Raw genomic sequence first — 1153433 nt, 5'->3', positions numbered from 1 at the left:
GTGACCATCTGTTTGATGTGGAAGGTCTTCTTGGGGCCTGGGATGGTGGTGAGGGGGGAGGTGTAAGGGCAGGAGTGAACAGAGCGAACAGTGCCAGGTGTGGTGGGGTTGGAAGGGAGTGTGGAACGGACAAGGGATTCACAGAGAGTGTGGTCAATCTGGAAAGCAGATAAGGATGGGGAGGGAAAAATGTCTTTGCTGGTGGCGTCGGATTGCAGATGGCGGAAGTGTTGGAGGATGATGCATTGTGCCTGGAGGTTGGTGGGGTGGTAGAGGAGGGTGAGGGGGATTATGTTTTGGTTGTTATTGCGGGGGTGGGGTGTGAGGGATGAGTTGTGGGAAATGCAGGAGACATGTTCGAGGGCATTTTCGACCACTGTTGGGGGCAAGTTGTGGTCCTTGAAAAATGAGGACATCTGAGATGTACGGGAGTGGAATGCCTCATCCTGGGAGTAGATGCGGCAGAGGCAAAGGAATTGGGAGTAGGGGATGGCACTTTTGCAGGAAGGTGGGTGGGAGGAATTGTCTTCTCGGTCGCTGTGGGAGTCAGTGGGCTTGAAATGGATATCGGTTTCCAGCTGGTTGCCTGAGATGGAGACAGAGAGGTCCAGGAAGGTAAGGGATGTTTTGGAGGTGGTCCAGGTGAACTTAAGGTTGGGGTGGAAGGTGATGGTGAAGTGGATGAACTGTTCGAGCTCCTCTGGGGAGCATGAGGCGGCGCCGATGCAGTCATCAATGTAACAGAGGAAGAGGTGGGGTTTGGGCCAGTGTAGGTGCGGAAGAGGGACTGTTCCACGTAACTTAGAAAGAGGCAGGCACAGCTTGGGCCCATGCGGATACCCATGGCCGCCCCCTTTGTCTGTAGGAATGGGAGGAATTGAAAGAGAAGTTGTTGAGGGTGAGGACGAGTTTGGCTAGGCGGATGAGGGTGTCGGTGGAGGGGGGCTGGTCGGGCCTGCGGGACAGGAAGAAGTGGAGTGCCTTTAGGCCATCTGTATGGGGAATGCAGGTGTAGAGGGACTGGACGTCCATGGTGAAAATGAGGTGTTGGACAGCAGGGAATAGGAAGTTCTGGAGGAGGTAGAGGGTGTGGGTTGTGTCACAGACGTAGGTGGGGAGTTCCTAGACCAAGGGGGAGAAAATGGAGTCAAGATAGGTGGAGATGAATTTGATGGGGCAGGAGCAGGCGGAGACAATGGGTTGACTAGTGTAGTCAGGTTTGTGGATTTTAGGAAGGAGATAAGAGCAGATGGTGCGGGTTTGGGAAACGATGAGGTTGGAGGCTGAAATGGAAGGTCACCTGAGGTGATGAGGTTGTGGGTGGTTTGGGAGACAATGGTTTGGTGGTTGGGGGTGGGGTCATGATCAAGTGGTTGGTAGGAGGAGGTGTTGGAGAGTTGGTGCCTGGCCTCGGTGATACTACAACTATGCCTCCTTTGTCTGCGGGTTTGATGGTGAGGTTGTGGTTGGAGCGGAGGGAGCGGAGGGCTGCACATTGTGCAGGAGAGAGGGTGGAGTGGGTGAGAGGGGTGGGGAGGTTGAGGCAATTGATGTCTCGATGTCAGTTCAAGATGAAGAGGACAAGGGAGGGTAGGAGGCCCTGGACTGGCGATATGGACAGAGTTGTGCTGATGTTACATGTTCTGTGGAGACCTCTAAGAAATCACAAATCTATCAGTCTTACTGTTAAATCCAAATCTACATAAGCATATCCCAACCTGCATTGTTATGGGAGCCACACTGTGTAATGGAGCAGGAAGACTTAACATCCACAAAAACTATTACTCAATATCACAACCTGCCTTTTCTCTGCATTCATAGCTTGAAAAATACGAAAAAAAGCTGAACATTTGTTTTTGAACAACTTGCCCTAAAACTCAACAAAATTTCCCCTGCGGGTTTCTGGAATGTATTTTATATGATGAACAAACTTTCAGTATTCCTGTGACAAGAAAGGGAAAGAGTGCAAGTTAAGTATGACTTGTTAATTTCTGAATTGCTCAACTTGAGCAAAGTCGTCCTCTCACTTGGATTTCACCCTTCGATAATTTTCTTCAGCTTCAGAAGAGAGTGGGACAGAATAACTTCATTATGCACTGGCCACCGTCATCTCCCATTGCTTTGTTTATGCAGCAGATTACTTGGCATCATCAGCAAAAAAAAGACTTATTTTGGCAGCCAGAGTTAAGATGATAGGTAGCAATAGCAGCAATGGAAAAGATGCAGAATCACAATGAAAGCCTTGCTCTCGGCTCCCCTGTAATAACGAACATTGATCATACAAATACATAACATAACTTTGCACATTACATATTTTAATCAGTTCAAAATATTTAATATATTGAAAGCTCACAAAGTTGAAAGCACAATTAATCATTAAGATGCTTTATGCAGAAAAGAGTGCCAGCCAAATTCCTTTAATTTACAGCTTAGGAATGACATAAGATGAGAAACATCTTCAAATAAAATGAAATGAAGGGATACGGAATTAATGTTGAGCTGGTGGAATAGTGAAGTTAAGGGTGGCAGAGATATTTAAGATCCAGGTTGTTTTTAAACTTGAAGTATAGCTCAGGACTACTGTCATATTGTCAATGATTCTGCTGCATCTTTACCAACACTTGTGGTCCATTTCACCTTCAATGTTCTAGAGTTGGATAAATGAGGTGCTTACTGATGAGGAGAAGACACTGCACCATGAAACTATCAATTGTTTATCTCAATTATTGCGTAGTTTAGTTTGGAAATTCTGAAGCTCTGTGATGGGTTTCCTCATCTCATAGATATCCAGTCAAATACAAGTTAGAAGAAGGGATTTAATCAAATCTTTAGCTCCCAGAGTTGTTGAGTTTAGCGATGGAAGGGACACTTATTTAGGGCAGTAGTATAATCAAATTCTGCTGCTCTTTGGCCTTTGCAGAATTAGCTCAGTATGGGAAGATGCATGGTTGACTTCCTGCTTCACTGCCAATTGAAGCCCTTCATTGGTGACTTATGGGCCACACAAGGGCCTCATCACAATGCCACCAACAAGCAAATAAGTGAGCATCTTGCAGGATGATGTTCCCATTTGCTACTATCTTGCTGGAAGCTTAACATGTGGCCGGAAAGGGTGAGTGAACATTGGCCACACATTGCAATAATATCATTAGTGTCTAAATATTAAATACATCATTCACTCAACTAGTTGTGAGCTCAACATTTCTGAGATTCATCAACTGCATCATAAAGGACATTGTCTGATTGTATATCATAAGACCAGAAGAGAGTGAACAATTAGCCCATTCAACCCTTCAGGTCTACATTGCCATTCAATGAGATGACAGTTGATCTGATGACTCTTAAATCCACTTTTCCTGCCTTTTTCCCATAACCGTTGATTCTCTTTACTGATTGAAGATCTGTCTTTCTCTCTCTCTTAACTTTGAACATGTTTAACAACCCATGTTCAACCACCCTCTGCGGAAAAGAATTTTACAGATTCACTTGCCATGGAGAGAAGAATCTCTGATTTAAATGTGTGACTTCTAATTCTGAAATGATGCTCTCTGGTGCTAGCTCTCCCATAAGAGGAATCAACCTTTCTGTATCTAGTCTGCTAGGACGAAGGATTGTACTAATGCAATAATTTCCAACACACCAAAAGAACCTACAACTGGCACGGAAGGCAAAGCAGAACAATGCAAAGATTAGAACTGATTGACATATATTGTTCCTGTCTTGTTATGAAACTTCCTTCCCCACATTATTTCTCTCCCACTTAGTCAGTCCCATGGGCATTCTGGCAGTCGCACACTCACATTCAAACAATATGTTCAACACAAATACATTCTCTCTGAAATTCGCTCTCTCCTTCTCCACCTCCTCTTTAACAATGCTCTTTCTCTTCAGCTCATCAGCTTCCTTGTCAGTTTTGTTGGAAGGGCTGTTTTGATTACATAACTTTCTTAAGCAAAAAATAATTTAAAGTTCATCTGGTGCCTTTTGCAACCTTATGATATCTCAAAGCCATAGCCATTTAATTAAAACACTTGTCTATGTATAGGAAATGCAGCAGACAATTCATAAGTGCATTTTCCTCAAATAACAAAGGTCTAAATGAGTAATATTTTGAAGACTTACTGAAAGGCTACTCAGGGTTAATTGTTAGTAATTGTTAGATTGCCATAAGCTAAGGTATATGGAGCATTCTCCTGTTGATCCCCAACTTGTGCCACCAACAGTCCCTTTGAAAGGATATCTGGACCCTAAATTTAACTTTTCCATCTCAAATACAGTCCAGTTCTGACTTATTACAGCATTGTATTTTCAGCCTGGATTAAATGCTCTAGATTATTGAGTGCAGTGTAACTGACAATTCCCTGATTCAGACATTGCTATTCATAGTTTTAGGTAAGAGGTAGCAAAATTAAAACAGATGAGGAGGAATTACTTCTCTCAAAGGGCCATAAATCCATGGAATTCACTAACACAGAGTGCGGTGGATGCTGAAAGAATAAAAAGAGAGATGGATTTTTAACTAGTAATGGGTTGAAGGATTATGGACAGCATATAAGAAACTGGAGTTGAGGCAGTGATGAGATCAGCCATGATTGTATTAAATGGTGCAGCAGGCTTGAGGTGTTAAGTAGCCTACTTCTGCTCATTTTCTTCTGTCCTTATAATCTCACTCATCAGTCCATGGTTAATATAACAAAAAAACCAAGTTTGTTTATTTGCTGGGCATGAACAAAAGATGAAATTCACCCATATTAAAAATAAAAGAAATTGAAAATTTCTCTGAAAGTTGGCTTTGAAAAAAGTCAATCAGTTTTGATGAATGAGCCCCAGTTCTTGGAAGCATAAAGGTGATAGTTTGAGATGCTCAGCTGGGTGATGGGCTGAAATTTTGTCGCATATAGTTGACTTTCATCAAGCACAGGGTCTCATCTCTGGGCCCTTAGCAGATACAGCTTTCTCAGGAAACAATATATTAAAGGGACTTCCAGCCACTCTTCAAGTGGATGTTCGGGGATTGACCACAAACGTACATCAGAAACAGGAGAAATGAGCTGAAGCATTTGTCCCTGAGCAGGCTTTCCCAAAATGAAAATCTAAAAAAAAATCTAAACAATATAAATGTAAAGTTCAAACAGAGCAGTCAAAAACTTAGTCATAAAATGGTTTGGCATTTTCCTGAAGAATATTCAAGCACTAGGATCAACAGTTATTTGAAGTCCATTTTTTTCCCCCCACTGGCCACTCAAAATATAATTCAAGGTATTTCCACGATGTTTCAAACTCAAGTCCAGAAAAAAATTGTTAGATGTCAAGCCATCATAACTCTGAGAACAATTATTTTATGTCCTCCAATTGCTTGCAGCTAGTAAATATTGGCAAATATTAAAATAAATTAAACAACTAAGCTGACTGTAAAGATAGTTACAAATATAAGACTGCTAATGGAAAAAAAGGTAATGGCACAAACCAATCCCCAGCAAGAGGAAACTAGTGCTCAGAAATAAATATTGACTTCAAAAAAATAATGTCTTGTCATTATACTAATGTAAACCACTTACAGGAGAGTGAAAAAAACATCATTCAACTCTAAGGTAGTGAATAGCCTGTTGTTTGCAAAGCCAATGATGAGAAAATGGAATCATAATAGACAAGTTATGGAAATATGTACCAGTTTGAAAGAGAGAAAATGTAATTAAAATTACAAGATTGCCTTTTAACGAAGTACATTTATTGTATACAATATCATTTATAAAATGTGAGCTTACATTGTATTCAATATACATTTATTTAAATAGCAGTGAACATGAACACTGTGTCAGCAAAGGGGAAGAGGAGAAATGGGGAGCAAATATAGTTTTAATAGTCAAACCTGTCAGTGGAACAAAAGTTTCGATTGTTTCCTCTCTCATACTGTGGATGTTGGCACTGAACTTTCCACACAGGTTCCAGATTAAAGGCATATTTTCTTCCAACCATGTTCCTGCAGATATCAGTGGTTAGTCGAATAGATGCAATGTTAAGAGTAAGCGAAAAAAGATTGTATTAATATGATGTATCTCCAGGAATTGAATTCCCTACTGTTTAAAATATTATTTTGGACTTAAGAATTCAGCCAAATGTCAGTTTCAGGAAGTTTCATTGTGAAGTTCTTTCTGTAAGCTTTATTGTTCTCTTTTACCATGTTCTACCTTTCCTTCATAAAATGTTTAGAAGTAGAGATGTTCTCTGATAATTGCACCATTTTCATTACCATTCACAATCTTCAGGCGCTAAAGCAGACTGTGTATATATGCATCAAGACCTGGTCAGCATGGAGGTTCGGGCTGACAAGTGTCACCTAACATTTATGCCACACAAGTGCCAATTACCATTTCCAGCAAGACAGAATCCTATCACGGACGTACATGGAATAGTGTAGGTTAGGTGGACTTCAGATCGGTATGACAGGTCGGCACAACATCGAGGGCCGGAGGGCCTGTACTGTGCTGTAATGTTCTATGTTCTATGTTCTTCCCTTTAACAGTCAATGGCAACACCATCACTGAATCTTCCACTATTAACATTCTGGGGGCTCTATTGACCCAAACTGAACTGGGACAGTCAGAAAAAAAAGCTGTAGATACAAGAGCAGGACAGAATGTAGGAATCTTGGTGTTAGTAGGTTAACTTCTGGCTCCATAAAGTCTGCCCACCGTCGACAAGGCACAAGTCAGGAGTCTGATCAATTCCTCTCCACTAGCCTGAATGAGTGCAGCTCCAACAACACTGAAGGAGCTAACAGCCTACTCTCCAGGTTAAGCCTTGAAACCACTCCACCACTGACACATAGTCACAACAGCATGAACTACTTCCAAGGTGTGCTGTAGCAACTGACCAAGGGACTTCTGACAGCAGCTCCCAAACTCACAGCCACTTTCTTCTTAAAGAACAAGGGCAGTAGGCACTTGGGAGAACAATCACCTACAAGTTCCTCTCCAGACTACTTACAATCTTGACTTGGAAATGTATCACCATTCCTTCAGTGTTACTGGGTGATAATCTTGGAACTCCCTTCCTGCCAGCACTGTTGTTTTCCCTACCACATGGACTATAGAGTTTTAAGAAGGAAGCTCACTCCGACCTTCTCTAGATAAACAGGGAATGTCCAGTAAATACTGGTATTACCAGTGACTGCCACTTCCTGTGAAATAACCTTTTCTTAAAAAAAAAAGCAACAGTACTATTTTTCATGAATGCTGAACATTTCCTTGAGATATAAAAAGATTGTGCCACATCACAAACCTCCCTTGACAACAATGACCAGAAAAAAAGCTGCTGTAAACTTGCTTGAAAACTTTAAAAAATTCCAAAACACCCCAGCAACAAATTCCACCGTTCTTATCTTTGTGCTTCAGACGGAGTGGAACACAGAAACTTCACACAATGACAGCAGAAGCCTTTGCAGATTCAAAACAGTCTGGAATTTGAGTGTACCTCAAAGATTTCCAACCAAAGGAATGCATTATCTAAAGTACAAAACCTACAAATATAATTCACTCGGTCTTACTAAATTACTTTTGTTTCATAATGTTAGTAGATAAAGCATATTGTTTATTCTGAAGCCTCAATAAAAAATGGTATTAAAACATCTTCACATCTCTTTATTCCAACACTGCATCAATTTATTCAGCTGTCTACACTCTTCCAAGCTACACAGAAAAAAACCACTGTTTTCCAAAGATATAATAGTGATGAGAAACTGTAAACACCGACAAGAATGCGTACCATAAACTAATATATTTTACAGCTCTATTATAATACTCAGTAACAACATGCATTCAAAGCCAGGTAATGGCTAGATACTATAGAATCTGTGCATGAATTGATTCTTAGCTTGTTAGGGCTGACATTTCTGTGCATTGCAGCCACTTTCTGCACGTGTAATGGTGTAGCATTGACAGTGGAGCGGTGGAGCCAATATATGGTCAACTTGTGTGCAGTTTGGGGCAGTGCTAATTTAACCAAGTCTATTATTACAAACACTGGATCCTTGCAGATGCTAATGGGTTGCCTGTAGCTTTTTGAGGGGCCTTCTATTGAATTTGCGGCTGTTGGCCGACTGTTACACCATTCCTCCCCAGAATCATTTAGTGTCCTTTATTTCTGCCAATAAAATTCAAATAAATATATCCCACAGAGCCAGGAGGAGCAGAAAGATTTTCCCTAACTGCATGGATATCGTGCCTCCTTCATCAACACCATTCTACAATACTTCCCCGTCCCCATATCTCCACAAAACACAAACTATGTCTTCCTATCAGGCAACTATTGTTAAGGGATATGGGTCGACATTCACATTTGCAAGGCAGATTTTTTTTGTAGATCTATGAAAGGATTTAGCAGCACATGCACCAGATGTTAATCAGGCATGTGGTCCAATTATAATTCTCTGAATTGGGTTCAACCCTGCAAAAATTGCATGAGATGCATTTTTAGTTTGTTATCTTTATCCTCAGTGAGTGAACAATGTGGGCAGAATATTCTGTACGTTGTAGCCGTGACTGTGTATTCATTAAACGTAACATGCTAGTGGCACTGTTGAAATCATGTTACAGTGCATTACCTACAGTACTGATTTGCTAATTTTCACTCTCCTGCTATCATGAAGTGTTGAGTGGGTGTTAGTCACTATTCTATAAGAAGCGGTGATACATCAGCAGGACATGCATTCTGACCACTCTGGTAAATCTCCTAGTGTCTAATTCAGAACATTAGAGTAAGAAGTCTTGGAATAAGGAGAATTAATTTTTAACTTGATTGGTGTAGTACATATTAATAAGACGGTCAGGAAAGGTCTACAAGTGTTGCACAAACCAAATGTCAGTTGAACCATGCTAAACAAAAGGAAAGAAGTTCAGGTTTGCTACTCGTGGAGTCATATATGTGTGGCTTGTTATTTAGTTATTAACAAAGTATTGCTCCTGGGTTTATTTACAATTTCTTACAAGGCCTGAAGATTGGGATAACACTGACTTCAGTCAAGAAACATGAACCTTCTCTCACCCTTCGCTGAGCCAGCTATCTCACAGTCATAGCACAGTTGCATTAGAGAGGTGTACCTATGCTGTAGTTTCTCCCACTGGAAATCAATGCCACAGACTGCTGTTAAATCTGTCATCAACCTTTAAGATAATCTTGCTTTCTATGCCTTACTTACTGAAAGAGAGTTAGAGTACTGGCTGCTTGAATGTCCTTCTGACAGCTCTACACTTCTTCAGTGCTACCACTCTACAAAACTACATTGTTCAGGATTGACTCTTTGACCTGTGTTGGATTTCACAGAGCGGATGAAGTGTGGCAGAAGCTACACTGAAATGTGAGCCCAGGATGCACTAATACAAATTAAAGCAAAATACGGAGGATACTGGCAACTGGAAACAAGCTCAGCAAATGCTGAAGAAACTTAGCAGGTATGGCTACATCTGTGGAGAGAAGACATGAAATTTTAAAAAAGATTCATGCTGAACTCAAAACATCAACTTTGTTTCTCTCTCCATAGATGCTGCCCGACCTCTTGAATTTCTCCAACATTTTCTGTGTTTGCACTGTCGCAGAATTGGAAAGAATTAACTGATGACTCACAGCTAACACTGAAGCATATCCCCACTCGCAGTAATTCCCAGTGGGTAACTGACACGACATTGATGCACAGTACTTCCTCATCTCCACCATAGGACAGTGTGACCTTTAGAGATAGGCCACCCTTAGTCACAACACACACCATCCTGACTTGGAAATATTTCATTATTTCTTCAGTGTTGCTAGGTTCAAATCATGGAATTTTCTCCCAAACAGCATTATGGATCAACCTACAGCATATATATTTTAAAATTCATTTTGTGGGATGTGGCCTTGGCTGGCTCGCAGCATTTATTGCCAATCCCTAGTTGCCCTTGAAAAGGTGGTGGTGAGCTGGGTCCTTGAACCACTGCAATCCTCCTGCTCTGGGTTGACCCATAATGCCATTAGGGAGGGTATTCCAGGATTTTGACCCAGAGGCAGTGAAGGAACGATGATATACTTCCAAGTCAGGGTGGTGACTGGCCATCCAGAAGAACTTGAAGGTGGTGGTGTTTCCATTATATCTGCTGACTTTGTCCTTGTAGATGGAAGTGGTTCTGGATTTGGAACGGGCTGTCTGGGGATCTTTGGTGAATTTCTGCAGTATATCTTGTGGATAGTACACACTGCTGCTACTGAGCATCAGTATCGTAGGGAGTGGACGCAGTGTCAATCGATCAGTGTATTGGCTCATGTCAAGCTTCATGAGGGTTGTTGGAGCTGCACCCATCCAGGACAAGTGGGGATTATTCCATCACACTCCTGACTTGTGCTTTGTAGATAGAAGACAGGCTCTGAGGAGTCAGGAGATGAGTTAGTCGTCGCAGTATTCCCAGCTTCTGGCCTGCTCTTGTAGCCATTGTGTTTATGTGTTCAGTCCGTTAAGTTTCAAACTTGCAGAAGTTCAAACAGAGACTCACCTCCACCTTCTCAAGTGATCATTAAGGAAAGGCAATAACTGTCAACTAGCCAGTGATGTTCACAGCTCTTTAGTCAAAAAAAGAGTCTTTTCTGCCTCAACGTTTTACAAAGGTTTCTGTGAGGTTTAAGGGGGCTGATCCCCTCCATGCCATTTTCCCCAAGTTTTGCTGACTTGGAATTCCTATCTGTTAAAAAGTACTCTTTCTTTTGAGCTTAAGGTTGCAAGTTTTTAACTTACAGAGCAAAGACAGATATTCCACTGTTCAAACCTGCAGGACAGGCATCTTGCTCCCTCAACCACAAGCTCCTGTAGACATGTATAGGCGGGGTCACACAGGTGTGTGTCTCTGATACATGCAGATGCATACTACATGTAGAAAGAATGATGGGACAGACAATTCATTTACCACAGTCCCATTAGTCTTACATAAGAACATAAGAATCAGGAGCAGGAGAAGCCATCTGACCCATCAAGCCTCTCTGCCAATCAATACGATCATGGCTGATCTTTTCATGGACTCAACTCCACTTATCCCCCAGCTCACTGTAACCCTTAATTCCTTTCAAAAATCTGTCCACCTTGGCCTTAAAAGCAGTCAACCAGTTAACTTTATCTGCTTCACTGGGCTGGGAATTCTACAGATTCACAACCCTGTTGGGTGAAGAGGTTCCTCCTCAACGCAGTCCTAAATCTACTCTCCTTTATTTTGAGGCTATGCCTCCCAGTCTTGTTTTACCACCACCACTCCCCTCCCCCTGCCATAGAAACAACCTCCCTGCTTTTATCTTGTCTATTCCCTTCATAATTTTATATATTTCTGTAAGATTGCCCTTCATTCTTTTAACTTCAAGATCAAAGTATTCATGATTGCTGGCTAGGCGAGCATTTATTACACATCCCTAATGCCGCAGAGGGCCACTAAGGCTTACACCATTGTTGTGGGTCTGGAGTCACATGTAGGCCTGACCAAGTAAAGATGGCAGCGTCTTCCCTAAATGACATTCATGAACAAAATGAGATTTTCACTTAATTCTTAATTCCAGATACATTTTTAATTACACCAAATTCCATCATCTTCTGAAGTGGGATTCGAACCCAGCTCCCCAGAACATTACCTGCATCTTTATATTAACAGCCTAGCAATATTAATAACTGTCCAGTCTGTGACCTCCTTTTTCCATTTTCCTTTCATTGTTCGCGTGTTTCTAAATTATTTCATATGCAGAATTGTTCAGTATAATAGAATATAGGAACAGAAGTAGGCCATTCACCCCCTCAAGCCTGTTCTATGATTTGTGGCCATCTCCATTTACCTGCCTTTGGCCGATATCCCTTCATACCTTTGCTGAACAAAAATATGTCGATCTCAGATTTAAAATTAACAATTGATTCAGCATCAACTGGGATTTGTGGAAGAGCATTCCAAACATCTACCATCCTTAGTGTGTAGAAGTGCTTTCTAAAATCTCCTGAACGGTCTGACCCTAATTCTCAGACTATGGCCCTAGTTATAAAATCCCCAACCAGTGGATATCATTTATCTTTATTGACCCTATCTTCCTGTTAATTTCTTGTATACTTAGCTCTGAAGGTTATTAAGGTACATTGTGAGATATTAAGGGTACAGATCCGATAATTCCAATTTTATTTCTGTGATAGGAGACTGCCTGTTGGAAAACATGGCCAGCATTTGGACCTCTGGAGGAATTAGTGTTGAAAATGGGATTTCACACAGTCTGAGATAGCAAAATACTACAGATGTTAGAAATCTAAACAAACAGAAAATGCTGGAGAAACTCAGCAGGCCTGTAGCATCTGTGGAAGGGAGCAGCAGAGCTCTTGATTTGAGTCTGATGTGACATTTTCTTTGAAACTGAAGTGGAAATTTTCTTTTATGCTTTTGACAGAACGCAGCAGCAATAAGGGAAGAGAAGGTGTAATGGCCCAGTGAAAAATGCAAAGGGACTGTTAATGGTGTTCAAGGAGAATAAAGACAATGTAAGGGATGTGTAAATTAGGATGTAAATGAAAGGATGAGTTGTCTCTGTTGAGAGCAAAATCCCAGAGTTCTGGGGAATGGACTTTGACAAATTATTGTTGCTATTTTCTCCAGCTGCCACCCGAATCAGGACAATAGGTAAATCAGAGGACCTATTCACGTTAATTAAATTATGTTCCAATGATGTGCTTGATTATTTCCTAAAGAAGCTCAGCAAGTCTGATAATGTGGGTGGGAAGAAAGTAGAGATAATATTTCCCTTAGAGATAATAGGAGCTGCAGATGCAGGAGAATCTGAGATCACAAAGTGTGGAACTGAATGAACACGGCAGGCCAAGCAGAATCAGAGGAGCACAAAAGCTGATGTTTTGGGTCTTGACCCTTCATCAGAAATGTCCGAAACATCAGCTTTTGTGCTCCTAAGATGCTGCTTGGCCTGCTGTGTTCATCCATCTCTACACTTTGTTATCTCTTAATGTTTTCCTTCCTCAGAATAGTTACTGGACCTGAAACATTAATTCTGCTTTTGCTCCATAAATTCTGTTAGATCTAGAACATAAATCATAGAAAAAAGAGCACAGGGCATTGAACGCAGAACACAGATCATAAAACATAGATCATAGAGCACTACACAGAGTAACAGGCCCTTTGGTACACTATGTCTGTGCTTCCTAAACTAATCTCATCTGCCTGCATATGGTCCATATTCTTCTATTCCCGTGTATCTGTCTAAACGCCTTTTGAATTTTGTTGTCATATCTGCTTTGACAAACTCCCTGTCAGTGTGTTCCAGCGTGGTACATACCATCCTCTGTGTAAAACAACTTCCCCCGCTCAGCTTAAACCTACGTCTTCAAGTATTTGACATTTTCATCCAGGCAGAAAGACTCTGACTATCCACCCCATCCACACTTCTCATAATTTTACATACTTCTATCCGACCACAACCATAACACATAGGAGTAGAAATTAGCCCATTTGGCCCATCGAGTCTGCGCCACCATTCAATCATGGCTGATATGTTGCTCAACCTCAATCTCCCGTCTTTTCCCCATAACCCTTGATCTCCATGATAATCAGGAATCTATCCATCTCAGTCTTAAATGTACTCAATGACCTGACCTCCACAGCCTCCTGTGGTAATGAATTCCAAAGATTCACCACTCTCTAGCTGAAAATGTTTCTCCTTACCTCTGTTCTATAAATTGTTCCCTTTACTCTGTACCCTCAGGTCCTCGTCTCTCTTACCAATGGAAACATCTTCCCAACATCCACTCTGTCCAGACCATTCAGTATTTTGAAAGTTTTGATGAGAAACCCCTCATCCTTCTAAACTCCACTGAGTATAGACCCAAAGTCCTCAAACGTTATTCACATATTAAGCCCTTCATTCCCAGGATCAGTCTCATGAAGCTCCTCTGCACCTGCTCCAGGGCCAGTACATCCTTCCTGAGGAATGGGGGCCAAAATTGCCCACAATATTCTAAATGAGGTCTGACCACAGCTTCATAAAGCCTCAGAAATACATCCTTTCTTTTATATTTTAGTCCTGTTGAAATAAATGCCAGCATTGTGTTTCCCTTCCTAACTACTAAATCAACCTGCAAATTTACTTTAAGAGAACCCTCAACTGGAACTCCCAGGTCCCTTTGTACTCCAACTTTCTGAATTTTCTCCCCGTTTGTAAAATATTCAATGCCTCCAATCTTCCTACCAAAGTGCATGACCTTACACATTCCCGAGTTATATTCCATCTGCCACATTGCCCACTTTCTTAACCCGTTCAAATCCTTCTACAGCCTCCCTACATCCTCAATACTACCTGTCCCTCCACCTATCTTTGTATCATCTGCAAACTTAGCCAAAATGGTCTCAGTTCCTTCATCTAGATTGTTAATGTATAAAGTGAAAAGTTGTGGTCCCGACACTGATGCTTGTGGAACATCACTCGACACCAGCTGCTATCCTGAGAAGGACCATTTTATCCCCACTCTCTGCTTTCTGCAGCTTGATTCCTCAGCCTCTGATGCTGTCACAAAACAATCCAAGTCTGTACAAACTCTCCATATAGTCAATACAATTCATTCCAGGCAACATCCTGGTCAACCTCTTTTGAATCCTCTCCAAGCCTTCCATTTCTTAACAAGAACTGCACACAATACTCCAAATGAGGCGGAACAACATGACTGGTGGCATGATGTGCCAACTTTTATGTTCAATGTCCCAACTGATGAAGACAAGTATGCTGTATACCTTCCTCAATACCTTATCCACTTGTGTTGCCACTGTCAGGGGCCTATCGACCTGCACCCCAGTAACCCTCTGTGTATCAATAATCTTCAGTGTCCTGCCATTTACTGCATATCTTCCTCTTTTATTTGAGCTCCTAAAATGCATCACCTCACACTTGTCCAGACGAAACTTCATCTTCCATTTCTCCACCCAACTTTCCACCTGATCTATATCCTGTTGTATCCTTTGACAACATTCATCACTATCCATAATGTGACCAATTTCCGCATCATCTGCAAACTTTCTAAACAGTGCACTTACATTTATATATTACAAAACAACATAGGTCCCAGCACTGATCCTTGTGGAACACCACTGGTCACAGACCTCCAGTCAGAAAAATACCCTTCCACTGCCCTCTGACTTCTATGACCAGGCTAATTTTGTATCCACCTGACCAACTCACCATCAATACCATGTGACTTAATCTTCTGGACCAAACTACCATGAGAGACCTTGTCAAATGCTTTAGTAAAGTTTATGTAGATGAAATTCACTGCCCTATCCTTATCAATTACCTTTGGCCCTTCCTCAAAAAACGCGACCAGATTTGTAAGACAAGAAGCCATGCTGACTATCCTTAATAAATTCATTCTTTTCCAAATGCAAATAAATCTTGCCCCTACGAAATTTCTCAAATAATTTCCCTACCACTCATATAAAGCTCACCAGCCTGTAATTTGAGATAATGGGAACTGCAGATGCTGGAGAATCCAAGATAACAAAGTGTGGAGCTGGATGAAGACAGCAGGCCAAGCAGCATCACAGGAGCACAAAAGCTGATGTTTCAGGCCTAGAGCCTTCATCGGAAATTTCCTGGTTTATCCCTGTTGCCCTTCTTAAACAAAAGAACAACATTGGCTAACCTCCAGTCTTCAGGGACGTTGCCTATGGCTGAAGACGGCACAGCATTTGTTGAGGAGGTGATGGCCTAGTGATATTATCGCTGGCCCGTTTATTCAAAGAGCCAGGTAATATTCTGGGGACCTGGGTTTGTACACTGCTACAACAGATAGAGGAATTTGAATTCAATAAAGATGTCTGGAATTAAGAGTCTAATGATGGCAATAAATCCATGGTTGATCGTCAGAGAAACCCTTCTGGCTCACTAATGCCCTTTAGGGAAGGAAACTGCCATCCATGTCTGGCCTAAATGTGACTCCAGATCCACAGCAATGTGGTTGACTCTGAGCTGTCCTCTGGGCAATTAGAGATGGGGCAATAAATGCTACCTTGCCAACGATGCCCTTATTCTGTGAATGAATAAAAAAATCGCTGTCAAGAGATCTCCTCTTGTTTCCCATTGAATGCTGAATAGATCCCATCAGGCCCTAGAGACTTATTAAACTTAATATTTTTTTAAGATGCCCGACACCTCCTTCTTAATGTGAGCATGCTCTAGAATATCAACATACCGCTTCTTAATCTTACTGTCATCTGTACCTCTCTCTTTAGTGAATCTGTAATTCCTAACTTCGACCCATATGACCTCACTGGATGAGCCTTCCAATATATCTGCTATTAGTACAACTGTGACCTTCTCCTTAATCAGTAATGCAGCCTCCCAGCCCCTTCCCCAACCCCATTACATCCCTCTCTATCTCACCTTGGAATGTTGAGCCGCAAGTCCTACCCTTCTCTCAACCAAGTTTCTGTCATGACTGCAACAGCCAGGCCCTACGGTTGTCTGTTACAGTCCTTGCATTAAAATAAATGTACTTCAGAACACCAGTCCCAATGTTTTTGTTAAGCTCATCCTGCCTGTTCTTCCTATTAGACTTCCTCTTTGCAAAAATATACCTTATTCATAAAAATCTTTATATACGTACACAATTACTAGACCATTTCTGTACAGTCTTTGCACATGAAATGAAACAAATATTGGAAATTCAGCATTAGCTGCAGTTGCAAGGAAAAAAGTCAGAGGCATTCGTTACTTATACATAACAATATTTACATAAGAACATATTTTTATATGCATACACAATTAGTGAAGCATTCCTGTATAATATTTGCACATGAAGCAAACAAACATTGGAAAGTTGAAATTCCCAGCAGCTGTAAAACCAAACCAAGACATTTCTGAGGATAATATTTACATAAACTCGAGGCACAGGGAAGTCCAATAATTGAATGGACCCACATTGTATTTTGGTAGAAAGACCTGATTTGGTGGCCTTTCTCTCTGTGCCTTGGTGGACGCTGCCCCAATCTTTAGTGTGCCCATCAGCATGTAGTCCTGGCCCTTGGAATATGCCACACTCATCCAGAGTCAACCCCTGCTCTTGAAGACCGACACGTTTTAGGCAGACCAAGGAACATCTTTCACCATGAAAGATGGTCCTCCAGGCACAGTCAATATTTTTCTCCATGTAAGTCCCAGGGACCAGACCATAGAGTACAGAGTCCTGTGTCACAGAGCTGCTTGGAAAGAAACTTGACAAAAAACATGGCATTTCTCTCCGAACTTCCTTTGCAAGGTCACGTTCCAGAAGGACATAATATGAACTGCAGATGCTGGAGAATCCGAGATAACAAGGTGTAGAGCTGGAGGAACGCAGCAGGCCAAGTAGCATCATAGGAGCAGGAAAGCTGATGTTTTGGGCCTGGACCTAGATTTATGAAGAAGGGTCTCGGCCTGAAACGTCAGCCTTCCTGCTCCTATGATGCTGCTTGGCCTGATGCGTTCATCCAGCTCTACACCTTGTTACCTACATTCCAGAAGGAGATGTGTGGCCGCCTCTACCCACAACAGATGCTTCAAAGGGCAGCATATGGCAGCACAGACAGTGCAGGCTTCATGAAAGACCTCACAGGCAATGCCCTTCTCATCACCTGCTAAGTGATTTTATTTTATTCATAATTACACTTTATTCATAACAATACTTTACATATATACACATAGTCACAAGTACCGATTTGTTTATTTGGCATGCAACTGTACAAAACCAAACAAAAAACATTGGACTTTTTTCTCTATCCAACTCTCGTGTACATACAATACCAATATTTACTTATATTTGAGACACTAGAAGGGTCTGATAAGTGAACAAATACTCACTTACCTTTAGCAGGAAGACCTCAGGCAGTGGTCTTTCCTCACTGTGCGTTGGGGGGCAGCTGCCCCAAGCTTTAGTCCATCCCTCAGCATGTAGTCCTAGACCTTGGTATGTGCCAGTCTGCAACACTCAGTCAGAATCAACTCCATATTCTAGAAGAACAGCAAGTTTCGGGAAGCCCAAAGAGTTGATGGTTCTCCAGGAACAACTGATGTTTGTTTTAGTGTGCCTCCCAGGGAACCGAATGGACAGAGTTCCACATCACGGAGCTTCTCAGAGCGAACGTTGATACAAACAACTGCATCTTTCTCCAGGATAACACAGCAGGATGAACACAGCAGGCCAAGCAGCATCTCAGGAGCACAAAAGCTGATGATTCGGGCACAGACCCTTCATCAGTCTAGACCTGAAACGTCAGCTTTTGTGCTCCTGAGATGCTGCTTGGCCTGCTGCGTTCATCCAGCTCCACACTTTGTTATCTTGGATTCTCCAGCATCTGCAATTCCCATTATCTCTGCATCTTTCTCCAGGCACACTTTGCAAACAACTAATTACGCGATGTCTTGATTGACCCTGTACCTTCTCGTCATCAATTCTACATGCTGGCTTACACTGGGACTCTTGTGATTCCCTTCTCAATCATGATGAGTGAACTGACTTCTACCAAAATCTCCTCCAGTGACTTTGCACGACTGCCGTTTGTTCAATAAGATCACAGCTGATCTGTTAATCCTCAACTCCACTGATCACTTACTTGTCACTTGCCCATTTACCTTTCTCCCTCTTCAGGTGTTTATTGACTCCTCTTTTGATATCTCTTATCAAATCTGCTTCAACCACACTTCAATAGATATGATTGAACTTGGCCACAGATGTACTTCAGATTTGAAATTTGTGATTTGGATTTCTTCAATATTTTCCTAAAGCTTTTCACTGTTCCAGAACAAGTCTGAAAAATGAGTTGCCACTGAATGTCAAACCCAGCTCTGATTCAGAATTCCCTTGTAATAACTCTTTCACTTTTATACTGCCTTACATTGACACACTAAACTGACAAACTTACACCACTGAAAATATTGTCGAGTTATATCACAAAATGAATTTGTTGACTTGAAATAATGAAAATGGTTTAATTATTTTTCAAAATGTCCTGAATAGTATATTGCTAAAAAAAATCTGATAACTCTGAATAAATTGATATCTGATGTGTTTTCAACAGGCAGCCCATGATCGCCTATTAATATGTTCACTGCAGAAGATCTTTATTCATTAAGTTTATGTATCACTGAATAATGAAACATACAATGGCTTAATTTTTCTGCAAAAAGTAGGTTGGGAAAATATTGTTTCCATTGATGGAAGAAGTGAGAATGAGCGTGCTCCGATTTAAGATCATTGATGAAGAAAACAACTGTTACTTGATGACAAACTTCACACATAAAATTGGAACTTAGGGTCTGAAATGCACTGCCTGAAAGTCTAGAGGAGGCAACTTCGATCAAGGAACTTGGTCGAGAAATGGATTTTTATCTTAAATGGAAGAATGTGTAAGATTTCGGGGTAGTGGTGGGATGGGGAGGGGTGCTTGGAGCAGTTGTGGAGTGGCACCAGATGCATTGCTCATTTGGCAGCCAGCACAGATATGATGGACTCCTCCTGTATTATAAGAATTTATGGATACGTCCAGGACCTTGACAGGGTTTCATATGCTAGAAATCAACTGCCTTCCAGTTCACCTTCGATGATCTATGCCAAATGTCTAAAACAGCCCTGATGCCTTTTTTTTATTGGTTCTCTCACCCTGGAGCCAATATTTACTTGTCTTTACATAAGACCAAATGAGAATTCTGGTATCAATTTACAAGTGTATTTACAGATTGAAAATGACAAGAATGACATGCAAAGTATATACACCTAGCCACGGTTATGTTTGTTAAGTTTTTTTGTTGTTTTATTCATAACTCACTTTGCCTCTAGACATTTGAACACAGTTCTACAGGAATCATGCTTATGTGTTTTGCAGCCTTGTGGAAGATATTAGACAATTGAATTTACTCCTTTTTGGTTATTAGCATAAAGAGAATTCTGCTCCTGCATCTACACACTGGTGAAGCTTCATTAACAAACTCAAAGGATTAATAGCTAGAAGGCTAAAACAAACCCAATATCTGCTTCTACTGATATCACCACCTAATTATCAGCAACCTAACTTTGTAAAATGCAACAGGAAATGTTTAAATAACACGATTATACACATACTATCATAATAAAATGATTAATTTGATTTTGAATAATTCTATGTATCTCTCATTATTTTTTTCATTTAACATCATTAACGACTTCTCCAGGAAATGTTAAGTCAGTGATTTAATGAGCTACTCATGGACTGAAGGGGTTTGAGCGTTGACAGTGTACCCAGTTACCCGTGATCAATCAGTATCATTCAGACCAATTGAACAAATCCATTTTGTTCATATGAATGTGGCCATCATTTATGAATTATCCTTTAATTGTCCTTAACAAGGTAGTAGAAACTGTCACCTAAAACAACAGTGGATGCTATGCAGTTAGGGAGAGAGTTGGAGACTTTTGCGATTTTTTTTCATTGTCACTACACCAGTGTATTTCCAAGTTCGAACAATTTGGGAGTGAAACTTACAGATGGCAGCTTCCTCATGTAATAACAACAGAGACCCATGGAAAATCTCAGCAGATCTGGCAGCATCTGTGGAGAGAGAAAGACAGAGTTAATGTTTCGAGTTCAATTTAACTCTTTTTTGTAATTTCTTCGGACTCAAAAATGTTGACTACGTTTCGCTCTCCACAGATGCTGCCCATACAGAGTTTCTCAAATGTTTTGTGTTGTTTTAGGTGTCCAGCAGCTGCAGTGTTTTGTTTTTCTTTGGGTGTCCTCATGCTCTCACTTCCTTAGTTCTCCCAGGTGATAGAAACATAGGTTCAGAAGGCGCAGTCGAAAGGACTTTGGCGAGTTTTAGATGATGAGCATTGCTTCTACTGCTTGTCAATGGGGAGGAGGTGAATGGCTAAAGTGTGAGTGGAATATCAGACAAATCTTTAGCATCTTCAACAATAACTCAGCCAAGAAGGGATGAGGATCAACTTTTCAGTATCAGAGGTGTTGATTGACAGTATTAAAATGTAATTAGCATAATTAACCTAGAAAAGGACAAAGCCTAACTGACTGGCACAGGTTTAGTTTGTATCTGCAATGGCATTGCATTTCAAAGGTAAGTTGGTAGCGAGAGGATCTTTGAGTGAAGTTAATGCCGGTGAAGAATAACTTGTTAGCGACATTTGGAATTTGGTTTTTGACTGCAGAGTTATCTCTTGCCTCAAGTTACTGTATCATTTACATATGAGCATTCATTTCAGTCCACCTCATCAGTACTGAAGCAGCAAAACCTGGATCAACATAGTTGATGAGAAAGTATTTAAAAAATATATTCTCACCAAAACCAAAATATTTAAATAAAAACTAAATAATTTGTTATGTATGTCTACAGTTCTACATCACTGTATATGAAACTATAAAATGATTAATCGGTACTACTATATTATAGCAATGTTGAAATTTAAGGATGGTCTGATTGCACAAGCTGGGATACAAATTATAGCTATCTTAAAATCAGCAATTCTTGGTCAGTTTAAGGACAGCCTTTGTAATGGCTGATAACTAAACTGGTTGGCCTTTTTTAAATAAAAGATACTACAGGTAAATTTGAAATAGAGAGAGTGATTTTATAATTATGCAGTGAGTTCAGTAATGACCCTTTACTGCCTGTTCTACAAGTAACTCCAGCCGACTCAGTGTATATGATTGAATGCCCTTGTTTGTGGGATGGACAATAAATACTGTCCGGTCTGTATCACCCACAGTTCGACAAATTTGTTTGCAAACAAAGGATCAGAGCATCACCAAAAAGAGTCCAAAATACCCACGTAACCAATCAAAACAACTTGTACTTTTCAGACACTTTCTCCAAATATCTCTTCAATTCTCTCTTATTTTGTTTCTGTGCTATCTGCTTCCAATATCTCCCTGAGTCATCCATTCTACGTGTGAAGAATTATCTTTGTGAGGTAATTAATCACAGGTATCAGGGCAACTTGATTCTTCTAAGTCTCAGCCCACCACTCAGGATTGTTGCAGTCACAAATATATTGTTATATCCCAAGTTACCTATTCAAGGTCCTTCAAAGAATAGACAAATTCATATTTCAATAGATTCTGAAAAGATTCCTGTTAACTGAAATGTAGTAAATGTAATTCCACGATTTCAGAAGGTAATAAGACGGTAAGTAGATACCAAATGTACTATGGGTGGGACTTTCAAAGTCCACCATCAAGAGTGGCTTGGCAGCAGTACCACTGATCAAGCAGGTCAGGCCCTGAATGATGTAGCTGTTACCCTGAGTCTACAGCAGGTGATGAGGGGAACCAACAATCTGCTTTCTGCAGGGTCCTTGTGGAGACAAAAGTCCATCAACAGCAGCAGAATTATACTCCAGCACAACCTGTACCTGCATGTCCCAGCATATCTCCCACTCAACCATTACCATCAAGCCAGGGGATCAATTCTGCTTCAACAGAGAGTGCAGGAGGGCGTGCCAGGAGCAGCACCAGGCATACCTGAAGATGAAGGTGAGGTGTCGACCTGGTGAAGCTACCAAACAGGACTACTTGTGTGACAAGCACCATAAATAGAAAATGACAGACAGAGCTAAGTGATCCCAGAATCAACGGATCAGATCTAAGCTCTGCAGTCCTACATCATCAAGTAGTGCTTGGTAGTGGACAACAAAACAACTCACTGAAGGAGTCTCCACAAATTTTTCAATCTTTAATGATAGAAGAGCCCAACACATCAACAAAAAAGTGAGGCTGAAGTATTTGCAGCAATCTTCAGCCATAAGTGTCAGGTAAATGATCCATCTCACTCTCATCCACAGGTCCCCAGCATCACTGATTCCAGACTTAAGCCAATTTGACTCACTCTACATTATGTGAAGAAAAAGTTTCAGATGCTGGATATTACAAAGGATATAGGCCCTGACAGCATTCCAATGATAGCATTGAAAACTTGTGTTCCAGAGTTTTCCACTTCCCAAGCCAAGATCTTTCATTACAACTGCAATAGTCCTGTGTACAAAAAGTAGGACAAATTCAATCGAGGGAATTACTGCCCCATCAGTCTACTCTCAATCAAAGTGATGGAAGTTGTAAGTGACGTGCTATCAAGCTGCACCTTCTCATTGACACACACTTTGGGTTCCAACAGGGTCACACAGTTCCTGACCTCATTACAGCCTTGTCTCAAACATGGACTGAGGAACTAGTCTAACTGTCTCACTAGTCTAATGTCTGACATCAAAGCTGCAATTGACAGAGCGTGACATCAAGGAGCCCAGGTAAAACTGGAATCAATGAAAGCCGGAGGTAAACTTTTTGCTGGTTGGTGTCATAGTTGGCACACAAAAAGATGGTTGTGATTTTTGAAGGTCAGTCATCATAGGTCCAGGACATATCTGCATGAGCCACTCAGTGTGGAGTCTTAGGCCCAACCATCTTCAGCTGCTTCATCAGTGATCTTTCCTCCATCATAAAATGGGGAGTGGAGAAGTTCACTGATGATTGTATAATGTTCAGCATCATTCATGCTTCCTCAAAATTGAAGCAGTCCATGTTCAAATGCAACAAGAAATGGACAATATCCAGGCTTGGGTTGACAAGTGGCAAGTGACATTTGTATCACACAAATGCCAGACTATGACCATCATCAATAAAAGAGAATCTAACCGCTGCCCCTTGACATTCAATGGCGTTACCATCACTGAACCCTCACTAGTTACATATTGGGCATTACTATTGACCAGAAACTAATCTGGACTCACCATATAAACACAGTGGCGATAGCAGCAGGTTAGAAGTTGGGATTACTGCAGTGAGGAGCTCAAAGCCTGACTCCCCAAAGCCTGTCCACCATTGGTAAGGCATAATTCAGGAATATGATGCAATAGTCTTCCCTTGCCTGGATTACCGCAGCTCTAAGGACACTCAAGAAGATTGACTCCATCAAAGCAACCTGCTTGATAGCACTAGCACTACATCCACAAATATTCACTCCTGCTACCATTAATGCTCAGTAGCAGCAGTGTGTACCATCTCCAAGTTGCACTTCATCAAAAATCGTTAGACAGAATCTTTCAAACCCACATCCACTTCCATCTGGAAGGACAAGGGAAGCAGGGATTGGCAAGAAATACCAGCCAGCCAGCGACACCCACATCCCACAAATGAATAAAAAAAAGATACCTGGGAACACCATCCCCTGCAAATTCCCTTCCAAGTTACTCACTATCCTGACTTGGAAATATATTGCCATTTCTATAATGTCGCTGGGTTAAAATCCTTGAATTCTATCCCTGAGGTAATTAAAACAAAGAATAAAAACAAAGCATAATATAGCACAGGAACAGGCCCTTCAGCCCTACGAGCCTGTGCCAACACATTTTGCCCTTCCATATTACAACTGTCGTCACATAGAGGATCCCTATCCCTCTATTCCCTTCCTATTTATGTATTCGTCCTGGTGTTTCTTGAAAGCTGCTATTGTGCCTGCTTCCCCCACCTCCTCTGGCAGTGTGTTCCAGGCACTTACCATCTTTTTTGTGAAAAACTTGCCTTGTACATCTCTTTCAAAATTCCCTCCCTCATACCTTGAACCTGGGTCCCCAAGTAATTGAACCTTGGACGCTAGGAAAGACTTCATACTTTCCAAACTATCCATGTGATTAACAATCTTATGAACCTCTATCAGGTTGCCCCTCAACCTCCTGCGTTACAGTGAAAACAAACTCAACCTATCTAACCCTTCTTCATAGCTAAAATCCCCCATATCAGGCAACATCCTGTTAAACCTTTTCTGTACCCTCTCCAAAGCTTCCATATCCTTCTGGTAGTGTGGTAGCCAGAACAGTACACAATATTCCAAGTGTGACCTAACTAAAGTTCTATAAAGCTGCAGCATAACTTATCTGACCTTATCCTCAATGCCCCTTCCAATGAAAGCAAGCATGCCATAGGCCTTTTTATTACCTTATCTACTGCAGTGCTGCCTTCAGTGAGCTGTGGACCTGCACACCCAGATCCCTCTGCATGTCAACACCCCGAAGGGTTCTGCCATTCACTATATAACTTTCACCAGTACTTGACCATCCAAAATGCATCATCTCAGACTTGTCCTAAATTCCATTTCTCATTTTTCTGTCCATATCTCCATTTGATCTATATTCTGTTGTATCCTCTGACAATCCTTCTCACTATCCGCAATTCCACCAATCTTTGTATCATCTGCAAAATTATTAATTAGACCAGCTACATTTTCCTCCAAATCATTTATATAAATCACGAACAGCAGAGGTCCCAGAACTGATCCCTATGGAACACCACTAGTCACAACCCTCTATTCATGAAAGCATTTTCCAACGCTAACCTCTGTCTGCTATGACTAAGCCCATTCTGTATCCATTCCTGCCAGTTCAGCCCGGATACCATGTGACTTCATGTTTTGTACCAGTCTGCCATAAGGGACCTTGTCAAAAGCTTTACTGAAGTCCATTTAGACAACATCAACCGCTTTTCCCTCATCAATCACTTTTGTCACCTCCTCAAAAACTCGATCAAGTTAGTGATGCATGACCTCCTCCATTTAAAACCAGTGCTGTCTATTGCTAATAAGTCAATTTGCTTCAAAATGAGTATGCATCTTGTCCCTGAGAATATTTTTCAATAATTTCCCTACCAACAACATGAGGCTCATGGGTCTGTAATTTCCAGGGTTGTCCCCGTTACACTGAAATAATGGAACAATATTGGCTATTTTGCAGTCCTCTGAGATCTAACCTGTGGCCGAAGAGGATACAAAGATGCCCATCATTGCTCGAGCAATTTGTTCTCTTGTTTCTGTTAATGTTCTGGGATAGATCCCATCAGAACCAGAGGACTTATCTACCTTAATATTGTGTGTCTATATGCAGCGGTTCAAGAAGTCAGCTCACTACTATCTTCTGAAGGGCAACTAAGGACAGGCAATAAGTTCTGACCATCCAACGAACCCACATCCCAAAGATAAAGAAATAAATAATTCTTGCCATTTAAAAAAACTGATCAAACATTGAATGTAAATGTGGGCAGAATAATGGCATCAAGTGAAAATGATCCATGTTCAATATAAATAGAGAAACAACAACTCAACTGGACTGCATGTGTTCTTAAACACATCCCTCCTGGGGTTGAAAGCCTGTTCAGAATCCCTTGAGTTTGTGTGTAAAGAACTCAATAATAATTAATCTGCAACTGTATGAACTTAGTAATAAATCAGCCCAATGTTTGTGCAGCATATCTATTAAGGCAAGGTAATTAGCATAATACAAGTGAAGTGTGTAGCGCTAAATGTGGAAGCAATTTTAATATTTGTCGGTTTATTTGGTGAATATGCATTATTATATTTGAGAGTTATACATTCATTTATGATCCCACAAAACTGTTACTACTGTTGTCACATTAACAAGAAATAAATATTTCTTAATGTTAAATGTTAAAATTTAATGTTCAATGCAAGCACTTGTTTTAACCTGAAAATATCAGCTACATTTTCCGTATAACTTTCACACAACCTCCAGTAGGGATGTTCTAAATGAAAGATCATCTGTGGAAAATTGTAGAGAAATAAATATGTACATTTATGTAATATTTTTTCATGACCTCTGCGTCAACTTAAATACTGCATTCAGTTCTGGACACCTCACTTTAAGAAGGATGCAAAAACATTGGAGTGAATGTGAAAAAGATTTCCAGGAAAGATGCCAGGGAAGAGGCATTTCACTTATGAGATAAACTGGAGAAACTGGGACAGTTTTCCTTGGAGGAGAAGGTTGAGAGGTGATCTGATTAAAGTATTCAACACCATCAGATGTCTGGATAGAATAAATGGAGAAAAAATGTTCCAGTTTGCTAAAGACTCAGGAATGAATGGGCACAGATTTAAAGTAATTATAAAAGCAGCAAAAGAAACATAAGGATTTTCTTTTACTCACAGCAAGTAGTTAGGGTCTGGAAAGTGCTGTGAGAGTGTGTGAGGGAAATCGGTTCAATTGAGGCTTTTAAAGGGAGAAATTAGGCTTTTGTTTCAGAAAATGAATGAGCAAGGTTACAGGGAGAAGGCAGGAGAATGGCGCAAATTGGGCTATACATTTGGAGAGTCGATGCTGACATGATGAGCCTAAAGGTTTCCTTCTGCATTGGAACCATTCTCTGGTCCTGTGGATATGGTGAAACATTTTGTATACAATAAAAAAAAAGTTGTCGTCACCTTTCATTTTGGGAAAATGGCAGCTAATGTGGGCACAGCCAGCTTCTTACAACAGCATTGTGAAAATGACCAAATGATCTGATTGGATGATGTGAGTTGAGTGTTAAATATTGACTAGACAACAGGACAACTCCCCTGACCATCTTCAAAATAGTGCCATGGAATCTGATAGAAAAGATGGAACCTCGGTTTGCAATCACTTCCCAAAGACACCACTTCAGCAGTGAACTATTCTCTCAGTGTCTCAACTTAAAATATTCCATTCAGGCACTCTGGAGTAGGATGTTAGGCCACAATGATTTAACTCAGAGACTATCGCTTTCTAATAAAATCATTCATGGGATGCAGGTGTCACTGACTTGCTGGTATTTGTTGCTTGTCCCTAATTACTCTGAGAAAGTGGTGGTGAGAAGCCTCTGGGACCAGTGCAGTCCATGAGCTGTTGATAGTCCCACAATGTCATCAGGAAGGGAGTCCCAAGATTTGCACCCAGTGACAGTGAAAGAAAGGTGACGTATTTCCAAGTCAGGATGGTGAGTGGTTTGGAGGGGAACTTGCAGGTGGCCTTGCTTCCATGTGTCTGCTGCTCTTGTCTTTCCAGAAGGAAATGACAGTGCTTTCGGAAGATGCTTCTTGTTGAGATGACAATTTTTTAATCGAGTCTGTGTCAGTCCCCAAGCCCTCACTAAAATTAAAAATCGGACTTAACCTGTAGTGGATATCATCAGGAATAAAAACAAAGTTGCTGGAAAAGTTCAGCAGGTCTGGCGGCATCTGTGAAGGAAAGAACAAAGTTAACATTTCGGGTCCAGTGACCCTTCCTCAGAGCTTTGGAAGGGTCATTGGGCCCGAAACATTAACTCTGTTTTTTTTTTCCCTTCACAGATGCTGCCAGACCTGCTGAGCTTTTCCAGCAACTTTGTTTTTGCTCCTGATTTACAGCATCCACAGTTCTTTCGATGGATATCATCATACCTGTTATGAATTTCCCCATTTGGCACATCTGATAAAAGGAGTTCAGTCTGAAGGCAATCTTTACAAACATGTTCACACAAGGTTTCACAGACAAGTGGAATTTGTGTCCTAATTCATTTCAGTACATTTTAAATAGGTATCATGTAATATCAGGTAAAAATGGCATTGCTTTGCTATGATGATCACCAATCTGTTCGTTCAGAAAGTGCTGAAGTAAAACTTCATAGTTAAAAATAAACCTCGGGGATAGAGTCTTATTAAAACAAAAGCAAAGAGAATGTTCTCTCTTGATAACAAATGTTTGGGAAATTGTGTAATTTTATTCGTAAAGTAATCACTGGCAGAGATCAATAAGGTTCCATTGTGGAGAATATCAGGCATTCTTCCACATTTTAAAATAATTCAATGGCAAAGGTTTTCTGCATAGCTATTTAATGTATTAACAGAATACCAGTCAGTACTATAACCCCAGTATCATACTTGCGATTTGACCACAAAAGAAAATATCAAGGTCAAAATATTACTAGAAGGCAGCATTGTTCAGCAATGCAGTGGACTTTGAAAGTAATTTGGGTGGGGGAAGTCATGGAAGGACTTTATTTACTTCATTTGTGACACAAGTGACAAATATCACATATCCCAGTTTCAAAAAACTGCTTCTTCAATTCACCAAAAAATTCCAACAATTGGACAATACCTGAAAGAGAAGAAAGATTTTATAATTTTCCACCAATTTAGTTGTTAAACTTGAATCCTGGTGCACCACCATCAACACAAAAAAAACAGGTATTTCACACGTTGTTATTTCATGTTGTACATGTTATACAACATGGTAGGAGTTACAGTGTATGACGATGTCAAAGATTGTGTTCACTTTCATTGTGTTTCATTCATTCTCCAGAACATTATATCCATTCATTCTCAGAAACAGCTCTGTCACATCTTCTTCCTTGGGCCATTGTTATCCAAACATTGTTTGCATGTGTACCAGCTCTCAAAGTGCTCACATTGTCACTTCCAGTTACTTGCCATTACTCTCACTGCCCCCAGTCTCAAAATATCAGCACTATTTCCCTTTTCCTTAGCTGTTCATGCTTGGGGTTTTGACGCATTAATTCTGAGAGCAAGAAATATGTATGATATCCATTATGTCAAAAAAAACTGACAGTGGGATTTCTTTTCCTTTAGCTGTTGGTCTCAGGTTATTCCTAGCTGTCTATCACATGAGCACAGTGCTTTTATTTCATGTCTGTAGTAAGTGTCTGTGACTTGAGACATTAGTGCTCAGAGTTACTGAACTGGTGATGGAGTTACAGGCACCATGACATATCAGGGAAGGTGAAAGATACCTGGGCACTTTGCTGCAGAAAGCAGACACACCACTAACACTATGTTAGTCCATGTTCAAGAACTGCAGCAGTGAGGGAGGCAGGTATGGAAAGCCAGAGTATAGAAGTGGAAGAAACTCTGGTCTTGAAATCTCCCAACAGAAGTGAGGCTCTTACAGCTTGTATGGACAGGGGCAACAGTTGTAAGGTGGAGGCAAGAACTGACCATGGTACAGGAAATCAAGGGGAAGTGTAAAGCAGAAATGAGTGGTGACAGTGAGCCATATGACAGGGAGTAGAGATAGTAGGAACTGCAGATGCTGGAGAATCTGAGATAACAAGTTGTAGAGCTGGATGAACGCAGCAGGCCAAGCAGCATCAGAGGAGCAGGAGAGCCGACGTTTTGGGCATGGACCCATCTTCAGAAACAGAGGATGGGAAGGGGGTTCTGAAATAAATAGGGGATAGGGATAGGCGGATAGAAGATGGATAGAGGAGACAATAGGTGGAGAGCAGACAGACAGGCCAAAGAGGCAGGGTTAGAGCCAGTAAAGGTGAGTGTAGGTGGGGAGGTAGGGAGGGGATAGGTCAGACCAGGGGGGACGGACAGGTCAAGGGGGCAGGATGAGGTTAGTAGGTAGAAGATGGGGGTGGGGCTTGAGGTGGGAGGAGGGGATAGATGGGAGGAAGGACAGGTTAGGGAGGCGGGGACGAGATGGGCTGGTTTTGGGATGCGGTAGGGGGAAGGGAGATTTTGAAGCTTGTGAAGTCCACATTGATACCATTGGACTGCAGTGTTCCCAAGCAGAATATGAGTTGCTGTTCCTTCATTCTTTGGGTAGCATCACTGTGGTATTGCAGGAGGCCCAGGATGGACATGTCGTCTAAGGAATGGGTGAATGAGTTGAAATGGTTCACGAATGGGAGACTCAGTTGTTTAGTGCGAACCGATATACTTCGCAAGTTTCAAAATCTCCCTTCCCCCTACTGCATTCCAAAACCAGCCCAGCTCGTCCCCGCCTCCCTAACCTGTCCTTCCTCCCACCTATCCCCTCTTCCCATCTCAAGCCTCACCCCCATCTCCTACCTACCAACCTCATCCACCCTCCCGACCTGTCCTTCCTCCCTGGACTGATCTATCTCCTCCCTACCTCTCCACCTCCACTCAACTTTACTGGCTCCATCCCCGTTTCTTTGCACTGTCTGTCTCCTCTCCACCTATCTTCTCCTCTATCCATCTTCTATCTGTTTCCCCCTCTCTCCCTGTTTATTTCAGAACACCCTTCCCCTCCCGCATTTCTGAAGAAGGGTCTAGTCCCGAAATGTCAGCCTTCCTGCTCCTCTGATGCTGCTTGGCCTGCTGTGTTCATCCAGCTCTACACCTTGTTATGTCAGGGAGTAGAGACAGATCTCTGCAGGAGCAAGCAAGAGCACAGACAGCTGTGTGGTATTTCCTAGGCATGAATTTGGGAAATCTGCTCTGGGCTGGAGAGGAACTCACAGTGAGAGGGAGAAGATCCAGCTACTGGGATCTTTGTAATTAATAATACCATAGATAGGACTGGAAAACAGTTTCTCCTTCGGGAAGATATACAACCAGGAAATAAATTAAAAAGCATAACCTGGGTTATTAATGATAATCGGTTGTATCAGTATCATCATATTAATCCCTGAATTATTATTTGAGATAAAAGCAAATTGGCATGGCATGATTACGATTAGGAAATTGAATATGTCACTCTTTGATAGGTGTGAATCAATTCATTTTTAACAAGGTCCCACATGACAGATTGGTTAAAACAATACAATCTATGGAGAGAGAGATAATGGGAACTGCAGATGCTGGAGATTCCAAGATAATAAAATGTGAGGCTGGATGAACACAGCAGGCCAAGCAGCATCTCAGGAGCACAAAAGCTGACGTTTCGGGCCTAGACCCTTCATCAGAGAGGGGGATGGGGGGAGGGAACTGGAATAAATAGGGAGAGAGGGGGAGGCGGACCGAAGATGGAGAGTAAAGAAGATAGGTGGAGAAGGTGTGGGTGGGGAGGTAGGGAGGGGATAGGTCAGTCCAGGGAAGACGGACAGGTCAAGGAGGTGGGATGAGGTTAGTAGGTAGCTGGGGGTGCGGCTTGGGGTGGGAGGAAGGGATGGGTGAGAGGAAGAACCGGTTAGGGAGGCAGAGACAGGTTGGACTGGTTTTGGGATGCAGTGGGTGGGGGGGAAGAGCTGGGCTGGTTGTGTGGTGCAGTGGGGGGAGGGGATGAACTGGGCTGGTTTAGGGATGCAGTGGGGGAAGGGGAGATTTTGAAACTGGTGAAGTCCACATTGATACCATATGGCTGCAGGGTTCCCAGGCGGAATATGAGTTGCTGTTCCTGCAACCTTCGGGTGGCATCATTGTGGCAGTGCAGGAGGCCCATGATGGACATGTCATCAAGAGAATGGGAGGGGGAGTGGAAATGGTTTGCGACTGGGAGGTGCAGTTGTTTGTTGCGAACTGAGCGGAGGTGTTCTGCAAAGCGGTCCCCAAGCCTCCGCTTGGTTTCCCCAATGTAGAGAAAGCCGCACCGGGTACAGTGGATAGGAGGAATGTAACAAGTTGGAAACAGAATGGGCTCAGTTACAGGAAACCAAAGGAAATGCTGAGATGTGTTTTTGTGACTTAAGAGCTGTAAGAAAGCTTGGGGGTACTGCTGGGCTCAGTATTTGTCGCAGGGGCCTGAGTTAGGGCAGAAGTAAATCTTCCTCTATTTAAGATGGAGATATGGAGATTTACTTTTCTCTCAGAGGGCCCAAGGTCTGCGCAATTCTATTCCCAGAGAATAGTGGGCATGAGGGTCAATGAATACTTTTAAGGTAATGGCAGACATACTCTTGTTTGAGACGGGATTCAAAAGGAGTAGGGCATAGACAGAAAATGGGAATTGGGGCAACAATCAGATCAGCCATGACCTAATCAGATGGTGGAGCAGGCTCACTGGGCAGAATGGCCTATTCTTGCTCCTAATTCATAAGTTTGATTTTTCACTTAAGTGAAAGCTGTAGAAAAGCAAGAACATTCTTACTTTGTGTCATTCAAGAACGTGCCGCTGTTGAGGAATTACAGTCCAAATTTATTGAAAAATTGGCCAACTCAGACTTTTTCAAAACAATTTTTTTTTCTGAAATAAAGGCAGTTGTTTAAAATTTAATGATTTTAATCAAACAAATATGTCTTTCTTCAATGATCTTTTCTTGGAGTCACAAACTACAATTGCCATAAAATTTTCATTTATAATTGCAGCTCAGTTGTGACACTCTCTCACTGTTGAGCCAGAAAATTTTAGGTTTATATACAGCACCATTTCCAGAGAACAATGAAAGGATTACCAGGATTCACCTTCCCTTCTTCAACTAGTATCTTAAAGAACTTCACATCACCTGAGTTGGCAGAAAAGGCACATCCAAATCACTGAAGTGGTGCAAGAACCCACAAGCTTTCAGACACAGTGGAAAGAAAGTGCTTGACCCATACAGGCAATGACGAAGAAGATTGATGTTGGACATGAAACATTAATTCTGTTTCTCTCTATGTGAGATGCTGCCAAACCTGTTAAGTTTCACCAGCATTCTCAGTATTTGTTTCAAACAATAACCAGCTTATTGCTGAAACAGTAAAGTAGGGTTTTACATAGACACTTCCCATTCATACATTATCTATTCTAAATTCAAGTCTGATGTTTGAATTCAAGTTAATGCGAATGCTCAGCCTATATCGAACGTTCGACCTCAATAGGTTTTGTCACTCTAAGGATACCACTTGACAAAGTTGTTAGAAGTCAAGATTTATTCTTTTAGAGTTTCAAGATGATCTACATTCTGCATTTTCCTTTTCTGATGTTCTAACTGCCAGAGCACCCAATCCATTTTTGATGCCTGCTTGAAGGGCATACCTGGCTGTCCTGTGAAGCTTTTGTACTAACTGATATGTTCATGTGTCTCTCTGGATCCAATGAATGTGATTAGCCAACAGGTTATGCTGTACCAACATACAAACAGCCAATCTTCCCAACTCAATCCTTGCTCACATCAAAAAGGTTAATCCTTGCTTTTTGCCTCTTCTTTTCATAAATGGAATTTGATTTTGGTTACCAAAAGATGAAATGCGACTTGAATGTGCAATATGACTTAGCACAGTTCCCATTAGGTTGGAGCTGTGGATCAGTTGAGTGTCAAATCTATTGAGGGTAAAATGTTTGATACAGGATGAGTTTTCACATAAATTTGAAGTTCAAACATTAGTCTTGAATTGACATTGATGTGTGTGAATGGGAAGAATCTTTATAAAACACCGCTTTACTACTTCAGCACTAACAGAAGCACTGAGTGATTATTTTCTGGAACAAGCTTCAGTACAAGCTTGAAGAACATCATCTAATCTTCCTCTTGGGGACCCTGCCTTTTCTAGGACTCAACATCAAATTCAATAACATTAGAGCCTGATTCAATTCTTCCATTCTTTTTACAGACCCACAGCAGCAGCAGCAGTGACAGCATCAACAAGGAAGGTGGAATGAGTTAGGAAAGTGGGTTTGATGGAGTTCAAAACAATATCCTTGGTGTCAGTGACATCAGAGGTGGTTTAGAAGGATACAGAACGTGTTAGTGAAGATAGTTTTAGAATGGAAGGGCAAAATGTGTAGGATCAGGCTTGGAGGGCTGAAGGGCCTGTTCCTGTGCTGTAGAGTTCTTTGTTCTTCAATGGTGACAATGTTGTGGGCCTGGGGGAGTTGGCAAAATGGAAACTTTATCAGTGGCATTGTTGTTAGTCTTTATCGGGGCTGTGGCAGTGATGGTGAAGGGGGGTATATCTGCAGCGTCATGGTGTGGTGATCACTGAGTGGGACTGTGGCGGTCATGGTGAGGGGGTGTATCTGCAGCATCATGGTGTGGTGATCACTGAGCAGGGCACTGGCAGTGAGATTGTAACTATAGTGTTAGAAGGGGAATCCTGTCGGTGGGTTTATGAGGTAGTGGTGGGAGCAGCTGCAGTGGCGGTTCTAAGGCCCCGAGTGAGATTGCTGTTGTCTCGGCAGCACTGCAGTGGATAAGGAACAAAGTTACACTTTCTTCCTGTTATATCTTTGTAGTTTTTATTTCAAAAATGTTTTTATTGTTCAAAATGGTGCTAGGGCACGGCAACAGTTGAAACTTCTCATTGTTTTTCCCTTATATACAAGTGACAATAACTCATTAAATTAAAAGACATTGTACAGTCGCAACATGACATCCCATCTCTGTGTACTTAATACTCAGATCACTGAAGACATGATAAATGCCTCCTCACCATCCTGCCTACTTGCAACACAACTTCCATGGAACTATCCACCCACTCCCCTCCATCCCTCTGTTTAACAACACTCCCCAGGTCTCTAATATTAACAGCATTGGTCCTGTTCTTGAACAATGAATATAGAACATTGAACTGTACAGTACAGGAGTTGGACCTTCAGTCCTTGATGTTGTGCCCTGATTTCTCTTAACAAAATGTAATACCTCATATTCATCTAAATTAAGCTCAATAGCCATTCTTACCTCATCAGCTCATCTGATCAAGATCTTGTGTGCTCTTAAGTAACCTATTCACTGTCCACGATACCACCAATTTTGGTGTCATCCATAAATTTACTAACGTGCCACCTATGTTATCATCCAAATTGTTGATATAAATGATGAACAATACGGGACCTGGAACCAATCCTTGCAGGATACCACAAGCCACGGGCCTCCAATTTGAATATCCATTCTCTATCTACCATCAAGCCAATTTTGTATCCATTGTTTATCTCTCCTTGGGTTCCATGTGATATAACCTTCCCAACCAGCCTACCATGTGGGACCGTTCTGAAGGCCATGTTAAAGTCTATGTCGACAATATCTACTGCTCTGACATCATCTATCTTCTTGGTGACCTCCTCAAAAAACTCAATATTGTGATTGTGACTATCCAAAATCAGTCATTGCCTTTCCAAAAGCATGTAACTTCTATCTCTTAGAATCCTCCCAACAGTGTAGCTACCACTGACATCAGACTTACCTTTTTACAGTTCTCTGACTTTTCCTTGAAGCCAAACATGAGCAATGGTACAATATTGACCATTCCTGCAGTCCTGAAGAAAGAACTAGATGACCTCAGGTTCATCCAAGAGAATGAGAATTTTCTGGACAGGACCTTCAGTGAGGTCATTACACCGAGGATACCTGAAGAGAGAAGGGGGATGTCGATGATGAAGGAAGACATGAATGAAGTACAAGAGACCCCAGGAGAAGCACACATTGTAAACAAGCTGACTGTCTCAACAGTTTCCAAGACAGACGACACTGCCAGTCCGAGAGGTGGACAGGTCTGCGAGTCAAAAATTGGTGTCAAGGCAGAGCCGAGAAGTCAGACATCACAGAGAACTGTGGTAATAAGGGACTCCATTGTGAGAGGGACTGACAGGGGTTTCTGCGGCAACAGGCTAGATTTGAGGATGGTGTGTTGCCTTCCTGGTGCCAGGACCCAGGACATCACTGATAGAGTGCAGACAATCCTTGAGGGTGAAGGTGAAGAGCCAGAGATAGTGGTGCATGTCGGCACTAATGACGTTGGGAAGAAAAGGAGTAGCATTCTACAGCGGGACTTCAGAGAACTCGGAAGAAGGCTGAAAAGCAGGGCTTCCAGGGTAGTTATCTCCTGTTTGCTTCCAGTTCCTCAGGCTGGAGAGGGCAGGAACAGAGAGATAATGGACTTGAACGTGTGGCTGAGGGCCTGGTGCTAGAAGCAAGGATTTAAATTCTTGGATCACTGGGGTATGTTTTGGGGTAAGAATAAATTATACAAAAGGGATGGTTTGCATCTTAATAGGTGAGGGACCAGCATTCTGGCAGGCAGGTTTGCCACTGCAACACAGGTGTGTTTAAACTAAGTAGTGGGGGGGAGGGGTCAAACTGGAAATTTAAGAATCACGTTAAAGGGAAAGTGAGAATAAGAGAAGTTTAGAAAGACAACAGAATCAACAGAGCAGAAAACTCAAGAAGGGATTGTACAGTATGGCCAAGTGAAACAGAGATTGATAGGAAGTGTGAGGGAGAAACAAATTGAAAATATTATATATGAATGCACGAAGCACAAGTAATAAGGTGGATGAGCTTGAGGCTCAGTTGCAAGTTGGCAAGTAAGATGTTGTGGGGATAACGGAGACGTGGCATCAAGTGGGCATGGCCTGGGAAATGAATATTCAAGGCGAAACGTGCTATCGAAAGGACAGACTGGTGGGCAGAGGGGGTGGGGTGGCCCTTTTGGTGAGGAATGATATTCAGTCCCTTGCAAGAGGGGACATAGAATCTGGAGATGTAGAGTCAGTATGGATACAGCTGAGAAATTCTAAGGGTAGAATTACCTTAATGGGAGTTATCTACAGGCCCCCAAACAGTAGTCAGGATGTAGGGTGCAAGTTGAATCAAGAGTTGAAATTGGCCTGTCACAAAGGTATCACTACAGTTGTTATGGTAGGTTTCAACATGCGGTAGACTGGGAGAATCAGGATGGTACTGGACCCAAGAAAGGGAGTTTGTGGAGTGCCTCCGAGATGGATTCTTAGAACAGCTTGTACTGGACTCTACCAGGGAGGAGGCAATTCTGGATCTAGTGTTGTGGAATGAACTGGATTTGATCAGGGACCTCGAAGTAAAGGAGCCATTAGGATGTAGTGACCATAATATGGTAAGTTTTAATCTGCAGTTTGAGAGGGAGAAGGGAGAATTGTAAATGTCAGCATTGCAGTTGAATAAAGGGAACTATGGAGCTATGAGGGAGGAGCTGGCCAAAGTTCAATGGTTCAATACCGTAGCAGGGATGGCAGTGGAACAACAATGGCAGGTATTTCTGGATATAATGCAGAAGGTGCAGGATCAGTTCATACCAAAGAGGAAGAAAGATCCTAAGGGGAGGTGGGGGCGGCCGTGGCTGACGAGGGAAGTTAAGGACTCTATAAAGATAACAGACAAGAAGTATAACATAGCAAAGATGAGCGGGAAGCCGGAGGACTGGGAAGCTTTTAAAGAGCAACAGCGGATAACTAAAAAGGCAATACACAGAGAAAAAATGAGCTATGAAGGAAAACTGGCCAACAATATAAAGAAGCGTAGTAAAAGCTTTCTTAAGTATGTGAAAAGAAAAAAAATGGTTAAGACAAAAGTTGGGCCCTTGAAGTCAGAAACGGGTGAATTTATTACGGGGAACAAAGAAATGGCAGAAGAGTTGAATAGGTACTTTGGATCTGTCTTCACTAGGGAAGACACAAGCAATCTCCCAGATGCAGTAGTAGCTGAAGGACCGGGGGTAATGGACGAATTGAAGGGAATTTACATTAGGCAGGAAATGGTGTTGGATAGACTGTTAGGCCTGAAGGCCGATAAGTCCCCGAGACCTGATGGTCTGCATCCCAGTGTACCTAAGGAGGTGGCTCTACAAATTGTGGACGCGTTGGTAATTATTTTCCAAGGTTCTATAGATTCAGGATCAGTTCCCGCAGACTGGAGGGTGGCAAATGTTGTCCCACTTTTCAAGAAAGGAGGGAGAGAGAAAACAGGGAATGAGAGACTGGTTAGCCTGAAATCAGTGGCGGGAAAGATGCTGGAGTCAATTATAAAAGATGAAATCACAAATCATTTGGATAGCAGTGACAGAATAGGCCAGAGTCAGCATGGATTTAGAAGGGGAAATCGTGCTTGACTAATCTTCAGGAAGTTTTTGAGGATGTATCTATGAAGATGGGTAAGGGAGAACCAGTGGATGTAGTGTACCTGGACTTTCAGAAAGCCTTCGACAAAGTCCCGCATAGAAGATTGGTGACAAAATTAGGGTGCATGGTATTGGGGGAAAAATACTGAGTTGGATTGAAAATTGGCTGGCTGACAGGAAGCAAAGAGTAGTGATAAACGGGTCCCTTTCGGAATGGAAGGCAGTGACCAGTGGTGTTCCTCAAGGATTGGTGCTGGGACCGCAGCTATTTACGATATATATTAATGATATAGATGAAGGCATTAAAAGTAATATTAGCAAATTTGCCGATAACACAAAGTTGGGTGGCAGTGTGAAATGTGAGGAGGATGTTATGAGAATACAGGGTGACTTGGACAGGCTAGGTGAGTAGATGGATGCATGGCAGATGCAGTTTAATGTGGATAAATGTATGGTTATACACTTTGGTGGCAAGAACAGGAAGGCAGATTACTATCTCAATGGAGTCAAGTTAGGTAAAGGGGAAGCACAACGATATCTAGGTGTTCTTATACATCAGTCAATGAAAGCAAGCATGCAGGTACAGCGGGCAGTGAAGAAAGCTAATGGCATTCTGGCCTTCATAAAAAGAGGAATTGAATATAGGAACAAAGAGGTCCTTCTGCAGCTGTACAGGGCCCTGGTGAAACCGCACCTGGAGTATTGTGTGCAGTTTTGGTCTCCAAATTTGAGGAAGGACATTCTTGCTCTTGAGGGAATGCAGCGTAGGTTCACGAGGTCAATTCCCAGAATGGGGGGACTATCATATGTTGAAAGATTGGAGCGACTGGGCTTGTACACACTTGAGTTTAGGAGGATGAGAAGGGGCCTGATAGAGGCATATAAAATTATTAAGGGATTGGACACTCTGGAGGCAGGAAGCATGTTTCCGCTGATGGATGAGTCCAGAACCAGAGGACACTGTTTAAAAATAAGGGGAAGGCCATTTAGAACAGAGTTGAGGAGAAACTTCTTCACCCAGAGAGTGGTGGATATATGGAATGCTCTGCCTCAGAAGGTATTGGAGGCCAACTCTCTGGATACTTTCAAGAATGAGATAGATAGAGCTCTCAAAGATAGTGGAATCAAGGGTTATGGGGATAAGGCAGGAACAGGATACTGATTGTGGATGATCAGCCGTGATCATAATGAATGGTGGTGCTGGCTCGAAGTGCCGAATGGCCTACTCCAGCACCTATTGTCTATTGTCTATTGTCTGTCCCCCAGTCTTTCAGCATCTCACTCGTGGCGATTGATCATACAAATGTCTCAGGAACAAGCCCAGCAATCTCTTCTTTAACTTTCCACAGTGTTCTGGGACACACTGCTCAAGTCCAGATGATTTATCTATGCTTACACATTTTAAGGCCTCTAGAAACTTCTATTTGTAATATGAACTCCTTTCAAGACATCGCTATTTATTTCCCTAATTTCCCTAGTTTTCATGTCATTCTCCACATAAATACTGAGGTGAAATATTTGTTGAGTATCTCACCCATCTCCTGTGGTTCCACACACAGACAACTTCACTGATCTTTAGGGGACCCTATCCTGTCCCCCGTCACTCTTTCGTCCTTAATGTATTTGAAGAATCTGTTGCACTTTTCTTCACCCACCCTACTCCCCCCCAACCTTTTAACTTCTTGAAGTACACTCTCTGGGGGGAATGGAGAACAGAGACTGAGAACAGCTGAGTTCAGAGGGCCTGAGTCCTGGAAGTGAGCACCTACCAGAGTGGGGAGGAGAGTGATCATGGGCTGAGTCTCAGGATCAAGTTGCAGCCAGAGTGGGAGCGCAGCAATTGCAGGCCAAGGCTCAGAAGCGAGTTGTAGGCCAGAGCCTGGAGCAGGATCAGAGCAAGCGCAGGCCAGCCGGGGAGACGTGTTCTGGGTGTGAGTCTGGGACAGAGGTTATCTTGTGCAGGCTGTTAGGACTTGTGTTCTGAAGCAAGCACAGCCTCAGTGGAGTACTTTACAGGTTTAAGATAACAAAGTGTGGGGCTGGATGAACACAGCAGGCCAAGCAGCACCTGAGGAGCCAAAAGGCCCAAAACGCCAGCTTTTGTGCTCCTGAGATGCTGCTTGGCCTGCTGTGTTCATCCAGCTCCACACTTTGTTATCTTGGAATCTCCAGCTTCTGCAGTTCCCATTATCTCTGATCACTACTTTACAGGTATCTTTTATTATCATTCTGGGATTTTTAACTTCCATATTTCCATTGACAGTCTATTTACTTCTACTATTTCCATTCTGTAACAACATTTAAAGTATCTGTACCTCAGTACCCTGTACCTAAGATGGCACTGAGGGACGACAATACAAACTTTTCACTGCACTCATTCAAATCCACATGACAATAAAGACTATTCTATTCCATTCTTTGGCTTCTCCTTTACCCTATCTGCCAAAGCTACTTCATGTACCCGTTTTGCCCACCTGATTTCCCTATTAGGTGTATTCCTACACTTCCTAGACTCCTCATTTGATCCTGGCTGTCTATACCTGGTGTATGCCTCCTTTATCTCTAGCAGATCCTCAATATTTCTATTCATTCAGTGTTCCCTACTCCTGCCAGCCTTACCCTTCACACTGACAGGAAAATGTTGGCCTTGAACTCTTGTTATTTCACGTCTGAAAGCCTCCAACCTACCAGCCTTTACCTGCAAACACCCTCCTCAATCAACTTTTAAAAGTTCCTGTTCAATACCAGCAAAATTGGCCTTCTTCCAACTAAGAACTGTAACTGTCAGATCAGGCCTATCCTTCTGCATAATTATTTTAAAAGTAATAGAATTATGATCACTGGCCCCAAAGATTTCTGTCACGGCCTACTTAATCTCCTTGTTTACCTACTCCTTTCATATAAGTCTGTCACTCTCTCTCGGTTCAATCTCCACATAGTCTTCCCTCACCCATCAGACCATAAGACACAGGAGCAGAAATTAGGCCTTTCAGCCCATCGAGTCTAATCTGCCATTCAATCATGGCTGATAAGTTCCTCAACCCTATTCTCCTGCTTTCTCCCTGTAACCCTTGATCTCCTTGCTAATCAAGAACCTATCTACCTGAGTCTTAACTATACCCAATGACCTGGTCTCCACAGCCTTCTGTGGCAGTGAATTCCATAGATTCACCACTCTCTGGCTGAGGAAGCTTCTTCTTATCTCCGTTCTAAAAGGTCCTCCTTTTTCTCTAAGGCTGTGCCCTTGGGTCCTAGACTTTCCAACCAATGGAAACATTTTCCCAGCATCCACTTTGTCCAGGCCATTCAGTGTTATGTAAGTTTCAATTAGATCCCCCCTCATCCTTCTAAACTCCAATGAGTATAGTCTCAGAGTCTTCAAACGTACCCCTACCCAACGACTTCGGTTTCAGCATATTTTCGGCATATAGCACCTATTCCCAGTTGCTAACAGTTCTGATGGAGAGTCATCGGGCTCAAAACATGAACTCTGCTGTCTTCCTACTGACACTGCCAGAACTATTTAGGTTGGTGCAGAAATGGATAATTCAATATCGGTAGAATTACTTCTGTGGCTGTAATTGGAGGTTACACTCAGTGGTTGCCAGTTCAGAATCCCATAGTATATGACCTCAGTCTGGAGTGAATCATTGCATTGTTTAAATGAAGATCCTTTGAAAAAAGAGCAACTGGTGCCTCTGAACACTTTACTGCACAAAACTTCTCCCACAGTCACATAAACAGCCCTTCCATTAATCAGAAATTCTTCTTTTCCCGTTTGTTGCTGGGTAGAACGGAGAATAATCTTGCTCATGTTGCTATTTGTAATGTGTGAATGAGGAAGGTGAGTGATCTCAGACTGCTTAATTCCGGGCATTATAATTACCTGGTCTAATCTTATCCTCTTAAACAAAAATCATATCCATTCTCAGAAAAGTGAGTCTATATTGGTACCTGCGATATTGTCTTTCACAGCCTGAGCCAACTTTTTAAAACACTGCAGTTTGTGGAGTGAAGGTATTCTCACAATGCTATTAGATAGGCAGCTTCCAAACATACTCCCAGGGATCAAAACAAAAACATCTGCAATGATTCAACAGCATCTGTGGAGACAAACAGCATTAACTTTTCATATCTGTGACCCTCTCAACACAACTGGGAAATGTTGGAAATGCAATTGGGTTCAGAGAAAGTGAATGTGGGATAAAGGGCAAAAAGGAAGGTCTGTGATTGATGGAGAGCAGGAGTGATTAAATGATTACAGGTTCCATGTTGCAAAACAAAACTGAGTGGAATGGAACAGGTTGTGCCTTGAGAAGATAAGCACAGCTGGATTTTGAATCAGTGTTTTTTTCTGATGTGAAATCAGTAAAATCAAACAGAAAGAGAGAGACAAAGAGCGGGTAGAGGTTGTGGTGTAAAATTATCACAGAGTCACATAATTGTTCTGTTACAGAGGGCGGCTATTCAGCCCATTGTACATGTACTGGCCCTTCAGATGAGCATCACTCCCCAGTGCCAATCTACTGCAGTTTTCCCATATCTTTGCACAAATAATAATCCATTGTCCCTCTTGAATATCTCAATTGAACCTACATTCACCATATTTCCAGGCAGTGCATTCCAGACCCTAATACATGCTGTGTGAACTCCTTTTTTCACATCACCCTTGTTTTGTCTGCACATCAGTCTAAACCTACACACTCTCATTCTTTGTTTATCAAAATGGGAGCAAGGTGGAGAATTGAAATCATAGGTTGCTGGAAGATTGCAGATGGATTGGAACAATTCTGCAGAGTATTCTACGTTTAACCTTCCCAGTGCTAAGGACACCACATTGTAAGTGACAGTACGATAAGCCAGATTGAAAGAAATGCAGGCAAAGTATCATTTCACTTGGAGGAAGTGTTAGAGATTTCACTGTGAAGGGAGAAGATAAAAAGAACAGGTGTTACATCGCCTGAACTTCACTAGAAAGCTAAATGCGGCCAAAAGAGATTCAAGTAAATCATGGCTCTGATGTAGGTAAGAGAGAAAACACCCTTCTAGAAAGAGCATCTCACCAGAGAGGTATATTTGATAACAACACAGACAGATGTGAATAATAGTGTTAGCATATATGATGAGTTGAAGAATCTAACTTAATGATAGAGTTAAAGACAAAGCAGGCTTGGTATCTACTGCCCGAGATACTCCAGACTGAATCTCAATGTGCAGGGAGCAGTATTGGTTGGAGAGTAGCGTCACACTGGAGGCAGCAGAAGTAGCAGTGAACAATGCAGGAAGATGTATGCACAGCCAGTAAAACTTTGCCTCTTCGTGAATGTCTCACATAAGCAAATCCATGGCAAATAATAGTAATGTCCTCTGACTCACAAATTCCTGACTGCGATAAATGCCAGCATTATGTAAAATACAAAAGATGGTGCTCAACATTGAAAATGCAATCTATATTTACAACAATTAAAATTAAAATAAACACAAACCATGCAAATAAAAATGGCATCTGTGCCTCACACGTGGGAGCAATGAAGTGAGATTGTACGGCAGATTTGGGGCATGCAATTGCTACAAATAGCTCTGTCTCTTTCCAACACGATGACAGGTTTTAAATCTGTCGCTGTGATGTTTCTTTCCTCAATTGCTGCATATTTTTTTGAGATCTTAAACAATGTCATGATCTGAAGCTTTAAAAAGAAAAAATGCTTATTTAAATTGCACTGATGTATTCCTGTGTAGGACAACATGAGGCATGCACGTATTCCTCATATATTACTTGGAGAATTTCGGATTTACAAACTGCTACTAAAGAACCCACTGTAATTCCAATGCCTGCTGACCTTGCAGTAAATATACAGATCATATTCAGATCATAGAATTATTTTTAAAAATTATCCTTGACAGGATGTGTGTGACATTGTGAAGGCTGACATTTTTTCCCACCCCTAATGCATTGAAGGTGTTGGTGAGCTACCTTCTCAAATCAGTGTTGTTCTTGGAATGTAGGGATGCTCATATTGCTGTTAGGGAGGCACATCCAGGATTTTCACAATGAAGCAATGATGATACATTTCCAAGTCAGGACCATGTATGACCTGAAAGGAAATGTGTGGGTGTGGTGTTTACAGGTCTCTGGCACACTTGTCAATCTACGTAGTACAGGTCATGGGATTGGAAGGTGCAGTGTAAGGATAATGGCTACAATTGATGGTATATGTCTGGGCCAGCAGTGGAGGGTGTGGGCACTTGTGGAAGAGAACATGAATACAAAGCAGAGATAGAACACAGATTTCCAACTCCAGTAAAGAAATTGGGGATGTATGAGAAAGAGAAGTAATGGAATTTCAGTTTCCATATTACCATGTAGGAAATAACACATTTCTTAGCTTATCTCTAATACAGCATAAGGTATTAAATATAGAATCATAATTCACTGCATTGTTGAAACTTGTGTTCGATTGTTGAGAGGCCCTCCTGTTTGTGATAGGCTATGTGTGGGATAAAGATGTACATTTTGATGCTATCCAGACATGTCAGGTAGAGTCAGTCAATCGACAAGGTCTGGATCAAAAGGAAATTTCAGGGACCGTTCCCTTTACCACTTGCACAAGAGTACAGATCACAACTGCACTCTTGAGACAGAAAGTGCAGAAATGACTTATTGAAGTGAATAATTCAGCTTTAGAGAGAACCATAAGTAAATCAATAAATACTCATAGTTTAAGCATATGCTACAAATTCACTATGAAAGGTAAATAAAAGGTATTTGAGACTTTATAATATATATAATTGGGAGAATATTAATATTCCAGTGTATTACAAAAATTTGTTATTGTTGAAAAGAGAGACACATTAGGAATTTGTCTTTTATAATCCTGTGTTCTATTTGAGAACTGAGGACTGAAAAGAGAAAGAACTGTTTCAAAAATCAATGTTTGCAAGGGCACTGTGTGTTTTGAAGAGTAAGTAACTTGATACTCATTGCAGTAGAGCTGCAGATGATTTTGAGCGAAGAGGGATAGGGCACTGATATGATTTTTGCTGGGAGCAAAAATTTGTTTGGTCATGAATTAGATACTTGTTTGCCAGCCACCAACAGTGTGATTCTTTCTCAGATAATTGAACAGCTTGGAGTTGGGGAGAAGTTACAAAGAGAGAGAACATGTTCAGTTCTCCCCACCTCAAGAACAGTCTCTCTGTTCTCTGCAGTCAAATCTCAAACCTCACTGTAATTCTGAAGAAACATCTCAAAAGGGCTCAGTTTCCAGTGAGATAACCCAACGAGTCGTAACTGATATGTCACCAAAGCATTTTCCTTTTAAATTAGTCTTGACACATCCTGCCTGCATGTGCAAAACTCAAAAATAAATGTCTACTCTTGGTGTGGCAACATCCACTGAGCAACCATGAATGTGCTAGGAGCTACACTAACGATCAGTGTAACAATGTGCCTCAGGACAGTTAGCTTGGCACTCACTCACTCACTTGAATGCTCACAGCTTCTCTGCCTTTCCTTGTGTCAGGCAGATAGCTGGGCAGCCTGTCATGTTTAGCAGAAATACATAGTCACTGGGAGTTATAGTCAGTCAGGGGACTGCTGCTTTGTCAGTCAGGAAAGGTGAGGAGATTTTCTAAGGAAATGCAGAAGGTAAGGAGTGTTAGTAGTGTTGAGGGATGAGCTTGTTGACAGTGAGTAAGGAAAGATGTCACATACAGCAGTGAGAGTGGCGAACCATGAGCCTAGGACAGAGATGGATGTAATGGAGTAAGTTAGAGTGGGGAGAAAGAGGTAGCAGAGAGAAGTTGGTGGCACATACTGCCACAGAATTCAGATAGTTATGAACCAATTTGCAACATTGCTGATAATTCCTCCAGGAAATTGACTCCATGCGAACCCATCTTGCTACTTTTGAGGACGTTGGCAAGATTTGGTACGGTGTGCAACTAGGGTCTAAATTTGGTACGTGTAGCAGGAACTCTGGAAGGTTCTGGAGCCGTGAACATTTCACTGTTGCTAATCTCACGAAAGCAAGAGTGCAGGTGCCATGAAGATCGTGGGGCATGTACAATGAAGCAAACTGTGTAGAATTGTCTCACAAGAAACCTGCATGACACACCCTGAAAATGACTCAGTAATTTTTGATAAAATATATTCCCAAGTCTTCTTTTTGAATAATCATCAATTATAATGTTTTTGAATTCAACTATGAAAGAATTAAGCTACATATTACTAAGTTGTAAATAAGGATATCTAAAAAAAAATTTTGTATCTTTTTGAAATACCTCTGAATTCTCTCACTTCAAAGTTATGACTGCAAACAGAAGATGGAATGAATGCCTGCCCTTATATTTATGAAACCTATTTACATTTTGTAGCATCATTCGAGTATTGGAGCATATTTAGCTTCAATATGTCATGACATTTACTTCAGTAATCTGCTTAAGGAAGAGAAGAGAGTTTGGATTGATCATGTTTCATCACAACTTCGGGGATTCTCTAGAAACTTTATGTTTGTTTATTATACTATAGTAAAACAGTTTGGCAAATACAGCAAAACAAAACTGCACAGTAATGTTCCAAAAATTAAGACCTGTTTGTGAATTTCATTTGAAGGTGAAGTGTTAGCCAGGTCTAGAAAAGTTCTGTTAAGTAGTGTTCTAAGATATTTTACATTCTACCAAACAGGCAGAAAGGAAAAAGCATGCAACTCCTTTACTATCCATTGACGTGGCCTGACAGAAGGTATTTCAATGTATTTTGAATTTGACCATTGTAACTGTTGAGAAATTTAATTCTACACAATAGATAAATCATGTTTCACAATTACAACTGCAGAATCTACCTTGATTTATGAAGAAACTGACTCATTAAAACTTGCAAATCATAGCAAGAGTGAGAATCAGCTGAATTAACCCTGTTTGTCCAAAACAATTTAATCATGACCAATGAATGTTTTGTTTTTATCCCTTTAGTTATTTAAATTGTTGTGAAATAGCATGTTTTAAAATTACAGAATGCACTATTTATATTACAAATTATTTAGAGCATATATTTAGTTCCCAAGTGAAAGCTTTCAGTGCATTAAAATACTGACTGATGTCCAAATAATGTAGCCATGGAAAATGCCGATTGAGAGTTTGGACTGTTTTCATTACATCCCAAGTGCTGTCCTTCAGCTCTGATTTGTAAATAGCAGAGGTTACAATGCAGTGAATAAACACTGAGAAGCTTCACTTTATCTTAATGGAGTGCTGCAGACTTCTACGTTATTAGTTTCTGTCACCACCAGGGAACAGTTGATTCCCGAAGGGAGAGTCTGCTAATGTTGTAGTGAGGAAGCATCTCTACTTTTAGCAACCCCTAGAAATAATGCACAAGTGCGGTGTCAAGGTTGATTAACACTTGCAGTCTGAGTCATTTGTGTTGATCAGCTTTGTTCTGAATAAGGGCATGATTAACAACAGACAGTTCTTGTTTTTTTAGTGGATAGCACAGCAGAATGCCTGTTTAATACAAAACGTATTATAGCTGATTGGAGCTCTAGCAGGACTTGATTATCCATAGTCAATACAAAGGTAATGTATAATGCAAATTGCCACTTGAAACCTGACACTCCTCATGACCTGTCAGATTTACAGCGATAACAATCTGAACAACAGAACTGTAGACATTTACACCTGGGAATAATGCAGACACAAACTAGAGTATTATTTATTATATTTGCATTTATTACATTTATGTTTAAATGCAATAAATATTGAAATATATCTAACTTTATTTCATGTACAATGAAAAAAAATCATGGATCTGCTGTTACCGATTTGAAAGCATTAAAATGAGTAACCAAAATAGATGTAATCAATTGCAGTGTAATACAGCAAAAGCTGATTTATTATCCAGATAATTACACCGTAAACTGGTGATGGGAAACTGGGGCTCAAACCAGCTAAACCAATGGCAGAACTTACTAATTCTGCCACCATTCCTAGAAATTCTCAGCAATTGTAATGGTGCAATTTCTGCTGTTCCCTTTCTTCATTCATTCACAGGATATCAAAATTGCCTATCCATCATTGCTTTTGAGAGGGAAGTCGTAACTCATTTCCTGAATCACTGCAGGCCGTATGATGTTGGCACACCCATGGAGTTTTATAAATGGATTTTCACAAATTTGAACCTCAGGCAATAAAGTTAAATTTATAAATCAGGAAGGACTTGATCAGGAAGTTACTATAATGCCAGTGCCACATGCTTTGTTCTCCTTGGGGATGGTGGGGAGTCAGGATCATGGGTGTGAGGTCAAAACTGGTGGACTCACAGTGGATCTTGCAGCTGATCCTGAGATTACAGGATTTCTTAGAGTTGTTACATTTCATTGGTATAAGATTTTTATTGTGATTCATTTTGGCTCTTTTACAATCAAAAACTTGAAATTAAAATGCATTTGCCAGATGAAGTGGTGGATGCAAGTATAGTTACAAGATTAAAAAGACATTTGGACAGGGACATGAACAGGAATAAGAGGTATAAAGGTCAAGAGCAGGCAGGCGGGGCTGGATTAGTTCGGGATTATAGTTGGCATGGACTGGTTGGACCATAAGGTCGATTTCTGTGCTGTATGACTCTATAACTCTGTGAGCTGTGGAGTGTATTATGTTGATGCTGTCACAGTGGTGAAGGTAGTGATTGAAGTGGCAGATGGGGTGTTAACCTACCTGCAATTTATTATGGGCAGTATTGCTCTCATTGTGCACTTTTTTCCTTTCGCATTTGCAGCAGTGCTATTTAAGCCTTCCTGTGTTTGATCAACAGACTGAGAATGAAAGGAGTAGAGGGTGACATTGTTTAAAGAACATTAAGTTAGACTGCATTGTCACTTAAGCAGAAGTACTGCTAATAAATTCTACTTGCTGCGCTGACATTGTGTTCCAGGAAGATATGTACAGAAATTAATACAAACATTTAGAACGTAATGACGGGTCACCTCCGAGACTGAGGCACTGAATCGAAGCTGATGTTTCAGTCCCGTACACTGGAGAGTACTGCACTAACAGAGCTGCTACCTTCCCAATCAGACCTTCAACTAAACTTCCTTTGAACTCCCAGGAGCACAGAAAGATCCCATGGGTAAGTAAACTGGGCAAATCTGCTTTAGGATATCTGGAAGAACTTTCCAGCTCATCCTCAAACAATGCTGCATACGCTTATATCTCCAACTGAGAAGAGAGATAAGGCCTTGGATTAACATCTCACCATAGAGCAGCAGTGCCATGCTCGCTAATTACTGCACAGGCAGTTCACAATAAATCATGTACTGAACCCTTTGGAATGGGACATGAACCCACAATCTTCTGAATCAGAGAAGAGGCTCCTCCCAACTGACCCAATTAAATCAAAGCCCTCATACACAGGCACCAATATAATTCAGTGTAAGCAACCTGCCTCATTTTCAAAAGAATCTTTGACTTGATGGTCAGGAAGTCAATTTTCCAATTAGAGACAATGAGAACTGCAGATGCTGGAGAATCCGAGATAACCAAGTGTGAAGCTGGATGAACACAGCAAGCCAAGCAGCATTTCAGGAGCACAAAGGCTGACGTTTCGGGCCTCGATCCTTCATCAGAAAAGGGGGATGAGGAGATGGTTCCGAAATAAAAAGGGAGAGAGGGAGAGGCAGATCGAAGATGGATAGAGGAGAAGATAGGTGGAGATGAGACAGCCAAGTTAAAGAGGTTGGTATGGAGCTGGTAAAGATGAGTGTAAGTGGGGAGGTAGGGAAGGGAAAGGTTAGTCTGGGGAGGACGAACAGGTAAAGGGGGCGGGAAGAGATTGGTAGGTAGGAAATGGAGGTGCGGCTTGAGGTGGGAGGAGGGAGTAGATGAGATGATGAACAGGTTAGTGAGGGGGTACGAGCTGGGCTGGTTTTGGGATGCTGTAGGGGAAGGGGAGATTTTGAAGCTTGTGAAGTCCACATTGATACCATTGGGCTGCAGGGTTCCCAAGCAGAATATGAGTTGCTGTTCCTCCAACCTTTGGGTGACATCGTTGTGGCACTGCAGGAGGCCCATGATGGACATGTCATCTAAGGAATAGGAGGGGGAGTTGAAATGGTTCACGACTGGGAGGTGCAGTTGTTTATTGTGAACACAGCGTAGGTGTTCTGCAAAGTGGTCCCCAAGCCTCCACTTGGTTTGCCCCACGTAGAGGAAGGCACAACGGGTACAGCAGATGCAGCCGCAGGAAGTGCTGCACTTGCCCGCACACCTCCTCCCTCACCCACATCTCAGGCCCCAAGAAGACTTTACACTTCAAGCAGATGTTCGCCTGCACATCTGCCAATGGGGTATACTGCATCCACTGTACCCGGTGTGGCTTCTTCTATATTGGGGAAACCAAGCGGAGGCTTGGGTGCCGCTTTGCGGAACACCTACGCTCGGTTCACAATAAAAAACTGCACCTCCCAGTCGCAAACCATTTCCACTCCCCCTCTCATTCCTTCGACGACATGTCCATCCTGGGCCTCCTGCAGTACCACAATGATGCCACCCGAAGATTGCAGGAACAGCAACTCATATTCCGCTTGGGAACCCTGCAGCCCAATGGTATCAATGTGGATTTCACAAGCTTCAAAATCTCCCCTTCCCCCACTGCATCCCAAAACCAGCCCAGCTCGACCCCCCTCCCTAACCTGTTCTTCATCTCATCTATTCCCTCCTCCCACCTCAAGCCACACCTCCATTTCCTGCCTGCTGGCCTCGTCCCGCCCCCTTGACCTGCCCGTCCTCCCCAGACTGACCTTTCCCCTCCCTACCTCCCCACTGACACTCACCTCGACAGGCTTCATCCCCGCCCCTTTAAATTGTCTGTCTCCTCTCCACCTATCTTCTCCTCTATCCATCTTCGATCCGCCTCCCCCCTCTGCCTATTTGTTTCAGAATCCTCTCCCGATCCCCCTTTTCTGATGAAGGGTCAAGGACCGAAACGTCAGCTTTTGTGCTCCTGAGATGCTGCTTGGCCTGCTGTGTTCATCCAGCTTCACACTTTGTTATCTCGGATTCTCCAGCATCTGCAGTTCCCATTATCTCTAATTGGAAAATTGACTTCCTGACCATCAAGTCAAAGACTCTTTGTGATTGCCCAAACACTAAAGAGACTGAGGGATGCAGGGCAGATAACCAAATCAATCACTTAATACATTCGCAAAGTTGAACTGAAATTTCGGATCTTGGTGTCAAAATGCAGGGAACCATGACTCAGAGTCACCAATCCTCCAGTGTGCAGCACAATGTACAACAAAACTCATTTCAACACCTGTACAGTCTGATCCACACAAAGATGCCTCTACAGGAGACATACATCTGTGAAGGGAGATCAGCAAAAGTGCAGCACAATCTCTTGATAAGAACCTAGCAACTAAATACAATGTTCATATGATTCTTTGACACATGAGCTCTGACTGTTTGTGGCCAATCATCATAGGACATCTTTAACTAAGGGAGTCCCTCAGTAATATTTAGAGTCTACTAACCCAAAAAGATCACAAACATACTGATGAGATGGTGCAGAGAATAACCAACTGTATCCAAACGCATCAGAGAATGATGATTGTAACTGTTCAAAACTGTTTCAAGTAAGTTCTTCTTATGATGTTTTTTTCTGATGAAGTGTCTAGGCCCGAAACATCAGCTTTTGTGCTCCTGAGATGCTGCTTGGCCTGCTGTGTTCATCCAGCTCCACACTTTGTTATCTCTCTTCTTCTTATAATGTGTTTTCTTCCAACTGTAGGAGTCAGTAATGATCCATTACTAAGCAGAATAACGTTTGAACTTTATTTTCCATTGATTTAGGGCGCAGAAGAAAACAGAGACTAAATATATGTGGCATTTCACAAGATATGAATGAAAAGAAACCAAGCAGATTCCCTCTGGCAATTTTCTTCATAACCCTCAATCTAATGAGCATTATCTTATATAAAGATAATTAAACATATCACACTAAATCAAGTACTCCAGGTGGTCTGATTATACTTTCTTGTTAATAGTGGTATACATCACATTCCTCCTATTACATCTTGAGAAAATCATAATCTCACCACATGAGGATATAATTTAATACAAAATGTATTTTAGGCAATTTGCTAAAATATTGAATAGCTATATTTAAAACACTGGTGAACTTCGTATGAAAAATATAACTAATGTAACATTTTTTTTAATATAACGGCTTGTATTTCATAGATTTCGCTCAGAGCAAGCTAAAATAGTTAACATTACGGTAACTGTAGCTGACTACAGAGGCATTTAATAGTCTGATAACTTGAGGAGGTTGCATAATCATTGATTCTTACTTTTGGTCAAGTATTTAGAAATTTAATGTCTGGATTGCACAGACCGCACCCCACCCACCCCCCACCCCCCCAAAAAAAACTGGCCCAAACCACAAAGAAAAGTTGCAGTCATTTCACTTGGACGCAGACAACTGATTCTCCTTCAGCATTTGTTTATTTATTCACAGGATGCAGGTATCACTGACTAGATGCCCAGAGGGCAGTTAAAATTCAACCACATTGCTGTTGGTCTGTGAGTCACCTGTAGGCTAGACTGAATAAGGATAACAAATGTCATTCCCTATAGGACATTAGTGAACCAGTTAGGTTTTTAAATGGCAGTCATCAATGGTTATTTATATGGTCACCATTAAGACAATTCTTTACTGGATTCAAATTGCACCAGTGTGGGATTTGAACCATGTTACTTAAACTTTGGTTTAGGGGATTGAATTGCTAGCCCAATGACATTATCAATGTGGTGCTGCCTCCCTCGTCCATAGGAAGGAAATTACATCCTCAACAATAAAATCATTGCTGTTTTATTTTTGTAAATATCCATAACATCTTTGCAGCACAGCAAAATATCATTGTTAATTAAGTCATCACTGAAACCTTTTCCAGCCATCATTGTGTTACATTCGTCCAGTAATAGGACAAAGTTATATGGGCTTAAACCCAATAAGAAACAGAGAGTTGGGAAAAGGGGTTACTTTCAGGATGGTAACTTGTAACTTGTAATATGTTACATGGACCAGTGCTGAGGCTGCAGTTATTTGCAATCTATATCAATGACTTGGATAAGGAAAGTGAATGTTTGATCACCAAATTGGTGGATGACACAAAAAAAATGTGGAAAGGCAAGTGGTGAGGATAACACAAAAAGTGCCAGAATGAAGTTCCAACAACCTATCAGGAAGAACTACCTTTGAAAGGCAGGGGAGTGAGATTCACTTATTTTTTGTAATTGTAGACACAATAATATGGGTCTAACATGAACAATACAGGTAACAAAATAGTAAAGTAAATACAATAAAGTACATACATCCATGTAAAATTTTTCAGTGTTCTCCCATGCAGGGCCAGCACAACCCTTAGAGAAATTTAGGGCCTTTTGTTAAGGAGATTGTTACTGAGGTTTGTTCTAATCAACCACTGTTTGAGATTCTGCACTTAACATGGCTGCAGACTGGTTATTCGGAATCACTAAGCTCCCAGGGAGGAGAGGTGAACTAGTTCGCCTCCTTTATTAACCTGTCCCATTTGCTGTTTGAAAGACGGCTAATTTTGAAACAGTCCCGTCTCTTGTAGATACTTATCTCCGAGACTAAATTAATTTACGTTTTAAAACTAGCCAATCTCATCAAGTTTTCGTGAGTGAACAAAAGAGCAAGTTTCTTACTTATACATCTGAGAAGAAATATCAATTCAACGCATACACACACAAACATTAGGAAAAAGAACCAAGTTCGAAACTAATTTAAAGGATAAAAAAAACAAATCAGTCTGAATTGTTTGTGAAGAATGGATAGTAGAATTTAATAGCTACATTATTGGATGGCAGCAAAAACATTCTCAGAGTTTGAGAAGTGAATTTACGGATGTTTTGGAATTCTTTTGTTTGGGATCCTATTGGCAGCTGATGCCTGGCAACACTCAGATTGAAATCATGTTTTTCATTTTTTACCTACAACACAAGTGTGTTTGATGATGGTTTTCAAACTGTGACTTTCTCAGCAGAATACTCTGCACACGAGCACTGCACATCACGCCACACAGACACCAATGGTTACACAGCCATTTTTAACTACATTTTTTGTATACCCCTGGAAGGATAAAACATAAAGCAGAACTATTATGTAATAGAAGAAGATTGTTTAGCTCATTATGTGTGCAGGAGATAACTTTCTGCTGAGGACGGCATTTATGCATATTCAAACTCAATATATCTCCTCCCTTTTGGTCCCGATGTATGAGGTTTTGACTCTGTACAGTGTGATGTTCCATGGGTGCACATAGGACTGCTAGTCAGTCACAGAATTCACACCCGCAGTTATCCATTGTCTGCATCAATCCTCTTAAAAAATTCTTGTGTCCATGAGTGTTTCAGTCATTTCATCCATCGTCATAACATGTTGAGGATTGAAATAGCTTCTTTAAACTGCACAGCAGTGATTGGCATCGTAATTTAGGGTTCTCCATTACCTGCTCAATCCACCAGCAATTGATGAGGCCCTCTCAGATAATCAAGATTGATTAATAAATGAAAAGTGTATGAGGCAGGACATCGAGCACGTGCATGTCGATGCGCACCAGAGGTCAGTAGAATAAAACGCTGGGCATTATTTTCAGCTGAAGTGTTCGGAAAGCAGTGATATAATAGTATTTGTGAACAATCTTGTAATGCATTGCTGTCAACAGCAAGTAACATGGTCACTGTAGATATATTGTCAACAGCTAGGTCCAAAATTATTCAGCAACAAAACCAGAACATTCACAATTATGATAGGGAGATGTGATTGTCAGACGTATTAAATAAGCACAGTTAGGTTGTTGTTAAATGAATAACTCGCAGCCAGACAGTTCCTGATCAAAGGATGAACAAGCCAATAATCTCATCTCATTACCAGATTCTCTTCATGTATTCTTTCAGGTTTCTGCTGGTTTTCTCAAGAGTTAATGAAACAAAGTTAACTACAAAAGTGTACACTTTTCATCCCACTGGCCTCTGCATTCACAGGATCATCCTTCGCCACTTCAGACTACTCCAGCAGAATACCACCACCAAACTGTTTCACTCCACTATCTGTATTTCACAGGGACTGCGGTCATTCCTCAACCATTAACACCAATCCCCTTCATGTGGCACCTTCCCATGAAACTGAAGGAGGTGCAACACCTGCCCCTTCACATCCTCCCTGCCCACTATTGAAGGGCCTAAACCACCCTGCCAGGTGAAGCAGCATTTCACCATTACCTTCTTCAGCCTTGTGTATTGTATTCACTGCACCCAATGTGGTCTACACTACGCTGGAGAAACCAAATGCAGAATGGGTGACCACTTTGTAGAACACCTCTGGTCAGAGTGCAAGCAGGATCAAGACCTTCCTGTTGCCAGTTATTCCAACACAGTGCCCTGCTCACATGCCCACATGTCTGTCCTCGGCATGCTGCAGTGCTCCAGTGAATCAAAGTGCAAGCTAGGGGAACAACATCTTATCTTCAGACTTAGATAATATAGTGTGGAGCTGGAGGAACACAGCAGCCAGATAAAATCACAGGAGCAAGAAAGCTAACATTTCAGGTCTGAACCCTTCTTCATTTCTGTGAACTCACTCCCATTCATTCCCTTCCTTTTAGCTTTACTTGTTACATACTCTATCACGGTGTTCTCCCCAACCCCCTCCCCGCCCACCCCACACATATTCAGTAGAACTGTTTGTTCTTCCTAGTCTGGTAGTTAGAGACACCATTGTTCTGCCATTCACACATTCTGATCACTTACTCTGAACTATCAATACCCTTTAAAAATGCAGTATGGAGCTGGAGGAACACAGCAGGCTAGGCAGCATCAGAGGAGCTGAAGCATCAACTTCCCTGCTCTTCTGATGCTGCCTGGCCTGCCGTGTTCCTCCAGCTCCACACTGTGTTGTCTCTGACTTCAGCATAGGCAGCTCTTACTATCTCTATCAACATCCTTTCTCCCTAGCACGCCAACTCTCCCCTCCACTAAATAAATGCTACCTGCTGCACACTTCATTTCAGCTCTGATGAAAAGCCATCTAGACTTAGAATGTTAGCTTGCTCTCTCTCCATGGATGCTGTCTGACCAGTTGTGATTCCCAGCATTTTTGCTTTCAGTACAGATCCCAGCATCTTCAGTAATTTTCTCCTGCAGGATACATCACTTCACCTTTGGTGGAATCTTACCAGCCCCTGTATGATGTGGACCACGAGGTAAAATGACACCACAAGACTTTGTAGGCTACACTGACCAATCGCACGGACTCTTTGTCACCTTAAACTGTAAGCATTCCGTAACATGTTGTTACCTTCAATGATGCCTTTCTTGGGTGATGTGGAGCTGGGAGAATGATCTCAGTCCTAATGTAGCACTGAAATCTCCTCTTGTCTCTTTGTTGCATTCCTGGTTCTGTATTCAGTGCTATTAAGTCCAATGTCAAAGTGCCATGTACAGGCATTCCATAACTCACCTCGTCAGAGTGCTTCATATCCTGTCGTGTGGTGGAATGAGCTAAACTATGATTTTTGAGCATTGTGAATGTTACCTGTTCTGTTTCCTACACTCCCGTTACATGACCAATTCATCCCGCTATAGCTGGGGTTATCATTACTGTTGCTGTGATGCGATGAAGTTGCAGAGAGATGAGGAACAATGTTCCAGCGAGCCCAGGGCCAGCAGCAAACTTCTTCAACTGTTGAACAGTTTCCACAAGAGGATGCAGGAGATGAAGGACCCTCAAGGTGCAGAGGAGGCTGAGAATCCATTGCCCCAAATTGGTTCGTCCAGGTGAGTGAGGCACAATGTTGGTGCAGATTGGTGGTGTCCCTGGGCAGCTTTGCTGAACTGTACAAACTGCTGCAGTGGGACTTACAACATGAAGGAATGTTGATCATCGCATCCCACTGGCCAATGTGATAGCTGCATTGAACCTTTATGCAACCTGCTCTTTCCAAAGCTTCCACTGCAAGCTTATGTTGGATCTCTCAATTCTGAATCCACAAATAGATTGAGTCTATTACTCATTAAAACATATCACACCATGTCAACTTACAACCCCATGATGGGGCCAGTGCTACAGACCAGGCAGAAGGGTTATCCAAGAAAGCTGGCCTTCCCCAGCCACAGGACACAACAGCCTGTAACCACTCTGTACTTAAATGGTCATATCATAACTCAGCTTAATTCATCAATAAGGAAGAGAGCCATTCCATCAATGTGAAAAACATCTGTGATCATCAGTTCTACATCTTAGAAGTCGACCCTGGGAGCTGCCTTGGTGTTTACATCCTTGAGGAGGGTAAAGCCCTTGCTGTGTTTCACAGGCAGGATGTTTACTGGGGTCAAGGACTATTCTCTGTGAGCATAACTGACAACTCCATTACACAACACCTCGCCTAAGGATAAGCATTGATAAAGAACATCCCATTCCTCAACCAGAGATACCATCAAGCAGACGCACAGCTGACCATCCAAGATGGGGCCAGTGTCAGGATCCTTGGATATTCCAGGAACTTCCTCTTACAACCTTTAGGCAAACAGGATGAAATGAGGTACCACAGTCAATAAGACAAGTTTGGGACCATAATGTGAGGAAACCTTCTTTAACCTGCAAAGAAAAACAGTTGTATAATTTCTGTTTAACTAATGAAATAAATCTAGAATAAGAAGCTAGAATTATTAATTGTGAGTATTTAACGACAGGCTTGTCATTAAAACCCGTCTGGCTTGCTAATGTCTTTGATGGAAGGTAAACCAACATCCCTGCATGGTGTGACTGATATGTAATTCCAGGCCCACACAGATATTGATAACTGCCCTCAGAAATGGGCAAAGAAACAACTTTGAGATAACAAAGTGTGGAGCTGGATGAACACAGCAGGCCAAGCAGCACCAGCTCCACACTTTGTTATCTCGGATTCTCCAGCATCTGCAGCTCCCATTATCTCTGAAACAGCTAACTTTGAGCTGGGTGATGGACTCTGGCCTTGCCAATGGCATTTCCTGAAGGAATAAATCATCATAACATTTTCACAATGTGTATCTTTTAAGTAACAGCACCACTGTTTATCAAGCTGGTGAAAGAAGCGTTATCACAGAATTTTTGAGGTGGCTGTCAGTAGATTTCATGGTCACAGATACTATCACATTCTCCAGCATCACTTCTGTGGGACAACAATCCATCGGGAATTCTGGTACCCTCTAAAGTGGAATCTGTTGGAAATGGCCGGAGGTGAACGTGGAGGCTGAGTTATTACCTGATCTGAATGGGTTTTGTGAATTCTTATAGCTTTTAATTCCAGACATAAATTCTCAAATGATGTTGCATTACTTTTGGGTTTTAAATGACATTTTCCTTGCAAATTTGCATCTGATTAAAAGCAATCTAATTTGATTTTAATGTAGCTGCCAGTATTAAGATATTTAGATAAGCCAAGAACTCCTTTTTATTCCTTCCTAGTGTTGACATGTAGCCATCTGGAGTATCAATCATTTTGGAAACCCTTTTCTAAAACTTCCCGTCTGTCACTATTTTAAGCTGAAAATCACACATAGTGATATTCATAACAAACGTTGGTATAAATACTTGTGCATTTTTAACAGCAGCATTATTTATTTCAATAATTTTAATGTCATGGAGATTGATTTCAATCCGTTTGAGTGTCACTTTCTAAAGTAAACATTTGCACACCTCCTTAACAGTAATTTTAATGTATAATACCTGATAACAGTTATACTATTTAAGACTAGGTCAAATCCAAAAGTTTTTGTTTTAATGGTGTTGAGAAATTTAATTTATGAGTACATGGTCTCTATCTCTTAAAAGATACTGGTAAGGACATTGTACTTGCTGCCACAAGAAGTGGTTGAGCGAAATCTCCCATCTCGAAGTTCCTCTCCAAGCCAAGTGTCAATCAGACTTGGAAATATATTGCTGTTCCTTCACTGTCATGGGTCAAAATTCTGGAACTCTCCCCCGACCTCATTGTTAGCGCACCTCTGCCCAATGGGTTACACTAGTCCAAGAAAGTGATTCACCCACATCTTCTCAGGCACAAGTAGGATAGACAGTAATTTTTGGCCCTACCAGTTATGACCACATCGTGGAATGAATGAAAATTTTCACACCGATGCGGTTAACATGGTGACGGGAATATCACTGGACCAATAATCCAGAACCTCAGCTTAATGTTCTGGGAATACAAGTTTGAATTCTATCACTGCAAACAGTGAAATTCAAATTCATTAAAAATTTGGAATATTGAACTAGCCAAATAGTCATGATATAACCATCGTCATTAAAAACAAAATATGATTCACCACTCCTCTTAAGCGATGGATATTAGCCATCCTTCCCCGGTCTGACTTATATGTGACTCCAGGGATAGCAAAGTGGTTTACTTGGAACTGCCCTCTGAAATGACTCCAGCAAGCCACTCAATTCAAGTGGCAGTTAGGGATGGGCAATCAATAAGGTCTGTGACCAGCAGTGTGCTGCCAGGACTGATGTTGTCCACTGTTTTTTTATTCATATAAATGATTTGGATGTGAATGCTGTTGGGATGGTTAGTAAGTTTGCAGATGACACCAGAATTGGTGGGTGTAGTGGATGGCGAAAAAGGTTACCTCAGAGTACAATGGAACCTTGAACAGATGGGCAAATGTGCCAAGGAGTGGCAGATGGTGCAAAAACAAAGTTGCTGGAAAAGCTCAGCAGGTCTGGCAGCATCTGTGGAGGAGAAAACAGAGTTAAAGTTTCAGGTCTGGTGACCCTTCCTCAGAACAGATGGTGGCAGATGGTATTTACTTTATACAAATGTAAGTTGCTACATTTTGATGCAGAAGATTAGGGCAGGACTTATACATTTAATGGTAAGGTCCTGGGGAGTATTGCTGAACAAAGAGACCTTGGAATGCAGGTTCATAGTTACTTGAAAGCAGAGTCACAGGTAGACAGGGTAGTGAAGAAGGTGTTTGGTATGCATGCCTTTATTGATCAATGCATTTAGAGCAGGAGTTGGGAGATAATGTGATGGTTGTACAGGACATTGGTGAGGTCACTTTTGGAATATTACATTCAGTTCTGGCCTCCTTGCTATAAGGAGGATGCTGTGAAACTTGAAAAGGTTTTGAAAAGATTTACAAGGAGGTTGTGAGAATTGGTAGGTTTGAGCTATAAGGAGAGGCTGAATGGCTGGGGCTATTTTCCCTGGAGCAATGGAGGCTGAGGGGGTAACGTTATAGGGGTTTACAAAATCATGAGGGACATGGATAGGATGAATAGACAAGGTTTTTTTTCCCCAGGTTAGGGGAGTCAAGAACTAGAGGCCATAGGTTTAAGGTGAGAGATGAAAGATTTAAAAATGAACTAAGGGGCAACTTTTTCACAGAGAAGGTGGTGCATGTATTGAATGAGCTACCAGAGGTGGTGGAGGCTGGAACAATTACTGCATTCAAAAGGCATCTGGATGGGCATATGAATATAGGAAGGTTTTGGAGAGATATGGGCCAAATGCCAGCAAATGGGACACCATTAATTTAGAATAGCTGGTTGGTGTAGGCAAAATGGAAGGGGGGGGGGGTCTGTTTCCATGCTGCACATCTCTATGACTCTATGACTAAATACCTCAGCTAGTGATGCCCACATCCCATGAATGAATAAAAAAATTACTAAAGCTAAGGAAGAAGAGTTAAAAGATCTATTGCAAAGAATGAGATGAAAGGTTGCTTTCCTCCCTTTAAAGCTGATTTAAACGTGTATCAAAAACAGAAAGTGCTGGAGAAACCCAGGTGTGCCACCATCTGTGGAGGGGAACTATTTTGAATCAAATTGACTCTAGTACTGAGTAAAAGTCAAATCAGACTTGAAACATTCACAGATAGAATCTACCAGTGTGGAAACAGGCTCTTTGGCTCAACAAGTCCACACCAACTCACAAAACATCACACCCAGACCCATAATCCACCAAATCTACACATCCCTGAACACCACAGGTGATTTAGCATGGCCAACCCACCCAGCCTGCGCATCTTTGGACTGTGGGAAGAGACTGGAGCACCCAAAGGAAACCCACACAGACACTGGGATAATGTGCAAACTCCAAAAAGCCAGTTGCTGGAGGGTGGAATTGAACTGGGGTCCCTGGTGCTGCTAAGCACTGAGCCACCATGCCAGTGTTATTATTGCTCTCTCCAGAGATGCTGACAGAATTGCTGAGTTTCTCCAGCATTCTCAGATTTCAGGTTTCCAGCAATCACTGGATCCTGCCTTTATTTTTTGAAACAGACCTCTTTAATTGAGTTCTTTTGTCACCTGCCCCAATGTCTTCTAACTGACTACTATGTTTTGCAAATCCTCACTGAGATGGCCTGGTATGCATCATTATGTTAAAAAGTGGTATGGGAATATGAGTTGTTGGGGCAAATGCCTTCTCCAAGTGTAGAAATCAATCGCTATTGTGCTGAGGGCTCGGCTACTCCTGTCTCTTTTGAAATAAATAACAGTGTATTGAAGAGATCAAATGTCCTGAAGATTAGTAAGATAGACTGGAAATCATTCTTCTGCCTTTTGTTAATGTGTCCTTTCCAGCCTTGGTACCTGTGTGTACTGAGATCTTTTATCCAGCATCCCCCAATTTTATTATAAATTGTCTTTTGGGATGTTCAATGCCTTGGGATATTTTACATAATCATATCCCAATTGACTTCATGAGAGAGATAATATTTTACTGTATTCCATATAGTGCTGCAATGGAAGAATAATGTAATTTATTATTCAAAAGGAAAGTAAGCAGATATAGTTACTTATTCTACGCATTACATTTGAATGTGAAATGCTTTTTATTCACCGGAGCGCAGATAAAGTAAGAAAAACATTTGAGGCAAGCCTTACTGAAATTCCAAACTGCTATGAAAATAACGACTAACATTTTTGGCCAGTGTCCACCCTGCATTGTTTATTCCAGTCCCACACATACTTTATGTGCAGTTCTGGAGAAGATGATGTGGGATCTCCACCTGGGAAAGTACCAGTTGCAATAGATTATCATGTGACAATTGTAAATAGGTCACAGATCCTATTAAGCAAATCCAATGTTCAACAAAAAATGGAATAGGGAGGAAATGTTCAAAGTTTTATGTGCTGCTATTGGTTTTATGGCCCAAAATGGTTTGATTGAAACCCCATGTGTTGATAAAATGACGAACGTCTTTTGGCTGTGCTCACTTACAGCCTTCTCACTGCCTGGTAGCCATGCTTCATGAATACATTTAGCACCATTCTCACACTGAGTTTACCCAAATACAACTGCAACATTTTACTATCAATACCACCATTAGATATTGACTGACTGGCTGATGATTTCAGAAACACATTATTCCCTGTTTGATGTTTTTGAAAATATAAACAAGTCACACAAATTCTGAATGATTGCTACCGTAACAGTTTCACACTTATAATTTAAAATCAGTGTGACAGTTTATCAGGTGTAATTGTTCCTCTGTAGGCAAATGTTGTTTTTGGAAAGGCCATAATATAAAAGTTACAGGAATTTAATCGGAGTACCAGCTATCTCAATTACAAAGTGAGAAAACAATTATACACTAATATGTCCTGCAATTATTTAACAAAGAATATCAACTGTGTCTACCCAAGTTCAAAGTGGTAACAAATTATATAATTTTAAATTTTAATGACCTCGTGCCTTAACCTCGGCTTGCTAAAACAATTTGAACAAAAACAGAATTTGCTGGAAAAATTCAACAGTACTGGCAGCACCCGAGGCAAGGAAAACAGAGCGCATGTTTTGTTTCCAAGGTGAAAAAGTATCACTAGACCTGAATTGCTAATTCTGTTTCGCTCTTCACAAATGGAGTCAGGCCTGCTGAGTTTCTCCAGCACATTCTGTTTTTGCTTCAGATCGTCAGCACCTGCAGTTCTTTATTATATTATAATTCCATTTATGTTTGAGTACTGATGCATCTGGGATAAAAAGGCTTTAATCTAATGCAGTGTCTTGTCTAAGTATTGTACATCATTTTAAATTACAGTATCACTATTACTAGTTTAAGAATTTTCAGTCCATTGAAAATATATTTTTAAGGAAATGGGATCATATGAGGAATTTCTGTTAATAACACATACAGCATTTATAACCATTGTCTTAACTGTGCCTTTGACATTAACCACTTCTTTGTGTTGAATGTGGGTTTGGAAGGCTCTGAAAGGGTTAATGCAATGTGGATCTGGAGGAACACAACAGGTCAGGCAGTATCAGAGAAGCAGGAAAGCTGACGTTTCGATTTGGGACCGTTTTTACTACTGGCAGTTCTTCCTAACTCTGAAAGGATTAATAATTAATTCAGTGAAATTAACAACCACTGTACTGATGAGTTGATGAAAAAGTAAAGTAGGATCTTGTGGAGGACAGTCTCAAAGTGAGAACCTCTCGGCAGTTATGTGGTAGTATAGAGTTTATTCTTTATAATCTGCAAAGAGTTTCAGAGATGCAACTAGCTACATCTTATTTACTGTTACAAGAGTCTTCTTGTTAGACTTAAATGTGGCCACCTGAATGCATATTAAACTCTGTTAGCCCCTAAAGATTCTATGCACTTGGAGGACTCAGATGGCAACATGAAAAAACGCTTTGTAACTCAATAACTGCAGAAGTTCATTGCATAAGAGCTGTAATTTGCTTCAGAGCCAGAAAATCAAAAGAAAAACTCTACCGCCAAATTATTACTGATCTTGATTCATTTGATCCAAGAATTAATACTCAGATCAATAATTCCTTTAACTATGGCAAATCATGATCAGATAGATATTTGGCAAACATCACTGTGGAATCCAAAGGATTCCCACATCCAAAGTGAAGTAAATAACAGCAGGGTTCCAGAATTTTCATGAGTCAGAGATACACAGGGTGCAATTTTCTCAGTCCCTGAATGTGGTAGACAATGATGAGCTAGTTGAGAAAATATGGTGACATAAGAGAGAAAAACAAAGGCAGATTTTGTGCCCAAGCTTTTAAAGGCGAGCCAAAAATCTCACCAGTGAATGGTGGAAAGACTCACTAACATGTGAATACCTGTTTTTGTCTCATTGTTATGCATTTCTAATTCTCCACTGTCATGGAGAGAAGCTGGATGGTGACAACTCCTGACATGAAATTCAAACCAGGAACCAAAAGCTTCAACTCTCTGCTTCCTCCTTGGGCAGTAGTCAACAAGCTGTTTTTTAACAACATTCAACAATGCCTGCATTGCTGCCATTCGATTAACTTTTACTTCCTGACGTTAATTGAATTCAGATTTCACCATCCGCAGTGGTGGGAATCAAGCCGCTGTACCCAGACCATTAGATGGAGATTCTAGGTTCTGAGTCCAATGACATTAATGCTGCACTACTGCCTCCAACATAGCATTACTGCACATTCCTACCAACTGCAAACAACACAATGACCTAGCCTGCTGTCTTCAACCAGCAGGACAGGGTGTGATGATTTAGTTTCCTCTGGAGGTCCTGAGAAAATGAGACCTTCCTGCTCATCACCCTATCCACAAGGATAACCTGCTCCCTGTCAGAAAATCTGGAAAACAACCAGCCTCTTCCCGCCATCTCTACAGCAATTGTTCCTGCTCCATATCTGTGAATGGTTGTTCCTGATTTGCAGCGATTGACCTGGTAGACACTGGGCCTTAAATGTGGTGCCAATGGCATTTACCCCAGAAAGTGCCACCTATATGACTGGCACCATCAGGGGACAGTGTATGATGAAGTGGGCAGCAGAGAAATATGTGAGATCTGCAAAAAGTACCCCCAAGACAATCCTTGAAGTTAACTTTCAGGCTCTGCTAAAATTTAGCCCACTAGATTGAATATCAAAACATAGCAAGTGCAATAGCATGAGGTACAAAAATTTGAAAATCTAACTAATTGTCAAGTGAGATATTATTAAGCTTGGTATTTGACAGACATTTGATATTCCTGAAGTTAGCTACCACTTGGCTGGTAGTAAATAAAAATCTACCTTCTAAAGGCAGAGAATAATGATCAGAAGACATTATATTGCATTGGTGATGTGATAATGGTAACTGCAGATGCTGTAGAATCCAAGATAACAAAGTGTGGAGCTGGATGAACACAGCAGGCCAAGTAGCTTCTCAGGAGCACAAAAGCTGACGTTTCGGGCCTAGACCCTTCATCAGAGAGGATGAAGGGTCTAGGCCCGAAACATCAGCTTTTGTGCTCCGGAGATGCTGCTTGGCCTGCTGTGTTTGTCCAGCTCCACACTTTGTTATCTATTATATTGCATTGTTTGTTTTATAAATGCTGAGAATAATAGAACAAAATGGCATTAAAGTCCATTAATCTTTGATGGTTTGACCAGGTGAGAAACTCGTGTTCTGTTTGCTTGAGATTGACTCGTATTTATAAGTTGGTATGCTGTGCTTTTATACTTATATTTCCCATTTTGGCATCAACCGAAAATATCTCATCATCTGGAGTTTAGTGTGTTTCCTACTTGCTGTCTTTTAGAAGGCATCTGTTGTCAAATAATACTTACAAATGGTGTGTATAAATAGCTTAAAAATATAAAGTGTATTTACACTGTGATGTTTTTATCATTGTTCCCTGTGATTCTGTGAGTTATTGTGAAGCAGACTAACATTACTGCTTTGGCAATATCCTATGCTTTCAAAATATCTGAAACAGATGCCACTTCCTCTTTATTGATAAAAGCAAAATACTGAGGAAGTTGGAAATCAAGTGAAAGAGTCACAGAGATCTATAGCTCAGCACAAAAGCCCTTCAGCCTCCCACTCTGTGCCTCTGGTCACCAAGCCAACATCTCCCAAACGATCAACAACCTCATCACTTTGGGAGATCTCCTGTCCACAGCCTTCAACATAATACTCCTCCAACTCTGTACTGTCAGTTTCTATCTCTTACCCAAAACCCATAAGCCCAACTGCTCCAGTCGACCCGTTGTCTCTGCCTGATTGCACCCGACTGAGCTCATATCCTCCACTTCCGACACACCAAAGAGGGTGGCCATGGGTACCCGCATGGTCCCAAGCTGTGTCCACCTCTTTGTAGGATTCATGGAACAGTCCCTCTTCAACAACTAGCACCGGCACCATCCCCGACCTCTTTCTCCGCTACATTGCTGGCAGTATCGGTGCTTCTTTGTGCTCCTGCAATGTGCTCAACAGTTGATCAACTTCACCAACACCTTCCACTGCGCCCTCAAATTTACCTGGACCATTTCTGACACCTCCTTCCCCTGCCCTGATCTCTCCGTCTCCAGTTCCGGAAACTGACTCTCCACTGATATTCATTTCAAAGCCACTGACTCACACAATTACCTCACCTCTCACCCACCCTCCTGCAAAAATGCTATCCCATGCTCTCATTTCCTCTACCTCTGCCACATCTGCTCCCAGGATGAGGCATTCCAATCCAGGACATCCCAGGTATTCTTGTACTTTAGATGCTGTAATTTTTCCTCTTCTGTTATGAAGGATAGCCTCAACCGCACCTCCGCCATTTCCCACACTTCCGCCCTCAAACCCCCTCCCCCCAACATCAATAAGGATAGAATCCCCTTGGTCCTCACATGCCACCCTACCAACCTTTGAATCCAATGCAACATTCTCGAATATTTCTGCCACCTCCAATTAGATCCCACTACCAAAAAGATATTTCACTCCCCACCCCGTCCACATTCCACAGGGACTGTTCATTCCATGATTCCCTTGTCAGCTCTACCCTCCCCACTAATTCCTCCACCAACCCCAACACCTTTCCCTTCAACTGCAGGAGGTGCTACACCTGCCCTACACCTGCCCCTCACCTCGTTCCAAATTCAGCAGAGATTCATCTGCATTTCATCCAACCTCATCCCTTGTAGGCATTGCTCATGACGTGCTCTCTATCAGGGAGACCAAACACAGACTTGGGGATCGGTTCACAGAGCATCTGCACTCTGCAGCACCAACCAACCCTACTTCCCATTTGCCATCCATTTTAATTACCCCTCCCACTCCCCTGACGAACATGTCCATCCTTGGCCTCCTCCACTGTCAGAGTGAGGCCAAATGTAAAATAGTGGAACAACATCTGTTATCTCACTTTGGGAGCTTACAACCCAATGGTCTTAACATTGACTTCACCAGCTTAAACATCCCTCCACTTCAACCCTATCCCATGTCCAGACCTCCCTCTCCTCCTCACCCCCTCCTAACCTGACAAAACATGTCCATTATTCTATTCACCTATTCACTCCACCCTTCTCACGGACTAATCACAATAACTCCCTGCCTGCATCCACCTTTCGTCCTCTCTCCTACCCCTACCCCAGCCCCAACCCCCTCCATTTATTTTTGGTTTCCCTTCTCCCCATCCAGTCCTGGTGAAGGGTTTCAGCCTGAAACACTGACTTACCCACTCCTTGAGCACAGTCTAACTTGTTGTGTTGCTCCCCTCTCACGCTCATTAAATTTAAAATTTATTGTTGATCTTGCTCTTTGTGCACCTTCTCTGCAGCCATATTGTTGTATTCCTTGGTCTGTTCTATTACCCTTGTGCACTTTGTGTAGTATGATCTGCTTGTATTGCACACAAAACAAAATATCTCATTGTGCGTCAGTACATGCAACAATAATAAATCAAATTGAGTCAAATCAAATAAAATCAAATCAAATACTATTCTAATCTGATTTTCCAGCTCTTGATGCACAGCTTTGTATGCCTTGGCATCACAGGTGCATATCAAAATACTTCTTTAATAAACTACAACAGTTGTAAGGGCAAACTTATCACAGACCCTTCTCCAACTCCCTCACTAGAACAGGGGCTATAGGCTGTTTGCATTATCACTAGAAGTGATGACCTCGATTGCAGGAATTGATGATGATGTTGGAAGGGAAGACACACTGGTCTCATTTTTATTGTGATGTTGATCTTGCATGCATTGCAGGTGCAGTTCCAGATTTTTTGGAAGCTTTAGGAATGCCGGGGTATCATGAAATCAGCAGAGATCTAACATTTTCCTGTCACTTTTACCTCTCTGTAGCTTTTGGGATATTAGAGTGTCTAGTTTCGAAGTGATAGAGGGGCTTCAAGGTTTTTATTGAGGTGTAACTGACTAACTGCACATATAAGCAGCTCAGTCTGGTCATCTCACTTCAATAGAACTCAATGGAACACTAAGTCAAACAGAAAGAAGATGGAGTCACCCAGTGAGGATGTAATGTATTTAAGGCAATCGCATAATAGATTATTATATCTGAGTTCCTCCACGGAATTTAGAATTATAGAGTCAGAGAGAATTACAGCACAGAAATAAACTTTTCAGTACATCTTGTCCAATTCAACCACACATCCTACATTAATCTAGTCCCATTTTCCATTATTTGGCTCATATCCCTCTAAACCTTTCCTATTCCTGTACCTATCCAGATACTTTTTAAATATTGAAATTGTACCAGATTCCACCACTTCCTCCAGTAGCTCATTCCATACACATACTATCCTCTGCATGAAAAAGTTAAACACAATTTTATCTAGATTTCATTTTCCAGCTATTTCTATTTTTACTTCAGATTTTCAGCACCCAGAGTTCTTTCAGATTTTTATACAGACTGATGTTTCAGTTCCACACGGACAATTGCTGCATTGTTATTGCTCTGTCAACTGTTTAAACACTTATCATATCTCATTTATTCCAATGGATGGAGTGAAGATTAAGAACATCTTAGCACTGTTTGAAGAGGAACCATGAGTTTACCCTGTAATTTTGCCAGTATTTCTCACACAACCAGCACCACGGAAAAGAAATTAACCAATTATGAGCATTTCTGTGAAAGGATCCTATCGTTTGCAGTATGAATGTGGCATTTACTTCAGTTCATCCATCACCACTTTTTAAAAGTGATATTCTGAAATATTTTGTGGTATCTTGAGATATTAACCGAATACTATTTTTTCTCTTTGTTTAATTTAGTTTGCTGCTGTTTGTTGGTGAGGTAGTTGTATGCAGCAGATTGTAACTGTTAGTGTTATTATCTATTTAATTAGCAAAATCTTTCCCTATTCTTACTGCAATTTAAGGCCCAGTAAAATCATGTGCTTCATCCAAAATAGGCCATCAATCTCTGTTGTCAATTCTTCCAATAAATGGCAAATCACAGGGGAGATGAGAGAGTAGGACAAATGATAGATATTCCCAGGTGCAGTTTGAAAGATCATGTGGTGTAAAAATTTCATTTCCTTTCCATGTTCCTGATGGTTGCTTCAGGTCATTCTGTGCCAGCTTATCAGTGAGAATGAAACTCATCTCTACTTACATGTAGAAGGATCTATAAGCATTGGTCAAAGAGTGAAGACAGATGAAAATAAAATTTCTTAGATATCATTAGATCTGCAGTTTTCTCAACAACTTAAATTGTTTCCTCTACTAAATCTCTCAACATGCTCAGACCTCTCAGGCAGAATACCAATTCTCAATGCTCTGCATTGTGAAATTTTAAACATAAAGAACGGACAAGAAGCAATAACGGATGATGGGATAGGATAAACAACCAGCAAACAGGACTGACACATGGAGAGAAAGCTAACTGTAAATGGAAATTATCAATCCTCAATTGGCCGTTGCAATGAAAGTTGAGCATTGCTATTTCTAGGGGCATTACAAAAGTTAAAGATATTTATAAAAATGCAATGCTCCCCAATTTATCAAATTTGCAGATGCAGATTAATTGAAAGCATGAATTTTCTGGACTCAGTAAGTTACTATTTAATTACAAGTTGCTAGATTCTAGGTATGAGTAGACAGTTGTAAACCACCAGCTTATAACATGACTAATTAAAACTCTAATCCCTTTCAAAAAAAAACTTAAAAATTTCTGACGAAGGGTCACTGGACCCAAAATGTTAACTCTGAATTTTATCCACAGATGTTGCCGGACCCTCTGAGTTTTTCCAGCAATTTCTGCTTTTGTTTCTGATTTCTAGAATCCACAGTTCTTTCATTTTTATAATCTACATCATTGACAACTAGTTACCAGTTCATAGACCAATCAACTTTTGGTTGCCAGCAAAACTGCCTCAGTGCATCCCCTCAACTTTAAATCACCTGCAATTGATGCAGTTATGCAAAAGTCTGCAATGCATCTTACCAATTCCACAATGACTTTGACTGGCTGTTTGCAATGCACCATAGAATGCTTCCTATCCGGAAGCATTACAGCTTGGTATGGAAACTGTGCTGCCCAGGAAAGCAAGAAATCACAGAAAGTTGTGAAAGCATCCCAGTCTACCACGGAAACCAGTTTTCCTTCCATTGGCCCCACCTATACTTCCTGCTGCCCCGGAGAAAGCAGACCACATGACCAAAGATCTCTCTACTCTCTTCCACCCTCTTCCAGCGAGCAGAATATACAAATGTTTAAAAACACGTACCAATAAATTTAAGAACATCTTTCTCCTCTCTGTTTTCAGATTTATGAATGGATCCCTCACCTATTAAAGTTGATCCTTCCCTGTAGCTCTAACAATATATTCTGCATTCTGCTCTAATGTAGTTGTGTAAGGTATGATTTTCCTGGTTAGCACGTAAAACAATACTTTTCACTGTATCTTGTTGCATGTGGCAATGATAAATCAAACCAAATCATATTGCTACTTGTTAAAATAGTTGTTTAGTGATGTTTGGCATGACTATCACGATGTTTGCCTTTCAAAACTGCTGCTATTCTTTGTTGAAAAATAAAGTTCTTCCTCATTTCTGTTCACAGTTTTTAAGAAAAAAAAGGAAAACAAACATGGGCATGACAGAACAAAAGACTTTGAGCAAATATATCTTTTCTGAAAGCTGATGTAGGTTACAGTAACTTTGCACCACAGTAACAATGACCTACATTTATACAGAGTTCTCACTGTTGTAAAACATCACAAGGATCTTCACACGTGCACTCTCCGATGAAGTTTGACATCAAACCACACAACTTAAAAAGAAACTTTTGCCTGCCTTGTTGCTAACAATATAATGCTTATATAGAGTGCCCTATTGAAAATATAAAATTACTAGAATACATTTCTCACATACTCTGCACTATGCCCTGGGGGTCTACATAGCAGCTCAATCACACCTGGTTTGAGGTCCACTGCGAACAGAGAATGAACACATAATACATGCCATATTGGACCCCATGGAGTAAAATGATTGTGTATGATTGATTTTCCAGATTTTTGATCTCTATTCAAATATGTAACAATAAATGCATACTATTTCATGAGGGCAAGGCCAGTACTTTGATGTTACAATCAGAACAAAACTAATTCCTGTGTGGTTTAATTCACTGATGGCTGCTTCATCTGAAGTTACTTTGACCTTGATGGGCGCTACAACAGCAGGTGAACTATTCACCATATAATAACGGCTGTATGTGTATCTACTTACCTGGGGGACTTCTTGATGTTACCCATTCAACAGTAGTGTCAATTTTTTAAAAACGTAATTCAGATAATGTGGAAAGAAGATCTGGAATTTTAACATGTAGCAGGGGCATGAGTTACTTGGAAAGACTGAAGAAGCTGGTCTTGTTCTCTTCAGATGAGAGAGGTAAAAGGGGACGTTTAATAAAAATGCTCAAAATTGTCATGGTTACATTCATGAAGAAACATTGCAACCTTGACAGGAGCACCAGCAATTAGAAAACAGAGGCAAGACAAATGGAGGCAGTATCAAAAGGGATGGATGGAGACAAAGAATTTAAGACAGCAAATTGTTGTGATCAACAATGCATTGTCTCAAAATGGAAGCAGATGCCATGTTACCTTTCCAGGGAAAATTCAATAATCATGGAATTATGTAGCATAAAGCAGACCCTTCAGTCCATCGAGTAATTAATGCCAAAGTTATTTTAAGTCTATACTAGTTCCACATTCCTGAACTAGACTCAGGATCTGAAATGTTCTAACATTTCAACTGCTCATCCAAGTTTTTTTTTATTGGTTGTGAGGTTTCCTGTCACAACTCCCCTCCCATGTAGTGCACTCCAGACCTCCACCAACCTCTGGGTGAAATTCCCTCTAAACCACTTTTCATGTTGAAATTGCCCCCTTGTTAGTGACCCTTTGACCAAGGGCAACAACTACTTCCTATCCATCCCGTTCATGCCCCTCATATTCTTATACATCTCTATCAGTTCTCTGCTCAACCATCTCTGTTCCAAAGAAAACAACCCAAGCTTATCCAGCATCTCTTCATCACTGAGATGCACCAGCCCAGGAAAGGTCCTGGCGAATGTCGCCTGCACATACTCCAGTGCATTCACATCCTTCCTATAATGCTGACACCAGTGCTGCACAGAGTGCTCTAGCGGTAGCCAAATCCTGCACAACTCTGACATCAGAGATAACGGGAACTGCAGATGCTGGAGAATCTAAGATAACAAAGTGTGGAGCTGGATGAACACGGCAGGCCAAGCAGCATCAGAGGAGCACAAAAGCTGACGTTTCGGGCCTAGACCCTTTTTCTGATGAAAGGTCTGGGCCGGCAACACCAGTTTTTGTGCTCCTAAGATCCTGCTTGGCCTGCTGTGTTCACCCAGCTCCACACTTTGTTATCTCAATTCCAATATCACTTCCTTGCTCTTCTAATCTGTGTCATGAATAATAAAGGTATGATTCCCATCTGCCTCAACTGTTCCATTAATCTGTCCTGTCACCTTCAGAGATCGCCGGAAAAGCACCCCAAGATTCTTCCATTTCTCTGAGCTTCCTAGTGTCCTAACACTCATTACGTCTTGCCATGTTTTGTTATTTCTTCCAAAGTGCATCACCTCACATTTCTCCAGGTTAAATTCCATTTTCCACTGATCTGCCTATCTAGCTAATCCATTTATATCTTCTTGTAACCTAACACCTTCTTCGTCACTGTCAAACACCTAGCCAATCTTTGCATCATGTGCAAACTTATTTCTCATCCTCCCACACTCACATACACATTGTTTATATATATGTCACAAACAATGTGGGACCCAGCATTGATCCTGTGGTGCATCACTGAACACGGGTCTCGAGTCACGCATACAAACAATATCCTACCACCCCCTCTCAATCCTGCTCTGGGCTGTCTCATCATCCAACTGTCACTGCCTCATTGCCCCACTCTACCCACTCTCCCTGTCTCACCGTCCGTCTCTCATTGACTCACCGTCCTGCTCTCCCTGTCTCACCATCCCGCTCTCACTGCTTCACTGCCTCGCTCTCCCTGTCTCACTGCCCCACTCTCGCTGACTCACTGTCCTGTTCTCACTGCCTCACCGTCCCGCTCTCATCACCTTACCATCCCGCTCTCACTGTCTCACTGTCCCGGTCTCGGCTGTCTCACCGTCCCCCTCTCACTGTCTCACCATCCCGATGTCACTTTCTCACCGTCCCCCTCTCACTGTCTCACCTTCCCCCACTCATGTCTCACTGTCCCAATGTCACTGCCTCACCACCCCCCTCTCACTGTCTCACCGTCCCGATATCACTGTCTCAGCGTCCCCCCTCACTGTCTCACCGTCCCGATATCACTGTCTCACTGTCCCCCCTCACTGTTTCACACTTGAGCTGCCAACTCAACCAAACATGACCCATGCACTCAGCTGCTGCCATGTGGTTCCCGATCATCCCCAGCTCCTTCTCTACTCATTAGGTCGGTTTATGTAAGGATTGGTGATAGAAGGAGTGAGGGAAAAAAGGAACGACAAAGAAAGAAAGAGAGCTGCCGAGCAGGTTGGAGCTTCTAATGGAACCATTTTGCCTGAAGTTGGTTTTTGTGGCGACACACATCTCCTCAGGTTGACCCTGGTGTCCAAGGTGACAAAGCAGTAGGTAAGGTTTCATGAGAGAGAGGTCGATTCAGACTTTCCTTCACACAAAATTTCATTAAATTTTAGGCAGTGACCAAGCCCCAGCAAAAGATAATCTGCTGAAAAAGTGAGTGCAGATAGTATGAAATTATTTTTACATCTTTCTTCTTCATAAATTGCATCACTGATGAGCTGACATCAAACTCGCTGTTGAATGACCGATCTCCTTCAAAAAGCTCCCGCACTAGAGTGTTAGGACAATCTATCATCCCTTATGGAAATAATTGAAGTAAATTAGGTTAACAAGAGATTCAATTGTAATTCCTTTCTTCTAGATTAATTTAAATGCAAACATTCATATTGAACATTGTTTCAGAATCTATCTGATAAAGCTGGGAGAGGTTCATATGGATGCAAATGACTAAAAACTAATTTCAGTTTACATTACAGTGGTCATGTTATCTATAGCAACAGTAGATACACAGCAGTCCTAATATACTAGATAACAAAGTGTGGAGCTGGATGAACCTGTTAGTTAGTCCAAGCTCAAAGAGATTTGTTACACCTCTATAATCTGCTTCACATCCCCTTGTCAATGCTCAATCCCACAACTGTATTATCTTGAAACCCAACAGCTTCGAGCTCTTCATAAACCACGTATGAAAATCCATTAAACACATTTCCTTTCAACCCTACACTGATTTTAACACAACTTCAAGTCAATTGACATGTGTGATACGCTGAATATTTCATGGGAAGTTCCAATTTTACCAAAGCCTTTAGTTTAAACTGCGCTATCAATTCCTGAGGCTAAATTATCTGAATAAAGATAAGCGACAACACGCACAATAATTCAGAGAAACCCCCTCAGACTGGTAGGCAGAAGAGTAACATATAATTCTCTGTCTTCTTGCTTTCTCCAACAAATACTTGCAAAGCATCAGTGCGTGGAGGTAAATATTTGTAGCTGAGCAACACTGTATAAACATGAGTCTGTCCAACCACATATTGCTATGTATTCCTAATGATATTCCAACTTGGAAAATGAACTGTTCCAAAATATTCCAGCCAATCAAACCTCTCACTCTTTCTTGTTCAAATCACTTGCTATTGTGGAAGACGTTTGTGTTTGTACTTGTACAGCATGCTGGGATCTAAAAATGAGGTATTGGATGTATGAACAAGGAACAAAAGGACCATACTTGGCCCTTCAAGTCTTCAACCCTCCAACATTCAATGTGATCCTGGCTGATCTAAACTGTTAGTTCAGTAGAGCTACAATGCAAGATTGCTTGAATGCCAAGTGGAGGAATAAAAAGTGAATACAGAGAGAGAACTAAGACAGACAGAGCTGGTTTAATCTCTGCAGTCCTGTTACATCCCACCGAGAATGCTGCTGGCCAATTAAACAACCTCAACTGAGATGGGGGTTTCACAAATATCCCCGTTCTCAATAACGAGCAGTGCCCAGAACATCACTATAAAAGACAGGGCTAAAAGATCTGCAGCAATATTCACCCAGAAGTTCTGAATGGATGATCAATCTTGGCATCCTCCTGTGGTCCTCAGCATCACAGATGCTAAGCTTCAATGAGCTTGGTATACACCTTGCTTATCAAGGAGAAGATGAAGACATTGAATACTGTAAAGGCCCTGACTATATTCCAACAATTGTATTGAAGACACAAAAACAAAGTTGCTGGAAAAGCTCAGCAGGTCTGGCAGTATCTGTGGAGGAGAAAACAGAGTTAACATTTCAGGTTCTGAGTTCTGAGAAAGGGTCACCAGACCCAAAACGTTAACTCTGTTTTCTCCACCAAAGATGCTGCCAGGCCTGCTGAGCTTTTCCAGCAACTTTGTTTTTGTTCCTGACTTACATCATCCATAGTTCTTTTGGCTTTTAATTGTATTGAAGACTTTTGCTCCATAACTTGCGGCTCCCCAAGTTTAGCAGGTAGAGTTCAGCTACAACACAGGCATTTACCCGAAAATGCGGAAAATTGCCCAGTTATGTTCTGTACACACAAAGCAGAACTAATCCAATTCGGCCAGTTACTGCTCCATCAGTCGACTTTCGATCATCGACAGCGTCATCAAGCAAAAACTGCTCAGCAATAACCTGCTCAGTGATGCCCAGTTTGGGTTCTGCCAGGGCCATTCAGCTCTTGACCTCATTACAACCTTGGTTCAAACATGGACAAAGGAGCTGCCTTCCAGAGGTGAGGTGAGAGTCACAACCCTTGACAACAAGGCTGCATTCGAGCAAGTGTGGTATCAAAGAGCCCTAGCAAAACTGGAGTCAACAGACATTACGGAAAATAATCTCCTATGATTGGAGTTGTACCAAGCACAGAGTAAGATGGTTGTTGGAAGCCAAAATAATAGGAGCAGAAATAAACTATTCGCCCCCTTCAAGCCATCTTCACTTTTCAATATGAACATGGCTGATCTGTTTGCTTTTCAAATTTAATGTTACTATCTGCTCCTTAATAACTTTGATTTTCTGATCTAATAAGAATCTATTTAAAAACAGAATAATCTGGAGAAATTTAGCAAGCTTAGCAGCGGGGTGGAGAGTAAAACAAGATCAACATTTCAAATAAGAAGCCAACTCTCTAAACTGAAGGGAGATGTTATCAAAGGTAAAGGAGTGAGTGGAACAAAATGTGAGAGAACCCCAAGAGAATTCGATAAATGTACACTAATGATGGGAAAGGAGCATTTGAGATGTAGATTAGGCATCGATGGTCGAATAGGAGTTATGAAATCAATTTTGCTGAATGTGAACACATGCCAACTCGCCATGGGGATGGGTTAATCAGAATGAAGGACAGAGTTAAAGCTTTGACATTGTTGAGTCCTGCACTGAGCCTTGAAGGCTGTAAAATGTCTACATGGAAAAGGAAGTGGTGTTCCTTCAGCTTATATTGGGCTTCACAGGAACACTTGCGGTAGGTCTGGAATGGAAATGTTAACATTATACCAAGGTGGTTTATTGAAATGGTAAGCAACTGGAACATTAAGCTCATTCTTACAGATAGATGGAAGTGTTTGGCAAAGCCATTACATAAAGAAACTATTGAACTCTGCTTTAAAAATAGAGAATAACTTTGCCTTCACTGACTTACCTGGTCTGGCCTACAGATCCACCGCAACGTGGTTGACTCTTAACTGCCTTCGGGGCAATTAGAGATGGGCAATAAATGCTGGCCTAGTCAACGATATGCTCATTCCATGAATAAGTAAGAGAAAAAAAGAAATTCTAATCTGTACCTTAAAAAGACATTCCCTAATGTAAATATAACATTCAGCTGGTTCTGGACTGACCCAAAAAAGAAAACATCCTTTCCACTTCCAACTTGTTAACAGCATTCAGGATCTTATAAACTTCAATTGCGCCACCCCTCATTCTTCTAAACTCTGTCCAGCTTCCCTGATAAAACCATCCACTCATTCTCAGTATTAATCCAGTCAACCTCTGAATCATTCCGAATGCATTTGTAGTCTTCTTCAAATAATGAGATGAAAACTGTTTTTAATGTATATAATGTACACCTGAGGAATAACCTCTTCACTTTTATTTCAATTCCTTCCAACATATAGAATAAACAACACATTCACCTTCTTAATTTCATGCTGAACCTGCATTATAACTTTTGATGACTCGTGGACTAGAACACCCCTAGAGACCTCTACTTTGGAATTTCACTGTTCTTCTCTACTTAAATAATGATATGGAGGTGCCAGTGTTGGATTGGATTGGACAATGTTAGACATTACACAACACCAGGTCATAGCCCAATAAGTTTATTTGAAATCACAAGCTTTTGTAGCACTGTGCTGAGCTATTTAAATTATACTGCTGATTTGTTTCTTCTTGCCGAAGTGAACAACTGCACATTTGCCTACATTATCTTCCATCTGACAGATTTTTGTTCACTCACCCAGTCTATCTGTATCAGCCTGCAACCTGCAATGTCTTTTTTACAACATATTTTCTTCCCCTCTTTGTCATCTTCATTGTTAATGACCAGGCCTTCACTCCCTTCATGTAAATCATTGATGTAAATTGTAACAAGTTGAAGTTCCAGCTCAGACCCCTGTGGAGTGCACTCGTCATTTCCTGTCAATCACAAGCCCAATTACACATGCTTTCTGTTTTCTGCAGGCAGCAAATCTTCTATCTTCTCTCTTCTGCCACCCACTACGCCATGCGCTTTTATTTTCTACAGTAACCTGTAATGAGAAAACTTTCCAAATGTCTTCTGGAAATCAAGTATGTCTATTTTATCCACAGTACACGTCACTCCTTCAAAACCTCCACTAAACTGGTTAAACACAATTTTCCATTGATGAGACTAGGTTGACTCTTGCTGATTAACTTGAGTTTTTCCTAAGTGCACAGGTTTGGCCCCTTTAGCAACCATTGTCATGTTCTCCCCATGACAGGTGTCAGCTTGGAGAGAGATTTTTGCTCATTCATGGCAAGATGGTCAAGTTCCAGTTTATGACCTCTCATCCTTCTTGAATAGGAGAATTAAATTTGCTACATTCCAATCTGATGGAGCCTTTTCTGAATTGAGGGAGTTTTGGAAATGAGCACCAAAAGGTCGACCAGTTCATTAGCCAGTTATTTTATAACTCGCAGGGTGGGCAGTTTCTATTCATCGTGTTTGGAGATGGTGTTATATATCCCAGGAGTACATGTGACCTGTACCCAGGTCACTTTCCCCAGAAGTAAGGCCACTACAACAAATGCCCTTTTTTATAATCTTCAGTTTGTATTCCAGGCCGAACGATGCTTCAACAATGATGTCCCTCCATCATAAGGTCAGGAGTGGGGATGTTTGCTGATGATTGTGCAATGTTCAGCACAATTAGTATATACTTAGTATTCTCAGATACTAAAACAGCCCATGTCCAACTCAGTAAGATATGGACAATATCCAAGCTTGGTTTGATGAGTGGAAATTAACATTGGTGCCACACAAGTGCCAGTCAATGACCATCTAGAATGAGAGATAATATAACCATCACCCCTTGGCATTCAATAGCATTACCATCACCGAATTCTCCATTAACAACATCCTTCGGTTTACCATTGAACAAAAGCTCAGCTGGATTAACTATATAATACTATCACTACAAGAGAAGGTCAAAGGCTCGGGATTCTGTGACACGTAACTCAGCTCTCGACGCCCCAAAACTTGCTAACATTTTCATGGCATAGTCAGAAGTAAGATGGGACTCTCCCCAATTGCCTGGGTAAGTGCAACACTCAAGAAGCTTGTCATTATCCAGGACATTCACAATGGCAGTAACATGTATCATGTGCACTTCAATTACTCATCAAGACTTACTTGTATCTTCCACACCAACAACCACTTCCATCTAGAAGGACATGAGCGGTAGACACATGGAAAGGCCATCACCTGCAAGTTCCCCTCCAAACCACTTACCAACCTTAAACACCTTCTCCACCTGTAATGACTGCAATGGATCAAGGAAGCAGCTCATCACTTGCATCTCCAGGGCATTTAGGGATAGGCAATGAATGATGGCCCTGCTAATGTCACCTGCATCCATGAATAAAAAAAATTTAAATGCTTTTCCACTTTTATCAATTTTATATTATTTTCATTTACCACAATATTTCAGGTTTCAGATACAGGAATCTGTTAAGGGGACAAAAGCTTTCTTACACGGCTCCTTTTATCACACAACCACTTGGATTTATGTCAAGAGGGATAAAATTAGAAAGGTATCTTAAACTTGTGCAAAACCTTGGTTGGGCTGCACTTGAAGTAACTGTGCACAGTTTAAATTTCCACATTCTACAGACATATAAAGAGTTTGAGGAAAATGTTCAAAGGTGACATCAGAACTATGACTGATGACCCTCAGCATAAAAGTGAAGACATGAGGATGATCTTATATACGTCTTTAAGATTATAAATAACTGGAACAAAACCAAAGTTGCTGGAAAAGCTCAGCAGGTCTGGCAGCATCTGTGGAGGATAAAAAAGAGTTAATGTTTCGGGTCCAGTGATCCTTCCTCAGAACTAATGGTGCCTGGGAAAATGTCAGTTGATATGCAGAAAATAGGAAAGTGGGGAGTAGGGAATAAATGATGAGATAGACCCCAAAGCGAGAAAAAGACATTTGGGCAAAGGAATTGTTAACGATCAGGCTGGGAGGGTGAACAGTTGTTAATGGGGACTGTCAGTGACTAACAACGGAGGGTGTGTAGTGGCAGGCTATGTGGTAACAAGGCCTGGTGTGTGGGGGCGCTGGGACATGGGGGCGTTTAGGACCTAAAATTATTGAACTCAATATTGAGTTCGGTGGGCTATAGGGTCCCCAAGCAGAAAATGAGGTGTTGTTCCTTCTGTGATAATGGGAACTGCAGATGCTGGAGAATCCAAGATAATGAAATGTGAGGCTGGATGAACACAGCAGGCCAAGCAGCATCTCAGGAGCACAAAAGCTGACGTTTCAGGCCTAGACCTTCTGCTTGCGTTGGGCTTCACTGGGACACTGTAGCAAGCCAGAGACAGAGTTGTTGGCCAGGGAGCACAGTGGTGCTTTGAAGTGGCAGGCAACAGGTAGTTCAGGGCCTTTTTTGTGAGCAGAACGTAGATGTTCTGCGAAATGGTCGCCAAGGCTACGCTTCATTTCCCCAGTGTAGAGGAGACCACATTGTGAGCAGCGAATTCAGTAGACTGGATTCTTGTATGTGCAAGTGAAGTGTCGCTTCACCTGGAAGGTATATTTGGGCCCTTGGATACTGGGGAGGGAGGAGGTAAATGGGCAGGTGTTGTACCTTCGCCGGTTATGGTGGAAAGTGCTGTAGGGCTGTGGGTTGTGTTGAGGGTGAAGGAAGTGTGGACCAAGGTGTCCCGGAGGGAATGGTCCCTGCGGAAGGCGGACAAGGGATGGGAGTGGAATATGTGTCTGGTGGTGGCATCTTGCTGGAGATGGCGGAAATGGTGTCTGATGATCTTTTCGATGTGGATGCTGGTGGGACGGTAGGTGAGGACAAGGTGTACTCTATTGCTGTCGCGGGAGGGAAGAGAAGGGGTGAGGGCTGAAGTGCGGGAGATGAGTCGGACCCAATCGAGGGCCCTGTCAACAACGGAGCTGGGGAATCCTCGGTTGAGGAAGAATGTTGACATATCGGATGCTCCCTTGTTGAAGTTGGCTTCATCTGAACATATACGACAGAGACAGAGGAACTGAGAGAATAGTTTGGAGTCTTTACAGGAAGTGGGGTATGAGGATGTATAGTCCACGTATCCGCAGGTATTGGTGGGCTTCTAATGGATAATATTAGCCAGTCTATCCCGAGAAATGGAAACAGAAATGTTGAGGAAGAGAAGGGAGGAGTCAGAGATAGCAAGGTGGAAATTGGAGGCGAAATTGATGAAGTTTTCTAATTCTAGGCGAGAGAGGGAAGCAGCGCCAATAACATCGTCAATGTATCGGAGAAAGGGTTGTGGGTGGGAGTTGGAATAGGACTGGAAAAAGGAATGTTTCACGTACCCCACAAAGAGACAGGCATAACTAGGGCCCATGCTGGTCTGCATAGTTGTAGACAAGAAGTGAAATCTTAAAAGGTCTCTGTGACATGAGCTTTGATGAGATGCGTGACAGAATTAGACAAGAAGTCTAATGAGGCCCATCTCAACATTAGGAACAATGATTGCCATCCTTTATGTTTTCACATGCAGCTTGGAGAGAGATTTTTGCTCATTTGTGGAAAGATGGTCATCTTTGCTGGTTAGCTGCTGACTCACTGCACTGATACTCAGCTTCCCACCTTAGCAAACTCATCAAAAAAGCTCAATATCAGGCAAATCTGACCAGGGAACCAAATTGTGTACTGGTGGATTCAGCTCATTGCTTACTCCAAACAACTTCCATCTTGGACACCATACACCACTTGAACAAGACCCACTCCATTGGCACCAGCCGCTCATAATCCACATCAATCATCATTGTCACCCAATATGTGCCCAGCCACTAAGAACCCTCATGCCACATCTCTGATCCACTGACAGGACACAGTCTCCTTCAATGCTACCCCTTGGGCTACCCCAGCAACTCTCACTGTAATGCTGCAGCAAGGACACTGTGTGTTCAGGGACACACCCCCAGCTCAGGGTCTGCACAGGCTGGGTCTCTGGGATCGCCCCTCACTGTCAGAGCCCTCACTCATCCTGAGCCAACTCCGATGCCCACAGCATCCCTGACTGGCCACTTAGTTTTGACCCCTCAGCCAGAGATCCCGGGCTCATATTTTTGCAAAGCAAACTTGTTGTTGTTGTCAGCAGGCCTCATTCATCAAGGAGGCCAGCATTTGCTTGAGAGTTCCCAGCACAGCAGGTCAGGGAAACCTTGAATACCAGCCCAGGCCTTGCTCGGGGCATTTAGAGTCAGGATGTTCTCTTCGTAAGGAGTGAGGAACAGAATGTCAGGCAATTCTCCCCCTTCTGGGCTCTTTCTGCACCGTCCGGGGGCTGTTTTCCTCCCAGAATGAGAGAGGTGGGTATTAATGGAGACGGAAGTGGGTTACACAGCTGTTACTGTTAGTGCGGGGGTGGGGGGTGGGTGTAGGAATGTGACCTGAGTGAGTGAGTGGGCAGCACAGAGGGTATGCAGGGTGAGTGGTGTTGGGAGTTGGGGTGGGTGAGGGTGAGGGAGGGTGTTGTAGGTAATAGTGAGAGTGGGAGAGCATGAGCCTTGGTGGGAGGTGAGTACAGTATCAGAGACCGAGTGAGGGTGAGGTATCAGAGAGAAGATGGTGGCACTTACCCTGGGGGAGTGCAGATGGTCACTGCCCTTTAGTCTACAGTGCTGGGCATTCCTCCAGACACTGAGACTGCACTGACTCGGGGGGGGGATAACCTAAGACCAGGCTGGGCAGGGTCTGGTGTCCGAGCCTCCTCTGCTGGCCCATGGGGAAGAGGAAGTCCCACCTTTGCACCTCCACCTCCCAGCAGGAGCTCCAAGAGCTCCTCAAAGTTGGGCAGTGATTTCCCCCTGTCTGCAATGTCTGGGGTAAATGTCAGGAACGGTGCAGGGCAGCTCCAGGCTGACAGAGCCTGTCCGGTGGCACAGTGGGATTTTAAAGACAATGCAGGTACAAGGGAGGCTGGTCATTCAGTGACATTCACTGAGTGGTGAGTAGATCCAGGAATGGCACAATGTCAGATGTGGTGGAAATTGTAGGAGTGGCTGGTAGTCAATGAGCCACGTTTGTTAAGATTCAAGTGAGGGAAACCACCAGGCCTCATGGAAACAAACTGTCTGAAAATCACAAAGCAATGCAGCCTTAGCCAAAAATATGTAAAGTATAGGCCAAGATGTTTACATTTGCTGGGGTGACCAAAACTCGGGCTCATAAACATAAGTTTGCCACAAATAAATCCAACAGAGGAAACAAATCTATTCAGGGAAAGGTGAGTGTTTGGAATTTGCCAACACTGTTATTAGTTCAGATGAGCAATATAGAGACATATAATGGGAAACTAGATAAATAAATGAAGGAGAAAGAGATAGATTGATATACTGATAGACTTAAAAGGGGCTGGAGGAGGCTTATGTAGCGAATAAATGTCAACATAGAGCTGTTGGGTTGAACGGCCTATTCTGGATAATTTTAGTTGTCAGTATTGTAGATGGACAAAAATACATGCATCATATATATCAATGTTCACTCTTTGTTGATTTTAAGATGATTACATAAGTAACCACAAGTAACCATGGTCTCCATATTTTGCTCACATCCAATTTTTCACAAAAATTAGTAAGGACAGTACTTTTAGCCACATAATTACTACGCACATCACTGCTGGTAAAATTCATAACTCATTTCAGCACAGCTAATTGCTGAGGTCACTGTTGAGTTCTCTGATGCACTGCATTTCAAATGTCAGTTTGAAAAATGTGGCAAGAGTTATTTGAGTGAGCTGACCAGCCTCAAGTTAAATATTCTATCTTCCAATTTATTTGGAGAACGTAACTTTACTCATTCATTTTCAGCTCTGAGGTGGCTAACGGGGCTTCAGAAGTAGAGTAACTCATGTAAAACTTCAAAACAAAATAATTAAACTCAATAAGATGCCATGCATTTTTCTAAACGAGTAGACTTGCCAGTATACTACATGAATGTTGGTATTTCCCTGGGGTGGCAGTGTAATGGGATCAGTACATAACATGGGTGTAGCAGTGCACTTAACATATACTGGAAAATTACTCAGTAGTGAGAGATTTATGTAAAACTTGGACTATTCATTTCAACATATTTATAATCATTTCAACCTAATTTTATAATCCTCTTCAATGCCCCCACTTCTTCCAGTCCTTAATTAGTCACTTGTTCTCATTTCTTCTATTTAGGTAGAATACAAAGCTGAATACTCATATTAAACATTCACTTGAATTGTACCTCTACCTCCTTTCATTTTAGAAAATGTTATATTAAAAGACATTGTCTCCAGCTTTTGATCAAACCATTAGTAACCACATCCCTAAGAAGCATTAGCAATTTCTTATTGCTTAATCAATGAAGCATGGCAAATGTTTGTCAGTTGATGCACAAGTGTTTAATATTTAATCCAAGTAATATCTCAATTTCATCAGCGTACGTGTGCCTGAAGTCTACTGTTAGCATCTCATTGTTTCCTGCATTTCTGAATCTTGTGATTAGCTAATGTCGAGCTTGTGTTCTGTAAGCCTAAGTTCTGATAGCCTTCATTACCTGTTGTGACATTTTACACAGTCCATGATGTTCAGCTTGAAAACTGCCAGAAACGTACAACTGACTATGAATGCCAAAGAAAGCGTTTCATTTTCATACCCCCACAGAGGAGATGGGCTGGCTGTGAAGGCTCTAATTTAACCCAAGGAATCTGATGACAAGGCACAGTATAAGGCCGGGAGATAATAATAAAACCTTCAGGATACAACATTGAGTTGAACAATTTTAGTCCATTAATGCTTCCTCCATTTTGATTTCCAGGGTGTGCCCTCCCACCCCACGTCTCGTTTATATGAGGTTTGCTCTCATCTATTTCTTGTTATTCACACACCTACCACTGTGAGTTATTTACACTGGGAGTGCCCACGATGTGTTCTACCCCTCCCCCTGTGCCACCAGAATAAAATCTCTAATTTTCCAGCTCCCTTCAGTTCCAAAGAACTTACATTGGACTCCAAATATTAACTCTTTTTTTAAAATGCAGAGGAAATTAAGGGATAAAGTGATTGATGGCTATCCATTCCTTGAAGCACCACATCCAATGATTGAAAGTGAATTCGAGACTCAAGTAGTAAAGGTTCATTAACTGTCACTGCAACCTGCAGACTTAACCATGGACGCAGGAAGAGGAAATGAGGTCCCCAGCCCCACCTTCCCACATGGCTGCTGTCATGTAACTCACCCAGGTGGGAAGGTATTAAATTCAGCCCAAGGATTCTATTTTAGTAAGCCTTACCAATTTGAACTTCTTTCAATGAAATTTTTAATACTGACACCAGCAGGTCATTCCATTACTGGGTGCCTTTAAAGTGGCACCATTCAGTTGATGTTGCATCTCTGCATCCTTCCTAACAAAAGGTACACCATTGCACTTCTTCATATTCAATTGCATCAGATATGTAAGTACTTCAATTTTGAATCTTGTGCGATCAACATACATTGCAATTTTGGGCTGTATGACCAAGGTTACATGGTTATCCTGTATGATTAAATTTCAACAAGTTTTTTTTAAAAAACATGCATTGTTTCAGATGGCACCAACATGATTGACTTGAGCCTAACAATGGAACACTTTCTAAATTGATGTGAAACTCATTACCAAAGTGATTTTGTTGCCTTTCATAAAACAGTGATTCCTAAGCTTCTCAATAACACAGCACACTGCTATGCAACATGTTGAGTTTGTATAGGCTGTTGGTGAGACCTCTTTTAGAATATCATGTCTGGTTCTGGTGGTCCTGTTGTGGGAAGGATAATATTAAGCTGGAAAAGGTTTAGAAGAGATTTACCAGGATGTTGCTGGGGCCAGGGTGTTTGAGTCAGAAGGGGAGGCTGGATAGGCTGGGACTTTTCTCACTGGTGTGGGGGAGGTTAAGAGGTGACCTTAGGTCATGGGGGATATGGATAAGGTGAATGGCAGGTGTTTCCTTTTCCCTGGGGGATTGGGGGATTTCAAGACTAGGGGCAAATTTTCAAGTTGAGAGGACAAGGTTTTAAAAAAGACATGGGGACTTTTTTTTACACAGAGATTGGTTTGTGCGTGTATTTAATTCCAAAGGAATTGGTGGATGGGGGTACAGTTACAAGTTTGGATTAGAAATGTTTGGAGGGATATGGGCCAAACATAGGTAGGTGGGACTGGTTAAATTTGGAAACATGTCTAACATAGACTGTTTGGACTGAAGGGTCTGTTCCCATGCTGTACGATTCTCTGATTCTATAATTTCATAGCACACCTGCTTTTTACTTCCCATTTCAATTTCACTCTCTGGCTGTATTTAAAATGGTCACATTTTAGAATCAAAAGACCAATTAAGATTGATGATTAATTTTCACAAGTTTTATGAGTTATAATTTTGGTTTGAATAAATATAGTTTAAGATGGAACAATGTGTGTTTTACATTGATTTTCATTACCTTTGTGCACAATGTCACAGCAGGCCTGGGCACTTCTATGGCCTACCCGTGCTGTGGCACATCAATTGAAAACTGCTGTCATAAGGTAAAACCAGAAAAGAAGCCTGCCCTACAAGAATGGTTTGTGTTTTTCAAAGGTTTACATTGTGTTTGACACTGCCTGATGTGTGATTTGCCCCCGAAAGGATTATCAATCGCCAAACACATTTGAAAGCTGTTCCCCACATTTTTGCTATTTAGGCTCAGCAGAGAGTTATTTTCTACTCCTGTAGCAAAGTGGCATCTCAGCAGAGAGGATCACCAATCAGAGTCAAACCAATGGACAATTAAAGTGTGTATGCTGCAATATCTATTCGATGTAATGTACCAGGTTAGTGCCCAGTCTGGAAACTGGGCCATATCCTCAGTGAGGCTGTTACATCAGTGGATAGCATTACTTTTGATCGCTTTTTCTGAATTCATTCTTGCTGGCAGGGCAGGTAATTGGTGTCTATTTGTAATGATGGAGAGGTGATGGTGTAGTGGTACTAACACTAGACTATCAATCTAGTAACTCAACCAATGTTCTGGGGACCTGGGTTCAAATCCTGCCATGGCAGGTGGTGGAGTTTGAATTTCACAATTATCGGGAAATAAGAATCTACTCTTGACCATGAAACAATTGCTGGGGAGAAACCTAACTGTTCATTAACTGTCTTCAGGGAAGGAAGCTACCACCCTTACCCTACTGTGGCCTACATGTGACACCAGACCCAGAGGAAGGTGGCTGCGTTTCAACTGATCTCTGAAATAGCCTAGCAATCTACTTTGTTAAAAGGCAACTAGGGATGGGTAGTAAATGCTGGTCAGCCAGCAACACCGACATCCCACAAATGAAATTAAAAAACAATTCCTGCTGAACAAGAGATATTAGGTTTCTTCTAGAAGCACAGCAGCCCCTGTGCTGTGATACAACAAAGAACTGTCAACTCTGGAGGGGGGTTCTGAAACAAAACAGAAATTGCTAGTGAAACTCAGCATGTGTGGCAGCATCTGTAGGGAGAAAGTGGAATTAAAGGTTTGAGTCCAGTGACAGTTCATCAGTCCTTGTCAACTTCCCTTAGTTACACGGTATCAACAAACTTGTATAATCAACAACCTCAAGCCTCAAGAGCTCACACTTTTGCCCGATTCAGAAGGCAATGGGTTCAAAACTCACATTCAGGAAAACCACAGCTTGCACCCCATTCTTACTTTCAGGAGTGCTGTTTTACAGATGAAATTTTACCAACACTCTTAGCTAGAACTGAAAGATTCAATGGAACTATTTTGAAAGAGAAAAGGGAATCTTTTTTCTTATCCTGCTTAATACTTATTCTTCAATCAACATCACTGTAACAGGATGTTATCAGTCATTGTCGCATTGCTGGAGCAAATTGGTGCAAATGCTGGAATCTGGAGACTCACCAAGAGTTGAAACATTAGCTTGCTTTCTCAACATGGATACTGCCTATCCTCCAGCGTTTTTTGTTTTCACTATCACATTGCTGTTTGTGAGAATTTGCTGTGCACAAATCGGTTGCCAACAATCATTATACTTCAAAAGGTTCTTCATTGCTAGTAGATTGCTTTGGGATATTCCAAGGTGGTAGATGTTTCCTTTCAAATAAATTACTTAAAAAGACCATTATCAGTTGGATTTGCCTGGGAGAGCACAACTTAAAACATGTATTATTAATAGGTCATTTCAGTTAATAGGTTTCTCGATTTGGCATGCCTAATGAAAATCTGTGCTTCACTTTTATGGCTTCTTCTCATGGTAGCAGACTCTCATTGTAGTTTCAAACATAAAATTTACTTTTAGTTATCTACTCCATAACACTTTAATGCAAAAGAAGGCCCAGTGTGCTTGATTGGTTATTAATTGATCAGATGAAAACAACTTGAAGCCATCAACAGGATGAAAAAAAATCAATATAACTGAAGTTAACTGTTCAAATAGTGTGCTATGTGCAACACTCAACATCAAATATTAAAATAAAATGCAAATGCTGGCAATCTGAACATTAAACAGCTCATACAATCAATACTCAGGGGTTTGGCTGGCATCTCAAAACACTCAAACGATGAATGGACATTTCAAATGCAAAACTCCTATCTCTACCTTCCATTATTTTAGAAGTCGAGGAGTCTGATTCTCTCCTGGACGAAATAGTATTGGGAACCAGCAAGGAATGTGACCAGATTCAATATGGAGTGACTACAGCCTTTCAGTAAAAATCCAGTATTTCCGGCCCCACTAGCATTGGCTACAGTTACCGTCCACTGCCTGGCACATATGAGAGGCAAAGAGAGTGAGGGTATTGCTGAAGATCCAGAGATTCCTACCGTTAAACCCTGTTCCAGCACTTTCCCAAGCCACCAGATAGAATTTGATGTTGGCACAGAAGTAGCTTTCACTGGCCATAAGCTTTCTTATTTGAAGAAGAGTAGTTTTTAACAGATGCTTCTTCAACCAACACCGTCATCATCTATCCACCAGTGTGAGCTTTCAACTTGCCAAAGTCAAAAAAACTGTGTCACAAACCTGCGCCTCACTAAAAGTCCAGCTTCAATCTCTGCTGCTGGAATTGGCATAGGACCTATTTATCACAAGGAGTGTTCCTTTTAGCAAATTAATGCCTTACATTGGTATAACACCTTATACAGCTTCACAGCAGAATGCCAAAGCAGCTTAGTGCTATTCATGGCATTTTTGACTTGTAGTTACTGTTAGAAAGTAAGAAATGTGACTGTAAATGCACCAAGATATTACAAACAGCAATGTTATTGTGACAGGACAGCCTGTTTCTGTGGATAAATATTGGGCTGGATAATTGGAGGAGTTCATCTTTGCTCGTCTGGGAATTGGCAGTTGTGGAATATTTTTACTTCAACCTGAGGAGTTAGATGGGACATCTGTTGAACATCTCATCCAAAAGATGTTTGCTGACAGCACTGCATAGCTGTTCAGTGTTGCTTATAAAGTCAGTTCAGCCCATGTAGCCAAGTCTCAAGGATTGGACTTGAACCCATTATCTTCCGACTCAGAGATAAGGTTGATGCATAGCAAGCCACAGGTGATAGGGTGCCCACACAAAGATATAAAGTTATTATGTCAATTACCAAAGATGATGGGATGGATTTTGCCTCCCCAGCATAGGGTAAACCATTGTCTGGTAAGGAGACAAAGTGGAAGGTGGGAGTGAATTCTAGGTCAGCCACCCAGTCTCCCCCTCCCCACCCTGTACCATTCCCATTATGTGGATTTTTTAAGAGCACAGATATTATGAAGCAACGGAGACACCCTTTCTTGTTTTAGTAATACCTTGACAGCCAAGTTTTAAAAAAGTGTTAAATTCAAAAGTCATAATGCAATGCTCCATGATAAGTTAAACATTCTTTTAATGGCATGATTGTTGATAGGGGCATTGTTTTCAAAGGTAAGTGACCAATAAATTAACCAGCATTGTCAATATGGAAAGGTTTTCAGGTGCATTGAAATAATTTACTTATCAAGCAATATTCTGCAGTGAAGTATGTGATTCAGATTTTAGCATGACAATTAACCTTGTATTTAATTAATTAACAGATGAGGCATGTTTTTCACCATGGATTGACGCACAGATGGATGAGCTTTCCACAACATCAAAGGATTTAATTAATCCATCTCTGGACATTTGTTGACAGGGTTAACTGTGCAAGAGAATCTAACTATGAAAGTTTGGCTGAGTTCTAAACATCATTCATGGATTTGGTCCAGCAGGGATTTGAAAAAGCTGTCAAGGGATGTAACAGTTTTCTGTGCTCTGAAGAGGAAGTGTGTTTGGATGGCTGTTTGCTTAATTGACAGTTCTATAGACAGAATTTTTTTGTTGTTGTTGTCTCTAGAGCTTATTTAGCTGTTAATATGTCAACTTTTTGATCTCCTAAGAGGATTAAAGTATTGTTTACAGATAGAATTTGAATGACTGTTTCATGGGCATTTCCAAGATTTCACAGATTTCATAAGGAATACTGTGAGACTTTCCATGGGAAGATATAGGGAGAAAGGCAACACATGGAGAGTCTGAGGGGTCTGGAGGGGTAGAGATGCTGGGCAGAGGAGGGGTGAGGATGAAGAGTGTACTTTTTTTATTCCTTCATGGGCTGTGGGCTAGCCATCTTTAATTACCCAAAGTCAACCATACTGCTGTGAGTCTGGAGTCACGTGTAGGCTTGGCCAGGTAAGATGACAGTTTTCATTATCTATAGGACAGTAGTGAACCAGATGGGTTTTTACAATAACCAATAGTGAATACATGCAAGTAGGTTGCTTTTTTTAATCCAGATTTTTATTGAATAAAAGTTTTCACCAATTACCACGGTGAGAATGACACCCAAGTCCCAAATGCAGTATTCTAGACTGTGGGTTACCAGTCGAGTGACATTATTGTGACACCACTGCCTCCTCCTAAAGGGAAGGTTACTTGGGGTGAGCTAGGAGGTGGTGAGAAGTAAAGGCTAGAGTGCATGAAACCTGATGTACACAGTATTAATAGTTATTGGCTAATAGTTAGCCGACATCATCAGTGATATCAGATCAGGTAGAACTGGCATCTGAATGAAGGAAGTTTGAGTGAAATTCCTCATGAGCTGTTCTTCTGCACCTACTGCAAACAGTTAGTAAATGTACATCAGTTTTCACGAGTATGGTATCCAGTTCTTTTCTGTAGAAGACATCCACAAATTTTTTCTGACATTAATATAAATAATAATGGGTGCTTATGATACAAGGAAAATAATAATTATGTGTGATTTTAATCTATATAAAAACTGGGAAAATCAGACTGGTAATAGTTGCCTTGATGAGGATTTAATAGTAGAAAGTTTTTGTCGCGATTGGAGTGGATCTCATTGACAATGCAATCCTTGACTGGGGTTGTTAACCTAGGATTCTAGGCTGGGATATACATCAATATAGAAGCAATGGAAGCCAGTTGAGGTTATTTATCCAAATAAGTACATTCCTAATAGAAGGAAAAATTTCCAAGGGGAGAACCCACCATCCATAGTACAGTAAAGTTAAGACGGGATCAAACTTACGGAGAAGGCATAAAAGACCACAAGATACAAAAGCAAAATTAGGCCATTCACCCATTTAGTCTGTTCCACCACTTGATTGTAGCTGATATGTTTGTCACTCATTCTCCTGCCTTTTCCAAGTAACCCTTGACTCCCTTACTAATCAAATACATATCTACCTTATCCAATCACTTGGCCTCCACGTTCTGCTGCTGCATTGAGTTCCACAGGTTGACCACCTTCTGGCTGAAGAAATTCTTCATCTCAGTTCGAAAAGGCCCTGCCTTCATTCTGAGCATAGGTTCCAATGTCTCCTACGAGAGGAAACATTTTCTCCACATTCAGTCTATCCAGGCCTCCAGGTATTCTGTCAATTTCAGTCAGGTTCAGAGTCCTCATCTGCTCCTCAGCTGACATGTCCTTCATCCCCAGGATCATTCTTGTAAACCTCCTTTGTACCCCTTCCAAGGCAAGCACATCTTTTTTAGGTACAGAGCCCCAAACTGCTCACAATATTCCAAATGCAATCTAACCAGATTCTTATACAATTTCACCAATACATTGCTGCTCTTGTATTCTCATCCTCTTGAAATGAATTTTCTTTCTTACTGCCAATTGAACTTGCGTGTTAACTGTAAGAGAATCATGAATGAAGATTTCTAAGTCTCTTTGCCCATTAGATTTCCAAAGCCTTTCCCTATTTAGAAAATAGTCTATGCCTCGATTCTTCCTACCAAAGTGTATAACCTCACATTTTCCCACATTATATTCCATCTGCCATTTCTTTGTTCTTGAAATGTCTGGCTTGACTTTTTAGGCTGACTCTTTTTTGAGAAAATGCTTTAAATTGCACCATTTCGTCTTCAATGCATATATGTTTATCTCAGCAACTATTTCCACATAAAGCTTTTTGTGCTATTATTAGTTATAAATGTAACTTCTGAAAGATTACAGTGTGGAAGTCAATGAAAAAAGAAGGGTGTTACACATTGTAAATGCAGATTATAATATTGTGAGGGCAATTCCTCCACGACTGCTGTGTGCCAAAGCAGTGGCCTCGGACTTTTCCATTTTTTTACATGACGTAGCACAGCAGTTAAACGGCTGGGGGTGCTAGCCCCAGACGAGTTGGTCGACTCTTGGCCAGGCAAGGCCTGCTTCCGGCGGAAACCACGAGGAGGTGGTCGACCATGTAACTAAGAGAGTCATAGTTACTCCCGCCTACTACACAGCTGAAATTAAAGCAGTTTTTTTTTTATCCATTAGTACTCTGGGACTCATGCAAAGTTCATTGCTAAGTATTGATTTCTCCATCATCATTATTTCTTTAATACCAAATGCAAATCAATTACCTTGGTTATTTTTGATCGCTAACTTTTTAGTAAAATTCAAAAAAAATTGGAATGGGCGAGGAGAAAGCAAAAATGGCAGATGGTAGAAGTCAGAGTCGATACAGTGTGGCATGGGAGAAACACATCAGGTCAAGCAGCATCAGAGGAGCAGGAAAGTCGATGTTTCGAGTCGGGGCCCTTCATCAGGACTGAGCAGAAGGATGGAAGCTCTGTAATAAAGAGAGGGAGGGGGGTAGAGTTTGCTGAAGTTAGGTGGGGTGGCGATAGATGGATGCAGGTTGGGGGTGTTGCGGAGATTAGCCAATGGGAAAGGTGGAGTGGGATAGGTGAGGAGGAAGATGGACAGGTTGTGTCAGGTCAAGATGTGGTGATGAGAGGAAAGGCTGGACATGGGATGATGCCGGGGATGGGGAGATTTTGAAGCTAGTGAATTCAATGTTGAGCCTATTGGTCTCTAATTTTCCCTATATTGGCTTTGGGATGGACTACTTGGGGTTGTAGTTCTTCAGAGCTTGTAGCAGTCTGTGGGAGGGATCCCCGTAACATGAGAAAATAATGGGGGATTCTCGTCTCAGACCTTCAAGCTTATCATTATCACTTAACCAACACAGAAAACAGATTGGAAGGTATAAAGAAAAGTGTCCTGAATTGAATCAATAACTCTGCTTTCTTACCACAGTTACTGCCAGACCTGCTGAGTTTCTGCAGCGACTTCTATTGTTTGTTACAGAAACCAGATTATCTTGACATTACCACAGTGCCGTGTGTAGGAGCCTGTTATACCCAAATTAGCTGCTGCATTTCCTACATTTCCAGAATCACTGCACTTTAGAAGTAATTCATTGACTGCCAAGCACTTTATAGACATTGTGAAAGTTTATATCTCAAGGTAAGCTATTTATTTCCTCAGCAAGACCTCATTCTGTGATGTGGCACGCAAATGGCTCAACAGTTTTCCTCATGTGTGTTGACCAGCTACATTCTCAGGAATGTTTTTGGGGACAAGGAGATCCCATTGGAAATTTAGGGCTTAGACTAGTCAAAAAAAACTCAAACCAAGTGTTATGGAAATAGCATAAACAGAAAGCAAGATGTGGAAAATGTTTGACAGGAAGGTGTTATTGGTGGTATAACATGCAAACGATGTGTAAATTACTCACTAAAAACTTACTATATTTGAGTTAATCTACTCATCTGTTTGTGGATCTGACTTGCTCGTAAAAAGTTTATTATCTCTAAGGGGGCACCTTCTGTTGGCTTTATGTTAGGCTCTATATTTTATGATTAATTAAATTGTTTCCTGGCATTTTTGAATGAAAAGAAAACTTACAACAATTGGGGCCCCTCAGCCAACAGAACCAGCTGTGAAAAATGTCTCATCAGAAACAGACAAAGAACTTTTTTTTTAAAACAAAGTGCTTCCAGTCTGTTCTCTTCAAATATCTCAGCCCCAGAACAGAAGCCACCTCCAGCACAATAGCTACTATGAGCATTTCTCTATTGCTACCACATCGTTGAATTCTTTTTTTAATGAGTTTAACAACCTGGTGATGACAGTGACACTTGGAGAAATGTGATTTTCCAGAGCCGTTTGCAAGTGGGAAGGTGCAGATATTACTATGGAGACTGCCCCTGTGGCATCGCTTGAACCTGCTGCAGCTATTGAAGTCTTATTCATCATACCTTCCTCTTTCACATATGTTCCACTTCTTTGTGAATCAAGGTCCTAACCTGAACTTAACTCCAGATAAAAACCACCAAAATCCAAATTAGTTCAAAAAACACACACACACTCTCTCTGTCTGTTCCTTCAGCCCTAACGCCTCCTTTTCTGGCTTTTACTTAAAACAGCAAAGAGTAGGGTGAAAACTGGACACACAGATGTATTGCCATCAATCTGAGTGCTGAAATACAATATTGTTCATGAGCACCTTGCAAGTAAGGGATAATAGAAAGTTTAAGTGCAGTTATCAGAGAACGGAAAAGTAAATAAAACATCTGCCGTTGCTCAGGGACTGAATCAGCACTTTGCCACTTGCTATTAACTTTGGCATTTAGGCAATGAAATCAATTTTATTTCAGGCTTCATCTTAAAAGAATCTCCCAGATCGATATGTGCAGCCAAATTATTAAACTGATTATTGGGTAATTGCAATATTTAAATCAACAGGAGATTTGATCTCAAAGTTTAGCCCACATAAGGACTGGCATGCTAAAGACCATGTGATAAAGACCATATGATTTTAACAGAGTGATGGAACGAGGGGGAAGGAAGCAGAGATGCGAATGGAAGTGGAGGAGAGGAGGGCATGGGGAGAAGGAGAGGAGACAAAGAAATAGATGGAGGAAGCGAAGTAGTATTAATGAGGAAGTAGTGAAGAAAGGGGGAAGGCTTGAGAGTGACACATGAAGATGGTGTAGGGGAATGGATGAAATAGATTTGGAAGCGGACAGGGAGGAGTCGGGGGTGGCAGTAGGTGGGAGGTGTGGGTGAAAAGAGAAGGTGGAAGATTGGCAAATCACACTGTCATTTTATTTAGCGAATCTGATTACAATCTTCGATATCTTGCCTCAAACTGAAACTGTGGGAATGTAACCCTGACCATCAGATGGAAGAAGCAGAGCCTGTAATTGGTTATCAGCAATTCATCTGAAGAGATTGGGAAAGGCAGAGGGATGACCAACTGTGACAGATAGTTCTGGTGGACAAGAGGATAAGGGAGGGCAAGCCTGGAACAGAAGGCTGTCAGAGAGAAACTTGGGAATCCCAGAGGCATATCCTCTCCATTCTGTCCTGTGCGAAAAGAGTTAAGGGAATCACAAGCAGAATCCTGAAATTTTCCAAGGTTCCTTAGACAACACCTTCATAATCGATGACCTCTTAACATCTCAGAACACGAGAGCAACGGATTCATGGGAGCATTACCACCTGAATGTTTCCCTTCAAGCCACTCACCATCCTGACTTAGAAATATATCTCTGCTCTTTCACTGACGCTGGGTCAAATTCCTGGAACTCCCTCCCTAATAGCATTGTGGTTCAACTTATAGCACATGGACTGCAGTGGTTCAAGAAGGCAGCTCACCACCACCTTCTCAAGGGCAACTAGGGATGGGCAATAAATGCTGGCCAAACTAGTGAAGCCCAAATTCCACAAAGAAATAAAAAAAAATTCACTTCACCCTCTCTCAGACCTTGAGCCAAGTCCTGTCAGTCTTTCCAAGGAAGATTTAGTAAGCACAGAGTTAAAATTTTGTTGGAATAGGTGGATTTAATTCTAACTTTTAGATATTTGTAAACCTCTTTCTTTCCTGTTGCCATGGCCACACATCTTGTGAAACATTGGGAAATTAATCTTGGCCGATGAAAATGGAGAAAGAACAGGGATTGGGGGGAGGTTGAAACCCCTCCTACATACACCTTGTACTCACAGACAGATAATGAAAATGGGACAATCTTTTATATCTGTACAAATAGTTTTATGAACACCACATAATAAAATCAAAGATGGACATATGGAACTATCGGTACAACATCTGTCCTTCACTATATTACAATCTCAAAATTAACAAGGCAGACAATCTATCGAGGCCAGTGATATCTTTTGCCTCTGTAAATACTTCAAAAGGAGGCACACCATTTTCTCTGCAACTTTGTCACCTTATTTTGTTAAATTATTTTGTAGCTTTTTAAATATACTTTCCACCTTGAGTTTACAACTGGTAACTATAATATTTAATATTTTCAGGTTCCCTGTCGATAACATGCCTTTGCTCTCAGATGACTGACACTTAATTGTTGTAAGTGGTGTTGCATTTCTTATTCAACATTTGGATTTTTTAATATCATTTTGTTTAATAATGTTTTGCTTCATTAATATGGATAACAAAGATTTAGATTTAGATTTTATTGTCAAATGTACTCAAGTGCAGGGGTACAGTAAAAATGCATAGCGTCACCAGACATGGTATCATTTTAAGCAGCAGATACCTCGATACAAAAACCACTTAGGTACAAAGTAGTAGGAGGAATGAGAGTTAAAAAGGTAAGCTTACTTCATATAAAGAGAAAAATAAAGAAATAAAGCAACATTAACACTAAAGTCTTTCTTAATTTAACCTGAAAAATAAAGGACTTTGCTGCGAAGTGCAGTGGAGGCCGGGACGTTGGATGCATTCACGACAGAGATCGATAAATTCTTGATCTCACAAGGAATCAAGGGCTACGGGGAGATTGCAGGGAAGTGGAGTTGAAATGCCCATCAGCCATGCTTTAAATGGCGGAGTGGACTTGATGGGCCGAATTGCCTTACTTCCACTCCTATGTCTTATGGTCTTATGGTCTTGTGGACTTTACGTTAAAAGTATAGCGGTCTTTGATGAGTCTTATGCCGAGCTCACTCACTGCCTGTCCTCAATGCCACTGCTGCGGATTCCATACACCGCTCACTCTTCCCATGTTCTGCCGTGATGCTATAGCTACTGCTGAAGCTGCTGCCTCCCCTTTCTCCGGAATATTCCCAGGCAGCACCTACTCACACGCCGAGCTAGGACACTCCGAGACACCGTCATGAGCTGCTGAGAGATACGGCCAAGACTACACCATGGGTGCATTGCTAGGCCCGCACTGGGGCGGGGTGAAAAAAACAGCAAGATAAAAAGTGGAAACGAAAGGAGAAGAAATGAGAAATAATTGGATGGAGAGGATCTGATACTTATTATCCCACAAAAGTTTACTCCCCGGATAGCCTATGGCCTATCCTCTGGTGACAATGGATTTGGTAGATTTGGCAGAAGCGGTGTGTTAACCTTAGGTATGGTAATGTGGTGAGGCACTAGAAGAGACTGTGGTACTTGTGGCTTGAAAAGATGCCATCCCAGAATGTTATGGGCGAATCCTGCTGCATTTAGAAGGGAGGCGATGGTCTACTAATATTATCACTGGACTATTTATCCAAAGATAACAAAGTGTGGAGCCGGATGAACACAGCAGGCCAAGCAGCATCTCAGGAGCACAAAAGGTGATGTTTCGGGCCTAGACCCTTCATCAGATCTCACTTCATACTTTGTTATCTTGGATTCTCCAGCATCTGCAGTTCCCATTATCTCTATTCATCCAAAGACCCAGGTCATATTCTGGGAGCTTGGTTTCAATCCTGCCATGGCAAGTGGTGTCATTTGAATTCAATGAAAATCTGGAATCAGGAATCTAATGATGACTATGAATGGATGATGGCTCTCAGAAAATCCCCTGGTTCGTTAAAGTCCTCTGGGGAAATGGAAATTGCCATCTTTACTTGGTCTGGCCTATGTGTGATTCCAGGCCCACAGCAATGTGATTGACTCTTAACTGTGTTCTGGGCAATTAGAGATTGTCAATAAGTATTGGCCCAGTCCATGATCCCCATGTCCTGTGAATGAATAAAAAAACTGCTTAACTGTTGAAAAATTATTCAATTTGGCTGTTAGTTAAATGAACTCCCAATGCATTCCATCTAGACTTAGACATGAGGAATGAGCACTTGGCAAGGTACTGATGAGAGTGCAGTGCCAGGAAATGTGCCTTTTCTGGTCAATATCACAAAGAACATTATTGTGAGTGGGACATGATATTTCAGTTTCTACTACTTTAAATATCAGTGTGTAGCAGTCAATGTGGGCCCAGTTAGTTATGATTAATTTTTAACTTAACAGATTGACAAGACTTTAATTCCTTCAGCACAGGAATGGAAGAAAGAAAAGAAAATCTGAATACTCTCTGATCTGAGAGTGGGTCTTAGACAGGCGAGTAAGTTAAGGTTGTAGACGTGCTCGCTGAGCTGATAGGTTTGGTTGCAATTATTTTGTCACCCTGCTCAGTAACATCTTCAGTGAAGCATCTTATTCTGTCCTGTTTGTTATTTATATGCCTCGTTTTGCTAGGGTGGTTGGTATAATATAAAACCATAAGTAATGCCCTCAGCAAACATAGAGCACTACAGCGCGGTACAGGCTCTTCGGCCCTCGATGTTGCGCCAACCTGTGAAACCAATCTGAAGCACATCTAACCTACACTATTCCATTATCATCCATATGTTTATCCAATGACCATTTAAATGCCCTTAAAGTTAGTGAATCTACTACTGTTGCAGGCAGGGCATTCCATTCCCTTACTACTCTCTGAGTAAAGAACCTACCTCTGACATCTGTCCTATATCTATCACCCCTCAATTTAAACCTAAGTCCCCTCATGCTAGTCATCACTATCCGAGGAAAAAGGCTCTCACTGTCCACCCTATCTAATCCTACGATCATCTTGAATGTCTCTATTAAGTCATCTCTTAACCTTCTTCTCCCTAACGAAAACAGCCTCACGTCCCTCAGCCTTTCCTCATAAGACCTTCCCTCCACACCAGGCACCATCCTGGTAAATCTCCTCTGCACCCTTTCCAATGCTTCTACATCCTTCTTATAATGCGGTGACCAGAACTGTACACAATATTCCATGTCTGGCCACACCAGAGTTTTGTACAGCTGCAACATGACCTCATGATTCCAAAACTCAATCCCTCTACCAATAAAACCTAACACACTGTATGCTTTCTTAACAACCCTATCAACATGGGTGGTAACTTTCAGGGATATATGCACATGGACACCGAGATCTCTCTGCTAATCCACACTACCAAGAATCTTATCATTAACCCAGTACTCAGTATTTGTGTTACTCCTACCAAAGTGAATCATGTCACACTTTTCCACATTAAACTCCATTTGCCACCTCTCAACCCAGCTCTTCAGCTTATCTATGTTCCTCAGTAACCTGCAACATTCTTCTGCACTATCTACAACTCCACTGACTTTAGTATCATCTGCAAATTTACTAACCCATCCTTCTACGCCCTCATCCAGGTCATTTATAAAAATGACAAACAGCAGTGGCCCCAAAACAGATCCTTGCAGCACACCACTAGTAACTGAACTCCAGGATGAACATTTCCCATCAACCACTACCTCTCTGTCTTTTTCCAGTTAGACAATTTCTGATCCAAACCACTAAACCACCCTCACTCCCAAACTGAGGCATATAAATAACAAGCGGGACAGAACACCAACACTTCACCGGAGGCGCACTGATAATGTTACTGGGCGGGGTGATGAAACGTCTGCAACCAAACCCACCGGCTCAGTGAGCAAGTCTACAACCTTATCCAGAAGTCGAGCTACAAATCTTCTTGAAAACATTAAAATGAGTAATTTCCTTGATGCCTTGGTTGTAGTGTCCATCCAAAAGATAGCTTCGGGAGCACAATGTTTATGAAGTTCATTGCGGGGGAAGTGGAGAGCTTTGTCCCAATGATCATTACCAGACATTTTCTGCTGTGAGCTGAATTTCATCTTGACAGTAATTTTCACTGATTACCTGTTCGTGAATGTTCAAAATTGGTGAACTTGTCAATGCTACATTGCCTTTAATTCACTTGTTTTTTTTAAGTGAAGTGACCTGCAATACATAGTGTCCTTACAGTGTTTCTAACCAAAGTCATGAGGTAGATAATGAAAGTTTAACAAGCCATTAGGGAAATCCAAACATACTGTAAGCTGCTGCTAGATATGTAAGAAAATTACATTACCAATATTAAACAAGCCTGAAGACTAACAGAGGCTTGCTTCTCATATTATGAACATAATACTGAGTAGATCCACATTATTTCTTCTGTCTGTTGCTGAGATTGAGTAGTTGTTGATCATTCAACGTCAGGAAAATGCAATGACCTGATGTTTGGTTCTGGGTATGCAATTATTGAAAGATTTTGAGTTACAGAGCATCATGTTGCATCTCTCAATTTTATATGTTTCGTGAAACATTTCACAATAAGGTGGCTATGTCATGTGGAAAATACAGAGCCACCCTACACACATCAATAAAACATCATTTATCACAGGTGCTTGTCAATATTAGAATGTTATTAGTGCTAAGGGAGTGCATGTACTTATTTGGTAGGAAAGTCTAAATCTTTATTTTGCACAAACATAACTTATTCCGTAGTTGTCATTGAAGTGAAATTTACAGTTTAAGTTCTGCAATTGCTGGTCTTTACAGGTTTCTTTATCGCCCACCTCACACTCTAAGGTTCCAGTGAACAAACAACTTTGTTCAAACCTTATATCCTGGGAGCATATGCACATAGTCAATGTAATGTGACACAGCACTAGAAAATATTACTTACAATTTTGTGCTGGAGCTAAGTGCCTCAAGGAGTTAAGTGAAAGAAAGAAAGAGGTGTTTGGTTGCTTTTGCCTAAACAAAGCAGATGATTAATGACTAGGATTAGTGAGATTTCCTATTCTTTAATATAAAACTAAGGCCTTTATCTGTTGTTGAAGTCTCTAGTCTTGTGTACATTTTTTTCTTAAAAATAACTCCTCAGGCATAAGATTGAATCTGGTGTGTAAAATCAAATAGTGATAAGCAAAAAGTGGAGATACTTCAAATGTAAAAAGCAAGAATACTGGTGCAATGCTAGAATAAATTTTAGCAAGACAGGTGATACATTGTTGCTGCAGCATGTGGGAGCTGTTGGACACCAAGGGGGTCCAGAGTGAACACAGCCATGCTAACAGTTTGTGGTTGAAGATCTTTGGATCTGTGTTAAGGCTCGAGTCCGAGCTGCAGACATTAGGCACATCAGAGAGGGGGAAGTTAACCTGGCACATTTTTTCCAGGAAAATAAACCAAAGGAAATAGTCATAAGATAGGAAAATGGAGTTGAATCAGATCAGCCATGATCTCATTGAACGGGAAAGCAGACTTGATGGGCTAAATGACTTACTTCTGCTCCTATGTCTTATGGTCCTATGAATCTTAAACACTTTCTGAGTAAAGGTTTATCTATCCATTAACCCTAAGAATGACCACTGTAGACGTGTGTCAGGTTGTATGTCACAATGAAATCTAACTGTATTAGAGATGTCTCTTTGACTATTATCGATGAAACAATTAAAATGGTTCTGTACCACCCCTTCTGAAGGAAAATAAATGCTGGTCTTGCTGGGGATGTAACATCTTGTGAATGTAAAAGATATTTTTCATTGCAACGCCTTCTTAATGAGCCCCTGAAAAGACAACCCTGATGGTGTGTTCAGGTCCTGGAGGGATATTAACACTTTGGGTGGTAGAGAAATTTATAAAGGGGAACAGAGAAGTGGCAGATGAACTACATTCATACAAAACATAACTAGCATTGCAAAAGATTAGGGATTTCAGTTTAATGAGAAGGAGGAATTGATAGGAATTAACATGATATTGGGGAAAATAAGAGAAGTAGAAGCAGATACATCCCAAGGCATGTTAAGAACTCTTGGATGTAGGTCAAGAAAATAGCCCTAGAAATAGCCGATGTAATGATGGTCAGCTTCTAAAATTCTACAGATTCCAGAACTGGTCCTTTGGATTAGAGGGCTAATAATATAACTTCACTGTTTACGAAAAGAGGCAGGGGAAAAAACAGCCCATGATAGAGAGGGTAGCCCGGTATTGGTAGTGAAAAAAATGCTAGAGCCCATGAAAAAAGACTGAATAGTAGTGCACATGGAAGGTAGTGCCAAATTCAGATAGAATCAACATGGATTTATGGCAAGAAGTCAAGCTTGAAAAATCTGCTGTTTTTTAGGATGTAGCTAGTAGAGTTGAGAAGGGGGAGCTATCGGATGCGATTTACTGGAGTTGTCAAAAGTCTTCCGCTCAGGTCACAAACAAGATTTACATTCAGTTCTGAATTGCATTTAGTTTTGCTAAAAATTAAAAACTCTTCTGTTGCATCACATTCATGGCGATTGAATCAGATTAATTAAGACCTACCATCAAGATGTGAAATGTGTAGATTCACATCAACATGAATTGATGTCATTTTCTTCCAAGAAAGTTTCTAGTTTAAGCCACCTGATTAAGTGTAAGGATTGAATTTTTGAGACAGAAGAGTATAGGCAACAGTGAAGTAGCTTCCTTTTTAAAACGCACTCATATTATAAAAAGTGCAAAATTAAAGCTCATGGGATTGGAAGTTGTGGACTGAAGTAGAAAGAGAATTGGTTGTTAGACAGGAAACAATGAGTGGGAATAAAGATAACAAGGTGACGAGCTGGATGAACACAGCGGGCCAAGCAGCATCAGAGGAGCAGGAAAGCTGACGTTTTGGGCCTAGACCCTTCTTCAGAAATGGGGGAGGGGAAGGGCATTCTGAAATAAATAGGGAGAGAGAGGGAAGACGGATAGATGATGGATAAAGGAGAAGATAGTTGGAGAGGAGACAGACAGGTCAAAGAGGGGGGGATGGAGCCAGTAAAGGTGAGTGTAGGTGAGGAGTTAGGGAGGATATAGGTCAGTCCAGGGAGGACAGACAGTTCAAGGGGGGTGCGGGATGAGGTTAGTAGGTAGGAAATGGAGGTGGGACTTAGAGTGGGTGGAAGGTATAGGTGGCAGGAAGGACAGGTTAGGGAAGCGGGGTCAAGCTGGGCTGGTTTTGAGATGCTGTAGGGGGAGGAGTGATTTTGAAGCTGTTGAAATCCACATTGATATCATTGGGCTACAGGGTTCCCAAGCAGAATATGAGTTCCTGTTCCTGCAACCTTCGGGTGGCATCATTGTGGCACTGCAGGAGGCCCAGGATGGACATGTCGTCTGCGGAATGGGAGGGGGAGTTGAAACGGCTCATGACTGGGAGGTGCAGTTGTTTAGTGCGAACCAAGTGTAGGTGCTCTGTAAAGTGATCCCCAAGCCTCCGTTAGGTTTCCCTGATGTAGAGGAGGCCACAACTGTAACAGCGGATACAGTATATCACATTATCAGATGTGCAGTTGAGCATCTGCTTGATGTGGAAAGTCTTCTTGGGATGTGGGTGAGGAGGGGAGGTATAGCAGTAGACATAACACTTTCTGCGTTGCAAGAAATAGTGCCGGCTGTGCTGGGGCTGGAGGGGATTGTGGAGCGGACAAGGGAGTGACGGAGAGAGTGGTCCCTCCGGAAAGCAGACAAGGGTGAGGAGAGAAAAATGTCTTTGGTTGAGGGGTCGGATTGTAGATGGCAGAAGTGTCGGAGGATGATGCACTGGATCCAGAAGTTGGTGGGGTGGCACGTGGGGACAAGGGGGATTCTGTTTTGTTTGTTATTGCAGGGAGGAGGTGTGAGGGATGTGTTGCGGGAAATGCGGGAGACACTGTCAAGGGCGTTCTTGGCCACTGAGGGGGGTGGAGTTGTGGTCCTTGAAAAACGAGGACATCTGAGATGTACGGGAGTGGAATGCTTCATCCTGGGAGCAGATGTGGTGGAGGTGAAGGAATTGAGAATAGGGGATGGCATTTTTGCAGGAAGGTGCGTGGAGAAGTTATATCCTAGGTAGCTGTGGGAGTTGGTGGGCTTGAAATGGATATCGGTTTCTAGGTGGAAGCCAGAGATGGAGACAGAGAGATCCAGGAAGGAGAGATAGGCATTAGAGATGGTCCAGGTGAACTTAAGGTTGGGGTGGAAGGTGTTGGTGAAGTGGATGAACTGTTCAAGCTCCTCTTGGGAGCACGGGGTCGCGCTGATACAGTCATTGATATAATGGAGGAAGAGGTTGGGTTTAGGGCCAGTGTAGGTACAGAAGATGGCTTATTCCACATAATGTGCAAAGAGGCAGGCATAGCTTGGGCACACGCGGGTACCCATGGTCACCCCCTTTGTCTGTAGGAAGTGGGAGGAATTGAAAGAGAAGTTGTAGAGGGTGACGACAAGTTTGGCGAAGCAGATGAGGGTGCCAGTGGAGGGGGACTGGTCAGGCCTGCAGGACAGGAAGAAGTGGAGGCCCTTCAGGCCATCTGCATGAGGAATGCAAGTGTATGGGGACCAGATGTCCATGGTAAAGTGAGATGTTGGGGGCCAGGGAATTGGAAGTTCTGGATGAGATGGAGGGGTGTCACGGATGCAGGTAGAGAGTTCCTGGATCAAGGGGGAGAAAATGGTGTCCAGATAGGTGGAGATGAGTTTGGTGGGGCAGGAGCAGGCGGAGACAATGGGTCAACCAGGGCAGTCAGGTTTGTGGATTTTGGGAAGGAGATAGATGTGGGCGGTGCAGGATTGAAGGCTGTGAGCCCAGCATCTGCAGTTCTTCTATCTCTGAGGCAGATTATTATCTGAATGGTGACAGATTAAAAAAGGGGCACCTGGGCGTTCTCATACACCAGCCACTAAAGGTAACCATTGAAGCTGCTGCCAGGGATGAAGAAGGCAGGAGGCATACTGGCCTTCATAGCGAGAGCGTTCAAGAACAGGAGCCGGGTGTCTTGCTTTTACAGGGTCTTGTGATACCACACCTGAAGTATTGCATGCAGTTTGGGTTTTCTTATCTGAGGGAAGACATTCTGGTGATGGAGGGAATGCAAAGAATCTAAAGATGGTAGGATAACATACAAGGAGAAACTGGATTATTTAAGATTATATCCATTGAAGTTTCAAAGAATAAAAAAAGGATCTCATTGAAAATTGCAAAATTCTAACAGGATCAGACAAGGTCAATTCTGAAAAACCAGGGAGTTCAGAACTAGGCATCACAGTCGAAGGATAAGGGATAGACCTTCTCGGACAGAGATGAGGAGGAATTTCTTTTGGATTTATCTGCCACAGGAAAATGATAAGACTGAAACATTGAATGTTTTCAAGAAGGACTAAGATATAGTTCTTAGGACTAAAACAGTCAAAGGGTGTGGGGAGGAAACAGGAATGGTACTCAGTTGGGTGCACAGCCATGATTGTAATGAATGATGGAGCAGGCTCAGTGGGCCAAATGGCCTCCAACTTCTATATTCTATGTTTCTGTATGCAATGTGGGCCATTGTGAATTGATAGGCTCCTAATATGAGTGTTATTTAAAAAGGATTAGTGATAATGGGAACTGCAGATGCTGGAGAATCCAAGATAATAAAATGTGAGGCTGGATGAGCACAGTAGGCCCAGCAGCATCTCAGGAGCACAAAAGCTGACATTTCGGGCCTAGACCCTTCATCAGGTGAAGGGTCTAGGCCCGAAACATCAGCTTTTGTGCTCCTGAGATGCTGCTGGGCCTGCTGTGTTCATCCAGCCTCACATTTTATTATTTAAAAAGGAAGCTAGTTTACAGTTGCCTATTTTCTCCTGCCCCAGAAATGCCATCCTTACACCCAATCATGTGGCTTGAAGCAAATAGTTTTCTTCGGAAAAAAGATGACATCAACTGACATTGACCTGAGTTTGCCGTTTCTGTCTAGATCCTGATTTAAACTGTTTAAATTACTGTGAATCTTTACAATGCAACTGAAGAGAGTGATTTTTAGCCAGAACTAAGTTGAAAAAGAAAGACCCTGTTGATAAAGAGAATTTTTAAAAATGGTTTTACTTGACTTGGAAGAAGTTAAACAATGACTGAAGAAACATGAATACTAAATACGCAATACCTCCTTGGCTAGGACAGCTGTGTTCTGTGAAGCACTCTGGGTATTTGGAATATCTTTGTACTGATAGAACTTCATTGTGATCAGGAGGCACTGTTCCTATTTCAATCCTAACTCACAATACCATTTAAAGTTTTGATGGCAATCTGACATAATCCAGTCTTAGATATGCAGCTAAAGCTTAACATTAGAAACACGTTTCTCATAAACTGCATTTGAAAATCCAAATTGTGCTTAATGAGTCACATTTCAGATCCAATTATCCTTTAACCACATATTTCTACACACACATTAATACTTGCCTCATCCTTTGACTGAAAAGAGAATGATATAATTTTCATACTTGTAGTTAAGTCACTAAGTAGTTTGGGACTCTACTCACGAGAGTTTAGCAGAGTGAAAGATTATCTCGTGAAACATACAGGATTCATAAGAGGCATAACAGGGTAAATCTTGAAAGGATGTTTCCTTTCCTTAGCCACACTGAGCCCTGCCGCATCTTCACCATCCCCCCAGACCTCCCACTGACTGAGGACGAACAGTCAGTCCTTAGCAAGGGGCTCACCTTTGTCCCCCTACAACCACACATCAACGAATACCAGTCACGGTCGGACATAGAGCAGTTTTTCCGCCGTCTTCGCCTCCATGCCTACTTCTTCAACCGGGAACCCAATCCTCCTTCCACTGACCCCTTCACCCACTTCCAACACAAGTCATCCTCCTGGACACCACCCCCAGGCCTCCTACCCCCCCTCGGCCTCTTCATCTCCAACTGCCGTCGAGACATTAACCGCCTCAAACTCTCCACCCCTCTCACCCACTCCAACCTCTCCTCCGCAGAACGGGCAGCCCTCCGCTCCCTCAGCTCCAACCCCAACCTCACCATCAAACCCGCAGACAAGGGTGGCGCAGTGGTAGTATGGCGCACTGACCTCGACATCGCCAAGGCCAGACGCCAACACTCCGACACCACCTCCTACCGCCTCCTCGATCATGACCCCACACCCGAGCACCAAACCATCATCTCCAACACCATTCACGACCTCATCACCTCAGGGGACCTCCCACCCACAGCCTCCAACCTCATTGTTCCCCAACCCCGCACGGTCCAATTCTATCTCCTTCCCAAAATCCACAAACCTGCCTGCCCTGGTCGACCCATCGTCTCAGCCTGCTCCTGCCCGACCGAACTCATCTCCACCTATCTGGACTCCATTTTCTCCCCTTTGGTCCAGGAACTCCCCACCTACGTCCGTGACACCACCCACGCCCACCACCTCCTCCAGGACTTCCAATTCCCTGGCCCCCAACACCTCATATTCACCATGGACGTCCAGTCCCTGTACACCTCCATTCCGCATGGAGATGGCCTCAAGGCCCTCCGCTTCTTCCTGTCCCGCAGGCCCGACCAGTCCCCCTCCACTGACACTCTCATCCGCCTAGCTGAACTCGTCCTCACACTCAACAACTTCTCTTTTGACTCCTCCCACTTCCTACAGACTAAGCGGGTGGCCATGGGCACCCGCATGGGCCCCAGCTATGCCTGCCTCTTTGTAGGTTACGTGGAACAGTCCCTCTTCCGCACCTACACAGGCCCCAAACCCCACCTCTTCCTCTGTTACATTGATGACTGTATCGGCTCCGCCTCTTGCTCCCCAGAGGAGCTCGAACAGTTCATCCACTTCACCAACACCTTCCACCCCAACCTTCAGTTCACCTGGGCCATCTCCAGCACATCCCTCACCTTCCTGGACCTCTCAGTCTCCATCTCAGGCAACCAGCTTGTAACTGATGTCCATTTCAAGCCCACCGACTCCCACAGCTACCTAGAATACACCTCCTCCCACCCACCCTCCTGCAAAAATTCCATCCCCTATTCCCAATTCCTCCGCCTCTGCCGCATCTGCTCCCACGACAAGACATTCCACTCCCGCACATCCCAGATGTCCAAGTTCTTCCAGGACCGCAACTTTGCCCCCACAGTGATCGAGAACGCCCTTGACCGCGTCTCCCCTATTTCCCGCAACACATCCCTCACACCCCGCCCCCGCCACAACCGCCCTAAGAGGATCCCACTCGTTCTCACACACCACCCTACCAACCTCCGGATACAACACATCATCTTCCGACACTTCCGCCATTTACAATCCGACCCCACCACCCAAGACATTTATCCATCCCCACCCCTGTCTGCTTTCCGGAGAGACCACTCTCTCCGTGACTCCCTTGTTCGCTCCACACTGCCCTCCAACCCCACCACACCCGGCACCTTCCCCTGCAACCGCAGGAAATGCTACACTTGTCCCCACACCTCCTCCCTCACCCCCATCCCAGGCCCCAAGATGACATTCCACATTAAGCAGAGGTTCACCTGCACATCTGCCAATGTGGTATACTGCATCCACTGTACCCGGTGCAGCTTCCTCTACATTGGGGAAACCAAGCGGAGGCTTGGGGACCGCTTTGCAGAACACCTCCGCTCAGTTCGCAACAAACAACTGCACCTCCCAGTCGCAAACCATTTCCACTCCCCCTCCCATTCTCTAGATGACATGTCCATCATGGGCCTCCTGCAGTGCCACAATGATGCCACACGAAGGTTGCAGGAACAGCAACTCATATTCCGCCTGGGAACCCTGCAGCCATATGGTATCAATGTGGACTTCACCAGTTTCAAAATCTCCCCTTCCCCTACTGCATCCCTAAACCAGCCCAGTTCGTCCCCTCCCCCCACTGCACCACACAACCAGCCCAGCTCTTCTCCCCCACCCACTGCATCCCAAAACCAGTTCAACCTGTCTCTGCCTCCCTAACCGGTTCTTCATCTCACCCATCCCTTCCTCACACCCCAAGCCGCACCCCCAGCTACCTACTAACCTCATCCCACCTCCTTGACCTGTCCGTCTTCCCTGGACTGACCTATCCCCTCCCTACCTCCCCACCTACAGTCTCTCCACCTATCTTCTTTACTCTCCATCTTCGGTCCGCCTCCCCCTCTCTCCCTATTTATTCCAGTTCCCTCTCCCCATCCCCCTCTCTGATGAAGGGCCTCGGCCCAAAACGTCAGCTTTTGTGCTCCCGAGATGCTGCTTGGCCTGCTGTGTTCATCCAGCCTCACATTTTGTTATCTAGGATGTTTCCCCTCATTGGAGAGTTTAGGGCCAGAGGGCACAGTCTCAGAATAAAGGGGCACTGATTTAAGACTGAGATGGGGAGGAATTTCTCCTATCTGAGGGTTGAGTGTCTTTGGAACTCTTTGTCGCAGAGGCCTTTTATCAGGGTTCTTGTGCGTATTTAAAGCTCTAATAGGTAGATTATTGGTCACCCAGGATGTCAAAATATACGGGGAAAACTCGAGAAAGTAGACATTTGGAATGTCAAATCAGCCGTGATCTTATTAAATGAATTGTGCTCTTGAGATGCTGCTTGGCCTGCTGTGTTCATCCAGCTCCACACTCTGTTATCTTGGAATCTCCAGCATCTGCAGTTCCCATTATCTCTGATCTTATTAAATGCTGGAGTAGGTGCTGAAAAACCTACTCCTGTTTCTGTTTCTTATGGTCCTGTGATCTTATGGACACTGTGAGATCATGACCAGAGCATAAGGGAACAGAAACAAGGACAGAGAGTACTGGAGAAACTCAGCAGCTCTGGCAGAATCCATGGAGAGAGAGAAATTGAACTAAAGTTTCAAGTCGAGTTTGACTCTTCTTCAGAAGGGGTACCCGAGCACTTTGCTCAATTTGTGATTTGCTCCAAGCTGCTTTATTTGGTTTCACAGTTAAAGGATAGTTTTAAAAAATGTTGTCTTCTAAAACTGTATCACTATCAAGGGCTAGACTTGGCAGTATATTAGAAAGCTAGCAATTACCCCTTAATTGTAATCTAATACATGGGAAACACAGCATCAGCCTCTCATCTATTCCATAAGACAATATCATCCTGTTAAATCATTACATTTATCAAGCTGAATATTGAACTCACTATATTACAATCCAAAAAAATCTAAATAAAAAGCTATCAATCAAGTTTAAAGTCATAATGGAGAGGGCTTATTGCATTCCAAGGTAACAGTTACGACAGCTGCTGACACGAGATTGTTAATGCTTTAGAGCAGGTACATTTTGCTCTTTTTCCTTAGAGAATGTTCCCTTGACGATTCAGCTATTTAGGATTCCAATGCTTTCAGCTATAAACTTGCAGACCTTGCATTTGCCAACAACTGAAACCATTTGTTATTGTTACACTACTGTGAGCTTCAGCTTGCAAAATACCAACAATTTGGGAACTCTCAAATCTCTGATAATCTCTATCTAAAAATAAAAACCTTCTGTGTCCCTGCAATATGATTGTCACATTGAAATAGTGGGTGAATCAGGGAAATTTCGTGCATTGTTGATTTTCCTGACAAGAAACAAAGAAAATTTTCTTTCACATACAGTTGTGCAAAATGAACTTCCTTCATGCATTTCAGCTATCAATCCAAACAGCAATGAAAACTGAAACATTACCTATTAAACATCATTTTCACTGGGGTTTCTCCCTTCCAGCAAAAATGCTTCATCACTGCTAGTACTCCCACAAACACCAGGTAGGATGCTTTCTCTTCTGTCGCCCAGCTCTAAGGCTTAGGATGTGTCTTCGGTTGGTTTCGCCATCTAATCACAACCAGACCCTCCCTGTCATTGAATTGCCCTGCCGTCTAAACCATTATCTCTGGAGTCTTTGAAGGATTTGACTTTGCTCTTTCAGACTTTTTGCATATATCATTTCGTTTGATGACACTACACACAGGATTGGTTTGATCTCCATGTATTTGTAGACAATCCTTGGGGCTTTCCACTCTCTCTTTAGCTCCAAACTACTTATCCCTCAGTCAACACGCTAAAATAGATCATTGGCCATTGCTGCGTTTTTTGTTTGGTGGAGCTTATGCTGTGCAAATTGGCTTCCTGCAATGTACAATGTAATGGTGGCTACATTTTGGAGTATATCATTCTCTGTAAAGCACTTCACTGTCCTTTATGACTTCAGGATGTCTGAGAAATAGAAATAATCTTTTACCTGCTTATATCCAACAGACAGTTTCTCTGTTCTATTTTATAGTGAGTGGACTCGATAGTTCTCTTCATTACAAAGCCCTTTCACTCCGCCTTTGACCCACCTGTCACTGATGGCCCGAATCTCTGTTTTTACCAGATTTGGGTAATGTAACACTTCTCCTGGCTGGTATTCTACAATGCAGTCAGCAATGTGTACATTTACACAATGTACTGCAACAACTCAACAACACTGTTTCAACAGCACCTTCCAACAAGGACCTCTACCATTGAGAAGCACAAGGTCAGCTTATGCAAGGGAACACCATCCTCCCGTTCAAGCCACTCACCATCCTGACTTGGAAATAGATCTCTATTCCCTCGGTGCTGCTGGGTCAAAATTCTGGAATTGCCTCCCTAAAAGCATCGTGGGTCAACCCACAGCATGTGTGTTGTAGCGGTTCAAGAAGGCAGCTCATCATCACTTTCTCCAGGGCAACTGGGAAGTAAGTGTTGGTCAATACAGCAATGCTCAAGTTTTAAGAACAACATTTTAAAAGAATAAAAAAGATCCATCTGAGACACATCTGGATGAGCTTTAGAATCAAATAAGGATATCCGTAGCAGAGGAGAATCAGCAGAGAATGAAATCAGCACAAGAACTCTTCAATCTCCCTGCAGACTCCACTGAAGCAGTTTGCGGACAGTTTTTCTGGACCTCGCAATGAGGTCTGCCACAGAACCCCCCAATTCCTTAATCGCATGTCAAATACTTTACTGAGCTAATGTCACGCCCAATCCAGTTGCAGCAACTTCCATTGTACTGTGTATTTCTGCTGCTCCCCATCAACTGCCTCATTAGAATAAATTGAAATTTCACCTGGATCTTAGTTCAGGAGCAGCACATGAGTGTCTGACCTACCTCTGTATCCACCCATCCAAAACTCATCCAGAATTAAAAATGGATAATTCTCACTGAATCTGTCCTTTGAGCTGGAGCATCAAAACTGTCACACATGTTCCCTTCCCCTCCCCCATTCCTGAAGAAGGGTCTCGACTCGAAACATCAGCTTTCCTGTTCTCTGATGTTGCTTGGCCTGCTGTGTTCATCCAGCTCTGCACTGTGTTATGTCAGACATGTCTCTTGGGAAGATCTCATTGACCTTCTTGCAGCAGTTTCTGAAAAAGAATGTAGGAGAAAAGAATGTGAAAATTTAAAACACTTTATTGAACAATGTTTAGATCCATTTATTTTTAACCTTTCTTTTTGTTAACAATTCTTCTGTGTAATTTTAAACAATCCTCAATCAACTGTTTCTGTGAATGTATTTTGTGATTTGCCTGTAGGTGTTAACATGCATCGAAAATTCATAACAACATCAGGAAAGTGCCTCGTCACAGGGCACCACTTAATTATGTTCCTTTCATACTTTGCAAGCAGTTAATAGTTCTCCAAACTAGTGCAAATTTTAATTTCATTTGATAATTTCATATCTTGTTAAGCTAACTGTGAAAAACATGGGCATTGTTACAAGCAGTTTTACCACAAATTTTGATGTATGAGTGCCGTAAGCAGCCCTGGGAACTGCAAATGATGGGACGAAAGATTTACCTTTAGCAACATTAAGGTGGGTCATGGTGTTTAACCATGGTGTCAGAATGTCTCCACTTCTGGAGAGAGCTAACTGTTGTCCCTCATGACCACGGCTGTTTTGAAGAGAAATTCTGATCAGATATTCGAATCTTCAAGAATAGGTATTATAAGAGGTGATTACTGGATCAGGGAGCAGTTTTTAATCAGTCATTTGCTTGTGTGTTCATTCATTTCTCCTTGGAATATATTTAGTGTCCTGAGTTGTCAAGAGGGTTACAATAGGGATAAAACATAAATAATCAATTTTCAATTTCCATCATCTGATTTTTATGCCAAGTTCTTTCCTGGGCTAAAACAGTTTTAAAGGACAGGCATTGACCTACAGTGATCTCCTGACCACAGATCAGGACAACTGACTCTGTCAATAGAAACACAGTGGAATCAGGCTTAGAAATACATGAACAGACAATACTTCAGTAGCTGCTTAACAGAGCAACAGACAGAGTGAAAGGAAAGTGGTTGATATCTCTTTCTCTCAACAGATGAACAAGTAGCAAAATTAATTCAGTTTAATCAAAAATTACTACTTAGAGCCTCAAGCAAACACTAATTATCCACTTTCCAAAGTAGTAATTCCAATAAAAATACCTTTAAGTCTCTAAAGCAGTATTGTATTTTTTTAGAAGAGAAATATTTTGATAGGATTTGCATCCAAAATAAAGAGGAAGGGACATGCTGTATTTGCATGGACAACTGCAGGTCAGGAGGAGACCAGTGAGAGAAATGTTTCATCTGTCTAAACTGAAATCACTTGGAAACATTTGAATTGGTAGATTTAGGAGCATGTTGGGCCAATCAGATAGATCTTTAAACTGGTCGCAGCAGAGACACCATTGGTGGATGGATTGTAATTGCCTGCATTCTTGCCTTCCTGTGTGGCTCTGCTGTTGGGCCATTCTCTGGGGTGGCACGGTGGCTCAGTGGCTAGCACTGCTACCTCACAGCACCAGAGACCTGAGTTTGACCCTGTGTGGTTCTGCTGCTGGGCCATTCTCCGGGGTGGCACGGTGGCTCAGTGGCTAGCACTGCTACCTCACAGCACCAGAGACCTGAGTTTGACCCTGTGTGGTTCTGCGGCTGGGCCATTCTCCGGGGTGGCACGGTGGCTCAGTGGCTAGCACTGCTACCTCACAGCACCAGAGACCTGAGTTTGACCCTGTGTGGTTCTGCTGCTGGGCCATTCTCCGGGGTGGCACGGTGGCTCAGTGGCTAGCACTGCTACCTCACAGCACCAGAGACCTGGGTTTGATTCTGCCCTCAGATTGTGTGGAGTTTGCATTTTCTCCCTGTGTCTCTGTAGGTTTCTTCTGAGTGCTTTGGTTTCCTCATACAGCCCAACGATGTGCAGTTTAGGTGGACTGGCCATGCTAAGCTGCCCATAGTTTCAAGGGATTTTCAGGCTAGGTGGATTACCCATGGGAAATGCAGGGATGGGATATAGTGGGTCTGGATGGGATGCTCTTTGGACCATGTCTACAGGAAGAGATTAAGGTGACCGGGTCTCAGTTGGTTACCCGTTAAATTTCAGGCATCTACACATCACAATCAGATGTGTCACTGGAAATTTGCATGCTTTCATTGCAGGGACCATGCACCAGTAAACTTGTGAATAATATATTTGTCCTGGTGTAACTCATTTATAGGGTATGATATATCAGGATGCCTCAGTACAATAATTGCACACAAGGCTTAATAATTCAAGTAGTGACAAAAAAACCCAAATGAGTAAGAATCCATATTTATTCTCGATAACCCATCTCATTTTTCTCCAGATGAAAACTGTAATCAATATTCATGTTTAGTTCCAGATAGTGCACAGGCAACGGAAAACTAAAAGGCACAAAGCAATCCCTTGTCCTCTCCAAGATAACAAGGTGTAGAGTTGGATGAACACAGCAGGCCAAACAGCATCAGTGGAGCAGGAAAGCTGGTGTTTCGGGCCTAGATAGGACCAAAACGTCAGCCTTCCTGCTTCTCTGATGCTGCTTGGCCGGCTGTGTCCATCCAGCTCTGTACCTTGTTATCTCAGATTCTCCAACATCTGCAATTCCTACCCACCCCTGTCCTCTCCAGAATGGTTTTGGTGAGGTACAGACTTCATCAGTTCCCATGTACATCAGAATTAGCTCAATGGTAATACCAGTTGATGTACTGAGGACTATCTCACAGATCATTTAATCTCAATTGTCTTTAAGACAAGAATGAATGTTGGAAATGTGTGTGATTTCTCTTCTTTTAATGAACAAACAATCTTGGAGAGATAGTTCATGGAGGCCAATGGATTCCAATTTACCACCCTTCATGACAGAATGTTAGAAAACCCAATGAGTATTTTTTACAACAAATTACAATGACTGCATGTTGTCATTTGTCCAGTGTAATATTTCAGATTTTTATTGAATTCAAGTTTCAAATTTCCTGTGCTGGGATTTGAACCCAAGTATATTGTCTGGCGTTTTGGATTAATAGTTTTCAGTGACATTATAATGACACTGCCACCTCCCCTGTCAATTCTTGGCCTTTTGGGATATCATTTACCTTTTGGTCTTCCATAACTTGTTCCTCATCTAGATCCTTGATAAGGCCACAGTCTAATTTGGCATTTTATAACAAGCGTTCTCAAGAGTATGGGATAGGCTTGTCTGGGCAAGGGATAAAGTTCAATAGGAGTGCCTCATGACAAATAATAGTTTCACAGTGGAAGATTATCAATCAAATAAATTCTGCAAATCAGTCACTCTAGCAATGTCAGTTCCTAACCAGCTGCCTCCAAAGGAACTGGGATTTCAACAAATATAAAATCCTAATCCTTCCTACTTAGACACGTCTCAGGATTATAGCAGGACAACACATTGCAATTTCCTGTGCATTTGTTTTATTCATTAACAGGATATGGATGTCACTGGCAAGGCCAACATTTACCGTCCATTCCAATTGTCCTGAGTTGATTGGCATCCTATGCAATTTCAGAGTGTGAGTATGAAGCAACTACATCGCTGTGGATCTGGAGTCTTGTGTACATCAGGCTGGGTCAAAGCAGATGTTTGTACTTTGGGTTTCTCATCCAGTGTCATCACCATTACTGAGCATATACGTGTCCCAAGTTAAATCAACACTAGCCTCAGTATTTTCAGTGTTCTTCTACAGAGTTTCTTTATGAAAAGAGGGTTTAAATAGTGGAGAATATTGTCCAATTATCAACCAACCATTCATTCTGGACATTCTGATAGAGAGAAGGACATTCAGAATGGAGGTGAAGCTGGCTGGGTCAATGCCAATTACCTGGCGAACCTCAACACTATTCCTTGGCTGCTTGATTGAGGGTATCTCCTGTATCAGTGTCAAAGTAGCTAATGTTTCAGGAGGAAGGGATGTTCAGGGCTCTGGGGGAAATTTCACACCCAATTGGCTTTTCCTTCAAGCCACAGTGGATAGGATTGCACAGACCAATTGTGGCTTGCCTGGTGATCTCCCAATATTCTCCCATGTTTTCCCTGAATGTCCAAGTCACTGTGTTCAGCATGACTTGTATGACTCCCATGTCCTCTGTGCCATTGTTTTGCTTCACTGAGTCATTAACGAAGGACCCATGCCCCAGTGCTTTAAACCCCAATATCTTAGGTTATTAATTTGGTGGAATACTTTGAAATCTTTATTTGAGTATAATTTTGAATACCGGTTGTCAATAGTTCAAACAACTCTGCAGGAGTATCTCATAGCCGACTTTCAATAAGCCCTTAAAGCTTCTTGGCAAGCAACATGCTTGACAAAGGCTCTCAAACTAACACCTTTCACCATCAATGACAAGTGCAGTTGATAAAAGGAAAAAAGATTCATTCACAAGTTAGGCTATGGTAGTGCAGAGGTAACGCCCTACCTCTGAGCCAGGATCACATCTTAACTTCTCCAGAGGTGAGTTCTAATGTTTGATTTTTTAAATTCATTCATTTAATATGGGCATTGCTGGCTGGGCCAGCATTTCTTTCTGCCCCTAGTTGCCCTTGAGAAGGTGGTGGTGAGCTGCCTTCTTGAGCAGCTGCAGCCCACCTTTCAGGGTTTGACCCATAATTCCCTTAGGGAAGGAATTCCAGGATTTTGACTGAATTGCACTGAGGAACAATGATATATTTCAAGATATAGATGGTGAGTGTCTTGGAGGAGAACTTGAAGGTGATGTTCCCATGTATCTGCTACCCTTGTCCTTCTCAATAGTTCTGTTTGTGGGTTTAGAAGTTGCTATCTAAGGAACTTCATGGAATTTCTGCACTCTCCACTGTAGATAGTACACTCTGCTGCAACTGAGCATTGCTGGTGAAAGAAGTGGATGATTGTAGATGTGGTGCCAATCAAAGGGTCTGCATTGTCCTGGATGGTGTCAGGCTTCTTGAGTCCTGTTGGGTTCAACTCATCCAGGCAAGTGGGGAGTATTCCACCACACTCCAGGCTTGTGCCTCAGAGGTGGTGAACAGGCTTTGAGGAGTCAGGAAGTGAGTTACTCGCAACAAACAGTATTACAAGCTTCTGACCTGCTCTTGTAGTCATTGCATTAACGTGGTGAGTCCAGTTGAGTTTCTGATCAATGGTAACCTCCGGGATGTTGATAGTGGGGGATTCAGTGATGGAAACCAGTGGTTATTTTGTCTCATATAGGAGATGTTCTTGCCTGGCATTTGTGTGGCATGAGTTTAACTTGTCACTGGTCAGCCCAAGCCTAGATATTTTCCAGATCTCATTACATTTGAACATGGACTGCTTCAGTATCTGAGGAGTCACAAATGGTGCTGAACATTGTGCAATCATCCACAAACTTCCCCACTTCAAACGTTATGATGGAGGGAAGGTCATTGATGAAGCAGCTGAAGATGGTTGGGCCTAGGACACTACCCTGAGGAACTCCTGCAGAGATGTCCTGGAGCTGAGATGATTGACTTCCAACAGCCACAACCATCTTTCTTTATGCCGGGTATAACACCAAGCAGCAGAGAATCTGCCCTAGTACTCATTGATTCCAGTTTTGTTTGGGCTCCTTGATGTCACACTCAGTCGAATGTCATCTTGATGTCAATGCTGTCACTCTCCCCTCATCTCTGGAATTCAGCTCTTTTGTCCATGTTTGAACCGTGGCTGTAATGAGGTCAGGAGCTGAGTGGCCCTGGCAGAACCCAAACTGGGCGTCACTGTGCAGGTTATTGCTGAGCAGGTGCTGCTGGTTAGCTAAATTACTGACACCTTCCATCACTTTACTGATGATCAAGAGGAGACCGATGGGGCGGTGAGCTGAATTGGATTTATCCTATTTTTGTATTTATCCTACTTTCGTACAGAACATATCTGGGAAATTTTCCACACTGTAGGGTAAATGCCAGGGTTGTAACCAAGCTGAAAGAGCTTGTCTAGGGGAGCGGCAAGTTCTGGAGCACAAATCTTCAGTACTATTGCTGGAATTTTCTTGTTAGGGCCGGTAGCCTTTCAGTGTCCATTGCCTCCGCCCGTTTCGTGATGTGTTGATATCATGTGGAGTGAGTTGAATTTGTTGAAGAGTGATATCTGTAAGGTTGAGGGTTATTGGAGGAAGTTAAGCTGGATCATCTCTCAGTAATTCTGGATTGCTGCAAATGCTTCAACCTTATCTTTTGCACTGTTGTGCCCTTCCATCATTGAGGATGGGGATATTTGCGGAACCTCCTCCTCCAGTGAGTTGTTTAATTGTCCACCACCATTTACAACTGGATGTGGCAGGACTGCAGAGCATAAATTGGATCTGTTTTTTGTGGGATCGCTTAACTCTGTCTGTCCTTGCTGCTTATTCTGTCTGAAATGCAAGTAATCCTGTTTGGTAGCCTCACCAGGTTGTTAACTATAACTTCATGCAAGCCTGGTGCTGCTCCTAGCATGCCCTCCTGCACTCTCCATTGAAACAGGGTTGATCCCCTGGATTGGAGATAATGGCTGATTGTGGAATATGAAGGACCACAAGGGTACAGACTATGCTGAACAAGTTAATTTGGAAAATATCACCAAATTATTCTCCTTCAATTCACACATTATCCTGACTTAAAAATATTACATGTCCTTCTTTGTCATGGGGCCAAAATCCATTAAACGCTTTTTAAAAAATATTAACTACCTGACATAGAATCATAGAATTATATAGCCAGGAAATAGCCCCTTTGGTCCAACTCCCCCATGTTGACCAGGGTTCCTGAAACTAAACCACTCCCATTTGCCTGTGTTTGGTCCATGTCTCTCCAATCCTTTCTAATTCAGGTATTGTCCAAATATTGTTTAAATGCTGTAACTGTACCTGAACCTACCACATATGCTGGCCGTTCACTCCACATTCAGTTCAAGGTGACGGCTGATCATAACCTTCTGAAGAGCAACTAGAGATGAGCGATCAATATTATGTGAGACCATGACATTCTCAGCCACAGATCAAATAAAAATCCCTGGCTAGACCCTAGGGGCACTTAATAAAAACCAAAAAACAGAAGTAAAAACAGAAATTGCCTGAAAAGCTCAGGAGGTCTGGCAGCATCTGTGGAGAGAAACAAGAGTTAACATTTTGGGTCTACTGACCATTCCTCAGTTCTGCAGGGACTTGCTGAACATTTTCAGCAATTTCTATTTTTGTTCCTAGGGAAACAGAATTGTTGATGAAAAATAGGAATCAATACTTCTTTCACTAGGGAAACTCTGTCAACCTTCTGCCAAGGTCAAAATGCCAGGTCAAGTAAATATATCAGAATGTTTCATGCAGGATGTCACTGAGCACATGCAAGTTGGCTCTGATCACCTGTGCCAATGCTGCGTTTTACTATGATGCGGCCAAACTTTGAATCACATGTTTGTTGTTAAACAATGAAATTGATTTGGACTTGAATCATTTCACTATCTAAATGAATTAATTAGACAAACAGATATGCTTGACGTTAAATAAACTGATCAGTATAATGCTGCAGATCTTTAAATTTTACATGATTGAAGTCAATAGCAATCATTAAATGAATTAGCTCTGGGAAAAAAAGAAGTTATTTTAATCCATTTTGATTTTGAAATATTAAAAAAGAAATGTTTCTTTGGAATTTAATTTCAAATGATTTGTTTTTTTTTATGGCTTTGCTTCTCCCACACTAGCCTGTCCATCATCCTGTAATTGTATTGCACATCAGAGGATTCAAACCAACATGTTTTGTTTTTAAAACCAAAACCAAGCTCAAGTTCTTGATACAAGTTGTAATCTCGGTGTCAAAAGTGATTAGGCACAGTATGGCACAAACTTCAAGGCTAATAATGAAACATACTTTGGCACAAAAACAATTTTGTGTTTGTTAAGTTTGAGGGTGGCACAATGGCTCAGCGGTTAGCACTGCAGCCTCACAGCACCTGGGACCTGGGTTCGATTCCATCCTCAGGTTCACTGTCTGTGCAGAGTTTGCATATTCTCCCCGTGTCTGTGTGGGTTTCCTGCAGGTACTCTGGTTTCCTCCCACAGTCAAAAGATGTGCAAGCCAGGTGGATCAACCATGCTAAATTGCCCGTAGTGTTCAGGGGTGTGTGGGTTATAGGGGGATGCGTCTGGGTGGGATGCTCCAAGGGGCAGTGTGGACTTGTTGGGTCAAAGGGCCTGTTTCCACACTGTAGGCAATCTAATCTAATCCTAGGTAAAACAACAGAGCATTGGGGAAACTCTTACTATTTAATTACTAATTAGGTTTCATTACTTTTCTTCACTATAATGGCAACCTCAACACAAAACTCTGGGCATGTGCAGTTCTAAGTTATTTACAGTAAACTTTTGAATGGATGTTCTCTGATCTATTAATATCAACATCATTTCTGTAGAAATAGTGAATGAAATGATTAGATGGTAGAAGTTAAAGTGCCACCGTTACCAATGTGCTGCACTAATTAATAGCTCACATTGTTTGTTTTTTATTCATTCACAGGATGCAGGCATCACTGGTCAGGCCAGTACTCATTGCCCATCCCTAATCGTCCACAAGGCAGTTAAGAGTCAACCATAGATAACACGGTGTGAAGCTGGATGAATACAGCAGGCCAGGCAGCATCAGAGGAGCAGGGAAGCTGATGTTTCAAATCGGGACCCTTCTTCAGAAAATTGCTGTGTGTCTGGAGCCACATGTAGACCAGACAAGGTAAGGATGGCAGTTTCCTTCCCTAAAGGGCATTAGTGAACCAGATGGGTCATTCCTTCATTTGGTTCTTAATTCCAGATATTTATTGACTTCAAATGCCACCATCTGCTGTGGCAGGATTTGAATCTGGGTCGCTAATACATAATCTACATCTCTGGATTAACAGTCCAGCAATAATACCACCACGCCATTACTTCCCACATTCTGTCAAACAATGAAATTCTAATCTCAATTTTCAGGGTTGCAGAGCAAAACCCCAGAATCAAGCAGCAATAATCACAAACATGCCTTTAAGTGAACTTTGGTCTTATAACATAATGAGAATGAAGAACATAAGTTTGTTTTCGAAGCTTTAAGCCTACTTTGTTTCTAAATTTGTTTAACGTGGTAGCTGTGAGTCAGTAATCATCAAATTGGTATATTCTCCATGTCAACACCTTTACTAATCAGAATCTACTTGTCAACAAGTCAGCTCTCTTATCATACAGTGCAAAAAGTTTTCATTTTTTCCTTACTTTACATTTCTTGCAAATTGTCCTGAAGAGTGCAGGTGGCAGCCATGACAGGGCCTACTGCTGACCTGTCCAAGAACGAGCCAGGAGTTCAGAGGGCCAGAAGGGCCAGCATTCAAAAGATTACAAAACAATGAGACTACACTCAGAAACCAAAATGCCTGGTAGCAAAATATTTTCTTGATTAAAAAAACACATTTTGACGCTCTCTGCATCGGTCACAATGGATATACACTAATATGAACCAGCTTGTTTTTATTTGACACTTTCTGATCAGAACATCACCTCCTCATCTGTTAGTAATCTCCTAAAGGAGGCTAGTGTGTTCAATATTAAGACCCTCCAAACCCTCTTTTTGAAAGCTGATGATCAGGGGTTCACTAGAATCCACTGATACTCTCAGGGAATGTGGTTTTTAAGTGTACACCGGGATCTATGTTCGCTTTCTCCAGGAAGTGAAATTCCAACCACTTTGCCAAATATACACTAGTATTGCTGTTGAAAGCTCCCTCGGTTCATCAACCAGGTTTTGCAGGTGTGAGATATTTGTGTTTCAATTCCAGGCTAGTGATGCCCTCTAATCTACAGCTTGTTTGCTGCCGAGCTTCACACCAGTTAAAAAGTGGGTTGCAGTGGCCCAAACTGTTGTTTCACACCACTCTTGAAGCTGACAGCAAAAAAAATCCTTCATTCAGGACCCAAGACCCAGATTTTTGACGTAGTGAAGCATTATAACCGACATTTATCTATTCGTGAAATCCTAGGTATCAGTATAAAACATGAAATATGTACAAGACTCTTAATTCAAACAGGAGTGTCGGAGATTCTGTTCACTCTGAGAGCTGACTTGGGCTGAAGCAGTACTGAAGTCAAGGACTCTCCACGTGTAAATAAATTAAGGGTGACTTGGTGTTGGGATATCAGCCTCTTCAGTTTTATTCCCAGTAAGAACCCAATTGGAGTGTATATGTTACAATAATAAATCTCAAAGACAAGTCAGTATTTAGTTTAAGAGATAACAAAGTGTGGTGCTGGATGAACACAGCAGGCCAAGCAGCATCAGAGGGTCTAGGCCCGAAACGTCAGCTTTTGTGCCCCTAAGATGCTGCTTGGCCTGCTGTGCTCATCCAGCTTTGCACTTTGTTATCTCTTAAACTAAATACTGACTTGGCTTTGACCGTTATTATTGTAACATATACACTCCAATTGGGTTCTTACTGGGAATAAAACTGAAATAACTCCTCAGAGGCTGATATCCCAACACCAAGTCACCCTTAATTTACACGTGGAGAGTCCTTGACTTCAGTACTGCCTCAGCCCAAGTCAGCTCTCAGAGTGAACAGAATCTCTGACGCTCCTGTTTATATCTGTCAGCCAGGGCTCTTGGATTCTAGCAGATAAATGGCCCCAATCAGAGAACTCATGCTCCATGAGGTAGATTGCATGTCGTTGTTACAATCACTACACAAGTATTAGATTACTTAATCATGGAACAGCTAAATGAATGACAAATAGATACAAAACAAATTGCTACATTGTCATAGACAATGGGCTGAAGCAGGCTGGTGACCTGATGGATACAAAGTGCAGCAGCACAATTCAAAATCGGGCTGATACTATTTTATAGAAATATGACATGCAACAATTTCACACCAAAACTGTCATTTGACAATCATCAATGGTAAAAGTGAGCTTTCTGATGGATACATGCAATGTCACAACATATTTTTTTTTGATAAATGAAAGGATTTCATCTATGAGAAAAATGTACAAGGAAACAGTTCATAGATAACAGCAAGGCATTTATGCATATTATCTTTACATATTCAGATAATATTTCAATGGACATATATTGTGATTAGCTTGAGAACTTATACAGTTCTCAGGATGTAGTTGTACAAATTCATGCTGTTGTGCATAGTCTGCTGTTTGAAAATTTGTGTAAATATTTCATTGTTACAATGATCCTGATGACAAGATGGCACTGGAAATCCAAAACAGCTATTCAACAGCCATCACATATGTTCACAAAATCAAAACCCACATAAAAAAGCAAACTTATCCGTTAACAAGTAACAAACAGATTATCAATTACTGATATGAAACTTCAACTTTGCCCTCCTTAAATCACAACAAACACATTCATTCACAAATAAGATAAAACAAACAACTCTGTAGAAATCCTGGGCATAAAGGAACAAATTCTAGGGATCATGAGTTCTAACCACAAGAATTGAATGAGGTAACACTCTCACATTTCTTTGATTTTTGGCAACAATATCACATTGTGGTCAACTGTAGAAGATGCTCAATCTGACTGCCAGTCAATTGGATGTAAGTTGTGCTTTAGTCAGAAGTTGCTCTTTTGAGAATGAGAGGCAGGAAGCAAAACAAAAATAAGAAAGAGAGAGAATGATAAACAGAGAAAGAGAGAGATACAGAGTCATTTCTTGGTGGTCTGAGTACAATTGCCTTTCTTAATGTTGGTTGCCAGTGAATGTCACAAAAGTATCAAATCCAGCTGCTCCAACAGTTACACAACCCTCTGTAATCAATAAGTGAACTCCAACATGTTCTACATTTCTTTCAAGTTTAAAATGAAAATAGTTCAAACTCTGCAAATAGCAGTATTCAAACTTCCATTTTACAGCTTTATATTTCCAAAAATAAAATGTAATCTTTGTACTGTTTACAATGCTTTCAGTGTTGAAATCATGACCCTGGATTACCTGCTGGTTATCATCTAGATTTAAAAAGATTGTTTTTTCCATGTTAGAAAGTTCATGAATGCTGCTAAGAGCAACATTGCACAGTTTGGTTTGCCCGTCCTCTCTCGGCCTTGCAGGTAGGGACAGGCTTGAGGGGCTGAATGGCTTCTCCTTCGGCTCCTAATTTGTACATTCATCATTTTGTGAGATGTTGACAGTGAAATTAACTTTCGATCAATTTTTGTTAATAGTTCACGACAAAATCAACAAATGCATTTGGAAAGCATCATTTTTCACGCAGCTGAATAATTGAAGGTGCTTCATATACATAGTTATCAAACAAAACGTTGATTATTAAGCCCTAAAAAGAATTATTACAAAAAAAAGTTTTGGAAGAGCTCCTTTAGGCAGATGAAAGTGAGAGAAGTGGTGAAATCTGTACAGCAAAACCAGACCTAGGCAGCTGAAGGCTCAAAGCTCAAAGAATTAGAGGAGTACAGGTTTGATTTAATTTGTTGCTGTCACATGTACCTAAGTACAGTGAAAAGTTATGTTTTGTGTGCAGTGTAGGCGGGTCATAACATACAAGGACATACAGATCATAGGGTGATTGAACAGAGCAACTTCAAAATGAAAGTGCAGAATAATTTCAGAGGGATTTTGGAGAACTGGCAGATCACCATTTATACCTGCCCCGGCCATTTTATTTTGATGTTCAGATGGCGGACACTGTGACTGATTTTGCTATTTCCTTTTAGAACCACTTTGTGTTCTTCACATTTTTGTGCTTCCTTATATTATCATCCCTTCTGTCACAATCTCATCTTCCACTCCATCAGAGAACTTTCTTTCTGCTCCATCTTCCCCCTCCAATTCCATTTGTTTTGACTCTGAATTTGCTGTCAGTTACCTTCCAAATGTCCCCAGGCCGGATGTGAATTCATTAACCTGAAACAGTCTCTGTTTCTCTCTCTACAAATTACCAGTCTACTGTTTCTGAAATAGAAGGCATCTATTTTGAAATGCCATTATAAAGATAAATCTTTGCAACTATCGCAAATCTTTATATTAAAAGGCTTGTCATTAATATTTCAAGCTTTTTAAACTTGCTCTGCCATTCAATTAGTCCATGTCTGAGCTCATCCCATTTATTGCCAATGTGTCCAACAAAAAAGTGCCGATCCCAGTTTGAGTCCAGACCCAGGAAAATGGGTCATAAAACAGGGAGGAAAGCTCAGCAGAAACCTTGCCAAACAGCAACTGTGCCCTGAGAAGAAAACACAAGCTAGTCACCTGGTGATAGGAATAACAGCTGAAACCTCAGAATTATATATTTACACATTTTTTAATCATTCCTGGGTTCTGAGTATTGATGGTTTCATCAGTATTTATTCTCCATCCCAAGTTACCCAGTCAAGCAGTTAACCACATTGTGAACCTGAAGTCACATACAGGCCTCATGAAGTATAGATGGCAGATTTATTTCCTTAAGGAATACCAGTGAACTCAATGGGTAGACAGAGTAAATGCAGAAAGGATGTTCTTAATGGCAGTTCAGTACAGTACCAGCGCTTGTAGTCAATGGATACATGTGGACCGTTTTTGGGCTAAGATGAGGAGAAAGGTCTTCACCCAGAGAATGGTTACAATGGAAATCAGTCAAAACCAAAACTTTGTACGATTTCTGGAAGTAGTTGGATATAGAACTATGGACAAAAAAAATTAAAATGGTATGTGGAAAAAGCAGGAACAGGATTTTGAGTTGGATGATCAGCCATGATCATAGTGAATGGCAGAGCAGACCTAAAAGACTGAATGGTTTAATCCTGCTCCGATGTTCTTTGTCATATTTTCTTTTTATTCCAAATTATTACTGAACACAAATTTCACCAATGCCATCTTTCAGGAGGTAGTGAATCTGTGGAATTCTTTATACAGGGCTGCTGAAGTTGCGTGGATAGGTATTTTCTGAGAGACAGATTTTCAGTCAATAAGGGATTCAGGGTACAGCGAGAAGGCAAGAAAGTCGAGTTGAGGACTATCAGATCAGCCATGATCTCATTGTATCATGGGTTGGACTCGATGGGCTGAATGACCCAACTCCTTTTCCTATTTTTATGGTCTCATGATCACACAATGGAAATTGAATCCATTTTCTCAAGCTATCAGCTGCAGTCTGGGTTACAAGTGCAGTGTCATTTCTACTACACCATCATCTGCTATTGCACACATATGGCATTATAAAACCACAGATGTAGAACCAGAAATGATGTGCCAAATGGCCTAATTCTGGCACAAGACCATTCAGCACAATCACAGCTGATTGGTTTCTCAACCACATTCTCCTACCTTCTCCCTGTAACCCTTGATCCTTCTACCACACAAGAATCTTTCTCTTTCTTAAAGATACTCATTGACTTGTCCTGCACAGCCCTCTGCGACAATGAGTTCCACAAATATACCAAGTCTTGCAACCTTCATTTATATTACTACCTAGCTTACTCTCATATCATCTTCTCCCCCTTATTGCCTTTTAAATTATCCTCTGCTGGTTTTTAAAAGGTTTCCTAATCCTTGGGCTTCCCATTAATCTTCACCACATTGTGTGCATTTTCTTTTGCTTTTATGCTGTCCCTGACTTCTCTTGTCAGGCACACTTGCTTCGCCTTTCTTTAGTATGTTTCTTCTTCCCTGGGATGAATTTCTGTTGTGCCTCCTGAATTACCCCAAAAACTCCTGCTATTGCTGCTACACCATTTTCCCTCTTAGGCTCCCCATCCAATCAACTCTGGTCAGTTCCTTCCGTGTGCCTTTGAAGTCATCTATATTCAATTCTAATAATATTTGATTCCACCATCTCCCTCTCAAAGTGCAGGGTGAATTCTTTCATAATATTCACTATTCTGGATGGGGCACCTTATAAATCTAAACCTTATCTCAAAACATTTGAGAAAATATCAACTAAGACATCAATTATACTAAACAAAGTTATTTTTTTGAAGTCTAACTTTTGTGTTCAATCAGCCAAATTAGTCACCATTGGACAGATTGTATTAGAAGGTTCAAAAACTCAATAACATTACGCAATTTTAAGTTGAACAGATAACATAGAAATAGGTCATTCTAGCCAACTATTCTGCACTGGGATTTGTGTTGGAGGTGTTTTTTTATCAAGGTTACAATTGAAAAGGTGACTTGCAGAGGGGTGGTCAAAGATATAATGGAAGGGTAATGGATGTGGGAGATGGAGAGAGAGGATAGTGGTGGTGTTCAGTCAAAGGTGTGTTATCTACCTTAGTTCAAGCAGAAGAATAACATTTGAGTTCTTTGTAAACATTTTCAAAATCAGATTTAAGAAATAAAGATGCAAATTGCTTTGAAGGTTTTATCCTGTTCTAATTAGATACCTTTTGCTGATATAACCATGATGTGGAGGTGCTGGTGTTGGACTGGGGTGGACAAGGTCAGAAATCAAAGAGCACCAAGCTATGCTCCAACAGGTTTTTTGAAATCACAAACTTTCAGAGTGTTATCCCTTTGTCAGACATAGTAAGAGAGGAGAGCACACAGAGAGAGTTTATAAGTGGAGAGATCAATGAGCCGAGAAATCAAAAGATCATACAAGTGGTGTGATATGTACAAGCCAGTGACGGGCTTGGTCAGACTTGCCACTGATACCTACTCGCTTCATAACCCAGAAAATGTTTAGAATCTTCGAACAAAATTTATGATAATTTGTGCGTCGTAGTGGAGCATGTCGGCTATTTGATGCCTGAAATGCACCAATGGAACTGCAAACTGGGAAGTTTGATACACTGCCCTATGCATTGCTTACTGGTTTCCTCTGTTCCTAGCAGTCTGCGCAATGTGAAATCACCTCCAATAAAAAAAATGCTGGAAAAAGCAGCAAATCTGCCAATATCCACCGTAAACATCTGTGGCCATCAGAAGCAAGAGTAACATCTGTGTGACTGAGCACAACCTTGGGACAGACGCTTGTTTGCTCAAAGGTCTTGAATATTTTGCATCAGTTTGCTGAGCAGTATACCACCTTTGAATGACTTGGCAGACTTGTCAAGCTCTCAGCGAGGTGCGCTTGTCAAATTTAATCCCTCTCATTCTGCAATATCAAACTTTCAATCAGTTTTCCATTCATTCTGGATTTAATTGTCAAAATGCTGATTCTGTGAATAAGCAGCACCATCAGTCCCTCTGCGAACAAAGAACAAAGAAAATTACAGCACATGAACAGGCCCTTCGGCCCTCCAAGCCTGCGCCGATCGAGATCCTCTGTCTAAACTTATCATCTATTTTCTAAGGGTTTCTATCCCTTTGCTCCCTGCCCATCCATGTACCTGTCCAGATATATCTTAAAAGACACTGTCGTATCTGCGTCTATCACCTCCGCTGGCAACGCATTCCAGGCACCCACCACCCTCTGTGTAAAGAACTTTCCATGCATAATTCCCTTAAACTTTCCTCGTCTCACTTTGAACTCATGGCCCCTAGTAATTGAGTCCCCCACTCTGGGGAAAAAACTTCTTGCTATCCACCCTGTCTATACGCCTCATGATTTTGTAGACCTCAATCAGGTCCCCCCTCAATCTCTATCTTTCTAATGAAAATAATCCTAATCTCCTCAGCCTTTCTTCATGGCTACTGTCCTCTACACCAGGCAACATCCTGGTGAACCTCCTCTGCACCCTCTCCAAAGCATCCACATCCTTTTGGTAATATGGTGACCAGAACTGTACAGAGTACTCTAAATGTGGCCGAACCAAAGTCTTATACAACTGTAACATGAACCAGCCAGTTCTGTCTCAGTCAGAGGCGGTGCAAAAATAGGAAGGTAAATATAATGCATGAGTGATAATGGGAACTGCAGATGCTGGAGAATCCAAGATGATAAAATGTGAGGCTGGATGAACACAGCAGGCCCAGCAGCATCTCAGGAGCACAAAAGCTGACGTTTCGGGCCTAGACCCTTCATCAGAGAGGGGGATGGGGTGAGGGTTCTGGAATAAATAGGGAGAGAGGGGGAGGCGGACCGAAGATGGAGAGAAAAGAAGATAGGTGGAGAGGAGAGTATAGGTAGGGAGGTAGGGAGGGGATTGGTCAGTCCAGGGATGACGGACAGGTCACGGAGGTGGGATGAGGTCAGTAGGTAGGAGATAGAGATGCGGCTTGGGGTTGGAGGAAGGGATGGGTGAGAGGAAGAACAGATTAGGGAGGCAGAGACAGGTTGAACTGATTTTGGGATGCTGCATTTTCTGCTGAAAAGTCAAAAGAAGGAACAGGGTATTTGCAATGAGAAAGAGAAATTGCTTGTATGTGAAGTTTAAAGGGATGAAGACAATTGAAAGAGAACTGGAAGCCAAAATTTCAGAGTTAATTTGGAAACCTCTCAGACAATTAATCCCAGTAACAGCAAGAGCTGAGAATTGCTGACAGAGATGCAACAGGAAATAGAACCTGAGTGCATACAGAACTCTCTCTACAAATCAGGGAACAATCCAATGAAGACAGTGCATGAATGCAAGTTGTGAACCAAGTTTCCTCCATGTCAGCCTATCAAACCCTGTCTATTAAACAGCAATATAATCCACCCACAAAATATCACAAACCCATTTCAGACCACAGAGACCAGCATCACTGTGGCATAGTAATTGTCTGTTACCTAGCAACAGATCAGCCAATCTACCATCTCAGAGTGAGATGCCTACCCATAATCATAATCAAAGAGGAGCAGTGAAAGCTTTCAGGAAAATCCCTGGTATCTGACAGTCAGAACCAATCCATAATTTATTTCATTCCATGGTGTGTAAGATTCAAAGTTTCTGATGAAACAGCCAGAAAAATAGTTGAGTATTTGCTTATCACAAAGTTGTAATTGATGTTGAAGCTGCATTCTGGGAAAGGAGATGCTTCATGCAGAATGCCCGACCTACCATCTCATAATTCTTCATCCAACTTTTCCAAAGATGTCAATGTGCAGCATTCCCTCATGGAATGCTACTGATATCCATCAGCATATTGAGGGAGAGAGGGAAAACACATTTTTCCAGTATATCCCAATGACCACTCTGGCCTATGCTCACCCACTAATGAGGCAGCTAGTCAGTTAGCATCAATGTTCTGATGTCTCAGCGTTGGGGAATAATACAGGATCACCATCACTTTCCACTCCAAACCAGAAAGCATCCAGGCTTTGAAATACATCGCTGCTCCATTGTGTCATTGAGGCAAAATGCTCGGCAGAGTTCAGGTGCTGCATTAATCTTAATGAATGACGGGACAGGTTCACGGAACTGAATGGCCTCCTTTTGTACCCACCGATCAATGATACTATTTTCCAAATTACGTTCCAGCAGTGACTAGGAATTGCAAACATAGGACCACACAAATGAAGAACAGCAGTATGCCAAATTGGTTACTTGGGCCTGTTCTGCCATAAGAATCAGGACTGATCTGTTTTCAATTCCTCATTCCAATCCTCCCTCAGCCACCGATGATTCATCTCCCGAACAATCATCTCCACCTTAAAAAAAAATCATTGACTCCACTTCTGCTACCTTCCCAATACTGCATTTTAATGGTCCCCACTGCAAACAACAATCCCCCTATCTCCGTCTGAAAGAGTGATTCTTCATTTTAAAACCATATCCCCGAGAGTGGAACTCACCAACAAAGGAATCATCTTTCCCACATCCACGTTGTTAAGTTCTTTCAGAAACTTAGACACTTAAAACACGCCTCAGCTCAGTCTTCAAAACTCCAAAGAACAAAGAAAATTACAGCACAGGAGCAGGCCCTTCGGCACTCCAAGCCTGTGATGATCCAGATCCTCTATCCAAACCTGTTGTCTATTTTCCAAGGATCTGTATCCCTCTGCTCCCTGCCCATTCATGTATCTGTCTAGATACATCTTAAAACACACTGTTGTGCCCGCCTCTACTACCTCCACTGGCAACGCATTCCAGGCACCCACCACCCTCTGTATAAAGAACTTTCCATGCACATCTCCCTTAAATTTTACCCTCTCACCTTGAAATCATGACCCCTCGTAACTGAGTGCCCCACTCTGGGAAAAAGCTCCTTGCTATCCGCCCTGTCTATACCCCTCATGATTTTGTAGACCTCAGTCAGGTCCCCCCTTAACCACCATCTTTCTAATGTAAATAATCCTAATCTACTCAACCTCTCTTCATAGCTAGCACCCTCCAGACAGGCAACATCCTGGTGAACCTCCTCTGCACCCTCCCCAAAGCACCCACATCCTTTTGGTAATGTGGCGACCAGAACTGTACACAGTACTCCAAATGTGGCCAAACCAAAGTCCTATACAACTGTAACCTGACCTGCCAACTCTTGTACTCAATACCCCGCCCAATGAAGGAAAGCATGCCGTATGCCTTCTTGACCACTCTATCAACCTGCATTACCACCTTCAGGGTACAATGGACCTATACACCCAGATCTCTCTGTTCCTCAATTTTCACCAGGGCTTTTCTATTTACCGTAGAATGCACTCTTGAATTGGATCTTCCAAAATGCATCACCTCGCACTTGCCTTGATTAAACTCCATCTGCCATTTCTCTGCCCAACTTTTCAATCTATCTATATTCTCCTGCATTCTCTGACAATCCCCTTCACTATCTGCTACTCCACTAATCTTAGTGTTATCTGCAAACTTGCTAATCACACCATCTATACCTTCCTCCAGATCATTTATACATATCACAAACAACAGTGGGCCGAACACAGATCCCTGTGGAACACCACTGGTCACAGGTCTCCATTTTGAGAACCTCCCTTCTATCACAATGCTGGCTGGCAACAGGAGACAGTTCTCTATCCATCTAGCTAGTACACCCTGGACCCCATGTGACTTCACTTTTTCCATGAGCCTGCCATGGGGACCCTTATCAAATGCCTTACTGAAGTCAGTGTATATGACATCTACAGGCCTTTCCTTATCTATCAACTTTGTCACTTCCTCAAATAAATCTATCAAGTTGGTAAGACATGATCTTCCCTGCATAAAATTATGTTGCCTATCACTAATAAGCTCATTTTCTTCCAAATGTAAATAGATCCTATCCCTCTGTATTTTCGCCAGCAGCTTCCTGACACCTGACGTCCAATGGAAACAAATTTGGTCTTTCCAACCTTTCTTCACAAAACAACCCACTCATTCTAAGTATCAGTATATTAAACCTACTCTGTCACCAATGCACTTATGTCTTTCCTTAAATGAGGAGACTAAAACTGCAATTGTTATTTTCGATATAGTCTCACCTATGCCTATTAGAACTGAAGAAAAGATTGTTATATTATGTTCAATACCTCTCCTAAAAAATATGGCATAATATGAGCTGTCTTAATTACTTGCCATGCCTGTAATCTAGCTTTCTGTTCACTCAAAATTTCTGAAGAAGCGTCCTGACCCAAAACGTTCACTTTCCTGTTCCTCCAATGCTACCTGGCCTGCTGTGTTCCTCCAGCTCCACACTGTGTTGACTCTGACTCCAGCATCTGCCATTCTTGCTATCTCTGAACAATCCATCAGCCCAGTTGTTCAACCTACCTATATCTGTCTACATCCTCATGTCTACTTCATAATATATTTTCCAACGGTGTAATCTGCAAATTTAGCTCCCATTGCTCCCTATATCCACATCATCAATAAACACCATTATCCCCTCCAGACTGATCTCAAAACTCCAAGACTTAGGTCTCAGCTCTTCCCTCTACAACTGGATCTTTCTGGAGCTTTCTGGTCTATCGGCTGCAATCAGTGAGGACCAGTACCCAGACCTCATCCACAATAACCCTCAATACTGGACTCCCCACCAGGATGTGTTCTCAGCCTCCTACTGTACTCCCTGTACATCTATTATATTGTTGCCAAATTCCAAAAGAATGTTATCTACAGGTTTGCTGATAACATCACCGTGGTGGGACATTTATCAAACAACACTGAGTCAGAATACAGAATGGAGATTGGGCTTGGTGATGTGGTGCTATGATAACAACTTCTTTCTCAAAAACTAAAGAACTGATCATCGACTTCAGAAAAAAAGGAGGAGGGCATGCCCCCATCTACACCAGTAGAGCTGAGGTTGAGAGGGTTGAGAGCATCAAGTGCTTTGGAGTGACGATAACCAACAACCTGTCCTGGTCTTCACACGTAGATGTGACAGTCAAGAAGGCACAGTGACACCTCTTCACCCTCAGGTGGCTCAGGAAATTTGGACATGTCCATAACCTCCCACACCACCTTCTTCACATCCATCATTGAAAGCATACTGTCCGGGTGCATAACGGCCTGGTACGGCAACTGCTCTGCCCAGGGCCGTAAGAAATTACAGAAGGTAGTGAGCACAGCCCAGACCGTCACAGAGACTAACCTCCCATCTATGTATAACAAGGTGTAGAGCTGGATGAACACAGCAAGCCAAGCAGCATCAGAGGAGCAGGAAAGCTGACGTTTCAGACCTTGACCCGTCTTCAGAAATGAGGGAGGGGAAAGGGGCTCAGAAATAAATAGGGAGAGAGAGTGAGACTGATAGAAGGGGATAGAGGAGAAGAAAGGTGGAGAGGAGACAGACAGGTCAAAGAGGAGGAGATGGAGCCAGTAAAGGTAAGTGTTGGTGGGGAGATAGGGAGTAGATAGGTCAGTCCAGGGAGGATGGACAGGTCAAAGGGGAGGGATGATGTTAATAGGTGGGAGATGGGGGTCGTGCTTGAGGTGGGAAGATGGGATAGGTGGTAGAAGGACAGGCTAGGGAGGCGGGAATGAGCTGGGCTGGTTTTGGGATGCAGTAGGGGGAGGGGAGATTTTGAAGCTGGTGAAGTCCACATTGATGCCATTGGGCTGCAGGGTTCCCAGGCGGAATATGAGTTGCTGTTCCTGCAACCTTCGGGTGGCATCATTGTGGCACTGCAGGAGGCCCATGATGGACATGTCGTCTGACGAATGGGAGGGGGAGTTGAAATGGTTTGCGACTGGGAGGTGCAGTTATTTAGCGCAGGCATTTGACTCACCACTTATTTTTGCAGAGTTATGTATTTTTTCTTTAAGTTCTTCAGTTGGTAAGTCTTCGCTGTGGATTTTTTTTATCATAGGAATACACTTACTTTGAGTAATTCTGATAAATCCAATTCAATATCTGCTATTGATTTGTTATTGCCCTCTCACCTCACTTATAATCCCAGTTCACTTCGGCCAGCTCAGCTTTCATGTCCATGTAATTGCCCTTACTAAAGTTTAGAGAGCTAGCGTTGATCCACAGTTCTCCCTTTCAAATAGAATGTACAATTCAATCATAATATGCTCACTTTTACCTGCTCACTAACATTTCTGAGGTTATTAATTAACCTTGTTCCATTGCACAATACTGTGTCTAATACAATCTGCTCTCTGGTAGATTCCACAACATGCTTCATTAAGAAACTGTACTGAAAGTATCTTGTGACCCTCTCAGCCAGACTACTATTACACATCTGTTTTTTCCAGTTTATGCGCAGATTTAAATCACCCAAATTTCTTGCTCTCCCTTTACCAAATGCAGCCAAAATTTCTTCTTGTGTACTTCATCCTACATTGCAGCTACTTTTCGATTATTACAAGAATGCCATTCCTGATTGATCATGTTACTCTTCCTCTATTACCTATCTTACTATTCTGCTTGATTGTCATTAACCACTGAATATTTAGGATCCAGTCCCTGTCAACCTGCAGCCTTATATATCAATTCATTTACTCTGTTATGACATCTATATGCATTCAGTTACACAGCCTTAAGTTTTGTCTTCTTATTATCTTTGTAACATCTGGGCTTGACTGCTGTATCCTAAGGTTTATTCACTCCATCTCTTCCAGCCATTCTTTGACCTTCATATTCCATATTACAGTATTGCTCTCCTGCCTTGACCCTACCCCGTGATTTGCAACAAATATTCAAAGTTTGACCCTGATCGTCTCCTGCCCCCTCTCATGTACTTAAGTTTGAAGTCCTCTCTACTTACCGCATTATGCAATTTGCTGGAACATGGAGAATTTTTGACAGTTCAGTTCCGATTGAGCAGTCTCAAATGCCATGGCCCATTAATCTCAGTTTATGTCGCATCAGGGCGTGATGGATAGTAACATCACTGAATGAGGGAAATACTTCACATCCCATTGAAGTCGACCTGTGTCTCACCCTGAAAGTCTCAGACTGTCACCCCATTTGCAAGATCCCTGTAATCCTCTCATTTACCTCTTAGTTACAGTTGCAATAGTAAATATTTTATTTGACTACAAATAGAACAAAAACCCGAAACTAAATATGCTCAAGATTTTCTTCTCAAACACAATTCATTGCAATGATAACTATTACTATTGATGTGCAGATTGTGCCCTGTAATTATTATTTAGAAAGTAAAAACAAACTTCTGTTCCCCAGACAATGGAGGTTACACATTTATTTTTCTCCTCAAACACTGACATCTGTAACTTCCAAACTTCTGCCTGAACTCTGCCAGCGCTTGCTGTATAAATGTAACTGGACAACAATAGGCATTACCTCTGCTAGTTCAAGTAAAAAACAGAATCCATTAACATGATACTTGTAGCCCTGAAATCACATCAGGGTTTATAACTAAAAGTAGGATTTATTTAATGTCTTTACCGTTCGAGGGCATGGTACAGGGATTAGCCTGGGATCATTCTAAATCTGCTGCATTATAAAAATATGCTTGAAGTTTTGTAAGGGTTTTGGATGAAAACTCGTTGCTATTTAATATAAATACAATAAGATCTGACCTAGCCTCTAAACAAATACATTCCTCTAAGACAAAGAAATATTCTGAATAACAGCCATTAGACTCAAAACATTAACTCTGCTTTCTGTCCACAGATCCTGACAGACCTGCAGTGTTTCTCCAGCATTCCCAATTTTAGATACTTTAGAGATTTTTAAGGGCTTTAGATAGGCACATGGATGATCATATAATGTAGGGTATGCAGGGTAGTTTGATCTTAGCAGGATAACAGGGTGGCACAACATTATGGCCTGAAGGGCCCATATTGAGCTGTACTGTTCTATGTTCTCATAAATAATTCTTTAGACATACTTGAAAACCCCTGATTTCTTCTGCATATCCATGGGATTCTTATTCTTTCATTGTATGTGGCCATGACCAGCATTCGTTCCCAATCTCTATGTACCCTTGAACCAAGTGGCTTGTTCAACCATTTCAGAGGGCAGTTAAGACTCATCCACATTAATGTGGGTTTGGAGTCAGACAAAGGCCAGACCAGGGGAGGATAGGAGATTTCTGTCCCTGGAGGATATTGGCGAACCAGATGGTGGTTTCATGGTCACCATCACTGTCACTAGTTTTAAATGTCAGATCTTAATTAATTTCACTTTGCAGCAGCGCTGTGGGATTTGACCCCATGTCCACACGAAACTTCCAATCTTAGCTGTAACAGGTTGCTGTATAATAATAAACAAAACGCAACACTACAGTCAGTTGCTTACACTTAACATTATAAATCTAGGTTTGTCAAACATCCATCGCATTCCAGAAACCTCTTGTAAAGGATATGTTCATGCAATGCTTCAATTTAAATTCATTTGTATCCTGGGAATAACTGAGCTCCGATGCAAATATTCTAAATTAATCCTGTTTTTTATCAATAAGTTGCATTGCAAGCTTGGAGCTGAAGTATACTTTCCATGGATTTGTTTAGTGATGACCCTGGGATTCAGCTGCAAATTTAACTGGAAGTATAGTTATGATCTTTGTGCCAAGATATTACATTTTGAGGATATTTCATGCCACTGATTTTTTCCATCTATCTTGTTGCATATTGGCCAAGTCACACTCACAGATGGTCCAAATTATTTTGATGCAAACAGTAAAAGAGGACATCAGTCTGGATCCTTCCCCTTGATGACAGGAAACAGCAAGGGTGCTGTGGGTGACTCAGTTGATAGCACCAACTCTCTTTTCAGAGGAGCCAAAAGACAAGGCAGATGACAGAATGCCACCCTGTTATGGGTGCCATCTCTCAGATGAGATATTAAACCAAGATTCTTCCTATCCTCTCAAATGGATGTGAAAGAAACTATGACTTTTTTTTCAGGCTGAGTAAATGAGTTCTTGCCTTCCTGGTTAACATTTCTCCCTCTATTGATGTGACAAGAGACAAAATATCTGGTTATTGGTATTATCATTTGTTGCAGCTTGCTGTACACAAATTGGCTACAGTTGCAGCTATGACTAGAACTGAAATGTAAATGTTTTCTGGAAAGCACTTTGGAGATGTCCAGATACTCTACCTAAGTGTGAATGCCTCTCTCATTGGTTATTATGGAGCACAGATCATAACCCTGACTGTTGATCCAGCGGGATCAACTTAATATGTATATGCTCTCATTGATTACTTGACATTATGAAGATGGTGGGGTACCAAGAAAAGCAGTGGCTTAAATGGTCAGGAGTGTTTTGCAATCATTTCTTTACAGTAAGCAAGACTCCCAGTGGTAAAATGGCAGAGCCTGGGGACAGAACACAGACACAGGATGTTGATTACCAGACCCCACACTGTACTTTTATTGTGAAATACTAATTACTAAACTTGTCATCATCATTTGCAAAAGTTGAATGATCATGCTGAACTGAAACAATGTCCATACAACTATCCCCTACCAATCTGTATGTTGCCCTTTGAACTGGCATTCTCCAAGTGAGTTTTGTAATAACGTTGAAACATAAAATAACATGTGGAATAGCTAAGTTACCTGAGCCACAGGTGATTAATTCTCCTTATCAATTTCCGATTGTTCAATTGTAATTGGTACAGTTGAGTATCACTTGGTTAAGCAGAATCTCGTCCTTCTGCCTCATCCTGATGCAACTGGATTTCAAATCCTGGGTTGAATTTTTCTGGGAAGGTGACAGTATATTAATGATGCACACCATTATTAATTTTCAAATCAGATTGTAAATTCAGTGGATTAAGAGAAATAGCAGCAGTTGTCAGTCTCTAGCTTTGCTGCCCAACTTCACTGATTGCTTCATACAAACAATACTTCAGCCTCATCAATGCTGTTAATTTTGAGAAGTTGTTGGATTTACACATTAATTGCTTATTAAACTCTCTGCAGAATGTAAGGGCTTGTGATTAACACTAAGCACATTTTTAATGTTACATTCATTGTTCACACAATACCAAAATCAACCTCTCTAAATGAGAAAGAAATAAATTAAATGGCTCACTATAATATTTGTATGTAGTCAAATGTTGTTGGAGATTTTAAAATACGTCATCTCAATTATGTTCTCACTTTTCCTTTCTGTATCTTTTTATTTATCTCTTAATGTAATCTTTCTTTCTCTTTCCTGGTTTAACACTCATTCATCCAGTTTCTGGTCAATGGAATCCCTAGAATTATGCAATAACAATGACATTGAACGTCAGATAATAATTATTTGATTGCCTCTTGTTGGAAATGGGCATTGCTTGGTATTTTTGTGCGATAAATATTACTTGGTGCTTGTTAGCCCAAGAGGAGTCTGGATATTGTCCAGGTTTTTTGCATTTGGACAGGGGTTACTTCAGTATTGAGGAATTTGAACTTTGCTGAAAATTGTGCAATCATCAGCGAACATCATTGGTTCACATGTAAAGTCACCACAGTCTTACAAGATCACAGGATGATCTCTTATTAGAGAGAGGTGACAGTGAGTGGTTTCACCTGAGGGTCACCACACCTCAGGCAACAAAGATATTGGGAGGGAGACACCTTCTTGGTCACCTCAGGCAGTGCAGGAATTGAACCCTCTTTGTAGGCACCACTGTCCATCATAAACCAGCCAGTCAGCTAAATGAGCTAACTAACGCCACTGAAGGTCATTGATGAACAGTCGAAAATGTTCAGGCCTCATACACGACATTGAAGAACTCTCATGGAGATAGCCTGGATTCAAGGCGTGCAAAGCCTTGTTGTTGTTGCCACACTCAGTCAAACATTGCCTTCATGACAAGGGTAGCCACTTCTATTGCATTTCCAGATTTCAGGTCTTTTGACAATTTTTAAAATCAGAAGTCACAAGACACCAGGTTATAGTCCAACAGGTTTATTTAAAATCACAAACATTTGAAATGCAGGCCCTTCGTCAGGTGAAGTGAGAGGGAAGCAAACAGAGACAGAATTTATAGACAAAGCGATCAAGGGCAGAGGGGTGTGAGTGGATTATCAAACAATAAGCCCCTGCAGGTGATCTGAAGTGGTAGACAGTATAAGTAAAGTATCAACATCTGAATAACAAACAAGGGGACAGCCTATAACTCAATTAAATGAGGCAGAGAAACAATTACAAAACATTAAAAAGGGTGGTGTGAGAGGCAAACCAAATGACTGCAATAATATGGCAGGTATATGAATTGCATGCCGAGGGCCTAGCCAAAGTAATAAATTATCCAAAATTAGACAAACTAGTTAAGTACAGAGATCATAACAATTGCTACAGGTAATGGTATAAAAACAGGACAGAAAAGAGAGTTTTACAGATACAGAACAGTGCGGTGGGGTCACCTGTAGTGAGACGTGAACCCAAGATCACGGTTGAGGCCATTGTCATGGGTATGGAACTTAGCTATCAGTTCTGCTCAGTGATTCTGGGTTGTTCTGTATCTCAAAGTATGCTTTGGAAGATGCTTACCCAAAGATTTGAGGCTGAATGTCTTTGACTGGGAGGGAACATTCCTATTTGGTGATTGTTGTGCAGTGTCCATTCATCTGTTGCTGTAGTATCTGCTTGGTCTCACTAATATACCATGCATCGGGGCATCCTCACCTGCAGCATGAGAAAGACAACATTGGCCGGGTCACATAAGTATCTGTTGTGTACGTGATGGGTGATGCTCCCACGTGTGATGGTAGTGTTTATGTAGATGCCCCTCATCTTGCAGAGGTTGCCAGTACAGGCAGGTTGTGGTTGGTGTTCTCCAGTTGGCTATGAACGATGATATGTCTGACAGGCTCCTCCACTGGGAGGTAACATTCCTGTCTGGCAATTGTTGCATGGCGTCCATTGATCCGTTGTCATAGTGTTTGCATGGTCTCACATGAAACATCTCTGCCTCATTTATTCAGATTATAGGCTGTCCCTTCACTTGTTATTCAGCTGCTGAAACTTCACTCACACTGTCTGACACTCTTGGTCACTGGCAAAGATTTATTTTCTGACAGTCCACTCACACCAGTTATATGATCTTTTGATCTCTCTCTGCCTACAAACCGTGTGTCTGTTTCCCTTTTCTCTCACTTCACCTGACAAAGGAGCAGCGCTCCAAAAGCTTGTAATTTCAAATGAACCAGTTGGACTATGACCTGGTGTCATGTGACTTCTGGTTTTGTCCACCCCAGTCCCAACACTGGCACCTCCACATCATGACAATTTTTAAGGCTGCAATGAGGTCAGGAGCTGAATGGTTTTGGTGGAACCCCAACTGAGCATCAATGAGCACATTCAGTTTGATATGGTCCTGGCAGCATGACCTGTGTACAGTTAACTGGGCCAGGCACCTGGTGGGGAGGAGCTAGGTATTATTACTGAGTTGTCCTGTGCCCACTGCAGCAATGACCCTGTCTGAGGGAAACAATATGGCCTGGCACATGAAGCAGCATTCGCGCTCCTGCGAGCAGATAATTGAGAGAGATTTCACACAGGTCCGCATGGTTCTCTGGAAAGAGGATAAACATTCCATTTTTCCCTACCACCTTGGTGATGATTGAGGTAGGATGACAATCCGTTCCTTCATGCCTCTTGCACAGGACCAGTAGCTGGGACGGAAGTGTGTCAACATCTCTATTCTGTGCAGGTATTTGCTTTGATCTTCCTGAGGAAATCAATGAGTTTGAAAGCTCCTGGCCCTCCAACAGATCCTGACAGACTCTGATTTTCATACAGTGGAGGCTGGTCAGCTTGGATGCAGGTTGTTGCTGGTCTTGGCTTTGTCGACATCATGCTCCCTCCTTTATCTCCCACATCTTTCTCATACATAACAGTGACAGCAACATTCACAGCCGCTGAGCCTGTGCACATGAGTAGTACTCATAATGACCCCATGATGGCAGTCAACAGACCCATCCCCAACCCCATGATGGCTGAATACACTGCTCCACAGAGTGGGCACCTAGCATGCCAACAGGGAGGGACCATGTTCAAAATGATCCTGACATATTGACAACATTATTTCAACATGTTCTCCACATGTCATTGGCACACAGATAGCAGTAGGCCCACATCACCTGGTAAAGATCTTTAAAATTATTTCTTGGATGCCAATTACAGTTCAGATGGAAAGGGAATCAGTTCCAGGCTCCTTTGCACTTAGAATGTCTTGCATTAGCTGCATGTGTTTGTGGCCCAATGGTGCCTCTTTAAGATCACCTGTGATTATTTCCACTTTACAAAGCTAACTATTTGTAATCTACAAAGACCAATGACACAATCAACATTGTCTCTGTCTCAGCCTGATCTTCAGGTTCCACTCCGAATCTTAACCTCCCTTACAAACTTGTACTCCTTAGACAGCCCATTGTGACCAAGCTCTATGTCTCCATCCAGCACCTCAGACTGAGGCTCTAGATGTTCTCCTAGGTCCCAAGTCCCACAACAGTTTGGGGTTCTCACCATAGCATTGCTCAGACTACCACAATGGTGCCACAATGATGACTATCTATCACACCAATTCCCACATTATCACCTCATACACTCATAGCTCTTCCCCTTTTATATCAACTTTTACCAATTCACCGCCTTGGACCCCTCCACATCCCACACTATTGCCTCCAATACCCAGTGCCGATTCATTCCATTTCCCTAATCCAACAGTATCCCTGATACCCCCTTCCTAGTGTTCATTCCACTGGAGTCCAGGATGAACCACGGCCCATTTCCTGTGTACATACATGACTGCTGACCCTGACTGGGAGACTGACCAAGCCTCCTAGACCATGAGTGGACATTGCCTTTCACTATACACTGACTAAAGGGTGACATTAGCTTACAGCAACTGATAGCTCACTGACTAAAAATGTTTCAAATGCTAATGAAAAGCAATTAAACAATTTCCTCCTTAAAGTACACAACAAATTTCAAACTTGATTCCAGATTCACATCCCTGGAAAGATGTCTCTAGTTTTAAAGATGTGCAATAAAATTAAAAAAAAACTTGTTTTATTCATTAATCGTAATCTCACAGTTTGATTGTTGAGTAGTTTGCAAAAGTAATCACAAACTGAGATTGTTAATTCAACAAAGCTAATTATTAATGGAGTGCACAGTGTCAAAAATCTGACACGATTGAGGCATAATAATTTGGTATAACATTTTCACTGGAACATCAAGATAACATTACTGCCTTCTCTTTGTTACAGAACAAACACATCAACACACCTGCTGTCACTGTTCCCAAAGTTCACAGACAGATGCAGGAAAGGAATCACTTCCTGATCTTTAAAAGCTATTGAGGAAAGATATGAGATGGAAACAAAAAAAAACTCTTAAAACTGATTTGCCCTTCATATTTGTCACTGTTATGAGATTGAATGAAATCAAAATTAATTTATCTCAGTAATAATGATAATCACAATGAAGGTATGGAGCCTTTCTTCAAGCTGCTAATTAAGCTCTAGATAAATTGTGATAAAGCTATGAGATACATAATGACTGATATTTCAGGGTAAGCTTGTTGATTTTTTTTGTCGTTGGCAGCTGGCTGTCACTGTTAGCAGGCAATGTAACAATTCCAGCTCAGCATTGTTGCTGAGGATCCCAGTTGGATACATTTGGTTCTTCAGGGGCTGGAGTTAACCAGGGAGATTGCTTCCTAGCTGAATTAAGGAAAGATGTCCATCAATCTAATAAACATGTATAGTGCTTGCTGAGATGGCCAAACCAACCACTCTCATTTAATGGCTTTTCCTTGGAGTTACTCTGGGTTGGAGCTGGAGGAGTATCACACTGATGCATGAAGGATGCTTTTTTCTGCTCTAACAGCTTGCCTCCCCACAGCCTTTGAAAGGTGCAGGACAGCACACAGTGCATTCTCTGTGTAATTGGGATATCCAGAGTTTGCAAAATGACATGTTGTACCTTGTTGATATTTTTATATTTTAAGTCTCTCACACACACACAATCCCTATCATGCAAGCTGTTGCAAAGGAAGAGGTGCTGAGTTTGATTAAAATTTGATTTAACCAGTCTTTACTTCCAACCTCAATTCCAAATAAACAACAGGTGAAGGGCAATCCCTGTGGGATCAGGTTTACTTGTTTCTTTCATGACTGATGACATTGATGACAGCAAAACTTTCCCAAACAAAGTTAACGCTGGCAGGTCAATGTGATGTTAATGGAGGAGGCTGGATGTCAGGAGATGGGTTATTTTTCAGTTCCATCATTACCATGCTCTCACAAATCAAATTAAAATTAAACGGCCATTTTTTAAAAAATCAATATAAAATTAGGTTTAAAGTCTTTGGTGCTGCAGCTCACCCCTTTCAACTCACTGACCCCCACGGCCCAACACCTGGAATCACCTTTCTCACACTGAGCTAGTCAGGTTCAGGGATAAACCTCCCCCCAACCACAAATAACCATCTCTGAACTTCAAGAAGTCAAACTCCACACAGATTTGTAAAATTACCCACTGAAACTTCAGCACACAGGAATATTCAATTTCAAAATGCCCCATAAACATTCCCCTCAGCATTTTCCCAATTAGCCCGTGACCACAGACCCCTGTGGGAGAGAGCTAGAGTATGTATTCCTATTGTGTTCTGGATTGTTACTCTACGATTCTGGGAAAGAGACATTGCAAAGTACCACTAAAATTCAGTAGCAGTCATCAGGACTAAACAATTAGACAGAGCAGACTTACTCAGACCTGTGAAATTATCTATTGGAATTTAAACGGTGAGAGGATATTCCAGAAGAAGTGTATTCATCATTTGCACCATTTTGATAAATCTGTGCAAATGCTTTAGAAATGGATTGTGAACTGCTGTCATCATAGTTTAAAAAGTGTTTAGGTAACAATTGATCTCTCAGACACTACTGGTCTGGCAAAATCAGGTCAGCAGACAAGAGAATAGCTCTTCTGCACCATCTGCATCAATAACCCATTCTGCCATGCTGTTTGTAGGGTTTTACTTTCATCCTCTGCAACAAGAACAGGTTGGCTAGCCCCACTTCATTGCTCACTGATCTGTAACGCTAAAAAGTCCACCTGGATCACAAAGACTGAAACCATGGCCAGCAGGCAGAGAGTTAACCTTCACTTTGTTCAGGGTTAGCTTGTTCAAATTTATTTGACGAAATGTTGAGGCCAGCTGCTGGAATTGTCTTGTTGCTGTCCCTGAAACCTTTGGAGATAACTGAGCAATTGTGTTAAAACATATCCTTTCAGTTCAACAGACCGAAGTGTACCTCTGGGATTGGGGCTTCATTTTAAGATGAATGAAAATTGGGAGAATTGTGAAATAGTTGAACACATTCACTCAACATCACATCCATTGGCCATGAACATCACAGATAAGTCTTCAGCCAATTCTATTCACTCCACGTGATATCGAGAAACAGCTGGAGACACTGGATACTGCAAAGGCTACGGGCCCTAACAACATTCTGGCAATAGTACTGAAAACTTGTGCTCCAGAACTTGTTGCTCCCGGCCAAGCTGTTCCAGTACAGTTACAACACTGGTATCAACCAGACAATGTGGAAAATTACCCAAACATGTCCTGTACAAAAAGAGCAGGACAAATCCAACCCGGCCAATCACCACCTGCTCAGCAATAACCTGCTCAGTGACGATCAATTTGGGTTCCACCAGGACCACTCAGCTCCAAACCTCATTACAGCCTTGGTTCACATGTGGACAAAAGAACTGAATTCCAGATGTGAGGTGACAGTGACAGCCTTTGATATCAAGGCTGCATTTGACCGAGTGTGGCATCAAGGAGCCCCAGGGAAACTGGAATCAATGGGTATCAGTGGGGCGGGGTGCAAACTCTCCAGTGGTTGGAGTCATACCTGACACATAGGAAAATGGCTGTGGTTGTTGGACATCAATCATTTCAGCACAGGACATTTCTGCAGGAGTTTCTCAGAGTAGTGTCCTAGGCCCAACCATCTTCGGTTGCAGAGATAATGGGAACTGCAGATGCTGGAGATTCCAAGATAATAAAATGTGAGGCTGGATGAACACAGCAGGCCAAGCAGCATCTCAGGAGCACAAAAGTTGACGTTTCGGGCCTAGACCCTTCATCAGAGAGGGGGATGGGGGGAGGGAACTGGAATAAATAGGGAGAGAGGGGGAGGCGGACCGAAGATGGAGAGTAAAGAAGATAGGTGGAGAGAGTGTAGGTGGGGAGGTAGGGAGGGGATAGGTCAGTCCAGGGAAGACGGACAGGTCAAGGAGGTGGGATGAGGTTAGTAGGTAGCTGGGGGTGCGGCTTGGGGTGGGAGGAAGGGATGGGTGAGAGGAAGAACCGGTTAGGGAGGCAGAGACAGGTTGGACTGGTTTTGGGATGCAGTGGGTGGGGGGGAAGAGCTGGGCTGGTTGTGTGGTGCAGTGGGGGGAGGGGACGAACTGGGCTGGTTTAGGGATGCAGTAGGAGAAGGGGAGATTTTGAAACTGGTGAAGTCCACATTGATACCATATGGCTGCAGGGTTCCCAGGCGGAATATGAGTTGCTGTTCCTGCAACCTTCGGGTGGCATCATTGTGGCACTGCAGGAGGCCCATGATGGACAAGTCATCTAGAGAATGGGAGGGGGAGTGGAAATGGTTTGCGACTGGGAGGTGCAGTTGTTTGTTGCGGACTGAGCGGAGGTGTTCTGCAAAGCGGTCCCCAAGCCTCCGCTTGGTTTCCCCAATGTAGAGGAAGCCGCACCGGGTACAGTGGATGCAGTATACCACATTGGCAGATGTGCAGGTGAACCTCTGCTTAATGTGGAATGTCATCTTGGGGCCTGGGATAGGGGTGAGGGAGGAGGTGTGGGGACAAGTGTAGCATTTCCTGCGGTTGCAGGGGAAGGTGCCGGGTGTGGTGGGGTTGGAGGGCAGTGTGGAGCGAACAAGGGAGTCACGGAGAGAGTGGTCTCTCCGGAAAGCTGACAGGGGAGGGGATGGAACAATGTCTTGGGTGGTGGGGTCGGATTGTAAATGGCGGAAGTGTCGGAGGATAATGCGTTGTATCCGGAGGTTGGTAGGGTGGTGTGTGAGAACGAGGGGGATCCTCTTGGGGCGGTTGTGGCGGGGGCGGGGTGTGAGGGATGTGTTGCGGGAAATACGGCAGACGCGGTCAAGGGCGTTCTCGATCACTGTGGGGGGAAAGTTGCGGTCCTTGAAGTACTTGGACATCTGGGATGTGCGGCAGTGGAATGTCTTATCGTGGGAGCAGATGCGGCGGAGGCGGAGGAATTGGGAATAGGGGATGGAATTTTTGCAGGAGGGTGGGTGGGAGGAGGTGTATTCCAGGTAGCTGTGTGAGTCGGTGGGCTTGAAATGGACATCAGTTACAAGTTGGTTGCCTGAGATGGAGACTGAGAGGTCCAGGAAGGTGAGGGATGTGCTGGAGATGGCCTTCATCAATGTACCGGAGGAAGAGGTGGGGTTTGGGGCCTGTGTTGGTGCGGAAGAGGGACTGTTCCACGTAACCTACAAAGAGGCAGGCATAGCTGGGGCCCATGCGGGTGCCCATGGCCACCCCCTTAGTCTGTAGGAAGTGGGAGGAGTCAAAAGAGAAGTTGTTGAGTGTGAGGACGAGTTCAGCTAGGCGGATGAGAGTGTCGGTGGACTTGTAACTGATGTCCATTTCAAGCCCACCGACTCGCACAGCTACCTGGAATACACCTCCTCCCACCCACCCTCCTGCAAAAATTCCATCCCCTATTCCCAATTCCTCCGCCTCCGCCGCATCTGCTCCCACGATAAGACATTCCACTCCCGCACATCCCAGATGTCCAAGTTCTTCCAGGACCGCAACTTTCCCCCCACAGTGATCGAGAACGCCCTTGACCGCGTCTCCCGTATTTCCCGCAACACATCCCTCACACCCCGCCCCCGCCACAACCGCCCCAAGAGGACCCCCCTCGTTCTCACACACCACCCTACCAACCTCCGGATACAACGCATTATCCTCCGACACTTCCGCCATTTACAATCCGACCCCACCACCCAAGACATTTTTCCATCCCCTCCCCTGTCTGCTTTCCGGAGAGACCACTCTCTCCGTGACTCCCTTGTTCGCTCCACACTGCCCTCCAACCCCACCACACCCGGCACCTTCCCCTGCAACCGCAGGAAATGCTACACTTGTCCCCACACCTCCTCCCTCACCCCGATCCCAGGCCCCAAGATGACATTCCACATTAAGCAGAGGTTCACCTGCACATCTGTCAATGTGGTATACTGCATCCACTGTACCCGGTGCGGCTTCCTCTACATTGGGGAAACCAAGCGGAGGCTTGGGGACCGCTTTGCAGAACACGTCCGCTCAGTCCGCAACAAACAACTGCACCTCCCAGTCGCAAACCATTTCCACTCCCCCTCCCATTCTCTAGATGACATGTCCATCATGGGCCTCCTGCAGTGCCACAATGATGCCACCCGAAGGTTGCAGGAACAGCAACTCATATTCCGCCTGGGAACCCTGCAGCCATATGGTATCAATGTGGACTTCACCAGTTTCAAAATCTTCCCTTCTCCTACTGCATCCCTAAACCAGCCCAGTTCGTCTCCTCCCCCCATTGCACCACACAACCAGCCCAGCTCTTCCCCCCCACCCACTGCATCCCAAAACCAGTCCAACCTGTCTCTGCCTCCCTAACCGGTTCTTCCTCTCACCCATCCCTTCCTCCCACCCCAAGCCGCACCCCCAGCTACCTACTAACCTCATCCCACCTCCTTGACCTGTCCGTCTTCCCTGGACTGACCTATCCCCTCCCTACCTCCCCACCTACACTCTCTCCACCTATCTTCTTTACTCTCCATCTTCGGTCCGCCTCCCCCTCTCTCCCTATTTATTCCAGTTCCCTCCCCCCATCCCCCTCTCTGATGAAGGGTCTAGGCCTGAAACGTCAGCTTTTGTGCTCCTGAGATGCTGCTTGGCCTGCTGTGTTCATCCAGCCTCACATTTTATTATCTGAGATCTGGACAATATTCAGGTTTGAGCTGACAAGTGGCAAGTTATATTTGAGCCGTATAAAGACCAGGGTATGACCATCACCATTAAGGGACAGACAATCTAACCACTACCCCTTGACAGTCAATGATGTGACCATCACTGAATCCTCCACTATCAACACCCTGGGATTACCAATGGCTAGAAACTCAACTGGACTCACAACGTTAACGGATTATCTACAAAAGCAGGTTAGAAGCTGGGAATACCGTGGCAAATATCTCATCTCCTGCCTCCCCAAAGCCTGTCCACCATCTACAAGGCACAAGTCAGGAGTGTGATGGAATTCTCCCCACTTGCCTGGATGGGCACAGCCGCAACAACACTCAAGAAGATTAACACCATCCAGGACAAAGCAGCCCACTTGATTAGCACTACATCCACAAGTATGCACTCCCTCTATGCTCAGTAGCAGAAGTGTGTACTATCTACAAGCTGTATTGCAGAAATTCACCAAAGATCCTCAGACAGCACCTTTCAAACCCATGACCACTTCCATCTGGAAGGAAGAATGGCAGCAGATATATGGGAATACTACCACCTCGAAGTTCTCCCCCAAGCCACTCACTGTCCTGACTTGGAAATATATCGTTGTTCATTCACTGTCGCTGGGTCAAAATCCTGTAATTCCCTCCCCAATAACATTGTGGACTGCAATGGTTCATTAAGGCAGCTCACCAGCACCTTCTCAAGGGCAAATAGGGATGGGTAAGAAATGCTGCCTAGCCAGTGATGCTCACATCCCACAAATGAATTGAAAAATAAATGAATCCATACCTTGAAGGCTATTTTCCAAGTTTCTGACAGCTCTGACAATTATAGAAGTTTAGTAACTATTCAAATCTGTTTTGTATTTAGTCTGTTTTGAAGTTGATAGGTAGCTCATTGGGAAATGTTAGTGATTTCACTGATTACTGTTCTCCATTCAGAATTTTTTTACCTGTAATTAGAGAGTAGTAACATATAGAAATTAAAAATAAGATTTCATGTTGTTGACATATATTGATGGTGGTTAATTACTTTCTCCTCACTAAAGCACAAATTAGATTTATTTATTCATAAAACATAGATTACTTTTTTAAAAAAATCAGCAATTTATTCCTTCTGAGAAAGCAATGAAGAGTTTTAAATTACTGTTATTGCTTTAAAAATCAGGAGGAAATGACTTTACGAAAGAGAAGAATGTTCATGAGGGAAATTTTATTGTCGAGTTTTTTTTGTACAGGATCAAAAAATGAGGCTTTTTCTGCGGCACTTCTGAAACTGTAAACTCTCCAGAGTGGAGACAACTCTCAGGTACTGGGGCTGTGCAACTTTTAAACAATGTGAGCTAATCCAACAATAGGTTAATTTTTGAATATTCTGGTGCAGGTGAACAGATGGATTGCTTAGAATTACAACACAGATTCCATTAAACTCATTTAGTCCATGCAGATATTATTTTCCCCATCAAATTTCTCCTAAACCATCAACGTATCCACCTCTTCTTTTCTCCCTCATATTTGTCTTGTTCATTTGTAAATGCAAACATTGTCTCACAGGAAATGGGCCAAGGGAAATTTTGGGAACACACTTGACATGCAGTCTCTGAGCACTGCCTTGAGTGGGAGACTTTTCTAGACATGTAATTGGAACAAAGGTTACCCATCCAATGCCGTGCAGAACTTCAGAAAGGGTACTGACTGGCTGGTGGAATGGGTGGACGGGTGACAGATGGTAACTAGTTATGTAATTGTGTGCACTGATTGGTAACAATGGAAACCTGTTGTGAACTAAACTGGATATTTTATTTTCTTGAAATGTACTATTTTAATCATTAACAAGCAGATGAAAATGTAAGTTAATAGAACAAAGCCAGATATGAATTAAATCAGAAATTGCTTGAAAATCTGCAGGTCTGGCAGCATCTGTGGAGAGAAATCAGAGTTAACATTTTAGGTCCAGTGGCCCTTCTTCAGAACCCAGATATGAATTAATGGTTTACAGATGTCAGGTTGCACTGCTGGAGGTGGATATTGGATGAACACAGCAAGCCAAGCAGCAACTCAGGAGCACAAAAGCTGACGTTTCGGGCCTAGACCCTTCAGCAAACTCTGATGAAGGGTCTAGGCCCAAAACATCAGCTTTTGTGCTCCTGAGTTGCTGCTTGGCCTGCCGTGTTCATCCACCTCCACACTTTGTTATCTTGGATTCTCCAGCATCTGCAGTTCCCATTATCTCTGGAGGTGGATATTATTCATCTGGAAAGAGTGCAGAAAAGATTTACAAGGATGTTACTGGGAATGGACGGTTTGAGTTAGTTTTAATTCCCACTGATCAAGTGGGAATTAAAGCCTGGATAGGCTGGGACTTCTTTCACTGGAGCTAGGCGATTGAGGGGTGGCCTTACAGAGGTTTATAAAATCATGAGGGGCATAGATAAGATGAATAGGAAAGGTCTTTACCCTAGGATAGGAGATTTAAAAATTAGAGGGCATATTTTTAAGGTGAGAGGGTAAAGTTTTAAAAGGGAGCTGAGGGGCAAGTTTTTCACACAGAGGGTAGTGTGTAATTGAAATGAACTGTCACAGGAAATGGTTGCTGCAGGTTCCGTTACAACATTTGGACAGGTACATGAATAGGCATATGAGGTAAATGCAGGCAAATGGGACTGGTTTTGTTTAAGAAACTTGGTTGGCATGGACACATTGAACCGAAGGGCTTGTTTCCATGCTGTATGGCTCTGACTCTATGAGAAGTTCAGTGTAGTGAAATGTGAAGTGATTCATTTTGGTGGGAAGAACATGGAGAAACAACATAAAATGAAAGAGGATATTTCTTAAGAGCTTGCAGGACAGAGGGATTTGGGATACACGTGCATAAACCTTTGGGGTAGGTTGAACAAATTGACATCAATTAATAAAATGTTTAAACCAAAAGAACTTCAGGAGCTGTAAATCAGGAACAAAAACAAAGTTGCTGGAAAAGCTCAGCAAGTCTGGCAGCATCTGTGAAGGAAAAAAAAAACAGTTAATGTTGAGTCCAGTGACCCTTCCTCAGAACCCGAGACATTGACTCTGTTTATTCCTAATAAAGTTTTAGTCATCCAGGTCTTATTAGTAGAGGTTTTATCTCTAGGGCCACAGAGTACAAGTGCAAAGATGTGATGTTGAACTTTTTCAGACATGTGTATAGTTCTCAGCACTGCATTTTAGGAAGAATGTGAAAGCACAGGCAAAAGTGCTCGAGAGATTTCTGAGAGTGATTCCAAATAAAAAGGAACTCCAATTATGAAGATAGAACGGATTTATGACTAATAGTTAGAATAGTTAAGTAGTTGGGTCTATTTTACTTGGGGGAGAGGAGCTTTGATGGATATTCACAATCAGAAGAGTGTAAGGAAGAGATAGGGAGAAACAGTTCCTGGTTGTGAAAGAATCAGGAATGCAAGATCATAGATTTGAAATAATTTGTAAATTAAACAAAAGCAAGATGAAGAATAAAACCATACAGCAAGTGGTTAGTATCTGGAATGCACTGCCTGAGTGTGTGGAGATATGCTCAATTGAACTGATCAAGTGGGAATTAAACTGTGGCCTGAGAAAAGCAATAAAATGCATGGCTATGTCAGCTTTGTTCAGAAATAATGGGTCAAATAGCCGCATTTTGCAACATAATCTGGACGAAGCAATGACACTTAAATAACTGAGCAAACTGCTTGCAATCACCTCCCCAAACAAAGTGTTGGCATTGGGATCAACTTTGGGGAGCAGTGGATCTGTGAAACCTTGGCCAGCGAACTAGTCTAAGCTGAGGAGCTGAAGCAGGCAAAAAAGGAAGAAAAATGCATGCCTTATGGGATGTTCTTGATTCTTTAAATGAGTATTTTTAATGCACGTACAGAGGCCGTACGATGAAACTGCAAGTGATGATCTTCCTTTATTCATACTGTAAAAGCCAAACGGGCAAAACTGCCATAAATACTTTCTGCTTGTTGCCCCATAACAATATCCAAGCAGTTTAATGAAAAGTGGGGGTGTGGAGGCTGCTTAGAAGGATCACAAATATTTTGAGCAGACAGAAATTTAGTCACTTATCTACAGATTGCATGACCCATGTAATGTCCAAGTACTGACGTGATGTCTCTAGAATGGATTTTGCACACATTTTCTACTGTTCCAACATATTTGTATTCCAATTTAGAGATGAAGCCAATCTCCAAATCACTTTCCAAATATGGCCAAAAAGTTTTGCACAAGCTGAATATAACTTTCTGACCTTTTAAGTTCTATTTTTTTCTAATTGACCCCAGTGTACCATATTTTTAGATTAGATTAGATTCCCTACAGTGTTGAAACAGGTCCTTTGGCCCAACAAGTCCATACCGCCCTTTGAAGCATCCCACCCAGACCCATCCCCCTATAACCCACACACCCCTGAACACTACAGGCAATTTAGCATGGCCAATCCACCTAGCCTGCACATTTTTGGACTGAGGGAGGAAACCGGAGCAAACCCACGCAGACACAGGGAGAATGTGCAAACTCCACACAGACAGTCGCCTGAGGCGGGAATCAAACCCGGGTTCTTGGCACTGTGAGGTTGCAGTGCTAACCACTGAGCCACTGTGCCACCCCAAATTTGATGTTTTATACCATTACATTGTGTAACTACTTCTAGTACAATAGGTTTTTTTCAAAACTATAAACAAAGTGGAACGGTGCAAGTAAAAGCTGACTGGTATTGAGAGATGCATTGATGTACTTGTTCACCCTTTATGTACTAGGTTTTGCCATGCAACAAAGTTTGGTTGGTGCTTCCACAGTATGATCCATTGCTTATGTGTCAGTTTTTTCTTCTTGTAATGGTAGGATCTTGTGATTGTCCATTTGTTGTGAAATTGCTCATTTTGTGTTGTTGGCATATGTTTGCATTTCTAACGTGATAGAATGGTGCATCATCTGTATTCATCCAACAGATCTGTGCTCTCTGTATTACAGGCAGCAACTGGCTCACCTCGTAACCTGCCATGGTATATGCTTTCAATTTAACTCCTGTCATCTCTGCAATTTGAGCCAGTTTTTGTTTTCTGTCAGTCGTTGAGTTGAATGTTGAAGGTGCAGTTTACTTTTAAGATCTTATGACTTAATTTGACATTTCTTCGTGAAACCCAACATAGAATTAAACCAAGATTGCATAACACGTGTTCAAAGAAACTATCAGTAAAATTTGGGGTCGTTTACTGGTGCTGGCTCTGACAATAAAACTCTTCATTTTACATTAATACTTGGCCTTTCAAATTCATTTTCTTTCCACTGTACGGAAAAATAATGTGAATGAAGGAACAGAACTGTATATCTCATTTTATGACAACATTTTTTATTCACTCATGGGACTTAAGTATCATTGCCTCAGCCAACATTGATCGCCTATCCTTTGTTGCCCTTGAGAAGGTGGTGGTGAGCTGCCTTGTTGTACCGCTGCAATCGACCTGCTGTGTGTCAACTCATAATGCCCTTTGGCAGGGAGTTCCAGGATTTTTTCTCAAGGCAGGATGGTGAGTGGCTTAGACAGGAATTTGTGGATGGTGATATTCCCATGTATCTGCTACCATTGTCCTAGATGGAAATGGTCCTGGGTTTAGAATGCACTGTTTGAGGATCTTTGGTGAATTTCTGCTGTGCATTTTGTAGATTGTAAATGCTGCTGTGAATGAGCAGTGATAAAGAGTGGATTTTTGTAGATGTGGTTTCAATCAAACAGACTGCTTTGACCTGGATGGTGTCAAGCTTGTTGGAGCTGTGCCCATTCAGGCAAGTGGGTAGTATTCCATCACACTCCTGACTTGTACCTTGTAGATAATCGATAAGCTTTGGGGGGTGTCAGGTGGTGAGTTACTTGCTGCAGTATTCGTGGCCTCTGAACTGCTCTTGTTGTCGCTGCATTTATGTGGTGAGTCCAGTTGAGTTTCTGGTCAATGGTAACCCCTGGGATTTTAATAGTGGGAGATTCAGGGATGTTAACACCATTGAGAGCCAAGGGACAGTGGTAAGATTGTCTGCTAGTGGAGATGGTCATTGCCTGACATTTGTGTGTCGTGTCTAGAAAAAGATTAGTGAGGGATAGTGTGGAACATATAAGGAGCAAGCGTGTAAGCTGTTCACTGAAGCAAAAGGTATGGCAAAGCTACTAAATGAATGTTTTGCTTTTGTCTTTTCCAAGTTAGAAATTGGAGAAATTGCCTAGATGAATACATGGGTAGTGAGCAACAGTCAGTGAGTCACTTGTACAACATGGAAACAGACCCCTCATTCCAACACATCCATACTGACCAGATAAATTAATCTTGTTCCATTTGTCAGCATTTAGCCCAATTCCCTTCAAACCCTTCCTATTCATATGCCCATCCAGATGCCTATTAAATATTGTAATTGTACCAGCCTCCACCACTCCGTCTAACAGTTTGCTCACACACGCACCACCCTCTGTATGAAAAAGTTACCCCCTTGGTCCCTTTTAAATCTTACCCCTCTTAACTTAAACCTCCACCCTCTAATATTGGACTCCCCTACTCTGGGGGAAAGGTCTTATCTATTTACCTTATCCATGACCCTCATGATTTTGTAAACCTCTCTAAGGTCACCCTCCAGCATCCAATGCTCCCGGGAAATAGCCCCAGCTTATTCAGTTTCTCCATATAGCTCAAGCCCTCCAACCATGACAACACTCTTTTAAATCTTTTCTAAATCATTTCAATTTTCACATCATTTTTGCTATAAAAGGAGGCCAGAACTGTATACAGTATTCCAGCAGTGGCCTAACCAATGTCCTATACAGCTATAACATGACCTCCTAACCCCAAACTCAATACACTGACCGATAAAGGCAAAAGCCCTTTTCATTATCCTGTCTACTTACAACTTGCGAGGAACTGTGAACCTGCACTCCAAGGTCTCTTTGTTCAGCAACACTCCCCAGGGCCTTACCATTAAGTCCTGCCCTGTTGTGTCTTTCCAAAATGCAATGCCTCACATTTATCTCAATTAAACTCCATCTGCCACTCCTCAGCCAATTAGCCCAGCTGATCACGACCCTGTTGTATTGAGGTAACCTTCTTTGCTGCCCACAACACCTCCAGTTTTGGTATTAACTACAAACTGACTAGCAAAACCTCCAATGCTCACACCCAAATTATTTATTTAAAATGACGAAAAGCAGCAGACCCAGCCTGATCCTCGTGGCACACCGCTGGTCACAGGCTTCCAGCCTGAAAAGCAACCCTCCACCACCACCCTCTGTCTTCTACCTTCAAGCTAGTTCTGTTTCTAAACAGCTAGTTCCCCCTGTATTCCATGTGATCTAACCTTGCTAACCAGCCTTCCACAAGGAACCTTGTCAAACATCTGTCTGGGGTCAATATGGATCATATCCACCACACTGCCCTCAATCTTCTTTGTTACTTCTCCTTCAGAAAAAACTCACTCAATCAAGTTAGTGAGACATGATTTCCCATATGTAAAGCCATCTCGACTATCCTTAATCAGTCCTTGCCTTTCCAATTACATGTAAATCCTGTCCATCAAGATTACATCCAACAACTTGCTCACCAGCATGTCAGGCTCACCAGTCTATTGTTCTCTGGCTTTTCCTCACCACTTCTCAAATAGTGGCATGACATTAGCCAACCTCCAGTCTTCCAGCACTGTACCTGTGACTACTGATGATACAAATCTCAGCAAGAGGCCCAGCAATTACTTCCCGTGCTTCCCACAGAATTCTCAAGTACACCTGACCAGGTCCTGGGAATCTATCCAGCTTCATGCATTATTGAGGCATCCAACACCTCCTCCTCTGTAACTTGGCATTTTTCAAGGTGTCACTATTTATTTCTCTAAATTGCCTCTACTGGTCAGTGCACAAAGTATAGAAGTTGGGAAGTCATGTTGTGGCTGTACAGGACATTGATTCGGCCACTTTTGGAGTATTATGATTAATTTTGATTTCCCTCCCATAGGAAGGATGTTGTGAAACCATAGAGCCTTTAGAAAAGTTGCCAGGGTGGAGGGGTTAAGTGACAGGAAGAGGCTGAATAGGCTGGGGTTATTCTCCCTGGAGTATCGGAGACTGAGGGGTGACCATATAGAGATTCATAAAATCATGTGGGACATGGATAGAGTAAATAGCCAAGGTCTTTACCCGGCAGTGGGGAAGTTTAAAGCTAGCAGGCTTGGGTTTAATATGAGAGGGGAAAGAAATGAGGGACCTAAGGAGCAACTTTCACACTGAGGGTGGTGGGTGTACAGAATGAGCTGCCAGAGGAAGTGGGGGAGGCTGGTACGATTACAACATTTAAAAGGCATCTGGATGCATTTATTATTTGGATGTGTTTAGAGGGTTATGGGCCAAATGCTGGCCAATGAGATTAAATTTGTATTGGATATCTAACAGCATAGACAAGTTGGACAGAAGGGTCTGTTTCCATACTGTCTATCGGACTACGACACATTCTCTAGCTTCCATACCTTTCTCCACAGCACATACTAATGCAAAATATTAGTCTAGTACCTTTCCCATCTCCTATGGCTCCACACATTGGTGGCCTTGGTAATCCTTAAGGGGCCCTATTCGCTCCATAGTTACCCTTTGTTCTTAATGTATTTGTAGAAATCTTTTAGATTCTCCTTCACCCTATTTGTAAAGTTATCTCATGTCCTCTTTTTTGCCCTCCTGAGTTCTCTGAGCGTACTCCTACGCCTTTATACTCTCCTAGGGCTCCACTTGATCCCTGCTGTCCATAACTGACATATGCTTCCTTCTTTATCTTGGCCAAAACCTCAACTTCTCTAGTCATCCAGCATTCCCCACACCTACCAGCCTTGCCCATCACCCTAACAGGAGCATGCTTTCTCTGGACTCACCTTACCTCATTGTCAAAGACTTCCTATTTTCCAGCTGTCCTTTGACTTTAATTATACCAGCCTCCACCACTTCCTCAAGCAGCTCATTCCATACACACACCACATTCTGCATGAGAAAGTTGCCCCTTAGGTCCCTTTTATGTCTTTCCCCTCTCTCGTTTGAACATCTGCCCCCAATCAACTTTTGAATGTTTTTGCATATACCATCGAAACCGGCCTTACTCCAGTTTAAAATTTTAACTTGTAGATCTGGTCAATTCCTTTCCATCATCATTTTAAAACTAATAGAATTATAGTCACTGACCCCAAAGTACTCCCCCACCGACACCTTAGTCACTTGCCCTATCCTATTTTCCAAGACTAGTTCAAGTTTTGCACCTTCTTTAATAGGTAAATTTGTTTCTCAATTTCCTGCTGACTATTGGGACGTGGAGAGTAGCGGGGTGTCTTTCGTATAATTCCAGTAATGTGATCACCCCTTTCTTCTTTCTCATTTCCACCCAAATAACTTCCCTGGATGTATTCCCAGGAATATCCTCCTTACATACAGCGATAATGTTATTGTTAATGAAAAACACCACTCTCCCTCCTGGCCTGCTCCCCTTTTCTACCCATCCATACCTGAGAACATTAAGCTGCCAGTTCTGTCCATCCCTGAACCATGTCTCTGTAATCACTATGATATCTCAGTCCCATGTGCCCAACCATGCCCTGAGTTTATTTATCACTATACTGCTCAATGAAGAGATGTTAGAAAGGCTGGCAGGTAGAGATGTCACCAGGTCTGGACGTGACACATCCTCGACTGCTGAAAGAAGTAAAGGAGCAAATCATGGAGCCATTGACAGAAATTTTCCAGGTCTCTCTGAACACAATTAGTCCCGGGGAACTGGAGGATTGCAAATGTGACATCTTTGTTTCAGAAAGGGGCAAAGGATAACTGAGGAAGCTACAGACCTGTTAGCTTGACATCAATCATGGGAAAACTGATGGAGGCCAATAATATGGGATAAGGTAAACATACACTTAGAGAAAAATAAGTCAATATTGGACTGTCAGCACGGCTTTGTCAAGGGCAGGTCATACCTGACAAGCCCAAGTTCATTGATGAGGTGACTCAGGCAGTCGATGAGGGTAGTGCTAGAAATTGTTGAGATGTTGTTTCCACTGGGTGAAACGAGAACTGGAGCACAGCCTCAAAATAAGGCAGAGCAGATTTAGGACTGAGTTGAGGAGTAACTTCCTCACGCAAAGGGTTGTGAATCCATGGAATGCCCTGTTCAGTGAAACAGTTGAGGTTACCGTGCTGAATGTTTTTAAGACAAAGATAGCTAGATTTTTGAACAGTAAAGGAACTAAGGAAAGCAGGCTGGTAAGTGGAGCTGAGTCCATAAAAAGATTTGCCACTATCTTGTTGAATGGCAGTTTGGGCTTAATGGGCCAGATGGCCTACTCCAGCTCATTTCTAAATGTTATATATTTGGACTTTCAGGAAGCATTTGATATGGTGCCATGTGGTAGGGTGGTCAGCAAATTAGAAATGTTTGTGATTGATGGGTCATTGGCAGCATGGGATAGAAGTTGGCTAAAAGATAGGAAACAGAGACTAGCTACAGTTGGCCAGTTCTCCAAATGGAGAGGAGTTGAAAGTGATTCCGCTTGTGGATCAGTATTGGGATCCTTGCTTCTTCTGATTGATATAAACATATTAGATGGATGTTAATATTGATAGTTGACCAAAAGGGCAGACGCCTGGCAGATGAATTTCAATGAAGGGAAGTGTGAGGTAATGCATTTTGGTGGAAGAAACAGATTCAATCCAGGCTTAATGATTTAACTGTGAGAGAGCATAGAAGCAGAAGGACATCAGGGTACATGTGTATCATTGTCTTAAGGTGGCCAGGCAAGTTGAAACAGTTGTTAACAAGGCTTATGGGATCCTTGGTTTCATAAACAGAGGCATATTGTGTAAAAGCAAGGAAATGATGCTACACCTCTACAAGTCTTTAGTCAGAGCACACTTGGAGAATTGCGTTCAGTTCTGGGCACCTTATCTAAAGGAAGGATGTTAAAGCGCTGAAGAAAATACAAAGCAGGTTAACTAAAATAATACCAGGAGTGAGGGATTTCAGATACAAGGAAAAGATTAAAGAAATTGGAAAGAAAAACAGAAATTGCTGGAAAAGCTCAGCAGATCTGGCGGCATCTGTGGAGAGAAATCAGTTCATGTTTTGGTCACTTGATTTGAAGCATTAATTCTGCTTTCTCGTCACAGATGCTGTCAGACCTGCTTTTCTAGCAATTTCTGTTTTTGTTTCTGATTTACAGTATACGCAGTTTTCAGTTTCAATTAAAGAGACTGACTTATTCTTCTTGGGAGAAAGAAGTTGTGACTTTACAAAGGCATTTAAAATTATGAACAATTTCAATTTCAGCAGGGGAAAGAATATTTTGTTTCCACTAGATGGTATGTGAGTAACTAGGAATCACAATTTAAAGATTGTCAACAAAAGAGCTAGGAGTGAGGTTAGATTCCCTACAGTGTGGAAACAGGCCCTTCTGCCCAAGAAGTCCACACTGCCCCTTGAAGCATTCCACCCAGACCCATCCCCCTATAACCCACACACGCCTAAACACTATGGGCAGTTCAGCAAGGCCAGTCCACCGAGCCTGCACATCTTTGGACTGTGTAAGGAAACCCATGCAGACATGGGGAGAATGTGCAAACTCGACACAGACAGTTGCCTGAGGCTGGAATTGAAGCCAGGTCCCTGGTGCTGTGAGGCTGCAGTGCTAACCACGGAGGCACCGTGATGCACAAATGAGAAGAGGAGAAATTTTACCCAGTTGTTAGGATTTGGAGTGTGCTGCCTGGTACAGTGTGGTGGCATATTCCATCTGAGTTTCAAAAGAGAGCTGCGTAAACGTTTGAAAATGATCAATTTAGAGAGACAGAGCTGGAGGGTGGGGCCAGCTGGATACCTCTTTCAGGAGCCATTACAGATAAGCTGGGTGGAATGGCCTCCTTCTGCACTGTAAAACTATACAATTCAAAGATTCTAAAAACTTGGATATTGTCCAGATCTTGCTGCATTTGATGGGCTGCTTCATTAACTGAGGGGTGTCAAATGGCGCTGGACATTGTGCAATCATCAGTGAACATCCCCACTTCTGATCTTATGATGGAGGGAAGATCATTGATGTAGCAGCTGAAGATGGTTGGGCCTAGGACACTATCCAGTGGAAATATGCTGAGATGCGCTGGAGCTGAGATGACTGGCCTCCAACAACCACAAACATCTTTGAATGTACCAAGTCTGACGCTGGCCAGCAGAGAGTTTTCCCATTGAACACTGCAGATTGGGATGGGAAGTTGCAAAGCAACATTGATGGATTGAGTGAAAAATAAAAAAAACAAATCCACAAAAAAGAAAAAAAAGTGTTAAATCAGAATTTTCTTTGGCAAGATACATATCGTTGTGAAGAGCAGAGATGTTCAAGAATCATATGCAGACATTACTTAAACCAAAGGGCAGGTGCAAAAATTATTGAAGAGAAAAGAAAACTGGTAAAGTAGGTTAATACCAAGAGATGGAAGGTATACTGCAACTGTATAAAGCCCTTGGTCTGTATTTAGACCTTATCAAACAGTCTATACTGAACTCCAATTATGCATTACACCTCCAGGAAATGGTACAATTACAGGCCAGCCATGTTGTCAGCATGCTGTAACAACATCCTGGTGGTCAGGGAGCATCTAACAGTGGGAAGATGAGAACTGCATTTTTTTGGGGGCAGAGGTGTTGTCAAAAGATGAGTGTAGAGATATTCAGATGTTAATGGGAGATGCACAGAGATAGTTACCAGCTATATAGGGCCTCCCACATCACAACTTGGCCTGTTTATTTGACAAATTGCTTAAGGGCCTTTAGTGATATACCAGGCCTCGAAATGGTGAAAGTCCAAATCAAGGGCATAATTTTCTTACCTAGATAATTAGGAAGGTGGTACTAGGGCCTGCAGCCAGTATTCCCCTCACCCCACACTATTCCATTCCTAGAACAAGTCTCCCAGGAGAGGAATATTAACTCCAGAAATCAGACAACAATTCCATTCAATACTCTTACTGACAGAGGCAACTGGGATTTTCCATTCAGCCTTTAACATGGCCAGGGACAGTCATGTGATAATGGGAACTGCAGATGCTGGAGAATCCAAGATACCAAAGTGTGGAGCTGGATGAACACAGCAGGCCAAGCAGCATCTCAGGAGCACAAAAGCTGACGTTTCGGGCCTAGACCCTCTCTGATGAAGGGTCTAGGCCTAAAACGTCAGCTTCTGTGCTCCTGAGATGCTGCTTGGCCTGCTGTGTTCATCCAGCTCCACACTTTGTTATCAGGGACAGTTATGCTCTTTGGAGGTGACCACTCAGAAGGTTAGGGTAGATCAGGCAAGCCTACCCACCCCTCAGTTCCTGGGAGTTACAGGTACAAACAACTGTAGTTAAGCTTGATCCAAGTTAATTAACAGCCTCCCCATTCAAAACTATCCTCAGTGGCATCCAACTCAGGCAGTGAGTTCAGGGCCCAGAAACAAACCCACTTTTTCTGTTTTCCCAATTTCAAAGTCAGCATCCAAGTGTAAATTAGGCAAGTCCATTCATGTTGAAAAGAAAGGAATTGTGTTTGTGAAACAGGGCCAGTTTCAGCACACAATGTGTCTTCACTAAGTCTATCAGCCCCTCCAGTCTGAAGCCACACAAAGCAAGATCACTGCAACCTCACCTATAACTTATCTTTTAAAGTTAAATTCAGCCTGTTCAGGATCACCTTTGGAATAGGAGGTACAATAAACCAGGCCTCCCTGCTTCTGAGTTAAACTGTATTATAGTATCACGGATAGCTACAGTTAAAGAAGATAAATTAGCCGAAGTTCTCAATCTGCTCAATAACCATTTACTTTAGTCTGAAGTAAAGTGTTATTTGCAGTTTCTAAGTTTAATTTGCACTGGTGGTGCATTGGTTTAAATAATTGGATGAAACCCATTTGTGTGCAATTTTAATACAGTTGTTCACCCATTTAAAGCAATTACTGAATGAAAATAGCACACAATGGAGTTTATTTTAACTCATCAACCTGGTGAGGACAGATGGGACTTGGGTGTGAACTACTCCACAATTAGACAGGGCGATTGTGGTCCTGCAATGCCTTGCACTGGGATTGCGCTATGATATTTTTAACTGGCTTCAATGAAGAAATTGAGTGTTTGTTGATATTCTAGTATAATAATCCATTGAAATGGAGGCAGAGAGTTGGAGATAGTTGAAGTGAGTGAGAAAACCAAGACTAATGGAATGCAAACGGAAAATACGAAATACATGGCAGGTCAGACAGTATGTATAGAGAAAGCTTATCAAACTGAAGCTTTCAGCTGAACTCCGAAGATTAAAAAGGTTTTAGTAATGAAGATGGCTAGACTGGATGTGGGAGAGATCTGAGACATGGTGAAGGAGATGAGGAATTAAATAACAAAACAGCTAGTGGCATTGGGCCCTGATAAGGAGTGAGTGGATAGAATAATCCTGACTGAGAGACAGGAAACAGCAGCTGGCCACCATCTGCTCAAGGGCAAAAAGATAAGTGCTGGCAATAAATGCTGGCCGGGAAAGCAACATCCACATTCTATGAGTGATTTAGCATTCAGGTGAAGTATTAGTATGAATTAAGGTGTCACAGCAGTACCACCAATGTTGCCTGCACAAGATCCATGTATCCACTGAGAAGATAAACACAATAACACCAGTGTCCTTGAACAGGCCAACATCCCGAGTATCTCGACACTGACCACCCTTGATTGGCACTATTTTCTGGGCACATTGTCCCCATGACTGACATGGTACTCCCCAGGCAGATGCCCTACTCCCGGCTTTGAATGAGCAGGTGAGCCCCAGGTGGCAGAAGAAGTGCTTCAGTGATACCCTGAAGGCCTCATTAGCAAAGTGCAGCATTCCCACAGGCACCTGGGAATCACTGGTCCAGCAGCATCTGGGAAGGCACTGAGCACCTTGAGGAAAATTGGGGAAACAAGTGAAGCCAGTTGAAAACAGCGCTAGGAGCACACTGCTTCCACCAATGCCCCACCCAAACCCCTACTATGACCACCTTCTGCCGCAATGTAACAAATCCTACAGTAGGTGCATCAGACTGTCCAGCCACCTACAGACTCACCCTGAGAGAGGAAGAGAGTCACCCTTGTCTGTGAGGGATCACCAGTGATGATGATGGTGAGGACTGGGTCACAGACAGGTCTGTTACCAATCTGATTTTCCAAATTCACCTGCAATTTGAATTCCTCCATGATTATTGTAATGGCCCCTTTCTTACATGCCTTTTCTAGCTCCTGATTTATTTTCTGCCCACATCCTGACTACTGCTAGAAGACCTATACAGATTCCCGTCAGGGTCTTCTTTCCGTTTGTGGTTCCTCATCCCTACCCACACAGATTCCAATTCTTTCGACTCTGTATCACCTCTTGCTATCAATTACTCAGAAGGCATAGAACATAGAACATAGAACATTACAGCACAGTACAGGCCCTTCGGCCCTCGATGTTGTGCCGACCTGTCATACCGATCTCAAGCCCATCTAACCTACACTTTTCCATGCACGTCCATATGCTTATCCCTACTCACTCTGCTCATCTGCCTGTCCTTTCAATAGGAAGCATATCCTTAGATATTTCATTCTTAGATATATCACTTTGCCGATACTTGTAACTTTTTACCCACTATTTTTAATCTGTGCTACAAGCGCTATGACTTTGTTTCACACACTCTGTGTATTTAAGTACGACACCCTCGGCCCTGTACTGGCTACGCCCCTCGCCTCCGCGCCCCCCCACCATAGTTATCCCCTTATCTGCGATACGTCAAGTTAGATTCCTTACGCTTTCCATACTCTCTGGCCTGTTACTTATTCTGAAAACTGTAATAACCTTTGCTGAGTGATAATGGGAACTGCAGATGTTGGAGAATCCAAGATAACAAAATGTGGAGCTGGATGAACACAGCAGACCAAGCAGCATCTCAGGAGCACAAAAGCTGACGTTTCGGGCCTAGACACTTCATCAGAGATGAATGGTGAATGGGTCCAGACCTGATGAAGGGTCTAGGCCCGAAACGTCAGCTTTTGAGCTCCTGAGATGCTGCTTGGCCTGCTGTGTTCATCCAGCTCCACACTTTGTTATAAACTTTGCTGAGTCTTTTCAGCCTTCAACTTTTCTCAAAAATGTCCACGCAACTGAACCTGTCCTGCCACATTTTTCAAAGCTTATTTCAAGAGTAGGTGGCACAGTTGTTCAGCATTCCTAACTGGCAGCTCAATCCCTAACTCTGCCAACTCTCTGTGTAGAGCTTGCAAATTTGCCCTGTGTCTGTGTGGGCTTCCACCAGATGCTCTGGTTTTCTCCAACAATCCAAAGATGTGCAGGCCAGGTGGTTTGGCCATGCTAAATTGTCCATAGCATCTAGGGATGTGTAGGCTAGGTTGATTAGCCATAGGAAATACAAGGTTACAGGGATAGAGTGGGATGCTCTTTGGAGGGTCAGCGTGGGCCAAATAGCCTGATTTTACGCTGCCGAGATTCTATGACTACAGTTGTGCTTATTTTGCTGAAAATCACAAACAGGAAATTTAGATTGGGCCAGTGTTTGAGTTTCCATCTGTCTCGGACTGAAATTCTTATCAGCAGTGGCAAACAAAGACAGATCATCACGCTAATACCATATCCACTTAATTCCTTACTAGCGGACTGCACTTCCACAAATATTACTTCAGCCACACCATCTGACATTTTGTGCCTGGGTTGATACATTGTGAAATTGTGACCATTCCTTAGTGTTGCTACAGTTGCTGTTCTGTGAACTGTTGCGGGTTATTGGGTTCTGCTGCATTTTGAATCTGACAGAGCACTCTCATAAACACTTAAGCACTTTTCCATTTCCGTGACATTATTATTGCATAAACTATTAAGCAAACAATCGGTTTGGAGACATTGATGTAACATATGGCAAGCACACTGCCTTGCACTCACTCCAGTCTCAATTACTTATATTGATGTCTTTCTCACAAAAGCAAAGGTTTGATCTTGCAGCCAGTTTAAGTCACCTCCTGTTAACTTCCATCACTTGTTTTAGTTCTAATGTACACATTTTTCTGAATAAAATTTACAGGATTGGGTATTAAGTCAAGGTGAATTAGTAATTAGATAATTTCACTATTTCACAATCAGCACCAGCTAGCTATTAAGAATGGGTTTTACTCTCTCCTAAGCATTTGGCAACTGTAGAATTTTTTTTTATATACGCGCAGAAGCACGATCACACTCACCTGAGTGACCTTCCCACCACCAAAATCACTGTGACTTTATCTTTCTGTTTGTTTTCTTTTCCAAACACTAACTGCCACCAAAAACAAAAACATCCATGTAGCCAAGTGGATATTTACCTGGAAAGACCTTTATGGACAATATGAATCTCCAAAGTAAAAGGCAGGGGAGAAAGGGGCCAAATCAGTATGAAGTTGGAGGAGGAAATAAAACACTGTATCCCCTGTGGTCCCCACCTCTCTTCTAAAGTCATCTCAATTGCAGGCTAAATGTATTTGCACTAATGGAAGCTTACTGGGTAATTGAGTTTAAAACAGCTTTATTTTTGGGAAGTGGGGTTGGCCCATTTCTAGAATTACTATTTGTTGACAGAATGAAGTAAATTTGACATCATTGTTTTGTGTCTGGTTTGGACAATAATACAGCTGATTTTAAGGGCTCTTGTGATGTAATGGTAGTGGCCCCACCCCTGGCACGAGAGACCTGGGTTGAAGTCCCACCTGCCCCAGAGGTGTGTAATTGTAATGATGTTGTGTTTCTAAGAGGAGTGTTTTGTTTTGGTTTGTTTTAAGAAAGAGGTTGTACGGACATCTGAGCAGCCTCTGGTAACACAAATAGCCTGTGAGGCTTTCTGTTTTTCTTTAAAAGTTGGAACAATAGAAGCAGCATGAATGGGTCTGGTCAGCTATCACAGAGCAGGCTTTCTAGGTTTTTTCTTAGTTTTTAGGTTCAAAAGTTGCTGATGGAGTCTCAACAGGTTTGCAACCAATAGTAACTGTCTCCTAGCTATTTCTCTTCTGAGCTTTTGCTTGATATTATTTCTGTCTGTCCGCTGCTGAATTGCATGTGAGAACATGTGTCTGAATTTGCCTTTTTTGCCAAAGACTATATTTATGGGATGTTATAATTTTGGAACAGTTAATTAGTAATCATTTCTGTATCTATTATTCTGTTACATTTTCCAATAGAGTAACGTAATTCTAAGTTATTTCTTTTATTCTATTTTAACCTTTGTGTTTGAATAAATTGTATTTTGCTTAATGTTGAGTAATTTGACCAGTTGAATTGTATTTGGACACAGTACTTTACTTTTGCCTTTAAAATAAGGAAATGTTTGGATATAAGTTACCTTCTTAAAATATGTTGAAGGGGTCTGGTCCAGAACAGAAATAACATCTCTGAACAGGTTGATTCAGACAAATACGTAGAGCTGTGCTAGGGAGCCTGTGTTCAAATCCCACTTGCCTTGATCTGTAAGCATAAATCTGAGTTAGACTATTATAATTAATCTTTGTTGTTGCTTGTGTCTGTTGCTCGCTGTGTGGCCCCTGTGAGTGAAGAAATGAAGATAAATTCAAAACAGGAGCAAGGCTATAGTCTGGACAGAGGGACCGATGGTTCACTATGATGTTTGAACTTGTATCACCAATTCTTCTGTCATTTAATCAATCATTTTTCTCTCAAAGAAAACTTAGAAATGCAATGGGATTTAATCAAATGAAAGCCGGAAGACCATACTATACAGGAGCAGAATTAGGCCATTTTGCCTGTCGAACCTACTCAGCCATTCAATTATGGCTGATATGCTTCTCAACTCCATTCTCCTGCCTTCTGCAAATAAGCCTTGATCCCCTTAATCATCAATACAGGAACAGAAAGCTATCTGTAAAAGTCACTGTCATTGGGGCAAGGACATGACTGACGACATGACAGAATAGTTGGTGATACAGGCTCTAGTGCCAGTAGTAAAATGTTTAATGCGGCAATCTGAAAATCACAACATGAGGAAAACAAATTCAAATCCTGGATAATGATGAGTCTGTCCGAAGTATGTTTGTTAAGTCTGACATTTGTAGATTAATGGTCAGCCCTTTCAAAAAGAACTACAGCACCAAGTGAATAATAAAGTGTGAAGCTGGATGAACACAGCAGACCAAGCAGCATCTCAGGAGCACAAAAGCTAACCAAGTGAAGTTTGATTTTAAAATATAAATGAAAAGAACATTTTGTAAGACTTTAAATGTTATCTGAATGATTTTATTTTACATATGTCTAAGTGTTATTTGTTGATCGATGGATCTTTACTTCTCCAAATCTGAAACATGGCACAATGTAATGTTTTATTTCAGCCGAACTATTTATACAAAACTTCATTGTAACAACAGAAAAACTCACTGCTAGTCTTTGAATTAAAACCATGTTTCCACTGAGAGTGAAAGGTTAATACATGAATGAATCTACGCACTGAACGTGACTCTTCATATTTCAACCATTTGGTGAAAAGGCTCACACTCCTGATTGAGACACCTGCAAATATTCATTTGTTGCTCTTGCAATGACACCTTTTTTCAAATGAAGCTCAACTGGTCATTTAAAAATGTTTAAATAACATTTCATTGCACTCAGCTGAGAAAGCAACATCTCAGAAAGAAAGAAAAAAAATGCCCCAGAAATGTAATGAACATGAACACACAGAGTGAGGTTGTTAAGGAAGAAATGCGGTCGATGGAGTGAAATTGTGGACACAGAGATGGTTTGAAATGTGTATACTTCAATGCTAGAAGTGCCAGAAATAAGGTGGATGAACTTAGAGCATGGGTCTGTACTTGGAACTATGATGTTGTGATTATTACAGAAATTTGGGTAACTCAGGGTCAGCAATGGCTGTTGGAAGTTCCGGAATTTTAGATGCTGTAAAAGAAATAGGGAGGGTGGAAAAAGAGGTGGGGGAGTGGCATTGCTAGTCAGGGCTAGTATATCAGCTTATGAAAGGCAGTTCGAGAATAATATGTCAACAGAGTCAGTTTGGGTTGAGGTCAGGATCAAGAAAGGAACAGTCACTTTGTTGATAACAAGGTGTAGAGCTGGATGAACACAGCAGGCCAAGCAGCATCAGAGAAGCAGGAAAGCTGACGTTTCGGGCCGAGACCCTTCTTCAGAAAATTTGTCACTTTGCTGTGTTTTCTTTACAGATCCCCTAATATTTGCAGAGAAGTGGAAGAGCAGATTTGGAGGCAGATAGTGGAAAGATGCAGAAGTCACCAGGTTGTAGTCATGGGTGATTTCAACCTTCCAAATAGTGATTGGAAACTTTTTAGTTGTAAGAGTTTAGATGGAGTGGATTTTGTCCAGTGCATTCAGGAAGGATTCCTGACACAGTATGTAGGTAGACCAACATGAAGAGAAGCTAAGATAACAAAGTGTGAAGCTGGATGAACACAGCAGGCCCAGCAACATCTCAGGAGCACAAAAGCTGATGTTTTGGGCCTAGACTCTTCATCAGAGAGGGGGATGGGGAGAGGGTTCTGGAATAAATAGGGAGAGAGAGGGAGGCAGACCAAAGATGGAGAGAATATGAGTTGCTGTTCCTGCAACCTTCGGGTGGCATCATTGTGGCACTGCAGGAGGCCCATGATGGACATGTCATCTAGAGAATGGGAGGGGGAGTGGAAATGGTTCGCGACTGGGAGGTGCAGTTGTTTATTGCGAGCCGAGCGGAGGTGTTCTGCAAAGTGGTCCCCAAGCCTCCGCTTGGTTTCCCCAATGTAGAGGGAGCCAGGTACAGTGGATACAGTATACCACATTGGCAGATGTGCAGGTGAACATCTGCTTAATGTGGAAAGTCATCTTGGGGCCTGGGATGGGGGTGAGGGAGGAGGTGTGGGGGCAAGTGTAGCATTTCCTGCGGTTGCAGGGGAAGGTGTCGGGTGTGGTGGGGTTGGAGGGCAGTGTGGAGCGGACAAGGGAGTCACGGAGAGAGTGGTCTCTCCGGAAAGCAGACAGGGGAGGGGTTGGAAAAATGTTTTGGGTGGTGGGCTCGGATTGTAGATGGTGGAAGTGTCGGAGGATGATGCGTTGTATCTGGAGGTTGGTGGGGTGGTGTGTGAGAACGAGGGGGATCCTCTTGAGGCGGTTGTGGCGGGGACGGGGTGTGAGGGATGTGTTGCGGGAAATGCGGGAGACACGATCAACGGCGTTCTCGACCACTGCGGGGGGAAAGTTGCGGTCCTTGAAGAACGTGGACATCTGGGATGTGCTGGAGTGGAATGCCTCATCCTTGGAGCAGACACGGTGGAGGCGGAAGAATTGGGAATTGGGGATGGAATTTTTGCAGGAGGGTGGGTGGTAGGAGGTGTATTCTACGTAGCTACTTTGGATTTGGTGCTTGGCAATGAACCCGGCCAAGTATTAGACCTGTTGGTAGGAGAGCATTGTGGCATTAGCAATCATAACTCTGTTGCTCTTAAAATAGTCATGGAAAAGGATAAGTACATACAGCAGGGTAAGGTTTATAAGTTGGGGAAGGGTAATTACAATTCTGTTAGGCAAGAACTGGGTACGATAAAATGGGAATAGATGCTGTCAGGGAAGAGCACTATTGAAATGTGGAGATTGTTTAAGGAATGTATACTGTGTGCACTCAATACACTTGTCCCCAGCAGGTAGGGAAGATGCAGTCGAGTGAGGGAGCCTTGGTTCTCAAGAGAGGTCGAATGACTAGTTAAGAAGAAGAAGGATGCTGAAATAAGGTTTAGGAAAAAGGAAACAGAAAAGGCTCTGGAGTGATACAAGTTATCCAGGAAGGAGCTGAAGAAATGGCTTAGGGGATCTAAAAGGGAGCATGAGAAAACCTTGGCAGACAGGATCAAGGAAAACTCCAAGGCTTTTTCCACCTTTGTGAGGAATAAGAGAATGACCAGGGAAAGGGTAGGGCTGATCAAGGATTGTAAAGGGAATTTGTGCACAGAGCCTATAGAGATAGGAGAGGTCCTTAATGAATAATTTTCTTTGGTATTCACAACTGAGAGGGACCTAGTTGCAGAGGAGGACAGTGTGAAACAGGTTGGTAGGCAAGAGGAGGTCAATGTTAGGAAGGAAGATGAACTAGGAATTTTGAGGAAGTTGAAGATAGATAAGCCTCCCGGGCCTGATGGGATTTATCCAAGGATTCTATGGGAAGTGAGGGAAGAGATTGCAGGGCCTTTGGCATTGATCTTTTCATCCTCACTGTCCACAGGTATAGTGCTGGAAGTTTGGAGTGAGGCAAACGTCACTCTGTTGTTCAAAAAATGGAATAGGTATAACGCTGGAAATTACAGGCCAGTTAGCCTTCTTTCAGTGATGGGCAAATTATTGGAAATGGCTCTGAAAGATAGGATTTATGATCAATTGGAAAGGCACAGTTTGATTTGTGATAGTCAGCATGGATTTGTGAGGGATAGATCATGCCTCAAAAACCTTATTGAATTCTTTGAAGAGGTGACCAAGCACGTGGATGAAGATAGAGCAGTGGATGTGGTATACATGTATTTAAGTAAGGTGTTTGATAAGGTTCCCGATGGTAGGCTCATGCAGAAAGTAAGGAGGCATGGGATAGGGGTAAATGTGGCAGATTAGATTCAGAATTGGCTGACCCTTAGTAGACACAGGGTGGTAGTGGATGGAAAATATTCAAGATGATGCTCAGTTACAAGTGGTATACCACAAGGGTCTGTTCTGGGTCCTCTTCGATTTGTGATTTTTGTAAATGATTCGGATGAAGGAGTGGAAGGGTGGATGAGTAAGTTCATGGATGATACGAAGGTGGGTCAAGTTGTGGACAGTGCGGAGGGCTGTTCCAAGTGACAATGGGACATTGATAGGATGCAGAGCTGGGCTGAGAAGTGACAGATGGAATTTAACCCTGAAAAGTGTGAGGTGATTCATTTTGGAAGGGCAAACTTGAAAGCAGAATACAGGGTTAACAGAAAGACTCTTGGTGGTGTGGAGGAGCAAAGGTTATCTTGGGGTTCATGTCCACAGTTCTGTGAAATCTGCCATGCAGGTGGATAGAGTTGTTAAGAAGGCATATGGTGTGTTAGCTTTCACTAATAGAGGGATTGTGTTCAAGAACCGTGAAGTTATGCTCCAGCTGTACAAAAGCATAGTTTGGCCACACCTGGAGTATTGTGTCCAGTTCTGGTTGCCTCATTACAGGAAAGATGTGGAAGCGTTGGAAAAGGTGCAGGGGAGATTTACCAGGATATTGCCTGGAATAGAGGGAAGGTCTTACAAGGAAAGGTTGAGAGAGTTAGGGCTTTTCTCTTTAGAACGATGAAGGATGAGAGGTGACTTGATAGAGGGGTACAAAATGACCAGAGGTATAGATAGAGTAGACAGCCAGAGACATTTCCCTAGGGTGGAGGTAGCTATTATGAGGGGGCATAGTTTTAAAGTGAGTAGAAGTAGATATAGAACATAGAACATAGAACGGTACAGCACAGAACAGGCCCTTCAGCCCACGATGTTTTGCCGACCATTGATCCTCATGTATGCACCCTCAAATTTCTGTGACCATATGCATGTCCATATAGGAGAGATGTCAGACGTAGGTTCCTTACTGAGAGAGTAGTCAGGGAGTGGAATGAATTGCAGAGAGGATATGGAGTCGGCCTCATTAGGGGCATCTAAGCGGCTATTAGATAGGCATATGGATGATAGTATAAAGTAAGGGTGGAGGTTAGATAGACTTCAGGTTTTGGTTAAAAGTTCAGCACAACATTGTGGGTTGAAGGGCCTGTACTGTGCTGCACTGTTCTATGTTCTATGATCTATGCACTGAAGCAATATAATTCAAAAGCTGTAAATTGGAAATTAAAACAGAACATACCAGAAAAATGCAGCAGCTTTGGCAGCATCTGTAGAGAGAGAGGGTCAAAATATTTCAGAATTAGGAAAATTTAGAGCCACAAGTAGAGAGGCGATGGGATGGTCAGAGTCAGAGAACAAAAAGGGACGATCCGTTCGGATTGAAGACAGGAGAGATTAAATGATAAAATAATTTTTAAAAAAGTAAACGCAGGGAAAGAAAAGAGGTTGATGGGTACAAATAAAGAAACAAAGTATGGACTGGTTACAACAGAACAGGACAAAAAGATATTTATTTCCTGTTGTTGGACAAAATGGGAGTAGCAGGTACACTGTAAGATATTTGAACTGAATATTAAGTGCAGTTGGTTTAGAAGTGCCTCACCCATTGATGAGATTTTGTTCCTCAAGCTGCATTGGAATACTATTAGAGAAAGTGATTCACAGGAAGGTAAAGAATTGGTTGGCTGACAGGAGGCAGAGTGTGGTTGTAGATGGTAAGTATTCTGCCTGGAGGTCAGTGCTGAGTGGTGTCCCGCAGGGCTCTGTTCTTGGGCCTCTGCTCTTTGTAGTTTTTATAAATGACTTGGATGAGGAGGTTGAGGGGTGGGTTAGTATGTTTGCTGATGACACAAAGGTTGGAGGTGTCGTTGATAGTATCGAGGGCTATTGCAGGCTTCAGCGAGACATTGACAGAATGCAGAGCTGGGCTGAGAAATGGCAGATGGGGTTCAACCTGGATAAATGCGAAGTGATGCATTTTGGAAGGTCGAACTTAAATGCTGAATATAGGATTAAGAGCATGATTCTTGGCAGTGTGGAGGAACAGCAGGATCTTGGTGTTCAAGTGCATAGCTCCCTCAAAGTTGCCACCCAAGTGGATAAGATTGTTAAGAAAGCATATGGTGTTTTGGCTTTCATTAACAGGGGGATCGAGTTTAAGAGCTGCAAGGTTTTGCTGCAGCTCTACAAAACCTTGGTGAGACCACACTTGGAATATTGTGTCCAGTTCTGGTCGCCCTATTATAGGAAAGATGTGGAGGCTTTGGAGAGGGTGCAAAGGAAGCTGCCTGGACTGTAGGGCTTGTCTTACGAGGAGAGGTTGACTGAGCTCAGACTTTTCTCTCTGGAGAGAAGGAGGAAGAGAGGTGACCTGATCGAGGTGTACATGGTAATGAGAGGCATGGATAGAGTCGATAGCCAGAGACTTTTCCCCAGGGCAGGATTGACTGCCACGAGGGGTCATAGTTTTAAGGTGTTAGGAGGACGGTATAGAGGGGACGTCAGAGGGAGGTTCTTCACCCAAAGAGTTGTGAGCACATGGAATACTTTGCCAGTGGTAGTCGTGGAAGCAGAGTCATTAGTGACATTTAAGCGATTGCTGGACATGCACATGGACAGCAGTGAATTGAGGGAATGTAGGTTAAGTTATTTTATTTTTGGATTAGGATTATTCCACAGCACAACATCGTGGGCTGAAAGGCCTGTACTGTGCTGTACTTTTTTATGTTCTATGATCTATGTTCTAAAGTCACTTTCATCCAGAGGACCATCAGGCTGTCCTCTCATTGGAGAGCGATATCAGGTGATGTTCAACTTAAGGGTCATAGTATCCCCGATGGTGGGTGTGGGGGGAGGTTGAGAAGAAGCCTTCATGGTCACGTCAGTCAGTGGAAGAACTGAAGCCATACAGTTGGCATCACTCTATGACGTAAACCTGCTAACCAGCCAATTCCCAAACAATTGGCCTGTAGTCAAAAGGAATCAAACTTACAGAGCTTGGCCTGCTGTGTTCATCCAGCTTCACACTTTGTTATAGAGGGATACCCTGTCACGGATTTCTATTCCATTACTTTAACCATACGGCCACAGTCCATAGTAGTTCTACATAACAGAAGGATTGTGAAAGCTCAACATTTACTAAGGAATACGATCAACATAAGTGAAAACTGAGACTTTGTCTCACTCAGGCAGAGTGAACAAAGCTGGGAATTTATTTCGAAATGGGAGTTCAGCTGGTATATTTTATCCAAGTTTAATTTTAAAGTCGGATTCTGACAATAGCCTTTGAGTAAGTTAAAAGAGCCTAATTTCAAAAATGGCAGCTGCTTGATTTTGACATTTACATTCAAGTACCTGAAATCCCTTGTCTAATTGAGGTGCTGATTGCTTAACTTAGAAAGAGAATCACTCACAGCAGCTTCATGTAAGAAAAAGATTATTTTAATCTGCAGTTAGGATGAGACCTGGCCAATTTGACTGGAGGGTTGCCGAAATGAGACTGAGAGAGTATATCAGGGGATCTGGGTCAAAGGGGGAATTTGGGGTAGAAGGGCACAAGACAAATTCAAGTATTATTTGATTCAAGAAGTAAATTTTCCAGAGGAAGAGGTGGTGAGAAGGAGAATATGCTTGGATCAAGAAGTTAACCTACAGTGAGGCCACTGATGGGTTGAGTCATGAACCAGAATGTGACACCAGGGGATCCCTGGAAGACCACCACCCAAGACATTTTTCCATCCTCAACCCTGTCTGCTTTCTGGAGAGAACACTCTATCCGTGACGCCCTTGTTCGCTCCACACTGCCCTCCAACCCCACCACACCCGGCACCTTCCCCTGCAACCGCAGGAAATGCTACACTTGCCCCCACACCTCCTCCCTCACCCCCATCCCAGGCCCCAAGATGACATTCCACATTAAGCAGAGGTTCACCTGCACATCTGCCAATGTGGTATACTGCATCCACTGTACCCGGTGTGACTTCCTCTACATTGGGGAAACCAAGTGGAGGCTTGGAGACCGCTTTGCAGAACACCTCCGCTCAGTTCGCAACAAACAACTGCACCTCCCAGTCGCAAACCATTTCCACTCCCCCTCCCATTCTTTAGATGACATGTCCATCATGGGCCTCCTGCAGTGCCACAATGATGCCACCCGAAGGTTGCAGGAACAGCAACTCATATTCCGCTTGGGAACCCTGCAGCCCAATGGTATCAATGTGAACTTCACCAGCTTCAAAATCTCCCCTTCCCCCACCGCATCCCCAAACCAGCCCAGTTCGTCCCCTCCCCCCACTGCACCACACAATCAGCCCACCTCTTCCCCTCCACCCACTGCATCCCAAAACCAGTCCAGCCTGTCTCTGCCTCCCTAACCTGTTCTTCCTCTCACCTATCCCTTCCTCCCACCCCAAGCCGCACCTCCATCTCCTACCTACTAACCTCATCCCACCTCCTTGACCTGTCCGTCTTCCCTGGACTGACCTATCCCCTCCCTACCTCCCCACCTATACTCTCCTCTCCACCTATCTTCTTTACTCTCCATCTTCAGTCCGCCTCCCCCTCTATCCCTATTTATTCCAGTTCCCTCTCCCCATCCCCCTCTCTGATGAAGGGTCTAGGCCTGAAACGTCAGCTTTTGTGCTCCTGAGATGCTGCTTGGTCTGCTGTGTTCATCCAGCCTCACATTTTATCTTGTGACACCAGGGGAAGCAGCTGATTGGTGAATATTTATAGTCATTACGGTAAAGGTAAGGTCCTCAGTTAATGTTTAAGTCAGTCAGTCTTTTTCCCTCTCTTTTCTTGAAATTAGCTTGTCAAGTGTGAGATTGATTGTGGAACTTAATGTATAAAGTCCAGGGATACTACAGCAATTCATTAATAAACAAAATAAAATATGATAACCAGAGCAGGATGGATGATGTGTTGCTGCAGCATCATGTGAGAACTGCTGGGAATCAAGGTGATCCCGGACAAAGCCATCTGTAGTTAAAGGAGTAGTCGGAACTGCAAATGCAGGAGAATCTCAGATATACAAGGTGCAGAGCTGGATGAACACAGCAGGCCAAGCAGCATCAGAGGAGCAGGAAGGCTGACGTTTCGGGCCTAGACACTTCTTCAGAAAATTTGAAATCCCTAATCTTAGGGATATGATCATTTCCTTGAGTGAAGTGTCCCCCTCCCTGATGTGGCACTACATCTGTATCTCGGACTGTAGTTCCTCAACTCCAATCTGAAGTTCTTCGAGCAACAAGCTTTTCTGAAGAATAGTCTCGGCCTGAAATGTCATCTTTCCTGCTCCTCTGATGCTGCTTGACCTGCTGCCAGTCATCCAGCTCGACATCATCTGTATCAAATGCTTGTAGCTCAAAAAACTTCAAATTACAGTTGAGGAACTGCAGTCCAAGATACAGATGTAGCACATCAGGGAGGGGGACATTTCATTCAAGGAAATGATCATATCCCTAAGATTAGGTATTTCAAATTTGATCTGTGCTCAGTAACGGGGCATTATGACTGTCGGGTAACATTTGATGAATCTTTTCAACTGTTACACCCAGAGTAAGTATTGCTATAAGAGGAAAGTCCAGACTGGCTGGCCTATATTCTCTGATGTTTAGAAGAGTCAGCAGCGACTTAGTTGGACTGTAAAAGATCCTGAGGGGATTTGACCAGCTGAATGTTGAAAGGATGTTTCCTCTTGTGGTGGGATCTCGAAGTAGGGCTCAGGGTTTAAAAATAAGAGGGTCACCCATTAAGACTGATGTGAGGAAACATTTTCTCTCTCAATATGTTGTCAGCTTTTGGAATTCCCTTCCTCGAAAGGCAGTGGATGCAAAATATTTAAATATGTTTCAGGCAGAGTGAGACAGATTCTTGATTGCCAAGGAGATGAAGGATTTATCGGGGTAACGCAGGAATGTAGAGTTCTGGTTAAAATCCAATCAGACATGATCTTATTGAATGGCAGAGCAGGCTTGAAGGGCTGAGTAGCCTCTACTTAGTTCTGTGTTCGTGTGTTTGTATTTTGCTGGTTAGCTCTGCTGCCTTCAAGACATAATTACCCTGTTGTCACAGGCCCTGATCTATGAATTGCTCAGTAACCTCTGTTTTTACCTGAAAGACAGGAATGTCAGGTATTGTATTTAGAAGTTGAACTTTACTCACAATTGGTCTTCGAATGTTTACCACATTTTGACTGGATTCTTAAGGTCACCATCCGAAATACCTAAAGTGATCAGGTTTTTTTAGCTTTCATTGCCTGCAGCATTTTCAATCTTAATGATTTGTTTGATCTGATCTGGCAATGTTGAGATGCAGAAAGCAGAGGTCTACACATTGTTAAAGTCAACGTTAAACAAGAGGGCTATTTCTGAGCTATTGAATATTGGAAGTCTCATGTTTGTCAGGGGTCTTTTGCAAGATGATTCAATTGTTTCTAACAGGAGTAGCTATTCATGCTCTTTAAAGCTTGGTTTGTCTTCCTAACTGGCCACAGCCTTCGTTGGTCATCTGCTGATGCTTGATTCAAAGATAGAGAACACTGATAAAACTCAGCGGGTTTAACAGAAAAACAGATAACATTACGAGTTGGGTGTCTGGTGCTGCAAAGCTGTTTCTGTCTTCCTGATCTTATCTTAAGATCCATACACAAGCAGTGGTCTTGCCGTGAAAATGGACTGCAGACTAAAAGTGTTAAATCACAAGGTGGAAAAGGAATGTCTTAAGGCCTACTTCAAGCTTTGTAGGACCAGTTAGATCATTCGGCTCATTGTCTCTTTTCTACAGTTCACTCACCTCCCAATCTCCTGAGGTGATGATCTGAAGCAGCAATGGGATGACCTCTCTGTGGACTTCTATTTGATAATAGACCACCTGAGTCGACTATCAAAAGTATGCTCCTGCACAAACTAAAAAGCAGAAATGTTTACATTCTCCTCAGGTTGAGCAATCTTACTGGGACTCACTGTCTGTTGCCTGGAATGCAGTGTAATGAGCAAGAATGAAGGTAGAGAATTCTGAATTAGCCATTTGCATCTGATCATGATTTTAGTTCTTCACCAGTTCTTTTTCTGTATGTGAAAGGGTTGAGACATATATAATTCTCAGTGAATTCTTCAAAAAACATACTGGCACCATGTCACATTATTCTATTCTTTATAAATTTCATTTGTATGACTTGGTAAAATAATGTGGGTTTTTCATTATTAACTCAGATTAGCAACTGACCACAATGTCAAATGAGAGCAGGTGCTTCCATCTTGTGGGGCTGCTACTTTACTCTGAGCACAGAGATATGGGTCAACTGCTCTCCGTTCTGTCCAAGGGTTGAGCAATAATTGATTATAGTTCAAGTACGGGTCATTAAGGCACATACTTATCGCATCACAACATCGCCTCCACATTCCCATACTACGGCCAGATAGGAAAAGAGGAATTGAGACATAGGATAATGAGGAGGCCACTCTGCCTATCCAGACTGCCCATCCATTCAGTTTGATCATGCATGATCAGCAACATTAATGCCATTTTCACACACCTTCGCAGTATCCATTGATGTCATTCGCTCTCTCAAATTCATTTTAGATAGGTTTTTGATTATCAAGGGGACCAAGGGTTACAGAAAGCGAGAGAATGGGGCTGAGGAACTTATCAGCAATGATTGAATGGCAGAGCAGACTCGATAGGCTGAAAGGCCTAATTTCTGTCTTAAGGTGTGATGGCCTTAAATATACCTTCTCTCTTGAATATAGTCAGCAACTGACCATCCTTCCCTTGGCCCTCATTTACAATGTTTCATTCCTCTGAGTGAAGCATTTTTCTGTTTGTCTGAATTAGCGTCAAGGATGCCTCTTGTGGGCCAGAAGCTTAGCATGAACCAATTGGGCTGAATGGTCCATTACTGCACTGCAAAATTGGAGATAATTCTTGGTGAAATTTGCTCGATCCATGAATGTTCTCAAATAAGTTTCAATATTTTTACAAAGCTGTCAAAACTATCTAGTTAGAACTAAGCAAAACAAAAGTGAGTGGGAATGATTAACAGTGAGTACATCCAAGTCATATCTGACAACTGTTATTGACCCCAGTTCAAGGTGAAGTCAGCTGTAACATGCTTAGTTAAATAAGAGAAGTTGCAGGTAATTGTAAAGTGATAATCATGTGAAGCACCAGTATCCCAGGCGTAAAACAGACAGAACAGGGACCATCAAAAGGGACCAATGAAAGTTAAGTTTTATACAGTAATAAATGAAAGATTAACACAGCATGTGAGGAAGGGCAAGGACATCTGTAAAACTTGCTTTTCAGTAATCCAACAGGAATGATTAATAGCCTGGCAATGAACAATACAACTTCAGTGACATTTAAAGGTGCACTTGACAATATAATTAACACCAAAAGAAAATAACAGATCAGTTGCATGGTTCTGCAAATGGGAAGGAAACAGCTGAGAGTGGAGTAAATGACCATTTTAAAAGAATTGGAAGTAAGCCATAATGTTCACGATGAATGGTTAATATGCTCTAGTGCGCTGTTCACTGTATTATTACATGTATTCATTAACGTAATTCTGCCATCTCAGTTCAAACAGTGGAAAAAGTAATAGCACATATGTGAGATAGCAAGAACTGCAGATGCTGGAGCCAGAGGTAACACAGTGAGGAGCTGGAGGATCACAGCAGGCCAGGCAGCATCAGAGGAACGGGAAAGTTGTTGTATCGGGTCAGGGCCCTTCTTCTGAAAATGAACCTGCCGTGTTGCTCCAGCTCCACACAGTGTTACCACCTTTGTGAGATTGCCGTACCACCTATGGGAGTACTGAGATAGACACGAAATGAGGGAACGCTTGGAAAGCCAGCAAACTGTGCTGGGTCAACCCGTGAGCTGGGGACCTGTCCCAGGATGCCTGGAAGCAGCACTGCAATGAGAGGTATCGGTGCACACCAAATGCAGCATTGAAATGCAGGCACACATTATAGGTGATCAGAGATGTGTCTTGATGTGACGAGGTTGGAATGTGTCCGATGCCAATCTCTATGAACAGTAGATCCATGTGGTCAATGCCGATGGGGTGTGGCTAGAGACCCTGCTGCTGGGCAACCAAGATGGAGGCTTGGAGGAGAAAACAGTGAGCTGAAGTCACCAGGTAAAAAATCTGACTTCCAGCACTCCCGGCTTCTAGTTTCTATTGGCAGGTGATAAAATGGGAGAGGGCATATTAATGAAGTCAGATGAAGTAATAATGAGGTCGTTAAAGATGTAATAATCCATGCTCATACGCCTCTTGCCACATGAGAATATTATCTCAGTATTTGACACTTGGTAGGAAAATGGGGTCTTCGTTTCTGACATTAAAAAAATCTTCATCAATTGCCTCAAATTTCTTGCCATGGACTATGGGGTTCAGGGGCTGGGAAGATTCCACCCTGAATATCACAGAAAGTGTTATAGGTCTGCCTGGGCCTGAGAGGAGGGGAACAGCTCGAGGTTACAATGCTTTCTTACCTCAGTGTGCAGGAAATTGTAAGTTTATATTTAAACCAAAATAACCAAACCTTTTGAGGAGGTAAAATAAGGCTGGAAGGCATGAGGTTTGGGCTAGAGGAGGAATCTCTGGGAAAAGAAAACCTCATTGTGAGGGACCACTGAACATTTTGAGTTACCAAGCTGACAAAAAAAAACAGTAAAAGCCTCAGCTCTGAAGCATTGGTTACGTTTTTTTTTCGAAGAAACTTGAATGTCTGCATGAAGCACAAATTATGCTGATTAAATGTGTTTTCAATATAAGAAGGCATGTGTTCAATTTCTGGTTTCAAGTATGTATTATTTATTTAATAGTGTTTAGTTAATAGTATTTCAATAATTTGTTGCAGTTAACTTCTTCAAGCATGAAATAGTAATATGCCATTCTTTCAGCTATTAACTAGGGGTTTGGATTTCTCTTTAAAGATTATTGGTCTCTGAAGGAAATAATTGTCAACAGTAAGTTATTGGGGATCAAAATATTGTAATAAAATAGATTTTAAAATTTAACATATGGTAAGTTTAGCAGAAATTAACTAAAATTGGTAAAGCTAGCTCAGCTGCTCTGAAAATTTGGTGGATGAGATGCAGCTAGAATCAATACACAAATACACTACATGACCCTTTAAGGTCAAAATTATCCTCAAAAAGTAATGAGAACTTGGAAATTCTATCAAGGACAGTCAAAATTAATATTAAACAATGAGCAGAAATTTGAGGTGTGTAATCAACAAGATGAATACTGGTATATCAGTAAGTAGTATTCAAGGTGGGAAAGATCTTTGAAGGGCTGGATTGGTAGATAAAGTTATCCAGAAACTACTAAATAATTGACACATTAGGGGATTTGTTTTATGACTATCATCACAAATAAAATAAAATGAAGTTATGTCAGATTAACATGCAATTAATGACAATGTTATGTAGAGGTCATTGTAGCATGTACTAGAAAAAAATTTCAACAATTGAGAGATCATTTTTCTGAATTGATGAATAGAAAAGCACTTAAGACAGTTCTCATAAATAATTAGCTATGTACCAATCTGACTAATTGTTGTGGTCCATTACATCTTAATTTATGCTCGGTGACAATTTAGCAATGCTGATGGGATGTTGTTTGCAAATATTCTAATTTTAAATGCTGTTTGGTAACTATCTGCTAATTAACATGCAAATAAGCGTATAAAACAAAAAAAAATAGAGAAAGTAATTCATTAAAGTGAAGCGAAAATCCAGTGGTAAACTTTCATTGTCAGTATTTACAAAAACAAAGTCACCATACTCTTACTGGTGATAACACGACTCTCTCAGAGAGTGATAACAAGTGATGGGTTAACCTTAGGGTCACCACACTTCAGGTGATGGGGCGGGTTAGGAAAGAAAGTTCTTTACAGTAACCTCAGCCAGTGCAAGAATTGAACCCACGCTGTTGATATCCAAACTGGTCATCCAGTCAACTGCACTAAACTGATTTTATAGATAGTAGGAACTGCAAATGCTGGAGAATCTGAGATAACAAAGTGTAGTGCTGGATGAACACAGCAGGCCAAGCAACATCAGAGGAGCAGGAAGGCTGACGTTTCAGGTTTAGTCCCTTCTTCAGAAATGAAGGGTCTCAGCCTGAAACATCAGCTTTGCTGCTCCTCTGATGCTGCTTGGCCTGCTGTGTTCATCCAGCTCTACATCTTGTTATCTTAAACTGATTTTATGCTCCTTTTTGTTATAAATGTAGGCAACTGCACTGAAATGGCCATTTTTTTTCAAAAGGCATTGAAACCAGGCAACTGAGGCAGCATCGAGAAATTTACGTCAACTGTTCAATTCTTTTTATAATAATTTTACACGTTAGGAGATGAAAAGCTCATTTGCTGATGAGCCAGATTGAAAATTTAATGGAGCCAGACTCCAGAAGCTATACTGAGTGAGATTTCAATAGTTAATTTTGTGCAGTCAGGCACAGGTGAGGAAAATGAGTTTGCAAAATCAAGACCTCATTTTTTTTTCTACATGAATTCAGCATACTGCACCAATACAAATTGAGACAACCATCATTCACAAAACGCAATGATACATACAGTTTCATCATGGTTAAGCATGCCATTGAACAAGGAAACAACTGTGGTCTCAAGTAATAAAACCTCAAGGACTCAAAGGGCTTTTCAAGCTCTGCAGTTGTTTTTCCTGTCTGTACTAGACACCCTTCCTTTTAAATTTGCTGCTTGTGCTTTTGTGTAAACTTGAGTAATAAAAGCATGGCAAATTTTCTTGGATTTTAGATAGTATAATTCCTCTTTTTTTAATTCAAACATTGCTCGTTAATGCTTTCACTTCCTCATGAGCTACTTTTTATTCAAGTGTGATGGCTATGAGCTAAATATAAATTTTTAAAAATTTGTTGCTACCAACTAAATCAGGAGTAAAAAAGAGGACGACTGATTCATCCTCTTCACCTGGGTGGAACTTTGGTTTCCATCTTTCAAAGGGTTTTAATTGCCTACCAAGTGAATTTCCTTCAGTATTTGTTGCACTTCATATATTGATGTTTCAACAGGCTGTATTTGAAACAGGCTGGACAGACCTTAGATCTGGGTACTGTAATAATATTCTTTTGCTTTGTGTACATAAGACCAGTTAGGAACATGAACTCCATTTATTTGACGAGTTCAATCCAAGTCACATTGGGAAATCGTAGGACAATGGATCACAAACATGGGCAAAGAGGTGAATTTTAAGAAGCATCTTAAAATGAAGAGGGAGTTGAAGTGGTACCAGAGATAATAAGAACTGCAGATGTTGGAGAATCCGAGATAAGAGGGAGGTGAAGTGGTGTTGGGAGGAAGCCGCAAAGCTTGGGGCCTGGGCAGGTGAAGACTGAGCTACCGCTGAGAGTGTATACAAAGTTGGGAATGAGCAGAACACAAAAATTGAAAGAACAAAGAATATTAGGAGTCAGGTCTGAGGAGGTTACAGAGATAGGGCATGTGGATAAGGAATTACAAGCTCTGTATCAGGAAGGGGATTCAACAGCCTTTGTTGCAACTCTACCAGAGAATCAAATAAGACGTCATGCATGAAGAATCTTGACAAAGAAACCAAGGACATTGTTGTTAAGTTGGCAAATGACTCAACGGTGGATGGAGCGACAGGTAATGTTGAGGAAGAGGGATGCTGCAGAGGACTTTGACAGGCTAGAAGGGTGGACAATGAAGTGCCAAATGGCATACAATGTGGGAAAGTGTGACGTTATGTACTTTGGTAGGAAGCCGAGAGCAGTAGATTGTTTCTAAAGGGGAAGAGCTTTGAAAATTTGAATCACAAATAGGCTTGAGAGACATGGTTCAGGATTCTTTAAAGGTTAGCATTAAGGTTCATTTGGTGGCTAAGAAGGCAAATGCAATGTTAGCAATCATTTCAAGAGGGCTAGAGTACAAAAGCAGTACTGCTGAGGCTGCATAGGGCTCTGGTCAGACTGCATTTGGAATATTGTGAGCAGCAATGGGTCCTGTATCTAAGGAAGGATGTGCTCGCATTGGAGTGGGTCCACAGAAGTTTTACAAGAATGATCCCAGGCTTGTCATGTGAGGAGCAGTTCTGGACGCTGGGTCAGTGCTCAATGGAGTTTAGAAGGATGAGGGAGAATCTGATTGACACTTACAGAATACTGAGTGGTCTGGATAAAGTGGATGTGGAGAAGATATTTCTGTAGGAGAGACTAGAACCAGACTGAAGGGATAACCTCTTAGAACTACGAAGAGGAGGGTACTGTTAAGCCAGAGGGTGGTGAATCTGTAGGAACTCATTGCTGCAGAAGGCTGTGAAGCCAAGTCATTGAATGCCTTTCAGACAGAGATAGATTAGTGCTTTATGGGTAAGGGGATGAAGGGTAACAAGGAGAAGATAGGAGACTGGGATTGAGAAAAAATATTAGCTATGATCAAATGGTGGTGCAGACTTGATGAGTTAAATCGCCTAATTCTGCTCCTATACCTTATGGTCTATGATCCAAAACAAAGGACAGCAGCGCTGTTCCTGCAGGTTTAGCAAGGAAAGTTTACAACAAAAAAGTACCTTTTTTCTTTAAAGATAACGCAGTGTGGAGCTGGAGGAATGCAGTAGGCCAGGCAGCATCAGAGGAGCAGGAAGTTGATGTTTCAGTGTGGGTCTCTTCTTCAGAAAGTGGGGAAGGGGTTACGGAGCTCAGGCATAAATAGAGAGAGGAGGGGTGGGGCTGGGAAAGGTAGGTGTCATTTTGATAGGTGAGTTTGGGATGTTTTCTAGTTCTCTTGCTCAGCACCATTGTGATGACCTGAAAACAAAGTCTCTATTTTTTGTTCAGGTGACAAGTTTAAATTACATGGAACAAACATGTTAAAATCCAGTTTTTACTCAGGAGAGAAATTAAAAATCAAGTTAGAAGCAGCTTCAGTATTTTAAACTCACCTGATGTCAACTAAACTCCCGGTGGGTTTTTGCAGAGCACAAAGGGTTAAAATTGCCTGTGTCTTTAAGCTTAATGTGATATTTTCTCTATTTGTGGGCAGCTTATATTAGGTTTTTGTCATGTTCCGCGTTCGTATTTGCTCCAATAATCCTTATTCTTTCACAAAATGACATTTCCTCTATTTTGTTTTCATCTCGTTGGCAATAACCCCACACGGGATGAGATCTGCTCCTGTTCAGATGTAAGCTTGCCTGGTTTCGTTGGCGAAACATTTTGTGTCAGTCGGAACACTTTATTTCACCAACTATGAATCCAGTCTAAGTCTGTCATGTCTTATTCCTGAGTGAACCAAACTTCTGGACATTGTATCTATTTTCAGTGTGGAGATTCAAAATGCTTTGATATGAATAATGTTATTATTGCTCAATCACCACAATGTGGAAATGAGTTAACACACTGCAGAATAACTCTACAGTTCACAGATTCTCATGTTCCTTCCCACATCTGTTCTATTTTTGAAATGGAAACTGCAGCCTATTATCAATTCAACTTCACTGTTGCTATTCTTTTCAGAACCAAGACACTGGCCATTTCTAAAACTCATTCAGAAAATCACAAGGTAATTACTGATGAAAGCATTTTGGCTATGTAACTTTATCTACCCTGAGTCCTCTCATTTGCTTGTGTAAATAATTCAGCTGGCTTCCATTCTCACCTGACTGGTACTGATCTATCCAAGAGATTGTTTCATGTTCCCTTAGTTTGGAATCCTCAGAAAAATCCGATTGAACTGTGAAAGCATTACCTTGCTTCTCTCCCCACAGATGCCACCAGATCTATTGAGTTTCTCTTCTAATTCCTCTTGTTTTTTGTGGCCATTTCATATGTTGGTCACTCCATGTGTGATAATTTATTCTAGACTCCTGCCCCTGGCCACTTACATCCATTCCCAAAAAGACTAAAAAGAGTCCATTTCAGTGGCTGAGCTAAAAATCAATGTCCCGGAAATAACCAAACCTGTCAGCATTTTTAAAGATAAACATTGCTTAGTTTTCTGTTGTAGTTTAAGGGGGACATGCAATGTTATTTTTTTAAATTCAGCACATTACATAGAACATGGAACTGTACAGCACAGGAACAGGACCTTCAGCCTATGATGTTGTGCCAGAAATGATGCCAAATCAAACTAACCCCTTCTCTCTGCCCTTAGTCTATAGCCATCCGTTTCCTCATAATCATGTGCTTATCTAAAAGTCCGATAAATTGTCTATTTTATCTTCCTCCAATGCAACTCCTGGTTGTGTGTTCCAGGCTCCTACCACTCTCTGTGTAGAAATCTTGCTCCTCACATCTCCTTTTAACTCTCTCCCTCTAATATTAAAAGCATGTCCCTGAGTATGAGATATTTCAACACTGGGGGAAAATATTCTGACCATTAACCATCAGATGCAGTAGAATGTGGATAAATATGAGGTCATTCACTTTGAAAGGAAAAACAGGAAGACAGATTACTACCTGAGTGGCTGTAAATTGGGAGAGGGGAGTGTGCAGTGGGATCTGGATGTCCTTGTGCACCAGTCGCTGAAGGTAAGCATGCAGGTGCAGCAGGCGGTAAAGAAGGCAAATGGTATGTTGGCTTTCATTGTGAGAAGTTTCGAGTACAGAAGCAGGGATGTGTTGTTGCAGTCATACGGGACCTGGGTGAGGTCACACTTAGAATATCATGTGCAGTTTTGGTCTCCTTTTCTGAGGAAGGATGCTCTTGCTCTAACGGGGGTGCAGGCTGATTCCAGGGATGGCAGGGCTAATGTGTGTGGAGAGATTGACAAGGTTAGGATTGTTTTCTCTGGAGTTCAGATGAATAAAGGAGGGGACTTATAAAATTCTGACAGGATTAGACAGGGTAAAAGAAGGAGGAATGTTCCCAATGGTGGGTGTTTCCAGATCCAGGCCTCACAGTCTGAGGATTCAGGGTAGACCATTCAGTGCAGAGATGAGGACATATTTCTTCACTCAAAGAGTAGTGAGCCTGTGGAATTCATTACCACAGGAAGTAGTTGATGCCAAAACATTGAATGTATTAAAGAGGTGGATAGATATAGCACTTGGGGCGAATGCAATTGAAGGCTAAGGGAAGAAAGCAGCATTAGGCTTTGAGTTGGACGATTAGCCATAATCGTGATGAATGGTGGTACAGGGTCAAAGGTCTGAATGGCCTCCTCCAGCTCGTATCTTCAATGTTTCTATTAACACTTTCGATCCACCTGTTTGTATTCGGAATATTTTCTGTTTATAATGTGGGGAAGATCTGTTGTATAACTTGCAGGAACTATGTTACTCAGGAAGTGCAGTCACAACAAAATATTGAAGACCAGAGAGAGAAAAAACAGACCGAACCCTCTTTATTGTCTTCACCTCCAGTTTGTAACTAGAGTGGTATGATTTAGAAGACTAAGATTTGTTTTCTGAGGTCCTGTTTATATTAAGTTATCTTTAAAATGACACACAGTGAATTTTCTTAGATTTAAACCAGGATTATGAGTTATTTCTCACATTCAGCTCTCCACCCCCTACCACACACTCGCACATACGCATATACACACACACATTTGTACCTGCACATGCATACGCTCACTCACATGTACACAAGAAAGATAGTTAAATAAAGGAGTTTTGTGTCAGCTCAGGAGTTCAGGTTTTCAGGACTGGTGAGGCTTTGAGAAACATTGATATGCTTATCCATTTTCCAAGAGCTTCTGCTTTGAGGTTGAGAGATAAATTTGCAATTTCTGATTTTTTTTATCCTTATGAGCACTTCGATCTGTGAAACCAGGAATCTAAGTTCAGAAAGTGTTGATTGGCAATTATCAGCAAAGAGGCTCCCATAATTTTATCATAGTCAGGTTTTCACAGTAATTAAGAACCATAACGAAAAGCTTTGCTTGTGTTTCTTTTAACCAAGGTCGCCTTACTTTCTGCAAACAACAGGTAAACCTCAGCACGTGTTGTACTGTTGGTCTAATTTTGAAAAATAATTCACATGATCAAAACCTGTCTGAATCCAAAAACTGTCCAACAGTTTCACACCTTCCCAGTTTCAATGCATTTCATAAATATATTGAGATCTTCTCTGCTTTTCCTTTTGTTGTTCTCATTTTTGTCTGGTTTGTAATTGTGACTTAAGGTTAAGAGATGAATTTTGAATAGCTGTTTATTTAAAAAAAAATAAAGCAAATGTTGTCTGTGGCAATTAGCCCAAAAATTAATGAAGCTTAATCATTGATAACAGGACATGACAGGAAAACTAACACCGACTAGTTGCCATGGTCCACTTTGGCAGCTGGTTGCAAGTTGAATTGGCCAATTAAGTGAGGATTGGTATTAACAAACTAACCATCAAGAATGTTCTGAAGAAGGGTCACTGAACTCGAAACATTAACCCTGCTTTCTCTCCACAGATGCTGTGAGACCTGCTGATTTTGTCCAGTGATTTCTGTTTTTGTTTCAGATCTCTAGCATCCAGAGTTATTTGCTTTATTTTAACCGTGGAAAATTTGACTTAAATAGAAGAAAAAGAGAGAGAACTGGTTTTGACTGGGTTTTTAGCAGGTGCAGAGTAATTTTGCAAGATTTTAGATGGTTACTCTGCTTTGCTGACTCAAGTTCTCTTTTCTTTTCTCTCCAGTTATTGAATTGTTGATTGTTCTGAGAAAGTAATTCCAGTCTGTAATAAATATTTATATGTAGCTAGGAATCTGCTCAAATTGTTTGCACTAACTGGTGACTTCAGAATCCAAGCAAGATGCACCACTTGATGCATTGTGAACAACTCATTGTCAAAGGATGTCATGAAGACCTGGTATTCATCCTTTTGAAACGTTTTAATTGAACTAACAAATTAAAATTATGTTATTGTCTTTGCAATTTAGCCATGAACACTGTCTGTCAGTCCACGTGGGAGTGGAGTTATGCTCAAGGAAGATTATCTGAAGAAGGGTTCCGACCCAAAACATTACCTTTCCTATCCCTCTGATGCTGCCTGGCCTGCTGTGTTCCTCCAGCTCCACACTGTGTTATCTCTACCTTATGCTCAAAGAAAATATATTTTGATTGTGGATATTAATTGTATCACTTTGCTTTTCTTATACTTCTAAAGTTACATTCTTAATAAACTGTTTTTTTTGTACAAGTTGTAAAGTTGTGTTCAAGATCTGTTGCTTGAAAAACCTGGTTAAGAATAGTTGCGCAATTTTGAGTATCATTAAATGTTTCAATTTCACTGAGTTACAAGTTCATTTTTTTTGGCCTACCATGTTGAAACAATAACATTTTTCCCTACACAATAAGTTTAAGAAAAAAAATGTGCTATCCATATTTTATGTCTGATTTATGATAGCTAAAGCGTGGTATAACAAAATAAGTAGGAACTATTGCTTTTGTACGTTTTTTGTAGGGGTACCTGAAACTAAATTTAGCAAGAGCTGTTTTTTTACAAACTCTTTTTAGCTCCTAACATAATTTGTTTCATACAATAGTTCCAAAAGGTTGCAGAAACGGGAAATTCATTATCGGAACTAATAATTCAATCCAACAAAAAATGAGTTGTAATCTATTTTAATCAACTTCAGTTCAAGTTGGTGCAAATCCTTTGGCACTGTGACTGTGTAAAGCAAATTTCTCAAATGTGTATGTATGATGTCTTATTTCTGAAGAAGAAATAGATTAAATTTGGAGCAAATGCAAGTTACTGTAATTTGACCTGCTGGGTAAAGAAAGATTCTTTATGCAGATGACTTGAAAGAGTTCATAGAATTAATGAAAGTGAAATCAATTAATCTATACTAACGCAATGTAAAACATTATATGAGCTAAAATTACCTTTGATATTAATCAAGCTTAAATAATTAAATAATTCTTACATTGTTATCAAAATGTAACTAGAATCTGATTTATGGATAAATAGTTTATTCCAGTTTGAAATGCAAGGCATAATTGATTATGGTTTAAAGTTACAGATAAGAAGATTCATTACCTCCACAATGAAGTAGTTGATTACAAGATTTAAGTCCACAGTGACCTTGCCAAATGTTTGTTTCTGAGTTACTCCATCCAGCCACTTGGTTCTTCAGACTCCTTTTACTGATTCATCAGTCAAATAAAAATAAAATACTGCACTGTCAAGCCTGGGTTTAGGAGCAATCAATATTTGTAAACATATTTTGAAAGGTTGCTTTTAAGAAAGTACAACTTCATGATACTAGCCTAGTGTTCGCTTACGACCCTCTGAGACTAACTAGTTGGAGAGAGGCAAAAGGTGAGTGTGGGTGGTTCGATCATTGTGACAGTCGGCAGTGTCACATTAGTTGCAGCATTTGAACAAAGAGAGAAGTTGCAGAGGTGAGATAGAGAACGTGGAAAAGACTGTACCCAGGCAGATCATGTAAGCACTGTGACTGAGTCAAAATTTTCTTAGAGTACTGAAGCAAATTGAAATGACATTTGGCATACATGAACCAAAAAGTATTAAAAAAAAGCACAGACTTTGACAAACTATCTGGATAAAATTTTTGTAAATTTTTTTAATGAGAAACTGAACAAAAATATCAATGCAATTGTATTTTCCCTCGTATGTTGCAAATGAATGTTTGGAAATCAAGCCAAAGTCATGATGTCCAAGTGAACCTTTTACTATAGATCTCAATTAACTGTGCATAAAAACAAGAAGTGTAACCTTTCACCTCGTGACACCAATGCTAAATTTTAACAAATCTTAACTCACAGACGCACAAACACACACATGTATACACACACACACACACACACACACACACACACACACACACACACAAACATAGACATACAAACACAAACACAAGACAGACACAGTAGCCATTAACAAAACTGAACATAAACTGATGAAGCAACAGAAAATGGCGCTCAAAGTTGTGTCCAAAATGATCACTATGATCAAACTGCCTGCTAATCAAAGACATTTTTTTCCCATTTCACGCATAAACAGAATTTAGAATTCTAAATCTGAACCCTCAAATGAATCCAGTGATGTTGGAAATATTCACCCTGCAGCACTGTCTGCCTCTGAATCCAGTAAGATGGGATAGCACTGAAACTCTATCCAATTGATTGAATAATTATCTACACAAAACAGATTTGTTGGCCAGTATCCAATCACTGTTTATGGAGTTTTGAGAAGATTTGTAGCTCAGGTTGAGTTTCTGGATGTGAGTTTGCTCGCTGAGCTGGAAGGTTCGTTTTCAGACATTTCATCACCTTTTTTTATGTGAAAAAATGGACTTTATTCAAAGAATGTACAAAAAAAAACATTTTTACACCTACCCAGTCACGCAAGCCGCATCGGGTTACCCAGGGGGTACGTACACCAACTAAAGGCAAAAACAAAACAAAGAAGCAAAAAACACAAAGCAAAGAAAATACCCCAACAGTTGTCTCCCCGCACAGTCCCCGTTGGCCCCCTGACCAGTTGGGGAAGTCGCCAGCTGGGTCCAGTTACCAGATAGGGCCCTTTTTTCTAATCTGGACAAGGGGTTTCATACAGTGGTTTTTCCCCACCGTGCCTTGGCAGCGGCTGCCCCAAGCTTTAGCGTGTCCCTCAGCACGTAGTCCTGGACCTTGGAGTGCGCCAGTCTGCAACACTCATTCGGGGTCAGTTCTTTCAGCTGGCAGACCAAGCAAGTTGCGGGCAGACCAAAGAGCGTCTTTCACCGCATTGATGGTCCTCCAGGTGCAGTTGATGTTGGTCTCGGTGTGCATCCCGGGAAACAGCCCGTAGAGCAGGGAGTCCCGTGTCACGGAGCTACTCGGGACGAACCTCGACAAATACGACTGCATCCCCCTCCAGACCTCCTGTGTATAGGCACACTGCAGAAGGAGGTGATCGACAGTCTCGTCCCTCCCGCAGCAGCCTCGAGGGCAGCTGGCGGTGGCACAGAGATTCCGGGCATGCATAAAGGATCTCACTAGCAGGACCCCTCTCACGGCCTTGTGGTCAAAGGAGTTTCCCTTCAAAAATTTCTCTACGAAGGACAGGTGGTACGGGACGGTCCAACTACTCAGAGCGTTCCGCGGCAACGAGGCCAGGCCCATCCTTCGCAACACCGGGGACAGGTAGAACCTCAGTAAGTAGTGACACTTGGTGTTTGCGTACTGAGGATCTACGCACAGCTTGATGCAGCCACACGCAAAGGTAGCAATCAGGGCGAGGGTGGCGTTCGGTACGCCCTTTCCCCCATTTTCCAGGTCTTTGTACATGGTGTCCCTGCGGACCCGGTCCATCCTCGACCCCCAAATGAAGTGGAAGATGGCCCGGGTGACCGCAGCGGCGCAGGTCCAGGGAATAGGCCAGGCCTGTGCCACATACAACAGTACCGAAAGCCCCTCGCACCTGACAACCAGGTTCTTACCCGCGATGGAGAGGGACCGGAGCGTCCACCTGCTCAGCTTCTGCTTCAGTTTGGTGATACGCTCCTCCCAAGTCTTAGTGCACGCCCCAGCTACATCGAACCAAACACCCAGCACCTTCAGGTAGTCTGTCCTGAAGGTGAAGGGGATGAAGGAGCGGTCATCGTAGTTCCCGAAGAACATGGCCTCGCTCTTACCCCTATTGGCTTTGGCACCCAAGGCCAGTTCAAACTGGCCGCAGATGTCCAACAGCCTACTCACCGACTGACGATCCGTGCAGAAGACGGCGACGTCGTCCGTGTAGAGGGAGGTCTTGACCTGAAGGCCTCCACTGCCTGGGATAGTCACGCCCTTCACGCTCACGTCCTTCCTGGTGGACGTGGCGAAGGGCTCCACACAGCACATGAACAAGGCAGGAGAGAGCGGGCAGCCCTGCCTGACTCCAGACTGACGGGAAAAATGTTCAATTCCCACCCATTGATCGAGACTGCGCTAATGATGTTGGTGTAGAGCAGCTGGATCCAATTGCGGATGCCCTCCCCGGACCCCAATTTGGAGAGGACGTCCCTCATGTAAGCATGAGAGACCCTGTCGAAGACCTTCTCCTGGTCCAGGCTGACGAGGCAGGTGTCCACCCGCCTGTCCTGCACGTAGGCGATCATATCCCTGATGAGTGCGAGGCTCTCAGCGATCTTCCTGCCCGGCACAGCACAGGTTTGGTCAGGGTGAATCACCGACTCCAGGACAGACCTGACCCGGTTGGCAATGACCTTGGCCAGGATTTTGTAGTCCACGTTCAAAAGTGAAATGGGACGCCAATTCTTAATTTCTTCCCTCTCCCCCTTCTCTTGTAAATGAGGGTGATGATGCCCTTCCTCATGGACTTTCACATTTCCCCTGCCCGAAGCGCACTATCGTACACCTCCAGCAGGTCCTGGCCAACCAGGTCCCACAGAGCGGAATACAGCTTGGCTGGTAAGCCGTCACTCCCTGGAGTCTTATTCCTCTCCAAGGACTTGAGGTCTCTGGTCAGCTCGTCCAGGGATATCGGCCAGTCCAGACACTCCCTTGTGCCGCCATCTAAGACCTCCGTGATAGACGACAGGAACGACTCGGAGGCCGTGCTGTCCATGGGCTTCGTGGAATACAGTCCGGCATAGAAGGATCTGCTGATCCTCAAAATGTCAGGCTGAGACGACGTCACCGAGCCGCCGTCCTCCTTCAGCCGACTAAGCACAGAGCTCTCTTTGTGCACCTTCTGAAAGAAACGCGAGCACGTCTCGTCCTGCTCCACGGAACGGACCCTGGACCGGAAGATTATCCTGGAGGCCTCCGTGGTGAAGAGCGAGGCTTGCTGGCCCGTCACCCCGCAGAGGTCCTCCGTGACATCGACCCCCATCAACTGCAGAAGGAGCAGGTTCTGCACACTTTTCTGGAGTCGCGACAGCTTTCCCCGCCTCTCTCTCGCCTTCCGAACACCCTTGAGGACAAAGAACCTCTTGATGTTCTCCTTCACCATCTCCCACCAGTCGCCCGGAGACTCAAAGAGGGGTTTCATGGTTCTCCAACTGGTGTACTCCCTCTTAAGCTCCTCGATGTTCTCTGGGGTCAACAGAGCCGTGTTGAGCTTCCACGTCACCTTGCCGGCCTGCTGATTATCCTGAAAGTGACAGTCCGCCAGCAGGAGGCAGTGGCCAGAGAAGAACACCAACTCGACGCCAGGGAACCTGACCGAGAACGCCCGTGACACAAACAGGAAGTCTATCCTTGAGCGGATAGACCCTTCTAGCCGCGACCAGGTGTATCTCCGCTGCGCTCCGTCTGCAGGGGTGCTGAAGACGTCGAGCAGCTTGGCGTCCTTCACCATGCCCATCAGGAATCTGGATGTGACGTCCAGTTGACTCCCCCCACCGTCTGTCCCCACGCCGGATCTTCCATCTGCATCGATGATGCAGTTGAAGTCTCCCCCTCGGATGACCGGCCTGGACGTAGCCAGCAGGGGTTCAAGCCGCTGCAGGATGGCCAACCGCTCACTCTGTACCGCTGGGGCGTACACGTTGATCAGCCTCAGGGGACCGTTCCTGTAGGTGACATCAGCCATTAGAGGAGCCCCCCACCACCTCCTGAACTTGAGAGATGGTGAAGTTGCGCCCCCGCAGCAGAATAGCCAGGCCTGAGGACCGACAGTTGTTACCTCCCGACCAGATCGAAGACCCACAGGTCCAGGCGCCCGACCATTTCCCGTACCAGCTGAGGTGCGGTATCCTGCACTCCTGCAGAAACAGGAGACCGCCTTGACGGTGGTCAGGTAGGCCAATGTGGACACACATCTTGCGGTGGACTTGACACTGCACACATTAATACTCGCAACTCGTACCCCCATTGTGGGCAGTGACCGCAGTACCCTCCCCAATTCCAAGGTCCAGCCCCTCCATCTGTCCCTTCATGCCCATTGCCCGGACTAACTTCTGGATGCTCTCCGGGCTCAGGAAACCGTCCGTGCTGCCTTCCGGGTGGCATCCCCCTGTCGGGGGTACGGAGGCAGGAAAGTCTGGCTCTGAGTCAGGCTGGAGACACGCTGTTTCCTCCTTCCTGCCTGAAAGTTCCAAGGGGCCCTCCTGGGCCCCAGCGGCACGTGGCTGGGTGTCGGAGGGAGCCTCAGGAGGCCTCCTGTCACCTGGAAGCGGGGTGCTGCTTTCCTTCTCCCTTGAGATCTTTAGCTTCTGCTTTGGGCGGGCCTCGTCCGAATCTCCCTCGTCAGAGGAGCCCTTATAGCCCCCCTGTAGCTGCCTCTTCCTGCCTGATGGTTGCGGTGCCTGGGCCCACCGGTGCGCCTTCCTCCTCGCTTTCCGGACCGTTGTCCACTTCCCTGGGTCACCTGTCACCTCCTCCATCGACTCCAGGTTGTTGGTGGGGAGCAGAGCCTGCAGTGGCGCTTTGCTGGCCTCGGGTCTGGGCCCTCCTGCACGACCTGGCCCTCCTGCACATTAGGGGGGTCCTTGCAGGGCCCTGGTGCCTTCTTCTCCTCTGGGGCAGCTTACCCCGCATTGCCCCTACCGGCGACCTGGGCGTAGGTGGTTCCCCCACTGCAGGCATGCCCTATAGAGGTGGCCCGCTTCCCCGCAAAGGTTGCAGCTTTTCTCTTGTGGGCAATCCTTTGCAAGGTGTCCCTCCTCTCGGCAGTCCCTGCAGATGGTGGCTTTGCAGACGGCCGCCACGTACCCTGAACTACCACAGGCATGGCAGACTTTAGGTTGCCCTGCGTAGGTCAGGTAGCCCTTGCTCCCGCCGATCGCGAAGCTGGACGGTGGGTGTACAATGTTCCGTCCACGCCCATCCTCAGCGTCACCCTGACCTGCCTCTTACTGGTCCAGATCCCGAAGGGGTGTTGGTTAGGCCCCCTTCCACCTTCACGTACCTTCCGAGGAAGGTCAGGACATCAACTGCTGGCACATGCGGGTTGTACATGTCTACAGTCACCATACGGCTCCTCTGCGCTGACATCACGAACAGCGGGACAGCGGTCAATACAGAGAGGGGGCCCTCACCTCCTTTCTCCTTGAAAACCTCCAGGAAGCGCTCGCAAAGCTTGGCACTCCTGAAGGTTACATCGTAAAAATCTCCTCCAGGGAAATCCTGCAGGCAGTAAATGTCAGCAGCAGCGAACCCACAACAGTCCAACAGGACCCTCTTCACAAAGAAGGTGCGGTCCACAGGTGCACCTTCATCCATCTTCTTCACGGAAACACGGATGGTGTTCCAGACCCCCTGACCCGGGGCACGAGCACTTGCCGCAGCCATCATTGCAGATTGGCTGCTCCCCTGAACCAGTGTTAGGCTGAAGCCAGTATTAAGATCCACTGGTGGCAAGGGTTCACAGCCAACCCGACATCTTCCTTCCAGCTCCAACACAGTCGTGCTCTTCTCTTCTCGGTCCACAAAAGAGTGGGTCTTTATTTTGTTCTGGATGCAAGCTGGTTCACTGAGCTAGAAGGTTTGTTCCCAGACAATCCATCGCCATTCTGGGTAACATCATCAGTGAGTCTCCAGTGAAGCACTGGTATTATGTCCCGCTTTCTATTTATCTGGTTACGTTTCCTTGGGTTGGCGATGTCATTTCCTGTGTTGGTGATGTCATTTCCTGTTCTTTTTCTCAGAGGATGGTCGATTGGCTCCAAATCAATGTGTTTGTTGATGGAGTTCCGGTTGGAAGGCCATGCACCAAATACCTTGCAAGAACTGTGTCAAACACTACATTGGACAAGAGATAATGCGAACTGCAGATGCTGGAGAATTCCAAGATAATAAAATGTGAGGCTGGATGAACACAGCAGGCCAAGCAGCATCTCAGGAGCACAAAAGCTGACGTTTCGAGCCTAGATCCTTCATCAGAGAGGGGGATGGGGAGAGGGAACTGGAATAAATAGGGAGAGAGGGGGAGGCGGACCGAAGATGGAGAGTAAAGAAGATAGGTGGAGAGAGTATAGGTGGGGAGGTAGGGAGGGGATAGGTCAGTCCAGGGAAGACGGACAGGTCAAGGAGGTGGGATGAGGTTAGTAGGTAGATGGGGGTGCGGCGTGGGGTGGGAGGAAGGGATGGGTGAGAGGAAGAACCGGTCAGGGAGGCAGAGACAGGTTGGACTGGTTTTGGGATGCAGTGGGTGGAGGGGAAGAGCTGGGCTGGTTGTGTGGTGCAGTGGGGGGAGGGGACAAACTAGGCTGGTTTAGGGATGCAGTAGGGGAAGGGGAGATTTTGAAACTGGTGAAGTCCACATTGATACCATTGGGCTGCAGGGTTCCCAGGCGGAATATGAGTTGCTGTTCCTGCAACCTTCGGGTGGCATCATTGTGGCAGTGCAGGAGGCCCATGATGGACATGTACCCACTTCCTACAGACTAAGGGGGTGGCCATGGGCACCCGCATGGGCGCCAGCTATGCCTGCCTCTTTGTAGGTTACGTGGAACAGTCCCTCTTTCGCACCTACACAGGCCTCAAACCCCACCTCTTCCTCCGGTACATTGATGACTGTATCGGCGCCGCCTCTTGCTCCCCAGAGAAGCTCGAACAGTTCATCCACTTCACCAACACCTTCCACCCCAACCTTCAGTTCACCTGGGCCATCTCCAGCACATCCCTCACCTTCCTGGACCTCTCAGTCTCCATCTCAGGCAACCAGCTTGTAACTGATGTCCATTTCAAGCCCACCGACTCCCACAGCTACCTAGAATACACCTCCTCCCACCCACCCTTCTGCAAAAATTCCATCCCCTATTCCCAATTCCTCCGCCTCCGCCGCATCTGCTCCCACGATAAGACATTCCACTCCCGCACATCCCAGATGTCCAAGTTCTTCCAGGACCGCAACTTTGCCCCCACAGTGATCGAGAACGCCCTTGACCGCGTCTCCCGTATTTCCCGCAACACATCCCTCACACCCCGCCCCCGCCACAACCGCCCTAAGAGGATCCCCCTCGTTCTCACACACCACCCTACCAACCTCCGGATACAACGCATCATCCTCCGACACTTCCGCCATTTACAATCTGACCCCACCACCGAAGACATTTTTCCATCCCCTCCCCTGTCTGCTTTCCGGAGAGACCACTCTCTCCGTGACTCCCTTGTTCGCTCCACACTGCCCTCCAACCCCACCACACCCGGCACCTTCCCCTGCAACCGCAGGAAATGCTACACTTGTCCCCACACCTCCTCCCTCACCCCTATCCCAGGCCCCAAGATGACATTCCACATTAAGCAGAGGTTCACCTGCACATCTGTCAATGTGGTATACTGCATCCACTGTACCCGGTGCGGCTTCCTCTACATTGGGGAAACCAAGCGGAGGCTTGGGGACCGCTTTGCAGAACACCTCCGCTCAGTTCGCAACAAACAACTGCACCTCCCAGTCGCTAACCATTTCCACTCCCCCTCCCATTCTCTGGATGACATGTCCATCATGGGCCTCCTGCAGTGCCACAATGATGCCACCCGAAGGTTGCAGGAACAGCAACTCATATTCCGCCTGGGAACCCTGCAGCCATATGGTATCAATGTGGACTTCACCAGTTTCAAAATCTCCCCTTCCCCCACTGCATCCCTAAACCAGCCCAGTTCATCCCCTCCCCCCACTGCACCACACAACCAGCCCAGCTCTTCCCCCCCACCCACTGCATCCCAAAACCAGTCCAACCTGTCTCTGCCTCCCTAACCGGTTCTTCCTCTCACCCATCCCTTCCTCCCACCCCAAGCCGCACCCCCAGCTACCTACTAACCTCATCCCACCTCCTTGACCTGTCCGTCTTCCCTGGACTGACCTATCCCCTCCCTACCTCCCCACCTATACTCTCTCCACCTATCTTCTTTACTCTCCATCTTCGGTCCGCCTCCCCCTCTCTCCCTATTTATTCCAGTTCCCTGTCCCCATCCCCCTCTCTGATGAAGGGTCTAGGCCCGCAACGTCAGCTTTTGTGCTCCTGAGATGCTGCTTGGCCTGCTGTGTTCATTCAGCCTCACATTTTATTATCTCCACTACATTGGACAAACTGGCAGAAAGCTAGCCACCAGGATACATGAACATCAACTGGCCACAAAACGACATGACCCACTATCACTAGTATCCTTACATACAGATGAGGAAGGACACCACTTTGATTGGGACAACACATCCATCCTAGGACAAGCCAAACAGAGACACGCGCGAGAATTCCTAGAAGCATGGCATTCCAACCGGAACTCCATCAACAAACACATTGATATGGAGCCAATCTACCAACCTCTGAGAAAAAGAACAGGATATGACATTACCAACACGGGAAATGACATCACCAACCCAAGGAAACTTAAACAGATAAATAGAAAGCGGGTCATAACACCAGCGCTTCGTCGGAGGCTCACTGTTGATGTTACTTAGAATGGCGATGAAACGTCTGAAAACGAACCTTCCAGCTCAGCGAGCAAATTCACATCCAGAACTGTTTATGGAGCTTGCTACACACAGCATTAGTTACCATATTACTTCAATTTTAATTGCTAGATTTGAAATATGATTGTGGATACTCCATCTCATGAAACACATTTGGCACCCCTTTCCTAGACTGCCAGATGATGCCAGATGCAGAATCAAACCGACAAGGTTCCTGATTTGTTATGTGCTCCGCAGTGCAGAGTGCCCATGAGTGTGCTTATGGGCTAGTCGGGAGAGTTATTAGATCTTTGACTTTAATGTGAATGAGGTTGGGATGTACTGAAGGACACTGCCACATCACAGAACCCATTTGGAATATGTGGGCTTTCTACCATTGAATGTTTGTCTCACAGATCAAACTGCATGAACCTGGTAGCCGTACTATTTTTGCCCTGTGCCATTCTCTTGTTATCCTATCCACCATACCCCTTCAGTGCTCGAGGATTCATTTCCTGAAATGATGTGGAGATGCCAGTGTTAGATTGGGGTGGACAAGTCAGAAGTCACACGATGCAAGGCTCAACAGATTTATTTGATATCACAAGCTTTTGGAGCACTGCTCATTTTTCAGGTGAGTATAACCTGCTGCCATGCAACTTCTGTTTTTTGTCCTGATATGAACATAGAATTTCATAGAATGAATGGGCAGCAAATTTCTGTGACGGTGGTCCTCGCACTGCTGGCACTTTCTAAGGCCTGAGCCTAAAGCACTGGAGAATTGTGCAAATGGCCTGCTTTCCATGTGAGATGATCTCATTTGCAAGTGAATGCCTGACCAGAAACCAGTGCAAGAAGCATCACAAAAGTTGCCTTCTTGTCTCCAATGATGTAGAAAACTGCCCAAAGCTTAAGCCCAATATGAAAATCTTGAATGCTTTAGGAAGCAGAAATGAAAGTGATTTTATGGCATAACATATAAGATTTTGCGAGACCCCACCACTAACACAAAGGCTCACATAGTCAATGCCCATAGCATTTTACAATGTATGATATTCGAGGTCAAGATGCTGATATTTTGTTGCTCTGCATGAGTGTTAATTAGAAGATATTATTGTCAACCTCGAGTCAAAATCTTCCCCCAAGTGTCTTCCTCTTTCGCACTGATGTTATAGAAAAACTAAAGTAATGAATATAGCGATAATGGGAACGGCAGATGCTGGAGAATCCGAGATGACAAAGTATGGAGCTAGGTGAACACAGCAGGCCACAAAAGCTGACATTTTTGGCCTTGAACCTTCATCAGGAAAGGCAGATGGGGAGAGGGTTCTGAACTAAATAGGGAGAGACGGGGAGGAGGATTGAAGATGGATAGAGGAGAAGTTAGGTGGAGAGGAGATTATAGGTGGGGAGGTAGGGAGGGGATAGGTCGGTCCGGGGAGGGCGGACAGATCAAGGCTGGGGGTGCGGGTGAGGCTAGAAGGTAGGAAATGGAGGTGCGGCTTGAGGTGGGAGGAAGGGATAGGTGAGAGTAAGAACAGGTTTGGGAGGCGGGGACGAGCTGGACAGGTTTTGGGATGCAATGGGGGAGGAGCCGAGCTGGACTGGTTTTGGGATGCAGTGGGGGAAGGGGAGATTTTGAAGCTTGTGAAATCCACATTGATGCTACTGGGCTGCAGGATTCCCAAGCAGAATATGAGTTGCTGTTCCTGCAACCTTTGGGTGGCATCATTGTGGCACTGCAGGAGGCCCATGATGGCCATGTCGTCTAAGGAATGGGAGGGGAAGTTAAAATAGTTCGCAAATGGGAGGTGTAGTTGTTTATTTTGAACCGAGCGGAGGTGTTCTGCAAAGCGGTCACCAAGCCTCGGCTTGGTTTCCCCGATGTAGAGGAAGCCACACCGGGTACAATGGATACAGTATAAAACATTGGCAGATGTGCAGGTGAACAACTGCTTGATGTGGAAAGTCATCTTGGGGCCTGGGATGTCGGTGAGGGACGAGGTGTGGGGGCAAGTGTAGCACTTCCTGCGGTCGCAGGGGAAGGTGCCGGGTGCAGTGGAGTTGGAAGGGAGTGTGGAGCAGACAAGGGAGTCCCGGACAGAGTGGTCTCTCCGGAAGGCAGACAAGGTTGGGGATGGAAAAGGTCTTTGGTGGTGGGCTCGGATTGTAGATGGCCAAGTGTCGGAGGATGATCCCAGTTCCTTCAGACAAAGGGGGCAGCCATGGGTACCCGCATGGGTCCAAGCTATGCCTGCTTCTTTGTAGGTTACGTGGAACTGTCCCTCTTCCGCACCTACGCTGGCCCTAAACCCCACCTCTTCCTCCGTTACATTGATGACTGTATCGGCGCCATCTCATGCTCCCAAGAGGAGCTCGAACAGGTCATCCACTTCGCCAACACCTTCCACCTTTCACCTGGACCATCTTCAACACCTCTCTCACCTTGCTGGACCTCTCAGTCTCCATCTCAGGCAACCACCTAGAAACCGATATCCATTTTAAGACCACCGACTCCCACAGCTACCTGGAATACAGCTCCTCCCACCCACCTTCCTGCAAAAATTCCATCGTCTATTCCCCATTCCTTTGTCTCTGTCACATCTGCTCTCAGGATGAGGCATTCCACTCCTGTACATCCCAGATGCCCTCGTTCTTCAAGGACAACAACTTCACCTCCCCCGCAGTGGTCGAGAATGCCCTCGACCACATCTCCCGCATTTCCTGCAACACATCCCTCACACCCCACCCCCGCAATAACCACCCTAAGAGAATCCCCCTCATTCTCGCACACCACCCCACCAATCTCCAGATAAAACGCATCATCCCCCAACACTTCCGCCATCTACACCACCCAAGACATTTTTCCATCCTCACCCTTGTCTGCTTTCCGGAGAGACCACTCTCTCTGGGAGTCCCTTGTCTGCTCCACACTGCCCTCCAACCCCACCACACCTGGCACCTTCCCCTGAAACCGCAGGAAGTGCTACACTTGCCCCCACACATCCTCCCTCACCCCTATCCCAGGCCCCAAGATGATTTTCCGCATCAAGCAGATGTTCACCTGCACATCTGCCAAAGTGGTATACTGCATCCACTGTACCTGGTGTGGCTTCCTCTAAATTGGAGAAACCAAGCGGAGGCTTGGGGACCGCTTTGCAGAACACCTCCGCTCGGTTCACAATAAACAACTGCACTTCCCAGTTGGGAAGCAATTCAACTCCCCCTCCCATTCCTTAGATGACATGTCCATCCGGGGCTTCTGCAGTGCCACAAAGATTTCACCCATAGGTTACAGGAACAGCAACTCATTTTCCGCTTGGGAACCCTGCAGCCCAATGGTATCAATGTGGACTTCACAAGCTTCAAAATCTCCCCTTGCCCCAATACATCCCAAAACCAGCCCAGCTCGTCTCCACCTCCCTCACCTGTTCTTCCTCTCACCTATCCCCTCCTCCCACCCCAAACCCCACCCCCATTTCCTACCTACTAACCTCATCCCGCCCCCTTAACTCATCCATCCTCCCCGGACTGACCTATCCCCGCACTACCTCCCCACCCATACTCTCCTCTCCACCTATCTTCTCCTCTATCCATCTTCGACTCGCCTCCCCCTCTCTGCGTATTTATTTCAGAACACTCTCCCCATCCCCCTTTTCATCTCTGCCCGAAACGTCAGCTTTTGTGCTCCTAAGATGCTGCTTAGCCAGTCATGAATATGCATGTTTTAACATCATTTACGTTTGAGATTCAATTTGGAACTAGTGGCATGTGTGTTCTGGCCAGTGTTTATGAGGGTGTTTCAGATTGACTTGTCAGTCTTTCTGGAGCCACTTTTTTACATTCACCAGTGTGAGAGAGAGGAGACATCTGAAGTGATAATGAGAATATATTAGCACTGTGAGAGTTTTATGATCGGACAGAGCAAACAATAAAAAGCATTAGCTTGCTTTTGGTTCAAAAGAAGGAAGAGCTTATTTTTCACTTCACCATATGAAAATCTCAAGGCCTAGAGAGCATTTGGTTTCAGTGTGAACTTGAAGCGAGACCCACTCAGGTCAATGGAGCCACTTGTGTTGAAGTTAGATGTAGGAAAGTTTCAATGAGGAAATTATTTAATTCAGAAAAGGTATGAAATAGGTTTTCTCAGTGTAAGGATTATGCTTGACATCTCCAGGCCAGAACTGTTTGGTTGGAGGCAGGAAAGGGTTATTCAAAGCTGCAAATATCTAAACTCAATCATGTTATAAAACAAGAAAACGGTTATTAAACAATATTATTATTGAACAATATTATTCAATCCAGAGAATTGAATAAAGCAATTAGGTCTATCCTAAAGATGTGATCACGAATGGAAAGAAACTGGCAAGTCAATTCGAAAGATTCAATAGAGAAGGGAACTCTTTCTGTGCTTGCATATAGTAAAGCCATGGTATTAGGATAGATGGGAATTGATTTTACAATGTGTTTTAAAATCTTACTTAATGTTATGGACAAATAGTCTGGTTTATTTTACTTTGCCTTCATTTATTTCCTATAGTCCGCTTATGGTTAATTTTAGAACCAAATCTGCAGCACTGTGCATTTGTGTTTTAGTGGTCAGATTGGTATGTCATATAGTACAAATCAAACATGATCGATCAAGTCACATTTCAATTTAGGGCCTAACTAATTTTGTGATAACCTCAGGTGGGATCATAATAATAGAAGGCACTATTTTACCTGTTCTGGCCCTAAAAAAGAGCAAGAATGGGTCTGTAGCAATGAAATCAGATTTACTTGTAGTGACAGAAGAACAACAGCAAGCAACTCTGCCTGAGCCCATGTGTACCGAGGCTCAGGTCACTGTAATGATTCTAACTCTGTCCACCAGTAGCCCAGATCAGAGAGTGGGAAATCTTCAGTGAATAACTTTACTCCTTACCCACCAAAGCTGCTCCACCATCCACCAGACACAAGTCAGGAGTGCAATAGAGCACTCCCTACTTGCCTGGATGAATGCAGCCCCAACAATACTCAAGAGGTTTGATATCATCCAGGAAAAAAGCTGCCTGCTCTTAATTGCTACCATGGCCACCATGTCACCAATCACCCACTTCACCCCCAACAAACAGTACACACCGTTGAAGGGACATAATGCAGTTAAATCAACAATGCTCCTTAAACAGCACCTTCTAACCCCACAACCTCAATTATCCAGAAGGACAAGATCAGCAGATTGATGGGATCATCATCACCAAAATGTTCCCTTTAACATTAGACACCATCCTGACTTGGAACAATGTCCCTCTTCCATCACCGTTGTCAAGTCAAAGTCCTGGAATTCACTCCCTGACAGCATTGTGATAGTTTGTAAACCCCACTGACAGCATCAGCTCAAAAAGGTAGCTTTTCCAGGGCAGTTATTACTGGTCTTGTTAACAACGCCCACATCGCATGAACAAGTACAAATAAAACTTGTTTACAAATATTGGGCATTTGCACTGATGCAAATTATCGCGAACTTCCATAGTTTGAGAGCAATTTGAAGGCATTCTAGTTGCTTCACACAGTAATCAAATAATCAGTTAATGAAACAAGTCAATCTGAAAATCAAAAGCGAATATTACCTGATGTCATCTGCCCACATCTCCAAAGGGCTCTCAATGAAAGGGGGTAAATTTGTCCATTTACCACAATCTGCCTGTTTCTAAAAACAATGTCTCCTCTAGAGGGAACTGTACGACAATCTGCTAGGTTTTTTGAGTTGCCAGATATCTGCAGCTAAACTCACTGATGGCCTGATTGTCTCTTCATGTGTTAAACTTTCAAGGAGCCGAACTCAGTGAGGGGGAGGTGATAACCTGATGGAGGCTGAGTGGTTCCATTGGCCTCAGTGGGTCTTGCCTCAAGTCCACTGCTCCAACAAAATTGAAGTAAATTTCGGGCTGGGATGTTAAGGTTTTGGACAGGCTGAAGAAGGGAACAGAATTTGAAATGTTCGCTTGTTCCTGCCTCCATTGTTAAATCAGACTTCAGGTGGTCAAACAGGAGCCTTGCCTTCAAAAGTGACCAACCAGCATAGCTAATCTGTGGATAAGTTGGGGAGGAGAGTATTTCTGCAGCCAATCAGGAGGCTAGGTCAATTTATCATGCAGCATGGGGCCTGATACCATGAAGAGGAAGCTGTTCAACACATACCTTTGCAGGTCCCCCACACTTCCAGTCCCTCCCTACATTCTCTGTCAGACTCAAAGCAGCCAATAATGAAGGCATAAACATAGAAATTCGATGACTTTTAGCAGGATGAGCTGCTCCCCTATGCAACCCTTCCACCACCATCTCAAACCTGAAGTAAAATGCTGCTAAACCTTTCCCAGTTCTTGTGACCAATGGGGTAGGCAATAAACCTCAAGCTCAGAGATAACAAGGTGTGGAGCTGGATGAACACAGCAGGCCAAGCAACATCTTAGGAGCAGGAAAGCTAGACCCTATGAAGGGTCTAGGCCTGAAATGTCAGCTTTCCTGCTCCTCTGATGCTGCTTGACCTGCTGTGTTCATCCAGCTCTACACCTTGTTATTTCGGATTCTCCAGCATCTGTAGTTCCTCTTATCTCTGAAACATCAAGCTCAGGAACCTGTTAATTGAGGATTTTAAAATGGCCAGTGGTCTTCTTACTATTGTGCAGGCTCACCTTCCGTAAGATCAGATCCTGGCATCAGATGGCAGTTCAAGGTCATCTAGCTTTATTTTGGATTCACACAGGGTGGGGAGAGCTGAACCCCAATTAGTGGCTGTAAAATTCAGGCAACTATGTAGCTGGAGTCAAGGTGTAGTGAGGATTGTGTTGGGCATTACATGGAATGTGCAGCATAGAAACAGACCATTGAGGGGCTGTTTTGGCACAATGCTAGTATCCCTACATCTGAGCCAGGACGCCTATGTTCAAGCCTCACCTGTTTCAGAGAGGGATAACTAACATCTCTGACCAGGTAGATTAGAAAATATTGACAAACAAACCACTTTTGTTTTATGTTTATTCCTGGACTGTGTCTAGACCAGCATTTATTGCCCAATCCCTAATTGCACAGAGGGCAGTTAAGAGTCAACCACATTTCCATGGGTCTGGAATCTAATGTAATCCAGACTGGGTAAGGATGGTAGATTTCCTTCCGTAAAGGACTTTTGTGAACCAAATGGATTTTCCACAAACAGCCAGCAAAGAGCTCATGGTTACTATTAAATTCTTCATTCCAGATTTTTATTGAATACAAATTCCACCATCTGCCATGATGGGATTTGAAGGCAGTTTCCCCAGCGCACTAACTGAGTCTCTGGATTCATACCGATAGTGCCACTAGACCAAACCAGATAAGCAGAATAAAAAAAAGTTCTAAATTTTCATTGTCCTTACTTTGGATATCCACACTGTCTTTCAGCTCTATTGGTGAATATTGGTGAAAATCTGATAGCAACATTTTCAGCAGCTTTGACTATCACCCAAAAGAAGCATTCATCTGTGGAAGAAATGATATACTGCCACCTAATAAAGTAATCAATTCAGCTCTATGCTTATCTGCTGAGAAGCACAGCTACTGAATCAATCATTGGATCCAGGCTGAACATAAATAACAAAAGCTGAAAGAACAAAGTGGAGGCTGGCAACCTGAAATATAAACAAAAATGCTGGAAGCAGTCAAGATGTCAGTTAACATCTGTGTGAAGAAAAAGTGAGTAGATGGTATAATGCTTATCAAATGGAACGCTGATTTCATGCTTGGCCAACTTTACTCATAGGCTTTCATGAAAAGTAAATTGCATCAGCTGTGAAACCAACATTATCCCCACTCCTGCCAACTTCCCTTCATAGGTTAAATTTACCCCAGGGTGCAGGTGTAAAATCAAAGTTACAACTGATCCCCTGGATTACATAATCCACTGAGTGAGGATAAAATTGTCCCCAGTGTTTCAGATTGAGAAGCTATTATCAGAACTGGAAAAAAACTCATGGGTGTGTGTACAGACATGAAACTGGCTAAGGGACAGCATAGTGTGCTTTGAAACGATTGTGTGTAATGGGTTCTCATGGGATCTGCAATACGTTTTATCAAATACCAATCACCTAGACTGCTTCCAGAAAACACAAAATTCAAAAATGTATTAAATAACGAGAAGGATATTAACAAACTTCAGGAGATTTAGAGTGGCAAGATGGACAGGCAAAGACAGATGAAATTTAACGTGGAGTTGTACGAAATGGTACATTTTGTTAATAAGAATGAGATGGATGTTAATTAAGGGTAAAATATTCAATAGGTGCAGGAGCAGGGAGACCGAAGAGGGGATTGGTCTTCATATGTAAAGAAAGATAGGCTGGCATTGGATGCAGTCCACAGAAGGTTCATGAAGTTGATTCTGGGTGTGGAGGGATTTTCTTACAGGAAATTTTGAGTAGGTTGATCAATAGCAAAAAGCTGCAGATACTAGAAACCTGAAATAAATGACATAGAATGCTGGAGAAACTCAGCAAGTCTAGATGCATCTGTGGAGAGAGAATCAAAGTTAAGATGTTAGGTCTGGTATGACTCTTCTTCAGAACTATTTTGTTATAAAATATTGGTTTTGAAGGAGAATCATACCAGACTTGAAATATTAACTTACTGTCTCCCCACAGGTTGCCAAGCCTATACAGCTTCTCCAGCACTCTCTGTGTTGGTTTGAGTAGGTTATCCTGGTAGTCATTGGAGTTGAGAAGAATGAGAGGTGACCTTTTTGAGGGATATCCAAGATTCTGAGGGGGCCATGACAGGGTAGATGAAGAGAGGATGTTTCCCTTCATGGGAGAGTCTAGGATCAAAAGACATAATCTCAGAGTGAGGGGTTGCCCATTTAAGGCAGGGATGAGGAGGAATTTCTTCTCTTAGAGAGTAGTGAATCTGTGGAATTCTTTACCGCTGAGGGATTTAGCGACTGGGTCATTAAGAATATTTGATGCTGAGACAGACAGATTTTCAATCAGTAAGGCAATCAAAAGCAGGAAAGTGGAGTTAAGGATTATCAGCTCAGCCATGATCTCATTAAATGGAAGAGAAAACTCAAAAGGCTATATGGGTTACTTTTGTTCTTGTGTGTTTTGGTCTATAATTAAGTATTTGAAGGTGTTAGTAAAAGTGAAATTGCAATTTATATTACAAAAAACTTGAAACATTGATTTTATTCATAGAGACAGAAGATACAAAAGCAAAGACATTTTTGTAAACCTTCGGAAGATCTGGTTAGTTCTTAAGTGGAGAGTGGAGCTGAATCCCATCCCTCAAATCACAACAAAGGTGTGTTGCTGTCAATCAAAGGAATTCAACCATTTTTAATTGTACACAGCCAACTTTACTGAAGGATGAACGAGGGAAAGCAACCAATCAATTTGCAAGATGCAGGTTGATCATTTGGCTATTACCTCGAGACTGAGTTAGAATGAGTGCCTTCATTCTGACAGCCTGTCAGTTTTTAACTTATATTTACTGGGTTTTCATCCCTCAGCAACTCCTCAACTGACAGGGGTAAAATAAGTTTAATCCCAAAGCTAAGGACCTTTGTGGGCCAGGAGGAGCAGGAGTATGATTGTCAGGCCTATCAAACTATCCAAATAAATAAAACCAACCTTTCTGCCCATCTCCCACACCCACCCTCAGCTTTTGATTGTCACATTTCTCCATAGCCATCTCAATGTGTCTGTAAGCCCACCCACCAGCAAAACCTGAGGAACAGCACCAGATCTTTCAACAAAGCATTTTGTAGCCTTTCAGAATCAGCACTGTGCGCATCAATTTCAGACACTAACTGTCACCCTCTTTCTCCTGCCGAAGAAGGAGCATCTGGTAATGATTTTATTGTTGCTGTTTCTAGACCCAGCTTTAATTCATTGACTTGAGACTATTTCTTGTTTTTTTTTAGGCATGGAATTCTTTTTGAAATTCATCATTGAACCTGCCTCCACCATGCAGATAATGATAGCATTACAAGAAAAACCTTCTTGTTTCCCATCGGTGATAATGGGAACTGCAGATGCTGGAGAATCCAAGATAATAAAATGTGAGGCTGGATGAACACAGCAGGCCCAGCAGCATCTCAGGAGCACAAAAGCTGACGTTTCGGGCCTATGAAGGGTCTAGGCCCGAAACGTCAGCTTTTGTGCTCCTGAGATGCTGCTGGGCCTGCTGTGTTCATCCAGCCTCACATTTTATTATCTTGTTTCCCATCTGCTTGTTTTATGAGATATCTTAATAGTTGAAACTGTCGCTCCTTCGTGATTGTGATGTCATTGAACTTCTGTACTGAATTTCCTTTTAACCACTGTTACATTGTGAATAATCACAGCATCCAAAATCCCCACAGTTTCAGATAATCAGTGAAGATACCCCATGAGTTATTCTCTTCTCATCGATTAACATCCACAGATGTAGACGGGGTCAGCCAAAGCATTGTGAGAGAGTGTGAGAATGTGTAGCAGAATGGCAAGCATGCACAAGATATCATTTTAGAATGAACTGCCAGTCATTATCAATTCCAAAATATCTGCATGACATTTAGCATAGATTCTGAGCCCTTTAAACTAAATGGTTCTTTCCACTCAGAATCTGATTTGCCATTAATTCCTGTTTATAATGTGACAGCTTTGCTGAACTCAGCAGCATGAAAAGCTGCAACATCAGAAAAATGAAACTTTTCTGCTTATCCCTTAAAATAGTTAAGAAACATTCATCCTCAATGGCTTTAAATGCACAAGGTGGCAAAATATAATGGTTTGAACGGATGTAATAAAGGGAAGCAGTGTCAAGGTCTCATTATTTCAAGCAAACCAAATATTAAAAATGCCTGGTATTCACTTTTTCTAACCAAAAAAGTTTCAACAACTTTAATTTTCCAGTTGCTGGGAATTAGCTGCTTTGCAGAGTGTATTAGTTGATCTCGATGTTACTGTTCTCTGACACAGTTCTGGAGGATTTGAAGTACATAAATCTCAAAACTGAGGTGTCCTTTGCTGCCGTTCACAGCTTGATCCCTGTGCTTGATGTTTTATGTCGTTCAGATTTCATTAGCTAACACATTCAGTCCACTACCTACATGGACAAATACAAATTTTAGGAAGGCTGTTTTCCATGCCAATGGTAAAATACAGGAAATCAATTTTCAACTTTCATTGATAATGGGAACTGCAGATGCTGGAGAATCCGAGATAATAAAGTGTAGAGCTGGATGAACACAGCAGGCCAAGCAGCATCTCAGGAGCACAAAAGCTGACGTTAAGGGCCTAGACCCTTCATCAGAAAAGGGAAGAGGGTTCTGAAATAAATAGGGAGAGAGGGGGAGGTGGATCAAAGATGGATAGAGGAGAAGATAGGTGGAGAGGAGACAGACAAGTTAAAGGGGCGGGGATGGAACCTGCAGAGGTGAGTGTAGATGGGGAGGTAGAGAGGGGATAGGTCATTCAGGGGAGGACAGACAGGACAAGGGGACGGGATGAGGTTAGTAGGTAGGAAATGGAGGTGCAGCTTGAGGAGGGAGGAGGGGATAGGTGAGAGGAAGAACAGGTTAGGGAGGCGAGTACGAGCTGGGCTGGTTTTGGGATGCGGTGGGGGGAGGGGAGATTTTGAAGCTTGTGAAATCCACATTGATACCATTGGGCTGCAGGGTTCCCAAGCGGAATATGAGTTGCTGTTCCTGCAACCTTCTGGCCTGCTGTGTTCATCCAGCTCTACACTTTCATTGGCAGTTTTCTCAGACCTGACATCTTTGTGGGCTAAAATGATTTTTTTTAATAAAAGATGGAAGAATGGGTTTGAATTAATTGCAACAGTCACCTGTAACTGAATTTTTAATTAACAATACCTTCTGAACTGAAATTACCACTATGTCTAAAGACATTGAAAGCCAGCTGAGTCAGGTGTGAAATAATGCTTGTTTTAACTTATACTTGCATAAGTTACATATATTGGATGAAAGGGTTCTCTGCAACTATTCAGCTTGGAAGACAATGGAGGCAGACTTAGCAATACACAAATTAACTATATTTCAGGAGCTCCTTGGCAGGAAAAGAAAGAAAATACAAGGTAACAAATAGCAACTACTAAAATGTTATTTTTCTCCCTGTTTCCTTTTCATAATCTTGGATTAGATTAGATTCCCTACAGTGTGGAAACAGGCTGTAGGGAATCTAATCTAATCTAAAAGGCCATAAGATTTGCCAAGCGGAATTCAGCCATTTGACCTATTGAGTCCACCACTCAGTCATAGATCTTATGCTTCTAAAGGAGATCCATTGTTTGCTCCACAGTGGCCCTGAGTGTTGTGTGGGCACCAACTTGGTGAAGGTGCCAAGCCGGCTGAGTGACCAACACAGTATGTCCAAAAGGAAGTGCCTGCTGGACTCTCACTGCCTTCCCATTCCAGACCCACCTCAACTTATGGCCTTATATCTTATGGCCTTAAAGTGGCAAATGTATTTGTAGAAGTAATGTTTTCTTAACAATAATTTGCAAAGTGTTTATTTTCTTCATTTTTATTGCTTTCCTTGCTCACAAGCTAAATCTTAAAATTATATTGTAAGAGCTGCAGGTCATTACCAACATTGATCCCTTCTCACCATCCTGCAAGATGGTTCTTAACTTTCAAAATGTCCTCAGAGAACACTTTTTTTCTCCTTTTCTCTTATTCTTACAAGCACTAACTGTTCTTCAGTGTCCATATGGTTTCGGGGAAGTTAGTTCTAAATTGTTCCGACACTACGAGTGAAAAGGGGTCTCCGAATCGGGAAGCCAAATGGCCTTGCTATATCATCAGCATTATGATCCCTTGTTTGTGATTTCACTACAAGAAGAAATACGGTCAATATGGAGAGATTATCAAATTCTTTCAATATTTTAAATAGCTTGATCAGATCGTTCCTCAATCCCATAAACACAAAGGCTGAGAAGTCAGTTTTATGGACATTGTCATTGTAATGTGACTCAAATTTTTAATACAATACTGATGAATCTTTGCTGAATCTTTTCGTACCTGTTTGCTATCCTTTAATGTTTTTTCCCTGACTACTATGTTTCTGTGATTCTTAACTCCACATCATTTAGAAAATTTCTACACCTCTTTGATCTGACAATTCTTTTAATTTTCTCTTCCACTGATATGAGACAGTGTGATACTGGAGCGTGTAAGTTCACAGTCCAATATCAATGACTGGCAAACTGTTCCATCTCTTTATTCTCATTACTCTCACATTATCAGCACCTCAGAGCTCAAAATAGCAAAGAGATGAGGTGTTATGGTGGAAAATAGCTATTTCATGTGCAAGATACAATTTAAAGTTTAGTTGAAGTTCTCAAGTAGGTGGAATGAACATGTATTTTTAAAACCAAAATAAATCTCTACATATATCCTTAATGTAACTAGTTCAATTCTTAACCTGGTGAGAGCTTTATTACTCTTGCATTGTATGTGTGCACCCCTAAATACCCTCAAGAATATTATGATGAGCTGTCTTCTTAAACCATTGTAGATCACGGTTTATAGGTACAACCACAGTCCCGTTAGGGAGCGACTCCAGAACATTAATGCAGGGACAGCTTGGAGACGAACATGAAAGTGGTGCTGTTTCCATGCATCTGCAGTTGGTGGTGAGTCTGGTTCTGAAAGGTGCTGTTAAAGGAGTCTTATAAAGCTCTTATAGTGCATCTAGTTTACTTTCTGCCACTGTGCATCATCAGTGGAAGGAGTGAATGTTGAGGGCAGTGGGTGTCATGCCAGACAAGTGGGCTGCTTAGCCCTGGATGGTGTCAAGCTTCTTGAGAGTTTTTAGTGCTGCACTCATCCAGGTGGGTGCGATATATTCCATCACACTCCTGAATTGTGCTTTGTAGATGGTGGACAGGCTCTGAGGAGTCAGGAGATGAGATAATCATGGCAGAATTCTTAACTTCTGACCTGCAATGATGGAATTTAACAAACCTCAAACATGTATTTGGTAATATTTGACTGAGTTTACTGGGAGGTCTACTCAAAGCTATACTTCACAGATTAATGTGTACAATTTGATTGCATGTTACTTGCAGCCTAAGTGTTCTGATTTATTCAAGTGTTGATGGTGTGGATATGTTTACACTGAGATCATTGTGCATTCAATGGTTAAAGTATTTTAATTTATCTTTGTTATCACCAGGTTGTATTTTGGATCTGTGAAGATGTGTCCTCAATTTCTCTGCCTGAGTGTTTATGATCAGAGAGTTAGTTGCAGATTTATTTCAGCCATGAACTGATCTAACTGTCCTCTTCAAAGATAGGTTGGGATTTGAGTGTTTGTTTTAAATATATGAAATAGCCTTGGCCTGACTGGTATGATTCAATTGGAATTGGCTCTGTATTTAACTCTTATCATAAGTAGGCCTTATGTTTGTGATTGTATTACTTTACAAGAATATTTAAATAGGGAAAGGCTGCAGGAAGATGCACCACAGAGGGAGTTCGGGGTCTAAGTTCATGAGTTATAAACCTGTAGAATCCAATCTGAGTGGGTAACAAGGAAAGCAGATGAAATTATGGTCAGAGATAATGGGAACTGCAGATGCTGGAGAATCCAAGATGACAAAGTATGAGGCTGGATGAACACAGCAGGCCCAGCAGCATCTCAGGAGCACAAAAGCTGATGTTTCAGGCCTAGACCTTTCATCAGAGAGCTCTCTGATGAAAGGTCTAGGCCCGAAATGTCAGCTTTTGTGCTAATGAGATGCTGCTTAGCCTGCTGTGTTCATCCAGCTTCACACTTTGTTATCTAAGCAAATGGAGTTACGGTGTTTATTTCAATGAGAATACAGCATAAAAATAGGGAGGCTGTGTGAAAACTATGCAGGACACAAATTAAAATCACAGCTGGAATACTGTGAACACTGTTGGGCCCCTTATATAAGGGACAATGCACTAGTTTTGGGGCAGTGCAGAGATAGTATGTGATGCTGATTATGGTATGGAGGTATGGAGGGACTGTCTTGTGGGGAGATGTTGAGTAGAGTGGGCATGTACTCATTAGAATTTAGAAAAATATGAGGAGACCTTATTGTAACATTAACATTCTTGGGGGGCCTGACAGCATAGATGCGAAAAGGTAGGTCCCCCTAACGGGACAGTTGAAAATCAGAGGCTTAATATCAGAAGGAGAGGCTGCTGAATTAAGGTAAAGATGAGGGGGGGATTTCCTCTATCTGAGAGTAATGAAGCTGTGACACTCTTTCACCTCAGAGGGCTGTTGAGTTTGGCTGAAACAGACTGATTGTTAATCAGAGAGGGAATGGGAAAGGAGGCAGGAAACTTGAGTCAATCAGCCGTGGTCTCAATGAATGGTGGACCAGACTCGATGGAGAGAATAGTCTTCTTCGGTCCCTGCGTCATATGGTCATATAGAAATGTTTATATCACCTTGCTTCGGTGTTGTAATTCAATGACTTGGGGGAGGAGAGTAATTGATGGTTCTTCTGTTTTCTCAGTGAATGGGCCTGGACAGGAAGGAAGGCTTTCACATGAACCAGCTCAGTAATCTCCTGAGGAATCATCTACGCTCCTCACAGCCAAAGCAATAAAAACATCTTTTTTACTGTTGGTGAGCCGGAGCCAGTAGTCAGACTGTGCACCCATAAATCATAGCCCTACAGACAGCGCATCTCTCCTGGGCCAGGATATTACAATCCAGGCTGTACAAACCATGTCAGGTCCTGGATGCACATTAGGAGCAGGTGAAATAATAAAACCATTGAGAACTGCTTAAAAATTACTATAAGGGGACTGACATCCCTGGGGTGGGTACATCACCCCCCAAACACTGCGCACTCAACACCTGGGCATCAGTTTTATCAGCAAGTGCTGGACAGGTAACTATTGAAACTCATATCCTTATTCTGCTTTGTGATATATTCAACAAACTCTGCTGCTCACCCAGTTTGACGAGGTGACTGGTTGTTCCCTGTCAGTGAGGTGAGGGAAATAAAAAGAGTAGGCCAGAACAAAATAACATTGAAGGAGGTTATTCAGCCCATGATTTAATTGAGGTGCTCAAGAGTGTATTGGATGATGACTTGGGTCAAAATAATGTATGAGGGTACAGGGGAAAAAAAAAATTGGAATTTGGTAATGATGCTCATTTGAAGTGCCAGAGTGGGCACAATGGACTGAATGGCCTCTTTCTGTGTGTGACACTTCTGTGTCTGTGTCAGCTCTTGTACGTAATTAGTCTCGCTCACTCTGTTCTTGCCCCACCATCCTGAAAATCTTTCCTGTTTATGCAGTTATTCCATTCCCTTCTGAAAATTACTTTGATCTCTTTTTAAAAATCAGGTGCTGCTATCTCAATCGCAAAAACCAGTTGGGTTATATAATTTTATTTCTTTCCTCAATCGCCTTAAACTTGTCTCCTCCTTTTACTGAGCTTTCAGTCACTGGTTACACAGCATTGTCAGGGAACCTAGTTCCTGAGGTTTCTAATTAAACATTAAGGAAGGGGGAATTGCAAGATGTGCTGAAATATTTGTGAGATTGTCAGCTGTCATCCTCATGAGCAAACTCAGCATCATATATCCTAAACATCACACCCCACAGAAAAAAGACATGGAAAAGCCTCCACTAAAATTAGAAAGCTGTTTCTGAAGATATTGTGTTCAGGAAAAGTCTCATTTCTACAGTTCTAACAAGAGGGACTTCTGATTAAAAATGGTCTGGCAGCATTAATAGAGGAGAAAACAGAGTTAAAATTTCGTGCCCGGTGACCCTTCCTCAGAACTGATGGTGGCTGGGAAAACGTCAGTTTATATGCAGAAAATAGAGACGTGGGTGGGGTAGGGAATAAATGATAGGATAGAGTCCAAAGAGAGAGAAAGACAGTCGGACAGACAAAGGAGTTGCTAACGGTCAGGCTGGGAGGGCGAGTAGTTGTTAATAGGGACTGATAGTGACGAACAACGGGGGGGTGGGGGGGGGGGTGTTTAGTTGCAGACTATGTGGTAACGAGGCCTGGTGTGTGGGGTGGGGGGCTGGGACATGGGGGAGTTTAGGCCCTAAAATTATTGAGTTCTTTGAGGATGTGACTAGAAAAGTTAATGAGGGTCGAGCTGTGGATGTGGTGTATATGGACTTCAGCAAGGCATTTGATAACGTTCCCCATGGTAGGCTCATTCAGAAGGTCAGGAGGAATGGGATATAGGGGAACTTAGCTGTCTGGATACAGAATTGGCTGGCCAACAGAAGACAGCGAGTGGTAGTAGAAGGAAAATATTCTGCCTGGAAGTCAGTGGTGAGTGGTGTTCCACAGGGGTCTGTCCTTGGGCCTCTACTGTTTGTAATTTTTATTAATGACTTGGATGAGGGGATTGAAGGATGGGTCAGCAAGTTTGCAGACGACACGAAGGTTGGAGGTGTCATTGACGGTATAGAGGGCTGTTGTAGGGTGCAGCAGGACATAGACAGGATGCAGAGATGGGCTGAGAGGTGGCAGATGGAGTTCAACCTGGATAAATGCGAGGTGATGCATTTTGGAAGGTCGAATTTGAAAGCTGAGTACAGGATTAAGGATAGGATTCTTGGCAGTGTGGAGGAACAGAGGGATCTTGGTGTGCAGATACATAGATCCCTTAAAATGGCCACCCAAGTGAACAGGGTTGTTAAGAAAGCATATGGTGTTTTGGCTTTCATTAGCAGGGGTATTGAGTTTAAGAGTCGTGAGATCTTGTTGCAGCTCTATAAAACTTTGGTTAGACCGCACTTGGAATACTGCGTCCAGTTCTGGTCGCCCTATTATAGGAAAGATGTGGATGCTTTGGAGAGGGTTCAGAGGAGGTTTACCGGGATGCTGCCTGGACTGGAGGGCTTATCTTATGAAGGGAGGTTGACTGAGCTTGGACTTTTTTCATTGGAGAAAAGGAGGAGTAGAGTGTACCTAATTGAGGTATACAAGATATTGAGAAGCATAGATAGAGTTGATAGCCAGAGACTATTTCCCAGGGCAGAAAAGGCTAACACGAGGGGTCATAGTTTTAAGCTGGTTGGAGGAAAGTATAGAGGGGATGTCAGAGGCGGGTTCTTTACACAGAGAATTGTGAGAGCATGGAAGGCATTGCCAGCAATAGTTGTGGAAGCAAGGTCATTGGGGACATTTAAGAGTCTGCTGGACATGCATATGGTCACATAAATTTGAGGGTGCATGCATGAGGATCAATGGTCGGCACAACATCGTAGGCTGAAGGGCCTGTTCTGTACTGTACTGTTCTATGCTCTATGTTCTATGTTCATTATTGAGTCTGGAAGGTTGTAGGGTCCCCAAGTGGAAAATGAGGTGTCGTTCCTCCAGCTTGCGCTGGGCTTCACTGGAACACTGTAGCAAGCTGCAGACAGAGATGTTGGCCAGGGAGCAGGGTCGTGCATTGAAGTGGCAGGGAACGGGTGGCTCAGGGTCTTTTTTGCGAGCAGAACGTAGATGTTCTGCGAAGCGGTCACCAAGTCTGTGCTTCGTTCCCCCACTGAGGAGGAGACCACATTGTGAGCAGCGAATGCAGCAGACTATATTCTGGGAAGTGCAGGTAAAGTGTTGCTTCACCTGGAAGGTATGTTTGGGCCCTTGGATATTGGGGAGGGAGGAGGTAAATGGGCAGGTGTTACACCTTCACCGGTTACAGGGGAAGGTGCCATAGGCTGTGTGGAGGCGAAATGACATCACCACCCCAAGGAAACATAACCAGATAAATAGAAAGAGGGACATAACACAGCACTTTGTCGGAGGCTCACTGATGATGTTACCTAGAATGGTGATGAAACGTCTGAAAACTAACCTTCCAGCTCAGCGAGCAAACTCACATCCAGAACCTCAACCTGAGCTACAAATCTCCTCAAAACTCGCTAGCTGTGTGGAGGTGTTGGGGGTGAAGGAAATGTGGACCAGGGTGTCCCGGAGGGAACAGTCCCTGTGGAAGGGGTCAAGGGAGGGGAGGGAAATATATGTGAGTGATAATGGGAACTGCAGATGCTGGAGAATCCAAGATAATAAAATGTGAGGCTGGATGAACACTGATGACCTCTCTGATGAAGGGTCTAGGCCCGAAACGTCAGCTTTTGTGCTCCTGAGATGCTGCTGGGCCTGCTGTGTTCATCCAGCCTCACATTTCATTATCTTGGAGGGAAATATGTGTCTGATAGTGGCATCCTTCTGGAGGTGGCAGAAATGGCATCTGATGATCTTCTGGACGTGAATGCTGGTGGGATGGTAGGTGAGGATAAGGGGGAGCCTATCGCTGTTGCGGGAGGGAAGAGAAGGGGTCAGGGCGGATGTGCGGGAGTGTGGAAGATGGGTTGGACCCGATTGAGGGTCCTGTCAACAAAGGCCTGTTCCCTCTGGGACACCCTGGTCCACGCTTCCTTCACCCCCAACATCTCCCCACGGCCCTACGGCACCTTCCCCTGTGACCAGTGAAGGTGCAACACCTGCTCATTTACCTCCTCCCTCCCCAGTATCCAAGGGCCCAACATACCTTCCAGGTGAAGCAACACTTCACCTGCACTTCCCAGAATATAGTCTACTGCATTCGCTGCTCACAATGTGGTCTCCTCTACATTGGGGAAACGAAGCATAGACTTGGCGACCGCTTTGCAGAACATCTACATTCTGCTCGCAAAATGTACTTGTTCCCTGCCACTTCAATGCACCACCTTGCTCCCTGGCCAACATTTCTGTCTCTGGCTTGCTACAGTGTTCCAGTGAAGACCAGTGCAAGCTTGAGGAACAACACCTCATTTTCCACTTGGGGACCCTACAGCCCTCTGGACTCAATATTGTGTTCAATAATTTTAGGGCCTAAACTCCCCCATGTCCCAGCCCCCCACCCCACACACCAGACCTTGTTACCACACAGCCTGCCATTACGCACCCCCTTTTGTTAGTCACTAACAGTTCCCATTAACAACTATTCACCCTCCCAGTCTGACCGTTAGCAATTCCTTTGTCTGTCCAGCAATCTTTCTCTGTCTTTGAGCTCTATTCTATTGTTCACACCCCACCCCACCCACCTCCCTAGTTTCTGCATATAAACTGACGTTTTCCCAGTCACCATTAGCTCTGAGGAAGGATCACCAGACCCGAAACTTTATCCCTTTTTTCTCCTCCATAGATGCTGCCAGGGCTGCTGAGCTTTTCCACCAACTTTGTTTTTGTTCCTGATTTACAGCATCCGCAGTTCTTTTGGTCCCGATTAAAAATGTTACTTTAACCAATTCTCTAAGCTTATTAGAACAAGCTGAGGGAAGTTTCATTTCACCAAATTGTGGCATGTCATATTGCAGATTATGATTTCCTTATCACAAATACATGAGCTAGAAATTGCTCTCTGTACCCCAGAACCTAAGTTCCCACACAATCATCTATATATTTCCTCACTACTGAAGGTTCCTATCATAGCTTCCAGTTACGCAGTCATACAATCATAAAGTAATACAGCATAGAAACATGCCCTTTGGCCCAAATTGGTCCATGCTGATCATGGTGCCCATTCAGCTTGTGCCAATTGTGCACACTTGGTCCATATCCCTCGAAACCCTTCTCATCCATGTACCTATCCAATTGTTTTTTAAATGTTGTTATTGTACCTGCCTCAACCACCTTCTCTGTTATCCCATTCTGTATACACACCACTCTCTGCCTGAAGAAGTTGCCACTCATCTCCTTCTTAAATCTTTCCCCTCTCACCTTAAACCTGTGCTCTTTAGTTTTCAATTCCCCTTCGCTGGGTAAAAGATTATGTGAATTCATCCTATCTGTGCCCCTCATGATTTTATATACTTCAATAAAGTCAGCTCTCAGTCTCCTACGTTCCAAGGAATAAAGCCCTATCCTGGCCAATCTCTCTCTATAAGCCAGGCCTGCTAGTCCTGGCAACGTTCTCGTAAATCTTCTTTGCACACTTTCCATTTTAACTATATCGTTCTTATAACAGGATGACCAAAACCGTACACAATATTCAAAGTGTGGCCTCACCAATGATTTGTACAACTGTGACCTAACGTCCCAACTCCTAAACTCAATGCATTGACCAATGAAGGCCTGAATGCTAAATGCCTTCTTCACCACCCTGTCCACCTGTGATGCTGCCTTCAATGAACTATGTACTTATACCCCTAGGTCCCTCTGTTCCACAACAATCCTCAGGACTTTACCGTTTACTAGCCCTAGTTTGACTTTCCAAAGTGCAACACCTCACACATCTGTATTGAATTGCATTTGCCAATCCTCAGCCCATTTCCCCATCTAATCAAGTTTCCGCTGTAATTTTTGATAATCTTCTTCGCTATCAATGATACCTCTGATTTTGTATCATCTGCAAACTTACTAATCATGCCTTGTACATTCACATCAAGATCATTTATGTAATTAACAAACAACAAAGATCCCAGCACCGACCCTGTGGCACACCCCTAGTCACAGGCCTCCAGTCCAAGAAACAACCTTCAACCATCCCCCTCTGCTTCTTACCATCAAGCTAAATTTGAATTCAATTAACTAGCTTTCCCTGGGTCCCACGTGACCTAACTTTCCTGACTAGCCTGCTGTGCAGGACCTTATCAAACGCTTTACTGCAGTCTGTAGAGACACCAGCTGCTGCCCTACCCTCATCTATCCTCTTGATTATGTCTTCGAAAAACTCTAGAAGACTTGTCAGATATGACTTCCCGTGCACAAATCCATGCTGACTATTCCTAATAAGAACTTGACAATCCAAATGTTGTTTGATCTTGTTCCTCAGCTCCCTGGCCTGTAGATCCCTGGCTTATCTTTGCTACCTTTCTGAAGCAATAGAACAGCATTAGCCACCATCCAGGCTTCTGGAGCTTCACCAGTTGCTAAAGGTGAAGCAAAAATCTCTGCAAGGTCCTCTGCAATTTCTTCCCCAGCCTCTCACAATATCCGAGGATGGACTTGATCAGGCCCAGCGGATTTATCCATCTTAATGTGCATTAAGGCTGCACACACCTCCTCTCTGGTGATGTGTATCCGGTCCAACACATATCCACTTGTTTCCCTTATTTCATTAGCATCCATGATTGCCTTCTCAGTAAATACTGAGGAGAAATATTCAATAACAATCTCCCTCATCTCCTGTTGCTCCACACGTAGACGGCCATTGTAATGTTTAAGGGGACTTCTTCTCTCCCTAGCCACCCTTTTACTCTGAATATAGCCGTAGGACCTCATAGGATTACCCTTTTCGTTCTCTGCAAGATCCATCTCATACTCTCTTTTTGCACTGGTTTCCTTCTTAAGTGTGTTCCTACACTGTTTATAGTCATCTAGGGATTCACTTGAGCTTGATAGCTTAAACCCAATGTATGCTGCCTTTTTTTTCTGACCAGTGCCTCAATATCCCTTGTCAGCCAGGGATCTGTAAACCTGCCAGCACTTCCCTTCACCCTAACAGGGACATACTGTCCCTGGACTGTTGATATCGCACTTTTAAAAGCCTCCCATTGGCCAGTCATTCCTTTTCCTTCAAAATAACTCTCCAAATTGACCTCTGCTAGATCCTGCCTAATGGCCCCAAAGTCGGCCCTGCTCCAGTTTAGCACCTTAACCTGTGGACCTGTCTTATCTTTTTTACATAATGATGTTAAAATTGAGGGAGTTATGGTCCCTGGAGCCACAAAGTACTCTTCAACTTCTACTTCAGTCACTTGTCTGACCTTGATAATAAAATGTGAGGCTGGATGAACACAGCAGGCCCAGCAGCATCTCAAGAGCACAAAGGCTGACGTTTCAGGCCTAGACCCTTCTGATGAAGGGTCTAGGCCTGAAACGTCAGCTTTTGTGCTCCTGAGATGCTGCTGGGCCTGCTGTGTTCATCCAGCCTCACATTTTATTATCTTGGATTCTCCAGCATCTGCAGTTCCCATTATCACTTGTCTGACCTTGCTTCCTAACAGGAGCTCCAGTGTTGCACTGTTTCACATGAATCCTTTATCTTGAGACCATGGAACCAACTGTTTATCAAATGAAGCATATTTTTTGTTCTCAAGTACACTTATCTTACAATCCAAGACCTTTCACTAATCATCTTAAATCAAAAGCAAAATATCAGTTTAATTTTTGAACTCATTGTACCTTGTCTGCTGAGGAATGGGTTCACATTATCTTTATCAAATATTTGTTTTCCGACTATTTTTGCACTTGTTATTTTTTGTCTCCATTTGCTGCTACTTCCCATTTAGGTCTGATGTAACTCTTTGCTAAACTCGACCTGAACAGGACCCACATGGACCTAAAAGTGAAGTTTTTCTCTCAAAGGTCCCAAACTTAGAGACAAAAAGAAACTGTTGATGCTGGAATCCAAGGTAACCAAACAGGGGTCTGAAAGAACACGGGAAACCAGGCAGCCTGGCTTTCTGTGTTCTTCCAGCATCCTGAGTCTTTACAGTTTGGTGCGGCTCTGTTCAGGTCCACTTTTGGTTTTGGGTCTTTTCCATTTTCAGACATGCAGGTTAGGGATAACCATTCAGTCCAGTTCATTCGCTGTTCACAATATGGCCTCCTTCACAGTGGGGAGACCAAGTGCAGACTAAGTGACCACTTTGCAGCACACCTCTGGTAAGTCCATAAGAATGATCCCAAGCTTCCAGTTGCTTCTAATTTAGGGAATACACCAGCTTGGTCCGATGTGGACATTTCCATACTGGAGCCTGCTGCAATGTTTCAGTGAAGCCCAACACAAGCTGAAGGAATGACTCATCATTTTCCACTCATCTCAGAAGTGACATGACACCAGGTTATAGTCCAACAGATTGATTTGAAATCACAAGCCTTTCTACTTTGCTCCTCCTTTAGGTGTTAGTAAGAGAGGATTTCTCAGATCAAAGGGTCATACAACTGATGAGGATATATTAAACAAACCAAAGATGCTATCAAATCTTTAATGAGTTAGAAGGTTTGAATTAATTAATATGTATATGTAAATACGGGACAGAATGGTAGCTCAGTGGTTAGCACTGCTGCCTCACAGCACCAGGGACCTGGGTTCGATTCCATTCTCTGGTGACTGCCTGTGTGGAGTTTGCATATTCTCCCCATAGCTGCGTGGGTTTCCCCTGGGTGCTCCGGTTTCCTCCCACAGTCCAACCATGTGCAGGTTTGGTGGATTGGCCTTGCTAAACTGCCCATAGTGTTCAGGGGTCTGCAGATTAGATGGGTTATAGGGGAATGGGTCTGGGTGGGATACTCTGAGTGTTGGTGTTGACTTGTTGAGCTGAAAGACCTGTTTCCCCACCATAAGGATTCTAAATCCCCAAATTCTTTTTCAAGTCAGAGCTAAAGGTTTTATCAATGTAAGGAAGAGGTGACATTTTAGGTCAGACAATGCATGTTAGGTGTGAAGCACTTTTATGGTTTCTCGGATTCCACCATGAAGTGAAAAGTTTTAGACCCTGAATACTGTCCTCCATATTGATCCCAACCCCCACTCTAACCTTCTCTTTATTTGTTTGCATCAATTCGCTTTCAGCACCGCTGACCTACTTTTTCCTATTCACATTTATCGTTTACTTTTCATCTCTATCTCCTTCACTACCATCAAAACTTGCTTCGTCTCTTGCTCTGTTCCACTCACACCCCCCCATCTTTTCCCATCAACAGCGTAAAAAAGAACCTCACTTACCAACCCGTTTGGTACTGAGGAAGTTATAGAATCATTGCTGTCTATGGCATCTATGAGTAAAGGTCCCTTGGCCTCTCACATTCATGCCAGATTCTAACCACCTAACTATTCTAATCCCATTTTCCAGCACTTACCCCATAACCTTGATTACCTTTTTAATCGCAAATGTACAGTTAAATACTTCTTCAGTGTTACGAGTTTGGATCCCAAAGTTTAACTCAGTTTTTCTCGGTTCACAGATGTTCCCAGGCCTGTTCATTTTCTCCAGCAATTTATGTATTTTTTTTCAAAGTCTGCTTCTGGTTATCGGTCACAGTATTTTCAAACTCGTTATGATCAATGATCAGTGAGGGTATGACAATCAGCAGAACAGATTCCTGTGTATTCTTGTCATGTACCAAAGTCAACTTTTGAATTGGTTAGATTAATGATTTTTCTGAATGCCATCTTTCCATAAGGTAAGATGATCTAAAGAACAATTTTAAAATATTGTGCTGGACATCTGTGAATTATTTAGAGTTGTCTGGATGAAACAGTAAGACTCGTGTTCTACAATTATAATATTTGTGCCAGCAAGAAGATCTAGCTTTATATTGTTGACTTGTGGATCATGAATTTGATGAAAATTCATTTTCAAGTGAAACGATTGCATGTAGAATGCTCATCCAAGTAAGTAATTCCCTTGCTTAATAAGAAATTTCATTATTTATAGGTCACTTACTCAACTTCAACAAGACTCATCAAGGCTTTCTCTCAAAATTCCCGACTGGCCCTTGACTTGAGCACCAGAGAACCACTGTTCTTGCACGTGTTACTGACAGAATATATGGAAAATAAACACACTTATGCACACTACCCTGCTTAATAGCCCAAGCATTACAAATATCTCTTCTCCTATTTGCACTTGATCAAATTCACACACAAAAAAAAATGACTTAATAACTTCAAAAGATACAGTGTTCCCCTGGTTGCCTGAACTGGCTACAGACATACTGCGGGAACAATGTTTTACACAGGAAGATATGCGGTTATCACTGTGGGAGGTGGAATTAAGAAGATGTTTTATGAAGTATTAATCTGCAAATATTTCAATTTCATGCAGTGCTAGAGAGACAAGTGCTGTCAGTACTGGAGCTGATAAGTATGGAGTCAAATTTCTGTTTGGAGTAGAGTTTTCTTCACTGTTACTGAACAACACAATGGTAAAATATGCAAACTTTCATTACTCCTGTCACAATTTTTGTGAAGACTAACATGTGAAACAACTTGTTGACTTCAGCTGGGAGTAAATAGAACAAAGAATTGCTGATGCAAAGTCTTGAAAGATACAACCAACAAAAGCAGAATACCATTCAACTTAGAAACTGCATTAAAATGTTACACACTTTACCCTACTCACTAGAGTTTAAAAGATTGAGAGGAGATCAAATTGAGGAATTAAGATGCTAAAGAAGATTGAAAAAGAAGACATAGAGAGGATGTTTCCCCTTGTGGGGCAATTGAAATCAAAAGATCCTAGTTTTAGGATGAGTAGGAGATTTAAAACAGAGATGAGAAGGAATAACTTCTCTCAAAAGGCTATGCATTTGTGGAATTATCTCCCCAGAGTGAGGTGGATGTTGAGATATTGAGCAAATTTAAAGAGGAGGTAGACAGATTTTCAATTAGTAAGGGATTGAAGGGTAATGGTAAGCAGGCAGGAAAGTGGAGTTAAGACGCAGATGAGATCAGCCATGATCATATTAAATAGTGGAACAGGTTCTAGAGGCTGAATGGCTTACTCTTACTCTTTATTCCTATACTCTTACATTCCACATTGCTAACGATCCTAACTGGAGGAGCGCACTGATACTTGATCCTGTCTATCTCATGAGCTAAACCAGAAGTGTAGATGTTTTCTTAAATCTCTAAAATGGCCAATTGGTCTTTCTTTTGTCCCACTAGCCAAAGTAAAAGAAATATCTATTTCCCCATTTCTGAAACGTCACCTTTCCTGCTCCCCGATGCTGCTTGGCCTGTTGTGTTCATCCAGCTCTACACCTTGTTGTCTAATATTCTCCAGCATCTGCAGTTCCTACTATCTCTAAAAGAAATATCCACTGAATTTCTGTAATGAACTCATAAATAACTCATATATTGTAAGCAAAGTGTTTTTCTAAACAAAGTGATAAAAATGGTTAACAATCAGAATACTGTTCAGAGTTGAATTATACCCCCAAAATCCCAAACACCATACTCACCCATAAACTAGGCAGGACAAAACAGATCTACACAGATATTTAGGCAATATGCAAATCTTCATATTAAACATAAATAGACAAAAAAAAACCCTGACCAATGAGTATGAATTCAGAAGATAGAATAAGTTGTTTTCTCATAGTTCCATACATTTCCTGTCAATAAGATATAATTAGTGACTCACAAAATGGTGTCAGATCTTCAGGCTAACTTTCAGATTTTAATGGAAACAGATAGAAACCTGAATACTTGAAGCTCTAACAGTTTTCACAAATACCCGATGGAAATCTTTCAGCTGGTTTTACCGTAACGTTTAATGTCACTGAGCGAGCTCTCCATACTGATTTTAATAAGGTCAGCCAGGTAAACCACATAGAATATGAGTTCCCTGTTTGGGCTGTTAACCTGGTCCAGTCAGGGAGCCCTGGCTGACAGGAGTGCCAGACATCCTGTTCACTCTGAGACCTGGCTCTGAGGAAGCTGGATCAGTGTCAAGGATTCCATGTGGAAATAAAGGGTGACTTGATGATGGAATACCGGCCGCTGTGAAGTTATTTCCTTCTCCTTTTCCCTGACAGCCTTTCCAAATGCCCACACCAAGGCCTGTGGAAACACAGAAACTTCAATCCATACACTGTTGTCTGGCACAGCATTGATCTTAGTCCTTTTCCTTAGCTGTTAGTCTCAGCACTTAAGGCCCACAAAATCACCTGTTATCTCGCGTAAAACCACCACCGGGCTTTTCTCCCAGAATTACTTTTCCAGTAAACAGCAGATCATCCTTTGTTTTGGCCTTTCAATTATTTGTGGGGCCTTGTCCTCCTCTTGTGAGCTTTTTACTTGTCCACCACCATTGACAACTGGGTACGACTTAGCTCTATCTATCACTTGCCGTTTATGCTCATGTTTGGCACTGAAGTAGTCCCCATGTTGTAGTTTTACCAGGTTGACATCTTGTTTTTCAGAATGCCATGGGCTGTTCCTGGTACGTCCTCCTGCACATGTCATTGAACATTATGTAAGAATTAGCACACCACTGATGATGTAACAATTAGCTCGTTCACCTGCTAACCAAGCAAACCCTGGTACATTTAAGCATATATTAATCACCTAATCCATGTTTTCTCTGTCATGTAAGATTACATTTTAGTTACTTGTGACATTATTTTTACACCTCTGAACATAAGCTTATTTCCTTCCAACATATGTAAAACATGACAACATTAATTGGCCATTGGGAAATAGGGATGGGCAATGAATGCTGGCCTAATTAGTGAGGCCTACACTCATGAACAAATTAAAAACAAAACAGATCGCTCTGCAATACCATAACGGGCTAATTTACTGCCTTGTATTTGTTGGTTGACAATATGAGAAAATTGTTGACTATTATTTTTCAAGCATTTAAATTACTTCTACCCAATGTGTCTATAGAATTCTCCAATGATTTTAAAACATTTCTGGACTTGGAAATATATTGCTATCCCTAAAGTGTTGCTGAGTAAAATTCCTGGAGTTCCCTCTCTCAGGGCATTGTGGGTCTAACTACAGCACATGGACTGCAGCAGTTCAAAAAAGGCAGCTCATTACTACCTTCTCAAGGGCAACTCAGGATGGGCATAGAACATAGAACATTACAGCACAGTACAGGCCCTTCGGCCCTCGATGTTGTGCCGACCTGTCATACCAATCTGAAGCCCATCAATTAAGAATAAATTGACGTATTAATCAGAATCATAAATAACTTTTGTTTGCAATATAACAAGACATTTTCTAATCAGAAAGTAAATGAGACTTCAATATTTCAGTAACCTGCCTCTCATTTTGTGTATAATAACTTTACCAAATCTCACCATACCCTTGATTTGAATACCACTGATGGTTTACTTTGGAGATGTGTGTTGTTAATGGTTTGACAAAGAAAACAGTAAAATATGAAACCAAGAATGACTCGGAGCAGGAGTAGGCAATTTGGACCCTCATGCCCTCTGCACCATTAAATACAATTGTGACTGATTTCATCTTGGCCTCAACTCTACTTTTCTTCCTGCTTCCCATAACCCTTTACTACATTTCTAATTAACATTCTTTCTCCTCCTTAAATTTACTCACTGTCTTCACAGCTTCATGATCCTCTGACAGATATAATTTTCCCTCATTTCAGTTCTAAATCTGCCACCTCTTATCCTAAAGCTATGATTGCCCACACAAGGAATCAAACTCTAGTTTGTCAATCCTCTTTACTATCTTACATACCTCAATTAGGTGTCCTTTCAGAATAATCCAATCGGTCTTTGAGGCTGAGATGAAAAGAAATTTCTTCACTCAGAGAATGGTAAACCTTTGAATTCTCTACCCTCATGGGCTGCAGAAGCTCAAGACAGAGTTTGGCGCATTCTTAGTTACTCAGGGATAAGGAGATGATGTGGGAAAATGGCCTTGAGGTAGATAATCAGCCATGATCTACACTGGTGGAGCAAGTTTGAAGGATTATTCTAAATGGCTCACTCCTGCTTTTATGCTCCTGTGTTCTTCTGGCCGTGCCTGATACTGATTTTAGAACATTGTAAAGGGCTATATTCAAGCTGCACTGAAAGTCCTCAATATTCACATCAAGGAGGAGAGAATTCCGCTTTTGAAATAAAGCTGACAGAGGCCATAAAAATTCAGAGATGATATTGTAGCATTTGTGATTATTTCACAGCCAGTTAGGAATTCCATGTAATTTCAGCAACTTGAGTTTCTGTGCTTCAGTTTTTCTCCATGGGACTAGGGCATCACAGCAGTTATTGCCTTTCCTGAATTGCCCTTGCATTCAATGTCTTCCTGGGCCTCTTCAGATGTCAGTTATAAGTCAATCAGATCACTGTGGATCTGGAGTCACATGTAGGCCAGCAAACAGCCTTTCTTAAAAAGCAGTTGTGAATGTAGTTGTGAATGTTAATGCATTCTTGCCATTATTGAGACTCATGTTTCTGAACATTATGAATTGAATTTTAATCCCACCAGCTGTCAGGTTTTGAACCCATTATTAGCTGGGCTTGCCAATTAATAATCCACTCTTAATCACAACCCCAAAAAATGTATCACATTTAACTTGATGAAAATTCAACTTTCAGCACTAAGAGCATTTTTCATGAGCTCAGTGTAAAATTTGTGTTGTGCTATATTTGCAACAAACACATCGGAAGGCTTTAATAAAAATTCTTTGCCCATTATTTTGACAAAGGCGTTCATCAATTTGTATTAATGTGATCATTAAAACAACTCAGAGGTTCTTTCATATGAACATATTGTCATAATAAAATCAAATTAGAAATGCAAAGTAATTGAGCAAAAAGGAGTCAGAGAATGTTAGATAGCTTTTGTTCTGGTTTGGAAGCAAGCAGCTGATTACATGCATGTAGACAGCTAAATATCATGAAATTTTTACAAAACTCTCATATATGGGATTGTCAGATGAATGTCAGAATTAAAGCACAATAGATAGGTTCCCTTCTCTCAAGGGATACAAGCATTGCTGACAAGGCCTGAATTTTCCGTTCATCTGTAATCACACTTGATTTCATTGAAGCACAGAAGGAGACCATTCAGCCTTGCAGCTCTGAACTAGCCCTTTGAAACATCATACTTCAAGTAGTTGATAAATTCAAAAGATATTGTTGAATTTATATCCATCACCCATTCAGACAGTATGCTCCTAATTGTAATAACTTATTGTTTGAAAATGTTTACTTCTCATGTTGTCCTTGAAGTTTTCAACAAGGAAACATTTTCCCTTTATTAACTCTCACTAATCATGCCCTCGCGTTAAACAATTCCGTATAATCTTGTTGTGACTTCCTTTGCTCCAAATTGCTAAGTAACATTTTGGGTGTGAAACGATCATGAAACAAGTGCAGATATTGCTGGAGAAACTCAGCAGGCCTGGCAGCATCCATGGGGCAGAAGCAGAGTCAACATGCTGACTACAGTGACTCTCCACTAGAACGGATGCAGAGTCACTGGACTGAACATGTTAGCTCTGCTTTTGGTCCAAAGATGCTGCCAGACCTGCTGAGATTTTCCAGCAATTTCTGTGCTTGATTTATGGCAATTCCATCAACCTCAACAAGTAAGGAAACCTCTCATTCCACACACAATTCCTTGTAAGCTGAGGTTCAAGATTGCAACTGATATGTACTTTGTCCAAAGGCACGACTACATCCTGGTGACTGACTTCTTCATCCATTTCTGTTTGACCAATCAAAGATTCCACTGGTCCCACACACGGCATGCCATCTTCAGCATGCTGGCATACCACACCAAAATGTGTTTCCCAATAGTCTGCAGCAGATCCATCCAAGGCAAGTGCAAGAAAAAGAGTGTTCCACATACTCTATCTTCTCCTCATTATCCTCTGCCTCACAGAAAACACTATTCATACTGTAAAATCCATGATCCATGTTAAAAGTAAAGTGACTTGCCAAGGGTTTCACATAGGTGTGATAAATTTACGCGTTACTCCTCGAGGGAATAATTTATCCTCAAAGCAGCTTTCAAATTCGAGAGACAGATCCACACAGTTCCTCCTTCCAACACTCTCACCGTCCAACCATATATGTACATTGCTTTGTTGCAAAAAACACATCAACTGGTACAACAGCATGCCCATTGAGCATGCAGGAATAATCCCAGCTAGAACCAGACAAAACATTGGCATTCAAGCTTGTGAATCAGACCAAAGGTTTATGCAAAAGTACTGTACTGTTGAGCCCATTCTAGTTCAAAGACTGCAGTAATGAATAAAGGTGAGGACCTGTGATCTCTCTAACAGCATTTGAAGCACCCATCAAGCAGTTTGATGATTCAGATACTGGCAATGTCCAATTAATAACCACATGTCCAGAACACTTCATCTGTAATGACAGACAGCAAACCACAGAGTGAAGGATTAATACAGGGATTGAGTTCAAGAGCCATGAAGTTATGCTCCAGCTGTACAAAAGCCTGGTTCAGCCACATCTGGAGTATTGTGTCTAGTTCTGATCGCCTCATTACAGGAAAGATGCGGAAGTATTGAAAAGGTGCAGAGGCCCATACACCACACCCCCACCCCCATCCCATGCCCCAAGCAGACTTTCCACATCAAGCAGATGTCCACCTGCGCATCTGCCAATGTGGTATACTGCATCTTCTGTTCTTCTTGTAGACTCTTCTACAGCTGGGAAACCAAGCGGAGGCTTGGGGACCACTTTACAGAACACCTACGCTCGATTTGCACTAAACAACTGCACCTCCCAGGCGTGAACCATTTCAACTCCCTCTCACATTCCTCAGACGACATGTCCATCCTAGGCCTCCTGCAGCGCTACAATGATGCCACCTGAAGTTTGCAGAGCAGCAACTCATATTATGCTTGGGAACCCTGCAGCCCAATGGTATCAATGTGGACTTCACAAGCTTCAAAATCTCCCCTCCCCCTGCTGCATCCCAAAACCAGCCCAGCTCATCCCCACCAACCTAACCTGTCCTCCCTCCCACCTATCCCCTCCTTCCACCCCTAGCCCCACACCCATCTCCTACCTACTAACCCCAGCCCGTCCCTTTGACATGTCCATCCTCCCCAGACTGACCTGTCTCCTCCCTACCTCTCCACCTACACTCACCTCTACTGGCTCCATCCCCAACTCTTTGAACCGTCTCTCTTCTCTCACCCTATCTTCTCCATTGTCCATCTTCGATCTGCCTCCCCCATCTCCCTATTTATTTCACAATAATTGTTCATGGATGGCTGCACTTGGTTGCATTTTATCTATTAGCTTTAACATCTCATTTGCAGATGTATCCTTTCATGCAACATAACCACCTGTAGTATAGTGGGTAATTAAGCCATTCACAAGTGATTGTTCATGGATGAACCACCTACCCATGTATATGCTTTTTAATTACAGCTTAAAGCAAAATGCAAGGACATTTCCTTCACATGCAGATGTTATTTGAAAAATCAATGATACACGTCATGAATAACCCGAGTAACATTCCCTCGGAAATAAGTGCGAATTGGACTCCCCGTGGACAAGAGGCTATTTAGAAAAACCATTAATGTAATGTAGCAGAAAACATCATAAACTGGACAAATATGATCACATATTTTTCCAACAGTGTTTTCCATTTTTCATAGTAATGCACATCAACATGTTATTGCATATAATCTTAGAATTCCTACAGTGTGGAAGCAGGCCATTCGACACATCAAGTCCTCGTGGACGCTCAAAACATCATTCCACTCAAAGCAATCCCTTCTCAACCTTATCCCTGTAACTGTATAATACCCATGGCTGAACCAAGAAGCTGCACATCCCCGGACACTGTGGGCAATTGCACATCTTTGGACTGTGGGAGGAAACCAGGGCACCCAGAGAAAACCCACGCAGACACAGAGACAACGTCCAAACTCCTCACAGACAGTCGCACAAGGCTGGAATCGAACCGGGGACCCTAGCACTGTGAGGCAGCAGTGTTAACCACTGAGCCACTGTTTTACAATCTATCATTAATTTTCAGTCATTAAAACATAATAATAATGTATTAACCATCATGCATTGAAATGCTAAAATGGAGGAAAATATCTCTGGATTTCCAACATTCAATTTGGATTTATGTTTTGCTTAACTGTGAACTTAACAAACGCTTGCGTATTCTTCCTTTGTGCACTGTCTGATCCACATCTTCTGAATTAAAAAGTTAAAAGGGCCATGTGGTCACAGCTGCTTTTATCATTAGTGTAAATCCAATCTTTGTGGAAAATGGAAAATGTAACAGCATATCAGTCCGTAAATAGACTGAGATTAATAATTGGAAGCTGATATGCATGAAGAGAATGCACTTGGCTCCTGACATCTGTTCTTTGTAACAGTGGAAGATGTGTAGAGGAAATAATGGAGGACATGCACTATAATGTTTATTGGCTGTGATTAATTGTTGGCATGAGCTATGAATCTTACAACCAGTGTAAGTATTGAGAAATTAGACTATCTCAAAACAAGCAATCACTTTTCTCTAAACTTTCATTTCTTTGTGCAATTATAGAACACAGAACAACGTACAAAATGTTTGGTGAAGTGCATAAATTAAAGCAGTGCTGCAGTGAAGCTCTGTAAAAGCTGGAAGAACAGTACATCACTTTCCTGGAGCATTCTAAATTCAATATCAAGTTCAACAATTTTTGGGCCGAAGCAAATTTCCCCAAGTTTTCTCCTACCCGCGCACATCAGACCTTATTATCACATGGTCTGCCAATACACACAACCAATTGTCAGCTACCAATAATCCCCACTTGTAGCCATTCATTCTCTTAGGTTGACCACTTTCCACTCCTTTGTCTGTCCAATGGTGTTTCTCTCCACATATCATTCACTCTTGCCCCCCCCCCCCAACTCAATCGTCTGCATAAAACCCAACCTTTATCCAGCTACAATCATTTTTGAAGAAGAGTCACTGGAGCCAAAACGTTAACTCTCATTTCTCACCACAGATATATTGTCTTCTAATTTATTCCTGCTTAAAAAAACACATTTGTCACTAATATATGAACAGAAGAATGGGAGCAAGCCTTTCAATCCCTGAACCTGCTCTGCTATTCTATATCATGACTATTCATTTATCTCAGCACCAGTTTCCTGCATTATCCCCATTTTGGTTAATAAAACAGTTAACTAGAAATTTATTAGTCCCCTTCTGTAACTTAGTGGGTTTCCACAGCCTTCAGGGGTAGATATTTCCAAAGGTCCATCATTCTCTGAGTGAAGGAATTCCTCCTTATCTCTGTCCTAACTGGAGCGTATTGGCCTTTTATTCTGAGATTGCTGAATCTTGCGCTGATCCCCTCAGTCATGAAAAACGTCCTTTCCGCACCTAATCTGTCTATTGCTTTTAGAAATGTTTAAGATTCTATGAAATCTTTTTTTAAAATTCCAGGGCAACAAATAAGGTCTAACATTGGTCTCTAACAGAGAATTAAGGGAAGGAGGCTATATAGCTGTATAACCCAACATCAGGAAATCAGTTGGTTGAACTTTGCTCCTTAAAACACTTAAATCAAACAAAGGGATATATTTTAGCATTCACAATCCCAATAAATTCTTACAACAACATGTAAAGATGAAGTCATCATAGAGCTGGAGAACTGCTTTCTTATCAGAGACACAGTAATGGTTGGTGGTGGTTTAAACTTTGGGTCATTATGTCTGAGGAGAAGGGAGAAGTTGAGAAGGAGACCCCTTCATGTTAACCTCAGCTGGTACAGGAATGGAACCCACACCATTGGCAATGCAATCCAGCTATCTAGCCTGCTCAAATAACCAACCCTGGACCCCACTCACCCACTTTCAGCGATAATGGCTTTGTTTTGATTTCCAGAAGATCGGAAAATGGCCAATGTTGTTCCTTTGTTTAAGAAGGGAAGCAAAGACATTCCAGGTAATTACAGGCCGGTGAGCCTGAAATCAGCTTAGGGAAATTGTTGGAGAAGATACTGAGAGACAGGATTTATCCACATTTGGAAGTGAATGGTGTTGTTAGTGGTAAGCAGCATGGGCTTGCATGAAGAAGGTTGTGTCTCATCAATGTGATTGAGTTTTTTGAGGTGACAAGGATGATGTTGAAAAAAGAGCAGAGGATGTTGTCTACATGGACTTCAGTAAGGCACTTGATAAGTACCTCATGGCAGGCTGGGACAGAAAGTAGAGTCTCATGGAATCTGGGCTGAACTGGCTATGGATATAAAATGGACTTGGCCTTAGAAGACAGAGAGTAGCAGTGGAAGGGTGATTTTCAGAATGGAGATCAATAATTAGTGGTGTTCCGCAGGGATCAGTGTTGGGACATTTCTTGTTTGTAATATATATAAATGATCTGGAGGAAGATGTAGATGGTCTGATTAGTAAGCTTGCAGATGACACCAAAATTGTTTGATTTGCAGACAGTGAGGAGGATTGTCGAAGGGTGCAGTGGGAAACAGATAGATTGCAGATTTGGGCAAAGAAATAGCAGGTGGGGCTTAATCCAGACAAATGCAAGGTGATGCATTTTGGAAGATCAAATTCAGGTGTGAATTATACAATAAATAGTAGAACCCTTTAGGAATATTGACATACAGAGTGATTTGGATGTGAAGGTCCACAAATCCTGGAAAGTGGCAATATGGGTGGATAAAGTGGCCAAGTAGGCACTCAGCCCACTTACCTTCATTGTCTGGGGCATTGAATAGAAAAGTTAGCAAGTTATGTTACCACCATATGAAACTTTCGTTGGGCCACATTTGGAATATTGATGTGTTCTGGTCGCCACACTACCAGAAGGATATGGATGCTTTGAAGAGTGTGTATAGAAGATTTACCAGGATTTTGCTTGGTCTGAAGGGTTTTGGTTATGAGGAGAAGTTGGATAAACTCAGCTTGTTTTCACTAAAAAGATAGAGGCTGAGGGAACGCATAGTAGAGACAAAATTATGAGGGGCATAGATATGATGGATAATGAAAGGCTTTTTCCCAGGGCTGTAAGGCCAATTATAAAAAGCTGCAGGTTCAAGGTGAGAGGAGGAAGGTTTAGGGGAGAAAGGCAGGGAACATGTTCCACACAGAGGGTGGTGGTGCCTAGAATGCACTGCCAGAGGAGCTGGTGGAAGCAGGCACATTAGCTATGTGCGTGGCAAATCTTGGTAGACACGAACAGGAGGTGAACAGACGGACAGAAACCGCCTGCGAGTAATATTTAGCAGGTCTACGTAAGGATTAGGAATGGATGTGGGCTTTCTGGGCCAAATTACCTGTTTCTGTCTTCTATTGTTCTTTGTACTTTGTACCCAAATTCGTCTCATACCAAAATGTTCAGCATAATATGGAAAATATTAAATGATTAATATTTAAATTCTAGTCCATCTTGGGATAGTAATTGTAAGGGTCAGTAAAGGCATCATCCACAAAGTGCCAAACATGAAATCAGTTCAATATTAAGCTCACTCTGAGCTGAGTTAATGGCTATTCTGAGAAAACATTCCAATCTATGATTAGCATTGTTGAACTGACAATACCAGCTGAGCAAACAGTCATGGGGAGAATGCCAGAAGCAAGTCGTACAGCATAGAAGCTAAATAAATAAATTGGTTCAGTTCATAGAGAATTTAAATAATATTATTGTTCAACACATTGGTAAATCAGAGGGTTTCATGAATACAAAAGTGGTGAGATAATCAAAGGAAGGGAAGTTGGAATCACTAAGTGAGGAAAATTGTCATTTGACAGTAGTAAATAAAAGAAAGGCAGCAGTTTTAAGGAAGTACATTTTTATTTCATTGTTAAAGGAAGAGTCACAAGAAAGAAATGCAAAATTGTGACTCATAATCTTCCAAAATTCTTGAGAAATAAAGTAATTTCATTAACAGATTGCACAGTGCTTGGGATAAATGATAACTTAAGAAACTACAGACTAATTATACATGGTTGGTAGTTAGAAAATTGCAACAGTCTGCAGGAAGAAATTATGTTAATGAGTGCTTAGAAAGGTGTTGACTGTGCAGAGACAATCAGGCAGGTCATTTTTAAACATTTATTATATTTCTTCAAGGAAGATACTGGACATTGAGAAGGGAATGCAATGGGTTTGAGATACAATTCATCATACCTAGTCAAGGAGGTGAGTGTTGGCAAGTTAATTAATTGTAGGAGCAGTAAAGTCAAATCTTGACTTTGCCCTTATCCACTGTCTGCATCGCAGCCAAAATGTTGAAACTTTGCACAATGTATTAAACAATGGGCTATAAGGGCATAATGATAAGAACACATCGATCATTACCTAAATGGACAGTTTCAAGGGCTGGAGTCCTCAGTGCATCTTGTTTATTTCTCCAAGGCCTTGGTGGAAATACTTTGTTTGTGTCCATCTCACAGATTCAAAGGAAACAGGAATCATAGAGACCATGGTAACCTTACCATGTGCAGGAAATTTGAACTTTGGCCAGGTATTTGGTTATGTTCAGCTCACAGTGAGTGGCCAGTTACAAGCATGAGTAAATTTAGCAACCATCCCTTCTGTCCTCACAGCCATTTATATAAATTGTAAATTGTTGAGCTCCCAGCACAGATCACTTGTTCCGCCTTAAAAAAAAGACCCTTGTCCCTTCTCTCAATTACTTGTTAGCTTGCTGATTTTCTACTCATGCCAATAGTTTGCTCCCCAAATCATGAGTTTTTATTTTCTGCAATAGTCTTTGGTGTGGCACCTTATCAAGCGCCTTCTGGAGATTTACATATGATACATCTACTGGTTCTCTTTACTTCTCAGTTTCTGTTATAATGTTTAAAGAACTCAAACAACCTGATTAAACAGGATTTCCTGTTCACAAAATCATGTTCACTCTCTCTGATTGCCTCAAATTTATTGCATTGCCCTGCCTTAATATCTTTAATAATAACTGCCAACATTTTTTTCTATGTTAAACTAACTGACTTGTACCTTTTTGTACCTCTCTGATGAAGGGCCTAGGCCCGAAACGTCAGCTTTTGTGCTCCTGAGATGCTGCTTGGCCTGCTGTGTTCAACCAGCCTCACATTTTATTATCTTGGAATTCTCCAGCATCTGCAGTTCCCATTATCACTGTACCTTTTTGTAGTTTCTTTTAATCTCCCTTTCTGCACCTTTCATCATTTTCCAATCTAATAGAATCTTCCCTAAATTTAGGGAATTTTTGAAAATTAGCATCAATGCATCAACTATTTTGCAAGTCACTTTTTTTAGAGACACTAAGATGAAGTTCATCAGAACCCCGCACTTGTTAGCTTGCAGCTTCAACATTTTACCCAATACCACTTCATTGTTGATTGCAATTTCCTTGGGTGCCTCCTCCCAACCATTTACTGATTTACAGCTATTTCTAGGATATTATATGAATCTTTTGTGGTAAATACTTATTTGATTCATCTGTCAACTCCTTATGTTCCATTATTGATTCTCCAGATTCAATCTCCAAGAGGACAAACACTAAATTTGCTAACCCTTCTTTATGTTTAAATAACTGGAGTTAACGTGTGATCTATTTATGTATTTCAAGCTAGATTTTCCTTATACTCTAACAGCATTTATTCAGGTCTCATTATTGGAATGCATAAACTGAGGTGAATGAGTATGAGTTAATTACTTTCACAGAAACGTGGCTACGGGACAAATATGATTCTGAACTAAATATCTAAGAATATTCATCATCCAGGAAGGATAACGAAAAAGGAAAATGAGGTATGGTAATATGCTTAAAAAGGAACAAGATCACGTAATTAATGAGGAAGGAGTTTAGACTAAAAGATCATGATGTAGAATCAACTTTGGTGAAGCTAAGAAATAGCAAGGAACAGCAAACATTTTTGGCAGTTGTTCACATGCTATCACACAACAGTGACAATGTTGCATAAGGTATAAATCAGAAAATTAAAGATGCACAGGGTAATATTGATAACAATAAAAGCATTTAATTTATATATAGACTGGGGAAACCTAATCAGAACGAACGTTGTGGAGGATGTAAAGGAGATGTATGTATCAGATGGCTTTCTAGAGCTGTATGTTGAAGAACCAACTAGGGATTGGGCTATTTTAGATATAGCATTATACAATGAGAAAGGGCTTTCTGTAAAGTGGCCTTTGGGAAATAGTGATCATAATATGAGAACATTGCACATTAAGATTAATTCTGAAATGAGGATCTCGAACATGTAGAAAAGAGGGCCATGTAGATTTGGTGGATTTGGAAAATATATGAAAGGATTTAATGATTGACATACAAGGGTACATAAAGTATTTACTCAGTAGTACCTGTTCTACAGCAACACAAACAGCCAACTGGGAAGGTGAATTGCCTTTTCTAACACAAAAAATGTTATATATTAGACTGCCATAAATAACAGGAAATCTTAAGATTAGGAGTGAAGAATGGCTAAAAACGTCATAAAGGAAAAGTGAATATCAATCTGAGCTGTTGAGAAATATAATCACATACTGTAAAGGCTTATTGTGGTAAGGAAAGAAGAAATGATCAACTAGGACAAATGTGGAGCCATTGCATATGAAGACAGGAGAATTTATAGTTGACAATGTATTAAAAATTTATTGTAGAGTAATGGTGGAAAGACTAAAAAAAAATTATTTTACCCCCGCTTCCACAAAAGAAAATGCAATCAATCTCACAGAGTGAGTAAACTAGGTGCCCAAGGAACTTGTGAAACAAGAGGTAGTACTTGAAACGTTAACCAGATTATATCCTCTGGGCCACATCAGTTACATTACAGAGTGTTGAACGATGTGACTATAGAGACAGTAGATATATTGATGGTTTTATTTCATAACCCTTCCTGGAGAATGGGAAATGCCAAACCTGTTAGCTTGACGGCAATAGTCAGAAAAATGTTGGAAACTATTATAAAGTGTGTGATAAGATCACTGGACTGGAAAAGAATGGTAAAATTGGGTAGGCATAGATATATGAAAGGGAAAGCTCATTTAATAAATTTGTTGGCATTTCAAGTGGATTTGAGACAAGGAGCGAAGATGTTTTGCTGCAGTTGTATTCAGCCTTGGGGAGACCCGGCAGAGGTTACCTGAGAAGAGATTGATAAAACGTGGTCTGTATTCTCGAGAGATTTGAAGAGTGCGAGGTGATTTCATTGAAACTTACAAAGCTCTGACAGGATGTGACAGGGTAGGTGTAGACAAGATATTTCCCCTGGCCTGTCAATCTTTTTTTGAAGGACATAATCTCAGAATAAGAATTAGGCCATTTAAAACTGAGATGAGGAGGAACTTCTTCATACAGAGGGTGGTGAATCTGTACAATTCTCTAACCCAGAGGCGTATGTAAGTTCAGTCAATGAACGGGTTCAAGACTGAAATCAATAAGTACATGAGACCAATGACACCAAGGATATAGTGATATTGTGAGTAAATGGCATAGTTATAAATGATCATCTATGATCTGACTGAATGGTAGAGCAGATTTGACAGGCCAAATTATTTTTTATTCATTTGTGGGATGTGGGCATCGCTGGCTGGCCAACATTTATTGCCCATCCCTAACTGCCCTTGAAAAGATGTTAATGAGCTACCTTTCTGAACTACTGCAGTCCACCTGCTGTAGGTTTACCAAATTATCCTGACGGCGGGAATTCCAGGATTTTGAACCAGCGACAAAGAAAGAAAAGAGATATATTTCTATGTCAGAATCGTGAGTGACTTAAAGGGGAACATGTAGGTTTCAGTGTTCCCACATATCTGCTGTCCTTGTCCTTCGAGATGGAAATGGTCATGGGTTTAGAAGGTGCTGCCTGAGGTTCTTTGGTGAATTTCTGCAGTGCGTCTTGTAGATAGGACATACTGCTGCTATTGAACATCGGTGGTGTAGGGAGTGCTGCTTTGTCCTGGATGGTGTCAAGCTTTTTGAGTGTTGCTGGGGCTGGCTCCATCCAGGGCAAGTGGGGAGTATTCCATCACACTCCTGACTGGTGTCTTGTAGATGGAAGACAGGCTTTGGGGAGTCAGGAGGTGAATTACTCACTGCAGTATTCCCAGATTCTGGCCTGCTCTTGTTTATGTGGCAAGTCCAAGTGAATTTCTGGTCAATGATAAGCCCCAGGATGTTGATGTTGGGGGATTCAGTGATGGTAACACCATTGCATGCCAAGGTCCAGTGGTTAGATTGTCTCCTGTTGGTGATGGCCACAGCCTGGTGTGGTGTGAATAGCCTCCATTATTCTAAAAGTCTGGCCCGGTTTGGTCTGGTTTCCTTTTGAAAGGTCCAGGGTTTTCCAGTTGCTTGCTCATTTCCCAAATCATGTCCAGAACATTCCGACTTACTTGATATAATTGTCTTCTTCAGTTCTTCCCTGAGCCTGATGAAGACTGGGGCCGCTTCATAAAGTCTCCAATTCATTTAAAAAAATAACAGTTAATGGCAATTGCTTCTGATGGAATTCTAGTCTATACATCTGTTGCTAGTTTCTGATTAACCTTTGAAGTTATAAATCACAACAGCTTGCAAGGGTCAAGGCCTCGTTTCCTGCTTCCTTAGGTACTAAACTGTGATTCTGAAATACCATGATTGAATACTTTAGCTTGCTGTCCATGCTAAATTAGATAGAGCAGATTTGAAAGTGTAACATCAGTGGCTCAGAGAAAAAACACATCCTGAATGCTGCAAAGCATCTGGAGCTTCCTGCTTTTCACCATCTGGAAGTAAGTGTTCCTGTGGTATACAATATCTCACATTGGCTTTGGATTTATTCCCATTTGGAGTTTGTTCCCAGGGTGCATTCTTTCCAAATCTAAACAATTAAAAATATTTTTAAAAGCAAGTACAAATTTGATTTTATTTCATGGCTTCAGCCAAATTGTTAAGTTGGCTTAAAATGTTACAATTCTGAAATAATTGAGCAAGTATATACCTTTCCCTGCATTCCGAAAATTGCTCGTGGGATTAAGAATTTTAATGCATTGTAAGACAATTAATTGTTTTTGCTTGCCATTAGCTTATTGGGGAGGAAAGATAGGCAGTAGCGCACATTTATTTTGTCGCTTCATTGAACTAATTTCCCCATTTATAACAAGTAGTAAATCATTAGAGGAAGACAGAAAGGTTGTGATACAGGGTTCACAGCATGAAGTTGCTTTCATTCATGTTTTATTTTGTTTATTCACATGCCTTACCCAGACCAGGCATATCCAAGAATCCCCACAATGTGGAAGCAAGCCATTCTGCTCATCAAGTTCCCATCGACTCTCTGAACAGCATCCCACTCATACCCTATCCCCAGACCCTAACTCTATAACCCTATATTTACCAGGGCCAATCCACCTAACCTCCACAATTTTGGGGTGTGGGAGGTAACCAGAGAGCCCAAAGGAAACCCATGCAGACACGAAGAGAATGTGTAAACTCTACACAGTCACTTGAGGCTGGAATCGAACCAAGGTCCATGCTGCTGTGACGCAGTAGTGCTAAACACTGAGCCACCATGCCGCCCTAATCCTCGTATCATCAGAATGTCTATGAATTATAAAATTGTATTAATTCATTTGTAATTCCCCCTTTAAGTCTCTGAGTGCTTCAATTAAAAAAAAGTAGCATAATTTTCTATTTTAACCAAGATGAAGATTAGCTTATGGATGTAGTTATTCAAGTGAAAGTGAAAATGTTATAAGCTGAAAGCATGTAGACAAAGATGGAAAGTAGGAGAGAATAAATAATACTTAGCAAGATAAAAATAAATCAGCCTGTAATGAATTACAGGCCTCTGACTTACTTGATGATTTGTTATCTGATGTGAAGAGATTGGTAACTTGAAGTCAGATTTTAACAGTCATGATGGGTTTTGTGGTTGAATAGTTGGAGGTTAATCCCACAGGTGGATTAAACTAAATAAATCCTGTACGCAAGCTTTGTTTCACTTTGATATCACTACGTGTGGTTTATGCGAGACTGGTTCTGAACAGCAGGCCTGTAACCTTCAGAGATGATGGGAACTGTAGATGCTGGAGGATCGAAGATAACAAAGTGTGGAGCTGGATGAACACAGCAGGCCAAGCAGCATCTCAGGAGCACAAAAGCTGACGTTTTGGGCTTAGACCCTTCATCAGAGAGGGGGATGGAGAGAGGGTTCTGAAATAAATAGGGAGAGAGGGGGAGGCGGGCCAAAGATAGATAGAGGAGAAGATAGGTGGAGAGGAGAGTATAGGTGGGCACGTAGGGAGGGGATAGGTCAGCCCAAGGAGGACGGATAGGTCAAGGAGGCGGGATTGGGTTAGTAGGTAGGAAATGGAGATGCGGCTTGGGGTGGGAGGAGGGGACGTTTCGGGTCTAGACCCTTCATCAGAGAGGGCGATGGGGAGAGGGTTCTGAAATAAATCCCGTCAAAATCTCCCCTCCCTCCACGGAATCCCAAAACCAGCCCAACTCATCCCCGCCTCCCTAACTTGTTCTTCCTTTCACCCATCCCTTTCTCCCACCTCAAGCCGCACCTCCATTTCCTACCTACTAACCTCATCCCGCCCCCTTGACCTGTCCATCTTCCTCGGACTGACCTATCCCCTCCCTACGTGTCCACCGCTACTCTCCTCTCCATCTATCTTCTCCTTTATCCATCTTCGGTCCGCCTCCCCCTCCCTCCCTATTTATTTCAGAACCGTCTCCCCATCCCCCTTTTCTGATGAAGGGTCTAGGCCCGAAACGTCAGCTTTTGTGCTCCTAAGATGCTGCTTGGCCTGCTGTGCTCATCCAGGCCTGTAGCCTTCCTCTTGTTTCTCTGGTTATGAAGCACCTCCTATCTCAAGGTGACCCTCTGATGGTATCTGGATAAAATGGCTGCTCATGGCCAGATAAATTTAAAAAAAATCTTATCCCAAAACTGCTAAGCATGCTTCACAGAAACGTAGAAACTAGGAGCAGTGGTAGGCCATTTATCTCTTCAAGCCTGCTCTGCCATTCAATATGATTGTGGCTGATCATCCAATTCAGTCTCTTCGTTCTGCTTTCTCTCCAGATCCTTAGATACCCTTAGCCCTCAGAACTATACCTAATTCCTTCTTTAAAACATTCAATGTTTTGACCTCAAACACTTTCTGTGGCAGAGAATTCCACAGTCTCACCACTCTCTGGGCAAATATTTTTTTTCTCTCTCAGTTCTAAATTACCTACTCTGTCTCCTTAGACTGTGAGCCCTTCTGAACTGCCCAGACATCAGGAACATGAGTTGACAGGGATAGTCATTTGATATCTGGGAGGAATTTCACCAGATTCTATGTATGGATTTCAAAGATAGATTGGCTTTCTTTATAAAATACATAATCGGATAACAGTACATTATGATACATGGAATGTGGACATTATTGGCAAAACTACTATTTATTGCCCATCCCTAGTTGTCATTTAGAAGGTGTTGGTGAGCTGCCTTGTTGAACCTCTGCAGTACATGTGCTGTAGAGAGGTCCACAATACCCTTAGGGAGGGAATTCCAGAACTTTGGCCCAATGACACAGAAGGAACAGTGATATAATCCCAGGTCAAGACGGTGAATGGCTCAGAGGGAAACTTGCAGGTGGTGATGTTCCCATGTATCTACTGGCCTTGTCTGTCTAGATGGAGAGGATATGGATTTGGAAGTTGCTATCAAGAAAGCCTTGCAGAATTGTTGAAGTGCATTTTCTGAACGTCATTATGGCTCCTGTACTTTTGAAAAAGTATAACATTGCATGTAAACTGATTGTTCTTTCAAGAATGACCTTTATCTTGGATGTGACTTCCGATTTAATAATAAAACAGAGAGAGTGGGAGTTTTAATTGTGGGCCTTCAGAGTTTGAGAATATTTGAACCCATGTCTGAGGCACCTGTATTGCAGAGCCATAAGGATATACAGCACAGAAGTAGACGCTTTCATCCAACTCATCCAGGCCGACCGGATATTCTAAATTAATCATGACCCATTTTGCAGCATTTGACCTATATCCCTGTAAAGCCTTTCTATTCATATACCCACCCAGATGTCTTTTAGATGTTGCAACTGTATCCACATCCTCAACCTCCTGTGGCAGCTTGCTGAAGGGGGAGTTTTATCGGTAGGGTGGCTGGAAGAGATTTGAAGGGAAAGCCCTGGTGGAAGGAAACGAAAGGACCAAAAAATTTCATGTGTGTCTTTGAAGCTGTCAAATGATCAATCTTTCCATTTTCAGAAGTATCTGACATGCATTATTGAGGGCATAAAGTCTAACAGATAAAAAACAAAATTCAGTTGCAGGAGTTTGATTTAGATGGGAAGTGACTGAACCCATTGTACCTTTATCGTCTTTAAGTTAACTACTAATTAAGATAAACTGCCCCAGTTAAGGTTTGTGTTATTTGTTCTGGATGCAGGAAAATTCTTTTGGTTTAAGCCTGGAGTAACCAATTATTTTAAGGGGGCAATTATAATTTTTCACTTCCTTGAGAGGGTGGGTGATAAAATTTCAGAAAGAAAAGAGTATCACAACAGAAAACATGAATTTAATTATAAAAGGCAATAACTTGATAAATTGAATTCACAGATTTGACCATAAAAAATGTACCAAGCAGCAAATCTTAATAATAAAGCCAATTTAAACATTTTTGGTGAAGAACTCATTGTCGCCAGGGTAAGGGGTGTGTGTGTGTGTGTGTGTGTGTGTGTGTGTGTGTGTGTGTGTGTGTGGAGGTGTTTGTGGAGGGGAAGGGTGGGTGGGTGGGCGGGTGTTGGTGTGGGGGTTGAGAGAAGGGTAAGTGGGGGTTAGTGGGCTGGAGCTAAGGTACTGACTCTAGGTCAACTCTGGTGAGGCACACTCTGAACTAGCCTCAACAGAGTTTGCGTGAATGTGGGGTTTCAGAAAGGAGCTGCCTTTCAACCTGTGATTTCCCCCTCTCACATCATGTTTTCCATCTCTCTCCTAGACTTATCTTTTCCCTATTTTCCTTCAATATTTTCCTCCTCTTTCTCATCCTTTCCACCCTCTCTACACCCCTCCTCATACTCTATCATCCCCCTCACTCTGTCTATCTAACTCTGCCCCTTTTAACTTCCAGAAAACAATCTACAGGACTTGGTGCTGTCAATTCTTCCACCAATGTTATCACCCAACTCGCAAAGATTTCATATTAAAATGAATGCAGCATTTTTTTTGCCTGGAGACACTAAATGCATGCGTACGAACATAATTTTCTACAATGTAAACCCTCCTTGTGTAGGCTGCGATCACAAGGAGCAGAATCGAAAAGGGATGCTGACCCTCTTATGAGCTTGTCTCTCTGTTATAATCATATTCATTATTCGATCATGATTGTTTGTTTTTTAAGCAGCTGACAGTTGGCAACATTAACAGCCATATGGTATTGGAATGACAAGCTAGGTTATCACGGACAATTGAGAGAGGCTGGACTAGATTGATATATTACATGTAAAACGCAGCTGTAATGTACAATAAAATCCTCAACCCTGGGAAGGACCAATATAAGACACCACAGGTATGTTTTTCTTATCTGCAACATTTGTAATTAATTTAATTTTAAACTAATCATTTGTCCAACACACTATCATGCCTCTTCACTTCTCTTTACAATTATTTTAGCATAAAACAGCTTTATGGATTTTGATTTTAAAAGGCAGCCCTTAAATGGAAGTACTGGGAAGAAGACACTGATAGATTCTCTACAGTCTCTCTGGATTGGATTGTAATCAATCCTTTTGATATATGTGGACACTGGGAGATACATGTTGGTATTTAGGACAGCTAGTGTAACATGAAACACATTTGGTAAATCATTTACATTTCCCCATGGGATAACATGGACGTTAAGTTATGTTCAGTACTTTAAGATAGAGTTACTTTCAGTATTCTGATGAAGAGCCATGTCACCGTCAGATTGGGAACTCCGTTTCTGTCTCCACAGATACTGCCAGGCCTGTTGAGTTTCTCCAGCATTTTCTGGTTTTATTACATTTTCAGCTCAGTTTGATTTCACTGGGTATTTAGTGAATATAACCTATTCACAAAACATGTCATATACATTTGTTAAGCAAAGTCAGGATTACTTAAAAAATGTTTTAATTAGATATAGGATAATTCCCAATCATCACATAGTTAGGTTGTGACTATCCAAAGTAATATGTCATCAGGAGCTGGTAGCATTGCATAATGCTGCCAGAGAAAAAATAAATCTGGCCAAATCTGAAAAACACACCATGGGGCAAAGTAGCCTGCTGTAAACATTTATAAACAGCTTGTCCAGATATGTTACAACACACCTCTGCAGGGGGGAGGACTTGAACCTAGGCTTCCTTGGTCAGGCAATGGGGCACTGCCATCATGTTACAAGAGCCTTCAAGCAGTTTGGTATATTTTGGTTTTTATTTATGGAATGAACATATACAGATCAAATATTTTAACTAGTTGGTTTAATTTTCTAATTTACATTGCAACCACCAAAGAGTTAACATGCAAGGTTCAGCAAACAAGGAAGAAAGCAAATAGGATGTTGGTGTCTATTGCAAGTAGGTGGGTAAAAACAGTAAAGAGAGCTTTGATGGTGTAATGATAGTGTCCTTTCCTCTGAGCCAGAAGGCCCAGGCTCAAGTGCCACCCGCTTCAGAGATGTGTAGTGACATCTCTGTCAAAGTTGGTTACTGTAACAATAAAGAAGCCTCTCTGTGATTGCCGAGGGTTTTTTTTGTGAGACTACATCTAAAGTATCACATTGCAATTTGTATCTTTGTTGAAGGAAGGATGTACCTGTCTCAGAGGGACCTCCACAAATGCTCACTGGATTGATTCCTGGGCTAAGCTGGTTGTCCTATGAACAGGAAGTGATTAACACAGACTCATAGCCTCTGGAATTGAGAAAATAAAAGTTGATCTCATGAAAGCTTATCACTTTCTTAGAGGACTTATCAGGCTAAATGCAGAGACAATATTCTCTGATTGGTGAGTTTGGAGCTAGGGGCCACGGGGATCAGGATAAGGGATTGGTTATTAGTTTGGAGATGAGCCAATTTTCTTTACACAAAGTGGTGTGAATGTATGGAATTCTCACCCGCTCGCAACCAAGTGGTGTGAATGCTCAGTTGTTGGTGACTAATAGACTTTTGGGTAGAACAGAATCAAGTGGTACATGACTGATGAGATAACAAGGTGTGGAGCTGGATGAACACAGCAGGCCAAGCAGTGTCTTAGGAGGAGGAAAACTAACATTTCGGGCCTAGACGGGTCTAGGCCTGAAACATTAGTTTTCCTGCTCCTAAGATGCTGCTTGGCCTGCTGTGTTCATCCAGCTCCACACCTTGTTATCACAGATTCTCCAGCATCCGCTGTTCCTATTATCTCTGGTCACATGACTTATGCCTGCTTATATTTCTTACATTCTGTTCGAGAATTAGCCAGAGTGAGAAAAAGATGATTGATCTGAAAGTTTTGTACTGAATAAGTGAAATTTCAAACTAACCCTTAGGTTTTGCATAGCTCTACACCTGTGACAGAGAGAGCTTGAAGACTCTGGTGAAGTGGAAGATAAGTAACAGTAATGATCCTAACAAATGTAATATGAATCTTTTCTAGAAATGAGCACCAGTGATACTATAGTAACCACCTGAGGTTTCCTGCAAATTCCTTCCACTTTGCACTTGGGCTTTATCAGACTTGCAGCAAAAATCTTGATTGAATGTGAAATTGGGGTTTACACACACAAACAGATTCCTGCCGTACTTGCATAAAGCTTCCCGTAACAGTGTGTGAGGAGTTCGAGGTGAGCTTTCCTTTCAGAAGCAATTAAGCTGCAGCTTCGCTGAGATAACTAGGTCATTCCTGCTATGCAGCTCATTGCATATCAGAGGGATTTTGTTGTTTCTTGATTGATACTTTGAAGCTACTGATTGATAAAAATTTCCAACAAAATAAAAAAAAACTCTTGCTCTGCTTTGGAGTCAGATGAGTCCCGGAAGCTGACATTCATCTAACCCAGAAGCAATGCAGTTTATTAGAGACTCCATGGACTGATGGTCAGTGACTGCAGAGACACGGTGCCAGTTCTGAAATAACTCTCATAAATGAAGACAGCGTTGCAATCCTACCTTTGTGGTTTCTTCTTGTCATATACTGTCCCAGATAGAATGATACAGTAATTGCAGCGGTTCAATGTTATGGCCAAAGTCCCTTCCCAGTCACTCCACTCCCAAGGAATTTGCTTCCTCTCATTTGTTCATTTGACCCCAGTGAGACTTGAAAGCAAATATTGGGGGCAATTCAAGTCGTAGTGTTTAGGTACAAAGTTTGGTGTGTCTCTGTGTGTGTGGGTGTGTGTTTCTCGGTAGTTTGGCTTTAACATAGAACATATAGAACATAGAACATTACAGCACAGTACAGGCCCTTCGGCCCTCGATGTTGCGCTGACCTGTCATACCGATCTCAAGCCCATCTAACCTACACTATTCCATGTACGTCCATATGCTTATCCAATGACGACTTAAATGTACCTAAAGTTGGCGAATCTACTACCGTTGCAGGCAAAGCGTTCCATTCCCTTACTACTCTTTGAGTAAAGAAACTACCTCTGACATCAGTCCTATATCTTTCACCCCTCAATTTAAAGCTATGCCCCCTCGTGCTCGCTGTCACCATCCTAGGAAAAAGGCTCTCCCTATCCACCCTATCTAACCCTCTGATGATTTTATATGTTTCGATTAAGTCACCTCTCAACCTTCTTCTCTCTTATGAAAACAGCCTCAGGTCCCTCAGCCTTTCCTCGTAAAACCTTCCCTCCAGACCAGGCAACATCCTCGTAAATCTCCTCTGCACCCTTTCCAAAGCTTCCACAACCTTCTTATAATGCGGTGACCAGAACTGTACACAATACTCCAAGTGTGGCTACACCAGAGTTTTGTACAGCTGCAGCACAACCTCTCGGCTCTGGAACTCGATCCCTCTATTAATAAAAGCTAAAACACTGTATGCCTTCTTAACAGCCCTGTCAACCCTGGTGGCAACTTTCAAGGATCTGTGTACATGGACTCTGAGATCTCTCTGCTCATCCACACTACTAAGAATCTTACCATTAGCCCTGTACTTTGCATTCCGGTTACTCCTACCAAAGTGCATCACCTCACAATTGTCTGCATTAAATTCCATTTGCCACCTCTCAGCCCAGCTCTGCAGCTTATCTATGTCTCTCTGCAACCTACAGCAACCTTCGTCACTATCCACAACTCTAACGACCTTAGTGTCGTCTGTAAATTTACTAACACATCCTCCTACGCCCTCATCCAGGTCATTTATAAAAATGACAAACAGCAGTGGACCCAACACCGACCCTTGCGGTACACCATTAGTAACTGGTTCTTTATTGGACACATGAAATGACTATCAGTTACCGTGAATATTAATGTGGCCAATTTGCTGACCTCAATAAATCCACCTCGGAATTCCCCAGGTTGCCACACCAGAGTTGATCTTCCATAATTGGTAACTCATCCAATGTCATAAAAAGAGCCCTCTGTCTGAGGCAACATGGTGTAGCACACTCAGACAATTTTTCCCATATCTGCAAGGTTACATTGCAAGACTCCTGCTCCCTAATCTGTCTAAGCATTTGTAGCATTGCTTTAGATTTCAAAACAGCTACTCATTTATCCCTGAGCATATTTGCATTAGGTCTGTGCTGGCAGTGTGGATTAAGTTGGAATCTTGTGCAAATGGCCTTCCAGGTCTGCCATATTCATTTGACCTTCACCATGAATCATATACGCTGCAGGCATCTGTCTTTTGACACTACAATACAGAATTCATTCTGACAGGACTCTTGTGCTCAGAAAACCAGCCCACAGATGTTGCATGCCAGCTGTCATTATCTTTTCATCAATGCCACGTAGGTCAAAGTTGCAAAGAACCAACTTGGGATCCATGCTCTCTTATCAGCAATTGTTCCTGATGTGATGCAAGGTCATTGTGGTTGTATTACAATAGAAACTACATCTAAACCTAATGGTCAGGAAGGAGGGCCCTCTGAGATATTGTCAATTCTTAGATTCAGTGCTAATTTAACAAAATGAGTCAATTAGCCCCAAATTTGTATTCTGTTCCATAATTACAAATTATTAAGGCACCTTAGTTTCTTTAATTCTAACGTTTGGAATTTTCATCTTCAACTTCGGCTTTAATCTCGCATTGCACTGAAATTATGTTTTAATTATTACTGGTACATATAATTAACCTTTTAATTCCCAATATAATGTTAAGTGAAATTCTGCAACCTTTGAAATTAAAATGTCAGCACAACTTGTAAAAGCAGAGTGTAACAAAAAAATCTCTCAGGTCTCCCCTTGTTTGGAAGCATTCCAACATTAATTTGATTCTAAGAGCCCTGGTTGAGTTCCCATTAGTGTGTACTCTTTGAAAATTGCATGAGCTCAAAATTTTACAAGATAGTTACTGAAGACTCTGGAATCTTTACTGGCTACATACATTTAATCACCTTGACTGATAAACCTGGGTTATGCTTTTCAGTCCAGTGAAATATGATGTACAACTAGATATTAAAGAGAATGAACAAAATACACTACAATATAACTGCATTTTAATCTGCAGCTGATGTATAGTTTACCTTTTCATTTTTAATTATAAGGTATGTACCAGGCAGCCCGTAAACTGATGCTGCATTTTCCTGAATCCAAGCTTAGGCAGTTTGCACAGCAAAGAAAATCTGAGCAATGGATTGTAAATCAATAAAGGAGGAAGCCTGAGTATCTAACAAAGAATCACAAAAAATCTGCTGATATATCACACTCAAGCCAGAAACAGGTAGTCACCCACCTATGTCCCTGCATCGCATTATAATTCAGCTAGAATTTATTAACTTCATGATTAATGGGGTTAATCAGCAAACTTGAAATTTAAAACAGAAGTCCAGAAAAAATCTAGACATTTTTGGCTTGTCTGTTTAAAAATTTATTGTGTAGTAATAAATGCTGAAGTGCAGAGTGGGCGATCCATCTTGGCCTCTTCCTAAATTCCCCAGCACCACAGATGCCAGTCTTCAGCCACCTCACACAGCATAACCTAGTGGTGCTGTCACTAGACAAGTAGTCCAGAGACCCGGGTCATATTCTGGGGATTTGGGTTGGAATCCCACCATGGCATATGGTAGAATTTGAACTGAACATGATCTGGAATTAAGAGTCAAATGATGACCGTGAAACAATTGTCTTTTGTTAGAAAAATCCATTTAGTCACTAATGCCCTTGAGGGAAGGAAAATTCTGTCCTTACCTGGTCTGGTCTAAATGTAACTCCTGACCCACAGTAATGTTGACCCTTATTTATCCTCTGGGCAACTAGGGATGGTCAATAAATTCTGTCCCAGTCAGCCAATGGCAACATTCCATGAGTGAATTTTAAAAAAAAAATTGAATGACAAAGTCGGTGGAATGACCTAATCCTGTTCTTCCTTCCTATGTTTCTATGAATGAACTAAAGAACATGAGAAAATTGGATGTGGCACTGGGTTCAGTGGTAGCATGTTATCTATCTGATGTTGGTTCAAGTCTAGCCGAGATTACTGGGATGAAATTCTCCTCTGTCTGCTCTCTGTAAACTGAAGGATAGACATCTCGAACACAGCATCTTTGGGACCAAGACTCCACTAGATTTTGGATTTATTGGATTTTGGACAATAAAATCACGTAGACTATCATTCTCAAATTGCAAAAAAAAAGTTTATAGAGTTATCAAGTCATTGACTCATGCAGCATGGAAACCGACTGTTCAGTCTAACTTATCCATACTGACCAGGTTTCCTAAAGGGAACCATTTCCATTGGCCCACATTGCTCTCAACCATTCATATCCACCTACCTATTCAAATGTTTTAAATTTTGTAATTGTACTCGCCTCTACCACCTCCTCTGGCAGCTTATGCCATACTCGGGCCACCCCTGTGTGAAAAAGTTGCTCTTCACATCCCTTTTAAATCTTTCCCCTTTCGCCTTAAACCTATACCCCTCTAGTTTTGGACTCCCCTACCCTGGGAAAAAAGGCCTTGGATAAAAGACCTATGCCTCTCCCAATTTTAGAAACATCAACAAGGTCAACCCTCCGCCTCCTACACTACAATGAAAAAAAGCCCCAGCCTATCCAACCTCTCCCTGTAGCTGACACCCTCCACTCCCAGTAATATCTTTGTAAAATTTTCCAGCACCCTTTCCAGTTTAATAACACCTTTCCTATTGCAGGGTGACCAGAATTAAGCACAGTTGTCTAAACATGACCTCACCAATGTCCTGTACAGCTGTAACATGATGTTTTAACTCCTATACTCAACGCTCTGACCAAGGAATGTAAGCGCATCAAATGTCTTTTTCACTACCTTGTCTATCTATGCTGCCAATTTCAAGGAACTAGAATTCGAGTGATTTCAAACTAGCTTCCTCCTATTTACGCTTGCGTTGTTATTTTATTTTTTGGCTCCAGTTTCTTTGCAGATCATACAAATGTCACAGGGGTCAAAGAACACAAAAAGTGTTAGGAGAAAGCAGGAACAGGGTACTGAGGTGGATAATCATCCATGATCATACTGAATGTTGGAGCAGGCTTTAAGGGCCGAATGGACTACTCCAGCTCCCATTTTCTGTTTCCATATCCTAATTGTGAGGCTTTCTCAGCCAGTTCCTGCACATAGTCTTCCCTCATGTTACTGAGCACTGGGATAGAATGGGCAGTGTTGCTACGTACAGGAAATTCAACAATAGTTTTTTTTTAAAATCACTTTTCAATCTGAAATAACTTTCTCTATTTTTTAATAATTTGCATTTCTAAGAAGTCAATTTTCTTCCACGCATTTTAAAAATGAAATCATTCATAAGCCAAAAAAGCCTTACACATACATTACAATCCTTTCGTTGCTTGACACAGGTTCAGAATGACTTCGCTTCCCACTTTGTGATGAATTGTGTACGAGCCTTAAACCAGACAGTACAAGATCAGGCTGTGAGGACTCCCTACACTGAGCCTTTGTGATTCAACCTGATGGCGCTGCTTTGCATTATCTGCACCAACCCACTTATTCATGGCTAGCTGGTTGTCTGAGATAATGGGAACTGCAGATGCTGGAGAATCCGAGTTTGTTCTCCTATGATGCTGCTTGGCCTGCTGTCTTCATCCAGGTCCACACTTTGTTAGCTGGTTGTCTGATGTGTGTTTATGTGTGAGTGAAAGAGAGTTTGCGCGGGTTCACATAATCTTTTGCCATGCAATTTGGGGGCCACATTTTCAGAATTTAGACTGGATGAGGAGAATGTAATGTCAAGAATCGTCTAAGTTTCTTTAGAACAATGTTTATTCCATATTAATACCACAAATGCCTGGAGAGAGATCAGGTTATGGTCCAACTGTTACATTTTTCAGAGATAGTTATCAACAACCTTCCAGTTGCAGTCTTTATGACTAACTGGTTCCACACTGTGGTTTATTGTATAACCCATGATGAGTGAATGCCTCCTTTCAGCTCTGCAGCTGTTAAAATCAAACATTAATTTCACTGCAGCAAATTTCTGAAAACGTGTCAATGGGAGAAAAAATTATACCCTGTAAGTAGCAACTTGGTGAGTTTTGAAAAAGGATCACTAGACTCAAAATTTTAGCTCTGCTTCTCTTCTCCACAGGTGCTATCAGCCCTGCTGAGTTCTCTAGCATTCTCTGTGTTTGTTTCAGAATTCCAGCATCTGCAGAAATTTGACTTCATTTGAAGAGATCAATGCAAGGCTGCTTCGGGGACCTAAAGTCCTTACAAATCATACTGTAATCCTCATGGTATTGTTGTTAAACTAATAATCCAAAGATCCTGGGGACCCCGTTTGAATCTTGCTACGGCAGATCTTGGAATTTAAATTCAATAAAAATCTGAAATAAAGAGTTGAATTATGACTCCGAAACCACTGTTGAGTGATGGTAAGGCCCATCTGATTTACTAATGTCCTTTAGGAAAGGAAACAGCCATCTTCACCTGGTCTGAGCTACGTGTGACTCCAAACACACAGCAATGCAGTTGGCACTTAACAGCAATTTGGGATTGGCAATGAATGCTGGGCTTGGCAGTGATGTTAACATCCAATTAATGATTAAGAGAAATGATAAATTGCAAGTTCCATGAATGCCTAGTGCAGCTAAGGAAAGGATAAAGTTTTGACAAAGGAAAAAGACTAAAGATTCATTTATAACAGGAAGACAGAATACGCATACACAATGTGTGTATTTCCTGAGATTGCAATCATCCTAACTGTCATCTGAATTGTTGGTTATTTAAGCAAAACAAAGTAGGAGAAACTAATGACTTGATAACAGTTTGTGTGTACTGCAATTGCACAATGATAAACTGTGATATTTGTGAAATGCACATCAATCAGGTGTCAGGTACATTGTAATCGGAAGATGTGATTGTCTCTGGTCTATTGTACACCCCATGATGAGTGAATGGGTCATTTCACTTCAGCAGCTATTATCAAATATTACTGCTGCAAATTTCTGAAAACGTGTCAATGGAAGATAAATTTAGAAATTTTAAAATCTGTTGTTTCTTTGATGAAAGGTTTTGATGAATCTAAATAATGAGAAATTATTTTATATAGTCATGTTATAACCAGAATGTGCTGTTGAATTGATTCTCTCAAACAGCCAAACAGGTACAATGGGAAGAAAAAGCCTCCTGATATCTTGTATCATTCTGTAGGGATTAACTTGGACCATGTAGCTCCTATTTTTAGGCATTACAAAGCCAATTAAAACATGAAAATGGGATCTGAGATGCAAGCGTGTACTTTTGTGATGAAGTGCACAGAAGTTGCCAATTTTTGTTAAAGTGTTGCCTGTCTAACAGCCACCAACAGCATCCAGAGCAATGGGATGTTCCTATGAAATAGCTCACAACTGACATAAAACTACTGCTCTGATTCACCTCACAAGCATGGCCACAACACCAATCAGGATGGACAGGCCCATAGGAACATCGAGAACCTATGAACAGGAGTGGGCAGTTGAGCCTCTTGAACCCACTCTACCATTCAATTAGATTATGACTTACCTGTGGCTGAACTCCAGACACATGCCTTGGGCCTATATCCCTTATTGTCCTTGCTTAATAAAAATGTGTTTATCTCAGATTTAAATTTACCAATTGAATTAACATTGACTGCTGTTTGAGGAAGGGAGTTCCAAACCTCCACTACCCTTTGTGTGTAGAAGCACATTGAAACATCTCTCCTGAACAGTCTGACCCTAATACTTGGACTAAACCCCTGGTTCTAGAATCTTCAAGCAGTAGAAATAGTTTATCATTAACTACCCCGCCTTTCCCTGTTAATATCCAAAAGACTTCTATTCTGTAGAATTTAAAAGGTAAAGGATAATCTAATTAAGGTATAATTTATCTAAACTCGCCACTTAATGTAACCCCTGAAGTTGAGTATCATTCTTGTCAACTTATGTTGAACTCCCTCCAGGTTCAATAAATCCTTCCTGTAGCGTGGTGTTCAGACCTGATCACACATCTGCTTCCAACTGTGGGACTATTTAAAGAGATCATGAACAATTAATTTTGTCTGCTGCTGTGCCATTGTTTTCTTTCTCTTGGCTCTTTATGGTTCAGCTGAGACTCCATAGATTACAGGGCAGTTTAACAAAGGACTCCCATGTTGCTTGCATCCACAACACATCTCGCTTTCACAAGGCACATGTTGCCTTGAACTAGCAGTAGCCCCAGGCACAATGGAGCACCCTGCTAAAGCATACATACTGCAAAGAGATTGGAAAATACCTGCAGCAAGCAGAGATGATGGTGAAACAGCAGGCAGCATCAATTAACCCTGCAGTCTGCAGAACAATAACTCATTACAGGTAAATCAGGCATCAATATCTCACCCATTTCCACAGGTTATAATAAAGACAAAATGTTGTGTTTTATAGCATCTTTCACACCTAGCAGATGTCTCAGATTGTTTTACAATCAATGACGTAGTTCTTTAGTGTAGTCACTCATGGAATATAAGAAACATGCAGCCGAGATTCTCAAAGCAACTCCCACAAACATCAAAGTGAATATCATCATACAATCAGCTTTAGTGATGTTGATTGAGGTATTGTTGCAGTCTGAAGCACCGGGGAGAACAAGCTTGCTTTTGAGAAAGTAATGTTGAGGGATCTTTTACGTTCACTTTGGCATTTAATGGCATTATCATCATTGAATTCCCCACTATCAACATCCTAGTAGATACCATTGAACAGGAACTGAACTAGACTGGACAGAAACATAATGGCTACAAGAGCTGGACAGAGGCTGAGAGCCCTGCAGGAAGCAACTTACCTCCTGACTCCCCAAAGCCCGTCCACAATCTACAAGTCACAAGTCAGGAGTGTGATGGAATTCTCCCCACTTGCCTAGATAAGTGCAGCCCCAACAATGCTTGTTTGACAACATCTTCCAAAACTGTGACCTCTACCATCATGAGGTTCATGGGTATACCTTCACATCTGTGGAATCTTCCTATTGTCTGTAAGAAATCTAGCCGTGGCTTCCATCTTGTTCCATGAACCCTGCCTATTTTTAACATTAAAACATAAGAAATAGGAGCAGGAATTAGCCATCTGACCTGTCTGGCCTCCGCCATTCAATAAGAACACGACTATCTTTTTCGTGGATCCAGTTCCACTTACCGACCCACTCACCATAACCTGTAATTCCTTTATGGTTCAAAAATCTCACTATCTTTGTCTTAAAAATGTTCAATAAGGTAGCCTGAATTGCTTCACTGGGCAGGGAATTCCACAGATTCACAACGCTTTGGCTGAAGAAGCTCTTCCTCAACTCAGTCTTAAATCTACTCTGCCTTATTTTGAGGCTATGCTTCCTGGTTCCAGTTTTCCCCTGCTTCTTTCTTATCTATTTTCATCATAATTTTATATGTTTCTATAAGACAGACAGATGTAAGCTACTTTTTTACTTTGGGTTATTCTGTTGAAACAAGGAATGTTTGAGTAGTTGTGGTCAAGTCCTTTCTCCCCTAATATACCCCTTCATCAAACTTTTATTGAATGCCTACAGCAACACACTCATAGTTTGTTATGTAAACCCTCTAGTGACAACAAACCTTTTTATGGACTGCACTAATATAGACTTAGAGAAGCAAAGATGGGAGGATGTTTATGAAACAGTAGCATGGACTCTTTAGCCTGTTCTGTGCTGTATTATCTCTGTAATCCTAAAGATCCAATTTTACAGTGTTGAGCTGCTCAAATGTTTATGGATCTGAAATTAAGTGTGAGTGTTGGAATCTTCCTCCTTACTAACCCTATCGCAGCACAGATCCCTCCTGGGACTAATAAATTTAACCGATAGATTTCTTCTGAAAAATGAAAAAAAAACTACTTTTATTAAGTTAGCAAATATGTTGTTTAGAATCTAACATGCAAACTGCAGCATGGACACCATGCACTGACTCCCAACAAAATTCCTCAGTATTTAATAAGCTACTTTGATACCTTTTGAAATAAGGAATGTCTGATTCATTGTGGTCAAGTCCCTTTTAACCTAATATACGTCTTCTTCAAACTTTTATTAAATATCTACAGCAACACACTTGTGGCTTGTTGTGTGAACCCTCCAGTGACAACAAACCTTTTTAAGGATTGTAAGAAAATGGAATACTTAAGGCTCTCTGAAATAAATCCTGTGGAAGAGATGTAAGTGCTTGAAGCCTTTATTGTTGGAAAAATGCATGTCACTTAAAATTTTATCAGAAAGTTCTTAAAGGGCAACAGTCAAGTTAGCTGATATGTGGGATTGATCCCTGTTCAGAAACATATCCTTAATTTCTGCTCAGACACACATAAGATGAACAGAGATGTCTGTCAATTAAGTTTAAAATCCTGCAGGACTCCATTCTGTATGCATTTATATCCACTCTCAATATCTGAACACCTTGGGAGTGATTTTTCCATAGTCAAGCTATATTATTTTATAATGGCTCTGACGTTTTCTATCTCTAAGGTGATATGTAAGTTCATGTTCCAGTGAGAAATTGATGGAAGGAAGTCTGTCTGATTTTACTATTTTAGCAAATTGTTAATGATCAGGAGAGCTCAAAGATGTTCCCACATTACTGCAGTTTCTTCACAAGAAGCAGAAAATAAAAACTTTCCACAACTTCTGGAATGAAGTTATGACTGCAAAGTGGGAGCAACCACAGAGACATTTCCTGTTGTTAAAATTTTACTTGTGTAAGCTTAATACAATCCTAGGAGAAAGCAATAATGAGATGACCTCCATGTATCTCTCACACAAAACCTCCCTGGGATATCGCAGTGGAGTACATTTTCTTTTGAAGTTGTACTATGTAAAGAATTGACTCAATAGAGTGAGGGGGATTATCAGGGGGGCAAAATCCCTGGCTTCATCCTACACAAAACTTTCATTCATTAACTGGAATTTTTAAAAAATGTACATGAGCTGTAACATTGCCTTGTTTCTGAGGCTTTGTGATATAAAGGAGTGGTCTACCTGACATTTCCTCAGTGAAGGAAGAAATATAATGATGTGATATTGTGAAAAGGAAATGGTGAAGTTATAAAATTCAAAGTAGAGAAGTTCCAGAAGCATCCCAAATTTTTATAAATTGAAAGTGAACCACTTCTGGAGTTTACATTTCCTATAGTTCAAATTATAAAGTATGGCATTTGGATTTTAAAGAATTCCATCAGAATGGAACACATGTTATGAACATTGCTTTGTCAGAGGGGTATCACATGTTACAAATTTGACTCAATTTTTTTCCGGAGGTGGCCAGTTGTGTAGTTGAGGGTAGAGCAGTTGAAGTACTTTACAGGGATTTCAGCAAAGCCTTTGATAAGATTCTACGTGGGAGACTGACAAAGAACATTAAAAAAATACATGGGATCCAGGGTAAATGGCAAGACAGATCCAAAATTGGCTTAGTGACTGGAGACAGAGGGTAGTGTGAGAAGGTCCAGTGTTTGCAATTGGAGAGCATTGTACTGCAGAGATCAGTGCTGGGTGCCATACTGTGCATGATACAATAATGATGAAAAAGAAGTTGTGGCATGGATGATAAGTGTGTTTGTAAACGGGACAAAGATTGGCTGAGTGGTTGACGGTGAGGAATGAGGAAAAATGTCTGTTTCCAGGAGGATAGATGGATTGGTCAGATGGGCAGATCCGTGGCAGATCATTTTTAACCCTGATAAATGTCAGGTGATGCACTTTGGAAGAAAGAATAAGGCAAGGGAGGACTTTATGAGTGATAGAACAGTAGGAAGCCCAGAGAAACATAGGGAGCTTGGGGTGCTTGTCCACAGATCCATGAATGTGATAGGGTAGGTTGATTGGGTAGTTAGGAAAGCAAACGGTACACCTACCTTCATCAGTCCTGGCATAGAATGTTAGATCAGGGACGGTATGTTGAAGTTGTACAGAACTTTGGTAAGGCCACAGCTGCAGTACTGTGTGCAGTTCTGGTCACCTCGCTGTAGGAAGGATGTCATTGCATTGGAGGGGGTCCAAGAGGAGATTCACCAGGATGTTGCCTAGGATGGAGCAGTTCAGTGGTGAAGAGAAGCTGCATAAGCTTAGTTGGTTTTTTTTAGAGCAAAAATGGTTAAGGGGGTCTTGATCGAGGTTTATAGGATTGTGAGGGGCATGGACAGGATGGATGGAAAGCAGGTGTTCCCCTTAATTGATGGGCAGTACTGAGGGGATATCATTTTAAAGTGAAAGGGGATTTGAGGTAACCATTTTTCATTCAGAGGGTGGAATCTGGATTGCACTGCCTAGGAGGATAGTTGAGGCCAGAAACATCATAACTTGAAAAAATGTTTGGATTCACTCTTGAAGTGTCATAATGTTACAGGCAATGGGCCATGTGCTGGAAAGTGAGACGATGTCAATTTAGAGTTTTATTTTGTCAGTGTAGACTCAATGGGCCATTGGCTCTCTTTGGTGCAAAACAAATCCATAATTATTTACTCTAAAACATCTTTATTAAGTAATTTGAGACACCCACCAACAGTTCGTTACAAAGGCAGCTTAGGATCTCAGAGCAGAGTTCAGAAAATAACACTGCACCCCATCAAGCGTTCAGATCTGAGATTTCTCATTTTCAAGTCTTCATTGTTCATATTTGACAGTTTCTCCCATCAGACTTTACTTCAGTTCTGATTATTTTAAGGAATACCTGATGTCTGCTACTCTAACATATGGTGACATGTTTGCTTGTGTCTTCAAATTAGAGAGCCATGGGTTCAAGCCCCACTGAAAGGGCAGACCGTGATCTGAGCTGATACTTAGACTAAGCTGCCAAGTTTGGAGTGTGCTTTCAGAGGTGTTGTGTTGTTTGATGAACTGCCTTTGATTTAAGAAAATTGTGAAAGATTCCATGACACTCTTTGTAGAAGCACTGGCCAGTGCTAACCTTCAGTCAAAACAAACCAACAAAAGCAGAAAAGAAGACAGAAATTGCTGGAAGAATTCAGGAGGTGTGGCAGCATCTGTGAAGAGAGGAACAGAATTAATGATTAGGGCCCAATGACCTTTCATCAGAGCTCCAGATGTAGGTTCATCTCTGTGTTGTTTATGAGAACGTGTAATATTGAAATTGGATTGTCCAGACTCCTACACATTGTCATCATTCCTTGAAGTTGCCCCATTGATTATGAAGTCATTTTGAGTAATTTCAATCACAAAATTAGCTGTGTAAATATGGTGGGGGGGGGGTGGGTTCTGCTAACTTTCATTGACTTTGTAAAGCACCACCTGAGTGAGGTCAGTTAAACCAACTCAATAGATTGGAAAAACTTAAATGTATGCTACATTAATGTAACTTGAGCTTCTGCATCATTAATCGTTTAAAAATTAATCTAATTCAGTCTGCCTCTGGTCATGGGAATGATGTGTGTCCATTGAATGAGTTTGTTACACTCCTTTAAGGAATATCTTTAAATTAAGTTCATTTGTTTTATGTTCAGTGACACCAGTAGTTTAATGTTTATGTTTACCGTGATTTAATAGTGTTTAGATTTTTTTTAAAAAAGTAGTGAAACTAACTCATGAACACAAGACTAATTCAAAGTAGTAGCGGTTTCATTGATTTCAAATCAGGTCAATGACAGGTTGAAATCTGCACACTTCTCTGGAAAGCACTGATTTTTCTGAGAAAACTATTTTGAGCTCTGTTTACTAAAAATGCACCTGATAATCATTCTTAAATACATCAAGGGGTCTCTTTAATCTGGAGGAAACAGAATGGTTATAGAACAAATAGCAAAGAAAATTACAGCACGGGAGCAGGCCCTTCAGCCTCTAAGCCCACACCGACATGCTGCCGGTCACAAATAGAACGTTTTGTTCGATCTGTGGTCCAACTGAGAGCTGGTGCAGAACAAAAGACTTGCGGTGCAAATGCATTTTTAGCTAAAACTGAAACTGTAATTGAACCAATGCAATTTCCAACACCGTTTGCCTCTAAATTCATGATTGTACTCTAAGCAGAAACTCAACTGCAACTTATTTATTCTTCCACTCTCATCTGCCATCCTGGAAAGTGGATCATGTCTCTTTTCTCACTTTGACCGCGCTGTCACTATGCTTTCTCTAAGGTGCGAGTATCTGCAATAATTACATTCTTTATTATTACTGCCCTTTATATTTCCTCGTGGGTGTTAACTGCATGAATATTATTTCTGTGGGACCTTTACACCAATTGTAAAGGGATGAAAAGCGTTAACAAAGTGAAACCATCAAAATTATTGAGCATTAGCAGGAACAGTGACACATGTAAACAAGATCAGCCTGTATTATTTATCACTGTAGCAAAACAAATAAAATCCTAACAAGATGGATCCAGGTGCAAGTTGTTTAAGTAAAAGATCATCATCATTTCTACTTTGCCTTTTATTTGGAAACCTTGGTAATTCTCCCAATTCAATAATAGGCCATGAAACCAGATAATGAAATATTTCAAAATAAAATGTGTTAACATATGCGTGAGCTAGTTCAGAAAATGAAGCATTCCTGTGACAAAATGGTGTGTTCCAGAAATTGCTATTTAGTTCCTATCCTGGGCATCGGTAAAATATTTTTAAAAGTTGCAAGTAAAATATTCAGCTTATCCTAGAACCTTTTCTGCTTCACTTTGTGCAGAGGCAAATTGTATTTCTTCAGACTTTATCTCTGAATTTACATCAGCCTGATTTTTCCTGACAAGCTCCAGAATGTGCCTCATGACTGATCAGATTGATTCATATTGACAGTTCCCACCCCCGCTGAAAAACAGCTGATTCTTCTGGTTAAATGTTGACACGGAACTGAGAAGCCAGTGAATGTTTGCACAAGTGTAATGGTCCCCAGATGCAGCACTCCATCAAGTGTGGTCCTTAGGTGTCAGTCTAGATTATATGCTCAAAGATGCAATGAAAGTGAAATGTCCCCATTTGTATCTAAAGTCTTTTGCTGAGTGAGATTCATAACGTTCAGTCCTCTAAGGCTTGGAGTAAGTTTTCTGACACAATCTTACACTCTTTGCTTCATTATTTACTCATCCAAGCCGTTGGGCACCTTCCATTAAATCTTGAACTTGCCTTATTTCTATACCCCTTGCAATTCTCTTTTCTTTCACTAAGAAGGAACTAATTCACAAGAGGGAGCTCAGAGCAGGTTCAGGGAAACTGATGCTCAAGTGAATCACGCAGCAGGAAAGGTGAAAGTGCTTCCCAGCAAGACTGTGCACTTTGATATTTCTGCTGCAGTATTTACTGCTCAGCTGGGCACCACTTCAGACATGGTAGGAACTGACTGTCACACTGTGACAGTTGAACCTCGGCACATATCTCAGATGATAGGGAAGCTGCCCCCTCCACCACTCCCAACCCCCATACCCAAAACGCCACACTTTGGAGTTAGGAACCTGGAGTGGATGATACGGAAGAGGTCTATCCTTTTAGCTGCTGACCACCACAGGGGGCCATGCCTCCAGACCGCCCTGGTTCAGTGCTGTATCCTGGTTGAAGCAGGATGTCCAGCAGTGCAGGAAAATGGTCAATTGCCTTCAGTATCCACAAGGGTAAGTGCCACAATGTTCTGTCTGCTACCTCACACTCACAGGATCATCACTCACTCTGACTCCACCAACTTGACTCACTCTGACTCCACCAACTTGACTCACTCTAAATCCACCAACTTAACACAATTTACCTGCACAACCTTACCTTACTCTAAATCCACCAACTTAACTCACTATAACTTTGCCAACTTAACTTACTCTACCTCTGCAAACTCTCTTTAACTCAACCCACCTCTTCCCAGTGCTCATGGGTTACATGCATCATGGCCACCCAATGGCTCTTACCTATCTCATTCACCTAAACCACAAACCCTTCCCTCCCTCTGTGTTTCCTCCTCACTCATAGAGGGAACATCACCTCATCTCCTGCTCCTGTATCATCACTACCTCCTCTCTCATCCACCTACATCACATTCAGTCCTTTTTGTCTCAATCCAACAAAACACAACGCCCCAGCCGCTCGAATGATCTGCAGGGCAACCCCGAGTGACCAAGACCCAGCCCACCACCACTCCCTGATATATATTACATGTGTGACGTTGACATAGACTGATATTAAACAGTGACATATACAGGCCCGAAGCGACTGATTGATACAGCGCTCACACCTTGACAAGCTGTCTGTCTGCCTCTCTGTGCTAAATGAAGTGGACAGAGGCTGACAGTGTCAAGTAATTGCAAAGTGACAGAGTGCCAAGAAATGAAGTGAGGAGACCTGAGGTCAAATAGATGCATGAAGTGCATGTGTGTGTGTGCCCACACCTAAGGACACCTTGGGGAAAGTGTATAGCTTATAGGCCTGGGACTAGGAGTGGCGATGTGGAGAGGCTGGTGGATTACCACAGCTGAGCTGCATTGTCAAGTGGTGGAGGATACAGGTGACCGTGGAGTACACAGGAACATTGTTGTGAAGATGCAGTTAAATGGTGACAAGGACAACCAGCTGGTTGCCCGGTGCCTGTTCGGAGTTATCTGTCCGGAATTTGCATCATCTACTTTCTTAGTGAAGGAAAGCAAAATTGGAAGGGTTTAGAAATAAGGCAAGTTCAGGACTTCATGAGATACAAATGCATGGAAATGAGAAAATGATCACTCAATGGTAAGATTCTGAAATTGCCAGTTCGAACATGTTAGGCAATTCAGATTTTGCTTTCTTAACTTCTGATATTTTCATTCTCTCAGTATTTTTAGGACAGAGGAAAAGGGGAACAAGAGTAGGCTATTTAGTTTCTCGAGCCTGTTCCACCATTCAATGATGTCATCATTGATCTGTGACCAAACACCATATATCTGCCTTTGACCCATATCCCTGGATGCCTTTGCTTAACAATAAAAAAACCTACCTCACATTTAAAATCAACAACTGAACCTGTATCTACTGCCATTTGTGGAAGTGAGATCCTACTTCTGCCAGTGATAATGGGAACTGCAGATGCTGGAGAATCCAAGATAACAAAGTGTGGAGCTGGATGAACACAGCAGGCCAAGCAGCATCTTAGGAGCACAAAAGCTGACATTTTGGGCCTAGATCCTTCATCATAAAAGCTTTTCTGATGAGGGGCCGAGGCCCGAAATGTCAGCTTTCCTGGTCCTAAGATGCTGCTTGGCCTGTTGTGTTCATCCAGCCCCACACTTTGTTATCTCCTACTTCTGCCATCCTTTATGTGTAGAAGTGCTTCCTAACATCTCTCCTGAATGGTCTGGCCCTAAATCTTTACCTATGCCCTCTGGAATTGCCAACCAATGGAAATAGTTTATCTACCCTGTCTTTTCCTGTCAATACCTTGAAGACTTTGATCAGATCACACCTTAACCTTTTAAATTCTAAAGAAAAACAGGACTAATTTGTACAATTTCTCCTCATAACTTAACCACTGAAGTCCAGCTGTCATTCTTATAAAACCCCATTGTACTTCTTCCGAGGCTAATGTATCCCTCCTAAGATGTGGTATCCAAATCTATTCACACTACTCAAGTTCTGTACAACGGCAGCAGAACTTCTGTGTCCTTCAGTTCAGTCCTTCACGTAGAAAGACCAATATTCCATTAGCTTTTTAAATGAACTTTGGCGTCTGTTTGTGACATTTTAAAGATCTTAAAAGATTTTCCCACCTTTCTTATCATTACTCACACCATATCAGGATGGGGAAAACTGCACCCTCCGATCTTGATTCGAACTAAGAATTGTTCAATCCAGCTTGTATCTATTGGCTACAGTTGAATAAGTCTCCAGCCCCGCATGCAGTAATTGCGGAAATGTGTTTAGAATGTAACCGTATCAGACTTTAGGCAGGCCAGATTTGGAATATTGTGTGCAGTTCTGGTCATGCACAATACACCGGATCTGGAGGTTTTGGAAACGGCACAAAGAGTTATCGCCAGAATGTTGCCAGGATTGGAGTGTGTTACTGGAGAAGTTAGGCAAACTTTGATGTCACTTGAGGATTGGAGGCTAAGCGGGGGGGTGGGGTGGGGGGGCACTGACAGAAGTATATAAAATTATGAGGTGTGGAACAGGCGAACAATCAGGGTGTTTTCCCCAGGGTGGAAACGTCAAATACCAGGAAAAATAGGCATAATGTAAGAAGGGGAAGTGTTTAAAGGAAATACAGAGAACAAAGAACAAGGAAAATTACAGCACAAGAACAGGCCCTTCGGCCCTCCAAGCCTGCGCCGATCAAGATCCTCTGTCTAACCTGTCATCTATTTTCTAACGGTCTGTGTCCATTTGCTCCCTGCCCATCCATGTACCTGTCCAAATATATCTTAAAAGACGCTAACGTGTCTGCGTCTACCACCTCCACTGGCAACGCATTCCAGGCACCCACCACCCTCGTGGTAAAGAACTTTCCACGCATATCTCCCTTAAACTTTCCTCCTCTCACTTTGAACTCATGACCCCTAGTAATTGAGTCCCCGACTCTGGGAAAAAGCTTTTTGCTATCCACTCTGTCTATACCCCTCATGATTTTTTGTTGACCTCAATCAGGTCCCACCTCAATCTCCGTCTTTCTAATGAAAATAATCCTAATCTACTCACCCTCTCTTCATAGCTAGCACCCTCCATACCAGGCAACATCCTGGTGATCCTCCTCTGCACCCTCTCCAAAGCATCCACATCCTTTTGGTAATGTGGCGACTAGAACTGTACACAGTACTCCAAATGTGGCCGAACCAAAGTCCTATACAACTGCAACATGACCTGCCATCTCTTGTACTCAATACCCCGTCCGATGAAGGAAAGCATGCCGTAAGGCTTCTTGACCATCCTATTGACCTGAGTTGCCACCTTCAGGGAACAATGGACCTGAACACCCAGATCTCTCTGTTCATCAATTTTCCCTAGGACTTTTCCATTTACTGTATAGTTTGCCCTAGAATTAGATCTTCCAAAATGCATCACCTCGCATTTACCCAGATTGAACTCCCTCTGCCATTTATCTGCCCAACTCGCCAATCTATCTATATTCTGCTGTAATCTCTGACAGTCCCCTTCACTATCTGCTACTCCACCAATCTTAGTGTCATCTGCAAACTTGCTGATCAGACCACCTACGCCTTCTTCCAAATCATTTACGTATATCACAAACAACAGTGGCCCCGGCACAGATCCCTGTGGAACACCACTAGTCACAGGTCTCCAATCTGAGAAACTCCCTTCTACTACTACTCTCTGTAATGAAAGAGACAAGTTTATTTTCAGAAGGTCATAGGTACCTGGAAAGTGGTGCCAGGAGAAGTGGTAGAGCCAGAATGATAGCAATGTTTTCAGGGGCTTCTGGACAGACACATGAGCAGGGAGGAAATAGAAGGACTATGTGCAGACAGATGGGATCAATTTAGAATAGCATCATGGTCAGGACAGACATGGTCACTTGAAGGGCTTGTTCATGAGCTGTACTGTTCCGCACTGTACTGGAGAATGTTCCTACTCAGTGGAAGGAGGGGAAGGGGCATCAAGAGGTCATGGTTCCAGTGACAGAAGTCAAAATGAGTGATGTGACCTTTCTGAGCATGCTCTGAGCTGAAAGTTGAATATTATTTCCCAGAAAATGTACAAAGTGTTATATGTGCCATATCTGAAAATCGAGCACACATTTTATAACTCTTCTGTTTGGGCCCAAAACTTGTTCAATCTTAAAGATATTGATAATACGATGTGATTTTACAAATGAAATATTTTGTAACCTGATGCTATCTGTTGCCATTTAAATGATCCTGTTCATGATCTACGTTCATTATTTGCAGGGATTTATCTCAAGAAACCAGCTCATAGCTTGGTCTTTTCTTGCTGATTAGTTCAAACTTTGTTTTAGTCCTTGCATTGTCCCTGCTCCTCTCGTCAGGCCCATATTTCTCTGTCTACTGACATTAGTTTTATGAGAGCAAAATAGATTTTTTTCTGCCCCTGACCAATTCATCTCACCACTTTCAGCTGTAACGATAGCTGAAGCATGTTAATGGGAAGCAAAGTAAAAGAGGGCAAGACCCTAGAGTGTGGGTTAGTTAATGATTCATGTTCTGTTCACTGTAGCCATTTTTCCCAGTGATCTCAAGGTGGCCATGCATTCTAATCCTGGGTTTTCCAGTGGACAGTTTGGCCTGCTCATCCATCAAGTGCACTAAATTTGAAAGAACCGTATTTTATATCCCCCGTGTTGAGAAACCTAAAATAATCAGACTTCTTACATTTTCAGAAAGTGGTTGCTTTCTCCTCACCCTCTGCTCCTGTCGGTGGGGCACCAAGTGGAGTCCGGCAATGCATGGCTCTAATCATAGATGGATTCAGATTTAATTTTCTATGTGCCTTTATTCAGTTGATGCAATTCAGTTCAGACCTAGAGAGGTTAATGCAATAGAAATGACGAAAATGAATGGAGGATGACATGGTTTAAGACAAAGATATTTTTTAAAAACTCAGAATAGCTTTGAAAAATGATGATATCTGTAATAACGTACACATGTGCTTTGGCAACTTTTATCGTTCTCCAGTGAAATATTCAGATCAGGCTCACTTTATCTTGTGCTTTCAACCAATGCTGTTACCTGCACATTGAGGTACCAGTGTGAAGTATCTCAGAGTATTGGTGTCTGCACAAACATTGTCCCTGAGGCTGTTCGTAGCTTATCCTGAAACAAAGTTCTTTTTTAACTGTTTGTGAACTGTAACACTGTTTTGTTTACATATATTTATAGTAGCAAATTGTTACTGGTGTAATGCCTAAGATAACTTTAGTCACTTGCTCATTCGAGATTAATTTCTTCTCTTCTGCAGGTCAATCAACCATTGATCATCAAATCACAAAGTCGTTCCAAGGATGCCCAGAAATTGTAGCAAATTTAAGTTTTCTCACTAGCTATGGTAAAATGGAAATGAAATGAGCCATGGTTGGCTTTGTTAAAATGGGGGGAACTGAGTTTAAACTCCATACCAAACTTAAGCTCTCTCAGTTTTTATTTCTTCGATTTATTTAATAGAAAAATTCTCCTGAAATAGCCATTGCCAAAATGATCCATCATCCCATAATAAACACCGTGACCTTATTCTCTTTGCAAAGCGTCGGTTAAGGATTGAAGCCTCCAATTATTAAGATCAAACTAATCTGTTTCTAATAATCATGCACAGATACCCAGGAATGGCCAATGTGTGAATAGTTATTTGATTTTCTACGTGAATAACATAATGAATACTTGTGAATTCTGAATTAATCCTTTAATCACATCCTATTCATTCAGTGACCTTTGCTAACAGTTCTACTTATTAAAGTACAATTTTACCTCATTAGGCATGTGTAGTTTTATCTATACTTGGGATCTTTTCAAATTTGCTTCCATTATTTTGGTTCTGACTTCCATTTGGCTTTAGAAGACAATTTAATATCGAGACATTTCCTCCTGCCAAATTATCTATGAAGTCGATAAAACTTTGAAATTAAGCTTTAATAAGCTGTCCTTGTTCCAGTCCAAATCAGGGACTAAGAATTATTTATCTTTAAAATAATATAATCTCAATATATTACACTTTGCTGAGTTTTTTTTAAATTTGCTGTCTAGAGTATCCAAAACTGTGGCCAATCAGATGCAAATTAATATCGTTATCATGTTCCAATGCACATCCAGAGCCATTCCAACGCAAATTTTCTCACAAAATGGCTTATGATGGGTCTCCTGCAATATCCTTTCAGAAGCTTGAATTCACACTCTAACCAGTTGTGGTGGTTCTTGAATTTGCAGAATTTTGGTACGCGATGCATCCACCATTTCCGTGGCCACCTCCTTTTGCAACCTTTATTCATACTAATTTCCTTTAATTCCTTCTTCCCAAATGGCCCTTGCTTCCCAGCATCCCTGGGAAATTATTTCTGTTTTCTGTGAACACAGAGCAAAAGCAATAGTTTAATTGTTCTTCCATTTCTTTGTTCTCCACTATCAATTCTCTCTTCTGACTACAAAGGATTTCATTTTTCCTCACCATTATATTTATTACATACTTGTGGAAGCTCCTACAGCCTGCTTTTTATGTTCCTCGTAAGTTTACTCTCATTCTACTTTTCTCTTCTAATCTCTTAATGCTACTTTGTTAAATTTTAAACTGTGCTCAGTCCTCAGGTCTTAGAACATAGAACAGTACAGCTCAGTACAGGCTATTCAGCCCACAATGTTGTGCCAAGCTTTAGTCAAAACCTAAGGTCTATCTAACATCCACCCCTACATCATACTATCATCCATATGCCTATCCAATAGCTGCTTAAATGCCCTTAATGAGGCTGACTCCACTACCCCCTCTGGCAATGTAGTCCACACCCCTACCTCTAAGTAAAGAACCTACCTCTGACATCCCCCCTACATCTACCTCCACTCACTTTAAAAAAAAATGCCCCCTCATAGTAACTACCTCCATGCTGGGAGAAAGTCTCTGGCTGTCCACTCTATTTATACTTCTGATCATTTTGTACACCTCTATCAAGTCACTTCTCATCCTTCACCATTCTAAAGAGAAAAGCCCTAGCTCTCTCAGCCTTTCCTCAGAAAACTTCCCTTCATTCCAGGCAACATCCTGGTAAATTTCCTCTGCACCTTTTCCAATGCTTCCATATCTTTTCTGTAATGTAGCAACCAGAACGGGACACAATACTCCAGATGTGGCCCATCCAGGCTTTTGTAAAGCTGGAGCATAACTTCACGGCTCTTTAATGCAATCCCTTATATTAATGAAAGCTAACCCACCATATATCTTCTTAACAACGCTATCCACCTGTGTGGCAGATTTAAAAGAACTGTGGACATGAACCCCAAGATCCCTCTGCTCCTTCACATTGCCAAGAATCTTTCAGTTAATCCTGTATTCTGCTTTCAAGTTTGACCTTCCAAAAGAATCACCTCATACTTTTCAGGTTAACCTCCATCTGCCACTTCTCAGCCCAGATCTATATCCTCTCTGATGAAGGGTCTAGGCCTGAAACGTCAGCTTTTGTGCTCCTGAGATGCTGCTTGGCCTGCTGTGTTCATCCAGTCTCACATTTTATTATCTTGGATTCTCCAGCATCTGCAGTTCCCATTATCTCTATATCCTATCAATGTCCCTTTGTAACCTAGAGCAGCTCTCTGCACTATCCACAACACAACCCACTATCATATCATCCGCGAACTTGCCAATCCACCTTTCCACTCCTTCATCCAAATCATTTGCAAAAATCACAAATAGAAGAGGACCCAGAACAGATCCTTGTGGTACACCAGTTGTAACTGAGCACCATGTTGATTTTTTTCTGTCCATTACCACCCTTTGTCTTCAAAGGGTTTGCCAATTCTGAATCCAATCTGCCACATTTCCCCCTGCCCCATGCCTCCTTACTTTCTGCATGAGCCTACCATGGGGAACCTTATCAAACACCTTACTTAAATCCATATATACCACTTCCACTGCTCTACCTTCTTCCATTTGTTTGGTCACCTCTTCAAAGAATTCAATAAGATTCGTGAGGCATGATCTCTCCCTCACAAATCAATGCTGACTATCACAAATTAAACTGTGTCTTTCCAAGTGATCATAAATCCTATTTCTCAGAGCCCTTTCCAGTAATTTGTCCACCACTGAACTAGGACTAACTGGCCTGTGACTTCTGGGGTTATCCCTATTCCCTTTTTTGAACAAGGGAATGAAGTTTGCCTCTCTCCAGTCTTTCAGCACCACACCCATGGACTGTGAGGATGAAAAGATCATTGCAAAATGCCCTGCAATCTCTTCCCTCACTTCCCATAGAATCCTTGGATAAATCCCATCAGGCCCGGGGGATTTGTCTATCCTCAAGTTCCTCAAAATTCCTAGTACATCTTCTTTACTAGCATCCACCTCCTCCAGCCTACCAGCCTGTTTCATACTGTCCTCCTCTACAACTAGGTCCCTTTCAGTTGTGAATACCAAAGAAAAGTATTCATTGAGGACCTCTCCTATCTCTTTAGGCTCTGTGCACAAATTTGTTTCACAATCTTTTATCGGTCCTACCCTTTATCTGGTCATTCCCTTATTCTTCATGTACATGTAAAAAGCTTTGGAGTTTTCCTTGATCTTATCTGCCAAGGTTTTCTCATGCCTACTTACGGCTCTCCTAAGCTCTTTCTTCAGCTCCTTCCTGGATAACTTGTATCCCTCTAGAGCCTTTTCCAATCCTCGTTTCCTGAACCTTACATAAATACCCATTTTCCTCTTAACTAGTCATTCGACCTCTCTTGAGAACCAAAGCTCCCTCTTTCGATCGCATCTTTCTTACCTGCTAGGGACAAACATATCGAGCACGTGCAGTCTGCATTCATTAAACAATATCCACATTTCTGTCGTGCTCTTCCCTGGCAGCATCTTTTCCCATTTTATGTTACCCAGTTTTTGCCTAACAGAATTATAATTATCCTTCACCCAATTATAAACGTTACCCTGCTGCATGTATTTATCCATTTCCATGACTGTTGGAAAAATAACAGAGCTATGATCGCCACCGTCAAAATGCTCTCCTAACAACAGATCTAATGCTTGGCCCAGTTCATCGCCAAGCACCGAATCCAGAGTGGCCTCTCCTCGTGTTGGCCTATCTACGTACTGTGTCAGGAATCCTTCCTGAATGCTCCATCTAAAAATCCACTCCATCTAAACTATTATAGTTAAAAAGTTTCCAATCAATATTTGGAAAGTTGAAGTCACCCATGACTACAACCCTGTGACTTCTGCATCTTTCCAGTATCTGCCTTCCAATCCGCACCTCCGCTTCTCTGCAACTATTAGGGGGTCTGTCAAACCCTCCCAACAAAGTGACAGTTCCTTTCTTGTTCCTGGCCTCAACCCAAACTGACTCTGTAGACATATCATTCTCGAACTGCCTTTCAGTAGCTGCTATACTTGCCCTGACTAGCAATGCCACTCCCCTGCCTCTTTTTCCACCCTCTCTATTTCTTTTAAAGCATCCAAATCCCGGAACTTCCAACAACTCTTCCTCTCCCTGAGTTACCCAAGTTTCTGTAATGGCCACAATATCATAGTTCCAAGTACTGACCGGTCTGTTTTTTTTTTAGATCTTCTCTAGATCTAATCTAGTCCTTAAGTATTTTTTCTTGACCAGAGTAGGGCTAGTTTTTCTGTTCTATTTTGTAGCAGAAAGGATGACTGAAAGCATGTTTGCTCCTCATAAATACTAGCTCTGATTTATCCACCTTTTAATATATGTACCCAATCAAACACAGCCAACTTATCTTCATTCCTTCGTAGCCTTCTTTGTTTTGATATAAGACCCTAGTTTCAGTTGAAATACTTCACTTTCCACTCCAGTGAAGAATTCTATCATGCTATGGTCACACTTCCCTAAAGGATTTCCAAAACCAAGCATATTAATTAAATCCCTCTCATTTCCCAATACCAAATCTTGGATAATCTGTTCCCTAATTGGTCTATGAATCCCTCATTCCAGTAGCTCACCCACCATTGCATTGTTGTACATATGGTTTTACCCAGTCTGTATGTAGATTAAACTCACCCATGAGTACTGCAGTTCCTTTCATTGTATGTGCTTCTAGTTCCCTGTTTAATGCTGCCTCCTGCCTTACCTTTGCTGATTAGTGGGGAATAGACACCTCCTCATGCTTTAGAATGAGTTGCTGTACTCCTTCCTGAGGTTGAAACACATGAATAATTTGGCCCAGATGCATGCAGTTTTGAGGATCCAGGAAAGATCAGTGAAACGTATAGCACTGTTCCAAGAAAAGAAAATGATTTTTTTTATCTACAACAAATTCGGTGCCATCTTACATCAGTCAACAATTGATCTTCACTGAGAAGAAATAAAGTTGATCAAATTTGTGAGGTGATCTAATTATTGGTTTTTATTGTTTATGACTGTGTGTTCATAATGACTCCCCAACGTGCATTTCCCCTTGTACCTGTTCAATTATTAGATAGCATGGTAGGGAGGCTAGAGTTGATTAGCTTGACACTTGGGTGGTAGATGTGGTGGACAGTCCTCTTACAACTGGAGCCACTTCTTAGAAGTACTTGTCACCATTCCCACACCCTAACTGGAAATTATTTAATGCTTTAGTGAGTGGGTTGTTTGGACAGATGTATACCTAGGCCATGAAAGTATCTGCCTTGTGTCTGCCCTTTGTCCTGCCTGAATAGGCTGTATGAATGGCTTGCATTCTGTTTCTAGGAAGGTTAGAAAGGAGAAAAATGAAAGGTGCTATCATGGTACTCTGAAGCCTGCTCCCAAAAGTGTCGGACGTGGCAAACTGGAGCCCATGTTTCCTCAGCGTAGTCACTCTACTGGAGAGAAAAACTCACTCGCATTGGTCCTTCTGTCCACAGGGCTTCCCTTACGGATGCCCCCGAATGAGCTACTGACTGAACAGCGCAAGCCCCTCACATGTAGGCGGATTGCTGGCAGACTTAGTTCAATGTAGAGAATTGTCGAAGGATATATTTTCGTAGAAAGAACATGGCGAAACAGTATAAACTAAAGGGGGACATTCTAATGGGTGTGCAGAAGTAGAGAGACTGATGTAGATATGTAAATAAATCATTAAAAATGGTAGGACAAATAGAGAGAATAAAACAGAACTGTGAAAATTGAAAAGGTGAAACAAATGCAAAATGCTGGAGAAACTCAGCCAGTCTGGCATCATCTGTGGAGAGAGAAACAGAGTGAGCATTTCCAGACGGGCACAACACTTCTTCAGCTACTCTTCTGAAGAAGAGACACTGGACTCGAAATGTTAATTCTGCATTTTCTCTACAGATAGTGCCAAACCTGCTTAGTTCTCCAGTATTCTCTATATTTGTTCCCAGATGGAGAAAATAGTTAATAAAGTGCACAATCTACTCAGCTTTAATGATTGGGGTATAGGGTACAAGAGATGGAAGGGCATTTGGGTGGCACAGTGGCTCGGTGGTTAACACTGCTGCCTCACAGCGCCAGAAACCCAGGTTTGATTCCACCCTCAGGTGACTGTCTTTGTGGAGTTTGTACATTAACCCCGTGTCTTTGTGGGTTTCCTCTGGGTGCTCCAGCTTCCTTCCACAGTCTGAAGATGTGCAGGTTAGGGTGGATTGGCCATGCTAAATTGCTCATAGTGTCCAGGGATATGTAAATTAGAGATAATGGGAACTGCAGATGCTGGAGAATTCCAAGATAATAAAATGTGAGGCTGGATGAACACAGCAGGCCAAGCAGCATCTCAGGAGCACAAAAGCTGACGTTTCGGGCCTAGACCCGAAACGTCAGCTTTTGTGCTCCTGAGATGCTGCTTGGCCTGCTGTGTTCATCCAGCCTCACATTTTATTATCTTGATATGTAAATTAGGTAGGTTATAGATGGGTATGTCTGGGTGGGATGCTCTGAGGGTCAGTGTGGCCTTGTTGGGCTGTAAGCCTATTTCCACACTGTAGGGATTCTATGTTGAAATCTATAAGGGGCTGATCAGATCTCAGCTGGAGCATTGTGTGTAACTTAGGGCATCACACCTCTGGGATGATGTGAGCATATTGGAGACAGTGTCAAAGATACTTATGAGAATTGTTCTAGGGATGAGACAATTCAGTCATGAAGATAGATTGATAAAGCTTTGATTATTTTCCCTTGAGAGGTGAAGGCAAATAAGAAGATTTGATAAAGGTTTCAAAATCATGAAAGGTCAGGAGAAAGTAAACAAGGAGAAACTTTTCCTACTTATAAAAGGATCATGAGTGAAAGGGCACAAATTTAAAGCGATTTTCAGAAGAAATAAGTGTGACATGAGAAAGATTTTTTTCATACTATAATTGGTTCAGGTCTCAAACACATTGTCCGGAAATGTGGTGAAGACATTTTCAGTTAAAACACTCAAGGGGGACACTGGATAATTATTCAGATCGGAACAATCTTTATTGGTACAAAGAAAAAGGAAGAGTAAAAGCATGATGGTCATTTGGAGAGCCAACAGAAATACCATGTGCCAAACGGTTTAAGTGTGCTCTGTAAAATTTCCACAATTCCATCATGTTGTTGCAAAGTGGTTCATATTCCACATTCAGTGATAGTCAGAGTGTAATGTGCAGCCAATAAAAATTCATGTCCATACATGCGAAAAGGAAAGCATGTGGGTGAGTGAATGGAAGGCAAGTAGTGAACGTAAACAAGGACAGCTCAAGAACCTGCCCTTAGATTCAACAAGGAGGAGCCCAGAGTGGAGATGAAAAGCAAAGTGGCACACTTTCATCTAGAATACTAGAAGTGATTACAGTAGCCCAAAGGACTCATTGGGCTTCACAATAATGAGTTTAAAAAGGAAACTCAAAAGGAAAATGCCACGGAGCAAGTTGTAGCTTTAACTACAACCAGGAAACAGGAGGTAAACATGCTGTGAATGCAGGAGAAGTGCATAAATTTGACAAGAGGATTTTGTCAAAAGGGAAAACAGCTAAGGGCTTAACTATATGAAGGAACACAAGGGCCATTCAATCTGTTTTGCTGGAGAAGGGTCTAGTTTTCCATCCAAATGTGCAATAAACATCAAGGTGTTTATAAATGGGGTGTGGTTAGATTTTCTCTTATTGAAGATAGCCATAGTCTGGCATTTGTGTGGCACGAAGGTTACTTGCCACTGGTCATCCCAAACCCGGATATCATCCAGATCCTATTGAATTTAGACACAGATAGCTTCATATCTGAGCAAAAACAAAGCTGCTGGAAAAGCTCAGGAGGTCCAGCAGCATCTGTGGAGGAGAAAACAGAATTAAAGTTTTGGGTCCGTGACCTTTCCTCAGAACAGTTCTGGAAAGGGCCACCGGATCTGAAACATTAACTCTGCTTTCTCTTCCACAGATGCTGCCAGGCCTGCTGAGCTTTTCCAGCAGCTTTGTTTTTTGTTCCTGATTTACAGCACCCGCAGTTCTTTTAGTTTTTATTTCATATCTGAATGGTTGTGAACAGTGCTGAGCATTATGCAATCATCAGCGAACATCCCACTTCTGACCTTATGATGGAGGGAAGGTCATTAATGAAGCAGCTGAAGTTGGTTGGGCCTAGGACACTACCCTGAGGAACTCCTGCAGAGATGTCTTACAGCTGAGGTGACTGACCAACAAACACAACCATCTTCCTATGTGTGAGGAATGTCTGGAACCTCCAGAGAATTTGCCCCCAGATTCCTATTAATTCCAGTTTTGTTATGCCTCCTTGATGCCATGCTCGATAGAATGTTGCCTTGATGTCAAAAGCTGTCATTATCACCTCATCTCTGGAATTCAGTTCTTTTGTCCACCTTTGACCCAAGGCTGTAATGAGGTCAGGTGCTGAGTGACCCTGGCGGAACCCAAACTAGGCATCACTGAGCAGGTTATTAGAGCCATACAGTCATAGGGATAAATAGCACAGAAACAGACCCTTAGGTCCAACTTGTCAATGCCGACCAGATATCCTAAATAAATCTAGTCCCTTTTGCCAGTATTTGGCCCAATCCCTCTAAGCCCTTCCTCTTCATATACTCATCCAGATGCCTTTTAAATGTTATAATTGTAGCAGCCTCCACCACTTCCTGTGGCAGCTCATTCCATGCACACAGCTCCCTCTGTGTGAAAAAGTTGTCCTTAGATCCCTTTCAAATCTTTCCCCTCTCACCTTAAACCTATGCTGTCTCGCTTTGGAATACCTCACCCAGGGTAATTGGTAATTTAACTTATCCATGATCCTCACGACTTTATAAACCTCTATAAGGTCACATCTCAGCCTCCGACAGTCCAAGGAAATAGTCCCAGTTTACTCAGTTCCTCCTCGTAGCTCAAGCCCTTCAACCCCGGCAACATCTTTATAAATCTTTTCTGAACTGTCTCAAATTTCACAACATCCTACCTATAACAGTGAGACCAGAATTGCGCACTGTGCCTGGCCAATGCCCTGTACAGCCGCAATGCGACCTCTCAACTCTTATGCCAAGAAAGGCAAGCATATGAAATGCCTCCTTCACTATCCTATCTACCTTCAACACCACTTTCAAGGGACTATGAACCTACGCTCCAAGATCTCTTTGTTTCGCAACACTCCCCAGGAACTTACCATTAAGCGTATAAGTCCTACCCTAATTTGTCTTTCCAAAATACAGCACCTCACATTTGTCTAAATTAAACTCCAATCTGCCACTCCTCGGCCCATTGGCTATCTGATCAAGATCCTGTTCTACCCAGAGGTAACCTTCTTCACTGTCCACTAGACCTCTAATCTTGGTGACATCTGCAAAGTTACTAACTATACCTCTTATGTTCACATTGCAGATGCTGCTTGATAGCACTGTCGATGACATCTTCCATCAATTCACTGATGAACAAATGCAGACTGATGGGGCAGTAATTGGTTATTGGTAGTTGGTGTGAAACTGTATTGTTTTTGATTCAGTGTGATTCAATCAATCTCCAATGATCCTCCAATGTCTGGTATTGGAATAGCTACTTTAGGTGAATTAAGCTGTCCTATTTAATGAATTCTATTTAAAATAAATCAGAGCCGGAATATGGTGGCACAGTTGAAGAAAGTACCTTCCTGGAAATTAATTGTTGGGAACAATGATCAAGCAGTAACTAGCCCTTGTTGTTCAGGTGCAATTTTCAAATGAATTTTCAGTAGTTAGATTCAAGGCATGTTGGCCAAAATGTTAAAGTAGGATACCTATAAAATGGAACATATTTTTGTAAGTAATTTAAAGTATTGTTTAAAATGGATAGATAATTTTAAAGCTCACAATAGGGATAAAGTGCAGAGTTCTATTATTTCAATATTAGTTTTGATTAAAATGTTGTCATTCCCAAATTTTGATGGAATGGTTTCAATATGATAAGTTTACATATTTCACAGGCTGTAACTATCACCAATGGATACATTTTCACAGAATCACAGAAATCCTACAGAGCATAAACAGGCCATTTGACCTTACAAGTCTACACTGACTCAAAGAACATCCCACCTAGATCCATCACCTTCCCCTTTCCCATGTAGCCCTCTATTTCTCATGGTTAAAGTACTTAACCTGTACACTCCTGAACACTATGGGCAATCTGTTATTTTATTTGACTTGTCGCCTCTACTAATCTATAATTACTTTCCATTTTGCAGTCTCCCATTTCTTGTACATATCCATGTTTGTTCAGATATGTCACAGTCTCTTTCTTGTTCCTTTTCCACGACAACATTTCTTCCTCGCTGCCCTCCACTCGACTCCAGTTAATTCAGTTTCACAGAGGCCATTGAGGCTGTTATGAAGTACATTCTGAGTTGCCCCATTCAGATGGAACCATTGCCTGTCACTGCTCCATGAACAAAGAATAACATTGAAAGGAAAAAGGAACCACGAAAAATTAGTCACTGGGGCATGTCGCAAAAATAAACAGATGTCAGTGCAGAAATGAACTACTCCACACACAGCCAATATTATTCCCTTGTATGTGCCAATATTAATGTATATTTCAGAGACTACTACGTTTTGCTACACATATCAATGGAAGTAAAATAACCCCCAGCTAATAATGTGGGCAATGAAAAAGAGGAGGACGGCTCATACCCTGTATTTTTAACTTGAGAACTCAGAGTCTGCAAAAGTTTGCTTTGTTTTCCTGACTACAGTTTTTCCAAAGTTTTATTCTGAGTACAGTTAAGCACACGTCAAGAGCACAAATGATATCAATGGACTGAAAGATTGGACAGAGGATACAATATAATCAGCGATTATATCATAATTTTCTGATGAAGGGCCCTGACTCAAAATGTCAGCTCCTCTGATGCTGCTTGGCCTGCTGTGTTCATCCAGCTCTACACCTTGTTACCTCCTGAATTCCTCACTGGATTTGTCATTATGTGAATTCAATTGAACTTTCCCTGAAGTACTGTATGATGTTTTGGTTTCATTATCCCAAGAAAGATATCATTATAATAGAGGGAGTGTGACAGAGGTTCAGCAGAGTTGGTCCTGTAAAGACAGGGCTGTCCGTTGAAGAGAGAAAACATAGAACATAGAACAATACAGCACAGTATAGGCCCTTCAGCCCATGATGTGATGAACTTTTACCCGAAACCTAACGTCTATCTAACTTCCACTCCTTCCTAATACTATCTAATAGCCTCTTAAATGCCCCTAATGAGACCGACTCCACTACCCTCTCCGGCAATGCATTCCACACCCCAACTACTCTCTGAGTAAAGAACCTACCTCTGAAATGTCCCTGAAATAGACATCCTTTCACTTTAAAACCATGTTCCCCAATAAAAGCTACCTCCACCCTCGGAAAAATTCTCTTGCTGTCTACTTTATCTGTACCTCTAATTATTTTGTAGACTTCTATCTGACCCTAACCCTAACCCTTACATACAGATGAGGAAGGACACCACTTTGATTGGGACAACACATCCATCCTAGGACAAGCCCAACAGAGACACGCACGAGAATTCCTAGAAGCATGGCATTCCAACCGGAACTCCATCAACAAACACATTGATTTGGAGCCAATCTACCATCCCCTGAGAAAAAGAACAGGAAATGACATCACCAACACAGGAAATGACATCACCAACCCAAGGAAACGTAACCAGATAAATAGAAGGCGGGCATCGGCCTAATGCTGGTTCAGGGGACCAGCCAACCTGCAACGATGGCTGCGGCAAGTGCTCGTGCCCCAGGTCAGGGGGTCCGGAACACCATCAGTGTTTCTGTAAAGAAGGTGGATGAAGGTGCACCTGTGGACCGCACCTTCTTCGTGAAGAGGCTCCTGTTGGACTGTTGTGGGTTCGCTGCTGCGGACATTTACTGCCTGCAGGATTTGCCCGGAGGAGGCTTTTACGACGTGACCTTCAGGAGGGCCAAGCTTTGCGAGCACTTCCTGGAGGTTTTCAAGGAGAAAGGAGGTGAGGGCCCCCTCTCTGTATTGACCGCTGTCCCGCTGTTTGTGATGCCAGCACAGAGGAGCCGTATGGTGACTGTACACATGTACAACCCTCATGTGCCAGCAGTTGATGTCCTGACCTTCCTCAGAAGGTATGTGAAGGTGGAGGGGAACCTAACTGACATCGTGGACCCCTTTGGCATCTGGACGAGTAAGAGGCAGGTCAAGTTGACGCTGAGGATGGGCGCGGATGGGAATTTCGTACACCCGCTATCCAGCTTCGCGATCGGCGGGAGCAGGGGCTACCTGACCTATGCAGGGCAACCTAAAGTCTGCCATGCCTGTGGTAGGTCAGGTCACATGGCGGCTGACTGCAAAGCCACCATCTGCAGGAACTGCAGGGAGGAGGGGCACCTTGCAAAGGATTGCCCATGAGAGAAAAGCTGCACCCTTTGAGTTGAAGCGGGCCACCTCTATAGGGCATGCCCGCGGCGGGGGAGCCACCTACGTCCAGGCCGCTGGCAGGGGCAATGCGGGGCCAGCCCCCCCGGAGGAGAGGAAGGCACCAGGGCCCAGCAAGGATCCCACTAATGTGCAGGAGGGCCAGGCCGTGCAGGAGGGCCCAGCCCCGCAGGATGGGCCTGAAGCCAGCAAAGCACCCCTGCAGACTCCGATCCCGCCCAACAACCGGGAGTCGATGGAGGCGGCGACAGGCGACCCAGGGGAGTGGACACCAGTCCCGAAAGCGAGGAGGAAGGTGCGTCAGTCGACGGGCCCAGGAACCGCAACCATCAGGTGGGAAGAGGCAGCTACAGGGGGGCTATAAGAGCTCCTCTGACGAGGGGGATTCGGAGAGGGCCCACCCAAAGCAGAAGTTAAAGATCTCGAGGGGGAAGGAAAGCAGCACCCCGCTTCCAGGTGATGGGAGGCGTCCTGAGGCTCCCTCTGACACCCAGTCAAGTGCCGCTGGAGCACTGGAGGGACCCCCGGAACTTCCAGGCGGGAAGGAGGAAACAGCGCGTCCCCAGCCTGACCCGGAGCCGGACCCTCCTGCCTCCGCACCCCTGACAGGGGGATGCCACCCGGAGGGCAGCACGGACGGTTTCCTGAGCCCGGAGAGCGTCCAGCAGTTAGCCCGGGCAATGGGCATGAAAGGACAGATGGAGGGGCTGGAGCTTGGACTTGGGGAGGGTACTGCGGTCACTGCCCACAATGGGGGTACGAATTCCAAGCATTAATGTGCGCAGCGTTAGGTCAACCGCAAGATGTGTGTCCACGTTGGCCTACCTGACCACCATCAAGGCGGACCTCCTGTTTCTGCAGGAGTGCGGGATACCGCACCTCGGCAGGTACGGGAAATGGTCCGGCGCCTGGAGCTGTGGGCCTTCGATCTGGTCGGGGGGTAATGACTGTCACTCCTCGGGCCTGCATATTCTGCTGCGGGGGCGCGACTTCACCATCTCTCAAGTTCAGGAGGTGGTGGGGGGGCGCCTCCTAGTGGCTGACATCACCTATAGGAACGCTCCCCTGAGGCTGATCAACGTGTACGCCCCAGCGGTACGGAGTGAGCGGTTGGCCGTCCTGCAGCGGCTTCCACCCCTGCTGGCTACGTCCAGGCCAGTCATCCTAGGCGGAGACTTCAACTGCATCATTGATGCAGATGGAAGATCCGGTGTGGGGACAGCGGGTGGGGGGAGTCAACTGGACGTCACGTCCAGATTCCTGATGGGCACGGTGAAGGATGCCAAGCTGCTCGACGTCTTCAGCACCCCTGCAGATGGAGCGCAGCAGAGGTACACCTGGTCGCGGCCAGACGGGTCTATCCGCTCAAGGATAGACTTCCTGTTTGTGTCACGGACGTTCTCAGTCAGGTCCACCAGCATCGAGCCGGTGTTCTTCTCTGACCACTGCCTCCTGCTGGCCGTCTGTCACTTACAGGACGACCAACCGGCCGGCAAGGGGACGTGGAAGCTCAACACGGCTCTGTTGACCCCAGAGAACGTGGAGGAGCTTAAGAGGGAGTACGCCGGTTGGAGAACCGTGAAACCCCTCTTTGAGTGTCCAGGCGACTGGTGGGAGACGGTGAAGGAGAACATCAAGAGGTTCTTTGTCCTCAAGGGTGTTCAGAAGGCAAGAGAGAGACGGGGAAAGCTGTCGCGACTCCAGAAAGGGGTGCAGAACCTGCTCCTTCTGCAGTTGATGGGGGTCGATGTCACGGACGACCTCCGCGAGGTGACGGGCCAGCAAGCCTCGCTCTTTGCCGCGGAGGCCTCCCGGATAATCTTCCGGTCCAGGGTCCGCTCCGTGGAGCAGGACAAGACGTGCTCGCGTTTCTTCTTTCAGAAGGTGCACAGAGAGAGCTCTGTGCTTATCCGGCTCAAGGAGGACGACGGCTCGGTGACGTCGTCTCGGCCCGAAATTTTGAGGATCTGTGCCAGAATGTACGATACAAAGCCCACGGACAGCACTGCCTCCAAGTCGTTTTTGTCATCTATCACGGAGGTCTTAGATGACGGCACGAGGGAGTGGCTGGACCGGCCGATATCCCTGAACGAGCTGACCAGAGCCCTCAAGTCCTTGGAGAGGAACAGGACTCCCGGAAGCGACGGCTTACCGGTTGAGCTGTATTCCGCTCTGTGGGGTCTGGTCAGCCAGGACCTGTTGGAGGTGTACGATAGTGCGCTTCGGGCAGGGGAAATGTGCAAATCCATGAGGAAGGGCATCATCACCCTCATTTACAAGAGGAAGGGGGAGAGGGAAGAAATTAAGAATTGGCGTCCCATTTCACTTTTGAACGTGGACTACAAAATCCTGGCCAAGGTCATAGCCAACCGGGTTAGGTCTGTCCTGGAGCCGGTGATTCACCCTGACCAAACCTGTGCTGTGTTGGGCAGGAAGATCGTGAGAGCCTCGCACTCATCAGGGATACGATCGCCTACGTACAGGACAGGCGGGTGGACACCTGCCTCGTCAGCCTGGACCAGGAGAAGGCCTTCGTCAGGGTCTCTCATGCTTACATGAGGGACGTCCTCTCCAAATTGGGGTTCGGGGAGGGCATCCGCAATTGGATCCGGCTGCTCTACGCCAACATCGTTAGCGCAGTCTCGATTAACGGGTGGGAATCAGACAGTTTTCCTGTTAGATCTGGAGTCAGGCAGGGCTGCCCGCTCTCTCCTGCCTTGTTCGTGTGCTGTGTGGAGCCCTTCGCCACCTCCATCAGGAAGGACGTGAGCCTGAAGGGCGTGACTATCCCAGGCAGCGGAGGCCTTCAGGTCAAGACCTCCCTGTACATGGACGATGTCGCCGTCTTCTGCACCGATCGTCCGTCGGTGAGTAGACTATTGGACATCTGCGGCCAGTTTGAACTGGCCTCGGGTGTCAAAGTCAATAGGGTGAAGAGCGAGGTCATGTTCTTCGGGAACTGGGACGACCGCTCCTTCATCCCCTTCACCGTCAGGACAGACTACCTGAAGGTGCTGGGTGTTTGGTTTGGTGGAGCTGGGGCGTGCACTAAGACTTGGGAGGAGCGCATCACCAAATTGAAGCAGAAGCTGGGCAGGTGGACGCTCCGGTCCCTTTCCATCGCGGGTAAGAACCTGGTTCTCAGGTGCGAGGGACTTTCGGTACTGTTGTATGTGGCACAGGCCTGGCCTATTCCCTGGACCTGCGCCGCTGCGGTCACCCGGGCCATCTTCCACTTCATTTGGGGGTTGAGGATGGACCGGGTCCGCAGGGACACCATGTACAAAGACCTGGAAAATGGGAGAAAGGGCGTACCGGACGCCACCCTCGCCCTGATGGCTACCTTTGTGTTTGGCTGCATCAAGCTGTGCGTAGATCCTCAGTACGCAAACACCAAGTGTCACTACTTACTGAGGTTCTACCTGTCCCCGGTGTTGCGAAGGATGGGCCTGGCCTCGTTGCCGCGGAACGCTCCGAGTAGTTGAACCGTCCTGTACCACCTGTCCTTCGTGGAGAAATTTTTGAAAGGAAACACCTTTGACCACAAGGCCGTCAGGCAGTGGTCAGCACGTAGTATCCTCGGGACCCTTCGGGAAAAGGAGAGGGTGGATCCCGTCATGTGGTTCCCCACGCAAACTGCCAAAGTCGTTTGGCAGAATGCCTCATCGCCAGAACTTTCAAACAAGCACAAGGACATTGCTTGGCTGGCGGTGAGAGGGGCTCTGCCAGTGAGATCCTTTGTGCATGCCCGGAATCTCTGCGCCACCGCACGCTGCCCTCGAGGTGGCTGCGGGGGGGACGAGACTGTCCCTCACCTCCTTCTGGAGTGTGCCTATGCACAGGAGGTCTGGAGGGGGATGCAGTGGTATTTGTCGAGGTTCGTCCCGAGCAGCTCCGTGACGCGGGACTCCGTGCTCTACGGGCTGTTTCCGGGGACGCACACTGAGACCAACATCAACTGCGCCTGGAGGACCATCAATGCGGTGAAAGACGCTCTTTGGTCTGCCCGCAACTTGCTGGTCTGCCAGCTGAAAGAACTGACCCCGACCGAGTGTTGCAGACTGGCGTACTCCAAGGTCCAGGACTACGTGCTGAGGGACACGCTAAAGCTTGGGACAGCCGCCGCCAAGGCGCAGTGGGGAAAGACCATCGTATGGAACCCCTCATCCAGAATAGGAAAAAGAACCCTATCTGGTAACTGGGCCCAGCTGGCGCCTTCCCCAACTGGTCAGGGGGCCAACTAGGACTGTGCGGGGTGACGACTGCCGGGGTATTTTCTTTGCTTTGTTTTTTTTTCTCTCTGTTTTGTTTTTTCCTTTAGTTGGTGTATGTACCCCCTGGGTAACCCGGAGCGGCTTGCATGACTGGGTAGGTGTGTAAATATGTTTTATTTTTTGTACATCTTACGAATAAAGTATATTTTTTCAAATAAAAAAAAGGTGATGAAATGCCTGAAAACTAACCTTCCAGCTCAGCGAGCAAACTCACATCCAGAACCTCAACCTGAGCTACAAATCTTCTTAAACCTCTATCAAGTCGAAGATTGAGAGATTGAGCAACTGTGCCTGTATTCTCCAGAATTTCAAAGAATGGGAGGTGACCTCATTGCTATTTCAGAAATACTAGAAGGAAAGGTCGTAAATCAGGCTTAGTTCATCCAGGTTGGCTGGGTAACTGATTTGTAATGCAGAGTGATGCCAACAGTGTGAGTTCAAAAACAAAACCAAAGACCGAAAGAACTCTGGATGCTGTAAATCAAGACCAGAAAACAGAAGTTGTTGGGAGAGCTCAGATGGCCCAGCAGCATCTGTGAAGAAAAATCAAAGTTAACATTTCGGCTCTGCTGACCCTTCCTAAAGAACTGTGGGTTCAACAGTGTGAATTCAATTCCTGTACCAGATGAAGTCACCATGAAGGTTCCATCTTCTCAACTTTGTCCCTTGTCTGAGACCTGGTGGCCCTCAGGTTAGACCACCACCAGTTGTCTCTCTTTAATGGAAATTGGTTCTCTGGGACTATGGTGAGTTTTAGATGCAGGTGAGATGTTTTCCCTGACTGGGGAGTCTGGGTCCTTGGGCCATAAGTTAAAATAATAGAGATATTACTCAGATCTGAGTTAAGATGCATTTTTTTATCATTAAAGTCGTGAACCTTTAAAATTCTCTACGAAACAGGTCTGTGGATGCTAAGCTTTTTAAGTATATTTAAGGTAGAGATTGATTGATGGTGTGCAGCATATGGGGATGGGCTGTGTAAAATATTCTTTCTCTTTCCTGTGTAGTTCTGGGGTGTTGCAGTGTGTCCCGGCCCATTTAAATAGTGCCCTAATGTAGCTTTGTTTGTGGCCATTGGTGTGGTTACTGCGGAAGTTGAAGAGTTGCTTTCTGTATACTGAGGTTTGGAACTCTCCAATTGTCAGTCATTCTACCTTAACATCTACAAACAGAAGTTGATTATTGGTTTCTTCTTACCTCGTGAATTTAATCCTTGTGAATTCACTGTTAAACGCAACAAATTAGAAGAGACCCACCACCTCATCAATAGCGTATTCACAGGGATTAAATTCCAAGTGGAGTAGAATAACACTGTTTCATCAGAGTCTCCACTGGTGATGTTACCTAGCATGGCGACAAAATGCCTGAACAAAAACAAGCCAGCTCCGCAAGCAAGTAAACATCACTGGTTAGTGAACACTGACGCAACAACAGATGAATCTTTCTTAACTGAGAAGTGCTGAAAACACCCAATGGCTGTGTCATATTTCACTGGGAGAGTGTGGAGGAAGTTAAGAAATACTGTTTTCAGAGTTTTCACAAAAATTAAAGATTTTTAAAAGTACACAAAATTCCACAATTTACCTATTGTTCAGACACAGTTTGATAGAAAACAGAGATCAGGTTTCAGTACTTAATAAGAATTACTATTCATTACAAGTAATTAGATTCTAGCTACATTTAAACAGTTATTAACCCTCAGCCTTATAACAATGTTAATTAAAGCTCTCATCCACTTAAACTCACTTTTACACACCTAGACAAACAGAAAGTTATAAATAGAGGGGAAAGTTTGGAATGACAGCTCAGAGGTCATTGTTGGTACAGTTTGGAGCTAGAGGGACATAGTAGGTCAGGCAGCATCAGTTCTGATGAAGGATCTCAACCCAAAACATTGATTTTCCAGCTCCTTTGATGCTGCTTGTCCTCCTGTGCTCCTCCAGCTCCATACTGTATCAACTCTGGCTGCCAGCTTCTGCCGTTTTAGCGATCTCAGAGGCCTTTGTTCCCAGGTTACGTGTTTGAGATGATCTTTAATAACTTGTTGCTTCATTCCTTTATCTCCTGGTACTTCCGTTGATGATGACGTACATGAGCTGTCAGGCTACTCGCTTACAAAATACGCAACCATTCTTTCAATCGCCGTTTTTCTTTAAACATCTCCCTCACAATTCAGTCTGCAATTTAAACAAAGCATAAACTAAAAAGACATTCTCCTTACAGCTGCGTACTCTGGCTGCACTTAACAAAATCTGTGCGAAATGGCAATGAATCTTATTTAATCAAAAACTGAATAATAAAGCTAATTTGGAAACTTTTTTTTCTTGTTCTTCTCAAGTTCATTTCTTTCAAAACTGATGCAACTCTGACAAATTCACATTGCCCCTCAGAATAAAATAGACATTGTTTCCAATGGCAATCAGTCAAAATGCTGTAAGCAACTGCAGTTTCTGTCTATGGATGAACTGTTGGGACACACAGGCTAGAGCATGATTTAATAAGCATCAGCTTGCTTCATCAGAAGCCATGAGTTAAAATCAAACACCAGTCTGCTCCAGCTTCTTCATAATTCACTTCCCCCGAACTCACTCAGGCAGCAACAAAGAGTGAGATTAAATATTTCCAATCTGATTCTACCAGTTATAGCCATGGAACAAAAGGAACGCCAAGCAGCCTGACTTGAAATTACATTTGCACATCCTCTATGATATAAAAAAAGTCTCTGCAGTTTTTTTGCTCTGACTGTACAGTCAAAAAGATAACTGATCCATTAATATTCGTAACATTACACCCATGTAAAACTAGTAGGTTCCAGTTTTAAGCTTCAGAGTAAGACTTCTCAGAGCCAGTTGTAACTCTTTCAAAGATGGCTAAGAATAGGTGATCCCACAATCCAGCAGACAAAGAATGTCAAATCAGTCCAGACTGAGACTGAGATGTGAGCTTTCAACTTTGATGTGTTCAGTGAAGCTAGTGGACCATTGTACATTATCCCATGCTCTATAAATAAACCACCGCGCGAAGAACAAGACTTTACCATTAGATTCCATTCCCAACACTTCATTGTACGATCTGTATTGATTCATTTAGATATGTCACAATAATTTGATTTGATCATGGTGACATTAAAACACCATACTTCATAAATCAGCTCCTACCCTCACTAATGGGAACAAAGTATAACCAAGGCAATTTTGAACTGTATCTCCATAAGGGAATGAAATTATAGATGCTAATGCATTTTCTTTGACATAACTAATAATGCAAGAATAATTATTGCTTCATTCCTGCCAGATTAATGATAGCACACAAAACAAAATCATGAAGACAGAGTACACAGTGCTGTGCATCATGGGGCAGTACCAAAATATGAGCACTCAGTGTGAATAAGTTTAAACATTCCACCATAAGGTACAGTGTGGGCAGTCTTCCAGCACATAGCTGTAAGACCCAAAGCATTTTCAGCTGGAAACACTTCTTAAGGTATGCATTGATTTCAATCTGGTACTGCTGTTTCAAATTTCTTTCTTCTATTCCACATAACTAATAATCTCTCAGAATTTTTTTTTAAAAATCGCACCTAAAATAAATACAGACTTCAAGCATGCTTTTTGAAAACCATCAGTATATTTTCAACTCATTTGCTCTTTATAAAGAGTCAATGTGAGACATTAAGAAAGGAGATTTTTGTTAAAAATATAATGAGTTTATTGGATGAAAACAGAATTAAACAGAGAAACAATATTCAAACTACAGCAGAATTCATACATGACAGAGCTTTTTCCGTTCTACAAATGTATTGCAAGGAGGAAAGAATAAAAGGTTGGTTGGGAAGTGTCTGTTTCTCCAAAAATTGAAAGACCTACAGCTGTCGCACCACATTCAAAACCATTGATTTCATTCTTGTCAGAAATGATTGAAGCCACACTGGGTCAAATGTGGCTCTGATGTCAAGTCCAATCGCTCTCACCTCATTGCTTGATTTCAGATCCTGTGTTAATGTCTGTAATTGGTGAGGAGCTGAGTGCATTGAACTCATTGGTGAGATGGTTGCATATAACGGTATTGGACTGATATTAGCAATTGCATTGGACTAACAATCTCGAGTCCTAGTAATAAAATCACGATGTAAATTCAAATCCCACTGTGACTACTTGTGGAGTTTAATTTCAATGAATTAATTCAATTGTTTAGTTACAGATAAAATCTGGACTTAAAAGCTAAACTCAGCATTCTGCAGTTAACCTATTATCATTTGTTGTAAAAACCCTTCAGCTTTACTGTTGCCTTTTAAGGTAGGGAACCTGTTGTTTTTACCTGGTTCTACTTGCCTCCCCGTGACTCCCAACACCCAGCAATATGGTTGACTCTGATTACACTCTTGAACAACCTGTAAACAATTTCACTTGCAGTTGTCCCAAACTGCTACAAAAATTCAAAGATTGAGTGCCCATTTTAGACTCTTGATTTGTACCTTGATACCAGTGCAGCCCCTAAACTGGCTGATCATTGATGTCTCCAGCGTTTGACTTCATACGAAGATTTTGGAAAAGGTGCTGCTAATATTTTCTTCCACCTAGTGGAGCCTAATTTGATGCTACACCTTTGCATGAAAATAACAGTCAGTATCTCAGATTCAGGTGCAACCACCTGTAAAAGTGAAGTCATTTGAAGTTGCATTTTAGCATGGATGAATGGCAGTTTGGAAGCATTTCCAATATCTACAGAGAATGTAAATTACCACAGCAGCACTGAAGGAACTCACAGCCAATCTGTGTATGTAACTAAAAAGAGCAATTACTTCCAAAGCATTATCACAGGTGCATTTATTTAGAGCAGCAGATCAATCTGAGAAGAGGAGGAAGTAAAATTTGACATTCAAAATACATTGTAGTGTTATCTTGTTTAGTTCCAAAAGACTTTTCATTTTGTCTTTTTTAATGAGTACATAGAACATAGAACATAGAACATAGAACATTAGAGCACAGTACAGGCCCTTCGGCCCTCGATGTTGTGCCAACCTGTCATACAGATCTCAAGCCCATCTAACCTACACTATTTCATGTAGGTCCATATGCTTGTCCAATGATGACTTAAATGTACCTAAAGTTGGCAACTCTACTACCGTTACAGGCAAAGCGTTCCATTCCCTCACTACTCTCTGAGTAAAGAAACTACCTCTGACATCTGTCCTATATCTTTCACCCCTCAATTTAAAGCTATGCCCCCTCGTGCTCGCCGTCACCATCCTGGGAAAAACGCTCTCCCTATCCACCCTATCTAACCCTCTGATTATTTTATATGTTTCAATTAAGTCACCTCTCAACCTTCTTCTGTCTAACGAAAACAGCCTCAAGTTCCTCAGCCTTTCCTCATAAGACCTTCCCTCCATACCAGGCAACATCCTAGTAAATCTCCTCTGCACCCTTTCCAAAGCTTCCACATCCTTCTTATAATGCGGTGACCAGAACTGTACACAATACTCCAAGTGCGGCCGCACCCGAGTTTTGTACAGCTGCAGCTGTAGGTGTTATATATGCATCTACGATTGTGCTTTATGTTCATACTTTGTCTGGTATCAATATAAATTTATAAAATGAATAAATTATCTTGTGGAGCCTTGGCGGATGGCTTTTGTTAGGGTCATGGTCTAAGATTGAATCATAAATTTCATTGACTTTTCAAAGCCCATAACCCAAATCTCACAGACGCGTAGACTTTGCCTATGATTTTTTGGTTCACTAATTTTACTATGTGTTGGTGCTGTCAAGAATTTTACTCTTCAGTCTGTGTTGGGGAACTGTTACATATTCGTATTTGTTCTGATCTGGGTGTCTTTGCTTAAATCACTAGAGGTTAAGGTACAGTAAGCAATCAGGAAGACAATGAAATGTTTGCAAGTTTGACACAAAAGTAGGGGAGAATTGTTGCAATTGTACATGCACCTGAAATACTGAGGATAGTTTGTGTGTCATTAACTGGGGAAGGATACATCTGCCTTGATAACAAAGTGTGAGATGATGAAGAGTCTAGGCCCAAAACGTCAGCTCTTGTGCTCCTGAGATGCTGCTTGGCCTGCCGTCTCCATCCAGCTTCACACTTTGTTATCTTGGATTCTCCAGCATCTGCAGTTCCCATTACCACTGATACATCTGCCTTGAGTTCACTTACCAAAGGTTCCCTAGGCTGATTCTGGGAATGAAAGATTGTTGTTTAACGAGGAGAAACTGGTTAGAATTTGCCTAAATACTCTTAGAGATATTGAAATATAAGCAATAGGGTCAGGATTAGGCCTTTCTGGCTTCTAACCTGCTCTGTCATTCTGTATGATCATGTCTGATCATCTAAGCAGTACTGTCTTCCTGCTTTCACACAGTACCCTTTGATTTCCTTATCCCAAAAGATTCTATCTAAGTCCTTCCTGAAAAGATTCAATATTGTCTTCAAAAATCTTCTGTGGCAAAGAATTCCACAGGCTCACCACCCTTTGAGTGAAGAAACATTTCCTCATCTCAGTCTGAAGTAGCCTGGTCTATCCTTAGACCATAACCCTTGTGAAGAATATAAGATAATCCCATTGAAATGTATCAAACTGATAGAGAACATGACAGGGTAGGGTTTGTGATGCTGCTTCCACTTCCTGGAGTATCTACAAGGAGAGGGATATAGTCACAGAATGCAGGGTCAGCTATTTGGAACTGAGATTGTGAGACATTTCTCCATACAGAATACTGTGAATCTTTTTAAAATTCTAATGAGAGAGTTGTAAATGTTCTGTTATTGAGCATATTTGAGACTGCTATCAATTAGATTCTTTGATGTTAAGGGAATCAAGGGTCAACAAGTTGAACTTTACAGTGGAGATGGGAGAGTATCTGTCATCACCATTGGTCAACATGCCCACCCGATGATACATTTTGAGGGTTACTTTCTGAAATTCTGTCCATTTGATGGTGGAGCAGGTGCTGACTGTTGGAGAGAGACTGAAATGTAGTCTCCGGAAGCAACATCTTCCAATCAGTGTCTTAAAGTAATGAGGGTAAGGAGGTGACATCGTAATGGTAATGTATTTGGACTAACAATCTTGAGCCATAGGTTAATATTTTGGGGGCACTGGTTTGAAACTCATCTTGAAATGTGAATTCAATTAAAAACAACTCTGGAATTAAAAAGTCTAGCCTAATGGTGACCACATGACCACTGTTAATTGTCAAATGAATCCTTTATCCATACCTGGTCTGACCCGCAGCAATATTGGTGAATCTTCACCATCCTCTAGGCAATTAGGAATGGGCAATAAATGCTGACTCGAGCCAGTGTCACGCACATCCTGTGAATGAATGAAAAGATTAAGCAATGTAGCTCCTCTGGTTCATTATTTTTTAATCTTTCCTTTACTATTTAGGTCTCTGGCTCAAATGTTTCAATTCCACACAATATCTTTTTTTGGCATTGAGACAATCTTGGATGCCAGTCCAATGTATCTGCAGCTAGTACAATCCAATTCATAACTAATCAAGTGCCCACCTGGATCAGCAAGCTGACCAGCTCACAAATTGTGTACTCACTGTTAGTGTGGTTTGGCCAGTGATGTCCTTTTCTGCGGTTTCAGTCGAGATATTTCTGCACTGTTTCAAATATTGACTGCAGCTTTTCTTCTGTTTACAAGTTTGCATCGCTGCCTTTTGTTTTCAGGAAAAATCATTGCTGATCACCATGTTATATCCTTGTGTTGCTTTCCTTAACAAAGCATTTACACTCTCACCTGAGACTGGGATGTAGTGTTGGTTCAATTTACCTAAAGAACACAGCAGCGTGATTTAAAAAAAATGATAACTTGCAATTGCCAAGCAGCTTCTGTCCACATCCTCCTTCTATCATGCTGCACGGTCATGTGGCATTATTCTGTTCCTTTGTTCATTAATATACTCACCCCTTAAAGCAGTGACACAACAGGGACAAGTGCATATGTCTTCACATCTTTCAAAGGCCCTCATCATCACAGCTGACACTCTTTAGCCAATTTTGTTCATTTCATATTATATCAGGGGATAGCTGAAGGCACCAAATATTGACAACATTCTAGCAATAATAATGAAAACATGCCCCCCCGCAGAGTGAGCCACGCTCCAAGCCAATTTGTTCCAGAAGAACTTTAACACAAGCAGCAAAGAGGAAGACAGGGAGCTATCAGCTACTGCAATCCATTCCACCAGTTAATAAGATTAGGGCCAGTTCTGTTTCCTACTTCATCTGTGAACCTTTGGTGAGAATATAAAACTGGCTATTCATACAGCACCATAGAACAAGGTTCATTCACATATTGTAAGCAACGAATGAGCCTCTAAACCAGTGTTAAATTATAAATTTCTCATTAATCCAAGTGTGAAGTTGTGGTTTTTACATCCAGTGGTCTTCTATTCTTTTCTAAGTTCTCCTTAAGCATTGAGGAAATAAATAGTTGCACTTTGGATCATGAATTGACAATGAAAAAAAAATTATTTTTCAGTGTGGCTGTGGCCAAAAATAGCAACAACGTTTTCACTTCTGGAAGGATGGAAAATAGAATAGGTGCATGGAGGTAGGGAAGCAAATTTCTCCACTACATATGGATTCAAAGATGCAGCCAATGGTACTAGAATAAAGACACTAAAAGCAAGTTTGGTCACTTGGTGAATTCAGCAAATGTAACCTAACTGTGTCACATGTGGCCCTTTGACCACTGAGCCTGTATGAGATAGTTTTCCAAAGCATAGACTTAACATCTTCAGCTGCTTGATCAATGACCTTCCCTCCATTATATGGCAAGAAGTGGGGATGTTCACTGATGATTGCATAATGTTCAGCACCATTTGTAACTCCTCAGGTACTGAAGCAGTCTGTATTCAAATGCAACAAGATCTGGGCAATGTCCAGGCTTAAGCTGACAAGTGGCAAGTAACATTAATGCCACACAAATGTTAGGCCATGACCATTGCAATAAGAAACAGTTTAATCACCACCACCTGACATTCAATGGTGCTACCATCACTGAATCCCCCACTATCAACATCCTGGGGTTACCATAGATCAGAAAATCAACTGGAATTTCAATGTAATGTCTACAAGAGCATGTTAGAAGCTAGAAATAATGCAGCAAGTAATTCATCTCCTGGCTCTGCAAAGTCTGTCTGCCATCCACAGGGCACAAGTCAGGAGTGTGATGGAATACTCCCCACTAACCTGGATGAGTGCAGCTCCAATAACGTTGAAGAAGTTGACAACATTCAGGACAAAGCAGCCTGCTTGATTGACACTACATCTGCAAGCATCCACTCCCTTCATCAATGCTCAGTAACAGCAGTGTGTATAATCTACAAGATGCACAATAAGAATTTGCCAAAGATCCTCACACAGCACCATCCAAACCCACGACTTCCATCTGAAAGGACAGAGGCAGCAGGCATATGGGAATACCACCATCTTCAAGTTCCCCTCCAAGTCACTCACCATCCTGACTTGGAAATATTTCATCGCTCCTTCACTGTCTCTGGGTCAAAATCCTGCAACTACCTTCCCAATGGCATTGTGGCTGTGCCTACAACAGTGGTTCAGGAAAGCAGTTCACCACCGCCTTCTCCAGAACAACTCGGCATGATTAATAAATGTTGGCCCAGCCGGTAATGCCCAAGTCCCACCAGTGTATAAAAAGAAGCCTGCATTCCAAAATTGAAGCTAAATCATAATTATTGCAAACATGAATGATAACTTGTACATTCGCAGGTTTTAATAATTCCCGTCCTTACTCATGTTATATTCTTATATTCAATTTAAACCCACTTTCTGTTCGGAAATGTTTATTATTCTGTGCTCTGTTTGTTTTTGAAGCAAGAACCAGACTGAAGTAACCTTTCAAGATGTTTGCAAAATATTGTGCTATGATTTTCTTCCTTGTACACAGCTCTGAATTTCTTTATTGTCTTCTTGCATTAGCGTCTTCTCTCATGAACTGTGATCACATCTGTCACAATCCACTACCCAGCAATATCAGTGTTAAGCAATGTAGAACTTTGTATATTCCACTGAAATTAATAACATCTAGTGGTTCATCTCTCCTTGCTTCTGGTGAACATATATAATTGATTGACATGGTTTAGTGAACACAGTTCATTTAGTTCCATCGGAGAATAAGCAGTTTGACATCTCCTCTTGAATGAGATCTGAGGCTGATAATATGTCATCTGTCCTGTGGAAAATCAAAGGACATGGTATGCATGGTGAAATGTATTAAAATAACTGTGCGGTATATGTTATACAGCTGACAAGCAATTTTGACATTCTAAGATACACTGATTTGAGAGTAGAGTCTTGTTATTGGGCATTTTTTTTCACTGAGTTTGAGCACAAGATGGCCAAGGTAGAAATAAATAGCACTAATAATAAAAAATGATGCCTGTTATTCATTTATGTAGTCTTCTGTCACCCCTGAATTTGGTGATATCGCTGATTGCTTGCCTGTAGCTAATGTGAAACAAGGATCATGTGCACATTGAAGGCAAGACATTTGTAAACGTTTGCCAACATTACTCACTGGGCACCATCCAAAATGGATAATCTCTGTTTGTTAGGTTATCTGTAATCAAAAATAATCCTCCAGCACTGCTCCCAGAGTTGCCAGATGGTGATGACTTTCAGACTGTGGAGTGAAGGGAATAAATATCATGATTCTCCTTTCTACATTGTGAAATATATTATGTACTTTCTTGCAATTAACAAATCTGGTGCACATTGCAAATAATTCAATCTAGAACTGTACAATAAGTTAAGTTCACTAACATTTCAAATAAGCCAATTGTTCTCATGTGATTTCGTTTTGTTAATGTTTTGTTTATTCGAAAAAGGGCTGATATAAATGAAGGGAACTATTCAGAATATAGGACAAGTGAACGGTGTAAAGACCACTTAGACACTTGGTCCTGTACTTCTAAGACATTTACTTTTCATTCTCAAGATGTGGGTGGCCTGTTATTGCCCCTTCCTAGTTGTCCTTGAAAAGCTACAGGTAGCCATCTTCTTGAAATGCTACATTCAAGTGATGAAAACATTCTCCAGGCCCACAAAATATTGACTACGTACTGATAAAGGAACAGCAATGTATATTAAAGTTAGGAGGTGCTGTTGGCTTCACACATCACAATTAACAGGATAATTTAGCTGGGCCCATAAAAGACACTCACCTTCTTTCAACATTGACAATCTTGCTCTGGAGATCATGAATAGTTTCAGATTGCACGGACCAACAGTTACTGGAAACCTGTCTCTTGGTATCAAACTCAGCATCAGGATAGATCAGGCTGTCACTACCATGTCAAATTGGAGAAATTGAGTTGGGATCAACAGCAAAGTAACTGAGAAAAGCAACATTTTGCATGCATTTAACTTGGGAGAGGTGGTATAGTGGTAATGTCACTGGACTATTAATTTAAAAACCCAAGCTAACTTACTGGAGATATGGGTTCAAAGTTCACCATGGTAGATGATGAAATGTGAATTCAGTAAAAAAGATTAAAATGGGGGAGGAAAATATCTGGAACTGAAATCTATTCCAAAGTCAAACATGTAACCATTGTCAATCAGCATAAATATCAAGCCAGTTCACTAATATCCTTTAGGGAAAGAAATCTGCCAATCTTACTTGCTCTGGCCCATGTGTAACTCCAGTTCCACAAGCAACATATTGATTCTTAACTGTTGTCTTAAATTGCACAAGCAAGCTATTCAGTTCAAGCAGAACTTAGAAATTGGCTACAAACACTGGCCCAGACCAGCAACGTCCACATCCTTGAATGGATTTTTAACAAAGCTGTCTGTAGTGATTGGAATCAGGTTGATCTTACTGACTATGAGACCCTTGACTGGCATCATTAACCGGGGCCATTCAAGGAACCCTGGGTGACAAGTATAAACAGGGGGGTCAGAATCTCCTAGATTCAGGGGGTTCACTCTGAACTGTCTGGTCACAGCCAATGCACTGTACACGTGCAATACAAGGGTGACATGGTGATGGGATACTGGCCTCTGTGCAGTTATTTCCTTTACCTGTTATCCTCGAACAAGAGTGAGGCACAGTCAACTTCTGGAGTGAAGAGAAGCAGCTGGATAGTTTACACCTCCACGGGCTGAGATGAATATTGAATATCTGCAGACAGGACAGAGTGGTGAATAGGGAAATGCATCAGATTTCAGGGAACCTTGACATCTTAAATTTCAGCAACACCTGGCTCATGTGAGTCCAGTGGATGATGGTCATATTGCTAAGGACATGCTCCATGCTGAGCTTGTTATTTATTCAAGGTCAATAAGTCAGCACTATCTGTGATACATTGAAGCTTGCAATTAGCAGTAGGATTGGAGTCAATGCAAGGAATTTCTTTGAAGGTGAGAAGCATAGAACAAGCAACGGATAATAAGAAATCACCAGATGCTGGAAAAGAGAGCCTGATGGAGAACCTGATTGTGAGCCATCATTTTCACTTATGCCAGCTGCAGAAGCACCTGCTCCTCCTGAAACAACCTCGACATTAATTACAGATGGCAGTCATACCCAAGGTGATACATACTTCAGGGAACATTTATTGTCTCTCCAGACAATTGGTTGACATCAGAGATTATGGGAACTGCAGATGCTGGAGAATCCGAGATAACGAAGTGTGGAGTTGGATGAACACAGCAGGACAAGCAGCATCCCAGGAGCACAAAAGCTTTTCTGATAATTTCAATATGGGCCGGGTGGGGGTGGGGGGTGCGCATGTGGTTTCCTGATGTGACAAGAATAGAATGGAGATTCCAGAGCTCAATTTATAGAATTTCTCTGCATATTTCCTTATTAACCTAAGTAACTGCAAGACCATATACAGACAGGGATAGGACTAGACCTCTCAGCCCCTTAAGCTCCATGATCATGGTTCACCCAACATTCCTCACTCTCCTGCCCTTTCCCCACAACACTTGATTCCCGAATGATCACAAATTTGTCTCAGCCTGAAATATAATCAAGGCTTCTCGGTGACAAAGAGATTCACCGACTCTCAACTCTCTGAGAGAAGAAATTCATCCTCAACTGAGTCTTAAATGAGTGCCCTTTAATCTGAGACACTGCCCTCTAATCCTACTCTCTACATGAGGGGAATCATCCTCTTAACATTTACCTTGCCAGGCCCTTTAGAAATCCTATATTTTCAATAAGGGCAGAAAGCAGGCTAAATCTGGAGAAACGTATTCAACTGTCCCTTATCTCATTTTTCATGCGGTTTCACCAATTTTCACTGAAATTGCTTCAGAAATTAGGGTAAAATAAAACAAGTTCAAGGCAAATTTAAATAGCCTCAAATTTTCAAATCTTAAATATTTATTAAGGAAACTTCTTCATTGAAATCGACTTCAACAGCTCTTCAGCATCACAAAGTGAACAGAAGTGTTCAAACAAATATTTTTCATAACTACACACAGTATATTAGAATTATTCAGTGTACATCATTTGGAGGTAATCTTATTTAAAAAAATTGAAAAAATTGCTCTCTTGTGCAATAAGTGCCAAGAGTTTACAAATCATTCCTTCCAGCTAAAAAAACTAATACAATAATCACAATATATCCTCATTATTTCACACTTATGTCCATAAATATTCAGAAAAGAATGTCATAAACCTATTTCAGAGCATAGGCCACATACTGACACCACTATTGTTATTGAAATAATGTGTAATTGATATGTTGGCAAGTCAGACATAGTTAAAGCATATTGAAGAATGAAAACAGCTCTGAAGTTGTCATCAGAAGCCATCAAATTTCCCAAATATTCAGCATGGATCTGAGCATGTTTAGATTATGATATGACAGGTTTGACCAATCATCACTATTGTAATTGACAACTTCCAACGTTCCTGCGATCCATCTGCCTTTTCTCCACCCAACTTTCAAAGTATAAGGCTAAACACCAGAAGTGTAAAAATAGTTGGCATTTTGAACCAATCCCTCCTTCAAGCTTCCTTCCAATAGTCCTGACTGGAAATGGATTGTCATTGAGTCAAAATCCTGCCAGTCTCTCCCAGGGGATGGCACTGTGGTTCAGTGGTTAGCTCACTGCCTTACAACACCAGGGACCCAGATTTGGTCCCACTATTGAACAACTGTCTGTGTGAAGTCTACACATTCTCCCGGTGTCTGCGTGGGTTTCCTCTGGGTGCTCTGGCTTCCTACCATAGCCCAAAGATGTGCAGGTTAGGTGACTGATCATGCTAAACTGCCCGTAGTGTTCAGGGGTGTGCAGGCTAGGTGTGTTAGCCATGGGAAATGCAGAGTTACAGGGATAGAGGGTGTCTGGATGGGATGTTCTGCGGAGAGTCAATGTGGATTTGATGGACTGTGTGGCCTGTTTCCACACTGTAGGGATTCTATTCTATGGTTCGAACAGTAGTGTCTATACCATCCTGAATACATTAGTTCACAAAGTAGCTCACAACAACTGTAAAGGACAATGAAGGATGGAAAGCAAATTCTGAACTTGTCAACAATGCACACATCCCATAAACACACCAATCCAAATCATATTTTTTTTAATCTTTATCCATTGAAAATGAGTTATTTTAGAACTTCTGAAGATCACTGTAGACAACATCAGTGAAGTCACTTGACTCCTACGAATAGTACATCGCAGGCATTTAATTTAATAAATGAAGCAATCAACTCATTTGTATCACATCCCTGTAAGAAACATCAGACAATGGATCTGTAAATAAAAAGGATAAGCTGCTTTAAGGAATATCATTCATGTAGTTATCGTATTCGAGGTGATCAATATTTGTGAGTTAGTTTGAACTATTGCTTTTCTATCCAGATTGAGAATGCCGTAGATCAAGGAAGCATTTTCATTTATTTTGCATTGAGTTTTGACAGAGTCCTGCATCATCATATGTTTGTTACAATTTACAGAGTTTCACTGTACACTGCATCTTTTCTGATCAAACACTCGATCTGTGTGTAATTGTAAGGCTTGTCACTTCAACAAGCTATGACAGTGTGTAGAATAATGACCTATATTTGTAATAATCTTTGCAATATCTTCACACATTAAAAGCTCAGATGTATGTCATTGCAATGTGACTGAAGCACAAAGGCAGAGTAACATGTTGTTCTTTCCTTCCTACTGCAATTCTAAATAGGTAAAAGAGATGGTTTCCGATGTGCAGAGTGACATTTAGTTCTGTATTACATTCATTGTTAAGACACAGCTAAAAACACCAATGTTAACAATATATCTTTCCCGGAATTCTTTCATTGAGTAATTGAAACTTTGCATTGAGGAAAATCTGCCCTGAAGAATACCAGACGAAAGACTTGTGTTTGGATAGCACCTTTTCCAACTTCAGGACATCTCAAAGTGGAAGTATTTTTGAAATGCTGGAATGAAGGATTTGGTTTTAATTTTGAATTTGATTTTTTAGTTACGTGTACCAAAATGCTGTGAAACGCTTTGTTTATGAAAGGTACAGGCAGAACACAGCAAGCAAAGAATGTATTAAATAATAAGACTTATGAATCTTTAAAAAGCTTACCTCAAGTGCGGGAGCCTTCCATTTCTAGTTGCAGCAGCAGCGCGAGCGGGAGCTTGGAGCAGGGGCCTGTCGGGAAGCCGGTCATTCACGGTTTTTGAATCGTTAAAAAGCTTACCTCGTGAATAGGCAGAGGGACGCTGAGCAGGAGCCGACACGGGACTGCTGAGTAAGTGAGGTAATATATTTGTGTTGGTTGCGTTACCCGAAACGCTACTCGGGTAGTGTCTCCCACCCATCCTCCTCCTCTAACCGAAAAAAAAGATTCTGTGTGCCAAATTGGGAAGGTAACAAGTTTATTTTTTATTCTTTATTTTTTAACAGTCTTGGGAATTTAGAATAATGGGAACGGAGGTCAGGGCAGTTGAATGTTCCTCCTGGGAGGTAAGGGTCACCACTAGTGTCCCTGCTGACTACATCTGCGGGAAGTGCACCCAACTCCAGCTCCTTGAAAACGGCGTTAGGGAACTGGAACTGGAGCTGGATGAACTTCGGATCATTCGGGAGGCAGAGGGGGTTATTGAGAGGAGTTACAGGGAGGTAGTCACTCCTCAGGTACAAGAAAAAGGCAGATGGGTTACAGTCAGGGGATGGAAAGGGAACCGGCAGGCAGTGCAGGGGTCCCCGTGTCCAATCACCTCAATACAGAACAGAGAACATTAGAGCACAGTACAGGCCCTTCAGCCCTCGACGTTGTGCCGACCTGTCATACAGATCTCAAGCCCATCTAACAGACACGATTCCATGTACGTCCATATGCTTATCCAATGACAACTTAAATGCTCCTAAAGTTGGCAACTCTACTACCGTTGCAGGCAAAGCGTTCCATTCCCTTACTACTCTCTGAATAAAGAAACCACCTCTGACATCTGTCCTATATCTTTCACCCCTCAATTTAAAGCTATGCCTCAGCATGCTCACCGTCACCATCCGAGGAAAAAGGGTCTCCCTATCCATCCTATCTAACCCTCTGATTATTTATTATGTTTCAATTAAGTCACCTCTCAACCATCTTCTGTCTAACGAAAACAGCCTCAAGTCCCTCAGCCTTTCCTCGTATGACCTTCCCTCCATACCAGGCAACATCCTAGTAAATCTAGTATCAGAGATAATGGGAAATGCAGATGCTGGAGAATTCCAAGATAATAAAATGTGAGGCTGGATGAACACAGCAGGCCAAGCAGCATCTCAGGAGCACAAAAGCTGACGTTTCGGGCCTAGACCCTTCATCAGAGAGGGGGATGGGGAGAGGGAACTGGAATAAATAGGGAGAGAGGGGGAGGCGGACCGAAGATGGAGAGTAAAGAAGATAGGTGGAGAGAGTATAGGCGGGGAGGTAGGGAGGGGATAGATCAGTCCAGGGAAGACGGACAGGTCAAGGAGGTGGGATGAGGTTAGTCGGTAGATGGGAGTAGGATGCAGTAGGATGCATCCCTAAACCAGCCCAGTTCATCCCCTCCCCCCACTGCACCACACAACTAGCCCAGCCCTTCCCCCCCACCCACTGCATCCCAAAACCAGTCCAACCTGTCTCTGCCTCCCTAACCGGTTCTTCCTCTCACCCATCCCTTCCTCCCACCCCAAGCCGCACCCCCATCTACCTACTAACCTCATCCCAGCTCCTTAACCTGTCCGTCTTCCCTGGACTGACCTATCCCCTCCCTACCTCCCCACCTATACTCTCTCCACCTATCTTCTTTACTCTCCATCTTCGGTCCGCCTCCCCCTCTCTCCCTATTTATTCCAGTTCCCTCTCCCCATCCCCCTCGCTGATGAAGGGTCTAGGCCCGAAACGTCAGCTTTTGTGCTCCTGAGATGCTGCTTGGCTTGCTGTGTTCATCCAGCCTCACATTTTATTATCCTAGTAAATCTCCTCTGCACCCTTTCCAAAGCTTCCACAAACTTCTTATAATGCGGTGACCAGAACTGTACACAATACTCCAAGTACGGCCGCACCAGAGTTTTGTACAGCTTCACCATAACCTCTTGGTTCCGGAACTCGATCCCTGTATTAATAAAAGCTAAAACACTGTATGCCTTCTTAACAGCCCTGTCAACCTGGGTGGCAACTTTCAAGGATCTGTTTACATGGACACCAAGATCTCTTTGCTCATCTACACTGTCAAGAATCTTACCATTAGCCCAGTACTTTGCCTTCCGGTTACTCATACCAAAGTGCATCACCTCACACTTATCCACATTAAACTCCATTTGCCACCTCTCAGCCCAACTCTGCAGCTTATCAATGTCTCTCTGTAACCTATAGCATCCTTCGTCACTATCCACAACTCCACCGACCTTAGTGTCATCTGCAAATTTACTAACCCATCCTTCTACGCCCTCATCCAGGTCATTCATAAAAATGACAAACAGCAGTGGACCCAACACCGACCCTTGCGGTACACCACTAGTAACTGGTCTCCAGGATGAACATTTCCCATCAACTACCACCCTCTGTCTTCTTTCAGCAAGCCAATTTCCGATCCAAACTGCTATATCTCCAACAATCCCATTCCTCCGCTTTTTGTACAATAGCCTACTGTGGGGAACCTTATCGAACGCCTTGCTGAAATCCATATACACCACATCAACCAGTTTACTCTCATCTACCTGTTTGGTCACCTTCTCAAAGAACTCAATAAGGTTTGTGAGGCACGACCTTCCCTTCACAAAACCGTACTGACTATCCCTAATCAATTTATTCTTATCCAGATGATTATAAATCCTATCCCTTATAACGTTTTCCAACACTTTACCAACAACTGAGGTAAGGCTCACTGGTCTATAATTACCAGAGTTGTCTCTCCTCCCCTTCTTGAACAGGGGAACCACATTTGCTACCCTCCAGTCGTCTGGCACTATTCCTGTAGACAATGACGAGTTAAAGATCTATGCCAAAGGCTCGGCAATCTCCTCCCTGGCTTCCCAGAGGATCCTAGGATAATTCTCATCTGGCCCAGGGGACTTATCTATCTTCACCCTCTGTAGGATTTCTGATACCTCTTCCTTGTGAACCTCAATCCCACCTAGTCTAGTGGCCTGTATCTCAGTATTCTCGTCGACAACATTGTTGTTTTCTAGAGTGAATACTGTTGAAAAATATTCATTTAGTGCTTCCCCTATCTCCCCTGACTCCACACACAACTTCCCACTACGATCCTTGATTGGCCCTAATCTTACTTTTGTCATTCTTTTATTCCTTAAAAAACTGTAGAAAGCCTTAGGGTTTATCCTGATCCTATTCGCCAACAACTTCTCATGTCTCCTCCTGGCTTTTCTGAGCTCTCTCTTTAGGTCTTTCCTGGCTACCTCGTAGCCCTCAAGCACCCTAACTGAGCCTCCACAACTCATCCTAACATAAGCTTTCTTCTTCCTCTTGACCAGCGATTTCACCTCCTTCGTAAACCACGGCTCCCGGGCTCTACAGCTTCCTCCCTGCCTGACAGGTACATACTTATCTAGGACACACAGGAGCTTTTACTTGGATAGGCTCCACATTTCTAATGTGCCCATCCCCCGTAGTTTCCTTCCCCATCCTATGCTCCCTAAATCTTGCCTCATCTCATCATAATTGCCTTTCTCCCAGCTATAACTCTTGCCCAGTGGTATACACCTATCCCCTTCCATCACTAAAGTAAACATAACAGAATTGTGATTGCGATCACCAAAGTGCTCACCTACTTCCAAATCTAACACCTGGCCGGGCTCACTACCCAGTACCAAATCTAATGTGGCTTCGCCCCTTGTTGGCCTATCTACATGCTGTGTCAGGAAGCCCTCCTGCACACACTGGGCAAAAACTGATCCATCTATAGTACTCGAACTATCGTGTTCCCAGTCAATATCTGGAAAGTTGAAGTCCCCCATGACAACTACCCTGTCTCTCTCACTCCTATCGAGAATCATCTTTGCTATCCTTTCCTCTCCATCTCTGGAACTATTCAGAGGCCTATAGGAAACTCCCAACAGGGTGACCTCTCCTTTCCTGTTTCTACGGTAGTAGATTTGCCAACTTTAGGTACATTTAAGTCGCCATTGGATAAGCATATGAACGTACATGGAATAGTGTAGGTTCAATGGGCTTCAGATCGGTATGACAGGTCGGCACAACATCAAGGGCTGAAGGGCCTGTACTGTGCTGTAATGTTCTATGTTAAGACTTAGAGACATACAGGTTACAATATTTGAGGCTAGAGTCCATTCAGCTGTCTGATAACGGCCAGAAGGAGGCTGTTCCTGAACCTGCTGGTGTGCGTGTGTTTAAGCTTCTGTGTCTTCTCCCTGATGGAAGAGGTTATAGGAGATCATTACTGGGGTCTTTGATGATATTTGCTGCCCTTCCATGGCAATGAGCCGTGTAAGTGGAGCCCATGGATGGAAGCCTGGCTTTTGTGATGGTCTGGGCCTTGCGCACAACCTTCTGTAGTTTCTTTTGTTCCGGGGCAGAGCAGTTGCTGTACCAGGCCGTTATGCACCTGAACAGTATGCTTTTAATGGTGCATCTGCAGAAGTTGGTGAGGGACCTAGTGGACATGTCAAATTTCCTGAACTGCCTGAGGAAGGAGAGGCATTATTGCACCTTCTTGACTGTTACATCTACGTGGGAAGTCCAGGACAGGTCATCGGTTATCGTCACTTCAAGGAACTTGATGCTATTTACTCTCTCAACTTCAGTTCCACTGCTCCAGATGGGAGCATCTCCTCCTCCTTTTTTTTTGAAGTTGATGATCAGTTCCTTAGTTTTGCTGATGTTGAAAGACAGATTGTTTGCATTGCACCATGTCACCAAGTCCTCTGTCTCCCTTCTGTGTTTTGACTCATTGTGGTTAGATATTGAAGCACAGATAGATGGAAGCACAGTAACCAAAATGAGTTCAGCAAGCTCCCACAGACATTATTATTGAAGTGATGAGACGCCCTGTCTTTCAATAATTGGTAGGGAGATGAATATTACCTGGGACACCAGAGGTTCCTTGCCTATTATTTTTGAAACACTAGCCTGGGATACCTTGCATTCACCTGAAAGGACCGGACTGGAGTTTAACATCTCATCCTAATCTGTGCCATCTCTATTAGTAAAACACTTCCACTGCTATTTTACGTCAGCCGGTTTTGGGGGAGGGTTTGGAAAGTCTGCAGAAATATTTTGAAATAAAGCGACATTGTCCACTAATTTACACATTGTAAATGCTAACTATGTACAGATCAAGGCATTGCCTTTCTGACGCAGGGAGACTTACTGCTTACTCACTTGTGGGACTTGTGGTCACTGGCTGAACCAGTGTTTATTGCCATCCCTAGTTGCCCTCAACAAGGTGGTGATGAGCTGCCTTCTGGAACTGCTGCAGTCGATGTGCTGTAGGTTGACCCACAATGCCCTTAGGGACAGAATTCCAGGATTTTGAGAAAGTGAAAGTGAAGGAACAGCAATATATTTCCAAGTTTGGTTGGTGAATGGCTTGGTAAGGAATTTGCAGGGGGGAGGTGTTTGTATGTTTTCGGTCATGATTGTGAGGTTGGTTAACTAGAATCATCTCCTTATCATCATTTGATCTTACATCACTTCCAAATACCAATGTACGCAATCATATTCAAACAGCCACCTTAATCCTTCATACTACATCTCCCCCCAAGTCTCTGATTCCAGTCATTACATTGCATTTTTTTGTTTATATCTTCTTATTTCACAGCTCAGACATTGACTCTGTGTGTTGTTGTTTGAAGAGGGACTGAGAGAGCAGCATACTGACTGGGAAGTGAGAATTCTGCCCAATGAGCCATGAGTTATGCTGCCAACTACTAAAGTGCTCTTATCTTTGGGGAAAGGACAAGTCTTCAAAACCTGACCACATTTCAATGCTGTGTTGTCCTGTGTCAATGTGCTTGTTAAATTTTTAATGGTATTCAAGCGCCAAAACTCACAATGTGCTGAAAGTTGAAGCCAACCTAAGTAAAATTAAAACAGAAGAAGTTTGGCAAATGCCAGATTTTTCATTACGTTTTGGTGTTGATTTTGGATGTGAAGTGACCTTCAAAAATTGGAATCTTCTCCTAGAAATCTACTTGTTCGATACTGTTTGAACAACTATCGTTATATTTAAACAAAGAATATACATTTTCTTTTTACATTTTTTTGATGTATAAACAGTATTAACAATGGCATTGCAGTGTGAAGATTACGCTTCACCACTGTGGAAAGCTACATTCAGAAATGGATGGCACATGTTTAATTGTCCGTTTGATGTGAGCAGATTGTTCTTCATGATGGTCGAAGTTAGGATAACAGATGGCCCTCACTGACTGTATTGGCAAAAGTAAGCAACAGTACTGAGCGTATATTTATTTCTGTGACTTCCAACTTGGAGTAACGTTATGAAAGTCCAAGTAGAGTCTGTAACATACTAACTTGCAGAAAAAAAAACTTTCCACTTGTTTTATTAAAGTGAACGGTGCATTGAGAGAAGCCTTATGCCACTGGAGTAGTTCCCTTGCCTCTGTACAAGAAAACCTGAGTTCAAGTTTTACTTCAGGACTTGCTGATCCATAAGGCCACAAGATGTAGGAATAGAATAAAGCCGTTCAGCCCATTGAGTCTGCTTCACTTTTCCATGAGATCATCACTGATCTAATATTCCTCAACTCCATTTTCCTCCCTTTTACCCATAACTCTTAATTCCCTCCCATTTAAAAAATCTCTCCTCATCTATCAACCCCATGAAGAAACTTAAGTTTTTCAATAAGTTCACTTCTCACTACAAGCAGGTGGAAGATCAACTCGTAAGTCTTTCTAAAGTAAGAGAGTAATAGTTCAGAAGAGCAGGAGACTCTCTTGTCAGCCATCTTTGAGGAATAACTTTGCAGTGGCCAAATCGATCCTGAGCCAATACCACCCTCCAATGGCCACCGATGTTCTTTCAGCACATGGTGTCTGACAATGCAGTATGTGTTCTGAAGTTGAGATACGTTTCTTCTCGCTGACAAACAAATGGTAAAAGGGCTCGCTGACCCAAATATTTGCTTACTCTTTGGAGTGCAGCATCCTTACAGATACGTTGGAATCACTGACCCAAGACCATCCAAAGTTGAGGAGGAGCATGCGGGAAGATGTCAATCACCTCACAACATGCCCTTGAAAAAAGTGGAAGCCAAGCGAAAACAACAAAAAGAGCGAGCTGCCATACTAGTGCTGCACTTCCTTTGACCATATTCTGCTCCTCGTGTTGCAGGTCTTGCAGTAGGTGCATCGGTCTGTACGGCCACCTACAGACTCACCTGAGAATAGAAGAGAGTCATCCTCATCTGCGAGGGTTCCCCAATGAATGAATGAAGTGTGTGTAGAACTGGACGAAGGAACTAGACATCAAAACAAAACAAAAACCAATAGAACTGCAGATCTTGTCAATCAGAAACAAGGGCAGGATTTGCAGGAGAAGCTCAGCAGGTCTGGCAGCACCTGTGAAGAGAAATCTTCGGCAGCACCGTGGGTTCACTGACCCTTCCTCAGAAATGATGGCAGCTGGGAAAATGTTGAATGTTATGCGGGACATAAGGTGTGTGGAGTGGGTAAGGATTAAATGATAGGTGGGGATAGAGCCCAAATAGAGACAAGAACAGTTGAATAGACAAAAGAACTGATGACACTTTGGCTAGGAGGGTGAACAGCTGTTAATGGGGGTTGTAAGTGGCTAACAATAGATAGTGAGTAATGGCAGATGATGTGATAACAAGGTCTGGGTGTGGGAATGGGGCCTAGGACATGGAAGAGCTCAGGTCCTAAAATTATTGAACCCAATATTAAGTTCAGAAGTCTGCAGTGTCCCCAAGTGGAAAATGAGGTGTTGTTCTTCCAGCTAAGCTGAGCTTCACTGGAACACTGCAGCAAGTCTGAGACAGAGATGTTGGCCAAGGAACAGGGAGGTGTGTTAAAGTGGTAGGCAACTGGAAACTCAGTTTGCAGGCTCTAGCCTCCTTCTGTTTACCATGGGTCTTCAATCCCATTACATGTCTATCTGCATCAGGATGGTCTCAGGGCTCTCTGCTTCTTCCTCGATAAAAGGCCTGAACCATCCCCAACCACCACCACACTCCTCCACTTGGCTGAGCTCATCCTCAACCTCAACATGTTCTCTTTTAACTCCTCTTATTTCCCTCAGGTTAGAGGTTTGGTCATGGTTACCTTCATGGGCCCCAGTTATGCCTGTCTCTTCGTGGAATACATGGAACATTCCTTGCTCCAGTCCTGTTCTGGCTCCCACTGACAACTCTTTCTCCAATCTATCAATGATATCATCAGGGCTACTTCCCTCTCATCCGGAAGTGGAAAAGTTAATTGATTTTGCTTCCAATTTCCACGCTGCCCTCACTTTCACCTGGTCTGTCTCTGACTTTTCTCTTCCCTTCTTTAACATTTCTGTTTCCATTTCTGGGGATAGACTGGCCACTAATATCCATTACAAACCCACCGACTCGCACAGCTACCTGGAGTAAACATCATCACACCCCACTTCCTGTAAAGACACCATCCCATTCTCTCAGTTCCTCTGTTTCCATCGTATATGTTCCGATGAGGTCAACTTCGACAAGGGGGCCTCCGAGATGTCCACTTACTTTCTCAGTTGAGGATTCCCAGCACCATCATCAACAGGGCTGTCAACTGGGTCCAAACCATCTCCTACACTTCAATCCTCACCCTTTCTCTTTCCTCCCGCAACTGTGATAGGGTTCTCTTTGTCCTTACCTAACATCCCACTACCATCTACATTCAGAAGATCATCAGACATCATTTCTGCCACCTCCAGCAAGGTGCCACCACCAGACACATATTCTCCTCACCTCCCTTGTTTGACTTCTGCAGGGGCCATTCCCTCTAGGACATACTGTTCCATCCTTCCTTCAGTCCCAACACACCCCACAGCCCCACAGCACCTTCCCCTGCAACTGCTGTATGTGGGGTACCACCTCTGTCCCCAGTATCCAAGGACCCAAACAGAACTTCCAGATGAAGCAGTGCCTCTCAGAATCTAGTCTACTGCATTTGCTGCTCACAATGTGGTCTCCTCTAATTTGGGAAACAAAGCATAGATTGTGGCCGTTTTGCAGATGTTCTACATTCTGCCAGCAAAAGTGACCCTGAGCTTCAGTTCCCTGCCACTTTAACACACCACTTGTTCGCTGGTCAACATCTTTGTCCCAGACTTGCTGCAGTGTTTCAGTGAATCTCAGCGGTGCTGAAAGAACAACAGCTCATTTTCCACTTGGAGACCATGTAGTCTTCCGGACCCAATATCGAATTCAATAATTTTAGGGCCTGAACTTTGTGATGTCCTAAACCCCTACCAGACACCAGGCCTTGATATCAGATAGTCTTCTATTATACACTACCTATTGTTAGTCATTACCAGTCTCCATTAACAGCTAATCACCCTACCAGCCAGATCACTATCCAATCCTTTCTCTCTCCAACAGTTCTTCTCTCTCTTTGGGGCCTATCCCCACCTATTATCTACACCTTACTCCCTTCCCCAATCCTATCTTCTGCATATAGACTGATATTTTCCTAGCTACCATCAGTTCTGAGAAAGGGTCACCAGACCCAAAACATTAACAATTTCTCTTCACAGATGCTGACAGACTTGCTGGGCTTTTCCAGCAACTTCTGTTTTTGCATCAAATCAAAACCTTCATCAAGAAAATTCTGCCTGAACACTTGAACACCAAATGCAAGGGAAAATAGCATTGGTAGAGACAGGATAAGCATAGCTAGCTTGAAATTCACCAAAACCCATAAAGCAAATGTGGGAGAGAAACTGGGGTAACATTGACCTTTCATAAGGACATCAGTGAAGTTCAATGACCTTATCAGGGTAAACTAGTAGTATTTCATTTTGTTCTTGTACACTATTAGCATCAACCTAGTCGTTATCCTCTTAAGATTACACCAATACACCTAAATCTTTGAATGCACTCTGATTAGGAAGAGTTCTGAACATGAGAATGATATTACTCTCCAATATCAACAATTGTTCACATGGACAACCGTTGGGAGCCATGGCCCTTTCAAACAAGCCAGTGCTCTAACTTCACCTGCATGGACGTATGGACTGTAGGTGAATTGGCTGCACTGATTATGGTATAAAGTAAGGAAGCTGGCTGTTGCTGCACTGCTCTCCCCATTACAATATCAGCAGCATATGTGAATTAGTGGGTGGATTGCTGTCCAAGCCAAAAACTTCAAAGAAGCAAATTGACAGCAGAAGAAAAAACTGTTCTTGAAAAAGTAATGTGCTGGAAAAATACTGAAAGTAATGAGAAAATTAACTCCCAATATATCGATTGACAGCAGTGAAGGATAGATTGATCCATATTTTCCAATTTTAAAATATTGCAACAGCAAAAAAGCTGCTCGATGGCTTGATGAGAACTTGGGGAAGAATTGAACTTAAAGCAGGTGGAAAATTATCCTGTGTGATAATGGGACCTGCAGATGCTGGAGAATCCAAGATAACAAAGCGTGGAGCTGGATGAACACAGCAGGCCAAGCAGCATCCCAGGAGCACAAAAGCTGACGTTTCGGGCCTAGACCCTTCATCAGAGAGGCTCTCTGATGAAGGGTCTAGGCCAGAAACGTCAGCTTTTGTGCTCTGAGATGCTGCTTGGCCTGCTGTGTTCATCCAGCTCCACACTTTGTTATCTTGGAAAATTATCCTGAAGCATTTTAAGGCTAATGAAGTACTTTTGAAGTGTTCAGACTAATATCATTTAGGAAATATTGTAACCAATTTATGTGCAACCAACTCCAAACAAAACAAAATTGATGAGATCATATGGTTGTGGGATGCTGTTTGAAGAATAACTATTGACCTGTTCACCAGAGATGATTTTCCTCCTTTTACTCAAAATAGTAACAGGGAATTTTTTGTTTTGCATAAGCAAGGAACAGGGTTAGACAGTTCACCACCATATCATTAGGATTTCGCTCTGACAGCAATGTTGCTACTGTTGCAATTAATGTCTGAACTCATAGAATCCCCACAGTGTGGATGCAGGCCATTCAGAACCACATTTTTTCTACAAAATACAGCCAACACAGACCCACCCCATCCATGCATTTCCCAAGGCTAGTCCACTATTGGCAATTTATCATGGCCAATCCACCTAACCTGCAGACATTTATACTGTGGGAGGAAACCGGACCACCCAGAGGAAATCCACACAGACACAGGGAAAATGCACAAACTCCACACAGATAGTCACCAGAAGCTGGAATCAAACCCGGATCCCTGGTACTGTGAGACAGCATTCTAACCACTGAACCACCGTGCCACCCTGTGTGTATATGCGCATGGACTAATTGTGGATATCAACAGCTGAACAAATTGGAGAAATGTCAGCAATATTTTTCATCTGGGATGGGGCTGTTCTGTGGAAGGCATTAGCAGTTTGCACAGATGTGGTCGTGGTTATTTGTAAGTAAACCTATGGGAAGACACCAAACTCCCTTCTTGTTTGGTCAATTAATAAGCACTCGCTCTTTACTGCATGAGGTGTTTTGCTGGATTGAGTGTGCAGACTGTGAAAGGGGACCTTACCCCACAGTCTTCTGATTGAGATGTAAGGGGATAGCCTGGTGTTTAATGAAACACAGCTGAAGAGTATGCTTTGGATCCTTTGGTTGATTATTTTGTAATCCACCTGTTCAGAGATGTTATTGAAAACCTCTGAAGCAAGCGGAAAATGAACCTGTGCCACCTAGGCCAGAGGCAGCGACATTACCGCACACCTCAAGAACCCTGGTCCTTTGTTTATAATATTAGGGAACAAAATATGCAGCTGAAAGTCAAAAGTTAATATTTTACCAAAAGCAAACATCAAGCAGAGTTTTAAGATCTTTTCCTACAAGAGTCATCCATTAAGACAAACCTAATTTTAATAATTTTATATTAAAATGATTGATCTTCCTTATTATAGCAAAATACTGCTGATGGTTTTAGATGAGATTCTATTTAAATTTTGTTCAAATAACGAAATAAATGGCTGCTCCAAATGTTATAGAACACTATGAAGATGTCTGGTAAGGGTGAATGACCTTCACTTGAAAGCTACATTCAACCATGTGTGGCAACAAGGATCCCTAACAGATCTATGTGTATCAGGGGGCAAACACTCTGCTGGTTGGAGTCATATCTGACACATAGGAAGATAGTCAGTTTGTTGGAGGTCAGCCATCTCAACTCCAGGACATCTCTGCAGGAGTTCCTCATGGTAGTGTCTTAGGCCCAACGATCTTCAACTGCTTCATCCATGGCCTTTCCTCCATCATAAGGTCAGAAGTGGGCTTGTTCACTGATGATTGCACAAAGTTCAGTTCCGTCTTCAAATCCTCATATACTGAAGCAGTCCATGTTCAAATGCAACAGGGCCTGGACAACATCATCGGTTAATGAGTGGCAAATAACATTCATGTCACACAAGGCCAGACACTGACTATTTTAAACATGAGAAAATCTAACCATCTCCCATTGACATTCAATGGCACTATAAACGTTAAACTTCCCCCCTGTATTAACATCCTATATCTTACCATTGACCTGAAACCAAATTGGACCAGCCATTTAAATGTTGTGCCTGAGAATTCACCAGTGAACAACTGGATCCCCAAAACCTGCCCACCATTTACAAAACACAATTCATGACTCTAGTGGAATGCTCCTAACTTTCCTGGATGAGTGCAGCTCAAGAATGTTCAAGAAGCTTGACACGGTTCAGAACAAAACAACTCACTTATTTAGTACCCCACCCACCACTGTTAGCATTTTCATGCTCCATCACAGATGTGCAGTAGTAACAGTGCATACATACCATCCAAACCTAAAACCTGTACCATGCAGAAGAACAAGAATAACAGCTGTATCGTTATAAACGGTACCATAAGGCTGATCCACATCAGCTGGTCAAGGGCAATTACTGATGATCAACAAATGTGGTCTTTGCCAGCAGCACTCATATCCCATTAATTAAATTAAAATAAATCAAAATAATTTATTTGGGACATCCTAAGTGATTGTAAATAAATCCACCTCAACTTAAAACTAAATGTTCAATTTTTGGCATTTAGTCAGAGAATTTCACTGTGGTGTTTTTAATTGTATTGTCAGCTTCTGAGTAAGTTCTGTACACATCATAGTTATGGAATGTTTCCCTCTTCAGTGAGTTACTGTCACATCCAGTGCTTGACAGTTCGTCAGCTCATGGCTGAATTCAACCATTTCCACTTCATGGCATGTATTGTATTTGATACTGTCTCTGATGGACTATTTGAAGGGAAGTAATGAGCAAATGGAACTTCGTTATAGATAATAGATAGGAACAGAAAGAGGCCATTCAGCCCCTCAAGATTGCTTAGCCATTCTAAATCATGTTCCTGCTCTTAACCTACTTATCTCCATGTCATTGGTAACTTGAAATCTAATGATCCCAGTTTGAATGCATGCAATGATGAAGTTTATACAGCTTTCCAGATTAAAAAATTCCAAAGTTACACCACCTTCTGAGTGAAGAAATCCTCTTCATTTCAGTCCTAAATGGCTTGTCTCTTGGTCCCCAGTTGTAAATTCCCCAATCAGGGAGAAAATCCTTTCTGAGATCTTCCTGTCTATCCACTTAAAAATGTTGTAATTTTTTATTGTCTCACAGGACCAATGGTTGGAGATTGGAGTTTTGACATAAAAATCACGAAAAACATTGATATCAAGGTATAACTGTCAACAAGCAAACAAAGCTCTCTGAGTCATTTCTAGGGTTTGGTTCAAATAGCTGAGAAGATATGTACAAATCTGCTCGACCCCACTTGTAGGGCTGTAAATAGGTGTCAATATCTATTTTATGAAAATCTTGGAGATTAAGGTACACCAAAAAGAAATGGGAGACTACTCCAATTCAGAAAACTTGAACAAAATGGGACTTTCTGTTCTAGCCAAGAGAAACATCCTAATATAGATACAGAAATTGTGAGAGAAAGTCAGTAGGTGTGGCAGCATTTGTGGAGAGAAAGTATACTTAATGTTTCGAGCCTAGTAACTCTTCTGAAGAAGTTTCTCCAGCAATTTCCATTTTTGTTTCAGGCCTTAGTATCTACAATTCTCTGGTTTCTGCTATTATAGATGTTTAAGCTGATGAAAGGATTTAGAAGTTCATATTAACAATGATTCAATGGACAGGTGAGATCAGAACGAGGGCGATAAATTTGAAATAACCGTTGATATACCCGATAGTTCATTTAGGAGAATCCTCATGACTCAGAGAAGAATATAAAAGTACAACTTGGTACCAGAAAGAAGTGATGGAGGTGAATTGTGTAAATCAATGGAAGTAGCAGCTTGTTAAACATAAGTGGGAACAAAAAAGAATGGTATATTGATGGGCTCACATGAGGTCATGTGGGAGGACACACATGCAGAAGGTAGGCACTATCATTGTCCTGATGGGCTGAATGGTCTATGAACACAACATAAAATTATATTTTTCTTAGTACCAAGTGTGATATTGATTTATGCTCCCAAGCGGTGGCTTGCACTCTGGAAAAATAAACAAACCTCCCTCATCAAATTAGATATGAAACTAGATTCAAGAGGATGAAATGCGAGTGTATCAAGCAGACCGTATACTCTTGATGTTAAGCATGTAAATATTTTCTTTACTCTCAGTGTTGAAGTGGTTTATTAAAGGATCCACAATTAGCTATGATTTGTTCAACTGTGCACTGCCTTCTCTGTGAAGAAGGAAGCTAAATATCCATTGGGCATTATCGTCCATGTGAAGATAATCTGTAATCATAGAAATTGTTAGCAAGAGTTTCAGGTGAAGAATTCAACTGCAAGGAATTGGACTGAGGGAGTGGCATATTGCTTCAATTAAAAGTGATTCATTGCATGTATAAAAATCAACACTGGCTGCTCCCAATGATTTTATTCTGCTGTGCATAAAATATAACAGAGTTCCTCCTGTAGGAACAGGAGAGCAGGTCACGTTCCTTATTCCCTTTGCTGTTAAAACTCCACGTGCCACATATAGTAGCAATTATTTCAATAAGACTGCCATCTTTAGCAGCTAACTGTTTCAGTTCCTCAATTCTCAATAAATTTTCTGCAACTATATCAATATAACATGATTTTTTTTCAGTAAATAAACTTTGGTGACATTGCATTGCCTATGGTGGCTTAGACATTCTCTTGCTGGTATTTGTATGCCTCTGAAAATCTTCTGAAAATGATCCATGTCATCAAGACTGTTTCACCTTTCTCATTGATGAGGGATGAACTGGCAAAAGTAGGTTTTTAGTTAGAGGGATGCTCCTGTTTTTGGACAATGAATGAGTTAGTAAGACAGTAGTTGCAGCATGAACTTTTGGAAGGGCAAATTTGAAGCATCAGGCGTAAAGAGGAGTAGGAACAACGCACACAGGGTAGATATTACATAACTGGCCTGCTGTGTTCATCCAGCTTCACCCCTGAGCGATGGCTACTCCCTTTGACTGGGGCCTGCTGACAACCAGGACAAGCTTCGGGCTTTGTGTCTGTGCTAAACAGCAGGGCAAGGGCAGCAGCACTGTGGGCCTGGTATCTCTGGCTGAGGGGGCACAGCACAAAGAGACAAGGCCAGGCAGGGATGCTGTGAGAATCAGGGTCGGCTCAGGGTGAGTGAGGGCTCTGACACTGAGGGAAGGTCACGGAGATACAGCCCGGTGTAGTCCCCATGCTGGGGGTGTGTCCCTGAGCACACAGTGTCCTTGCTGCAGCGTTACAGTGAGAGTTAGCGGGGCAGCCTTAGGGGCAGCATTGAAGGACAGAGTGTCCTGTAAAGCAGATTCGAGGTGTGCCATGAGGTTTCTTATGGGCTGGCACATGTTGGATGACAATGTATGTGGATGTGGGGTGCATTAATCCAATTCGCACAGAATATGCCCATAAATGTTTGCGCCAGTGTCCAACACATAGATTCTTTGAAGCAAGTCGTGAGCTGTAGTTGTCAGGTGCCCGCTATGATCCCATGTTAAGATTTCTCAATGTGTATTTTACCACCTTGGACGCTATGATTGAAATTTGCAAAAAAATCTGCAGTTAATCTGTTTGTTAACTCACAATAATCCCCCTGCGAAGGCAACACACCACTGCACGGTGAGAATCTCACCTCGACACCCAGATCTTTGTTAGAAGATGCAGTAAGTTTCTCATAATGCTGGGATGGATCTTACTGACACTGTTGTATGATTCTGCCATAAGTCTCACTATAGCCCAGGTCATTCAAGCCCTGTAGGATTCTGCTCTAGGAGTCTTTCAAATTGAAAACTGTGTTCTCCTGTGTTTGAAAAGTAATTTTCCTCTTGATCTCTCAGCATCAATCAGAATCATTGTATTGACATCCTAATAAAAGAAGAGAATGAGAAACAAAGCCATAATTAGTATTTTAAATTTTCATTTTCAGTTTTGACCCTTTTTTCTCTTTTTAACTTGTTTTATCCATTATACCACCCCAAAGAACAAGTCAAAATCGTTCCTGTGCCTTTGTTAGGTTATCTTATTTTCAGGCATGTCACAGGAGCTGCGAGGTTTCTAGACTATAGGTCACTCACAGAAAATCTTGGATTTTCACAGTCAGTAGATTGAAGCTTATTGCTGGCAGCAAAAAACAAAATTTGTTTTAAAAGTCAAGTATTTTTGTCCACTGAAGTTGGTGACCTTTCCCACAAACTCCTCTTATGTATTTTCTCCAAAGCCTAATTTTGGAGTTCAATGCTCAGCAAAGACAATACAGTATCAATACTCGCCAACTCAAGATTGGCCCGACGGATAATAGCATTCCTGTTGGTTTCTGATACATTTTAACTCTTTCCAGGAAAAATCAGGTCTTCATCCTCATGTTTCTTTAGTAGCGTCGTATTTATGCAATGTTAGAGATAATTGAATGAAACCTTGCTATCCAAGATGTCAATGACGACATTAATTAATGCATCTGATCTTAATCCATCTGCTTGAAACTGTTATTATGGCTAAGAATCAATCTCTCAGTACACCTTTAAATACACACTCATCATAGCACATGACCTGAGGGTATAAAGATCCCTTTCTCCGTCTTATTCCAGGATCACATGAAGCATGACATGCTACTGGAAGCAGCTCATTTGTAAAGTACTAGCTTGATGCTAGCTGAGACACTAATGTGCCTGATGCATGTAATACTCATGTCTAGTGGTTAGTTGTAATAAAAGCCTGTCAAATTCTTCAATAACGTGAAATCTACACCCACAGAGTTTTATGGTAGGATGTAACATAAGCAATGACATGTCAGATATAACACTCTGGAGGCAATCCCATAATAGACACAGTGTTAAAGGATCTGATGAGGTACGTTAAATATTCTCACAGGCTAATATAGTAGAACAGAAAAATATATTCAATTTATCTTTGCATCATGTAATTTCAAATTTATTGATTCTGAAAACAAGCTTCTGTGTTTGTTTGAAGCTTGGATTTGGAGATAGTGGAAGCATTGATTTCATTGATGGAATTCTGGCCAGGAGTGGGACAATCCCTCGAAGAAAACAGGCAAAGGTTCTGTTCTTGCTGGTGGTGAATCATCAGGTAGGAGGGGCATTGAATGATTCAGGTGGGTTCTAAACTGTTTAACTTTACTGGAGTCAAGCCCTGCCCCACAAACTTAGTCGTATCATTCAAGTAAGTTAGTCAAAAAAGATGAGGTTTCCTTATGACCTGCAGAAGACTGGAAGAATACAGCGGGCCAGGCAGCATCTGGAGGACTGAAGAAGGGTAATACCTGAAACAGTGACTGCCTCTCTCCTCCAGATGTTCCCTGGCTTGCTGTGTTCTTCTAGCCTCCTGCTTGTCTACCTGGGATTCCAGCATCTGCAGGATTTTCTTGTTTCTAACTGAGGTTTTCTTTTGAACTTTTTTCAGGCCTTTGAGGAGGTTTTAAATAAGAACAAACTGGAGCATTTGTGCAGAAGGGAACTGGCTACTACATTTTGATAGTTTTCTAATAATTAAGAATGAATTACTAAAGCATTGACAAGTTTTCTCCAATTTAACTAGTAAAGTGTTTTCCATTTTTGTAAAGTATCATTTTCATCTATTTAAAATTAGCTCACTCACAGGTGGCAGGTCGAAGTATGAACAAAAATACTTTTTTTTTGTAATAAACATCTTTCTAGATACATTGATCAAGCTTTTAAAAATAATTCATTCTGGAATATACACAAAGCTGTCAACGAGGTCCATTCCTAAATGTTAAGAACATAAGCTATGTGGATAAAGGGAATTTTTTTCAGGTTGGCAACCTGTGGCCAGTGGGGTTCCACAGGGATCAATGCTGGGACTGCAAGTGTTTACAATATCTATGAATGATTTGGAGGAAAGAAGTGAATGTACTGTCAGTAAATTGGCCAACAATGCAAAAATAGGTGAAAAGGCAGGTTTTAAGGGGCATGCACACAGTTAATAGAACGATAATAATGGGTTAAGTAAGTGGGTAAAACATTGGCAAATAGAATATAAAGTGGCAGCACGCAAAGTTGTTCATTTTGGAAGGGAGAACAATACAACAGAATATTATTTAAATTATTTAAACTGCAGAAAGCTGCAACTTAAAGGGACCTGGCATTACTTGTGCATGAAACACAAAAATCTAACACACAAGTGCAGCAAGTAACCAGGAAGGTTAATGGAAGGTTGGCCCTTATTTCAAGGGGATTGGAGTAGAAGAGTCAGGAAATCTTACTGTAAGTATACAAGGTGCTGGTGAGACAATATCGGGAGTACTGTGAGTAGTTTTGGCCCACTTATTTATTGGCATATTTCATTGGAGGCAGTTCAGTGAGGGTTCATTTGGACGATTCTTATTATGGAGGGATTTTCTTTTGAGCAAAGGCGAAGCGAGTCAAGACTGTACTCGCTGGAGTTTAGAAGAATGAGAGACAATTTCAGCAAAATATATTGGATTCTTCAGGGGCATGTCAGAGTAAATGCTAAGAAGATGTTTTCCCTTGTGGGTGAGTCTAGGGTCAGAAGGCACAGTCTCAGAACAACAGGGGCACCAATTTAAGGCTGAGAAGAGGAGAGAGCTCTTTTCTCAGACAGTAGTAGGTCTTTGGAACTCTTTACTACAGAGAGCTGTGGGGCAGATTCCTTGTGTATGTTTAAGGCTGAGATAGGTAGATTCTTGGCCAGTGCAGAAATCAGGAGTTATGTGGAGAAGATAGGAAGGTGGGCATCAAGAAATCAGATCACCCATGATCCTATTGAATGACAGAGCAGGATCAAGGGGCCAAGTGGCCCACTTCTGTTCCTATTTCTTATGCTCCAGTTTGCTTTTCATTGGACAGTCCTGCTATCCAGGAACAGGCCTGGTGACCCTTTATTGCAATCACTCCATAGCAATAACATTTTTCCTGAGGTAAACAATCAAAAAATGGACACAGTGGTCCAGGTGCAGTCTAACCAAACTCCTTTGGATTTGAAGCAGGAATTCATTACTCCCATAATCAAATCATTTTGCAATTAAGGCTAAACTTTTATGGGCTGCTGCACCTAAACATTAGCCTTCAGTGATTTTTTGGCAAAGACACCTTAGTCCCTTTGCACAGAACACTTTCCAGCCCCTTACTGTTGAAGAAGTATTCTCCGCATCTATTCCTCTGATCAAAATGAATAACCTCAATTTCCCTCCATTATTTTCCTTCAGCTATGTACTTATCCTTTCACTGAATCCTCCTGAAGTTGTTTTACAACTTGCTCACAACACACATGTGCAGTTTTTTTTCTGTTTATTTTGCTGATGAAGGGTCTCGGCCCGAAACGTCAGCTTTTGTGCTCCTAAGATGCTGCTTGGCCTGCTGTGTTCATCCAGCTCCACACTTTGTTATCGTGGATTCTCCAGTATCTGCAGTTCCCATTATCTCTGATCACATTTGCAGTTAGCTTTGTATCATCCACAGATTTGGAATTATTATATTTGGTCCCCAGTCCAAAACATTGATATATCTTATGAACAGCTTTGTTTCAAGTTACTGATCATTGTGGTACCCCATTAGTCACAACCTGCAAATTTGAGAAAGAACCCAAAATTCCTCCTCTCTGTTTTCTGTCTGTTTTCTATCTGTCAACATCATGTGAAAAACTGTTTTTGGCCGAGTAAAAGTGCATCTATGTTTGCCAGATATACTTGAGCTTTGAAAGGGATAGTTAGAATGTTAATCCCTTGATGCACTCTGCAGAACAGAAGGATGTTGTAATTTGAGGTTTTGCCAACTCTCTGAGTCATTCCAACATTTAATATGTTCCTTTTCATCAAATACTTGCTTCCTTATTAAATATTAATAACTTTCTTTTAAAAGTTATCCACGGTTGTTCCCTGTATCCAGACACCAAAGGATTTATGCATAAAAATAACTCTGCCAGCTTCTCCCTTTTTGTTCTTCAGGTAGTGAGTTTACATTATTGTTTACTAGATATCATTGTTTAATCACCTCTGCATATCTTCTCAAAGTCCCTCTTCCAGCTTTACTTGTTCAATTACTAGAATTTCTCCTCCCAACTTAAACTGCCCATACTTCCTCCGATGAAGTCTCTTCCATATCCTCTTTCTGTGGTTGACATATTTCCTAATGTAGGCAGGTGAAGCTCAGTGGAATAAGGACTGAATTTGCAGGGGAATGTCCCCAATCTGAGCATATAGTTGACAACTTGTGGAAACCGTGCATAAATCTGTGAGGACTTAGGTTTAGTTATGACCAGTGAGACAGGAGAAGACGTTCATGCCGCGGTGACAGAGGATTGAAAGACCGCACAATGCAGCTGTAGCATCCAAAGACTGAGTAACAATATCAACACCTGAAAGAACTTACATCTTTAACCTTAAAAATTGACTATGAATAGCTTTTGTTTCAACATCAAAGAAAGTAAATCTGTTTGAAATACTGTATGTAAAGCATTATTCCAAGAAAAGAAACATTTGGAAAATAACTAAAATTTCAAACTAGTGAAGAATGAATTTATTTTGGGAGTTCAGAAGATTCTTCATCATGATTCGCTGATTTAAAAAAGAGTGAAAACACCAAAAATTTCTGGAAGAATTCCACTTTACTAAAATAAAATTTATGAAACCTCCTGAGCTATAGATTCAGTGATGTGTAATCTTGAAATTGATTGGCAAGCCAAGCTTTGAAACTTACATCTGGCTTGTTGCCAAAAGTGCTTTCTCCAAATGTTTGAAAATTAGCCACACCGATATCCCACACACATCAAATCTCACTGCTCAAATTCTTATATGTACTTCAAAGCCTCAAGGATCATTTCTTCAGGCATCTTGTAATCTTCTATTAAATTGAAACAATTCTATAGCCTGACATTCACAAATTACATGAGATCAGAGTGAAAACCCTGTGAGTTGGGTAAGAAAGGAGATTGGAAAGAAGGAGCGAGACTTGAACATTTTTTTTCCTTTTGCCAAAAGAGAATCAAGATCTAGTGGCTGCATGGAGGGATGAGTTTTGAAAACATCCAGGAGAGACATTACAGGGAAAATATAAAGAGGAATCAAGAACCTACACGGCATGAACAGTGGCTTTGGCGAGTATGGTGTGGTCAATATTTCTCCTGTTCAGTCATTAAAGTGACAATTGATCTTTTGTTTAGATGAAGTAGCTGTAAGATATTCTGAAGGGAAAGGGTGAACAGACAGAGTTTGTGGTCCACTTTGAATGAGTAACACTGATAAAAAGAAGGACGAGATCCTGCAAAATATCGAGATGCAGGAAATAAGTTAAAATCGCAGGCCTTGAAAGGTAATCATCATCAGGATTGTTCCCAGTGCCATGTGCTAACAAGATCAGAAATGGGAGAACAGACTGGATGAATGTCTAGCTGGAGGGTTGGTGTAGGAGGGAGGGATTTAGGTTCCCAAGGCATTAGGACCAGTTCTGGAGAAGAGCTGATCTACTCAAGATGGACAGATTGTACCCCAATAGACCCAGCCCCAAGAACCTCACAGAGAAGTTTCCTAGCACATTGTGAAGGATCTAAACTATAGTGACAGGAGCATGGAAACCTGAGTGGAAATACAAGAATGAGGGAAACAAACAGTTGGAATTGAAAGATTAAAAAAAAGTAAAAAGCAAAAGGAAACAAGGACAAGCAACAAAATGTCAGTAAATCAAAAAGAAAGTTGTAAAAATGTTAAATAGGCAACTCTTAGTTTTTCTTCTAAAAGCATGGAGCACTGAGAATAAAATAGACAAATTAACGACACAAATATTTCCACATGGGTATAATTACAATAATGGAGCCATGGCTGAAAGGTGAGGAAGTTTGTGAACTATATATCCACGTGTATGTGATCTTTCGGAAGGATAGAGTAAAAGGAAAAAGAGGTGACAAGGCAAGGGGGAGGTGATGACTGAGTGGTATTACTGCTGGAATGTCAATGCAGGGACCCAGACAATGTTCTGCGGACCTGGGTTTGAATCCTGCCATGGCTAATGGTGGAATTTGAATTCAATAAATATCTGAAATTAAGAATTAAATGATGACCATGAATCCATTGTGAGTTGTTGGGAAAAGCCCATCTGGTTCATTAATGCCCTTTAGGGAAGGAAATTGTCATCCTCACCTGGGGTGGCCTACATGCAATGTGGTTGACTCTTAACTGCCCTCTGGGTAATTAGGGATGGACGACAAGTGCTGCCTACCCAGCGAAACCCTCACCCTGTGAATGAATATAAAACAAATTGCTCCTGAAGTACGAAGTCAGTGCAACAATGAGAAGGGTGAATGGCAAGAGTAATCTGGATGTGAAATCAGCCCAGTGGAGCTAAACAGCAACAAGGACAATGGAATGTCAAACATTATTGGGAATGGTCTATAAGCATCCAAACAGTATTGGTGAAAGAGGGATGACCTTAAACAGGAATTTAGAGAAGCAAGAAACAAGGGAGCTATCTGATACACTGGATAAACCATATTAGCACCGATACTATGGTGCATGCATTGCTGGAGTGTGGAGAAAATGTCTTAGCAGAAGTGGCATGATATTGCGGATTTAATACTGTGCATGAGAATTCCTCACTGGGGTAGGAAAGTGAAATAGCCCAATGCAAAATTAGAAAATCCCTCATGTGAGCAAAGGAAACTATAAAGGAATGAGAATGACTTGATTGGAACAGATTGGGTAACTTCATTAAAAGGTATGATGGTGGGAGGCAATACTGAATAGCGCTCCCTCCATTTCCTGAAAGGAACAAGACAGTAAGGTCAGCCAGGCAAGAGGTCACTTCTCCACAAGGGAGGCAGCAAAGTGTTCATGAGCCGTCAATTGAACAGAGATAGGCTTTGTCTTTTTTTAATCTGTGATTTCTGTTATTAATACAGGCATTGGAGAATGGCAACTTAAACTTTTTTCACTGTTTTGTAAAAATACAAGAGACAGTAAATTATAAAAAAAGAAAATAATGCATGCATACCAGCCAGTTGCATCCATTTGTGGCATAAGAACTCAATGTAAAATGTGGCCCAACCATGACTGGCAAAATAAATTAAATATAGTATTGGATCAAAACAGAAGTCATATGTCTAAATTATAATGTGAGAAAAAAAAAGAAATTCTGAAAAATGGGAGCAATTTAGAATTCAGCAAAGGAGGACTAAGAGATTGATTATGAGGGGAAAATAGAGTATGAGAATAAACTTGCAAAGAAAATAAAATCAAACTGTAACATTTTCCATAAGTATGTAAAAAAAAATTGAAGACAGATGTAGATCCTACATAATCTGAATCAGGAGAATTGATAATGGAGAATGTGGGAAAGGCAGAGCAATTAAACAATACATTAACTCCATCCCTACACAAGAAGACAAAAATCAATTGCCAGAGCTATTACAAAAGCAAGCGTCTATTGGGCAGGAGAAATTTAAGGAAATTATTCGTTTTAAAAAAGTAGTGCTGAAGAAAATAATGGGACTGAAAGCTGATAAATCCACAGGGCCTGTTATTATTCACTTGCAGAAATTAAATGACGAGGCCATACATATAATGTATACAGTGGTTATTATTTTGCAAAATTCTGTAGATTCTGAAACAGACTTGATTGACTAGCGTGTAGCTGATGTAACACTGCTATTTAATAAAGGCAAGAGGGAGAAGACAGGGAATTATGGAATGGTTATTCTAAAATGTTGAAATATATTCTAAAGGATGTGATAAGGACACTTAGAAAACACCAGCAGGGTTAGACAAAGTCAACAAGAATCTTTAAAAGGGAAATCATGTTTGGCAAATCAATTGGAGATTTTAAGGAAAACGGCAATGGTTGAATAGAGGAGCATTGGGAATATGGTACATTTGGACCTTCAGAAAGTTTTCACAATGTCTCATAATACATATTATTGGGCAAAATCAAAGTTCATTGAATTGGCTGTAATAAGTAGCCAAGTTTATTACAATGGCAGAATTAATTAGCAGGCAGGAAATGGAGCTGGAATAGATGTGTCTTTTTTAAAAGAGAAAAGTATGAATAGGTACCTCAGGGATCAGAACTTGGGCCCCAGTTATTCACAATATATATCATCGATTTGGAAAATCAAAAGGAATATTTCCTATTCAAATCAATGTTATAAAACTAGATAGGATGGTGAGTTACAAGGAAGACATAAGGAGACTTCAGATGGTTGATTGGGCTTAAAATCAAAGTTTTGCTTGTCATAGAATCTCTACAGTGTGGAAGCAGGCCACTTGGCCCATCAAGATTACACTGACATTCTGAAGAGCATCCCACCCAGACCCAGTCCCCCATCCTATCCCCATAACCCTACATTTTCCATGTCTAATCCACTGACCCTGCACATCCCTGGACACTATTGACAAATGGAAATGGCTAATCCAGCTAACACCCTTTGGACTGTGTGAGGAAACCCACAGGGACACAGGAAGAATGTGTAAACTCCTCACAGAGTGTAGAATCAAACATAGATCTCTGGCTCTGAAGGGAAGTGATGCTGCTAACCACTAGGCCTGCTCATGTTTCCTCATAAGACAGCTTCTCAAGACCAATGATCAAAAACCAGTCTCTGCACCATGTCCTAAGTTTGAACATCTTGCCATATTTCTCAGCACCTAAAGATAGGATCAGACTTGACTACAGCACAGTTTGGATATGATATTGTCAGTCTTGTCCTCAGCTGTTTTGAGCATGATTCAATATTCTTTTGACTTTGATATGCACAGTACTGCATCCATCGGATACACTAAGTGTTGCATCCATGCAGACTCCTGAATCTCTTTTAACTTGTTCTGTCAGTTTTTCAGCATCGTTTATGAAATAAGAATGTTGTACAGTTCTCTAGGATATAATTTCATACTCATCTCCATCAATTCTTTCTGTAGCTCATTCCACAAGTTATGTTTTGCTATTTCCGATAATAATATTTGTTCTCACTTTATAACTTGAGAAAATCTAACTTGTGCTTTCAGTTTCAGAATTTCTATGATACCCTTGTTTGTATTTCTCTCCAAGTTGGGTATACCCCTCTTTGGCAATACTCATTTTTATTTTTACAGTACCCAAGATATGCTGATGAAACCTTCATTCGTGTCCATGTTTTATCTAGATGTTGGATTATTTCAAAATATTTCAGGTCAGAATCCCAAATTCCAACTTAAGCTTGTCCATAAACTTAAACTCATCCAAAATTCAAATTCCTGTATCCTAAATTTCACCGAGTCATATCCACCAAAAGACTGGATCGACTGGGCTTGTGCTTGCTGGAATTTAGAATAATGAGGAGGCGTATTGCATAGCAACATGTAAAATCCTGATGGGACTGAACAGGCTAGATGTGGGAAGAGTGTTCCCAGTTAGTGAGTTTTGAGAAGATTTGTAGCTCAGGTTGAGGTTCTGGATGTGAGTTTGCTCGCTGAGCTGGAAGGTTAGTTTTCAGACGTTTCATCACCATTCTGGGTAACATCATCAGTGAGCCTCCGAAGAAGCGCTGGTGTTATGTCCCGCTTTCTATTTATCTGTTTAGGTTTCCTTGGGTTGGTGATGTCATTTCCTGTGTTGGTGATGTCATTTCCTGTTCTTTTTTCTCAGAGGATGGTAGATTGGCTCCAAATCAATGTGTTTGTTGATGGAGTTCCGGTTGGAATGTCATGCTTCTAGGATTTCTCGTGCGTGTCTCTGTTTGGCTTGTCCGAGGATGGATGTCACATCCAGTGTTCCCAGTGTTGGGGAAGTCCAGGCCACAGTCTAAGAGTAAGTGATAAGCCATTCAGGATGGAGATGAGGAAGAATTTATTCACTCAGAGAACTGTGAACCTGTGGAATTCTCTCCCACAGGAATCTGTTGGAACCAGTTTATGAGATATATTCAAGAGGGATCTGGATGTGGTCCTAGTGGCTCAAGGGACTAAGGTGTACGAAGAGAAAGCAGGAACAGGATACTGAAATTGCATGATCATATTAAATGACAGAGCAGGTCAAAGGACTGAATCCATAGAATGCACGGAATTGATATAGTATAATATTAATATATTCAGCCCACATGGCTAATGCACCTAACCTACACATTCCTGAAGACAATGGTAATTTAGCATGGCCAATCCACCCAACTTGCACAACTTTGGACTGTCCAACTCCTGCACCTATTCACCATTTTTCGATGTTTCTGTACTTTACTGACACATATGATATTCAGGTTAAACAGAATCTACCTATGATCATGACCTTACCCTTGATTCCTTGTCCTCCATAAATTCTGCACTTTTCCAATTCAGGCTGAACGATATTGGTTTGACATAAGCAGTGGATTATGTTGAAAGAACCATTTCCCTGGAAGAAAGGAAATCAGAGATACAATTTATGATTATTTAATTTTTAAAGTGCACAAATCTGCATAATTAGTATCAATTATACGTTCACTTGAATAGTTTTCATGAATGTTATTTGACACAAATGTTGCAATTTTGCCTCAGGCGGCCATTTCGTTTCAAATTAATTTTCTTCAACATTTTAAGAACGCAGGTGGAAGTGTTCACACTCTTCAAAGATTAAAAGATTCATCAATACATTTATAACCTGCTGGATAACTTATGTGACTTTTGAGATTGTGTGCCAATTCAGTGTTGGTGCTTGGTGGAAACAGCTTCGCATCTTTCCAAAGGTGACTGCGTAATGTCAACCTTACTTTTGCACAAATCCTGCTTCTTAACAAACCTCACATGTTGGCTCTAAACTGCAATCATTACATGAGTTTGTGAAATTGTGTTGATAGTTTCAACAGCAGCAATTACTAAGAAATAATTAGTACGTGAGGATTGAAACTGTATGGCACTCTGTTGCCTTGTTACTGATTGCAAATCCTTGCAATGTGCAGCTGTAACAAACATAAGGTAGAATCAACTTTATTTTCTTTAAATCTAGAATTAAGATAGAAACTTAGATCAAATGACAGTGTCCAACTGACTTTGGCCAGGCTTGTGCTAGAGTCTTCTTTCCAATGTGGCGTCTGATCCATACCAAATTTATTTTGCCACTAAAGTATTAACAGTAGTTCAGTAATGAGGAGTATTATAAAATAAAACTATTAAAGGTAATGTCACCATCTGACTGGAGAGAGATGACCAGTGGTGGTTTCACCCGAGGGTCATCACACTCCCAGTGAGGGAGATCGAAGCTTATGGAAAGAAGGAAGGAAACTGGGGTTTATAAAATATCAGCCATTATCCAACGGCAGAGCAGATCCAATGAGCTAGATTCTGCTCTTGTACTTAATGGAGAGGCTGAGAATGAGAATCTTGATGGTAACCTCAGCTGGTGCAGGAATTGAACCCGTGCTATGAAGCAGCACTGTCCAGCCAACTGTGCCAACCTGGCTGCCTGCTGGCATGCTGGCTGTATTTACATCCCAAGGAGAGCAGCAGTTCGGGAAAACAGTTCAAGGCCAATTAATGAAAGTCAGGAGATGCTGGGTGAAATAGAGACACCCACATCTTGTGAGTGAAATAACGCCATAAAACTGAAAACTGCTGGGCATCGTTCATGTTGTTTGTCCAGTTTTGCCTGTGTTGTGAAGTGTTAGAAATATTGGCTCACATTTTTGCTGTAATTACAATCAAGTGCTTGCCAATGCACACCCACAGTTCACTTCCAACCATTCATACTGCTACATGCATCCTGATAAACCTGATCCAGGACACAATGGATCCATGCATCATTTGCACCGAAAATAAGAGGCAATGTTTAACAAGGACATCTTAATAGTTTTATCTACTTTTTAATTTAAAAATAGCATATTAACCAAATTGCACACTACATGAAACAGTTTGTTGTGAAATGCTGTTACACACATTAAGTGCCATTCACAGAAAGTGGATAATGAATTCCCCAGAGTCATCAGTAACCTATCTGAAGAAGTAAATATTGAATATCTGCCTGCATGGACTTATAATTACCAGGGACCTCTTAACATCCATTTACCTGCTGAGCTAACAAAGTAATGTTATTCATTTGTCATTTGTGTCTAAACAGATTATAACTGAAATTACAATTTTCATTATTTTAAATGTAACTCATGTGTTTTCATAGATCTCCCTGACTTCGGGTGATAGCTGTATCTGAATGATGATGTGCTCAGCTCTAAGTAACCAAGGAGTGTCAAAGATGTTCATTCATTTAGAAATAGAGAAAAGTGTGTTTATTTCAAGATTAATTTCCACAATATGAAATAATTAAATCCAATGCTGCGGAAGTGATCATCTGTCCACACACAGTTCAACAGTCTGCTTGTTCCTGCTAGCTCTCAAATTAAAATATGTTCTTTTGTAAAATAATAAAGATAACCTAATTATCTGGAGCAGATTTGACCAACAATTGCTGTGCAGCCCATTTGAAATGCTCACAAAATATTTTGATTCAGAAAAACATGAACTAACTTTGGTCCACTGCTGCAAGTATTAAAATCCAGTTGTAACCTTCCTTTCACGGCTTATTCCATGTCTGTAAAACGTTGAAGGATACAAATTCATCGGAGATCCAGTGTTGTTGCTCAGCAGACGGCAAGATGACCAAAACCAGCCCTAAACTGACCCTTGGCTCTCATTAGCAGCTGGTTGAAGACCAAATTTGCAATTTGAGAGGGAGAAGGGAGAATTGTAAATGTCAGCATTACAGTTGAACATAGGGAACTATGGAGCTATGAGGGAGGAGCTGGCCAAAGTTCAATGGTTCAATACCGTAGCAGGGATGGCAGCGGAACAACAATGGCAGGTATTTCTGGATATAATGCAGAAGGTGCAGGGTCAGTTCATTCCAAAGAGGAAGAAAGATCCTAAGGGGAGGCGGGGGCAGCCGTGGCTGACGAGGGAAGTTAAGGACTCTATAAAGATAACAGACAAGAAGTATAACATAGCAAAGATGAGCGGGAAGCCAGAGGACTGGGAAGTTTTAAAGAGCAACAGAGGATAACTAAAAAGGCAATACACAGAGAAAAAATGAGATACAAAGGCACACTGGCCAAAAATATAAAGGAGGATAGCAAAAGCTTTTTTAGGTATGTGAAAAGAAAAAAAAATGGTTAAGACTAAAATTGGGCCCTTGAAGACAGAAACGGGTAAATTTATTATGGGGAACAAGGAAGTGGCAGAAGAGTTAAATAGGTGCTTTGGATCTATCTTCACTAGGGAAGACACAAGTAATCTCCCAGATGTTATAGTGGCTGAAGGACCAAGGGTAATTAATGAACTGAAGGGAATTTATATCAGGCAGGAAATGGTGTTGGATAGATTGTTAGGTCTGAAGGCTGATAAGTCCCCAGGACCTGATGGTCTGCATGCCAGGGTGCTTAAGGAGGTGGCTCTACAAATTGTGGACGCATTGGTAATCATTTTCCAATGTTCTATAGATTCAGGATCAGTTAGTGTGGATTGGAGGGTGGCTAATGTTGTCCCACTTTTCAAGAAAGGAGGGAGAGAGAAAACAGGGAATGAGAGACTGGTTAGCCTGACATCAGTGGCGGGAAAGATGCTGGAGTCAATTATAAAAGATGAAATTACGGATCATTTGGATAGCAGTGACAGGATAGGTCAGAGTCAGCATGGATTTACAAAGGGGAAATCGTGTTTGACTAATCTTCTGGAGTTTTTTGAGGATGGAACTATGAAGGTGGATAAGGTAGAGCCAGTGGATGTAGTGTACCTGGACTTTCAGAAAGCCTTTTGATAAAGTCCCACATAGGAGATTAGTGAACAAAATTAGGGCACATGGTACTGGGGGCAAAATACTGGCTTGGATTGAAAATTGGCTGGCTGACAGGAAGCAAAGAGTAGTGATAAACGGATCTTTTTCAGAATGGCAGGCCGTGACCAGTGGTGTTCCACAAGGTTCGGTGCTGGGACTACAGCTATTTACAATATACATTAATGATATAGATGAAGGCATTAAAAGTAATATTAGCAAATTTGCTGATGACACAAAGCTGGGTGGCAGTGTGAAATATGAGGAGGATGTTATGAGAATACAGGGTGACTTGGACAGGCTAGGTGAGTGGACAGATGCATGGCAGATGCAGTTTAATGTGGATAAATGTGTGGTTATCCACTTTGCTGGCAAGAACAGGAAGGCAGATTACTATCTCAATGGAGTCAAGTTAGGTAAAGGGGAAGTTCAACATGATCTGGGTGTCCTTGTACATCAGTCAATGAGACCAAACCTGCAGGTACAGCAGGCAGTGAAGAAAGCTAATGGCATGCTGGCCTTCATAACAAGAGGAATTGAGTATCGGAGCAAAGAGGTCCTTCTGCAGCTGTACAGGGTCCTGGTGAGACCGCACCTGGAGTATCGTGGGCAGTTTTGGTCTCCAAATTTGAGGAAGGACGTTCTGGCTATTGAGGGAGTGCAGCATAGGTTCACGAGGTCAATTCCCGGAATGGCGGGACTATTATATGTTGAAAGGTTGGAGCGACTGGGCTTGTATACACTTGAGTTTAGGAGGATGAGTGGGGATCTGATTGAGACGTATAAGATTATTAAGGGATTGGACAATCTGGAGGCAGAAAGTATGTTTCCGTTGATGGGGAAGTCCAGAACCAGAGGGCACAGTTTAAAAATAAGGGGTAGGCCATTTAGAACAGAGTTGAGGAAAAACCTCTTCACCCAGGGAGTGGTGGATATATGGAATGCTCTGCCCCAGAAGGCAGTGGAGGCCAAGTCACTGGATAGTTTCAAGAAAGAGATAGATAGAGCTCTTAAAGATAGTGGAATGAAGGGTTATGGGGATAAGGCAGGAACAGAATACTGATTGTGGTTGATCAGCCATAATCATAATGAATGGAGGTGCTGGCGCGAAGGGCCAAATGGCCTACTCCTGCACCTATTGTCTATTGTCTGCCAGTGTTTGTTACAGATTCACAGGAGGTTGCCTTGTCCAAATTCTGATTGTCAGTCTACTGAACTACCTCACAGCCACTGGGCAGCCTGTCCCTTAAAAGGGAATGGAGGCTGCATGTGGGACAATATTCCTCCCTCGCCAGTAAGTAACTTGTTTCTGTTCGTATTAAGTAATAATTTCTTTTTGGTGTGGTCGCAAAGAACTGCTGAGGAATTCCCAGCAATGCAGTCACCTTCAAGAACAACAACAGCAATTTGCTGGAAGAGTTCAACAGGTCTGGCAGCATCTGCAGAGAGAAATCAGAGTAAACATTTCATTAACGTTTTCAGAATGTCTCAGAACTATGCTCTGAGGAAGGGTCACTCAATATTAAACTTGAACTCTGCTTTATCCCACAGATGCTGCCAGACCTGCTGAAATTTTCTAGCAACTTCTGTTTTTGTTTCTGATTTACAGTATTCGTAGTTCTTTCGGTTTTAATGCAATCACCTTCTTATTTTTTTTTCATTTTTATCTAGAACACAGCAAATAAGAGCAAGAATTAAACATTTGTTCCACTGTTTAGTACAGTCTCCACTGTACAACTGAGTTCAATTTCCCCTGACTCCCCTGAAGTCCAAAATTCTCAGCACTGGGCACATTCAGGCCTAAATTTTCACTTCGAGTCAAGATAGTGCAGGCTTGGAAAAATTCCTAATCATGCAAATCGGATCCAGGAAGAATGTGCCCAGATAATTAAAACTTCTCTGCAGGGTAGGTGGGAGTTCCCAAGAATCAGACTTTCTCACATTAGTTATGAAGGTTACCGTGGCTGGAACAGGCTCAATGTGAATCCAGCATTGCTGATTTGGGACTTCATCACAAGTGAACATAGAACATAGAGCATAGAACATTACAGCACAGTACAGGCCCTTCGGCCCTCAATGTTGTGCCGACCTGTCATACCGATCTGAAGCCTAGCTAACATATACTATTCCATGTACGTCCATATGCTTGTCCAATGACGACTTAAATGAACCTAAAGTTGGCGAATCTACGACCATGGCAGGCAAAGCGTTCCATTCCCTTACTACTCTTTGAGTAAAGAAACTACCTCTGACATCTGTCCTGTATCTTTCACCCCTCAATTTAAAGCTATGCTCCCTCATGCTCGCCATCACTATCCTAGGAAAAAGGCTCTCCCTATCCACCCTATCTAACCCTCTGATTATTTTGTATGTCTCAATTAAGTCACCTCTCAACCTTCTTCTCTCTAATGAAAACAGCCTCAAGTCCCTCAGCCTTTCCTCATAAGACCTTCCCTCCATATCAGGCAACATCCTAGTAAATCTCCTCTGCACCCTTTCCAAAGCTTCCACAAACTTCTTATAATGCGGTGACCAGAACTGTATGCAATACTCCAAGTGCAGCCGCACCAGAGATTTGTACAGCTGCAGCATAACCTCTTGGTTCTGGAACTCGATCCCTCTATTAATAAAAGCTAAAACACCGTATGCCTTCTTAACAGGCCTGTCAACCTGGGTGGCAACTTTCAAGGATCTGTGCACATGGACACCGACATCTCTCTGCTCATCTACACTACTAAGAATCTTACCATTAGCCCAGTACTTTGCCTTACGGTTACTCCTACCAAACTGCATCACCTGACATTTGTCTGCATTAAACTCCATTTGCCACCTCTCAGCCCAGCTCTCCAGCTTATCTATGTCTCTCTACAACCTACAGCATCATTCGTCACTATCCACAACTCCACCGACCTTAGTGTTGTCCGAATCAATTTATTCTTATCCAGATGATTATAAATTCTATCCCTTATAACCTTTTCCAACACTTTTACAACAACTGAGGTAAGGCTCACTGGTCTATACTTACCAGGGTTGTCTCTACTCCACTTCTTGAACAGGAGAACCACATTTGCTATCCTCCAGTCATCTGGCACTTTACTGTAGACAATGACGAGTTAAAGATCAATGCCAAAGGTTCGGCAATCTCCTCCCTGGCTTCCCAGAGGATTAGAGGATAAATCCCATCTGGCCCAGGGGACTTATCTATCTTCACACTCTGTCAGATTTCTAATACCTCTTCTTCGTGAACCTCAATCCCACCTAGTCTAGTAGCCTGTATCTCAGTATTCTCGTCAACAACATTGTTGTTTTCTGGAGTGAATACTGTCGAAAAATATTCATTTAGTGCTTCCCCTCTGACTCCACATACAACTTCCCACTACTATCCTATCTACTATCTTTGATTGGCCCTCATCTTACTTTCGTCATTCTTTTATTCCTTAAATACCTGTAGAAAGCCTTAGGGTTTACCCTGATCCCATCCGCCAACAACTTCTCATGTCTCCTCCTGGCTTTTCTGAGCTCTCTCTTTAGGTCTTTCCTGGCTACCTTGTAGCCCCCAAGCACCCTAACTGAGCCTTCACATCTCATCCTAACATAAGCCTTCTTCTTCCTCTTGACTAGAGATTCCACCTCCTTCGTAAACCACGGATCCCGCGCTCTACAGCTTCCTCCCTGCCTGACAGGTACATACTTATCTAGGACACACAGGAGCTTTTACTTGGATAGGCTCCACATTTCTAATGTGCCCATCCCCTGCAGTTTCCTTCCCCAACCTATGCTCCCTAAATCTTGCCTCATCTCATTGTAATTGCCTTTCCCCCAGCTATAACTCTTGCCCAGTGGTATACACCTGTCCCTTTCCATCACTAAAGTCAACATAACAGAATTGTGATTACTATCACCAAAGTGCACACCTACTTCCAAATCTAACACCTGGCCAGGCTCATTACCCAGTACCAAATCTAATGTGGCTTCGCCCCTTGTTGGCCTATTTACGTACTGTGTCAGGAAGCCCTCCTGCACACACTGGACAAAAACTGACCCATCTATAGTACTCAAACTATTGTGTTCCCAGTCAAAATTTGGAAAGTTGAAGTCCCCCATGACAACTACCCTGTCTCTCTCACTCCTATCGAGAATCATCTTTGCCATCCTTTCCTCTACATATTCAGAGGCCTATAGAAAACTCCCAACAGGGTGACCTCTCCTTTCCTGTTTCTAACCTCAGCCCATACTACCTCAGTTGACGAGTCCCCAAACATCCTTTCTGCAACTGTAATACTGTCCTTGACCAACAATGCCACACCTCTGCCACTTTTACCATCGTCTCTGTTCTTACTGAAACATCTAAATCCCAGAACCTGCAACCACCATTCCTGTCCCTTCTCTATCCATGTCTCCAAAATGGCCACAACATCGAAGTCCCAGGTACCAACCCATGCTGTAAGTTCACCCACCTTATTCCAGACGCTCCTGGCATTGAAGTAGACACACTTCAAACCCACTTCTTGCTTGCCGGTGCCATCTTGCATCCCTGAAACTTTATTTAGGCCCTCCCTACTCTCAACCTTTTCTCTACTCGAACTACAATTTTGGTTCCCATCCCCCTGCTGAATTAGTTTAAACCCACCCGAATAGCCTTAGAAAAAGAAGCACAAGAGATAGCCCTTGAGCCCTCATCTCCCCACACTCTCTCAGCCCCTTGCAGACTCCCTGTTCATCATCAATGCTACCTCATGCCTATCAACCCATTGTCCTACATTCCATCCAAACTAATTCATGCTCCTTTGCCCTATCCTGCACAACCCCTTATCTCTCCCATTGGCACAGCCCATACTCTCCATGTCAAACTGTGCCATTCCACCCACTCCCATGCCTCATTATGATTCACATGCAAACTTTGTGTCGAGTCAATCCAATCCATGGCACCGCCCACCCACCACATGCCCAATAGGTTAGGCAGCATCAGAAAAGTAGGAAAGTCAATGCTACAGGTTTACACCCTTCTCCAGGATTGAAACTTCTTCAGAACCAAAACGTTGACTTTCCTGCTCCTCTGATGCTGCCTGGTCTCTTGTATTCCTCCTGCTCCACACTGTATCCTTTGTACCCGTGCCATCTTTAAAACCCCTTTGAGCCCATGGACAGGTTCTGTCAGTCGGAGCCACCCTGCATGGTTCCTGACTTTTTCCCTGTACTTTGGAGACAGAGGGAAATGGTTGCCCCACTTTGAGGGCAGGGACCTGCATCTCCTGTTGGTTTGTCCACAAATTCCTTGAGGAAAACAGCCCCCAGGTGGGACAGAAAGAGTCCAGACAGGGGGTGAGCTGCCTGATATTCAGCTCGTCACTCCTTACAAGGAGAGCATCCTGACTCTACTTGTCTCGAGCAGCTGACTGACTGTGTTCATGACATAGGACTGATATCAGACTGGCCTTACAGTGCAGGGACACCCGAGCAAAACGTATCTTCTTTGACTTATCTGGGGGCCTGCTGACAACCAAGAAAAGCTTCCTGGCTTTGTGCCAGTGCTAAATACTACTGGAGGATTGGAGAGAGTAGAGACGAGGCAAGGGAGGGAATTATTAAAATAGAAATCAAACAATCCATGACAGCAAAGGATGGACAATACCAGCCCAAGATTAAACCAACTGTGAGAGGTACAAGGACAGTTAAAGGATATAACTGAAGGCATAACTGTATCTGAGTGCACATAGCATTCAAAACAAACCAGATGAACTGACAGCACAAATAGTTTGAATGTAGGGAAGGTATGGTTCAGTAATACTAGCAAAGAATGACACTACATTTGAAGTCACCACTGAAGCAGCTAACATCCCAGAGGACTATGGGGCTACTCTGTCATTGGAAAGAGACAACTGGCAGTGAGTTTAACCTGAGGGTCACCACACCACAAGCACAGGATGAGGTTAAGAACAAAGGAACTTCACTGTGCCCTTAGTACAGGAATTAAACCTGTGCTGTTGGATTCACTCTGCATCACACACCAACCACATGAGCTAACTAAAACCTGGCATCTGGAGTAGCGTGCACTGCATTGGCCAAGTTATTTAAAGATGCCATGAAAATACATTGAAAGCAGTTCAGAGAAGGTTCAGTGAATGGTGTAAACCTGAAACGTTGACTTTCCTGCTCCTCTGATCCTCCTGGCCTGTTCCTCCAGCTCCACACTGTATTGACTTTGACTCCAACATCTACAGTTCTTGTTATCTCCTTGGAATGGATGGGTTGTCTTACGCCAAAAGATTGGACAGTCTTGGCTTGAATCTGCAGGAGTGTAGAAGTTAAGACAAAACTGGCTTTAAACATTTAAGATTCTGAGGAGTCTTGACAGTGTGAGAATCATGGGTCAGTGTTCAAACATTAGGGGGCTCCCATTGTAAAAATAAATTATTTTGAAGATTACATTGGAAATATATTTCCTCAATTGTTGATGGAAACAAAGGTTTTAAATAGTTTTACGGAACAAGTTGGTAGATATTTGATATTTGGAGGGTGAAGGGAATGTTGTGTATTCAAGTTGGCCATGATTGTATTAAATGGTGGAACATTAGAAGGTCAGAGAGGCCTACTCCTGCTCTTGATGTCAATGTTCTTGCACATATGGACTGCAGTGCTTCATGTAAATAGCTCATGATAAATTTCTAAAAGATAATTAAGAATGGGAAATGGCCACATTCCTCCAACTTGGGCACCATTTGTTTAGGGGTATGATTGTTACCTTGGGATTTGTACATTGAAGACATCAGTTGTTTGGAGTTCATATCCCAGACAGGTATCGATTGCCTGCCTTTAGTCTGTGACATCATGGTGGCTCAGTGGTTAGCACTGCTGCCCCACAGTGCTAGGGACTTAGGTTCAGTTCCAGCCTCTGGTGACTGGCTGTGTGGACTTTGCATGTTTTTGTTGTGCCCGCATGGCACATCACCTCAGGTATTCAGGCTTCGTCCCATAGCCCAAAGATGTGCAGTTGAGGTGGATTGGCCATACGAAGTTGTCCATTGTGCCCAGAGAAGTATGGGTTAGTTGTATTAGCTGTGGGAAATGCAGGGCTACAGGGATAATGTAGGAGGATGGGTCTAGTTGGGATGCACTTTGGATGGTCAGTGTAGACTTGAAGGGCTGAACAGCCTGCTTCCACTCTGTGGGGATTCTATATTCTGAAATCAAAAAATTAAATTCATGTGTGTGTAATTCATATTAAATATATCAAATATATTTGCAAATTGTTTTGTAAATAGTACATTTTGTTTATTTAATTCCAAAATATCATGTTAAGTCACATCTTGTGAGTTGCAAACAAATTTAATTTTATGCATAATTTAATTCAGTCTATTTAATTTTTTTAAACATACATTTAAGAAGAAATCATAACCCAAAGAAAAACTTAATGTATAACATAAGACCTCTGACTTTTTCTCGCACATGAGTAAATTATATAACATTTAATTTAACCATAGCAACATTTATAATTAAAAGTTTACATATTCAAATTCAGTCAAAGATTTATGAATTAATGAGTATACTTGACATTAATTTTGAAATTGATTAACAACTTTTGAAATTAATTCATACTTGTGTGAAATAATTATAATCAACAACTTAACTTGTGAATTAATTTGCAATCCTATTGATTTATTTCAATTTTAATATTTTATGTGTTTCCCACAAATGATCTGCAATTCTTCTATCTGCTGAAAATCCCAAAATTTTCTCCTCTACCAAGTTCACCTTGACAGTTTGGCTGAACAGTCATATCTGACTTAAAACATTAAATCTGTTTATTTCTTTCCGCACCTATATTAAAATTCATTTAATAACGCAAACAACTCAGGCTAAGTAATAGATGACTGAGGTACCCAGAATTCAGATGTAAAATAATGTAAAAGTAATTGACTCTTTCTTTAGTAAGTAAACCTTATAACTACAAATGATGTTGCAATGTAAATTTGAAAACTGTATAATTATAAATTACTCAAGTGAGGGAGAACATCTAAGGTCTTATGTTGTACACTAATTTTTATATTAGTTTGAGATTTTCTTAAAATTTGAGAATATACTTTTGATAGGAATTAAACAGATTGGGTTTAATTATGCATAAAATTAAATTTGCTTGTGACTCACAATATGTGAGTTAATATGATCTGCTGTTTAACTCTGCAGTGTGTGAGAGAGCGACTGACTGAGTCAATATCCATTCCCACATTGCTTCTTCTTTCCTTCCCTTCTCTTAAAGAACCTGAAGGAAGTTTTCTCTTTGTTCCACCCTATGTTGGGAAAATGTGTCAATTTATTTTGGAATCTATCTTGCTAAATACATTTGTAAACATGTCGCTGTATGGTTTAGTGTCTTGATCGTTTGTCATCCCTTTTGAAGCTATAAATCATTGTCTCTTTGTGTCCTTTCATGGAAGCTTGAAACAAATCTATAGGGACAGCAGCTAATTTAATTCCATGGCCCCTTAGCCTAAACACTGACCTTAGTAACATTACACCTCAGTTAGAGTTCTTGTTTATATTGTGTGCAGGCGGATCAATCAGCATCCAATGATTTGGCTGTTTGGCAGTGATAGGTGTTACTGTCAGCTCAATGTTGAACTGTACATTTTAAGGCATCTGACGAGGATATGAATAGAAAAGGTTTATAGAGGATGTGGGTCAAATCCTGGCAAATGAGAGTGGATTAATATTGAATATCGAGTCATTTTTGGATGAGTTGAACTGAATGGTTTGTTTCCACGCTTTCAAAATAGAATTGCTGGAAAAGCTCAGCAAGTCTGGCAGCAACTGTGGAGAGAAATCAGGGTTAATGTTTTGGGTTGAGTAAAAATCCAGAAAGAACAGGCAGGTAGTGCAGGAGCTCCCTGGGGTCCCAGTACACCAATTTGGAAGCTGATGTGGGTGCTGGTACCTCAGACGATGTGGTCAGAGCCAAGCTTCTTGCACTCATTGGAGGGTGGGAAGAAAGAGAGGAAGAGCAACAGTGATAGGAAATTCTTTAGTCAGGGAGCTGACAGGTGCTCCTGCAGCCAAAGATATGACACCAGGATGCTGTGTTGCCTCTCTGATGCCAGGGTCAGGGATGTCACCAAACAGCTTCAGGGCACCCTGAAAGGGGAAGGTGCTGATTTAGAGATTAGCATCTGCAGTTCCTATTATTTTTGATAAGCTTTTGTGCTCCGGAGATGCTGCTTGGCCTGCTGTGTTCATCTAGCTCCACACTTTGTTATCTTGGATTCTCCAACATCTGCAGTTCCTATCATTTATGGAACATGTTGGTGCCAATGACATGGGCAAAATGAGAAATAAGTTCTTGCATCAAAAATTGAAGGAGCTAGACAGTAGATTAAAAAGTAGGACCTCAATGTTATAATCTCTGCATTGCCTCCTGTGCCATCTGATAGAGAGTGCTGAAATAGCAAAATATGACAGATGATTGTGTGACTCAAAAGTTGGTGCAAGTGGGAGGGCTTTAGATTCCTGGATCATTTGGACTGCTTTTGGGCAATGGGACATGTACAAATGGGACAGTCCACACCTGAACCTCATCGGGACCAACATGTTTGCAGGTAGGTTTGCTTGTGCTGCTGGCAGGAGTTTAAACGAGCCTGGCAGGAGGCGGGGACACGGAATATCGATAAAACAGATGGGCCATGCTATAGTGAAGGAAGCAACCTGCAGTGAGTTCAATTATGTTGTGCGTCAAGAAGGTAAAGCAAGGCTGAATGGTCTTTACATTACTGCTAAAAGTGTAATTGGTAAGACTGATGAGGTAATGCTATGGATTGACACATGGAAGTGTGATGTTGTTGCCATCACAGAAACATAGTTGAAGGAAGGGCTGGATTGGTAACTTAACATTGTGGGTAAACAATCTTTAGGTGAGGCACAGGAGGGTATAAATAGAATGGTGGTGTGGCATATTAACTGTAGAGTCACTTACTTCAATAAGGAGAGATGGTATCTTGGAATGTCCTCAAACAAGGCTTTTTGGGTAGAATTTCAGAATGTTAAGAAGGCAGCTGCTTTACTGGGAGAGTATTATGTGTTCCCAAAGAGTCAGCAGGAAATAGAGGAGCAAAAATGTAGATGGGACACAGAGGTGTGTAAGAGTAATAATCAGTAATTATACCAGGGGATTTCAACTTTCCCAATATAAACTGGGATAGTCAGAATGTCAATATCAAGAGGAGAACAGGTTTTTATCAATATACAGAAGGCCCAACTCGGGACAGCTCAGTGCCAGATCTGGTTCTGGAGAAAGAAACCAGACAAGTGTTTGATGTGGCAGGAAGGAAACATTTAGGCAATAGCAACCACAACATGGTACCGTTCAAATTTGTTCTGGAGAAGGGAAAAGATGGTATGAAAAAGACAATTTTGGATTGCAAGAAGGCAGATTTTATTAGAACCAAGCAGGATCTGGCCACAGTAAACTGCGAACAACTCCTTCCGAGTAAGTCTAAAACAGACCAGTGGGAGACATCCAAAAAGGAGCTGGGGTGAGTACATGCTCAATATATAGCCTTTAAGAGGCAATGGAGGAGCAATAAGTTCAGAGAACCCAGGATGTCTAGGGCAATTCAGGACTGGATAAAGAAGAAAAGTAAGGCTTTTAGTGAGCCCCATGGAAGAAATTCAGCTGCAGCCTAAAAAAAACAAGAGCTCGAGGAAGGAAGTTAAGAAAGCAATTAAAAGACTAAAAGTGGGGATCAAGAAAGGAAATGTGAACAGGATTAGGGAGAATCCTAAGGTATTTTATCAATATATTAAAAGGAAGAAGTTAACCAGGGAAAGAGAACAACCCATTAGGGATCAAGGGGACAAGTTGTGTGTGAAGCTACAGGATATTGGAAGGGTTTCAAATGAATACTTCTCTTCGGTCTTCACTCTGGAAAATGAGAACGTAGGTATGGAATTCAGGAAAAGGCACTCTGAGGAACTTGCACTGTTTGACTTAGGAAATGGGGAACTATTGGAGGCTTAAAAACAGACAAATCACTTGACCCAGATGAACTGCATCCCAGGTTGCTGTGGGATACAAGGCAGGAAATTGCTGGGGGTCTGACACAAATTTTTAATTCCTCTGTAATCATATGGAAGTGACAGAGGACTGGAGGATGGCTAATGTGACTCCACTTTGTAAAAGGGGTGATAGAAGTGAACCAGGAAATTATAGACTGGTGAGTCTCATATCAGTGGTCGGGAAACAATTGGAGATAATTCTGAAGGAGTACATTAATACGCAGTTGTAAAGGCATGGGTTAATTGGGAGTTGTCAGTATGGTTTTTTCAGAGAGAGATCATGCCCAATAAATTTGTTGAATTTTTTTGAAAATGTCATCAAGTGTGTAGATGAGGGAATCAGTTGTAGATCAGTTGGTGTACTTTATGTGGATTTTAGCAAAGCTTTTGACAAGATCCGATATGAGAATCTGATTAAAAAGTTGAAGCACATGGAATTGAGGGAAACTTGGCAAGGTGGGTCAGAAACTGGCTCAGTATTAAGACACAAAGAGTACTGGTAGAAGGCTGTTTGAATGACTGGAGGTCAGTATCCAGCAGTGCCCCACAAGGATCAGTACCAGGATGCTGATTGCTTGTTGCGGACAAAAATGATATTCATGAAAATGGAAGGGGGGTTGGGGATTGTGGGAGTATTAAGCAAATTTGCCGACAGCACCAAGATTGGGGGAATGGTTAACAGTGAAGGAGATGTTTGCAGGTTACAGGAAGACATAAGTGGGTTGATCAGATGGGCAGACCACCGTCAGATGGTATTTAATCTTGGTAAGTGTGAGGTGGTGCATTTTGGATGAAGAAGTGAGCTGAGGGAGTACTTAAGAAGTGGCTGAATACTGGGTAGCTCAGAGGAACAGACAGATCTTGAAGCAATTATTCACAGATCCATGAATTCGACAGAGCATGTGAATAGGATAGTTAAGAAGCCATATGGGGCACTTGTTTTCATCAGTCATGGCATTGTGTATAACAGCAAGAAGGTGATTTTGGGGTTGTACAGAGAGTTGGCCAGGCCCCAGCTGGAGTATTGTGTGCAGTTCTGGTCACTTCACTACAGGAAGAATCTGATAGCACTCAAGGGGGTACGGAGGAGGTTCATTTGGATGTTGCCTGGGATGGAGAAATTGAGCTGTAAGGAGAGACTTGATAGGCTTGGATTGTTTTAGAGCAGTGTAGACTGAGGAGGCAGGATTGAGGTGTATAAGATCATGAGGGGAATAGGCAGGGTGAATAGAGAGCAGCTGTTCCCCTTGGTTGAGGGCTCAATCACAAGTGGGCATAATTTTAGGGTAAGGGGCAGGAGATTCAGAGGACATTTGAGGAAAAAAAAATTCATTCACTCAGCTGGCGCTGGGAATGTGGAACGCACTGCCTGGGAAAGTAGTGGAGGCTGTAAACCTTACAACTACCCAATAGCTCTGACTTCAATAATCATGTATTGGTTCAAGAGTTTGGTCATGGCCTGCATCAACTCCACTCTCCCAGCCTGCTCCAAACCTCTCCAGTTTGTCTACCAACATAACAGACCCACAGAGGATGCCATGTCCTTAGTCCTACACTCATTCCTGGAACATCTGGACAACATGGACACCTATGTCAGACTCCTGCTCATTGACTACTGCTCTACGTTCAACACCATTACCAACGCTCCAGGCTGATCTCAAAATGCTGTGATGTTGATGTCGTCTCCTCCCTCTGCAACCAGATCCTCAGCTTTCTGACCCACAGGCCACAATCACTGAGGATAGGTAACTGCACCCCCTCCACAATAACACTCAACACTGGAGCCCACCCCCACCCCGAGGATCCATTCTCAGCCCCCTACTATACTCCCTGTACACCATGATTGCATTGCCAAATTCCAAATAAATGCTATCTGCAAGTTCGCTGACAACATCGCCGTGGGATGGACATCTAACAACAATGTGTCAAAATGCAGGAGGGAGATGGTGGGCTTGGTAGTGTGGTGCAATGAAAACAATCTGTCTCTCAATGTTGGTAAAACTTGAGAACTGATCATTGATTTCAGAAAGTAAGGAGGCGGACACGCCCTCATCTACACCAACAGAACTGGGGTTGTGAGAGTGAACAGCATCAAGTTCCTCAGAGTGACGATAACTGACGACCTGTCCTGGACTTCCCATAAAAATGCAACAGGTGAGAAGGCACAACAATGCCTCTCCTTCCTCAGGCAGCTCAGGAAATTTGGGATGTCCATAAGGTGCCTCATCAACTTCTACAGATACACCATTGAAAGCAAACTGTCTGGATGCATAACAGTTTAGTACGGCAACTGCTCTGCCCAGTACTGTAAGAAACTACAGAAGGTGGTTTGCACAACCCAGATCATCACAGAAGCCAACCTCCCATCCATGGACTTCATTTAAATGGATTTCTGCCACAAAAAGGTGGCCAATATCATCAAAGACCCATCGCACCCCGGTAATGATCTCCAACAACCTCTTCAGTCAGACAGAAGATACAGAAGCCTGAACACATGCTTAAGTAGGTTCAGGAACAGCTTCTTTATGACCATTATAAGACTGTTTAATGGACTCTAGCGTCAAATAATGTAACCTGCAATGTATCCTCCATACATCTAAGTCTTTTTGTTTCGTAAATCCATTGCTCGCTGTGATCTGCCTGTACTGCTCGTAAACAAAGCTTTTCAGAGAGGGTCTGATGAAGGTTCTAGGCCCGAAATGTCAGCTTTTGTGCTCCTGAGATGCTGCTTGGCCTGGTGTGTTCATCCAGCTTCACACTTTGTTATCTATAATATTCAAGGATATTTGGCAAGTGCAGGAAGTTGGAATTAGTGCACCTTTGGTGGTAATTATGTCGATACAGATTCAATGGTCTATAGAGCCTTTACTGCACTGTATGAATCTATGAGTCTACGAATATATATTTGCAAATAGTGAGTGTCTTGGAGGGGAACTTGAATGTGGTGGTTTTCCCACATACCCTTGTCCTTCTAGATGGAAGTGGTTATGGGGTTTGGAAGGTGCTGTCTGTGGATTTTGGTGAGATCCTACAGTTCATCTTGTAGATAATACACACTGTTGCTCCTGAGTGTTGGTGGTGGAGGGAGTGAATGTTTGTGGATGTGGTGCCAATCAAGCGGGTTGCTTTGTCCTGGATGGTGTCAAGCTTCTGGAGTGTTGTTAGAGCTGCACTCATCCATGTAAATGTGGAGTATTCAATACTCAACACATACTCAATACTGAATACATAATGTATCAAATATAAATGATGAAACTGCTGCTGTGTTGCTGAGGGGAAAGGTGAACAAATCTGATTTATAAATGTGATGACCGTTGCGCATTGTAAAAGTAAGCAGCAGGAATCTGGCACCACACTATTCAGAGATAGTAGGAACTGCCGATGCTGGAGAATCTGAGATAACACAGTGTGAAGCTGGATGAACACAGCAGGCCAAGCATCTTCCTCTTTATCCATCTTCTATCCACCTCCCCTTGTCTCCCTATTTATTTCAGAATCCTTTTCCCCTCCCACATTTCTGAAGAAGGGTCCTGACCCGAAACATCAAACTTTCCTGCTCCTCTGGTGCTGCTTGGCCTGCTGTGTTCATCCAGCTTCACACTGTGTTACCATACCATTCACTTTGTTTGGTGCCAAATAATGTTAGATTCCTGTCTGGAGGAGAGCTACTCATTCCCGATGCTTGTTGGATCATAACATGTTGTCTTTCTTGTGTCTGAGATTATCAGATGTCGTGAAACCTTTAGCCATCAAATCTTTAACGTTTATTTGTACAACAGACAACATGAAGAAAGTACAACAAAAGCAAGACTGCTTTTGGGGCTCTTCAGGAACTGCTGGCCTTTGGAACAATGTTGTAGGATGGCCTATAGGCCTGACTCAGATCATTTGTCACTAAATGTAAATCTGTACTACTTGACACATTGTGTCCGAAGCTACACCACTCTATCACTGTGAAGTGATGATGCTCTTGTCCAATGTTGTCATTTTCTTGCTTGGGGGATGTTGTCACTCCCTTTTGGGCCCGGCTGATAATATCTGGTGCCACGTCTCCTTTGGACGCTCTGGGGATTGAGGGTGGTCCTTCTGTACACTATCCCATTCACCAGGAAACCCAGGAGGTTGCTTGCCAAGCTGGGTGCCAATTTCCCTTGATCAGAACCCCCCCACCAACACCCCCCCAACCCGGGCATTCACGGTGGAGCAAAATTTTGTGAAAGGCAGTTCCGGGTTTGCGATGGTGAGCAGCTGGGGATTAAATATAGTGTTCGCAGTCTGAATGACAAAATGTCTTGGCTTGGACAAGCATGGCTACCTCTCTGGACTGCAAGATTGTGTGAGAGTGACACTGCAGAGCCAGAATGCGGGTGAGCGACAAAAAGTAGGGTGAGAAAAGTCACCAGACTCACACAGTGAAATCCTCCATAAAGCTTCCCAAAATTGACAAAGCACGGAAAACTTCTGCTCTTTATTAAACTCACATATTGCAGTGATAAATTTTTGATGGTGGAATGCTTTTCAAAACCCACCAGTATAGATTCATGGTGGGCTGACATCTTCAATGAGTGTGTGGTGAATGAGCTCTCTTCAATGATGAGTGTAGGTGTCACATTACTTTTGGACTTCACTCGAAAAGCCTAGGCTTTCCCAAAATCTGAGACTGTTTGCTTCCAATGTAGGATTCCGAACACACCATCAGATAATTGAAGAGGTGGAGGAAATCCAAGTAAGAAAAGCAGTCGAAAAGAGAAATCCAGAAAATGATTGTCTGAGATCTCTTCTAGAGTTCAAAAGGAGGGGGTGACCTCAGTGAAGTTGGGTGATGGATGCTAGAGCTGTTGCAGACAGGCTGCAGTCAATACATGAGGACAATGCAAGAAACGGGAGCACGGAACAATGACAGCACAAGTTTGCACAGAGTAATCACTGCAAGAGAACAATTCATTCTAATCAAGCCTGCCTTGTCTCTTCAAAATTACTATTACATTTGTCCTGAAAGTCAGCGCTGAACACCACCTAAAGTCACATTTAAAACAAAACCAGGAAGTAGAAAATTAGAAAATCCTCCATTGACCGGACAGGTGAACATAAGGTCAGAGCGAAATTTCAAGTACATAGTGGACAGAATGCCTGGCAAAGAATAGATTAGAATCAGGAAAGAACATCTTATAATAGCAATGCTGGGATATAACAAGGAGTTACCACAGCACCTAGTAAAGATAGGATCAGCTATTGCTCAGTTCCACAACTTTTGAGAAAATTATATTTTTGTCCAAGTATATGCAAAATTATTGAACTAATTACTAATTGAATTTTTATTTTCAGTTCCTCCTGAACATTCCCAACTAATTCAGAATAACAAAATCAATAACTGAGTTAAGGTGTCATTTCTACAATGTGCTTACTTTCCTCGAGGTTACTTTGTATTCAGTAATAATACACAAGCACCTCACAGAGAGAGATTAAAACAGAGGCAGTGGCAACAGGTGACATGCAGAGTTACAAGAAAATTAACGCTTTGCAAATGATGCACTTGTAAAGGAACCAGTTTGAGAGAAATTGTCGATCAGGCCACACTGTGAAATTTAACACGTAAACAAGGCTTAAACTCACATTCAGGGCAGACAAGGTGCTGCTTCATAACAAGTAATGCATTTCAGGTGTGATAGCAAACTCTTTCACAGGCCTCCAGCTTCAGTGGTAATGAAGTACCCCCCCCAGCTTCATTTGTAGATCAAAGTCTTAAAGAGGAGACAGTGACATCATTGTAATCTCAAGACTTTGTAGCACTGTGGAACTGCTACTGTGAAATGCTTTATGTTGCTTTTTGACTTTTGATTGATTGATTTTATGGTCACATGCACCAAAATACAGTGAAAAGTTTTGTTTACGAGTGGTACGGGCAGATCACAGCAAGAAAAGTAGGTACAGATCAAGAAGACTTAGATGCATACGGCTTACATTGCATGTTACATTATTTAAGACCGGAGTCCATTCATCAGTCTGATAATGCCTGGGAAGAAGCTATTCCTGAACCTGCTGGTGCATGTGTTTAGGCTTCTGTGCCTTCTGCCTGATGGAAGAAGTTGTAGGAGATCATTGCCGGGGTGCGATGGGTCATGGACAATATTGGTCACCTTTCTGTGGCAGCGAGCAATGTGAATAGAGTTCATAGATGGAAGGTTGGCTTCTGAGATGGCCTGGGCTGTGCACATAACCTTCTGTAGTTTCTTATGGTCCTGGGCAGAGCAGTTGCCACATCAGGCCGTTGTGCACCCGGACAGCACACTTGCAATGGTGCATCTGTAGAAGTTGCTAAGGGACCTTATGGACATGCCAAATTTCCTGACCTGCCTCAGTAAAGAGAGGTGTTTTTGTGCCTTCTTGCCTGTTGCATTTACGTGGGAAGTTCAGGGCAGGCTCTTGGTTATCATGACTTTGAGGAGCTTGATGCTCTACACTGTCTCAACCTTAGTTCCAATCATGTAATAAAATGTGAGGCTGGACGAACACAGCAGGCCAAGCAGCATCTCAGGAGCACAAAAGCTGACGTTTCGGGCCTAGACCCTTCATCAGAGAACTCTCTGATGAAGGGTCTAGGCCCGAAACGTCAGCTTTTGTGCTCCTGAGATGCTGCTTGGCCTGCTGTGTTCGTCCAGCCTCACATTTTATTATCTTGGAATCTCCAGCATCTGCAGTTCCCATTATTTCCAATCATGTAGGTGGGGCATGTTCTCCTCCTTTCTTTCTGAAGTCAAGGATCAGTTCTTTAGTTTTGCTGATGTTGAGAGACAGATTGTTTTCATTGCACCCCGTCACCAAGCTATCTCCCTTCTGTATTTTGACTCATTGTTGTTAGCTATCCATCCCACTATGGTGGCGTTGTCAGCAAATTTGTAGATGGCATTCATTCAGAATTTGGCAACGCAGTCATGTTGTGCAGGGAGTACAGTAGGGGGCTGGGGACAGACCCTTGGGGAGTTCCAGTGTTGAGTGTTATTGTGGAGGACAATCAGATACCTATCCTCACTGATTATGGCCGGTGGGCCAGAAAGCTGAGGACGCAGTTGCAGAGGGTGGAGCCGAGGCCAAGGTAACAGAGTTTTGAGATCAGTCTGTGGGGGGAATAATGGCGTTGAAAGTGGAGCTGTAGCCAATGAGCAGGAGAATGATGTAGTTGTCTTTGCTGTCCAGATGTTCCAGTGATGAGTGCAGGGCTAGAGATGTGGCAGCCACTGTGGGCGTGTTATGTCGGTAGGCAAATTGTAGGGGTTCAAGGCAGGCTGGGAGACTGGAGTTGATGTGGGCCATGACCAGCATCTCAAAGCACTACATGATTTTTGAAATCTGAGCTATTGGGTGGTAGTCATTAATGTACACTGTATGGGTTTTCTTGTGTATGGGGATGACGGTAGTCTTCCTGAAGCGGGTGGGGACTTCAGCTAATGGGAGGGAGAGGTTCAAGAGGTTGGTTAGTAACTCTACCAGTTGGTCCGCACAGAACCTGAATGATCAGACGGGAACACCCTCTGGACCTGTCACTTTCCTTGGTTGACCCCCAGGAAGATCAATCTGACTTCTAAAGCAGTGACAGGGGGTACAGGTTTGTCGGGGGCTGTTGGGGCAGGTGTTGCCACGTCAATGGTATTCTGCTCAAACCGAGCACAGAAAGTATTGAGTGTGTCAAAGTCTTTGTCTGCTATCTTACAGTTTCATTTTGTATCCCGTAATGAAGTGGAATGAATCTCCTGCAACAAAGAGTTGGCACAGTGGCTCAGTGGTTAGGATTGTAGCCTCACAGCACCAGGGACCTGGGTTCAATCCACCCTCAGGGTGTGGCATTTGCTATTCTCCCCATTTCTCCCACAGTCCAAAGATGTGCAGGTCAGGTGGATTGGCCATGCTAAATTGACCATAGTGTTCAGGGATGTGTAGAATGAACAAGCAAAGCCTGAGAATGGCAATCCTATTCCCCCTCATTCATTTAAACTGCAGTGAATATCAGAATCTGGTGATTACAATCAATCAGTTAGCGGTTACATTGGCTCAATAACAAATCCAACTAAATTAATTGGATACTGGGCAGGGGCACGAGACCGAAGCCTATTTGGAGCTATCACTAACTTATGGTAATCATTTTGACAAATATCATCTTGGTCAAGGAACTATCGTATATTTTTAAAAAAACCTACTTCTCAGAGACATTATTTACACATCTCTGGAACAGATGAGCATTGTACCCAGGTCTCTCAGTCCCAGGGTAGGAACCCTGCCACTGTGCCATATTAGGACCCTAAGTTTGCTGCACCTTGTATTCCCAAATAGTCTCTAATCCAAATATTAATCAGGCCTGAGACTATTTAGCTTCTGAGAGCAGATGAAATGCAGCTAGAATTCATGCCAGCAATAGAGTTGTGTTTTGCGCATGCAGGTGGTTTTGAGTCTGGATGTTAAATGAGGCATGTGTGATTAGCCATTACCATCAAATCCAGATTTTGTTACACAAAGGACAGTCATTTTAATATGAGCAAATTAACATTGCTAAGCAACCTGAACCTTAGCTGCCTTATTTGCAATAAAGCACTCATGCTTGTTTGGGATTGTATTGTTTTCGAAGTAGTTGCAAGAAGCCCTTGTACAATGTTTGGAGAAGACACAGGATGTTGATTGTGCAATAACAAGATGTGAAGCTGGATGAACACAGCAGGCCAAGCAGCATCAGAGGAGCAGGAAGACTGCCATTTCGGGTCTAGACCATTCGTCAGAAATGATTGTGCAACAGTTTTTACTGTTTTTTTCATTTCCTCATTTCCTCTTGGGTTGTGAGGACACTCAGGGACAGAGGTGAAGAGCTGCTGTTGAAAAATTCACTACACCTTTCACAAAAAGGGATTACCAATATTTTCTCAGGAGGCCAGACACACAGAGTTAACTTTGCAACAAATTAATCTTTCACAGCCCAATCTTTTGCACCTTGTGTTTCTGGGGTGAAAAGTAGAATAAAAGGAGGTGGGTCAGGAAGGTGAGGCCTTAATAAAGGCCTGTGCATCCACACAGACAGAAGGTGCTTGTACCTCTAACTGAGACAGCACGGTGGCTCAGTGATTAGCACTGCTGCCTCACAGCACCAGGAACCTGTGTCATATTCCAACCTCAAGCAACTGCCTGTGCGGAGTTTGCACGTTCTCCCCGTGTCTGCGTGGGTTTCCTCCAAGTGCTCCGGTTTCCTCCCACAGTGAAAAAGATGTGCAGGCTAGGTAGATTGGCCATGCTAAATTGCCCGTAGTGTTTAGGGGTGTGTAGCTTAGGTGGATTATGGGGGGATGGGTTTGGGTGGATGCTCTGAGGGTTGATGTGAACTTGTTGGGCCATAGGGCCTGTTTCCACACTGTAGGGGTTCTATAAATAGGATGGAAATAATATTTAGGGCTTAAGGGATCAAGAGGTATGAAGAGAAATTGTGTAGAGAGTTGGATCATCAGCCATGGTCATTTTGTTTACTTAAGAAATTAAGAAACAGGAGCAGGAGTAGACCATCTGATCCACCGATCCTGCTCTGTCATTCAATGAGATCATGGTTGGTATTTTCATCGACTCAGCTCCACTTACCCACGCACTCTCTATAACTCTTAACTGCCTTATTGTTCAAAAATCTACCTGACTCTCATGAAAAAAAAATTCAATGAGGAAGCCTCAGTTGCTTCACTGGGCAGGGAATTCCACAGAAACTAAGAGACATGCATCCATAATTCTCCATATTTTAAACAATAAACTTAAATATGATTCATCTATTCGACATATTGAATTTTGTAGAAAATTGCACGCAATGTTAAAAATATGTCTATTGCCGCAGAATTTTTATTTTATTTGAGGGCATTGCTGGCGGGGCAGCATTTATTCTCCATCCCGAATTACTCACAGGGCAGTTAGGAGTCAACCACATTGCTGTGGGCCTGGAGTCACATGTAGGCCAGGCCAGGTAAGGATGGCAATTTGCTTCCATAAAGGATATTACTGAACCAGATGGGATCTCCCAACAATTGGTAATGGGCTCATGGTCATTATTAGACTCTTAATTCCTGTTATTTTTTGAATTCAAGTTCGACCAGTTGCCTGGTGAGATTCGTACCCAGGTCCCCAGAACATTACCTGGGTCTCTGGAGTAAAGTCTAGCAATAATACCATTAGGCCATTGCATCCCCGAGTAGTTCACTTCATCACATTCTCATTTAAGAGTGATGGAAGTTTCCTCCCACGATCTAATGCCAAGGATCTTTTGTTCTCAATCACATTCACATGGTACACATTAATCATTAGTTTTGCAGATTTGCTCGGGAAGATGTATGTGCAGAGCAAGTGAGGAAGTGAGTAGAGCTGGAAATGTTTCATTAGTCAAGTGAGGAGTCGCTCTGTAATTATGAAGAAAGCAAAACCGCACTTTTTGTGATGACTTGCTCTTAGCTGTAGCACTTTTCTCAAAGAATGCACATATTTCTTAACTCCTCTATTAGTCTTTGCCAATGTAATGAGTCTCTGGCATTGAAACCTGGATAGATTACAGATTTATTGAACTCATTGCTGTTATTTTGTACTGTTTGCAGAATTCCAATAAAACTAAAAACGAGGTAAAACACTGGACCACTTTCATTGAAAATACCATGACTATTTCTAGATATTTGGGAGCATAGAATTTCTGAAAGAGGTCACATTTTGTTGAAGCTTTTTATTTTGCAATCATCTTTATAATTCTTATGTAATGCTTGTCGTCATATACAGGATAAAAAGATGTGATAAACTTTGCATTTCTCAGCAATACTCTAGTAATTTAATTTTTGTGTGTCTGGGGATTTGTTGCAGTCATTAGTAACAACCAGGGGCAAGTCTAGAAATTCAACACTAACCTCAGCCCGTGGTCCTGGAGGGAGCTCAAACATCTTGTGAGGATTTGCTATTGTGTTTACTTTGTGAAAAAAGTAACAAATTCACAAAATTAATTCAGCAATTAAGGTATTACATTTAAAATGGAATCTAAACAGATTGGGAATTTGAAATGTGGCCAGAAGCAAGTTCTCAGATAAGTGATGTAGATACAGGGAGGTGGAAGAGAACTTCACTCCCTTTGCTAACGTTACACCTGTGAGTTAGTTTACTTTAGATTTTGTGAAATAAGGGCCCGTTATAACCCTCAAGAATACTTTGTTGTTATGAAATTTAAATAAAACATAGTAGCAGCCCATTCCTATTTGCTACAGAGACACAAAACACTGCCCAAAAAGTCAAGACATGATCCCATAGGCATAGGCACAGGTGATCTCCCTGGTGGGAAACAAAACTGGGGGATTTTCAAACTTAACTTCACCTTTTGCAGTTTCAGAAAAATAAACCAAGAAATTATTCAGGATTATTGAAGGAAATTTGGTTACATATATTTGTTTTAATGTCCAATTTGTTTTAAGGTGGACATAGAAAATGCCTGAAAGTTTAAGGTAAGCTTATTATTTTATAACGGCCTGTAGTTATCATAGAGTACATAAAATTGTATTCATTACTACTATATAATCTCTATTTGACTTGTAAATATTCATGCACAAGTATTGTAAGGTAATAGTTTCATTCTTAAAGCTCAAGAACATGCAGTCAAATAACAATATTCTAGAATGGTCAAGGTGAATACATTGAAGAAAATTGACATCATCCAAGATAAAGACACCAGTTGATTGTCACCATATCCATATTTATCCACTTCCTCCACCACCGGCGCTCAGCGACTGCAGTATGAACCACCTGCAAGATGTACTGCAGAATTTTGCCAAAGATCCTTAGGCATCACCCTTCAAATTCATGACCACTTCCATCTAGAAGGACAAGGGCATCAGATACGTGGGAACACCACTCCGGCCAAGTTCCCAACCAAGCCACTCACCATCATGACTTGGAAATACATTGCTTTTCCTTCAGTATCAGTTATTGTGATAGTGCCATCTTTGTTAGTTGTAAGAATTGTCTCTTTTTTCTTGGCATCTTTAAAAATTGTAGACTTTAAGGAGAAAGAGCTGTTTACAAACAAACAGGAATTTACCAGATGACTGCAAAATTTCACAAGAAGACAATGGTTCCCAATTGTGAATTCTGTTTTTGGCTCTGGGTTCCTGCAATATTCAGACAATCAGGATTTGTTTACAAGTGAAGCTACCTGGTTCTCAGAGATAGTAGGAACTACAGATGCTGGAGAATCTGAGATAACAAGGTGTAGAGCTGGATGAGCACAGCAGGCCAAGCAGCATCAGAGGAGCAGGAAAGCTGACGTTTTGGACCTAGACCCTTCTTGGAGGGCCTAGGCCCGAAATGTCAGCTTTCCTGCTCCTATGATGCTACTTGGCCTGCTGTGCTCATCCAGCTCTATACCTTGCTATCTGGTTCTCAGTGAGCTGAGCAGGTTAGAACTGCAACGAGTGACAGAGCCACAGTCACAGAGAGACAGAAAGACACAGAAGGGTGTTCTGTTGTTCTCACGAGCAGAAAATGATGGTGTTCCAGAAAAAAAAATCATACTCAGCTGAAGCTTTAGGAAAAGTGGTTATCTTTCCGGCAGCAGTCGGTGTGATCTATGATGTCTGTATTGATAAATCAGAGACATTTTTGAAGTGAACCAGTCACTCTGCACTGCTTACAAACTGGTGGAAGTTTCCAGAGAGGTTTTCACATAAGTGGCTTAGCTGCACTTAAATTGCACAAATAAAATGGTGAAAGATTTTGAACGTAGTGTGCTCCCCAGACCCATCAAGCATGCTTTTGTTCCCATTATTATAACTGAGTGTCGAGCGAGTTGGTGTGTTGGGGCAAGTGGCTCAGCAAAGTAAATTGATCAGTTTTGTGTTCTCTAACCAATAATGAGAAATATGGAGCCTTTTAGGAACAAGATGGAGCTTTTTAGGAACCCTACTCACCTTTTGCTTCTCACCTCGCATTGCAGCTGATTTCGATCGGGTATCCTGAAACAGAACTAACTATCTGTTCGCAACAGATCTTGCTCCAATGCTGACAATTAAAGGCCATAAAACTATTTGAGTTCCAGCATTGATTCTTTTCAGAATTAAACTGACAGCCAACAATTAGTCAGCAGCTAATGGCAGCTCCAAAAGCTTCTAGTGTGGGGCATCAACAAGGCAACAGCAAAACCTGTTTCCCACTGAGATGAAAAAAACAGGGATATAGCCAAAAGGATAATAGATGCAAATATTCTGTTACTTGGCCTCATGCTACAATAAAACATATTTCAGTGACAGTGTTTCGAAATGGGCAGCAAAATTAAAGGAAAATGCACGCAATTGAGCCAAACGTGGATTAGAGTACAATCAGTGTTGCTCTTCCATTAGCTCGGATAGCAATCTCACTTCAAATTCATTCCATTTTCTCCTTTGTGCTGACTGCCTGAAGAATTCTTGTATAACCCTGGCAGGCATCTACCCATGTCAACTTCATGAGGCCATAAAGATGAAAATAAAGCAATTTCTTGGAAATATTTTGAACAAGATCTTGTTCAATTGTTTCATTTGTACTAATGTCAGTTCAATTCATAGACAATAACACTGACAGGTCGAATAAAAACAATGACCTTGACAATGTGATTGTGGAACTTGAGCTGAGAATCTTTTGACATTGAACAACAGCCCTGGACAACAAGAACTGGAATGTTATGTCAACATTATCAGAAATAACTAGTGTTTGTCTATCATTTGCTGTGTGGTAACAATTCCCAAATCTCTTCACTGGACCAACTTGCAACGAAAATTTGACAATGGACCACTTATGACATGACAATAGTTCACAAAAGCTTCATAAATGACATAGATTTTAAGATGGATAGATTAGATTAGATTCCCTACAGTGTGGAAACAGGCACTTCGGCCCAACAAGTCCACACCGCCCCTTGAAGCATCCCACCCAGACCTATCCCCCCATAACCCACACACCCCTGAATGCTACGGGCAATTTAGCATGGCCAATCCACCTAACCTGCACATCTTTGGACTGTGGGAGGAAACCGGAGCACCCAGAGGAAACCCACGCAGACACGGGGAGAATGTGCAAGCTCTGCACAGACAGTCACCCAAGACGGGAATCGAACCTGGGTCCCTGGTGCTGTGAGGCTGCAGTGCTAACCACTGAGCCACCGTGCCGCCCATGTGAGAATTAAAAAAGTTTGAGAAAAGTAAAATACTGCAGATGCTGAAGATCAGAAAATAAAGAGAGAAAGTGATCTGAAGAAGAGTCATTGAATGTGAGTCATTAACTCTGTCTCTATGCATGGTGCTAGCCTGCTGAGTTTCTCCAACCCCTTTTGGTTTAAGTTTATAAAGTTGAAGAATATTAATGAAAGAATTTCAGAGCTCAGAAAGCTGGAGGTATAGCCACCAGTGGTGAAACAATTAAAATCCTTACTGTTCATGTGGTCAGAATCACGTGAGCTCAGAGGGTTTTTGAGGGTTGTGCCTCAGGGAGGAACAAGACCTCGATGGACTGGAAAACAAGGTGTAGATCATAAATCAAATCTTTATTTAATTGAGAATGAGCACTGAGCTATTGGTTGAATGAGATTTTATGTAAGTTAATGTTTTAGTACTAGAGCTTTTGATTGGTATAATTTTATGAAGGATGGAGGATGGGAGACAATTAGAACTTTCTAGACAGATAGCAGCAATGGCATGGACATGGGTTTAAGCAGCAGATGAGCTGAAGCAAGTCCAAGGATCGATAATATTGTGAAGCTGGAAGCAGACAGCCTCGATGATGATGAGAGTCTGTGAATAGAAAGCAAGCTCAGTGTCAAACAGGACTCTGACTGAACCCACTATTTTGTTTTGACTCTCTCTGCTTGACATGTCTGAGAATTTCCACTATTTCTGATTTTGTTTTCAACTTCCAGCATTTGTAGTTATTTGCATTATGTCAGTATTTCCATAAAGGGAATCCTTTCTTTCTTTCACACTCCCACTGCAAAACTATCCTATCATCACCATATCATCAATTCTCCATATAAATAGAAAGATGATTTCATATATGTACATTTTTCCCATTGTTAATATTGGGTTGTTCAGTGAGTAGACTATGTATTCTGGTTTCAAAGTCTTATTATTAATGATAAGCCAATTTTCAACTTTATTAATAGAATTATACAATGTACTGCTCTTGTTTCTAAAAGTGATTACTTTAAATTTTAAAAAAAAGAGAAAAGATTCCTGCAGTATGTAAGATCTGAAGTGCAGTCATATCCCAATATGGTCAAATGGAAATTTGAGACAAAAATTCTCTCAAAACCAGAAAACATTGAAATATATTTGCATCCAGATTTTTGATTACCTCCAAAGTGGAAACTATGATTTAATTTGCTTCTAGGACCAAGAATTAAAAGTCATGTTGATATAACACCTTTGATGCAGTAAAGCATTCAAAGATGCTTCACGGTAATGTTATCGGATAAAAAGTTTCCAAATATTAAATGAATTATTACCTACCTTTTTCCTTGTATCTCATGTCTTTCGTGATTCCCTCTCCTATTTGCTTGTGTCTCAGGTCTTTGACTGTTTCTATATTTAAGTGTATTTCAAAGCTCTTCTACCTCATGTATTGATCAAAAGTACTTCAGTAAATGTTCTAAGCAACTCAATCTAATAAGATGCATCTTTTAACATCAGTATTCTGCAGGTTACTATTGACCAAAAACTGAAGTGGACCAAGACCTGTTTGTTCTAAATGAGGAAAAGAAATGTAATGGTTAATGATAGATAAGACACCCTGCTCAGCTAGAGAAATGATAAATTCCATTGTAAAAGATGCAATAGAAAAGTACTTGGAAAACCATGATGGGATTGGACAGAGTGGACATGGATTTACAAAAGGTCAATCATGCTTGAATTGTTTGAGGCCGTAAGTTGTAGAGTTGAGAAGGTGGAGCCAGTGGATGTGGAGTACTTGGACTTTCAGAAGAGTTCAGAAAGGACTCACATGTTAATCTATAACACATGAGACTGGGGTGTAATATTCATACATTAAAAGAGAACTGGCTGGTAGACAAGAAACAAAGACCAAGATGGGTCATTTTCTGAGTGGCAGCCAATGATTTATGGGGCACTGTGGGGATTAGGCTAGGACCCCAGATATACATTAATTATTATACTATGTTATATCCAGATATTAATCATTAAATATGGGAATTAACTTTAATATCTCTCAGCTGCAGATGACGCAAAACTGGAAGGGAGGGTGAGCTGTGAGGACGATGCAGAGATGCTTCAGTGTGATTAGCCAAGCTGAGTGACTGGGCAAATGCATGGCTAATAAAGCAGAATGTGGATAAATGTCAGGTACTCACTTTAGTGACAAAAACAGCAAGGTACATTAATATCTGAATGATGATAGTTTGGAAAATGGGGAGATGCAACAAGACCTAGGTATCTTTGTACATCAGTTACCGAAAGTAAACATTCAGTCACAGTAGGCAATGAGAAAAGCAAATGGTATTTTGGCTCCAGAGTGAAAGGATTCGAGTGCAAGAGCAGGGATGCCTTGCAGAAATTGTACAGGAGCTTGATGAGACTGCACCTGGAGTATTGTGTCCAGTTTTGCTGTCCTTATCTGAGAAGGACATGTTTGCTCTGGAGAGAGTGCAGCAAAGGTTTTCTGGATTCTTGTGATGGCAGTGTGTGATGGTTAGTGTGTGATGAGAGGCTCCATTGCTTATGATTATATTTTGTGAAGCTCTCAAGAATGAAAGGGAATCTCATCAAAACTTGCAAAATTCTAACCGTTCTAGACAGGCTAGATGCAGCAGGGATGTTTCTAATGACTGGGGAGCCCAGAACCAGGTGTCACCGTTGAAATGTACAGGGTAAACCATTTAGATCAGAGATGAGCAGAAATGTATTCATCCAGAGATTGGTGGAATTCTCTGCCACAGAAAACAATTGAAGTCTAAAATATTAAATGTTTTCAAGAAGAAGATACATACAGTACTTAGGATTAAAGGGATCAAAACATGAAAGGAGAAAGTTTGTGATCAGCCATGATGATGTTGAATAGCAGAGCAGGCTCAAATGACCAGATAGCCTACTCTTTCTAGGTTCTATTCTACTTGAAGTGACAACTGATGCAAAGATGTCACAGCTCCAAGCATGCACCAGAGTCATAGATACTTAATATTCAATGAAATATCACCCCAGCTTAATGGCAGCAAAAAACAATTCTAAAGATAACAACCAGAGAAATGGGTTACACATTTTGCCATGTTAAATTGAAAAAAAATGTAATGGGAGTGATCTTCCCCTCTACGGAGGAGGTAAGAAGTTTTTGTGTTTCTCTTTCTGAGACCAAATCACTCAATTAATAGCCATCAAAAGACATCAATTCATCACCTTCCAGACCACCAAACTTCTGACTGGGAGTGGGAGATGGCCCATGTGAAACCATAGTGAGCTGTCCTGCCATATTACCCTGACCCTCTTTCCCCTGCAAGCCCCACCCCACAAAACAAAGAATAAAAAAACTTGGCCTCAGTTGCTGGATCCAAACCTCTTAGTTTGAGCCCAGACACGGGTCTCGACACAGACGCAGGTGTAAACATACGTGTGTGCGCGCGCGCGCGCGCGCACACACACACACACACACGCACACACAGGCAAAAACTTCACATAAACACAGACAGATATAGACACAGACACAAATATATACAGCCACACACAGTGAAAATTTGTGGAAAACTCTGCCCACAGAGCAAAGTGTTTGGAGGGTGACAGGTAGAGATGGTTTAGTATTTCAATTCAGCTCTTTTGCCTTGTGTTTTATTTTTAATGAAACATGCTTGGAGATTAGGCATATCAGTAAAGTCTCTGAGTTCTATAAGTTACTCTCTTGTTGACATCATGGCAATTTATAGCTTTTAAATCAAATTTACAATGTCAGGCTTGATTGAACTACTTCATGGAGAAAGCATTATTGATGCATGACAGTACATAGGTAACATTTTCATTTAAGTAGAGAGAGGGCAAAGAAAAAGACATTCACCCAAGGAACAGAGGAACATTGGTGAATTTCTATATTTTTTTCATTACCAGCCTGCATTTTCACTCCATTGGTCTATTTGTCACAGGCCTCAAATAAAAGCTGAAAATGGTTTTGAGGAGAAAACAACCTATCGGAGCTATTGACTCTAGGGTAGAGGACCAGCTGTCAAAATGACCTGTGACTAATGACAAGAGGAGTTGGCAGCTATTTTTCCAGCTCACTTATCAAATGTGTAAATCTGTACCTCAGAATTATCTGTCAGTCCCTGATCAGTAACAGATTCTAGGTCCTGCTGTGCTTTGTTCAGCATTGTAAAGTATGTTTTTTCTCCAGGATTTATCAGTGACACACCAAGTAGGCATGCATTTCCAGATATAATGGGAACTGCAGATGCTGGAGATTCCAAGATAATAAAATGTGGGGCTGGATGAAGACAGCAGGCCAAGCAGCATCTCAGGAGCACAAAAGCTGACGTTTCGGGCCTAGACCCTTCATCAGAGAGGGGGATGGGGGGAGGGAACTGGAATAAATAGGGAGAGAGGGGGAGGCGGACCGAAGATGGAGAGTAAAGAAGATAGGTGGAGAGGGTGTAGGTGGGGAGGTAGGGAGGGGATAGGTCAGTCCAGGGAAGACGGACAGGTCAAGGAGGTGGGATGAGGTTAGTAGGTAGCTGGGGGTGCGGCTTGGGGTGGGAGGAAGGGATGGGTGAGAGGAAGAACCGGTTAGGGAGGCAGAGACAGGTTGGACTGGTTTTGGGATGCAGTGGGTGGGGGGGAAGAGCTGGGCTGGTTGTGTGGTGCAGTGGGGGGAGGGGATGAACTGGGCTGGTTTAGGGATGCAGTGGGGGAAGGGGAGATTTTGAAACTGGTGAAGTCCACATTGATACCATATGGCTGCAGGGTTCCCAGGCGGAATATAAGTTGCTGTTCCTGCAACCTTCGGGTGGCATCATTGTGGCAGTGCAGGAGGCCCATGATGGACATGTCATCAAGAGAATGGGAGGGGGAGTGGAAATGGTTTGCGACTGGGAGGTGCAGTTGTTTGTTACTTCACCAGTTTCAAAATCTCCCCTTCCCCCACTGCATCCCTAAACCAGCCCAGTTCATCCCCTCCCCCCACTGCACCACACAACCAGCCCAGCTCTTCCCCCCCACCCACTGCATCCCAAAACCAGTCCAACCTGTCTCTGCCTCCCTAACCGGTTCTTCCTCTCACCCATCCCTTCCTCCCACCCCAAGCCGCACCCCCAGCTACCTACTAACCTCATCCCACCTCCTTGACCTGTCCGTCTTCCCTGGACTGACCTATCCCCTCCCTACCTCCCCACCTACACCCTCTCCACCTATCTTCTTTACTCTCCATCTTCGGTCCGCCTCCCCCTCTCTCCCTATTTATTCCAGTTCCCTCTCCCCATCCCCCTCTCTGATGAAGGGTCTAGGCCCGAAACGTCAGCTTTTGTGCTCCTGAGATGCTGCTTGGCCTGCTGTGTTCATCCAGCCCCACATTTTATTATCATGCATTTCCAGATGTTTGCTTGGACTAATATACCTCATATCTTTCAAATAGCTGATTGGAAAATCTCAAACACATCTGACTGCAGCTTTCTGGGCTGTAGTCACATGGGCAAGGTGTATATCCATGTATGAAAGCTCAAATAATGTCGTCCCAAAGTAATTTTTTCAAGATTTCTGTGTAAATAAATACAAGGGATATCCAAATGTTGTTATTATACATTTCTATACAATGGTTTGATGATAAGATATATACAAATATGAGAATTAGGAATACAATTAGATCAATCACTCCCTTGAACCTGCTTTAATATCTGATATGATCATGGACGAACTTATTGTGATCTCAAGTTCACTTTCCAGCCTATTCCATTATCCTTGCCTCCCTTTGTAGAGCAATAATGTCTCTAACTCAGGTCTGAATCTATTCAGTGACCCAGCCTCCATTACAAACTGGAAAAAGCTGTCCCCTGAGGGAAGATATTCCCCCTCATCATTGTCTGAAATGAGACACCCCCTTATTCCAAAACTGATACCCGCTTGCCATACCAAGAGAAAATCCTCTCAGTATCAACCATGTCAAATAAAACAAACAAAGGTGAGAAGGATTGTAATTAACATCACAAAGACAGGCCAATGAAATGGATAGACACATTGCAGGTGGCTGTAAATGCAAAAAAGTGTTAAGTGTTACATTTTGCCGGGAAGAATTAAGGAGTGGCACCCCTGGTATGGAGTGTTTTGTGGTTTCGTGGTTGTTTCGTGGTTAAACAGGTCAGGACTTGACTCACTGCAGTTCAGAATAATGAGAGGACATCGCATTGGACACAAAGGATTCTTAAGGGGTTTGACAGGGTAAATACTGAGAGGATGTTTCCCCTCATGGGAGAGTCTAGGACGAGACGGCATGGTCTCAGAATAAAGGGGCACCAATCTTGGGGCAGGGTCCTTGATATATTTAAGGCTGAGATAAATAGATTTATGATCAGTTATGGAATCAAGTGTTATGGGGAAAAGGCAGAAAAGTGAGTGTTGGATCAGCCATGATCCCATTGAATGACAGAGCAGGCTCAAGGGACCAAACAGCCAGTTCCTGTTCCTTTGTCATTTGGTCTTCTAACCCTAAGCTAATTGATCTATTATTTGGCAAGACACCAAAGCAAAAGGCTCTCGGACTGGATATAAACACATCTTTGAAAATTGCAGGACAATTTGAGAGGGCTGTTAAAACAACTCAATCAAATTATTGTGCAATTCTATTATTCTATGCTTTCCTATGTGTGAAGGGTCACATGACTACAGAACATTGTACCTGTTACAAGATAATGTACTGACAATTGAACTTAGTTGTTATGTCCTGAAAGTTACAGATAGAAATGACACACAAGGGAGGGCTCCCGAAAGCTTCAGACAGGCCTACTGTCTATGCATCCCATCTTGCAGGAATGGACGCAATCTATGAACGATCAATCATCACTCTCCTTTCCCCATTACAAACTCCATTTTGAGCTAGTGTGGTTTCTTTTCACTGCACCTCTAACTTGTGGAAGACTCAGCAGCTTTAAGATGTTAAAAGTGTTGTTAAGGGATTGTGAGGACAATTTATGTTGTACTCTGCAGTAATGAGGTAATTGCACTGGGAACATCACTTTGGTGCAGGGGAAGAATAAGGCAGGGTGGCATGACGGTTCAGTGGTCAGCACTGCTATCTTGTCTTGCCAGGGACCTGGGTTCAGTTCCACCCTCGGGTGACTGTCTGTGTGGAGTTTGCATGTTTTCTCTGTGTCTGCGTAGGTTTCCTTCTGGTGCTCCAGATTCCTCCCACAATCCAAAGCTGTGCAGGCCAGGTGGACTGGCCATGCTAAATTGCCCGTAGTGTTCAGGGACCTATAGGTTAGGTACGTTAGCCATTGGAAATGCAGGGTTATGGCAGGTGAAGTGCTCTTTGGAGAGTCAGTGTGGACTTGTTAGGCTGAATGGCCTATTTCCACATGGTAAGGATTCTATTTGACTTCCTTTCAAAAATGGCTGAAAAGAAATAAGATTTTGGGGTGGACAGGATTCTTAGCTGATCATTTATATCAGGTACACTTCCCTGCACTACCTCCATATCCCTTGACATATTTGCTATGAAGAAATTGATTGATTTCTGGTATGGCTATTCAAGTAATGAGTTTCCATTTCTCTTTGAGATAGAGAATTCTAAAGGTTCACTTCACTCTGAGAAAAGAAATTCCTCCTCATTTCAGCCTGAAATAGATCCTTATTCTGAGTTTATGACACCTCTACTCCAGCGACTACCGCACCACACCCCACCCCCACAAACCCCCACCCCCATGCGCATCGGTTTCTTAGATCACCAGCCAGGGGTAAACTTTAGATAATAAAGTGTGAAGCTGGATGAACACAGCAGGCCAAGCAGCATCTCAGATGAAGGGTCTAGGCCTGAACTGTCAGCTTTTGTGCTCGTGAGATGCTGCTTGGCCTGCTGTGTTCATCCAGCTTCACACTTTATTATCTTGGATTCTCCAGCATCTGCAGTTCCCATTATCAGGGGTAAACTTTAGACCCTCTTTGTCAAGCACGCCCTCTGAGGACATGGAAACTTTGATATCAGTGTTTAGTCTTTGTAATGTAGGGAACAGAGGCTCAATCTCTCCTCATTAGACAATACTACCATCTCAGGGATAATTCTGTTTAACCCCTGTTTCACTCTTTCTATGACAAATATGCCTCTCCTTACATAAGGCAGCCACAACGGCATACTTTAGGAAAGGAAAGGCAGTGGGAGCTCAGCTATGTTGAGTTTCAAGAGAGTAAGGTGAGGCTGGATGATTGCTAATGCTAGGAGTGTATTACAGACACCCAACTCGTCAGCAGGTACTGGATGAGCAGATAGACAGGAGTGTAAAATAATAGAGCACTTATATCAGGGGATTTCAACTTTTCTAACATTAATAGCAACAGTTATAATGTAAAGAGTACAGAGAGGACAAATTTCTTGCAATGTACGCTAGGGAGTTTTTAGGTCAACATGCAGAAGGTCCAAGAAGGGACTGTGCAATGCTGCACTGAATTCCAGAAGGTACTTGAGGTGACAACGAAGAAACAATTTAATGATAATGGCCACAACACCGTGCATTTTAAATTTGGTATAGAAAAGGAAAAAGATAGCCTGCACAAAAGTGTTTTGGATTGGGGGAAGGCAGGTTTCGTTAAAATAAGGCAGGGATGACCAAAGCAGTTGGAGAACAGCTAGTTGCGGATAACTCCACAGTAGAAGAGTGTGTGGTGTTCATAAAGGAGCTGGGAAGAGCACAGGCCCAATATATTCCTTTTAGGACGACATTTAGGAGCAATAATCCCAGTGAACCCTGGATGTCTAGCAATATTCAGGACTGGATAAAAAGGAAATGAGAAGCTTTTAACAGATACAAATGGAAAAGGAATAAATCAAGTCAGGCCATGGTAAAGTATACAAAATGCAGATGGATCGTAAGAAAACAATTATGAGGGCAGGGATGGAACATGAAAAAGCACAGGCAGGTAAGATTGGGAAGAATGCTGAGATATTCCACGAGTATACCAAAGGGGAAGAGAATAACCAGGGAAAGAGTCTGGACCAAGGGGTAAACTGTGTATGGAGCTGGAGGACATTTATAAAAAGCTAAACAAGTACATCACATCTCTGATAACAAAGTGTGAAGCTGGATGAACACAGCAGGCCAAGTGGCATTTCAGGAGCACAAAAACTGACGTTTCATGACCCTTCCATGAAGGGTCTAGGCCCGAAAGGTCAGCTTTTGTGCTCCTGAGATGCTGCTTGGCCTGCTGTGCTCATCCGGCTTCACACTTTGTTATCTTGGATTCTCCAGCATCTGCAGTTCTCATTATCTCTGACACATCACATCTCTCTTCACTTTGGAGAAGGACGATGTAGGGACAGAATTTGGGAAAATTGTCTCTATGATTCTTGAGCAGATTGACATAGAGAGTGAGGAGTTATTGGAGATTTGCAGGCTTAAAACTGGACAAACCCTTAGGCCCAGTCGAGTTTTATCCCAAGTTGCTGCGGGACTAATTGTAGCAGCTCTGAACCAAATGTCTAATTAATGTCTGGCTGCTTGGAGGTGTCAGAGGACTGGATAAACTGAAACAAAAGCAGAAGGTGCTGAAGAAGCTCTGCAGATCTGGCAGCATCTGCAGGAGATGAGAGGGTTGGTGGTAAGGTTGAAACAAAACCAGATTTAATGTTTCGGATCTAATGACTTTTTTTCAGAACTGGACCAAAACACTAACTCTGCTTTCTCTCTACACAGGTGCTGCCAGGACTGCCGAGTTTCTGCAGCAATTTCTGATTTTGTTTCAGATCTCCAGCATCTGCAGTTTTTTCATTTGATTTTTCATTTGGCTGGTGGGCAACTAATGTAATTTCACTTTCCAAAATGGTAGCAGATGAGTCGACAAGCGGTGATGATGACATGAAAGATCTACAGAGGGATGTAGACAGGTTAAACTGGTGGGAAAACATGAAAGGTATAACATAATTTGGGAAAAAATAATATGAGATTAAGCACTTTTTAGAAAGAATAGAGAGGATAAATACGACTGAAATTGAGAAAAAGACTGCAAAAAAAAGTTTCAATCTCAGGAATTTCGGAGTTCTCATAATAAATCACAAAAAGCCAGCATATAAAATTCAGCAGGTAATAGGGAAGGCAAATGGAAAGCTAGCCTTTATTTCAAAGGTAATGGAATATAATATAGGGAAACCTTGCCAGAAGTATGAAAGATAGACCATAACTGAACCGAATAGTGTTGGGAGTTCTCTAAGGAAAGATAGATACCAGACCAATACCAGACATGGAGGATTCTCTTATGAGGAGGTGTTGGAATTTAAAAGAATGAGAAACAATGTTACTGACATTTATCAGACTCTTCGGGCAGCTGACAGGGTAGATGGGGAGGGGCCATTTCACTTTGTGGGAGAGTCTAGGACCAAGGGCACAGTCACAAAATAATGAGTCACTCAGTTAAGACAGAGCTGAGGAGGAATTTCTTCTCTTCAAAGGCAGTGAATCTGGAATTCTTTACCACAGAGACCTATAGAGGCTGGATCATTAAGTATGTTAAAGACTGAGATAGACAGGAAGAGAATTGCGAATTATGGGGAACAAAGCAAGAAATTGGAGTGGAGGATCAAGTCAGCTTTGCACTTTGGTGCAAAGAATGGAAGTACAAACTATTTCCTAAACAGAGAAAGCCTTCAGAAATCTGAAGCACAAAGTACCAGGGAGTTCTAGTTCAGGTTTCTCTTAAGGTCAATATGAAAGTTCAAATAGCAGTTAGGAAAGCAAATGCAATGTTAGCATTCAATTTAAAGTGCAAGGGAAAAGAACAGGTGTACTTGTATATTTGAAGTATTGTGAGCAGTTTTGGCCCTATTTCTAATGAAAGATATTTTGGTCTTGGATAGTCATATGAGGAGCAGTTGAGGACTTTGGATTTGTACTCAATGAAGTTTATTAGGGGGGATCTGATTGAAACTGACAGGATGCTGAAAGGCCTGGAGAGTGTGGTGGTAGAGAAGATGCTTCCACGAGTAGGAGAGACTAGAATCCAAGTGCACAGCCTCAGAGTGAAGGTGCAATCCTTTCGAACTGAGATGAGGAGGAATTTCTTCAGCCAGAGAGTGCTAAATCTGTGGAACTCATTTCCATAGAGGGCTGTGGAGGTTGAGTCACTGCGTGTCTTTAAGGCAGAGATAGATAGTTTTGTAATGAGTAAGGGATCAAGTTTGAGAGGAGAAGGCAGAAGAATGGGTTGAGGAACATATCAGCCATGATTGAATAGTGGAACAGATTCATTGGGCAAAATGATCGATTCTGCTCCTCTATCAAATGGTCTATTGAATGGCAGAGTGAACATGATGGACTAAATGGCCTACTTCTGCTGTCGATCTTCTCCCCCAACTATCTGCCCACCCTTCCCACCAACCAATCCCCACTACCCCCTACTTGCATCCACCTATCACCACTCCACTTATCTTCCCCAGTCCCACCCCTCCTCCATCTATTTACTCCCCAGCTCCCTTCCCCCTACCCAGTTCCAAAGAAGGGTCCTGATCTGAAACATTGACTTTCCTGCTCCTCTGATGCAGCCTGACCAGCTGTGTTCCTCCATATTGTGTTAATTTTGACTCCAGCATTTGCAGTTGCTGCTACCTTTGAGCTACTTCTGCTCTTGCACCTTATGTGGAATTCTTTGTGTTCAGTTGTTGTATTTTTCAAACTTATTAATGGTTCTGTGCAATGAATCTCTAGGACCTCCCACAGCCCAGCAACTCTGCAAGGTTTCTGTGGTCTTCCAATTCTGGCCACTTGGCATCTCCATTTTAATAGTTTATATTCAATATGCTCCTAGTTTTTGGTGTATTTTGTAGATGGTGCATGTTGCTGATTTTGAGTAATGGTGTGCAGGCAGTGGGTACTTGTAGATATGGTATCAATCAAGTGGGCTGCTTTATCCCGATAGTATCAAGCATTTTGAGTGTTATTGGAGCTGCACCCATTCAGATAAGTGATGAGAAGCCATCACACTTTTGATTTGTGCTGTGTAGATAATAGATAGGGTTTAGGGAGTCAGGAAGTGAAAATTCGCAGAATTCACAAGCCCTAGCAGTCTTTTGAAGCCATTTGTTTTGACTGGTCTGCCTGGTGCAGCTCCCGGGGTAGCATACCGCACTCTTCAATGTACTTGTGCTGACCCGAACCCACCCCCCCACCAGCTTGATGGTAACACTAAAGGGGAAGGAGGGTAACTTGCTTTAACTTGCTGCCATGAGACTTACTGGGGTCTGAAGTCAATGTTGGGGACTCACGAGATAACTCCTTCCTGACTGTACATGACTCTGTTGCCGCAACAGTCCTGCTGGTGGTACAGGCCATATCCAGGAATGACAGTGGTGATCTCTGAGACATTGTCCACTATAATTCCACAGTATAATTATGTCAGGTTGTAACTTGACTAGTCTGTGGGACAGGTTTCCCAAATTTGACACAAACCTTTAGTTGTTAGTAAGGAGGGTTATTCAGGGTCAATTGGACAGAGCATACCTTTCTAACATATAGTCCCTATGCCAATATCAGGTGCTCCAGCTGTCATTTCAAAATTGGTGGCCATGCTTTCAGCTGTCTCCATCTGATGCTCTGAAGCTTTCTTGATAAACCTCTTACCCATTCAACCTCTATTAAGTGCCTCTTTAAACCTGTGTCTTCAATTTAGTTTTTGGTGACCTTCATGAATTGTTGTCCATTCTTATTGCTGTGAAACTCCTTGGAATATTTCATTACCTGAAAGATGCTGTATAAATGCAAGTTGTTGTTGTTGAATCAACCTTAGGTGGATGAATGCATCACAAAAATATCTGTGAGTTTTGCTTCCTCTCTTGCGCTCAGTGTGCTTCTGTTTTTCGTTTCATTATTGGTCAACAATATGAGAGATTTGTTCTTGATATTGTAGTAAATGTTCCCTCAGGCGAGATTTCAGCACAAAACAGAAGCCTGAGCCCTTAAAGACAATAACTGATAGCCCTGTATCGACTGGACCAACTGGATGTTTGTCACGTCACAGCTTTTAATAGTGTAACATCTCCAAGATTTCATATTTCAGATCACCACAATATGAGGCATTTGTCTGAGATTTACTGATTGTTTTTCAAAGTGTGAGCATGAATACCATAATGGTCTTCCAGTGTGCTCTTAGCACATCACTACGTACCCTCCCTGAAGATACTAGCCAATCAAAGGTAAGCTGCCGCTCTGAGTAGCAGCGCCACCACGGGGGTTGATGGTGGAACAGCAACACCATAACCAAGGAATCCAGAGGGCAAGATACTGACTATTCAGGAAGGAGGGAAACAGAGATTGGAGACTGCAATGGGGGTGTCAAGAGGCCTGCAAGTTGAGGCAAGGGTTGGCTAGTAATGATCATTCCCATGCTCTCATAAAGACTCCAGATCAGGGAGGTGGTGACATAGTGGTCATGTCACTGCACTATTAATCAAGACAACCAGGCGATTTTCTGCGGACCCAAGTTCAAATCCTGCCATGGCAAATGTTAGAAATTCAATAAAAATTTGGAGCTTGATGTTTAATAATGATCATGAAACTATTGTTGATTATCTAAAACCCATCTGTTTTCCTAATGTCCTTCAGAGATAATGCCCTTACCCTGAGGTAGTAGGAATTGCTGATGCTGGAGTTAGTAAAGTTGAACTTCATCAACGTTCATCCACTTCACTAACACCTTCCACTCCATCTTCAAGTTCACCTGGACCATCTCTGATACCTCTGTCTCCTTCCTGGACCTCTCTGTCTCCATCTCTGGCAACCACCCGAAAAATGATATCTATTTCAACCCACTGACTCTCACAGCTACCTCGACTACAACTCCTCCCACCCACCTTCCTACAAGAATTCCATCCCCTATTCCCAATTCCTTCACCTCCGCTGTGTCTGCAGCCAAGACGAGGCATTCTACAGTGGTCAAAAACACCCTTGACCGCTTCTCTTGCATTTTCCGCACCGCAGCCCTCACACTCCCATCCACATTAAAAAAAAGGCAGAATTCCCCTTGTCCTCATATATCATCCCATCAACCTCCAGATTCAACACATCATTCACTGCCATATCTGCCACCTGTAATCTGACCCAATACAAAGAATAAATTTCCCTCCCCAACCTTATCTGCCTCTCGTAGGGGCCGGTCTCTCCACGATTCCCTTGTCCGCTCCACATTCCCCTCCAGGCCCACCACACCCGACACCTTTCCCTGCAACCACAGGAAGTGCTACACCTGCCAATACACCTCCCCCCTCACCCTCATCCCAGGCCCCAAGAAGACTTTCAACATCAAGCAGATGTTCACCTACACATCTGCTAATGCGGTATACTGTATCTTCTGTCCCCTATGTGGCCTCCTCTACATCGGGGAAACCAAGCGGTGGCTTGGAGACCGCTTTGTAGAGCATCTACACTCAGTTTGCGACAAATGACAACACTTTCCAGTTGTGAACCACTTCACGCCTCCCTCCCGCTCCTTGGACTACACGTCCATCCTGGGGCTCCTCTCGTGCCACAATGATGCCACATGAGAACTGAAGGTACAGCATTTCATATTCTACCTTAGAACCCTACAACCCAATGGTCTCAATGTGGACTTTACAAGCTTCAAACTCTCCCCAACCCAGACCTCAACCCAAGACCAGCAACCCCCTCTCCTCCCCACCTCCTTGAACTGTCTATCTTCCCTCTCACCTATCCGCTCCTCCCACGTCACTGACCAACCCCCACCCCCACTTCCTGCCTACACTCACCTTTACTGGCTTCATCCCAGCCTCATTGACATGTCTATCTTCTCTCCCACTTATCTGCTCCTCTATCCACCTTCTATCACCGCGCCCAACTCTGTTTGTTTCAGAATCCCCTTCCCCTCCTGCATTTCTGAAGAAGAGGCCAGACCTAAAACATCAGCCTTCCTGCTCCTCTGATGCTGCCTGGCCTGCTGTGTTCATCTAGCTTTACACTTTGTTATAATATCCTTACCCTGCCTGGTTTACATGTGACTCCAGACCCACATTATATGGTTGACTCTTAACTGTTCTTTGGGCAATTAGTGATGGACAATAAATGTTGGCCCAGATGGTGATGCCCATATCCCATGAATGAATGGACAAAAATGAGCAAGACCTCCATCACTGTTGGCAGACAACTGCTAGTCCATTTTGCCACTTTAGGAAGGACGCAGTCATCCTGCCTTTTGGAACTAAAGTTAACCCCAGCTATGGTGTAGAGGACCTTTCAGTAGCTAATGACCATGAATTGACTGCTTAAGGGTTGTAATTTGTCATAGAATAGGGAAGTTAAAAATGGACCTTTTCATCCACAGTAATAGAATGTGAGGCTGGATGAACACAGCAGGCCCAGCAGCATCTCAGGAGCACAAAAGCTGATGTTTTGGGCCTAGACCCTTCATCAGAGAGGGGGTTGGGATGAGGGTTCTGGAATAAATAGGGAGAGAGGGGGAGGTGGACCGAAGATGGAGAGAAAAGAAGATAGGTGGAGAGGAGAGCATAGGTGGGGAGGTAGGGAGGGGATAGGTCAGTCTAGGGAAGATGGACAGGTCAAGGAGGTGGGATGAGGTTAGTAGGTAGGAGATGGAGGTGCGGCTTGGGGTGGGAGGAAGGGATGGGTGAGAGGAAGAACAGGTTAGGGAGGCAGAGACAGGTTGGACTGGTTTTGGGAAATGTCAGCTTTTGAGCTCCTGAGATGCTGCTGGGCCTGCTGTGTTCATCCAGCCTCACATTTTATTATCTTGGATTCTCCAGCATCTGCAGTTCCCATTATCGCCATTTCATCCACAGCTTAGTTACTATGATGGTGGGAAGGCACTGGGTTTTCTTGTTACCTCCATATCCCAACCATGACTTGCACCAATTGCTTTCCTCTCCCATCATCTTCTCTGATACCTTTTGAGAGAAGAACATTCTGCCCATAATGTCTCTTAGTCATTGACTAAAAGAATGTCTTCTGTAACCATGAACCATGAAGCTGGCAGAATATCATCAATAGGTTAATGTTTGAAAGGGCTCAGGAAAGCTTTACAAGGATGTTTTCAGGGTTGGAGGGTTTGAGCTATAGGGAGAGGCTGAATTGGCTGAGACTAATTTCCCTGGAGCATTGGAGACTGAGGCGTGACTTTATACAGATTTTTTAAATCATGAGGGGTGTGGATAGGTTGAATAGCCAAGGTTTTTTCCACAAATGGGGGAGTCCAAAACAAGAGGATATTGGCTTAAGGTGAGAAGGGAAAGATTTAAAAGGGACTTAAGGGGCAAGTTTTTCTTGCAGAGGGTGGTACGTGTATAGAACGAGTTGCCAAAGAAAGTGGGTGGAGGCCTGTACAATGGCAACATTTAAAAGCCATCTGGATGAGTATATGGCTAGGAAGGGTTTAGACAGATATGGGCCAAATGCTGGCAAATGGAACAAGATGAACTGAGAATATCTGGTTGGCATGGACGAGTTGGATGCAAGAGTCTGTTTCTATACTGTACGTCTCTATGCCTCCATGATGAAGAAGTAGCTTTGCAGTGGAAAGTCAATGACAGGGGCAATCACATGTATATGAGCAAAAATTACACATGCCAATTAACTGAGCGTTTACTAAATGATGATCAATCTTTGTAAATGTTACAAATTCATTTGTTTACCCCCGCATTTTCTGGCATGTGCCTGCTTAACACTGAAAAATGGGAAAAGTAAATAAATATTTCAACCCGTTCATGCTTTAAGGAATCATCTAAAGTCCTAACGACAAGCTAAGGAAGCCCAGAACTCTCATTACCAAATAACTTTACTGGACAATGCAGTCATTCCCATTAAGGAAAGGAAGGGTTTGACTTTATTGGTGAAGTTCCAAATTAACTCAGCGAGGGAGCAGGGAACTGGATACATGATCAACTGAAGAAACAGGCATGCAACAAGACTGCAGTGAGACTAAGCTCTGTCCAGTGCTAAAGCTGATTGGAAAGATGTTTGGAAATCACCTTCAGCCTTATAAAAACACAGCTAAGCTGAACTGACATGCTGTCACGCACGGCATGCACTGGGTACAAACCGACATGCAAGAAAGTCACCACTGTCAGCCATTTAATCCTTTCTCCCTGGAGGATGTTCAGATTACTCTGTGATTTAATACAATGGGAGCTGTTCATACAGATGATTGTTGAAATGGGAATGCATGATAAACATACAACTGCCACAAGATTTTTTTTCTGCATTTGGGATGCAAACTAAGTAAAGATTGTTTCTTGTTACAACTTTAGGAGTTCTACCCTTTGTGCTTACTGTTCAGTCCAGTGAGAGCTGGCATGGGTCTGACTGAGGCCTAAAGAAGCCCTATATGTTTTCCTGGAAAAGATCATCAATGTAGAGCGGGTTACCTTCCCCAAATTAATTGTTAATTCCACTGTCAGAGGATAGACAATGAGGTTATTCTCCACACTTACACTGGCAGAGCAGACTCTCAGAAACCCCAAAATCCTAACTGTCATACTTAATTTTATTGACTGCCTAATTAGGTATTATTGAGAACTCACTGTTGCGTATTCTCCTCTCACAACCTTTAGCTGAAATTCACTGTGGTGATTAATTTCACCTAGGTGTGGCTGATCTTCTAAGTGGGACCACTTTTCGGTATGATGTTATTCAAACCATTCAAAGACTTTTGAAAATTTTATACTACACATAAACTGTGCTTCAAATTCCACAATGTTTTGCAGTGTACAGTTCCATGATCTTCGGTAAATTATGTCCAATACAGCACCACAATTTTCTAAAAAGGCTATCGGTCCTTTGCAAGCCATCACAGAGTGACAGGACAGTATATCATTTTCAGGCTTTCAGTGCACCAACAAATAGACAAAATGGGCCAGAGACAATTTAGAATTGTCTGAATAATGTTAGGCATTCTAATGTTTCTATAGATAGAATTTTGAAAGCAGTGACCAAGTAGAACATTAGCATGTTGCAGGGATAAACTAGGGTGATGGCATTGGGCTGGGTAGGATGCTCTTTGGAGGGTCGATGTGGACTTATTGGGCTGGGTGGCCTGTTTCCGCACTGTGGGGAGATGTTGATTCTGTGATTCTATGATTAACAATCACATAATCATGGAATTGTCATGGGACTGAAGGAGGCCATTCAGTTAATTGTGTTCTGTTACCTAGTGCTAATGTCCTGCCTTTTCCCAATATCCCTGCTCACCATGTCTATCCAAATCAGCATTCAATTCCCTCTTGAATGCCTCCATTGAACCTGTCTCGATTACATTTCCAGGCTGCTCATTCCAGACCATAACTATCTGCTGTGTAAGAAAAAAGAAATTCTCACGTCACCCTTGCAGCATTTGTACATCACTTGAAGTAAAACCACATATTCGCAGAAATCCTTCAGTCCTAAAAGAAGCCATTCAGCCCATCGAGTCTGCACCAATTCTCCAAAGAACATCCACTCAGACATATCACCATAGCCCACAATGCAGGTAACTCACTTAACCTACCTGTCTCTGACACAACAGAACAATTCGGCATGGCTAATCAATATAACCTGCACATCTCTGCAAATCTATGCCTTCTTGTTCTTTATTGTCTTTTGCAAGAAGAAACAATTTTCCACCTATTCTGCCGAATTTTCTCAGGATTTTGTAAATCTTTATCAAATCTCTTGTCAGCCTTCTTATCTTCAAGGAAAACCGTCTCAACTTCTTCAAGCTATCTTCATAATTGAAGTTTCTCATTTCTGGAACTATTCTTACAAATCAAAGAAAGTTGGGAAAGTCTGAACTTATCAATGTGCATGACTTATTAGTCAGTTAGCTTCTCCGTATGAATTACTGATGTGTATGTGGTTATCTGCATGATTTATCTTGAATGTTCTGCAAATGCAGAGCTGATGATTGAGAAAATCAGGGAATTTTGTGATTGTAATGATTTACAAATGTTTCAGTTTAATCTTAGAAATGTAGCTATATATAATACTTGCTGGTTATGTTACTCTTCAGTACTGGGATTCCCTCGAAAGTTCTTCTGGCCCCATCTAAACTGCCCTATGAAGTTTTCAGTTCACATGAAGTTTGGCATAGTTTTAGTACCAGCTCTGTCAACATGATATATATTGCATTCATGTTCACCTGAACAATCTGTAATACTTTGGGTAGATTCACTGCCACCAGTCTTTTAATGAATATATAGGTATAGATACTGTAACTAGAAAATCACGTGGTATTGTATTGCGTACACATCAGTTAGACAAGTTTGTGATAGTTTCCAAAGCAATAAGATGGATGCATTGAGACAGCTTGGCAGCAAAAATCCATGAATCAAGAAAAACTGCTTTGTGACTGCTCTTGAATTGGTTCAGCCGCATCTTGTTACAGAACTGTGTGTGCAATGCAGGCTGAAACATCCAGAAGCCTGATATCACAAAGTATTTCTCTCTTCCTTCTGTCTGTGTGAATGAAAAAATAACAAAAGAAACATGGGGATATAAAATAAATAATTCCAGTAAAGAACCTAGGTCCACTCAGCAAGCTATTCAGATCACAGACCAGCTTTCACCCTCTGGATACCATCATGTTACGTTTGTTAAAATCAAAAGAACTGTAAGTGCTAATTCACTATGTGGTCTACATTGGTGATTCACTGAAATTTCCCTGTTTATATCATCCGACATATAATGTGTGTGTGTGTGTGTGTGTGTGTGTGTGTGTGCGCTCATATGTAAGAGGTTTGAATGGGTTACAGTTTAAGTTCTGTTGTATTAAATTAGCATTTTTTTTTGCTAATCCTTAAAGAAAAAATTAGTTTATAATAAATTGCTATTTGCCTTTTAATGATGAAACCTGGTGCGAATTGCTTTTGTCCTGTTAAATGGTCAGTCAGGTAAAGTGATAAGTTTCATTGGTTATTTACATATTTGTGACGGCTTGGGGAAAGTGGGATGCAGTGCACTCTTCATAATTGAGTTGTGACAAAGTCGAAAAATGATACCCAATGCAAGCATTGGGCAGAAGTCAGGCTCAATTTTGCTAAGCAGAATATATTTATCACATAATCCTTAACAATTAGTTACATGATATCTGAGTTCCACTTGTATTCTTTGTAAGGCATCAAGCTCGACTGAAGATGAAGCATACAATACTATTAGTTCCATAACATTAACATTAATGCCTGAAGACTAGTTAGATTCTCCCAAGAACAGCACTTCATATCTGCTGGGTGGAGTTAATCTTGAGATGCCAGGTAGCCCTTTCAGATGTTAGTTGCCTTGTATAGCAACAACAACAGGAAAACAGGTTAACGCATGAAGCTCAGAATGCATAACACAGCTGAGAATGTATGTATTTTCAATATAAACAATCCAAATGGCATCAGAATGAAACCTGTGGAGAATTAAATTGTGCAGCAAGCTTGTCATCAGCTTATATCAGTGATAATGGGAACTGCAAATGCTGGAGAATCCAAGGTAACAAAGTGTGAAGCTGGATGAACACAGCAGGCCAAGCAGCATCACAGGAGCACAAAAGCTGACCTCAGCTTTTGTGCTCCTGAGATGCTGCTTGGCCTGTTGTGTTCATCCAGCTTCACACTTTGTTATCTTGTCATCAGTTTGAATGAATTTCAAACTTGTGGGGATTTTATATTTTCACCTGGGATGTTTCTTTCTCAGCCTACTTCAGCAGAAAGATGTCTGTTGCTAAAGTGATCTTTCAGGAATAAAATTCCGACAAATAACTAAAATAAATGGAAGTTTCAATTTTTATAAAAATTCCTCAGTAATGACAAAAATGCTAATTAAAACTGAATCACATGGAGCTGAGTGAAACGTAATTATTTTTACTCATTGAAAGACCATTTATGATTATTTCTAATAATATGATACACTTCCAGGAGAAAACTCAATTATCTTCAGATTTTCATACTGGATTTACTGGAACAGAAGTGAAACACTGTCAGCTTGGCATCCTATGAAGCTGCCCCCAGGCACAACTTCTGTATCCTTAATGCCAGGCTGACATCATATGGAGGTCTAATTGTAACATGTCAATATCGTAAAAAAGAAACTGAGTGCGGTGTTCGCCTTCATAACTGGAGGGAAAGCAAGGACAGATTGGCAAGGGAGCAGGTGGGCAGTTGGAATTAGGTTCAGTAGAGCATGGATTCAGGTAAACATAGGGACAAAACTACAGCTGTGTACGGCTGCAGGTGGGAAGATGGGAACAGCTGCAGTTAGGTATGCCAAATGGGCAGGTTTGCATTGCTGCAGTGGGCATTGAATCAAGTGGGCAGGAGAAGTTGGACATGAGGGCATGAGGTGAGCAGGTGGGCATTGGGACAGATGGACAAGGGAGCATGGGGACAAGTGAGCAGGTGGGCATGGGGACAGGTGAGCAGGTGGGCATGGGGACCAGTGAGCAGGTGGGCATGGGGACAAGTGAGCAGGTGGGCATGGGGACAGATGGACAAGGGAGCATGGGGACAAGTGAGCAGGTGGGCATGGGGACAGGTGAGCAGGTGGGCATGGGGGTAGGTGAGCAGGTGGGCATGAGTGCAGGTGACCAGGTGGACATAGTTGCAGGTTCTTGGCAATGTTTGACATTTCCTATTGCTTTTTTTAGGGATTTGCACTCTTCAAATTGGCACCTTTTCATTAGGACCTTGTACAAGCTGTTGTCCCTACAAATTCCACTGAGATATTGGCTGCACTCTAGGCAATTGGAGATGGTCAATAAATGCTGACCTTGCCAGTTATGCCTATAACATGTGAATTAATAAAAAAAGGACTAAAAATGACTGTTTTGATTACCTGTCCAATTTGATGCTTTCTAATGAAACCATCAAGGATCCGTTTGAATTAATTAACATAAAAATACAAAATATGAGAAAATAACGGCATTTTCTTAGAAAAAAATATATCCTCTCTTCTTCTGAAATAACTCCCTAGGGTTAATGAAAGTGCAGCATGAGGCTTTCCTATAACATTAAAGACAATCGTGAATGACATATAACATTCTTAATATCATCTGCTGACCCAGAAGTTTTTGAATCCAAAGACTAATTGTGTTTTTTTAATATATTATGGGCTGGTTAACTTTAATTGATATGGATTTCCATCTGAACAAACAGATTTGGAGCAGAAGTAGGCCATTTCACCCTTATAGCCTGCTTTGTCATTTGATAAGTTCAAGGATAGTTTGATTGTTGCGTCAACTCTATTTTTCCTATTCTACCTGACACTCTTTGACTCCTTTGTTGATGGAAATTCTATTTATCTCAGTCTGAAAAGCGTTTAATGAACCTGCATCCATAGTTATCCAGGCAGAAACTTGCATAGGGTAATGAACCTTTACGAGAACAATCTTCTCCTCATCTCCCTTTGAAATGGGAGGCCCCTTATTTTCACTCTACGCCCAATAACTTTATTCTCTCTCACAAGAGGATCTATCCTCTCAGCATCACCCTGTCAAGTCCCCTTAGGATCTTACATGTTTCATTACAATCATTACTTAATTTTCTAAACTCCAATGAATTCACACATAATCTGTCCAACCTTTCCATATAAAACAACTCTGGCCTTCCTGGATAGAGTTATGTCAAACTTCCATGATCTGCTTCTGATACAATTGCATCTTTTTCTTTAAAATAAGGACAGCAAAACTACGCAGAGCACTCAAGATGTGTACTCACCAATTCCCTATACAGCTGCAACAATATTTCTTAAATTTTATTGCATTGACATCTCAAGCACTTGTTGTTCCTGCAGACTAACTTTTTGTGCTCAATGCGCCAGGTTCCTCAGATACCTCTGCCCCTCAAGATTCTGCAATCTTTGTCCTGTTAAGTAATATTCAATTTTTTGATTCCTCTTTCTAAACTGGACAAGTTGAAATGTTCCCATAATTTAAATCATTGGTCAAATTATTGTCCATTTGCTCTGTCTACTTATATCCCTTTGCAGAATCCTTATTCCCTTTTTACAATTTACTCTTCTCCCTATCAATAGGTTTTGCAGCAAATTTAGTATGTCAAATATTTGTATGTTATAATATGTTTATAATTAATACACTGATATCGTCAATTGTTTCAGAAATCCTTTAAATCATCCTGATGATATCCTCCTGTCTGTTAGCTTCATTTTCAAATTTTGAGATGTTACAAACTTCAGAAGTATGCCTTTAAACCCAAGCCCAATGTCATTAAACCATTCTGAAAGCAGCAGTATTGCCCTCGGGCACATCAGTTTATGGTTTCCATCCCTTAGTCAATTCTGTATCCATGCTGCCACTCTGTCCTTTTCATATCCTATGGGCTTCAAGTTTCCTAACAAGTCTATGATGTGACACTTAATCAAACACTTTCTGAAAGCATACATAGATAATGACAATTGGATTATCCTAATGCACAGTCTTTGTTCCTACATTGAAGAACGTAATCAAATTTGTCCAATATAATTTGACTTCAACAAATCTGTGTTTGGTTTACTGGCTAAAAATATTCACAATGTTGTGTTTTATAGGCTTAAATAAGTGGTTTTTATTTGAAGAAAAAATGTCAAGTTACTTTATGCAAAATAATGGCAGCAAGCCCCACAAGATGATTGAAACAGAAGCTAAATTTATCTTTTACAAAACTTAGCATTGTTAGAGGACATATTTGTCACTTTTTTTTTCAGGATAGAGTTATACCATTTGTATGCAGAACTTCAATAGGCAAATTGATCTAGTGACTCTCTATCCACTATGTTATGCTGCATACAGCGTTGGTGGCTTTCGATTTGATTTATTGAGGTTCAGCAACACATGTTTTGGAGAAGTGCAAATCACTAAAATTGTAGCATTTTCAAATTTCACATTAAAATGATCATTCTTTGCTGCTTTCACAAGAAATGTGTTCAGATATCTTTATCATATATGTTATGGCATTATTAATTTGCATCATATCAGTTGAAACCTATACAAGGCACAGGGATACTGAGGCGCTGAACCCATGTTCACTGCAGCTGATAGTCCAGCTGAGCTTCAAGTTACAGGTCACTGACAGAAGACTGTCAGTGAATAACAACTGCAGCTGGTGGTACAGAGAGGAAAAAAAAGTCAATTTCCTACTGACAAAACAGTCATCACTCATAACAAATTCGTCCAAAAAAGATTTGAGAAAGGAACATTTTCTGCAAACTGTAAATGATTTATCATTTTGGCATTTTTTTTATCGGGAAAAGCAGTGTGCAGCACAGAAGCAGAGTTTTCATTTTGATTTCTCATCTGATGTGTTCATGTGAGAAATAGTGCCAGATGATGTTACATTCACAGACAGTTTGAAGTGACTCAAGGTGTGACTCAAACAGGAATGAGCTTCATGAAGATTGTACACAGGAGGGTAGACACATTCTCTGTGGCCTCAATGTGCTTCAGTATCAAAAACTGCAGTTTTTGGAATTGCATCTGCACATCGTAACTAATGAAACACTGACAAGTTGCAAAATTTGGATTTCTTATTTAAAGTTAGGTTTAACTTTCTGGTTCATATTTTTATGTTTTTTTGTTAATGAATGAAGCTGATTCTGGGTATCAGGAATAAAACATAGAAGAAATTTAAAGATATTCAGCTTTGGACAAGAAACTGCCAGGTAATCTCAGTGATATTTTCAAAATGAAGAGAAATGACAAAGTTGATCCGGGCAGCTTATTCACTGCGGAGAAATTTTAAATACAAAAGATCGAAGTAAGAGGAGGATTCAGTTGGAACTCTTACACCTACCAAGTAATTGAATTTTGGCAAGAAATGACCAGGAAAGGTCACTGAAAATGATGGCATAAACAGATTTTAGAGAAAGTTGTGAATTTGAGAAAAAAAGCTGGAGGAAATATCAAATCAACAGCTTAATTAATGGAAAAATGAGAATGTTTGTTGGCTGAATGGTCTGCCCTCTTACCTGAAATATCCAACTGTGCAATTTTCACAGCACACTGTCCAGTTGGGAAAATCCTAAATAAAATTTTCAGGTGCTCACATTCTTCTCATATCCAAAATGTTTGAAGATGCATTAGATCACTGGCTCTTTTCAGTGATTCACAACAACCTTGTTGAATTCACACTTAGTTTGAAGTACATTTGCAACCACCTTACAAAAATCTCAAGTATATACTTTGAAGGAAAAAAAAATCAATATTCACTGTGATTGAGTAAATATTGAGGGACATGGGTGTAAATTAATCACTTTTCCGAATAATTTGCCAAACGTTTGCTTGAAAGATGCGCATGAACAAAAAAGTTGCCAAATTGATAGTTAATCAGGAAAAATCTGAAATAAGGAAAAAAAAATACAAAAATGTGTGCCAAGCTGATGATATCAAAAAGAATGGCTGATACCAGCCACAGTGTGTTATTCAACAGAATTCAACATTAGCTGAACGTCATTAAGTGATTGAATTAAAATCATGGAATCATACAGAACAGAGAGGCTTTTTCTTTGATCATGGCTGTGTTGCCAATAATATGCTATTACCCAAGATTTTATTATCTTGGATTCTCCAGCATCTGCAGTTCCCATTATCACTGATGCTATTACCCACACAGGTCTTCCTGAAAATAAACAGGCACAATCCTCAAGAACATGCCATACATCAGGTTACATTTTAACAAACTTTTCATTTCTTCTTCTCTCAGATGGTAGTGAATCTGTGGAATTCTTTATCACAGACAGCTGCTGAGACTGGGTCCATATATATATTCAAAGCTGAGATGGTCAGATTTTAATCAGTGAGCGAATCAAGGGTTATGGTGAAAAATGCAGGAGTTGAGTATTATCACTTCATCCATGATCTCATTGAATAGTGGATCCAACCTGTTGAGCTGAATGGTTGGCTTCTGCTCCTGTACCTTATGGCATGTGGCCTTGTGAACAGATTAACAACTTATGTTTATTTAACACAACCGCATGATCAAACAAAATGTGACCTCCAAGGACATGCTGAACACACGTAGCCCCATTGAGACAGATGGTGCCGAGCAAGTGGAAGATTTCTGAAACTAGGGATATGCTTCACTACATATAATTTTGCCCTGGCAACCCGTTGCAACACCACCTATGCTTCACATTCTACCAACTCCTCTCTTTCTACCTCCAGTCTCACCTTCTGTCATTGTGTCCTACGCCCATGCCACAGCTGACATGGCTTCTGAATAAAACACCACTTGTCAGAACAAGGTGTTCCAAGTTTTCCCTGTATGTTTGCCTGTATAACCTATACCATGAAGTCTGGGTTCTTGCTGAGATAGATGTCTTTGAATCTTTAAGCAACATTAGCTGTTTACACTGCTGTAAAATTTTAAACTTACACAGGGCCTGAGTTCTTGCCTGCTCGTGTTACTACTACACTGCAATTAATTCTGAAAGTGCTTTTGAAGGTGAAACAGCCACCTTTATGCTGGAATGTCACATGCAATGTGATCTAAGTTTCTTCAAGATGCTGTGCTAACCTAAGCTGGAATCTATTCAAAAAGATAAAACATCCTTCTTTTTCTCCATAAAGAATAGGAAACCTTTGCTAATAAATATTTACAATGATGCACATGGATACATTATATATAAACATTAAGATAACATTTTAGTGGAAATGTAAAATGACTAGATTTCATCTTTATACAATTGTCATGAGTTGGCAGTGGAGTTTCAGTCTGCAATGTGTTGACTGTCATTGCAGATGGATGTGTATCATTTAGTGTGGACATGTGGTCATTGTCTGGTACTAACATAATACTTGTACTCTCCAATTTGTCATCCTATGTGATGTGTGATCGATCATGTGTAACTCAGCTATGTCTTCTATTCTTCATAGGACACATTGATGTAGCATCTATCTAAAAACTCACATGTGACTAGTTTGTGAGATTGTGGGAACATTAAAATATTGTGTGGTTCTGCTGTCTAAATGTGTAAGCTGCAGCTGAGGGTAAACTGTAGCACATACATTTAGTGTAGCCATCCAAAGGTTCTGGCAAGTCACTTTAGACTCAAGCATCGTGGATTTTATTGTACAAAGAATGCATTCTGTGAGACTTATATGAGGATAATGAGGAGAAGCGTTGTATGTTAGATGTTACCTTTCCTTCCCGTGACCCAAGAGGCTGCATTATGGTACAGCTAACCATTGTCAATCATGTTGCCCACATTTAAGACTAAATCATTAATATATCCTACAAACAGCAAGACGCCCAATATTGATCCCTGTGTGAAACCATCCAATAACTGTTAACCTCTGGTTCCTCTCACTGGGTCAGTTTTAAATCCAACTCAGCACATTCCACAATGTCTCATGGTCTTTAAGTTTTATGTCAGGCTGCCATTTGGGATTTTGTCAAATACATTATTAAAATGCAGGCAATCAAACATTTGTATTAGATTGCTCTCAATTATCAAGAATAGCTTTTGAGTTTTTTTTCTTTCCCTCACTCATACCATGACTTGGTTCCTCAGACTCCATCAATGCTATTTTGAATCTGGCTACTGAATGGTTTGTGAATGTGTCAGCCCTACTGCCAGGTCCTCCATCTTTTTTCCTTGATTTGGTGCCTTCACACAGCAGTCTGGGTTCAATAACTGATTCAGTAATAGGGGACCATTGACATAAAGATATAACCCACCAGGTGGTACGTTGGATAGAAGTGACTATTGGATTTTCAATGTCATTTCATTCCTATGCACTGCACAGTTTGCTTTTCTGGTTTAGCATCTATTGCAACAAAATTTTGAATAATTTGCTAAGAATAACGGGGTCACAACTTAATTAAAAACAATATGATATATCTCAACATGATATATAACCATATGATCTACTACAGTATTACTCATTGCAGTATGATAAATTGCAGTATGCTACATCACAATATTATAAATAGCCATTTGATATGTTACAATGTTACACATGGCAGTATGATAAATCAGTTTCCAAATCAATATATGATATATCACAGCGTGTTATGTCACAATATCATATATCATAATTTGTTATATCGCAATATGATATATCACAGCCTGTTATATCACAATATGATATATCACAATATCATATATCACAGCCTGTTATATCATAATATGATATATCATAAAAGGAGGCTGTTTGATCCTTTTTGCCTGTGGGCTGTTGAATAAAACCAACATGAATTCTCCTCTTCCCGTACCCAGTTTTCCCGAGGTCCCTTCAGTTATTTATCCATATTTATGAATGAAATTTCCTTGCTGAATTAACCCGGTCAGGTTGGATGAAGATAAATACAATGCCCATGTAAAAGGTTACACTTCATATTTCATTGTGAACATGTCCCTCTGAAATCCAAGTCTGTCTGTTGTGAAAACTAACATCATAATTGGAGAAATTAAACAGATGCAGATTTCTATGGAATTATCCAGATGTTGGCAAAATAGATTTAAGCATTTCTCAGATGTTTAAAGCAAAATGGAATGACATAGAAGTGTACTGAAGTTTTAGAACCCTCTGAGAAATTCCACAGTACTGTCACTGTACAATGACAGCGATAAATCCATCCTTGTGTCTGAATCTCCATAGTCCATCCTGTAACACTTTAAATTTAAGGCTTTCTGAAATGGTTGCCCAGTTTCATTACATACAGTTTCCAGGAGATAACATTTTGCCTTTTGCATGCATACAACATCACTGTGTTAATTCAGCCAGGAAGTCTTTGTGTGGGAGGTGTCAATGACACCCTCTGTGGATCACATAGCTTTCAGATCGAGCTGTCAGAGGGAGATATTAAGCTATTCAAATGTGTTTTATGTTATTGCCTGCAACACACTGTGCATTCCAGGTGGTGTAAGGCGAATCAGGCTCTCGGCTTCTGGTTAAGGAGAGGCTCATTGCAGCTTGAGATCTGGGAAAGCCCTGGGTGAATACAATTGAAAGTAAGTTGCAAAATGTGTGACAGATTGTTGGTAACGAAAACTTTTGAAAACTCACTGCCTTCAGAAAGTTAAGACTGATTCCTGGGATGGCAGGACTGGTATATGCAGAGTGACTAGGTTGGCATATCACTGCAATTGTGAAGAATGATGGGGAGACCTTATAGAAACCTATAACAGGACTGGACATGTTAAATGCAGGAACGATATCTCTGATAATTGGGGAGTCCAGAACCAATGGACATAGTCAAAAAATATGGGTAGGTCATTTCAGACAGAAATGAGGAGAAATTTATTCACCCTGACAGTGGTGAACCAGTGGAATTCTGGGCCACAGAAAGAGATTGATTTCAAAATTTGAATATTTCCAAGGTGTCAAATGTAGTGCTTAGAGCTAAAGGGATCAAAGAGTTTAGAAAGAAAACAGGAAGAGAGGACTGCTGAATGGTCTTGATCATATTCAATGGTGGAGCAGGCTTGAAGGGCTGAATAGTCTACTCTACTCCTATTTTCTTTGCTTATATGGTTTTCATCACCAGTTCTGTAATTTTCTGTCCTACTGACTTAATGTCTCTAAGTACCTCTGCTCAATTGGCACCACGTCCATGCACATTTTCACTCCTCCACCACCAATGCTCAGTAGGAGCAGTGTGTGCTATCTAAAAGATGCACTGCAGAAACTCACCAAAGATTCTCAGGCAGCACCTTCCAAACCTACGGCCACTTCCACCTAGAAGGACAAGGGCAGTAGATACATGAGAACACCATCACATTCGCATTCCCTTCCAAGCCACTTACCATCCTGACTTAGAAATATATTGCCTTTCCTTGTATGTCACTGGGTCAAAATCCTGGAATTCCCTCTTTCATGGCATTGTGGGTCAACCTACAGCAGGTGGACTGCAGTGGTTCAAAAAGTCAGCTCACCCCCACCGCTTAAAGGGCAACTAGGGATGGGCAATAAATGCTGGGCACAGCCAGAGACACCTGCATCCCATGAGTAAATAAAAGTGGTTTATTTAGATTTTGAAATGTGGTTGACTCTCTTTTTGAGTGGTGTGGTTAGAACTCAGATCCAGAACACTGACTTTTGGATTCTGTGTGTTATAAACACAGCAATGCCTCTGTGAAGACCAATGACCACATTGGCAAAACTTTGGGCTCATGAGGAATTTGAAATGTGGAAGCCCCTTACGTGAACAATTTATCATTATATTCGGGGATAATGTCATCACTCTTCATTGGATGGCGAGGGAATGATTTTGCAAAAGACAAATTTTGGATATTCCATATCAACTTATGAACAGCAACATTAGATAAGCATAAAACTTAGAAAATGTCTTTGTAGCAATGAGCTATGAGACTCACTGGTCATACTTACGGCAACCAAGTGCCTTTTCCATGCAAGGACACCCAAAATATTTCTGTTCTTTGCAAAGATAGTTTCTATCAAATTGTGATGTTAGTTTCCAACAGATACAGCACTGGTTGCATGTCATCATTGTAATGACAATATAAATCTATGTTTCTTATTCAAGCCAAGGGAGAAATGTCAGGACCTGGGGATGGGTTGCACTGTCTCTGCATTCCATCTGGAAAATTAGCAGAAGGTGGTTTAATTTTGGACACTGGCATCTCGCACACACAAACACAAGAACAGTATCCAATGCCATACTGGCCCAAGTGTTCTGCCACCTAAAAAAAACATTTGGCACCTTGAATCTGCCAATATGTCTCCTAACAATAGTTTAGCACCCAAACTGGAAGTTAACATGCCCATAAGGTGGCCTAAACAGCTATATTACTTGCTAGCAAAGAGGTAAGTTTTCAAAAGCAATATTTATTGGCATGTGGAGCTGGGAGGAAAATGACCAGTACTTGCATGTGTCAGGATTAACTCATGAAAACAGAATGGAATAATATATTACAATTCTACCATCAATCTCTTTAGACACAAGCAGTAAATGTAGTCCATTTTTCAGGGTTTTACTCTTTTAGCTCCTCCATTCCCTGCTGTGTGGTAAAAAATAAATAAACAATACTTTTGTAAAAGACAATGAAGAAGGGTCTCGACCCGAACCGTCAAACTTTCCTGCTCCTCTGATGCTGCTTGACCTGCTGTGTTCATTCAGATTCACACTGTGTTATCTCAATACTTCAAAAATGTTGCTTTAAAATACTCATTTGTTGATGTGTAACAGCAGTCCCAACATTTACATCTCTTTCTACCGTTTAAGGAATATTGTGCCATCTCTGTGAAAGGGATAGGGTTAGAGTTACAAATGCTAAAACTGCAAAGCAAAGATCCAGCTACAGCTGGAATAATGTGAACAGTTCTGGGTCCCTGAGTCCCACCAGGGAAAGAAAACTGAGAAGTTTCTGATGTTTAAGAAGACTGATTCAGGATTAAATCAATCAAAACTTTTGTCCCAAAATCAAAACAATACAATCTTTTTTATATGTATGGCATTGATATAGAAATTATAAATTAAAACTCCACCGTGACAAGTGAAGATAATGAGTTTAATAATTAGCATGCCCAATTACACTTTTCAGTTCTGAAGATGAGTCACATTAGGCTCAAGAAGCTAACTGTGTTTCTGTCTCTGATGATATTCGTCAGGTGTTCGGTTTCCGGGACTGGAAAGGCAGCCCTCAAAACATGCCAGCAGTGTAAGAGTTAAATCACAAGGTACACACAGTCTCAGAATTGTTACCAAACTAAATGGTAATTATGAGATGGAAGATGGATTAACAACATCCCAAATTCATTAGCTGATAGTCATTAAAACAAATGATTTCATAGAGTTGTGATGAAATAAAAAAAATTCCCTCCTTGCATTTTTCCAATTAAGACTTTAGTCCTTCATCAAGAAGAGACTGCAGTCTCCATCAGCAATAATGGGAACTGCAGATGCCGGAGAATCCGAGATAACAAAGTTTGAAGCTGGATAAGCACAGCAGGCCAAGCAGCATCTCAGGAGCACATCAGTCTCCATCAGCTAGCTGGGTTCACACAAAGGAAGGAGATTTCAGTTCCTTTTGTGTGTTTTTTTCTCTTAGAACTTCACAGCAGACATTTGCAAATTAAGAATGAAGAATGGTTGCTTATTATGCTGTTGTGAAAGTGTGAGAATAGATTTGAAAACCAAAAGACATCTGCTGTTAACGTTAATTCTTGCACACCAGTTGGTAACCCTGATGTGGAACCAAAGAGAAAGGGCTATAATTTTATGTTAATACTTTTTCTGAGACCGTTCTTCAGGATTGAGAATGACCTGCTTCTGCTTTGGTTTGATGAGTTCTCAGATGGTTAGTAAGTCCAATATGTGACCCTCAAGCTCTGCTCCATGTGGGGAAGGGGAGGGATTTAAATGTTGGGTGAATGGGGTGATCAGAATAGTTGTATTTATTGTAATGATTTAACTTTATTTCTCTGTGTTGCCAAAGGATATTTCAATGCACCTGCGCTTCATTCAAAAATCATCCTTCATTTTGAAACTCCCATGAGTCAGTGGGGATATTTGATTTCATCAAGAGAGATTTTGAAAACAGGTTAAATGAATGGACAAAATCTTCACAGATGGAATATAATGTGGGAAACGTGAGGTCATATGCTTTGGCAGGAAGATCAAAGGAGCTGAATATTATTTGAATGGAGACAACAGGATGAAGAAAGTTATAGAACAGGGCATTTCAGGACCTTTCATTCATGAATCACAAAAAGCTGGAGTCCAATTGCAGTGGATGAGAGGGAAGCTAAATGGAATATCTGAGATAACAAAGTGTGGAGCCAGATGAACACAGCAGTCGAAGCAGCATCTTAGGAGTGCAAAAGCTGATGTTTCAGGCCTAGACCCTTCTTGTTGGTCTTTAATTCAAAGGAAAAGCAGTATGAAAGTAGGGAGGTTCTACTAAAGCTATACAAGGCTCTAGTCAGACCATAGCTGGAACACTGTACGCAGTTTTCAGTCCATTATCTAAGCAAAGAAATACTGGAATTGGAGGCAGTCCAGAGAACACCATAATCCCTACCAGACTAATCTGAAAACTCTGAGATATAGGTCTTGGCTCCGCCCTCTGCAACCAGATCCTCAGCTTTCTGACCCACAGGCCACAATCAGTGAGGATATGTAACTGCACCTCCTCCGCAATAACGCTCAACACTGAGGCCCCCAGAGGATACATCCTCAGCCCCCTACTGTACTCCCTGAACACCATGATGGTGTTGCCAAAATCCAAAGGAATGTTATCTCCAGGTTTGCTGACAACACCACCGTAGCATGACAGATATCAAACAACGATGAGTCAGGAAATGGAAAGGAGATGGAGGGCCTGGTCGCATGGTGTGATGATAACAATCTGTCTCTCAATGTCAGCAAAACAAAAGAACTGATCAATGACTTTAGGAAGAAAGGAGGAGGACTGGTCCCATCTACATTCATGGAGCTGAGGTTGAGAGGGTGGAGAGCATCAAGTTCCTCAGAGTGCCAATAACTGGCGACCTGCCCTGAACCTCCCCTGTAGATGCAACAGCTAAGAAGGCACAACAACGCCTCTTCTTCCCCAGGTGTCTTATGAAATTGATCACGTCCAGAAGCGCTCTCACCAATGTTCACAGATGCACTGTAAAAAGCATACTATCCATGTACACAACAGTCTGGTACGGCAACAGCTCTGCCCAGGACTAATAGAAACTACAGAACTTTGTGTGATCAGCCAATCTCCTATCCATGGCCTCAGTTTAAAGTTTATGTTGCCACAGAAAGAATGCCAATATCATCAAAGACTCCTCCCACCCTGGCTTTGGTCTCTTCCAACCTCTTCATCAGGTAGAAGATACAGAAGCTTGAGCATACTCACCAACAGCTCCTTCCCTGCTGTTATTAATCTGCTGAGTGGGCTTTAACTTCAAACAATGTTGATCTAGCTACATGCACCTCCAGTGGAGTCTTAACCTTGTGTACTTCACTTTGTCGAAGCATCGTATGATCTGTATGAGATCATCAAATCTGCAGATGCTGGAGTCAGAGATAACACATTATGGAGCTGGAAGAACACGCAGGCCAGGCAGCATCAGAGGAACAGGAAAGTTGACGTTTCGGATTGGGATGTTTCGTCAGAAACTAAAAATGATCTGTAGTCCTTGCTTGTTCTGATTTGTCCTTCCTGCTTGCAAAACAGAGCTTTTCACTGTGCTAAAGTACATGTGACTTCAATAAATCAAATCAGAGGTTCACTCTGCTGATCCTGAGTATGGAAAAACTGTCACATGAGGAGACATTCTGTAGATTAGGCCTGTATTCATTGGAGTTCAGAAGAATACAATGCAATCTTATTGAAACGTATAAGGTTCTTGGAGGATTTGACAGGGGAGATGTGGAAAAATTGCTTCCTCTTACAGGAGAGTCTAAGAGCAGAGGATATAATCTCAGAGAAAGGGGCCATCTATTACCAGGGATGAGGAGAAATTTCTTCATTCAGAGGGCAGTGAATCTGTAGAATTCTTTACTGCAGTGAGTTGCTGAGGCTGGCTAAGTATATTCAGAGATAGATTTTTAATCAGGAATAGAGTCCAGGGTTATGGGGAAAAGGAGGGAAACTGGAGTTGAAGTTTATCAGATCAGCAATGATTTCATTGAATGATAGAACAGACTCAATAGGCTGAATGGGCTGCTTCTGCCCCCACGGCCTTTGGTCTTCAATGGGTGAGCTCAGTGAGAATGGGTCCAGTCACTGTGAGGGAGTAGCTTTGTTGATTGGTGGAGGGTTTGAGTAGTCACCGTGTACAATGTAGCAATAAACATTGCATGACCATTGATGAACAGTTGCTAGTATGTCTGTCCTGAGCATGTACTGACATCCAAACAAGAGCATGCACAAAGAATGAATTCCTTTCATGGTCTCAGGATACCTCGTTCACAGGCAATAAAATATTTCAGAAATATAGACACAGTTGTAACTTAGGAAGCACAGCAGCCAAATTGAACATGGCAAACTCCTAACAATATAAATACAATAATGACCTGTCTTCTTGTGATTTTGGTTGAGAGCTAATTATTGCTCAAGATACTAAAGAGAACGACATTGACTTTCTTTGTAAAAACATCACCTGAGAGGGCAAATAGGATTTCAGCTTACCATGGCAACTGACTAAAATGAAAAGATGTTGTGTTGAATTTGTTATGACTCAACCTTTGCTGTTGTAATTGCTGTGTACTATCTCACAGGCAATATAGTGATATTCCTTTCAGATCCATGCTGATGATAGAGGTTGAAAGAAGTTGAGGCCAAAGTCTTGAATGAGTTCAAGAATGACATAGGTGAGGTTGTTAGGGCTAAAAAATATCAGAGGGTATGGCGTCTAAACAGGAAGAAAGTACTGATTTGGATGATCAGGCATGATCAAATTAAATAGCAGAATAAGGTTGAAGGGCCAAATAGTCTATTCCTCATTTTATTTTTTTCAAGATTTATTTATCTTTCTATGCAATCAGTGCATCATATCATGTGGCCTGAGGCTACAGGCTCCATATTATTTGGGATCACCTGAAGTATGACACGTTATTGAAAGCCTGCAGATATTTGTATCTAATCAGCTTAGCACTAGCCCTGACACATATATGGCTATGAATCCAATAACCGTAGATAATAGTCAGCTGGAAGAAACATCAACTGTATCTTTCAATACAACATTATCCATGTCCCAGTTGTTTATGTCATAATAAAACTTGTAAGTATTGCCACATCAGGTCAAGATACCTTGCTGAGGGCAAATTCCTAAACAAATCTGAAGGAGTTTAGTTGTTAACAACAGTCATTATAGTGGTTGTGAGCTGGAATGTGCCAACGGGCCATTACTTTCAATTGGGATTGAATGGCCTGACCAAAGTTTCAACATAGCCTTGATGGACAGAATGTCATTCTTTGACATTGTTTTATTCAATAATTCTATGACATCAATAAACATTATTATTTTGAATAAAGCAGTGTATTATCTCTACAATCTCATGTAACTCCTCATTTTTCTTGAGGACAACTAAATGGTAATTGAGAGCTCCGAAATACACAAATGATCTCACAATTGCCCTGCTATCTGGTGTGCTAAATCTAGCAGCGATGCCAGCAAACTCAGCCTAGGTCTTGGGCATTTAGACACTGAGAGATGACATTAGAAACAGTCTGAGCCCATGCAGATATATAATCTTCTGTGCCAAAGGCATAAACCATCAGTTTTACATTCCCATGGTACGTTAAGGAATATATGTGCGTTTTCACTTTTATATCACAATTTAATGGAGAGTACAGTTCTAATTAAAAAGTTCAAGCCTGCCTAGAGTTATATTGCTGGATCCTTTCCATCCTCTCCCTCCCTTCGTTAGTGCCAGTCAGATTCCTCTGGGACGTCAGAAGCTTTTTTTTAAAAAAGTAAATGGATGTAATGCTGCATTCCATCCCCAAGGGAGGTGAGAAGCTTTGCACTTGAAACAGAAACTTTATTCTTTAAAATGTTCTGAATGATTCAAGCTACTTTGTACATTCCCAACATCTTTAGACTGTGGAGGGAAATTGTAGCACCTGGTAGAAACCAATACAGAGAAATGTACAAACTCCACATAGTCAGCTACCCCAAGTTCGAATTGAATCTGGGTCCCTGGTGCTGTGAGGCAGCAGTGTTAATCACTGAGCCACCCAAAGTTTACCAACTCCCCTTTGTCATTGTTTTTATGGTTTCATGAAATCAGTTTTACATCTCAAGCAACTAGTCATTTAACATATTGATTTAACTGATTTAACTGATTACCAATGCCTGTGGAATGACCAGGGCTGCTCTCTTTCCCTGCACATGAATATAGTTTGTGTTAATTTTATTCACATTCCTTTTACTTTCCATCATGCCTTGTTGAGAAGATGGGTATAAATCAGACTTTTTGAATAACTGGGCTTTAGCTGGGCTGAGAAATATGATATTTTCTGATCCCTTGATAATTTAGGCTGGTCACAATCTGCTAAGTCACTTTGCTGAAGATCTGAGTGTCTCTTCAATGGATAATTGACTTATTTTCCTAGATAAGAGGGAAGCCAGAGAGACAAATGGAGAGTGACAAGAAGAGAGAGGGCCAGTGTTAGAGGGATTACTGAGGTAACAAGGATAGAGTGAGAGACAAAGACAAAGGGAGCCATGAGAGCTGAGGAGCAGGATGAGTTATGGGGAAAGAAAATGAAGGACAGGTTGAAGCAGAGACAGTACAGAGGAAAAGGGGATTAGAGACATTCAGAATGAGAGAGTCAAGCAAGAAAGGATCAGATAGAGAGGTGAGGAGATAAGGAAAGAGAAACTAGAAAATAAAGAAATGCAATATTTGCCAGGATCATGCTAGAAATTTAGAATGAATTTGCAAAATACTGTAGATGCTGGAAATCTAAAATAAAACAGAAAGGGCCAGAAGCACTCGGCAGAATCACACAGCATTTATGGAGAGAGAAATTGATGTGCTGTTCCAAGGTTGTGATGATCCTTGAACCAGCAAATTGCAATTAAAAAATACCCGTGACATGCATATTCTTTCTTTGACACAACCTGAAATGATTTTATAGTCAAAGATGGCAAGTTATCTTATTTCTCTTTTGCAACTAGAAAAAAAAAGAAACAAAATGTTTTATTCCGTCAGCGATTGATTAGTCCTTTCTGCTCCAGGAAAAGCTGTGTCATGATATGAAAAAAAACTCCCTTTTCTGATGAAAGAACAATATTTGAGACCATTTTGAATAACACAGCAAAAAACGTTATTTTTTCTTGTGGAAACAAATCTTCTTGCAAAACTTGGCAGTAAATTTTAATTGATTTTTTTTATTTTTTATCAGTACAAGTGGAGGAAAATTGTCTGGGTTCAGAACTTGGATAATAAAGTTTGAAGCTGGGTGAACACAGCAGGCCAAGCAGCATCTCAGGAGCACAAAAGCTGACATTTCGGACCTAGACCGTTCATCAGAGAGGGGGATGGGGAGAGGATTCTGGAATAAATAGGGAGAGAGGGGGAGGCAGACCGAAGATGGAGAGAAAAGAAGGTGGAGAGGAGAGTATAGGTGGGAGGTAGGGAGGGGATAGGTCAGTCCAGGGAAGACGGACAGGTCAAGGAGGTGGGATGAGGTTAGTAGGTAGGAGATGGAGGTGCAGCTTGGGGTGGGAGGAAGGGATGGGTGAGAGGAAGAACAGGTTAGGGAAGCAGAGACAGGCTTGGCTGGTTTTGGGATACAGTGGGGGGGGAGCAGATGAGCTGGGCTGGTTGTGTGATGCAGTGGGGGGAAGGGACAAACTGGGCTGGTGGGGCAAGGGGAGATTTTGAAGCTGGTGAAGTCCACATTGATACCATTGGGCTGCAGGGTTCCCAAGCGGAATATGAGTTGCTGTTCCTGCAACCTTTGGGTGGCATCATTGTGGCACTTCAGGAGGCCCATGATGGACATGTCAACCAGCCCAGTTCGTTCCCTCCCCCCACTCCATCACACAACCAGCCCAGCTCATCCCTTCCCCCCACAGCATCCCGTTCTCCCTCTCACCCATCCCTTCCTCCCACCCCAAGCCGCACCTCCATTTCCTACCTACTAACCTCATCCCACCTCCTTGACCTGTCCATCTTCCCTGGACTGACCTATCCCCTCCCTACCTCCCCACCTATACTCTCCTCTCCACCTATCTTCTTTTCTCTCCATCTTTGGTCCGCCTCCCCCTCTCTCCCTATTTATTCTAGAACCCTCACCCTATCCCCCTCTCGGATGAAGTGTCTAGGCCCGAAACGTCAGCTTTTGTGCTCCTGAGATGCTGCTTGGCCTGCTGTGTTCATCCAGCTTCACACTTTATTATCTTGGATTCTCCAGCATCTGCAGTTCCCATTATCTCGGTTTTAGAACTTCATTGGCAAACATATTTCCCAAAGCATTTCAGCTTAATTACTTACTTTGACATGAGTAATGCTCACATTCAAGAATATTTCTCTTTTCTAACTCTTTTCAGAAGTGATCCTTCAGCTGATGGTCAGTTTTCATAAGCTATTCAGAAAGAAGAATGAAATCTGACAGGGTAAAAACAAATCAAAATACAATTAAGGGTAAAATTCAGAATCATTATAAAATGTTTCTTCATATTTTCTTATGAATATCTAGTTCATAATTTATATGATTTAGAAAACAAGTTTGGGTATAAAAATACAATTTCCATGTTGAAGGTTAACATGTTATACATTACATGTAAAAACAATGGAACCATTTGGTTGAGAAGCTTTCAGGTAAATTCAATTCAAAGGAGCTTAGATTCAGTCTAAATTAAGGGCTAACCAATGTTTGTTTTCAATGTTACAGTTAGAAGTGTTAAATGGGTGAGTCATCTGATCTACTTCCACATCCCTGTCCATCTTCATCTAGATATTCTGAAAAAGAGATTTATACAACTCCATTAGAGATAAAATCATTCATGTGAGTTTACATGATCAAAGAGTTGAGCTGAAGGTAAAATAGTTGGCTTGCATCTTGTTTGACACTATCCAAAAATGTGTCACATTGTCATGGAGATGGATTGTGGAAGTCAAAAGTTTCTTTTTCTATTTTCTGTTTCATTTTCTCACATAAACTGTTGCATTTTTGATTTGGGTGTTGTCCATATGAACTGGGAGAGCCAAAAATATAAATGTTAGTCAAGCCACCCTCTGAAGCAGAGAAAGTACTAACACTATCATTCGCCTTATTACATTGTAATGTGGCTTACACTCAGCGTAGAATTAGAGAGTGCAAAAATATTGTCAGATTCAGTGCAGTATTCAAGAGGGGGAAAATGCTATCAGATTTGCTGAGGTCAAAGGTAGAGGAAGGAATGGATAATGATTTTCTCAGAGACTTGTCACGGAAAGCAGTTTACAGTTAGCTTGAAAGCAGTCACATCGGATATTCAGCTTGGAAGAAGCACACAGAAAGCATCTGCCAGAGATAGGAAGCAAGTCCAGAACCAGCAACAAGTTGGCCACTCGGAACCAGGAACATTTTTGTTGTTGAAGTCTCTAAGCATGAATGCAATGAGACTTAATTTTGAGCTGAAAAGTCCACACCTAAGGGGTTTTGAAAACAATTTTTGCCATCACTCAGTCAGATGCTGAGCAGGATCCCTCAGAGAAGGACAACTCAGGAAGTCCAAACGGAAAAGAACATTGTTGAACACCAAAATACAGCCACAGCTCATGGCATACAAAGGCTATTACTGTCCCAGGACAAATGGTTCTACACAGCTATCACTGGTTCTGCTCTAAGACATTTCTGCTCAACCTAGTCAGAGATGTTAGTACATGCCTCTGGAGCAGGTGGGACTTGAACCTGGACTTCCTAGCTTAGTGATAGGGACAAGTTGAGTCAGTGGGCAAATTTATGGCAGATATATTAGAGATTATCCACTTTGGGAGAAAATACTTTATTGTCTGAATGGCTACCAATAAGAAAGGGGGAAACGAAATGAGACTTAGATGTTACTGAAGGTGAGCATGCAGGTACAACAGGCAGTCGAGAAGGTAAATACGGCAGTATGCTGGTCTTCATACTGAAACTTTAAGCACATGGAGCAGGGATGTCTTTCTGTAATTACAGAGGACCTTAGTGAAACTCACCTAAGAATGTTGTATTCATTTTTTGTCTTTTTATTTGTGGAACAAGGTTCTTGTTATAGAGGGAGTGCGGCAAAGGATTACTAGACTGATTCCTGGGAAGGGAGTACTGACATATTGGGAGAGATTCAATCAATTAGGCATATATTTGTGAAAGTTCAGAACAATGAGGGGGGAGTTAAGGAAGCCTATAAAATTCTAACAGGCCAAGACAGGGCAGATGCAGGAAGGATATTTCCGGTGACTGAAACAGGGGTCAAAGGCCTAAGGATATGGGGTCAACTATTTGGGACTTAGATGAGGAGAAAATTCTTTCACTAAGAAAGCAGTCAAGGCCAAAGTACTGGATGATTTCAGCTACGAGCTGGACATAGCACTTTGGCTAAATAGGTCAAAGAAAATGGGGAAAGGGGATGACAGGCTATTGAGTTGGGTAATCAGCTATGATCATAATGAATAGCAGAGCAGGCATAAAGAGCCAGATGGTCTACTCATATATCTATTTTCGATGTTCCTATACAAATTAAAGTGACTTTCAGAGATCTGTGGCATACCATTGGGTTAGTTCAACAAAAGATAAATAATCCTTCAAGATTCTCATAATGTATAAGCACACTTTTGGGGAGAGCTAAAAGTAGGAGTGAATTATTGACTCCTGTTCCAGTTCTTCTGTTCTTGGTATTTATTCATGACATTAACTTTGCCTCATCAGTATACCCTTCTGTTCCTTTTTCCTCCAATGTTTATCCAACGAGACCATTAAATGTATCTCTGTTGGGAATTACACATTCTTGCCACTCTCGTTGGATTCATTAGAAACTATAATCTTATTCATGAATGCGAGCTGTGACATCTCCTACAGTGGAAGTATTTCTCCATCTCCCCTTTCCTATTCCATCAGGTCACCCACTGAGTCAGCTCATTCTCAAAGAAAGCAGTCTCTGTGCATTCAATATTTCCTGATAGATTAGGTCTTTCAGTTGTAGTGCTGTGCTCATAGATGTTTTCATATCTTCACCATTGCATGTGTATCAAACCAAAGGTCAGGAAAGGGTGAGTAACTTGGGAAATCAAGTTTCAGATGTATTCGAGGCAAAATACAGTATCATTCTACTCTATCCAGAATATTTAAGAATATATATGATGATGCAAGGAGATAGGATAATAGTTTATTTCTGTACAGTTAAATTATAATTATTTAAATGATCATCTACATCTATAATAAATAAAATGGAGGTGGCAAGACTAATAATGGCCATACCTAGATTTATCTCGACATTCTCAATATAACTCTCAGCTTGAAGATCAATTTTTGATTGTTAATGTTTAAATCTTTCTAGCTTCTGTCATAATTCAATATTTCCACACATCACAATGCAGAATAGCACACCAGCAACATTGTTTTCTCAATGTTACAGAGATAGTAGAAAGAAGGGTCCTTACCCAAAACGTCAAACTTTCCTGCTCCTCTGATGCTGCTTGGCCTGCTGTGTTCATCCAGCTTCACACCATGTTATTTTCTCAATGTTGAGTTTCTTGTTATAAGACCATAAGACCATAAGATATAGGAGTGGAAGTAAGGCCATTCAGCCCATCAAGTCCACTCCGCCATTTAAATCATGGCTGATGGGCATTTCAACTCCACTTCCCTGCACTCTCCCCATAGCCCTTGATTCCTTGTAAGGTCAAGAATTTATCAATCTCTGCCTTGAAGGCATCTAACGTCTGGCCTCCACTGCACTCCATGGCAATGAATTCCACAAGCCCACCACTCTCTGGCTGAAATCATCATCTCTCATGCCAGTCCCATACCGTGGAAGATGCTGAGTGGAGTCAGGCAAATGCTGCAGGCTGTGCTGGAAGATTGGTGGACACGTTGTCATAGGACGTTGATTCACATGTCTCCTAGCTAAAGGTAGGGTGATATTAATAGAGCTGTCAGATTTTGCTTTCAACTGAGATTATTAAATCGGAACAGAAGAAGTAAAATCACGTTATATATGTCACTCCAAACTTATTATGTTCTTACTTTTATCCAAGGTACATTCAAGGGGTCCCTGTCAATTCAGATAAAAATAAGTGGTGGGATTTTTTGCATGGTGCTATCAATGTCCATTTGCATTGGCTAACAGAACGCTTCGAACAAGAATGTTCACCAACCACACATGAAATACAATCCTCAACCATTATAGTGTGCACCATCTGCTGGCCAAACACCCTGCAGAGTGAAACCAACTGCAGCTATTCTGAATTATATTCTTGTGGCACTGACCTATCCAATTATAAAGAATCATCGAATCATACAAACATACAGTGAAGAAGCATTATTCTTGTGCTGCCCCTTTGAAGGAACAGTTATGCTTACTTGCACATTGACAAATTTTGTCTGTAACCCTGCAGGTTGCTCACCCTCAAGTCTCTTTCTATCTCTGCTTTAAAATTATTAATGAGATCACCTCCCACCTTCTTGACTGGCAGACGTTCCACACTCTGGTAACTCCAAGTGAAAAGTAAAATTGTCACAGTGGCTCCCTGGACAATCCCTAGACAGTGATTTTAAATTCATGATCCCTGATTATTAGCTCACTCCCATATCTCTGTATTCTGACAGACCATTCATCATTTTGAAAGCCTCAATTGTCAGACAGCCTGGACTTCTCCAATTTCTCCACATAACTGAAGTTCCTCAACCCTGGGAACATCCTCCTGAACCTCCTCCAAACCTTTTCTGATGCCTTTGTATTTTTGACTGAACTGTCCACAGCTTCTAACTGAGGTCTAATCAATGCTTCTCTCAATTTTATTGATAGCATACATTAATGATGAATTTATTGTGAACGGAAACTCAATGATTATGCATTGATGATTTTAGTTTGTGCCCATTTGTGCCACATTTTTGGGGAGGTGTAATACAGGGCTGGAAGGATTAGTGGAGAGTAGATCTGATCATTGAATTGTTTCAGTCATTTGGCTGAATTTCAGTTTCTGATTGCACAAATCATTTTTGAGACAATTTCTGAAAAAGCTTTTTTAAAAGATATACAGATGTAGCATCATGTTATGTCTGATAGACAACGAAACCAAGTACGTCCTGTGAGGAAATGAGAGCAGGGTTTTTTTTGGACAAAGGTGCTTGCACCTTTCGGCAATATCTGATTATGTTTAACTCACTTCCTGTGTTAATGGATTGCTCCAAGTTTCAATCAAACTGGAATGAGAGATGGGAAAGAATGCTTGGTGCTCTGGCCATCCATCGCAAATCCATTATCACATTTCTCAGGAGAATCATGGTACCCATTCCTTTGGTGTGCACAAAGTGGGTGACTGTAGTCACATTGTCTTCAGGCAATCACATCTCCATTTGGTTTTGCAGATGAAAGGATAATCAAAGTTGTTTTTTTTTCCCCTGAAGAAATATTGGAAATAAACGAGTTACAATCGCAAAGAGCTAGTTAAAATATGCTTTAAAAGTGACTTCCCAATGTCGAGTAATGAGATACCAGAGCAGCTAAGTACTCCACAAAATAGAAGTGTTAGATTTTCAGAAAATGAAATTCAAGTAGAAATCAGGGTGAAAGTGCAAGTATGAAAGTATCTGAATCCTTAAGCTGTCTGTGATAGGAAACTATATTGAGAATGTCTAATGTTCAGGCTATGCCTCCAGTCTCTGCCTAGCAATTATCACAAGCCAACATATTAATTGCTTCTGCATCTACAATCTTGATTTATGATGATCTCTCTTTCGTGCCACCTGGACTCTTAAAATGTTCTATCAACACTGCCGCCTCCAGTTTATACCACACTCTTTCTGTCACTCTCGGCCCACTCGTTTAATTTACACAAAATATTTTTTGTTGAACTGCACCATGATTTTTGGGAAAAATTAAAGTATGTACTGCATTACAATAGCTGTTAAGGTGAAATAAAGAAAAAATAATTGCCCTCAGAAGTTTTACTTTAGTCAAATCTACTTTTACAGTTCATTTGTTTGAGCAAGATCAATACTTTTGTCTGAGAGCAGCATAAAACCATTATTGGACTAACTCAATAATATAAATAACAGAAGCACTGGGGCCAGGAATCCTCCTTGTCAGGCCTTGTAAAGTGCAGTCATAAAATATATAATTTACTTGGAGGCAGGTGCACTGAGTTTAGATGGTTCAGGTAACTTGATATGACCCATCCCCGGCTGTTTCCCAGTGAAATCAATTTGGATGTTTTTCTCTTAATAAATATCAATATGTTTAAAAATGTACAAAGTGTATATCTGCAGATTTTTATGGAAATTCCAATGAAATATTGTAAAGAAGGCTCCAGTAAGATTGAAATAGAGAGACTGTTATGTGCAGATAAGGTTTTGCAACCTCAATGACTCTCAGTATGAAATGTTCTGTTTGGTAGTCCTTGTGAATTTGTGTGCAATGGATGAAAATTTAACCTGAATCAAACAGAGTGGATCGCCCAACATTGACCTAGCCACCATAGAAACCTAAGCTGCTGTAATCAAAACCCAAAAGAACTGCACATGCCGGAACTCAGAAATAAAAGCCAAAACAGAAATTGCTGGTAAAACTTAGCAGGTCTGGCAGCATCTGTAGAGAGAAGTTAGAGTTAAGGTTTTGCGTTTAGTAATCCTTTTACAGAACTCCAGAAATGCTGCTATTAACTATCCGCAAATCAGTGAAACTAAAAATGACAAATATTCAGATTTCAGTAAAAAGGAAGATCTATTCCGTGAACCTAGGTTATATTTGGAGGAACAAAGTAGCAGGGGAACATGTTGGTGTGTGCCCAACACTTATTTGTTCATGAATGCTAACATTAGGAAAGCCACAGGCTCCTATTGACAAGAGTTTCCACCCGATACTTCTGGATGAGATGGATGTATGGGTCTAAATGTCCCTAAACAACTGTCACCAGCTCACAGGTTGAAACTGTGAGATAGGACCTTCTCAGTGTGTTATTGTAATATTGCCAAGTATTCTTACTCTTACAGGACAACAAGAGCTTTATTGCCATGGAATGTCCATCAGCACATCATAGAACCTCCAGGGTTACAAACACATATAATGAAATGTGAGCAGGGAGCCCCGGTGACACGAGGGAGTTGGAGAAGTTACTGCTTTAAGGCCTGAACACTTTGGAATAATGCTTTTGATATGCACTGACAATATCCATCTTCAGTTGGCCCTTGATTCAATTATGTCCTCAATCTTATTAGCAACTGAAATTTTTTCATCTCTTCCAGTAGACCTTGCATTCCCTTTCATGCTGTAGATTGGTTTTCCTCCCAACATCTTTTAATTCATGACACAGAACGTAGAACAGCACAGCACAGTACAGGTCCTTTGGCCCACAATGTTGTGTCAAATTATCCTACTGAGACGAATGTAACCTGCATACCCTACATTTTACTATCCTCCATGTGCCTACCCAAGTGTTATTTAAACGTCTCTAAAGTGTCTGACTCCACTACCACTGCTGGCAGCACATTCCACACACCCACCACTCTGTGTGTGTGAAGAACCTATCTCTGACATTGTCTCCTATACCTTCCTCCAGTCACCTTAAGATTATGTCCTGTTGTAATACTCATTTCTGTCCTGAGAAAAGGTCTCTGACTATCCACTCTATCAATGCCTCTCATCATCTTGTAAACCTCTATTAAGTTACCTCTCATGCTTCTTCGCTCCAATGAAAAAAGCCCTAGCTCCCTCAACCATCCCTCCAGTCCAGGCAGCATCCTGGTAAATCTCCTCTGCACCCTCTCTAAAGCTTTCGCACCTTTCCTGTAATAAGTGAAGGTTTTTAAAAGGTAGAAAATTGCTATCATATTTGAAGAAAACCCACTAATATTTCTGAAGAAGGGTCTAGGCCCAAATCATCAGCTTTTCTGCTCCTCTGACGCTGCTCGGCCTGCTGTGTTAATCCAGCTCTACACCTTGTCATCTCTAATATTTTCCATGCATTCCTCATAGGGTTTCAAGAGAGAGCACATCATCTGATAAAGAGCTTCATCAATCACCTCTTAACATTGAAATGTGTTCAATCAAAACTTGTGACAAAAACCAAACACAAGATGAGATATAGAGCCCAATCAGTTGAGGAGAAATGTGACAAAGTCATGTTAGCACCCAACAGCTTTTTGTTTGGAGTCATGTGATAAATGTATTTGATTCTAATTGCTAAGGTACAAAGGAATCTTCCAAACTTTAGGCACAGTGCGAAGGACAGTCATGACAACAATTTCCAGTATCGGGGCTTTTGGAAATTAGAAAAGGCTCAGGCCTCAGGTTTTTTCTCCATCTGGAAAGAACGTAACTCAATGTTAATCGCCCCGAATTATTCTATTCCAAATAATTCTCACCAGAAACCTCCTCATTACTGAAATTTAGAAAAAGGGTCTGTATCTGCTGGGTTGATCTTTACAGCCTGTTTTTTTGAACAAAGCCATCATTCTTATGAAGCTCCAGACCCTTGACACTGCTTACCTGAACCCAGCAAAGATGAAAGATTATGGCCAGTGTCTCTTCAATTTCCACACTCACTTTTTCAATATCCTTGGATATACCTCAGCTGGTCTGGATGTCTTATCACCCTTAGGTAGCAACAACCTATCCAATACCACCTCTTCTTTTTCAATTTTAAACTATTTCAGTAACTGAATTTTCTCCTCTGTCACCATGGCCTGGGCACCATTTATATCACTGGTAAGGACAAATGTAACACCTCAGCTATGTCTTTTGTCTCCAAGTGCAAGTGTCCTTCTGTAATCTGTTTGGTTCTCCCTTGTGCTTGCCTTCTGATGTCAATGGAAAGCACACATCTTTTTTAATTTGGTGTATGTGTCCCTTGCCATTCAGGGCACTCTGGATTTAGTTATTCTCCTCGAAGGATCTCCTTTTTAAAAGTAGCCCATGGTTCAGCTACTTCTTTCCCCCAAATATTTGGTTCAAGCCTGTTCATGCCCCAGTTAAGGGCATGTTCCAAAAGCTGATTGTTTTTACGCCAGTTACTGACGTCATTTTCTGCTGGCATCCTGTTTCCAATGTTCATTCAAGAGATGTGGGCATCATTGGCTTATCCAGAATTGTCCTTTGAAAGCTAGGGGTGAGCTGCCTTGTCATACCAATACCATATGCTGTACTGAGATCCACAATACCCTTAGGAAGGAAGCACCAATGTTTTAACCCAGCGATGCTAAAGGAGAGGTAATATATTTCCAAGTCAGGATGGTGAGTGGCTTGGAGGAGAACTTGCAGGTGGTGGTGTTCCCATATATCTGCTGCCTTTGTTCTTCGAAAGGGAAGTGGTCATGAGTTTGGAAGGTGCTGTCTCAGGTGCTTTGGTGAATTTCTGCAGTGCACCTTGTAGATAGTACACACTGCTGCTACTGAGCACTGGCGTTGGAGGGAATGGATGTTTGTGGATGTAGTGCCAATCAAGTGGGCTGCTTTGTCCTGGATGGTGCCAAGTTTCTTGAGTTTTGTTGAAGGTGTGCCCAACTAAGCAAGTGGAGAATTTTCCAGCACGTTCCTGACTTGTGCCTTGTCGATGGTGGACAGGCTTTAGGGAGTCAGGAGGTGAGTTAACTCTACAGCATTGCTAGCCTCTGACCTGGTCTGTTAGGCATTGTGTTTATGTATCCCCCGAGTTGAGTTTCTGGTCAATGCTAAGCCCCGGGATGTAGACAGTGGGAAATTAAGTGATTGTGACAACATTGAATGTCAAGGGGCAGGAATTAGATTGTCTTTTATTTGAGATGATCATTGCCTGACATTTGTATGGAGTGAATATTCCTTCCCACTTGTCAGCCTAAACCTGGATATTGTGTAGGCCTGTGCCTGTATCTTCCCAATCTTACAAACTGTACGCTGTGCATTCACAAACATGCAGTGTAATTCTGATTTAGACTTCATTATCCAGATATAGGACAGATGTCAGAGGTAGTTTCTTTACTCAGAGAGTAGTAAGGGAATGGAACGCTTTGCCTGCAACGGTAGTAGATTCGCCAACTCTAGGTACATTTAAGTCGTCATTGGATAAGCATATGGACGTACATGGAATAGTGTAGGTTAGATGGGCTTGAGATCGGTATGTCAGGTTGGCACAACATCGAGGGCCGAAGGGCCTGTACTGTGCTGTAATGTTCTATGTTCTATGTTCTGTGTTCATTACTTTTTTCCCTTACTCCAAGTCCACCCATTAAATTACTATCCATTGTGTTAATGCTACCTCCTGTCCCTGCACTTCAAACGCCCTGATGTCACTTTCTAAGATTCTTTCCTGGTTTCTATAGCCCTTTTGAGTTATTTTAAGCCCTCCACAACAACACCAGCAAAATACCCTGCAAGTCATCTATTTCTTCGGGTTAAACCAGGCTCAAACAATAATGCAGATCAAGTAGGAGCTCATCAACTGTTTTCAATTCACTGTACCTGCTATTCAGTTTCGTTACAGTGAAAGGAATTAAACATTAGCTACTGGGTATATCTGGCAGCTGACATGTTATAGTCTAATTTACACAAACTCCATGTTGAATTTTTAGCTTCTGCATTTTAACTTTCTTTTATAAACTTTGGGTTTTTAAAGATGAACTTTAATATTATTGAAATAACTCCACAAAGACTGGTATCTCATCACCAGGTTACCTTTTATTTCACATGACACTGATCCAGCTCCCTCAGAGCCAGCTCTCGAAGTGTCAGAATGAACTGACACTCCTGTTTATATCTGTCAGCAGGGGCTCCCTAAGTGCACCAGATTAGCAGCCCCAGTCAGGGAATTCATATTCTATGAGGTCTATCTGGCTAACATTGTTACGATCACACACATCCTCCGACTCTGACTCCAAGGACATCGGTCAATAGTTTTTTCATATCGGCTCCCTTGGTGTGTTTTCGCACCAAATCAGGTTCCCCCAAATCTACTTCAGATAGTGGCAGTGTGTTATGCACAGGAGCATGCACCTTGTGCCCAGAGTGTTTCAGGAAAAATTCACACTCTTCTTCCAGCAGGAAAGGCAGCAATGACATGAGATCTGCCGTGTCCATTGCAGATGCAGAGGTCTACTCAGCACTTGAGAGAAACCGAGAACACAGGGCTAATGCCAGCCTTTCTGTCCATTCTGAGGATCCAGACACATTTTGCTCTCACTCCATTTGCGAATATGCAGCTTCCATATGGTCCACTTGCTTGTTCAGGATGGTTGAGCCTGTCCAAACTTTATACCTCACGGAACCTGACCTCATGTTGAGCATGTTTCTGACCAATGCAGGGCCATTTCAGTGGTTGCTACATCAGACTTTGTCCCCTGATGTAAATTTTCTCTGTCATTTATTGTGTCCGGCACTGGGTTTCCTCCCGTCATCTCACCTCGCCTCCTCCACAAGCATGGGAAGATCCAATTTCAGTTGGTGTGTGGAGTCTTCTCCCCATCAGCAACGGTACTGGAGTTAACCTTATAGTTGCATGAGGGGTGGTCCTATAATCAAATAGGAACTGGGGCAGTGTCGAGTGAAGCTGTATGCTGTCTTTTCAAGCTTGCCTTCAAAGTTTGGGCTGCTCTTTCTGCCAGACCATTGGATGATGGATGGTATGGAGCTGTCTGTATTTGTCGAATATCATTTGCATTAGGAAATATACAAATTCCCTGCTGGTAAACGATGGCCCATTATCTGCGACAAACACCTCTGGGAGGCTGTGACACGGAGTTACCAATACTGGACTGGGGTGGATCCGGTGGACTCTCACCTCGTGTCATGTGATTTCTGACCTTGTCCAGGCGTCTGTGTGTTGCAAAAATTGCACACAGTTTTCCTATAATCGTCACTGTGTTGGACGAATAAACTCTATGCACTTCCAGCCACTTTGAGTGGGTGTCCACAATGACTAAGAACATTGACCCCACGGAAGGACCGGCATAGTTGACATGTAACTGAACCCAGGATTTACCTGGCCATTACCATGAATGTGGGTGAGTTAGTGGTTATTTTTCTCCTTGTTGGCACTCTGGGCACTTCCCAACCAATGCAGTAATGTCTGCATTCAGCCCAGACCACCAGATATAGCTTCTCACCAACACCTTCACTTTGGAAACTGCTGGATGACCCGGGTGGAGTTCAGCCAATATCTGGCAGTGACCTTTGCTCAGGACAATCACTCTTGCTCCCAATAACAATATGCTACCCTCTACTGTGATCTGGTCTCTCCAGGTCCAAAAAGGTTCCAATTCTGGTTGTGATGATGCTTTGGTTTCTACCATTACCACCAGCTGTTTCAGTTTCGCCAGGGCCGGATCTCTTTGCATCCAAAGTCTGATATTGTCAGGTACAATGAGAAGTATGTCCAAAATATTTAAAACCATTTCAGACTCTTCCAGAGACAGTACCACTGGTGGTGCATCTGCCAGTGGGAGGCAGCTCAATGTATCTGCATTTGCTACTTGGCCTCCCGGATGGCGTTCCAACTTGTAACTATATGCACCTAGTATTAGAGCCCACAGATTACTTGCCTCGATGTGGAAGAAAAATTTAAGCTTTGAACAAGGCTTGGCTTTGTTTTGGAGTTTTGCAGTGGACCGAACGAGAGCCTTTCTGTTCAGGATATGTCCTACGTGAGGCTACGCATTTGTGTTCGCTCAAGCAGTGTTTCCCCAAGCTCAGTTGGACTGGCAAGGGTGCCCACTTCCATTGGAATACCCTGCAACCCATAGGTTCCACTTGCTGCATTTTCCAATGACAAGGTCAGCTGTAGTCCCTGTTTGAAATCCAGTTGGGCTTCAGGTAGTAGGTGCTTTTATCTGGTTACATCATTAATCCCATATACCAAACACTCCCTCAGCATCACATTAAGGGTTAAACCTAAATCACATGCCTCTGCCAGTCCTATTACCCTTGTCAAAAATCCTGATATGGATTATCCTGGTCCTAGAATTGTCGATAGCTTCTCAGAATTAGAGGAAGCTTGGGGTCATAAACTTGTTTAACTAAATCCATCAACTCTTGAAACTTTTTAATATCTAGTGCCTCAGGGAAAGTTAGGTTTCTAATAACCCAAAAAGCAATGGGACTACAAGCTGTCAAGAGAATTACTCATTGCTTTTCATCTGCCCTATGTCGTTTGCCTGGAAAAAATGAAACATTCTTTCCATGTAATGGGCCCAGTCTTCAACAGCAGGATTGTACAAATCAAGCTTCCTAAAAAATGACATGAAGCCAGAAAGTGTTACCCCAATGCAAAACTGGCGGTTGCAAGGAAGTTTCTCAGGAATGTGGTTTACTCTCAAAGCCATTAAGATAACTCCACAGAGGCTGGTATCTATCACTAAGTCACCCTTTATTTACATGTGACCAGTCCTTAACTTTGGTGCTGCCTCATTCAGAATCTGATCCCAGACTGTAAGTATCTCTGACATTTTTGTTTATATCTGTCAACCAGGGCTTTCTGATTGGACCAGGTTAACAGTCCAAACAGGAAACTCCTATTCTCTGTGGTCCACCTGGCTGACCTCATTACAATCGCTACAATTAAGTTTTCTTGCCTATTTCATTTCCATTCTATTCCTTGTTCAACTTTCACAGTGACTCCAATATGAACTTAGATAACACGGTGTGAAGCTGGATGAGGCCAAGCAGCATCAGAGGAGCAGGAAAGCTGATGTTTCGGGCCTAGAACCTTCTTCAGGAAAGGTTTGTCTTTAATATAAGACCTAATTTTTTTTTACCTTTGATGTGGAGGAGGCAGAAGAATGCAAATCTGACAATCATCAATACTGAAGGGCAAACAAGAAAACCATGTACAGAGTTAAATTGCAGCTAAAGAGCAGCGCAAGCTCTGAAATTAATTACACCATTTCTTTATAAACAATTACATGCGCATTATGTTTGAAGATATTTCTCAAGGAAGTTAGGCATTTTGATGATATATTGAATCCTTTTGTGATAGAATTCAATCTTTCAATCATAATATTTTCAATATTTTTGAAACTACGTGGTGATTACTATATAATCATGTCCTCACATTGGAGCCATAAACAGGTGTAAATGCCACTCCACTAAGTTGTGGGACCCTAGTTTCAGATTTATAGTTGACAGGTAATTACTAAGCTGGAGTTGGGCCCTTGTCCATACAGGCAGGTGGCCCAGCCTCTCAAACTCCATCAGGTCAGCGGTCTGCCCAGTGCGATGGTACTCTCAAAGGCAGCTGAGGTCATTTGAGGAAATTAGGGCCAGGTATCACACTCTGGCCAACTGTGCTGCCGATGTCCCATTTGATCCAGGGGACCTTTTGGTGTTTAACCCCCAGTAGTTTTGCTCGCACTTTTTATCCTGTGACAGTTATTGCATATATTTCCTTCTTCCCCCATTCCCCCCGGATTATTTAGCGATTTTATGATCTTATTAGCGTGTTCTACTGTGAAGACTGATCCAAGGTATTCATTCATCCTCTGTCATTTCCTGATTCCCCAGCATTATTTACCCAGCCTCACACTCAGGGACCTATTGCTTACTTTCATTTGTTCTTATCTGTTTTGGGAAGGTGTTACTGTCTGATGGCTATTACTTGCCAATTTTCCATCATAGATTATTTTCTCTCTCTTTATTTATATTTGCTCACCTTTTGTTGCCTTTTGAACTTTCCCAATTCTGCGGTCGACCGTCAATCTTTGCCAAATTGCATGATTTTCCATTTGATGCTTTCCTTAATTTGGGGTGACTTTTTACAATAAGATTGTATTTTGAAATCATTAATATTTCAGTGTTCATACATTTCGAGATAACAAGACATTTTAAAACTTTTGATCCTACACTTACAAGTGAAACATAACAAGCTTCACCAGTACTTCTTTCTCTGTTCAACAACTTAGAAGTGCTGAATTACCAAGAGTTTGTCAGAGAATTGTAATTGGTTTGTCTGACTGCAGTACTTTCAATGAAGCTGATTACCAATAGTACTACAAATGGGAAGTCACAGAATATGAGGCTAAAAATTCTACTTTCTCCCAGGTGTAAAACTGGGAGCTTATTAAACTAAAATAAGAACAGAAAGTACCGGAAAAATTCAGCAGTACTGGCAATGTCTGTGGAGAGAAAAACAGTGTCAACATTTTGAGTCCAGAATGAGTCTTTTATTTCAAATTTCAGCATTTACAGTATTTTGGTTTTATTTGAATTCTTAATTCAGTCAGATTATTCAGTCCAAGAGAAAAGGTATTAACTATGTTGTACTAAAGCAAATTATATTGAATCTATAGCGCAAAAGCTGATCAATCTAGCCTAATTGCTTTACATTTGTGCTGATGCTTTGGCTTTAAGAGGCATATTTTATCTTGGTTTCTTTTAAGAAAGAGATTGAATGAGAGTCTCTGAGATAGCTATCGTAATATAAAAAGCTTGTGCTGCCTTGGGATTTATTTTAAAGTTGGAACAATAAAAGCAACCCTGGCTGGGTGCGGTCAGCTTTCATCAACCAGGATATTGAGATTATTTTTTGCACTTTTAATTTCATCAAAAGCTGCTCAATTTTTGAAAAAAGTAGTTGCTATTTTTCTCCCCTCAAGCAGTTACAGCTAGGACCTATGGTTTGTCTTCCTACTACAGACAATTTATGTGAGAAAATCTGATTTCTAAATTTTCCTTCTTGCCAAGGAGTGTGTTTATGGGATGCTACTATATTGGAACAGTTAATTAGTAGTAATTACTGGAATTATTATTCTGCTAAGCTTGCCAGTAGAGTTAAGTAATTTTAAGTTCTTTTTTCTTATGTTGTATTTTAACTCTAACGTTTGAATAAATTGTGTTTTGCTTAACATTGAGTAGTTTGACCAGTTGAATTGCATCTGGAACATAGACTCTTCACAGTATCCTTTAAAATAAGAAAAGGTTAGGGTCCAGGCTACCTTCTTAAAATATGTTGAGTGTGTTTGGTCTGGTCCATGAAAATTGGTGTTAATATTGCACAAAAGCATCCTTCCATCCATATAATCTCACCCCATCAGCATATCTCGCTGTTTCTTTCTCCCCAGTCTTTTTTCTGTCTTCTCATGAAATGAACTTCGTGAATTCACCTCAAATTCAGATTGTGGGAGCAAGTTCCACACTTTCAACACTGTGTGCAACGAAGATTCACTTGTACTGCTTGTTGGATATATTAGTGATTCCATTATAATTATGCTTTTCAATTTGCGACATATGGAATTATTTTCTCCATACTTATCCTACTAATTGCTTCCAATATCATCACAAATCTCCATCATGTAGTCCTTCCACCTTCTGCACTGAGAGTAAAGAATACTGGTCCCTAAAACTTTTTCTCGTAATCCCCTAGCATTGAGACTCTTCATGCATATTGCTTCTACATTATCTTTATAATTTGGGGGCTGGAACTGTGCAAAGTACTGTAAGCACTATAATCCTGCAGAAACTTCCAGATATCCTATAAGATTGTAAAAGAGACACAAGGTGGCTTGGAGTTTAACTCATTGAATGGCCTGACTCACACAATGTTAAAATCAGGTAAGGGTTTTTAAACTTTGTGCTGCAAGACTATTTGATTATTGTTTTATACATTATTGGCTACATTTCAGAGGTATTTCTCTGGCTCTAAAGACTTTCAGATCATCTTGAAGTCAAAAAAGCACCACATAAATGCAAATCTTTCTGATGAAGAGTCACTAGGACTCCGATTTTTAACTCTGTTTCTCTCTCTGCAGATGCTGCCAGACCTGCCGAGTTTCTCCAGCTATTTGTTGTTTTTTGTAAATCGTTCTTTTTCTGTCCATCTTCTAAAGATTTATTATACCTAAAAAGAGTCAGTAATGACGTAAACTCTGTTTATTTTGATCTCTGACTGGAAACTCAGTGTGCTGAGTGACCTCCTACTACATAATAGAAACAATGAGGGAGATATCTGCACATCTCCTGGACCAGTCTAAAATGGGCACACTTATTTAACACAGAATTCATATTAACAGCTGAGAGACAGGCACTGATGGCCATGTCCGCTGCAGACTGACTGTTTGGAACGTCATTGGAGGAGACGAGCAGCAATGAAAAGGTCAACCGGCTAGAGAGGGGCCTAAAGGAAATGGAGCCAAGTGAATTGTGCACCTTATCAGTGCATTGTCTCCGTCTGTGATGGATATGATCAAGATTACCATGAATGAGTGAGGCTCCAGAACAAGCCCAAATGATGCTGAACACAGGCTTAACTTCCACAGAACTTCCACCCTCTTAGAAAAGAGAAGGCTACCCCGTGATAATCAATTCCCAATGAGGAGAAATTTCTAGAGGCTCCAAAACATGACTGCAGTTGCAACATTGCAAGTTTGGTCTCCTATATTCACTCTGATTGTTCCTGCTGCTGTTTGGATCTCTGACCTCTGTGTCTGGCTGCAGCTACTAAAACCAGAAGTCAATGTGTCACTGCTAATTGGTATGTGTGCGAGCACTGTTGTTGACTTTCCACACTAGCACAAGGAACTCAGAGGTGGGTATTCTGGAGGCAGGTTTTTTGTATTGCTGGGCCTGTTGTCTGGGAGTGCAGGGGCAGAGATCATCAGAGAACTTGGCTCAGACATCAGGGGCCTAAAGGAACCTGCAGGAAAGTGAGACCTTTCCAACAAATCAGAATAAAAAATCTGTTCATGGATAGCACAGCCTTTGAACTAGGGAGTTTAACAATATTAAATTCAATGTTAGATCAGGTGTAGAAAACAAAAATAAAGTAATGGGAAGAAAAGTTGGATTTCCAGAGAGAGAGAAAAAGAGAGAGCTAAAACAGATAAAAGAAAACTTACAGAATTGTTTTTGTTTCATCATTAAATCTCGAAACTAAAAAGCTATTTTCTCATGCCAGAGAGAACATAAGAACATAAGAAACAGGAGCAGGAGTAGTTCATCTGATCCACCAAGCCTGCTCCTCCATTCAATAAGATCATGGCTGATCTTTTTATGGGCTCCACTCCACTTACCCACCCACTCTCCATAACCCTTAATTCCTTTACTGTTCAAAAATCTATCTTTGCCTTGAAAATATTCAATGTGGAAGCCTCAACTGCTTCACTAAGAAGGGAATTCCCTAGATTCAAAGTTCTTCCTCAACTCAGTCCTAAATCAGCTCCTCCTTATTTTGAGTTAATGCCTCTTGGCTCTAGTTTCACCTGCCTGTGGAAACAACCTCCCTGCTTCTGACTTATCTACTCCCTTCATAATTTTATATGTTTTTGGAAGACCCCCCCCCCCACCCCCACCATTCCTCTAAACTCCAATGAGAATAGTCCCAGTCTACTCAATCTCTCCTCATGAACCAACTCTCTCAACTCCAGAATCAACCTAGTGAATCTCCTCTGCACCCCTTCCAGTGCCAGGTCATCCGTTCTCAACAAAGTCAACGAAAACTGTAAACAATACACCAGGCGTGGTCTCACCAGCACTCTATACAGCTGTAATATAACCTCCCTGTTTTAAACTCAATCCCTATAGCATTGAAGGGCAACATTCCATTTGTGAGAATGATTGACAGGATCATTTATACAGTTAACGTTTAGTTACCTAAAATGTAAAAAAAAGCTGATATCTTCCCTGGTCAGTTTACTCAATAACATTGGGTATGGCCCTAGTTTTATACAGTTTCCAGGATCTCAAATTCAAGGCTTATGGTCAGGAATAAGTGGAATGTTTGAAGGAGCACTGGCTCTCAGACAGTGACTCCCAGATTTCCACATTAGAAACTTTGTCTTTGCGGCCCATGATGTTACAGTGCCATTCAAACACCAGTGAGACTGACCAGACACTGAGACTCTTTCTGACATCTATCCAAGAGAATTTAAACGCGGCATCTCCTGCCTATTCAGATAAAAACATCACCACTCTTAAAGAAGAGAGATGACCTCTACATCGCCGAGGCCAGACGCCAACTCTCCGACACCACCTCCTACCGCCTCCTCGATCATGACCCCACACCCGAGCACCAAACCATCATCTCTAACACCATTCATGACCTCATCACCTCAGGGGACCTCCCACCCACAGCCTCCAACCTCATTGTTCCCCAACCCCGCACGGCCCGTTTCTATCTCCTTCCCAAAATCCACAAACCTGCCTGCCCTGGTCGACCCATCGTCTCAGCCTGCTCCTGCCCCACCGAACTCATCTCCACCTATCTGGACTCCATTTTCTCCCCTTTGGTCCAGGAACTCCCCACCTATGTCCGTGACACCATCCACGCCCTCCACCTCCTCCAGGACTTCCAATTCCCTGGCCCCCAACACCTCATATTCACCATGGACGTCCAGTCCCTGTACACCTGCATTCCGCATGGAGATGGCCTCAAGGCCCTCCGCTTCTTCCTGTCCCGCAGGCCCGACCAGGCCCCCTCCACCGACACTCTCATCCGCCTAGCGGAACTCGTCCTCACACTCAACAACTTCTCTTTTGACTCCTCCCACTTCCTACAGACTAAGGGGGTGGCCATGGGCACCCGCATGGGCCCCAGCTGTGCCTGCCTCTTTGTAGGTTACGTGGAACAGTCCATCTTCCGCACCTACACAGGCCCCAAACCCCACCTCTTCCTCCGGTACATTGATGACTGTATCGGCGCCGCCTCTTGCTCCCCAGAGGAGCTCGAACAGTTCATCCACTTCACCAACACCTTCCACCCCAACCTTCAGTTCACCTGGGCCATCTCCAGCACATCCCTCACCTTCCTGGACCTCTCAGTCTCCATCTCGGGCAACCAGCTTGTAACTGATGTCCATTTCAAGCCCACCGACTCCCACAGCTACCTAGAATACACCTCCTCCCACCCACCCTCCTGCAAAAATTCCATCCCCTATTCCCAATTCCTCCGCCTCCGCCGCATCTGCTCCCACGATAAGACATTCCACTCCCGCACATCCCAGATGTCCAAGTTCTTTAAGGACCGCAACTTCCCCCCCACGGTGATTGAGAACGCCCTTGACCGCGTCTCCCGCATTTCCCGCGACACATCCCTCACACCCCGCCCCCGCCACAACCGCCCCAAGAGGATCCCCCTCGTTCTCACACACCACCCTACCAACCTCCGGATACAACGCATTATCCTCCGACACTTCCGCCATTTACAATCCGACCCCACCACCCAAGACATTTTTCCATCCCCACCCCTGTCTGCTTTCCGGAGAGACCACTCTCTCCGTGACTCCCTTGTTCGCTCCACACTGCCCTCCAACCCCACCACACCCGGCACCTTCCCCTGCAACCGCAGGAAATGCTACACTTGTCCCCACACCTCCTCCCTCACCCCCATCCCAGGCCCCAAGATGACATTCCACATTAAGCAGAGGTTCACCTGCACATCTGCCAATGTGGTATATTGCATCCACTGTACCCGGTGCGGCTTTCTCTACATTGGGGAAACCAAGCGGAGGCTTGGGGACCGCTTTGCAGAACACCTCCGCTCAGTTCGCAACAAACAACTGCACCTCCCAGTCGCGAACCATTTCCACTCCCCCTCCCATTCTCTTGATGACATGTCCATCATGGGCCTCCTGCACTGCCACAATGATGCCACCCGAAGGTTGCAGGAACAGCAACTCATATTCCGCCTGGGAACCCTGCAGCCATATGGTATCAATGTGGACTTCACCAGTTTCAAAATCTCCCCTTCCCCTACTGCATCCCTAAACCAGCCCAGTTCATCCCCTCCCCCCACTGCACCACACAACCAGCCCAGCTCTTCCCCCCCACCCACTGCATCCCAAAACCAGTCCAACCTGTCTCTGCCTCCCTAACCGGTTCTTCCTCTCACCCATCCCTTCCTCCCACCCCAAGCCGCACCCCCAGCTACCTACTAACCTCATCCCACCTCCTTGACCTGTCCGTCTTCCCTGGACTGACCTATCCCCTCCCTACCTCCCCACCTACACCCTCTCCACCTATCTTCTTTACTCTCCATCTTCGGTCCGCCTCCCCCTCTCTCCCTATTTATTCCAGAGCCCTCTCCCCATCCCCCTCTCTGATGAAGGGTCTAGGCCCGAAACGTCAGCTTTTGTGCTCCTGAGATGCTGCTTGGCCTGCTGTGTTCATCCAGCCTCACATTTTATTACCACTCTTAAAGAATCCTGACAAAAACAATTAGAGATTGACAGGCCACTCTTCGAACTGTATCAAGATAGATCTTGCAAAAGGCTTCTAGATGCATTGTCAAAATTGTCACTTTACTTCAAAGTAATTTTTTTTGAAAAATAGAGAAATATTATATGTTGCACTGATTAAATAGGCAAACATTATCTGTGGTTAAGTATCAAAGCAATTTAATATGTAATCGTAAAGACGCTTAATGTGAAACTATAAAAACTAAAAGACTACTGGTCTTGATAAGAAGATCAAAATTGCTCTCCACTGTTCCCTTGAGAATTTAATTTCGATAAGTGAACAATATGACTTATCAACCAGTTTGGAACCACATGATGAAGGCATTTTGAATATATGGCAAAAAAAAGTGAAGTTTGAAAGATGATACTGTGTCAATCATGATCATATGCCCATTTATATTCTGCACTTTTATTTATTGGGAGATAAAAATTGAGGAACCTGAATGTTGGAAATTGAAACTAAAATTTGAAAAATACATGAAAGGGAAAGTCTGATAAAGGCTTTTGTTATAATCTTTCTCCAGTTACCTTCATTTAAAGGAATAGTTGGACTCTCAAGTTTTGCCTGACGTCAGAGCCAGACCCCTTCCTCTTCCTCTTCATGTTCATAGTAACAGTTTAACCATTGATCACTCATCTGTGATTGATTGATTCTGGTTTATTTAAAACAGAAAAAAAACTGATGGTAAGTTGTAAAGCACTCATTATGACAATTCATTGACTTTTGTGTACTCAACTTGCAAACCCAAAGCAGACTACCATCAAGCAGAGTAACAACATTGTACAAAGATAATTCATGGAGTCTTGACAAGCAAATTCTCTTAAAGGAATTCACATACGTCAGACAAATCTTCAGGAATTCTTATATTCTCTCTGTCCTAGATGGTGTCAAATTCTTGATTTTTTTGCTGGAGTCCCCATTCCAGGCAAGTGGCGAGTATTCCATCAAACTCCTGACTTGCGTCTTGTAGGTGGTAGGCAGGCTTTTTGGGGCCGGGGATGAGTTATTCATTGCAGAATTCTTAACCTCTGACAAGCTCAAGCTGCCCTTCCCTCCTACTCTTCAATCATCTTTGCGATGTAAGTTGTGTGATGTATCTGTATTAATAGATATTTTTAGTTTGGATTTTGAACCAGTGCTATGTGGAGTTTAATCTGTGTAATTGAAGACATTTAGCAATTAAATTGTTAGTTTCTCTTGAGTTGTGATTGCCAATCTAATTGTAAACTCTTGTAGCCATTGTACTCATATGATGAGTTTAGTTCAGCTTTGGTCAATGATAACTTTTAGGATGTCAATAGTAGGGGACTCACTGCATATCATTGGCCAATGGTTGGATTGTCTCTTATTGGAGATGGCCATTGCCTGGCAATTGTGTGGCACAATTTTTACTTGACACTTTTCAGCACAAACCTGAATATTATCCAAATCTTTCTGAATTTTAATAAATTGGTGAGCAAGTAATTTGGAAGTCAAATGGGATGTCAGTGCTTATTGCAAAGGGAAACCACATTGAAGAGTAGTAAAGTGTTGCTGCTGCTGTACAGGGCACTGATCAAATTTAGCATAAGTATGTTTTGGTCTTATCAGTGAAAAAAGAATAAACTTGCAAGTTGAAGAAGTTCACTTAAATAATTGCTGAAGATAAAGGCATTATCTTCCGAGGAAAGTTTGAACAGGTTGGGCTTATACACAATGGAGTTGAGAAGAATGAGAGGAGATCTCATGAAACATAATGGATCTCAGGGGACGTGGTAGGTGGATGATGAGGATTTTTTTCTCCTTGTAGTGGAATCTAAAACGATGGACACTGCTTGAAAATTAGGGATCTCTATTTTAAGTCAAAGACAATGACTATTATTTTCTCTCCAAGGCTCATTCACCATGGGAATTCAACAGTGGAGAATCAATGGAATTTGGGGCATTGAAATAACTCAATTATGTCAGATTTTTGATTATCGAGGGTCAAGAGTCATAAGGGGCAGACAAGCATGCTGTAGAATCATAGGTTCATGGAATCATACAGTACATAAGAGGCCATTCAGGTAATCAGGTCCATACCACCAAAAATATACTATTTCTGACAGTAGGGCTACACTAGGCCCCTGCCTTGAATGTTGGTTCAAACTGCGATCAGACTCTCCCTGGTCTTATCAAACGGTGGAGCAGGGCAGATGGACCAAATGGCCTACCCAGCTCTGAATTTTTTTGTGTCCTAGGTCAGATCTTATCTTTCCCTCATTTTTTAGCAGCAGAGTCATTGTGGAAATTCAGCAGGTACAATGGTATCTAAGGAGACGTGAGGCAAATTGGTATGGGCATGGGAGCTTTGTAGAACACAATCTTGGCAGGAAGTCAACATCGATGTTCCTTCTTATTAGGTTTGACTTTATGTGCAGCTTGTTTTATTGCAGTGTGCAACAGATTCCTGACTGCTGCTTAATTATACAATGATAGCATTCAGGATGAAGATTGTTTTACACTCGAGGTGGTCACTTATCTCTTTTTTGACTGGTCAGTTTAGCCAGTTTGTGTTCCCATTGCTTTGGCTATCATTTCGCATTTCCTGTAATTCACAGCTTGTCTCATTAGCTGCTTCTCCATTCTTTGGTTCAGTCTTTACTGCCTTCATAATACGTTTTGTATTATCCAATAGTTGTATCTCATTGTAGATATTTAACAAAAACCTACTCAGTGTTTGTCCTCTCTGTGTTCAGAGTTTGAGTGAAGATTTGTAGCTCGGGTGCTGGTTGTAGATGTTGGTGTGTTTGCTGAGCTGGGAAGCTTGATAGCAGACATTTTGTTCCCTTAGTAGGTGATATCCTCAGTGCCGTGGAGCCTGCTGTGATGTACTGCTGTCTTGTACCCATTTGGTTTTTGCTGCTTCCAGCAGGTGCCAGTTCTGGCAGTGCATTGTAATGGTCGGTAAGTCGGTCCTAATTCAATATGTTTGTTGATGGAGTCTTCAGATGAATGCCAAGCCTCCAAGAATTCCCTGGCTGTCCCTGTTTGGCTTGTCCAATGGCAGTAGTGTTGTCCCAGTGGAAAATGTGTTTTTTCTCATCTATGCATATTGAAACCAAGGACATCTAGTTGTGTCATTTAGTTGCTAGTTGGTGTTGGTGGATGCAGGTTACTAGTTGTCTGCCTGTTTGTCCCACATAGTGTTTTGTACAGTTTCCGCATGGTTTCTTGTAAACTACATTTGTCCTGTCAAAAGGGCAGCTACCCACTGCAGCACACCCAATCAGCAGAAAGAACACCACCTCTGTAAGGTCTTTACCAGGAATGGTTACCCCCGCAGCTTCATCCACCAATACCAAACCAACAGGCAACACAACCATGACACACCAAAACCTGAAACAATCTGCATCACACCATATATTATAAACACCACAGAACTAACGGCCAGAATTCTCAAACTACTAGGATTCATGGCAGCACACAAACCAGCTGCCATACTAAGACAGCAACTGACCAGGGTTAACAACGCAATAGATACCACGGACAGGACGAATGTGGTCTACAAGATACCATGTAGAGACGGGACAAAATACTACGTGGGACAAACAGGCAGCTGGACCTGGTTTTCGGAAATGAGCCCAGCCAGGTGAGTGAAGTTTGTGTGGTGAAGCATTTCAGGAGCAGTGAACATAATACCATGAGTTTTAGAATACCCATGAATAGGGATAACAGCAGTTCTCAAGTGAAAGTGTTAAACTGAGTGAAGGTGAACACTTTCCTACAAGAATGAAGGATAGGTATGGCAAGTGACAGGAACCTTGGATGACCAGGGATGTTATACCCTTTGTCAAAAAGATAAGAGGAAGCACATTTAAGGTCCAGGAGAATGGGAACAGACAAAGCCTTTGAAGTGTACAAAGAGAGTAGGAAAAAATTTCAACAAGGAACGAGGGCTAAAAGGGTCATGTGAATTCATTAGCAAAAAAGGCTAAGAATTACAAAGCTTTTTATACATATATAAAAAACAAAAGGGTAGCCAGAGAAAGGGTTGGCAGGCTGGTACAAAAGGTGAAGTCACATGATATTAGGCGTGATAATGGGAACTGCAGATGCTGGAGAATCCAAGATAATAAAATGTGAGTCTGGATGAACACAGCAGGCCCAGCAGCATCTCAGGAGCTTTTGTGCTCCTGAGATGCTGCTGGGCCTGCTGTGTTCATCCAGCCTCACATTTTATTATCTTGGTATCAGGCGTGAGCTGGTAAGACAGACAGAACTGGTTTAGACATAGGAGGCAGAGGATAGCGGTGGGGGGATGCTCTTCGGAATGGAGAGTTCTGACAAGTAGTGTTCCACAGGGATCAGTGCTGGGACCTTGGCCTGTTTGTGATCTACATACAGATGATTTAGAGGAAAATGTGGCTATCTAATTAGTGAACATCCATATCTAGAAGATCATCAGATGCCATTTCCATCACCTCCAGTGAGATGCCACCACCAGACACATACTCCCTTTCACTTCCTTGTCTGCCTTCCTCAGGGACTGTTCCCCCCAGGGCACATTCATCCTCAGCCCCATGGCATCTTCTCTGGCAACTGCTGCAAGTCTAACACCTGCCCATTTACCTCCTCCATCCTTAATTTCCAAGAGCCCAAACATATCTTCCAGGTGAAGCAGCACTTTACCTGACCTTCCCAGAATCTAGTCTATTGCATTCGCTGCTCACAGTGTGGTCTCTTCTAGATTGGGGAAACAGAGCATAGATTGGGTGACGACTTCACAAAGCATTTATGTTCTGCCTACTAAAATTATCCTGAGTTTCCAGTTGTCTGCCACTTTAACACACCTCCCTGTTTCCTGGCCAACATCTCTGGCTTGCTGCAGTGCTCCTGAGAAGCTCAGCACACGCTGGAAGAACAACACCTCATTTTCTGCTTGGGAAAACTACAGCCCTCTGAACTCATTATCGAGTTCAATAATTTTAGGGCCTAAACTCACGCATGTCCCACCCCCACAACCCACACACCAGGCCTTGTTACCACAGAGACTGCCATTCACACTACCTATTGTGAGCCACTAACAGACCCCATTAACATCTACACACCGTCCTAGCCAGATCATTATTGGCATCTTTGTCCAACAGTTCTTCTCAGTCATTGGGCTCTATCCCCACATATCATTTACTCCCTACCCCTTCCTGCCACCCTAACTTCGGTACATAAACTGGCATTTTCCAAACTACAATCAGTTCTGAGGAAGAGCCACTGGATCCAAAACATTAACTCTGATTTTTCTTCAAAGATGTTGCTAGACTCACTGAGTTTTTCCAGCGACTTCTATTTTTGTTCTTGCTTTATAGCATTCACAGTTCATTCGGTCTCTAATTAGTAAGTTTGTGGATGATGCAAAGATTGGCAGAGTTGTGGTTAGTGAGGAGGATTGCCAGAGGATACAGCAGGATATAGATCAGTTGGAGACATGAGCAGAAAAAAATGGCAGATATACAATTTGTAACCCAGACAAATTTGATGTGATGCATTTTAGAAGGAAGGTACACGTGGAATTTATACAGTGAATGGCTGTAACCTTAGGAGCATTGATATGCAGAGGGATCTGGGTGTTCAGGTCCACAGATCACTGAAGGTAGCAGTGCAGGTAGATAAGGTAGTAAAAAAGGCCTATGGCATGCTTACCTTCATTGGAAGGGGTATTGAGTACAAGGATACGCAAGTTATGCTGCAGCTTTGTAGAGCTTTAGTTAGGCCACACTTAGAATATTGCATACAGTTCTGGTCACCACACAACTAGAACAGTGCAGTTGCTTTGGAAAGGATGCAGAAAAAGGTTACCAGGATGTTGAGTGGTATGGGGGATTTTAATTTTGAAGAAAGGTTGGATAGACTGGGTTTGTTTTCACTAGAATGCTGGAGGTTGAGGGCCCCCCTGAGAGAAGTTTGTAAAATTATGAACGGCGTGGATAGAGTGCAATGTGAGAGGCTTTTTCCGATGGTAGAGGAGTCGATTACGAGGGGAGAAAGGAGCAGGGTGTGGGGTGGAGGGAGTTTAAAGAGATGTGTGAGGCAGGTTTTTCACACAAAGGATGGTGAGTGCCTGGAACATGCTGCCAGAGGTGGTGGTAGAAACAGACAGAATAGCAGCATTCAAGAAACACCTGGAGGAATACATGAACAGGAAGGGAATAGAGGGATACAGGCTCTGTATGTGAAGACAGTTTTAGTACAGAAGGGCAAAATGGGTCGGCATAGATTTGGAAGGCAGCTGAGCCACTTTCTGTGCTGTAAGATGTTCCTTAAAACTTTGAACCATCTTTCGGTTACCTGTCCTCACATAGGAGAAATGTATTGATGTCCTGGAATGTTTGTCCATGTTGAATGTGCTTTTAGGGACTCAACTTGTTGTTGTTCCATCATTTACAAAGTTCCAACAGAATTACACTCTCACTGTACAGCATTACAATATGAATATAAATCCTACAGTGGAAGTTATCCATGATGTGAATGCGCTGACAATGGAGACAACTGATTGCCCCCGCCACAACTGCCCAAAGAGGATCCCCCTCGTTCTCACACACCACCCAACCAACCTCCGGATACAACGCATCATCCTCCGACACTTCCGCCATCTACAATCCGACCCCACCACCCAAGACATTTTTCCATCCCCTCCCCTGTCTGCTTTCCGGAGAGACCACTCTCTCTGCGACTCCCTTGTTCGCTCTACACTGCCCTCCAACCCCACCACACCCGGCACCTTCCCCTGCAACCGCAGGAAATGCTACACTTGTCCCCACACCTCCTCCCTCACCCCTATCCCAGGCCCTAAGATGACTTTCCATATTAAGCAGAGGTTCAGCTGCACATCTGCCAATGTGGTATACTGTATCCATTGTACCCGGTGTGGCTTCCTCTACATTGGGGAAACCAAGGGGAGCCTTGGGGACCACTCTGCAGAACACCTCCGTTCAGTTCGCAACAAACAACTGCACCTCCCAGTCGCGAACCATTTCCACTCCCCCTCCCATTCTTCAGATGACATGTCCATCATGGGCCTCCTGCAGTGCCACAATGATGCCACCCGAAGGGTGCAGGGATAGCAACTGATATTCCGCTTGGGAACCCTGCAGCCGAATTTTATCAATGTGGACTTCACCAGCTTCAAAATCTTCCCTCCCCCCACTGCATCACACAACCAGCCCAGCCTGTCTCTGCCTCCCTAACCTGTTCTTCCTCTCACCCATCCCTTCCTCCCACCCCAAGCTGCACCTCCATTTCCCACCTACTAACCTCATCCCACCTCCGTGACCTGTCCGTCATCCCTGGACTGACCTATCCCCTCCCTACCTCCCCACCTATACTTTACTCTCCACCTATCTTCTTTTCTCTCCATCTTCAGTCCGCCTCCCCCCTCTCCCTGTTTATTCCAGAACCCTCACCCCATCCCCCTCTCTGATGAAGGGTCTAGGCCCGAAACGTCAGCTTTTGTGCTCCTGAGATGCTGCTTGGCCTGCTGTGTTTATCCAGCTCCACACTTTGTTATCTTGAACTCTAACCATGTTCTTGAAGACAATATCATTTACAGGCTTCAAAGTGATGGATATTTTCTAATCAACCTGTTCAGAGATTAAACATTGCTGGAGCAGGTGGGACTTGTACCTGAGGCTCCTGGCTCAGAAGTATGGATATTACCACTGCACCACAGCAACCCCTAAACTTACTGAGCCTGGAATTCCAAAGTTGCCTTCCATTGAAGTATTAACCTGGCCTAGGCCTGCTTCGCTTCTGGGGTCAGGCATTATCAGGCATTATCAAACCAGAATGGCCACAGGATGTTTCAAAGTTATACAAAGAGTGAATGAAAGAAAGAAAGAAAGAAACAAACAAACAGAAACAGCTCATATGTTTTGGATGATGTTGTTTGAGGAAAGATTTTTGGACAGAATGCTGGAGGATTATTTAATTTAACAATCCTTGCTCATTGGAGGCTCAGTGCTCCACCAGAGGAACAATCCTAATGCTTTGGGTCATGGGGTTCAAATCCCACCATGACAGCTGGTAGGATGTAGAATCATCATCATAGAATCTCTACAGTGTGGAAAAAGGCCCTTCGGCCCAACAAACACACACTGACCCTCAGACCAATTCCCCGTATAATCCACCTAATGTACACACTCCTGAACACTATGGGAAATGTATCATGGCCAATCCACCCAGCCTGCACACCTTTAGACTGTGGGAGGAAACCCACGCAGACACGGGGAGAATATGCAGACTTCCCACAAACAGTTGCCTGAGGCTGGAATTGAACCCAGGTACCTAGCAGTATCAGGTAGCAGTGTTAACCACTGAGCCACCGGGCCACCCATGAAACCTCTGACATTCAAAGATAGTGTTTATAATGGCGGCTGTGTGACTATCATCAGTCACAGTTGAAACCAGCTTGTTCACCAATGCCCTTTAGGGAAGAGAGAATCTTCTAATCTTATCTCGCTGATCGACATGTAACTCAAGATCCATGGTAATGTGGTTCACTCCTAGCTGCCCTCTGATGACCCGTGGAATGGGACAATTGGAAAAGGATGAACATTTTTTCCAGGGAATACCACATTACGTTAATAAATCAAATGTTTTTCTTGCCTATTCTCAGGTTTAGGGAACAGGCGAGAGACTGGTGCCTCTCTGTCACGGCCTGTAGATTGTCCTGAGAGGTCTGTTTACTGAAGGACATCCATCTGTTCCAAAAAAAATCACCTTTCTCTTTCACTCCTGTGTTTTTGAGTGGTTCCACTCTGCTACAGGGTCACTATCTTGTCAAGTTTCGTGTCATTGTCATTGAATTGTCATTTTTAGCACTCTGTCCCCTCCAGGTGCTGAGCAGGTGGTCAGAGCTGTCAAAGACCTACCCTCGTCCCCCCCATGCCAGCCCAGCTGACAATCTATATCTGAAAGTTATTGTGGGAGCTTGGCTCAGACAGGTGAAGGTAAAAGGGTCCGAAGGATAGAATTCCAGAAGCCCTGCATTTGGACCTCATTGTTGTCCTTGAGTCCCATGTGAGTGTATTGTTTTCAGCAGAAAGGCTGAGGCACAGAGTGAGAGGACAGGAAGGGGTAAAGGAAGAGAAGCATCTGGATTTGTATGGGATTTTTCACAAATTCACTACATTCCTCAGCGTTTTATAACCAATGAACAACAGTGTACTTTTATCGATGTTGCAATGGAGGGAATGTGTCTGTCAGTGCGTACACAGCAAGCTTCCGCAGACAACAATCTGAAAATAAAGAGATAATCTGTTTCTTGTGCTGCTGATTGAAAGACAAACATTAATCAGGGCACCAGTGTAGTTTCACATCTCCTGTTCTTCAAAAAAAATACCCTGAGATCTTTTCCTACCATCTAGTGGTGAACTGGAGTCCTCAGGTTTCTGATAATGAGCCAAGAATGCTACCCACTGAGTTAGAGCTGAGAATTTGGGAACAAGGGCAGGAACAGGGAGAGATTAGGACAATAGAGGTCAAGCAGGGCAAGCCTAAAGCATGTTTTGTTTTCTCAATAATGACACCACGTTGGCAGCAAGGTTTACAGTGGGAAATATTTACCAGAAACAAATACAATCATAAAAGGATCAAGAAAATAAAACCACCTGACCTTCAAAATAATTATCTTTTATACACAGTCTAATCCACTTGTTTACCTTTCTCAGGTCACCCTTTATTAAATCAGTCAGTTGGTGCAACTAGTTATACATTCAATCAGTGCCACTTCATATGAACCCAAACCCTTTCAAATCAAATCTCATCAGAAAGCATCATGCACAGGAAGACAGTTCCCTGTGATATTTTTGAAACTGGGCTTCAGCAGGATGTTAGATAAAGACAACAGTTTGATTTGAACTCAGCCAAAGGTTCCACATTTATTCATACTTTCTTTCAAATTAAGGTTTTATTTTATTGAGGATTTCCCTATTGACATTTCCTCCTTCATAGCGTCAGGAATATTCAGGAATCTTTTATTAAACTCGATAGAAAGCAATTCCATCTCTTCCCTATTAATTGCCAGTTGAAATCATTCATTACTATTGTGAGCTGGCTTTAACACACCCTCTAGGTGGCTACCACATCTGCAAGATTCAAGGATCAGCTTGCAATTCTGATTGTAGGGATGTGAATCAGTAAGTAGCATCTAATTACTCACCGGCCAAGATTCTTTCAAGATGACAAGAGTTAAAATTGTTCCTCCTGAATCCCTTTATCAGGAAATATGCAAAATGTGAAGTGTCTGGAGATCAATGAGTTGCAAATCTATAATAACTAAGAAACAAAAACATAGCGATTAACATTCTTTCAGTTTAGAGCACCCGCAATGGATAGTCAGACAGTGGTTACCTGCAATTTAATACATGACTGATTCTTAGAACCTATTGAATCAATGGAAAATGAAAAGATGCTGTGCAACAGTCAAATACTTTGAACTACGACTGCATAATCTTCCAGAAAGTGAGAGCTTCCAGTTGTAATGAATGCTGTATGTAACAATTCTACTGGTGGTGTCCAAAGGGTGTTATTCTGTCACTACATGACACATGGCTATTATGAGTAACAAATATTCTGCAGATGGATAGATAGTCTTTTGTTGAACTCAATGACTTTACTTGTTCAGGGAATATTTCTGCAGAATCCTTTCTCAGGAGATTAATGAAGAATGTGGAGTTTGTGATGAAGTCAATTGTATATCTTTTGTGTAATGAACAAAATGATAGACCCATCATTTCATTCGTTCCAATGTCTGGTTTCAATAATCTCAATGAATTTGTATATTCCAAACAGAAGCTAGCTCCCATTTTCCCATGAGCCCTATGCTCACTCGCTTAATATAGTTCCCAATCTGATAATGGCTCTATTCTAAAGAAACTTCTTTTTAAATCCTAGATAACAAAATGTTCAGCTGGATGAACACAGCAGGCCAAGCAGCATCTCAGGACCACAAAAGCTGACGTTTCAGGCATAGACCCTTTGTCAGAGAGCTCTCTGACGAAGGGGCTAGGCCCGCAACATCAGCTTTTGTGCTCCTAAGATGCTGCTTGGCCTGCTGTGTTCATCCAGCTCCACACTTTGTTATCTTGGATTCTCCAGCATCTGCAGTTTCCATTATCTCTTTTTAAATCCTTCCAGGATGTCACTTTTCTCCTATTTCTGTCGCCACCTTCAACCCTGCCCCTGAAAACTTCAGGGATCTCTGATTACTCACACGTGCCCCAGTGTTAATTACTTCACTGTTGGGGTACTTTTTTCACAAGTGCTTGGCTCTAAGCTCTAGAATTCTTCCCTAAAATTGCCTGCCTCATTAGGTTTAACTGTAAAATGGTCGAAATTTGTGACTAAGCTTTGGGCTTATTTGTTGCAAATTCCCTTTATGCAGCTCAGTCTCAAAAGTATGTTTGATAATGCTCCTGTGAAACACATTAAGACATGTTATAAATCAGGGCCCAAATAGATTCACTCATTCAAGACAACAAAGTGTGGAGCTGGATGAACACAGCAGGCCAAGCAGCATCTTAGGAGCACAAAAGCTGACGTTTTGGCCCTCGACCCTTCATCAGAAAAGGGGGATGGGGAGGGGATTCCTTCCCAAAATCCACAAACCCACCTGCCCTGGTCAACCCATTTTCTCCTCCTGTTCCTGCCCCACCGAACTCATCTCCACCTATCTGGACTCCATTTTCTCCCCTTTGGTCCAGGAACTCCGTACCTACCTCCGTGACACCACCCACACCCTCCACCTCCTCCTCCTCCAGAACTTCCAATTCCCTGGTCCCCAACACCTCATTTTCACCATGGACGTCCAGTCCCTATACACCTGTATTCCTCATGCAGATGGCCTCAAGGCCCTCTGCTTCTTCGTGTCCCACAGGCCTGACCAGCCCCCCTCCACCGACATCCTTATCCGCCGAGCCAAACTCATCCTCATCCTCAACAATATCTCTTTCGATTCCTCCCACTTCCTACAGACTAAGGGGATGGCCATGGGTACCTACATGGGCCCAAGCTATGCCTGCCTCTTTGTAGGTTACATAGAGCAGTCCCTCTTTCGCACCTACACTGGCCCAAAACCCCACCTCTTCCTCCGTTACATTGATGACTGTATCGGCGCCACCTCATGCTCCCAAGAGGAGCTTGAACAGTTCATCCATTTCACCAACACCTTCCACCCCAAACTCAAGTCCACCTGGACCATCTCCAACACATCCCTCACCTTCCTGGACCTTTCTGTCTCCATCTCAGGCAACCACCTACAAACTGATGTCCATTTCAAGTCCACCAACTCCCACAGCTACCTCGAATACATCTCCTACCACCCACCTTCCTGCAAAAGTTCCATCCCTTTTCCCAATTACTTCACCTTTGCCGCGTCTGCTCCCAGAATGAGGCATTTCACTCCTGCTCATCCCAGATGTCCTCGTTCTTCAAGGGCCGCAACTTCCTCCCGCAGTGGTCGAGAACGCCCTTGACCGTGTCTCCCGCATTTCCCACACCTCATCCCTCACACCCCACCCTAGCAATAACCGCCTAAAGAGAATCCCCCTAGTCTTCACATACCAACCCACCAACCTCCGGATGCAACGGATCATCCTCGGACACTTCCACCATCTACAATCCATTCCCGCCACCAAAGACATTTTTCCATCCCAACGCTTGTCTGCCTTCCGGAGAGACTACTCTCTCTGCGACTCCCTTGTCCGCTCCGCACTCCCCTCCAACCCCACCTCACCCAGCACCTTTCCCTTCAACCGCAGGAAGTGCTACACCTGCCCCCACACCTCCTCCTTCACCCCCATTCCAGGCCACAAGATGACTTCCCACATCAAGCAGATGTTCACCTGCATATCTGCCAATGTGGTATACTGCATCCGCTTTACGCCGTGTGGCTTCCTCTACATTGGGGAAATCAAACAGAGGCTTGGGGACAGCTTTGCAGAACACCTCCACTCAGTTCGCAATAAACAACTGCACCTCCCAGTCACGAACCATTCAATTCTCCCGCACAGTCCTCAGACGACATGTCAATCCTGGGCCTCCTGCGGTGCCATAATGATGCCACCTGTAGGTTGCAGGAACAGCAACTCATATTCCGCTGGGGAACCCTGCAGCCCAATAGTATCAATGTGGATTTCACAAGTTTCAAAATCTCCCCTTCCCCCACTGCATCCCAAAACCAGCCCAGCTTGTCCCCGCCTCCCTAACCTGTTCTTCATTCTCACCTATCTCCTTCTCCTACCTCAAGCCGCACCTCCATTTCCTGCATACTAAACTTGTCCCGCCCCCTTGACCTGTCCATCCTCCCCGGACTGACCTATCCCCTTTCTACCTCCCCACCCATACTCTCCTCTGCACATATCTTCTCTATCTATCTTCAGTCTGCCTCCCCCTCTCTCCCTATTTATTTCAGAACCCTCTCCCCATCCCCCTCTCTGATGAAGGGTCTAGGCCCGAAACGTCAGCTTTTGTGCTCCTGAGATGCTGCTTGGCCTGCTGTGTTCATCCAGCCCCACACTTTGTTATCTTGGATTCTCCAGCATCTGCAGTTCCCATTATCTCTGATCACATCCACTCATTCAGTCTGGAAAGAACAGTGCTCAGAAAACACAAGACATTTACTCTCTGAATCAGTGCTTGAAACTCACATAATTATTCCTGAAATGGGGAGCAGATCCAACAAGTCTTCTGCTTCATATTATCATCTTGCAAGCAGCCTGTGATTTCATCGAAAAAAAATCCATCAGATAAAATCTAAAAGTGAAATTAAAAATAACGTTTACCATTTTAACCCAATAATGTGCAGTGCTATTGCAGCTTGATCTGATTGCTGCAACAAGTCACAGTTCGAAAAATCACGTGGGTGTGATTTTAGACAGTGGAAGGCAGTGCTTGGGAAGAGTAAACACTTTGGTTACTGTGGTATAGGAATCAAATCTGAATTTGTGCAGTTTGTAATGTTGGGAATATTAGATCATTTGCCCAGTTACACATGTCCTGATTTTCATTTCTACTGCACTCCTACACTTTCGATAGTTAGACTGCAGTCTTAACCCTTGCATACGTGTTCTTAACCTATTCTGAGACAGTTTATCATTTGTAATCTCTTTGTATCACACAAAGAAAATCCCTGGGTCAGCGTTCCATGTTTGCTCACATTGAATTACTGATGATAAAGTAGTGGGTCAGACAATAACTTGGATTTTGAAAATTCAATATAATCACAAGCAGATCTGCTGCTGTTTGACAACAGGAAACAGAATGTTGAAGGTTGTCGCAAAATCTTGCCATCGATAACCTCACAAAATGCATAAAGGCAATGCTTTAATTGGTGGAAGTGATGGAGGTGGTGAAGACAGACTTAATTTCCATCATAATCATTTATAGTTGTCTTCAGGAGACATTTCCTTGTTTTGTGATAAATGATGCTGTGCGGATCCAGGTCAATATAAAAAGATCAATTTCAACTCTCTTTTATCAAGAAAACACTAACGACTAGAGATTACATTTGGGCCCAGATCTCCTTACTGTTCTATGATAAACCTAACCTCATCTCCGTTTCATTATGAAAATCAAAGAAAGCACAAGATGTGTTTTTGAAGATATTGTGTAATAGCAAGAAGGCTTAAAGCATAATTGCAAACACAAACCCAAGATGTTGCAAGAACTGAAACTTCCCCAAAAATGCATGTGGTTCCAAAAGGTGGAAATCTTTCCTGAACACTGTGAGGTAAAGACTGATCTCAAATTGAGAAATTGTTGATAGGGAAAGGCTGGGTTACAATCCACAGGCTCCAGGGCAACATGGTGGCTCAGTGGTTAGCACTGCTGTCTCACAGCATCCGGGACATGGGTTTGATCCCACCCTTGGGCAATTGTCTGTATGGAATTAATACATTCTCCCTGTGTCTGTGTGGGTTTCCTCCGGGTGCTCCGGTTTCCTCACACAGTCCAAAGACGTACAGGTTAGCTGAAGTGGCCATGGTAAATTACCCATAGTGCCCAGTAATATGTAGGCTAGGTCGGTTAGCCATGGGAAATGTAGGGTTACAGGCATGGGGTGGGTCACTCTTCAGAGAACTGGTGCGACTTGATGGGCCAACTATTCTGTTTCCACAGTGAAGGGATTCTCTGAGTTCAGGGGCCCTGAAGTTGGATAGTTTAATTCCAAATTCCAACACATATTAACATTTTTTCTGGTTACTCAAATTTCCACTCAATCAATTTTGTTGTTCAAAAGAGAGCGATGTGAGAAAAGTGATATTCAAAGAAAGAATTTTATATTCAAAGTGATGTTATTATATTCATGTTTTAACAAGGAAACATATCATGAACACTATTATAAATAAATGATAAAAAGTGTAAATATTCATTAGGTAATTATACATTGTTCTCTCTTCAAATACTTTGTTCCTGCATGGAATACAAATATTTGTTTCTGACAAATCCCCATTCCCCATGAATTAGGTTTTACACACCAAGTAATCTCGAGGACAAACGGGAGAATGAACAATAAATCTTCCTGTTATATATACACTGCAACTAATTTGGACTCCTCTTGGTAGCATCTCTAAAAATGATAAAAAGTGGCATGCTCTCAAATTGCTGGATAATGTTCCCCATTTTTCATTTGGTAAATAACCTGACAGGCCTACAAAAGCCTGGAGATCCACCCCATGTCTTTGCTGGAAATATAAAGGATGTACAACACCTGCTCCTGAACTTTCAAAGTCCCCCATTTGCATCTGGAAAAAAATCCAAGTTAACATAAGCAAAAATAAAGTTGGGCAAAAAGCTGGATTCACAGAATTGCAATGGTGTGGAAGGAGGCCATTCAGCCTACCGTGCCTGCACCAGCTCCTCAAAAGAGCTTCATTGCCAAATGCCAATTTCCCTATAACCTTGTACACTCTATCCATCTCGACAATCATCCAATGGTCCCTTAAATGCCTCAATTGAAACTGTTTCCAAGACATCCCCAGGCAGTACGCTCACCCTGACTAACATCTGACTACAGCTTTTTGTTCTCACGTCACCCTTGCTTCATTTAAATCAATTCCCTTTTATTCATGTTTTTGTTACGAGTGGGAACACCTTGCTACTGCATCCAGCCCTCTCACAATTTTGAAAAACCCTCAATCAATTCTCCTCTTAGCCACCTTCCCTCCAAGGAGAACAGTCCCAGCTTCTTCAATCTATTCTCATTGCAGAAGTTTCTAATTCCTGGAACCATTCTTAGAAATCGCTTCTGCACGCTCCAACGCAGTTGCATCTTGCCTATAATGTGGCACCAACATACTCCAGCTGAGGCCTAACAAATGTCTAATTAGTTACAAATATGTTTCATTAGATTCAAAGCAATAAACAATTCAAATTAAACCTCTTAATTTGGAACAAATGTCAGCAATTGAGTAACCATGTTGAGCAAAGGTAACTCCCAATCTTTCTTTCAGCCGAGCTGCTGCGTGAGAATACAGGTGAAGTACAGTTACCTGCCTGCAGCCTTAGTTAGATATATTTTCTTTCATTTCTTTGATGCAAGCTGCTGCAAGAGAAGATCAAACAGGCTAATTTTATAAGCCTGAATTTCAGATGGGAATCTTTGCCTGCTGGGGGAATGTGTCAGAAATTCTGACACACAGCCTATTATTTTCTAACCATTAAACAGAATGGTCAAAAAAGCAGTGGGCAGTGAATATCTGAATTTTTATCTATCCCTTCCTCAGGGTGAGGGGTGGTTGGGGAGGGTAGGGGATTGTAGTGAGTGTATTCAGAATGCTTCACCAGCTGTGCTGATTCATAATATTAATGCTAATTTGCTAATTAACCCAAATTACCAAAGGCACATTGTGCAGCTGTGTCTGTGCTAGTGACATCCCTACATTTGAACAGCTGCATTCAAATGGCACCTTCCCGGGGGTTGGGGATGGGGGATGAGTTGTCGATACATATCAATGCAGATTTATTTTAAAATGAATGTGCAGGTAAGTGTTGGCTTTATTGTGCAATGATAGTGACCCAACTTCTGAGAAAGGAGGTCGGGGTTCAAGTCCAACTAGCCCTGGGTTTGAATCATAGCATGTCCAAACAGTTAAGTAAAAAATACAACAACTGATGAATAGTGATTTTTCAGAAGTCCTGCCAAAACCTTGCTTATGCAGTTTGAGGGAAATTAATTGTAATCCAAAATTTACTAGGTTACCAAATGTTTAATATATTCTTCATTACACTTTGGTTTACTTTTTATTGCTGTTAAAGCAAAATAACCACATACATTCTAACAGAGTGATAATAATATATCATAATAAGTAAAATGTTTAACATTCATTTAATGAAGAGTGTCTTTACTATATGTACAAGAATAGTTCTTCAACAAGGCCAATGACTAATTTATTTTGGCTAACTAATGTGTTAGTCAATCCTACAGAAGCAGGGATTAGAAATATCAAAGCCAACATGACTCACTCAATATTATAAAAGCACAGGCCATGGGTCCAATCATTCCTTGCTGTTCCCTACAGTATCTGACTCTCTCACAGGGCTCACACGATTTTGGCTATTCTCTTCTGAAACCACAGTTCAGATGCCGACTCTTTTTTTCTCTAAACTGAAATTACTGACAGCAGAACATCTGATGCCTGATGATTGCAAGAGCACAGTTTCCAACAAAGGGATCTCCCAAACATGGGACATGGCCCCACCACTCCACCCATTGCGAGGGCTATTTTTCCTGGAGCATCAGAGGCTCGGGGGTGACGTTATAGAGGTTTATAAAATCATGAGGTGCATACATAGGGTGAATAACCAAGGTCTTTTCCCCAGGATGGGGGAGTCCAAAACAAGAGGGGCATAGGTTTAAGGTGAGAGGAGAAATATTTAAAAGGGACCTGAGAAGCAACTTTTTTTACCCAGGGATTGGTGTTTATGGAGTGAGATGCCAGAGGAAGTTCTGGAGGCTGATACAATTACAATATTGAAAAGGCATCTGGATGGGTACATGAACAGGAAGGGTTAGAGGGATTGGGCCAAATGTTGGCAAATGGGACTGGTTTAATTTAGGTTATCTGATTGGCATGGATGCGTTTGACCAAAGCGTCTATTTCCGTGCTGTACAATTCTATTACTCCATGCGCCCGGAGGTGAGGAATAGAGTGTTAAGTGTCTTTGCAGCAGGATGTTTGAACTGTACAGTATCTAAAATCTACTACACAGTTTTCTGACTGTAAATTGCAGTGTTTAGGCTTCCTCAAACAGAAGCCATTCTATTGTAGCCTTTTCATGAGATAAATTTCTACACTCATGGACATCTGGCAACATTATTGTTTCGCCCTGCAGTGTTAAGGCACAAATTCCAGATGACAGCAACACTGAGCTTTAAGAGTGTTACATGACATCACCACATGGGATGTTTTAGTCTAAAGGTACCTGCCTCAACTTCAGCCACTCTCAATGTGTCATAGTATCAGTATAGTTCCTTCTGCTATTTGTATCTAACATGAAGCCATATCAGTAACCAAAAAACACAGGCTATGTGTGTAAATCTTTGACACTGTGGTTGTGTAGTTAATAAACCTCGAGATATCTAACTGAACAAGAATGTATCTCTTCTTGACATATGTAATGGCGACTAACACATGGATTGTGTCAATGTATATCTTGCCCGTCCTACTGAAGACACCTCCAAGGCATTGCTCTCCAGCAGCACCCATAGATCAAAGGTAACCATGCAGTAGGGCCCAGATCACATCCCAAACTGAACACTGCTCTCATCAGAAATTTCTTAATTAGCTGCATCTGGGAAGATCATGTCAGACCTACTATCATCGGCACTTCTAGGCTCATGACCCTGAGTTGAAACAAATGCCAGGATCATGAACCAACATTGAAATTTTCAGATCTGTGACACATCCTCTGAACTGAACTGAAAAATGGAGGCAGAGAGAGAGACAGAGACATAGAGAGAGAGAGAGCGAGAAATCAGGTTTTAAACAATTAGAAACACAGCAAAAGTGCCAAAATGACAGGCAAAGAATGAAAAACATCAGTGAAGGGATGGAAGGCTGGACTGAGTAAAGGCATGAACAAGGGAGTTCATGAAACAGATAAAGAAAAAGCTGGCTTTGAATGCTTATTGTAACTGTGCACAGCAGAATCATTATCAATTACTGTTTTCCAAAAAAACATAGGATCAGGGTTGTGATTTGATTAATACAGAACATATATATAGAACATAGAACATTACAGCACAGTACAGGCCCTTCGTCCCTCGATGTTGTGCTGACATGTCATACCGATCTCAAGCCCATCTAACCTACACTATTCCATGTACGTCCATATGCTTATCCATATAGGGCTGGAAAAGCTTGAGGTTGGTTGTTGATGGGCACAGGGAGCCTATAGAGAAGGTACCTTTACCTTTCCAACGTCCCTCCCACTTCCATTATGAATAGTGAGGCTAGTGGGACCTGATAAGCTGGAGACTTGAGGTTGGTAGCTGCAGCAGCTGGGGCATTATGAGAGAGGGCATTATGTTGCCATCATAACTAAGTGTGGAGCGGGATGAACACAGCAGGCCAAGCAGCATCTCAGAAGCACAAAAGCTGACGTTTCGGGTCTAGACCCTCCATCAGACCCTCTGATGAAGAGTCGAGGCCCGAAACGTCAGCTTTTGTGCTCCTGAGATGCTGCTTGGCATGCTGTGTTCATCCAGCTCCACACTTTGTAATCTTGGATTCTCCAGCATCTGTAGTTCCCATTATCATTATGTTGCCATCAATTGGCTAATGGCCTGAAGACCATCTTTGTAATTGTAACCACCCCACAGTAAAATCCTGGCCACTGACCCATGTAGAATGTGCAGGTATCTGGCTTGGCTCTGTGTCCTAATTGCTCTTTGTTATAACTGCCCACGGCTGAAGATGACAAAATTGCTTTTGAGCTTTTCTTTTAACTGACACAGACTATCAAAGGAAATTTTGGCTGATGTCGCATTTAAAATGGCTCAAATCACAGCCTTCACAGCCAGACAACAAAACGAATCTTGGTAAGGTGGGACTAGAATGCAAACAGTAAGACCCTGACAAGGCAGTTCAGATGAAAACTATCTGATTTGAGATTTACAATTTTTATTTGAAATAGAAAGGAAAAGCTTGACCAAGCTGAGAACAAGCTTTTTAAACAACTGTAATTACATACTACAGTAGGCACATATTCATACAGGAATAGAAGTTTAAATTTATTTGATATTGGAGAATTAAATTTCTGAAGGCAGCCAATCTTGGATTCAGAGGCTGGTTTCGAGAAACACCCTTGAAGTAAATTTTTCCTCCATCAGCAAGACAATTAGAACAAAAAGATATAAACAAGTTAACCTCATAAGAGGCCAAGAGACAAATAACTTAGCTCAGTGGACAGAAACAATTATGAAGCGCGGTCACTATGACCTCGAGAGAATAAACATAGAATGTAGAATGTAGAACATAGAACATAGAACAGTACAGCACATTCCAAGCCGTTCGGCCCACGATGTTGCACCAACCTATTATCCTACTAAGATCAAACTACCCTGCATGCCCGACATTTTACTATCCTCCATGCGCCTATCCAAGAGTCACTTAAAAGTCTCTAAAGTATCTGACTCCACTACCACTGCCGGCATTGCATTATACTTGCCCACCATGCTCTGTGTGAAGAAACTACCTCTGAATTCTCCCCTATATATTCCTCCAATCACTTTAAAATTATGCCCCCTCGTAACAGTCATTTCTGTCCTGAGAGAAGGTCTCTGACTATCCACTCTATCTATGCCTCTCATCATCTTGTACACCTTTATCAAATCACATCTCATCCTTCTTCGCGGCAATGAAAAAAGCCCAAATTCCCTTAACCCTTCCTCATCAGACCTGCCCTCCAGTACAGGCAGCATCCTGGTAAATCTCCTCCATACCCTCTGTAAAACTTCCACATCTTTCCTGTAATGAGGTGACCAGAACTGAATATAATATTCCAAACGTGGTCTAACCAGGGTGTTATAGAACTGCAGCAGAATCTTGCAGCTCTTAAACTCAACTCCCCTGCCAATGTAAAGCAAAATGCTGCTTTACAAGTTGGGTAGGGGGGAAGATGCTCCCAAAATTGTTAGCTTTTTCACAGAACCATACATTAAGTTGAACTATGTATAACTTTATAAGAAACTTTATGTTAGAGCTGATACTACAAATATTATAACAATTGGTAGAAATGATTTTTTTTTCAATTTTCTGTGCTGAAATCACCAAGACACATCAATTGCATGACCAAATTTAAAGTCAATAGTAATGATCTAGTAGACAATGCAGCTGGTATATGTCTATGAAGAGACAGAACAATCGGTTTTGGAATGTGGTTAATAATCATAGGAGCCCAAGGACAGGTGATCAAAGGGGTTGGGAGGGGGTTGTGGTTCTGGCAAGCATCACAAGATGATGGGAGGACCTAAAGTGGACCATAAAGTTGTTCATCTTTGTTCATGCATCCACAGGATTGGATGTGTGGGGCAGAGAGGATGTGGTAAGCACAGATGTCAATGTTGCATACCACCATTGTAACACAGTACATAACAATCTGTTGGACTTTGTTTGGAAAGGTACAGTGTCGCTGTCCTCTGATCTGTGCTGTGTTAAGAGGGCAACTGGGTCCCACATGAAAGCCTGATTCAGAGCAGTCTCAGTCTCTACCACACGTGTGATAAAGGAATTCTAAATAAAAGTCGGTTTGTGCTTCTGAACACAGGGTTCAATGCCTTCCGGAGAGACGACTCTCTCCACGACTCCCTTGTCCGCTCCACACTCCCCTCCAACCCCACCACACCCGGCACCTTCCCCAGCAACCGCAGGAAGTGCTACACTTGCCCCCACAACTCCTCTCTCACCCCTACCTCAGGCCCCAAGATGATGTTCCATATCAAGCAGATGTTCACCTACACATCTGCCAATGTATTGTATCCATTGTACCCGGTGTGACTTCCTCTACATTGGGGAAACCAAGTGGAGGCTTGGGGACAGCTTTGCAGAACACCTCCACTTGGTTCGCAATAAACAACTGCACCTTCCAGTCGCGAATCATTTTAACTCCCCTTCCCATTCCTCAGAGGACATGTCCATCATGGGCCTCCTGCAGCGCCACAATGATGCCACCCGAAGGTTGCAAGAACAGCAACTCATATTCCGCTTGGGAACCCTGCAGCCCAATGGTATCAATGTGGACTTCACAAGCTTCAAAATCTCCCCTTCCCCCACTGCATCCCAAAACCAGCCCAGTTCGTCCACCCCCCCCACTGCATCACTAAACCAGCCCAGCTCGACCCCTCCCCCCACCGCATCCCAAAACCAGCCCAGCCTGTCTCCGCTTCCCTAATCTGTTCTTCCTCTCACCGATCCCTTCCTCCCACCTCAAGCCGCACCTCCATTTCCTACCTACTAACCTCATCCCACCTCCTTGACCTGTCTGTTTTCCCTGGACTGACCTATCCCCTCCCTACCTCCTCACCTATACTCTCCTCTTTACCTATGTTCTTTCTCTCCATCTTCGGTCCGCCTCCCACTCTCTCCCTATTTATTCCAGTTCCCTCTCCCCATTCCCCTCTCTGATGAAGGGTCTAGGCCCGAAACGTCAGCATTTGTGCTCCTAAGATACTGCTTGGCCTGCTGTGTTCATCCAGCTCCACACTTTGTTATCACAGGATTCATTATTCCTCTTTAAATGCCCTCTCCAACAGCCTTGAAGACACACACTTAGAAGTTCCACACTAACTTTTTGGTTCAATTTGCAGCTGGACAGCTGGTTTGTGTGATGTCAACAACATAGGTTCAATTCCTGCACTGGCTGAGCAATGGTTCATCACCCTCAGGTTGTCACTAAGTATTCACTAGTTATTGTACTAGAAATTATTCAGCGAATGGACTTTAAAGATAAACATGCTGCCCTGTACAAGTGAACAAATAATATTTTAGAAAATTACATCTTATTGTCAACTAAGAGAAAAATAACTTCCAATTCATCCAATTTTTAAATGAAAAAAATTTTCCATTTTTTAAAAATAATTTTCCACCTCCTTTTCATCAGTGCAATAAAGTTTTAAGAAAATTATAAAAAACAAAAAAACTGCAGATGCTGTAAATCAGGAACAAAAGCAAAGTTGCTGGAAAAGCTCAGCAGGTTTGGCAGCATCTGTGGAGGAGAAAACAGAGTTAACATTTCGGGTCCAGTGACCCTTCCTCAGAACTCAGCACCCGAAACGTTAACTCTGTTTTCTCCTCCACAGAGGCTGCCAGACCTGCTTAGCTTTTCCAGCAACTTTGTTTTTGCTTAAGAAAAGTATGTCAATCTGTGTCTTATCATAGAGTCTTGTGATTCCCTGCTAAACTGTATTAAAAAATATTTAAAACACATTGCAGATGAAGTCAATCTCAAACACAATTCTAAAAATGCAGCTTTGGTGCCTATCAGTGCAAATTATTTGAGTTCCCTGCATGAAGAGGTTGAGAAAAGACAGACACAATGTACCAACATCGCTGTAAGCAAAAGAAAGGGATTTGAAAACACGATTGAATCGGTAGCAAATTGAGGCTTTCCCTGGGGAAATTAACTGGGAAGGCCAAAGATGGCACTTTATACTTGGTGGCACATTATGCAGAAAGACATTCAATGCTTCTGTAACATCTTCACTTCAAGAGAGCCATGGATCGATACGAGTCAACAACATTGTACTTTGAGAAGGGGGCTTCAAAGAGACAAACCTTCATTTTCATCTCACATACCGCAAATCATATATGAACTTCATTTGGAAATGTGTCTACCTAACCTGGTGTTCAGGATCATCAGAAATAAAAGTGATTTTTTTTGTTTATTATTGCTGTCACAGCCCACGAGCTGTCACTGGATAATGATCAAGAATGTTTTGTCCATCCCTTGCCCACTGACATGAGATCAATTATGGGCTGTCCACAGCATAGACCAAACAATTCAACACAGGCCAGAGTCTTTCTTCTGTCTATTACCGAATCTCATGTCAAGTGGTTTATTTCGCATTGAATTCATCAGGAAAAGCTGCCGATACTACTTTACTGTCAGAGATTAATACAGGCATTCAGAATATTGCTTCTTAGTCTTGACCTGATCGTACGACAGTTGCTTATCAATTAGAAGGCCACTGGTGCAAGCCTTACTTAGTGCCTGAGTTAAATTGATATACAAGCTAATACTGCATTGCCAGAGCGCTGTCTATTCGATGAGATGCCAAATTGAAGCCTTTACTGATTGTTCTCAAAGGTCCGATAGATTTTCTTTTCCAAATTGGCTCTTCCATTTGCTTACACAAACTTTCTTTAAAAGTGGTCAAGTGGTAATAAAGGAAAACGAGATACCCTGAGAGTACGAAAGGCAAGCCTATGTCTATCTTTCTTTTGAATGTGTGCTTGGCCATAAAATCCTGGGAGTGCCCTTCTACCTGATACTGTAATTACTGTCTCTCAAGTAACCTTCTCAAAGCTGCTGCAACAATAGAATCATCAGCACGTGAACGCAGGAAGAGTAAATCTTGGCAAAGACCAGTAACATTTAAAATGGAACTGGAATTCCCCCTTATTAACTGAAAGAATTATACCTCAAAATGTATGTCTATTTAAGCATTTAAGTGTTAAACCAAAATAAAACATGGAAAGAACTGCAGATGCTGTAAATCAGAGGCAAAAACAGAAATTGTTGGAAAAGCTGAGCAGATCGAGCAACGTCTGTGCAGAGAAATCAGAGTTAACTGAGTTCTGAACAAAGGTCTCCTGAAACGAAACATTAACTCTGATTTCTCTCCACATATGCTGCCAGCCCTGCTGAGCTTTACCAGCAATTTGTGCTTTTGTAAGTTTTAAACCAAATTGGTGTTATTAATTTAGTGCTATATTTTGTAAGACAATAGACAATAGACAATAGGTGCAGGAGTAGGCCATTCGGCCCTCTGAGCCAGCACCACCATTCATTATGATCATGGCTGATCATCCACAATCAGTATCCTGTTCCTGCCTTATCCCCATAATCCTTCATTCCACTATCTTTAAGAGCTCTATCTATCTCTTTCTTGAAACTATCCAGAGACTTGGCCTCCACTGCCTTCTGGGGCAGAGCATTCCATATATCCACCACTCTCTGGGTGAAGACGTTTCTCCTCAACTCTGTTTTAAATGGCCTACCCCTTATTTTTAAACAGTGTCCTCTCGTTCTGGACTCCCCCATCAATGGAAACATACTGCCTGCCTCCAGAGTGTCCAATCCCTTAATAATTTTATACGTCTCAATCAGATCCCCTCTCATCCTTCTAAACTCAAGTGTATACAAGCCCAGTCACTCCAATCTTTCAACATATGATAGTCCCGCCATTCTGGGAATTGACCTCGTGAACCTACACTGCACTCCCTCAATAGCCAGAATGTCCTTCCTCAAATTTGGAGACCAAAACTGAACACAATACTCCAGGTGCGGTTTCAGCAGGGCCCTGTACAGCTGCAGAAGGACCTCTTTGCTCCGATACTCAATTCCTCTTGTTATGAAGGCCAGCATGCCATTAGCTTTCTTCACTGCCTGCTGTACCTGCAGGTTTGGTCTTATTGACTGATGTACAAGGACACCCAGATCTCGTTGCACTTCCCCTTTACCTAACTTGACTCCATTGAGATAGTAATCTGCCTTCCTGTTCTTGCCACCAAAGTGTATAACCACACATTTATCCACATTAAACTGCATCTGCCATGCATCGGTCCACTCACCTAGCCTGTCCAAGTCACCCTGTATTCTCATAACATCCTCCTCATATTTCACACTGCCACCCAGCTTTGTGTTATCAGCAAATTTGCTAATATTACTTTTAATGCCTTTGTCTATATCATTAATATATATCATAAACAGCTGCAGTCCCAGCACCGAACCTTGTGGAACGCCACTGGTCCCTGCCGGCCATTCTGAAAAGGATCCGTTTATCACTACTCTTTGCTTCATGTCAGCCAGCCAATTTTCAATCCAACTCAGTATTTTGCCCCCAGTACCATGTGCCCTAATTTTGTTCACCAATCTCCTGAGTGGGACTTTATCAAAGGCTTTCTGAAAGTCCAGGTACACTACATCCACTGGCTCTCCCTTGTCCATCTTCATAGTTCCATCCTCAAAAAATTCCAGAAGATTAGTCAAGCACGATTTCCCCTTCGTAAATCCATGCTGACTCTGACCTATCCTGTCACTGCTATCTAAATGATCCGTAATTTCATCTTTTATAATTGACTCCAGCATCTTTCCCACCACTGACGTCAGGCTAGCCGGTCTATAATTTCCTGTTTTCTCTCTCCCTCCTTTCTTGAAAAGTGGGACAACATTAGCCACCCTCCAATCCGTAGGAACTGATCCTGAATCTATAGAACATTGGAAAATAATTACCAAAGTACCAGAGTACTTAAGTACTCTGGGATGCAGACCATCAGGTCCCGTGGACTTATCAGCCTTCAGACCTAACAGTCTATCCAACACCATTTCCTGCCTAATATAAATTCCCTTCAGTTCATCCATTACCCTAGGTCCTTCAGCCACTATAACATCTTGCTTAAGAGATTGCTTGTGTCTTCCCTAGTGAAGACAGATCCAAAATACCTACTCAACTTAATTCACTTAATTGAGACATATAAGATAATCAGAGGGTTAGATAGGGTGGATAGGGACAGCCTTTTTCCGAGGATGGTGACGGCGAGCACGAGGGGGCATAGCTTTAAATTGAGGGGCGAAAGATATAGGACAGATGTCAGAGGTAGTTTCTTTGCTCAGAGAGTAGTAAGGGAATGGAACGCTTTGCCTGCAACAGTAGTAGATTCACCAACTTTAGGTACATTTAAGTCGTCATTGGATAAGCATATGGATGTACATGGAATAGTGTAGGTTAGATGGGCTTCAGATCGGTATGACAGGTCGGCACAACATCGAGGGCCGAAGGGCCTGTACTGTGCTGTAATGTTCTATGTTCTATGTTCAACTCTTCTGCCGTTTCCTTGTTCCCCATAATAAATTCACCCGTTTCTGTCTTCAAGGGCCCAATTTTAGTCTTAACCTTTTTTTTCTTTTCACATACCTAAGAAAGCTTTTACTATCCTCCTTTATATTTTTGGCCAGTGTGCCTTTGTACCTCAATTTTTGCTCTGTGTATTGCCTTTTTAGTTATCCTCTGTTGCTCTTTAAAACTTTCCCAGTCCTCCGGCTTCCCGCTTATCTTTGCTGTGTTATACTTCTTCTTTTTTATCTTTACACTCTCCTTAACTTCCCTTGTCAACCACAGCTGCCCCTGCCTCCCCTTAGGATCTTTCTTCCTCTTTGGTATGAACTGATCCTGCACCTTCTGCATTATATCCAGAAATACCTGCCATTGTTGTTCCACTGCCATCCCTGATAGGGTATTGAACCACTGAACTTTGGCCAGCTCCTCCCTCATAGCTCCATAGTTCCCTTTATTCAACTGCAATACTGACACTTCCGATTCTCCCTTCTCCCTCTCAAACTGCAGATTAAAACTTATCATATTATGGTCACTACCTCCTAATGGCTCCTTTACTTCGAGGTCCCTGATCAAATCCGGTTCATTGCACAACACTAGATCCAGAATTGCTTCCTCCCTGGTAGGCTCCAGTACAAGCAGCTCTCAGAATCCATCTCGGAGGGAGTCCACAAACTCACTTTCTTGGGGTCCAGTACCATCCTGATTCTCCCAGTCTACCCACATGTTGAAATCTCCCATAACAACTGTAGTGATACCTTTGTGACAGGCCAATTTCAAATCCTGACTCAACTTACACCCGAAATCCAGACTACTGGTTTGGGGGCCTGTAGATAACTCCCATTAGGGTCTTCCTACTCTTAGAATTTCTCAGCTCTATCCATACTGACTCTACATCTACATAGTTTAAATGTAAAATCCTCAAAAACTTTCAACTTTTATTTCTACATTATTTATATTTTAAAGGAGAGTGAATAAGAATTTGAAAAGAAAAACATCAAGGAAATAGGTAAGTGATTTCTTGGTACTTTGCTCAACTATCTTTTAAAATCTGGAAAATGTATTTAGAATTGTGAGGTTTTATTAATTTTAGCAACACTTTCTAGGGATTATAAAGCTCAACAGGCATGATGAGGTTTATTAATTAATAAAATTAATTATTTCTGTATTAGTAGTTGATTAATTTGAAGATTATTTGCTTTTCTGTTATTCCAAAATACTTATATAAAGAAACTTATATTAATATGGGGTGGCTCAATGATCAGCATTGATGCTTCACCATCCTAAGGAACCAGGTTTGTTCCCATCTTGGGTGACTGTCTGTGTGGTGTTTGCAGCTTCTATGGTGTCTGTGTGTGTTTCCTCTGGGTGCTCCAGTTTCCTCCCACAATCCAAAGATGTGCAGTCTAGGCAGATTGGCCATGCTAAATTGACAATTGTGTCCAGGGATATGCAGGAAAAGTGGTTTAGCCATTGGGGATATAGGGATAGGGTCTGGGTGGAGGTTGGTGTGGACAAGATGGGCCAAACGGCCTGGCTCTACACTGTTAGGATGCTATGAAAGCACAAAGCAGAGCAATGTGTTTTCTTCGCAACGATATTTACCATTGGATCACATCAGGTGAAAAATATTAAATCACTAGTGGGGTCCCAATGATTTAATAATTAACATCAATACTTTGGTTAAGCAGCCAAATGTATAGTAGTTGAATTTCCCAAATACTGTAAGATAGGTAGGAAAATTGGTGTCAAGCATAGATGCAGAGTGTGCAAAGGGTGATAAATATATTAACTGAGTAGCAAAAAAAAGGCAGATGAAATATAACATGATTAATTTGTGAACTCGTTCATTTTAACAAGAAGAATAACAAAGCAGCTTACAGTTTAAACAGAGAGAGATTGCAGAACACAGTAATACAGAGTGATCTGTGTGGCCTGATGTATGAGTCAAATTAAGTTAGTCAGTAGACACAGCAAGTGTTTGAAAAGACAGTTGGAGTGTAGTCAGTTATGGCAAGGGAAATGGATCATAAAAGTGGTGAAGTTTTAATGCCGTTGTACACAATGTAGGCAAAAGGATATCTGGAGAATTGTCACAGTTTTAATCTTCCTCCTTGAAAAAGATGCTTTAGAAGCAGTTCGATGAAGGTTCGCTCAACTCATTTATGGGATCAAAGGATTTCTTTTGAAGAAAGATTGAACAGGACGAGCCAATAGTCATTGGAGTTTATAAGAATGAGAAGTGGTCTCATATGGTTGTTTCATAAATGATTGTATACTATTTGAAGATCTACAATCCTGAGAGGAATAGCTATGTTGAATGTATAGTGTATGCTTCCTCTTGGGGGTCAGGCTAAAACAGCATACTAAGTTTATGAACAAGAGATCTCCTTTTTAAGATAAAGATGAAAAAAAGACTTTTTTTTTCCAGTCAGTGGATCGTTGGTCTTAGGACTTCCCATAACGTAGTGGTGGCTGGAGCTTTAAATTTATTTGAGTCTGAGTTAGATTGATTTTTAATAGACAAGCGAGTCAAAGGGCTATTGGGTGGAAACAGGAACTTGGAGTTGAAATCATATCCAGGTCAGTTGTGATCTTAGTGAATGTTACTGCAGGCTGAAGAGACCAAATGGCCTACTTCTATTCTGATGCAAGGCTTTTTGTGTCTCCTGGGAGCAAGCCAAGTGTGTCATGTCATTTGGGAGTTCATATTCAATCTCCCCGGGATTTCCACTAATTCCTGATGTATGAAATTTCTTGAGGTACTTCCAACAAATTCATGCTTAGGCAAACTGCCCAATCTCTTTTAAAACTTTACAATATGGACTTCATTAATTCAAGCAGGGTCTTCACAGCATTCTTACTCAGTGACTCCAAATCAGAAAGCTCACCTGGTTTCTGAAAAGGCTCAACCAGCCTTTGATGTTCTGAGATCGTAATTGCAGAAGCTCATTCGATGGCAGGGATTCTGAATGTTGGTCTCAAGGCTGATTAAATTCACTGGCCCATCTCTCTTGCCACTGATAGGGCAGCAGAAAGTTCCATCCAAGAGCCATTCAGTCATCAGTGCAAATTGCACTTCAGTCCAACATCCTGTGAATGTCCAGAACAGGCAATTGTGACAAATTAATATTATTGTTGTTTGCTTCTTGATCTTATTCCCCCAAAACATTGCAATTAATGTTGCCACACTAATCATTTCAGGCAAACATGCTGCATTTTAATTGGTTTCTGAAGAAAATAATTCATTCAATCTTCCGTATTCAAACCTTTGTACTAATCCTCAATGTATAATTCTTTCACCAATTGGAGGAACTAATCTTCTGAGATAAAGGCAAAGGACAATTGAGATGATGATTAATAAATGGAATAATCAGGAGGAAATAATCTTTTGCTTTTATCTCTTTTAAACCCTTCATTAGTTGCCAAATACATTTCCCTTAAACTAACTCTCTCTCTCTGCAAATAATACTCATTTTTTTGCAATCTTAACAGTTATATTTTTCCAACCCTTCTTTATTCTTGGGAAAGTTTCCAATGTGTCATATGTTCTTTTAATGTAAAGTGTCCAATGTTACATGTCAGTTATCTTGCCCTGATTTAGACAAAGTTTCATCCCAATTCAGCTTTACGGTCCTTAGTAACTAAAGATCTAAAACTGAATACCACGTTCTGAGTTGTGAGTCTTTTCACTGACAATCTGCCTTTAAAAGTTTTTTTTTGCTTGATTGTTCCAATGTGGGAAATTGTAAATATTAACTTTGAATACCTGGAAGCTAAGTAGTGAGCAATTCATCCGAAAGAACAAGGTCAAAAATCATATGACACCAGGTTATGGTCCAACAGGTTTATTTGAAAATGCAAGCTTTTTGGACTCAACTCCTTCCTCAGACATAGTGTGAACGAGAGTGCATAAGACATGTAATTTATAAGCAGAAAGGTAACAACCATAAAATTGGCCACCTCTTGTTGAATCTTTTCTCAGTTAAGAAGGATTCTGCTAGTTTCTGTAGAAATTTGATGTCTGTGTCAATATGCACAATTTGCTTGGACTATGCTAGAGGAAGGAATTAAGCCCCAAAAGCTTGCATTTTCAAATAAACCTGTTGGACCATAATGTGGTGTGGTGTGATTTCAGACCTTGCCTACTCCAGTCCAACACTGGCACCTCCACGTCATGGCAACCTTTGACACCACAAATTATTGGCTTAAAGTGGAGAGGTTCTCCAAGAAAATTGTGCATACTGAGGCAAAGATACTCATTCACAATGATTTGTGCCGTTAACTCATCTACCCTGTTTTGAATGCTATGAGCATTCAGGTTAAATGCCGTTATGCTAGATTTTTATACCTGCTTTTTGAATTCTAACTTTGCTATTAATATCACTTGATTTTTCCTTTCCTTAAACTTCTTTCATAATCTTTGATATAGTTAAACCTTCCTTCATACATGTTAACGTGCTGCTTCCTTTAGTACTTCCTGTCATTTTCCTCTTCCCTTCTCCCAAATTCATTAGTTTAAAGTCCTAGTGACCAGACTATTTGTCCTTTTCAGTGGAACACTGGTCAGTTCTAGTGGACACCATCCCAACCATATAGATCCCTCCTGTTCCAAAGCTGATGCCAATGTCCCATGAAAGGGAACCCCTCTTTCCCACACCATTGCTTTAGCCACATGTTTACTTCCTTAGTTTTCTTAACTCTAAGCCAATTTGCACACGGCTCAGGTAGTAATCCGGAGATTACAGCCCTTGAGGACCTGTGCCTTAATTTCATTCCTAGTGCTTGATTATCCCCAAACAGGTCCTCCTTGCTAGCCTTGTTTATGTTGTTTATCCCAAAGTGGACAACAACTGGATCCTCACCCTCCTGCTCCAATATCCTTTCAAGCCAGTCAGAGATGTCCCTCACCCTGGCACTGAGTAGGCAACACACCATGTGGGAATCTCGATCCTCCTTACAAAGGATGCTATCAATACCCTTAATTATAAAGTCTCCTATAACTACTGTTTTTTTTGCTCCTCCCTCTTGAATGGCCTCCTGTACCATGGTCAGGTGGTCAGTTGGCTCATCTTCTCTACAGCCCTTTTCCTCACCCTCACAGAGAGCAAATACCTTATATCTGTGGGACAGGGTCAAAAACAAATGCTCCCCTGTTCCTGGCTGCAGGATCCCCCAACCTGCCTTGAATGTAATCACACCCTGCTGTTCCTAATCACTGACTGAATTTGGAGTACTTAATCTACCAGGTGTGACTGCTTCCTGAAACTAAGCATCCAGGTACTTCTCTCCCTCCTAGATGTACCACTGTGCTTGAAGCTCAGATTCCAGCTCATCAACTCTGGGCCGAAGTTCCTCCAGCAACCAGCATGTGCTGCAGATGTGGTCACTGCAGCTTGTAATAGGAACTGCCAGTCATCATCCAGCTACGTCACATCACCTGCCCAGCCATCTCTCCTTAGTTACTTACCATATTAATTCATGTAAATGTATTAGTGAGTAATTAATCTTTAAATACTTCTTTGCTGTATTCTTTTTCAAATGTGCTGTAAATCAGGTCACGGCTTCCCCATGACGTCACTCCTGTTTATTTTTGCAGCTCCAATGTGCCCTGGGCTCACTTAGTTTAATTCTTACTCAATGCTGCTGAACCGCCCTCTGACTGCTCCCTGCAGAATAGATATATATATAACTGACTTAGATAATTATTTTTGATGGTTGTGTTCGTAAGTTTGCAGATGACATAAAGATTGATTTAGTTATAGATAGTGTAGAAGGTTGCCAAAGGATAGAGTGGGATATAGATTAGTTGCAGGTTTCGACAGGATGTGAAGGCTTTGGAAAGGGCACAGAAGAGGTTTACCAGGATGCTGCCTGGATGACAGCATATGAGCTATTACAAGAGGCTAGAAAAACTCGTGCTGTTTTTTCTTGAGCGGTGCAGGTTGAGGGGATACTTGATCAAAGTCGATCAAATTAGGAGATGCATAGATAAAGTTGACTGACAGAATCTTTTCCCAGAGTTGAAATGACTAATACTAGAAGGCATGCATTTGAGGTTGGAGGTGAAAGTTTAAAGAAGATGTCAGGAGCAGGTTTTTACACAGAGAATGGTCAGAGTCTGGATTGTACTGCCAGGGGTAGTGGTGGAAGCAGATATGATAGGTGTATTTAAGGGACTTTTAGACAAGCACACAAATATGCAAATAATGGAGGGATATGGACCATGGGCAGGTAGAAGGCGTAAGTTTAATTTAGTGTCATGTTCACCGCAACATCATGAGCCCAAGGGCCCATTTCTGTGCTGTACAGTTCCGTGCCCTGTATTTTCTGTACAAGAGCTGAGCATGCCATTGAGCAAGAACAAGCCTGACACACATGACCGACAGCTATGGCAGACTGAGGATATGACCTGAAGTTGATCTGTTCCTGTAAGTTGTCACATAACCTGTTGAATAAAACTGTTTGTTTGAGACGTTCAAGTGACTTAAACCCAATTCCCAATCAAGTATGAGAGTGGCAGTTCTGTTTTGAAGCATGATTACACCATGCAGATTGAAAATCTCTCTTGTACTTTGTATAAATTTCTCACCATTCCTGATTCTATTATCAGGGGAAGTGCTCTTTTTTGCTGTGGCTGAGTAAAATTGCATCACTTAGATTGCAGCCTTGGTTACTGCCTATTGAGAAAAGCATGATAAATGATACAACTTTTCAAAATTTTGCCAGTCTAGGATTTTCCTGAGTGCTCATTCAAAAGAGAACTGGCAGCAATAAAATGTCCTGCACTAGCCTATGTTATGATACTTGGAAATGCATTAAAAGTACTTCATGTTTTGTCATGTTCTCTCAGTATATTTAAACATTCATTCCTTATTGGGTATCTTCTCAGCTGTGCAAACATAAAATATTGACTTCAATTTGTCAGTGGAAAACCTAATCAGCTTGATTTGTCTCGTTGTTTGTTCTAATGGTTTGAAAATTTCCAAGTATATTGAGTGTTAATTAGTTTTGGGGATACTTAAATAATTATTTATTCTGTAAATTTGATCCATACTTGTTAATTAGACATTATGTTTCATTATCTGTCAGGAATACTTTAAGGTTGCCCATTCTCTGAATCCTGTTAAAGTTACTCAAATAATACTTATCATCCACATTGCATAAGTTTATTTGCTCGTAACAGCAGGAGATAGTAATAGTCATGTCATTGAACCCAGGTTAATTGTTTCAGGACATGGGTTCAATTCTCATCTCTAGACAAAAAGGTCTGAGTTCAAGTCTGACCTGCCCCGGCAGCTGTGTCAGCATGTGTCTGAACAGTTTGGTTAAAATAATTAGTTGCTCATAAATAATGAATTAAGTTAAGAGTGTCTAACCTGTGGTCCTTCCGAGTCACAACAGTCTGGAATTTGAACATTTGGTGTCCTAGTTTGTAATCATTGCTCGTAATTCTTGTGAGTGTGTCCAATTTGAAATTTTTCAGCTGCAGATTTGAGAAGAATTGTTTTTGCAGCCGTTGTTAGGTCAATAAATCTTGATTCAAAAAGAAAGGATTGTTCATATAAGCAACTTGAGAATTGTGTAGATTAGTAAGAGCATGGGTTTAAAGTTTCTATCCTGCCCAAGAGACTCATTGTTAAACACCCATTTAGACTGTGAAACAATCCCTCCGACATGCTTTGATTAAGCCTTCAACAATTAGTCTTGTTCAATCCACAATAAGTTTGAGCAACACATCATCCCAAAGGCCACAGTAATCCACTGATGGACTCAAAATAGGGAGACTTAATCTGAGCGTGTTCCGCAGATGCAGTTTCATAGGAGAGCTGGAAATTAGGCCAGGCTGCAGGGACAGTCAGTTTCAATCGTGTGGCAAATGGTTCTTTCCTTTTATTCATTAATGGGATATGGTTGCAGCAGGCTGGACCAGCAATTACTGCCCATCCTTAACAATGACTGCAAAATGTAGGAGCAGAAGTAGGCCATTCAGCCCATCAAATCTGCTCCACTGTTCAAAGAGACCATGGCTGATTTGTTATTCCTCAATTCCAATTTCCTGTTTTTCCCCATAACCTGAATCCCCTGAAGGAAGGCAGAATACTGTGGATGCCAAAAGTATGAAACAAATGCAGAGAATGTTGGAGGAGCTCAGCAGTTCTGACAGCATCTGTGATTAGGAGAAGAGTTTACATTTCCTGCTGCTATTATACAGGGTATTGGTGATGACACATCTTGAATATAACGTGCAGTTTTGGTCTCTTTATCTAAGGAAGAATGTTCTTATTATAGAAGGAATGCAGTAATGGTTTACCAATTGATTCCTTGGATTGGCAGGTCTGGTGTATGAAGAAAGATTGAATCAGGTGGGTTGTATTCATTGGAGTTCAGAAGAATAGGGGAAATGTCATGGAATCAATAAAATTCAAAGGAATAGACCTAATAGAGGCAGGAAGGATGTTCCCTATGGTGGGGGTGTCCAGAACCAGGAGCCATAGCTTAAAGATAAGAAATAAACCATTTAGTACTGAGAAAAGAAGGCATTTCTTCATCCAGTGAGTGGTAAGCTTGTGGAATTTGGTACCCATGCAAAGTGGTTAAGGCCAAAACATTGTGTTTACATGAACGAGATAGGATTAGAGTACTAAGTTCGGTAATTGGCCATGATCATAATGTCTAGAGGAGTAGGCTCAATGGGTTGAATGGCCTACTTCTGTTCCTATCTTCTATGTTTCTACAAGTCCAGCTTGACTCAACTTCAGAATTGAAAGGTGATGGAAAATAGGCCCTGTTTTACACATTGGACAGAGGCAGAGAAGGAGCAAGAGGGTAGACGGTACAGAGGTCCAATGCAAAAAACAAAGGGGCTGTGAATCATGGAGACAGAAAGGGTGTTGTAAAAAAGTGTAAATTGAAGGGTGAATGGGAGAGAATTGGTCCTTGCTACCAAGCGAAATGTAAATAAAATACAAACACAGAAAGTTGAAGAGAGGCAGAGAATGTAAGAAAAATGGAGAGCACGCGCAAAGTGATCTGTTTCTGAAGTCATTGAATTCAATGTTCAGACCTCAGGGTTGTGAACTGCCTCAGTAGAAAGTGAGATGTTGTTCCCTGAGTTTGTGTTGGAACATTGCAGCAGACCCAGGAAAGGACAGAAATGTTAGCATAGCATTCTTGAATCTATTATTGATTAAAATTTACTCTATCTCAGCTTTGAACATACTTAACGACCCAGTCTCAACGAAATAACAAAAAAAATCCACAGATTCACTCCCCTCTGAGGAAAAAAATCCTCCTCATCTCTGTCCTAAATGCCTTATTCTGAGCCTTTGAGCTGAGTGTTTTGCTTGGATTGTTCGGAGAACAGTTAAGAGATGTTCACTTTTCTGTGTGTTTGTAGTCACTTGTAGGCCAAACCAAGTAAGGTAGACTTCCTTTCCTAAAGGACTTTGGAGAATCACATGGGCTTTTATTCTAATATTTACATTACCACCATAATGCTAGTTTTTAGTTCCAGATATTTAATTGAATTAAAATTTCATCATCTGCTGTGATAGAGTTCAAGCCCACATAGAACACAGAACATAGAACATTACAGCACAGTACAGGCCCTTTGGCCCTCGATGTTGTGCCGACCTGTCATACCGATTTGAAGCCCATCTAACCTACACTATTCCATGTACGTCCATATGCTTATCCAATGACGACTTCAATGTACTTAAAGTTGGCGAATCTACAACCGTTGCAGGCAAAGCGTTCCATTCCCTTACTACTCTCTGAGTAATCCCAGAGCATTAGCCAGAGTTTCTGGATTACTAATCAAATAACATTACCATCATTCCAGTGTTACCCCCTCTCCTTCACAGCTTTCTGGCAACACTGGCTAGTCTAATATTTACACTGTTTTACTAAATGTCTTTGAGAAGCTAATGCTTTTTTGTGCAAATTCTTCAGGACCCTGGATGGACCTCACAATTATTTGCACTCAGTAAAAATAGCACAGTGTGGGCAGAATTAGATTATTCTTTTTTGGGAAAACTCACAAAGTCCTGAGCTGACAAAATAGTTTAGTCCTTTGCAAATGTATCTACAAGATCATCATCAAATATACCTACGATTACCTGGGTTGGTAACAGGAGTTGGTGTTAATGTTTTGGTTGTATTTTCACTTTGAAGTCTAAGGCTTAAAACAGACTCAACTTTGCCTTCTTCTTGACCAGTCTGTCTCAACCACAAACTCAAAATGTGGCATCAGACCACACAATAAACAAGTGGTGAGCTACCTTTATTTTTGTCATATAAGTATATCCACAGAACTGGTAGGAAAATATAGTGAGGGAAAGGTGATCTATTTCCAAGTCAGAATGGTCCTTGACTCAAAAGGGAGCTTTCAAGCCTTTTCATGAGGTGGAGTTCATGAGTTTGGAATGTGTTGTCAAGGAAGACTCAGTGAGTTACTGTAGTGCATCGTGTAGATGGTAGGAATTGCTGTAACTGAGTGTAGTGAAGAAGAGAATGGATGCTGAAAGTGTGAGATGAGTGCTCATGAAGCACGCAACTTTTCCCTGGCTGATTTTTGGGGCAGATGTTCCTCCAGAGTAAGGGTATTATTTTGGGACAACAGTGATGGGTTGAAATTTGCAATGTTAGAAGTTCCTCGCCCCATATCTACAACGATAATGAATAGACACCAAGGGTGGGTCTGGTCAGGTAATGGGTAAGTGGGTAGGTGGGTGTGGGGACCAACTGGAAGGAATTCTCCTGATTAAACAAAACCCCACCCAACCAAATTCAGTCCTTGTCCACTTCCTCCGCATTACCTACACGACGCTCTCCATAGCCCCTCCTTCACTACCACCAAATGTTCTGCCAGCTTTTGTTGCCTTGCCTCTGCTGCCACTTTAGCTTTTTAAAAGGCATAAAAATTCTAAATATTGATGTTCCAAGGGACTTCAGAAGGCACATAAGAAAATGCACATGCAGTTAAAGCAAGCTATTAGGAAGGTGTTTGGGATGTTGGCCTTTACTGCAGTTTGATTGAAGTTTAAAACTAGTGAATTCTTGTTACAACTTCCTGGGGTGTTGTTGACTGCACCTGGAGCAGTGTGTGCTCATAAGAAATGATACCCTTGAATTGTAGATGGTTATTGGGATTGAAGGGTTTTCTCTGTGGTAACTGGCTAAGCAGGTTTGGCTGATATTCGCTGGAGTTTAGTAGAACATGAGAATGATCTCAATGAAACCTTGAAGATTCTGTAACGTCATTGACAATCAGGTCAAAGGCTTGTAGTCCAGGAGCAGAGGTCTGAAAGTCTTAGTCCCTGGGTTTTCAGATCCATATAGGACAATGATGCAACTTATTTAGAACAAGATGTTGACACATCTCATACTTGAGAGCGAGTAAGCAAACGATAATGAGTATTGTCATATCACAACACATGTAAAATGTGTTTATATCTGCTGGATGTAGCTAAGAAAATGGACAAGTATATAAGCAATTTTTTTGATTGATGATAAGGTTTAAATGACAGCTGCAAATTGTAACCAAGCATATTATCATTTTTAAAATGAGTTTTGTTCAAAAGTGAAACATAGTCTTCACAAAGCTAAATGTTTCGAGAATGGTTACCAAACCACTGAAGTTGAAAATTGCTTGTTTGAAATTGCATTTGAAATGCTGATAAAATAGATGTATTTCCCAATCCAAAATAAATTCATTCAATGTGTCTGTCAAGTAAACGTTGCAATCTGAAAATGCTCAAGTCCAGTTGGCTAGATCACTCCCAGGCATTCAACATGACTTGACCATCATACCGATTTAGAGGAGAAAGTGACCTTCTCAACACTGTAGTGGGAAACCAATATTTAATAATGAACTAATGCTGGCATGACAAGGAAGGCATTCTGAAGTGCTATTTCCTGAAAATTTTATTTTGTTTTCTTTTAACTTATTTTGGTAAATAAAACAGTCCACCTGTTCAGTCTCCACATCCACACATACAAGGTAGATCCGCAGGGCTCAGTGAGTAACAGATAGAGACAGTGGGTTTGTGATTTGAGCCATCTGTGAGTTAGAGGAGAATCCAATTCCTAATTTCAGCTCCTGTCTGAATTGCTCCTGCTCATTAATGTTCACGAAGTGAACATATTGTAGCAGTCGGTTGGTAATTTTAGCTTTTAGTGAGGTGAATACCTTTTAAGAAGCCAATACACATTTGTGCAAAATTAGTGAGTTTTCATGCGCATATTGCATTAACAATGCTAAATAAAAGGTGGAGAGAAACAGCAGGGGGGCTGTTGGTTTCATTCCAGTAAGAATTAAACAAGGAGACCTCTGAAACTTGGGTGTAGGCACATGTTTCACATTGATAGAGCAGGACCAATGTAGAGCAAGAAAACAGGCATGACAAGGGCAAGGGTAGAGGGAGCTCCCTACAACATCACATGAAAGAGGCTGTTGGCTTACTCGCCAAGTTGGCTGGTTACCACACAGATATTTCATCACCATGCTAGTTGGCGTCATCAGATGGCTTCCGAGGAAGCGATGTTCTACTCTGCTTGGTATTTATATGATCGGCAATAAGGTGGGTGAGCTTGCAGCATGCATAGGTACCTGGGGCTTCGATGTTGTGGCCATTTCGGAGACAGATAGAGCAGGCTCGGGAATGGATGTTGCAGGTTCCGGGGTTTAGATCTTTCATTAAGATCAGGGAAGGTGGTAAAAGAGGGGGAGGTGTGGCTATATTAGTCAAGGACAATATAACAGTGGCTGAAAAGACTTTTGACGAGGACTTATCTACCTGGGTGGTATGGGCTGAGGTCAGAAACAGGAGAGGAGAGGCCACACTGCTAGGAGTTTTTTATAGGCCTCCGCAAAGTTCCAGGGATGTGGAGGAGAGGATTGGCAAAACGATTCGGGGTAGGAGTGAAAGGAACAAGGTGGTCATTATGGGAAACTTTAACTTTCCTAACATTGACTGGAAACGTTATAACCCTAGTACGTCAGATGGATCAGTTTTTGTCCAATGTGTGCAGGAGGGTTTCCTGACTCAGTATGACGAAGGGCCGACAAGAGGGGAGGACACACTGGATCTGGTACTTGGCAATGAACCAGGCCAGGTGTTTGATTTAGTGGTAGGTGAGCACTTTGAAGAGAGTGACCATAATTCGGTTATGTTTACTTCGGCAATGGAAAGGGATAGGAACATGCCAGAGGGCAAGAGTTATAGATGGGGGAAGACAATTATAATGTGATTCGGCAAGACTTAGGAGGCGTAGAATGGGGTAGAAAAATGCAGGGGGTGGGGACAATCAAAATGTGGAACTGGTTTAAGGAACAGATATTGCATGTCCTTGACAGGTATGTCCCTGTCAGGCAGGGAGGAAGCGATAAGGAAAGGGAACCATGGTTTACGAAAGAAATTGTATCTCTTATTAAGCAGAAGAGGGAGGCTTATGTGACGATGAGACGAGATGGTTCAAATGAGGCGATAGAGAGTTACAGATTAGCTAGGAAGGATTTAAAGAGAGAATTAAGAAGAGCAAGGAGGGGACATGAGCAGGCATTAGCAGGTAACATAAAGGAGAGCCCTAAAGCTTTCTCTAGGTATGTGAGGAATAAGAGAATGATTAGGGTAGGAATAGGGCCAGTCAAAGACAGAAGTGGGAAGTTGTGTGTGGACTCTGTGGAGATTGGAGAGATGCTAAATGATTATTTCTCATCTGTTTTCACTGAGAAACAGGAGAATATTGTAGAGGAGATGACTGAGTTACGGGCTACTAGAATTGAAAGGATTGAGGTTGGTAAGGAGGAAGGTGTTATCAATTCTAGAAGGTGTGAAGGTAGATAAATCCCCTGGGCCAGATGGGGTTTTTCCAAAGATTCTCTGGGAAGCTAGGGAGGAGGTGGCGGAGTCTTTTCCCTTGATCTTTGAGTCCTCATTGTCTACAGGTTTTGTACCAGAGGACTGGAGGATTGCAAATGTTGTGCCCTTGTTCAAGAGAGGTAGTAGGGATGACCCAGGTAATTATAGACCAGTGAGTCTTACATCTGTTGTAGGAAAAGATTTAGACAGGATTATAAGAGACAGGATTTATAATCATCTAGCAAGCAACAATTTGATTGGAAATAGTCAACATGGATTCATGAAGGGCAGGTCGTGTCTCACAAACCTCATTGAGTGTTTTGAAAAGGTGACCAAGCATATGGATGAGGATAGGGCAGTTGGCATGATTTACATGGACTTCAGGAAAACCTTTGATAAGGTTCCACATGGTAGGCAATTGGAGAAAATACGGAGGCATGCCATTGAGAGAGATTTAGCAGTTTGGATTAGAAACTGGCTTTCTATAAGAAGGCAACGAGTGGTGGTTGACGGAAAGTATTCAGCCTGGAGTCCGGTTACTAGTGGTGTGCCTCAAGGATTTGTTTTGGAACCACTGCTGTTTGTCATTTTTATAAATGACTTGGACGCAGGCATAGGTGGATGGGTTAGTAAGTTTGCAGATGACACTAAAGTCGGTGGAGTGGTGGACAGTGTGGAAGAATGTTGCAGGTTTCAGGGAGACTTGGATAAACTGCAGAATTGGGCTGAAAGGTGGCAAATGGAGTTCAATGCGAATAAATGTGAGGTGATTCACTTTGGGAGGAATGATAGGAAGGCAGAATACTGGGTCAATGGAAAGATTCTTGGTAGTGTGGATGTGCAGAGGAACCTTGGTGTCCATGTATATAGATCCCTGAAAATTGCCACCCAGATTGGTAGTGCTGTCAAGAAGGCTTACAGTGTGTTAGGTTTTATTGGTAGAGGGATTGAGTTCTGGAGCTGTGAAGGCATGTTGCAACTGTGCAAAATGCTAATGCGGCCTCACTTGGAATATTGCGTGCAGTTCTGGTCACCCCATTTCAGGAAGGATGTGGAAGCATTGGAAAAGGTGCAGAGGAGATTTACCAGAATGTTGCCTGGTCTGGAGCGCAGGCCCTATGAAGAAAGGTTGAGGGACTTGGATCTATTTTCATTGGAGAGAAGAAGGCTGAGCGGGGATTTGATAGAGACATTCAAGATGATCAGAGGATTAGATAGGGTGGACAGTGAGAGTCTTTATCCGAGGATGATGACTTCAGCTTGTATGAGGGGGCATGGTTACAAATTGAGGGGTGATAGATTTAAGTCAGAGGCAGGTTCTTTACTCAGAGAGTGGTAAGGACATGGAACGCCCTGCCTGCCAATGTAGTTAACTCAGCCACATTAGGGGCATTTAAACAGTCCTTGGATAAGCATATGGATGATGATGGGATAGTGTAGGGGGATGGGGTTAGATTAGTTTAGAGGTCAGCGCAACATCGAGGGCTGAAGGGCCTGTTCCGCTCTGTATTGTTCCATGTTCTACGTTCTATGTTCTATGTTCTACGTTACGTTAGGTTGTATCATTTCCAGTTCTGTTCTGCATGGGTTTTTATGGGCGGTCTAATTCCACATATTGTTAATTGCTTTACAGGTTGAAAACCAGGCCTCTTGGAATTCCTGTGCCTGCCTGTAGTTGGCTTGAGCTAGAATGGTCACATCATCGCAGTTAAGTTGATGGCCTTCATTGTCTGAGTTCACTGAGATGAGGGAAAGTTCATCATATCATTTTGCTGCCCATTGGTGTTTGTGTATCCTGACGGCTCGTTTCCTTCCAGTCTGGCTGGTGTAATGTTTGTTGCAGTCATTGCAAGCTACATTGATCCTGCATGTTATAGATATGGGGTCTTTGGTCCTTGTGAGTGTCTGTCATAGTGCAGCTGTGGGTTTGTGTGCCACCATGATTCCCCATGGTTGTAGGAGTCTCATTGTCTGTTCTGATATGTTCTTGATCTAGAGTAGTGTGGGCAGTGTGTTAGCGTGCACTGTGTCCTGTTGGAATTGCCTATCTCGTCAGCACCTGTGGATGAAGTTGTTGAGATATCCGCTGTTAGCAAAGACCTTGTACAGGTGCTCTTCCTCCTTCTTGATTAGTTCTGGCGTGTTGCAGTGAGGTGTGGCCTGTTTGAATAGTGTCCTAATACAGCTTTGTTTGTGGGCCTAGGGGTGATTGCTGTGAAAACTGAAGATTTGGCCAGTCTGGGTTGCCTTCCTATATACTGAGGCTTGGAACTCCCCGTTGGTCATTCGTTCTACTCTGATGTCTAGAAACAGAATCTGATTGTTGTGTTCCTCTTCTCTCATAAATTTGATCCCAGTGAAAATGTTGATGAGATGGTGTGTCTCTTCAAACCTGGAGCATTTAATGACGACAAACATGTCATCCACATATCAGATCCACAGTTTTGGCTGTATGGGGGTCGGGTAGTGCGTTCCAGTCTTTGCACAACTGCCTCTGTATTAAGCCCTGGAAGGAGAGGCCTAACCACTTCCGTATCATCCCACCAGCTACCCATGCTAAACAACCAGGTAATGGATGGAGCGAAACTACTAGCTGCCATCAGGTTCAGACTTTGTTGGCTGACAATTCGGACACTGCCAGGTGGAGACTTTAGACCCAGAGGATGTGGGATGTCTCAAGGTCAATATGTCAACACAGCTTTAAGAGGTACGTTCGTGATGTAATCACAATCACAACATGCAAGCTGAGGGTAGAAACAGTATTAGACTTCATCTTACCTTGGGTGATTTGAAGCATGATGCACTGAGGGAAGTATGTTACATGTGACAACCCACAGGTTAATGATACCTCAGACACTTATGTGCTGATGAATTGGTAATGGGATATAATATGCGGAGAAGTTGAGTAGAATGCTTGTGAATTGGAAGTCAGGAGACTAGAATTTAGTGTTTGTTAAATGCTAGAGGGGAAAGCGCTATGTGATCACTTTAAAAGATGATGTGCTTTTCCAGTGTTTAGATATTTATAATGAATATCTGTGAGCAGCAGCTTGTGGGTTTGCAAGTATATAGACAGCACCCAAATTGAAACATTTGTAATGATATGTCATATAGTTGGCCAGCCAAGCAGCAGCTTTTTTACTATGGTAACAGGTGGTTGAATTCAGACAATCAATTTGAACCAGGTACTTAGATACCAAAAGCCGATTAAACTTAAGCCAGATGGTTGTGATGACATAGGACCAATCCTGTTGTAAGAAATATTGATATGTCATCAAGTGGAGAAAAAGACCCGAGAGCCAACTGCAGTCTGTGAGAGCTAATGGCCCTCAGATTTCAAGAGAGAATTGCTGGCTGTCACAGCTTCCTCTAAGCCTTAGAGAAAGCACTACATAAGTAACAATGGTAACAACAGCACAACAGTTAATAATCCTGATGGAAGAATCGGCTAGGAAAGCACAGAACATTCTAGAAGACATATATCAGAGATAATGGGAACTGCAGATGCTGGAGAATCCAAGATAACAAAGTGTGGAGCTGGATGAACACAGCAGGCCAAGTAGCATCTTAGAAGCCGTGCTCTTTGTTATCTAGAAGTCATGTAACCTGGCTGTAATTTCAAGAGACTGGACTTTTTATATACATAATTGCGACTTGTATTTATCAGAACAGCATACTGTTAGAATCTTGTTTTGTTCAAGAATAGTTAGCTAGAAGGGATTTATTCTGTTTGTTAGTAGTTTAGTTAACTTGTTCAGAGTTATATAAATGAATTGTTACATGTTGATTCGAAAGTCAGTGTCAGGAATTTATTTTATTCAACCACTAGAAGTTGCTGAAAGGCAGGTTACACAACTTTTCACACTCCTTTTACAGATTATAGGGAGAGATGCTCCTCTTTGGGTGTTTCAGTTTTCATTCTCAGGGGTATTTTCAACCTTCGCTTTATAACAAATAGCCAGCTGGAATAAACATCTGGATATTTCAATACCACATTCACCTTTAGGAATTTTGCATGTTCCCATAACATCACATTTAATTTCTCTAAACTGAAGGAAATAGAGGCCATCAACTCAGTGCTTCATGATTGGATGTTATCTTCATCATTCTTAAAATTGCCTTCAAGATGTATTTTCTGTGCTGCTGGGAAGGATAACAGTTTTGCATGCAAAAGTCCAACTACTCTCTGAGGGCCTACTTAATATGAGGCTTCTTAGATCTTATAATCCAATCTGTTTTAATGAAGGATGATGTATCATTTTGCTTTGCTAATTGCTTGCTGTATCTACACATTAACCTCTTATGTTTCAGCACTGAGAAAATGCCTCATTCCGCTTCAACTGCCTCTCCGAAAGTTTCTCTCGGGAAGAGGGTGGGAGATAGTGAGAAATTAGAATTTTGCTTTTGTCTTGTGTTTGAAGATGTTGAGTACAAAGCATACTCAGTTCAATTCTACTTGATCAGTGATTGAGGGGAGGCAATGGCCCAGTGGTATTATTGCTGGACTGTTAATCCGGATCCCCAGATAACATTCGGGGGATCGGGTTTGAATCCTACCATGGCAGATGGTAGAATTTGAATTCAATACAACATCTGGAATTAAGAGGCCAGTGTTGACCATGAATCAATTGCTGATTGTTGGGGAAAAACTCATCTGGTTCACTAATGTCCTTTAGGGAAGGAAACTGCCATCCTTACCTGCTCTGGTACACATATGACTCCAAATCCATAGCAATGTGGTTGACTCTTAACTGCCCTCTGGGCAGTTAGGGATGGGTAATAAATGCTGGCCTAGCCAGTGATACCCTTATCCGATTAGTTGAATGGTCTTGCTTTCCATAATTAATTACTATAATCAGACTAAAAGCTAACACTATTTTTACTTATTCATTAAGGGAATATGGATGTCACTGGCTGGGCCCAGCATTTATTGCCCATCTCTAGCTGCCCTGGAGAAGGTGTAGTGAGCAGCCTTTTTGAACTGCTGCAGTCCATGTGTTGTAGAGGGACCCACAATGCCCTGATGGAGGGACGTACAATATTTTAACCCAACAACAGTGGAGGAACAGTAATATATTTCCAAATCAGGATGGTGAGTGGCTTGGAGGAGAAATTGCATGTGATGGTGTTCCCATATATCTGCAAGCCTTGTCCTTTGAGAAGGTTTGGAAGATACTGTATTGATGAACTTGGTGAATTTCTGCAATATGTCTCATGGATGGTTTCCACAGCTGCTTCTGTGCCCCAGTGATGGAGGGAGTGAATCTTCAAGGTAGTGGATCAGATGACAGTTGAGTGGGCTGCTTTGTCCTGGATAGAGTCAAATTTCTTGAGTGTCATTAGAGCTGCCACTAACCAGGCAAGTGGGGGGGTTTCTATCACCGTCCTGCGTTGTGCCTTGTTGACGGTGAACAAGCTTTTGGGGAGTCAGGGGATAAGAGTGTAAGACCATGAGACATAGAAGTGGAAGTAAGGCCATTCAGCCCATCACGTCCACTCTGCCATTTAAATCATGGATGATGGGCATTTCAACACCACTTCCCTGCACTCTCCCCATAGCCCTTGATTCCTTCTGAGATCAAGAATTTGTCAATCTCTGCCTTGAAGGAATCCAAAGTCCTGGCCTCCACTACACTCTGCGGCAATGAATTCCACAAGCCAACCACTCTCTGGCTGAAGAAATGTCGCCTCATTTCAGCTTTAAATATACCCCTCTAATTTTAAGGCTGTGCCCATGGGTCCTAGTCTCCTCGCCTAACGGAAACAACTTCCTAGCGTCCACCCCTTTTAAACCATACATTATCTTGTAAGTTTCTATTAGATCTCCCCTCAACCTTCTAAACTCAAATGAGTACAATCCCAGGATCCTTAGCCATTCATCATACGTTAAACCTACCATTCCAGGGATCATCCATGTGAATCTCCGCTGGACATGCTCCAGGGCTAGTATGTCCTTCCTGAGGTATGGGGCCCAAAATTGGATGCAGTATTCTAAATAGAGCCTAACTAGAGCTTTATAAAGCCTCAGAAGCACATCACTGCTTTTATATTCCAACCCTCTTGAGATAAACGACAACATTACATTTGCTTTCTTAATTACGGACTCTACCTGCAAGTTAACCTTTAGAGAATCCTGGACCAACACTCCCAGATTCCTTTGCACTTCTGCTTTGCAAATTTTCTCACCATTTAGAAAATAATCCATGACTGCATTCTTTTTTCCAAAGTGCAAAACCTCACATTTACTCACATTGAATTTCATCAGCCATTTCCTGGACCACTCTCCTAAACTGTCTAAATCTTTCTGCAGCTTCCCCACCTCTTCAGTACTACCTGGCTGTCCACCTATCTTTGTATTATTGGCAAACTTCACCAGAATCCTCCCAGTCCCTTCATCCAGATCATTAATGTATCAGGTGTAGAGCTGCGACCCCAACACTGAACCCTGCGGGACACCACTCGTCACCAGTTGCCATTCCAAAAAAGAGCCTTTTATCCCAACTCTCTGCCTTCATGGATTCTCCATCATCTGCAGTTCCCATTATCACTGATACAATTTTAACCTCACTGTGAAGCCTCTTCCAGGGATGCCTAACCTGAAGAAGTTACCCTCCTCCCTCCGGACCAACCCCAGGGAATCTCTCTCCCACTGCAACTCTCTTGTAATCTTTTCTCTCCATCTTCGGTCCGCCTCCCCCTCTCTCCCTATTTATGCCAGAACCCTCACCCCTTCCCCCTCTCTGATGAAGGGTCTAGGCCCGAAACGTCAGCTTTTGTGCTCCTGAGATGCTGCTGGGCCTGCTGTGTTCATCCAGCTTCACATTTTATTATCTCTACCTTCTCTCAGAAGCCAATTCTCAATCGAAGCCAGTAGCTCACCTCAAACATCATGGGCCCTCACCTTGCTTAGCAGCCTCCCATGAGGCACCATATCAAAGGCCTTTTGGAAGTCTAGATAGATAACATCTACTATGTTTCCCTGGTCTAACCTACTTGTTACCTCTTCAAAGAATTCTAACAGGTTTGTCAGGCATGACCTCCCCTTACTAAATCCATGCTGACTTGTTCTAATCTGACCCTGCACTTCCAGGATTTTAGAAATCTCATCCTTGACAATGGATTCTAGAATTTTACCAACTACCGAGGTTAGGCTAATCGGCCTATAATTTTCCATCTTTTGCCTTGATCCTTTCTTAAACAAGGGGGTTACAACAGCAATTTTCCAATCGTCTGGGACTTTCCCAGACTCCAGTGACTTTTGAAAGATCACGAGCAAAGCCTCCGCGATTTCCTCAGCCACCTCGCTCAGAACTCTAGGATGTAGCCCATCGGGGATGAGTTAATTGATGCTGAAGTCCGGTCCTCCTTGGAAAAGAATCTCCCATTGTTAAAATTACATTTGTGCAAGTATTGTTTTGAACTGAATTTGGCTATTGTGAAGTATGTTAATAATAAGGTGAACAGACTTTGTCCAAGAATTTGGTAGATCTATTAAAAGAAATTTTAGTTCAAAGAAATAAAGCTATTTCTTAATTGTCAATGATGTCTCCCAAACCTGTAACCTCAACCAGAGACTCCTCTATGCCATGACTGAATGAAATAAATTTGGCAAGTAATTCACTGGAGAAGATATTGCCAATACTTCTGTACTTTATTAATTTTATTTATCTTTCTATTGTTTTCTCCTGTGTGAAAAGTTAAGACTAAATGTGTCTGTATCAATGTTTTGACAAAGGTTCTGGAGGACGTAATTGAGTGCCATTGATTAATGATGTGCGTGAGTGAGCAGTGAGTGGATTTGAACTGGAGTCTACTGTAACTATGTGTTTATGTGAGCGAGCCCACATCTCAGGGCAGATTGCATCAGACAGAATGAATGTGCTAGCAAATATCAACAAAGGCTTAGACCTACGTTCTGTCAAGCAGCTATGCTTGTAGTCTGGAAGGTCATACACTGTTGCACCTAAAAGGTGTAATCAGTGTATTGACAGCTTATTCTAACATCATGAAAGCCTGCCATAACCTATTTTAAGTCCGAACTATATTGACTTTCGACTGAATGTTAAAACAGACCATCTGGCTCCAATCAGTCGGGGACATTATGTTCTTTGAGTGTCTATAGTTCTAAACTTTTAAAAAAACTTTTGTTCACGGGATGTCAGTGTCATTGGCTGAGCCAGCAATTCTTTTCGATCCGTAATTGCCCAGAGGGCAGTTGAATTAATGACATTGCTGTGGGTCTGGAGTCACATGTAGGCCAGATCTGGTTAGGATGGCAAGAGAGATAATGGGAACTGCAGATACTGGAGAATCCAAGATAACAAGGTGTAGAGCTGGGTGAACACAGCAGGCCAAGCAGCATCAGAGAAGCAGGAAAGCTGATGTTGCGGACTTAGACCCTTCATCAGAAATGGGAGAGGGGAAGGGGGTTCTGAAATAAATAGGGAGAGACGGGGAGGCAGATAGAAGATGGATAGAGGACAGCATCTGGTTTGCTTCAGGATATGGTCGAGCCTCTTCTATCTCCTCTATCCATCTTCTATCCGCTTCCCCCTCTCTCCCTATTTATTTCAGATCCCCCTTCCCCTCCCCCATTTCTGCTGAAGGGTCTGGGCCCAAAACATCAGCTTTCCTGCTTCTCTGATGCTGCGTGGCCTGCTGTGTTCACCCAGCTCTACACCTTGTTATCTCAGGGAAGGATGGCAGATTCCTTCCCGATAGGACAAGAGTGAACCAGCTGTCTGTTTTTTCTTGACGACTGACAAAAGTTTCATGGTCATCACGTCATTTACTTTCTCAATTCACATTTTCCTTTAAGCTGCTTTCTTCCAATGTCCAATCTACTTAAACTTTGAATATTGATACAGTTTATGCTCCAAATTCCAAGCTTGGAGGTGAATTTCACCTGCTATTAACTCTGTTAGGAATTTTCTTCTTTTCTCTGTTCCAAATTGCTTACACTTTTGTTAGTGACATTCCCTGAACTACTCTAAACAGTCTGTTTTTACCTGCCTTGAACCACCTTTTCAGAAATTTAAACAAAAAGAAGTTTGTGATTAATTTTCTGAGATGAATGCAACTTTGCCTTCAATTACTAACATGATCAGCAATGTAAGAAAACTTGAGAATGAGCGAAAGCCATTTAGTCAATTAGAACTCATCCCTCCAGTACATTAGTTTATCCATTATAGAATCAAGTGCATTCTGAACAAACTGGAATCTGAAATTACATTGTGGAATTCACTTGCATTTGATCACTTAAAATTTTCAGTTGAAATTTATTTTTCCATTATTTTTGAAGAAGCTTTGGTACATTTCGCAGATATGGCTGGATGCCTTTATGAAGGTAACAAAGAAATTCTGATAAACACATTAAGGGCTCCTAATGTTTTTGCTTCTCTGACTCAGCCCTGCAGATTATTGTAACTACTTGTAAGTCTTTGATTAAAACTCTTCCCAATATTTGTTTTGAATTTATTTTTACAAACATGAATTCGTATTGCTTGTTTCTATTTTCTTAGTTGAATTTGGACTGGCCTGAGTTTACCAAGACAGATATTTTTACCTCTATTGCCAACATGAGGACTTTGGATTGCTTCATATTAATATAATGTTAGTGTAGAGACAAAAATAGTTTTAATTTTTTCTGAGATAATGGGAACTACAGATGCTGGAGAATCCAAGATAATAAAGTGTGAAGCTGGATGAACACAGCAGGCCAAGCAGCATCTCATGTGCTCCTGAGATGCTGCTTGGTCTGCTGTGTTCATCCAGCTTCACACTTTATTATCTTTAATTTTTTCTGTTCTTTTGCAGCTCATTCAAATTGTGTTGCAATCACTGAAGCAACACATGTCAGCAAGTAATTTTATCAGATTTTGGAAAGTTATGCAAAGATTTTAATGCTGCACAAAGTGGTATTGCTCTATATGTCCATGGCTGGCCACATATTGTGAGGTCAGGTATGACTAATTGCATTAAATCTAGGATGTCAAAATGAAAAATGAGTAATTTACATTGAGCATGAACTAAACATTCTCATTTGCATGGCCTCTGGATGCATCTTTTTGTTTTTTCTGGAGGTCAAAGATGGTCTGTGTCTGCGGGGACACATTGTACAAAACTCTGGATATGGGGGTGAAGAACATACCCAATGTGGCCCTCATCCTGATGGCCACCGTTTTGCGTAGCTACATCCAAACTCTCGTTACACAAACACCAAATGTCATGATGTACTGAGGTACTACCTGTCTCCAGTGTTTCGAAAGATGGGACTGGCCTCGCTGCCGCAAAATGCTCCAAGTAGTTGGGCTGTTTTGTATCACCTGTGCTTTATGAAAAGGTTACAAAAGAAGCACCTTTGATCGCCAGTCCATCAGGAAGTGGTCAGCATGCAGTATCCTTGAGATCCTATGAGAAAAGTAGAGGATGGATCCTGCCATGTAGATCCGTAAGCAGGCTGACAAAGCAATTTGGCAGAATGCCTCATCAAAAAAACTTTCCAACAAGCAACAAGACATCGCTTGGCTGGTGGTGAGAAGGGCACTACCTGTCAGATTCTTCACTTACATTTGGTCTCTGCACCACTGCACCCTGCCCTTGAAACAGATGTCCTTCTGGAATGTGTTTTTGAAACGTAAGTTTTTGGAGAGAGATGTGATTGTATCAGAGATAATAGGAACTGCAGATGCTGTAGAATCCAAGATAACAAAGTGTAGGCCTGGGTGAACACAGCAGGCCAAGCAGCATCTTAGGAGCAGGAAGGTTGATGTTTCGGCCTAGACCCTTCATCAGAAATGGGGGAGGGGAAGGGGCTTCTGAAATAAATAGGGAGAGAGGGAGAGGTGGATAGAAGATGGAAGGGTCTAGGCCTGAAATGTCAGCTTTACTGCTCCTAAGATGCTGCTTGGCCTGCTGTGTTTTCCAGCTCTACACCTTGTTATCTTGGAGAGAGATGTAATGGTTTTTGTTGAGGCTTATCCCAAGCAGGTCTTTTCTGTGTTGTATGAATCTGTGCTCACTTTTAGTGTAGCTATGTCAGTGTAGACCCATTGGGCCAAGAGGCTATTTCTGCACTGTATGAATGTAATCTATTGATGTGAATGCAGGATTGTGTGCAATGCAAGACAACAAAGTGTGAAGCTGGATGAAACAGCAGGCCAAGCAGCATCTCAGGAGCACAAAAGCTGACGTTTCGGGCTGAGACCCTTCATCAGAGAGGGGGATGGGGAGAGGATTCTGGAATAAATAGGGAGAGAGGGGGAGGCGGACCGAAGATGGAGAGAAAAAAAAAGATAGGTGGAGAGGACAGTATAGGTGGGGAGGTAGGGAGGGGATAGGTCAGTCCAGGGAAGATGGACAGGTCAAGGAGGCGGGATGAGGTAGTAGGTAGGAAATGGAGAAGCGGCTTGAGGTGGGAGCAAGGGATCGGTGAGAGGAAGAACAGGTTAGGGAAGCAGAGACAGGCTGGGCTGGTTTTGAGATGCAGTGGGTGGAGAGGAGATTTTGAAGCTTGAGAAGTCCACATTGATACCATTGGGTTGCAGGGTTCCCAAGCGGAATATGAGTTGCTGTTCCTGCAACTTTCGGGTGGCATCATTGTGGCACTGCAGGAGGCCCATGATGGACATGTCGTCTGAGGAATGGGAGGGGGAGTTAAAATGGTTCGCGACTGGGAGGTGCAGTTGTCTATTGCGAACTGAGCAGAGGTGTTCTGCAAAGCGGTCCCCAAGCCTCTGCTTGGTTTCCCCAATGTAGAGAAAGTCACACCGGGTACAATGGATACAGTATACTACATTGGCAGATGTGCAGGTGAACGTCTGCTTAGTCATCTTGGGGCCTGGGATGGGGGTGAGGGAGGAAATGTGGGGGCAAGTGTAGCACTTCCTGCGGTTGCAGGGGAAAGTGCCGGGTGTGGTGGAGTTCGAGGGGAGTGTGGAGCAGACAAGGGAGTCACGGAGTGAGTGGTCTCTCCAGAAGGCAGACAAGGGTGAGGATGGAAAAATGGCTTGGGTGGTGGGGTCGGATTGTAGATGGCGGAAGTGTCGGAGGATGATGCGTTGTGCAATGCAGCCTGTTCCCCAGGATGCATGCTGAGAGAAACAGCGTCAGTGCCTGTAGGATGATCAAATTGGTGAAAAACATTTTGCTCTGCCCAAAACCTGCTGGTTGACCCCAACCAAGTGTTGCAGACCAGCACATTCCATGGTACTAAACGTCATGGTGATGGATGCAGTCAAACGTGGGGCAGCTACTGCCAGGATGCAATGGGGAAAGGCCACCACCTGACGCCTTCCAAAATAAAAAGTGGGCCTGTTCAGTTCTTAGACCACTCATTGCATTTAAATGGCTTCCAGCAGGAATAGAAAATGGTTCTGATTTTGCAACTTGCAGAGTCACTCTGAGGAATATCTGTCATTGAAAGTGTTGTTTGCAATTTTCTCTGCAATGATTGTGCAGAACTGTTTTCAGATCCTTTTTAAACAATTAAAGAGTAAAGTACACTTATGCAATTAAAACAGTCAGTCAGGAGAGGGTGTGGGGACCCTGTCACCGAGGGGAGGGGGGCGGAGGCCCCGTGACGGTGTCACCGAGGGGAGAGGGGTAGGGGCCCTGTGATGGTGCCACTGAGTGGACCATTTCAGACGAGGACCCTTACAGGGAAACTGAGTGAGAATTGGGATGTAGGCAGGAATAAGATATTTCTAGACACTATGTCAGGAGATCAGAGGAATAAAAGTAAAGGCTCCAGGTTCTATTTTGGTGAATTATGTTCTGAGAGCTATGGCTTAGTGTGGGAAATCTCTGACACTCCTAATTGTTTCATCGATGCTTCTGGCTAAAGTAACTCATGCTGCAGGTTTTGGACCTTGAGCAGCTATTGGAATCATGAAGGAGCTTTGGGATGACTGAAGAGCTCACGTGAGCAGATTTCAGAATGTGATCACCCCACAGCTTAACAAAGGGTAGGCTGTGAGGGGATGGGAAAACTGTCAGACAAAGAATGGGATCCAGGCAGTCAGCGTGGGAAACCCTACATTGGATGTAGCTTCGGGAGAGGATGGAATTAAGGAAGAAGTGTGGGAGATAACTGAGACTAGCGATTTGATGGCGGGAAAGTGGGCAGCGGGGAGTGATGGGAGAAAATATGTGCTTTGGGGCTCTAGACATGACACCAAGATAGTATTTTGTTTTCTCGGTGCCAGGGTGAAGTATAGAATGTTTGTAGGATACCCTGAAAGGAAAGCTGATTTGCCAGAGGTTATGGTCTTGTTGGGACCAATGTTATTGAAAGGCAGGCTTTCCATAATATCCATTAGAAACCCACTGACCCCCACAGTTACCATGACCACACTTCTCCTTCAGTCTGTGCTTCCTGCAAGTACTGCATTCTGTTTTCCCCATTTCTATTTAGCGTCTGTTCTGGTGATCTCTGCCACCTGCAACGGATGCCACCAACAAACATATCTTCCCCTCCCCTCCCTCCACTTGGAGCATTCTGAAGGAACTGTTCCCCGCTGTCCACTCCATCATCACTCCAAACTGCTCACCTCACTGTCCCATGGCACCTTACATCCAATCGCAGAGGGTGTCATACTTTCCCTTTTACCTGCTTCCTCTTCACTGTCCGAGGCCCCAAACGTATCTTCCAGGTGAAGCAGCATTTCACTTGCACTTCTTTCAGTCTCATCTATTGCATTGACTGCTCACAGTGTGGTCTTCATACATTGGTGAGACCAAATACAGACTGGGAAACCAGTTTGCAGAACATCTCCTCTCCATCTGTAAAAGATCACCCTGACACCCCAGATTGTTTGCCATTTCAATTAACCCTCTTGTTCTGTGACTAACATTTCCATCTTTGGTTTTTTACAGTGCTCCAATGAAACTCAATGTCAGCTCGAGGAACACTTCATTGTCCATTTTGGCAATTTCCAGCCTTGAGAACTGGATATTGAATCCCGCAACTTCAGCTCATGATCTCTGAGCTCCACATTTCTTCCATCCTTCCCCTGGCCATGGCGTGTTTGTGACGTGTTGGCTCTGCTGTCAGCTAGCAGACCTATTTCTCCTTTCCACAGGTAACATTTATACCTTTTCTTTACATCTCTGCCACTCCTTTACCCCCATTATCACTGTTTTTTTCTCTTTTGCTCTGGGCACACTGACCATTTGTTTTACTTCCTCCTCCCCCTCCATGTGTCACTGTTAGGAAATTATGGTTTTCTATCTCCTTTCACCTCTGAGGAAGAGACATCTCAGTGAACTGTTCCTCTCTCCATAAATGCTGCAAGGACTGCTGAATTTTGCCAGCATTTTGTTTTGTTTATTATTTCAGACGTCAGTAAGATAGAGACTAAATGTTTTATTCCATTAGGACACATGTCATAATATGGTGATAATACTGTGCACCTGTCCTTTAAAGGTATAACTGATAAGATCTACCATCAGACTTAACTCCATAACCTATTTGTTTCAAAGTATTCAGTTAAAGCACACCAGGAGCTATAAACAGTGATTTTTGGGATAATCCAGAATGTCAATTAAATATGACTCTCATTTCCGTATACACTGGCAAACTCTCATTGCAACAAATGGAAGCCTAGAAACTCTACAGTATAGAAACCGGCCATTTTGCACATCAAGTTCACACCAACCTTTCAAAGAGCATCGCACTGATACCCACACCGCTACCCTGTCCCTGGAACCCTGACCTATGTAGGCTTCACATTGTTATACACGATGAGAAATTTATCATGGTCAATTCACCTAACCTGCATATCTTTAGACTAATGGAGGCACAGTGAGAATGTGCACACACCACACAGATAGTTGCCCAAGGGTGGAATCGAACCTGGGTCCCTGGCATTGTGAGGCAGCAGAACGAACCACTGAACCACCACGAGGCAGGGATAACAAAGTGTGGGGCTGGATTGAACACAGCAGGCCAAGCAGCATCTTAGGAGCACAAAAGCTGATGTTTCAGGCCTAGACCCTTCATCACAGGGTAGGAATATCTACATCACTCAACATCAAACCATTCTAGCTCTTCACTGATGGTTGCACTCACTGAAGGGTTTGATTCCAGTCTGCCATCTGACCTCGTTGGGAAATTGCCTGAGACTATCCAACAGTGAATGAGCTGCTGTCTCCACAGTAACCATGGAGCCACATCCTATATATTGCACTGGAAGCAGGGCTTGGCTGGTACAGCTTTTTAACTTCATTGGACAGTAACAGATTTCTTAGAAATATGGAATTTTACAGCACAGAAGGAGGCTATTTGACTCATCGTGTCTATACCAGCTCCTGTAAAAGCTACCCAGCTAGTCCAATTCTCCAACTCTGTCTCTGTAATCCTCTAAATTCATCACTTTTAAATATATACACAGTTCTCTTTTGAAACCTCCTATGGAATCCACCTCCACTACTTTCCCAGGCAACACATTTACGATCCTAACAACTTTCTGATTGAATGAGCTTTTGCTACACAGAGCTGGAAGCAGCAGGGTGCCAATACCATTTGGTAAAACCTGCACGACCAGAAGAGAGGCCACACCTGAGCCACTGAGTGAATGAACTGGACTTGGGTTTTCTGCTGACTAGTCGTTATTGCAGTGTATGTGGGAGGTGCACATCAGGACGCTGTAGAATTCCCATTCCCTGGCACACTTTGAAGAAATTGCTTGGAAAATAGAATTTTCCACTGGGCAAGTCCCCTGCATCTGGAATTGTCTGAACATCTTCATTTTTAAAAAGGATGAATTCATATGGTTATGATTAAATTAGGTAAAATAGTCACTCAGGAAAAATTATACCAGAAATACATAGTCTAACCTCAGAGTAACTTTTTAATAGACTCGAAACTTACCTCAGGCACCACATCACCAACTATACTTCTCCCAGACCCCTTACACCACCAGACCCAGACACAGAACTGTGACCCAGCTGCACCGCCACCCCCCTCCACCCCACCCTCCAACCCGAACCCTCGGTACGACATCTCTTGTCCTCAACCCTGAAATCAACTCAGGACCTTTGGGTGCTGCCACCCTCCTGCCCACAGACCCCTCACTCCCCACCCAAACCTCTACCCCACGCATCTTCCTTCCCCCACCATCAGCATTTGCACTGGAGTAGACTGGGCTGCCCTGCTCCAGACTCCAATCCCCAGCCACACCTGATCAGAGCAGACCCAATTTACCCACTGCCTCACCAGATGCAATCTGATCTCTCATCCTTTATCACCATCACCAGAGCTGAACCTCACCCCGACACACCCCCAGCCTTGTCTCCCATGCCAGGCTTGATTTCTTCCACCCACTCTGACCGATACTAAACACTACCTCACTTACCCTGCAACCTGAGACAAGACCCACTTGGCATCCTATCCCTTGCTCATGTGGCATCGTAGCCATTTGGTATCCTGATATCCAACCCACTCAGGATCTACTTACCGGCACCCTGGTCCCTCAGCACCTGCCATTCCACCCTGGGGCACCCTGCTCCCTCTCCACTTGTCACCCTCCCCATCCGACGCCATACCCTTCCATTATCCTAACACTTCGCTGACATACCAATGGGCTGCCAGTGGCTGTCAGCACCATTGACATTTTGAAAAGTGATAGCTGACTGCTGTGCAAAGGGGGCAAGGATACGCCTTCCCTGACAGCTCTGTGCTCCCAGAGAAATGTTAAACTGGACACCCAGTTCTGTGTTCCTGAGGGAGACCTGTGCACAAACCCCTCAGAAACACGGTGCTTTTCTTGTGAAATGGAAGGAGGCAGAGTGGTAGTCTATAGGCAATTGTCACTGCCCAGAAGTTCATAATCCAATGGTTTTAGGTAGCAAAATCTTGAATTGATCCTTTTATTTTCAAAATGAAGACGTTACTCCTTCTCTAAGGCAGCTTGTTTCTTAATTGAATTTGACAATAGGAATATTTGAGTGAGTCAGTGAAATAGAGAGTACAGTTATACCCAGTTACTTCCATTTTTCAATCACATTCAACAATACACAGGTGTGTATGTGTTAATGAAAATGTAAACAATTCTTTTCATTCTTTAATATCACTCAATTTGCCATGGCAATATTTAAAAATCCTTTCATTTCATGAACTGGTAAATTAACCTCTGTAAAACTGATAGACAGCTGTAACTGTTTACTTGATTTCCAAAGCCTCAGGGGAAACCACATGGAGTATCTACCACTGAAAGCTCATTTGAAGCAACAACAAAATAAATTTAAAATCAAGAATCTGTGGTTCCAACTTAATAATCCTTTGTATCAACTTGTATTGTGATTCAGGAGAAAGAAATGTAAGATTGATAGATGCTGGATATTATCTTCTCTAGCCTCCAGATATGAACGAAATGAATTTAAAATTCTTACCCAGCTATTTCGAGGAACAGAGAACACTGATAGATCATCATCCCTTACTTGTTAGCAGTTCTTGTGAATAATGTCTACAAATGTAAAAGAAAATTAACTAAGTGTATGTGACTGGCTAATTTTGATTAGATCAACATTGATACTATTCGAATTCCCTTCAATCCCATGCAGACTGGTTGTTTCCCTGTCATGAATACAACATCAGGAATCCTTGTTTCCAACACCAATATCCATCAGGGAAGGAAATCTGCCATCCTTTCCTGTTTAAAGTTTTTGAGAAGATTTACAGCTCGGGTTGTGGATGAGGGTGTAGACTTGCTCACTGAGTCGGTGTGTTTGATTGCAGACATTTTGTCATCCTGCTAGGTAACACCGTCAATGCGCCGATGGTGAACTTCACCAAAGGTGCACTGACAATGTTACCTAGCAGGGTGATGAAACGTCTGCATGAAACGCACCAACTCAGCAAGCAAATGTGTACCCTCATCCTTTTCTGCATCCTATGCGTGAATCCAGACCCAGAGCAAGTTAGTTGAGTCTCAACTGCCCTTTGAAATGGCCGAGAATACCACTCAGTTCTATCATTTGCTACAAAGCCTGAACAAAGATATGAAACCAGATAGACCAACCAGAATTGGCCTAGGCACCAGAAAAGGCGATGCCAGAAACAGAACTGTAAACCCTGTAAAGTCCTCCTTACTAATGTCTGGGGGCTAGTGCTCAAATTGGGAGAGCTGTCTCACAGATGAGTCAAACAACAACCTGACATAGTCATATGCACAGAATCATACCTTACAGACAATATTGATGGTGTGTTGCCTTCCTGGTGCTAGCATCCTGGACGTCACCGACAGAGTGCAGGGAAAGTGAAGAGCCAGAGGTAGTGGTGCCTGTCGGCACTAATGATGTCGGGAAGAAGAGGAGGAGCATTCTACAGCGGGACTTCAGAGAACTCAGAAGAAGGCTGAAAAGCAGGACTTCCAGGGTAGTTATCTCCTGTTTGCTTCCAGTTCCTCAGGCTGGAAAGGGCAGGAACAGGGAGATAATGGACTTGAACATGTGGCTGAGGGCCTGGTGCTGGAAGCAAGGATTTAAATTCTTGAATCACTGGGGTATGTTTTGGGGTAAGAATAAATTATACAAGAGGGATGGTTTGCATCTTAATAGGTGAGGGACCAGCATTCTGGCAGGCAGGTTTGCCACTGCAACACAGGTGTGTTTAAACTAAGTAGTGGGGGGGAGGAGACAAACTGGAAATTTAAGAATCAAGTTAAAGGGAAAGTGAGAATAAGAGAAGTTAAGAAGAACAACAGAGTCAACAGAGTAGAAAACGCAAGAAGGGATTGCACAGCATGGCCAAGTGAAACAGAGATTGATAGGAAGGGTGAAGGGAGAAACAAATTTAAAATATTATATATGAATGCACGAAGCATAAGAAATAAGGTGGATGAGCTTGAGGCTCAGTTGGAAATTGGCAAGTACGATGTTGTGGGGATAACTGAGACGTGGCCTCAAGTGGGCACAGCCTGGGAAATGAATATTCAAGGCTATACGTGCTATTGAAAGGACAGACTGATGGGCAGAGGGGGTGGGGTGACCCTGCTGGTGAGGAATGATATTCAGTCCCTTGCGAGGGGGGACATAGAGTCAGGAGATGTAGAGTCAGTATGGATAGAGCTGAGAAATTCTAAGGGTAGAAAGACCCTAATGGGAGTTATCTACAGGCCCCCAAACAGTAGTCAGGAGGTAGGGTGCAGGTTGAATCAAGAGTTGAAATTGGCCTGTCACAAAGGTATCACTACAGTTGTTAGGGGAGATTTCAACATGCGGGTAGACTGGGAGAATCAGGATGGTACTGGACCCCAAGAAAGTGAGTTTGTGGACTGCCTCCGAGATGGATTGTCAGAACAGCTTGTACTGAAGCCTACCAGGGAGGAGGCAATTCTGGATCTGGTGTTGTGCAACGAACCGGATTTGATCAGGGACCTCAAAGTAAAGGAGCCATTAGGAGGTAGTGACCATAATATGATAAGTTTTAATCTGCAGTTTGAGAGGGAGAAGAGAGAATCGGAAGTGTCAGTATTACAGTTGAATAAAGGGAACTATGGAGCTATGAGGGAGGAGCTGGCCAAAGTTCAATGGTACAGTACCCTATCAGGGATGGCAGTGGAACAACAATGGCAGGTATTTCTGGATATAATGCAGAAGGTGCGGCTTAACTTTCCATTTAACCCCATACTCCCTATCGCTTTCACTTTCCCTTCCCCTGACTCAGACGTTTAAAGTCCTACTGGCCACCCTATTTATCCTTTTTGCTAGAACACTGGTTCCAGATCGGTTCAGGTGGAGACTGTCCCAACGGTACAGAACACCCCCCAACCCGGTTCCAAAAGTGATGCCAATGCCCCATGAAATGGAATCCCTCTTTCCCACACCAATCCCTTAGCCACGTGTTTACTTCCCTAACTGTCTTATCCCTATGCCAGTTGGCACGTGGCTTGGGCAGTAATCCAGAGATTATGACCCTTGAGGACCTGTACTTCAATTTCGTTCCTAGTGCTTGATAATTCCTGAACAGGACCTCTCCCCTAGCTTTGCCTATGTCGTTAGTCCCAACGTGGACCACGACAACTGGATCCTCCCCCTCCCGCTCTAATATCCTTTCAACCCGGTTGGAGAGGTCCCGCACCCTGGCACCGGGCAGGCAACACACCATGCGGGACTCCCAATCCGGCTTGCATCGGATACTATCTGTCCCCCTCATTATAGAATCCCCTATATCAACTACCTGTCTTTTTGCTCCCCCCTCTTGAATGGCCTTCTGCACCACAGTGCCGTGGTCAGCTGGCTCATTCTGTCCACAGTCCTTTTCCTGAACCGTACAGGGAGCAAGAATCTCATACCTGTTGGTCAAGGTCAAGGGCTGAGTCTCCTGCATTCCCGAACTCAGAATCCCCCTATCTGCCTCATTTACAGTCACACCTTGTCCCTGAACACTTATTGAATTTGAATTACTTAATCTACCGGGTGTGACTGCCTCCTGAAACAAAGTGTCCAGGTAACTGTCCCTCTCCCGGATATGCCGCAGAGTTCGAAGCTCAGATTCCAGATCATTAATTCTGATCCAGAGAACACACCTACTTAAATAGCAATCACTTGCCTTCCCAACAGCCTCTCTGCTCCAATCTCACTTCCGCCCAGCTCCCGCTGCTCTCTGCTGTAAAATCTGAAACAAAAACGGAAGTGACTGGACAGGTCCAGCAGTATCCGTGGAGATAAATCAGTTATAATGTTTCAAGTCCAGTGACCCTTCTTCAGAATCAACGAAGTTCTGAAGAAAGGTCACTGGACCTGAAAGATTAACTCTGATTTGTCTCCACAGATGCTGTCAGTCCTGCTTAGCTTTTCCAGCAATTTCTGTTTTTGTTGAATGAAACTGCCTTCTTTCGTTTTTATTTATTTTTCCATCTCTCCTTCTGTCATCTAATTCAAATTTTGCTTATTTAGGCGAATTTTGCCACAGCATGCCAACTAGGAATGATGAGAATATAACTGACTACATCTAAACTATAAGTCTATCAGCGAATAGAGTCCTGTGTAGCCAGATGATCAAATCAGTCTGAACTTCACAATACTCACCAACTCAGGGGATCTTTCCTCTTCCCATTGTCTGAAGTGTTAAATAAGTCTAGCTCTGATCTTCCAGCTTGGGAGCATTTTGTGACAGCATTGCCAACATTGTGCCCAACTTTCAGTGTAAAAGGTAGGTTCAAATCCCATTCCAGATTTCAACTGATAATATACACAGACATTAACCTGCAACGCTGAGACAGTGCGGCTTGCTTGGAAGTGCAAATCAATGGCTAAGAATTTAAATCCCATCTGTTTTTCTTTTATCTAATTCAGGTCTTGATAAAAAGCTTCATTGTAGCATCTAAAAGTATAAACTATAGGAACTACCTTATATAAACACGTCAAAACACTTTTTGAATCCAACATTAAATAATCTCAAATGGTCTGTTAAGCAAAGTAATTTCATGATCTTTTACATCTAAGCATATGTCTCGACACTCTGAACTTCTGTTGCAGAGAACAAACCTGGATTTAAAAAAAACTAATTGAATTGGAGAAAGTGGTCCAACAGTTTTTTTTTTACATTCATTGCAGCATAAATGTCTCCAAGGACACAGTTGTCAATCAAGACACCTTCCAAAATACACAGAGGGCATAATTTGATTGATGAATAGTTCATGCTTTGCCCAGGTCTTGCATGCTCAATCATGGTTTGATGAGCCTTAATCAGATTAGTCCTGGAAAAAACTTTATGTACCTGGCTGATTCGCATCATCAAAGCACGGTGTTTGTGTCCTGAAGGTGTTATCTCCAACATCCCTTTGACCTTCTAGCTTCAATACTGTGCAGCAGAAGCAAATCAATAAGTCGAATAGAATGAAAGCTGTCAACTTCAACCTTTTTTTAAACACAACCAAACTTCAGCAGAAAACAAGTGCAGGCAAAATTCATCACACACTTAACCATCGGTCCATCTTCATTTCAGTGTTCACCCAGATCTTGGAGAGGGTGCTTTTTAACCTTTAATAAGGCAGGCTGGTAGCATGCAGGCTTCTCTTCTGTGCATAGAGCAGCTCCCGAGTTGCAGCAAATGGAGAGGAATCAAAAATGTTCTAACAGATTGATTAGGTCCTGACTCCTTACATTGCAATCATGGCTTCAAAGCACTTTCATTCCTAACTGAGGGTCGGTCAACTGCCTCCTGTTCACGAGGTGCCAGAGATCATCTCCTTGCAGAGGGGGACTTTCACGAGCCGCTATCAGGACTTCAGGAATGTTTGTTTGTCTTGATTATACTGGTGTTAAAGATAAGTGACAAGGTTATCATTTTTGAAAGCAGCAAAATTAAAGTAAATTTCTTCAAAAGATTCATCACGTGACTGGTACCTTTTCAAAAAGCTCTGAATCAGTTGGAGTAGTTGATCAACACTGGAAGAACTGTTACTGTAATACCTCCAAACAGGCCCTGAATTGGATTATCTCTAAATACTTCTCACACAGAGGGTGGTTTGTATGTGGAATGAACTGCCAGAGGAAGTGATAGATGCAGGTACAGTTACAACACATAAAAACATTTGGATAAGTACACAAATAGGAAAGGTTTGGAGGGATATGGGTCAAACACAGGCAAGTGGGACTAGTTTACTTTGGGCAACTTGGTCGGCATGGACGAGTTGGACCGAAGGGCCTGTTTGTATGCTGTATGAATCTGTGACTGTCTTACAGGTGAGGGGGTAGGAATCCTGCAGCAGGTAATTCAGGTCTTGATTCTCCAAAGCCTGTTCGTCATCGACAAGACACAAGTCAGGAGAGGGCTAGAATAATCCCCTTTCCTGACTGCGGGCAGCTCCAAGAATACTTGATGCTTGAAGTCATCCAGAATCCTTGTTTGGCATCTTCTTCAACTCCCTCAACATTAACTCAGCCACTACTGATGCAAAGTAGCACTTTTATGTACCATCCACAAGATGTACTGAGACAATTCTCAAAGGCTTCTTAGACAGCACCTGCCAAACCTCTGACCTAATACATCTGAAAGGATAGAGCAGCGGACACAAAGGAACACCACCACCCTCAAGTTCCTTTCCAAGCCACTCACCATCCTGAATTGGAAATATATATTGCTGTTCCTTCACTATTGCTGGGTCAAAATTCTGGAACTCCCTCCCTTAGGGTATTGAGGGTCTACCTTCAGCGCATGACTGCAGTGGTTCAAGGAGGCAGTTCACCACCACCTTCTCCAGGGCAACTGGAAATGGGCAATAAATGCTGATCTTTTCATCAATGTGTATATCCCACAAAAGATTTTTAAAACTCCAATTGTGTATTTGCACCTTGCAACACAGACATATATCCACATGGGTTCGCGCGCGTGTATACACACACACACACACACACACACACACACACACACACACACACACACACACACAATAATTAAATGCTTTGCGGAAAGCAGGAAGTGGAAATCTAGTTTAACCTTGCCAAATTGTTGCCTGATTACAACTTGCATGGAAATGGAAATGGAAATGAAATGGAAATTTTACATTTTCAACCTGATTGGGTTCTTATTTCTGGACCACTATAGTTCCAATGACATATTTATACAGAAGGCTTTAACTACATCTCAACATAATTTCAGAAAGGTAAAACTAGAAAAGCAATACATACATGCTTTCTTTCCAGCTGCTGCAGATATTAACAGGAGGATGTGGGGGCTGCTTGATATTGAAGCCCTCAGTTCCAAGTTGTGCAGTCTTTGCAAAATGTAAAGGACAGTACTCAATTTCAACAAACAGATCAATTAGCAGCCTGCCAGAAGCCTGGAGGTCTCTGTGGGAACGGTCTGTATTGGTGAGTGGAGGAGGCTTAGCTGGGAACACTGGAGGAGGGTAGGATAGTGAGTGCCTGGGCATTCAGGCCAAGGGAGGGTTTTGTTTTGTCACCAGCATTATTGTCCTTTACTCACCCTCACACACCATGCTGGCCCTGAAGTAAAAGCTCTGCTGTGTTCATCCAGCTCCACATCTTGTTATCTCAGATTCTCCAGCATCTGCAGTTCCCATTATCTCTGAAAAAAAATTTAATTTCATTTGTATCTGAGTGCCCAGTTTCTGGCATTTCATGTTTGGAAATTCACACCGACTCTCGTTCCACCCTCTTCCCCCTCCTCCACTCTTCCCATCCTCATCCCTACCTTCTCTTTTCAAACCACATCCTCAACTCCCCTCCACCCATTCCTTCTCCTCACAATCCCCACATCTCCTCCCCAATTCCCACCTCATCCCCTATCCTTATACCTATCCCTCTCCCCTTCCTTTCCTGCCTCCTCCATCCTCCCTATCCCAACCCCTCTCTTCTTCTCTCTCCATCCTCAGCACCTCTCATTTCTCCTTTGCCCCTTCCAAAGTTTATTTCTAGACATTAAATCCAATTCATACCTCCTCAAACATAGCAACATCAGAACAGGAGTAGGCCATTCAGCCCCTCAAGCCTGCTAGGTCATTGAATAAGACCATGGCTGATCTGTGCCTATTTTCATATGCCTACCTTTGGCCCATATCCCTTGTTACCCTTGCTTAATGAAAATCTGTCTATATCAACTTTAAATATAACAATTGAATTTGCATTGACTGCCATTTGAGGAATAGACTTCCAAATCTCCACTGTTCTTGTTGTGTGCAGAAGTGCTTTCTACCACCTCTCCTGACTGGCCTGGCCCTAATTCTTACACTATGCTCCTGGCTCCAGAATCCCCAACCCGTGGAAATGGGATGTTGTCAAGCATCAACTAAATATATTGATAAAATACAGGCAGCACAGTGGCTCAGTGGTTAGCACTGCAGCCTCACAGCACCAGGGACCTGGGTTCGATTCCACCCTTGGGTGACTGTCCGTGTGGAGTTTGCACATTCTCCCCGTGTCAGCGTGGGTTTCTTCCAGGTGCTCCAGTTTCCTCCTGCAGTCCAAAGATGTTCAGGTTAGGTGGATTGGCCATGATAAAATTGCCCATAGTGTTCAGGGGTGTGTGGGTTATAGGGAGATGGGTCAGGGTTGGATGCCTCAAGGGGCGGTGTGGACATGTTGGGCCTAAGGGCCTGTTTCAACACTGTAGGGAATCTAGTCTAATCTAATCTAAAAATGGAACAAATATTGTAGTTGAAATTGTGGGATATTTTGAAGACATAAACAGGATGGAATTCAACTTCCTTGGGAGTATCAAACAGGCATAAAGAGATTGACCATGCAGTTCAGTCCTTCTTGCCTGAAAGAGTTCACCTTGAAATACAACTGAGCAACAGAAAGCACTGCAGCATAGCTTTCATTATACATGGCATGACCAATGAAAAGTGCCTTGAAATGAGAGGAAAGAAGAAACTGGCGGCAGAGAGGAGGGAGTCACGATTACTGCTTCAGTTCTTCAAATAATGTGAACATCAGGTTTTTCAAAACAACGCAAGTTCAATTAACTTCATCAATCTTCTTGTCAATCAAAGCATTCACTTGTGAAAAATGTTCTAAATCCTGCAATGAAGTAAAGGGAATGGCAGCACAGAGAGAGAGAGGGAGGTAAATAGTTGACAGTCATCACACTGCTCATTTGAGTGTGATTTCCTTAAAAGTTGCATCCTCTTTGAAGAAGGAGGTGATGTACAATAGGATGGAAACTGGCCGGAGGATTGAAGAATTCTAGACGTTTTTCGGGAGTACTAATCAATGGGTAGAAGTTCAACGTACAATAAGGAACAGGAAAGAAAGATGAAGATGGTTAATTTGTTACCCAGGTTACTGTGTTTAACATGGCTGGAGGTCAGCTGGAGGCAGGAAAAGCAAATGAACCAGTCCCTGTAAGAAGGTGAAAGATGCCTCCTTCAGATGGCCTACCTTAGACAGGGCGTGGTAAAATAACTGCAAACATTCAGCTTAAAGACATTGATTAACATGATGACATTACAATGAGAAAGCTACAAACAAGTATTGAAACATTATTAGTGCTCAAATTAATATGTGATATCAAATGTATTCAGGAATGAAATCTAATTTAACATCGCTCCAATCATAAAAATATTATACAGTGGGCACAAAGTAAATCAGAAGAATTCTGATACTGTATGAATGGTCTGATGATAAAGGAATGCTTTCTAAAACAATGTTTTGTTTACTTTACTTCAGGATTTGTACATTGCTGGTTGGTCAGCATTTATGGTCCATGCATAATTTCCCTGATCCCGTTGGCTTGAATGATATGCCACCAAAAGAAAAACAGGAAGTCTTGAACAATTTGAGAGCTCTTTCAGATACACTGCAATGTAGCTTATTGCAATGTAATTCCACAAATGATGAGAGCTATTCCCTTGATACCCTGGGTGGATTGGCCGTGCTAAATTGCCCAAGTTTTTCCAGGGATTTATCGGTTGGGTGGATTATCCTTGGGAAATGCAAGGTTAAAGGGATGGGGTAGATGTTCCTGCTTGGGCTTGTTCGGCTGAATGACTTGGTTCCACACCTGATGATTCTATGATTCTATGATCACAGAGGTAGGAACTTTTAAACACACAACAGTCATTTTTTCAATCAAGTAATTTCTATTGGTTTCACTGGGATAAACAAAGATTTAGAGGCTGGAAATCTCTTCAAAAGAGAAGTGGTCCAAAGGAAATGGATCAAAAATGATATTGTTTTCACAATCCTGTCAGCAATATTTCTGCCATCAGTGATTGAGTCACACAAGGCAGTTTTGCAATTCAGTGGCCAAACCTGACTGAGTTAATCAATCACAGCGATGGCAGCTGTTCAGGAAGCACATGTGAGGTTAATTGTTATGGCGCAGAAGGAGATCATTTGATCCTTCATACCTTCATCAGTTTTAGATTCATAGATTCATACAGTGCAGAAAAGGTGCTTTCATCCATCAAATCTGCACTGACATAGCTGCCACAAAAAGTGTGCTAATCCCAACTTCCTGCATTGGTTGCATATCCCTGAATGTTATGATCCTTGAAGTTCACAACCAATTTTTTTTAAAAGATTGTAAGATTTCCATCCTCCACTATCTTCCCAGGCAGTGCATTCCACATTCCCAGCACCAGTTGAGTGAAGAAGTTTTTTTTTCTCAAATCTCCTCTGAATCGCCTGCCCCTTACCCTAAAACTATGCCCACTTGTGATTGAGCCCTCAACCAAGGGGAACAGCTGCTCTCTATTCACCCTGCCCATTCCCCTCATGATCTTATATACCTCAATCCTGCCTCCTCAGTCTACACTGCTCTAAAACAATCCAAGCCTACTGAGTCTCTCCTTACAGCTCAATTTCTCCATCCTAGGCAGCATCCAGGAGAACGTCCTCTGCACCCCTTTCAGTGCTACCACATCCTTCCTGTAGTGAAGTGGCCAGAACTGCACACAATACTCAAGCTGGGGCCTGGCCAATTCTCTGTTCAACTTCAACATCACCTGCTTGCTGTTATACTCAATGCCACGACTGATGAAAACAAGTGTCCCATATGCCTTCTTAACTATCCTACTTGCATGTTCTGTCGAATTCATGGATCTGTGAATAATTACTTCAAGATCCCTCTGCTCCTCTGAGCTAGCCAGTATCCAGCCACTTCTTAAGTACTCCCTCAGCTCATTTCTTCATCCAAAATGCACCACCTCACACTTGCCAGGATTAAATACCATCTGACACTGGCCTGCCCATCTGACCAACCAACCTATGTCTTCCTGTAACCTACAAATGTCTCCTTCGCTGTTAACCACCCCCCCAATCTTGGTGTTGTCTGCAAATTTGCTTAATACTCCCACAATCCCCACCCCCACAACTCACACTCCCCCACACTCCCTCCATTTTCATGAATATCGTTTATGTACATAACAAGCAATCAGCATGCTGGTACTGATCCTTGTGGGACACTGCTGGATACTGACCTCCAGTCATTCAAACAGCCTTCTACCACTACCCTTTGTGTCCTAATACTGAGCCAGTTTCTGACCCACCTTGCCAAGTTTCCCTGACATCTACGTGATAACATTCTCAATCAGACTCCCACATGGAACCGTGTCAAAACTTTGCTGAATGCATAGAGACAACATCGATTGAACTTCCCTCATCCACACGCTTGATCACATTTTCAGAGAGGTCTAACAAATTAGTTACGTATGACTTCCCTCTGACAAAGGCATGTTGACAATCTTTAATTAACCCATGCCCTTCCAAGGAGGTATTAATCACTCCTTCACAATTTTCTCCAATCGTTTCCATACCACTGATATGAGACTTACCACTCTATAATGCAATGGCTCATGTCTACCTTCCATCTCAATGAATGGAGCCATATTAGCCATCCTCCAGTCCTCTGGCACTTACCCCATGACTAGAGATAGACTAAAAGTTTATGTCACAGCATTTGAAATTTCCTGGCTCACCTCCCAAAGCCTGGGATGCAATTCAACTGGGCCAAGGGATTTGTCCATTTTCCAGCCCAACAAAGTCCCCAGTAGCTCCCAATTTCCTAAGTCAAACAGTACAAATTCGTCAGAGTGCCTTTTCCTGAATTCCATACCTACGTTCTCATTTTCCAGAGTGAAAACCGAAGAGAAGTAGTCATTTAAAATCCTTCCAATATCCTGTAGCTTTACACACAGGTTTCCCCCTTGGTCTCTAATGGGCCCTTCTATTTCCCTGGTTAACTTCTTCCCTTCAATGTATTCATCAAATATCTTAGGATTCTCCTTAATGCTGTTCACAAGTCCTTTCTCTATCTCAATTTTTCTTCTTCTAATTGCTTTCTTAACTTCTCTTCTCCACATCTTGTATTCCTCTAGGGCCGCAGCCGAATTTCTCCCAAGGGACTTACTAAAAGCCCTGGTCTTCTTCTTTGTCCAGTCCTAAGTTGTCCAAGGCATCTACAGTTCTTTGAACTTATTGCTCCGACATTTCCTCCTGAAATGTTCATGTTGGAACTGTACTCTTCCTGGCCCCCTTTTGCATATCCCCAACCTCGCCATGGCTCTGCTGTAGATTTGCCTGGAAGGAGTTGTTCCCATAGAACATAGGAATAGAACATTACAGCACAGTACAGGCCCTCCGGCCCTCGATGTTGCACCGATCTGTGAAACAAATCTGAAGCCCATCTAACCTACACTATTCCATTATCATCCATATGTTTATCCAATGACCATTTAAATGCCCTTAAACTTGTCGAGTCTACTACTGTTGCAGGCAGGGCATTCCATGCCCTTACTACTCTCTGACATCTGTCCTATATCTATCACCCCTCAATTTAAACTTCTGTCCCCTCGTGCCAGTCATCACCATCTGAAGAAAAAGGCTCTTACTGTCCACCTTATCTAATCCTCTGATCATCTTGTATGTCTCTATTAAGTCACCTCTTAACCTTCTTCTCTCTAACAAAAATGGCCTCAAGTCCCTCAGTCTTCCCTCATAAACCTTCCATCCATACCAGGCAACATCCTGGTAAATTTCCTTTGCACCCTTTCCAATGCTTCCCAGTTCACTGTGTCCAGATCCTGCTTTATTTTAATAAAATCTGCCTTCCCCCAATTTAAGGCCATCTTTAGCAGGCCACATTTTCTTAGTCCAGTGCAAATTTGAGGACACATTGAACACTTGTCTGGTTTCTTTCCCCAAAACTAGACCTAGCACTGAGCTGTCCTAGTTGGGCCTTCCAGGTAGTGATACAAAAAAACTTCCCTGGATACATTTCAAGAATACACTCCCTCTAAATGTTAACACTATGATGATTCAAATTTATGTTGGGAAAGTTGAAATCACCTAAAAAATTACCCGATTGTTACTCTTGCGTATCTCTGTGATCTGTCCAGGCAGTTGCTCCTCTATTTCCTGCTCACTCCATGGGGACCTCTGTTGCAGTGAAGTAGCCGCCATCTTAACATTCCTCATTTCTGCCCACAAAGTCTCATTTGAGGTTCCTTCCAAGCTATCATCTCTCCTTGTTGCAGTAAGTGACTCCATAATTAATATGTAACACCACAACTCTGTTTACACCCTCATCTGTCTCTCCTAAAGATTTTACTCCCCTGGAATGCTGAGTTGCCAATCAGGCCCTTTTCCTTAACCATTATGGCAATAATACCATACCTGTGAATAAGCTTTTTTCTTCATATCACCCTCGTTCCATTTGCACATCATTTTAAAAGTATGCCCTCCTATTTTTTTCCACCCACTTACGAGGCAGAAATGGAAAAGCCTGGTGTGAGTTTAACATTTTATTCTAATCAGATAGGCCTAAATTTATAACAGTAACAGTCAACTTTGCAAGCCCGAGATGCAAGACCAAAGAGCATAGAAGTATAGGCCATTGTTAAATAGTTTAAAAAAAGCCTTTGTTTAGCAGGTTGCCTGAGATGGTCAGTGTGTGAGTTAGACAAGGTCATCACATCAGTCTCAGTTACACTTTTCAGGTCTTTATGAGCATTTTCTCTTCAGAGATTGATGGGGGTTCTTCTTAGATCACCACATAGCTTCAACTTTTTCTTCAGAATTTCCTCAAATGTGTAGAAAACCAGAAAATCCTCTGCAAAATGTTTCTCCTCCAGCATTTTGAGACAAGTTTTGAAAGAGTAAAAATGCTGAACCATCACCAGTCAAGAACATAGAACATAGAACAGTACAGCACAGAACAGGCCCTTCAGCCCACGATGTTGTGCCGACCATTGAGCCTCATGTATGCACCCTCAAATTTCTGTGACCATATGCATGTCCAGCAGTCTCTTAAATGACCCCAATGACCTTGCTTCCACAACTGCTGCTGGCAACGCATTCCATGCTCTCACAATTCTCTGTGTAAAGAAAGGTGTTTAAAAACCCCGTCGAGTTACCCGATAGACTGAAAGTGATTTTTTTAGCTTGTCGCATTAATCAACAAATCTTCCCAACATTGACGAATTGTACTGGAATACCTTTGATCAGTTCCTTGGCTAGAAGTAAAAAAAAATTAAGCTAGAGACTGAGGCAGTGGCTCAAAGAGAATCTGTTGTGAAACCAGCTGCCAGATATGCTGAAGGTCTCATTGCTATAGCAAAAACTGAAACTGTTTTCACATATTGTGATGTAATGTGCAAAAGTAATATACATTAATCTATTCATTATAAATGCAATATCACTTCACTTTTATATTTTAATATCGCCTATTTATGATCTTAGATTTTGAACTATTTGCATGGAATTTGTTTTTATGTGCGCAGAGCCTTAATGTTCAACTTGTCAGTATTCTTCGAGCCATGTTTCTTCTAAACCAGAATATGATAAAGGGAGAGAGGGAAACTTCATGGAATGTGGGAATTTCTTTTTGTATTGGATGAATTCTGAAGAAGGGCCACGGGACCCATTCGTTAACTCTGCTTTCTCTCCACGTATGATGCTATACCTGCTGAGTTTCTGCAGCAACTAATGGCTTTGTTTCAGACTTCTTGCTTCTGCAGTTCTTTCAATTTTGTTAAACATTGAAGCGCATAGCTGCTTTTGGTTAGAGGAATAGAAATTGAGGGCTTTTTTAACAGTATTTCCAGAAGCCCTGGTTGAATGAAACCGTTTCCCATAGATAAAGGAGTCAATTTAGCCAAGTTAGGAAACAAGCTACCTCAACATAAGGATTGTAGTTTGAAAGTTCCACACTGGAAATGTTTGGGGACAATGCAGAAAGGCTTATTTGAAGCTGAAAAAGCCTAAGCTCAGTTGTGTGAATACTTGAGAAAGAGGCTATCAAACTCTCAAGAACAGGAATTAAAAACAACACTTAAATAAAACATACAGATGTAATAAGAAGGGAATTCTCTCTATTGTTTGAATATTGAAATAGCTGAAATGTTATACTTTAACCATGTGTTTCGATTTTTTTCAAATCGTGTCAGCGGTAAATAGTTTGGTTATTCTGTTTTATCTTATTTCTTTTTGTTTTGTTGTTAAAAACCAAATCTGCAAGAATGACCATCTTATTGATTTTGTTTTACATCAATTAAGCCAGATTTCAGTCTGGGCTCTGGCTTGTTCAGCATAACAGTAGATGGAGTCATAAGGAAATTAACAGATTTGAAATAATAGAGCAACATTTAGAAGTTGTCTTCTTTAAATTAGGGTGTACAGATGTAAATGAGCATGATGTACTCTTTATAATGTGTCATTGCACAATGCTATAATGAACAGTCTGATTAAATAAACTTGATTGTAACTTAATGTTAAATACTCACCTCACTGTGACAAAAAAAAGTATTAATTCACATCAGGGCTCCAGTACGCAATGGTGTAGCCACTTTTGGAAGAAATTAAAGAAGTATCCATGTGTAAGACAGTAGTATCCAGTTTTAATCACAAGATGATACCACAATTGTCACAGCCAAGTCTGGGGGAGCGATGAAATTCCTCTCTCTTCATTCTTGAGGCTGGTGTTAACAGAGTTTGGGTTTTGCAAAAAAAAACTTGTGTGGCACTGCAAAGAAACAAACTAACTGAATCCAAAGATAATCAAAAATAAGGATAATAAAATGTGAGGCTGGATGAACACAGCAGGCCCAGCAGCATCTCAGGAATAAGGAGTTGATTTTTGTAAAGCCAATCATGTTAAAAAAGTATAAAAATACGTTAAAAAAAACCTGGTCTGAAACCTGTGTCTGAGATGTTCTTGCATGATCATGCAAAAAAAAGAAATACAGGGTGAGAGGAGGTGGAACTGACAACAAAATGAAGGAATTGTAAATTGAAGTCTTGATCCTGAAGCTTCCCTATGCAGTTGTTAATGTGTGAATAGAAGCTGCTGGCCCTCAACAAAGGTAATCCTTTATTTAGGAAGCAGGTTTAATGTTCCATTGTCAGAGCTCCCCCATTCCCTTTCAGTCCAGAGAGAAGGGATTTCTTCTTTCTCTTCCTGCCACAAGTTTCTTTGTTCTGGTAATAAACACAGCCAAGAAGTCTCACCCACGGAGACATGTGAAGATTTTAGTTTGAGAATCATTTCCAAAAAGAATGTTAATATTCAGAGAATTATTCTGTCAGGGGTGGCAGAAAGTTTCCGAGGCATCGTCACTTTTTGTCCATTTGAATGAATCATTTGGTCTTGTGCCTTGTGATTCAAACATTTCTCTGCAAATTTCTATTTGCTTGACTACTATCAAGAAACGTAACTTGAGGTAACCTTTGAAAATATCCATTTCGTTTTCAACTGTTTTCTCTCAAACCAAAATCCAAATACTTCTCATCACTGGAATTTGTTATTATCATGACACGGTTACTTTCTCAGGGCACACAGGTCATACTGAGAACCAATCAACTCCCATTAGATGTTCAGACCACCGATTGGTGTAATTAATGCCATTGACTCTGAGAAACTGTCTACGACTGAGTCAATTTATAACTTTCAACGTTGGATCAATAGTTTCAGTGTTCATCTCTCTCAACTGGTTGAAAATAAAGACCACAAACTGGGGTCAGTAATTTTACAATTCAACAGAAAACCTGGTGAAATTCAGAAAGTCTGTTTGTCAAACTAGCTGGCCCTCCCCAGAGTATTCACCAATACTGTGTTCATCCAGCTTCACACTTTGTTATCACCAATACTCTGCTTGTTTCGGTCAGGACTGAGTGGAATGTGATTGTATTAGCCCTGACCAATTTGATAAGCAGCAGAACCAAAGAGGTTTAGAATTGTTGTCGTGTTGGGTCAAGAGTAAAGGGATTGCTCCTATGTGTTGTACCAACGTAACCCAGATTGTTGTCCCTGTTTTGCTCACTCCATACCAATCCCACATTTCCTGAGCTGGCTAAATATTTCAGGTTTTCAGAGTCTGAATCCCATAAGACCATAAGACCATAAGTCATAGGAGTGGAAGTAAGGCCATTCGGCCCATCAAGTCCACTTCTCTATTTAAATCATGGCTAATGGGCATTTCAACTCCGCTTCCCTGCACTCTCCCCGTAGCCCTTGAATCCTTCTGAGATCAAGAATTTGCCGATCTCTGCCTTGAAGGCATCCAACATCCCGGCCTCCACTGCACTCTGCAGCAATGAATTCCACAAGTCCACCACTCTCTGGCTGAAGAAATGTCGTCTCATTTCCGTTTTAAATTTACCCCCTCTAATTTTAAGGCTGTGCCCACGGGTCCTAATCGCCCCTCCTAATGGAAACAACTTCCGAGTGTCCACCCTTTCTAAACCATACATTATCTTGTATCTTGAATTATCTTGAATCCCCATCTCTGGGGAATCAATGCTTTGCATCCACAGATAATCCATGAGTGATCAGGGCACATGGCAATTGGACCTTAGCAAAAAAATGTTGCCATATAATTGACAAGCCAAAATAGTTAAAAACTGCAAAGATTATCCAAGAAATGAATACAAAATTAAATAGGAACTTGCTATAGTTTGTTAGGGGCAGGTTATCCTGAAAGCTAGAAAGAAAATTTCTTTCACTTTTCCAGAGGATGGCATGGTGGCTCGGTGGTTAGCACTGCTGCCTCACAGCGCCAGGGACCTGGGTTTGACTCCACCCTCAGACGACTGTCTGTGTGGAGTTAACACATTCTCCCCGCGTCGGTGTGGGTTTCCGCAGGATGCTCCTGTTTCATCCCAAAAGTGTGCACATTAGGTGGATTGGCGATGCTAAATTGCCCGTAATGTTGAAGAATTTGTCGATTAGGTGTGTTATGAGAGATGGGTGGGGGTGGGATGCCCTGAGGTTTGGTGTGGAGTTGTTGGGCCGAAGGGCCTGTTTCAACACTGTAGAGATTCTGTGATGATGATGAAAATTGAAGCTTGCCTAGAGGGTCACTAGCGCTGCTGACTTGAAAATTTGTCTCTTTCATTGAGTTTGAAAGTTCTCTGTGGAGAGTTGTGTTACCTGCTTTCCCTCCAATAGGATAATACTGCTTAAAGATCGAAAAACAAAAGTTCAGAACATTTCTTAGATAAGATTTTGAAAGAGAAGAACCAATACTGTTAGGGTCAATATCTTTAGTGTGACAAAGATTTTTAATCCAAAGTGTTTCAATTTCTTCTGACCAATCCCAAATATGTTTGCAAGCTTTGAATAAATATTTAATGATTGAAATTCACTGTCAGTTAACCTTCATCCAGTGTGAAAAGGAACTTGCATTTAAATAGTGCTCTTATGTCCCCAGAGCATTGCAAAGTATTTTGAAGACAAGAAAATGCTTTTAAAAACTACCAGGTAGAAGCTTGTAGGAATCCGAGTGATGTGATGTGGGCCGAGTTTGTGGCAGAGTTTTGTATTAAGCTCTGTGAGGTCTATCTCCACATTGGGAGCAACTCACTGTATCTTATTTGCTCTTCATAGGCGATGAGGTGAGTTTCTCACTCGGCAGCAGTGAGTTGCTAATGAAGGGGGATCATAGCTTGTTACATGTGTTGTTAATGACCCAACTTGCCACATTAATTTTCATTAATCAACAAACAAAAGTGAAGATCTTTAATAGGTGGGAGAGACAGGATATTCAATGGGGGCCAAGAAATTCAAGAGCAGTACATCAGTTTTCTTCATCTAAAATGGTGAGGTAGGAGGGCAGGTTTATCAGGGGCTAGAATTTCACTGTTTGTAATTTTGATTATGTCAGAAAAATAGACAACCAAGACATGAGCTTGAAAATTTTGTTAGACACTTTCTAATGCAAGTAACAGTCAATTTGAGGCCGCATTGTAAATTTGGGTTGCTCTAATGCGGGCAGGGTCATCCAAGTGCCTTTGAGGAAGATCAGGTTGACAAACAAGCCCCAAACTCATTCCACAGCTGCCACCAAAATGATGCTTTGTAAAGAATATGGAGCTGGGAGAAGCAGATGGTCACTTTCCATTTCATATTAAAATCTTGGGTGGCTCACATCTCACAACCACTTTCCCCACAGAGCAATCTAAATCCCTGCTCCCTCATACCCAAATAGAACATAGAACATAGAACAGTACAGCACAGAACAGGCCCTTCAGCCCACAATGTTGTGCCGACCATTGATCCTCATGTATGCACCCTCAAATTTCTGTGACCATATACATGTCCAGCAGTCTCTTAAATGACCCCAATGACCTTGCTTCCACAACTGCTGCTGGCAACGCATTCCATGCTCTCACAACTCTCTGCGTAAAGAACCTGCCTCTGACATCCCCTCTATACTTTCCACCAACCAGCTTAAAACTATGACCCCTCGTGCTAGCCATTTCCGCCCTGGGAAATAGTCTCTGGCTATCAACTCTATCTATGCCTCTCATTATCTTGTATACCTCAATTAGGTCCCCTCTCCTCCTCCTTTTCTCCAATGAAAAGAGTCCGAGCTCAGTCAACCTCTCTTCATAAGATAAGCCCTCCAGTCCAGGCAGCATCCTGGTAAACCTCCTCTGAACCCTCTCCAAAGCATTCACATCTTTCCTATAATAGGGCGCCCAGAACTGGACGCAGTATTCCAAGTGCAAATGGAATATAATTTAGGTTCTGCAAACTAATTATTCTCAGGCAGTTTCTAATGATCAACCCCAACATAAACATGGCAAAAGCCTTCGGTGGTTGTGCATGGCTGAACATTTCATCATCTGGACTGTGTACATTTTGTTGTCTTATCATAATTCAGCTGTTTCTGGTTAAATTCAACTCTGCAACCAGAATTGGAATAAACAACAACAAAATTGGAATATAGCCTATTTGAGGCATTGAATGTTGACAAATGGAAGAAGCCAATGAAATATTGGAATAAAGTCTAAAATCTGCCTAATTAGATATTAATGACAATGTAGAGACATTGAACAAACTAGGAGATCATCATCAAGAATAATATAAATGAGAAATATGAAATAACAGAAAGTAGGAAGCTGGAGTGTTGAAAAGGAAAAGTGAGTGTTACTGCTTTGAACTAAAACTCAGATCAAGTTTTGTAGTGCTCTGAGTTGGAGAAAGATTAGCCCATTTTAAGGCATTTCAGATTTGGGCAGCATAATAGCTTGGTTGTAATGTATATTGGTAATTAACAAAACCATGAGCTAACTTTAATTGCATTCTTTGCTCATGATGTTCTAATCAAAATGTTTTATCAATTTTGAGGATTAAACTGATTTTATTTTGATCAATATAACTTTGTTGGTACAGTTATAAAATCATTCACAGAAACATTAAGCTGGGCTTTGCTGAGCTTAATGAGATGTTCACAACTCAAACCATTATTGATAGCTAACATATTTAGAGATACGCCATTAGATGCAAATTTTCAGAATTTATTTTCCAAGCTTTATTGCTTGTTTCACATGAACAGTGTGTCTCTCACAACATTTTTGTTAAATTTAAGAACTTCCTGAATTTGCATTTTGTTACCAATTTAATTCATGAAGCAAGTTGTGATTGGCCATTATAGTAACCTCACAATTATAAATGCTAAAACGGACAAAATTGTGGAAGCAACGATAAGGCACCTCTCCGGTTTAGGAAAGGGAGAATTAAAAATGGGGAATCTCATTTCTTAATGTTCTTAACAGCTCTTCAAGATTTTTTTTTAAAGTTTATTTCTCCATGACATTTCATTTTTCTTGGGTAATCTGATTTTTCTATACATCTCTTTTTGGATCTGACTTTCTTTTCTATCAGTCATTTTTGCGAGTTCTTTAAATTTAATTGATTAAGCAGACAGATAATGGTTAACATTTACATATTTTAAAAAGCCAGGAATGTAAAATAACAGTATGGTAATCATAGGCTGATGGTGAGCAAATTATCCAAATAGACCAGCAATCCAACGCTCCCATTGTGGTTTAGAGATAATAGGAACTGAGGATGCTGGAGAATCTGAGATAATAAAGTGTAGGGCTGGATGAACACAGCAGGCCAAGAGCCACCCCCAGGCCTCCTACCCTCCCTCGACATCTTCATCTCCAACTGCCGTCGAGCCATTAACTGCCTCAACCTCTCCACCCCTCTCACCCACTCCAACCTCTACCCCGCAGAACGGGCAGCCCTCCGCTCCCTCCGTTCCAACTCCAACCTCACCATCAAACCCCGCAGACAAGGGTGGCGCAGTGGTAGTATGGCGCACTAATCTCTACATCGCCGAGGCCAAACGCCAACTCTCCAACACCACCTCCTACCGCCCCCTCGATCATGACCCCACACCCACGCACCAAACCATCATCTTCAACACCATCCATGACCTCATCACCTCAGGGGACCTCCCACCCACAGCCTCCAACCTCATTGTTCCCCAACCCTGCACAGCCCACTTCCATCTCCTTCCCAAAATCCACAAACCTGCCTGCCCCGGTTGACCCATTGTCTCAGCCTGTTCCTGCCCCACCGAACTCATCTCCACCTATCTGGACTCCATTTTTTCCTCTTTCGTCCAGGAACTCACTACCTACATCCATGACACCACCTCCGCCCTCCACCTCCTCCAGAACTTCCAATTCCCTGGCCCCCAACACCTCATTTTCACCATGGACGTCCAGTCCCTATACACCTGTATTCCTCATGCAGGTGGCCTCAAGGGAATTTTCTATAGGTCTCCGAATAGTTCCAGAAATGTAGAGGAAAGGATAGCAAAGATGATTCTTGATAGGCATGCGAGAGACAGGGTAGTTGTCAAGGGGGACTTCAACATTCCAAATACTGACTGGGAACACTATAGTTCGAGTACTATAGATGGGTCAGTTTTTGTCCAGTGTGTGCAGGAGGCCTTCCTGACACAGTATGTAGATAGGCCAACAAGGGGTGAAGCCACGTTAGATTTGGTACTGGGTAATGAGCCTGGCCAGGCGTTAGATTTGGAAGTAGGTGAGCACTTTGGTGATAGCGATCACAATTCTGTTATGTTTACTTTAGTGATGGAAAGGGATAGGTGTATACCACTGGGCAACAGTTACAGCTGGGGGAAAGGCAATTACGATGAGATTAGGCAAGATTTAGGGAGCAGAGGATGAGGAAGGAAACTGCAGGGGATGGGCACAGTAGAAATGTGGAGCTTATTCAAGGAAAAGCTCCTGTGTGTCCTAGATAAGTATGTACCTGTCAAGCAGGGAGGAAGCTGTAGAGTGCGGGAGCCGTGGTTTACGAAGGAGGTGGAATCTCTGGTCAAGAGGAAGAAGAAGGCTTGTGTTAGGATGAGATGTGAAGGCTGAGTTAGGGCACTTGAGGGCTACGAGGTAGCCAGGAAACACCTAAAGAGAGAGCTCAGAAGAGCCAGGAGGAGACATGAGAAATTGTTGGCGGATGGGATCAGGGTAAACCCTAAGGCTTTCTACAGGTAAGGAATAAAAGAATGCTGAAAGTAAGATTAGGCCCAATCAAGGATAGTAGCGATAAATTGTGTGTGGAGTCAGATGAGATAGGGGAAGCGCTAAATGAATCTTTTTCAACAGTATTCACCCTAGAAAATGACAATGTTGTCGAGGAGAATACTGGGATACAGGCTACTAGACTAGTTGGGATTGAGGTTCACAAGGAAGAGGTATTAGAAATCCTACAGAGGGTGAAGGTAGATAAGTCCCCTGGGCCGGATGGGATTTATCCTCGGATCCTCTGGGAAGCCAGGGAGGAGATTGCCGAGCCTTTGGCATTGATCTTGAACTCGTCATTCTCTACAGGAACAGTACCAGATGGCTGAAGGATAGCAAATGTGGTTCCCCTGTTCAAGAAAGGGAGTAGAGACAACCCGGGTAATTATAGACCTGTGAGCCTTACCTCAGTTGTTGGTAAAGTGTTGGAAAAGGTTATAAGGGATAGGATTTATAATCATCCAGAAAAGAATAAATTGATTAGGGATAGTCAGCATGGTTTTGTGAAGAGAAGGTCATGCCTCACAAACCTTATTGAGTTCTTTGAGAAGGTGGCCAAACAGGTAGATGACAGTAAACCGGTTGATGTGGTGTATATGGATTTCAGCAAGGCATTCGATAAGGTTCCCCACATAGGCTATTGTACAATAGCCTGAGGAATGGAATTCTGGGAGACATAGCAGTTTGGATCGGAAATTGGCTTGCTGAAAGAAGATAGAGGGTGGTAGTTGATGGGAAATGTTCATCTTGGAGACCAGTTACTAGTAGTGGACTGCAAGGGTCGGTGTTGGGTCCACTGCTGTTTGTCATTTTTATAAATGACCTGGATGAGGGCGTAAAAGGATGGGTTAGTAAATTTGCAGACGACACGAAGGTCAGTGGAGTTGTGGATAGTCACGAAGGATGCTGTAGGTTGCAGAGAAACATAGATAAGCTGCAGAGCTGGACTGAGAGGTGGCAGATTGAGTTTAATGCAGACAAGTGTGAGGTGATGCACTTTGGTAGGAGTAACCGGAAGGCAAAGTACAGGGCTAATGGTAAGATTCTTAGTGGTGTAAATGAGCAGAGATCTCGGTGTCCATGTACACAGATCCTTGAAAGTTGCCACCCAGGTTGACAGGGCTGTTAAGAAGGCATATAGTGTTTTAGCTTTTATTAATAGAGGGATTGAGTTCCAGAACCAAGAGGTTATGGTGAAGCTGTACAAAACTCTGGTGCGGCCGCACTTGGAGTATTGTGTACAGTTCTGGTCACCGCATTATGAAAAGGATGTGGAAGCTTTGGAAAGGGTGCAGAGGAGATTTACTAGGATGTTGCCTGGTATGGAGGGAAGGTCTTACGAGGAAAGGCTGAGGGACTTGAGGCTGTTTTCATTAGAGAGAAGAAGGTTGAGAGGTGACTTAATTGAAACATATAAAATAATCAGAGGGTTAGATAGGGTGGATAGGGAGAGCCTTTTTCCTAGGATGGTGACGGCGAGCACGAGGGGGCATAGCTTTAAATTGAGGGGTGAAAGATATAGGACGGATGGTCAGAGGTAGTTTCTTTACTCAGAGAGTAGTAAGGGAATGGAACGCTTTGCCTGCAACGGTAGTAGATTTGCCAACTTTAGGTACATTTAAGTCATCATTGGACAAGCATATGGACGTACATGGAATAGTGTAGGTTGGATGGGCTTGAGATCGGTGTGACAGGTCGGCACAACATTGAGGGCAGAAGGGCCTGTACTGTGCTGTAATGTTTTATGTTCTATGTTCTAAGGCCCTCCGCTTCTTCCTGTCCCGTAGGCCCGACCAGTCCCCTTCCACCGACACCCTCATCCGCCTAGGTGAACTCGTCCTCACCCTCAACAACTTCTCTTTCGATTCCTCCCACTTCCGACAGACAAAGGGGGTGGCCATGGGCACCCACATGGGCCCCAGCAATGCCTGCCTCTTTTTGGGCCATGTGGAACAGTCCCTCTTCCGCACCTACACATGCCCCAAACCCCACTTCTTCCTCCGTTACATTGATGACTGTATCGGCGCCGCCTCTTGCTGCCCACAGGAGCTCAAACAGTTCATCCACTTCACCAACACCTTCCACACCAACCTCAAGTTCACCTGGGCTGTCTCCAACACATCCCTCACCTTCCTGGACCTCTCAGTCTCCATCTCAGGCAACCAGCTTGTAACTGATGTCCATTTCAAGCCCACCGACTCCCACAGCTACCTAGAATACACCTCCTCCCACCCACCCTCCTGCAAAAATTCCATCCACTATTCCCAATCCCTCCGCCTCCACCGCATCTGCTCCCACGATAAGACATTCCACTCCCGCCCATCCCAGATGTCCAAGTTCTTCAAGGACCGCAACTTTCCCCCACAGTGGTCGAGAACACCCTTGACCGCATCTCCCGCATTTCCCGTAACACATCCCTCACACCCCGACCTGCCACAACCGCCCAAAGAGGATCCCCCTCATTCTCACACAGCACCCCACCAACCTCCGGATACAATGCATCAACCTCCGACACTTCCGCCATCTACAATCCGACCCCACCACCCAAGACATTTTTCCATCCCCACCCTTGTCTGCCTTCAGGAGAGACCACTCTCTCGGTGACTCCCTTGTTCACTCCACACTGCCCTCCAACCGCACCATGCCTGGCACCTTCCCCTGCAACCACAGGAAGTGCTACACTTGCCCCCACACCTCCTCCCTCACCACCATCCCAGGCCCCAAGATGATTTTCCACATTAAGCAGAGGTTCACCTGCACATCTGCCAATGTGGTATACTGTATCCACTGTAGCCGGTGCGGCTTCCTCTACATTGGGGAAACCAAGCGGAGGCTTGGGGACCGCTTTGCAGAACACCTCCGCTCGGTTCGCAATAAACAACTGCACCTCCCAGTCGCGAACCATTTTAACTCCCCCTCCTATTCTTTGGATGGCATGGCCATCATGGGCCTCCTGCAGTGCCACAGTGATGCCACCCGAAGGTTGCAGGAACAGCAACTCATATTCCGCTTGGGAACCCTGCAGCCCAATGGCATGAATGTGGACTTCACCAGCTTCAAAATCTCCCTTTCCCCCACCGCATCCCAAAATCAGCCCAGTTCGTCCCCTTCCCCCTCTGCATCCCAATACCAGCCCAGCCTGTCTCTGCTTCCCTAACCTGTTCTTCCTCTCACACATCCCTTCCTCCCACCTCAAGCCGCACCTCCATTTCCTACCTACTAACCTCATCCCACCTCCTTGACCTGTCCGTCTTCCCTGGACTAACCTATCCCCTCCCTACCTTCCCACCTATACTCTCCCTTCCACCTATCTTCTTTTCTCTCCATCTTCGGTCTGCCTCCCCGTCTCTCCCTATTTATTCCAGAACCCTCTCCCCATTCCCCTCTCTGATGAAAGGTCTAGGCCCAAAATGTCAGCTTTTGTGCTCCTGAGATGCTGCTTGGCCTGCTGTGTTCATCCAGCTCCATACTTTGTTATCTTGGATTCTCCAGCATCTGCAGTTCTCATTATCTCAGGCCAAGCAGCATCTTAGGATCAGGTAAGCTGACATTTCAGGATGAAGGGTCTGGGCCCGAAATGTCAGCACTTCTACTCCTAAGATGCTGCGTGGCCTGCTGTGTTCATCCATCTCCACACTTTGTTCTCCCAGTGTGGTTGATGGCTGAGATGAGTTACTGAGTGTAGTTGATGGCTGAAAGTGGTTCATGGCTGAGGTGAGTTGAAAAGCTAATGCCTGACAAAAAAGCCATAAATTCAGGTGAACGTTTGGTTGTTTCAACTTCACCCAGAAGACCCACGAATGGTGCCTCATGTAACAACAATGCATTTGTTGCCATCTATTTCCCACATGCTTGGATCACATCCTAAATAGATCTCAGCAGTTGTCACCAAGTGGGAAGTATTCTGGATCTGCTTTGTCAAGTTGGGAATGCATCCCTGAATGTAGCAATTTGTCCTGTTGTGCTTCATCAATTCAGTAAACATTTGGATTTTTTTACCTCAAAGTTCTTCACTTTAATCTGATGTTCATGTTACAAAATACACAAGGCTAAAATGAGTGATAGTTGTCTGATATAAATACAATTCATAAATATTTGGTTATTTGGTCATATTTATTTTATATGACTTCCTGGTGATATTGGTTTGTCCTCAAACAAGGTATATTGCCTTAATGCAGCAATGCTTATGAGGGATAATAACAGAACCCAGGGATAGACAATATATTATTGAAAAGTCTTAAAAGAAGTTTATCACAGCTCACTAATGTGTAGAAATACTATGTTCACTGACATATCAGCATCTGGGCTCACATTAGACTATCCAGTTACAAAAAGCAGGCTGCTCTCAAAAGCATGTCATTCTTCAAATGATCTGCGTTAAGATGGAATCTGAGATCTTTATCCTGAAGTAGTAACTATATCATGAGCATGTTTCATTTAGGTGCACTGCTATAATAGCCATGAGAACAAAACATAACACGTCCTTTAACCAGTTTCAACTTATTTGGAGAAACCCTGTTGTGATTTAAGTCTGAGATAGACATATTCTTGAACAGTAAGGGAATCAAGGATGATGTTGAAAGGAAGGGAAGTGAACATGAGAAGTATTGAATTAGCCACAAACCTTTGAATGGTGGAGCAGGCTTGAGGCATTGAATGACCCACCATTACTATTTTTTATGGTCTTATGATTTCCAAATTGTCCTGGTATAGCACTGCTGACTAGCACCACACCAGCAGCCAACTTTGTGGTAAAAATGCTGCTCTTTTCAAGAATAAAGCATTAACATTCTGAACTTCATAAATTCTAAGGAACCCAATGTAAGATATCTGAATTGGCTATTATCAGCACTTCCTGCTGTAAACTGTAATAATGGGATAGGGTCTTTGGGTCATCAGGTTACACGGTTTCTCTGGCCATCATTATGTTGAGTAGAGAGTTGTAACCTGGTTGAGGTTGGAGGTCATTAACCTGGATGGCTGATTTGTTTGCACAATGTTTGAACTGAAGTTATACTGTACTTGGTGCTAGTGTTATCCCCCTGAACTGAATCTAGACTCTCCCAGCTGCCTTGAAGTTAGCACTTTCCAGATTGAAAGACAGTCCAAACAAGATTCTGGGGCTAAGCCACAGTATCACTTTAGATAAATATCAGTGAAAGATTCAACATCTGCACAGTTATTGGGCTACGTTCAAATCGATCAATGAATTTTGGAGAGATGTGGCAGCACAGGCGCACCAAAGTGTAATATTGTGTCAATACTTAGGAATCAGCTTTCTGAGAGGATGTTTATCAACCTGAAAGATTTTTCTGACAATCCACTAGTTTATTGATCACCGTTATTCATGGAGGTTTTTAAATACAGATCCAGAACTTACTCAGACAAGGTGTTGGGGCATTATATTAACATCGAGAGAGATTTTACTGATGAATGAGAGACAGTGAGTTGGGAAAGGTCACAGGGAAAGAGCAGCAAAGTGGACGTGAGGAATTTCGGATCAGTCATGATCCTTTTGAATGGTGGGGCATACTCTAGGGGCTAAACAGCCTACTCCTGTTCCTATTTCTAATGGAGTGGAAGGGGGGAGGGGCTCATTTTTAGGATGTCAACCTTTAACTGGTGGGAGTGTCACAGGAGTCAGTGCCAGGGCCACAATTATTTACTATAAAGTTTAATGACTTGAATGAGTGAAGGTACGAAGCCACGTTTGCAGATGACTCAAAAATAAGTGGAAGGCAAGTGGTGAGGATGACACAAAGAGCCTGCAGAGGGCCACAGAGAGATGAAATGAATGGGCAAAAACTTAGAAGATGGAATATAATGTGGAAAAATATGATGTGATACAATTTGGCAGGAAGAAGAGAGGAGTTGCAGAAAGTTGCAATGGAGAAGGATTTCAAAGTAAAACGAGGACTGCCTGGGCAGCTCCATTGTCTCTGCTTGCTCCTGCTCCACAAAACTCATCTCCTCCTGCATTAACATTTGTTTTGCACCTTTGTCCAGTCCCTTCCCACCGACATCCACAATTCCTCTGATGCTTTAAATCAGCTTCAGAATTTCCAGTCTATGGGCTCCAGTCGCCTCCTCTTTACCATGGACCTGCAATCCCTTTGCATGTCCATTCCCCATCAGGATGGTCATAGGGCTCTCTGCTTCTTCCTGAAACAAAGGCCTGAACCATCCCCATCCAGCCACCTTCCCTCAGCTGAGTTCATTCTCTCACTTTCTTAAAGTCAAATGGGTAGCCATGGGTATCTGCATGAGCCCCAGTTATGCTGTCTCTTTGCATCGTATGTGGAACATTCCCTGTTCCAGTTCCATGCTGATCCACACCCACAACTCTTTCTCTGATATATCGATGATATCATTGTTGCTGCTTCCTTCTTTCATCTGGAATTGGAAAAGTTTATTGAATTTGCTTCCAATTTTCACCCCAGCCTTGTCTTCACTTGATCCATTTCTGACACTTCCCTTCCTTTCCTCAACATTTCTGTTTCCATTTCAGGAGATAGGCTAGCCACCAATATGCACTAAAGAAAACAGCCATCTCCCACCATTACCTTAACTATACATCCTCTCACCCTACTTCCTGTAAAAAAAATCTTCCATTCTCCCAGTTCCTCTGCCTCATTGTTTCTGTTCTTATGATGCCAACTTTGACAGGGAGGCCTCAGAAGTACCCACCTTCTTCCTCAATCGAGGACTCCCCAGCACTGTAGTTGGCAGGACTCTCAGCTGGGTCTCACCCATCTTCCTCACTTATATCTTCACTCTCCCTCTTCCCTTATACAACAGCAATAGTGTCCCCTTCGCCCTCACCTACCATCCCACCGGCATTCACATCCACAGAATCATTAGCTGGCATTTTCCTCAACTGCAGTGGATGCTATATTCCCATGCCCTCTCTTGTCAGCCTTCCACAAGGACCATTCCCTCTTGGATACCCTGGTCCACTCCTCCTTCACTACCACCAAGTAGGACATGCAAGGCACTAGTCTGACCACAGCTGGAATATTGAGAACAGCTTTGAGCCCCTTATCTAAGGGGTAGTGGAGGTCCTCCACTGTTTTGGCTCCTGTTATGGAGGGACTGTCTTCTGAGGAGAGCTTGAAAAGGGTGTGTCTATATTCATTGGAATTTGGAGGAATGAGAGGCGACCTTTTTTAGACATACAAAATCATTGGGAGAATTTGACAGAGTTGGTGCTGAGAGATAGTTTCCCCTTGTGGAAGAGCCTAAGAGCAGATAGCATCATCTCAGAGTAAGGTGTCACTCCTTCAAGACAGAGTTAAGGAGGAATTTCTTTTCTCAGCGAGTAGTGAATCTGTGAACATGTTTGGCACAGATGGCAGTCACGGCTGGGTCATTAAGTATACTCAAAGCTGAGACAGATTTTTAATCAGTGAAGGAATCAAGGGTTATGGGTGAAAGGCAGGAAAGTGGAATTGAGAATTATCTATCAGCCATGACCCCATTAAATGGAGAAGCAGAGTAGATGGGTTGAATGGATTGTTTTTGCCTCTGATGGCTAGATTTAATTAACTGTAATTAAACTCCCTAACTGCCTGTTGAGATTTGTCTCTGGGTAATTATCAACAATTTTTAAATTGGCTTGTCCTTTAAAAGAGTCACATTTGGCCTATTCCCAATGTACATTCGGCACCACAAGATGGAATGTTGACAGCTTAAACTATTCTTTTGACCGAGGTGGCAGTTTTTTTTCACGCTGATATTGTTTCACACAGAATATGACACATTTCTTTCTGAGAACTCATTCACTCACATTAAAATCTAACCATCTCACAGGCTAACAAGAGAAATGGTCCAATTACCCTCTAGTACTGTCTACAATCTGCTCACTTTATTCCCACTGAAAGCAGCTGGCATTTAGGCCTAGAGGTAATGGGAACTGCAGATGCTGGAGCTCTGATGAAGGGTCTAGGCCCGAAACGTCAGCTTTTGTGCTCCTGAGATGCTGCTTGGCTTGCTGTGTTCATCCAGCTCCACACTTTATTATCTTGACATTTAGATCTACTAGTGTCCCAACAGTTTGTAACTGCCCTCCCAGGATCTCCATGAAAAGTTTGTATTCAATCTTTTGCTTCTTTTTGTTTATATATTATTGCACATAATGTTAGTTTCTCCATCCTACGAATTTTGGAACAAACAGAATCCTTCAGCCCTTTGGACCTGCTCTACCCTCCGGTCAGGTGATGGTTCTATTCATTTTGCTTTTTTTGGTTCTCAACCCATATACAAGTAGTGAACAAAAATCTATCTATTCCAGGACCAATGTGGAACCAAGTAAAATACTTCAGCTATTGGTGTTCTTCAATTTCAGAAACTAGCTCAGCTGACAACAAGGCTCCTCAGCAATGTTCAAGAGTCATTCATGATGCCTTTACACAATCCTCCAAATATCATGGTTAAAAGATTAGTGCAATAACAACATCCCCTCTGAAACTAATTCATCAGCATTGAGATAATTATCATATAAACTCTGCTCTGTTACCTGGGCTATGTTGCTCAAACACCTGACAGCAAATTCCTGAAGTAGCCACTCAACTCGGAACTCAGGTGCAACAGGAGACCATCAGGATGAAAATGGAAACAGTTCATGGATGTCCTCAAGGAATCACTGTCAAAATGTTCCTTCTGCTGTATGTGCTGTAATGCTAACCGTTACCAGTTAGTGATTAGTAAGAGTGATGTGGCCTAAAGGTCTACTGATTTTCAGTTGTAAAAGAGAAACTCTATAAGATCATACATTGTAGCAGCAACAGTCAGCCATTCAGCCATTCAAATTTGCTCCATTATTCAGTCAGATCATGGCTGATCAGATAATTCTCGACTTCACTTTCCAGCATTTTCCTGACAACCCTTCGGTTTTCACCAGAAGAGGTTCCTAAAGAAGATGTAGTTTATTGCATGATTGCAATCAGATACAACTTAAGTTAGAAATTTGAGCTGAAGATGACCAGAAATCAGTCGGCTGTTAATTTTGATGAGTTTCATCAAAGATTTCTCTCTGTGAGAACATGTCCTCTTGCATTATTCTCCCAAACTCACCTCATCACCTATGCACCATGTGCTGATAGGGACTCAGTCCGCTCCGAACCCCACTCCCCACAGCCAGGGGTCCACAGCACTGCTAGGATTTCCCAGGAGTCCTGCTGCTTTAAAATCTTGTGGTGCACTAAGTCAAGCTCTGTCAGCCTGCAGCTGCCCTGTGTACACAGCAATGTAGGAAAGTCTGTTCCACCAGGGAAGTCTTACCATGTTCTCACTGCTGCCAAGCCTCATGTTATTCCATTTACATTGTCTGTATCATTTCTGCTGTTCGATCTCAACTCCGACTCGACCCCTCAACCCCACAAACCTGCATGGCCTTTGTACCTCTTAGTCACTCACTCAGGACCCTTTACCATTTTTACCCCAGCTGTACTAGCACTAACATCTGGGCCACCCATTTGCCCCTCATTCAATCCCCCCTTTGTCTCATTCTAGGAGCAAATGGCCCACTGTAAGACTGAAAGTGTCAAGGCAGGTGGTAGCAGCCTGACATTCATTGCCTTATCTTCCCCAGGAGAGAATTCTGGCCCCTGACCAAGAAGGGCTGAGGCTGCCCATGCAGTAATACCAAAACATGCATGTCCTAGCAAGCAAATCAGCATCATTGGTTTTGGCTGCGCTATTCCCCCACTATCACTATTGAATATACACTTAACATGCCTGAAACTCAACGCCTTGCATTTTCTTTTAGTCATTTGTGAGTCAGTGTTTACAGTATGAGTTAAAGACATCTGTAGTCCTAAGCAAGCCTTTCAAATATCCTCTTTCCTTGATAGGTCTAGCAGCCTACTTGCTGATACAGAAAGACCACCGGAATTGGAACAATGCTCTTGTCTTAAACAAAATGGAGCTTATTGCATGATAGCAGTCTAGTTACACTAAAAAGTAAAATAGTGTCATTCCAACCATTGGAAATATTGTGGATGTAGTGGTTGTAATGAGGGTAGCCAGGTGGGTCTCAAGGAATATGAATTCCGTAATTGGGGCTGTTAATCTGGTCCAATTAGGGAGTCCTGGCTGACAGATAAGAACAGGAGTGTCAGATATCATGTTTACTCTGACAGCTGGCTCTGAGCGAGGTGATCAGAGTCAAGGTCTCTTCATGTTTCAATAAAAGGGTGACTTGATGACTGGACATCAGCCTCTGTGGTGTTAGTTCAGTGGATTTTAGTTTTCACTTTACATAGTCCTAAAATGTGTTGCCTTTCTCCACCCAAGTCTTTATGAAGTGATCAAATTGGATAGAATTTAATGTAGCATCCAATTTTAGCCATTTCAGAGCCATCACTATATACAACACCTAGCAACTTGTTGGAATGTCTTGCTTGTAATTGATCCAATGGAATGGGCAATGAATGCTGGCCTTGTCAGCGATGCCCAAATCCTATGAATGAGTTAACAAAAGAAAGAGGCTGGTTGAAGATGTCCTTGAGAGGATCAGGAGGCTTTGTTGGGACATGAAAACGAGGTGTGGCTGTGAGTGCACAAACTTCCAAACTGTTGTTCTGTCCTACCCTTTGAGTGTCACCTGGCCTATACGTGACACAGTCTGTAAGCTGGAGATTGGACTGATCAGGCCAGCACAGAGAATCTTTGACAGTGCAGTGGGAACAAGTCAGCCTGGGGGACTGCTCAAGTAGGAGGAGGCTCCTCCATAATGGATGAAGGGATGCAGTCTCTCTCTTAGCATCACAATGCTTATCTCTGGTAACAAGTTTTTAAGCTCAATCCATCTCGGATGCCATATATCCATCTTATAAACCTCCTCTCACCCTTCTTTCAAATTATGTTGCATAAGAAGTTATAGTTCCTGAGTTTTCAATCAAAGCTCCGAGTCACTGCTCAGGGCAAGAAAACACCACAGGGTTTTTTTCTCTGATATCTTTGTGGTTGTGAAGATGAGACTAGTCTGTGTGGGATCAGCACATACACCAACCTGTGGCAGCAGAATTTGTACATTGACATCATGCAACGGTTCTGAATCACCTGCAGGAATTCTTGTCCTCTCTAATTTGTTTGCTGCAAGTAAAAATGCTGCAGCATCACATAGGATTACCAATGGAAAGTGATGTTTGGAAAAAAAATGAAAAAAGATCACATCCCAGGTCAATAAAATCTCGTCCATACAAACACATCAGTAACCTCAAACATGCCTTCCTACGTACTCCTGATAACATTTCAGTTCTTCTTTTGCTTCACAAGGATCTATCTATTTCTGCCTTAAAAAATATTTGAGGACTCTGCTTCCACACCCTTTTCAGGAAGAATTCCAAGGATCAAATGAGAGAAATGTAAAAAAAAATCCTCATTTCTTTGAATGGGAATTCCCTGATTTTTAAACACTGATGAGGAGATATCCCTTCCATGTCCACACTGGTTAAGACCCAGCAGGATTGTCTCTGCTTCAATCAATCTCACTTCTCACTGTTCTGAACTCTAGTGAGTACAAGCCCAGCCTGTACAATGATTCCTCATAAGACACCTCTTCCAATCCAGTTGTTAGTCAGGTAAACCTTCTCTGAATTGCTTCTAATGCATTTGTTTCTTTCCTTAAATAAGGTGGCCAGTCATATTCACAGTACTGTAAATGTGTCTCACCAGATGCCTGTATAACTGAACTACCTCCCAACTGTTGTATTTAATTCTCCTGTCAATAAATGGTCATGTTCTATTAGCTTTCCTAATTATTCGCTGTGCCTGCATATCACCCTTACACGTTTCATGCACAAGGTTACCTGCTCCCACTATATCACAGACCTCTGCAAAATCTCACCATCTCTCATATCTTCCTGCTCAGTTCTTCTCACCAAAATGGATAACAACACATCTTCCCACGTTATACTCCATTTCCAAATGTTTGCCCACTCACTTAACTTGCCTATATCATTTTCTTCATTGATAATGGGAACTGCAGATGCTGGAGAATCCAAGATAATAAAATGTGAGGCTGGATGAACACAGCAGGCCCAGCAGCATCTCAGGAGCACAAAAGCTGATGTTTTGGGTCTAGACCCTTCATCAGAGAGCTCTCTGATGAAGGGTCTAGACCCAAAACATCAGCTTTTGTGCTCCTGAGATGCTGCTGGGCCTGCTGTGTTCATCCAGCCTCACATTTTATTATCTTATATCATTTTCTTTTTCCTCTCTAGCTTGCTAACGTTCTCTTCACTGTTCATTTACATAAATTGTCAGCAGTTAAGGTCCAAGCACCAATTACTATGGCACACCTATCATTACATCTAGCCAACCTGAGAAATACACAATAAGGATTACTCTTTGTTTTCTGTTCATGCCAATCTGCAAAGCCCTAAACTCAGTTTTTTTTTTCTTTTCTGCAAAGAACATAAGGGTAGACAGTAAGAGCTTCTCTGTGTGTAAACAGTAAAAGCTTTGTGCAGTCTAAAATGGGAGAACTAATAATGGAGAACAAGGCCATGGCTGAGAAGTTAAATGATTAATTCTGTCTTCATAGCAAAAAACTAATAACTTCCAAGGGATGTTAGAGAAGCAAAATTCTATTAGGAAGGAAGAATTGAAAGAGACAGGTTTTGATTCAAAAATGCTGCTGGAGACATTATTGAGAATCTAATCCCAGGGTATAAAAGGAGGTGGCCATAGGAATAGTAGATGCATCATTTTTCAAAATTTTGTAGATTCTAGAATCATCCCAGCAGATTAGAGTGTGGCAAATGAAACCCCGCCATTTTAAAGAAAGGAGACAGGGAGAAAACCCAGGAATTGCAAACAGTTTAGCTTAGGATCAGCAGAAGGAAAACGCTTGAGTCTATTCTTAAAAGAGGTGATAATAGGATCTTTAGAAAATACCAAGAGGAGCATAAAGTCAACGTGGATTTATGAAAGAGAAATAACTTTTTTTTAACAAACATACTGGAGATTTTTGAAGATGTAATTAATAGAATAGATTCAGGAGAACAGGTCAATCTGTTTTTTTTAGATTTTCAGAAAGCTTTTAATAAAGTTACGCTTGAGATATGATCCTCTATAAAATCAAAGCACACGGATTTGGAGGTAATATACTGGCACAGATCATGAATTGGTTAATATGTGGGAAGAAATGGATGTACACCAAGGATCAGTGTTTGGGACCCAGCTACTCTCATCGTATATTAATGACTCTGATGAGAACATTGCTAAATATTTCCAATTTTGTTGATGACACAAAATAAAGTGGGAGTGGGAGTGTGAGTGGTGAGGGAGATTTAAAGTGGAAAGAGGCTTCATGATGATGAAGGCAAATTTTGCAAGTGATCAAGTGCACGGTAGATACAGTATAATACAGATAGTCCATTTTGTTAGGATTGACAGAATGGCTAGATATTACTTAAATGGTAATATATTGGGAAACTTTGATGTACAAAGGTACCTGGCTATTTTTGTACATTAGTAAGTAAAAGCTAGCAGATGGATCAAACAGTGAGGAAGGCAAAACACATGTTATCCTTTATTGTGAAGGATGTACCTTTCTCAAAGATTCATTCACACTGGGATAAATCCTTGCAGGGAGTAATTATAAATGTCTCTACAAAAGCCTGCCACTACATCTTTACAGTCTCACCTTTCAACCTAATTTTCCAATTCATTTTTACTTCATCAAATATACTCTCTGAACTCATTTTCCAGGCTATTTTTGCCAAACTGTTTCGCCTAAACTACATGTAAATTAAAGGCATCCGTAATTATTGTTGATCATCTGAATTGACAGTGAATGAGACTTCACCCAGATACTGGAGCTTAGAAAAATTACCACCTCTATCTGCCTGCTTGTGTTCATTAATATTATCCTTTAAATGTTTTGCTGAGATGAGATAACTCAAAGTGTTCTGTTCCTATGTAGCCCCAGATTTAGTAAGAATTCCTGGCCCAGAGTCAAAGAGCAATAAGAGGGTGGTATGCTGCTTCACAGTGCCAGGGAGCCAGGTTCGATTCCAGCCTCAGGCAGCTGCCCATGTGGAGGTTGCACATTCTTACTGTGTCTGTGTGGGTTTCCTCTGGGTGCTTCAGTTTCCTCCGACAGTCTAAAGGTGTATAGCCTGTGTGGATTGGCGACAGTAAATTGCCCATAGTGTCCAGAGATGTGTTGGTTAGGTGCATTAGCAATGGCTAATAAAGGGTTACAAAGATAGTGTAGGATGCTGTTCAGAAAATTGGTGTAATGGGCCAATATCCTGTTTCCACACTGTAGGAATTCAGTGAACAACACGGAATTGGCTCCTGTTCCTTGGTTATGTCCAGTTTTCCTGGCAGGAGGAAAGTGAGCTAATGAGGCCTTAACCATCGGGATATACTATGTTGAATTTTGCCAACAATCAGCTAAGTATCAATTGAGAGGAGTTTCTGGTAGAAATTCTCTCCATATGATTTCTCTCACAACTCTCTGCTACTCACCGCATGGCGTATGCATTGTGTCTCTATCGCACCCTGCACACATTAACATGTATCTGCAATGGGAAATGTTTTATCACTGCTGGGACCTTCCTGTCACTGGCACTGCATTTACAACCCAGCCGTACACAAGTACCACTGACAGCCAGGAGTTACTCTTCACATTGACATGGTTGGATGGAAATAAAAAGGAAACATTTCTCAGGGAGCAGAGGTGGCATGGCTGAAACTTCATTAGCCATAGAAGGACATATTGGTTAATGTACAGTTATTTTATGTCAACATCTGTTTGATTGGCAAGAACTAAGACACACAGTCCGCACATAGTGCTATTGTAACTTAGGATACTGTCTAAGGGAGGGCGGCTCTATCCCTAATGCCCAACATTGTAGAAAATCACGCCATCATTCAACGTGGCAACTTTATCACAATGAAACTCATCCTGATGTATGCAGTTCAAACTATTTCAGGCAAGTGGAGTTGAAATGCCCATCAGCCATGATTTAAATGGTGGAGTTGACTTGATGGGCCAAATGGCCTTACTTCCACTCCTATGTCTTATGGCCTTATGTCTTATGGTCTAAGTACACTGTAACAATAACAATAGGAGGATTTCTGATACCTTGACTCACAACCTCACCCCTCAACATCACCCAATAAAAGGCAGTATTGAAAATAAGTGCATGTTGAAAGAAATAACTGCGCAGAGGCCGGTATCCCATCACTAAGTCCCTCATTATTTACATGTGCACAGTAACACTGGCTCTCACCAGCCAGCTCAGAGTCCGCCCCCTGGGCTGAAGAGATTCTAAATCCCCTATTGATATTGGTCAGCCAGAGCATTCAAGGATTTCACAACCAATGAGATCCACCTGGCTCCAACCACTATGTTGAAGAATAGTTACAGCTCGGGGTGAGAGGATATCAGCCCTGTGCAGCCTATGAGAACTTGAATTTTCTTTGTGAATAATAACCTGCAAGTGATGTATTAAGACTGCCTGTTATTAATTCTATTTCACAAAGATGATGGTGATCAATGTGTAATGACCAACCATATGGGCCTATTTGATGGTGGCTAGGATTTATATCCACATTGTGAACACTGCAGACTTATAGAACTCTGTGATTTCACGTGTCTTTAACATCTATTGTGTAAGTGCGTGATCAATACAATTTTCCCAATGAACTGTCTCATTGTTCACAAGTAGAGCCCATACACTAAAACAGAGAAAGCAAGATAATAAAATGTGAGGCTGGATGAACACAGCAGGCCAAGCAGCATCTCAGGAGCACAAAAGCTGACGTTTCGGGCCTAGACCCTTCATCAGAGAGGGGGATGGGGGGAGGGAACTGGAATAAATAGGGAGAGAGGGGGAGGCGGACCGAAGATGGAGAGTAAAGAAGATAGGTGGAGAGGGTGTAGGTGGGGAGGTAGGGAAGGGATAGGTCAGTCCAGGGAAGACGGACAGGTCAAGGAGGTGGGATGAGGTTAGTAGGTAGCTGGGGGTGCGGCTTGGGGTGGGAGGAAGGGATGGGTGAGAGGAAGAACCGGTTAGGGAGGCAGAGACAGGTTGGACTGGTTTTGGGATGCAGTGGGTGGGGGGGAAGAGCTGGGCTGGTTGTGTGGTGCAGTGGGGGGAGGGGATGAACTGGGCTGGTTGAGGGATCCGCATCCCTCAACCAGCCCAGTTCATCCCCTCCCCCCACTGCACCACACAACCAGCCCAGCTCTTCCCCCCCACCCACTGCATCCCAAAACCAGTCCAACCTGTCTCTGCCTCCCTAACCGGTTCTTCCTCTCACCCATCCCTTCCTCCCACCCCAAGCCGCACCCCCAGCTACCTACTAACCTCATCCCACCTCCTTGACCTGTCCGTCTTCCCTGGACTGACCTATCCCCTCCCTACCTCCCCACCTACACCCTCTCCACCTATCTTCTTTACTCTCCATCTTCGGTCCGCCTCCCCCTCTCTCCCTATTTATTCCAGTTCCCTCCCCCCATCCCCCTCTCTGATGAAGGGTCTAGGCCCGAAACGTCAGCTTTTGTGCTCCTGAGATGCTGCTTGGCCTGCTGTGTTCATCCAGCCTCACATTTTATTATCTTGGAATCTCCAGCATCTGCAGTTCCCATTATCTCAGAGAAAGCAAGAACCTGCTTTGCAAATTCCAGGTGTGGCTGCAGGCATTTTCTTTCCCATTACCTATTTATAATTTGCATGAAGATAGAGAGCAGCAGAATTTATGCTTCAAAGTGAGTTCTAGGTTTAGCCTGGTAATCTAATCTAACTCACTAAAGCTCCTTTGAACACATATTCTGAACACATGACTGCTTCTATCCAGAAGAAAAAAGGCAGCAGATACCTGGGAATACCAATCCCCACAAGTTCCCTTCCAAGCCATGTACTATACTGGCTTGTCCCTTCAGTGTCACTGGGTCAAAATCCTAGAACGCTCTCCCTGACAGCATTGTGGGTTCTCCTACACACCAAGTACAGCAGCATTTCAAGGAACAGTTCAGAACAACCTTCTTCAGGGCAATTAAAGATGGAAAATTATAGTTAGCCAGGCTAGCAATGCCCACATTCCATGAGCAAATAAAACAAACATAAAACTGTGAAGTCATATCCCCATATCATTTGTTGCAATCTCTAGGATTATTTGTCCTTTAAACATAATCATTCTGTCTTCACACCATTTAAATAAAGCATTACATTCAGTGACATAACATAATTTTGTAAATATGATGTTGTCACATAAAAACCTTACAACCATATTTAAAGAATTTCCGTATTCTTCAGCCAAATGTGTCATGTGGAGAAACCTTTTGATGACTACCTACTGAGTGATGGAAACCCTATGTCTCATCGAATGATCTCTGCTTCCATGGCAACTGTTTAATCTCGATTAAATGTGTTAGGTTGGCTGCCATACCTTGCACTGAATCTAATCGTCAATCACCTCAGGTGATGACCAAACTTTAAGATGGAAACAGACAATAAAAATTTTGTTTCATATTCAATGTGGAATGAACACTTTGAAGAATAAATGAACCCCCAACTGAGTTGTAAATATTTGTATTCATTATAGTAATGACAAAAGCAGTTAATTTCCAAAAGACATAGTCTGTCAGCTTCTCATCACTGTGCAATACAAGCAAATATTTTCTAAAGGTTTCTTGGTTGAAACTTACTGACAAAATAAATTGAAAAATAGCCAAAGGGTCCAACCTTTAAACCACAGATAGGATGATCATTCTTCAACTGTAAGCACTGAGTCTGTGTATTAGGGAGTTCTAACATTCCCAGGCCTCTGCTTATCAACTGCAGACAAGCGACTGTTGCCTCCAGATAAATACATATATTATCAAGGAGGTTTTTTTCAGATTCACGTTCTGAATTCCAATGTATCATTCAATTCAATTTTTGTGAAATATTTAATCCAAGCACTTTGCATGACATGTAACATTATAGCAAGCACAGAATTGTTAACCAATTATTTAAATTTTAATTGCACAATGTGCTGAGTAAGGCCAGAGTGGTACACAGTGTATTATTCATTTTTCGCACATTAGCAACTTCATGATTAAAATGGCATTTCAAAAACCTTTTAATTTAAACTCAGTTGCAGCTTGAATGATTAAATGGGTTATGGTACAAATGTTACAAATCATTTTTTTTCAATATTGTTCTAAAGCAATTGTGATTGAGGTATTTTGTTTCTTTGCAAACGAGTTACACTTTCAGGGGGCAGCAGGAACTGCAGATGCTGGAGAATCTGAGATAACAAGGTGTAGAGCTGGATGAATACAGCAGGCCAAACAGTATCAGAGGAGCAGGAAGGCTGACGTTTTGGGCCTAGGCCCTGACGAAGGGTCTAGGCCCGAAATGTCAGCTCTCCTGCTCCTACGATGCTGCTTGGCCTGCTGTGTTGATCCAAATCTACTGTGTTATCTCAATGTCAGGAGGAGTCACTGCAGCAAGAGGAAAATTTAAAGTTCTAATGCTCTTGATTATTAACTTGTCAGCCCTATTTTCTCAAGTCTTATGCTGAACAAGGACATAGTCCAAGAACGTAGAATGGCAGAAATCTCCCCAAATGTGAAACTCCTCAATGGCACTTAAGTAAGTTCTCAAGTGCAATGTCATGATGCAGTTGGTTAAGATATTCTATTGAATGGTTGGCTAAATCAATGGTGTGATACCATATCCCAAATCTTTCTCAATATGCTATACCTGAGTAACCCAATCCAACAGGGGTGATAATGAAGCATAGCTTCTGTGAATTGTCACAACAAGTTTGAGAACACAAAGACAAGCTCCACGGGTGATGCCAAACCTATTCAAACCAGATGACTATCAATGATACTGCCAACAGTATAAATAAGGATTTTGAGGAAAAACTTCAACACAAGATGGGAGAATAAGTAGCCGGTCCAAAAAGGAATTTCCAACCCAAATACATTTTGGAAGAATGAATTTTGTCCTCCCTGGACTGACCTATCTCCTCCCTAACTCCCACCTACACTCACCTTTATTGGCTCCAACCCGCCTCCTTGACCTGTCTGTCTCTTTTCCACCTATCTTCTCCTTTATCCATCTTCTATCTGCCTCCTCCACTCTCCCTACTTATTTCAGAAATCCCTTTCCCTCCACCATTTCTGAAGAAGGGTCTCAACCCGAAACATCAGCCTTCCAGCTCTTCTGATGCTGCTTGGCCTGCTGTGTTCATCCAGCTTCACACTTTGTTGTCTTAGCTAAATTGAGGCTTTTGGAACAAATGGTGGTGACAATAAACATGATTTGTCTCAACTGCACACCTCAGTGAAAGAAAAAAGATCATGGAAGTGAGGAAATTGATGGAAAAAGTTTTCAAGAAGGAAGAGAGAAAGGAGCAAGAAATGTTGAGGTTATTTTCGGCCAATTTGGCATCTAGAATAACTAAAGCGTACTTAAAAAGTGAATGTCTAGTGAAGCTGCTGCATTTTGACTGTAATAAAAAGGGTCATCACAATGAGAATGCCATTTATGAATTCAAGGGAAAGGATAGGCTCAGAGCTGCTCTTTACTGGTATTATATTGAGATTGAGTAGAGGTTTGGAAAGCCAATGTGAATTCAGCAGCAGTATAGAATTGTTAAGATACATTTATAAGGCTGACATCGCTAATGCAAAGAGCCTGGGAAATATGACTTAGAATTGCTAAGTGCTGATTTTAGAATGACAGGTAGTCCCTGCATTGTACACCGAGTATACTCATGAATATGTTTGTAAGTCAATTTGTATACAGGTTGGAACACAACTCAATACTATATAAAAGAGCCATTCATAAGTATGGGTAATTGTTTGTATGTTGGATTTTTAAAATTAATATTAATGTGAGATCTCATTCATAAATGCAATCATTTGTATATCAGATGTTTGGAAATCAGTCACCACATCTGTATTTGGGAAAAACATTGACCTAGACTGTAAGATGAGATAATGGGAACTGCAGATGCTGGAGAATTCCAAGATAATAAAATGTGAGGCTGGATGAACACAGCAGGCCAAGCAGCATCTCAGGAGCACAAAAGCTAACGTTTCGGGCCAAGACCCTTCATCGGGGGGGGGGATGGGGAGAGGGAACTGGAATAAATAGGGAGAGAGGGGGAGGCGGATCGAAGATGGAGAGCAAAGAAGATAGGTGGAGAGAGTATAGGTGGGGAGGTAGGGAGGGGATAGGTCAGTCCAGGGAAGACGGACAGGTCAAGGAGGTGGGATGAGGTTAGTAGGTAGATGGGGGTGCGGCTTCGGGTGGGAGGAAGGGATGGGTGAGAGGAAGAACAGTTTAAGGAGGCAGAGACAGGTTGGACTGGTTTTGGGATGCAGTGGATGGGGGGGAAGAGCTGGGCTGGTTGTGTGGTACAGTGGGGGGAGGGGACGAACTGGGCTGGTTTTAGGATGCAGTGCAGGGAAGGGAAGATTTTGAAACTGGTGAAGTCCACATTGATACCATTGGGCTGCAGGGTTCCCAGGCGGAATATGAGTTGCTGTTCCTGCAACCTTCGGGTGGCATCGTTGTGGCACTGCAGGAGGCCCATGATGGACATGTCATCTAAAGAATGGGGGGGGGGAGTGGAAATGGTTTGCAACTGGGAGGTCCACATTAAGCAGAGATTCCACATTAAGCAGAGGTTCACCTGCACATCTGCCAATGTGGTATACTGCATCCACTGTACCCGGTGTGGCTTCCTCTACATTGGGGAAACCAAGCGGAGGCTTGGCGACTGCTTTGCAGAACACCTCCGCTCAGTTCGCAACAAACAACTGCACCTCCCAGTCGCAAACCATTTCCACTCCCCCTCCCATTCTCTTGATGACATGTCCATCATGGGCCTCCTGCAGTGCCACAACGATGCCACCCGAAGGTTGCAGGAACAGCAACTCATATTTCGCCTGGGAACCCTGCAGCCTAATGGTATCAATGTGGACTTCACCAGTTTCAAAATCTCCCCTTCCCCAACTGCATCCCTAAACCAGCCCAGTTCGTCCCCTCCCCCCACTGCACCACACAACCAGCCCAGCTCTTCCCCCCCACCCACTGCATCCCAAAACCAGTCCAACCTGTCTCTGCCTCCCTAACCTGTTCTTCCTCTCAACCATCCCTTCCTCCCACCCCAAGCCGCACCTCCATCTACCTACTAACCTCATCCCACCTCCTTGACCTGTCCGTCTCCCCTGGACTGACCTATCCCCTCCCTACCTCCCCACCTATACTCTCTCCACCTATCTTCTTTACTCTCCATCTTCGGTCCGCCTCCCCCTCTTTCCCTATTTATTCCAGTTCCCTCTCCCCATCCCCCTGTCTGATGAAGGGTCTAGGCCCGAAACATCAGCTTTTGTGCTCCTGAGATGCTGCTTGGCCTGCTGTGTTCAACCAGCCTCACATTTTATTATCTTAGACTGTAAGATGCTTGTTATGACACAGGTTCGCTTCCACAAATAGCAGAAATGTTCATTATTAGCATACACACAGCTGCCTGAAGGATGGCCAAGTGAAAATTGTGGTTTCCTTCTTGCAGTTTTGTGTTGTTTGAGTCAAAACCTAATCTAATGAGTAATATATTAAGTAGAATTTTTTTGTAGCTACTCCTATATAGTTGTTGCTTGGTGAAATGGGGAACAGATTGACAAAAATGAACTCCTCCTATCACATGAACCAGGCAGAGGAAACATGATGGGAATGTAAACAGTGACAGTAACAGAGTCCAGTCCCAGGAATGGAAATAAGTTGAGAAGGAAGTTTTGCTTTTGGACTGTTCTGCTCAAGGAAGGGTTGCCAGGATAAAAAATAGGCTAGTCATGGACTCTTACTGATGGAGAAATGAGTAGGTCATGAATTGTCATTAGTGGTTCAACAACAGCAGGGCAGAAGCTGTTCCTGACCCTGCTCATGTGTGTGTTCAAGCTTCTGTTCCTTCTTCCTGATGGTAGAGATTGTAGGACAGCATTACTGAAGTGGGATGGATCTTTGATGACATTGGCAGCCTTTCAATGGCAATGAGCCATGATGTCCATGGATGGGCAGTTGGCTTCTGAGATGGTCTGGGCAGTGCACACCACCTTCTGTAGTTTCTTACTCTCCTGAACAGAGCAGTTGCTGTGCTAGACTGTTCTGTACCAAGAAAATATGCTTTCAATTGTGTATCTGTAGAAGTTGCTGAGGTGCCAAATTTCCTGAGCTGCCTGAGGAAGAAGAGATGTTGTGCTTTCTTGGCTAGGTTGCCGGTTATCGTTGTTCTGAGGAACTTAACATTCTCAACCGTCTTAACCTCAGCTCTACTGGTACAGATGGGGGTGTAACCTCCTCGTTTCTTTCTGAAGTCAATGATCAGTTCTTTAGTTTTGCTGATGTTGAGAGAGAGGCCGTTATCATTGCTGATGTCATTTTGGTTGTTATCAGGACTGATGAAGGGTCTAGGTCCGAAATGACGACTTTCTTGTTCCTCTGATGCTGCCTGACCTGCTGTGTTCCTCCAGCTCCACACTGTATAGACTCTGATTCCAGCGTCTGTAGTTCTTGCTATCACTCATTGAATACATCCAACAGCTGGCCCACACAGGATCATGGCCGGGGTCACCGTCTGGGCCGTTTGCTTTCCTCGAATTGACTGTCAGGCAGCCCGATCTGATGTCTGCAGCAGTGACAGTGGGCACAGGTGAATCCAGGGCTGTCAGGGCAAGTGACAGCACCCACTTTGCATTCTGCTCGAACCGAGCATAGAAAGCATTGAGGTGCAACTGGAAGGGATGTGTCCTTGCCTGCTATCTTGTCCTACTTCATTTTGTATCCCATAATGTTGTTTAGGCCTGGCCTAAGATATAAGTCCACATTTTTATTTTTCAAGCAGCTTTCAGATTTTGAAAGCAACATAGATACATCTAGAGAGCACTGCATCATATCTCAGAAATGACGATTGTACAAATTTAATACTGAGCCAAATTCTTCACCTCTCTTGGTCATCTAGTATAAGAGTGACGGCTCCATGTTAACTAAATTAAAAAGATCATTCCCACAGATAGTCAAAGTTATGCAGTTACCTCCCAAACAAAACAGGCTATGCTTTTTATTCAAGATAACAAAGTGTGGAGCTGGATAAACACAACAGGCCAGGCAGCATCTTAGGAGCACAAAAGCTGATGTTTCAGGCCTAGACCCAAAGATGCTGCTTGGTCTGCTGTGTTCAGCCAGCTCTACACTTTGTTATCTCGGATTGTCCAGCATCTGCAGTTCCTAATATCTCATGTTTTTTATTCATACCAGGCCAATTTTCATGTATTTCCATTTTGCTTCAATTACTCATTGTCATAGCCAATTAACTGTTGATAATTAACCCTTAATAGTCTGGTTTGAAGATATCATTTTTAAGCTTAGCTCTACAGTTGCAATACTCTCACTTCTTGCATTTAGCCATTAAAAATACAATATACAATACCATACAATACAGCACAGGAACAGGCTCTTCGACCCACAAGCCTGTGCCAATTTCTAATCCTTACTTTGACTGATTACCCATACATGGTTTCTGTCCCTCTGTTCACCTCCTGTTCTGGTGTCTACCAAGATATGCTTAAACCTTGCTAATGTGCCAACTTACACCACCTCCACTGGCAGTTCACTCCAGTATGAAAACTTTTCCCCACTTCTCCCCTAAACTTTCCCCCTCTCATGTTGAACCTGTCCCCTGTTTTAGTTGACCTTTCCATCCTGGCAAAAAGACTCTGAATATGCACCCTATCACCTGCGCCTTTCTTAGCTTTGTAGACCTCTGTCAGGTCATCCCTCAGCCTCTAACTTTCCAGTGAAAACAATCTAAGTTTATCCAATCTCACCTCATTACTAAAGCCATCCCAACCAGACAACATCCTGGTAAACCTTCCCTGCACCCTCTCCATAGCACCCATATCCTTCTGATAGTGTGGTGGCCAGAAGGAGTACTGCATGCAATATTCCAACAGAGGCCCAAGTAAAATTTTGTGCAGTTGTAACATAACTTGCCAACTTTTACATTTGATGCCCTGGCTCATGTTGGCAAGCATCCTCTATCCCTTCTTGACCAACGTATCTAATTGTGTTACCATTTTCAGGGATCTGTGAACCTGTTTGCCCAGATCCTGGTATCATGCACAAGCTTACTAATCTGACCATCTACATTGTCCTCCAGGTCATTTACATACATTACAAACAACAAAGGTCCCAGCACTGATCCCTGGGGATCACGACTAGTTATAGATCTCCATTCTGAAAATCACTGCTAATCTCTACCTTCTATGGCCAAGCCCATTTTGTATCCGCATAGCCCGTTCAGCCCAGATTCCATGACACTCTACCTTCCGTCCCATCCTGCTATGAGGTACCTTATCAAATGCCTTACTAAAGTCCATGTAGACAACATCCACTGCCTTTCCCTCATCAATTTTGTCACCTCCTCAAGAACACTTACTCAAGTTGGTGAGACATGACTTTCCCCACACAAACCCATGCTGCCTATTGCCAACAAGTTCATTTGCTTCCAAATGTGAATAAAACCTGTCTCTCAGTATCTTCTCCAACAATTTCCCCACGCTGATTTCAGGCTCACCGGTGTGTAATTACCCAGAATATCTTTGTTTTCCTTCTTAAACAATGGAGCAAAATTAGTCATTTTCCAGTCTTCTGGAACCTTGTCTAAGGTCAAACAGGACATAAAGATATCTGTTAAAGCCCCAGCTATTTTGTCCCATGCCTTTCACAGTATCCTGAGATGGATCCCGTCTGTCCCTGGTGACGCATCTACCTTTACATATTTCAAGATAGCCAACACTTTTGCCTTCATTATGCTGACCTGTCTGAGAGTATTCACACACTTTTGCCTAGCCTCAACTTCCCTCACCTCCCTTTTTTTTGTGGATAGCGATGCAAAGTATTCATTATGGACGTCACCCATTTGCTCTGGCTGCACACATAACATGCCTCATTTATCCTTGATGGGCCTATTCTTTCCCTAGCTATCCTATTGCTCCTATTACATACGTAAAATGTCTTGGGATTCTCCTTAACTCCACTGGCTATAAAACAAAATGCTTTCTTTGACAACATAAGTTCATTTGGGTTTGGCAGAAAGGTAATCACAAATGATTTGTTCTTTTCAAAATTATCCTTACTGTAACAAGCCAAAGAGGCAGGTGAATAACCAAGGTGTGCCGGTTCACCTCTCAAAGAGGCAGGACCTCCTCCCACCCACCCTCCTGCATCTCAAGCAACCAGCTTGTAACTGATGTCCATTTCAAGCCCACCGACTCCCACAGCTACCTAGAACACACCTTCTCCCACCCACCCTCCTGCAAAAATTCCATCCCCTATTCCCAATTCCTCCGCCTCCGCCGCATCTGCTCCCACGATAAGACATTCCACTCCCGCACATCCCAGATGTCCAAGTTCTGCAAGGACCGCAACTTTCCCCCCACTGTGATCGAGAACGCCCTTGACCGTGTCTCCCGCATTTCCCGCAACACATCCCTCACACCCCGCCCCCACCACAACCGCCCCAAGAGGATCCCCCTCGTTCTCACACACCACCCCACCAACCTCCGGATACAACGCATCATCCTCCGACACTTCCGCCATCTACAATCCGACCCCACCACCCAAGACATTTTTCCATCCCCACCCCTGACTGCTTTCCGGAGAGACCACTCTCTCTGTGACTCCCTTGTTCGCTCCACACTGCCCTCCAACCCCACCACACCCGGCACCTTCCCCTGCAACTGCAGGAAATGCTACACTTTCCCCCACACATCCTCCCTCACCCCCATCCCAGGCCCCAAGATGACAATCCACATTAAGCAGAGGTTCACCTGCACATCTGCCAGTGTGGTATACTGCATCCACTGTAGCCGGTGTGGCTTCCTCTACATTGGGGAAACCAAGCAGAGGCTTAGGGACCGCTTTGCAGAACACCTCCGCTCGGTTCGCAACAAACAACTGCACCTCCCAGTCGCAAACCATTTCCACTCCCCCTCCCATTCTTTAGATGACATGTCCATCATGGGCCTCCTGCAGTGCCACAATGATGCCACCCGAAGGTTGCAGGAACAGCAACTCATATTCCGCTTGGGAACCCTGCAGCCTAATGGTATCAATGTGAACTTCACCAGTTTCAAAATCTCCCCTTCCCCCACCGCATCCCAAAACCAGCCCAGTTCGTCCCCTCCCCCCACTGCACCACACAACCAGCCCAGCTCTTCCCCCCCACCCACTGCATCCCAAAACCAGTCCAACCTGTCTCTGCCTCACTAACCTGTTCTTCCTCCCACCCATCCCTTCCTCCCACCCCGAGCCGCACCCCCATCTCCTACCTGCTAAACTCATCCCACCTCCTTGACCTGTCCATCTTCCCTGGACTGACCTAACCCCTCCCTACCTCCCCACCTATACTCTCTCCACCTATCTTCTTTTCTCTCCATCTTCGGTCCGCCTCCCCCTCTCTCCCTATTTATTCCAGAACCCTCTCCCCATCCCCCTGTCTGATGAAGGGTCTAGGCCCAAAACGTCAGCTTTTGTGCTCCTGAGATGCTGCTTGGCCTGCTGTGTTCATCCAGCCTCACATTTTATTATCTTAGGTGAATAACTAAGGTGTGCTGGTTCACCTCTCAAAGAGGCAGGTGAATAACCAAGGTGTGCCGGTTCACCTCTCCTCAACTGACGCTTTAATGTTTTTGTGGTCTCCCGTTAGGAACCGTAACAAATTGAGGAACCTTGTCCAGGGACAGGCCATAACAGCTGAGAAGTTGGACTGCGCCTCTGTCATTAATTTGAGAGATAGGACCTCTGACACTGCAGCATACTGTTGGTCTCCATTAAAGTGTCAGCTTGCTCTTTGCCAAGTCCTGGCGTGAAACTTGTTCCGTCAGCCCTTCTGATTTGTAAGTGAGTGCTCTTTTCACTGAAATATAGCTCTCACCGAATATCTGCCAGGTGTGTTATATCAAAACGCAAAGGAGTTAGAGCAAAAATCAAAACAAAAATATAAACGGTTTGCTTTTACAGCCCATGCTGCTTTCTCCCCCGACATGAGCAACAAGGTATTCTTGATAATTGATTGTTGATTCAGATGATTCCATACCATGGGAGACTAAATGTTAGAGAGAGAATCTTGAGGAACTAATAGTCATTTCTGTTCATGCATCATTGGTTTTACCGCAATTGCAAACAATAACTGATACAGACTATGAAATCCTAAGTCCTTTACAAGGCTAGAATGTGGAAACAATTCTGATTTTGCTGTGCAAGTGGTAGACCTGAACATAATTTACAATAAATCATATGGAGGTCCATGAAGCAATGTTTATTTAATTTGTAGACACACAGCATCAAGTTACATGTTGACTGACTGGCTCCAAAAATGTTCCTGTTGAAGTGCTTGAATTTAATCGCCATCAGAAATATCTAATCCTGTTACTTTTATTGCCAGTAGTTATTCCAGTCCATACATGAAGATCTCCAGCGCAAGGTGACAGATATCAATGGCATTCTGCCAGCTCCCACAATATTGTTCTTTAGTTGTTAGAGCTCAGATACTTACCACTGGCCAACAGTGACATCAGGAGAAAAAGCATTGCTCCCTTTGGACTGACTATACTGTCATGCAGCCGTGGAATATTACAGTCTACACCAGTCATCAGGCACTTATCTCTTCTAATCCCTTTTCCCAGCTCTTGGCCCATAGCCTTGTATGCTCTAGCATTTCAACAACTCATCTAAGTACTTCTTCCATGTTACAATGGTCAATTTCTCTACTATTCTTTCAAGTCATGTATTCCATACCCCTATCATCTTCTTTGTAAAATTACTTTTCCTTAAATACCCTCTAAACCTAATGTCCATTAACTGAAATTGAGACCACCAGGTACCGACTCTTCCACTACTGTACACAATGTATTATTATGCATTCATTTATAGAGAGGCATAAGAGCACTGCCTTGTTGTTAAAAATCCTTTTGGAAGGCATGACGAGGGGGAAGTGCTTTGAAACTCTGAAAGGCAACTGAAAAATAAATATGCTAGAGTTTCAAGTTCAGACTGAAGGCAGAAGGCAGAGTTGCAGGCAAAAGCTTTAGTGTTGGACAGAAGTGATTAGTGAGGCCTGAGGTGGGAGTTGGGCAAGTGGACTGGGCAAAAACATTAAAGGGCAGGGCAGTTGAAGAACAGCAGGAAATGCGTAGGGAGATACCAAACATCTCTGAATCAATGTATATTCATGAAAGGAAGAAGAATTGTAAAGAGGTAAAAACTCATCTTTGGCACAACAAGGAAGTCAAAGACAACATAAAGGCAAAAACAAGGGCATATCATTCAACAAAAGTTAGTGGCATTCTGGAGGGTTGGGAGAAATTTTAATATCAACAAAGGATTACTAAAAACAAAATCAAAAGGGCTTAGATCGGCTACAAAAGTAAATGAGCAGCAAACATAAGCACTGATACCAAAAGCTTTGATAAGAATTTGAAAAGGAAGAGAGTAGTGAAAATAAATGTTGGCCCTTTCAAGGAAAAAAAAATGAAAGGAATACTGGGAACTTAGAAATGGCAGTGGCACTAAAACAATATTTCTTCTCTGATTTCACAGTGCAAGCTAATAATTTCTTCCCCAAAATGCAGTTACTACAGAGCAACTTGGTGAAATGATCATAACTGGGAGATAGTATTAAGTAAACTGATGGTCTGTACCCTAGGGTATTAGAGGAGGTAGCAGCAGAGAGAGTGGATGCATTAGTTATGATATTCCAACATTCCCTGGATTCCAGAAAAGTGCAAGCGGATTGGAAACATGCTAATGTGGCACCCTTATTAAAAAAAGGAGATAGACAAAAAGTAGGAAACTATAGACCAGTTAGATTGATCTTTGTAGTGGGGGAGTGGCCAGAGTCATTCATAAAGGAGGAGATTACTTAACACTTGGAAAACTAAAGCTCAATTCACCACCGTCAACATGATTTCATGAAGGACAAGTTATGATTGTCAAACTTGCTGGAGTTCTTTGAGGATGTAACCAACGAGGTAGATGGTGGGATCTAGTGGATGTGGTACAGCTGGGCTTCCAGATGCCAATTGACAAGGTGCTGCATAAAGGCCTGATCCAGAAGGTTAAGCCCCAGGAGGTTAATGGTAGAGTATTGGCTTCCATAGAAGATTGGCTGACTGGCAGAAAGCAGAGGGTCAGGATAAATATGTCCTTCCCTGGTGGTGACCTGTAACTAGTGGTGTGCCACAAAGTTCGGTTCTGGGACCTCAACAATTTACAATCAATATAAATGATCTGCAATAGGGACAAAGTATAACGTAGCAAAATTCATGGATGGTACTGAAATAGGTGGGAAAGCAGGCAGTGATGAGAAAATAAAAAGTTCACAGATAGATATTGATAGATGAGGAGAATGTGCCAGAATCCGGTGATGGAGTTTAATGTGGATAATTACAAGCTGTTCCATTTTGGCTGGAAAAATAGACAGACAAATTATTATTTAAATGGGAAACAGATTCACACTGAGTCAGTGCAGTCGGGTCTGGGCATCTTTGTACAGAATGTCAGAAAGTGGGTACGAAGGTCCAGAATATAATAAGAAAGACTAATGGAATCCTGGCATTTATGGCTACAGGACTGGATTATAAAAGTAATGCAGTTATAATAATGCAAGGTGTTGGTGAGACCATACCTGGAACATTGTGTCCAGTTTTGGTCTCCTTATTTGAGGAAGGATATGGTGACACAGGAGGCAGTTCAGAGGAGGTTCACCAGGTTGATTCCAGGGATGAAAGGGCTGCCATACAAGAAGCAGTTTATACTCACTAGAGTTCAGAAGAATGAGTGGGTGGACGATCTGATTAAAGCATATAAAATCCGAAAGGGAATGCTAAGGTGGACATTGAACAGATGATCCCCCTTGTGGGACAGTCTCAAACAAGGGGTAAAGAGTGAGAGGAGGTAGATTAAAAACTGCGATGAGGAGAAACTATTTCCCTCAGAGGGTAATAATGGGGACTGCAGATGATGGAGAATCCAAGACAGAGGGTGGTGAGTCTCTGTCACTCACTGCCCCAGAATGCAGTGGAGTAAAATTGATCAACGAATTCCAGAGAGAAATGGATACGGAGGATAGAGCACGATGAAGGGCAGGCAGGAGAGTGAAGTTGAGGGCAGGATAAGATCAGCCATGGTCATTTTAAATAGTGGAGAGGGCTTGAAACACTGGCTGCCTACTCCCACTCCTAATTCCTATGGTCCTAAAACAGGAGCAGGAGCAAGTCATCACTGAGGGAAAAACAGATTATGGAGCTCATTATCCTAATCCCATTCTCCCTTGATCCCTTTAGCCACAAAAGAAATATTTACCTCCTTCTTGACAACATACTATGTTTTGGCCTCAACTACTTTCTGCAATACATCAGCCACATGTCTGCCTCTGTCAATAAAAGTTTGATCCATTCTACACTACCTTTAACCACTCCTTTCCTGTTTCAAGAAGACTTTGGCATTTATTTTGTAGTTTTGAAGAAGGGCCATCCCAGACTCTTTCATGCACAGATGCTGCCAGAGCTGGTGCGTTTTTCCAGCTTTGTCTGTGCTTGTTGCAAATTTACAGCATCTGCAGGATTTTATCCATGTGGGTCCGATTCTTGCTCAGGAGCACTAGTGCAGCCAGTGCGGGATATCTTCAAGCTTCAGGTGGCATTGAACCAGACTTAGAATCATAGAATCCCTATAGTGTGGAAGCAGGCCAGTCAGCCCATCAAGTTCACACTGAACCTCCAAAGACTATCCTTCCCAGGCCCACCCCATCCTTGTAGCCCTGCATTTCCCATGGCTAACCTAACCAGCCTACACATCCTTGGACTGTGGGAGGAAACCGAAGCATCCAAAGGAAACCCATGCAGACTCAGGGAAAATATGCAAACTCCACACAGACAGTCGCCCGAGTGTGAAATCAAACACAGGCCCCTGGTGCTGTGAGGCAGCAGTGCTGGAGTTCAATGTTGAAGCTGCTTTAGAAGTGTGTCAGTGCAGTGGAATAGTTTTCTAATGAGATATGTTGACACTTAGCTTTCTTTTTCCGTTGCTCTGATAAAGATCATTGGCTTGAAATCCAATTTTACAGATATTAGTACAAAATGCCTAGTATTCCTTTCCTAAAAGATCTTCATTTGACGCTTTTATGAAAAGAATTAAACCATTTAAATTAATGAGTACATCCTTTCAAAACAGCAAACGAGTGAATGTCATTTGGTGTATCTAATATTCAAACTGCCTCATTTCCACACATTTGTTCCAAGACTAGATAGTAAAGTTAAATGACAACAGTTTTTAATGTTGCTTTGTTTTTGTGCTTCATCCAAATGGGATGTTTTTATGGCTTTGTATCATTTGGAAAATGCTGAGAGAATGATGGTTCAGTGTGCAAATAGCACATGGGATTTTGTAAATAGCATATGTTCAAACACTTGCTTCTGCCATGCTTCCAGCATTTTGTCCAGATTAGCCATTGCACCATAAGACCGTAATATACCGGGGCGGATTTAGACCGTTCAAACAACTGAGTCTTCTCTGCTATTCGATCATGGCTGAGCATTTCTTGATTCCATTCTCCTGCCTTCGGCAATAACCCTTGATCCACTTACTGATCAAGAATCTGTCTATCTCTGTCTTAAGTACACTCAATGACTTGGCCTCCACAGCATTCTGAGGTGATGAGTTCCACAGATACACCACCCTCTGGCTGAAGAAATTCCTCCTCATCTCAGTTCTAAAGGGTCACCCCTTCACTCCGAGGCTGTGCCCTCGGGTCTTAGTCTCTCCTACTGGTGTGAATATCTTCTCTATGTCCACTCTATCCAGGCCTCCCAGTATTCTGTAAGTTTCAATTAAATCACCCCCCATCCTTCTAAACTCCAAGGAATATAGACCGAAACTCCGCAACCACTCCTCATATGACAACCCTTTCAGGGGATCATTCTTGAAAACCTACTCTGAATGGCCTCCAATGCCAAAACATCCTTTCTTCAACACAGGGCCCAAAACCGCTCACAATATTCCGGCATGTAGAGCCACTGTAGTACATCTCTGCTCTTGTGTTCGGCTCTCTTAAAATGCATGCTGACATTACATTTGTATTTAAAATTGGCTGACATTTAATTCAAATTACATCTGACCAATTCTTGTCCTATACATAAGATGTACGGAATCAGCAGTAAGAACTGTATGTAACATTGCTGCAATATTCCTGAAGCAGGGCTATACATGAAGCTCATCTCGTAGAAAGGTGCCAAATAGTGTCCAATGCCTTTGTAAATGCTATCGTGTCAGACAGATCAGAGGAGATTTACTCCATTTCTGTAATGAGTGGTTAGATTATGAGGAAAAGTTGGACAGACTGCGCTTGTATCCAGTGTTGTTCAGAAAAGTGAGAGGTCACTTGATTGCAGTTTATGAGATCTTGAATGGTCTTGATAAAGGGGGATGTGGGAAAGATGTTTCATCTTCTGGGTCAGTCTGGAACTAGAAGGCACGTCTTTACAATTAGGGAATCGAACTTTAATGTTGGTGATGAGACAAAGTTCTTTTCTCTCAAAGAGTTGTGCAACTTTGGAATTCTCTGCCTCAGAAGATGCCCGAGGGGCAGTCATTAAGTATTCTAAAGGTGGAGGTCAGATAGATTTTGTTAGGCAGGGAAACAAAAATAATCAGGTGTTGATGGGAGTGTGGAATTCAGAACACAATACGGATCAGCCCTGCTCATATTGGGTGGTGAAGCAGGTTCAAGAGGTTACACAGTGTCATGGAGTCATATAGCATGGAAACAGATCCTTTTGTCAACTCATCCGTGCCTACCAAGTAGCATAAACCGAACTGTCCCATAATCCTCTAAACCTTTCCTGCCTTTCGTACCTGTCCAAATGTCTTTAAAATATTAACATTGTACCCGCCTCTCCCACTTCCTCTGGCAGCTCATTCCACGCAAGCACCAGCCTCCATGTGGAAAAGTTTCTCCTTATGCCCCTTTTAAGTCTTTCCCTCTCACCTTAAGCCAATGCCCTTTAATTGTGGGCTCTCATATTCTTGAAAAAAGACCTTGGCTATCAGCCCTATCCATCGCCTTGTGATTCTACAAAACAGAATGGTCTACTTTAACTTCTGTATTGTTTGTGTGTATATATGTCAGTAAATGTTGACGTTTTTCTGTCAAACTCGGTAAGCCGCCTGCACTTATCCTCTGTTGATTCAGACTTCAGCACCTTCTCTTTCCTATGATATTGACTATGGTCTTTGTCACTGATACCTTCACCATTGGGTTAGTATTAATTCGACTGTGAACACATGGTGCCAGCCAGGAACATGCAATGGAAAGAGCACTGGAGACCAAAATTGCGGGAGATCACAATGGGTTAGGCAGCATCTATGGAGTGAAAGCAAGTTAATATTTCAATTCTAGATGACTCTTCATCCAGAGCTGAAGTGAAGTGTGGAACAGGCAGCATTTAGGCAGTAGTGGGAGCTGTGGTTGCAGTGCTGGGGTTAGAAAGGATGTTGATAGTTCAGATTAAGTGATCAGAATGTCAGAATGGCAGAAAAATGGTGCGTCCAACTACCAGACTGGAAAGAGCAGGCAGTCCAACTTCAGTGGGGCCAGGGGAAAGAGGGTGACAGAGAATGTAACAAATAGAGCTAAAAGAAAGGGAAGGAATGTGTTCACAGCCTGAAGGTGTTGAACTCAATATTGAGCACAGAAGTGATGGAAACTTGTATTCTCCTAGATATATCATTTTTCATTCATTACACTCATTGGAAGGAATGAATGGGCTTGGTTTGTGGAATTTAGAGATGAATAGTCTTGGCATGCACCAAGAGATCTTTATGCAGAGCAACTTTAACCAAATTTAAACAGGTATACAAAACATATTCTAAGTTCTTTTTTAAGTAATTTTCTACTGCTCTTATGTACTTGCCTTATATTGGTGACACTGCATCCAATTACATGTTTTATCGTGTGTTTCTCTAATCAGTTCAAGGCTGGAGATCTTACCTTAAATCGAACATAAGCTCTAAAATTGCTTCTTGAGAGACCCAAGGACTGAGGAAGCTCTCAGTAATATATAAAGAGCATGTCAGCTAACACCATCAACAGTGATTTCCAGGCCACATGTCGGACAACATCAATAGGCTTGGGAAAGCAAGAACTGCCGATGCTGGAGTCAGAGAAAACATAGTGTGGAGCTGGAGAAGCACAGCAGACCAGGCAGCACCAAAGGAACAGGAAAGTTGACATTTCAGGTCTGGACCCTTCTTCAGAAATGGGGAGGGGGAGGGGAAATCAGAAATAAATAGCGAAATGTCAGGTGAGGCCGGGGATGGTAGGTGGAATGGTGATAAGTGAGTGCAGGTAAGGAGTGGTGGGGATTGGTCAGTGAGGTGGGAGGAGCAATTGGTGGGAGAGAAGATGGACAAATTGTGTCAGATCAAGGAGGTGGGGGTGAGAGGGAGAGTTGTTCACGGGATGAGGCAGGGGTGGGGAGATTTTGGAACTGGTAAAAGCCATGTTGAGGCCATTGGGCTGTAGATTCCTGAGGCGGAAAATGAGATGCTGCTCCTCCAGTTTGTGGGTGGCATCATTGTGATACTGGAGGAGGCCCAAGATGGACATGTCACCCAAGGAGTGGGAGGGGGAGATAAAATGTTTTGTGACCAGACGGTGTTGTCGTTTGTCACAGAGGACAGATGCTCTACAAAATAGAAACAGATACTTAATTATACCAGCAAGACCAACATGCAGAGATGCATCAGGTCATTATTCAAATGGGCTAAGACACAACCCAGAATTGCGCAAAGCGGAACAGGGGCACTTATACGGTGTTCTTAAAAGGAATGGATAACCGAAAATGCACAATCCACTGTTACCTCCACAACAGACCACAACAAGAAGATACAACATGGCCAGACATATGAGTCACCCTACCCTACATCTGAGACGCATCAGAGACAACCACAAGACTACTGAGTCCCTTAGGTATCAGGGTAGCCCACAAACGAGGAGAGATTGAGTCATTTGTGACTGTATTCACTGGAGTTCAGATGAACGAGGGGGGATCTCATAGTGTCCCATAAAATTTTACCAGAACTAGACAGGGTAAACACTCGAAGGATGTTCTCAATGATGGGGGAGTCCAGAACCAGAAACCACAGTCTAAAGACTGGCAGTAGGCCATTTAGGACTGAGATGAGGAGACATTGCTTCACTCAAAGAGTGGTAAGCCTATTGAATTCACCACCACAGAAAGCAGTTGAAGCCAAAACATTGTGTGATATGAGAAAGAGCTGATTATCATTAGCATCAGTAATCACTCATTAAAGAGTATGATTGTCCACCTCGGCAATTCCTTGTCACTGGTCATGGATTATTGTGTGGCTGAGGAGCGCAAACCTTGAGCCACATTTCTGACCACACATTTGGCAGGTGTTTCCAGGAGATGAAATTTGTCACTGACTATAGTTGGAAACAGCATGTGGGCTAAGGGGATCAAGGGATACTCGGGGCAAAGCAGGAATAGGGTACTGAGTTGGATGATCAACCGTGAACATATAGGCTCAAAGGACAGAAGGGCCTACTCCTGTACCTGCTTTCTATGTTTTGACTTTTGTTAGTAGTTCAGTCTATAAAGTGCATTTCCAGCTGTTTATCTTCCACAATATAAATAAATACTGCTTACTTTCAAACTCAACTAAACAATTACAAAGCTGTCTGACAAGAGGGCCATGGAGATAGGGCTGGAGAATGAGACGAGCTGGGTAGGTCATTCTGGAGCCAGTACAGACATCAGGGGTTGAATGACCTCTTCCTGTACTGTAAAATTCTCCGATTCTTTTTTGTAAAGCTGATGTTTGTCTCACAACATTGATACATTGCAATTCCTCTGCAATAATCTTTCAGCTGGGATCAATGGAATTATTGTTTCAAAATGTTTTATAATTAGAAGTGCAACATCAAATTTCATTCAAGTTCTTCCTTATTGGTAAATTTCCTCTTGTTCTGATGTAGATAGTGATAGATGTTAATTTGGCCTACTTGCAGACACATACAAGCTGATCCTGTTTTTTACTCTGCGGCGATGGTCATGATGTGTGCACTTTCTAGTAAGGTTCACTGATTAAAACAACAGGATTCTGCTTCTCTTTTGCCTCTCGTGCTCAGGGGTGCTGAGTGGTTATTATTCTTAGACCATTCTTCTAACACACCAGCTGAGATCAACTAACATTGTACTCAGGACTGAATTTGTCACTGTCCTTGTCTTTATGATTTAATGGCACATAGTTTCGAGCATTTCATCATGGAGTTATAAGAGGCAAGCAGTTAGAAAGTAGCAGTGCATCATTGAGCTCACTGAGCACCAACGTATATCTCAATTACAACTTCAGTGGGAGGCCTCCCACCAATTACTCACCTCAAGGAAAGTCATCATCCAATCACAGAAGCTTTTGACGCACAGAAGGGGGTCATTCATCCCATCATATTTGTGCTGGCTCTTCAAATGAGCATCAAGATTTAGCCCCAGTCTCCTAGCTTTTCCCTATCTCTTTCATTGTATCTGCAATGTCCTTTTAATTGCCTCAATTGGACCTGCCTCTCCCACAGTTCCAGGCAGTGCATTATATACCATAGCTATGTGGAAATCTTTTTCTCACATCACCCTTGCTTCATTTGCACACCACTTTAAATCTATGTCTTCTCATTCTTTTTTTCATCTTATGAGCAGGAACATCTTCTCCTTATCTACTCGCCCAATCCCTTTGCAGTCAGAAATCACATGACACCAGGTTATAGTTCAGCAGGTTTATTTGAAATCACAAGCTTTTGTAGCACTGCTCCTTTGTCCAGTAAAGTGAGAAGCATCATTTAACCTGACGAAGGAGCGGAGCTCCAAAAGCTTGTGCTTTCAAATAAACTTGTTAGACTATAACTTGGTGTCATGTGACTTCTGCCTTTGTCCACCCCAGTCCAACACCGGCACCTCCACAACAATCTCTTCATGATTTTGAAACCTCCTATCAAATCTCCTCTCAGAAATTTTCTTTCCAAAGTGCAGAGTCTCCATCTTGGCCATCTATCCTCTTATTCATGTAACCATTCATGTAAACTGCTTCTGCGCTCTGGCTCCCTGACTGTACACAATACTCCAGCTGAGATCCAACAAGTGTCCTGTACAAATTCAGCATTACCTCCTTGTTCTTGTACACTAAGCCCCTACTAATAAAATTCATGATACTGTATAATTTATTAATTGCTCTTGCCACTTCCCTTATCATTAATTGTTGTCATACCAGCTGGCTAAACTAATCCAAAGGTATTCTTTCAGTTTTCAATCAAAATTAGAGTGGGGTTCAGGAAAAATTGCAAAAAAGTTTAGAGAACTTCTTCCTTTAAATGGATTGTTTCTCCAATACATATTGTTCATCTTCATGTAATTTGCTTCAGAAGGCAGGGAATAACTTCTCTTCAAAAATGGTTTTGTAAATAATAATATAAATGTAATTTTGGGGTTTTCTTACAAAACCACTGGATAAATGATGCAGTGGGTTAGAACTCATTCCGTAATCGGCATGAATCCAAGGTAAAAAATTTTCCAAATCACCAGAAATCGGCAGCCTCATTCAACAAGACCGCATGAATGGCTTGTCTGGAAATTAGAAATGTCATGCTAGCACTGTAGGAGATGAGTTGATGTTGTGTTGCATCATTGTTTGAGGCAGTTTTCAGATCACCATGTCCTGTATCTAACCTACACTATACATCTTTGTGAATATTTGATGTTTACACTGGCTGGAAGAAGTGCTGAGCTGCTGGTCTCTCAGTATCTCACAAGCAGGTTCATAGCAGATTAGAGGAAATTGATTTTTTTCGACCAGGGAGTGGTGGATGTCTGGAATTAATTGCCTGAGAACGTGGTAGAGGTGGGAACACTCAGACATTTAGGAAGTGTTTAGAGGAGGGTCCTGGGGAGTGTTGCTAAACAGAGAGACCTTGGGGAGCAGGTTTATAGTTCCTTAAAAGTAGAGTCACAGGTAGGTGGGGTGGTAAAGAAGGCTTTTGGTATGCTCGCCTTCATTGGTCAGTACATTGAGTATATGAGTTGTGAGGCCATGTTGTGGCTGTAAAGGATATTAGTTGGCCCACTTCTGGAATATTGCATTTAATTCTAGTCTCCCTGACGTAGGAAAGATGTTATGAACATTGAAATGGTTCAGAAATGATTTACAAGGATGTTGGCAGGGCTGGAGGGTTTGATCTAAAGGGAGAGGCTGAATTGGCTTGGGCTACTTTGCCTGGAGCATCGTTGAGGGGTGATCATATAAAAGGTTTAGAAAATTATGAAGGACATGGACAGGATGAATAATCAAGGTCTTTTTCCCAGGGTAGGGGAGTCCGAAACTAGAAGCCACAGGTTTAAGATGAGAAGGGAAAGATTTAACTTCCCTCCGGGATGGTCAATAAATGTTGACTTAGCTCCTAATGCCCTCATTCTGTGAATAAATAAAAAAACGCGACCTTATATTACTTGAACCAGTTATGTGATTTTTAATATTGGCTCCAGATGCCTATTTTAAATTAATCTCCAACAATAAATGCTCATCATATTTATACTTCTGAACTAGTAAGATGATCACATTCATTCATTCAGATTTTTTTCATTTGGGATTCTAATGAGAAATAATGTAGCAATGCAACTATAGTCAAATCTGTATGCTAAATGTACAATTCTCATGTAGTACACACATGTATTGCAACACCAGGGAGCTACTAGGTTAGATTTTAATTTCAAGAATCAGTAGTATAACAATTTTGGGCTTTGAAGAATGGTTAACATCATTTGTTAGTTTCAACAAACTCGGCAACAATTCAAAACAAAACAATGAGCAGCTGCTGAGGATAAGTGTTGGGTTGGTTTGCGACTTGGTATTAATTTTGAATTGGACTAAACTGAACATCTTCATTGATCAGAGAACATGATGTACGTTTATAGGAAGAGGAGTAGGCCATTCAGCCCTTTTGCTTTACAACAGTGCCTTCAGTTATACGTAAAACCATGTACACTTCCTTGTTGGTTGTAGATTGAGTCTTCCTTTATAAACCATGCATGGGGACATGAGGGAAATGGGGTGTGACCTGCCGAGTTAAATTCAGCATTGAATTAGTTAAACACTGAAACATAGAAAATAGGAGCAAGAGTAGGACAATCAGCCCTTTTAGCTTGCACCACCATTCTCTCTGATCATGTTTGATCATGCAATCTCAGTATCTCACTTGCACTTTCTCTCCATACCCCTTGATCCCTTTAGCCACAAGGGCCACGTCCAACTCCTTGAATATATCTGATGAACTGGCCCCCACAGTTTTCTGTAGTAGAGATTTCCTCAGATTCACAACTTTCTGAGTGAAGAAATTCTTCCCCATCTCAGTTGTGAATGGCTTGCCCCTTATTCTTAGAATGTGGCTTCTAGTCCTGGACTTCTCCAACATCAGGAGCATTCCTATTAATGTATATTGTGAACAGTTGAGGTCCCAGGCCTAAACTCTGCAGTACTCCACTGATCACTACCTGTCACACTGAAAAGGACATGTTTATTCCAACTCTCTGTTTCCTGCCTGCCAAACAGCTCTTTATCCATGTCAATACATTGCCTCCAATACCATGAGATTTAATTGTGCTTTCCAATCTCTTGTGTGGAAACTTATCAAAAGCCTTTTGACAGTCTAGATACACTGATTTACTCTTGTCCACTCTACTGGCTACATCCTCAAAAAACTCAATGAGATTTGTCATCACGATTTTCCTTTAATGAACCCATGTTAACTTGGACTAACTCTGTCACTGCTTTCCAGATGCTCAGTTATTACATTTTTCATAATTGACTCAGGCATTTTTCCACTGCCAATGTCAGGTTAACTAGTCTATAATTCTCCATTTTGTCTCTCCCACCGTTATTTACAAAGTGGGGATACAGCAGCTACATTAAACTAAATAGTAGCAATTTTTGCCAGTGGAATCAATCAGGTTGATGTCAATGGGAAGTAAATTTGAGTGGAATGTGGTCAATTATCAAATGGATTGGTTCAAATGAACTGAGGCCCTAAGAACAGTTACATTACCACCATGATGTTATAACGAAAAGATGAGAGAACAAGTTATATATTAATTTTAAAAATGAGTCGATGCCAATGCATGTCAAACTATTTTCATGAGCTCTCCAAGAATTGGATAGATGTTAGTCATTAGACACATACAGCAAACTCCCTGTCTCCACTTCAAATCAGGGCCATGCAATTTCTTGTATTGATCTAACGAAGCTAAAGCTTCAGTTTCTGATTTCCTTTGACATGATACCTGTCCCTCAGTGCAATATTGAATAGAACATAGAACATAGAACATAGAACATAGAACAATACAGCACAGAACAGGCCCTTTGGCCCTCGATGTTGCGCTGACCTCTGAACTAATCTAAACTTCTCCCCCTACACTATCTCATCATCATCCATATGCTTATCCAAGGACTCTTTAAACGCCCCTAATGTGGCTGAGTTAACTACATTGGCAGGCAGGGCGTTCCATGCCCTTACCACTCTCTGAGTAAAGAACCTGCCTCTGACATCTGTCTTAAAACTATCACCCCTCAATTTGTAGCTATGCCCCCCTGTACAAGCTGTAGTCATCATTCTCAGAAAAAGACTCTCACTGCCCACCCTATCTAATCCTCTGATCATTTTGTATGTCTCGATTAAATCCCCTCTTAGCCTCCTTCTCTCCAATGAGAACAGACCCAAGTCCCTCAGCCTTTCTTCATAGGGCCTGCGCTCCAGACCAGGCAACATCCTGGTAAATCTCCTCTGCACCTTTTTGAATGCTTCCACATCCTTCCTGTAATGGGGCGACCAGAACTGCACGCAACATTCCAAATGAGGCCGCCCTCGCGTTTTGTACAGTTGCAGCATGATCAGCTTAGATTTTGTGCTCAATGATCTGGAGTGGAGTTTGATCCATCAGGAAGAATGTAGTCACTGAGTTGATGCAGATCACAATTTCCACCATCTCTGCTGAGATCAACTCACTTGGTATAACTCAAGGCTCATACTTAGCACTGCCCTTGTTCAGCAACTCAATATTATGATGTAAACAGTGTGATGTAGACACAATAAGTAATATCAAATGTCTTTTTAAGTTTGGTTTTGGTTCTTAAGTTTGTAACCTCTGAGACTTTTTTGTGTGACTAGAGCTAATAATTAACTTGTGAGTATTTCTGTAGCCACAGTGATTCAAATGTGTGTTTCAGACATTATTTTAGAATGAATGTGTTTATGTGTGTAAATGTGTGTGCATCCACAATTAATTACTGCTCATATTAGACTGACTAGCAAGCTAAACAATGGGTCACAAATGGTTGTGAGAGATTTATGAAGAGACTTTTAGTTTAGACTTTCAGTTGAGTTTTGAGCAGTCCTGTTTAGTCCTTGGAATAGAATGGCTGCGTAGGTCAGTGCTCCTGAGAGGGGAAGGTAATGCAGTGAACTGGGTTTCCTTTGAATGAAGAGTTTATGTGATTCTAGCTTAAAAGTGTTGGGATAAAAGCTTGAAGAGATACACAGAGCTGAATACATTTTAAGGTCAAGTGTATGTTAGCTCCAGAGGAAATCTGCATTTTTAGTTTAAAACATGGAGTCTCAAATGATTTAAACCTGCTGAGGTATTAGATATAGTTCCTCAAGTGTCAGTATCATATGAGTGGTGTTTTTCACAACTGTAGCAGGGATATGTTTTGGGTATTATATGTAAGTTGATTTTCTTTTTTTGTCTTTTCAATTCCTGAAGAACTGTTTTGGGATTAATGGGATTATACTTTGTGTGTTTGAAAATCTTTAAATTTGTAGATGATTTAGTTTATTCTATTCTCCACTTCTGTTTTTGTTAATAGTCTTCTGTTATATCATTAAAATGAAATCTGCAGCATCGTGTGCTTATTTCTCAGTGACAGACCACTTTGATGAAACCAAAACAAATCAAAATTCTTGTGGGGGCAAAGTGATAGTATGTTGGTGCCTGCTTTATGCTCTGCCTGATTTTCCAATCGGATTGAAGTCACTGGAAAAGCAAATTAGCTGAACTGTGTAACACATGCTCAATCTGTGACATGGAATCTCCTAAAAACAGTTCATGTTGCATTCAGAACATTAGGTTTGTTTGTCAGCACACAAGTCAGGCAAAATATTGCTTAAGTGAATAGTGTGAATATTTATGGCACACCATAATTTACTGAGGCCCCTTGTTTACTGCTTCATGAAAGCCTGGGCTCAAACTTTGACCATCTTCTTGTCCCCACCCTGTCAACTCAATTACGGCACATTTCCGCTACGCTTCTTCCTGCAGTCACTTGGATTCAAAATAAAAATGGAAGTAAATGTGTTAGGGTCCAGTTCATGATTATCTGACCAAAGTGATAAAAAAAACAAGAATTGACTTTTCCTGATCGATTCTGTCCAAAATTAAAATTCTTGATCTTTGCCATTGGGTGTTAGGTTTATATGTAGCAAGTTTATGAAAGACAAAGAGCAGTTCATCAACACATACAGGGATGGCAGAGCATATGATTAAGGAAGGGATGTGAATCTTAGCTGGGCGTTTAAGCCCCAAGGCATGTTTCATGCATTTTGGGAACCCAAACCTGTGACATTTCCACGCGAGATAATGGGAAATGCAGGTGCTGGAGAATCCGAGACGACAAAGTGTGGAGCTGGATGAACACAGCAGGCCAAGCAGCACCTTAGGAGCACAAAAGCTGACGTTTCGGGCCTAGGGCCTTCATGAAAGATGCTGCTAAGATGCTGCTTGGCCTGCTGTGTTCATCTTCAGCTTCACTCTTTGTTATCTCACATTTCCACGCAAGACTCTCTCCCACCCCTTTTGTCTCAGAAAATAGGTAAAAGTAGGTCAACTTGTCCCACTTATTTGTTTAACATATTACTTTACTGCAGGTTTAAATTATTTATCTCACCTTTTAAATTGATGGCTAAAAAAAGTCTACCAAATAAATCATCTGAATGTGTTCATTACTCAAAGAAATTCCAGTAAGTGATTGAGTTTAGCTCAGAAAGGATTTGAAATGCAGAAGACTATGGTCCAATTCATGCCTTTTTTGATTATGCTTAGTTCAATGATGCTGACGGAGTAATAATGCCCTCACTATTCCAATGGTCAGAGAATTGGTATAGTAGTATTAAGTGGAATTATGTGTTGGGCCCAGACAGAACCCTCAATGCAACAGACTCTAATTGAATTGACCAGGAAATTGAAACTTCTGTTGGGAACCTCCTCTGCATGTGGAACCTGCTAAAATAGTCCAATAAGATCAGAGAATTTTGAGAGTTTTCATTCATTTAAGTTTCATTGTTAGGCAGGAAGAGTTAGAGAGTTAAAAACCTGCTCAATCTCCTTGGGAACTATTAAACTGTGTACCTAGTTAAGCTCTGTCCCCTGACAACTTTGACCCAACATTAACCTGTTTCTCTGGCCTGGCTCCAATCTAACAACAACCCTCCCCTCCCTTGCCAGACCCAAAAACCTCCCTGATTGGGCTGACCACACTCCTCCACTCGACCCAAGCCTTGTACTATATTCAGATTTACCCTAAACCCTCACCCACTTTCCTGTCACTCCACCCCTTCACTCACTAACAGGTTGCTACCCTAACGTCATAACCCACCTGCTACCTCACACTGCTCGTTCACTTCGCACATAACTCCCCACATCCCTTTGCCCCACCAAGCCCTCACATACACACTCATGCTTTTACAGCTTACAATATGTCTGGACATTTAAACTCCAGAATATGTCACTCAGTACTGTACAAAGAAGTATGGTTTCTACAACGCTCATCTCCATTGCTGGATTGAAGGATTCTTTGATGTGTTTTTAACTCCTGTCCAATAAAAAAAAGTCTGAAATGTAAGTGGTTAATTTTTAACCCATTCAGGGTTGGGGATAGGGTTTCTGACCCTGATTCGAATTTCTGGGTATGCTCTGGGGATTTTAATTCAGCATTATATTCCTTGCTACATTCCTTGCCACAGCACTGTTGCAGGATGTTGGTAAAAGGTAAAGGATTTTCCACTGAAGATGGAGATTAGGAAAATTTCTTTCTCTTAGGGTCATAAGTCTTTGGAACTCCCTTTCCCAGAAGACCCATGGAGCAGGTAGAGTAAGGTAGAGTTTGATAGATTCTTGATTGATGAAGGACTCAGTGGATTATGACATGGCTGGGAAAGTGGAGTTACAGCTACAATCGGATCAGCCCTGATCTAAATGAAGAATGAGATGTGTTTGAGTGATCAAAATTTGTCCATCCCTGCTCTGAAAATGACTATTCTTGGGGATTTTGAAATATGTTTGCACATCAAAAAACTGCAGCATGACACATTGTAATTCATAACATTTAAATAAATTCCCAATTATTGCAGCTTTAACCTTCCTACTCATCAGTTAAAAGACATTAGAATAACATTGTTAAAACATAAGCAAGATCGCTTGCTTCAGATGCCATCTCGATCATCAAGTGTTTGCAATTTTCAATGTCCTTGATGGTAGTCAAAATCATTGTCTTGTTTTCGAATCATATATCCATCCTGCAACATAGCTTGTCAGTGTATTTGTTCCATTATTAGCCCCTTGCTCTACTACTCTCCATTTTACCCTAAGTCATTTCCAGGTGTTCTAGTTTGTTTTAACAAGCAAGTATTTGCCCAAATAAGCCAGGTTAATTGAGGGAAAATATCATATTCATCTGTTTGTGTTGCAGAATAAGTCTTAATAATAATGAATAAATCAACTCTTCTTGAAAAAAGATACACTTTATCAAAGCACTTGTCTTGCATTCATTGGGGCATTTTGTAAAAATAATGATTTAAGAGAGAAACCAACATGCAACTTATGCTTGAAAACTGCTGATAGAATGACAAATAAACTCTAGTCGATGCATTGTCATGGAGAATATACCAGTTGGATGGAAATAAACAATTTGGTCCGGATTGTAGCATGGTGCACTGCAACTTATGTATATTTATACACACACCCACTTCTCTGCAAAAGCAAGATGTATATTATCAGTCATCATCTTAAATTGTTGTCTTTTCAGGGTGTTCAGAACAATCAAGTTACTGATTGTACCCAAAGAAGTCACAGATGCAAACCTTAACAGACTGCCAATATTAAATGCGATTTTGTGATCGGAGTGTTCACTGAATAATTCAGAGTGTGCTAAGAATTGTGCTGGGAACCAAGTTAAAATCACCAGCCACCAAGTATGTCAAAATGTGACATGTCACACCTGTTTCAAGTCAACAAATTAGCTGTTCATTTCTCTGGGAAATCCCTTAAACAATCAGAATCAACCTGCCTGGTTTAAATTTAAGCAAAGATTGGCAGTAAACTATCAGGCATCACTCAACTGGTGCATTCTCCATGGCAACACTTTTACCAGTCAGAGTTCACTGGCTTGCCAATCTCATACATAAGCACTGTTTCCATTTACATTTTTTTTCCTTTCTTATGAATTGTTGTGATGGGTGCAAGATCAAGAAGATATAACAACGTCCAAGTCTTTCTCAGCAACACACAAATTGTGCACTACCAAACTGTTTAAATAAATTATTATTACTTAATAATTAATCATTATAGCCTTAAGACACACTTTCCTTCCAACAGACAAAGAGAGCTTTAATTTAGACCTGTTCCTTTTATTGCATCCATTCTTGATCACATTTCCTTCCCATGAACTCTTCAGTTGCCACTCGTATCAGAGTTTCCAAGACAACCCTCTCCTGGTCTAAGTTCATATTGTTTAGCTTGACGAAACTGTTAGCAGACAGGTGGTGGAAAAATTATATTCACAAAAATTGTGCAAACAAGTCAATCATTAAAAACAGATTATTCTAAAGTCATCATGCTCAGATTGATAATTAAGGGCTGTTACTATGGAAGATTGAAATATGCAAGCTTGCATAGTGCCATTGAAAAGCCAATAGGATGAGAAACGTATGGGCTGGCAGGAAATTAGAATTAACAAGACAATTCTCTTTTTTCAACTGTTTCCATGAATAGAGAATATATACAGAAAATGAATACTAATTACTCTTTCAATTTTGGCCTTTGGTTTCATGAACATTTAGAATTTATTAGAATGTTTCAAATTAGCTTAAAAGTTAACATAGTAGGATAACAGCCTACTACTTTACATACTATTAGATAATTTATGAACATTTATTATTAAAAATGAAACTGATTGTTTTGTCAATTTGCAGCCTTCAAAAATGCAATGTCCTTGCATTAAGTGCTATTCACATCAAGTTATCCCACATCAAAGTGCAGAAGTAAGCAATTGAGCTCAATTATATAATTCTGGAATTTCTGTTCCAAACAACCCCACTACTCCCAATTCACTTTGTCTTATTTACATTGAAGTAGGTGATTTAAAACCAACTAATAATAATACAGATGAAATGTCAGTGATTATAGATATAAACTAAATTGGATTTGCAGTATATTGGTGAAGGGTTAATGGGTTTATCCATTATTCTTAAAGCAATAGGCAAAGTGTTTTACAAGCTGATTTGAAGACAGTTCATTCCTAAATGTTATAGGTATGTTAGGTAATCCATGTGGAAGAAAATCTAATATTTTATCATTTGCAGGTTAAATGAGGAGAAAAGTACCTTCATTTGAAATAATGAAGAAAAGTATAATTTAAAAAAAAAACAAATTGACGAACTGCAGAAAATAATTAGTTTTCACAATTAGCTGAAACTTTAAAATCTAACAGTGCTGACTTTGAGTAATACATTTATGGAATAGACTGTAATCAGTAAATACATCCACTGTTGAAAAGTTTGAGATTTATGGAATTAGCGATTATTTTGTTTTAATTTAATGCAATGTTGCAAAAATTCACCCTGACATTGTGTAAAATCCTGGCTTAAGCAATTCCATTTCAGTAACATTCAAAAGTCATACATATTGTAAATAATTTCTCAAAAAAGGTATAAATAACACTTATGACTAATTTTATAGAAGTACAGTTCATGGTGAGGGGTCTATAACAGAGAACATGACTTTTCAACTTCCATCCTAAACCCAAGATCATTGAAATTTTTTTTGCTCATGTCTTTAGATATTAAATCTATGCTTGCCACGGAGCATTGGATCCTAGTCCAGCAAGGTTTCATTTTAAAATTCTTATTTTCAAATTCTTCCATGGCCTCAATCCTCTGTATCTCTGAAATCACAATCACCATACAACCTTCTATGTTCGTTCAATTCTGGCCTAAGGTTAAGTTTCCTGCTGTTGGCTGCCTGTATTTCCACCCTACAACTTCCTGCTTCTCCACTCCTTACTATGGTTCTAGCTAGCAGTAATACTGGCCAAGTCAGTTTGCATAGTGAAACTTGGATTGATAGATCATAAGCTTCACTTTTGCAGTTTAGAGATTGTGACAGGTAGTCACTGAATTTATTCACTTCAGCCTACCAAAGTTCTTTAACAAACTCATATAAGTTCATTGAAAAATTAAAAACAATAAAAGCTGGTTTAAAAATGTCTTAACAAGAACATCAATGGTAGATTCAATTTTGTTCCCTGCAATATCCTTCACAGATATTCAATCCCAGTGTAATAATAATCTTAACTCTTCCATTTTGTACTGAAATAACTCTTTGCAGTTTGTTTATGGCTAGAATAATCTCTTCAGTTCTAAAACCTTGAAAAGATTAACACAAACAGTTTGAGAATTTCAGCAAATAACTTGTCGTTCTACCAGGGAAAAATTATTCTGCACTGAAAACCTAACTCTTCCAAACTGAACACAAACATGCGGCCGTCCCTGGTATGTTTTCTCAGTATAACATTGAAATTGAACATTTCAAACACTTCCATGTGTATCTTGCTTGACAACGAACTTTTTTTTCATTGATTCAGGGGATGATGTGGTTGCTGGCTAGTCCAGCATTTATTGCCCATCCCAGAGGGAAGGTAAGAGTCAACAACATTGCTGTGGGTCTGGATTCACATTTAGGACAGGCCAGATAAAGATGGCAGTTTCCTTCCCTAAAGAACATTAGTGAACCAGATGGGTTTTTTTGCCCACTGAAAATTCATAATGGATTCATGTTCATCATTGGGCTCTTAAATTCAAATTCCACCATCTGCTGTGGTGAGATTTTTACCCGGGTCCCCAGAACATTACTGGGGTCTGTGGATTAACAGTTCAGTGATAATAACACTAGGCCACTGCCACCGCAACTAAAGTCAGATGCTCTTTATTTAGAAGTTATATACTTAATCCATTGTTTCAAATGAATTTCTGACATGTTAAAACTGAACAATTACCTTCACAGAAATCAAACTACACATCTGCTTTGCCCCTACTTTAATATCCAAATTCCAAATGGTCACAATATATTGCTCTCCTTGATCACTCTTTATCTCCTGTTCTTTTATCTATAAGACACTGCTTAAAACCTACTGAACTAACCAAATCTTTGGTCACTAGTCCTATTATGTCCTCATGTGAGCAGGTAACAAATACTGTTTGATAAAGTTGCTTTGAAGTGTTCTGAGATATTCTCCACCAAAGAAATTGCCATGTAAATGAAGTGATTGTTCCGGTATAATACAGAAACTCAGTGACTTGGTTAATCTATGAAACTAAAAAATATGAACTAGAAGGTTAATTTGTCTGTGATTTGTCTCTCTGAATAATCTTTCTTCTTTGCTTTCCTATGAATGTCTTTGCTGATATTCAGTGACATTATGTTTTGTTCATCACAGTCTATTTTGCTGGTTACCTTTGTCCTTTAAAAGTTTATCTAATCTATATGGAAGATGCAATCTATTGGGCATAATTTTCTGCCTTCTAAAGATTTTTTTTATGTACGTCTGTTTTATTATTATTCAGATGATTTTTTTATGAGCGATACATTGTGGTCAACATTTCATTACCTTCAATTTTGGCTTTTAACATTCAGATAAAAATAGGGTTTGCATTTTTGCAACCAAACTAATACGGCATTTTGTGTAGTCTATTTAACTACAAGCTGTTTGTTCCACTACATGATTTTATTAACACAATAGTTCCCTGGAAGTAGACTGTATTGCATTATGGAAGGGCTTGGTTAATGGCAAATGAGGTTGATTCTGCTGGCAACTGACCAGTATTGTGAATTCTCCATAATGAGCATATAGCATTTATTCTGTGACAGAGAATAAGGGGAAATTTAGTCTGTTCCACAATGCCATTTCCCCACTACACCTCCCCATCTTGGATTTCAAGGAAGTTCAAAGTCAATTATTTACTATTTGAAACAAATACAGAAATTGTTGGAAAAGCTCAGCAGATCTGGCAGCATCTGTGGTGAGGAATCAGAGTTAATATTTTGGATCCGGTGCTCTTCCTCAGTACGCAATTCCCAGTCCTGAGGATGGGCCACTTGATCCTAAATGTTACCTCTCATTTCTGTCCATAGATGCTGTTAGACCTGTTGAGCTTTTCCAGTGATTTCTGTTCTTGGTTCTGATTTCCAGAATCCACGGTTCTTTTACTTTTTATTCCACTTTTAATACTTGAAGTTATGATTGTTGATGGTTCATTAAATCAGTTTAGTAATTTCTCACACTTGTCTAGAATTCACAGTCTGTTGCACGTCATTGAATTTTTCAGTTGTCTCCTCTCTTGTCTATTTATAATGGCACCACATTAATCATCTCTGCCAAAAGAGAATGATTGAATGTAAGAATTAAGAGCGATAGTAGGCCATTCATTCCCTTGAGTTTCCTCTGACAGTCAATAAGGCCATGGTTGAGCTAACTGTAACGTTTATTCGATCATCCCTTCCTGTCGCATTCAACCACTGACTCCCTTGCAAATTAAACATCTCTATAACTTGGTTTTAAATATGTGAATGATCAAGCCTTCGTAGCTCACCACTTTAGAGCATAGATTCTACTTTCAGATTAATGACACTTTCTGAAAAGAAATTCCTCCTTGTTCACTGAACTGGGAAACTCCTTATTTTGCAATTGTGTCCCCAGGTTCTAGATTCTCTAGTGAGCTGGACCACCCTCAGGTCAACATCTTGATGATGTTTTCGGCAATTCACCTCCCATTCTTCTAAACATTTGTGAATTTAGGCCCAGTCTTTTCAACATTTCCTTATTAAATAATCCCTTCATATCAGAAGGTAATCTGATGAGCCTTCTCCAAACTGTGTCCAGTGTAAGTATTTCCCTCTTATGTAAAAGGACCAAAGCTGAAAACAGTATTCTGGGTGCAGTCTCAATAATGCCCTCTACTGTTTCCTGTCCGACTTTCACAGTCCTACCTATTTCAATAAAGGCCAATATTACAAATTACTCCCGAGCTACTTGTGCAGCTTTCATTTAATTTTTAGTGATTCATGTACGAGGAGACCCAGGTCTTTTTGTACTGCAGTATTCTGCAGATTCCCTCTGTCTCAGTAATATTTTACCCTCTTTTCTTTCCACAAAAATGGACAATTTCAAATGTTCAGAGATAGCAAGAATTGCAGATGCTGGAGTCAGATACAACACAGCATGGATCTGGAGGAACATAACAGGCCAGGCAGCATCAGAGGAGTAGGAAAGCTGACGTTCAGGTCAGGATCTGAAATGCCAACTTTCCTGCTCCTCTGATGCAGCCTGACCAATTCAAATGCCCGCACGTTTTGCAGCAGCGGACAACCTTTTGCACACTCTCTCGCCCGACCTATATCCCTTTGCAGTCTGTTTACATGCTTCTCACAATTTGTTTTCCACACAAATACATTTAGGACAAAAGGAAGAGAATAGGCACCCTTAAAGATCAGCAAGGCTGCCTCTGTGTGGAACTGCTGGAGATGGAGCAGACACTAAGTGAGTATTTTGCATCAGTGTTGACTGTGGAGAAGGATATGGAAGATAGAAAACATGGGGAAATAAGTAGTGACACCTTGAAAAATGCCCATGTTACAGAGGAAGAGATGTTGGATGTCTTAAAACACATAAAGGTGGATAAACCCCTGGGACCTGATCACGTGTACCCTAGAACTCTGTGGGAAGCTGGGGAAATGATTGCTGGGCCCCTTGCTGAGGTATTTTTGTATTATCAATAGTCACAGGTGCAGTGCTGGAAGGCTGGAGTGTGGTGGCGCTATTTAGGAAAGATGGTGAGTAAAAGCCATGGAACCATAGGCTGGTGAGCCGGACACTAGTAGTGAGCAAGTTGTTGGGAGGATTCCTGAAGGACAGGATTTACATGTATTTGGAAACACAAGGACTGATTAGGGGTCGTCAACATGGCTTTGTGTGTGAGAAATCATGTCTCCCTAACATAATTGAGTTTTTTGAAGAAGTAACAAAGAGGATTGATGAGGACAGTGTTGGACATGACCCATATGGATTTCAATAAGGCATTAGACAAGGTTTCTGATGGTAGACTGGTTAGTCAGATTATATCACAAGGAATACAGAGAGAACTAGCTATTTTGATACAAAATTGGCTCAAATGCAGAAGACAGGGTATGGGAGGTCATATTGTGATTGTACAGGACATTGGTTAGACCACTTTTGGAATACTGTGTGCAATTCTGGTCTCCCTGCTATGGAGGATTTTGTGAAACTTGAAAAAGTTCAGAAAAACTTTATGAGGATGTTGCCAGAGTTGGAGAGTTTGAGTTGGAGAGGCTTGGGTGATTTTTTCAGAGCCTCAGAGGCTAAGGAGTGACGTTATTGAGGTTTATAAAATCATGACTGGCATGGTGAATAGACAAAATCTTTTCCTTGGGTGGGAGAGTCCAAAACTGGAGGGCATAGCTTTTAAATGAGAGGGGAAAGATTTGAAAGGGACCTAAAGGACAACATTTTCATGCAGACGGTGGTGCATGCACAGAGCGAACTGCCAGAGGAAATGGTGGAGGGGGGTATAATTGCAACATTTAAAAGCCATCTGGATGGGTATATGAATAGGGAGGGCTTACAGGAATATTGGCCAAATGGGACTAGATTCGTTTAGGATATCTGGTCTGCATGGACAGCTTGGACTGTATATCCCAAATTCTCTGAGACTGTATTTATACTGGCTGTAAATGTGGCTCCAACTCAGTCAGTCCCTTCATTTAAGTCATTGGAGTCAGAAAGTTTTTGACAGCATAGAAGGAGACCCATCAGCCCATTGTGTTCACATTGCTTTTCATAAATCCATCTAATCTAATCCCATTTTCCAGCTGTTGGCCCATCACCTTCGATGGAGTGGTATTTCATGAGGTGACACAGTGGCTCAGTGGTTAACACTGCTCCCTCACCAGGTCCCAGGTTTGATTCCATTCAGGGGTAACTGTCTGTGTGGAATTTGTGCATCCTCCCCCATGTCTATGTGGGTTTCCTCCGGGTGCTCCAGTTTCATGTCCAAACATGTGTAAGTTAGGTGGGTTAGCTAAATGGCCCATAGTGTCTGGGGTAGGGGAGTGGGTGGGGTTGGATGCTCTTTGGGGGGGTCTGTGTGAACTTGATGGGCCAAATGGCCTGCCTCCAAACTGTAGGGATTCTAAAATTCAAATATCCTTCTAAATACTTGTTAAACATCTCAAGGGTTTCTGCCTCTCCCACCCCTTCGAGGATGTTCCAGATATCCACCAGCCTCTAGATGAAAAAAAAATCTTCAAATCATCCACAACACTCCTGCTTCTTCCTTTAACCCTTGGATACTGATTATTAACCCCTTCTAATTAGTGGAAAAGTTTCCATCATCTACCACTTTTGCCCATCAGAACTCTGTTCTAACAAAAATCACCACAGACCACTATGTTTTCTCGCTTCATAGCTCACATTTATCCACATTTTATTTCATTTGCCACACGACTATATCACTTCCAGCTCCAGTGAAATCATATCTTGTGTAATAATTGTGCAGTAATGGGTATAGCACTTTTCATGATAGCAGAAGTTCTCAGAAGTGTTTCACATTTAAGGAAGAACTATTAAAGTGTGATCATTGGAAAGTATCCTCTCAATAAATGAGTCAATTTGTGAAAAAAACAATCAGGTAAATAACTCTGTAATCTCTGAGTGACACTGTTTGAGGTATAAACATGAGAAGTGAAAATTCTCAAGCTCTTTGGATATCTGCATAACCAGACTGGGGTGGCTTGGTTTCATATCCCATCAGAAACGGGAATGAGCAGGTCATAATGGGGATGTATGACTGGTGCAATGCCCCATCTGAGATTGTAATAGAATCAGTTAGTCAGAAAACGTTCCTATTATCAACTTAAAAGAAAACTCAAAATTAGATACTTTCCACTGTTTAATGCCATTGGCTTTGAAATGTTCACATTTTCCTGTTCCTTGCAGCCACATATTCAGAAAAACCGTGCTGTTTTGTACAACTACATTCCTGTCCTCAGGAAGCTTCAGAGTGTTTTAAAGGCAATTAATTACCTTACAAAGAGATAGTGGGAACTGCAGATGCTGGAGAATCTGAGATAACAAAGCGTGGAGTCGGATGAACACAGCAGGCCAAGGAGCATCTCAGGAGCAGGAAAGCTGACATTTTGGCCCAGACCCTTCATCAGAGAGGGGGATGGGGAGAGTGTTCTGAAATAAATACGGAAAGAGGGGGAGGTGGATTGAAGATGGATAGAGGAGAAGATAGGTGGAGAGGAGACAGACCCTCCCTCCCTCACCCACATCCCAGACCCCAAGATGACTTTCCACATCAAGCAAATGATCACTTGCACATCTGCCAATGTGGTATACTGTATCTGCTGTACCCGGTGTGGCTTCCTCTACATTGGGGAAACCAAGCGGAGGCTTGGGAACCGCTTTGCAGAACACATACGCTCGGTTCGCAGTAAACAACTGCACCTCCCAGTCGCGAACCATTTCAACTCCCCCTCCCATTCCTTAGACGACATGTCCATCCAGGCTCCATCCCCGCCTCTTTAACTTGTCTGTCTCCTGTCCACCTATCTTCTCCTCTATCCATCTTTGATCTGCCTCCCCCTCTCTCCCTATTTATTTCAGAAATCCCTTCCCCTCCCCCCTTTTTGATGAAGGGACTAGACCCAGAACACCAGCTTTTGTGCTCCTAAGATGCTTCGAACCTGCTATGTTCATCCAGCTCCACACCTTGTTATGTCTAATTACTTTACAAATACAGCCACTGGCAGGCATGGTAACTAATTTACACAAAAATAGTCAGAAATATAAGTAATAATACCTTTGAATCGTGTCAATTTAAAGACATATTTTCATCTACCAGGACTTTCTCTGTTGTTCTTCTTATAGATCCTTAGACAACACCTTTCAAACCCATGACCATTTCCATCAAGAAGGACAAGGACAGCAGATTCATGGGAACACCATCACCTTCCAGTTCCCCTCCAAGCCACCCACCATCCTGATTTAGAAATATATCTCTGCTCCTCACTGTCCCTCCTTAACATTCTATGTTTCTATGTAGAGCACAGAGATAGCAGCGGTTCAAAAAGGCAGCTCACCACCACCTTCTCTAGGGCAATTAAGAATGGGCAATATTATCTGACTCAGCCAGCAATGAACACTAATGCCCCATTAAGTGAAGTAAAAAAGTCAATGAGTTAATTTATGTCAAGCTGATGAGATATCTTACTCTAGAGATCAGGCATCCTGACAATGTCGCTTGGTGAATGATACATCATGAGCCTATGAGATCCAACACTGGAATTTTTTACATGACACTATACAGAACATGTACAGTACAGGAACGGGCCATTCAGAATTACTTGTTGTGATACATATAAGCATTGTACTATGTCTTTTGGCCTGGCCAACACACCCTTCACTTTGTTTGTGCCTCATCAGTTTACTTAGGTTCCCTTAAAATGTGTGCACTATTGACTTCCACTATTCCTTCTCACAGCGAGTTCCATGTTCTAACTTCCCTGCTGGTAAAGATAAGTCCCTGTCAAATCTAGTCATGACCATCTTACATCCATGGTCCAAAAGGTATTTTTGCCTACAATTGGAGACAGTTTCTCAATATATACCCTAATATTTGAAAAGGCTTTTATCAGGTCATCCACCCACCTTCTCTTTTAGAGAATCAGGTGCTCTAACTCTATGATAATGGGGTGAATTAGTAAACAGCTGTAGTCCACGATGCTTGAATTCAGAGCGTCTGATTCATTCTGAAGTGGAACATCACCCAGCCCCGTGTACCTGTGCAGTGCGTTGAATAAGCACCATCTCATGCAAAGCGATTCTGTCATTTTGCAATCAGTAATTATCTATAAATTCTCCCAAACGCATATTGACTACAATAAATGATGTTGTGTTTGTTACTTTCATATCAAATTTATTGATGTGTGGCTTATATAAATAAATATAATCTTTAAGCTTGAATTAGAGAGCCATAGGGTCATTCATAGAGCTCAGAAGCAGTCCCTTCGGTCCATCTTGTCCATGCCAACCAGGTTTCCCAAACTAAATTAGTTCATTGGTCTGCTTTTGGCCCATATCCCGCTAAAGCTTTCCTCCTCACGCGCCTGTCCAAACGTCTTTTAAATGCTGTAACTGTACCTGCATCTATCACTTCCTCTTACAGATTAGTCCACATGTGCACCATTCTCTGTGTGAAAAGCTTGCCCCTTCGGTCCCTTTTAAATCTTGCCCTCACACCTTAACCTATACCCTCCAGTTTTGGACTTCCCTTCACTGGGGAGAAGACATTGGCTATTCATCTTATCTATAGCCCTCATGATTTTATAAACCTTGATAAGGTCACCCCTCAACCTCCTACATCCCAGGATAAAGAGTACCAGCCCGTCCAATGTCTCTATACAACTCAAACCCTCCAGTCCCAGTAACAACCTTATAAATGTTTTTTGCTCTCTTTCCAGTGTAGCAACATCTTTCCTATAGCAAGGCAACCTGAAACGTATGCAGCTCCAAATGTGGCCTAATCAATGTCTTGTACAGCCATAACACAATGTACCAACTCCCAGTCTCAATGCTCTGACCGAGGTAGCCAATTCTGCCAAACACCGTCATCATCAACCTATCTACCTGCGATTCCACTTTCAATAAACTATGTACCTGCATCCCTTGGTCTCTGCTTTACAAAAGTCCCCGGGTCCCCAAAATTAACTACTTACTTCCTGCCCTGATTGTCTTACCAAAATGCAACACCTCATATTTATCTAAATTAAACTCTATCAGCCACTCCTCACACCACTGGCCCAAATGATCAGCTTTCTGTTGTGCCCCCAGTTAACCTTCTTCACTATCCACTATTCCACCAATTTTGGTGTCATCCACAAACTTACGAACCATGTCTCCCATATTTTCATCCAAATTGTTGATATAAATGACAAACAACAGCAAACCCAGCACTAATTCTTACAGCACACTGCTCGTCACAGGCCTCCAGTCTGAATAACATTCCTTTACCACCAAACTCTGCCTCCTACCATCAAGACAATTTTGTATCTAGCTGACTGGGTCTCGCTGGATCCCATGTGATCTAACCTTATGAACTACTCTACCACACAGAACCTTGTTGAAGACCTTGCTAAAGTCCATGTAGACAACATCCACCACTCTGCCTTCATCAATCTGCTTCAGCACCTCTTCAAAAAACATTCAATCAATCTTGTGAAACATGATGCCCCACTCATGAAGCCATTCTGGCTATCCCTAACCAGTCCTTCTCTTTCTAAATGCATGTAGATCTTGTGTCTCAGAAATCCCTCCAACGACTTACCCACCACAGATGTCCGACTCAGAAATCTGTAGTTCCCTGGTTTTTCCTTACAACCTTTCAGGGATAATGGTACAATATAGTCACCCTCCAGTCTTCTGGCACCTCACCCATGGCTATTGATGATGCAAATACTTTTTGCCCCACCATTTATTTCCTAGAATCCCACAATATCCTGGGTTACACTTGATCAGGTCCAGGAAATTTATCTTCCCTGATGCATTTAACACTGATTAATTTTATTTCCCACTTTAAACACAATTCTTTAAATTTGGTGTGAAGACTAATCCACATGGAAAATAAATATGACTATTGCTGGAAATAGTGATAATAATGATACGTAATTATCACTGACCAGAAATTGAACTGGACTTGCCAAATAAATACAGTGTCTACAAGAGCAGGTCAGAGGCTGGGAATACTGTGATGAGTGACTCACTTCCTAACTCCCAAAAACCTGTCCACCATCACCAACGCACAAGTCAGGGGTGTGATGGATCACTCCTCACTTGTCTGGTTGCATGCAGCTTCAACACAAAAGAAGCTTGACATCATCCAGGACAAAGCAACTCACCCTCTCTGATGAAGGGTCTAGGCCCGAAACGTCAGCTTTTGTGCTCCTGAGATGCTGCTTGGCCTGCTGTGTCCATCCAGCTTCACACTTTATTAACCTGATTTGTGTACTATTTCCTGTCAAGAGTGTGTACTATTAAGCTGCACCTCAGAAATGGACTAAAATCTATCGACAGCTCCTTCCAAACTCATAACCACTTCCACCTAGGAGGACAAGTGAAGCAGATGCATGGGGACACCCCCACCACTTGTAAGTACCCCTCCAAACCACTCACCATCCTGACTTAGAAATAGATCACCATTGAAGAAAAGGACAATAGAAAACATGAGCGGATGTAGGCCATTCAAGCCATTGAGCCTGCCTCACTCATCAACACGATCATGGCTGTTCCTTTATCTCAATTCCATACTGCTGCTCTCTCCTGATACCCGTAAGTTATTAACTTCTAGAAATCTACTTTTTGAGCATATTTCGTGACTTGGCCTCCATGGCCTTCTGTGGTCGAGACTTTCACAGGGTCTCTCCTCTCGGTGAGGAAATATCTCCTCAACTAGATTGAAAATGCATCACTCTGTATCCTGATACTGTGGCCCCTTTTCTGGGCCTTCCCAACAACAGGGAATCCTCATTTCTGCATCCAATCTGTCCATCCCAGTCAAATTTCCTGTGCCTCACTAAGATTTCCTCTCATTCTTCTAAACTCTGGTGAATACAGTCTCATTTGATTCAATCTCTCCTCGTACGATGAATATGCCATCACCTGGTTTCAGCAGTCACTAGATTACCTCAAAGAAAATTACTATTTCATAATCAGAAAGCCTTGAATGGATTCCTTAGAAAATACAGAGGTTCTGGGAGCGCTTGGTAGCACATTTGTTTGTCAGTCATGACATTCTGGGTTAACATCCCGCACTAGCCTGCGTACAAAAATCAAAGCAGATACTTCAGTACAGAGAGAGAGAGAGCTGCATTGGGGCTATAACCTTTTGGATGAAAGTAAATCAAGGTTGTATCTGGTCTTTCAGATGGTTATGAAAGGTTCCATGGGTCTATCTGAAAGAAGAACAGTGCCATGTTCTCCAGTTGTCTTTGATAATATTTATCCCTCACAGAAAACAGCTGATCTTGTCATTGTCATTTTTCTGGAAGCTTGTTACATGCAAATTGACTTGCAAATTTCCTGCATGACAAAAACGGCTACTCTTCATCGTCTTTAAATAATTTGAATTGTCCACTGGGAATGGAAAGCACTGTATAATTGGAATAATTTATTTTCCTATGGTAGATTTAAATTTTAGAAATAGTAACAGTGTTTGAAAAGGGCTGGACTGCAGAGTTATTCAATAATATAGTGGATTTAAACACTCCTTTCTGAAAAAACAATATATAGAATTTTTTAGCCATTTTAATTTTCCTCAGCTGCAGATTTTAGAATCATTATGTTACTGCCAACATGAATTTGATGGGATGAGAAATGATTGTTCGAATACATTAGAATGTAGTCACTATTCAGAATGCTATATGGATCTTCAGAATGTGACACTAGAATTAGGGAACACTTTAGTTCCTGTTAATTTCCCTCAGCAATATAAAAAAAAGAGAGAATATTGACATTGATTTTCTGACAACTGTGTCCTACAATATCTGATGCAGAAATGATAATAAGATGGAAGACACAACAGAATTCCCAAGGGCTGGTATTGCATCCAACAAATTCTTTCTTAGCCCAGAGAAACAGGCAAGTAATTTGGAGAAAATGAATCAGAAAATAAGTCATGGTGAACTTCTCTGTTCAAGGGCCGAGTTCTGCTTGAGAGTGTCCTCTCAAAACATTGATAGTTCAGTGTATCAATAGCCTCTTGCCTGTCATTTACCTGGATATCTATCATAGCTAAACTGATCTAAGCAACCCACCTATCTGGCGCACTTCTATCTTTTCTCAACCAATAAATGAAAAAGGATTATGTTCACCTCCTACTATCCAGGTAGCAGTATGGTCCAGTGATAAAGCAATTGTAGTCTGTTGCTTCCTTAACATTTAGTACCTCATAAATCTAAATGGCAGGAACCTCAGAAAAGACTGGTGGAATAGCTTTGTTACTTAAGACTGCAGTTACAGAATCATAGAATCCCCACAGTGAGGAAACAGGCCCTTTGGCCCAACAAGTCCACACCAACCCTCAGAGAATCCCACCCAGACCCACCTCCCTGTAACCCACCGAACCTACACATCCCTGAACACAACAGGCAATTTAGCATGGCTGATCCACCTAGCCTGCACGTCTTTGGGCTGTGGGAGGAAACTGGAACACCCAGAGGAAACCGACACAGACACGGGGAGAATGTGCAAATTCCACACAGACAGTCACCCGAGGGTGGAACACAACCTGAGACCCTGGTGCTGTGAGGCTGCAGTGCTAACCACTGAACCACCGTGCCACTGCAAGGTTCAGTAACAGTTAATATTGAGGAGCACCATGAACATCACATGATATTATGATGTCATATAGAATTAAAAGTGCTTAGCATCTCAAAGGCACAGCCTCAGAGTTAAGGGATAACCCTTTAGAACTGAGATCAGGAAGAATTTCTTCAGTTATAAGGTAGTTAATCTGTGGAACTCATTGTCATAGAGATGGTGGAGTCCATGTCATTAAGTGTCTTCAAGACAGAGAGAGATAGGTCCTTGATTAATGAGTGGAACAAAATGAGATTGAGTAACATATCAACCATGATTGAATGGTGGAACAGACTCAGTGGGCTGAATAGCCTAAGTCCACTCCTATATCTTATGGTCTTATGGTCAAAGATATATGACTAATTGCCTGGGATTTCCTGGCAGCCTCTGTAACAAAGACGATCACATCAGTGTAACTTGTACCAATTTGCTATTACACAATAAAACACATTTTTTTAGATAAGAGCTTCTTGTCATGAGATACCAAGGAATTTCCTTCCATCAAACCATACCAGGCCAAACTGGCCCTGAGATACTTACCAGGAAAGATGAATAATGTGGCAGCATTATGATATTTCAGTGCTGTTAATAATTTTAACTTGAAATATCAAGCTGGTAAATTAGTTGGATAGAGGTAAGTTCCCTAATAGTAGTTATACTATAGAGCAAACTGGTAGATGCAAATGGGGCATTTAAGAAATGCACGATGACGATCACAGGAGTCTAGAGTTTATGTAAATTGAGAGAATCATTGCTGCAAAGGTAGTCTTAAAAAATTAGTTTCTGAAGGTTTTTGGGGGCAATTCATTGTAGTAGTATTTTCTAGAGCTAACAAGAAGGACCTGTAAAAGAATGTCAGATTGTATCTAAACTGAGGGGCACAAATATTCTGGCTGGGAGATTTGTTGGTGTCTTTACAGGGGTTGGGAACCAAAGAAAAGGTGAGTTGACTGAAACAGAACTAGAGAATAGGGCCAATAAGACTCAGAGGAAGAGCAGGCGGGGTGTAGTTGCTGATTAAAGTGAGTCTGGTAGACTGAAGTGCATATGTTTCATTGCAAGAAATGTAACAGGTAAGGCAGAGCAACTTAGAGCTTGGATTTTCACTTGGAACTAAGATGTTGTTGCTATCACAGAGACTTGGTTCAGGGAGGGACAGGATTGGCAGCTTAATATTCCAGGATACAGATATTTCAGTTGGAATTGAAGGGGATATAAAAGGGGAGGGGGAATTGCACTACTTGTTAAGGAGGATATCACAGCTGTACTGTGGGAGGACACTTCATACAGTTCATACAGCAAGGGAATGTGGTTAGAGCTCAGGAACAGGAAGGATGTAATCACAATGTTTGGGGTTTGCTATAGGCCTCCCAACAGCCAGCAGGTGATAGAAGAACAGATATGTCGGCAGATTTTGGCAAGATGTAAAAGTAGCAATGTTGTTGTCATCGTTAATTTTTACTTCCCGTATATTGTCTGGGATTCACTTAGTGCTTGGGGCTCAGATGGGACAGAGTTTGTAAGGAGCATCCAGGTGGGCTTCTGAGAACAGCAAGTAGATAGGTCAACTAGGAAAGGGACAACAGTGGGCCTAACATTGGGGAATGAGCCTTGCCAGGTGTTCGACCTCTCAGTTGGGTAGCAGCTCGAGGACAGTGATCACAATTCAATATGTTTTAAGGTACTGATGGATAAAGATAAGCGTAGTTGTCAGATGATGGTGCTAAATTGGGGAAGAATAATTAAAACAATATGAGGGAGGAACTGAAGAATGTAGATTGGATGCAGATGTTTGAGGGCAAATCAACATCTGGTATGTGGGAGACTGTCAAGTTTAAGTTGCTGGGAACTCAGGACTGGCACATTCCTGTCAGGATGAAGGATAAGTATGGCAAGTTTAGGGAACCTTGAAGAGCGAGAGATATTGTGAGCCTAATCAAAAAGAAAAAGGAAGCATTTATCGAGGCTAGGAGGCTGAGAACACATGAAGCAAGGGTGGAATCCAAGGAAAGTCAAAATAAACTGAAGCAACGAGTCAGGAGGGCTAAAACAGGTCATGAAAAGTCATTGGCCAACAGGATTAAGGAAAATCCCAAGGCATTTTATGCACATACAAAGAGCAATGGGATAGCCATTCAGAAGGTTGGCCTACTCAAGGACAGGGAAGGGAAATTATGATATACCCCAGAATACTGAGATAGGCAAGGGAGGAAATTGCTGGGGCCTCACTGGCTACAGGAGAGGTCCCAGAGAATTGGTGAATAGCCAATGTTGTTCCTTTGTTTAAGTTGGGTGGTGGGGATAATCCAGCTAATTACAGGCCAGTGAGCCTTATGTCAGTGGTTGGGAAATTATTGGAGAGGATTCTTTGAGACAGAATTTAGTCCCATGTGGAAATAAGTGGGTGTGTTAGCAAGAGGCAACATGGCTTTGTGAAGGGGAGGTTGTGTTTCATCAACTTGGTTGAGATTTTCGAGGAAGTGACGAGGATGATCAATGAGAGTAGGGCAGTGGATGTTTTCTATGTGGACTTCAGTAAGGCCTTTGACAAGGTCCCACCTGGGAGACTGAAGATAAAGTTGTAAAGGGGTCAGAGGTGAGCTTGCAAAATGGATAAAGAGGTGAGTTTGCAAAGTGGAGGGTGCATTTCTGAATGGAGGGCTGTGACTAGTGGCATTCCTCAGGCATCAGTGTTGGGACCTTTGCTGTTTGTCATATATATAAATGATTTGGAGGAAAATGTAACTGGTCTGATAAATAAATTTGCCTAAGACACAAAGGTTGGTGGAATTGCAGGTAACGATGAGGACCATCAAAGGGTACAGTTGGATTTAGGTCAGCTTGTGACTTGGACGGATAGATGGCAGTTGGAGTTTAATCTGTAAAATGTGAGGTAATGCATTTTGGAAGGTCTAACCCAGATGGAAAATATATAGTAAATGGTAGAATCCTCAAGAGAACTGATAGGCAGGTACACAGGTTACTGAAAGTGGCAACACAGGCGGTAAACAAGGCATATGGCATGCTTGCCTTCATTGGCCAGGGCATTGAGTTTAAAAATTGGCAGGTAATGTTGCAGCTTTACAGAACCTTAATTAGGCTACATTTGGAATATTGTGTTCGATTCTGGTTGCCACACGACCAGAAGGAAGTGGTGGCTTTAGAGAGGGTACAGAAAAGATTTACCAGGATGCTGCCTGGTACAGAGGGCATTGGCTATGAGGAGAGTTTGGAGAAACTTGGGTTGTTCTCATTGGAATGATGGAGGTTGAGGGAGGACCTGATAGAGGCCCACAAGATTATGAAGGGCGCGGACAGAGTGAACAGTCAGAAGCTATTTCCCAGTGTGAAACATAACAAAGTGTGAAGCTGTATGAACACAGCAGGCCAAGCAGCATCTCTGATGAAGGGTCTAGGCCTGAAACATCAGCTTTTGTGCTCCTGAGATGCTGCTTGGCGTGCTGTGTTCATCCAGCTTCACACTTTGTTATCTTGGATTCTCCAGCATCTGCAGTTCCCATTATCCCAGTGTGGAAGAGTCAGTTACCGGGGGCATTGGTTTAAGATGAGAGGGGCAACGTTTAAAGGTGATTTACGAAGCAGGTATTTTACACAGAGGGTAGTGGGTGCCTGGAACTCGCTGCCAGAGGAGACAGTGGAAGCAGATACAATAGAGACCTATAAAGGGCATCTTGACAAATACATGAACAGGATGGGAATAGAGGGATATGGTCCCTAGAAGGGGCAGGGGTTTGAGTGGTGACAGGCAGCAAGCCGGTGCAGGCTTGTAAGGGTGAAGGACCAGTTCCTGTGCTGCAATTTTCTTTGTTCTTGTTCTTGCTCTATCAATACAGCAGACTCTACCGGACCTGGTAATATGCAATGAGATGGGTTAAGTCAATAAACTCATGATAAAGGAACCTTTGGGTGATAGTGAACATTTCATGATTGCATTTCATGTCTAGTTTGAACAAGAGAACTGTGGATCCATGAGCATTAATTTCAACCTACATAAAGGTAATCCTGAGGGTACAAAGGCAAAGCTAATTAGTGCAAACTAGGAAACTATGTTAAAAGGTAGGTCAACTGAGTTACAGTGGTAGATTTTTAAGGAAATCTTTCATAACCCTCAGCAAAGAATAAATCAATAAGTTTGACATTTGCCACAGAGAAGATACTGGAATCCATTAGTAAGGAGGTTCTAAAGAGATACTTAGAAAATTTCAGTGCTATCAGGCAGAAACAACATGGCCTCATGAAAGCGAAATTTTCTTTTGATCTATTGAAGCTTATTTCAGATAAAGTAATGCTCATGGTGGATAGTGGGGAAACTGTAGGTGTGGTGTACTTGGATTTTCAAAGGACATTTTATACATGCCTCATCAAAGTCTGCTGCACTAGCATCAGAGCACATGGCGTGGGAGTGACATTTCAGCATGGAAAACAATTTATCTTCTAACAGGAAATGAACAGGAGGGTTCAATGTCTTTTATCTTGAATTGGCAAGCTACCACCAGGCAATCCACCAGGGATCAGTGTGAGGTACTGAGCAATTTACAACTTGTTTCAATGATTTGGATGAGGGGACCTATTATTTTTCTCAAAAAAATTCCAGTTACTTCTAATCTGGCGGGAAACTCAACCATGAAGCTAAAATAGAGATGACACATAGAGATATAGTCTGAGTGGGCAAAAGGTCAGGCAGATGGGGCATAACTTGTCAGATGTGAATGTGTTCACTTTGGTATGAAGAAAGGAGCATACTGTATACATGGAGAGTGAATTCAACCCACGGTCAGACAGAAGGATTTGGGTAGCCTAGTGTGTGACTTATTGCAAGTTAGTATTCATATACTGTAAGAGATTGAGAAGGCAAATGGAATGTTGGGCCATATTATTGGGATAATGGATTTTAAAAGTCTCAAGCTTTACTGCAGCTGTGCGAGACATTGGTAAGAATGCAATGGGAGATGAGTGATGTGGGAATTATTTAGTTCTTTTTTGAATTAATGTTAGGTTTGTTATAACTTACACTGAATCAAATGCAATAAAGCACTTGAAAGAAAATTGAAAAACATGTCCACCCACTTTTGTTGTCTTTTTCCTTGCCTTTTCATTAATGTATTCATTCCTCTTGTGGTCATCTTACACTTCCAAACCAGTTATTTGGCATCAATGATGGAAACAACTTGGGAGTTATATCACAGCCCAGACTCCCCCTGACCCGATTCTTTTTGCAAGTCAGATGTTTACAGCCTAGATACTGGATTACAATGAAGTGTTAAAGTGTGAGCTTCATTGTCTATTCCAGGCTGACAACTGAAGCCAATTCTTGCACCAAATATCCAGGCTGAAATGGGAAGGTTCTTATGGCACTGTATCTCCCCCTAGACTGGGAGGCCTGGGTTCAAATCCAACCTGTTCCCGAGGAGTGCAATAATACCTCTGAGCAGTTTGATTTGAAAATACCCCCAGATGGAAATGAGCACTATTCGATTGCAGTGGTATCTTCTGAAGCAGGAAACCAGGGTTTGAGCCCTACCTAGTGCAGACCATGTAATTATTTCTCTGAGCAGGTTGATTAGAAAATGTCCAGGCTGAAATGAGTAAGGCTGTTGTGGTACAGAGTAGTGTCACTATCCCTGAGTCAGGAGGGGTGGGTTCAGGTTCTACCTCTGTACCAGGAGGTCTGGGTTCAAATCCTCCCCTTCTCCAGAGATGTATAATAGCATCAGAGATAGTAGGAACTGCAGATGCTGGAGAATCTGAGACAACAAGGCGTAGAGCTGGATGAACACAGCAGGCCAAGCAGCATCAGAGGAGCAGGAAAGCTAACGTTTTGGGCCTAGACCCTCTTGCCATTCTGAAATAGAGCTTGTAAAGTGACATAGTGGTAGTGTCTCTAAATCTGAGCTGGGAGGCCCAGGCTTATGTCCCACCTGCTCCACTAGTGTATAATGGCATCTCTGAACAGATTGATGATGAAAAAATCCAAGCTGAAATGAGGGGCTTTTGAACTGCAGTGAATGTGTCACTACCTCTGAGCCAGGAGGTCTAGCTTCAAATCCCACCTGCTCCAGAGATATGTCATAACATCCTCGACCACGTTGATGAGGAAAATATCTCCAGGTTAAAATTCCACCTGCAATTCTTCTTCCAGTCAACATCATGGCTCCCAGAAGAAGGGAAACAACTTTGTGTGTGCATCAAAGGCAGTGTAACCATTGTCCATGCTTCATGAAATGTAGAAATATAGAACACAGGGACAGGAGTAGGTTATTCATCCTTTTGAGCCTACTCAAAGGTCATGGCTGATTCGCTATCACTATGCCATGTTTCTGCTTTCTTCTCATACGCCCTGATGTCTTCAAAATCTAGAAATGTATTTACCTCATTCTTGAATGTATCCAGTAACTCGTCCTCCACAGTCTCCTGTGATACACAGGTTCACCTTTGAGCGAAGAAATCTGTCCTCATCTCATTTCTAAATGGTCTGCTCCATATCCTGAGAGACTGTGTCTCCTGGTTCTAAACGCCCCATCCAGGGGAAACATACACCCTGCATTTAGCCCGTCCAGCCCTGTTGGAATTGGATTCAATACTATACAGTTTTCTTTATTTTTTATTAGTCAATTATAGCAACTAGCAGCAAACTATTTAGAAAGACAAGAGAATTTGGTGCCAAATCCAGCAATGTCTCATTTTTATACATATTTTTATGAACTCATGTGATGTGTAGGTCACTAGTTGGGCCAATCTTACCGTCATCACTAGTCGCCCTTGAGAAAGTGGGGGTGAGCTGCCTTCCTGAATCGCTGCAGTCCTTGTGCTGTGGGTTGACCCATAATGCCCTTAGGGAGGGAATTCCAAGATTTTGACCCAGTGACAGTGAAGAACTGGCAATATGTTTCCAGTCAGGATGGTGAGTGCAATCGGGTTAAGGTTAGCTAGAGGTCTTCCCATATAGCTGCTGTCCTTGTTCTTCCAACCTGAAACCAAACCTTTAGCACATGGACAACTTTAATATATGATTTTTAATGTATTAACAATTCTCGTATTGTACACTTTTACTTTTTTTATTTGAAGGTCGCTGAATAACATATTCAGGTGAACAAATATATTTAAATTGTGTTTCTTTTAAAATTTACACATCTTCATGGCAAGGGGAGTGAGGGGATTATTCCCACTATTTACATAAAAACAACCAAAGGACGAGCTGAGGAATCCTACATATCGATTGGCTGCTTAAATGGAGGCCTATTAGTTTCAGGGAGAGAGATTGATTCGCTGAAGCAGGGAGTTACAGCAGCGTGAGTGCTCCTCCTCTCCCAGTGTGGAGTTTGCACAGCTCCCTGCTGCTTCTGTGCTCCAAGGGAGAGCTGCACACAGACATGTGTGTCGCCAGTCGTCGCTGAGTTCCGAGAGGGTGACGGTGAGGGAGAGGGAGAGGGAGATGACTGCGAGTGTTTCTTTTTAAAACGGTGAAGGAACTTGAATCTTTGCGAGGAAGATTGAAGCAGCTCACATTCTTCACTGTAAGTAAAGGCAAACCAGCAGACTGTTGGTGTGTGATTGGGGGCTTCTGTGTGAGTGTGGGGAGAGGTCGGATTTGGGATGTTGTTGGGGGCCGAGGAGTGGTGTGGACACAGCCATGGGGCTGAGGGGAGAAACTCATCCACCGAGCAGCTCCAGCTCTCGGCAAATGTTCCGCGCTGTTGTCACTTTTGTCCGGATTGGTTTGGGAGAACTGAAGTTGTTGCTGGGTGACACGGGAACTCCGCTGGATGTACAGTTACCTTCACAACTTCCAGTGAATTGTAGTCTGAAAAGGATGCACGGGAGGTATTCTCCCTGATACCCCTCATTTTGCCCTTGTCTGTGTGTGAGAGAGAGCCTGTGCCCACTTGCTCAGTTTACACATTTTGCTGTGTCTCTGTACGTCTCTTTGTATGTGTGAATCAGCGACTGTGTGTGTGTGTGTAGGGGGATGTCTGTGTGTGGAGGGGTACGTGTGTGTCTGTTGTCTAGGTCTGTGAATGTGTTGTTTGCCTGTGTCAGTGTGTGTGTGTGTGTGTGTGTGTGTCTGGAGGGTGTCAGTGCAATGCGGGGAGAGCGCTCCAGAAGCTCCTTCTGATGGAGCTGCAAGGGAGTGAAACTTCCACATTGCTATCCCTCCCTTCCTCAGTATTCCCTTTCCCACTGGGTCCTGCTGGCTGTGAAGAGCAGGGACGGTTCAGTGCAACGTTTCCAGTTCGGGTACCAGACCGGGACATGAAGGGCTTGAGGATGATTTGAATAATTTCGGGGAGGGGGAAATAGGAAAATTTCGAAATGCTGGTTGTAATTCCAGTAGGAATCCGATCACGCTCCCCTTTCGGGTGAGATGTGGGAATTCTTGTACGTTATTCACACGAGCTTAGGTCGTTCTCTCTCTCCCTCTCGGTTTGAATGAGAGCTGGGTAAGACTCGGAATGTCAGACAATGGGAATATGTCAAGCTCCCGCACAATTAAAGGGCCGAACCCATCCACGAGAGTAGGCAGCGTTTGTAGCAAATGGTTAACATATAGATTAGGTTGCTCATTGACAAATGGAACTGCAAAGAAATATGTAATTGATGTATCTGCCTGCATTTAAGATGTACACTAATTAAATCTCATCCTGTAAGGTGGCGGGAGTGGGGGGTGTATGTAAGTAACTTACTTGTGATTGAATTGTAAACTCCTTTCTAAGCTAAGATACTTTTCTGAAATGACATCGAAAATGTTGAAAAAAAGATGATCTGCTCCAGAGTGCCGTCAGAATGCAGCTAATCATTATTGATGCTGAGGAAGGTGCAGATATTGGCAATGAAACTGTTTGAAAGCACTGCTGTTAGTGAGGGAAGACTTTCTCCAGCGTCCAGATCACAACAGTGTGCATGTCTGCTTCTTGAATTTCATTGATATGTGTTATAAGATGTAAAACGAGTAATGTGTTTCAGCATTCCTACTGGTGTGATTTAAAAATTCTCATACAAACAGAATTAACTTGGAATTGAACTGTGATTCAATGTGTTATTTACTAAATGTTTGTAAGTGTGTGTATGTGAATGCATACATCTGTGTGTACATTTGTGTGCAAGCCTGTATGTATGTGTAGACATACGTGTATATCTATATATATTTGTATGTTCCACCTTTTGTAGAATCTTAAAACCATAGCACACACATTGTCTGCTCCATCAAATGAAAGCAAAAAATTGATAACAAACAAATCCATTTGAAAAAGGTCTTTGTGTCTTCTGTGTAAGCTTTCTGACTATAAATGTTAGTTTTTACTGCAATTTGATTCTTTATTTTTTAGATATTCTGTTTCTATGATGATATCAGCATTCTCACGTCTGCTGGTTTATGATTTTTTTTAACCCTGCTGTGACTTTGTAGGCATTACCTCTCAAAAGTAAAACCACAGATAAGTGAATCCAGGAACAAAGTGATACAACATGTCTGTGCTTACCTTAAGTTTTATTCTGAAGGCATATAGTGTTGGTAATATTGTGCTGCATAAGATTCTGGTCCTTGTGAAAAACTGTAGCAAGAAATTAAAATAAGGACATTTGTGTTCCTTAAGACTAGGCTCCAAGATGAAGGGCTTGTCTTGTGTAACTGTAGCATGCTACAATGTGCCTGTGCGCACAGAAGGTGGGATTGATACATGCAAAATGTCAGTTTCTGTTTCTTTGTAGAGATACCCACCAGGGGAAAAAAAAATCAAGGTGTGGCACAATTTGATAGTCAGCTTGATGATTACAGGTTCAGGGAGTAGCGATTAAAAACAGTTTTTGTTTAACTTCAATTTGTATTCCTCCTCTTTCACTATGCAGTGCAGATGGATGATCAAACACATGTACTAGACGATGTACCCCTTGCTGTGCATATCAGCTGTCTGCTCTTTTTTTGAGCAGAATATCATCATCCAGCATAGTGACTACAGAAAATGCTGGAAATGCTCAGCAGGTCAGGCAGCCTGTGTAGAGAGAGAGGATTGATTAATATTTTAGCACAATAACTTTTCATCAAATAGTTTAGCTGTGGTGATCATTTAATGGAATAATAAAATCATACTGTAAAAAAGAGGCCCTTTGACCCATTAATTCTGTACCACCAAACTTACACTAAATCTACAGTAGTCCTACTTTGCCCATAGTCTTGAATGTTATGAAATCAAACTGTTCATCCAAGTACTTTTTTAAAGGCTATAAGAGTTCCTGCTTCAACTACCCTCCCAGGCAGTGCATTCCAGACCCCCACCACCCTCTGGGTGGAAAAACTGTTTCCTCAAATCCTCTCTAAACTTCCTGCCTTTCACCTTCAAGTTATGACCCCTTATTTTTGACCCTTCAATTAAGGGGAACAAAGATGAATCAGAGGACTACTTCTGAAGAAGGGTCCCGACCCAAAATGTCAGCTTTCCTGCTCCTCTAATGCTGCCTGGCCTGCCGTGTTCCTCCAGCTTCACATTGTGTCATCCCTGACTCCAGCATCTGCAATTCTTGCTATCTCTGAACAAAGGTTAACTGTTGGCTGTCAGCAGCATCATGACTATGAAGAAACTTCAGTTTCCTCTGAGTGGATCTGATGAGCAACATCATGACTGCTTGTAAACTCCTTCACTGTTTGTCATGACACATTTTCGCCATTCAGATGTTTGAGATAATTTTCATCAACTTCAAATAAGAGTGCAATAATGCTGGTGTCTGATGGTGTTATTTTGGACTGAGCACATAATGCAATGGTATGTGTCAACAAGTGAAGACTGAGCAGCGTTGATGATGAAAGCTTTCATAAAGCACAGTATTGCAGATACTGGAAACCTCAACTAAAAACAAACAGTCCTGGAAAAAACTCAACACGTCTGGTATCGTTTGTTCATATGACTTCTTCTTCAAAACTGAAGACAAGTTCAAAAAGACAGCATACATAAAGGAAGCATACATAAGGTCTAGGCAACTGAAGACAGATGAAGCTCTGGAAGAATATCTGGAATGTAGGGTGAATCTGAAGTGAGGAATTAGGAGGGCTAACAGGGGACATGAGATATTGTTAGCAAACAGGGTTAAGGAAAATCCCAAAGTCTTTTATTCATACATAAGGAGCAAGATGGTAACTAGAGAAAGGATTGGCACACTTAAGGACAAAGAAGGAAAGTTATGCATTGAGTCAGAGAAAATGGGTGACATTCTTAATGAGTATTTTGCATCGGTATTCACCAAGGAGAGGGACATGATGGATGTTAAGTTCGGTGTAGATGTTTGATTACTCTAGGTCATGTCGGCATAAGGAGGGAGGAAGTGTTGGATATCCTAAAAGGCATTAAGGTGGAAAAGTCCCCAGGTCCTGATGGGATCTATCCCAGGTTAATGAGGGAAGTGAGAGTGGAAATAGCCAGGGCCTTAACTGATATCTTTGCAGCATCCTTAAACACGTGTGAAGTTCCAGAGGACTGGAGAATTGCTAATGTTGTCCCCTTGTTTAAGAAGGGTAGCAAGGATGATCCAGGTAATTATCGACCGGTGAGCCTGACGTCAGTGGTAGGGAAGCTGCTGGCGAAGATACTGAGGGATAGGATCTATTCCCATTTGGAAGAAAATGGGCTTATCAGTGATAAGCAATATGGTTTTGTGCAGGGAAGGTCATGTCTTACCGACTTAATAGAATTCTTTGAGGACGTGACAAAATTGATTGATGAGGGAAAGGCTGTCATATACATGGACTTCAGTAAGGTATTTGATAAGGTTACCCATGGCAGGCTGATGGAGAAAGTGAAGTCACATGGGGTCCAGGGTGCGCTAGCTAGATGGATTAAAAAAAACTGGCTGGGCAACAGGAGACAGAGTAGTAGTGGAAGGGGGTTTCTCAAATTGGAGACCTGTAACCAGTGGTGTTCCACAGGGAGCTGTGCTGGGACCACTGTTGTTTGTGATATACATAAATGGTTTGGAGGAAGGTGTAGATGGTCTGATTAGCAAGTTTGCAGATGACACAAAGATTGGTGGAGTAGCAGATAGGGGACTGTCAGAGTTTACAGCAGACGAGAGATAGTTTGGAGAGTTGAGCAGATAGATGGCAGATGGCGTTCAGTCCGGGCAAATGCAAGGTCATGCATTTTTGAAAATTTAATTCAAGAGCGAACTATACAGAAAATGGGTAAGTCCTGAGGAAACTGATGTTCAGAGAGATCTGGGTGTTCAGGTCCATTGTTCCCTAAAGATGGTAACGTAGGTTGATAAAGTGGTCAAGAAGGCATACGGTATGCTTTCCTTCATTGGGCGGGGTATTGAGTACAAGAGTTGGCAGGTCATGTTACAGTTGTATAAGACTTTGGTTTGGCCACATTTAGAGTACTGTGTACAGTTCTGGTCGCCACATTACCAAAAGGATGTGGATGCTTTGGAGAGGGTGCAGAGGAGGTTCACCAGGATGTTGCCTGGTATGGAGGGTGCTAGCTATGAAGAAAGGTTGAGTGAATTAGGATTATTTTCATTAGAAAGACAGAGATTGAGGAGGGAGGACCCTGATTGAGGTGTACAAAATCATGAGCGGTATAGACAGGGTGGATAGCAAAAAGCTTTTTCCCCAGAGTGGGGGACTCAATTACTAGGGGTCATGTTCTAAGTGAGAGGAGGAAAGTTTATGGGAGGTATGCGAGGAAAGTTCTTTACGCAGAGGGTGGTGGGTGCCTGGAACATGTTGCCAGCGGAGGTGGTGGACGCAGACACATTACTGTCTTTTAAGATGTGTCTGGACAGGTACATGGATGGGCAGGGAGCATATGGACACAGACTCTTAGAAAATAGATGACAGGTTTAACAGAGGATCTCGATCGGCACAGGCTTAGAGGGCCGCAGGGCCTGTTCCTGTGCTGTAATTTTCTTTGTTCTTTGTTCTTGGGGCGGCACAGTGGCTCACTGGTTAGCACTGCAGCCTCACAGCGCCAGGGACCCGGGTTCGATTCCAGCCTCTGGCAACTGTGCAAACTCCACACAGACATTCTCCCCGTGTCTGCGTGGGTTTCCTCCGGGTGCTCCGGTTTCCTCCCACAACCCAAAGATGTGCAGGCTGGGTGGATTGGCCATGCTAAGTTGCCTGTAATGTTCAGGGGTGTGTGGGTTATAGGGGAACAGTTCTGGGTGGGATGCTTCAAGGGGCAGTGTGGACTTGTTGGGCCGAATGGCTGGTTTCCATACTGTAGGGAAGATAATCTAATCTTTCTTTGAAATGTAGTAAGTTTGGATTTACTTAAAAAAAGGCGGAGGGATGGGGTAGAACAAAACCAGGGATAGATTAGAGGGTAAGAGAGGCTCCATCTTTGCCAAAGCTGTCATGGAACCATGCAGAAAGGGAATGGGAATGGTTGTGATAAATACAATAAATTATTGGTCCAGAGTGGGTGTTAACCGCAGAATAAATGAAAGGTTCATCTGGAAGTAAAATGTGGAAGTGAAATTCAGACTGGTATTTGGCGTGGGTATCTGGGAGTAGGGAGAAACATCAAAATGAAGAATAGAGTTCAAGGCCGTGAAATTCTGGATCTCAGTGTTGAATACTGAATGCTATAAAATGCATTAAAAAACTGAAAGAACAGTGGATGCTGTAAATCAGGAACAAAAACACAAGTTGCTGGAAAAGTTCAGCAGATCTGGCAGCATTTGTGAAGAAAAAAAATCAGACTTAAAGTTTCAGATCTGGTACCCCTTTCTGAGAACGAATTATAGGGGCGATGGGTCTGGGTGGGATGCTTCAAGGGGCAGTGTGGACTTGTTGGGCCGAAGGGCCTGTTTCCACACTGTAGGGAATCTAATCTCATCTAAGAACAGAATTGTGAACATGAGAGTAAGATGGCAAATAGAGAAAAGTTAATATCATGCTTGCAGACCTAGCAGGTGTGTTCTGCAAAGCAGTCACCCAGTCTGTGATTGACCTCCTCAATGCAGAATAAACAACGCTGTGAGCAAGGAGTACCATCCACTAGCTCAAAGGAAATATAAGTAAACCACTGCCTTACCTAGAAAGAGTTTTAGCTTTCAGTAAGTTGAGGTTGAGCTAATTATCTGTGGTTATTTTAAGGAGAATGAGAGAAACTAGCTTCCAATGATTCTAACGAGACTGCTGTGTGGTGTTTATATGTCCATTGGTATTTTAATGTTGGTGAAAGGGGAACTACATTTGATTTGATGGTTCAGTTGAGTTGTATTTAAATAAATCTAGGCTGACCAAGCATTTGTTTGAATTAGTGGCCCTATAGTACCACAGTTAACGAGATTAAGTATAGAGCCAACAAACCAATCTCTTTTCTTCCCATCTGTATGTTATAGTCACTATTTTAAAATGCTATCATTTTGTCTTTTGTACTAAACACATGTGAAGTACCATCATTATATGGAAATGCCTATTGATTACTGCTTCCCTGATGCCTACCAATCTATAGTCAATTTTGTTTTACTGTAACTACTGCAGGTTGAACTGCAAAGTGAACAAATGGAGCAGCTCAGGAGTTTAGAAAATGGACAGCCCTGAAATTGCAATGTGACTAATTGCTGAAACTACATAGCAGTGAAATATTTGAGTTTCAAGCATCATACTCAGCACTACATGGTGCACTTGTTGGAGCTTACAAGAACGTCTGGTGATATTATTGACATGTACATGATTCTCAAGGGACATGGCAGGGTAGATGTGGAAAGATTGTTTCCCTTTACAGAAGATCCTAGGACCACAGGGCATAATCTCAGAATTAGGAGTCACATACTTAAGACAGAGCTGAAGAAGAATTTCTCTGGGGTACTGAATCTGTGGAATTATTTACCACATAAGGCTGCTACAGCTGGGTCAGTAAGTACTTTCAGGACTGAGATAGACTAAGTTTTAATCAGTAAGGGAATCAGGCGTTATGGCGAAAAAGCAAGAAAGTGGAGTTAAGGATTATCAGATCAATTATGACATCATTGAATTCTGGAGCAAATTTGATGGACTGAACAGCCTGTTTATGCTGCTACATCTTTTGTGGTTTTATGGTCTAAATTGTTCCTCATTGATAATCCAACGTAAGCCAGATAGCCCTGTGATTTTCAGCGTGTTATTGAAGCAAAATGAGATCATTAGGAATTTAGAAAATCAAACATGTGGTGCTTTTCATTTTAATGCAAAGCATGACCAGTTCAAACGATGACTTTTTTTCTTTGGTTTCCTCTCCTGTATTTTAACTTTGTACCTTTTTTGTCCAGTTGCATAAATTGTTTAACTTGCATCATTCACAGAAAGGCAATAACTGAGACTTACAATATGCACCTTGAAAAATGTTATAATGAAATGTATGTATGGTTAATTGTTAAAGTGTACTGACGTGGCATGTTTCTGTCAGAACCAGTTAGCATGTTCACAGAGATTATGCTGAAATGCACAGAGCATTTTGATAGTTGACAACATTCATGTGAAATATTGTGAGATTTGTCAGAAGACGAACAGATAAGCGCTGGGAATAAAATCTTGATCGATCCAGAGATTAGTGCAGTTTTAGAATATAAATAACTGATGACAATTTTGCAAATCCCAGCTACTTGTCTGTAGCAAAACTTTATTTGTACAATCGTCAAGCATCATACTAATGTTATACCATCTCCTTACAATCTTGTTAGTTAACTGCCTATTCCTCAGTGGAGAACAGAATCCACAAATAATACACAATCCACTGGAAAGTCCATGTTTGAGGACACACTTCACAGGCTCAAATTGATGGTTTAGAATTCACATCTTTTTGGTTCACTTATGAACATGCAGTAGGGATAGTATGATATTCAGTGTTTGCTGCTACTAATCTGTAATTCTGTAGTAGTGGGGAAAATGATAAAAGCTTGATTAAATGCTTTTACCTGACAGTAAAGTGCCACTTGTTTATTTCAAACTGATTCTTTGCAGATCTCATTAGCTGAGACAGTGTATTCCACAGAAGTCAACCAAGACATTCAGAACAATTGTTATTGCATATGGAATGCCTTTGCCAAAGAAACATTTATTCTTCTTTTATTTAGGTTAAAAAAGGTGTACAGAGTCCATGCTGTCTTGGGAGTTCAGTACATTGATCAGTGAAATGTACATCTCCCACCACCTCATGGCAGCTTTGAGCTACTGCAAAGAGCATGAACAGAACAGATCGTGACTCTATCTTGTTTAGATTTATACAAGCTGTGTTTAGTTGATGAATCACTGGAAACGTAGAAATAACCCTGTAACTTAGTCAAAAAACAAACATTCAAGGGCTTTTGTAGTTGCTCAAATTTTATTTGAAAAGTGTATTTAGAGGATAATATTCATTGATGATTTAGTGTTTTCCCACTGTGTTTTCTTGCTAAGATGAATGAATATTCAAAACAGATCTTAAATTTGTGGAAACATACATAAATAACCTAAAATATCTCATGAACATTTTAAATGTGGCAACATTTCATTTTCATTATTGTACTCCAATGATTTTGGTGATGTATTGATTTTGCAGCAGAATGTAAAACACTTGAGTTGTTTCAGTGTTTTGATCGATGTATTACATCTAATGGTGAAATAAAACAAAATATAAAAATGTTGATATCATCTCACGGTTTGTTTAAATGAAACTTTTTGAAAAAATGCATTAAAATAAATTGGTTTCTACAAAAGATGGAAAGTGCCCTCCCAGGTAATTCAGGGCAATGTTCTGTGTAGCTTTCTTCCCCTCATATTTTCAAGCAGACTGTTTTTCAATAAATAAATATTTCTGGATGAATGCAATGCTGCTGTCAGCAGATTTCACATCAATTTCTCAATGTCCAAATCATGGTCAAAACAAAAGAAAAGGCTGAGTCCACTTTTTAGATCCAGATTAGGTCATCTTGGTTTCTGGATTCAGAGGGACCATCCGCCATTCCTTCAGAGTTGCAGATTAGCTTAACTGCTGCATTGATGAAAGACAGCAGTGGGTTTATGTTAACAGCCTCTGTATATGTTCCCTTTAATCTATCAGCTTTGGTATCATGGTGCTGTTGTACAGAACTGAAGGAACTACACGTGTGGTCACCTGCATTCGATAACCTGTGATTTCCCTGTAAGTACCCTGTTCAGAAGCAGAACCCAGTCATGAAGATGTGAGCAGAAACCTGAAAATGGTGCTCATTGAAGTTATCTCTGTGTGTCACGTCAATGCTTCTGAACAGGTTTACACACCATTCCAACTTGGAGCTAGATCATTTGCTTTTTGTTGATTCAGAATCTTGGAACTCCAATAGGAACAGAACTGTGGGTGCTGGCTCATTACATTACAATGAATACAGTGGTACAAGAAGGTGGCTCACCATCACTTTCTGAAGACTAATTTGTGACAAACAATAAATACTGGCCTTGCCAAAATTGTCTACATTCCATGAACAAAGAAAAATGTAAAAAGCAAAACCAGCCCCAAAGTGGTATTCAGTCATAACTGGTCTGCTTCTGTTGGCAGCAACACTGCTCAAAACATTGAGATTCATGTATCAGTCAGTCCTTAGTCACAGGAATATATTTGCAGCTTATGTATCGTGTAGTAATAGACTTGTCAATTTTATCACATTTAAAAGAGGAAAAAGATCAGCAAGCATGCAAAAGAAAACAAATTCAAACTGATGTGCTTTTCTCTGGCCTGTGGTCTTTATGAGCGGAAGTCTTTCAGCATGATGCCATTGACAGACTGCACAAACACTTCAATGTAACTAGTTATTGATTGGTTCTTTAGCTTAGCCTTATTACATAGAACAAAGAAAATTACAGCACAGGAACAGGCCCTTCTGCCCTCCAAGCCTGCGCTGATCGAGATCCTCTGTCTAAATCTGTCATCTATTTTCTAAGGGTCTATATCCCTTTGCTCCCTGCCCATCCATGTACCTGTCCAGATACACCTTAAAAGACGCTAACGTGTCTGTGTCTACCACCTCCGCTGGCAACGCGTTCCCGGCACCCACCACCCTCTGCATAAAGAACTTGCTGCGCATATCTCCCTTAAGCTTTCCTTCTCTCACTTTGAACTCATGACCGCTAGTAATTGAGTCCCCCACTCTGGGATAAAGCTTTTTGCTATCCACCCTGTCTATACCCCTCATGATTTTGTAGACCTCAATCAGGTCCCCCCCCCTCTCAATCTCCATCTTTCTAATGAAAATAATCCTAATCTTCTCAACCTTTCTTCATAGCTAGCACCCTCCATACCAGGTAACATCCTGGTGTACCTCCTCTGCACCCTCTCCAAAGCATCCACATCCTTTTGGTAAAGTGGCGACCAGAACTGTACACAGTACTCTAAATGTGGGCGAATCAAAGTCCTGTACAACTGTAACATGACCTGCCAACTCTTGTACTCAATACCCCGCCCAATGAAGGAAAGCATGCTGTACGCCTTCTTGACCACTCTATTGACCTGCATTGCCACATTCAGGGAACAATGGACCTGAACACCCAGATCTCTCTGTACATCAATCTTCCCCAGGAATTTTCCAAATCTTTTCACAGTATGGATAATTCAGTATCTTTCTTCGTATTTAACAATCACTGTGAAATACTGGAATTCATGAATTTGGCAGTCAGGCTACAATGCTTGACATTAATTATTCCAAGTTTTGTTTACTATTTAAATGAGTAGCTGTCATAGCTTGCTGAAATATTCATGTGTTTTTTTTTATTGCTATTACAAACATGATGTTTCAGTACCTTTAGTTATCTCAATGCAAATAAATCAAGGAAAAGAACAGAACCTAAAACTAACAGCGTTAGATTTCAGTTATAGAGGACATTGGTGAGACCATATCTTAAATAGTATGTGCAGTTTTGGCTTCTTACTTAAGGATGGATTTAAATAAATTTAAGGTAGTTTAGAGGTTGTTTATTAGATTGGTACCAGGAATGAGTGGGTTGTTTTATGAGAAAAGGTTGGGTAGACTGGGCCTGTTTTCACTGGAGTTTCGAAGAGTGAAGGGTGACTTGAATGAAGTTCATCAGGTTCTGAATGATCTTACAAGATTTGGAAGAGATTTTTCTACTTACGTGTAAGTGCAGATTTAGCGACACCCTTTAATTATTGTTGGCCACTCATTTACGGTCGAGATGATTGGATTTATTCTCTCTGAGGGTTGAGAGGCTTTGGAACTCTCTGCCTGAGAGGATGTTGGATGGGAACTCATTGCATAATTTTCTGACAGAGGTAGACAGATCTCTGCAATTAAACCAATTCAGACGTGCTTCAGTCCTTTCACCATCACAGTTGTCATCTATTCCTGCAACTAATGTGTCAGACATTACTTCAGGAACTTCTGCAGCACATCAAGAGATGTCATAAGCAGAGATGACCTCTGTGGAAGGCTGTTGGATTTGGAATCTTGTGATCACAGTGACCCTAAGATATACGGTCGAGCATTGGCCAGGAGTTCCCAAAAACTTTATGGAGTTTGTTAAGAAGTAGCAGTTGAGACACAATGCAATATTTAATTGGACACAGTTGAGAATGCTTGATCAATGCTGAAACTCTTCTGGACAAAGGTAATGGACTTATATGGTTTTCGGTATAGAGGTGTCCATCCCTGATCCTTCTCAGTCTTTGTGAATAGTCTTTGTCCTTACCTCAGACTGATGTAGTGGAGCTCCTGGTCTTCTCCCAAAAAGGTGGTAACTTGTTCCTCTGGTTCCTCTCCCTCTCTCTTCCTGCCTACCCCTGTTGATGCAATGTATTGTGGTGAAGGGGGCAGTGTGTTGGCCATCAATGCTTTGTCACCTTTCTGGAGCTAATTGTTCAATGACCACAAGCAGCTACCCATGGTGCCAGGATGCCCATTGTCTCCTTGCTCACCCCCATTTGAAGATTGGTTTTCATTCTTTCTATGACCAACATGTCATCTTTCCCCAAGCACAGCATCAATAATGGGATGGTGTGGTATCAATCAATCATTTGTTTATATTTGTAGAATGCTAGTTACTACAGAAGCACAGTTAAATGAGGTCTCAAACTTCACAGGAAATGTAAAATACGAGATACTAAAATAATTCAGTTTTAAAACGGACCCAAATTACCAGCAGTTAACGCCAGTGGCACAGGAGCTAGTGACTTCAGGATTTGGTGATTAAGTAGTGAGGGAACCAACAAGACAGAAAACCTGGCCTCGTCCTCAGCAGTCTGTGTCAGTACTGGCAAGAGAAACCATTGCAGAGTCCTTGCGGTAATGAAGTTCTTCCTTAAATTAAGGATACCGTCCAATGTATTGTGTAGCACAATCACTGTGCTAAATAGAATAGATTTCAAACAAATCAAGTAACTTGAGACAGTGTATCTGTGAGATCAAGTCCTTTAACAGCTGCAGAATCTTACTGAATCGAGTTGGCCCTGCATAACCCCCACACAACCATTACCATCAAGTCGGGAGATCAATCCTGGTTCGATGAAAAGTGCAGGAGAGTAGCTCCAGACCTACCTGAAAATGAGGTGTCAACCTTGGAAAGCTACCAAACAGGACTACTTGCATTCCCATCAGCATAAATAACTCTCCATTTTTGCCACATCCAGTTGTGAATGGGATGCACAATAATAAACAGGAGGAGAAGGCTTCAGCAATATCCCTCATCTCAACACTGGGACCCCAGCTTCAGTGCACAAGATAAGGCTGAAGCATTTGCCAGCATCAGAAATGCTCATTTTCAGATTCACTCTATCTGACATTAAGAAATAATTGTGGGGATCAGAAACTGCAAAGGCTATGGGTCCTGACAACGTTCTGGTAATAGTATTGAAGAATCGTACTCTCGAACTAGCTGTATTCTTCTCTAAGAAGTTCCAGTACAGCTACAACACTGATATCAACCTTTGAAATATGAAACTTTGGCATCAACAGTCAGAAAAATCTATCTCCAACAAAAGGGAATCTACCCATTGGCTCTTGGCTATCAACATGATTGTCAACACCCTGAATGTTATCATGAAACAGACACTCAACTGGACCGGCCATATAAACACTCTGCCTACAAGTGTAGGTCGGAAACTTAGGAACACTGATGAGTAACACCTCCTGACCTGCAAAAGCCTGTCTGTCATCTACAAGACACAAGTCAGGAGTATGATGGAATAATCCCCACTTGTCTAGATGAGAGCACCTCCAACAACACTCAAGAAGCTCAACACCATCCAAGACAAAGCACCACCACCTTCAGCATTCACTGCCTTCACCACTGATGGTCAGCAGCAACTGTGTGTACCATTAAAGAGATGAACGCAGAAAATCAACAAGGCTCCTTTCAAACCCACAATCACTTACATCTGGAAGGACAAGGGCAGCAGATATATGGGAACGCCACCACAAGCAAGTTCCCCTCCAAGCCACTCACCATCCTGACTTGAGTCAAAATTCTGGAACCCCCTCCCTAACAGCAGCATGGTTGTTACTCTGGGTAGCAAGACTGACATCTGCATAACTAAACAAAAATCAAAACATTGAAATGCCATCAAATATCAACAGAAAATGCTAGCGGGTCTGGAAGCATCTGTGGAGAAAGGACCAGGATTAACTTCTCAGTTCCGTGTTCTTTCCTCAGGACTGATAACATTCTGAATTTTTTTAGTTACTGTACTATATCAGTAGTTCATGCACTTACAGGTTGTTGTGATATGCATCTTATCTACAAACAATTACAGAATATCTGAGCAGGAATAGGCCATTTGGCCCTTCAGGCCTGTTCCACCATTCATCATGATCATGGCATCATCCGACTCAATGGTCTGTTTCTGCTTTTCCCAAAAAAGCCCATGAACCCTTTAGTCCCAAATGCTCTGCCCAACTCCTAAAAATTGTACAGTGTTTAAAGACTGACTATGTGGCATAAAACAAACAAAAAATTGTGGGTGCTGGTGATCTGAAACAAAGATAGAAAGTACTGGAGAAACTCAGCAGGTCTGGCAGCATCTCTAGAGAGAGAGAAGCATTGTTAATGTGTTGTCAAACCGTTCTGTCAGCAAATAAAGCCTTTTGTGTCATATGTTGTTCTAGTTGCTCCAGCAGAATGTGATGTGACTATGCAGTGGGTCACAGTATTCGGTCAGATCTTGAATTGTCAAAAAGAGACATGCCTTAGGTGATATTTCTGTACGTTTGGCTCTTCCACTAGATGGAGCTTCTAAGCATAAATAGCCCATGCTGCAAGAGGGAGAGAAGCCAGGAAAATTGGTCTCACGTGGGCAAATGACCACAAACTAATCTACCTCACGATCCACAAGGAATCTGGGAACCCACTTCTCAATGAAGCAAAAATCAAAATGGCAAAATAGTGGACCAAACTGAAAAACAAGCTCTGGATTAAAAGTTGAAATAAAAGTGATATAAATGTCAATCCTGTCTCATGCTTCAGTCATGCAAAAGGTTTGAATCAGACAATTTCACTCCTGGTACTGTGGTTACTACAGTACAATAATATGACATTGCAGACTGTAATAACACAGAATTTAGATCTATAGAATGTGTCCTGAAATTAGAGATCAGTTGCATTGTTTAGGCACCTCAAACTGAAAGGTTGTTAATTTGAATTTTTCACCTGGGTATGTTTGTTTTGTTTATGGATATTTGCTTCACTGAAGTCCTTGAAATCAGAACAATGGATTTCACATTGAGTTAGATCTGGTGAATAAGGATGGGTACATACTTGAAAGCCTAGGAGCAGTATTTTAATTTAAATATGGACCTCACCTTAATGTACTTTGTTTTGAAATAGGATTGAGATCAGAAAATGTGCATTTAACTTTTAGAATTGCAGTCAGCCTGATTCCAGATTATTGCTTTCATACAAAAGAAGTATGGACCTGGATTTGTGGGAATGATGTATGAGGGCAAATCCTTAATCACTCAACCCTCTCAGAGATGCTATCCTGTTAGTATACATGATGGGGTGATACCAGTGTTGGACTGGGATGGACAAGGTCAGAAATTGCCTGACAAAGGAGCAGCACTCTGGAAGCTTGTGGTTTCAAATAAACCTGTTGAACTATAACCTGGTGTCATACGACTTATGACACTTACCACAAATGTGAGCTGAATATTTGTCTTCACTTGTACGTGTCTGGTCTTTTATCCAAATGCCAAAAGCAATGATCACCTTTTAATGTTGCACATACTCCATGAAGTGATGAAGTGCACTGAGAACCACTTGATTATTGCCTTATACACAGGGCCTCACGGTGTAAGACCTAACACTGAGATCCCCTTCCGTCTGTAAGAATTCTTATTGTACCAAAATACCTTCTACCAAGTTGCTACCTTGCAATAAAGTAGATTTCATTCACAATAAGTTTCTCCCTGGTTAGGTCATCATGTGATTTTCATCTGCCACACTTGGTCAAGCAGACTTTAAATTATATCAGGAAAGAGAACAGTGGTAGAAAATCTACCAAATGTGCCAGCAATGAGCTGTGGTAGGGATTTGTCTTAAAGAAAACCTCAAACTGATTTTCTCTCCGCAGATCCTTCCAGACCTGCTGAGCGTTTCCAGCAATTTCTGCTGAGAAGCTCACCTTGCCTCGTACATTGTTAAAGGAGGTACGAAAAGTGGTATAATCTGCCTCTCACCTCCTCACCACCCTCCCAACCCCCTTCCCCCGCCCCAAGCAATCTGTTTGAAAAGGAGTGGATTAATGAAAGACAGCCCTGATACTTTATAAGCAACAAGTAACAATTTATCTAACTCTAACAGTGAAAAACATAATAGTACTAATAACAAACTAAACAATTCCCCCTTAGCTACTAACTATTCCTGAATAAAACAGAACTCTAACAGTATGCTGTTGTGATATATCACCAATATAAGCCAAAGTAATAAGAAAAATAAACTAAAACTTAGTCTCTCAATATTCCAGTCAAGGTAAGCCTTCTGGAATTTCTTTGCCTTCTCCTTTGTTCTCTAATCAGGAACACTTTCCTTCATCAAATTCATGTCAGGGCTATTAGCTAAGATTGCCAAAGTACCTTTATTTAGATGGTGCTTCCTCAGAGTTTGGAGATTTCTGTGAGAGCCAGTGATTATTTGTTTTGTTGCAGAGAGCTGTTTGCTTGGCAGATGACAGTTGACTCTCACACTGATTTTCAAATGCTCTCTTCTTTTATACTCTTTGACCCATTAATTTCTTATAATAGAATTGGTCTGAGGTTGTCCGAACCATTACTTTTAAACTTAATTGGGCACTGGTATCTAGGGCCTGGTTTAAATTAATTGGCTAAATTCAAAAAGCTGTTGTCTTGATAAAAATGCTGCTTTGCCTGTTGACAATATGGCTTTTTGATTCAACATTTCAGTTTCAAGAACTCTATGTGCATCTGCTGCTGCCTGCAGACATATTTTAAGCCTAAAAAGATCATCATCTTTTAAAGGGAGCACACATTTTCCACATCACCGCTCCCCCGACCCCAGCCGTCATTGTGCAAATAAATTCTCATGTCCTGCCTTCCAATCCACAAATACCATACCTATCTTCACAACAGCTGACTTAGTCCCATTTGCCAGCATTTGGCCCATATCCCTCTCAATTCTTCCTATTCAGATACCTTTTTTAAATGTTTTATATCTACCAGCCTGCACTGCCTTCTCTGGAAACTTGCTCCATACACACACACCACCATCTGCGTGGAAAAGTTTCACCTCCGTTCCTTTTTAAATCTTTCCCCTCTCAACTTAAACCTATACAGCCCAGTTTTAGAGTCTCCCCTCTTGGAAAGAAATCTTGGCTGATCACCCTATCCATTCCCCTCATGATTTTATAAACTTCTATGCCCCTGAGCCTTCCAAACTCCATGGAAAAAAAAACATTGACTACAATGGCAGGGACATGACATTGAACTTGTCTGATACTTCGATTAAGTCACAACTCAAACATCACATCCACTCTGATCAGTACACTTTTAGGAACAAATGTGGGTTGTGGGGGGCACAGCTCTTGTGAGGGTGTAGATTACCAGAATAGCAAGTTTTGAGAAGATTTGTAGCTCAGGTTGAGGTTCTGGATGTGAGTTTGCTCGCTGAGCTGAAAGGTCAGTTTTCAGACGTTACGTCACCATTCTCGGTAACATCATCAATGAGCCTCCGACGAAGCGCTGGTGTTATGTCCCTCTTTCTATCTATCTGTTTAGGTTGCCTTGGGTTGGTGATGTCATTTCTTGCATTGGTGATGTCATTTCCGGTTCTTTTTCTCAGACGATGGCAGATTGATTTGGAGCCAATGTGTTTGTTGATGGAGTTCCGGTTGGAATGCCATGCTTCTAGGAATTCTCATGCGTGTCTCTGTTTGGCTTGTCCTAGGATGTATGTGTTGTCCCAATCAAAGTGGTGTCCTTCCTCATCTGTATGTAAGGATATGAGTGATAGTGGGTCATGTCGTTTTGTGGCTAGTTGATGTTCATGTATCCTGGTGGCTAGCTTTCTGCCAGTTTGTCAAATGTAGAGTTTGTCACAGTTCTTGCAAGGTATTTTGTAGATGACGTTCGTTTTATTTGTTGTCTGTATAGGGTCTTTTAAGTTCATTAGCTGCTGTTTTAGTGTGTTGGTGGGTTTGTGGGCTACCCTGATGCCAAGAGGTCCGAGTAGTGTGGCAGTCATTTCGGAAATGTCTTTGATGTAGGGGAGAGTGGTTATGGTTTCTGGGCCCGTTTTGACTGTTTGTTTGGGTTTGTTACTGAGAAATCGGCGGACTGTGTTCATTGGGTACCCATTCTTTTTGAATATGCTGTATAGGTGATTTTCTTCGGCTCTTCGTAGTTCCTCTCTGCTGCAGTGTGTGGTGGCTCATTGGAATAATGTTCTATCCTTACATACAGATGAGGAAGGACACCACTTTGACTGGGACAACACATACATCCTAGGACAAGCCAAACAGAGACACGCACGAGAAATCCTAGGAGCATGGCATTCCAACCGGAACTCCATCAAAAAATACATTGATTTGGAGCCAATCTACCATCCTCTGAGGAAAAAGAACAGGAAATGACATCACCAATGCCAGAAGTGACATCACCAACCCAAGGAAACCAAAACAGATAAATAGAAAGTGGGACGTAACACCAGCGCTTTGTTGGAGGCTCACTGATGATGTTACCTAGAATGGTGACGAAATGTCTGAAAACTAACCTTCCAGCTCAGCAAGCAAACTCACATCCATTACCAGAATAGTTCTACGACTGGGAGATTAACATCGGGGAACCTGAATAAGGGTAAAATACTATGAATGTTGAAAATCAGAAGCAAACACCAAGAATGCTGAAAAAACTCAGCAGGTCTTAGAGTTTGTGGAAAGAGGATTAGAGTTACGGTTGGAATGCCATGCTTCTAGGATTTCTCGTGCGTGCCTCTGTTTGGCTTGTCCTAGGATGTATGTGTTGTCCCAGTCAAAGTGGTGTCCTTCCTCATCTGTATGTAATGGATATAATGGATGACTCTAAGAACAATCATCTTAGATTTGAACATGAAGATGCTTTCTCTCTTCTCAGATGCAGCCAGACCTGCTGAGTTTCTCCAGTAAATTTCCTGTTTTTCTGGGGACCCTGGCATTGTTTACCTTGACGCAAAGGAGACTGAAGAGAGATTTGATCAATGTGGACCAGATTGTCATAGACGTAAATAATGTAGACAAATGAAAGCTGTTTTTATTGGCTCATTCTACAGAATATTCAGGTGGTTGCTCTTGACCAATGTGGATGTGATGTATTGTAACTCTCTGTGACTCTAAGGATTAGGTATTTAACATTTAAGGTAATTAGACAAGGCATATGGTGGGGAGAGGACAGGAATATAAGCAACAGCATTTTTACACAGTGGCTGCTGATGACTCAGAGCTTACTGCTAATAAGGGTGGTGAATTTGGAGGTGCGTGATTTCAAAGTGAATTTGACTTAAAATGACATTAACCTATTGGATTCGAAATGAACCTGATGGACTGAATGATTTCCTTCTGTATCACAGTAACTCTGTGATAATGCAGTGCTCTCCTCAGAATCTCTTTGCTGAAAACGATAGCCAATCAGTCTTTTTGACGAGGTACACTTAATGGCAGGATGCATTTGTATTAATCTGTGAGTTTGTTGACTTGCTCACTGAGCTGGCTAATTTTTGTTCAGATGTTTTGTCACCATACTAGGCATCATCATCAGTGAGGCCTTTGATGAAGCGATGTTGTTTTACTCCACTTGGGACTTATACTGTCTGCTCTGTTATGGTGAGTAGTGTCATTTCTGGTTCTGTTCTGCATAGGTTTGTATATGGGGTCCAATTTTATATGTTTGTTGATTGCATGACGGGTAGAGAACCATGCCTCTAGGAATTCCTCGTACATGTCTATGTTTGGCTTGGGCTATTATGGTTACATTATCCCAGTTAAACTGATGGCCTTCATTGTCTGAGTATACTGATGTGAGGGAAAGTCCATCATGCTGTTTTGCTGCTAGCTGATGTTTGTGTATTCTGATGGCTACTTTCCTTCCTGTCTGTCTGATATAATACTTGTGGCAGTTGTTGCATGGTGTTTTGTAAACCACGTTGGTTCTGCGTGTTATGGGAACGGGTCTTTAATCCTTGTAAGTGTTTGTTGTAAAGTGGCTGTGGGCTTGACAGCCACCATGATTCCTCGCAGTCTTAGGATCTTTTTTGTCAGTTCCGATATGTTCTGATGTAGGACAGTGTGACCAGTGTGTTAGGGTGTACTGTGTCCTCCTGCTGTTGTCTGTTATGTAGGCATCAGTGGATGAAGTTGTGGGGATATCCGTTCAGAGCGAAGATTTTGTATGGGTGCTCTTTGTCTTTCCTGCATAGTTCTGGCATGTTGCAGGGAGTGGTGGCCCTTTTTAATAGTGTTCTTCCACAACTTTGATTGTGGACATTGGGATGATTGCTGTGGAAGCTGAGGATGTGATCAGCGTGGGTTGCTGTCCTGTATACCAAGGTTTGAAACTCTTCATTGGTCATACCTTTAGCTTAAATATCCAGAAAAAGAAGCTGATTGTTGTTTTCTTCTTCTCTTGTGAATTTAATCTGGCAAATACGTTGTTGATGAGGTGGTGGGTATCTTCTAGTTTGGTGTGTTTACTTGTGACAAATGTGTTGCCCACACACCGGGTCCACAGTTTAGGTTGAATGAAGGGGTGGGTGTTTTGTTTTAGTCTTTGTATGACTGCCTCAGCGATGAGTCCCGAGATGGGTGACTCCAAGGGGGTGCCATTGATCTGTTTGTATAGTTGACCATTAAAGATGAAGTGTGTGGTAGGGCACAAATCCAATGTTTGAATATGTTGTCATTGCTGATGGAGCTGCTGGTCGATGTTCCTGCTTCCTTTAATAATGTGGTCAGTGTTTCTTTGTCTAGTGGGATGTCAATTAATGTGAATAATCCTGTGATGTCAAAGGATATAATTATCTCATCATTGCTGTTTTTTTTAATGTTCTTGAGGGTATCAAGGAATTTCTGGGTTGAGTGGATGGAATGGAGTGATCTGTGGACTTGGTGTTTCAGTTTCTGTTGCAGGTCCTCGGCCAGTTTACGCCTGGTAGGGAAACAATGTGTCTGAGGGGAATGGAACCGGATCATCCCCAATGGACTTTGTCTGAGGGGGGGGGGAATGTCTGGTACCTTGGGAAGTTTGTAAAAGCTGTTGGTGTTCATGCTTTCTGGTTTCATTCTCATGGAGTCCATCTTGGTTATCTGCCCTGCATCCTTTCATCTCTTCAGTGTCTGGGTAATCCCATTTCCTTGCTGCGGTGCTGGGTCTATCGCCACCTGTTGGCAAGTGTTTGTACCTGCAAACAATGCCTGTGCTTTCTTAATGTAGTCTGGTTTGTTCATAATGACTGTCGTGTGCCCTTTGTCTGCTGTTAGATTTATAATAGACTTGTCTTTCTTGAGATTTTCTGGTGCTTTTCTCTTTGTGTTTAGGGTTTCACATTCATTCCTTCTGTGTAGTGTGGGGATTATAGTTTGTTGGATAGCTTGTTGTGCTTCATTCGTGAGCTTGTCTTTTAATGTAGTTTCCAGAGCAGCCAAGAAGTCTGTTCTGTTCATATCTTTGTGTTTATAGTTCAATCCCCATAGTAGGATAGTTTTTAAATTTTCTGTGTGTCATCTCCTGGATAGGTTTCTAATCCATGTGTCTGGTTTTATTGTTGGCCTTGTCTTTATGGTGGATCAGTGTAGTAAATTTCTCATGTAGCTTGTGGCCCTTTTGTAGTTTTGGTCATGTATTGATTGATTTGGTGACGGCCTGTTCTAGGTTTGTAGTGAATTGTGTTTAGGTACTCTGATTTTTGGCCCGAAATTTTCCATCTGTACTTCTAGGGTCAGTTATAGGCAACCATTACTCTTGCATTCTGCACCTGTTCTGTTCACCTATTTTATATGTCTATGTGTTGTAGACTGGAGGTTTGTACTTCATGCTGCAGGGCAGTACCTGGTTCCTGAAGCATTTGTGGAGAAAGTGGAATTGTTCACGGATAGTGCTCAGTCGGTTGGTGAAGGTTTCCGCTGTCTGGCAGTTAGTAGCATGATGTGACCATAGTTGTTTTAAGGTTTTTGCAAAAATTTGTAGCTTGGGTTGTGGGTAAGGTTGTTGAATTGCTCACCGAGCTGGCTTGTTTTCATTCAGATGTTTCGTTACCATGCCAGGTAACAACATCAGTGAGACCTCCTGTGAAGCAATGTTATTCTACTCAGCTGGGAATTTATACTGTTTAGTCCATTCTGGTGAATAATATCATTTCTGGTTCCATTCTGTATGGATTTGTATATGGGGTCCAATTCTATACGTTTGTTGATTGCATTAAGAGTGGAGAACCATGTCTCCAGGAATTCCTGTATGTCTTCTAAGTTTGACTTGGGCTACTGTGGTTACTTTGTCCCATGGTACAGGAAAACAATTCACACTGATTAAATCCTCAGTTTCCACAACAACCACCCCATGGTCCACAAACAACGATGCACTAGGACACTATTTAAATGGGCCACCACTCACTGCAACGTGCCAGAACTATGCAGGAAAGAGGAAGAGCACCTATACAAAATCTTCGCAATGAATGGATATCCCCGCAATTTCATCCACAGATGCCTACATAACAGACAACACAAGAGGACACAGTACACCCTAACACACTGATCACACTGCCCTACATCAGGAACATATTGGAACTAACAGCAAAACTTCTAAGACCACAAGGAATCACAGTGGCCCACAAGCTCTCAGCCACTCTACAACAAACGCTCACAAGCATTAAAGAATCCATTCCCACAACATGCAGAAGGAATGTGGTTTATAAAATACCAAGCAATGACTGCCAAATACATTACATCAGACATTCAGGAAGGAACTGAGCCATCAAAATACACGAACATCAGCTAGCAGCGAAACAACATGACAAACTCTCCTTAAAGGCCATCAGTTTAACTGGGACAATGTAACTATTGCAGCACAAGCCAAACATAGACATGCACGGGAGTCCCTAGAGGCATGGTTCTCCACCTGTAATGCAATCAACAAACATATAGAATTGGACCCCATATACAAACCCATACAGAACAAAACCGGAAACAACAGTACTCACCATAACGGACCAAACAGTATAAATTCCAAGCGGAATAGAACAATATTGCTTCATTGGAGACCTCACTGATGTTACCTAGCACGGTGACGAAAATGTCTGAACAATAATGAGCCAGCTTGGCGAATAAGTCAATATCCGCACCCACAACGCGAGCTTTAAATCTTTGCTAAAACCTTAATATTAATCTGTGGCTATTTTAAACTGTTATCTCAGGATTTAAAATGCGCTGCAAGGATTATAGATATTTTGAGTGAGGCCATTGATGTGCTATATTTAGATACAATATATCATTCTGAGCAGGCAGTGGTGGTTCCATTATAGACGACTTTATGCCACCAATCATAATTGAGTTATCGCTGAATAATTGTCAGAAGTAATTTCTGTTCAAAGTGTCACTGAACCAGGGCCTACTCTTGGGTTAATTAAGCAGATGCTTAATTTCTGCAATTCACTTCAGTGCAAGTGCGAATAAAAATGGTTTGACAATTCTCAGAGGAATTGGCTGATTAAGATATTTTACCACGGTCCTTACAGTCAAACCATTGTGTGTGTAATGGTGGAAAAAGCCCTTCAGAAAAGAGTAATATGTTCCATTTCTGCATGTGAGCCAGGTGCAAAGTATCCATTAACAATTTGTATCTTCTTATCCCTGATACGTTGACAATCAAAATCTACAGGTCCTTCAAATCCCAACTTAAGTTACATTGCACCAAAATCTATTGCTGCTTACAAAACATAGAACAGAGAACAGTACTGTACAGGAACAGGCCCTTCAGCCTGCAGTGCTGTACAGAGCATGATATAAAATTAAGTTAATCCCTCGGCCTGTCATAGTCCATATGTCTCCATCCCTTGCGTATTCATGTGCTTACCTAAAAGTCCCTTAAACACCCCATCGTATCTGCATCCACCACTATTTCCCGGTAGCACATTCCAGATTCAGATAATCACTGAACACTGAAAATCTATTTATCAAGTTTGGCATTTACACATCCTTGATGTCCAGAAAACATGTTTGTTTTAAAAGATTGCTTTCAGCGGTATTTTGTTAGTCTCTGAAATCGAACTTACCAAAACAGAAATCTAGCCCCACTGGCAGACATTGCAGAACTTGTCCACTCTGTGCTATCCTGTTTCCATTCCTGGGTTAATGTTTTGAAATGGATTGTTTCTGCCCATGGGACAGCTTGTTTGTGTGTGAACTACATGGTGTGGTGAGACTTCTGATCCATTCCGAGTCACTACTGAGGTAAAACGGGGCCCTGTGTGAGCACCAACCCTGGCCAGAATACTTACCTCTGACATGCTGCCTGGGAATTTTTATAATGGTGATCCTGGCTCCAAAATCAGAAATAACAGGGACAGCAACCTGCTCAATTTGTGACTGCTCTGACCAAAAACTCCACTCTCCAAAGACATACCTTTGTGGTTTCCTATTTAGTGATCTCTAACCACTAGCTGCTAGATCAGAGCTAGACGTTCCTTGTAGCCTGGCCTTGTTCTGCAATGAATTCGACAAGTTTAGCCTATGGTTAGAACATAAGAACCAGGAACAGCCACTTGAACCTGCCCTGCTATTTAATATGATCATGGCTGATCTTCTCTCAGCCTCAATTCCAATTTCCTCTCCATAATCCTTCAAATCTATTACTAATTAAAAATCTGCCTATTTTCTTCTGAAACTTACTCAATGCCCCAGTATCCGCCACATTCTGAGGTAATGAATTCCACAACTGCACAACCCTTTCGAGAGAAGTAATTCCTTTTCCTCTCTGTTTTAGTTGTGCCACCCCTCAGCCTAGAACAGTGACCTGTCATTCTGGAAGGGGAAACATTTGCTCTGTGTTTACTTTGTCAATCCCTTTAGCATGTTCTTTTTCCTCAATTAGAGCTTCTGTCATTCATCTAAACCCCAAAGAATAGAAGCTTAAAATGCTGAATCTCTCCTAAGACAAACATGAAGAAAACTGAAGAACATTATCCCGCTCCAGGAAAGTATCATCTTGAGTTTGTACAATTCCAGGCCATGGCTAGAACTTGTCAGATCATGTATATCAGCACTACCCTCTCAAGTTGTCTACATTGACGATGAGACCAATGAAATAACTGCTAAAACAAGTGTAGCCTTTGTCAAGCTTCAAGCATCAATCTGGGGATTGAAGATCAAGAATGAAGAAGTGTAAGTCAATCTACAAAAGGAAAAGTCTATAGGAGCAATAGTGCTGCTCACTCTGTTCTCTGACTGTGACAGTTTGGGAGACTATGTACCAGTCATTTGGCAAGAAATTTAATTGAGCTACCTTTGGAAGTTTGAAGAGAGCAGGAAAACATACCAGGCACTGACACAGGGTCACCTGACTTGGCATATCAAGCACCCACTTCATTATTGGGACAGCCACAACTGAGTTTAGCATGCTTGTCTTCATTGCTTAGACCTTTGAGTATGAGAGTTGGGAAATCATGAAGGGGTTGCACAGGGCATTGGTGAGGCCTCTTCTGGAATACTGTGTCCAGTTATAGGAAGGATGTTATTAAGGTGGAGAGAGTTCAGAAAGATTTACCAGGATGTTGCTGGGAATGGTGGTTTTGAGTTATAAGGAGAGGCTGGATAGACTGGGGCACTTTTTGCTGGAGTGTAGGAGGTTGAGGGGTGGCCTTATTGAGGATTATAAAATCATGAGGGGTGTAGATAAGATGAATGGTAGTTGTCTTTTTCCTGGGATAGGGGATTTCAAGACCAGGAGGCATACTTTAAGGTGAGAGGAGAGATTTAACAAAGACGTGAAGGGGAAATTTTTTACACAGGGTATGTTTTGCATGTTGAAAGAACTTCCTGAGGGAGTGATGAATGTGGGTACATTTACAACACTTAAAAGATATTTGGATAAATACATGGATAAGAAATACTTGGAGGGATATGGGCCAAGTGTAGGTAGGTAGGACTAGTTTAGTTTGGGACTGTAGTCAGGACGGACTGGTTGGACTGAAGGGTCTGTTTCTGTGCTGCATCATTCTATGACTCTGAGTTCAGCTGGTTAAGTATTGTGAAGCTTGACACTGAGCAAAATGAACCTTCTCTGGACAGCTTGGCTCTAGTCATTCATGGACATCAAAGGAACTGCTACTGAGAAACTCTCTAAATACTTCACATATGAGATTTGATTTTGACTGAGTGTTGAGAGAAGCTGGTCCAGGATTGTTACACCAGGCACAAACAAAGCAAAACAAACGAGAAGGCTTCCTTTGAAATCAAGCACCTATCTGAAGCCGAGAGAAAATACAAAGGGTGGAAATCCTGACTCAGCAACTTGATCGTCTCAAAGCTCAGTGTCTGCAAAATGATGTTTACTGATCAGCCTTAACAGTCACCTTCAACCCCAACAGAATCTTCCCAAACACAGATAATGAACGTGCTCATTTTCACCTTGAAGGATGAATGAGACTGAGTCTGTTTCCTGCCATGAATAATAACTGAGAAGCAAGAGCGAATCGTGGAGAAGTGATTTTACTTAAAATTATCTTCCTTTTAATATCCCTGTTTTTTTTAATAGCTATTGTTGAATTAATTAGTCTATTTTTCCTGCTGTTGTACTAACCCTACTTCCACTTGATTCCTTGCTCTCCATTGTATCCTATCTTACAGTAATAACTTTTTAAAAATTGCATTTTAAGTTGTCAACTTCAAGTGCTGTACCAGAAATATGATTGGAATAAATTGTCAAAGTCACTTTATTGTACCTAGCACTGGTTAGCCCAATTAAAGAAAGTCTTGAGGTACTGTGCTGTAAACAAATGAGAATCTTGTGTTAGTGAGCAATGGAAGGCTTTAGGAATGCAGATTGCTGTGAGTGAAGAAACACAAGCAGCGTGCTCCTATGCCTTTGAAATTTTGAAAGGAATTGAGAAATGAGGAAGTGAGGAACTCCTTGTGTTAAACCAGAATGAAGAAAGGAAAGAAATGGGGCATTAGTAAGGGTTGGAAATCACACTCTTCTCCACCTCCTCTGAAAGATGTGAAAAAAATGGCGAACAAGGTAGTGAATGGGAGTAATCAATTAAATATTAAGAGAAAAATTCCATCTTTTAATTAGAGAGAGTGACTGGGTTCAAATTATCTGTTCGATGTATATTTCTGTTACATACACTTTTGGATTTTCTGATTCAAACCAAGCCACAGATTAGTAGAGTTAAACTGTGACAGTTGAGCTGAACTTTATTCTATATTTTATATTTTTCTTGATAATAGAGAATCATTTGAATAAGATTTTACCATCTTAAATTTGGGTTTCAAAAATACAGACAAGTTTTGCAGAAGCAATGTTATGCTTGTTGTAATAACTCGCAGCTGGATTCACAGTGAAATTATGGCATTTCTTATGATTTTATTCAACATCAGCTCTCGGCTAGCATTCATTGTTCCTGATGTGACATGGAGAAGGATGACTGTGAAGTTTCATTATACAGGAAATAAATAATGTAACAACAAAACGGCACAATAAATCTATCTGAAGCTGATACATTTCTATTGGTCTTTCACCTCTGTTGTTTTAGATCGCCTTGTATTCCAGTGGCATTTGTTGCTGATGTCACCTGCTCCCATAACACTGCATATAGCAAGCTGCAGGTTTGAGTCTGCAATACATGGCAATTAAGGGGTCACAGACTTATAAAAGATCTCAGCCTCATGTCATCGCCTTCTCAGCTTTAATTATGTCAGCTGTGTGTAAATTCTGACTCGATTGATTTCTCGGGGAATCAGTTCCAGTGTGAGTTACTTACATCATTCTCCTAATTCACAATATTGCAAATACACAAGGCATTAATCAGCATTGCAAAGGAGAATATTGGTTTGTGTTACTATGAGGCTTGTAGCTCACTGTTCTGTACGTTTGAGAAATAGCGTTCGTTCTCTCTTCTGTGGTATGTGGCCTGTAATGGTTAGGGGAAGCTTCATAGTCATTCTTCTCCACATTACATCAAAAACAATGAATGTTCACCCAGGAGCTGATGCTGTGTAGACCTCCCAGCACTGCCTGCAAAATTTCTTTGCATGCATATCTTCAAGTCAATCAGCAAAACATGGAGAAGTTGACACATGGGTTAAAAAAGCTGATGCAATGTGCCTGCCCCCCACAAAAAAAGGGGTAAAAGCTCAAAATGCTCAATAATCACAAAATGTAGCCCTCAAAGAAGACCTCAAAAACATAATGGGTTGAATGACCAGTTTCTGTGCTGTGCTATCTTCAAGCTGACTAAATTCTTTTGTCTTATGTTGGGGTTTCAGGACTTGTACTATTTTTGGATTATAGTTTACAATTTAGACTTTTTATTCTGTGGCAAGCTGAGAACCAACTGTCTATTAGCAGTTAGCAATATGGATAACAAAGTGAATGGAAATACTAATGTGTGCTGATTTTTAAATTGGAAGTAGAAGTAAAACATGCTAGTTAACAGTATATTAAGGACAAATCTTGCTGTTCTTACAGTGAACGCTACTTGGAATGAATGTCCTGTTTGAGTGATGGTGCCAAAATTCCTGAGAAAAAGTATTAAAAAGATGGTTGAACCAGTAGGTGGATTTGAAAAATGAACCGAGTTGTATTGATTGAGCTGGGATATTTATACTTAACCTGTGACCAAAAGCACAGCAAGAATTGAAGCTCTCTTGATTTAAACCCAAGCTGTACCTAATACCCTATCAGCCCATTATTGAAGTAGGGCAATAAAACACACATGTAGACACTTTCCAGGGGAAATAAGGTAAGATCGTGCAAAATTCTATTTCCTTACAGATATCCCCAGGAACTATTTGGTTAGTGACATTGTGTACTTTCCTCAGAAGTTTTCTGGACTGTGATCACCACTGGCCATTCGCCTGATCTGTGCAGATAGAAAGGCAAGAGGAGATGGAAATAACTCTCTACTTCAGGTGATTTTTACCAGCCAAAAATATTTCAATTATTTGTATAAATTGATTTATTAATAATTATTAATTACTAATGTTATTTATTAATCTATTCATTATTTGTATAAATTGATTTATTAATAATTATTAATTACTAATGTTATTTATTAATCTATTCATTAGCTTGGCGTAACATATAAAGCACTCAAAGGCATGTACTTCTATACAGTTTTACAAATGCAGTAAGAAGGCTTATTGCCATTAAAGAGGGAAGTTTGCAATAATTACTTACATATGGAATAAAGGGACAAATTTATTCTAATTGTTGTTGTTGTTGTCATGAGTCTCTTTTCACTCTCATCCAGCACCCTAGATTCCAAGAGCAAACTTACTCCCTTTGTCTCTCCCATCTCGTGATTGGCCTTCAGTGTGCACACCGCCCCAATAACCCCATTCATTTAGACTCTGCATCTCATCCAGTTCCACCCTTTGACGAAACACTTCCTTCACCTCCACCTTCTTCATTATACTGGCACATCCATTCCTTCTGTCTCACCATTCAGTCTGGAACTCTTCTATTCCAAGCATGTGCCCTCCTCTCTTTCCTTGGCACTTTCTCATTAAGTTAAAGAACTGTTGCCAGCTTTCACTGCATAACATGCCATCCACCATCTCCTTTATCTTATTGCTCTTTACTGACTCACAGTCAACACTTCTATCAGTGATCACTCCTCATTCCTATTCCCTATCCCTGCACTTGCATCCAACTGTCTTCCCATTCATTTTGTATTTGCTGTCTTGACTGTCTTCTTTTCCTTTCTTTTGGTACCTGCTTGCCTCCAGCTGCAGTAGCTCATACATTAGATAGGCCTCTTTCCTCTTGAGGCACTCAATGATATACAGAGCATGATATATCGGCTTTCTGTCCACTGGATCTGGGAACTGCCTTTCTGGTGTGGACCCCTGCCTTTACACATGGATACGACTGTTAGAGGCCATTGTCTCAAAGTGAAGGGGACAGCACATGATTCTTCAGTATCGGAGAAGTGTGACAGTGATGGCTGAGGAGTTCCCACATCCTGCTGATATTGAACCCCAGGTCTGAATAACACAAAGCCAAATTGCTGACCATTGCAGCTGGAAGAGCTTACTCACAATGTTGGTGTCACTCCAGTACTTAAAACCTTTTTCGCTTTCTCAGTGAACTAATTATCTACTTACAGTATTCATTAACCTTACAAGTGAATGAGGTACTATTAGAAAGATAGGCTGGACTGTAGTCTTGGTAGCTATAGGGATAGAATATGTGTGGCTAATTTACATGATATTGGTTGACTGAACTGTGAAAAATCATGAGTGGTGAGTCAGCAGTTCATAGAATGAAGCAGAATTTGGGAGGCTCATTCAATATGAGAGATATTTTGAGTAATTGAGTCTTTGAACACGAAAGGGATGATGGGAAGCCAACACTGTTGAACCTAAAAAAATGGTCAAAACCGACACAATTGTTGCCGGACTCTTCCTTTCACATTTTGAGAAAGCTGTCTCTGCACAATGACATTCTGTAGCTGCCAGGAATTTGACAAAATCTCAAAAACTGCATATTGATTTGCCAGGTTGCATTGCATCTGGTTTTGGGGTTTGGTTAGCTCACTTGGGCGGGTGGCTGATTTGTGATGTCAACAGCATGCATTCATTTCCCACACTGTTTAAGATTACTGTGAAGGACACTCCTTCACAACCTCTCCCCTTGCCTGAGGTGGTGACCCTCAGGTTAAACCACCACCAGTCCTACAGTCTGGTAAGACTATGGTGATTTTATCTTTGCAACTTGATTATACAGGTGCTTTTATATCTCTTATAGTTCAGCTACTGGGTTATCAACGCAATCCTGGTTCTTGACCTCTGTGACGTGCACAAATGTTTCAACATATGCACTTAAAAAAAACAAAATATTGGTTACTAAGGCCAATCACCTGACTTCAAATTGTCCATGTGCATACAGTGAACTTGAGGAATGAAGGGTGATGGTGGGGGATTGGAGGGAGTACATTTTGAACTTAAGAATTGTCCACGGAAAATGTAGCCAGTGGAAATGGTTATCTTTTTTAACCATTTCTCTGCTGTGTCCAAACTTTGTCCCACAGCTGGAGTTGACAGTGAATAGTGGAGAGGGGTTGTAGGCGTCAATGCCCAGCCCCCTGTTTCACAGTCTACAGCTTGCTGCGGTCTCAGCATGTCACCAATATGATAATACGGCAGTCTGCGTACAAATATTCCTGTCGCTATCAAGAAAAAAAATAATTGCATAATGCTGATCCATGAAGGGGAGCTGACATTGCTCTTATGAATGTGTATTGCTTATTATTGGGCTAATTAATTAGGATTGAAGCAACTGCTGGTTTATCAACTTCTCAGCCTCTGGAACATTGCTAACCTGCTTCTTCTCCATGCTGCGTGTTAGGCTCAGCTCATTCTTCATTGAATTATGAAATGAAAGGCCATGGATCTGAAACATTGATCTTGTCTTTCACTCTGTAGATGTTGTCTGGCCAGCTGAATGTTTATCAACATTCTTCATGTTCTTTAGAGAATTATTGGCACATTTATGTCATGGCTAATGCAAGGCTAGATTTTATAAATCAGCACTTTAAGTTTAAGGCTTTGTAAGATGTTGGGAGATATTATTGGTACGTTTTATAGTGTGGATATGTTGGAATTGGATGTAGGAAGTTGGAATCCCAATTTGAAGTGACCCACTGGATTCTCTGTCTGTTACAGTATCAGAAGCCCCATGGAGTTTGAGCCTGGGTTTGGACAGGCGCTCTACGAGTGACAGAATGATACTAATTCCCATTTTGAGTGATCACCCTGATTTCACCAGCTCTCTAAGAGATTGAAGCCTGAGAGCATAAGAAAGCTAGGCATGGGTGATTGAACCAACAAGAGATTTTAAACACATTCCAGATTGTAAAGTGAAGTATTTTTATTCACTTTGTCCAATAGACATACTGCTGTGCGTTCATTGGCATTGAAGAGCAGTACTGCAGGTGTACTGCTGATCTTTCATTCAAGGAGTTTGGTAAATTAGGAACAGTAGGTTCTCATTCTTACATTTAGAAACTATTATAAAAGCTGAATGAGGTTTAAACTTGAATAGCAGGAACACTGGTATTCCTTCTTTGCCTTTCTGGAACCCACAGTCTTCCTGGTTGATAGTCTGGTTCATTGTCGCTTTGCAGCAGAAAAGAATTTTCTCCAGCTAAGTCAGCTGAGTTGGCTATACTCATTCACAGTGAGATTAAGGGTCTATGTTTGCTTTAATTGCCACAATGTGATGCGTGATTAGGGGAAGAAAGATGTAATTTCTTCCTGGTATCCTGGCTAATTGACAGGCTAGGGATCACTTCTCCCAAGGTATCACCTCCTGTTTTATTTGTGGATTGCCTCTGGTTTAAACTACACACAGATTCTAGAAATGAATTGATTGGTTTACAGTATGCTACCATCCTCTTGAGGATTCTGTGCATCAAGAGGAATTGTCTTGCAGAGATCTTAATACTTATCTAATGTGTTTTTAAATTGGGATTTGTCTTTCAGATATTGTAATCTGAATGTTAAATTTTAAGTAAGGAATTTCACAACCGAAATGTGTTAAACGAGTTGCTAGTGCAGACAGAACATTTTTCGCTTCCACTCTTTCAATGTTTTGAACTGCATTCGAAGCAATTTGAAACATTGAACTTGTGCCGTCTCATTTGCCGTGTGTCCCTTGGTTGAAAACTCAAGAGATTTAATTCCAGCTGTGCTCCTTCCACAATGCACTCAAGTGTAACCAATCTATAGTTCAGGTTCTGATGATTCAGAGATGTTGTCTTTGATTTCTCCAATCTCTAATCTGCAGAATGTAATTCAGCAAAGGACTTGTGCACGATTCACGGTTGGCCCAATGATCCTGTCTTTTGTAAAGTATGCTTATTGATCCCCTTCGCCAGCCAGTTTTAGAGCTGCACCTTTAATCTTCAGTTAATCTAAACTAAAGTGGACTTCTCCCATTGGTAATTCTAAAGCCTATGTTTCATGGTATAGAAGGAAATGCAAATACCAGAGGCTCTATTACTTTGTGCCTTTGTGATGCTTTATGCATTTTGAGGCACAATAACTTATTTATATAAAGTTAGTTCATGGCTATCATGAAGAGAAATATTAAACAGGAAAAAACTGTGGTGGTTTCAACAATGAAAGGTGTTGTGGAGAATTATAGAATTGCTGGCATCCTGCTTGACTGTAGCACCATACATAGGACAAGCATGAAAAGAATTCTACCAAGGCCTGGCTCGGAATAAAGCCTTGGGCCTTATCTCCACAAAATCAACAAACCATCGTCATTAAACAGAATGACCACTGACTAATGGGTAATCATTGACAAAGGATGAACCATGCTGAAGTTACTCAGATCCTTGCAAGATTTACACTGATCATAGGAAGTCCTGGGATTGGAATGAGTTGGGCCATGGCGGCGGCGGTAATGGTGGAGGTGGTGGGAAGTGGTGGACTGATTCTATACATTCTGCTCCTCCTGTCAACCTCCACACCCACTCCCAAAAGGAATTTCTTTTAAAAATTCTCCCCCTGTGTGAAAGCCAGCTCTGGTATAGACATGGCAAGACTCAGTGATGCATTACACAGTCACTGGCTTGGGACCTAAATGGACAGTTTGACACATTGGAAACCTATAGATTCTGAAGGGGTTTGACCGGGTCAATGCTGAGAGGATGTTTCCCTTCACGGGAATTATTAGGACTGGGCGGCATTGTCTCATAAGTAAGGGACATCTATTTCAGACTAAGACAGGAAGAAATATCTTCTCTCAAGGGATTGAGAGTCTTTGGAACCCCTTGTCACGAAGAGCTGTATGGGCAGAATCCTTCTGTATTTTTAAGTCTGAAATAGGTAGATTCTTGGTCAGGTGGGGAATAAAGGGTCACAGGGAAAGGACAGGAAAGCAGACAGAAGGAATTTTGGATCAGTCATGATCCTACTGAACAGTGGAGCAGGAAGGGCTGAATGGCCTACTGCTGTTTTTTTTTGACATTTTTGGACTTCTTCACTCAACAACAATTATAATTAGATATCCATATATCAGCCTCCATAGAGGAGACTCCAGTGACAATTTCTCTTGGCTTCCAGACTGGAAAAATTAGATCGCTAATGGAATGCAAGTTGAACAGAAGGAGCTCCCTTTTCTTAAACTGTTCCGCCATTTTCTATCTATATTACTTAAATCTGGTTGCTGACCCTCTGGTGATGAAATGGCATTGATTTCATGACTGTGGGTTTTATTTGAACTTCAGCCTTTTTAAGAAAAAAATTAACAAGCATGCTAATGCATTTGTAATCTTGTCAGCAAAAGTGGTCATAACTCAGTTCTATTGTACCATACTTTGCATGTGACAGTCTAACTTTATTGTTGAGATACAGTTCTGCAATTTCCCACCACTCTGTCATATTCTGTATCCTGCATTGACTTGCCATGTTACCCAGAAAATCAATTCCATATCCCAATATCCCGTATTTTTCAATCTGTCCATCTTTAAATCTTGTAATGGACCAGACTAAACCCCCTCAAAATATTTTAAGAAAATGACCTAGACCCTGTCTTTTTCTCATTTCTAAAAGCAGTATAAGATGCTTTGTTCTACATGTAATTCGATTGGTCAGAATACCAGTCTTGAAGCAAAATACCCTTTATTCTTATACTACAGTTAGAATACAAACAAAAGAAAGAAAAAACTGGAAAATCAACACAATTAGAAAAGTCAATGGAATTGTAGACTATTTAACACTAAACAGTGACTGTTCCAATGCTGTAACATCCCATAAGCATACCATTGGCAAAGGCAAACTCAGTAAAACAGATTGTTTCATATGTAATTCTAGCAACTGGAAGAAAACTCCAGCTATTAGTTCTAACAGAGAGAGTAATAACAGCTTTCACACTCAGCTTCAAGACCCCAGCAACTGCTGAAAATTAAACTAAAATCCTGGTTCTGTGGGAGACTGGCTCCACTCATTCAGGCTGCTTCTATTGTTTCAACTTAAAGAAAAACAAGGCCTCACAAGCTGTGTACTCTATTGGCTTAGAACAGACTGCTCTCCACCCCTGTTTTTAACTGTCTTCATTTAAAAAAGGACAAAATACACCTCTTAAAGCCATAGTATTGTCACAATTTACACACAAAATTTTGTTTCACATTCTGAACAAAAATAATACCAAATTTGAAACATTAACACCTATTCTGTCAGGCCTGCTGAGTTTTTCCAGCATTCTGTGTGTTTGTTTCAGATTTCCAGCCACTGCAGTAATTTGTTTTTATAAATAAGTTTCTCAACTCTTATTGTACAGTTGAGTTTTTTTTATTTCTTTTGTTGTATTCAATGCTTTTATAAATTCCTCCACTCATGCTGTCAGCAGGATTTGATCATTTTTTAACACAGTGCCCCAGAGATTTATTAACATTCCAGACGTTGCATATGATTCTACAGTTGCAACAGGATCAGAAAATGGAACCTGATAATAGGGTCACATATCACCCAGCGTCTTCCTGTGTCACAATTGATAGGTGTTTTGTTCTAATCTATGGAAACCAGAGTACCATGTAAATAAACATTCCTTCTAATAAGATATTGAGAATGATGAAAGAAAATGTGTTTTTCATATTGTATGTTAAAAAGGACATTTATGACGTCAAAACTAGTTCATAGTTCCTCTGATGAAGTATTCTCTGATGAAGGGTCCAGGCCCGAAACATCAGCTTTTGTGCTCCTGAGATGATGCTGGGCCTGCTGTGTTCATCCAGCCTCACATTTTATTATCTTGGATTCTCCAGCATCTGCAGTTCCCATTATCACTCGTAGTTCCAGAGCATTCTTATTACCAGTGAATTAGATCCTTCACTTCATACATACTATTTTATAAGATGTTGCAGGCTACCATGGTGGGCATACTACTTTTGGAAATGTGGTCATTTTTTTGTCAGATAAGAACCAGCCAATTTGCATAAACATTTTCCAAAACTGTCAATTAGATGAATTATAATAGGAAATAAGTAAATGGTGGTACAGTTAATACTTGATGTCTGGCTTTACGGTAGAAGATACAAAGTATGCGCCAGAAATTGTGGTTAAGTAAGGTGCTAATGAAAAAAAGAAGCCGTTGAAGAAAAAAATACTCGTTGAAATGAGTGGGGTTAGAGGCTGACGTGTCCCATAGGTCTGCTTTAGGTTTTAAACAAGGCAGATACTGGATGCCCCAGTGGTGACTTTGCAAAATTCTTTCCTTTTTTTTAGTTTGGACTCCATTGCAGTGGATGGTAGTAAATGTTTCCTTGCTGTTAAGAGAGGAGGACGATGGAAATCTGGGAAATATGGACCAGTTTGCCTGATGTAACAGCCTGGATAAATGTCAAGATCTCTTATTGAGGATGTGGGAACAGAGAATTTGGAAAATCAGTCTGATTAGACAGAGTCAGCATCTGGGGCCGCAGCTGATCTCCTTATATATTAATGATCTGGATGAAGGGACTGGGGACATTCTGGCGAAGTTTGCCGATGATACAAAGATAGGTGGACAGGCAGATCATACTGAGGAGGTGGGGAAGCTGCAGAAAGATTCAGACAGTTTAGGAGCGTGGTCCAGGAAATGTCTGATGAAATTCAACATGTGCAATTGTGAGGTTTTGCACTTTGTAAATAGAATACAAGCATGGACTATTTTCTAAATGGTGAGAAAATTCGTAAAGCAGAAGTGCAAAGAGATCTGGGAGTGTTGGTCCAGGATTCTCTAAAAGTTAACTTGCAGGTAGAGTCTGTGATTAAGAAAGTGAATGTAATATTGTTGTTTACCTCAAGAGGGTTGGAATATAAAAGCAGCGAGGTGCTTCTGAGACTTTATAAAGCTCTAGTTAGGCCCCATTTAGAATACTGTGTCCAATTTTGAGCCCCACACCTCAGGAAGGACATACTGGCCCTGCAGCGTGTCCAGCGGAGATTCACACGGATGATCCCTGGAATGGTAGGTTTAACATATGATGAACAGCTAAGGATCCTGGTATTGTACTCATTAGAGTTTAGAAGGTTGAGGGGAGATCTAATAGAAACTTACAAGATAATGTATGGCTTAGAAAGGGTGGACGCTGGGAAGTTGTTTCCGTTAGGCGGGGAGACTAGGACCCGTGGGCACAGCCTTAAAATTAGAGGGGGTAAATTTAAAACTGAAATGAGACGACATTTCTTCAGCCAGAGAGTGGTGGGCTTGTGGAATTCATTGCCACAGAGCATAGTGGAGGCCGGGACATTAGATGCCTTCAAGGCAGAGATCGACAAATTCTTGATCTCACAAGGAATCAAGGGCTATGGGGAGAGTGCAGGGAAGTGGAGTTGAAATGCCCATCAGCCATGATTTAAATGGTGGAGTGGACTTGATGGGCCGAATGGCCTTACTTCCACTCTTTTATGTTTTATGGTCTTATAGTTTTGTGACAGTCAAGAGGATCCAAGGAGTAGGAAAGTTGACTGCGATGAGAAGAAACTTCTTCACTTTTAGAGGATTGTAACTCTTTATAATTATTTTCCTCTGAGGCTGAAGAATTTCCTTCATTGAGTATGTTTCGGAGTGAGATTGAGAAATTCTTAGCACTGAGACCATTGATGGTTCATTGGACAAGACAAGATAATGGAGTTGAGACAGTCCTACGACCACAATCTTATTAACAGGCAGAGCAGGCTCAAGGCCACATTTGCCCCACATATGACTGTGGTTTTGTATGCACCATGGCATTGGAAAGTCTTTTATTGGAAAGTCTGGTTTTGAAGCTATGAATACTGAGAGAAGTAAATGAGAAAACCTCAAACTTAGGTTGAGAGTGAAGATATTTCACAAAGTGAAATCCGTAGATCATGGCCCAATTGTGAGAGGAATGATGATGGGCTTTCCCCATGTAAAGATGTCGAAAGCTCTCAAGGGTTGTTTGAAAGTATCCTGTCCTAATCAATTAAAGTCACATTGATGTGAGATGGTGTGAAATCCTGTTCATTTCATCTCATATGGAAAATGTCATTTCTAACAACAGAATGAGTTAGTTCTAACTATAACAGCTGTCTTGCTTTGAAGCAGCAAAGCTGAAGATTTCACATCTTACCTCTTTGACAAAGAATTTACTCAATCCACAATAAGACTGGTACTCAGTCTCGTTCATCCTAGGGTGTCATTGTTATGAAAATAGAGATATATGAGCCAACTCTAATAAGATGCCCAGATCACTTACAAGAGCAATTGCTACCATTGTCCCCAAGAAGGTAACTGTGGCAGATTAGGCCTTGTAATATAACTGGTCACCTAATCTCTGCTTTATCTTATGGTGCTTGCTTTACTATTTTTCAAAACTATATCCAATGTTCTATGAATGTAAAAAAAAACTGTTTTGTAAATGCAAAGCTTGAGCAGATACCAACTTTCTAATCTGTTCCTAAATAACCCTTCCTCCTCTTCAATGTCACCACTTCCTCTGGCAGCTCATTCCATACGTGCACCACCCTTTGTGCAAAAATGTTGCCCTGTAGATCCGTTTAAGTCTTTCCCCATCACCTAAAACCTATGCCCTCTAGTTTTGGAATTCCCTGTTCTGGGAAAAAAGACCTTGATTATTCACCCTGTCCATGACCCTCATGATTTTACAAACCTCTAATAAGGTCACCCCTTCAATCCCATCATTGAAATGGGAATCTCATACCAGCTCAGATGCTGAAGTAGTACATTTTCATGTAAAGTAAGACCTGGGCACCATCAGGGCTTGGGATTATATGTGGCACGTAACACATGCACTACAAAAATGCAAGGCAATGACAATCTCTTAAAAAGAGAGTCGAAACATCACCCCTTCACATTCAGTGGCATTACCATCACTGAATATCGCACTATCAACACTCATTGATCAGAAACTGAACTGATCCAACAGCAGGTCAGAAGCTAACAATACTTCAAAATCTACTCCCCTCCTGACATCCCAAGGCGTCTCCAGCATTTGCAAGGCAAATGTCATGAATGTGATGGAATGTTCCCAATTTGCCTGGGTATGTGCAGCTCCAACACTCGAAGCTATGGTTTGTAAGTTTGCAGATGACGCCAAAATTGGTAGTTTAGTGGACAGTGAAGAAGATTACCTCAGTATCTCACAGGACCTTTGTCAGATGGGCACATGGGCTTGGGAGTGCAGAAGAAATTTAATCTAGCTAAATCTGAAGTGCTACATTTTGGTAGGGTAAATGAAGACTTATTCAATTAATTGTAAGGTCCTGGGGAGTGTTGCCAAGCAAAGAGATCTTGGGTACAGGTTCCTAGTTCCTTAAAAATGGAGACTCAGGTAGACAGGATAGTGAAAAAGATATATAGTGTGCCTGCCTTTATTGATCAGTGTGTTGAGTATAGGAGTTGGGAGGTCATGTTGCAGCTGTACAAGACATTGGTCAGGCCACTTTTGGAATACTGTATGCAATTCTGGTCGTCCTGTTACCGAAAGATGTTGTGAAATTTGAAATTGTTCAGAAAAGGTTTACAAGGATGTTGCCAGGGTTCGAGGATTTGGCCTCTCTCTCGGCAGAGCTTAACAGGGTGGGTTTTTTTTCCCTGCAGCATCGGAAGATGAAGGGTGACCTTATACACGCTTATAAAACCATGAGAGTCATGGACAGGATGAATAGGCAAGGTCTTTTTCTCAGCACAGGGAAGGCCAAAACTAGAGGGATAGGTTTAAGGTGATATGGAACAGACTTAAAAGGATCTCCAGGGCAACGTTTTCATGCCAAGGATCGTGCATGTATGGAATGAGCTGCCAGAGGAGGTGGTGGAGGCTGGCACAATCGCAACATTTAAAAGGCATCTGAATGGGTTAATGAATAGGAAGGGTTTAGAGGTATATAGGCCAAATGCTGGCAAATGGGACTAGATTAATTTAGGATATTTGGGGTCAGCGTGGATGAGTTGGACTGAAGGTCAGTTTCTGCGCTGTCAATCTCTAAGATGCTATAACTCTCAGCTTTACACCATCCAAATCAGCTGGCTTGACTGGCACTTCATCAAGTCTCTTCAACGTTCACTCAGTTCACCACCAACACTGAGCAGCAGCAGGGTAGACCATCTACAAGTGTACTGCTGTAACTCACCAAGGCTCCTCCAACAGCATCTTCCAAACCAGCAAGCTCTGGCATCCAGATGAACCAGGGTAGCAAGTGAATGGGAGCATCACGTCAAGTTCCCCTCCAAGCCACATTCCATCCTAGTTTGCAACTATATATCACCTTTCTTTCATTGTTATTGACTCAAAATGCTGGAACTCCCTCACTCACAGCACTGTGGGGGTCCCTACACCAAGAAAGGCCGCAGCCATTTAAGATGGTAGCTTACCACGAACATCTTGGGAAATAAGGATGGGCACTGGATGCTGGTCAAGCCATTAATGTATTTAAAACAAAACAATTATTTTCTAAGACTGTGGGCAGATACGCCCCATGCAATGGGACCAAAAAGTTATCCTCTCATATCAATGTCAGCTGTTACATGTGCAACATGGTTGTAGGGGTCAATGTTAACTCTTTGAACTTGAATGAGCTAAGTTCTGGGTCCTTTAACCTGTGCACTCCTTTTCATTTAAGCAACGAATAAGCTGCATTGATCTAGTCGCCCGTGATTGTACTGCCCAGTGACTTCAACCTACGGTATAAAATGTTGGTTTAATGGTAATTCAGCTTCAGATATTGCTACGCAAAGTGTTAGCACCCGACTCCTCTTGTTTCTTACTAACCGGAATAATGTGTTGATTATCGTTGGGACGAGCATCCTTGCAATGTTGATATCAGTTTACACCAGGCTTTCAGTGTGTGTTCGCAGAGTCCAGGCGGATAACTTCTGTTGTCGCCTTTAAGTCTCTAAGCTTCACTTCTAGGGGCCGTGAATGGTTAAGGAGCTCAGAAACCAAGAAACCCCGAAACAAGCATTATTGTGTTTTTCATCAGGCACGCAACATAACTCCAAGCAAACGAAATGTGACTGATTCGGGGTAACTGGTGACGGCAATGTAACCACTTGTTTCCGAGAGCTGCAAGCGTGTCATTTTTTTGGAGCTTAAAATTAATAATGCGGACCATTACTCATTACGATAGTGTAAGATCATCCTTTAGCAACAAAAAAAAGTGGTTATAATTCTGCAGCCCGGGTAAAGATGAAGAATTGAAATGATTTTATAAAAATGATTTTCTTTGTCTCATGATACAATGATACTGTGATAACCAGGTGGAATATACCATTAGAGATAATGGGAACTGCAGATGCTGGAGAATTCCAAGATAATAAAATGTGAGGCTGGATGAACACAGCAGGCCAAGCAGCATCTCAGGAGCACAATTGGACAGTCTGTGTTGACAACCTGCAATGAATCGTTTTAGATTTGATCATTAGTAATTCTTACATTAGGCGGAAGTCTGTCTCTTGAAGAAATCTACTTTATTACTCCACAAGCCTCTGTATTCCCAGAACTGCAATATAGAATGCACGCTGTCGTATAGCAGCGTGCAGATTCTTAATGCAGAACGCATGCTGTGAAATTCCTTCAATTTAGTGGCATTTAATTGAGTTGTCTGATGGCTTCACCTTTCTGTGTCAAGATATTAAGTTGGTTCAAACATACGTATGCAGATTTTAATTTTTTTTGTCAACAACATCAGATTTCCTGAGGGAGGATCTTAGCATCGTGGCTGAGATCTTTAAAGGATATTTTTGGTTATTTTCCAATGAATGTGAGACAGGAAAACAGACTTTAAGCAGTTTGTTTTTGTTTCATCACAGCAATACAGCAAGTCAGAAGGATTAGTTCTTGAACATCATTTAAAACCTCCCTTAAAAACTGACAGGATTCTTTCTTTAAAGTTGATTTCCTTCCTCGTTTACTGAGATGATGTGACTGTTGGGTTCGACATCAGTAAGCATGAGGTGATTAGACCGGTATTTTCATTACACAATTACTAAACAAGCAAGTAACTGGTTCTGCCAATGAATGCTGTTTTAAGTTCTGTAGGTATCAGGTGATTTGATGGTGTTGTAATGTCTGACTCATTCTTGCATGCATTGTTACTGATGCTGTGATACTGGCTGATGCTATTATTGGGCAATTCAGAACCCAGACTGAAATCTGGCTTGATAGTTCGTGGTCTTTTTTTTCATCTTTATAATACGGCCTTCCACTGAAGCAAAGACTGCAGATTTTGTATGAACAATAAATCAAGAGCTTATTATTTAAAACAAATGAAGATAAAATAGAAATCAAGCTATATACATCTAACACAAAAATAAAGATTTTACTGATGCACTGTAAAATAGAATCCCATTTTTCATAAAATGTTCCTTTACAATGCCTACACTAACAAGAATGTTCTTCTATTTCATATCTACAGGGTTTAATTTTAATTGTGGCTTCAATTCCCACCTTTCAAGGGTATTCATATAACAGAGCTTAGTCTTTTTCCTAGCTCAAATAACTCATTCAGTGTTGAAACAAAACACTTCTGGTCTGGAACTTCGAAAGTAAACTCCTTACATTTCGGCAACCTCTTTATGAATGATCTCAAATTTCCTCTATTTCTCAGAACTAACTGTTCTATACATTCAGCTTCAGTCAAGACTTCGTCAAACTGTCCCAAACAGAACCTTAAAAACACTTTTTTAAAAAGACTAAAGGTACTACATGTTTCCCTTAACCCCTCCCAAGAAAAAAAAATGAGCCTTCCACCTGAAAGACTAATATGTTACATGGTTTACTTTGTTCACTTGTAAACTGCCTTAACATAAACAAATTTTTAATTGCTTTCCCAACTACACCTCACAAGCTGCATTTTAAAAAAGAAACCAGCATGGCTACAGAAACACTTACAAGTTAACCATTAAACCCTTTACAGACAAACTAGTGGAAATTCAAAAATCCAACATAAACAATGTTAAAAGCTGTGGTTAAATGTTAAACAATGTTAAATATACCTTACCTACACTATGATTCATTCCTGTCCAGACACTGATTTAATGGCCCTTGTGTGAGATTAGAATTCTTTGATGTTTGCTGTGAATCTTGTGTCAGCTAAACAAAAAAAGAACTTCTTGAATTGAGCATTATATGACAAGAATGTAATTTGTTTCCAGATCTGAAATGAGGCAAACCAACATTGACCTCGCCTGGCTTTGAAACAGTTGTGTGCTGCAGGTGATAGTTTGATTGTTTTGATGGCAGCTGAAAAACTAATCTGCATTGGGCACTCAAATTAGTGGCACAGCTCCCCAATTTCAGAGAGTTTGACCTCAATGCTTTCAAAACCCGATTTCCGATTGGCTTATTATTTTCAGTCTGAATGGATTACAGCAATTTAGGCAGTTGCTTAGAAGCAGCATCTTTATCTTACTTTAGGCTTTTGAGTCAGTTTTGCACTGAAGCTCTCAGAGAAGATGATTAGGGAATGATGTTCCCAGTGTACAGAAGTGGAACGTGAGGCTGTGGATGTGATTCTTCAATCAGGTCAGGTGATGTGTAAATGCACTTCTAGCCTATCCTTTGCTGTATACTTTGTGCAAGTGATTTAATTCTGTTACATGCAATTCATTTTTCTGAGGGAAAGCCTGTAAAAAAAAATCAAGATCACCAAAAATATTGAAACACATTTTCTAGGTATTTTGTATTTTCATATTTTGAGATTATTTTGTAAGGAGTAATAAAAGCTTAATTATTTTCCAAAGGGGAACAGGCATCTGAAATATGAAGCAGAAAAGGTCTTGAGACTTCTAGTTCAGGATTCTCTTCAGGTTAACATGCAGGTTTGGTGACAGTTAGGAAGGCAAATGCAATGTTCATATTCATTTCAGGAGGGTAATTATACAAGAGCAGAAATATGCTGCTGAGGCTGTACAAGGCTCTGGTTAGACCCCATTTGGAATATTCTGAGCAATTTTATATGCCAAGGAAAGATACGCTGCCATTGGAAGTATCCAGACGAGCTTCACAAGAATGATCCTGGGGGTGAAGGGCATATCGTATGAGGTGTGGCTGAAGACTCTGGGTCTGTACTTGATGGAGTTTAGGAGGATGAAAGGGATATGATTGAAAGTTGTAGACTACTGAGGGGCCTGGATAGGATTGACATGGAGAAGATGTTTCCACAAGTAGGAGAGAGTAGGACCTAATGGCACAGCCTCAGAGTGAAGGAACAACTGTTTAGAACTGAGATGATGAGGAGGAATTCCTTCAGCCACAATGAGGTGAATCTGTGGAACCCATTGCTACATCAGGCTGTGGAGGCCAAGTCATTGAGTGTCTTTAAGCAGAGATAGTAAGTTCTTGATTAATAAAGGTATCAAGGGTTACAGGGAGCAGACAGAAGAATAGTTTTGAGAAACATATCAGCCCTGATCAAATGGTGGAACAGACTGGAAAAAAAAGAACTGTGGATGCTGTATATCAGGAACAAAAACAAAGTTGCTGGAAAAGCTCAGCAGGTCTGGCAGCATCTGTGAAGGAGAAAACAGAGTTAACATTTTGGGTCCGGTGACCTGTTCTGGGGAAACTCTGTTTTCTCCTCCACAGATGCCGGTGGAACAGACTTGAATAACATATTTTTTGTCTCTTTATCTTGTGGCTTTAGGATCTAAAACTATTCTCATCTGTTGCCAGGATTCAATAGTTTCTTTTTATCTTATTCAAAACTGTTGATCAGTTGGAAGTCTTTGTGATGCAATGAATTTCTGAGAAGTGGCAACCAGTTCACACAAAGACTATTGATACTGTGTTCAAGATAATAAAATGTGAGGCTGGATGAACACAGCAGGCCAAGCAGCATCTCAGGAGCACAAAAGCTGACGTTTCGGGCCTAGACCCTTCATCAGAGAGGGGGATGGGGGGAGGGAACTGGAATAAATAGGGAGAGAGGGGGAGGCGGACCGAAGATGGAGAGTAAAGAAGATAGGTGGAGAGAGTGTAGGTGGGGAGGTAGGGAGGGGATAGGTCAGTCCAGGGAAGACGGACAGGTCAAGGAGGTGGGATGAGGTTAGTAGGTAGCTGGGGGTGCGGCTTGGGGTGGGAGGAAGGGATGGGTGAGAGGAAGAACCGGTTAGAGAGGCAGAGACAGGTTGGACTGGTTTTGGGATGCAGTGGGTGGGGGGGAAGAGCTGGGCTGGTTGTGTGGTGCAGTGGGGGGAGGGGATGAACTGGGCTGGTTTAGGGATGCAGTAGGGGAAGGGGAGATTTTGAAACTGGTGAAGTCCACATTGATACCATATGGCTGCAGGGTTCCCAGGCGGAATATGAGTTGCTGTTCCTGCAACCTTCGGGTGGCATCATTGTGGCAGTGCAGGAGGCCCATGATGGACATGTCATCAAGAGAATGGGAGGGGGAGTGGAAATGGTTTGTGACTGGGAGGTGCAGTTGTTTGTTGCGAACTGAGCGGAGGTGTTCTGCAAAGCGGTCCCCAAGCCTCCGCTTGGTTTCCCCAATGTAGAGGAAGCCGCACCGGGTACAGTGGATGCAGTATACCACATTGGCAGATGTGCAGGTGAACCTCTGCTTAATGTGGAATGTCATCTTGGGGCCTGGGATGGGGGTGAGGGAGGAGGTGTGGGGACAAGTGTAGCATTTCCTGCGGTTGCAGGGGAAGGTGCCGGGTGTGGTGGGGTTGGAGGGCAGTGTGGAGCGAACAAGGGAGTCACGGAGAGAGTGGTCTCTCCGGAAAGCAGACAGGGGAGGGGATGGAAAAATGTCTTGGGTCGTGGGGTTGGATTGTAAATGGCAGAAGTGTCGGAGGATAATGCGTTGTATCCGGAGGTTGGTAGGGTGGTGTGTGAGAACGAGGGGGATCCTCTTGGGGCGGTTGTGGCGGGGGAGGGGTGTGAGGGATGTGTCGCGGGAAATGCGGGAGACGCGGTCAAGGGCGTTCTCGATCACTGTGGGGGGAAAGTTGCGGTCCTTAAAGAACTTGGACATCTGGGATGTGCGGGAGTGGAATGTCTTATCGTGGGAGCAGATGCGGCGGAGGCGGAGGAATTGGGGATAGGGGATGGAATTTTTGCAGGAGGGTGGGTGGGAGGAGGTGTATTCTAGGTAGCTGTGGGAGTCGGTGGGCTTGAAATGGACATCAGTTACAAGTTGGTTGCCTGAGATGGAGACTGAGAGGTCCAGGAAGGTGAGTGATGTGCTGGAGATGGCCCAGCTGAAGTGAAGGTTGGGGTGGAAGGTGTTGGTGAAGTGGAAGAACTGTTCGAGCTCCTCTGGGGAGCAAGAGGCGGCGCCGATACAGTCATCAATGTACCGGAGGAAGAGGTGGGGTTTGGGGCCTGTGTAGGTGCGGAAGAGGGACTGTTCCACGTAACCTACAAAGAGGCAGGCATAGCTGGGGCCCATGCGGGTGCCCATGGCCACCCCCTTAGTCTGTAGGAAGTGGGAGGAGTCAAAAGAGAAGTTGTTGAGTGTGAGGACGAGTTCAGCTAGGCGGATGAGAGTGTCGGTGGAGGGGGCCTGGTCGGGCCTGCGGGACAGGAAGAAGCGGAGGGCCTTGAGGCCATCTCCATGCGGAATGCAGGTGTACAGGGACTGGACGTCCATGGTGAATATGAGGTGTTGGGGGCCAGGGAATTGGAAGTCCTGGAGGAGGTGGAGGGCGTGGGTGGTGTCACGGACGTAGGTGGGGAGTTCCTGGACCAAAGGGGAGAAAATGGAGTCCAGATAGGTGGAGATGAGTTCGGTGGGGCAGGAGCAGGCTGAGACGATGGGTCGACCAGGGCAGGCAGGTTTGTGGATTTTGGGAAGGAGATAGAAACGGGCCGTGCGGGGTTGGGGAACAATGAGGTTGGAGGCTGTGGGTGGGAGGTCCCCTGAGGTGATGAGGTCGTGAATGGTGTTGGAGATGATGGTTTGGTGCTCGGGTGTGTGGTCATGATCGAGGAGGCGGTAGGAGGTGGTGTCGGAGAGTTGGCGTCTGGCCTCGGCGATGTAGAGGTCAGTGCGCCATACTACCACTGCGCCACCCTTGTCTGCGGGTTTGACGGTGAGTTTGGGGTTGGAGCGGAGGGAACGGAGGGCTGCCCGTTCTGCGGGGGAGAGGTTGGAGTGGGTGAGAGGGGTGGAGAGGTTGGCCCCAAACCCCACCTCTTCCTCCGGTACATTGATGACTATATCAGCGCCGCCTCTTGCTCCCCAGAGGAGCTCGAACAGTTCATCCACTTCACCAACACCTTCCACCCCAACCTTCAGTTCACCTGGGCCATCTCCAGCACACCCCTCACCTTCCTGGACCTCTCAGTCTCCATCTCAGGCAACCAGCTTGTAACTGATGTCCATTTCAAGCCCACCGACTCCCACAGCTACCTAGAATACACCTCCTCCCACCCACCCTCCTGCAAAAATTCCATCCCCTATTCCCAATTCCTCCGCCTCCGCCGCATCTGCTCCCACGATAAGACATTCCACTCCCGCACATCCCAGTTGTCCAAGTTCTTTAAGGACCGCAACTTTCCCCCCACGGTGATCGAGAACGCCCTTGACCGCGTCTCCCGCATTTCCCGTGACACATCCCTCACACCCCGCCCCCGCCACAACCGCCCCAAGAGGATCCCCCTCGTTCTCACTCACCACCCTACCAACCTCCGGATACAACGCATTATCCTCCGACACTTCCGCCATTTACAATCCGACCCCACCACCCAAGACATTTTTCCATCCCCTCCCCTGTCTGCTTTCCGGAGAGACCACTCTCTCCGTGACTCCCTTGTTCGCTCCACACTGCCCTCCAACCCCACCACACCCGGCACCTTCCCCTGCAACCACAGGAAATGCTACACTTGTCCCCACACCTCCTCCCTCACCCCCATCCCAGGCCCCAAGATGACATTCCACATTAAGCAGAGGTTCACCTGCACATCTGCCAATGTGGTATACTGCATCCACTGTACCCGGTGCGGCTTCCTCTACATTGGGGAAACCAAGCGGAGGCTTGGGGACCGCTTTGCAGAACACCTCCGCTCAGTTCGCAACAAACAACTGCACCTCCCAGTCGCAAACCATTTCCACTCCCCCTCCCATTCTCTTGATGACATGTCCATCATGGGCCTCCTGCACTGCCACAATGATGCCACCCGAAGGTTGCAGGAACAGCAACTCATATTCCGCCTGGGAACCCTGCAGCCATATGGTATCAATGTGGACTTCACCAGTTTCAAAATCTCCCCTTCCCCTACTGCATCCCTAAACCAGCCCAGTTCATCCCCTCCCCCCACTGCACCACACAACCAGCCCAGCTCTTCCCCCCCACCCACTGCATCCCAAAACCAGTCCAACCTGCCTCTGCCTCCCTAACCGGTTCTTCCTCTCACCCATCCCTTCCTCCCACCCCAAGCCGCACCCCCAGCTACCTACTAACCTCATCCCACCTCCTTGACCTGTCCGTCTTCCCTGGACTGACCTATCCCCTCCCTACCTCCCCACCTACACTCTCTCCACCTATCTTCTTTACTCTCCATCTTCGGTCCGCCTCCCCCTCTCTCCCTATTTATTCCAGTTCCCTCCCCCCATCCCCCTCTCTGATGAAGGGTCTAGGCCCGAAACGTCAGCTTTTGTGCTCCTGAGATGCTGCTTGGCCTGCTGTGTTCATCCAGCCTCACATTTTATTATCTTGGAATCTCCAGCATCTGCAGTTCCCATTATCTCTGATACTGTGTTCAGTCTGGATTGCCTTTTTTCACCTTGCAGATTTTCAATTCTGGTTTTAAAGCTCATGTTGGAGAAAAAGATCCTTTATTTATTACACCAGAGTATCTGTGTAATGTTAAGCAGGGTCTTTCAAAAACCAAACCTTGTTCCTCCATATCTTCGGATCGTGACTGTTCCAGTGCGTACACAACATTAGTTCGGAAAAAGTCAGGTCATTTGGTGTGATTTTTTTGCTGCAGGCCCAAAGGCTATTGGATTTGGCAGTGTGGCATTTTAAAGCCCCAAGCTGACTCTATGCTTATCAAAACTCCACGTAAATTTTTCTGAAACAGCCCAACCATATTTATAAAGTCAAATTCTTTCATTCATTCTTCAGTTATTCCTATTTTGAGCTATAGTTCCAATTGATAGTACCCTTAGTTAAAAGATTATGGGTTCAAGCCCAACTTTGGGGCTCTGAACTATAAGTTGGTTACAGAAAATAAGGCCCAGTCATGTCTCTGCCAACTTTCTGTGCAAGGGCAATTTGTCTGTATACTGAGCATTTTTCTCTTCAGATAATGATCTAATTCTCTTTAAAAACCACAGTTGAACACATCTCTACCACACACTCAGGCTGTGCACCTAGCTACCTCCTGCATTAAAGAAAAAAGACCTGTACATCTTACCTTACCTTCTTTTGACAACCAATTTAAACTGGTGTCCTTTAGTTCTCTCTGGTAAGCAATAGGAGCAGTAGGAGGCTATTCAGCCCATCAATTCCACTGTGCTGTTCAGATCATAGCTGTAGGTAAATAGGCAACAATACCTCCCCCACAATAATGCTCAACACAGGTACCTTGTGTGTCTCTGTACTCAGCCCATTACCATACTCTCTGTACACTCATGACTGTGTGGCCAAATTTCATCCTAATGCCATTTCCAAGTCCACTGATGATACCACAGTTGTAGGTCAAATATCAACAATGAAGACATAGTGTGCTTGCGGGCATGGTGTAAAGATAACAATCTCTCCGTCAACCTCAGCAAAATGAAAAAGCTGGTCATTAACTTCAGGAAGTGCAGTGGAGGGCACACCTCTGTCTACATCAATGGTGCTCAGATGGAGATGGTGGACAATCAAGTTCCCAGGAGTGATGATCACCAACAATCTGTTCAGGGCCACCCAAATTGATAGTGCAGTCAGGAAGGCACAATAATGTCTCTACTTCCACCTGGTTACAATCTCTTCCAACTTATTCCATAAGGCAGAAGATACAGTTCGTCAGGCCCTTATCATTCAACTCTGACAAGAAGCTAATGGAGAAGTGACCTTACTGCTTACAAATGGAATAGATACCAAAATTCTGCAAGACCACTCTCCATTTACACCAAGAAAAGGAGAGAAAGGGATAGATGTTCAAATTAGCAAAAGGTAATTTTCAAATTGATAGCATTTTTCTTCCTTACACATAAATGACAAAGAATTCCTGGACAGAATCCTGTAGATTAAGTTCCTGGAATAATTTAAGAACCAATTGAAAGATGGGCACCTAAGACTCATGAATGGCTGAAGATTGGCTGAATGGACATCCTCATAGCCCTGTAATTCTATGCCTTTAAGTGCTGCATTGTTTGTAAACTGGAGCAATGGAGGTGACACTGCCAAAATCCACAGGAGTTGAGTATTTTAAATGTTTTCAACTGTTTTAAGTTATTTGCATTTTAACTGGGCCAAAACTCTTGCTGCTGACTGCCAGGAACCCATGATACTTAATCACTTAATAGCATTATGATTCTGATTATGTCAGTGTCAATCTACACAGCAGGTTTAGCAGTGATTCATACCCCAAACACAAAGGCATTTGAGTTGTTCATTTGTGTGAAGGAAAGCTCAAATTTAACTCTGTATTTATCCAATGACACTTCTTTGAAAACCTGAATTGTGTGGTGTCAGTCTATCTTTGTGATTGTGTAATGGTGTCAAATCAGGGACATGAAATCGTCCAACAAAGTAACAAATGCCCTGGAAATCTGGGTCCTTTCTGATTCATTCCCCCTGGACTTTCAAAAGTGTTTCAAATCTAGATTTTTGAAAAATTTCAATAACATACTTTATTTATAAAATATCTTTATATACATACATAGTCATTTAAAACAAAGACAGAATTTACTGGAAAAGCTCAGCAGGCCTGCCAGCATCTGTAGAGAGAAATTGGAGTTAATATTTCAGGTCGGGTGGCCCCTCTTTGGAATGGGTCAGTAAAGTAATTTGGTTCTGTGTGGTAGCATATGAGGAAACAAACAAATATTGGTGTTTGACTCTATCCAGCGAACAAATCTAGATGGTACTGTAGAAACTAGGCTCTCAGCTTATCTCTCACAGCAGATGTGTGATATACCTGTAAGGGACATGCACATGTTTCCATATTGTGGTTTGTGACCTGCTAGAGGATCAGGCAAATAATAGTGACATGGTGATATGAATTCTGCACTTAATAAATTCATGAACAGACACAAAGTCATGGAAATGGCAAATGAAATCGAGAGCCTTGACCTAATTATCTAATTTTTTCAGAGCTGATGTAAATTTGAGTAATTGGCCTGGGTTTAATGCAAAGGTTGTAGGAAATTGGGTGAAAACTATGATTTTAGGATGGAGGAACTAAAAAAGGGATAGATGAATCCTCACAAGTGAAGGACTGTCACCAAGCTGAAGACAACACAGTGTAATTGCAAGCCCAGTGAAAAGCACAACTGTCCTCCACGTTATGTCAGATGCAGGAAATGTAATCACCTGGAGGAGGAGTAGTTACAATAATCAGGACACCGGTACAAAAAAAAGACAATAAACAATTATAAATCATTGCTTAGAGTCATTCTTCCTTGAGATTTAATTATTTAAGGTGACAACATGGACAAACATAACATCAGTAAAGATAAATGAGAGGCTTACGAATTTTCAGACAAATACTGTTGTAGATACTCCTGGGACATTACAGCATGTTTGCTGTTTGTACCGCAGTACCTCTTGATATTACCATCAATTGTTATCCTGCTTTTCCTAGAACAAAAAAATATAATAGTGGTTAAGCAGAGAATTTACAGAGAAAAAGTATATCAGCTTTGAAATTTCATTACTAATGAGTCACATTTTAATGGTTTGATGGACTGTGTACCAGTATGGAAACTGAAGCTAAATAAAAACTGAAAGAACTGCGAATACTGTAAATCAAGAACAAAAACAAAGTCTCTGGAAAAGCTCAGCAGGTCTGGCAGCATCTATGAAGGAGAAAATCAGTTAACTTTTCAGGTCTGGTGACCCTTCCTCCATACCCTCCCGTCCTGAGGAAGGATCACTGGACTCAAAGTGTTAACTCTGATATTTTCTTCACAGATGCTGCCAGACCTGCTGAGTTTTTCCAGCAACTTTATTTTGTTCTAGAAACTGAAGCTGCTAGGAAGACTACATCAAGTGAACAAATGTAGGTAAGGTCAGATCAAGTTGTTGAACTATGTGATTGTGTACATATGATTGAGTAGTGCTATCTTTTTTACTGAAGTGGAAATCCATTGGTGGGATAGGTAGACCAACATGAGTGTCCCTTCTAAGGTGGAGATGCCCAGAATCATGCACTGGCCACATGCCCAGCTGTTGATGGGTGGGTCACATTGTCTGCATGGGACACAAGACTATCTAAATGAGTACTGTACTCTGAGTTCCACAATGGTAAATAGTCACCAGGCGGGCAGATGAAATGGTACAAGGATAGCTGAGAATCTCCTTAAATAAATGTAACATCCTCACCACCATGTGGAAATCACTTGTCCTAGACCACACAAACTTTTGAAGAACATCCACGAAGGTGCTGACCACTTTGAGTATCACCAAATGGAGCTTGTGAAGGCCATGTACAAGCAGCAAAAGAGCATGCAGCATCCAGAGCATCTCACCCACCCTGCCTGCAAATACCACCTGTCCCTCCTGGGGCAGAGTTTGCAGCTCCTCAGCCAATGAGGAAGCCATCACCCCAGATTGGGAACAAGTTATCCTCAAACCTGAGGGACTATCAAAGAAGACGTTTAATGAATGAATCCTTCTCATAAGGTTTCATTCCCAATTATTCTCAAAGGAAGTAAAAAGAATCAGGGATACAAAGGTGTAGAGCTGGATGAACACAGCAATCCAAGCAGCATCAGAGGAGCAGGAAAGCTGACCTTTCAGGCCGAGATAAGTTGGCATCATTGAGGATCTCTCAGAAGCCTTAAAATATTGCAAGCCCAAAATCCAAGTTTTAACATTAGTAGCAAAGTACTGAACTTTGTGAATCTGAAATGATAAATGAAGGCACGGAAAAAGATTTTTTTTCAGACCTCAGGCTCCAAAATGTTTCAGAGATCATAGTTTTCTCATTTAGTGATTCATCATCTTGCCTTTGGCAACTGTCCCTGAATTGAGAGCCGCTCTGAAATATTTGTTGCCACATTTGGTAGGTCATGTTTGGCTGAGCCCTGTGAATTATGATATTTAACCACAAAAAAGGTCTGCATTTCTGAGATACCAAATGGCAACACGTGTCATGGATCAGATTCTCATGTTTAAGGAATTAACAACGGTCCATAATACAAATGTGGAGACAGTAAGAGATGCCAAGGACACAGTTATGGACTGTTAAATTAGAAAAATGGTCAATGAAGATGGATTAAAACCAGATTCAGGTAAAGTGAAAGCCATTCGCTTCATTACAGTTATCATTACAGTTACGAGAGATGTAAATCCCACAGTTTCGATCACACCGAGAGTCAAACAAAGCTAACATTTTCAGCAATTTTTACTCAGAAGGATTTTGGGCCTTGATGTTCTGGTAGTACTGCGCTATCAATGCTACCAAGTATGACCAATGCTACCAAGTATGACCAACGATGTAAGCATTCTTTACTCCTGCTATCCAGCCAAGACAGAGAACATCCAAGTATTTTGAGGAAGAAGTGGAAGTGTGATGTTGTGGGATTTCTGTCTGTCATTTATTTCTCACCAGGTTACATTGAGAAACAAGAGAGATTGATGATTTCAATAATAGGGAAGCAACCTCTGCTTAAAGGGACTTGCTGGTAGCATTGATAGCGCAGTATTACCAGAACATCAAGGCCCAAAATCCTTCTGAGTAAAAATTGCTGAAAATGTTAGTTTTGTTTGACTCTCTGTGTGATCGAAACTGTGGGATTTACATCTCTAATTATTAGCATTATTTCATGTGAGTTTAGTGTTCTGGATTTTTGAATTAGGAAACAATTGATTTTTCTCTGTATTGTACATGTAAGTACTAATTAATTTATTCTATTCCTGTAACCATGGTGATTTATTTTAGAAACAGTGTCTGAAGCCTGACTATAGAATGAATGGATTTGTTTGTTTATTTTTGTTTGCTTTTTAGTTTGTTTGTGAAGTAGTCTGGTAAATAATGGAGCCTCAGGTTTATTTGAGAATTCTGGAATCTGTTCTTTTTAAGCTTAAGGAAGCATCTGTAGTTGACCGAGAGAGAGAGACTCTGGGTTTCACTTTTAAACTTAATTGGGGCAGTTTTGTGAACCCCTTGGAACATGATGGTTGTGCAGAGCCGTGCTGCTACAAAGAGAGATATAGACATATAGAATTAGATTATCTTAGAGTGATGAGTCAGTGTCTGTCCCAGACCAGAGTGTTGGGATAAAAAGGTTTGAAGAGCTTACTGAAAGTTGAATACAGTGAAACTCAGGTGTGTGAGCTCCAAGTAGAAGCTGTCACTGTTTCAGTCTAAAGTTCAAGTTACTCAGACTTACCAAGGTGTTAATGATGGGGATATTGGTGTTGATATTATATGAGTGGTGTATTCGGTACTCCACCAGGGCTGTTTTAGGTATTATACACCAGGTTCTTTGTTTCCTTTCCATTTATAAAAGAGCGTTTTAGGATTAACAGGATTATACTTAAATCATGTGTTTAGGATCTTGGAAATTATATTTAAAAATAAGCAGTTTGAATTCTATTATCTCCTTGTTCCTCTTTGTAATAAACATTTGGTTTTTTGTAGAGTTATAGAACTATACAGACCTCATAGTGCAACTCATCCGCACCAACCAGATATCCGAAACTCCTCAGCATTTGACCCATATCCCTCGAAACCCTTCCTATTATATACCAATCCAGATGTCTTTTAAATGTTGCAATTGCACCAGCCTCCACCACTTCCGCTGGCAGCTCATTCCATACATGCACCACTCTCTGAGCGAAAATGCTACCCCTTAGGTCCCTTTTAAATCTTTCCCCTCCAACTTAAAACTATACTGTCTAATTTTGGGCTCCCCTACCCTAGGAGAAAGACCTTGGCTATTCGCCCAATCTATGATCCTCATGATTTTATAAACCTTTATAAGGTCACCCCTCACCCTCTAGTGCTCCAAGGAAAATAAAAACCAGCCGATCCAGCCCTCCAAACTCTCCAATCCCAGCAATAGTCCTGTAAATCTTTTATGCACCCTTTCAAGTTTAACGAAAATCCTTGAGGTTTGGACCACTCAAGGACAAAGGAGGGAAGTTATGTGAGGAGTCAGAGAAAATGAGTGAGATTCTTAATGAGTACTTTGCATCAGTATTCACCGAGGAGAGGGATATGACTGATGTTGAGGTGGAGGATAGATGTTTTATTACTCTAGGTCAGTCGGCATAAGGAGGGGGGGAAGTGTTGCATATTCTAAAAGGTGTTAGGGTGGCCAAGTCCTCAGGCCTAGATGTGATCTATCCAGGTTGTTGGGGGAAGCAAGAAAGGAAATAGCCGGGGCCTTAACAGATATCTTTGCAGCATCCTTAGACACAAGTGAGGTCCCAGAGGACTGGAGAATTGCTAATGTTGTTGCCTTGTTTAAGAAGGGTAGCAGGGATAATCCAGGTAATTATCGACCGGTGAGCCTGACGTCAGTGGTAGGGAACCTGTTGGAGAAGATACTGAGGGATAGGATCTATTTACATTTGGAAGAAAATGGGCTTATTAGTGATAGGTAGCATGGTTTTGTGCAGGGAAGGTCATGTCTTACCAACTTGATAGATTTCTTTAAGGAAGTGACAAAGTTGATAGATGAAGGAAGGGTCGTAGATGTCATTTACATGGATTTCACTAGGGTGTTTAGTAAGGTTCCCCATGGTAGGCTGATGGAGAAAGTGAAGTTGCATGGGGTCCAGGGTATATGAGCGAGATGGATAGAGAGCTGGCTGGGCAACAGGAGACAGAGTGTTGTAGTGGAAGGGAGTTTCTCAAAATGGAGACCTGTGACCAGTGGTGTTCCACAGGAATCTGTGTTGGGACCACTGTTGTTTATGATATACCTTCCTCTAGAAGAAGGTATAGGTGGTCATATTAGCAAGTTTGCAGATAACACTGAGATTGCTGGAGTAGCAGATAGTGAAAGGGACTGTCGGAGAATGTAGCAGAATATAGATAGATTGGAGAGTTGGGCGGAGAAATGGCAAATGGAATTCAATCCAGGCAAATGCGAGCTGATGCAGTTTGGAAAATCCAATCCAAGAGCAAATATACGGTAAATGAAAAGCCCTGGGGAAAATGGATGCACCGAGAGAAGTGAGTGTTCAGGTCCGTTGTACCCTGAAGGTGGCAATGCTAGTCAATAGGGTGGTCAAGAAGGCATATGGCATGCTTTTATTCATCGGACAGGTCATTGAGTACAAGAGTTGGCATGTCATGTTACAGTTGTATAGGACTTTGGTTCGGCCACATCTGGAATACTGCATACAGTTTTGGTCGACACATCACCAAAAGGGGTCATGATTCTGAGGTGAGAGGGGAAAAGATTGAGGGAGATATGCGTGGAAAGTTCTTTACGCAGAGGGTGCCTGGATTGCATTGCCAGTGGAGGGGGTAGAGGTGCGCATAATAGCGTCATTTAAGATGTATCTGGACAGATACACGAATGGGCTGGGAGCAGAGGGATACAGATCCTTGGAAAATAGGCAACAGGTTGAGATAGAGGATTTGGATTGGTACAGGCTTGGAAGGCTGAAGGGCCTATTCCTGTGCTGTAGTTTTTTTATTTGCTCATTGTTCTTTGTTCTAACATTCTTCCTGTAAGAGGGCAACTGGAATTGAATGCAGTATTCTAAATGTGGCCTCACCGATGCCCTGTACAGTTGCAAAATGACCTCTCAACTCCTATCCTCAATGCACTGACCAATGAAGGCAAGCATACCAAACACTTTCTTCACAACCCCATTAACTGCGACGCTACTCTGAAAGAACTGTGTACCTTCACCCCCAGGTCTCTTCATGTTTTCAGTGAGATAACCCTTTGTAAAAATCAAAACACACATCAAATTATGATCTCCCAAGTTAGGTTTCTGTCTGGAATCAGATTTGTCTAGTACTAAAGTCAGCTGTGATTGTAACATCCATAAAAGAGCATTTTCCCAAGCAATTGCATCTCACCATGAGGATGTTGATTGTTATTAATGAATTTGTATTAATCTCCCTGCCGTCACTGAACTGATTTGCTCAGGAACACTGGTAAGCCCCCAACAATACCAACACCAATACCATATGTGAATATGTGGATAATTAAGAGATGTTTTCATTTACATAGTCCTCCTTTGGGCTTTGTATGATGTGATCAATGATGGACAGGCCTCAGGGAGTTAGGTTCTGCAGAAATTTCTGACTTCTCCACAGAAAGGCACCCTGAAGAGTACCAACATTTCTGTGGGCTGCATACTCTTAACTTTGATTCACTAAAGGTCAGATGTAAAATATTTTTGGTGTCATATTCAAGGAGTTGTACTTGAAGATGTTTAGGATGTGCAGTCACATGATGAGTGTTACTAATGTTTTATGAGGAAAAACGGGACAGAGCTGCGAGGAAATGAGATTGGCCTAGTTGTCAAGGCAACAAGCTTTTAGCAGTTATGTTTGACTCTCTAATTGTGATGATCAGGGAAAGGACAGATTTTCATATTAAGAAGGAGTACCTTGCTGGTATGAGTCTGCAGATGCTCTTCTGATACCTGTTCATGTTTGACTGAAGTATTTTAATTAGATAATGACAACAAAGATATGAAGCAAAACTTGTGGTTATTCCCCTGGCTAACCCACCACCCCATTGGCAGGACGCCAGTGGATCACCGAGAAGATCAGCCTGAATTGCTGAAAATAATTGCTGACACCATTTGAGTTTGGACAGGGATCATATAACTGCAATGCCGTGTGTTAAATTGGTGTAAGACACACATCTATAGAAAGCATTATCATTTGGATATTGACAATTCACATCTATAGTTGAAACTGTGAAAGATTTGCTTTCCCTTCAAAAAAAGTGGTCACGGTGAAGTTCCAGTATCCTATATAAGTTTTTGTTGCAATTCTGCTATTTCCAGTCCTCTGTCAGTTCAGAAGCTGCAGTAAAAAAAGACATTGCAATATTAGAATAGACTGGATGGCACAGTTAGGGAGCTTTACATGTGAACTAGCAATCTCATTTGGAAGATCTCAAAATATTTTGGATTCAAAAACGTTTAAAATGCAATTTTAAAGACATATTCTATAAATGATGAATTTTAATTTAACGTGAGCATTTTTTGATTTTATTTCCTGCTGCACTTCTGTTCCTTAGTTCCATTATTAGGTTCAACATCTATTTCCCACTTCAGAGGCAGTGCTCTAGATTGTAACCTTTTACCTGTAGCTATGCTTTGATCAGGACACATTTACAATGGGAAAATGTTGATTCCCCCAAAATAGGTCAATCTGGAATTAACTTCTCTCCTTGAAACGTTCCTTTATAATAGGTTTACCTCCCCTGTACATGTGTTCCTTGTTTAACTGATTTTCATTGTGTCCTTTATTTCTGCTTTTACTGTTTTCAGTTCCTCATCTTTGTTGACTGCCTCAATCAGGCAGTAAATATTGAACGCATTGTGATGGATGTATTTTCACAGAATCAGTAAAACTGCCAGTAAATTGCAACAGAACACACTGAAATATTCACTCTCACCACAATAAACTGCACATTGTCACTTTGTGTGCATTTGTTTCAGATTTCACAAGTGCCTTTTATTTCCATAGCACATATTTATTGCTGTTTTAGAATTAGGATTTGACTTCTATTTGCTTACACTGTCAACAGCTTTGAAGATTTGTCAAGATTTATTAACATTGAGAGAGAGAGAGACAAGCAGAAAAATAGTTCGGGGTGACAGAAATTCAAGTTGAAAGAAAGATTAAGGGAAATGATTCCTTTTGAAAAAAGAGATATTTTCAAGAGATCTAATCGTCTTTTTAAAAAAATCAAACATGGAATGTGGGCATCAATGGCGAGATCAGAATCTGTTCCACATCTCTGACCACGCTTGGAGGTGATGGCAGACTGCTTTCTTGAGTTACTACAATCTTTGAGGTTAGGGACATAGACAGTGCCGTGAAGGAAGGCATTCTGGGATTTTGCCCCAGTCACCAGTTTTCAAGTGTTGGGAGGACAAATTGCCAAAGTTGATTTATGACTGGAAAACATTCTAAATCTGATCCGGCAGGAACTGCTGCAAGAAATTCTTAGCAAAATTAGACTGTTTTATTGCAGTAAATGTTATGCAAATGACCTTGAATGAATGGCTACACTATGTCCCTAATCTTGTCTTTACAAAGCAAAGAACCAGACTCACTGGTTTTAATCTTAAATATTTGGAACTGAAGATGGAGCAGCAATGTGAATCTGTAATCTGTGACTTAAGAAAATTTGGGCATGACATTTTCCTTGACATTTCCTTTGCACTTGCCTCCAGTTACAAATGTTAGATAATAAGGCGTAGAACTTGAAGAACACAGCAGGCCCAGCAGCATCAGAAGAGCAGGAAAGCTGACGGTTCGAGTCTAGATCCTTCTTCAGAAAAAAAAGATACCCATGATACAAAAAAATGATACATATGTTATCCAGGTTTATCAACAGCCATTAATATTTTGTACTGAAAAAATGTCTGGACCTAAACGACTTAAAATTAATTCAGAGATAGTAGAAACTGCAAATGCTGGAGAATCTGAGTTAACGAAGTGTAGAGCTGGATGAACACAGCAGGCCAAGCAGTATCAGAGGGTCTAGGTTGGAAGCGTCAGCCTTCCTGCTCCTCTGATGCAGCTTGGCTTGCTGTGTTCATCCAGCTCTGCACCTTGTTAATTCAGAATTTAAATTGAAATGCCTTTCTATATATTCTTTGAAGGAGTCAGGAGAAGACAATTGATAGATCACTAGTACGTGCACCAACTGTTAGTCTGCATCCTACTTCGGTTTGGGCATGTTTTTTTGAAGAACTGGAGTAACCCAGCATATGGTCTCAGGACGCCCTGGAAGATAAGCATCAGGCATCTGTCAGCGGTGGGGTTTAGAGACCTTTGGGGGCAGGGATCAGGTGATCTTTGTGTTTATAAATTTGTAAAACATTCATTAAACCTTCGTATTGTCCAAATTGTTAAAACGTGCCAAGAACTGTCAAAAAATGACATGCTGTCAAGAAGTGTTGACATGAGCAGTGAGCAGTGTTGGCATTGTCATGTCCCTTGAAAGCATATTGGCATGTCAAGAACTTTGAAAACTTGTTAACATGCGATGAGCTGTCGAGAGTTATCAAGAAGTATCAAGACTAGTAGTTTTCTCAATAGGTTGTGGTCTGCGAAATCTGAAGCTCTATCTCCTGCACTATGCCTCAGGCCATGATTTGTTTCTCTCTATTTTCCTATTCTAACTTTGCCATTTTGACACAGTATTCCACCTAACAAACATCCCCATTTGTCTGAATGCCTTGTCTCATTGTAGGTCTATAGGAAATAACAGCAACAGTAAGTAAGCAGCATCAAGCTGGTCACTGCCTGCTAGATAGAGAAATGCTGAATTTAATAATCAAGGCCCCGAACATTGTCCAGGAAGCCAGTTGGCAACCCTGGCCTGGCCATTTCTGGGACCCATGGTATGAATAAATGTCAAGCAAATGCTCAATTGACTGCCATAGCTGTTCCTGGGTCTTCAGAGAAGAATTAGCAACTCCTCAGTACTAGCAGCACTAATGGGATTGGAGGCCAGGAACTTCCTTAATCATTCTGATGTTGTGTGTGGTATGGTGAGGAATATAGGAACAGAATAAGGCCATTAAGCCCATTGCCCCATCATTTGATTCAATAATTGCTGATCAAACACTTCAATACTTTTTACTGACCCTGTTCCCAAAACCCTGTACACCACTAGGAATTGGAAATCCATCTATCATAACCTTAAACATACTCAAAGACTGAGCACACTATTGTAGAGAATTCTAAAAGTTCACAGCCCTCTGAATGAAATAATACAATTTCTCCTTCACATGTTGATATTTCCTTGGATGATAACTTTATGCTATAGGTGAATGTTTCTTGGCTGTGATTGGATGACAATCAGATTTCCTTTACAGTAAAAACATTGACAACCAGCAGTGCAGCTCGCAATAAAACAGAAGTTGCTGGAAAAGTTCAGCAGGTCTGGCAGCATCTATGAGGAAAAATTCAGGGTTTGTATTTCGGGTCCGGTGACCCTTTCTCAGAACAGGCAGCTTGACCGTGCAAGCTAACTGGTCATTGATTATTAATGCAAACAAAAGATTACCACTGACCTTTCAGTGCAGCTGAAGGATTGTAATTGCTGCAGCAGTATTGAGGTCATCCTTGTTGGTGCCAAGAGCTTACTGCCTAAGGTTGCTCAATGCGAAAACTCTTTTAGTGCTGGAGATGGCACAAAACTGCAGATCTTCAGGTACCAATTTGCCCACTAACGTGGATTTAATTGCTCTTATTTCATGCTGCACCTTGTTGCAATTCCACTGGCATCACAGTGTCACACTTCTACTCTGCTTAGTCATAAAAATTGGCAAGTTATGTTGCAGCTTTAGTTAGACCACATTTGGAATATTGTGTACCAATCTGGTTGCCACACTACCAGAAGGATCTGGAGGCCTTGGAGATAGTAAACAGTTTCTGTACTAGAATGTTACCTGGTTGGAGGGTATTTGCTACGAGAAGAGATTGAGCAAGCTCGCTTTGTTTTCACTTGAAGGTTGAAGGCTGAGGGGTGACCTGGTAGAAGTTTACAAAATTATGAGAGGCCCTGGTGGAATGGATAGTCAGAGCCTTTCTCCCCAGGGTAGAAAAGTCAACTACTAGGGGACGTAGGTTTAAGATAAAAGCGGTTAAGTTTAAGAGAGATGAAGAAGCACCTGTTTTACACAGAGGGTGGTAAGTGCTTGGAATATCCTATCAGAGGAGGTGATAGATGCAGGTACAATCACGATATCACTGCAACACGGTGTCTCAGTGGTTAGCACTGCTGCCTCACAACGCTGGGGACCCAGGGTCCAATTCCACCCTCGGGTGTCTGTCTGTGTGGAGTTTGCACATTCTCCCCTTTGACTGTGTGGGTTTCCTCTGGGTGTTCCGGTTTCCTCCCACAATCCAGACATTTTCAGGCTTGGTGGATTGGCCATGCTAAATTGCCCATAATGTTTAGGGATTTGTAGAGTAGGGGAATAGGGCTGGATGGGATGCTCTGTGTGTTGGCGTGGACTTGTTGGGCCTAAGGGCCTGTTTCTACACAGGAGGGATTCTATGATATGATTCTATGATTTAAGAGGCATCTTGACATATACGTGAATAGATAGAGAATAGACGGATATGGACTGTGTAGAGGCAAAAGTTTACAAAGGCATCATGTGTTGGAGGGCTGAAGAGTTTGTTCCTGTTCTTTGGTCTTTGAGGTGTGGTGTGGCTCTGACTACGATGTGGTGATTGGGAGGAGGGGGTTACTAGATTGTCTGGTTGTTTGGGTAGGACAGACAATTTGCTGATATTACTGACCCCTTTCCTCGCTCACTCTGCAGATTTATCAAGGTTTTGGCCTTCAGACTTATCAGTTGCTTGAGTAGCATTGGAAGACAACAATGAATTTTAATTGTTTCAACCTGTATTCTAAAGAATCAAGAAAGATCTTGTATTTGTGTGGCAAATTTCACAATTGAAGCTTAGAAAACAGGAGCAGCAGGAGGCCACTTGGGCCTTTGAGCCTGCTCTGCCATTCAATATGAACACGGCTGATCCTCTGTTTTAATGCTTTATTCCCAATTTCTCCCCATATTCCTTGATGCCTTCAAAATCGGGATTTAACAAAATGTATATATGGAATTGTAAAGCAATGAGACAGTTGTAATTAGTGAGGTAATGCAAATAGCAATTATCCATTTTTGTGGGATTTTCTCAGAATAATGGGGCTCTAATCTTCTAATTAGATAACCAGTAAGAAATTCCGATCAGGGCTGTGAGGAATCCTGATAGAATTCCCTGCCCTTCCCTGTGGGGACATTCTGTGGTGGAGAAAGTGCCACTGCAAACTGCAAACAGGTGCTGACTAATCCGAAGATGGTACTTCCTATCCATGCGCCAATACCACTGTGATGTGATTGTTGGTTGCACCACACCCAACCAAGGCCCAAGCTTATTGAGGGGCCCCATGCATCAGACAGAATGGGTGTCACAAATCACAGGAGAAAGCTTCAAAGGCTGAGGCAGGGCCACTTTGAGCACCCACTCTGTCTGGCACTGGGTCCCTCATTCAGGCAACACTTTGCTTTGGGCTCCTGAATAATGGGTATCAGTTGGCTTGTTAATAAGTCTTAATGACACCTCACTGGCTGATGCTTGGGAATCTCATGTCAGTTGTGTCTACCTTCTGATTTAATCAGAAAGCTTCTCCCAGCATGGGGGAGTGGAAGGAGGAGCTTTTCCTATGATTACGTGAACCTGGTTACCATAGACCCGACACGATGGGTTTCTCAGTGTCCCTTGAAGGATCAGTATTGGCCATAACCACAGTAGGTCTCTCCTGAGCACTTTGCTACCAGAGCAATCAGTTTAGCCTCTTGTTTGAAAGCTGGTACCTCTGCTGTTCTGTCCATCTCTAGTACTGTGTGCCTGCAATTAAATGCTCAGGTTAATGAAAAGAGCTGTAACCAACGACCCAGTGATTTACAGATACATTGATGGAATTTTCAGGATTCGGGGCAGGCATATTGAATTTCTGTTAGTTGCAAATACGAAAAGGTGCACCATTACCTGTCCAGCCTGGAAATCTGGCTCAGCCCTGACACCAGTCATCAGGAAAGTCGTCACTGAGATCCATCCGTTTCAGTGTTAATTCGGTGCTGTTCTTCAGAAACAGAGACATAGCAATAATTATTCATACCTGATGGACTTTTATCACCATTTTATGTCTCAAGTCAGTATTTAAATCCATTGTTTTTCCAGAGTACAGATTGTGGTTCAGCATTCCAACATCATTCTATAATCCAGAAAATTCCAATAGAGAGAAATTACTTGGCCCCAATCATGCAGCTAGATGAAGTTGTCTTATGTTATGGTGTAATTGTTGAGCTGAAGGAAATATCTTGCTAGATTTTAAGCAAAGTTATATCTCAGTGAATTGATGCAACACCCTGTAATTATGCTTTTGTTGAATAATCAGCTCTTCATGAATACCCATGGATCGGAGATTCGATCACTTTTGCAATCTAGCCTCTGTACACGAGGAATAACAGTTGATTAAATCTGTGTAAGTCAATGTCACAGTGCAGTAATGTTGGTTTGTTACCGAACATTGTCTGTGAATATTTGAATTATTATTGCCCTTCAGTTCCATTAATCATTGAAAATTGCAAATAAACTAACAGTATAGCATTTGGAAGTAGTTTTTTAACTTCGTGGCTCCCTTGCTTGAGTGAAACTGGAATTGACCTTGTCTTTCAGCTTGATCAATAAAGAAAATAAATTCAGAGCAATAACTTTCCATTACTGAGTTCCTCTTCAAGGATACCAGTGTGGCTTTGGTAATAAGACTGACATGAGACTGTTTGAGATGTTGTTACGGTCATGCTAGAAAGACAATCATGGATTAACCACTTGTTTGCTTGGTTTTTTTAGGTGCAAGGATTAGAAACATAGACATAGAAAATAATAGCTGGAACAGGCCATTCAGTTCATTTGGCCTGCTCCATGATTCAGCGTGATTATGGCTGATCCTCTATCTCAATGCCAAGCTCCCGCACATTCTCCCACTCCCATGCCCTTAATGACTTGAGCTCCTACTATTCTCTTTCTTTCTGAAATATATTCAGTGACACTGCCTCACAGCTTTCTGTGGTAGAGAATTCCATAGGTTCACCACCCTCTGAGTGAAGACATTTCTCCTCCTCTCAGTCCAAAACAATTCACAAAGTATTGTGAGACTGTGACTCTCCTCACACTCTAGACATCCCCCTCCCCTTATCCAAAGGGAACTATCATGCCTTCATTCAGTATGTCCAGCCCTGTCAGAATTTTAATCAGATCCCTCTCTGTTTTCTAAACATGAACAGATACAGCCCCAGTCCACCCAATTTCTCCTTGAACAATGAACGTGCCATCACCAGGATGTTGCTGTGAAGACAGGATGGATAGTTTAGGTTGTTTCCTTCAGAGCAGAGAATGCTCAGGGTGGATTTTAATTGAGGTGTATAAGATTATGAAGGGCATGGACAGAGTGGATAGTAAGTAACTGCTCCCTTACTTGAAGGGTCAATAACAAGAAGGCATAGTTTTAAGGTGAAAGGCAGGTGATTTAGAGGGGATGTGAGGAACAATATGTTCACTAGAGGATGGTGGACAACCTGGAATACACTGCCTGGGAGGGTAGCTGAGGTAGGAAACGTCACCACCTTTAAAAAGTACTTGGATGAGCAGTTGAAATGTCATAACATTCAAGACTATGGGTTTTATGTTGGAAAGCAGCATTAGTGTAAATTTAGAGTATTTTTGTTGGTACAAGCTTGATGGGCTAAAAGGCCTCTTCTGTAATGTCTGATACTATGAATGAGTCTGGATGCCCTTCACTGAACTTGCTCTCTGGTAAGTATATCTTGGTAAGAAGGCAAAAACTGCAGACAACATTTTATATGTGGTCTCACCAAGGTCCCTTGCAGCTGACTCCCTTATTCCTCTGATCAAATCCCTTTGCAATAAAGGCCAAGATACTATTTGCCTTTCTCACTGCTTGCTGCAAGTGCAAGCTAATTTTCAGTGGATTATGAACAAGGACACCTAGGTCCCTTTGCACAGCAACACTCTCTCTCACTGTTCAAGAAAAGCCCTGCCCCTTCATTGCTCTTACCAAAATGGCTAACAAAGAACAATAGTACAACACAGCACAGGAAGGTGACTTCCAGCCCTCCAAGCCTGCACTGACACTATTGCCATTCCAAATTAAAACTGTCTTCATTTACAGGATCTGTATCCCTCTGTTCCCTCCTTCTTAATGTATTTGTTCAAGTGTTACTTGAAAGCTGCTTTGTGTCTGCTTCCACCACCACCATTAGCAGCATGTTTCAGGCACTCACTGTCCTTTAATGTGAAAATATGCCTCGCACATCTCTTTTAAAGATCCCGTTCCCCCACCCTCACCTTGAACCTAAGACCCCTAGTAATTAACACCTCCATCTTGGGGGAAAAAGCCTCATACTTTTCAGTGTATCCCTGCCATTCACATTCTTATACACTTCTATCAGGTCACCCCTCAACCTCCTGTGTTCCAGTAAAAACAAATCCAGTCTATCTAGTCTTTCTTCATAGCTAAAACTCCCCAATACCAGGCATCATCCTGGGAAACCTTTTCTGTACCCTCTCGAGAGCATTCACATCCTTTTGCTAGTATGGTGACCAGAACTGTATGTGATATTCCAAGTGTGGTCAAATTACATTTCTATAAAACTGCAGCATAACTTGCCCATTTTTATACTGCATGCACTTTCCAATGAAGACAAGCATGCCATAAGTCTTTTTTTATTACCTTATCTACCTGTGCTGCCTCCTTCAGTGATCTTTGGACTTGCACAGCCAGATCCCTCTGCATGTCAATACTCCCAAGGGTTCTGTCATTCACTGTATAATTTCCACCAGTACTCAACCTTCCAAAATGCTTCATCTCACATTTGCCCAGCTTAAACTCCAAATGCTATTTTTTCAGTCCGTGCCTCTAAGTGGCCCTCACATGCATTCATTCTATTCCATCTGCCAAGCTCTTTCCCGCTTACTCAGCCTGTCTAAATCCCATTGCAAAATCTTTGCATCCCTCTCAAATCTCACATTCCCACCAAGTTTTATCTTATCCATGAACTTGGAAATATTACAAATGTTCCTCACAGGCAAGTCATTGAGATAGGTTCTGAGTAGTTGGTGCCCAAGCATTTCTGTTTATGGTACCCTACGTAACAGCTTGCCAAATGACCCATGTATTCCTCCTCTCTGCTTTCTACCAGTTAGCCAATTCTCATTCTAAAGTATTATCCCAATCCCAAGTGTTTTCATTTTGTTTACTAGGCTCCACTGTGGGACTTTATCAAAAGCCTTCTTAAAAATCCAAGTAGACCACATTCACTGGTTCCCCCTTACCAACTGTCCTATTTGCATTCTCCACCAAATTTGTCAAACATGATTTCCCTTCACAAACCAACTTCCACGACTACCACTGGCAAACTATTCCATGTGCTCACAACTCTCCGGGTGAAGAACGTCCCTTTGATGCCTCCTCTATACCTTCCTCCTAACACCTTAAAACTATGACCCCTCATGGCAGTCAATCCTGCCCTGGGGAAAAGTCTCTGGCTATTGACTCTATCCATGCCTCTCATTACCTTGTACACCTTGATCAGGTCACCTCTCTTCCTCCTCCTCTCCAGAGAGAACATGGGCCAAAGGGCCTGTACTATGCTGTACTTTTCTATGTTCTATGTTCTATGTTCCAAGCCCATTTTTACTCTGCCCAACCAGGTGACTATTTTCTCTTAGTACCATAATTATGTCTGTTATTATCAGTTCTTGAATTTTCCCTACCACTGACATTTGGCTAACAAATCTACATTTCCTGGTTTTCTCTCTCCTTCCTTTTATAAACGACCCAATTATATGTGTGATCTGCAGGCACAGTTTCAGAACTAATAGAATTTTGAATGATAATTGCCAATGCATCTGTTAGCTCTGAAACCATCTGTTTCAGTACTCTAAAGTAAAGGTTACCAGGTTCCAGGCTGTCCCAATTAATTTTTAATATACTACTTTTTGTTAATACTGTGCTAGTTTCTTCAATATCACACTCACCTGACCCTTGTATTCTGATTATATCAGGGTGTCTGTCTGTAAAGACAGACATCAACTATTAGGTCTGTTCTAAAGAAGACACAGATCAGAGTCAAAATGTTAACTCTTTTTCTGGTTCCACAGATGCTGCCAGAACTGCTAAGTTTCATCAGCACTTTCTGTTTATTGCTTCAGATCTCCAGTATCTGTAATATTTTATTAGAACTTATTTAGCTGCTTTACTGTTTCTCTATTTCCAATTAGAAATCCTCTAGCTGTGTCTGTAATGAGTCACATTTGTTTTAGCTAATCTTTTCCATTTTAAATAACTGTAAAAATACTTATGGTACATTTCTTTTATGTTTTTTGCAATTTTACATTCCTATTTTTCTCTTTTGATCAATTTCCTTGACCTTCTTTGCTAAATTCCAAAATTTCACCAATCCTCAAGCTCACAGAGGCATGGGTAGTATGTTTGAAGATGACGCCAAAATTGGTGAAATAGTGAACAGTGAAGATGTTATCTGAGATCAGTGGGTCAATAGGCTGTGAAGTGACAGGTGGAGTTTTTTTTTGGATAAATGTAAGGTATTACATTTTGATAAAGCAAACAAGTTCAGGACTCACATAATCAATTATAGGACCTTGGGCAGTGTAGAACAGAGAGACCTTGGAGTTCTTTGAAATTTGCATCTCAATGGACAGGTTGGCTCTGAAAGAATTTAACACACTTGCCTCCATTACACAGACTTTTAAGCATAGGAGTTGGGTCATCATGTTGCAGTTATGCAAGATATTGGTGAGGCTTCTTCTGGAGTCATGTGTCCAGTTCTGGTCCCCCTATTATAGGAAGGAGATGATTAATCTGAAAAGCATTCAGAAACAATTTACCAGGATGTTGCCAGGGAATTGAGGGTTTGAGATATAAAGGAAAGGCTGGGACTTTTTGCACTAGACCGTAGGAAGTTGACTTAACCAGAAACACCACTTTGGTCATTGTTCTGTCTTGATATGAAATGTGGGATTATTAGTCAGGTTTTCTTCTTGTGTGTAAATATTCAGACTGACATAGACTGGACATATCTTTGGCGGTGTAATATTTCCAGTTATAGTACCGTTTGCTGTGAGATGATTTCCATTGCTTGAATCAAAGGACAAGTTGTTGAGTAATTCACCGGTTCCTGCAGAAGGCTGTAAAGTGAGAATTTTCATTGATTGCATTTTTCACCAGCTGCAGTATAATTATGTTTAACGTTATTTTATGGGATGTGGATGGTGTTCGCAGGCCAAAGTTTGTTGCCAATCCCTAACTACCCTTGAACTGAGTGGCTTATTCAGCTGTTTCCGAAGATAGTTAAGAATCAGCTGCAATACTGTTGGTCTGGAGTCCCATATTGGCCAGCGAAAAGAATTTGTTCAGGTTCTGCACATTTTTAATAAAACAAATCATTGAGAAAATTTTCCCTTGCACTTTCCCTATGGCATGTTTCAACCAATCAGCATTGACTTTCCCTATTGAATTTACACAGAAACTTAGGAATAACTGTTCCCTGGTACGTTTTCCATGGCAATGCCTTTATCAAATACGAATCCACTCACCACAAATCAGCGCTCTTTTTCTCTAACAGTATAAATTGTTGCTGCCGTTGAAACTCTTGTGATTCTGTCCTGAGAAGTGCCTGATAAAAAGTTTTAACAGCAAAGCTCCTTTTCAATTAATTCTCAACTTCTGCATTTAACATTGTTTTAGCAAGACGAAATTTTGTCAATAATCATTTAATAACACAGGTCGAAGAACAAAGAATGACCTGTAAAGTTCAGAGGAGTAATGCCAGAACATTAGAGTAATGGATAAATTAAAGGAAAAAATAGTTAAATGGTGCGCACCTTGGGTTTTAAAGGCTGGGAGTTGCGTGAAGACATCCCATGGGTTCCCATTGACTGAAAATTGAACGGGACCAGTTATATTGGCACAGTGGCTACAAGAGCAGGTCAGAATCTACAAACTCTGCAGTGAGTAACTCAATTTCTGACCCCCCAGAGCTTGTCCACAACCTGCAAAAGTCAGGAGTATGATGGAATACTGCCCTCTTTCCTGGATGAATGCAGCTCCAACGCAACTGAAGCTTGACACCATCCAGGACAAAGCAGCCCCCTTGATTGGCACCACATCCACAAACATTTGCTCCCTTCAATGTCGACGTTCAGTGGCAGCAGTGTGTACCATCTACAAGACGTTCTGTAGAAATTCACCAAGGGTTCTTAAGATAGCACCTTCCAACCCACAACCTCTTCCATCCAGAAGGACAAGGGCAGCAGATACATGGGAACGCCACCACCTCCAAGTCACCACTCACCATCCTGACTTGGAAATATATCACTATTCCTTCAATGTTGCTGGGCCACAGTCCTGGAATTCCCTCCATGAGGGCATTGTGGATAAACCTACAGTAGATGGACTACAGCATTTCAAGAAGGAAGGTCACAACCACCTTCTCAATGGCAACTAAGTGCATGCAATGAATATTGGCCCAGCCAACGATACTCACATTCTGAAAGCAAATAGTATGGGAAAGAACTTGGGAGTTCCACAAATTTTGAAAGTTAGTGGATCAGAAGTAGAAGGTTGCATTTATGATGGAAACACTTTTTGTTGTGCATGACGTGTAGCTTCTAGAAACTTTTTAAAAATCATTTATTAAAACAGGTTTTTTTTAATGAAAAGCCAAACTAAACAAAAGACCCATTTTACCATTGATGTGAGGCTGAGATGAAATTGAAAATGTTCCAAGGCACTTTGAGCACTTTATTTTAACCTGAACATTCACTATTTTTGAAGTAGTTGCATCTTGCAGTGTCATACGATATCAAAAAGGCTTCTGGAAGAAAACACAATTGGACTTCGCCCCAGGCTTTCAAATGTGCGATATTCCCTGATGTGCAGCTTATTATCCCGAACACATGCTTGATCCATATTCCAGGATGTCTGGTTAATTATCTTTTGTCCTGCACTGAGACTTGGTTGGAGCTGCTATTGTGTTTGGTTTAAAATCAATGGTCCATTTTTTAAAAATAAAATTATGGGAGTGATTTTTTGTTTGTCAGAGCTTCAGAACTGGCAAAGATGAGGCCAATATTTGAATTACGTGATCAGCCTGTGATTAGCACAAGACATTACTTTGGTAAAAAGTAGAAACCAGAGTATGGAACAGTTGCCTGAAGCAGCATTCAGCAGCTGATTGAAGGTTATATTACCTTCGGCTATTCAGCATCAGACTGCGTAGCATTCTGGTGTCTATCATTGACCAGTTAGTGGCCACCTGATTGGGAGTAGACTTGCTGCCACTGACAGTTTTGAGCTCTGTTTAAAGGTGTACAACCTTACTGTGTTCACTTCTGGCTGATGTTCGAATAGGAGTATAGGGCCATATTGGGAGACTTTCTGAATACGTACCAAGACTTTGCTAACACTGTATCAAGATTTATTTCAGACAATCTTTGTACATTTCATCGAACATAGTAAGTGCTAACCCACCTCACTGGAGAGATTATGGATATCATCAGGAGAAAGGAAATGCTTACACTCAGCACTTTGCAGTTGGGCACTCCCTCAAATCTTGAGGAGAAACAGAGGAGGGAACAAAGCTGAGGAGAGCGGTGATAGCAGTGATTGAGGGAGAGGGAATAAAAGCAATAGGAGAGTGATGTTACCTTCTTTTCCCCAACTCCCACAAACACAGAATATTCCTGCTTCTCCACCAGAACTTCCAGAGGCACATTTCAGAACACACCCTCTCTCAGTTCCTGAGTCATTTTGACACTTGTCAGAACACTCCACACACACCCCTTTATAATGCTCCAACAATAATGTGGTGTAATTAGTACTTGATAACGCAACCTGTAGGAGCCTCTGGTTAAAGATCTTCACGTGGGCTCAAATGATGATAACAAACAATTCACAACTAAGTGTGTACTTTCAAACAATATGACTCATTCTTAATTAAGATAATAAAATGTGAGGCTGGATGAACACAGCAGGCCAAGCAGCATCTCAGGAGCACAAAAGCTGACGTTTCGGGCCTAGACCCTTCATCAGAGAGGGGGATGGGGGGAGGGAACTGGAATAAATAGGGAGAGAGGGGGAGGCGGACCGAAGATGGAGAGTAAAGAAGATAGGTGGAGAGGGTGTAGGTGGGGAGGTAGGGAGGGGATAGGTCAGTCCAGGGAAGACGGACAGGTCAAGGAGGTGGGATGAGGTTAGTAGGTAGCTGGGGGTGCGGCTTGGGGTGGGAGGAAGGGATGGGTGAGAGGAAGAACCGGTTAGGGAGGCAGAGACAGGTTGGACTGGTTTTGGGATGCAGTGGGTGGGGGGGAAGAGCTGGGCTGGTTGTGTGGTGCAGTGGGGGGAGGGGATGAACTGGGCTGGTTGAGGGATGCAGTGGGGGAAGGGGAGATTTTGAAACTGGTGAAGTCCACATTGATACCATATGGCTGCAGGGTTCCCAGGCGGAATATGAGTTGCTGTTCCTGCAACCTTCGGGTGGCATCATGGTGGCAGTGCAGGAGGCCCATGATGGACATGTCATCAAGAGAATGGGAGGGGGAGTGGAAATGGTTTGCGACTGGGAGGTGCAGTTGTTTGTTGCGAACTGAGCGGAGGTGTTCTGCAAAGCGGTCCCCAAGCCTCCGCTTGGTTTCCCCAATGTAGAGAAAGCCGCACCGGGTACAGTGGATGCAGTATACCACATTGGCAGATGTGCAGGTGAACCTCTGCTTAATGTGGAATGTCATCTTGGGGCCTGGGATGGGGGTGAGGGAGGAGGTGTGGGGACAAGTGTAGCATTTCCTGCGGTTGCAGGGGAAGGTGCCGGGTGTGGTGGGGTTGGAGGGCAGTGTGGAGCGAACAAGGGAGTCACGGAGAGAGTGGTCTCTCCGGAAAGCAGACAGGGGTGGGGATGGAAAAATGTCTTGGGTGGTGGGGTCGGATTGTAAATGGCGGAAGTGTCGGAGGATAATGCGTTGTATCCGGAGGTTGGTAGGGTGGTGTGTGAGAACGAGGGGGATCCTCTTGGGGCGGTTGTGGCGGGGGCGGGGTGTGAGGGATGTGTCGCGGGAAATGCGGGAGACGCGGTCAAGGGCGTTCTCAATCACCGTGGGGGGGAAGTTGCGGTCCTTAAAGAACTTGGACATCTGGGATGTGCGGGAGTGGAATGTCTTATCGTGGGAGCAGATGCGGCGGAGGCGGAGGAATTGGGAATGACTCATTCTTAATGCTGACTTTTCCCCTTTCACAGATTTGCACCTCATATCCTTTTCAGTAACTCACTTAAGACCGTAAGACAGAGAGGAGGAAGGAAGACCATTCGGCCCATCGAGTCCACTCTGCCATTTAAATCATGGCTGATGGGCATTTCAACTCCACTTCCCTGCACTTGCCCCGTAGCCCTTGATTCCTTCTGAGATCAAGAATTTATCAATCTCTGCCTTGAAGACATTTAATGTCCCGGCCTCCACTACACTCCATGGCAATGAATCCCACAGGCCCACCGCTCTCTGGCTGAAGAAATGTCTCCTCATTTCCGTTTTAAACTTACCCCCTCTAATTCTAAATCTATGCCCACGGGTCCTAGTCTCCCCACCTAATGGAAACAACTTCCTAGCGTCCACCCTTTCTAAGCCATACATTACCTTGTAAGTTTCTATTAGATCTCCCCTCAACCTTCTAAACTCTAATGAATACAATCCCAGGATCCTCAGCTGTTCATCGTACGTTTAGCCTACCATTCCAGGGATCATCCATGTGAATCTTTGCTGGACACGCTGCAGGGCCAGTATGTCCTTCCTGAGGTGTGGGGCCCAAAATTGACCACAGTATTCTAAATGGGGCCTAACTAGAGCTTTATAAAGTTTCAGAAGCACGTCGCTGCTTTTATATTCCAACCCTCTTGAGGTAAACCACAGCATTACATTCGCTTTCTTAATCACGGACTCTACCTGCAAGTTAACTTTTAGAGGATCCCGGACCAACACTCCCAGATCCCTGTGTGCTACTGCTTTACGAATTTTCTCACCGTTTAGAAAATAGTCCATGCCTGTATTCTTTTTCCCAAAGTGCAAGACCTCGCACTTGCTAACGTTGAATTTCATCAGCCATTTCCTGGACCACTCTCCTAAACGTTTTAAATCTTTCTGCAGCCTCCCCACCTCCTCAGTACTACCTGCCTGTCCACTTATCTTCATATCTTCAAACTTTGCCAGAAAGCCCCCAATCCCTTCATCCAGATCATTAATATATAAAATGAACAGCTGAGGCCCTAGCACTGAACCCTGCAGGACACCATTTGTCACTGGTTGCCATTCTGAAAAAGAGCCTTTTATCCCAACTCTGCCTTCTATCAGACAGTCAATCCTCAACCCAAGCCAGTAGCTCACCTTGAACACCATGGGCCCTCACCTTACTCAGCAGCCTCCCGTGAGGCACCGTATCAAAGGCCTTTTGGAAGCCTAGATAGATGCAATCCACTGGGTTTCCCTGGTCTAACCTACTTGTTACCTCTTCAAAGAATTCTAACAGGTTTGTCAGGCACGACCTCCCCTTACTAAATCCATGCTGACTTGTTCTAACCTGACCCTGCACTTCCAAGAATTTAGAAATCTCATCCTTAACAATGGATTCTAGAATTTTAACTGAGGTTAGGCTAATTGGCCTATAATTTTCCATCTTTTGCCTTGATCCTTTCTTAAATTGCTGTTGTAACCCCCTTGTTTTCCAATCATCTGGCACTTCCCCAGACTCCAGTGACTTTTGAAAGATCACAAACAAAGCCTTCGCTATTTCCTCAGCCACCTCCCTCAGAACTCTAGGATGTAGCCTATCGGGGCCAGGAGATTTATCAATTTTTAGACCTTTTAGCTTTTCTAGCACTTCCTATTTTGTACTGCCTACCATACTGAACTCTACCCCCTGACTCTCCTTAATTGTTGGGACACTACTCAAGTCTTCTGCTGTGAAGACTGACGCAAAGTACTTATTAGGTTCTTCAGCTACTTCCTTATCTCCCATCACAAGCCTTCCAGCATCAATTTGGAGTGGCCCAATGTCTGCTTTTGCCTCTCGTTTGTTTCTTATGCATTGCAAGGAACTTTTACTGTCATTTCTAATATTACTAGCTAGCCTACCTTCATATTTGATCCTCTCCTTCCTTATTTCTCTCTTTGTTATCCTCTGTTTGTTTTTGTAGCCTTCCCAATCTTCTGATTTCCCAGTGCTCTTGGCCACTTTATGGGCTGTCTCTTTTTTCCTTTGATATATTTCCTGACTTCCTTTGTCAGCCATGGCTGCCTAATCCCACCCCGAATAATCTTTCTTTTCTTTGGGATGAACCTCTGTACTATGTCCTCAATTACACCCAGAAACTCCTGCCATTGTTGCTCTACTGTCTTCCCCGCTAGGCTCTGCTTACAGTTGATTTTCGTCAATTCCTCTAATTGCCTTTATTTAACTGTAACACCATTATGTCCGATTTTGTCTTCTCTCTTTCAAACTGCAGACTGAACTCTACCATATTATGATTGCTGCCTCCAAAGTGTTCCCTTACTTTAAGGTCTTTTATAAAGTCAGGCTCGTTACATAGCACTAAGCCCAGAATAGCCTGCTCCCTTGTGGGCTCCATCACAAGCTGTTCCAAAAGGCCATCCTGTAAACATTCCATGAATTCCCTTTCTTTGGATCCACCGGCAACATTATTCACCCAGTCCACCTGCATATTGAAGTCCCCCATGATCACTGTGACCTTGCCTTTCTGACATGCCCTATCTCGTTCCTGGTGCATCTTGCGCCCCTGGGCCTGTTCACTGTTAGGAGATCTGTAAATAGCTCCCACTATGGGTTTTTTGCCTTTGTGGTTCCTCAGCTCCACCCACACAGACTCCACATCCTCTGATCCTATGTCATTCAGTGCCATAGATATAATTTCATTCTTAACTAACAAGAAAACCCCACCCCCTCTGCCCACCTCCCTGTCTTTTCGATAAGTTGTAAATCCTTGGATGTTTAACTGCCAGTCCTGAACCCCCTGCAACCATGTCTCTGTGATACCTACCACATCAACTTACTCAGACACGGGCAATGCTCATTCTTAACAAACTCTCCCAATATGGCAACTTCTGTGAAAATACTAAGATTACTCAACATATTTTGTGACCATGTGATTGATTGTGGTTTCCATTTTCGACATTTGTTTCAAATTGTGATCCAAATTTTCTACTTAGTTTAAGCAAACTGTTCAACAAAATGAGTGGATTTCTGATTGATTTGCAAAAATGATTGCTTAGTTGAGTGAGTTTGTGAAATTGACAGACTGACAAATGTTAAGAGTAATACTTCAATATTTAATTAGTATATGGATTGATCGATACCTTGGGTCTCTATTCATTTTAATTAAAAGGGCCACTTTGACACTTTGCACATTTTAAGTTTTAAGTAATACAATATCTTCATGGTGATGTGAACATTTGCCTCTGCCTCCAGCAGGGTATTTTTAACCTGTTGTGGCGATGTTTACTTTATCAGTTGAGACAAAAGAAACCAGAAGTGGAGGTCCCAGTCTTCGACTGGTGTGGACAAGCTCAGAAATCATATGGCACCAGGTTCTCGTCCAACAGATTCATTTGAAATCACAAACTTTCTGAGTACTGTGCCTTCATCAGGTGAAGTGACTTTGTGATGTCGAAACATGGTATTGAAAGATCTGACAGACCACTATTATAGCTAATTTATTCACAGGCACATTCAGCTATTTAAGCTATTTGATTATAAAGAGTACCATGTTTTTATCAGTCTGTCTTGCTTCAAGTATCTGGAGTCGGTGTGAGTCAGAAACCTTTACACTCTCAGGTCACATGCAGTTATACACTAATGATATCCCTTCAGGGTATGTTTAAAATAATTGCCCCTTTATCCAAAGATAAAAGATGATCCTTAGCTGATATACATTGCTGTACATTGACACATGTTGCCAATTCATTAATTTTACAATCGGGTAAAACAAAATTTACAAGATTAATAATTCACACTTCAATGAAGTGCTTTGGAGATTTGAAAACTCACCCTGATGTGGTGATTGTGTATCCCGAGGTATACATTATTTTCTGTTCTGCTTGTTTGCCCATTTGGTTGTTGGTTGTTGCCAATCAACATCACCATTGGAGATTTCCTCCTCACTCTGTTTATGTGAGATTGATGTATCATACATTTGGTCTAAGTTGGCTTCTGTTCCATCACAATGTCATACTATGATAAAGGATGATTTGGTATGATGTAGTTCAGTGTATATTCCAGAAACCTTTGCTAGCATCTCAGGTATTTGTTCCTGTGATAGTAGGAATTACAGATGCCGCAGAATCTGAGATAACAAGGTGTTGAGCTGGATTAACACAGCAGGCCGAGCAGCATCAGAGAAGCAGGAAAGCTTGGCGTTTTGGGCCTAGATCCTTCTCGGCCCAAAATGTCAAGCTTTCCTGCTCCTCTGATGCTGCTTGGCCTGCTGTGTTCATCCAGCTCGACACCTTGTTATGTCTATTTGTTCCTGTGTTTCTGACTCTGATGACAATGTACAGTCTTGAATATGCGTTAATGCAATGGGAAGACCTTGTTTTTGTTGCTTGTCACTTGATTGTTGATTTGACAGTACATTCTGCGAAACAGTTTGAATGTGGACGTTTGATTATTTCTCACCTGTTTTCACTGAGGAACAGGAGAATATTGTAGAGGAGATGACTGAGTTACGGGCTACTAGAATTGAAACGATTGAGGTTAGTAAGGAGGAGGTGTTATCAATTCCAGAAGGTGTGAAGGTAGATAAATCCCCTGGGCCAGATGGGATTTTTCCAAAGATTGTCTGGGAAGCTAGGGAGGAGGAGGCGGAGACTTTGGTCTTGAACTTTGAGTCCTCATTGTCTATGGGTTTAGTACCAGAGGACTGGAGGATTGCAAATGTTGTGCCCTTGCTCAAGAAGGGCAGTAGGGATGACCCAGGTAATTATAGACCTGTGAGCTTTACGTCTGTTGTAGGAAAAGTTTTGGAAAGGATTATAAGAGATTGGATTTATAATCATCTATCAAGCAACAATTTGATTGGAGATAGTCAGCATGGATTTGTCAAGGGCAGGTCGTGTCTCACAAACCTCAATAAGTTTTTTGAGAAGGTGACCAAGCTTGTGGGTGAGGGAAGGGCAGTTGACGTGGTGTACATGGACTTTAGTAAAGCCTTTGATAAATTTCCCCATGGTAGGCTATTGGAGAAAATACAGAGGCATGAGATTGAGGGAGATTTAGCAGTTTGGATTAGAAACTGGCTTTCTGTAGGAAGGAAACGAGTGGTGGTTGATGGAAAATATTCAGCCTGGAGTCCGGTTACGAGTGGTGTGCCTCAAGGATCTGTTTTGGGACCACTGCTGTTTCTCATTTTTATAAATGACTTGGACGCAGGCATAGGTGGATGGGTTAGTAAGTTTGCAGATGACACTAAAGTCGGTGGAGTGGTGGACAGTGTGGAAGAATGTTGCAGGTTGCAGGGAGACTTGATAAACTGCAGAATTCGGCCGAAAGGTAGCAAATGGAGTTTAATATGGATAAATGTGAGGTGATTCACTTTGGGAGGAATAATAGGAAGGCAAAATACCGCGTCAATGGAAAGATTCTTGGTAGTGTGGATGTGCAGAGGGATCTCGGTATCCATGTACATAGATCCCTGAAAATTGCCACCCAGATTGATAGTGCTGTTCAGAAGACTTACGGTGTGTTAGGTTTTATTGGTAGAGGGATTGAGTTCCAGAGCCATGATGTCATGCTGCAACTGTACAAAATGCTAGTGCGGCCTCACTTGGAATATTGCGCGCAGTTCTGGTCGTCCCATTACAGGACGGATGTGGAAGCATTGGAAAAGGTGCAGAGGAGATTTACCAGAATGTTGCCTGGTCTGGAGCGCAGGCCCTATGAAGAAAGGCTGAGGGACTTGGGTCTGTTCTCAGTGGAGAGAAGGAGGCTAAGAGGTGATTTAATAGAGACATACAAGATGATCAGAGGATTAGATAGGGTGGACAGTGAGAGCCTTTTTCCGAGGATGATGACTTTAGCTTGTATGAGGGGGTATAGCTACAAATTGAGGGGTGATAGATTTAAGGCCGATGTCAGAGGCAGGCTCTTTACTCAGAGAGTGGTAAGGGTGTGGAACGCCCTGCCTGCCAATGTAGTTAACTCAGCCACATTAGGGGCATTTAAACAGTCCTTGGATAAGCATATGGATAATGATGGGATAGTATAGGGGAATGGGCTTAGATTAGTTCAGAGGTCAGCACAACATCAAGGGCCGAAGGGCCTGTTTTGCGCTGTATTGTTCTATGTTCTGTGTTTTGTGTTCTGTGGATAGTTGGGTGATAGTGTGATCGGGTTCAGTCCCCATTTCGTGCACATGTGTTGAAAAATGTTGTCAGCAAACTACAAGCAATTATCAGACGTAAGTAGTTCCAGGACATTATAACCTGAAAACAGCTCACTGCGTCAGTGATGGTTATCTTGTTGTTAAGCCATTCAACAATGGGAAATTTGGAGAAGTAATCCATCGCAGACATGTAATCTTCCCCCTGCTCTACCAGTAAGGCTGTTACTATGTTTATCTGTAGATTGGATGAACACCCTGTGGATATCGAGGCTCCCTCCGCTGCTGGACTGATAGGCCATCCTCATATGAGATGTCATTGAGCATTCTAGTTCATCGAAGCTTAATTCACAGACTCATGTGCTAACCATCCTGTGCATTCAGTACCTTTGTGTCCTGATATAACATGGTTATGATATCCTGCACTAAAGCTTTGACTTTTTGGAGTGTTTGCCCTTGAAAATGACCTATTGTAACACACCAAATCCATTTTTTACATTGCCAGAATGAATAATTCTTCTCAGAAACATTTTTAATACTTTTGGTGATCCCTGGATAATTGTCTTTGGAAACTCCAGAAGTTGCTCATCTCTGGTAGTTGATGATTTCAATTATTCACATTGGCTTTGGCTAAAGTGAATGACAATGACCTTGAAAACATCATCAACTTCAACTGAATCAATTGTATCAGTGAAGTCTGTCAAAAATATATGTGTGGTTTTAATGTCATGAATTGTGACCACACAGTGACCTGTGCATTTTGATAATCCTGCAAATGCTGGATCATTGATGTCTACCAAGTTAAAATTTCAGAAAGCCACAATGAGCTGGTACATTCACACTGCAGAGTGATGGTACTGTTGTATGGTATTGGTGATCCTTAACATACAGTGAGATGACCTCATGGGTTGTACCATGGAGCAATTGCTGAGACACACATCTTGCAGGAAGCATTGTCATAGTATGGCATCAAGTGGTTCTGTGTTGATTTTAGCTTTTAGTGTGTGTCATAGATCATAGAATCATAGATCATAGAATCCCTACAGCATGGAAATAGGCTCTTCATCCCAATAAGTCCATATTGACACTCACTCAGAGCATCCCACCCAGAGCCATTCCCTATAACACACCAAATCTGCACACCCCTGAACACTATGAGCAATTTAGCATGGCTAATCCACCTAACTTGTACATCTTTGGACTGTGGGATGAAATGAGAGCACCTGGAGAGAACCTTTCCAGGACATATCATGCTCATTGTTGTGACAACTCTGGTCACCTTGTACAGTCATCATGGTGGGTAAGGTTAACAATATTGCAACTATTTATATATCTTGTGAAATTTTCCTTTCACTTGGCTGACTCTGAACTTCATTGATATGTTTGTGCACCTTTTTAACACGTCCCTTGCTGCCAGTGTTGTGATGTTATACTGATTTATTGTACTGGGGATAGCTTGGCCTTTTGGACCAGATTTCCTGCACATACTCCATGTCCCTTGGTACCACATATTTACCAGATGTGAGAAAAAGCTTGGACAGCTTGAGAGGAGATGGGACAAAAAACATCTGTTACAGTTCCTGCTACACTTTGCTGACTGTAACAATAGTGTGAGCTGTACCAGCAGCATGGAATTATTATTGACCTAACTCCATAGCTTCATTTTTACATCCATCCTCAGTATGTCACTGTTGCAGCTCTTTCTCATTCCTGAAGACTTTAATTGGCATAGAGGCAATGACCAACTCAAGAATGCTGCTTCACAATCATTCTTTGTAAAAGCCACATTTATATTCTTTGGCATCTTTGCGCAAAATGATTGACAGATGTTTGAGATTGCCATCTGTATGAATGGATGAGAGTTTATTCATTCTTGAGGAGTTCTTCACATACCTTCCACATCTTTCCTAGATTTTTCTGAAAGTCCACTGAAAGAACAGTTATGTCAGTTTTACATAGCTGCTCCTTGCTGATGGAAGCAATATTTTCAAAGCTCTTTTCCCAGATCATTTATTGCTTCATCAAAAACTGAAATAATGTACATTGTTTGAATACCAGTTATTTAATTAGGCAATTATTTGCTTCCCAGTCCGTAATTATGTGTTTAGCTTCAACACTACTTTTTTTTAGAAGCAAAATCAAGTGCAGCATTCGTTTATGTCATTTATTGATTTAGCTTCTATCTTCTTTTAAACTTTCCATTTTCTGTTTCTGGTTCCCTTTTGTACTTCCCCTTTACTCACCTTGCTGCCGAGCATGCATTGTTCCAAAGAATTCAAGTGTTGTTTGTCGAGTGCTGCGGGTTTGCAGTTGGAAATTTCAGCCCCTAGATTGTGTTTACAGCAAACAAGGTGTGATGATGCCACATGGAATTCCTGTCACATTGGCACTGATTCGAGGAAACAAAATGACAGAATGGTCCAATCTATTGGCACAGGTGAAGCTTATAGTGTTTTAGAAACTGTATTTTAGTCAGAACAACTTGGTTGCTGTTCCTTCAAGATGATTCAACCGCCGTTTCAAGTAATTGGGGCTGCAGGCATTTTTTTTAAAGTGAGATAGATCTTCTAATGTGAAAGGGCTTACTTTTAATTGGAAAGAAATGAGCTCTGTCTTTTAATTGCTTGAAGCCTATGGGCCACCACTTACAATAGCAGTAGATATTGACTGTGCAAATTCTTTATGTCCAGGGCTGTCGCCTTGTTGAGCTCACTATCGCGGTCCTGCAGTATTTGCATGTACATGGCCACATTGTATGTTTTGCCCTTCATCAGTGTCCTTTTATCTGATGCAGCAATGTTCATGTTATCCTTTGTGATGTAGGAAACAGGGTGTGGATAACATGCTGCTGGTTAGGTATTGGTTAGCTCAGTTGGCTGGACAGCTGGTCTGCAATGCAGAATAACTCCCCCAATGTGGGTTCAATCCCTACACCAGCTAAGGTTACCATGAAGGACTGTCCTTCTCAACCTTACCTGAAGCCTGGTAACCCCCAGGTTAAACCATCTCTGTCTAATGAAGGAGCTCTATGGTTGTTAGGACAATGATCATTTTAGATTTTTTGTCACACATCTATAAAAATGTTGTGAAATGTGTTTTCTTTTGTGTGCAAAACACAAAGCGTCACCATGCTCTAGCGTCATCGTGATGCATTGAATATAAGTCAAGATTTTACTGCAATACACTACATCTTTCTCCCTTGTTCTTGTTCCTCCTCCACTGCTCCTTCATTTGATGTTTGACAATGGTGTCTCTGTAATGGGCTCCAGGGTCTCTGTTTCCTCCATCGCTCGCGGAACCACCATGTCCGAGTTGAAGCCATGGGCCTGGTCTCCTACCTCCTGCTCCCTCTCCATCCCTCCTCCAGACACTGCTGCCAGTCATCAGCCACCAGGGTCCTGGCTCTGCGTTCCTCCATCACTGATGCCGAAGCCTCCGTTACCTCAAAGCAAAAGCCGGAGCTGACTGGGGATCGCGGGTTCATGCATCCAACCAATCAGCTGCAAAAAAAAATGTGGGAAGACCAATAGCCTATGCTGTTGTCAATACCACACATTCTCATGAGGCCGGACCCACTCTTGCCCTGTGAAAGGTGCCGAGAAAAACTTTTAAAAATAAAACAAAAAGAAAAAGAGGACTTGCTTTACTGAACAAGTCAACATACATTTCTCATAACTCCCAATATCAATTACAGTCACAAAAAATTAAGTGGCTCGGCTAATACTTAGTTACTTGGTCATAAACACTTGCACTTTTTCATTAGAGTGCCATGCTTCAACTGGCCAGAGTTAAGATGGAGCCTGAGGGCATTAAAGCCTCAGACCATATGCAGCGATGTCATGATCAGTTTTCTTTTAATCACAGTTTTCTTCATGCTTTTTTTATTTGACGTGAGAGTGCCCAAATTGAGGATTATTTTTCTTCTTCAGTGCATTTGTTGCTGAAGATGTGAACCATGGTCTTGTCATCAGGGAAGTGGCATTTGGTAACTGTTCGCTGTTAATAACAGGACCTTACCAGATGGGAAATCAATGGTTGGATGGCTGTAGTAAATCTGATCTTGTTTCATCATTTCACTGTTTGTATTATGAGCTTCATTTTCATAGACAGACCTGTTATGGCCAGTCCTTGGTAATAAAACAATGAATGCACGTTACATGAATACAGTTACTACTTATGGCCCGGACAACTTGTTTCAGTCAGATGATCTGTTCTGCCTGACACTGCGGCAGTTTTTAGTGGGAGGAATTTGAGCAAACTGCAGAGGCAAATCAAAGTAATTTGTTAATTAGAAATGTGCAGCTGTTATACACTGCCTTTTGGATTTGGAAAGCAGTATGCTGTTGTTTCATGGGACTGGCCCAGTCCATCTGCTATGTCTTGCATGAAGCCTTAACTGTGAGCTGAGGTTAAAGTGCTGGCGAGGAGAGACACAATTAGATTCATACCAACATAGAACAGAGAATTAGAGCCACGAATGGGGAAAGGTTTAAAAGATTAGCTCTAATAAAAGCTCACAGTAAACTTGGCTTGTTGCATGCTTGCTGAAATACTTCACAGATTTTTTGTTTACATGTTGGGAAAAGTAATCTTATGTAGATTTGAGGAAACCCACCGGAGATGCGGGTTATTGACCTTTTCAAAAATTTGTTCCTTGAATCTCAGCAGTTTGAAAGTCCACAGTGAAAACTGTTATCTTGAGGTTAATTTGTCAGTTGTGATTGTGACTTTATTTCTTGAACCATCTTAAACACACAACAAATAATCATTCAAGGATCTAAAGCATGTTTTCACATCTCTTACTGTGGTCAATTTTTAAAGAAACACAGTAAGGTCTGTACATATTTTTTAAAAATTGTGTGACTAACGTCTATTATTCAAAGTGCTATGTTTTGTCATTTACCATCTGCTTTTATATACATTATGAATGTTGCTTTATTAAAAACATTGTTTTCTACTTGTTGACGGCCAATTTTTTCAGTGGTGAAGGAAACCGCATTTGCAGATACGCAGAAACTTTCTTGTCTCTAGCCCCAAGAAAATGCAATGACTACAATGTCTTTCGTACTTATAATAATGACAGAACAGAAGTACAAAGCAAAAAGATTTCAAACAAATGTCATACCCTTGAGCCTCTGCTGTATTTATTTGTTGACAAGCAATAAATGCAATGTGTCATATCTCTTAGAGTCAATCCCTACTTCTTGATCCCAGATTAGATTAAATGATTTATCTATGGATTGAAAGCTTTGTGTAATGCAGTGTCTGTGTTTGCTGGATTTGCTTGATGCAAAATAAGTCTCAATAAACCAATTTTAGCTCTATCCAATTGAGTAAATAAATGCAGAAACCTAATTTTGGTTCACTTTTAAATTTAAATTAATTTTCATTTCATTCCATTTCGGGTAAGGGGACAGTTTGTCACTGCAGACTGCAGTCGCTGTGAAGATGGACTAAAAGCTTAAAATTCCTTCCAACATGGTAAACAATGTAAATGTTAATATGAATATTCAAAGTGAGTGTGTATCGATAATATCAAATGGGAGTCAAAAGTTGTCACCTGACATTTTTCACACAACATTTAGAATTATGAAGTGTGAGATAAATTGTACCTATGGTACCCACTGGCTCCGACCACAATAATCTATCAGATTGAGCTGAACTGTTGTGAAGTAACTAATCCTTACAGCTGCCTGCTTCAGGCAAATTGTAGCAACTATTTTATCATCACCATAAGAACTCAGTTGCAAAGATGCTGACAATGTCTAAAACATGACTACTTGGTTCAATTCAATAGTTAAGAATGAAAACTTACATTAATATAGTGCCTTTTGTGACCTCAAGATATTCCAAAGTGGTTTGCAACCATTTGAGTTTTGTATAAGATATGGGTTCTAAAGAGATTATTGTTTTTGTTATATGGGCTCCAACCATTTCGCTGTCTGTGATCGGAGACAAAGACCTCTACTCTAGCTTTCAGAGGGAGTAGAAGTATCTGTAGCAGCTACATAAAGTCTTAGTCACAGAATCCCTACAGTGTGGAAAAAGTCATTCGGCCCTTTGAGTCCACACCAACCGTCCAGAGAGCATTTTACACAGACTCATCTCCCACCCTATCTCTGTAGCTCTGCATATCCCATGGCCAATCCACCTAAAGTGCACATCTTTTGACTATGAGAGAAAACCAGGGCATTAGGAGGAACCCTACATAGACAGTTGCCTGAGGGTGGAATTGAGTCCCAGTCCCTGGTGTTGTGAGGCAGCAGCACTAATGACTGAACTACTGTGCTGCCTGTCATCATTGTACTGACCAAATACTGTTGTATTTAATACTAATATGCAATAAGCCATGTTGTACAAGAACAGTGCCTCTTCTATAGATGTTCAATGGTGTTGTATCCTCTACCACTACACATTTAATAGACCCAAGAGAAAGCAAAGACAAAGGAGAATTGGCAACGCCATCCTGACCTGGTACGACATGTTGACTGGAACAGCAAATACCACAAGCTATCAGTGAAAATCTGTGAAAATACAACAGGAAATACTCTCTAGTGTAATCAGTACAGCACAGGAATAGGCAATTCGGCCCTCTCTATCAATGCTAGTAATTACAAGAAACATTGGTATAAAACAGCCTGAAAACCTGACATTTTATTACCTTAGTAGCAGCAGGACTTTAGAAAGTGGAGACTTTAATCATTGGATGGGAAGTGCCTGATGTCTCCATCAACTGTTTTAAAGTGTTCACAAGGACATGCAAAAAGAAAGGACTACTTGTCCTGATTTGTCAGTCTCCAGCAGTTGGGAAGTGAAGACTTCAGATTGCCATTTATTTCATTGCTTTGGGATTACCATCCACAGGGTGCAAGATTAAATCACATGAGAACGACCACACTGTTATATGCCATATGCTTTCTTCTTATCTCAGAGTTGGACACACTGAATGCAGAGGCACTGTGTGAAGAGAAAAAATTTGAGCTACAAAGGGTCAGTGCCAACAAAGAAGTGTAAAGAAAAAAGATACAAAATCAGGTAGAATCGATATGGCACAGAAGGAGACCATTCAACTCATTACGTCTATGTTGGCTTCCTGCAAGGACAAATCGTAGGTGCCCATCTCCAGTCCATATTATCATACAATGTTGGAGCAGAATTAGGCCACTTGGCCCATCAATTCTGCTACATCATTCAATCATGCTGATATGATCCTTGGTCATTACTTTATGGCCTTGAAAGTTATTTGCTAATTGGTTCTGATCCATTTTCCTTTCAGCAGCTTGGAGTGAATCTGCCTCCAATAACTTCCACACACTGCAAATGAAAGCTATTCCCCATGTAGCCATTGGCGTGACTGGTAAAAGAGACAATCAGGGCTCTCTGGTTCTTGACTCCTTTCAGCAGACAAGTCAGTTTCTCCCTATCTACTAACCAAACTCCTCATACTTCTGAGTTTTTCTGTCAAATTGCCCTTCAAATTTCTGTTCTCAGAACAACCCAGCTTCACAAATCCATCTGCATGATGGAAGTTCCTCATATTTGCAATCATTCACAGATATGTTCTCAATTAACTTCTTAAAACTTTCATTTCCTGAATAGTGGTGCCCAGAATTAGATGCGCTACTGCAGTTAAGGCTGACAGTGTATTTTTATTAATAAAACAAGCATAAATTGTTTCCTCTTTCACTGTAAGCCTCTATTTACAAAGCTGTGATCCTGTAGTCCTGAGAGACTATTTTCTCAATCTGTCCTGCTAACTTCAATAATCGGTCCACAATAACCGATAAGTCTCACTGTCTGCACTGACTTCAGGATTTTTCTTTTCTTTTACATTGCCTCTTTGTCTCTCTTTAGTTTACTTGCCAAAAGATATCACTCACACTTATTTCCATTAATTATCACCAACCTGTCTCTGCCCTCATACAGTCATAGAGTAATACAGCATGGAAAGAGACCCTTTGGCCCAAATTGGTCATGCTGACCATGGTACCCATTCAGCTAGATCCAATTGCCCTCATTTGTTCCATATCCCTCTAAACCCTTCCCATCTATGTACCTGACCAGTTGTGTTTATTTTTAAACGTTGCTATTGTACCTGTTTCAACCACTTTCTCTGTTACCCCATTCCACATACACACCTCTCTCTGCCAGAAGAAGTTGCCTCTCAGGCCCTCTATAAACCTTTCCCCTCTCAACCAAAACCGATGACCACTAATTTTCAATTCCCAATGCCTGGGAAAAAGATAGTATGCATTCATCCTATCTATGCTCGTCATGATTTTACACACCTCAATAAGGCCATCCCTCATTCTCCTATGTTCCAAGGAATAAAGTCCTATCCTGTCCAAACTCTTCCTAAAACTCAGGCCGACTAGTCCTGGCAAGATCCTCGTAAATCTTCTTTGCACACTTTCCAGATTAACTGTGTTTTTCCTATAGCAGAGTGATCAAAACTGCATGCAATACTAGACGTGCGGCGTCGCCAACAATTTGTACAACTGAAACATAATGTCCCAACTCCTATACTCAATGCCCCAACCAATGAATAATGCCTTCTTCACCACCCTGTCCACCTGTGACACCGCTTTCAATGAACTATGTACTTATTCTCCCAGATCCCTCTGTTCCACAACAATCCTCAGGACCTTGCCGTTTACTGTATAAGCCCTAGTCTGACTTTCCAAAGTGCAACACCTCACACTTATCTGTATTGAATCGCATTTGTCAATCCTCAACACACTTCACCATCTAACCAAGATCCCTGTGTAATTTTTGATAACCTTCTTCGCTATCAATGATACCTCCTTATTTTGTATCAACCACAAACTGACTAATCATGCCTTGTACATTCACATCCAGATCGTTTATGTAAATAACAAATAACAAAGTTCCCAGCACTCTCCCTTGTGGCGCACCATTAGTCACAGGCCTCCAGTCTGAGAAACAACCTTCAACCATCTCTGATGAAGGGTCTAGGCCCGAAACGTCAGCTTTTGTGCTCCTGAGATGCTGCTTGGCCTGCTGTGTTCATCCAGCCTCACATTTTATTATCTTGGATTCTCCAGCATCTGCAGTTCCCATTATCTCTTCAACCATCACACTCTGCTTCCTACCATCAGGCTGGTTTTGAATCCAATAAGTTAGCTTTCCCTGGACCCCATGTAACCTAACTGTCATGACTAGCCTGCTGTGCAGAACCTTGTCAAAGGACTTACTAAAGTCAATATAAACAACATCCACTTCCCTCCTCTCATCCACCGTCTAGGTTGCCACTTCAAAAAACTCTAAAAGATTTGTCAGACATGATTTCCCGTGCGCAAATCCATCCCAACAATCCCTAATCAGACCTTGACTATCCAAATAACAAAGTGTGGAGCTGGATGAACACATCAGGCCAAGCAGCATCTTAGGAGCACAAAAGCTGATATTTCAGGCTTGGACCTTTCATCAGAGAGGGTGATGGGGAGAGGATTCTGGAATAAATAAGGAGAGAGGGGGAGGTGGACCGAAGATTGATAGTGGAGAAGATAGGTGGAGAGGAGAGTATGGGTGGTGAGGTAGGGAGGGGATGGGTCAGTCCGGGGAGGACGGACAGGTCAGGGGGCAGATGAGGTTAGTAGGTGGGAAATGGAGGTGCAGCTTGAGGTGGGAGGAGGGGATGGGTGAGAGGAGGAATAGGTTAGGGAGGTGGGAAAGAGCTGGGGTGGTTTTGGGATGCAGTGGTGGGGAGGGGGGATTTTGAAGCTTGTGAAGTCCACATTGATACCATTGGGCTGCAGGGTTCCCAAGCAGAATATGAGTTGCCGTTCCTGCAACCTTCGGGTGGCATCATTATGGCACTGCAGGAAGCCCAGGATGGCCATGTCGTCTAAGGAATGGGAGGCGGAGTTGAAATGGTTTGCGACTGGAAGGTGCAGTTGTTTATTGTGAGCCAAGTGCAGGTGTTCTGCAAAGTGGTCCCCAAGCCTCCGCTTGGTTTCCCCAAAGTAGAGGAAGCCACCCAAAGGTTGCAGGCTTCCTGCAGTGCCATAATGATGCCACCCGAAGGTTGCAGGAACGGCAACTCATAGTCCGCCTGGGCCAAAATGTCAGTTTTAGTGCTCCTGAGATGCTGCTTGGCCTGCTGTGTTCATCCAGCTTCACACTTTGTTATCTTCGATTCTCCAGCATCTGCGGTTCCCATTATCTCTTAACTATCCAAATGTTTTTTGATCCTGTCCCTCAGTATCTTCTCCAATAATTTGCTGACCACTCATATCAGGCTCACTGGCCTGTAGTTCATTGGCTTGTTTTTGCTTCCGTTCTTAAACAATGGAATAATATTAGCCGCCCTCCCCTCTTCTGAAACTTCACCACTGGCTAAAGATGAGGCAAAAAGGCCTCTGCAATTTCTTCCCCAGCCTCCCACAATATCCGAGGATGGACTTGATCAGACACAGCGGATTTACCCACCTTAATGCGCTTTAAGGCTGCAAACACCACCTCTCTGGTAATATGTATGTGGTCCAAAAAGTCCTCACCGTTTCCCTTATTTCCTTAGCATCCTTGATTCTCTCCTCAGTAAACACCAAGGAGAAAAATTCGGTAAAAATTTCCCCTATCTCCTGCGGCTCCACATATAGATGGCCATGCTGATCTTTAAGGGACCTATTCTCTCCCCAGCCAACCTTTCATTCTTAACATAAGTTTCGAACCTCTTGGAGTTGTCTTTAACCTTATCTGCCAGATCCGTCTCGTACCCTCATTTTGCTCTTCTGATTTCCCTCTGAATTATGCTGCTCTGCTTCTAATAGGCATTAAGATGTTCACTTGAGCCCAATAGCTTAAACGCAATGTATGCTGTCTTCTTTTTCCTGACCAGGGCCTCAATATCCCTCGTCAGCCAGGGATCCCTGAAGCTGTCAGCTTTTCCCTTCACCCTAACAGGGACATAATGTCCCTGGACTCTAGAAATCATATTTTTAAAAGCCTCCCATTTGCCAGTCATTCCTTTTCCTTCAAACAGACCCACACAATTGATCTCTGCTAGATCCTGCATAATGGCCCCAAAATTGTCCCTGTTCTAGTTTAGCTCTTTAACCAGTGGCCCTGTCCTATTTTTTGCTATGTTAAAACTGAGAGAATTATGGTCACTGGACCCAAAGCACTCTTCAACTGACACTTCAGTCAATGCTCGATCTTGTTTCCGAAGAGGAGGCCTAGTGTTGCACCGTCTCGAATAGCAGTACATATTGTTCTGCAGCTAGTTGAAGCCTATCACTCTCCTTGTACATTTCCCACTAAATCTAATGTTTGTAATGGAGTTGAGCTTTGAACATCCAAATCAAGGTCTTTAACATGTATCAAGAAAAGCAGTGATCATGATCTCAATTTTTGAGGAACTCCACTGTCAACATTCCCCCAGTCTGAAAAGCAACTGTTTCCTACTTAACTGTGGGGTTGGCGAGGTATTGAATTAAAAAGAGGAGCCATTTCATCTCTTCGCATGGGAACTAATAAAGGACTGTAACAGATTTCACGAAAAACTCAAACAAATTGGTTCACCACTAGATATGTTTAACGCATCTGTGTGGCTTTCCTTGATTAATCAATACTTCTTGTAGTTACTGTTAATTTTGTAACAGAATAACATATCTGAAAGCTTTCCCTTGTTGGTTTTATCCTCACGCCTTTTCTTTTGAACAAAGGTGTAACATTCACAATTCTCCAGTCCTCTGGCATTTAAAGATACTTAAAGGAAATCAATTAGATACAATTAAGAAATCTATATATGTTTCTATTTCAGGTTTAACAGAATACTCTGCCAAATGATTTAAATACAATAAATCTCTGAGGCAGTCTGTTTCAAGGGTAGATTTATGCTGGATAAAAGCCTTGTGTTCCCTGAGGAATGGGATGCGACTATCATTTCTCAACAGCTTTCAGAGAATAATTCATTCCCTGACCTTTGCATATTTTAAAAAATTAAATTCGAAGTGAAGGAGTGATAATCCAATTGTCAAAACGCATTTTGTTTACTGTTTGTAAGGAGGGTTGTGGTCTTTTATTGACAGATAACGAAAGTTTTGATTAAAATGAGACTCTGCATCAGTCTCATTTCAACATCACAGTTCACGGACAGGGCAAATTGTTCTCGTGGTAAACATCAAAAATAAAGTTGAAAAGAATTACACAGCAACACAAGCTACACTAAAGATACACCCAATTACATGGAAAATCCTGTCTGATAACGAGGGTGTCAAAGCTCAGTTAGGCTCCTCCAGTTTTATTTTCTGCTGCAAAAAGAGACTGCTAACGACACACTTCTGTCCTGTGCAATTCTTCACTTCAGCTGACATGAAAAATATGAATTGATTGAATCTTTTCTGCATATTTAAACCTATGTTCTCAAAGCTATGATTGCATTATCTTGGAAATTTCTTTGCCTGAAATAAACTGAGCCAATCATGACCGAACACGCACTCCACCACTAACTGGCAGGCAATTTATTCTCCAGGGTAATTCCTCTGAATGTTGCAACAGCTGATAAAATGGTTGCCAATGCATGTGCCGATGGGACCAGTGTCTTCACTGTTCTGCATTTGAGCGTGTGCAGATACGGTCTGTCGAACTGCCTGTTTGCTTCTGGGATAGGGGGTCCCACATAGGTGGCAACACAGATTGTTCTGCCCCCTAAAGTTTTTTTTTCTGGACTCCATTAAGATTCATAGTAACCAAAACGAAGTTGCTGGAAAAGCTCAGCAAGCCTGGCAGCATCTGTGGAAGAGAAAACAGAGTTAACGTTTCGGGCCCGGTGACCCTTCCTCAGAACTGGGAAAACATCAGTTTATATGCAGAAAATAGGGAGGTGGGTGGGGCAGGGAATAAAGGATAGGATAGAACCCAAAGAGAGAGAAGGACAGTTGGAAAGACAAAGGAGTTGATAACGATCAGGCTGGGAGGGTGAATAGTTGTTAATGGGGACTGTTAGTGACGAACAACAGGGGGTGTGTAGTGGCAGGCTGTGTGGTAACAAGGCCTGGTGTATGGGGTGGGGGCTGGGACATGGGGGAGTTTAGGCCCTAAAATTATTGAACTCAATATTGAGTCTGGAAGGCTGTAGGGTCCCCAAGCAGAAAATGAGGTGTTGTTCCTCCAGCTTGCCTTGGGCTTCACTGGAACACTGTAGCAAGCCAGAGACAGAGATGTTGGCCAGGGAGCAGGGTGGTGCATTGAAGTGGCAGGGAACGGGTGGCTCAGGGTCTTTTTTGCGAGCAGAACGTAGATGTTCTGCGAAGCGGTCACCAAGTCTGTGCTTCGTTCTCCCAGTGAGGAGGACACCACATTGTGAGCAGCGAATGCAGCAGACTATATTCTGGGAAGTGCAGGTAAAGTGTTGCTTCACCTGGAAGGTATGTTTGGGCCCTTGGATATTGGGGAGGGAGGAGGTAAATGGACAGGTGTTACACCTTCACCGGTTACAGGGGAAAGTGCCGTAGGGCTGTGGGGAGGTGTTGGGGGTGAAGGAAGTGTGGACCAGTGTGTCCCGGAGGGAACTTTCCCTGCAGAAGGGGGGCAAGGGAGGGGAGGGGAATATATGGGAACATCTACGTTCTGCTCGCAAAAAAGACCCTGAACTACCTGTTCCCTGCCACTTCAATGCACCACCCTGCTCCCTGGCCAATATCTCTGCCTCCGGCTTGCTACAGTGTTCCAGTGAAGCCCAGCGCAAGCTAGAGGAACAGCACTTCATTTTCTGCTTGGGGACCCTATAGCCCTCCGGAATCAATATTGAATTCAGTAATTTTAGGGCCTAAACTCCCCCATGTCCCAGCCCATACCCTACACCCCAGGCCTTGTTACCACATAATCTACCATTACATACCCCCTGTTGTTAGTCACTAACAGTCCCCATTAACAACTATTCACCCTCCCAGCCTGATTGTTACCAACTCCTTTGTCTATCCAACTATCTTTCTCTCTCTTTGGGCTCTATCCTATCATTTACTCCTGACCACACCCACCTCCCTATTTTCTGCATATAAGCTGACATTTTCCCAGCCACCATCAGTTCTGAGGAAGGGTCACCGGAACCGAAATATTAACTCTGTTTTCTCCTCAGCAGATGCTGCCAGAGCTGCTGATTTTTTCCAGCAACTTTGTTTTTGTTTGTGATTTACAGCATCCACAGTTCTTTTGGTTTTTATTTAAGGTTCATAGTAAATTTGAGGCCTTGTAGAGATTCTTATCTTTTGTTGAAAAGATTACAGATGGTGATGGGGCTGTGGGATAGGCATTGCTTAATTGAACCCGCAGACAGCAGAAACCCATCATCTGATCACTCCTGAGCAATCCACAGTGTGAATCCTGCTCCACTCCAGCCAATTTTACAGTAACTAGGAAACAGGAAAAAGCTCAGTAAAGTCAGATAAAACAGCCTCCTAGGAACTTCTTCCAAAGTGCTCAATTTCATCTTGAAATGTTTTTGGCAATCATCTCCTCAGGAAATTTCATTGATTTCAGAGAGCTCAGGAGCTTAACTGCAGCACAGTGCCCTCATTTAACTAGCAGGACCATCTTTGATCCAGGCAGCACTCAGTTTACTGCCAAGCAGTGTTTGAATAAAAATGTTCTTTGCTTTTTTTTATTGACATGCCGTAAGTTCAAATCTGGATCTTTCCCCATATAAGTGGATGTTCAATAGATCTTCAGTGCTGGCCTATTACTTACAGTTAAACTATAAACCTGGACTGGTCAACATGTGAAATTGTTTAATCTGCTTTTGAAACTTTAAACTGGACAATTCATGGACTTAAATGCAATTATTTCAATGTAGGTTTACTCGGGCTTACAATCATTGTTAATGATACCACTTCATCAGCTCTGACATTACATTTATAACTGCTTTATCACTAATTGTGGGCATTCAGGTGAATCTTCCTGAGCTCACAAGTTGCCTGATCTTTCCACACAATATCCGACCAGATTTTCCTGCAAAAAAAACCATACATTAACCACAAACATCTGAATCTCATCATTGCTAACCAGCATTTCTAAGTACAGCATATTGGGGAACTTGCAGCAACACAAACGTTTCCTTCTAACACAAATGCTTTTGGTACAAGGTGTTTGTCTGTTTATGAACCACTGGGGATTAGTTGTTCGAAATAGCATCAGCTAACGGCCATGATATCTTTACTTTCACAGAGTGACAGAAAGAACAGACCCCTGAGCTGCAATAGGTAATGCCACGGCCTCTTTAATGTTGAACGAAAATCAAACTAATATTATCAGATTAACAGGGCTATAAATCTGATATTTAATACCATTGGACCATAGTTTAATTAAAATATGATGGAAAAACTGGACTTAGCATTACCTATCATTATGTCAATTTTAAGGGACTGGCAGTCTTACTTTGGCTGCACCCAATAACCCATTTGATTTTTAGAAGAGCTTCTGCAATTGGTTCCTCTTCATTGTACAATAAAATATTTTTCAATGAAACTTCACTTCAAGAAAAATAAGTGTTAATATCACACTTTTATTAAACAAATACACTGGGTTAAGAAGTTGTCTTCTAACGGGTAAGCACATTTTAAATGAAGAATGGTCAGAATAAAGTTTTGTCAACAACTCAATACTTTTCCAAGCAGTATTGCCATTATTTTCCAAAACAAAGTAGAATTAAAGCTAGCTAAAGTGAAGAAAAATCGTGATTGTTGATTTGATGGAAGTGGAGTTACAATAAATGTTTTCTGATTGTGCCCTGTGAGAATAAGAGGACCATTCTGGGAAAGATACATGTGGCACAGTTATTTTTGTAAGTCATTCATTCCATAATTTTCTTTTTTGTTTTGCTTGAGTCAAGTGTCACTGTGTAATGGAACAACTTCTCAGGAAAATCTGGGCCAGAGCATTTACTGTTTGTAGCTCTGTAAAGTATCAGTCGAAGACTTTTCTTTCTTTTTTTGAAATAACAGAGCTTGAATGTAATCAATGCTCATCTTTTATGAGTGAAAATGAAATATGCTGACAAAATCATTGAGTTCAATTAGACCTCATCCCCACTACTTCCAGAGAAGACAATCTGTTTAATTTAGAACGGCAATAGAACCAGCTACTCAATATTTCACAAGATAAATGAATAATTTTTGAATATGTTGTGCCTAGGTTCCCATTATCTCCCCACCTCATACTTTGTAACTGCAAGGAACTGCAATGAGATTCATTCTTATTATCTTTCACACAAGGTGAATATTCTAACAACTTTAGATCATCTACTGAATGGTCTAATTTACCAATGTCCCCATGAGTTAAAGAAAGATTGTAATGTGGAAGTCCTGATATTGGACTAGAGTGGACAAAGTCAGAAGTCACATGACACCAGGTTATAGTCCAACAGGTTTATTTAAAATCACTGTTCCTTCGTCAGGTGATTGTAAAGGGAGAGGTGGAGAAGGAGAGTCCTTCACAGTAATTTTGGCTAAGTGTATGAATTGAATCCATGCTGTTGACACTACAATATGGTGTCATGCCAGCCTTCCCTACTGTCTTTAACCTCTTTGTGACCTTTGGTAGTTTAATAACTGCGTCATCACCCATTGGGTTTTCTCTACCTTTGACTCTGTCAGGTTTTTATTTCCACCAGTCACAACGGGGTCATCATTTCTCTTGCCGTAGGTTCCCCTCTCCTGCTTCATTTTATCATATTGCCAGTTTCTATTTATCATCAACTTACAGCTGCCTTCCAACAACATCCATAACCTGGAGGTAGATTTCCGATTGTATTATGATGAACTCCTTTTAACCTGTATATCATAGCTGCTGCTGTCCTGCTTGTCTGAAATGTGTCATGGGTGGCTCAGAGCCCACTGTAACATAACAACAGAAAAAACAAAGCTATCAGCTTCAGTCCCACTGGAAACACGTCATCCCTTTCCCATGTTGTCTGCACAGCCTGGTTGTCTGCTCAGGCTGTGTTTGATAGCAGGATCATCTTGGTGCTTGAGCTGAGCTAGATTGTATTATTGCACAGGTCTCAAAGCAGTGTACCTGTGTGGCTGCTAGATGACAACTCAACTTGTGATGCTATGGTACAAGCGGTTTATTTCTTACTCTGTGTACAGTTATTCTGTCAGCAATTAGTATGTTAGCCAGTTAATTAGTCAGCCAGTTAGTTAGTCAACTAGGCAATTCTACATTGTGATAATGCTGTGGATTTAAGAGGATATTTTGTTTTTTTTAAGCGAGGTTTAAAGATAGAGGTGATGAGCTGACTCGTTGGAAAGCCAATAAACAGCTTGTGAGGCCTTTGGTGTTTTATTTTTAAAATTAGAATAACAGAAGCAGCCTGAGAGGGTGTGGTCAAGCTCTCACAGAGCCATGATCTTGTGCTTTTGGCACAAGCTGCTAGGATTGGGAAAAGTTTCTGCAGCTCTCTCTTTGCTACAACTGAAAGCCAGAATTCTCTTCCTTTAAGTATTGGCCTTTGATGTTCTTTCCTCCTGGATTTGAAAGGGTTTTAAACATTTTATCCCTCCACACCGAGCCCACACGTGATCCCGAATCGTCACTCAAATTTCACTGTCACAGAGGCAAACGCCCCAGCACGTCCTCCTCGATTTGAGAACTGCATGTGAGACAATCTGTTTTCTGAAATTACCTTTTTCCAAGGGTCTGTTCATGGGATATTGCTATATTGGAACAGCTAATTAATAATAGTTACTGTATCTATTGTTAAATTAAGTTTTCCATCAGAGTTAAGCTATCCCATTTTTTCCTTCCTTTGTTATATTTTAACTCATGTGTAAGGTTTTTTTTGCTATAAATCTAGTAGTTTAACCAATCGAATTACATCCAGAATGCAACACCTTACATTCAACTTTTACTATAAGAAAACATTAGGTTCTAGACTATCTTCTGAGTAGTTTGAGGGGTTTTGGCCCAGTCCATTGCAATATATAATGCAGTAGTAGAATAAGCGAGCATAGCTCCCAGAGAGAAAATGTAAGTTTGAGATGACATACCAATATACTTAGTTCGATGTTAATAAACCTCCAGATATCTGTTTCAATAAGAACACAAATCTCTGTGATACATGTTACATGGGCAAACATTTTCAAATTCACATCGCATCACATTAAAGTTTATATTCCATGTGTTATTCATCGATAAACCATCAATTTTCATGTCTGAAATGTTGCCTGCCTCTATTTGACATTGTATCCAGCCACCATTCTGTCACCTCAAAAATTAGTTTCCTACACTACATTTGCAAACATTTCATGACTGTTTTGAGCTTCATCTCCACAAACATCAACTCATTTAAAATTCTGATGCCCAAATCCCATTTTTATTATATCCAATACAGCAATAATCCCTGTTCACTCTGACTTTTACTAGCTTTACACACCTTTACATATTCATTTCCAAGTTACATTCACATTTACAAACCTGTTCATAACCATAGATTCCTTTATCAACTTATATCAGGTTAAATTTTCTCTATTCCAGCTTGAATATACTGCTGTTATGACTCAAGCCTATGGGTTATCTCCTCTTTCCAACTATTACTGTTGGCATATTTTTCAGCTCAAGTTCTGTAGTATGGAGTTCTTTTTCTGAACCCAGACGATTTGTGTTAGTTTTTTTTTGGCTTCTGTTTCAGATCTATTTTCTTGAATGGTATAGAATCATAGGGTAAAAGAAGCTATTTGGGATCCTGCGTATGGCTTGTTTTCAGCTCTGTAATTGTTATAATTCCATCTGGTTTCCATATTGTACCATACTGTCTATTCCAAATATCCAATCAGAATTTAAACTATTTGGCATTTTCTATTTTTTTGGAAGAGTTCATACTTGCGCTCTACCCAGAATCACAGCCTCTGGGTAATGAATCTATTGGCCTCCTGATGTGGTGTTTCTTCAGTCTCTTGTTAACATGCCTAACAATTAGTGTAACTGGTACTTCGATACTGCCATTACTTGTCATCCTGAAAAGTGCCTATTCTGTTGAGAATTCTTCATGGTCCATCGACCAACACAGACTATAGCACAGCCCCTTAGACTAATGCAGAGAAGAAGATTGGTAGCTGCACTTGAAAGCCACCAGTGACTTGAACATGGGACACATATCATTTATGAGTTCCAGATCCCCCACCAGCCTTTTGGTGAAAGTTATTCCTCACATCCTCACTTAATCTTCTGCTCCTTTGTTTAAATCCATGCCCCTGGTCATTGATCCCTCCTTCAATATGAAAGGTTTCTTCCTGTCTACAGTATCTATGCCCCTCAGTTTTACACATCTCACGAGTGGGATCCTTTCAATGTCCTAATGAGAAAACAAAGTCCTCATGTTTGCAACATTTTTGCTATTTTCTGGTGTGATTCTAGTGAATCTGAGCATGGCCTTTCCAGAAATCTATAATCCTCCTCTCCTTTACAGAGCACATGGAACTTTGCTCAATTTAGGGCTTTTGTGGTGCACTGATAGTGTTTCTACTGCTGAACCAGCTGCTCCCAACTGCTCCCTGAACAGGTTGATTTTTTTTAAAAGAAGTGAACCTAATCATTGTCTGATTCAAAATCAATCAAATTGTTTCCAAGGTCTTAACTATAATGCTCAGAATCCAACTTTTCTTTCATATTTATGAAGATGTACATCTCTCAATGTTTTATTCTTTAATCTTAAAGTTCTTTCTCACAAAACATATTGTGCATTTTTCTCCATTAAACTGTGATCTCTGTTTATTGGTCCATCCTTTGAATGCCAGCACCCGTATGGTTTCATCGAATGGTTAGGACACAGAAAGAGGTCATTTGGCCCATCATGTCTCAATCAGTTCGCTGAACAAGCAATTCACTTAGAATGTGGAAACATAGATATTAGGAGTACAAATAGGCTTATTCCACCAGTCAATGTAATTGTGGCTCATTGTTCAACTCAGCCCCCTCTTCCTGCATTCACCCTATTACTTTGATCCTGTTAGCCTTCGCCTTAAGAATTGTTATCTGCCTTCTTCTTGAAAGCATCCAATGGTTTCATCTTAACCACTTTTTGTGAGTGAGAATTCCATAGTCACCCCGCTCTCTGGATGAAGAAATTTTCTCCTTGTCTCAATCCTACACGGTTTACCCTATATCTTTCGGTGCAATTCTGTTCCCTTTTCTGTCTAATCCTGCACAATTGTCCTTCTCAGACAATTATCTCATCCCACTTCAAAACCTCGAATGAACCTCACCCTCCACCTGCTCACTCCCAGGAAGCATGTTGCAATATCCACTTGCTCACCACACGATCTGCTCATGTTCCCACTTGCGTGAGAATCCTGAGCTAGGGAACTGAGAGTGTCCCTTTATTCTGTAACTTTTAAAACTGAGGGAATTTCTTCACTCAAAGGAGAGATGATGGCCTAGTTGTATTATTGCTAGACTATTAATCCAACAACCCTGGTGACGTTCTGGGGACCCAGTACAAATCCTGGCATGGCAGATGGTGGAATTTTAATTCAATAAATATCTGGAATTGACAGCCTCATGGTGTCTGTGATAGTCTATTGTTGAAAAGAAAATCTGGTTCACTAGAGTCCTTTAGGGAAGTAAACTGCTGTCCTTACCTTGGCTGGCCTACATGTGACTCCAGACCCACAGCAATGTGGTCGTCTCATAACTGCCCTCTAGGTAATTAGGGATGGGCAACAAATGCTGGCCTGGCCTGGATGCCCACACCCAGTGAATTAATTTAAGAAAAATATAGTAATCTCAAGAATTCACTACCCCAAAGAGCTGTGGAGGTTAGATCACTGAACGTATTTAAGGAGGAAGTAGTCAGATTTTTGAAATATTGGATAGTTGAAACTATGAGGAGCCTGTACTAAAGAGAAGTAGAGCTGGCACAGATCAAGTTTGAGTGGCAAAAGGATCAGGTCTGCACCTATTTTTCAAGATTGTATGCCATTGTTGCTTCTTCTGCAAATTGCTTTATCATTGTCTTTGTTCACTACATTTATATAAATTAAAAATCAAAACTGCAGCACCGTAAGTGTTTATAACTCATTGATTCCCAAGGTTCCCACTTCCTAATCACTAACCAACCAACATTTCAACTGGGATAATAGGAACTGCCGATGCTGGAAAATCCAAGATAACAAGGTGTAGAGCTGGATGAAGGGTCTAGGCCTGAAACATCAGCCTTCCTGCTCCTCTGATGCTGCTAGGCCTGCTGTGTTCATCCAGCTCTACCCCTTGTTATCCATGATTTCAACTGCTGGCTGCTTTGTATTCATTATTCACACAGATGCATTCCTTTTCCTTCCATGTACGAGCTCTTTAATGAAATATCTTATCAAACGGCCTTTGAAAATTGTGTATTCATTTGCCACATCCTTTTCTTTACCCTATCTGTGATTTCTTCAAATAGTTCAGTTAGATTAGCCAGGCGTGACCTGTACAAATCCATGTTGCCTGTCCCTGATTAATCCATGTCTTTATATGGATTTGCTAAATTGATCTCTTATTGTGGAGGAAATGTCTTGATTTCTCCCGAGCTTTGTTACATCATTTTGACGTTTCTTTCAATTTTCTGTTCAAAGCGTAATCAAAGATTTTCCTGGAACTGCTTCTGTTCTGTTGTCTCTTTATTGATGGAAACCAGTTTTGATCCAGGGCCAGAGTTTCTGCCTCATCCTGCTGAAAAGCAGCTTTAACGCCCAATGGGTTGAGTGGACTGGAAGTTCTTTAGACCCAAGGCCAGAGAAAAGAGTAAATAAGATTCGATCCTTTATGACTTTTTCTCTAATTACGTTTGATTTGTGAGGAAGGAATTCAGTTGGGATGGCCATGTGTGAACAGATCACAGGATCTAACAGCTGGTGTAATTGCTTCAGGTGTCTGACCATATCAATGCTTCTGCACACTGCAGCAGTCAGAGAGGCTTCATTGCACCAGCTGCCCTGTCTTACTTTGACTTGAAACCATCTGCATCGTTATATGTCCTGTCGAATTCCATTACATCCAATAACACTCTAGGCACCTGGAGATTCTGCACAGATGCCTTTGTACATTGTAAAGAAAGTGCAATTACCAAGAAGTCTTTCAACATAAAAGATCACAAGGAGTGCTCGCTTTTATGTCCATGACCCTTTACACTTGCACTTGCAAGTTAATGTATTCCTGGCCTAATGATAATGGCTGTCAAATTGGTGAGGACACAGATGGTCATCATTAAAAATACTTCTATTGTGCGAAACCTCAAATACAGCTTATAAATATGCATAGGTTTCGAATCATTCCAAAACATCATTTCCGTAAATGATATGTAAACAGTGCAAAATGTGTAATTTTGCATCACCTCTTGGTTAGACCAGACTTGGAGCATTGTATTGATTTTATAAAGAGTATGTAGAGGTTCTGAGTGGGGTGCACACAAAGATTGGTAAAGATTATACAAGAAAGCTGGGGTTATACTTCTTGGCCAAATGTAGTCTATCTGTACCTATTTTCCCTGAAAGGACAAGGTGGAGAGATGACTAAATAGATGTCTTTAAAATTATCAAAATTTTTAATAGAGTATTTTCTCCTTTTGGCAGAGAAACCATTGACGTAATATGTCAGCAAAACGTCTGACAGAGTATTTCATAGCAAGTTCCGCACCAAGACAGTACTGAAAACGTGGAGCGTGCGACCACAAGGCATTGTTGAAGGGAAGAGTGCATATGTGTTTAACCATATGAGGGAGAACAGAGGCTTTATGATTGAACTCTACTGAGAAAGGATGGAAAGAAGCTTGAATAGCAGAAACTACAGCAGAGCCTGGCTGTGCTATGCATTCTGTTCCTGTGATGTTAGATAAAGGTTCTAGGTTAGAGAAACATAGAAAACCAGAGGATGAGTAGGCATTCGGCCTAATAAACTTTCCATGTAATCATGACTAATACTCTCTCTCCATACCATACTCTTGAACTCTCCCCTTAACACCCTTAACCTTGAGAAATCTATTTTGTTTCTTAAAAGTATTTAATAAATTGACCTCCACAGCCTTCTGTGGTAGAGAATTCCATAGTTTCGCAACGTCCTGAAGAAGAAGTTTCTAATCTCACTCTGAATGGTTAATTCTGTATCCCAAGACCATGGCCACTTATTCAAAAATTCATGGCCAAGGAAAATCATTATTGCTGTATTTAATTTGTCAGAATCTTATGTTTTAGTGGAATCCCTTTTCATTCCTCTATCAATCCTGCCATCCCAGAAATTAGTCAGGTCAACCTTCACTTGATGTCCCTGAGACTAAAACTGCATACCCTAGTGGTTTTGAGTTAGTATGTAGTGTTTTACCTGGAATACATTTGTCTGGGGGGATGAATACTGGAAGAGTGTTTGTATTTTTGAAGTAGTTCATGATGTTTTATTTCGTGTAATACTTTAGAAGTGATATTCTAAAATTGTTTTGGCTTGATGCCATTATTGTACTTAGAGAGCACTGTACAGACTATCACATAAAACCATTAAATCCCCAGGAGAAATTGCCTGCTCTGTACAAATCCTGTGGAAGATTCTAATCTACTTGGGTCATGACTTGCTTCCTTCTGATACTTTATAAACATGAAGACAGATGAATCAGAGCTCAAGACTGATGATTTTCTTAAACAAAATGAAGTTGAACTGGTCAGCTCTCTATCGAAAGCAGACTGACATCTGCAGATGAATCACATGGTTACCAACAGCCTGCTCTGAACATCCAGCACTTCACAAGGGGGAAATAAAATCCTTGCTTGAAGAGAACAACCATCTACCATGAAATTCCTGACAAGAAAGAGCACTCAGGAAAAGTTATAGGGTGGCTGCTTGAGTCAACAGGGAAGAGTCCTTCTGTGAAGGAAATTGAGAAGATGATGATCCCTCCTGATAAGGTGACACAGCAACTACAGGGATGACATTTATCAGGAGGACACCCAGGAAATGAAAGACCCTCCAGCAGAGAAATGGCTCACAGCCAATCAAGATCAAAATCAACAGTCCTTGAGCCACAGATGTATAGAGCTTCCAGGTCTGGGGGGATGAATACTGGAAGAACTGCATAGAGTGTTTGTATTTTTGAAGGAAGAGCCTTCGGGAGAAATGCACTCATGGTGAATAAAGAAATGTGTGAGTTTTACATGTTAAGTTTCAAAATGAAAATATTTAAGGGAAGCTGTTGTCTCAGGTTACTGTACTAAAAGTGTTAATGCTGAAGGTGCATGAGGTCCACCTAATCTGATTATGTAGTAAAGTCTTTCTGTGGTGAATTGGGCAGTCTTATGTGGTGTCCTGATTAAAACAGGAGTATCATGTCTGGCTCCTGAGAGTTCCAATTATGTGTAGCTAGTCAATATTAATTGCACTTATTGCTATAATGCAATAAACCATGTGTGATAGTGTGTCTTTTTATTAAGACTCCCTGACGGTTTCTCCTCTAACGCTGATAATTTCTCAGTTTAGAAGGTAGGATTGATTGTAGCTCCCAACCACAGACTACCAGACAATGCTGCGTAGAACCTATTGTGATAATTATCTGGGAGTTCTCTAGTTTGATTTCTTTTGGGGGATATCCGAGAGACGTTTTAGCCTCAAATTTTTGTTAGGAGAGTTATTCCTCACAGAGTAATTTGGAGTTTTAACCATTCGTTTAATAGTGACAGGGTGGAGATTTACACCTGAACAAAAACTGAATACCATCTCAAAAAATTGTCAAAAACATTTGAGGCACTCAATTTCAAAAGACCTCATGTTGTCAGCTGCAAGTATTTGTATTATTCTCTCAAATTCTGGTGCTGGAATCTTGGACAAATCAGACTGCTCCACACAATGCCTTAACTTGCTCAAAATTTAATCATGTGCATTTTGCTTTCATAACCCTGAAAACTTACAGACTTTGAACGTTGGTGTGTTGTTGCCTTCTGTCTGTTTGGAGTTTCTCTGGAATTCCAACATTATTTGTAATGTTCATTAACCCGGGCTTCTCAAATGAACTGAAATGTAGTTTGTTATATATTCATAAACCATCTCCCTGTCTGACCCAGGAAAGTTTTAATTAGATCCAGAGAAAATCTTCATTCAACTGCATCTTTCAATGGAATAATTAGCTACTAGTTGCAGTATCAATTATGGGTATTATATTGTACTATGTTCATTTGGTTAGAAACTGTCATACGAACTGAATTCTCAGCAAACAGCCCAAACCTAAGTGGCTAGGGCATGACTCCTCAGTTTACAACCAAGAAAGGAATGGGTATTCTTATCTCTGAGGAATGGGCATTTGAATGTTTGAGTGCTGCCTTGATTAAAACTATACCTTCATTTCAAGACAATCTCTTTGAAGCAAAGTGTATATAATTTTAAAAGCACCTTCACAGTTAGAATAATTTAAAAGAAGGATATATTTGACCATCTTGGAAATGATAAGGTTTATTTTATAATTTTCTATTCAAAAGATAGATGTTGTATGGAGAAGAATCAATAATTCCTTTCCCATTCTATGATGTCCTCAGGGAATTTTCTTCCTGGAAATTGACACAAATTGGGAAAATCTCAATTTCAATCTCTCATTTGTACTGAGTTCAGTGATCTTCATTGTCAGAGCAGTAGAAGGGTGCATGATGGACGCCGAACCTTAGGGCAACTTGGTACTTGCTTCCAATCCCTATCTAATGAACATAAGCCGAAGATAAAGCACACATTTGTGAATGGCTTGTCAGAGCACAACAATATCTACACAACCAAGAAAGTTTGGCAACAGCACAGGTGAAGCTGATATTAACTATGAGAACAATACAGAAGCTTAGGGGACAGTCACGGTGCCAGTCAGGTTGTTTGTAAAAGGATGGCAGAAGGGTTAGCAAACAAAACAGGCAGGAAAAGGAAAACTGATACTCTTTCCAAAATGTTATTTTGTGCTATGAGTTTTTAATACTTTTTCTTCAACTGATCTGAATGTACAAAGGTAAGTACACAGCACCAGAAACAGGCCGTTCAGCCCCACTGTTTGAATCTGTTGTCATTTCCTTCCATTCTATCACTATCATCTTAGTCTTTCAGCTTATATTTCCATTGCTTTTTCTCTCACTGCCTGCACTTGTTTCCTTTTGAATACTCTAAACTATTTATCTCATCCATTTAGTGTGTTCAACATTCTAATATTTAACTAAGAAAGAAGAGATATTTTGACTGAATAACTTAAGGAATTACTATTGATGATTTTTTTCTATTTTTAGGGAAAAGATATCATTTTAAAAGTGGTAGCATGTTAAAGAAAAGACTTGGTCACTTAAGATTTGATGTGCCATTGCATTATGTCGGCACTGCAGCAACAACTGAGAGCAGAAATAAATAAGCTAAATTTGTTATGAGTGGGAGAAAGAATAATGACCATTCACTACAATGTGGTTGATAACTTATTCCCTTCTGAAATGACCTTGCAAGACATTCTGTCACATTGGAAAAAGTGGCTACCAAATACCACCTCATGGGAAAGTAGGAGCAGTTAATAAATGATGACATCACGTTTCATCAATTCATTTTTAAAAACCAACAACCAGAGAAATTTCTTACACATCAGAGATAATGGGAGCTGCAGATGCTGGAGAATCCAAGATAACAAAGTGTGGAGCTGGATGAACACAGCAGGCCAAGCAGCATCTCAGGAGCATAAAAGCTGACGTTTCGGGCCTAGACCCTTCATCAGACCTCTCTGCTGCTTGGCCTGGTGTGTTCATCCAGCTTCACACTTCGTTATCTTAATTTCTTACACATGCCCTGCTCTCCCAATACACTCAAGATTATATGAAAATAGAAACCTCTGTTTCAGTGGTAATTACCTCAGTGCATAATGTTCTGCAAAACTGATACTATTGTTTGGAGGATAGACTCAATTATTGATACCCCACAGTTTCTAACAAGCCCATAAAAGATCAATCATCAGTTAAGTGCTAATGCTTGAATGAAAAAATGTTTTCCAAGAAGAATACTTTGCTGTTCTTCAAATCACCCTTGCTATCCACTTGAACATGCAGATGGTATCTTAGTTTGCCATCCTTCTCTAAAGGAGTGTACCCTGGTAACATTTTCACCAGTGCAGCCTTGGCAAATCAGCTTGTTCCACATTTCCTGATCTAAAGGGATCCAGGCCGCATGTAGCTTCATGTAACTGTATCAGTGGGTGTGCTTAAAGCTCCTCTTCGACAGTTGCAGACCCAGTTACAATGTGTGCAGATACGGCTTGCTGGAATTATCAGGACGGAATTACTTTACTTCACTTCTTAGCTAAGGGTTGCATCTGAATATCTTTCTCTGTTCAAAAGATAATAATATTTCATGATTATAACCTCTTGCAATATTATACTGTGTAGTGGCAGTATTTAATCAGATCATCAGACCAGGGTCATTAAAACGAGTTCACATGAAGCGACAAGGGTTGGAGCAGGCATGATGGGCTACTCCTCTTATTCCAAGGGCCCTGAGAAAGCAGTGGTGTACTGACAATGTTACTGAGCTCGTAATCTAAAATTGCATAGGCTGATGTTCTAAGGACATGGGTTCAAATTTCATCATGGTTGACAGTGGCATTTAAATTCAATAAAAATCTGGAACAAAAGGGTAGCCAAATGGTGACCAGTGTGGCCCATCTTGAGAGGAGGAAATTTGCTATCCTTACCCATTTGTGACTCCAGGCCCACAGCGATGTGCTTAACTCTTAATTGCCCTCTGGAAATTAAGGATGGGTAGGTCTAGCCAGCAACACCCACACAGCATATGTTCATGCTTTTTGACTTGAAAAGCACAGTATCCTTCAAAGGATTATAATTTGAGTTGATATTCTTTACATCTTAAATGAGGGAAAAAATATTTGTCGGAAGAACACCTTGGAGTTGACTTGTAGCTTATCCCCATAATTTCCAGGATGCGCTGACTGTGAAGTGTCACCAGTAGAATCCTCACTGTAGCAATGAGAAATACATAATTACACTAGTAATTACTTTCATGTTTCTTTCACAGAACAAGTTCACAGTTAATCTTCTAAACTTTGTTGAAATTAAGCATGATTACAAAGCAATTTTTAAAGTGTTCATTTTTATTTTTGAGAGATAAAGGTTAACACAGGTGACACAGGTGATTTGTTGAACCTAATGTTTTGATTTAATAGCAGAAATATAATTGTAATAATCTGAAGTAAAAAGAGAAAATGCTGTACGTACCCAGTAGGGCTTGTGATGGCTGAGGGCTGGAGTGATGATGTATTAAGTTTAGAAACTAGCAGCTTCTGTACTGATCCTCTGCTTATCAGGATTCATAGAAAACATAGCATCTCTGTGACAGCCAGCCCCAGAAACTTCCTCCCAGGTCAGATATGAAGATCCATGGATTGTTGTAAGTCTGAACTCCCATATTGAGAATGAAAATTCACTTATATGTTTAACCAGCATGTTGAGCATAATTTTAAAAATTGCTCATAGATATTGAAAACCAAGTTTTAAATACAAATTATATTGCAATCAAATATTACCCATTATTATATTTGTCTATTTCTTCCATCAAATGGTTTGAAGAAGTAAGCAAGAATATGATCTGATCAGATGATTTGATAAGTTCCAGACAAACAATAGTTTTAGTACATAGAACATAGAACATAGAAAAGTACAGCACAGTACAGGCCCTTCAGCCCACGATGTTGCACCGTGGAATCCTAATCCAAAAATAAATCAAACTAACCTACATTCCCCTCAATTCACTCCTGTCCATGGACATGTCCAACAGTCTCTTAAATGTCACTAATGACTCCGCTTCCACGACTACCCCTGGTAAACTATTCCAAACGCTCACAACTCTCTGGGTGAAGAACCTCCCTCTGGCGTCTCCTCTGTACCTTCCTCCTAACACCTTAAAACTATGACACCTCGTGGCAGTCAATCCTGCCCTGGGGAAAAGTCTCTGGCTATCAACTCTATCCATGCCTCTCATTACCTTGTACACCTCAATCAGGTCACCTCTCTTCCTCCTTCTCTCCAGAGAGGAAAGTCTGAGCTCAGTCAACCTCTCCTTGTAAGACAAGCCCTCCAGTCCAGGCAGCATCCTCGTAAACCTCCTTTGCACCCTCTCCAAAACCTCCACATCTTTCCTATAATAGGGCGACCAGAACTGGACACAATATTCCAAGTGTGGTCTCACCAGGGTTTTGTAGAGCTGCAGCATAACCTCGCAGCTCTTAAACTCGATCCCCCTGTTAATGAAAACCAAAACACCATATGCTTTCTTAACAACCTTATCCACCTGGGTAGCAATTTTGAGGGAGCTATGCACTTGAATACCAAGATCCCGCTGTTCCTCCACACTGCCGAGAATCCTGCCTTTAATCCTATATTCAGCATTTAAGTTTGACCTTCCAAAATGCATCACTTCGCATTTATCCAGGTTGAACTCCATCTGCCATTTCTCAGCCCAGCTCTGCATTCTGTCAATGTCTCGCTGAAGCCTGCAATAGCCCTCGATACTATCAACGGCACCTCCAACCTTTGTGTCATCAGCAAACATACTAACCCACCCCATAACCTCCTCATCCAGGTCATGTATAAAAACTACAAAGAACAGAGGCCCAAGAACAGAGCCCTGCGGGACACCACTCAGCACTGACCTCCAGGCAGAATACTTACAATCTACAACCACTCTCTGCCTCCTGTCAGCCAACCAGTTCTGAATCCAGAAAGCCAAATCACCCTGTATCCCATACCTCCTGACTTTATGAATGAGCCTGCCGCAGGGAATCTTATCAAATGCCTTGCTGAAGTCCATGTATACCACATCCACTGCTCAACCCTTGTCAACGTATCTCGTGATTTCCTCAAAGAACTCAATGAGATTTGTAAGGCATGACCTGCCCCTCACAAAGCCATGCTGACTCCTTTTAATCATGCTATGCTTTTCCAAATAGTCATAAATCCTATCCCTCAGATTTCTTTCTAAAACCTTGCTGACCACAGACATAAGACTGACTGGTCTATAATTTCCAGGGATTTCCCTATTCCCTTTCTTGAAAAGAGGAACAACATTTGCCTCCCTCCAATCTTCCGGTACGACTCCCGTGGAGAGTGAGGAAGCAAAGATCTTTGCCAGAGTTGGAAGTTTTATGCCTTGTTTAAAAAAGAACTCATTTATGAGCAATAATTGTGGATTATCATTTGGTTTTCAATCTCCATGCACGATCAGGATGCGTCAAATGGACACTCTGAAAACTTTTTACTTCTCTATATTTAGGCAACCAAGGTTGAAAAATAGCACCGAATCACATTGAAAAAATAACTGATTCTGTAGAAAAAGCTTAGAGGTATAGTCAAGTCTGTTAAAACTGCTACATTCATCAGAGGAAGCATTTGATAGAAGTGCAGTATGTTTGTCTTCCTCTCACATTAGTTCTTGTTGGTAATGATCAATTTTAGGAATTATTTATGGTTAGGTTATCTTCCGTCTTCCAGATATGATGAATTGTAGCACTCCCATTCTCAGCACTACTCAGAATTCCAGACTCAGATATAAGTGCTGTAAGTGAAGGCTTGGCTCTGTTTTGGGCACAATTGCAAATGAGCAGCCAACTTCACGTTTAGCGAACAGCTAACTTGTATGAACAAATCAGAATCACTTACGAAACTGATGTAATTTACATATCCAAATAATATTTTCACTGCAGTCTACTTTATGTACAATTATTAGGCCATATTTAATAATACTACATTAAATCTGCTACTGTCTAGTTTCATTGACAGAAATGCTGATGACATTTTTCAGGTGGAAAATCATTATGTTTTGAAATAAAATATTAAAAAATGCAGAAAGTAAAATCATGAATAATTTCCCTGGAGGTTTTATTTTCTGCATTTGTTAATCAAACTAGCACAAATATTTTTGCAGAATAGTGTGACATTATTTTCTCGGATCCATTAAACAAAGCATTTGTGACAGTCCACTGTAGCCTCGTATCGTTTTTAAATGAAGAATTTGTTCTTATATTCCACAGAGAGTATGTGGTTGATTCTGTTGATAGATTAAGGCTGAGAACAGTCAAGAATTATCAACATAAGCCTGAAATGTTCTGGTTCCTGTCCCTCAATAGACCTTAAGCATGGTAAAGCTGTTCTATTGGGGTGCTTAACAGAGTGACATTTTGTCTGCATTGAGGACATAAGAATGTCATAAAAATAAAGGACTCTGTCAGTTCCTCAAGTTCAAATTGCAGCTAATCATTCATAGGTACAACATTTGACTATGTCTGAAATGATCTGTGACAAGTGTGTGTGTGCGCAGGAATTGAAGTTGCCACTATGGTAATTGGCAGGTTATGCTTTTGCATGTCAAGCTGTCCTGTCTGTCCTTGATGCTTTGGTGTTGCACTGTTTCCTTTGCTTTCCTTGCACATTCACTAGTTTACTTTAGCTCACGTTACGATTGTGCAGCCTAAAGTGATTTTTGTTATTAATTTGATGCAACATTGTTTTAAAGGTCCGTCAATTTTGCTTGTGTTTTTTGAAAATCTTGATTATACAGAAGGCAGATGAAGAATGCCCAGAGACACATCTTGTAGCTGCACTAATTTGTTGATCAATGAAATGGTGAAACTTGGACTCATTCTGAATGATTTGAAGGGATCTATCAATTGATTAAGCATTTACCCAAAATTAAGGAAAGAAAATGAGCTCAGTCTGAATGGAATAATAACAGCAATAATAATTTCCCTTCTCTGTAAGGGTGACTTGATGCGGGATGTAAAGGAATTTGAAAACAAAGAGTGCAAAAATGTGGTGTTGGAAGCATTGAAATCTCAGTAATTAACAATTTGGAGACTTTTCTGCAGTTTGACATCGGTTCCACTGATGGCCACTTCCCCCATCACTCTTATCCAAATTATAAACTAAATAATCATATTTCCTCTTTCTGTTACTTGACACAGTGGTAATGCCCCTACCTCTGGGCCAGGAGGCCTGGGTACAAGCCCTAGCTGCTCCAGAGAATTGTAGCAATTTTTATGAACTTGCTGGGTTTGGTTTATAAAAATAAGCTTGGGCTTTTTTCACTGGAGTGTGGGAAGTTTCTGAGTGACCTTGAGATTTATAAAATCATTAGGGCCACAGGTAAGGTGAATAGCAAGGGTATTTTCCCTAGTGTAGGGGAGTTCAAAACCGGTGGGGGGGGGTGAATATTTTTAAGGTGAGCAGAGAAAGCTTTAAAAAGGCCAAGAGGGGCAACTTTTTTTACACAGTGTTTCATGTCTGAAATGAACTGACAGAGGAAGTGACGGATGCAGGCACACTTAAAATGTTTAAAAGACATTTTGATTGGTACATGAATATGAAATGTGAGGAGCAATATGAGGCAAATGCAGGCAAATGGGACTAGTTTAGTTTGGGATCATGGTCAGCATGGATTAGTTGGATCAAAGGGTCTGTTTCCATGCTGTAAGACTCTGTAACTCTATGACTGGTAAGTATCTGTAGTTGTGTTCTCAACAATGATACAGTGACAATTTTCTTTCTATGAGCAAGAGAGAGTATTTCCAGAAAGAAATACAAATAGAAGATTGTACATGTTGGGCATCTAATGTAAGAATGGAAAGTAGTGTGATTCAGTCACTGTCTGAGAAAAGAGAATGATAGAATGATAGACAAGCGTTGCACCTGTGTTGCTCACTGAAAGAGTGGCAAGTGTTTATGTCAAATTATCTCAGAGCCATTGAAGCCTCTGAATTTCAGTTCAGAATTGCCAAGAAGTGTCATAGTGACACTTGAGTGAGTGCTCTCCAGCTGGTAATATATAATTTCAACATACTGTATGGAAAGGAGGGTAATAGTAGGGCTTTTATCACCTTCAAGAAAATATGCATGATGGAATTAAAATAAAATCAGAAAACTTCAATCAATCATGGATTTAGTTTTATAAAGGATGAAACTAATAATTTAAAATTTTCAACTGAATGAAGATTTACCTTCACTTAATCTCATCGAATTCATTCCAATTTATTTTCTCAGTTGTGTAACTTGTTTTGAAAAGCCAAGGATTATGGTATTTGCCCCGTAGCCTACAGCAGACATTTCAGTTCTGTATCTTTTCACCTTAATCACTTGCAGCCACAAATTTTGCTGTTTTATTGATGCAATATTTGTGTTGGCAAGTTTCAAAATAGTTCATTTGAAACACAGCTGTCCAGTGGGAAACTGACTGACCAAACTCCAGATCCTACAATAACCTACACATCTGCTTTACACACATTGCATGAAAGTTGCTGGACATTAAAATCCAGCTCTTTTACACCTTTCTGGAGTTTAAAGTCCAGCAACTTTGCAATGTGTGAAGCAGATGTGTAGGTTGTTGTAGGGCCTGGAGTTTTGCTACGAAGTGAGTAACTCAAGTCAGGAAATCTTTCCAGGCCCACCTTAGTATAAAGATCACCTTTTCAGTCCAGCAATGCAGGAATAGGATTGGACCGGGCATAGTGACCCGAGCTCATGATTATTAAGGCACCCTTGTTAAATGGCCGGCCTTGGTTCAATAGGACTTCAGTCTAGTTATTTGAGATGCTGTTAGGCTGTCCGACTCATGCCCATCACAACCTCTCATTCACAGCCTCTCCATCTCCACGGTCTCTCATTCATCTGTGTCAACTCAAACCTCCTTCAACACAGGGCAAGCCACTTGATATGTATAATATCCGTTGTTTTGAAGTCAATATTGTGTTTTTGAAGAGAATAAGGATAACATAGCTTGAGCTACTCAAAGTTACTTTTAGTCCAAAAGATGAAAGACTTGACAGCTAACAACTATCGGCTCAGTTGTTCACTCAGCAAAGATTGACTGAGGGAATAATATGTGGCCGTGGAACCCTCCTCCACTCCAGAAAATATAAGGAATTGGCTGAACATTATCACTTTATCATCATGGCTCCCAGTGAGATGGGGGAGGATTTCTTTAAAAAAAAATCTCAGAAGCCAAAAATTCTCACAAAAAGCCAAGAGGCAAGAGAGGATCTAAATTTATTTTATTGACAATTGGCTCAACACGATTCAAGCTTGACATGAAATTGCCTTTAACAGCTGTTAAATGGAAGAAAGTAGAAGGCAGTTCCAGCAAGCATGATTCTCCCTCCACGTCTACCTCTGCACTTCAGAGACCGTCTCACACATGCACAGGTAGAAAGAGGTGATGACTCCAACAAGTCTGCTGACTCCCGGCCTGAACTACTGGATGTACAATCCCTTCACTGTCTCTGGATTGCGGTAGCAGTGTTTACCATTCACAAATGTATGTCGACAACTCACCTCCCCTTCCTCAATAGCACCTTCTAAACCCACAACTTAGAACTATGTCACCATTCCTTCCCTTTCACCAGGTCAAAATCCTGGAACTGCCTTGTAAACAGCTGTGGTTATGACAATGAGGACTGTTGTTGATGAAGGAAGTGACTCATCATGCTGATATTATTTGAAATAAATCAAAAACCAGGATGAAACCAAATGACCATAAGAATATAGGAACAGGAATAAGTCATTCATCCCCTCCTGAACTAGTTCGACATTCATTGAGATCATGGCTGATTTGCACACTATCTCACTCTACTTGCCTTTGGCACACAGCCCTTCATACCATTGCTTAACAAAAAAAAACTGTCTCAGATTTATGACCACTGTTATGTGCAGATTAGATTAACCAAGTTCGACTCATCCAAATTATGACCATGTAAAGTATGTATAAATTTGCACAGATAAGATTCAAGGCTTCCACATGTTTTGTGATAAATCTGTGATTCTCTGATAGTTACCTGTAATTGCAAATTATGGTCTGAGCTGTATGACTGATTCAAATCAATGGAATCTTCACCATTTAATCTATGTTACTTACCACTGAGACAGTAATATGACCACCAACAGATGTTCAAGCATAATTAAAAATGAACAATAAATGCTGGACGAGCCAATGATGGCAACAGCTCACAAAACAATTTTTAACATGTCTAGAATTGAATTCTGAAAACCTCAACCTGAGGAAAAGGTATTGGTGATGGTCGCTGAACACAGATATGACTAACTTTACTGACCGGCAGCATCACTGAGCTGAGATATTACAGACTGGTAACTTTACGGGCTACGGACAATGCTGACCAACAAAAATAAGTTACACTGAGTTTTATGAATATAGGAACAGGGTTGTCTAACAGATAACCCATGGACAAAAAAATGGACCTTCTGAGGGGTTCTTTGTGGCACTTGAGGGGTCTGATTGACTGAACGGTGGAGGATGGGGTATGTCATTGTGTGTGTTTCGAGAGTGTGTGGATGAAGTTAGTGTATGGGGCAGTGGACAGAGCAGCCTGTGAGCAGATTAACGAGTGGATGAGTGAATAAGTCACTGACTGAGCCAGACACGTATCTATCCTTCCACTCCTTCTTCAGACCTGTTCTCTCCAGATCTCTACCCTCAAATCATGTCCGAGAGGAGGAAACTCCGGGCTCAAAGGCAATGAGCATCCAATCCAATCCCATTAAAGGCAGCCTGGAGTGTAGGTAACTAAATTTCAAACTATGGTCAGTGTTATTGTAAAGACAAAATATCTTAGATGCTGGAAATCTGAAACAAACACAGAGGATGTTAGAGAAACTCAACAGGTTTGGCAGCACTTGTGGAGAGAGAATCAGAGGTAATGTTTGATGTCTGGAATGATTCTCAGCTTTGAAGAAGGGGAACTGGGTCCAAAGTGTTTAGTCTGTTTTCTCTTCACAAGTGCTGTCAGACCTGCTAAGTTTCTCTAGCATTCTCTGTGTTTGTCGAAACTAACTCCTTTGTTTTGCCCTTTTCAAAATCTCTTCGCTGATAGAATTCCTAGAGTGTTGAAGCAGTTCTTTTGACCCATTTAAGTCAACACCATCCCTCTGAAGATCATCCCACCCAGATCTACCCCACTACCGCATCCCTGTAACCCTGCAGTTCCCATAGATAACCCATCCAGCCTGCCCACTATGGGCAATTTAGCATGACCAATCCACTTAACTTGCACATCTTTGGACTGTGGGTGGAAACAGTGGAATTCTACGCAGACATGGGGAGAATGTTCAAACTCCACACAGACGATTGCCCGAGGGAGGAATCAAACCTGGGTCCCTAGTGCTGTGAGGTACAGCGCTAACCACTGAGCCATTGTGCCCCTCCTGAGGCAATCTGACAGTTTTGTTGGCCCCAATTGTTAATTGTGATGCAGTGTGGAGCTGGAGAAACGCAGCAAGCCAGGCAGTATCAGAGGAGCAGGAAAGCTGATGTTTGGGTCGGGCCTGTTCTTCAGAAATCATTTCTAAAGAAGGGTCCTGATCCGAAATGTCAGCTTTCATGCTCCTCTGATGCTGCCTTTCCTGCTGTGTTTCTCCAGCTCCACTCTGTGTTATCTCTGACTCTGGCGTTGGCAGTTCTTACTATCTCCATTGTTGGTTAGTTTGCTTGGCAGCAGTGACCATTGGGACAGTTCTGTAGTGGGTTTAAGAGTGGCTAGAGGCTGTGAAAGGGCTAGCAAAAGGCAACAATAGTGATAAAGAGATGCAAAGAACAATTTATTCCTTCCAAAGATATGATGAGATGAGGGATCCTGCAGTATGGCCAACTCTTTGGTCAACCTACCATAACTGGTAAGATGTAATTATAAGCACAGACTGTTAGTGACTAAAAGCACAAGGCGTATTAATATGGCAAATAAGGAAAACACATTTCTGTACACTACCAAAGAAGCACAATGAGCAGTTCATTCCTAACAGTGAAAACATTGAAGCGTTTAAGAAACTTTCTGAGAAATGTATTAGAAACTTTTAACACAGGTTTTTAATGAAATAGAATTGTCTATCTTTTTTCAAAAAATGATAGAAACAGGATTTATAAAAGCTTTAAAAAGCAAAGGAAAGATATACGTTTATGTCCAGCTGAAGAGTGGAGAATCATCTCCCTGCTTGTTATCTCCTGTATTGATCACTAGTTTTTTTATATATATTGCTTTTAGCACACAGCTATGTTGCATTACAATGAAAACAGAGTACTAGTTAAAGTTATGAGCCAATTATAAGGTTTTCTCTGGTGTGAGAAAGAGGCATTGTAACACTTACTGAATCTAAATAAAATGATAAAACATGGTGAGCGCACAGAAACACAAGCATGACAGTTAAAAGGGGGAGAGTGTCCAATAAAATAAGAATATTTAGACAAAGATAAGATGAAGAACATGTAGTTTTTAAAAAAAAGTTCCGAAAGCCTTTGAGTCGTTATGCTTGAACCAGAGACCATGGTTGTTTAGGTGGTTCCTTATACCCTCAGCAGCAGTGAAATTTGTTGGACCCTTGAATTCTTGGTAAATGGATGCACCTCTGATTTGTTTTATTACCTCTGCTGGCTTTCAAGATTATGAGAAAGAAACAGGAAGAGAGAGAGTGTGTATTTCAGCGACAGTCAATTTTTTTCTCTGCTGCTCTGTGAAATAGCTTCTGAAATATGATTTGTTTGTATATTACCAAGCCGAGCTCCATTTTCTTTCCAAGCTGGAGGTAACCATTTCAAGTCTAATATATACTATACCTCATAGTAACAAAATGTCAAACGGGAGATGTGTGTTTCCTGCTGCCTGGCTCAGTTAACTGGCTTTAATGTTTTGAAATAAAATAGTGGTTTCAGTTCTGACCAGATTGTTAACTTTACATTTGTTTCCTGAATTTGCCTCAATCTGTGGTCAGGTGATTTCAAGTCATTTTCAGTCCATGTGTTTTTTTAATTTTAAGAACTATTTTAGTCTAAACCTCAGATTTGGAAATCAAATATTGAAAGGTGAAAATGAATAGTCTATATTTTACCACTATCATGAAAACATAAGAGGAATATTTAAAAGTACACAGTAAAAAGGTTAAGGCTTGAAACCCAGGAATGGTATGGTCAATATTTACTGTTATAAAGGTTGATGATTCTATAATTTTCTGCTAGACATGGAAGGACAACCGGGGGGAGAAAAAAGGGGAAGAAGAAAATCCTGCAATTTACCAGCTGCTCAGACAGATTATTTTAGCTGAGCTACCTCCAGGATCCAAAGTCATGAACCCATTTTCAGTTAATGATCAGGTTTCTATTACAGGTAGGGCAGAGATTAAACCTATTAGCTCAGTATTTGCAAAGATGTGTAGCGGCACAGGGGGCATTATTTTCTGAATATTTTCTAAATGATGATGTCTTTAAAATGCATCGACTCCATAATTGGCATAATTTGGTTACTGTCTATCTATTTTAATGTAATTCCGTAGAAGTTGTGTTATTTGAATCCTGAAAATTTTTTATCGGTTAATTGAAGACTGTAGATTGATTTAAAAAAACGCACTTAATAAATCTAAACCTTTCAAAAAGAGAGGTCTCACAAGTAATTGGAGAGTGGGAGAGTCAGATGGATGGTGTGTGTTTGAAGATCTTCACTTGTACTTAAGATTCTTAGTATCAAACAATAACAAGCATCTCAGCATTTATGACAGGTAGTAAGTGTTAGTTTATGTCAAATAATCACGTATAAAACTATCAAACAAAGCTTTGTGGCTGCAGACAACTATCAGATAGAAAATGCTATTTAAAGATGAATGAAATAGGAAGATTGACATTGTTATGAGAATGTGCAGCTAATAATAAACAAGGTTATATCAGCTTCATCAATGAAAAAACTGCAATCAAAACATAATAGAAAAACAGAAATTGCTGGAGAAGCTCAGCAGATCTGGCAGCATCAGTAGAGAGAGAAAAACATTTATTTTTGAGTCTGGTCTGACTTTTACATGAAACTGAAAGGGGCTGGAAAGTGATGTTTTATGCTGTTGGCAGAGGGTGCAAGAGGAGCAAGTGGAAACAGATGGAAGGTGTCCAGACGAACAGGCAAAGGGCATGTGAATGGTGATAGAATGGATTGTAAAGATTAGAGGTTAATATTAGGTGTTAATAGCGGAAAATAGATCAGTTCTGCTGAAAGCAAACCCATAAAACAGGGCAGAAAAACAGAAATTGCAGGGGAAGCTCACCCAGTCTGGCAGCATCTGTAGATAGTAATCAGAGTAAAATGTTTCAGGTCAAGTGACCCCTTCTCAGGGGGTATTATTAACATGCCACTCCTTCAGGGTGGCCACTTACTTTACTTCTCTTCCCCTCTGACCACAACATCAAAACCATCATTTTCCAAGTGTCTTAGTTCCAAAGAAACATTAACTCTCTTTCTCTTTCCATAAATGCTGCCAAACCTGTTCAGTTTTTCCAGCAATTTCTGCTTTTATGTCAGATTTCCAGCATCCCACAGTATTTGCTTTTATTTGAGTAAAATATAATGACAGTCTTAGAAGTAAATTAATTAATTTCTTTAGGAACCACTACTGCAAAAAGTGCGACATGAGCCATTATCTAAATCTGTGATTGGATAATTATGATGAATCTGACATTGTTAATTGGAGTGATAGATGGGATTACAGTGGATGGACTTCCATTGCCTCAGCTCATTATTATTACAGTTGTTGCATCAAAATTACCTGTCTTCATTTTGTTACATACTTCACAGTAATTTGACATTCTTAAATGTTTTGACTTGATTGATCTATTATCTGGCTTAAATAATTATCCATTCAGTTTTTTTACCCCTGCAATCACATGCATCTATGCAATATCCTAAGAGTATTGTCAACATTCTAGTTTCACTTAAAAGGTTTCAATATGTCAAATTCTCATTCATTGAGAAAATGACAAATGGATTTTTTTTGTCCAAGTATAAGCTTGTGCACAGTTGAAATTTTCTCCTGAGAGGATCCTCATTGTAATTAAATGACTCCCCTTAGGAGTATACCTGCCTGGTTTGAAAGCTGGACTTCTTTGTGTGATGATATTGAGGTGAATTTGGTACCTGAGCAGTTGTGGACTGCTGCAATGTTGGGTAGCCAGCATGCTGGGATCAGAAGGAGGTCCATTTTTGGAAGAGGCAGAACATCCCACTTAAGAGCCAGTAATGGTGCTGTCTAAGCAGGTACAGTCCAGGATAACAAAGTATGGAGCTGGATGAACACAGCAGGCCAAGCAGCATCTCAGGAGCACAAAAGCTGACATTTCGGGTCTAGACCCTTCATCAGAGAGGGGGATGGGGAGAGGGAACTGGAATAAATAGGGAGAGAGGGGGAGGCAGACCGAAGATGGAGAGAAAACAAGATAGGTAGAGAGGAGAGTATAAGTGAGGAGGTAGGGAGGGGATAGGTCAGTCCAGGAAAGATGGACAGGTCAAAAGGAGGCAGGATGAGGTGGTAGGTGGGAAATGGAGGTGCGGCTTGAGGTGAGAGGAAGAACAGGCTAGGGAGGCAGAGACAGACTGGGCTGGTTTTGGGATGCAGTGGGGGGAGGGGATGAGCTGGGCTGGTTTTGTTATGCAGTGGGGGGAGGAGGGGAAGAACTGGGCTGGTTTTTGGGTACAGTCCAGGCTGGTTTTCTCAGAACTGGACAGAGGACTGCATCAGTTTACCTCAATGAAACTCCTAAACCATTGTCAGTTGCTGGGAATCCCACTTCTATCCAGTTATGTCAATTCTTTTAATATCGTAGGACCAATGATTTGTATTTTTAAAGCGCCTACCATCTGGTGGTGGATTGATCAGGCTGCCTATAGGACCAAGGAAACACTGTCATAGACTTGAACCAATAGCAATGAGCCAGTTGGTCAACATTCCTCACTGTGAGCACAAACAGAAGATCTGATAGGTCTCTCGATGTAGGTAGGGAAACATTGAAGTTGTGTTATGTTGAGGTTGAACAAACTGTAGTATTAATTGACGAGAGACAAAAAAAAGCTGCAGGTGCTGGAATCTAAGGTTGACAAACAAGTGGTTGGAAAAACATAGCAGGCTAGGCAACATCTGGAGGAAAGGAGATGTCAACATTTTGGGTATTACCCTTCTTCAGGACTGAATGTGGAGGAGAAAGAGTTGCAGATAAAGGTGGGGGTGGGGGTAGAAGAATGGTGATGCGAGGTGGACACTGGTAGTCGGTACAACATGGTTGGTTGATGGGAGGGATGAATCTAGGTGGTACATGGAATGAAAGGGAGGATGCAAGGCAAGAAAGGGAGCTGGGGGATGGGTGGGAAAGTTATTTGAAATTAGAGAACGCAATGTTAAGTCGTGAAGGCTGTAGGCTGCCCAGGCAGAAGATCAGGTGGTGTTCCTCAAATTAGCAATCTGATTCACATTGATACTGGAGGAGGCCGAGGATGGACATGTCAGAGGGGGAAGTGGGGGGATGTGTGGTTGAAATGGGTGCTTAGCGAAACGGTCACCTAGTCTATGTTTGGTCTCACCAACATAGACAAAACCACATTGGGAGCACAGAGTGTAGCCTAACCTCCTGGTCACCACCTATTTCAAATCACCACCACTCCCCTCTCCCCCACTTCCCCTCCAACATGCCCATCCTCGCCCTCCTCCAGCGTCACAGTGAATCAGATCACCAATTTGAGGAACAACAACTTATCTTCTGCCTGGGCAGCCTCCAGCCCAGAGGAGTTAACAATGCGTTCTCTAATTTCAAGTGACCTCCTCACCCCATCCCCGGGTCCCTTTACAGCTCCACCTCATCCCTTACATTCCAGCTACCATCCAGATTCATCCTTACCATTGACCAACCAGGTCATACCAACCACCAGTGTTCACCTATGAACACCATCCCGTTAACTTACCCCTCCCCATTTATCTGCAGCTCTGCATACTCCCACATCCAGTCTTGCAGAAAACGTTGACTTCTCCTGGTCCAGATGTTTCCTGGCTTGTTGTGTTCTGCCAATGTTTGTCTACAATGTTAATCAACTGATGATTAATCATACCACATCAGGTTAATGTTGCCTATAGCATATTTAAAAACAAGAAATTTCCTCAATTTAGTTATATTATCAGAATAAGTAAAATCTTTTTATTTATTTATGCATGGGATGTGAACATCATGGGCTGGGCCAGTATTTATTGTCCACTCCTAAATCGTCACTTATTGCTGATTTGAAACTTCAAAGCTACATATGGTGATGAAGGGTAAGTATAAATATTGAAGGCAACACTATACTTTTCGTTGAGAATAATGAAGGTTTGATTTTAACTTTCAAATATCAAGAGTTTGAAAACATTTAGAATAATTTTCAGAACAGATATTTGGAGTCGGAAGATAATTTTCCCCTCATTTTATGAGCCCAGCTGATGACGCTCCTGGTCAATTCAGCTGTCAGAATGTAATCTGACTTGACAGACCACGCACTTTTTGAACTTCATGGTGATTCATTAAAACACAGAGACAAAAGGCTACAAATTTTCTTTCACAATAAGGTAAATATTTATTATGTAAAGAAAGAAAAAGATCTAAAACATACCAAACCATCTAAATATAGAATCCAGCTCGAGAGATCTTAAAACAACAGGGAAAACAAAGTCTTCTCCATTTCCCAACAGGCTCACTTTACAGTGATTTCAAATCCAGAGAATTTACCCTTCAATATCAAAGTTGTAGGTTTGACTCAACTATTTCTCGTTAGATCTATCCTGTAAACCATGATGTCATTTGACATTAATTCTCATGAAACAGAAAGTTTTGACTTCCTCAGCCTTTTAATGACCTGCTGATTTTGAACCAAACATTTCTGACCTGGAAGTTTAACAATCTAAGCTTATGTACCAACGTAACTGAATTTTCTTGCACTGTCCTAATCTCTTACCCATAGGGAGACACTATATTTGCTTCTGACTCTAGTCAAGTCTCCTCCAAAATTCTGTCCTAAAAGCTTTCAATTGTTTTTTAAAGGCTTCATAAAATTAACCAACATCAATGTGCCACTAGGTTGAAATCCAAAGTCTATTGAAGTACCTCTGTGTTTTAAATCAGTCACCTTTCATCACAATTGTTGTAAAGTAATTCTTGAGGGTGACCAACATTCATGTTCCGTTGACATATTACACCAGCAGTTATAGTAGCTGACAAATAGCTCTAGTTACTCAACACACTGGGAATAAGCAAAGTATATATTATTAATTGACTTTGTAGTGTTAACATTTTACCATCCCCCTTGTCCATGTAACTGCCTCACTGCTGGTAGCAGTAAGCTCCAACATTATAGATAATGGGATTGAGCTTTTTTGTTATTGACAACACATAGCGCTATCAGCTCTGCATCTGTGCTGTTAACTGTGAGTCAGCATTGAAATATATGATATTTTCACAGTTTGTTGCTGAGCTCAGAATGGGAAACCACTTCTAATTGTTGCTGTAACTAACATGGATGAAAACAAAACATAGCAATGTTTTTCCTCATTTATGATGCCAAACACATGACAGCAGAGTGTAAAAATATGAAAAAGTAATGAGATTATTACAGAATATTTACAGCACAGACACAGAACATTTGGCCCAACCATTTGTGGCAGTGTGTACGTGTCACATGAATCTCCTCCCTCTTTTTCACCTCATCCGTAAATCCTTCAAATCGTTTATCTTTCCTGTGATTCTCCAACATCCCCCTAACTAGATCTCTGGTATTTATCAAGGCAGTTCTTTGGGGCAGTGAGATCCTTGGAATAGAGTCATAGAGTCATACAGGTCTACAACTTTGACACAGGCCCTTTGTCCCAATTTGCCCATGCTACCCAATTTATGAAGGCGCTCATCCTCCTTGAATAGATATATTTCTCCTGAGTTCCTTGTTATATTTATTATTGCCTGACTAATATATGCAGTTCTTAGTTCCAGTAGTGCCCATGAATCTTATTGTATGCATCCAATTAAAACACTTTAAAGTTTTTGGAAGATTTTGATCAAGTCCACTCCCTACCTTTCCCTCCCTACGATTAGGTTGGTCAGACAGTCACTTTGCAATGCACAGTGATACCAGCGGTGTACATTCAGTTTCCATACTGACTGAGGTTACTGTGAAGGACACTCCTTCTCAATCACTATCCGCACCTGAAGCATGCTGACCTCAGTTTAAATCACCAGTGGACATCTCTGCTCTCTCTTAGAGACCCATACGGTCCTCTGGGACTGTGGCGAGTTTACTCTTACTGCTTTAAAGAAAGTAAGGTTACTTATAACTGGCTGTTCCATTTCAGAATCTGTGCTCACCAATCTTTCCATTCTTTTTACTTTCTACATGTTTTTTTGATCACAGTTGGAGGAAGGATTACAATAACTATTGCGGTAGTGATCAGGGATGTGTAGATTAAGTGGGTTATCATAGAATCATAGAATCCCTACAGTGTGGAAACAGGCCCTTTGGCCCAACAAGTCCACACTGACCCTCAGAGCATCTGACCCAGACCCATCTTCCTATAACCCACCAAATCTATACATCCCTGCACACTAAAGGCAATTTAGCAGTTCTGAGGAAGGGTCACTGCGCTGGAAATGTTAACTCTATTTTTTCCTTCACAGATGCTGTCAGACCTGCTGAGCTTTTCCAGTAACTTTTTTTCGTGGCAATTTAGCATGGCCAATCCACCTAGCCTGCACATCTTTCTACTGTGGGAGGAAACCAGAGCACCCGGAGGAAACCCACACAGACACAGGGAGAATGTGCAAACTCCACACAGACAGTTTCCCAGAGGATGGATCTGGGTGGTATGCTCTGAGGGTCTGTGTGCACTTGTTGGGCCAAAGGGCCTATGTGCACACTGTAGGGATTCTATGATTCTATGATTTCAACCCCTTCTATAACTGGTAGATCTTTGGGCTTGTTCTAGCTCCCTTTGTAACTATAGGAATCACATTGCTGTCTGCCAGTCCTCTATCAATATTCCTTTTGTAGGTGAATTTCAGTATATATGTTAGACTGTTGTCTGTTTGCTACCTTCTTCAGCCCCTACTATAAAAAAAAGAATCATTCAGCAATTAGAAGAAAGCTGTGCATTCTATAAATAGTACTTCTGTCAATGTATTACTGGGATTTTCATTGAAGCATTCTTCTCGTTAATTTCTTGTAAAGTAATGGTTCCATTTTATGTGTAAAAATCAGGCATTTGTTATAGCATTTTATTTTTCAAATTTATTTTTGATTTATACACTCCACATTTCCCCAAAGTTATTCAGCAATACTGCCCGTCACAATCTGTTTAGTTCTTGAATCTCAGAACTTGGAAATGCCTGTGTGTGACTCGACTGATATTGGTAAAGATTCAGTCTAAATCTTTCACAATATGCGTCAAGAGGCTCTGATCTGGAATTGCCCGTTCCACAGGCAGTAATAACAATCAAACCTGTTTCTAAATCATCAGTTTTCATACAATTGCAGACCAAGTGGCCATTCAGCCTCTTATTGCCTGTGTTTGCCCTTTGAAACATAGAAAATAGAATCAGGAAGAGACCATTCAGCCCTTCGAGCCTGTTCCACCATTCATCACAATCGTGGCTGATCATCCAACTCAATAGCCTAATCCTGCTTTCGCCCCATAACCTATGATCCCCGTTTGCCCCAAGTGCTACATCTAGTCGCCTCTTGAATACATTCAATGTTTCGGCATCAACTGCATCTTTTGGGTAATGAATCCTACAGGCTCACTATTCTTCTGGTAAAGAAATGTCTCCTCATCTCTGTCCTAAATAGCCTACCCCGAATGCTCAGGCTGCGACCCCTGGTTTTGGACGCACCCACCATTGGGAACATCCTCCTTGCAGCTACCTTGAAACTGCTTCCAAATCATTCCAGTTCCCCTGCCCTTTGATATGACATTTTATTTTCATTCAGAAGGGTACTAACATGTTAATCCTGATTTCAGCATTTAACAATTGTCCCCCAAGAATCCATGCTGTTTAGTTTAAGATCCTCCAGACCCAGATTTACTGGAGTCAAATAGACAACTGCTTGTCCTGTGAACACAGCAGAGGAGATAACAAACTTACAGCTAGTATTGTGGACCATGGGAAGCAGTTATAAACTTGAAAGAATAGTTACAAATTGAGATGTGAAGAAACTGTCACAATAAGCCAAAATGTAACAAACTCTGAGTTAGCAACACTTACAGGGTTTTGAAACCTCAGCGTGTTATTTATTTATTAAGGAGTAAATATCCATCCAAAGGTTGCCGCATTAAGGTTTTACCGTAGCTTAATCAAACTTTACCCTCATTAACTCTCATGGTTTGCCCGGCATGACTAGTGGCTTAAAGTTACTAGCCAGTTCACAAGTTACCAGCCAGTTCACAAGTTGTGCTAGTGCCTATTGCTGCTCATGGTGTATTCCACTCAAAGTAAAGGGATAATGGGTAAAGCAAAAGAATTGTGAAGTATTTTGAACTTTGTAATTTAAGTAGGGCCCGACTGGGCATCAGAACTTGCAAGAATACATCAAATTAAAATATAAAATTAGCCATACTGTTTAAATTTGGAGGCGATAGATTTGGACAATTTATTAGTTGCAGAACAATGGGATCCATTCAGTCACCTTTCTCAGTGGTAGGATCAGCTCCAGAGCGCACTCATTTTCCAAATTAGTGCCTCTTCATGCTTCTAATTGAAAAGTGGAGAAGACAGCATTTTCTGAGGTTTTGAATTCGTCAGCTAGTGCCTGCAGCTTATATACTTGTAAATGAAATGTAAATAACCAGAAGTGTTTTGATGCTTTGACTGGCCTTTCAGTTTGTTGTTTCTGCCTAATTAAGGCAATGGAACTATGGAGGACTCAGCAATGTCATATGACATTATTTAGTTTTGAGTAGAGAGCAATTACATTCTCCTGTAATACCCCTAGGTCTGGGTTTAATTACTGAGATGGCATTCTTATTAACATGCATTACTTTATCTATCAAAAAAACTACTCTTTTAGACAAGTTGAAAGTTCTTCAAAATCATTATCTGTGCATGTAATGTCTCAACAGCCGCAGGCAGTACATCCCATCAGACTCTGCGTGGATGAGCTTCACTAACTTTTGATAGCAAATTGCATTACGTCAGTAGAATGCACATTTAAGTGGTTTGACACAGCAACAAAGACAACCTGAGACTTTGTATTAATCACAAAGACAGAAGGAGAACACAGGCTGAACATCTTTGCGTTTTAATTCTGAGTGTTTTGTCATTTTGTTCCTCACCTGTGGACATACTTTACGATAAAGCTCACTGAGATAGGCAGCCAATAGGAGACAAAGGTCATTCAAGCCAATTCGCTGGCCTACACCTCATCCATACATAAAACCTACTCAAAATATCTGATTTGCTTTTTTATGAAGCTCAGGTGCCTCTACCCATATTTAATGGGAACTGATCCATCATCTTGTTGTTCACAAAGTTATGTTAGAGAAATTCATTAGCAACATGTTTCTAATGACCTGTTCTGGGGAAAGTTCACTGGACCCAAAATGTTAACTCTGATTTCTCTCCACGGATGCTACCAGACCTGCTGAGCTTTTCCAGCAATTTATTCCTGATTTCCAACACCTGCAGTAATTTCAGTTTTTATACTTCTAATGGTTTTTAACTCAAAATATTGAGCTTATTCCATGAGCTTTATTTTGACAATATGAGTTTAAGAAAGTAACTCTCAGCTCTTCAGTTATCTTTCTGACTTTAGGAAAATCAGTCGATGTCTCTTTATTTTATTTTTCACTAATTAATGTAACTTAATTTTCTTGGTCTGTGCTATTTAGGAAGACATTCAAGATCGAGATGTTTGTGAAACCTGTTTTAGGATTGAAGAATGGATCGTTCTTAGAGGAAACAGCAATAACACAGTTGGAGCTGGAGGAACACAGCAGGCTGACAGCAGGAAAGTTGAAGGGTCCCAACTCACAGCTTCCTGGCTTGCTGTGTTCCTCCAGCTCTACACTTTGTTATCTCTGACTCCAGCATCTGCAATTCTCACTGTCTCATTCTTAGTGGAATTTTCTTTACATCAAACATTGTGTTCCACTTGACTGTCAGACAGTGTTGGTATTGTACAAGGGTAAGGCACTGAAAGGTCACCCTTTTTAGGTTGTCGGTTTCATTGAGTGTTCTTTGAGAGAGATGAACAGATCCTTGTTAGGTAGGAAATATACAATTCATACAGACAGAGTGACCTTGATCTTATTGAATTGCAGAGGGTCCCATATCCAAGGAAAAATGTGCTAGTCCCAGTGGGAGTCCAGAGGAGGTTTACAAGAATGATTCTAGGGATGAAAGGCTTATCAGATGAGGAGTGGGTTGGGACCTCTGCTATTTCCTTGTCCCCATTAGCACATCTACCGCCGTATTTTGCAGTGGTCCAATGTCTACTCTTATCTCTGCCTTACCTTTCATATATCTTAAAAATACTCTCACAATCTTGTTTTATATTACTAGGTAGCTACTCTCTCATTTCATCTTCCATTCCTTACAGTTTTTTGTAAAGTTACCCTGTACGTTTTTTTAAAGGCTTCCCAATCATCTTTGTGGCATAGTATGCTTTTTCTTTTGCTTTATGCTATCCTTAACAGCCCTTATCAGCCATGGTTGCCTCATCCTCCCCTTAATATGTTTGTTCTTCTTTGGGATGAATTCCTGCTGTGCCTCCCAAATTACTCCCAGAAATGCCTGCCTTTGTTGCTCCATCATCTTTCCAGCACGACTCCCATTCCAGTCAACTCTGTCCAGCTCCTACGTCACATCTTTGTAGTTACCTTTGCTCAGTTGTAATCCTGTTATGTCTGATTCCAGCTTCTCCCTCTCAAAACATAGGGTGCATTCTATCATATGGTGGTCACTAATTTGATGGCAGCAAAGGTCTGACATGGTGAGGAGCAGACTTGGTTCACCTGGACATAAAGCTCGTATCATTACGGCCAATTCTTTATTCGGAACATAAAAACAGGAATAGGCCATTCAATCCATCGAGCCTGCCCCACTATTCAATGCAATCATGGCTGATTGAAGGCTTCAATGCATTTTACTGAAACCATCTCCATAACCTTGTATGCTATGGTTAATCAGAAAATTCTAGTCAATCTCTACCTTAGATAGTAGGAACTGCAGATGCTGGAGAATCTGAGATAACAAGGTATAGCGCTGGATGAACACAGCAGGCCAAGCAGTATCAGAGGAGCAGGAAAGCTCATGTTTCGGGTCTAGACCCTTCTTAAGAAAACATTCAGATTTTTGGCTCCACACCTTGTTATCTCACAATAACTACCTTAAACATGCATGAAGATAGAGTTTCGCAGCCTTCTGTGAAATTCAAAGTTTTACAATCATCTGAGTAAAAATATTTGGCATCATCTCAGATGTAAATGCCATCACCACCACACCCCCCGCCCTTGTTTTTAAACTGAGCCCCTCTCATTCTAGATTCTCCGACCAGGGGAACCATCTAACCTCAATCAACCCCTTCTTTCCTTTTAGAGTATTTTATATTTTTTGTTGAGATCACTTACTTCCAATGAAATAAACTAGATCTTTATTATATTGTGCTCATTGCATCTTGCAAACAGCTCAACAGCTTTCCAATATCAGTGAAATAACTCCACAGAGGCCAGTACCCTATCACCAAGGCACCCTTCATTTACACTGCTGTTACTGAGAATTGGCATGGAGAGAGTGAATGTTTGTGATATCATTGACAAGATGCACTGCAGAAATTCACTGCAAGCCTCATGACTTAGCATCTTACAAACTTATAGCCACTTCCATCTAGATGCACAAGGGCAGCTGATACATGGGAACACCACCACCCTAACTTTCCCCTCCAAGCCACTCACCATCCTGACTTGGAAATATATTGCTGTTCCTTCACTGTTGCTTGGTCAAAATCCTGGAATTCCCTCTATAAGGGCATTGTGGTTCTACATACAGCAAGTGGAAGGTAGGGTTTCAACAAGGCAGCTAATCGTGAGGCTGGATGAACACAGCACGCCAAACAGCATCTCAGGAGCACAGAAGCTGACGTTTCGGGCCTAGACCATTCATCAGAGAGGGGAATGGGGAGAGGGTTCTGGAATAAATAGGGAGAGAGGGGGAAGCGGACTGAAGATGGAGCAAAAAGAAGATAGGTGGAGAGGATAGTATAGGTGGGGAGGTAGGGAGGGGATAGGTCAGTCCAGGGAAGACGGACAGGTCAAGGAGGTAGGATGAGGTTAGTAGGTAGGAAATGGAGGTGCGGCTTGAGATGGGAGGAAGGGATGGGTGAGAGGAAGAACAGGTTAGGGAGGCAGAGACAGGCTGGGCTGATTTTGGGGTGCAGTGGGTGGAGGGGAAGAGTTGGGCTGGTTGTGTGACGCAGTGGGGGGAGCGGACGAACTGGGCTGGTTGTGGCATGCAGTGGTGGAAGGGGAGATTTTGAAGCTGGTGATGTCCACCTTGATACCATTGGGCTGCAGGGTTCCCAAGCGGAATATGAGTTGCTGTTCCTGCAACCTTCGGGTGGCATCCTTGTGCACTGCAGGAAGCCCATGATGGACATGTCATCTGAAGAATGGGAGGGGGAGTTGAAATGGTTTGCGACTGGGAGGTGCAGTTGTTTATTGCGAACCGAGTGGAGGTGTTCTGCAAAGCAGTCCCCAAGCCTCCGTTTGGTTTCCCAAATGTAGAGGAAGCCACACCGGGTACAATGGATGCAGTATACCACATTGGCAGATGTGCAGGTGAACCTCTGCTTAATATGGAAAATCATCTTGGGGCCTGGGATGGGGGTGAGGGAGGAGGTGTGGGGGCAAGTGTAGCACTTCCTGTGGTTGCAGGGAAAGGTGCCGGGTGTGGTGGGGTTGGAGGCCAGTATAGAGCGAACAAGGGAGTCACGGAGAGAGCGGTCTCTCTGGAAGGCTGACAAGGGTGAGGATGGAAAAATGTCTTGGGGGTGGGGTCGGATTGTAGATGGCGGAAGTGTCGGATGATGATGCGTTGTATCTGGAGGTTGGTGGGGTGGTGTGTGAGAACGAGGAGGATCCTCTTCGGGCGATTGTGGCGGGTGTGGGGTGTGAGGGATGTGTTGCGGGAAATGTGGGAGACACAGTCAAGGGCATTCTTGACCACTGCGGAGTGAAAGTTGCTGTCCTTGAAGAACTTGGACATCTGGGATGTGCGGGAGTGGAATGCCTCATCGTGGGAGCAGATGCGGCGGAGGTGGAGGATTTGGGAATGGGGGATGGAATTTTTGCAGGAGGGTGGGTAGGAGGAGGTGTATTCTAGGTAGCTGTGGGAGTTGATGGGCTTGAAATGGACATCAGTAACTAGCTGGTTGCCTGAGATGGAGACTGAGAGGTCCAGGAAGGTGAGGGATGTGTTGGAGATGGCCCAGGTGAACTTGAGGTTGGGGTGGAAGGTGTTGGTGAAGTGGATGAACTGTTCGAGCTCCTCTGGGGAGCAAGAGGCAGTGCCGATACCATTATCAATGTAACGGAGGAAGAGGTGGGGTTTGGGGCCTGTGTAGGTGCGGAAGAGGGACTGTTCCAGGTAACCTACAAAGAGGCAGGCATAGATGGGGCCCATGTGGGTGCCCATGGCCACCCCCTTTGTCTGTAGGTAGTGGGAGGAATCGAAAGAGAAGTTGTTGAGGGTGAGGATGAGTTCGGCTAGGCGGATGAGGGTGTCGATGGAGGGGGACTGGTCGGGCCTGCGGGACAGGAAGAAGTGGAGGGCCTTGAGGCCATCTGCATGCGGAATACAGGTGTGTAGGGACTGGACGTCCATGGTGAAAATGAGGTGTTGGGGGCCAGGGAATTGGAAGTTCTAGGGTATCTCCCCTCCCCCCACCACATCCCAAAACCAGCCCAGGCTGTCTCTGCCTCCCTAACCGGTTCTTCCTCTCACCCATCCCTTCCTCCCACCCCAAGCCGCACCTCCATCTCCTACCTACTAACCTCATCCCACCTCCTTGGCCTGTCCGTCTTCTCTGGACTGACCTGAAGGGCCTGTTCTGTGCTGTACTGTTCTATGTTCTATGTTCTATGTTCTATCCCCTCACTACCTCCCCACCTTTACTCTCCTCTCCACCTATCTTCTTTGCTCCCCATCTTCGGTCCGCCTCCCCCTCTCTCCCTATTTATTCCAGTTCCCTCTCCTCATCCCCCTCTCTGATGAAGGGTCTAGGCCCGAAACGTCAGCTTTTGTGCTCCTGAGATGCTGCTTGGCCTGCTGTGTTCATCCAGCTCCACACTTTGCTATCGTCCCAGGTATTAAGCTGCTGAACCTCCATTGCATTCTCCCAATGGCTGATATTTCCTTCCTTAGATAAGAACAACAAACCTGTTCACAATACTCCAGGTGTAGTCTCACCAAGGGTTGATGTAACTGCAGCAAGATTTCCTTACTTCTGCACTTAAGACCCTTTCTAATGAACGCTAACATGCTGTTTGCTTTCCTAATTGCTTTTGTATTGGCCTACCGACCTTATCTGACTCATGATCAAGGATGGCCAAGGTGACTTTGGATACCTGTGCTTCTCAAACTCTCACTATTTTATAAATATTGTTCCTTCCTGACATTTTTCTATGAAAGTGAATGACTTCTCACACATTCACATATATTCCATCTTTTGTTCTGGCCCATTCATTTAATCAGTTCAAATTGTGTTGAAATATACAGGAGCAGAAATTGCTAGAGAAACTCAGCAGATCTAACAGCATCTGTATAGAGAGAAACAGAGTTAACTTTTCAAATCGAGTGATCCTGCTTCAGAACACCTCTTTAAGCCTCCTTGCATCGTCTTCACAAATTATGAACCGCCCTGTATAGAATCATCAATAAAATTGGAAATACTTTAATTGGTCTCCACGTCTAAATCATTAATATGGTGAACAGACATAAACTTAGCAAAGATCATTGTGATAACCACTCTGAACAGCCTAAAGAGGATTTGTTTATTCCTATTGCCTGCTTTCTGTCTGTTAGCTAATTTACATCCTTTTATTTCTCCCTATCCTATGTGTTATAATTTTATTTACCAACTTCCTGTGTTGGAACATTTCAAAACTTTCAGAAAATCCAAATACACAAAAACTACTTCTTCTCATTTATCCATGTTATAAGTAATATACTCAAAAAAGAAACCTCAAAGGGTTTGCCAAGCACGTTTGCTTTTTCATAAATCCAAATTGACTTTGCACATTCTTATCTAGAAATGTAGTTATCACAACCTTTCTAATTGACTCTTAACATTTTCCCTTTTACTGACGTTTTCATGCCTGTAGTCCATTTATTTAGTTGATTCTATTATGTTTGTGAATGAAATAAAACTTCAAACTAATTAAATCAAGTAGTCCAATTTAATATCATTCACTCAAGGGATTGGGTATCACTGGCAGGGCAAGCATTTATTGCTCATCCCTAGTTGCCCTTGCGAATGTGGTGGTGAGGGGCCTTCTTGAACCAGTACTGTGTGTGCTGTAGGTCGACCCACAATGCCCTTAGGAATGGAGTATCAGAAATTTGGCCCAGCAACAGTGAAGGGACAGCGATATATTTCCAAGTCAGAAAGGCAAGTGGCTTGGAGGGAATCTTGCAGATGGTGGTGTTCCCATGTATCTGCTGCCCCCGTCCATCTCGATGGAAGTGGCCATGGGTTTGAAAGGTGCTGCCTGAGGATCTTTAGTGTTTTTCTGCAGTACATCTTGCGGATAGCACACACTGCTGAATGAGAAAGTTACAGATGGTTGTGAGTTTTTGAAACGTTCATCTTCAAAAGGTAGTGGAAGCTGAGTCATTGAGTATATCTAAGGCAGTGGTAAACAGATTATTGATAGGCAAGATGGTTAAACATTATCATGCATAGGCAGGAATGCAGTGTAATCAGCTCTATCATGATATTATTGAATGGTACAGCAGGCTTCAGGGGCTGAATGGCCCCCTCTCATTCTTTATTCCAATGTTTGCATGTACTGTGTTTGTGCTGAGCTGCTTTAAAGCAGTATTCCCTGAGTGAAAGTCCTTTTCATATCCTGGTGGTTTTGGTTCATTTGATTAGTTGACGCTGTTATGTATGGAAAACAGTGATGTATTTGTATGTAATGTGTAAAGAGTTAAATGAAATATTCCCAAATAACCACGGCAGGCTGTTTAGATGATAATGTGCATACTAATCAGGTAAACTAATTATTCAATACTCTTTAAAATAGCAACTTGAATCATCAGATTTAACATTGATGACGCATCAAGAAATTTGACAACTCAACTTAGCTTCTTATTGTCAGCATTTATTGATTGAGTTATGTTACCTACATCAATATATTGCCTACATTAATTTCATTAGATAATGCAATTGAAATTATTGAATTGAATATTGAAAAAAAATAACAAATATAGATGTCCTTCAATATTTGCAAGAAACTTATGCTTCTGTTTTATGATTACTTGAAAACTGTTTATGTAAGACTTTGAATATTTGACATAAACTGAACGTAAAAGAATTTTACATAAGGTCCACATACGAAAGACATATATTTAGGAGTATTTACTTTCTGGATTGTTTGTCACTTTGCTGCGGTTTTGAGTCAACATTTGCTCATTTCCTACGTTAGAAAGCACATCGTTCTGCTTCATTGAGAAAATGAAAAAGAGGCAGGGAGCTCAACACTGTGAAAATTCATCAAATACAGAGTATCTGAACCTACTCATCATTTTGCACTTTTAATTACTCTTATTAGAATTTGCAAGATGACTTCCCAAGAGAGATCAAAATCTTTTCTCTGTAATTTTAAAATATTTGACACATTTGTGATCATTCAAACTGAAACTTTGTAAGTTAATAAAATGTGTTGTTATTGCACACAACTTACTACAAACAGAATGCCTGAGTAGTAAATTATATCATAACAAACTTACTCAATTCGAGATGTTGCCTCACTGTTTGGCCTGCAATATTGTCCTGTCTGTCTGTGCCTTTCTGTTCACTGTGGTACCATGACCTCTAACAAAGATCTGTTTTTCTTTGCAGGAGCAGTAGATTTTAAAACATTTAACAATAGAGAATCATGTGAAAGCATCATCCTAACCCAGACAAGTTGCCCAACCTGCATATGGATGCCAATCCTTCGCTGTGTAAAATGTAGTTGAGTTACCTTTGAGGTAGGTGTTGCATGCTGTCCTTAATTCTAATTTTAAACTCTGTGTATAATCCCTTACAATTCTGCAACTTTCCTTTGAAAAATGTTAACAACTTGTACTTTTTTGATAAGGTCCAAGTATGCTTACAATATCAGATCCAAACTCCATTTAATGTCAGAACAATAAATTTTAAATAAAAAATCCTGACAGCTTCCAACTTTTCACTGTTTGTCTTTATATTGTGACACAATTCTGTACATGACTTTTGCCTTGATTCCAAATTGTGAAATGATCCCTGTTTCATTAGACTGTACAGTTTGAAAGTATCGCTGCACAAGTGAACATGAGAAATATGAGTAGACCATGCGGCCTCTTGAAAAATAGTTAAAGATGGAGTCTGTTGATCAATGAATTGGCAATGAGAGCCTTAAATTCGTACAGGTGCGATACAGAGCTACATGAGAAGAAATTGTTATGTGTAAAGCCGAATCAGGAATTAATTCATGTGAAGGCATCCTGTGGTGTGTCCACATGAGACCAATGTTGCTGCCATTGCTAGACCTTGAGAAGGAGAAATTACAGGTAATTATAGAGGAATTGTGAGACCTAGGAAACGTGCATATGAGATAACTGTACAACCATAGAAATGGTACAACACAGAAACAAGCCATTTGTTTATCTTGTCCATGCTAACCAAAAGGCTTCCTGATACCCTTTCCAATCCAGGTTTTATGACCTGTCACAATGCAATTTGAACCCATGACCCCAGAGCTTTAGTCTGCTATCCCAGATTACTGCATCAATAATATTAGCATTTCACCAGCACATCCCTGCCTCCCCACCACGACACCTGAGAAAGAATTAAAGTGACACCCAGCATTGTTTGTCAGGGTTCTGTTCCAGTACAAATACAGTCCTAAAACAATTATGTGCAATTAAAAACTAAATAGAAGATTGGAAGATATGAAGAGGTGGAATTTGGCTTGAGCTTATTCAAAACTATACAGGACATTAGATGTATTTTTTGTGCTCTTAAGATCTTAAGTCTTTGAAGATATTCATCAATTTTATAGAAAAATCATAGAATAAGCAGAATGGAAATTCAGTCTTATTTTGCACTGTAATAATGCAGTATGAGTTTCAGGGGAAACAGTCACCTGTTGTTAATGTCACTGGTGCTAGTATTCGAGAATCCCAACCTCTGTCCCACCTCGATGGGAGTATCACACCGAAATTCGCACTATACCCAGAGTTGGCATAAAAGCTAAAAAATGTTATCAAGGTTCACAAACTGCCCACCTAATCTACCAGGTAGACTCGGGCTAACAAAAAACATGGATCAGGTTTCTGTACTTAAAAGGACTACTTTTTACAACAAATAAATGGATTTGAACCACAGGTAAACAATTATGAACTGTAGACACTTAATTCTGTAGTTAAAATGCTGACCATCCCTACGTTCAGACAGATTCAGATAGATAAACTAAAGCATTGATGTTTTGGGTGGAAGGAAGTAGAGCTGGGAAGCATTTCAACGATTCCAGTCCACAGGGTTCACAGAGATAATCCTTTGCTCTTGAGGACTTGCAGCTTTTCAATTTCTCTTCTCCGGGTCCCTTTCACTTCTTTGCAGGAGACACAGGACAATTCGTCCACAAATTTCAAAATCTATTAACTCCTGAATAAAGACCAGAACTTACATCAACTCCTTTCCCCAGGTGGGGGGATTCTAAAACTAGAGGTTATAGGTTGAAGGTGAGATGGGAATGATTTAAAAAGGACATGAGAGATAACTTTTTACACAAAGGGTTGTGCGTGGATAGAATGACCTGCCACAGGAAGTGGTGGAGGCTGGTACAATGACAACATTTAAAAGATATCTGGATGAATAAGAAGGGCTTAGAGGGATATCAGCCAAATGCTGCCAAATGCGACAAGGTCAGATTGGGATATCTGGTCGATGTGCATTAGTTGGGCCGAAGGATCAATTTCTGTGCCATTTGACTTTATGGCTCTATAATTGGTAGGAGAAATTAAACTGGCTTTCTTGAGACTTGAGACATTTTAATGCAAAGAAAGATACTCCATCTGACCCCTGCAGCAGTCCAAAAGCCTCTGATAGTATTGCTCGCACCCTCAAGCTGCCGACTTAGCCAAGTGACAATCGGCTGTTACCTTTGTTATCCACAACTCATCACTCCTGCACCAACCAATCAGCAACTTGTCACTGGCCGAATCATACTTAATTCACACTCCCTTGTTCTGATCTGTCTGCACTGTCTTTCTCCCTGCTTGAGAACAAAGCAGCAGCATAAACACAGCTCACAATAAGCTTCAATAACTTGTTTTTCAAATATTCAGCAATCCATCTACAGCCCTTAGTTTTCAAAACAGTCCTATCCACAATGAAAAATACAGAAAAATAAAAAGATACTGTCTTTATAAGGCTAACACTTTATGGACAATCATGCAAATCTCACTGTGGTTGCTAGTGATATTTGAATTCAATTAATTAATATGGAATCTAAAGTTAACCACAATCAGGGTGACTATGAAATTCTAAAAGATTGCTGTAAAAGCCCATTTTTCTCACTGCTGCCCCTTAGAGCAGGAAATCTGCCATTCTGACTCCATATGGCTAACACGTGATTGATTCTTAACTGCCCTCAAAAGTAACATGGTGTCTGAAGACCAACAATGATGGTAATCTCTCACAAAGACGAAGGGAAATGAACACATTGGGCAAAGGATGAACAAAAATGAACAGATTGGAGACGAGTTTTGAATGAGGGTGATTCCTTGCCTGCCACTGAGTAACATGATGAGAGTCTGAAGCTGTTTCCCACTCTGTGCTGCTTTAATCAGAGCAAATCCAAACTTACTTCTCACTGGGACAAAATACCACCTACAACCAGTTGGTTAGTCTGACTGTTGGAATGAGGGAGTTTTGCTGAAAAGCCACAGGAGCCAACACTTGATGGAAATGTAGTGCTGACCCTGGACAGCGGATTTTGTTTTTGTTCACTCATGGGATGTGGATGTCGCTGGCTGGGTCAACATTTCTTGCCCATCCCTAGTTGCCCTTGAGAAGTTGTTGGTGAAGAAGTTGCCTTCTTGAACTGCTGTAGTCCACCTTCTGTGGGTTGACCCACAATATTCTGAGGGAGGGAATTCCAAGATTTTGACGCAGTGACAGGGGAGGAACAGCGATATATTTCCAACATGGTAAGTGGCTTGGAGTAAAACTTGCAGGTGATGGTGTTCCCATGTATCTACTGCCCTTGTCCTTCTAGGTGGAAGTGGTAGTGTGTTTGGAAGGTGCTGTCTGAGGGACTTTGGTGATTTTTTTGCAATGCATCATGTCAATGACACACACTGCTGCTACTGATCATATTAGGGAGCGGATGCCTCTGGATATAGTGACAATCAGGTGGGCTGCTTTGTTCTGGATGGGGTGGGGTGTCCGATCAGGAAAAGGTGTCAGTCACTGGCAGATGACCCTCCTTCACACCAGAGGAGGACAACACACTAGTCATCCCTCCTCCTACCAGCCTCAAAATTGCAGCCAAACATGGAGCAGCCAATCAGTGAACAATAATTGACCACTTACCAGGGCATTGTTGAAATTAGGGTATATGCACCAACCCTGACCTCTTGCAGACCCCCTGTAAAGTTCCAACAGGCCAGGAGCAAATGGTTCAGAGGTGGAATGGAGGTGGAAAGGGAGCCAGGAAATTTGCCCCATGCCTCTGAACTCACAGTAAATTTATTTTTGGAAGTGTTTGTAATTTTATTACATTCAGAAAACTTTTTCTGTTTATTCTACTCTTCATGGCAAATAGTAGAAGGCTTTAGTTTCAAATAAAAGTTGGATGATTGCAAAGTATTGCTGTTCTGAGTTGTTTTAGGAGAGTGGTAATAATGGTGAAATAATTCCCTTCCACCTAATATATGCTCCCTCAACCTAACCCGAACTCCATCGCTCACAGTTTAATGTTCACAGGAGTAATAGCAAGACGTAAAACCTCAAATTCAACTTTATACATTGACTGTTTGGTGTCAGTCTACATTTAATGGTTTATATCTCAAGGGACTTGGTAAAGTAAAGGTTGGAATGGGAATTGTGCTTCAGTGTAAGCACATTCTCCTCACCTAACTAGAAATCTAAGAAATATAGAAGAGAACAAACCTAGCTCATCAAGGTCAATTTCTCCCATCCTGCGAACTGTATCAAGCAATGATAATAGGGTTAGTGATAAGTCAGAGTGATCAATCTCTAACAATGAGTGTAGAGCAGACTCAGGCTGGAGGGATGGAACGTAATATCCTCACCCTCTGACATTGGTGGTTTTGGAGGGAGTGCGGTGCAGGCATTTAATTCGGCAGAAGTGTGTTGCGGGAACTTCACCATATTCCAGATGCTTCCTGATTAGGCCTGTAATGGCAACAATTATGAATGGCCTTCCTGATTGGTCACTAATTGAGAGTCCACCAATCGGGCTTCTTTAATAATGCCAGAGGAAAGTTTGGATTTTTAGACTGTAACATTACAGTGACACTTGCAAATTAGGAGTAGGAGGCAAGCTTCAACTTTACATGGAGCAAACCTTATGCAGCTCTGAAACTATTAACAATGGGTTTCCGAGATAATGGGAACTGCACATGCTGGAGAATCCAAGATAATAAAATGTTAGGCTGGATGAACACAACAGGCCAAGCAGCATCTCAGGAGCACAAAAGCTGACGTTTCGGGCCTAGACCCTTCATCAGAGAGGGGGATGGGGTGAGGGTTCTGGAATAAATAGGGAGAGAGGGGGAGGCGGACCGAAGATGGAGAGAAAAGAAGATAGGTGGAGAGGACAGTACAGGTGGGGAGGTAGGGAGGGGATAGGTCAGTCCAGGGAAGACGGACAGGTCAAGGAGGTGGAATGAGGTTAGTAGGTAGGAGATGGGGGTGCGGCTTGGGGTGGGAGGAAGGGATGGGTGAGAGGAAGAACAGGTTAGGGAGGGGGAGACAGGTTGGACTGGTTTTGGGATGCAGTGGGTGGAGGGGAAGAACTGGGTTGGTTGTGTGGTGCAGTGGGGGGAGGGGATGAACTGGGCTGGCTTTGGGATGCGGTGGGGAAGGGGAGATTTTGAAGCTTGAGAAGTCCACATTGATACCATTAGGCTGCAGGGTTCCCAAGCGGAATATGAGTTGCTGTTCCTGCAACCTTCGGGTGGCATCATTGTGGCACTGCAGGAGGCCCATGATGGACATGTCATCTAAAGAATGGGAGGGGGAGTGGAAATGGTTTGCGACTGGGAGGTGCAGTTGTTTGTTGCAAACCGAGTGGAGGTGTTCTGCAAAGCGGTCCCCAAGCCTCCGCTTGGTTTCCCCAATGTAGAGGAAGCCACACCGGGTACAGTGGATGCAGTATACCACATTGGCAGATGTGCAGGTGAACCTCTGCTTAATGTGGAATGTCATCTTGAGGCCTGGGATAGGCGTGCGGGAAGAGGTGTAGGGGCAAGTGTAGCATTTCCTGCGGTTGCAGGGGAAGGTGCCGGGTGTGGTGGGGTTGGAGGGCAGTGTGGAGCAAACAAGGGAGTCACGGAGAGAGTGGTCCCTCCGGAAAGCAGACAGGGGTGGGGATGGAAAAATGTCTTGGGTGGTGGGGTCGGATTGTAGATGGCGGAAGTGTCGGAGGATGATGCGTTGTATCCAGAGATTGGTGGGGTGGTGTGTGAGAATGAGGGGGATCCTCTTTGGGCGGTTGTGGCGGGGGCGGGGTGTGAGGGATGTGTTGCGGGAAATGCGGGAGATGCGGTAAAGGGCATTCTCGATCACTGTAGGGGGAAAGTTGCGGTCCTTGAAGAACTTGGACATCTGGGATGTGCGGGAGTGGGTTGTCTTATTGTGGGAGCAGATGCGGCGGAGGCGGAGGAATTGGGAATAGGGGATGGAATTTTTGCAGGAGGGTGGGTGGGAGGAGGTGTATTCTAGGTCGCTGTGGGAGTCGGTGGGCTTGAACAATGGGTTTCCCACACGCATCTGTAGAAGCAAAGACAATGTTAATGAAAATATGGCTGTGGGAGGAGACAGACTAGCTCAGTCACTGATAAACAAAGACACAGCGACCTCCACGGAGAGACTGATTTTTGTTTTAGTTATCCATTCACAAGATGTAGGCTCACTGGCTAGGCCCACACTTACTGTCGAGCCCGAATTACCCGGAGACAGTTAACAATCAATCGCATTGCTGTGGGTCTGGGTGTCATGTGCAGACCAGACCAAATAAGTGCCATACCTGTACTTGTATAGTGTTGCCCAATGAAATAACTCCACAGAGGCCAGTATCCTGTCACAAAGTCACTCTTTATTTACACATGGAGAGTCCATGACATTGATCCAGCTTCCTCAGAGCCAGCTCTCAGAGAACAAAACAGAACTCCTGACACTACTGTTGTCGTCTGTCATCCAGGGCACCCTGTTTGACCCCAATCAGGGAACTCATATTCTATGAGACCCATCTGACTGATGTTGTTGCAATCACTGCACCATTCAGAGGGTTACCTGAAGCGGGAACTTGGGGAGGCAGAGTGGGATCATCTGTGGAGCTGAGAGGACACAAAATAAAGTATTCTGTGTTCAAGCTTACCCTCCATCTACCTGAATTATTACAGTGGTGTCCATGTCCTACAAATGAATGAAAAAGACACCATGATGCTTCGGGTCTTCTCTTATTCGTTGTGCATGAAAAGAGATTGAAATTTGGATGAAGACGCTAATTGAATCAGATGATCAACTCTTCTGTATGCTTTAGAGTTTGGCTTAAGTTTGATAGCTGCGGTAGAACTCCCCTTGCATCACTCCGATAGACCAACCATGGGCTGAAGCAGTTAATTAATAAGGAATAAAAACAACAAGAAAACACAAAATTATAAATTTATTATAAAGCAAAACCCATTTATTGAGATATGGAATTGGTGAACACAAAATTTGTTTTATGAAAATATTAATATGTACAATGCTGAAGAAAACAAAAACATGTATGCACATAAACACATGCACACGTCTCAGGCAAAGGGAAAAAAAATTCTCTTTGCACAATTTCACTTCAAAAAGAAACATAATCTCTTTACTATGGACGTCCAGTCCTGAGACACCTGCATTCCCCATGCAGATGGCCTAAAGACCCTTCGCTTCTTCCTGTCCCACAGGGCCAACCAGTCCCCCTCCACTCAAACCCTCATCCGCCTAGCCAAACTCGTCCTCACCCTTAACAACTTCTCTTTCAATTCCTCCCACTTCCTGCAGGAAAAGGGAGTGGCCATGGGTACCCGCATGGGCCCAAGCTTTGCCTGCCTCTTTGTAGGTTATGTGGAACAATCCCTCTTCTGAAGCTGCACTGGCCCTGTTCCCCATCTCTTCCTCTGTTACTTTGATAACTGTATTGGCACCGCCTCGTGTTCCCATGAGGGGCTCGAATAGTTCATCCACTTCACCAACACCTTCCACCCGAACCTTAAGTTCACCTGGACCATCTCTGATACCTCTCTCTCTTTCCTGGACCTCTCTGTCTCCATCTCTGGAATCCACCTGGAAATCAATATCGATTTCAAGCCCACCGACTCCCACAGCTACCTAGAATACACTTCCTCTCACCCATCTTCCTGCAAAAAGGCCATCCCCAATTCCCAATTCCTTCGCCTCCGCCACATTTGCTCCCAAGATGAGACATTCCACTCCCGGGCATCCTAGATGTTCAAGATCTTCAAGGATCACAACTTTTCCTCCACAGTGGTCGAAAATGCCCTCATCCTCCCTGGACTGACCTATCCCCTCTCTAACTCCCCATCTATGCCCACCTTCACTGGCTCCATCCCCACCTCCTTGACCTGCCTGTCTCCTCTCCACCTATCTTCTCCTTTACCCCCGTCTTCTATCTGCCTCCCCCCTCCCCTTATTTCAGAATCTCCTTCCCCTCCCACATTCCTGAAGAAGTATCTCGACCTGAAACATCAGCCTTCCTGCTTCTCTGATACTGCTTGGCCTGCTGTGTTCATCCAGCTCCACACCTTGTTATCTCAAAAATTCTTTTTGGCTATTTTGTTTATTATTGAAGGGAAAAGGATAAGATACAAAATGTTCCGATTGCACCAGTGACTAATTACATCTGGGGCCTTGACAGGCACAGCTTGCTCAGGAAGTACAATATTGAGAAGTTCAGTCACTCTTCCAGATAAACAATCAGGTTTCACACTAAATTTACCACAGAATACTTCAGAAGGAGGAGATATGAACTGGGTAACCTTCCGGAAGCAGACTTTATCTAAATGATTCCAAACAGAAACAATTCTCTGAGCCACACACTGTTCAGGCAAGATAGATATAAAGTTCAGGCAGGTAAGATCTGAAAAGTGACTCTACGTAATTATCTGAAGACGTATTATTTCCAAGAACCTTGAACATTGTTTAAAATAATGTTTGAACTTTCAAGATTCTGCTTGTGACCTTTCTTCAAACGAATTCAAATACCCAAGTAGAATCTGAAAGATTTATATTTGTGCAATTCTTTAAAGCTCAAGTCCTCAAAGAAATATCAAAGTGAAGTCGTTTATTAACAATGGAAATAATTAAATTCACTTTACAATCTTCACTGCTGATTTTGGAGTCTCTTAATGTTGTCAACATCATTACCAATAAATGCAGGCCTGGAGATGAGGTGACTGTCACTGGGAAATATCTTTAATTAATCAAGTCTGCCTTTAAAAAAAGGATACTCATCAAGCACTGAGTATAACTCATTTCTGTCAAGGCAATATAATTCACTGATTTCATCAACACTTTTGAGATATGCATCTGGTAACCGAAATTTCACAAGAGGCTATAAAGCTTCCTCCAATCCTGTCAGAATTCTGATCAGTTGATTTGGTGGAGTTGCGGCTGTAGATAGAATTGGGAAACTACCAAAATCTTGCTGTGATTATGAAATACAAGATTGTCAATAATTATTAATTTGTCCGTACGCACGAGCAACAGATTGGTACAAGTCATTAACAATGAATGTTTGCCAACCATGATTTTTTTTTCGGAAGTGACTCTTTCAAAATCTGAATTTTGGTCCATTGTCTACAAAAATATCATCTCACATTGAAAATCACAAAGAAACTGACTGGCTGTGAACTGAAGAGTTAGGTTCAACCAAGTTGTACCCAGCCCAGTGAAGACAAGTTTCCATTTAAGATCTTTCGAACATATTACAGGAATTACTAAAAATATTATTGTTTTATTTATTCTGTACAAGGCAATACTAAAGGAATCTGTCTCTTTAATAAATGATCCCTGTTAGTGCTTTTACGATCACTTTATCAAATTACATATTTTATTATTGCATGATGACTCATTAAAGTAACAGCTCCAGATGTTAGTATTTTATTACTTTTACAATCCTTTTGGTAGTGTGCAAACTTCAGACCCATTCTGGGCATGGTACTGTATGTCATTTTAGAATATCTTTAAGAATAATTTGAGTAGCTTTCCTTCAGACTGTGAAAAGTGTCTGTGTATTCACTGTGAGTTGGCAAGATGAGAAAGAACCTTCTTAAAAAACCTCAAGGATTTGATGAGCAAAAATTTCAGAAATTTAAATCTGGCTTTTTACCGTGTTTTTTTCTATTTTCCTTGCTCAGCGAAAACATTCTGTGATTGCCTGGGAATCATATTCCTTTAAAACTTTGCCACCTGAAATTTTATTATAAACCTGAATGTAAGTCCAATTTTTACTGAGTTGGATTGCCTGACGAGCCTGAGAGATGGGCTTGATGAGGACTGTGGGAATGGCGTGGGTGCGGGTTGGGCACTTTTTTTTAAACACATATCCCTGAGGTGGACCTTTTAACCAGTCTGCCTTGGCAGGCAGACATCCACATGGCTCTTCTGAACTTTATCCAGGGTCATCTGATCAAAATTCTGCCAGCACTTGAGAATGAAAATGCTGCTTCAGGAGCCAATCTTCCCACTGCCAACCTCCAGAAATCAAATCCATTCCATTGCTAGCTAATGTACTGGAGACATGTGCTGCAAAATTTGCTGTGCCCCCAACTAAGCTATTCCAGTCCAGCGACAACACTGACCTCTTCCCAATAATGTGGGAGACTATCCAGATTTGTCCTGTCCACAAAAAGTAGGACAAATCCAACTTGGACAGTTGCCTCTTTGGTCTCTTTTCAATCATCAATGAAGTAATGGAAAGCACCATCAACACATTAATGTCTTTGATTTAAGTTCTGCCAGGGCCATTCAAATCCAAGCCTCTCTATAATTTCATTCAAATTTAGACAAAAGAGCTGAATTCAAGAGGTGAGTTGAAATTAGTTGTCCTTCATATTATGGTAACTTTTGAGTGGCCTTGCAAAAGAATGAAAAGGAATCAGGGTTTGGGGGAGAGCTCTCCGGTGGTTGGATTCACTTTTGGAAGAAAGGAAGGGTGTTAGAATTGTTGAAGACTAAAACTTTCATTGCAAAACATTGCTGGACTTGCATAAGGGACACTGCGAACAGCATACATTGAGAATGCTGTAAAGGAAAGACTATGACATTTTCAGCTTGGTTGCTAGAGTCATTAACTACAATGACAGACTCTTGCTATCACTTTACAATAAGTTGGTGAGCTCTCAGCTAAACCACTGTGTACAGTTAAGTTGGGGATAATGGGAATGGGGAGTTTTATTGGTGTTATATCAAAATATGACAGAATTTGATTGAGCAGTTAGGAAAAAGATATCTTCTCATATGCCTGTACAATTAGTCAAAGTTACTAACAGGGTAGTTAGAATTTCCCTCGACTTGAGGGTGGTACCAGAAGTCTTGAAAATTACAAATATTGTAAAAAGCCCAGGAATTACAGAAGAGCCAGTTTCACTTCAGTGGTGGGAAACTTTTGGAACCAATTATTTGGGATAGAATTAGTAATTACATAGAAAAAAGTAGGTTGATTCAGAAGACACAGCTGGATTTCTGAAGGGGAAATCAGGTTTGACTGACTTGAGGGAGTTTTTTTGAAGAGGTAACAGAAGGGCTTTAAGAAAAAGCTTTATCACACAGGAAGCTGTTAGAATAAGGAGTGCAGCCTGGAAATGTGGTGGAGGCAGGTTCATTAGGACATTCAAGAGGTGCGTTGGATGATTATTTGGATGAAAATAAAATATAAGATTATTGGGAGGAAGCCGGAAAGTTGAATGCCTTCAAGGCAGAGATCGATAAATTATTGATCTCAGAAGGAATCAAGGGCTATGGGGAGAGTGCAGGGATGTGGAGTTGAAATGCTCATCAGCCATGACTTAAATGGCGGAGTGGACTTGATGGGCCGAATGGCCTTACTTCCACTCCGATGTCTTATGGTCTTATGGTCTTATGGAAATTGGTATTAGGAAACACTTGTTTAATGATCTGGTAAATGCATGATGGGTAAAATAACTTCCTTCTGTTCCACAACAATTCTTTGATTCTGACAAGCGGGTTAGAAAACTGGATGGAGATGGAAGAGAAGTTTGATCGCACAAAACGTTGCTGTAATCTGGAAGGACAGGGCAAGCTGGTATTCTTGGAGCTTTGAAACACAATCCTTATGTACTTGATGTAGGGCTGCAGGAGAATCGTTGCCTGTGACAATTAAATTGGACATTGTTGTCAAGGCGCCAGCCCAGTTACAAATTGAGGGTGTCCTTCTGTGATTCTAAAATCATGATCATTCATTGGTGTGGGTATTGGAGTGGGTGTGAGAAGGGGTTTATTTAATTGCATTAGAGCCACAAATATGTTCAACAGCAGTGCAACCAATTTGATTGGTGTTGGGTGCCGGGGCGGTGTGCACGAAAGGAAGTCTCTAATCAGAGAAGGGACAGAACTGAAGCAGGAATATTTATTCACAGTCTTCTACAGCTGTGATTCTGCTCCCCAGCTCTTTCTGGAGAATCTGCAACTGTATAGCTCATAGTTATTGATTTGTGCAGTCAGCATTTCTGTTTCCAATCGCCCCCTAATTTCCTGTGTGACATAATCATTTAGTTTGGATGGGGATTAAACAGAGGGGTGGGGACCACTGTGGACAGGATCTTGTGGAGACTCTGATTGGAGAGATATTGAAAGACCAAGGGACTTCCTCTTGGGAATGGTAGTCATGTGCTTTATCACTCAGGCAAGTCAGCAGTGTCTGGTCTTCCGCACAGTATCCTGGACCCCCACACCCACCCCAATCCCTTCCCCTCACTGTTACCACATCCTGGGGCAGAAATCCCACCTGTTGAGATCTGATGGCAAATAAAAGGTTAGCAGCTCTTCGATGCTCAACAGCAACTCTAGGAGACAGTGACAGCTGCTGGAACTGCATTCTATGGCCTCAACTAAGGCGTGACTGAAATAACAGGTTGGGGGATGACAGAAAGGAGGTCAGGGGCAGTAGGTTGAGGGATAAAGGGATCTCACAGTAAAGGCAGGGGGGATTTCCATCAGTGAGCTTCACCCAGCCCAATACCCGGTTTGGTGGTGAAGCATCAAGGGTGTTTGAATGAAGAATGCCCCACTCCAGGTGCCCAGAAACTGACATGTCAGGGCCTGGATGGCATGCTCCCAGCTGCATTGCTACTAGTGGAGACAGACAGGCTCCTTCACTGGGCATTAACGCCCAATTAACAGCCTGAAGTGGCAGTGGAGAGTGAAGGCTGTGGAGTTAACAGGTGAAGGCAGCCATTCATTAAATTTCCTGATGAAATCCCCCACTGCCCACAAACCTACCATGAATAATACACAAGATTCTCTTTAATCTGACCTTAATGTCACTCATTGCACAGTAAACATGAACTGTGCATTGTTAATCCTGACAACACAGTTAGCAGAAATTGCACTGTAAACCCCTCACTGCACTCTTAATCCTAACTATACTGGTAACTTCTGACACACCTGGTAACTTTCAGCACACACTTAACCATTTGAAATGCCAAGGGACTTCCTGTTTGGAATGGTAATCATGTGCTTTGTCACTCAGGTAGGCCAGCAGTGCCTGGTCTTCCTGCTGTTAAAATGCAGACCTGGAGGAGCACAGCAGGTCAGACAGCATCAGAGGAGCATGAAAGTCATTGTTTTGGGTCTTCACCAGGACCTGAAACATCAACGTTCCTGCTCCTACAGTGCTGTCTGACCTACTGTGCTCCTCCAGCTCAACATTTTATTGACTCTGACTGCCAGCATCTGCAGTCCTTGCTATCCCCCGAACTCTCACTCAACTGTTAACCTGAACTACCATGTTAATCCTGATTGACCTCTCCCTGCCAGGTCTCTGCTGGGGTGGCTACAGAAAGGCACTGATTGAAACTACCCAAATGTCTGTGGGCCTGTTGTCATTTTCAGTAAAAATTGTTTCATTGATTCCAACAGTTTCACAATTTGTGAATCTGCTCTGTTTTGAATCCAGTAGAGGAGTATGTTGATAAATTATATTTGTATAATTACTCCCTGATATTCCTTGCGGTGTACAGAACTAGTTTTATAGCTTTATATAAAACAGTCCAAGGAACTCCTGACAATGTGTCCAACGTAAAGTGGCAATCTAGCAGCTCCATCTGTTTACATGGAGACCACTGAGAATTTCAAAGTGCCAGATGACTGCTTTATTGATGCTAACTTATCTTTAGCTGCTACTGTGACTCGTGATTAAACTCAATCTGAAGGGAATCCAAATCAGTAGAAAGTAAGGTTTATTCTATGAATCGGGAGTCTTGTCACTTCATTACTTTTCACACACTTGATTTTCTGATATGTAGCTGATCAGTTCTTACATTGTCAGTACAACTGAATACTGTTGTAAAACTGTGTGTCTGATCGGCATTGTCAGGGAAGACCTACAGCCACACTCCCCACAGGAATGTCAGTTTACAGTCACAGGCCAATGTTATGACGCTACTGTACCTAGTTCCTCTCCTCCAGAGAAATCCATAAAGTCTCCTAAATTGTTTAATTGAGAAAATTGTTTAATATATCCTTCTGTGACTCATTGTCAGAGTTTGGCTGGTAATGCTCCTGTGCAAGGCCTTAGATCATAAAAGATATTATAGAAGTAATGTTATTGTTGGAACGTCTGGCTGTCGGCTGGCTGCAATGATACACGAAGATATTTAATAGGATTATGGTTGCTTTGTGAACAATGGGGTGCAGCAGTTTGCAATGGAGAGCACAAGCTCCTTCCTGTAAACAAACCTGAGAGTTCTTGTAGTGCAGTGGTAATATCCCTACCTCTGAGCTGGGAGACCCATGTTCAAATCTAACCTGCTCCAGAGGTATGTTGGGACATTCCTGAGCAAGTTGCTTGCCAAATGTCTACAAATGAACATCGCCCAATTGTGTCCTCGCAAATTAATGTGTGATCACAAGGACTGAAATGAATATTAGAGGCTCAAAAGATCCTACTCAAATTATGACTTTCTTCCTGTCCCTTTCTTGTTGTAAAATGTTGAACAAGATTTCCTGGAGTTTGGAAGGATGAGGGGTGATGTAATTACGCTGATTCAGAAAGGATTGACTGCAGACAAGTGATTTAAATTGGATAAAATTCTGCATAAGCAGGCACTATCTGAATACTAGAGTTAAACTATTTCGGGGTGAAAGGAGAAAGTATTTCTTTATGAAACGCTGGTAAGAATTTAAAGGTCACTTCCCTACAAAGGCTGTGGATGTCAGGGAAACATTTAAATTTTCAAAATTGTGATTAATAGTCAATTCTAAGAATAAAGATCATCAAATGTGAGTAAATCAAACTTTCATTTGATTCTTTCATAGGTCACTTCCCTACAAAGGCTGTGGATGTCAGGGAAACATTTAAATTTTCAAAATTGTGATTAATAGTCAATTCTAAGAATAAAGATCATCAAATGTGAGTAAATCAAACTTTCATTTGATTCTTTCATAGGATGTGAGCATTCCTGCCAAGGTCAGCACCTATTGTCTATCCTTCATTATCCTGGAACTCAGTGACTTGCTTGGCCTATGCAGAAGGCAGTTAGGGGTCAACCACATTGCTGTGGGCCTGGAGTCACATGCACACCAAACAGGTGAGATGAGGGCCCAGTGAGAATAACAGCCCTTGACATCGAGGCTGCATTCAACTGAGTCTATCATCAAGGAGCCCTAACAAAACTGCAATCGATGGCTATGAGGGAACAAAGTCCATGCCGGTTGGAATCTTAAAAACTGAAACTGCGGATTCCGTAAATCAGAGACAAAAATAGGAATGGCTGGAAAAGCTCAACAAATCTGGCAGCATCCGTGGAGAGAAATCGAAGTTAACATTTTGGATGAGTGACCCTTCCTCAGAACTGGAGTCATATCTAGCTTACAGGAAAATGGCTGTGGTTGTTATAGGTTAGTCATCTCAGCTCTAGGACATCTCTGCAGGAGTTCCTTAGGATAGTGTCCAAGCCCCAACCATCTTCAGTTTTGCTGCATCAATGACCTCTGCTCCATCATAAGGTCAGAAGTGGACATGTCCGCCGATGATTGCACACTGTTCAGTACCATTCGTGACTCCTCAGATACTGAAGCTGCTCATACTTAATTGTAAGAAAACCAGGACAGTATCCAGGCTTGACTTAACAAGCGGCAAGTAACATTCTAGGCAATGACCATCTCCAATATGAAACAACCTAACCAGCAACCCATTGACATTCAATGGTGTTACCATCACTGAATCCCCCACTGTCAACATCCTGGGAATTACCATTGACCAGAAACTTAGCTGGATTAACCACATAAACACAGTGGCTGCAAGAGTAGGTCAGAGTCTTGGAATGAGTACTGCAATGAGTAATGCCCCTCCTGACTCCCCAGAACCTGACCACCATCTGCAAGGCATAAGCCAGGAGTGTGATGAAATGTTCCCCAGTGGCCTGGACCGGTGAAGCTCCAACAACATGCAAGAACCTTGACATCAACCCAGGACAAAACAGCCCATTTGATTAGCACCACATCCGCAAACATCCACTCCCTCCACCAATGATGCTCAGTACCAGCAGTGTTTATTACCTGTGACCACTTCCAACTAGAAAGACAATGGCAGCAGATACATGGGAACACTAACCACTGCAAATTGCTCCCCAAGCCACTCACCATCCTAAGAAATGTATTGTTGTTCCTTCAGTGTCACTGGGTCAAAACCCTAGAGCTCCCTTCCTAAGGATATTATGAAACTGCCTATAGCACAAGGACTGCAGCAGTTGAAGAAGACAGCTCAACACCACCTTCTTAAGGGTAACAAGGGAAGGACAATAAATACTGGCCCAGTCAGTGGTACCCATGTCCAGTGAGTGAATGAATAAAAGATACATCTCATAGATTTCTTTCCTAAATGACGTCACTGATCCATATGCATTTTCATTACCAGTTTACCATAAAAACATAAATCAGAAGCAGGCCATTTGGCCCATCAAGCTTGCTTTACCTTTCAATCAGATCATGGCACATTCCTGTTTTGCCGAAGAACTGTTGATTACTTTAGAGATTAAAAGTTTTCTATCTCGGCATTGAATATACTTAATGAGCCAGCCGCTACTGGTTCTGCATTAAAAACCTCCACAGGTTCATCACCAACTAAAAGAAATAAAAACCTTTTCATTCCTACCTTAACTGGGTGATCTCTTACTCTGAGATGATGCCCTCTGGTCGAAACTCTCCCACAAGGAAGGACAACCTTTCTATATCTATCTTGTCAAGTTCCCTAGGGATCTTGTATGTTTCATTAAAATAAACCACTCACTCTTCCAAACTCCACTGAATACAGAGCTGACCTACTTAACTGTTCCTCATAAGACAGTCCTTTCATAGCCGGTAGCAGCCTAGTGAATTTTCCCTCAACTGTCTCTAATACCAGTATATCTTTCCTGAGATAAGGTGCCTGAGATAACTACAGAGACCAATATCCTGACACCGAGTCACCCTTTATTTACATGTGCACTGTAAATGGGCTCTGACCAGCCAGCTCAGCCATGCAGCCGCTGTGCTTATTTTCCCAAGCACTCGTGTTGTGTGTGTGAAGGTGAAGGACACAGTGAGAGACAGCAGGAGTTAAAATAACTTTGCCAATGTTCCACCACCAGGAAAAAAACACCCATGTGGCCAGGGAACCAGTGACAAAACAGAGCCTGGCAGGGACAATGCTCATGTGAAACATAAAGTGAAAGGGAGGGTGAGGACTAAATCAAAACAGCATTGGAAAGGGGAAATCTGCTGTTTATTTTTGTTGGCCAAGGCACCCTGTTTGGCCCAGGTTAAAAACCCTAATCAAGAATGTCATGGTCAATAGGATGCATCTGACTGACCTCATTGCAGGCACGACACCTCTAAAGCTAGTGCATCTTTCCTGAGATAAGAGGACCAAAACTGTTCGCAGTATTCCAACTGTGACCTAATTAGTGTTGTGCACAGTTTAGCCAGACCCCCCTATTTTTATACTTCACTTCCATATTGCGACTAACATTGTGCCCTTGATTTGTTGTTTGGATGCAGATCCCACCAGCTGAAATGATAGAATTGGAACCATGTCCCTATAAGCATGAGCCTTGGTGTTTGGATTCCTAGCCCAATGATTTTATAACTGTGCCGCTGTGATCCCCATGAATTAGGGAACAGGCTCAGGGGTGCTGGATGTCTCCAGCATTCCTCAACTCACTCAATGTTTAAGGTCATGGGTCAAAGTGTTGAAAGAAAAAGTTTCTCAAGGTTAACCCTTCCTAAAATCAGATCCTACCTGGAGGATGTGTGTGATATTCCTTCAGTTGAATGAATGAATGAATGAATGGTATTTTACAAAAATTATCTGGGATTAAAAATATAAAAGATTTCCAAAAAGAGCAGTCAGACAGAGTCCACATTTCTGTTTAATTTCAGCGCTGTACTCAGTTGCTGCTTGTCTAAATATAAAACCTCTCTGTGGGGAATGATCAGAACAAACACTATTGTATCAAGCTGGCTGAGAGAGAACAAAAATTAAATGAGGAAGAAAGGTTAGCAAGTCTTCTCTGAAAATTGCCTGCTTTAGAAACAGGAGCAACATGTAATTTAATTTTTGACATTTTAAAGCCTTTTCTATAATTTTCTCCCAAAGCTTTAAGTCATTTTCTTATAAACAAGTAAAGATCAAACTCAAGGAAAATGCTAAAAATAGCGACATGTTGTCAAATTTTTTGAAGTCTAAGCATCTTTGATCTGACTAATGGTAAAACTCCATAAATGTTGCATGGTTTGTACAGAGACCTTGCTGACTACAAAAGAGGCACAGATGTTCCTGTGGATATCATAGGAACGTTCCCAAATTGTACAAGTACTGAACTATTTATTTCAGAACCCTCTCTCCATCCCCCTCTCTGATAAAGGGTCTAGGCCCGAAACGTCAGCTTTTGTGCTCCTGAGATGCTGCTTGGCCTGCTGTGTTCATCCAGCTCCACACTTTGTTATCTTGGATTCTCCAGCATCTGCAGTTCCCATTATCTCTGACGACAAGTGGAAGTCAGCTTGATGAGTTAGAGATTGATCAAAGGAAGAGAAGAACATAGGAGCCAGAGAAGGCCATTCAACCTCTTGGCATGCTGCATCATTTTGTACAATTCATCAATATTCACACAATTTTCCTGCACTATCTCTGTGCCGCTTGATATCATAGCAAATCAAATCCTAATGATTTCATTTTAGAACATGCTCAAAGACTGGGTTTCTGTAGAGAATTCCAAATATTCATCACCCTCAAAATCAAGAAATTCCTGTTCAGCTGAACCCTAAAAGGCTTGTTTACTCTGAGATAGTAGGAGCTGGAGAATCTGAGATAACACAGTGCGGAGCTGGAGGAACACAGCAGGCCAAGCAGCATCAGAGGAGCAGGAAAGCTGACGTTTTGGGTCTGGACCCTTCTTCAGAAAATTGTTAATTCTGAGACTGTGTCACCCTGGTTCTAGCGAAGTGCACACCCATTCAGGGGTAAGGATCCTTCCTGCATTGACCCTGTCTAGCCTTTAAGAATTTTATACATTTAATTTAGATCACCTTTTGTTCTTATACACTCTGGAGAATAAATTTCCTCGTGCACTACTCCAGGATTCAGTCTGGTGAATCTCCACTGCACTCCCTCTTTGGAAAGAGTCTGCTTCCTTCGGTAATACACACGCTGCTCCAGGTATGGCCTCCCTTGGGTTCTATATAATTGAAACAAAACATCATTCCTCCCTGCATTCCAATCCCTTGTGGTAAAGGCCAACATAACATTTGCCTTCCTAATTGCATGCTGCTCCTGAATGTTAGCTTTCAGCGATTTATGAATGTATGTGACTTACTCACTTCAAAAGAGGTGGAGGCAGAGCCTGTGAATATTTTTCAGGCAAAATTCAACATTTTTGCTAAGTAAGGGGTGAAAGTGTCTTGAGGCTGGTCAGAAATATGGAGTAATCAGCTCAATTAGCCATGATCTTATTGATTGGTGGAGCAGACTCATCTGGTCATATGGATAAGGTCCCCCGGTCCTTTTGGACCTTACCATTAAAACATGCCATGCAGCTCCACTCCCCCAACCAAAGTAGTTAATGTTCACCTTATATTCCATTTTCCATGTTTACACCCACTCACTCAGCCTTTTGGAAACCCTTTGAAGCCTGTTTGCATCCTTCTCACAAATAACATACCTACCCAGTTTTTTTATAACCTGCAGTCTTGGAAATATTATATTTAATCCCCAAATCCAAAGCACTGATCAAAATTGTGAAGAGCTGTGACCTAAGCATTGAATTTTGCAGTGCCTAACACTGGTCACGGTCTATTTCCTTTTCCTCAATTATTCCTTTTGTCTAATCCACTCAAACTTAATGAGCCAAAGAATGATTTCTTTATTCATATTCTCTGTTATCTTTCCATTAATTCTCCTCAAGTTATGGGAAAAGGCCAGAAAGTGGAGTTGAGGGTTATCAGATCAGATAATAATCCCAATAAAGAGTGGAGAAGACCCAATGGGATGAATAGCCAACTTCTTCCCTATGTCGTGTGATCTCGATCGACATGGGTGCAGAGGAGATTTACCAGGATGTTGCCTGGTATGGAGGGAAGGTCTTACGAGGAAAGGCTGAGGGACTTGAGGCTGTTTTCATTAGAGAGAAGAAGGTTGAGAGGTGACTTAATTGAAACATATAAAATAATCAGAGGGTTAGATAGGGTGGATAAGGAGAGCCTTTTTCCTATGATGGTGACGGCGAGCACGAGGGGGCATAGCTTTAAATTGAGGGGTGAAAGATATAGGACAGATGTCAGAGGTAGTTTCTTTACTCGGAGAGTAGTAAGGGAATGGAACGCTTTGCCTGCAACGGTAGTAGATTCGCCAACTTTAGGTACATTTAAGTCGTCATTGGACAAGCATATGGACGTACATGGAATAGTGTAGGTTAGATGGGCTTGAGAGCGGTATAACAGGTCGGCACAACATCGAGGGCCGAAGGGCCTGTACTGTGCTGTAATGTTCTATGTTCTATGTTCTATGTTAGTGTAGAGAATTTTTTTACAGAAACCTTACAGTGCGAAAGCAGGCCATCCAGCCCGTCAAGTCCACACCAACCCGCCAAAGAGGCTTCCACCCAGACCCAAACCCAAACCTTACCCTACCCTAACACTCCTTCTGTAATCTGCATTTCCCATGGCCAATCCACCTAACCTGCACATCTTTAGACTGTGGGTGGAAACCAGAGCCCCCGGGGGAAACCCATGCAGACATGGGGAGAAGTTGCAAACTACGCACTGACAGTTGCCTGAAAATGGAATAGAACCAAGGTCCCTGCTGCTGTGAAGCAGCAGGGCACAACCACTGAACCACCATGATGCCCCTGTTATTATAGCTGCAAGCGTAGTTTAACTGGTGGTGTATCAGTATGGAGGGATATCTGGTGGCGTATCTTTCCCTGATTTCATTCATCGCACCACGAGCTGTGCGCCTGGCAGAGTCATCAAGCATAGATGCCTGTCTGTAATGTTTTCAGTGGAATTCATGGCAGCTCAGTGAGAGGCAGCTGAGCCTTTGCTTTAGGTTTCCAGCGCAGATGGTGAACGTGAGAAGCCATGGAGAGAAGGAGTTTGGTTTCTAGAGGGAGTCACCAGTAAGCAAGGCATTAAAACTGATATGGAATTGAATAAAGCAGGATTCATTGAAGTGCCCATCCTAATCCCAACTCTCCTGGGAACACATCTGGTGTAGTGGTAGTGTCCATACCTCTGAGCCTGGAGACCCCAGTTCAAATCCCACTTTTTCCAAAGGTGTGTAATAAAACATCTGAAGAGGTTAATTAATAATATTTAATCTCAGCCTTCTCCCCTGTACTCAAACCTTGTTTGTTCGCTCCAAGCTGAGGCCTAAATAAGCCTAGCTTCTGGTCTGCAGGTGAACAGAAATTCTTGTGACAGGAACATCACTGATTGTGACCAAAACTGGGGGTGGGCTTGGAATGTTTGGATTGAGGAGGAAGGAAGTGAAGGATTGGGATACTCGTGTAAGGGAGAAAAAAAGGAATCCAGAGCAAGAGACATGTAACATTGCTGTCTCGCCTTTCGAAGAATTCCTGAAAAGACCAACAAAAGAAGTAAATCCATCTTAGTGGATTTGTATTTTTTTATTTTAAACTCTGGATCTCTCCCTGGTGATGGCAATGAAGCAAAAGTTTCCTGTTCAGCCCAAGGTACATCGAAATTACAGTCACGGCCCAATGAAGTTATTACACTGATTGGAATATTTAAAACAGAATTCCCCACCTCAGCAGGATTTTTCCTCTCCTTCCAAGTACTCACCAGTCCCCTCCTAGCTCCTACCACAACTCCTGTCAACTCCCACCAACACCCGCAGATCCCATTACCCCCTCACCAGCTCCCAACACCCCCCACCCAGCACTGAACACTGCCTCCCAGTTCGCACCATCCTGCTCCCAGAACTCATCACGCCCGTCACCAGCTCCCACCACCCAGCTCCCAGCACTCACCACACCACTCCTAGCTCCCACAACCCCTCCCCGGCTCCAATCAACTCCCTTCCTCCCAGCTCCCACTACCTCCTCTCCCAGCACTCACCACATCCTTCCAGCTCCTGCCACCCTTTTCCAAAACTCGCCATCCCACCACGCTGCTTCCAGAACTCACTACACCCCTCCCAGCTCCCACCACCACCTTCCCAGCATTCACCACACCCCTCCAGCCTCCAAACCTCCCTCTCCCACATTCACCACATCCCTTCCCAGCCTCCAACCCTCCCTCTGCCACATTCATCATGCCCTTCCCAGCATCCAAACCTCCTTCTCCTGCATTCACCACATCCCTCCCAGCCCCCGCCATTGCCCTTCCAGCTCCCACCACACCCTCCCAGGTCCCACCACACCCCAACCCCAAATCCAGAGGTGAGTGTTGGCTTCCCCTGCAGAGAACCGGTTTAATGTTGGGAACTGGGACAGAGTGGGGGCATTAGTAGGTACATTTTGTGGGTATTTAATTTGGGCAATTAAGATTCAATCTGCCCCTGATTTGTGTCTTTGCTATTTTAATGGTAAGTCATTTTAAAAGACCAGTGAACGCATGACATTGATTAAATTCAAGTAGAAGCTGCCATGATATTTATCATTTTGTACAGAAGGATCGCTGTGCCCTATTGAACTCCGGAAGCATTTTCATTGAATTATTTAAGATGCAATATTGAACTCTCGATCGATCTCCAAACACACAGCAAGTTTCTTTTCAACTGACAACAAATGGATCTGAACTCGAGGTTAGCATTTTGCAGAAACCTGTCCAATAGCCTTGCTGTTTGATGTGGAAGCCCCTACAGGGTCCCAATGAAAATATCTCATTTATAATAGTATCAACCAGTACAATGTAGGGCCTATAGTTATTGCCTTTAAGTCAGTGCACTCTGAAAGCTATCTTTCCATCTTCCATTTCAGAATTGTCACTAAACTTCTCCTTTTGAAGTATGAAACAGTAAAATATATTTAAAAGGCAGTAGGTGGATTTATTCTGTCCTCAGTTTCAGTGTATGAAGCCATGGTTTATAGTCAATGTAAAAAAAAAGGAGGTTTCTGGTGTTTTGAACAGCATTAAGGTAGACAATTCCCCAAGAACTATCCCAGAATGCTATGGCAGGCAGGAGAAGAAATTGCTGGGGCCTTGTTAAAAAATCATTGTATCTTTTGTAGTCACAGGAGAGGTCCCAGAGGAGTGGAGGTTATCCAGCATTTTTCCTTTGTTTAAGAAGGACAACAGGGATAATTTAGGAAATTCGAGGCTGGTGAGCCTTAGGTCACTGGTAGGGAAATTATTGGAGAAGGTTCTTAATGATAGGATTTACTGATGTTTGGATAGACAGTGTGGCTTTTTGCAGGTGAGGTCATGTCGAACAAACTTGATTGATTTGTGAGGAAATGACAAAGATGATTGATGAGGGTAGGAGGTTGATGTTGTTTATATGGACTTTTGCAAGGCCTTTGACAAGGTCCCTCATAGCAGGCTGATAGAGAATTTGAACTCACATGGAATCTGAGGAGAGGAAGGATGATTTTCTGACTGGACATCTGTAACTATTCATGTTCTACAGGGATCAGTGCTGTGACCCCTGTTATTTTAATATATGAAAGTGCTTTGGACAAGAATGTAGATACTGTGAGTAGTAAATTTACAAATGTGCAAAGATTGGGGGAAGCTGCGGATAGAAGGGAGGATTGCGAAAGAATACAGCAAGAGATAGATAAGCCAGAGATTTGTGCAAAGAAATAGCAGATGGAATGTTATTCAGACAAATACAAGGTTATGTATTTTGGAAGACCTATTGCAGGAGGATAGTATAACAGGAAATGGCAAAACCATTAGTAACATCAACATAGAGAGAGATTTAGACATACATGTCCACAGTTCCCTGAAAGTGGCACAAAGCAACTCAGGTGGATAAGGTGGTCAAGAAGACATATGGCATGCTTGCCTTCATCAATCAGGGCATAGAGTATAAAATTGGCAAATCATGTTGTGGCTGTGTAGAACTTTAATTAGTCTGCATTTGGATTATCGCGTACTGTTCTTGTTGCCACACTACCAGAAGGATATGGAGGTTATGGAGACGATACAGAAACAATTTACCAGGATGTTGCCTGGTTTGGAGGGTATTGGTTACGAGGAGAGATTGGACAAACTTGATTGTTTTCACTTAAACATCAGAGACTGAGAGAAGACTTGATAGAGGTTTTCAAAATTATGAGAAGCACGAACAGAATGGATAGTCAGAGTCATTTTCCCAGGGTAGAAATGTCAATTACCAAGGGCATAGGTTTAAGATAAAAGAGGGAAAGTTTAAAGTAGATGTGAGAGGCAAGTTTTTTACACACATAAAGGAAAGTGTCTGGAATGTGCTACCAGAGGAGATGGTAGAAACAGATATTAAAGCAACATTTAAGAACCATTTTGACAGATATACAACTAGGTAGGGAAGAGAGGGGATAAAGACCATGTTGAGGCAAAAGGTTTTATGTTTAGAAAGGCATCATGTGTCAGCACAGTCTTGGTAGGTCAAAGGACCTGCTCCTGTGTTGTACTGTTCTTTGTTATTTGATCCTGTTCTAGCTATCTCCCACTTTCTGTCCTTGGACAATTAAACAAAATCTGATATACAATATAAATCGAGATGGAAGGTGAGAATTTAACTTTGTGCCATATTCTTTCAACGTTATTACATCTGTATTAGTGAATGTGCAGTAAAATTCCTGTGCGTAAGATTTTTTAAACTCACACGAAGTATGGATTAAAGTTTGACTGGGTCCATTGACCTGTACCAATCACTGGTCAGATGTAATTTCTACCTTGTTGTGTTTCAATTACATGAACAGCAATCAGGCATCACATGCAAGCCCTCCACCATTGTTTTTCATCAGGCATTTCTCCCAAAGATTATATCTTAATAGAAAATAGTTACAGTCATCGCATTAGACAGAAATCTTCCCATTAATGTATTGACTTATTTTCCATAAAATAGAAGTATTCAATCTGCTTGATACCAAAATGATTTAGAAGCAGCAGTGCATCAGGGCTCCTGCTGTGGTCTATTATATAGCCCCTGGGTTTGAGGATTTTTCACAGTATGAAACTCTGTTGAGAATAACTTTTAGAGCAGGAACAATGTCACATACTCAGATAAGAGGTGATAATGGTGTTATGCCCAATTAACAACCTCAAAGGTTACAACACAATTATTTTGCTGCCACTTACGAACAAAACCTTGTTGAGATTAGATTAGATTCCCTACAGTGTGGAAACAGGACCTTCGACCCAACAAGTCCACAGCGCCCCTTGGAGCAGCCCACCCAGACCCACGCCCCTATAACCCAAACACCCCTGAACACTATGGGCAATTTAGCATGGCCAATCCACCTAACCTACACATCTTTGGACTGTGGGAGGAGACCAAAGCACCCAGACACAGGGAGAATGTGCAAACTCCACACAGTCGCCCGAGGCGGGAATTGAACCCGGGCCCCTGGTGCTGTGAGGCTGCAGTGCTAACCACTGAGCCACCGTGCCACGTGTTGGGATTTTTGTCAGCTGGTCAGCAAGCCAATATCAATCACACAAAACTTCTTCAGGGTTCAGAAGAAAAATCGTCTGTGTTTGTTTATTTCCCTACCACACCCATGTCTTTAAGGCAGAACATAGTCTTTTCTTTAGTATAACGCTCATTGCTAGTTTAATTTCAAAAATATTTTTTGTTCAACTCTGCATTACTGTCTGCCACAAACCTGAAGTCACTATGGAAAATTACCAAAAGTAAAACAAAATGGTGTATATTAACATGGATTAACACTCAACAAAAGATTCAAGAAGATAGCAGTAGTTAGAAAATTTGAAGGTGGTGAAGAGCTGCCTTCTTGAAATGTTTTAGTCCATGTGCTGAAAGTAGACCCAGAATGCACGTAGGGAGAAAATTCTAGAATTCTGACCCAGTAGCACTGGGCCAATGATATATTTCCAAGTCAGGATCATGAGTGATTTGGAAGGGAAACTGTAGGTAGTGCTGTTCCTATGGATCTGCTGTCCTGGTCCATCTAGATGGAAGTGATTGTGAATTTGGAAGGTGCTGTCTAAGGACCTTTGGTGAATTTCTGCATTGCATCTTGTAGATAGCATACACTGCTGCTACTGAGCATCAGTGTTGGAGGGAGTGGATGCTTGTGGATGTCAGGCCAAACAAGTGCTGCTTTGTTTTGGCTGGTGTCAAGATTCTTGAGTGTTGTTGAAGCTGCACCCATCCGGGCAAGTGGAGAGTATTTTATCACACTCCTGACTTGTGCCTTGTAGATGGTACACAGGCTTTGGCAAGTCAGGAGATAAGTTACTCACTGTAGGACCCTGAGCCTCTGATTGGCTGTTTTACATTCATGTGATTGCCACAGCTTCTGTTCAATGGTAGCCTGCAAAATGTTGGTGTTTGAGGAGTCAGTGATAGTAACACCATTGAATGTCAAGGGCTGGTAATTCAATTGTCTTTTCTTGGAGATAGTTATTGCCTGGCATTTATATTTTGAGAATATTATTTTCAACTTTTTAACCCAAGCCTGGATATTGTTCTGATCTTGCTGCATTTGAACATGGACTGCTTCAGTTTCTAAGGAGTCACAAAAGGTGCTGAACATTATGCAATCATTGGCAAACATCCCTACTTCTGACCTTATGATGGAGGGAAGGTCATTGATGAAGCAGCTGAAGACGGTTGGACTTTGGACACTATCCTGAAAAACTCCTGCAGAGATGCCCTGGAGCTGAGATGATTGACCTCTCACAACGACCAACATCTTCCTATGTGTCAGGTACGACTCCTGTAATGGACCAGAACATAACACCTGGAAGTGTATCGCGGAGATAGCCAATGCCCTAACATTTATCTTATTTAAAGACAACTGCAAGGTGCTTTGTTACAGATGTAATTCAGTTGGTTATATAAATTGGTTTTAAGCAAAACGCTCTTTATTCTTACCTATAGTTAAAATTCAAATGAAAGAAAGAAGAATTGGTCTAACTTTAATTTTATGAGAAAGCTTAACCAAATAATAGATTAATTAATTTTTAAACAGCATCTGTTCCAAAATAGTAACATCCCATAATTACACACATGACAGTGGCATAGTCAGTAAAACAGATTGTCTCACATGGACATCTGACAGCAGAGAGACAACTCAAAATTTTAGGCTGTGGCACAGAGAGACATAATAACTTCCAAACCCCAAAATCTACTAAAAGCTAAACTCAAACCCTGGTTCTGTGGGAGCCTGATTTCACCCATTCAGGCTGCTTCTAGTGTTCCGGTGTTTTTTAAAAAAGGCCTAATAAGCTGCTTTGAATAGGTAGTTCTGTACTGCTGTCCCAAATCCACATTTTAAAATAAAGTCAAAATACAATTTTTAAAGCCATAGTAGCATCACAGTCTAGCCACCAGAGAGTTTTCCCCTGAATTCCCATTAATTCAGTTTCACTTGAGCTTCTTGAATGTGGTTGAATGCAGCCATCATGTCAAGGACTGTCACTTTTACCTCACCTCTGGAATTCAGCTCTTTTTGTCCATGTTCGAACCAAGGTTGTATTGAGGTCAAGAGCTGAGTGGTCCTGGCGGAACCCAACCTGGGTATCACTGAGCAGGCTATTGCTGAGCAGGTGCTGCTTGATAACTCTGTTACTGACACCTTCCATCACTTTACTGATGAATTGCCTCCTTGAATTGACTGCCATTTCTCACCCACCTCATTCTCATTGGCTCTGAAATCATGGAAATGAGAATCAGCTAGTGTGTAAAAGAACCATGACTGCTCACTTTCTGATCAGCAATAAAAATGAAAATTCATACCGATGCAGTCTGACTTTTGACACTGTATGTGAATGTATGAACATAGGAATCAGGAAGGGGAGGAGACCACTCAGTCCAGTGAGATGGCTGCACCATTCCATAAGGTCATAGCTGATCTGATCCCTCCATATTCCTGAACTCCTGATGACATGCAATAACAGGATAATAAGTCAAGGATTGCACAAATGTCGTGCATTTTATAGCAAACTGTAATCTAGTCAGAATTCAGTACTGATATGGCAATTAGTCTGCGACTATTTTTGATGTTATGACATCATCAGCATTAGTTGTATGAAAACCCATTAGAAAACCAAGTGTGACAGCATGAAGATTGTTGACAATGATTTCTCAATAATTAAAATATATATTCCAGCTACAACAGAAGGTGTGATGTTTTGCCAATGTCAAAAAACTACAGTGCATTGGTTCTGAGTAACTCTACTCTATTTCTTCTGCAATGGATTTATTTGGTCTCAGTTATATGTGAGCTGTTACTGCCATCTCTACAGAGTGAGGCAAAATCATTAATTTATTATTACTTTGGAACTGAACACAAGTAACTTTAAAATTGGTAGTTCTTCATTGAAATATTTATGCTGCTATTTGCTGCTTTCAATGAAAAGAGAAGTATATTTTTTCATCTACTGGTTGAGTTAATTAGGAATAAGCCCTACTCTCTGGATTGCAGTGGTGATGGTAGATGGAGCAGAAAAGGTAGCTTAGCAACAACATACATGTATATAGCACTTTAATGTGGAAAATTGTTGCAAGGATCTTGCACATACGAATTCAATTCCCTTAACTGCAGGAAAGCTCAAACTTTTAAAATTGGGAACTTTCATTTCAGCTCCCATTTGTGAATTAATATGAACCATTGTCAGGTTAGTATCACAGAGGCATTTTGACTTGATGGAGCCATGGGACTGCTGTCACAGTCATCTAAACCCATTTACAGTGTGGAACAGGGTCTGCTGGACAGATAGTGAAAGCAAAATAGAGTCTGCATGCAATCCCCAAGCTTACATGTGCTTCGAGGCACTGCCTCAAATCAGCTACATAAAAAACACAAGAACCTGCACATGCCCACAAGGGACAATCAAACAGTGTTAATATATTCTGTCTCTTCCTTCATGTCACTTATCCAGCCTTTCCCTTTAAAAAAAAAGTATTTTTCTTTGCATTTTCCTCCGACACTTCTGCCATCTACAATCCGACCCCACCACCCAAGACATTTTTCCATCACCACCCCTGTCTGCTTTCCGGAGAGACCACTCTCTCCGTGACTCCCTTGTTTACTCCACACTGCCCTCCAACCCCACCACACCCGGCACCTTCCCCTGCAACCGCAGGAAATGCTACACTTGCCCCCACACCTCCTCTCTCACCCCTATCCCAGGCCCCAAGATGACATTCCACATTAAGCAGAGGTTCACCTGCACATCTGCCAATGTGGTATACTGCATCCAGTGTACCCGGTGTGGCTTCCTCTACATTGGGGAAACCAAGCGGAGGCTTGGGGACCGCTTTGCAGGACACCTCCGCTCGGTTCGCAATAAACAACTGCACCTCCCAGTCGCAAACCATTTCTACTCCCCCTCCCATTCTTTAGATGACATGTCCATCATGGGCCTCCTGCAGTGCCACAATGATGCCACCCGAAGGTTGCAGGAACAGCAACTCATATTCTGCTTGGGAAACCTGCAGCCCAATGGTATCAATGTGGACTTCACCAGCTTCAAAATCTCCCCTTCCCCCACCGCTTCTCAAAACCAGCCCAGTTCGTCCCCTCCCCCCACTGCACCACACAAGCAGCCCAGCTCTTCCCCTCCACCCACTGCATCCCAAAACCAGTCCAACCTGCCTCTGCCTCCCTAACCTGTTCTTCCTCTCACCCATCCCTTCCTCCCACCCCAAGCCGCACCTCCATCTCCTACCTACTGACCTCATCCCACCTCCTTGACCTGTCCGTCTTCCCTGGACTGACCTATCCCCTCCCTACCTCCCCACCTATACTCTCCTCTCCACCTATCTTCTTTTCTCCCCATCTTCGGTCCGCCTCCCCTTCTCTCCCTATTTATTCCAGAACTCTCACCCCATCCGCCTCTCTGATGAAGGGTCTAGGCCCGAAACGTCAGCTTTTGTGCTCCTGAGATGCTGCTGGGCCTGCTGTGTTCATCCAGCCTCAAATTTTATTATTTTTCTTTGTTGTTTTCTTTCTCTTTGTTCTGAACCTTTCCCCAACTTGGGAAAGCGGAGGGACTTGCAGTAATTACCAACTTACTGTAATTTCAGATGACAGTCTTAAACCAGGAAACTCCCAAGCAAACACTACTGAAAATAAATAATTTGTTTCACTAGCCATTTGGAAGTTAAATTTTCATTTCTGGTCTAAGGTTTGACAGGTCAGTGGAGCCCAGCAAATTCCTACTGCTCCATCCAGTCAGGAGAGTCAGAAGTCAGAGATGAAGATTTCAGCTGACCTGAGAGAGGATGCTGTCATAAGTTGTTCAAAGATATGACATTACACAGAGACAGACTTTCAAAGATTGAGAGCAACAACTTACTGTCGAATAGTCAGTAATACAATTTAAAGTTTTATTGGTAATTCAATATGGTATTACAGAAATTATTGCAGAGTTTAAAGACTTGCTCATAAAAGATGTAGTCCAACATTATTGTGTACAAAATCTAGCTATTTCTACAATAAATTTATTGAAAATGGCATTGGTGAACACACACCTAAAGAGCAGCAAATCTAAGACAATATTGAAATGCTGTAGATTTAATATATCTTTACAATAATAAAATTAGTCAATACATTGAGAAGAAATGCAAAAAGATATACTTCCTAATAGATTCAGGATCATAGAAGGTCCATAGAAAGTGCAAGAATATCTTCATAAGGGCAACATTTTTTTTCAATATAGCATCATCTAAAACTCAGCATGAAGACACAAGCTGAGTAAGGGAATTCGCAGTCATATCCAATAGATCTAACTCCTGATGATGTTACTAAGAGATAAATATCAAAGAAATTACAGTTACTTTGGAACATGGCCTAAATGTTTTTGATAATTATTTTAATTCAATAATAATTATAATTCTTGAATACACAAGTTTTCACAGAAGAATTCGGCCCTCTGGAGAATACCTTTAAAAAAAGTTCATAAATCACGTCTACAATTTAGTGGAAAACTGAGCTTTGAAATCAGAATTTATAAATGGCGGAATTGTGGAAATATTCAACTATCTGTCTTCTATAACTGCACAGTCAATGCCAGTGATGGAGACAGTGCTGAGTCAGTCAGTCTTTCAGTAACATTCCTGAGAGTCTGAAAAATCAATTTCATTGGTCAGACGATCACGATGGGTGACTGAAGGTGTCCAATCCTCATTAACAACCTGAGGGGAATAAGTCCCATACATCTCCAAGGGAGCCATGTCCAATATCCACAGATCTATGTTCATGAAGGAGAAGCTGCTTTCTCTGACCACCCAGGATACAGCCAAAAATAGACTACCTCTTTCAATTGGAAAGTGTTTGCCTGATTCAGGAATCAAGGGTGTTACAAGGAAGAAAGTATTTTGAAATTTCTGCTGACTTCCAGCAAGGAAATTCAGAAGATTAATACTCCTTCAGATAAACTAATGAGCCAATAACAACGTCTATAAAGAACAACAATCACAGTGAAAGACCTCCAAGGGATAAAAACTCCTCTAGTGGAGAAATGATTGGAGACAGAGTCAACAGCTTTTAAGCAAGACATTTTCCATATACAAGGACAGTGTTCCTGAGAGCTGGGTCAAAAAACCAGACCAAGTGCAGGCCACAGTCAGGGATATGAGGGGGCATGGGTGGAGGTGGGGGAAGAGAGACACGGGGGCAAGATATGGTACTGGTAAATATATTATGGTTATAACATTGAAGAATGGGTTAATTTTGGGAAGCAATATTTTGGAGGAGATGATGTATAAGGTGATGGCTCTGAAGGGGTTAAATGTACACGCTTCGTTGGCCTCACCCATTCCGCTGATGTCACACAGAGTCTGTGGGTAGGTGCAGAGAATTCTACTCACTTTCAGGAGGAGCAGCTGGATCTGTACCAGGTCCTTAAGGTCCTAGTCATTATGCCTCACTAAATGAAGTTATATTTATTCATATCATTCAATAAACCTCCTTTTTATCCAAGAGTCCATTACCTCTTCTGTAGACACCCTACAGTGGTGTGCACTGTATTACTAATCACTGGATAGGCCAAAGGCAAAGCAAGGACAAAGGGGAACTGGTTGCACTGAAATACCTTAAACAATCCCTGAGCCAACATCACACACTCAGAGAGTTGGCAAGATACAAGGAGTGGTCATCCAGGAAAAAAAAATACACATCATGCATGTCTAGAAAGGATGGTGGAAGCAGATTCCATTTTAGTTTTCAAACGATCAACAGATACATAGTGGATAAAGGAAATTCCAGAATACAGAGCAGGAGAAGGAGATTATTGGGCGAGCTCTTTTGAAGGGTCAGCGCAAGCTACAAGGCCTGCACTGGAAACAACATATGCTGGAAATCACAGCAGGTCAGGCAGCATCCATGGAGAGAGAGCAAGCTAACGTTTCGAATGAGGATGACTCTGATAAAGAGTTATCAGTTTCCAGTGCAGATCCCAGCATCTGCAGTAATTTGCTCCTACAGTGTTGGCCTGCATGCCTGTTGCATGATTCTGTGGAGTTTGAAATGATATGTTTGCTTGTGTAGGCAGTCTGACCCCACAACGTCGTCCGATTTAGGATCTATTGGTTGCTTTTGGCAGCACAGGGAAGAGAACTTGGCCAGATGTTTGTTTTCAATACTTGGGTGATAGAGAAATGAACATTAGTTGTATTTTGCAAATTCAGTGTTCACCATCATTATTGCTGAGTAAAAGATGAAAATGTATCCCAAAACCTGCTTTTACAGTAACACTTGGAATTTGTGTAATTAGTGTAATTAAGTGCAACATGAAATCATGAGTACAAAAATAATGTGTTTCTGTAAGTCAGGTGGCACTGTGGACGTAACCTCAGATTGCTTCTGCAAGACTGCGCAGTAATTCACCCAACCTGATATGTCATTCAATGAGACTGACAGTCATTAGTTTTGATTTTTAAATAGAATCTATTTTGACATTTCACTATAAAATTATGCACAGCTCCTGATATTCAAATTGCTTCCTAAACGTGTGTCATTTTCACGTCAAAAATCTTACTTCTCCATTTTGCTTTCAGTTTATTTCTTCACCAACACTACGCGAGGTGAATTATTTGTTCAACCACAAATGTTTGCATGCACAAACATTGTCTTTGGTCCTTTCATCATGTGCGCTAATGCATTCAAATCTAAGCAAAGATAAAATGACAGGAAAAGCCTAATTTGTATGCAAGTTTACTGCACACTCTTTGACAGAAATATTTTTATCCATTACGATGATGGAGTTAAACTAAAAGTCTCCCAACAGCCAGCGGGAGTTAGAGGAACAGATATACAAGCAGACCATGGAAAGATGTAAAAACAGCAGGGTTGTTATAATGAGTGATTTTAACTTCCCTAATATTGACTGGTACTCCCTTAGTACTGGGGCTGAGATGTACAAACTTTGTTTGGTGCACCCAAGAGGTTCTCCTTGAAACAATATGTAGATAATTCAACCAGGAAAGGGACATACAAGACCTTGTGTTGGCGAATGAAAATGGCCAATTGATCGAAGTTTCAGTGGGAACGTATTCTGGGAACAGGGCTCTGTAAGTCTTAATATAGTTATAGAAAAGAATGGTTTTTGGGTGAATGTGTGAAATTGGGGGAAGGCTAATTACACCAGTATTAGGCAGGAACCGGAGAAATTAGATTAGAGGTGGCTATTTTAGGGTAAATCCACATCTGACATGTGGGAGTGTTTTAAATACTAGTTGATCAGGCCTCAGGTCAAGAATGTTCTTGTGAAGTTGAAAGATAAGGTGGCAAAATTCAAGAAACAGGAGATATTGCAAGTTTAGTCAAAAAGGAAAATGAAGCATATGTAAGATTTAGAAACCAAACAAGTCCCTTAAGGGATATAAAAGAAGCAGGAAAGAACGTAAAGAATAAATTAGGAGGGCTGAAAGGAGCAATCTTGGCAAGTAAGATTAAGGAGAATCCCAAGGCATTTTAATACATTTATTATGAGCAAAACAGTAGCTTGGGAAAGGGGAGGTCCATTAATGGGCAAAAGAAGTAATTTATGTGTGGAGCCAGAGGAGGTGGGTCAGGTCCTCAATGAGTACTTGGTGTTGTTATTCACAAAGGGGAAAGGACATGGATGATGGTAACATTAGGAAGAGGTATGTTGGTAATTTTTTAAAATTAGATTCCCTACAGAGTGGAAACACGCTCTTTGGCCCAACAAGTCCACACTGCCCCTTGAAGCATCCCACTTAGACCCATCCCCCTATAGCCCACACAACCCTGAATGCTACGGGCAAGTTAGCATGGCCAATCTACCTAGCCTGCATATCTTTGGACTGTGGGAGGAAACCGGAGCACCCGGAGGAAACCCACGCAGACACGGGGAGAATGTGCAAACTCCGCACTGACAGTTACCCGAGGCTGGAATCAAACCCGGGCCCCTGGTGCTGTGAGGCTGCAGTGCTAACCACTGAGCCACCATGCCGCCCAACTGAGCAAGGAATTCAACATTTATTCTAGGGCACTTGATATTAAGAAAGTTTTGGGTGTCTATTCCTGATGTGGTTTATTCCAGAATATTGAGAGAGGAGATTGGTGGGGCCTTGACAGAGATCTTTGCATACTCTTTAACCACAGTGGAGTCCCCAGGAGACAGGAGAATAGCCAATGTTCTTCCTTTGTTTAAGAAGGGCAAGAGGGATAAACCAGGAAATTACAAATTGGTGATATCAGTTGTAGAGAAATTATTAGTGATGATTCTTAGGGACAAGATTGGCTCACATTTGGAACAAAAAAAATGGATTTATTAGGGATAGTCAGCATGGCTTTGTGCGAGAGGTATCTCATCTCACAAATTTGATTGAGTACTTTGAGGAAGTGATTAAAATGGTTGATAAGGGTAGCGTAGAGGATGTTGTCTGCATAGATTTTAATAAAACATTTGACAAGGCCTCACATGGTAGTCTAGTCCAGAAGACAGTCACATGGAATCCACGGTTAATTGGTAAGTTGGATACAAAACTGGCTTGATCATAGAAAACAGAGAGTAGTTGTGGAAGGGTGTTTTTCTGACAAGAGTTCTGTAACAGCAAGAATTAGAGGAATGATTTGGATTAAAATGTAAATTGACTGATTTATTAAATTTGCGGACAATGTGAAAACTGATGGAGTAACAAGGAAGGTTATCATAAGATAGAACAGGATTTATATCTGTTGGAGAGTTGGGTAGAGAAATGGCAGATGGATTTTAGTCCAGACAAGTGTGAAATGATGTATTTTGGGAGGACAAGTACAAGAAGAAAATATACAGTAAATGGCAGCACCCTTAGGAGCACTGATATCCAGAGGGATCTTGGGGCACAAGTCCATAAAGCAATACAAGTGAATAAGGTGGTAAAGAAAGTGTAGGGCATGCTTGCTTTCATTGTTCGGGGCATTGAGTATAAAATTTGGCATGCCATGTTTGCAGCTGGATAACAGTTTAAGCAGGTCTGGTTGCCACAATTTAGGAAGAATGTGGAGACTATGGAGAGAGTGCAAAAGAGGTTTACCAGGATACCACTTGGATTGGGGTGTATTAGCTACAAGGGGAATTCGGACAAAGTTGAATTGCATTTTTCTAGAGCATTGGAGCCTGAAGAATGACCTAATAGAAGTATATAAAATGATGAGAGGCATGGAAAAGATGGATAGTCAGAATTTCTTTCTTAGGGTGGGATTATCAAATAAGAGAGACATGGGTTTAGGGTGAGAGGGGGAAAGTGTAAAAGAGGTGTGCGAAGAAGGCTTTTTTGCACAGAGGATGGTAGGTGTCTTGAATGTGCTGCCAGTTAACAGCAGATGCTATAGCAATGTGTAAAAGGTTTTCAGAGTGACACATGAGCAGACAGGGAATTGAGGGATACGGACCATGTGCAAGTAGATGGGATTAGGTTTAGAATGGCATCGTGTTTGGCACAGATATGGTGGGCTAAAGGGCCTGTTCCTGTGCTGTACTGCTCCATGTTCTAGCTATTGATTAACATTATATTTATGCATATTGTTAAAAGAAAATTCAAAGCAGAAAAAAAGTACCTTATTGCAGTAATTTCATGTCTTTCAAATACAGTCAGTAATGAACTATTTAGTGTAAACAGATGGCAGAAAATTTATGATTTGTGACATTTTTATCGATTAATTCAGCTGTGTTATTCAAGCTGAATTTTACTTCATGGAAAGGCATTGTTTGAAGTCAAGTCTGAGGGTAAAATGCAAAAAGATGTCACTTCACTTCAAATGTAGCCATTTTCACAGGGTCTAAGAAATGGGGGACATGAATAGGCCATTCAGCCATTCAGCCCCTCGAACCTGGCCCACCATTTAATAAGATGATGGCTGACCTGCCCCAGGCCTCAATTCCTCTTTTGTGTTAACTCTTCATGCCCCTCCATTCTCCTCTACATCTATCTGCCTCCTCTTTAAATCCCTTCTGAGATCCAAACTCTGCACTTACTGGGATAAAGAATTCCAGACAATCACTATCCTCTGGGAGATGGTCAAAATCGCACGACACCAGATTATAGTCAAACAGGTTTATTTGAAAACATAACATTCCGGAGTTTCACTCCTTTTTCAAGTGTCACTGAGAGTGATGGCATCAGACACAGAAATTGCAGGCAGAAGACCAAAGGGTCATAAACTGATGCGAATGTATTAGATAAACCTACAATGGCTGTTAAATCTCTAATCATTACAAAGGATTAATATGGAAACCCCAGAATTTCTTTCACAATTCTGGGAGAAGAATCTCCATGCTGCCTGTGTTTTAGATGTGTGTCCCATTATTCTGTCACTTAGCTTTAATGTATGTGGGGTGAGGGCAGGAAACCAGTCCACACATGGGAGCAGGTAGTCATCTCAATGCCTGCCGTCATTCATAGCCTTCATTCATCACTTTTCCAACTGGCTTTAGAATGCAGGCTCTGGCCTGTCATTCACACATACATTTAACAATGCAAGTAGGGTATCACAGATGGGTTATGACTGCAGCTTTTATAATGCATGTGATGAAATGGACAACCTTCCCCCATGCAATTAAACCCACACCTTGCCTTTTTATAAAATATGACAGTCACAACATGTACATTTGTGACATATCTATATACATTGATCTTTTTCTCAAAAATGATGTGTTTGAATCCAATTGCTGTCATCTACCTACATCATTCAACTATTTTCACTGCTCAAGCTTTTTCATGGGTGCTTTGTTTACTGTTAGGAATGTGAACATCTCCAATGAAGAATGAAACCAAAAGAACTGTAGATGCTGTAAATCAGGAACAAGAACAAAGTTGTTGGAAAAGCTCAGCAGGCCTGGCAGTATCTGTGCTGGAGAAAACAGAGTTAACATTTCGGGTCCGGTGACCCTTCCTCAGAACTGTTCTGAGAATCACCCGTTCTGAGAAAGGGTCACCAGACCTGAAACGTTAACTCTGCTTTCTCTTCCACAGATGCTGCCAGACCTGCTGAGCTTTTCCAGCAGCTTTGTTTTTGTATCCAATGAGCAATGGCCTGCATGCTCGTTCATGTTAATTTTGACAAACATTTCTTTGCAAGTCAGTAGCCTATCCTTATCTTAGCCTTCGATCTGCTTTTCTAACAGTGACCACGGTTTCCATCACTGTTACAGAGTCCCATGGCTGTGCAGTTCCCCAAGATAAAGAAGTACTGTACTCAGGAAAATTCAGGTATGAAGAGAAGAAATTGAGGGGTGGGTCATTTACTCCTTCAACACCACTCTGTTGTTCAACAAGATTATGCGCGACCTATTCATTTCCACCATTCCACTATCTCATCAGTGCCCAGACAACTATTGACCGCTGTCTTTAGCATCCTTAATGAATGAGCATTCATAGCATGGAGGACTTCAAAGACTCACAACCCTCTTGAGTGAAGACATTTCTTCCCATTTCAGTCCTAAATTACTGACCTCTTATTCTGATACTGCAGCCCCATGTTCTCGATTCCCCACCCAAGGGAAACAGTTTCTCACCATCTATCCTGTTAAACCTGTGATGAATTTTACCTGAGATAATTTTAAAATTCCCTTCAATTCTGAAGAATAATCACACTTATCTGAAAACATTAACACTATTTCTCTCCTCTCTGATAATACCTGACCTGCTGAGTTTTTCTTACACTTTCCATTTTTATTTTAAATCTCCAGACTCTGTAGTATTTTGCTTCACTCGTAAAATATGTGACTAATGAGGTTGTGGATAAGTTGATACTAATTTTCTAAAACTCCCTAGATTCAGGAAAGATTCCAACAGACTGAAAAATAGTTAAATATAATCCCCAATTCAAGAAAAGAGGTTGGGGGGTTGGGGTACATTCAGGAAAACAGGAAACTCTCGACCAATTAGCCTGCCAAGTGTCATGGGGAAGGTGTTCAATTCAATTATTAAACGAAACAATAGCTGGGTACTTATAAAATCGCAAGGTAATGAGGAAATGTCATTGTTGTTCTGTGAAGGGAAAGTCATGCTTAACCAATTTATTCTATTTCTTTAAAGGAGCAATATGTGGTTAAAGGGAGCTGTATGCACTTAGATTTCCAGAAAATATTTGACAGGCTATCACATTAACAAGTCCTTGAGCAAGATAGGAAGAGATGCGCGAGGCAGATTTTTCACACCAAGGGTGGTGAATGTCTGGAATATGCTGCCGGAGGAGGTGCTGGGAGCAGGCACAATAACAGCATTTAAGAAATACCTGGATGAATACACAAATAGGTGAAGGCAGTTTTAGCATGGAAGGGCAAAATGTGTTGGTGCAGGCTTGGAGGGCTCAAAGGCCTGCTCATGTGCTGTATTGTTCTTTATTCTTTGTTCCAAAAGTTGTGGGTGTAGGGGGTAACAGATTAACAGAGGCAGAAGATTCAAGACTGGCAGAGAGGAAGAATAAATGGATCTTTTCCCAATTGGAAGGATGTAGTGAGTAGAGTCCCACAGGGGTTTATGATGGCGGCTACATCTTCTTACAACTTTTATGGCTCAGATGAGAAAAGGTCATAGCAAGATTGCAGTGAATATAGATAGTTTCAGTGAGTGAGGATAGTATAAAGTGGTTCACTTTGCTCTTAGAATATATAAATGAAAACATCTATCGAATTTGGAGATGCAGAGGATTCTGGGTGTTATGGAGCATGTGTTAGAAAAGGTTAGTACCCAGGTACAGCAAGTAATTAAGCCAACTAATGAATGCTATCCTTTATCATAAAAGTGACTGTGCTCCACTTATACAAGGCATTGATGGATTTGGAAGTGATTCATAGAACGTTTACCAGATGGATACATAACCCGAGTGGGTTGTTTTATCAGAAATGTTTGGAGAGACTGGATTTGTATCCATTATAGCTTGGAGTGACCTGTAAGGTCCTGAACAGTGTTGGCAAAGTGGATGTGCAAAGGATGTTTCTTCTAGTGGATGGGTCCAGTGTTAGTGGGGACTGATATGGAGTTAGGGGTTTCCCTTTTAGCACAGAGATGAAGAGGATTTTATTTCTGTCAGGGAACTGCCTGACTTTGAAACTCCATGTAACAAGACAGTGGAGGTGGGTTTTTTTTTTTTCAATTTTTTTTATAAGATAGACATGGATAGATTGTTATTACACAGAGAAACCAATGGTTTTCAGGCAGAGATGGGAATGTGGAATTTGAAATACAAGCAGATCGGCCATGTTCTTATTTAACAGTGATGCAATCTCAAGGGATTGAATGACCTACTTCTGCTCCTAATTTGTATGTTAGTACGTTGTAGTTACCGCCTACTAACCCAAAATGTTCCATTTATTCTTGCTCCCTTTGATAGTAATTTTACACCATGCAGTTCCCACCAACTAACATCTAAAGCTAGATGGGAAATTAATGAACAGTGGTCAAAACCCATCCTCTGTAGCACTGAAAACTGGTTATGCTGATAAATGCACCATAGGCTCAGAGAGCTGGGCCAGGATTCACGCATTTGCCTTTGCTCAATTTTGCAAGAAATTGATTGGAATTACAGACAAAAGCATGTAAATTGCAGGTTTGCAGAAACCAAGCTCCATGAAAAATGTAACTTTAGTATCATTTTGATGTATTACTTGAAACCGTGTGAATATTAAAGCAAAATATATATCTGGCATTACTTTATGTACATGCCATTCTCTGTCCATGACTTCAAAATACATCATTTCAACAGCTACATATTCAGAAGAAATGCTGAAATTATGCACAATTTCAAAGATTTCTCTACATTTAAAAATAAATTACTGTAACAGAAAACAGCTTGTTATTTTGGTCATGATTCTGCTTTGTCACAAAGCAGCCGTTTTTAAATGAGTTTGCTTTTTGTTTATTGAACTCTGAAATTGGTTTCGCACAGCTGTACACAATGTCTAACAATGTACATGTGGTTCCTGTGCAATCTTCTGCCAAGCTGACTACAGTGAGCTGATGGCACTGGCCTGGTGATTTGGGTGTTGCTTTTTCGGTACCTTAATCTGTGTCAGTCTGCAGATGTGACAGTGGTTATTCCTCAGAGGTTGTGCGAAGGAAATGAATCTTTATTTCTTTAACACATTCAATGCTGTCAGTGAATGGACGATAGCCTCCTGGACCAATGCTTTTAGTAACTCCATGTACTCCATTGATAATCAGAAATCAATGTCTACCTTAAAAATACTGAAACACTGAGCTTTCACAGCCACTGTGGTAGAGAATCGCAATGTTTAACTACATCTGAGCAAAAGACTTTCTCCTTGTCTCAGGCTGAATGGCACTCAGCACCTTACCTTTAAGGTCTTTAGACTCCCCCCCAACCAGGGGGAACCTCTTACCTGCATAGACACTGTCTGTCCCTTTTACTATTTTGTAAGTTTCAACAAAATCATCCCTCAATCTTCAACATTCGATATGTTTCACTGGGTGCTTGTGCTGTCAGCTCAGAGGGTTTTCTCAGGGACATAGTAAGAAGTCTACAAAATAACCCTTTTGTAGGTTTCTATTTCCCTGGAAACACCAGAAACCAGCAGTCAACAACCCCTTTTCACAAAAGGGATGAGGATTTAAAAAACAAAATGGTTTGTTGACAATCATCTTGCCTGAGCTTCCTTCCATTCCTGTCAATACTTTGTTCCATATCCTGTCTTAGTCCATCCTGAGACTGAAATCATTGTGGTCTGAAAGACTCTGGCCTTGCCCTCCTCCTTCGCCATTGGTCAGACTCGCTCCTTTAAAAGAGCCATTGCTTCACTCCAGGATGAGCTCCAATGCTTCTTATTCTAATTGATGACTCCTCCATGAGATTCCCTGTGGCTGTTGATGACCCTCCTTGTTTGTTCCCTTACACTTTTGAATTATTTCCTTCTGGTTCAGCAATGTGAACAGGTTCGGACATCATCCCTTCATGGATCAGTGAGAAAGCTTTCAGCACTCATTTAGCACTGACATTTCACTATTGTCTGAATGTGACAACGTCTGAGGAGTGACAATATCATTTAAACTGCAGAAAGACTCACTTATTGATGTTACAAGTGGCAGTGTGTCACATCATGGGCTTCATTATTAATTCCATAAGATAATAACTGTCCGAGACTCCTGAATAACACTGAATATTTAAACTTGCCTGGCTTTTTCACCTTCAATTACCCACTGCAAAAATATCCTTGATAAAGCAACTAAGTTCCCTTGGTTAATGAGGAAAATACCTGAGTCCAGTACATTTGGTCTGTTGTTGTTCAGTGGCAGTGCCCTGGCCCCTAAACCAAACACCTGGGTTCAAGTCTCAGTCTGTAGTAACATCTCTGAGCAGGTTAATTAGGGAGACATCTAAGACCAATAATTGGTACCATCTAATGCAAAGTTTCAGTGTCAAAATATTCATTCCAAATCTTACATATGTCACCATACTCATCCTCAAATTAATCTAAAGTGAAGCGACTTCACATTTATTCCAATTCTCTGTTCTGATCTGTCAAATATATTCTACAAATCCTGTTATTGCTTTAAACAGAGACCATGCAATGGATGTTATGGGGCAATTTAATGTGTTGCCCAATTTAAATGTGGCTGCCCTATTGTGATTATTAATTGGGGCTTATGTTAATAGATAATCATAGAATCCCTGCAGTGTGGAAACAGGCCCTTCAGCCCAACAAGTCCATACTGACCCTCAGAGCAACCCACCCAGACTCATTCCCCTAATCTAGACATCCCTGAACACTACAGGCAATTTCATATGGTCAATCCACCCAAACCTGCACACCTTTGGATTGTGGGAAGAAGCCAGAGCACCTGCAGGAAACCCATGCAGACACAGGGAGAACATGCAAGCTCCACACAGACAGTCACCCGAGGGTGGAATCAAACCTGGGTCCCTGACACTGTGAGGTTGCGGTGCTAATCACTGAGCCACCATGCCACCCTTGACAATGTGACCAGGACTTTCTTCTATTAAGCGCAATCTGATTAATCAGTCACTCTGTAACCCCAACATGAGTTTGTGAACATTGCTAAGATCACAAGTGTCCCCAGTAGGAGCTGCAGGTATCTCCTGAAGCTTTTAATTTGGTCAGGCAGGGATTGGAGATCCCAGCGAGGAGGTGCTGGGAGGGGGAAAGGTATGCATGGGATGGGTCCATATTTCGAGGTCGGGTTGTGAGGGGCACAAAGTGGGGACTTCCGTCTGAGAGGGGAATGCCTGTCGTAAACTTAGGATACCCCCAAGATGTTCAATGCCCCCAGTAACCTGCTGTAGGTTGGTCACTGAAGTTTTGATATTCCAACTGCAGGGCGTCAACAGTCCTGAGGGGATGGCTTGCTGAATCCTCATTTATAGTTTGGAAGGTAGGTTCCAGAGAGTGCAGTGGGCCGACTACTGCTTTAGTTATTTTATAATCAATCTGTTCACGCAATGTTATTACACACTTCAGAAAGAAATGGGGCTTGTACTCACTTCTTCTATTTCAGAGGCAGGGATATTACCACTCCGTCAGAAGAGTCAACTGGCTAATGCTTTATGTTACCTTTCCCCAGCTCCATATACCATAGTGAGGGGGAATGTGGGGAATAAGCGATAAGTCCTGCGGCGAACCAATGTCTTCTGGCACAGGCGGGAATCAGATCACAAAATGCTGAACTTTCTTTACTTCCCAGCTCCATGTTTGTGATGACTGTTGGTGGATCAGGAGATCTTGCGTACAAAATGCACATGTACCTCCTCAGAGTCTGGCTATTGCCATGGTAAGGAGCTCAGGAAAACCATGTTTCGTCCCACCTGCTGGCCTGAATTTTCACTCTTGCTGACTTGGGAGAACAGTGTCAGAGAACACCCCAACTCCATAAATACAGCTGAGGGGAAAGTACCCCACACAAGCAGAGGTTTGTTCTTAGAGTAGGGAGTTTACCTAATTCTCCTGAGACAGTGTTTGGAGGAAGCAGCGGTGGAGCTGGGTAGGAGAGCAAACTGTCTAAAAGGTATGGCTTAGTGAGGAGCCTTGTTGTAGCTGACAGAAACAAAAGCAATGAAATGAAAACAACCCTCACCCTTCACACACTCCCCCTATTCCGATAATGGCAACTCATTAACTCCATCACCCTTGGCACCTCATACCTCCATGTCAATCCATGCATCTCCATCCAACCCCATAGTCTTGCCAGAATGTAGGGCTACTTTCTCGTTAGAGAAATGGCTGGTGGTGGTCTAACCTGAGGGTCACCACACCTTCATGGCAACCTGTATTACAAACCAACCATTCAGCTGACTTAGCGAACCCACTTCACTTTATAATTTCCTTTGTAGCCCTCATGTCAACTTAATGCCAACTCACATCAGTCCATGCCTTCCCACCCACCATTCTTTTCCCTTACACATCCAATGTCAACTCACCCTGTATTTACCTGGTGCTATGCTGAGATAGACTACACTTAAATATCTATAGAGCCAAACAGTATGGAAACAGAATCTTCAGTTCTACTAGTTCACACTAACCATGTTCCCAAGCTAATCAAATCCCACTTGCCTGCATTTTGTTCATACCTTTTCAATATTTCATTTTTGAATACTTATCCTAGTCTTTTAAATTCTGCAACTGTACCCGTATTCACCACTTTCTCTGGAAGTTCACTCCACATACAAACCACACTCTTGTGTAAAAAAAAAAGCCCCTCATGTCCTTTTTCAAACTTTCTCCTTTCACCTCCCACCCTTGAGAAATGACCTTTGCTATTCACCTAATCTATACCCCTCATGATTTTATATACTTCTATAAAGACTCCCTCAACCTCGTAAGTTCCACTGAAAAAAGATCCAACCTATCCAGCCACTCCTTATAACTCAAACCCTCCATTCCCGACAACATCCTGGTTAACTCACCCAATACTGAAGTAGAGAGAGAGATAATGGGAACTGCAGATGCTGGAGATTCCAAGATAATAAAATGTGAGGCTGGATGAACACAGCAGGCCAAGCAGCATCTCAGGAGCACAAAAGGGGTCTAGGCCCGAAACGTCAGCTTTTGTGCTCCTGAGATGCTGCTTGGCCTGCTGTGTTCATCCAGCCTCACATTTTATTATCAATACTGAAGTAGTCCCTGTTCAATTGCAACTAGATCTGGTCAATATTCAGGTTTGGGCTGAAAAGTGGCAAGTAACATTCACACCACACAAATGCTAGACATTGATTGTCTCCTATTGGTGATGATCTAACCACCGCCCCTTGACATTTAATGGTGTTACCATCACTGACTCCTCCATCCTTGGGAGTTATCATTGATCAGAAACTGAACTGGATTCCCCAAATAAACACAATGGCGACAAGAGCAGGTCAGGTGCAAGAAACACTGAGTTTTCAGATCAGACAGTAATGAATTTCTGATCTCAGTTTGATAGGGTGGGATGGGGTGAGTTATTAATTACACAGGGCCATAGATTTAAGGTGATTGGTAGAAGGGGATAAGAGGAAAACCCTTTTCCCCAAAATCTGGTAGACAGCTGCAATTTACTTACCATTCTCTTGGTGACAGCGAAAATCCTCAACGCATTTGAAAGGGGACTGGAGCTGCTCTGAAGTGCTAGAACCTGCAACAGTACGGACTAGGTGCTAGAAGGTGAAATTAGAATGGGCATTTAGTTTCTTTTGGCCAGTGCAGACATGAGGGCCATGCCTAGTTGTGTTCCACAGGGATCAGTGCTGGGACCTCAGCTGTTTGTGATCTACAGAAATGATTTGGAGGAAAACGTAGCTGGTCTAATTACTAAGTTTGCGGATGATATAAAGATTGATGGAGTTGCGGACAGTGAGGAGTATTGTCAGAGGATACAGCAGGACATACGAGGAGGCATGGACAGAAAAATGGCAGATGGACTTTAATCCGGGCAAATGTGAAGTGATACGTTTTGGAAGGTCAAGTACAGGTTGAAATTATACAGTGAATAGTAGAACGCTTAGGAGTAATGATATACAGAGGTATCTGGGTGTGCAGGAGAGGGTGCAGAAAAGGTTTCCCAGGATAGTGCCTGGTATGGGGGATTTTAGCTTTGAAGAAAGGTAGGACAGACAGGGTTTGTTTTCACTGGAATAGAGGAGGTTAAGGAGTTTACAAGATTGTGAATGACACGGATAGAGTAGAAAGTATGAGGCTTTTTCCCAAGGCGGAGGTGTGAATTACGAGGGGACACAGTTTCAACGTGTGACGGGGTATTGTGCAAGGCACATTTTTCACAAAAAGGGTGGTGAGTGCCTGGAACACACTGCCAGAGAAGCTGGTGGAAACAGATACAGTGGCAGCATTCAAGAAACACCTGGATGAATACATGAATAGGAAGGGAATAGAGGGATATGGATCCTATAAGTGAAGGCAGTTTTTGTATGGAAGGGCAAAATGTGTCAGCACAGGCTTGGAGGGCCAAAGAGCCTTTTCGTATTCTGTACTGTTCTTTAATGGGCTGAGTGACCTCTTCCTGTGCTGTAACTATTGTATGTTCCTATTTATTGATAGTGTGCTATTAAACAAAGCATTCCCATTGAGTAAAAACAAAGTAACCCCCTTATAAAAACAAGCTCATGTATTCATAGCTCCGCCTTAAGGGGTTTATTCGCACTTGAAGCTGTAAATCATTCTTAACTGACAGGCAGCCCATTATGATAATGATAGATTATGAAATCAATAATGTGCCCTAAATTATTTAAGTATAGAGTTCTTGCTTATGTCAACAGACATAGAATTCACTAGTAAGAACTGATATAGAACATAGAACATTACAGCACAGTACAGGCCCTTCGGCCCTCGATGTCGTGCCGATCTGTCATACCGATCTAAAGCCCATCTAACCTATACTATTCCATGTACGTCCATATGCTTACCCAATGACGACTTAAACGTACCCAGAGTTGGTGAATCTACTACTGTTGCAGGCAAAGCGTTCCATTCCCTTACTACTCTCTGAGTAAAGAAACTACCTCTGACATCTGTCCTATATCTTTCACCCCTCAATTTAAAGCTATGCCCCCTCGTGCTCGCCGTCACCATCCTAGGTATATATTGAGTTTCAGATAGTTTTCTTAATATAGAGACAGATATCATAGAATATGAGGTGGGTTGCGATGGGATCAGCAACGTTCAGCTATGATTACAGGTCTCGGCCCCTCATGGCTCATGCGGCAGTTTCTGCCAGATCCATAAGGTTCCATATTTGTCTTTCCAGCTCAGTCACTTTTTTATTTGGAGTTGGTTGCCATGCAACCTCCTCCTGAGGGAGGCCCGGGCCCGGCGGATCTCCATTCCTGCTCCATCTTAGGTGGCAGTATGGGGAGACAAGCCAAGCCCCCATCTGTTGATTCAGAGCTCGTACGTCAGTGTCCAGTGTTGGAAGAGGCAGTGGGAGCTGTGCAGCATGACTATCTCCCGCTTGGAAACACCGGAGGTGGGAGGAAAGGAGCATATCAATAGGACCCCGGGGATGATGCCGAATGATAGCAACTGGAGGAGAAGAGAGAGTGAAGTCTACAGAGAGGGCAAGATGAACTATTGAAGCTGTTTCAGTGTTAGTAGTAGCAATTTAATATTAATTTATTGAGTGTTTTACCATTAATGCAATTTATTCATTAATTTATTCTGTCATCTGAGATGGCATCGGAACACAGCAACATTATCTGTTTTTCACTGTATCTAGGTACAACTGGCAATATTAAATCAACTTGTTTAAATCTAATGACTTAAAGTCAAGAGACTTAAGTGTCAGCTTTGTCGAGAGTTTGATAATTTCTTTGACAAATTGTGCCAATTAGCTTTGCAAACAAAGAAACAATGACACAAAATTATGTTTTGTTATTACAGATTCTTAAAGGTAGCAACTTTTTTTGGATCAGGAGACTACCTGCTGAGTTTAAACCATTAACAGTTTCTGACAACCAGCCAAGCTTTCATAATGGTGACAGGGATCTTACCAAAAAGCTTCCAACCATGTTGTCTGAAACTGACAGAATATTGTAGTGCTTTGCTTCCATTTCAAAGGAGAGTGTCGACTAATTAATGAGGGAAGAAGGTACAGGTAATTTCAATATTCAAAAGCAGAGTTTCTAATTTATCAATTACAGCCAATAGTTGATTGAAGTTACATCATAAAACATCTCAGCAGAATCAGACAGGACATTTGACTTTGTAGTTTTAATGCATAACATCACTTCCTTCAATGGATGTAGTTCTCTAAAGCATGACAACACTTGGACAAGGCTCAAACACAGGAAGTTCAAGAGAAGCTCTACAGCTCAGGTAGCATATGTGGAGAGTGAGAGAAACATTTGTGGAGAGTTAATACCTGAAATCCTCATGTTCTGTGCAAGAGTCATACTTCGTGTTAACTTTATGCATCTCCCACAGGTGCTGCTAGGTGTGTTGAGTTTCTCCATAATTCTCTGTGTTTGTTTCAGATTTCCAGCAACTGCAGTAGTTTCCAGCTTTGCTTTGCATATCCACTGTTCATGGAGAAAACTACACATGTTCAGAGTCACCTTCAATTTGATGTAATTTCCACTTGTTGCATGTTAAAGACATAAAGTATGGTTCATGGACTATTGAATATTCAAACTGAACATTTCACCAGTAGGATTGATAGTGTTTTTCAATTCTGGGTTTTATCAGATTGTTGGTTTAACTTTTTTCAATGTTTAAAAATAATTCCAGTAGTTATTGCGTTACTGGTGAAGACTGTACATTTTGGTTAATGGGTGAGTGTCTATGGAAGGTACATGGAGGGACCATAGAGATTAGGAATTGAGAGGACACAGTTGATAGAATTGATCTTGGAGGCATAGGGTGTGGGAATAAGACTTGGGGGTCTTTAAGCAATGATGAGATCTAGGCCGCAGTGCCAACACACCCACCTGTCTCCACAGCCACATTTCTCAGACACTCTTGTCACAGTTTACAGCGTGCAATGTGAACTCTGCCTCAGTGTTGCAGAATGAAAACTCCTTATAAATCACCCAAGGGCCAGGGTGTACGTTTCATGAATAAGAGCCCAGGGGATTGTTCAGCCTTTTGCTTCCCTTACATTCAGGTAATGGTCCTTTTTCTTGTCCCTAATATACATTATTTAATGCTGACTTAACAATGTTCAGTGATTTGTAGCTGCTGTTTCTTGTGTGTATGCCAATGAAGCTTTATAAATGTGCTCATCAATTTCAGGTCAATTCCATAAATTCACATTGAGGAGTTCTGCTCCTGTCTACCCAGGCTGCTTTCTAAACAGCCTCATTAATAAATATCAAACAGACATGCATTTCATGCTTTTTTGTGTGTCCTCTGCAAGGGCAATCTTAAAACTTCTCAGGGACTAAGTCATGATCTATTTGTGCAGGTTTTTGTTGCAATTGCAACTTTTAACAAAAAGTTTTCAAAAGCTAACTTAAATGAGTGGAGTGGATTTTCGAAGAATCTGAAGAAAACTGCAATCTCCTGCAGTTTCTATCCCTTCATTTCCATGAGAGGAGTTTCCCGTCAGGGCTCCCTCAGAAATCTGGCTTTTTACTTCTGTTCTGAAAATTCCATCTTAGTTCAGGATGCAGGCACAACAGGTAGTAAAGAGGGAAAACCATATGTTTACAGCAAGAGGATTCGAGTACAGGTACAAGGATATCTTGCTGCACTTATACAGGACATTAGTAAGACCACATCTAGAATATTTTGTGAAATTTTGCTCTCCTTATCTGTCTAACGGTGGTCTTGCTATGGAGGGACAGTAGCATAAGCAAATTGATGCCTGGGATAGCAGGACTGACAGATGAGGAGAGATTGAGTTGTGTATGATTTCATTCACTGCGGGTGAGGAGAGTGAGGGGGTATTTGATAGAAACCAATAAAATTCTAACAGGACTAAGCAAGGTAGATGAAGGAAGAATGTTCCCAATGGTGGAGAGTCCAGAAAAAAAGCGTCAAAGTTTAAGGATATGTTTCTATTCAGGAAGAAAAGCCAAGCTCCCTTTTCACAACAGTCAGCCGCCACGTTCCAAAATCAGAGCCATTCACATCAACAGGCACCATCACATAGTGGGTACATCAGGAAGATATGAGATTCGGGTACTACCGAGCTGGGGTGCCAGCCAGTTAGGGTGCAGGGATACCAAGGTCAGTAGAGTGCCAAGCTTAGTAGGGTGTGAAGATCAGTGGGGTGTCAAGGTCAGTAGAATGTCAACTGGAAAGATTTCCAGCTTGATGGGGGCAGGTTGCCTGGGTGTGCCAGGTATAAGTAGAGTTCCAAGGTTAATAGGAACAAGGGGAACACCTAAATGATAACAAAGTGTGTAGCTGGATGAGCACAGCAGGCCAAGCAGCATCTCAGGAGCACAAAAGCTGACGTTTCGGGCCTAGACCCTTCATCAGAGAGCTCTCTGATGAAGGGTCTAGGCCCGAGACGTCAGCTTTTGTGCTCCTGAGATGCTGCTTGGCCTGCTGTGCTCATCTGGCTCCACACTTTGTTATCTTGGATTCTCCAGCATCTGCAGTTCCCATTACCTAAATGATGTTTTGTTTAGAGTTGGTGACAGGGAGAAATCAGCTCCAAAAGAAACAAGGGAGGGTGGCTGTGGCGTTGGAGGGGATCAGGTCTACCAGCAGGTCGGCCAGGTGCTGAGGTGGGGGTGAAGGGCAGGTTGAGTCTAGGTCCTGGGGGAAACGGAGGAAGATAGTGCCCAAAGAGGGGGAGAGGGGTGTGGGTCTGGAACAGGTGAATGGAGTGGGTTGTGTAAATGACTGAGGTGAGACTGTGGGCCCAATGGGGCTGATCGCTGAGGAGTGCTTTTTTTTCAGGTCTGAAGCAGGAAACTGGGGGTTGGAGTACCAGGGGTTGAAGGGAGGTCAGGTCCCCAGGGGTATCAGGTAAAAGTTGGGGGTTATAGTTGGTTTGTGCTTGGTGCAGTTGCAGAATGTATCAGGTAAGTATGGCGTCAGTTGACCCATTGCTCAGGAGGTAAATTATGTCTTTAAAGTGATTTAATGTAAATTAATTTGTCAATTCAGGACAAAAGGGCTCCCTATTTAAGCAACCAGCATGTGTTTTGTCATATTATGGCTACTCGTACAAAATTTCCTTTCACCTCTTGTCTGATCTGCATTATTAACACATAAACATTGCATGGAGGTGCTGGTGTTGGATTGGGGTCGACAAAGTCAGAAGTCACACAACACCAGCTTGTAGTCCAACAGGTTCATTTGAAATCACAAGCTTTCAGAGCGCTGCTCCTTCACACTGAACTTGACTGTATCCATTGTAACCAGCAATTTCATTACTTACCTGCTTTATGTTGCCCATAACTTATTCTTTAGGCCACTGTATTTATAGCCTGGCTTCTGTTGCTCATCCACAGAAATTATTTGCAAAATGTTAACTGCCAGGGGGACTACCATTTGACAATGATACCAACAATTAGAAGTGTTGTCAATAAAATAATACTACTGCAGCAGTAAATGGACCATCAATGCAGAGGGATTGGAAATTGACAATACTAATGAGCATTCGACCCAATGTTAATTCTTAGACATTAACCATCGTTTCCTTATCAAAAATCAAAGAACAAAGAAAATTACAGCACAGGAACAGGCCCTTCGGCCGTCCAAGCCTGCGCCGATCAAGATCGTCTGTCTAAAACTGACATCTATTGTCTCAGGGTCTGTATCCCTTTGCTCCCTGCCCATCCATGTACCTGTCCAGATACATCTTAAAAGACCCTATCTTGTCTGTGTCCACCACCTCCGCTGACAACGTGTTCCAGGCACCCACCACCCTCTGCGTAAAAACTTTCTACGCATATCATCCGTAAACTCTCACCTTGAACTCATGACCCCTAGTAATTGAGCTCCCCACCGTGGGAAAAAGCTTCTTGCTATCCACCCTGTCTATACCCCTCATGATTTTGTAGACCTCAATTGTAATGAAAAGAAAATGACTGTACCAAAGGATAATTTATGAAAATAATATTGAAAAGAGACTCATTTGTTGAAACTTTCCATCTCATGCTTATCAAAACTAAAAGTTGTTATGTGTTGGCACAGTCATTTGGGCTTTCGGTCCTGTACTGTGCAGTACTGCTCTTTGTAATTTACAAGAAGTACTGATGTGCAAGGAAACAACATTTGAAGTTTATTCCTGAGATGCTTAGCTGTACAAGCTGACCTGTCAAACTTCCCTCTGAATTCTCACTGTACAGAGCTGGAGATCTTAAATCACCACCTCTGCAGCAAAGCTTCTCAGTTTGTTTCCACACATAATTTGCCTTGGTATCCTCTCAAACTAATTGGACCCAGATCTGTTCATCAGTCCCCCTGAACTGTCTAAAATGTTTTATTGGAAAGCTTACAACAAGCCCCACTGTTGTTCCTGAGAAAAATTGAAAGTAATATTATCACACATTGAAATGTAGTCACTCTTTTTGAAATTGTCCATTGTCAGACACTGACAATGTTCATTGAATGCCGTTCTTGACAACATAAATTTTATGCAACTGAAAAGAATAGAGTTCACCACCGTATTACTACAACTAACATTTCACACAGAAAATAAATAACCCGCACTGTTGAGTTCCTGCTGCTCTGATAGAGCAATTGCCCCTCTCATTGTATAAATTTAAAGTTAAATTATTATCATGTAAATTAAAATCACTCAATGCTTGTCAGCTGAACTGAGACACTGCACAGATTGTAGACACAGTATTGATGACATGTTTGTTCAGTGGGTTTTAACCTTTGGTGATGCATTGGAAGAGCACTATCCTTGGATCCAACATGATAACTTGTCCTTTGTGACTGTGCCCGTAGCTCCAGACGCTCACTCACATTCTCGTTGCATCATGTTGGGAAAAATCAGGGATTAACCCCTTCACCTTCCCAAATTCCACCCACCTACCTCTTTCTGCAGCAAAACTCTTACACTGAATGACCTTTTACATGTTTTGTTTTCCAAGTGGATGGAATCTTTTACTGACAGTTTGGAAGACGTGACAGTTTTATATCAGAAAAGCATCCAAGCAGTAAAAGCTTCACCCTGAGACAGTCAGGAAGGTTAAATAGAGTAACGTATGACTACAGCACTGAGAGTGATTGGAGTTGGTAGGAGATATCTTTTATCCTATGATCAAGCCAATGGGTGAAGGAATAAAAAGATTTTATGTTAATTTACAGACACATTTAAACGAACTAATTTCAATCCTATTGATTTTTTTTTGCGGGGGAGCTTGGCTCTGCTCAATCAATGACCTTCAGCTGAAACATGTGCAGAGGAAACCTGGAGAAAGTAAGGACTGCAGATGCTGGAAGTAAGAGTCAATAAATGTGGAAGTAGAAAAGCACAGCAGGTCACACAACATCTGAGATGCAGAAGAGTCAATGTTTTGGGCCAAAAGCCATTGACAGAACTGGGGATGGAAGCCCAGAACTAAATAGAGAGAGGGGGTTGAGATGTGGGTGGGTGGTAGGTGGGATGGAGATAGGTGGATGCAGGTAGGGAGTTACTGTTGTTGGTCAGTGGGAAGGGTGGAGTGCATAGATGAGTAGGAAGACGGACAGGTTCTGGGAGGGGAGATTTTGAAGCTGGTCAAGTTAATATTTAGGTCATTGGGCTGTAAGCTCCCAAGGTAAAATATCATGTGTTGTTCCCCCATTTTGCATTAGGCCTCACTCTGACAGTGGAGGAGGCCAAGGCTGGACATGTCACCAGGGGAGTGGGAGGGGTGGTTCAAGTGGATGGCAACGGGAAGGTTGGGTTAGTCTGTGTGTACAGGGCGCAGATGCTACGTGATCCAATCCCTGAGTCTGTGTTTGGTTTCCCAATATAGAGGTGACCACATTGGGAGCAATGGTTACAGTGGATGAGGTTAGATGAAGTGCAGGCAAATCTCTGCTGGATTTGGAAGGTTTGTTTGGAGTGTCTTGGATAGAGGTGAGAGGGAGGTGTGGGAGAGGGTGTAACACCTCCTGCAGTTACAGGGAATGGTAACGGGTGAGGAGGAGGAATTGGTGGGGAGTGTGGAGCTGACGCAGGGAGCCGCAGAGTGAACGGCCCCTGCAGAAAGCAGACAGGGGTGGAGTGGGCGATATCTTTTTGATGGTGGCCTCTGATTGTGAGTTGGTAGAAATGTTGAAGGATGATGCATTGTATTTGGAGGTTAGTGGGGTGGTGCGTGAAGCCCAAGGCTCCCAAGGCAGAATATGAGATGCTGCTCCTCCAGTTTCCAGCTGACATCATTGTGATACTGGAAGAGGCCCAGGATGGACATGTCACCCAGGGAGTGGGAGGGGGAGTTGAAGTGGCTTGCGACCGGAAGGTGTTGTCGTTTGTCGAGAACAGAGCGCAGGTGCTCTACAAAGAGGCCTCCGAGCCTCTGCTTAAGCCTACAACCCAATGGTCTCAATGCGGACTTTACTAGTTTCAACACCTAGCCTCATCCCATGCCAACCCTCCCTCTCATCCCTGCCTCCTTGATCTGACACAACCTGTCCATCTCTCCCCCACCTATCCACCTCTCCCACCTCACTGTCCAATCCCCAGCATTGCCTACCTGCAGTCACCTATCATCATCCCACCTACCTTCCTCAGCCCCACCCCTCCTCTCTATTTATTTCAGAATTCCCTTCCCCCTCCACCACTTCTGAAGAAGGGTCCTGACCCGAAACATCAACGTTCCTGCTCATCTGATGCTGCCTGACCTGCTGTGTTCATCCAGCTTCACACTGTGTTATCTCTGACTCAAGCATCTGAAATTCTTACTAACTCTGAATGAATCATCTAATGATGGCCATGAAATTATTGTCAAATTGGAACATACCTCAGAGAAGGAAATCAGCTATCCTTATCTCGTCTGACCTACCTAGGCTCATAGCAATGTGATTAATTCATAGCTACCTTCTAAAATAGTATCACATTAAAAGGATCATATAACAACACACCTGACTTCACCTGTAAGAAATGGGGTCCAACCATCAATGTATAAGTCCTTAATGATCTTTGGTGCCGCACCTTAGAAATTAGGTACCATGGGAGTTGCCATGATGTCTTCATCCTTGAGAAGTCCCATGCTCTAGTTTTGTTTCAAAGGCTGCATGCATTCTGAGGATGGTTACTGAGAGACGAAGGATATCCTCTGCTGTTGACTCTGTCACACAACTTCTGAACTGGGGCTGAGTGTAGATGTACCGCAGCCCATTGTTTCACCAGGGCCATGGTGAAGCAATGAACAGGCCTCTTGCAGATGAGGTTCCAATGCCTGGATCAGTCTGGGGAATTGGTGGAGAATGGGAGGGAGGGTGCAAGCCTTATCATACCACCTAGACAAAATGTGTTAAATGATTCCAGCCTGTTGTGTCCTGTACAGTTAGAATGTGCAAACAGGGGAGGTTGAAGAATTAGGAGAGCACAACCTAGGGCTTCTGAAGAGAAAGTTAAGGGCAGTGACGAAGAGAAACATCACCTTCACCATGATGGAGCAGTGCAGCTAGACAGGATTGAATTGACATTTAATTGACATCGGTTTCCAGCCAGTGTGATCTGGGTGCTGTGATCACTCATTGACTATAAAACTGTTCACTGCTCAAAAGGCAAGTCCTTGTCTATTCCCAGAGGCAAATACAGCTCTTTTTACTTGTTTTTCTTCATTTTCAAGACATTCAATAAAAGTTCATGTTTTAAATTGTTTGAAGGCTTTCCACCACATGCTGCTCCCTCCTACGTTGAACAATGATAACTATGTCCTGCTAATTGCTGGAAATTTCTGGAAGCAGTCAACTTGCTTCTTCAGTGTCCAGTAACAGCAGATTAAAATTCCAACAAGAGTCCACTTGAAGGAATATTAGGCAAGAGTATATAGTTCATTTTTGTCGTAAGAAATGGTCTCTCTTTCTGCTGACTTATACCCACACAAGACAAACTGGAACGTCCTCAATCCATTTAGCAACATTACACTGGGTAAGTTATGAGGTCTCCTGGAGAAGAGTCACTGGACTCAGAATGTTAACTCTGCATCTCTCTCCACAGATGCTGCTGTAGTGATTGGAACAGGGGCAGCCAGGGGACCTCACGTGAGTGTAAGGTCCCTGGTTGGGCCTGTTAATCTGGGCCAATCAGGGAACTCTGGCCAACTGATATGAATGGAAGCATCAGAGGTTCCTGTTCACTCTGAGAGCTGTCTCTGTGGGAGCTGGATCAGTGTCAAGGGACTGTCCACGTTTAAATGAAGGGTGACATGGTGACTGGATACTGGCTGCTGTGAAGTCATTTCAGCTGCCAGACCTGCTGAGTTTTGCCAGCAATTTCTTTTTTTTGCCTCAGTTCCCTGGTTCCAGCATTTGCTGTCAAATGCAATCATTATTAATAGGATTTGCCAAGCTTCCATGCACACAAGCCCCAACAAATGAGGGCCTCTCTGTTTCTGATTGCAGAACAATCCAGGAGGAAAGACTTTTCATCTGGTAATGGGTGTAAATTTGGAAAATCTCAACTATAAGTCATCAAATTTAATGCATAGAACGTCACTAATAACCTCTCAGTTCATAAATATGAATAGATTTCACTTACATTTTTGCTGGGGCTCCTATCTATGCATGAAAGATAGCAATACACAATAGCAGCATCTCACTCGGCTATTACGCTGAAATATGCCATGTTTTGAAATGTATAGATAATGTCACTGCCTTGCCTTCATTCGCAAATTTTATTTCTCTTCAGTCATTTAAGCCTTTCACTTTTTGGGATCATGACCAATGCAAATTCTTAGGTCTATTTTTAAACTAAACCTTAACTACTTTTCTAAGCATTGTAATTATTAGTTTTTTTTTAACATTTTATTTTACGTGAGCACTTATGATTTATAGGAATTCTGTTCAGGGAAGTGATCCATTTTCTTTCAGTGTGCTGGGAAATCCTCACGATATTCCTACACAGATAATCCTTCCATTTGCAGCCATGATAAAGGTCATTCAGCTAACTGCTCAAAATCAGGTGAAGTACCAAACACAAACCAAATGGTTGACTGTGAGATTTTAACACTGTTTGGTGATGTTTAGTAGCATTCTAGCATTGAGCAAACACTGAAAGACATCCCAGTATTTTTCCATTAATGACCTGCGTAATTGTGTTGTGCAACAGGGATTTAGTTGTAATAGCAGCAAGAATGGACTGCACAAGAAAACAAAATAATGATTATTGCAAACTGCACAATCAGCAAACACACTACTTGCATTATATACATAACAGCTACTCAGGATAAGCAAGACCGGATGAAGCATTTCATTGTCCGGGAGGTGAAATATCAGTTTGTCGACAACACGGTGAGAGTTTTGGAATATGTTGATGGTAGACTGAGGGAAGATGATGAGGAAGTTACTTTTAATGGATCAGCACATCATTTACCCTCATTAAAACACATCCAGCAGAATCTTATAGGGCCTGAACACAATGCATTCCAGTGGGAAATGTGGGAGAATCAGATGAGAAGTCCAACAAGGCCTTTCTCAACATTGAGAAAAAATTGAGCTGCATTTTCCTGAAGGGTTCTGGGAATTGGGACGTGATTCTCACTGGAAGAATGACTATTAATGGGATTGTTGATCTCAGCCTCATTAACTGCGGAATTTGTGATATGCAACCTCCTAGCCGGTCACATGTCATGAGAAGCTAGATGCAGACAATTTCCAACATTGAAATCTGAGTGAGCACTTCCTGACTCCAGCTCACCGTTCTGAACTTCCATCATGGATGCTCAACACCATCAACTGGGGACAAGGTCCATGGGTTGTGGCCATGTACAGCCTATCCATTAGCCAGTCTCTCTGCATCATCACAGGACGTGTTGGATCTAGGCAGAGCACGCAGAGAAAGGTCCAGGCACTGATCTTACCAGACTGGAGGCAACCATTGATCTACTGCATAACATTCCACCAGATGTCTGGGACTGCACTGAACTGGCAGGGGTGTGGGCAACCATGGACCAAGCTGGCAGCATGTGTTGTCCTGACTTTTTCTGCTGGCCCTCAGAGACAACAATGGCTCTCCTTTACATCACACCATCCAGTAGTAGGTGCTTGTCCACAAAGAAGGCTGCCACATTCTCCTGATCTGCCATGTCTGTGACAAACATCAGGAAGTGTACAGGGAGCTGTGGACCGGCAGTTTTTGTGCTGGAGCACAACAAGGCTTTTAAAAACGATGATAGTGCCAGGGATGTCAGTGAATACTGAGATGTGCAGCAAATTAGACACTAGTTAGTTTAGCTTCGGTGGTAGAGAAACTTCGATAAACAATTGTTTGTGTTAGCATTAATGGATGTGTAAAAATGTGGGTTAATTCAGAAGAGTCAGTATGGATTTGTTCAGGGAAAGTAACATGCTCAATTTGTTTGAAGAATCATCAGAAATTGTGAGGAGGGAGAGGTTCCTTGTTGTGATATACATAGATTTCAGAAGGCATTTATTTGATGAACTGCTACACAACTGACTTGTGAGCAAAGTTATAAGTCACTGTATAAAAGGGACAGCAGCAACATGGGTGCAAAATGGGTTGAGTGATTGGAAACGGAAAGGAATCATCAAAGGGGAGTTTGCAAGCTGAAGAAACATTTGAGGTGAAAATCTCCAGGGCTTAGTATTTATATTCATGACCTAGATCTTAGTGTGTAGGGGAGAATTTTAAAATTTCAGATGACAAAAAAAATTGAAGAATTGTAAACAGTGGAGGAGGACAGTGTGAAACTCCAAGAAGACATTGACAAGTTGGTGGAATTGACAGATATCTGACAGATAAAGTTCAATTCAGAGATATATGAGGTGTTACACTACAGTATGAGGAACTTGGACAGACAATGGAGCATAAAGGGTATGTTTCAAAAGGGTTGTAGCAGTTTCAGGGCAATCCTCAGTTTTAAAGGGAAAGACTGAAAGAAAATGGCCTTCTGTAAAGAACTGGTCAACATGGTGTCTGGGGACAGACACCAGGTGCAGGCATCTGGGGACAGAGATCTTCAGAGGTACGAGACATCTCAATTAACAAAACTGGTACCCGCCAGACATCGTATCCAGGGACAGGCATTGAAATGGTAACAAACCCGAAACTGTGAACAACGGAGCCTATCTTGTTAATGGGATGATGATTTACACTAATCCGAGAACAGTTTGGGAGGCTCTATGAAGTCATCAAAATTCCAGTTAAGTGAATTTGGGACAGTATGGACCCTTTTGTTTCCACGAACGATGAGATTAAACCGGCCCCATCAATTACCGGAGATGCTAGTGACATGGAATTACCTTGGGGGGTGAGGGGGGCGGAGAGGAGACGGCCAGTCCTTTGAAATCACAAGGGTAAAGGGGGCAGCAGGGCCAGCTATCAGCAGCTCTTCTTCTTTTCCACTCTCCTCGCCCTGAGCTCGCTGCTCCTCTGGATACCAACCCCTAGGGCTGAAGACATCGACCCTGCGTGCGACCTCAGACTTTGGCAATCCGCAATAACACCCGAGGCAGAGGGGGAGCCCCCCACTGGACAAGCAACAAGTCCCTCTGAGACCGTAAGAACCCTTCTCAGGCCTGGGACACTCGTACTCTGGAGTAGCTGGTTAGGTATCGGAGGGAGGAGGGTTTTGTGTGATTCTTAAAGTATAAGTTCCCTATAAGTTGTGTAAGGTTAAAGATTAACATTGTGCCCGCTCCAGTTTTCTTATATTTTATGTCATAGCATAAAGTTTACGTTTTATTGATGTATTGTACACACTGGGCAAGTTCAGTTTTCTTGTAATAAAGCACACTGGTAACTTTGAACTCATATTTGAGTCCATCTGTGCTCCTTCTGGGTACAACAACTTTGGCTGAGTTCACAGCAGATCCCAGACTATAATTCTAGTGTCAAGGACCAGAGGGTGATCCAGGCGATTCGAACCACCCACTCAAGGGGGATTGCTAGCTAGGATGAAGCAGTTTGATCTCTCTTTTTCTCTCTCTTGGGGGTACTGCCTGAGTGGGTAGGTACCAGGTGGCCGTTGTCCCACCAACAAGAGAGGAAATCGCCAAGGCATTGGTGGTGGTCGCGATTACTGTCTGGAGATAAGTTCCGGCTCGCTGGTCAGACAATAAACAGTGAGTTTGGTTCAGCGCTCTCTCCAGCGGATTTACCCTCGTGCGGCATTCCGGGTCTTTGAAGTTTCAGAGCCTGCTGGAGAGAGACCACCACAGTAATCAGGGAACCCCAGACACCAGCCTGAGTGCGGAGTAAAGGAAAGAGACCCTCCACAAGGGTGAAGGAGCTGAGAGGGCTGAGTTATGCATATGTAAGTAATTGAAGGTGTGACAAGTAGAGTGAGCTATTAATAAAGCATACTGTTGTCTTCATTACCAGAAGCATAGATACTGGTTTTCCAACTGTTATTATGCGGTGATGATCTGCTGTCCTCAGTCTCATAAAAGGCAGGGTCAGGGTGATGGACAGAGCCAAAAATGTCCCAAGGGAGAAGAGACCGAGCAGTTGCAATGAGCTTGGGGTCAGATGTTGGAGAATGGCAAAGGTCCTAGTATGGTGGGATCAGAGAAAGAATGGCTGCAGTTCAGGTTCAAAGCTTCATCTCAGTCAGGCAGAATCATACTGCGAGCTTGCAGGGAGTGAATGTGCATTTGGGTTTGAAATAACTGCACAGAGGCCAGTATTCTGTTACCAGGTCACCCTTTATTTATATGTATACCATTCATGGGTTCAAGCCATACAGAGAAAAGCCAGTTTGCAGACTGAAAAGACCTCCTGAATCTCCTGTTTATATCTGTCAGCTGGCACTCCCTGATTGGCCCAGGCTATCAACCCGAATCAAGGATCGCATTTTTAATTAGATCCACTTGGACCTAGGTCCAATCAGGGCAGGGTGCCAGTGAAATACTGTGCCTGGGGAGTTGCCGACTGTGAAGTCGTACCTGGGGTAGTGACCTGCCACCCACAGTCCTCACAATTGGCCTGGTCTCTCGACTGTCCATAGCTAATTGGGTGGCCACCAAGTTATTGCTTGTGGCTGAACAGCCCTTCTTCAAGCAGAAGTTCCAACCACTTCCAGTCCCGAAGGTTAATGCTGTCACCAGAACAATAAGGGTCTGCTCTGTGATCCAAACCCATGCAGCAGTGTCTGTATCAGTCCTGGTTTAGCTGTATCTTCAGTACTTTGAGCAGATATATGGGGCTGGATCTGAAGGTTTTATAGTCGTTAAATTGGACTCAATTCTTTAACTCTGCTTCTTTTCCCACAGATGTTGCCAGACCTGCAGAGTTTCTCCAACACATTCTGTTTATTCTTATTTCCCATCTCCAGCATCCACAGGATTTTGCTTCAATTTATGATGTTTGCGGACTCTGCACCAACTCACTTTGTTCCTGGTTTAGCGCCTACGTTGTTTAATGGCTTCAGACAAAACTCTGCTGCCCACGACCTTGCCAGCACCCTGTCACAGTTCCCTATTGGCCCTGCATTCCTGGCATGGTAAAACTCTTGCTGACAAAATTCCCATCTGTGCTTCCGTCTGCTCACATCTGCCTCTGTCTGTAATCTCATCCAACCCCAATATCATTGATGATCTCTACACTCAGCAACATATTTGTAATCAATTTGTTAAGTTATCAATACCCATCTCTCGAGCAGGTGGAACTTGAACCTAGGCCTCCTGGCTCAGAGGTTGGGAAATTAATTCTGATCATAACTAGCTGCTTTAACCCTCAGCTTTGGAATTCCCTTATAAACCCCTGCTGACTCTCTAACTTTCTGCCTTATTTTAAAACATCCATTGCAGCTTGTCCCCCGACCAAGCTTTTGTGCTGATATCACCTTCAGTGCTGAATTTGGTTTTAAAATGTTGGTGTGAATGAGCCTTGGGTCGCTTTGTTATATTAGAAGTGCTTTATATAATGAGATGTTGCTGTTTTTGCAACATCTGGGAATGATCTAAACAAGGCACCTCATTGTTAATCAGTTTATATTGAGTTTATGTACATTAAGTGGATGGACACTGTCGGGTGAGGAGGCATCATTGCAAAGATGTGGATTTATATTCCAAGATACACATCCACCTTGAAACAAAATGCACATCCATCTTGAAACAAAATGCACTGCTGGAATTTCAATTCAGATTTAGTGGCATGGAAATTTTAGATCTCCTAGAATGTCAATGGAAAGCTGAAACAGTCTCAGAAATGCAAATTAAATAGTTGAATTTATGGTAAAACACAAGGATGAAATCTGTGGAACTTTGGAACCAACATCTATAATCTTCTGGAATCATGAGCGGAACTTTTTAAAATGTATTCTTAATTGATTTTCAATACATTGTACTTTGTCACTGATGATTGAATGTTTGCATGACATGTCAAATGTTACTTAGAAAATCAATTATTTAAGATTAATCTGAGTTGCTGTCCATTCATTATCTCTGATTGTATTTCACATTGACCTGTTATCGATTTTAAAAAAAATAAAACTAGAAGGCATGAAAAGATGAACTTTTAGCACAGGGACAATGTATTACGTTAAATAATGTTGACAGTAATGAATAGATGCAGTACTTAAAAAAATGGACGAGAAATGTTCAATCTCACCATACATTTGACAAGAATGTATCTCAATTCCTCAAAGTCTTGCTGTGTATCATTTAACAACCCTCTCAGATTGGGTGATATGGTGGCTCAGTGATTACCACTGCTGCCTCATAGTGCCAGGGGGTGGGTTTGATTCTAGCCTCAGGTAACTGTTGGTTTGGAGTTTACATATTCTCCCTGTATCTGCCAAAAAATGTGCAGGTTAGGTGGCTTGGCCATGCTAAATTGCCCATAGTGTGCAGGCTGGGTGGATTAGCCATGGGAAATGCAGGGATAGGGTCTGAGTGATATCCTCTTCAGAGGGTTGGTATGGTTTGAATGGTCTGCTTCCACATATTGGGATTCTGTGATTGATCAACTGCATTTTGTTTTCCAAAAATGAATGGCCTGTGCTTGTAATTATTGTCAGTTCGTCCCAATGTAATTAATTTCATTTTTAATAGAGGAATCTTTTCACTACAAGAATTGTTAAACCAATTTAAAAGTAAAATGCTGTAGCCCTGGATATTTGAAATTGAAACATAAAGTGCTGGGAAAACGCAGCAGGTCTGGCAGCTGCTATGAAGAGAGAAACAGAGTTAATGTTTCAAGTCTGATATGACTTATCTACTAATTGTCTTGAATTTATTTGGAATTTGTCAGCTCAGTTTCATTTATCAGAAACTAGCTGTTCCATTGTGCATTCTGTCAGCATCTGATAGGCATTATACTCTCAACCTGACCCAAGACCATTCCTCTCTAAGTTGCTCTCATTTCTTTCACCCTTTCCTTCAGCATTTTCACTTTGTTACCATCAGCCCCATTTAAAATTCCTAAAACTTCCTTCTCAATAAACAAAATTCAAAGTATGTGAGATGTGAGGTTCATTTCCAGAATGAATTGTTGATGGCTGAATGGAAAGAAAACAGTGTAGAAATAAATGGGTCATTTCCTGACAGGCAGGTCACAGACTGCAAGGATGAGGAAAAGGTCCGTAGTTCTTCACAATCTACATTGATGATTCAGATATGGGGATTAAATATAATATTTCCAGGTTTACACATGACATTAATCTAAATGGAACGTGTGCAATGCGGAAATGCAAAGAGAGGTCAAGGGAATTTGGACAGGCTGAGTGAGTGGGCAAGAGCATGTCAGATGTAATATAATGTGGATAAGTGTTTACTAATGTCGGAGAACTGAGGCGTCAAAAGTTTCACAAACGGTGAGGGACCGGAAAGTATTGATGTCCACTGGCTGTATTTTTTCATAAATCACTGCAAGTTCACATGCAGATGCAGCAAACATTTTGAAAGGCAAATGGTCTGTGCGCATTTAATGCAAGACAATTTGAGTACAGCAGAAGAGATAAAGTCATAGAGATGCCTTGCTTCCTTTGTATAAAGCCTTGGAAAGGTGGCACCTGGAGTGTTGTGGTCCCCTTACATTCCCCCTACTTGCTGTACTTCCCCTTACATGCTGTAAAGGGAATGTCAGAAACCAGGAACCCTGGTTCAATAAAGAGTAGAAGAAGGCATGCCAGGAGCGGCTCCCAACATACCAGAATATGAGGTGTCAATCTGGTGAAGATACCTCAATACTAATTTCATAGCAAACAGCAGAGGCAGCAAGGAGTAGACAGGGTTACATGACCACACAACTAACAAATGTACCTTAGATAGACACTGGCAGCACCAGTGCATGGAAATAGTAGCCCTTACAAGTTTCCTTCCATGTCACTCAGCATCCTTGTTTGTACTTAAATCGCCTTTGCTTCACTGTTACTGGATCAAAACTTTGCAGCTTTCTTCCTTGTGGGCCCTGCACTGCATGGGCTGTAGCAGTTCAAAAAAGTAACTCACTACCACTTTGCCACATCAGTTAGGGATCAGCAATAAATGTTGACCTGGTCAATGACAACCACGAGCCATGAGTGAATCACAGAAAGCTGATTGGCTGAATGGTCTGCTTTTGCTCCTATGTTCCTATTTATCATGACATCAGTGGCGTTGCTTTTAACCCATTCGTGGTTCACTTGTCACATGATGTTTTGTTCTCTTTTATCAACAAGTATTGTTTTAATTTCTATTTAGTCTCTTCTGACTCATTGCCCTACTGATACTATCACCAGACTATCACTCCAGAGAAAACCAAAGGAGCTGCGGATATGGTAAATCAGACACAAAAACAGAAGTTGCTGGAAAAGCTCCGCAGGTCTGGCAGTATCTGTGAAGAGAAAATCAGAGTTAACTTTTCAGCGTATTGCGCCCATAGGTGCTAGCGACTTTTCAGTGCACTGGACTTTTCAGGTCCAGAGACCCCTCCTCAGTTCTGATACGCTAACTCTGATTTCCCTTCACAGATGCTGCCAGACTTGCTGACCTTTTCCAGCAACTTCTGTTTTTGTATTAATGCAGAGACCTGTTGATCTTGGCTTGAATCCTGCCACGGTAGCTAGAATTTGGATTGAATTAAAAATCTGGAATTAAGAGTGTAATGATGACCATCAAGCCAATGTTGATTGTCAGGGAAAAGAGAAAAAAAAAACATCTGTTTCATTAATGATCTTCAGCGAAGGAAACTGCCATCTTTACCTGGTCTGGCCACTATGTGACTCTAGACCTACAGCAATGTGTTGTTTCTTAACTTCCCTCTGGGTAAATAGTGATGGTCTCATCAGTGAAGCCCACATCTTGTGAATAAATTTTTTAAAAAACTATCCTCTCAAGGTCAGTCATGGTTCAGTGGTAGCACTTTCGCATTCTCGGTCAGAATTGCAGGTTCTATTCCCACTGCACAGACTTGACCCCAAAAACCTGAGACACAGTCCAGTCGATGCTGCAGCACTGGAAGTGGCATGTTGTGGAGGCACATTGAACTGATGTCCTGTCTGTCCTGTTGAAGACACCTAAATGATGTCACATTGGAGGTTATTGCTGCCTTTGAACAACAATGGGGAGCAGTTCCCCAGCAAACTTCCATCAACCTGGATGGGGCTAGAAGTTTACGAAGGAAAATAAAGGTTTTGCTTTTTCACTAGAGCAGCCGGATCCTAGAAGAGAAAAACAGGTGAGAAAGAAGCAACAGGAAAACTTTTGTTTGATCTTACAGTGAAATCATCCAGCTGTGCAGGTCAATCAAAATGAAATTGAAAAGTCCATTCTGCACTGGCCCAGCCTATTACCAACCTCCATGAGAAGGTTAAGAGCCATCCATATAAGTGGACTACTCCCCACCAGCTGTTTGGAAATTATGGACTGTCCCAAAGGAATTGGAATTCTGAGACAATATATGGGCCCTTAATTGCCAAATCCCATTCCTGCTGTGTCCCAACCTTTAAAGATCAGGTTGTATTGATGGTACGTTTGGAGCAAATACCTGTCGATTAAAATGAGTCCACGTGGATTTGTGAAGGGTGAATCTACCTGAATATTTGAAGAGCTTACTCACCCACCACCAAATATCTAGCATATGTTGGTGAAAAGAATCTGTAAATCTGATTAAAATCATGTCACGTTTTCAGCCAATGTCAGTTAGACCAAGAATTGTCAATCAATGCCTGACATATTCCTTCCTTATCACTTTAGCAGTGAACTCATTTATTTCAATTTCCAATGATTGATATTTAATGTTATGAGAGACATTACCCTTTTGATCAAACTGAATTACTGAATAGTGAAAATGACACTTCTCAGAACATTGCTGTGCCATCTTGCATAAACACCCAGCCTCTCTCAGCATCTTCAGAGAACTGTAAAGCTGTAATTGACCATCACTGATACACTTAACATGGACACTATAATGAGCACCCCAGGGCTATCAATTGCTGACTTCATTACACAAAGGAAAAGAAACCTCTTGAGATGATCATATTGAAAAATAGCTGGCTTATATTGAGGAAGGGCAATGTTCTGTTTGTGACATTTTCTGTTTTGTTAACTCTGCAACATGTAACGAGAACTTAGCCTACAACATGATCTGTGTAAAGTAACATACTATAACGAGTATTTAGAACTGTGGTTGTATGCAATACATACTGGAATGGTGCAGCAGACTGATATACACTCACCATATTCTGTTTTGATCAATTCTATCTTCTTTCAGTGAGGAAACAGGAGTGTCAGCTTCAAATTACTTGTTTATGTTTGTGTTTAATGACATTAATCTTTTTTTCAATAAATGTGAGCCCAGCAAAGTGAGATTGCTGGCAAGAGGAAGGATCTGTTAATTTTTCTTTTTGGAACTTTTGTTGGATTAATAATTGGGGTAGGCAATTACCTAATGATATTATTACTAGACTATTAATCCAGAGACCCAGATAATGTTCTGGGAAAACCTGGGTTCAAATCCTACCACAGTAGTTGATGGAATATAAATCTGAAATTATATGTCTAATGATGATCATGAAACTGCTGTCAATTGCTGGGGATAAAACGTGTCTGGTTCACTAATATCCTTTAGGAATGGAAACTGCCATCCTTACCTGGCCTAGACCACATGTGACTCCAGACCCACAGAAATGTGATTGACTCATAACTGTCTGTTGGGCAATTTGGGATATGATATAAATGACAGACAAGAATGGAAATTGCTTGAAAAGCTCAGTGAGTCTACCAGCATCCGTCTCTGATTTACAGCCTCCATAGTTCTTTTGTTTTTTAATTGGAAAATGGTATAAATGTTTCCCTAACAAGTACCATCCCTATCCTTTGAATGAATTAACAGAAAGATATAGAACATGTGTACTAAATTATTTAATTGTCTTCTTTGTTCAATCAAAAAAAGCAAAAATCATGAGATCTTTCTTGTCCTTTGAATGTAATGGGACAGTTTCGTTGGACTGAAGGCTGTGATGTCCAGCATTTTACTAAGGGTGGCTTCTGTCTCTGTCTCCTCTTATATAGGCCAAGTTTATAGAGACTGAAAAGTTATTGAGAGAAACAAATAACAAAGAACATATCATATTGTTTCGAGACAACTTCGACTATTGGGAAGATCTAAGAATTCTAACTGAGATTGGAGAGATTGCATTTTCTGACATATTGAATCAGCCTCACAGCAATGCTAAAATGAGGTTGTCAGCTTGCTCACTGGGCCAATGGGTTTGGTTGCAGATATTTCATCACCCTGCGAGGTAACACCATCAGTGTGCCTCTGGTGAATATCAGCATTATGTATTGCTTGTTATGTATTGGCCTCGGTTTGCTGCAGTGTTTGATATCACTTCTGGTTCTGTTTCTCAGTGGTTTGTACACAGAGCCATTTATTCAATGAGGTTGTTGAAGGAGTTCTGGTTAGGATTCCAGACTTCTAGGAGTTCCCTGGTGTGTCTCTGTTTGGCTTGTGCGATCATGGATGTGTTGTTCCAGTCGAATTCATGTCCCTCATTGTCTATGTGTAGTGAGACAATTAAATGTAGTGAGACGCATTAAAATTTGCAAGAAGGGTTTAAAAATATTTACTATAATGTTTAAGAAAGGCTATTGAACTTGTTTTTACGATTCTTCATGTGAAATGCACTGGGAAATGGTAAACTTGTTCAGTGTCTCCTGGAAGTGACCAGCAGCAAGTAGTATTTCCAGATTTCATTCGCATGCTGCAGATTTACTTACTGGTTACAAACTAGCTGCTGATTACAGGTTACGGCGAAGAGGTGCCGGTGTTGGACTGGGCTGGACAAAGTCAGAAGTCCCACAACACCAGCTTATAGTCCAACAGGTTTATTTGAAATCACAAGCTTTCATATCACTGCCCCTTTACCTGATCAAGGGGCAGCACTTTGAAAGTTTGTGATTTCACATAAAACTATAATCTGGTGTGTGACTTCTGTCTTTGGTTACAGGTTAGATTCTGGTTGGACTGCTTTGATAGCTGGTTAACATTTGGGTGTTTCTTCAGCCATTGAGTCCAAAGAGAAACTCACCCAGGCCCACCCCAGCACTGTAATCATGCATTTCCCATGGCTAATCCACCTGACCTGCACATGTTTGGTCTGTGGTAGGAAACTGAAGCATCAATGCAAACACTGAGAGAATGTGCAAATTCCAAAAGGCCGTTGCCCAAGGGAGGAATTGAACCCAAGTCCATGGTACTGTAACACAGCAAAGCTAACCACTGAGCCACTGTGTTACACCATGCTTTATTAGAACAGTGTTGGAAGTTTTCTAATAGTCATTGGTTATGTTGTAACCCTGATGCTATGTGAATGGACATGAGTGGAGATGACAGAGGAGAGCAGCAGTTGTTGGGTGAAACTCAAGACAAGGATGAGGATTCTGTCTAGGAGGCGACATCTACAGCAAGTCTTCAAGGAACATTTCTTCTTCACCGAGGCACAACGTCTCAGGTATTTCCACTTTATTGAATATCCTGTCATTGAGTGTGGTCACATCTTTGAGCCATGCTGCAGGGCACTAACACTGGTCTGTGGCCTTTATCAGGCAGACTCCCTCCATGCTGCAATCAGCAGCATCACTTTATTACACCAGTTTTCCAGAGTATGCTTTGTTGCAGGTTGCACTCAAATTGCTTTGCGTTAGCCATGATCACTTGCACAGACTCCCTGCTGATAGTGAAAGTCTGCAGGGCAGTGCATTGCTCAGGGTTGCACCAATTTGCTGTCAGTAGTTAGGATTCACTCTTCCTATGACACAACTTGTATTGTGTTAACTCCAGAAGATCCTTCAGATCACAGATTAGCTCCATGGTAATGAGGATTATTGCTTTTCGAGATGGGTCAGATCTACATCCAGAGCTGGTCAACCGCAGTGACATGTCACCATGTGATTCATCATCAAACAGTGAAGAATAGGATCCTCCACAGGGGAGTGAAAACATGATCCATGGATAATTCTGGACAGGTCTGCGGCTTCAGAAGGTTGTTTACTTCATCCTGAAATAACACAGGAACATCCCGATTGTTGGCGTTTATCAGATTCAGTGAAATCCAAATTTGTTTAGAGTGTATGAGAGCACTGTGGAAGGACCCACTGGTGAATCTAATACATTTTGTGTAGTGTAAGGTTACAGCCAAAGGGGAAGTAAAGGATCAGGTGAAAGAAGTCTCTGTTGAATGGTGCTGAAAAGTTAGAGGTATACATCTTGTGAGATAGATGGGGTGGAGGCAGAGTGAAGTGTGATCCAGTGAGTGTCAGAATGGGACAAGGAAGGAATAATGTGTGCACTGAGGTGATGGAGAGATGAGCAAAGAGATGAGACCTGAGTGCTTGACTTCTTACCTTGACTTAATCTGATGAACTATTCCTGCACTCGAGATCTGTCCTGGAAGGTGACCTCTTCAACAATCTCTTTTCAGTTGCAGGAAAGGTTGGTGGCTCTTCAGTCCTTCAGTAGAAAAGGATCTCCATCACCTCGTCGACCACCCAACCCAGCATCAGGAAGTCTGTGGACATTCTTCATACAGGAACATTCTCTCTTAGCCATCATGCCTCAAATTTTTATGAGGCACTGGCTATCTTTAAGGGATATTAGTGAAGTCTCTTTTTCCACACAACACCCGACCCCAAACAGGTGTGTACCCAATGAAAAGCAAGGATCACACTGGCTACAGGTTTGACATATTGTCAAGAACAGTTGAGGGCCCAACACTGATCCCTGGGATATTCTACTGCGTATAGTTTACCAACCTGAGAATAAATCATTTATCCAAATCTATGTTCTTGTTTATTAAGCAATCAGTTTTTTTGCCAAAATATTATTCTCAGAGGTTTCGTCTTGTGTAGTAAACTCACCAAAATGCTTTTTAAAAATCTAAATACCCAACATTTACTAGTTCTTCTGCTTGTTACATTCTGAGTGAACTTTAGGAAATGAGTTAAACATGATTTCCCTCCTCTGACTCCTCTTGATTGTATTCTGATTTTCCAAACGTGCTGTTAACATTTCTCAGTGCTTTCCTGGCTAAACGTGCTGTGGCATTCCTTCGGCCGAGTGTAGTGATTTTTCAGCGGCCCATGGTGGTCTGTCGGCCCATTGGGCCATAGCATGGATTTCTGGTCTTGAGGTGATTCCAGAGCAGCCTCCTGGCCTCGAGAGCCTTGAGGTGAAGCCTGGTGCCATCTAGAGTCACGGCCCAGCACAGACTAGAGGCTAGCTTCTGGCATGGACTTAGTTGGAAGGACTGTTGTTCTAAACTTTTAATTTCTCCATTTTCTAACTTTTTTTCCAAAAGGCTTGTACTGGAGAAGCTGTACCCAGGTAACTTTGTACCTTTGTACTTATGGCCCCATAAATGGTGATTTGTAAACTTTTCAATGTACTCATCAGAGTGCATTGCTCAGGGTTGCATCCAATGAAGTTTTATATAGGTTGGTAAACTATACGCAGTAGAATATCCCAGGGATCAGTGTTGGGACCTCAACTGTTCTTTTTGACAATGAAGCTAATTTAATTTTAATCCATCTTTGCACAAACTGATTATTCGGTTATCTAGCCCAGTTATCTTCTCTGGAAGCTTTCTCGGTTCAAATTATTCTATTGTGTCCTGAATTACAGCAGTAATATATATATACATATATATATATATTTAAAAAGTACTTCAGGACATGAAAGGTCCTATATAAATACAAGTTGTTTTAATGGCACATTAGAATCATAATCATTTAATTCTCCCACACAAGAATATTATGGATTACTTTCTGTTTTTATGCATTTTTTTCTGTTTTTGTTGAAAACAGCACTCAGTGACATTTACAAAACCTCATTTGACTGAATTATACCTAATGAGAGTTTGAGCAGTTGTATTTTATTCCTGTATCTTTTTTGCAATTGCTAAAGAAAACTTTTAATTGGTTATCCAAGATTTATAAACTAATTATACCCCTAATTACTGAGCGTGAGATGGAGTAAATGCAGCAGCTTTATCAGCATATCTCAACAGATGTACTGATTGATACAATCACTTGTAGAAGATGATAAGGTTACCATAAGTATCATCGTAACATCAAAAGAATTTGTGATACAGCATCTAATTGTATCAAACTTACACAACTAGCCTCATGCAAGGCGAACTTCAGAAGTTGTGTATATGAGTTTGCCAGGCTGTCTGTCTGTGTTTATCTGTCCGTGTTTATCTGTCCAAATGTGTGTGTGCTTACTGACTGCATGACCTGGCCTGGAAGCAGCATTGTGTTATAAAGTGGAATTTAATTAATTGGGCTGTGAAATTTTCTGAAATGTAACATTTTTTGAATCTCAAGGGACTCTGTTCCATTTTCAGCGACAGATGGAGATGATTGGATTTAGTCTGGTTTTGAGATATTTCTTTCAGCCTCTTTCCAGTACAGCTTTACAATTTATACCTGCTATTTATATCACCCAAATCATATGGTAACTATCAATGAACATAACAAGGGAGATCTGTCACTGCTAAATCATGGATATTGAGATCCTGAGGATTTTGCACAATTCAGTTGGCCACCAGTTTAATACTAAGATTGATTTAATTGGTTATTTAATTAATCTAATAGTCAGTATTTCTGGTTGGTCAAACAATTGTTTGTCATTTTCAAACAAGCTTGAAAGTGTCTGGAGCTTTCTAAGTGTGTAACGGTAAAGTGACACTCACCTGATACTGTGGCAGTAGGGTTAACCCACACAGAATGTAAGGTTTGTGTGAGATGGGAGGTAACAATCTTAAAAAGCTGAATCTCAAACCTGAGCTGACCCTAAAACCCAGCTCCCCAACTTGTGGTTTCTAACGGGTCAATGGATGTTCCACCATTCCCTCCAAGGAGATGGGCTCAGTTTAAGTATAACAGGACCTTTCTGGCACAGTGGTGATGTCCCACCTTCTCAGAGTTGTGTCAGAAGAACAGGTTGAAAAGAAAATCCATACACTCTGAGAAATGAGGAGCTCCTGTGGTGCAATGATAGTGTCCTTACTTTTGTGCCAAGAGATCTAGGTTCAGCCATGAGTAGTAATACCTGTAAGCAGGTTGGATAGAAAAAATGCACTCTTCTTTCCATATATTTCAAAGGGCCTTCTGTACAACACACTTTCCTGTTTCAAGGCAGGGACTGTTGACTCTTCAGGTGAGAAAATATTTTACCCCTGCTTGCTGGACCCAGCTGACCTGCCTCAGTAACTCTCCTGACACATCTTACCTCTCCCAAATGTCTCTACCTGATTTCCTACCCACCTCCCACTGGGCAAGGTGCCTGTCAGTGACTTCAGATACACAACATGGACTTCAACCTCAGGCTCACAGACCCTGTTACCACAGACTCCAACAATAATCACCTCCATACCCTGTATGATATGGAGGAAAGTCACATTGTATTGTCTTTACCTGCTGGGCAGCGAATCACCTCTACCTCCAAGAAGAAGGAAGCAAGTTAACGTAAGCTGCTATGAAGTGACCCGAATTTCCATTCCCTTGAATGTTATGATGTTATATAGAATCAATCGCGCCAATTTCGCAAAATGATAATGTTGAATTTCCAATGGACACCCAATGTGGAGCCCTCATCTCCAGCTGAGAACCTCACAAAAGTTTGCATCCACTAAAAATTAGCTGGAAGCTTCTCGCCATAATTCGGATGAACTTGCAGTAAGCTACTGAACCCGTAACAAAGACTAATTAACTGAATTATAAGATATATTTAAGCAAGTTGGAATTGTTTGTGGCAGAGAGAATAGTGCTGTAGATTTCATGTATCAAATATGGTTCACAATTTTGATTTCCAAAAGAAATCATAAATCAATTATTTTAACGTGTTAGGTAGAAATGGGTGGGCAGAAATAATAGCAAAATCCTGCGGACGCTGAAGTTCTGTTACAAACAGCAGCTAATGCTGGAGAAACAACAGGTTTGGCAGTATCTGTGGAGAGAGAAACAGAGTTAACTTTTTAGTCTGATGTGACTCTTCTTCAGAAGTGAAGTTGTTCCCTGTGTTCAAGGAGCAAGACAATTTGGAAGGTTTAATAATAATCTGAGGAATAATATGGTTTATTGAACAGAGAACATAGAACATTAGAGCACAGTACAGGCCTTTCAAAGTGGTGCTGACCTATTATCGTACTCTAAGATCAAACTATCCTGCATACTCTTCATTTTGCTATCATCCATGTGCTTATCCAAGAGTCACTTGAATGTCCCTGATGTATCTGACTTTTTGCTTCAATTGCTTTTCTATCTGATCAGTTTATGCCAATATATGGTTGTCATTCAGAGTAAAGAACAGGATAATACTTTTTTACTCCTTGCCCTGCTCTCCCATCTTATTTGATCCAAGTTGATCTGTCCATTGATTCTATTTCTCCACCTTTACTCCAGAGCATCCAGTGTACCTTCAATCTCCAGCCTACTGAAAGGTAACAGCTTCCACAGCTCCAGCGGAATCTCAGAATGCATAGATTGTTGAGGAAGAAAATTCCAGGGATTGAAACATTTAGAAATCATTTAAAATGAGAAATTTTCAATCCAAAGTTTTATTTGCAATTATATTAATGATTTACTGAAATATTGCTGATAGCATTAATTTTTTAAACAAACCATTTATTCTAAGTTTTGAACATAAATTTGCAGCTAGTTTTCTATTTCAGTTTTCTGTTCTGTGCTGATATCACTGCAATCTAGATGAATGGAGCGAAAGATATGATCCCATAAATCTTGCAATGATTTGGAATCCCGTGTTGTAGACAGTTGGGACTGAGAATTGACTGTAGGGGATGGGTGGGGGTTGTGACTGAGAATTCTGAGCTGATTGAACTGTGAAGTACAGATGCAGCCCACTTCCCAATTGCGTTGGATTTCTGGAGCTAAAAGATGGAAATAATCTTTTGGAAGACTCACAAGAACCGAGGTAAAGCTCCACAACAGACTGATAATCTTTGCAAGTTCTGGGGAAGGAAGGTCAGAACCAAGTTCAGGAGTTCAGATAATGCATCACTACCACCTCCTGTCAACTCTCCCCGTCTCCTAACACATCTCACCATCTACCCCCTCCATCCTGTTCCCCACCTCACAGTTCTTTTCTTCGTGTAAAATAGACCTGTTGCATATTTGAGGTAACAAGATGTAGAGCTAGATGAACACAGCAGGCAAAGCAGCATCAGAGGAGCCGGAAGGCTGACATTTATGGCCGAGACCCTTCTTCATAAATGGGGGAGGGGTAGGGGATTCTGAAATAAATAGGGAGAGAGGGGGAGGTGGATAGAAGATGGATAGAGGAGACGATAGGTGGAGAGGAGACAGACAGGTCAAAGAGGCGGGGATGGGGCCAGTAAAGGCGAGTATAGGTGGGGAGGCAGGGAGGAGATAGGTCAGTCCAGGGAAGACGGACAGGTCAAGGGGGCGGGATGAGGTTAGTAGGTAGGAGATGGAGGTGGGGTTTGAGGTGGGATGAGGGGATAGGTGAGAGGAAGGACCGGTTAGGGAGGTGGGGATGAGCTGGCCTGGTTTTGGGATGCAGTGGGGGAAGGGGAGATTTTGAAGCTTGTGAAGTCTACATTGATACCATTGGGCTGCAGGGTTCCCAAGCGGAATATGAGTTGCTGTTCCTGCAACCTTTGGGCAGCATTGTTGTGGCACTGCAGGAAGCCCAGGATGGACATGTCGTCTGAGGAATGGGAGGGGGAACTGAAGTGGTTCGTGACCGGGAGGTGCAGTTATTTAGTACGAACCAAGCGGAGGTGTTCTGCAAAGTGGTCCTCAAGCCTCCGCTTGGTTTCCCTGATGTAGAGGAGGCCACAGCAGGAGCAGAGATGCAGTATAGCACATCAGCAGATGTGCAGGTAAACATCTGCTTGATGTGGAAAGTCATCCTAGGGCCTGGGATGGGGGTGAGCGGGGAGGTGTAGGGGCAGGTGTAGCAGTTCCTGCGGTTGCAGGGAAAGGTGTGGTGGGGCTAGAAGGGTGTGTGGTGCGTCCTCACCAACCTCTGGATCCAACGCATCATCCTCTGAACACTGCCGCCATTATCCGCTCCACACTCCCCTCCAGCCCCACCACCCCCGGCACTTTTCCCTGCCTCAGCCCTACCCACACACTGCCACTTGATCTGCCTCAGCCATTCCCACCTCTCTCCCAATGGAGCTGTCAAGACCCAAGCGTGACCAGCCCTCAGAATGACCCGGCAGCACCAGAGCACTGCCCCCTATCCTTACAGGAAGTTGGGCATGGAAATAGCAAAGATGAAGACCATTCCAGTAAAACTGCTAATTCACTCCCTATGACAGAAAGAGTAGCCTTGGTCTGGCCCCTGAACTGAGCTGTGGAGCCGGTCGGAACATGTTGCGTCTGGACAAAATGTCCTTCAATTTCAGAGAACAAAAGCCAACATTTCAAATCTGCAGCTGGCTAACTGAACTGCCAGGATTTGCTGCTAGAATTTGCACCTTGTTCCTGTTATTTACAGTTCCTCAAAAATTAGCATTTTGAAACCAAATACTGGCAAGAAACACATAAAAAAATTGTACTTATAATGATTCCTATTTGAAAACAAATTATAAACTGTAGTTTGTCAAGTTATTAATCTACTTGTCAACTCCATTAAAATTCCACAAATGAAAATTTAGCAACTCATTGGTCACAGTGCATACAAGCAGGCTCATGAATATAGGAAATACCAGAGCATATATTTGTGAAACAAAATGTAAAACTGAAATATGCAAAATATTCCAGCATTTATTGACTCCCCAGTTTTAGGATGATGAAAATGAGAATAAATCAGCTGTGAATGTACCCCATGTGAGGACAAGATTTTAGCATGACTGCCTTCTTCCTGGTTCACAACAGCTATTCTGTCAATTCTCTGTGTGGGGTTGGAAAATTTAATTCATCAAATCCTGTCCCCTCAATCTGAATAACATTCACACCCACTGTTTTGGAACTCTGACAAGGCATCACTTCTCTAAAAATGAACATTTATAAAAACCCTGGAATCCTAAATAAATTTCTGTTTGCCAGCTGTACAACCGTTGGGAGGTTCGGAGCAACCAGGAGAGAGAAGATCATGTTAATGATTATGATCTCATAAGGAATTACCCATTGGAGACTGATTAACTCTATGGATTAGTTTATTTAAAGCAATTATAAAGAAAAAATATATATATATGATGTGCAGGGATTGCAGCAAACCAGTTAATTTCCATTTGTGTAGCTTACAATCCCTAAAGCAGGTGATAAGCCAGGCAGAATCACAGCATTACACAGAGAACACAGAGTCCTTAATGGCAAACTCTTTTAAGGACCTCACAAACAACCCTTTCCTCTCCACATGATGTTAGCTACTTACAATAACAAGTCAGTCTGTGAGTCTCTACAGTGTTTAGGTAATTTGCTCACATGCCCAGTTCTTGTAGATTTATAGAGTCAGAGAACTGTCCAGCATGGAAGCAGATCCTTTGGCTCAATTCGTCCATGCCAATCAGACATCCTGAACTAACCTAGTCTCATTTGCCAGTATTTGGCCCTTACCCCTATAAATCCTTCCCATTCATATATCCATACAGATGCCTTTTAATTGTACCTGCCTCTACCAGTTCCTGTGGCAGTTCATTTTATACATGCAGCACTCTGTGTGAAAAAGTGGCCCCTTACGTCCCTTTTAAATCTTTCCCCCCCCACTGTAAACCTGTGCTCAGTATTTTGTCTGGAGATGCTCTGGGTTTCCCACAGTATCAGTGAGGTTCAGTATCATTCCTGTTTGTGTTCAGGATCTTGTGTGCAGTGCAACAGGATGGGGGAGTCGTAGGCAAACTGTGACAGATCCGTATTTCTTGGTTCCATCTCACGATTGCACTGTCACAAATATAGATCTCAGAGGATTTCAGCTCTGAGCACATGCATGTCATCTCAGCTGGTTGTTATGTATTTTTTGTGGATTCCTGAAAGTGAATCCATTATCCCACTTTTAATTTTGGCAGTTCTGCACCTGCATTTCTATCATGCATATTAGCCACCTTCTTTAGCTGTTCTACAAGCTGCTCTCGGGCGTTAAACAATGGATTTTCAATACAAGTCAGTAAACTGTCCAGTCTGCCAAACAATGACAACATTTCCAGTGATGGAACAATTTCAGTCAAAGCTGCTGCTCTCAACTGCTACATTACAATCTATAGATCCTGCTTGGTCTTGATTGAGGATTAGATTTTGAACTGGGTGAACCATGCATTTAGCTGGACCGTTGGATCTGGGATAATGTGGTGAAAACGTAGTATTATCAATGCTCCTGATTGATAACCACAATTGGCCTGAAACCTCAGGAAGAAGTTTGCACTTGCAAATCTCAGGGTTATCTTTTCTAAAGTGGGAATTTTGTAAGTCGACCTTTTCAAAGCTGTATTTGGGAATCGTTTCGGGACACACTCTCTTCTTCATTATGACTTGTAGTACTACAACAGTGTGCCCGTTCCAGTTCCTTTGAAAGATTCTTTGTTCCACCTGTCTAGCTCCATTCTCGACTTTAAAGTGGATGCTGCAGTTGTTTCATTCCATCCTCTTTCAAGGAAGGTGTTGGATCTCCCTCCAAACTGATAATTTTACAAAAAAAAAACAACACTATGGATATTTCAATTCAAGAACTGAAGAGATAGCTGAGGTTTTTGAGCTTGACTTGTTGTCTGACATCTGACTGATTCTGTGGATTTTGACCCAGTGTAAGGTCGAAGTGTATGGGTGACCTGTAGTTGCCAGTCCAGCAGTACTCTCCAATGTGGAATAAGGGTCTAGGCCCCGAAACATCAGCTTTCCTGCTCCTGAGAGGCTGCTTGGCCTGCTGCATTCATCCAGGTCTACACCTTGTTATCTCGGATTCTCCAGCATCTGCAGTTCCTACAATCTCTGCAACATCCAGCTGAATTGGTCTTACTCGTTCTCTGGCATGTTGATTCTGTAGATGGAATTAGTGAACTGCTCTATGCTGAAAGTTTTACATCACAAGGTTTTGTCTCAATAACATGAATTTTCTGCAAAAGGTACAGATTCGGATACTTAAGATAGCGTAGAGATTTGACTTGCCTGCAGTTTTCTGCCAGGAAAAGGATATGTTCTGGGAAGGTTAATTTGGAACACAAAACAGGGGATCCCTGCTCAATGCCCACATTCTGGAGGAGCAGTCACAATGTGTAAAATGCAAGAGGTCAGGATCAGTGCAATTCTTTTTCCCTCATCCCAGCTCTGTCCTTTATGTTGGATTTTGCAAGTTGTGATCGCATTAACTTGGGGAATGATTATGAGAAGCAGCTTATCTCCATGGAATTTGCATCTTATTTGGATCTGGGCTCCATAATCTTTGTCTTGTAACGTTTTTATCGACTGGGACTGACATCTTCTGATCTTTTTTAATTGTATTTGAGGAAATATTTTATAGTTGGAACAGCACGTGAAAGGAATGATTGAGTCACTTTCCAGTTCAAAATATGAACAGATTCACAGCTTAGTCAGCAGATATAAATTATTAATAATCACCATCTGGCTGTGATCTTTCCATACTTACAGCTTATTCCATGTGTTAGCTGTGATTTGATTCAGAAGTGAGTGAATGGTTCTCTTCTTCTGGGAGAACATTAATCATTGAATTGACTTCCTGATCTCACCTTGTATCAACTGATAATGAAAGAATTAAAGATAGCACTCAGGACAGGAGAATTATTTTTATTTGAGTTTTCTTCTTGTTGCACTGTGGTTTACAAAGTACACAAGAGGTTTGATTCTCAGGCAAGGTGTCTCATCAAAAGCACAAGCAGTCATTTTCAATGTCATATGAGAAAGCTTTATATCTGTGTTACATTCAAGAAACATGCTCAATCATGTCAGTTGAAACCCAAGTACTGTATTGCAGAACAATAAGAAAGTCTTCTTAATGTCCTTACTTTCCATGAGGTGCTGAACAGGTATTTCATGCACAGGCTGTAATCTTTTCAGGGCCTCCCTCTGCATTTGCACCCTGAAGGAGGCAGCAGCTTCTGAGCTGCTCACACAGTTCAATCCTCCCTTGCAGAGGGCCACACTATTCTCAACACCTCCCTGTGGAACCCAATATGGACGTGTCAAACTGGGTTTTGCTCTGGCTGCTTCTTAAATGACCAAACTGGTTTTATAAATCTGCAAGGTTTTGTGCCCACTGTATCAATGGCACATTTCACCTTTACCAGTTCTCTATTATTTGAAGAAATCTTTGTTGATGGCAGGATGAGAGAATGAAAATCTAAAATTTCAACTTTCTCATCCTTTAGGCTTTCGGATATGAACGCCTGATGCATGACGAACAGGTATAATCTGAAGATGCTTTCTGCTGGAAGAGATCACAAATTGACCAAAATTAACACTTTCAGACCTTTCTCTGCTTGAGGAGTTTCTCTGACACCTTCTCCAGGATTGTGAGTCATTTACTTTTCCATCTTCTGTGTGACCTGTGTTTTTTCACAATTATCAATAAATTGAGAAGTATGACAATTGCCTATTGTTTAATTGAAAAGTGAGTCTTCATTGTGTGTTTCCTTGTTATATTTGCACAGAGTGAAAAATGGCTGCCTGATATTTTAGTGAAGGAAGTTACATGAGAAAAAAAGGTCATTTTCTGAAGTGTTTAATCAACTGTTGTCAAGATTAGTGTAGTTCTGTGCTGAACCTTATTTCAGATTCATCCAAAAAAAAGCAGAACTGTGCCTATTGATGCCACAACTACAGCTTTCTACAGCCATCAGGTTACTCCAACAGAGAGTGTAGGACATTCTGTGGTTGGGCACTTATTTACAATCACTCAATCTCTTCCTGGTGAATGGTAATAATATCTAATAGACTCCTGAGCCATAAATCAGAGCAGAAAATCGACCTCGCCTGAGAATTCAGGAACCTTATCCTCAACCCAGGAGCTGTCTCATAGACAGGAATAATTCAGGGATCTTTGGGCACATCGGAAATATAAAAATCAGCTATCTGTACAAGGTGCCAGACACCACGTCAACTACAAATACAAGTAGAACGGAAAGACATTAAAGCTTCTTTTAATTGGAAAACCCATGGGTCAATGCAAAGATGCAGAATTTGTAGATGATTATATTATGTTTTCTCAGAATTAATTTTAAGAAATTGGGTAAGTGTGTGTTATTCATTTAGATTGGAAGCTGGTTTTTATGCTGTTTTGGGCAATTTTCACCTCAACTCTCCAAGGGATCAAGTGAAGTACTGTTTTTTTTCTCTAACCATTTAATCATAACAATATAAACCCATCCTATTAGTCTGGAAATTGATAGAATCGGTTGGGCAGTGCTTGTGCAGAAGGGCAGAATCTCGTTTTGATGGGCTTGCTGAAGGAGGTCCAGGAAATTTTTGATGGCTGTCTAGAAACTTGTTTGAGAGAAGGACAACATTGGCAGCTTAAGTTTCTGGAATTTTGATGTTTCAGGTGAGTTAGAGAAGGATGTAAAAGAGCTAGGGAAGTTGCATTACTGATCAGGGAGAATATCACAGCTGTATTGAGGGAAGACAACCTGTAGGGGTCATCCAGGGAGGCCATATTGGTAGACTTCAGGAATCGGAAGGGTGCATTCACTTTGATGAGATTGTACTACGGGCCTCCCAACAGCCAAATGGTGATAAAACAATAGGTATGTGGAACATTACAGAAACATGTGAAAACAACAGGGTTGTTGGGTGACTTTAACTTCACTATGTTGACTGGAACTGCTTCGGGCTAAGGGGTTGGAGGGGGTGGGAGGGCGAAATTGTTGGTGTATCCAGAATGTTTTCTGAAACAAATTGTAAATAGTCAAACTCAGGAAGAGTCCATACTAGAACTGTCATTGGGGAATGAGCTGGGGGAGCATTTCTGTAACAGTCACCATTGTTCTGTAGGTTTTAAGTTAATTCTGGGTAAGGATAAGAGTAGTCCTCAGATGAAAGTACTAAATTGGGAGAAGGCCAAATATCATTAGACAGGATCGGGGCACAGCTATTTGAGGGTCAAAATCTGACATGTGGGAATCTTTTAAAGGCCAGTTGATTAGAGTTCAGGGACCAGTATGAATGAAGGGTAAGAATGTTAAGGTTCAGGGACCATTGATGAGAAGAGAAATTGTGAACTTCGTCAAAAAAGGAAAAGGAGACATAAGACAATGTAGACACATAAAACCCTGAGTAAATACAATCACGCAAGAAACTCACAAGGAATTAGGGGGGCTAAAATGGGGCAAGAATTGCCTATGGTAAACAGGATTAAGCAATATCCCAAGTCAATTTATATGTGTATAAGGAGCAAGAGGCTAGCTAGGGAGAGAGAAGGCCAACTTAATGACAAAAGACGGAAATTATGTGTGGAACTGGAGGGAGTCGGTGAGTCCTTAACAAGTACTTTGCTTTAGTATTCACAAAGGAGGAGGACATATTGGATGGTGAGTTTTGGGAGGGATATGTTGATATTTTGGGATATGTCAATATAAAAAATGGAGGATAAAGACATTAAGGTTGTCAAGTCTCCAAGACCAGGTGGGATTTATCCCAGAATGCTGAGGGAGAAGGATGAGGAAATTTGTGAGGCCGTGTACAAAATCTTTGTACCTGCTTGAATCACAGGAGAGGTACCAAAGGACTGGAGCATAGTCAATTCGTACTGTTCTTCGTTCTTTGTATCTACTTTAACTTTCCAACCTGCTCCTAACTTTCCCACAGTTGCCTGGGCAGAGGGCTAAGTCTCGAACTGATTGGCCAGTCACTCAGTGAGGTGGGAGCTCCTTCCCAGGTGGAGGGGATGATGGGGTTTGGGTGGGGCCGAGAGTAGGTGGTCCAATTAATTTTCCTCAGTTGATTGTCCAAGGTGCCTGGTGGCTATTTAGGGAAACCGCTTGAGCATTTCCTCTCTCATCTTCTTCTCCATTCAGGCTAACCAGTGGTATTTGGGGCAGGTACAAACTCAGTGCCCATGCAATGCCACTGGTTTTCAGTCAGAGGCTTAGGGTAAAGTTTCTCCCTCTCAGCAGGTTGTATAAATTTCCGTTGATGTATTTTAAGGCAATTGGTAGAAATAAGCTGCCAGAACCTGAGGCATAAAAAGCATTCCTGCTGAAATAAGATAATAAAATGTGAGGCTGGATGAACACAGCAGGCCAAGCAGCATCTCAGGAGCACAAAAGCTGACGTTTCGGGCCTAGACCCTTCATCAGAGAGGGGGATGGGGAGAGGGAACTGGAATAAATAGGGAGAGAGGGGGAGGCGGACCGAAGATGGAGAGTAAAGAAGATAGGTAGAGAGGAGAGTATAAGTGAGGAGGTAGGGAGGGGATAGGTCAGTCCAGGGAAGACAGACAGGTCATGGAGGTGGGATGAGGTTAGTAGGTAGCTGGGGGTGCGGCTTGGGGTGGGAGGAAGGGATGGGTGAGAGGAAGAACCGGTTAGGGAGGCAGAGACAGGTTGGACTGGTTTTGGGATGCAGTGGGTGGAGGGGAAGAGCTGGGCTGGTTGTGTGGTGCGGTGGGGGAAGGGGAGATTTTGAAACTGGTGAAGTCCACATTGATACCATTAGGCTGCAGGGTTCCCAGGCGGAATATGAGTTGCTGTTCCTGCAACCTACGGGTGTCATCATTGTGGCACTGCAGGAGGCCCATGATGGACATGTCATCTAAAGAATGGGAGGGGGAGTGGAAATGGTTTGCGACTGAGAGGTGCAGTTGTTTATTGCGAACTGAGCGGAGGTGTTCTGCAAAGCGGTCTCCAAGCCTCCGCTTGGTTTCCCCAATGTAGAGGAAGCCACACCGGGTACACTGGATGCAGTATACCACAATGGCAGATGTGCAGGTGAACCTCTGCTTAATGTGGAATGTCATCATGGGGCCTGGGATAGGGGTGAGGGAGGAGGTGTGGGGGCAAGTGTAGCATTTCCTGCGGTTGCAGGGGAAGGTGCCAGGTGTGGTGGGGTTGGAGGGCAGTGTGGAGCGAACAAGGGAGTCACAGAGAGAGTGGTCTCTCCGGAAAGCAGACAGGGGTGGGGATGGAAAAATGTCTTGGGTGGTGGGGTCGGATTGTAGATGGCGGAAGTGTCGGAGGATGATGCGTTGTATCCGGAGGTTGGTGGGGTGGTGTGTGAGAACGAGGGGGATCCTCTTTGGGCGGTTGTGGCGGGGGCGGGGTGTGAGGGATGTGTTGCGGGAAATGCGGGAGACGCGGTCAAGGGCGTTCTCGATCACTGTGGGGGGAAAATTGCGGTCCTTGAAGAACTTGGACATCTGGGATGTGCGGGAGTGGAAGGTCTTATCGTGGGAGCAGATGCGGCGGAGGCGGAGGAATTGGGAATAGGGGATGGACCATCTCTCATCTTTTCTTAACCTCTCCTGACATAGACTGATATGATGTATTTTTGCGGCTTATTTTGGCTTTTTTGATGATATGTATCAATATTAAAAATGCGTGAAAAATACCAACCACAACATTCTTGTAACAAAGAGCTTTGTTTGGAAAACTTGCATTGGGCATTTGAGAACAATCGGGTGTGCAGCATAATGTGTCAGGGACATTATGTATCAGCTGCAATCCAGGCCAACATGAGCCCTCCAGTGTTCGAAATGATCTTCAAAGGGTTTATCAAGCTTCAGTACTGATGTTAGATTCTGCTTGCTTTCAAAGTAAACTTTGCTTAAGGAACCGCATGTTCAGAGACTTGTTGTTACCTCTATGATCGGAGAGTTCCTGCTGGAGCTGAAAAATCCCTTGTCTGATGTCATTCTAATACCAAATGTTATAAAAATGAATGAAAGAGGAAGAAATAAGGAGGAAATTGTGCCAACATTTAACACAATCCCTTCCAAAGAATGACTAATTGTCAAAGTTTAAAATTGAAAAGTATGCTGGAGCATAATATCAGCAAAACCAAAGGCAACTTCTCTGGCTCCAGTTCGCAGCTACATACATGCACCTGGCCTTGAATATACCAAATGGCCAGATAACCCTTCAGGTGGAGTAATGAGTTGAAATCTTTAAAACCTCAAGTTCAGCTTACACCTCTGTCTCTTCCAAATTCTTGTTTCTTTTCATACAGTGTTGTAACAAATCACCAGCCTCACAACTGATTCTAAATGTACATTGCCTCACCTTTTTAAACATTCTGTGTTTGCACCTCCTGCCCCTTGCCAACTCTCACAGCCCCAACATGTCACAGTGATCTGACTTCAGGATTTTCATCAATTGTCCTTTGTCTTATCACAGCATGGCTTTAGAATCTGCAGCCCTGTCTGCAGACACCACTTCAAAGAAAATCTATTAGCATTTGGTAAATCCATCTTCATCGACTATGGATTGAATGTTGGTGAAGCAGCATCTTCTCCTCCCGTTTTCAGCAGCACCACAGTCAGAGCTGGACATGAACACACTTCAAGTTAAAGCAAGCACAAGATCTTGCATCACCAGCAGACATGAGTGAGTTGCATTATCAAAATAAAAAAGGAATTTAGTTCTCAATGAAAGTAAGAGTTTACACACTGAGCTGCAGACTCACTTTAAGCAATCTCACAAACACTGAGCCACTATCAGTGAGTGATTGTAAGAACTAAGATCTGAACAAGACTTTAAAGGTCCCTGAAAAGTTTCCCACTATTCTGAGAAGATCACTATGATCTCACTAACAACTCCTACTAAGTGACGAGCAATACTTGTACCACAGAAGCATCAGGTAATGACTGTAGCCAACAAAAGAAAATTTAGCCATTTCTACTTGACATCCAGTAGCATTACCATCATTAACCACCCCCCCACCCCGTAAATATCCTGATGGTTATTATTGACCAGAAACTCAGATAGACTCATAAAAATACTGTGGCTACATGAACAGCTCAGAGGCTAGAAGTACTGCAGGGAGTAGGTCACCTCCTGACTCCCCAAAGCCTGTCCACCATCTACGAGAGACAAGTTCAGAGTGTGATGGAATATTCCCTACTTGCCTAGATGGGTTCAACTCTAACAACACTCAAGAGATTTTGTCACTAACCAGACCAAAGCTGTCCGCTTAATTGGTGCCACATCCACAAACATCCACTCCCTCCACCACCAACACTCAGTAGCAGCAGGGAAACCATCTACAGTGTGCACTGCAGAATTTCACCAAGACTCCTTAAGCAACACCTTGAAAACCCACAACTGCTACTGTCAAATACAGTTGATATATGGGAACACCACCCACTGCAAGTTGCCCTCTAAGCCACCCACTGTCCTGACTTGGAAATATATCACCCTTCCTTCACTGAAACTGGGGAAAATTCCTGGAACTCCATCCCTAACAGTTTTGTAGGTATATCTGCAGCACATAGACTGCAACAGTTCAAGAAGGCAGCTCACCATCACCTTCTCTGATGTAATTTGAGATGGGCAATAAATGCTGATCCAGCCAGCAACACCCGCTTCCCATGAAAAAGTAATTGAAAGCCCCACTTTAGCAGATTATCCTCATAACCCAATATGTGTTTTATAGTCTGTCCAGCTGTCCCAACACTGGGATGGTATTCCAGTTGAAGGGGGAACCAGGATTTGTCACCTCATCCACAACCCATTCACAACTTGTTCTCAATCTATGAGTGCAAATACAGCTAGTCTGATGTCCAGATGAGAAGTTAAATGTTAGATTTAAATATTCTGTTAAACAAATTGAGGTGAATAATAAAAGCGGAAGATTTATCCCCATTAAAGTAATGGCTACTCCAACAGCAGTAGATAAGAGGAGCAATTAACAGAAAACAGGAGGAAGGATGGTGCTTAACCAACATTCAATCCATAATCAATTAAGATGGGTTTACCAAATGCTAATAGTTTTTTTTGTAATGCAGTTTACGGGCTTTCCTTTTACTATTGCTTTGTAATTCTTCCTCATCTATATTTTGTTTTAATTATGGTTCACTGCAAGAGCAACACTTTTATCACTTACAATAGAAAAGTGGTTATTTAAGGTTTTTATTTAACAAGCATTCAGTGATAAGCATGTGATATTGTACAATAGATGTAATAGATTTCAATTTCTGCTCAGGATTCCTGCTCAACAAAATGTTACACAGAATCTCCTGGAGGGATCCCACAGGGGCTACCGCAGGCAGTCTGGAGAATCCCTTAATGCCCAGAAGGAAGGTATCCATTTTAGGCTATAAGCAGAATGTGAAGGGTGTGTCGCAGGCCTCTCCATCATAGAGTTCTGTCGCTGCTATTGGAAGCAAACATGTGATCCGTGAGGCAGTGTGTGCTCGCGCTAATATCATGAGCTGGATTTCTCCTCCAATCTCTTTTTCTCCTCTCTTTTCTTGTGAACGAGTAATTATCATATTAGCTGTCAAAATCAAACATTGAGCAGTCATACTTTTAGAAAACACGTCAGACTCCTCAAAGCTTTACATGTCATATGTTGAAAATCAATTTGAATACTTCAAGATGTTATACACTTAAATATAAATTAAGAAGTTCTAAAAATAGTGATTTGTATTAATGGGGTGAGATTCTATGAAGCATCTTTCTCTAGTTTTCTGTTTCCAGAATCAGTTATTGAATTTTTAACATCAAGTTTAACATCTAAGGAAGTTTCCTAGGCCCAACTATCTTCACCTGCTTCATCAGTGACCTTCCTCCATCATAAGGTCAGAAGTGGAGATGTTCACTAATGATTACGTGATGTTCTCAGATACTGAAGCAACAAGATCTGGACAGTATTCAGCTTTGGGCTGACAAATAGAAAGCAACGTTCACACCACGTAAATGCCAGACATTGACTATCTCCACCAAGAGAATTTAACTATGCCCCCTTGACATTCGATGGAATAGTCCCTGTTTGCCTGGATAGGCTCAGCTCCAGCAACACGGAAGACACTTGCCACCAACCAGGAAAAGCAGCCCACTTAAGTGGTACCACATCCATAAATATCCATTGACACCAAATAGCAACAGTCTGCACTACCTACAAGATTCACTACAGAAATTCACCAAAGATTCTTAGACAACACCTTCCAAATCCGCGACCACTTCCATCTAGAAAGACTAGAGCAGCAGATACATGGGAACATCAGTCCCTTGCAAGTTCTGCTCCAAGTCACTCACCAACCTGACTTGGAGTATGTTGCAATTTCCGTAGTGTCACTGGGTCAAGATTATAGAATTTCATTCCTAACAGAATTTCGGGGCAACCCACATCATATGGACTACAGCGGTCTGTGTAGACAGTTCATCACCATCTTCTCAAGGCCAACTAGTGACAGGCAATAAACGTTGGCTCATCACATGAATTAGTAGGTTTGCATGCTGTTCTGTAAGGATTGAATTATCCCATTATGTATCCAACGTCAGCCCCAGTTCTGTGTCAGAACCTTGAAGTGGTGGGTTATTGGATAGGTGTGACCTTCTCAAAGGCAGCCAATTAAGAAACCACTTCCAGGACCTCCATCTGTACAGAGTTGAGATCACCACTGAGAGGACCATTCAGCAAGGTGTGTGGAGAATGCCGCCAGCCACCTTCTGATGTGGGCACTGTCAAGGGCCTCGCAGCATGAATAGCAACAGGGCATGGACTAGAAGAGTGAGTCTAATTGCAACAACAACCACATTAGGAATGAATGGGTTTCCATAGCATTGCTGCAGTAGCAGAGCTTGTGCCTATTGGGGCCATGTGATCCTGATTTACTGGTAACCAATTTGCAAAAGACTCAATGTATTTTATGTTAGAAGTGCCATTATAAAGCCTTCACCACAACATTGCTGGGATCCTCACACAGCCTGAGGCGAACAGTAGTAATGAGAAAGATAAAGACATTCATTTGTATAAATTGTTTGTTTCAAGTTATGCAATCTCAAAGGCATGATGTGAAGGTGCTGGTGTTGGACTAGAGTGGACAAAGTCAAAAGTTACACATCACCAGGTTATTGCCCAACAGGTGTTTTTGAAATCATAAGCTTTCAGAGTGCTACTCCTACATCAAGTAAAGGAGCAGTGCTCCAGAAAAGTGATTCCAAATCAACCTGTTGGACTATGACCTGGTGTCATGTGAATTAATCTCAAAGCCAGCCATGTGATGAGAGCAGTTATAATGAAAACCGCATCTGGAGATACGACACCTGTAGAAAGTTTCCTTCCATTACCTGTACATCCACAGTACCCATGAGATTAAAGCCAGCTACAGCCAAGGCACCTGTCCACATCAAAAATGGCAAATACCATCCAGGTCCCTGTCTGGAAAGCGCAAAGTAGCTTGGAGAGCTGAGAGAATCCCCATCTCCTGACGAAACCTCTTCATTAACATTGAAGCTATTAGGAAGTAAACACAGAGTAACAGAAAACGCAGAACTCCATTATTACTCTGTGGGTCACATTGCAGATTTCCATTGTTGATGTGTCTGAGTTGTTGATGTACAAAGACTAAGTTGATGACATCTTCTGAAGGAAGACTTTGAAAACCTGTGTGGATGTAGGTTACAGTGGTGAGGGTAGGTTGACAGTGGCGAGGGGAGGTTGACAGTGGCGAGGGGAGGTTGACAGTGGCGAGAGTAGGTTGACAGTGGCGAGGTTAAGTTGACTATGGTGAGGGGAGGTTGACAGTGGTGAGGGTTCGTTGACAGTGGTGAGGGGAGGTTGACAGTGACGAGGGGAGGTTGACAATGGCGAGGGGAGGTTGATAGTGGCGAGGGGAGGTTGACAGTGGCGAGGGGAGGTTGACAATGGCGAGGGGAGGTTGACAGTGGCGAGGTTAAGTTGACTATGACGAGGGGAAGTTGACAGTGGTGAGGGTTCGTTGACAGTGGTGAGGGGAGGTTGACAGTGGCGAGGGGAGGTTGACAATGGGGAGGTTGACAATGGCGAGGGGAGGTTGACAGTGGCGAGGGGAGGTTGACAGTGGTGAGGGGAGGTTGACTATGGTAATGGTAGGTTGACAGTGGTGAGGTTAAGTTGACAGTGATGAGGGGAGGTTGACAGTGGTAAGGGGAAGTTGACAGTGGCGAGGGGAGGTTGACAGTGGCGAGGGGAGGTTGACAATGGTAAGGGTAGGTTGACAGTGGCGAGGTTAAGTTGACAGTGATGAGGGGAGGTTGAAAAGGAAAAATCTGTTGGAATTCTGTGAAGATGTAACTGGTAGAGTTGACTAGGGGGAGCCAGTCGATGTAGTATATTAGGACTTTCAGAAAGTGTTTGACAAAGTACCGCATCAGAGATTATTGCGCAAGGTTAAAGCACGTGGGATTGGGGGAAGTGTATTGAGATGGATAGGAAACTGGTTGGCAGGGAGGAAACAAACAGCAGGAAGTAATGGTATCTTTTCAAATTAACCAGCAGTAACTAGTGGCGCACCACAGGAATCGGTGCTGGAACCCCAGCTATTCACAATTTTTATTAATGATTTAGCTGAGAGAACAAAAAAAATCTCAAAGTTTGCAGATATGCCAAGTTAGGTGGGTGAGTGAACTGGGAAGAGAATGCAGAGATCCTTCTGTATAATCTCAACAGGTTGGGTGAGAGGGCAAATCAAATAGTAGATGCAGTATAATATGGATAAATGTGAGGTTATTCACTTTGGAAGCAAAAACAAGAAGGCAGATTACTACCTGAATGGCTGTCCATTGGGAGAGGGGAGTGTACAGTGGGACCTGGGTGTCCTTGTGCTCCAATCACTGAAAGTAAATATACAGGTGCAGTAGGTTATAAAGAAGGCAAGTGGTATGTTGGCCTTCATTGTGAAAGGTTTCAAGTATGGGAGCAGGGATGTGTTGTTGCAGTTATACAGGGTTTTGGTGAGACCACGTCTAGAATATTGTGTGCAGTTTTGGTCTCCTTTTCTGAGGAAGGATGCTGTTGCTCTTGAGGGAGTGCAGCAAAGGTTTAACAGGCTGATCCCGGGGATGGCAGAACTGATACATGAGGAGAGACTGACTAGGTTAGGGTTATATTTTCTGGGCTTCAGATGAATGAGAGGCGATCCCGAAGAGACTTATTAAATTCTAACAGGACTGGACAGGGAGAATGTTCCTGATGGTGGGTGTGTCCAGAGCCAGGGGTCACAGTCTGAGGGTTCAGGATAGATCATTTAGGATAGCAATGAGGAGACATTTCTTCACCTAAAGAGTGGTGAGTCTGTGGAATTCATTACCACAATAAGTAGTTGATGCCAAAACAATGAATGTATTCAAGAGGCGATTAAATATTACACTTGGGGCAAATAGGATCAAAGGTTATGGGGAGAAAGCAGGATTAGGCTGTTGAGTTGGATGATCAGCCATGATCATGATGAATAGTAGAGCAGGCTTGAAGGGCTGAACTGGCCTCCTCCTGCTCCTATCTTCTATGTTTCTATGTAAAAAGGAAAAACATATTAAATCTCTGCCAGCTGCAGATGCATTTGTCCATGACAGAAGTGGTACAAGTGGCCAGGCTCAGGCTGTGCAGACACAAAACCCTGATTTTAAATTAAGAAGAACCTGGCTAGTTCAATGGGAGAGGTTTTTCAATGATTTGGCGACTCAAGGGTGGGCATCCAAAAGACACTGTGGGCCGTCAACATCAGCAGAATTGTACTCCAGCACAACCTGTAACCACGCCGCCTGGCATATCCCCCACTCAACCATTATCTTCAATCCAGGGATCAACCCTGGTTCAATGGAGAGTACAAGAGGGCATGCCAGGAGGAGCGCCAGGCAAACCTGAAAATGGGGTATCAACTTGATAAAGCCACCAAACAAGACTCCCACAGTTTTATAGTCATCATTGCACTCTTTCATCCTGGTTTTAGATTCATTCAAATGCCTCCATTCGCCATAGCAGGATTTGAACATGAGCCCCCCGGCATTACCTGGGCCTCTGGTTTAACACTCTAGTAATAACATCACAAAGCCATCACCACCCCTTGGCTCAGCAAGCTAAGTGGGGTGTATTCCATCACACTCCCAGGGAACCTGTACCCTGTGTGGGAACAGGCCTTGTGGGCCAGGCTGTGTGTTAATTGCTGTACAATCTCACTGCAATGTTTCGTTCCCTGACGAGCTTTTTTTATATTTAATGTGACCCACTCTAATTTACTTTCCACAATCTGTTTTTTGTTTAGTTCTTATTTGTTATCGAGGTACACTGCAACTTTGTTCATTCAGCTTCCTGATCCCCCATTGCTCTCAGCAGATCAGCTTGTATTTCCATTAAGCTTGTGGCAGAAACTAATGCAAGCCTAAATGTTAATGGCCAGGTTCATGTAATGTGGGATGATGCAAGGTTGACCTCTGACAAAATCAGGACCCTGGTCTCAAGTGTGGACCCTGTGAAACATCCTGGGATGCCCGTTGTGTTAAATACTTTATCCATAATCAATTTGGAGTTGTTTCTGCTAAAGTTTACTAAGTCAATCCAGTGTAAATGAACAACTGACAACTAGAAAAACAATTGGGAATAATAATAGAATAAATTGGATTTGATGCTGCAGAATGGGCATTTTGTCTTTTTTGACTGCCAACATGTCCTGAATGAAGCATTGATTGCTGCACTGTGGTGGATTTAATGGCCGTATTTTATTAAGTGTAGATGCAAAATGTAATTTAGCATAATCAAAACATAAATTTAATCTAGGAAACTAAAACTGGCTGATGACTGCAAAGATACTGCCAAGGGCATGATTCAGCTCCCTCAGCAATCTGGGAAATCGGATTGTCAATAGGTAAAGATATCGTTCCACCTTTCTTGTTCAGCTCAGGGTAGGACAGTCTCAGCATGCTTTGTATGTGTGTTTCTCACATTCTCTGTTTTTACAATGGTGGGAGTGTTTTGCCTTTTTCATAATTTCATCCTAAATTTTATCCTTTTGATGTGGAAGTGTTGGTGTTGAACTGGGGTGGACAAGGTTAGAAGTCACACGACACCAGGATATTGTCCTACAGCTCTATTTGAAATCACAAGCTTTTGGAGCACTGCTCCTTCATCAGGTGAAGTGGAGGGGGATGCACAGGCACAGAGTTTATAAGCAAAAAGATCTTTGCCAGATAATTCTAGGGAGTTACGAGTGCCAAAAGACAGTATAAATGGTGTGAGCAGAGTGGTGGCAGGCTGAATAACAAACCTTTGCAGGTGATCAAAGTGTCTAAAATGAGTAAAGTGTCAACAGCTAAATAGGAAGTAAAGGGATCAGCCACAATCCAATTAATTGAGGCAGAAATATAATTACAAAATATCAAAAATAAGATGGTGCTAGATACCAGCCAAATGGCTGGAATAACATGCTGAGGGTCTAACCAAAGTAACAAGTAATCAAACCTGTACAAACTGATTAAGGTGGAGAGACTTCCCCTTTGAGAGTTGGAGGTGAAGGGGGCATTGAACCACAGACGCAGACATTGTGCCAAAGCAAAACAGGCACAGAATATAAAGAAAGGAGTCAGAGACACCATGGAGCATGCAGACAAGATGAGAATAACATTTGCAAACACTTGCTAAAGACCAATTTGCTTAAATGTTTAAATGTCTCAGAGTAGAGCAAATGTGTTTGCAGCTGCCTCTCAATTGTTCAATTCTTCTTAGGATCCTTGAGAAAAATATTTCATTCTGCTGCACTCCCTGGACCGAAATATCTGCTCGATTGAATGTAAAAATGCTGACATGAAAGATATTCCATTTTCTTCTCTCAGCCAAAGGATGAGGGCAGATGCATTGTTAGTAATCCTGGTTGCAGTGATTCATAACACTATAATAGACTGGCTCGAGTTGAAAGTAGCACAAAATAAAGGCCCGACTTGAGGTTGATGTAATTTTGTTCCCTGCAATGGGATCGTGGAGTGTGTTTCATTTTATGAAAGAAAATACCGTGAGTCAGGAATTTGACCATAACCACAGCATGGAATTCAAAGGACCTTCTGTTGGAATGGTTTTATCATTACTTTGCAAAAGCATGAATTTTGGCACTTTCAGTAAACAATAAAATATTTTGATAAACATCGATTCTGGGATTTTTGAAGTCCCATTTAAAGCACTCACGTTTGAGTTATTTCAACAATATAACTGAAAAAAAAACAAAGATGTGGTGTCATAGGATAGAGGTCTAAGTGGAATTCGAACAGTAAAGCATGATCAAAAATACTGAGCACAATTTATTTTTATTCATTCGAGGATTTGCGTGGAAGTCAAATAACCAGACAAGCCTTTTATAAGCAGACATTTATTCCTTGTCCTCTCTGAGGTTTGTCAATATTTTCCTTCCCCTTTTGTGGAGGAATGCTAAATTGGACTGTTAAATAATCATTTGAATAAGCACTGTAATGATTGCATTTGGATAGTTATTCCAGGCAGACAATATACCGTGCTAGATGCCTAAACTGTGTTTGGTTTGACTCCAAGTTGGGCTCTCATCCATCTCTCAGATTCACCATAAGACCATATTTTCCCATGCTGCAACATCAATAGATTCTGATCCACGGTCAGCTCATCAGCTATTGAAATCCTCACCCATACTTCTGTATAGACACTTCCCTACACATACTTTTCGACACGTACTTTTCTACACATCGTGATGCTCAAAGTTTGGAACTCTCTTCAACAAAACAGAGTAGTTGCTGGATCAGTTGTTCATTTTAAATCTGAGAAAGATAATTTGTTTTGTTAATACATGGTATTCAGGGATATGGGTTGAAGGCAGGAATGTGGATTTAGGCCACAGATCAGGCACAATTTCATTGAATGGTGGGACAGGCTCAAGGGGCTGAATGGTCTATTCCTGCTCCTTTGTTCCTATACCTTTGTTACCTCCAACTGACTATGCCACTGTTCTCCTGGAAATCTTGCTGTTATCCATCTTTCATTAACCTCTGATGGCGGAATCTTTTCTGCGGTAACTGAGCTCGTGTCGTTATATTCAGCCACCAACCTCTGTCTACTAATGCCCCATATTTATGTTGGCTCCATTTTAAAATCTTCATCTTTATTTACAAATCTCTCCCTTTCTCTGTAATCTCCACCAGGCTTACAGTGGGACTTTGATGTTTCACCAATTCTGAATTTTTGTACATCCATGATTTTATTTGTTCCATCATTAGCCTTCAGCTGCCTGACCACATACTCTGGAATTCTCTCTGTAAACATCTCTGCCTCTTTCCTCTGTTGTCACCAAACAAGGAGCTCCTTACAACCTGCTCAGAGAGAAGCTTTTGCCACCCACCCTATAATCCCTTTCTGTGGCTCTGTCTCAATATAATTTCCATTGACAATACACTTGTTGGGATGATTTGCTATGTTGCTAGCTAGCAAGGATCCACTTAAGATACTCAGTTGCGTTCATAATGTAGCTCCCTTACACTTGTTCAAAGCTCCATATATTCATCGAAAAGGAGCTGTCTCCCTGCAGGTAAAAGGAACTTGCCTAGGTATTGCAGCATTTTGATCAAAACAAAAATGTAGGAGATCAAAGCTCCCTCATACTTTCTTGAAGGCGAAGCCTCAACCATTCAGAGTTGACGTGCTAACCAGTTAACCCACCATTTTGAATCAGTAGAAATTGTTGTTCCCTTTGAAATTTGGCATCCTTGTGTCAGTCCTGATGAGTGAGTAATGCTAAACTTCAACAGTGTCTATCCCTTTTCAGCAATAATCAGAGAATGTACATCACAGGAGGAGGCCACTGCACCCATTATGTTTTTTCCAGCTCCCGAAGGAAGATCTTACTTAATGCCACTCCCCCACCTTCTTTCCATAATCCTGTACCTTCTTTCTTTTCAGATAATGATCCAATTCTTTCTTAATACTTCATTTAAAACTGCCTCCTCCTCACACTCAGGCACTGCAGTCCAGATCCCAACTGGTTGCTGCTTGATAAAAAATGTTTGCTCATGCTTTCATTGTTTCTTTTATCAATTATTTTCATCCTATGCCCTCTTATTGTCACACCTTCCACCAATGGAAACAGTTTCTCCCTATTTACTCCCTCTTGATATTTCATGATATGAAAATCTTGATCAAACCTCCTTTCAGCTCTCTCTTCTCTGAGGAAAACAGCCCCAATTTCTATCCGTGGGGCTGTCCTTGTGAATATTTCCAGACCATCACATCCTTCTGAAGGTGTGCTACCCAGAGCTAGAACAAATACCTCACTTGATGCTGAGCCGGTGTTCAATAATTGTTGGGTGATGAGACTCAGCCTAAAACATGAGCTTCATGACTCCTGGCTCTATATGAACAATCATATTCCATTGGTCAAGCAGGAAAATTTTTCATAGATTCATATTTTTAATCTACATCAGTCTTTTCTATCCGGTGCTCCATCTCTGGCAGGCTGGGCATGTGGGAGAATCTTAACTTTCAGTTTTCCAGATTGACCTCATCAACCTGCAGCTGAGTTTTTGCCTTCTTTAGATTTATGTTGAAACCAGCCAGAATGGGCAGGAATGATCCAGGAATAATCCCTGGATTTATTGCAACAACACCTTGTCCTGCTTCTGATTGCAGGCTCCCTCAATATTTCAGATTATATAGATTGTGGAGGAGGTTATGGAGATTGCTAGGGGTGTAGCTACTGGAGAAGGGTACAGAGGTAAGGATGGGTCTAGGTAGTACCTCTTCTAGATGGTAACGCAGTGGGACAATTCAGTTGGAGCTCATCAGCTCCATTTGTTTCTTCTCCTTTCTTGTTCACTGTTGTATATTTTTTCACTTCTTTATTCAGCGATGTTCTAAACGCTTGGCCCCAGTGCGGACTCGGTCTCCTGGCCTCAGCATGGAATCGAACTATCAGCCTCAGTATTCACCCAGCATGGCGGTCTCTCAGCGGCTTGATGCAGCAGTCTCATGGTGGCCCATGGCGGTCTCTCAGCGGCTTGATGCAGTAGTCTCATGGTGGCCCATGGTGGTATCTCAGTCCAGTGTGACATTCTTTTGGCCCAACATGGCCTCAGAGTGGACTCTTAGCCTCGAGGTGATCCAAGGCCCGGTGCAGACTAGAGGCTCGGTGCTGGTGTGGACTGGGTTGGAAAGACCAATATTCTGAATCTTTCATTTCTTTATTTTTCTCATTTTTGTTGTGAGAACTTGTACTGAAGTATTCGGTATCTTGTACCTAAGATGGTGCCATAAGTGACAACTTGTAAACTTACCACTGTATTCATCTGGGTACATGTGACAATTCAATTCAGGTACATCAATCACTGATGTTTCAGGCTGATTTTAATGCTTTGTTCCCTGCTCATTTGACACATCTTGTCATATCCTTTAATATAATTCCAGGGCAACCAATACATTCAGGATGATTTGTTTTTTTTGTACTGGTTTCCCCTTCTGCCAGGGTAAACAGAGGAAACAGAGATAGGAAGGGGATGGAGAGACGGCTATGAGGGGGATGGAGAGTGAGTTAGGAGGGGATGGAGGAGAGTAGGAGGACAATAGAGAGAGGGATCGGAGGGGAAGATAGGAGGGATATAGACAGGGGTCTGTGAGGGAGATAGGATGGGTATAGGAGGAGAATGGAAAGGGAGAGTGAGATAGGAGGGGATGGAAATGGAAAGGGAGACAGGAGGTGGATGGAAAGGAGGAGATGAGGGAGATGGAGAGGGAGATAGGAGGGGATGGAGGAGAGTAGGAGGGCAATAGAGAGAGGGATCGGAGGGGGAGATAGGAGGGATATAGACAGGGGTCTGTGAGGGAGATAGGATGGGTATAGGAGGAGAATGGAAAGGGAGAGTGAGATAGGAGGGGATGGAAATGGAAAGGGAGACAGGAGGTGGATGGAAAGGAGGAGATGAGGGAGATGGAGAGGGAGATAGGAGGGGATGGAGGAGAGTAGGAGGGCAATAGAGAGAGGGATCAGAGGGGGAGATAGGAGGGATATAGACGGGGTCTGTGAGGGAGATAGGATGGGTATAGGAGGAGAATGGAAAGGGAGAGTGAGATAGGAGGGGATGGAAAGGGAGACAGGAGGTGGATGGAAAGGAGGAGATGAGGGAGATGGAGAGGGAGATAGGAGGGGATGGAGGAGAGTAGGAGGGCAATAGAGAGAGGGATCGGAGGGGGAGATAGGAGGGATATAGACGGGGTCTGTGAGGGAGATAGGATGGGTATAGGAGGAGAATGGAAAGGGAGAGTGAGATAGGAGGGGATGGAAAGGGAGACAGGAGGTGGATGGAAAGGAGGATGTGAGGGCGATGGAGAGGAAGATAGGAAGGAGTTGGAGGGGGGATAGGAGAGGGATGCAGAGAGAAACAGGTGAGGAATTGGAAGGGAGGGTATTAAAGGTTGAAGAGAGTAGAGGGAGTTGATGTAAATCAAGCATGATTTAAATTTAAACAAAAGCTCGGCAGTTCAGCATTTGCTGATACCTTCTCCATGGCAACACATCTATCAGTCTGACTGCACTTGTGAACAGCTCAATACAGACGTCTCATGCAGAATAACTTCTTATTCCCTGTGAGACATGGTATTCTCGTGACTCTGTCCTGATGAGCCTATGACAAAAAGCTTTGCCATTGTGTCTCTTTTGTCTGTGATATTTAGATATAAACTTCCCAAATACTGGAAGTAAAATCAGTCTCGAGCTTCTGGTAATTTCTAAGTGTCCTGCTCTAACTGTAATTGAAATGATTGGACATTTTGAGTGTTTGCTCTTTATTGCAACAGATCACAGTGTAGGAAAAGATCATCTGATTTCTCTCTTTGCAGATAACACCCAACGTTTGGTGCATTTCTTGCAATTCCTGTTTGGTTGACAGGGCTGTTAAGAAGGCATACAGTGTTTTAGCTTTTATTAATAGAGGGATCGAGTTCCAGAACCAAGAGGTTATGGTGAAGTTGTACAAAACTCTGGTGCGGCCGCACTTGGAGTATTATGTACAGTTCTGGTCACCGCATTATAAGAAGGATGTGGAAGCTTTGGAAAGGGTGCAGAGGAGATTTACTAGGATGTTGCCTAGTATGGAGGAAAGGTCTTACGAGGAAAGGCTGAGGGACTTGAGGCTGTTTTCATTAGAGAGAAGAAGGTTGAGAGGTGACTTAATTGAAACACATAAAATAATCAGAGGGTTAGATAGGGTGGATAGGGAGAGCCTTTTTCCGAGGATGGTGACGTCGAGCACGAGGGGGCATAGCTTTAAATTGAGGCGGGAAAGATATAGGACAGATGTCAGAGGTAGTTTCTTTACTCAGAGCGTAGCAAGGGAATGGAACGCTTTGCCTGCAACGGTAGTAGATTCACCAATTTTAGGTATATTTAAGTTGTCAAAGGGCAAGCATATGGACGTACATGGAATAGTGTAGGTTGGATGGGCTTGAGATCGGTATGACAGGTTGGCACAACATCGAGGGCTGAAGGGCCTGTACTGTGCTGTAATGTTCTATGTTCTATGTTCTTTGTTCTATCTTCTATGTTATTTCAGATTTGTGACTTTGCTGAACACTAACTTAAATTAAGCAGTGACATGCCCGTGAACTACAACACTTTTCATTGTCATTCTCTGGTCTGGAATGTCAGAAGTCTTCTTCTCGGGTCAAATTTGAACTGTTGAATTTTTTATTTTCCTGTTTCAGTACATCGCTAGGCTGAAAGTATTTAATGGGTTTTTATGAAGCGTGATCAAAATTAATACAAGATGACACGTACACCTCAATATATTGCTAATTTATTGGGTTAAAATACTCAGTATATTTATGAATTAATAATTGTTAGTTTATTCTTCCAAGACGTATATATCTGTATATGTGACCAACTGAGATAGGCAGTTGAATATCACACTGCCTTTCTGTCTGTCGGCGACTTTTGCTGATGATACCATTTGGAACTGTATCTCAGATTCCACAGCACTGGCCTTATGAACCCCAGGCCAGTGGTGTGAGCTGCAATGATTGGGGCAAAATCCCCAATATTAATACTATTCTGAATTTAAAGTTCCATGCTGCATAATGTGATTCATAATTACTTCAATACATCTAGTCAAGAGGAAGAAGGAAGCTTACTTAAGGTTGAGGAAGCAAGGATCAGACAGGGCTCCAGAGGTCTACAGTGTAGCCAGGAAGGAACTGAAGAATGGACTTAGGAAAGCTAGAAGGATGTATGAAAAAGCCATGGTGGGTAGGATAAGGAAAACCCCAAGGTGTCTATACTTATGTGAGGAACACAGAGTGAGGATAGGGCCATTCAGGGATAGTGGAGGGAACTTGTGTGCAGAATTGAAGGAAGTAGGGGAGGTCCTTAATGAATACTTTGCTTCAGTATTCACCTGTGAGAGGGACTTGAGGACAGTATGAAACAGGAGATATGCTCAAACAGGTTGATGTTAGGAAGGAGGAAGTGCTAGAAATTTTGAAAGACATAAAGATATCTAAGTCCCCTGGGCCAGAAGGGATACACCCAAGGTTACCACCGGAAGCAAGGGAAGAGATTGCTGCCCCTTTGATGCTGATCTTTGCATCCTCACTGCCCACTGGAGTTGTACCAGATGATTGGAGGGTGGAAAATGTCATTCCTTTGTTCAAGAAAGGGAACTGGAATAATCCTGGGAATTACAGATCAGTCAGTCTTACTCCTGTGGTGGGCAAATTAATGGAGAGGATTCTGAGAGACAGTGTTTCTGATTATTTGGAAAAGCACAGTTTGATTAGAAATAGTCAACATGGCTTTGTGAGGGGCCGGTCATGCCCACAAGCCTGATTGAATTCTTTGAGGATGTGACGAATCACATAGTTGAAGGTTGAGCAGTGGATTTGATGCATATGGATTTTCGCAAGGCATATGATGCGGTTCCTCATGGTAGACTCGTTCAGAAAGTAAGGAGGCATGGGATTCAGAGAAATTTGGCTGTCTGGGTGCAGAATTGCCTGTCCAGTAGAAGACAGAGGGTAGTAGTAGATGGAAAGTATTCAGCCTGGAGCTTGGTGACCAGTGGTGACTTGGTGACCAGTACAGGGGAGATGTCAGAGGTAGGTTCTTTACACAAAGAGTGGTGGGTGCATGGAATGACCTGTCAGTGGCGGTAATATAGTAAAGATACGTTAGGGGCATTTAAGCAACTCTTGGCTAGGCAAATGAATGATAGTGAAATATAGGGTATGCAGGGTAGATTTATCTTAGAGTAGGATAATAGGTTGGCACAACATTGTAAGATGAAGGGCCTGTACTGTGCTGTACTGTTCTATGTCCTTGTCCTACGTTAGTTGCCCTCAGAAAACATGCAGGAAACAAGTCCAGGTGGCCCCATGTAGTTGGCACAAGCAGGCAGTTCTCAGTGACTCTCAACCTCAGGCAGGTCACGCCACAACCCCCTCCTATTACCCACCCCACCCCATCCAAACAGGTTCTTTTTGCATTGGGCCTGCTTTTCATATACCTTTCCACTTCAATTCCACATTGGCATGTCCAATTAACACTTAACGATTAGCTGCTCATGATCCGATTTGACAATACCACATTTAAGCCCAACATGATAGCCACTTTTTCTCTTGATGTTGGGCAAAGCTTTGTTAGTTTTCTGTTTTTTTTCAGAGTAAACAGCCATAAACTGCCTTCCATCAACCCATGTATTCGTCAGAGTCTCATTGAAAAAGTACTGCATCAGGCAGCCAGCCCTCTCTTGGCGTTGTGCTGGAGCACCAGGTTAATTATTGGTGCTCAGAACTCTGCAGTAGGATTCAACACACCACATTCGGACTCACTGAATCATGAGGAAACTCAGGGATCACTTAGCACGAAGTTAGTGACTTCCTGCTGATCCATAACATGTTGATCTGGATGTTTGATGATGCAGGTCCAGCCCTCCATCTATAATACACAGTCAATGAAATATATTGCTCTTGGCCTGAATTTTCATTTTCTAGGCATGAATCCAGGGTTGTGGAAGCTACAAACCCAACTGGGGAAAAAGTGCCTCAGATGTTCCTGTGTTGGTTCCAGGCTCCAATGGGTACTGCCAGGAGTCAGAGCTGCTGCCGCTGGGAATGATGCAGGGGAAGGGTGCTGGTTGTTCAGATATGAAAGCAACTGAGATATAAAACCTCAGGATTTAATAACAGCCGTTACAAAAAAAAACAATTAAACAATGAAGAAACCTTTGCTCTAGCCCTAACTCCTAACCCCTAACCCCTAACCCCTAACCCTACCTCGTCCCCAATACATTTCCCATGCTTTATCTATGCCATACCGTTCCCTGTGCATCCCGGTGGCATTCTTATACCTCATTACCTCTCGAAGACTGACACCCCACAGCCAATGGCCTCTTAACACCTCCAAAGTATTCCTCATGGCTCTTTGTATGTTCCATGCCAATCCATGTTCTTGTACCCACCTCATCCACTCTACCAACTTAGTATCATCCATGTCCCCCAACCATACGATCTATGCCCTGTATATAAATCTGCCTAGTATCTACCATAGACAGAGTTCAGATTCAAATTCAGCTCAATCTCCCATCAGAGTGGTGATAGCCCACTGATATCATTGCTGGACAGTTATTCCATAGACCCAGGCTGTATTCCCCGGATTTGAATCCCACTGTGGCAGGAAGGGTTTGAATTCAATCTTGAAAAAATTCTGGAATAATGACTTTGAAACTATTGTCATAAAATAGCCCACTTTGTTCGCTAATGTCCTTTAGGTAAGAAATATCTGATCTGCATATGACTCCAAGCCCACAACAATGTGGTTGACTCTTAAAAAAAATCATTTTATGGGGTGTAGATGTCACTGGCCAGACCAACATTTTTTGCCCACCCCTAGTTGCTCCTTGAGAAGGTGGTGGTGAGCTGTCATCTTGAACCGCTGCAGTACAATTGATTTTGGTTGACCCACAATGGCATTAGGGAGGGAATTACAGGTTTTTGACCCAGCAACAGTGAAGGAATGGCAATATATTTCTACGTCAGGATGATGAGTGGGAACTTGCAGGTGGTGGTGTTCCTCTGTATCTGCTGCCCTTGTCCTTCTGGATGGAAGTGGTTGTGGGTTTGGAAGGTGCTGTCTGAGGAGCTTTGGTGAATTTCTGCAGTGCATCTTGTAGATAGTACACACTGCTGCTACTGAGTGTCGGTGGTGGAGGAAGTGGATACTTGTGGATGTGGTGCCGATCAAGTGAGCTGCTTTGCCCTGGATGGCGTCAAGCTTCTTGAGTGTTGTCGGAGATGCACCCATCCAGGCAAGTGGGGAGTATTCCATCACACTCCTAACTTGTGCCTTGTAGATGGTGAACAGGCTTTGGGGAGTCAGAGGTGTGTTACTCACTGCAGAACTCCTAGTCTCTGACTTGATCTTGTGGCCACTGTGTTTATGTGGCAAGTCCAGCTGAGCTTCTGGTCAACGATATCCCCCAGCATGTTGCTGGTGGGGGATTTAGTGATAGTAACAACATTGAATGTCAAGGGGTGGTGGTTAGATTGTCTCTTATTGATGACGGTCATAGCCTGGCACTTGTGTGACGCAAATGTCACTTGCCACTTGCCAGCCCAAGCCTGGATATTGTCCAGATCTTGTTGCATTTGAACATGACTACTTCAGTGTCTGAGGAGTTGTGAATGCTGCTAAAGATGTACTATCTACAAGATGCACTGCAGAAATTCACCAAAGATCCTCAGACAGCACCTTCCAAACCCACAATCACCTTCATCCAGAAGGACAAGGGCAGCAGATACAGAGGAACACCACCCCCTGCAAGTTCCCCTCTAAGCCACTCATCATCCTGGCTTAGAAATATATTGCCATTCCTTCACTGTTGCTGGGTCAAAATCCTGTAATTCCCTCCCTAATGCCATTGTGCAATCAGCAGAGAACACCCCCACTTCTGACCTAATGATGGAGGGCAATTAGGGTCTGGTAATAAATGCTGGCCTAGCCAATGCTGTCCACATCCTATGAGTAAATAAAAAAATACATAAATACAGTTCTTAGTCATTACTGCTTTAAAATATAAACACACACATTCACAAAATTTTCATTTTCTGTGTTTACATTGCTCCAAGTGTCAAAATGATAATAATACAAATAGTTTATTTATAACCCTGATTTAGTAATGTTATAACCACTGGAATGTTGTTGATCAAACTGTGAACTCACAAGGCCACACAGTAATGACAATAGGTTATGGTTTTGGGGTGAGGAGGAAGGTGTGGCATGGCGCTAATTTCACCAGTGTCATAATCCATGGGACCAGGCCAATGTTTTGGGGACATGAGCACAACAGCAAATGTTGAAGTTTGAATGTCATAAAATCTGGAATTAACAGCAAACCTAATGATGACCCCGTGCAATGATTTCCATAAGTACCCATCTGTTTCACTGATGTCCTTTCGGCTAAGAAATCTGCCATCCTAGATGTGACTCCAAACCCACAGCAATGTAGTTGACTTTTGATTGCCCTCTGAAATGGCCAAACAAGCCTCAGCTCAAGGGCAATTAGGGATTGGCTATAAAGCAAGATCCACATTCCGTACTAGAGCCAAACAGTCATGCAGCTGTAATCCCTGAACAGGTATCAACAGGCTAATGTCAACTGACAGTGAGTGAAATTGTAGGCAGTCACAGCAGTCTATTCTTGTTTTTAAATTGAAAGCTAATTTGTTTTATAGTTCCAATGAATTTATCTGCTTTTTACTCACATTACTGTCATTGTTTTGCTTTTCTAAGGGGCACATTACTCCCTGAAATTGTACTAAGCCTCTCCAAAAGGGTACTCAAACAATGTACCCTACTTGTCCAAAGAAGTCCAGCAGTGTTAGACCTCATGCTGAAAAGTACAAGCCTTGTACCAAAACTATGCCTTGTTTGATAGATTCCATTAAGCAAATTTTCAAACTGCTTGCAGGCAGTTACACTTTAACATGTACATCACGGATGTACAAAGTGCAATCTTCTTCATTCCCCTTGCAGACTGATTTTTGGGTGTTGGCACTTCTGATATTGTGACATCAGCATAGTTTTGGCTAAACTAGCGACTCTCACGATCGTGAGGACAATCCTGGCCATAATCTCCATTGTTCTTCATTCCAGGCATGTTCACCAGGCCATTATCATGGTTTCAAGAGTTAAATTCCGAGGAGAGATCGCATTACTTAGTCGCATATTCTCTGGACTGTCATACATAGAGGAATGATGCGACTGGCATGTTTGGATTTTGAAAGGAATAACCAGGGTGGATAGAAAGACTCTTTCTTGAATGATGTGGATGTGTAGGACCTGGGGGCAGAACTTAAAATCAGAGCATGAGCATTCTGGAAAGAAGACTGTTTACATGTAGGATGTTTCCAATGATAGAAGTCTGAACGTCTCTCCCCAGGACATAGGAAATACTCACTTCTTTGTTAAAATTCAGTCATAATTACATTGAATGGGTTTGAGGTGCTGAATGACCTCTTCTCATTCCTATATACCTCCTGTAACTACTCTGGAGTTTGCTATAAACTTCACCGTACTGTGAGAGTGTTGGAGACCACTCAGTAGGCAGTAAACAATCCTGTGCTATTTAGTTTGTTTTTCTGCTGCAGGCAGTGCTGGGAATGATATTATTGTTGCACTGTGGTATCTAATTACTTCCCTGATTAATGCTTTTATTGTACCAGCTTCAGGACAGGCAGAATTTACAGCACATTTACTTGTTGTTTGCAGTGTTGGTAATATTCCTCTTACACTTTGGATGCACATCACTTACTGCATATGTTTCAGTGTCTGGGACATTATGAGCATTATGTGGCACTGTCATGGGGGTGCTGTGGTAGAAATCTCACAGGTAAGAGATAAAACCGTCAAAGACTTTTTTGAAGAGAAATCTTCAATAAATCAATCAAACGTCAATTTTTCCAGAAAATATTCGCCACGATAAGCTAAAAGCAAAATACTGCAGATCCTGTAAATCTAAAATAATCTTCTCCAAGAGGATAGTGACATGTGGAATTCTTTACCAAAGAGGGCTGTCGAATATATTCAGGGCTGAGATAGACAATTTTTTAATCAGGAAGGAAATGAATGGAGAACACTGGAGCTGAGGGCTAGCAAGTCAGCCATGATCTCGTTGACTGGCAGTGCAGACTCAGTGGGCTGAATGGCCTACATCTCCTCTTACGTTTTATGGTCTTTTAGTTTAATGATAAAAAAAACACTGAAATCTCTCAGCAGGTCAGAAATGGAGTTCAGGTTTCAGCTTGATGATAAAATACTTCTGATGGAAGGTCATTGACCTGAAATGTTGACAGTTTGTCTCCAGTGTGACTGAATAGTCAGCAATCAGTAAACTAGAACTTCAGTTGGAGTAGCTATTTCATACCGATTGAATGTATTCAAATATTATTATAGAGCTGTAATGATGATACCACTTGAGTGACTGAAAGCTTAAAAGTGTGTTCCCTGTGAATGTCACTCTTACCTTACAGCATGAACTAACGGGAAGTTAATTGGATGTTTCACACTGATGATTTAAAATATTTATTTTTACATTTTCTTCCAATTTCTACCCACGCCTGCATGCAATCTGCTCACTACCACTCATTATTTACCAGCTTGCTGGGTGGAGTGGCCTGAGCTAAATGAAGGAGGAGCCCATTAATCACAGCAAGTCAGTTGAGGTGTTCATGCCCACCTTCAAGGTTAGAAGACTTTTTATTTTTGTTTGTCCTTCACTGTTTCTCATTTAACAATCAAGCTGAAAATTAACCGTGCATTTGTGCATTTCTGTCACAGTTCAAAGCACTAAAACTATTTAACGGTTCATTAACAAAGTTCCATCTATGAATATTAACATAATTGTTCAGGGTTATTTTCCCTCCTGCTATGGCTATACTTTTCTAGAGAAATGATTGTTCTCTGCAAACAAACCAGGTTGTTTTTCCACATGGTTACTAAGGACTAAACAAATGGCTCAAACAGGTTGGAAAGTAATAGTATATGATCCAGACACTTTCATGGATCCTAGCTATAAACATTTCTCTTGTCTTTGAATCAAACAAATATGTTCATTGTGAAGGACTAATTTAACCACCCACTTGAACTCGACAGTCTTTTCACTGCTCTTGCTTCTGGTTTTAAATTCATCCACGATCCACTTACAACCTCTGCTGCTGCTAATTCTCACAATCTGTTGTTCCTTTGATTCAAAAATTTCTTATTTAACACTGGCCCGGTGACAACCACATTTTCAGCTGAAACATTTACAATCAATTCCATGTTGATGGTGTGAAAGAAATGAGATTGAAACTATTCTTGTTATACATCTCTTCCAATTAAAATCAATGGAAGATGTAAATCTGTTTGCCTTCTTGCTGTCACATAAAGTCAAGATCCAACTTCAAAGATTGATCGAATAAGACAAATAGCCTGGACACAGGTCCGGTCATAAAGGGAAATCTGTGTCATACTCAGAAACACAGCAGAGGCTGATATCCAGAGAATTATGAAGGAAATGAGAGAATATATTATTATCTATAACCGACATGCTTTTTTAAATTTTTAAATTAATTTTTGGGAAAACAGCTGGTGCTGCCATGACTCTCAAGTCCCCACACAGCTTTCTGTGTTGTTGACCGATTTAACCAGCTCATACTGTATCTCAAAGAATTCCTGTCACCTATTCTGCAACGTAGAAAAACAAATCTGCACATCTATCAACTTGGTCTACTGTATCCGCTGCTCCCGATGTGACCTTCTCTACTTCGATGAGACTAAGCGGAGGCTCAGAGACTTTTACGTGGAGCATCTGTGTTCTATGCCTGACAAATGACGACACCTTCTGGTAGCCAACCATTTTAAAACCCCTCCCACTCCCTGGGTGACATGTCCATCCTGGGCCTCATCTCGTGTCACAATGACACCACCCAGAAACTGGAGGAGCAGCACCTCATATTCCATGTTGGGAGCCTACCGCAGATTGGCCTAAACGTGGAATTCACCAGTTTTACAATCTCCCCACCCTGGGCCTCATCCAACCCTCCCCCTCATCCCCACCTCCTTGACCTGACACAACCTGTCCATCTTCTGTCCCACCTCACTGACCAATCCCCACCACTCCCTGCACAGACCTATCCCCATCCCCCCTACCTTCCCCAGCCCCACCCCTCCTCACTCTATTTATTTCAGAGTCCCCTTCCCCCTCTCCCATTTCTGAAGAAGGGTCCTGACCCGAAACATCAACTTTCCTGCTCCTCTGATGCTGCCTGACCTGCTGTGCTCCTCCAGCTCCACACTGTGTTATCAAATCCTCTTGTCTCTGTGTGTTTTTCCTTCTGTCTCTGTTTGCAATTTTTTTGTTCCGCTACCTGTGCAGTGGTCACCTCTGTGCGCAACTCTGTGGTCTTTTATACAGTGATAACATATTGTCTGCCTCCTCTGTACCATCTCAAACAAATTTGACATTCTAATTTATTTCCAATTTGAATTGTTTCCAGATCTAAAGTCACTCAGTTACAGTACATACACCTCCAAGGACAGCGTTTTGTATTATTCAAGAATATTATAATTGAACCCAATTCCAGCTGATACAAATTTTTAAAAGTCATTTTCATATATTGTTGGAAACAATGGCAACTTACAGTCTTTAAAACTAAATAAGATGTTTTCCTTAAAGAGATAATGGGAACTGAAGATGCTGGAAAATCCGAGATAACAAAGTGTGGGGCTGGATGAACACAGCTGGCCAAGCAGCATCTTAGGAGCAGAAAAGCTGACATTTCAGGTCTAGACCCTTCATCAGAGGGTCTAGGCCCAAAACGTCAGCTTTTGTGTTCCTAAAATGCTGCTTGTCCTGCTGTGTTCATCCAGCTCTACACCTTGTTGTCTTGTTTTCATTAAAGTACTTTAAGGAAAAGTCATTGTGTTAATGGCTCAGTATCCCAAATCAATACAACCAATCAGCATCTACTGCAGGAAATTTCTTCGACATATATCCATAAATCCTTGTGGTACTAGCATAAAATGTCCCTTTTCCAATATCAGTCACAGTCACTCTCTTTGCAATTGTCAATCTAATGATAAGTGGCACTGAATTAAAGTCAGTTTTGTGCTACAAGCTGATTTCCAGTGGAGATTGGGTTGGCATTATCTGAGCTCATTTCAAATGGAGCTTACACATTTGCTAGAGAGATAAACATTCTCTCTTCAAACTCAGAGACAACCAGTAAAATGCACAGAATTTGATCAGTGCTGCAGGAATATATGCGATCCTTGAGGCCAGGGAAGTGAACTACAGTTATTTAACATGATGTGGAGATGTCAGTGTTGTACTGGGGTGGACAAGACACCAGGTTATAGTCCAATTGATTTATCTGGAATCACACAATCTTTCAGAGCACAGCACCTGATAACTTTGTGTAACTTCCGACATTTTACAGTTTTTAACAGTGAAGCTGATCTGATATTCTGTCACGATCCCGGGCCACATTCAGAAGAAACTCCCTGGACAAATTGCAGTTGAATTGATGGGTTTGATGGATTTTATTTTAAGGATGTGACAGGGACATAGTACAGTTCAATCTGAGGTCCAGATACTGATGTGATCCAATGGTTCTCTTAAGGCTTTTTGGCATCCCTGGTGGCATTATTTGATTAAGTTAAATATTCATATCAGGATCCTTTGCTTATTTTTCAGACTTCTTTGCAAAATGAATGGAAAAGGAGGTAATACACACTATGCAAATCCAATCAGCTCTTTCAATCGTGAAGAATGTATTTAATAATCCCATTTAATAACACCTTTGTTTGGCTTGACTTTTGTCAATGTTATGTTCATTTTTAATCCATTTTAAGTCATCTCTTCTCATTTCCAGCAGGTAGGTTAGGAGGCAGTGTGTTCCCATGACATTGATGAAAACTAGATTAAGCAGTTGTGAAAAGAGTAGAAAGGTTATATCCTGTGAAAGTGGCTGGGTTAACTTTAGATAGTTGGATAAGTTTGCATTTATTAATAAATTATTATTGCATAAATTATTAATTTATTGTTGCATACTCCCTTCAGTGTGAAATGAGGAAAAATTTCCTCACTTGTAAAATTCTCTACTATAAAAGTCTGTGAAGGCTACAGTACTGGATATATTTTAAAAAAAGAAATAAATTTGAAGAGGCCGAAGATGTCTTGTGATATGGGGAGTCTGACATTGAGACAGCTGCTCAGCTATGATCATGTTGAATAGTGGAACAGGTTTATTGGGCAGAATGGCCTATTATTGCTCTGTTACACTTCCACTGTTGACACTGTAGCTAGCATTACAATTTAATCAACTGCCTTTACTTTCCCAATAAAGTTCATCGGGTTTAATGCTGCAAGTAATAAGTTGTTCATCTTTAAAGATTGAAATCTTGTTTCAGCACATCTCTAACATGTTGTCAAACATGGCCCTGAGGTCAATATATACTGAATCAAAGAATTACCGAGAGTTTCCATGTGGAATCAGCCGGTCACCCCAATGTAATATGAACAGAAACTTCAGAGCAACAGCCTGGCAAGCTTAAAACATTCTTCATTGTCACTTCTTCTAGGTCCAGTCTTCCACTGCTCCAACAGCTGGCCTGAAAACATGTGCAGTGTCATTTCTGAAGGAGGGTCGAGGCCCGAAACTTTAGCCTTGCTGCTCCTCTGATGCTGCTTGGCCTGCTGTGTTCATCCAGCTTCACACCTTGTTATCTGCGGTGTTGTTGAGCTAGGTTTCAAATTTGTGTGAAGATGTGAAATAGCTGATCAGAGCTATGAAACTTGCCTCTCTGCCCCTTGTCTCTCCTTTACAACACTCCTTCAAATTTCTTAAACAATTGTCAGGGCTAAACCCGTGACCAACTGCCCTCCTTTGGCACAAAATCTTGTCCAATAACAATCTGTTGAAACACAACGGGATCTTAACACTGCATCAAGACAAACTGTTAATGCAGAGTAATCCGACCAGAATTATCTTCAGAAATTAAAGAAACTTTTTAGTTTCTCAAAATTATTTTCAGCTGAAACAGACCAAGAAAATTCAAAACACAAACTAATTCATGCATTATTAGTTAAGATGACAATTGCTGTGATTAGATTTCCTTTAATCTGGAGTGTAGCAACATTGTAAATTCTTTACTGACCTACCACAGCAACTTCTATCAAAAAAGCATTCAAGTAAATAGCTGCATGGATTAAGGGCTTTTTCATAGACCCTAACGTAAATTACCAAAGCTCAATCAGTCTCTTTATTCTTTCGTAGGCATCATAACTTACAGTCATATGACATATCCCTTGTAATCTGTTGCCTGTTGATAATAACAGTCCAGTGATTAATGAAGTCACAACTAATTGCTTCTGTTTATTTCCTAAATGAGATCTTGAAAAATTAGGTTCAGTTTAATTACCAGACACTGCATCTGCATTTAAAAATTATTGCAGTAATTACAGGCTGTTGTGTGTTTGTATTATTATTTTGGTGTTGCCTATGTTCAGGTTGCATATTTATTAGGTAGTGGCATTAGCTGTAGAAATCAATAGCCAGTCAGATTGTTCAGTGCGAAAGCATTTCATCGTTCAGTTCTTTATATTCATGCAACATAATTATACCGTGACCCTTGCTATATGCACACTTTGACAATAAATGCAACAGTGTTCTTTTATTTCTCCCCACAGAGCTCTGTGGTGTAACAAGCAAAACCCAAAGAGAAAGAAAACATGTAAATGTGACCTTTAGGGAATCTTGCCATTATTCTCCCTCACACTGCACTTGGAACTGTCATTAAAACATTTCAGCATTTCTTCTGCAAGCCATATTTGGAGTTGCAGAGCTTACTTCATTAGCCCTAAACAAATTAGCTTCTTTCCAGAACTGTTTACAGACAGCAATTATTGTACATTAGATAGAAAATGAGACTGAGTGAATTGTATTGGAGTAAAATAGCTCTGCTGTTTGGTGGCCTATTGTGAATCATTTGCAAGCTCTACCTCGAGGGAATAAACAAATCAATAACTTTGCAGATTTGATCCTGGCTTCATGGTGAATGTCAGGGAGAGAATCAGTATGAAATTGTAATGCTGATCACAGTGACGGTAAAGGGAGAAAATCTGCATTGGTCTTTGTGTTGTTGGATTGGAGGTGAGAGAAACCCACCAGATACTACCTCCAACAAGAGAGAATCTAACCATTGGGATCCATAATATCCAATGGTGTTATCATTGTTGAATCATCCACTATCAACATCTTGGGGGCTTACCATTGGCCAGAAACTGAAAATGACCCACCACATAAACACTGTAACTCCACACTAGGTCAGAAGCTGAGAATCCTACAGGAGTAACTCACCTCCTGACTCCCCAAAGCCTGTCCACGATCTACAAGGTACAAGTTTGGAGTGTGATAGAATACTCCCCACTAGCCTAGATGACTGTGGCTCTAATAACACTCAAAAAGCTCAAGACCATCCAGGACAAAGCAGCTGGCTTGATTGCTACCACATCCACAAACATCTTACGCTCTGCCACTAATGGTTAGCAGCAGCAGTACGCATCTAGTAATGCAGTTCAACAGTTCAACAAGGCTACTTTGACAACATCCTGCAAGTCTACAATCTCGACCATCCGGAAGGATAAGAGCAGCAGATACAATAAAACATCACTACTTGCAAACTCCACTCCAAAATATATCACTGTTCCCTCAGTGTCACTGGGTCTAAATCATGGAGCTCCCTCCCTAACAGCAATGAGGAATTTCTTATCTCAGAGGGTTGTGAGTCTTTGGAACTTCTTACTAGAGAGAGCAGTGGAGACAGAGTCCTTGTGTCCATTTAAGGCTGGGTTGGATAGATTCTTGATCAGTTAGGGAATGAAGGTTTATGGGGACAAGGCAGGAAAGTAAATGTAAGGAATGCCGGATCAGCCATGATCCCTTTGAATGGTGGAGCAGACTCGAGGATCCAAACAGCCTTCTCCTGTTCCTATTTCCGACAGTCCTTTGGAATTGTAACCTACCATCCCTGAGGTGGTTTCTCACTTCCAGCTGAAGGGGCTGCTCGTTAAAAATGGCAGCTGGCCAGTTTGAACTGGGTTCCCAAAGTGTTGTCCATTTCAGCAATTCATGGTTCACTGTGCCCCAGACCCACTTACTCCATTGTGAAAAAATAATGGAGCAGCCTCATGAGGTTTGCATTGTCAGTTTGTTTGTATATCTGTACATTACATTTCTTCCTCAGTTACCTCCCTCCACTGATGCTGTTGCCCAGGTTCTTGCACTGTGCTTGGTGTTGCTTCTATTTTATTATAATGAAGAAAAATACCACATTTATGAGGACAGTAATGTATCGTTCAGAAAGTCATTTGCCTGATGAGATGTCACTCTATCTCCATTGTCATCACTCAAAATTGATTTTCAAGCTGCAGAAACTTAGGTCATTCAGGAGAATTACATCAGCCGCTTTGAGGAGAGCTAAAATGAATGGTTGTGCAGAATTCCAGGAGACAGAACTCCAGGGCTGGAAAAAAAACAGCAGTACCTCCAGATCTGTAACTTAACAACTGTACCAAATCTGCCATGTCTAGCCATTTCTGAACAAAACTGGATTCCCCTATTTTCCAACTTTGGTCTGTCTACTTTCACTGTAAATTTGAAATTTTATCTGCACTGTTCAAATCACATTGGTAAATAATTCCAAAACCACATCCTAATACTCTATTCCATGGCCTCCTAATAACATTGTATTCCTTCCCAAAAATAGTCATGTATTGTAAATTTCACGCAAATTCATAAAGGATCTGTGACAGTAAATCTTTCACCTAACTATAATGACAGAGCAGTGTCACTCTAGAGGTTTATTTTCATGCTCATACCTGGTCACAATGAAGTCAAGGTGACAACCTCTGCCTCAGTGTTAGTCGCAGCTTGGTGAGTCGGAGTTTGTTGTATCATTTTAAATGATGGGTGTGCCTTAAACAGATTAATTGCAGAAATTGTACTTGTACTGAGAAGCATACTTGCTACCAAAACAGACAGGTGTTCCAGCAAGTCAAATGCATTATCAGACCTACAGCACATGGAACTTTAACCATCTGGTATTTGTGATGAATTTTACATGAAATAAAATAATTAACTTACTTACGTTTTTATTAATTTACTCATGGGACATGACATTGCCAGCATTTATTGCCCGTCCCTAGTTGCCCTTAAGAAGGTTGTGGTGAGCTGCCTTCTTGAACCGCTGCAGCCCATGTGCCATGGTTACACACAGAATGCAGTTAGGGAAGGAATTTCAGGGCTTTGGCCCAGCAATGTTGTGTAATATTAAGATTGTGCATTTCCAGCCTGGAAAACCTCAGAGATTCAGTGATGAGAATGCTGTGGAGATGAGTTTTAATCCTAAATTGATCTTGAGTTAGAGGAGAGCAGAGGATGTGTTGGAAAAATACTTCTTAAAAACTGAAAGAAATGTGGATGCTGCAAATCAGGAACAAAAACAGAAGTTGCTGGAAAAGCTCAGCAAATCTGGCAGAATCTGTGAAGAAAAATCCAAGCTAACGTTTCAGGTAAGTTCTGAGAAAGGGCCACCAGACCTGAAACATTAACTCTGATTTTTCTTCAAAGACATTGCCAGGCTTGCTGAGCTTGTCCAGCAACTTCTGTTTTTGCATTGGAAAAGTACTTGTCGGTCTAAGTACTGCATTGATTGTTCACAGGAAAAAAGTCCCAGAGAAGGATCCAGAACGCCTGCTTAAAGAGGTGTGGCAGCATAGTTAAAACAGGTTACTAAAATGACAATTAAAACAAAACCAAATATCATGCAGCAAATGTAAACAACACAAAAAAAAACTTTGCTCTTAGAGGAGGAGGATTGGGCTCCATAACTCAATAACTTGAGGCACGGAGAGTGAGCTGTTTACTTTGTGAGAAAAACCTCTGTTGTGAGGCAGTGAGTGTTGCTTCCTGCAAACTCCTTTGTAATGCGAGAAGCTTAGCAACGTTAACAAACCAATCAAAATGAGGCATTATTCCAAAATCTCCCCTTCCACCACCGCATCCCAAAACCAGCCCAGTGCCTGCCTCTTTGTAGGTTACGTGGAACAGTCCCTCTTCCATACCTACACAGGCCCCGAACCCCACCTCTTCCTCCGTTACATTGATGACTGTATCGGCGCCGCTTCCGCCGCATCTGCTCCCATGATGAGGCATTCCACTCCCGCACATCCCAGATGTCCAAGTTCTTCAAGGACTGCAACTTTCCCCCCGCAATGGTCGAGAACGCCCTTGACCGCCCCCTCCCGCATTTCCCGCAACACATCCCTCACACCCCGCCCCTGCCACAACCGTGCAAAGAGGATCCCCCTCGTTCTCACACACCAGCCCACCAACCTCCGGATACAACGCATCATCCTCCGACACTTGCGCCATCTACAATCCGACCCCACCACTCAAGACATTTTTCCATCCACACCCTTGTCTGCTTTCCGGAGAGACCACTCTCTCCGTGACTCCCTTGTTTGCTCCACACTGCCCTCCAACCCCACCACACCCGGCACCTCCCCCTGCAACAGCAGGAAATGCTACACTTGCCCCCACACCTCCTCCCTCACCCCTATCCCAGGCCCCAAGATGACTTTCCATATTAAGCAGAAGTTCACCTGCACATCTGCCAATGTGGTATACTGTATCCATTGTACCTGGTGTGGCTTCCTCTACATTGGGGAAACCAAGCGGAGGCTTGGGGACCGCTTTGCAGAACACCTCCGCTCGGTTTGCACTAAACAACTGCACCTCCCAGTCGCGAACCATTTCAACTCCCCCTCCCGTTCTTTAGATGACATGTCCATCATAGGCCTCCTGCAGTGCCACAATGATGCCACCCGAAGGTTGCAGGAACAGCAACTCATATTCCGCTTGGGAACCCTGCAGCCCAATGTTATCAATGTGGACTTCACCAGCTTCAAAATCTCCCCTTCCCCGAATGCATCCCAAAACCAGCCTAGTTCTTCCCCTCTACCCACTGCATCCCAAAACCAGTCCAGCCTGTCTCTGCTTCCCTAACCTGTTCTTCCTCTCACCCATCCCTTCCCCCCACCCCAAGCCGCACCTCCATCTCCTACCTACTAACCTCATCCCACCTCCTTGACCTGTCCGTCTTCCCTGGACTGACCTATCCCCTCCCTACCTCCTCACCTATACTCTCCTCTCTACCTATCTTCTTTTCTCTCCATCTTCAGTCCACCTCCCCCTCTCTCCCTATTTATTCCAGTTCCCTCTCCCCATCCCCCTCTCTGATGAAGGGTCTAGGCCCGAAATGTGAGCTTTTGTGCTCCTGAGATGCTGCTTGGCCTGCTGTGTTCATCCAGCTCCACACTTTGTTATCTTGGATTCTCCAGCATCTGCAGTTCCCATTATCACTCACACCTAACAGTCTCTTTATCTGTGATAACAAAGTGTGAAGCTGGATGAACACAACAGGCCAAGTAGCATCTCAGGAGCACAAAAGCGGACGTTTCGGGCCTAGACGCTTTGAGATGGACTGCTTCATTCGATGTTCATCTGGTGCAGTGAAAGTTCGAGGTAAAATCTGGGAGGAGCATCCCTGCTGCTGCCAATGGCTGGTCTCTTGAATTTCTCAGTTCAGATTCCCAGAGTCTTATACAAATAAAGAAGGCAACATTGAAGATGAACATTGCTTTCAAGTGAAGGCACAGAACGCTGGTTCAATGGATCTGAGATAGGAGCCGGTTAGATAACCAGGCAGCCAGAGCTGAGGCAGGATGATGCCAGAGTACAATGTATGATGACCCCTGATTCAAATACCTCCAGGTCTTCACCTCTCCCCATCTGTGTGACCTCCTCCAGCCTGACAACCCTTCAGATATCCATGCTTATCCAATTTTGGCTTCATGTACATCACTGACTTTAATCATTTCATTGGCCCCTGTGTTTTTAGCTTTTAAGTTCTGGAGTAATGTCCTTGACTTTGAGGTGCTCCTTAAGGTGTACCTCTTTGGCCAAGCTTTGGTATATCTGTGGTTCAATCTCCTGTCATGTCATAGTGTCACATTTTGTTTCATGCCTGCTCCTGGGAAGCATCTTTTACTGTATAGAGACAATCTAAATTAAGTAACTGTCAATAAATGTGGATTTGGAAAAGCGCAGCAGGTCAGACAGCATCTGAGGAGCAGGAAATTCAACATTTCAGGCCAAAACCCTTTGTCAGTGTCCTGTTCCTTGGATGCTGACTGACCTGCTGTGCTTTTCCAGCTCCACATTTATTGACTCTAGCTTCCAGCATCTGCAGTCCTTACTGTCTCCAATTCACTAAAATACGTTGTTGCTGTCCTCATGAGCTAGCAAGGACATCTGGGACATCCAGGGTATGAGTTGTGTCCCTCAAATGATTTCCCTTGATGCACAACTTTGCCAGGAAAAAAATGAGGATTTTTAGGGCATCTTACCCGTCACTGACAGCCCTGAGTTTGTCCTTTCGTTTGGTGAAAGTGCTGTTGCGGTTTAAGTAGTTACAGCATTTTATTCTGCATTAAATCTTTGTTTCCATGTGACCCAGAGCTTGTAAGGTCAATGAAGGGTCATTTTCCAACTTTGAAACCACATTGTGTTGCTGATCTGGTATTTATAGCCCAGTTATCAGCCATTTCACATCATCTGATGTTGGGACCAGCCCACCAGAAGAATATAAGTGGTGTTATTTCAGTTAAGATGATGACCACTGATGTGGGGTAGCTTATTCATTATTTTGTTTTATTAAACAATAGCTCATTCAAAGACATGCTTGCATCTGCAAAAACAGCATAATGTTACATAATTCCTGCCATCCCATGTATTTGCTGGATCTACATTTGGACAATTGAGAAAATAAACTAAGCCACTGAGTGTAGAAAGTCTGTTGGGTAAGAAAGTTTTTTTCTTATTTTATACAAATCTAATTTAGTTTTCAGCTTGTATTTGGCTTTAAACTGAAGTCTATATTTTAAATTCTGAAGTTACCAGCCTTAAACAGGGTTTTAGCAAGCCCTGCAATGACAGAGCAGAGATTATATTGTACCAATCTATTGGAGCATTTGAAGAGGTAACACATGCTGTGGATACAAAGGAACTGGTGAATGTATGGTACTTAGATTTCCAGAAGGCATTTAATAAGTTGCAACATTAAAGGTTATTGTAGAATAATAAATGCCCAGGTGTTCGGGGGCTTGGGGAACACACTGGCATAAATGGAAGATTGGCTGGCTTACAGAAGCAGACAGAAGGGATAAGGGGGCCTTTTTTCAGACTGGCAAAGTCTAACAATTGCTGTGCCACAGGGGTGAGTGTTGGGACCTTGGCCAGTTACAATTTATATCAATGACTTTGTTGAAAGGATAGAAGTTATGGTTGCCAATTTTGCTGGCAGCCCAAAAACAATGCCGCAGCTAGGTTAAGTCAGCAGGCAAGGAGCATAAATGGAGCATAAGTGGGGAAATATGAAATCATCCACTCTGGCAGGAAGAACAGAAAAAGGTGCAGCATCTACATTGTGAGGGATTATTATCTGGGGTCTTTGTGTTTCCATTGGAAAAAGAAGGGACCAGCTGCAGCAAGTAATCAGGAAAACTGGTAGAATTATGTCATTTAATGTGAGGTGAATTGAATCCAAAGTTAGCGAGGTTATGCTTCAGGGCACTGTTAAGGTCACATTTAGAGTACTGTGCACAGTACTGGTCACTTTATTTAATGAAGGTTATGAATATGCTCAGAGATAATGGGAACTGCAGATGCTGGAGAATCCAAGATAATAGAATGTGAGGCTGGATGAACACAGCAGGCCCAGCAGCATCTCAGGAGCACAAAAGCTGACGTTTCGGGCCTAGACCCTTCATCAGAGGCCTCTCTGATGAAGGGTCTAGGCCCGAAATGTCAGCTTTTGTGCTCCTGAGATGCTGCTGGGCCTGCTGTGTTCATCCAGCCTCACATTTTATTATCTTATGAATATGCTGCAGGCAGTTCAGAGAACATTCACCAGACTAATCCCTGGAATGGGTGGAGTCTTTATTGGAAAGATTGGACTGGCTGGGTTTGTATCACTGAAGCTCAGAAGACTGAGAAGTGATTTAATTGAAACGTATAAGATCCTGGCTGGTTTTGGCAGGGTAGATGTGCAGAGGATGTTTCCTCGTGGGAGAATCAAGAGCAAGAGGTCACTGTTTAAGAAGCAGGTATCATCCATTTAATGCAGCGATGAGGTGAATTACATTCTCTCAGAGTGTGATGATTTTGATTGAGCTTCCTCCCTGAAAACTTGGTGGTAGCTTAGTCCTTGAATATTTTCAAGGCAAATGTGGACAGATTCTTGCAAACCAAGGGAGTTTAAGGCAATTGGGGATGTGCAGGAATGTGGGTTTGAGGTTACTATCAGAGCAACCATGATCTGATTGAATGGTGCAGAAGACTAGAGGGGCTGAATGGCCTATTTTTGCTCCTGATTCATTTTCATACATTTAACATCTGGCCTAGTCATTATTGCATGCTATTTTCTATATAAACCTGAGTAATAGTATTGTGAATCTTGTTATAGTCATAAGTCACACAACGCCACATTATAGTCTAACGGGTTTATTTGAAATCACAAGCTTTTGGAGCGCTGCTCCTTTGTACTTTGCCCACTCCAGTCCAAAACTAGCACCTCCACAATCTCCATATAGGACAATGTGAATCAACTCATGTGATATTAACCATAACATCTCTCAAACTGTTCAAGTGTTTGATGCTACTGAAGCCAGGACAGTGTCCAGAATAAACCTGAATTCATAACAGGCATCTTTTTAAACAAGATCAATGTAAACAAATATCCCATATGCTTGTAACAGCTTTCCACTATAAACTATGTAAAAATCAACACCTACTGTTTATTTTTCAATCAATCTTGTCGAGCAAACAGCCAGAAATATTGATAATTAGTTCACTGTAGTTATTAACAGATCTTCAGTGTCAGCATTTGGAACAAGCATTCATGGGACTGAAGCAGTAAAGGAACCATGGTTATTTTCCCCTTGTAGTGAAAGACATGAATAGTTATCTCCTTTTGGCATTATTTAGCAAACTGCTGGTTTATTATTATCCTCTTAACTATTAATTTAGCAGATGTTTCATTTTCATCCTGAGAGCAAAAGGCCTGTCATACATGATTGCTGACTGGATGGATGTAATTTTCAATACACATTATCATTATTGTCCTGCTGTTTCTGACTGTTCAGCAAAGTTCAGTGAATGAAATTCAACCAGAAGTTGTTACTGCTAAATGTGGACTGTAAGAATTGACCAATCAATATTTTCAGGTTTTGTATTTTTTGATGAAGCATATAATCTTTATACTGACAAAGAGTTATATTCATCTGTGTGTAAGCAGGAACAAGTAGCTTTCTTAAGAGAAAAAAAAGCAAGTTTGACTATACTGTGAGCTTGAAAAATCTCTATGTGCTGAGCTTTGCTGTTATCACAAGTTAACTTGGTGCTAGCACACAGTGAACATGTGCCAGGCTGTGTAGGATCTGTGACAGCATTTCTGGCTCACTTCCTCCCAATGATTGCCTACCCTCACTGTTAGACTGAGGCAAACCACACTCCCTGGTAATTGATCCCCTTTCTCTAAGACACCTTGTCACCAAGGGACTTACTGTAAATTGTTTAAAAGAGAACTTCTTTCATTTTCAGCAGCTCAAACTGCTTCCTTGTTCTGACCTCCCTGATGGGACCCATTTCAGAGATTGCCTGTGCAAATTCCTCTGAGACACTGATGTCAAGTCCCATATGAGCTCAAGGTTTTGGAAGTGGTGAAATACGGGCGGGGGGGGGGGGGGGGGGGGGGGGGGGGCGGGTTGCTTACACTCCCAATACACACTCTCAGATCAATGGGCCCATGAGGAGGAAGCTACTCCTCCTGAGAGAAATGTAATTGCTCACAATTCTGGGGTATTTCGGTGGCTGAGTTATTTTTGCACCTTTCAGTCAGGCCACTGCTGATGTGGGCTTTGGGCAAACTAGCTAATGAGACTTATATATTAAATTTGTGAAAATTGTTCAATAAGTGTTTGAAGACTGTGGCACTTGTTTTTTAGATCCTGTAAGCTTTCTTAAACAACCAACATAATGCTCATGATGTGCACAATTCCAGTAGGGAGAATGCCGGAAGTATATTATTAAAGAAAATTAAAGAACACCTAATAGGTAAACCAAACCGATCTGAATGGGCAACAATACCAGTTAGGGTGACCACACTCCAGCTGGAGCCCTCTTTAAAACAGTACACCTGAACCTACAACCAACAGCATGAGAATTCTTCCTTGCCTTGTCACGTTATTTCTCACTGTCAGTATATCTTTAACAGACAGAGTATGTTGGGATGCCTTTAAGAGTCAGACTTGTGCTTAATGTTTTTGAGAAGATTTGGAGCTTGGGTTGTGGATGAGGGTGTAGACTTGCTCACTGAGCCAGTGGGTTTGGCTAAAAACATTTGGTCACCATGTTAGGTAATATCGTTCAGTGCAGGGTGAAGCAGGGTGACGAAACATTTACAACTAAACACACTGGCTTGGCAAGCATGCCTGCAACCTTCGAGTTGTGCTGTCATCACATGTGATCTGAGGGTATAAACTTTTCATATTCCAACCGAACTTGAATCATTTCAGGTATTTTGCTCTCTGCAGTTGTTAGCTTAATTCTAGCTCTGATACTAAGTGCCTGTGAATGTATTGTTTATACAGAAGGTGGCTGTAATAAATAAATGTTGCATTCTTCAACACCATGATATCCATGGCCAGTCTGTTTTATTTTGAAGGATAATGTAGGCATAACCACATCAAGTGAGATAGCCTCGTAGAGACCAAATCACATCAATCCACAACCTCCTGAAGTCACCAGTGCTGGTTGGAGTGATCATTAATCATTTCTACGTTAGCTGCTGGACTGTTTTTTGCTGCTGCTGTACTTCTGTGTTTTGTCTGATGTTCTGCTCTTTTGGAAAGATTTGTGATAATATTCTGTTATTTGTTTCTGGCAGGTATTTTTCTTTTGATACCTTGCTGACTTTGGTCAAACCGGTTGCTCCCAGATAAAAGAGCAGCTGTTCAAACTTATGCAATGCCCAGCTGTGTGAATGAAGAGAGGCCATTCATAGAATCACAGAATCCCTGCAGTGAGAGAGAGGCCATTTAGCCCATCAAGGCTACAAAGACAAAAGAAGAGGAAGGCGAGAGAGGCTGTCAGCAATATCCCTTCCATTGTGACCAGTTTGTGTCCTTTATGATGGTTAGAAAATACAGCGGTGCTTCTTTCACAAGTTAGTTCTTTCCCAGTTAGCTCCTGTTTTCTCCGTCTATCACTGCCTCCTTCAGGAAGAGGCAATATTGCCAGTGAGTTTTGTGCAATGCCTTTGGGTGACACAGTTGCCGTAGTTGAATAGCTGTCAGTACTTGTTATCTGTGAAGTGAGCGTCAGGCTTGCAGTCATGCTAAATGTGAGGGTGAGATGGAGTGTGCATTGATTGGTGAATTGTAACTGATCATGATTGTTGGTAAGTGACAGGGATTGGTGTGTTGCTCAATGTCTAAGGTTGTCAGGAGGAAGATAGCACACTGCATCTAACAATTAATCACTCACCTTGACTCCTTGTGAAGCTCTTGATTTTCTCCTGCCCTGTATCAGGACCTTGGAGCTGGCATCTCAATATTGTGTATGTCTGATCTTGTCCTCCCAAAGATACTGGACAGGTCTCCTCGATTCCAACCTTTCAACAAGGAGCCCCAGTGCAGCATCCAAACTCCCTGGAGTAATCCCATCAGCAGTCGAGTGTTGAATCACCTTTGTGTTATTCAGAATGATCACAACAACCAAATACGCCCCCAGTTTCAGAGACACAGGCTCCCTGTATGTCACAATGGGCCCTCCTCTGATCTGCATAGTCAGTGAATGTACTGGAGAGTACAGGCCACCAGGCCTTGTTACGAGATAGCCTGCCATTACACAGTACTTGTTATTAGTCACTTATAGTCCCTATTAACAACATTCACCCTCCCAGCCTGATCATTATCAACATTTTGTCTGCCCAACTGCTCTTCTCTCTCTTTAGGGTTTATCATACTGTTTACTACCGACACCATCCCCATCCCTTTTTTTTCTGTATATAAACTAACATTTTCCCAGCCACCATCAGTTCTGAGAAAGGTTCACCAGACCCGAAATATTAATTCTGTTTTCTCCTTTACAGATGCTGCCCGACCTGCTGAGTTTTCCAGCAACTTTGTTTTTGTTCCTGTAGAGAACAGGCTGCAGGTTCACTAGTCTACAAGATTATTTTATCTGCACTGGGCGGCTGCAAATACAAAGCTGGTTTCCATTTGTGTATGATGTCACAGAAACATAGTAACATTAAATAGGTGCATCAAATGGCCCATCAAATCCATTCAACTATTAGCATGATCATGACTGATCCTCTATCTCAGTGCTATATTCCTGCTCTCTCCCTACATCTCTTAAGACCTTTTAGCTTTGCTAAAGCTATTTATTTCTTAAATCTATTCTGTGATTTGGCCTCCACAGCATTCCGTGATAGAGAATTCCACACATTCATGACCCTCCGAAGTGAGGACGTTTGCCTTCATCTCAGTCTGAAATGTCCTGCCACAAATTCTGAGTCTTTGCTCACTGACTTGATGCGTGCAGCTCCAACAACACTCAAGAGGTTGACACCATCCAGGACAGAAGAGAGAAGCCCTGCAAAAGGAATTAGGTGCGAAGTTAAAAAGCAGACACTCTAGTTTGCAATGTCGGGATTATTTCTGTGTTCTGTGTCAATGATGTCAGGAACAGGAAGATAGTACAGTTAAATATGTGCTTAAAGAGCTGGTGTAGGAGGGAGTGCTTCAGGTATGTGGATCATTGGTATGTCTTCTGGGTCAGATAGCACCTGTACAAGAAGGACAGGTTGCACCCAAACTGGAGGGGCACAAATATCCCAGCAGGGAGGTTTGATAATGCCTGTCAGGAGGGTTTAATCCCATGTGGTAGGAGGTGGGAACCGGAATAGTAGATCAACAAGGAGTCAGAGACTGAGGTCAATAAAACGAAGAGGAAGAACAGATAAGGAGAGTTTACTAATTACGGCAGGACTGTTGGTCTGTGATATATTTGTTTTGATACAAATTGTAAGACAGGCAAGGCAGATGAATTTAGACCTTGGCTTAATACAGATAACTATGCTATTGTAGCTATTAGAGAGACTTGGTTAAGAGAGAGACAATAATGGCAATTTTTTGAAGAAGTAACAAGTAGGTTAGACCAGGGAAACCAAGTAGATGTTATCTATCTAGACTTCCAAAAGGCCTTTGATATAGTGCCTCACGGGAGGCTGCTGAGCAAGGTGAGGACCCATGGTGTTCGAGGTGAGCTACTGGCTTGGATTGAGGATTGGCTGTCTGACAGAAGGCAGAGAGTTCGGATAAAGGGCTCTTTTTCGGAATGGCAACCAGTGACGAGTGGTGTCCCACAGGGTTCAGTGTTGGGGCCACAGCTGTTCACCTTATACATTAATGATCTGGATGAAGGGACTGGGGGCATTCTGGTGAAGTTTGCCGATGATACGAAGATAGGTGGACAGGCAGGTAGTACTGAGGAGGTGGAGAGGCGGCAGAAAGATTTAGACAGTTTAGGAGAGTGGTCCAGGAATTGGCTGATGAAATTCAATGTGAGTAAATGTGAGGTTTTGCACTTTGGAAAAAAGAATACAGGCATGGACTATTTTCTAAACGGTGAGAAATTTCGCTATCAGAAGTGCAAAGGGATCTGGGAGTATTGGTCCAGGATTCTCTAAAGGTTAACTTTCAGGTAGAGTCCGTAACTAAGAAAGTGAATGTAATGTTGCCGTTTATCTCAAGAGGGTTGGAATATAAAAGCAGTGATGTGCTTCTGAAGCTTTATAAGGCTCTAGTTAGGCCCCACTTAGAATACTGTGTCCAATTTTGGGCCCCACACCTCAGGAAGGACATATTAGCCCTGGAGCGTGTCCAGCGGAGACTTACACGGATGATCCCTGGAATGGTAGGCTTAACAGCGAAGGATCCTGGGATTGTACTTATTAGAGTTTAGAAGGTTGAGGGGAGATCTAATAGAGACTTACAAGATAATGTATGGTTTAGAAGGGGTGGACGCGAGGAAGTTGTTTCCGTTAGGTGGGGAGACTAGAACCCGTGAGCACAGCCTTAAAATTAGAGGGGGTAAATTTAAAACTGAAATGAGATGACATTTCTTCAGCCAGAGAGTGGTGGGCTTGTGGAATTCATTGCCGCAGAGTGCAGTGGAGGCCAGGACGTTGGATGCCTTCAAGGCAGAGATCGACAAATTCTTGATCTCAGAAGGAATCAAAGGCTTTGGGGAGAGTGCAGGGAAGTGGTGTTGAAATGCCCATCATCCATGATTTAAATGGCGGAGTGGACTTGATGGGCCAAATGGCCTTACTTCCACTCCTATGTCTTATGGTCTTATGGTCTTATGGCAACCTAACTTTCTGGGATTTAGATGTTTCAAGCGTGATAGAGAGGGATGTAAAAGAAGTGGGGGAGTTGTGTTACTGATTGGGGAGAATATCACAGCTACTGAGAGACGACACCTTGGAGGGCTCATCCAGTGAGTCCGTATGGGTAGAGTTAAGGATTAGGAAGGGTGCAGTCACTTTGATGGGATTATACTACAGGCATCTCTACAGACAGTGGGAGGTAGAGGAACAGATATGTAGACAGATTATGGAAAAATGTGAAAACAATATGGTTGTGGTGGTGAGTGATTTTACTTCTCCTTTATTGATTGGGACTTGCTCAGTGCCAGGGATTTGGATGGGAGAGAGTTTGTCAAGAGTATCCAAGAGCGTTTTAAAAGCAATGTTTTAATAGTCAAACTAGGGAAAGGCCATAACAGAACAATGAACACTTTGCATCATATTCACAAAGGAGGAGGACATGGTGGATGGTGAGTCTTGGGAGAGGTGTGTTAATTAATCTAGGGCATGTTGATATAAAAAAGGAGGAGATGTTGGGTGTTTTGAAAAACATTGAAGTAGACAAGTCCCCAGGACCTGTTGGGATCTATCCCAGAATGCTGAAGAATGCAGGTAAGGAAAGCGATATGAAATCTTTGTATTCACTAGTCATAGGCGAGGTCCCAGAAGGCTGAAGAATAGCTAATGTTCTTCTTTCAGAAGGGCAACAGGGATAATCTGGGAAATTTTAACCAGTCAGCCTTACAACAGTGGTAGGAAAATTCTTCGGAATAATATTTACTCACATCTGGGGAAAATATGGGCTGATTAGTGATAAGCAATATGACTTTGTACAGGGAAGATTAAGTCCCTCAAAATTAATTTGCATTTTTTGAGGAAGTGACAAAGATGTTTGAGGGCAGGGCCGTAAATGTTATATTTTTGTCTTTAGCAAGGCCTTTGACGATGGCCCTCATGGCATACTGGTACAAAAAGTGAAGTCACATGGGATCAGTGGCACCCATATCATAAAATATCCTACCTATCATAAAAGAAGTCATTCCTGATATCCCAGGAATCAATCTGACAAAAAAAGCACCTAAAGAACTGTGGATGCTGGAAACCCAAAGCATAAACAGAAATTGCTGTGGAATCTCAGCAGGGGTGTTGGCATCTATGGAGCTATGTCCTTGCCTCTATAGCAGTGCTCCTAAGGGCCCTGCCTTTTACTGCACATTTTGCTGTTGCGTTTGACCTCTCAAAATGCATTGCGTCGTGCTTGCCCAGATTAATCTCCTTCTGCCATTTCTCTGCCCAGCCTTCCATTTGATCCGTATACTGGTGTATCCTTTGACAACCTTCTTCAGTACCCACACCTGTACTGGTTTTCATTTTGTGTCCAAACCTACTAAAAAGACCACTTACATTCTCATCCAAACCATTTACGTAAATATTACAAACAACAGAGGTCCCAACACTGATCCTCACAGAACACTGCCAGCCATACTTCTCCAGTAAGAAAAGCAACCCTCCACAATGACCTTTGTACAGCCACAGTCATTTTGGAACAAGCATATTAAAGGATTCAGGGTACGAATGGAAAAGAATCAAATCTGATTAAGTGGAAGATCAGAAACTAATAATGATAGGCAGGTTTACTGTGATGGGTTTGAACAACTTGGTGTAGAGAGGAAATGGGTGTCACTATACCACAGAGTATTCTTAATCAGGAGTGTATGAACACTGTCATGTACAGCAACACATTGTAAGGAATTGTGCAAAGGAGAGCAGTTCACTGGAAATTTAATATTGGATAGCAAATTGCTAGTTCTTTCAACCAAAGGCTGCGTTTTGTGAAACAAAATCGAAGTTGCTGGAAAGGCTCAGGAGGTCTGGCAGCATCTGCGAAGGAAAAATCAGAGTTAACTCTGAGGAAGTGCTTACTCATTACTTTATGACATGGTGACCTCCATTCATCTTGTGTTGGACTTATTAGAAACCTAAATGTTTAAAAAAAGACACAAAACATTTCTGAAGAAGGGTCCAGACCTGAAACGTAAGCCTTCCTGCTTCTCTGATGCTGCTTGGCCTGCTGTGTTCCTCCAGCTCTATACGTTGTTCTCACAAAACTATTGATGTTGGAAATCTGAAACAAAAGCAGAAATTGGAGATCTAATTGTATTTCAACTTTCACTTCAGAAGGTGTTTTGTTTTATCATTTGGTACAAGACTGCAAAGTGTCTTACTCAACCTTATTATATGATAGGAATTCAGATCTGAGAGTGAGGAATGTCAGTTTAATAGTAATGATCAAATAATCAATTGCTTATCAATAACCAATTAACTCTGAAGAGATAGTAAATTTAAAACAGTATTTCACACTGCAAGATTCAAAAACACCAGCAAAGCAACTGATTTCTGTGATTGGCTTGTAGACCCTAATGCAGATTAATGTCCAGGTAGAGTCACAGTATTGTGTGCACATAGCACATGGAATTATGAAAAGATGAGCTCTCTTGAAGGCAAGGTGAACATCAAACAAGATGCAGAAGTCTCTCCATGCTATTATCTTGCCTTCACCCATTGACAGAGAAAACCCGTCAAGGATTAAAAATCACAAAATTTGAACTCGTGTATGCCATATTCTGATTTATTTTTCATTATAATTGTGACAACAAAACAATGGATCAGAGATTGGCTGCTCCTGATTTTACATTGTGAAATTCTGATTTCACAAAGGGTTAAGAGCACATGGGTTCCTCAACAGCATACCATTGTTATATCAGTGTGTTGTCTGGTCAGTGGTAGGTTTTCAATTTGCCTTCATCTAACAGCTGCATATGTCCTGCTGAAACATTTTTCTCCCTATGGTACCCCTAGTGCACTCCACTGCAGATTATGATAATCAGCTTTCATTTATCCTGAACAACAGCTGTGCTGACTACAGTCCTTCTACTATTTTAAGGGATTATAATACCTGAGAAAAGGAACACTGTTGTGATATCTGAAAGTGGATAGGTCCCCAGAAAATCTTATAAGCATGATCAATGACTCCCACATTCTTGGCTTCATCTCACCGATCCCCTAGTGCTAAAACTGAGAACTAACTGCAGCAGATATGACAGAGTCGACATTGTTTCTCAGAAATAGAAATATCTGAACATACGCAGAAACATACTTACTATAAAAACACTTTTATTTTCATTTTTGGTCTTGTATTAATGAAATATTTATATCTCATTAATTCAAGTAGTGTGTGGAAATTTCATTGTTCTTGTAGACATTAGAAATTTCTTAGTCTAAATTCCCCAGGGAAAAAAGACAATGCAGAAGGGATTGCAAATATATTCAGTATCTTAACAATGTTCTTTCTGAGTTGTCTGTTTGATACATTACCCAACCAATGAATATTTCCACCTGCCATTGATGTCCTATCTGGCTTCCTAAATTGTGCCAGCGACCTCAATGTATTTCATTGGTTATGAAGCACTTTGGATAAGCCTGAAGTAAGATAGGTGTTAAGTACATGCAATCGGGGATAATAGGAACTGCAGATGCTGGAGAATCCGAGATAACAAGGCGTAGAGCTGGATGAACACAGCAGGCCGAGCAGCATCAGATGAGCAGGAGAGGTGACGTTTTGGGCCTGGCCCCTTCCAAGCACGAAAGGTTAGCTTTCCTGCTCCTAAGATGCTGCTTGGCCTGCTGTGTTATCCAGCTCCACACCTTGTTATACCGCTATATAAATGCAAACCTGATTTGTTGTTTCCTTTTAAATAACTGCATGCATTCGAAGGGCTGTTCTTCCACACTTGTAACACATGGAGTTAGAAAAGTCACCATACTGCCTCTCTCTCACTAAACAGACAGGCCGTGGTTTAATCTGAGGGTTACCATATCTTAGGCACAGGGAGAGATTGAAGGAGAGCCCTTCATGGTAACCTCACACAATAGCAGGATCTGAACCCATGCTGCTTCTGTCATTGTGCGTCACAAGCTAACTGTCAAGCCAACTGAGTTAAAGCAATCCCATGTGAAGAATAATCACTTGCCAATTACATAATTGTGATTCTGTATAGCGACAACAACTTGTATCTAGGGAAGCCAATTGCCAAGTGGTTTATTTCTGGACTGTTAATCAAGAGACCCAGATAATGTTCTGGGAACCTGGGTTCGAATCCCACTGCACCAGGTGGTGGAATTCGGTAAAAAAACAGGAATTAAGATTCTAATGATGACCATGAAACCATTGTTAATTGTTGGAAAAATCCATCTGGCTCACTAATGTCCTTTAGGGAAGGAAACTGCCATCCTTACCTTGACTGGCCTACATGTGACTCCAGACCCACAGCAATGTGATTGACTCTTAACTTCCTTCTGGGCAATTAGGGATGGGCAGTAAAGGCTGGCCTGGCCAGTGACACCCTCATCCCATGAATGAATGAAAAAAAGTACAACACCTTTAACACAAGATTTTAAGCAAATTCACCTTATAAAACAGTAACAAATGTGTGAAGGTCTGGCAGTATAAACAGTGTAAATTGTTCCTCTCACAGGTTATTTAATGATGTGTTCTACGTGTTCCTGTGCATCTATTTACAGCATTCAATCACACTCATATATGTGGAGGTTTTGCCAGTGTGTAGGGATGAGATGTGAGGGTGGGAATTAACTTTCTTATCCTTGTGTATTTTTTTTTAACTTAGATTGATTTGAAAAAAGTTTGCTTTCTCTTTGTCAGCCTTTGTTTTCAGAATGGTTGTTGTTCTTTCAGACAAGAGTGTAACATTCATCTGTAATTATCAACTCCAACAGTTTAACAGTTTCCCTAATAAGCAATAGCTCACCTCCATAGACAGCTCTCCACAACATCTTCACATACTTTTCAATGGAAAAGTACAATGATTGCATTTCTTGCTTTCATCTTTTGCATTTCTTACTCAATTTCGCTGGAAGAATCATGAATTATATTTTATTTCCCCACTGATATTTTTAAAAAATGTTTGTTCATTCAATTGCTGCTGAATAAATCCAAATCCAGTTTGATTGAGTAGAGTTACAAAGTTGTTTGATGGTTTTGGGCTTCTGCTTCTGTTCTTTTTCTTTATTTTGTTGGCCTAAAGTTTACTCCGTTTAGATGCTACTCATTTCCACCTAGCTGCCTCTGTCCTTTCTCTCCATAATGAATGGCTGTAAATAAATGAGAGAACCATGCAGGTTTAAAACATATAATTTCTCCTATGTGCTTTCATTAGCAGTCTGTTTGATTATGGTCGATAAAACAGCATTCTCCCATTTCTCGTCCAGAGAAATTCCCCTCCCCACACGTCTGTTACAGTTTTTTTTCACTCCAAGGAAGGAAAACAGTAAGACAGTCCCTCTTTAATGGAGAATTTGTTTTCAAAATACTGTGCAATTCATGAATATTCAACAAGGCAATGCAGTTAATCTGATAATGGACTGGTGTTAGCTGCCAATCATATGAGCAGCCATCTCCTTAGCATTACATGTCAAATGACATCTGTCAGCAGCATCTTACAGGATTAATGTAAACTTGATGTCAGCTTGATGCAGCTGCTAAAATCCTGTTGGATTTGATTGCTTTGTACCAAGTTGGTACCTATCAGACAAATATTGACTGTACTTAACACCAATAGTTTACCTAATAGGCAGAGAGCTGATGGAAAATCATGTTTCATTACACTCTGAACTGGTCCAACATGGCCAGGAGTGTGCGCATGATCTTATTGAAATTATTTTATTTGAAATGATGTTGCACACCAGTTTTCTGAGAAGCATACTGCAGTTTGAGCTCTTGTCTTTGTTAAGTTAACTGTAATGTTAATCCTGCCATTTACCCTTGAGAGGAGAGCCATCATTAGACATAGGAGATAGCAAAGTGTGGAACTGGATGAAGACAGCAGGCCAAGCAGCATATTAGGAGCACAAAAGCTGACGTTTCGGGCCTAGACCCTTCATCAGCAGTTTTTTTTCTGCCGAACGGTCCAGGTCCAAAACATCAGCTTTTGTGCTCCTGAGATGCTGCTTGGCCTGCCGTCTCCATCCAGCCTCACACTTTGTTATCTCAGATTCTCCAGCATCTGCAGTTCCCATTATCTCTCATCCATCATTAGACATATCATTTGGTGCCCTGGAAGATAACCGATCTGCCAGATTTTTCACCACTGACAAATGGAGCTGCCACTTCTTTTGCTGCTGAACCTTTCCGTGCCATTTTCTAGTCTTCCAAACTTCCAGCTTCTTGTCAAGGGACTGGTAAAATTCCTGCTTTTTCTCCTCAACGGCAATTGTTTGTTTCCTACCTTAGTGCTTTCCAATCCTGGCTTTTTGTGCATTTCTAATTTTAATCACTACACCATTACAAATCCTGCCTTTAATTGTCTAAGTGCTAAGGTCTGGAACTCCCTCCTAAACTTCTCCAGCTCTCCCCCTTTTTTTGAAATGTTCCTTATTTCTGCATTGCTGAAAAGCCCTCTCAGTCTGCAAGCATGAGTAAAAGCTTCCGGTTGCTTGCTATTTTAACTCGTCACTGTGCTCTTACATTGACATCTCTGCTCACAATCTGCAGCATTTGTGCCAGGGAAGCTCAATGCAGGGACGAGGGAGAGTCCCTCTCCTCTCCATTAGCCACTTGACAGCATTCAGGACTGAACACTGGGCTGAAAATTTCACACCATAAGCTTTGTCCTCCCCATTTTTTGTTCTGTTGTTTTATTGTATTGCTATGCATCTGTTTGAATCTTTTCATGTTTCTGCTTTCAAACAGAGCTGTTGGATATTCTGCTGCTTGCATTCTCTGGACTAGTGCTTTGTTTTTTGACTGCAACCATCACCACTGTTTAACTTTTGTTCCATGAGATGTCTATCATTTCATCTTGATCCTACCACAATTCCTTGCCATTTTGTTCACCCTTCCCTCCCCCACCAACCTCTCAGTGCGTCCACTGTCAACTCTCAGTCTTGAAAAATCACAGACAACTTGAAACATTGTCCTGAATAGTCCACAGAGTGAAATTGCAGTCAGATTACCATTACTTTCTATTTTTCTGTTAGGACTTAGCTCTGCGTACCCAATGCTGTCTCCTCTGGCAACACAAAGTATTCCTGAACTCAGACAGTTCCCACACAATGCAACATAGTCAGTGAATAAAACGATGTTCCCTTTCGATAGCAATCACCGCGCTGTGTTCGGAGATCCACATGCTGAGCAGCATTGCCAAACACTTTAACATGTTCAGCGAAAAGATGATTGTGAGGTGAGGCTAGCTGTTGGCAGATGGTTAGAATGGTGGGTGTTGGAGTGTTTCAGGTGTTTTGGGTTTGGGCCACAAGTCGAGGTTGAGTCTGTGGCAGGGGAGTAATTATCATGTCTGGGATCAGCTGGGCGGGAATCTATTCTGTCAGGGAGGTTTAGTCCATGGTGGTGTCAGATTATAGAGGTTCTGCTCTGGGGTTGAGGAGTCATGGAGGTGTCATTGGTAGAGAATGGATGATGTGGTGGATCAGGGACAGCTGAATGGTTATCCAGGACTTCAGCATGGTTCTTTACTCTCTAAATCTTCTTGGCTAACTCTAACTTATTGAAGCAGAACCGTCTGAATTATCTGCCTTTGATGGACTCTTCAAAGGTTTTCCAGTGTTGTAGGATTGCCCATCAGAATCTTCAATTCTACAGGTAGTTCCCACAGAATCTGCCTCATCTCAATTCTGATAGTCCTGATGTCTACGCAGCGCCAGTGACTCAGACCATTGGAAAAACCAAGCCATTAACTCTTTCTGTGCAGAACAGCCTTAATCTTGTTGAAGGCTAGGACAAGCTTGAGGGACCAAATGGCCTGTTCCTGTTCATTTTTGTTTTGTGTACTTTCCTGATGTTGCCAGTCCAGCTGAATATTTCCAACATTTTCTATTTTTATTAGGGCCAGTTAACAGTGCTCAGGGGTCTGTAAAAATAGGAGTTGATGCTGGGGCTTGGAAAGTCAGCTGATTGTGACAATGCAGGTACACAAGTATTACAGTTTTTATTGGTTTTATACAATAATGAAATAAAATTTCCAAAGCACAGGAACAGGCCCTTCAGCCTTCCAAGCCTGTGCCGACAAATGATGCCTTTCTAAAGTAAAAATCTTTTGCCCCTTTGTGGAACATATCCCTCTATTCCCTGTCTATTCATGTACCTGTCAAAATGCCTGTTGGACATTGCATATGTATCAGCCTCCACCACCTCCTCCAGCAGCACATTCCAGGCACTTACCATCTTCTATGTAGGAAAAAAAACACTTGCCTCTCACATCTTCTTTAAACTTACCCTTTTTTACCTTCATCAATGCCTCCCAATTATTGACATATTTACCCTGGGAAAAAGACTCCAGCTACCCATTCTATCATGCCTTTCGTAAGTTTGTAAATTTCTTACAAACCCATTACCCTTTGACATTCAATTGAAAACAATCCAAATTAGTTCAAATTCCCCTCATAGCTAATAGCCTCCAAATGAAGCAACATCCCAGTTAGCCATTTCTGTACCCTCTCCAAAGCCTCCACATCCTTCTGATGGTGTGGTAACCAGAACTGAACACAGTATTCAATGTGGCATCACTGAGGATCAGTACAGCTGCAATATGACTTGCCAGTTCTTCTACGCAGAGGGTGGTGGGTGCCTGGAACGCGTTGCCAGCGGATGTGGTAGACACAGACACGTTCGTGTCTTTTAATATGTATCCGGACAGGTACATGGATGGGCAGGGAGCAAAGGGATACAGACCCTTAGAAAATAGATGACAGGTTTGACAGAGGATCTCAATCAGTGCAGGCATGGAGGGCCGAAGGGCCTGTTCCTGTGCTGTAATTTTCTTTGTTCTTTGTTTTTGTACTCTCAGCCCTGACCGATGAAGTCAAGCATGCTATTCATCTTCTTGGCCAACTTGGTCCACTTGTGTTGCCTTGTGTTGCCATTTTCAGGAAATGCAGAACCTGTATGTCCATGTCCCTGTGTATATTAATTCTTGTCAGAGTTCTTCCATTTACTGCCTTAGACCTTCCAAAATGCATCACCTCACAATTTTCCAGATTAAACTCCATCTGCCATTTCTCCATCCAAGTTTCCTACCTATCTGCATTCTGCTGTATTCTCTGGCAGTCTTCCTCACTATCCGAATCTCCACCAAGCTTTGTGTCACCAGCAGACTTGCTCATCAGACCACCTGCACTCTCCTCCAAATCATTTGTAATATTTTACAGACAGCAGGGATCCCAGCACCAATCCCTGTGGAACACAGATCTCCAGTCAGAAGAACATTATTTAGGATGTGTTGGGTCCCTGTGAACAGAGACTGAATAAGAACTGCAAGTCTACTGTCTGGATACACAACGCCAGGTGTGACAGTGTACCCAGGGCAGCTGTTCTCTCACACTGACCAACAGACAATAGGTCAAGGCACCAGAATTGCTGTGAACTTGAATATTTCCATAAGAAAGTGACCTGCAAATCTTTGGTTTGTAGCTTGGCAGTCAACATCAGGCATGGTCCCTCTGCCCTTCAGGAGAATTTTAAATACATTGATTCAATTCTGTAAATTTCATTTTATATACAACAAAAAATTAAAAGCACGTTATGTTATTGTCATAGATTCATTTACATTGATACAGAAGGTAAAGTCACATGGGGTCAGTGGTGAACTGGCAAGATGGATAAAAAATTTGGCTCAGCCATAGAAGACAGAGGGCAGCAATGGAAGGGTAAGTTTCTCAATGGAGGGATGTGACTAGTAGCATTCCTCAGAGATCTGTGTTGGGACCTTTGCTATTTATGATATATAAAAATGATTTGGAGAAAAATGTAACTGGTCTAATTAGTAACTTAGCCATTTATACAAAGGCAGCTGGAATTGCAGTTGGCAAAGAGGACCGTCAAAGGATATAGCAGGATGTAGACTGGTTGGTGACATTGGGCAGAGAGATGTCAGATGGTGTTTAATCTGAAAAAAAATGTGAGGTAATGCATTTTGGAAGGTTTAATCCAGATGGAAAATATACAATAAATGGCAGACCCCTTAAGAGTACTGATAGGCAGAGGGATTTGGGTGTACAGGTACACAGGTCACTGAAAGTGACAACGCAGGTGGAGAAGGTAGTCAACAAGGCATATGGCATGCTTACCTTCATCAGCTGGGGTACTAAGTTTTAAAAATTGACAGGTAATGTTGCAGCTTTAAAGAACCTTAGTTAGGCCGCATTTGGAATAGTGTGTTCAATTCTGGTTGCCACACTACCAGAAGGATGTGGTGGCTTTGGAGAGGGCACAGGAAAGATTTACCAGGATGTTGCCTGGTGTGGAGGGCATCAGTTATGAGGAGAGGTTGGAGAAACTTGGGTTGTTCTCACAGGAACGATGGAGGTTGAGGGGCGACCTGATAAAAGCCTACAAAATTATGAAGGGTATGAACAGTCAGAAGCTTTTTCCCAGGGTGGAAAGGTCAGTTACCAGGTGCCATGGGTTTAAGGTGCAAGGGGCAGGTTTAAAGCTGATTTACGAAGCAGGTCTTTTACACAGAGGGTGTTGGGTGCCAGGAACCCACTGCTGGGAGAGACGGTGGAAGCAGATATGATAGTGACTTTTAAAGGGTGTCTTATCAAATACATGAATAGGATGTGAATAGAGGGATATGGTCCCCAGAACTGTAGGGGGTTTGAGTGGTGACGGGCAGTGGTTGGTGCAGGTTTGGAGGGCCAAGGGACCTGTCCCTGTGCTGTAATTTTCTTCGTTCTTCGTTCTTTGTTCTTTGTTAAATTGGATTATCCAATCAGATGAGCTCTTCCTAACAAGTTTAAAGAATAAAAATGCGGAAAATTCTGTTTAACTTTACTGTTACACGTACATTTGCTATAAACACAATCCAATATAAATTTATCATTCAAAATGTTCTGTAACAAGAATGTTAATAATAAAAAAATCAACTTATTTGTTTTTTAAAACACAAATCTGTGTAGTCACAAGTGAATAGTAACTGGTATCACAAATTACACCAGCCCAATGATATTTATAATCTGATGAAAATTCCAACTTGAAATCAACAATGTCAATTATAATTGTGATGGTAGTGGTAACGTCCCTACCCCTGGATGGTGAGGCCTGGGTTTAAGCCTCAGCTGCTCTCAAAGAGTGTTATAAAATCTCTGAACAGGTTGATGGGGAAAAGAAATAGGTAAACTGTGGAGATTTTAAAAAATCAAATAATATCATCCTGAAGATTTTATTCCTGCATAATGTTAACAAATAAACTCAGAAAACGAAAGGAAAACTAATAAAACAATGTCATGACTGGGGCGGGGGGGGGGGGGATAAAATGATTTGAGCAATATTTTAAATAATAAAAATGGATCATCAAGAAGTTTGAACCAGTTGTGTTTCGTCATATCTAATTCATGTCTGTGCAACCTGCGTTCTAACAGATATTGCTCATTTTATGTGTGATAAATGATTTATTGAATGTATTTCCTTTATAATCACAGTTAAACTAGGTTAAATTTATTTACCACTGATTTGTTTCAAACGCAGAGAAGATATTAAAAAGTCTGATTCATGCAGAGGTATTAGTTGTCAAATGTTTCTTGACTGGTTTCTTGTCAGGTGTTGTCCTGTTGGTCAACTTTAATTTGGTTACGTTCAGAAAAATGCAGGAAGGTATATTTGAGCATTGTAGTAGGTGACAGCTTTATTCAGGTGGGCAAAACACTGTATGGATTTCCTTTATCAGAGAAGGGGATGGGGAGAGGGTTCTGGAATAAATAGGGAGAGAGGGGGAGGGGGACCAAAGATGGAGGGAAAAGAAGATAGGTGGAGAGGAGAGTATAGGTGGGGAGGTAGGGAGGGGATAAGTCAGTCCAGGGAAGATGGACAGGTCGAGGAGGTGGGATGAGGTCAGTAGGTAGGAAATGGAGGTGCGGCTTGAGCCAATGGGGCTGATCCGGTTCCGTAGGCAGCTGCTGAGGAAGGTGATGTGGCTGTGGTACCTGGTTTGCTTCAGGACATGGTCGAGCAGTTTCAGGACTGAAGAGATTGCAAGAGAGTTGCAGTGGGAGAGAGATTCCCTGAGGGTGGTCTGGAGGGAGGAGGGTAGCTTCTTCAGGTTAGGCATCCCTGGAACTTTTTGCAATCTCTTCAGCCTTGAAACTGCTCGACGATGTCCTGAAGCAAACCAGGTACCACAGTCACATCACCTTCCTCAGCACCTGCCTACGGAACCGGATCATCCCCATTGGCTCAAGCTGCACCTCCATTTCCTACCTACTAATCTCATCCCACCTCTTTGACCTGTCCGTCTTCCCTAGACTTACCCATCCCCTCCCTACCTCCCCACCTATACTCTCCTCTCCACCTATCTTCTTTTTCCTCCATCTTCGGTCCGCCTCCCCCTCTCTCCCTATTCATTCCAGAACCCTCTCCCCATCCCCCTCTCTGATGAAGGGTTTAGGACTGAAACGTCAGCTTTTGTGATCCTGAGATGCTGCTTGGCCTGCTGTGTTCATCCAGCTCCACACTTTGTTATCTTGGATTCTCCAGCATCTGCAGTTCCCATTATTTCTGATAGATTTCCTTTGTTCTGAGGATAAAAGAATGACTTAATTGATGTTTAGGAATGTGCTGAGGATCTGATTCTTTGTAGACAGTTTGATAACTAGAAACTTCAAATTCAGCTTTATATCTGGGGGCAGTTCCCATCATGATAAATGGCTTATGTTGGTGCAAATGCAAGTTTCTTAAAAGAAAACACTTCCAAATTACTTTGCATTTCTTTACTGAATGCAGTGAACATAATCAATATTTCATGTGTTAACCTCCAGTGTTTCTACTAGGTTATTTTAATTTTATAACTTTTTTGCAAGCTAATGACAGCATTATGGCCTGAATTAATGCTCAAGTGTACAATGCAATCACAGCAAATGTGCTCCTGAGATGCTGCTTGGCCTGCTGTGTTCATCCAGCTCCACTCTTTGTTATCTCGGATTCTCCAGCATCTGCAGTTCTCATTATCTTAATATACACCAGCATTCTTTCAATGATAGAATATTCTATATTCTGGAGCCCAGCAGAGAGCAGGCTGTACTAGAGTGGTGTAGTGCAATGAGATTTGATTACCATTTCACAATTTGCTGAATGACCTGCCACATGTCCAGAAGGTCACTGCTCAATCCAGGGTTCAGCCTTGTTTACTACAACTCTGGTCATGAAGCAGCCCAACTCAGCCTATGACAGACCTAGACAACATCTTGGCTGACCAGTTACAAGTAACTTACATAGCTCACTCTAAGTGATCAATTACCATTACAAATACCTTGAAAGATAACAATAACAGATGTTATCTTCTCTCTGCCACATTGCGGGATTGTCAGCAACAACTGAACTGGACCAGCCTTCTTACTCAGTTAGCTACAATGATGATGACAATGGCTGAATATTCTGTGACACCATCTGATCCTTTTAAAGCTTTATCAATGTCAGCAAGTGCAAATCAGAGCAAAAATGCCATGCTGGATCCTTAGTGAACAGGTACTGAAGGTGCTTGGTGCCATCATGAGCATTGCATTCTACTTCATGGACATTCCACACATAGCAGTCAAGACCTACTTTCTATATTTAAGGTGGTTGGAGAATGCTGTCTCAAATGTTGAGATTTCCCAGCTCCTCTTGAACTTTTAAAGGTGATTTTAAGCTGGTATGTGATAATGCAATGACTTACAATCAGCCTGAAATATTGTGCTTTTTAAAATCATTCACAAGATGAGGGCATTACTGGCTAGACCAGCATTTATTGACCAGCCCTAATAACCCCCCCCACAGGGCAGTTAAGAGTCAACCACATTGCTGTGAGTCTGGAGTCACATGTAGGCCAGACCAGGTAAAGATAGCAATTTCCTTCCCCAAATGATATCGGTGAACCAGACGGTTTTTTCCAACAATTCAAAATGGATTCATGGTCATCACAAGACTCTTAATTCCACATTGTCTTTTAATGAATGCAAATTCCACCATCTGCTATGGCAGGATTTGAACATAGGTCCACAGAACAATACCCGGGTATCTAGATTAATAATGCATGATATCACTAGGCCATCACCTCCACATGTCCGTGTGTCTCTGTTCTTGATTCAAGGAGTAAGGAGGGAGGGAAACACTACAGGGATGTAACACAGCAGTAAAGAAATTCCTTCACATGCTGTTATAATTTTGAGTAATCGGTCAGCAGTGTTTGGAGATGAAGAGGAAGCAGAAAGTGGTTCAAGTCTGTTCATTTTCACTTACAACTAAACTCCATCCGGAGTATTGGGTATTATTGGATTTCAAGGTGATGAGAGGAATAAAGTTTTATCAGTTACTTATCAGAACAATGTGTACAGCACAGTCCGTTGAGTACATTGCCATCCATCTTCCCTAACATTTCTCCAGAGGACACTTGATTAGGTGAAGAGAGTGGGGCAGTGAACCTTAGGTTTACACAAATCTATTCAACTGTAGAAGCTCCACAAAGAAAGCAGTGGATACCTTGTTGAATCTCATTAGTTGAAGCCAGTACAATTAACAGGATGCATTGTGACAAATTGCCAAGCAAAATTCAAGAGTGCTTCTTTTCTCAATATCTGTTTCTGTTCCTGAAAGGAGCAAGAACAATGGGTCTCTGGATTCAGAACATAACTCTGCTTTCTCTCCACCAGTATTACCATGCTTGCTGAATTTCTCCAGCACTTTTTCTGTTTTTGTTTCAAATCTTCAGTAGGAGCAGTTTTATTTTGTTTTTCTTTAATAGAACAAAAAGGCACACATTTAAAGTGATGTGCAAACAAAGCAAGAGTGAAGTGAAGAGAAACTTTTTCATCCAGTGAGAATTTAGGGTCTGGAATGCACTCCCTGGAAATGTGGTGGAGGCGGGTTCATATGATGCATTCAAGAGGGTATTGGATGGTTACTTAAACAGAAATGGTGTGCAGGCAAATTGGCACTCGGTAATGATGGTGCTCATTTAATAAATCGGTACAGGCTCGATGGGCCAAATGGCCTCATTCTGCAACATAACATTTCTGTGATTCAGTTTAAGATTACAAGATCTGGAATTACAGGAGCAGGCGTCGGCTATGTGGCCCTACAAGCCTGCTCTGTCATTCAATATCGAATTGATACCACTTGCCTCCTGTATTATCTATTATCTTTCACTCACTTGCTGATCAAAAGTCTCTCTGATTCAGCCTTGAATATATTCGGTGACCAGTTCTGCACTGATCACTAGCAAACAGAGTCACTGAAAAGAAAAAATCTCTCCTTGTCGCTTTCTTAAATGGAGATCCCATATTTTGAAACAGTGTCCCTGAATTTTAGACAACCCATTCTTCCTGGGAATCAGTCGAATAAACCTTCCCTGAATTGTGTCCAATGTACAAATGTTCCTACTTCGGTGCAGTCTGAACACCAAAACAATGCACAGTATTCCAGGAGCTGTCTCATCGATGCCCTGTACAGGTGCAACAAGACTCCCCTACTTTAAGACTCCTTGCAACAAAGGTCAACACTGTATATGCTTCTCTAGTTACCTTTTGCAGTTGCAAGCAATTTTGTGCTCCAAGTTCAAGGACAGCCAGACGCCAGTGTACACCAACATCCAACAATCTCCTCCCAAAGTGATTGCGTCCTTTCCTGTTACTCCTGCCTACATGTACAACCTCCTATTCTCTCACATTATATTCCATCTGCCTCTGTTTTAAAACACTTGCTTAACTTATCTACATTCTTTTGGAGACACTTTGTATGTAAGTATCAACCTGCTTTCCTATCTGCCTTTGTATCATGAGTAAATTTAATTAAAGAAGCCTCTATCCTTTCTTTTACTAATTACAGCTTGCCAAACTGTAAACATTTATTCCAACTCTCTGTTGCCTTTTAGTACACAGATCACTACAATTGTTGTGGTATAATGGAAACCATTAACAAAAGCCAATAACAGCATACAAGTGGAAAAGGAAGGAAGCCATTGCATACCAAATATGTAAACCAGAGTTCCCCACATTACAAAAGCACACAGGGGCATCAGTGAGAGTGCCAAACACGCCCTGAGCAACATCTTCATCAAATCTGAGAATCCACACTCTTGTGTAAGAGGCTGTTGGGAATCTGTTATGACCAATGTCTGCTGCTCTCCCATGCTGATGGGTAACAGCTCACAAGATAAGATACTGATACAGGCAAAAAGGTGAAACAGAAGAAGAAAGACCAAGTTGAACTGAAAGGAGGGAGAGCAAAGCTGAGGGTCAGATATAAAAATAGCGAAGAGGTAGAGGGAACAAGTGAAGAAGCTCGCAGAGAAGCTATGAATAAACAACATTTAATGGGGCAGTTATATTTTGTTATACTTGTAGTTCCTCAGAGGGTTGGGTTGATGAAATGAAATGCAAGTTGGTTGTAAGATCATGCTTAAAGGAATAATTAATGGGTGATATGTATTAACATGAGAGTGTCAATTTTAGATATTTAAAGTAACATATTTGCCCAAGGTAATATTATACTGTTCAATATGCTGAGCTCAAAGGACTCTGGCCCATTTATTTTTCTCTGTGACATGGAGACTGTGCAGTGAAAATAATAGAACAGCCTGAAAACCATAATTCCTGCTTCCAAACCTGTCACACACATCCTGTGAAAATGGGAATGTACAGTTCACTTCTGAAAGGTGTGGATGATTTTGAGAACATTGGAATATGAAGCCTGAAGTGTCCAAATTAGACCTGCACTTACCAGTGGATTTATTGGAGAGCCAGAGAATCCCTTTTGGAGACATATATTACCATTTAAATCTGCTCTTAAGACATCCTTAAGGTCTATCCACATTTTGGAATTGTTGAATACAGTCAATATATGTGTAAAACTGGCATCAATCCATGACTGAAACTCTCATTAGAATTGTGAACAGGTCCATCCAGATGTACCAGTTAAGAGGATCTGTCAAAAAGAGTTGTCAAGCTGTCATGGAATTTAAAGGTACTGCCCTTAAATCCTTGGAAGGAAAAGAAGTATCTGGGGTATTTTTTGAAAATCCAATTATGATTTATTTCATTGTCTGTTGACATAAGCCTGTGAGTGTTGATTATAGGATCACTCCTGTACACTGGGTTTACTGACAACGGCAAGTGATTATACATTCTCTTTGAAGTGAAATCCGAAGGTGGTTAAAAGGATTGTGCACTTGAATGAAATGTTTGTAGCTATAAGGATTTACCCAGTCAAAAGGAGACATATCTGTTTATGACTGAACATTTTCTTCCAAGATACCTAGACATTTAGCTTAACTCATTTAAAGAAAACTGTCACCTCTCTTTGGGTCCTGAGATTAGCGTGTGGTAGATATTAAGTGAGTTGGCTTAATAGTTGTAGGAACAAGGATTGGCGTGAGTTGGTACAAAGTTGCTATGGAGTTTTAAAGGACCATGGGGGAGGGTTTTGTAGAGAGAGACTGTCGGTTGAGATGGAGATTATGATGGATTATTGGATATGCAGAGGTACGTAGGTTGGCATGAGAGCAAATAAAGGCCCATAAAAGGTGGAAAGGGAACAAAGGATGGCACGGAAGGTATGAGAGACAAAGGGGTTTTATGCTCAGCATATCCTGGCATGGAAAAATGAGAGGGGCTGCATGGGGCATGAGATGATGTGGATTGGTAATTACTGGGGCATGGGGAGTGTGTATGTAGGTAATGGATGAGAACTGAGGAATCAGTCATGTTTTGCTATTTTTAATTAAACTTCAACACAGAGCCAGTGCATCAAGGTGAACATTCCATGCAGCCTGCCTCCATTCCCATTCCTTGCAGCCTGCCTCCATTCCCATTCCATGCAGTCTGCCTCCATTCCCATTCCATGTGGCCTACCTCCATACCCATTCCATGCAGCCTGCCTCTATTCCCATTCCATACACCCTGCCTCCATACCCAGCAGTTTCCATTCCCGTTCCGTGCGGCCTGCCTCCATACCCAGCAGTTTCCACACCCATTCCATGCGGCCTGCCTCCATACCCAAGAGTTTCCATTCCCATTCCATGCAGCCTGCCTCCATACCCAGCAGTTTCCATTCCCATTCCATGCGGCCTGCCTCCATACCCAGCAGTTTCCACTCCCATTCCAAGGTGCTGCACCCAGCTCCCAGGGAAGCCCAACATGGCGATTCCAACCTCTAAGCTGTGTTTAGAGAGAATGGGAACTGCAGATGCTGGAGAGTCCAAGATAACAAAGTGTGGAGCTGGGTGAACACAGCAGGCCAAGAAGCATCTCAGGAGCACAAAAGCTGATGTTTCGGGCCTAGACCCTTCATTAGAGTGGGGGATGGGGAGAGGGTTCTGGAATAAATAGGGAGAGAGGGGGAGGCAGACCGAAGATGGAGAGAAAAGAAGATAGGCGGAGAGGAGAGTATAGGTGGGGAGGTAGGGAGGGGATAGGTCAGTCCAGGGAAGATGGACAGGTCAAGGAGGTGGGATGAAGTTAGTAGGTAGGAAATGGAGGTGCGGCTTGGGGTGGGAGGAAGGGATGAGTGAGAGGAAGAACAGGTTTGGGAGGCAGAGACAGGCTGTGCTGGTTTTGGGATGCAGTGGGAGGAGGGGATGAGCTGGGCTGGTTGTGTGATGCAGTCGGGGGAGGGGACGAACTGGGCTGGTTTTGGGACGCGGTGGGGGAGGGGAGATTTTGAAGCTGGTGAAGTCCACATTGATACCATTGGGCTGTAGGGTTCCCAAGCAGAATATGAGTTGCTGTTCCTGCAACCTTCGGGTGACATCTTTGTGGTACTGCAGGACGCCCGTTATGGACATGTTGTCTAAAGAATGGGAGGGGAGTTAAAATCGTTCTCGACTGGTAGGTGCAGTTGTTTATTGCGAACTGAGCGGAGGTGTTCTGCAAAGCGGTCCCCAAGCCTCTGCTTGGTTTCCCCCATGTAGAGGAAGCCACACCAGGTACAATGGATACAGTATACCACATTGGCAGATGTGCAGGTGAACCTCTGCTTAATATGGAAAGTCATCTTGGGGCTTGGGATGGCGGTGAGGGAGGAGGTGTGGGGGCAAGTGTAGTACTTCCTGCGGTTGCAGGGGAAGGTGCCGGGTGTGGTGGGGTTGGAGGGGAATGTGGAGCGAACAAGGGAGTTAGGGAGAGAATGGTCTCTCCGGAAAGCAGACAAGGGTGGGGATGGATAAATGTCTTGGGTGGTGGGGTCGGATTGTAGATGACGGAAGTGTCGGAGGATGATGCGTTGTATCCGGAGGTTGGTGGGGTGGTGTGTGAGAACGAGGGGGATCCTCTTTGCGCGGTTGTGGCGGGGGCGGGGTGTGAGGGATGTGTTGCGGGAAATGCAGGAGACATGGTCAAGGGCGTTCTCAACCACTGTGGGGGGAAAGTTGCGGTCCTTGAAGAACTTGGACATCTGGGATGTGCAGAAATGGAATGCCTCATCCTGGGACCAGATGCAACGGAGGCGGAGGAATTGGGAATAGGGGATGGAATTTTTGCAGGAGGATGGGTGGGAGGAGGTGTATTCTAGGTAGTTGTGGGAGTCGGTGGGCTAAAAATGGACATCAGTTTCTAGCTGGTTACCTGAGATGGAGACTGAAAGTCCAGGAAGGTGAGGGATGTGTTGGAGATGGCCTAGGTGAACTTGAGGTTGGGGTGGAAGGTGTTGGTGAAGTGGATGAACTGTTTGAGCTCCTCTGGGGAGCAAGAGGCGGCGCCGATACAGTCATTAATGTAACGGAGGAAGAGGTGGGGTTTGGGGCGTGTGTAGGTGCGGAAGAGGGACTGCTCCACGTAACCTACAAAGAGGCAGGCATAGCTGGGGCCCATGCAGGTGCCCATGGCCACCCCCTTTGTCTGTATGAAGTGGGAGGAATCGAAAGAGAAGTTGTTGAGGGTGAGGACGAGTTCGGCTAGGCGTGAAAGACGGGTTGAGAGAGATGGAAGGAATTAAACCAAAATGGAATTGGAGGAGAAATAAAACACTCCATTCCCTACAATGCCCACGTCCCCCTAAAGGCATTGCGAGCTTTGATGGACATTGCGTCCTCTCTCTCCAAGGACACCCATGCTTGAACGTAACCACAAACGAGGGGCAGGCAGTCTGCAGAGATTAACCCCTCCACAACCTGCTGCTTGGACGTCTTTATAGCCAGCCTGGCCAGGCCCAGGAGCAGACCCATGAGGAGCTCTTCATGTCTGCCTACACCTCTCAGCACTGGGGGCCCAAAGATCAGGAGCATAGCTTCAATCAAAAACGCAACAAAATATTTTTCAAATAACTAAAAAGAGGAAGTCTGAATCACATTGAGAGATAATTGTGTAATTGTATCAGCTGTTCATTCTCTTCTTGCTGTTATTGCTTTGATTTTTCTAAGTGGTCCAAACATTCTTTTCCCTAATAATATCAAATCCACCTTAATCTCTGTCTGTGTGTCTGTAATTGGCACGACACTATTCCTGTCCGTGATGCACTTCATTTGAATATTTGAGAGAAAGAAGAATGTATCAATCTCCTGGTAAACAGGAAGGTTTTCTCCACTGTTGTTGGTTTTTATTCAATTTGTTTACAGCATGTGGGAATTTCTGCTGGGCCAATATGTGCTGTCCATTCCTAATTGTCCTCACAAGTAGGTGGTGAGCACAATCCATGTGGTGTCATTCTCTACACTTATTCTCTATTCATAGAATCCCTACAGTGTGGAAATAGGCCCTTTAGCCCAACAAGCCCACACCCACCCTGGTAACATCCCATCCAAACCCATCCCTCTATAACCCATCAAATCTACACCTCCCTGGACACAATGGGCAATTTGGCATGGCCAATCCACCTAGCCTGCACATCATTATACTGTGGGAGAAACTGGAGCACCCAGAAGAAACCCACACAGATGCAGGTGGAATGTGCAAACTCCATACAGACAGTCCCCCAAGGGTGGAATCGACCTCAGGCCCCTGGCGCTGTGAAGCAGCTATGCTAACCATTGAGCCACCATGTCGCTCAATAACAAAAGTAGAAGTCCATGTTGAACAAAAAAAAAACAAAAGAACAGTGGATGCTGGAAATCAGAAACAAAATCAGCAACTCAGCCGATCTGGAAATATATTACTGTTCTTTCACTATCGTTGGGTCAAACCCTGGAACTGCCTCCTAAACAGCATTGTGGCTCAACTAATACCAAATGAACTGCAGCGGCTCAAGAAGGCAGCTTATTACCATCTTCAAGGCAACTAGGGACAGGCAATAAATGCTGGCCCAGCCAGCAATGCCCACATCCTCTGAGTGAATTAAAGAAACTAATTGGAACCTGTGTCTTATTTGCTTTCATTATTAAAATCTGATATTAACATCACTTCTATGACTCTGTCGGTGATATATTTCCAAGTCAGAATGGTGAGTGGCATGGACGGGAGCTTGCAGGGCGTGGTGTTCCTGTGTATCTGCTGGCCTTGTCCTTCTAGATGGAAGAGGTCATGGGGATGGCATGAAGTAAATATCAGTGCAGTACATAATAAGAGAATGAAGTAAACTTGAGTAAGAAGGTATATAATTTTAAAGAGCTTGGCTCAGGTTTAGAAGTGGGAGGAGGAGTTTGGGAAGATAAGAGGGTAATGTCACCATCGTCCTAACAGACAAAGAGCTGCCATCTCATTAAAGAGAGACAACTGGTTGTGGTTTAACCTGAGGGGAAGGGAGCAAGGGGAGAAGTTGAAAAGGCAGGTATTTCCTGGTAATCTCAGCTGGTCTAGGAATTGAAGTCACAGTATTGGTGGCACTGGTGTATAGAACTCATGCAGCCAACCCATTCGCCAGAATAATACTTTGTTTATCAACTTTTTCTGTTCTGATGAAGGGTCACTTAAATGAACTCAGCTTTCTCCCCACAGATGCTGACAGGCCTGTTGAGTTTCGCTAGCACTTTCTGATTTTGTTTCTAATTTATATCATCCACAGTTCTTTGGTTTTGACTTCCAATGAACTTTTTGTTTGAAATAAGAGCTGAATCAGACAATGCTGGAAACACTCTGGGAGGTTTGGCAGCATCTGTTGATTTAATACCTCCAGTCAAGGACTGCTCTTCAGAATCTCTATTTGGTCAGTTATATCAAACTGCTTCTATGTTCCTAACCTCCTAGCCAAGAAAGTTGAATACTTAAGGCAAAAAAGGGATTTGTATTCATATATATCTCCTCACAACCTTAGGATAACTGGATCAGCTTCTGGAAAAGTGTAGGGTAATTTATATGTCTTATCTCAAAAAAACAGAACCTCTGATGGTGCAGCTCACCCCAGTTCTGCACTGGAGATGTCAGTGTGAATTTTATACTCTCTCGAGTGAGATTTTAACCCAAAACCCCTGACTCAGAGGCAGAGCGCTGCCCCCTAATACACTTACACTCAATATTTTGTGTTTTAGGCTATGTTGTTTTGGAGTCCAAAGTCACCAGCCTCAATATGAGCTGCTTGTTACAATCAAACAGGCTTTCTGGACAGCAGACCCTGGACACTGACATAAACCTGTTTGAAACTGTTAGCTGGTCTCAGGTTCTTTTGGAGCACAGCCTGGGGAAAAGGCACAGAGGAATCAGAAACCATCTCTTCTCCTTTCGATGGCTATTTTCATTGTATTTATTAGATCAGCCGAGAATGAACAGTTGCAGTTGATGACCGTCTGTGTCTATTCCTTTCACTCCTAAACACTGGGAACATGATCAGTGTTATTTTCAAAAAAGGGCTTTTTGAACTCTGTTAGTTGTGAGATGCAGGTTTTACAGAATCAGTCTTATTTTCTCAATTGTAAAATTTTCGATTGGATGTTGTGGTTCATTTGACCTTTAGCATTCTCTCTTGTCCCTGTGCTGATCTTGACATTTCCTTCCCAGCAACTTTCAGAGTGACACTGCAAGCATATTAAAAATAACACAGATGCACTGAGGAAGGGAAGCAAATTAGTGCACGGTTCAACCGAAACACACTGCACACAGCCAACTCATCTTCAAATTCTTTCAGCAGATTTTGTTTTGTAAGCTGGTAGGCGAGACAAATTGAATCAAGTGAGGAATAGAGGGCATTAGTCCCTGAATTACTAACAAACACACGATCAAACTGAGCTCCCCTTTCATGGTGATTCTCATTGAGTGATTACCTGATGTATCCATGCATAAAACAAGAAAACTAGGTCCACTTAGGCTGTTTAAAAATCATACTGAATATTAAGTGTATATCAGTAACTGCATCCCTGCAGTGTTCTTCCCAAATGTCTTTTAACAGATGCTACCAATAGCATCACCTTGTCAATATATTCTCATCAACAAATGATTGACAGTGATGGCATTAGAAATTTAACAAACATTCAGGCAATCACGGAATTATAGTACTCTCTCTATTTTGCGCATTTTGTGACTGTCCAGACGGAGACAGTCTTGCTTGTCATCTTCCAGGTTCCTGTATTTTTATTTTATAGTAATTTTTGTCTCCTCTTCTGCTCTAACTCTGGTTTCTGGTTTAAAATCATAAATAGTAAGAGAACATTTAAGAAGCATCAACACCAGGTAAAACTGAACTCTTGAATAGAACTTGAGTGATTTGAGAGAACAGGACATATGTTTGTATATGGTCCTTTTCATGATACAGGACATTCCTAAGTGTTTTATGGCCAACACAGCACTTTGCATTGACACTGCAAAATGTGGTTGCCAGTAGTGTTCAGCAAGGTCCCACAGATAGTAATGGAACAAGCAACAAGTATTTTGTGATGATAGTTTTGGAATAAATGTTGACCAGAATCTGGAAAGAACACTGTGCTTTTGGAATGATACCATTGTTATCCTTCAATTGGAATAATTTTACAGATAAGAGATAGGCCATTTCAGACTGAGAGAGGAGAAGTCTCCGCACCCAAAAAGTGTGAAGCCTGTGGAATTTACTGTCTCAGCTAATGGTTGATGCTGAAACCATTCTTTTTTTTCAAAAAGGATGAAGTTATGGCCTTTGTGACTAAAGGGATTGGAGGATATTGGATGAGATCGAAATTAGGTATCGAGCTCTATGATCAACCTTGATCATTAACGAATGGTGGAGCAGGCTTGATGGATTGAATGACCTACTCTTGCTCCTATCCTCCATGTTTTTTTATGAAAGCGGACTTCAGTTTAATATCCCCATTCAAAGGCAACATCTGCAAAGGTGCAGCAATGGAATTTCTCAGAACAAGAACATTCACACTAAGCTTAAGCCTACATTGTGTTCCGGAAGGGATGAGTTGTCAGAGAGGCTGGATCCAGAATATTGTGACACTGAAACAGCAGAACAGCTGATCATACCCAGATAAAACACAGAATTGGAGTAGGAGTAAGCCATTCAGCCCATCAAGCCTGCTCTGCCATTCAATATGATCATGGCTACTTCTCTGTCTGCACCATATTCCGGCTTCCTCCCCCTACCCTATGATCCCTTTAAAATCTAAAAGAAAATTTAACTCCTTGAATATATCCAGTCACTTGTCCTCTTCAGCATCTTTTGGTCGAGAATTCCACAGTTCTCTACCTTTTGATTGAAGAAATCTTTCCCAGTTTCTGTACTGAATGGCCTACAGTCCTCGAATTCAGTGGCAAAGCAAAATAGCAGGGAGATTAACTTTGAGAATCGGCCTACAAGAAGGTAATAATTTGAGAGAACATAGAACATAGAGCATAGAACAGTACAGCACAGAACAGGCCCTTCAGCCCACAATGTTGTGCCGACCATTGATCCTCATGTATGCACCCTCAAATTTCTGTGACCATATACATGTCCAGCAGTCTCTTAAATGACCCCAATGACCTTGCTTCCACAACTGCTGCTGGCAACGCATTCCATGCTCTCACAACTCTCTGTGTAAAGAACCCGCCTCTGACATCCCCTCTATACTTTCCACCAACCAGCTTAAAACTATGACCCCTCGTGCTAGCCATTTCTGCCCTGGGAAAAAGTCTCTGGCTATCAACTCTATCTATGCCTCTCATTATCTTGTATACCTCAATTAGGTCCCCTCTCCTCCTCCTTTTCTCCAATGAAAAGAGACCGAGCTCAGTCAACCTCTCTTCATAAGATAAGCCCTCCAGTCCAGGCAGCATCCTGGTAAACCTCCTCTGAACCCTCTCCAAAGCATCCACATCTTTCCTATAATAGGGCGCCCAGAACTGGACGCAGTATTCCAAGTGCGGTCTAACCAAAGTTTTATAGAGCTGCAACAAGATCTCACGACTCTTAAACTCAATCCCCCTGTTAATGAAAGCCAAAACACCATATGCTTTCTTTACAACCCTGTCCACTTGGGTGGCCATTTTAAGGGATCTATGTATCTTCACACCAAGATCCCGCTGTTCCTCCACGCTGCCAAGAATCCTATCCTTAATCCTGTACTCAGCTTTCAAATTCGACCTTCCAAAATGCATCACCTCGCATTTATCCAGGTTGAACTCCATCTGCCACCTCTCAGCCCATCTCTGCATCCTGTCAATGTCCCGCTGCAGCCTACAACAGCCCTCTACACTGTCAACGACACCTCCGACCTTTGTGTCGTCTGCAAACTTGCTGACCCATCCTTCAATCCCCTCATCCAAGTCATTAATAAAAATTACAAACAGTAGAGGCCCAAGGACAGAGCCCTGTGGAACCCCACTCACCACTGACTTCCAGGCAGAATATTTTCCTTCTACTACCACTCGCTGTCTTCTGTTGGCCAGCCAATTCTGTATCCAAGCAGCTAAGTTCCCCTGTATCCCATTCCTCCTGACCTTCTGAATGAGCCTACCATGGGGAACCTTATCAAATGCCTTACTGAAGCCCATATACACCACATCCACAGCTCGACCCTCATCAACTTTTCTAGTCACATCCTCAAAAAACTCGATAAGGTTTGTAAGGCATGACCTACCCCTCACAAAGCTGTGTTGACTATATTTGATCAAGCCATGCTCTTCCAGATGGTCATAAATCTTATCCCTCAGAATCCTTTCTAACACCTTGCAGACGACAGACGTGAGACTTACTGGTCTATAATTGCCGGGGATTTCCCTATTTCCTTTCTCGAAGAGAGAAATTACATTTGCCTCTCTCCAGTCCTCAGGTACGACTCCAGTGGAGAGTGAGGATGCAAAGATCTTCGCAAGTGGCGAAGCAATTGCATTTCTTGCTTCCCAAAGCAGCCGAAGACAAATCTGGTCCGGGCCTGGCGACTTGTCAATCTTAATGTTTGACAAAATTTTCAGCACATCAGCTTCCTCTATCTCTATCCATTCCAGCATGCACACCTGCTCTTCAAAGGTTTCATTCACTACAAAGTTTGTTTCTTTCGTAAAGACAGAAGCAAAAAACTCATTTAGGGCTTCCCCTACCTCCTCAGACTCCACACACAAGTTCCCTATGCTATCCCTGATCGGCCCTACTCTTTCTTTGATCATTCTCTTATTCCTCATGTAAGTGTAAAATGCCTTTGTGTTTTCCCGGATTCCTTCTGCCAAGCCTTTCTCGTGCCCCCTCCTGGCTCTCCTCAGACCATTTTTGAGCTCCTTCTTTGCCTGCATGTAATCCTCTCTAGCTGAACTTGACCCTAGCTTCCTCCACCTTATGTAAGCTACCTTCTTCCTTTTCACAAGAAGCTCCACCGCTCTCGTCATCCAAGGTTCCTTTATCTTACCCGTTCTTGCCTGTCTCAGAGGGACATATTTACTCATCATTCCCAACAACTGTTCCTTAAACAGTCTCCACATGTCTATAGTTCCCTTACCATGGAACAACTGCTCCCAGTCCATGCTTCCTAACTCATGTCTAATCGCATCATAGTTTCCTCTTCCCCAATTAAATATCCTCCCATTCTGCCTAATCCTCTCCTTCTCCATAGCTATGTAGAATGTGAGGCAGTTATGGTCACTATCACCAAAATGCTCTCCCACCACAAGATCTGATACCTGCCCCGGCTCGTTTCCGAGCACCAAGTCTAGAATGGCCTCTCCCCTCGTCGGCCTGTCAACGTACTGCGTTAGGAAACCCTCCTGAACACACCTTACAAAAACAGCTCCATTCAAATCTTCTGCTCGAAGGAGGTTCCAATCAATATTAGGAAAGTTAAAGTCACCCATTATAACAACCCTAATGCGTCCACACTTTTCCAAAATCTGTCGACCTATGCTTTCTTCAATCTCCCTGCTGCTATTGGGGGGCCTGTAGTAAACCCCTAACGAGGTGACTACTCCCTTGCTGTTCCTAATTTCCACCCATACTGTCTCAGTAGGCAGATCTTCCTCGACAATGGAAGCTTCTGTAGCTGTGATACCCTCTCTGATTAGTAGTGCTTGGAGGTTTTGCCTATTGTGGGTTACTGCCTTCAGTATTTCCAGGTGCAGCATTTCTTCATAGGTGTGTATGTCAAATAGTATCTAACAGCTATAGCCTGATTGTCTCCCAAGATATTGTTAGGAAAAGATAAAATAAAACTATTCCCACTGGTTGGGGATTCTAGTTCCAGTGGCATAGGCACAGAAAGGGTGGGAGAGGTTTGGAACTCTCTTCCATAAGCAACAGTGGATGCTGAATCAGTTGCTAATTTTAAATCTGAGATAGGTACATTTGTGTTTAGCAAAAGTATTAAGGGATATGGGTTAAAGGCAGGTCTCTGGAGTTAGACCACAGATCTCATTGATCTCATTGAGTGGTGAATGAGGCTCAAGGGGCTGAATGGCATACTCCTGTTCTTAATCGACAATTTTGGAAAGTTCATACAGTGGACTATAACTTTCAAAAGAAAAGTTGGTGCAAAAATTGGAAAATATTAATGGTGAAGGATAAACAGTCCATGAGTTTAGACAATGCATAATTAACATGGTGCCTAAATTTCACTTTAATTTATCTGATGGTTATTTTGTTGGCTCTTTGCTTTATCCCCTTATTTCTGAGATTCTGGAGAGAAAAAGAAAACTAAATCCTTGAATTTAAATAATTCTGAATGCCTTCAATGTATATCTTGGAAACAAGTACAGAAAACGGCCTGTACCTGGACACTGCTATGAACTGGTTGATTTGCCCCATAAAAGTGGATGTTGGAGGGAAGCAGAGTAAGTAATATGGTTGATGACAGAACTGCTTTTCTGACACTTAACATATTAATTAATCTTCAAACAATAGCATAACCACCCACTAATCCAGATTTTTAAACATATCTTGAAATTGCAGGCCAATCTATACCCAGTCTGCTGCTTTCCAGAAACGTATTGAGAAACATTGCATGATTGTAATCGTGCAGACTAATATAGTGACCATTTGGCCCGTTGCGCCTTTACTGACTCAGTTTCAACTATTCAAGTGACTCCTCTTTCCATTCACCATTCCTAGGCCCTGCACATTTTTCTTTCTCAAATATTTGTGCAATTTGTCTGAGAATTGCTGTTAAATTTGCTTCTGTTTTAAGCACTGCATGTTTGTTTTCAAAATCTCATCTCCCCACTCTACTTTGCCTATTTCCTGTGACATCTAATTATTGATCACACTGTCTTTTGGAAACCATTTCACTCTTATTCAATCAAAAATCTTAAAGACTTTTTAAAAATCCTGCTTTAACCCTCTGTCCTCAAGAGAGAGAGAGCCCAGATTCTGTCTTATCAAAGTCTTTTGTTGTTGCTAATATTCTGGTTGATCTCAACTCTGTCCACGGTCTTGATGTCCTTTTGAATTGGGTGCAACATCAACTGTGTCCTACACAAAGTAGGGTAAAGGGTGAGCACAACTCCCTACCTTTCGCACCCTCTGTGTTTATTGAATCCTACTATTTGGTGGCAAAGGAATTTTGATGCATGCTATTTATTGTCCAAGGCTTCACATTTAGTTCAACAAGGCATTAATACACCAGATTTAAGAAGGAGGAAAATTCAAACATGTCACACTGTAGTCACATTAGTTCTATTTGTGCCTTAGTCAGTTGTATCCCAATTTTACAACCACAGAGCAGGTGCTGATCCACCACCATTCCAAGCCTACATTAAAAACTATAAAAAGAGTAGACCATACAGCCCTTGACCTCATATGGCTGATCTTCAGCTTCAACTTGACTTTCCTGACTACTCCTTGTATCCCATGATTCCCTGAGGGATCAAAAATCTATCTTTCCCAGCTTTTAAAGTATTCCATAGTGGAGGCACCACAACCTTCTGGGATAGAGAATTCCAAGAATTCATAACGATTTTTTTCAAGTGAAGCTATTTCTCTTGCCCCTCTCATGTTCCAATTATCCAGCAACCATGCTCCCTTGTTCTAGATTCCACAGCCAATCTGAGGTGTGTGTGTGCAGGCATATAGATAGACACTCGGTATCCACACAGTCTGCATTGCCCTCAGAATCTTGTATCTTTCAATGAAATTGCCTGTTGTTCTTCTACAAAACAGGCCTCAGCCTGAACCTGTATTCGTATGCTGAGACCATAATATCATATATATTTACTCAGCTTTTCATCATGGAAACATGGAAGATAGGAGCAGGAAAAGGCCATTCAGTTCGATAATGGCGACTGTCCAACCTCAACAGGCTAATCCTGCTTTCTTCCCATAACCTTTGATCCCATTCAGTCCTAGTGCTAAATCTAATCGCCTCTTGAATACATTCAGTGATTTGGCATTACTACTTCCTGTGGGTGAAGAAATCTCTCCTCATCTCTGCCCTAAATGTTCTCCCCCAAATCCTAAGACTGTGACCCTCCATCGGGAATATCCTCCCAGCATCTACCCTGTCCAGTCCTGTTAAAATTTTGCAAGCGTATATGAGATCCCCCTTCATTTGTCTGAACTCTAGTGAAAACAATCCTAACCTAGTTAATCTCTCCTCATATATCAGTTCGGCCATCCCTGGAATCAGCTTGGTAAATCTTCATTGCACTCCCCCAAGAGCAACAGCATCCTTCGTCAGAAAAGGAGACCAAAACTGCACACAATATTCAACATGCCATATTTCCAGGGAACAATCTTATGAACCACTGTAAACAAACATAGAAAATGCAGGAGGAAATCAGTAAATCCTGAGGAAGTTACATTAGACTTGAAACATTAACTCAGTTCCTTTCTGTGTGGATGCCGCTAGACCTGTCAGGTTTCTTGAGCATCTGTAGCATTTTGCTTTTATTCTTACTTTTAAATATGGAGGTGTGAATTGCACATGGTATTGTGGATGTGGCCTTGCCAAGAGCCCATACAATTGCATCAAGTCTTCGTTCAGCAATTGCACTCTAATCCCCGAGTGAAGAAGGCCAGCAGGCAATTTTTTTTTCTCATACTTCTGTGCCTACATGCTAACTTTGTGTCCTTTTATAAAAGTATACCTAAGTCTCTGAACATCAATATTTACAACATTCATGCCTCTTAAATGAATATTCTGCTTTCATGGCCCAAGTTAGTAAACAATCACTTTCCCATATTATGGCCTACCTGTGACCTTACTGAAAACCCAACTTTGTTATCCAATCTGAACAGTGGTCAGTCACCATCAGCTCCAATACTTTCTAGTTTAGTGCATGGTTCAATGGTACAGCTCATGTACTGTGAACTAATCCTAACAGCATTTTTCTGATATAACAAATTATGGAGCTGGATGAACACAGCAGGCCAAGCAGCATCTCAGGAGCACAAAAGCTGACGTTTCTGGCCTAGACCCTTTTTCAGAAATGGGAGAGAAGAAGGGGTTTCTGAAATAAATAGGGAGAGAGGGGGAGGCAGATAGAAGATGGATAGAGGGGAAGATAGGTCCCCCAAACCCCATCCCCGCAATAACCACCAAAAGACAATCCCTCTCGTCCTCACATACCACCCCTCCAACCCCCAGATCCAACGCATCATCCTCCGACACTTCCACCATCTGCAATCCGACCCCACCACAAAAGACATTTTTCCATCCCAACTCTTGCCTGCTTTCCAGAGAGACTACTCTCTCCAGGACTCCATTGTCTGCTCCACACTCCCCTCCAGCCCCACCATACCAGCACTTTCCCCTGCAACCACAGGAAGTGCTACACTTGCCCCCATAATTGCTCCCTCACTTCTATCCCAGGCCCCAAGAAGACTTTCCACAGCAAGCAGATGTTCGCCTGCACGTCTGCCAATGTGGTATACTCCATCTGCTGTACCCGTTGTGGACTCCTCTACATTGGGGAAACCACGCAGAGGCTTGGGGACCACTTTGCAGAACACCTCTGCTTGGTTCGCAATAAACAACTGCACCTCCCAGTCGTGAACCATTTCAACTCCCCCTCCCATTCCTCAGTCGACATGTCCATCCTGGGCCTCCTGCAGTGCCACAATGATGCCACCCAAATGTTGCAGGAACAGCAACTCATATTCCGCTTGGGAACCCTGCAGCCCAATGGTATCAATGCGGATTTTACAAGCTTCAAAATCTTCCGTCCCCCCACTGCATCCCAATACCAGCCCAGCTCATCCCCGCCTGCCTAACCTGTTCTTCCTCTCACCTATCCCTTCCTCCCACCTCAAGCCGCACCTCTATTTCCTACCTACGAACCTCATCCTGCCCCCTTGATCTGTCCGTCCTCCGCAGACTGACCTATCCCCTCCCTACCTCCCCAACTACACTCACCTTTGAATCTTTGTCACTTTGTACCCCTATCGTTTTATCATGGTGACTAGATCTGAACATGTATCTTCAGTTTCATTGCTTCAGTTATCTTGATGCAGGCACTCTATGTGTTCAGATAAAATGACACCATTTTTGTATTTTTACTAATATTCTCTCCACAGGCCTTGCTTTCTGTTGCAGAATGATTGTTTACGCTTGCCTTTTCTTATTTCACTCAGCCTGCCTTTCCCAATATCAATGTACTTTCTTACTGCCTCCATTTGTCAGTTTAGATTTTTCAATTCCCCTCATTTGAATCCTCCTACCCTTCTGTTTGTTTAAGCCATGTTTCCCTACTCCAACCGTATTTACTGGGGCACCTTTTGTTTTATGTTTGTCTCTTCTCTGTCTCAATAACAAGTGGAACTAAACTCCCCAACTTTGTGAGACAATGGAGAGAAAGTAGAATTCTATTTCTGTCAGATATCTGTCTCCTTCTTTTAAAAAAAAAGAGATCTTCAAAGTAAAAGGTGCAACAATATTAAATACTTGTTTACCTGTAAATTCCATCGAAAAAAAATCTGACTGTCATCTGTCTTGTTAAAGAGCTCTGCTATAAAAATGCTCCAGGACTGATACATGACTTGAAAATTACACTAATCACAGCACTGTATATCAAATATAATCAGACTGATGCATTTCTTGAGTCCATTTTCTCAAAGTGCAGAGTGTTCATGTGTGTAGCAATTGCCAGACTCAGGAGAATTCTATGGTCTGTTGAAAGTACATTCATTGCTCCCTCATTTCAGCCTTGTTCTAATTTTCAGCATCACAGGGATCATTACTCAATCACTAGAACCTTGATTTGTCTCTTAACTGTTTCCATAAGATCTTTGACCATCTCTTACTGACTTCAGCACCAAAGTGTGTATCTCATTTGTGACACCACAGAATTGGTTTTAATGCTCCCTGGAAATTCTGTGGAAAAGGCTGAAAGAGTCGTGAGAAATCATCAAAACGAAGACAAGCAGCTCAGGCTCCAAATTAATTCTGTAGAGACCAGGTGAATTTCCAGACTCAACTGGGAGGGAATGACAGAGATAATGGGAACTGCAGATGCTGGAGAATCCAAGATAACAAAGTGTGGAGCTGGATGAACACAGCAGGCCAAGCAGCATCTTAGGAGCACAAAAGCTGACGTTTCGGGCCTAGACCCTTCATGACGACTTGCCAGGGAGCAGGAGCAGGACTGGGACTGGGAACGTGATCCCAGGAAGCAGGAAATCACTGCATGAAGCCCAGAGGAATGGCCTCTGATATTGACAGCTATTTGCTCGGGAATTTCTGCATTTGAAGGAAGGGGAGCTGAAATCTGCTGTGGCCCATGGGAACATCCTGAAGCACGAGGACCACAGAGACAGTCCAACCAGTGAAGATTCAGAGATATATTTGGACTTGCCCTGATTCTTCTTTATGCTGATTCATCCTTGAAGGATATCCCAGGGTTTGTCAGCGTCAAGGATACTGGCTTATATTGTAGTCAGAACCCCCCCCCCCCCCCCCCACCCCCACCAGTGCAGCTATGGTAGTCTTGCCTCTATTGTGTCGGCTTTGAGTGAGTGTACGCTCACTTATAAATAAACACATGAATATCTGACTTTGTTTCACCATTCTGTAAGTTCAATATTGATCTGATTGTAGCCTGAATCCCACTCTCCTGCCCACCTCCTATAACTCTTTACTGATGAGAACAGGTTCAAATGAGGGAGACCAAGACTGATGAGGCTTGTTATGGATATTTCAAGTGAATCTAACTGAAGCATGTCCGAAAGGATTTTCACCAACTTTTATAGAAGCACCTTCGAGAGCATTCTATCTGGATCCATCACATCCTGGTATGGCAACTGCTCTGCCCAGGACTGTAAGAAACTACAGAGTTGCAAACAAAGCCCAGTCTATCACGCCAGCCAACCTTCCATCCATTGACTCCATCCACACTTCTCAATGCCCTGGAAAGGCAGCCAACATCATTTAGGACCCCTCCCACCCCACTTATAATCTTTTACAACTTCTCCCATCTGGCAGAAGGTCATAAAGCTTAAATGCACACACCAACCGTTTCAAGAACAGTTTCATCCCCATTGTTGTCAGGCTTCTGAATGGACCTCTCAGATTTCAAATCTAATGTTGACCTTGCTTTTGTGCACCTTCTTTGCAGCTGTGAATCTGTATTCCTTGCTCTTTTCATCACCCTATTATCTTTGTATGGTTTGATCTGCCTGTGCTGCACACAAAACAAAACTTTTCACCGTACCTAGGTACATGTGACAATAATAAATCAAATTTTAAAGAAAGGGTGAACCTGATTAAAACCAGCCAAACTTTTTTGCAATGTTTAAAAAGACAATCCATTGTCCTCTAGTGTTTGACTTGTAGTCGAGAGAAGTGGGGTATTGGGTGCAGTTTTGGGCATCAGACATGAGGTTGAATGATCGTATTGGATAGAAATTCACGAGGATTGCCCTGTGCTCGGGGAACTTTCATAAAGTGGGTAAATTGATGAAATTGTGATTGTTTTCCTCAGCAGAAAAGGTTAAAAAGAGGAATCCCTGTTTCTGCGCAGAGGTTTATTGCATTGACTGGGCGCAGTGAGTGCAAGAAAATCATACAGTGATGTTTCTTTCAACCTTTTACAACATGGAAAATAGAGACTGTGGGCATACTACTAAGACCCTTTCTGAGCGACTGGATAAACTTACTTGAGCATGAATTAATCTGTGATAGTCTGCAGGTTTTTTAAGTCAAGATCATGTCTTACAAACATAATTGAATTTTTTGACAAAGTAACAAGTCAGACTAGGGGCAATGAAGTGGATATTATCAACATTGATTTTTGTGGGGATTTCGTTAAGGTCCCGTGTGATAGACAGGTGACACAAATGAAAGCCCATGAAACATGGTAGGTAAGGAGTCAAATTTGACTTTCTCACAGTGAGTAGAAACAGGGGAATTATTGGCAGCTGTTTTTGCAAATTGAAATTGATCCCCAGTAGTATTCCACAGGGTTCTGTTGTGTCTCTTGCTGTCGGCTATTTTGAATCATGGCTGAAACTTTAATGCGGGAGGCCTGATTGGAGAAATTTGCAGACAGTACAATAATTAGCCAAGATGACATGGTGTAGAGCTGGATGAACACAGCAGGCCAAGCAGCATCAGAGGAGCAGGGAAGCTGACGTTTCAGGTCTAGATCCTTCAACCCAGAGAACAAAGAACAGTACAATGAAGGAGCAGTCCCATCAGCCCACCATGTCTGTAACAACACGTGCCTTTCCTTTTACATCTACAGTCGGTAATAATGCTTATTCATATATCTGTTGAAATGCATCTTAAACATTGTTATTATATCCACCTCCACCACCTTGTCTGGCCGTGCATTCCAGGTACTTACCACCATCTTCATAAAAATCTTGTGCCTCAGATCTCCTTTAAACTTACCCTTTTTTTTAACCATAAATCTGTATTGCCTCGTAATTGATATTTTGCCCTGGGAGAGAAAAAGTCTGGCTATCCATTCTACCCATGTCTCTCAGAAGTTTACAAAATTACATCAGATAACCCCTCATCATTCGATCTTCAAGTAAAGACGAAAAATGTTTGTCCTCCCAACCAGACAACATCCTGGTAAATAAAAACTGAAAGAACTGTGGATGCTGTTAATCAGGAACAAAAACAGTAGTTGCTGGAAAAGCTCAGCAGGCCTGGCAGCATCTGTGCAAAAAAAAATCAGAGTTATTTTTTCTGGTCTGCAACTGGGTAAAATTATTGAACTGGGTAGATTGGATGACCACTTTGCAGAACGCCTGGGTTCTGCTTGCAAAAAAAGACTCTGAACTATCTGCTGCCTGCCACTTTAATGCACCACCCTGTTACCTGGGCAACATCTCTGCGTCTGGCTTGCTGGGGTGTTCCAGCGAAGCTTAATGCAAGCTGGAAGAACAATACCTCATTTTCCACTTGGGGACCCTGCAGCCCTCTGGAGTCAGTATCGATTTCAATAATTTTAGGGTCTGAACTCTCCCATGTCCGAGCCCCCCACCCTACACTCCTGGCCTTGTTACCACAGCCTGCCATTACACACTCCCTGTTGTTAGTCACTAACAGTGCTCATTAACAACAATTCACCCTCCCAGCCAGATTGTTATCAACTCCTTTGTCTGTCCAACTGCAGTTCTCTCTCTTCAGGCTCTATTCTATTGTTTACTTCCTACACTCATTCCTCTCCTTATTTTCTGCATATAGACTGACATTTCCCAGCTACCATCAGTTCCGAGGAAGGGTCACCACATCAGTTAACTTTGGTTTTAACATCCTGGTAAACCTCTTCAGACCCCTTTCCAAAGCTTTCATAGCCTTCTGGTAGTGTGGCAACTATAACCTTACACGATATTCCAAATGTGGCCTAATTAAAGTCTCATACAGCTAAAACATGACTTGCCAATTTTTATACTTTCAGCCCCGACTAATCAAGGCAAGCATGCTGTATGCCTTTTTGACCACCTTATCCACTCTGTGCTTCACCTTCAGGAATCTGTGGATCAGTACACCTGGATTCCTCTGTAAACTGATGCTACTTATGATTCTAGCATTTGCTGTTATTCTTCCCTTCTGCATTAGATCTTCTAAAATGCATCATCTTGAATTGGCCCGAATTAAACTCCAAGTACCATTTCTCTGCTCAAGTTTCCAGACTGTCTGTATCCTGCTGTATCCTCTGGCAATCCTCCTCATTGTCTGCCGCTCCCCCAATCTTATTACAAACAACAGGGGTTCCAGCATTGATCCCTGCTATCCAACAGCAAGGAACACAACAGTATCCTGCAGAACACCACTGGTCGCATTTCCAGTCAGAAAATCACCCTTCTACCGCTACACTCTGTCTTCTATGACAAAGCCACTATCTATCTTACCAGCTCACTGCGGATCCCATGTGACTTCACCTATTGTGTCAGCCTGCCATGAGGGACCTTGTCAAAGGACTTTGCGAAAGTACGTACAGACAACATCTCCTGGCCTGACCTCATCAATCATCTTTGCCACTTCCTCAAAAAACTTGATCAAATCTGAGACATGACCTTCCCCACACAAAACCATACTGCTTATCGCTGATAAGCCCATATTTTTCCAAATGCAAATAAATCCTATTCCTAAGAATTTTTTCCAATAATTCCCTTACCATTGATATAAGGCTTACCTGTCTGCAATTTTATGGATTATCCCTGTTGCTTTTATTAAACATAAGAAAGGCATTGACTATTCTCCAGTCCTCTGGGACCTTGCATCTGACTAAAGAGGATACAAAGATTTCAGACAAGATCCCAGCAATTTCCTCAGCTGTCTCCCTCAGCATTCTGGGATGGATCCCATCAGGTCCTGGGAACTTGTCTGCCTTAATGCTTTTCAAAATACTCAACATGTCCTTTTTTCATTCTGACATGCCCTAAAATATCAACATACCCATCCGAAATCCCACCATCCACCATGTCCTTTCCTCCATTGTGAGAATGGATATATTCAGTAAGGACCACACCAACTTACTGTGGTTCCACAAATAAATTCCTTCCTTTGTCCTTGAGCACACATACCCTGTCCCGAGCTACCATCTTACTCCTTACATATAAATAAAATGCCTTGGGATTTTCTTTTAGATATTTCTTGACCCCTTTTAGCCCTCCTAATTCAGTGTTTGAATTCTTTCCTGCTATCTTTGACTTCTTCAAGGAATCTGTCTCTCTTCAGTTTCCTAAATGTTTTGCATGCCTCTGTTTTTGCTTTGAATAAGCTCTCAGTTTTGCTTGTCATGTTTTACTTGGGAGATCATGTTACAGAACATTGGTTAGGGCCACTTTTGGAATATTGCATGCAATTGTGGTCTCCCTGCTATAGGAAGGATATTGTGAAACCTGAAAGGGTTCGGAAAAGATTTACAAGGATGTTGCCAGGGTTGAAGGGTTTGAGCTATAGGGAAAGGCTGAATAGGCTGGGGCTATTTTTCCTGGAGCACCAGAGGCTGAGGGATGACCATATAAAACCCTGAGGGTTATGGGTCGGGTGAATAGGTATTTTCCCTGGGTTGGGGGGTCCAATGCTAGACAGTATAGGTTTAAGGTGAAAGGGAAAAGATTTAAAAGTGACTTAAGGGGCAGCCTTTCACAGAGAGGATTGTGTGTGTATGCACGGGCTGCCACACAAAGTGGTGGAAGCTGGTAAAATAACAACATTTAAAAGACATCTAGATAGGGACATGAATAGGAAGGGCTTGGAAGGATATGGGCCAAATGCTGGCCAATGGGACTAGATTTCTTTAGGATATCTGGTCAGCATGGAAGAGTTGGACCAAGGAGTCTGCTTCTATGTTGCATATCTCTAAAACTCTATGGTTCCATCCTGCAATTTGTATCCTTCATTTTCACAGGAACATGCTCGTCCTGAATCAAGTGGCCTTTAAAGGATTCTCAGATGCCACACATGGATTTACACTCAAACACCCACCATCAACCTATGTTCCCCAGCTCCTGCATAAATTATTAATAATTAGCCTTCCTCCAAGTTAGTACTTTTACCCAAGGTCTGTGTGTTCTGAAAGGCCTGGAAAATTTCAGTTAATAGCTCTGCAATTTACTCCCTGACACCTCTCAGCAAGAGCCTGCACCAATCACAGGTAGTAGATTCGCCAACTCTAGGTACATTTAAGTCGTCATTGGATAAGCATATGGACGTACATGGAATAGTGTAGGTTAGATGGGCTTGAGATCAGTATGACAGGTCGGCACAACATCGAGGGCCGAAGGGCCTGTACTGTGCTGTAATGTTCTATGTTCTATGTACGACCACATTCCTCACCCCGCTTCTTCCCAAACACTCCTGTCTCCACATTTTTTTTTCCATTTTGTGAGGCAGCTGCTAAGATTTTCAAACACATTCTAATGGTGTAGACATTCTCTGCTGTTGTGAAATTCCTGTATTGTGTGTTACTGTGGATCAAAGTCAGAAGTCACATCACACAGGCTTTGGACCAACAGGTTTATTTGAAATCACAAGCTTTTACAGTGCTGCTCCTTCATCAGGTGAAATGAAGAGAAACCCACAGGCACAGAATCTGCTTCACTTTGCCTGATGACAGAACAGTGCTCTGATAGCTTATGATTTCAAATAAGCTTGTTGGAGTATAACCTGATGTTGTGTGATTTCTGACTTGGTCTACCCCAGTCCAACACCAGTAAATTCACATCATGGCTATGATCAGAAACAAAAACAGAAGTTGCTGGAAAAGCTCAGCAGGTCTGACAGCATCTGTGAAGAGAAATCAGAGCTAATGTTTCACGCCCAAATACCCTTCCTCACAGTGGCTTTTGTGGCTATGGATCAAATCAATATTAAATATTAGAAGGAGTTGTCCTGCTCATTATTTTTTCTTTTTCATTAACACAATGAGGGCATTGCTGGCAGGGCAGCATTTATTGCCCATCCCTAATTGCCCAGAGGGCAGTTAATAGTCAACCACATTGCTGTGGGCTTGAAGTCACATGCAGGGCAGACCAAGTAAGGATGACAATTTTCTTCCCTAAAAGGCATTAGTGAATCAGATGGGTTTTTCCTGATAATCAACAATGGGTTCACGGTCATCATTAATTCCAGATAATTATTGAATTCAAATTCCACCATCTGCCCTGGTGGGATTCAAACCCGGATCCCTGGAACATTAGTTGGGTCGCTGGATTAACAGCCCAGCGATAATACCACTAGGCCATCGCCTCCCTACCATTGCAGCCACTATGTTGTTTTGAACCACATCGGTTCAGCAGAAAAGGAACTCACCATTCAGACAGTGCAATCATGCTGAGTCTTGTTTTTTTGTCAGTGTTTTCCTGTATGACAACAATCATTTTGAATTGCAATATCTTTGTATGAAGTAAATTTGTGATGGTTTGAAATCTGTGATTAAAGTGTGGTAAATATCTGCAACTCTTGCTGCTTGCTTTGTGGATCTATTGTAGTTTAAATTTGGTAACATTATCTGCAGGTCGAGCAGAATGAAATATCCTTCTATCAATCTGGACTTGATTCATATTCCCATTTGTGAATGTGACTGAAGTAATGTTTCTCCTTCAGTTTCTGTGTTGGCTGTTTTCACTTCCATTGCTTAAGACTTAACTTTTTTTATGAATCTTTGGCTCTTTTTCTGAATCTTCCACCTTGCTTTTTTTTTGGCCTAATTTGATTGCACAGTCGACAAGAATTCATTAAGGTCACAAGCTTCCTTGACAGAATGGCTTTGATGTGAAACTTCGATACTGACTCTGGAGCTCTCAATTAGGGACTTGTCGTACCGCCTGCTTGCTGCACAATCCTTCCACTCTCTCATGAATGGGTGAAAAGTTGTCTTGACATTTTCCCAATGAACCTGCTCAGACATTATTATACACCTGTAGAGAAGGTGGCACTTGAACCTGGGCCTCCTGGTTCAGAGGTAAGGATCCTACCCTACACCATTAAAACCTTCAGAGATAACAAAGTGTGGAGCTGGATGAACACAGCAGGCCAAGCAGCGTCTTAGGAGGACAAAAGCTGACGTTTCTGAAAATCTGATGAAGGGCCTAGGCATGAAACGTCAGCTTTTGTCCTCCTAAGATGCTGCTTGGCCTGCTGTGTTCATCCAGCTCCACACTTTGTTATCTCGGATTCTCCAGCATCTGCAGTTCCTACTATCTCTGATTAAAACCTTCAGGTTGTCTTTCAGACAACAATGTCCTCAGATATGAACTGGCAAATACTATTTTGACATTCTTGAAATCATCACTTTCAGTTACATTGCTGAAATTACTTCACTTGTACAAGAAATGTGTACGCACAAACTAATCAACCATAAAATTTGAATTCCTGAGTGACATTCACTTGTTTTCAATATCATTGGATAAAGCTCGCAACTTAAATAACCCATCGACGAGTGGAACATAAATATACTTTGAGAAATTATAATCAAGGAAAACTAGTCAAATTGGCACAGATCTTGATGATGGTATCATCATGAGAATCATTCAAGATGCAAAATTGTATTTGAGTCAGTTATCTTCCATTATAATTGCAAACTCTGGATTAATTTTGCAAATTATGTATTTCATACATTTTCGTGGCTTTTTTTTTCCCCAAACACTGCCTAAATTGTTTTTTTTAGAATTTCAGTTTGGTTTCTTTTATAGTCCTCTTTTGAATGGAAATACGTGTATGGCGAGTTTTGAGAAGATTTGTAGCTCAGGTTGAGGTTCTGGATGTGAGTTTGCTCGCTGAGCTGGAAGGTTAGTTTTCAGACGTTTCGTCACCATTCTAGGTAACATCATCAGTGAGCCTCCGACGAAGCGCTAGTGTTATGTCCCGCTTTCTATTTATCTGGTTAGGTTTCCTTGGGTTGGTGATGTCATTTCCTGTTCTTTTTCTCAGAGGATGGTAGATTGGCTCCAAATCAATGTGTTTGTTGATGGAGTTCTGATGGCGCTTCACCGGAGGCTCACAGATGATGTTACCTAGAATGGTGACGAAACATCTGAAAACTAACCTTCCAGGCTGGTGAGCAAACTCACATCCAGAAATATGTGTATGGTTGAGCGCATACAACATTTTACTGTGTAAATCATATTATTAAAGGTGATCCTTTCATAGGATTTATTTCTCTAAGGTGATCAACAAGGATTAGACAGGATTTACCGGAATTAGAACTGCAGTTTGTTTGCCTGCCCTTCAGCCCTCTGGCAAGGTATATTTGAGTCTTCTTTTACTCTTGCCACAGCTGGCAGGGTTATAGCAAAGTGAAGGATCCTCTGCTTTCTCAAAACTGGCATTCCAGATCTTGGGGCTTGCTTCAAACTCAGAGGACCTGTCTTAGGAGGTAGGTTTCAGGGTTTCAGTACCAGCAGGGATTTGGAAGGCAATTTTTTTTTTTCTGGAGAGACTAGTAAATCCGTGTCTTATTAAGCGATGTCTAGTGGATTAATGGGATGTGAGTGAGCAATTTGTAAAGGTAACAAAGGATAAAGTATACATTGGCTTGACTCTGTTACTGTGGCAAGGCTCTGTTTATAGTGTAAATTTAAAATGTGGACCTAATCCAAGCCTGTAATTCACACCTTGTCAATAAAAGGGAACTGGATCAAAATCTGAAGCGAAACATTCGTGGGTCTGCAGAAAAAAAGCAAGGTTATGGGACTAGCCAAGTTGCATTTACAAAGAGCTGGCATAGTTATGATAGACTAAGTGGCCTCGTTTTAATACTGTAATCTTTTTATAACTTCATGATCCCATATTGCAAATTTCCTCACTCTTCCAGATATCACTGTCTTTAAACGTAGCCAGACTCAAATTAGTTTAAAATAATGTTTATTTGTACATTTCCTTTTACAGATCTTAAAATATGTAGTTTGCACACCAGACAAATTGATCCAGTCTGACTTGTTCTGTTGAAAGGTGAAGCTTCAACATGAAAAATAGATGCTTCATAACATAATCGTTTGGGTCATTATTATGACATGATCAGAATTACATTGAAACCAATGTCCTTTGTGCACTCAGCATAATATATCATAGTTCTCACAACTCTGTCTTGCTGAAGGATCAAATATATTGAATGCTCTAATCATGAAACGATAAGCAGATTTTGGAGTCTTTGTTTATTTTTCTGATACTCGCATTGATTAAAATTGTTGTGTGCAGTTGTATTGCTTTAGTATCACTGTAGGGAAAAGCTGGACTGCCTTGGCAGCAGAAATAGTGTGATACTGAAAACACTTGAAGTTCAGTGATATTTCTTTTAGTTGGAAGGAGAGTAAATGTACTGAATGAAGGAAAACCTATGGTTTAGGTTTAATTGGTGTAACAGCAAACATAACTGAGGATCGATGTGGAGCTCTTCACTTGAAGGCAAGGTTATCAAAGTCCTACCACAGCATAGGGTTGCTCTGTCATTACAGAGAGAGATATCTGGTGATGGTTTAACCTGAGAGACGCTACTAGTTGAGAAGGAGACACTTTCATGGTAACCTCAGCTAGTGCAGGATTGAACTCACACTGTTAATATCACAAACCAGCCACAAGAGATCTTCACTCGCCATCTGAGGGGCGATGTATCTCAACCGGGTTAGATGTTAAAAGTCACAGCTTTCCCTCATAAGAATGCATCTTTTCCAATAAGTCAACTTGATTTTTTGTTTTGTACTTTGTGCTTTGCAGAAGATGGAGATGGGGTGTGTTTTTAACTAATTTTGGAATCCAGTGTAATTAATCAATGGATCTGTGAAGAAAAGAATCAGAGTTAACGTTTCCTCAGAACTGATTTTTTTTCACAGATGCTGCCAGACCTTCTGAGCTTTTCCAGCAACTTCTGTTTTTGTTCCTGATTTACAGCATCTGCAGTTCTTTCAGTTTTTATAACTAATTAATATTGCCTTTATCTGAACATTTAATGTTTTAGTGAATAAACCACCATGCAAATCAAGTATACTCTATGTTTCTGATCCCCTTCTACTATTCTTTCTGATTTGAGCAAACAATCAAATTCCTTCCTACCTTCAACATCCAAATGCTAGTCAAACATTACTCAACCATCCTGGATCAGATCTTAATACACCTTCTTAATTAAGCATTTCTAGATTGTAGAATAATGTTAATACACCTAAACAACTGTGTGAACTGGATGTCAATTTCTATATGAGATACAGAACCTGCCACAATGCTTGTTAAGATATAAGTATATGTTTTCAGAACTATCCATTTGATAACACAGAGTGATGCAAGAGTGCTGTAATGTGTCCCTTTTGTGAATAATCTTTGACACTGTAAAATTTAGTGTATAGAGAGCATACAACTGCAGACTGAGGGAACTTGTGGTAAAGTGGCAATGTTCCTGCCTCTGGTCTACAAGATCTAAGTTCAAGTCCCACCTGCCTCCTCTGAACACATTGATTCAAAATATCTGTAATTGAGACTGTTGCAATACCTCTTAAAACAGTGCTGCCCAAATTATTTTTCAGGGTGCCCTTCTTCTATCACCCACCTCCTGCAAGGTGGACATGTCTCTCCATCTGTCAAGAGTTGTGCTTCATTGTCGTCAGTGTACAAATGCCCTGGCCCCATTTGCCACTTGCTAATGAGGCTATAGGACACTCTAGGCTCACAACTTATTCCTTGATTGGTGGCATCGATCCACTGGAGACAGATTTGTCATCGCAGAGCCACCAACCTGACCACTGCAACCGCTCGGCTGAGAATCTGTTCTGGAGAGTTGATGCTTCTGGACCAGAATGTAGATATGGCAAGATCGAGTCCACAAATGTCTCCCATTCCACTGCAGTTTATGTAGCTGTACAAGTGGTCTCAGTGGATGCATCTGCACTCCTACAGTTTAAAGACTGTTTAAATATTTAAGGTTTTTGGAAAGAATGGCAGCTTGGGTTGTGGGTGAGGATGTTGACTTGTTAGACGAACTGGCTTGTTCTAGTTCAGATGTTTCGTCACCATGCTAGGTAACATCATCAGTGGTGCCTCCAATGAAACAATGTTATTCTACTCCACTTGGAATTTATAGTGTTCGGTCTGTTATCGTGAGTACTGTTGCTTCCGATTCCGTTCTGTCTGGGCTTGTATATGGGATCCAATTCTATACGTTTGCTGATTATATTACAGGTAGAGAACCATGCTTCTAGGAATTTCCGTGTGTGCCTATGTTTGGATTGGTCTACTATGGTTACATTGTCCCAGTTAAATTGATGGCCTTCATTGTCAGAGTATACAGATATTGAGGAGAGTCCGTTGTGCTATTTTGCTGCTAGCTGATGTTTGTGTATTCTGATGGCTAGTTTTCTTTCTGTGTGTTCCATATAATGTTTGTGGCAGTCATTGCATGGTATTTTATAAACCACATTCGTTCTGCATGTTGTGGGAATGGGGTCTTTAATCCTTGTGAGTGTTTGTCGTAGGGTAGCTATGAGCTTCTGGGCCACCATGATTCCTAGTGGTCTTAGGGTGTTGTTGTCAGTTCTGATATGTTGATTTCCTGTATACCAAAGTTTGGAGATCCCCATTGGTCATGTGTTCAACAGAAGTTGATTGTTGTTTTTTACTTCTCTCATGAATTGAATCTCTCTGAATACGTTGTTGATGAGGTGATGGGTCTCTTCTAGTTTGGCGTGTTTAATGATGACAAAATTCCACATACCAGATCCACAGTTTAGGTTGAATGAAGGGGCAGGCGTTGTGTTTTAGTCTTTGTGTCACTGCCTCAGCGATGCGTCCTGAGATGGGTGACTCCAAGGGTGTGCCGTTGATCTGTTTGTAGACTTGAACATTAAAGACAAAGTGTGTGGTAGAGCACAAGTCCAGTAGTTTGAGTACGTTGTCATTGCTGATGGAGCTGCTGGTCTGTGTCCCTGTCTCCCGTAGTAATGTAGCCAGTCTTTCTTCTTTCAGTGGTTAAGTGTTTGTATCTGCGAGCAATGCCTGTGTTTTCTCAACTGATGATGTTACCTGGCATTGTATTGAAATCTCAGCATGAAAACAAGCCAGCTCAGTGAGCAAGTCAACAACCTCACCGTTTAAATATTGAGACGATTTTGAGATGTGGTGTGCTGCACTATGTTGACATTATTGTTTCTTTCATTTTTGATAAAGTTGATTAATTGTTGATTAGACAAACTGTCATGCTGAAGGAACAAGTGAGAGAACAATAAGAAAATTAAGAAGAATATTTTGAAATAATTTTCTGTAACGAGAAGCAGGCTTTTTGTCTTTATTCTGTGAAAAGAGTGCACAATGGAAACTGTGGTGAGAAAATTACTATGCAGTAAGTCCAGTGAATTCATTTTCCCAACACTTTACCAAGCTGTAGGAAGATCACTTGGTTTCTGTAATTGGCAGGAAATCCTCTCAGTCTGATTTTCATCGAGTTCCCCAGGTGACGGTTAACACCCAGGGGAATGAAGAAAACTGAACAAGTTAGCTTTACTGTTAAGAATTAGGATAGAAAGACATCATGAAAAGGGCTGTTGGGGCTGATTTCATGAAAGATGAAGACCTCATTGGGACAAATCATGTTTTAATCCTACTAATAAAGTTTGTTACTTTTCACGTACTCACTGTAACAATGTCTGGTCTGTTTTAATGTAACCATCATCTGTTAAAATAAATGATACTCATACAGTTCCACATTTGAACATCAATGATTGCTGGTTTTTCACATTCTGATGTGAAGGTTGTTGACTGAATTTTGATTTTAGGTTTAAAATCACTGAGGAGAGCAGTGGCATATTTTCATGATTTTTCAATATGTATTCATGTGAAAACTCTAAGTGAGATTTATACTGTTGTAGTATTTACTGCAATTCCCTTTTGTGACTACTCATTAATAATCATTTCTGGTCTATTTTCAGCAACAATTATACAAGGGATACAAAATACCTTCAATCCTCTGGGCCAATTAATCTTTATGTATTTCTCTCTTACCTGTGTTTCCTTCAGCTCAGCTACAAAGCTGCAGCTTCCCTATAGTATCTGATCTCCATTAAAGGCAATGCTACAGTTTACACTGATTGTAACAGCCTTTCCATTTGTGTAGAGTTGTTCATATCTTTAATCTATTTTTTAAGCACTGGGATGTTAATGATGTGCCCTTTCATCAACTCCAAAAGCCGTTTGGCAGTGGATTATGGTAGAGAGGCATCATGGATTGAATTCCGAGATCACTTTGACCAAGTTGTAATCTTTCTATCGGAGGAAATCAAGAGCCTTTAAGAGCAGTTTGTCTGGCAGAATGGATTGCTCACCAACGTCAGACCTTTCCCCATTTTCCTCTCGTTCACATTGCCGGACAGCAAAGCTGCTACAACGAGGTCTGGGCCTTCCATACTTGGCTGATTTTGTTTTTCATTCAAAGAGTGAATCGAGTGTTATTGGGAAAAGACAGGAAAGTTGAGGATGGGCAGATCAGCCAGGATCAGCCAGATCAGCAGACTCCATGGGCTGAGTGATTTGCTTCTGCTCCAATATCTTATGGTTATCTGCAATTCCCTCTTTCTCAGGCAGTGTTCCCTACCCAAGTGGTAAATTTATCTTATTTTCACGTCAGCTTTTATGTGAGTTTGTGTTATAGACTTTGAAGAAACAGATGCAAAAATTTGGTTGGAATCCAAATTCAATGGACACTGGGGACAGAGAAGGGATATGACGCCTACTGGTTAACTCTTCCAAGGATATAATACAGTCTTCACAAGCCAAATACTTTCTATAGTAATTAGAGTCAAAAAGCCATAGAGATGTACAGCACAGAAACAGATTCTTCAGTCCAACTTGTCCAAGCCAGGCAGATATCGTAAATAAATCCAGCCTCAATTGCCGGCATTTGGAACATATCCCTCACAACCCTTCTGATTCACATACCCATCCAGATGCCTTTCAAATGTTGTAATTGTATCAGCCTCCACCAATTTCCCTGGCAGCTCATTCCATACACACACCACCCTCAGTGTGAAAATATTGCCCCTGAGGTCCGTTTTAAATATTTCCCCTCTCACTTTAAACAATGCACTGGGGAAAAGATACAGAACATAGAACACAGAACAGTACCGCATCGTACATGACCTTCAACCCATGACGTTGGGCCGAACTTTTACCCTAAACCAAAGGTCTGTTTAGCTTCCACCTCTACCTTGTGCTATCATCCACATGCCTATCTAATAGCCACTTAAATGCCCCTAATGAGGCCAACTCCACTACCCTATCTGGCAATGCATTCCACGCCCCTACCACTCTCTGAGTAAATAACCTACCTCTTACATCTCCCCTATATCTACCTCCACTCACTTTAAAACTATGCCCCCTCGAAATAGCTACCTCCACCCTAGCGAACAGTCTCTGACTGTCTAGTCTATCTGTACATCTGATCATTTTGTACACCTCTACCAAATCACCTGTCACCCTTCATCATTCTAAAGAGAAAAGCCCTAGCTCTCGCAAAACTTCATCCTAAGACCTTCCCTCTATTCCAGGCAACATCCTGGTAAATCTCCTCTGCACTTTTTCCAATGTTTCCACATCTTTCCTGTAATGAGGTGACCAGAATTTGACATGATGCTCTAGATGTGGCTGAGCCAGGATTTTGTATAGCTGGAGCATTTCTTCACAGCTCTTGAACTCAATCCCTCTATGAGTGAAAGCTAACACACCATACACCTTCTTAACAACTCTATCCACCTGGGTAGCAGCTTTCAAGGAACTGTGGACATGACCCCCAAGATCCCTCTGCTGCTCCACACCACCAAGAATCTTTCTATGTTCCTGACCTCAACCCAAACTGACTCTGTAGACATATCATTCTCAAACTGCCTTTCAGTAGTTGCTATATTAATGAGGACCTTAACTATTTACCCTGTCTATGCCACTCATTATTTTATGTACCTCTATAAGATCACCCCTCAGCCTCTTCACTCTCAGGAAAGTCGTCCCAGCCTATTCAAGCTCTCTCTATAACTCAAACTCTCCAACCCTGGCAACACCCTTGTCAATCTTTTCTGAACCCTTTCAAGTCTAGCAACATCTTTCATGTTGCAGGGAAACCAGAATTGAACGTAGTATTCTAAAAATGGCCTCATCAATATCCTGTACAGCCACAATGTGACCTCCCAACACTAACAAATAAAGACAAGCATACTAAATGTCTTCTTCACTATCCTGTCTACCTGTGACTCCACTTGCAAGGAACTGTGAACCTGCTCTCCAAGGTCTCTTCATTCCGCAACACCCCCCAGGACCTTACCATTAAGTGTGTAAGTCATGCTGCAATTTTTGTTTCCAAATGCAACACCTCACATTTATCTAAATTAAACTCCATCTGCCACTACTTGGCCCATCGGCCCATCTGATCGAGGTCCTGTTCTACTCTTATGTAATTACCTCTGCTGTCCACTCTACCAACAATTTTGGTGTTATCTGCAAATGTACAAACTATATCTCCTATTTTCACATCCAAATCTTTTGTATAAATGAGAAAAAGCAGCGGACCTAGCACTAATCCTTGTGGCATACTGCTGGTCACATGCCTCCAGTTTGAAAAGCAACCCTCTACCATTACCCTCTGTCTTCTACCTTTGAGCTAGTTCTGTATCCAAATGGCTAGTTCTTCCTGTATTCCATGTGATCTAACCTTGCTAAGCAGTCTACTGTAAGGAGCCTTGTTGCATGCCCTACTGAAGTCCACGCAGACACTGTCCACTGCTCTGCTCTCATCAATCCTCATCAAATTCTAGTTAAAGGTATACGTCTGTTTCAACAACAGACAGCGTGTTTGTCTTTTTTTTATCTCCGATGATGTTGTAAGGGTAATTGTCAGTTTCAATGAGTTCAAACTCTGGGAATAAAACCTGCTATTATTCCTGGTGCCAGGAAATGTAGAGACTAAGGATTTTGCAAGTATGTTTGTAACAGTAATCAGGAGGTGAATTAATTTTGTCGTGGTTTAGTGCCACAGGCATTCCTTTGGCAACTTGTGGCCTCTAACAAACTGGAGAAAGCAATCTCCTCTGTAATTGGGTTGTGTGAGTGAGTACTGTCTTGGTGCAAGAACATGGAATTATAAACTCCCTTGTCTTATCATAGCTCGTGACAGCATATTTATTGCACAGGATGTTTTTGTTTGGAGAAACATATATTTTTCAATATCTACAGACCAAAACGAGATAACCAGGGACCTGAAGCTAGGAATTTTGGATTGACATTGCAGAGGGGCCTGTGATTGGCCCTCCATCCTTCAGACCCATGCCCATTACCGAGCTGGTAATTAGGAACAAACTTATTGAAAGTTGTGCCAGTTGAATGTGTAGACAACACAATTAAACTCAGTACTCCTGATTCCCATGGAAAAATCCGTGTTATTAACTCTTCGGCTCTGTAGGCAGAGAGAAGAGCTGAATTTTTCCAGAATATTCTGTTTGAATTTCATTTTCCAGGATGGTTAGTTTGTTTTTGTGTTGTCACAGTAAGATTGACCTCTTTTGAACAATTGTATGAAAAATAGTTGATTTCACTTGCTTCAGAAGCTGTTTACGCTATGCTGATTATGAGTTGTTAGTTGGAGGAGGTTTATTCGGTTGTTTGATATCCTATTTAAGTGTAGGTCTCTCCCCATCAGGAACATCAATAATCCAGATATCTGTACCTCAGATAGTGCTGTACACTTCAGGTGGGTGTGATTGTAGTACATACTGTCTGTGAATTTATGTTCATTATCTGTGACATTGTTGCATGTCTACGTTCCTCTTCAGGGCTTACTTTATGAAACAATCATGACAACCATTGACAAGTCTCTAGTGTCCACTGCTAAAGCTGCCCTTGCCAGTTCATGCAGTGTTGTTGTTTCGATCACCGGGGGAATGATCCTCCTGACTGAATTTAGACTTGAGTTCTGACATATTGTCACTACAGCCAGGGCAAGCTGCCAGAATATGATCAATTGAGAGCACATATGTATTCACTCACCAGGATTCTGCCTGGCACTCATTTCAGTGGCCTTACTGCAATTAAGTACGTGTCTATGTGTGGAAAAGAATATTCCTCTGCATGTTCTCATGAAAGCTTTTGTCAGGCAGCACCGTATCCTAACCACAGCAATTACAATTGAATTGATTGAATTTGACTTGTTTCCAATTTGAGCTTGTGATCTCCGTCAAGAGGAATTGCTTTTATTAAAGGATAAATCTGAAATGTTAGTTATTGAAAGCACACACTTTCAATGTTTTAAAATAAGAGCTTGTGCCATACAAAAGTTTAACAAAATAAATAGTAAATATTATCTTGGATGACCACATGTACACTAAGGCTCATATAAGATCTACATCAAACATGAATTAGAAGGCAGATTGCAGTTCAATATAAAATTTGAAGCATACATTAAATGGCAGATTCAATGAAGAACAATCTTACAGGTTGGATCAGCAGTTCATGCAGTGTTCAAGCTGTCAAGTTTAGTCAGAAACTCCTTAGATTTTAGGTGGGACGCTCTGAGGAGCAGTGTGGCCTGATTGGACCAAAGGGCCTGTTTCCACACTGCAGGGATTCGATACTATACTCAGTGTACTGACCAATAAAAAGCAAGCACACCAAATGCCTTCTTCACTATAATAAGATAATAAAATGTGAGGCTGGATGAACACAGCAGGCCAAGCAGCATCTCAGGAGCACAAAAGCTGACGTTTCGGGCCTAGACCCTTCATCAGAGAGGGGGATGGGGAGAGGGAACTGGAATAAATAGGGAGAGAGGGGGAGGCGGACCGAAGATGGAGAGTAAAGAAGATAGGTGGAGAGAGCGTAGGTGGGGAGGTAGGGAGGAGATAGGTCAGTCCAGGGAAGACGGACAGGTCAAGGAGGTGGGATGAGGTTAGTAGGTAGCTGGGGGTGCGGCTTGGGGTGGGAGGAAGGGATGGGTGATAGGAAGAACCGGTTAGGGAGGCAGAGACAGGTTGGACTGGTTTTGGGATGCAGTGGGTGGGGGGGAAGAGCTGGGCTGGTTGTGTGGTGCAGTGGGGGGAGGGGACGAACTGGGCTGGTTTAGGGATGCAGTAGGGGAAGGGGAGATTTTGAAATTTGTGAAGTCCACATTGATACCATATGGCTGCAGGGTTCCCAGGCGGAATATGAGTTGCTGTTCCTGCAACCTTCGGGTGGCAACATTGTGGCAGTGCAGGAGGCCCATGATGGACATGTCATCAAGAGAATGGGAGGGGGAGTGGAAATGGTTTGCGACTGGGAGGTGCAGTTGTTTGTTGCGAACTGAGCGGAGGTGTTCTGCAAAGCGGTCCCCAAGCCTCCGCTTGGTTTCCCAATGTAGAGGAAGCCGCACCGGGTATAGTGGATGCAGTATACCACATTGGCAGATGTGCAGGTGAACCTCTGCTAAATGTGGAATGTCATCTTGGGGCCTGGGATGGGGGTGAGGGAGGAGGTGTGGGGACAAGTGTAGCATTTCCTGCGGTTGCAGGGGAAGGTGCCGGATGTGGTGGGGTTGGAGGGCAGTGTGGAGCGAACAAGGGAGTCACGGAGAGAGTGGTCTCTCCGGAAAGCAGACAGGGGAGGGGATGGAAAAATGTCTTGGGTGGTGGGGTCGGATTGTAAATGGCGGAAGTGTCGGAGGATAATGCGTTGTATCCGGAGGTTGGTAGGGTGGTGTGTGAGAACGAGGGGGATCCTTTTGGGGCGGTTATGGCGGGGGCGGGGTGTGAGGGATGTGTTGCGGGAAATGCGGGAAATGCGGGAGACGCGGTCAAGGGTGTTCTCGATCACTGTGGGCGGAAAGTTGCGGTCCTTAAAGAACTTGGACATCTGGGATGTGCGGGAGTGGAATGTCTTATCGTGGGAGCAGATGCAGCGGAGGCGGAGGAATTGGGAATAGGGGATGGAATTTTTGCAGGAGGGTGGGTGGGAGGAGGTGTATTCTAGGTAGCTGTGGGAGTCGGTGGGCTTGAAATGGACATCAGTTACAAGCTGGTTGCCTGAGATGGAGACTGAGAGGTCCAGGAAGGTGAGGGATGTGCTGGAGATGGCCCAGGTGAACTGAAGGTTGGGGTGGAAGGTGTTGGTGAAGTGGATGAACTGTTCGAGCTCGTCTGGGGAGCAAGAGGCGGCGCCGATACAGTCATCAATGTACCGGAGGAAGAGGTGGGGTTTGGGGCCTGTGTAGGTGCGGAAGAGGGACTGTTCCACGTAACCTACAAAGAGGCAGGCATAGCTGGGGCCCATGCGGGTGCCCATGGCCACCCCCTTAGTCTGTAGGAAGTGGGAGGAGTCAAAAGAGAAGTTGTTGAGTGTGAGGACGAGTTCAGCTAGGCGGATGAGAGTGTCGGTGGAGGGGGACTGGTCGGGCCTGCGGGACAGGAAGAAGCGGAGGGCCTTGAGGCCATCTCCATGCGGAATGCAGGTGTACAGGGACTGGACGTCCATGGTGAATATGAGGTGTTGGGGGCCAGGGAATTGGAAGTCCTGGAGGAGGTGGAGGGCGTGGGTGGTGTCACAGACATAGGTGGGGAGTTCCTGGACCAAAGGGGAGAAAATGGAGTCCAGATATCCTCTTTCGCTGTCACTCCACTTTCACCTGCACTCCAAAGTCTCTTTGTTTAGTAACACTCCCCAGTATCTTTCCGTTAAACATATAAGCCTTGCCCTGATGTGCCTTTTCAAAATGCAGCACCTCATATTTGTCTCAATTAAACACTATCTGCCACTCCTCATTGCACCAGCCCATCTGATCAAGATCCCTTTATAGTCTGAGGTAGCATTGTTATCTTTCCATTGTAATACTAATTTTGGTATTATCTGCAAACTTACTAACCATCCCTCCTATGTTCACATCCAAATCATTTATATAAATGATAAAAAGCATTGGATCCAGCACCGATCCTTGTGGCACACCGCTGGTCACAGGCCTCCAGTCTGAAAAGCAACCGTCCACCACCACCCTCTGTCTTCTACCTTTGAGCCAGTTTTAAATCCAAGTGGTGAGTTCTCCATGTGCCTTTTTTAAATAACAGCCAATTCTCTCTTGAATGCCTCAATTGAGCCTGTCTCAACCACATTTCCAGGCAGTGTATTACAGACCCCACCTAATCATGATGAGAAAAAAAAGTTCCCTTTCCTCACATCATCCTTGCTTCATTTGCACATGACTTTACATCTCTGCTGTTGTGTTTTTTTTATTTTACATGGGAACAGCTCCCTATCCACTCTGACCAGGCTGCTCACTATTTCAAAACTCTCTGTCAAATCTATCATCCAAAATTCTCTCCAAGAACAATATTAATGATGCTTCTCAGAGAGCCAGAATTTAATATAAACCTGTTTTCCAGTTTAAATCTTTTCCATGTTATTAACTATCCTCGTAAGTGAGTCAATTAACATCTGGAATTAGACTGGCAAACCCTGGAGATTCTTGTCACCAGGACTGAATGTGGGTGCCATGCCTACAAGGGAGGGTAAGTGCTGGGGCCATGGAGGAGATTTCAGCAACATTTGAGGCTGGTATTGTGCTAAAGATGGTGGCTAAATCAGAGAGGGTGAAGGGTCATCCAGGATTGGGCCTCTTGTGACACAGTATTAGTGTCCCTACTTCTGAGCCCACGAGGCCTGGGTTCAAGTCTCACCTGCTCCAGAACTGTGTAACAGCATGTGTAAACAGGTAGATTAAAAATATTGGAATTCCCAATGGGGTAAATCAGAATGCTTTTACCACTCCCGTTCTCCACATTCTCATTCTCACAAACACGTGTGCACACACTCTCACACACGTACGGAAATAGACATACACACTAGCTCTCCATGAAAATCAGATGTTGTGAGACAGCAATATTTAACAATAGCACAGCCCATTTATAGGAGGAAAGTGACATTCTCAGGCTGTCTTTCCTGGACATCCAGTTAGGAAATTCCACTGGAGTGGCTACTGGAATGAAGGGAAAATTTGGGATCAGTGGGAGGGGGAGGTACAGGCCTAGAGTGTAATATAATCCCAGAGCTGGGAATGCAGTGGTCTTGCTGTTGGACATTTGTCTTGTTTTTAAATATTTTTAATCGACCTGCTCACACATGCTGTTACACAGTTCTGCAACAGGTGGTAATGGGAACTGCAGATGCTGGAGAATCCAAGATAACAAAGTGTGGAGCTGGATGAACACAGCAGGCCAAGCAGCATCTCAGGAGCACAAAAGCTGACGTTTCGGGCCTAGACCCTTCATCAGAGAGGGGGATAGGGTGAGGGTTCTGGAATAAATAGGGAGAGAGGGGGAGACGGACCGAAGATGGAGAGAAAACAAGATAGGTAGAGAGGAGAGTATAGGTGAGGAGGTAGGGAGGGTTTTGTCCAGTCCAGCTCGTCCCCTCCCCCCACTGCATCCCAAAACCAGCACAGCCTGTCTCTGCTTCCGTAACCTGTTCTTCCTTTCACCCATCCCTTCCTCCCACCTCAAGCCACACCTCCATTTCCTACCTACCACCTCATCCCACCTCCTTGACCTGTCCATCTTGCCTGGACTGACCTATCCCCTCCCTACCTCCTCACCTATACTCTCCTCTCTACCTATCTTGTTTTCTCTCCATCTTCGGTCTGCCTCCCCCTCTCTCCCTATTTATTCCAGTTCCCTCTCTCCATCCCCCTCTCTGATGAAGGGTCTCGGCCTGAAACGTCTGCTTTTGTGCTCCTGAAATGCTGCTTGGCCTGCTGTGTTCATCCAGCTCCACACTTTGTTATCTGCAACAGGTGAGACTTGAACTCAGATCTTGTGAGCTCAGGGCTCAGAAGTAGGTGCACTAATACTGAGTCACGAGAGCCCCAGTCCTGGTTTTTAAGCTGTATGCAGTGGTTTTTAATGGTTTCTCAAATTCCACTTCAACAAGCTCTCAGGATGCAAAGGTATTCCAGTTCAGATATTTAGGTTCCTGTTAATTTTAATCTGTTTGAGTCTCAGTGTGAATTGTGTTCTCAGCATAACACTAATTACTCTTTGAAAGGATATCTGTAGTGTACAGCCTTACCACAATAGTAACATAATTGAAGACCTTCACTGGAAACTCAAGTAATCTTCCCTGATTTTATCTACAGTTCCCCGTAGTACTGATTTATCATTTCTATTCAGCATTTCTCTCTCTCTTTCTTTCTTCCTTTGTTATTTTGGAGTGCCTGAACATCTTGCATGCCCCGTTCATTTTGAACAAGTTATTTTTTCATTTTTAAAGCGGTTAAGTGTGAAACGCTACTATCCTTCCTTATGCGTCAGTTCCAGCTGATTGAGTTCTGAATGCTAAAGCCTAAATCAGCATTGTATTCCAACCTCCATAGGCATTTAATTTTCCTAAATCCCCATGACCTTCAAATGCACCAATAACCTTGAATGTGTGAAGTTTCGATTAGGTGTAAGCTTTTAGAATTTTTTTTTAACACTTTGCACTCATTAAAATGGAGGATGTTTGTGCAGAGGACTGGGACAGCTTCTATTTTGAGTCTGCAGTGTGAGCATCAATCATTCTGAGGGCAGCTGTAGTACAGTTCGATGGAGATTACAGCTTTGTTTCAGCCTGCTTCCCCAGTGTCCCCCTCAGCACATGTTGAGAAAAACACTCCATTATTTATGCTACCAATCATTCTGTGGATCCTACTGCCCCTTCCCCATCTTCATTTCACCAACACCTCCCGCCCACCCCACCCCATAAAAATTACAAACCTCCACCCCCAAAAAAATATGTTGGCAAACCTTAGCTACTTTACAATTGTCATTAGGATAGCAAGAAAGATCATGATTACATACCAAACTGAAAAACATGTAAAACTCTGGCATTTTGTCAAGCAATTTGAAAAGCATGACAATTCCAATTGGTATATGTTGCTTATAATTTACTGTCAGTCCATGAACAGGGGGAATGAAATTCAAGCTGCGCAAATCCATTATGTTCAAGCCCCTTTTACGGAAAGGTGAACTCATTTCATCAATCCAGAATTGGAACAGAACCCGCTTATTTTTTGAGGTTTCATGCTGATGGTGTATGTCAGAACAGTGTACTGATAATAGGCCATAGGGTCATTACATTCTATCATAAAAGATCAGCATCCCAAATACCACACAGTCAAGGAGTTGTAAAGGATGGATACAGACCCTTCGGTCCTACTTGTCCAGCCAACAAGATATCCTAAATAAATCTAGTCCCATTTGCCAGCATTTGGTCCATATCCCTCTAACCCTTCCTATTCATGTACCCATCCAGATGCCTTTTAAATGTTATAATTGTACCACCTCTTCTGGCAGCTCATTCCATACAAACACCACCCTCTGTGTGAAGAAGTTTTCCCTCAGATCTCTTTTAAATCTTTCTTCTCTCCCCTTAAACCTATGCTCTCTAGTTTTGGACACCCCCACCCTGGGGAAAAGACCTTGCCTATTTACCCTATCCATGACCCTCATGATTTTATTTGTCACCCCCTCAGCCTCTGATGCTCCAGAGAAAACAGCCCCAGCCTATTCAGCCTCCCCCTCTCACTCAGTCCATCAAACCCTGGCAACATCCTTGCTGAACCCTTTTCTTTTCTGATCCCTTTCAAGTTTCATAACTCCCTTCCGATAGCAGGGAGACCAGAATTGAATGCAATATTCCAAAAGTGGTGTGACCAATTTCCTGTAAATCCTGGGTACTCATGGAATATCATTGTTGCACAGGGTAGGGAAACTGAAATAAAGAGACATCCAATGCAATGGCTCCAATCTTCGGTGATTTCCTCTTTATGGATCATTTGGTAAAGAGGTTGTATTTAAGTAGTTTGTTTGCCTTGACAACCTTATCAATCCTAACTTTTGTGTGCTGTACGGTTATTTGCTCACAGATTAAAGAAAAATGTGAATTTATTATTTATTAAAACTCTAGAAAACCTTGTTAAATAGGCTCTTTTTTAGAACATAACTCGTTTGTTGTGGGAGAAAGGTAACCAGAAGGCAAGAGATCTGTTTTCAAGTTAATCTCATTGTGACCAACCAAAGGAATGAGTGAATGAAGGAGGAGAGACAGTTCATCGCTTCATATCCAGGACCATAGCAATTTGATGTGTCCCATTTGGAACCTTAATGAATTAGTGAACCTTGGTCAAGGATGAATAGCTGGATAGGTGGGTCAAATATGTCATTCCTCTGAGGACAGCTCAGAGATTTCCCAACATGACACTGAAGATTTTAGAGACACAGAGAGAATGTACATAAATATGACTGTAGTTTGGCAGATTGCATCAAAAGTTTGAACCTAAGATAGGACAGGTCCTTGGTTTTGTCGTGCTCTGTTGTAGATGTTGTTTTCATCCACAGAATGAGTGAAGTGAACATGTTTTAAGAACAAATGTATTCTGGTCAGCAACACAATCAGAAATGGTGTGAGGCTCTGCACAGTAAATGTAGTGTCACCCAGCCTGAAGCAAGATGCATGTTTACTGTTTTCCTGTGAGTCAGAGCTCAGGAAAGGGTTAAAGTTATTACCATTATTTCTTTGTGATGTATAAATAACAGTGGTCACAATAGTCAACCTGATATTCAGACAGACAATAATGCTGATTTCCAAAGGTGTGTTTCACATTCTCACTCATGATCAGCCTCTGGAACAGTTTGCATAGTTTTGAAATGAAGATGTCTCAAGAAAATGGAAGCAATTATTAAGAACTCTGAGGAACTTCACTACCTGTCATTTTTTCTGATTCATTGTTCCAATTTTTTTTGACTTGTGGAAATAAATCATTAAAGAAGAGTTCTGAGGAATTGACAAGATTGCCCAGGTGAAATAAATCCAATCGAAGTATTATCCTGACTGATTTTAGTTGAAATGAGGACCTGAGTTCTTATTTTATTTGATCAGAGATAATGGGAACTGCAGATAATAAAGTGTGAAGCTGGATGAACACAGCAGGCCAAGCAGCATCTTAGGAGCACAAAAGCTGATGTTTTGGGCCTAGACCTTTCATCAGAAAAGGGGATGGGGAGAGGGTTCAGAAATAAATAGGGAGTGAGGTGGGGGCGGATCGAAGTTGACTCAATGATACTACTTCACTTAGGAGGACATAGACTTCCCTGTTGGGAATCCCAACACTTTGAGTTTTATACTGAGGATTTGCACAAAATCACATTGGAATTCCAGAATCCACTTTTGCAAAATTACTCTTCACTTTATAGTTTAAGCTCTTCATCAGGCTGAACACCCACTGAAGGCCTTTGTTCGTCTTGCTGTTGGTGTTCCAAAAAGCTGCCTGTTTCCTGCCATCACTGACCAGCTTTATCAGGAAAACCTGTCAACTGGTTCAATTACTTGGGAAAAATGCCCCATTGATCAGGCAGCTGCTACATGCATCCAATGGCATCACTAACTCAGTTTCCTGGAGGCATCGAATCCGTGTCTTTCTCAAAGAAAGCAGACAACAAGTACAAAATGCTATCCTGTTGTACAGACTTCCCAAGATCCCACAGGTACACGGAATGTGGAGCTTAAAATCAACTGAAGAAAGTAAATAGATGATTTGCTAGTGATAATGGGAACTGCAGATGCTGGAGAATCCGAGATAACAAAGTGTGGAGCATCTTAGGAGCACAAGCTTGGCCTGCTGTGTTCATCCACCTCCACACTTTGTTATCACTTGATTTGCTAGGCTATATTTTCACCATCACATCCTTCATTGAGAAGATATTTGCATTTTGTATAATCATTCTTACTTTTAACATAATACAGCCTTTGCTAACTCTGTTTTATCTGCTGAATGCTAGAGATATTGTTTTTATCTACTTGGAGGACCTGTATATTTAAAACATAATTACTAAACAGTCATGTAGAATTTCATTGTTTTTTATTGTTTATTTCTGAACCATCCCAGTTAACCTGCGTCTGATGCTCAGTAGTGTTGTTGTAATTGTTTAGAACCCTCCTCAGTGATGTGTCAAAAACAAAGTTTTCAAATCTGCTAATTGTTGGAAGTTTCTGTACTGCGGTTCCTGTTGGCTAAAGGTTTGGTCGGATTTTTTCAGGTCCTACTATCACAGTTTCATGGACAGGAAATATTCAAATTCCTTTTCGAGGGAGATTCATTGCTTACTAACTCATTGGCTGACAAGCTGCTGCATCACTCATGGTCCCAACACACGTGTGCGTACAGAGACACAGACACACACACACTCAGATGCAGGGAAAAACATACTCAGACACACACAGACAGAGACTCACACAGCAACACACACATACCCCTTGTTTAAACTCTTGTGCTGCAGTGGTAATGTCCCTTCCTCTAAGTCATGAAGTCCAGATCTGAGTCCCACCTGTCCTGGAAGTGTGCTGCAACATGTCTTGACAGTGATTAGAAACCTATTCACACTCACCTCAATCTAATCTGACCTTTGAATCACATTTTCACCATCATAATGAAATGTCACTTAAAATGAGAATGTGATAACCTGACACAACATATAACCTGAAAATAGATGGCTGAGGTCCAGTAACCCCATAGCATGAATGACACTCTAACTGGTAATGTTCTAATGAGGGTGAATGTGCTTACATTAACATCTGATACATCTTCATTAAAAATGTTGGAAACTTTCTAATTCCTTAAGGAGGAAATATGCACCTAATTTTATAATTATATCTCTGACAAAGAAACACTTTACACAATGCATGACATTTAGAGTGCAATGATTTCTGTTATATAGTCAAATGAGATCAAATTTTTCCATGGCTTCAGCTCTTCCCTGCCTTGTTGTGCATTTTTGAGCTGATGTTTATTTCCATGGGAGTGTTTTCAGATTCAATATCTTTGCTGGTTCCTGTTCATGTTGATGTGGTGTGGCTGGTTGTTTTGAGTTAAAGATAATAAAATGTGAGGCTGGATGAACACAGCAGGCCAAGCAGCATCTCAGGAGCACAAGATGCTGCTTGGCCTGCTGTGTTCATCCAGCCTCACATTTTATTATCTTGGAATCTCCAGCATCTGCAGTTCCCATTATCTCTGATACTGTTTTGAGTTAAAGCTGTTTTTAGATCTGTGCCCAATATCACTGCAGATCCTTTATAGTGAGTTGGCAAAGAGCGCACATTCTGATGGCAAATTAGAAAAGACCTTCGGATAGTTCAGGAAGTCAACAAAGTGTTCTTTCTCATCTCAGCCTGGGGAAAGTCTGGACAAAGCCCTTTTCACTGTCAGTTGTTCCTTCTTCCTCTTCCATTCTTCCCTATCACAGAGTTCCTTCTCTTGTTTGTCTGCCTCTTTAGTGTTCTCTTATCATCTACCTGCTCCTCAGAAAGCAATTTCTTGGTTGCATTCTTTCTTAATTTCATTATTAACTGACTAGGTCAGTGAGGGGATTAGTTCCTACTTTTAGGTTGGTACCTATGAAGCCACTGGAACTGTCCTCAACCTAAGATAAGTTAGTCTCTCACTTTCTTCTATTTTGAGATGATACTGAACATGTGTCTTTTTTTTAAATGTCTTCACCATCTTCTCAAATTTTTCAGAACTTAATGCCCCATTGTCCTTCGAAACACTGTAAGTTTCTGCTGGGATATTAGAGGGTTACCATTCCAAGCTTTAGTTTGGCTATATTTGGGATGAGTTGCCACAACTGCGAATGAAGATCTTCAGTCTTACCAGTTCACTGGGCTCTCAGCTTTTCTTTGGCCTCTTGGTTTGAGTGTCATTTTATCTCAGCCTCAACATTCACTCCATGATCCTCATTTTCAGGTTTCCATCTTGAACTATTTTGCACAGGTTGACAGTGCTTATGTTGTTGTATGAAACATCTATCAGACACTTTATAATTTAATTTATGCCCTCTTTCTGCAGTCCCCATTCTTATCGGCAGAAGGTATTCCATGATGTGAGATAATTTCTGAATCATTGCCTGACATCTCTCCCATAGTTGTCTTTATAATCCATAAAAATAATTCTTCTCTGAAGGAGGATCACCATATTCATTGTTACCTCTGTTTCTGTCTCCACAGATGCTACCAGACCTGCTAAGCTTCTCCAGCATTCTCTGCTTTTGATTGCTTTAGATCTTTATAGGCTAGCTGCTTCCTAGGTAAACATTTTAAGTGATTTAACATCTCGCAATTTCACCACAGCTTCCCACCTTTTTCTTTTGTGATGTCACCTATAAGGTTTATATCCATCTATTGGCCTTGATCTTTCTGCTGGATCTTCTGAAAATATGTGCTCCTTTTCTTCCAATGTGTTGTTCTCATTCAGCCTGCACTGTGTTTCAGCATAATGCAATGCTGTAAATAAACACAGCATGCTCGGGAAATTCAGCAGTGCAGAAAAAGAGTCATATTTGACACAAAATATTAACTCTGTTTCTGCCTCCATGGATGCTGCCAGACTGGCTGTCTTCTGCAGCATTCTCTCTTTCTTTCAACATTTCAGTATCCACAATGTATTGCTTTTAATCCAAAGCCTCCCATTGACAAGTTGCACCTGATGATTGACACCTCTGAGCTTCTGACATCTCAATAGCTTTCTTGAAAGTATATTTTTTCTCTCACAGCAGATGTCCTCTTATGGCAGCATCTTCATACCTACAACAATCCATCTTTCAGTTGTTCAAGCCAAAAAGAAATCAATCAAATATGTTTGTACCATCACATACTAATGGATAGTTTCCTTTGCCCCCGAGCTCTGATGTTGAACCCATATTAATGATATTGTAAGCTGTATGCCTTCAAGGCCTTCAAAATCTGTCCTGCCCTGCTTTTCAGCTTCCAAAATAACTTGTAGCACACTCTCTCTATCTATCACTGAAAAGAAGATTGCTTATTTTTCCTTATTTAAATCCTGTATTTATTTATTATTTTATCATTTTTAAAAATGTAATTCTATAACTGTATTGTAATTTTGTCACTGAGCAAAAGAAGTTATTTGAATTTTTATAGCTGGAAATAGAAAATGCACAGGCATTCTGACTCATCCAGCATTCAAACATGAAACAGGAGTAGGCCACTCAATCTTACCAACCTGCTCTGGCATTCACCAAGACCATGGCTGATCTGATTTAAACCTCAACTCTACATTCCTGCATACAGCTGATAATCTTACATCCACTCAGAACCAAGAATCTGTCTGCTGCTCTTTCAAAAATATTTTAGAGATTCTGCATCCAGTCCTTTTAGAGGAAGGGAATTCTAAAGATTCTCAACTCTCAAGGAGAAAAAAAATCTTCAAAGTTATGGACTGCAGTTTTAAGTTTTTATTAAACAGTACTTGGCTGTTACAACTGAGAATGAATTCAAACTCAGCTTCCCATTTCTGACAGGCTGGCTCATGTAATGTACTCAATGGGTGCCACAAAAGTGAAAGTGTTTGCAACAGAGCTAACATTCACGTGCGCAATAAGCCAGCCAGCACACAACATACAAATGTATTTCTTCAAATAGTAGTTTTCTTCAGATTGCTTACATTGCAACAATACTTTTTTAGTTAAATTTTGGTTGTTATGTCTAGTATTTACCCAATTTTTTTAAGGCATGACTTCGAATATTTGATTTGCCCAGTCATCACAGAAGGGTCAGGTATGGATGGGTGATTTTACTTTCTAATTCATTCCGTTCCCAGCATTGAACAACATGTTATACACTTTACAGCAAGAAAATTATAAGCAAGCAGTGTCCCACAAGCCAATACTTGCTTGTAATAAGGTTGGGTGGTTTGCTTGCTATATCTTCATTACCAGCCAGAAATCAGTCTTTGGACCCACCTGAATCATTCATCAGTTTATAAAATAACAAGGTGTAGACCTGGATGAACACAGCAGGCCAAGCAGCATCTTAGGAGCAGGAAAGCTGACGTTTCGGGCCTAGACCCTTCATCTGAAGGGTCTAGGCCCGAAATGTCAGCTTTCCTGCTCCAGAGATGCTGATTTGCCTGCTGTATTCATCCAGCTCTACACCTTGTTATCTTGGATTCTCCAGCATCTGCAGTTCCTATTATCTCTCATTCATCAGTTTAATTGATTGTTCACAAAATTGTTCAGGACTTTAGCATGTCAGTGTGTCACATACCTCATACAGCCCATGTCAACCCATACTAACATCCATGGCCTGTTATAGCCTTTAAGCCAACTTAATGCTAATTACTTACCGTTCATCTGCACTCCACCCACTGCACTTTACCATTAAAACGCCCCATTCAAAACGAGGAGAAATCCATATCTATTTTGTTTTGGGAATACGTGTCATATAGTATGCACCTCTGTTTGATTTTGGACTCACCAGTACTTTTTGTGATTGGATGCCCTGAGATTTCAGGAAGCAATTACTTAGTAAATCTAACAACATATTTTTCATTTTAGTTCCATGATGCTATCAATGTCAGGGTGAAAATGCTTTAAAAGGTAACACGTTGGCTCAGTGTTTAGCTCTGTGGCCTCACAGCACCAGGGACCCGGGTTTGATTCCACCCTCGGGTGACTGTCTGTGTGGAGTTTGCACATTCTCCCCATGTCTGCGTGGGTTTCATCTGGGTACTCTGGTTTCCTCCCACAGTCCAAATATATGCAGATTAGGTGGATTAGCCATGCTAAATTGCCTGTATGTAAAGGGATGTGTAGATCAGGAAATGTGAGGCTGGATGAACACAGCAGGCCCAGCAGCATCTCAGGAGCACAAAAGCTGACGTTTCGGGCCTAGACCCTTCATCAGAGAGGGGGATGGGGAGAGGGTTCTGGAATAAATAGGGAGAGAGGGGGAGGTGGACTGAAGATGGAGAGAAAAGAAGATAGGTGGAGAGGAGAGTATAGGTGAGGAGGTAGGGAGGGGATAGGTCAGTCGAGGGAAGACGGATAGGTCAAGGAGGTGGGATGAGGTTAGTAGGTAGGAGATGAAGGTACGGCTTGAGGTGGGAGGAAGGGATGGGTGAGAGGAAGAACAGGTTAGGGAAGCAGAGACAGGCTGGGCTGGTTTTGGGATGCAGTGGGTAGAGGGGAAGAACTGGGCTGGTTTTGGGAAGCAGTGGGGGAAGGGGAGATTTTGAAGCTGGTGAAGTCCACATTGATACCATTGGGCTGCAAGGTTCCCAAGCGGAATATGAGTTGCTGTTCCTGCAACCTTCGGGTGGCATCATTGTGGCACTGCAGGAGGCCGAATGTTGCAGGAACAGAAGCTCATATTCTGCTTGGCAACCCTGCAGCCCAGTGGTATCAATGTGGACTTCACCAGCTTCAAAATCTCCCCTTCCCCTAACCGCATCCCAAAACCAGCCCAGTTCGTCCCCTCCCCCCACTGCACCACACAACCAGCCCAGCTCTTCCCCCTCACCCACTGCATCCCAAAACCAGTCCAACCTGTCTCTGCCTCCCTAACCTGTTCTTCCTCTCACCCATCCCTTCCTCCCACCCCAAGCCGCACCTCCATCTCCTACCTACTAACCTCATCCCACCTCCTTGACCTGTCCGTCTTCCCTGGACTGACCTATCCCCTCCCTACCTCCCCACCTATACTCTCCTCTCCACCTATCTTCTTTTCTCTCCATCTTCGGTCCGCCTCCCCCTCTCTCCCTATTTATTCCAGAACCCTCACCCCATCCCCCTCTCTGATGAAGGGTCTAGGCCCGAAACGTCAGCTTTTGTGCTCCTGAGATGCTGCTGGGCCTGCTGTGTTCATCCAGCCTCACATTTCATTATCTTGGATTCTCCAGCATCTGCAGTTCCCATTATCACGGATGTGTAGATCAGGTGGGTTATAGGGGGATGGGTCTTGGTGGGATGCCCTGAGGGTTGGTTTGGACTTGTTGGGTCAAAGGGCCTGTTTCCACACTGTAGGGATTCTATGATCTGATAGGGAAGAGTTGATGTGTAAAACATTCTACCCAGTTTTAGTGGATGCTATTACAGGTATGTGATCCCTTCTGCCTTATTTCCTCCTTTGCAACTGATTAAACCAATGTTTACAACTGAATGCAAAATAGGACAAGCAATCTTTCCAATATGTTAAATCATATCCCAGACTGTTTGATGACTTCAAGCTATTTTTTGAACTGTGATCAACTAATTCATACCTTACTGTGATAATGATCGTTGTGAAATCAGTAGTGTTGTTGCACACCTCTAATAGGCTCAGGCCTATGTCAACAGACAAGGTGAAATAGCAAGCATTATTTTTTTTTAACGACTAACATTCCTTTAGTAAAGGTAAGAGATTTAATGGCTAGACTTTTCAATGCCACTTTCCCTCCCCCAAAGATATCCCTGAATATCTAAAGAATGCATCCAAAAGAGACCCTATCTCTCCTAAAAAATTCTGTTAAATTGAAATCTTATGAAACATGGAAAGGCCATGAGTCATGTTTAGCACAGACAGTTAGATGTGCAGAAAAGGTAGGTTCAGCAGTAACCTCTCCATCCTCATTAAAATTCCAGAAGCTTTGTTGCTCTGTGAGCACTCCCCATTCACTTCAAAGCCCATTGCTGATCGTTCTCCTTTTTCACTATCTGCACTGTTTGAGTAGATGGTCATTTTCTACAGTAAGCATGAATAGAAAATCAGGGCAGAAATACGAATCCAACTTCTGAACACGCTTGTCATCAGATAGCATTGATCTCAGAAACATTGTGCACTGACAATAAAATGCAGTACATGTGTTGGTACTGATGTTTCTGAAGTGGATAGTAGCTGTCACAGCAGATACCAAGAGCTCTATGTATGATTCTATCCATATAAACATGCAATTCAGGGGATTTATAATTTAGAATATTGGTGTTCTTTTTGTTTCTTTCAAATAAACGTACATAGTAGTGGAAGTTTGTTTAAATTTTGTGATAAACACAGCTTACACTCTTATTTGTGGATAGAGTTGGTCAGACTAAGTTGATACATTTCAGCTATAATCATCATGTTTTCTTTCTCTCCTGCTAAACTGGACTTTGCATTTAGTCCATAATCAGTGAAGAATCTGACTAGTGATTAAACATTGAGAAAATGTTTGATTTTTTCTCGTCACATCTTTAGATGGGCGGTTCACCATTTAATGCAATTCCTGGAAAGCTGCAGGTTCTGGCAAAATGGGAGCATGGAAACAATGACACAGCTTCCTTCCATTTTTAACTGACTACAATTCCTTTCAAGGGCATTTTTGATCACTGCGGAGGGGAAGTTGTGGTTCTTGAAAAAAGAGGACATCTGGGATATTCAAAAGTGGAATGCCTCTTCACGGGAGCAGATGCAGTGGAGGCGAGGGAATTGGGAATAGGGGATGGCCTTTTTGCAGGAAGGTAGGTGGGAGGAGGTGTAATCTCGGTAGCTGTGGGAGACAGTGGGCTTAAAATGGATATCGGTTTCCAGGCAGATGCCAGAGATGGAGACAGAGAGGATCAGGAAGGATCAGGTGTCAGAGATAGTCCAGGTAAACTTAAGTGGGGTGGAAGGTGTTAGTGAAGTGGATGAACTGTTTGAGCTCCTTGTGGGAACATGAGGCAACGCCGAAACAGTCATCAATGTAACGGAGGAAGAGATGGGGGATAGGGCCAGTGTAGCCTTGGAAGAGGGATTGTTCCACATTCCCTACAAAGAATCAGGCATAGCTTGGGCTCACGTGGGTGCCCATAGCCACCCCCTTTGTCTGTAGGATGTGGGAGGAATTTAAGAAGAAGTTTTTGACGGTGAGGACGAGCTTGACTAAGCGAATGAGGGTGTCAGTGGATGGGAACTGGTCGGGCCTGCGGGACAGGAAGAAGCGGATGGCCTTTAGGCTATCTGCATGGGGAATGCAGGTATACAGGGACTGGACGTCCATAGTGAAAATGAGGTGTTGGGGACTGGGGAATTGGAAGTTCTCGAGGAGGTGGAGGGCGTGGGTGGAGTCACGGACGTAGGTAGGGAGCTCTTGGACCAAGGGGGAGAAAATGGAGTCCAGATAGGTGGAGATAATGGGAACTGCAGATGCTGGAGAATTCCAAGATAATAAAATGTGAGGCTGGATGAACACAGCAGGCCAAGCAGCATTTCAGGAGCACAAAAGCTGACGTTTCGGGCCTAGACCCTTCATCAGAGAGGGGGATGGGGAGAGGGAACTGGAATAAATAGGGAGAGAGGGGGAGGTGGACCGAAGATGGAGAGAAAAGAAGATAGGTGGAGAGGAGAGTATAGGTGGGAAGGTAGGGAGGGGATAGGTCAGTCCAGGGAAGACGGACAGGTCAAGGAGGTGGGATGAGGTTAGTAGGTAGCTGGGGATGCGGCTTGGGGTGGGAGGAAGGGATGGGTGAGAGGAAGAACCGGTTAGGGAGGCAGAGACTGGTTGGACTGGTTTTGGGATGCAGTGGGTGGGGGGGAAGAGCTGGGCTGGTTGTGTAGTGCAGTGGGGGGAGGGGACGAACTAGGCTGGTTTAGGAATGCAGTAGGAGAAGGGGAGATTTTGAAACTGATGAAGTCCACATTGATACCATATGGCTGCAGGGTTCCCTGTTCTGTGGGGTAGGAGCAGGTGGAGACAATGGAGACAATGGGTCAACCAGGGCAGTCAGGTTTGTGGATTTTGGGAAGGAGTTAGAAGCGGCCAGTGCGGGATTGGGGAATATTGAGGTTGGAGGCTGTGCGTGGGAGATCACCTGAGTTGATGAGGTTGTGGATGGTTCGGGAGATGATGGTTTCGTGCTTGGGGGAGGGGCCATGATCTGGGGATGGTGGGAGGTGGTTTCGGAGAGTTGGCGCCTGCCCTCAGCGATGTAGATGTCAGTACGCCATACTACAACTGCACCTCCCTCGTCCATGGGTTTTATGGTGAGGTTGGGATTGGAATGGTGGGCTGCATGTTCTGGGGGGTAGTGGTTAGAGTGGGTGCGAGGGGTGGAGAGATTGAGGTGATTGATGTCTTGATGACAATTAGAGATGAAGAGGTCGAGGGAGGGTATGAGGCCTTGTGGTGGGGTCCAGGAAGAGTGGGTGTGTTGGAGGCGGGAGAAGGGGTCAGTAGAGGGAGGGTTAGGCTCATGATTAAACAAATAAGCGTGGAGGTTGAGGCGGCAGAAAAACTGCTCAGTGTCCAAACGTGAGTTACATTCATTCATGTGTGGGTGGAGGGGGTCAAAGGTGAGACCCTTTTTGAGGACTGACCATTCATCCTCAGTCAGGGGCAGGTCTAGGGGGGATGGTGAAGACTCGGCAGGGCTCAGTGTTATTGCCTTGTCTCGAGATGCTGGCTGTGAATGTGGTGTGCGGAGGGACGTGGGCAGTGGGTGGAGTGATGTCACCAGTGGGCGGAGCAAAGTCAGTGATGGGCGGAGTGACATTGCCGGGGGGGTGGAGCAACATTGGTGTTGGCAGAGTGACGTCACTGCTGGGCGGAGCGGTGTCACCGGTGGGCGAAGCAATGTCACAGGTAGGCGGAGCGATGTCACCGGTGGGTGGAGCGACTTTGGCAATGGGCAGAGTGACGTCACTGGTGGGTGGAGTGATGTCACCTGTGGGCGAAGCAATGTCACAGGTGGGTGAAGCGACGTCGGCCAGTAAGTCAAGCATGTCGGTGGAAGCGGCGTCCTCGATGCTTGTGTTGGTGGCAGTGGGATCCTCGATATCTGTTTTGGCCTCGTAAACGGAAGCGGCGCCATCAGCAGCTGCGTTGATGGCGTCTGTTGTACCAGAAGTGGCGTACCGGGTGACAGCGGATGTGACGTCATCTGTGGAAACCGTTGGTGCTCCGAAGGTGGCCACATGGCCAATGGCAGTGGACACGTGGTGGGGAAGGTTCTGGGTTTGGTGGCAAGCAACAGTGAGTTTAAAGTACTTTAGGTTTTTAGGATCTAATAAAGCCGAGTAAAATGGAGAGTTCAGGTTGTGGATCTTACGAAGGATGTAAAAACAGGAGAGGTCCTTTGCAGGCCTGGGAGAGGGAGGCTCCCAGTTGGGGTAGGCTTGATTGCAGTATTTGGAGATGTTGGCGCATTGCAGTGAGTGTGCATTTCAGAAGTCACAGCAAGAAACGCTTCGGTGGGAGATCAATGTTCTGATTGTAGCGGTTGTCGTGTTTGGGGCCAAATTTGGAAGATTTACATGTAGACTTTAGTCCCTTGGGGATTATCTGGTTCCGTCGGCAGGTACTGAGAAATGAAATGTGGCTGTAGTACCTGGTTTGCTTCAGAATGTGGTCGAGCAGTTTCAGGGCCAAAGAAAGTACAATAGGGTTGCAGTGGGAGAGGGATGATCCGAGGTTATTTGGAGGGAGGAGGGTAATTTCTTGAATGTAGGCATCCTTAGAAGAGGTTTCACAGTGGGGTTAAAATTGTTACAGAGATAGTAGGAACTGCCGGTGCTGGAGAATCTGAGATAACACGATGTGAAGCTGGATGAAAACAGCAGGCCAAGCAGCATCAGAGGAGTAGGAACATTTGACATTTCACACCTGGACCCTTCTTCAGAAGTGGGGGAGGGGAAGGGGATTCTGAAGTAAATAGGGAGACAGGGGGAGGCGGATAGAAGATGGTTACAGGAGAAGATAGGTCAGTCCAGGGAGGACGGACAGGTCAAGGAGGCGGAATGAGATTAGTGGGTAGCAGATGGGGATGGGGCTTGTGGTGGGAGGAATAGTTAGGGAGGCTGGGCTGGTTTTGGGATGTGGTTGGGGGAGGGGAGATTTTGAAGCTTGTGAAATCCACATTGATGCCATTGGGCTGCAGGGCTCCCAAGCAAAATATGTTCCAAGCTGTTCCTGCATCTTTCAGGTGGCGTCATCGTGGCACTGCAGGAGGCCCAGAATGGACATGTCATCTAAGGAATGGGAGGGGGAGTTGAAATGGCTCGCGACTGGGAAGTGCAGTTGTTTGTTGTGAATTGAGCGTAGGTGTTCTGCAATGCGGTCCCCAAGCCTCTGCTTGGTTTCCCTGATGTACAGGAGGCCACAACAGTACCAGTGGCTGCAGTATACCACATTAGCAGATGTGCAGGTGAACATTTGTTCGATGTGGAAAGTCTTCTTGGGGCCTGGGATGGGGCTGAGGGAGGAGGTGTAAGGGCAGGTGTAGCACTTCCTGCTGTTGCAGGGAAAAGTGCTGGAGGTGGTGGGGCTAGAGGGGAGTGTGGAGCGGACAAGGGAGGCACAAAGAGTGGTCCCTCCAGAAAGCAGATAAGAGTGGGGATGGAAAAATGTCTTTCGTGGTGGGGTTGGATTGTAGATGGCGGAAGTGTCAGAGGATGATGCATTGTACCCGGAGGTTGGTGGGGTGGTATGTGAGGATGAGAGGTATTCTCTTTCGGTTGTTATTGCAGACAGGGGGTTTAAGGGATGAGTTGCGGGAAATGCGTGAGACATGGTCGAGGGCATTTTTGATCACAGTGGAGGGCAAGTTGCGGTTCTTGAAAAACAAAGACACCTGGGATGTTCGGGAGTGGAATGCCTCATCCTGGGAGCAGATGCAGTGGAGGGGAAGGAATTGAGAATAGGGGATGGCCTTTTTACAGGAAGGTGGGAGAAAGGAGGAATATTCTAGATAGTTGTGGGAGTTGGTGGGCTTAAAATGGATATCGGTTTCCAGGTGGATGCCAGAGATGGAAACAGAGGGGTCCAGGAAGGAGAGACAGTTGTCAGAGATGGTCCAGGTAAACTTAAGGTTGGGGTGGAAGGTGTTAGTGAAGTGGATGAATAGAAGCATATAATAAAATGTGAGGCTGGATGAACACAGCAGGCCAAGCAGCATCTCAGGAGCACAAAAGCTGACGTTTCGGGCCTAGACCCTTCATCAGAGAGGGGGATGGGGGGAGGGAACTGGAATAAATAGGGAGAGAGGGGGAGGCGGACCGAAGATGGAGAGTAAAGAAGATAGGTGGAGAAGGTGTGGGTGGGGAGGTAGGGAGGGGATAGGTCAGTCCAGGGAAGACGGACAGGTCAAGGAGGTGGGATGAGGTTAGTAGGTAGCTGGGGGTGCGGCTTGGGGTGGGAGGAAGGGATGGGTGAGAGGAAGAACCGGTTAGGGAGGCAGAGACAGGTTGGACTGGTTTTGGGATGCAGTGGGTGGGGGGGAAGAGCTGGCTGGTTGTGTGGTGCAGTGGGGGGAGGGGATGAACTGGGCTGGTTTAGGGATGCAGTGGGGGAAGGGGAGATTTTGAAACTGGTGAAGTCCACATTGATACCATATGGCTGCAGGGTTCCCAGGCGGAATATGAGTTGCTGTTCCTGCAACCTTCGGGTGGCATCATTGTGGCAGTGCAGGAGGCCCATGATGGACATGTCATCAAGAGAATGGGAGGGGGAGTGGAAATGGTTTGCGACTGGGAGGTGCAGTTGTTTGTTGCGAACTGAGCGGAGGTGTTCTGCAAAGCGGTCCCCAAGCCTCCGCTTGGTTTCCCCAATGTAGAGAAAGTCCAACCTGTCTCTGCCTCCCTAACCGGTTCTTCCTCTCACCCATCCCTTCCTCCCACCCCAAGCCGCACCCCCAGCTACCTACTAACCTCATCCCACCTCCTTGACCTGTCCGTCTTCCCTGGACTGACCTATCCCCTCCCTACCTCCCCACCCACACCTTCTCCACCTATCTTCTTTACTCTCCATCTTCGGTCCGCCTCCCCCTCTCTCCCTATTTATTCCAGTTCCCTCCCCCCATCCCCCTCTCTGATGAAGGGTCTAGGCCCGAAACGTCAGCTTTTGTGCTCCTGAGATGCTGCTTGGCCTGCTGTGTTCATCCAGCCTCACATTTTATTATCTTGGAATCTCCAGCATCTGCAGTTCCCATTATCTCGAATAGAAGCATATGCTAGTTTCTACACCTGGAAAGGCTTTAGATATCTGAAGCACAAAGGGTCATCAGAACTCCAGTTCAGGATTCTCTTCAGGTTAACATGTAGGTTCAGTTGGCATTAGAGAGGCAAAAGTAATGTTAGTAGTCATTTCAAATATAATACAAGAGCAGAGATGTACTGCTGAGGCTGTACAAGGCTCTGGTCAGACCATATTTGGAATTTGTGAGCAGTTTTGGTCCCTGTATCTAAAGAAGGACATGTGTCATTGGAAGTCAGGGGTGGTGGGAGTCGGAAGGACTGCATAGAAAATTTACAAGAATAATCCTGGAGATGAAGGGCTTATTGTATGAGAAGTTGTTGAGGACTCTTGGTCAATACTCAATGGAGTTTATGAGGATGTTGGGGGAGGGGGGGTTATGATGAAGCTTATAGAACACGGAGACTCCTGGAAAGAGTGAACATGGACAAGTTTCCATGCATAGGAGTGACTCGGACCCGAGGGCACAGCCTCCGCGTTAAGGGATAACCCTTTAGAACTGAGATGTGGTGGAATTCCTTCAGTCACGAGGTGGTGAATCTGTAAAACTCATTGGCACAGAGGGCTGTGGAGGCCAAGCCATTGAGTGCATTTAAGACAGAGATAGTTGGGCTCTTGATTGGTAAGGGGATCAAGAGTTATAGGGAGATGGAAGGAGAATGGGATTGAGAAACATATCAGCCATAATGAAATAGCAGAGGACACATATTAAACTAAATGGTGTAATTCTGCTCCTATATCTTATGGAGAACAAAGTCATGTTGAAGCACACAGTCCTGTTGCATTGTCACCCTGCTTTGTAGCACATATCACACAGCAACTATAAACCTAGATTAATCTGTCTAAATGCGCACTATTACCAGATTAATAGCTTTAAAATTGTGAGATTAAAGTATGTGGCCAACACTGAATAATGATTCACTGTTAGTGTGGGGCATGATTTATTGCTGGTAACCAGCTGTCCCTTTGATTTCTCTGAAAGGATGTTATAAAAATCCAGATTTTTGTGAAGCCATTTTAGTTTTCAATCTATTTTGATTGTGCTAGAATATCTGCACAAAGAGGAAACACATCTGCAGGTTGGTGGGGAATGTTCAAATAAGGGAAGTTTCTGCTTTGGAGTTGATTAATTCACACGCTGTCCAAGGGGAAGAGGAGAAAGCCACCCCATTGCTTTTGTAGGAACAGCTCAGAGGGAGCAGTGCATTTTCAGACAAACTCTCAGTCGGAATGTAAATCTATTCATGGCACCAGGTAGTGTCTGTCACAGACAATATATTTACCAATGATCTACATTAGTTGGAGCTATAAAAGCTCAGCTATCTTCTAGTCTGACTCACCCATATTAACCCACTCATGCAAACCATCTCCATTTCAAACCCATGCAATACAAGCTATCGTGCCAGCCAATTGTTGTAATCCACAAATCCAGCTCTGGTTGCCTCCTGCTTCCAGCCTTTAGCTCCGTGGTGCCCCTCAGCCTTACATGGTGTGAGAGGGGGCAACTGCTGTTGGGCAGTGCTAATTCTCAGAGTGCACAGCAACTATGCATTGAGTGGCAAAAGCTCAGAGTTATTCCAATGCTGAATGAGGTCAATTGGCACAAGATGCCTACCCAAGCTCCATTGACTTGTACCATGTTCCTGCTTTCCTTCTCGCCAATATCCCTGCACACCATTATTATTTAACAAATAAAAAGAACAGGATCAAAAGTAAGGTGAGCAAAAAGCCTTATTCACAAAACCATAACATGCTATGGTAAAGAAGGAGGCCATTCAGCCCACCATACCTGCATCAGCTTTTAACAGTCCATCATTGGCACTTGGTAATCTCCTGTAGTTTATTTTTTACCATATCCCTGCGTGTCATCTCCATTTAAGTAATAATCCAATACTCCTCTTGAAAGCCTCAATTGAACCTGCCTCCACTGCATTTCCAGGCACTGCATTCCAGACCCTAACTACGCAGAAGAGTTCTCTTCACAGATCATCCTTGCTCTGTTTGCACGTCACTTTTTAAATTGATGCCCTCTCAGTTCTTGTACCTGTTTTTTTCCAAGTGGAAATAGCTTCACTCTATCTCCTGAGTGGAAATAAGGAAGTAAGTCCTTTTTGAAACTAACTGAAATAATTAATTAATTATTCATTGAAGGTCCACAAATAAATATTGAGGTAAATAGCATTAGCTAATTCTCAGTATGAAGATGAAACCATGCATTCTAATTTTCTGCTTGTCCTGTGTCTCTCTTCAAAGGGTGAGCAAAACCCATTCAACATCATAAGGCTGCAGGATTGTTAAAAATAGGAGTAGGCTATTTGGCTCCAAGTGCTTGCTGTACTATCCAATTAGATCACAGCTGATTGGGTTGTATCCTTAATTCCAGCATCTCTCCAAGACCTTTGGCTTTCCCCTCTATTTAAAAAAAACTGTTTCAATCACCTTGAATTTATTCTATAGTGCAGCCTCCACAGCTCTCAGAGGAAGAGAATTCCAAAGCTTGATGACCTTCTCTCAGAAGAAATGCCTCCTTATGACTGTTTTAAATGGGGGACTCCTTATTTTTAAACTGTTCTCCCTGTTTCTAGTCCTACATCCAAACTCCTCTCGGTATCCATCTTGTTAATTCTCTTCAAGATCTTTGATGTTCCAATAAAATCACCTCTGATTTATCAAATGTAGAAAGGCCTGATCAGTTCCTAAATCAACCCGCCACATGAGGAACAGCCACATGAACCTTGTCTGAAGTACTGTTAATGCAAGGAGATTCCTCTCTGGGTGAACAGATGAAGCCTGCACATGGAATATCAGCTATGATCTCATCAAAGCCCTCCAAAGTTCTCGCGAAACCTTCCTACTTCTGCCTGCCCACCTTCCTAGCAATAAAGGTAAACATTTAGTTTGCTTTCCTCATTACTTGCTGTACCTTTTCTTTAAAATTTGTTCATCAGAACTATCCAAATCATACGATCTCTTCCACCTCGAAGGTCAAGGACAGCAGATACATGGGAACGCCAACATCTACAAGTTACCCTACAAAACATTCATCATTCCAACTTGGAAATATATCACAGTTACTTCACTTGAGCTGGATAAAATACAGGATCTCCCTTAGCCATATCTTTGTGGATAACCCTACAGCCCAAAACTGCAGAGGTTCGTGAATACCATTTATCACCACCTTCTCAAAGACAGTGAATGATGAGCAATAAATACTGGCTCAGCCAGCAATTCTAACATCCTATGAAAAATACTTTTGGAAGATCTTCAACTCAAATCAATAGTAGCTTTTACTTTTTAATGCTTTCGCAATAGTAAACCACTCAAGATCCTTAAGGGGGAGGGGGAGCAGCCCCAAGCCATGGTCCACATTGGCACCAACGACATAGGTAGGAAGAGAGATGGGGATTTAAGGCAGAAATTCAGGGAGCTAGGATGCAAGCTTAGACCTAGGACGAACAGTTGTTGTCTCTGGCTTGTTGCCCGTGCCACGTGCTAGTGAGGCGAGGAACAGGGAGAGAGAGGAGTTAAACACGTGGCTACAGGGATGGTGCAGGGAGGGAGGGTTTTGGATTCTTGTATAATTGGGGCTCGTTCTGGGGTAGGTAGGACCTCTACAAGCAAGATGATCTTCACCTGAACCAGAGGGGTACCGATATCCTGGGGTGGGGGAAATTTGCTAAGGCTGTTCGGGTGGGTTTAAACTAATTCAGCAGGGGGATGGGCACCAAAATTGTAGTTCAGGTAGAGAAAAGGTTGAGAGTAGGGTGGTCCGAAATAAAGTTTCAGGGACGCAAGTTGGCACCAGCAAGCAAGAAGTTGGTTTGAACTGTGTCTACTTCAATGCCAGGAGCGTCCGGAATAAGGTGGATGAACTTGCAGCATGGGTTGGTACCTGGGACTTCGATGTTGTGGCCATTTCGGAGACATGGATAGAGCAGGGACAGGAATGGTTGTTGTAGGTTCCGGGATTTAGATGTTACAGTAAGAACAGAGAAGATGGTAAAAGGGGCGGCGGTGTGGCATTGTTGGTCAAGGACAGTATTACAGTTGCAGAAAGGATGTTTGGGGACCCATCAACTGAGGTAGTATGGGCTGAGGTTAGAAACAGGAAAGGAGAGGTCACCCTGTTGGGAGTTTTCTATAGGCCTCCGAATAGTTCCAGAGATGTAGAGGAAAGGATAGCAAAGATGATTCTCAATAGGAGTGAGAGAGACAGGGTAGTTGTCATGGGGGACTTCAACTTTCCAAATATTGACTGGGAACACTATAGTTCGAGTACTATAGATGGGTCAGTTTTTGTCCAGTGTGTGCAGGAGGGCGTCTTGACACAGTATGTAGAATGGCCAACAAGTGGCAAAGCCACATTAGATTTGGTACTGGGTAATGAGCCCGGCCAGGTGTTAGATTTGGAAGTAGGTGAGCACTTTGGTGATAGCGATCACAATTCTGTTATGTTTACTTCAGTGATGGAAAGGCATAGGTGTATACCACTGGGCAAGAGTTATAGCTGAGGGAAAGGCAATTACACTGAGATTAGGCAAGATTTAGGGAGCATAGGATGGGGAAGGAACTGCAGGGGATGGGCACATTAGAAATGTGGAGCATATTCAAGGGAATGAAAATATGTGTCCTAGATAAGTATGTACTTGTCAGGCAGGAAGGAAGCTGTAGAGCGCGGGAGCCGGGGTTTACGAAGGAGGTGGAATCTCTGGTCAAGAGGGAGAAAAAGGCTTATGTTAGGATGAGATGTGAAGGCTCAGTTAGGGTGCTTGAGGGCTACGAGGTAGCCAGGAAAGACCAAAAGAGAAAGCTCAGAAGAGCCAGGAAGAGACATGAGAAGTTGTTGGTGGATAGGACCAGCGTAAACCCTAAGGCTTTCGACAGGTATTTAAGGAATAAAAGAATGACGAAAGTAAGATGAGGGCCAATCAAAAATAGTAGTGGTAAGTTGTGTGTAAAGCCAGAGGAGAGAGGGTAAGCGCTAAATGAATATTTTTCAACAGTATTCACTCTAGAAAACGACAATGTTGTCGAGGAGAATACTGAGATACAGGCTACTAGACGAGGTGGGATTGAGGTTCACAAGGAAGAGGTATTAGAAATCCTACAGAGGGTGAAGATAGATAAGTCCCCTGGGCAGGATGGGATTTATCCTCGGATCCTCTGGGAAGCCAGGGAGGAAATTGCCGAGCCTTTGGCGTTGATCTTTAACTTTTCATTGTCTACAGGAATAGTGCCAGATGACTGGAGGACAGCAAATATGATTCCCCTGTTCAAGCAGGGGAGTAGAGACAATCCTGGTAATTGTAGACCAGTGATCCTTACCTCAGTTGTTGGTAAAGTGTTGGAAAAGATTATAAGGGATAGGGTTTATAATCATCTAGAAAAGAATAATTTGATTAGGGATAGTCAGCACAGTTTTGTGAAGGGTAGGTCGTGCCTCACAAACCTTATTGAGTTCTTTGAGAAGGTGACCAAACAGGTAGATGAGAGTAAACCAGCTGATGTGGTGTGTATGGATTTCAGCAAGGCGTTCGGTAAGGTGCCCCACAGTGGGCTATTGTACAAAATGCAGAGGAATGGGATTGTGGGAGATATAGCAGTTTGGATCGGAAATTGGCTTGCTGAAAGAAGACAGAGGGTGGTAGTTGATGTGAAATGTTCATCCTGGAGACCAGTTACTAGTGGTGTACCGCACGGGTCGGTGTTGGGTCCACTGTTGTTTGTCATTTTTATAAATGATCTGGATGAGGGCGTAGAAGGATGGGTTAGTAAATTTGCAGACGACACCAAGGTCGGTGGAGTTGTGGATAGTGACGAAGGATGTAATTGGTTACAGAGAGACATTGATAAGCTGCAGAGCTGGGCTGAGAGGTGGCAAATGGAGTTTAATACAGACAAGTGTGAGGTGATGCACTTTGGTAGGAGTAACCGGAAGGCAAAGTACAGGGCTAATGGTAAGATTCTTGGTAGTGTAGATGAGCAGAGAGATCTCGGTGTCCATGTACACAGATCCTTGAAAGTTGCCACCCAGGTTGACAGGGCTGTTAAGAAGGCATACAGTGTTTTAGCTTTTATTAATAGAGGGGTCGAGTTCCGGAATCAAGAGGTTATGCTGCAGCTGTACAAAACTCTGGTGCGGCCGCTCTTGGAGTATTGTGTACAGTTCTGGTCACCGCATTATAAGAAGGATGTGGAAGCTTTGGAAAGGGTGCAGAGGAGATTTACTAGGATGTTGCCTGGTATGGAGGGAAGGTCTTACGAGGAAAGGCTGAGGGACTTGAGGCTGTTTTCGTTACAGAGAAGAAGGTTGAGAGGTGACTTAATTGAAACATATAAAATAATCAGAGGGTTAGATAGGGTGGATAGGGAGAGCCTTTTTCCCAGGATGGTAACGGCGAGCATGAGGGGGCATAGCTTTAAATTGAGGGGTGAAAGATATAGGACAGATGTCAGAGGTAGTTTCTTTACTTAGAGTAGTAAGGGTATGGAACACTTTGCCTGCAACGGTAGTAGATTCAGCAACTTTAGGTACATTTAAGTCGTTATTGGATGAGTATATGGACGTACATGGAATAGTGTAGGTAAGATGGGCTTCAGATCAGTATGACAGGTCGGCACAACATCGAGGGCCAAAGGGCCTGTACTGTGCTGTAATGTTCTATGTTCTATGTTCTATATGGTGAGAAATAAGGGGGATAAATGGTGTTGATTGAAGTAACAAAAAGAGAATCTGTTGTAGGTGATTCTACAATTATATAGTTAAGAATGGGACAAAAAGAGGACAATCCCACCCAGCTGAACAAGAGTGGAGGCACATATAAAGGAGAATGCTCAGGCCAAAAATACCAAAGTCTGCAGACTGGTTGAGAATGATGAGGGGTAACCAGATATGAAGCTGGAGAGGAGAGTTCTCCATAGTAATTGAGGAGGCTCATCCACCAAAACCTTCCCCACACAAATACAGCTTCGTTTATTGCCAGTTCCACCTACCCTCTCAGAGAGAGAAGCAGCTGCATTTGTGTGGAGTGTTTTGGTCCATTGAATAAATTTAATGAGGCCAGAAGCTCAAGAAGGGCTTGCCTTCAGTCTCTCAGTTTTCACCCAAAGATTTCTAAATTTTCATTTTGCAATCTGAGAAAATCTATACTTTGCAAGGAGAAGGAGAAAACAAGTCTGAAGGGAAACAATTATTCTTTTCAGATGATCGTTAAAAGTAAATTGGAGCATAAAATTTCTAATCAATTCTTGTTCTCAGGCTAAAATTAATTTTTCCTGTGAAACAAAGGGATTGAAAAGAAAAAGAAATACATTCACGAAGCACTTTTCCTGATAACAGGACATTGCCAAGTGCTTGCAGCGAGTGGAGTATTTCTGAAACATGGTCACTGTAATTTAGAAGTTACGGCAGCCACTTCAGGAACAGCATGTTCCCCCAAACAAAATAATGATGTTGGCTGAAAGATAAATTTTGAGTCAGGATGGGAGAATAACTCCCCAATGGTTCTTCAAAATAGAGTCATAGGATCTGGAACACCCACCCAAGAACACAGGTGATGCCTCAGATCATATTTTTTTTGAAAGAAGGAACAATTGTCAGTGTGGCACTGTCATCAGCGAAAGGTCTACCCAGCTTCATCCACTCAAGGACTGGAATGGGATTAGAGCTGACTCCACCTCCTGTCTCTGAGATGAGAGTGTTCCCACTTGCACCATGGCTAACAATTGTTCTCTAAGCTTCTCTTTGGGTCATTTGAAAAGCGAAAGCAACAATGAGATATTGATGCTGCCTGAAGAAAGTCAAGATGTTGTTTGAAGAGAGTTGCACTGATTTTTGAACAAGCTCACCACAATCAGGCGGGGCTTTGCTGGAACTTTCTGAAATTTCTTTCATGAAGGGAATTTCCTTCTGCTCTTGAGAGAAGGCTCTGGGAAGAATATCAACTTTAACCTCAGGCTTTTGACAGAGACGCAAGTCCCTCAGAAAAATGTTTGAACATACTTTCAAACAGTAACAATCAAAAACACGTTAAATGGGTGTACCTGTAATATATGTGAACATGCCTTCAAGCCAGCTCGGTTTAAGGTGAACATAGCTGATCTGATTTTAACATCAATTGCACAGTTGCATTTATCCCTGATAACCTTTCACCCTTTTGTTTACCAAGATCCTGTCCACCTCTGCCTTAAAAATATTCAAACGCTCAGCTTCTACCACATTTTGAGGAAGAGTTCAAGAACCCCTGAAGAGAATAATTTCTCCTTTTCTCCTCTGTGTTTTAAATAGCAATGCCTGTTATAAACTTTATCTTAAGAGGAAGCATCTTGCCCACGTCGACTCTGTCAAGCCCCAGCAAGATTTAAAATGTTTCAATTAAGTTGCCTTTTACTCTTCTAAATTACAATGGATAAAAACCCAGCCTGTCTAATCGCAGACAAGGGTGGCGCAATGGTAGTATGGCGCACTGACCTCTACATCGCCGAGGCCAGACGCCAACTCTCCGACAGCACCTACTACCGCCCCCCCCGCCCCGATCATGACCCCACCCCCGAGCACCAAACCATCATCTCCAACACCATTCATGACCTCATCACCTCAGGGGACCTCCCACCCACAGCCTCCAACTTCATTGTTCCCCAACCCCGCACGGCCCGCTTCTATCTCCTTCCCAAAATCCACAAACCTGCCTGCCATGGTCGACCCAACGTCTCAGCCTGCTCCTGCCCCACCGAACTCATCTCCACCTATCTGGATTCCATTTTCTCCCCTTTGGTCCAGGAACTCCCTACCTACGTCCGTGACACCACCCACACCCTCCACCTCCTCCAGGACTTCCTATTCCCTGCCCCCCAACACCTCATTTTCACCATGGACATCCAGTCCCTATACACCTGCTTTCCGCATGCAGATGGCCGCAAGGCCCTCCACTTCTTCCTGTCCCACAGGCCCGACCAGTCCCCCTCCACCGACACCCTCATCCGCCTAGCCGAACTCGTCCTCACCCTCAACAACTTCTCTTTCGATTCCTCCCACTTCCTACAGACTAAGGGGGTGGCCATCGGCACCCGCATGGGCCCCAGCTATGCCTGCCTCTTTGTAGGTTACATGGAACAGTCCCTCTTCCGCACCTACACAGGCCCCAAACCCCACGTCTTCCTCCGTTACATTGATGACTGTATCGGCGCCGCCTCTTGCTCCCCAGAGGAACTCGAACAGTTCATCCACTTCACCAACACCTTCCACCTCAACCTTCAGTTCACCTGGGCCATCTCCAGCACATCCCTCACCTTCCTGGATCTCTCAGTCTCCATCTCAGGCAACCAGCTTGTAACTGATGTCCATTTCAAGCCCACTGACTCCCACAGCTACCTAGAATACACCTCCTCCCACCCACCCTCCTGCAAAAATTCCATCCCCTATTCCCAATTCCTCCACCTCCGCCGCATCTGCTCCCACAATGAGGCATTCCACTCCCGCACATCCCAGATGTCCAAGTTCTTCAAGGACCTCAACTTTCCCCCCACAGTGGTTGGGAACGCCCTTGACCGTGTCTCCCGCAACACATCCCTCACACCCCGCCCCCGCCACAACCACCCAAAGAGGATCCCCCTCGTTCTCACACCCCACCCCACCAACCTCCGGATACAACGCATCATCCTCCGACACTTCCGCCATCTACAATCCGACCCCACCACCCAAGACATTTTTCCATCCCCACCCCTGTCTGCTTTCTGGAGAGACCACTCTCTCCGTGACTCCCTTGTTCGCTCCACACTGCCCTCCAACCCCAGCACACCCGGCACCTTCCCCTGCAACCGCAGGAAATGCTACACTTGCCCCCACACCTCCTCCCTCACCCCTATCCCAGGCCCCAACATGACTTTCCACAATAAGCAGAGGTTCACCTGCACATCTGCCAATGTGGTATACTACATCCACTGTACCCGGTGCAGCTTCCTCTACGTTAGGGAAACCAAGCGGAGTCTTGGGGACCGCTTTGCAGAACACCTCCGCTCGGTTCGCAATAAACAACTGCACCTCCCAGTCGCAAACCATTTCCACTCCCTCTCCCATTGTTTAGATGACATGTCCATCATGGGCCTCCTGCAGTGCCACAATGATACCATCCGAAGGTTGCAGGAACAGCAACTCATATTCCGCTTGGGAACCCTGCAGCCCAATGGTATCAATGTGGACTTCACCAGCTTCAAAATCTTCCCTTCCCCCACCGCATCCCAAAACCAGCCCAGTTCGTCCCCTCCCCCACTGCACCACACAACCAGCCCAGCTCTTCCCCCCCAACCCACTGCATCCCAAAACCAGTCCAACCTGTCTCTGCCTCCCTAACCTGTTCTTCCTCTCACCCATCCCTTCCTCCCACCTCAAACCGCACCTCCATCTCCTACCTACTCACCTCATCCCACCTCCTTGACCTGTCCGTCTTCCCTGGACTGACCTATCCCCTCCCTACCTCCCCACCTATACTCTCCTCTCCACCTATCTTCTTTTCTCTCCATCTTCGGTCCGCCTCCCTCTCTCTCCCTATTTATTCCAGAACCCTCACCCCAACCCCCTCTCTGATGAAGGGTCTAGGCCTGAAACGTCAGTTTTTGTGCTCCTGAGATGCTGCTGGGCCTGCTGTGTTCATCCAGCCACACATTTCGTTATCCTGTCTAATCTTTTGTCAGAAGGCAATCCGCCAATTTCCAGGCATTTGTCAAGTTGAACCTCTGAAATAGAGTGACTAATACAAGGTACTGTATCCCAATTGTCTTCTCACTGTTCTCTACAGAAATTCCACTCCATTCCATGAAACACTAACATTCTATGAGTTTTTCTAGTTACTTGATACACCTGCAGACTGGCCTTTTGTGATTCCTACCCGAGGACACCCGAACCCCTTTGCATGGAAAATCAATACGACATCTCACCATTTCAATAGTCTGCTTTTTTATTCTTCCTGCTAAAGTGGACAATTTCACATTTTCCCACATTATACTCGATTTTCCAGATCTTTGCTGAGCCATTTAACCTATCTACATTTCTTTGTGGTTTCCCCATGGCTCTTGAAAACTTACTTTGCGCCCTACCTTTGTATCATTAGCAAATTTGGCCAACAAACCTGCTGTTTCTTCATCCAAGTCATTGATATACCTTGTGTAAACATTTTACAACAGTATGTTGGAATGTAGAATGTGGTGGCTGGAAATGTGGTGAAAGCAGGTTTAGTTGAAGCATTCAAGGGTGTATTGGATGATATTTTGGAAAGATGTTAGTGTCTTGGGGAAAAGACAGGAGATTGGCACATGATGATTGATCTGGTGCAGGCACAGTGGTCCAAGTGTTCCTCCTTGTGTGTCATACTAATTCTAAAATTTTGTCCATTTCTGAACCATCTCCTCTTTGAAGGTAACCCATTGATCAGTGACAGTTTTTCCAACTAACCATTCATTCCAGTTTATCCTGCCCAGCTCTGTTCTGCTCATTGATTTTTCTCACTGTGGGTTGACTATTGTCATATTCTGCCAACATCCTAAATCTTGCAATGCAATGATCACTCTCTCCTAAATGTGCTCTCACTGACACTTGAACCATTTTGCCCACCATATTTCCCAAAACCAGGTCCAAAAGTGCATCCTCTCTTGGATACATGCTTACTTTGGTCACTGTGCAATATAGACATTGCTAGCAGGGCCAGCATTTATTGCCTTGAGAAAGTGATGTTAAGCTTCCTTCTTGAACCCCTGCAGTCCATGTGATGGAAGTAGACCCACAATGTTCTTAGGGAGGGAATTCCAAGATTTTGATCCAATGTCAATGAAGAAATATATTTCAAAATCAGGACGGTGAGTGGCTTGGAAGGGAACTTGCAGGTCATGGTCACCCCATGCATCTGCTACCCCCATCCTTTGTAGATAGAATTACAAATTGCCCTGAACATGGTCTAGGAACACTTGTCCCTCACTCTCCATTCACTACCAATTCGCAGCCTAAAGAGAAAACAAGATGGTAATACCAAAACAGGTAGTAAGATATTTAGAAAGGAAAAAAAAATTGAACAAAAATGAGTATTGGTCCTATAGGAACTCAGTCTGGACAGTTAATAGAAAATAAGGAACGGCACATGAATTGAACAGAAAGTTTGACGACTTGCTCTGTTGGGGATGCAAATAAACCTCCAAATTAGCTGCAAATCAGGAAATGACAGGAGCAGAGGAATGAAAGAAAATTACAACCCCAGTGAAGTGGTACTGAATAGTTTGTTTAAGCTGTGGGTTGACAAATCCTTGGGTACTGCTGAATTTCATCCTCAGGTCTTAGCAAAAAGAATACTAAAATAGTTGATGTGTTGGTTTAGTTTTCCAACATTACCTAGATTCGACGAACAATCCATTGGATTTGACAAAAGCAAATGGAGCTCATCTATTTACAAAGACAGAGAGACAGAAACCAAGAAACTCTAGGCAATTAACGTCAGTCATTGGGTGAAATATTAGAAACTGCTACTAAACTCATTACAGCATGGCATTTCGAAAAAAATCAAAGTAATCGGGCAGAATCAACACAGTTTTGTGAAAGGAAAACTGTTTCGCTAACTTATTGGAGTTTTTTTTAAAGTATTAGATATACTTTTTAACGTAAGAAGGACCAAAGGATATGTGGTGAAGGCAGGAACAGGGGACTGAGCTGGATGATTAAGCCACAATCATATTAAATGGCAGAGCATTTTTGAAGGGTTGAATGGCCTGTTCCTGATCATATTTTCTATGCTTCTGTGTAGCATCCGAGGGAGGTGTTGCAGATTAGAAGTGGCTGTGATTGAGTAAATTTTAGTTGCACAAAACTGCACAGTTGTTCCTTAAATAGGAAACTGGTGACTTTCAGGAGTGTGAAATTCACAAGAAGTAGAGATTCAAAAAAGCAGAGTTCCCCAGGTTACAGACTAGAGATTATCGATGTGGGGAGGGATTAGGCTACAAATGTGAAACACTGTAGGCTACTGGTTACATGACTGATCGCAGAATGGGATTGCATGCTGTTTAAGAGATGGGTAACAAAATTTGGAGGAGCTGAACTTAGCTTGTGATTATTGAGAGTTTGGCTCCTGGAGCAGAGGGTTAATTGAGCCTAAAGGTAACAAGCTCATTGACAAGGGTGTCAGCAATGAATAGGCTGAGAATGGGGAGGTAATGACTGATCTTAAACAGGTTGGGCTAAATTACATCTGATATAGTGGGAACTGCAGATGCTGGAGAATCTGAGATAACAAGGTCTAGAGCTGGATGAACACAACAGGTCAAGCAGCATCTGAGGAGCAGGAAAGCTGACATTTTGGGCCGAGACCATTCTTCAGAAATGGGGGAGGGAAAGGGGGTTCTGAAATATATACGGAGAGAGGGGGAGGTGGATAGAAGATGGATTATGAGAGAGTTGCAGTGGGAGAGAGATCCACTGAGGTTTTTCCGAAGGGAGGACAACCCCACCACCAAAGATATTTTTCCCTCCTCACCCTTACCTGCTTTGTGGGGGACCACTCCCTCTGGGACTCCCTTGTCCGCTTCACACTCCCCTCCAACCCCACCACACCCGACACTTTTCCCTGCAACTGCAGTAAGGTCTACACTTTCCCCACACCTCCCACTTCAGCCCCATCCCAGGCCCCAAGAAGACTTTCCATGTCAAACAGATGTTCACCTGCACCTCTGCCAATGTGGGTATACTGTATCCGCTGTACCTGTTGTGGCCTCCTCTACATTGGGGAAACAAGTGGCGGCTTGGGGACCACTTTGCAGAACACCTGCACTTGGTTCGCAATAAACAAATGCACTTCCCAGTTGCAAAACATTTCAACTCCCCCTCCCATTCCTCAGTCAACATGTCCATCCTGGGCCTCCTGCACTGCCACAACGATGCTACCCAAAGGTTGCAGGAACAGCAACTCATATTCTGCTTGGGAGCCCTGCAGCCAAATGGTATCAATGTGGATTTCACAAGCTTCAAAATCTCTCCTCCCCCCACCGCATCCCAAAACCAGCCCAGCTCGTCCCCACCTCCCTAACCTGTTCTTCCTCTCACCTATCCCCTCCTCTCACCTCAAGCCCCATCCCCATCTCCTACCCACTAACCTCATGCTATCCACTTGAACTGTTCATCCTCCTTGGACTGGCCTATTCTTTCCCTAACTCCCAAAATACACTCACCTTTTCTGGCTCCATTTGTGCGTCTTTGACCTGTCTGCCTCCTCTCCGCCTATCTTCTCCTCTATCCATCTTCGATCCACCTTTCCCCTCTCCCTACTTATTTCAGAACCCCCTTCACCTCCCCCATTTCTGAAGAAGGGTCTAGACCTGAAACGTCAGCTTTCCTGCTCCTCTGATCTTGCTTGGCCTGCTGTGTTCGTCCAGCTGTACGCCGTGTTAACCTCGATAATTATCTGGGTTCGAATCCCACGACAATGGAACGTAGGACTCAAATTTAATAATGTAATCTAGGGCAGGATTGACTGCCACAAGGGGTCATAGTTTTAAGGTGTTAGGAGGAAGGTATAGAGGAGACGTCAGAGCGAGGTTCTTCACCCAGAGAGTTGTGAGCGCATGGAATAGTTTGCCAGTGGTAGTCGTGGAAGGGGAGTCATTAGTGACATTTAAGCAACTGCTGGACATGTACATGGACAAGAGTGAATTGAGGGGAATGTAGGTTAGGTTATTTCATTTTGGATTAGGATTAATCCACGGCACAACATCGTGGGCTGAAGGGCCTGTACTGTGCTGCACTTTTCTATGTTCTAATTCTAATGATGACTGTGAAACCATAGTCAATTGTTGTATAGATGAAATCTGGTTCACTAAAGGTCTGAAGAAACTGCTGTCCTTGTCTGTTCTGGCCCAATGTGTGACTTCAGAGTGTTGCAATGTTGTTGATTCTTAACTGTCCTCTGAAATGGCCAACCAAGTCACTTGGTTATATCCAGCATTCAAAAGGGGGATAAAAGAAGGAAATCAGACAGGACCACCTGGAATCTAAGGTGGGAACTCGTGCATAAGAAACAAAATCAAACACAATCCTGCAAAGTCCTCCGAACTAACATCTTACTGATTACGGAAGTGGTGGCACAATGATAAAACCCAGTTGGGAAAGAACTGCCCGAGGAGTCCTCAGCATTAACTCCAGACCCCAAATATGTGTAAACTTTCAAGACTATCATATGTTGAAAGATTGGAGCGACTGGGCTTCTATACTCTTGAGTTTAGAAGCATGAGAGGGGATCTGATTGAGACATATAAGATTATTAAGGGATTAGACACTGTGGAGGCAGGAAGCGTGTTTCCGCTGATGGGTGAGTCCAGGATCAGAGGACACAGTTTAAAAATAAGGGGTCAGCCATTTAGAACAGAGTTGAGGAAAAACTTCTTCACCCAGAGAGTGGTGGATCTATGGAATGCTCTGCCCCAGAAGGCAATGGAGGCCAAGTCTCTGGATACTTTCAAGAAAGAGATAGACAGAGCTCTCAAAGATAGTGGAATCAAGGGTTATGGGGATAAGGCAGGAACAGGACACTGATTGTGGATGATCAGCCATGATCATAATGAATGGTGGTGCTGGCTCGAAGTGCCGAATGGCCTACTCCAGCACCTATTGTCTATTGAGTGGAATTTTCATTCCATTATTAATAAAGAATAGAATTATTTGAATATGTCCGTTCAAGGAAACTCCAGGAGCCTAGCAAGAGGACACAGGAATTTATCTTTGCTCTCAACCTATTTTAAATACTTTAAAATGACAGAATTCATCTTTACAAGTTGAATTTCATGCTTTTTTTTATTTATGAAGATAGCTGAGCAGTAAACAGAAATCTATCTCACTAGATAAGGTGAATAGGCTTTACCAAACCTCATACACATGATAACACAATTGTCAGCCAATGGGGATCAGTGTGACATTTCTCCAACTGTTTGTTATTGATTAACATACACTTCTTGTATCTATTTAGGATAACGCAGGTTGGCAGCCACTGTATTTCAATGAGGATGATTAGTTGGTTGATTTCTTAGAAGAGCCAGAAATGAACTAAATGAAGTTTGCCATGAAAAGTTTTTTTGTTTTCTTTCAGTGTACTGCTTTCAACAATAACTTAGTAATTAAATTAGTTGACAGAATTAGTTCATTTTATTTATTGCAAGCCTTACTGTCCTTCTTAGATGCAAGTTCATCTCTAACAATAGCAGAAGCTTATCAGATTAACTCTGAAATACGTTACTGCTTAAATTCACTCTGTTAATAATCAGCGTAACAAACAGTCTTCTGTTTTGAATTTCCAGTCAAGTAGCTAAGAAAGATGCACTTTCCATTGTCAATTACTTTCACCAACGCACAGAGAGTTCATTCAGTTTGGGACCTGATGATCTGAGCTGCATATGTATCCCACTGTTTATAATTAGATCAGCCTCAATTGGATCGAGGCAATTACCTGCTCAATAAGTGTACTGACTTCTTTTTATTTGGTAAAAATGGCTGGAGCTTCACCTTTGATGTTTGATACCAACTTGATTGAAGCTCCAGTTTCACAGATCAAACAGTGACAAAGGGCAAGCAATAGGAGCTTTCAGTTTGAACCACCTGGAGGTAAAGTATTCTGTATTGGCCTGTTTCTACAATGTCTTGTTGGGCACTCTCTCCACAAACGTGCCCTAAGGATCCCTGGAGAGGATTGTTGAAGAGGAGAGGATTTTACCAAACAAACAACTCTCCTGGGGTTTAAAAGCACTTTACAGTCAGATATTGAGAGACAAGGCTGTGAATCTTTTACAGCGGCTCTGTTTTGTATGGATTAAGTGTTTCATTTTAGTTCCATTTACAGTTGTTCCAAAACATTCTGGTTGAAGGATCAGTTTTGAAATGGCTTAGTGATTTCAGATCCCACCCACCTCTCTTTTTACAATATAATAGCCAGAATATGAAAGTGCTGCACATAAAAAGAGTGTTCTAATGGCCATTTTAAGAAACAACGTTTTTCATTGTCAAGCTTTCGCTTGCACACATTGTGATTTTTGCACTGCTTGTCCCTGCACTGTTTTCTCGGTGAGAAAGTCAGCCGAGGCTTTGCTGCGCACATTGCCATTGCCTTCTCTGCTCTCCTGCCCAGGTGAGCACCTCATCCACCAGTACACCCGATTACAATGGTAAGCAATGCAGACATCCTGCAAAATCTACAGATGACAAATCGGGAATCAGTGTTCTATTACTTCCAAACCATCTATGCATGGTCTACAACCAATTGTTTTCTGAATGTTTTTGCAAAGATAGCTTTTATAACACATTAAGTAAGTGCTGCTTTCCAAAAAAAAGGTACACAGCAACACAACAAAATAAAAGAAATATAAAATGAGCTGTCACCCCATGTGAATTAAATGTTCGTCAAACTGAGCTCATTGATACCGTGAATGGTATTCGTTAAAGTACAGGACAAAGCGGCCAGCCTGCTGAAAGCAGAAACCTTACATGAGTCTTGTTGGATAATTAAATATCTGCAAAAAGGTCAGTTAACACAATTGCTGTTCAATGTGACTTACTTGTTCTAAAAGCACGCAGCTCCATGAAACAACATTTTGGAGGCTCCACGAAGGACAACCATCATGCAAATACCTGAACAGTAAGAGGTTTAGATTTAAGACACAATTTTCAACAATGGGCAGGTTTGAGTGCCTAAACTCCACAATATTTCTGTGATAATGGGAACTGCAGATGCTGGAGAATGCAAGACAATAAAATGTGAGGCTGGATGAATACAGCAGGCCCAGCAGCATCTCAGGAGCACAAAAGCTGACGTTTCGGGCCTAGACCCTTCATCAGAGAGGGGGATGGGGTGAGGGTTCTGGAATAAATAGGGAGAGAGGGGGAGACGGACCGAAGATGGAGAGAAAAGAAGATAGGTGGAGGGGAGAGTATAGGTGAGGAGGTAGGGAGGGGGCAGGTCAGTCCAGGGAAGACGGACAGGTCAAGGAGGTGGATGAGGTTAGTAGGTAGGAGATGGAGGTGCGGCTTGGGGTGGGAGGAAGGGATGGGTGAGAGGAAGAACAGGTTCGGGAAGCAGAGACAGGTTGGACTGGTTTTGGGATGCAGTGGGTGGGGGGGAAGAGCTGGGCTGGTTGTGTGGTGCAGTGGGGGGAGGGGACGAACTGGGCTGGTTTTGGGATGCGGTGGGGGAAGGGGAGATTTTGAAGCTGGTGAAGTCCACATTGATACCATTGGGCTGCAGGGTTCCCAAGCGGCATATGAGTTGCTGTTCCTGCAACCTTCGGGTGGCATCACTGTGGCACTGCAGGAGACCCATGATGGACATGTCATCTAAAGAATGGGAGGGGGAGTGGAAATGGTTTGCGATTGGGAGGTGCAGTTGTTTATTGCGAACCAAGCGGAGGTGTTCTGCAAAGCGGTCCCCAAGACTCCGCTTGGTTTCCGCAATGTAGAGGGAGGCACACCGGGTACAATGGATGCAGTATACCAAATTGGCAGATGTGCAGATGAACCTCTGCTTAATATGGAAAGTCATCTTGGGGCCTGGGATAGGGGTGAGGGAGGAGGTGTGGGGGCAAGTGTAGCATTTCCTGCGGTTGCAGAGGAAGGTGCCGGGTGTGGTAGGGTTGGAGGGCAGTGTGGAGCGAACAAGGGAGTCACGGAGAGAGTGGTCTCTCTGGAAAGCAGACAAGGGTGGGGATCGAAAAATGTCTTGGGTGGAGGAATCGGATTGTAGATGGCGGAAGTGTCGGAGGATGATGCGTTCTATCCGGAGGTTGGTGGGGTGGTGTGTTAGAACGAGGGGGATCCTCTTTGGGCGGTTGAGGCGGGGGCGTATTGTGAAGGATGTGTTGTGGGAAATGCGGGAGATGCGGTCAAGGGCGTTCTCGACCACTGTAGGGGGAAAGTTGCGGTCCCAAGAAGAACTTGGACATCTGGGATGTGCGGGAGTGGAATGCCTCATCGTGGGAGCAGATGTGGCGCAGGTGGAGGAATTGGGAATAGGGGATGGAATTTTTGCAGGAGGGGGGATGGGAGGAGGTGTATTCTAGGTAGCTGTGGGAGTCGGTGGGCATGAAATGGACATCAGTTACAAGCTGGTTGCCTGAGATGGAGACAGAGAGGTCCAGGAAGGTGAGGGATGTGTTGAAGATGGCCCAGGTGAACTGAAGGTTGGGGTGGAAGGTGTTGGTGAAGTGGATGAACTGTTCGAGCTCGTCTGGGGAGCAAGAGGCGGCGCCGATACAGTCATCAATGTAACGGAGGAAGAGGTGGGGTTTAGGGCCTGTGTAGGTGCGGAAGAGGGACTGTTCCACGTATCCTACAAAGAGGCAGGCATAGCTGGGGCCCATGCGGGTGCCCATGGCCACGCACTTTGTCTGTAGGAAGTGGGAGGAATCGAAAGAGAAGTCACATCCGCCTCCGCCGGCCACACCACTTCCGGGACCGCTGCTGCATTGACCGCCTCCACTTCCAGTTACAACACCTCACACACCACCCTCACTGCAGCTGCTGCCGCCCACCCCGCTCCTCCAACCGCCGACGGAACCCCGCCCACGGCCGACGCCAACAGAACCTCGCCCATGGCTGACGCCGACAGAACCTCGCCCACGGCCAACGAACTCATCGCCCCGCCCACAACCTCCACAGCCAGCAATCCCAGAGAAGACAGCCACACTGAGCCCTGCCGCATCTTCGCCATCCCCCCAGACCTTCCACTGACTGAGGACAAACGGCCAGTCCTCAGTAAGGGGCTCACCTTTCTCCCCCTACAACCAGACATCAATGAATACCAGTCACGGTTGGACATAGAACAGTTTTTCCGCCGTCTTCGCCTCCATGCCTACTTCTTCAACCGGGAACCTAATCCTCCCTCCACTGACCCCTTCACCCACTTCCAACACAAGTCCTCCTCCTGGACACCACCCCCAGGCCTCCTACCTTCCCTCGACCTCTTCATCTCTAACTGCCGTCGAGACATTAACCGCCTCAACCTCTCCACCCCTCTCACCCACTCCAACCTCTCCCCCGCAGAACGGGCAGCCCTCCGCTCCCTCCGCTCCAACCCCAACCTCACCATCAAACCCGCAGACAAGGGTGGCGCAGTGGTAGTATGGCGCACTGACCTCTACATGGCTGAGGCCAAACGCCAACTCTCCGACACCACCTCCTACCGCCCCCTCGATCATGACCCCAACCCCGAACACCAAACCATCATCTCCAACACGATTCATGACCTCATCACCTCAGGAGACCTCCCACCCACAGCCTCCAACCTCATTGTTCCCCAACCCCGCATGGCCCGCTTCTATCTCCTTCCCAAAATCCACAAACCTGCCTGCCCTGGTCGACCCATTGTCTCAGCCTGTTCCTGCCCCACCAAACTCATCTCCACCTATCTGGACTCCATTTTCTCCCCTTTGGTCCAGGAACTCCCTACCTACATCCGTGACACCACCCACGCCCTCCACCTCCTCCAGGACTTCCTATTCCCTGGCCCCCAACACCTCATTTTCACCATGGACGTCCAGTCCCTATACACCTGTATTCCGCATGCAGATGGCCTCAAGGCCCTCCGCTTCTTTCTGTCCCGCAGGCCCGACCAGTCCCCCTCCATGGACATGCTCATCCGCCTAGCTGAACTCGTCCTCACCCTCAACAACTTCTCTTTCGATTCCTCCCACTTCCTACAGACAAAGTAGGTGGCCGTGGGCACCCGCATGGGCCCCAGCTATGCCTACCTCTTTGTAGGTTACGTGCAACAGTCCCTCTTCCGCACCTACACAGGCCCCAAACCCCACCTCTTCCTTCCGACTGTATCGGCGCCGCCTCTTGCTCCCCAGAGGAGCTTGAACAGTTCATCCACTTCACCAACACCTTCCACCTCAACCTTCAGTTCACCTGGGCCATCTCCAGCACATCCCTCACCTTTCTGGACCTCTCAGTCTCCATCTCAGGCAACCAGCTTGTAACTGATGTCCATTTCATGCCCACCGACTCCCACTGCTACCTAGAATACACCTCCTCCCACCCACCCTCCTGCAAAAATTCCATCCCCTATTCCCAATTGCCCCGCCTCTGCCACATCTGCTCCCACGATGAGGCATTCCACTCCCGCCCATCCCAGATGTCCAAGTTCTTCAAGGAACGCAACTTTCCCCCCACCGTGGTCGAGAACGCCCTTGACCGCATCTCCCGCATTTCCCGCAACACATCCCTCATACCCCGCCCCCGCCACAACCGCCCAAAGAGGATCCCCCTCGTTCTCACACATCACCCCACCAACCTCCGGATACAACGCATCATCCTCCGACACTTTCGCCATCTACAATCCGACCCCACCACCCAAGACATTTTTCCATCCCCACCCTTGTCTGCTTTCCGGAGAGACCACTCTCTCCGTGACTCCCTTGTTCGCCCCACACTGCCCTCCAACCCCACCACACCCGGCATCTTCCCCTGCAACCGCAGGAAATGCTACACTTGCCCCCACACCTCCTCCCTCACCCCCATCCCAGGCCCCAAGATAACTTTCCATATTAAGCAGAGGCTCACTTGCACATCTGCCAATGTGGTATACTGCATCCATTGTACCCGGTGTGCCTCCCTCTACATTGGGGAAACCAAGCGGAGGCTTGGGGACAGCTTTGCAGAACACCTCCGCTTGGTTCGCAATAAACAACTGCACCTCCTAGTCGCAAACCATTTCCACTCTCACTCCCATTCTTTAGATGACATGTCCATCATGTGCCTCCTGCAGTGCCACAATGATGCCACCCGAAGGTGCAGGAACAGCAACTCATATTCCGCTTGGGAACCCTGCAGCCCAATGGTATCAATGTGGACTTCACCAGCTTCAAAATCTCCCCTTCCCCCACCGCTTCCCTAAACCAGCCCAGTTTGTCCCCTCCCCCCACTGCATCACACAACCAGCCCAGCTCTTCCCCTCCACCCACTGCATCCCAAAACCAGTCCAACCTGTCTCTGCCTCCCTAACCTGTTCTTCCTCTCACCCATCCCTTCCTCCCACCCCAAGCCGCACCTCCATCTCCTACCTACTCACCTCATCCCACCTACTTGACCTGTCTGTCTTCCCCGGACTGACCTATCCCCTCCCTACCTCCCTACCTATACTCTCCTCTCTACCTATCTTCTTTTCTCTCCATCTTTGGTCCGCCTCCCCCTCTCTCCCTATTTATTCGAGTTCCTTCTCCCCATCCCCCTCTCTGATGAAGGGTCTAGGCCTGAAACGTCAGCTTTTGTGCTCCTGAGATGCTGCTGGGCCTGTTGTGTTCATCCAGCTCCACACTTTGTTATCCGCAATATTTCTGTTGTGTTGCTTTCCCTGTTTCTGGAGCTGAGACTCCTGTTTAGTTCTGAAACTGCACTGCTATCAAGTAAACAGCAGTGTGTACTATCAACAAGATGCATAGCAGAAATTCCCAAAGATCCTCAGAAAGCACCTCCCGACCCCGTGACCAATTCCATCCACAAGGGCAAGGCAGCAGATTCATGGAAACACCACTCCCTTCAAGTCCCCCTCCAAGCCATTCTCCATCCTGCGTGGCATGGCAGCTCAGTGGTTAGCACTGCTGCCTCACAAGTCCAGAAAGTTGGGTTTGATTCCAGCCTCGGGCAACTGTCTGTGTGGAGTTTGCACATTCTCCCCGTGTCTGTGTGGGTTTCCTCTGGGTGCTCAGGTTTCCTCACACAGTCTGAAAATGTGCAGGCTAGGTGGTATGAACTTGATGGCCCAAATGGCCTATTTCCACACTGTAGAGATTCTACGATCCTGACTTGGAACAGCATTATGATTACTTCACTATCACTGGGTCAATATGCTAGAATTCCCTCTCTGATGGCATTGTGGGTTAATGAACTGGAATGGTTCAAGAAGGCAACTCATTGCCACCTTCTCAAGGGCAACTAGGGATGGGCAATAAACACTGGCCGAGCTAGAAACACCAATGTCCCATGGACGAATAAATTTTAAAAAAAAGCTTGGTCTGTATCTGTGGGAGAAAAGTTTGGTTCACAGAAGAGTAACTGCCAATTTGTCAATGTTTTGCTCAGATTTGGATGAGCGATGAGTTAATGTTATAAAAATTACAAATACCAGCAGGCCATTAGTAATATTAAAGGGCAGCACAAGAAGGCAAGGGAGATAAGGTTCACCTCTTCACTTGAAAGGGTAAAAAATGTGCAGTCTATGAACAGGACAGACTGGGGAGTGAGTGTTTGAACTGGCACAGGCATGGTAGGTTGAATGACTTCTTTCTGTGCTCTGTCATCTATATCTTCCTGATTTACATTTCCGACACTCAAAGCTCTGAACTGGAATTTTGAATTTAAAATGTGCAAATATTTGAATTTCCACTGATTATCAATCAATTGTTCAACCAGATGGGAACTCAATACACAATGCACAAAAGAATGTTTAATATAAGTTTTTTTTTAACAAATAGTGGAAAAAATGTTCATGTTGACTTCCTCACAGAAAGACTAAACAGTTAGATTGCTATTAAATTTCCACCAATGTTTCTGTGTTATTAGTTTTTAAAAAGCTTTTGAGAGCACACCAGCTGGATTTATTGCAAATAGAACAGTCGGCATACAAAATACAGAACATAGCTAGAGTTCTCAGAGGGGAAAATGGAAATATTTTCACAATATATTGTTGTGAACTATGATGCATAAGAAAAACACAGAAGTGGTATCAATGTGGACTTCACAAGCTTCAAAATCTTCCCTCCCCCCATCGCATCCCAAAACCAGACCAGCTCGTCCCTGCCTCCCTAACTTGTCGTTCCTCCCACCTATCCCCTCCTCATACCTCAACCCCACTCCCAACTCCTACCTACCAGCTTTATCCCTGCCTCCTTGACCCGTCTGTCCTCCCTGGACTGACCTATATCCTCCCTACCTCCCCACCTATACTCACCTTTGGGGGCTCCATCTCCGCCTCTTTGATTTGTCTGTCTCCTCTCCACCTATCTTCCCCTCTATCCATCTTCTATCTGCTTCCTCCCTCTCTCCCTATTTATTTCAGAACCTCCTTCCCCTCCCCCATTTCTGAAGAAGGGTCTAGGCCTGAAACATCAACCTGCCCGCTCCTTTGATATTGCTTGGCCTGCTGTGTTCATCCAGCTCTACACCTTGTTATCACAGAAGTCAACGTTTGTGGTATGGAGCAGAGTCTAACTGTTCATGTACAGATCAAATAAATGAACTACCTTTACAGTATGTAAGGACAAAATTACATGGGAAATGACTGCAATGGAACTAAACACATCTGTCTGGAAATATCAAAACACAAAATGTCAAAAGAATTATTATAAGAAATCTTAAGAATATAACTCCAAACTAGAGCCAAAAACGTAGAAAAATACCCGGTTGCTACACAGTGTGTATGATCTACACAATCACTACTGTCACTTATCAAAGCTTCTCTGACAGCACCTTGCAAATCAGGGCCAATACTATGGAGATGGGCAGGGGCAGCAGATTCACACACATACCAGGGCCTGCAAATTCCACCCTCATACACAATCACTCACTAACGAATATATGACTTAGCAGAAAGAACTAGCTATTGGCTCCCTCAACCCCTCAAACCTGATCCTACATTCACTAAGTTCATAGCTGATCTGATTTAATTACAAATTTGCATTCCCACCTTCCTGTGTTTCACAAATCTATCTATGGAATGCTTACAATGCTGATAGAGGCCATTTAGCCCATCAAGTCTGTACCAGCCATCAAAAGAGCGTCCAACCCAAATCCACTCCATCCTCTCATTTAGCCAATCCACTCAATGTGCACATCTTTGGACTCACAGAAGAAACCTGAGCGAGATTGTGAGACAGGTTTACTGTGCCAGACCTGCTGAGTTTCTCCAGAAATTTCTGTTTTCGTTTCAAATTTCAAGCATCTGCAGTTCTTTCTTTTTATTTGAGAGAAGGTGTGAGTTGGAGGCTGTCAGTTTAATAATTAACCATCCGTTAGAGGAGATTTTTAATCCTCTCACTTTTGCTGAATTACTAGTTTAATGTGAATCAGAATCCTCTGAATTCTTCAATTTTGTTGGACTTTTTCAGAGGGTTCCAAGCAGCCAGTGAAATTGCAAGCCATCACTGCAAGTTTTCTTTCTCATGTACCTTGCTTGGAGATTTAAATCCCTTGACAGTCAGGCAGTCACAATAAATTTGACAACAAGCACACAATCATGTTTACTTTTACCAACCCTAGTGGGGCACTTAACCTTGTCCAATCAGCAACTGAACCAATCAAACATCTATACACCCCATATCTAAATGATTCCAGCAACTTTAGACCTTGAGCTGAAATATCTATATTACATCAGTAGTGTATTGTATATCCCAGTGATAAAAAAAAAATTTGCATATGTTTGGAAAAAAAACGCTGTGTTTTTTTTTCATGTGAAACCTCTTCAGTGAACATTTGACATTTAAAATACAACCCTCTAGCAAAACAGTGGGTGCCAGTTTCAGGGATAGGACCTTCTGGAATCAGGGGTCCTGCACAACTTTGTTTAGTTCAGAGACCCCTTCTGAAAGTTTGAAATTCTGCCCACTAGTTGAAGAAGAGGGGATTCCTTGAGATGTTATTCAAAATTTTTGTGTTCAGTTAAATTGATCCCCAGTGATATATTTATATTGTTGCATCCCCTCAATCAGGACAGGAGACTTCGAAAGAGAGGGACACACAGGATGTCTAGGAGGGGAATAGTGACTATATTAGATGGACTATCAACAAGGCACTAAAAACAGATAACATAAAAACGTGCGTGTTCTTTAGGAATGGGAGGGATCAGGCAGTTAATAAGCATTGACTTTAGAACTTGACAGATGGATTGTTGGTGAATATTCATTTATAAAAATAAATTCCAACTCCAACACTGAATTGGGTTGGTAATAATTTACAGACTTCACATTAAAACTCTAAAACACGATAATGAATATCAATCATTCCTGTTCAATAAAACTATCTAAATAATCTGCATCTTTGATCTTAATCTGTAGAATATACTTCCCTTCAACAGTCAAAAGTTACTATGTTAAATAATAGATACCGTTTTTCATATATCTTTCTTGCACTGTCCTGAGTGAGATTGGCATTTGTTGTCAAGCTTGTTCATTTGAGTTAAGAGGAATCAGGTTATTGTTTGTGAATAATTTAATGCCCTCCAGAAGTGCAGCAAAGGGAGGAGATAATTGTCACAATGATTCAAACCCTGCTTCTATAGTTTTATGATAGATCCTCTTCTTCACCATAAAACCCACTACTTCCCACTCATTTTATTTTGATTATAGTTTGATTTAATTTTTTGTAATATTCAAATTTTCAAATTCATAAATCATTTGCAATTCAAAGTAATTTTCATTAATTTCCAATTATTTACATATTTCTCTGCAGTTGCCCAGATGTTGTTAGTTTGTCTATAGTTTCCAGGCTGCTGCACCTCCTTTGGTGCCTCACTCATGTTGGCTTTCTTCACTTTTGAGGTTAGCTGAGCACTGGGAAGTTGATCTGGCTGTTATAGCTGAGGCTAGTTCTGTTTACAACCATTTTCTTTTCTCCCCCAGCCAGTGCTATCAGATAGTGATCAAAAAAGTAAACTTAGTCTGAAATTCCACTGACATGGAAACTGGGAACAAAGATAGGCCATTCTGCCCTTTGAGCATGTTTTGCTAGACCATGTGATCATGGCTAACACTCTTTCTCAAACCCATATTGCCACTTTCTTACCATTCTTCTTGATGCCTTGAGTATGTAAAAGTGTATGAATCACTTTCTGAAATGCACTCACTATCCCTAATCTAAGAAGTGGAGCTGCCCCATAGAAGATTGTGGACTTGGGTCAATGTGATGAATTGAGTGACTGCACCACCATTCTCAACCAAATCAGCATAGACTGAACATTTAACCCAGCACCTTCTAACATTGTATGTCTCAGTTATTAGATTTAACAAAGAGGGGAGACTAGCAATCTATCAATTCCTGTATTATATGGGAAGTAAGCGCCAACAGATCACAAATGGTCACATCAGATCACAGTGTGTAGATGGTAAGGTGTGCTTGGGATAGATATGTAGGGATCCCTTCCACTATGTATATATTATAAAGTAAAAATAATCACAGTCACCAGAGAGAGTTGATTGGTGGTGTTTTAACCAGAGGATCACCACGCCTCTGGTGAGGAGAGAGGTTGAGAAGGAGAGTCCTTCATGGCAATCTCAGCTAGGGTAGGAGTCGAATCTGTACTGTTGGCATTATGCTGCATTAAAAACCAGCCATCCAGCCAACTGAACAAACCAAACCCAAATATTTTACACAGAGTTCAGCAATAGGAATCTGGTTAAATGTTTGCTGCTGAGTTCACATGCAACAGATTCAACACTTTTTTGCATCAATCTGGTATCCAACAGGGAACAAACAGTCTTTTGCCTTTAATACTTTCCTGAACATTCAGTGAGGTTCAATAGATATCCTTACATTGCAATGTCTTCATTAATTCTTTGGGAATCTGGCTTTCAACTCGACTGTTATTGGATAAATATAATGTTTCCTAACCTTTGACTGTTTCAACAAGTAACTGTTTTGTTATAAAATGGAAAATAAGGAAATTAAATAATCAAGATGAATCTAACGTCTTGTTTACACACAATTTGATGAATCAGTTTTGCATTGACGTCATATGTGTATCACAGAGATTCACATGATCAATAAACACCATCCAACTTAAAATAAAACAATTCACTACGGAAAATTTAAGTCTCTTCAAACAACAAGATCCCAATAAAATCAATAACTTGGTTATAAATTAGATGTAAGTCTTAGACATACTAATTGGGCTCAAGACAAATAAATCCCTAGGGAGAGATGGTATTTTTCCCAATTACAGTATATTGAAAGAGTTGAGGGAAGAGAGTTGTGGAAAGTGACACTCATTATAAAGGAGGTAATAAATGCAATAGAGGTACCAGAGGTTGGAAATAGGCCAATGTGTGTTTGAAATAACTGCATAGTCTATATTAAGACAAAGAACAAATAAAGTCTACCACAGACACATCAAAGTTACTCTTTTTAATGTGAAACATTGTAATCATACACAGGAATAGCTGTGCAACAATAACAGTTAACAGCAATTCACTTGGATTCAGGAGAACACCCTGGTTGACCCATTTGCCTGACCTCATTGAGAACATGACAATCAAATGGTCTGTAATTAACAATACAATATGAGCACCTCAACACTTCCAAAAAGCTTTATCCAAGCATCTGCCTGGTAAGTCATTAATTACATTAAAAAATGAGAATTCAGGATGAAGCAATGGAAACCTTTAGCCTGGACACCTGGAAATGGTTAATACTCTCACTGAAGGATAGGAGAAGCAGAGCATATAAATTTGAGAAAATATATCTCAAGGGTGAGTTCAGAACTGAAAGAATTATCTTGGGCTGAGTGATGAGGTGATTCAGAAACTGAAGGAAAACTGTAAAAGTTCCTATAACCATGTAAAAAAATGAATATTAGTGAAGACAGTTGTAGGCCCTTTATAGTTTAAAATGAGAAGACTTATCATGGAGAGCAAAGAAATGGCATGATACTTTAGTTTTATCTTCACAGGAGAAGACACAAGTACCTTTCCACAAATGCTAGGAAGGCAAAGAGTCAACTGGAAAGGAAGAATTGACTTGAATTGAATTAGGTTTTATTGTCATGTGTACTCGAGTACAGGGATGCAGGAGTGTAGTAAAAAGTTTACAACATTGCCTCTCATGGTACCATCTTAGGTACAAGGTACCTGGATCTAAACTCTTATGTAAAGCACAGAAAAAGTAAAGAAATGAAAGAGATTAGTATTAGTAATAAAACAAGATCCTGGAACAATTAACAGGTTATAAGATAATCAGTCCCCTGGGCATAATGATATACATCACAGGTGCTAAACGAGATGGGCATGGAAATAATGAGTTGGTTGTAGTCTCCTATAGGAGGGAATCGGGTAGTTTGACTGACTGGTTTGCAATGCAAAGTGATGCCAACAGCATGGGTTCCATCCCCACACTGGCTGAGGTCACCATGAAGGACTCTATTTCTCATCATTCCTCTCATCTGAGATGTGGTGATCTCAGGTTTAACCACCACACATCATTTCTGTCTATCAAGAGAGTAGCCCAATGGTCTAGTAAAACTATGGGGAAACTAAAGTGTTCTGGAACAATTCTGGCTGATTGGAGGGTGTCAAATGTAAAGAAAGGAGGGAGAACCAGGGAATTAGAGGCCACTTCGCTTAACATCACTAGCAGGGAAATACTGCACTGTATGTTAAAGGATGTGATTACAGGACACTTATAAACTACCAATGGGATTACGCAAAGTCAATGTAGATTTATGGAGGAAAAATAGTGTTTAGCAAACATTTGGAGGGCATAACTAGTGGAATGGATAAGGGAGAACCAGAGGATTTGGCACAATTAGATTTTCATGAAGCTTTTGGTAAAACCCTACGTTGAGGTTATGCATTATTAAAGCATATGGGATTAGTGGTAATATACTGACATGGTTTGGGAATTGGTTGGCAGACAGGAAACAATGAATAGGAATATATGAGTCACTTTTGGTGTGGAAGGTAAAGACAAGTAGGACATATGGAGGTCATTGCTTCGACCTCAGTTATCCACAATATCAATGATTTAGTTGAGGAATCAAATAAATTATTTCCAAGTTTTCAAACAGCACAATAAAAGTAGATTGCAAATGGTGTGGAGGATGTGAAGAGTGAGTGTACAATTACATAGCAGATGCAATACAACATGCACAATGATGAAACTTCCAATTCCAGTACAAAATAAATCCCGCAAATAGAGTATTATTTGAACGGTAATGGATCAGAAAATGTTAATTGTCAGAAGGGACCTTGGTGTTCTTGTAGACTGGTCATTGAAAGTGACAATGCAGGTGCAGCAGGTAGTTAGTAAGGCAAATAATATGTTGATCCTGATTGCAAGAAGGCTGTATACAACACCAGGCAAGTCTAACTACAGTTGTACAGGATTTTGTGAGGCCACACCTGGACCTCACTTCAGAGAGAATACAGTTACCATACAGGCAGTGTAGGGAGTGTAGCAAAGGTTCATCAGACTGGTTCTTGGGATGCCAGGTTTATTCTATGAGGAGAAATTGGGTCAACTATACCTGTGAGTGTTGAATTTATAAGAATGAGTGGCATCTCATTATATAGAATGTATAGAATTCTGACAGGGCCAGACAGCCTGGATATAAGGATGATTGTGGGACAGCTAGTATCTGGTGCAAGGAGTCATAGTCTCAGCATACACTGTGAACCATTTCGGACTGAGATGAGGAGAAATGTTTTCACTCAGAGGGTGGTGAGTCTGTGGAATTCTCTAGCACAGAAAGCTATGCAGGCAAAATCACTGAATAAATCTATGAAGAAAATGGGTTTCAAGTGGTAAAGTTGGTGAGGGGTATGGGAAGGATGTGGGAATGTGCCCTTGAGATAAAAGATCAGCCATGATCATACTGAATGGTAGAGCAGTTTTGACAGGCTGAATGCACTACTCCTGCTCCTAGGGATAATAGGAATTGCAGATGCTGGAGAATCCGAGATAACAAGGTATAGAGCTAGATGAACACAGCAGGCCAAGCAGCATCTCAGGAGCAGGAAAGCTGACATTTTGGGCCTAGACCCTATGAAAGGTCTAGGTCTGAGCCATCAGACTTCCTGCTCCTCTGATGCTGCTTGGCCTGCTGTGTTCATCCAGCTCTACATCTTGTTATCTCTTACTCCTGCTCCTAGTTCCTTTGTCTTTATGTTACTTTAATCAACAGCCTGTGCAGGCAATTTCATGCAATTTTAGATATTTTTGAAACAACCTGTTCAGAGATATAGTGATATACCTCTGGAGCAAGTGGGACTTGAATCTGGATCTCCTTGCTCAGAGGTATGGACACTACCTCACCACAAAAGTGCTAAACAATGCTATTTTGCTGTTTTTGGCACCGTGATGAAATGGAGGCAATTTTCTTCCACCCAACCCCCTGCTGTTGCCTGTACGATTGAATTTCTTTAATGCCACCAAGTGCCGTAAATACACACCAGGATGTTTGATTTCTGTGCTTAAAATTAATAGCACAGAACCCCATTGAAATCAGTAGAGTTGTAAAACAGAGTGCAATTCCTATTATGCCATGCACTAAGTTCTCATTTTGTTTGATGATGAATCATTTGATTAACATTTTTGAAAGATGGATCTGGTTATGACTTTTCAAGATGCTTTATTTGTGTGTAAATCAGTATAGACCTCATAATCTGGAGTTATGTAATAAAAATGCTATCCAATTTTCCAGAGGAGTTGCAATGTAAATATGACATGTTGCAAATGATGGTGCTCGGCTCGACCTCATTTGCAATTTTAAGCATTAAAAATGTAATATTTTGAGATAAGAGGGGGAGAGTCAACAAAAGTATCTCTTCGTGACAACTAACTGATGAAAAATACTGATCAAAAAGAATAAATTATTTTTCACATTTATGGCTTGTGTAAAGTAGCATGCATAAATATACTCAGATATGTCCTGCCATCATTGGTTATTAATCTCAAAGTATGAAAAGAGGGGGCTAATTATTTTGCTCATGGTGATGTTGGAATGAAATATCATTTGATCAGATTTTCTCCATCCTTGTTTAATTATCATTTAACTCTTTTGATGCAAAGCAAAGTTTGGCATAAATTTGATTGAAGCAAAGGTGTTGAAATGTTTAAAATACAATAAGATCTCATGATAGAGAAGTGCCCCTTCAGATAGGGTGGATGTCATTTCTTCTTCCAAACTTCACAGCAGTATTATTTGAAGTGTTCCGAAAACCTTCTTCAGTAAAATAATTAAATGAAGAATGGTTCTGTGTCAATAATACGAAAATGAAGAAACATGGTCTGGCACAAAGATTCAGTATTAGTCTTCATATTATACTTGTGTGAATAAAGTAAGTAGTATAGACTGCAAGAAAGACTTGATCTTTTTAAACAGAAATATCTGATTCACAAAACACATTCTACTAATGCTAGAATTTAAATTCTGCTTGGCTCAAATTTCTGTTGCATGTTCTTTTTTCGGATCAGACACTATTGTATATGACAACTCTTGATTTTATTTGTCGCATCACAACCTCCCTTTCCACAACACAATATAATGAAGGTAACAAAGGGTGGAGCTGGATGAACACAGCAGGCCAAGCAGCATCTTAGGAGCACAAAAGCTGATGTTTCGGGCCTAGACCCTTCATCAGAAAAAACCTTCAACAGAAAAAGTTTTTTCTAGGTCTGAAACATCAGCTTTTGTGCTCCTAAGATGCTGCTTGGCCTGCTGTGTTCATTCAGCCCCACACTTTGTTATTTTGGATTCTCCAGCATCTGCAGTTCCCATTATCTCTGATCACCATATAATGAAGGGTCTCTTTTTAAATACACTGTGAGCTGAAACATCCTCAGTCACCTAGTTTACACAGTCTGGTCTCCATAGTATGAAAAGAATATAAAGGCACCGAAGAAGGTGCATAAAAGATTCAAAAGTATGACACCAGACCTCAGAAACTATCTGGGAAGAATAAACAGGCTAGAGTCTATAGTGAAGGCTAAGGGTGATCTGATAGATGTCTTCGAGACAATAAGAGATTTTGCAGAGGACATATAGAAGATAATTCACTTGTGGGAAGGACTGACAATGGAGTTCGTAAGTATGAGATAGTCATTAGTAAATTTCACAGCAAATTTAGGAGAAATTTCTGTGCCCGGAGAGTGGTGAGAATATAGAAATCACAATCATGAGGATCTGTTGAGGTCAACAGTAAAAGTGCCCACAAGAGAAGTGGAATGAACAGATAAGAAAGAAAGGAATAGAAAGGTATGTTGATAGAGTTAGAGGAAATGTAATTAGAGGAGATTCCTGCAGAACATAAATATCATATAGCCTGTTTCGGTTCAGCAGACTTACTGCAAATCAGCTCTGTTTTAAATCAGTCAGTCAGGGATTCACTGGCAATAGTGTAGCACTGAATACAGTAAATAGGTTGAGATAATCATGTACAGAGATCATAGAACATAGGACAGAACAGCACAGCACAGACCCTTCAGCCCACTATGTTGTGCCGGACTTTTACCCTAAAACAAAGCTCTACCTAACCTCCACCCCTACATTATACTATCATCCATATACTTATCTCATAGCCACTTAAATGCCCCTGATGAGGCCAACTCCACTACTCTCTCCAGCAATGCATTCCATGCTCCGACCACTCTCTGAATAAAGAGCTTACCTCTGACCTCTCCCCATATCTACCTCCACTCACTTTAAAACTATGCTCCCTTGTAATAGCTACCTCCACCGTGGGAAAAAGTCTCTGGCTATACACTCTATCTATGCCTCTGATTATTTTGTACAGCACTATCAAGTCACCTGTCATCCTTCATCATTCTAAAGAGAAACACACTAACTCTCTCAACCTTTCCTTGTAAGACCTTCCCTCCATTCCAGGCAACATCCTGGTAAATCTCCTCTGCACCTTTTCCAAGGCTTCCATATCTTTCTTGTAATGAGGTGACCAGAACTGGACATAATACTCCAGATGTGGCTGAACCAGGCTTTTGTATAGCTGGAGCATAACTTCACAGCTTGTTTCAGTGTCCTCCCCCACAACTAGGTCTGTCTCAGTTGTGAATACTGAAGAAAAATATTCATCAAGGACCTCTCCTATCTGCACAAATTCCCTTTACAATCATTGATTGGACCTCCCTTTCTCTGGTTACTCTCTTATTTCTCACATATGTGTAAAAAGCCTTGGGGTTGTCCTTGATCCCATTTGTCAAGGTTTTCTCATGCCCCATTATAGCTCTCCTAAGCCCTTTCTTCAATCCTTCCTCGATAAATTGTATCCCTCCAGAGCCTTGTCTGATCCTGGTTTCCTAAACCTTATATAAGCATCCTTTTTCCTCTTAACTAATTATTCGACCTCTCTCGAGAACCAAGGCTTCCTCACTCAACCGCATCTTCCCTGCCTGCTGGGGACAAACATATCAAGCACACGCAGTATGTATTCCTTTAAAAACCTTGACATTTCTATCGTGCTTTTATAAGGAAATGTAATTAATGTTTACAGTCTTCAAAGGCTTGATTCTAGAGGTTTGTCTTTCTTTATCTTTTTCTTTCCTTTTTGATAGTTCCAAATGACAGAAACCATAACATTATCACTGCCCCTTTATACCTACTCTTGCAAAGTATGGGAAATAACTCATTCATGTGGCTGTGGCACAATGAAAATGTAAAGAAACCAAATCCATTAATTGGTCTTTGAGGGAGAACAAGCAATTCTATAAAATGTTATTGGGGTAACGGAGCAGAGCTCTAAATTACTGTATGCATTTTTATCCCTTAATTCCCAAACATTTTATCTTGAAAGAGGACCAATAAAGAAGCAAAAAATAACACAATTCTAATTTTGTGGCAGACTGGCAAACATTCTGTGTGAGTCTGATGGGATATAATGCCTAAAGGTGTCAAAGAAACTTCAAACAGAATGAATTGTGATCTCCTAGATCTACTAAGATAATGATGGAAGATGATCTCCTGATTAACAACAAACCATCCCTGACAATTTATATTCCAAGCTGCAGATACATTTTATGATTTTCTTCCTTAAATAATTTAGAAGGACAGGGACTAAAAAAGACAGTTTCACTCTACTGGAAGGTGTTTGTGAGACTGAGCATTCTTGTATGTAACAGTGCTGGTTCGAGCATCAGCACACTGTGAAGGTCACAGTTGAAGAACCTATCCCCTCAGCACCTTTGTGTCACAGATAAAGATCCACTTATCATTCTGAGTGTGAGAAGTCAGCTCGTTGCAGCCAGAAAAAAAATGGAAACAAGACAACAGAAGGATTCTTTCTGGTCCTGAATGCTGCAATCCAATCCAATTCAATGCAAGAAATCAGGATTACAGAACCTCAAAAATCTGCAAATCATTGCCAAGGATTGTGAAATTGACCAGTACATAAGCTATCAGTACCTCCAATTCACTGGCTGCAATATTTGATTGGTAGGCTTCATGAACAAGTCAGAGACTGATCCACATAACTGTTCATTTTAACTTTCTTCTTTCTCATTTTACCTCTTATTTCTAATCTGTGTGTCAAATGATTAATTCTTCTCCCATTCAGTGTAAATAATCTCACCTTTTGAACATGGCTCAATTGGGTCATTTTTTTAAAACATGAGTTCACCTGGTTTGGGATAAAGGATTCCACATGTGAAAGCATCCATCTTAAAAATAAACTGCATACAACTAACCAAGGGAGTGAGGGGAGAAAGAAAGGGAGCCAGTTCATCTCTCCTGGTCTGGGAACTCCTTATTTTGGAGTATCCAAACTGGAAATTTAGTGAATTGTGGAACGTTACCCAGGTCTGGTTATAACAAATGCCACTACTAAAGGGTGGAATGATTTCAGTAAAATTGGATAACTTAGCATGGCAAATATTTGTAAAGAAGCTTCAAAAAATTAATCTGATCACAAAAATCAACCCTATTTTCACAATTACAGTGAACCATGATTGACAATTCTCTCCATGAACTGAATTGGATTATGTTGGAAAACTGGCAAATGCTTGTGTTACACAAGTGGTGGCACCTCATCCAAATGGATGTTTCAAACACAGTGATTCAGAAATGGTTGGAGTGAAGCATCACCTGAACTATAGTATGAATGGACTTTTTGTTGGTGCTCTTCATGTCACAATTTTCTTGAAATGAGATTTGAGAACAGCATGGTGGTCCCAACAGGTAGGGAGAGAAAGAGAATGGATTAAGGGAAAGAGTTAAAGGTAATCATATAAGAACATACAAAGATGACAGAAAATAGGAGCAAGAGTAGACCATTTAGTCTTGAGACTGTTACACTCCTTAGTGCAATCCAAGATAACAAAGTGTGGAGCTGGATGAACACAGCAGGCCAAGCAGCACCTCAGGAGCACAAAAGCTGATGTTTCGGGCTTAGGCCCTTCATCAGAGATCTCTGATGAAGGGTCTAGGCCCGAAATGTCAGCTTTTGTGCTCCTGAGATGCTGCTTGGCCTGCTGTGTTCATCCAGCTCCACACTTTGTTATCTTGGATTCTCCAGCATCTGCAGTTCCCATTATCACTGAGTGCAATCCTGGCTGGCTTTGAATTTAAAGTCCATTTCCCCAAATTTCTCCAGCAATTTCTGTTTTGTACCTAAATCCTTTGATTCCCTAAGAAAATAAATAACCATCTACCTTGGCATTAATTCTATTCAATGATGGGACATCCACAAATATGGACTGAAGAATTCCAAAGATTCACAACCCTTTGAGTAAGAAATCTTTCTGTGTTTCATCCTTAAATTGTCTATCCCCGATTCTGAATTTGTGTGTCTTGTGTAAGATTTCCCAACGAGGAGAAACAACTTCTCTGTGCCTACTTTGTCTCGTCCTTTCAGAGCCTTGAATGTTTCAGTGAGATCACTTCTCAATCATCTAAAGTCCATTGAATTGAGACCTGATTTAGTGTATCATTATCTCTTCAACTGTTGCTTTTAGATATCTAGGATGTGGCTCATTAGTTGCTGGAAATTGTTGGAATATTATGAGCAGCCTTGGGACCCTGCATCCAAGGAAGAATATGCTGGCATTGGAAGGGGTCCAGAGGAGGTAGACAAGAATGATCTCAGATCAAGGTCTTATAATACGATGAGTGGATCTGTGCTCAGTAGAATTTAGAAAGATAAGAAACTTACAGAATGCTGAAAGGCCTGGATAGAAGGGATGGGGAAAGGATGCCTCCACTAGTAGGAAAGACTAGGACCCTAACGCACAATTTCAGAAAGAAGAGATGACCCTTTAGAACTGAGATCGGGAGAAATTTCTTCATCCAGAGGATGTTTAATCCATGGAACTTGGAGGGCTGGCGGGCAAGTCATTGAATGTATCTAAGACAGCGATAGATAGGTTCTTAATTAGTAAGGGGATCAAGGGTTGTGGGAAGAGGTCAGGAAAATGGGTTTGAGAAATATATCAACCATGATCAAGTGACAGAGAAAATTTGATGGACTGAATGGCCTAATTCTGCTCCTCTGCCTTGTGGTCTTATGGCCTGATCCTTTTTTACCTCCAGTAGCATGAATAATCTTATTTCATTCTTGCTTACTAATGTCTCAGGAACCCTACACTTCTGGTTAATAATTTGCCTTCCATTATGTCAACAGACACAAAATACCAAACAAAAACACAAGCTATTGGAAAAGCTCAGCAGCATCTGTGAAGGAAAAGTCAGAGTTAACGTTTTGGGCCAGGTCACCCTTCTCAGACCCTTGCTCACCGGTTCTGAACAAGGTCACTGAGCCAGAAACGTTAATTCTAATTTTTTCCTCGCAGATGCTCCCAGACCTGCTGAGATTTTCCAGCAACTTCTGATTTTTTTCCTGATTTACAGCGTTCACAGTTCTTTCGGTTTTTATGACACAAAATACTGACTCAGTATCTCTGTCACTTCCTTGCTCTCCCTGGCAATGATTTTTGCCTCTGTTTCAGAGGGAGCATTGTTCACTGTATTCATTTTCATATATGTTTAAAAGCTGTGGAAACAAATTACAGTTGTTAGTTAGTTTACACTCATATCTTTTTTGTCTTTTTGTTAGATCAATATTTTTGTGGCCCTTTGAAGATTTGATGAAACTTCATTCCGCGGATGCATTCCCACTGTTTTTATCAAATGCGATTCTTAACTTACTTCATAACCATTAAAGGCTTTCCCTCAAGCATTTTTGTTTTTCAATAGAATCTATTTCTGTTGAACATTTTGTTTTGTTTTAATGTATGCCAGTGTTTATCTCATCTATTTACTCATTTATCCTGAGCCAGCTTGCACATCATATCAATACAATTGGTTCTAAATTTAGTGATAACACAGTGCGGATCTGGAGGAACACAGCTGGCCAGGCAGCATCAAAGGAGCAGGAAAGTTGATGTTTCAGGTCTGTACCCTTCTTCAGAAATGGGGGACGGGAAGGGAGAACTGAAATAAGCGGCGCAAGGAGGGGTAGGGCCGTGGTGGGTAGGTGGCATGGTGGTAGGTGAGTGTAGTTAGGCAGTGGTGGGGATGGTCAGTGAGATGGGAGGAGTAGATAGGTGGGAGAGAGATGGGCAGGTTGTGTCAGGTCAAGGAGGCCAGGATGAGAGGGAGGGTTGCTCATGACATGAGGCTGGGGGTGGGGAGATTTTGAAGCTGATAAAGTCCCCATTGAGACCATTGGGTTGTGGGCTCCTGAGGGAGAATATGAGGTACTATTCCTTGAGTTTCTGATGGCGTCATTGTGACACTGGAGGAAGCCAAGGATGGACATGTTGCCCAGAGAGTGGGAGGGGGGAGTTAAAATGGTTGGCTACTGGAAGGTGTTGTTGTTTGTTGCGAACTGAGTGTAGGTGCTCTATAAAATGGTCTCTGAGCATCTGCTTGGTCTCACTGATGTAGAGGAAGCCACATTGGGAACAGCGGATATAATCGACAACATTTGCGGATGTCCAGGTGAACCCCAGATAACAAAGTGTGAAGCTGGATGAACACAGCAGACCAAGCAGCATCTTAGGAGCACAAAAGTTGACATTTCGGGCCGAGACCCTTCATCAGAAAAGGGGGATGGGGTGAGGATTCTGAAATAAATAGGGACAAAGGGGGAGGAGGACTGAAGATAGATAGAAGAGAAGACAGGTGCGGAGGAGAGTATGGGTGGGGAGGTGGGGAGGGGATAGGTCAGTCTGGGGAGGACACACAGGTCAAGGGCGCAGGATGAGATTAGTAGGTAGGAAATGGAGGTGCGGCTTGAGGTGGGAGGAGGGGATAGGTGGGAGGAAGAACAGTTAGGGAGGCGGGGATCGAGCTGGGCTGGTTTGGGATGCAGTGGGGAGAGGGGAGATTTTGAAGCTGGTGAAGTCCACATTGATACTATTGGGCTGCAGGGCTCCCCAGCGGAATATGAGTTGCTGTTCCTGCATCTTTCAGGTGGCATCATTGTGGCACTGCAGGAGGCCCAGGATGGACATGTCGTCTCAAGAATGGGAGGGGTAGTTGAAATGGTTCGCGACTGGGAGGTGCAGTTCTTTACTGCGAACCAAGCGTAGGTGTTCTGCACAGTGGTCCCCAAGCCTTCGCTGGCCTCCCCAATGTAGAGGAAGCCACACCTTGTACAGTAGATACAGTATGCCACTTTGGCAGATGTGCAGGTGAACATCTGCTTGATGTGGAACGTCATCTTGGGGCCTGGGATATGGGTGAGGGAGGAGGTGTGGGGGCAAGAGTAGCATTTCCTGAGGTTGCAGGGGAAAGTGCTGGGTATGGTGGGGTTGGAGGGGAGTGTGGAGCGGACAAGGGAGTCACGGAGAGAGTAGTCTCTCCGGAAGGCAGACAAGGGTGGGGTGGGAAAAATGTCTTTGGTGGTGGGGTCAGATTGTAGATGGCGGAAATGTCAGAGGATGATGTGTTGTATCCGGAGGTTGGTGGGCTGGTATGTTTGTCTGATGAGGAAGGTTTTTTAGTTCCTTGGATAGAGGTGAGCGAGGAGGTTTGGGGGCAGGTGTAGCACTTCCTGCGATTGCAGGGAAAGGTTCCAGGTGTGGTGGGGTCAGTAGGGAGTGGGGAGTGGACGAGCAAGTCGCAGACAGACCAGTCCCTATGAAAGGCAGAGAGGGGTGGGGAGGGAAATATCTCTTTGGTTGTGGGGTCAGATTATAGGTGGCAGAAGTGGCATAGAATGAGACTTGGGTGTGGAGGTTTTTGGGGTGCTATATGAGGACAAGGGGGATTTGTTTTTGTTGTGGGTAAGGGATGTGAAGGCAGTAGTACTGGAAATGCAAGAGATGAGGTCAAGAGTATTTTTGACTACACAAGGGGAGGTTGCAGTCCTTGAAATAAGAGGACCATCTGGGATGTTTGGGAATAGATTGCTCCATCTTGGGAGCAGACACAGCGGAGGTGGAGGAATTGGGAATAGGGGTTCACATTCTTGCAGGAAGGTGGGTGAGAGGAGGTGTAGTCTTGGAAGCTGTGGGCTTGAAATAGATGTCAATTTCGAGGCGGTCACCAGAGGTGGAGATGTTGGTGCTGAGCTGGTTACCAGATACAGGAAGGAGAGACAGGTATTGGAGATGGTCCAGGTGAATTTGAGGTTGGAGTGAAAGGTGTTAGAAAAATTAATGAACTGTTCAAACTCCTCATGAGAGCACGAGGTAGCGCTGATATAGTCATCGATGTGGCGCAGGAAGAGGTGGAGGATAGTGCCAGTGTAGCTGCAGAAAGGAACTGTTGCAGGTATCCTATGAAGGGGGCTCAACTGCCTCGAGCTTCCTTCCCCCTTCTCCATTTCTGAAGAAGGGCCCTGACCCAAAATGTCAACTTTCCTGTACCTCTGATGCTGCCTGGCCTGCTGTGTTCATCCAAGTCCACACTGTGTTATCTCTGACTCCAGCATCAGCAGTTCTTACTATCTCTGTTTCTAAATTTAGATGTTGTATTTGTCATTGGAAGTAGGCATTTTCAAACTTAATGTAAAATTCAATTGTGTTATGATCACTTCTTCCCAATCGATCCATTGCTCTGACATTAGCCGTCAACTCAGCCTCATTACACATCATTGGATTTAAAATAGCCTGATCCCTAAGTGGTTTCACAACATGTTGTTCCAGGAAAATGTTATGAAAGGCCTCCTTCTGCACTGTAGGGATTCTATCATTCTATAATTAAGAAATGAAACATAATAAAAGATTTATTTTCATAAAAAGGAGTAAGAAAGCATTGTAACTCGGTTATGCACAGAACTGGTAGGATTTGTGACATTGAGTGAATGTTTTGTATACCGTGAAGCCTCAGAAGAACAGGATTATTGTAAACAAGCGCAGCAATTCCTGAGTGAGAAAGGATTAAGGCTGGTTTAGCTCATCAGCTGCCATTCTCATTAAGTAAAACAATAACATCAAGTTGTTGACTAATCACATTGAACTATCTCAACCAGTTTCTCTAGGGCACACCTAGATATGTTAAATTCTGAATAAAATCTATCAAATTACTATTTCTGTGTGTGTAAACAACCTTGTGTCTTGAATATTATTGCTTTCCAACAACAAAGTGCAGTGTAACTGGCAGGATTGACACTGAACTACTGACAAAGCACAAAGCAAAAAAGAACTGGTACGAATTTCTACCAACAGTTTAGTGCCCATACGGGGAAAAAAATCCACAAATTCAGCTTTTCCTTTCTGACCCTCCAATATCAAGTTGTTAAGAATATAAAGGACTTTTTGATTTGATTTATTATTGTCACATCTACCAGTTGAGCCCCCTTCATAGGATACCTGCAACAGTTCCTTTTCTGCAGCTACACTGGCATATCCTCCACCTCTTCCTGCACCACATTAATGACTGTGAAATGTTTTGTTTTGCATGGTATCCAGACAAATCCTGTCTTACGTAAGTCTATCATGACATATTCCCAACTCATCATAGTGAGATTTAATCACAGGGGTCCCTGACTCACAAACATCAGATTTACAAATGTTTATACTTGTGGGCAGGATCCTACATTACTATACATTTTAAATGTTTGACATGTACTTGTTGCATCACTTGTACTTATGAATGGACTTTACTTTAATTGTACTGTACTGTGTTCTGATTTGTATACAAATTGATTTACAAACATACTGATGCTGTCTGATCTGCAGTGTTCATCAAGCTCCATGTTTATTTACACAGAACAGAACCTGTTCATAATGCAGGGACTTCATAATAATGTTCTAGTCTGAACATTTGATGTTAGATAATGAACTTCAATAGGGGAAGTTTACAGCAAGATTGGAGTATGTTTTTGTTGAGTCTAAGAATGAATAAGACAAATCAACAGCAATATTTTTTAAGAGATTGATGTGTAGTATCCTTCTTCACCACAAACTGTGAATTCAGTTCTTGATCAGCTATGATGGTCTTGGATTAAGTGAAGATTCTTGGAAATGGGGATATTGACATGAAGGAGGGACGCAGATGTATCTTGGACATAAAACCAGTGATGGCAAAGCATGCAGCCAATTCCATGCCAGTTTGCTGGGAGTACTTGCTTTGGCAGTTGAGCCACAATGAATGACAGACATGCTGTTTATCTGTCAATGGATAAATGATACAATTTCAAAGGCAGAGGATTATGTTTCATGTAAATTGTGCTGCTTGTGAAACAAAGGATTGCTTGAGAGAAGACAGACTTGTCTTTGTATCATGCCTCTTATTATCTAAGTATACCTCACAGTTTATTGTCACTTTTGAAGTACTTTTGAAATGTTGTAGTGTAGGAAACAGACGATAATGGTCAGATAACCTCTTTCCTAAATGTTGATTTGGGAATTGACTAGGACACTGGGGATAACTCCGCTATCTTCATTGAATAGTACTGTGGGCTGCTATGTAGTTAACTTAGAAGGAAAACTAGATCACGGTTGAACAGCTCATCTGGAATTGGGTATCTCTGGGGCTGTTACTGAAGGGTCAAACTATGTCGGATTTCATAGCCATCGGATTCAGAGAAGAGAATCAACACACTGGAGAAGATGAAATGTCTAACTTGGATTTCATCTCTGTCACATCTATCAGGCTAAATTCAACTATGCTTTCAATTCCCCACCTTGAGACTCTGGCTGCCCCTTCCTAGAGCCTTCTTACAATAAAGCTTAGACTCTGTCTGCTTCAAGTAACCATTTCAGGTTATTAACTAAACACATCTGCCGTGGAACATTTAAACTCTACTTCTTACACTGAAATAACCTTTCTCTTAAAAGTCCTGAACTACCTTCATTTCTCAGGAACAATTGTTATACACTTATTGATTTATTCAAGAGTTTTGAAAAACTACCAAGCCAAAAGTAAAAGTCTTTCATCAAAGTAATGGGTGCTTGTCCTTGTCACAAAAATAGCAAAATTAGTCTCTGACCTTTTAAACAAAAATCCTAATGCACAGCTATTTGCTTTGGAAGAGCTTTAATAAGCAAACAAGAAAAACACAGATTTATTGCTGTCAAGGAAATCTCTCTCTTCTACTGTGTTTCCATAGAAATTACTATGCCTACAAAAATACTTAAGTTCATTATTATGCCCTTTCTTTCATACATGATACTCATGCCACTAATTCAAAATCCAAAACTCCAGAATAAATTGTTGTAATGCATAAATTAACCACACATCTTACATGACACAGTTTTTAAAAAATATTTCTTAAAAAACACCAATTTATTGACTGCTCTGAACATGTCTGGTGGCCAAAGCAGCCCTTGGGTGATCCGGTTTTGTTTTAAATATCTTTAGTGTGATTTGTGGCTGAGCCAGGATTTCTGTCCCATCCCTAATTACTCTGGAGATGGAGATGGTGAGTTGCCATCTCCAACTGCTGTAGTCATTGGAGTATGGATAGTTACTGTTAGGGAGCGAGTTCTAGGATTTTGACCCAACCACACTAAAGGATTGGAGATGCATTTCTGAGTCAGGATGGTGAGTGGCTTGGAGGAGAACTTGCAGGTGGTATTGTTCCTATGTATCTGCTGCCTTTGTTCTTCTTGAGAGTAGAATGGTACAGATCACCATTTAGGACTGTGTTGGTAAGGGAGCCTTTCAGAGTTGCTGCAGTATATCTTAAAGAAGCTGTCATTGTACCTTAGTGGTAAAAGGAGTGAATGATGAAATGTTGCTGGTGTTGGGTTGATACCAATCAAGCCGGCTGCTTTGCCCTGGATGGTGTTGACTTTCTTGAGTGTTGTTGGAGCTGCACCCATCCAGGCAAGTGGGGAGTATTCCATCACACTCCTGACTCGTGCCTTGTTGATGATGGACAGGCTTTGGGGAGTCAGGAGGTGAGTTACTTGCTGTGGTATACTGAGCCTGTGACCTGCTCTTGTATTCCATGACACTCAATGCAGCTACACCATTCAGGAAATCAGGTGGGCATAAGGCTGAATGAAATGGTGTTGTACACTCCTGATAAAAAAAGATAATATTTCAAAGTAACCTCCCAACTGCACATCTAACCCATGTGAGCCTCTGTGGGTCATCATTTAACTCCGCGTCACAACCAAACTCCATCCATTCCTGGGCATGATTTTGACCATTGTTTCCTTTTGTTTCTCTTTACCTTGCAACCTCAGGAAATGTCATCTTACTGCAGCTCCCCACATTCTGGAACACAACCTCCCCAGAAGATGGAGAGACGCAGAGGACTTTCTTCCCCGAGCTCCTCTCTATTCCTTTTGTTTGCCCCAGCCTCAACAATTCAAGTCCAAGCTGAAGCATGCTGTTACAATCAGCTGAAGACTAAGGGAATTGTACCCCTCTTTCCCAAGACCTCATCTGAATGCAACAGGTTATTCTTGTTTAAAGGAGATATTTGTTAATTCAATGAGTGTTTAGCTGGTTATATGCTACAATTGTAAAAGACACAAACAGACTAGCTTCCTTCAGTTTTTAATAAATAGTGTTTATGGTACTTTACCTGGTCTAAGAACTTGATTAAAATGCTCCAACTTTCACACCCTCCCACAGACTTGAATGCACACATAGACACACACGAATGGATTACAGAGTGGGAGGATAGATTAAATAATGTAAAACCCAGTGGAGTTAAAGGATATATGGCTTTGAGAAGTTGGTGATTTGACTGGCTTCAGGCTGAACTCGATGGTGTTTATGGGTTTGACATTGTGGTAGTTTAAAGATGTGGGCAGACAATCCATCTCATCTTCTGGAACCACAGCTGTTGGGCTGAATTCTTTTAATACAGTCCTGTGGTTGCAACATGTGGGTGGTCAAAATCAGGTATGATTCAAAGTTTAAAGAGTGAATGGATAGAGAGAGAAAACATTCAGTAATTTGCCTTTCACAGTCTCATTTGCTTGTCTCTGGAGTGAAGGGAAAAAAGGGACTTAAACACACAACAGGTTATCTGGCTTGCTGCACACACGCCCACCCCCCCGGCTTTCTCACTCTCTCTAATGGCTATCAGAGTAAAGTTGCCTATCTTACATGAATAGATATTGTCAAGGGAAACTCCTTTATAGTCATTGGCAATAAGAATGGTTTATTTGCACTAACCTGATTATTCCCCGTAATGTTTGAGATACCTTGCTGTTGGAGTAAGAGTGTGAATGGCCTTCACTCTCATTTCTTCAAGGCAGTTGTCCCTGGTGAAGCTTTGCTGTCAGGCTTCCTCCATTTCAGCAGTTTCAGTGTGTGGAAAGTGTAGTGATGCAAATATATAGCCACCTTTGACTATCATTTTAATCAATGTTATGGGGAACATTTTGGGAAAAGAAATCAGTTGGATGTTTTTGGCTGGTCAATTCACAAAGTATGTTTCTTTTTAAATGAAGCAAGGTTTCAAGACTATATTGTGCTCTGTTTAATTAGAAATCCCTCTTTTCATGGAATAGCTGTGGAGCTTGACTACTCATTCTAATTGGTCAGGTCAACCCACAAGAATACAGTCACTAGTACCATTCCTTTGAGAGATGCTTTTCTTAGAAAACTAGGTCAAAATGCTTCTACTGTTCACGCTGAGGATCATCCTAGAAGATTCTATTTCCTGTGTATATGAACATTGTATTGTCATTCTGTGCATGTGTTACTGGAAAAAGTATTCCTATGACAAAGCATAGTGAGCAGCTTGTCGCTGTATTTGTCATGCTTACGTTATTCCTCAGTGAGGTCCATAAGTGAAGCACTGTGGTGTCCTTTACATGGACAGGTGGAGCATCTTTCTTTCAGCACTGGGCTTGAGATCTCCTGAATGCTAAGCCCAAACAACTGCCATTGTCTATCAGACAAATACCCCCCAGATGCTAATGTCAATTCGATCCACCCAAGTACAGTATTTACCTCACAATGACCAGCAGCAGATTCATCAAGTTTTTGGGAAATAGCTACAATTTTATTTTGCTGTAAATCAAAAGGTGTTTTTGGGATGGTAATGGCTGGTATTGAATCTATTGGCCTGACCTCTGAGTGAGTCTTCTATTCATTATTATGAAAGTGAAAATCCAATTGATTTCGCCCTGTCCTGAAAATCGTGGTTTTGGTTACGGTTACACTCCAGGCAGTTCTGCGAATCTTCACTTTGAAGCATAAATACCGTGAGGATTGGATTCTGTGGGAGTGCTGTTTGTCATGATGATAATTCAGAAAGTTGGGAGTATCCATGTCTGAGGTGTTTCCAGTGTGTTGCAAGTGGATTTTTTGTCTCTCTATTGGCTCAGTGAGATGGGTTGTCCTGATGGTGAGTACTCAGTTATCTAGGCCATAAAATCATAGAATCTATATAGTGTAGAAACAGGCCAAAAAGAGCATCCCACCCAGACTCACCCCATCTCTGTAACCCTGCAAGTCCCATGTCTAATCCATCAATCTTGCACATACCTGGACATAATGGGCAATTTAGCACGGACAATCCAACTAACTTACACATCTTTGGACTGTGGGATGAAACCACAGCACCTAGAGGAAATCCATACAGATGTGGGGAGAATGTGCAAACTCCATACAGGCATATACCCAAGGCTGGAACGGAACCAGGGTTGCTAGTACTGGGAGGCAGGAGTGCTAACCATTGAGCCACTATGCCATTGCTCTGAAGGCTTCAGCATGCCCATTAGCCATCCTCACCACCCCATCACCCAAGCCCACGTGGAAGTTGGCAGTCTCCTCCTCTGGCAGAGAATGTGTCCAAATCTGCTAAAAGCTAACAGTACCCGGAAGGGGCTTCAATTGGCCACAGGACCTTTGACCTTGGATTAGAAGGCTCATCCTCCATCTTCCCCTCCAATGGCAAAATGGTAGCAGGGAGAAGTTGAGCGCTTCACCCTCCTTTCACCTTCCACCCTGATTTTTCAATCCTCTCCCATCTCTACTTCCAATCTTGCTGTTAGAAGTGCCATAAGATTGGGTCCTGAATGCCAGCACTGATCTACTCATGACCTTCCTCAAAGCCAAATCAGGCCATTTAGAACACAACACTTCCCAGCAATGGTCACGGGACATAGATATCGAGAACAGGAATCCTGACTGATTGGCCTCCATCTACCTTCACTGGTTCAGCTGGCCAGACTGCAGATACCATTTCCCAGACCCTAAATTGGACTAGCCATACACAATAGAGCAGGTTACTCACCTCTTGACTCCTCAAAGTCTGTCCACCATCAACAAGGCACAAGTCTGGAATGTGATGGAATACTCCCCACTTGCCTGGATGGTTGCAGCCCCAACAACACTCAGGAACTTTGACACCATCCGGGACAAAGCAGAAGCATGACTGTCATCACATCCATAAATATTTATCCTCGCCTCCAAAGTTGCTCAGTAGCAGCGGTGTGTACCATCTGCAAGATGCACTGCAGAAATTCACCAAAAATCCTCAGGCAGAGCCTTCCCACACACAATTACTTCCATCTGTAAGGAGATACATTGTTCCACCTATAAGGCAGTGGATACATGGAAACACCATTACACGCACGTTTCCCTTCAAGCCACTCTTCGTCCTGATTTGGAAATATATCACTTTTGCATCACTGTTGCTGGGGCACAATCTGGAACTCTACCCCCAGCAGCACTAGGGGTCTATCTACAGCACACGGCCTACAGTGGTTTAAAAAGGCAGCTTGCCACCATCTTATTAAGGGCAATGAAAGCCAGCCCAGCCAGTGATGCCCATATTTTGTGAATGAATTAATAAGTTACCCAGCCTCAGGCTGATCAGTCATCCTGTTATTCTCCTGATAAGAGTGTGTCACTGAACAGTACAAAGTCAAACACACAGATCTGTCTGATGCATTTGTTGGGAAATGGGAGGAAAAGTCCCAATTTCTAACTGCTACCAGAAAACGTCGAGGCCGAACAACAACGTGTGGTGTGGTTTGCTGAGCTGGCCTTGCTTTTCATAGTAATGCGGCCCACATCAGTTGTCCGAGATGGTTCATTGCACATCCCCCAGTGATAGCACATGTAATAATGCCTGTAGGAGGTGCTGCACAGATGCTCTGTTAATTATACCTTTAGCTCGGGTATCCATGGTTTTAGGTAGAATCACAGCTGTTATTTCGTCTTCCAGTACTTTTCATTCAAACTGAAGGAGACAGTAAGTGGAACAAGGTGATGATTTCACTATGAATTTTGTATGAAGCTGATCGGAATTGTTTTATTTGATGAGAGTGTAAATTATGCCCAGCTCTCTGGTTCAAATGCTGCTGATGTTTTTTTCTTGCGTATTTTCGCATTTGTTCTTGCTCCTGACCAGTTTAAATGCAATTTAACGAATGATTTCTATTTGTCTTAAGCTGTTCCCAATCAGGACACTAAAGAATATCCTTTGAGCTGAAGCACACAGTTAGTGGTGGATTCTGGCTTTCTGATGAATGAGTTCAAGTTAAGTGTTTAGTGGATGCAACGGCTTTGCACAGTGTGTGAAATTTATTAGCAGCCCTTTTCCAAAGTGCCTCTATCTCTCCGTCTGTGTGCTCTCACTCCACCTGACTAGCAAAATCCTTTTGCCCAGAATTGATGAGTTTACAGTACAGCTCAAGTGCTACCATTTTTCAACAGGGCTGCAAATTAGACTGTAAGCCTTTCTTTATTTTGCTTTTATTAATTAACATTTATTGGGCAAAGGCGCCCTTTGCTTCCTGTGATCGTTCTTTACTTTGCCCTGAAGTATTTCGGAAGAAATGAGAAGGAACGGGGAGAGCGAAGGAATGAGAGATGAAAGGGAAAGGAATCACAGCCGTGGCCAATCGGAGACAGACTGCTGCAGACGTGCAGTAACTGTTCATCTGAGATTAGAGATTTCAAATCACACTGTCTCATACCTCTCAAAGGACCAGATCAGCGCAGATGCTGGTGAAGTGAGAAGCTTGAGTACTTAAGTAAAATTAGGGACAATTACCCAAGGTAAGACTGATTGTATTGGATAGATTCCGAATGCCATTAAATGCAATATTTTATTGTAATTTAAATTTGAGGAGAAAATGGCAGGTTTGAGGTAGAAAGTCCAGGCAAACCTTTAGGTGAATGTTTATAATTGATTACTTGCAGTCTGACTTTACAGTGTTTTAAATATTAATTCATTACTCAGCGGTTCAGCCGCTTGTGTGATTTTTTTTCCCTGGTGTGTTGAGCACTAACATTTGCACTTCAAATAGAAGCACTTCAGCCTTGTATGAGACAGCAGCTTTCACGAAAGAAAAGTGAATAGTTAAAGTGAGATTATTCCAATGCCAATCCAGCAAATCAGCTTTGGAAAAAAAACTGCAAGTGTTCAGTTTGGAGAATTAATATTCTATTTTTAGAAACAGTTCCAGTTTTTTTAAAATAAATTGAGATTTGGGACTTTTAATGGACATACAAGTTTTAAATATTTTTTCACTGTCTCAGTTAGTTTTGAGTCAGAAAGTTTAACAGCATGGGAAAGACCCTTCAGCCCATTTTGCCCACACTAGGCATCAAGCACCTATCTTCTGTAATCCCATTCTATGTCTGTTCTATATATTGTTTGCAATTTCTGCCATGCAAGATTATGTGACTATATAAAATTAAGAGGTATGTAAGGTAGTAATTTTTCCACTAAGCTGTTGTGACACAGTAAGCATAGTGATGTGCCTTGCTTTGTATGGCATGGTGGTGCCTAATGGTAACATTTTGTTGCTGACTGGTTAAGAACTGCAATTTGCACAACTACTTGGAACAGGTCAAGTTAATTTGAGAAGGTAATTCCAAAGTATTAGCATTGAAGTTGGTCAGTGACTGACAATAACAGTGACCATGATATGTCATTGTAGGAATGGCGGCAGCAAGCTCTGCTATTCTGGTGAATGGAAAAATCTGCTTCAGTATTGAAGATTGACATGCACTTTGTTCTACAGTGCCCTGTCCATCAATACCACTTTGTGAAGCATTACAGTGCATTTATTGTATTGAAACATTTGGCATAAAAATTTTCAAGGACACAGCTGTATATTTCTAACCATATTGTCCTTCATGTAAATGTTAACAAATACTAGACAAGAGAAAAGGAGGCTCAGAAACAGGGCATTTCAGAAATTGTTGCAAATCGAAGTGCCTGTGATTCTGAAAGGATTGGTTGACACCGTTCTAATTTGGAACTACACTGCCATTCCTTTGGTGTCACAGAAACTCTCTCCCTAACAGCACTATGGTTACCCCTACACCATAAGAAATGCAGTGTTTTAGGAGGCAGCTCACCATTGCCTCCTTAAGGGCAATTAGAGGTGGGTAATAAATGCTGGCTCCGTCAGTGATGCCTACACTCCAGGAAGAAATATTTTAATTTAAAAAATACTTTATTGTATTTCACTGAGCAGATGGAAAAGTGAGAGAGAAAATTGAAGATAAAGCTAGGAATATGTGCCCTACACTAGAGCAAAAAAGCAAGTCCCATTAAATGACATACTCCTGTCTTTAGAGCCGGATATATTTCATTATAGTTTCACTATTATAATTGCCAATAGCTTGTTTGGCTGAAGCAATATGCACAAGACAATTAATTTGTAATGTTTAACTAAATAATTATAAAACCAACTCTGCCATGCAGGATGCTCCTTATGCTGGTACCAGGGGAACTGGGAACCAAGTCAAAGTTATACAACAGCAGATGTTGACTCCTCAATTCCTTATCAAAATGACCTCATGGAGGGTTGAAGTGCTGAAACCAGAAATGTCAAGTCAAGTTGCTGATTACACAAGAGTGGACTGAGCAGATTGGCGAGACAATGAATTGGTTTTCCCAAGTGCCACTACTGCATGATCTTATCCAGACTCAGTGCAGCATTCATGAAGCAGTTCAACAGGTTGGCAATCAGCCTGTTAATCCTTCCAGGGCTCCACCACTATTCTGAAAACAAAGAGTAACTGGGTATGTGTGTGTGTATGAAGATGCAAACAAATAACTATGCTCTAATTGATTGCCGTCAGATTGTAAAAGGTAAAGTCATCATAGTCCTGTTTGCTCATCAGAGAGACAATTGATGGCGAGTTTAACCTGACGGTGCCCATCTCAGGTGAAGGACAAGATTTCAGAAGCAGACCCTTCACAGTAACCTCAGCTAATGCAGGAATTAACAGTGTGGCTCTGCATCACAAACTAATTGTCTTGCCAAGCAAGCTAACCAGCCCCCAGTCTATGTAGCATTGTCCTCCCCACTTGAAGAGATGTCTATTCTTCTTTCTGAATTTTTTTTTGTATGCAGTAACAGAGCTCTCAAACGTTTTGAATTAATCCTGCTAGAGAATGTGGAATTTTCCCCCCTAATTAGCCTGTCTACTTGTCACTCAGTAAATAATGAGATTGCTTTCTGTGTTGTCTTCCTTTAGTGTCAAATAACATTGTCTCTTACTCCATTGGATGTCTAGCCCTGGCCACAGAATCTAGTTTGAGTTCTCCAGAGTCTGTTCAGAGACTGGAGAGCTGTTCAGAGACTAACAGATGGACTGGGGGATGACTGTTGGGGCTTTTTGGATTGGTGGTTACAATGAGAGGGTGAGTAGAATGTTTGGAAGATCTCAGCAAAAATTTGTAGCTCAGATTGTGGATGCAGTTGTTTGTTAGCTTGCTGAGCTGGTCGTTCTGTTGTGTGCAGATGCTTCGCTACCCTTTCTAGGCAGCATCATCAGTGCAACCTCTAATCAAAGAGGTGGTGTTCTGAATTTGCATGATCCTCTAGTGTGGTGAGTCTTGTCACTTCTGAAAACTGAAAGGGCAGGGAATGGTACACAGCAGACACCACCCTATGACCAGTCCCTCACTCAGGCATTAATTGCCTTTGACGGGAGAACTCTCCCCCTCTCTCCAGGAAGTAACTTTCAGCTCACAGAGCTTGACCTGCTTGGTAAGTCACAAACCTGCTTGCTGCCCGGTTAATCCCAGTAATGGTGCAACTCATTAATTAGTTAACTGAGGGCCTCAGTTGGTGGCAAACCATTGGCCTCCCTTTCCAGCAGTTAATTCTGGTGGAGACAAGAAGACAGGATTTGGATAAGGAACAATTACACCAAATTCCATGCCTCTCTTCATTACAAGTTCACCATCCTTTAGAGCCAAGGGTTCCAGTAATTACAAGCTGGTCATAATCACTCCAGTGGAGCATTCTCACTAAAAGTGAGAACACTTGATGAAATAGTGAACAGCAAGGACGGGATTTAAAGTGCATTTGTGAAGGATAACAGGAAATATGACATCCCAAAGCCAGAGAGAAAAGGATAAAAACAAGTCAAGGTAATGGCCAAACTAGAAAGAAGCAGGGAAATTGTATCTTCACTGAATCACTGAAGTTAGCAAAAAAGTATTTTGTTTTCTGGAGGACTAGTCATGATATCATCAGGAGAAACAAAAAAAGGAAAACTTTTAGAAGTTAAGAGAAATATCTCCAAATGAAATTTCGTTGGACGAGCAGACAAATGCAAATGATAATAAAATGTGAGGCTGGATGAACACAGCAGGCCAAGCAGCATCTCAGGAGCACAAAAGCTGACGTTTCGGGCCTAGACCCTTCATCAGAGAGGGGGATGGGGGGAGGGAACTGGAATAAATAGGGAGAGAGGGGGAGGCGGACCGAAGATGGAGAGTAAAGAAGATAGGTGGAGAGGGTGTAGGTGGGGAGGTAGGGAGGGGATAGGTCAGTCCAGGGAAGACGGACAGGTCAAGGAGGTGGGATGAGGTTAGTAGGTAGCTGGGGGTGCGGCAAATGATGATACTTTTTAGTTACATTGTAGTTCAACAAAGAACATACACAGTTTGGGAGTCAGTATATAATTATAGTCATAGAGGGTTTCCAGCACTTTGGCCTCATCATATCCTTGTTGGTGATCAGACATTCATCTATTTCAGCCCCATTTGCCAGCACTCGACCTGTAGCCTTATATGCTAGGGCATTTCAAGGGCTCATCTAAGTACTTCTTAAAGGTTTTGATGGGTCCTGCACCTACTACCCTTTCAGACAGTGGGTTCCTGATCCCCGTCACACTTAAATCTCTTCTAAACTGCTGACTCTTTACCTTAAAATGGTGCCCTCTTGTTAATGCCCACTGCACTAATGGGAAAAGTTTCTCCCCATCTATCCTGTCTACACCCCTCAGAATACTGTACATCTCAACCATTACCCTCTCAGTTTCTTCTGCTCCAAGGAAGACAAAGCAAGGTTGTGCAGTCTGACCTTGTAGCTGAATCGCTCCAATCCAGGCAACATCCTGGTGCATCTCCTCAGCAATAGTTAAAATGTTGCCCTTTCCTGAGTTTCATTTACCAAGTACAATTGATATATATGTTTCTGGGTAGAATTGGACACTCAAATGTAAACCGAACAAATATTTGACATCCCAGAGTTATTTTAATTTTGGGTGCCATCTTAAACATAAAATGTTTTGTTGGTGATCTCTGTGATGTCCTCATTCTGTAAGATTAGGTTTTCAGTTGATTGCAATGTGATAACAATAGAGTTTTCATCCTGTGTTTACAAGGAACTTGCCATCTTTCTTTCATTTGGTGTTTTAAAATAGCCCTCTTTCCTCAGTTTCACAATGCAATCCCAAACTGTCTGTTGCACTTCAATGAGATGGTTCATTCTGGACTTCAGTCAAGATGTGAGAACTTAAAGATATAAACCTGGATAACTTGTGAACAGTTTCTCATTAGTGCCGTTGATACCACTGCAGTAATCACTGACAACTGGCTGGTCTCTGACTATTGGGACTAATGAACTGCTTTGGGGATGCATTTTCCTGGACACTTAAGCATCATGAGGCCAAAAGTGAAAATTTAGCACCAAAGCACTCATGAATTTTTGATAGTTAATACCAATGAGGAACCAGTTATTACTACCTTGGTTAAAATCTGGAAAGTACTTCCATTGACTTGTAATCCAGTTGGAATTCAACAGTAATATTTTCTGAGTGAGATATAATGACACATTTTTGGAGCAAGTGGGTCTCGAATCAAGGCCTCCTAACTTAGAGGTAGGGACACTATCACTGTGCTAAAAGAGGTGTGTGTGAGTGTAAGCATGTGTGTGTGAATGTATGTGCGTGTACTTTTATATAGTGTTTCTATTCTCTGGATGCAGGATGTAAGATTGCTCATACAGACTATAACCAAGAAGATGGTATCAAAAAGGATTTACTGCTTTAAAGTTACATTATCACTATACATACATTTAAAATTGTAAAGTTTGTAGAAAGATTGAAGAAAGTTGACAGCCAATGTAACTGCAGATGTGAGCTCCAAAACATAGACACTGAATATTCTTGGCGGAGCAATTATTGATCCTTCCTGTAATCAATCAATTAACCATCAATCTTGGAAAATTCATGTCTTAAAATGATTAATTATCAAACATGTCATTAAATCTTTAGTTCTTTCCTTAGTTGTGCATATGAAAGTATGTTTTGAAATTGCAACAGATTTATGGATTAAACCTAATTGATGAGAGTGAACTTTCAGCAACAGAAATGCTTTGATTGGCGATGAGCAGAGGCTAATGAGTTAGCAGAAGAGAAGAAATGAAGAGAAGAAATTAAATTATTATCCACTTTCCACTCTACAATGGAACTATCCAGAAACAGCATTACATCAAGCAACTAGAAAGAGTATTTGAAGAAAGGAGAAAACATCCTTTTTTTGTGAAGAGAGTAGTCCTGTGTGAAGGAAGCATTTTGCTTAAAATAGGAGAGTGATAAATGTCCGTGCCTGCGCTTGTTGCTGATTTGTTTTGGTGGGAGAGTAATTTGTATATGTTTGATCCAGGAGTGGGAAATAACGAGCACTGTGGAGGCTCTTTTTGCTGTTCTGCAGTGAGAAGATGTTTAGGTGTGCAGTGTTGTCATTGGCATGGAATATCTGCAAAGTGGTTGTGAAATAGATGGTGTGTGAAATAAAGCAAATCCATGGAGCACATCAGACATTGTAAAAATAATGTTTTCCTTTCCTCTCTAAGATTATCAGGCCTTAGGGCTAACAGAGACATGAAAGGACCAACACTCTCAAGTGCAAAGGACAAAGCAATAGCAAGCTATTTAATTGTATTTACCTACACTCTGGTAACAGATGCACCAATAGTCAGGGAATTGAATTTGGGGAGCATGCAGACAAATCGATGCATTATATTAACAATGTCAAATCGCATTGATATTGTTCGACTTCCTGTAACATCAAGAATTGGGACCCCCAGGCACTGTGACTGTTGCGATCTCCCTGGAAGGTTATTTTTCCATTTCACGGTCTATAAATCTATCTGTTTCATGATTGATGCCCATCGTCATTTTCTCAGATTTACATTCAAAACTGTATGGGAGTTTCTGCAGGTGTGCACTGGTTAGGACCAGGGTTTGGGGTTAAATAATTGTCAGTTTTAAACTCCTGGATGCAACTGTATTTGTTCATGAAGATGGTATCAATTGCAGTAAATCCTCATAAAGGCCAGCAATCTTATGCAAAAAAACTAGCTTCAATTTATGGGCATGGAATCCCTACAGCTCAGAAACAGGCCATTCAGCCCATCAAATCCACACTGACCCTCCCAAGAGCATCCCACACAGACCCACCCCATCCCTGTAACACTGCATTCCCATAGCTAATTCACCTAACCAGCACATCCCTAGACAGTATGGGCAATTTTGCATGGCCAGTCCGCCTAACCTTCACATCTTTGGACTGTGGAAGGAAATAGGAGAACCCAGTTGAAATCCACATAGATACAGGGAGAATGTACAAACTCCACACACAGTCGCCTGAAGGTTGAATCAAACCTAAGTCCTTGCACTGTAAAGCAATGGTGCTAACCACTGAGAATCCTTGCTGATCCCTCAGTGAAGTCAGTAAAAAAGGAACTTGATTGCATTCAGTTAATCTGGTACCACTCAAACTACTTGGTATGCAAATCTCTGCTACAGAGCTGTCTCTCTTATTCCTGATCTTAGCAATTGATATGGTCATTACCAGACTTCCTTCACAAGATCTCCTCAGAAGGCAGATGTATCACCTTGAGTGATAAATGATGTTGATGAAATAAACTCAGTAATGTGGCGCTGAATGTCATCACTTTTATTTGCTCAAAGCAACTGGGATTTGAATGGTGTCAGAGATAATAGGAACTGCAGATGCTGGAGAATCTGAGATAACAAGGTGTAGAGCTGCATGATCACAGCAGGCCAAGCAGCATCTTAGCAGTGCAAAAGCTGATGTTTCAGGCCTAGCCCTTTCATCAGAGAGGTGTAAACTTTCCAGAACTGAATGATGTTTGGATCTGTGCTTGAATGTGCAGAGGACCTAACTTCCCAAGGCTTTCAGTAAATCCCCTTTAAACAATTTTGTGAAGCAAAAGACAAATTTGAAAAGGTTTTTCCTTGGTGTGTTTCTATTTAGATGAGTAAAAAGTAAAGCTGCCATAGCTTCACTGAGACGTAGGGCTGTTCTCTCATTAGAGAAAGATGACTGGTGGTAGTTTAACTTGAGGGTCCGTACAACTTGGGTGAGGGGAGAAGTTGTGAACGAGAGTCCTTTATGGTAATCTCAGCTGGTGCAGGAATCAAACCTAACCCATCACTCTGCATTGTAAATCAGCCGTCCAACCAACAGAGTGTGGGAATGACAGGAAGGATACAGAGGCTGAGTGGATAGGTCACTGGGGTTGGGAAAGAGTTGGTGATGGGCAGGAAGGGATGGAAGGAATGGAACCGGTTGTATTGGGAGGTTGAAAAGTTTGGGTTGAGTGACTGGGCACATGGCTGCACTTGCCCTGCAGTTACCTCTCAGTATAATACACAGGCTGTGCCTTGCAGAAAATGCCGTCTCAGACTAAAAGGCAGTTGTGTTGAGCTAAGCACGTATCACAATATCAATACACCATTATTAATAAATATAAGCAGTTAAAAGAAATGGAACAAGAAATGCCACATCATTGCATCTATTCAACAACTGACTACCTTTCTATTTATTCACTGATGTGATTGTGCAATAAAAATAGTCAAAGTGCTTTGTAAATTTAACTTGATTAGTAGGGTGTACTTCAGACACTAGATGACTCCTGATCAGGTCCTGCAGCCCCTGATGGAGTAATGTAATGCACTCAGTGCCCTCGGTACTAAACCTGGCAGCTATTAGAATGAAAAATGGTGCCATCCAGTTTGAGTGCAGGTTGCTACTTGTAGTTACAGAGTGTATTCTATCGAGAAAAATGTCCCACCCCAACTCTCCATTCTCCTCCAGCTCTACATATCAACTGCACTTGTTGAGTCCCTCAATGATCCCTGATTTAAATTGCCCTATTACTAACAGCCGTGCCTGCACCCAAAGCTGTGGAATTCTCTCTCTCAATTTCATTGTCTCCCTCCCTCTTTAAAAATGCTCTTTAAAACCTACCTCTTTGACCAAGCCTTTGCACGTAAAGATTAATACAAATGCAAATTGACACATTTGGGAAAGCAAGAGAGAGAAACACTTGCAGCCATTTCTTTAATATTTTTTATGCCCACAGATGAAATGCTGTTTACTACTGGAGTAATGTAGGGAACACAACAGCTAATTTCACACAGAAACCTCCCACAAACATTGGTGCGTGTTTTGCGATGTTGATTAAAGGATAAATATTGGTCATGATGCTGGGAAGAGCTCCCCTGCTCCTCATCGAGAGCCAGGAGTTATTTGACATTACCCCAAGCAAGCACATGGGTTGACCTTGGTTTAGGATCTTCTCTGAAAAGCAGCACCAACACTCCCTGCTGCATAGGTGGGGCTGCATGATTTTTCTAACTCATGTCGTGGAGTAAGATCTAAACCTTAAACCCTGTGACCTGGAGACAAGATTAGGATTGACTGATGCGTCAAGGAAGAACCCTTAAAATGACCACTAGCTGACTCTCAAACTGCAGCCAGGAAACTTCATTTACATAAAAAACCGAAAGAACATTCATAAAGTCAGGAGGTATGGGATACAGGGTGATTTGGCTGTCTGGATTCAGAATTGGTTGGCTGACAGGAGGCAGAGAGTGGTTGTAGATGGTAAGTATTCTGCCTGGAGGTCAGTGCTGAGTGGTGTCCCGCTGGGCTCTGTTCTTGGACCTCTGCTCTTTGTAGTTTTTATAAATGACTTGGATGAGGAGGTTGAGGGGTGGGTTAGTATGTTTGCTGATGACACAAAGGTTGGAGGTGCCATTGATAGTATCGAGGGCTATTGCAGGCTTCAGCGAGACATTGACAGAATGCAGAGCTGGGCTGAGAAATGGCAGATGGAGTTCAACCTGGATAACTGCGGAGTGATGCATTTTGGAAGGTCAAACTTAAATGCTGAATATAGGATTAAAGGCAGGATTCTCGGCAGTGTGGAGGAACAGCGGGATCTTGGTGTTCAAGTGCATAGCTCCCTCAGAGTTGCCACCCAGGTGGATAAGGTTGTTAAGAAAGCATATGGATTTTGGCTTTCATAAACAGGGGGATCGAGTTTAAGAGCCGCGAGGTTATGCTGCAGCTCTACAAAACCCTGGTGAGGCCACACTTGGAATATTGTGTCCAGTTCTGGTCGCCCTATAAGACCATAAGACATGGGAGTGGAAGTAAGGCCATTCAGCCCATCAAGTCCACTCTGCCATTTAAACCATGGCTGATGGGCATTTCAACTCCACTTCCCTGCACTCCCCCTGCAGCCCTTGATTCCTTTTGAGATCAAGAATTTGTCGATCTCTGCCTTGAAGGCATCCAACATCCCAGCCTCCACTGCACTCTGCGGCAATGAATTCCACAAGCCCACCACTCTCTGGCTGAAGAAACGTCGTTTCATTTCAGTTTTAAATTAATTCTAAGGCTGTGCCCACGGGTCCTAGTCTCCCCACCTAATGGAAACATCTTCCTAGCGTCCACCCCTTCTAAACCATACATTATCTTGTCAGTTTGTATTAGATCTGCCCTCAACCTTTTAAACTCCAATGAGTACAATACCAGGATCCTTAGCCGTTCATCATACGTTAAACCTACCATTCCAGGGATCATCTGTGTGAATCTCCGCTGGACATGCACCAGGGCTATTATGTCCTTCCTGAGGTGTGGGGCCCAAAATTGGACACGGTATTCTAAATGAGGCCTAACTAGAGCCTTATAAACCTCAGAAGCACATCGCTGTTTTTATATTCCAACCCTCTTGAGATAAACGACAACATTACATTTGTTTTCTTAATTACGGACTCTACCTGCAAGTTAACCTTTAAGAATCCTGGACCAATACTCCCAGATCCCTTTGCACTTCTGATTTGCAAATTTTCTCACCATTTAAAAAATAGTCCATGCCTGTATTCTTTTTTCCAAAGTGCAAACCCTCACATTTACTCACATTGAATTTCATCAGCCATTTCCTGCACCACTCTCCTAAACTGCCCAAATCGTTCTGCAGCTTCCCCACCTCCTCAGTACTACCTGTCCACCTATCTTCGTATCATCGGAAAACTTCGCCAGAATGCCCCCAGTCCCTTCAACCAGATCATTAATATATAAGGTGAACAGCTGTGGCCCCAACACTGAACCCTGTGGGACACCACTTGTCACCAGTTGCCATTCCGAACATGTGCCTTTTATCCCAACTCTCTGCCTTCTGTTAGACAGCCAATCCTCAATCCAAGCCAGTAGCTCACCTCAAACACCATGGGCCCTCATCTTGCTCAGCAGCCTCCCGTGAGGCACCGTATCAAAGGCCTTTTGGAAGTCTAGATAGATAACATCTACTGGGTTTCCCTGGTCTAACATACTTGTTACCTCTTCAAAGAATTCTAACAGGTTTGTCAATCATGACCTCCCCTGACTAAATCTATGCTGACTTGTTTTAATCTGACCCTGCACTTCCAGGAATTTAGAAATCTCATCCTTGACAATGGATTCCAGAATTTTACCAACTACCGAGGTTAAGCTAATCGGCCTATAATTTTCCATCTTTTGTCTTGACCCTTTCTTAAATATGAGGGTTACAACAGCAATTTTCCAATCGTCTGGGACTTTCCCTGACTTCAGTGACTTTTGAAAGATCACGACCAAAGCCTCCGCTATTTCCTCAGCCACCTCCCTCCCATCGGGGCTAGGAGATTTATCAATTTTTAGACCCTTTAGCTTTTCTAGCACTCTCTCTTTTGTAATGCCTACCATACTCAACTCTGCCCCCTGGCCCTCCCTAATTGTTGGCATACTACTCATGTCTTCCACTGTGAAGACTGACGCAAAGTACTTATTAAGTTCTTCAGCTACTTCCTTATCTCCCATCACTAGCCTTCCAGCATCACTTCGGAGCGGCCCAATATCTACTTTTGCCTCTCATTTGTTTCTTATGTATTGAAATAAGCTTTTACTATCATTTCTAATATTACTAGCTAGCCTACCTTCATATTTGATCCTCTCCTTCCTTATTGCTCTCTTTGTTATCCTCTGTTTGTTTTCGTAGCCGTCCCAATCTTCTGATTTCCCAGTGCTCTTGGCCATTTTATAGGCTGACTCTTTTTCTCTGATATATTTCCTGACTTCCTTTGTCAGCCATGGCTGTCTAATCCCACCCTGGATAATCTTTCTTTTCTTTGGGATGAACCTCTGTACTGTGTCCTCAATTACACCCAGAAACTCCTGCCATTGTTGGCCTACTGTCTTCCCCGCTCGGCTCTGCTTCCAGTCGATTTTCATCAATTCCTCTCTCATGCCCCTGTAATTACCTTTACTTAACTGTAACACCATTACATTATTGTAGGAAAGATGTGGAGGCTTTGGAGAGGGTGCAAAGGAGGATTACCAGGATGCTAGATAATGAAATGTGAGGCTGGATGAACACAGCTGGCCCAGCAGCATCTCAGGAGCACAAAAGCTGACGTTTCGGGCCTAGACCCTTCATCAGAGAGGGGGATGGGGTGAGGGTTCTGGAATAAATAGGGAGAGAGGGGGAGGCGGACCGAAGATGGAGAGAAAAGAAGATAGGTGGAGAGGAGAGTATAGGTGGGGAGGTAGGGAGGGGATAGGTCAGTCCAGGGAAGACGGACAGGTCAAGGAGGTGGGATGAGGTTAGTAGGTAGGAGATGGAGGTGCGGCTTGGAGTGGGAGGAAGGGATGGATGAGAGGATGAACAGGTTAGGGAGGCAGAGACAGGTTGGACTGGTTATGGGATGCAGTGGGTGGAGGGGAAGAGCTGGGCTGGTTGTGTGGTGCAGTGGGGGGAGGGAACGAACTGGGCTGGTTTTGGGATGCGGTGGGGGAAGGGGAGATTTTGAAGCTGGTGAAGTCCACATTGATACCATTGGGCTGCAGGGTTCCCAAGCGGAATATGAGTTGCTGTTCCTGCAACCTTCGGGTGGCATCATTGTGGCACTGCAGGAGGCCCATGATGGACATGTCATCTAAAGAATGGGAGGGGGAGTGGAAATGGTTTGCGACTGGGAGGTGCAGTTGTTTATTGCAAACCGAGCGGAGGTGTTCTGCAAAGCGGTCCCCAAGCCTCCGCTTGGCTTCACCAACGTAGAGGAAGCCACACCGGTAACAGTGGATGCAGAGGGGATTCTATCCCCTCCCTACCTCCCCACCTATACTCTCTCCACCTATCTTCTTTACTCTCCATCTTCAGTCCGCCTCCCCCTCTCTCCCTATTTATTCCAGTTCCCTCCCCCCATCCCCCTCTCTGATGAAGGGTCTAGGCCAGAAACGTCAGCTTTTGTGCTCCTGAGATGCTGCTTGGCCTGCTGTGTTCATCCAGCCTCACATTTTATTATCTTGGAATTCTCCAGCATCTGCAGTTCCCATTATCTCTGATACTAGATTAATTTCAATCTTTGTTTTCTTTTCAAACTTATACTCCAGCTATCTGACTGAAAATTGGAATTGTCTGTTTGTGTGTATCTGTGTGTATGTGGGTGTGTGTTTGTGTGTGTGCGTCTGCGTGCATGTGTGCACCTGTGTGTGCGCACGTCTGTGCATGTGTTTGCGTGTGCACGTGTGTGTGTGTATGCATGCATGTGTGTGTGCGTGTACATGTGCGCGTGTGCGTGTGTGAGTGTGCATGCGTGCATGCATGTGCACATGTTTATGTGTGCACGCGCGCGCGCGCGCGTGTGTGTATGTGCATGCGTGCATGCACGTATGCGTGTGTACGCATGTATGTATGTGTGTTTGTGCACGCGCGCATGTGTCTGTGTGTGTATGCCTGTGCAAATCACTCGACCTTCCTCGTAACCTGTGTCCTCAGTTTATTTGAACACCTCATTAATTAACATAAATCCTGGTAAAAATCGGGATGTAATTTTCATGGGCCTCCTCTTCTGGTTGACTGTATATAATGAGCCAGTTTAATACAGCAGCTTGTGAATGGCGTCTTACAAAACCCTGAATGACACAGGCAGAGACATGCTCATCAGCTGTGTCCTATTCTGGACCATCATCAATGTAAATTCTCTCCGATAACCACAAGCATGTTAAATGTCATAATACTATTTTATAAATTGGCACCCAAGGAGCTCAGGTGCTGCCTAATGACATAGGCCAGAGACATCCAAATACTGACTGACCCAGGCAGAGGGACAGAAACCCAAAAAAGTCAAACACAGGGAATAACAGTAACCACTGACACAGATATAGAGAGACAGACAATTGCTGACACAGATGCAGACAGAGTCACAGACAATCACTGACGCAGTTACAAAGATACAGATGTGCACACAGTCACTGAAGCCGATACAGATGCACACACACAATCATTTACACTGATGGAGACACTGACAGATGCAGATACAAATATGCTGCAGCATTTCTGCCTTAGGGATAAGGGATGAATGTAATACAAAAACAATCTGATACAAAATCCATTACCATTTGCAGAAATTGATCTTTTTTAGAACATAGAACATTATAGCACAGTACAGGCCCTTCAGCCCTCGATGTTGCGCCGACCTATGAAACGAATCTGAAGTCCATCTAACCTACACTATTCCATTATCATCCATATGTTTATCCAATGACCATTTAAATGCTCTTAAACTTGTCGAGTCTACTACTGTTGCAGGCAAGGCATTCCACGCCCTTACTACTCTGAGTAAATAATCTACCTCTGACATCAGTCCTATATCTATCACCCCTCAATTTAAAGCTATGTCCTCTTGTACTAGCCATCTCCATCTGAGGAAATAGGCTCACACTGTCCAACCTATCTAATCCTCAAAGGATTTTAAGGACCGTTTTATTGCACTGAACTATCAGTTAGAATGATTTGAGTTGATTAACATATGACACAATGTTCTCCTTAAATTCCCTCTAATTTTTCTGCCTTTTATGACCTTATCTGGTTATTGATCCCTGTATGAAAGAGAAAAGATTTTCCCCATGTCGCTGGTCTACGCTCCTCACAACATTATCCACTTCAATCAGGTTGCTCCTCAGCCTTCTCTGCTCGATGAAGACAGCCCTGGTCTATCCAGTCTCTCTTCAGAGCTGAATTGTTCCAATCCAGGCAACATCATGGTATATCTTCTCTGCACTCCTTACAATGCAACCACATTCTTCTTATAGTGTGGTCACCTGAACTGCACAAAGTATTCCGTCTGAAGCCTATATAATAGACAACTTCATTATAATCTCAGATAATGAAATGTGAGGCTGGATGAACACAGCAGGCCCAGCAGCATCTCAGGAGCACAAAAGCTGACGTTTCTGGCCTAGACCCTTCATCAGATGGGCCTGCTGTGTTCATCCAGCCTCACATTTCATTATCTTGGATTCTCCAGCATCTGCAGTTCCCATTATCACTTCATTATAATCTCCTTCCTCTTGGATTCAGAACTCAGCCTAATAAAGTCTGACATCCCATTTATCTGCTTAACCACATTTTACTCTTAATCTAGTGCCTTCAAACATCTGTGCACATCCATACCAAGGTGCCACTGATCCTGTGTGCCTCCTAGAGTCCTACCATTCACCCGTACTCCCTGGGCCTCATTAATCTTCTCAAAATACATTACCTCGTGCTTTTCAAGATTAAATTCCATTTGTCACTATTCAGCCCACCTGACCAGCCTATCTATACCATCCTGTTATCTAAGACTTGCCTCCATGCTATTTATAGCATCATAAATTTTTATGTCACTAGTGACCTTACTGATCATACCTCTTACATTTATGTCTAGATCACTAACATACACAACAGACAGAGATGGACCCAATAGCGAGTCCTGAGGTCCAGTCCATCGTACCCGACTTTTGGAGCAGTTTTGCTTCAGTGCTTGCAGAGCTGGCTTCAAGGGAAAACTACATTGGATCTTGAGGATGTGGTGGGGGAATTTGTTGGTGGAATTAATCTCTCATTATATTGCTGAAACATGTTTCAAGCCTCAGGAATGTAGACATGTCAACTGCTGCTTTGTAAGCAGAGGTCTTTGTTGTCAAGCACTTGCTGTTGTAGTTTATAATTGGCTGAGCTGATGAAACTGACCAGTTGTTGGAGCTCCTCCTCAACCATGACCTTTTGTGATAAATGGGCCATGGACTCAATGGGCCTAACTGTCTACTTCCACACTGCAGGCATTCTACAATCCAGTATCCCACACTGTCTCTGTGAGTAAATCCCTCACATGGTAATGCGGTGGTGAGGATTGTATTACTGCACAATCTCGACCACAAGCTGGAGTTTTTTTCCCAACAAAGTTGCAAACTACAATCTATCCAAAGCTAACGAAATGCGAGGCTGGATGAACACAGCAGGCCCAGCAGCATCTCAGGAGCACAAAAGCTGACGTTTCAGGCCGAGACCCTTCATCAGACAGGGGGATGGGGTGAGGGTTCTGGAATAAATAGGGAGAGAGGGGGAGGCGGACCGAAGATGGAGAGAAAAGAAGATAGGTGGAGAGGAGAGTATAGGTGGGGAGGTAGGGAGGGGATAGGTCAGTCCAGGGAAGACGGACAGGTCAAGGAGGTGGGATGAGGTTAGTAGGTAGGAGATGGAGGTGCGGCTTGGGGTGGGAGGAAGGGATGGGTGAGAGGAAGAACAGGTTAGGGAGGCAGAGACAGGTTGGACTGGTTTTGGGATGCAGTGGGAGGAGGGGAAGAGCTGGGCTGGTTGTGTGGTGTAGTGGGGGGAGGGGACGAACTGGGCTGGTTTTGGGATGCGGTGGGGGAATGGGAGACTTTGAAGCTGGTGAAGTCCACATTGATACCATTGGGCTGCAGGGTTCCCAAGCGGAATATGAGTTGGTGTTCCTGCAACCTTCGGGTGGCATCCTGCAGTGCCACAATGATGCCACTCGAAGGTTGCAGGAACAGCAACTCATATTCCACTTGGGAACCCTGCAGCCCAATGGTATCAATGTGGACTTCACAAGCTTCAAAATCCCCCCTTCCCCCACCGCTTCCCAAAACCAGCCCAGTTCGTCCCCTCCCCCCACTGCACCACACAACCAGCCCACCTCTTCCCCTCCACCCACTGCATCCCAAAACCAGTCCAACCTGTCTCTGCCTCCCTAACCTGTTCTTCCTCTCACTCATCCCTTCCTCCCACCCCAAGCCGCACCTCCATCTCCTACCTACTAATCTCATCCCACCTCCTTGACCTGTCCGTCTTCCCTGTACTGACCTATCCCCTCCCTACCTCCCCACCTATACGCTCCTCTCCACCTATCTTCTTTTCTCTCCATCTTCGGTCCACCTCCTCCTTTCTCCCTATTTATTCCAGAACCCTCACCCCATCCCCCTCTCTGATGAAGGGTCTAGGCCCGAAACATCAGCTTTTGTGCTCCTGAGATGCTGCTGGGCCTGCTGTGTTCATCCAGCCTCGCATTTCATTATCTTGGATTCTCCAGCATCTGCAGTTCCCATTTTCACTATCCAAACCTAGTTCAGCTTGAGTTCATGCCATTACTTACACGATTGATTCTGCTCACAACCATCTGTCTTCTTCCTCATCTATCACTTACTTTTTTTTTACTGTCTTCTGAATTTCCACTTCTTTAAAATCCTTTACTGCATTTTCCAAAGATTACTATCAGTAGGTGTTCAGCACAGACATGCTTACAAGTTGTAATGTTTGTAAACTTATTTTTTTCACACACTGCCTATAAGGATCACTGCAAAGGCCAAGGATTACTGTCCATGCTGAGTGTCCAAGCTAGCTACCCTATGCTGTCTGTTGCTAAATATATCTTAGCGAGCCACCTTCTGAACAATGAAATACCTTCCCCTCCTTGGCAGAAGATTAGATTAGATTAGATTAGATTCCCTACAGTGTGGAAACAGGCCCTTCGGCCCCAACAAGTCCACACCGCCCCTTGGAGCATCCCACCCAGATCCATCCCCCTATAACCCACACACCCCTGAACACAATGGGCAATTTAGCATGGCTGATCCACCGAGCCGGCACATCTTTGGACTGTGGGAGGAAACTGGAGCACCCGGAGAAATTCCACGCAGACATGGGGAGAATGTGCAAACTCTGCACAGACAGTTACCCAAGGCTGGAATCGAACCCAGGTCCCCTGGCACTGTGAGGCTGCAGTGCTAACCGCTGAGCCACCGTGCCGCCCCATTAGTCACATTAATGGAAGCTGGGAGTCACATAGAAAATAGACTGGAAAAAGGTAACAAGTTCTCTTCTCTGAAAGGTATTTGTGAGCTAATTTGGGATCTAATGCCAACCTTGAAGTTTCTTCAACACCATAACTAATATTAGCTGATTGGTTGAAGTGCTTTACGCTCTAGTTGGATATTTAGAATCATAAAATTTTACAATGTAGAAGGAGGCCATTTGACCTGGCTCCCAAAAGACCTACACAGATGCCCCTAATCTCCAGCCCTATCTCTGTAGCCCTCTAAATTCATCCCTTTCAAATGTATCTCCAGCTTTGTTTTGAAACCTCAAATGGAATTCAGCCCCATCACTCTCTCAGGCAATGCATTACAATCCTAACAACTCTCTGAGTAAAGAAGTTTCTTCTCATCTCACTTCTAGCTTTCTTGCTGACAAATTTGAAATTGTGACCCGAGTTACTGACGTGCCAATTGGTAGAAACAGAATATTCTTCTTTGCCCTGTCAAAATTGTTCATAGTTTTGAACACCTCAAACAATAAAGTCACTTCCAAGAAGAATAAGCTCAATTTCGCTAACCTTTCCTTACATCTAAAAGCCCACATTTCTTGGGATCATTTGAGTAAATTGACTTTGAACTCTCTCCAGGGTTTAACATCCTTCCTCCAATTAGATGCTCAGAACTGAATGCAATACTCCAAATAATTGAATAATGTTTTATAATAAAACGTTATAATAATTTATCATGATGTATTTGATCCGAAACATCGATACTTTGGGCATTTCCCATAACATAAGCTACTGATTGTGGCTGTTGTGGTATTGAAAAATTCAAAAAGACATTTATTACAGTGGACTGTTAAACATATATGTGTTGTATTTACAGGAATATGTGCATTCTGTAGAATGGATTGTATCCAGACACAATTGCATTGCTGCCCATCTTGTATCATCTCATTGTGTTTTTCATTGCCTTCCGAAGAAATATTTCCCTTTCAAGTTCTCCCATTTTAACGGGGTCTCTAAAATGCAGGTCCATCATCACCCAATCAACCATAATTATCCTGTGACTGGCAGGATACTGGGTAGTCCAGACCAATAGAGGGATCTTGGAGTGATTATTCACTGATCCCTGAAGTCAGCGGAGCATGTGAATAGGATAGTTAAGAAGGCATATGGGACACAAGCTTTCATCAGTCATAGCATAGACTGTAAGTGCAAGAAGGTAATGGTGGCGTAGTACAGAGCATTGGCCAGGCCACAGCTGGTGGACTGTGTGCAGTTCTGGTCACCTCATTACAGGAAGGATGTGATAGCAGAGAGGAGGTACAGACCGAGGGGATCATGATTGAGGTGTATATGATTATGAGGGACAGGGTGAATAGAAAGCAACTATTCCCCTTGGTTCAGGGGTCAGTCACAAGGGGGATTAATTTTAGAGTAAAGGGTAGGAAACTCAGAGGGCATTTGGGAAAAGAAATTTTTCACTCAGCGGGAGGTGGGAATCTGGAATGCACTGCCTTGGGTAGGTAGTGGAGGCTGGAAACTTTACAACCTTTTAAAAATTATTTGAATGAGCACTTCATATATCATAACATTCAAGGATATGAGTCAGGTGCAGGAAATTAGGGTTAGCACACCTTCAGTGGTAGTTATGTTGGTGCTCAATGGGCTGAAGGGCCTTGTCTGCATTGTATGACTCTATGAATATGTCATCCTAACTTTTACTGATAGTTAAGCTTTTTTTTGACTTACAAAACACCAGGCCAGTGATGTTGTCTTTCTGATTATGAAGAACCATACCATTTCTCTTTTTTGATCATTCTTGAACCTTCATAGTGATCATATGTTGTGTTCAACAAAATTGTTCACATCCATTTGGGACACCTTAACTCAAATACCTTGAGATTTCCTTCTCCTGTGTTCAATTTTCTGAACATTGCAATTTTGAGACCATGTCGAACATTACAGAGCTCCGCCAGTTGCTAGTGTAATTTTGCAGTTGTGCAGAAGCTCTGTCTTGTTGATAAATATCCTGACTGCAAATGCTCTGCTCCATTTAGCTTTCTTGTTTCTGTTAACAACCCTTAATTGTAATTCGTTTCCAACAAATCGCACAGGTGTCTTGTGCTGGAGGCTCAATGGCTGGGAGAGTAAATTTATATTTTTCATTACACTTTTGAAATTCTTAAAAGTTTTGTTCTAAATTAAACAAAAATATCACTCTGAATCTTGCAATCTTATACCTTCTCATATTTTTAACACCTTTTTAAGACTATCATACCTTAAGGTCCCCACTGCCCATCAATCTTTCTGCTTAAAATCTCCTACAGTGATAGCTCTCCTCAGATTGCTGTAAAGGGATAAGCCTGAGCACCCTTTTCAAACTAAACCCTGTCTTTCAGTAGATATTCATGAGGCAAGTTGCAAATTTTGTCTGAAGGTGATAACCCCTAGGTATGCATAATCAGAGTATTTGGCATAATAAGAAGGGTCTGCAGAAAACATTTAGAAAGGTTAATATTTTGAAGATGTAAAACAATAATAGTAAATACATTCTGGCCATTGATAATCAAAGACTTATGCTGAAGTTTTTTTTAACTATGATGACACACATTGGTCAAACTAAATTAAATATTTGTCATTCACTTCTGAGATGTGGATGTTGCTATCTGGGCCGTCATTTATTACCCATCACTAGTTGCCCTGGAGAAAGTGGTGCTTTCTTGAACCGCTGCAGTCCATGTGCTGTAGTTTGACCTACCTTAGGGAGGCAATTCCAGGATTTTTACCCAGCAACAATCAAGGAATGGCGATATATTTCCTCGTCAGGATGGTGAGTGGCTTGGAGGTGCAAGTGTTCCCATAAACCTGCTGTCCTTGTCCTTCGAGATGGGAAGTGGTCTTGGGTTTGGAAGATGTTGCCAGAGGATCTTTGGTGAATTTCTGCAGTGTGCACCTTGTAGATAGTACACCATGCTACCACTAAGTGTCAGTTGTGGAGGGAGTGGATGTTTGTGGGTGTAATGCAAATCAAGCCGGCTGCTTTGTCCCGATGGTGTCAAGCTTCTTCAGCGTTGTTGGGGCTGCTTTCATCCAGCCAAGTGGGGAGTATTACACCACACTCCTGACTTGTGCCTTGTAGGATAGACTTTGGGGAGTCAGGAGGTGAGTTACTCGCTCTAGTAACCCCCTTGATTATCCTATAACTCACTCTTGTCAATGTTATTCTTGTCATGATCCATAACATAAATGTGCTATGCAAAACTAAGTAGTTGTTCCTGTCATATTGCTGTCACAGATATATGTTTGAAGGTGTGCTTTTACTTACATGACCAGCTCATGCCTTTGAAAATATTCTTATTGAGCCTAAACTTTGATACTGTATTAGCACAATGAAATGTGAGGCTGGATGAACACAGCAGGCCCAGCAGCATCTCAGAAGCACAAAAGCTGACGTTTCGGGCCTAGACCCTTCATCAGAGAGGGGGATGGGGTGAGGGTTCTGGAATAAATAGGGAGAGAGGGGGAGGCAGACCGAAGATGGAGAGAAAAGAAGATAGGTGGAGAGGAGAGTATAGGTGGGGAGGTAGGGAGGGGATAGGTCAGTAAAGGGAAGACGGACAGGTCAAGGAGGTGGGATGAGGTTAGTAGGTAGGAAATGGAGGTGCGGCTTGGGGTGGGAGGAAGGGATGGGTGAGAGGAAGAACCGGTTAGGGAGGCAGAGACAGGCTGGGCTGGTTTTGGGATGCAGTGGGGGGAGGGGGAGAGCTGGGCTGGTTGTGTGGTGCAGTGGGGGGAGGGAACGAACTGGGCTGGTTTTGGGATGCGGTGGGGGAAGGGGAGATTTTGAAGCTGGTGAAGTCCACATTGATACCATTGGGCTACAGGGTTCCCAAGAAGAATATGAGTTGCTGTTCTTGCAACCTTCGGGTGGCATCATTGTGGCACTGCAGGAGGCCCATGATGGACATGTCATCTAAAGAATGGGAGGGGGAATGGAAATGGTTTGCGACTGGGAGGTGCAGTTGTTTATTGCGAACCGAGCGAAGGTGTTCTGCAAAGCGGTCCCCAAGCCTCCGCTTGGTTTCCCCAATGTAGAGGAAGCCACACCGGGTACAGTGGATGCAGTATACCACATTGGCAGATGTGCAGGTGAACCTCTGCTTAATGTGGAAAGTCATCTTGGGGCCTGGGATATGGGTGAGGGAGGTGGTGTGGGGGCAAGTGTAGCATTTCCTGCGGTTGCAGGGGAAGGTGCCGGGTGTGGTGGGGTTGGAGGGCAGTTTGGAGCGAACAAGGGAGTCACGGAGAGTGTGGTCTCTCCGGAAAGCAGACAGGGGTGGGGATCGAAAAATGTCTTGGTTGCTGGGGTCGGATTGTAGATAGCAGAAGTGGCGTAGGATGATGCGTTGTATCCGGAGGTTGGTGGGGTGGTGTGTGAGAACGAGGGGGATCCTCTTTGGGCGGTTGTGGCGGGGGCGGGGTGTGAGGGATGTGTTGCGGGAAATGCGGGAGACACGGTCAAGGGCGTTTTCGACCACTGTGGGGGGAAAGTTGCGGTCCTTGAAGAACTTGGACATCTGGGATGTGCGGGAGTGGAATGCCTCATTGTGGGAGCAGATGAGACGGAGGCGGAGGAATTGGGAATAGGGGATGGAATTTTTCTAGAAGGGTGGGTGGGAGGAGGTGTATTCTAAGTAGCTGTGGGAGTCGGTGGGCTTGAAATGGACATCAGTTACAAGCTGATTGCCTGAAGTGGAGACTGAGAGGTCCAGGAAGGTGAGGGATGTGTTGGAGATGGCCCAGGTGAACTGAAGGTTGGGGTGGAAGGTGTTGGTGAAGTGGATGAACTGTTCGAGCTCCTCTGGGGAGCAAGAGGCGGCGCCGATACAGTCATCAATGTGACAGAGGAAGAGGTGGGGTTTGGGGCCTGTGTAGGTGCGGAAGAGGGACTGTTCCACATAACTTACAAAGAGGTAGGCATAGCTGGGGCCCATGCGGGTGCCCATGGCCACCCCTTTAGTCTGTAGGAAGTGGGAGGAATCAAAAGAGAAGTTGTTGAGGGTGAGGACGAGTTTGGATAGGCGGATGAGGGTGTCGGTGGAGGGGGACTGGTCGGGCCTGCAGGACAGGAAGAAGCGGAGGGCCTTGAGGCCATCTACATGAGGAATACAGGTGTATAGGGACTGGATGTCCATGGTGAAAATGAGGTGTTGGGGGCCGGGGCATTGGAAGTCCTGAAGGAGTTGGAGGGCGTGGGTGGTGTCACGGATGTGGGTGGGGAGTTCCTGGACCAAAGGGGAGAAAATGGAGTCCAGATAGGTGGAGATGAGTTCGGTGGGGCAGGAGCAGGCTGAGACGATGGGTCGACCAGGGCAGGCAGGTTTGTGGATTTTGGGAAGGAGATAGAAACGGGCCGTGCGGGGTTGAGGAACAATGAGGTTGGAGGCTGTGGGTGGGAGGTCCCCGAGGTGATGAGGTCATGAATGGTGTTGGAGATGATGGTTTGTTGCTCAGGTGTGGGGTCATGATCGAGGGGGCGGTAGGAGGTGGTGTCGGAGAGTTGGCGTTTGGCCTCGGCGATGTATCGGAGATCCAGCTTTCTACTGTGTAGAGTGTACCTCAGTCCATTCAGTGCAACCCTCTTCTGATACTTCATCCAAAATCTGCTTTGACAGTTGAGTCAGTCAAGCTTGCTCCTCATTGTTAGACACTAACAGTCCCCATTAATAGCTATTCACCCTCCTTGCCTGATCATTATCCACTCCTTTGTCCACTTGTTCTTCTGTCTCTTTGGGCTCTTTCCCCACCTATCATCTACTCCTTACCCCATGCCCCCACCCTATCTTCTGCATAAAAAGCAACTTTTTCCTAGCCATCATCACTTCTGAGTTACTGGATCCAAAATGTTAATCCTGATTTCTCTTCACAGATGCAATCAGGTCTGCTGAGCATTTCCAACAATTTCTGTGATAACAAAGTGTGGAGCTGGAGGATTTCCAGCATGAGCAGTTCTTTTGGTGAGCTTGCTGCTTTGGTCTGATTCAACACATGGCTTTATCTGATTGGAGACTTGAGATCTTGAAAGTAGCTTCCACTTCCTAAAAGCAGTTGGGCCCTCACTGATTTTCCCAAATGGGCTGCCGTCTGCCATGGGAAGAACCTGCAAACCAAACCCGTTTTACTTGATGTGAGAATTATTCCTTCCCAGTGTAAATATAATGCAAATCTGTGAGGCCACAAAAGTCTTTTTAGATCAGTGAGTGAGGTTATAATCTGTAAATGATCCACAATGATCTGAGGTAACACATCTCCCAAAATTGATTAAAGTATGTTTTGCATTTTATGTTAGAGCTTATTTTAATCCTCATAATCAAACAGAATGTAAATGTAATACCTCAGTTCCTTCAAGGCTACAGTTTCTAATCTTCTGTTCACAGCCTAACATTTAAAGTTCCTGATGTTCTATTTATTGAAGATCAAGTAATCGTTCAGATGTGAATTTGCAGAGGGTTTGGTGATGAGCAGTTTCTGACTCAGTGAGAGTAATTCATGCAAGCAATCCAATCGCCATTTCCTCTATTCTGTAATTCTCAGCTGCAGTTCAAGTAAAGCTCCCCCATGCAGTTTGCCTGCAGCAGCTCAAATGTGACTCTGTTCTCATTCCTCTCATCTGCTTTTGAAACTCATTTATCTTTACATTTCTTCATTTTAATATAAAATCGCCATCCATCTCCTGAGGGGCTGGGTTTTAGTTTAATTAAACTATATTAAAGTTACAGTATGGCCCTATCAGTGTTTACTTTCTGTGATCATAAAGAATTTCACCAACCTGACACTCCCCTAGTCTTTCATGCACCTGGCCAATTTGCAAACAAATGTTGACACAGATTCTCCTCCAGCCAAATGTAAGCTGAGTCTTACATTGTTGTAAGTGAACAGCAGCGAATGTCACTGTACAAAGAGGATATCTGGGACACTCCAAAGCTCCATGTGATCTAACATTTGTAAGACATCACTCCTTTCTCATTAGCTCAGTGGAATAAAGAAAGACCAGAATCTATGGGATGCTTCCTCCAAATGTTGTTAAACACAGATGAGTACCGATTCAGCAGCTGAGGTAGCATGGTGTGTGGTAATCAGCAGGAGTTTCTCTTCCTATGTTTAACATGGTGCCGTGAGACTTCATGAGTTGAGAAGTTAATGTGAGTCCAACACCCTCTTGACCATATACCACTGTGCTGCCACCTCTGCTGGATCCAGGGATGGCGATGGTGGTATCTGGGACATTTCCTTGAAGGTATGATTCTATGAGTATGACTATATCAGGTTGTTGTTTGACAGCTCTCCTAATTTTGGTTCAAACACTCAACTATAAGCAAGGAAGACTTTGCAGGGATAACAGGTCTTGGTTCGTTGATGGGAGATTTAATTGGTCTCGTTCTTTTCTGATTTTGTAGCAGTTTGATCCAACTTAGTGTCTAGCTTGACCACTTCAGAGGATATTTAACAATCAACCACAATGCTGTGGGTCTGGAGACCAGTGTAGGCCAGACCAGGTAAGGATAGCAGTTCCCATCCCTAAAGAACTTACATGAATTAGTCATCATGGCTAGATGGTTACCATTAAAAATGAAAAATTTGTCAAATAAATTGAGTTTTACCATTTGTTAGGATTTGAGCTCATCTCCCTAGAAAATTAGATTGGGCCTTTGGATTACTGGTCCAGGGGTATTACCACCATGTGTCTCCCTCCCCCCTGTATTTCAAAATGCGTTTCTCATATAGCCTTGATTGGGAGAGAAACTCTTTACTGATTTGTGTATTTGATGTTTATAAATAGGTACAATAATGACTGATTTAATACTGTTGAACCTAGAATTGTTTTGAGTGACTTATAATTTTATCAGAATATTGACCTGAGGGTCTTGTTCCTTTTTGAATAGCTAATAGTAAAATACTGCAAGGCTAGACAGAGCTTGGACTGGATTTAACAAGTTTTCTTACATATACAATAGTTTGGTCAATAGAGGTAAATACCCACAAAAACAAAAACTGGCAGAGATATTAAACAATGTGTAAATTCACCATGACACAATTTTACACACTATCTTCACTGTGAATCATCGAGTTTGTCAGACAGTGCAGATTTGTGCTCAGTGCTGCAATGGGGGACTAGAAAAGATAATTTCTGCGTCTTCATCCCGGTCAACCTACAGTAGAATGGGGGAAACTGCACAAAACATTAACCAACTGAGTAGAGTGATAATATATGGAATGTGGCACTTTAGGACAGAATATTTAATGGTATAATTTGCCTCAAATTCAGATATTTGCAAATGTGACACATATTAGCTTTGCATAACTTAAAGTTTTCAGACCAGTCTGACTCTATCCCCATGATGTGAGATAAAGACTGAAGACCATTTTGAGCTTCAAATGAGTGAAGGTGATGACGTGATTCAACACAGTTGTCTCAACTAATGTTTCAATAAATACCAGTGGAACTAAAATGTGGGTATAGTTAAATAATCATCATCCAATGTCTGATGTGAGTTTTTGATTTTGTAAATTGATCTGAGACAATCCAATGATAAAGTGCCACATAAATATAAATATCCTTTACCATTTTGTGTAGAACAGGAAATATTTTCAATGATTCATGTGAAAGATGATAAGAATACAACTGCTGAACAGGAAGCTCGATGGTGTTCAGCAGCAGATTAGAAAGTAAGTTATCAGGGCATATTCAAATATTGCAGTGAGGTTTGAGAATATCCTTTCTGAATTTCAAAATCTAACTCAGCAATTTTTTTCTTCTACAATTACTTCATATAACTTATCATTCAAATCAGAGCTCACCGGATTTCTGCGATTTTTGTTTGGATCTTGGTTTTAGTTATGTTGATTGACAGTGAACAGTTACCAATTCACACAAGGTTTTAACATATGTTTTTCAGTAACATTTGTCAGTAAGCAATTAAAAAAAAAACAGCATGCATCCGTGAAGAGAGATGCATGAATTGTTTTGTGTTTCATGATGATTGACACTAGGAATGCAAACTCACAATATTGATTTTAATTAGTGAACATCTGATAGGAATATTCACATCAGTTGAGAATTTTTAACAATTCGAGGGGTAACCAATCTGACTCAGTTTGGTGTGAATAAGAGCATTTCTTTGAAATATGTACATTTCCCAACACAAATGAAAGAATCAAATTGAGTTTAATTCAGTTTTCAGGGCAATCAGAAAATGGTAAAAGTACATCAGTGCTTGGCGATGAATATAAATCAGAGGGATGTGGTGGCATAGTGGTAATGTCATTGGATTAGTGACCCAAATCCTAGGTTAATGTTCTAGGTTAGGGTTAGGGGCATAGGTTCAAATCTTACTGTAGCAGAAGGTGAAATTTGAACTTAGTAAAGGACTGGAACAAAAGATAGTTTAACAGTGATCTTGAAACCACTGTGTCAATTGTCATAAACAGAAAACCTGGTTCGCTAATGTCCTTCAGGAAAAGAAACTACTGCCCATACCCAGTCAGGCCTACATGTGACTCCAGACCCACAGCAATGTGATTAACTCTGAACTGCTTCTGAGGAATTTGGCAATGAATGCTAACCTAGCCAGCAATGGCCACATCCTGTGAAGGAAAATGGGATTATTTACTAAAATTGAAAAGCTGAGAATGTATGTTAAGCTTCTAATAGAATCCCTACGGCGTGGAAGCAGGCCATTTGGCTCATCAAGACCACACCAACCCTCCAAAAACCATCTCACCCAGACTTGTAACGCTTCATTTCTCACAGCTAATCCTCATAGCCTGTACATCTGTGGACCTCCTGGACAATTTAACATGGCCAATCCATCCCCAGCCTGCACATCATCAGACTATGGGAGGAAACCATGCCAACACGGGGAGAATGTGCAAACTCGACAAAAAAACAGCTGTCCGAGGCTGGAATACAACCTATGCTCCTGACATTGTGAGGCAGTATTCCTACCGCTGTGCCACTGTGCTGCCCCTAAGCTTCTATCAAAGCTTAATTAGACCAAAAGTATAATGCGCCTTTCCATTCCAGTCCCTGCATTATGAACAGAATGGATTCTGGGATGCTGCAACCAAAAGTAATTCACCAGAATGACAACGTAGCTGAGGTATTACCTGATGCGACTGTTTCAGATTATGAAAAGGGTTTGAATAGGGAAAAGTGGAATGAAAATGTCTTTTTTTGTGAGATGGACCAAATCTCCAAAAAATATTCACCAAAAAAAACAACAGGAAATTCAGCAAAAGCCTTTTCAGTCAGCCGGCGTTTACAATATGCAGCTCACTATCGTAGGGAGCAGTTTATGTAGAAAGCCAGGAAGTATTTAAGGGGAAGCTGGATAGATACATGAGGAAGAAAGGAATAGAAGGATATCTTGACAAGCTATGATCAAATACACGAGTCTCTGAAGGTAAACATATCAGGTGCAGCAGGTGGTAAAGAAGATAAATAGGATGTTGGCCTTCATCGGAAGAGGAACAGGGATGTACATAGAACATAGAACATTACAGCACAGTACAGGCCCTTCCGCCCTCGATGTTGTGCCAACCTGTCATACCGATCTCAAGCCCATCTAACCTACAGTATTCCATGTACGTCCATATGCTCATCCAGTGACGACTTAAATGTACTAAAGTTGGCGAATCTACTACCGTTGCAGGCAAAGCGTTCCATTCCCTTACTACTCTCTGAGTAAAGAAACTACCTTTGACATCTGTCCTATATCTTTCAACTCTCAATTTAAAGCTATGCCTCCTCGTGCTCGCCGTCACCATCCTAGGAAAAAGGCTCTCCCTGTCCACCCTATCTAACCCTCTGATTATTTTATATGTCTCAATTAAGTCACCTCTCAACCTTCTTCTCTCTAACGAAAACAGCCTCAAGTCCCTCAGCCTTTCCTCATAAGACCTTACCTCCATACCAGGCAACATCCCAGTAAATCTCCTCTGCACCCTTTCCAAAGCTTCCACATCCTTCTTATAATGCGGTGACCAGAACTGTACACAATACTCCAAGTGCGGCCACACCAGAGTTTTGTACAGCTTCACCATAACCTCTTGGTTCTGAAACTTGATCCCTCTATTAATAAAAGCTAAAACACCGTGTGCCTTCTTAACAGCGCTGTCAACCTGGGTGGCAACTTTCAAGGATCTGTGTACATGGACACCGAGATCTCTCTGCTCATCTACACTACCAAGAATCTTACCATTAGCCCTGTACTTTGCCTTCCGGTTACTTCTACCAAAGTGCATCACCTCACACTTGTCTGCATTAAACTCCATTTGCCACCTCTCAGCCCAGCTCTGCAGCTTATCTATGTGTCTCTGCAAGCTACAGCATCCTTCGTCACTATCCACAACTCCACCGACCTTAGTGTCGTCTGCAAATTTACTGACACATCCTTCTACGCCCTCATCCAGGTCATTTATAAAAATGACAAACAGCAGTGGACCCAACATCGACCCTTGCGGTACACCACTCGTAACTGGTCTCCAGGATGAACATTTCCCATCAACTACCACCCTCTGTCTTCTTTCAGCAAGCCAATTTCCAATCCAAACTGCTCTTTCTCCCACAATCCCATTCCTCTGCATTTTGTACAATAGCCTGTTGTGGGGAACCTGATCGAACGCCTTGCTGAAATCCATATACACCACATCAACCAGTTTACTCTCATCTACCTGTTTGGTCACCTTCTCAAAGAACTCAATAAGGTTTGTGAGGCACGACCTTCCCTTTACAAAACCGTGCTGACTATCCCTCATCAATTTATTCTTTTCTAGACGATTATAAATCCTATCCCTTATAACCTTTTCCAACACTTTACCAACAACTGAGGTAAGGCTCACTGGTCTATAATTACCAGGGTTGTCTCTACTCCGCTTCTTGAATGGGGAACCACATTTGCTATCCTCCAGTCATCTGGCACTATTCCTGTAGACAATGACAAGTTAAAGATCAATGCTGAAGGCTCGGCAATCTCCTCCCTGGCTTCCCAGAGGATCATAGGATAAATCCCATCCTGCCCAGGGGACTTATCTATCTTCACCCTCTGAAGGATTTCTAATACCTCTTCCTTGTGAACCTCAATCCCACCTCGTCTCGTAGCCTGTATCTCATTATTCTCCTCGACAACATTGTCGTTTTCTAGAGTGAATACTGTTGAAAATTATTCATTTAGCGCTTCCCCTATCTCATCTGACTCCACACACAACTTACCACTACTATCCTTGATTGGGCCTAATTTTACTTTCGTCATTCATTTATTCCTTAAATACCTATAGAAAGCCTTAGGGTTTACCCTGATCCTATCTGCCAAGAACTTCTCATGTCTCCTCCTGGCTCTTCTGAGCTCTCTCTTTAGGTCTTTCCTGGCTACCTCGTAGCCCTCGAGTACCCTAACTGAGCCTTCACATCTCATCCTAACATAAGCCTTCTTCTTCCTCTTGACCAGAGATTCCACCTCCTTCATAAACCCCGGCTCCCGCGCTCTACAGCATCCCCCCTGCCTGACAGGTACATATTTATCTCGGATACAAAGGAGCTTTTCCTTGAATAAGCTCCACATTTCTAATGTGCCCATCCCCTGCAGTTTCCTTCCCCATTCTATGCTCCCTAAATCTTGCCTAATCTCATCGTAATTGCCTTTCCCCCAGCTATAACTCTTGCCCAGTGGTATACACCTATCTCTTTCCATCACTAAAGTAAACATAACAGAATTGTGATCGCTATCACCAAAGTGCTCACCTACTTCCAAATCTAACACCTGGCCGGGCTCATTACCCAGTACCAAATCTAATGTGGCTTCGCCCCTTGTTGGCCTATCTGCATACTGTGTCAGGAAGCCCTCCTGCACACACTGGACAAAAACTGACCCATCTATAGTACTCAAACTATAGTGTTCCCAGTCAATATTTGGAAAGTTGAAGTCCCCCATGACAACTACCCTGTCTCTCCCACGCCTATCGAGAATCGTCTTTCCTATCCTTTCCTCTATATCTCTGGAACTATTCGGAGGCCCATAGAAAACTCCCAACAGGGTGACCTCTCCTTTCCTGTTTCTAACCTCAGCCCATTCTACCTCAGTTGACGAGTCCCCAAACATCCTTTCTGCAACTGTAATACTGTCCTTGACCAACAATGCCACACCTCCGCCCCTTTTACCATCTTCTCTGTTCTTACTGAAACATCTAAATCCCGGAACCTGCAACAACCATTCCTGTCCCTGCTGTATCCATGTCTCCGAAATGGCCACAACATCGAAGTCCCAGGTACCAACCCATGCTGCAAGTTCACCCACCTTATTCCGGACGCTCCTGGCATTGAAGTAGACACAGTTCAAACCAACTTCTTGCTTGCCGGTGCCATCTTGCTTCCCTGAATCTTTATTTCGGACCTCTCTACTCTCAACCTTTTCTATAGTCGAACTACAATTTTGGTGCCCGTCCCCCTGCTGAATTATTTGAAACCCACCCGAATAGCCTTAGTGAATTTCCGCTCCACCATATTGGTACCCCTCTGGTTCAGGTGAAGACCATCTTGCTTGTAGAGGTCCCACCTACCCCAGAAAGAGCCCCAGTTATCCAAGAATCCAAAACCCTCCCTCCTGCACCATCCCTGTAGCCAAGTGTTCAACTCCTCTCTCTCCCTGTTCCTGGCCTCACTGGCACGTGGCACGGGCAACAAACCAGAGACAACAACTCGGTTTGTCCTAGCTCTCAACTTCCATCCTAGCTCCCTGAATTTCTGCCTTAAATCCCCATCTCTCTTCCTACCTATGTCATTGGTGCCAATGTGGACCACGACTTGGGGCTGCGCCCCCTCCCCCTTAAGGATCCCAAAAACACGATCAGAGACATCACGCACCCTGGCACCTGGGAGGCAACACACCAACCGTGAGTTTGTCTCATCCCCACAGAACCTCCTATCTGTCCCTCTAACTATGGAGTCCCCAATGACTAATGCTCTGCTCCTCTTCCCCCTTCCCTTCTGAGCAACAGGGACAGACTCTGTGCCAGAGACCTGTGCCTCACTGCTTTCCCCTGGTAAGTCCCCCCCCCCAACAGTATCCAAAACAGTACACTTATTGTTGAGGGGAAGGCCACAGGGGATCCCTGCACTGCCTGCCGGTTCCCTTTCCGTCCCCTGACCGTAACTCATCTGCCTTTTCCCTGTACTTGAGGAGTGACTACCTCCCTGTAACTCCTCTCAACAACCCCCTCTGCCTCTCGAATGATCTGAAGTTCATCCAGCTCCAGCTCCAGTTCCCTCACACGGTTTTCAAGGAGCTGGAGTTGGGTGCACTTCAAGGAGCTGGAGTTGGTGAGACCACACCTGTAACAATGTGTACAGTTTTGGCCTCCTTATTTGAGGAAGAATGTTGTGGCATAGAGAGAGTGCAGTACAGGTTTAGCAGATTGATTTGTGGGATCGTGAGACTGGATCAGTTAGGACTATATTCACTGGAGTTTACATGAATGAGCAAGAGAACCCCATAGACACTCCTAAAGTTCCAAAAGGGCTAGGCAGGGTAAACGCAGAAAGAATGCTCCCAATCACTAGAAGTTCCTGAACCAGGCTCACAGTCTAACATACAGAATAAGCCATTTCTGAAGGAGGCAAGAAGAAATTTCTTCACCTAGAGTGTTTTGTACCTGTGGAATTCTCTGCCACAAGTAGCTTTTGAGGCCAAAACATTAAATATTGTCAAGATGCAGATAAATATGTTTCTTCCCGCTAAAGACATCAAAGGGTATGGGGAGAAAGTAGGAACACAGAACTAAATTGGATAATTAGCCATGATTATATTGAATGGCAGCGCAGAGACTAAAAGGCTGAATGGCCTACTTCTGCTCCTAGTTTTGATGTTTCTATGAAGTAGGTTGAGAGAAACTTGCATTCGGTATAAGCAACATAAACTACTCAGACAGAATGGTCTTTTTCTTCCTAAATTCTGCCTATTACTTATCATGAATACAGAGTGACTTGTAAGTTTAAAAAAAGTAAGAATCGCTGAGGCTGTCAATAGTGCATCATCACTTCCTGATGTCTTTACAATACAGTTGACGAAATGAGTCAAAAATTGTTCATCTGGCAGGGATTGTCAGTGATACCGCATTGTCATGGGTCAGTCTTGGATCTAATTTCTGACCACCTCAAACTTGAACTGGTCTGGACCCTTGAAAACAGCTTCAGGATTCAAATCAAAAACAAAAGTTGCTGGAAAACCTCAGCAGGTCTGGCAACATCTGTGAGGAGAAATCAGAGTTAACCTTTAAGGTCCGGTGAACCTTCCTCAGAACCTCAGATTCTCAGATTTCCTTCCTCAGATTTAATTTCCAACCTTTTATCCTAGTACACTTGCACTTCACAGATGCTGCCAGACCTGATGAGTTTTTCCAGCAACTTCCAATTCTGTTTCTTGATTGAGAGCATCCACAGTTCTTTTGATTCTTATTCAGGATTTGAATACTGGTTTTGCCCAAATTTGCTGAAGCAAAGTGTATGGTCTCCACTCCCCCTTTTCCAAAGTATCTGTGCAATGTGCTGGTTAACATACAATGATATATCTCTGAATCATTCTGGGATCGAGGGAGAGAATGCTGTGAGAGGATGTAAGGGAGAGGAGTCCAGCATTCTCGCCAGTGTCAATATGATAGCCTTGATCTGTGAATCCAAGCTCCATTTAGATGTAGCTCCTTGCTGGGACATTGGGTTCTGACTTTACCCAAACAACAAAGAAGTTGGTGAATATTAATATCAAGGAATGAATCTTTTTATTCACTATGCATGCAAATAACAGAACACTCTGGATAATATTAATTATCAGTGTGTAAATGCTCAGAAAATGGCATGTCATGTAATATGCTGACAATTCTATTATTGACTTGATGTTAATGTGATCAAAACCATTAAGGTAGCTAGTATTAAACTGAATTGCTTCACCAGGCAAGGACAGGAACATAAATACATACATTTCTGTAGCACCTTCCATGTCCTCAGGATGTTCAAAATCATTATGCAGTGAACAAAGTTTTTTGAAATGTGAGGAAAAATTTTCAGCTGTTTGTTGAAAGGAAGTTGAGAAAGTACAAAAAGAATGAAGAGATCAGAATCTCAACATTGAGAAGAAAATATACAATTGTCCCTCAAGTTTTGAATGTCAAATTCAGAGCCATAGAGTCTGCACATAAAAGAGACCCTTCGGCCCATTGAGTCAGATTAGTTTGGTGTGAGATACATTTGTGCCCTTGCAAAAGCTTGCAAGTCACAGCCTTCCTGAGCCCCAAAGCCAAATCCAGACAAAGCCATGCTGACTTGCCCGATCAAACTTTGCCTCTCCAAGTGAAGATTGGTTCTCTCTGGAATTTTCTCCAGCAGTTTTCTTATCACCGCTGTGAGACTCAGTGATCTGTAATTCCTTAATTTATTTCTGTCACCTTTCCAATCACTGGCATCTCATTATTTGCCAAATCACCTCCTTTATTTAACACTTTCTGTTCTTCCCTTATTCTCTGATAAACATGATGGGGTGAATTGCAAACATGAACATCAGTGGTTGCCTGGTGCCAGGAGCTGATGACTTGTTTCTCTGGCCCTTCAAACAACATATATCTTCACCATAATATCTCTACCCTACGTACACTGTTCTCTGCCAGCCTTCTTACACTCAGATTGGCATTGCCAACCATCTGCCTCATCATATTATCAAGACTGCTCCCAGTCCAATTTCCACGCCACTTCAAACCCTCTGGACTTGACAATGGAATTCAGGAGGTGTGTGGCATGCCGGTTTCTGTCAGGCTCCTTTGTGCACAGGAGTAGGTGTGCATCTCGTATATGCATTCAGGATAGTGCTTTTTCAACCTGCACTTTCCTGGAGACTGCCAGCTGTGTGGGTGGCATTGTCTTTTTGAGGGAGAGGTAGCAGCCTGAGGGAGGTGCTGTACAGTCAGGTGGTTGGACATTTTGCTGCATTGCACCATGCTACAGCAATGTCATACCTGCAGTAAGTACCCAACCTATCATTCCTAGAAAGCAAAGCCCTGAAGGGGTTGGGGGGAGATGCGTGCAGGGGCATGTTCCATGCAGCCATGGGGTTCAGAGGCTTTGTCCAAGGGACAAACAAGCTGTTTGGGTAAAGTCAGAACCCAATATCCCAGCAAGGAGCTGCAACTAAATGGAGCTTGGACTCGCCACAGTTATTCCTGTGGTCAAGTATAACGCGTTTGGGGATTTCATGAATAATGGACATCAGTCCAAATGCTAGGATTGTCTACAAAATGGCAAGGCAGTGGAGGTGGGCAGGTGGAATAGTGGATGGGAGAGGTATTAGTGGTAAGCCAGGTGCTGGAGAAGTATAGAGCTGTATCCAATGAGCGAGTAGGAAGGGTTTGTGTTTTGGGAGAACGAGTTGGGTGAGAGATACAGAGTGGACATAATGCAGGCAATAGTGAGAATTATTGTCCATGAGCATTGATGTGATGCATTAACAGAGACAGACTTAGAATGAGTGGTGGCCCTGTGAGTGTAAGGTATCAGAAGGAAGATTATCTGAAATTGCACGACACCAGGTTATGGCCCAATTGGGTTATTTGGAAACACAAGCCTTCTAAGTCTTACTTCTTCTTCAGTTGTCAGAAAGAAGATGGTAGCATTTGCCCATTTGGAGCACAGTAGATCATTAACTTCATCCTGGGCCGTTGTGTTTTTGTGTGTTACCTGGGACTGAGCAGTGACCCATGTTGTAATCTGGCTCTAAATTGGCTACATCAGCTCAGTACAATACAGCACTGCTGTCCTCTTCACAACCTGGTGGAGTAGCACCTATAGACCCCTGTCATGTAAACAAGGAGCTAGTATCTCTTTCTGCTGCATTTCCAGGATGGAGATACTCAAGAACCACCAAAGAGAGCCAGTTCCTGGCTCACAGCATCTGAGGTGGGTTTAATCCTAGCACTGACAGAAAGAAGGCTGGATAGTCCCAGCAATGACCAGCACTTCTGCACAACTCTTCTGGAAAAGAGCCTGTAGAGCCTGGAGCCATAACTAATGAGGTACAGTGTGGAAGCAAGACCCTAGTGCTATAATTGCTGGACTGTTAATCTAGAGGAATCGGTAATGTTCAGGGGACATGGGTTTGAATCCCGCCATAGTAGATGGTAGGGTCTGAGTTCAGTAACATTTTGGAATTAAGACCATAAGACCAGAAGACATAGGAGTGGAAGTAAGGCCATCCGGCCCATCAAGCCCACACCGCCATTTAATTGTGGCTGATGGGCATTTCAACTCCACTTACCCACACTCTCCCCAAAGCCCTTAATTCCTTGCGAGATCAAGAATTTATCAATCTCTGCCTTGAAGACATTTAACGTCCTGGACTCCAATGCACTCCGTGGCAATGAATTCCACAGGCCCACTGCTCTCTGGCTGAAGAATTGTCTCCTCATTTCTGTTTTAAATTTACCCCCTCTAATTCTAAGGCTGTGCCCATGGGTCCTAGTCTCCCTGCCTAATGGAAACAACTTCCCAGCGTCCACTCTTTCTAAACCATACATTATCTTGTAAGTTTCTATTAGATCTCCCCTCAACCTTCTAAACTCTAATGAGTACAATCCCAGGATCCTCAGCCATTCATCGTATGTTAAACCTACCATTCCAGGGATCATCCGTGTGAATCTCCGCTGGACACGATCCAGCGCCAGTATGTCCTTCCTGAGGTGTGGGGCACAAAATTGGACACAGTATTCTAAATGGGGCCTAACTAGAGCCTTATAAAGTCTCAGAAGCACATCACTGCTTTTATATTCCAACCCTCTTGAGCTAAACAATAACATTACATTCGCTTTCTTAATCACGGACTCTCCCTGCAAGTTAACCTTTAGAGAATCCTGGACCAACACTCCCAGATCTCTTTGCAGTTTGGCTTTATGAATTTTCTCACCGTTTAGAAAATAGTCCATGCCTGTATTCTTTTTTTCCAAAGTGCAAAACCTCACATTTAATCACATTGAATTTCATCAGCCATTTCCTGGACCATTCTCCTAAGCTTCCCAAATCTTTCTGCAGCCTCCCCACCTCCTCAGTACTACCTGCCTGTCCACCTAACTTCGTATCATCGGCAAACTTTGCCAGAATGCCCCCAGTCCCTTCATCCAGATCATTAATATATAAGGTGAACAGCTGCGGCCCCAACACTGAACCCTGTGGGACACCACTTATCACTGGTTGCCATTCCGAATAAGAGCCTTTTATCCCAACTCTCTGCATTCCGTCAGACAGCCAATCCTCAATCCAAGCCAGTAGCTCACCTTGAACACCATGGGTCCTCACCTTACTCAGCAGCCTCCTGTGAGACACCTTATCAAAGGCCTTTTGGAAGTCTAGACAGATAACATCCACTGGGTTTCCCTGGTCTAACATACTTGTTACCTCTTCAAAAAATTTCAGCAGGTTTTTCAGGCACGACCTCCCCTTACTAAATCCATGCTGACTTGTTCTAACCCCACCCTGCACTTCCAAGAATTTAGAAATCTCATCCTTAACAATGGATTCTAGAATTTTACCAACAACCGAGGTTAGGCTAATCGGCCTATAATTTTCCATCTTTTGTCTTTATCATTTCTTAAACAAGGGGGTTACAACAGCAATTTTCCAATCATCTGGGTCTTTCCCTGACTCCAGTGACTTTTGAAAGATCACATCAAAGCCTCCGCTATTTCCTCAGCCACCTCCCTCAGAACTCTAGGATGTAGCCCATTGGGGCCAGGAGATTTATCAATTTTTAGACCTTTTAGATTTTCTCGCACTTTCTCTTTTGTAATGCCTACCATACTCAACTCTGCCCCCTGAATTAAGAAGCTAATGCTGACCATGAAATCATTGTTGATTGTCAGAAAAACCCACTTGGTTCACAAATATTCTTTTGGGAAGGAAACTACCATTTGTACCCGGTCTGGCCTACATGTGATTTCAGACCCATGACAATTTAATTAATTCTTACCAAGCCTCCGGGATGGGCAGTAAATGCTGGCATAGATTCTGTTATCCCGCAAATGATTAGAAAGGAAAGTGGTAGATTATATGTGGTCATTGGTGGCCCAGCCCCAGGAAATCTCATCAATAAACCTCTTCACGGAATGTGAGAATGCCCAGCTTGCAGTTCGTGCTGTAACATAGATTACTGGTGTATAGAAAGAACTTGAAGTGAGCAAAAATGTGCTGATGTTTGAGCCAGTGGGGCATTGAGTATAGGCTGGGGCTATTTTCCCTGGAGCGTTGGAGGCTAAGGGATGAACTTAAAGGGGTTTATAAAGGCATGAGGGGCATGGAAAGAGTAAATAGCTAAGGATTTTTTTTTCCTGGGGCTGAAGAGTTCAAAACTAGAGCATATATGTTTAAGGTAAGAGGAGAAAGATCTAAAAGAGACCTAAGGGGCAACTTTTTCACACAGAGGGTGGTGCATGTATGGAACGAGCTGCCAGAGGAAGTGGTGGAGGCTGGTACAATTGTAACATTTAAAAGGCATCTGGACGGGTGTGTTAGTTTGAATGGTTTAGAGGAATATGGGCCAAATGCTGGCAAGTTGGACAACATCTATATCGGATCTGGTGGGCATGGACGAATTGGACCAGAGGGTCTGTTTCCGTGCTGGACGTCGCTATGACTCTCAGACCCTGGGAATGAGGCGGAAAAACTTATTGAATCAAAACTGGCTGTCTTCATAGCCTGCAAGATGCTCAAGAAAATAGCAAAGCAATGTACCACATAAAGTAATGCTTCTTTGAATATTCATGCCTGGATGGGAGAATATGCATCAAACAAATCTTCAGTGCGTTCTTCTAATATTACAGGATCTCAGTTGGGAGTGCAAATCAGAACACTTCTCCCATACCTTGAACTCCAACCTGAATCTCATTAACTAGTGAAGATGTTATAGAGTAGAAATGACATTAGTCAACACTGGAACAGGTTAGTAGTATGAGGCACCAGCCTCTCCCCTAACACTGATCTGTCCGTATACCGGTAGATCTGGCTACAGGGTGGTGGAAGCTTTACTCTGTGTGCAGCAAGATTTGTTCAGTTTTTGTTGGTCGTAAATGCTAAGGTAAAAAACAATTATCCTGAAGGATCAAATTGTTTTTGAAAGAATTAAATTGCTATCTTACTCCTTTAAGCTGATGGGGAGTTTCAAATTCTGGTCAGACCAGAGGGAAAAAAATTCAGGTGGGGTTAACTTGAAACTCCCTTTCCCTTTTGAAGTGAGTTTAGGATAATTATCCCATTTGATGTAGCCTTCAGATGAATCAAGGATGTATGTATCAGGATGGCCTCCAATTTACATCACACATTCTGTTGTCACTTTTAAATATTATAATGAGTTGATTGAGTAGTTGATCTCAAGACATTTATTTGTTATTAAATAGTAAATCCTAGGGCAGCTGATGAACTGGAGCTTATCGGTATCACAGACTGAAGAGCCAGGAAATTGAAGTCTGATGCTACAGCATTGCACATGGGAGAAGATTCTAATCCCAGAAAGGCCCCACTGTAAAAGTGGTCATGGGCATTTACATTGGGAAAACATTGAGATGAATCATATATAGTTTCTCTTTATTCAATCAATCTATGAGTTACCTACCAATAATTTTATGGCTCGTAGACCCTCCTTGGTTAATCATAACATCGATCTGGTATTTCGTTTGTGTAACAGAGCCTCCTGTTTTCATTAGAAAAGCTTTAAAAGTTTTCTATGAATTATTGCTGATATAACAATTGCCATATTTCTAAGATCAGAATTTCCAGATCCACATGACTTGTTGACGTGAAAACACTCACGATCTGAAAGCCACTCCCAAAATGCTAAACAAAACTGTTGGCATCTCTGTGGGACCCACCAATCAGAATAAGTAAATGAACTTGAAGAAGAAATCTATAAACACTTTTATTTTTGCAACTTTTATTTTTAACTCGAATCTAAGTCAACATAAATTAAATCTAAGTTAATAAGCAAACAATACTTCAATTAGTATGTAAAATTTTGCTTTAAATTGTGGGTGGCATGGTGGCTCAGCGGTTAGCACTGCAGCCTCACAGAGCCAGGTACCCGGGATCAATTCCAGCCTCGGGTAACTGTCTGTGCAGGAGTTTGCACATTCTTCCCGTGCCTGTGTGGGTTTCCTCCGGGTGCTCCGGTTTCCTCCCACAGTCCAAAGACGTGCAGGCTAGGGGGATTGGCCATGTACTGTTCAGGGGTGATAAAATGTGAGGCTGGATGAACACAGCAGGCCAAGCAGCATCTCAGGAGCGACAGCCCACACACCACACCACACCACACCACCCCCTGTGGGGTCATGATCGAGGAGGCGGTAGGAGGTGGTGTCGGAGAGTTGGCGTCTGGCCTCGGCGATGTAGAGGTCAGTGCGCCATACTACCACTGCGCCACCCTTGTCTGCGGGTTTGATGGTGAGGTTGGGGTTGGAGCGGAGGGAGCGGAAGGCTGCCCGTTCTGCGGGGGAGAGGTTGGAGTGGGTGAGAGGGGTGGAGAGGTTGAGGCGGTTGATGTCTCGACGGCAGTTGGAGATGAAGAGGTCGAGGGAGGGTAGGAGGCCTGGGGGTGGTGTCCAGGAGGAGGACTTGTGTTGGAAGCGGGTGAAGGGGTCAGTGGAAGGAGGGTTGGGTTCCCGGTTGAAGAAGTAGGCATGCAGGCGAAGACGGCGGAAAAACTGCTCTATGTCCGTCCGTGACTGGTATTCGTTGATGTGTTTTTGTAGGGGGACAAAGGTGAGCCCCTTGCTCAGGACTGACCGTTCGTCCTCAGTCAGTGGGAGGTCTGGGGGGATGGTGAAGATTCGGCAGGGCTCAGTGTGGCTGTCTCCTCTGGGGTTGCAGGCTGTGGAGGTTGTGGGCGGAGCGATGATGTCGTCGGCCGTGGGCGGGGTTCCGTCGGCCGTGGGCGGGGTTCCGTCGGCGTCGGCCGTGGGCGGGGTTCCGTCGGCGTCGGCCGTGGGCGGGGTTCCGTCGGCCGTGGGCGGGGTTCCGTCGGCGTCGGCCGTGGGCGGGGTTCCGTCGGCGGTGGGAGGATCGGGGTGGGCGGCAGCAGCTGAGGTGAGGGTGGTGTGTGGGCTGTCGTGCCTGGACGTGGAGGTGGTGACTGCAGCAGCGGTTCCGGAAGTTCTGTGGCCGGCGGAGGCACTGCCACAATGATGCCACCCGAAGGTTGCAGGAACAGCAACTCATATTCCGCTTGGGAACCCTGCAGCCTAATGGTATCAATGTGGACTTCACCAGTTTCAAAATCTCCCCTTCCCCAACTGCATCCCTAAACCAGCCCAGTTCGTCCCCTCCCCCCACTGCACCACACAACCAGCCCAGCTCTTCCCCTCCACCCACTGCATCCCAAAACCAGTCCAACCTGTCTCCGCCTCCCTAACCTGTTCTTCCTCTCACCCATCCCTTCCTCCCACACCAAGCCGCACCCCCATCTACCTACTAACCTCATCCCATCTCCTTGACCTGTCCATCTTCCCTGGACTGACCTATCCCCTCCCTACCTCCCCACCTATAGTCTCCTCTCCACCTATCTTCTTTTCTCCCCATCTTCGGTCCGCCTCCCCCTCTCTCCCTATTTATTCCAGAACCCTCACCCCATCCCCCTCTCTGATGAAGGGTCTAGGCCCGAAACATCAGCTTTTGTGGTCCTGAGATGCTGCTTGGCCTGCTGTGTTCATCCAGCCTCACATTTTGTTGTTTTGGATTCTCCAGCATCTGCAGTTCCCATTATCTCTATCCATGTCCATCATGGGCCTCCTGCAGTGCCACAATGATGCCACCCGAAGGTTGCAGGAACAGCAACTCATATTCCGCTTGGGAACCCTGCAGCCATATGGTATCAATATGGACTTCACCAGTTTCAAAATCTCCCCTTCCCCTACTGCATCCCTAAACCAGCCCAGTTCATCCCCTCCCCCCACTGCACCACACAACCAGCCCAGCTCTTCCCCCCCACCCACTGCACCACACAACCAGCCCAGCTCTTCCCCCCCACCCACTGCATCCCAAAACCAGTCCAACCTGTCTCTGCCTCCCTAACCGGTTCTTCCTCTCACCCATCCCTTCCTCCCACCCCCAGCCGCACCCCCAGCTACCTACTAACCTCATCCCACCTCCTTGACCTGTCCGTCTTCCCTGGACTGACCTATCCCCTCCCTACCTCCCTACCTACACCCTCTCCACCTATCTTCTTTGCTCTCCATCTTCGGTCCGCCTCCCCCTCTCTCCCTATTTATTCCAGTTCCCTCCCCCCATCCCCCTCTCTGATGAAGGGTCTAGGCCCGAAACGTCAGCTTTTGTGCTCCTGAGATGCTGCTTGGCCTGCTGTGTTCATCCAGCCTCACATTTTATCATCTTGGAATCTCCAGCATCTGCAGTTCCCATTATCTCTGATACTGTTCAGGGGTGTGTGGGTTATAGGGGGATGGGTCTGGGTGGGATGCTCCAAAGGGCAGTGTGGACTTGTTGGGCCGAAGGGCCTGTTTCCACACTGGAGGGTATCTGATCTACTAAATAGATGATAAAATAAAGATGTAGTTCACTCAAACATTAAGCACACACACATTTGGCACTGCAAAGTTCTGTGGTGCCACAATGTGTTGTTTATTCATCTAAAGTTGATCAAGAGTTGTATCTGGCAACATGTTTCACCACTTATTCTCACAGTGTGGTAGTTGTATGAAATGAACTGCTGGAGGAAGTAGTAAAGGCAGGTACAATTACAGTGTTTAAAAGACATTTTGACAGGTGCATGAGGAGGAAAGGTTTAGAGGGATAAAAACCAAAAGAAATGCAGATGCTGTAAATTAGGGACAAAAAACAGAAGTTGCTGGGAAAACTGAATAGGCCTAGCAGCATCTGTGAAGAAAATATCAGAGTTAATACATTTCACGTTCGGTGACCCTTCCTCAGAATTCAAGGTTTAGAGGGATATGGTCCAAATGCAGGCAAGGAGACTAGTTCAATTTAAGGAACCTGGTCAGCAAGGACAAGCTGGGCCAAAGGGTCTGTTTCCGTGCTTTATGACTCTATAACTAGACACATTTCTACAAACCCTCTCTCTCAGGTCACAGTTGTCCTATAAGTGTAATTTTCCACAATTCTTTTTAAACTAACCAATGACTTACACCCTTCTTTCTGGCTTAACCCACTTCTGGAAAACACTCAGCATCTCGGAGTTATTCACACAGTTCTAACAATTTAGGATCCTTATCGACAACTCACACACTACTTCTGAGAGATCTTAGATAACAAGGTGTGGAGCTGGATGATCACAGCAGGCCAAGCAGCATCTTAGGAGCAGGAAAGCTGATGTTTCGGACCTAGACCCTAATTCTGAGAGATCTTGTCTCCTTTTCTGTTACACAGTCTTCGAGAATAATTTACCGATTCTTCTTGCAAGGGTTATTCATTGTTCTTTTTTCTCTCTCTCTGCAGTTTTTCTTTAAGGTTGAGCCTTGCCATTGAACATCTTTACCTTTCCAGCTTGGCTGCTTTTAGCGCTTCACTTTTATGTTCGCAGCTGTTCTTAGTGCCCACTAAATAAGTGGCTTGTTTCTTAACTTCCTTCTTGTTGGTAACGCTTCTGGGCTAAGAACTGTCAGATTATTTTTTGCTCTTGCTATTGTTATCCAAGAAAAGGACAATGACCCCTTACAATTTATGCAAATTCATAAAATTTACTTTGAAACATTCTAAAGAAAATAATTACAGATTTCACAAAACATATAAGTAAGTTGCAGCTTATTATGCAACTATCAGGTTGAAGATTATCACACAAGATTGCCATTTAAATTATGTCCAAGGGGAAATGCTTCTGTGTTGAATAGACTTTTGGATTGGAAAAAAAAACACATTAAACTTTCCATATTGTGATTTACTTTGTGAAGTCCTTGCCTTCAGGTTTTTGAAAGCTAACCCAGCTCTTGCTGAGAAAGTCTCTGCTAAACCAAGGCAAAAGATGAATCTTTCCAACCTCAGCTTAGAGTGCAGTCAATGCTCTCGGGATAAAACCACAAATAAAAAGAGAATTTGAAGTAGGTTAAAGAAAACTTTCTCCTTGCGCAAAATGGCTGCAGGTTATTTCTCGACATCACTTTTGGAGTTTTTGATACTAATCTTTCAGAAGCACAAACATACCTCCACCTGGTCCTGATTTCCCACTGTCTGTAGTATCAGAAAATATAAAATGGGAGCAGCAGTAGGTCAAATGGCTGCTGTGCTTATCAACAAGGCCTTTGGTTGATCTGATCTTGCCCTTAATTCCACTTTTCTGCATGTTCCCCTGACCATTCGCTCCACAGCAGCCAAACATTGCTGTCACAATAATATATCGATTTTCTTGACCAGTGAATTCAGCAATTTGGAACTGACTTGAAAACAGGAATATTTTCAGTGCCCAAGGAATCAATGAAGTACAATAAATGCAGCAGATTGGTGTGTGCTGACAGGTTACATTCTTGAATAATTATTCATGACAATAATGGATATATCCTTCCTCTTATATGGAATAAAGGATCTTGAGTTGACTGAAGCGTTAAGTTAAATGCAACAGATTCTGATCCTGGATAACAAAGTGTGGAGCTGGATGAACACAGCAGGCAAAGCAGCATCTCAGGAGCACAAAAGCTGACGTTTCGGGCCTAGACCCTTCATCAGATGGTCTCTTCATCAAATTGTCTCTGATGAAGTGTCTGGGCCTGAAACGTCAGCTTTTGTGCTCCTAAGATGCTGCTTGGCCTGCAGTGTTCATCCAGCTCCACACTTTGTTATCTTGGATTCTCCAGCATCTGCAGTTCCCATTATCACAGATTCTGATCCTGTTGGCTTTCTGTCTGTACAAACTGTGCACTCTAATAATTATTACAGGTTCTTGGCTGGAAACATGACCAGAAGTTTCTAATTGTTTATAATCACAATCAAGTTCAAGCATTGATTCTAAATTCATAAACAATGTAAAAACTAGCATTCCAGAGGAAAATCAAATCTCTTTATGACCAAATAAAAACAAACAGATCAGAGCCAAAGTATTCATTGAATATAATTTAAAGTGGCAGATCCTTAGACAAGCATTAACATTCATGGTGATAATATAATAGTTAAAAATTGGAAAGGGTGTGTTGAACTGTATTAAGATTGCTTTTGTATGATCGCAATTGGATCTACTTATTATGGTCTTAATTAATTTGTAACCTATCCATTCAGTAGCATTATGAAAAAAAATTTATTTGTTGTTTTTCCAAATTGAGCCTTTGAAACAGCCTTGCAAATAAAAGAATACATGAAATTCTTCAAGGGCTTGACAGGATAACTGCTAAGTAAATGTTTTTGCACTGACAGGGGAACCTAGAACATGAGGGCAGTCTTAGAATAAGGGGTCATCCATGTAGAACTGGAATGAGACATTTCTTCAATTGAAGACTTGTGAATTTATGAAATTCCTTCCCCCAGAGAGCTGAGGGCTCTGAGTTACAGAGAATATAAAAGATAGCCAGCAATAGTTTTTTGCAATGAGGGAACATGAGGATAAAGCAGCAGCTGAAGTTGAGAGAGGAGACCAGCGTGATGTTACATATGGATAAGGAAAAGGAGTAGGCCATTCAGCCCCTCAAGCTTGCTCCACCATTCAGTAAGATCGTGGCTGATCTTATTGTATCCTCAAGTGCAATTGTCCTTCCTCCTGATAAACTTTAAACTTCTTCCATAATGAAAATCAGTCCATACCTGCCTTAAAAATATCCAAGGACTCTGCCTCCCCCGCCTTTTCAGGAACAGACTTTTGAGGACTCATGATTTTCAAAGAGGAAAGGTTTTGTCTTATCTCTGTTTTAATTGAATTAGCCATTTTGCTGTATGTCTGGGCAATCTCAAAGGTGCAAAAGGCCTCTAAGCATTTATTTCTGATGTTCATGTACTTTATAAAATCTTGTATCAATGCTATCATTTGGCGAATCACCAACCTTTGTCCACTAAACTGACAGAAATTAAAACTGGAAAAATAACTTGTGATATTCAATTGACTTTGACTTCTTTAGCCTAGTTATGCTGGCATCTGAATCCTGAACATATGTGTCACATATTACTTTGTCCATGATTGAATAGAGGTGTTAGTAATTAAAATAGGTGCTACATTTTTCTGTGTGAACAGTGCACATTACACATTCCAGACTTGTTTCAATTCATTACTGTTACTTGCTCAATATGAAAGAGGAGAAGGTTGCTTTACCACATGAGGTTTTCAATTACAAAGAGATCTGACAAATGAAGAACCTGTGGAGTTGATTAGAAGGTGCAAAGGTTACAGGGAGCGTTTAAACATTCAACTTTGTTAGAAACATCAATCTGTCTATGAGGGATTGCTACTCATTATCGAGGCCACCTGACAACTTCAGTGGAGAGGAATGCACAGAGATTTGTATAAACTGGTGGGCAATCCGTTACTGCTTATTTCATCCTGCCATTTCTTTCATGTTTTCTGTCACAATGTTATATGTTTTGAAGTGTGTATAAAGCTCGGATTAATTGCTGGAATCTGATTTCCAAGCCTTTGACAAAGTAATATTGATTAGGTCATTTTTAGTCACTGTGATTGGTATCTTTTTCGCTTTCTGGATCTTAAATTCTCCAATTGTTTTTCAAAACCTCTGCTTTTTCTAGCTCATGTTTTCATTTTTTTAGGACGCATTTTAAAACTGACAAACCTTTTGGCCATCACTTACCTTTTGTGGCTCTGTTGTCAAATTGTGATTTTTAACACCCCATCCCTAGCTGACCCCTTGGGAAGATGGTGGTGAGTCACCTTCTTAAACTACTGCAGTCCATGTGCTTTAGGTAGACCCACAATGCCCTTATGGAGGGAATTCCAGGGTTTTGATCCAGCGACTATGAAGGAACGGCAATATATTTCCAAGTCAGGATGGTGAGTGGCTCGGAGGGGAACTTGCAGGTGGTGGTATTCCCATATATTTGCTGGCCTTGTCCTTTAAGACGGAAGTGTTTGCAGGTTTGAAACTCCCAATGGGAAATTACCCAATTTTTGGAACTCCTTGAAAAAGTCTCCATGTCTGAGATCCTGCCAGAGACTTCAGAGGGTTCTGGCTCACTGAGCTACATCATTAGCTCGGAAATCTTTAAAAGATTAAACTTGCTATGACCCCTGGCTAATTATTGCACTAGCATCCACAATGGACAACTGTCTATCTCTACTCCCCTCCCCAACTCAAAAACACACTCCTCCTGACTCCCCTGAGACCTGAAACTGCCCCACCCACCCCTATCCCAAACATTGACTCTCTATGCCCCAGCCCACCCTGTATCTGATATACTCATCTAACACCACCCCAAGTAAAACCTCCAACTCCCTCCCAATCCCCTCCCACAGACTCAAAACAAACTCTGAACTGATCCACAATCCCTCCCGACTCAACACTCCATACATACCTGACAACCATGGTGACTCCCAACCCCTTTACAAACCCCTCACTCACACACACATACACACATGCACGTGCGCACACTGACTTGGCCTGACCCTCAGGCCCAACACTCACTGAAGTGATTCTCCCACCATTTCTGAAGAAGGGTCTCGGCCCAAAACATCAGCCTTCCTGCTCCTCTGATGCTGCTTGGCCTGCTGTGTTCATCCAGCTCTACACCTTGTTGTCGCAGATTCTCCCACCATCTCATTTCCCCTCCAATTACCCCTAACCCCGAATCTTCTCCAACCCTTCCCCACTGAACCCTAACACTGCCCTGTGGCAGACACTGCTACCTACTCTAATCCCTCACCCATGTGTAACTTGTACCTGACACACTTTCCTTTGCTCAGGATGTTTCTATCACAGAATACAGCAGTTCTTGCTGCAAAAGGTGACACAGCTTCAGAGGCAATCAAATCCTCTGCTGCCTGCATGGGTTCTTGGACGGGACTGCACTGCTTCAGCTGGAACAGAGCTTTAGAGAAACTGTACCAAAGTTAAGTCAACAATGACTGGCCTCATTGGAGTCCCAAAAAGAGATTCTGACCTAGATAGGAATATTCAGGCCATTCCATGTTGCTTTGATCTACCTGCTGGCGTCTTCAGCAATAACACATGAATTGTGTTTCATGTAGTGGTCAATTTTTACTTTGAACACTGCATTGTAAAATGATCAATTCCACCACACAATGGTGGCTGTATCCACATAAACGATCTACTCTTGGTCTAAACAGCCAGTTTGCTCAGAGCTCTGATGTCACCTCTTTCCTTTCACATACAGGAGCCAAAAATTCCATGTTGGGAACATTTAAGCCCTTACGATAATGTCCTTGACGAAATTTCATGTCTGCACATTTTGCCACAAATTTGAAAGCATTTTTGAAATGGTTTGATTGGTGATTTAAAGTAATGTTGGCTTATATCAGTATTCAGTTCGCTCTAAAGTAGTTTGATAACCTTCCCATGATGCAGAATTGAATGTTCGAATGCATTATAGGTGCGAAACAGATGTTGTTGTAAATTAGTTGCAACAAAATGCCAGATTGCAGAGACACCACAGGAAATGTTCTAAATTTGATCTTAGGCCTCCACTCAGTAATTCAGGCAAGTTCAACGAGTCAGTTTTCAATTAAACTCCAATTAGACTTCTCAGTAGTGAACCCATGAAATAGAGGGTACAATCTGAAAGGGTGTGCAGGAATAGAGAAACCTGGGTGTATTTGTACATAGGTCACTGAAGGCAGCATGGTAAATGGAGAGAATGCTTAGTAAAACAGACAGCATCCTGGACTTTATTAACAGGGACATGGAGCACGACAGCAAGGAAGTCGTACTAACTTGCAGTTATTTCAACCTCAGGTGGAGTATTGTGTGCAATTTTTGGAATGACGTTTAAGGAAGCGTGTAAAAGCATCAGTGAGAGCGCTGAAGATGTTTCCAGGAATAGTTCCCATGATGAAAAATTTCAATTTTGAAGATAGATCAGAGAAGCTCTGACTGTTCCCCACAGAGTTGAACGGAGCGAAACCTTAATCATTCAGCGAGTGGTTAGTGCCGACGATGTGCAGCCCAGGAGAATGATGGATGCGGGCTCAATGGAGGCTTTCAGTCGGGAATTTGAGGCTTATCCAAGAAGGAACAATGTGCAGGGTTACAGCGAGTAGGTAGCAGGATGGTGCTAGGTATGATGCTCATTTGGAGAGTTGATACAGACATGATGGCCTGAATAGCTTCTACCTCTTCTGTGACAAATCTGTAACTGATTCTGTGATGTCACAGAGCTGGTGCTGGTGAGCTGGTGAGCTATGAGCTGGTGCCAGAATTTGTTTGATAACTCACCTGAGAATGGCCTTGCAATGATTTATGTGGTTAAAGGCACTAAATAAATACCAGCTGTTTGTTTCTGCTTTTTCTTTCATGAATCCACAATGGCAGTGATGGGATGTTGATGACATTTGCTGTTTGATTGCTTGACATTTGAATTTTACTATGTTCGTTGAATCTTGCCACAGGATTAAATTGCAAAACTCTACAGAATACATTAAGAAGCACATTTTCTTCAGTTGATAAAAGGAAATTACTAAAGATGCTGAAAATCTGAAACAATTGCAGAAAATTCTAAGGAAACTCAACAGGTCTGGCAGTGTCTGTGGAGAGAGAGACAGAGTTAATGTTTTGAGTTTGGAATGACCTTTTTCAGAGCTATATTTCAAATGTTCTGAGTTCTGAAGATGAGCCATCCCAAACACAATGCATTGATTCTGTTTCTCTGTCCCAGATGCTGACCAGATCTACTGAGTTTCTCCAGCATTCTCTGTACTGGTTTTCTTTGGTGAAGATACATAACAGTGACTAAGAATAATTCCAAACTTTGCAATGAAGCCTGAAGTGGAAAAATCACAGTACTGTCCCTTCATTAGATTAATGAAGGGGTGGCACGGTGGCTCAGTGGTTAGCACTGCAGCCTCACAACACCAGGGACCCGGGTTCAATCCCAGCCTCGGGCGACTGTGTGGAGTTTGCACATTCTTCCTGTGTCTGCGTGGGTTTCCTCCAGGTGCTCCAGTTTCCTCCCACAGTCCAAAGATGTGCAGGCTACGTGGATTGGTCATGCTAAATTGCCCATAGTGCTCAGGGGTGCATGGGTTATCGGGGGATAGGCCTGGGTGGGATTCTTCAAGGGGTGGTGTGGACTTGTTGGGATGAAGGGCCTGTTTCCACACTGTAGGTAATCTAATCTAATCTTAAACATTAACCAGAAGGAACTATCCAAAACATGATTGGTGTTCTCTTCACTCAACTTGCGTCTCAGTGAGTTTGCTTGAATCAAGGTCTTATTGATGTTTTTGGCCATTGTGCTTGAGGACAGAGTCACACAATGTGTTCATGGGTGTCAGATAATGGTAGATGCACGGATGCTTTTAGAATGCCTCAGGTATATGAGTCAGAGGAAAGACTTTGCTTTTCTGTTTATAATGAAGAGCTAATATTTCTGATTGTCTTCTCAACAGGTTGAACATGTTAAGACACAGGAAGGTTTGATGAGACCTACAGAACATTGACATCAAGCTTAAAGGATATTTTTCTCTATCATGTGAATGAAAACTGACGTTTCCACAGTGGATCTTCAAACCATGGGAGGATTAAGATCTCCTGGGATTGCCTTGTGATATTGGATTTATAGGTGCCAGATTTGCACTTAGAATAAAATTATCTGAAAGTAGCAAAGGAATTTTGATCAAGCTCGACGAGGATTCACAATGAAAATTCCAACCACTCATTCCCTGTGTCCTGTGCTGCTCTGCCTTGGTTTTATCTGCTTCACAAAGTCTGTTCAGAACTCTATTAAGGTGGAAACAAGTCAAAGCAAGCACTTAGAGGAAGAGAAACTGGTGCATCATCGTCCCAAACGTGGTTGGGTCTGGAACCAATTCTTTGTTTTAGAAGAACACATAGGACCAGAAGCTCAGTACGTGGGCAAGGTAAAAATAAAATCAACTCTTACACTTTCGCCTTGAAAAACTGTTACTCATGATACCTTTACTTTGAACTCATCCCGTAGTGAAAATTAATGAATCCACAGGTTGTCACTACCTCAAAGAAACCCATCCACCTCCTATCCCACTTCTTCATTACATGACCAAGTGCTCTCCCTGAAATGCCTTTACTCACACCAGTGCAATTGCTCTGAAATTTTGTGACACGAGAAGATACCTTGATCGGTAAAGAGGGCTTGTTTGCACTGGCAGGATGGTCAGAGTGACATGAATTTAAAGTTGTTTGCAGGGAGAAAGCATGGGAATGAGGAGAATGTTTCTGTAAGGCAGTGGCTGTTGTGATCTCTCAGGCAGTACCTGCAAGTGCAGGAGAGGCAGAATCAAAGGGAACTTTCAAAAGGGAAGTGGGTAAATAACTGAAGAGATTATGAGGAAAGAGTGATGGGAGGGGAATGTATGCTGAATTGGATAGCTCCTTCAAAAAACTGGCTTCAAAAATGACTGACTGCCCTAATTAGCCACCCAGTCCAGTCACTTGCCTGTGTCCTCTGGAGTTCTGTATCGCCCTCCTCGCAGTTTACAATTCTTCCAAGTTTTGCAGACTAGTAATATTAAAAAAAAATGGTGGCATGATAATAAATATTTTGAGCGTAGTACAAAACAAGTAGCTGAATGACAAGATGATACCATACACCAATTAAAGAGTTCAGATTAGTTTTAGTGTCATCATTTTACATCGGCAACAATTTCTAATAAGAAAATTGTAAACATTAATTTTAGATTATTTTTCTCATTTTTTTAAAATATGGGGTTATTTTTGACTTGTTTTTACTTACAGTTCTAATGAGCTTGAACTCATGTAACAGAACTCAGAGGCATTATATGAATGTTCAAAATAGGATCTTTCTGCTATTTTGTACAAAGTGGGATGCTGTGAAATACCACCACAGGTTCCAAATTATACCATCGGAGCTTAGTTCAGTTACAAGATTTTAACCCAGGATTCCAAATACCTCTTGCATCTAATATTAATTTATTTATCAAAATAAATTTGCAATTAAAATTTAATACAAAATTAAAATGATTTACAATTAGCATATTAAAGAGAAATTGGACTATTTCATTATCATGTGTCTACAAGAACTTTAACTATATTGATGTTTAGTAAATAACTAATTGGATACTACACAATTAGTTTATTTTTCTTTGCTATTTCCATCAATCCTTTTGCTCAGACCAGTGAAACATTCTTTACAGTTTTGGTTACATTCCTTGTCTGTAATGTTGGGAAGGTTTCCTTGTTCTGCTGCAGTATAATTATGTATGGAGTCTTGATTTATTTTCCCTGCTCTCTTCTTAAAATAATGCACTTCTACATTCTGAGGAAATGATTCCTGCAGTGCAGTTGGCTTACTATATTGACATAATTCAGCAGCTTTCACTTAGAAATTGCAAAATAGACAGTTGAGAGTTTTAGTTGACAAATTAGATTGCCATTCACTGGGGATGAAGATGTTATCAGGAACATTACTTGTTTAAAACACCTCATTGCCATGAGAAAAAGATCTATTCTCAGCTGGCAACTTTGTCTGAGTTGATTTAGAGTACTGCGTGATTAAGATTCAACAAATGATCAGAAAATAGATATTATTTTATTGTGTCTTTCATGACAGTAATTTTGGAGATTTGCCATACGTGCCAGTGAGTCAATAAAGTACACAGTAGTCCACATCAACTGCAGTAAAATCCACATAAATTCCTATTTGATTAAAGCATAAGTTTCCAGTTCGCTGGATCATTTTATCTCAGTGGCCTAAATATGACATATCCACAGAGAGCTTTACAGAGAGATGTGAATGCATTTTCAAATGTAATCCTTTTTGTATGAGCTACTTCACTGGGAGAAATTAATCCTCTTTGCACTTATTTTTCTCCCTATGTAAATAGGACAGATCTAACTGCATCTTCCACAAATGGTCAGGATTCAGCACAAGGTTTATAAGTGGGAACTAGTTTAATTATTCCCACTGCAGACTAACATATAGCCTTCATTCCTATATTCTCGATACATAATCAACTAATTCTAATTTCATTTATCCTAACCAGTTCAATATTTGTTTAAATCTTTGATATTTGACTTGAAGATTTTCAACAAGATTATTTTGATTTTCAGTTTGCATGAAAACCCCTTTTGCAAGCATGTTTATCGAGACATTCCTTGTGAAAACTCTTCAGCATCCAACTCATTTGAAAATGTTATTTGAGTTTCAGTACTCATTTCTAGCTTCAATATCATTCAGATCCTCTTCCATTAACCACAACTGACAGAAATATTTCACAATGTTTACATCTGCAAAGAGAAATTTTGCAGATGCTGGAATTCTGAACTGCGAAGAGAATTAAAGTGACTGTTTTTTGTTAGAAGATTGTTTAATTGTTTAATGTTTCCAACTCGGCTACGGATGAGTGTTCTCCTAGAGGATTGTAACCTGCAATAATTGCTTTGTGGTGAGGATGCTTCCCTCTGATTGTAGATGAGCAGTTAATTAAAATCAGTGAAGAACAACAGAAGACAAATTTCTTCTGTGCACAGGGTGCTAAAAAGGGCAGAGTTACAATTCTCTTAACACGAGGTACATGGCAGATGTTCATCCGTCATTTCATTCCGTTTCCTCAAAGAATTCCAATACCCAAAATGAAAAGTTCAAGGAGAGGCCTGTGCAATTAAAAGATACATTTTAAATATCACCTTCCATTCCTATTGACCTTCACACTGGCATGAAGCAAAAATGAGGGTTCTGTAATGCAAAAAAAAATTCGATCTGAAATAATACTGAAAATACCCAGAAGGCACGATTATAAATTGAGGATATTTTGGTGGCTTGAGGTGTGAATTAAATTGAGGGACATTACCTAAAGGGATAGCAATGGAAAGGCAATGGAAAACATTCAAAGAGCACACTGGTGAGTGCAGTAATTGTTCAATTATGAAACAAAAAACAGAAAGAGCTGGAGAAACTCAGCAGAGCTGGCTGTATCTATGAAGAGAAAACAGAGTTAATGACCAAGCCAATTTTTTAATCTAATATATCAGTTCACTGTGGATCCCATGTGACTTAATCTTCTGTACTAGCCTACCATCAGGGAACTTACCAAATGCATTTGCAAAGTCTATGCAGACAACATTCACTGCCTTACCCTCATCAATGATCTTCATCACTTCCTCCAAAAAACTCGGATTTGTGAGACAAGACCATCCTCGCACAAAATCATGCTGACTATCCCTAATACATCCATGCTTTTCCCAATGTGAATAAATCCTGTCTGTAAGAATGTTCTCCAATAATTTCTTTAGCCCGACTGATGTAAGGCTCACCAGCCTATAATTCCCTGCATTATCCCTGCTGCTGTTCTTAAGCAAAGGGACAACATTGACTATTCTTCAGTTTTCTGGGATGTGGCATGTGGCTCAAGATAATAAAGATCTCTATCAGGGTCACCCTGATCTACTACCTTACCTCCCTCAGTATCTTGGGATGCTTACGTACCTTAATGATTCTCAAGACACCAATACCTCCTTCTTAATATCAAAATGCCGGAGAATATCAACATATTCCTCCCTGATCTCTCCACCAAGCATGTCCTTCATCGGAGGTTGCACTGAGGATGTTACCAAGCATGGTAATGAAACGTCTTCAAAACAACAAACCAACTCGCTGAGCCAACCAACCAGTATAAGACATTGGTGAGGCTACTTTTAGAATACTGCAGACAGCTCTGTCACCCTTCCATAGGAAAGAAGTTTTAAATGTGAGAGGATGCAGAAAGGATTTTCAAGGACAGTATGAGACTGGAGACTTTGAGTTACAGGGAGAGGTTGAAAGGGTTGTGTCTTTTTCCCTGGAGCATCAGAGGCTGAGAGGTGACCTTGTCGATGTTTATAAAATTATGAGAGGCATGGATAGGGTGAACAGCCAAGTCTTTTTCCTTGGATGGGGAAGTTCAAAACTACAGGACATAGGTTTAAGGTACAAGAGGAAAGATTTGAAAAGGACCGGAAGGGTAACTTGCTTGTGCAGAGGGTGGTGTATGTATGGAATGAGATGCCAGAGGAAGTGGTAGAGGCTGGTTCAATTACAACATTTAAAAGGTATTTGAATGGTACATGAATAGGAAGGCGTTAGAGGGATATGGACAAAATGCTAAGAAATGAGACTAAGCCAGATTTGGCTATCTGTTTGGTGAGGATTAGTTGGAGCAAAGAGTCTGTTTCCATGCTGTGTTACTCTATGACTGTAAGACCGTATCTTCATCTATATCATTCCTCTACCTCCATTTGCCTTTTGCTGTGAGCACCCTCACAACCTGTTCCACTTTCCCCTTCTCCCTAACTTTGTCAACAGCATAAAAGCCATCATTTTCCAGCCATGTTCAGTTCTGAAGAAGCATTATATCAGAATTGAAATATTAACTCTTTCTCTCTCCACAGATGTTGACAGACTCGCTGAGTTTCTGAAACACCTTTTATTTCGGATCTCCAGAGTCCATAGTGCATTGCATTTGTTTAATAGCTCATTTGTGTAAATCTCACACCAATTAACAAGCTTCAGTAGTGATGTGCTTGTTAATGATTTGTATATTTGTTCCATAGTTTAAATAAATGTGGCATGGATTGACAGTTCTGTAACAGATTCTAGGGGCCAGATTAAATCTCCTCATTTGAAGTTCAGGTTTATTGTCCCTATATTTGAAACAGATGTTTGGGTCCTATCAGTTATTGTTGGAATACAGCTTCTTTGTGAGAAAAGAAATGAGAAGAATCCCACTAATATCTTGCATTTAACATTCCTTTATCCAACTGTTCTCCATTAATTGATTAGGCTGTAAAATTGCCGTGTGCTCCAAGAGAGATATTGGGATTCCCAGTTAGGTTTCAGAGAGGGGTGTTAAGTGCTTTGACCCAGGATGTATGAGAGTATAAGTCATCCCAGTGGGGTGTATGTGACCACCAGTATTAGAGATTTTGTTGGAGAGTTTGAAACTTTTTTGTAGGTCTTACTGAAGGGGGAGGTGATTTGATATAAATTCAACTTTGTACTGACATTCCTTTGAAAGAAAGATATTGCTTGAGGGGACCAGTTGATTGGACAGGCAAATATGAAACTTAAAGTGTCAGAAATGAATCAATGAACATAATCTTTGATATCAGTGGGGACTAAATACAAATAGTAAAAGGCAAATAGTATAAGGCAGTGTGAATAGAATTCTTTTCAACAGATAGTAATGTCTTTCGGTTTTGAGATTGGTTTGATGAGTCAAATACATGTTTGAAACTGAAGGTAAAGCTAATTAATAAAATGTAAATTTATCACAACATCCAAAACCAGTATTTATGCCCCATAAACATAACTGTGAAAAAGACACAAGGTAGATATTTTCACTCTTATAAAGAGCAAGCTCAGTGGAGTAGATAGCTCTAGCATCTACAGGTACTGACTTTCTGATTCACTGTTTTACTGAGCTGTGTAGAGTCAACATTTTATAAAGTCAACAGCCAGAATTCTGATCCCTTGAACTTTCAGCAGTAGAGCGGTGACCCTGATTTAATTTATTGCTAGCAATCACCTTAGAAAGTAGCAGAAACATCAAACATGAGGAAGGTGGGGTTTGTCCTAAGCCCTCACGAACCACCTCAAATATATTGAGTTGCTGCTTATCAGTCAAATGTAGAAATACTTGATGCAGTTATTGACCAGTGTGTGTGTTCATTTCACCTCCTCATTTTGGAAATAAGGCATCAGCCCTTTGCTGTTGACTCGGCATTCTGTCACAACAGTTCTGAGGCAGGGCCACTGGACCAGAAACATTAACTCCATTTTTCCCTTCACAGATGCTGCCAGACTGGCTGAGCTTTTCCAGCAACTTTGTTTTCATTCCAGATTTACAACATCCGCAGTTATTTCAGTTTTTATTCGGCATTCTGTCACCCTGTTCCAGCATCAGAGTGAGAGAAAGCATTGATTAATGTGCTTTCTCAGAAAGGGATCAAAAGATTGGGACCTTTACTTAAGTACGCTACCCAAGTACTGGATACATGCAAATGGATTGATCATAATAGAAAAGATATTTTTGAATCCCTTAAACCTTTCCAGGAGAGATTGCAACCTCTCAAATACACTTAAATAAATTGTCAGCAGTTGTAGCCAAGGACAGCAAGAATATGGATTTGCTATGTTTATACATTGTTTTGCTTTGCAATTTTAGTGAAGTGATTATATTTTTATCACCAGAGAGTCTGAATTTATAAAGCACTGTGTCCTCTCTCTATCCGAAACATGTCAAGATGCTTCATGTACAATGAAGTATGTTTCAGTGCACTGACTATCTGGTTACATTGGCACAGATGGCTATGAAATTGGTGCCGTTCAGTAAAAGCTCTGGAATACACAAGCATTCCCTATGTTTAATTACTTGCTGAAAACAGCACCTCTGACAGTGCAGCATACCCTAGGGAGTTGTCCTGGATCATTAACCTAACCTTACAATTTCAATTCAAGGCCTGGGCTAAAATGCAAGTGCAATGGCATCTAACTGACTACATTAATTGATTACTCCATTCAATTTATGTTACTACCACCAACAACTTGCTTTTAAATAGTGCCTTTTACAACCTTTAAAATGTCACAAAACATTTCACCAGAGTTATCAAACAATGTTTAAACTGTGCTACCAAAGGACATATTGGAACTGAAACTGAGCGAAGAAGTACATTTCAGAGAAGTACATTAAAGCAGAAAAGAGAGACAGCAATGGAGAGGAGTTTAGGAAGGGATTGCAGAACCTATTCGGAAAAAGAAGCCAAGATTACAGCCACCAATGGTGGAGCAATTAAAATGAGAATGTTCAAGGAGCTAGAATTGGCAAACAGGTGCCAAAAGTTGTAGCATATAAATCATCCTCATGTATAAGGCAAGCTCATTTTTTCAACCTCTAAAAATATGCTCATCATATAAGGCAAGCCCCTTGATGGGTGATAACAGTGATATTGCCAAGATGAGCAGTTGTCAGCATGTGAACTGTTTGTATCCGATGTTGATGTCATTATGAAATGCTCCCTCATCACCACACCATTGCTTCACTTTCATACCCAGTTCAAACATTGGAATATAACTGTAGATCAGCTGCTGTGGCATCTCAGAGAATTGTAAAGCTGGAAAAGATTATACATATATGAGGGATAGGGACATGGAGGAATTTGAAGATTGAGAATTTTAAAATGGAAGTTATGCTAGAGTGGGAGCCAAGGGAAGTCACTGATGAGAATATATAATCTGTGAATGAAACTTAGTTTGAGATGAAGTAGCAAAGTTTGGCAAATAGATTTGTTTTCATTCCTTGGGTTAGCAATTGTGCTCTGTGTTACAAAATTAGAGAAGTACATTTAGTAATTGGTTTTTATTCATGTTTAATGTGTAAACCCACTGAGTTTCAAACAGCTGAGGAGGAGTAGTTTGGTTTACCTCTGTTCCCACTCCTGTTTGACTGCTGTAGACAGACAAAATAGCTGGCAAATTCAATTAATGTTTAACTGGTTAGGTTCTGTGAGCATTAATAACACAGACAGACAGATTTTCTTTTGACTTTTGCTAAAAAAATGTGTTTATTGACCTTACCCAATGTATATAAAAAAACTGAAAGTCACTCTCAAAATTCACATGCATACAAATAGATTATAAAGTGGAGCTAATGGGCTTCAGACCGGTATGACAGGTCGGCACAACATTGAGGGCCGAAGGGCCTGTACTGTGCTGTAATGTTCTATGCTCTATCACCAATTTTGGTGTCATCTGCAATCTGTCATCTCTGGAGGGACACAATAAACATCCTGGCAAGTTAAAGGGTACACATCTCTTTGAAGTTTGATGACATAGCTGACTTCAGGTGAACTTGATGATCCTTGTGACTTTAGCACTGAGGCATTTTTAAAGTAGACAGATGATACATCTGCTCTGAAGATTGTTGCTGGATGGAGTCTTAAAACAAAACACCAAAGCTTGCAAAGACTTGAAAACAGCCAACTGGGTTCAAAAAAATGCAAGTTGTACATATAGAAAGAGAGAGGCCCCACAGGATGTTTCCTACCTTGGCATCTTTTCTGCAGACCTATGGTCTGCTGTAAAAACTGATGTTCAAATACATGAGTAGATGTATGGATAATGACATAACCCCCTTTTCCCACCTGCCCAATGACCCAAATATGGTAATCAATTGTGGATTCCGGTTGTTTAGCTTCTATGACTAGATTATGTCAGGGTACTTTCTTTCCATTGTCAGGCTCCCATTGTCCCAAATGATTATATCTAGTGGTTTGTTGCCCGCCCACATGAATATGCAGGTGAGACTGCTGTGATGCTTTTCTAATTGGAAAGACCACAGCCCCCAGACATACTCCTTCCAGCTCATTGTAACTGATCAGCCTTCACAGATAGGTTGCCTCTATTTCCAGTTTTTGAATGTAAAAGGCACAGTGAAGCAAATGTGTAGCTATCTCTGACCAGAATGTGACTTTATTCTTTGCAAAAGCTGGATGAGTGGTTTCTATTATAAGGTTGTGATTCCAACCTGCCAGCAGGTTATTTAAGTGTGGCTGAAAAGCCTTGGGTAGATTCTCTGCCACCAATCCAACTTTATAATACTAAGAGATAGAGGATACTCTCACAACATCTTTAGTAAAAATGAGGGTCAAATCTGATGAACAGTGCAGTTTTTTAAATTCAAATTGTACTTAACCAAGCAATTACATGTGTGGTATATGATGGTCTCTTGAGACATCAAGACCAACTTAAGGGTTAATTTAAGATATTGTTAAATCCCTTGATCTTAGCATAAGAACAACAATTCAGAGAGGTACTACAGGCTCTGGTAAAGATTCTTCACTTCTTCCATGAATAGTCCTTTATATCCTGATGGGCAGACATGTCGCTTTATGTTAGCTAAACATTTCAGATCCTAGCGAGTTTTGAGAAGATTTGTAGCTCAGGTTGAGTTTCTGGATATGAGTTTGCTGTGAGCTGGAAGGTCAGTTTTCAGAAGTTTTGTCACCATTCTAGGTAACATCATCAGTGTGCCTCCGACGAAGCGCTGGTGTTATGTCCCGCTTTCTATTTATCTGTTTAGGTTTCCTTGGGTTGGTGATGTCATTTCCTGTGTTGGTGATGTCATTTCCTGTTCTTTTTCTCAGTGGATGGTAGATTGGCTCCAAATCAATGTGTTTGTTGATGGAGTTCTGGTTGGAATGCCATGCTTCTAGGAATTCTCGTGCATGTCTCTGTTTGGCTTGTCTGAGGATGGATGTGTTGTCCCAATCAAAGTGGTGTCCTTCCTCATCTGTATGTAAGGATACCAGTGATAGTGGGTCATGAGCAGGTTCCAGGGATTAGATCTTTCATTAAGATCAGGGAAGGAGGTAAAAGAGGGAGAGGTGTGGCTTTGTTAGTCAGGGACAGTATAACGGTGGCTGAAGGAACTTTTGACGAGGACACGTCTACTGAGGTGGTATGGGCTGAGGTCAGAAACAGGAGAGGAGAGGTAACACTGCTGGGAGTTTTTTATAGGCAGCTGCAAAGTTCCAGGGATGTGGAGGAGAGGATTGGTGAAACTATTCTGGGCAGGAGTGAAAGGAACAGGGTGGTCATTATGGGAGACTTTAACTTCCCCAACATTGACTGGAATTGCTGTAACTCTAGTATGTTGGATGGATCAGTTTTTGTCCAACGTGTGCAGGAGGGTTTCCTGACTCAGTATGTCGAAGGGCCGACAAGAGGGGAGGCCACACTGGATCTGGTACTTGGTAATGAATCAGGCCAGGTGTTTGATTTAGTGGTAGGTGAGCACTTTGGAGAGAGTGACCATAATTTGGTTACATTTAGTTCAGCGATGGAAAGGGATAGGAACATGCCACAGGGCAAGAGTTACAGATGGGGGAAGGCAATTATAAAGCGATTAGGCAAGACTTAGGAGGCATAGAATGGGGTAGCAAAATGTAGGGGATGGGGACAATCGAAATGTGGAGCTGGTTTAAGGAACAGATATTGCGTGTACTTGATAGGGGGATGGGCTTAGATTAGTTCACAGGTTGGTACAACACCGAAGGCCGAAGGGCCTGTTCTGTGCTGTATTGTTCTCTGTTCTCTGTTCTATGTTCTATGAAACTGATTCAATGAGGTTCATGACGTTGTCACTAGAATATTAGTCCAGAGACCCAGGTAATAATCTGGGGACCCGGGGTCAAAACACGCCATGGCAGATGGTAGGATTTGACTTCAGTTAAAATATGGAACTAAAGTCCAAAGATAACCATGAAATCACGTTTGGTTGTCGGGCAAAAAAAAAACATCTGGTTCACAAATGTCCTTTCGGGAAGGAAACTGCGAAACTTACACACTCTGACCTACACATTACTCCAGACCCAGAGCAATGTGGCTGACTCTTAACTGACCTCTGACATAGTCTTAGCTTACTGGTTTGTCTTTGCAACAATGGGTTTGTCATCATAATTTGAAGGTGACAGACCAGGGACAAGTTGTGTTATTTTTCGCTCAGAACATCCAGAAGTAGAATTCAGCCTATAATTGGGTTTGGGTTTGGGTTCTGGTTTGGAACTACTTTGCCTAGCAGTCATCAATATTTAACTTGACAGCACATCGCAAAATTTTGTCAGTCCCTAATGTAAATAATCTTGGGAAAAGATATTGTACGGAATTAACTAATGGACAGGACTCAACCCTTCATTGTCTCCTAGTTAAATTGAACTTCACCAATGTATTTCTCACCTTGGTGGTCTTTAGACAGATAAGTCATGCTGTTATGAAATTAGAAGGTGCCAAACTGTTCCAGTGCAGTTACAATACTGGTATCTACTCAACAATGTGGAAAATTGCCCATGTATGCCCTGTACACAAAATAACAGGACAAATCCAACCCAGCCAATTACTACCCCATCAGTCTCCTCTCAATCATCAGTAAAGTAATGAAAGGTGTCAGTGACGGTTCTATCAAGCAGCACCTGATCAGCAATAACCTGCTCAGTGACACCCAGTTTGGGTTCTGCCAGGACCACTCAGCTCCTGACATTACTACAGCCTTGGTTCACACATGGACAAAAGAGCTGAATTCCAGAGGTGACGTGCAAATGGCAGCCCTCGACATCAAGGCTGCATTTGAGTGAGTGTGGCATCAAAGAAAATGAACAAAATGGGAACCAATGGGTAACAGAGAGCAAATTCTTCATTGGTTGGGGTCATACCTGGCACAGGGGAAGATGGTCGTTATTGTTGGACGTCAGTTATCTCAGCTCCAGGACGTTTCTTCAGGAGTTCCTCAAGATAGGTCCATCTTCAGCTGCTTCATCAATGACCTTCCCTCCATCATAAGGTCCGAAGTGACGACGTTCGTCAATGATTGCATAATGTTCAGCACCATTTGTAATTCCTCAGCTACTGAAGCAGTCTATGTTCGTGTACAGTAAGAGGGCAACTAGGGATAGGCAGTAAAATTCTGCCCAGCCAGTGACAAACCTGTCCCATGAATGACTAAAACATTACAGCCATCACCAAACATCCTGTCTTCAGTATGTGTGCACATGTTTGTGACATTATACGATATGACTGGTGATCTGGTGATATGGTGTTTTCTCGCAGTCAGTGTGAATTGATACTGAAAAAAAAGAACTTTTATTTCTATAAGTTCCTGATTTACCACACAGGCAGTAAAGTAATTATGATGCATAGACTCTGGTATAAGGTGGAAAATGTGATAACTAACTCACATACAGCAAAGTGACAATAACCAAAGGATCTATTTAAAGGATACATGTTGGTGAGACACTCCAGAGTAACATACAATGAGCAAAGTGATTGAATGTTATTACAAATGCTTAATTTCAACCAATCTTTAACTTACACATATCTACTTTCAGCTAGGAGTGTGCTAAATACCCAGTAGCATTACCTTGTGATCAGAGATAATGGGAACTGCAGATGCTGGAGAATCAAAGATAAAAAGTGTGGAGCTGGATGAATACAGCAGGCCAAGCAGCATCTTAGGAGCTCAAAAGCTGACGTTTCAGGCCTAGACCCTTCATCAGAAAAGGGGGATGGGGAGAGGGTTCTGAAATAAATAGGGAGAGAGGGGGAGGTGGACCGAAGATGGATAGAGGAGAAGATGGTTGGAGAGGAGAGTATAGGTGGGAGGTAGAGAGGGGATAGGTCAGTCCAGGGAAGATGGACAGGTCAAGGAGGCGGGATGAGGTTAGTGGGTAGGAAATGGAGGTGCGGCTTGAGGTGGGAGGAGGGGATAGATGAGAGGAAGAACAGGTTAGGGAGGCGGGGATGAGCTAGGCTGGTTTTAGGATGCAGTGGGGGGAGGGTTTGTCCGCCTTCCGGAGAGACTACTCTCTCCGTGACTCCCTTGTCCGCTCCACACTCCCCTCCAACCCCACCACACCCGGCACCTTCCCCTGAAAACGCAGGAAATGCTGCACTTGCCCCCACACCTCCTCCCTCCCCCCATCCCAGGCCCCAAGATGACCTTCCATATCAAACAGATGTTCACCTGCACATCTGACAATGTGGTATACTGTATCCACTGTGCCCGTTGTGGCTCCCTCTACATTGGGGAAACCAAGCGGAGGATTGGGGACCGCTTTGCAGAACACCCCCTCTCGATTCACAATAAACAACTGCACCTCCCAGTCGCGAACCATTTTAACTCCCCCTCCCATTCCTCAGACGACATGTCGATCCTGAGCCTCCTGCAGTGCCACAATGATGCCACCCGAAGGTTGCGGGAACAGCAACTCATATTCCGCTTGGGAACTCTGTGTCCCAATGGTATCAACGTGGACTTCACAAGCTTGAAAATCCCCCCTTCCCCCACTGCATGCCAAAACCAACCCAGCTCGTCCCCTCCCCCCACTGCAAGCCAAAACCAGCCCAGCTCTTCCCCTCTCCCCACTGCATCCCAAAACCAGCCCAGCTTGTCCCCTCCCTCCTATGTAATACGTACAGCCTCTTAGGCTTTTGCCTCAACACAGCAAAGTAAAGTCAAGTTGAAAGCAGTTGCACACCAGTGCTCCTGTGGTCAAAAACTGCAATACTGTTTCAGTGAGAATGTCGCACGATTTATAAGTTAACTCTTTTCAATGTCACTACCTTGAACTCTCAAAAGTTCCTCACAGTTCAGACAGAATAGCAGCTTTATGCTATTGGTAGGATGAGTTTTGCATGCAGGAAAATAGATCAGGACTTAGAGTTAGGTTCAGAGTATTTTGTGACAATGGATTTTACAATCTTATTCTTCTGGAATGTAGCTTAAGGGACTCAAATACTTATTGGGAATTCAGATTTACAGGCTCAGCAGGATTAACATTTTATTCATTTTAATGAGCAGGCAACCTTTTGAGAGCATCTGATCATCAGGCTTGAATGTGCAATATTTGCATCCAACATGCAAACAATAAAAGTCTATTCTTTAATGTTCAAAATTGACATTTGAAATATTCAACATAAATCAACCTACTTAAAAGAATCCAGTTACTGTTTGACAATAAGCCAGAAAGCAGCCATTGAAGTATGATGTAAATATTTGAACTTAACTCAATAAAACAAACAATAGAAAATAGGAGCTGGAGTAGGCCATTCAACCCTTCAAGCCTGCTCTGGCTGATTGTCCAACTCAGTCCCCTGTTCCCACTTTCTCCCGTTACCCTTTGATTGCTTTAGCTTTAAGAAACACATCTAACTCCCTCGTAAAAAGACTCAAATTTTTTTATCTCTGATCACAATGTTTTGGCATCAACTGCTTTCTGTGGCAGAGAATTCCTTAGGGTCCCCACTCTCTGAGTGAAGAAATTTCTCCACGTCTCAGTCCTAAAAGGCTACTCCATATTCTTAGACTGTGACCCCCTGGTACTGGACTCCTCAGTCATCAGAGACTTCCTTCCTGCATTTAGCCGACCTAGTCCTGTTAGAATTGTATAGGCTTCGATGAGATCCTCCCTCATTTTTCAAAACTCAGTGAATATAGTCCTAACAGACGCAGTCTCTCTTCATCTGTCAGCCCGCTCTTCACTGGAATCAGTCTGGTAAAACCTTTTTCCTTTCCTTCCAAAAGCAGAATATTCTTCCTTAGAGAAGGAGAATCAGTGTGATACTATTTCAGACAAAGATAATAGGCAAGCACAATTCATTTGATGGACAATCAGAAAAAGGAGTAACTTATTTTCAGAACTATCACTGCATTAGTTAGTTCCATCTAAATGTATGTGGACTGAAGAAATAGGGGCAGGAGTAGGTCATAATACCATTGAGCTGATCCAGGGTAGATTAGTACCAATCTCATACACGAACCCCCCAACGCTGTCTTATCCACTTGTCTCAAAGTCTATCAATCATTATTTTGAATATATTCATTGGCATTGCTAAAAGTGGAGTAAAGTCAGGATCTTCTCGTTTTTTCATATTTATTCATGGGATATGGGTCACTGGACAGCATTTATTGCCTGTCCCTTGTTGCCCTAAGTCCAACCAATTAGTGCCCTGTTCTCATACTCTGCAGTTATCTGTGCAGGGTGAAAGATTAGAAACATGAGCATTATGTTTCCTTCTGTCAATAAGAAGCAAATTAATAGATGTCAGAAATCTGAAGCAAACATACAAAACTGAAATCATACTAGAAACATGAACACTGTCTCTCTCTCTCTCTCCACAGATGCTGCCAGATTTGCTGAGTTTCTCCAGCATGCTGTAAGATTGTTTCTTTCTGACAATGTTTATGTTTGTCACCACCCAAAAAAGGACAATATCTTTGAGATGGAGAATTCCAGAGATTTGTTATCTTCTGGATGAATAAACTTTTCCTCATCTCAGTTTTAACAATCAAAACTTCTAAAATTAGACTAAAGCTGCTAGATCCTGATTGACCTATTAGGGAAACATTCTCTCAACATTGGCCTGTCATGACGTCAAAGAATATTACATGCTTCAGCAAAACAGTGTCACATTAAAAGTTAAATATTTGCAATCTGAAATAAAAGCAAAAGATAAAAATATGGACAGGTTTATGCAGTTATACAAAGAGCAAGCAGATTAATCTGTAATTTGAGATAATGGGAACTGCAGATGCTGGAGAATTCCAAGATAATAAAATGTGAGGCTGGATGAAAACAGCAGGCCAAGCAGCATCTCAGGAGCACAAAAGCTGACGTTTCGGGCCTAGACCCTTCATCAGAGAGCGGGATGGGGAGAGGGTTCTGGAATAAATAGGGAGAGAGGGGGAAGCGGACCGAAGATGGAGAGTAAAGAAGATAGGTGGAGAGAGTGTAGGTGGGGAGGCAGGGAGGGGATAGGTCAGTCCAGGGAAGACGGACAGGTCAAGGAGGTGGGATGAGGTTAGTAGGTAACTGGGGGTGCGGCTTGGGGTGGGAGGAAGGGATGGGTGAGAGGAAGAACCGGTTAGGGAGGCAGAGACAGGTTGGACTGGTTTTGGGATGCAGTGGGTGGAGGGGAAGAGCTGGGCTGGTCGTGTGGTGCAGTGGGGGGAGGGGACGAACTGGGCTGGTTTAGGGATGCAGTAGGGGAAGGGGAGATTTTGAAACTGGTGAAGTCCACATTGATACCATATGGCTGCAGGGTTCCCAGGCGGAATATGAGTTGCTTTTCCTGCAACCTTCGGGTGGCATCATTGTGGCACTGCAGGAGGCCCATGATGGACATGTCATCTAGAGAATGGGAGGGGGAGTGGAAATGGTTTGCGACTGGGAGGTGCAGTTGTTTGTTGCGAATTGAGCGGAGGTGTTCTTCAAAGCGGTCCCCAAGCCTCCGCTTGGTTTCCCCAATGTAGAGGAAGCCGCACCGGGTACAGTGGATGCAGTATACCACATTGGCAGATGTGCAGGTGAACCTCTGCTTAACGTGGAATGTCATCTTGGGGCCTGGGATGGGGGTGAGGGAGGAGGTGTGGGGACAAGTGTAGCATTTCCTGCGGTTGCAGGGGAAGGTGCCGGGTGTGGTGGGGTTGGAGGGCAGTGTGGAGCGAACAAGGGAGTCACGGAGAGAGTGGTCTCTCCGGAAAGCTGACAGGGGAGGGGATGGAAAAATGTCTTGGGTGGTGGGGTCGGATTGTAAATGGCGGAAGTGTCGGAGGATAATGCGTTGTATCCGGAGGTTGGTAGGGTGGTGTGTGAGAACGAGGGGGATCCTCTTGGGGCGGTTGTGGCGGGGGCGGTGTGTGAGGGATGTGTTGCGGGAAATACACACCACCCTACCAACCTCCGGATACAACGCATTATCCTCCGACACTTCCGCCATTTACAATCCGACCCCACCACCCAAGACATTTTTCCATCCCCTCCCCTGTCAGCTTTCCGGAGAGACCACTCTCTCCGTGACTCCCTTGTTCGCACCACACTGCCCTCTAACCCCACCACACCAGGCACCTTCCCCTGCAACCGCAGGAAATGCTACACTTGCCCCCACACCTCCTACTTCACCCCCATCCCAGGCCCCATGATGACATTCCACATTAAGCAGAGGTTCACCTGCACATCTGCCAATGTGGTATATTGCATCCACTGTACCCGGTGCGGCTTCCTCTACATTGGGGAAACCAAGCGGAGGCTTGGGGACCACTTTGCAGAACACCTCCGCTCAGTTCGCAACAAACAACTGCACCTCCCAGTCGCAAACCATTTCCACTCCCCCTCCCATTCTCTAGATGACATGTCCATCATGGGCCTCCTGCAGTGCCACAATGATGCCACCCGAAGGTTGCAGGAACAGCAACTCATATTCCGCCTGGGAACCCTGCAGCCATATGGTATCAATGTGGACTTCACCAGTTTCAAAATCTCCCCTTCCCGTACTGCATCCCTAAACCAGCCCAGTTCGTCCCCTTCCCCCACTGCACCACACAACCAGCCCAGCTCTTCCCCCCCCACCCACTGCATCCCAAAACCAGTCCAACCTGTCTCTGCTTCCCTAACCGGTTCTTCCTCTCACCCATCCCTTCCTCCCACCCCAAGCCGCACCCCCAGTTACCTACTAACCTCATCCCACCTCCTTGACCTGTCTGTCTTCCCTGGACTGACCTATCCCCTCCCTACCTCCCCACCTACACTCTCTCCACCTATCTTCTTTACTCTCCATCTTCGGTCCGCCTCCCCCTCTCTCCCTATTTATTCCAGTTCCCTCCCCCCATCCCCCTCTCTGATGAAGGGTCTCGGCCCGAAACGTCAGCTTTTGTGCTCCTGAGATGCTGCTTGGCCTGCTGTGTTCATCCATCCTCACATTTTATTAATCTGTAATTTGTTGGAATGACAATATTTTCTGCTTGTGTTGCAGTCTCGCTGAAGTAATTAGTTTATTTTTAGTGAAACATCTATATATAGTTTTCTGGGATGCACTTCAGTGCTTAGTGAAGCTCCACTTACAGATTAAGCAGAAGCATCAGAAAGCAATGAATAAAATGTATAAAAAGAATATATGTGCCATAGACAGAGTGCAGTGGAGGTTCACTCAGCTGATACCAGGGATGGTAGGGCTGTCTGAGGAGAAGTGCTTGATTTAATTGGGCTTGTATTCACTAGAAGTTAGAGGGATGAGAAGGGATCCGATTGATCGCTTGAAATATATAAAATTCTAATAGGACAGGGACAGACTAGACCCAGGGAGTATGTTTCAGCTGGGTGGGAAGTACGGAGCCAGGGTCACAACCTCAGGGTAACCACTTGGGACTGAGATGAGGAAACATTTCTTCACTCAGAAGGTATTGAACCTGTGGAATTTTCTACCAACAAAGCCTTTGGAGACCAGTCACTGAATATATTCAAGAAAAACATTTTTTTTAGATTTTAAATTTGCCAGGGGTATGGGGTGAAAGCAGACATTTTAACATCAAGATGGAGGAACAGCCAAGATCACATTGAATGGAGTGGATTCAGAGGGCCGAATGGCCTACTCCTGCTTCTTGTTTATATGATAGGACAGGTGTGAAGAGGTTGTCCCCTGTGGAGGAGGCAGGGGGCATAGTATAGGATTTGAGTGTATAATTTCAGAATCAAGGCTCACCTATTTAGAATCCAGATGAGCAAGAAATTTTATTAAATCAGAAGAGAGTCACTCTGTGGAATTCTTAACTTGTGAGGTCTTTTAAAGCTGGGCACCTATAAGCATAGCTAAGGCAGAGATAGGCAGATATTTAATCAGTTCGGGAACCCAGGAGTATAGGGGCTAAAAGCAGCAAAATGGAGTTGAAGATTGTCAGATCAGCCATAATCCCATTGAATGGTACAGCAGACTCAATGCACTGAGTGTCTGAACCTTACTTCTGCATCTCATGTTCCAGTTGTTATCTCTTCTGAGCAATAATCATCAATTTTCAACACTGCCTGCCGTTGTGGCTCCTCTGAGGGAGGTGGATAGTTTTCTCCCAGATGGATACATTGGTGTTAGGGGTTATGGTAATGAGGCCTTGTTGTCAGCAAGATTATTTTGTTTCAGAATCTTAGAATAATTTAGAGAGGAGAATTCCATTCAGTCCCTTTGGGCCGAATTTGAATTTTAAAGTGAGCGATGAAAGGATCCATTGTAGGAAGCAATCTTCTCAACATGTCCCTTTTTTAACCAGAAATATTACACCATCTTCAAGAATGAGAGATAATGATGGAGTACTGTCCTGTCACAAAAATGAGCCCTTTGATTTTGCAACAGCTTTTTTCTGGTTTTTCCACTTCATATCCCATTTTCCACTGAGTAACCACGTGGAAAATGAAAATTGGCCACCTGTGCAGTTTACAAAAATTATCTTTACTTTTGCTTTTTTTAGTATGACAAATGACTCTTAGGAGCAGATTAGCTGGAAAAAGATTATCTAAAGGTAGAATGGTCACATCCTTATGTACTCCACAAACATTATCAACGGCCACCAGGATATAAATTATTTTCATTTTAAATCAGAATGCCATGTAATGACTTCGAAATTTATATTCCCCGGTTACCACAACAAACATATTGTAGAGTGCTTTATTGCTTGGCAAATAATTTGTGATGTTCTGAGCTCATGAGATGTTTAATTTGTCATCACCTCCGTAATGACTCAGAAAGCCCAACTGGAAAAGAACATCATTTATTGCAGAACACCAAAATATAGTCACTCCTTGTGGTTTACAAAGGCTGGTGCCAGCCTTGGAAAAAAAGTTCTGCAGACCCATCCCTGAGTCTACATTATAAAGGGCTCGTGTGCTGGGTTCCAGCAGGGCAGGCCATTGCCTGTGATTGAGCGAACTCGTAGTCAATGAACTCCACAGGGAAATTAATTAATGATTCCCCATTGGCCTTATGCTGGTTATCACAACCTCCTTTTTGTTTCTTTGACCTATTCCATCTTCCCTTGTTTTTAAGTGATAATTGCATTTCAGCATAAGACTAGAATATCGGAAATAAGATTTCAATACCAGGTACATTAAAGGATGGCGGTTGCAGGAGCCGTTATAACCCCGGCCATTTGGAAATTTCTCACACAACATTATAGGGTGACGCAATTTTGGGGACACAGTGCAATAGCTTGACTAAGAAGCACACATGACATATTTGGGGATGTTTCAGACTTTGTTGATCATTATTTCACAGTGTTTTGGTAAAATATTTAATTTTCATGTATGTTCCATTGAAATAGTTCCTTGCAAGTTTAGTAATAAAGAGCAACTGGATAAAAAGTGCTCCATAAGCTAAAAGGAAATTGTTTTCCCTTGGAGTGCTCAGCAATCCATTGTCTTAATGACGAAATCTTGGAGTAACACCGACTACATGTTACAATGAAAAAAAAGCAAGCAATGTGTGCAGATGCTGGAAATCTGAAACAAAAAAAACTAGAAATTGCTGGAAAAACTCAGCAGGTTTTTCAGCAGTGTGGAGCTGGAGGAAACCAGCAGGTCAGGCAGCATCAGAGGACCACGAAAGTTGATGTTTTGGGCCAGGGCCCTTCATAAGGACCTCATCCAGCATTCTCAGTTCTTGCTTTCTCCAAAGTTTGTCAACATCTGCAGAGAGAAAGCAGAGTTAACATTTCCGGTCTGGTGATCCTTCTTCAGAACTGATTGTAGTTGGAAAAAGGTTGATATATATGCTGAAGATAGGGTGGGGTGTGAGGTTTGGGAAAGGATAAATGATAAGTGGAGATGGAGCCCAGAGAGAGATAGAACAGCAGTGCAAAAGAATGGGTAAAGGCCAGAATCACTAGCTGCTAATGGGGACCATTAGTAGCTGTCGATAGTTTTTCGTGGTAGCAGCCCATGAGGTGACATGGCCTGGTGTGTGGCGGTTAGGGTAATGACATGGGAGAAGGTGTTTCAGCCATAAAATTAATGAACTGGACTTTGAGCCCTGAAGGCTGCCGTGTTCCCAGGTGGACAATGGGATACAGAGTTTCAGTGTTAGGCTAATCAGCTTCGTGGCTCATCTGATAATTCTCAACATCACCTTCTTGTCATTTCCCCAGAATTCTTGATTCCCTTACTAACTAAAAAAAACTGTCTGTTGCAATCTTGACTATACTGAATGACCCAGCCTCAAACTCTTTCTGTGGCAAAGAATTTTACAGATTCAGAGATGAGGAGGTGATACCCTAGTGGTATTATCATTGGACTATTAATCCAGAGACCGAGATATGGTTCTGGGGACCTGGGTTCGAATCCCACATGGCAGGTGGCATCTAAATTCAGTAAGTGTCTGGAATTAATGATCTAGTGATGACCGTGAATCGATTGTTGATTATCGGAAAAACCTACCTGGCGCATTAATGTCTTTTAGGGAAGGAAACTGCCATCCTTACCTGGCCTGGACTACATATGACTCCAGACCCACAGCAATGTGGTTGACTCTTAACTGGCCCCTGGGCAATTAGGGATGGACAATAAATGCTGGCCTAGCCAGCGATGCTCTCATCCCATGAATGACTTAAAAAAAAGAGAGAAAATTCTCATCTGTCTTCATTCACTTCAGCTGTTCCTTGTGTCATCAAATATACTTTCTAAGCATTACCTGGACAATGCCATAGGAAGCCTATCAGCTAATTGACTGGTGAGAAGCTCTTGTTTGGGAGTGATCTAACTTGCTTAAAATTGGGAAAAAAAATCATTTAAAGAGAAAGCAGCTACTTGGATTATGAAAAGAAGCACAAGAAAATAGGAGGTAATTTGGAAATCATATTTGGAAAATAAGATTATAAATTAAATCAGAAAAATAAAGTTACGTTAAATGAAGTAAAAATAGGTCACTGATTAGATTTTATAATTTTGGCAGCTTACTTTTATTCTACGGGTAATGAATAATATTCAAAGTAATGAGATGACGAATCAGAAGAGACAAATGGAGGCGTACATGCTGTGATAAGAGTGATGTCATGGATATGCCAGTGTCCCAGATAAACATATCTTTAGGAAGTGTTGCTGGCTATACAAACTAGAGTCCGGAAATGGCCTGAACTGTTGTGTACCTATGAGGCAGAGGTGTGTGGATGAATAGGGAGGTGGTCATAATGCGCATTAAAAATGTGCAGGCAGACCAGGAATGGTTAATTATCCAGCAGTCTGAAAACATCTGAAAGGTAAGTGCTGGAGCTCCCTGAGTCCATTGTGCTTTCCAGTCGATATCACATTTTCGAATGCAGTGGTACATCACAGAGAGTGGCCAGGAACAAGTCCATGAAACTAAGGGTATCTCAGCTGTACAAGGGCTGACAAAGAAAAACAAAAAGGATGATAGTGAAAGCAGATTCCATCATTGGGGGTTTCTCAGTACACGACTGAGACTGCTGTCCTTACAGGGAAATTTGCTGTGCTCTTGAGGTGAACTTACACCAGCTTGTCAAGAGAATGACAACCTGAGAGAAGTCCCCAAACTGGAAGTAAGTAAAGTTGGAAACAGGAAATAGAAAGCTGTGAGGGAGAACAGGAGACAGAAGAAGCAAAGCCAATGACCAAGTATGCTTCAAATGTGGAATTGGAGTTATAGGGTCATATAGTGTGGAAACAGACCTTCCAGTCCAACTTGTCCATGCTGACCAAATTTCCCGAACAAAACTATTCCCATCTGCCTGCGTTTGGCACATATCCTTCTAAACCTTTCGTCTTCATGTGCCAAATGTTTTTTAAACATTATAACTGTACCAGCATCTATCCCTTCCTCTGACAGTTCATTCCTCGTGTGAACCACTCCCTGTGTGAAAAAGTTGCCCCTCAGATCCCATTTAAAATTTCCCCTCTCACCTTAAAGCATATCCCCTAGTTTTGAGCTCCTCCACGCATGGGAAGAGACCTTAGTTATTCCCCTTATCCATGCCCTTCAGTCCGTTGGCCCTATTGATCAAGATCCCTTTGTTGTCTTAGATAACCTTCTTCGCTATTGGCTGTAGCATTAATTTTAGTGTCAGCATTAAGGGTACCACCTGAGTATACGCAGTATCCACAACAAGATGAGTGGACTAAAGCCATAAGGTGAAGAATAAGGGCTGATTACTTTGGAAGCTACAAAATGCTTAAAGAGATAGACGGTACTGATACAGGTAAGATATTTCCCCAGTTAGAGAGCCTAACCAGGGGACACAATTTAAAATTAAAGGTGATATAATCTAGATATAAATCAGGAGAATTTTCTTTACTCAGTGTTTTGAATCTTCGGAATTCTCAACCACAGTGGCTGTGGAAGTTTACTTTGTGAGAATGTTTAGTGTAGAAATTTATAGAATTCTGATTGTCAGTGGTGTACAAAGACATGGGGAAGGGATGGATAAGATCCATTGAAACATTCACTCAGCTAGGATCATATTGGATAGCTAGTAGGCTCGATGGGCTGAATGGCCCGCTGCTGTTCCTATGTTCGCAACCACTTTCTTGAATGCTTGAATTCCCCCTCAGATTTATGTGTAACTGGCTAATAGTGATGGCCTCCTTTCAGTTTGAAACAAGTGGAAACATTTCTTCTTCCATCCTATCAAATCCTTTCGTGATCTGTGCGGTCTCTATCAGATCACCCTTCTGCCTTGCCATTCGTATAGAAAAGAGTGCCATCCTGCTGGGTACTTTTCAATTGATATGACCTTTCATTTCCACAATGAAGCTTGAAAATCACTTTTCATCTTTCTCTAGCACTCTGTACCCATTTTACAACATGAAGTCAGAACAATGTGCTGTCTAAGAGATGTTGTTGAGATGATTAACACAATTTTTGTTCATATCAGTTTTGTCCCTCTAGAAATTAGTGGTATGTGTGACTTCCTAAATACCTTTTTTAACTCATGTCATAACTTAGTCTGAGTTGTGTATGTGGCTTGTTTATGAAGATAGGAAATAAAATGACCTTACGCCTGTTTTAATGGTAAGATTTCAGATGTTGTTCAGATGGTTGTGATTGTGCTCATTCGTCTGCACACTGAGATACTTAGTCAATGGCTACACCATCAAAAGTGTCTGCTCTTGGAGCTCTCGCAATATGAAAACCTCAATGTGAGAGAGCCGGGGAGCAAGAATGTCGACTTTTCCCAGGAGAGCTACAGCTACAAAATATCGCAAGAAAGCTGACATTTCTCCAATTCAGAGCGACTCTTATGCAAATATAATTGATTGTCATTGCTTTCATTATCGTCAAACTATGACAGCAGTGTATACAATCTTCACAGTGTGTGTGACTTCACGCAAAGTCTGGTTTGCCAGTGCCTTCGTCACCTGTAATCACAATCACTGAAATGTACATAAGTAGTAAATTCAGGAAGAACTGTTACCTGCAAGGGTACTGAGTTGTTCGTATTGAATGATGGAGCAGGCTTGAAGGGCTGAATGGCCTACTCCTGCTCCTGGTTTCTGCTTTCTAGACAAATGGAGAGGTTGAGGGCTTGAGTGAAGCCCAAAGCTCTGCCTAACCGAAAACCTAATATACAGCTACTGGTGTTAGGGTGCTGAACTCCAGCTGACAATATATCATCCCCACTTACATCTTCACAGGGTGTACATTGGAGTTTCTACTTAACAGCATCACATCGTTTTAGATGATGCCCTCTATATCTTTGCAGGACAATTGAGAAAAAAGGTGATCATGCCCAGAGGTGGAGAATCCACTATGCAAAAATCTCTGTATGATATTGAATAGTTCACAATGATAATGTTCAAACAACCAATTTAATTTCACCAGAAATTGCTGGAAAAAGCTCAGCAGACCTGGCAGCATCCGTGGAGAGAAATCAGAGTTAATGTTTCAGGTTGAAGCTTTAATTCTGATTTCTCTTCACAGATGCTGCCAGGTCTGCTGACCCTTTCCAGTAATTTGTGTTTTTGTTCCTGATTTACAGCATTTGCAGTTTTTTTCAGTTTGTTTAACTATTTAGTTTAAAGTTTAGTAATAGAAATGGGACCGGTTAGTCATGAAATACACTTTAATGGAAAGTTATTTAACATAAAACCTTGACAATATTTATAAATATGAAATGTAACATGTGAAATTTTCTGTTGATCACCTTTACATTCTCAAACACTTTACAAGATATCAAGATATTAATTAGTGTAATACTTAGTATAAATATACTTGCTTTTCCTGATCTGAATCATCCTAATAGTTGGCAAACCTGTCATAATAATTATCTGTAGAACAAGTTGTGAGCAAGGGCTCCTGTGGAACAGTGGTAGCATCCCTCACTCTGAGATAGGGAAATCTGAGTTCAAGTCCCACTTGCAGCAGAGTGCAGTAATATCTCTGAATGTGTTGATTAAAAATATTTAAGTAATAATCACTGCATTTAAGGGAATGATTCTAAAGCAGCAATATTCTTTCACTTCAGTTTTATTCTTGTGGACATGATGTAAAAAAATCTCCCAACCACCTCAACAGAAAACACTTTTTCTAATCACTCTCAGATTTTCATTATTTTCCATTTACTATTTCAAAATTGTGGATGCTACTGTGCCATAGTTGATTATAGCTGAGGTGTGTTGAAAGGCTTAATTTGAACATGTTTGTAAAAATACCTATTAAAAAGAATAATTACAATAATAACAGCAGAAACACCTAAAGCCATCATCTAAAGGCATTTAATGTACTCAGTTATGGATCACTCCAGCATAATGAGCCTTTACAATCTTTTGTAATTTCACTCTACATAATTGCTGTTGGATTTTCTCCACACGGCATTAATATGAGACAGGAGAAGACTGTCACCAGGTTCCTACATTTGCTGCTTCACTTCTTTCATATTACTTCTTGTTTTAAGTGAAGTAGACATCACTTTTCCCCATGTAAAAATGAAAGAGCTGTGTATTGAACACGTGTAATTTTATAGATATGTTTCCTTGTTGATGTGAAATGAATTGAAGATCATGCAGGAAATAGGGATGTGACACATATTTTCATTTTGAGTATTGCTAAAGACATAATTTAAAGAATCTTGTTTCTTAGCACTCTTTCGGGGCTTGGAAAAGTACCAATGTGAAGGGAAAATCAACATTACTTCTGTGTGAGAGGAGAATGCTTAGTTGGAAAATGAGCATTGATTAACAGAAGCATTAACAGGGGGAGTGTATCAGTTAATGATAATTAGCAATTAACTGACAGGCTTATTTATATTTTAAACCAGTCAGACTGACTCTGATTGGGGGTAAGAAAAGTACCCTGGATCAGTTGTGCAGAAGAGTCACTGGACTTGAAACGTTAACTATGATTTCTCTCCACAGATGCTTCCAAACATGCTGAGCTTTTCCAGCAATTTCTGATTTTGACTCTGATTGGTTGAGGCATTACCCTGAGAAATAAACCAGAAAGTGGCAGCCACCTATTTTGTTTTAGTCTATGTACTTGTGAAAAAGACATGGAGAATTTTCTGTCAGGTTGTTACCATGACATCCATGATCAGTTTGGACAACATTCCAAACAGATCAGTACAAGGAGAAAATTCAATCTGAGCCAAATTAAAGGACTGCAGAAAATGGAGAGTCAATATTAGGACATATAAATTCTAAAAACTTTTGGAGTTCCTTGGAAAGGTTTGTCAATCCATTTGCAATATTTTTGTGAGGCTAAGGAGGAATTTAGGAAAATATTTGAAGGAAGGAAAATGCCAGGTACAGGCAGGAAATGACGCAGCTTCATACCTGGAACTGAAATGGTAATGGTGCCTTGGGGAAAGATTTATCTGCTACTCTGCAATCCCATACTCACTGCTCAGAAAACTGCAAGGTTATCAGATCCACAAGTTGAGCAATGCTAAGCCCTCGTGCTGGTTGGATTGCGGTGAGCTGTTGGTGACCACGGAGCAGATGTGAAGGGCCCTAACATAACCTCTCTGCCGATGCTCCTGAGATGCTGCTTGGCCTGCAGTGTTCGTCCAGCTCCACACTTTGTTATCTCTGCTGAGTCAGACTGTTCAAATGCACAACAATCATGTTGAAGTGTGTATTCCAATCCAGCAGAAATATATAAAGGCATTTATAGCTTTAGTGTTGTTTTTTGGCGCTTGTGCACACATTTGGTTTCTAGTTAAAAACTGAAAGCCCTGCAGATGCTGTCAATCAGAAACAAAAACAGAAATTGCTGGAAAAGCTCAGCAGGTCTGGGAGCATCTGTGAAGAGAAATCAGTTTTGATGTATCAAGGTTGAGGGACCCTTCCTCAGAAATCAGAAGGGTCATTGGATGTGAAATGTTAACTCTGATTTCTCTCCACAGATGCTGCCAGACCTGCTGAGCTTTTCCAGCAACTTTGTTTTTTGTTTGTTAGTTAACCTGCCACATCAGTTTCACAGCACAGAATGTGTACTAACCATTGCACATTCCAGCTTTTTCTGGTAACATGAATCTCGAAAAGAACAAACTGTCTTCCCAAGTCAGAAGGAATTTGTTTCTTTCTGCTAGTCCAGTCCTCAACATCTTTAGTGCATTTAGTTCTGTTTTTTTTTCTGTTGAAGGGTCTCGGCCCATAACGTCAGCTTTCCTGCTCCTCTGATGCTGCTTGGCCTGCTGTGTTTATCCGGCTCCACACTTTGTTAGCTTTGGGATCGAAGTTTGCTTCTATCTGGACGGAAATATATTGCTGGACAAAACTGTTTTAAATTAGCTGATGGATTTGAAGCTGAATGCTACCAACTTAAGGGGGCCAACAAAAGTGGACATGTTTTATTCTCTCTCTCAATTACTTAATTGCAGTGACTTTCAAGCTCCCAGTTTGTTTTCACGAGACACACACTGAATTTCCCGGTAAACCAGAGGAATGAAAAGAGGAAAGAATTGGGAAAATGGACCATCCTCACTGCTCCAGCAATGACCTTTCCTTCAACATCAGGTCAGAAGTAGGGATGCTTGCTGATGATTGCACAATGTGCAGCACCATTGACAGCTCCTCAGACAGTGAAGCAGTCCATGTTCAAATGCAACAAGACCTGGATAATATCCAGGTTTAAGCTGACAAGTGATAAGTGACATTCAAGACACACACTTCTTTTTTATTCATTTTTTTTTGTATGGAGGCATCAATGGCTAGACCAACATATATTGTACATCACTCATCACCCAGAGGGCAGTTAAGGATGAACCACATTGCTGTCAGCCTGGAGTCACATGTAGGCCAGGCCATGTAATGGTGGCAGTTTCCTTCCCTAAAGGACCTCAGTGAATCTGTTGGGTTTTTCCAGCAATTAATAGGGGATTCATAATAATCATTAGACTCTTATTTCCAGATTTTTATTGAATTGAAAATTCATCATCTGCCATGGAGGGATTCGAACCTGGCTGTCCAGAGCATTACTTGGGTCTCTGGATTAACAGTCCAGCAATAGGCTGTCACCTCCATTGATGCCAGACACTAAACATCCGCAATAAGAGACAATCTAACCACAGCCCATTGACACTCAATTCTGTTATCATCATCAATCCACCATTATCAACATCCTTGGGGTTACCATTAACCAGAAACTCAACTGGATTCACCACATCAACACAGTGGCTACAAGAACAATTCAGAGGCTAGGAATACTGCAGCGAGTAACTCACCTCCTAGCTCACCAAAGTCTGCCCATTATCTACAAGGAACAAGTCAGGAGTGTGATGGAATACTTGCCACTTGCCTGGATGGGCGCAGCCCCAACAACAAGCAAAAAGTTTGACACCATCCAGGACAATGCAGTTCACTTGACCAGCACCACACCCACAAGCATCCATATGATGCTCGGTAGGTTTAGTGTGTACCATCTACAAATGCACTACAGAAGAGTCTTTAGGCAGCATTTTTTAAACCCAAGACCACTTCCATCTAGAAGGACAGGGGTAGCAGATACTTGGGAACACCACCCCCTGCAAGTTCACCTCCCAGTCACCCACCATCCTGACTTGGAAATATATTGCTGTTCCACAATCCGCTGGATCAAAATTCTGGAATTCCCTCCCTAAAATCATTTTGAGTCAACCTAAAACATGTGAACTACAGTGTTTCAAGAAGGTAGCTCAGTGCCACCTTCTCGATGGGCAATTAGTGACAGGCAATAAATCAAATTATGTGGCAATTAAAGTGAAAAATAGTCTCTCTTTGGCCTTGTAAACTCTTGTTTGAATATTTTTTATCATTCTCTGACCCAGATTCCAACTCCTTGATGAACCTCCAATGGAACTTCTCCTTTTTAATATTAAAATTTCAATCGCACTGAATTAAGCCCACCGTCAATGTTGACAGCATGATTAGGAAGGTACTGAGTAGAAAGACCAGCCTGAAAACCAAAGGGCCCTGTTGACAGCATGATTAGGAAGGTACTGAGTAGAAAGACCAGCCTGAAAACCAAAGGGCCCAAGAAGGTCAAAGTGTACTGCAGCCTGCTGTTTTCCCAGCTTCTGTTTGAAAAGCCCTCTACCCCACAAGTTGAGGGAATAGAATTTCACATGTCAGTGGAGGAGCTGAATGGGATAGAAGTCTCAGTTAGGATTATCTCAGTATCACACGGAAATACCGAAAATTTTTCAATAAATGTCGGTTCTAACTTAAAAAAATGCTGATACCCAGATTGCTGTCTCTATCCCATGCACAATAGTTTCTATTTTCACTTACAATTTAACACGTCGAAGAACTGAAATGAGGCATGGAATGTGTTCTCATTAACCATTCCAGAATGGAATTAGATGCAATCACAAATTATTTCACTATTGGGTAAATGCTGTGATGTTCAAAACTGATACTTCTTGACGTGATTTATGTAGTTGTTACCAATCCCTTTAATCACTGCTGTTCAAAGATTTAATCATAAGCTCTGCAGTGGTCCAATTGATGAAGCTACTGACCTGTGTGGTTCTAATCTAAACACAACAAATGATTCGGTTTTGAAATCCCTACCTTGCTGAATCATTGAGTCATGGCTGAAGTCATGGGGAAGATACAAAAATTGACCTGGGAACAAAAAGAAACAATTGATGTTGGATAGGGAGAGATTACCCAGTATTTTTCATGAACATTCAATGGAAAATATAAGTTGAATGGATTTATCTAACAATTGCATGCTGAAACAGTTTTCAATATTGTCTTGGCTCATAGAGCCATATAAAATAATACTTTTCACTGTATCTCAGTACACATGACAACACCAAATCAACCAATCAATCAATTAATCGTACGGGATAGAAACAGAACCTTCAGTCCAACCCGTGCATGCCAAACAAGCTTCCCAAACCAAATTAGCCCCACCGGCCTGCATTTGGCCCATATCCCTCTTAACCCTTTCTATTCATGTACTAATCTAAATGTCTTTTAAATGTTGTAACTATACCTGTATTCACCATTCATCTGGCATCTTATTCCCAATACGAATCACCCTCTGTGTGAAAACATTGCCCCTCAGATCCCTTTAAAATCTTCCCCCTCACCTTAATGTATGCCCCTAGTTTTGATCTCCTTTATCCTCAGAAAAAAGACTTTGAATATTCACCTTATCAATGCCCCTCATGATTTTATAAACCTCTATACAGTCACCCATCAACCTGTATTCCTCCTAGCCTATCCAGCCTCCCCTTAGAATTCAAACCCTGCAGACCCAGTAATGCCGTGGTAAATCTTTTCTGAACACCCTCCAATTTAAGAATATCCTTCCTCTAAGCAGGGTGACCAGAACTGTACATGGTACTCGCACAGAAACAAACAGAAAGTGTGTAAATCCAATCAGTTAATCGAAAATGTGACTAGCATCCATGAATCTATCACAACAGGTGTCGAGACAAAATGGGAATTGTGCAGGATCTAATTAAGATGCCAACGTTCTTTTAGACCTTGACTCACCATTCTTTCATACTTTTCTCCAGCTTCACTCGAATGCAGATAAAGGGGATGGATCAGTCAAGTACATCCTGTCAGGAGAAGGGGCTGGTACCATTTTCGTTATTGATGACAGCACAGGAGATATTCATGCAACTAAAAGTTTGGATCGTGAACAGAGGATACACTACATTCTTCATGCTCAGGCTTTGGACAGAAAGACCAACAAGCCCCTTGAACCTGAGTCTGAGTTCATCATCAAGGTGCAGGATATAAATGATAATGCACCTGCCTTTCTGGAAGGACCTTACTCTGCCTCTGTCCCAGAAATGTCTGAAGTTGGTAAGCTTGTGTTTTAACCATTGGAGCTTTCTCTCACTGCAATTTGATACAGTATTGCTTGCACCATTTCAGTTCAATAATTCTGTACTTGTTGCTGTGTCCTTTCATTGCAAATTAATTCAATCTAATCCCACATGGCAGCTTTCCATCTTAATAAGATACTGCATTAATGGAAATATAGAAATATCAGAGCACTCAATATTCCCCATTGAGATACTTTGGATACATTAATTTCCCCATGGCACAGGAAGCATTCACAGCCAGTTGATATTGTTCCAAAATTCGCAGAGTTTCCACAAGTCAATACATCTGTATCTTCAATAGGCACATGTCCAGAATCCCAAGGAAATGAGGTCAGATAATACATTAGCCCTTGCTAAAGCCAAAAGGGGCCCTTTTCTGATGATCCTCTGATTTCTCACAGTAGCCCTTTGCCTTGGGAAAAATTTCCATATTGCCATGCTGAGAGGAATGAGGGGAGAGCGGGGTTTAGGACAGTTGGAAAAGGATCCACAGGATAGACCAATCTTTTTTTCTGATAATACAGCAGACCCTTGGGTAGATATCAAAGGTTGTCAGGACCAGTAACTACTCAGTGGTTCCAATGTTCCTGCTCCCTCTTTCTGCTTCTTATACCCACTGTGTGATGCAGTTAGAAGGCAGAGATCACTTCAGCCAGACTGACAGTCTCAGCAAGCCAATTTGGGGAACTGGTGACTTCAAACAGTTCAAAGGCCTTTCCTTCAGTATCTACTTGCCTACAAGCCAGGTGCTGGAAGAATTCCAGGGGGCGTGGGGATGAGAGGAAGATTCACAAAACTGAGTTGATGATATTGTTAATCTTTTAAACTGCATTAACTTAGACTTGACTGGGTTCAGGTTACACTGTGAAATATTGATGATGAACTTTAGAACATTGTCGATGAATTTCATCATTTTGTCACCTTCCTGAAGCTAGAACAAGGTTAAAATGGATACGTTAAAACCTTGGAAACAGTGAACAATTAAACAAGACGGACACATTTTCCTAAATACTTTTGTAAAATATCTCCACAGAATGTTTACGCTGTTGTATTAGTTTGTTAATGAGACTGAGAATTTCTGAATTGAAAAAGTCAAAGATTTCACATGATGTGATAGTTCCTGACTTATTAAATGGCATGAGGTGGTATGATATACTGATGGTCTACACTAACACATTGTCACCCTTGCGTTAGCCCATAACATGAGACATCAGTTACATAATGCTGTAGAATTATCTGCAATCCACAGGAGTTTAGTCTCAAGCAATTCAGACCTACTGGAGAATGCTTCCTTCAGGGTGCCACATTGCAAGAGGACAGAGCTCAGTAAGATCGAATCTGAGAGCATTATACACCCAGGTCATGAGGCCCACTGTGTCCTCCATAACTCTCTGTTTTGCTTGTTCCTCATTGTGCAGTGGACAGTGTACTGGGGCTGAGCAAGTGCCTGGTCTCAGACAATCCTCTGTTGCCTTGATCTGGGCCATTTCTTCTGCAGCTAGCCACAGAGCTGTCATAGTCAGGTGTTCACCAGATTGCGTTCTTGCATTTTCAAAGGCTAATGTTTCCCCTGAGGTGTCAGTATCTGAGCTGGTGAGTGTACAGGAACCAAGTTTACCCTAACCTTAATCCTATCGCAGGTAGTCTGTCATCCTAAAGGATGTTCAGGCGGAATGACTAAATGAATCACTTTTGGAACCCAGGTCCACTTCTAGCATCAAAAAGTTTGTTGGTTTACACCATGCGCAAGAAAGACTGTGTGCAATCTGAGGTCATCCCCGCTGAGCAAATGGAACCTTACACTTTTTAGTTTCTTGCTTTTAGCCCACCTTTGGCTGTTACAAGCTAATCAGATTATTATTCAATTAGATATGCATCCACTCAGGTTAATCATGTGACTCTGTGATCAATTTTAGGCTCTCCCATGATGTTTACCAGATCAAATCCCCATCTTATCACTTCTCCTTGGGCCTTCATAATCAATCATTTTCAACCCCATTCCAGACTTTATGTTCCTGCAATAATTTCTGTGAATAGAAAGGGACTTCTCCATCTGCCTTAGACTGAATACCACAGGAATTCATTTAAATCCCTTAATGCATGTATACTTGGAAAGACCATTTATAAATATGTCTGTGTATGATATAACATGTGGCTACAACTTGGGGGTTCTAAACTGATTTGGATCAGCCCCTTCTTTTCCATCCCATGCTAAATAACAAACTTTAAGCTAGCCTAAAAGAGACTTCTGTTAGCATTTCTCAGCAATGTTCCTTATCAAACTGTCTGTATACAAACAGTAGCTGCACTTGGTTCTGTTTCAACAGGCCTCTAATATAGGCATTTCACAAGACCCTTTGTGTGTTATATTAACCTTGTTAACTTGATATATTCCTTCCACAAAGGCAGATAATACCTTTAGTAATAATAAAATGTGGGGCTGGATGAACACAGCAGGCCAAGCAGCATCTCAGGAGCACAAAAGCTGACGTTTCGGGCCTAGACCCTTCATCAGAGGGGTGATGAAGGGTCTAGGCCCGAAACGTCAGCTTTTGTGCTCCTGAGATGCTGCTTGGCCTGCTGTGTTCATCCAGCCCCACATTTTATTATCTTGGAATCTCCAGCATCTGCAGTTCCCATTATCTCTAATACCTTTAGTGTTAGTTTAGCTTCAAACATCAGGCTGTAGGACATGGTGTTTCAGCTAGAATCATCCTCAGTCATTTCATGTGAACTGAGAGCCACTTTCAGCCATTTTGTGCTGCTTCAGCTGTGGGCAGGCCTAACAGAGGCCAAGTTTCTGGAGGAGTGGCTATTCTCACTGAGACTCTAGACATCCCAGTACCAGCTACAAGTCACAGGGGAGAGAAGATAACGTGCCCAATGGCTAGAAGCGGTGATACATTAATTGAGTCTGACAGCAGGTTCTGGTGAGAGCTGTAGTGGAATGAAAGGTGGTACTTACTCAGGTGGCAGGAAGGGCCTGGATGTCTCAGCATTCTCAAAGGAGCAGCCTTGGCTTTCTTTGTAAGAGACAGATCACTCCTCATAGCAGGTGTCAGGCAGCCCTCAAATCCTCTTGGTCCTTTCTGCCCCGTTATGGACTGCTTTCTCTTGGAAATGGGAGAAATAGAGGGATTGAGTGACACAGCTGTGAGTGCTGGGGTAGATGCTGTAAGGGAGTGAGTGGGCAGCACAGAGGTTATGCAGGGTTAGTGTGTCAGGGAGAATGTAGTAGAACATGAGCTTTGGTCACAGTATCAGAGAGAAGATGGTGGCTCTTGCCTTGATGCAACAGTGAAGGGTGTTAAACAGAGTTACTGTGTAGGGTCAGATATGGCTTTTCTTCAGAACGTCTTTGATGTATTATGCACATATATTCCCCGGTACCTCTAATCATAGAATCCCTGCAATGTAGAAACAGGCCATTCAGCCCAACAAATCCATGCCACCCCTCTGAAGAGTATCCCAGCCAGACTCATCTCCCTACCCTTTCCCAGTAACCCTGTATTTCCCATGTCTAATTCACCTGAAGTACATATCCCTGAACACTATGGGCAATTTAGCATGACCGATCCACCTAGCCTGCACGTCTTTGGACTGTGGGAGGAAACTGGAGCACCCTGGGGGAGCCCACGCAGACACGGGGAGAATGTGCAAACTCCACACAGACAGTCAACTGAGGCTGGAATCGAACCCAGGTCCCTGGTGCTGTGAGGCAGCGGTGCTAACCACTGAGCCCCCGTGCCACCCTTTGAGTAATTTTATTTATATTTTCCCTCTGCATTCTTTCTGCAAAAATAAATCGGCATTCACAGCGTTACATTTTGTCTGCTATCTGTGTACCATCAACTAACCTGTCTATATCCTTTTGGCTTCCAGTCTTTCCTCCTCCCAGTTCCACAATATTTCTAATTCTGATCTCATTATAGCTTTCATAGGTGCTGTATCTCCTTTAAAATGACATACATAAATGATCAAAGAATCTCAAAAAATACCAAATAAATGAGAACATTAATAAAATAGGCAACATGTGGATTTTCTTATTTAAAGCAGTGATCCCACATAGTCCCCTCAGGGAGGAATCTCATTGTTCTGCATTGTGCTTCAGCCTTCAACAAAGCATTTCTCATCCAACAGTAGCCTCATATTAGAAAGCAGAATAATTTTGACCTGCTGTATCCCAACAGTGCTGTTTGTGATTAATTTCTCATATTGAGTAGCACCTTTTTATGCAAACATAACGTAAATTCTAAGAGACACATTCCGATCGAAAAGTATGTAGCTGAAATTTGGTTGTAATTTTCAGAAAGAGAAGGTATGTACAATGTTTTTTAGTATTTGTAAATCAGAAGTATGCAGTTGTTTTGAGATTTGATTTATGCGTCTGCAGCGTGCTGTTTGTGTTTATACATTCAACATGTAACTCACAGCTTGGACATTGACTTTCTGCACAATGTGCTATATAGGAATGGGACTTCGTTTGTGAAAATATGGCAACGGTCTGTAAGGTGGATAATTCCACATGTTTTAAATCTAAACATTTCGAACGCAAAAATATTTTTAAAAGAATCAAAGTGTAAGTAGGCCACGTGTGGTATGCCACGAGCCACCTGTTCCACCATTCAGTCAAATCATGAATAAACTGGATGTGACAACATCACCACTTCCTGCCTTGCAGCCACTCTCCACTTAAACAGCGTTATGGTTTTCATTTTTCCTGCTGAAGTAAGTATCTTCACATTTCCTTGCATTACAAATCATCTGCCTTTTTTGCCTACTTACTTAACCTACCTACATACTTGAAACTGATTCTCCAACCCATTTAAACAAGAAGCTTAAACCTTTACACAGACAGTTACATGTGAAAGGAGAATGGACTGATGTTATTTGGGTAAATAGACTGAAAGGCTTGGCTGGAAGTAAATAATCGGAAATATTTAAACAAATAATTCAAAATATTCAACAAAAATACATTTCATTTAAAGAGTGGCTCACTCAGGAATTAAAGATTATATAAATTGTTTTAGATTATAAGGAGAAGCTCTTAACAGTCCAAAAACACAATAACAAATCTGAATTGGAAGTGTAGCAAAGACTGACCAATAAAACGGAAAATACTACAATGACAGAAAATTAGCCAAAACTGCAAGAAACAGACAGGAAGAGGTCCCATAAGTACATAAAAAAAATAAGAGAGGTGCTAAAGTTAATGTTGGTTCCTTTGAAGCATAAATAGAAAAAATAATCATGGCAAATGAACTTCAGTGGATTAAATATATTGCACTGCTTTTTACAGCGGAGGACTCATGTTTCATTCCAGAAATAGACAGTAATCTGGAGGCTAAAAGTTTGAGGAAACAAAGGAATTTAATATGAGCATAATTAAAGTATTAGAGAAAGTTAAGGTTCTGAAATCTGACAATGTCTTAGGATCTGAAAACTCATACAATAAAGAACTGAATGAGAAAGCTGCCAATCTGGTAGTTTCTTCAGAATGGAATTTGACAAGCATTACATCAATTTGCAAGAAAGGAGAGAGAGAGAGAAACGCAGGTCAGTCTGATGAATCTGATGATCCATTAGGAATTCCCACCATGATTGGTGAGCAACATCAGTGTAAATAGAGTCATACAGTAGTTCAGTTAACACTTTCATTTTTCCTTTAGGAAGAGGTTCCTCACCATTGTCAGCCATCATTCAGTTTTCTGTACTTTTGAAAGGTATAGGTTCAAGTTACACTGCAAGACATCTGTACGGAAGTGTAAGTGGATGCTCCAAAGCAATACTGAAGGAGTGATGTACTCTCAAAAGTGCCATCTATTGGCTGAGACATTAATCAGTGCCCCATCTGTCCTCACAGGTGGCTGTACAAAATCCTACAACATGATTTCAATGAAGAACGGAGAGTTCTCCTAGTAATTTAGCCAATATCTGTCCCTTAGTCAACATGATAAATATGGATAATTTGGCATTGTTCTGGTGTTGTTTGTAGTTGCTTTCTGTGCCTAGATTGGCTGTGGTCGTTCCCTTTTCAGAAAAGTGTCTCTACGGTTGAGATCATGAAAATTTCCATATGAATGTATTGTTCTCCTTTATTTTATTTGCATCACATCTCCTAGGATTGCAGTTTTCATCTTGCCCTTGCTGCTCACCATAAATCATTTTGGACCATGATGAATTCTGCGTTTGTAAATGTTGACACATTGTGCATATTAAAATCACAAAACAAATCAGATGCTTACTGAACGTTATCAGTAATAAAAGAACCTTTCTTGCCTGATGGACTCAGTTTATATTTGTTTCCAATAATTCACAACTAGTTGATGCTTACTTAAAATATTGTTGTTCCTTTTTTAGTGTGAATCTGCATCCTAAAGCTTTGAAAAATTCTCAAACATGAACAGAATTCATTTAGTTCAGCCCTGCAATCTCATATCTGTTAAACCTTTAAGGTTGAGTGGTAATAACCAGGCAGAAGAGAAAAGCTCATCAGCTCAAGTTAGTGACTGAATTGTTTAAAATACAGATCAATGGAACAGGCTAGGGCATCCAGCTTCTTGCTGTTGTTTCATTGTTTGATTCATCAAATTATGGAATTGTTACAGAACAGAAGTTGGCTTTTTGGTCTGTCGTATCTGTTTTGACTCTCTGAAGGAACAACTTTACTAATGCCACTCCCCTTCCTTTTCCCCACAGCCTGAAGTTGTTTTTCTTGATATTGATGCAATTTCTTTTCAAAGGCCACAATTGGACTTGCCTCCAGCAAACTCTCAGGCAGTGCATTTCAGACCCTAACCATTCACTGTGAAAAACCATTTTCTATAATTTCACCATTGCTCCCTTTGCCAACTGTCTAAAAACTGTGCCACTGCTTCTTGGTCCTTCCACCAACTCCTCCTTATCTATTCTGTACAGGCTCTGTGATTTTCTATCCCCCACTGAATCTCTGCTCAATCCCCTTTTCTCCAAGGAAAACATTCCTGACGTCTCCACTGTCTCCATGTCACTCAACATCTTCATTGCTAGAAACATTTCTGTTGTCTCCTTTTGTGTCTTGACATTCTTCTGAAGTGTGTGATATCCGAAACAGGATGGAATACTCTGTTTTGAAACTAAATCCTTATCTTATACATGTTTGCCATAACTTCTTATTTTAATACTCTGTGCTGTCAATCAACATTCCTTTTAAGATGCACAGTCATTTTGATGTTCCATGCACAGAGATTGGAGGAATGAGACCTTATCTTTCAATCAGGTAAACTCAGCTTTCAGAACTCAACATTAAGTTAAGCAATTTCGGAAATATACATCACCTTCCTTGTTCAGGTTTTGTCATAAAATGGATTAATTACAGCACACTAAACCCATTTTCAATGCCTCACACCCCCATGATCACCTATCGAGCTTTTCTTCTTAGATAATAAAATGTAAGGCTGGATGAACACAGCAGGTCCAACAGCATCTCAGGAGCACAAAAGCTGACGTTTCGGGCCTAGACCCTTCATCAGAGAGGGGGATGGGGTGAGGGTTCTGGAATAAATAAGGAGAGAGGGGGAGGCGGACCGAAGATGGAGAGTAAAGAAGATAGGTGGAGAGAGTATAGGTGGGGAGGTAGGGAGGGGATAGGTCAGTCCAGGGAAGACGGACAGGTCAAGGAGGTGGGATGAGGTTAGTAGGTAGCTGGGGGTGCGGCTTGGGGTGGGAGGAAGGGATGGGTGAGAGGAAGAACAGGTTAGGGAGGCAGAGACAGGTTGGACTGGTTTTGGGATGCAGTGCGTGGAGGGGAAGAGCTGGGCTGGTTGTGTGGTGCAGTGGGGGGAGGGGACGAACTGGGCTGGTTTAGGGATGCGGTAGGGGAAGGGGAGATTTTGAAACTGGTGAAGTCCACATTGATACCATTGGGCTGCAGGGTTCCCAAGCGGAATATGAGTTGCTGTTCCTGCAACCTTCGGGTGGCATCATTGTGGCACTGCAGGAGGCCCATGATGGACATGTCATCTAAAGAATGGGAGAGGGAGTGGAAATGCTTTTCTTCTTCCCTAGTTTACTATCAACAATTCCTTTGTCTGCTAATGCCTTTTTTTCTCTCTCTCACGGCACTATCTCTATCTAGCTATTTATTCCTTGCAATGCCCACCCCCATTCATCTGTATACATACCACTTTCTCCTAACTGCTTATAGTTCTAAAGAAGGGCCATTGGACTCAACATGTTAACTCTGTTTCGCTCTCCACAGATGCTGAAACACCTGCTGAGTTTCTCCAGCACTTTCTGCATTTGTTTCAGCATCTACAGTTCTTTGTTTTACTCTTTTGCAAGGAAGCATATGGACATACATGGAATAGTGTAGGTTAGATGGGCTTGAGATCAGTATGACAGGTCGGCACAACATTGAGGGCCGAAGGGCCTGTACTGCGCTGTAATGTTCTATATCTATATCTGAATCAGATACCCTTTATGATGTTAAAAGTAGACATGCACGTGCTTTAAACATGTGTCGTTTGAACTCTCAAGCTGTCAAGACTTTTACATCCTCAAGCTCCATGTATTTTTGAAAAGAAAACACGGCAGTTGGGAGCAAAATCAGAGATTGCAATTTCATTCAACTGTCTGTTGACATAGGAGCGTTATCGTTATTAATGTCACAAGTCTGACTCTGCAAAATATTGTTATGAGGCTAGAAGTGACTAAGTCAACAATTTAGTTGACAACTCCATGACTTTGATGCTCCATACTGAATATAAATGTATGTTTTCATTAGTGATTAGCTGTTTGAATGCAGTGATTGTGTACAGAAGGGACTGAATGCCTGAAGAAAATTAAAATGTGTTAGAAGTGTTTTTATCAATGAAAGTTTATTTTCATAAACATTGAAGTGATCAACAGAAACTTAGACCTTCATTTTGTTTAATTTCAGCATGGCTTCCTGAGGTTTGCCCATTGTGCATATGGGATGAGTTGGTATGGCAGGTATAAGACTGATGGGTGGGGGTCATTGGTCAGCATAAGTTAGCACTAAGTTGCAATAGTGGTTACAGAGGGAAAGGGGGTTGGATAGAAGGATATAGCTTGACCTGCAGTCTATGTCAGATCATGGAGATAAGTGGAGAAATAGAGATAACATGAATTGGTGTGGATGTGACAGGAGGAATCGATGGGGTAGATGGGCTGTGATGATTGAGATCTATGTTTTGATTCACTCTTGGATGGTCTGGTGGCTCAGTGGTTAGCACTGCTGCCTCAGAGTGCCAGGGACCTGGGTTTGATTCCACCCTCGAGTGACTGTCTGCATGGGTTTCCTCCGGGTGTTCCAGTTTCCTCTCACAGTCCAAAGATGGCCAGGTTGGGTGGATTGGCTGTTGGAAATGTGAGACTATGGGGAAACAATAGGGGTCTGGATGGAAAGCTCTTTGGAGGCTTAGGACAGACACCATGGGCCAAATGGCCTGTTTCCGCACTGTAGTGATTTTGATTTGTTTGTTTCAATAAGTTCCAGATCACTGAGACCTGCCCTTTGTACAGTCCATTCTTGCAGCAGGCATTACTGAAGTCTCATACTCATTGTATCCTTGAGCTTGGCTCCTCTAATCGCAGCCCCAATATGACTTTAGAACATCTGGAGCACCATCAAATCTGGCATTCCTGCTCATTGGAGTTGTGTTTCAATGTCACCACCTGTTGCAAATCAGGTAGCGGCAGCCTGCAAATTGTTTTTCAGTGATGCATTTTACATTTGGTCTGGTGTTCAGTACACTGTGATTGTGGGGTAATGGAAGAAGGTGAGTCCATTGGGTCAGGAGGGATCTCAGACATGCACAGGGTCTCTCTGTTACGGTGGGAATCTTAGCAAACAGATTATGAGGATTGCAATAAAGTGGGATAAAAACGGACAGTTTACCTTTGATGTATTCTGCAACTGAACAACTTGTCATTTCTTGAAGTCGAGATATAGACACCAAGAACTGTCACTGAGTGGTAGTTAGCAAAATTGCAGCATATTCCTGATGTTTGACATTTTAACTTGATGGAAGGGGGCATGGCAGACAATTAATTATCTTTTGAGAAAGAACATCAACAATACTTTCCCTTTATATAGCACCAAGATTGTAGGGAAATAGAGAAAACAAAGTATGAAGCTGGATGAACACAGCAGGCCAAGCAGCATCTTAGGAGCCTAAATCACACTAACCTTCTGGTGGCCATGCCTTCAGCTGCCAATGTTGTAAACTCTGGAATAAGTTCTCCTCCTCTCTTTTACTTGCATATATCCCTTAAAATCTATCTCCGTTAATGGCTTTGTTCATCAGAACTAATGTCTCCTTCTTTGGCTTATTAATCTTGTAGCATCTTTCCTTCACTCACCCCTTTTCTCTCACCCTTTATCTCTGCCAGAATTATGAGCTTGCAAAGTAGGGAAACTTGTTTCCATCGAACAATTAACAAGTTTCTTTTCACGGCTGAACTCTTCTTCAACTTAATTTCTGTTTAAAATGTGCAATGGGAGTGAATGTTCACAGGGATCATCCAATAGTTCCCTGTTCAAGCGAATGGGAGGGACAACTAAAGAAAGTCGCTCCTTGCACATGAAAAAATGGTCACTGTTGTTATAACATAAAGACATTGAGAAATTATAACTTGAGATCACTGTCCTCCAATATAGCATAAACATGTGCCTTTCTGCAGTGTTGCTAATTGTATAAATAGTTGAGGTCTAATAATTCAGTTACGAAGGCTGGAATCTGAAGAAGAGTTCTAGCTTATAATATGTGAAGTTCCAAATGATATATAATGGATCATCTCCACAACTCATCTTTGTGAAGGAGTCATCTATCACCATCCTCTTCCCTGTTAAGGATCTAGAAGACCAGTTGATCTCATATTTTTGAGGAGATCCCCCAGGTAGTCTGACAAGTAGAGGTTCTTGGTTTATACAAGATGGAGAGTCCTGTGTGTTAGCAATTGAGTTAAAGATACATTGGCATGGTAGACATTGTCGGCAAGATTGTAAGGGAGACCTCAATGTTAGGCCCTACTTTCCAGATCCAAGTCTGTTCACCTGCCCAAGTACATGTGACATCATCATACCAGATGGTGTTCTAATGCACTCCACAGCATTAACTCTTTCAGACCCACAGACAACTGATGTTCAGAGCAATGACAACAGTTCGACACACTGACAGCAGCTGACACAAATTGACAGCTCGTATTTGAATATCAGAACTAGTTTTAGGATGCCTAGCCTATATGTGACTCCAGACCCACAGCAATGTGGTTGACTCATAACAGCCCTCTGGGCAATTAGGGATTGGTAATAAACACTGGCCTAGCCAGAGATGCCCTCATCCCATGAATGAATAACAAAAAGCTCTTTATTAAGATACACTCCAGTCAGCTCACCTCCAACATTTTTCCCCGTGACAACTCCTCTCCCTCCAAAACCCAAGTTTTCCTGTGTGCTATGATCCCGATCTTGCCCCCAACTCATGTGAGGCCTCAGCGCCATTACTGATCCTGGGTCCCTGGTGGGCCGGTTGGCACCGAGTACCTACCATGCCTCCCTGTGATCCCTCCTGCAACGTGGAGCTGTCAAAGTTTCAGCACCAAGGTTAGATCAGTGTCAGGAATTGTCTGAGGGTCCACCACTGGTTACTAAAACACCCAGCTGGGTCTTAACAAGCTGGGTCTTCCCGATAGGAGGTGATGCAATATTATCATTGACTGTCCAGTCTTCCAGCCACACCCTCTGCATTAAACCTGTTCCCCCTACGCAAGGGGTGGTGCTTGTGTGAAGATCAGAAAGCCATTTCTTCTCAATTACATCACTTTGTCGCTGCTGTCGAGAAAGTAGAGTCAGTTTTGTTGGAGGAATGAACTTGATTAGCTTTCATTACACAGCAGCTTCACTTGAAATGATGACTTGATAATTATCATTGCAGCAGTAAGTAGTTTTATGTATGGAACTACTTAGTGTGTGTGTTGTCTGATTCATCCCTCACTCAGCACTCATTGCAAGTATGAACAACACCCTCAGAGTGATGCCCGGGTTATGTACATTTCCACCCTCAGCTTGAGCATTGCATCTCCTGTAGTATCAGCTGATGGGTAATGTGCTTTCAAGTAACATTTTGTGTCTGAGCTGAAGTATTCAGCACAATATCATGAATCTTGAGTGCACTCACTCATAGACCCATTAAAAACTACAGCAAGAGGACGAAAGCCAGACCAGGTGAAGACAGCAGTCTTCCTTCCCTGAAAGACCTTGGTTAATTCCCCCACTAAGGGCATTGTGTGTCTACGTACCGAACATGGGCTGCCATGGTTCAAGAAGGCAGTTAAACATCACCTTCTCGAAGACCATGAGAGCTTGGCAGTAAATGCTGACCAGCCATCGACGCTGATGTGCCATGAATGATTTTTTCAAAAAGGCCATTCAGCCCTTCAAGTCTGCTCCACCATTTAATATGATCATTGCTGATGTTCCAAATCAGTTCCCTGTTCCTGCTTTCTCCCCATACCATGTGATCCCTTTAGCTCTATGTCTAACTCCTTCTGGAAAACATTCAATGTTTTAGCTTCAACTGCTTTCTTTGGTAGTGAATTCCACAGGTTCAACACTCTCTGGTGAAGACATTTCTCCTCATCTCAGGCTTCAACAGCTTACCCCATATTGTTACACTATGATCCGTTGTTCTGGATTCATTAATTTGTTAACGCTATCCACTCGTCTTAGGATTTTACGGTTTCCATTAGCTTCCCCTTTCATCTTCTAAACTCTGGTGAATATAATTCTAACCAATGCGATTTCTCCTCATACTTCAGTCCTGCCATCCAGGAATCAATCTGGTAAACCTTGTTTGCACTCGTCCCTGGGCAGCTACCTGCCTTCTTCAGTTGAGGAGATCAGAATTGCACACAATATCCCCGGTGTGGCCTGGCCCTGTATAGTAGTAGTAAGACATATGCAGTCATAGACAATAGATGCCAATGAATAATGCTTGTCCAGTTGTTAATATAAGGTGATAAACAGCTGAGCCTGTGATCCTTAGAAATATCATTGCAGCTTCAACATTAAGACATAATTATGAGTCTGTTGGAGAAATAGATGTCCTGTGAAAACCCATAAAACTCTTTCACTCTAAGTCTCACAGTCCCATATTACTATTGCCTCCTTCTCCCTCCTTTGTATCAAGAGTCTGTCCCTGCTGATCCTACTGTCAATTGGAATTTTCTCGGAAATTAAAATTATCTTCACTAGAAAGATGCCCATGAGTTCCTTCAGCCTGTTTGAGCTGAGGATGGAAAGGTTAAGAAGAGGGATTATACTGGGAAAAAGATGTTTTTCACTCTGCAGGCTTAAGATTCTTATTTAATTGCTCTCTAGGCCGCCTGTTTGGACATATAATTGCATACCCAGTATGACTGGTGGGAATTGAACCTGACTTTCTGGCCCAGAGGAAAGGACACTACCACTGCACCACAAAGCCCTGGGAGTCTGTTTAATATCTGACAAAAAAATACAAGTTTCAATGAGGCTTTGTGTGGGCAGTGGAAGGAGATTAAAAACTCATCACTTTATTATCATAATCTTTAAGCAGAACAAATTTCCTAATCAGTCATGTTTGCTGATGTGTTATTGTTCCCAACTAACCATGAGCTTTTTGAAAATATCACTTTTTAATTCTAATAATCCATATATTGCACAGACTAAGTGCTGACAGAATAATTTCAGTGTTTCTGATGTTATACCTGCTGCACAGACAGGGTTTGCTGTTCTATTCTACCCGAAAACCCCTGAACAGAATGTGCTGATGTGTTGTCAAGATACAATATCATGTACCTGATGAGAGAGAGAGAAAGTCCTCAACATGGCTGTGTTAACAATCTGCAGAGGTGTTTGCTAATTAGGTATAATGCAGAACACGGCTATTTGGAATTTTATTAATGACTTGGTGTGATTACAACGTGAGATTGGCTCAAATGAATTTCTTCCTTTGTTTTGTTTCACTGGCAATTGTTAATTACGTAAACTGTTAATTGTGAGATCAAGCTGAGATTATGGAGAGAGAGAGAGATGAGTTTGTCCTCACATAACTGAACAGAAACATTTATTCACTATTTACACAATATACATCAGTAAGTCAGAAAGACTTGGAGCCATGCAGGCGAGTTTCAAATGTATGGCAATGTCGGTAAGCATCACAGCTGATATCTGCTATCCACCGGCATTAACACACTTCCCTACTTATCCCTTAATAATGAGGCTGGAAATAATGTTATTTTATTTCATTCTGAGACCCTGAAAACCCAGAGGTACGTCTCTGTTAGTGTAGATGAGCTGAAGGATGTGTCTGAAATCAGCGTGACAGTTGGTTCTGTTACAAAGCTCAGTGATGTGTTCATTATGGTAATGACGACAGGCTATTCCTGTCTTTATTGACACATGGAGACACCTTGTGTAACTGTGCTGTGATTAGCAATGCCATCTGACCGCAGCACAATACTTAAAGGCCTGAGAATGCTGACAAGGCTACAGCTTCCTCTGCTGGCAGGCATGAAGGGACAGATGAAGGTCATTGGTTTTGGTGCAAGGCGATTAGAGCACCGAAATAAAGAAGTGTTGCTAAATTTGTGCAAGATATTGGTGAGCTAAATCCACAGGACAGTGTGCAGTTTTGGTTTCCACAATTTGAAAAGGATAGATTTGCATTGGAGGTGGTGCAGTACAGATTCCTTAACTGAGTCTCTGTGATGAGTGTTTTCCAACGATGAGAAGCTGAGAAAATTGATGTTGTATTCTCTGTACATTTGGAAAAATAGAAGATCTCACAGAGGCAAATAAAACTCTGAAGAGATTTCACAGGGAGATTGGTCACAGAATTTAAAGTATGGGCACAGTATAAGGATAAAGGACCAATCATTTGGACTAAGATGAGAAGAAATTTCTCCACGCAGAGGTTTATGAATCTATGGAATTCTCTCCCATGGAGAGTTACTGAGTTTCCATTATTGAATTTATTTGTGGAGCTAGAATAGACAGACTTTTCCGCTCTTCAGGAACAAGGGATTCAGGGAGCACATGGTGAAGTGGCATGATGCCCAAGATCAGCCATGATTGTATTGAAAAGTGGAGGAGGCTTGATAGGCCAAATAGCCTTTTGCTCCTATTTCTTGTATCCTTGATCTCTCCATAGAACCAATCACCACTTCTTTCCAACGTCTTCCATCAAAATCATGGCAATTGCCCATCAATGAATTGGACATATTGTTTTGATGTGTGGGCATGCAATACATTTCCAATAATTGTAAAGCAATTTAAATTTGACAAGCCAAATAGCATGGCACGGTCATCCTTTTTTTATTGTCATCAAGCAGATTAGGCATGGCTTCATGAAAGGGAAACAATGTCTGTCTAATTTATTTGAGTTTTTCGAGGAAGTCTCAACCAGAGGAGAAACAGTGGATGTCTAGTATTTAGACTTCCAAAAGGCATACAACAAAGTACCACACAGAAAGTTAAGTCTTAGGATAAGGGCCTATGGTTTTGGACATAGCGTATTGGCATGGATAGAGAATTGGCTATTGGACATAGAGTCATACAACATAGAAACACACCCTTCGGTCAAACTCGTACATGTTAACAAAGCTTCCGAATCTGATCTAGTCCCACTTGCCTATGCTTGGCCTCTAAACTTTTGTATTCCTTTGGCCTTTCCTATCCATGTATCTGTCCAAATGCCTTTAGAATGTTGCAATTGTACTCATCTCTACCACTTCTTCTGGCAGCTTGTTCCATGTGCGCACGACCTTCTGTGTGAAGACGCTGCCCCTTCTATCCGTTTTAAATCTTTCCCCCTCACCTTAAACCTATTCCCTCTAGTTTTGGACTCCCCCACTCCAGGGAAAATACCTTGCCTATTCACCCTATCCATGCCCCTCACAATTTTATAAACCTCTGTAAGGTCACCCCTCAGCCTCTGACAATCCAGGGAAAATAAGTTCCAGCCTATCCAGCCTCACCCTAGGAATCAAACCCTCCAACCCTGGCAACATGCTCGTAAATCATTTCTGCACCCTTATTACAGAAAGCAGTGAGTGGGGATAAGGTTGGTGGCCTGTGACCAGTGAGATTCCACAGGGATCAGACGTAACACAGCAACTGATTACAATATATATTAATTATTGGAGGGGAGGTAGTGAATGTACTGCAGCCAGATTTGCAGATGATACAAAAATATATGAAAAGGCAAGCTTCAAGAGGGTTACAAACTATTTACAGAGATATTGATAGGGTAAGGAAGTGGGAAAAATGTTGGCAAATGAAATGTAATGTGGGAAAGTGCAAAATTATTCATTTGGAAGGGATAACAAAAGAACAGCGTAATTTAAATGGAGGAAAACTGCAGAAGGCTGCAATGCCAAGAGACTTGAGGGTTACTTGTATACAAAATGCAGAAAGCTAGCATATAGGTACAGTAGATAATCACAAAAGCTAATGAAATACAGTGTGGAGCTGGAGGAATGCAGCAGGTCAGGCAGCATCAGAGGAACAGGAGTGAAAACATTGACTTTCCTGTTCTGCTGATGCTGCCTAACCTGCTACGTTCCTCCAGCTCCACACTGTCTTGAATCTGACTCCAGCGTCTGCAGTTTTTGTTGTCTCAAAGCTAATGAAATGTTAACTCTTATTTCAAGGGGTGACATTTTGGTCCCTTATTTAAGAAAATACGTTATTTCAATGGTAGCAGTTCAGAGGAAGTTTACTCGGCTGATATCTGGTACAAAGATTATTTTATGATCAAAGGTTAAACAAGTTAGGACTGTGCTCATGAGAGTTTAGAAGAATGAGAGGTGATCTTATTGAAACATACAGGATTTGTAAGGGACTTGACAAAGTAAATGGTGAGAATATTCCTCCTATAGGAGAGGCTAGGACCAGAGAGCATCATCTCAGAAAAAAGGGCACCAGTTTCAGATTGTAATGAGGAGGAATTTCTTCTCTCAGAGGATTGTGAATGTTTGGAACTCCTTGTCACAGAATGGGACAGGGGCAGAGCCCTTGTGTATATTTAAGACTGAGATGGATAGATTATTGATCAGTCGGGGTATTAAGGATAATAAGTAAACAGCAAAAAAATGGATGTGAGGAATGTTAATCTGTTATCCTATTGAATGGTGAAGCAGGCCGGAGGGGAATATAAACTAATAGTTAACTACAGTTGCACCCTGACAGATTAAAACCGAAAACAACCTGGAATGTACCGTTGTAACTATGTTATTATTCTACCTGCAGTACAAATCCTCTAGTAATGTAAAGTTAAAGAGAAAGCACAAAGCTTACTCCTTATGAGATTAATCCAAATACCACTCCACATATATACATAAACATAATTAGGGCATTTTACTGCCACGGTTCCACTCACTGTTGATTTGTTAACCTTCCTTAACCAGGTTAGCTAAAGCATTATTGTAACAGCTTTACCTCTCACTAACTCTTCAGGAATTAAACTGAATGTCAGTTGTGTGCTAAATATCCCTATTGTTATTTAGAGTTAATTTTGTTGAAGAGAAGCCCATAACTATGATTATGAATATTGCTGTAGAAGCAGGAACTCTTAACTACTGTCAGCTACAGGCTTATGAATCACAGAGCTATACAGCACGGAAACAGACCCTTCGCTCTCACTTGTCCATGCCAACCACATATCCTCAATAAATCTCATCCCATTTGCAGCATTTAGCGCTTATTCTTGTATGCCATTTCTATTTGTAAACTCTTCCAGATGCCTTTTGAATGTTGTAATCATACTAGACTCCACCACTTCCTCTGGCAGCTCATTCTATACACACACCACCCTCTCTGCATGAAACATTGCCCCTTGGGTCCCTTTTGTGTCTTTCCCTTCTCACTATGCCTCTAGTTTTGGACACCCCCCATTCCAAGGAAAACATATTTACCCTATCCATGCCCTTCCTGACTTTATAAACCTCTAAAGGTCACCCCCTCAGCCTCTGACACTCCAGAGATAATTGCCCCAGGCTATTCAGCTTCTCTCTATCGCTCAAACCCTCCGACTCTGGCAACATCCTCGTAAACCTTTCTGCAGTCTTTCTAGTTTCACAGCATTCCTCCAAAAGGAGGTAGACCAGAATTACATGCATTACTCCAAAAATGGCCAAACCAATGTCCTGTATAGCTGCAACATGACCTCCCAATTCCTGTATTCAATGCGCTGATTAATAAAGTCAAGCATAGATGCTGCTTGACCTGCTGTGTTCATCCAGCTTCACACTTTGTTATCTTGGATTCTCCAGCATCTGCAGTTCCCATTATCACTACCAAATGTCTTCTACACTATCCTGTCTAACTGCGACTCCACCTTCAAGGAACTAGGAACCTGCGCTCCAGGGTCCCTTTGTTCAGCAACACTCCCCAGGACCTTTTCATTCAGGGTATTTCCTGCCTTGATTTGACCACCTGCTATTTCTGTCTTATTCCAGGAGTGACAACATGTTTAACTGAGTCATTTTACATTGCAGTTATATTGTGCAACTGAACATAAAAATGTGAGTAACAGAGGCAGCTATGTTGTCCCTCAAATCTACAACATTGTTTAGTTTGTTTATGTCTGATCTTTGGCCTCCTCAACTGCACATTCCTGTTCACTGCCCATTTCCTTGATTCGCGAAGAACGCAAGAACCTGTTGAGCTCACCAGAGCTGTGCCATTCAATTCACACAGCACAACAGCACATTATGGACCAGAATCCCATTCCAACAACCAGAGAAATGTCTTTGCCGTGAAACTTCTGGCCAGTAAATCTTTGAAATTTTTAGAGCACAGGTGAAGCGTGTGTTACTTCACAACAAAATCTTTGATTTTTTTAAGCTTGGCATTAAAGATGTACTTCACACAAAATGAAGCGTAAATTATATGGAAGAGTCTCACTGAAGGCTTGCACACTGCTATGTTTGTGACACCGAGAAGAAGCTGCACCTGTATTTATATCATCTTTTGGTGCTTTGGCATTGGCTGGCTGTGATGCCAAAGTTTCAGACTTGCTTTCCCAATGTACATTTGATTCGAATTACAGAGGAAGGGAAAGGGAAAATCTGAATAATGGATTTTTTTTAACAGAAGTAAATGAATTTTATTGAGAATATCATTAACCTGTGATGAAGTTTAATCACTTCAAACGCAGAGAGTCATTTACACCCTGGTTTTGATGTAATGGCGCATCAAACTGAAAAGAGATATTTAAAGTGAACAGATCCCATTGTCATGATCATGAACCATGTTCATTCTAAAGTGAAAGTTCATTGTTCATTTATTTGTAGGATGCAGACATCATCTTGAGAGGCACATTTATTTGTCCTTAAGACCATAAGACCATAAGACGAAGGAGTGGAAGTAAGGCCATTCAGCCCATTGAGTCCACTCAGCCATTTAAATCATGGCTGATGGGCATTTCAACTCCACTTCTCTGCACTCTCCCCGTAGCCCTCGATTCCTTCTGAGATCAAGAATTTATCGATCTCTGCCTTGAAGGCATCTAACCTCCCGGCGTCCACTGCGCTCCGTGGCAATGAATTCCACAGGCCCACCACTCTCTGGCTGAAGAAATGCCTCCTCATTTCCATTTTAAATTTACCCCCTCTAATTCTAAGGCTGTGCCCATGAATCCTAGTCTCCCCGCCTAACGGAAACAACTTCCTAGCACCCACCCTTTCTAAGCCATGCATTATCTTGTAAGTTTCTATTCGATCTCCCCTCAACCTTCTAAACTTTAATGAATACAATCCCAGGATCCTTAGCCATTCATCGTACGTTAAACCTACCATTCCAGGGATCATCCGTGTGAATCTCCGCTGGACATGCTCCAGGGCCAGTATGTCCCTCCTGAGGTGTGGGTCCCATGAGATGGGGGTTTAATAAAGTGGTGATGAGTCAAATTCTTGATTACAGCCACCTATCTTGCGTAACTATTTAAAAGGACATTTATGAGCAACAAATAATGACATCCAGGCTTCAACTGACATCTAGCAAGTCGCCCCTCCCCCACTGCTCTCTTTGTGCTGAGTGATGTGCAGCTCAATGACAGCATCACAATGTTGCTCCAGGGTCCTGAAACTCTTGCAGACACTTTACTCCTGAAACAACCCTGCCGAGAATTTCAAAAGGTCACAGTTCAAAGTTTCTCTGCCTTTCTTCCAATCTGTTACATTCATCTTCTGCTTATTATTCTTTTTACTTCAGTCCTCAACAATTAGAAAATTTTGCTCTTGGCTCCCCTTACCAATAATTGTACATTTATTTTATGCTTCAATTATATTGCTTGTAATCAATGGTGAAATGTAAGCTAGCCAGTTGTCATTCATGTGAGGCTGGATGAACACAGCAGGCCAAGCAGCATCTCAGGAGCACAAAAGCTGACGTTTCGGGCCTAGACCCTTCATCAGAGAGGGGGATGGGGGGAGGGAACTGGAATAAATAGGGAGAGAGGGGGAGGCGGACCGAAGATGGAGAGTAAAGAAGATAGGTGGAGAGGGTGTAGGTGGGGAGGTAGGGAGGGGATAGGTCAGTCCAGGGAAGACGGACAGGTCAAGGAGGTGGGATGAGGTTAGTAGGTAGCTGGGGGTGCGGCTTGGGGTGGGAGGAAGGGATGGGTGAGAGGAAGAACCGGTTAGGGAGGCAGAGACAGGTTGGACTGGTTTTGGGATGCAGTGGGTGGGGGGGAAGAGCTGGGCTGGTTGTGTGGTGCAGTGGGGGGAGGGGATGAACTGGGCTGGTTTAGGGATGCAGTGGGGGAAGGGGAGATTTTGAAACTGGTGAAGTCCACATTGATACCATATGGCTGCAGGGTTCCCAGGCGGAATATGAGTTGCTGTTCCTGCAACCTTCGGGTGGCATCATTGTGGCAGTGCAGGAGGCCCATGATGGACATGTCATCAAGAGAATGGGAGGGGGAGTGGAAATGGTTTGCGACTGGGATAAAATACCCACAGCGTGTATGAGGATTTCCTGCTGCATGGAAATCTGAGCTGACGCTGTAATTTGTGGGCAACTTCCCTGGAGCACCTAAACTGGATTGACAGAATATTTGGAAGTGTCTGCCAGAGACAGTCCAATTTTAGCCCTCCCCACCCAATGGAAGAATTCCTGTTCTAAGATGAAGATGAAATAATGTGGATGACTCACATACCAATCACATCATAAGCACATTACAAATCGCAACATTGACATTGAGCCACTGGAGGAAAAGTGAGGAAATGGGTGTTTTGATTTAGACTAGTTTACAGGCTGTCACTATTCTTTTACTTTTGTGAAATCAGTGGATGGCAAACAGATAGACAATCTCTTCAGACCAATCCACCATCTGTGATTATTTTGATACATAGTGTTTATCAATGACTAATTCATCTCAAAGCCCTTCAGAAATCTTCAGGTCCTGGACTTCATCTTTCTCTTGGTTCAGTGACTAGTGTTGTGCCTCGGTTTTGGGACTGCAATTATTTTCAATTTATATAGATGATTTGGAGTTGGGGACCACGTGTAGGGTGTCAAAGTTTGCAGATGATACTAAGATGAGTGGCAGAGCAAAGTGTGCAGAGGACTGTGAAATTTTGTAGAGGAACGTAGATACATTGAGTGAACGGGCAAAAGTCTGGCAGATGGAATACAGTGTAAATAAATGTGAAGTGATTCTTTTGGAGGGAGTAATAGTAAAAGGGATTATTACCTGAATGGTAAAAAGTTGCAGCATGCTGCTCTGCAGAGGGACCTGGGTGTCCTTGTCCATGAATCACAGAAGGTTGGTCTGCAGGGACAACAAGTAATTAGGAAGGCAAATGTAATTTTGTCCTTCATTGCTAAAGGGATTGAGTTTAAAAGCAGAGAGGCTACGTTGTAGCTGTACAAGGTGCTGGTGAGGCCACACCTAGAGTACTGTGTGATGTTTTGTGTTCCTTACAATGAGGAAGGATGTACAGGCACTGGAGGGGGTGCAGAGGAGGTTCACTAAGTTGATTCTGGAGTTGAGGGAGTTGGCTTATGAGGAGAGACTGAGTAGATTGGGATTATATTCATTGGAATTCAGAAGATTGAGGGGCGATCTTATAGAAACATATAAAATTATGCAGGGAATAGATAAGAAAGAAGTAGAGAGGATGTTCCAACTGGCAGGTGAAGCTGGGGAAAGAGGGCATAGCCTCAAGATCAGAGGGAGCAGATTTAGGACTGAATTGAGAAGGAACTTCTTCACTCAGAAGGTTGTTAATCTATGGAATTCCTTCCGAGTGAAGTAGTTGACGCTGCTTCAGTAAAGATTTTTAAAGCTAAGATAGATTTTTTTTGAACAATAAAAGAATTAAGGGATACAGTGAGAACGCAGGTCAGTGGATCTGTGTCCACGAAAAGATCAGCCATGATCTTATTAAATGGCGGAGCTGGCTCGAAGAGCTGAATGGCCTACTCCTGCTCCTCGTTCTTATGTTCTTATGTTCAGTGGTTGTCAGATTTAAGTAGATGACATAGATGGGGTCAAGTACTTTCCTCATTTGATGCTCAGTCTATGATGCACTCACCTGAATCCATGAGGTTCGTGCTGCTGGTTCATTCTCAACTTGAACAGGACTGACTCTAAGCTTTGCTTCTACCTGCCTGGAAAGCGAATGTATCACCATCCTTTGAAAACATGGAACTTCAGTGTTACATCTTTAACTGAGTTAGTGCAGCAAATCTGGAGTTTAAAAGATCCAAGAAGGAATTAGTTCCTGGGGGTACGGGGATCAAAAGGTTTGGTTAAAAAGTGGACACTGGAGACTGAGTTGGATGATCAGCCATGATTATATTAAATGGCAGAGCAGACTCGAAGGGGAGAATGACCTATCCTTGCCTTGCAGGAACCTATATGTATCTATATGTTTTTAACAAAATAAACCTTGTGTTCAGAATGACAATAGCTTTAAACTCAATTTTTCATGCCAGTCACCTTTGTGGTTGCCTGAGGTTTATAACTGATTATTGTTCGATTATACGTTGTATTATGTTGATTATGCAGAGAGAGACTTGTTGAAACTCTACCACTGTCTTTCATATTGATGCAGTTCAGCTCATTGCAAATAGAAAGTTCATTCTAATGGTTCCTGGCTTATGGAGATGTTAACCTGGAGGACCCAATACTGTCTCAGTAAATATGAAACATGAAAATTATTTTCCCTGAAATCAGAGCAGAGTTTTCAAAAAGTGAAATCTATTGTACTTTCCATACTACAATAGGCACAAAAGGCACAAAGGAGCAGGAGTATGCCATTCAGCCCCTCAATCCTGTAACACCATTGGAGATCATGCTTGATGATCTTCTTCAGCACCACTGACGCCATATCCCTTGATGTGATTAGGAAATGGAAATCATAGTTTATGCTCTTTTGCTTCACAAATTTCTTGGTCCACCTTTGCCACATTCTATAATTTGTCTAATCTTGAGGCTCATAACTTTCTTTTGGAAAATTTATAAGCCTCTTGCTTTGATCTAATACCATCTTTCACTTCCCTAGTTTGGCATAGCTGTATCAGCTCTTCTTCTTGAGTATTTTTGTTCTTAAAAGACATATGTCATTGGGAAATTAATAATTAATGCTTTAAATACAAGCCATTACCTACCATCTGATAGTTTAATATGATTTGTAATCCATCACAGCCAACTTCCTCCTCATACCTTCATAATTGCTCTAGTTTTGTCTTAAGATCCCAGTTTTAAATAGAAAATCATATTTTTCAAACTTAATGGTAAATTCTAACTGTGGCCTTTATTACCTGAAGATTCCTTTTACAATACGATTATAACTCAGCACTCTTTCATGATGTAATACTCAATCTAAAATAACCTGAAACCCCAGTTGTCTCTCAACATGGATGGCATGGTGGCACAGTGCTTAGTACTGCTACCTTACAATGCCAAGGATCCAGATTTGATTGCAGCCTTTGGTGGCTGTGTGGAGTTTGCACACTCTCCCCATGTTTACGTGGGTTTCTATTAGGTGCTCTGTTTTCGTCCTGTTAGTTACTGATTGGTCATGATAAATGTGGGGTTACAGGGAAAGGATAGAAGGCCGGTTGGGGGAGTTCGCTGTTTGGAGGGTTCCTGCTGACTTGATGGGCTAAATGGCCTCTTCTGCATTGTGGCGAGTCCACGAACATATTACTCTGGAAAATTGTCTCAACATGGAGCAGAAATTCATTGTTCATAACATTGGTATTCATTAGATTTACCCAATCTGAATGTCAGTTGAAATTGTCTCATGATTACTGTATTCCCCTTGCTTCATACACATCGAATGTTTGGTTTATTCAGTACCCTTCTTTACCCCTACTATTTGGCTCTTATCAATGTTTGCTGCTTCATGCTGCTTCTTAACTCCAGCCAAACTAGCTCATGTGTGTTTTTGTTTCCTGATCAGATATTCTCTCTTATTAATGTACTGATTATGTCCTTTAATATTAGCATTACTCCCGAACTTTTATTTCTGTCTATCCTTCCTGAATAACAAATATCCTTTCATATTCAATTCCCAGTCTTTGTCACCTTGTAACCATGTCAGCAATATGCTAATTGAATTGTGCTCTTTTGCTTCTTTGAGCACCATCACTGCACTTATATTGTTAAAAATGCTGCCTGTATTTAGATGAAGTACTTTTTAAATCTGTATTTAAAATGTTATTCTGTAATTTGATGCTGGTTCATTAAAGGATTTGTTTCTGCCACTTCCAACTTTCATTAACAGCATTTATATTTCTCCTAACCAGCTGTGTTGTATTCTATCTGAAATCCAACTTTGATTCCCAGCCCCTTAAAAATTAGTTTAAACCTTCTACCCAAACAGCAAGAGCAAATCTGTCTGCAAGGATATTAACCCAGCCCTGCTAAGCTATTAATTAAATAAAAATAAAATACTGAAGATGCTGGAATTATGAAATAAAAACAAAGTGCTCAAGAAGTTCTTCTGAAGAAGAGTCACATGAGAATTGAAATGCTGATTATATTTCTCTTCCCACAGACGCTGCCATATCTGCTGAGTTTCATCAGCACATTCTTTTTATTTAAACTATAACCTGTCCTTCTTGTACATGTCACACTTGCGCTAAAATTGATGTCCCAGAAATCTAAAGACTTCCTCCTGCTCCATGCTTTAATTCACTTAGTCTTCCTATTTTGATGCCCATCAATATGTGATGATGGAAAAAATTCTGTATTGCTGCTTCAGACATCCTGCTTTTGTGTCTCTTGCCTAGCTCCCTGAATTTACAACGTCATCCCGCTTCCTACAAATGTCATTGGTGCTAACACAGAACTTGACCTCTGGCTCTTCTTATTCATTCAAAAGGAGTGTCCTGTAGCCACGTTCAAACATCTTTACTCATTTATTAGATGAGTACGTCACTGACTATGCCAGCATTTATTGTCCATCCTTAATTGCCCAGAGGGCAGTTGAGAGTCAACCACATCGCTGTGAGTCTGGAGTCACATGTAGCCCAGACCAGGTAAGGATGGCAGCTTCCTTCCTCAGAGAACATTAGTGATCTAGGTGGGTTTTTCCTGACAATTGACAATGGATTCACAAACATCATTAGATTCTTAATTCCAGGTTTTTAGTGAATTCAAATTCCACCATTTGCTGTGGTGGGATTCAAGCCGAGGTCCCTAGAATGTTGTCTGGCTCTCTGGATCTTAACAATGTAGCAATAATATGACTTGGCTATTACCTCCCCATAACATCCTTGAACCAAGCATCAAAATGTTTTTGAGTCACATCTTTGGCCCAAAAATACCTGTTTGCCCACTAACTGTTATTGCCTTTGTCATTCCCAAACCTCACCACCCCCACTCCCACCCAATATTACTTAAGCTTGACTTTTGCTCTGATGAACCATTTCCCTCACCAATGTCCAGAATGGAAAAAAATACTTAGTTAATGAGATATATTTAGGGGGCTCCTGAACCGACTGTGGGATCTTTCTAGATTCCTAGTAATTACTGATTCCGTCTCCACCTGCCTGGTCTTATTCTGTGGTGTGACCACTTTGTAAACCAGGTAAAATAGGTCAAGAAGCTATTTGCAGATGCCACACAGTGGCTCTAGCCAGCACTCCAGTCTCTGCAGCAGGCTCCTCTCGGTGCTGCCCATTGCCTGTTTTAAGTTCAAACTCTTGCCTGTTTAATGTATGTCCTTCGAAATGTGCAGTACCAATGTTTTATTTTCCCAACAAGTTTTCAGCGAGTTCCTTTTTCCCTCTCTGTCTTTTTACAGGAACTTCTGTGCTTCAGATAACAGCGACGGACGCTGATGACCCAACGTACGGAAACAGTGCCAGGGTGGTGTACAGTATCCTGCAGGGACAGCCGTACTTTTCTGTGGATCCTAACACAGGTAGGTTTCCAATGCCTATTAGATATGTCTGTTTTTCCACAGTGTGTTAGAATGTTAAAAGCGAAGGTGCTGAATACAAATCTGACTTGAACTGAAGCAGTTAAGTAGCTTTTAACACAAAATTGGATGGCCCTTCATTTTCAGTTGCTGTATTATAGTCTTATTGAGACTTCCAGCCTCCAGAAAAATGAAGACTTATGTTTATATAACACCTTTCATATTTCAGATTATCCAAAACATTTCACAGCCACTTTTGAAGTGTAGGCTTTGTTGCAAAGTAAGAAGTGCAAGAGTGACCTTGTGTAGAACAAGCTCCACAACATCAATGGTTAATGACAAAATAAGCTGTTTTTGTGATGTTGATTGAGGAATAACTATTGACCCGAACATCTTGGAGAGCTCTCCTGCTCTTTGTGGGATTTTTTGCATCCATCTGAGAGTGATAATGATTTAACATGTTGTCTGAAAGGTGGCACAGCTGAAAATATAGCACTGTCTGACTGGTGCCACTTCAAGGATGCACTGATCCCTCCAACAGTGTGGTGCTCCGTCTGGACTGAATGAGAGCATCACTCTGGATTTGGAGGGTGATTTACATACAAGATATTCTGCCTCAAATATGAGAAAGCTGCTACTGAACCGTGAATAACATTAACACTTGTTTGCAAATCCTTTGCATGGCTTCCATCTCCACCGCACAGAGAGATGTCACAACTGATTAACTGGACAGGGCGAACTTCAGGAGAGTTTCTACAGTTAAACAGACAGTACAACATGTGCTGAATGAAACATAAATTAACAGATCAGTTGTTATGATCATTCTCTGTGATACTGCGTTCAATTAATGAGAGATGTGAGTGAGATGCACACTTGCTGAGTGATCCCATTTTTCTCATTTTAATGAACAATTAAAAGTCAGTTACATTGAGATGGTTGACTGATGTTACCTGATGCCTTTGAGAAAAGGTCCTGTCAGAGCAATAGACCAAAAAAAACTCACTAGTTCCACTATACATCACGCTGGACATGTTGTTTGAATCCGACATAATTTTAAAGTTAAGGAGCTAAATGACATCAATGATTTAGCCACCAGTTGCTATCATTTCACAGAGCTATCTTGTTCCTGTGGGTTTGTGCAATTTGAAAACCCCATTTCAGTAGAAATGTATGATTTCAGATTGACCAATTACTTTGCTAACAGTAATCTGAGGACATGGACACTCCCAAAGCCTTTTCCTGTTGCTGGATCCATTTCTTTCTAGCTAGATAGAAAGATAAAGCACACACGGAGAAGTATCAGCTAGAAAATAAATTGGTTAACAAGAACTTGCTAATAACATCAACTGTTTCCACACCTCACAACTCAATGTCTTGCCTGCAAAGTGGCCCAAAGTGCTACCCAGTGAGGTTGATATGAATCACCTGCAATAGGGTATGTGGAAACTAGCGAAATGGGCAGATGAGTGCCAGAACGAATGGGGAGTGGTGACATAAACAGTAGCATAATTCTAAGCAGGGAGAGAGGGTCCTGGGGTTGCTTTTCCATTGACCTTTAAAGGTGGCAGGATATGCTGAATGCTTTGTTAAAAAAGAATATTGGCTCCTGGGCTTCACAAATAATGGCGTTGAGTGCAAACTTAGGTCAAATCCGGATAAAGCTCTGGTTAGGTCTCAACTAGAATAATGTAATCAGTTCTGGGCACCTTTGTTTTAGGAAAGATGTGAAAATGGTTGAGAGGATGTGGAAGAGTTTTACCAGGACACTTCCAGATGAGTAGTATTTCGCTATTGAGCTAGATAGGAAGAATTGGCAGATGGTGCTCTCCTTGTAGCAAGGATAATGAAAGGAGATTTGGCAAAGGTTACAATAGACTTTGATGAGATACACATGTAACATAGAATGTAGAACAGTACAGCACAGGACAGGCCCTTTGGCCCACGACCTTGTGGCTACCTGTTATCCCAGCAATCTACCTTGCGCACTCTACCTTTTGCTATCCTCCATGTGCCTATCCAAGAGTTGCTTAAAAGTTTCTAAAGTATCTGACTCCACTAACACTGCTGGCAGTACATTCCACGTGCCCACTGCTCTCTGTGTGAAGAACCTATCTCTGACATCTCCCCTGTACCTTCTTCCAATCACCTTAAAATTATGCCCTCTTGTATTAGTCATTTCCACCCTGGGAAAAAGTCTCTGACTATGCACTCTATCTATGCCTCTCATCATCTTGTCTACCTCTATCAAATCTCATCCTTCTTTGCTCCAATGAGAGAAGCCCTCTCTCCCTCAACCTTTCCTCATAAGACCTGCCCTCCAGTCCAGGCAACATCTTGGTAAATCTCATCCGCACCTTCTCTAAAACTTCCACATCCTATAATGAGGCAAGCAGAACTGAACACAATATTCCAAGTGTGGTCTAACCAGGGTTTTATAGAGCTACAGCATAACCTCATGGCTCTTAAACTCAATTCCTCTGCCAATGAAAACCAAGCAAATACATGCAAATATTTTTCCTATTATTATATTGTAAAAAGGACTGGAGACATGTATTTGTACCTGGAATGGTAGGTTTTTACGTATGATGAACGTCTAAGGATCCTGGGATTGTAGTTTAGAAGGTTGAGGGAAGATCTAATAGAAACTTACAAGATAATGTATGGTTTAGAAGGGGCGGATGCTAGGAAGTTGTTTCCGTTAGGCGGGGAGACTAGGACCTGTGGGCACAGCCTTAAAATTAGAGGGGGTAAATTTAAAACTGAAATGAGACGACATTTCTTCAGCCAGAGAGTGGTGGGCTTGTGGAATTCATTGCGACAGAGTGCAGTGGAGGCCGGGACGTTGGATGCCTTCAAGGCAGAGATTGACAAATTCTTGATCTCAGAAGGAATCAAGGGCTACTGGGAGAGTGCAGGGAAGTGGAGTTGAAATGCCCATCAGCCATGATTTAAATAGCAAAGTGGACTTGATGGGCCAAATGGCCTTACTTCCACTCCTATTTCTTATGGTCTTATGGTCTTAATATTTTGGTTTAGAGATACAACGGGAATATGACAAAAAACTTCTTAAATAACAAAAACAGAAAGTGATGGAAAAACTCAGCAGGCCTGGCAGCATCTGAAGAGAAATCAGAGTTAATGTTTCTGATTCGGTGACCATTCCTCAGAATGGCTTTTATGTTACAGTTGATGATGACCTAGATCTTGCAGGAAAGGATAATGATTTCTAAAGGATGTTGGATGGCGACTTCAATGAAACAAAATTTCAGGACTGTGGGACTGAGCCAAGGAGTGACAATGACTAGAATGCTCTGCAGAGAGCCAGCAACCATAAGATAGTCAGAATTACCTCCTTCTGTGCCATAAGTAAATCTGTCACTTTCTAATAGTGTGGACAACAGAGCAGCTATAACCCTTGGTCAACATTGAGTCAAGTAGCATTTCCCCAATGTGATTTAAAGACTGAAAAGTAAACATTGCAAAGACGATAAAGGAAATGTCAAACAAGATGTGTAAATTCAATCAAAAGCAATATGTCAGAAGAGAAATAACGTGAGGGAAGGAAAGAATAGATTGATAGAAGAAAAATATACAGGAGAAATAAGAAAGAATACATTTAAAATTTGACATTGTTAAAATCGCTCCCAAAAATACATGAAGTTGAAAGACTATACACTTGTAATGGTTAATTTTCTCTTTTAGAGAATTTGGCTCGTAGTAATTAAAGCATTGAATTCATTGACTAGAGTTCATTACTTTTCATAGTAAAATGAAGGAAGGGGCAGCACGGTGGCTCAGTGGTTAGCACTGCAGCCTCACAGCGCCAGGGACCTGGGTTTGATTCCACCCTCGGGTGACTGTCTGTGTGGAGTTTGCACATTCTCCCCGTGTCTGCGCGGGTTTCCTCTGGGTACTCTGGTTTCCTCCCACAGTCCAAAGATGTGCAGGATAGGTGGATTGGCCATGCTAAATTGCCGTAGTGTTCATGGGTGTGTGGGTTATGGGGTTATGGGCCTGGGTGGGATTCTTCAAGGGGCGGTATCGACTTGTTGGGCCAAAGAGCCTGTTTCCACACTGTCGGTAATCTAGTCTAATTCAATATTCAGTGGTGAGTTCAACAAACAATTAGAAACAGGAAGACTAAAGACAAAATGCTGTATTAAACAGACAAATGATCATGAACACAACTTGGAAACAAGTCTTGATTATTGACATTTAACAGTGGATCTAGCCCTGGTTTTGACATTGCTGCAGCACTCATCCTGAGATTTTGGCTGTAAATAGTCTGCCCTGACTATTTGTGAAAGATACAGCACTGGTTCCTGGCACAGATTATCAGTTGTTTTTCACATTACATGCCAATGTGACTTCATCTCCCTAACTTCCTCAAGGCCAATGAATGATGATTGTCAAACTAATGCATTGTTGTAAACATTGGGTAATATGAAGCATAAATATATTTTGATAAACTGGCCACTTATATATTGAATTTAACAGGAATCATACAAGTAAACCATTACACTTTTCCTCTGGGAAAATCCATTTGATTCACAACTTTCCAGATAAAAGCATTTTTGGTCAAGTGTAACAAACAATTTACAAAAAGTCCAACAATCAGCTCTTTGAGATGAAAATAAACTTTAGTTATTTTTATTGATCTACCCATGAGCAACTTAAGGCAGTTTCCCAATCTGGCTTTGGCTCACAAACCAAGTCTGGTCTTTTAATAAATGAGAAAGTTAAACAACATGTTGCACTGGAATGCTTATTAATATCATAAAATTGTCCCTCGGCGCTCTGCATAGGCAGCTCTAGGAGCAGTTAGTGTGCAGGAGAGACTTATGGCAAGGACAGGATAAAGACATGAGCCAGAAGGGTAGGTTTTAAAGAGGACTGTAAGAAGAGATTAGGAAGAGGAGGAGGTCTTGTTTGAATCAACAAATTCCTGAAAAGCAACAGGCTTAAGAAACAGAAATGAGTTAGGGGTTGGTTAGTTCAGTTAGCTGGATGGCTGGCTTGTGATGCAGAGTAACGCCAAGTGTGGGTTCAATTCCTATATCTGCTGAGGTTAGTATGAAGGTCCCATTTATTCAACCTTGCCCCTCAGCTGAGAGCTGGCAAATTCCAGGTTAAACTCACCACCAGTCATTTCTCTGTAATGAGAGAGCAGCCCTGTGGCCCTCCGGGTTATGGACACTTTCCTGTTCTTGTTGCAAAGTTAGGGAAAAAAATCTGACAATAGGGGAACTGAGATTTCATGAGAGATTGAATAGATAAAGGATGTTGCAGAGATCAATAGGGACAAGACAACAGAAAACATTAAATGTAACATGAAAAGTGGCTAAGTGGTTACCACCACTGCCTCACAGTGCCAAGGACTCAGGTTTAATTGGGTGGCTGCCAGTGTAGAGTTTACACATTTTCCCCTGTGTCTGTCTGGGTTTCCTCTGGATGCCCTGGTTTCCTCCCACAGTCTAGAGATATGAAAGCTAGTGTATTGGCCATGCTAAAATAGTTCATAGTGCCCAGTGTAATGGACCAGAACAGTCCCTTTCAAAATAGGTGAAGAACGTAGCCTAGATGTTTCCATATTTTAAAGGCAAATGTGAAGTGGCTGTTCTAGATACAATACAACTGGTCAAACTACTCAACATTAAGCAAAACACAATTTATTGAAACACGATAGTTCAAAATAGAACCAAAGAAAGAGGAGCTTAGAATAACTTAACTGTATTGAAACACAACAGAATCATAAATACAGTGACTATTACTAATTAACTGTTCCAATTTAATAACAACCCATAATCACACCCCTTGGCAAAAAGGAGAATTCAGACACAGATTCTCATGTGCAGCTCTCCAATCCAGGAGGAAAAAACATCAAGAGAAAATTCAAAGCCAGGAGGCATTCACTGAAGCTTCCAACTCGGTTAAGAACCCAGTAACTTCTGATGCTACTGAAAAACCAAAACTTTGAAATCCTAATCTGTGAAAGTTGGCCACACCCAATCATGGTGCATTAGAAAAAAAAACCCGAGTCCTCCCAAGCTGTTAACTCAAGCAGTTTCAGTAGGCAGCTCGATATCTCTGTCTTAGAGCCTGTTTTCAAAAAAAAAGACAAGATAATTTCCTAAAGTGACAGCATCATCACATCAGAACTGTGCAGCCTCAATGGGTTGGCTGTGGTAATTGTGAGGATAGGATGGGAGGCTGTGTCTGGGTGGACTTTGGACAATTAGTGTGGACTCGGTGGGCTGAATGGTTTCCTTCTGCACTGTAGGGATTCTATGAAGTTCACCATTGGAGTTATCAAACATGTAACTCTCTGTGATATCCCAATCTGGTAAAGATTTCAACTGAGTTTCAGTATCGTCATTAGTCAAAAAGGACATTTCCAGTTTGGAACATTGACCTAAGCTGATAGTTCTGCGGCTGCAATCCAGGTCAGTTGTTTAGGATCACTTCATGATTTATCGGGAGAGCAAGATTGAAATCTCATTTTCCTTTTCTTATGGCTTAGGGACCTTGAGAAGCTTGAGAGTTCCTCTCGCTCCCTAATTTCATAGACCGCACCTTGGGATAGCTGGGAAGCTGATGCACTCAAAGCCTGGAGTAGGCAGAAAACTTCCAGACCAGAATGACTGTGAAATCAATAAACAACATCTCACTGAGGCTCAGGAGTTTCAAAATCCTTGCTGCTCTTGTTAATCTGTTAAGGCTTGCTATTATTTCTCTACTGAAAGCTAAAATCATCTTCAGCATCAGCTGCAAGGTGGTCCAATGCTGTATCTATTTTCACAATTGAAAACTGTAACCATTGACCTTATATTTCTTTAATTCATTCATGGCTAATAATAATAGTTAAGTGGTTTTCTCATGAACGTGGGAAATGATTTTGGCCTTCCTAACATGTTTCTGCAAGTTTATTAAATATTAACACCTTCATAAGCTTGGGACAGGTTCAATTAAATGTGTGCACTGCTACAGAACACTGAAAACAACTTTTCTTATCATTGTCAATTGTATTTTTGCATGGAGCAAGTTTCACTTAAAGTGCTTCATCTTGTTTGCTTTGAGCTATGCTAGTCAATATTTCGCCAACACCAGTTCAAAACAATAAACTGCAGGTAGCTACTACACAAAGTTTTCTAGTAATTTCTAAGCAACGTACATGCTGGTGCTTACAGCCTTTCAGGAACTGAAGGACCTCGAAGAGTGTGTGTGTCACCAGTTGATTGTGCAATGATTGGAGGAGGTTATTCATGAACATCACTTCCATCGGTAATCATCGTTTAACTTCTGGCTTGAACTGAACGGTGACAAAGCTTGAAAAGGGACTTTGAAAAATATCATTTTATTCACATCACTTTGTGGAATCCAAATCAATTGAGTTTTCTATGTACCCAGCAGACTACATTCACGTTAAGTTTAATGTATCCTTCAAGAATAGTGATTTAGACAAAAAGAAATCTATTCAAACATTTTTGTTCGCAGGTTACAATGTGTGCTCAGGGATAATAATTGTGTTACATTGTCTGTTGATGAAAATCATTGAAGGCAATGAAGCTATATTATCGACTGATAATAACTCATTCTCAAAAGTGAAAACTATTAACTAAACATTCTAAAGTTCTTCGTCATTTGAGGTGTAATGGTAATGTGTGAATGATGTAAACAAGTTGTTTTTGTTTTACTAGTTTATTAATTACTGATCTTTTCCTGTCTATGTTCGCCTCTATTTAACATAATTCCCTTCCTAAGATGAATAATATATAGCCTTCTCCTGGTCTTCATCAATATGCTCTTCATTCAGAGGAAAGAAGATACTGCGGAGTTGCAAACTTTAATGTTTTTCACACCATTTCTGCAGCTGTCTTGGAGAGATTCAAAGGCATGGTTTTAATTTGACATAAGGATCTAAGGATCCAGCTTGAAGCTTGGGCCCTGGAAGGTGAGCATGCTCACTTTGTGTTGCTGGAATTGTACCATTGACCATGTCAGCTAAAATGGAAACAGCTTTCCAGAATCTTCGACCAAAACAGATGTTAGACCCTCTGCAAATGCAACTGGAACAAAGAGGAATTTCTTTAGTCACGAGGTGGTCAATCTGTCGACCTGATTTCTGTAGAAGGCTGTGGAAGCCAAGTCATTGAGAGTGTTTAAGACAGAGATAATGAAGTTCTTGTTTAGAAAGAGGGTCAAGGATTATCGGGAGAAGGGAGGAGAATGGGGTTGAAAACCATGTCTGTTGTGATCGAATGGCAGGGAAGACTTGATGTGCAGATTGGCCAAACTTTGCTCCTATACCATATGGTCTTGTAATATTGCATCCGTTTTAGACTCTCAATGTAAGACTGGACATCTCTGGATTCACATACAGACTAGATTGAGGGAACAATCATTGACCACTTCCTAACTTGAGATGTGATAATGGGAACTGCAGATGCTGGAGAATCCAAGACAATAAAATGTGAGGCTGGATGAACACAGCAGGCCCAGCAGCATCTCAGGAGCAGAAAAGCTGACATTTCGGGCCTAGACCCTTCATCAGAGAGGGGGATGGGGTGAGGGTTCTGGAATAAATAGGGAGAGAGGGAGAGACGGACCGAGGATGGAGAGAAAAGATGATAGGTGGAGAGGAGAGTATAGGTGGGGAGGGAGGGAGGGGATAGGTCAGTCCAGGGAAGATGGACAGGTCAAGGAGGTGGGATGAGGTTAGTAGGTAGGAGATGGAGGTGCGGCTTGGGGTGGGAGGAAGGGATGGATGAGAGGAAGAACAGGTTAGGGAGGCAGAGACAAGTTGCACTGGTTTTGGGATGCAGTGGGTGGAGGGGAAGAGCTGGGCTGGTTGTGTGGTGCAGTGGGGGGAGGTGACGAACTGGGCTGGTTTTGGGATGCGGTGGGGGAAGGGGAGATTTTGAAACTGGTGAAGTCCACATTGATACCATTGGGCTGCAGGGTTCCCAAGCGGAATATGAGTTGCTGTTCCTGCAACCTTCGGGTGGCATCATTGTGGCACTGCAGGAGGCCCATGATGGACATGTCATCTAAAGAATGGGAGGGGGAGTGGAAATGGATTGCGACTGGGAGGTGCAGTTGTTTATTGCTAACCGAGCGGAGGTGTTCTGCAAAGCGGTCCCCAAGCCTCCGCTTGGTTTCCCCAATGTAGAGGAAGCCACACCGGGTACAGTGGATGCAGTATACCACATTGGCAGATGTGCAGGAGAACCTCTGCTTAATGTGGAAAGTCATCTTGGGGCCTGGGAGAGGGGTGAGGGAGGAGGTGTGGGGGCAAGTGTAGCATTTCCTGCGGTTGCAGGGGAAGGTGCCGGGTGTGGTGGGGTTGGAGGGCAGTGTGGAGCGAACAAGGGAGTCACGGAGAGAGTGGTCTCTCCAGAAAGCAGACAGGGGTGGGAATGGAAAATTGTCTTGGGTGGTGGGGTCGGATTGTAGATGGCGGAAGTTTCAGAGGATGATGCGTTGTATCCGGAGTTTGGTGGGGTGGTGTGTGAGAACGAGGGGAATCCTCTTTGGGTGGTTGTGGTGGGGACGGGGTATGAGGGATGTGTTGCGGGAAATGCGGGAGACGCGGTCAAGGGCGTTCTCGACCACACCACCCCCAGGCCTCCTACCTTCCCTTGACCTCTTCATCTCAAACTGCCGTCGAGACATTAACCGCCTCAACCTCTCCACCCCTCTCACCCACTCCAACCTCTCCCCCGCAGAACGGGCAGCCCTCCGCTCCCTCCGTTCCAACCCCAAAATCACCATCAAACACGCAGACAAGGGTGGCGCAGTGGTAGTATGGCACACTGACTTTTACATCGCCGAGGCCAGACGCCAACTCTCCGACACCACCTCCTACCGCCCCCTCGATCATGACCCCACACCAGAGCACCAAACCATCATCTCCAACACCATTCATGATCTCATCACCTCAGGGGACCTCCCACCCACAGCCTCCAACCTCATTGTTCCCCAACCCTGCACGGCCTGTTTCTATCTCCTTCCCAAAATCCACAAACGTGCCTGCCCTGGTCGACCAATCGTCTCAGCCTGCTCCTGCCCCACCGAACTCATCTCCACCTATCTGGAGTCCATTTTCTCCCCTTTGGTCCAGGAACTCCCCACCTACGTCCGTGACACCACCCACGCCCTCCACCTCCTCCAGGACTTCCAATTCCCTGGCCCCCAACACCATATTTTCACCATGGACATCCAGTCCCTATACACCTGCATTCTGCATGCAGATGGCCTCAAGGCCCTCCGCTTCTTCCTGTCCCGCAGGCCCGACCAGTCCCCCTCCACCGACACTCTCATCTGCCTAGCCGAACTCGTCCTCACCCTCAACAACTTCTCTTTCGATTCCTCCCACTTCCTACAGACTAAGGGGGTGGCCATGGGCACCCGCATGGGCCCCAGCTATGCCTGCCTCTTTGTAGGATACGTGGAACAGTCCCTCTTCCGCACCTACACAGGCCCCAAACCCCACCTCTTCCTCCGGTACATTGATGACTGTATCGGCGCCGCCTCTTGCTCCCCAGAGGAGCTCGAACAGTTCATCCACTTCACCAACACCTTCCACCCCAACCTTCAGTTCAGCTGGGCCGTCTCCAGCACATCCCTCACCTTCCTGGACCTCTCAGTCTCCATCTCAGGCAACCAGCTTGTAACTGATGTCCATTTCAAGCCCACCGACTCCCACAGCTACCTAGAATACACCTCCTCCCACCCACCCTCCTGCAAAAATTCCATCCCCTATTCCCAATTCCTCCGCCTCTGCCGCATCTGCTCCCACGATAAGACATTCCACTCCCGCACATCCCAGATGTCCAAGTTACACTTGCCCCGACACCTCCTCCCTCACCCTTATCCCAGGCCCCAAGATGACTTTCCACATTAAGCAGAGGTTCACCTGCACATCTGCCAATGTGGTATATTGCATCCACTGTACCCGGTGCGGCTTCCTCTACATTGGGGAAACCAAGCGGAGTCTTGGGGACCGCTTTGCAGAACACCTCCGCTCGGTTCGCAATAAACAACTGCACCTCCCAGTCGCGAACCATTTCCACTCCCCCTCCCATTCTTTCGATGACATGTCCGTCATGGGCCTCCTGTAGTGCCACAATGATGCCACCCGAAGGTTGCACGAACAGCAACTCATATTCCGCTTGGGAACCCTGCAGTCCAATGGTATCAATGTGGACTTCACCAGCTTCAAAATCTCCCCTTCCCCCACCGCATCCCAAAACCAGCCCAGTTCGTCCCCTCCCCCCACTGCACCACACAACCAGCCCAGCTCTTCCCCTCCACCCACTGCATCCCAAAACCAGTCCAACCTGTCTCTGCCTCCCTAACCAGTTCTTCCTCTCACCCATCCCTTCCTCCCACCCCAAGCCGCACCTCCATCTCCTACCTACTAACCTCATCCCACCTCCTTGACCTGTCCATCTTCCCTGGACTGACCTATCCCCTCCCTACCTCCCCACCTATATTCTCCTCTCCACCTATCTTCTCTTCTCTCCATCCTCGGTCCGCCTCCCCCTCTCTCCCTATTTATTCCAGAACCCTCACCCCATCCCCCTCTCTGATGAAGGGTCTAGGCCCGAAACGTCAGCTTTTCTGCTCCTGAGATGCTGCTGGGCCTGCTGTGTTCATCCAGCCTCACATTTTATTGTCCTAACTTGAGATGTTTTCTTAGGGATACACTTGCTGTTAACAAAATTTGTAGGCGAGAAGCGTCGGCCAAATCCATGGCATAACCAAAGAACATCCTTCCCTCGAGCCATTCCTTCTTGCTGCTCATTGCCTTTCTTTCCAATCAGCTCATCCTCACCTAGTTGCACCACCCCTTTATTGATCACTTGCCTTTTTCTGCCAGTCGTATAGGTGAAAATCTCTTTGCTGACAATCACCTTGGGTTTACCTAATGGGTAGCTTGAACCTGAAAATCAGGTAAATGGGGCCCAAGCTGGTTTCTGTTATGCCACCTGTTTCAGGGTTCCATATAATTAAAGCAAAACAGCCAATCCTGGGAGTATGAATCAAACACAGAGAATGTTGAAGGAACTGAGCAGGTCTGCCATCATCTGTGGAGAGAGAAACAGAGCTAACGTTTCAAGTCTGGAAGTGTCATACCAGACAAGAAACATTAACTCTTTTTCTCCCTACACAGATGCTACCCGACCTGTTGTGTTTCTCTAGCCTTCTCTGCATTTGTTCCAGGGTTCCATTTGGCCAGTTCAATCTGAGCCAATTGCAGATATTGAGCTTTCAGTATATTTCATAGAACCTCCGAACCAAACTTCCTGCCGAATAATGTTAAGAGACGCATTGGCACAGACAGCTACTGCAGCACATTCTGAACATAACCTTCAACAGTTTCATACCATATGGATGAATGATTTGGTCACTGCACTATTATTTAATGTGATCAATCTCAATAAATTTACTGAGCGCTCCCAGACCCCAAATATAAACACATCCAAACATTGTTCAAGAATTGGCCCACATAATTTCCCATGTGTTATTATAAAAAAACTTTTGTTTCACAATTAAAATTTTGATGCTGTTTACACTGTCTAATGAAGTAGAATGAAGTAAGTCTAAATTAAAACAAGGAAGCAGTTAAACCATTACAAACAATAGTGAGATGACTTCATTGTGACACAAAGATATTAATCAAAAATCGATGGACCTGGACCCCAAGGAACATCTGTTCCTTCACACTGCCAAGAATCCTGCCATTGGCCCTGTGTTCTGCATTCAAACTCAACCTTCCAAAATGAACCACTTCATGCTTTTCTAGGTTGAATTCTATCTGCCACTTCTTTGCCCAGCTATGCAACCTGTCGATGTCCCATTGCAACCTACAACAGCCCTGCAACTCTATCAACCTTCATGTCATCAGCAATCTTACTAACCCACCTTTCCACTTCCTCATCCAGGTCAGTTATAAAGATCTCAAAGAGCAGAGGCCCCCGAACAGGTCCCTGTGGAACACCACTGGTCACTGAGCTCCAGGCTGAATACTTTCCATTTACTCCCTCTGCCTTCTATTGGACTGCCGTTTTATATCCAGCCAGCCAAATTTCCCTGAATCCCACGCCTCCTCACTTTCTGAATGAGCCCACCATGTGGAACCTTATTGAAAGCCTTCCTAGAATCCATATAAACCACATCCACTGCTCGACCTTCATTAATGTGTTTTGTCACATTCTCAAAGAAATCAGTAAGGCTTGTAAGGCATGACCTGCCCCTCACAAAACCATGCTGACTATTCCTAATCAAGCTGTGCTTTCCCAAATAATCATAAACACTATCTCTCAGAACCCTCTCCAAGAATTAGCCCACCACAGAAATAGGACTGACTGGTCTGTAATTCCCAGGATTATCCCTATTCCCTTTATTGAACAAGGGACTAACATTTTCCACCCTCCAATCATCTGGTACTACTCCAGTGGACAGCGAGGATGCAAAGATCATCGCCAAAGGGCAGCAATCTCTTCCCTTGCTTCCCATAGTAGCCTTGGGGATATCCTGTCTGGCCCAGGGGACTTATCTATCCTCACGCTTTTCAAGATTTTTCGCACATCCTTCTTCCTAACATCAACCTGTTTCAACATATCTGCCTGTTCCATGCTGTCCTCACAAACGTCAAGGTCCCTCTTGCTGGTGAATACCGAAGCAAAGTATTCATTAAGGACTTCCCCTACCTCCTCTTGCTCCACGCACAAGTTCCCTCCACTGTCCCTGTTAGTCCCTATCCTCACTCTGGCCATCCTTTTGTTCCTCGCGCAAGTGTAGAAAGCCTTGGGGTTTTCCTTGATCCTACCCACCAACATTTTCTCATACTCCTCTCTAGATCTCCTAAGTCCATTCTTCAGTCCCTTCGTGGCTACCTTGTAGGCTTCTAGAGCCCTGTGCAGTCCTTGCTTCCTCAACCTTAAGTAAGCTTTGTTCTTCCTCTTGAGTAGGTGTTCCACGTGCTTTGTCATCCCTTCACATTACCATCCTTTCCTTGCCTCAGTGGTACAGACCTATCCAGTACTCGTAGCAACTGTTCCCAAAACAACCTCCACATTTCCGTGGTGCATTTCCCTGAGAATGTCTGATCCCAATTTATGCCCTTCAGTTCTTGCCTAATAGCATCAAAATTCCCCTTCCCCCCAGTTAAATACTTCCCCATTCCGTCTGCTCCTATCCCTCTCTGTGACTATAGTAAAGGTCTGGGAGTTGTGATCACTATCACTGAAACGCTCTCCCACTGAGAGATCAGACACCTGACCTGGTTCGTTGCCAATCACCAAATCCAAGGTGGCTTCCCCTCCAGTTGGCCATTCTACATATAGTGTCAGAATTCCTTCCTGGATACACCTGACAAAATCTGCTCCATCCAAACTATCCACACTTAGGAGGTTCCAGTCTATATTAGTGAAGTTGAAGTCACCTATGAGAACAACCCTATTACTTATGCACTTTTTCACAGTCTGTCTCCCAATCTGTTCCTCAGTGTTTCTGTTGTAATTGGGGGGACGGTCTATAGAAAACTCCCAATAAAGTGACTGCTCATTTCCTGTTTCTGATTTCTACCGTTACTGACTCAGTGCACAAACCCTCCTCCACAACCTCCCTTTCTGGAGCTGTGATACCATCCCTGATTAGCAATGCCACTCCTCCACCTCTTTTACCTCCCTCCCTATTTCTTTTGAAACATCTATATCCCAGAACATCCAACAACCGTTCCTGCCCCTGTGTTATCCAAGTCTCCGTAATGGCCACAACATCATAGTTCCAAATACTGATCCATGCTGTAAGTTTGTCACCCTTAATCCTGACACTTCTTGCACTGAGGTAGACACACCTCAACCCATCAGTCTGTTTGCCACTTTGTCCTATCAACTGCTTATCCTTGCTAACAGACTCTCTGCTTGCTGTATCTGTCTATATACCAGCTACCCCAACCTCTGATCTGTAGCTCCGGTTCCCATCCCCAGTTTGAGCCCTCCTGAAGAGCTCGAGCAAACCTCCTGCCCAGGGTATTGGTGCCCCTCCAGTTCAGGGGCAACCCGTCCTTCCTGTGCAGGTCCCACCTTCCCCAGAAGATATCCCAATGATCCACAAACCTGAGGCCCTCCCTTCTTACACCAGCTCTGTCGTCATGTGCTCATCTGCTCTTGCTCTCTGTTTCTGGTCTCACTAGCCCATGGCACCATTAGTAATCCTTTGATTCCTAATCTACCTCCCTATAATTACTTTTCCGGTCCTCAACCCGTTTTCTAGGCATGTCATTGGTGCCGATGCACACCACAACCTCTGGCTGCTCTCCGCCTCCCTTAAGAATCCTGAAGACGTCCAAGGCATCTCTGACCCTGGCACCCAGGAGGCAACACACCGTCCAGAGTCTGACTTGGTAGCACAGAATCTCCTGTCTGTTCCCCTAACCCGTGAATTTCCTATCACTGCCACTCTCCTATTCTCCCCCAATCCCTTCTGAGCCACTGAGCCAGAATCAGTGGCAAATGGCTTTCGCCTGGTAGGTCGTCACCCCAATCAGTATCCAAAATGGTATATTTATTATTGAGGGGAACAGCCTCAGGAGATCTCTGCTTTGCCTATTCCCATTTCTCCTCCTGACAGTCACCCTGCTGTCTTTCTCCTGTACCTTGTGTGTGACCATCTCCCTATAACTCCTCTCTATCACCCCCTCAGCCTCCCGAAAGATCCGGAGTATATCCAGCTCTAGCTCCAGTTCTGTGACATGGTCTGTGAGGAGCTGGAGTTGGGTACACTTCTCACAGGTGAAGCCAGAGGGGACACCTCCAGGGACCCTAACCTCCCACATCTTGCAAGAGGAACATGTAACTGCCGTTGCTTTCATTCCCTCTGCTCTCGATTTCCAGAAAAATAACGAAAAACAATCTTACCTTACCGACCCTCCACACAGTTCTTTTTTGATTAGTGGAGGAGGATGGGTGGGAGACACTACATGTGTAGTGTATCAGGTTCAGACAATGTCCGAATATAATATTTCACTTCCTGGCCCTCGCTGTCACTACTCCCGATGCTGAAAGCATGAAGGCTGCTTCTTGACGCGATAAGTTTTCACACAGAAAAAAAGAAAAAAACAAAGAAAAAAAGAAAAATTTAGTGATTGAAGGTGACGATCTCCCTCAGTTTCAGCGACTGTGATTCCTTCCAGCCAAATGGTGACCCCTTTCAATCAGGCTTGGAACTGTAACAGGTTTCAACTTCTTCCAGAAGGCAACCGAAGCATGAAATTGGACAGATACCCAGAGCGGAACCATCTAGGATAACAGTTAGTGGTCAGACATATAAGGTAGTCTATAATTAATCTAGTTGAACTTCTGGAGAAAGTTCTTGACCCAAAATATAAAAATGATGTGGAACTCAATACGCAGGGCGGGGTAGAGATCGAAGTGACTGGCATCAATGCAGTTGAGGGGACGTTGGATAAACATATGACAGAGAAGGAAGTAAAATTGGCAAGAACAGCGTCCAACTATAAAACCATGAACAAGATTTGATGTGTTGGTGATCAACCAGCATTCTGCCCCTCCCCCCCATATACATGAGGTAAAGCTGAAAGACAGAAGAAGGGTGCTCTACTGCAAGACTTGTTGAAGAAAGGCTGGAGGATACTCAATTGGGCAAACCTTAGCAGAGACTGAATGGACTGAATAGCCTGTTACTAGACTGTGAATGCATTATCAATACTGAAAATGTTGGTAAAATGATGGACTTGCTTTTATCTAGAACCTTTTTAAGAACTAGAACAAAGGACAATACAGCACAGGAATAGCCCCTTCGGCACCTCAAGCCCACACCGACACACTTTGCCCTTCTGCAGTACAACTGACTTCACATACAGAGCCTGTATCCCTCTATTCCCTTCCTTTTCATGTACTCCTCCAGGTGCTTCTTAGATGCTGCTATTGTGTTTGCTTCCACCACTTCCTCTGGCAGTGTATTCCAGACATTCACCTCCCTTTGTTTGAACAACATGCCTCTCACAATTCACCCTTGCACTTTGCACCTCCATCTAGGGGAAAAAGTCTCATACTTTCCATTCTATTCATGCCATTCACAGTCTTAAAAACTTCTATCAGGTATCCCCTCAACCTTCTGCATTCCAGTAAAAAAACAAACCCAGTCTATCCAACTTGTGTGAATAGCTAAAACTCCAAGATCTAGCAACTTAAGATTCAATGCCCATGAGGCACTGTGGGCCATCAAGCAGCAGAATTGTACTCCAACACAATCAGTAATCTGTAATCTGTCTGACATATCCCACACTCACCCATTACTATCAAGCCAGGATATCTACCCTTATTCAATACAGAGTGCAGGAGGCCATGCCAGGAGCAGCACCTGGCATACCCAAAGATGTGGTGTTAACCTGGTGAAACTACCAAACAGGAATACTTGCATGCCAAACAGCATTAGCAGCAAGGAGAACATAGAACATAGAACATTGAACATTACAGCACAGTACAGGCCCTTCGGCCCTCGATGTTGTGCCGACCTGTCATACCGATCTCAAGCCCATCTAACCTACACTATTCCATGTACGTCCATATGCTTATCCAATGATGACTTAAATGTACCTAAAGTTGGCGGATCTACTACCATTGCAGGCAAAGCGTTCCATTCCCTTACTACTCTCTGAGTAAAGAAACTACCTCTGACATCTGTCCTATATCTTTCACCCCTCAATTTAAAGCTATGCCCCCTCATGCTCACCGTCACCATCCTAGGAAAAAGGCTTTCCCTATCCACCCTATCTAACCCTCTGATTATTTTATATGTTTCAATTAAGTCACCTCTCAACGTTCTTCTCTCTAATGAAAACAGCCTCAAGTCCCTCAGCCTTTCCTCATAAGACCTTCCCTCCAGACCAGGCAACATCCTAGTAAATCTCCTCTACACCCTTTCCAAAGCTTCCACATCCTTCTTATAATGCGGTGACCAGAACTGTACACAATACTCCAAGTGTGGCTACACCAGAGTTTTGTACAGCTTCACCATAACCTCTTGGTTCCAGAACTCGATCCCTCTATTAATAAAAGCTAAAACACTGTATGCCTTCTTAACAGCCCTGTCAACCTGGGTGGCAACTTTCAAGGATCTGTGTACATGGACACTGAGATCTCTCTGCTCATCTACACTACCAAGAATCTTACCATTAGCCCTGTACTTTGCCTTCCGGTTACTCCTACCAAAGTGCATCACCTCACACTTGTCTGCATTAAACTCCATTTGCCACCTCTCAGCCCAGCTCTGCAACTTATCTATGTGTCTCTGCAACCTACAGCATCATTCGTCACTATCCACAACTCCATCGACCTTAGTGTCGTTTGCAAATTTACTAACCCATCCTTCTACGCCCTCATCCAGGTCATTTATAAAAATGACAAACAGCAGTGGACCCAACACCGACCCTTGCGATACACCACTAGTAACTGGTCTCCAGGATGAACATTTCCCATCAACTATCACCCTCTGTCTCCTTTCAGCAAGCCAATTTCCGATCCAAACTGCTATATCTCCCACAATTCCATTCCTCTGCATTTTGTACAATAGCCTGTTGTGGGGAACCTTATCGAACGCCTTGCTGAAATCCATTTACACCACATCAACTGGTTTACTCTCATCTACCTGTTTGGTCACCTTCTCAAAGAACTCAGTAAGGTTTGTGAGGCACAACCTTCCCTTCACAAAACTGTGCTGACTATCCCTAATCAATTTATTCTTTTCTAGATGATTATAAATCCTATCCCTTATAACCTTTTCCAACACTTTACCAACAACTGAGGTAAGGCTCACTGGTCTATAATTACCCGAGTTGTCTCTACTCCCTTTCTTGAACAGGGGAACCACATTTGCTATCCTTCAGTCATCTGGCACTATTCCTATAGACAACGACGAGTTAAAGATCAATGCCAAAGGCTCGGCAATCTCCTCCCTGGCCTCCCAGAGGATCATAGGATAAATCCCATCCTGCCCAGGAGACTTATCTATCTTCACCCTCTGAAGGATTTCTAATACCTCTTCCTTGTGAACCTCAATCCCACCTAGTCTAGTAGCCTGTATCTCAGTATTCTCGTCGACAACATTGTTGTTTTCTAGAGTGAATACTGTTGAAAAATATTCATTTAGCACTTCCCCTATCTCATCTGACTCCACACACAACTTACCACTACTATCCTTGATTGGGCCTAATCTTACTCTCGTCATTCTTTTATTCCTTAAATACCTGTAGAAAGCCTTAGGTTTTACCCTGATCCTGTCCGCCATGAACTTCTCATGTCTCCTCCTGGCTCTTCTGAGCTCTCTCTTTAGGTCTTTCCTGGCTACCTCGTAGCCCTCGAGTGCCCTAACTGAGCCTTCACATCGCATCCTAACATAAGCCTTCTTCTTCCTCTTGACCAGAGATTCCACCTCCTTCGTAAACCACGGCTCCCGCGCTCTACAGCTTCCTCCCTGCCTGACAGGCACATACTTATCTAGGACACACAGGAGCTTTTCTTGGAATAAGCTCCACATTTCTAATGTGCCCATCCCCTGCAGTTTTCTTCCCCATCCTATGCTCCCTAAATCTTGCCTAACCTCATCGTAATTGCCTTTCCCCTAGCTATAACTCTTGCGCAGTGGTATACAACTATCCCTTTCCATCACTAAAGTAAACATAACAGAATTGTGATCGCTATCACCAAAGTGCTGACCTACTTCCAAATCTAACACCTGGCCGGGCTCATTACCCAGTACGAAATCTATTATGGCGTCGCCCCTTGTTGCCCTATCTACATACTGTGTCATTAAGCCCTCCTGCACACACTGGACAAAATCTGGCCCATCTATAGTACTCAAACTATTGTGTTCCCAGTCAATATTTGGAAAGTTGAAGTCCCCCAAGACAACTACCCTGTCTCTCTCACTCCTATCGAGAAGTGATAGACAGAGCTAAGTGATCCCACAGCCAATAGATCAGACCTGAGCTCTGCAGTCTTGTCACATTGGTGACTGGTGCTGGACTACTTAACAATTCACTGCAGGAGGAGGCTCCACAAATATCCCTATCCTCAATAATGGATGAGACTAGCGCATCCATACATGAGATAAGACTGAAGCAATCAGAGTATTCCCCACCCAGAAGTGCCAAGTGGATAATCCATGAGGTCCTCAGGATCACAGATAACAGTCTTCAGCCAATTTGATTCACTCCATGTGATATCAAGAAACAGCTGGAGACACTGGATATTGCAAAGGCTATGAGCCCTGACAATATTCTGACATTGGGACTGAAGACGTGTGCTCCAGAACTTGCCACAGCTCTTCGAGTACAGTTACAACACTGGCATTCACTCAATAATGTGGAAAATTCTCAGATGTGACCTGTGCACAAAAAAGCAGGACAAATCTAACCCGGCCAATTACCGCCCCACCAGTCTCCTCTCGATCATCAGTAAAGTGATGGAAGGTGTCAGTAACAGAGCTATCAAGCAACACCTGCTCAGCAATAACCTGTTCAGTGACGCCCAGTTTGGGTTCTGCCAGGACCACTCAGCTCCTGACCTCATTACAGCTTTGGTTCATACATGGACAAAAGAGATGAATTCCAGAGGTGAGGGGAAGAGTGACAGCCCTTGACATTGAGATTGCATTTGACCAAGTGTGGTATCAAGGAACCCGAGCAAAACTAAAATCAGTGAATATTGGGGTCAAACTCTTTGCTGTTTGGAGTGAAACCTGGCAGGTAGGAAGATGGTTGTTGCTGGAAGTCAGTCATCTCAGCTCTAGGACAGCAACAGTGATTGTACATTGTGATGGTCAATTTGAAAGGAGCAAATCATGAATAATTCTTAAACTTTAATGGTAAGGATATTAAACCATTTTTGAAAGGAAAGAACATTGCAAAAAATGTATTTATAGCTGATAAAATGTCAGCGATGATCCTAGGGGAGCACTGAGTTGTGACTGAGCAGGTGAAGTTTTATCCTGAACGTGTTGATTTCCCCATTCTGTGGTCAATCTTTGAACCCACACAATAACAAGGCCTTGTGCCATATCAACAGCCTCTTAAATATGTGTGCCAGTCTGGATGCTGGGCCACCTCAGTCTTAAGATTCTCATCTTTGTTTTAAAACCCCTTCATGTGACTCCTTGTTTACATAGCAACCTCTTCTTTTCCAGCTGTGCTCTGAAATATCTGCAATGCCCTCAACCTGGCTTTTTACTCCCCACAATTTTCATTGCTGATCAGCTGGTGGCCATGTCTTCAGTTGATACGGTCCTTGATTGTGGAATTTTCTCTTCTGACCTCTCATTCTCTCCTCTTCTCCTTTTAAAGCACTTTTTAAAACCTACCCCACTGAGAAAGCCCTTTCTCATTCAACCTCAGTTGTGGAATGAAATTGAAATTTTGGCATTTGGATTTTTTTACGTTTATTCCTTTATTCATTTACCTTTATTCACAAATAGGCAGCATTTATTGCCCATCTCTAATTACCAAGAGGACAGTTAAAAGTCTAACACATTACTGTGGGTCTGGAGTCACATGTAGGCTTGACCAGGTAAAGATGGCAGTTTCCTTCCTCAAGGACATTAATGAACCGGATGAATTTTTCCCCGACAATGGATTCATGGTCATCGTTAGACTCTTAATTCCAGATATTTATTGAATTCAAATTCCACCATCTACCAGCACAGGATTCAACCCTGAGTCCCCAGAGCATTATCTGGATCTCTAGGTTAACAGTCCAGCGATAATACCACTAGGCCATCACATCCCCAGGAGTGGGGTACTAAAAGAATAGAGCATAAAAGCAGGAAATGTTGTTGCAACTGTACAGGGCTTTAGTGAGGCCACACCTAGACTACTGCATTTCAGTTTTAACCCCACTATTTGAGGAAGGATGTAATTGAAATGGAGGCAGTTCAGAGAAGGTTCATTGGATTAATTGCAGAGATGAAAGGCTTGTCTTATGAAGAGAGATTGAGCAGTTTAGACCTGCATTTGCTGGCGTCTGAAAGGATGAGAGGAGATCTAAATGAGGGAATGTAAGATGCTAAAGAGGATTGATAAAGCAGCTGTAGGCAGGATATCATCCTTTGTGGGGCAATCTAGAAGGAGAGGTCACAGTTTTAGGAGAAGGTGGGGCAGCTTTAAAACCGAGATGAGCAGAAATTACTTCTCTCAAACTGTCATAAATATGCGGAATTCACTCTTTCTCAGTGCGATGAATGCTGGGACTGTGAAGAAATTCAAGGAGGACATTAATTAGTAATGGGTGGAAGGGTTATAGAGAGTGGACAGGAGAAAGGATTTGAAGCTGACATGAGCTCAGCCGTGATCATATTAAATGGCAGAGGGTCGAATAGCCTTAATGGGTTGAATGGCCTTATTCTTAAGTTATTTTTTACTTCCAGAAGTGACGGACTGTGTGCCTAATTTTGCTTTATACCCGGTCTGTGAAATGCTTTGGACTGTTTTACTGAGCACTACATAAATACAAGCTGTTGTTCAGTGCCCTGAGAGGAGAAAACAAAGAAATGGTGATGGAGGTCAATCTGTCAGAATCCTTTCAGGTATTATCCCAAACTTGCAGCAGAGACCAAAGCCAAATGTCAAATTCATCAACTACCCACACTGAAAAGGTTGTCTCCCATGGCAACAGACTTTTATGGCTTACTTACCTTTGGATTCCAGATAAGCAAACACACCAATCTCACTTTTGTAAGTGCCAAACATTTTCCAACTCTAGAAATTCTGAATGAAGATGTCAATTTATTGCAAGCTGAACTCCATCTTGACAAAGCCTGACTACAATAACAAAAATCTTCTGACAATTTATTTATAACCAATGTTGGATTTCTGAGTTCTGCCTTATTCCACGGGCAATGTTTCCCTGCCTGTCCTGATCAGGCCTTTGTATATTTTTATATAGAATTGAAATGTTTTCTGATATTGAGAGAGTCCATGAGAGGTTGTAGCTAGTTCTCTCTCCCCTCGTCTCACTATCTGGGCTCACGTCATGAGGAACCCTTGTCCCTTACTGATCTGACAGTCACTTTCAAAGGCCTAGATTCTCGTACTGGATTTGGGAATTGTGAATCAGGCTACCTCTTACTCGGAGAGCTGAACTGATTACCGAGTCCATACCCACCAAATGTACATTTCCTGGGGATTTGAGATGGCGGGATTCAGAGTTTCTGAGTCCCAGTGCATCTTTGCTCAGTTCGCAATAAACAACTGCACCTCCCATTCGCGAACCATTTTAACTACCCCTCCCATTCCTTAGAGGACATGTCCATCCTGGGCCTCCTGCAGTGCCACAATGATGCCACCCGAAGGTTGCAGGAACAGCAACTCATATTCCGCTTGGGAACCCTGCAGCCCAATGGCATCAATGTGGATTTCACAAGTTTCAAAATCTCCCCTCCCCCCACTGCATCCCAAAACCAGCCCAGCTCGTCCCCACCTCCCTAACCTGTTCTTTCTCTCACTTATCCCCTCCTCCCACTTCAACCCCCACCTCCATTTCCTACCTACTAACCTCATCCCGCCCCCTTGACCTGCCTGTCCTCTCCGGACTGACCTATCCCCTCCCTACCTCCCTACCTACACTCACCTCTACAGGCTCCATCCCCACCCCTTTAACTTATCTGTCTCCCCTCCACCTATCTTCTCCTCTATCCATCTTCGATGCACCTCCCCCTCTCTCCCTATTTATTTCAGAACTCCCTTCCCCTCCCCCGTTTCTGATGAAGGGACTAGGCCTGAAACATCAGCTTTGAGCTCCTAAGATGCTGCTTGGCCCGCTGTGTTCATCCAGGTCCACACTTTGTTATCTCTGACATTGGGGTGTTACTGTGGCTCAGTGGTTTGCACTGCTGTCTCACGAGGCAAGGACCCAAGTTTGATTCCACCCTCACGTGATTGACTGGGTGGATTTTGCACAATGTGTCTGTGTCTGCATAGGTTTCTGCCGGGTGCTCTGGTTTCCAGATGGCCTGTTTACACACTGTCGAGATTCTTTGATCAATGATTTCTGCCTATCCTCGATTCTGATGCCAGATAACTGAATGAGGCATTAACTCTGTCTCTTTCCACAGATGCTGCTGATATCCTGAGTTGTTCTGGCCATTTCTGTTCTTACCTACAACTTTGTCCTGCCTCAGACATTCTTCTTCCAGGAAAACCTTCCTGAAGGTCACTCTAAATGAAAACTAGGGAGTCATTTCCTGAAGAAATGCAGAAATTGCTGGAAAAACTCAGAAAGCCTGGCAGCACCTGTGGAGAGAAAACAGAGTTAATGCTTCAGGCCCAGTGACTCTTCCTTTGATCTCCTGAACTTCTTTTCATTAGTTGCTACAGTAGCCAGAGGGAGAATCTAGTTCTACCTTTGAATGAGACACTCTCATCCAACTCATCTGGGATAATTCAAAATGGAACTCTTGACAGTTAGCTTTGCACAGTCCTTAGACATGGGTGAGTCCCAGAGGAATGGAGAATTGCTAATGTTGTCCCCTTGTTTAAGAAGGGTAGCAAGGATAACCCAGGTAATTATAGACCGGTGAGCCTGACGTCAGTGATGGGGAAGTTGGTGGAGATGATACTGAGGGATAGGATCTATTCCCATTTGGAAGAACATAGGCTTATTAGTGATGGGCAGCATGGTTTTGTGCAGGGAAAGTCATGTATTACCAACTTAATAGAATTCTTTGAGGAAGTGACAAAGTTGATAAGTGAGGGAAAGGCTGTAGATGTCATATACATGGACTTCAGTAAGGCATTTGATAAGGTTCCCCATGGTAGGCTGATGCAGAATGTGAAGTTGAATGGGGTCCAGGGTGTACTAGCTAGATGGATAGAGAACTGGCTAGGCAACAGGAGACAGAGAGTTGTAGTGGAAGGGGGGGTTTCTCAAATTGGAGAACTGTGACCAGTGGTGTTCCACAGGGATCTGTGCTGGGACCACTGTTGTTTGTGATATAGATAAATGATCTGGAGGAAGGTGTAGATGGTCTGATTAGCAAGTTTGCAGATGACACTAAGATTGGTGGAGTAGCAGATAGTGAAGGGGACTGTCGGAGAATGCAGCAGACTAAGGATAGATTGGAGAGTTGGGCGGAGAAATGGCAGATGGAGTTCAATCCAGGCAAATGCGAGGTGATGCATTTTGGAAGATCCAGTTCAAGAGTGGCCTATGCGGTAAATGGAAAGGTCCTGGGGAAAATTGATTCACAGAGAGATCTGGGTGTTCAGGTCTATTGTAGCCTGAAGGCAGTAATGCAAGTTGATAGAGTGGTCAAGAAGGCATATGGCATGCTTTCATTCATTGGTCGGGGTATTGAGTACAAGAGCTGGCAGGTCATGTTACAGTTATACAGGAGATAACAAGGCGTGGAACTGGATGAGGCCAAGCAGCATCAGAGGAGCAGGAAGGCTGATGTTTCGGGCCTAGACTCTTCTTCAGAAAAGGGACTTCCTGCTCGGCCTGATGTATTCATCCAGCTCTATACCTTGTTATCCCAGATCCTCAAGCATCTGATTAGATTAGATTCACTACAGTGTAGAAACAGACCCTTCGGCCCAACAAGTCCATACTGCCCCTTGGAGCATCCCACCCAGGCCTATCCCCCTATAACACACACACCCCTGAACACTACGGGCAATTTAGCATGGCCAATCCCCGTAGCCTGCACATCTTTGGACGGTGGGAGGAAACCAGAGCACCCGGAGGAAACCCATGCAGACACGGGGAGAATGTACAAACTCCATAGAGACAGTTACCCGAGGCTGGAATCGAACCCCGGTCTCTGGCACTGTGAGGCTGCAGTGCTAACCACTGAGCCACCGTGCCGCCCTGCAGGTCCTACTACCTCTGAAACAGTTGTATAGGACTTTGGTTCAACCACATTTAGAGTACCACGTACATTTCTGGTCAGCACATTACCAAAAGGATGTGGATGCTTCAGAGACGATGTAGAGGAGTTTCACCAAGATGTTGCCTGGCATGGAGGGTGCTAGCTATGAAGAGAGGTTGAGCAGATTAAGATTATTTACATTAGAAAGATGGAGGTTGAGGGGGCATCTGACTGGGGTCATACAAAATCATCAGAGGTATAGACAGGATGGATTGCAAAAGGCTTTTTCCCAGAGTGGGGGACTCAAATACTTGGGGTCACGATTTCAAGGTGAGAGGTGAAAAGTTTAAGGGAGATATGCGTGGAAAGTTCTTTATACAGAGGGTGGTGTGTGCCTGGAACGTGTTGCCAGCGGAGGTGGTAGAGGCGGGCATGTTAGCGTCTTTTAAGGTGTATCTAGACATAAATGAATGGGCAGGGAGCAGAGGGATATAGCTCCTTGGAAAATAGATGACAGGTTTAGATTGAGGATCTGGATCGGTGCAGGTTTGGAGGGACGGAGGGCCTGTTCCTGGGCTGTAATTTTCTTTGTTCTTTGTTCTTTTTCAATGGCCAGGAACTTCAATTCCATGTGTGACTGATTTTCTTTTACTATTTTCTCCCTCTGGGTAAGTTGGAAGTGGATACAGCATCTTTGGGGTAAAGTTTCCCTAAACTATTGGCCAGAGTGTAACTTCATGTTCGTGACCCCACCTATTGCCTAAGACCCACTCTGCATTTGAATTAAAACTCAGACTGAGTCAAACTACCTGCATTGTCCCAGGTGAAATATCAGCAAAAATGCAACTCCCCCCCACCCTCCACCAGGCTGATTCCAATCCTAGAGATAATGGGAACTGCAGATGCTGGAGAATTCCAAGATAGTAAAATGTGAGGCTGGATGAACACAGCAGGCCAAGCAGCATCTCAGGAGCACAAAAGCTGACGTTTCGGGCCTAGACCCTTCATCAGAGAGGGGGATGGGGTGAGGGTTCTGGAATAAATAGGGAGAGAGGGGGAGGCGGACCGAAGATGGAGAGAAAAGAAGATAGGTGGAGAGAGTATAGGTGGGGAGGTAGGGAGGGGATAGGTCAGTCCAGGGAAGACGGACAGGTCAAGGAGGTGGGATGAGGTTAGTAGGTAGATGGAGGTGTGGCTTGGGGTGGGAGGAAGGGATGGGTGAGAGGAAGAACCGGTTAGGGAGGCAGAGACAGGTTGGACTGGTTTTGGGATGCAGTGGGTGGGGGGGAAGAGCTGGGCTGGTTGTGTGGTGCAGTGGGGGGAGGGGGCGAACTGGGCTGGTTTAGGGATGCCGTAGGGGAAGGGGAGATTTTGAAACTGGTGAATTCCTATCCTATAGTGATTCCAATCCTAGTTCCATTTCCAGTAGAGCTCATTGCCAACCAGTTTCAATCTTCTGTAACAGGATAGCTAGCAGTTGCATTATTCTTTCATTCAGTCCATAATCCATTATGGGTGTTAATTATTCAGCCTGGATCCATATGAAGTTGGCTCTGACTTGGTATGAGTTTCTGTTGCATTATCATTATATCTCCTGCAACCTACTTTGGTATCACTTACAATCTCAGTGACTCTGCTTCCTCAGCTAATTAAATGTATCAAAAATATCAAAAGTCCCAAGATCAGAGAAGTTGGAAATAGAGAGTTTTCAAACAATCTCATGATAAATTAACTCACAGTTACAATTCAGATATCAGTGCACAACTCAGAAGCCTGCACTTAATGTTTAGAATTTCACTTGTATGAAAATCATTTATTGTCACCTGCATATTGAGCAGCTCCAAAATTTGGAAGACCTGAGGCGGAGGTCAACCTTCTCTTTTATAGATCAGCCTGGATCCAGAGAAGGCTTCCTTACGCAAAGTGATGAACCATGGCAGAAATAGCAGATTACTGGTGGTAACCATAGAGACTTAAAACCTTGAGGGACATTGGGTGTTTCCAGGAAAACATCCTTCTGGAAAGAGGATAACAAAGTGTAAAGCTGGATGAACACAGCAGGCCAAGCAGCAGCTCCTGAGATGCTGCTTGGCCTGCTGTGTTCATCCAGCTTCACACTTTGTTATCTTGGATTCTCCAGCATCTGCAGTTCCCATTATTTCTGGAAAGAGGATTTGTGTTTCATTTAAGCTCACACAATGATGAAAATGGAAATGTTCAATTCCTGGTCATACTGCTCATTGCTCATTGAAATTGAATTTGAGAGACTTCGACAAATGATGGACGAAGAAAGTGCAGGATCTTGAGGTGTGGAGAAATGAAGAGGAACTGGCCTTGGGCATTAGTAATAAGATTTCTCTGCTGGAATTTTCCCATTGCTAGGAAGCTGGAGAGGATGATATTCCACCCTCCCAATGATATAGAACCCCAAACTTCATGTAGGATTGATTGCCACATGCACAAAAATGAGTGAGTGATTGGTTCCACCTTTATTGGAGCAAAGTATGTTAAAATCAAGAGTAATTCTTGACCCTCTGGAACTCATTGCCACAGAGAGCGGTGGGGAGAAAGCCCTCATGTATATTTAAAGCTGTGATGGATAGATACATGATCATTTTGGGGGATCAAGAAATATTCTACAGATTGTCAGCTCGGAGGTTAAGCAGAAGTAGCAGGAAGATCAGAGGATAATCAGAAAAGGGTTCCAACACTGACCAGAAGATTTCAGCCAAAACATATACTCATACGGAACCTAATACCTGCTCCTCGTTTAGGCATCCGGTTACACATTCATAAATTAGCCATTGTGCTGATAGCCTAATTTATTCTGAAAATCTTTGCTGCCAGCTTCATGCAACACACTGCAATAACGAGGCTTTCAAATTGGTAGTGTAATGGGACAGCCTTAATATTTTGGGTCAGGTGACCTTTCCTCAGAACTTGCCCAGTTCTGGAGAAGGGTCACCAGACCTGAAATGTTGACTCTGATTTTTTTTCTTCACAGATGCTGTCAGACCTGCTGAGCTTTTCCAGCAACTTCTGTTTTTGTTCCTGATTTACAGCATCGGCAGATCTTTCAGTTGTTAATGGGACAGCCTGTTGTGAAGTGAAAACTGCAGCTGTTTACTCTCCTGTCTGTGCTGCATATTTATAATTAGAGCAGCACATTTGCAACCCTCACAACTCCTTCCATAACACAAAGGGAGCTGAGCAGGTTGACTGATATTATGAAAGTAAGCTTTATCTTGCTATTCTTACACCCTCGAACACTTTAGAGACTGTCGAATGGTTTGGAAATGGTAATATTCACAGTGATAATATCGAGAAATTTTCTTTAAGAACATAGGTCATTGGACAAGCATATGGACGTACATGGAATAGTGTAGGTTAGATGGGCTTGAGATCGGTATAACAGATCGGCTCAACATCGAGGGCCGAAGGGCCTGTACTGTGCTGTAATGTTCTATGTTGTATATTTAAGAACAGGTGTAAACCATTCGGTCCCGCAAGCCAGTTCTACTGTTCAATGAAATATGCCTGTTACTGATCCAGATCCCTTAATAGCCTTCCTTAACAAAAATGTGTTGCTCTCAGATGTAAAATTAACAATTAACCTAACATCAACTGCCATTTGTGGGCGTGAGTTCCAAACGCCAACCACCTCGTGTGTGTAGAAGTGCTCCATAACATCTCTCCTGAATGGTCTGGCCCTAATTCTCAGACAATGGCCTGTAGAATCCCCAAACAGTAGAAATAGTTTATCTTGATCTGCCCTGTCTTATCCTGTTAATATCTTGAAGACATCAATCAGATCACTCCTTAACTTCCTAAATTCTCAAGAAAACAGGCCTAACTCAACCCTTGAAACCCAGCTTTCATTCTTGTAAATAAATGTTGTACTGCCTCCAAGGCTAATACATTCTTCTTGAGGTGCCCAAAACTGTTCACATTATTCCTAGTGGCCTCTACTGGGATTTTGTACAGCTGCAGTATAACTTCTAAAACAAAAGTAAAATTGATGTGAATACAGCAGAACTTCAGCTCTGAGGAAGGGTCACTGGACCTGAAACATTAACTCTGATTTCTCTTCACAGATGCTGCTCGATCTGCTGACTTTTTCTGGCAATTTCTGTTTTTCTTTCTGATTTACAGTATCAGCAGTTCATTGGTTATTTTGTTCAGTGTATAACTTCAGTGTCTTTGTACTTCAGTTCTCTGGATTGAAATGCCATTATGAACCAATTTGAACAGAGAAAGGTTACACAACAGCAACATTACAATGATTAGGTGGCCTCATTTCAGCCATGGACACAACAGGGTAAACAATGACCAGGAACTAAGGAAACATTTACCATGAGATGTGTTACTTCCAGCTGAGAGATACGCAGGGCCTTTGGTTTATGTTCACATCTGTAATTGACATTTGTGACATTCTCTCTGGAGATGTCAGTGGGGATTATCTTCTCCAGTTTTTGAGGCAGGTCTTGAACACATGACCTTCTCTCTTGAAGGTGAAAGTCCTACTGCTGAGAAAAAAAAACTGACAGCTCATTTTTAGTACAGTTGCTGAGTATTCTGCTTCCATCAGCTCCTTGTGTAATGAAGATAGTTGCCCACTATTAATGAGTTATTTGTTTGATTCTTGGATTGATTTATATCTGAGAATTTAGTTCTTTTCTGCTTGTATGATGAAGACATTTTTTTAAGGATCTTCCACAGCAGTTTATAAAGTTCCTGAAGAAATTGTGATTCCAAACCTAACTCCTGACTGTGCCTTTGAAATGATTCAACCACAAACCATGGAGAGAGGCTAAGATGACATGATCCCGTTGGTGGGATATCAGAGACATCATCATCCATTTGGAAAATAGTGTCAGCCAAATCACAAATCTTCACTTACTCTTTAGATCACAAACATAAACATTGTGTGATGACACCTCAGGAAGATGTTGAGGGTTATTTTGTCATTTTTTGTTCATTATTTTCTGTTCATTGCCATGATTGAGTTTTCCCCTCAGGAACAGAGAGATAGTATGATATGGCTGTTAGTAGATGTGACAGGTCTCTCTGAGTCTGTAGTGAGGTGTCATTATTATTCTTCCATGTCAGACAGATGTGCGAGTGTTCATTGTCTCAAGATGTTAAGCTGAGCTGTTGATCTCTCTTGTTCCCAACCTTCTCTTTTGAATCACAGTTTCAAGATAAATCTGAAACAGCAGATTTTTGCTCCTCCTGAAAGGCCAAATAACATGACACTAGTAACAAATGTTTGTCAGAAACAGTGATCAATTTCTACCTCATTTCAATAATGTTACTATCAGTTTAAGAAGAGATTTCTTTGCTAATATTTCGATCCACATGTAAAATCTTTCTGCCAACTTTTTAGTGTCAAGTCCGTAGGGAATCCTGTTCAAAAGAAGATACATGCTGTACTGTTGTCATTGACACATGCATTTTTCAAAACTACCACTTGAGGAGAGGAGCTTCTACCCTGTGTGGAGAATTTCTCAGGCAGCCGTGCCAGTGTATTCAGGAAGATTAGACAATCTAGCACACTTATAGGTTTCACAGTATCTTTCACGATGTTCCAACCCATCCCATGTCATTGAATGTAAAATTTCTCACTTGATTCATGTTCATATGCGATTTGGCACTGTGGAGAGTGTTCTGACTATTACTAGCACAGCACAGGATTTTAAACATTGATAGAAAGTATGACCATTCCTTACGATTTTTTCTGTGATATTTGGGAAGCTATTACTCAATTCTATTTGACATTCTAATTGGTATGAGTTTTCATGATGAAACCTTGTGAAATTATATGGATGCTCTCCTCTCCTTATATCAGACAATCTCAAAACATAAAATTAGAGATAATAAGAATTAAGCAAGAAGAAGTTAATTTACTTCTCAGGTTTCAAATGACACCATAGTCAGTGAAATGAATGAGACCATTTTCATGAATGTTGTCTGAACCTCACTCACCATGTTTTTCTCGTGCCAGGAATGGCAACACAGTGGTTTTTTGCTGCATTAGTAATTGAGAGGCTTGGATCAACGATCCAGGTGTGGATGTTTCAAATTCTATATAAGGAAAGCTTCTATCCTTACCTGGCCTGATCCCAATGTGACTCCAAACCCAATAAAATGTGATTAACTTGTGAAATGGGCAGGAAAATATCAATCAGCCCAAGGTAATTAGCCATAAGTAATAAACTCTGACCTTGCTGCCACTGTTCTAATTTTGCAGATAAAACGAAATGTCAATTTATTTTACTGGTAGCAAGTCTCCTCAAAATAGAAAGTGATAGTTTTGATAGAACCTTGAGGTTGGTGTAGTAGGTTGTGAGAAGTGAAGACAGCTCAGGCCAGCCTTGCTGTTAACAGGGGGGCACTCCATGGAGCAGGGACAGTCTGTAAAGGAGCCAAGAAAGGCTTTGCTGAGCATGTTCCCAATGTGATATGTGGTAGAACCTCTGATGCAGGCAAAATGCCTCCAGAGTAGGAATTTCTTATTGATGCCTGCTCACTGGCACCAAGTCAGACTCACAGCCCTCCCTTGAACCTCTGTTTACCATTGCAGCACCTCACCAATGCCTGGGATTGGAACAGTCAGGAGCTGGCAGCTTCTCTGTTTCTACCCTTCCACGCTTAGCAGTCTGTCATGGAACTGACTACATGAGATTCTCTGGCACATCAGCATCTGCCTCTTGTTACTGTGTTTTGCTGGTTTCTCTCACTTAATTTCCCTTGTGTATTTTAACCAAAAAAAATTTTAAAATGGTATGTGAGAAACTGAACCTAAACCATTAATCTTAGGCATTTCACAATTTTCCAACTTACAGCCTCTTTGATCTTTTAAAGGAATTAAATGACCGGGGTAATGTTCCTGTCTGAAATTAATCCCTCGGCCCTAAAACAAAGAACATCAAGAATATCAAACCAACATTGTAACTTACGCTCTGATTACTTGCAATCCAGAGATGGCAATTTCACAGTCCCATGTACATAACAGTCATTTTTCATTGAATATTTGATCACCTTTCCTTACACTTGCAACCCCAATTCTTTATAAAATATTGATCTAGTTCCTTTTTTAAAGACTTAATCAACCTTATATTAATTGCCTTTACCAGAATCTAGACACTCACAATCTCTGTGAAAGTAAGTAACTTCTAATCCTCAGGGATCAAGAAACTTGTTAATTTTATACTTTTCAGTTTTAAAATTAAATTAAATGGCTTTCCGCTTGCATCTACATTGCAAATGTCTGGTAACATTTCATAGAGCTGGATTACATCACTTCTCACAACCATTTCTTTCTCTTTAATGAAAATAGAGTCAGCTCTTTGAGTTTCACTTCATTTAGCCTGAGGATGTGGAATCATCTTGTGAAACTAACTGAACTTTCTTCACAGCAACAAAAGATTCTTTAAGAAACACATTCTGAAGTGCCATTGACAAATCCAAATATAGTTTGCCTGTTAATAATACAAAATTAAAAGGTTTAATGAAATAAATTATAATGCAATATCCTGGAGAGACATTTCAGTACTTTGTCAAAATTTGCATGCATAATGTTTACAGTTATTGTTTTACTTATATCTACTGTTTCTTTTTCTGCATGGTTTATTAAGAATTTAATCAATATTGAATTAGGCTATTGATCACATAGATTGTGTTAATGTGAAATGTTCAGAGATGCATTGATCTTTAACATATCACAGACAGGTGCACAAAATAATCAAGAAAGCTAATGGAATGCTGACCTTTATAGCGAGAGGACTGGAGTAAAAGGATGAAGAAATTATGCTGCATTTATACAAAACTCTGTTTAGACCCTAGATAACAAAGTGCGAAGCTGGATGAACTCAGCAGGCCAAGCAGCATCTTAGGAGCACAGAAGCTGATGTTTCAGGCCTAGACCCTCTGATGAAGAATCTAGGCCCGAAACATCAGCTTTTGTGCTCGTAAGATGCTGCTTGGCCTGCTGTGTTCATTCAGCTTCACACTTTGTTAACTTGGATTCTCCAGCATCTGCAGTTTCCATTATCTCTGGTTAGACCCTACTTGGAGTACCATGACCTAAGGAAGTATAGACTGGCCTTGGAGGGAATACTAAGTAAGTTTACAAGAATGGTAGCTGGACTTTATGGATTAGATTAGGAGGAATGATGAAACAAGTTAGGCCTGTTTTCTCCTGAATTTAGAAAGTTAAGAGGTAATCTGATCAAAGTCTTCAAGATTAACAGGAAAAGACAAGATAGATAAAGATAAACTACTTCTGCTGATTGGAGATTCTAGAATTAAGGGACATAACCTGAGAATGATCTGATCAGACTGTTCGCGAGAGAGGTCAGGAAGCACTTCTACACATAAAGGGTGGTAGATGTTTGGAACTCTCTTCCATAATTAACAGTGAATACTAGATCAGTTATTAGTATTAAATCTGAGTTTTTTTATGTCAAGCAAGTATATGAAGAAGTATGAGTCAAAGGCAGGTATTTAGAGTTAGGCCACAGGTCGGTCATGATCAAATTCAATGTTGGAGCAGGCTTGAGGAGATGAACAGCCTATTCCTGTTCTGATGTTCTAACGGTGCCAGAATTATCCGTGCCTTTACTGTAGCCAAAATTTGATAACTCCACAGGAACCTAAATGAAACCATCTGAATTTTTTGTTTCCAAACTCAATTCTGAGTTAATTTTCCAAATTTGGTTATTAGATTATTTTTGTATTGCCTCATGCCTTTCCTCTGAATACACAGATTGCGTGTACTGTGACCTTTCCTCAGCATCCACTCATGGATATATGATTGTTCATCCACAGTTAGTAGCGATGATTCTTTGGCAACGCATACTGCTTTCCCAGAGGGTGGTATCTCTCTCACTGGGTGGGTCTATTTCAGGGGCTGGTGTCTCTCCCAGGGATGTGGTCTCTCCCAGTAAGTGGGGTCTCTCTTGGTGAGTGGGACTCTCCCAGAAAGTGGGGCTGTCCCAGTTGGTGTGAAGCTATCCTGGGGCTCAGTCACTGTTAGTGAGATGGGTGGGGTTTTCAGTTTTAGACTGCTCTGTGACAATCAACAAAAGGTATTAATGGTTAGGGAGGATCAATTCCTATTGACTGAGGTGAGCACTCTGCACTGGGCCCTGAGCACAAGACCAGCTGATAAATATTTTGAAAACACAGCCTTACAACTCAGATTGACAGAGATGAGATTTATCTTTTAAAAATCAGTTTAGTCGCAGTGGATAACTACAGAGATTGTGAATGCTCACACCCTCCAGACTGCCATCAAATGGAAAAAAATAAATGCTGCAATATTTCCAGGTAGTTAGCATGATTCAAAATTACAAGTGGGCGCTTTCCTGTCAGATTACTGAAATTCAGATGTAAAAATTACCTCTGAATTCAAGTGTTTTGTTTTATATTTATTGAAACTGAAGTGCATCCTCTAAGAAAGCAACAACAGCACGTATTTATACGGCATATTTAACATAAGAAAACCTCCCAATCCCTACAGGATCACAATGAAGTAATATTTGGTACTGAGCCACTGAAGGAGAAATTAAGATGGTGGCCCCAGAATTAGGTTTGCCAAATGTCATAAAGGAGGAGAAAGACACCGGGTCTGAGATTTTGGAGGGAATTGCAGTGATTAGTGCCTTTGCTGCTGAAGGTACAGCTGTCACTCGTAAAAACATTAAAATGTGGAGTGCTCAAGAGACCGAAATGAAAGAGCATAGATTCCAGAGAGTTGGGTGGCTGCAGGAAATGAAAGACCTTGTGATGGCGAAGACAGTGAAGGAAATTTAAAATGAAAAAACAAGGAAAAGAAGAAACGTCTTCTAGCTAAATAATCTCCACAAAGTGAATAGGTATTTAGATTTCACTGCATCAATTTTCTAATACTCATTATCAGTTTGTTTTTGATGTATCACGTTTATGGTTAATATCAGACTCACAGGACAATGAAGTTACGTGATGAGGTATGGGATCTGGTTGATCATGGATCAGGTGTGAAGATCATTGAATTGTCCAATCTATCAGACTGGTTTAGGAATTTATGAACACATCATTGCCTTATCTTTCTGCACATTATCTGAGCATTTCCAATTCCTGATTCATCCATTAAAACAAATAATCTTTTCAAGGATCTGCATTGTCAGAATTAATTACAGCCTAAAATTAGTATTAATGCAATTTAACTTCAAATTATTTACCTTAAAGTAGAGATGTAAATGTGGGTACTACATTAAAAAGGATTAAATTCAGATGTTTGAATTAAATTGCTGCTATAGTAATATTAAGGCTAAATGATTATCTGACATTAACTGGTTTAATACAGAAACAACTCTGGCACTATAATAATCTGACAACAACCTTATTCAGTTCTGATTGGATGCTGGACATGTTCATTACAAATATTTGAGAACCCTGGACTGGCTGGCAACGTTAATTTCTCAGTAAATTTGATTGTAAATAGATGATCGATGGAGTTTCTTAAATTTGTTCTTCCCACTGACTGAAGAGGAGTAATATTCTCTGGGGAACTTGGGATCAAATCCTCTCTGATTCAGGGCAATGTTTAGTACACAACGGTGAGATGGCATTTGAACATATTAAATAAATGCAGACTGCAATTGACGCTGCGGAATGATACCAATCACTACTGAATGAATGAAATGGTCGTTGCTAGATTGTTGTTTGATGAAAATTATTACTAGAAGAGCTGGGAGGAATGAAGAACATAGTTTTTACACAGAACCTGGCTGTGAACTGAAACATGCTGGCCAAAAGGGCAGTGCAAACAGATTCAACAGTGACTTTCAAAAGGCATTGAATAAATTTATGAAAATACTTGCATGGTAATGAGGGAAAGAACAAAATGGGGGAAATAGAATGGGGTAGTAGGGTTGGTTAAGAAAGGGACCATAAAGGCATACAGGATACTGGGCTTTTTCAAGAGAGACAGGTGACTGGATGTTTTGTCAATCAATAACGGTTACAATCAGCTTTCATGAATTGCTGAGCTGTTGTGTCTTCTCAACCTGATGCCATTTTCAGTGACACTTTTGTGGATTGGAAAGGCCTTAGGTATAGAATGCATACACACCTTGTCTGAGGTTTTGAATCCTGACTCTCAGGGTAACAGGAGATTATATTTCATTCCACACAATATTCAGGTGTGGTGCCGATTTTGGAAACCCTAAAAAGAAGTACTTCTCCTTCGAGAGTTTGTGATATTGGAGGAAAGTCTGATAAATAGTTTATAACTTTCTGAAAGCTAAATGTAAAATGTTGCGAAAATTTCAAATGACACTATAAAATCCTGTTATGTAGAACAGTGTTTTCAATGTAATCATTCTCAAAAGGCTGTATTCTGCAAAAGTATTTTTCATGTTGGTCAGCATTGTGTAAGTTTTAACATGCATTACAGCATTTCTTTCACTAGATAAATTGCTGTAATGCTTTGAAAATATACAAAATGCATTGATAAATTCTCCTTGTCATGTTTAGCACTCGGATTTCAATGCACTGATAGCTCTGACTGTGAGATTAATCCTTTTTGAAAAAAATATGCGAAATTTGGGCTCCTATTCCTCAATTGACTGGCAAACAAATGTGTTTTTAAACAGAGAAATGACTGTGTATTCCTTCATTTTCAGCCTCTTGAAACTGTAGGAACATATTTAAAGCTGTGGCCATTATGAATGCTTTGTTGAGTTTTCAAATTTAGGTATTGGAGGGGAGTACTCTGTTTTGTTAACAAAGATATTTAAGAGGTTGTAATAACATCTTAGGTCTTCAATGTGTTTGCATCATTCAATTTAAGTCCCACAGTTTACTGGCCACTAAACAGATTATTCCTTTATTTTTCTCAATGGAAAATATTGTTGTGTTTCAATTGCAGACCTTTGAATAAGAAATTTTTAACATTGTCAGAGATGTATTCCTTTTTACACCTGCATTTAGAAAAATTCTCAATCCAATTTTATGGTTCCTAAGGACAGTACATGCTGGATGCAGGGTAAGTGCGTATGCAGGACACATTAGAGGGTGATATAGAGGTAACACGGTATGTCTGAGGAATCACTGGAGACCTTAAATGGCATACCTATGGCATTTTCTGAAGAAAGGTCCAGGCCTGAAAAGTCAGCCCTCCTGCTGCTCTGATGCTGCTTGACCTGCTGTGTTCATCCAGCTCTACACCTTGTTATCTATACATATGGCATGGTAAGTCTGAAATGACATGGGGTGATATGTTGAATCTGAGTGGGTATAGGTTACATGAGAGATGTAATGGGTATGGGATGTTATAGATGATGGATGGGGGTTAAAGAGTGAGGAGATCATTTATTGATGGTACATGATGTTAAGATTTGAGGCACTATGTTGGAGAAGACTTGTAACCAACTGACCTCTGTATCCACAATCCTCCTGCTCTCCAGTGCAGCTCCCAAGCCTCATTATGAAGCCATAGCCTTTGTGAAAAATTATAAAACCTATGCAGAGCTGAGCATGACTCAGTTTGGATCTTGCGCAAGTTCACAAATAACAAAGTGTGGAGCTGGATGAACACAGCAGGCCAAGCAGCATCTTAGGACCATAAAAGCTGACGTTTCGGGCCTAGACCCTTTATCTGATGAAGGGTCTAGGCCCAAAACATCAGCTTTTGTACTCCTAAGGTGCTGCTTAGCCTGCTGTGTTCATCCAGCTTGGCACTTTGTTATCTCGGATTCTCCAGCATCTGCAGTTCCTATTATCTGTGATCACAAGTTCACAAATCTTGTTTTCCTAAACCAAGATGAAAAGCAGGACCATACATTTCAAAAAGAAGGATGTGGTAATGAACGTATCACAACTTGGGTTCAGTGTCAGTTGAATGTCAATTGAAATGTGTCTAATTCTGGAAATCAGTTAGGAAGGATGGAACACTTTTTGAGAGGCAGCAGAAGTGTTGATGTGAATTGTTGCAGGGATGAGGGAACTTAGTTCCAAGCTTGGATTGGAGAAGCTGATATTGAAACCCTTTGAGAAGAGAAGGTTGAGTTGAGGTTTAATTGAGATGGCCAAAGCCATGAAGTTCTGGGTGGACCAGATGGTCAGAGACTATTCTATTTGGTGGAAGCATGAGAAACAAGAGGAGTGAGTGTGGTCAGGCTGAGATTGTGATGGAGGCAGCTTCAATGCTGGCTTTCAGAGGGATGGGTGAGCACCTGAAGAGGAAGAAAAAAAAACCTATAGAGCCATGGAGAAACAGTGAAGCAGGCTGAAAAACTCTTAAAAATAGTTGTTATGCGCACAATGGATATAATGGCCTCTCTCTTGGATACATTTTACACTGGGGATGATTTGTCCACGTCCTGACATCAAAGTACAAGATTTTACAATCAACTTGTTTGAATGATGTTCATAGGAAGAGGCCTTACTGGCCAGGCTAGCATTTACTGTCCATCCCTAATTGGCCAGAGGGCAGTTAAAAGTCAACCACATCGCTGTGGGTCTGGAGTTACATGTAGGCCAGACCAGGTAAGGATGTCAGATTCCTTCCCTGAAGCACATTATTGAACCAGATGGTTTTTTTTCCCCACAAGCAGCAATGGTTTCATGGTCATCATTAGACACTTAATTCTCAATTTTGTTATCAAAATTTAATGGAAAATCCACTAAGTGACTGGCAAGATTCAAACCTTGATCCCCAGATTAATAGACCAGCAATAATTCCACGAGGTCATCATTTTCCTACTAAAAAGTATGGCTCCAAAATTGAGAAGTTTCAGAGATGAGGATAGATCAGAGGTTTGGACTGTTCTCCTTGAGGAGAAGTAAGCTATGAGGAGATTGTTTAGTGGTTATGAAAATCATGGGAGAGCCAGACAGTGTGGATAGAGAGAAGTGCTCCTTCTCATAAAATGATCACAAATGAGACAGCATAGATTTAAAGTGATGTGCAAAGTAGCAACGGTATGAGAAAAATATTGTAACACAGCAAGCAGTTTGGGAATGGAATGCATTGCCTGGCAATTTGGGAAGCAGGTTCATTTGAGGCATTCTTGGACTGCTATTTGGATGGAAATAATTTGCAGGAAATTGTCATGAAGTAATAGAGCCAATGGACTGAATGGCCTCATTCTGAGTCATAGTAGGCCTTGAGGGGATTGGCTGGCCATTGGGCTGAAGGGAGCATGAGGATCAGGGATGGGCGAGATTGGGAGGGTAAGGGAGATCTTACCTTGGGCTAATGAGAGGTTCCCCTTGGCAGAATGGCCAGGAAAATGAGAGCCCTGCTTGTCCCAGCCACAAATAAAACTTATTGGGTTGGATACTTGGTACCAGTATACTGTCCTTGGGTGAAACACCAGATGCAGCAAGGGGAATGTGTGAAATGATTATTAAATGGTAAAATCACAGCAGGGGCAGGTGGGTACTGCTAATGGCATCAGCTGGCAAGACACCTAATTTTACAGACACCTCCCACTTCCTTCCTTATAAGGCATCTCATTGTGGGCAAAATAAAATGGCACCTTCTCGAATTCCTATGGGATACTGTGTTGAAAAGCAGAGGTTGACCCCTTTCCCCAGAACCAAAACCGAAATAGCCTGTTAAAAGGAGTGTGAAAAATGGGGGTAACCTCTTTTTCAGCAACTTCTAATGGTTAAATTGAATAAATCCCTGACACTCACTTTGCAATCAACAAGTAACAATTTATTTATCTAACTCTAACAGTGAACAAATCAACTCAACCAATAACAAACCGAACAAATCCCTTCTAACTACTAACTGTTACCAAATAACACAAGATTCTAATAGTATACTGTTCCAATAAATACAAGTCCCACTTATAAAACAAAACAATAGAATTTAGTCTTTCAAAATTACAGCCAGGCTAAGAATGTTCTGTGTTTTCTCCATTGAATCTCCTGTCAGGAGTCTTAGCTCGGAGTGTTGAGGTACTATTGTGAATAGATAGTACTTTCTTTAAGAGCTGAAAGATGTTATCTCCAGCAGATGGCAGTTAGTTCTCCTGTCTTTGTCTAACTGTCCTCTTCTTTTATACCCTTGGTTACGTATCAGTGTCTTACACCAGGATTATTTCCGTGTTGTCAAAACCATCAGATTTAAATTTATTTGGTTTTTGGTATCACTTCCCACCCAACTTCCCAACAACAGGAGGATCCAGAACTGTCCGTAACACAGCCAATGGTTTGTGGTTAAATGGGCACAACGAAAGCACAATTATTGTAAGTGGCTTTACAGATCACACTCAAGAGAGCATTGAAATATATCCATTACATATTCGGATTGATAAGGGACATTGTGTACATCCAGCCATCCTGGTAAACTAGACTGGGATGCAGAACATATTTTGGGTTAAGATGTTTTGAACAAATATGATCTAACCTTTGATCTAACCAACTGCTGCACCTGGCAGATTCCCTGGTCAAGGTGGCATGGTGGTTCAGTGGTTAGGGCAGGGACCCATGTTCGATTCCAGCCTTGGGCAATTGATCGTATTCTCCCTGTGTCTGTGTGGATCTCCTCTAGGCGTTCCTGTTTCCTCCCACAGTCCAAAGATGAGCAGGTTACGTGGATTGACCATGGGAAATGGGTAGTGGTGTGGGATACTCATTGGAGAGTCAGTGTGGATTCAGTAGGCCAAATGGCCTGCTTTGACACTGTAAGGATTCTGTGATTTACCTGGAGAATGCTTAAGGAGATCAAATTCTGACCTTCGATTCTGCTCTGTACAATAGCGAGAATGGCATGATTCAGATAAGTTAGGCTTGGTACAGTCATGGAAGCCAAATAGCCTCTTTTGGTAATACTACAAATTATGGCATCACATCTGCTAACCACACAGAAGCTCTGTGTATGAAATAAGAACAGAAGAACTCGGAGCAGGGGTAGACTTATTGTTTCACAACCCTTTGGGTGAAGACGTTCCTCCTGACTTCAGTCCTACATCTGCTTCCCTTTATTTTGAGACTATGCCCTCAGAATGGTTCAGAATGATCCAGCTAACCTCTCCTTAAATTCAGAAGATGTTCAGCAATTATATCATTGCCACAAAAAAATAGAGAACACAAAACATTTTAAACCTTTCACTGTCTAAAACTTTCCCTCTTCCTTATACACTATGAAAATATCAAAGAAACTTTTCCCCTTGTCTTTCAACCTCTATTGCTTGCTTTCCCATCAAAGAACAAAGAACAAAGAAACCTACAGCACAGGAACAGGCCCTTCGGCCCTCCAAGCCTGCGCCGATCAAGATCCTCTGTCTAACCTGTCATCTATTTTCTAACGGTCTGTGTCCATTTGCTCCCTGCCCATCCATGTACCTGTCCAAATATATCTTAAAAGACGCTAACATGTCTGCGTCTACCACCTCCACTGGCAACGCGTTCCATGCACCCATCACCCTCTGTGTAAAGAACTTTCCGCGCATATCTCCCCTAAACTTTCCTCCTCTCACTTTGAAATCATGACCCCAAGTAATTGAGTCCCCCACTCTGGGAAAAACCTTTTTGCTATCCACCCTGTCTATACCCCTCATGATTTTGTAGACCTCAGTCAGGTGCCCCCCTCAATCTCTGTCTTTCTAATGAAAATAATCCTAATCTACTCAACCTCTCTTCATAGCTAGCACCCTCCATACCAGGCAACATCCTGGTGAACCTCCTCTGCATCCTCTCCAAAGCATCCACATCCTTTTGGTAATGTGGCGACTAGAACTGTACACAGTACTCCAAATGTGGCCAAACCAAAGTCCTATACAACTGCAACATGACCTGCCAACTCTTGCACTCAATACCCCGCCCAATGAAGGAAAGCATGCCATATGCCTTCTTGACCACCCTATTGACCTGCGTTGTCACCTTCAGGGAACAATGGACCTGAACACCCAGATCTCTCTGTTCATCAATTTTCCCTGGGACTTTTCTATTTACTGTATAGTTTGCCCTTGAATTTGATCTTCCAAAATGCATCACCTCGCATTTGCCCGGATTGAACTCCATCTGCCATTTATCTGCCCAATTCTCCAGTCTATCTATATTCTGCTGTAATCTCTGACAGTCTCCTTCACTATCAGCTACTCCGCCAATCTTAGTGTCATCAGCAAACTTACTGATCAGACCACCTACACCTTCCTCCAGATCATTTACATATATCACAAACAATGATTAAGATTTTTTTAATGTGACAGTGATGTGATGAGAAATGGTAACATTTTTATAAAACTGCATTTCAGAAGGAGCTTTATCCTCAAGGAGCGCAAAATAGAAACTCCGAGGTGTCTTCTCCTCAATTTCTAATCTCTGTAATAAACATGGTCATTGCTTGCCATTGTTCCTATTGTATAGGTCTAGCGTTGGACTCAATAAAGTGAATGGCCTCCCTGTGTGCTGTAATGAATGTATATTTCGCTGGAAAAAATGAGTTTTATAAAATTGCCTGGGAGGTCTAATTGTTTTTTTTTCAATCACCTCTTCACAAATTGCTTCAAACCCTAACACTTGCTTTGTACAATGAAATTTCACTTTCCCTGGAAACCAAATGATGTAATCAATAGTTAGATGCAAGTGTAACATTTGTGCAAGCTTCACTCCTCTTGGAAAGCCTTACTAGAAGAGATTGCAGTTTGCAGAATTAGTCTTGTGATGATAAATACACTCACTGTAGCACAGTCCTTTTGCCTAGACATTGCAAAAATTGAACCTGTGACATGAATGATATTAAGATGTTTTGTGATCTATTGATGTTGATACCTTCAGAGTGCATCCTGTTATATGAATGTACTTTGGTTTATTAGCCTCAAAACTGCATTGTGTGCATATTAACATAGGAATGTTTGATTGCAAACGCTTTAAAATTGTTTTTCACCAACAGCTCGGACTCGACAATGACAATGCCATAAAATTGGCCCAATATGCTTGCATCAAATAACTCTTGTCCATATTTTAACAAGGTCTTGTTTCGTTTAGTAAATCAATGGTTCTTCTATATTGTCAATGAAGGGATTCATATCAACCTGAATTCACTGCTCATAGAGTATAATTCCATTATACCTCTAAGCTTCTTTGCCTTTTGCTCACTTTTTTAATGGCATCTTAACTCTGATCAGTTACACATTTCTTAGCCTGTGTGAAAGATGGAATGAACAATGGTTAATGGACAGCAAGATAAAAAGCAATTTATTAGATCTAACACAAATACCCCAAGATGATAAACAGGTTAACAAATATGAATAGCAACCACAGTTAGTTCTTTTTATAAGTTTCACGTTACTTGTTTCACATTAATCATCTCCAACTCAAAGATATTGCATCACAAAATCAAAAATATAAAAACTGTTTTGTGACCTGTGTGAAAATATGACCTACCACTGAACAAGAGAAATAATTCTGCTTAGTGTTTGCACAGTGGATGATGTTTATAATACATCATTATTACTTGGAATTTGGATTGTGAAATAGAAGTGGGTTTTTGTTTATTTTAGTTCTATGAGGGTAACTGTATTTAAGAGGCTAGGAACTCTTTTCTTTTTGGCAACCCATCAAAAGAACATTTCAAAATAAAAACCATGTGACTTAAATGACCTGACTAGAAAAGTTAGTAGAGAAGATAATTGCTGAAGACTTTACCAACTTAACCTTTTGCAACCCAGAAAATGACAAGCCAGAGGCCAGAGGCAGTTTCAGTTCAGAAGAAAGGATCAATGCCAATTGATGTGCTGAATTGCAGCTGAAACATAGTCAAAATAACTTTTAAAGAGCTGGGGTCTTTTCTCAGTGAGAGCGAAAAAATGAACAAATCAATGAGTTAGCCTGTATCAATGTCTCAGAAAGAAACAGTAACAGAGAGAATTGCATCCAATAATTGTGCAGAAATTCTCAGGAAGGATATCACTTATGACTTTTTTAGTGGAGTAAGAAATTTCAAGGTAAGGAATAGGAACCTTGGACAACTGTCTGTGTGGAGTCTGCACAGTCTCTCCATGTCTGCGTGGGTTTCCTTTGGGTGCTCTGGTTTTGTCCCACCATTACACGTTCAAAGATATGTAAGCTAGGTGGATTGGCCATGCTAAACTGCCCATAGTGTTGAGGGATGTGTAGATTCGGTGGGCTATAGGGGAATAGGTCTGGGTGGGATGCTCTGAGGTTTGGTGTGGATTTGTTGGGTTGAAGAGCTGTATTCTATAATTCCATGATATGATCTATGATCAATGATGAATGATACTTCATTGAGGTTGACTGCCTGCCAAGGATATGTAAGGAAAACAAGTTGAACCCTGCTTTTCTTGCAATTTATAATATTTCCAAGTTATGGTATATGTATATAGTTTTGTACGGTCTTTTTGTGTCAACTTGAATGTTATTTTGTTAAATAAACCTTTGTAGCCACTTGGGATTATATTCAATGACAATATTAAAACCTACGGTCTATCAAAGCAGGGTTCACTCTGGGAATTGAACTTGTCCAGAATTACTACCAGCTGGGAACATAACAATCAATACATGAAATCTAAATGTTTTTTGAAACAACTCTACAACACAGAATGCATTTAATTCACAATCATGAAGAACGTTAGTATCCTTTGAGAAATAAATAAAAACAGAACTCTTTTTTATTTCATGTTGTTGATAATTCTCTCCATCAGAATATTCTGTGATGGATGTCTTTTATGAGCTTATTAGCTAAATACTGTTGAAGCCACCTGCTGTGAAAGTGTTAAGGATTTCCTTTAGAAGTTAATATGAGGCCATAAGAAACAGGAACAGGAGTGGTCCACTTTCCCATCCAATCTCCATGTCCCTTGAGACTACTTTATTCAGGTCAATTAGTACACCTCTTCTGACTGCATTTCACGGTACAAATTTTAACATTCTCTAGTGGCACATGTTGAAGCTACTGATGGCTGGAGGTTGTTTGTTTAACAGCTCATCTATCCACTGTGGGTCCAGGTCCAGTGTGCAGGAAACATATCAACTGCACACTCCTATCCCATAGCTGAAAGCATCCTGATGCTACGATAAAATATTTATCATTATTGTTACATTGAGGTTTAATTTAGAAATTCAGAAGGGCTGGAATTTTCAGGGGTTTTTGTGTAAATATAGTTCTGTAGATCAGGAGATTCCAATGGCAAATCAACTCTCATATTCCAAGGGCATAAGTCACTATGAGAAAGAAACAGCTTCTGATGGGATGAGCTCGCAGCATCTGTTTTGGAGCAGTTTTCTGAGCATGAGTTGATGCATGACAGCAAACTGGCATCTATGAAATGCCATTGGTAAATTTCAAATGGGTTTTACAGGTACGTAACAAATCAAAATGTAATGTTGACCTACATTAGATAAGATGAGTTTTACCTGATGCACCAATCCTTACGTTATCACCCACAACATAAGAAATTGGTTACAGATAATGTGGCATCAAAGAATCCAACAGATATTCATTCCAGCTAACTCTTCAAGCAAAAACTTGACATGTAGCAGACTTCTAAGTGCCTTGGTTAACATAAAACTAATAAGTTATAAGAGAGGAGGCATTGATGTGTTGATGTGTTGCTGGATTGGTAATCCAGACACCCAGGTAATGATTTGGGCACAGAGATTCAGACCCCAAGATGGTGGGTAGAGGAAGTTGAATTCAGAAGTAAAATCTGCAATTAAAAATCTAATGATTACCTTGAAAACAGTGCTGATTGTAGTGAAAAATAATCTGGTTTAGTGATGTCCTTTGAAGAAAGGAAATCTTCTGTTTTTACCTGGTCTGACCTACATGTGACTCCACACTCACTACAATGTACTTAACTTATATGGCCTGATGAGCTCCTCAGATATAGGAAAAACTGCTAAAACATCTCAAAAAAAAAGGAATGAAACCAGTTAGACGATGTGCCATTGACCTAAGCAGCAGAAACAATAATGGCACACTCAGTTTCCTGGAATCTACAGTGACCCAGCAGAATGTGTCACAGTGGTATACACTCAGGAAGGAGATGCCCTTGGAGTCCTCAACATTGACTCCAGGTCCTGTGAAATCTCATGGCATCAGTTTAAAGATGAACAAGGGAACCTTCTGTTTCATTCTTCTCCCAGCTAAATCACTGCTCTTACACAATGAGCAACACTTGGAGGAGGCACTGGGAGTGGTAAGGGTGCAGAATGCGCTCTAGGTTGGGTATTTCAATATCCATCACCAAGAGTAGCTTCACAGCAGCACTGCTGAGCAAGCTGGTTAGGCCCTAAAAGACATAACTGCTGGTGTGAGTCTGTGGCAGGTGGTGAGGGATACAACAAAACCCAACCTTATCCTCACCGGTCTGCCAGCTGCAGATACATCTGTCCATGACAGTATCATTAACAGTGATCACCATATAGTCATTGTGGAGACAAACTCCCAACTCTACTCTAAATATGAATACTTCTAATCTACCTATTCAGGGATTTTATTACACACCTCTAGAGCAAGTGGGACTTGTACACAGGCCTTCTGGTCCAGAATATGACACTACCACTGCACCATAAAAGGGCCTTCATAATAAGTGTAAAATGTGTTGGGTCTAACCATCTTTAGCTGCTTCATAAATGTCCTTTCTTCCATTATTAGATCAGAAGTGGGGACATTCACCAATGATTGCATGATGTTCAGAACTGATCACAACCCCTCAGATATTGGAGCAGTTCATGTTGCGATGCAACAAGACCTAGACAATATCCAGGCTTGAGCTGATGATTGGCAAGCACCATTCATATCAATAACCATCTCTAACAAGAACAAATAGAATCATCTTCCTTTGACATTCAGCAACATTGCAATCAGTGCTACCGAGATTCCAGGGGTTTCCATTGACCAGAAACTGAAGTGGATCAGCCATATTATATGGGATCACATAATTCTCCCTTTACCCTCTCAGCTGGGAAAAGGAAGCTGGGCACTGCCATATTGCTGGAAAGTTACAGGAGAGATTTGTTTTTGGCAGCTTCATGATCAAGAGGGATGACATGGGTACATGTTAGCAATGCGAGTCTCTGTTACTTATAGGAGCAATGAAATGGATACATTCTTGGACACAGAAGCACCAAAGCCTGAAACCAGGAAACATCTCTCTCTCTTTCTCTCTCTCCATCTCTGCACACCACCACCACCACCTCCCCCTTTCATTCTCTCTGTTGAAGTGAAGCATCAAATAAACCTGGGGACTCAAAAGGAAGAATTCTAATACAGTCCCTGAGTTGATTTGATCAGCTTTTGACTTGAAAATCATGTATTTCTCTGAGAAAACATTATGTCTTCACTGTGAAAATCAAGTGAATTATGAGAAATCATTCTCCAATTTAGAGTCAGGAATTTAAAGTTACAGATTCCGCCCCACCCTCCCCGTCTATATTGGTCTACCCATAATATTTGTGTCAAGCCATCTGTTTTGTCTATATTCTTCACGGCTGTGCATGGGGAGGTTTAAAGGGCTATAATTTAGGTCACATAGTAATCAGTTAGTTACTCATCTACTGCCATTTGGGAAAGAATATGTCTGTTTAGAATAAATAGGTTTTTTTAGTGATTAACAAAACCTTGCATTTTTGTCGTAAATGGCAATCAGTCAAAAATTTGGTCACTTTGATCATCTTACTGAGATTTTATACATTTGATGATGGGCTTTATAGGAGTGAGGGGCTTAGCTGTAACTGCAGTCTTTCTAGTTAATCATCATAGAATTATAGAATCATTATAGTGTGGAAACAGGCCCTTCAACCCAACAAATCGTGACAGAAAGCATGAGTCAGGAGTGTGGTGGAATGTTCCCTACTTGGCTGGATGGGTGCATCGTCAACAAAATGTAAGAAGCTTGGCACCGTCCAGGACAAGGTTGCCACTTGATTGACATTGCATCCACAAACACATTCCCTCCACCACTGATGTTCAGTAGCATTTACAAGATGCACTGCAGAAATTCACGAATGCTCCTTGAACAGTACCCTTTAAATTCACAACCACTCCCATTATGGTTTTACCTATGCTAAAGGGACTGCAGCAGTTCAAGAAGACAGCTCATCATCATCTTCTCAAGAGCAGATAGGATGGGTAGTAAATTTTGATACATTCCATAAATGATTTTTTCAAGAAAACAAAGGAGTAGTCTTACAGTAGGCAGTCATGCTTCAAATGATTCGGGGTAAGATAGACTCTGAGGCCTTCATTACTTTGAGTCACATGCTCTGATGCTATGCTGATGTTGTGATATTACCTCTTAAAGATGTACAGGCACACTGACCATGAGACACAATGCAACAGAAAGAAATACTAAAACAAGGAAATGGAGTTGGAAATGAGATGGCCTTGATGAGGACAGAGGGACCTGGCTCTCCTGCAATCCAGTTAATGAAGACCATCCTATAGGAGGGAAGCAGAATCACAAAATAGATTACAGAGAGGTATTATCAAGTGTTTACCCAAAGAAGAATTAACTGGGAGAGTAGGAATTTTGAGGTAAAGATTTATTGGAGGAGATAAGTTTGTTGAATGCCGAAGCATAAGAAAAGATTCACTCAGTTATTTTGTAAGATAATATAATTTCAAAGATTTTTGACATCACTGTGAAGATTTTATTGCCCGTTTCAAACTAAGAAGTTGATGGTAAGGTACATTCTTCTGCATAGCTGAGCAGCTTGTTCAGCCATTTCATGGGGCAATTAACTCTCAATTAATTGTCTGTGGATCTGGAGACGCACGCAGATTGGACTGGGTAAGGGTAGCAGGTTTCCCATCATACAGAACACAAGTAAACAAAAAGAGTTTTTAGATCAATCCAGTAATTTCATGTCAGCAATATTGGTACCAGATTTTTTTCCATTTTAGGTATATTTAGTTGGCAGATTTCATCATTGCTAAGTTGTGTTTTTATTCATCTTTGGAATATCAGTCTGTGCCTTCGGATACTAGACCAGTACGTTAAACGTAATGACACTATTCCTGATCCCGGCTTCATTTATATGAAATGATGGCAAATAGACACAATAATTAAACAAGACAAGGATAGCCATTACCAGCAAGAGTTGCATGTGCACTTGGGGAATTCACTGCACCCCAGTTTTCATCTGCATTGGGGTTTGGATAGTCAGATGAAATTTAAGGGATCTCCTACACGTCCTCTTAAGATCCCTGAATTCATGAGCTCTGCACATGGCTTGATCAGCTCCATGTTGTGAGTGGAAGTCAAGATATCAAACAGAATAAACACCTTATTGGAAGTGCTTTATCATTGGATCTTATTCACTGAATTTCAGTAAGAAAATGAGAACAGTGAAAATATCCAATAAGGAGCAAAAAAAAAGCAGTTAAATAAAATTGCAATCAAGAATCAGAGAAGGATAGAAGTCATATGACACCAGGTTATAATCCCAACAGGTTTATTTGAAATCACAAGCTTTCAGAATGCTAATCCTTCATCAGGTGAAATGAAGGAAAACACACAGGCACAGAATTTATAGGCAGACAGCTCAAACGATCATACAAATGGTGTGAGTGAAGAGTTAACAGGCTGAATAACAAGTCTTTGCATCTAATCAAAAGTGTCAGACAGTGTGAGTAAAGAGCCAATAGCTGAATAACAAGTGAAGGGATGACCTATAATCCAATTAATTGAGGCAGAGAGATAATTACAAAAGATTAAAAATGAGGTGATGTTGGAGACAAACCAAACAGCTGGAATAACATGATAATAAAATGTGAGGCTGGATGAACACAGCAGGCCCAGCGGCATCTCAGGAGCACAAAAGCTGACGTTTTGGGCCTAGACCCTTCATCAGCTGGAATAACATGATAGGTATAAGAGTTGCATGCTGAGGGTCTAACCAAAGTAATATGTAATCCAGAACTGTACAAACTAATTAAGGGAGAAAAATAATAACAATTTATCAAGGTGATGGTGTCAAAACAGGACAGTAAGGAAGGTTTTACAGATACAGAACAGTGTGATGGGGTCTCATGTAGTGCAGCATGAACCCAAGATCAGGGTTGAGGCAGTCTTCATGGGTGCAGAACTTTGCGTTCAGTCCCTGCTCAGTGATTCTGTGTTGTTCTGTATCTCGAAGCCTGCCTTGGAGGACGCTTACCTGAAGATCGGGGGCGGAATGTCCTTGACCACTGAAATGTTTCCCCACTGGGACAGAACATCCCTGTTTGGAGATTGTTGCATGATGCCCATTCTTCTGTTGTTGTAGCATTTGCACGGTCTCACCAACATACCATGCCTTGGGACATCTTTGGCTGCAGCATATGAGGCAGACAACATTGGCTGAGTTATTTGAGTACCTGCCATGTACGTATGGCGTTTCAGCTACTCATCGTTTTGGACAACAACAATCATAACACCACACAATCCTGTCAACATCACACAACTGTGCCAACACTACTCAACACTGCCATGGTAGCCTCTGCAAGACATGCTGGATCATTGACATAAACACTACCATCACACATGGGAACACCACCCACCTCATTGACGGCATGTACTCATGTGACTCATCCAATGTTATCTATCTCACACTGCAGGCAAGGATACCCTAGTAAAGGATACCCTAAGGCAGGTGAGACTATGCAGACGCTACAACAATGGATGAATGAACACTGCCACAATCGCCAGGCAGAGATGTTCTGTCCCAGCAGGGGAGCACTTCAGTTGCCAAGGACATTCAGCCTCTGATCTTCGGGGTAAGTGTCCTCCAAGGCAGCTTCAAGATACATTACAACACAGAATTGCTGAGCAGAGACTGAATGGCAAGTTCTGTACCCATGAAGATGGCCTAAACTGTGATCTTGGGTTCATGTCGCACTACACATAAATCCACCACACTGTTCTGCATCTGTAAAACCTTCCTTACTATCCTGTTTTGACACCATCACCTTAAGAAATTTCTATGATCTGTCTGCCTTAATTAGTTTGTATAGGTTTGGATTACTTATTACATTGATTAGACCCTCAGTATGTGACTTTTATACCTATCATGTTATTCCAGCCATATGGTTTGTCTCCACCACCACCCTATTTTTGTTTTTTTTTTATATAATTATCTGTCTGCCTCATTCAATCAGATTATAGGTCATCTCTTCACTTGCTATTCAGCTGTTGACACTTTACTCAGATCATCTGACACTTTTGATCACCTTTAAAGACTTGTTATTCAATCCGTCAACACTTCATTCACATTTGTATGATCTTTTGATCTCTTTGCGTATAAATCCTGCGTCTGTGTGGTTTTTCTTCACTTCACCCAATGAAGAAACAGCACTTTGAAACATTGTGATTTCAAATAAGCCTGATGGACTATAACCTGGTGTCATGTGACTTTTTTCATAGAATCCCTATAGTGTGCAAGCAGGCTGTTTGGCCCAACAAGCCCACACTGACCCTCAGAATATCCCACCCAGACCAAACCCCTGTGACGCACCTATTCTACATATCCTTAAACAGTATGGGCAGTTTAGCATGGCCAATCTACCAAACCTGAACATCTTTGGACTGTGGGACGAAACCGGAGCACCCAGGGGTAACCCACATGCACATGGGTTGCATGTGCAAACTCCACACAGATAGCCACCCAAGAGAGGAATCCAACCCGGAATGCTAGTGCTGTGAGGCAGCAGTGCTAACCACTGAGCCACGATGCAGCCCCAAGTACCTCTAACCTTGTCCATCCCAGTTTAACACTGGCACTTCTAAACCATAGAAATAAGAGAAGAACCAAAGAAGATCAGGCATTCAAGTGGATACAGTGATTGAAACACACAGAAAGCCGAAGGAGAATAGTAGCGTCAGCGCCTGAGAGATTTCCTGATTTACATCCCAAAATAATGGTTCTGGTTACCTACCTGTAAAGGAAACCAAAACACATTTGTTACCGCAGAATATCTTCCTAATTTTATTTTAGCTTTCGATGTGTGAAGAAACGATGCTACACTTTGTCTATCCAGCTTACTGCTGAAGAACAAAGATGTCAGCAGTGCTGATAACCTGACCAATGTATCACAATATATGGGTCATTCCAGAATAATTGTACAGCAATCCTGTAGCTGATAAAACCCTGGAAAATGACCCGTCCTCCTTTACCCAAATACAATGTTACCAATGTGTCTGTCAGATATGTTGAGGGGTACCAGCATCCAAATGGCAAACTCTAAAATGTTGCATCCATCTTGTACCACTGCAACCAAATATTCTCAATTTGTTCGTTTTTCCCAGCTCTCTGTTTGATAAACTCTGAAGCACCATCTAGCTAGTCAGTGACAATTGCCCAGGTGTGTCACTGTACAATTATTATCCCCATTAATTATTTTATTGCTATGCTAGGTTTACAGTAACACATATCTGTTTGTCATTTTTATAAATGACCTGGATGAGGGCGTAGAAGGATGGGTTAGTAAATTTGCAGACGGCACTAAGGTCGATGGAGTTGTGGACAGTGACGAAGGATGCTGTAGGTTGCAGAGACGCATAGATAAGCTGCAGAGCTGGGCTGAGAGGTGGCAAATAGAGTTTAATGCGGACAAGTGTGAGGTGATGCACTTTGGGAGGAGTAACCGGAAGGCAAAGTACAGGGCTAATGGTAAGATTCTTAGTAGTGTGGATGAGCAGAGAGATCTCGGTATCTATGTACACAGATCCTTGAAAGTTGCCACCCAGGTTGACAGGGCTGTTAAGAAGGCATACAGTGTATTAGCTTTTATTAATAGAGGGATCGAGTTCCGGAACCAAGAGGTTATGGTGAAGCTGTACAAAACTCTGGTGCGGCCGCACTTGGAGTATTGTGTACAGTTCTGGTGACCGCAGTATAAGAAGGATGTGGAAGCTTTGGAAAGGGTGCAGAGGAGATTTACTAATCTCCAGCATCTGCAGTTCCCATTACCCCTTTACTAGGATGTTGCCTGGTATGGAGGGAAGGTCTTACGAGGAAAGGCTGAGGGACTTGAAGCTGTTTTCATTAGAGAGAAGAAGGTTGAGAGGTGACTTAATTGAAACATATAAAATAATCAGAGGGTACGATAGGGTGGATAGGGAGAGCCTTTTTCCTAGGATGGTGACGGCGAGCACGAGGGGGCATAGCTTTAAATTGAGGGGGGAAAGATATAGGACAGATGTCAGAGGTAGTTTCTTTACTCAGAGAGTAGTAAGGGAATGGAACGCTTTGCCTGCAACAGTAGTAGATTCGCTAAGTTTAGGTACATTTAAGTTGTCATTGGATAAGCATATGGACGTACATGGAATAGTGTAGGTTAGATGGGCTTGAGATCGGTATGACAGGTCGGCACAACATCGAGGGCTGAAGGGCCTGTTCTGTGCTGTAATGTTCTATGTTCTATATTTCCTGTGATGTTATGAACTAAGAAATCATGGTAAAATCTGTGCCATCGTAATTGTGCTGATTGATGCACCTCTGTGGTACACAAAATGGCACATTTGTGCTGGAACATAAACATGCTATCAACCAAGGCTAAATTGTGCTCTCGTGCTCCCTGGGATAGCATCAATAATGAGAAGATTTCTGCTAACGGATGCATCTTGCCCAGGGTTATTCTCCATGGAACCAGTGCGGGTTTGTTTGAATGTTTTTATGAATTTCAATTTGCTTGCTATCAAATTTCTCTCAAACTATTGTAATACATTTTAAAGAGAATCATTCCAAACCTCCATTTGTTTATTTTACCCCTGAATATTGACATCCTTAGGTTTCTGTTTCAGTACTAATGTGTGAGTATTGTATTTATGAAGCTGCATGTCTTGTACACTGGCTGACAAAAAAATGAGCTTCAAGTGTTGGAAACTTCGAATAGCTCCCAACAGACATGGAAAGATTGAAAGATACTTAATGAGTTGTCATCCTTTGCTAAATTATACATTGCAAAGTTGAATCTGATTTAAATTGAAGGCCTGAATGAGGGAAAAGTTAATTTTATTCATTCTGAAATGTCCTTCTGCTGGCAGAATGCTGAAATAAGCCCAACTATGACATTATGCATGATGATAAATATGAAGGATTTGCAACCTTTGCAGATTGAAGTGTAACCCACTCATTCTTGAACTGAATAAGAAATTCTGATACATTGAAAGATCTGCAAAACTGATTGCCACAGTGAAATATTTTTACTTCAAGTATTCTGATAAGAGTTTCTCAGAGATGGCAAGAACTACTGATGCCAGAGTCAGAGACAACACAGTGTGGAGCTGGAGGAACACAGCAGGCCAGGCAGCAACAGAGGAGCAGGAGAATCAATGCTTCGGGTCCGAAGGAGGGCCCTGACCTGAAAAGTTGACTTGCCTGTTCCTCTGAATCTGCCTGGCCTGCTGTGCTCCTCCCACACTGCACTGTGTTGCCTCTGAAAAGTTTGCTGTTTGTACAGTTGCTTTGAAATCAGTGGGGAAGAGAACAAACATTTTGTCATTCCATAAGATCATAAGACATAGGAGTGGAAGTAAGGCCATTTGGCCCATCAACCACTCCGCCATTTAAATCATGGCTGATGGGCATTTCAACACCACTTTCCTGCACTCTCCCAGTAGCCCTTGTTTCCTTTTGAGATCAAGAATTTGTCGATCCCTGCCTTGAAGGCATCCAACGTCCCGGCCTCCACTGCACTCTGCGGCAATGAATTCCACAAGCCCACCACTCTCTGGCTGAAGAAATGTCGCCTCATTTCAGTTTTAAATTTACCCCCTCTATTTTTAAGGCTGTGCCCACAGGTCCTAGTCTCCCCGCCTAATGGAAACAACTTCCTAGCGTCCACCCCTTCTAAACCATACATTATCTTGTAAGTTTCGATTAGATCTCCCATAACTTTCTAAACTCGAATGACCACAATCCCAGAATCCTTGGCTGTTCATCATACGCTAAACCTACCATTCCAGGGATCATCCGTGTGAATCTCCGCTGGACATGCTCCAGGGCTAGTATGTCCTTCCTGAGGTGTGGGGCCCAAAATTGGATGCAGTATTCTAAATAGGGCCTAACTAGAGCTTTATAAAGCCTCAGAAGCACATCACTGCTTTTATATTCCAACCCTCTTGAGATAACTGACAGTATTATATTCGCTTTCTTAATTATGGACTCTACCTGCAAGTTAACCTTTAGAGAATCCTGGACCAACACTCCCAGATCTCTTTGCACTTCTGATTTGCGAATTTTCTCACTGTTTAGAAAATAGTCCATGCCTGTATTCTTTTTTCCAAAGTGCAAAACCTCGCACATACTCACATTGAATTTCATTAGCCATTTCCTGGACTACTCTCCTGAACTGTCTAAATCTTTCTGCAGCTTCCCCACCTCCTCAGTACTACCTGCCTGTCCACCTATCTTCGTATCATCGGAAAACTTCGCCAGAATGCCCCCAGTCCCTTCATCCAGATCATTAATGTATAAGGTGAACAGCTGCGACCCCAACACTGAACCCTGCAGGACACTACTTGTCACCGATTGGTCTAACATACTTGTTACCTCTTCAAAGAATTCTAACAGGTTTGTCAATCATGACCTCCCCTTACTAAATCCATGCTGACTTGTTTTAATCTGACCCTGCACTTCCAAAAACTTTTGAAAGGTCACGACTAAAGCCTCCGCTATTCCCTCAGCCACCTCCCTCAGAACTCTAGGATGTAGCCCATCGGGGCCAGGAGATTTATCAATTTTTAGACCCTTTAGCTTTTCTAGCACTTTCTCTTTTGTAATGCCTACCGTACTCAACTCTGCCCCCTGGCTCTCCCTAATTGTTGGCATACTACTCATGTCTTCCACTGTGAAGACTGACACAAAGTACTTATTAAGTTCTTCAGCTACTTCCTTATCTCCCATCACTAGCCTTCCAGCATCACTTCGGAGCGGCCCAATATCTACTTTTGCCTCTCGTTAGTTTCTTATGTATTGAAAGAAGCTTTTACTATCATTTCTAATATTACTAGCTAGCCTACCTTCATATATGATCTTCTCCTTCCTTGTTGCTCTCTTTGTTATCCTCTGTCTGTTTTTGTAGCCTTCCCAATTTTCTGATTTCCCAGTGCTCTTGGCCACTTTATAGACTGTCTCTTTTTCTCTGATATATTTCCTCACTTCCTTTGTCAGCCATGGCTGTATAATCCCACCCCAGATAATCTTTCTTTTCTTTGGGATGAACCTCTGTACTGTGTCCTCAATTACACCCAGAAACTCCTGCCATTGTTGCTCTACTGTCTTCCCCGCTAGGCTCTGCTTCCAGTCGATTTTCATCAATTCCTCTCTCATGCCCCTGTAATTACCTTTATTTAACTGTAACACCATTACATCCGATTTTGCCTTCTCTCTTTCAAACTGCAGACTGAACTCTACCATATTATGATCGCTGCCTCCTAAGTGTTCCCTTACTTTAAGGTCTTTTATAAAGACTGGCTCATTACATAGCACTAAGTCCAGAATAGCCTGCTCCCTTGTGGGCTCCATCACAAGCTGTTCCAAAAAAGCCATCTTGCAAACATTCCATGAATTCTCTTTCTTTGGATCCACCGGCAACATTATTCACCCATTCCACATGCATATTCATTTAATACAGTGTCATGTGTTGTGAACGTTGAAATTAAAATCACCATAACACTTCACACAAGTAGCAGTTACATGCTCTTGTCCAGCTATGTTAGGAATGAGTTCCATTGTATTCATTTTTCGTCCATTTCCCATCATTAATAATATGCTGCTATAGGAATATGAAATCTCAGCACTAATGTGCTCATTTTCAGTGTTAGGAAAATTAAGGTAATAAATTAGACTGTCAAAACAGGAGCTATTCAGTGCCTTTGTAAAACTTTCATATCACACAAGTGAAGCAACCTGTTCTGAATTCCTGCAATAAGGTCGCTGATGTCTTTAATTCTTTTTAAGGTTTCTGGGAATGCCTAGTTCAGGACTCAGTAGCACTGATCTTCATGCTGAGGACTAACCGAAGCAGGAATATCAATTCAAACATGACCCATCACACCAAGTCTTGCTTCCTTCTACACAGTGACACACTTTTCAAATGTTTTGTCAAGTGACATGATCCTGCATCTGAGAATGTTGTTCAAAGTTAATTTTAGACCAATGCCTAATCTCCCAGGAAAACAGAGGCTTATCAGGTCAGGATTAGCAATAAAAGAATGCAGGACAAACTTTTTATAATTGTTCTTTAGTGAAGGGTGTCCTTTTAGGGATTTATAAAATTGTGAGAGGCATGGATAAGATGACTAGCCAAGGTCTTTTCCCAGGGTGGGGGAGTCCGTAGTGTGTGTATGGAATAAGCTCCCAGAGGAAAAGGTGAAGGGTGGTATAATCACAACTCTTAAAAGGATATGGATGGATATATGAAAAGGAAGGGTTTAGAAGCTTTTGGGCCCAATGCTGGCAAATGGGACTAGATTAATTCAGGATATCCACTTTGCATGGGCAAGATGGATTGAAGGGTCTGTTTTTGTGTTGTACAACACTTTGTCTCGGTGACTGAAGCTTCTTACAAAATTGAACAGAACATTGGAGAGGTGTTTGAAAAAATTGTAGAAGGACACAAGGGCAGATCACGGTGCATTATCCTGTAGTTGCAACTTGGCTATTATTTTCCAATGACCACTCATGCTATTTATACAAGAGATTGACAATTGATCAAAGCAGCCGTACAAACAATGGCGAACATGACCCAGAGTCTATTATGGCCTGTACCAGTCAGCAACACTGCTGTAATGCAGACTTTCATCTGAGAGTCACTGTTCAGGATTCACTCTGGTTATTGTGAGGACTGGGGAGCTGAGTCAGACACTTGACTTTGCAGAAAGGAGAAACAGAGATTGCAAGAAAAGCTTAGCAGATCTGGCAGCATTTGTGAAGAGAAATCGGGCTTAACATTTTGGGTCCAGTGACCCTTCATCAGAACAGCTCTGATTTACAGCATCCGCAGTTCTTTCAGTTTTTACTTGACTTAGCAGACTGCAGATGAGGCACGAACCTGGTTTACGCTGTAGCTATACCCAGGGCTAATCTAGAAAGAGCAGATGTATAACGATTGTGGTCTATGCTGAATTTTTGGACTGCCACTGGCAGTGCAGAATTGATGTTGCATGTCATAAGAAGATTTTTGCAAAGGCAGTAACTCCCTGCTAAATTTCAGCCTCTTTCGACTTCTATAGGCACAGAAATCTCACTGTGAAATGAAGCAGCAGGCTGCATAATACACACAGCATGTGGCTGCCGCCATGATACTGCAATGCTGTCCTCCCTTTGCTGCTAGGAGGGGGTAAAATATCACCCTCATTGTGCACAAAAAGCAGGAAACTGACTGAGACAGAAATTTGGAAGAAATCAGCTTGAAATGCAAATTGCAGCTTTCTGATGGCAGTCTCTTAAGCAGCACTTGTTCCTTGTGAGACAGAGCAATGCATCAAATGAACAGTATGATAATGGCACACTTCTGATATAAGAACCTCATAAGCTGCATTGATTGTACTTCAACATGGATTTTATGAGTGCTTAAAGTAAAAATGATTATTATAACAGTTGTGTTTGCATAGAAACATGCCCCTTATATTTTGCACATTTCATGGAGACGTGGCATTATGCCAACAGCATTTCCAAGGTTTAGTGGCACAATGGTTAATTGAGGTTTGTGCTGGCATATTTTAAAATTGTTAAACTGAGCAATGAGAGCCTACTGTGTTGCTATGGAGTCTTCGAAGGCAATCTGCAGAATTATGATTTTAGAACAATACAGCCCCAGATGGCCCAGTTCCATTTAGTCTCTTGTGTTAGCACTGTACATGCTCAACATTCAATTGATTCACTTTGAAATAAATCTCAATGTGGGATCACAAAATTAATTGATCAAACTTCTTCATCTGTGTAGTCCAGAAAGATCAATCTGCCTTGTGCTTTAATCTCATCACAGCTGATTGTTGCTTAGTGTCTGTTCCAATTTATTTGGAAAGTCATAATAGGCAGAATTTATTGAGGATTATTGGATCTATTAATTGATTTTGAGCCTGTGAGACTCTGGTAAAAATAATTCTTTCAACCAAACTGGAATTTCCTTTCTAAATTGTGACTCTGTAAGAGTCACTTGATCAAATCTAGACTTAATATACAAAATGTCGACACATCGGAATGAAGATTTATCACCTTATCTCAGAGTGTAGTTCCTTTATTGTTTGCAATGGCCATAACATTTCACATGTTTTTCTTTGCTTCTCACCCTTCAGGCAAGATCTTACAGGCAGTGAAAAGGTTTACTTCCCTGCTCCTGAGAAAGTCAGTACGAGGCCTACTCCTGCCCCACGGGCAGCTTCTTTTTCTAGTTAACACTTAGAGAATGAGGGTGGGATGAAGGGAAGAACTAATGCCGAACTGGAACAGGATATCCCATTCCCAAAGGCTGCCAGGGTTTACTGAATGCAGAGGGTTCTCCCACCACGCTCACCTCCAGCTTTCTGGTGGTGGTGGTACAATGAGAGTTACATCTAATCAATAAGCAGGCATGCAAGGTAGGCAATCCCACCTAAAGCCAAACAGGGATTAGCTTCTGAGCTTCTATCTGATGGCATCCTTCCCCAGAACACCAAGAAATTGTAGCCAGGTGGAATGTGGCCTTTAAGTGACCAACCAATGGCAATTTAAGAGCCTCAACTGGCATTAGCATGGTCTGACCAGTGAGGGCGCTACCTACTGCCTGTTATATTGTGTTAAATTCTGCCTTTACACTTTGTATCCTATGGTGATCCAAAGGTCTTTCTAAATCAAACATGATTTATTTCACCTCCTTAACCAACGAATATGGTATTTTGCATTCATGACTCCAGCGTCTCTACTGGAATTCCTGAATAAAGTGTTAAAGAAAAATAGACTTCAAAGCGTTAACAGCTGTTTTATCACGCTAGTTTCCCTCATCTGGAATAGGTCATGCTCATGATTTCATCACCATATCATAGTATATGACCTCCATCTTACTGGGCTCTGTCCACTTGCAGCATAACATATTAAGGAGAGTATGTGATAGTACATTCTAATTACATCGCTTGAGCCCAGAGGCAGAAGTAGTATACATGTCAGGAATTTTTTAAAATGTCATTGCATTTTTCAATACTACATGACCCATGTCTCATCCTTAACTTATGGCCTTATGGTCTTATGTTAGGGGAGCTAGCAGAGGTATCACACTGTGAGAGTGACAGATCGTTAAAATATAAGGCCACATCAATCCATGGGTTTATATCATGCCTTTGCTGACTTTCACTAGGGGAGACAGCAGATGGTTTTACAGGAGTCCCTCAGTCAGTATCGCTGCCTGTGAGAGCCAGATGGCGCCTTTGAGTGTTGGCATTTATTGCCATGATAGTAGCAATCTGAACCTGCAAGTGAACAAGTGAACTTGTTTGACAGCAGGATCATGTTTCATGATTTCCACAGCAATGTCCAGACTTTGGTGCAGTGGTGGCTGTCTCCACAGGTGTTCTCGGAGAGTTTCCCACCACTTCCGTACTGCATTTCACTGCATCACAAGGACCAACAGGACCCAGCACCTGTGACATAGAATTTCCCTGATGGACAATTTTATTCGTTGACAAATGATTACTGATGACAGTACAATGCCTCATCAAAATTCTCCTCAGATTCCTTGTTTATATACCCAGGAAAGACCTTTCTCTCCAGGGAGCTCCGGGGAGATTTAATTTTTAATTATGGTTCATCATGACATTTGGTGTTTTATCTGTTTACCATTGGGAGTATGGTAATGAGATTAAGGATGAGTGTGGATTACATTGTGCAGTGGAGCAGGCTGTATGGGCTGAACGATCTACTCCTGCTCCTGTTGTCAATGTTTCTATGTTTCAATTGAATCCTGTGGATAACTGTTTTAGCTGGGGGCCTCCAGGTCAGCATGGGCAGGCCCCTGCACCCCACTTCCATACCATGGTCTGCAGTGCTGCATTGAGTAGTTAGGAGACTCTGTGTCTGGCCATTATGAAGGTTCTTTCTTAAAGTAAATGTGTTTCCCAGACAGTGGGGTGAGTTGCTGTAGTTAGAATGCCCTTCACCTTTGGGAGGTCACATGATGCAATAGCCTCACACTAATTCATCACACCCTACATCCCTCCCTGCACCATGTGGGGCAAATACACATACCCAGCAGCAGATGTGTCAACATCCCCTGTCACGGAAATGATCCAGGTCCAAGGGGAATGGGTTAATCATTGTCTGCAAACCCCATGTTCACAGAATGGTACATTTGATTCTTTGAGAGAGGAATAATAAGGCCAGTGGTTCAAAAAAAATGAGGCTGGAATTTGTACACTGGAGACAAGAGGCGAGACAGCAAAGACTTTGTAACAATTAATTAACTGCTCGTAGAGCTAGCCTACAGATTTAGGTCAAAGTGATATTGTTTTTCGAGTCAGGCATGACCAGTAAGATGATGACCCCCTTCCTTGTTTGTATGTATGATAAACACTTTTACAACAACTGTGTGCATTACGCGTCCTTGAAGTAGATACTTATTCCATTGATTGTCACATATCTAGTTTTTCATAGGACAACAGTATAGTGAAATGATGAAATATAAATCACATATCAATTTTTATTAAGCAAATCTCACATAAAATCACTTCTTAGACTATTTTGCTCACAGTCCATTGAGTGCTTTGGCACCAGATTTCTAGACAGGATGAGATTTCTTATTTATTTCCATTGAAACCTATCTTAAGGGCCATTTAACATCATGAATTTTTCAATGTTAAAGTGTGAGCAAATCAACACAGCTGAATTTAATATGCAAATGCTTCAAAATCTCTTCATGCTCAGTCTGTGTGTCAATTATCATTTATCACACTCATACCATGAATACTGCAAAGAACTCCAGCCTCATTGAATTAATACTTTAATACCTTCTCAATTATCCTGCTGTGTTTTTTTTAATCACAGTGTATTCCTCTATTTCCTTCATAGTCCAAGGAGGGCAGGGGTCACAACTCAACAGTTCCCAAATCTGGGCAGGGATCATTCTGTGGGATCATTTAGCCCATTGCTTCCAATGTTCATGACTATTTAACACAAGTATAGTTTGCAGCTGATGTCAGATGTTTTGTAGAATAGCTGGAGACCTGAGCTGGCTGTGAGACACAGGTACAAATTCAGACACGATGGGCCCAATGGCCTCTTCTTGCTCTGTAACAATTCTAAAGCGGGCATGCACCATTTAGAACCAACCTGCATGTCATAAAGTAGGGAAGGTTAGGGGTTCTGTGACTGAATTAGGGACTGTAACCAGTTTTACGCAGGATTTTGGAAGATGAACAGCTCCAGGATGCCCCAGTGCTGCCATGCAGACCTTGGGTCACGTGGTAAAGAGACAAAATGTCACCAAAAGGCCACAGGGAGTCAGCAAGCTCTCCTGGGAATCTCCAAGATGGTTGCGAGGTTGCCAGTCAATGCCAGGATTTGAACTTCAAGGTCATGAAGGCAGTGACATAAAACAATTTAACAAACGCACAAGTAGTCAAGGTCAGTAAGAAGCAGCTTCAAATTCCGTGCACCCTCATGAGTACCACACTCCTCTGCAGTTTGAAGGTATGGAAGTGATTGACGAGAATGGTCCCAGGAGTAAGGAGTTTCAGAGATGAAGTGAGACAGGAGAAGTTAGGGCTGTTCTCCTCACAGAAGAGGAGACTGAATGGAGAATTTATCAAGCTATTCAAATTCATAAGCGGTCTGGAAACGTTTGATGGGAAGAAACTGCCTCAACTCACATCATGGTCAAAAATGAGAGGAGCAGATTTCAAGTAGTTAGCAAATGATACAAACATGACATAAGAACATAGAATATAGAACATAGAACAATACAGCGCGGAACAGGCCCTTCGGCCCTTGATGTTGTGCCGACCTGTGAAGTAATCTAAGCCCATCCCCTTTCACTATCCCATCATTATCCAGTGATAATGGGAACTGCAGATGCTGGAGAATCCAACATAATAAAATGTGAGGCTGGATGAACACAGCAGGCACAGCAGCATCTCGGGAGCACAAAAGCTGACGTTTCGGGCCTAGACCCTTCATCAGAGAAGGGTTCATCTCTGATGAAGGGTCTAGGCCCGAAACGTCAGCTTTTGTGCTCCTGAGATGCTGCTGGGCCTGCTGTGTTCATCCAGCCTCACATTTTATTACCCATCATTATCCATATGCTTATCCAAGGACTGTTTAAATGCCCCTAATGTGGCTGAGTTAACTACAGTGGAGGCAGGGTGTTCCACGCCCTGACCACTCTCTGAGTAAAGAACCTGCTTCTGACATCTGTCTTAATCTATCACCCCTCAATTTGTAGCTATGCCCCCTTGTACAAGCTGAAGTCATCATCCTTGGAAAAAGGCTCTCACTGTCCACCCTATCTAATCCTCTGATCATCTTGTATGTCTCTATTAAATCCGCTCTTAGCCTCCTTCTCTCCAATGAGAACAGACCCAAGTCCATCAGCCTTTCTTCATAGGGCCTGCGCTCCAGACCAGGCAACATCCTGGTAAATCTCCTCTGCACCTTTTCCAATGCTTCCACATCCTTCCTGTAATGGGGCGACCAGAACTGCACGCAATATTCCAAATGAGGCCGCACGAGCGTTTTGTACAATTGCAGCATGACATCACGGCTCTGGAACTCAATCCCTCTATCAAGAAAACCTAACACACTGTAAGCCTTCTTAACAGCACTATCAACCTGGGTGGCAACTTTCAGGGATCTATGTACATGGACACCAAGATCCCTCTACACATCCACACTCCAAAGAATCTTTCCATTGACCCAGTATTCTGCCTTCCTATTATTCTTCCCAAAAGGAATCACCTCACATTTATCCGCATTGAACTCCATTTGCCACCTTTCAGCAAATTCTGCAGTTTATCCAAGTCTCCCTGCAACCTGCAACATTCTTCCACACTGTCCACCACTCCACCGACTTTAGTGTCATCTGCAAACTTATTAACCCATCCATCTATGCCTGCGTCCAAGTCATTTGTGAAAATGACAAACAGCAGTGATCCCAATACAGATCCTTGAGGCACACCACTAGTGACCTGACTCCAGGCTGAATATTTTCCATCAGCCACCACTGGTTGCCTTCTTACAGAAAGCCAGTTTCTAATCCAAACTGTTAAATCTTCCTCAATCCCATGCCTCTGTATTTTCTCCAATAGCCTACTATGTGGAACCTTATCAAAGGCTTTACTGAAGTTCATGTACACCACGTCAACTGCACTTCCTTCATCCACATGCTCAGTCACCTTCTCAAAAAACTCAATGAGGTTTGTGAGACACGACCTGCCCTTGATGAATCCATGCTGACTATCTCCAATCATATTGTTGTTTGCTAGATGATTATAAATCCTATCTCTTATAATCCTTTCCAAAACTTTTCCTATAACAGATGTAAGGCTCACAGGTCTATAATTACCTGAGTCATCCCTACTGCCCTTCATGGACAAGGGCACAACATTTGCAATTCTCCAGACCTCTGGTACCAAACCTGTAGACAATGAGGACTCAAAGACCAAGGCCAAGGGCTCCGCCACCTCCTCCCTAGCTTCCCAGAGAATCGTCAGAAAAATCCCATCCGGCTCAGGGGATTTATCTACCTTCACACCTTCTAGAATTGATAACACCTCCTCCTTACTAACCTCAACCCTTTCAATTCTAGTAGCCCGTAACTCAGTCATCTCCTCTACAATATTCTCCTGTTCCTCAGTTTCCTCAGTGAAAACAGATGAGAAATAATCATTTAGCACCTCTCCAATCTCCACATGCAGAGCAAACATTTTCATACAGTGAATGGCTATTGTCTGGAATGTACTGCCTGAGAGTCTAGAGGAGTCAGGTTCAGTTGAAATATTTAACAGGAAACTTGACAGTTATGGAGTGAAACAGAACAATGGCGCTAAATTAATCTGTCATTTTGAGACCCGGTGTGGACTTCTTGTGCTGAATGTCCTCCAATAACACACTGACAATTCAGCCCTTCTTTATAATTCTTTCTAGTATGGGAAATGATGGTCAGCTCCATCAGTATATTGTGGAACTAACATTGAGACACAGTCAGATTATGAATCTAACAGTGATAGAGTCTGATCGTGGATCTAACAATAAGACAGGGTCTGATTGTGAAACTTGGTGAATTGGAATGCGGTGGTCACAACGTGATATTGTGATATGGTGTTGTCTGGGAAGGGGCTAGAGTAAATTATATTGATGTCATGAGGAAGACTACAGTCCTCATGAAACTCATTCTCATTCCACATCCTGCTTTCTGGCAGAATAGAAATAAATGTTATCAACCCTCAGTGAATAGACAGAGCAAGGACCCCAGTGAGTGCTGAAAAGGGAGATGTTGAGATCTTATCCACTGTGTTGTGGAAGGAGCCGATGCATAAAGGTTAATTACCAAGGACAACTGTGTGCCACTCGCATTACCATCCTTGTTCAACACGGAGGTTGCACCTGTGACTGTAACAAGTGTCAGATTATAGTGAATATCTCCTTGATGAAGTGTAGATATCTAGAGATGTTTGTTATTCTATAAGGTCAGGAGAATTTCCCCCTACGTGCTGAGGGCTGAATGGCCTCCTGGTGTGAAAACCCTGTTCCAGCAGCTGAACTGAAGGAGGCTGGAGAATATTTGTCAGCTTCTGGCACCTCGATGGCTTTAGAAAGAAAGAATTGTGGAAGCCTCTTGCTTCTTGTACAATCATAACATCAGTCAAAAGAAATCAGTGAACAACTAGCCAGAAATTCATTTTTAGATAATATATTTACGTATGGGGAAGACAGGGTTGGGGTTCTGCACACTGTTGGATTGAATTGGTTGAGGGATGCTCGAACTGAAGTCTTCAGAAAATGACAGGCACAATAAAGATAAACTATTTCCACTGGTGAACGATTCTAGACCTAAGGGGCACAACTTGAGAATTAGGGCTAGATTGTTCAGGAGGGATGTTAAGAAGCACTTCTACACTGAAAGGGTGGGAGAGGTTTGGAACTCTCTTCCACAAATGGCAGTGGGTGCTGGATCTATGGTAGATTGTAAATCTGAAATAGATAAATGTTTGTTAAACAAAGGTATTAAGATAAAAGGGCCAAAGGCAGGTATATGGAGGTAGGCCACAGATCAGCCACAATCTCTTTGAATAGACAATAGATTTGAGAGGCTGAATGGCCTACTCCTGTTCCATTGTGTGCCCACCATGTGAGAATATCATTCGCTGGAGTGTTGTACTGTACAGTGCAAGCACTGGTGTTATGATCTGTTGACTCTGCACACTTCCAGCAGCTTCTCACTGCCCGTGTACTAACACTCCTTCAAAAATGGTGCCATGTGTGACACTCACAGAATGTGCACATGCTGTGGCTGTCATTTGGAGCCTATAGCACGACTAATTGCACCAAAGAAACCAGAATTATGCATCTAAATTTTACAGCACGTGTTTCTATTTATTTTTTCCTTGTCTTTTTAGAAATAGGAACTATAGAATTATAGAGGTATTCACTGAATTAGTTGCAGTAATTTCACTGTTGTATTCTTTATTTTTATACCTTACTTACAAAAATTATGTTATTAACCAGCATGGAATGAATAACATCGTTGAGCTGTTAATGAACACATTTTGTGCTGTTTGTAACTTAAGATGGTTAGATTATGACTATTCTAATTCTTTGTGGAAATCAATGAGTCTGAAGATGAGAAGCTGTCACTTGCATTTTAAGTGCGAGATAAATAAAAGCTTAATTTTTTTGCCATCTTCGTATTCACAGGTAATTCATAACATGCATTTCTTATGCAAAATGCAGCAGTAACATTGGATCTAGTAAAGATAATGAATTGTGATGGCTCATTGAATTGATTGCAGGAGCCAATCTGTCATTGTTTATTAATTAAACATAAAACTCTCTGAACATGAATATGTTATTGACTGGACCTGGCACATAATGGAAGACTTTCATATAAAGCTGTATATTTTGCTCTACAATATTAGGGTTGCACATAGAGATTTTTTTATTATAAATTGTCCTCTGTGTTTTTTTACATCAATTTAATGTCATCTATTTGACCTGTTTTCACTGATTTTTCAGCATAAACAATTGGAGATGGGTAATAGATGCTGGCCTTGTCATCGGTACTTACATTCCAATGAATGAATTTAGGAAGCAAGGAGTAAGCAACAGACTTCAAGCAGAATAGCCTGGTCAGCAGATCTATATTGCAGAACATAGATTAACCCTTGTCTTAGAGAAATACAGAGTATTGTAAACTACTCAATGCTTCAAACTATAAAAATAATCCAAGGGGTTACTGGAATTTTGAATACTAAATCTTCATTCATAGAAAAGTAGAAGTATAGAAACAAGGAGCAGAAGGAGGCCATTCAGCCATTTGAGCCTTCTCTGCCATTCAGCCATTTGAGCCTTCTCTGCCATTCAGTATGATCATGGCTGATCATCCAACTCAGTCCCATGTTCCCTGTACCCTCCAGAACGAAGAGACATGCGCTAATATTTTGGGTCATAGCGACATATTGATTGGGTCACATCAGTGAGACTTTCTTCTTTTTTTTCTTCCTTTTAATTTTACATTTTTATCCCTCCTTTTTTCTTTATTTCCTTTTATTTAAAGCCTGGCGAGTGGCGGATAAAGGAGGAAGTCTTCAGTGGCAGCAATCCAGGAAAAGCCAGACATGGCCCCACCCATGCCCGGGAACTCCCAGCAAGCGAGGAGTAGATTGTGTCTGGTTTGAGCCCGCCCATTTCCAGCCAGCTGCATTCCTTTTCTCTTTATGCTCTTAGTCTATCTTTCCTTTTTCTTTTCTTCATCTTCCTGGCATCACAGGGAAACCAGAACAGTGTCTGCTGGGACTGGTGGCTTTGGTAGGCCTGAAATGTGGAATCCTAGAATAGTGGAGGGCTATGGTGTTGACTGCAGCAATGGCAGAGTGGGGACTCCTGGCTGTGTTAGGCCCACAGGGTGGACTCTTGATGGCAGTTCATTGACTGTGATGGTATCAGTGTCCAGAGCAGGGCCTCCTGCTTTGATAGGCCCAGAGTGGGGGCGCTGCCAAAGTCCTGGAGCCATGTTTGGAACCCTGGCTGATGAAGACAAATTATATTCAAGTATTTTCTTTTGTTCTTCTTGTACCTCAAAATGATGTCAAATTGTGGCAACAGGTCATTTTTCACTGTATCTCCCGAGATATATGTGCCAATAAATAAATTATTCATTCATTCATTCATTCACATGCATATTCAAGCAAAACCCTAACATGCCATGAAAACGCAGATGTTAAAAAATAATCAGGCATACCCAACCTTGTCATTTCCCCACTTTCAGAGAATCTTCATGACCCTTTGAGTCTTTCAGCCTTGTTCGCAGGCCTTTGTGAGTGTGTCTTCCCAAGTCAGAATCAAGTGAGTGTTTCATCGATTTGGAATGATCACAATCAGGAAATAAAGGACAATCCACACTCTAATTCCTGTGACTACCCTGTTGTACAACTGAGAGAAAGGGCAATTCATTCAGTCCTGTTTAATGTTGGCCTGTGCTTCCTGTCAGACCTGGGATCCAGTACTTGACTGGGGCCCTGGAGCGTAGGCCCAATAGCCAGCCTACTGCTGTATAAAATGTCAAGGAAAATTAAATAGCACCTGACGTAAGGGGGAACCAAAGGAAAACTAAACTCTCCTTGAAAGGAAAGTCTAAGTGAGGCTTGTACAGCAGTTCACAGGAATAAGAACTCTGAATTGCGGGAAGTTTAATATTTCTGAAAAACCTCTGTAATTGGGAATAAGTCAGTTGAAAAACTTCGCTTTCATTAACAGTTAGTCAAAGTTACAGTAGCAGAGCAGGAGAATCTCCAAGATATCTCAACCTTCATCAAATTCATCTTAAAATATATTAGGCAGCGTGCAGAACATCGTGAAGTTAGAAAGTTCATCAGCTATTAAAGTCTCCAAAAACCGAACCTCGGGAAAACCTTAAAGGATCCAGGTGGATGCGATTTTGCTCATCTGCTTTAACAAAGAGCAAGTCGAATCACTTGTTAATATTCTGAGTTACCAATGGAAAAAGACCAAGATGGAGGTTAATGAAGCTCTCAGCTTGGCGTTAAATTATCTTTTGTGTTAATATCAAAGTGACAAAGACCCTTCCACAAAAAAAAGTTCCCAAAGAGACTGGCACCTCAGGCTGAGCCCTCGTGTTTCTAAGATCCATTTTTGTTTTCGTGCTGGACATTTATCTGGGCTTGTGTGGGAAAGTGTGACAAAATGTGTGTTCCTTCCAGGACACTACTTACTGATTACACTTCTAATCTGTTGACTACTCATCAGTACCAGAATGAACAACCCGTTGGATATAACAAGCCCAGTTTCTCTTGGTATTTCTGAACTTTACTTGGTCAAACATATTTTGTTGCCTTTCAAATAATTTGACACTTTCCATGTGCATCTAATCCATTGATTCTGAACTGTGTTTCCATTCAGGCTTGGCCTTGACACAATGAGGAAAGCCTCATTGAAAAGTCCAGACTGAGCATGCCCAATAGCTTATCAAGTCCACTGAAAGAAGAGTCCATGTATATCAATTCAGTTGCGGGTTTCCACTTCTTGAAAGAACTTAACATTTATTGGTAGTACAAATGTGAATATTGCTGAAAAGAAAGACATGTTGATGAAACTTCTCTTTTTTCACTCATTGGCACAAATGAAAGAATGGCAAATTTTCAATGCTCACAACAATTTACACATCAGAAAACATACATTGATGATTGGTTAACAAGGTGCAAAGCTGGATGAACACAGCAGGCCAAGCAGCATCAGAACAACAGGAAAGCTAATGTTTCGGGCCTAGACCCTGCTCTAGCATCTGCAGTTCCTACTGTCTCTGAAACATTGATGATTGGATGGCAAGTCTGCCATTAATGGGCTGATGTAACAGCATTATTAATATCTTAGCAGATGATACTAACAGGTAAGACAGATCTCAGACTGAAATCTGGCTTGATATACCATATGATGAAGGCTCTAGGCCCAAAACGTCAGCTTTTGTGCTCCTGAGATGCTGCTTGGCCTGCTGTGTTCATCCAGCCTCACATTTTATTATCTTGATATACCATATATTGTTTATATACAAGTAGGTGGTCTTTCATGAAAGTATACTCACACAATGCTACAGTTTTGGTTTCAGCAATAAAAAAAACAGCTTACTGTGCAAAGAGATTGAAGATGAATTTGAATAAGCTAAGCTATTTATATATAGCACAATTTGAAAGATTTTTAAACACAGTAAAATACAATTCCATCTATCACAACATCAACACTTTTCTGTACTCAAACACCAGGGAGAATCTCTTTTTTTAACATATCTGTAGGCTTAACTATTTCAATTCCTAGTCTTGAAAATTTGATAGCCTTTCCCTTGATTTTTCATACAATTGAGCTTAGACTTTTTCGGCTTCAAATAATTAATTCAGGTCACAAACACACTTGTGGTCTAGAGATTTCAATCAAAATCCTCCATTGAGACATCACATTTCCTAACTTTTCTGAACAAACTGATTTCTCTCAGAGAAACTGGTTCACGCATTCCACTTCAATCAGGTTTCTATAAACTGAAGCCAAAAGCTTCCCAAGGTATAGACATTTCCCCTAAGCAAAAAGCAAAATCCACCTTCTAAACTGAAAGGAAGCTAAAGGTTTATAATGTTCCCTTTGTTCAGTTGTAAAGTTCTCACAATGCAAACAAGTTGCCATAACCATTCCAAGAGTCCCTCTCTTTCTATGAGACTGGCATTACAAAGTACTGGGGCATAGAGACATGCTGATGAGCTAATCATGAACTTTAGTGGTGGGATATGCATTTCTTGATGGGCAATTCTTGTCCATTGAAGACCCTCACTTGGTTACGTAAGAGGAAGTCTGTTAGTGAAGCCTCTTGCCTCACATTTATTTAGGGGGGAGGGGAAAGGCACCACCGCCACCACCCAGCCATCCTTTTACGTGCTTGTCATCAAACTCTATTTATTCTCATCAACTCACTTGAAAATTAACCATGTTATAATCTCCAGTAGCACTTAAGCCAATGACATCAGTTATGGTCTCATCATTCTGTATTTTCTGTATAGACATGGGGAAATGTATAACATTCAATCATACAGATGCCATTTTTATAAACTCTGCATCAAATATGACAAATGACATAATTAGCTGAAAGTGATCAGACTTACAAAATTGGCCAGTACAGAATTCAGTTTGTAATTTGGTATCAGATGATGTGTTCAGATAAAGCCCACAGCAAAAAATTATCAGTGAAATGGTCCAATTGGTATTATTTTTGAATATTCATCTATGTTTTCTGCAAGCTTATGTGAACTTCCAGAACTTTTATTTTATTGAATATTTTATAATGTTTGATCAGTTATTTTGAATTCATAACCTGCCCAAGCCTGATGTAATTTCTCTCAAGCAGTTCCTTGGGAGAACAGAATGTTAATGGGGTCACCACATCAGACATAAGTTCACATGCTTGTCTTAGCTTTCTGTATTTATATCCAGTGACATCCCTCAGCTGCATCTTGGTCAGATCTGCACTAAACTTGGCCAGTCTGACTCACTCACTTTAGAACCAACCTGTATTTACACATGTGATCCTGACTGGATGTATTTATTCTGAGGGAAATACACTCCCAACTCATCATTATTTCCCATCATATTTTGGCTCAATTTCAGTCCACAGAATAAAGAAGGCTTAGTGACAGAGCTCTGTGTGGCATTAGAACAATGACAAATGAGATGTTTGTGTTCAGTGAGTATCTGATGCCCTAGATCTGTTGGTTGCATTCTCTATGAGGTCACATAGCGACAGGACAAATTTCTGTTTCAGAGTTCCCATGATAATCCTAAAGAATTGATTGAGTTTGGTAATAATTTATGTGGTCAGTTAGCTCAGTCAGATCGATGGCTAGATGTCAATGCTGAGTGATCCCAACAGCATGGGTTAAACTCCTGTCCTGGCTGAGGTTACTATGAAGGGCTTGCCTCCTGAACTTCTCCCCTCACCTGTGGCACAGTGGCCCTCAGAATAAACTCACTATCAGTTGCCTCTCTTTAATGAGAGAACAGCCCAAATTTCCTCTGGGACTATGGTGACTGTATTTAGAGAGATCCAGAGCATGTTCTCAATGGGGTTCATTGTCCCACCACCTTTAGAGGGGGAGCAGTAATATAGTATTGTCACTGGAGTAGTAATCCAGAGTACCTGGCTAATCTTCTGGGAATGTGGGGACTTTTGTTCTATATAAACTGCCTACATCATCATATATAACCATCTCATGTTATCCTGTATAACAAGTGCATGTTATTCTAGATAACCATTCAAGTTAGCCTGCATAACCTGCCACATTTTATATGATATACCAATCACATGTTGTCCTATATAACCTGCCTATGTTATCCTATGTAACCATTCTATGTCCTCCTATATAACTTGCCCATGTTATCCTATATAACCATTGTATGTTTTTCCATGAAGCAACTGCACGATATCTAAATTTTCTGTTCCTCGAATGATACTGTTTTGAGTTGAATGTAGAGATGGTGGCATTCAAGAATGCAAGCATTCTCCAAGAAAATCTATAAGATGGACTAAATGTCCTCAACAATTGCCAAAATATTTTCTTCTTTATTTATTCCCGGGCTGAGGGCAGTCATTGACAAGGCCAGCATTTATTGCCCATCTCTAATTGCCCAGAGGGCAGTTAAGTGTCACCCCATCGCTGTGGCTCGCATGTAGGTCAGACCAGGTAAGGACGCAGTTTTGTTCCCTGAAGGACAGTAGTGAACCAGACTGTCAGTGCAGGAATCGTTCATGGAAATGGGTCAACATGTCGATGAAATCTGAATGGTAATTTTTGTAAGCACTGGGAGTGTCAGCACTGAGCCTTAGGGCGATTGATTTGACAGAGTAGGCATCCAACATTCCTGATTATCCACATCGACAGGAAATGGTCAATTCTGGAGTAGCATGGAGATACTCTGAACCATTTTGCCATTTCTAAGACTTTTTTGCTTGTTTTTATACAAACACAGGATGTCTGTCAGTATCTGAAGTAGTCAACAGATCAACAAACATGATCATTGTGCAAAGCAATCACTTCTTATGGGACATAAGGTGGCACAGGGTGAATTAAAAGATGATTTTCCAAGACTTGAGCTAAGGCACCCAGCAGTGTAACTTGTATTAATTAAGTTAGATCAAGGACTTGTGTTTATATAGCACCTTTTGCAACTACTGAATGTTCCAATGTGCTTTGTCATTCATGAAGCACTTCTGAGGCAAAATGGGTCGTGGTCAGAGCAGCAGCTGCTTTACACGCAGCAGGATCCCACAACTAGCAATCAAATAATCTATTTTAGCAAAAACCGAAAGAACTGCAGATGCTGTAAATCAGGAACCAAAACAAAGTTGCTGGAAAAGCTCAGCACATCTGAAAAAAATCAGAGTTAATGTTTTGGGTCTGGTTCTGAGGAAGGGTCGTCAGACCTGAAACGTTCACTCTGTTTTCTCCTCCACAGATGCTGCCAGACCTGCTGAGCTTTTCCAGCAACTTTGTTTTTGTGTCCATTTTAACAATATTGATTGAATGACAAATGTTCACAAGATTGCAAGGTAATTTTTTGATATTTCTTCTTTGACACAGTAAGATGGGATTTCATATGTCCAGCTAAAAGAGCAGATAGTGGCCTGGTTTAACATTTCATTCAAAAGACAGGCTAATCTTTTGGAAAAATGGGCCAACAGTGCAGCACTCAGACAGTACTGTGCTGGAACTTCAGTCTGGTTTGGAGTTCTGGAGTGGGGCTCAAGGCTAAAATCGTGTGATTTGGATTGGAGAGTCACATCGACTGACCCACAGCAGGGAGTGGAAAGAATTGACACAGGATGCAAACAGTACAAAGACCAAAGAACAAAAGAACAAAGAAAATTACAGCACAGGAACAGCCCTTTGGCCCTCCAAACCTGCACCAGTCGAGATCCTCTGTCTAAGCCTATCATCTATTTTCTAAGGATCTGTATCCCTTTGCTCCCCGCCCATCCATGTACCTGTCCAGATACATCTTAAATGACACTATCGTCTCTGCATCTACCACCTCTGCTGGCATCGCGTTCCAGGCACCCACCACCCTCTGCGTAAAGAACTTTCCACGCATATCTCCCATAAACTTTCCTCCTCTCACTTTAAACTCATGACCCCGAGTAATTGAGACCACACTCTGGGGAAAAAGCTTCTTGCTATCCACCTTATCTATACCCCTCATGATTTTGTAGACCTCAATCAGGTCCCCCCTCAATCTCCGTCTTTCTAATGAAAATAATCCTAATCTAGTCAACCTCTCTTCATAGCTAGCGCCCTCCATACCAGGCAACATCCTGGTGAACCTCCTCTGCACCCCCTCCAAAGCATCCACATCCTTTTGGTAATGTGCCGACTGTACGCAGTACTCTAAATGTGGGTGAGTAATATACACTTCCATTTTATTCTTCATTTTCTGATGATTATATCAAAATGAACCACAAAAATACCCTTCAGGATTTATGCACATTCAGTTGGAACAACTAAAATTTGTACAGATATTCAGTCAATGTTGCTTTCTACTGACCTTTCAAACACTTTGAGCTACCTGTTAAGGCCCTTGAACCTAATTGCAAGGAGTGACAATAGTCCAAGTATATGCCCAGAGAACAGATAACTGCCTCCTGCATTTAACTTCATTGTGATGATAACAACAACTATTAGCCACAGAAAATGACCAGGTGGCAGATTCCATTTCCCTTTGTTGCTACAAAAAAGAAAACATCAAAACATGCAATAATGGTTCTGAAGCTCGAAATGAGACAGCAAGGAAAACTTTCAACAAAGGGAATTTTGGTGTTCAAAAATCATCTAATTCCCTGTGTGATCCACAATTCCTGACCATTAACTGACAGCAAAGAAATCAACCACGTCTCTTTGACAGCCAGATACCACCACAAGCTTCAAAGCTAACTCTCAATGAGCACCAACAAGCTGCGATCTGCAGCTAAGCAGATTATTTTCTTTCTGATTCTTTTCAAGTACACAATTGCTCAGGGTGTATCTATGCTTTTATAATACCCCTACTGGGTTGTTCAGTAACTGCTTGGGAATTGCAGTCTGCAGTATTACTATAGAAACATTTAATGCATTCATATCAAACAACTCTCTCCATCCTGCAGACAAAGAGATCAATCCCTAGGTATCAAGTGAAAGTTGGTATGAAACATAAGACCATAAGATCATAAGACATACGAGTGGAAGTAAGGCCATTCTGCCCATTGAGTTCATTCCACCATTTAATCATGGCTGATGGGAATTTCAACTCCACTTCCCTGCACTCTCCTCATAGCCCTTAATTTCTTGCGATATCAAGAATTTATCAATCTCTGCCTTGAAGACATTTAACGTCCCGGCCCCCACTGCGCTCCGTGGCAATGAATTCCACAGGCCCACCACTCTCTGGCTGAAGAAACGTCTCCTCATTTCCATTCTAAATTGACCCCCTCTAATTCTAAGGCTGTTCCCACGGGCCCCTGTCTCCCCACCTAACGGAAACAACTTCCCAGCGTCCACCCTTTCTGAGCCATGCATTATCTTGTCAGTTTCTATTAGATCTCCCCTCAGCATTCTAAACTTTAATGAGTACAATCCCAGGATCCTTAGCCATTCATCATTATGTTAGGCCTACCATTCCAGGGATCATGCGTGTGAATCTCTGCTGGACATGATCCAGTGCCAGTATGTCCTTCCTGAGATGTGGGGCCCAAAATTGGACACAGTATTCTAAATGGGGCCTAACTAGAGCTTTATAAAGCCTCAGAAGCACACTGCTGCTTTTAATATTCAAACCCTCTTGAGATAAATGGCAACATTACATTTGCTTTCTTAATCACGGACTCAACCCGCAAGTTGATCTTTAGAGAATCCTGGACCAACACTCCCAGATCCCTTTGCACTTTGCAACATATTGCAAGGCGGACACAATATGATCATATCGTGTGTTCACATTGCAACATATCTATGGCCATTTGTAGCATAATGTTTCTAGTTATTATTATTTGCTTCCTTTACTATTAATATTTGCTGCGAATTGACAACTAAATAGGTGATCTGCTGCTTACTTTGATTGTGACACTTAACCCAGACCAAGCCCCAAGTGACATAAATGAGAGGCCAGATTGACGTTACTTTTTTGGGCCTTATTTCGATAGAGTGTGTGAGCTCAAAGCCCTAACCCCATTGTGTGTAGGTTGCTCACTATTTAGGATTGGGCAATATTCAGCAGAACCATGCACCCACTGAAAAGCAGTTTTTGCAACTCATAAAGGCACAATCTACTTTTCAAAGATTGACTCTGAAGGTACCCAACACATTGACAAAAAAAGACATAGAACTACAGAAACAAGATAGAAATTTCTGGAAAGCCTCCACAGATCAAGCAATATCTGCGGAGAGAGAGAGTTAATGTTTCATGTCAGTGACCCTTCTTTAGAACAGAAGGAGGGTCACTGGACCCAAAACATTGACTGCATTCTCGCCCCAGCCAGACCTGCAGCAATTTTTCCAACAATTTCTGTGTTTGTTTCTGACATATAGACATTTGGTAGTACAGTACTTGAATATTACAAAAATAAACACAGTTTGCTGAATTTTTCATCTTGTATTGCTTCACATACCTTGAGGAGTGCAAGATGAAAATCTTCACAAAATGTGTCTTAGCTTCAGCAATATCCAACACAGGAATTAGATCAGGTAATTAGATACTTCATGTTGACCAGCACTTGATGGGGCAAAGGGACTTTTCTATTCTTAAGGTGTCTGTGACCCTACAACAGTGAATTCTGAAGCTTCATCCATAATTACTGTTCCTTTGTGGTCTTCCTGTACTCAAATCCTATCACTTTTCTCCAAAGTGCAAACTCTCTTTATGAATCTGTGTATTCATTCTTGCTATTACAATCCTGCATTGTTCCACCCTATGGAATTCTCTGCCCTTTCATCTCTCACCATCTTTAAGATCCTGTCAAAAACTGATCTGCTCACCAGCTTCATCTCCCAATCTTTCTTTGGTGACCGTAAGCCCTCCCTCTGTAAAGAAAGTCCTATGTTGTAATATGTATCTCATTATGTGCGATCTTATGGTAGGTCACTCAGGTGAAAATATCTGAAAATTATCTCCCGAAAGTACAGAGTATTTCTGCAGATCACCAGTGAGCCCAAAGTTTTTGCAATTCCATATAATCGTGTTTTTTTTCCCTATTATTTCATTCAGGAGATGTGGATGTTTCTAGCAAGTCAAAACTTCATTCTCTGAGGCAATTAGGGACAGGCAGTAAACGATGAGCTGCCTGTGATAGCACTTGAACTGTTGAAGATTTTGGGATGTAGCAACCCTTGAAGTGATGTTGTGAAGGGAGTTAGACTTAGGGCTTTAGTGGGTTGTTTTACCCTCGATGATGTCAAGCTTGTTAAGTGTTCTTGAAGCTGCACCCATCCAGGCAAGTGGGGAGTTTTCCTTTAAACTATTCACTTGTACTTTATCACTGGTGGACAGATTTTAGGGAGTCAGGAGGTGAGTTACTTGCTATTGGATTCATAACTCTGATCTGGTGTTGTAACTGCTATATTTATATGGCTAGTCCCGTTCCAGGATATTAATAGTAGATAATTCAGCAGTAGTAGTATTAGTAACTGTCAAGGGCCACTGGTTCGATTCTTTCTCATGGAAGATGGTCATTGCCTCACACTTGTATAGCTACTTATTTACCAAAACTTGGACTTTTTTTTCAAGTCTTGCTGCATTTGATCATGGTCCGCTTCGGTATCTGAGGAGTTGTAAATGGTGCTAAACATTGCGTAATCATCGATGAACATCTCCCACTTCTGACCTTACGATGGAGGGAATGTCATTGATGGAGCAGCTGAAGATGATTGATCAATCTTGTCCTTTGAGAAAATAGACAATGTACATAGGTTACCATTTTCGGAGAGAACAAGTTGGAATGAGTTGGTAGCTTAATACAGATTTCTTTCACATTCTTATTTTGCAACAGGGAGAAGCTGGAATGCTGCAAGCTCCAGAAGATAAAGCAGATGCTGAGACCCAAGGCATGGGCCTCCCACCATCCACACCAGCTTGTACACTCACTTAGTACCCCAGATACATGTAGCGCAGAAGGCAATTCAGCCCATTGTGTTTATTCTAACTCTTTGATTGAATCACTCAATTAATCTCTCTGTGCTGGTTATTCACCACAGCCTTACAGTGTTTGAACTGTTTATTCAATTTCCTTTTGTAGGGAGCAATTGAGTTTGCTTCTCTTGTCCTTTCTGGCAGTGCATTGCACGTCGGAACAAACTTGCTTTGGAGAGAACATTCTCCTTGCCATCCCTCGTCCATTAGCCAATTACCTTTAATTTGTGTCCTTAGGTTATTCTCCCTTCAATCACTGGAGGCAATTTCCCATTATTTTCTCAGTCAGAACCTTAGGGATCTTGAAAATATCTATGAACTTTTGTTCTGTAGAGGGAACTGCCCCAGTTTCTCCAGGCTCTACAGGCAATTAAAGTTGTTTTTTCTTGTGCACTCCTACATACCCGAACTCCCACTGTCTTCATAGCTGCATTATGTCTTTATTTTCCAGCTTGTTGCTTTTGAGATGTCCCTTCATCATTTACATAACAGACCTGGAAATGATAGGCAAGAATATTGCTCATCGATTATCAGAATTCAAATTATATCCAATAGAGTTCAATTGTGAAACATAGGATATGACACATATGTTATCAACACTTATGGAAACCAATTGGATCGAAGGGCCTGTTTCTCTGCAGTACATTCCATGTAATTATACAACTATGTAATACAATAACTTGAGCCTTTCTACATTACAATAACGATCCTGCTTTCTACATTCAGAAATCCCCAGCAAAAACAAGTTGTGTATAAAAATTTAAATAACCACTTGCAGAACTTGTGAAATGCCAGCTACACACCAGATGTGAGATTCAGAAATTCCAAAACAATTTATGAAATTCATTTTGAAAGAAATGCCAAGGCATCACCTTTCAGTATCCTGCGTATTAGCATTCAGTGATTATAATTTAATATCCCATTTTTTAATTTTGTGTGGCTGTTCTCCTCGTCTTATGTTCTTTTATTATTGATCGAAATTTACTCCAAGAAACTTGTTTTTTTATTTATTTACATATTCTTCCTTTCCCCTTTTATTATCATTTATTGTTACTCAGTTATATTCAATATTCTGTCTAGTTGTCTGTTTGCTTCTGAGAAGATAAGTGTTGTGTGTGTGCTGTCCTCATTCACTATTTTACTGATTTGGGTCAAATTCCTATCAGTTATTATTTCACAGAGATAGAAGCATTATTTGTCTTTTCATCAAGTACCAGTCATTTTAGTAAAACAGTAAGTAGGGTATTTGACAACAATGTCTTAGCGCACTAGAAAAAGTGAACAAAGTGAATATTCAGATGACAATATGACATCAGCCATGCAGAGCCCAACATTTCCCGTGGCTGCCAGGTCAGGCTACCTTTGCTTCATGGCAAAGGACAAGGATTGATGAGGTAGGTCACTGCTGCAATTGACTTTTATCCACACTGTGTTTACAGCCTAACTATTGATCAGTGGCAAAGGATACACCACTGTTGAGCCTTTATTGATGGCATACACACTTATCTCGGATATTGCCTGACTAATCATTAAGGACTCTTAGGAACAATTCTCAGGTTGCACATCACCACCAAGAGCAGTGGCCACTGTTGGAACTGTGGGCAGTTCCCCCTGTAATCTATGCAGCATCTTCTTGGCAAGCTAAATGGGGCGTTTTGTTGGGGCCAGGCTAGCAGTGGCTGGTGAGGGCGTTAGAGCCTGGGACTAGGAGGCGGGGGGAAGCTTCCGGAGAAACAAGCTGTCTGAACAGGAAGGATCATCCCACCACCGTATTCCACAGTCTCCAATCAGCTTGTCCGGATGCACATGGCAGCCTCACAATGTGACATGGGCAAGCCCTGCTTCAGAGAAAACACCAGCAACAGCAGGAGTATCTCCTTAAATGACCATTCATTGGCTGTTGAAAAGCCCCAGTTTGCTGCAGGGTAACTGTGCTCCTTGACTGCTGCCCCAGTGATGGTAAACTATTCGCCCCAAGATTAGACAATGGGACTCCCACCAAGCTGCTCTGTTTTATTCTCATACTCCCACACCTTCAACTACCAACTGAATCCTGGTGCATATTCAAATCCACCCACAGATACTGGGGGAGATGATGATTTTGCGTATGATGAAGGAAAAAGAGTATCTGGTGGGGAAATAGTAGCAGCAGAAATGAGTGGGCAGATCATGTAGAGTAGGTATTTCAAAACATTTCTGTATGTTAACTTTAGTTAATATTTATAAGCATGCTCAGGTACATAAAACACACATGCGGACAAACACATGCACACACATATGCACACTCACACACACCTCCTCATTCTAGTTGTATGTCTCTTTTGAGGATTTACTTGCTTTCTTGCAGAAAATGACCAGAAAAGCCACGGTTTCCGAGAATGAACCCAATGTATATGGTTTCATTACTGTCATCTACATTGCCTCTGCTCACTGGCAAACTGCATTGAAAACTGCCAGCAAAATCAAAGACATATGAAGTGAAAACCTCGGTGTAGGCCAAATGCTTCTCAGTAATGCTCCCACCACTGTAACAGAGATCTTGCAACCCAGATAGCACTTTCTGATGCCTTCCCCTCTCCTGCGTACATTTTTCTAGCATCCATGAATGTGTGAATCTAATATCTCATACACATGCACAGGGAGAATTTATTGGGCTGCTAAATTACGAAAACACTGATAATGATGACTTTGTAACAGAATAGAAAAAACTGTTCAGCAATTATGACAAATGATTTTTACTGACATTATATAGGCCCTTGAGATGCCATTAAGCAACCCTTTGAAAGCCAAGACCCTATAAGACCCTAAGCAAGAAACATCTCTGGAACTAATACATGTGCCTCAGGATAAGTCACGGGTAAAACTTTCTACTTTGTAAGAAACTCATCAGCTGGTTTCGAAACCACCCACCAATTTTGACCCATGAACGAGTAGAGCAACTAATAGTCATGCACAAATGTCACAAACAATTTAATTTTGAATAAAATACAATTATAGCAGCAAAACTCATTAAACATGTGCATGACCACTGCACAGCTCAATACAATTAATTCATATTTCACCATTTGTTGCTGTCTGGCATTCTCTTGTGTGAAAAAGAACCTGCCTTGTATGAAGATTTTAAATTTGAAAAATCTCTTTCTTCCTGAATTCAGTTATTTGCAGCTTTGTGAAGGACTTTGTAATGCTTTATAACATTAAAGCTTCTCTGTAAGGCTGCAAACGACTTAAAACATTCAGAACAGGTATAAAGAATATAATTTAAATAAATAAATGTATCAGTCCCTCAATGAACGTAACCTTTTTGCTCAGTGCTGATTGCTCACTTTTCTTTTGCATGAGGTTTTTGTTACTTCTCAGAAATTCGGATTGAAATCTTTCTTTCAATCTTGCTTATATGTTGTGTTTTTTCGTATATCCTTCTAAGCTGTTGGGATGTGGGTATCACTGATGTGGCCAAAATGTATTGCCTGTTTCTAGTTGCACATGAGAAAGAGATGGTGAGCCATTATCTTGAATTACTGTGGTCTGTTTCATGAAGATCCTGTCAGTGTCAGGAAGGATGTTTGAGGATTTTAACACAATGATGGTGAAGGAATAGCTGATGCAGCTTCAAGTTAGGATGGTGTGTGACTCGGAGTGTAATTTGCCTACTTTTATTTTCCCAAGCATTTGCTGCTTTTGCCCTTCTGTATGGTAGAATTTGCAGATTTGATCAGTGTTGTTGAAGAACTGCACAGCATCTTGAAAATGATATATAATGGCACCACTGTGCCATGGTGGTGGAGGAAGTGAGTGTTGAAGATAATAGATGGAGAATCAATAAAGCAGGAAGTTTAGTTCTGAATGTTTTGAGTTTCTTGAGTGATATTAGAGCTGCACACACCCAGGCAAATGGAGAGTATTCCATTGTAGACCTGACTTCGACCTTTTAAGGCTTTGAAGAGCCAGGAAGTGATCTATTCACCGCAGGATTCCCAATCTTTGACCAGCTTTTGCAGGCACAATATTTATATGATAAGTCTTGTTCAGTTTCTAGTCACTGGTAACTCCAAGGATGTTGACTCGGTGATGGTAATGCCATTGGAGGTCAAGAAGAAATGATTAAAATTCTGTTGTAAGTAATTGTTGTCATGTTATGCAGATATTACTTGTTACTTCTTAACCCAAACTTCATCCCTTTGTCCATGTTTGGTTTCAAGCTGTACTTTGAAGAGAAGCTGAGTGACCCTGGGTGAACCTACACTGGGTATCACTGAGTAGGTCATTGCTGTCTAAGTTCCACCTGATAGCATTGTCAATGATACCTCTGATCACTTTATGTTGAGCGGGGTGGTATTGGCCCAAGGAGATTTATCTCACACTTCAGGGAACAGGGCATACCTGGGCAGTTTTTCATGCTTCTGTTAATATGTTTTGTTTGTTTTCACTGGTCAAAAGCTCGTTGTAAAGATAGATGACCATTGAACAAACTCAAACTAATCTCACTGACTAAATTTGGATCTTTCTGGATTGGTACTCAATTCAAGCAGGCTTTTTCTGTGATTGTATAAATCGCCTTATTACTTTCAACCAAGACAATATAATTTAAATGGCAATCACAGAATTGGAAGACTTGAGAACAACTTCAACAAGCTTGAAGCAGAACTGGAGATTAGAAAAAATATTTACATTTTCTTGCTCTGTATGCTGATTGCTCTGCTGATTAAATCCTTAAATGAAACAGCAGATTGAGTAACTGATTAAGAGGAAAGATGAGGATGAGTACAGGTACCAATAATCACATAATTGATGGATGTGTGCTTCTGGGAGCATTGGAATGTAACGCACTTGGTTAGTGTTGAATCTTTTTGGTTCTTTTGAATGGATTTTCAATTGATTACTTTCTAGGATTGGGGAAAGATTTTATTCTGACAGTTTAATTCTGCAAGTGTTCTTTTTCCATTTGCCATTTATCTCTGTCAGGATGTTGGTTACTTGAACCTGATACTTTGCCTGGCCCGCCCAAGGAATTGATCGATAAAGTAACGTTTTCTAATTTTATTACCTGCGGCATTTGATGTGACTTTATAATGTTATCGTGTCTGGTCAATACACGCTTCAATTCCTCTGGATTGTCAAGCTTGGAGAACAAAATATGCTCAAACTAAATCATAATTGAAAGAAATAGAATGAACTGGGAGATCAACCAATTGACCTCTCAGTCAAACTGATTGGGGAGAAACATCAAAGCTACTATTTTATGAATGATTGTGAATCAGAATGAAACAGGAGCCATTTCCTAAACTGATGACTTTTATTCTTGTCTGAAAGAGGAGTTACCATCATGACTGGCAGACAAATGCAACCTTTCATCATTGCTGCCATGATTTTGAAAACTGAAAGAAACAAATTAACGGAGCACAAAGGCCTCTTCAGTAGGTATCAATTTTGTTTGTCTTCCCATCCACATGCATCTTAAAATTAGCAAAGCACAGAAGGATTATAATTTGCTCCTGTTAACAGCCAATACTTCACACTTAAAATGAAGCAACAGGAAGACTAATGTACATCAGTATTTGCTTCAACAAACACTTCAAACAACAGTGTTGAGCATTTCCTCTGAGTTCTATTGATTATGTTTTTGTTGTTTGTCTTTCCATGTACAAGTAGTAAGGCTATATTGTCAAGTTTTGTTTAGGTCGTCAGAGCATCCAGTCACAGCAAAAAAGTTAATACATTCGGATATCTAGAATTGGGAATGAGCTGGCAGTAATTATTATGTGGCTTCAAGTTAGAGACAGAAACTTCTGACTAGAGGCCCAATTTTAAAATTACACCTGTTTTTCTTTCTTCTCCCTCTTTTGGCACGCCTCCATTACCCTGAGTTAAAATCAATCTCCATTAAAATTTTATCCTATCTGGCTGTGGCTGTTTCATTGTGAACTGACTTTTATAATATGTAATTAGGTAAAACATTATATCCCACAACAGCTGAGTACCGGACTCATTTCTCAATCACTTCTGAATTAACAATAGAAAAACTTTTCCAAGATTCTTCAGAACTGAAAAAAGAGTCATATCAGACTTAAAATGTTAACTCTCTCCACAGATGCTGCCAGGATTCCTGAGTTTCAAAACCCATTCCTGTTTTTGCTTTTATTTCAGATTTCCAATGCCTGTAGCACTTTGCTTTTATTTTAGTGAATGATTTTCTTGATACAATTTGTGTTGGAAGTTGGGTTTCAAACTGGTGGCATATGGGTTTTATTTTCCATTTTGAATGAGTTTAAACATTAACTATGGTTTTAAATAACATCAAACAGTACAGCACAGTACAGGCCCTAAGGCCCATGATGTTGAGTTGACCTATAATCCTACTGTAAGATCAAATCACTGTTCACACCTGACATTTACGATCATCCATGTGCCTATCCAAGAGCCACTTAAATGTCCTTAATGTACCTGACTCCACTACCGCTGCAAGCAGCACATTCCACGTATCCACCAATCTCTGTGTGATAAACCTACCTCTGACTCTCCCCAAAACCTTCCTCCAATCACCTTACAATTATGCCCCTTCATCATAGTCATTTCCTCCCTGGGAAAAAGCCTCTGACTATCCATTCTATCTATGCCTCTCATCAGCTTGTAAACCTCTGTCAAGTCACCTCTCATCCTTCTTCACTCCAATGAGAAAAGCCCTGGCTCCCTCAACCTTTTCTCATAAGACCTGCCCTCCAGTCCAGGCAGTATCCTGGTAAATCTCCTCTGCACCATCTCTAAAGCTTCCACATCTTTCCTGTAATGAGGCAACCAGAACTGAACACAATATTCCAAGTGTGGTTGAACCAGGATTTTATAGAACTGCAGCATAACCTTGCAGCTCTTAAACTCAATTCCCTGCAATGAAAGCCAACACACCATACGCCATTTTCACAACCCTATCAACTTGGATAGAAACTGTGACAAATAATGCAAGTGGACCCCAAGGTCCCTCTGTTCCTCCACACTGCCAAGAATCCTATCAATTTCAACCTTCCAAAATGAATCACTTCACACTTTTCTGGGTTGAATTCCATCTGCCACTTCTTTGCCCAGCTCTGCATCTTGCCAATATCCCTTTGCAACCTACAACAGCCCTCCATGCTGCCCACAACTCCACCAACCTTCATGTCATCTCATGTCAACTTACTAAGCCACCCTTCCACTTCCTCATCCAAGCCATTTATAAAGATCACAAAGAGCAGAGGTCCCAGAACAAATCCCTGCGAAACACCACTGGTCACCAAGCTCCAGGCTAAATACTTTCCATCTACTACCACCCTCTGTCTTCTATTAGACAGCCAGTTCTGTATCTATATAGCCAATTTCCCTGAATCTCATGCGTCCTTACTTTCAGAATGATGCTACCATGTGGAACCTTATCAAATGCCTTGCTGAAATCGACGTACACCACATCTACTGCTCGACCTTCATTAATGTATTTTGCCACATTGTCAAAGAACTCAATCAGGCTTGTGAGACATGACCTGCCCCTTATAAAGCCATGCTGACTATTTCCAATCAAACTGTGCTTTCCAAAATAATCATAAATACTGCCTCTCACAATCCTCTCCAATAATTTTTTGAAGTAAGACTGACTGATCTGTAATTCCCAGGATTATCCCTTTTCCCTTTCTTGAACAAGGGAATGACGTTTGCCACCCTCCAATCTTCTGGTACTACTCCAGTGGGCAGTGAGGACACAGAGATCATCACCAAATGTGCAGCAATCTCTTCCCTCACTTCCTGTAAAATCCATGGATTTATCTTGTCCAGCCCAGATGACTTGTCTATCCTAGAGATAATGGGAACTGCAGATGCTGGAGATTCCAAGATAATAAAATGTGAGGCTGGATGAACACAGCAGGCCAAGCAGCATCTCAGGAGCACAAAAGCTCCTGAGATGCTGCTTGGCCTGCTGTGTTCATCCAGCCTCACATTTTATTACATTGACTTGTCTATCCTCATGTTTTTCAAAATTTTTAGCTCATTCTCCTTCCTGACATAAACCTGTTTGAGCATATCAGCCTGTTTCATGCTGTCCTCACAAACGTCAGGGTCCCTCTCACTGCTGAATACTGAGGCAAAGTATTCATACAGGACCTTCCCACCTCCTCCAGCTCCGCCCATACGTTTCCACTACTAGGATGTTGCCTGGTATGGAGGGAAGGTCTTACGAGGAAAGGCTGAGGGACTTGAGGCTGTTTTCATCAGAGAGAAGAAGGTTGAGAGATGACTTAATTGAAACATATAAAATAATCAGAGGGTTAGATAGGGTGGATAGGGAGAGCCTTTTTCCTAGGATGGTGACGGCGAGCACAAGGGGGCATAGCTTTAAATTGAGGGGGGAAAGATATAGGACAGATGTCAGAGGTAGTTTCTTTACTCAGAGAGTAGTAAGGGAATGGAACGCTTTGCCTGCAATGGTAGTAGATTTGCTAACTTTAGGTACATTTAAGCCGTCATTGGACAAGCATATGGACGTACATGGAATAGTGTAGGTTAGATGGGCTTGAGATCGGTATGACAGGTCGGCACAACATCGAGGGCCAAAGGGCCTGTACTGTGCTGTAATGTTCTATGTTCTATGTTCTATACTATCCCTGATAGTGCCTACCCTCACGCTGGCCATCCTCTTGTTCCTCTTATGGTGTTTTCCTTAGGCGTAGAGAGCGAATGTAGCTGAACATGTGGCTACAGGACTGGTGCAGGAGGGAGGGCTTCAGACATGTGGATCATTGGGATGCATTCTGGGAAGCTGAGACCTGTACAAGAAGGATGGGTTGCGTCTGAACTGGAATGGCACCAATATCCTGGTCGCGAGGTTTACCAAGACGTTTTTCATAGCCCCTTCTAGCTGTCCTAAGTCCATTCTTCAATTCCTTCCTGGCTACATTTTAGACCTCCCTAGCCCAGTCTGATCCTTGCTTCCTCAACCTTAAGTAAGCTTCCTTCATCCTGTTGACTAGATGTTCCACATGTCTTGTCATCCAAAGTTCCTTCACATTACCATCCCTTCCTTGCCTGACTAGGACAAACCTATCCAGTACTTGTAGCAATTGCTCCCTAAACAATCTCCACATTTCTGTCATGCATTTCCCTGAATACATCTGATACCAATTTATGCTCCACACTTAGAACATAGAACATAGAACACAGAACATTACAGCACAGTACAGGCCCTTCGGCCTTCGATGTTGTGCCGACATGTCATACCGATCTCAAGCCCATCTAACCTACACTATTCCATGTACATCCATTTCTTGCCTAATAGCATTGTAATTCCCCTCCCCCAATTAAATACTTTCCAATACCACCTTGTCCTATCCCTCTCTGTGACTATAGTAAAGGTCAGGGAGTTGTGATCACTATCATCGAAATGCTCTCCCACTGAGAGGTCTGACACCTGACCTGCTTCGTTGCCAAGCACCAAAGATGGCTTCCCCTCCAGTCGGCCTATCTACATATTGTGTCAGAAACCCTCCCTGGGCACACCTGACAAAATCTGCTCCGTCCAAACTATCCACACTTAGGAGGTTCCAGTCTACATTAAGGAAGTTGAAGTCAACCATGACAACAACCCTATGACTTCCGCACCTTTCCATAGTCTGTCTCCTAATCTGTTCCTCAGTGTTTCTGTTGCTATTGGGGGTCTATAGAAACTCCCAATAAAGTGACTGCTCCTGTTCTGTTTCTGATTTCCACCGTTACTGATTCAGTGCACAACCCTCTCCACGACCGCCTTTCCTGCAGCTGTGATACTATCCCTGATTAGCAATGCCACTCCCCCACCTCTTTTACCTCCCTTCCTATTTCTTCTGAAACATCTATATCCCGGACCATCCAACAACCATTCCTGCCCCTGTGTTATCCAAATCTCCATAATGGCCACAACATCGTAATTCCAAATACTGATCCATGCTGTAAGTTTGTCACCCTTATTCCTTACACTTCTTGCATTGAAGTAGACACACCTCAACCCATCACACTGATTGCAACTTTGCCCTATCAACTGCTTATCCTTCCTAACAGACTCTCTGCTTGCTGTATCTGTCTGTATGCCAGCTACCCCAACCTCTGATCTGTAGCTCCGGTTCCCATCCCCATGCTAACCAGTTTGAACCCTCCTGAAGAGCTCTAGCAAACCTCCCGCCCAGGATATTGGTGCCCCTCCAGTTCAGGTGCAACCCGTCCTTCCTGTACAAGTCCCACCTTCCACGAAGGCATCCCAATAATCCACAATTCTGAAGCCCTCTGTCCTACGCTAGCTCTGCAGCCATGTGTTCAGCTGCACTCACTCTCTGTTCTTAGTCTCACTAGCCCATGGCACCGGTAGTAATCCTGAGATCACTACACTGCTCGTCCTGGCTTTCAGCTTCCAACCTCACTCCCTATATTCACTATTCAGGTCCTCATCCCGTTTCCTAGTGCCAATGTGTACCAGAACCTCTGGCTGCTCCCCCTCCCACTTAAGAATCCTGAAGACTTGATCCAAGACATCTCTGACCCTGGCACTCGAGAAGCAACACACCGTCTGGGAGTCTCACTTTGTACCACAGAATCTCCTGTCTGTTCCCCTAACCAGTGAATCTCCTATCACTATCGCTCTCCTATTCTCCCTCAATCCCTTCTGAGCCATAGAGCCAGGCTCAGTGCCAGACACCTGGCCACTACGGCTTTCCCCCAACTGTATCCAAAATGGTATACTTATTATTGAGGGGAATGGCCACAGGATATCCCGGCACTGTCTACCTATTCCCTTTCACCCTCCTGACAGTCATGCAGATGCCTTTGCCCTGTACCTTGGGTGTGACCATCTCCCTATAACTCCTCCCTATCACCCCCTCAGCCTCCCAAATGATCCGGATTTTATCCAGCTCCAGCTCCAATTCCCTAATGCGGTTTATGAGGAGCTGGAGTTGGTGACACTGCTCGCAGGTGAAGTCAGAAGGGACACTGGTAGTGATCCTTACCTTCCACATCCTACAAGAGGAACATGCAACTGCCTTCGCTTCCATCCCCTCTGCTCTAGATTGCCAAAAGAGATAAAAAGAAAAACAAAAGAATAAAAAAGGAAGCTTATCTTTCTGAACTTCCACATGATTTTTTCTTATTGGTTAGAGGAGGATGGATGGTAGACACTACACATATCATACTTCGGGTTTAGTGATTGCCGGAATATTACTTACCCAGCTGTCCCCACGGCTCGCGCTGTCACCACTCCCAGTGCTGTGTTAGAGGGTCCAGTATATTGTCAGGAAAAAAAATGACTGAGCGCCTGCTGGAGAAATAGGAATTTGTTTCTATTATGGAATTTTATGGTATAAGAAAGAAACATCAAAAGACAATAAGCGATATCACAGTGTGAAGCTGCATGAACACAGCAGGCCAAGCAGCATTAGAGGAGCAGGAAAGTTTGACGTTTCAGGTCGAGACCCTTCCTATCTCAGATTCTCCAGCATCGGCAGTTCCTACGATCTCAACGGACAATAACTTGCTTTTTGGTTTAGAATAATCAACAATTGATATTAACTCAGGAAAATTCAAGAGACCAGAATGTTTTTGGGCAGTTACATATAGAGCTGCCTGAGATTTGATCTAAGAAGAGCTTCTTGATGAAAAGGAGATGGTTCAGAGCAGTTTAGGAATTAAATACCACAGTATAACAGTTGTAATTTGTGAAAATCACATGAAAATTACCTGTAATGTGTCTTGAGTATTGGGGGGTTTATCAATACCTCCCTAACTCCAAATTTCAGCTGCTGGTTGATAATCATCACAATGATCATGTTTATTTTAATTCTTGAGTGAATTTACACAAACATCCGTTCATTCAAATCTTCCTGTTCACATTGTGGTCTGGCAACTACTTAAATCACATGAGGAATCCATTCATACAGAAGACCAGCATCAAAGGGAAAATAATGTTTTCCTGTCAATGAGATGGTGTACACATTTTTCACCCGAACCTGTTGTGTTTTTTTATTTATTTTTGGGGCATGGGGCAGCCCTTGTCCTTCTGGATGGAAGTGGTCAGGGGTTTGGAAGGCAATGTTTAAGGAGCCTCAGTGAACTTCTGCAGTGCATCGGGCAGGTCGTGCACACTGCTGCTACTGTGTGGTCAGTGGTGAGGGAGAATGCTTGCGGATGTGGTACCAATCAAATTTCCCTGGATGGTGTCAAGCTTCCTGAGTGTTGGAGATACAATGTTTTTACTGTCCCTAAATTTTATTCAAGACTTGGTTGTCACAGCCCATACTGTACCATTATGATAAACAAGTTAGGTAGTAATTCAATCATTGAAATAATGAAGTCTGGGATGAATGATGTTACTGAAGGTGGATACTATCAAGATTCATCAAGAAAAATGTTTTTACACTGGAAACAAATGGCTTAGTAAATGCCAAGAATGTGTCAACAGCAACGCCCATTTGCTAACATATCCTGGAGGAATTATCATAATGTATACAATTATCGACTAATAACATGTAATAACATAATGAAAATCACATGTTTTGTGTGCTGTTCACAATCAGATTGTATTCTGGGAGCCAGTTCCTTCTCTATTGTATGTGAGCAAACCCAAAAAGCTCAAATACCTTACATGGTGGTGCTGAATATGATATAGAAAAAGTATTTTTGAAAGAAATGTCAATGATCAAATCAGCAACTCCTGAATGGAATCACCAAGAAGCAAGATGACTTGTCTGTCACCGTTCTGATCTTGCCTGCCACTGAGCCTGAATTACATCAGTGACTTAGATCAGAATGTGTTTGTACAAGATGACAAAAGCAATGCAGATAAGGCCTCATTTAATTCCTTCAAATCAATGTCAGATCCTCTCCCTGATGTCTACCCATCTAGATCAAAGTGTTTTATCTCCATGGTTCTTGCAGGAAGAGGTCATTGCAAATGTTAATTCCTCTTCTATGTGAAAAAGCAAACGTTTTCTGACTTCTACTAATTGTAACCTATACCTCTCACTCCACTATCTACCTGTTATCTCCGCCCCTGCCCTCTCTATTTATTTCAGAGCCCCCTTCCCTTCCCCCACTTCTGAAGAAGGGTCCCGACCTGAAAAGTCAGCTTCCCTGCAGCTCTGCTGCTGCCTAGCCTGCTGTGTTCCTTCAGCTCCATACAGGTTAAGGTATTGAGCTTCTGGTAGGTGTAAGTTGACCAGTTTTCGCTTCCATAAGTGATGTGCTGAGGGTAAAGGTTTGCAAGTAACCAACTTCATTATCTGGTGATAATAAAATGTGAGGCTGGATGAACACAGCAGGCCAAGCAGCATCTCAGGAGCACAAAAGCTGACGTTTCGGGCCTGGACCCTTCATCAGAGAGGGGGATGGGGGGAGGGAACTGGAATAAATAGGGAGAGAGGGGGAGGCGGACCGAAGATGGAGAGTAAAGAAGATAGGTGGAGAGGGTGTAGGTGGGGAGGTAGGGAGGGGATAGGTCAGTCCAGGGAAGACGGACAGGTCAAGGAGGTGGGATGAGGTTAGTAGGTAGCTGGGGGTGCGGCTTGGGGTGGGAGGAAGGGATGGGTGAGAGGAAGAACCGGTTAGGGAGGCAGAGACAGGTTGGACTGGTTTTGGGATGCAGTGGGTGGGGGGGAAGAGCTGGGCTGGTTGTGTGGTGCAGTGGGGGGAGGGGATGAACTGGGCTGGTTTAGGGATGCAGTGGGGGAAGGGGAGATTTTGAAACTGGTGAAGTCCACATTGATACCATATGGCTGCAGGGTTCCCAGGCGGAATATGAGTTGCTGTTCCTGCAACCTTCGGGTGGCATCATTGTGGCAGTGCAGGAGGCCCATGATGGACATGTCATCAAGAGAATGGGAGGGGGAGTGGAAATGGTTTGCGACTGGGAGGTGCAGTTGTTTGTTGCGAACTGAGCGGAGGTGTTCTGCAAAGCGGTCCCCAAGCCTCCGCTTGGTTTCCCCAATGTAGAGAAAGCCGCACCGGGTACAGTGGATGCAGTATATCACATTGGCAGATGAATCTGGTGAATTTGTTGTCTTTACGTTCTCATTTCATACATTGAGCAAAGTGGTGGCCTCCTTTTCCAATGTATGTGCTGAGTTCTTCTTGAAGCGATATTTCATCAGTCATTGCCAATGCAAGGTAGCAGAATTTGCTGATTGCTTCCAGTGGAGGGTTGTTGAGTCTGATCACAGGCATAGACAATACCCTATCCGGTCGCTCCCATTGATAGTGAGGGAGAACCTGAGATAATGGGACAGGTAATCCATAAGACTTTGAAGTGACTGTGAACAGGGGATACACTGCACTTCATCTTGGCTTTCAGTCTTGATAGATTTTGGAGGTTCCCATTTGGTCAACTGTGGAACTGTTTGATTAACCTGGGAACATAATTAAATATGATATTCCATTAGTTTATCACAGTGTTTCACATTGTCCTGTGCCCAAATTCTAGCTCATTTACAGAATTAATTAAAATTACAGTTTAGAATCACAGTCAACTCTACAATAATTTTACTCTTAGAACTGTTGATACAAATATGTTCAGAATGGCATAGTTATAGCAGATTAGATATTCAAAGATAGCTTCAGGCAGAATTAGGCAAATGGTGAAATATAAATCAAATTACACTTTAATTACATTGTGAATTCTTAACGTTTCTGCTTTAATTTAAAACGGTTCATAAGATTAAAGGAAATGTGATTTTACCCCTTGTAATTCTATCTTGAGTTAACTGCTGTTAAGTCATGTTCAAAATGCTCTAACAGGAGCCACTGAGAAGGCAAATTTGTCAAATGCTTTCACTTTATTACAAAATTAACAAATTCAAGCTTTGATTTTATTCTGATGTGTTTTAAGTGTCATGTTTTTATTACATTTTATCAGCAGTCTATTTGTAATGGAAACCTTTTCTCATGTTAGGAAAGGTGTGTGATTTCTCCCAGCCCAGAGCAAGTTCTAATGAAAAACTTTCAATCTTGTTGCAGGTTTCTGTAGGGACATGTTGTTGCACAAAATGAGCTTATTCTGTGAGCACTGAAATATTGATTTTCTTTCCAATATCTTGCAGGAATCATCAGAACAGCCTTACCGAATATGGACCGGGAAGCAAGAGAACAATATTCGGTCGTCATTCAAGCCAAAGACATGGCTGGACAGATCGGAGGGCTGTCAGGCTCAACTACTATTAATATAACTCTAACTGATGCCAATGACAATCCCCCCAAGTTCCCACAAAGTATGTACCAGTTTCTAATCGACATGTTACCTACTGTAAAATGACAGTCTACCTCAGTGGTTTGTGCCACATAAACATTGTAGTCTGCACAGTCTCTGATTACCTGCTGTGTATGACCTTGTTGAGCAGATCCATTATCGTTTGGGTCTCCTTACTGCAAGAGCTTATTTACAGGAGAAAATCTAATGCCTGTCAAAAGCTGTGTAAAAACCTCTGGTTTCTCACTGGCATGAAATAACACTGGAGTATTTGACTAAATTGTGATCACAAGCTTATTCCAGAGACTGAGGCTGAAGTTTGTCCTGTCTTATCTGAATATGAGGCAGAGGAGGGATGAGAACTGAGATTTAGATTAATGATGAAGAGCTTCAAATGCTGCTCTTTGCAGCAACACTGTTCCCTTTGGTGCGGTACCATTGAGATTCAACAGCAACATGAATTCATTGAGTATCCTTAACATAGAAAAAGCATTCCAAGACTATCCTTCAGAGGATTGTTTTTTTCTAATGTTGTAGGCTATATACAGATTTAACAGCAGAGGTAAATATAGCACTGAGAAGAATCTGCTCGAGACTCAGATCTGACCTGCCTACGAAGGGAATAATGACAATGGATGACAACATTATAGCACTAGTTTTCAATCCAACTCTTTACAACACATCACCTTGTATGATTTTGAAGAATTTACCATTAAATATGTGCAAAGGTGATTAAAATTAGCAGGGGGATTGAGTTTAAGAGTCGCGAGATCTTGTTGCAGCTCTATAAAACTTTGGTTAGACTGCACTTGGAATACTGCGTCCAGGTCTGGTTGCCCCATTATAGGAAAGATGTGGATGCTTTGGAGAGGGGGAGGAGGAGGAGGTTTACTCAGAGGAGGTTTACCAGGATGCTGCCTGGACTGGAGGGCTTATCTTATGAAGAGAGGTTGACTGAGCTTGGACTTTTTTCATTGGAGAAAAGAAGGAGGAGAGGGGACCTAATTGAGGTATACAAGATAATGAGAGGCATAGATAGAGTTGATAGCCAGAGACTATTTCCCAGGGCAGAAAAGGCTAACATGAGGGGTCATAGTTTTAAGCTGGTTGGAGGAAAGTATAGAGGGGATGTCAGAGGCGGGTTCTTTACACAGAGAGTTGTGAGAGCATGGAATGCGTTGCCAGCCGCAGTTGTGGAAGCAAGGTCATTGGGGACATTTAAGAGACTGCTGGACATGCATATGGTCACATAAATTTGAGGGGGCATACATGAGGATCAATGGTTGGCACAACATCGTGGGCTGAAGGGCCTGTTCTGTGCTGTACTGTTCTATGTTCTATGTTCTAATTTCTTAATAAGGAAACATCTAGCTGCACAAAATACTACACCGAAACTTCCATTGTTACAACCACCATCTAACAGCATCTACATCCTACTTTCTTTCAGTACTTCCACAATCTACTGTTGCCTGTCCTCTTAAATTCCATATTCAGTTCCCCTTTTCACATTTAGACTGTGTCAGGCAGATACTGTTATCAGCTAGAGGAAGGCCATCATTTTCTGGCACTGGGCCTCCCATCCCCAATCTGTGCTTGCTCAAGTCCCTGCAATGGGTTTTCTGCTGGATTTTTCCCAGCCCTGGTGTAAATGCCATGGAAAGCTCACCCTGATCTGGTGGCATCAGCCCACATCCATTTTCCATCTTGATAATTGTCAGGAGGAAAATCTTTTGCCCCATCCTAGAGAAAGAGCCCTGCCTCTGAGAGTCATTGACCACTTAAAAGACTAGCAACTCTCTTGACCAATAAAGTGTCCCCAGCCTCCGTGGCTACTTCTGGGATTGCAATGAGGCTGAGGCGGAACTGTGATCAACTGAGCCCAGACTCTGAGATAATGGGAACTGCAGATGCTGGAGAATCCAAGATAACAAAGTGTGGAGCTGGATGAACACAGCAGGCCAAGCAGCATCTCAGGAGCACAAAAGCTGACGTTTCGGGCCTAGACCCATGAAAGGTCTAGGCCCGAAACGTCAGCTTTTGTGCTCCTGAGATGCTGCTTGGCCTGCTGTGTTCATCCAGCTCCACACTTTGTTATCACAGACTCTGAGATTTAGTTTAGAATGGGTTCTCACAGGGTCTAGGCTGGTGGGTGTTGGAGAAGGCTAAGGGACAGGTGGAGGGCGCTGGTGTGGACAGGCTGAGGGTGAGGGGAATGGCAGGTGCCTGTAAGTGTTTGGGTAAGGACTTCTCAGTGGCCACTTGGGACTCTCGGATGAGGTGCCTGTGGCAGCAGCACCCATGTGAGATGTGACAGGTTGGACATTTGACACTGATCTGTCAGGTGTAAAATTGTCGCAGAAGGAGACACTTAAATGATCCATAACTAGCTAGTTACAAGCTTCAGTTTGTCCCACAATCAGGCAAGGTTCCTGACAGTAACTTGTCTTTTTCAAATTGCTGTGGGGGCGTGGGCAGGTTCGTGGGTGTGGGGAACAGTACCTAGTATGGTGCTCACTTTTACTACCCACCATCCCTAACCCTTCACAGCCAATCTTGCACCAGGGGCCATAAAGCTTGGCTTCTCATCCAGACTAATCCTGTTTTCCTTGGGTTGCAAATTTAAACAATCATCCACCACTTCAATCACTTTCCATCTGCACAAGCCTTCATAACATGCATTGGCTCCCTGGTCTCTCCATCAGAACCAAACTCACTGACATCATGTTCTTGCTGGTCCTTGTTAACCCTTGCTGTTTGCGCTCACTTCTCTTCATTGGTTCCATTTTCTCACAGATTGCTTCTTTTTGGCAATGTTTCCATTTTAAGATTCTCTTTTGAAATAATTCTTCTTCTTGGGTGATAAAGAAATTCTTTACTTTATACCTGGCATGGCATCAGAGATTTCTTGGCTGGCTCTTGACTCTGGTGACATTCCCATCAGACCAGGAGCTCAGCAGATGTAGATATTAGAATCTCTGTGCGTGATTGACTATAGGTGCTCCTTCTAACCTACTCGCCCTCATTATGAAAACATAGCCTATGTAGCTCTCTAAATGCTAAGTATTGTAAACCCTAGTTCAGAAAATGCATTGCCATCTTGTTTTAGACACAGTAAGGTATCACTGAAGTGTTGTGTGAAACCTTTCAACCTTTCAGTGTTTTGACAAAATGTAATTTTTCAAAGTCATAAGGCAGTTTTAATGTCAGACAGCAAATATTCAATACAAAAACAAAACTCTGCAGATGTCACAAAAGTGTAATAATAAAAATAGAGAATGGTAGAAACAGCCTGAAGTTCAGATAGTGTCTGTGTAGAGAAAGAAACATGATTAATGGATAGAAATGTCCTGGGCCCTGAACCACATGAGCAACTATGAAAGACTTGGGAAGATTTGTGAGAATTTGAGGGAGCCAGTTTGCAATTGCAGGAGCAAAAAAATCACATTTCCAACAAAGTTCCTGATGCTGAGATGAGATTGTTACCAGAGACCAGAAAAATGATAATTTATTATCACCCTTGTTACTACCTATTCTTGCCTCCTGAATATACAGGTTTCTATTCTACCACTAGACTGATGGAAATTAGATTTCTGAAAGACCGAGCAGATACCCGGTGTTTCCAGCTCTCTGCTTGCTCCCCTGGATACTGTCTTGGGCGTATGGTACCAATGTCTCAGAGCACACTCCATGGGCAGAGGTCATGTACCCCACATACACAGATACTGGCATCATTAGACTCTGTGCACCATCACAGCACATCTGTGATCCTCTTACAGTACAATTGAGCAGGCCAGTGCTGCATTTGAAGTGCACTGGCTCCTCACATTGTAACGCACAGGGGCAGGCTCCCAGCTCAGTGACTGCACCAGGCAGCATTTCAGGGCTGCTCAATCACTTTCCCCATGGTCACGCACTAACTGTCCCCCTGAGTGCTCCACACACCCCTGCCTTGCCTCACCTTGCTTTATATTTTCACGCTTTAGTGCTCAACCAGAACTAACAGACTTAATCAAACGATAACCACAATCAAACAAAGAATTGCAGATGCTGGAAATCTGAAGCAAAAACAGAAATTGCTGGAGAAACTCAGCAGGTTTGGCAGTGTCAGTGGTTTAAGATAGACAGTTGATATTTCAATTCCAGTGACCCTTCTTCAGAACATGTAGATTACTTCTGTCTTGCTTGCTGTTCAGTGCAGATAGAAAGCCTGGTAGTCAGCAGTAAGGGTTAGGCATCTTGCTTTTTATGGCACTATGCTATTATCAATCTCACAGCCTGACCATGTGACAGCAGCTTACGGTGCAAACAGAGTCTGAGGGGAGTAGTCTTCAGCCAGGTCAAGAGAGTCTTCCCTTAGTCAGGAAGTCAAGGACAGCCTCAAATATCCAGCCAGGGACTTGGGTCTGGTCCCTCAGCCCCATCAGATGGTTAGGGTCAGGACTGTCTCCTTATATGAAGATCAGAATGTTGAGCATCCCACCACGTACCTTGGCTCTTTCTGCTTTGCTTTTCTTTTCCTTAACATTTTGATGGCTGTTTGCCCATTTTGATAACATTCACATACCAATATTCTTTACAACATAACGCATCTCTTCGGTTAATTCAGTATTACACTTAACATCCTTAGTAAGATTACGAAGAAGCACTCTCCTCAACCTCTCCCCTTGCCTGAGGTGTGGTGACCCTCAAGTTAAACCATCACCAGTCACCTCTCTGTAATGAGAGAACAGCCCGATGGGCCTCTGGGACTATGGTGGCATTATTAAGCTGCCAGTAGATCTTTCTCACTGGGTTCTTGATTCTCAATGGAAATTTATTGATGAACAGTTTGAATTATTTCTTATGTGTTCCTCAATATTTCACCATATCTTTTATTCTATTTACCCAACCGAGTTTCACAGGCCTCACTTTCATATTCTAACTGTCTTCATCAAAGGGGATGAATTTACTGTTAGTTTTTGATTTGTGATTTTATTTTGTCTGAGATAATCTTTGTTACTTTTGCTATTCAAAGTTTCCAGTGTAACTCTCCCTGTTTATTGACAGAACACTACCAGCTGTATGTACCTGAGTCAGCCGCTGTGGATACAGCTGTTGGTAAGATTAAGGCGACAGATGCTGACATTGGAGTGAATACAGACATGAAGTACAGTATCATTGATGGAGACGGTTTAGGTATTTTCACCATTTCCACAGACAAAGACACCAGAGAAGGAGTTATTATTCTGAAGAAGGTGTGTTTTATTTATTTTGGTAAAATTAAAATGTTAAAACTCATGTTGCCTCTTGGAATATTAACAAACAACTATTCCTGTCAACTCTTTGCACAATCAGCCACTCAATTATGAAAAGAAGAAGGTGTTTTCAATAAAAATTGAAGGAGAAAACACGCACATTGATCCTCGTTTCTGGAACCTGGGCCCATTCAAAGACACTACCACTCTGAAGATTATTGTTGGTGATGTAGATGAGCCTCCTGTGTTCTCACTGCCCTTTTACACAATGGATGTTTTTGAAAATTCAAAACTAGGAACCGTGGTTGGAGCAGTGACAGCAGAAGATCCTGACAGTGCCAAAAACCTCATCAGGTAGGGACTTGCTCCCAAGAATGCTCATGTTTCATTTCAGCATTTAATTTTATTGATCAGTCAGAGTCACAGTTCAACATAACAACTGATAGCAATTACTAAGGTCCCGTTGATTGAATTTCTGAATGTTCAATTATATTAAAGCTCATCCATATTAGTCTTCAAAAGATCCTTGGAATTCCAAGCATTCGTTCATTTAATTGAATTTAATTTGAAGTTAATGGCCTTTTTTTCT

At 42.3% G+C, this 1153433-nt stretch overlaps 1 protein-coding gene across 17 annotated transcripts; it reads left to right on the top strand.

Annotated features, from left to right (window-relative positions):
- Positions 1 to 565116: 565116 nt before the first annotated feature.
- On the top strand, positions 565117 to 1153202 carry LOC125467601 (cadherin-18-like). Of its 17 annotated transcripts, XM_059651794.1 has the most exons (11): positions 565117 to 565320; positions 699645 to 699775; positions 714700 to 714841; positions 737532 to 737589; positions 779159 to 779302; positions 995570 to 996040; positions 1026422 to 1026716; positions 1053047 to 1053166; positions 1147465 to 1147632; positions 1152657 to 1152844; positions 1152945 to 1153202. In XM_059651794.1, exons 6-11 carry the CDS (start codon positions 995819 to 995821, stop codon positions 1153200 to 1153202), a joined length of 1251 nt encoding a protein of 416 aa, XP_059507777.1. In that variant the 5' UTR covers positions 565117 to 565320; positions 699645 to 699775; positions 714700 to 714841; positions 737532 to 737589; positions 779159 to 779302; positions 995570 to 995818. The 17 variants fall into 17 exon arrangements, with proteins under 17 accessions (XP_059507777.1, XP_059507784.1, XP_059507789.1 ...); XM_059651801.1 differs by lacking the exon at positions 714700 to 714841; XM_059651806.1 differs by lacking the exon at positions 737532 to 737589.
- Positions 1153203 to 1153433: the final 231 nt, after the last annotated feature.

This window comes from Stegostoma tigrinum, chromosome 2 (genome assembly GCF_030684315.1).
Source record: "Stegostoma tigrinum isolate sSteTig4 chromosome 2, sSteTig4.hap1, whole genome shotgun sequence".
In the NCBI taxonomy this organism is placed as follows: domain Eukaryota; kingdom Metazoa; phylum Chordata; class Chondrichthyes; order Orectolobiformes; family Stegostomatidae; genus Stegostoma; species Stegostoma tigrinum.
The sequence above is the reverse complement of the archived record's forward strand: the minus strand, read 5'-3'. Positions and strand labels throughout refer to the sequence as shown.

Excerpts from the sequence above, each read along its gene's own strand:
- LOC125467601 (XM_059651834.1), top strand. The coding sequence starts at position 995,819 with ATGAAAATTCCAACCACTCATTCCCTGTGTCCTGTGCTGCTCTGCCTT. Across the intron at positions 996,041-1,026,421 it reads AAGCTCAGTACGTGGGCAAG|CTTCACTCGAATGCAGATAA; the intron begins GTAAAAATAAAA and ends ACTTTTCTCCAG. Across the intron at positions 1,053,167-1,147,464 it reads TTCTGTGGATCCTAACACAG|GAATCATCAGAACAGCCTTA; the intron begins GTAGGTTTCCAA and ends AATATCTTGCAG.